General features: G+C 44.3%; 3 protein-coding genes across 3 annotated transcripts; 1 reads left to right on the forward strand and 2 right to left on the reverse strand.

Moving 5' to 3' along the window:
* The first annotated feature begins 44,161 nt into the window (after positions 1–44,161).
* ITGA2 (integrin subunit alpha 2) lies at positions 44,162–703,167 on the forward strand. Its single transcript, XM_069627259.1, has 30 exons — positions 44,162–44,460; positions 242,535–242,658; positions 300,430–300,539; positions 304,054–304,145; positions 321,965–322,079; positions 335,792–335,919; positions 361,205–361,353; positions 362,701–362,851; positions 366,558–366,723; positions 367,343–367,419; positions 370,471–370,609; positions 406,200–406,345; positions 409,920–410,063; positions 436,562–436,765; positions 444,735–444,865; positions 453,724–453,863; positions 458,950–459,101; positions 467,800–467,910; positions 471,423–471,505; positions 474,938–475,079; positions 513,388–513,480; positions 529,203–529,279; positions 529,368–529,451; positions 549,387–549,489; positions 580,580–580,690; positions 586,467–586,571; positions 606,342–606,455; positions 624,665–624,754; positions 663,908–664,024; positions 694,168–703,167. Exons 1-30 carry the CDS (start codon positions 44,412–44,414, stop codon positions 694,243–694,245), a joined length of 3,525 nt encoding a protein of 1,174 aa, XP_069483360.1. The 5' UTR covers positions 44,162–44,411; the 3' UTR covers positions 694,246–703,167.
* Positions 703,168–834,899: 131,732 nt separating this feature from the next.
* On the reverse strand, positions 834,900–960,570 carry LOC138511519 (molybdopterin synthase catalytic subunit-like). Its single transcript, XM_069627260.1, has 4 exons — positions 960,450–960,570; positions 930,729–930,882; positions 888,538–888,661; positions 834,900–835,073 (listed from the first exon to the last, which is right to left on the reverse strand). The coding sequence occupies exons 1-4, from the start codon at positions 960,568–960,570 to the stop codon at positions 834,999–835,001; spliced, it is 474 nt and encodes a 157-aa protein (XP_069483361.1). The 3' UTR covers positions 834,900–834,998.
* A 44,883-nt stretch (positions 960,571–1,005,453) lies between these two features.
* On the reverse strand, positions 1,005,454–1,029,008 carry LOC138511520 (molybdopterin synthase sulfur carrier subunit-like). Its single transcript, XM_069627261.1, has 3 exons — positions 1,028,785–1,029,008; positions 1,010,503–1,010,624; positions 1,005,454–1,005,588 (listed from the first exon to the last, which is right to left on the reverse strand). Exons 1-3 carry the CDS (start codon positions 1,028,794–1,028,796, stop codon positions 1,005,462–1,005,464), a joined length of 261 nt encoding a protein of 86 aa, XP_069483362.1. The 5' UTR covers positions 1,028,797–1,029,008; the 3' UTR covers positions 1,005,454–1,005,461.
* Between the last annotated feature and the right edge of the window lie 124,425 nt (positions 1,029,009–1,153,433).

The following is a 1,153,433-nucleotide window of genomic DNA, read 5'->3' on the forward strand; positions in this document are numbered from 1 at the left end:
CCAAATACTTTTGAAATAAACAAGATATGATGGTGATGATGATGACGAATATGAGGATGAATGTAATGGCATATGCTTCCTTTGGAAACGTAAAATAGTGTTGGTGTAGTGTGGACAGATATAGGCTTACATTAGCTATGTTACTCATACAGTTACATGTTTTCTTTCCTGTAGGTGGGACACTGATTTTCAGATGAGGAAAAGGTATGAATAGTGTATCTGTTGCTGATAGTAAATGGGATGTGCATTGTCTCCAAAGAGTTGCCTCCTCCTATACTCATTGACTCCCAATCCCCTCTCCCAGCCTTTAGGAACTATCTTCCACACTTCCCTTATCTACTCCAATACTCAGACAGATTAACATTGTGTTCCTTACCCATTTTGCCTAGGATGAATGAGGATGATTGAGTTCTGTATGTGACGTCCGACACATACTCTAAATATGTATGCATCATATGTATCATTGCAGGACGCATGGGCCATTGGCCATAGCACGTTGTGGCTCATCATTTACGTCACTTGCTTACACCCTTTGACATAGATTATAAATCACTCACCAAGACAACGTTATACTGTAATTCATAACGTGCACCAATAGCTGATATGACAGCAATGCCCATAGCACAATGCAGCAAACTCATAAAACAATTACTTGCATACTTGTCATAGATAACACACTGACCTCCTCTCAGAATCCATGATACTCTCAACCCAGAACCCTGAATTTAATAATTCCTTGAAAATCTAACAATGCTATAATGTCATTTTCATTGAAAATGCTTCTATGCAAATGCCAATAACATAACATGGCATAACAACTCCCATGTTCTCATTGCACGTTTTAGATGATCATAAGCAAGTTGCATGGCTTAGTGGATGAATACATCCACTATAGGGATCTGTGTTTGATCAAATGGGCAAAGGTTTGAATCTTGGTAGATGCACCGAACGATTCATTCTAATGAGGTCAATACAATGAGGATGGCATTCCATCCATCCAGGTGTGAAATCACAAGGGCCGGAACTGTGAATGGGAAGTCTAATCAAGGCAGAAGAGTTTGGTCTTCCGGAGGAGAACTAACTGGTATCAGTTGGTTTGGGAGTTGTATATTATATGTTAACAGGGGAGTAGATAGCTGTCTTTTACGAACAAGAGCGATTTTGCTGATGGGGTATCTGAGGCGAGAACCCTATTAATTTTGTATAATTTAGTCAACTCTGGATGCCCATATGTTTCAAGGGCTGGCCAAGAAGAACAAACTGTGTTTTCGATGAGTTGAACTTCAGGTCTGCGCTTGTCATCCAGATTTCCACGGTTGAAAGCCTTGAGCTGTGAGCATAATTCACTTACAGATGTAGCTGTGTGTCATCTAGGAATGTGTGCCCAGATACGTCTCAGTGGGTAAGGAGTTAGCATAGTGGGTCCATGTACAGATAGACGAGTGATAAGGAAAATATAGAGCCCTGTGACTCTCTGCACGGGACAGGGGAAGGACTGATCTAAACTGATCCAATGTGTCATGTGTTAGCCTGGGGCATTACAGTATAAGAACGCGCAGCTGGAGTAAGAATCCTGACACATTGTGCTGCTTGGTGCCTTGTAGATACGTAGGAGATGAGCCAGCCAAGGCCTGGGCTGTTGAATCCTAGTCTGCCTAATAGTAATTTGCTCAACAGGGCGTGATATATTGTGGTGCATGTGAAAGGAAGAGCTCATAGGATCAGGAGGCAGGAATCCCCTTTGTTCATAATTTGGAGTGCATCATAAAGAAAGTTGAATTCTCCTTATTTCTATGGTACATTTGTGTCTGAAGTAGTGCATCGTGAGAATTCCTGTAAATGTGTGGGTTGCGTATGGCCATCTCTGCGATTTAACCAATGAATGGTTGGACGGGTGGCCCAGTAGTTTCAGGGATTGAGAGATCGACTGGGTCCAGTCTGTTTTTATTTTGAGTAGTTATTAATCCTGTTTTGAGGGAGTTGGAAGATGTCCTGTTAGTGGGAGGCCTCTGGAATGTGGAGCATGGGGATGAGAAAGCTGCCTGGTGTAGATTTTATGATGCTATGGGTGCGATTTCCTCCTTGTAGTAAGTAGTTTTTATCATTCTGATAACTTTGGTGAGCTCATCAGGCATTAAGCCTGGCAAGTATATTATTTTGCACAGGGTGATCACGAATGGTGTGGATAGGGAATGTGCGGCAATGATTTGTCCCAATATTTGATTTATCAATGAAGATGTGATTAATACCATTACATCTTACCATTTATCCTGGTATTAATGGCATTGGTAATAGATTGCAGCAAATGTTAACCTCTTTGAATAGAGATTTGCTGTGATTCACAGCTGCTCATATCATTACAGTGTAATGAATGGTTTTCTGCACATTGATCAGTGCCCAGTGAGCGCTAGGGAAGAACATCAATTGGATGAAGCATTCTTCTATTGTTTCTTCTGAAAGTATTTAATTTCTTGGGTTTATCTTCCTCTGTGAACATACGAGAAGAGTTACTCTCTCTCCTGCACGCGCTAAGCCAATCACAAGATGGAAAAAAATGGCTAACAGAAACATGAGGGGTATTACCCTGAAGAAATTGAATGGATAATTCCTGGCAAGGACCAGGTAGGCTAAGGCCTTCTCAATGTTTTAACCTAGGAACGGTTGGATGGTGATTAGTTTGAGAGATTGTCTGGGTCTGAAATGTAATGTGACAAACGGAAAAAAACAAAAATGAAGACTTTGCTGAACATGTATTTAAATACTTTCCAAAGAAACCATTGAACACTGCCTCATCTTAAATTACATTCTAAGAAATGAGAACCAGAGCATATAAAAATATATTGAACAGTCTGAAAGTAATACCCGTGGACACACAGTTGAAGCCTTGCGCAGGTTTGAACAAAGTACTTACTGACTGTCGCATTTTGTATAAACCAAACTTTTGCACTACATATATTATTTTATTTTCTGGGCTATTTAATTTTGTATATTTTGAGCATATTTCTGTGCATATAGCCATACAGGTTAATGTCTTTGCATATACAAACCTGTGCATATAAAAGTGATGTGTTGTATTTTCACAACAAACTCATCAAGAATTAAAACACAGTGGGCCGAATTATGAGTGTGACGCAGCAGTAAATAAGTGGCAATAATTCTTTGACTGCTAATTTCTCTGTGGCAATGGAATTTCCATGGCATTTGCTGCACCACTGAACTCTGGGGTTGAAACTGAAGTGTAGGATTTACCTCCAGCTAGCTGCTAAAGGTACTTCTTCCACTTTTAGGACCACAGTGTGTGGATTAACAACACATAATTACTGCTCGTGGTAAATCAACACAAAATCCCCATGATCTCCAAAAATGGGGGTTTATGCTGCCATACCACCACTCACCCAGAACAGAGTGGTAATTTGCAATATTTACAAGTTGTCACCAAACTCGTAATGAAGACCCCTGATCAAAATACAATTTCAGTACTTAAATGTTGTAAATACATAGTCAGATCACAGATATACATGAATCCAGGCATTTTTCATGTCTTACAGCTATGGAGGCACGGGCAGCTTTCTTCACCTAGCACACATGTCTAGCTGCCCCTGTTTAACACAATCTGCCACTAATATACCTTGGCGCTGCCAATCACTGCTTAGCTTCACCTCTGTGCTAACAGGCAATTGTGGTGTTGCCCTTTTAAGAGTGTGCATCATGACATAGTCATGACCCGTTTGTAATAAAAGGAGCTGACCTGGCAAGTGCATCAGGTGACATCACGTACTCAACACGCCAGCCCGCTCCACCCAACTTCGGGCAGCAATAGGCTCCCCTAAGGAATGGCCACTTCTAGGACCTCAAAAATCCTCTAGTGTACTTCGGACACTGCCTCCCGCTGATCCTCAGAGCACCCAAGTCCCGACCCCACAAGATACTTCCCGTTTTGGAATATCCCGTCCTGATGAAGGCCACACCATCAGAGCTCACTCTAGCTCACTTCCTGTTTTGTTGACTGTTATTGTCCCTCGTTGTCTTTGTTCAACTCTACATTGTTCAGATGCATATTTGCCGATTACTACATGTTATCACTTCACTAAATCCACTGGTCTCCTTCCCAAGGATCTCTCAGTGGATGTGCAAGCATTGATAAGACGTTGCAAATATTTTACATTTGCCTTGTACTAATTTGGTTACCACACCATATATGTGTAAATACTGTTGTATCTTGTGTAAAACCTCAGTCAAGTGTATCTATCAACACACAAACTACAGTCACATTAAAATCTGACTGTAGTACTCTCAAGTGTCCTGATACATTTGTGTTAGGAGTCATCTATAACCCCATAGGAGTGTGTTCACTTTTCGTTTATCAGCCAGGTACCCTATGACCTTGCTCAATTCTTTCTTAAATACGTAACTACCCACCTGGGCAGAGCAAGGCATCAACCAGGGGCCCTTTTTGATAAACATTCCACAAGTGCATCAGGCCGACAGCAGACTCCAGGAGTGTGAAATTGGTGTCCGTTTCTACTCATTGTATGGTTTACCGTTTGATCACAGCCTGTGTGTTTCTCCAGGCTTGTGTGCCAACAGGGCCAGGGACTGTCTGCTGGGTGGTTCCAGCCTACTTGTCTGACCGGGTGATCAGTATCTGAGAAGGGTGTTCCCCCTGGCGGCCTTTTCTGGAGGCCACGTGACCGCAGCATAAGCTGTTTGTTGTATTCATCAGTATGTTAATTGATGTCAGGGACTGTAGTCTCGTGGTCTTTTGTTTACGTTCTTTTAAGTGTCGCTTGCATCCGCGTGTTGGGGAATGTTTATGTTTGTATGTGTGAAGGCTCAAGCGGGTGTAGAGCGTTGGTGTGAAGTGAGAGACGTGGAGTGAGGCGGATGCAGGCAGGGCGCTGAGTAATCACTTGAATAAACTTACCTGTGCCCCAAAAGAAGTGTTTATGCCTTGATCACTACAATTGGCGACGAGGACACCCAGCCCTGATAGGACCCACAAAGGAGGTGCGAGAGCGGGAGCTCCGGAGGGACATTGTTGCTGTTCCTCTGTACGGATTTCGTTGCAGGTTGTTGGAGTCTGCCTGGAGCAGTTCGGAGACGGACAACAGACACGGTGGGACAGTAAGATTGTGGGGAAAGAAGGGGCCAGCAAAGCGATCGTGCTTTTTAAAATCTAATCCAACTGGGAGCAGAGACAGGATTAGAAATGGGGACATAAGCAATTCACTTTATCACGTGATTTTGCACGTTGTTTCAGGAAGTAGATGATGGATGCCTGACACTCGGACTGATCCCCCTCTTCCTCGTCTCAGTGGATAAAAATAAAATGTTTTTCTTTCTCTCTTTTGCCTCGCAAAATTGTATTAAAGTTAATTTAGCAACAAAGCTAAATTAAATTTAGGGAATAAGTGAGAAGCTGGACAAAAACAAGTAAAGACTAGACTCCACAAGCCATAAACCATACAGGGAATAAGTTTACAGCCGCCAACAAATATTTTGCCTGGCCCGGGCCAACCAGTAGTAACTTGGGCGGAATGGAGGGAATTTTGGGTAAATTACACAAAGACTGCAGAACAGGAAGGATTAACGCCCCAAAAGAAAAAAACTCCTATTGCTACACGCTTTAGGGTTAGAAGGACAAAGAGAATAAAGGGAACTTCCTGATTTGATTGTGATTGAAGCAGGAGACAGTGATGAACACGAGAAAGCACTGAGACAATTAGATAAGTATTATACTCCAGAGATTAACATAGCCATCAACAGATACCATTTCTATACTAGAGCACAAAAGGAGCATGAGAGTATTGAAGAGTATGGATCGGATTTGAAGACACTACCCAGGACATGTCGTTTTGGCAATGGTATCACTCTTGAGGAACTAATAAGGGATCAAATCATAAACCATACTAAGGACCCATTGATCCAAGACAGGCCCTGGATGGTGGGAAATCCATCATTGCATGAGACGTTGGCAATAGCGAAAAAAGGATAGAACACAGTCAATTGTGCTCAAAGGAAATGAAGGCTAAAAACAGGAAGCATCACAAAGCTTCATACAGAGCAGCAGCAAGCAACCAATAGATGCTGAAGAACAAGGATTAATGAACGCAATACGCACTAGGGAGAAAGCAGATGAAAGATCAAGCAAGTTTAACAAAATAAGGGGTTCAATTCATGAAAATAAGGAAGCCAGTGGAAACTTCAAGAAGCCATGAATAAGGAGTGACTCTAGAATACATCCATCACAAGCTAAAGATGTGTACAGATGCTTCAACTGTGGCAGGTTGGGGCACTAAGCGAACTCTAGAACCTGTCCAGCAATTGGACAGAAATGTGGAAATTGCGAAGTTAAAGGATATTTTACGGTCACATGTAGACGCAAGAAAAGAATATCAATAGTACAAGATGAATATGAATCGGATGAGGAGAGAGTCATGGTGATACGTGAACCTCCTGGGGAAGAGTTAAAATGCCCGCCTTGTGAGATTATCCTAGACAATTGGAAGATAATGGTCATGGTGGACAGTCGTTCACTGTAAAAGATCATTAACAAGGGAACCTGGCGAAGATTGATGAGTGAAGGCCTAAGAAGCACATTTAAGAAGCCGGACATTAAATTCCAGGAGGTCATGAAGGATCGAAAATCCAAATAAAGGGTTGGTTCACCAGTATTGTGCAGCTCAAATATCGCCAGGCACAGATAAAGGTGTCTGTGGCAGGGAAAGGAGTGAATATAATCGGATGCAGAGACCAGGCGGCACTGAGGATCAGACTGGACCCGTGTGAAGAAGAACCCATAAGAGTGCCCAAGGGAAACATTGGGGATTGACATAGTGGGACCATATGGAGACTTCAGGCAAGGAAAAAAATGTGTAATAGTATTAGTGGATACTATTCCAAGTGTATGGAGGTAAAACTTGCGGATAAGTTTGACTCAGCTGAAGTAATTAAATTCTTGTTACAGATTTTCTGAAGGGAAGGTTTTCCTAAATCCGTGGTGAGTGACAATGGGGTACAGTTTAAAAGCAAAGAGATGATGAATTTTGCTAGACATTTAGGAATTGAATGGAGATTTTCGTCATTGTACCATCCCCGAACTAATGGGTTGGTCGAGAGATGCAATAGAGTTATAGTGGAAACTATAGAACTAGCCATGAGAAACAACATGTCTGATGAAGAAGCTCTTACGGATAGAGTTTGGAGCAGCAGGATTTCGATCAGAAGGGAATCGGGCAAATCTATGTTTGAGTTAATGAGGGGTAGAGTTCCCAACATTTTGTTAAACCTTGGTTGGGTAATTATAGACGGTCTAGAGGAGCTTATAAGAAGGATACTGAGTGGTTCCAAGGAAATAGGTTGAAGATTGTCCCAGGTGATTTTATAAGACTAAAGAAAGGGTGTGCGGTTAGAAAAGGGGAATCTAAATATTCTGACCCAGTAAGGGTCACAGAGGTGTTTAGGCGAGCAGTCAGGATTCAAGATGGTACTGTTTGGAACATGGACCGAGTCAGTATGTGGAGGTGGACAGGTGGTGACACTAAGGGCAGAGGGGCAAGCAAGGAGAGAATGGCGTTTGACTTATATGATGATGTTCAGTTTGATGTAAATTATCAAGGGGCATCAAGGGGAGGGAATGTGGAGTTGATGTTTCAATTTATATTTTCTGCTGTATATGTGTTGAATTCCAGTTTAGTTCTTCCATAATTTGATTTCCATTATAATATTATTATTCTTGTGTTATTGTAAGGGGGTCGTGTTGTATTCATCAGTATGTTAATTGATGTCAGGGACTGCAGTCTTGTGGTCTTTTGTTTACGTTCTTTTAAGTGTCGCTTGCATCTGTGTTGTGGGGAATGTTTATGTTTGTATGTGTGAAGGGTCGAGCGGGCGGAGAGCATTGGTGTGAAGCGAGAGACGTGGAGTGAGGCGGATGCAGGCAGGGTGCTGGGTAATCACTTGAATAAACTTACCTGTCCCTCAAAAGAAGTGTTTATGCCTTGATCACTACACTGTTCTGCTGGGTACTCCCAGCAGCTATTTGCTTGGCCTGGGTGCTCCCAAGCCAGACACAACAGCAATCAAGCAGGCTAGGCTGGGAACACTCCAGATGTCCTGGGGCAGTCCTGTGGTGTTCATGGACACTTCAGATGTCCTAGGACATCTGTACCTATTTCTGCATTACAGGGTTGGGGAAAAGCTGTTTTTGGATGGCTTATAACTTTTGCGCCACTCAATGAAACTGCATGTAATTTTGCAATTGCATTCTAGAACTAATCCTGAATGGTTTTGCAAGGTTTTGTGGGATTCTGTCGAGATGGGTAAAAATTAGAGGGGCGGACCCAAAATATTGCAAAGGCATATAAATGTGGTGTCATTTGACAAATCTGCACATTTGGCAAAATGATTTCGGATCTAGATATAAATGGTTTTCTAAAGTTTGGTGGGATTTTCTCAAGATGGGCGAAATTAGAGGGGGGTCTCAACATTTTTAGATGGCTTATAACTTTGTTGCTATTTGACGAATGTGGACAAAAGTTTTGAGAACGATTATAGACCCAACCTTCAATGTTTGTGTAAAGACTGAAGGGATTTTGTCAAGTGGGGGTTAAGTTATATGGCTATTGTATGTACATATATTTTGACACTTTTAAAAAAATGAAACATGGGCGGATTTCGAGCAAACTCGTGAGGAGCATTGACAAGGACATTAAAGCATGGTTTTGCAAATGTGCCGTGTTTTATTTTTTGACAAGTGTCATAATGTAGGTACAAAAAATAGTCATATACCTTTGGTGACTGAGGTATAGCCTGTGGCCGTGGGCAGTAGCCAGATTGTCTGGGCCATGGCAAAAGATCATGACGCGGACAATCTGGCTACTGGCCATGACCGCTAGGGACGAAAAATCATGGTAAAGTGGCTATGTCTACCTAGGACCGGTTATGTGGTAAAGTTATTCGAAGGTAGGCTAGGTATGAAAGGAAAAAAAAAGTGTTTGTGGTAATATGTTCATAGGGTTTCGCAGGATGCCATGGCAAGGGAAGAGGGGCTGTGTACGGAGCCCCGCCTTCTCTTTCAATGTTGGCTGTCTTGGAAAAAGATTTTCCTTCCTACAGCGGGACACTGCAGGCCTGCCACTGTAGGAAGGATAATCCTTCCTTCTTACAGCGGGATGCTGCAGGCGCCCTGCTATAGGAAGAACAATCTATGTTTTAGTACCCTGGTTCCCGCTTTGGGAACCAGGGGTGCTAATGGCCTTTATCCCCCATTTCAGGGGCTGCAATGGCCGATAATGGTCCGTAGCCCTCCTTATTTATTTATGTATTTATAATGCACCAATGCCCGCAGACATCAGGCTGTGTGGTTACAGTATTTGTTGAGGAAGATGAGGTGGAGGAAGACAGCTTACTACTTGCTGAGAAAGGAACAACCTTTCTGAGAGAATTGCGGTCATTGGATATGGTGTGGCGGCGCATGGAGGTGGTCCCATAGGAGTACGGTGCAGGTAGTCTGCGACTGAGTACAAAACTCAGTGCATTTCACTTTGATAGCTTTAGCCTTTGGCACACTCCCAACAGTATTAAAGAAGTGGCACACCCATGATTTGATCTTGGTGCTAGAAGTAGGCACTTCCTCTAACTCATCTTCTTGGTCCTCTTTATTGTCTTTGAAAGTACTGCGCTTTTTTTGCTGTGACGGTACTCCAGCTGGTGGTGGTGGTGGCTCTTGGGGAGGAGGGATGGCAATAACTGATGCCATTTTTAAGATTAATAGCAGTTTTGATAAAATTCTTCCAAGTATGTACTGTGTTCTAGATTGGTAATGGATAATAAGTACAAAAAGGTGTAGGAGGTGTGCAAGGGAAATTTTGAAGTTGAAAGTTCGTAGATCAGTAGAAAATGCAGTTCTGAACTGTCTTCGAAGCACGGGTAGGATCACGGAGTGCAGACGCCTTCGCGAACACATCACTGTGCTAGGCGCAAGCGTATGGTCACGTGGCACTGTCCAGAAGGTCTGCGATGAAGTCAGACGTTCCCGGACATCTACAGATGCAAAATTATTTCAAAAAGTTGCAAAAAGTGTATAGACATGTTAAAAATGATGCTACAAGGTGGGAAATGGCAGAGTTTTAAAGTGGAACTTTTTAAATTGGCCAAAAATATTTCTTATTGGCTAAGTATGATATTAGTAAGTTGTAGGAAAATAGCATGCACTGGTAAAATCCCATGAAATTCACTGAAAAAACTTTGTTAAAGGGATGTTATGGTTAAGTTGCACTACTAAAAACCTATGAAATTCAATGAAAAAACTTACTTAAGGGGACGTTATTGTTAAGTTGCAATAATAAAATCCTATGAAATTCAATGGAAGAACATTGTTACAGGGACGTTATGGTTACAGGTAAAACCGAAAAACCTCAGAAATTCGCCAGTTATGGTAAGCTAAGCAATCATAACTCACGCCACCACTGTGCACTGCTAAGACTAACACCCATGACATCAAAGATGACATCCCAAATGTCATTGATGACATCACTGATGACATCACATGTGCATTTAGTTTTCATGAAAAGCCTCCATAAGGGATTGTCATTATAATGTTGGCAGAAAATTATCAGAGGTCATTGGGAGACCTATCATGAGATACATAGTTCATTATGCAATGCATTGCTATAAACACCATTCCATTACAGAGTTCTTTCCAGTAGAAACGTAGGCATTGTCTGCAGCATGCACCATAGAGGTGCAATATTCAAAATCTTGCCATGTTGGATAGTGAAATGAGGAATGCTTTCATTTCAGAGTTGTGCGTACTGTGAAACATGGAATTAGTAGGTAATAATGCCTCACTTACTACATAATTGTACTACTGCACACAAAACATAATGAGACCACAACGCATACAAATATGAGCATATACAGGGAAAGTAAAGTAGGCAAAAAAGCAACAGTATTACCAGAAAGTGCTCATAACCTATATGATGATCTTCATGTCCAGAACATATGCTGTGACGGAACCCTAAGGAAAGTAGTGTAAGAACATATGAGAAGGGTAAGGTCTACAAATATAGTACCTTTTGAATGTTTAGTTCCTGACTGTCAGAGAAGAAAAGCACCTCACCTAGATATGTCAGTGAACAAAGATATGTCAGTGAACAAAAAAAGAGGGAGCCAGACATGTGATGTCATCAGTAATGTCATCAATGTCATTTATGATGTCATCTTTGATGGCATGGTGTTAGTCTTAGCAGTGCACAGTGGTGGCACAAATTATGGTTGTTTAGGTTACCATAACTGGTGAATTTCTGCCCTTTTTTGGTTTGACTTGTAACCATAATATAGATAGATTGTTATTAGTGCAAAGTAAGTGTAATGTTCCTTCCAAGTACTTGTGGCACTGAATTTGATAGAATTTCCTGAGGGCTACTGAAACCTACCGTCCCTTTAAGAAGGTGTTTTCTCAGTGAACTGCATAGGGTTTTAGTAGTGGAACTTACACATAACGCCCCTTTAACAATGTTTTTTTTGTTAGTGAATTGCTTAGGTGTGTACTAGTGCAACTTAACCATAATGTACCTTTAACAACGGTTTATATACACATAATAGTTATAACAGGAAGTAGTGCTGCGTTTAATAGTAGGCCTAAATCCTTGCAGGTCGTGTTTGAAGACATTGATCAATGAGGCCTCATTCCTCGCTTGACCATCACATTCCAATTCCCAGGCGAGGCAAGGAACATGCACACACACCCACATCAGTTAGGCCTTTGAAGAAATTAGGCAGGAATGTGTGTAGCTGAATAGGCGAAGGGCTGCAGCCCAGTACAAAGGTCATATTCCTAACAGCTGAGGCAGAGGTCGTGGGTTGCCAAAACAAAGCCAAGATTTAAGACACAAGCACCCATCAGAATGACAGTCATTCTATTTGAACTACCAGATGTGCAGGGAAATGGGTTCTACATCCTTCGGGAACTGGATTGATTAGTGGGACACAAGGGGTACTCTTGGGAAGAAAACTGATAACGGGGAAATTGGAGAACAACATGATCTATGATTCGAGCCAGGGAGAGCTAAGAGTGATGCCCATACAGTGGGGAGGACATGATGGGGGTGCTGATGTGTCTGGAATGAGAAAAGGGCTGTTTTGTTCGCAAGTTGTCTGCTGAGTTCATGTTGATAACCAAGTGCATATCACATTGTTAGGATCAAAGGTAGGGTGTGCCACTTGAATTTAACCAATTGCTTCGTAGCATTCCAAGATGGACAAGGACACTACTGAAGGCACGCCCCTGAACACTCACACCGGCAAAAATACAACCCGCTAGGGAAGAAAGGCCCATGTCAATCTTGTATTGATAACAAGTTTTAATCTCACACAAACATGAGAGCAACAGCAAATAACTATGCTGCCAAGAACGTTCTGCAGAAAAAGGGTACAGGCAGAGGCTTAAGAGGAGACACATTGTCATTGTGACACAATACCATACAGTAAAAACCAAGGCAACTGGTTGGTGTGCACCTATACATGATCCACCTGCTCAATAAGGGATGCCAGGTCATTGGTTCCAGCCCAGTCTACCTGTCTTCCATTACGTGGGTGCTGCAGAGATCATCTTCTCACCAATGAAGATCAAAGAACAAATTAACTACACTACTAACACCATGCTACTTCATCATTATACTGTGCACCTGGCAGGCTTTAAGATTGACAGAAAGGAGGTTCTGGGGCACTCTGACCTCCACACACAAATACACACACATCACTCACTCCCTTTAGTGCCATCTGGGTCAAAGGTCTCCACCCTGGTTTTGAACTACAATTTATCGCTCCCGGCACCTCGCAATACAAATCATATGCTTGTATATCAAATACATGTAATTTTTGCTCTCTTTGAACATTCAACGCTTGTTACATTAGGGTTGGCGTTTGAAGGTCACCTGGTGCCATGCAATTCAGGGATCTTGGGGCTTAGTCAGTTATATGGGTTATAACTTGTGGTCGCCTGGGGTGGGCCGGGTCATTCTTTGGCCAGTGTGAGATAACATGCACACCAGCCACTGGTCTGTGATCATGGCATGGTGGGCACATTCCTTTTGGGTAAAAAAACATCTTTGCAACACTGTTAGAACAATGAATGAGCTTGCTTTATGGCATTTAGGGGTGTGGTGAGTCCTCATGGGAATTCGGGTATGGCTGGAGGTTGCCCTTGTCTCTCAATTTGGACCTAGCGCATGAAAGCCACATTCGCTGCGCAGGTCTTGTCTCCTAACTATGGTTACTAACACCTATGCAAAATGGCAGTCTTGCTCGCGCCCTGCGCTACACTATATGGGTTGATTATATTGAGGTGGGGTCCTGCCACCATCCCCCTCCTCACTGTCCCATCATAGTGCTTTGAATGCAGCTCCCCTTACTGTAAAGCACATATGGGGGTGGGACGGGTCGCCCCCTTCCCAACATTCCCCCTTTTGTTACTTCTACAGTAACAAATTCCTTAACACCCCTGCATTCCCGCTGTCTCCTCTCTGCTTCCATGTACAGCTGTGTTTCCTGTATTGGCATCTAAGCCCTGCATACTGACCACAAACTCTCCCCCCTATGTGCATACTTCTCAGGTGAGCAAGTCATATAGATGCATCCACCGCCAGGTCCACCCAAAACTCTATGTAGTTTGCTAGATCCGAGGGTGGAGTGATGATAGTGTGTTATAGGAGCTCAACATCATCTACACGTGGGATATCAGCCTGTACTTCACAATCTTCTGTCTCACAAGGTGCTTTTGAAGCCCCAATTGATACCATAATTCTTGTGCTATTGGGTGCCACATTGGCACAACATCAGAGGCCCAGTTGGCAGGTGCAGAAGATAACTATGGTGAACACGATAATAGGCATCAACATCTTCATGATCGCTCCAAGCCAAGACGGGGCTCAGTTAAATGCAAGGATGAACCAGTCACTCTGAACACCCAGGCCATGGACGGCTGCAATGATGTGGCATAACAACTCATTCTGTGCATCTTCCGAAGGCACAAATGTGCCGCAGGAATTGACAGACGTTTTGCAAACCCTGCCTTCCATTGCTGTTAACATGTCCTGCACATAGCGGTTTTGCATCATCATAAGTCTCAATGCATGCAACTCAACCTTGATCATGTTGAACCCGTTCTCTGTGTAATTCACGAGCTGGACCTGCTCCCAGCGCACAATCTTGCAGCCATTTGACGTTTGGTGTAGCTTGCATTCCCGGCAAAAGTAAAGATGTGAAAATGATTCTGCTGAGTCGGCACTCATGTGGTATTTCAGCCAGCAATGCGGAGGAATCCTTGGATATGCAATTCAATCTTTTCTTCCTCTTTAGTTGTTGGAACTGTCCTTTTTTGGCAGCACGCAGAGCTCTTGTGTGGCCAACAGGTTATTTTCTTCTTTTTCGAATACAGGCGGACTAGTTGGCTCCTTGGCAGGCAGTACTCCCCCCTTCAGGTGTTCTTCTGTGATTATTAGTAGTGCTGAGTGCAGCGTGGCTAGTGAACAATAGCCCCTCCATAAGGGTGGGAGGTGCAAGTAAGCTTGTTGGCCACAGACCCAATAGTAATCCATCACAGTCACCATTCCCTCCTTCATGTCTGGATATAGGAGAATCTTATTGCAACCTTTGTTTGTGCCACTTGTTGCACTTCACAAGATCTGAGCCCACCATTTACAATTGCACACTGTGTGCCTGGATGTTCCTTTGTTCTGCATAGCTCAAGATGAACTAGGTATTGTGCCTCTTTAATTGGGACTGCTTGTGGTACTAAAACCTTGGGAGCCCCTGACGAGTGTTGAATGAGTGAACACACATAACAGCTTCCATTCGCATTGTTTCTTACCACGCTACTCATGTCAGTATACCAACTGTTGGTAAACACGGGGTGCTGTATATCCTCAATCGCATCCAAACCCAGCCCTTGATACATATTATACTTCTTTCATACTTCCATTTTCATTCTGCTCTCAGGGGTGCCAGCCTTAACATTGCCATCGAAAATGTCATCATATAGTTTCAAATTATTAAACAGTCCCTGAATTGCTGGAAACAAACTCTTTACTATTACCCTAAATGGCAATTGTGCATGCACGCTCACTATTGTGTTGTTCCTGCTATAATCATCACCAATACTTGTATCACCACCATCGCTACTCCTATATGTATTTCCATTATTATTGTTAACATTCATGTTGCTACTAATATATGTAAATCCACTAATATTGTCAACATTTATGTATATATTGTCCCGCTTAAGTATACAGTCCCATTCCCCCCTTTATATGACCTCCCCCTATAACAGACTCTACCCAATAAAGCCACAAGAATACCATCAATATAATACATTAAATCTGCAATGACGGTCATGCCACAGTAATAGGCATAGGCGCGTATATTATCATTTGTGCATCTACACTTTGGATCCCTACTTAACGAACAGTTATTTACATTGCGGAGGTTCATCATCTTCTCTCCTGAAATGGAAGCAGAAAGCATAGAAGTAAAAAAAGAGAGACGTACAAGGCGTACCTTTGCACAGAAAGAGAGGGAGCTAGAGAGAGCTGCGGAACTAGCAGCGGAACTTCTGCCCATTGGAGGAGTGTGACACTGCACACTTAGTGTGCCTACACAGGCCGATGAAGTAGATAGGGCACAGGTACTACTGCCACTCCCCTAAGATAACTGAAGGGCTGATGTGCTGTCTGGAGGTGCCCTGTGGACATCAGAGAGGTGGACCCAATATCGCAAGCCCTTTACCTTCACAGCGAGGGGAGTGCAAAACACCACCTCGTAGGGCCCATTGAACCAAAGGTTGTTTCACATATGCACAAAATTGCAAATGTACACACAAAGTCACCATGCAGCAGTGGTTGTGTGGTCACGCACTCAGGATCTGTCACTGTTGTGGTTGCTATGTCCGGTGTGTCTGCTGTCTCAATACAGGAAGACGCAATCTGTCGGGAGACACATTTAATTGCACATGTTAGTGATGTCAAATATTCTTTGAACTCGTCACTTAACACCACTACTGCCCTATCTGCGTCTGAAGTTCTTCTTACAGGAGATATGGGGGTGTGCATACGCCGACCAGTGACCACTTTGTGAGGTGACAAATGGTGGTCTTTGCTAGGCTGTGTGCGTTGAGTGAAGAGGGCCAGGGGCAAACAGTGTACCCAGTTCTTTTTCAACGTGGTACACAGTTGGGACAATTTGCTTTTGAGGAGCCTATTGATCCTCTCCACAATGCCATTGGCCTGTGGGTGGTAAATTGAAAACATCCAGTGCCTAATGCCAAGTAGTGCTGTGACGTGCTGAAACAATGCATTTATTTATTTTATTTGTATTTATTTATTACATTTGTTTTACGCCCAGACCCTGAGGTTTCATGGCATAGTTACAGACATCTTGGTTATTTATACAATGAAACATAATTAATAAAATGATCAGTAGTTAATACATAATTAATTCAACAGTTTACAGTCATTAGAATGTATGGAAACATTTCTTAGCCTTGCCCAGGTCATGTGTCATTCTTTAGAGTTGAAGCAGGATTCCGGGATTCTCCGGGTGGGTCTTGTCGCTTAATGTTGGTTGAATAACCATGTTTTTAATGCTTTTTTAAAGTATTAGAAGGACTCTTCAGTTTTGATATTTAAAGGGAGTGCGTTCCAGTATCTAGGGGCCAGGACTATAAAGCTGCTGCCCCCTGCTCTGGAGCTTTTGTATCACAGGATTTCACGGAGTGAGTTTTTTATTAGATCTGAGGATTCTGTTCGAGGCTTTTTTGACTATTGTATTATTGGAATATTTAGGGGCTTTTTTGGCAAGGCATTTATGCGTGACACAAAGAGTTTTGAAGATGATTCTCGCTGTGCTAGGTAGCCAATGGTTAACTTGTTTTGTCATTGTGAGATTCTTGTCTAGGTAGACACCTAGGGTCTTAAGCTATTTGAGTAATGGTATCATTATTCCGTCTATTTTGAGTGTGGAGTAGTCGGGATGTAAGGCATTGATTTTGTTTGAGGATCCTACAATGAGAAGCTCTATTTTTTCATCATTGAGGCAGGGGCTATTGTGAGCGATCCAATTCTGAATTAGAGCATAGATTATGTTAATAAGCAGGGTGTCTTGGTCGTAGTTGCCTGATATGAGGGTGATGATCTGGATGTCATCTGCAAAATAAGTGCAGATGACACCCATAGCATCCAGGGCTGCAAATAATAGCTTAGTGTAAGTATTATAGAGGGTGGGCGAGAGACACTATCCTTGGGCAACACCTATGGGAACTGGGATGGGGTCGGCAGACTCTTTCCCAATAGATACACATGAAGTACGATCTGCTAGGAAGGATTTAACCCAGTAGGTCCATTAAGTAGCATGAGTAGCACTACATCGTGTGTCACCGGGGTGAAATAGAATAGCTTGCAGGTATTGTCGTTCAATGAGTCCTGAGTGGTGGCGGTTATATTTTTGTTGGATAAGAGTTTTCTTTTGGTGATCATTTTCTTTTGTAATAGTAGGGTTTTAGAAGCTAGCGCATTCTAATTCATAGCGCACCATGCTTTGCAGGAATTAACAGGTGAAGTGTCTTGGCTGGGATTTTCTAACTCTCTAAGTATGGTAAAGAGCTCTTTTGAGTTAAAGAAGCGTTGCTGATGTGCAAGTTGAAAGCATTGGCTTTGTGAGTTGTGAGTTATGATGGATGATCTATAGGTTTTATTGGCTAAGCTGAAGGCGTTTTCTGATTCTAGCATATTGTTTTTGTGAATGTGCTTGAGTGATCTTTTTTTGCATCTGAATGTCACTAGTTCATTGTTGAACCAAAAACGTATGCGTTTGTCAACGCATCGAGTTTTGGTTGTGAAGGGTGCTACTGAATCAATAATGGTTATGAGGCATTTCTGGTAGCAATCTGGCAAGTAATTAGGATTGTTTCTCGATAAAATGGTTGTGGCTAGGGCTTCTCTTAGCATGGGAGAGAGGTTGTCAGTTGTGAGTTTTTTATGTTTCTTGTTTCATTGATATCGGTTCTTTTAGTCATTGGGGGTCCTGTGTTGCTACTTGTTATTGTGAAGTCCAGTCAAGAGGTGTGATGGATTCAATGGTTAATTGGGAGTCAAGGGTGAGAATCCAATTGAGTAGCCTACCTTTGATGTGGGTAGGTGCATTAACTAGTTGTGTAAAATTCATATCTTTCAGAGCTACATGGAGCATTTTAGCTGTGTGATCCTGAATATCACTACAGCCTAGATTAATGTCTCCATGGATGATACATCTGGTGTTTGGCTTGATGAGAGGGGAGAGTAAAAGAGGAATGTCTAGATCAGGATGAGTGTTTGTATTGGGTGATTTATATATGACCAAAAAGTTTGTTGTAGTTTTAGGGTTGGAGGTAAATTTGGCTAGGAGAAGTTTGTAGCCATCTATATCTTCAAGGGGGCATGCCCTAATTTGCAGGATTGATTTAGCTATTATGGCAACTCTGCCTCCTTGTGCATTAGTTCTATCCACTCTGAGCATATTGACCCAGGTGTTATGGCGAGAGCTAGCAATGGGCTGATGCTTGGTGAAGCCAGCTTTCTGTAATAACTAGGATAGCTAGTTGTTGGTCAATAATGAGATTGTGGATCTCGATGGCATGGGCTCCAAGTGAACATGCGTTGATGAGCGCACCTTTAATATTAGGTGTGGGATCTGATAGGGGCATAGCAATTGTAGTTAGTGTTTGAGGGGCTATGGTATCAATGGTTTGTTTAGATGTAGCTTTGGGAGAGTCTTACTTTGAGGGCACATGGACATAAAGTTCAGTTTATTTTGTTTGGGAGTGGTTAGCAGTGTGCTGGTGCCTGGGTGGAGGTACTTGGTACGTAACCTTAGTCTGCTCTGTCTGGTGTTGCCCTGAATAGGGATTTTAGAAATAGGAATCACTTTGGTTGGAGTATGATTGGAGGGCTTCAGGAGAGTACCAGGGGGGGGCTGAGTGCTGATAGTTAGTTTCCTAGTCCTGGGCCTGGAGGGGCAGGAATGGTACGGTAGGAAGGTAGTGGGGCAAGGGATAAGATGATGACGGTGGCAGCCAATTCTAAAAAGACCTTCGTCCTGCGAGATGAACGCACCCCCTGTACAGGGAACAGCATTGTGTATTAGGATAAATGGGTACATGATGGCTAGTAGGGAGCCTCACATGGTTTGCTATTGGCAAAGGTCTAGACAAAACATATAATATACATTAGTAATAGAGACATACCAGAAGTGGTCAATTGGTGTATGCAAAATGGGTCCCTATTGGGGTTTCGAGATTACAATATTAAACAAGTTGGCTTGTTAATATGCATACCAGATGACATTGACACAGTACAGAATAGGCACAACGTAATTTGGTAAGCAGTATGGTCATAAATCATGTCATTGATCAGTACAAATCTCTGATTGAATTCATAGTGAGCAGGCTATATTTCTAGACAAATTGAGCAGTATTGCTAGGTGATTGCTAGAAGTATAAGCAACATTTAATTAACAATGGCTCTTGGTACTGAGTGTGTTATTAGAGCAGCAGACCGTGTAGTCATAGTTCAGTGACTGTATTAACATTGAACAAATGTGTGCCATTGTCTGACCTTAAAACCTCGCACACACCCCATCGAGGGAAAACCTTGCATACCAAGAACAGCACATTTGGCACCCGGATGTGCACAAGGCCCTGCTTCCACCCATCATGAAAAAGGTCAAACCACCACTATGAGGTACCTGGAGCCATTGCAACGCTCTCCCATGTTAGCATAATCTATGTGTAATTCACAGACCAGCCCAGTAGGGTGGGGTAATGTGCCCTGTAATGTCTGTAGTGGCATTCCTGTACTGAAACTTTGACATTTGGTGCACTCTACAACCATTTCTGTGATATTCTTCTGAATGGGTGGCATGACCCATTCCTCCAGTATGTCTGCTGTGATGTGCTGTTTTGAACTTTGGGATGGGGAGTATAACTGTTCAAATTCTACTGCTAGCAGCTCCCCGGGCATTACTGTCTTCTCGGAGCTCTCTTGTCTCCATAATAGATCGGTTGGGGATTGCTTGCATCCACTTCGTAGCAACAGATCTTTCTCCCTTTCTGGTGCCCTTCCTCGTAACTCAATTATCTAGTGGATAGGCAATGCTGTGTAATGTACTGGATGTTCGCTTGTTGGTTGGGTGGTCACAATGCACTGAGCAAGCATTTTATTTGGAAAATACGCTGCCTTTTTGCCTTCATGTGTCGGTGCTTGCGTTCCCCATTGATATTTTGTCTGTCCCGTGAGTGTGGGCGGTGCACCTGACGACCGGCACAACAGATGGCTGGGATAATGCTTCTATCAGTGTTTCTAGCAGTGCTGCATTCTGTACTGGAGACCCATCCACCCTCCGAAACCCCCTCCTCTTCCAATGGGATAGACCGGCATGCACAGTTGTTGTGACATACGCTGAGTCTGAATATATTTTGATATGGCACCCTTGGGATGCTTTCAATGCTTCGATGAGCGCTATGAGTTCTGCCGCCTGTGCAGAATAATGCATGGGCAATCATTTCATAACCACCATCTCGTACTCCTCTTCCTCAAGTCATACCACAGCTGCCCATGTATGTCTCTGTCCAGTCTCTTGGCCAATTTTGGATGACCCATCAATGAACAGTACCTCACCCTCCATCAATGCTCAATCTTTAACTTTGGGGATGTCATCCTCCTCCCCCTGGTATGTGGCATAGTCTTGTACAGTTATATCTTTGGCAGTGGGCCTATCTGTTTGGAAGGCGGCAGGATTCACTGTTTTAAATCTAACCACATGAATGTGGGGCTTTGAAATAATAATCTCATACGCAGGTAATCTTTGTGTAGTCAGAGTGGATTTTGACCTCTCCAGGGTGGCAAATAGAGATTGTTTTGCAACAATGTAACTGAGCACCCCATTACAATAGTGGAACCTTTTTCTATTGGAAATTTAGCAGCTGCTAGTGCTTGTACGCACACGAACTGCCTTTGCATCACTGAATCCAGTGTGCCACTGTAATAGGCCAGTGGCTTATGGCCCATAGTGCTCTTCTGTGTCAACACTGTGGTCATGAGCTGGCCATCTGAATGTGAGAACAAGTAACATTCCTGTGTGTAGTCTGGGGTGGCCAGGACAGGTGATGCACCAATTACTTTTTTAGATCCTGAAACTGTTTGATCATATCTGAAGTCCACTGTAGCTTAGAATCCTTTGTTTTTTGTGCTTCCTTAAGGGCCTGCAGAAGTGGTCTCATGTATGCCACATAATCTAAGATCTATGCCCTACAGTAGTTGCACAGCCCCAAAAAGTTCTGCATTTCTTTAACTGAGGCGGGTCTGGAGGTGGCACATACTGAAGCTGCCCTATCTGGTAGTATTCTACCATGCGCTGATATGAACTTCCCCGATATAAAACCTCGTCTTGGCAGCATTGCAACTTAGCCTTGTCGACCATGTACCCCTTGTATGCCAGCAATTCTAGGAGTATGATGGAATCTTTTTGCCAGCGCTGCTCACTGTCACTACACACTAGCAGATTGTCCACATACTGGATAATTGTGCTTGGTACCTGAATGTTCCCTAAATCAGTGTGTTATTCTGTTAAAGATGTTCAGGCTTTTACAATACCCCTGAGGTAACCTAGAGTGTTCAAAATGCATTTGACCCTATGTAAATGCTGTGAAGTACCTTGAATCAAGGTGGAGTGGAATCAAGAAGAATACATTCTTCAAGTCCACTACAGTGAAGCATGTGGCTTCTTTGGGGATACTGCATACAATTGTCACAGAATTGGGAACAACCAAAAATGCTTTCTGTACCACATAATTGAGGGTGCGAAAGTCCCGAATCATTCTCCAATTGCCCGCTGTTGATTTCTTGACAGAGTAGATTGCTGTATTACATGGAGACGTGGATGGCATGATGATGCCCTGGTCCAGTAAAGCCTGAATTGAAATGTTGATGCCCTCCTCTGCCTCCCTTGATAACAGATATTGTTTTACCCTGGATAGCACCGCACCTGGCTTAAGTTTTATACACATAGGGGTCACATCTTTCAGTAGTCCCTTGCCATGTGGATGTGAAGCCCACAAATGAACAGGGATACGTAGTAAATCTTTGTCAAGAAATAGAGGTGTAGTTAATACTGACATCAGAGTTCACTGCACCCTTCGGTACTGTACCATTATGTTTCAGGGGATACACATCTCTAATATTATTTCCCCATTTTTGTCATTGTTCTCATACAGCCCATAATCCATCACTTCCTTTAACTGTACTGTTGGATCTATACAAAGCACTGTGCACCACTCACACCCGTCCTTGTCTATTCCTAGCACACCAACCCTCTGGTCAAAGACCAACAATTCCTGTAAATCCAGCAACAATATTGTTCCCGCCACCACCTCATGTGACACAACTAGACGAAAGATTAAATCTGTGGGCACTCGCCAACTCTGCTTAGTGGTCTGAGGCACTGCCTCCAGGAGCACAGTAATACCATAAATGAACATGTCAGGGTATCAAGGGAGTCCCGCGAACCACTCCCACCTTTGTCATTGTTTGTATAATCAGCATTACTCTTATTGCACACATTCCAGGTGTGGAGTAAACTATACCGGGATCTGTGAATGATATTGTCATGTTTAATTTTCTGAGCAGGTCCCTGACCAGCAAATTAACAGGAGAACTTTCAGAATATAGGAAGGGAGCCTGCACCACTTTCCCTCCCACCTTTACTTCCAGCTGCTCAGTGTATGGAACCATGGAAATAGCCCCAGAGAATACCTACTTGTCAAGATATTTTCCTGATAATGGTAAATTCCCCTCCTCAATGCATGATTTTATTGCACCTGAGTCACCATAAATATGAACTGCTTGTTTCCTATCTCCACCCCCACCAAGGGTTCCTCTTCAGGGTGGGTGGTCATTGACAAGACCGGACAGGCAAATGCTCTCTATGGGATGTCTTAATCAGGATATGTGTTTGTTTAGGGGAATGGTCCAATCCAAACCCCTCAGTGTCTAAATCCCCCCTCTTGCTCCTCGGAAGCCCCCTCTTCCCCTCTTCCTCACTGTGGTCCTTCTTGCTGCCACTGTGGGCCAGGATACTGTTGCCCCCTACCCCACTGTCCTTGTCCTCCTGCAGCCCAAGGCGTAGCAATGGTGGTGCTCACGACCTGTTGGGTGCTCTATGTCCCCTCCACCTGTACTGGCGTCGACACAAGTGCCTGGGCATCAACTTTTGCAAATCTCTTTTCTACCAGTTTCAATTCCACCATTTGACACCTTTTGGCTGTTTCCCAGTCCCGCTACTTGATTCTTTTTCAATGGTGCACGATTATACTATGTATCTCCGGCGACGCCTTTGTTTCGATACCCACAATCTTATCTAGTGCCTTCTGCACTTCCTTTGTCAAGTCACTCTTTACAATAAAAATGGTATTGAATGATCCCACAGACCTCCTGTTTCAGCTCTCGCCACACCTCTTGAAAATTAATTTAGCTGGGTCTTCATCATCGCCCATTGTACACTGCATTAGGAACTGTAAATTGGGGGATCTGGGAAAGCCCTTCATAGCGCATCCCACATCTGTGCTCTAATTCTGTAAAATGACGCTCCATTGTGTGCATCGCCCCCAGGGTAATTTCCGGATACCCAGCTTTCACCCACACATCGCCGGCCTGGACCCAATTATAGCAACCATCAAGCTCTTGCTATCATCCACTGCCAGGGGTACCCCTGCTATTTGCTTTTCAAACTCATATATCCACTTACTTGCTCCTGCTGTGAGCTGTGCGAGAGCCTTAGTCAAGTTGTTTTATCCATCTGGGGCCATACTGTGTACTCCATGCCCCCTTATGTATGAGGGGCATCAGCATCTTTGCCCCACTTCCCACACCCTTCTTCATAATTCTCCTTTTTCTTGCTAACGCCACCTGCCCGACCCTTTTCCTCAACCTGCCCTCCCACGAGCCTTCTACTCGGGGGTATTCTCAACCGCCTCTTCACCCCGTCCTTCTCCTTCACCCTGTCCCTGATCAAACATGCCATTGTCGTCCTCCCTCTCATAATTTACCAACACTGTATTCTCCTGTCCCACAAGTATCCACTCACCTCTCTTCTCTCCATTTCAATACATACATTTCCTATTCCGTCTTTATCCACTCAGAGCAAGAATTCCCCTGATTTTCATTCTTCTGATCCTTTTTCTGAAACCCTTGCATCCCTCACTTCTCCCGAGGATACCCACACACTGTTCAGCTCTGCTCGCAACTCTGCCACATTTTCTCCGAACTCTCGTTGTCTGATACCCGTGAGTGCTGATACATCAGGCGGGTGTGCATGTGGGGGTGGGGGAGTGGTAGCCTCTGGTGTTACTGATGCTGAAGGGCTCCCTATCACGGTGGGTGCATAGGTTGGAATTGTGTACCATTCTGCAGGACACGCTGTCAAGGGATATAATCCCCTGAGCTCTGCGGGCGCCCCACCCTCCCCTTCTCTCCTGCACTTTCCTTCTTTCTATGTCTGTGCCCCCACTACGTCCCCTTCGTCCTCTACATCCTCAACCATCCACCAGAGGTTCAAAAGGTCTTTTCTCTTCTGTAGCTGTTTCCCCTTATACTTAGCTACTAAGAATGTTCCAAGATGTTCTTATTGTGGGCGCCCTGCTCTGCCCATGGGCAGGGCATCCCGCATCCTCCCATCTTCGCGATCCACTGCTTATGGTATTTGTCCACCCTATCACAATACAGTGGCAGGTGCTTGTACATATACTCTATTGGTGTTTCTCCCCCGACGCTGGTGAAGTCTATGTCTTACTGACCCTTCAGAGCCCTGCTGATGTGCCGCACACGCTTCCACTGCGTGTGACAAAAAAGAAAATCAATCCCCACCCTTTTCTACCCACCTCCCCCCACACACACACTACTTCACACACCCATCCAATGCCACACCACACTGTGACACACACAATTAATGCCCCTTCTAGGGCCTGTTCTTCATCCGATTAAAACACAAATATAATAAACTAAAATAACAAGCTAAAATAACAACCACTACTTATTGCAGGCCCACTATTTACACAGGACCACTACTATTATTTCCGTATTCCTCCTTTAAATAATATATTCTATCTAGGTACCACCTTCCCTCCTCCGAAGAGGGGCTCCCTGCCTTAACATTGCCTTACCTTTGCTTTACCTTATAATCCCTTACCAAAATAATCTCTTTACAATACAACCACCAATAAGAAATAACACAAACCACACCCATGTCACATCAATGTTCTCGCTCTCCACATGTTCACTCCTCTCACACTTCCCCATGCATTTGTCCCCTACTTGTTATCGCTTACAAGAGTCTACTCACATGTGCGTGCTTACCCAAACTCCTTCGTCACAGGGTTCCAACACCAGCCTGCAATCTCCTCAGAGCTGCGCCCGCTTCAAAGAGCAGGGATGACTTCTCTTAAAATGGCTTCTTCTAAACCACTCAGAACACATGTTTTTTTCGGGACCGGTCACTGTAGGTGGGCGCGGCGCCTTCTGGAGAAGTGGCCTGGAAACCTGCGCAAATACGAGGTCCTGGGATCATGTCGGGGTCACGAATTGAAGGCACGTCCCTGAAAGCTCACACCAGAAAAAATACAACCCACTAGGGAAGAAAGGTCGAAACTGATCTTGTAAGGATAACAGGTTTTAATCTCACACAAAAAAGAGAGCAAAGAACTCTGCTGCCAAGAACCTCTGCCGAAAAAGGGTACAAGCAGAGGCTTAAGAGGCGATACATCATCATCATGACGCAATACCATACAGTAAAAACCCGCACGGCTTGTTGATGTGCGCCTATACAGGATCCGCCTGCTCCATAAGGGTCACCAGGTCACTGGTTCCTGCTCAGTCCGTCCATCTTCCATCACGTGGGTGCTGCGGAGATCATCTTCTTCTCACTGACGCAGGTCAAAGAACAAATTATCTACACTCCTAACACATTGCTACTTCATCATTATACTGTGCACCAGGCAGGCTTTTAGACTAGCACAAAGGAGGTTCTGGGGCACTCTGACCTCGACACACAGATTTCACTCACTCCCTTTCACACCATCCGGCTCCATGTTCTCCAGCCTCGCTTTGAACTATAATGTATCCGTCCCAGCACCTCGCAACATAAATCATATACTTGTAGCTCAAAGACGTGCAATGTCCGTTCTCTTTGAACATGAACATTCAAGACTTGTAGTTTCAGCATTGGTGGTCGAAGGTCACCTGGTGCCATGGAATTCAAGGATCTTTGGGTTTAGTCAGTTATATGGGCTATAACTCCTGGTCGCCTGGGGGTGGGTCGGGGCATACTTTGGCCATTGTGAGATAACATGCACACCAGGCGCTGGTCTATGATTGCAGTCTTGTAGGGCACATTCCTTCCGGGTAAAAAAAACATTTTTGCAGCACAGTTAGAACAATGAACGGGCTTTATGTTGGTTGGGGGTGTGGGTTGTCCTCGTGGGAGCTTGGGCATGGCTGGAGGTTTCCCTCATCTCGCGATTAGTGCCTAGTGCAAGAAATGCAGCATTCACCATGCAGGTCTTGTCTCCTAACTATTCTTACTAACAGCTATACAAAATGTCAGCCTTGATCGCGCCCTGCGCTACACTATGTGGGTTGATAATATTGGGGTGGGGTTCTACCACCATTCCCCCTCCCCCTGGCCCATCATAGTGCTCGAATACATTCGCCTTACTCTAAAGCGCTTAAGGGTGTGGCACGGGGTCGCCCCCGTCCCAACACTACCCACGTGCAGTGAGGATGGAAGAGAAAACAGTGGACCCAATTGAAGAATGGGATATATGTAATTATTAGCATGTATATAGTCGGTAGGCAATGAGGGTGGGGGATTAGTGCTGTATATTGAGTGCATTATGAGTGCTGATTTTTGTGTTTATAACCTGAATCTTGTATGGAGAACGAGAAAGAGCTCCATGGCAGTGGATTCATAATACCCTGTCACTTTTTCTATTTGCACACCAAATAAAAGCGCTGGTATTTCTTGAAAAGGGGTGCACCTAGCCTTTTTCCCTTGTGGGTTGCATTTTCTTGGTCTGATCATTTGGGCATTGCCCTACATCCTCAAAGACAACAATTTAAATCCAATTTAAGGGCGAGGGGCACAGAAATGGCCTTTTGACAGCGGAGATAACACTTGCCCTAGGCATGCCTCAGAAGGTGACTGAACTACAACAATCTTAATGGAGTTCCCACCCCCAAAATACAATATTAAGCAATAAACCAGAAGCAGAAAATTGCATTTTGACTGACCATTAGACAGACTCACATGCAGTACCCTTTGGGAACACTATACACAATTAAGACTACAAGTGTAAGTACAATTTCACCTTTGCAACAAGGCTGTGCTACACAGTAATGTGGCAGCAGTGGCTGAGCAGCCAGACTTAGCTCAAGAGTAAAGTGAGCAGTACAAGAGGTTACACAAAGGGAAAGCAACGACAGTGGTTCAAACAAACACTTACACAAGGTGTCCTGGTAGAAGAATATACATTTATTTACACAGTCAGTTGGAAAACATTCCACTAGTAGTAGTAATAATAATACTAATAATAATACTAATAATAATAATAATAATAATAATAATAATAATAATAATATTTCTTTAATGTCATATAGATTGAAAATAAATTCAAACTTTACACATATTACAAATTACATACATTAATATCAAATCATGAATAGAGAAACAAATCATCAACAAATATAAAAACAGCAATGAAAAATAAATTGAACAACTTTTCTTAAAATATTTACAAACTAATACTGAGCCCAGAATCAAAGAAATCATGTTGGAATATATGTGAGTTATTATCTTTTCACATGATTCTATGCAATTTTAGCAGCACAAAGTAATACATGATAATTTTTACACAAGACAGCTTATGTCTTAGTCAAATGTAAATGTAAGTGATGAAGGACCACTTCCTAGTCAAAATGACCTGACGGTTCTTAACATCCCCAATACTAAGATAATTCAAGTCAGAGTGCCAGACCTAATTTAATCTGCTGCCAGACATTATACAATGCGATGAATAAGTGCATGTTGCAGGTGTTAGTGCAGTAAAGCCAAAAAGAGGTTTCACATATACTTAAAGGATCATGCACAAATTCACCCAGATAGTACAAGATTGTATCCTTTAATGTCTGACATTCCGTTAAAAGATGTCTGGCTGTCTCTAGACATTCTAGGGATTTACATAGGCGACATACTCGTTCTTTAACCTGGATATTATCCCTGGCACCCACATTATACAAAGTAGGCAATTGTTCCAGTCAGAACAGGATGATAAAACGTCTAAGCCTTCTAGTAGGACAGAGGTACAGATAGGCTTGAGGTTTCATGAAGTTATACAATCTGTATTTCACAAAATGATAGGTCTTAAGACTGCTCAAATGAGAGAAGTTTTCAAGCCAATCCCAAAGGTCCACTTTTTTTCTGAGTGAATTTAAAGCTTCCGTGGTAGCGATTACCCCTCTATGTGTCCAGCCAATATCTATTAAAAATTTAGTCATGGCTTTCTGTAGGGGTGAGGTGGTATGTTTTTGATCACCTCCTGATGGATCACAGTCAATAAGGGATTGGGAGAGCCACCAATCATCTTAAGATAGAACCAAGCTCTCCTTTTAAGCACCATCGCTTTCAATGAGGGAAGGCGCAATTCAAGTCTAATCAGGGCCATCGGAACACCCGGGGATAACCCCAGTATTCGTCGCCAAAAATTGCCCTCCATCACTTGTAGCCATGCCAGATCAAATGAAAGCAGCGACTCAAGGCCATAGATGATCATGGGGGCAAACACTTGAATATATAAATGGCGAGTCCCCCAAAGGGTGAATCCACCCTGCTTATTAGTAAAAGAAGAGATTAATGAGGTGACTTGCATTGCCCTAGTAAAGCGTCCCTGTCTACAAAGTAGATAATCGCCATGGGGATCGATTTCCACTCCTAAATAACGATATGAAGGGGCATAGAGTATGTGATTTTTGTGTACCATCAGGTTCACTCGAGATGCTCTTTTCCTAGTAAATCTAAGCACCTTTCTCTTATCTAGGTTAATTGTCAACCATTAATCCTGGCATAGTCCCATAGAATAGGTGCAGAACGCCTAAGTCCACCTATGGTATTATCAAAAATGACGACATCATCCGCATGTGCGAGTACTGCACACGATGCTTCACCAATTTTTTGGGGGCAATTATCAACCTCAGCCAACACTTCAGGGATATCGTACACGTACAGATTATAAATGAGGGGTGCTGTAACGCAACCCTGCTTTACCCCCTATTTTGAATCACCTTTCTAGTCATGTTGCCTTCATGATTTAGTCTGAGGCAAGCAGAGGTGTTTTGGTGCAAAAGTCTCAGGTAGTATAGAAGACCTGACGAGCATCCCATTGTTTCAAGCTTAGTCCATAGCCTTGCTCGAGGGATGGAATCAAAGGCAGCCTTAAAGTCGATATAGAGGGCATAAAGCAGGGGCTGCCCCTTACTAAGCGCTCGTGTACGCAGTATATCCACAACCAGTAGGTTATGTGAGGTGGAAAAATCCCGCCTGAAGCCACATTGAAATCTGCTGAGTATTTTATTCTTTTCTACCCATTTCTGCATCTCACTAAGCAGTAATGATGCAAAAAGTTTGCCTGTAATATCAAGCATGGATAGGAGCCTATAGTTGTTAGGGTCTGTGCGACTGCCCTTTTTAAAAACAGGAATAAGAATGGCTGTTTGCCAGGTTCTGAGAATTGTCCCCTGTGCTAAGATCTTATTAAAGAGTAGAGAGAACAAATCTGCCCAAAATACTGGGTGGTTCTTGATCACTACATTAGCCAGCCCATTAGGGCCAGGGGCTCTAGAAGACTTAAGGGCAATTATTTTATTCAATATAGCCTCCACTGAAACGTCAAAAGGCGGATGGATGGGGGCCTTCTGCATAGATCTACTTACAAACTCCTCCTCACCTGAATTACAGCCTAATAGGAATTTGACCCATGCCTCCTCACCAATTGGGTTGGCTAAGGGGCCTTTGACCTTCTCTCTGTTCTCATTAAGGAGTGACCAAATACTGCGGTAATTTCTAGAGCAGATTGTCTGTACAAACCTTTGATATCTGTTGTTCCTCTTGGCTGCCTTTATGTTCAAATACTTCAGGCCTCGAATCTCAGATCTTAACTCTCCCTTGGCATCCCTAATTTCCCTATCATAAGGGAGTATAGTGCCCCCAATTCTTAACATATACCCCTTTTTAACCGTAGCATGTTGACCTGAGTATCCTAATATCCAATCTTCTATATCATTTACAGTCATAAGATTGAAATCAAAGAAGCCATCTGAAGCAACAGGTTTGAGAGCTTCAGTGGCCGCTCTTATGTTCTTCTCGGACCACACAATTCTTGATCCTGTAGAATTGCTTTGAATGCTACCAATGTTCAATGAATAAGGGGGCGGGATAGGGAGGCGAAGTGTGCAAAGCAGCAACGCATGGTCGCTCCATTTGTTGGGTATAACACTCATATCAACAACTCTAGTCTGCATCTCGGGCCACATAAATATATAATCTAAGGTGCTAAACGATGATCCATTAGCCCAAGTATGTTTCCCAGGTCGATCTCCCAGAGTACGGCCATTTATCATCGTAAGATCCCAGGAATTGAACAATTGCAACCAGCCTAATCCTTCACCCTCCCTCTTTCCATAGGTCATCAAACATCTTGCACTAAGATCGGGATTGGAGGATATTAGTGCCTCGTCTGTCATATGGCAATTAAAGTCCCCCATAACAACCACCGCTACATTGCCCGGTCTCAACGACCAAGATGACAGTAGGTCCTGTATTGCCTCTTGGAACATGTCTCTTGCCACCGCTCCTGGAGGGTTGTATAGATTAATTAGGAGAAACCTACCTAAGCCACTTTCATCATGGTATTCAACCTCTACCGCCATGAGATGTTCCTCAGCTTTACACTGAATTTTTCGAGACATAACTGTATTAAGTACCCCTGTGAGTAATCCTCCATAGGGGCGGCCCTTATTGCCCCGTTTAGCAGGTGATTGATGCATAACAAAACCATCTAGCAGCAAGGGATCCAGTGACCACGTTTCTTGGAGACAAATACAGCTGTGTTGAGACAATAAGTCTACCGAGCCCTCCGACCTCAGAAGATGGGCAATGCCTCGGCAGTTCCAAGTAAGTAATGAGAAGCATCAATGGTTCTGTATCAGTTGTGGAAGGGATTCCAACAGCGACTTGAGTACCTGCTGTATTTCAACCAAGGCAGAATTATCCCCTCCCCCGGACTTAAGCTCATTAGCCGACAGGACTGGTGTGACCATGTCCTCAGATTCAGCACAAGAATCCTTCTCTTGCGGGTCCACGTCAATATCAATGTCAACTGCTCTCAATTCTTGTTTATATTTTCTAATCAATTGTGCCGTGGTCAAAAAGGTACAGTGTAAAGCAGAGACGTGGGAGTTAGGGCCCTTCAAGGGTTCAATGAACAGGAAGTCCTCAGATTTTAGGACGTGAAGTTGAGGTATATGATAGAGTCTGGCTAGTAACTCAGAACGCGCCAACCACGGATTTTTGCCACCGGGGTATAGATTCTTGATGAAACAGATGCGATTCATATTGTTCTCCTTCGCTATACTCTTCTGGTCAGGCAGTGTGTGCTCAGATGGTTCTTCCGCCGCCAATGTCCCGGCAGGATGCTCAGGATATGTTATCATACTGGATTCAAGATCTAGCTCTGAGTCCACAAATGAGACTTAATTTGGGTCCACACTGGTGGACTTCTCTTCAGGTACCAACCAGTCTGTAAGAGGTCCTTTTATCATTGCCGCCCGTGCAGCTGCTCTCACAAGTCTTTTCCTGGCTTTTTTCGAACGTATTTGGGACACGGGCCTATGCCCAGTTGTAGGGGATGGGGCACTCGTTATAGGTATCCTGTTTTTAAGTGCCTTCTTTGCCACTCTACGTTGTTTCCATTAAGGGAGGGCCATCAGATTTTGATCTGGCTCTTGATCATCTACCTCCACGGGTGCTTCCTCAGGTTGGATGTTCCCATTGGCTTCAGAATGCTCCACAACCAACTCTTCCATAGTTTCCTGCTCTTCGATCCCCTCAACTATATGTAGGGCGTCAGATAAATTGTAGGGCGTCAGTTAAATTAACTTCTGCTTCTTCTCGGAGGAGATTCTTCAGATCTAACGCCATAGAGATGGAATTGGCTGTTTGCCAGAATACGTCATGACATTTGCAAAAGTATCTTAAGTGCAAATTGGAGGGCAGCCACCGATGATTGAAGCTCAGCTATCTCAGTTGAGCTTGAGTGTGGGCCGATGTTATCCTCCACCTCTTTATCCGGTACATCCTCCATCAACGCCATTGCAAGATTCGGGTAGGCAGATAAGCGACGACTACTTCCATCAGCATTATACTCCCCCGGAGGGGTGTTCCTGCTATTTTCTTTCAGGGGCGTTATGCCACTGGATACCATCTGTGGTGTTTGTGTCAACATCCCTCTCTGTATAGTTAAACAGAGATCCAAGAGGGAATTGTTATCTATGTCATCGGAATTAGTAGTGTTTAAAGAAATGCCACCACTTTGCCCTGGGGCTGCAGTTTCCTCGATGATAGTGGAATTTGTTTCAGGGGGAGGATTCACAGGAAAAAACTCGGTGATCGCCCCTTGCGCCACCGGTTTAGCATATTTAGCATTCTTCTTGGATTTACCCCCTTTCTTATTGGTCTCCTTGAGTTCCTTAACAGGTTTAGACTTAGCTTTCCGTAGATTATAGATCGAACAGGGAGCTCTTTTCCCCCGCTGCATGTATGTGATGTAGCTCACTTTCGGTCAAATATTTATTTATCCGGATAATGTAGAGCTGCCAGGGCAAATATAATAATGGGTACTGGGATCAAAAAGGAGAGATCTTTATTTCCATGTGCCACATAAAGGAAATAAAGTGGTATCCCACCGTCTCCAACACCCCCGGAATGGCTCTTCTCACCAGACCGCCCTGCTCCTGCACACAAGGTGCTTACGATCTACCTGCCCGGATCAAAGGCAGAAGCCTGCAGTCTCCGGGACGTGCTAGCTAATTCCACTTCACCTCAGGATCTACTCAGGAGCAATACTCAGGAGCTATACACCGTGCTGTGCTGGAGAGGCCACCTCCAGCTCAGAAAACCAGACCCAAGAGTATTACACTCAGCCCTCCGACCCAGCTCCGGGGCCCCTCAGCCAGGGCACTCACAACCACTCCTTATCCCTGCTCGCCTCTTCCTCCTGATAAGGCACACAGGGAAGCCGGAACCAAACGCTGTGCGGCAGGCTTACCCTATTCTCTTTTATCTGATGGACTGCACCGCCTGTCCGTTCTGCTACCAGCCCCACGGGGGGAGTCCTCGGCTCCCCCAACAGGTAACTGGTAGGTAGGCGGGCAGGCAGCACTGGCGGATCAGCTGCAAGGGAGCCGCCATACAACGAGAAAGGTGCCAAAAGCCGCCGTTCGGTATGCCGTGCCTCAGCTTCCTTGTTTTCCGTGCACCTCTTGCCTTCTCGCCTTCTCGCCTTCTCGCGTCACACACACGCTCGGATCAGAGGAAAGGACCTCAACGGACGTGGGTCTGCGTGTCTACGTGTCAAGCCGCACCTCTCTTCCAATACTCCCGTCAGAGGCCGCTTCCGATAGCCATTCCACTAGTGAGAGCAGCTCAATATCACAATCTAATATACTACAATACACAACCAATATGTTTCTGAACAAGTTCAGCTCCTCTGAAGTGGGAGCAAAATGGCAATTCAGTTATTTTAAAAAGGGGGTAAAAAGACAAGGTTCAAAGAGTTAAAGCACACATACTTTCAGAGGTAGGGTAAATAGTTTCAGTTCACTACAACCAGCAAGTTAATTCAATAGGCCTGGGCCAATGTAAATAGTTCAGCGTTTTGGATAGGATAGCACAGTTCTGGTAGTAAACAGTTAAGTCTTTGCCACTGTTTTGAGAAGTACTTGGTCAGTCGAAAAGTTATATGTTGGTTTAGGGAAGGGCAAGCCTTCAAAGTTGGGAAAGTTTCACAAACTTCCTCCACATCAGAAAGGATTTCTTGACTGCACTTGCACAGTACCTTTTAAATGAAGAGGAGCTGTAGCTGAGACAGTTGTTCCTGGCAATTTCTGCAGATCTCGCTGTTCCTGAGGTTTAGTCATGGGGACAAGAAGGAAGACCTGCAAGGTTCCTGCACTGCCCAGGGAAGAGGCCACAATCTTGGCTAAATGTCGGTTTAAGGTGTGAGTGCCTTAAAGACCACAAACTGGTATCCTTCTCACTGGCTATCCGGTTTTCAACAGCACTCTGAAGAAAATTCTACCAGTATAGAGACGGTGTCCAGGTGACTTGCGAGTTGGTTGTTCTCACCAAACTCAAGGGAAGAAGTTAGCCTTGAAGGGCTTCTCTGTCGATGGAGTTTCAGGCAATTCGGACCTGCAGCAGGGCTTCACCAGGGGACCAGGTGTTGCAGCAGTCGTCTTCCTTCAGCTCGTCTTCGGTTCTCTTATTCCAGTGGTCGACTCTGCTTTCCAAGTCCCAGAGGCCTGCTTTTAAACAGTTTTCCCCCATTCATTCCAGCCTAGCTGTCACTCACCCAGCAGGGTGGCTGTCCTTGCCGGACAGCCAGCCGGCCAGCCACAACAGAGTGCATTCAGGTCTCCTAGGAGACTAAGCACAGGGAGTTTCGGGCACCTCCCTCACATCCTTTCACCCCCAGACACTCAGGCGCCAGAGGAGGGTTTCAGCACTGAAGCTAGCCAAAGGCCAACAAACAAAGGGACCAAACCTGGTTTGGCACGCAGAGTCAAACACTAGAAGGACCTTTCCTAAAAGAAACGGTGAAAAAAGTCGACCGAAGTCTGTTTTTACAGATAGGTCTTGGGCGCCATATTGAAAAACATGGCCGACCTGATTTTTAGCTGCCGGTGTTTGCAGTCGGGAAAAATCATGGTAGTTTGTTCTAAACCACTGCCACCAGCCATTTGAAGAGGGAAAGGGTAACATTTGACTGTTACATGAGTGTTTAGACTCAGGGGATGCTAGGCAACACCTCCAGCACTCTATAGGAAGTTAGATTGTGCTAGTTCTGTAAATTTAAAAAGACTAGTAAAGTAAATTTAACTTTACATGCTCTGGGAGACAGTATTCAGTCCCAGAGAAGGTATTTAAACCTTGGGAAATCTGAAAAACATCCCTGTGCCACTGCACTGAAGGTTCTGTGTGACAAACAAGAAAAAGATGATGCTTATGGATTTGTTTTAAAACTCCACATCCAAAGAACACAAAAGTAAAACACACATCAAAATACATGAAAGAGTGGGAAAAGAGGCACACACTCTTTCCAGGTAAAAATGTAAATCCTAGAAATCCAGCAAAGTTGCTGGGGGCTCAAAAGGTAATGGAAATTAGCACATTCTTGATAATTCTCCCTAACACTTGCCCCCCCACACCCCCCAGACTAAGGAACAGGAGGATTTAATCCACTCCTGGATGAATCTCCTTACTCCAGTCAGTCAAACATCCTGAAGAGACCATCAGCATTTTGGTGGTGACACACAGACCTGTGTTCAATGGTAAAATCAAACCCTTGCAGGCTGATTGACCATCTCAATAGTTTAGGGTTTTCCCCTTTCATTTGTATCAACCATCTCAAGGGTTGGTGGTCAGTCTGAATCACAATAGCAGATCCATACAAGTATGGTCTGAACTTCTTCAGTGACCACACAATAGCAAAAAAATATCTTTCAATGGTTGCACTCCTTGTCTCAGGTTCCTTCAGCTTCCTGCTGATGAAGCAAATGGGGTGCTCCCTACCTTTCTCATCCAGCTGACTCAGAACTGCACCTATACCTGTATTTGAAGCATCTGTCTGCACAATGAAGGTTTCGTTATAGAGAGGAGCTCTTAGGACTGGAGCTTGACAAAGGGCTTTCTTAAGTCCTTCAAATGCTTGAGTGCACTCTTCATTCCACCTGAACTTTTTATGAAATTTGGGAGAGGAGATCACATTCAAGGGAGAAGCTATGTTCCCATAGTTCTCTATGAAGTTCCTATAGTAACCAGTCAGGCCTAGGAAGGCTCTAACCTGGGGTTGAGTAGTAGGGGTTGTCCAGTTTTGTACAACTTGTACCTTGCTCGTTAATGACCTGATTTCACCTCCTCGTACCTCACATCCTCTGACCAATTTGAGACTTACTCGCCTTTATGGTCACATGGGCCTGCCCAAGAACCTGCAAAACATATTCTAAGTGGTCAACATGTTCTTTCCAAGTAGGGCTGAACACTGCAATGTCATCCAAGTATGCCATGCAGAGGTCCTCCATCCCCTTCAGAACCTGGTTAACCATGCTTTGGAATGTTGCAGGTGCATTCTTTAGTCCAAAAGGCATTACCTTAACCTGGTAGAGGCCTGCTGGGGTTGGGAATGCAGTTTTTCTCCTTGGCATGGTCTGTCAGGACTATTTGCCAATAGCCTGAAGTGAGATCAAATGTACTGAGGTACTTGGCTGAACCAAGCTTGTCCACCAGTTCATCTGTCCTTGGAAAAGGATGGGAATCAGTCTTAGTGACTGCATTAAGAGCTCTATAGTCCACACAGAATCTCAACTCTTTGGATCCTGCCTTTGGCACTAGTACAACTGGACTAGACCATGGACTGGTAGAGGGCTCTATTACCCCGAGATCAAGTATTTTGTTGACATCTTCCTTTATGTGGGTTCTTATATGATATGACATCCTGTAACCTTTGCTTCTAACAGGTAAACAGTCACCAGTGAGAATATCATGCTGGCCCCAAGGGTCAAGCCTGGTGATAGTGAAAACAGGGAGGAAAACTGATTTAACAGAAACTTGCACTCCTCCTGTTGTTCAGGTGTCAAATTAGAAGAGAGGTTGAATCCCTCTATTGTCTCATCTAAAGGCTGTCCTCTGAGTAGGTCAGGTAGAGGTTCACTCTCCTCCTCCTCTTGAGCTGAAGCTAGAAGCAAAGCTCCTACTTCTGGTCTTGAGACATATGCTTTTAGATGGTTGGTTTGAAGGACTCTGGGAGCCGCCTTAGGATTGCCTAAGTCCATCAGATAGTTGACCTCTCCAGGTTTGCCCACAACCTTGAAGGGTCCTATCCACTTGTCCAGTAAGGCCCTCTGCCTTGTAGGAACCATACCTAGAACTTTCTGGTCTTGAGTAAACTCAACCATGTCGGCCTTCTGGTCATGCCAATGCTTCACCAGAGCCTGACCTGCTTTCAAGTTATCTGATGCTTCAGCCATCATGTGTGACATTCTCCTTCGGAAACCTATCACATAGTCAGTGATTCTCAGTGGTTTGGGGGAAGGAACACTCTCCAACCCCTCCTTAATCAAGGCCAAGGGGCCTCTAACTGCATGGCCATAGAGAAGCTCAAAGGGACTAAATCCAACTCCCTCCTGAGGGACTTCTCTATAAGCAAACAGATGGCATGGCAGTAGAAGGTCCCACTTTCTTCTAAGGGGTTCTTCTAAAGCACCTATCATGCTCTTCATTGTACGGTTAAACCTCTCTACCAATCCATGTGTCTGTGGGTGGTAGGCAGTTGAGAACTTGTAAGTTACTCCACAGTTCTTCCACATGGCCTGCATGTAGTGGGACATACAATTGGATCCCCTGTCAGAGATAACTTCCTTAGGAAAACCTACCATGGGAAAAATACCAAGTAGGGCCTTAGCCACAGCCTGAGCTGTAACAGTCCTCATAGGTATTGCTTCAGGATACCTAGTAGTGTGGTCTACTACAACCTGGATAAACCTGTTTCCTGAAGAGGTTGGAGGGCCTAAGGAACCAATAATGTCGATTCCTACCCTCTCAAAAAGGACTCACACCACTGGGGGGGACACCAAAGGTGCCACATTCTTGGCTCCACTCTTGCCGGAGGTTTGTCAAGTGTGACAGCTCCTACAGAACTTATCTACTTCAGATCCTAATTTAGGCCAGTAGAAATACAGAGAGAGCCTTTATTTGATCTTCTTGAAACTCATGTGACCAGCCAAAGGTATCTCGTGGGCTAACTGTGGAAACTGGAGTCTGCTTTCTAGGAGCACTACACGTCTTCTGTAGTCCCCTGGGATAGACTCAGTTGGTTCTCTGTAGAAGAGGCCATCTTCCCAGTACAACTTATGCTTCCCTGGTTCTTGCCCATCCAGCTGGGAAGCTGCCTGTTGGCGAAGACCTTCAAGAGTAGGACACTCTCTTTGACCTCTGCTAAAGTCTTCCCTACAGGGTCACCTTCTGCCAGTAATGACTTCAGCTCAGGATAGCCTGCAGGATCCAGATCTCCAACAGGGGCAAGGTCCTCTTACAGCTCTGATTCCTCGGCAGCTGATTCAACCACACTAGGTGGTTCCACAAACTCAGCCTCAGCTGCTGAAGGAGTCACAGGTGCGACTTTGGACAGTCCCCTAGGGGATGTCCTCGTAGGTAGCACAGGAGTGCTGGCTGGTTTCTTTCTGGAGGTTTTAGGTTTCCCCTTTTACTCCTTTTTCTTAGAGATTGCAGTCGGTAAATCCTGTGGACTGGGGGTTGTTGTTTCCTCTATAATCTCCCCTGGAGAGCCCTTTAAGGTCCTCTGTCTGGCCTTCCTAGTCTGTTCCTGTTTCCTTTTGCTGGGAGGACTGGGGGTGCTTGATTCAACTCCAAGAGTTTTTAAGTTATTCCCCAACAGGGCTCTACCAGGTACTTCACTCTGCACACTTACATGTATCTTGACAGTCATGTCATTGCACTGGATGAGAGCTGGTAACTGTGGAAGCATTTGGACAAGGCCTCCAGCAAGCCTAGTGTGGTATTTGGGTACCTTAGCAACATCCTCTACCTTGAAAAAAGATTAATCAACTACGGTAATGCTGGCCCCAGTGTCTCTGATGGCAGGGGTCTCCTGACCATTCACAAGAACACTGTCTTTGTAATACTCTTTAGAATTGTCTGGAATTGAATTGTAGACATCTCAGTTCTGCTGTTCCCACAGACCCAGGGACACTAATGAAACACTGGCTGAGACTTTCATGGGTTCCTCAGCCAGTAAGTGAAAGTTTCCACGTGCCATTGGTACTTCTTCCTCTGGGGAGAAGGCTAAGGAGACAGTGTGGATCCCTGAAGCTTTACACTTACATCTGGGATCACCTTTCACATGGTCAGTTGACCCACAAGCATAGCATTTTCCAAATGTCTTTACGAATGGGGTTTTTGTCTGACCTCCTTCTGGTTTAGCACCAGCTGGTACACTAGCTTGATTCGGTACCCCTTGTGGCTTACCCTTGGTATGTTTGGGGCCCTCTTTTGGATTGGAGGTATTCAAATTCTCTTTGTTATCTTTCTTGTGCTGCTTTGCCTCATCCTTTTTCTGAGTTGCCCCAGAATCCTTGTGAGTAGCCCTGTTGGCAACCCACAATTCTGCAGCCCTTGCTAACTTCTTGGGATCAATTTCCTTAGAGTCAGCCAAGTGCTGTCTCAGCTCAGGAGAGCAGGCATCATAGATAGACTCCAACATAAACAGATTTCTCATACCTCCATAAGTGTTAACTTTGTAACCCTTAACCCACCCATCTAGGTTTTTCAAACAGTCACACACCCAGGTAGCCCAATGGGTACCATCATGCTTTTTGAGGGTTCTAAACCTCTTAAGATACTGGGAAGGGGTCTTCCCAAACCTAGCTATCAAATAAATCTAGTTTCACACTTTCATACTCCATTCTATTTACTTCTCCCATCTCCGTTACAACATCAGATGCAACTGGGAGTAACCTAGAAAAAAGCCAAGGAATCAGCTGATTCCCTGCAATGTTCTGAATCCCATGGTTATATTCAAAAGTAGCCAGCCAATCCAAAATATCAAGTTTAACCTTATACATACTTACTGCATCTTTGGGCATGCAAGGCCTCTTAGGGCTGTAAGACCTAGAAGACTCTGGGAGAGACCATTCTCAAGAGACAACTTTTTCATTTCATGTTCATGATTCAACTCCATTTCTCTGAGCTTACGTTCTTGATGCTTACTTTCAATTTGGGCTCGGATTCTTTTGATTTCCAACTCAAGTCTCATCCTTTCAAGAGAGACAAATTCAGGACTTAGTGTTGGACCTGATGGTGTCCCTGTGGCCAAAGGTTGAGGCCTATGAGTAGGTAGAGGTAAAACAGGGCCTACATTTTGAGACTCTTCTGCCTCTTCTAACTCATCCATAACATTTGATTTGGACTCTGAAACATTATCATCCTCATCATCAATTTCCACATTTGCTGCAGGGGTAGGTATTTCAGACCCACTCCTCAGACTTTGATATTCCAACAACTTTTCTATCAATTCAACCTTTTTGCCTTTTACAGTGAGGTTCCTAGCTTTACACATTTCTCTCAATTGATCAACTGTTAAAGTGACTAGGGTCTCCTGTCTGTAGCTGTCTATATCAGGCATGATAAAACAATTGCTTCTCTAGTGGTGCTTAGCCTTGTGAGGGTTATGTGAACAAAGGTAAGAGCAGCACTCTCAATGTAACATCTATACTTTCTCCTTACCACTGCACACCAGTGTTAGGCAGAATCACATGCCGTCCCCTTTGGGAACACTACACACAATTAAGACTACAAATGCAAGTACAATTTCACCTTTGGTACAAGCCTGTACTACACAGTAATGTGGTAGCAGTGGCTGAGCAGCCAGAGTTATCTCAAGAGTAAAGTGAGCAGTACAAGAGGTTACACAAAGGGTTAGCAATCACAGCAGTTCAAACAAACACTTACTCATGGTTTCTTGGTAAAAGAATATCCATTTATTTACACAGTCAGTTGGGAAACCTTCCAATAGTAAGAGTAGCTCAATATCACAATCTAATATACTACAATATACAACCAATAATTTTCTGAACAAGTTCAGCTCCTCTAAAGTGGGAGCAAAATGTTGTGGGGACAAGAAGGAGGACGTTGGGAGGTTCCTTTACTGCACAGTGAAGAGGCCACAAGCTTGGTTAAACATCGGTTTAAGGTGTGAGTGCCTTAAAGACCACAAACTGGTATCCTTCTCACTGGCTATCCGGTTTTCAACAGCACGCTGAAGACAATTCAAACAGTTTAGAGACGGTGTCCAGGTGACTTGCGAATTGGTTGTTCCCACCAAACTCGAGGGAAGAAGTTAACCTTGAAGGGCTTCTCTGTCGATGGAGTTTCAGGAAATTCGGACCTGCAGCAGGGCTTCACCGGGGGCCCAGGAGTTGCAGCAATCGTCTTCCTTCAGCTTGTCTTTGGTTCTCTTGTTCCAGTGGTCGACTCGGCTTTCCAAGTCCCAGAGGCCTGCATTTAAACAGTTTTCTCCCATTCATTCCAGCCTTGCTGTCACTCACCCAGCAGAGTGGCTGTCCTTGCCGGAGAGCCCCCCAGCCAATCACGCCAGAGTGCATTCAGGTCTCCTAGGAGACTAAGCACAGGGAGTTTCAGGCACCTCCCTCACATCCTGTCCACCCCAGACACTCAGGCACCAGAGGAGGGCTTCAGCACTGAAGCCCGGCAAAGGCCAACGAACAAAGGGACCAAACCTGCTTTGGCGCGCAGAGACAAACACAAGAAGGACCTTTCCTAAAAGAAATGGTGAAAAAAGTCGACCGGATAGGTCTTGGGCGCCATATTGAAAAATATGGCTGACCTGATTTTTAACTACCGGTGTTCACGGCCGGGAAAAATCATGGTTGTTTTTTTCTAAACCACTGCCACCAGCCATTTCAAGAGGAAAAGGATAACATTTCACTGTTACATGAGTGTTTAGACTCAGGGGATGCTAGGCAACAACTGCAGCACTCTATTGGAAGATAGTGTGTGCTGGGTCGGTAAATTTAAAAAGACTAGTAAAGCCAATTTAACTTTACATGCTCTGGGAGACAGTAGTCAGTCCCAGAGAAGGTATTTGGGAAAGTCTGAAAGACATCCCTGTGCCACTGCACTGAAGGTGCTGTGTGACGCACAAGAAAAAGTTGATGCCTATGGAGTTGTTTTTAAACTCTATATCCAAAGAACACAAAAGTAAAACAGACATCAAAACACATGAAAGAGTGGGAAAAAGGGCACTCTTTCCAGGTAAAAATTAAAATCCTAGAAATCCAGCAAAGATGCTTGGGGTCTCAAGAGGTAAGGGAAATTAGCACATTCTTGAGAATTCTCCCTAACACTGACCAAATGATACATCCTTACTTGCCATGTTAGCTTGTTAGTGGGGTTCTCACTCTGCACAAACTGGTCTTCCATTTTTATTCCTCTTGACCTTTCAGCTGCCTTCGATACTGTAGGCCACTCTGACCTACTTTATTCATTTTCGCTCTTTGGCATCAAAGGCAAGACACTCGCTTTGTTTGATTCAGACCTTGCCTCCAGATACTTTCAGGTGTCCTGGAACAACATCTCCTCACTCATCCCCATTGCAGTTGGAGTTCCCCAAGGGTCTGTCCTTGGTCCACTTCTTTTCAATGTATATACCTCAGCTCTTGGTTCCCTGATCTTCTCTTACAGTTTCTACTATCAACTTTTCGCTGATGACGATCAGATCTTTGTCTCCTTTCCTCCCTTATATGAAGAGCTGTTATCAAATATGTCTGTCTCATCGCCATCCAATACTGGATCGCATCTCACTCACTCATGCTCAACTCCACTGAGAATGAAGTTCTCTACTCCCAGCCAAAGTGGCCATCTCTTCCTCTCACTCTCTTGTCTTCTCAGCTGAATATCTTACTTACTCTGCTTCCACTTGTAAGCTTAGTGTCATTGTCAATCCATCACACAACTTCTCACTTTTCATCTCTAAATCTGCCACTGCATCCAGACTCAACCTCCTCAATATAATAAAATTTGTCATCTTCTGCCTTTCACTACTGCTAAACAACTTATCTGCTCCCTAATCCTTTGTAGATCTGATTACTGTGCTAGCCTGCTCTGCGGCCTTCCCAACTATGAGTTTGCACCTCTAAGTAAATTACGCAGTTCACACACTTTTCAACCATCCTCTTCTGCCCACCGCCGGGTTGGTGGATATCTTTGAAACAAAAGGCCAAGAGTAAACTTCTTCTCATCATCTTCAAACTAACCAGGTCCCTGCCCCATCCTACCTATCTGCTCATCTCACTCTGTTCATCCTTGGTGCCCCTCCTTGCCACTACCCGAGCTCCCTGCGCCCCGCTCTCATTTCCCCTCTCTCCCTCTCCTAGTTCCTCTACTCTGGAATGCTCTTCCTCTCCCTATCCATGCGCCTCTAACTCTACCACTATCTAAATCCAACCTGAAACCCCTCCTTTCCGAGAACCTGTGTCCTAGAAAACTGTCCTACGCCATCACTCTGCTTTCCTCTCTTGCCACACTCCCAAACCTCCCTTCAGCACGTTTCTCCCACCTTGCCATGCCATCCGTATAGCAGCACCTCTCCGGCGCCCTGGTTTCTGTTTCCACCTTCCCTTTCAACATCTGGTTCTCAAGTCATATGCTCTCTTTCCATGGTCAAGAACCCATGTCCTCCGTTCTGTTATGTAATGTTGATGGATGTATGCGTTTCTGTGCCAAAACTGTATTGCTTTCCCCGTTAGCATTCATAAATACCTACTTATGTCAGAATGCCATCTTAAAGAGGTGCGCATTTTCCACACCTCGACTCACTTGCTATACCTTTACTCTATTTAAGTTCTACGTTTGCTGACTTATTCATAACACCTGCAGAACTTCAATATATCTTCAATGATAGTCTTGAAAACACCTGAGGGCGCATAATACCAACTGCCACGCCTTCCGAAATCGCTGCTCACACTCGGTTACAGCCAGAGTTCCTAGGTAACTGTAACTTTGTTTCCATTCAAAAATGTCGAAATAGTGTCACATTCCTAAAGTCGACTGGAAAACCTCCCTGGTGAAAACATATCACTGTGTGTCAGAGCGATAGAAGCCAAGGTGTGTCAGAGCTCCGTGGGGCGGAGGGGGAGGGGCGGCTCTCAGGCTGGCGAGGAGGTGTGAGTGGCACTGGGTGCTGATTGGGGAGGGCTGCCAGCCGTCGGCGGTACTTGCTCGTGTAATCGTAAGCAGGCTGACCCTCCCAGGCAGCAGTTGGGAAAGCACGCTGATAGAGCCGCTGCTGTGTTTTCACCACAAACTCCTGGAGCCTGTTGGACAGAGAACGCAAGCCTGGCTTTTGGAATCACACACCCACAGAGCCGAAGAGGTGCCCCCCCAGCCCAGAAACCCCGGCTGGTCTAATGATGACGCGGGCAAGAGACTACCTGCCGCTGCTCCTCTCTCTCCAAGGTACTGTAGCAAGTTTGGAAGTGTGCTTGCTTTGCTTGTGCTGCGGCCGGAGCCTGTACACGGCTGTCATGAGTTTCAAAATATGCGGAGCTTGCTTAATGCATTTGCGAACTGTGCGCGTGTTTTTACTGTTGTCTATATGCATCGTTGGGCGGTATGTGACAACATGTTCACGTATCGCAGCATTGCTGCTGGACGTGGGGACACAACTCTGTCAGTGTTTCAGAGCCCATGAAGGGCGGATGTTGAAGCAATTAAGCACTCTGTTGCGGGCGGCGTGCGGATATACCGCTGCCATCACAGAGTTTAGGAGCCGAAACCGTGGGGACTAACGTCACTTCGAGCCTTCAGCGCGCACAGCACTCTCGGTAGTGCCCTAATAAAGGAAGCTGTGATACATATAATTACCGGACAGGAGAATAATCAATGGCACCGCCATGGCTGGAATTGAATACCACTTTGAAAATGCGTTTGAATCCCTAATGTACAGCCGCGAAGCATCTCTCAGTGTCCTTTAGTGCATGCATTCAACCCAGGGTCTCATGTAACTCCGGCTGCACGCATGGCCCTTCATACACACTGCACAGCAGTGTGTGCAACTGTGCTTTCCTCTGTCTGTTCAATAGCAGGGCCCGTGCAAACAGCATGTGGAGCTGAACAGGTACGTGCACCTCCGTTGCCACATATGGGAATTGCAGGGGGTCGCTTGCGCAAAACCACACACCCCGGCTGAATGTGTAGCAAAGGTAGAGCCCCTTCGCCCACTTTACGCATCTGTGTGGCCCTACGTGTGGGTTAGTACAGGGTCATTTCGCAGCGAGTGAGCAATCAGACGAGGGAGGGTAAGACTAGGAGTAATGCGGATTAACGGTAAATCACCCAAGCATTTCACCTGCAGCGCGTCTCTGAGTAGTGAAACGTGTGATTTTGTAACTGGACAATAGTGTATTTACAAGCAGGCAGTGATATCCGTGTTAAATACGGTATTATTGTACATGGTCTTTCTGATGTCACTCCTTTGTCTAGTAGCACCGTAAGACAATAGCAGACATCCATGTATACATGCCACAGGCAAGCCATTGACAGTAACCTTAGCCCTGTTCATAAAATATACCACTTTGCTCACACACGTTTATTCACTGAGCCCGATGTAGCATAATAGTTCTGCTTGCCTCCACACGGTAGGCCGTTTACCGGCGAAGGCATGGGCAGTGCCACGGCATCTGCATTCTTCAGCTGCTGCGGGAGATGTCCCTGCTTGTTCATTCAGTGGCTAGGCGAGGAGTGTGTGCTGTGGAATGCGCTGCTGCGGGCCATGCGGTGTGAAAGGAGCGGCTTAGAACTCGGAGGTGACTCAGTCAACTGAGCCCGTGTGGCGCGATGTGAAACCCAAAGACCTTTCAACTGCACAGCTACACACCACTGCCTCTGCACTTATTGTAATTCTGCTGCCGTCCACCAGTTTTACACAAGGCTTTGTTTCCAATGTCCTGTCCCTTGTTCATTTCAGCGTTTTAGTTTTGGCAAATAGGAGGCACTCTAGCGCCATCTATTACACCCAAGTATTGTTTTGGAGTGCAGAAGATGTGAAGACGGCTGCATAGCTTGTGGGTGTTGTTTGGGATTTTTCTCAACCATTGACCAGTGCTGGCCATGCTAATGACTATTGCCAGTCCTACATACTACCTGTTCCACTCCACCCGCTACACATCCTCCTGTGATCTCTTTGTGCAAGGCAGTAACTTCATACTTTGTGCTTTGCCAGTGCTGCCAGTGTTAGTGTTATTTTCAAACAGCACCTGGTGTAGGTAGGTCAACTCTTTATTCAGAAAATATTCATTAACAAATTAATAAACTACACAACCGAAAAAAGACCATAAATATCAGAAATAGTCAACTCAAACCTAAAAAAAAACATCAGAATGCCATAACACCTCTTTTACATAATTTAACACATTGGGCCTCATTCCGAGTATGGAGGTAATCATGGCGCTATTTGCGCCATGACTACTTCCCATACCGGTACCGAGTCCGCCCTGGTTCAATGGGCACTTACCGGTCCATTCCGACCTTTGAGGGACTGGAAAGTCCCCATTGAAAAATCCATTCCCCATTCCCATTTGAGCCCCCATAGGGCTCAATGGGAATGGGGAAGTAGCTAATAATGGTACCCCAATTTGCGGTACCGTTATTAGCTCTCCGGTCCCTTAGCGGCTCTGATAAACCAGGCGCCCATTGCGGGACCCGCTAAGGGACCTCGGAATAGGGCGCAAAGGGATTACCGGCACAGATGTCCTTAACGGTGCCCGGTATCCCTTTGCACCCACCTCGGAATGAGGCCCATAGTCATTATAATTCATAAACAGGGACATGGCATCAGTTACAAATGAATAAAAATGCATACTATTCACATATTAGTCTATCTCACAAGCACGCAGCTTCTCTGCGCCTATCCAATTCATCCAATCCTGTAATGGAAGCAAATTTAACCTGATCATCAAAACAGTCCTTCTCCACTCTCAAGACTTGATTTTACTTATCAAATTAATTGGTACTTCTTCCGCACAGGCATTACTATTACACTTTCATGATGTTAGTTTTTTGATTCAGGTGTGGGTTCTGCAAAACTCTACTTATAGAGCCCTCTTATTAAGTAGCATGTTTTGTTGCTTTTGTGGCATGATACTAAAACAGCACATCCCCAAAACCCCACCTCTTCATCAAACCAGTCCCACTTGAATACGAGAGCAACATGTTCTGTGTGGGAGAGGACGCCACCCCTCTAAAGGCATTATATATTACGCTTCGTGAGGGATCCGAAAACCTCCTTTGCACCTTGAAGGTTATGGAGGTGTCGGGTGGATTAACGAAAAGAAGACCCCTACAGTTAGGAAAAGGGGTGAAAACAATGCATAACAATGAAAGAATCGTAACAGAGAAAAACATATATGTTGACTCTACTCATTATTCATGTGTGACACTCAATGTTCAAAATGATTTCACAGCCTCCTATTTGGAATGCCTGAGGTTTCTCATACCATAAAGGTTCGTTTACAATCTGAGGTACATATGCTCCGTTATTATACACTCTTAAAAAACAATTATTTCAAACCTTTACTCGAAACAGCCACAAAGATATGCAGTCCGAATTTAACAGCACCTACTAAATATAGTCAGTGAATAGTTTGTTGACGACTAGTTATCTCCTGCGCCAAAAATAGTACACGTACACACTATCTATAGACATAAAATTAAAGTGCAAGAAGATGCAAGGTGCAAATGAGCAAGATTATTAACAGCAATCACAATGTTACCAGTGGCACTAAAGCATATCTTTAAAAAAGGTAGCAGGCGCTCCTCTCCAGAAAGAACATGGCATGATAACCTGTTCTGCGGTGAGAGTTTGCAGCACACGCTTTTTGCTCACTGTACCTTTCACAGATGGGACATATCCATTTGCATATCAGTCTTTGTCCCACCCACATGGGCAGTCCAGCACCAAAATGCTATGGCAATTCCTCTCTGAACAAGAGTACCAAAAGTAACCCCATACACGTGTTTCAGCCTTGTTGGGCCTCATCAGTGAGGTGAATCTTTGTCTCTCTAAGCACAGTGAGCAGGGAGTCCACGTCTGGTTGCCCCCAGGTAACTCAGGGTGACCAACCCCAAGTTCCTTGCAAATATTTAAAAAAAGGTAGCAGGCGCTCCTCTCCAGAAAGAACATGGCATGATAACCTGTTCTGAGATGAAAGTTTGCAGCACACGCTTTTTGCTCACTGTACCTTTCACAGATGGGAAATATCCATTTTCATATCTGTCTTTCTCCCACCCACATGGGCAGTCCAGCACCGAAATTCTATGGCAATTCCTCTCTGAACAAGAGTACCAAAAGCAACCCCATACAAGCGTTTCAGCCTTGTTGGGCCTCATCAGTGAGGTAAAGCTTTGTCACTCTGAGCACAGTGAGCAGGGAGTCCACGTCTGGTTGCCCCCAGGTAACTCAGGGTGACCAACCCCAAGTTCCTTGCAAATATTTAAAAAAGGTAGCATGCGCTCCTCCCCAGAAAGAACATGGCATGATAACCTGTTCTGAGATGAGAGTTTGCAGCACACGCTTTTTGCTCACTGTACCTTTCACAGATGGGAAATATCCATTTGCATATCAGTCTTTGTCCCGCCCACATGTGCAGTCCAGCACCGAAATGCTATGGCAATTCCTCTCTGAACAAGAGTACCAGAAGCAACCCCATACACGTGTTTCAGCCTTGTTGTGCCTCATCAGTGAGGTGAAGGTTTGTCTCTCTGAGCACAGTGAGCAGGGAGTCTTCGTCTGGTTGCCCCCAGGTAACTCAGGGTGAACAACCCCAAGTTCCTTGCAAATATTTAAAAAAGGTAGCAGGCGCTCCTCTCCAAAAAGAACATGGCATGATAACCTGTTCTGAGATCAGAGTTTGCAGCACACGCTTTTTGCTCACTCTACCTTTCACAGATGGGAAATATCCATTTGCATATCAGTCTTTGTCCCGCCCACATGGGCAGTCCAGCACCAAAATGCTATGGCAATTACTCTCTGAACAAGAGTACCAAAAGCAACCAAATACACGTTTTTCAGCCTTGTTGGGCCTCATCGGTGAGGTGAAGCTTTGTCTCTCTGAGCACAGTGAGCAGGGAGTCCAGCAATCTCAATGCTAGCAGAGGCACTAATGCATATCTATAGACATACAATTAACGTGCAAGAAGATGCAAGGTGCAAATGAGCAAGATTATTAACAGCAATCACAATGTTAGCAGTGGCACTAATGCATATCAATAGACATCCTATTAAAGTGCAAGAAGATGCAAGGTGCACATGAGCAAGATTATTAACAGCAATCACAATGTCAGCACTGGCACTAATGCATATATATAGACATACAATTAACATGCAAGAAGATGCAAGGTGCAAATGAGCAAGATTATTAACAGCAATCACAATGTTAGCAGTGGCACTAATGCATATCTATAGACATCCAATTAAAGTGCAAGAAGATGCAAGGTGCAAATGAGCAAGATTATTAAAAGCAATCTCAATGTTAGCAGAGGCACTAATGCATATCTATAGACATCTCATTAAAGTGCAAGAAGATGCAAGGTGAAAATGAGCAAGATTAGTAACAGTAATCACAATGCTAGCAGTGGCACAAATTCATATCTATAGACATACAATTAACATGCAAGAAGATGCAAGGTGCAAATGAGCAAGATTATTAACAGCAATCACAATGTTAGCAGTGGCACTAATGCATATCTATAGACATCAATTAAAGTGCAAGAAGATGCAAGGTGCAAATGAGCAAGATTATTAAAAGCAATCTCAATGTTAGCAGAGGCACTAATGCATATCTATAGACATCCCATTAAAGTGCAAGAAGATGCAAGGTGAAAATGAGCAAGATTAGTAACAGTAATCACAATGCTAGCAGTGGCACAAATTCACATCTATAGACTTACAACTAACGTGCAAGAAGATGCAAGGTGCACATGAGCAAGATTATTAATAGCAATCACAATGTTACCAGTGGCACTCATTCCATATAAACATATGTTACAGTACATATCTGAAAATATGTTATGAACAAATCACATATTGCTGTTGCCAATGATTCCATGTAAGCATACACGCATATTTATGAGCAAAATCAATTTGTGAATACATCACAATTTCCGTATGAATACACTTACGTGGACCCATCCTACTGTTGACTATCGCATTACGATGTATCTGTGTTCCTGGCAGACTGGCTGATCCTATTATAAAGCCAAGAATCTTTGCTTGCATTTATTTATTAGGCATGTGCCAAGTACTGACACCATATACTTAGCTACTCACACCATGTGTCAACTGTATTGGTCTTATATCCAGTTGGTACGTTTATGTCTATCCAATGACTACACAAAAGCCAAAACTGTTGACTCTGCCAATGCTTGTTTGTGTCTGATGTGGTTGACATTTTGGTAAGGTGGGTGGTTTTATGACCTTCACAATGCTAGTGTGGTGGTAATTTTTCAGTTTACTGAAAGTTGAAAGAGCCTTAATGAAGGTAGACAAAATAAAACATGTCTTGCTTCCTCAGTACTCTTATTGAAACCATTATGGCTAAAAGAAGAACAAGAAACAAAAACCATATGCATTTCATACATTACAAATTGAAATACAAATAAAACAATATTATGATTAGATTTTTTGTGTCTGGATAACTAAGGTGAATTTCATAATGAAATGTCATCTACTTACTGGCAAAATGATGCATGCAGAAATATTGCATGTACAGATAATTAGATGGAGGATATCAAACAAAAATTGCTTCATTTTGAGTGTAATAAGACAATGTTTTATCACTGTCCTCCACAATGGGTTAGGATAAATATATCTATGTCACCTGTCTCAACCCCTACTGCACCCCTCAAGCTCAAACTAAGGCAGGCCGAGAGGAAGTGGCGGATGAGTTATGGGATGCAGTAGAAACTTTGCTTTCTGGAATTGACCTACAGCTATCATAAGGCTATCAATCATCTGGCCAAACAAACCTTTTTCACAAGTAAAGTTTTATCAGCCCTTAATTAGTCCAATGAATAGTTTACAGTTGTGAAATCATTCACTTCTGCTGTTTCCACTTCATCCAAAATAACCCCTTCTGAGGCATTATGTGACTCTCTGGCTGAGTTTTTGTATTGCTAAGGTCTCGGGTATCTGTGATCAAATTTGCATACATTCTTCTGCTAATGTACATACTGACATAAGCACGGTTAACATAGAGCCTCGTCATTCTTGGTCTGACTTTGCAGAATTGCCACAGCAGATGTGCTTAGTGCTTTCACTAAGTGGAAATCTGCTGATCCCACAGACCCTGTCCCAGTCTTAAAGGTAATCCTTCCTGCAGTAATTCCCCAAGCTGAACCAGGCCATTGGTCTCCAAATTCTGAAGAAACCCCTATTAGATCCATCGGTTCTGACCAACTATTGTCCTATCTCACTTCTCCCATTCCTTATGAAATTATTAGAAGCTTTGGTGTCACCTTTATTGTATTATTTTCTTTAGCACTCTTGGTACTTGATACTTTTGAATCTGGTTTTTGGCCAGGACGGGGTACTGAGAGTGTTCTGGTGTCAGTGATGGACAATCGCACCCTGCTGGCAGATCAGGATGGAGTCGATGCCCTGATATTGTTACATCTGTCAGTAGCTTTCGACACAGTTGACCATTCCATCCTGTGATCTTGCCTAGCGGCAGCAGGCCTCTCTGGATCAGTTCTGGGTTGGTTCTCCTCCTTTCTATCGGGTTGGGGTCAATCACTTTCTCTTCCTCCTTTTCTTTCAGTGTCTCATACTCTATCCTGTGGTGTTCCTTAGGGTTCCGCCCTGACCCTTCTCCTTTTCAATATCTACGTTCAGCCGCTGGTTGCTCTCATCCCCTCTTGCGGTTTTAGATGCTATGCCTATGCAGACGGCACTCAGATCCTGGTGTGTTTGGACTTCAACCAGGCTGAACTGTCGTCAAGGCTGTGTGAGTGCCTGTTTGCCCTGAAGGGATGGATGGATGGCAACTGGCTTAAACTAAACAGGGATAAGACAAAGGTGATGTTGGTGGGCTCTCCTTCTAGGGCTTCTCTTTGGACTTCCCCTTATTGGCCTCCTGTTCTGGTGGGTCCACCTACTCCAGTGGCTTCAGTGAAGAATTTAGGTGTTACTCTTTCTTCTTCACTATCGATGGCAGCTCAAGTCAGTACTGTCTGTAAAACAAGTTCTTTCTTGTTAAAAACTCTTCGGAAGACACACCCCTATTTGCCTGGGGCTTTGCATCCCCAGGCGGTGGCCTCACTGATCACTAGTCGTATTGACTACTGTAATGCCCTCTATATAGCTCAGCCAAAGGACCTTCTCCAATGACATCAAAGTTTACAGAACAGGGCAGCAAGGGAGGCCACAGGATCCTTATGTGGAGCCCATATTACTCCGGTGCTCTGTGCTCTCCATTGGCTCCCGGTGGCAGATAGGATTGTGTTTAAGACCATCTACCTAATTCATCAGGCCTATTACCATCTTGACCCTGTGTTCTTACTCTTACAGTATAAATGTACTCCCTGCATCCCCTCCGGGGCGCTTCGCTCCGAAACGGGCAATCTTGTGATCATCCCGAAAACCCGGCGAGCCCGGCTGGGTAGCTGTGCTTTTCAGGTTGCAGCAGGAAAGCTCTGGAACGAGCTTCCCACAGCAGTGCGGAAGGTGGGGAATCATTTGTAGTTACGGTGCTCTCTTAAAACTCTCCTTTTTTGGATAAGTGGGAAGACTTCCTACAGCTTTGCTTCCTAGCGCCAAGGTGCCTTTTTGGTGTATGTGCGCTCTATAAATTTCACTAACATAACAACTTTAAATATTTCTAGTGGTGAGCGTTCCGTGTGCCTCATAACTACAGGTATTTTCATGAGGTATACTTACCTAAACCGTCTGTGCCATCAGTGATACATTGAGTATAAAGGAATAAGCCTTTCTTCCTCCTACTTTCTCTCATAAAAATACTAATCTAATTAACTGAACTAGTATGTCTTAGCTGAAGGCATGTTCTGATTCTTAGGTTAGATCAGTGTTGCAGTGCCAAAAAAAACCTATGTGGACATAAGAATCAGTGCAACTACCTAAAGGGCCACCAACATCATTCTTTCACATCCTGGCATTACTAGGAATGAGGCTGTTCATTCTTATGGGGAACATCTGTCTTAAAACTCAAAGTAATGTAAACTATCCGAGAAATGGTAGAATTTATGGTACGATGTTTGCAAATAGGATCCAATCTTCTATATAAAGCTAAGGCATATCTCATGTAACTGTTTTGAAAGGCCTTGTTTTAGACCCTAATCTATCAAGTCCAACTGATATGAGCCAGCATATCCATTCTCATATTAATTATAAGCAACTCAGTCATTACATTACCAGAGTGGATAGTGCAGCATTTAAACAATAATTGGGAGGATAGCTCAGGGACAATGTAGTTGCCTTGACAAAAGGGCTGTGCAGTGTAGGGAAATCTACATAAAATAAGAAAACTGCTGATGAAAATTCCACATCTAAAAATAAATATATTTTTCAATGCAAATCAATTGAAAGGAACACATGCAAGGAACTATTGTGATTTCATCCGCTCAGCCACAACAAAAGTATATTTATCCACAATATGTGACAAGGCCAAAAATAAATCTTTCCAGTTACGTGAAAGTATACAACAATCTTGACTAAATGGAGAAAAATCAATCTAAGATCAAAAATGCACAGCATTTAATAAAATAAGTGAAAATTGAACAAAGGCCTGCATTGTTTTTGTTTTCTTTAAAGAGCAAATTATAATGTGGAAATATGGAAATTAAGGTGATTTTATATGTTACATGTGTGCATGAAACCAGCAAAATTGTATTTTCTTACCCCAACAACAGTTCTAAGGGGTTGTTTTCCCAAAAGAAGAGGCTGAGATATAAGCCTAATGACAGGGCCTGGATTCACCAAAAGAGAAAATGCTTTCTTTGCTCTAAAAAAGAAAAACAGGCCTGGCTGGTAAAACAGATGCTGCCCATTAACAGCTTCCATTTGCCATTGGGCCTATCAAAGAATTCACCAGAAACACAGAAATATATTATGAAACCTAGGCCCACCTTGGACTTGCCCAGGTTCTCAGGAACTCTCATCAGCCAGGCTTTCCATTAATGACTGCCATTCACTCTGGCAGAGACATGAAGTCTGTGATATGTGACAGCCAGCTGGTGCAATCACTCAAGGGACAGAGAGCTGTGTTAACATTTTTCTCTAAGCAACCTAACTTCAGATGTCTTCTGACCATAGTGGCATGAAAGCCAGGCCTCTCAGTGTTCATAAAAGGTCCAGCTCTAAAGACTCAAAGGACTGATACCATAATGCCTGTTGCCACGTCAGGGAACGGAAATGTTATTTAATAATTTTGTTGAATCCATTATATGGAAAGGCAAATAAGAGCATCTTTGAATTTTACACATGGTATCTTATTTTCCTAAATATCTTTTAACAGGGTGTATATTTTAATAGGAGTGGCATAGCAACCTTCTAGAAACTCTATCAATCGAATATAAAGCGATTATTTTATGATATTCTCTACCATGCAAAATTATATGAATGTAGATATTTATGTCCCTAAAGTCACACGTCAGTGGTTCATATATCCTAGTGTCTGTGCCGTGCAAGTATCAGACAATAAAAAGAAAAATATGTCACATGCTCTTCGTATGTCGTGCCAAGATGAGACTAAAACGGTTTTATTCACCTGATTCACCTGAGTAAGAGCAATGTGACAAACTAATTATTAACTTAATCACATGTGTGGAACATAATGTTATAGGAAATCACAATAGTTTAATATAAAAAATATCCCAGATAATATCACCGTAAATAGGAGAGAAACTGGGTTTAGGCTGTTACTCTTATTGGACTGCCCTGTTCATTTCTATGCCCAAATAGTACAAACAGGACTCTGTAGTGTAATATCACTGTCCAATCACATAGCCAGTCCAATTAAAAGAGATAAATGGAAGACACCTCTAAAATCAACCCCCTAGATTTTGGGTATGGACTGCAAGTTGTGGATAGAAAGAAGAATTGACAACAGCAGCATTTAGATAGAATATCTTGCTTTCCTGTAGACTCACTTCAGATTACTGGCGGACCACTGTGAGAGACGCTCATATGGAGGTCAACCCCAGGCCTTCGTCAGTGGAAATGGAAGTAGACTGTTCCAGTACAGAAGGAGATAAACCAGTTTGAGATGTAAAGCAGACACCTCTTTCTGACAGATGGCCACTTGCTAATTGAGGCGGAGACTTGAACCTGTCCTTAAGAAGGTACCCACCTGTCTGTGAGGGAAAACAAAAAATGCCTTTGTAAGTATAATGCTAATCAAAATATAATTTTGAGGGGAGATATACTATAGAGGGGAATCGATTAAATCCCAGCTCTTTTTATTGGTCAAAGTACTGAGGGGGTATATACATTGGCTATACATCCTGGCAAATTAATAAATATTTAATGAAGTGTAAGTGCTTCTGGAAACTTTGGATTTGACAAAATAGACCCAAATCGTGTGTGTGGTGGGAGATCCCTGTCTCTCTGTGCAATGGCCAACTATGTACCGAGAGCCAAATATTATCTCGCTTTGCACATGCCCAGGAAAATAATGTAACTGAAGTTATTGTCTGGTATATCACAGAGCAGAGGCCTGTTTGAGCAAACACTCAAGGAAAAAGGGAACATGTTTTTAATTGCCACCCATTTCACACTTTAAAATGCCCATTGTAAATTAAAAAAATTGCACTTTCTGTACATTAATGCAATAGAAACACCATAGAAGGGAACATAGCAAATATACACGTTCAATATACATTTGTCATTTTCGAAGTGGCATGCAGTAATGTCAAGTAGCATGTCTTTAAATTGTGTTTCTAAAATGCTGTTTGAAGTACTGACATATATATTAAGTACAAAGGTACTTAATATCAAATAATGAAAAACAGAGAGATTAAGTTTGGCCAGGAAGTTCTGATTAATTTAGTTTTTATAAAACGAAAGCTTTGTCCTGAAATCTCATTACCTTTTTGAAATCATAGTGAGCGTGTGCTCTGGGTGGATCAAATGTACATATGGTAATTTGTGTGTTTTTACAAAAGCCTATATCCAAGTTAAATGCAGCATTGACAATTTGATAATTTAAATTTTAGTAACCATAGGGATTGATTTTTTTCAATTTTCTTTTTTAATAAAAATACTTTCTGTGCAGACATTCGTATTTCGTGTCCCAAAAGGTTCACAAAAATAATCTCATTAAAGAAATCTTATTTGTGTGTTCCTGATTTGGGGGATTAAATAACCCTACAGCAGTGCAGAAAAAGTTTGATCGCCAGTCAAGTGCTTAGAAGATGAAGGATTCTGGCATGAAGTGCTATATAAAGCACTAATATTAATTCTAATGATAATAATAATGCTGATACAACCCTTTTTCAACTAGAGGACATTGAGACAAAGCAAATTGACATAATTGCAAACTCTGTACATTGGACTTGAAGGAGCCATCAGCAAAGTGTGCAGTAAAGCAATGCATGACATAAACCTCATATATTAGCATCCAACTCAGGGCTGGCAGGCAATAAAAATGGTTATTGCACTGAATGTATCTGGTATCATAACCCCCGCGGCTTTAGGTTTCACTGCGCATATCCTTGTAACAAAGGCACTTCGACCTACTGTATAGCTATGCTCGCCTCCACATCTCTCGCTATTGACGTGTTTCCATTTTGTCATATGTAACCGTGTTTTAGACTCCTGTTTACCTGGGAAAAGCGGCTTAAGTAGGTATAAGCCATCACACAGTAAGCGTGCTCCCCAGTCCCAGACAGTGTGTGTACTTGTGAGGAGTATATTCAGGTTTGCTAGATGTATCACATTATGCAATCCTCCCTGATATCACCGTCCTACATGTAAGACTGTAGCTAGTATCAGAGACCTGGATAGAGGGGCTTTGTTCCCTGTTTGTAACATTGTTTCAGTATGATTCCTTGCCCTGTCTGGACCTCCCCTTCCATTGAAATGGGTATAAGAATACAGTGCTTGGAAGGAGGGGGTTCACACTTGCGCTGAAGTCTTGTTCTCTCGTTGGTTTGTGTTGTTTTGCTATCTGATTTTTACTAATAAATTGTTCACCCATCCATCGGAATAGTCAGTGGTAATTTTTCCATGCCAAAACTAATCTTGAAAAAACCTGCACGTCAGTAGGACCCGCTTGAGCACCTCTCAAGTCGATCACACAACCACACACCTATACATCTAGTACCTAGCACCAGCAGGCATAGATATTGCCTTCAAAGTAATCCTAGCCATATATAACAACACATTTCTTTCATGCTGACTAATAAGTAATTGCAATTAAAAACATGCATCTATACTACCACAATCACTATCACTTCCACACTCAACTGTTGTGCCTACTGTCTAATCCTAACTTTCCTTTCACCCCACCATCCAACCCTTTTCTTTCCCATCTACAGATCAAGGTCTGGTGACACCTGGCAGGGTCACAATATGCCACCTCTCAAACAAGGTCAGGCACTTTAAGACCACTACGATGGGGACAGGGAAGTATAAATGCTGGATAACATTACATAACAATGTGAGATTGTGCTAATGTGGAAGTGGATATCCAATCTTCCTCTCCAACAGATCCTAAATAATACATATGCCTCCTTTGGCCTCAATTCAGTGCCCTGTTGCCCAGGGAGTGTCACAGGGTGCCTCTCCCTCCCCACTGCTCTTTAATCCCTTACTGAGCCCCCTCCCCGCATTCATCCTATCCTATGGCCTATCTTGCTATAACTATTGAGATGACACCCACCTCATCTTCAAAATCGTTGCTATCCTCTCATGCTTAGAGTATGCTAATGCCCTACACTTGGGTCCACCACATCACAACTAAGAAAACTCCAACGGTAACAAATCACGACAGTGAGGCTCCTCCTTGCCCTAGAGAAAACATCCTGCCCACCCTCCATGTCCTTCACTGGCTGCCGATCGTGCAACGATCCACTTTCAGGGCAATGTGCATCACCCACCGCTATACACAACACAGGACCAGAATATCTGCAACATGAACTTGCACGCTACAGGCTCACCAGAAACCTGACATCAGGTGCAGCACTGCTTCTCGTCATTGCAGTGGCAAAATCAACCATAGTAGAGGGCTTGTCTTTCTCAGTCCAAGCACCCACCATCTGGAAGTCAATCCCATTTACCCTCTGCCGCAGCAAGGATCACTTCACCTTCAGGAAGGCTCTCGGAACCTGGCTTTTCCCTTCAGCGTTCTAACAGACTTAGTCCACCTCCTGGGTGAACTATTACCTTCCCCTACCAGGACTGCGGGGCACCTGATGAGACAACAAAGTTGACCCTAGCCTCCCATGGAAAACATTTCAGCCAGGCCTTATCATAAGCTATGCAAGACCTCGCTATAAATAGGTGTCAACCATGTTTCACAGGAAGGTCTCACATGCCATAACAATAGAACATAGCTGTATCTCTCCCATGGCAAGGCCACCCATCCTCATACATCGACATAAACATTGCTGAACTTCACCCACCCAAACACACATCACCACTTCCAATAGAATGCAGCTGGGTCCCCTGAAAATAATTTGGTCCAACTGTGTGCATAACCAGTCTCCATGACTCTCCTACTCCCCTAACAGTCTGACATGGCACCCATCCTCTCATCTGAGTACTATGTGCTTCTATTAGGGACCTAGCCACGCCCTGCATACCTTCGTGATGACTAAAAATGCACACACACATTCTAGAATCCTTCTATCACATCTCACCACAGTCCTCCGAAGGGTGTTAATCCCCCATAGCACTTCAAGGCCATACCAATGGCACCATACACATGCCATATAACATACCATAATGTGAGACTTTGCTGCTATAGTTTTGGTCACTATCTGCTTCTCCACTTTCAGTTACTGCCGTTATCAGATTTTGCCACTAAGATTGTTTTAATGTGATTCTTTGTCACTATACGTTTATTCCACTATCAGGCTTTGTCACTATCAGTTTTCCTGCTATCAGTTATTGTCATTGTCTAACTTTGCCACTAAGAAGGTGACAATATTAGATTATACTATTGTGAGACTTTGCTAGAGTCACTTTTGCCAATGTTGGTTTTGCTGCTGTCAGTTTTGCCACTGTCGGTTTTTGCCAGTACCAGCTTTTACCACTGAGAATGTGTTCATGTGAGATTTTACCACCATAGATTTCTCCACTGTAGGGTCTCCCTACTGCTCGATCCAACCACTGTCAAATGTCAACACAATGAAACCTTCCCAGTGAAAGGATTTAACACAGGGAATTTGCAGCTCTGAGTTTTGTCTGCCACCGTTAGGTTTCTGCCACTTTAGTATAACTAACATTGAATTTCTGCCACTGATTAGTTCTGCCACTGTAGAGGTCTGACACTGCAAAACTAAGCCAAATGCTGATAAGCTGTGCCATGGTGGAAATTCTGCCAGTCTTTGCCATTGTAAGTCTTTGCCATTATGAGTCTTTCCAACTTAAATCCTCCTCGCCATTGGATCCAGTTCCCCTTAAGGTGGTGAAAGAGATTGGTGTTGCATTAGTGTTGATTCTCAATGTAGCACTCAATCACTCATTGAGCTCTGGCTCTATTCCAGCAGTCCTGAAATGCGCTATAGTATGCCCTCTCCTGAAGATAGTCACTTTTGACCCTGAGGTCCCGGCAAACTTTCGGCCAATCTCGCTTTAAACGTTTCTGATGAAGGCATTAGAAGCAATTGTTATCTCCCAGCTCGGGGACTTTCTGGGAAATTTGGCCATTGAGGTATTCAAATCTGGCTTCCGGCCTGTGATGGGGACAGAATCAGTGCTAGTTTCCATCATTGATGATCTTACCCTAATTCTTGATCAGGATGGTGTAGGTCCGCTTATTTTGTTAGATCTCTCTGTAGTGTTTGATGCGGTTGTTCACTTTATTTTGTGTCATCACCTAGAAGAGATCGGTAATGACAGGTCTGCTCTCTGCTGGTTTAAGTCTTTTGTTGCAGAGCAGACACATGTACTTTCCCTCCTTCCCTTTTCTCTGCCCCCTCATCTTTTACAAGTGGAGTCCTGCAAGGGTCAGCAATTTCTCCCTTTTTCGTTAACATTTATGCTCTTCTGCTTGACAAGCTTTTACATTCTCATGGCTGTAATGTTGTATTCCAATGCGGACGACACACAGTTGATGGCGAGCAGAAATTGGTGGTCTTGCGCTTCAGAAATTGGCTTTCTGACATAGGAAGTTGGATGAACACTAATTGGTTATGGTTAAATGCAGAGAAAACTGAAATCATGCTTCTCAGACGTACTTCGGCTGCCCAGTCATTGTGAACAAATTAATATTGGCCCTTATCCTTGGGCCCTCTACCCACACCTATTTCTATAGTTAAGAACCTAGGAGCCCAAATTGCCTCATATCTTTCTGTGGCACAAATGTAGCTTGGGCCATCTAAAGATGAAAACGTTGATAAAATGATCCTCTATATCCCGGTTAACTTGTGGAGCCTGGTTGTCTCATCTGCTATATCCGGGACGTTTCCCAACCAACATTTTGGATACACTGTCTCCGAGTTGTACAAAAGTATTCAGCTCGGCTTGCAGGGGGTCTACCAAAATAGGCCCACACTTCTCCTGTGCTCTGCAATCTCCATTGGTGCCTGGTGAAAAACAGAATTTAATTTAAATCCCTCTGTTCGGTCCACCGGGCCTGCTATGGACTAGGTGCCTTCTATCTACGCAAGAGGTTTACTAGATATGTCACTTCGATTAACCTTCGATCAGTACATGTAAGTTTCTAGAACTACAATTGGTGTCACGGCTTTCTTGGTAGCAGCCTCAATTTTATGTAACTTTTCTTTACACACTATTGAGGACCATTTTTCTTTTAGGAAGACCTCAGAAAGTTCCTGTTCACAGATGGGATGTAGTACTTTACCTATGTTCTCTGTACCAATGATTGTCCCCTTTTCTGAGGATCCCTTCAGCGCCAGGATACCCTTGGGTCTAAGTAGCGCTTTATTAGTGTTATTAACATAACATAACATTGTGAATCTTCAGACATTTTGGACTTTTGCCATTGTGATTCTTTTTTGTCATTGCAAATGCCATTGAGAACCCCCCCCATTGATAATCCATGCCAGTGTGAGCATTGCCAGTTTGAGCCTTTACCATTGAGAGTCCTTGCTATTGTGAGTCTCCCATGCTGTGAGTCTTTGCCACTGGTAGAAGCCATCACTGGGAGATTTATTATAGGTCTTGCCATCAAAAGGCTATACAACTTAGAGGCTGTGGCCCTGTGAGATGGAGCCCATGTAAGGAACCACACCTGTGAGGCTTAACCACTTTCAGAATTTGCTGTTGTGAGCTTTCTGCTGCATATTTCCCACTTTGAGACTTATCCATTTTGAGATCATACCACTCTAAGATTCAAACAGTATGAGACCATACCACTGTGACATTCTGCCAATGTAAAGCTTTGCTGCACCCCTGAAATTAAAACCTGATCTCTTACCAAGGCAACACCACCAACAACTAAAGTTGTGCTTGCTTGACCCTCGTGCCCCTGCAACACTGTGCCCATGTCACAAAGACACTGCCAGACTGTGCCCCCGCAATACTACACCCCTGAGATACTGTGCCCTGCAGTAACAATTACTGCAATATCCTCCCCAGGCTATCACACTTATGCTGCACACTACCCCTGTGATATCCAGCCCCTGCTGCATCCAGCCCTTGCAAAATTGAGCCCTGCCATAGTAAACCTCTGTGATACCCAGTCCCTGTGATATCCATACCCTGCGACTTTCAATCCCTGTGATACTGTGCCCCTCCCTACTGTATTTCCTTACTGTACAATTTCCTGCCCCCTGTTGCCAATAGAAACTGAACTGTGACTGAAAAACACAGACTGAAATCAGTTGAGATCCAGACTACCGAATTCAGAACATTAATCCAATCAAGACAAATTAAATCCAAAGGAAAAACTGACAACATCGACCCAATAACAGCATGCCTCAACAAAATGCCACACACCAGGAAAGACCAACACGATAGAAGATGCCATAAAAGAACAAATCAGACACCACGCCAGCAAACACCAAGAAACACTACATTAAACTGCTTCTGTTAAGAAAGCCCTTTCGCAAATACACGACCAAAATCACATTACTGCCACGCTACCATTCAACAAATAACACAGCTCAACAACTAGTCATCCATAATCACTACAACAACACAAGGAAGATTATGGAAACACAAGCGATAGCCCTGAGACTGACAGAGAAGTACAAATGAAGCAAGATACTACAATGCACTGTTCTCAACTAAAAACTGGCAAGATAGCATGTTTGACTGACGCAAACCTATGGACAACCCCGAAGAGCACATCAACCCAAAACGCAACCTACATGAACTACTCATTGAAGAAATTAAACCAAGTAAAATCTCCCATAGAACTCACAGATCAAAACCTAACACAGAATGACAAGGAAAGACAAATCTATGCCAAATAAAATTACAAACAGCGCCCCCAAAGAACCAGCTAACCTCAGTTACCAAAACATTCACTGCAACCACGTCAACGCCAGATTGATGTCAAAATGTAGCACAAAGATAAACAACCTCCTCAGCGATTGTGGAATGGATATCCTATTCCTGACCGTAACATGGCTTACTAAAGAATTGAAGTAGTCAGACACAAATCCTTACCCAACAACTTCAAACTGAAAAAAGCAAACAGAGAAGGAAAAAGAGGAGGCGTTTCTGCTGTTGCACACAAAGTGCATCTAAAGATCACACCAGCACCATCAATACATATCCAAAACTGTGAATCATTCCTCCTCCACCTAGCCATGGACCACCAAACCAGTCATCGCTCCTACTGATATACAGACCGCCCACATACAACCCATCTTTCACTGACACATTTGTAGACGCCATAACCAACATTGACATACAATATGACCAGCTGATCATATTGGGAGATTTCAGTATATGGTTTGAAGAGGAAAATATGTCCTCAGCAAAATCACTACCATTTCAACTAGCAACAATCCAAATTCAGCAAATGGTGAAGTGAGCAACTCGTTCAACAGGGAACACCTTAGATGCAATTTCCTGCAAAAGCAACCTGGTCACAACTGCATAATACCCTACCTGATCCACACACCAACACACATACAATCCGAACTTCTAACAATGTCTGTAACTCATAAATAAAAGTGCAAATCCCTAAACACCTTGAACCGCAACACCAGACTAGACCACACAAAAACACTTAGCACCATCCTAGAGACACTTCACTTAGAAGGAAGCACTGAGACACCCCAGAAATGGATCACAGAAACACTAGATGCTATTGCACTGTAAAAGCCTTTCACCCCTTTACAAAAGAAAATGACAGAGATAGTTTGCACCCCACTTCACAGCTCTGAAGAAAACAAACTGCAACAAGCATGGAGAAAAAACTACACCAAGATAAAAACTTGAAATGCACGGACAGATATGACTTCATAAAATGGAAACCCACAAAGCCAAAATATACTTTGATGAACTCATTGCAAAAGGAAGCAACACCAAGAAAGAAATGTTCAGCATCATCAATGAGGTAAGAAACCCAACAGCCTCCAACAACACACCCACTTCCTCTCAGAAGCTTTGTGACGACATTGCAAACCACTTCAAAAACAAAATCGTAAACATCCACTAAGTCATCAAGAGGATGCCCAAGAACACAAACAGCAATTCGACCAACCACCCAACTCTGGAACTAACTGCAAGAACAGATTGCTTCTCAGTGATCTCTAAATCAAGTGAATCGAAGAAACAAAGCAGGATTCCCATCAGACCCTTGCCCCGCAGGCATCTACATGGCCATCCTCACACAAGAGATGCTTGCAAAATACGTCTGGAACCTTATGAACCATTCTGTGGCAACAGGAATTGTACTGTTGAGCTTCCAAAATGGCATACATTAAACCACTCCTCAGAGATTCCTCGGGAAACACAGAAGACCTAAGCAATTACTGACCTCGCAAACATCCCTTACCGAGATAAACCTCTAGAAACCTACCTATATGAACAAATCCTGGAAAATGTAGAAAGCAATTGGTTACTTGACCAGGCACAAGTAGGTTCCAGACACATGAGAGAAATGGAAACAGCACTACTATCCCTCTGGGATGATTAGAAAATGAATGCTGACTCCAATATCACCCCAGTGCTAATAATACTAGACCTTTCAGCAGCCTTAGACACAATCCACCACAGAACGCTCACAAGAGTCCAAGAAATAGAGATTATCGAGATGTCCTTGCTATGGGTAAACTCATTCCTAACAGAAAGAACAGAAACAATCTGGCTGAGCCCCTTTAAGTCAGCACCACACACCCCAACCTATGGGGTCTCACAAGACTCATCCCTCTCGCTGCAGCTCTTCAACATCTACATGACCCCGCTCATCAACCTTATCAAAAGACATGGATTCACCTGCTTACAACTACGCAGATAACACACCGATCATCTATAAAATCAACATCACTGGAGAACAAGTTCAGACTCACCAACTTTCTCACAGAAATAAACAAATTTATGAACACCAACAGCTTTAAACTCAACCCGGACAAAACAGAAATCATGATCATGGCCAACATTCTTTGGACCAAAATCGCATTCCATGGCCTAACGAAATGGGAAACCAAATTGAACCTTCATAGTTTTAAAATCTTGGAATATTAGTGGACAACAACATAACACTGAAACCACATGTAAAAGGAGTCATAAAGAAATACTTCAACAACCTACGAACAATCAAATGGATTAAACCTCTCCTCACCTACCCACACAGAACACTTACCTGTTATCTGCCCAGTTATGTCAAAAATAGATCACGCTAACAGCATCTACCTTGAAATACCGGATTACCTCACCAAAAAAACTACCGCGAATACAGAACACAGCAGAAAGGGTACTCCTCAGACTCAATAAGAGAGAACACATCACACCAGTATTGAGAACCCTAAACTAGCCAGTCAAAAAGGAATTTAGTACAGCATACTTTAGATAGCACACAGAGTAATACGGGGCCATGGAGCTGATTTCATGCAGGAAAAAATCACCTTCTACAAACCGGAATGAACCCTCAGATCTAGCAGTGACATTTGCCCTGAACCAAACCAAAGCAATACCCAAAACTGTAATATCAGCGTTCTCTTGCATCTCAGCAAAACATTCAAACTCACTTCCCAAGGAACTACGTACAACAGAACACCTACATTTCAGAAAACTACTAACAACCTGGCTCATTAACTCACCCACCTAAACAGGAAGCATTACTGAGAAAAATGACCACCACAAAGACAGAAAAGGCACCGCAAACCAATGTAAAACCAAAACAAACTGGACTGGCATAATAAAAGAAAAGCATAATATCGACAAACCCCAAAATAAGGAATTCAGTCAAAATGAACCTATGTAACTAACAAGAGCGCACAGTCCTCTCTCACCACTAATCCTGCTAAAAAACATTCAAGTTTTCTACAAACTCACCTCCAAATACAATACGCACATACCCTTATCACAGCATAAACATGAAGTCACACCACAACTGGAACGCCCCCTTTGTAATCTCACCCAACCTTACAAGCTAAGGGCCTGATTTATAAAAATATTATCAATGCAACTATTCCTTATTAAACATTTTTGGAAATCAGGCCCTGAATCTCCATCACTACACCACAGACACACAAGAACATTCCATATAGACTCACACACTAAAACAACAACTAACCAATAACATCTGAGGCACCAATTGCAAGGGGACTGCTTTTTTAACCAAAGTGACCACAAGCACAACAAAAAGCTCTCTTTCACTATCCCACTCCCTCCCACTAACTAACCACCCCAACCGTCCTTCCTTTTTAGATGATGCCCCTCAGTGCCTGGAGGCCTTTAAAATGGAAGTGGTTAATGGTATAATTCTCAATAATAAGACAACTCATCCACCTGGGATCTCTTTGCGCTAGCTTTATTAAGCAACAACATTGAACGTTGGCCTTTTAGTGTGCTTTCTAAACAGTCTCCTTAGAGGTAATGGCTTAATTGCAGTTGTAAATGTGTTAATGGAAGATTCATTCCCTTTGTACAAAATACCCTGGTTGGGTTATTGCCTCTTAATGAGTGATGAATATATTTATAAAATAATTGTATATGTGAGTTTATTTTATGAAGAGGTTGTCAGAGAAGAGAAGTTAAATTAATTGAAGCGATTGAATCTTGTGAATATGATGAGCTTAACATTAGTGATGAATTTGATATTTGTGATGAATTAACAAATAATGGAACTATGAAAATTATGAGTTTAATATTTGTATGGTATGTTATAAAATTTGTAATGCGCACATTCACCCTGAGGCATCTTGGGGTGAAGGAAAACACAAATCAGGAAGACAGGCTCAAGAGCTAAAATAATAATGTTTTTAGAAGACGTCGAAATTGAAGATGGTTCTCCACAGCTCTCAAAAAAAGAGGAAGCTCACAGCTGAGACTGAAAAATCCCATCCATCCTTTGGAATAGGTGGAATTTAGGGAAGATAACAAGATAGGAGGTACCAGAGTGCAACGTCTCTCGAGGGATATAAGGCAGAAATGTGTCCTGTAGGTAGTCATTTCCAAGAGGGTAGTATGCTCTGTGAACCAAATATAATGATTTAAACCTACTCCTATCGGCTACTGGAAGCCAGTGAAGAGCACAAAGAACTGGACTAATATGAGCACCATAAGGGGTGGAGGTGGCAACCAGAGCAGCTAAATTTTGCAAGAGCTGTAACCGGTGTAAAAGTCCCACTGGTTGAGCAAGGTATAAGGCATTGCAATAATCAATGCGACTGACTACCATTGCAAAGACAACCAGGGGACACAGGTGCAAAGGCAAAAATGGTAGCACTTTGCGAAGGATCTTGAGAAGAAAATAGCCAGTCTTGCAAGTTGCACTAACTTGCGCAGCCATAGAGAGCGAGATTGAGAAAAGCACTCCAAGATTTTTTGACTACTAATACAGGTGTGGGCAAATTGCCAACATTTATAGGCCCAAACGAAGGAAAGAGAGGGATCAGGGGGAGAACCCACCACCACAATCTCCGTTTTGACCCCATTGAGCTTCAACCAGTTGTTGTCCACCCATCACTTCATGGCTCCCAGGCTTGTGCACAAGGGCAACAAGACCTCTGCCTGGTTAAGATTCAATCGGACCAGAATCTTAGTGTCGTCGGCATACGCATACCAACGGAAGACGTGAGAGAGGATGAGGACAACCAATGGCTGGACATAGATGTTGAATAGCATTGAGGACAAGGCAGAGCCCTGAGGGACACCACATGTAAGCAAGTGAGAAGAGGAAGAGAAAGGGGGGAGCGAGAGAGATTGACTTCTGTTAGACAAGAATAACACAAACCACGCCAGGACGGGGCCGGAGTGACCTGCTGTGGCCATGCGGGACATTAAGATGGAGTCGTCTACTGTGTCAAATGCAGCCGACAGATCCAACAATATCAGTGTCCCAATCCATCACGGTCCAGCAACATGGCCAGGTCATCCAACACCAAGACGCTCCACGTTCCCCGCCCGGGTCGAAAGACAGACTGAAAAGGGTTCAAAAAGTGTGAAGATTCAAGAAAAGAGGAGAGAAAAGGGGAAACCAGGGATTCCAAAAGCTTCATACAAAAATGAAGACATGAAATGGGATGATAGTTAGACAAAACCACAGTATCCAGTGATGGCTTGTTTAATAACGAAATAACAGTGGTCTGTTTTAGTTCAGGGGGATGTGACCAGATTGTCATGAGCAATTAACTGCCTTAGTAATCCAAGGTATAATAGAGGCATGATCTCTTTACGAACAGCAAGAGGAATTGGATCAGAGGGGGCAGTAGACTTTAGTTGACTCACTGCTTTAAACATGTCCTCCGCTGACAAAACAGGGATCTCCGACCATAAATGTGTAGATGGAACTTCCGTCGGCATAAAAGTCATATTGTCAGACTCCAGAAAATCCTTCCCAATTGTCTGACGTATATCTGTGATCTTTGTGATAGAAAAGTCAGAAAGGGAATCACAGAAAGCTTGAGTAGGCACTATAGAAGGTAAGAAGTGTGCTGCAAAGGAAACAGCTTTAACCACCGAAAACAGCTCTCTACACTGGTTCAGAGCTGACTCAATACTAGATGTAAAAAAAGATCTGTTTTGCAGATTTGATGGCTGCATGGTAATCCCTGGCGAGTTGTCGATAAACTAGCCTTTCCCTAGGATCACAGTCCAAGCGCCATTTCCTTTCTGCTTGCCTAAGTTTCAAATGGACAGTTTTAAGATCATCTGAAAACCAAGCAGGAGGGTGTTTTTTTTAAATGGATAGATTTCAGTGGAGCATACTGTCCACCACTTCGTGCAAAGTCTTATATAGAAAATAAAAATCAAGTGGTGAATTTTGACACCTTTCGCTGATAAGAGAGTGCATGTAGGGCAGATCCACAGAGCGCCAACTGTGTTTCTGGATGACTATAGGGCTAGATTTTAGACAAGGTGTAGGGCAAAGCACGGCAAAGGCCGCCATAAAATGATCAGACCATAGTATTGGCATAGCAGAAGCAACAATAATAGTTGAGTGGGCAGCAAAAATACAATCTAAACTCCCATCCAGTTTGTGGGTAGGTTCAAGAACTAGCTGAGAGAGACCAAGGTCAGCTAAAGAGTTAAAAAACAGAGCCAGTGTGGGAGGTTGGGGAGCATTGAACCTGAGATTAAAATCCCCTAATACTATCAAATTTTAATACCTCACCTGAAGAGAAGCAACCAATTCAAGAAAAGTGGTCAGGAAAGTTGCATAGAGGCCAGGGGGCTGACATACAATCAGAAATTAGATAAAATACTCATATGACATAGCAAAGCGAACCAATAAACCTTCCATTTTTAGATTATGCAAACACGGAATTGTAGAAAATGACAGAAAAGATTTTAAAATGACAGCCACTCCACCACCTGGATGGAGAGCAATTAGATCTAAATGGAGTATGTTATAGCCACCTTGGAGCGCTAAAGAAAAAGAGGGGGCTGAGCTATCTGTTAACTAGGTCTCCGTGAGACAACCTAGGGAGGGAGAAAAATCACATAAAAAATAATGAATAAAAGACGCATGTGCTACGAGAGATTGTGTATCTCTTAATGTGGATTTACAAGCAATTTCTTGAACTTTGCACTATGAGGGCAGCTTTAAAACATCCCCTGGAAATACTGTATCCTCCGGGGCTAAGCTCAATATAATTTTTCTATGGTGCAATGGCGTCTTTCTTGCTGTGCTCGACCGCTGCGCTGTCTGCAGGGAGAGTCCTTATGGCAGTGCATGATATTGGTGTAGCCAATCCTGTCGACCTGCTAGTGGTCAGTGAAGACAGACTGGCTCCAAGTGTGAGTGGGAGCAAGAAATAAAAAGAGGACTCTGTTTCAACCGAGCGCAAGCCTCAGTGTCCTATGAGGCCAGGTACCCTCAGTGAGCGAAGCTGACATACAAGGAGCAGACGGAAAATCAAAATGAGTTCATCCGTGGAGATTGCAAATTGAGACACACTAGTGTGAGAAATAATAGATAAATGTAACATCTGTTTATCAAATCTCTTTTACAGGGTGTGTTAAATGACTCCAATCAAGCAATCCCACTAAGTCAGTGCCTGGTCTGGGATGCCCAAGGGAAGCCCTTATTTATATATTTTTATGTCCAGTTCGTGTACTCTGGATGACAACCTTTATATAACACCCCTCTCTTAGAATCCCCCTGACCCCACTGAGCCAAGAAGTAAGTTTGCTTTGCAAATTTAAAAGGTTTATTTGGCAATTAAACAATATATATATATATATATCACACTTTTATTATAAATTAATAATTGATATCACACTTGTGAATATGAGCAGTAATCAGCAATAGGTAATCCTACAATAGCACAGTTCTGGTGACTTATGACTAGGAACAGGGGGATAAGGTATCAGAGAATGCTTTATGGTTTCAAGGAGATGCAAAGATGAATAAAAGGCAGTACAGAAATAAACCTGATATGATTTCAGCAAAAGATAATGTGATCACTTTTTCTTTGACAATTCACTCCCCCCTATGCAATGTAAGGAGATGGAAGTAACACACACAATTCTCAGGAATACACACAAATGCAATACAAAGTTCCAGTTCCCCCCAGCAAGCTTAGAGGAAAACAGGTATGATTTTAAACACAGGCAAAATCCTTTTAAATGTGGTGGCAATGAAGTGAAAAATATACTCAAATTGCTTTTAATTCCCTTTAGGAGGTTCAGGGTGAGTGAGAGATACTTTAAATCAGTTCAGGCCAGCCCTATCAATGATTCAGGGATGGTTATCAAGTTGAAAACAGAATTTCGTGATGGAAGCAAAAGACAAATGTTTTTACACGTGGCTGGAATGAAGCAAAATGTCAAATCGTGGCAATTTAGTCACGTGTGTCGAGCGCAATTACGGAGGAAGTATAAGGAGTAGAACAACGGTTTTGGAAAGCTTAGAATCTTAGCTTTAAGATGAAAGTTGAATTCCGTTCCTAGGAAGAACGGTTCCGGAGATATGGACGATTTTGTGAAGGTAGATTCTCGAAATTAAAATAAAGCTCAGAACGACAAATGACAGCCTTGCAGCTTTAGAATGACAGAATGACACGATTTCTAGGATGCAGTTCTCAATCGGTTAAAATAGTTTGAATTAGATTATATTAAACTAAGAATTGGGTTTTGCACAGTTCTGGCTGAGTACTCACACTATATTTTGGACAGGAAGGAATGCGACTTCGTCACGGATCGGGTCAGGATTGGCTGCGGTTCTCTCGCTACTTGGTACTGGTTCTGCGCACAGCGATCTGGGTCAGCTCTGCTCTGCTGGTCTGGTCTGGCACTCGCCACTGTACGGATCTCTGGACCTCTGCTCTCTGGATACAGCACTGCTTTCTGGGTCTGCTACCGGTTCTGGCAAAAGTTCTTGGCAAAGATTTCAAACAGCTCTCCTGGCTGTGAATAGTTTGGTTAGGTTTTGAGGCCTGCTGAAAAGAACTCAGCTTGTGGGTTAGGCCTTTGCTTTAAGTTCTGGAGTCAGAGTTCTAAGTTCTGGTCTCTGTCTTGCTGGAGTCAGTCCGTATCTCTGGATGTGAAGTCGTATGTCAGCGTGCTCCGCAAGGAAATGGAAATTGAATGTCCCTACATGTCCTGCACAGTCTCCTTTTATGTGTTTAGAAAGTGGGTGGGTCGGCTCATTCTGCATGCCCAACCCTCTCAACTTATCATTGGCCAGTTCCTCCTCTCTCCCTTGATTGGGGGAACTGAGTTGTGAGTCAGAGTGATGCTGCCATTTACAATCTATTGAAGAAAAGCCCCTTTGCTTTTGCTTTAGAAATCATTCTCATAACTAAACATATTTTCCAAACACACAAGTGGTTGACATTACATGTACAGATTGCACATGACTTAAGGTACATTCTGGCCCAACTCTGATCTTCCTGGGGGCTTGCATTCAAAAGTGGCAACTTATTTTTGTTTTTAGTTGGTTTACCAATGTTAAATTACACAAATGTACACCCCCCTTCTACACATATTCCAGTAATTTACTAGGTCTCTAGCATAAGCACAGTGTCTGCAGTATTAATAATTAGCGGGGTTCGGTCCTAGAACATCGTACAAATTGGAGTTTGGTCTCAAATCGTGAGGGCCTTTTTCCATTTTGTGGACCCCCAAATTGCACATTTCTGTGAGCTTAATACAAGATTTTATAAGCAATTTAATCAAACATACATTTTCTGCAATATGAATTCACACTCCAGTCTGGCCCGCCCCTAGGAACTGGGAGAGTCAGGGATTACATGTCTCTCCTACCAGGCAGAGTTCTGTTTACAGTCAACACCCAAATCAGCATATCCTATTCAATGGAAAGAGTCTACCGTGTCGGCTGAGGTCAGCAGGCCAGGGGGCCACTCTGCATTTGGTTAGCATGTCCATGTGATCTCCTGGGCTGTTGCTGGTAAGGGCTGGTGTGAATGCTTCCCATCGACAGAGGCCCTTTGAACTGTCAATTAAATCAGCCTGCCTCTTGGGAACAAACCTTAGATACAGTTCTACTGTCAGAGTTTAGACCGCTAGTGCCGGCTTGTGTCCAAAGCTGGTACTGCACCCATTTTTTTAGGAGTTGTCTTGAATTTGACAGGAGGATTTTGCTTGACAGCTGTAATCCTTGCTGTCATTGTTTTGATGGGCATCCTTACAGTAGAGTGGTGATGTGGAACCCCCCACAAGAAGGTTGAATGTTTAGAGTGGTCTTGTGCCCATGATTTTAGCAACTTTTTGACATCAAATAAAAACGGATTTTGAACAAAGGGTCTCCTGCATTAGCTATCTTGCAATGGTTGAAATGGATATTTTGAGCTTGCACTTCAGAGAAACAGAGGTGATTTCAAGGCGCTTTTGATCTAACAGGCACTGCTATTTTTCCTTTGGCACCACCTTTCACCCCTGGTGCTTCCGGTCCATCACGCTTGCACTGGTGGGTGGCAGGTTAGGCGACCATTTTGGTGTGCGTAAAACTGCACGGTTCTCCTGGTTCTGGGATAGAATGATGGGCGGCGACAGCTCAAACCCCACATCTACCCAGTTTATTGATTTAGTTTTGTTCTGGGATAGAATAATGGGCGGCAACATCTCATCCCCACATCTACCCAGTCTATTGATTCAGTTTTTGTTGTCGCCTAGTAATTCAACATGGGTCAAAACCCTTGACAGGTGCACAATTTGTACTCGCCACTAGCCTCGGGCTAGTGATAATTGCCTCTTGGCGAGTAAGACATTGTGTGCTGTGTGAGTATATATATACAATTGAGGTGGCAAAGTACTTTTTATGGCTGGTTAGTAGCTTGAAACTTGCCATTTTTACTCCTGCTCCCTGAAACCATTACCCCTGTTATGCAGTGCTATTCAAAACATCAAGCATTATTGTTATCATAGGTGAGAACAAACCACAGGTGGGATTGGAATAATGTCAGGGATTTGAAGAAGTCCTTTGAGCAAAGGAGAGATTGGATTATGGAGGAAAAAGGCACAGGGAATTTGAGTTTAGCCTCGGCTGCATGATGGTGGTATTTCAACGCACAAAAGAACCATAACTTGTTCTTTTACACAGAAGGTTGTGTCAAGCAGAGAAGCAATGGATAGCACTCGACACAGAGGCACAGTTTTATAACAGAATGAACAATAGGTGCATGTCAAGTTCCCATTCAATTCTCATTTACATTGCAGGATTCTGTTACCTTCGGCATTCCGAGTGTTTTGGACGACAACTCCCTTCACCTGTATCCAGTATAACCAATGGCGAGGGGGTCATGGGAGTTGTCGTTCAAAATATCTGGAGAGCTGCGGACCACAGACCTTTGACTTAGAGAAATGCAATATGTGCTTTCAAGCGTACAGCAGTAAAGGACCATCAGGCATGCAACGTGTCTACTCTTCCATGAAAATCATAACACTTGCAGATCATACAAGGCCTCACTCTTGATCTTTAAAATTAAATCTGGGAGGCATTAGTTACCTTTATTCTGTGAAGGCAGAAGTGGCTATGGATTACAAGGAGTGTTGGCTTATGTATGCCAGCGGTCTGGGGGTTACTACGAGCATACCCGTTCAGCTCCCAGGGCCCAAAAACCCTCCCCTAGTAGTAAATGGAGGACTCAGCCAAGGGCAAGTTAGAACTGTCTTTTATTACACAAACCGTCAGGGATCATACAGGACATTTGAAAATGCCCAGAATCACTGCTCCTGAGCCCCCGTCGGGCCATTTTCTTGCCTCCTTGCATCACAACATGGGCCCATCCCCAAAAAACCTATCAGTCATTCTGGTTGGCTGATCAGAGTGGTATTCCTAATAGATTGCCCCTATATATGTATTGTTATTGGCCCTGACATGTCAAGTGGCTGGCCTGTACCTTCCCCAAGAAACTGTCTATTATATTGTTGCAGGGTCACAGGATTAACATTGGCCCTTGCCCTTTGCCATCTACCCCAGGATTTCTTTTCCCTGATTGGCTGGAACTGGTCTGCCCAGGCCTGGGACCCAGATCTGTTCTCAGTGCTCTGGGGACCTCTTCAAATTGATGACAATAACTATGTGTTCCCAATGTATCTGTTACAAGTACCACCTTTGCCTGTGAGAGTGCCCTCAATGTTGCAACGTTGTTAGCATTTCCATGTTTCAATTCATGCCTGTGTTGCTGAGAAACGCTTGTCTTCCCACCATAGGTAAATAACTGTTGTCTAGCTCGGCTGCATCACGTGCTTGAGGACCATCCAATTGATCTCTTCTGTTCTGCAATTTATGAGGATTTATTCAGTTTTTCTGCAGATGGCCCTTTGTCGTTTTAGGTTTGGAATGTGTTGCTTGTCTCTGACCTTGGCTGTGAGCCCTGGCCTGCTGTTCTGTGCAGCCTGGTCCTGCTTTCCCTCATCTCTCATCCTGCGGCTTGTGGCCTCAAGTGATCCTCATTACACTTATACTATGATTTGTACATCTATATACCGTGCTATATTTCCCATAGGCTAGTCGTATTCGGTCCTTCCAGGCTCCTTTTGTGATCCTGTAGTTCCATAGGGTTAGTTGTCCTAAGCATCTGCAAGCTTGCTCTGCATCTCTTTGTTCACCTTGCGTTCAGCGTTTCTGCACTTGGCTAATAAGACACATAATAAAAGCTTTTGACAGCATGTATCTGTCCTCTATCTACAGAACTGTGTAAGCATGTTCTTTGTGTGTTCACGTGTATGTTTGTGTAACTTTCTGCATGGCTGCGAGTGTACTTCGTGACTAACGTTGCTATGCTATAGTGTCACTAATTTATTTTATTTATTTATGTATTTATTTATTCATTTGTAAAGCACACATAGCCCAAAGGCAACTAGGCGCTGATTACTACTTAAGAATACGGTTATATGAGTATCTTAAGAAGTATTCAGTTGTAAAGTAATGACTGACTTCTAAGGCTGCAATTTAGTATGCCATCATTAGTATGGTTACTAATGATGTCATCACATTGGTTTCTCAGCATTAGTCAATGTCATCCATCGAGGCATTTGGGTCCATGACCAGTGTTGTAGAACCTGCGACGGTGCCGGTGCTTCTGGGTTCCCCTTCCCGTGGACTCCATGGGAATGGGGATTTACAAGCTCTGCTGCCTGACTTCCCGCTCCGCCGGACTTGTAATGTCCCGGTGGCACTGGGAAGCCAGGCGGTAGATCCGGTGTTACGGGGTCGGCAGCAACCCGCCGGTCGCACCGGTTAGTTACCGCTGACCTTGTAATGAGGCTCATTGACTAGGTTTGAATGGATGTCTAAGAGAATATCTCTCTGCATATGTAGATGTCACTGGCCCTCCTGGAGGCTGTCTGAATAGTGAGTGGCGTTATGTGCTTTCGATGCTATGGGCCGTCAAGTTCATGGGGGTGATGAGGGCATTCCAGGGACCCTCTCTTCAGTAGCCTATTCAATCTCGCATAGATTGGCACATCACTACTGCATTCTCCCAGTGGACGCTTTTAGGCATACACCCAAATCCAAAGCACTGGTTAGAGGGTAATCAGGCAAAGTGTGGCTCAAGGTGCAGCTGTTCATTCCTGGAAAAATTAAGAATACCCAAATAGCCATGCCCTCAATATCGCGCGATAGATGATATGGGGAGCTTGGAGGTAAACACCATACAAATAATGGAGAGAATGAGATAAACGAAACGTGCTTTAGACCTGCGTTAGATCTTATGAATGAAATATGCATTACGAAAAAGCTGCAGAAATGTCAATTACAGTTTTAGCCCAGGCCCGAAAGCAATTAGCTGATTGTTTATAATGTCCAACTCAACCCGAGTTTTGTGTAAGTGCAGTTCCCGGAAGACAGGAAACGAAGGATTATGTAATTTAGAGTTATTGCACTGAGCTGTTTATGATAAAAACACATTCTAACCGTCTGCTACAAACCTTTTTAAACAGATGCTTTGCTTGCTGTTTAAGTACCAGTGTACAGGGATGCTCCCTTTGAGCAAATCTGCCCTTATCATCTGCAAAAATAAATCAATAACAAGAAATATTTGTAATTGTAGCTTTACATTCAATTAGCGCTGTCTTCTTTCTAGGACCTGAGGTGGATTTCTAGGCTGCGGTTACTAGAAAGAGTTGAAAGACCTGTATATTGGATGATTTCATGACACCCGGCCGCCGCCCCACAATGCCTGGTTCAATGTTGTATTGATTGGATGGATGTTAGATCTCAGTATATGCTTTGTTATCTTGTGCTAATGCACTTGTTGACTGTTCCTGCAGGATTGAACACGCTTGTGGCTTTCCTCACTTCCCCTATACACGTATTTTTGTTTTTATGGTAAAATAGCACCGTTTACACCGTCAGATGGCTTCTGTTTTGTGTAACAATAATATTATCTTTAATACTTGCAAACATGTAATAAATAAAGCTAACCGTAAGAGAGGCATGATGCTGAACTGGTGTCATAAAATTGAAAGTATCATAGTATAAAAGGTTGTTTTCTAAGGGTAATGCCACCTCCACTGTGAATGCATCGGAAGGACGTTCACTGGTCAGTACAATCAGTCGTAGAAGGGCTATCATATTGATCTCAAACAAGCTCTACCCAGCTCTACAGTATACATGGAAAGCTCTCTCTCTCTCTCTCTCTCTCTCTCTCTCTCTCTCTCTCTCTATCTCGGTTACTCCCCCCCCCTCTCTCTCTCTCTCTCTCTGTCTCTCTCTTCCTCTCAATCTATCTCTGTTTCTCTTTCTCTCTCCCTCTCTCCATCTCTGTCTCTCTACCTTTCTCTTTCTCTCTATCTATCTCTCTATCTCTGTCTCTCTCTCTCTCTCTCTGTCTCTCTCTTCCTCTCTATCTATCTCTCTGTCTCTCTCTCTCTCTGTCTCTCTCTCTCTGTCTCTCTCTCTCTCTCTCTCTCTCTCTCTCTCCCCTCTGTTGTCAGGTTTGCATTTGCAAAAGCCACCCCAGCCAGTGCTGCATCTAGTGTCTGTGATATGTTATTATGTTGTTGAGTAGTCTAATGTGGACCTCTAGGTTTTTATCAAGGCTAGAATAATCCTGTGCAACAATATTAACTTCATTGTTAGATGATACTGAAACAGTGGATACAATTGAAAAAGACGCTGAGTTCTTTGCAAGCCCTAACTGGAGTGGAGAAGTTGGTGTGGAGTCCACCTGGGAGGCGTTGAAGTGTTATATGCGTGGTCTGTTAATTGGGCACTCAAGCAAAAGGTGCAGAAGGAGGGAGGCTGAGATGAGGTCAATGAAATAAGAGAATCAAAAGCTGGAGTGAGACTGCATGAAAGCCCGTCTACGGAAATGAAGGAAATTCTAGTGCATAAAAATTAGCTGTTGAACAAACTATTATCAGGAAAGGCATACAGAATTCTCTTCAGGACTAGATTAGTTATTACGAACGGGGAGAAAAGTGTGACAAGTTATTGGCGCACCATTTGCGGATTCAAGAAAGTGATAGAACCATCAGTGCCATCACATGTGCCTCCGGAAACTTGACTTACAATCCTGTTGGGATCAGTAGGGAGTTTTGCAACTATTATGCCAAACTTTACTTGTCAGAGATGAAGCCTGATTCTGTATACCTGGATACATTGATGCCTGTGGACTGCCAAGTCTGCCGAGTCTGCCACACTCAATGAGAGATCATTTGGAGATTGGCTCTCTCTGTGGATGAATTGAAAAGAGCAGCCTGTCACTTAAATGGAGGGGAAATGCCCAGGTCAGAACAGTCTTCCTGCAGAGTTTTACAGGATCATGCCAAACTTAGTGTTCAAACTGATGTTGAAGATGCTCTACACCACAAAACTGAATGAGTCACTCGCGGCCATATGCCTCTATATCACTGTTATTGAAAAAGAGGAAACCACAGACTTCCATTAGTCTGATAAATACAGATAACAAGATACTTACCAAAGCGTTAGCATTGTGAGTGGAGAACACATTGTTGCAACTTGTGGATGCCAAGCAGTCAGGTTTTGTCAAGGGGAGGAATCCTTCTACCAATATGCATAAACTGATTGTAACACTGTTAGAGATCTGGAAACAACTCCCCGGGAGCAGGTGTCCTCTCCCTTGTCGCTGAGAAAGCATTTGATCAGCTAGAGTGGGACTTCCTTTTTTCACCTCTGAAAAGATTCGGATTTGAGACAAAAATATGTCTGCAGGTACGGATTGCACTGGTGTCCAGAAAGGATGAGATATGTAGGAATTTGGCTGACTAAAGAGATTGGCCGTATGTTGGACGAAAACATGAGGTACATAACAATTAACTTGAAAATGGATTTATACAGGTGGTCTGAATTGAAGTTATCTCTTTTGGGGGAAGATCAACGGTGTTAAGATGCCTTCTGCTCCTCGTATAAACTACATCCTGAGTATGATAACGCTTCCCACCCGCAAAAATATCTGACAGAAATAGAGAGCCTATTGCAGAGTTTTCTATAGGAACACAAACCACCACGTCTGAAACTTTGGAAGCTGCAACTCCCCAGTGAAAAAGGTGGTCTGGGAGTTCCAGACTTTGCATCGTATTCACTGGCCTTCTCTGCAATTCATCAAACTCCTTTGAAGAGACAACTGATGTCTGGGCATGGGCGGAGTCTGGTAAGAACACTCTGCTGGCACCTGTGGCACTTTTGACGACTGAGAATGACAGAGGTTACACACCTAGTTTCCCATCTAGCTCACTCCCTCAATCATTTGATTTTTCAGCACACTACCTCTAACATTAACATGGCTGTAATCATGAACCATATCAACTCATTCCAACCGCCTCAGAATTTGACTGTGAGGACTGAGTGGGTTTTGAAGCCTCAGAGTTTCAGAAGAGGGTTTGTGGGGGGGCAGGTCCTAGGGTGAGTAGGTCTAAGCATGCACAAGCCAAGTCCCTAATACACAGACACCGTTATAGAATGTTAAATACAGGATACAAAAAAATGCAACGCGTTACCATCTGTCTGACATGCAGACGGTGCTTCATTCCTCACACGTGAATTAGATTTGAAGTGCAGGGTCCCTATTTCCAGTAACACTTGAAAGCCGAACTCCGCTGCATCAGCGTTTGCATAATAATTAATTGACACTGTCGGAGTGCCAAACCGGCAAACACTTCCCATTGTTTTGAACACACGGGATATCTAAGAACTGAAAGGCTCAGACAAAACAATGATTTTGTCTGCGCCACCGACTCTCTGGGCGTGTTTCCAAAATGCCAGCACGGTGGCTGTCATTATGTGGCTCTGCTCCCAATAATTATCGAGACTGGCACCAAGTCACACGACCTTGAACGGGAAGAACATGTTATTTTTGCAGAAAGGCAATATTTTGGAGCAGATAACGCATTCAAGTAGACACAGTGATTCTGCTAACTACAGCGAGGTGCGGCAGTAGCAAACGTTCACCGCAGCTAACGGCCTGCGGCAGCCATCCTCTTGCTTCCCTGGTGCAGCCGGCCCCAAACTTCTGCTAATAATTACATCTCCTCTTACAGGAAATGGCGGGGTCAGGAATCGGCATAGGGGATGAAGGGTATTTTTAGATGAGGCAATATCCTTGGTAATGGCGACAGAAGTCCAGCCTATTTCCAAATGTATTGTTGGAAGTTTAACTTACTCTTAAAGGTTGCCTTTGTCAGTTGTTCCGGCTCTTTCCTGTCCCCATGGTTACCGTGGGGCTACGCGGACAGAACACAAGCTGTGTTTTCCACCAGAGGCGTTCAGGCAGCTGCAGACAAACCAACACATATTCCGTGGTACTTTTAACAAGCGATTCTAGTGTTTAGAGTCTTTCATCAGTAAAGCAGGCTTAGATATCCTAAATCCTCAGATGCAGGTGTTGGGTACGTCTGTTCAGACGCGCACTCTCTCATTTTACCCCTGCCACCTATAGCGTTGTAAAGTATGCCATTCTTCTTGGTTAACTCTGCACTAGAGTAAGGGTCCTCTAATTTGGATCTTTCCATTCCCAATTCCAACATGTGCCAGTTCTAAGAGACTGGTGACGACTCCATTGAAATGTTTGGAGCTGACAGTACTGGGCGCCTTCCTACATATATTTCACATAGAAGTGAAGGTCACTGGCACGAGGTGGCATTATATTGATATTATACTGTAAAACCTGCGATGTATAAATAGTGTTAGGGGAGGGTACATGTGTATTGTGTTAATGAAAGTGACTGTTCGTTGTTTGTGTGCCAACCAAAACAAGCATTGGCAAAGCCAATAGTTTTGGTGTTTGTAGTTTATTGCATTTTACATTTAGCATGCAAGGAAGGAACAGCAGAGAGGAAGAAATTACAACATGGAAGGGAATCAAGGGCAGCACCGGGGGTGAGGGAAGCACAGCGAGGGGAGGAGTAAGAAATAAATGGCAACATGAGGGAGAATAAAGACATCCAATTGATAAAAGCTAGTTCCGCAACAGGACATAGGAGCATTGTACAACATTTGAAGGAAAGCGTGAAAGCGCAAATGTGGGGAAGAATTGACAGCGCAAAGGGGGGATAGATAGCGGAAGAGTAGATGGAGTGACAGTGCAAGTGGGCGGTGCCACATTGTAAGAGCCGGTGAGTGACAGCGCAAGGGGGAGCAACAGCGCAAACGGGGAAGGAGGGACAGCGCATGGAGAAGGAGGGACAGCACAAGGGGGAGGGGAAAGTGCAAGCGGAAGGAGGTAAAGTACAAGGGGCACAGCTCGAGAGGGCAGGGGAGGTACAGCACAAGGGGAGGAGAAGGGACATCACGAAGGGGTAAAGGAGCAACAGCGCAAGTGGGAGAGTGATATCTGTTGGTTGTATGTATAATTGCAGCCTCATCTCAATGCAATTTCTTACAAGGACACCCGTATACATACAGATGTCCTCATAAGCAATCACATTGCGATTTCTTATGAGGACATCTGAATGCTGTCAGAGGTATTGGACCTCTCCAACAAATAAAATAAAATAAACAAGAACCAGGGAAACAGGAATTGGAAGCAAAACAGGTTGTTAGCAGGAGAAAATATTTGTCAGTGGTACCGCACCCCTCCAATGAACTTCAACTTACAGATATCCTCACAAAATATTTTATTGGAGAGGTGCAGTACGACTGGCAGCATACAGATGTCCTCATAGGAAATCATTGAGATTGGAGAAGTGCAGTACCACTGACAACATTAAGATGTCCTCGTAGGAAATCACATTGGCCCTCATTACGACCCTGGCGGAAAGCAACTGACATGACCGCCATAGCGTAAATAGCGTTTCCGCCACTGCACGATGGAGGAAAGTGCGGCTAATTCTGACCCATCGGGCACGAGCATTACGCCATGGCGGAAGTGCAAAGTCCGCGATGGCGGAAATGACCCCAAAACGCCCCTTACCGCCGTCGTACGTCTCCCTAGGTGCAATTCCGCCACCCATCTTAGCGGTCACCGTAATGAGCGGTCAGCGCAAAATACGGTCACCGTAAATATACGGAAACGGAAGTAAAAACATGGGGCCGGAACGGGAAACAGCACGCCGTACACCTATGAAATCAGAATCCCAACACAACCATAAAAAATCCGACCCTGAGACACATCCCAACCCGTTAGCCACCCCATTCAAAAAAATAAATATGGGAAAAGTTGCTAAAAAAGCGTGCGACCGCAAGCGGCAGGTCCACTTCTCCCACGAGGAACTCACCGTGCTCACAGAGACCCTCCAGGAGAATGCCGCCGTCGTCTTCTCTACGCAAATGACCAGGCCGGCACTTGCGAACAAGAAGGCCATATGGGCGCTGGTGGCACAGCGGGTAAGTGTGGTGGGGACCGCACCCCGCAACCCACAGCAATGCAGAAAGCGATGGGACGACCTACGGATACGCGTCCGGAGCATACTCTCTGCCAACCGGAACATTGCCACAGCTACCGGGGGAGGATCGGAATCACCCATCAAGTTGACCCCCTGGGAAGAAATCTGTGCCTCCACCATTGGAATGGAGAGCATAGAGGGAGTCGGAGGGATGGAGAAAGGAGTGCAGACATCAGAAGAATCAGGTAGGTGGCCCAAATAAAACTATGCCAAATCCACAATTACCAACCATGTGAAGTACCATGTGTCCCCATAGTGCAATAGAAACACATGTCCAGGAGAACGACCACATACATTGCCATGACAGCGCCCCGTAAAAGTCAGATTAAAAAAATAAATATTTAAAAATCCCAAAAACACACTCTACATGTGCAGCATGCACACCCTAACTGCAGACTGCAAAATAACTGCATCCCCAATGCACACAAAAATGAGACCACCTCCAAGGCCCTGACCCAAATCACCCCCAGGTACCACCCCAATGCATGTGACACAATTGCCATTACAATTACCACAGACCCATGAATAACGCTCGCCCTCCTTTACTCCACCACATGGTCCGATTCCAACGAAGAGCTTCAGGAGACCCCTACCAGCACACCTGCAAAGAGGGCCAAGACCAACGGCCAAAGACCCTCCACCTCAGCTGCACGGATCAAGACACGGCAGCTGCACAAATCGAGTGGCAGCACACTGGAGGGGACTGCAACAGGCACCCCAGCAGCCAGCATGTCCACAACAGCAGCACCACAGGTCCCCCCAATGGATGCCACAGTAGGCACTGCTTCTGGTGGCAGCAGCACCCTAGGTGACACTGCATTCATGCCAGCATGCTCCGACACAGAAAACGGTGCTGCCGAAGTAGGACACATCCATGACCTGTCTCAATCCCCCTGTTTGTATCATCCCGTACACCATGAGGAAACCACGCAGGGGCACCCACAAGACGACGACTGGCCAACCCCCACAAGGCCTGTTGCAAGGCAACATGAGGCGTCCAGCCCCTCTGTGACACCACCGCAAATGGGCATGGCCCAGCAGAGGCAACAGTCCCTCGAGCAGATGATAGTGCAACAGCAGCAACTGGCCACGCTCCTCAAGGAGCATGCTGCTGAATGTGGGGGTTCTAAGGCAGCCATTGAAACATCTACTGAGACACTTAGGGCAGAAATGGAGAGAAGTACCGAGAGCCTGAGGGGACAAATGGAGAGAAGTACCGAGAGCCTGAGGGGACAAATGGAGAGAAGCACTGAGAGCCTGAGGGGGGAACTGCATGCGACGTCCAAAGACGTATGTGGTGAACTTGCCGCTGTGCGCCGTGTGCTCACTGAGCTCTCACAAACCCTTAGGGACATGCATGGACGTGAGCAGGCAGAGACATCATCCGTTGCAAGTTCCGTCCAGGGCAGCCCCCAACGTAGATCTGGGAGGAACCTGCGCTCCACAGGCAGGGGTGCCCCTGATACCCGGAGAGGGGGCTTGCAATAGCGTCTGCCCACTGACAATGAGCGTCATTGGACACTGGTGTTCGTGGGGGGCGTAGGAGGGTGGAGGGGGTGTGTTGTGCTTCTTTGGGTGGCGGGTCGATTGGGTGTGTAATGTCATTTCACATCTGCAATACAATTCTTCATTTTCATCCAATGAGATGTGTGGACATTGATCTCTGTGTACGAGGCCTATCTTGGCGTACAGTCCACATTGTGCATGTTCCAGACACACACAGTGCCACAAGTCCCGTGTCCATGTAACAGCCACCAGGCGTGAGTGCTAGAAGCATGCATCTATGAGATTCTGACGTAATTCACGGGCCTCCTGTGCCTCGCGGCCCTCTTGAGGTGCTGCCACATCCCCACCCTCATCATGACCATCTTCAGGTGCTAGCAGTTCTGCGTCGGGGGGCATGGCCACATTCCTACGTACGCACATGTTGTGTAGCATGACACATGCCATGACCATCTTTGCCACCTTCTCATGGCGGTACAGGAGTGCCCAGCCAGACCTGCTGAAGCAGCGGAAACGAGCCTTCAGTAGGCCGAATGCCTGTTCTATGACCACACGGGTACGTGAGTGGGCACGGTTGTAGTCCTCCTCATGTTGGTCCTGTGGGTTCCGGATTGGTGTAAGGAGCCATCTCTTCAGTGGATACCCGCAATCACCTGTATGTGGACAACAAAGGATGTTTGTGGAATGTCATTGCTACGTACGCACCCCCCCCCTTCCTGCCAGGTCATTCACGCATCACCTACCCCACATACTCATGCATTAAATGAGACTCACCGAGTAGCCAGGATCGGCGCCCTGCGTGTCGCTCCATGTAGCGTGGTATTCTAGAGTTCCGCAAGACCATAGAATCATGTGTTGATCCTGGAAATCGGGCACAACAATGTGTAAAGATCCTGTTGGAGTCACACACCATTTGTACATTGATAGAATGATATTGTTTCCAGTTGCGGTACTGGGCCTCCATGGCATGTGGGACAACCAATTCCACATGGGTGCAGTCGATGGCACCAATGCAACCCGGTATGCCGCCAAGTGCATGGAATCCCACTTTTGTGTTTGTAAGCTCCTGCTCCGAGCGTGGTAAAGTGATGTAGTCGTCTGAGTGCTTCAGGAGGGCATCAAGCACTTGGAATAGTGTCCGTGAGAATAGTGGCTGTGAAATGCCATGCAACTGTCCGACTGTGTGCTGGTAGGTGCCTGTGGCCAGGAAGTGGAGTACAGACACCACCTTCAGTAGGGGTGGGATGGCGGTTGGGCTCTCTATCATGCTGACAAGGTCAGCGTGTGTCATGTCGACAATGGCGGTTATGGTGTCCCGGTCCAAACGGTAGAGGGTGTGGATCTGCTCAGCTGTGAGGTTGAACGGATTAGCTCGGAGGCGTGGGATTGCGGGCTGCCTGTGTGGTGGTAGTGGCTGTGCTGGTGGGGCTTGCTGGCCATGCCTTGCCCTCCTCCTCCTCCTCCTGCGTCTCCTCTGTGCGGCCGGTTGTTGTAGTAGTTGGCGTTCGTCTTTTTCTTGAAGTTGGAGTACTTGCAGTGCAATCAGGTCCCCCAGGCCCAACATCGCTAGTCCTGCCGGTAGCATTCTGGGGTGGGTGTGGTTGGGGGAGGGGGTTGGGTGTGCAATTTATGTGTTTTCAGGCTGTATAGCCTTCACCTGTGGTGATTCATTCCACCTGTGTCAGCTGCAATGCCTTTCGTGCGAGCACGTCCCGCACACAATGCTGCAATTCGACGCATGGCATCTTGCATTTACATTCATGTTTTTAATCCCGATGGCAGTGATATATTGGTTTAAATGTTAATTCTGCTATGGTCCCATTGTTTCACATACTATATTTGCATTCGCGAGCAGACTTGTGAAGGGTCAGTGGAATGTAGTACTCGATCAACGGTGGACCCTCATGCAGCACTGTACCGACGTTCACCGACGGCGGGGAGTCCCATCAGTGATTGAGGCCGGTTACCATTTTCACACACAGCCGCACTGCATAGATGTATTTGTGAATACAAGCGTTCACAGATGCCTTTTCGACGTGATGTTGCAAATTAGGAATTCGAAGGACAGCGCTTTCGGTTTTCAACTAGCGGCGTGGAGACGCCCACAGGTCTGACTGGAAATGTAACGTTCTATTGTTGAATGTCCTTGGGACAGGGCCCATGACGGGAATGCAATGATTGATATGATTTGAATGGGATGCGCTATGGCGTAGTGGACGATAGGGCAGGACGTTCACATATACATGTGACTTCACTACACAAGGAATCCGGGCAGGAGCACAGTGGATTTTGAAGGCTGCATTACGCACAGACTCAATGGAAATTTCGAATGTTATGTGAGTGAATATTCAGGCGTTTTCATAACGGGATGAGGGAATGATGAATGGATGCATGGAAAGATGATTTAATTGGGAGTCTGCCATGTACATGGCTATTTGGAATCTATCCCCTTCCCCTGCGCTATGTGATGCAAGGCTGCCATAGTGGGACCATCGTCTGTCTGCCCTTGTTGAACCCTCCCTGTCTCGACGCGCCTTCAATCACTTGTGTCTATGCACGTTGATGATCCCATCTGATGGATCCTGTTCTGACAGGCGCATGCACACAGACACTCGTTTGAAATAGTGTATTCACCTCGATTTGTGTCGTAATAATTCGCAAGTGATTTTTGGGTGCAATTGATCCTTATGAGTGGGCTAGCATGCATATGGTTGTAGGTTTGGTGTGTTGAATGAAGTGAGTTATACATATGAAGTTCGGATGCCCATACTATCATTTTTTTCATTTGGGTGACAGGTATCTCCTCCCCTTCTGCCGCTGCCATCTGTACGCCACTCCTGCAGATGGCTTCTACAGTCGACACCTGCAGCTTCGAGTTAATCAGTGGAGCACCATTACGATCTTATGGGACGATCGCCAATGGCCCACATGCCCTTACGCAGTACTAGTGGCTAGGTGCAGCATACCTAGCTTCCAGCTGGACTAGTGCCTACTTCATGGGACGGCCCTGCGGTCCTAGGCGCTTCCATGTTGCCTTTTTGGACGTTGATGTAGCCCCTGTGTGCCATGAAGGTACAGGGCGTCACACATGGGGAAGCTGGTCATTTATTGCGGATGCAGCCCACAGTAATGCTGATCATTTGTGAGTTTATGTTCAAATGGCTGTATGGGCTTGGTGATTTTGATGTGCATTAAATTTATATTCAGATATTAACCGTGTAGCGTTATTCTTTGCTAGTAATGTGGCATATTCAGATTTGTGGCGCGATGTATTGTGAGGTGTTCTGCATTGGGTTCCGGCTTCTGGGTACAGTTGTGTGGTACGTGCTTATGCTGATGGTTGGTTTGACTACTGGCATGTGTACAGGGCTGGTGCAGTCTCCCTCAGGTTACTGCTTTGAATGTTGATTTACACTGGTGGCAAGCGATGGGGGACTGTTGTTGTTTTGTGTCATGGAATTTTCAGTTCATTTTGGTGTACTTGCACCTTCAGATGCCTGTGCTGCATCAGTACGGCAATGGTGTGTTGCCAATTGTGGATGGCCACTCACAGGGCACTTGGGGCCCCTGCATGCATTTGTTCGTTGGCATGCATGGGTGACTTCTACATTTCACTGGTTGCATGGTGTGACTGCATTGCGCCTACGAGGAGTTGTGCAATGTGGCCAGGGAGTGGAGTACAGGCACTCAGTAGGGCCATTACGGTTGGTTCGCGATGCCGTAGTTCTCGTCATGGCGGAATGGTACTTTCCGCCATGCTTGATGGCGTTAAGTGAATGTCCACTGGGGTCAGCATTCGCGTACCGTTGCGCCATGGCGGATATTGCGGTTTTGCACGGCGCGCGTGCGCGTACTTGGTGCAGTTAGCGTTGGCGTTCACTACGGTGTCGCTGATCGCATCGTACTTTACGGTGACGGGTCATGATCGCAACGGGCGGTATTCGATGGCGGTATTACATTTCCGCCATCGTTTTTCGTATTCCGCCAGGGTCGTAATGAGGGCCATTGAGATTTCTAAATAGGATATCTGTATGTTTTCAGTGGTACTGCACCTCTCCAAAAAATAATAGTTTCTACAGTAACAGTATCCAGAAATGGGAACCTACATGTAGACCAATGGGGCCAGGAAAGTAGCCCAAATGTAGGCCAACCCCCCTGATTGTGAAAAGAAAAAAACACTGTGCCACCTGCAGCCCCAGTTTTGATTGTGACACAGACACATGACATGATACAGTACTCATGATTGGGGGAACATTAAACAAGTCACTATTGGATTACATCAGCGTAATGGAACAAGAAAAAACATTTAGTGTGCCTGCCGATCATGCCACAGCATTTCCAGTTGTCATACCAACCACAAAATCAGCTTCTGGCACCCCTTTAAACTCTCTCTCTTTTCTGTTCTGTAGCAGTGGTGTTGGCAAAATGTTGTTGGCTGCGCACCCAAAAAGTGTCAAAACCAAAAATGTATACATTTTTTACTAAAACAAAAAAAGAGCAAAGAAGAAAGATACTTTTTTATGCAAATGTAATAAGCGCAAAACCATGCATGCAAACTCTCAAGGGTTGGTCCTGAGTACCAGGGATTTAGTTCCAATCTCAGAGACTCTGATTAGAGGTCGTTTTGTGAGAGTAACCGCCATTTCCTGACTACATGGGTGAATTTTACCATATTGGATCTCCTTTGTTCTTCTCTATTTCCTGGTATGAAGCTGCATACATTTTCTTTTCATATGAAGAAATGTTATCATATATGGTAGCCTAGCTGAACATTTTCTGTTGAATGCGATACCCCCTCCTTTTTTATGCCCCACCCACCAAACCAAAAACAAATCTCAATGGTGGCTCAAAATCAATGTTGCCAGATTGATCAAATGCGGATATGATCCCACAGATCAAACTCATTCTGACTGCAGGGCGTGGCCACGCGGCACCGAAGATAGCGACATATGAGAGAAGCTCTCTCTGACAGAGAGATAACATCATAAATATGGTTTATATTTAGTAACCCCTTTCTTGTTAAAGCCATAGTAGAATGTTGTACAAGCAGCGAACCCCATTTCAATATATACGTATGGCATTTCGTTCTAACTACAACGCTTACTTCGACATAAACAGCTTCAGGTGCATGGAACCGCGACATTCAGCAGCTAGCTCTGATTCCTCGCTCCTTCTTGAGGGCCCGGTGAACAAGGTTTACAGGCAAGTGAGTGTCGAAATTCTTCTTAGCGTGCACTTACTTTCACAGAAAATATCATCGCGAGATAATATATGATGCGTGTGGGTCGCCATTTAACGCGCAACTGCCCTCTGGTGAGGTAACCACGCAGCTGGCACCCGGCACAACATTTGTGGGGGCTTCCTCACTTACCTTGGTGGTGCTGTCTCAAAAGTAAAGGCCCTGTGTTTGACCCAAGGTTTTCCTTTATTAAACCTCAAGGGCCTTGCTGTGACCTGCCAAAGTGCCCTCCAACTTCCACACTCTTCTGCCTAACTTCCTGCTCCATGGCATGATGGATTATGCAACTCCCTGGTCTTAGGAGGCATGCTGCGGCTTACTCAGTGCTACACCCAGTGGCATAATTATATATTACAATCAGCCTCTATGCTTAAATATTGGTCCGAGCAAAACACATTTTCTTGCAAGCATGGCCAATATTGTCAGTACATCCCCTGCTTTAGACAGCTCCTCCCTCAATGTGTGTATGTTGAAAATATTAGAGACATTAAATAATATTCGCTTCTCCATTTCTACTTTTTATTCCAAATCCTCCAACATTCAATGAAATCAAAGACTTTAAACAGGATATAAAAATGTTTTCAGGCAGGCTGAACAAAGCTGAAGAAATAATTTCTTTTGTGGAAGATCGAATGGAAAGCCTAGAAAACATGCAACAAAAAATATGGAAATGGAAGTCACAGATTTGGAAGACAAAAATCGTCGTGATAACCTGCGTTTCTATGGAATTCCTGCAAAATCAGAATTAGACGACCCCATTCTTTTTCTCACAAAATGGATACCTGCAATCTTAGGTATTACTTTCTCCCCTCCTTTAAAATTGCAATGTACCCATCGTATAAGACCAAGAATTTCCTCCAATAGTTCCACACCAAGACCTTTTATTGCTTGCTTCCTTAGACACCAGCAAGCGTGCCAGATTTTGTTAAACTGCCAGGAAAAACTCCCCTATTATGTTTCAAGGTCACAATGTCTTTATTTATTCATCCTTTTCAAAATCAACCCAAGCCAAAAGAAAAACATTCTTGGACATGAGACCTCTCATGAAATCTTTAGGTATCAGATATGGACTACTTGAACCTGCGAAAATGATTATCACTATTCCAGGTTGTCCGGGTTGTCCGACCAAGGAATTAACGGATCACAATGACCTCTTCTTCAGTCACTCCAATTTGCTCCTATGGACACAACATCTTTCCATGATCTAACTTTTGGCACTTCAAACTATGAACACCATTCAGAGCAACCTTTATACAAAAGATTAAAAAGAAAAAACAAAGCAAATTTGGTTCCATACAGAATAGATCAGCTCCTCTGGCTCCAATAGACTCTTCTGCCAACCACAATACCTTCAGAGACAAATCCAGATCTCCTATTAAAATTGCAGAACCTACGCTTGCTGCTTTAAAATCTAGAACCCAATCTTAATCCTTACTCTTGTTCTTATGCTTTGATTTGGTCATACCTCGGCCCTGGGCCCTGCCACTCTCCACTTGCACTGATGCCCTGGAACCCCTTTGCACTGCGGGTCTGTCTCTGTATCCCTACAGCCCCCCTCCCCCAGCACTTGTTCTGCACTTACCTCACACTTGCCACCAGCTGGCCCTATTTATTTATTTATTACGTACGCCTCTTACCTTGTACTGCACTTCCCCCCCTCCCCTTCCCCTTGCACTTTTCCCCTCCCCTACCCCTGCACTTGCGCGATCTGAATGACACCTGGCCTAGTAGGATCATTTTCTGTCTCCCCTTGTACCCCCCTCCCTGCCTAGTCGCGCCTTGAAACACTTGTGTATAGGCGCGTTACAAATACCATATCATATCATATCATATCATACCAATATCATACCTTATCTACTTTTGTTCACTATAATTGTATGGTAATTTAATAATCTATATATTGTCCTAATATTCTTTTATTATTGTTGGATACCATTATCTTCTGTTGGTCTGGCGATCATCTCTTGTAATTAGCCTGTCATTGTGCTCTTGTAACCCCCATGGTATTATTCTTTATTACTGTTTTTGTATGTGGTTACTGCTCAACTATTCTATTCAAGTCTTTTCTTCTATCCTCTTGGATGCAAACACTTTCATTAGTGTCATTCTTTTTGTGTACTTTTTTCCATTTGTTTCCACTCCTACCCTCTTGTGTTTTCCCATTCTCCCCTTCACTGCTGCAATGCTTGGATACCGACACCTTTTCTGTTCTACATCTCTCTTACAATGTATTCATCTATTTTTCTTTATTTGTGGTCACATCTTTTAGCTAAATCCACCACATTCATACAAGATCCATGTCTATTAAGGTAGTCACCTGGAATGTTAAGGGATTAAACCATCCCATTAACCGATGTAAACTCATATCTCAACTCACTAAACCTAAGGTCGACATTGCTTGCCTTCAAGAGACTCATCTGGATTAAGACAATGAAAACTGTAAATTGAAAGCTTCATGGATTTGTGACATCTTTTCTCAAATGCGGTGAACAAAAAAGGAGGCCTCTCTATTTTGATTAATAAACATCTGACTTTCTCCATGGTCAGTAAGAAAAAGACTCTGATGGTCGCTGAATTATATTCAACATGATCATAAGCAACCTACCTGTCTCTATAGTCAATGTGCATGGCCCTACTGCTCTGGATCCCTTTTACTGGTCTGACTTCAAAGTGAAACTTGTTCAGAAAAATGTTGAATGACTTATTTTATGTCACGATGTTAACCAAATTGTTGACTTTACTATGGACCGTAAGTCTGCTTCCAATTTTGTCAATTCCAAGTCTCTTAATAACTTTCTTAATATGGTAGATAACCTTAATTTCATAGACTCATGGTGTTCTTGCCACCCAGATGTTAGAGATTATACCTTATTTTCTCCCCCTCATCAATCTTTTTCTAGAATTGATTACATTTTTGTTAACACTAAATTAACCTCGATGTTAATAAATTCGGACATTGGCCTCATCCCTATTTCTGATCATGCTCCCGTTATTACCAATTTGGAATGGGCTCCTATTACTAAACTCTCCTCAAGATGGAGATTCAATTCTTTCCTTTTAAATGACACCTTTTCCATTGAATAAACACAATCTTTTATTGATGCTTTCTTCCTCCATAATCACCCAGAACATACCTCCTTACACAATAACTGGGATGCTTTCAAAGCTTTTTTATCCAATGTTCTGCCTCTAAAAAAAGACAATTAGAATCTGCTCATAATGAATTGCTATTTTCCATTAAAGATCTTGAAAGATCATATTATAAAAAAACCCAATGATGATGTGCCTAAATCCATGATGAGCAAATACATTGAATTTAACAAACTAAAGATGCAAATTCCATTTTGTGATCAAAAACTAAATGGTATGGCAAGTCTAACAAAGCTGGGAAAATCCTGGTCTCTTATTTAAAAAATTAAAAAATAAAATCACTCATCACACACATCACATCTTTGGATGGTATAAGATTAATAAACGAGAATGATCTTCATAAGGCATTTCTTGATTTATATTCTAATCTATACTCATCTGATCCCTCCATTAAATTATCCAAAATCCTTTCTTTTTTTGATAATAACAAGAAAAACTCCACATACCCCGTTGATTTATCTCCTCTTGATAAACCCATCTCTCTAACGGAAATTTAACAAGCAATTTTTCATCTTAAACCTAACAAAGCTTCAGGTCCTGATGGATTCTCCGTTGACTATTATAAGACGTTCATCGACTCTATTTCTCCGAAACTCTTACAATTATACTCTCATTTAGAAAAAAAATTGTCATAGCTGTGGCTCCTTTGGTGAGGCTCTCCTTATAATATTTCCCAAGCCCGACAAAGATCCTTCACTTGTTAAAACTTTTAGACCCATTTACCTTATTAATCCAGACTCCAAGATATTTGCTAAAGTATTATCTAAACGCTTAGATAGTCTTCTTCCCAAACTCATCCACATCGATCTATCTGGATTCATTCAAAATAGATACACTTCATCCAGCTCTTAAACATTTTATCTCATTCCCAAAAGTCAAATGAACCACTAGCCCTTCTTGCATTAGATGCGGAAAAAGGTTTTGACGTGTTTCATGGCCCTTCATGCTACACTCCTTAAAGTGGCTTGGCTTTTCTTCATTTTCATCAACCTCGTTGAAATACTATACTCATCCCCCTCTACTAGAATTCTTATTAATAATTCTCTTTCTCCCTCTTTTCATATAATCAGAGGTACTCGCCAAGGGTGCCCTCTCTCTCCTTTACTATTTAACCTCACATTAGAACCTCTCCTTCAGAATATACGGTCCTCCCCTGACATAAGAGGGATTTTTGTGAATAATGTAGAAGTCAAGATCTCTGCCTATGCAGATGATATTCTACTTTATCTATCTGACCCTGCCTCTTCCATTCAACACCATATCACTATCATAAATAATGTCTCTAAGGTATCAGGATACAAACTAAACTTAGACAAATTCAAAGTCATGTCTCTCACTAACTCCATTACCCTAACACTCCATTATTTGGTATGACTTGTCAATCCACACATATTAAATATTTAGGCCTACTCATCACCAAAGGTATCCATACTACTATCACTCTTAACACTAATCTTATAATAGAGAAAATTACCAAGCACACTTATGGATGGTCTCTGCTCTTCTTGTCCTTGTGGGGACATCTCAAAATGATGATTACCCCATTATCCTTTATTTTCTATCAATGATCCTTGTAGCTATCCACCCCAATTAGACTCTTTGCTCCTTAAATTCCTATGGAATCAAAACACTCCTAGGATCACCATCAATAAACTAAGACTTCCTAAGCTTGAAGTAGGAGTGAAATTCCCCAACTTTCAGTCATACCACAAAGCATTTATACTCAAGCAACTGACCTCCTTTATTTACTTTGAGAACCATTTCTGTGAGGCCCCTACTTGGATCATTATTGAAGGGAGTATTATTACCCCTCTCTCCCTTTCTCATTTTTTACTCTCCTCCACATGGCCCAATATTACTTCTTATCCTTCATTGCACCTATTTAAATCTATATGGGGAAAACTACCTGCTAATACCTTCTCCATAGTAGATTTGCAGGACACTTTCTTTTTGTATAATAAGTCAGTTTCAATTGAGCCTAACTCTAACACTCTCAAAAGATGGCATTCTTCAGGTTTCATAATTCTACAGTTATCCTGTTCACACAGCTCTGTCGCCAATATATTCTCCCTGAGAATGATTCCTGCTTTCACCAATCTCTTACAAATTCACTAACAAAATCCTTGCCTACCTTAACTAAACAAAAACATCACCTCTACTAACTTCATTAATTGGTAAACCTGCCATCAAAGCTGCCAAATGGCACACCTTTTTAAATGATAACCAACTGAACAATTTGCTAAACTCCAATATCATTAGACAACGGGAATTAGATTGGGATTTACACCCCTCCCCTGACACATGGTCTAAAATATGGAAATGATATTATTCCACATCCATAGCAGCCAACCTAACTCAAACACATTATTTTATCCTCTACCATGCTTTTCTCACCCTCACTAGAATTGCAAAAGTTAACATTAACTCACCCAATAAATGTTGGTATTCTCACACAGTCAATGCTGACTGTAGCAATTTAATATACAACTGAAAATATGCATATTCTTTCTGGAAAGAAGTGTGTAACCTTATGATTGGTCCTATTGCTAATCCGTGTTTACAACTGAGGGATACTCCATACCTATTCGATTTGTTTATTAACATTGCGCATTACAGTATTACCTCCAATTGGAAAGATTTCTCCAAACTATCTTTCTCTTCTTGGTGGAATTATATTTTCTATATACATCGTATCGAAAAATGTCATGCCTCTTTGTATGACGCCATGCACAAGTTTGATAAGAAGTAGAACATTTTAATTTGTTATCCTAGTAATATAGACTTGCATTGATGTTGTTATATCATATTTGCATTAATTACCCCTTCTCTTTTTCCTCCCTATCTGTCCTTAGTCTTTCTATTTTGTATATTTTGTCTATCTCCCCTGTTTGTCCATACTCAACCTTTAATATGAATCTCTCATCACTGCATCTTGCATTTTAAAATGTGTTCATTCATCACTAATTATTTCGTTAACTTTAAAATGTCAAAATGTACATGCTGTATTTTCATTGTTCTTATAACAGATCCAATAAAAATTATTAAACAGGAAACTCATTCTGATTTCCTTGATTTCTGTATCAAACCCATCTTCTCGTCCCACTTCTATCTCCCCTAGTTCACATACATTTCTTCTGTTCTCTCATAGAGTTTTGAAACTGACTGAATGGGATGTATTTCTAGATTAACTTTGCTAAATTAATCTATTTAGCACTTCCCATTGCACTGGGACTATCGCACAACAGGAGTTGGAAAACAGGTTAATTTGCACTCCTAGTCCAACACCACCTCCTTCCCCAGCCTCTTTGGGGGAGACTCTTGGAACCCAAAGCCATTGGTCCCTCTCCACTTACCTACTCTTTGGACATCCCTGGAACCTCTGCCTCTGCTCTCCTCCCAAATCCCCACCCGTACTCCCCCCACCAACTCCCTCTTCCACACCCCCTTCACTCAAATTCCACTCACCCCATATATATACAGACCCATCCCGTCGTATCCCCTTTCACGGTCCATGCATTCCATAAAGGATGTTTCACACTGGATTACACATAACATCCATAAACATGTATAGCATGTACATGTGTTGTTACATGCTATAGTAAGATCCACTGTGCAGAGTGACAACATGCTATGCTTGATTCTATCTAGAGGTTGGGAATTGTGAGGACCCTGGTCGCCAGAGAATGGGGCCTGCTTCATGTTAAAGGTCGTGAGGGAGGTACATGGCAGATCCCACACGCTAGCCACACCATCCCTGTGAAGGAACACATGGTTTGCAGAGCCTGTCTAGTGGCTATTTGTGAACTGCATGGGGTAGAGAAGGAGGAATTGTTCAATATAGGATATCAGCTACTTATTTTATTTATGTATTTATTTATATAGCGCTTAACCCCATGGGCATCAAAGCACTGTAACATACAAAAAACACAAAGAAGAAGAAGCAAGGTATCATAACTTAAAGGAATATTTACGTAAAGAATTCAGTGAAAATTAAGGTTTTCAGCTTGTTCCTGAAGGAAGAGAGAGAAGAATCGGATCTCAAGCAGGTAGGTAGCTGCTCACCCTCTGGTCCGTATGCTTTGGGTAGTCCTAATTGCGCAATTCCATGCAAGTCAAAAACCTGAAACCTTACCCAGGTTATAGGCAGCCTGAGACACTGCCCTTCACAACCCAGATCAACTTCAGCCAGCCTGGCAGCGAATCCAATGTGGCTGCCAGATCTACTATAACATCAGCCAGTGGAGAAGCAGGCAGATTCCTAACTTATATTTAGGATGGAGAAAGAAGACCAGTGGTGAAGGGGAATGTGTCGAGAGTAGAGGTGAGAGAGAGGGAAAGAAGAGCAGGGGGGAAATGGGAGGCATATGAGTCGAGGCAGAAAGGTATCAAAGAAAAGAGGAGGTGAAGACGAGAAAGAGAAGGCTGGAGGAGATAGTGAAGAGTAGCTGGGGAAGAACCAGCGGTGAATGGGAATGTGTCGAGTGTAGAGGTGGGAGAGAGGGAAAGAAGAGCAGGGGGGAAATGGGAGGCATATGAGTCGAGGCAGAAAGGTGTCAAAGAAAAGGGGGTGAAGAAGAGAAAGAGAAGGCTGGAGGAGATAGAGAAGAGTGGCGGGGGAGGAAAAAGTTAGAGACAAGAGTGTGGAGTAAGTGGAAAGGAGAAAACCAAGAAGTAAAAGGAGGAGGCCACGAGTGAAGAAAGATGGCCAAGGAGGATAAGAGCGGGGTGAAAGAGAGAGGGAGACAAAGAAGGAGAGAGAGGGCGCGAGAAAGAGAGAGAGAGAACAGAGATGTCTATCTTTTTGTCACGTGTTTCTTTATCATTCAGCAGGGGTCAAACGGCTGCACTGCATGTTTTTTTCCATAGGACAGCAGACTTGATCCGGGGCCTATAAGGATTCAGGTTTGCTCCCTTCACATTGTGTTGGTGGGCTAGAGGTTGGTAGGCATACCTGTGAACCCCTCAATCAACTGGGGCCAGGTACTGTTGGGTGTTTGTCCATGTCATTGTACACAATGTCATGGCAAACTGTATTTAACCGTGGCTAGTTATTTTTTTTAATGATAAATGATTTTTGTACCTACGACGTATTGTCCACTTAACTCCTGCAACTTTACAAGCAAAAAGGGCATGGCTCTGTTCCAGTGAATGTGTAGGTACTTAACTCCTGAATCACTCCACTGAGCAGGTGAGGATTTACATTCTGATTATAAGCAGTTGAGAGGGCCTGCTTGGCACGGGTAGTATAGCTCGGTAGCAACGCGCAAGTCTTGGAAGCAAGACAACGCAGAGCAACACAGGTTCGAATTCTAGGACTTCACTTAGCGACCTCTTCGGTATTAAGTGTATTATTATTTTTTATAACTTGTACATGTAGAGACTATCCAGCAACTTCCAAGTTCATCGCCCCATAAGCGCCCAATGTGGACTGGGGAACTGGTACTTTCCAGCAATAGGGTCTCTCCAGCTATTAAAACATACCAAGCTAATAACACTACTCCAAGTTCCCATGCTAGCTTCTGATAAGCATTTAGTACTACTGACCTTTGTCTTACTTTGAATATGATTATAGCTAAATATACAAGGATTCAGTGCTTTAAACGGAAAACAAGAAGTGCAGGTACTCACCCCGAATATTCCGGCGCACCACTTACGGCGCTGGCCGTTTTAGCACAGCACCTTGGGCACAGGTCCATTTTAGTCACAATCTGTTGTTTGCAGGCAGCGCCCAATGAGATTAAATTACGTGCCAAGGAGCACACACTTTGGTAAAGCAGTGTATCTGAGATCCTTTCACACAAACCTCCATTTTGTTGTTATGCATTGTGCTATTAAAGTTTGAATATCTATTTAAATGAGACTTTCTTTTTTGTGGAAGGGAGTTTTATTCATCATTGATATTAATTTCCCAGGCTTTCCAAATCAATCCTTGCCCCATCAAAGGACACCAATAGTAACCAGTGAAGCCCTCTTAACGAAACAGTGCTCGGCGCCTAGCGTGCTGTGAGCACAGTAGATGCATGCTTGTCTCACCTTTTGTTCTGCAGGGTGGGCTCTGAAGGATACATTATGGGCACTGTGGGTGGCAGAGAGAGGGGTGGGAGAGGGCGCCGCTTTCCCCAGCCAAGGCTGAAGAACCTTATTCACGATAAAGTGAAACATAGTTGAGTACCGGTACTCTCTTTCAGGCGTTGAGAAGGGCAGGTACTCAAATGCTCAAAAATAAGATGTCCAGGTACTGTGGGCCGGGTAGATCCACCCCGTTTAAAGCACTGCAAGGATTAGAAGTGGACATTTATATATTGCCTCTTTGCACTTGGCATTGGCTTTGGATTCTATTAATCACTATTGGCAATGAAGAACACCTAACCCATTTCGTGGTCCTCAGTGACCCTGGATCCTGATCCAGCCGAGGATGCTAGATTGACAGCAGCTGTGCTAATAGAAGTGTCAGAAATGGTTGCTCAACTGCTTAAATTCTGCTCATGTTATTTTTGAGTGATTTTGATTCTACTCAGTCAACAGGGAGAGCGAATCCTCCGTCTATTCCTGGTACACAATACAGCTACCTGCGTTGCGCTGATTACACTCCCCTTCTTGATCTCACTCCGGGAGGGGTGAAACAAATCCTGTTATATTCCATGCACTTTTTTGAAGTTCATAAATGAAAGTTAAATCTATCTAACCCAAAGATTGCGGTCTTTGATGGAGACCACGATAGATTCTCTTGGCATTTGGAAGGCAAACATAGATTGGATTAATGTGTATCCCTCTCTAGGAGGACTGTTTGATTAAAAACGCACTTGGACTAACTCCCTGCCCCCAGGGACGTCAACTCACAATGCTAGGGGTAGCGGAAGTAGCATCATGTACCCAATCACATCACAGGAAGTGACATCAGAGGTCTTGATGTGACAAAATAAAAAAAAAAAACCTATAGCGTTTCCAATGGAAAAGAAAAACAGAGTGTAAGTACTCTATCAAAAGACTATTTTGAGTTAACCATACATTTGGCACAATGTTGACTTGATATGTCATGGGGCGTAACCATGATATACCAGAGGCACCCCCTTCAGAATGACCATAGGCCAGGAGCACTACTTTCATATGGCCAGAACCTTCCTCTTTATTGTAGTTAAATGCCTTACATACCATTTATAGTCATAATATGGTAAAGGCTGTCTCACATGTCAGGCATTGCTGTTATAAGCTAAGTGCAGCCACAAATACCCAAAACATCTGTGTGATGTTAGGTTAAACATTATATGCCATCTATAGTCGTTAAACGCAAGCAAAAGTCTTACAACACCAAGGCCCTCATTACGACCCTGGCGGAATTCGGAAAACGATGGCGGAAATGCAATACCGCCATCGAATAGCGCTCGGTGCGACTATGACCCGTCACCGCAAAGTACAAAGCCACTAGCGACACCGTAGTGAACGCCAACGGCAACTGCACCAAGCACGCGCGCGCGCGCCATGCCAAACCATAAACACCACCATGGCGCAAGGGTACGCCAATTCCAACCCTAGCGGACATGTACCTAACGCCATCAAGCATGGCGGAATGTACCATTCCGCCATGGTGAGAAGTACGGCATCGCGAATCAACCGTAAACGGCCCCACTGAGTGCCTGTACACCGCTCCCTGCCCACAAAGTACAACTCCCCGTAGGTGCAATGAAGCCACAATGCAACCAGTGAAATGTACAAGTCACCCATGCATGCCAACGAACAAAAAAACACAACAGGGGCCAATGGGAGCTGCAGGGCACAGATGGCACGAATACAGAAGCCATCCCAATGGACATGACCACAGTCCCCCACCAAGAAACGCACGCAAACACAGGCACCTGTGACCAGCAATATTCCGAAAATCACATCATTCCACCAGTCCACCTGGCTGACCGGCATCTATCACACAAAACCCAATCCCCCGCCCCTGAGCATGACAACATTCAAACAGTCATATTGGCAGCCCCCATCCCTGACCTCACGGGCTTCGTAGGCAAACGCGCCCAGTACAGTACCACGCAACTAAACTCCGAAGCTGGAACCCAATGCAGATCTCCTCACAATACATCGCTCCCCAAATAGGCATATGCCACATCACTTGCAAAGAAGAATGCTACACGGGCCAAATCAGAATAGAAATTTAATGCACAACAAAATCACCAAGCCCAAACAGCCATCAGGCCATGAACTCCAAAACACATTTCACCATTGTGGGCTGCATCCGCAAGAAATGACCAGCCACTACTTGTGTGACGCCCTGTTCCATCATGGTACACAGAGCCACATTCACGTACGAAAAGGCAACATGGAAGCGCACAGAACCGCAGGGCCGGCCCAATGGGGAGGCACTAGTCCAGCTGAAAGGCCGAAATGTTGCTCCGAGCCACCAGTACTGCGTAAGGGCATGTGGCCCATTGGCGATCGTCCCATAAGATCGTAATGCTGCTCCACTGATTAACACGAAGCAGCAGGTGTCGGGAGTAAAACCCATCTGCAGGAGTGGCATACAGATGGCAGTGGCAAAAGGGGAGGAGATACCTGTCAACCAAAAGAAAAGAAAAAGAACAGAATGGCCATCAGAACTACATTCCAACAACTCACTTCAATGATCACACTAAATCCACAGCCATATGCATGCTAGCCCACTCCAAAGGTCCATCACCACCCAAAAACCGCTTGCGACTCATAACTATCTATATCGAGGAGTAAACACCATCACAAACGAGTGTACCTGTGCATGCGTCTGTCAAAACAGAATCCATCAGATGGGATTGGTAACGTGCATGGACACAAGTGTCTGAGGGCGCGTCGAGACAGGGAGGGCTCAACAAGGCCAGATAGACGATGGTCCCACTATGGCAGCCCTGCATCGCATAGCGTAGGGGAGGCGGATAGATCCCAAGAAGCCCTGTACATGGCAAACTCTGTATCAAATCACCAGCCCATGCATCCATTCATCATTCCCTCATCCCGGGATCAAAACGCCTGAATATTTACTCACATAACATTAGAAATATCCATTGAGTCTGTGCGTTATGCAGCCTGCAAAATCCACAGTGCCCCAGCCCGTAATTCCAGTGTAGTGAAGTAACATGTATTTGGGAATGTCCGGCCTCATCGCCCACGTCGCTATTGCGCATCCCATACTATTCATATCAATCATTGCATCCTCGCCATGGCCCCTGTCCCAAGGACATTGAACAATAGTACGTTATATTTGCAGTCAGACCTGTGGGCATTTCCTCGCCGCCAGCTGAAAACCGAAAGCGCCGCCCTTCGAATTCCTCATTTGCAACATCACGTCGAAGAGGCATCTGTGGCCGTTTGAAATCACTAATTAATCCATCGAGTGCGGCTGTGTGTGAAAATGGCAACTGCCTTCACCCACAAATGGGACGCCCCGCCCGTCGTTGCAACTCGGTACAGTGATGCATGAGGGCCCACCGTTACTCGAGTACTACGTTCCACTGACCCTTCACAAGTCTGTTCGCGACTGCACAGATAGTATGTGAAACAATGGGACCACAGCAGAATGAACATATCAACCAATGTTACACGGCCATCGGGTACAAATACATGATTGCAATAGCAAGATGCCATTCCCCGAATTGCAGCGTTGTGCGCGGGACGTGCTCGGCCAAAGGGGAGAGCAGTTTGCACAGGTGGAATGAATCACCACAGGTGGAGGCCATACAGCCTGATAACACATAAATTGCACAGCCAGTCTCCTCCCACAACCACACCGAAATGCTACCGGCAGGACTCGCGATGTTGGCCCTGGGGGACATGATAGCACTGCAAGTACTCCAACTCCAAGAAGAAGACGAACACCAACTACAACCGGCCGCACGGAGGAGACGCAGGAGGAGGAGGAGGGCAAGGCAGGGCCAGCAAGGGCCGCCAGCACAGCCACTACCACCACGCAGGCAGCCCGCAATCCCACGCCTCCGAGCACATCCGTTCAACCTCACTGATGAGCAGATCCACACCCTCTACCGTCTGGACCGGGACACCATAGCCGCCATTGTGGACATGACACAGGCTGACCTTGTCAGCATGATAGATAGCCCAACCGCCATCCCACCCCTACTGAAGGTGGTGTCTGTACTACACTTCCTGGCCACAGGCACCTACCAGCACACAGTCGGACAGTTGCATGGCATTTCTCAGCCACTGTTCTCACGGACACTATTGCAAGTGCTCGATGCCCTCCTGCAGCACGCAGACGACTACATCTCCCTACCACGCTCGGAGCAGGAAATTACCAACACAAAAGTGGGATTCCATGCACTTGGCGGCATACCGGGTTGCATTGGTGCCATCGACTGCACCCATGTGGAATTGGTCGTCCCACATGCCATGGAGGCCCAGTACCGCAACCGAAAACAATTTCATTCTCTGAATGTACAAATGGTGTGTGACTCCAACAGGATCATTACACATTGTTGTGCCCGATTCCCTGGATCAACCCATGATTCTATGGTCTTGAGGAACTCTACAATACCACGCTACATGGAGCGACACGCAGGGAACAGATCCTGGCTACTCGGTGAGTCTCATTACATGCATGATAATGTGGGGTATGTGATTCGGCAATGACCTGGCAGGAAGGGGGGGGGTGTGCGTACGTAGCAATGGCATTCCACATCATACGTTTATCGTCCACATACAGGTGATGCTAGATATCCACTGAAGAGATGGCTCCTCACACCAGTCCGGAACCCACGGGACCAGCATGAGGAGGACTACAACCATGCCCACTCACGTACCCGTGTAGTCATTGAACAGGCATTCGGCCTACTGAAGGGTCGTTTCCGCTGCCTCAGCAGGTCTGGGGGGGCACTCCTGTACCGCCATGAGAAGGTTGCAAAGATGGTGATGGCATGTGTCATGCTCCACAACATGTGCGTACGTAGAAATGTGCCCATGCCCCCTGACGCAGAACTGCAAGCACCTGATGATGGTCATGATGAGGGTGGGGATGTGGCAGCACCTCAAGGAGTCTGCAAGGCACCGGAGGGCCGTGACATTCGTCAGCATCTAATTGATGTATGCTTCTAGCACTCACGCCTGGTGGCTGATACATGGACACGGGACTCGTGGCACTGTGTGTGTCTGGGACATGCACAATATGGATTGTACGCCTATGATGGCCTAGTACACAAAGATCAATGTCCACACATCTCATTGGTTGATCGTGCACTGTTTATGGCATATGTGATATCATGTAGTACACCCTATCGACCCGCCACCCAAGTGAGCCCAACACACCCCCTCCACCCTCCTACCTCCCCCCCGAACACCAGTGTCCAAAGATGCTCATTGTCAGTGGGCTGTCGCTATTGCAAGCCCCCTCTGCGGGTATCAGGGGCACCCCTGCCTGTGGAGCGCAGGTTCCTCCCAGATCTACGTTGGGGGCTGCCCTGGACGGAACTTGCAACGGATGATGTCTCTGCCTGCTCACGTCCATGCATGTCCCTAAGGGTTTGCGAGAGCTCAGTGAGCACACGGCGCACTGCGGCAAGTTCGGCACATACGTCCTTGGACGTCGCATGCAGTTCCCCCCTCAGGCTCTCGGTGCTACTCTCCATTTGTGCCCTTAGTGTCTCTGTACCTCTCTCCATTTCTGCCCTAAGTGTCTCAGTTGATGTTTCTATGTCTGCCTTAGTGCCCCCACATTCATCGGCATGGTCCTTGAGGAGCGTGGCCAGTTGCTGCTGTTGCACGATTAACTGGTCGAGGGACTGTTGCCTCTGCTGGGCCATGGCCATTTGCGGGGGTGTCACAGAGGGGCTGTTGTCCTCATGTTGCCTTGCCACAGGGCTTGTGGGGGATGGCCAGTCGTCGTCTTGTGGGTGCCCCTGCGTGGTGTCCTCATGTTGTACGGGATGGGACAGACAGGGGGATTGGGACAGGCCATGGATGGATCTGACTTCGACATCCCCGTCTTCTGTGTCGGAGCTTGCTGCCATCAATGGGGTGTCACCTATGGTGCTGCTGCCACCAGAGGCAGTGCCTTCTGTGGCATCCGTTGGGGGGACCTGTGGTGGTGGTGTTGTGGGCATGCTGGCTGCTGGGGTGCCTGTTGATGTTCCCTCCTCTGTGCTGCCACCTGATGTGTGCTGCTGCCGTGTCTTGATGCGTGCAGCTGAGGTGGAGGGTCTTTGGCCGTTGGTCTTGGCCCTCTTTGCAGGTGTGCTGGTAGGGGTGTCCTGATGCTCGTCGTTTGGATCGGACCCTGTGGTGGAGTAAAGGAGGGCGAGGGTTATTAATGGGTCTGTGGGTATTGGAATGGCATTGTATCACATGCATTGGGGTGGTACCTGAGGGTGATTTGGGTCGGGGCCTTGGAGGTGCTTTCATTTGTGTGTGGGGTGAGGGTGCAGTTGTTTGGCAGCCTGCAGTTAGGGTGTGCCTGCTGCACGTGTAGTGCGTGTTTTAGGGGTTTTTAATTATTTATGTATTTATTGTGGGTTTTAACGTGCGCTATCAGGCCGATGTGTGTGGACGTTCTCCTGGACATGTGTTTCTGTTGCACTATGTGGACACATGGTACTTCACATGGATGGACTTTGTGGATTTGGCATTGTTTTATCTGGCCCACCTACCTGATTCTTCGGATGTCTGCACTCCTTTCTCCATCCCTCCGACTCCCTCTATGCTCTCCATTCCGATGGTGGAGGCACAGATTTCTTCCCAGGGGGTCAACTTGATGGGTGATTCTGGACCTCCCCCGGTGGCTGTGGCAATGTTGCGGTTGGCAGAGAGTATGCTGCGGACGCGTATCCACAGGTCGTCCCATCGCTTTCGGCATTGCTGTGGGTTGCGGGGTGCGGTCCCCACCGCACTTACCCGCTGTGCCACCAGAGCCCATATGGCCTTCTTGTTTGCAAGTGCCGTCCTGGTCATTTGCGTGCAGAAGACGACGGCAGCATTCTCCTGGAGGGTCTCTGTAAGCACGGTGAGTTCCTCAAGGGAGAAGTGGACCTGCCGCTTGCGGTCGCACGCTTTCTTCGCTACTTTTCCCATTTTTCTTGGTTTCGCTAGGGTGGATGTCGGGTTGGGGTGTGTCTCAGGGTAGTGTTTTTAGTGGTTGTGTGGTTTTAGTGGTTTTATAGGTGTACGGCGGGATGTTTCCCGTTCCGGGCACATGTTTTAACTTCCGTTTCCGTATATTTCCGGTCACCATACTTTCCGGTAGGCGCACACTGCGGTGTCCGCTGTGATGGGTGGTGGTATTGCACCTAGGGCGCCGTACGGCGGCGGTGTGGGCCGTTTTGGGGTCATTTCCGCCATCGCGGACTTTGCACTTCCGCCATGCCGTGGTGCTCGTGCCCGATGGGTCGGAATGGGCCGCACTTTGCTCCTTCGTGCAATGGCGGAAACGCTATTTACGCTGTGGCGGTCCGGTCAGTCACTTTCCGCCAGGGTCGTAATGAGGGCCCAAGTGTTCTGAAAGCGCCAGGTGAAAGCACAATTTTCCCAAAAACTGTCATTTTATAACGAGATTAATGATTTAGCTTATTTATTTTGTTATAGTCTACACGATATAGAATGACTTCTAGTTTATCTCAGTTGGAGAAGTTAAGGAAAATGTGACCTTATGATGTAAAGTGATTTTTCCAAGATCACACATGTTGGCCAAGTCGAGAAACCAGGATTTGTGGCATGGTGAACTGTTAAGAAAGAAGCTATTCATTGGGTTAATATTGACAGAGAACACGTGGCCTGGTGAACTGTTAAGAAAGAAGCTATACATTGGGTTAATATTGACAGAGAACACGTCAATTGTTTTTGTAGTTATATATATATATAGTGTAGTTATGGTTAAGTTGCTGTTTCCATAGGAAGAGCACTTTTTGGGCGGCTTATAACTTTGCTCTCCCTGGACGACTCCTCACCAAACTTTGCAAAAAAAGTATATGGCCCAGTCTGAATTTTGGTGAGGTCCAAAGTTATAGGGGGGTCCCAAAATGTCTTTTTTTCCCATAGACTGAATGGGGAAAAAAACTTTGCTCACGCCTACATCCCAAACCGCTGGACAGATTTTCACCAAATCGGCTTGGTCCCGAAAGCATGCTTTTGTAAATTTGGTGAAAATTCGTCCAGTAGTTTTTTAAAAAATGACCAAAAGGTAGGTCACAAAAAATGTGTGATATCTATGTCCGGTCCGCGGACATATTTCCCTGTCCTGATTGGCTAATCGGCTTTCGCCATGTCCGCGGACATGCTACGTGTTCGCTGAATGGATGGTGATGAGCGTGAAGTGCGTCCGATTTTTGGAAACTCCTGCCATCTTGCATTAGCGGACAGCGGCCGATGTCCACGGACATCGCGGTAAAAACATATGAAAAAACACAGCATTCCACTTGTCGAACTTATCAAATAATCTCTGGGGAGGTGAGGGGTGATGAGGATGAGATGGGATATGGCTGCAAGAAGCAGAAAAACCGGGTGTTTTTTGCTGCAAAATTCCGCGAACAGTTTGGATGTTCGCGAACAGTCCTGTGAAAGTTTGCGAACACCTTAGCATTACAGGGTTGGTGAAATGCAGTTCTTGGATGGCTTATAACTTTGGCGCCATTTAATAGAACTGCATGAAATTTTGCATGTTTGCATGTATATTCCTGGGCTGATTCTGAGTGGGTCTACAAAGTTTGGTGGTATTCTGTCATGAGGCGGAAAAATTAGAGGGGGGGTCTCAAAATAATGTAAAGTCTTATAAATGAGGTGCCATTTGACGAATCCTCACTTCATTTGGGAAACTGATAATACATTTTGATATGAATGTTTTCCCAAAGTTTGTTAGGATTTTGTGAAGAGGGGGCAAAATTAGAGGGGGGTCCCAAAATAATGTAAAGGCTTATAAATGAGGTGCCATTTGACGAATCTACACTTAATTTGGCAAACTGATAATAGATCAAGATGTACATGTTTGTGCGAAGTTTGGTGGGATTCTGTGGAGAGGGAGCAAAAATAGAGTGGGGGTCCCAAAATATTGTAAAGGTTTATAAATGTGGTGCCATTTGACAAATCTACACAAAGGTCTGCAAAAAGATTATAGGTCTAGATTTAGATGTTTTCGTAAAGTCTGAATGGATTTTGTCAAGTGGGGGCTAGGTTAGATGACGATTGTATGTGCATACATGTGACACTTTTGAAAAAATAAAACATGGGTGGATTTCCAGCAAACTTGCGTAAGGAGCATTGGCAAGGACCTACAAGCATGCTTTTGCAAATGTGCCAGTGTTTTATTATTTGACAAGTGTCATAATGTAGCTACAAAAAATAGCGGTATACCTTTAGGGACTGAGGGGTAGCCTGTGGCCATGGGCATTGGCCAGATTGTCCGGGTCATGGAATAAGGTCATGATCCGGACAATCTGGCTACTGGCCATGATCACAAGGGACAAAATATAGGATTAAAGTGGCCATGTTCTCCTGGGTCTGGCTTTGTGGTAAAGTTATTCGAAATTAGGATAGCTTTGAAAGGCAAGGAAAATGTGCTCATGGTAATATGGTCATAGGGTTCTCTTTTTGCCTTCTGAAGGCAGCTATGGAAAGCAAAGAGGGGCCCTGTATGGAACCCTCACCTTCCCTTTACATGGTGGCCATCCTGGAAAAGTATTTTCCTTCCTACACCAGGACGCTGCAAGAGTCCCGGTGTTGGAAGAAAAATCCTATTTTTTAGAACCCTGGGTTCCCGCTTTGGGAACCTAGGGTGCTAATGGCCTTCCTCCCCCATTTCAGGGGCTGGAATGGGGGGATAATGGTATAGAGACCTCGTTATCCACCCTCGCTTCGCTTGGTCTGATAACTTGGGCTGCTGGCCCGGTATCCATCGTTCCAGTCCCTGGAACAGAGGATGAACGCCAAAATATTCCCATTAGCATAACACAAAATACAAATGGAAATGTTGGAAAATGTTATTTACTCTATGTACTTTACTGAGAAATATAAAGTAGATGGAGTCTATACATTTATTTATTTTTAGTTCTATTTAAACAAATTTGTCGTTTGTTGTTTTTGGATGTATTTTTTTGGGCAGGAGAGCTGAAAACGAAAGGTGGGGAGGGAAATGAGGGAAGAGCAACCAAACACTAATATGGAGGGGTAGATGGACAAGGGAAAATGTTGCGCGTGTGTTATTTCTAAGTTAGGGGACACTGTTTCTCATGCTCCTTGATTACAGGAGTGGTGGTGGCTCTTGGGGAGGAGGGATGGCATTAGCTGATGCCATTTTAAGATAAATTGCAGTTTTGCTAAAAGTATGTACTGTGTACTAGATTGTTAATGGATAATGAGTAGGAATAGGTGTTGGGGCTGTTGTTTGTGCCCCCCCTGACTAACACGTGTAAAAAATGAATAAGACAGACACTCCCTGGGCAGGGAATAAGGCACAAAAGCGCAGGCTGTGAGAGATTCAAGGAAGGTTTATCTAGATCTCTGAGAGCACTCTGACCACATCAAAGTTACAACACATTTATATAGTACATCTACATTTTTAATATATGATGCTACATTGAACCAGGATTGGTCAGCCATGGTGGGGACTTAGGTGTGGGCATCATCTCTTCCTCCGGGTTGGTTGCTGGGTTGGCGGGAGGATTGACGTCAGACATTTATGCTCCAGATGGGTCAAGGTCAGGTCGCTGTGAAACACGGTGGTCACTATCTAAGCTAAGAAAATACATTCTGATTAATGCATGCACTAAATAACAGTTGATCAAAAAGACTCTCAGTAGTGTATCATGTTGTTATACAAATGACTCAAGGGCTTACACCATGTACACATTTGGGTTACACAGGTCACAGGTTTAAGGGCCTAGACCACTATAATACTGTCATTGAACTATAGGGTTAGTCTCACAAGAATCTCAGGTATGTGGCATTTGTTAGTATTGGGCACGATATACTGCACCGGGGTCTAATGTTAGCTGGGGGGTTTGTTGGGTGGGCTTCATAGTGAGGTTGGCAGTCTGGCACATGAAAGGGATGCCTTGCAAGGACACAAGGTTAGAATGGAAATAAGTTTCGACTGGCGAGGGTAAGAGGGCAAGGACACTTTTGTGGAGATGGACGAGCTCTGTGCTTGGCTCATGTCGGTTCACAAGCAGGACAGTGATCTCACAGGAAAATGGATGTGTTACATTCATTATTTGTTGCAAGCAGCTCCGGCCTCAGTGTGAGAATGGAGCCGCAGAGTTTTCCAGTTGGTGTGGGGACGAGGGTGGGGGCCATGTGCTCCAAGCTGCGGCGGTGGGCAAAGGGGAGAGATGCATTTTGTACTATTGCAGTGAGGCCTAGCTACCAAGATGGAGTCAAAAGGGGGTACAGAAAATGGATGCCCTGTGTCCTGCTCGGTGGTCCTATCTACGCGAATATAACCAAAAGTTAGTATCGCATAAGGGCAAGGGGCGTACCCACCATTAGAGGCACTTGGTCCAAGTTTTGTACTGAGAAGTGATGCTAGAGAGGGGCCCATTGGCCCCTCGCTCCCACACATTCCCCCCTTTCGTTACATCTAAAGTAATTCATTCTTCTACTTTTTATTCTTTTCATTTTCCCTTCGGTAGTACTCAACCTCTGCCACCGCCTCGTCCCAAGCAGGGGTTCCTTTTATGGGCATCCAAGCTCTGCAGACACTTCTTAGGCTGTTCCCTCTTCTGGCATATTCATCTGGGGTACACATTAAGTAAATACCTCCATCCGCATCTAGATCTACCCATACTTTTTGGTACCATTGCAACTCTCTTGGCTCCTTTATTGTCGTGTAATGCAAATTATCCACTATGTCCCCATATTGCCTGTAAATTGCTGTCTTTCTGTACTGTGGTGTGGTGTACTCTCCTGTTTGCATTTGTGCATCTATCATGGTAGCTACCGTTGTCGGTCGGCCCATTGTCACTATCATCCTAGCCGAGGTTGGCATGCTTTTCTCACAACACCGTAGCCCAAGTTGGCACACACAAAAGAACAAGAGCACAAAAACGATGATGGGGATCAGTATTTTCATTGCCACATTTACCCATGATGGTATCCAGCTAAACAAATTGTCGAACCACATACTTTCCTCTGTTCCTCCTTCCGCTCTCATTCTCTCCCCTAGGTTGTGTACTGTGTTTATCACATGGGAGAGTGTCCCGTTATCAGCGTCTTCAGTTGGCACGAATGTGCAACACGCCCCCCCCAGTTTTTCGGCAAACACCACCGTCCATCGCCGTGAGGAGATCAATGACATATCTATTTTGCATCGTCATTAGGCGCAAAGCGCGGAGTTCTATCTTTATCACGTTGAACCCCTCTTCAGTGTCGTTAGCCAATTGAATGAGCTCCCAGCGCACAATCTGCAACCATTTGGCGTTTGCTCGTGCTTGTAGTCCGGGGGCGAGAAGTGAGGCAAAGAATGTCTCTGCTGAGGAAAAGAGCTTGTATTTCTGCGGGATCTCAGCAAGTAGTTTTGATGATTCGGATGAGATGTAATTGGAGGATCTTTTACTTCGTGTCAATCTTTTCTTTAGTTCATATTCTGACAATAGTTCATATGCTGGAGCTTCTGTTCGCATTATTTTGGGCGCTGCCAATGGTTCAGCCGATTGCCCTGCTGCCGATATGCCAGCCAATTGCTCTGCTGCCCCTTGGATGTGGCTCTCTGGTATTACCATCAGGGCTGTGTGGAGGGTCGCTAAAGCACAAGTTCCTTTCCACAATGCGGGGAGGTGCAGGTAAGCTTGTTTGCCGCAAACCCAATACATGGCTATTAGTTCAGCTGTGCCTTTCTTCATGTCGGGGATTATTACCGTCTTGTTACATTTCCTTACTTCTCCCATGTTCACCTTTCCTTCCCCGCGGAAACACAGTTCATGTGGCACTTCTTTTTGTATTTTGATAGGTTTTTCTAATGCTGTGACCCATGTTAGCTTTGCAACGTGTTGCGACCAGATGTGGTCACATGCCCCTTTTATCCATTGGAAAGTGTCATTTGGTAGGCCTTGAAGCGCTTCTGCTTTGCATTGTATTATTTCTTCGTGACATTTATTTTCTGCAAATCGTGTCCCCTTGATGACAAGAAATGGTTCCTTGAGGCAAATTACACCTTGGCGCCGGCTTGTGCATGTTTTCTCGTTCTCCAGCTTTTCCAATGTGACACTGTGTGCCTGGAATGTGCTCTTTATTCTGCATAGAACCAGATGAATCAAACATTGGGCCTCCGACAAGGGCACTTCCTGCGGTACTAACATTTTTAGTGTTCCTGATGCATGCGGGATGAGTGAACAGACGTAGCAGCTCTCATTTGTTGTTTGCTTCGCCGTGGCACTCATGTCAGAATACCATTTATTTGATTGATCAGGGTGCTGGGGATCTTCTATTTCATCTAATCCCAGGTTGTGATAGATGTCGTATCTTTTCCCTCCCGCCCCCCTTTTCCTCCTCCTCTTCCTCCCTTCCTGATCATTGTTTTTCACCCTTTTGTAATGTATCGGAAACATCCCAGCCCATGTTGTATCATTGCTTAAGCAATATGACCCGAGCGGCGGGGGTCATATTGCTTTTAGTACCCCAGCCCGCATTATGTGCGTGACCGGGGCACTAAAAGCATTTTTTTCTGTCCCGAAAAGCGGAGGCGTTTCACGACAGAAAAAATAAATAAAAAAAGACCAAGAAAATGGCCGCCGGGAAAAGGAAAACGGGAGTCCGTTTTCCCTTTCCATGGCGGCCATCGGGAGCGGACGCGCTGGGAACAAAAGTGTTCCCAGTGCGTCCGCTCCCAAAAAAAAAAGAATTAGAAGGTAAGTAGGGTTGGGAGGGCGGGAGGCAGGGGAAGGTTGAAAAAAAATATATATAAAAAAAAAACGTACCTGCGTCCCTGCTAGGGGACGATGCAAGCCTCCAGCCGTGTGTCTCCACACTGCTGGAGCCTGCAATCGTTCCCCAGCGGGGACGCAGCAGCAAAAATGTAAGTGGGGTGGGGGGGTGGTGGGGCGGGGAGGGGGAGAGTTAGGTTAGAAAAAAAAAAAAAGCTTACCAGAGTCCCCGGCAGGGGTGAAGGCAGCCTCTCAGCCGGGGAGGCTTGGAGCGGGGATGGCCCCGCTTCGAGCCTCCTCATTGGCTGAGGGGCTGTCATGCCCCCCGCCGGGGACAAAGGCCATGGAATCCCGACAGAGGGATTCCTGGCCTGCTAATGACTCGTCGAGGGCCAATCAGAATGGCTCTTGCATTCTGAATGCGCCCTCGCCAGGTACTAATATTCAATATGGCATATGTATCATCATTAGAAGCAGCAATTTTGTGCGAGGTAGATTGTATGGTTGTTTGTGCATTAATACTAGTGTTAATTAAATCATTTGTCCAATAATAATCTCCATCATATTCATTATATCCATAAGCATTACTCATATTTACATCGAAATGTAACATTGACACACTTGTTGATTCCACAGTGATGTACTCTGAGGGTTGCATTCCATCTGTTTGGTTAACCTTAAGTTCATTTGACTCCTGCCATATTGTCTTTACCCCAGTCCAAATCATTTGTGATCCTTCTCTTATCAAGTTAGCCCCGCTCCCCCCCTTTGCATGTCATCAACAAGAGATAAAAGGGTATATTACCATGCTGCAAAAAACACCATTACTGACATAAAAATTGCAGCACATTTCAAAATGCATTCAACATCACTGAACCTTTTAGCCCTAATGGGGACCCTATCGCTATCTAACATTAATTCGCTCTCTCCTATCATGGGTCGTTGGGCCATTGTTCACCTGGAGGGGCGATATAAATTTGTTAAGTCATCACAATATATACAAATATTCTTGTTCAACTTCACGTTTAATCATTATTTTCAGTCAGGCTTGTTCTGTTACTCTATTGTTCATGTTCTCTTGCTGTAGAGACAACAGAGGGGGAGAGATAGGTGAGGTATAGATAATATGCTTGGCCAATTGAAGAAGAGAGTGGGGAAGAGGTAGAAAGGAAAGAAGGATGAAGCAAGTTGTGCTGAACAAAATACATATCATCATTTTTATCTCTGCATGTTCTTTTACTGACTCTTTTGTTATTTTCCTACAACCTCATTTGTGGTCCCAGTAGCGCTGTCTTGCTCCTCCGGGGGGATTGTACTACTGTGTGCCCTTCTCACATTGGATAAGTGCACCCAATACTTCAATCCCTTCACTTTCACCGCGGTGGGGGTACTGTAAATGACCTCGTAGGGGCCATGAAACCTGGGTGAATTCCACCTTCTCACAAAGCTGCGGACATACACATGCGCCCCTGGCATTAGCGGCCGGTGTAGTAGTGTCAGTCATCACATTTTCAGTAAAAGGCGGTGCTATTTGTCACGCTATGCTACGTACTGCCCGTGTTAACTGGGTTAGGTATTCCTTGAACTCCTCCCCCAGCACTGTGGCAGCCCTGTGCGCCTCCAAGGCTCTTCTGATTGGGGATACTGGTGTGTGTATTCGCCTCCCAGTCACAATTTCGTGGGGGTTTAGGTGGTGGTCTTTACACGGCTGCGTCCTGAGTTGGAACAGTGCTAGGGGCAAGCAATAAACCCAGTTCTTCTTCAATGTGTTACACAATTTAGACAACTTACTCTTCAATAACCCGTTGATCTTTTCTACCACCCCATTCGTCATTGGGTGATAAATCGAGCATAATTTGTGCTTCACCCCCAAAAGTGATGTCACTTCCTTAAAGAGGTCATTCACAAAGTGCGTGCCATTATCTGATCTAATGACGTCGCATATCCCCCATCGCGAAAACACCTCCCGCACGAGGAATTTGGCCGCACATTTCCCATCTGCGTGGGGACATGGGCCTGCTTCCACCCACCTTGAAAAGGGGCACACCACCGCAATCAAATATCTTGCTCCGTTACACCGGTCTCCCATATCAGCATAGTCTATGTGGAGCTCTCTAAATGGTCCTGTTGGTCGGGGCAAGGTGCCACGTAGTGTTCTTAATGTCATTCCAGAATTATATGTTTGGCATGTTATACATTCTACAATGAATTTTGACAGGTGCTCTTGTAAGTTGGGGACGAACCAGTGTTCTTGAATGTCTGCAGCAATGTGTTGTTTCGCTACATGGCCGGGGAAATGAAACTGCTGGAATGCTATTTCCAGTAACTCTATGGGCATTACAACCTTCCCTGTCGTCTCTGTCTCCAAATGAGATCTGTGGCTGATTGTGTACATCCCTGTTTGCTCCACAGCTCTTGCTCCTCTTGGGACGCACGTTTTTATAACTCTATTATCTGTGCTATTGGGGTATTATTGTATGCTTCCTCTCGTGGGTCTATCGTGGTTGCTTTTGTGATGCACTCAAGTGTTGGTGTCATATTGAAATACAAGGCCTCCTTCGCGGCTGCGTCGGCTGCCGCATTTCCCAATGAGATTGCGTCTGTGTTGTTGGTATGGGCTTGACACATCACCACTGCCACTACTGAAGGTACTGCTAATGCATCTATCAGCTCATTCAACAATTTTGCATGCTGTACTGGAGAACCATCTGCCCTCCTGAATCCTCTTCTACGCCACCGTGACAGCCCTGAGTGCACCGTGGTAGTTGCATAGGCTGAGTCTGACTATATTGTCACCGCACAGCCTTTAGCAGTGCGCAGTGCTTCAATCAATGTAGTTAATTCTGCCGCCCGTGATGAATAATGGGATGGAAGACGCTTTTGCACAATTGTCTCATATTCATCTTCCTCCATGCACACTACCGCCATTCCGATGTGTTTTTCTCCTGTCTTGGGGTCTATTGATGCTGACCCATCTATGAAGTATATTTCTCCCTCCTGTAGGGCATTCTCACTTGCTTTAGGGATGTCGTCACCTTCCCCCTCATACGTGGCACAATCGTGTTCTTGTATGTCCTCTGTCATGCATGGCTCTGTGATAAATGTTGCGGGGTTTACTGTCTTGCACCTCACAACGTGTACGTTGGGGCTTGAGATTATTACTTCATATGCTATTGCTCTTTGGGCCGTTAGTGTTGATTTTGTTCGCTCAAGGATGGCAAACAGGGAATGCTCCGCATATAGCGTTACCGAACATCCCATGACAATGGTGGCGCTTTTTTCAATCGCGAAGGCCGCAGCTGCAAGGGCCTGTTTGCACTCAAAATGACCTTGCATTACTGGATCTAGTGTCCCACTGTAGTAAGCCAATGGTTTGTGACCTAGTGATGTCTTCTGTGTCAGTACTGCTGTCATCAGTGTCCCATTGCAGTGTGAAAACAAGAAAAATTCCCTCTCATAATCTGGGTTCACGAGGAATGGGGCGTCCGCGATAAGGTATTTTAATTTCGAGTACTGTGTTATCATTTCCTGCGTCCATTTTATTGTCGCCCTATTCTTCTGTGCTTCTTTTAATGCTTGTAGTAAGGGGCGTGTGTATGCCGCATAATCAAGGATCCAAGCTTGGCAATAATTACAAGTGCCAAGAAATTTTTGCATGTCTTTCACAGTTTTTGATATTATTATGTTGCGTATAGCAGCAGCTCGGTCTGGGAGTGTTCGCTTCCCATCTTTTGATATTAACTGTCCGAGGTATACAACCTCGGCAAGGCAGTATTGCAATTTCCCTTTGTCTACCTTGTATCCTTTGGCAGCTAGCACATTCAGTAGTGCTATCGAGTCTTCTCAACACTTTTCTTCTGTATGGCTACAGACGAGCAAATCGTCTATATATTGAATGATGGTGCTCTCTACATCTATGTTTCCAATGTCTTTCCGTAATACCCTGTTAAAAATGCTGGGGCTTTCGCAATATCCCTGTGGGAGTCTACAATGTTCATACCTGTTGTTCCCTAATGTAAATGTTGTCAGGTATTGGGATCCTGGGTCAAGTGGTATGGAGAAGAAAGCGTTTTTCAAACCAATCACAGTAAAACATATTGATTCTTTTGGCATGCTACACAGTATAGATGCCAGGTTAGGGACTAGAGGGGACTCTTTTTGAATGACGTCATTGAGTGGGCGGAGATCCTGGATCATCCTCCACGCCCCTCGCTTTGCTTTTTTGATCGGAAAAATCGCTGTATTGCATGGGGAGGTTGATGGCATTATGATGCCTTGTTTCAGGAGTGCATTTATTGTTTCTTTAATTCCCTCCTCCTCTTCTTTTGATATGGGATATTGTTTTACTCTCGACAGCATTGCACCTGGTTTGAGTTTTATTTTTATTGGTGTCACCTCATGCAGCAGCCCTGCATCGTGGGGCCCGGTAGTCCAAATTTCAGGGGCTACTTTTGTCATGTCTTCCTCAAATATAGTCAGTGGGGCTTTAACGCTAGCCATCAAAGGGTTATGTACCTCTCTGTATTGGACCATAATGTCACATGGTATGCTTATTTCCATTATTATTTCTCCATCATCCTCATCATCAGTGAACAATTCCTTATCTGTTATATCTTGTAGCATTACGTTTGGGTCTATGCATAACACAGTCCTCCACTCGCACCCCTGCGCGTCCAGTCCTATGACCACAATACTTTTGCTGGATACTTGAACTGCCTCAATGTCTATGGACATTATCGTGCTTGGTACAATGCCTTTGTGTGCAATTGCGCGAAATGTGAAATCTGATGGTGTTCTCCATTCTTTTCTCGTTATCTCTGGCACCACCCATGCCAACACCTTGATACCATATATGAACATGCTTATATTAATGGGTAACCCTCGCACCACAACTTCATTCATCACTGTGCTGATCATCAACATTGCTTGTACTAGGCACACTCCCGGTGTTGAGCACACTATTCCTCGTTCTGTAAAAGAGATCGTCATATTCAATTTGCTCAACAAATCTCTACCCAGCAGGTTTATTGGCGCGTCTTCGTGGTACAGTAAGGGTGCGCGCACGGTTTTTCCTCCCACCGTTATATCAAGATCTTTAGTGTAAGGAACTTTCAAAATAGCCCCAGAGAACCCCTGCGTCTCTAAATTCCTGCCTGAGAGCGGAAACCGCCCTTCAATAAGGCATGATTTCTCTGCTCCAGAGTCTGCCATGAAGATAAACTGCTTATTTCCTATCTCTGCCCCAACTAGTGGTTCCTCTTCTGCACATAGGGTGGTGGATAGGACTGGAAACGCAAGGGTTCCCTGTGGGCTGTCCTAATCGGAATGTCTTTCTTGCCCTGGCACGGAGAACACATTATCTCCGTTCACTGTCACGCCGCAGTACGGTGCCGGTGCACCATTCGCAGATGTTGCAGAACAATTACTGGTCGCGCTTCCCACTGCATTTTGTCTTACCATTGGTTGTCGTGGTGGTTGCTGTCCTCTCTGTACCTGAGGTTCGTTATAGCAGGAGTCTTGTTCTCTACCACTTCCCATTGGTAGTCCGTAGGGGCTACCTGGGCGCGGACACCCCCAACCTTGTTCGTTCTCCATGGGCTGTTGCCCCTGGAAATACCCTGAAGGCCGCATTCTACAATCTCTAGAGTAGTGTCCCCATCTCCCACAGTTCCAGCATGACCCTCGTGGTCCGCCTCTCATTCCTTGGCTGCCAAATCCCCTATTTCCCATACCTCCAAATCCCCCTCTCTGGCTATGGTACCCACCTCTTCCTCTTGCTGGTCGGTCTTGCCACTGTTGTCCACCGTATTGCTCTTCTCCGTTCCACTGTCCCGACCCTCCTGTAGCCCGCAGTGCTGCTATTGTTGCTGGTCTCTTCCCTGCTCCTTCATCCCCCTCGTTTTCTCGGTCGGTGGTTGCGCTGGCGTTGACCGCGGCGACCTTCATAAATTTGTTCTGTACCAGCTTTGCCTCGTCTGCCAGCCTTTTTTGTGCTATCTACTTTTCTCTCTCTTTGATCCCCCTGCAGTGGTGCACAATTTTACTCTGTATTTCAGGCCAACCCTTGGCTTCTATCCAAGCTATTTTGTCCAAGGCCTTCTCCACCTCCTTCAGGAGCCCCTTCTTGATGATAAAATAAAACAAGGCGGTGGACTGGTTCAACGCCGTGCCAGTTTTGCTTCTCCATAAATCCTGTACCCGCAGTATGAATTGCGTAGGATCCTCGTTCTCTTCCATTGTACACTGCATCACTAAATGTAAATCTGGAATATCTGGAAACGTGCGCCTCAATGCATCCCATACCTGTGCTCGAAAATTATTGAACGCCGATCCGATCACAACTCATCGTCACTCCGGGAATTCCGGCTCTTTCCCACACTGCGTCTGCTTGATCACCAATTGCTGACACTAATAAGCTCTTCACATCCCCTATCGTTAGCGGCACTCCTGCTGTGTTTTTCTCGAAGGCGTGTATCCATTTCCCAGCCCCTCCCAACAGTGGGGGGAGGACCTTCAGCAAGTTGTTTTTATCCATTTGCGCCCACGGAATGTAATGCGGCCTACCTGCTCCTTTATGTATCAATGGCATTTGCAACTTGTGTTTCTTCCCTATCTTACTTACCACCCCTTTCTTTGTCTTACTTACCATCATATTTCCCCCTCGCTGTCTTAGCCTACCCTGCCATAGTGGTGGCGATGGTGTGTCTAGGTACCGGCGGTTTGGCAGTGGGGACCCTGTCTCGGCAGCTGCCTCTTCATATTTGTCTAAGTGACTCAACACTTCTTCTATTTCTGATTCTTGCTCATTGTTCCCTTCACATCCTTCTCCTCTCTCACTTTCTGGGGTAGGTGGGTGCATAATCCTCACGGGTTTGTCATTTAGATGGCATAGGAACTCCCCTGACCGCCACTCCTTCTCTTGTCCTTGTGGTATGCGTGTTCCTTGTGATGATACTGACTGTGCTGGCTCTGAGATCGCTTGCGCCACTTCCCCTGCTGTGCTCAATGTTGGTGTTAGATCCGCTATGGATAATGGTGGCACCTCTCCTCCTCCTGGCAGCATCTGGCTCCTATCGCACAATGCTCGTAGCCGCGTTATCTCCATCTGTGCATGCGCTAGCTGGCGGTCTAATTCTCCAGTGATATGTGCTAAATTCACGGGGGGTGCGCTTGTTGGGCCATACAAACCTACTTTATCATAGGGGGGTGGTGCTGTGGCAACTGCTCCTGTTGTAGGTGTAGGAGTTGGACATGCTGGTACGTACAGGGTCTCACTATATCCTACTGCTGGTTTGGACATTAGAGGGTATATTTTCGTTGTATCGCCTTCAGCTGTAGTGGTTGCGACCTTTGGTGGTCCACTTACCTCTTCCTGTGTTTTCTGTGTTTCATTCACCTTCTACTTACTTACCTCTGCTGCAGGTGCAATTTCCTCAAACATTCGCCATAGGTCTAATACTTCCCTTCTGTTTTGCAATTGTTTCCCCTTATACCTTGCCAACAAATGTGTAGATACTAGATCTAATACTCTTTTGTCGAATGACCCACCTTCTGGCCAGATTGGTGTCACACTGTCCCCTTTTATCTCCGTCAACCATTGATCATGGTATTTTTATATTTTCTCACTGTATAACGGAAGGTGCTGACAGATATGTGCTAGTGGTGTTATTCCTCCCATGACGATGTGTTTCCTTCCCTTCCTATGTCTGTACTTACCTTTTGACCTCCCTTTCCCCTTAATCACTTCTTCACCAGTTGGATAATATACCACGAATTTTGTCAATTACTTGTAATTTGTATGTATATATATGTATCAAGATATATATATCAACCCCCCATTTCAACGTTAACCTTTTAGTTATTGCATGTTCAAATTCAACAGTTCATTATTGCATAGTTTGCCACTTTAACCACAAATTAATCACAGTACTTGGATATCCTTGACAAAAAATGGACAGGACATAAAAGCACATATAACACTTATCATGCACATGCACTACCTGCACGCGTTTTCTTCCCCGTTGCTCCTTTTTCCCACTCCCTTTCCCGTTTCACCTACTCTTCTCATTCACTCCCAACCTCTTACACCTCTTACTCTTTTCCAAGAATCCTTTCATACCCAAAAAAAGAATGTTCTAAATAACTACTCCGAGTCTACTCAATATACGATACTACTACTATTTTCTCTGTAACTTCACTTATTTATTTTGCACTGGACGAGACAATGCTACGCGGTGTCGCCTTCTACCCCGTTTGGGCTAGGATACCACTTCTCTTTTTCTCTTCACTCTTACCAAAACCTAATGGCCATATAAAGGATAGATCAGAAAAGCCTCATCATCACTCACACAGGCCCTACTCTTCCCTGATACCCGTTACCACTTGTCCCCCTTATTTCCCCCTTACCTTTGCTTCGTAACCTTCGCAACCAGCACTCACGTGTTCAGTCAGGTGACCCGAGGGTCGCCGCTCGCAGTCCGACCCCAGTCAGGCTCGCACCCCAACCAAGCCGTGGCCCGCCTCCGTGAGCAGCTTTTCAGTCGGGTATTCGTCAACCAGGAACCCTTGACCCTTCTTCATAGTGTGCACAGGCTGGTCGGCTGCGGAGGCGATGGTTTCACTGGGGGCGTCCCAGATCTTGCCACTCGGCGCCAGCCTTGAGGCACCTCTCCGTTCACGTCGCAGGGGGTCACCAAATGTTTGTGCCCACCCTGACTAACACGTGTAAAAAATGAATAAGAGAGACACTCCCTGGACAGGGAATAAGGCACAAAAGCACAGGCTGCGAGAGTTTCAAGGAAGGTTTATCTAGATCTCTGAGAGCGCTCTGACCACATCAAAGTTACGACACATATATATAGTACATCTACATTTTTAACATATGATGCTACGTTGGACCAGGATTGGGGACTTAGGTGTGGGCATCATCTCTTCCTCCGGGTTGGTTGCTTGGTTGGTGGGAGGATTGACGTCAGACATTTATGCTCCGGATGGATGAAGGTCAGGTCGCTGTGAAACACGGTGGTCACTATCTAAGCTAAGAAAATACATTCTGAATAATGCATGCACTAAATAACAGTTGATCAAAAAGACTCTCAGTAGTGTATCATGTCGTTATACAATTGACTCAAGGGCTTACACCATCTACACATTTGGGTTACACAGGTCACAGGTTTAAGGGCCTTGACCACTATAATACTGTCATTGAACAATAGGGTTAGTCTCACAAGAATCTCAGGTATGTGGCATTTGTTAGTATTGGGCACGATATACTGCACCGGGGTTTAATGTTAGCTGGGGGGTTTGTTGGGTGGGCTTCATAGCGAGTTGGCAGTCTGGCACATGAAAGGAATGCCTTGCAAGGACGCAAGGTTAGAATAGAAATAAGTTTTGACTGGCCAGGGTAAGAGGGCAAGGACACTTTTGTGGAGATGGAAGAGCTCTGTGCTTGGCTCATGTCGGTTCACATGCAGGACAGTGATCTCACAGGAAAAGGGATGTGTTAGATTCATTATTTGTTGCAAGCAGCTCCAGCCTCAGCGTGAGAATGGAGCCGCAGAGTTTTCCAGTTGGTGTGGGGACGAGGGTGGGGGCCATGTGCTCCGAGCTGTGGCGGCGGGCAAAGGCGAGAGATACATTTTGTACTATCGCAGTGAGGCCTAGCTATCAAGATGGAGTCGAAAGGGGGTACAGAAAATGGATGCCCTGTGTCCTGCTCGGTGGTCCCATCTACGTGAATATAACCAAAAGTTAGTATTGCATAAGGGCAAGGGGCGTACCCACCACTAGAGGCACTTGGTCCAAGTGATGTCATCTTTGATGTCCTGGGTGTTAGTCTTAACAATGCACGGTGGTGGCGTGAGTTATGGTTGCTTAGCTTACCATAACTAGCGAATTTCAGGGGTTTTTCGGTTTTACTTTGAATCATAACGTCCCTTTAACAAAGTTTTTTTACTGAATTTCATAGGTTTTTAGTAGCACAACTTAAGCATAACGTCCCTTTAACAAAGTTTTTTATACTGAATTTCATAGGTTTTTAGTAGCGCAACTTAACCATAACGTCCCTTTAACAAAGTTTTTTTTACTGAATTTCAATAGTTTTTAGTAGCGCAATTTAACCATAATGTCTACGAACATCTGACTTCATTGCACACCTTCCAGAGAATGCCACATGACCATATGCTTGTGCACAGCATGACGACGTGTCCGAGAACCCATACGCACTTCTCAATAACATCTGTGCCTCATGGACAGTTTGGAACTACATTTTCTACTGATGTAGGAACTTGCAACTTCAACATTTCCCTTGCACAGCTCCAACACCTATTTGTACTCATCCATTAACAATCTAGTACACAGTACATATTTTTGGCAAAATGGCTATTTACGTTAAAATGACATCAGCTAATGCCATCACTCCTCCCCAAGAGACACCACCACTGCTGTAATCAAGCAGCATGAGAAACACTGCCCCCTAGGCTGGCCAACTCTTTGATAGTCTGTCGCGGGACACTTGGCCACAAGGCAGTGATGACGTCACTTCATTCACTTTTGGCCCGCCTCTTTTTGATATATTTTTTTTAATGGCTCTTAATTCCTGGCTTAATTTAAATACACATGCTTTGTCCTGGGGAGGTGATTGTCACATTTTTCAACTGCAAACATAACCATCACGACCCCAGGAACAAAGCATTAGCATTTGAATTAAGGCAGGTGTGCGAGCGTTACAGCTCGACCTGTAGACTCAAAAGGAGCCAGGCCTGCAGAAGTGCCCAGAGAAAGAAAGCAGCAGGCGGCAGCGCCACGCTGAGCAGATGACCACTTTAGTTTGCAGAGTGGCTGTGCTGGAGGCAGGTTGTCCGACACAAGTCGGGACAACCTACGTCCCGCAAAGCCACATTGATAACCGTGGGACGGAGTCCCTAATTGCGGGACAATCCCGCAAAATTTGGTACACTTGGCCACCATACTACCCCCTACCTTAGAAATAACACACGCACAACATTTCCCCTTTTTCCATCTGCCCCTCCATATTGGTGTTTGGTGCCTCTTCCCTCATTTCCGTCCCCACCTTTTTTTCTTAGCTCTCCTGCCAAAAATAAATCCTTCCTAAAACAAAATAAATGTTCCTTTAGGAACCACCTTTCACAGTTAAAAAATAGAAGTAAAAAAAAACGCATAGACTCCATCTACTTTGTATTTTGCAGTAAAATACATAGACGCAATACGATTTTCCAACATTCCCATTTGCATTTTTTGTTATAGTAATGTGAATATTGTAGTGTTCATGCGCTGTTGCAGGGACTGGAACGGTGGATAATGGCCCAGTAGACCTAGTAATTAAGCCAAGCGAAGCAAGGGTGGATAACGAGGTCTCTGGACAATTACCCCCATTTCAGCCCCTAAAATGGGGGATGAACGCAATTACCAGCCTAGGTTTCCAAAGCGGTAACCTGTGCTACTAAAAAATAGGATTTCTCATCCTATATTGGGACGCGGCATCCTGGTTTAGGAATAAAATCCTTTTCCAAGATGGCCACCATGGAAAAGGAAAGTACCAGTTCCATACAGGGCCCAACTTTCCTTTCCATGGCAACCTTCAAAAGGCAAAAACAATTCCTCTAACCATATTAACATAAGCACATTTTTCTTCCCTTTCAAATCTATCCTAATTGCGAAAAACTTTAAGACAAAGCCAGTTCCAGGTGGACATGACAACTTTATTACTATGTTTTGTCCCTTCTGTTCATGGCCAGCTGCCACATTGTCCGGATCTTAACCATATACCATGACCCCGAAATTCGGTCCACTGCCCATGACTACAGCCTACCCCTCAGGCACTGCACTAAAAAAACCATGCTTCTCGATCCTTGCCAATGAGCCTTCTGCAAAGTTGCTGTAAATCCACCCACGTTTTATTTTTTAAAAACTGTCAAAATAATTCACAAAAAGCAATCGTCATATAAGCTGTGTACAAAATTCAAACAAACTTGGTAAACTCATTCGAAATGATGTCTGAAATATTCCAACCATCATCATCACCCCTCACCTCCCCAAACATTATTGCATAAGTTTCATAAGTACAATGCTCACAAAATATTATTGTCCCGAGGACCATGTATTTTTGTACATACGTTCATTTATCGCAAATATTTCGACATCAGCTTACCGCATTTGTCCTCTTGGAGATACCTATGAAATCTGGCAACAGGGTGCATCCATCTTGTGCTATTGTTAACCATTGCTGCATCGGCCTAAGGTAAACTGGCCGGACGTCACTAAATCATATGCCCCACCCCTGACCCTCACATAACCAACCTCAGTGATAATGAACACCTTTCTCAGTGATGTTCCTCCTCAGCGTAGCCAAATGCGCCCATAACCACCTACGTGACATGACGCAGAACCCAAAAATCTACACACAAACTCTCCGAGAACATCCGACTGTTCCCATATTCAATCAAATTGCAAATTTGTTTCTTCGCTCGTGATCGAAAATCTTAATTGCGAGACACACGTTCTTCTTTTTCCGTACACAAAGTGTTTGTTTTTGATGAAGGAACCCCTTGGGCCCCACAGTGAATTCCAGGGCATCTGCATCAACTTACGCCTAGACCACCATAAAAGATGTTATGTTACTCCTAATCGCTAGTGCAGCGTACGGACACATGGGCCTTGGCCTATCGACCCACAAAACAGTCACAGTAATCCACCCGTTCACGAGTACGTGCACCTGATGAATGACAAATCCATCAGTTGGCACCTGGAATCCATGGCAATCGCATTAAGGCAGCATGTACCTATTTGGAAAACATAACAGAAAATATGTATCAATACGTGACCTTTATTACACTTTATTGCAATATATGTATTATTTTCTTAATTCGGCATAGAGTTTAAACTAACGATTAGCACACACATCAAACAATCTCAAAAAATACAAAAATAACCTACAAACTGATACACAATTCCTTATAGGCATACATGACATTTTAAAGAAATATTAGCGTTGAACCTGGGTGAATCTAGTTATAGTCGACAAACGCCTACATTCTGCACTTCCCATAACCACATAAAAAGGACAACCACACAGAAAAATTGGACTTGAGTTACATTGCCAAAATTAATTTTCAGAGAATAATAGGTTAAAGCTTGTTCCGGTATACAGTCGTCAATAGCAAACTTACAAAATATACACTGTATCCATTGTATTTGTGAAAATCAGTCCGTAATGCTCAATCTGCTTGCATCAAAGAATCTTCATGAACTGAATTCACATGTTCCATACACACTTTTGGAATGCATAACCTTATCACATGTTCTTTAATACAAACCTCCTCTCACTGACTCTTCACGAAAAAATCCCTTTCTCTCAAGGTCAAAAAACAATTGACCCTTCTACTTTCTGTCCCACTTCTGTTCACTCAGAATCTAAATACATTCTCACTTTGCAACAACACGGCTCAACGCACCCATGAGAACTTGTATTGTCATACACGTGCACAGCCGCTGTTTCCACCAAACACTGCAGGTGGCTGCCTCAGATGCCAAACTCTAAGGGACACCAATGTGACTCCAATATTATTTTACATACATTGTAACACAGACACATTACTCCTTCACCGGTAGTTTACGCACAATATATTGAGGAATACCTCCAAATAGGGTGGCCAACTTTGTCACATCCCTTTTTGGGACAAAAGGTGGTGATGACGTCACGGCGTCATTCACCTGGCAGAATGAATGCATTGCATCCGAAGCTACTGACATGACCAGCCTGCAAGCCTGTCAGGTCAGTAGCTATGGTTGCAATGCAATACAATAGGACTCTTATTTACAGATTCGCTGCCACTTGCCAGCCACTGTTATTCCCATTCGCAGGATAGGTATGTATATGACCCCCTCCCCGCTCGGCCCCAACTCCCAGCATGACTAATTGTGACTCCTAACTTACTCTGTTAGATCACAAATTGTGCTCGAACAGAGCAAGTCGGAACAACCCAGGTCATGCGGAGCCACTTGGCAAACTGCCCAACACAGGTGCCAATTGCGGGACCATCCCGCAAATTACGGGACAGTTGCTCACCTTAACTCCAAATATTCTGTATGACTTTTGTGACAGAAAACACCACTTTTTTGCTTCTTGCTGCCACATCCCATCCCATCCTCATCAACCCTCTCCTCCCCAGACAGTATTTGATAAGTTTAACAAGTGCAATGTTGCGTTTTTTTTATTGTTTTGCAGCGATGTCCGCGGACACCAAAACACAGATCAAAGATGGCAGGCGCATCGGAACAATCTGACGCTCTTGACATCCTTCACCATCCAATGAGCGAATGCGTCACATGTCCGCGGACATGACTCGCCCGATTACCAAATCGGTGTCCTGCCCACGGAGCAAACAGGGAAGTGTGTCCGCGGAGCAGACATAGGGCCTCATTCCGAGTACGGCGCTAACCAATGGCGCTATTAACGCCTTGGTTGACGCCGTACCCGGACCGGCAGCGCCTTGGTGGATGGCGGAATCACCGCCCCATTCCAAGGTTGGCGGGGCGGTAATTCCCCATTCACCAAGGCTCTTCCCCATTCCCAAATGAGCCCCCATAGGGCTCAATGGGAATGGGGAAGATGCAAATAACGGTGACCGTTCATTACGGTCACCGTTATTGGCTTGGAGGCCCCTTTGCGCCCTCGACTTTAACACCTGCTCCAAGCATGCGTTAAGGGCGAGGGCGCAGAGGGAACTCGGAGTATGGCGGTAAGGGATTACCGCCACCGGTCTCGTTACCGGTGGCCGCTATCCCTTACCGCCATACTCGGAATGAGGCCCATAGATATCACACATTTTTTGAGACCTACTTTTTGATTTTTTAAAAAAAAAACTACTGGACGGATTTTCACCAAATTTACAAAAGCACTCTTTCAGGACCAAACTGCTGCTCCTGCCGCAAATTTGGTGAACATCCATCCAGCGGTTTGATCTGTAGCCGTGCGCAAAGTTCTTCCCCCATTCAGTCAATGGGAAAAAAAGAAGTTTTGGGACCCCCCCTATAACTTTACCCCCTCCCCGGACCAAACCTCACCAAACTTTGCAAAAAAATTCATTTTTTTGCAAAGTTTGGTGACGATTCGTCCAGGGGGAGCGGAGTTATAAGCCACCCAAAAAATGCTCTTCCTATGGAAACAGCAACTTAACCATAACTACACGGCCACTAGCGTGGCCGTGTAATATATATATATATATATATATATATGTTTTTTTTCTTTTTTCAGACACACTAGGTAGGCAGCAAAAAAGGTCCACTTGAAACTGCGCTATTAATGATATGCAACACATCAGACTTAGTTTAAGGCTCTAGCCAATGTCCTGCAAACATACATGCGACATGTTGCTCATATTGCTGAGTGACACGTGGCTGTGTGACCCAATAAATGACATCATTAACAAATATATGTGAGCTTGAAGCCCAATTGCTCCAGCCCAACTGCTCAGTGAGCCACATTAGAAATAAAAACTGCGTTCCACCATTTACATCTACTTGTCTTCATAGGCCTCTTCCTCCCTTCCCTTCTTTCCCGCATTCTCATTCACTGACGTACGTACCCACGCGTATCCCTCACTTCCATCTCTCACATTGATGTATTGTTTCATTCTGTCCCTCGCCACCATTTACTTGCACACCCTCCCTCACACTATCTGAAAGAAACATGGAAATGTGTCAAAAGCTGGATCACTGCAACCATGTACACATACTACATTACCGAAGTGGAAAAGTTGCACGATGTGCCCCAAAGCAGGCACAATAGACAAGCAAAGCAAAGAAAAGTAGAATACAATTCTAAACGGCTGTGTCAGGACAGTAGTGTTGGAACACTGGCTGAATGCGAGTGCATGAGCGACGTCACGTTCAATAAAGAGCTGGCTTTCCATCAAGATGTTGGAGTAGCCAGGATGTGTAGAGAGCAGAGCCTGCCAAGCACTGTTTATGTAATAGCTCATCCTAGTGAATTTGCAAGGATCTTACTGTGTGGAAATAGGTTGCTGATCTCTCCGACATCACTTAAGCAAAGCTAATGATGCCTGGGCATTTAATTTCAAAAGCGAAAACTGCAGCAAGCCTTTTTCTGCGGTTTCACTTTTTCATTGTTGTGAAGCTGAGACATGGAAATACAGTGCATATCCAGGAGGGCAGCAGGTGGGGGAACCAGCAGGGACAGGCTGAGAGAACATAACATTGTAATTGTTTGTTTATAGAGCGCTTATACGCAGGTGAAGTGCTTCAAAGCGCTTCAAACACAGCCACCTCATATTCTCAAAGGAGAGGGGTGGGGCGAATGCCAGGTCTCTAGGACAGGAGACGAACTGTCAAAAGTAACACTTGCCTTGCTTTGTCCAACGCCGCCATGCAGTCTGCTTTTTTTGATGAGCTCGAGTTCTGAAAGAGGCTACCGTTTGTAGTGCACATCCCTGGCTGCTGGGCTTTGTCAAATATCACAGCTGGTGGGGACGTATGAACACAAGTGTAACAGTTTTAGTCATAGTGTGGTCACACTCTGAACACCAGCTTCACATGTGACAAACTTCAGTGCGTCCTCTGTGCCTTGCTTACACTGCCTTTGCAACCCCTGATCAGAGGTCGCAGAGGCAGTGCCAGAGGTTGCAAGGGAATCACAAGGGGAAGCAACTGCTACCACTGAGGACCCCCAAATGACGTGCCCGCCAGCCACCCACATTAGGCTCCTTGCAAAGAGATCTGCTGCTTGAATTGGTGGGCTTCAAAGGTTTTCCATCATTTTGCAGCCCTTAAAATAGATAAATGCTTACATACCTTTTGAGGCATAAGTTTACTCTGTGATGCTTTATGGCAGTAAATAGTTGGGGGTACCAATTGTTCCCCATTGAAGGTTATTGAAATGTGTTTCCTTAGAAGGATAACAGGGATCACATGTGGTACCCCACTGTGGCTGGATTTGAGGGTGACCACTATCAGGGTTCAAGCACAGTTTAGATGTGCACTGTATTTGATAACAAATAAATTAAAAAGAACTTAGCCCAAATATGAACCCAACTGTTTGTAAAGTAATATTGGAGATTGTCATCCCCCAGCCAACAGTAGGGTCTTATGGTATTCTGGGGGCTCTACGTTACTGGGCAATTAGAATTTTTTCAAGTAGAATTTTAGTGCCGCAGCATCCATGTATCCAAATTAAGGCCTAAGATACAGTCCAGGATCCTGCAGCTAGAGAAACAGGCACAAGTACACCATTTATCATCCTTGGCTTTGTATGCAAAGGTACATGAAGTATTGGAAACAGGTGCTAGTTAATATATGATCACATCTGTAGGAGATCCATGTCATTGATTCATTTAAATGTTTTTCCTGTGGCTGATGACCTAACATGGTTAGGTTTTAACAGTAAATATCCCTGTGACATAGGCCGAGCCGAAGAACATACTAATTTTCTTTTCATTTCCAGGAGTTATATTGAGCAATGGCGAACATGACTACGGTCTCATTATGTGTTAATTGATACTAGGAACAGTGCCAAAGTGATGCTTTTTTCATTGAGAAGTAATGACATAATAATTCACTTTGCTCTCAATGATTATGTGAACGTGGCACTAGCAAGATGCTTAATTATCCTTAGTCAGCTAAAGTTTCTATTTATTCTTGCACAATTTTGAAACCTGTTTTTATAATCACACTGTTTTGCATATATGATGTTGAATTTATATAATGTGTTATATTTTCAGTAGAGAAATCTGATTTAAAATAGTAACTTGTGTAAGTGTTTTCAATCCGGCACATATCCAAGCCTACGCCTAGCATGTAATGCACAACTGAAATCCTTATTTATTTTTGTCTAAAAGTTATTTATTCTGAACGATATACCACTCATATCACGCCCCTCTCCTGAACCCCCCCGCCCGCCCGGTCACACTGAACCAGGAATCAGGCTGGTTTGCAAAGTTAAAATATGTATTTATGTTTTTACAATTTAATCACACTATACTTTAATGGGTTTACAATAATCACCAATGGGGTAAAACAGAATAGACTCTTTAATACACAAGGAGTAGTAGTGAGCAAAACAATTCAGCACAGAAAGAATACGTTTGTGTGGGTGTTCAGATCAGATAGCACTGTGGTTAAAGGTGCCCCCTGCACACCCCTCAACCCCCAATAGGCGAGAGCAGATATTCAGGAATGGCAGAATCAAACAGAATATCAACCCCACTTTCCCCCAGCAAACACAAGAGAAAAATGGAATTGACCGTCAAGCTGTCAGAATGGCTTTTAAAGTCATCTTAGAATGGACTGGGCAAAAACACTAAATATGGTCAAAATTGCTGAAATTACTATAAATTCTTATGGGAGCGCCGCTTTGGATAGTTGCACACAAACACAAGGAACGATTTAATACCAAGAAACAATTTGAGATCTTAAAATTCAAGTCGGAAGAAATCAAAAGCTGTTTTGCACGTTCCAGATTTTCCTGAAAACAAAATTCGTAGCAAACTTTTCACTGCACGATAATCATGATAACGGGATAACCATATGGATTTGGAATGCGGTTTTAGATGCGATTTAAAGCTGTGGGCATTAGCGACAAGCAGAAGTTGAAATTTGAGGAAGTTATGGACGTTTTAGTGGAGGTTGTTTTTTCCAGATAGGCGCAAGAATGGGAAACAGGAGTGCACTTTTAAAATGACAAATTGATTTCTTACACTAGAGGATGACTATGAACAAAATGAATACTCCACGGGAACACAGCCACTTGATCAGAATGACTGCCTGTTAAGGACTGGCCTTCTTCAGATGAGAAAAGATCAGCGCACAGATAGTTTTAGCAATACTAGTACAGGAGGAATATAGGAGGGATTGGATAGAGAGTTCAGACAATTCAAAAATACTCCTAACAATGCATGTTCTGAATACGAGATAGGATGGGTTTAAAATAGGGATTAACTAAGCAAGGTACATATGCTAGTGACACAGTAATATCTATAGATACTAACTAGATATGTTTTTAAACGGAACCGTCAGGATTCTGGTCCGTCAAGATTTTCGTCAGGGAATTGGATCTGGTTTTAGAACAGACGGCTGGTTACATTGGATTGGATCTGCAATCAGCAAGATGCTCTGGTCACAGCACGGCACAGGACTGGATCTGCAATACACTCTGGTCACAGCCCAGCACAGGACTGGATTGGATCTGCCCTTCTTGGTTAGGATGAATTTGATTTACAGCCGGCAAGCAGTACAGCGCAGCCCGGCTGTATTTTGATGCTTACCATTAGGTTTGTGGGGTTCTGGTTCTGGAATTAGAGGCCTAGCTGAAAATGGTTCAGCTATGCAATGGGTTTCTGCTTTGCCAAGTTTCTGGAGTCTGGAGCAAGGAAGATGTAGAGTTCAGCAGCAGGGTGCTCCGCCAGCATCGGGATAGTGAGTGAATCTGTCTTTTTTTTCTGAGTGGTGAGCTGTCTCTATTTATGCTATGATAAAGGGGTGGGTGGGCTGGTTTATCCTAAGCTCGCCCCTTTGACAAGTGATTGGGTCAAACTCTCCTCTCTGCCTTGATAGGAGGAGAGAAACAGTGTGTCACCTTTATGGTGTGATTTTATGAGGCTGAGAATCCACCCCTAGCCCCTTGAACACAAAATCTGCTTTTGGCACCATAAATATTTACACATGTGCAACCTCTATAACAATCACATATACAGATTACATATTTTTATAGCAGCTATCCATCAAAACCCTGTAGCTGTGGGATCTTGTCCTGGCTTTTCACAGAATTTTGCCCTTTTCATCGGGAACACAATGTCGAATTTCTACAAGTGTGCACGTTTAAAATGGGCATAAGTTTATAAAGTTTCATACTTCTAGCAGAAATACATTTTGTGAAAAATCAAATTTCCTGCCTATTCTTTGCAGAACATGTCACACGATTTTGCCACCTCTTGAAACGTGCAGCCAAAATTTAGATTCACAAATCTGTTATTTTCATATTTTTCACAATTTTAAACAGTAAGTTATCCGTCTTTTTAAAATATGTTTTTTGTCCTTGTTAAGCAATAAATGGTTGTTTTAGCTCCACCCCTTGGTCTCTCCCTGGAAGCGCAGGAGCCATCCCTCATGTTTGCTCATTGCAGAGGCCATTTATGACTGTCCTCACACCTCACATTTCCTTAGCAGCAGCTGTTCATTGTTCCCTTTTGCCTCTGTAGACTAGGTTCTTTCCAAACCCTATAATTACTGCTTTGGTGTGATTTACTGCTGGAAGGAAAGGCTTTCCTTCTGTGAGGAAACCTGATATTCCAGTTTGGTAGCTTTAGCCAGGCTTGATTTAATTGTTAATTCTGTTGCATTTTTCCTTAGTTTAAAGCAAACTTGTGATTTCAAAATAGCAGCTAGAATTCTGATTCAAGATTTTAAACCATGGGATCAAAAGAATTACAACATAGGTTACCATCAGTACAGGCCTCTTAGATTGCAAACATTTGATTTCAGTTTATACATGTTTAAAGTTTAATCAGGCAGGCTCCTGACAGCTGTCTTCCCTGAGTCCTCTGCTGCACAGAGATTTTTGACATCCACAGACAGGCCACTTTTGCTGTGGAAATCCCTTTATGCTTTCAGCTTTTCAGGACCTTACAAGTTCTCAATGATTTCTTAGACTAAGTGAATTGTACCACCCAGCAAGAATTATGGATGCTTGAGGGTGTTTTGTACCAGCAGTCTGCAGTTTCAGCAACAAATAAAACAGGATTTAAAGCAAGTTTTTGGGGTTTCTGTCATGATTCCTGCCGCTCATGTCCCCAGCCCTCCAAAATGTCAGGCTGGAGCCAGGCCACATTCACCTACATGGCCCTCAAGGGCCTCGCCATCCCTCCAAAGACCCACTTGGAGTCAGACTTGGCGCTTGTGGCACCAGACTCACTCACTCCCATAGGATAACATTGGGGATTGGACTCGTAGTGCATTGATGGGGACAAGATGGATGCCCCCACATATTTCGGTTCCCAGAACTGCATGTGCAGTCTAATCTTTTGGGTGTGATTCAGCCCAGAGACACCTGGGATACCCAGAGACTATTTAAGCCACACCCAGGCTGAGAAACATGCTTTGTGTTTTCTGCACCTGCAGCGTGACACTCACCGTGTTCAGATCAGTCTCCAGTAGGCCTGCATCTTTCTTCTGTGCTCAGCTCCTGCAAGAACAAGAACACTGTTAGGAACAGCCTTACCTTGCGGCGCTTCTGCCCACCATTCATCGCTCCTTCTGTTCTGCGGGCATCTTTGGCGGTGTCATGCCCATCCCGGCACACCTCTTTCTAAGGAAAAGGGAAAAGAACAGAAAAAAGGCATTAGTAAGCATTCAGCAAATCTCCACTTAATTTTAAAGACTGTACGAGCTTCAAATGCTTACGTGAATCCCAGCCGCTCTGGGGGAACTCTGTCTCCGGAACTTCTCATTCATCTGCAAGAGGGAAAAGACACTCCAGGTTAGTGTGGAAACATCTAGAGGCGCTGCATACCGTGCTTACTCACCGCATTTCTTTTTCATAACCGGCATCCATGCTGAAAACATCGCGGCACCTAAAAGACACAGAAAAATAACTCAGTTCAATACAAATACGAAAGGGTTGCATCGCGCATCGCGCTCTCACTCACCTTCAGCGCTACTCATCTCAGCAGCACGTCACCATCCCCGGATGCTGGCCATCATCTAAGGAAGGAAAGGAACGAAGTTAGAGAACTGTTCAAAAGACTCATTATACTTACCTGTCGGACTCTTGCCAGTGAAGTAACTAGGCAGCAACAAGCCTGCATCAATCAACGTGCCCCTGCGCTCAAAGCAGGATGGAGAGCACACTTTCCAAGAAAACAAGGTGAGCTTTGGATCAAAGGGAAGGGTTGGACCCCGGGGAAGAAGGGGTTCAAGCACACAGAGACAATAGGGAGTTAAACTCTACCAATCATGTGTTTCAGGCCCAGTCTCCAGTCGAGTAGACTCCAGGGAAGGGTTTGAGGTCGTAAGAGGTCAGAACAGGCTGAGTGACGTCCCCGTGGATACCAGGTGAGCGTTACAGTTTCGTTAGCAGAGCACTGCTTTTTCCTTCTGTGCTCCATTTTCACTGGTTGTGGAGCCCAATGACATATTCCAGGAGTGAGATCTCTGTTCCTCCACTGACAACATGCGTGGCAGATTGGGCAGCCATCTTTTTGTGCTTTGCAAAGCGCGATTTTCAGAGGTTTTGGCACGCTCACAGGTTTTGCGGACATTTTTCTATTTTGGGCACCAATATAACACAGTGCTGCAGCATAGCAGAGCAGAGCAGAAGTGGGTTAAAACATCCCACAGAGCCCCCCTTCACGACCTGAGTTTGTCCGCCCGTCACGGGGAATTCGGGAGATTGGGATATTCTTTCTTTCTTTGGTCCAGGTGGAGAAAGTCGTCTGCCTCTCCCATCAATGCTGGATCGACATGCTCTCCTCGCCGGCTCTGGATGGGAGTATGGAGTGATACTCCGGGCTCCTTGGGTCTTTCCTCCCAGTCCCAGAATGGTCCTCCTTGGTAATTAGAAATTCTTGGTTACAATGCTATGAGACAGAACAGAGCATGGTAATGGAATTTTCCCCACTACTACTTATGTAGTGGGGCAGATGCATACATTGAATACAATTTACAATATTCCCCGCCTGTATATACTAATGGTTTTAACAGTTAGATTCTTCTACGTATCCGTTATGTCTCCCTCTGGGTTTCTGTTTGGCTCCTTTATTTGCCACAAAGTATGCCTGGGATGGCAACTCTTCAGCTGGTTTATATGGACCCACTTGTCTTCCACTTCTGCCAAACTGCCAATGGGGATGAAGATTTTGTAGGTGACTGGTGAGATTCTGTCTATAATTTCAAAAGGACCCCGCCAAGTGGGAAGGAATTTGTGCTGTTTGGCTTGGTTTCTTTGGAAATTGTACAAGTAGACCCAGTCTCCTACTTGGTATTCTTTTTTAGTTGTCTTAAGATCATAGTGGGTCTTCATACTGTCTGCAGATCTTTCTAGATTCCGCTGAGCATAGGCAAAAGCATGTTGAAGGTGTTTTCTCAGATTCTCATCATGCTCATGAGTTGTAGAGGCATTTATCAAAGTGTGCTCTTGGGTTCTGTAGAGCAGATGCTGGGGTAGCACCATCCTTCATCCAGTCATCAGCTCAAATGGAGACATTTTTGTTGCAGAAGAAGGGGTAGATCTGATGGCCATCAGGACAAGAGGTAATCGAATGTCCCAACTTGTCCCAGAATATGCCACAAACCTTTTCAATCTGCTCACAATAGTTTTGTTGTATCTCTCAAATGCACCACTAGAGGCTGCCGGTAGGCAATGTGTAGTTTCCTTTTGACCCCAAGTATCTCTCACATCTTTGTCATCACTTCGCTAGTGAAGTGACTGCCTCGGTCTGACTCAATCCTTTGTGGTAGTTCAAAACGCGATAAGATGTGTTTGTTCATCAGGGCAGCTGCTGTTGCTACCGTGCAGTTTGGGGCTGGGAGACATTACACCCATTTAGTGAACAAGCATGTTACGGTCAACATGTACTTGTTCCTCCTAGAGGAGCGAATCTTGGGCCTGATAAAATTGACTTGTAAATCTGACCAATGCAGTGTCATCCCCCTCTTTTGGAGGGGAGCACGGTGTGTGAGTGATGTTGGCTGAAATTGTGCACACACAAGACACCCTTTCAAGTATTAGTTGAGGTCCTGCCCCATTTGTGGCCAGTATGCAACCTCTGTCAAGATTTCTTGTGTCGTATGAAACCCCCGATAACCGGCTTTGACCCCATCATGGGCATTACTTAGCATCAGGCTTCGGAATGAGGTAGGGACCACCCACTGGTCATGGCCAGCTATGGCTCTCCTCACCAACAAACCATCTTGGATTCGGAACATTTTTGGACATTTCATCAACACTCTGAGATCCTCCTTCCCAATGTAATTGGTATCCGTCAGCAGAAAGTTCTCAGGGTCCTCAATGTGTTGATAAAACTTGCCAATTATTGGATCCCCCTTTTGAGCCATAATCAAATCTGCATCTGGGGTCTCCTTACTCCATTGTGCAGTTGAGGAGTTCATTGTTAGCATTTGTCCGGGACCTAGTGATAGCAGTGACCTGGATTTCCCCCAAATGTGACTCGATCTCTAGTAGATCCCCTTGCATGGCTCCGGTTTTGGCCAGCTGATCGCTAGGTCATTTCCAGTTTTGTCTGGTCCCTCTACTTTAGAATGACCCTTGACCTTTTTCTAGTAGATGGTCATCCCATTTGAGGTGACCAGATCATCAATAATGTGTATTAATTGTCCATGTTTCAGAGGTTTATTACTAGCACATAGCATGCCTCTGGTTTTCCAGTTTACCAGGTGCTCCACGAACCCGTTCCATACATAATATGAGTCTGTGATTATGACCAGTTTGTGGGGTTGGCGTTGGACAGCAGTGAGGATGGCTTGATGCACAGCCATCAACTCTCCCACTTGTCTACTTCGGGGACCGATTTTGTACTCAGCGGAGGGTTCTGAAGCATCATGCATCCATGCATTCCCTACGCTGGCCACAAGTTCCTTTTCCCCGTTGTTGTCAACATGGTAGGAGCACCCATCCACATAGACAGTGGGCATTCCCTCACACTGGTCTTCTTCATAGACTCTGTGTGGGGAATCAAGATAGGCCACCATGTTGTCCTTGATTTTAAGACTTTCGTCCTCGAGACAGTTTTCTCTGGCACAATCATGCAAGTCAGCCAGACCTTCCGCGAGCGGACTCTTCTTGTTTTGGCCATATCTGACCTCCACAGGAAAGCCTTGAATTGACAGAATCCAGGAAGTAATTCGGGAATTACTCACATTTCTCGTCCGGATTCTGTCACTTTGAAGATATTGCAAAGGTTGGTGTGGAGTCTCCACTATGATGTGTTCCCCCTGGATAAATGGGCGGTAATTCTTCAATGTACACAACGTTGCCAGGAGTGCCTTCTCACAATCGTTGAATTTTTCCTCCACAGAGGATAACGCCTTACTTGCATAGGAGATTACTTTATTGACCTTGTCATGCTTTTGATATAATACTGCAGTCAAGCATGTATTTGAGAACCCTGTCTCCAAGAAGAACTCCTTGTTTTTGACAAGGTAAGTTAGGCAAGGGGCTTGTGAGAGGCTTCTTTTGAGTTGTCTTACTGCCTCAGCTTGTTCTGGACCCACACTCCCACTTGACCCCCCTTCAAAAGATGGATCAGGGGTCTTGTGATCTCTGCTTACTCCTCAATGAACTTTCTGCTGTAATTAGTTAGTCCAAGGAGGCTCCTTAGTTCCCGCAGAGTTGTGGGGTCTTTTATTTTCTGGAGCGCTTCCACTTTCTTTTCCTGGGGACAGAGACCCTGAGGAGTTATCTCATGCCCCAAGAAGTTGACATGGGTTCTGCACCACTGTGCCTTTTGGAAAGAGAGTTTTCTGTCGCCAGCCCTCAACTGTGTCAGAACATAACGGATCTCTGCTATGTGTTCCTCCACAGTTGAGCTTTTGACTAGAACATCATCTACATAGGCCAGGTTACCCCTTTCACGCAGGTCGGGCATGGCCTTATGTAGAAAGATTTTAAATTAATTGCCGGAGTTGATGTATCCGAAGGGAGTCCAGGTCCAAGTGTATTGTCGCCCCTGAAGATAAAGGCCAGCTTGTATTGGTCCTCCCTACTGACAGGTACAGTCCAGTACCCATTGGTCAGGTCAATTGCAGTGAATACCTGTGACCCCTGGATCTGGGCCAGCCCTTGGTTAATGTAGGGAAGAGGCCATCGGGAAGTATGGACCCGTTTGTTGAGCTCCCTTAGGTCAGCACAGAGTCTCCACTGGCCGTTTGGTTTAAAAATCCCCAGCACCGGATTATTGAAGGTGCTGTGGACTGGACTAATTATCCCACGGGACTCAAGGTTCTTAATTATTTCAGTAAGGGACTCCATTGATGCGAGAGGCAAGTGATATTGCTTCAAAAACACCGGAGTCATGCCAGGGTCCATGGGAATTATTGATGTGTGGATGTCGGTAATAAGGGGATTTTTGTGCTGGTCATTCTGGGGTTTGAGGATGGGCGGGTTTAACCAGGCCCCACATCTACCCAGTCTGGATTTGGATCCTTTGGGACCCATTTTTCTTTGGGAGGAGTTCCCCATCCCTGAAGGAGAAGATCCTTTTCCCAGGACCCTCTGAGGACCCATCTTCCTCCACAAAATGGGCCTTTTTAGGCTTTTTATTTCTCCTACCCCTCTCTGGTCCTTGGGTTGCAGACTTTTGGGGGCAGGAGATTTTGGTTCCGGTTCCTGGGTTTCCAGGGGCTTTTCACAAGTGGGGAAGGAAGCTTCCTCTAAGGCTTTACACCCCCCTTTCCCTTGAGCCTCCTCCCTGGGAACCGGTGGGTTTTCAGGGTTCTTCCCCCGTCATTGTTCTGGAGCACCAGACCCTGGATTTGAGGAATTCTGAGCACCATGTTCATCTGAGGGTTCTGTTGAGCCCTCAGCATGCAGGCCAGATCCTGTGCCATGTTCTGGACCTGGCGCTCTAGTTGGGACACCTGCTCTGGCTGGTACGGGTCCTCAGGTCTACCCTGGGTTGATCCCGGGAAGGGTAACTATCCCTTCTTGCATAATAATCCTGGTTAGGATAGTTCGGGTACCCCTCCACCCTTGGCCTCCTCTCTCCCGGATTGGGCTGTCTGGGCTCAGGAAAGTGGGGAAAGAAAGAAGGGTTGTTTTGGAGGTTGAGGTTTAGCGGGTACCGGGGAAAGAAATTTGGTCTGGCATTTGGGGGATTACTGCCCTCCTGAGGAAAGTGAGCAGGGAAGTTTCCTGGGTTTCCTGCTGTCTGATTGGATCCCCCACCCCCTTGGGCTGGAGGTGTCCACACATAGCCCAGGATGGGTCCATTTCCCTTGTAGCATAGGCTGATGTAGTCTGGGGAGTTAGGGGTTCCATTTGTGGGGTTACCTCCTTGGCTCTCTGTTTGGGATTGGCCCGAGGGCCTTCTGGGTTTGGGGTTGGTCGGATTCTGCATGGGAAGGTTTTTAGGCCCCCCATCTCCAGATCTAAAATGGAGGCAACCTTCACCTCTGCCCCCTTAGCAGCAGCAGGGGTGTTGGTTGGTTTGGGGCTTTTACTAATATTTTTATTTTCCAACGTCTTCTGTACTTCATAGATGCGAGTTGCTTGTTCAATGACCCAGTCTAGTGATCTTTTCTCATGAAAGTCCCTCACTAGCTGGGTCATAATGTATTTCGGGAGAGCATGAAAGAAGATGTTCACAAATTCCTTACCATCAGTGCGCATCCTTCTAGTGGTCTACGCAAAGGAACGTTTCAATTCCTGAACACATTCTTGTGGGGCCTGGTCTTCCCCACATTGTAGGTTATAGGCTACCTTGCGAGCCTCTTGAGGGTTCCTATGAATGGAAAAATGTTTCAAGATGGCCGCCGTATAGGTACCATCTGGAATGGTTCTGATCCTCCAGCCCCGCAAAGAAGCTGGAGTACTCAGGAGAAAACATCCATTTTACATACTGAATACAGCGTTGGCTGTCCTTCAGATGGAAAGTCTCCATCATCTGCTCAAATAATTCAAGGTGCTCACAAACCATTTATTTGGCATTTTTGTGGTAGGGTGTGATGACGCTCCTAGTAGCTTGTTAGCCTTTTTAGTTCTGGTCACCCAGGTCCACTCATCCTCTGACTTAGAGGCACTGCTACCAGAGGTGGCTGTCTGGTCTTCTAGACTCTCCCGGATTCTGTAAGATTGGGAATGGCTGGCAGAATGTGGGGGCCTAGTCTCTTGGGACCTGTTGCGCTCAGAAGAGTCTTTTGACCTTTTTGACTCTTCCTTGCTCCAAGGATTAATTGAGTACCCTCCCACTGTCCTAGCTGGGAAGAGGTTTTTAGTATGCTCTTAGTGGGCCTAGTCTCATGGAATTCCCCACCATATTTTACAGCCTGATGTCTGGGTAGGTTATATTTCTGAGGATCCATTTCTCTGATTCTCCCCTCACTGGAGTCTCCCTGATCAGAGAGGATCACCCTAGCACTTGGGAACCTGTACATAGATGCCATCCCATCCATTTCTGGGAGGCGTTGACCTATTAGCCCCATATTTCCCATTGGTTTGAAGTCTACCATCCCTGTGGCCCTTGGTTCATGTGAGCCAGTGGACATGGGTGTGACAGAGTCCATGGAATTGAAAGGATTAAAGTCTCTGGTGCCAGGGTTCCTGAGGTTATGCTCAGGGGCTTCCCTCTCCCATCTGACCCCTACTCCCTGATGGCATGCAAGAATCTGAACCATTTGTTCTTCTATTAAAGCCTTACTGGTCTCTATTAGTTGTTCCTGCATGGCTATCTGTCCATTGGAAGTATTTGGCCAATTATTGTTGCAGGAGGCTCACCTCCTGATCCTTATTGGCCTGATTATTCTTTTCCAGAGCATCTTCCACCCTCCTGGTATGCTCTAACAGCTGTTCATAGTCCATTTTAAGTTCACCCAGTCCCTGAAGGGCCAGTTGATTTTCTTCCTCCTTGGTTTTTAAATGGCTGACTTCCTGGCCTAAGGCGTCCCTTTCCTGAATTAGAGTACCCCTCTGTTCAGCCAGATTGTCCCTTTGTTTCTTAATGGCACATGATTTCTGGCGCTCCTCATCAAAATCTGTTTGAGTGTGGAGATCCTTCACTATTAATTTATTATTTTCCTCCTTTACTAGGTCTATCTGGTCTTGTAAGATGTGAAGCTGCTCTGCACAGACTCTTTTAAAAGTCAATTTTTGCACCAGTTTTTGTTGGCTCTGTTTTAAAGAGTCCAACCTTTCTTTGCAGTGCCAGTAATTTGGTATCTTGCTCTACCTTCTCTTGCTGCAGGAGATCGAGATCTTCCTTTACTTTTGTCAGGTACTGTCTGGTTTCTCCCTCTGATTCTTGGCTCTTTTGTAGCCTTTGCTCTGCAGAGTCCAAATCAGTTTGGGTATTCTCTAGGGATTGTACTTGCCTCTTTGCCAGATCTAGGTTTTCAGCATATTTTTCCTGTATTACTCCAATGTCGATTTATAGGTAAGCTGCTATTTTGGCAATTTTACATTGCTCTTCTTTTACTTTTGGGGCCATATACAATTCACTAAGTGCCTGGTGTAATGGACCCTGGTCCTGCCATGTATCTAATTCTATGGCAGTGATTTGTTGTTTGATTTCCTGCAGCCAAACATTCTCATCCTGCTCTACCCATTCACCCCTGACGAACAATTTGTGCAGTAGGTGTTCCTTTGCAATATTGATTTCCACTGGGGTCGCCATTCCGGAAATATTAATTTCCTTCTGACTTACCTCAGGGTTACTTTTACTTTTGCAAAACAGGCCCAACTCCTTTGAGTATTTCTATTGAAGGGTGTTTTTACAGTGTAGCACAGTATGGTAGCCCAATAGGTGTATGTACCCTGTCAGTTAGCACGCTGTGTTAGACTGTTAGACTGTCACAAGTGGTATGTCTAATTCAGGATCTCGTGACGAGCCCTCATCTGTAAGTGATTTCAATCCAGCACACATCCAAGTCAACGCCTAGCATGTAATGCACAACTGAAATCCTTATTTATTTTTGTCTAAAAGTTCATTATTCTGAACGATATACCACTCATATCACGCCCCTCTCCTGGACCCCCCCTCCCGGTCACACTGAACCAGGAATCAGGCTGGTTTGCAAAGTTGAAATATTTTTTTATGTATTTACAATTTAATCACACTATACTTTAATGGGTATTCAATAATCACCAGAGGGTTGATGTACCACAGAATAGTCTCTTTAATGCACAAGGAATAGTAGTGTGCAAAACAATTCAGCACAGAAAGAATACTTTTGTGTGGGTGTTCAGATCAGATAGCACTGTGGTTAAAAGTTCCCCCTGCACACCCCTCAACCTCCAATAGGCAATGTAAAGAGATTGGAGGAGAGAGCAGGTATTCAGGAATGGCAGCATCAAACAGAATATCAATCCCACTTTCCCCCAGCAAACACAAGAGAAAAATGGAATTGACGGTCAAGCTGTCAGAATGGCTTTTAAAGTTATCTTAGAATGGACTGGGCAAAAACACTAAATATGGTCAAAATTGCTGAAATTACTATACATTCTTATGGGAGCTGCTTTGGATAGTTGCACAGAAACACAAGCAATGATTTAATACCAAGAAACAATTTGAAATCTTAAAAAATTAAAGTCAGCAGCAATCAAAAGCTGTTTTACACGTGTGAGAATTTCCCAAAAACGAAATTTGCCGCAAACCTTTCACTGCGTGATAATTTTGTTTCTAGCACAAAAACAGAGGAAGTTATGGACGTTTTAGTGGAGGTTGTTTTTTCGAGATAGGTGCAAGAATGGAAAACAGGAATGCACTTTTAAAATGACAAATGGATTTCTTACACTAGAGGATGACTATGAACAAAACGAATGCCCCACAGGAACACAGCCACTTGATCAGAATGACTGCCTGCTAAGGACTCGCCTTCTTCAGATGAGAAAAGATCAGTGCACAGATAGTCTTAGCAATACTAGTACAGGAGGAAGATAGGAGGGATTGATAAAGAGTTCAGACAATTCAAAAATACTCCTAACAATACAGGTTCTGAATACAAGATAGGATGGGTTTAAGATAGGGATTAACTAAGCAAGGTACATATGCTAGTGACACAGTTCTATCTATAGATACTCACTGGTTATGTTTTTAAACAGAACCGCCAGGATTCTGGTCCGTCAAGATTCTGGTCAGGGAATTGGATCTGGTTTTAGGACAGACAGCTGGGCACATCGGATTAGATCTGCAATCAGCAAGGTGCTCTGGTCACAGCACGGCGCAGGACTGGACTAGATCTGCAATGCACTCTGGTCACAGCACGGCACAGGGCTGGATTGGATCTGCCCTTCTTGGTTAGGTCGAATTTGATTTTCATCAGGCAAGCAGTACAGCGCAGCCCGGCTGCATTTTGATGCTTCCCCTTAGGTTTGTGGGGTTTTGGTTCTGGAATTTGAGGCCTAGTTGAAAATGGTTGAGCTATGCAATGGGTTTCTGCTTTGCCAAGTTTCTGGAGTCTGGAGCAAGGAAGATGTAGAGTTCAGCAGCAGGGTCCTTTGCCAGTATTGGGATAGTGAGTGAATCTGTCTTTTTTTTCTGGGTGGTGAGCTATCTCTATTTATGCTATGATAAAGGGGTGTGTGGGCGGGTTTATCCTAAGCTCGCCCCTTTGACAAGTGATTGCATCAGAGTCTCCTCTCTGCCTTGATAGGAGGAGAGAAACAGTGTGTCACCTTTATGGTGTGATTTTATGAGGCTGCGAATGCGCCCCTTGAACACAAATTCTACTTTTGGCACTATACATATTTACACATGTGCAATCTCTATAACAATCACATATACAGATTACATATTTTATATAGCAGCTATCCCTCAAAACCCCATAGCTGTGGGATCTTGTCTCGGCTTTTCACAGAATTTTGCCCTTTTCATCAGGAACGCAATATCCGATTTATAAGCAAATTTCTACAAGTGTTTGTGTTGAACATGGGCATACGTGTAACGCTCACCTGGTCTCCCCGGGGGCGTCGCACGAAGCTGCACGAATGATGTCTGCACCTGCGTTACGTTACATGGGGCTGATTGATGAGGCTTGCAGGTGACTTCTCCTTCACTGTCACTTCCTAGGAGCGTTTGCCTAAAATGCTAAAATAAGATATTAGCCAGCCGTGAGGAACGGGTTTGGTTCCGACCTCCCGTAACCTCCTAATGCCCCCTCTGTGCTTCAGCCTCCCCTTGGGTTTTTTAATGGTGGACCCTCCGTCCTGCAATCTCTAGCAGGGGCGCAATATGTTCAGTCTTTAACTGCATCAAGTTCCTTCACTGATCCTGGGGGGTTGTAGTGGAGTCTTGAAATACTTGACTCAGCCAGTAAGTCTCTATGCCAATAGATGATTGGTATAGTTGCTTAATGTCTTTATTACCCAAGTTTTGACTTTTGTTTCTCTTTTCTTTCAGGCGTGGCCTTGAACAGTTTGCTGATGAAGATTTGCCTCTTCCTACAATGCTGAGCAGATTTCCTGCGGGTGAGTATAGCGCGAGTGCATGGCGCTGAATGTCTTTAATAATGATTTCTTTCCCATGCGCGACTAACCTGCTGTTTTCTTTCCTTTTCTACTATGCAGGTGCAGCGTGGCTCTGGAGCGGCGATTGGATGAATCGCTTCAAAGAAATCCCAGACGGAAGCAATCTCCGGGTGAGTATCGGCTATTCATGCAAATGCTTTCTTTTCTACAGGTGCGACAAGCCAGAGAGCAGCCGTTCGGATGGAATGCTTCAGGTAAGGCCTCAACTGCTGTACTAATTCCTGTTCTTTTCTTTCTCTTCTTCTCAGGTGCCGATGGATCGTGATTCCAGGACAGGCGTGGCTGCTAACAGGCGTGGCTATTGAAGTTCGGGTACTGGAGCTAAACAGACCCAGTGAGCGATACGCTACAGGAGTGCAGAATAATGTGAAACGTGTTCTGTCTGTGGGGTGTGGTTTAAATAGCCTTGTAAGTAGTTCCAGGAAAATAGTCCCTCCAGCCACATCCTGCAATCTCAGGTAAAGTAGTCCCTCAGCCACAACCAGGGTAGGCTGGCTCAGCCCATTAGGCTGGGCTGTAAGTAGTCCCATACAGTTTCCTACCAGATGAAATATTATGAGACTGGCGCCAACGGCACCAGGACTGAGTCCAGGAAGTCCTAGGACACCCTTTTGGGGCTTTATAAGCCGTTATGGGTGCCAGTGACTGGGGTAAGCCCAGCAGCTCGAGATGTTTGGGAGCATGCACCATGACAATACGTGTATAAAGTTTCATACTTCTAGCAGAAATACATTTTGTGTAAAATCACATTTCCTGCCATTTCTTTCCAGAACATGTCACACAATTTTGCCGCCTCTTGAAACGTGCAGCTAAAATTAAGATTCACAAATTTGTTATTTTTATATTTTTCACAATTTTAAACATTAAGTTATCCGTCTTTTTAAAATGTGTTCTTTGTCCTTGTTAAGCAACAAATGGTTGTTTTTGCTCCACCCTTTAGTCTCTCCCTCGAAGCCCAGGAGCCACCCCCATGTTTGCTCATTGCAGAGGCCATTTACGACTGTTCTCACACCTCGCATTTCCTTAGCAGCAGCTGTTCATTGTTCCCTTTTGCCTCTGTAGACCAGGTTCTTTCCAAACCCTATAATTACAGCTTTGGTGTGATTTCCTGCTGGAAGGAAAGGCCTTCCTTCTGTGAGGAAACCTGATATTCCAGTTTGGTGGCTTTAGCCAGGCTTGATTTAATTGTTAATTCTGATACATTTTTTTTTAGCTTAAAACAAACTTGTAATTTCAAAATAGGAGCTAGAATTCTGATTCCATGGGATCAAAACAATTACAACATAGGTTACCATCAGTACAGGCCTCTTAGAATGCAAATATTTGATTTCAGTTTATACATGTTTAAAGTTTAATCATGCAGGCTCCTGACAGCTGTCATCCCTGCAGTCCTCTGCTGCACAGAGATATGTGACATCCACAGACAGGCCACTTTTGCTGTGGAAATCCCTTTATGCGTTCAGCTTTTCAGGACCTTGCAAGTTCACAATGATTTCTTAGACTAAGTGAATTGTACCACCCAGCAAGAATTCTGGATGTTTGAGGGTGTTTTGTACTGGCATTCTGCAGTTTCAGCAACAAAGAAAAAGGTATTTAAAGCAAGATTTTGGGGTTTCATTAGCAGAGCACTGTTTTTTCCTTCTGTACTCCATGTTCACTGGTTGTGGAGCCCAGTGACATATTGCAGGAGTGAGATTTCTATTCCACCACTGACAACATGCGTGGCAGATTGGGCAGCCATATTTTTGCCCTATGCAAAGCGTGATTTTCAGAGGTTTTGGCGTGCACACAGGTTTTGCGCCAATTTTTCTATTTCTGGCACCATCATAACACAGTGCTGCAGCATAGTGGAGCAGAAGTGGGTTAAAACATCCCACACTTGGCATGAGCCCTGTAAAAGGACATGGTACACAATATTCAAAATGTACCTGCCAAAAAACAAAACCAGACACTTGTTAACATCATCCCTAGCCACAAAAGTATATAACAGAATGAAAAAAGGGCCACAAACTCAGTGTTAAACAAATCACGTGGAACAGCATAAAGGCATAATGAAAAGCCACTTGCCAGCAAAAGATTATCAATCACTAGTAAAAATGGCATGGTTTGATAGAGAATACAGTATAATTTCACAAAAATGTGGACTGGCCCCAAAGCAAATACATACTCAATACACCTACATCAGAACAAAATCACAGATTCACTGTAAATCGAATATGACCATGAATAAATTGCTTTAATTCAACCATTACTTATGCAACATAAACCACTCATTACAAATGTAACCCTTCACAAATGCCATTATACTCGTACACGAACAATTACAAACCTCACCAGAATCCACATTTCATTTTTCACAATTTGTAATTGGTTGCAGTTCCTGCTTTCGAAAATTTTTCAAGCCATTAAACATTATAAGTTTAAAAAACAAAATGCAATATTAAATCAGAGCAGAAAAGCACGCACACTTAAAGGCACTACTTACACCACAGGAAAAGACTATCATATTGAGTTTGAAAGTCTATGTGCCCAATTCATGCAAAAGTGTGCTTTTGCCCCGCAAAGGCTGCGTGTAAAGAACGACACTGTGAGAGTCTGCATGCAGAATAAAGAATACGCCCATGCGTGTTCATGGAATTTTCTCTGCAAGGAAACGTATTTGCAAGTTGCGCCTTTAACACTCCCGACATGCCCCCACGCAAAGCAAAAACAGTCAGAACAGCCACCTTTGTGTGCTCCCCTGGGTGCGATTAGATGCACCTTCAAACAGTGCGTGGGGTACCCCGCAAGTGGACCTGCATCTCAGGGACCCTTGGCGGAGGCCCCCGTGACTGTAACCGGCACCCCGACAACATGCTTACGATGTATAGTAAATCGGGTAAAACTCTGAATAACTGCGTGCAAACACCCATAAACCGTTCTTGCACAACTCTACACTGCGTACGGTAAGCCCTAAGTCCTAATGGATCTCCAGCTGCATACACGCACCCCTAAATCAGACATGCAAACACACTTCTGTGATGTGATTCCTATGCGCAGGTGTACTTATGCCTGACTTCGGGTGGCGAACCGAGATGGAGGGATTTGCATGGGCATTTTGCAGGCGAGAGGATGCACGGTCACATCCATGAATACGCTTTGTTGTGCGCATTTGTAGGTGTGCTATGGACTGCCTGTAGCCGGCCCATCGTAAGGCCCCCTTTTTCTCTTGTTCTTCCTCATTTTCCGAGTAGCGGTCCCCTACTCCGCCCTCTGCGCAGGACTCGCCAACACTCTGGGTGGTGTCCAACGCAAGACACACGATCACCCGTAGAGGAGTACCGAGCCTGTGCAAAGTCCCCCCAAGTTATCAAAAAGTGCTGCGCAGTCGATTCCATGAATCGCCGAACAGGGTTTTGCATGCAGAACGGCACACACATCCAGTATTTTATGCGCAAATAATTCCATGAATAAGGCCATACATACTTAATGACAACAATGGCAAGTTAAGGGTACTATGGGAAACATAACTATTGTCTAAAAAACCTGCTTTCCTTTGTCTGGAGTAATAAAGCTAATAATCCCAGATACCCGCAGCATAGGAAGAAACCGCACCTGACATTGCCATATAAACAGTAAGGAAAGAGTACAATGGCAAACCTCTAACACGTTTGAGATAGTGGAGGATTGCCCAATTAATATTTGACATTTTGGTGTTCTCCAGGAATTATTATTTAGGATCATAACGCCAAGACAGCAGAACGCATGAACCCAAACTAATTGAACATGCTTAATCTTCATGGCTAACCCAGGCCTGTTGCAGGATTTCCCGAGATATATAGGACTTTGCATCGTTGACATAAAACCTCACTCCCTTACAATTGCTTAATAACAGCTAACCAGCTTTGGAAAAGTCAGCAGTGTGCACCCCATCAAGGTGGTATTTATTTAATTTATTTTTGAACTTAATAATGCTCTAGCTCGTCGGAGTACCACTTTAAAGCACTTGTAAAAAAGAAAAGAAGACATTGGATACAATACACAGGTACGACGCCTATACAAAGAATAGGTACCATGGTGAATAGTTTACATGCCCAAGTACTCTGCTTCGTTAGAGTCTGTATCCAAGATCTGAGCTGGCATTGGGGTTACTTAATGTGCATGATATATAAGATATGGCCCAATTGGCTACAGACATCCTTGGGCTTGTAAGTTCTTCATATTTCACAAGGCAAAGGTACAGGCACCTTTGAGGTTATCAGGTAATGGCTCAATGAAGCCACAGAGTGGCAGTGCTAGTCATAAGGTATACAGAGGGTAGAGCGAAGTATAACACTCCTGGTGGGGACAGGGAGATTGATTAATGTACATGGCCATATCTGAGTTGGATCTTCTGTTCATGGAGCCAGGTTGTCATATTCCTTTTGAAACTCTTGTGGGGATCTTCTGTTTTCTGGGTTGTGTGATGTCCTTCCAGAATGTCAGTCTTATGAACTTGGTTGTAGTTAGGGTGTTACCCTATGATGATTTTAGCAGTCATGCATGTACATAATTCGTTTATGTAGGGATATTTAGGAGCCACGTAATGTAGGATTCTCAAGTAATGCAGTTGACTTTGTGTGTTATTCTATTTGCAAAATGGAGCCAGTTAGGTTTTCAGGACTGGTGATATATTGCCCCAGGATCTGAGTCCAAAAATGCATCTAGCTGCTTTATTTTGCATGTGTAGCAGTTTGTTTTTGTTGGACTTGTTTAGTCCTAGAGACTATTAAAAAAATGTGAGGCATATCACATGCATTTTATGTTTTTTGTGTGAAATGGTAGTCTGCAGTTATATTTTACTTTTAATAATGCAAATCAATAAATTCCAACTTTATAACGGCTCAGACGTTATGACGGCGCTCCCATGAAAGTTGCACGGCTGCACTCTTTTGTGTGTATTGACCGGACTACAATAGTTTTCAATCGGAAAAATAAACATTAATGTCAGTAGTCATTCTTTAATTACAAATAATAAATCATTCAACTCTTTCTTTAATATGGCTTCAAAAAGATATTATGAAGCAATTTGTTTCGTTTTATTCAAAACGAGTATACCAATTACACAATCAGTTGATTATCAATTTTCATGCATCTTACTTACATGCAATATCTACAAGGCAATCTATTATGAAATGTTTGTTGAAATACGACATACAGATGTTAAGATTTCTGGTACGTATCATCAGAGTTTATGTTGGTTATAGACCCTCTAATTAACTCACTAGGTTTCAGGTATTACCCTTCCTAAGGAGTTGCAGACATCTGAACTTCCTCCATAAATTAAATTATTAATGTACTGGCTAGGAGCGTTGCATTGCTTGTCGTGTGAGGGAACATGAATAGAATAAACAGACACAGTGTGTCTGATACGGTGGACCATCCTATTCTTCTCTCACGTCTAGCACAAATCGGGATCTCTGGATCAGTCCTGGCTTGGTTCACCTCTTTTCTTGCAGACCGCACTCAGACCCTTGCTATGCCCCCTTTTCTCTCTGTCCCTTGTGCCCTCACCTGTGGTGTCCCCCAGGGATCCTCTCTTTCTCCTATCCTATTCAATATCTACATATGGGCGCTGGTCTGCCTTATCCGTTCGTACGGACTTAATTGCTATTCCTACGCGGATGATACCCAAATCCTGATCCGTTTGGATCAGGATCATATCAAGGTCTCAGCTTCTCTTCATGACTGCTTGACATCAGTCGGTGTCTGGATGGACCAAAATTGGCTCAAGCTTAATGGCGACAAGACTGAGGTGATGTTGGTGGGTTGCCCTCCCTGCCCGTCATTATGGACCCCTGCTTTTTGGCCTACCTCACTGGGCCCCTTGCCCTGTCCAGTGGACAAAGTAAAAAACTTAGGAGTCATTCTTTCCACCTCCCTGTCCATGACAAATCAGGTCTCTACGGTCTGCCAATCCGCCCACCACCAGATTAGGGTACTTAAGAGGGTCCTTCCTATGATCCCAGAGGCTATGCGCCCTCCTGTGGTAGCTGCATTAGTCCTCTCACGGTTGGACTATTGTAATTCCTTATACCTCGCTCAGCCGACGGGCCTTCTCCAACGTCTCCAACGTATACAGAACCTGGCAGCTAGACTAGCCACAGGTTCCCCCTATGGAGCTCATATCTCGCCAGTGCTTCGTCAACTCCACTGGCTCCCAGTGGCCCAGCGAGTTAAGTTCAAGTCACTGTGTATTGTCCACCGAGCAATCCAGGGCCTAGGTGCTGAGTTTCTTCAAACCAAATTTGTCCGTTATATCCCGGAACGCAACCTTCGTTCCCTGAACACCAATCTCTTGGTGGTTCCCAAGTATAATCGGGAAAGACTCGGTGGCAGAGCCTTTTCCATTGCTGCGGCAAGGCTGTGGAACACCCTCCCACTGCCACTCAAGTCTATCTCCAACCATCTGGCTTTCAGGAAAGCCCTGAAAACTACTTTATTTTAGCTCTCTGACTATTACTGTGCTTCCTGTTTGATAGCTTCTTCACCAGCGCCATGATGCCCTAGGGCGACCGTGCGCTTTACAAGTTCAGGTAACATAACATAACATAACAGTGTGTGGAAATACTTTATTTAAGGTGTATATATATTACATGGCCACGGTAGTGGCCATGTAGTTATGGTTAAGTTGTTGTTTCCATAGGAAGAGCACTTTTTGGGCGGCTTATAACTTCGCTCTCCCTGGACGCATCGTCACCAAACTTTGCAAAAAAAGTAGTTGGGTCACTCTGAATTTTTATGATGAGGATTCGTCCAGGGGGGGGAAATATAGGGGGGGTCCCAAAACTTTTTTTTTTCCCATAGACTGAATGGGAAAAAACTTTGCGCACGGCTACAGCCCGAACCGCTGGACGGATTTACACCAAATTTGCGACAGGAGCGGCGGCCTGGTCCCAAAAGCGTGCTTTTGTAAATTTGGTGTAAATCTGTCCAGTAGTTTTTTTAAAAATGACCAAAATGTAAGGCACAAAAATTAGTGATATCTGTGTTCACTTCGCGGACGGACTTCCCTGTTCGCTCCGCGGACAGCACCGCTATTGGCCCATGTCCTTGCGTCATGTCCCCGGACATGCAACGTGTTCTCTGATTGGACGGCGAGGGGCGTGGAGCACGTCAGATTTTCTGTGGTGCCCGCCATCTTGTATTCGCAGTCGACCGCATACAGCGCAGTGAAACGTGGATAAAAAATTGTATTTAGTGCCGTGTGTTGGTGTGTGAGAGTGTTTGGGGAGGGTGGGGGAGTATGAGATAGGTTCAATGTTTTGTTTTTTTATGTGCTAGACGTTTTTGTTGCGTTCGATTTGTCCGAGGAGAACACGGCTGTTCTGACATTTTGTAAATAAACTAAATGGTGGGGTGTTTATGTGTCATTTTTGTTCGCAAGGAAGGTAAAAATGAGCTCTGAACACTCGCAGTGTACTTAATTGTTCGTAAATACACAAACTGGGGGTGTCCTCAGGACGATGTCCGTATTGTAATCTGTCTAGTTGAATGTGTTCTAAGAACACTCGCAGTGTCCCGAAATGGTTGCAATTACACAAAATGGGGGTGTTCTGAGAACGTTGTTTGTATTGTTCGTTGGTAGGGTGAAAGTGTTTTAAGACCACTCCTTTTGTCCGCTAACAGTACAATTTCCTAGGGGCGTCAACCGACTTTTTGTCCACTAAAGAAACGATAAATCCGGCTGGTGTGCGCCAACATTATGTGATAATCCTATGACTGGCGCTATTGACCTGGCTGACTTGCTTTTGCGACACTAAATCATATCTCCCGCCCCTAAGCCTGATATTATCAAAGCATTCATATTCCCCGCCTCTTTCTGTGACGTTACAGGGTGCGTAATCAAACGCGCCCAGTCGTCTCCAGTCCTACGCGACTTTACACAGAACCCGGAAGAAAACACACATTATGTGACAACACAGCGCGCCACAATTCGGAATATGAAACAGTGATTTAAAAGCAAACAGCAAGATTGTAAATCTTGTGAAGTACATTTATTTGACATCAAATGTTTAGAGAATATTCAGCACTTTGCATTTGTCTTTGTTGTCGATCCGCAAAAGTTCATGTTGAGCCACGCCATGTTCCTGTGCGGTACAGAGGGTGTTAGATTAGCTTACAACTCAGTGCGCCACAATTCGGAATATGAAACTGTGGTTTAAAAGTAAACAGCAGGATTGTACATTTGGTAAAGTACATTTATTTCACATGAAATGTTTAGTGAATATTCAGCGATTTGCTATTGTCTCTGCTGTTGATCAGCAAAAGTTTATTTGGAGCCACGCGTTGTTCCTTTGCGGTAGATAGGCTGTTGGTTTATGATAAAAGCAGTAAATGGTCGCTCTGATAATCGGAAGGTTGCTCCAACAACGAGGCATTAGACCACCCTATTGGTTGGTATGCTGTTTGTAGCCGCTAGTACTGCGTAAGGGCATATTGGTCCTTGGCGATTGTCCCATAAAATGGTGAGGGTCATGAAGTTGCATATTTGGACCTGCACCTGGCAGTTGAAGACCCTATCCGCTGGAGTCTGTAAATCGTGACATAGGCAAAATGGAGCCACATACCTGTTTTAAAAAACATAAATTAGTCTCACCAGCCGATCTTCATTAAAAATCATCATTTTATTTATTAGGGCGTGAAACTATTTGTTATCGAAGATAGTGCAACATGTATGTTAATAATAAAATAATATTTTCCCATTCATATAGCGCTAAGAACCGTGAGGTATCTAAGCGGTGCTTATTATTAACCACGGTGTGTGGTGCTCATTTATCGATCACAGAATGATGAAAGGCTGAGTTTGGCCTTGCCGGGATTCAAACTTGCGTTAGCAAGCTGTGCACGGATGTCAAAGCGAGAGCTGTACTCGCTGTGCCACTTGACAGGCTACAGCGAAGTGGCACAGCGAGTAGAGCGCTTGACCGCCTATAGACCGGTTAAATTATTTCTATTAACCCACCCTGTGTCGTCTGCCTTTTTCAGAGCCCTCTAAACGACAGGGGATCAATTCGGCAGTGATAGTGCGCGGTAGAAAACATTATGCCACTTTCAACGAACAAGTTCAACTTGAGCGGTCTTTAATGCTACGCTATTGTAATTATATTTGGTATACAATAATCTAAAGGGTTACTTACAGTACAATTTCAATTTCCATTGTCTACGAGTGGTGCAGTCCCAAAATACGACTCCGTGTGTGCCAACGATCTTTCGCATAGTGATATAATATATAAAAGTGGTTTAGTTTCAGAAATTTCATCTTTATCTTCTCTTACATTTTAGCAACACTCCTTCAAGAGAAGTCTTTCATCACAATCTCTGTCTGTCAAGGTCAAAACACAATACAACCTTATAGTCCGCTTCGTGAGCCTCTCCGGGGCCCGAGAAAAAAATGGAAGCAGCTGACCTTCACTGCGAACGACCATAAATTCTTACTTTGCAACATTCTGTGTAAAGCCATCTGTAGAAGTTGTGGAAGCAGCTGACCTTCACTGTGAACGAGCATAAATTCTTACTTTGCAAAATTCTGTGTAAAGCCATCTGTAGAAGTTGGTTTTTGCACGCCATGTTTGTATATTGTTTGCGTGATATTAAAAAAAGCTTGTTTAAAGGACGTTATGGTTCTAAGTACAGCCGAAAGACCCCTGAAAATCGCAAGTTATGGTAAGCTTTTAAAAATAACTGGCGCCACCGCCGTGCACTGCTAAGACTAACACCCAGGACATCAAAGATGACATCGCAAATGTCATTGATGAAATCACTGATGACATCACGTGTGTATGTACTTTTCATGGAATTTGTGTACTAGGGATTTTTATTATAATGTTGCGATAAAAGTGTCAAGGATATTGCAATAAATATCATACCGTTATTAGTGCTTTGAACGATGCATTGATACAAATAGCATTGTATTATGGGATTCTATCTAGTATACTGAGCTACTAATGGAGAAACATAGCATTGTGTGCAGAGTGCAAGATGAAAGTATAATATTTGTAATGTTAATATGTTGAAAAATGAAATAATAATTGTCCTGAAATGTTCGAAAATTCACAAAATGGGGTTGTTCTGAGGACGTTATTCGTATTGTGTGATTGCTTAGCTGTATGCAATGAGGGAATGGCACAGAGAGTAAAGTGGACGCTGTTCCACGGACACCGCGGCTGTTCGTGGACAGGGCGTGCTACATCTGGGTTTTTCTAGGAAATCCAACATGGAAAGAAGACTGTACGGATCAGCCAATCAGATGTCGAGGTTGTGGATTTGTGTTGAAAGAGACTGTGTGTGGTGAAGATGGCAGAAGTGGAGAAAGTCAGGGTGTTGGTGCTCGGAGATATGTTTGTGCATGGTTTGCAGCAGTACGCTGAATGCAGGCATGTTGCAAAGAACTTTGATGTGAAAGGAGTGGAGGTGGCGTGGAGCAGTGTGCCTGATTGCAATGTACAGGGAATTGTACAAGTTTGTGAGGATATGGCCACGATGTACAGTCTGCATGTGGTAGTTTTGCACTATGGTGCTTTCCATTTGGGCAACGTCAGTGCCCCTACTTTGTTGGCTGATTTGGAACACTTGCTTCAAGCAGTAATGAAGATCCTTCCAAATGCAAAAGTAATTTTTTCTGGATTACTACCTAGGGCAATATGGGACAATAGTTCAGTTTTTTGTCCTCAGCAAAATATTGTTAGGTGTGTCATCAACCGAGGCATGTGTGTCTTCATGCTTAGAGCTGGTATGTTCTTCTGTAACAATGAGAATATTGATGCCAGTAATGCTGTTAATTTTAAAGAAGATGGCATTTCTTTATCTTTTACGGGAAATGCCTTTCTATTTTGGAATGTAAGGGTTGCTTTGGAGAAGGTTATGTGAAGATTTTAGGAGTAAAGTAAGAAATAAAAACAAGAAAAAAAATACAAAATAACAGGTGTCTGTCAAGCATCTGTAAAAAAAAAAACGGCTCTTTTCAGAGCCAACTTCAAAGGTGAAATGGGGCACACTATTTAAATTTACATTCACCACGCTCAGATTTTTGATGTGTCCGCAGACATGGCGGTAGTCCGCGGACATGAAAATCACTACGAGGGGGTTAGTATGTTCTATGTTACATGTATATGAAGTCAGGGATATTATGGGTAAGTTGTGCTACTAAAAACCTATGAAATTCAGTGAAAAAACTTTGTTAAAGGGACGTTATGGTTAAGTTGTGCTACTAAAAACCTATGAAATTCAGTAAAAAAAACTTTTTTAAAGGGACGTTATGGTTAAGTTGCGCTACTAAAAACCTATGAAATTCAGTGAAAAAACTTTGTTAAAGGGACGTTATGGTTCCAAGTAAAACCGAAAAACCCTTGAAATTCGGCAGTTATGGTAAGCTAAGCAATCATAACTCGCGCCACCACCGTGCACTGCTAAGACTAACACCCAGGACATCAAAGATGACATCACAAATGTCATTGATGACATCACTGATGACATCACATGTCTGGCTCACTATTTTTTCTTTTGCTGACATATCTAGGCCACATGGTTTTCTTCAGTATCAGTCAGAAACTAAGAATTTTATTTCATTTGTAGATGTATCCTTCTAGTAGGTTCTTACAGTAATTCCCTTAGAGTACAGTCACATCATATGAAACATATACATATGGGAAAACACAAGCTTGAAAGACAGCAATCCTTTTTGTGCATAAAGACAATCACTAGACTTATGAGCACTTTCTGATAGTTCTGTTGTTTTTTTATGGCTGTACTTTCCCTGTATATGGTCATATTTGTATACATTGTACTCACACTACTTTCCTTAGGGTCCAATCACATCAAGTGATACATATACATAGGGTAAATAGCAGCTTTGAAAAAGAGCAATCATTTATTTGCATGAAACTAATCAGTTAAGTTATGAATTGTTTCTGCTACTACTTGTGCTTTTTTGCTAACTTCACTTTCCCTGTATATAACCATATTGGTATGTGTTCTTGTGTCTTTGTGTTTTGTCTATAGTAATGCAATTATGTAATAGATGGGTTTTATTAGCTACTTATTACATATTTCACAGTACACAAAAATGTATTAAGAAAACAATTATCATTTCATTATTCAACATATTAACATTACGAATATCATACCTTCATCTTGTACGCTGCACACAATGTTATGTTTCTGTATGAGTAGCTTAGTATACTAGATAGAACCCCATAATAGGATGCTATTTATATCAATGCATCGTTCAATGCACTTATTAGGGTATATTTCTTGCAATGATTCTTGACACTTTTTTCGCAACATAATAAGAATCCCTTCTACACATATTTCATGAGAAGTACATACACATGTGATGTCATCAGTGTATATTATATTAATATATATATTGAGGAAACAAAGAGGAAAAAGGGAGCCGCACTCTCCGTGGGCCAGATGGAGAACCAATATCAGAAAAGTAGCACAGCTCACAGCAAAGTATTGGTCAAAAATGTAATGTATAATATAAAAAAAAACATAGGTAAAAAGCACGGCCGGAAAGGCAGCAGCAACAACAGAGGCAGGGCGCCCGTAAGCACGACCCGCACACAACGCGTTTCACGCTCAACTGAGCGCTTGGTCACGTGAAGAAACAAAGGACCGGAGCACATTAAAAGTTGACAAATGTAGTCCTTTTGCTATTTCAGTGGAACTGGGTAGGTGCCTGGGGAGGTAGAATAGGCGGCAGCCATGATGGAATGGAAAGACACAAGTGGCCAACAGTGTGAGCCAAATGACAAAGTGGTGCATAGTGCACTGAATACAAGTCGTAACAAAGGGTCCATACATGTATGGTAGGGACCGTTCATTCCATGCCAGGCAAACCCACAGATCCACAGTTCCACCAGTATGATTTACAGTTTTCAAAGAAAAAGGTCATAATAAGCATACAGTTGAATGAGTGGAGTTTACACACACAATTGAAACACTAAAAAAAAACATCAGTGACAGTAAATTAAAACATAAGTACGCCATATCCCAGCCCCATGTTAGGATAAAAACATCTCAAATATGAGAATCATAACTAGATAGTAGAATGACATTCTGGCACCAATGACAGATGGAATAAAGTGCAAGTGCAAGCAATTATAGCAGCATGATGATGTGCAAATATGCAAGATCAAGGTGGCGATATCTACATATGCAAAAATGCAAGAAACGGCAATCTGACAAAAATAACAGATGGAGTAAAGTGCAAGTGCAAGCAAAAATAGCAACGTAGTTATGTGAAAATATGCCGGGCCAAAATGGCAGTGTCTACATGTGCAAAAATGCAAGTACCACTCTCGTTAGGAAAGTACATAGCAGCATCAAAGTGTGCAAACTTGCAAGGCCAAAATAGCAGCATGGACATGTGTAAAATAGCAAAGACCATGTTTGTTGAAATACGACATACAGATGTTAAGATTTCTGGTACGTATCATCAGAGTTTATGTTGGTTATAGACTTATAGACCCTCTAATTAACTCACTAGGTTTCAGGTATTACCCTTCCTAAGGAGTTGCAGACATCTGAACTTCCTAAACAGACACAGTGTGTGGAAATACTTTATTTGAGAGATATATATATATATATATATATATATATATATATATATATATATATATATATATATATATATATATATATATATATATATAGTGCTTGTTTTCTGGCCCCACCGTCGCGCTGAATGAATCATTGATTGAAGAAAGGAATAATGCAAAGGTCTCCCCTGAACAGGAGTCGATTGAGCAGGGGATACATTGTGAAAGATAGGCAAGACCATTGGAAAATAACAGTCGCTGCCAAGAGGGACCAGGAAGCTGGAGAATAAACTCCCTGTGGGACCATGACCTCAACTCTCCACGGGACTAAAAAGACCTTACACAATGGGCTGCGTCTGTCCGGAGCGGTTTAGATAAACCATGAGTCCCGGGCTGCATGTCCGCTGCAGCTCAGGCAGCCATGGTGCCTGCCACCAAGTCCGCACACCAGGGGCCATCCTGGTAGTCCCAGAAGAAGAAAAGACCCAGGACACATGTGCAGTGCTTCCTGGGGCAAAGAGCAGTACACTTATCCCAGACCGCAGAGCAGAGCTACCTAGAATCAGGTGGTACATCCATGCTGTCTGTTGGCCTGCCTTAGAGCCAATCGGGGTGCGTCCTGAAGAATGGAGGCATGCTGGCAAAGCAAGGAAGTCCCAGGCCACCTCCTAGGTGAAGAGCGGTTCTGGCATGATGGGTGTCAGTAGGACAGGCTAACAAGCAACAAAGTCCTTGGCCACAAGGACATACAGAGCAGTGGTACATGTCCCACCCCCAAGGAAGAACAATATACATTGGGTGAGGCTATTGATACAATGTACTTTGTGATATATGTGCATCTCTACTGGTTACTGTGTATAGTTGCTTATGTATGTATGTATCTCTTTATTTATATAGGTGTTGGGTAAGGGTTTAGTTTGTCTGAGCTATTAGGTAACTGGAAAAAGGTAATGCACTGGCATGATATGGTAAGAAGAAATGGCAGCCTGCCAGAGGCCACCTAGCAGAAGGGGCCGCCCACAGGGACTATCCTATGGCCCCTTTTCTCTGGTGGTTGGCACTACATAGTACGAGGGATCTAGTCTCTCAGTTAATTCTAAGGGGCCCTCCATGGCCCAGTCTCGAGAGGGTAATCTATTGAAGCTGTACCCTATCTGGCAAATCAAGCCCGGAAGGCAAACGGAAGGGAGTGTTATGTTACCGTAGATTATAGGGGAAATTTATGTTTAATAAAAAAAGATGTCTACATTGAGCTTCAGAAAATTCACCCTGCCCTCTGCTGTCTGAAGTGTCTACTTCTGTTATATGTATGGACTCTGGGGAACCTCACCCCTGTTGCTTAGAAAGGACTAATATTTATTTGCCACTTTGGGATGAGATGGCTCCCTGGGTGACCTCATACATTAAGGAGTCCACATCTCCAATTTCTTCCATTTTAACCCTCCGGATACAAATGCTAAGATAGTTGCCGATCCACTACAGTGTAACATAGTACCATCTATTTGATTCTGAACTTGGAATCTTGTAGACGTGTCTGATGGTTGACTACATAGTAATTAGCTGTTAGCTCAAGGAATTCTATGTCTGTTGGTGTACTGTTCTCAAGTGTTTGGGGATTTCTTCTTTCATGAAAAGGAGACTTGTTTCCATACTCCTGCTTTAGTGAAAACTAGATTGGCACCTCTGCCTTACTCCATGACTGGAATAAAAAACGCCTGAAACCTATCCACTGCAGCCATACCTTACCATGGTATTGAAGTAAATTTGGATGCATACAAACACTCATGGGCAGAAAACCATCTGGCGTTTTCATGTCCACTAATGTAAGCCACGACATAGTATGGGTCACACGATCAAATGAAGAGCTAGGATCAATGCCAAGCATAGAACCCATTTCGTAGCCACCACACATTTGGTAATAATGTGAGAAGGGTTTACAGTGTGCTCTTTGCACCCCATGCAGTGGTGAAAGCTATCCTGTGTATCTAAGGAAATGTTAGGTTCTTGAACACACATTGTGCCTAAGCAATACAATCACATATGTAAAGGAATGCTCATCATATGCAGAAAGGGGCCGCCAGAGTATCATTGCAAGTGTATGTGGGCAATTGTCTTTGTAGGAAGTTGAAGTTCAAGTATGGCTTAAAAAGGTAGCAGGGTTTACATGGTCAATAAGGCTCTTTAAACTAGGCCAGGAGGACAGAACCACTGCAATGCACCATTTATTCTTTTAATTTTTAAATGCCACTACAGCTCTTAAAACCAGGCCAGGAGGACAGAACCACTGCAATACACCATGTATTCTTTTAATGTTTAAATGTCACCACGGCTCTTAAAACCAGGCCAGGAGGACAGAACCACTGCAATACACCATTTATTCTTTTAATGTTTAAATGTCACCGCGGCTCTTAAAACCAGGCCAGGAGGACAGAACCACTGCAATACACCATTTATTCTTTTAATGTTTAAATGTCACCACGGCTCTTAAAACCAGGCCAGGAGGACAGAACCACTGCAATACACCATTTATTCTTTTAATGTTTAAATGTCACTATGGCTCTTCATACCAGGCCAGGAGGACAGCACCACCGTATTGCACCTTCTATAGTCCTTCATAGGCTTATTGGCATTGATCCAGGCGTGTAGGTGAATTATGACATGGAGTCAGGGTCAAGTGAGGGAGAGAGGTTAACGCGGTTTGATAATATGGTGCAGTGTGGCAACGGTATGAGGCTCAAAGAAGCTGAGAAGAAGACAGGCAAGGTTGAGTCGGCAGAACTGGATGACTCAGTGGGTCACGTGTGCAGAGGAAGTGGAGACTAGGCTTTGGTGTCGAGCAGGCTCAACCTGGGTTCAAGACACAGTAGCACAGTTTGTAGATATAAGAATCTGAGAACCAGGCAGACAGTATCGAGTCAATAATGCTAGAAGACTTGTCAGAACTCAGATGCAAATTCAGGGGAGTTTAGGCATCAGTGTCAACCCGTTCAGAAATGCTTGAAGTGGATCGAATCGTCAAATGTTGAAAATGGCTCTGGATGGTCCTTGCAATAGCTCACTAGGACTTGCAGGTGCAGTCAATCCAGATACTGTTTCCTTTGATCTTGGGGTAAATATATTGGCAACACCCACATTAGTGCACTTGCCATCGTAAAAAGCAAACTGAGCTTTAACAGACTGGTTCTAGGGGATAGTGCAACCTGGCCAAGTAAGATCGTTGTCTCTGTCTCCCTCGGTTGCCCCTCCCTTGCCTCGTCGCGCCTTGAAACACTTGTGTATAGGCGCGTTATAAATTCCATATCCTATCATATTATACTACATTGAATATCATGACTACCTCATCTATGTCTGACACTTCATAATCCTTGTCGTTTTGCACTTTTTAATCTTGAGCATGGCAATATTGAGAATGCTCTTGTTGCTTTGGTTGGGTAATGGGCCACATCGCTCTCTTGTTACTCAATGAATCACACCACAAGGCACAGTTTTCTATTTTTATGAAATAGGGTTCTATGGCCATTTAATCTCAACGCATCTCACGAGGTTTCTCTTTCAAATGTGCACTTGAAGTTTTATTTTTTATTTTTAAAAGTAAAATAATTTTGACTCCTCATGACATGTAAAAATGTTTCCCAATAGTGTACATCCTTCATGGTGAAGGGTCAGTGGGAGCTGGTGTGCAGAATCTGTGACTGTATTTTGTGTCTTTGTATTTCCTCTTTTTTATTACCTTCTCATTTACTAACTATTATTATATTTAAGAGACCATATAACTGTAGTGTAAATATATACATTTTTTGTCTAAATCATTTTATTTTAAAACATCTGTGAGTTTTGTATTGAACTCATAGAATACTTTTTCACTGAACTGTGCTTTCGTTTTTTATTTTTGTTGAGATGTGTTCTTTGAAATGCATTTCAAGGAAACAATTGAGGCGAAATAATCGGATACAACCCACACCACCCTACCCTGGTCTGCTTTTGACTCCTCATGGCACGTAAAAATGTGTCCCCATAGTGTACATCCTTCATGATGAAGGGTCAGTGGGAGCTGGTGTGCAGAATCTGTGACTGTATCCCCTAGTATAGTGTGGCAAGTGGCAGGGAGTTATGCGTGTGCCTAACTAGTGCCTACCATACATGAAGGAATATAATTAAGTGGTAAAATGATTGCACACTTGCTGTATTCTCAAAACAAAGGTTGCACTTGTCTCCCACATGTATTTATACCTAGAATACTATTTTAAGTCATGATGAGTCATGCAGTAACGCGATATGGGTGATCACCCTTTTTTTTTTTACAGAAAGCTGTGGTATGCTTTTGTTCCACTCACTACACAGTGATCAGTGTTTTCTTAAGATATGATTAATTTCCAGTTGGCTGCAGTTGGTTTTCTTCTCAGGCATGTATTCTGTGAATGGTGGTATTGTGCATTATTGTCTATGAAACAGGATGTGGATTTAAATAATATACTGTCAAACATATTCCGATCTAGTGATCTCTCTCTCTCTCTCTCTCTCTCTCTCCCTCTCTCTCTCCTTCTGTCCCTTTCCCTCTCTCTCTCCCTCTCTCTCTCTCTCTTTCTCTCCCTCTCTCTCTCCTTCTGTCCCTTTCTCTCTCTGAGCGAGTGTTGGGTTGTGAGATCCTTGTTTGCTATAGCCACCCCAGCCGTTGCTGACAGTAGCACCAGTAGCACAATGAGACAAATACACAGATACTGCAAATTAAAAACATGTATTGCTACTACCACTATTCGCTAACAGAATTATAGACCTGGAAAGGGGTCCTTATAATTTGGGATAATGAGCCTTTAGTTCAGCAATTTTTGGCCTGCAACTCTGACTCGGGCCATATCTTGGCGGCTGGTCATAATAATCAACCATTTCTCTGTCTATGAGGCTATATTATGCCATTGTGCAAGTGCATTGCGTAATTAAGATTGAGGATGATTGTCTATGGAGTTTCAGAAAATAAATGTTCCTAATAACTCTGGAACTACTATACAGACTTCTGACATTTACATGTTTCCTACACGATACCCTTGCATGTAGCCTTCCAGAACCCTGTAAGACACGCTGCAACTCGCTAGCACAATCTTAAATGAGCACACCTCCTGCTGCCCCCACCATTGCACAGACAGCCCGGTGCACACAAAAATGATGTGCACCTGGCTGCATGTATAGTACACATACTATGTCATACTTTCCACAGTACTGTTTTAAGACATACATCGCCACACTGTAAAGAGCCTAGCACAAATCTGTGCCAAAAGCCATATATTTAGAAAGTATTGCACATTTGGGAGCTAGGAGGGAATGTGCTAAAGGGTGGCCGGGGGGGTGGGTGCCAGAGGTGCCAGGTGGGTAGGCAGCATGTAAGTGTATGGGCGCAGGCATCTCAAGCCAAAACAGGGAGGTCAAGCGCCCATCAGGTAAGCGCAGGGCTGAGGCAAACCGCCAACTAGCCGTGTGTAGGCCCAGAGGGCAGTGCATGGGGCGAGGGGGTGCTGGTGTGGATATGGTCAGGACTCTATTGGATTTATGAGGGACGGGGCTGCCAATCTCAGCGGCTGTGGGGATGGTTAGCACAGGAGGGAGAGGAGAAGAGAAAGGTCTTGAGTTGTTTGTGGAACTTGAGGTGATCCGATTCAAGACGGAGTGAGAGAGGGAGACTGTTCCAGTGGAGGGGACCAGCCAAAGAGATCTGCCCCAGCTCTCGGATTGGAGAAGCATCTGATCAGCAGAGAATTTGAGCAAGAAGATCAAAGGGATCTGGAAGGAGAGTATTTAGTGAGAAAGAGTTGCAGGTAGCATGGGCCCAGGCAGGCCCCAAACTGCCTTATGGATGATGCAAAGGGTCTTGAATTTGATCCGTGCGGCAACTGAGAGCCAGTGGAGAGATTTTAGGGCTGGAGAGACAAGGCCAAGGATAAGTCTCACAGCCCTATACTGGATTATTTGAAGAGGGCGAAGGGATGAAAGATGTAGGTTGATGAAGAAGCTGTTGCAGTAATCCAGCCTGGAGAGGACCAGAGCTCTAGTGAAATTGAGCTTCTGGGTGAAGGTGAGAAAAGGGAAAATGCCTCTGAGGAGGTGAAGTTGAAAGTGGGCCTTCTTGGCAAGGTCCAGGATGTGAGGGGTGAAGGAGAGAGGGGAGTCAAAGATGACCCCACATTTTCTGTATTTTGTGGAAGGAGAAGGGGGAGCCCAAAGTGGGTGGTCCGAGTGCAGGAGGGAAACAGGGAATAGGTGATAAGATTAAGACAGAGATCATTGGCGGTGCACCAGGAGTGGATAGCAGACAGGCAGTCCGAGATGATAGAAGAGGAGGAAGAGGAGGAGGAGGAGGAGGAGGGGAGCTTGAAGAAGAATTGTGTGTAACACTGAAAATGAGGCGAGAAGGCGGAGACCAGTCGAGCAAAAGGTGCAAGGTAGATATTGAAGTGCCAGGGCAAGAGGATAGAGCCCTGGGGAACACTGCATGTAGAGAGAGTGGTGGAGCCCAGTAGAACCTGGGAGGGGTGGTCAGTAAGGAAGGAGGTCAACCTTCTGCCCGGTCTGAGATACCAAGGGTATCTTGGAGCCGCTTTATGAGGATAGAGTGGTTAACTGTTTCAAAGGCATAAGAGAGGTCAAGGACAATGATAAAAGCAGGAGAGTTAAAGTCAAGATGTGCATGCAGTTCTTCACAGGTGCTCAGGAGAGCATTTTCCATGCTCGGAATCCAGATTGAAGGTCATATAACCAACCAACAAGCTTAGTGTGTTGGGTTAGTTGGGGTCAAATCAACTCCTCCAGGAGTTTCCCAACGAATGGTATAGTAGGGATAGGCCGGTAGTTGGCTGGACAAGAAGGGTCGGCTGAAGGCTTTTTTAGTAGGGGGTGCACAAGGGAGGGCTTGAGAGAGGAAGGAAAAGAGCCAGAGACTAAGGAATGGTTGCAGAAGTCAGCAATAGCTGGTGTGAGGGAGCCAATGTTGTCCTGGTTCTGGAAGAAAAGGGAGACATCTGTTTGGAGGAGACCTTCATAGAGCGAACTACTCTAGAGACCTCATCCATTGTAATGGGTGAGAAGGAGGAGGGAGTAGGAGGGTGAGGGGAGGAAACCAAGGGAGGCAGAGGGATAGGGAAAGAAGTAGAAGAGGTGGAAGAAGAGAGAGCGGTCAGAATATCCTGAGTTTTAGTGGAGAAATGGGTGGCCAGTGCAGTGCAGATGGCCTGAGAAGGAAGAGGCGAGGTGGAGACTGCAGATGGATCGGCTAGGTCCTTTCAGATTTTGAAGTGTTCAGCCATGTTATTAGTGGCTCCAGAGATGCAGGCCTGAATGTGACCCCTTTTCTTGGAGCGGTTGGAGAGACATTATTGCCTTTGGAGCAGGCGACAGGCCAGTTTGTCAAAGGATGAGCCTAAGGACTGCCACCTCCGTTCAGCTGATCAGCTACTCTGCATTTGTGTTTCAGAGCAGCTAGATCAGAATCTTACCAACTGTTACGCTTGGCGGCACGTTTCAGGCAGATTCTCAAGACTGGGGCAAGGATGTCAAGAGAGTTAGTAATAGCAAGATGAATACCGAGCCAGTAGGAGAGTCAATAGGGGGGAAGGAGGAGGGGATGAAGGTGGAGGCAAATGTAGCGACTGACACTCTTCATCGTCAGATGACTGTGAAGGAGCAAGGCAGTACTAGGTTGCAGCTTGGTCAGGTGGCCGAGAGGTCCCAAGTGGGAAGTGAGGAGGGAGTGGACAGACGAGGAGTTTATTTTTTATTTATAATGCGCATACCCCAGTGGGACTAGGCAAAAATGCATTTAGGCACAGATGTAACAGCTGATTTAATTGATACTGCATCAAACTAACTCAGAATCTATCGTAAAAAAGATAGGTTTTTAACTGTTTCCTGAAAGCAGTCAGAGATTCAGTACTTGGAAGGTCTAATGGGAGGGAACCGCCTCTCGTCCCATGTAGTTGTTCTCACTAATGGAACCTGCAAGATGTGCTGGCTTTTGAACGCAGATATTGTTGTGAACAGTACAGCTGAATTATTGTATTCAGATAGACAGGTGCCATCCCATGAATACATTTGAATACCAAACAGGGCCCCTTAAACAAAACACTTTGCTGAACTGGGAGCCAGTGGAGGCTCCTCTTCTTCACTTCTTCTGAATATCTGGTGGGAGCACCAAATAGTGAGGGGCAGGAGGTGCTTTAGACCTTGTTTCTTACCAATCTCTTGGTGCCAAATACAATGACCTCCGTCTTTGATGGATTCAGCTGGAGCTTGCTCTACAGCATCCAGCTTTTGATCTTATTGGCACAGTACAGGATCTATTGCTTCCCATAGTTGCTTCAGACGCACATAGATTCGGGTGTCATCTGCATATGAGTGGTATGACAAACCAAATTCAGAGAAAATATTCAGCAGTGTCTGAATGTAAATATTGAACATCAAAGACGAAAGTAAGGATCTTTGAAGTACCTTGCATTCCAGTGAAGGAACGATCAGCTGGGATGAAGGCATCAATTGTGTGTCCGGCAAGTGGGTACGGCAGGAAGGGAGAATAGTGAGGGAGAGAGAAGTACATAGATCACAGAAGATTAAGGAGGCAGGGACAGTGGAGTCAAGGTGGATATTAAAGTCTCTGAGGAGGAGGAGTTTAGAGGAAAAAGACAAAAAAATAGGGGAAAGTCAGCCCATTCTGAGAGGAAGAGAGAGACAGGGCCGGGGGGGGTCTCTAGATAGTATCAAGGGTGAGAAAGAGAGTAGGAGAGACGCCAGACAAGATGTTCAAAGGAAGAATAGAGCTGGGTGGGTATGAGAGAGGTGGGGAGCCACTCAGGGAAGATCAGGGCTACTCCACCACCAGATTGTTTTGGCTGAGGCTTGGAGAGGATCTTGTAACCGTTAGGCAGTGAAATGCAGTGACAGAGGTGGCATTGAACCACATCTTGGTGAGAGTGAGGAGGTTGAGATCAAAGTCTTCAAGAAGGAGGCATATGTCAGAAGAATGTTTGACAGCAGATCAAGCATTCAGAGTGGCTAAGTGAAGCCGGTCACCACCTTTGAAGGTTTTGCGAGGACTGGTAGATGGGGGGAAGTACATCGGTCGTAGGTGTTAAACAAGGTGCAGAGAGAGAGGAAGGAGGAGTGTCAGGAGAGGGTAGAAAGTTGATGAGGGGCTGGCAGGTACTTGACAAAGAGTAAAAGATTGGGTTGAGGACCCTGGGCTATGACAATGGTATTGCGGTAGACATTAATGATGCACCTAGAGGATGAGAAGTATGCCAAGAGTATGTCTGCCATTAATGGGAGAAGATGAAAAAGGGGAGGGGTACAGATCAGATGGAAAATCAATAGGTCTGGGAAGGGGGCAGAGAAGAGGATATCCAAGATAGTGTCTGGAAGTAGCACTCATGTAGGTATCCGCAATAGGTAGGCCATGATTAGAGGCCAAGAGATCTTTTAAAGCATTTTGCATTCAAGACTTTGTGAGAGAGGAGGGATAGGTGATAGAATAACAGTTGGAATAGATGGGAGGGATAGAGAGTGCCATTGAGGAGGAGGAAAGAGAGATAGTTGGTGAGGCTGCGCAAAGCACAGACAAACTCACCAGGCGGCCTAGCAGCTGGGAGGGAGGTAGGAGAATTCACAGTTGTAGAATATCCAAGGACACACTTAAATACAGCACAAAGTGGAAAATGCACAGATGTAAACCACACCTAAATTTCGAATTTCCAAGGAATCACTTAAATATAGCTCAAAGTGGAAGATGCACAGATGTGAAGCCCACCCAAATTTTAATTTCCAAGGAAGCACTTAAAAACAGTACAAAGTGGAAAATGCACAGATGTAAAGCCCACCTAAATTTGAATTTCCAAGGAAGCACTTAAATATAGCACAAAGTGGAAGATGCACAGATGTAAATCCCACCTAAATTCGAATTTCTGAGTAAGCACTTAAATGCAGCACAGCGTGGAAGATGTGCCGATGTAAAGCACATCTAAATTCATATTTCCAGGGAAGCACTTAAATACAGCACAAAGTGGAAAATGCAGTGATATAAAGGACACCTAAATTCAAATTTCCAAGGATGCACTTAAAAACAGCACCAAGTGGAAGATGCACAGATGTAAAGCCCACCTAAATTTGAATTTCCAAGGAAGCACTTAAAAACAGTACAAAGTGGAAAATGCACAGATGTAAAGCCCACCTAAATTTGAATTTCCAAGGAAGCACTTAAATATAGCACAAAGTGGAAGATGCACAGATGTAAATCCCACCTAAATTCGAATTTATGAGGAAGCACTTAAATGCAGCACAGCGTGGAAGATGTGCCGATGTAAAGCACATCTAAATTCATATTTCCAGGGAAGCACTTAAAAGCAGCACAACATGGAAGATGCACAGATGTGAAGTACACCTAAATTCATATTTCCAAGGAAGCACTTAAATACAGCACAAAATGGCTCATAGACAACAGATGGAGTAAGCATATGAAGACAGATTCAGCGGTCAATGGAAAACAGGAGTTAGAAGAGAGCGTGTCACTGGTGTCTTCAGAAGAGGATCAAATGGCCCAGGTGATCGCAGTAGAGGGGGGGGTGGCAGTTAATATAGGCCTCCATGGATGCATGCCATGGGGAGCAGAGCTGCAATGTGGCGCACACCCGTGGAGAGAAGCACCAAACGCAATATAATGATTCGTATCAGCTTAGTCTTTTTCGAACCATGGTAAACCGTTGATTGAAACTGTGTTGAATAGGCTCTACTTCTTTAGAGAAACTGAAAGCAGAAGGAAAGCTTTTTCTGAACAATGTCATGAAATAAAGGCACATGACAGAAACAATGGTTTGATGGGGCTCTTTAGGGGTTGGGCGGGTTGGGCCTTGCGGTAAACAAAGTTGGTAATTCCGTTATGATTGATTGATTGATTGTTTATTTATATAGCGCCTATTCACAATGGGCCTCATTATGAGTCTGGCAGTAGCCATGCCGGTAAAAACGGCAAAGCTGCCGCCAAAGTCATTTTTTTCGGCAATGGGGACTTACCTGGGCATTACAGCCCCGGCAGTCCCGGTAATTTCCCATTGCCGGGCGCTGGAAAATATAACTCCCCATTCCCATTCGAGTCCCATTGAACTCAATGGGAATGGGGAGGCCGGATGCACCGGTGCCATTCATGAATGGTGCCGGTGCATACGTCAAGGTCTGCGAGTGGGTCTGCCAGGTCAGACCTAGCAGGGGGAAAGGGACCCGCTTGCTGAACTGATCCGGAAACAACTGTATCAGCATGCTCACCGGCACCATTGTTTCTGTACCGGCAACCTTGTAATGACCCTCAATGTGTTTCAAAGGGCTTCAAGGCAGGGAGGGAACATGAGAAAATACAGTGACATTCTTACAAGTCCTTGATACTATCAGAATGTGAAAATTAACTATCAAAATCAACCTGGCAGCATTTCAGATAGTGCAAGTGCTATAGACAAAGATGAGGATGGGAGGCGGGTGAGGGTGGAGGGAGGGAGAATGAGACAGACAAGCGGCTACATTACAGGGGGATTGGAGTAAATGGATAAGGAGAAGAACAACACAAGTGACTAACATACTGGGCCTGACAACATTTCAGATAGTGCTGGAGGGGGCGAGGTAGGAGAAAACAAGGGGGGGGCACAAACAAGCAGCTAACAAACAGGTGAGACGACATATCTGAAAAACGTAAGTGCTAAGGATATATCTGAATAGCATAAGGGCTAAGGATACAGTGAGGGGAGGGGGAGAGGGGAGAGAGGGAGACAGCAGGAAGAGGGAATTTGAGTCGCCAGACATCTCAAGCCAACGGAGGACCAGAGGGGGTGGGAGAAGGGCACACGGACATCACGGGGGACCAGAGGAGTGGGTGGAGAGAGGTGGAGAAAGAAAAGGGGAGAGTGAATACAGTTGCAGGAGACAGAAATAACACATAATGTTACCACCATTTTGTTTGGCACTAATGGAACCAAATTACTGCACCACCAAATTCCATGTTTGGTGTTACCCTGAAGATACCTATGGTCAAATTCTGGAGGTATATCCTCCAATTTAATGCCAAATAGTGGAGAATTTCCAAAGGCAGAATTACTGTGATGGCATTTTTGGTACAATGAAGTTCTATAGACTTTTAAAATCGGGCCTAACACCACCATTAACTCACTTGTAATCTTACGGAAACCTGCCAGACCAAGTGCCATTAATAGTAAATTAATTTGGCATTATTTCCTCCAGAAATACCACCAAACTCCTATTGAGCCCCAATGAAACAGTCCCCCATTTCTTTACCAAAACGAAAACAAAATGTAAGATATTTCCAAATGGAAAAGTAGATTTCTACTAATATAAAGCACAGTTATTAAACTGGTGATGGATTGTAAGAATTAAAAGAAAACAAGGGATGTTGCCATACCCGCAATAGAATTGTGTGCATGTGCACTGTTTGGCTTGCTGTGCTTTGCTCATTTGGCCTTGTTTTAAGTTAGATGACAGTGATGTTTGCCCTTTGAGAATATTGCCCCGTGATAATGCCATTATCATCAAATGAGAACTGTGAACAGCGAGTGGCAGCACCTGAGCTGATGCAGTAAACGCAGTTCTGCTGAGTGATCAACACCTATGTCACCTCTGAGAACGTGTGATGATACCATACAAGGTCTTGGGGTTACCAGTGTTTGAGACTGTGTTGCGAACAGTGTAGCAGTGATAACGGTTTGCATGCTTGCTTGTTTAAGGGGAAGGTGGCGGATACCTGGTAGTTTGTACTCTTTGATTGTTGTTTCTGCACTTTTTACAGCATTGTTGGTCTGTTTAGTGATGGTGTACTAGGGGCAGGACAAGGTGGGGTTGTATCTAGCAGCAAAACAAAGGTGACCTTAGAATCAGTTACACTTTTTCCTGAAAGTGATACTCCCATTTCCAGGACAATTAGTCTGTCATCTTTTACCATAATGTATCATTGTTTTGTGGAACCTGATGTTCAGCTTGTTTGGCCTGCTGGTCACAAACTTTGAGAAGTGAAACAGACCTAAATACGCTTGTTGCAAGAGCAGATAATCCAGAGCAGATGACCTAACAATGAAAATCATCAGTAATATAATCACAATTTGAGCTAGAAGATGTAGAGTCAATTAGAGAAAGACTAGATCATTTCTGAATATTACAATATAAAATCATGGAATTCAATGAATCAGCACATTATTTTGTAGTACAAGATGATTCAAATAATTAGCAATGCCTGGTGCACAGTGGAATATGCCCTTTCACAATGCAGACACTATGTTTTCCCTGTTAATAGATACCAGAAACGGGCAACTAAATTTGGAAACTGCAGCCAGTCTGCTATATCATCTAGCACCTCCTATACAATATTATTTGCAGTGTGATTTATTCCAAATTAATGGATGCAGAGAGGGTTCCATGTGCTATTTTCACCGCAAAAATATCGCGATACAAAATTGTTGCCATATTTTTGTGGCGAAAATAACACATGGACCCTGCGGGGGACACCCCCGCAAACCCCGCATCATTTTTTTATGTGCGGGGGACACCCCGCAACGCCCGCATCTAATATTTTCGACACCAAATATATCGCCTAAGGCCGTTTCCGACGACCATATGTACGGCGATATTTTTGGTGGCGAAAGTAATACCTGATACCGCAGAGAGCTGCCCTTTTCTGCTTTCCACTGCCTGTGTTCGTGCTGAAGGAGCATTTTGGAGGAAAGGCCTTAGAACAGAAGATGTTTTGGTCTCTAGGCTGCAATGACACCCAATGTGTATTGATGCACATGTAATCTGCTGTTTGGGAGCTGGCGCACATATCAGTTGTTAAATGAACGATATGCCTTTCACTGGCCCTCGTGGCAGTATGTACATTTTTTCACAAGTTTTTATACAGTTGCAGAATTTGAACAGTTACGAAAAATGCCCAAACTTAGAATCCCAAGGTTGTGCTTCGCTGGTAAATAAATTATGAGTTCAAATTAGTTCTATTTAAATATTAATTTGGATTTTTATTCTTGAATGAATCGCATAGAAAGATACAAACAAACTTAAAACAATATAGTTAATTCACTATTGCATTGAAAAGAAATGAAGAACAAAAATTGTTACAAACTGGTCAGTTTGTGATTTGATATTTGATTGGTCAGGACTCCTTATCGATGAATGTCTTTTGAGTCATTTGTTTGAGTCAACTGTTTTCCTAACACTTGCTTTATTGTTGATTAGGTTGTCCTCTTTTCCAAGCTTCCTGATTATTAGAAGATCATTGAGTAAATTGTAAGGAAAACCATCAGTTGGGTGGATACCAGGTCTCCTTGCTAATTTAGAGAGTTCCTTTAGATTAGAAAAATGCCCAGCTTGTCCTGCTGTAGTGTGGTGTAAAGCAATTGAAAAACGACTTTGAAATACACACCCTTAGATATAAAATCTCCAATAAACTGGTTGATTTTCAAAGGTACTATCTGGCCTTTGGAATTGGCTTTTTTCTTTATTAACATGGCACTTACAGTTTGCTGGTGAAATTATATTCTACTAAATTCTGAAGATACAGTCCTTCTGGAAGTACTGTTACTTTTCTTCTTATTTTGAATCACAATCAATTTTCATCTGTCAACAACCCGTTGTGCTATCTGTCTGACCATTAGAAAGATCCATTGGATGACATTGCTCAAGATGGTGTGTGCTCAAAGTCGAATTATTTCCCATGGCTCACTTTCCGGCTATACATAGAGCACAGATAGCAATAGCAATATCTTCAGGGTTGATTTGAAAGTAGCTCCAAACAATGGATTTTGAAGGTTCAGTGCTTGAAGCTGGAACAAGGTGCCCTGTTTTTCTACCTTTTTTGGATGACACTGAGGTCTGTCCTGGGGTTGAGCAATCGATGCACATTTTTTCTCTGCATTGTGTGAGGCTACTGGGGATTTCCTTTGGAGACCTCCTAGGTTAAACATGTTGAAACATTGCTGTACTATCTTTTTTACTCTATGTCTTTCAAATGCCATGTTGTGTTATATTTTCTGCCATTCCTTTCACAAGATCAGCATCTGCAGAATTTACATCACAGCCCAATCCCTCTATACTGTCACCAAGATCTCTGTTCCCTTTTCAATGACTGCTACTCTTTTGAGGTCTCTTCATAGAGGCTGGCGGATGCCCAGTGAATAGTTGTTCACTGGTTGTAATCTGATTTTGGCCTATTCCATGTTCTCCTGTGGAGGGATTTGTGTGTTTTTTTTCAATCTTTTTTTACTAGTTTGTGCTATTCTGGTGCGTTTCTCTTGTGTTTCTATGGCTTTTCACCACATTTTTCTGAGCTGGCCTGCATCCAGAGTGTACAGTCCGTGGGGTGTAGTCCTTTCTTAGTTTCTAGCTTTCTTCCTGCCCCCACCATCTCCCTTTCAATTGGTTGGAACAGTCAGGTATGTCTCTGCCTTTATTCCTGGCAGCCATTTCCACATGCCTTCTGGGCTGCAATCTAGAAGGATACTTTAAGGAAATCACTTGGAAAGCAGTCTTGGGGACTGGTTGATGCTCAGTGAGTAGTCGTACATTGATTGTAATCTGTTTTCGGCCTGTTTCATATGCTCCTGTGGAGGGGTTTGTGTTTTTTTCTCAATCATTTTTTGACTATTTTGTGCTATTCTGGTGGGTTTCTCTTGTGTTTCTGTGGCTTTCACCCAATTTTTCTGAGCTGGCCTGCATCTAGAGTGTACAGTCCCTGGGTTGGGTGTAGTCCTTTGTTTGTTTTTGGCTTTCTTCCTGTTCTCACACTCTCCCTTGCAATTGATTGGAACAGTCAGGTGTGTCTCTGCCTTTGCTCCTGGCAGCCATTTCCACTTGCCTGCTGGACTTTTTTCCATTTCTCTGCTGCACCTGTGTGACCCCTTCGCTGCCCGTTGTCCGTGATTGGCTGTTTTCCTCCAGGAGGTAGGCTCTTAAACACACCCCTGCGGAAGCCCACTGCCCCTGCAGCTCCTTTGGTTAAGGGCTTCAAGGCAAAGGGAAGCTCCCAAAGAAGCAGCTCCAGACCATGTTTGCCCATGTTCACCTGAGAAGCGAGTAGCCATCCGTCAACCAGCAGCAACTGACAAGATAAGTGTGTCAGCAACCCCTGTATTGCAAAAAGTCCTGCCTCTCTTATTACCTACACAACATTAGCATACTAAATTCAGCCAGCTAGTAAAGACTACCCCTTCACTACTGTGTAACAAATAAAATTCTCAGTGGTGTTATTCACTATTGTGTTCCATACTTAGGCATTCTCCATCTATTTAGAAACCTCAAATCTAGGTGTTTGCCCTTCTGCTGTGCCTCCAATATAGGCATTCACATTCTGTCCTGGTGACGACTAGTATTGCATCACATCTAGAAAGAATTGTGAAGTTAACATTGCGTCACATCTAGACAGAATTGTGAAGATTAGCATTGTGTCACTTCTAGACAACTGTAATACTAGCTTGCATCAAAACTAGACAGAATTGTGGAGATTAGGCCTGAACATAGTGACCAGCAATCACCATCCCCCATTAGGCTTTCTGACCCTATCATATCTCCTGTGTCCAAAAACATTTAGCCTGACTGTGCCAGATAGCTATACCCCGTATTTAGCCTGATTGTACCAGATAGCCATAACTTGTATGTATCCTGATTTTTGTAAGATTGTGCCAGATTGAGAGACCCATTTAGGCATTTTTCTCCCATTCTCCAGGTGTCCTAAACCCGGGTGCTACTGTATCTGACTGTTGAAAGAACCATTAGGCATCTTCTCCCATTATCCACGTGTCCCAAACCTAGGTGCTACTGGATTTGACTGTCTGAAAATCCCATTAGGAATTATCACCAATTATCTAGGTTTTCCAAACCTAGGTGCTACTGTATTTGAGTGCTGAAAGACCCATTATGCATTTTCTCCCATTTTCCAAGTGCCCCAAACCCAGGTGCTACTGTATTTGACTGTTGAAAGAGGCATGAGGCCTTTCTACCATTATCCAGGTGTGTCTAAACTGGTTGCTACTGTAATTGACTGTTGAAAAGACCCATAAGGTATTTTCTACCATTGCCCAGTTGTCCCAAACGTATGCGCTACTGTATTTGACTGCTGAAAGACCGATCAGGCGTTTCTCCATTATCCAGGTGCCCCAAAACTAGGCACTACTCTATTTGACTTCTGAAAGACCAAGTAGATGTTTGTTTTCTCCCATTATAAAAATGTCTAAAGCTCATGTATCACTGTACTTCACTGCCTACACATCTAGGTGCTGGTCTATTAGTGTCTACTGCTGTACCCCAGTAAGGTGCCTGTCCCACCACCCAACTATTCCCAAATCCAGGTGCCACTGCATTCATTCATTCATTGTTAACCCCTGATCCCAAAATCCAGATTCTAAAGCACCTTACTTCCTACTGTAGTACCCTTTGTTAGGCGTGCCCCCTCCCCTTTTGCTTTTGCAAAGGCACTCCACAGCAAACTTTTGCCCTCACAGTTGTCCTCCCTCTCCCCCTATCGTCCTGCTCATCCCCCACACCCTCCCCCTCCGGGACTTGCACCGCTGCTCAGACCTTTGCTCCAGAGAGACCACAAATAACAAGACCATGCCATCCACATTGGACAAAGAAAAATACACTGCAGCCAAACTACAGCAAAGCATATGGTACATATAACTTACACCTTAATGGCCCTCCCTCTTCTATTTTTACACTAGCTAGTAAAATTCTGTGAAGAACTTGATTTTTTGTGAAAATATTTTTTCTTTAAAAGATCGAGGAATTGGGTATTGAAATAAAAGGAAGTACATTTAACAAGGATATCGACTGCCTGGTAATGACATGAAGTACTATTAAAATTGGAAAACAGATGATCTGTTTATATAGACATCTACAAAAACTGCCTGTTTCCAGAAGAACAAAGAAACACATTAAAATATGAAATAAAAATAGAAATCTCTACTATACTCTATATAACTGCAAGGTATTGAATTGCTGAGAAACTGAAATCAGCTTAACTTTTCCTCTAACAAATAATGTCTCCTTCCAGAAGACAACGAAAAATGTAATTACAAAATTAAATTTAAATGTAAATCTCTACTCTGGTGGGTACTCAGTGACAAAACAATGGCTTACACACGTGCTTCACTTTTTTCAGGACACAGCAAAACAAATAAAAAGAACATTAAAAGAAACAATCTGAAAACGGTGAATAGAAAAAGAAAATGTATTTGCAGAAAACTCAAAGGGAAATATTAAAGACAATGCTGCTTGATTTCAAATTGGATGTACATTTAATTAATTGAAAGAAAACAAAGCTTATTAAGAACAATGTTTTGAAGTTAAGTGTACTAAGTAAAAAAAAAAGGCACTAAGTGACTCAGCGGCTTGATGACTAAGCACTTGCTCAATGAACCATACCCTGCCCTTTTTCCTTTATATTAAATAAAGTCAACCAAAAATAAACCAAAATAAAGATTTTCTCAAGATTAAAGAATTCAGCTACAAAAAACAATTAAAGTTGTTAACTATATTCAGATTTTGAGTATGGATGGCTTTGGAATGAAGCCCACGAGACTGAGAGGTCGGTCTCTCTACCCTCCCTGCAACAAACTGGCTCCAGTCAGGGAATGATGGCTCTATTTCATCACTTCTTTAGCAACAGTATCTGAGTCCAGTGTTGTTATTATTATTATTATTATTATTATTATTATTATTATTATTATTATTATTATTATTATAAGGGTATTTATTGAGCTCGGTCCTAGCTTCAGGCAGCAATGGAGCACTTTACAATCATTGGGGGAAGAACATGGTGAGGGAAGAGGAGAAACAAGGGAGTTAGGAGCTGCCAAGAGGGGAGGGGTAGAGCAGGCAATTTGTCAGCAGAAGATCTAGAAGCAACCTGGGGATAAAATTATGGGGATTAGATAACCCAGTCTCAGGTTGGGTGGGGAGTGGAGGGTGTTTGGACCTAGGTATTAGGAAGGAGCCATTCCTTGAAGAAGATGGTCTTCAGCTCCTTTCCGAACAGTAGAAGCGAGTGGGAAAAACTGGCGTTGATGGAAAGGAGGTTCCAGAGTCTTGGGTGATAGACAGAGTTTAAGTCTGCACATGTGCTTACTTCTGGTGGATCATAGGCATCCCAAGATGCTGAGCTTCTCAGTGATGTAGCTTGCGGGCCTCAGGGTGAAAGTCTTGTAGATGATGCAGCATGATTTGAAGATGATATGCGCTTGCAATGGGTGCCAATGCATTTCGATGAGGGTTGTGGTGATGTGGGCGAATTAGCAGAGTCCTTTCATGAGTTGTGCTGCAGCATGAAGGACACATCTCAGGGGTGGGTGACGAATCCAGGGAATTTGTCGCTTCCCCCAAGGGGGAAGCACCACCTGTGAGACTAGGGAGGGGAGCCAGCTTTGCAAAATTCTCAATACGGTTCTGGGCAAGGGGAATAACTCCCCTAAGGGACCTCATTACGAGTTTACTCATTACGAGTTTGGCGGTATCTGGATGATAAATCTGCCCAGATATCACCAAACTGAATAACTGTTACCGCCACTTGGTCCGACGGTATTACTTCCGGATTTTTTTGTCCATATGAGTTAATAGGGCTTTTTTGGTGAAATTACTGCAGCAGTAATTCCACTGATTTTGCTGATTGTTTTGACAGAGAGTTGGAGGATTTACCTCCAGCATAGATCTGGAGGTAAATCCTCCACTCCAGGGCCATACTCGTAGTATGGCAGAGCGGGAAGTTTGGTGGTAATTCCGTTACTGTCAATTCTTTCGTGCTCCGCCATACTTGTAACGAGGGACCTCAGGACTCCTAATCTATTATGATTGTAAGATCTCCCTTAAACCCAATTACCCCAGTGTTCTCAGCATATAAGGGAAGGCAGAGAAATACTGACTTAATAGACCATTACACATGGTTGGTGTGGATGCTGACCCCTTCTTTGAATTGCAATCCGAGGATCAATGGGACTATGCCTCTCACCCAAAGACAATTATCAGAAAGAAAATCCAGAGGACATAATTTATTTTTAAAAGTATCAAAATTGTTTACTTTAATTGATACAAAAATATATATGAACAAAATCATGAATAAATCCAAAAAACAATAATTCGATGCAGGTAATAAAAAATATATATAAGGAAAACAACACAAATCATTCTCACATATGAGCTGGACAATATGCCCTTGTCCCAACATTCATATCCACATCTAAAACTTGCATTCATACAATTCACTAATTGCAAGAGGTGCCAAGACAAAGCAATACAAAGCTTGGAGGTTATGCTAAATAGGTGCCCAACACCTCATAATGTTCCTACAGAGTTCTTGATCGCTTGTGCATCATTGGTACTCAACCATCGTTTTTTCATGTTTAAGGAGGACTATATTTTCTGGAGTGTAAAGGCACGGCTATGGGTTGCACTTTTCCTCCCAATATAGCCATTATTTATATGGCACTTATTAAAGAGCATTCAATTTTAAGTAATGTCAAACCTTTTTTCCATTCTATTATATTGTATCTTCGGTACATTGATGATATCCTTGGAAAGGTAACACAGAAATTCTGAAGGAATGTGTAGACTGGATGAATCGGATTGATGTTAACTTGCATTTTACATACAAGTATTCTGCAGAAAGAATATTGTTTTTGGATCTGTCCGTTTTCTACAAGGAAGGCAGCCTTCAAGTAGAACTTTTCAGGAAGATGACTAATAGGAATACTACCTTACACTTTGGAAGTCAGCATCCCAAATGCCTACTACAGAATTTACCATATGGGATGTTCTTGCATCTGCGTCAGAATTGCACAGGAATTGCTAAATTTAATGATCATGCAGATATCTTACAAACTCGATTGTTGGAACAGGGGTACCCCAAAAAAGTTGATTAGACGCTGTAGGAAAAGTGTCAGAATTACTTATCATGATCATTTACTCCAAAATCTGACTCTGTGGATTGCTTGGTGTGCTTTTACACTTTCTACCAACATAGTGAGGCAATTCAAGGAGCAATTCTGAAAAATTGGAGAATCTTAAATACATCAGGAGTAAAACTATAGGAAAGTACCCAAGGCAGGTGAAGCCATTTCCTTTATAACAAAAGGGAACCTACAAAAAACAAAACACAAGAGGAAGACCTCAAGGGGGTGCGACAAAAGGGTGTACCCAAGATGTGGCTGTAGGTCAGATCGCACAGTAGAAAATGCCACATTAAGGGGAACCAGTATCCCTCCTGATTGAAAAGACCCTTAGAAATCAGCATGCAAGATAAATACCCCAAGGGGGAGAGCCAGAGAGTATAACCCAGAAGTGGGTGTGAGTCAAACTGAGAAGAGAAGACCAGAGAGGGTCTCGTCAAATGGGCTACCTTGCTTGCAAGACATATAAAGTCAAGATGCAGAATCAATGAAGTATTCAACCTTACATAGGAAAGCTAAAGAACTTTAGGTAACCAGGGAAAGAGAGTCCCCAAGTCCTTTCGAGACCACCAGAAAAAACACCAAACAAGAAGCTGAATTGGCCAGATGAAGAGAACCAAACAGGTTACCAAAATGTTCTTCCGGGCCACAAAACCTATTTAATAAAGGGGGAGTACACGTGTAAAGGTTGTGGAAAGGCCCAGTAATTTTCCCCAGTCAATATGCCCGCTTGATAGCCCAAGAAGGGGAACCGATACTCCGCAGGACAAAAGGAACCCTGAGGATACAAAGTTTGCAAGAACTAGCTAACAGACAAATAGAGCATAGGAAGAGACTCAAATGGTGTAGTCAAACAGGCTAGTTGGTGCAGGAACACTACATGAGGGCGACACAGAGGCCCAAATCACCTAAATAATGAAATCTATATTGAAAACCTAAAGAACTTAACCAACACTGGGAAGCCCAGCCACTAGGTCCATGGAACTCATGACAAAAAGAGTCTATGGAAGGGTCCAACAATCCACCCTGTTCATTTTGAATCAAACAACTATTGAGAACAATCATAGCTAAGGTCTACGAAACTCTAAGTGGAAGATCTCACTGGTCTTTTCTGTGGATTATAAAGACTTTAACGAGAAAGTAAACGAGTAATAATTTCATGTTCAGACAAGACTTTTTAGATTTGTGTTGGAACTGTTATGAGAGTCCAAATATTGGAAAGCTGAAAAAGACATTTACAAATATATTCAGTGGAGAGGATCGAGCACCATCTAACAACCAACCAAGTCAGAGTATTCATCTGCACTACTTTTGTTTCTTTTCTTTATAGTGGTAGGGGCAGTTAGGTAGTTTAGGTTTGTACAGAGGACAGCATTGGGTTGAGTAAGACATCCTGATGAGAACCTCTGCTATTTTCTTTCCTAACTCTTTAACCCCCTCATAGCAATAAGGCTAGCTGAGGGGCTTTCTTTCTTTTTGTTAATAAAACGTCTCTTAACCATGCTCAGTTGTCAGAGTCCTACCTTCAGACCAACACAGGTGCAAAGGTAGACACTGGATGTCCTTCCAAAAGGGCATTGTCACCGTCCAGGTGGGAGAGGACCATGGCTTGGATTGGGATGAAGGGCTTAATTTTCTGCAGAAGAGAAAGTTGGTACAAAGCCGTTTGTGTCTTTCTTGTTTTGTGCTGTTTGAAGAAGAGTTGTATATCGATTTTGAACCCAAGGGACTTGGCACAGGTGGCCAGCTGGGATGTGTATCCCTTGATGTGCATAGCAGAGAGCCAGGTCTGGATGTCAAGTTGTTTTGTGTTGTTGGTCATCAGTAAGAAAACAGTCTTGTCTGGGTTGCGCTTCAGGTAAGCACTAGAGATCCACAACTGGATCAAAGAGAGGCAGGCTTTGAGCCTGTGGATGTCTTTGCTGGCAGATATCTTCAGGTAGAGCTGCTTTTCATCTGCATGTTGGTGGATGTGGATGTTGTGCGGAGGGAGGAGGATTCAAGCGGTTCCTTTTGAAGCTTGAAGATCACAGGGGAGGGCGCAGAGAATAGATCCTTGCGGAACTCCACCTGCGATGGGTAGAGTTAGTTATTTTGAGGAACTCATTTGTAGAAACTGGTGCCGATTAGCAAGGTAGGATTTGAACTAGCTGAGGGCAATCTTGCTGATCCCGATGTGGCGATGTAGATTGTCAGTAAGTGTCTGGTGAACTACTTTGTTGAATGCTGCTGAGAGGCCAAGGAGAACCAGGAGTCAAGGATTGCGATCATCGAGGAGTTTAAGGGCATTATCAATCACCTTGATGGTAGCCATTTTCGTGCTACATCTTGGTCTGAAACCAGGTTGTTAGGACTGAAGGAGGTTGTTGGCTTTGATGTGTTAGTGGAGTTGTGTGGCTATTGCGTTCTCCAAGATCTTACCTAGGAAGGCATGATGGGTGAAGGGACAGTAGTTGCTGAGGTTGTCAAGGTTCAGTGTTGGTATTTTGAGAAGCTGGAGGATTTTTCCGGTCTTGAGTGTTGAGCGGAAGGTGCCTTGAGTTAGGAGGCTGTTGATGATTGTCACGTAAGGGAGGAATGCCTCAGTCAGAAGATTCTTGAGTATGGAGACAGTGAGAATGTCAACTATGAATGATGTGGCCTTGAGGGATGCTAGAGTGGCAGTGAGGTTTTCCATAGTGACTTTCTTGTAAGTTTTCTAGGTAGTTTTTGTTTTGCAAGGTTGGATGTGTAGTGTGCTGTCAGTTGTGTGATAGTGGATCTTGCTGATCTTGTTGATGAAGAAAAATTGATACCATAGATATGAGCCATTAAATAGTCATACCGATACAAGTGGCTTGACTCCAGTTTGCATGTTTCAAACCATTTCAAACCATTTCGAGCTTGGGATGCAAATGGTTCAAATCGCTCAAGCTTATTCACCATACCTAATTAAGGTGTAATCCAACAAACTCACTTGCAGATATCCTACATTAATTGCAACCTTGAATTCCCCAAAATGCTGTTATGCCTTCACATACTTGTCATAGTCTCCATCCCCAAGCACGAACCTGCCCACCAAAGGCAACCAAACCAACATTCCATACCTCCTGAAACACAGACCACTTTTTACTCCAAGCTGCCACCGAGCGGTCTTATGGCCACCCCTAAGCACAACTACCCAACACAGGCACTGACACACTGGTACGCCACTCAACTTTGGCTTACCTAACACTCCACCGGAATCCTACACTAAGCATGGCCATTACCCATCAAAGAACATCCCAGAACAACAAACAGTATGGATGCACACACAATGAATTACTCCAAACATACCAAGCACAGACAAAAACACAAACCACAACACAGAATGGCAAAAACACACAACATTGTCATCACCAGTGTGCCCACAGGACAGCAAATCCATATTACACACAAATGCAATTGCACAAACAACTTCCTAAATGGTGGTAGGAGATGTTGAGTGCCACAGCTCAACACCTGTGTGTACTCAGGACCAGCACCATAAGCATGGGGATACCACACAGTGCTGCTGGCCAAAAATATTGAAGAAACATTTCCAAAATATTTTCAAAGCAAAAAACCTCCACAAAAGGGCAATGGAAAAACCTCTAAAGGTTCCCCACAAATACTTTGAGCACTTTGTCACAGCACTAACAGCACCCAGCAAGCATGAAACAGCCGTTTACCACTTGGGACAGTAAAACAAAAACTTTACCTTTGACCACAGCACTAGCCAACCAAATGTTGAGAAAGAAAATTCCAAAACACACTGGCATGACTATGCACATTGACACACAGATGCATGTCATCACGCTCACTAGAGTACACACCCATTAGGCAATGCACATTATACCAACAAATCTGCGCAAATAAACAAAATGGCGCAGACCAATAAAACTGGAATGCAAAAAGAACACTTAAATTCACCACATCATTGGTACAATACAATGAGAAAAAATTGCTTGACAGTCCTTCTCTACAATAAATTCCATTGAATTTGGAATATCATCTACAGGTCCTTGAAATAACCTGCAAATCTTCAAAACTGTTATGCTAACAACATTAGCGCATACAGTATAGCCTATACAGGTGTTACATACCAGTCAACCACACCACACAGCATCACAGTAAAAGAAAAACTAATTTCTTTGTAAGTCCAGTCCAAAAGTCTATGCTGCAGCAGTACACAAAGTCCAGTCCTAACATTCCTCAAAACGCACACATGCAGCGACGTGAGGAATGTAAAAGCGTTATATTCTCTAACAGTGTTGTTCTAAGCACGCTCAAAAGAACACACAACCACATTCACATTGCAGGTACATTCAAAAGTGATGCCGTAAACATTTTGCAGAAAACTTGGTTCATGCTGCACTAAATAAGTCCAAAAGTGAGCAGCATTTAAAAACAAGAACTTTCCCCCAACGTTTAAAAGCCATAACAGTTCAAAACCATATGTCACCATGTGATGATTGCTCTGATCTCCAGCCTGACACCATAGCAAAGGAAAGAACTAACGCCAGCGCTTCACAAAACAGGTGCACGCAGCCAGAAACATTGTCAATAAGAATATGTCACTTTAAACATTGCATTCATTTCAGCGTATTCTCACACAAGTGAATAGGAATGACGTTATGGCACTTCACCTCCACGGCAATAATCATTGGTCCTTCTAGACGGAGAAATATTTAGTCAGTACCTCAAGAAGTAAAAAAAAAAGACATCAGCTGTTTTGCTGTGCTCAGACTCTGCCAGTTAAAACAGTACCTTGTGCACCCAACTGCCACCTGCTGCGCTGTCGGGCACTCCATTGAAATGAATTTCAGTGAAATGAGCACAATCTCTTGAACGGCGATGACAGTACTTGAGTGCCAACAAAAACAGCCACAGCCTTGCCATCCGCTGCTCACTGCACAGCCCATTGCTTTCTCTGGAAATGTTGCGGGAGTCAGGAACTGAGTGACCTCATCACGCAATAGACATGCATCGACGTTCTTTTCCCCTAACTCCTGAATGCACGAACTCCTGAATGCACACAATCACAATTTTGACATCGCCAACTCCACACCTTTACGCTGATGTCATCATAAAGGGGAACGCTGAGACATGGTGCTGAGCTCCACCGATCCAACCGTAATAACGAATGTGGATGCCTATGTCCCCAGTGGGACCAAACCAAGCCAGCATCCGGATCACAACAGTTCACAAATGAACTGCAGGTGCCTAAATCACTGCCCAACCTGGCAACACTTCAGGGAGATGTCAGCATAGCTCACTTCATTTTCTTCAGCAGTGACACAGAGCGATTGGGGAAAAAACGAGTTTCTCTCTCTCTTCTTCCACGTCTCTTGTGCCTGCACCACAGGCCAAAATGCAATTCCTTCAGTCACCTTAGATGTGCTTTCTTCATTCCATCACACTTTTTGAGCGGTGCTGCTCACTTTGGGCACCTTATCTGCGGGGAGCTCGTACCTTTTCCTGGCCCTGGATGCCCCACTCAGCTGGGAGACTGACTATCCCTGCTTTACTGGCCCTGGGTGGTAGAATGGTTCCCTTGGGGACTGTGGGACCTCTCCTTCGTCCCTAACACATGCTTCTGCTAACTGTACCCCTTTCCCCCGCAGCAGCTCCTTACTTGTCCTCCATGTCTGCAGACATGTTCCATCTCCCCCATCATCTTCTTTACTGGGACCGAATCAGAACCAGCTCATCGCTAGTAGTTATGATTGATGGTCCTTCAGCCAGCACAGGTAAGGCAGCACTTGTTACTTTATTCAGTTACATTATTAGGCACATAAGATGACAGGACAAGGACAGGAGCAGGGAGGCAGCCCACTGGCTCCCACCACCCAGGCTACATGTTTCCCACTGCCTTGGGTAGGACACTCACACAGGACACTGTCCTACTCATTCATCATTCCACACATTACTTCATCCAGTCACTGACATCATTCAATCTCTGCACACACTAAAGCCCTATCATAACACACCTCATTCCCTTCACAACCATCATAACACACCTTTGCTTCACAACTAAAACACACCAACATAACAGTGGGGTGTTGAAGCTGGTGTATGAGAAAGGTATACGTCAAGTGTTTCTTACCAGGGACTATGAGGGAATTATTGATAACGGTGTTGTTAAAAACACAGAAGGAATAAATGTGCACACCAAAATCTTGGGGAAGTTGATAGCATCTAGACTGGCTGGGGTAGTTCCGACTCTCATACACCCGGACTAGTGTGGCTTCGTGGGGGCGAGGAACACATCAATGAATATTAGGTGGCTGCATTGCGTAATGGAACATTTAAAAGGGTCTGGGGAAGAGTTGGCCATATTTGCTTTAGATTCGACAAAAACCTTTGATTCTGTGGAATGATACTGGCTCTAAAGTATTAAACGCCTTTTGGTTCGGGCCAAGGATACAAATGTGGATCCAGCTGCTATATAATAAGCCACAGGGGAGAGATAAGACAGGGGACTGGATCTCCACACAATGAATGCTAGAAAGTGGCACTAGGCAGGGCTGTCCTGCTTCACCATTATTGTTCCCTGTGGCACTGGAGCCGTTAGCGGGGTACATTAGGACTTATATACCAGAGACTGGGATCAACATTCTGGGAATTATGCACAATATATCTCTATATGCAGATGATGCATTGTTATATATTAACAACCAGAGGGGAAACATCCTGGTGGTCCTAGAAGTACTGAATAACGTCAGACGACCGTCAGGCTTTCTGGTAAACAGGGAAACGTCCTTGTTATTCCCACTGGGGGCACTGCAGGGTCAACCAAGAGAGTCGCTTCCACAGTGGGATATGCGCTGGAAACTGGAGTCCTTTCGCTATCTGGTGTCACTATTTTTCATGGGATGGAGGAAGCCTTTGTTTATAATACAGAGAGGACATTTTTGGTTATAGGGGACTCAGTAACATTTTGGAAATCTCTACCGTTATCATTAATGGGGAAAATCAATCTATGCAAGTTTGTGGTACTACCCAGGCTACTTTATTACTTTATAAATATTCCATATAAGATACAAAAATCTTCTTCAAAATGCTGGTTGAGAAAACTGGAGAACTACTCTGGGGTGCGGGCCATAGGCGGTTGGTGTTAGATACTTTGCACAGATCTCATGTGAATGGTGGACTTGTGTCACCAGACTACGTTGCTTACTTTATAGCGGCACAGCTACAAACAGTTGCCCACTGGTCAGACTTACCGGAGAGGCACGAACAGAGACTCCTACATGGTTTTCCAAGGAATAGAACAGGGATCAAATTATTATGGAATCTGATAGGTACGGTAGGGGTGGGGAGATTATATATGATCTTGAGGGAGTTAATGGAGGAATATTCCAGAGGAAACTGCATCAGTCGCGGATGTCGATGTGGTTCACACCAGTTATACGCAAGATCTTAACTACCATGGATACTAGTAAATTATGTGGCAATGGTTGAATTAGAGTAGGGGATCTCTATAAGGAGGGGAAGCTGCTGCCGTTTGAACAGTGGCATAAATATTTTGGGGTAGCCTTTTTGGAACACGCTTGATTGGTGAAGCGCTTGGTTGACTTACGGAATGAGGCTCCGGAGGAAATGGAGGTGTAACCCCTTTTGCAGCAGGTAATGAATTTAAGTGGGAGTAGAGGGGTGATCTGAACTCAGGTACAGGTGAATTGAGGAACAGAAGCAGAGACAGGAGCTGGGGATAAAAATGAAGGACATAGGCCGAGAGATCCCGGAGGGACAATGAAAAAAGTTTTGGGAACAAGTTACAAAGGTGTCTAGAAATGCCAGATTCAGATTGGTCCAGTACAATTTGTCACGGAGGGTGTATATGACCCCATCTACACTCCATATGATAAACCCACAACACTCACATAATTGTCCACACTGTGGGGAAGAAGCAGCAGGGTTCTGGCCTATGATTTAGGAATGCCCTATTATTTGGACATTTTGGGAGGAGGTGGTGGTGAAATAGAACCTCTGGATGCATGGTACACATCCCAGAGATATGTTTATGCAGATTGGTGCCCGGAGGGAAAGGAGCCAAAAGAAGAAGGGCAATGGTGAACTTCCTATTCATATTAGCTAAACGTATGATTGCAACAAGTATGCAGGGGGGCCTTCAATACAAGCTTGGGTGAAGGATGCACCCTGCGGGGGGATGGCTGAAACTGAAATTCTACGGGGGAGGGATACTGCAGATGGGAAAGAGGGTGGAGGTTTTGAATGGGGACAAATGCTCAATGAATTGAGGACTACCACATGGCTTTACACCCACCTTGAAGGAGGTCAGTTTGGGAGATGTGAACTGTGGGAGATATTAGGAGAATGGACAGGGAAGGTAATGAAAGGGATAAGGAGGATAGGGGCCAGGCAAGGGGCATGTTCATGTGGACAAATATGGCTCCTGAATGCATTACTAACTGGGATGGATTGTACTAACTGCCTTGTTAATTGTTTTGTGTCAAAACATGTTGTAAACGGAAAAATGAAAAGAAGAAAAATAAATGACACGGCCCACGGTAGTGGCCGTGTAGTTATGGTTAAGTTGCTAAACCCATAGGAGGACCACTTTTTGGGCGGCTTATAACTTCACGCCCCCTGGACGAATCTTCACCAAACTTTACAAAAAAAAGTATATGGCCTACTCTGCAATGTTTTGATGAGGTTTGATCAAGGGGGGGCAAAGTTGTAGGGGAGGACCCAAAATTTCTTTTTTTCCCATAGACATAATGGGAAAATATTTCTGTTGCGCCTAGAGCCCAAACCGCTGGACGGATTTTCACCAAATTTGCAGCAGGAGAGGCAGCTTGTCCCAACAGCATGCTTTTGTTAATTTGGTGTAGGTCCGTCCAGTAGTTTTTTTTAAACTAACAAAACGTAAGGCAAAAGAATTAGTGATATCTATGTCTGCTCCGCGGACAGGACACCGATTGGACAATCAGCTTGCGTCATGTCTGTGGATACACGACGTGTTGTCTGATTGGCTGGGATGAAGCGTGAGGTGCGTCAAATTGTTTTGATGCGGCTGCCTTATTGGATGCGCGGACATGCGCTGGAAGTGAGCATAAATTCAATTTTGGGGAGTGTGTTGGTGTGTATGAGTGCTTGGAGAGGGTGGGGAGTAAGAGATGGGTCAAATGCTGTATTTGTTTAGGTGGGAGAAGGCTGTGATGTGTTCCCGGTCACCGCGTGTCTGAGGACATAATAGACACTGGGCGCACTACTGGCTATTTTAGTTTAGTATGATGTTGGTTTTGGGTCGTTAGAAGAGCATTGGGTGAAGAGGGTATGTATTGAAAAGTTTGTACATTGGTTGTATTTATTTTTTAGAATGTTGAAGTAGATAGTTTTGAGGTGGATGTATTATGTTTTTTGGCTGTGGTCATTTGGTAGGAGTTTGTTTCTATGGGTGTGTTATGCTGCAGTGGTTGTGTCCAAGGCCTAGAGTCTCGGGTGCATGGCCGAAGGCCATAGTCCATAGGCCATGCACCCAAGACTCTATGCCCTGGCCACACCCACCGCAGCATAACTCTACAATGCTACCAAACATTTTGATTGTGGTATGTGGCTGCTTAGGGGATATGTTTTAAAAAATGTGAGTGCTGATTTCTGTGGTGCTTGGAGATGGGAGAGTCTGACATAAAGTAAGGGTTGCAAGGAACCCTTGCTGGTGTAATTGTATGTTTTCTGCTGAACCTCGAATGCCTGCCATAATGGCAGCATCACTGCTTGGCCTCCTGCATGATTGAAACTGCCTACTGCCACTGTCAGCCACTATGTGCGCCTCTGACGCAGCACACTGTTAGATATTGCAACCCCTTAGGATTGCCCTATGCCTAATGTCAGCCACTGCGAGTATGCCCACCTGAAATAACCTACTGCTAGGTTTGTACCCCGCCGAGAACCGCCCTCTGCCAGACCCTGAGCTACTTCCATAAATTATTATACTTGGTACCAGTCTACACCTACTGCCTAACCAAAACTAAGCTGAGCAAAACTATGTTGCTACCCGCTACCACCCTCTATGATGTGCCCTAATAAAAACCAGTTAGCATCTCTGCTGTGCCTTACCACATTCATCATCGCCCTCATCATGCCCTCCTATAAATACGCACCATGTCCACTATGGATAGAAAGAACAGACTTCGAGCTAGGCTACCTCTCCTCTATGAGCCCATATGTCATAACAACAAGGCCTTTAACCCCCGATATAAACCTACCTCACAGTACACCAAGCCATATCCCAACCTAACTATACCCCCATTAACACCACTCAGCCTAAACATATCCCAGTAAAAATCCAGGACACACCTAACGTAACCATACTATCCAGCGCCCTGATCAACGCCAGGTCCATAGTGGCCCATGCCACTGAAATAGCTGATACTCTATCATCTGATAAACCTCAACCTCCTGGCAGTCACAGAATCATGGCTACACGAAGCTGCAGGCCCAGCACTCTCCCTAGCTATCCCTGAAAACTACCAATTACTTAGAATGGACAGACGTTATAGCAAAGGAGGGGGTTTAGCTATTATAGCCAAAACCAAGCTCGCTATTAGACTACAAGCCTCATCTCCTCTCAAATCATGCAAACTCCTCATAGCCAAACTGCCCATCTCTAACTGCCATACACTAACCATCTACCTAATATACAAACCTCCAGGCCCCATTGGGACCTTCCAAGAGGATCTATCCAGTATCTTAGCCAATAACACCAAGGATTCCTCACAAATCCTATTATTAGGCGACCTGTACCTAGGATTTAACCACCCAGATGACAAACCAGACCAATCCATGGCCACTATGTTAGCCGAACACAGCTTAAATCAAAAAGTTTTCACCCCAACCCACAACAAAGGAAGGACCCTGGATTGGGTCGCCACCTTGAATTGTCATACTACCATTACTAAAATTACCCCTCAACACTGGACAGACCACTACCTTATCAACTTTACATCAACTCTTAATAAACAAATCACCAAAGAGAAAATTATGGCACCACCTCTTCCCACCAGAGCAAACAAAATAAATATCTCCAGACAATCTCCTGCCACTACTACTACCCACCATCAATGGTCTTCCAAACAACCAGCACCCCGAGCTCCTGGCAGAAAGCTACAATAATGCTATGAAAATAGCATTAGACACCATTGCTCCTCTAAAAATCCAAAAAAGTAAACAAGCCCACTTAAATGCCTGGTTCACCCCACACCTAAAAGAATTAAGAATGCAAAAAAGGAAACTAGAGTCTAAATGGCGCCACACCACTTCTGAAGAAAATAAACTTGAATTTAGACTCTTCGCCAATAAATACAAAAAAGAAATCCTACTCACAAAAAAAATCTCTTTAATGAAAGAATCTGTAGCGCAAGTTCCAAGACCAGAGAACTATTTACCATCCTAAGGGAGCAGGAATCCCCGTACTGTCACACGACAACATTACCAAAGACAAATAATGGTGCACCAGCATCCAAAATGCCCTACTAAACAAAATCAAAACACTCCAAACTAAAATCGCCTTAAAAAAAGACTCCGTAACTCCCAATGAAACATCACTCATCACCATCCCCACGACTAACTACTCTCCTGGCCCCAACCCTTTCAAATTCAAAAAAATAACCATCCCGGAAATTGAAAAGATCATTGCATCCCTCAAACCGTCCAACTGCAGGGGTGATAGCTGCCCAGCCCAGTTAATTAAGGACGCTGCAAGAGACTTAGCCCCCTTCATAACCAAACTGATCAACGCCTCTTTCTCTTCCAACACCATCCCAAGTAACCTAAAAGAGACCTGGGTCCTACCCCTTCTCAAGAAGCAAACCCTAGACCCTGCCATTCCCACCAACTATAGACCGATCCCTACGGTACCATTTCTCCTCACGATAATAGACAGAGGGCCTCATTACGACCCTGGCGCTAAGTGAAAAACGATGGCGGTAAATGGCTACCGCCATCGTTTTCGGCCAGGTCCGATCATGACCCGTGACCGTTATCTACGATGCCATTAGCGGCATCGTAGTTAACGCTGCCGCTAACTGCGCTAAGGGTGCGCGCACACGACCGGCCACACCATACTTAGCGCCATGGCAGAAAGGTACGCAAATGCCGACCCAAGCGGACATGCACCTAACGCCATCACCCAGCCCGTTAAGTACCTTACTGCCATGATGCTAATTACGCCATCGCGAACCAATCGTAAAGGGCCATGTAAAGTGAATGCAGCTGCCACAGGTGCACAGAAACAGCACAGGTGAAGGCAATACAGACTTTGGAAGTACAAAAAGAGCACACCCCACCCCTTCCCACACCCAGTCACACTCCACAATGATACCAATACGACTAGCAATGTTGGGGCTGGAGGACCTGATAGCAATGCATGTGCTACAACAGCAACAACAACAACAGGCAGCACAGAGGAGACGCAGGAGGAGAAGGAGGGAAAGGCAGGCCCAGCAAGCCCCACCAGCACAGCCAGTGCCACCACGCAGGCAGCCCCCAATCCCACGCATCAGAGCCAATCCATTCAACCTCACTGCTGAGCAGATCCACACCCTGTACCGTTTGGACCGGGACAACATCACCGCCATCGTAGACATGATACACAACGACATCGTCAGCATGATAGAAACTCCAACCGCCATCCCCCCCCTACTGAAGGTAGTGTCTGTACTCCACTTCCTGGCCACAGGCACCTACCAGCACACAATGGGGCACTTGTATGGCATTTCACAACCATTATTCTTACGAACACTCATCCAAGTGCTCGATGCCCTCCTCAAGCACACAGACGACCACATCTCATTGCCACGGACTGCCCAGGACATTGCAAACACCAAAGTGGGTTTCCATGCACTAGCCGGCATACCCGGTTGCATTGGTGCCATCGACTGCACCCATGTGGAATTGGTGGTTCCACGTGCCATGGAGGTACTGTACCGCAACTGGAAACAGTTCCACTCAATCAACGTGCAAATGGTCTGTGACTCCAACAAGATCATCACACATTGTTGTGCCTGATTCCCGGGATCAACCCATGATTCTATGGTCCTGAGGAACTCCACAATACCACGCTACATGGGGCGACATGCAGACCCAAGATCCTGGCTACTTGGTGAGTCCAATGTCATGGAAGTGGGCAGGTGAATGACGTACCGATGCATACTCCACCTGGCTGAAAGGGGGGGGGGGAATGATGCATACTCCACCTGGCTGAAAGGGGGGGGGGAATGATGCATACTCCACCTGGCTGATAGGGGGGGGAATGATGCATACTCCACCTGGCTGTGAGTAACACAGAGAACGGAGACAGAGGATGGGCACTCACAATGCACTCAACCCCTCTGCATACATTGGGTGATGGCATGCAAAACAGGCCATGGGAGCCATGAGCATATACTGGTTGCATTGTGTGAATCAATAAGTGCATGTGGAAGTGAGCCGAAGTAACAGTTGGATGCAAGCGATGGTGGCACATCATGTTCTTGATCAGCTGGTGGTGTGATGGAGGGGCTGCTCCCCTCCTGTGGACTGAGGACTGGGCATGGGGTAGAAGGCCACTCCTCTACCTCTGTGTGCCCCTGTGTGTGATCCTCATGGGGGCTGGCGTCTGACAAACAGGGGGAATGTAGTAGGTCAGTGGGGCTTCTGACTTCGTGCTCCTCAATGTCTGAGTCTGAACATGCAGCTATTGCAGCTGTCTCACCCATGTTGCTGCTGGCCGCTGACCCGGTGCCTTCTGTGGCAGGCAATGTTGGTAGAGGTGGAGCAGCTTCTGCTGGCCTGCTGACTACAGGGGTGCTTGCCGGTGGGACGTCCGGTATGCTTGCAGTGGGTCCTGCTTGTTGTGGGGTCTGCCTCACTGCAGCTGAGGTTGAGGGTGCGGGGACGGTATTATTGGCCTTCTTGGCTCTCTTCGTCGCAGGGGTGTCCTGGTCCTCGGGGTGTGAATCTGTGCCTGTGGTGGAGCAAAGGAGGGAGGGCGTTATTGATGGGTCTGCGGACTTTGGAATGACAATGATAGACATTATTCTGGTCAGTAGATGAGGCAGATTTCAGGCAGGGCCATGCAGGTTGTCTCCTTTTAGTGTGGAATGTGGATGCAGGTATGCGGGTGCCAGCAGTGTATACAGAGTGGTGCTCGCATGTGGCTATGGGCAGTGTGGAAATGTGTTGCATTTACACTCTAGGGCAACCTTGTGCTACACATGAATGGACTGCAGTGACTATGGCATGTCTTGTTTGAGGCACCTACCTTCATCGCCTGATGTCGGAGCTCCCCTTTCCATCCCTCCGACACCTTCAATGGCTTCCATGCCAATCGTGGTTGCACAAATCTCCTCCCACGGTTGGAGTTTTAGTGGGGATTCCGACCCTCCACCGGTACCCAGGGCAAGGTTGCGGTTCGCAGAGATGACGGCTCTGACCCGAAGGTCGTCCCAGCGCTTCCTGCACTGCTGTGGGGTGCGGGGTACGGTCCCCACCGCGCTGACGCGCTCGGCCACCAGGGCCCAGATGGCCTTCTTTTTCTCTATCGCTGTCCTGGTCATTTCCGGGGAGAAAACAACAGCTGCGTTGTCTTGCAGGGTCTCCGCAAGCATGCAGAGTTCCTCCCGGCTGAATCTTTCCTGGCGCTGGCAGTCACATGCCTTCTTAACAGCTTTAGGCATCTTTGGGTAGTTGGATGGGTGGGTGATTGGTTGGGACAGGTGTCAGGGTTGGATGTGGTGTTATTCGGTAGGATGGCAATGGATTGTGTTTTTAAAGATGGCCGACGTGCTGTTTCCCGTTCCGGCGCGATGACGCTATTTCCGGTTCTGCTTTTTACGGCCACCGCAAATTACGGTGGCCGCTAATTACGGTGGCCGCTAATTACGGTGGCGGCTACTTACGGTGGCGGAAGTGAACCTTGCTCGCTTTCCGATGCCGGTAGGGGCCTTTTCCGCCATGGCGTTAATTGCATTACCGCCATGGCGTAATGCTCGTGCGCGATGGGTCGTAATGTGGCGCTCTTTACGCCATCGGCCCACGGCATAAACGCTCATTACGCCATGGCGGTAATGACGGAAGATTACCGCCTGGGTCGTAATGAGGCCCAGAGTAGCATACCAGAACTATCTTGAAACTAACCAGCCCCTAGGTATCCGCCAATCAGGATTCAGACTGCAGCACGGCACTGAAACAGCCTTAATTGATCTTAAAGTACATATTGACGAACTCAATGACAAGGGAAACACTGCAATGCTACTCCTCCTTGATCTGTCGGCAGCCTTTGACTTGGTGGATCACGTAGTCCTGTGCAATCACCTGGCATTGGCTGTCCACTTCTCAAATGAGGCCATAGCCTGGATCCAATCATTTTTGGACAACAGTACAATGAGAGCCTTCTCCACATTGGCATCAGCAGACCCCATCAAAATAACTTGCGGCGTACCCCAAGGCTCTTGCGTATCACCAACTCTGTACAAGCCCCTATTTGATAAATTGGACAGACTGGGTGTCACCTACACGAACTACGCAGACAACACCCAGATCCTCATTCCCATTTCGGCAATTTCGACACGGATACGGCCTTGGTAAACAAAATATATCTCATCATTCAGGCATGGATGGCCACACATGGACTATGCCTGAATGATGATAAAACCGAAATCGTACTCCTTGGCTCCACGGCCAACTTAAAAAAACTTAGCCCCAACTATTCAGCATTCAACATTGAAGGCAATATAATCACAGTCTCCAAAACAGTAAAAACATTAGGCTTCCACATCGACACAGCCCTAACACTAAAAACACAAGTTAACTCCCTTCTGCCTCTACATCCTACACGTGCAAGCTTATTAGGGCAATTAGAGATTTCCTCACCCAAACCAGCTGTATCATCATTGCCAATGCCCTAATACTCTCCAAATTTGACTATTGCAATGCTCTGCATCTGGGAGCCAACAAATACATCATTGACAAACTCCAAACATTGCAAAATACCCTTAGAACCGCCCTCAATCTACCTTCTAAGGAACACATCTCTAACACTAGAAGAAAACACAATGCTCTCCCACTTGACATTAGAAAAGATCAGTCCTACTACAGCTTTAGAATGAATATTCTCGCATGGCTACATTCCAATGACCCCCAAGATTAACTATGTATAATTCCATACCAATTAACCAGATTGTACATTGTATATTATTTAACTGATTTATCTTGGTGTAATATGTATTCCTATATTGTGCCTTTAACTAAGCTTTTAAGCAATCTTGTTTTCCTGTTATATGTAGCGCCCTGTTACCTTTGGGTTTTGCGTGCCATACAAAATCAATAAACAAACAAACAAGGAAGGACCTGGTGATTGTGTTGCAGATTGAAGGGAACGGGGAGATGTTGTATTTCTTGCTTTACAACACTGTAAATAGTTGTAGATGATGTGATAGATATGACTGCACATGTGCATAGCTGAATGGTGTTGAGAAATGTAGAACGGAATGGGCAACCAGCTGGAATGAGAGAGCTGTGTAGATTGGAGGAACAGTTGTAGAGGCAGTGGTGTTGTTTTAGCTGGGAGCTTTGTAAATGATATTGGCTATCTGTGTGCATAAATAAAGATGCATGTACTCATCCTGGCTGCGTGCAATTTTATAACACACTAGAAAGCCTTTTTCCATAATTATAATGTTATTTCTCCCATCTTTTAACATGAAATGACACTTTGTTAGATAGCTGTGTGTGTTGTGTCTGATTACTAATATAGTCATTTGTAAAGGAAGTTGAAATGATAGAATGTATGTGAAATATGCAGAAGGTATAGAAAGGAAATTGTATGATATGATATGATATGATATGATATGGCATTTGTAATGCGCCTATACACAAGTGTTTTAAGGCGCGAGACACTATAATGCATTAAATGCTATGATGGTTGAAATGTGGTTAAAGCAAAACAAAAGAGTTGATGGCTGGAAGGTTTAGAATAAATCTTGACCTCTGGCATTGCTCTGGGCAACCCTCCAGACCATCGTTCTTCGCCTGCTAAGCCATTACAAAAGGGGAAAGACCATATGCAAATCAGGCTTGGCCCCACCCCCAAGGGGGTAGTCCAGCCCGAACTGCTAGGTCACATCCCTTTTGCACGAGACCACAAGCATCCCCAGACATGTTTCAACCTTGTTGGGCGTCATCAGTGAGGAGTAGCTTGGGTCTCTAGGCCCAGCAGGCAAGGGACCCACGTCTGGGCATACCCTTCCCACTCGGGGTGACAGTAGCAAAACAAAAGAGTTGATGGCTGGAAGGTTTAGAATACATCTTGACCTCTGGCATTGCTCTGGGCAACCCTCCAGACCATCGTTCTTCGCCTGCCAAGCCATTACAAAAGGGGAAAGACCATATGCAAATCAGGCTTGGCCCCACCCCCAAGGGGGTAGTCCAGCCTGAACTGCTAGGTCACATCCATTTTGCACGAGACCACAAGCATCCCCAGACATGTTTCAACCTTGTTGGGCGTCATCAGTGAGGAGTAGCTTGGGTCTCTAGGCCCAGCAGGCAAGGGACCCACGTCTGGGCATACCCTTCCCACTCGGGGTGACAATAGCAAAACAAAAGAGTTGATGGCTGGAAGGTTTAGAATAAATCTTGACCTCTGGCATTGCTCTGGCCAACCCTCCAGACCATCGTTCTTCGCCTGCCAAGCCATTACAAAAGGGGAAAGACCATATGCAAATCAGGCTTGGCCCCACCCCCAAGCGGGTAGTCCAGCCCGAACTGCTAGGTCACATCCCTTTTGCACGAGACCACAAGCATCCCCAGACATGTTTCAACCTTGTTGGGCGTCATCAGTGAGGAGTAGCTTGGGTCTCTAGGCGCAGCAGGCAAGGGACCCACGTCTGGGCATACCCTTCCCACTCGGGGTGACAATAGCAAAACAAAAGAGTTGATGGCTGGAAGGTTTAGAATAAATCTTGACCTCTGGCATTGCTCTGGGCAACCCTCCAGACCATCGTTCTTCGCCTGCCAAGCCATTACAAAAGGGGAAAGACCATATGCAAATCAGGCTTGGCCCCACCCCCAAGGGGGTAGTCCAGCCCGAACTGCTAGGTCACATCCCTTTTGCACGAGACCACAAGCATTCCCAGACATGTTTCAAACTTGTTGGGCCTCATCAGTGAGGAGTAGCTTGGGTCTCTAGGCCCAGCAGGCAAGGGACCCATGTCTGGGCATACCCTTCCCACTCGGGGTGACAATAGCAAAACAAAAGAGTTGATGGCTGGAAGGTTTAGAATAAATCTTGACCTCTGGCATTGCTCTGGGCAACCCTCCAGACCATCGTTCTTCACCTGCCAAGCCATTACAAAAGGGGAAAGACCATATGCAAATCAGGCTTAGCCCCACCCCCAAGGGGGTAGTCCAGCCCGAACTGCTAGGTCACTTCCCTTTTGCACGAGACCACAAGCATCCCCAGACATGTTTCAACCTTGTTGGGCGTCATCAGTGAGGAGTAGCTTGGGTCTCTAGGCCCAGCAGGCAAGGGACCCACGTCTGGGCATACCCTTCCCACTCGGGGTGACAATAGCAAAATAAAAGAGTTGATGGCTGGAAGGTTTAGAATAAATCTTGACCTCTGGCATTGCTATGGGTAACCCTCCAGATCATCGTTCTTCGCCTGCCAAGCCATTACAAAAGGGGAAAGACGATATGCAAATCAGGATTGGCCCCACCCCCAAGGGGGTAGTGCAGCCCGAACTGCTAGGTCACATCCCTTTTGCACGAGACCACAAGCATCCCCAGACATGTTTCAACCTTGTTGGGCGTCATCAGTGAGGAGTAGCTTGGGTCTCTAGGCCCAGCAAGCAAGGGACCCACGTCTGGGCATACCCTTCCCACTTGGGGTGACCATAGCAAAACAAAAGAGTTGATGGCTGGAAGGTTTAGAATAAATCTTGACCTCTGGCATTGCTCTGGCCAACCCTCCAGACCATCGTTCTTCGCCTGCCAAGCCATTACAAAAGGGGAAAGACCATATGCAAATCAGGCTTGGCCCCACCCCCAAGGGGGTAGTCCAGCCCAAACTGCTAGGTCACTTGCCTTTTGCACGAGACCACAAGCATCCCCAGACATGTTTCAACCTTGTTGGGTGTCATCAGTGAGGAGTAGCTTGGGTCTCTAGGCCCAGCAGGCAAGGGACCCACGTCTGGGCATACCCTTCCCACTCGGGGTGACAGTAGCAAAACAAAAGAGTTGATAGCTGGAAGGTTTAGAATAAATCTTGACCTCTGGCATTGCTCTGGGCAACCCTCCAGACCATCATTCTTCGCCTGCCACGCCATTACAAAAGGGGAAAGACCATATGCAAATCAGGCTTGGCCCCACCCCCAAGGGGGTAGTCCAGCCTGAACTGCTAGGTCACATCCCTTTTGCACGAGACCACAGCATCCCCAGACATGTTTCAACCTTGTTGGGCGTCATCAGTGAGGAGTAGCTTGGGTCTCTAGGCCCAGCAGGCAAGGGACCCACGTCTGGGCATACCCTTCCCACTCGGGGTGACAATAGCAAAACAAAAGAGTTGATGGCTGGAAGGTTTAGAATAAATCTTGACCTCTTGGCAGTGGTTACAGAAATGATAGAATGAATGAAGAAAATAACAGTTTGCACATTGCAGTTAATATGGGTAAATAAAAATTTGGAGAGCAGACAACTTTGCAAGTGACACTTGATCATAGTACATAGGAGAAATGGCAGTAAGTATGTTTTACAGGTTACACACTAGTAGTGGTATTTAGTCTGTTTACATGCATTTATACAAGAGATGTACACGTACCATACATGCCAATCCTCCCGATTTTGGCAGGAGACTCCTAATTTTTCAGTGAAAAATATTGTTCTTTTTCAGTGAAAAATATTATTATTTTTCACGTTCTCGCGCCGAAAATACATCTTTGCCCAATGCATTCTTATAACAATAATGTTGTCTCCCAATTTTCGGAGGAAATGGCCCTCCCAGGTGGGTCAGAATGTTGGCATGTATGATGTACTGCACAAAACATATTCAAACATGTACTTTGTGTTCATGCATGAGGATGTACATGAATCTGCAAGTAGAAATGTTGGAGAGTTTACTAGTAGTTGCTGTAAGTGCTTTGCAGTCACAGCGCAATAGTGTTCAGAGTGATGAAATGTACATCTAAAGTGCTGAATTGTAATGATGGAGTTAGATGTAGAGGTCTTGCGTGTGATTGGTGGATGGTTGTCTGACTGCTTAACAGTAGCCAATGAGGGAATGGTTCAAAGTGACGTGGAAAGGGTAGAAGGGCTGCGCCAGTGTTACTTACGCACTCTATGGACAGCACAGCTGTTCGCCGACAGGTCATGCCACATCGAGGCTTCTGAGCATGAAATGGGAGTGTATTTTGAGGATTAGCCAATCAGGTGTTGAGGTTCTGCTTCATATTGAGAGAGGATGTGTGTAGTGAAGAGGGCGGTGGTGGAGAAAGTCAGGGTGGTGGTGCTTGGAGATATATTTGTGAATGGTTTGGAGAAGTATGCTAAATCTAGGAATGTGGCTAACCATTTTGATACAAAAGTTTGTCAGGATATGGCTAGGTATAATAGTCCACGTGTGGTTGTTCTGCACTGTGCTGCTTTGCATTTGGGCTATGTCAGTGCCCCTACCTTGTTGCAAGATCTGCAAAACTTGGTTCAGGCAGTAATGAAACTACTTCCATTCCAAATGCCAAGATTATTTTTTCTAGTTTGATACCTAGGCCAATATAGGACAATAGTTCTGTTTTTTGTCCTCAGCAAAATGTTGGTAGGTGCTTAATCAACCAAGGCATGTTTGCTTTTATGACTAGAGCTGGCATGTTCTTTTGCAACAATGAGAACATTTACTCTGGTAATGTTGATTACTTTAAAGAAGATGGCATTTCTTTAATGAGAAATGCCATGCTGTTTTGGAACATAAGGGTTGCTTTGGAGAAGGTAATGTGAAGATTTTTGGAGGAAAATTCGGAAACCCCCGCCCAAAAAATACAAAATAAAAGGTGTTTCTGAAGCATCTGCAAAAAAACAAAAAAAAGGCTCTTTTCAGAGCCAACCTCAAAAGGGGAATGGGGCACACTATTTAAATTTTAATTCCATACACTCAGATTTTTCGGTTGTCCGTGAGCAGCGCGTATTACAAACAGGATTTTTGAGGTTGAGAGGGATGCAAATGAGACGTAGCACAGCAAGGGATTGGTCAGTAGTGTTTACTGGGTGTGATGTGTGAGCAGAGAGTTTGTTAGAAAGTAGTTTTCCTGAGACGAGAGGAGATAGCTATCTCTGTGTGTTTCAGAAAGCAGATTGTCTGGATTTTGGGAGATTCATGGATCAATTGGTTGGAGATGCATGCAGATCGCTGCAACATCTTGGATTCCCTCATCTGGAAGTGCACTGGCATGAAGTGCGTGGAATGAAGTGGTTGGATTTGGTACTTCTTTGTGCTACTTTGGTGACACAGTGTCATCCAGACATTATTATTATTCATTTTGGAGGGAACAGTTTAGGACATGTGTCTGGAATCTGTTTGCAATATGCAATGAAAGAAGGACTTGGGAAAGTCATGGACATGTATCCAAACTCCAAAGTAATTTTTTCCCGTATTGCACAGAGACAAATGTAGCTGCGTTCTTCTTCATTTGGACACAAATGGAGAAAGCAAGGTGCAATGTTAACAAGGCTATATGTGCCTTTTTGAGAGATGTTGGTATGTCCTCTATTCACAATGAAAGCATTATGTTTCATAGTGCACATATTTTTCGCAGAGATGGAGTACATCTTACTTATGCCGGCAATCAGATTTTTCGGCGAAATATACAAAATGCATCGTGACCTCTATTTGGAATTACAGCAATCCATTTTGCATTAGCTGTTGACCATTTGAAGTTTTCGAAACACAAAAAAACAGCACAAAAAGGCTCTTTTCAGAGCCACCACTTCATCCCAGCGAAAAGTGCAATGTTTGTGACAGGGAAGCACCGCAAAAGAATTTAGAGGTGCACGGACATCTGCGCTGTCCCGAACATTTCAAACACCAAGAAAGGGCTAAAAAAAAATCCAAAAAATATGCAGATCGCGAGGGGCATAGTGTGGGACATGTGCAAGGGTGAACTTTCTCATGAAAATACCTTGGACTGCTGAGAAAAACACTTTTTAGGTGTCCGGGTGCCCGGACAGTGTTCGTTATGCTTAGCGCAGGTACGGTCACATGATGACGTCAAGGACATGTTGCAGAATGGGACGGCTGTCCGTAGGACACCAAATGCGTGGGTTCGGGTCTACACATGCGTGCGGGTGTTCTACGGACAGTGTTTGTAGGGGCAAGGGTGTGATATGCATGCGCGCAAGTGTTCCCCGAACAAAACAAATGTGTGTCAGAACTTTGCAGACAGGCGGACGGGCTATGTGTTCCACGGACATATTCATTCTGGTTACAGACAATGCAAACAGGGGAAATGTTCTTAGGACACTTTATTTTGTATAGCTACGAACATGCGGACGTCTTTAGTGTTTCTGTTCTGTGACACCCCCATTTTGACTACGACCAATTCGAACAGATATAGTGTCCTTAGGACACCCCTATTTTGGTTAATTACGGACAGGCGGACCTCTTGTGTGTCCTAAGAACACTTCCATTTTGATTGCCAACAATACAAACAGGTATAGTGTCCTTAGGACACGCCCATTTTGGTTAATTGAGGACATCCCGGACAGCCGCGCTGTCCGCGGACACCGTAACTGCCTTTTAAAAAAAAATAAGACACAGAGGAATATACTAACAACCGACTTAATATTTTATTATTTTATAAGAGTATAAAAATTACGAAAGAGAGGGGGAAGCAGAAACTGAAACAAATACAGGGGAATTAGGGGTTTGGACATGATGGATGGGAGGGGAGGAAGGGATGGAAGTCTCAGCGTAACTTTTTTCATGCTGGGGAGCTTTTGGGGATAGTTGGATAGGACATGGAGAGGGGGAACAGGTACATGTGGGACAGTGATATTTACTATTGTCTTTTATATGGTCATTCACAAAGTTTTGTTTATAAGAATGACATTTTTCATTATCCATTTTTAGCTCCACTCGCTGCATAGGATTTTCTAACATCTCTCTTGGTATATTATTTTTAATGTCTCTATGGTCTGTTAGAAAATAAATGTGTTAAGTACACATAAAGTAGTGGTTATTAATTGGCTTATATAGAGAAGTGTAGTGTCTACCATTAGTATCACTGTCTTCACTCATTTAATCCCAAGGAAAACATTCTTCCAGCCATTCCAAAGTACTGGACATTTCTGTGTAGAAAAACATAATATTAATTTTAGTGTACCTAATAAAGAAAGTTTATAAATATATATAATACATGTAGTGTACTCACTAGTTTCTTGCTAAATTCTGGTGTTACTGCTGCGTAGTCCTGTTGATTGTTGCTGTGCAATTTCTGTGAGGTCATTCTGTTGGAGGTATATTTATTGTGTTTTGGTATATTCAACTATGTAATTGGACTGTTAGTGTTTTACATATACAGTTTCACTTCATATTTATTATTGAATGTAATTCATTTATGTGCTGCTTTTTGAACATTTTTAGTGGTTTTTTTGGATGATATAACACTGTAAGATACCCCCTGAGTTTTTGGATAGTGTTGATGTTGTCTGAGTCTGTCCGCAAACAGAGGCATGGTCTGCAGATATCAGATGCACTAGCGCTGGTGGGGGGAGCAGTATGTTCTGTTATATGTATATTAACTAAGGGCATCCTAGTAAACATTTATCACATTTACATTATATATATATGTAGATTTAGTGAAAAACTTTGTTAATGGAACGTTATGGTTAAGTTGCACTAATAAAAACCTATGAAATTCAGTAAAAAAACGTTGTTAAAAGGACGCTATGGTTTCAAGTAAAATTGAAAACCCCCTGAAATGTGTCAGTTATGGTAAACTAAGCAACCATAACTCGCGCCACCACCATGCACTGCTAAGGCTAACACCCAGGACATCAAAGATGACATCACAAATATAATTGATGACATCACTGATGACATAACATGTCTAGCCCCTTCTTTTTTGTTCACTGATTTTATTTACTGACAGTCAGAAACTTAAGATTCAAAAGGTATTACATTTATAGATATACAGCTTGATGATGAGGAATGGGAGGACAGCCATCAGCCAGCTTCAGGACAGCGTTCTATGCTTGCCCATCATGATGTCAACCAATCTTTCTGCTGTTTCTTTCGGTGGAGATCCTTCGATACTCCCTTTGATTTTATAACTATCTTTCTTCCCCATTTACCTATACATTTCCCCAATCCTTTTCACTATGCCTTATGCTCATCAGCCCATGTTTGTATTCTCTGTATTCTCTGTATCCCTCTTTGGGGCTGTTGTGACCGTCTCTCTTCTTCCTATTGTTATTGTGCTTCAATAGGCACTAATCATCTATTAATTATGTGATCTATTTCAACACCCTTTCTCCCCTACTCCTTCTCATGTCTTCTTCCCTTCTTCTAATCTCCATTTTCTCTTCTTCCTCTTGCCTTCTTTGCAAAGCAATCTACGTTCTTTCAATCTCTGTGTTTCTATTTCATCACATTTCTTCTCTTCTATAATCTCTTCTGTTCTTCATACCTCCTTCATTCGTCCTTTCAATTCCTCTCTTTTTTGTCTCCTCTGTGTATATCCTTTCTAATTCTGTTTCCTTCTTTTCTTGTTCCTTGTCCTTTTCTCATTCCTCTCTTTCTTCTCTTCCTCTAACATCTTTAATACCCTTTCCGTCTAATTTGAGTAATATCTGTCCTCCCATCCATTCGTTCTGCACTATTGTCACTTCCTTGGCTTTTTCCTTCCCTTCTTTTTGTCCCTTAGCTTCTTCTTCCATACCTATCTGTCTGTCCCTTCTTTCATCACTCTCTTTATATTCATTGCATGCTGACATATGTTTGAGTTCTGTAATCTTACTCTCTTCCACATTGTCCTCACTATTATAAGTGGTGGCGCATATGTCTTATTAACGGTTCCATGTCAATTCATCGGAGGATGTTTTTTCTTTTTTTTTTTTAAACCCCATTCCCTTAAATTTTGTATGTATTCCCAAACACCCATATCCCATATATATAATGTTCTAACCCCCCAAAAAAATTAGATGGGCTTTTTCCATAAAAAAATTAGCTGTAAAAAACTCTGTGACAAAAACATCCTGCGATGAAAGGATGTTGTACACTTATTAATATACCCTGCTCCTGCTTTTAACTCATTTAAAGGATAAAATACCTAATAATGTCTGTGTTCTTGTTTTCAGAAGAAAAAAGAAAAGAGGAGCAGAGTGTGTTGTGTGCTCCCCTTTATGCTGATTAATCATTCTGTCCTTTTCGGGCGGGTCTTCTTCCTTACTCTGACACATTTTCCATAGTTCAAAAATGGCTAATCTTTTCTGTAACTTCTTACCTGTATATGCAGCATGTAAGTATCTTGTCATGTGTTGCAATACTGTTCTTGATAGCAAACCTTCATGAGGCCAAGGAATGAACATTTTATCAGCCGTGACTTTTACCCACTCGGCAGGTTACTTCCTAATCTTGAGTGTGTATCTGAGTAATGATTTGGACAAATGTTGCAGGGGAGTGTCCCCCATAATGACTAGTCATTTTTAACTGTCAATATGTACCAGTTCTTTGATTTCATTATTACTTTAATCAATTATACCACAACAATCAATTCGGCCAGCACCCTCAATAACCGCCTATGATCCAAAAACAATTCTTCCACCAATTTTAAAGCCTATGTAGTATTGACACTCTAGGAATATTATTTCACTCACTCTTTTTTCTCTAGTTTTATCCTCCTCTGATGGACACCAATCGCTTGATTTTAGAGTTAAATTGATGTCTCTTATTTTAAATAAATCAAATGTTTTACGCTGACATATTTATAACCCCAAACAAATATGCACTTAATTTTCTACGATCGTCTTCTCCTACTTTCTCTAGTAAAGGTATCTCATCTCCAATTTACCCCATTTTAGAGTGTGACACACATTCTTCATCTTGGCCTTGCCTCAGGAATCTCTAAAAGCTGATGCAGGTTCGAATCCCGGCGGGGCCAAACTCAGCCTTTCATCCTTCCTAGGTCGATAAATGAGCACCACACACCATGGGTAATAATAAGCAGCGCTCAGATACCTGAGGGTTCGTAGCGCTATATAAATGACAAATTATTATTATTATTATTATTATTATTAATAAAAGAGATCCCTTCTAGGAGTTTAATGCGTGCCCTTCAGTCCCCTTGGGACTAGGGATCGAGGTATCTCTTTCTCTTAAAAAAAATGCTGTTACTATATATATTAACACTTACAATGCAATCACTCTTCTTTGTTTGCCACTTTCAATGCTCTACTTACAACCATTGCTCAGCTTGAGCTCCTCGGCATCAACTCTTCCCCAATTGACCAGTACGCCTTCAGTCCGTGGGGCATCTGCAGGGTCTGGACAGGAATTTCTTCAAAGGGGCACCTGCCGACCATCTCGTTTACACACATGTGTTTTTTCTCCACTCTCCACAAGAAACTCTGCAATCTTCTGGCTAATGATGCAAGACGTCAAAAATTGGTGAGTCTGGATCTGGGCCCGGCAGATGGGAGAAGAACCATCTGCACTGCTACCAAAATGTGCAGTACCCCCTGGAGCATTCCAAGTGCTAGATGGGATAACCAATGAATGATCTCAGATGCAAATAATATGTAAAAATATGACTTTATTATCAGCTCAAACAAGGTAGGTAAACCTGGTGAACAAAGAGATTGCAGCTCACTCAATCTCACATACATTTCAATTACACAAAAGCTTTATAGCTCAATATACGTCACCCTATGTGGTAAATAATAAACAGCTATCGAAAGGGGTTGTTTAGGGGAACATACACCAATGTAATGTATCCCTGGAGTGGAACACACTATCCCTTTCGGGATGCTCTACTTACTTTGTTTTGGTGTTAGTAACACAATTGGCTGCCCCTTATCTGGTTGGCACGCCTTGAGCTACCTCCAACTATGTATAATACAGATTACCTAGCAGAATAACAGCAGCGGGTTGACTTCTGCAACAATATATAGTCCATCGCTACATAGGCATTTATGATTGGTGGGAATTCTCTCCCAACCTTGTACATTCGGCTTGTTATTAGCACGTGAGCAAAATGAAACCCAGGTGCGGGGAACAACATCAGACCACTGCCCACTTGGCAAAATAGCCTACCATCTCTCATACAGACCCTCCAGAAAATTGCGGCATGAAATGGAAAATATTGCGGCACAAAAAAGAAAAAAATTGCGGCACCCAACTGCGTTTTTTGCGGCATTTTCTAACGTTGAAAAATATATCATTTAACATCTTTTTTAGCCTAAAACCAAGTAATTGCAAGGCTTTTGTTAGTGAGGAACAAAATGTGTTCTGTCTGGCTGCGCTCTGTAGGACAGCCAGGTCGAGTCACCACAGCCTAACATTTTGGATTGTGGTGGGGGAAGGGGGATACAGCCTGATGAGCTCCAAGGAAATGGTGCTGTGCCACTACTTCCAGCAGACAAGTGGAAAGCAAATAAACAGATAGGCTTGAATTCAAAAGTGTAACCCTGGTTGAAGCCCATAGGTTTGCTTTGCGCTTGTCCTATGACCCCAGGAGAGAGGGGGAACAACTCTACACTTCTCCATGGAAGGAATCCATGAGGCCAAGACACAGGGGCAATGCAGTGGCAGTAACTGCAAGCCCATAATACCTAGCCAAACAATGAACTCTCTTGGGTGGTCATAATTCCTTGGTTATGCCACCCACACATGGTGACTAAACACACCCACAAACAGAAATGAAACATCACAACACTACCAGGGGTCAAGTCCTACAAATTAAAGTGGGGGAGGGAACTCATTAACAAATGCAATGGCATGTGATGTCATCAGAAATCAGCATATCAAGGTGAAATATGCATATATCATTAAATTGGCTTTGCATAACCACCAAAATTGCACAGGACGAATGGCATTTGCCTTTCATAAATTTTAACACCCAATTTTGTGCGTAATTGGTGTCATACAGCCCAGCCTTGATTCAAGGCTGGGCTGCATGATACAAATGCTCATAGCTGTATTCGTTTCAAATTGCTTTACAATTATTGTAAAGCAATTTGAAACGAATACAGCTACGAGAGTCTTCAATTGGCATCATGCAGCCCAGCCTTGATTCAAGGCTGAGCTGCATGATACAAACGCTTGTAGCTGTATTCGTTTTCAAATTGCTTTACAATTGGGATCATGCAGCCCATGATACCAATTGTAAAGCAATTTGAAATTAATACAGCTACGAGAGTCTTCAATTGGTATCATGCAGCCCAGCCTTGAGGCTGGGCTGCATGATACCAATTGTAGACGAGCGTCAGGAAGCATTAAGTTTATGCTTTATTTTCCGGCGCTCGACAGGAAAGTAATTTACTTTCCTGTCGAGCGCCGGGAATGAAAACAGTCCAGTGGCCTCTTTAGGTGCTCTGAGTTGGGGGCAGATGAGTGGACAGGCCAGTGCTTACCTGGCTAGCTTCACCAACTGTCAGCTCGGGCACTCAATGAGCCTTGGAGGTGCCTGGGGTCACAGCCAAATGCTGTGCATCTCCCAGGCCTGCGTGACCCTCCCCCAATCCTGGGCCTGCAACGCAGAACCAAGGTGTTAACCCTCAAGCTGCTGCAATCAGCAGCCAGCTGTGTTTGCTCTAAATCATTAAATGAGCGTGAAAAAAGACACACTAAGCTAACGTGTCTTTTTTGCGCTCATTTAATGATTTATAGCGGCAATTGCGGGAAATGGCAAATTTTGCGATTTTTTTTGCAAATCGCAAAATCGCCATAAGGTGGATGGTCTGCTCATAAATTAGGCCCTGAGGCAAGGCTTCTTTGTAGTTGACCTTGCTGACTGTTCTCTTACCCGCAAATTTTAAGGGAGTGAAGGTACATTGTTATCTTCGTCTTTAGCTTAATGAATAGGCCTTGTTTTCCAGTCTTGCACCAGGTGCGATGAGACCATGATATTGTCCATTCTGACCTTTTATTTAGTGCCATTTTATTCAATCATACTGGGTTCTATTACTGCCCTTGGCCTCTAGAGACAGGGTTGCTCCATCTTGCATATGATTTCTGAATCTTTGATTTTTCAATACTTGGCACTTGCAAATGTTCACTCTTTTACTTAATATAAGAGAAATATGATCTGTGTATGTAGCTTATCCTCTTAGACTCCTTTTGTGCTTACAATTGCATCTTGTAGTGGCATCCTTGATCCCAAGCCAAACAACTATTCTTTGTTCCTTCCGTGAAGATGTTCTCCAGCACCTGCCAACTCTGCAGCCTTGGTCTATCTCCTTCAGGCTTTTTAGCTTACTATAATACAAAACTGACGTCCATCTTTAGATCATAGCCGCTGTACCTGTGTTATATTTTCTACTGCAGCAAGCTTCTATATGTCGCATCTACCTTGCGTTTCTGCATATGTACATCTACTGCACATCTTCTCACTTATCTTCACAGTGTATATCATTTCTCTGTATCTGTATAAATGTTTACTTTGTTCCATCAGTCACATCTTTATTATTACAGTATTCACATATCATGTCAGTGTATCCTTGTGTCTCTTCTTCATGACATCACTTTACTCTTGTCAGATTTCACTTATAGCTCATCTATGTTCTGTGGTGTCTGCAGGCATCCTTTCACCACAGTATTGCGAGGGTATTGATACGGTTGTCTGAGTGTGTAACGTCTCTCATATCTTTGATGCAGTATTGGGATGATACCTGGTGTCATAGTGCTGTCCTGTTGTTGTTCCATTGTAACAGAGTTGAGGGCGCTGGAACTAGAGATGACATGTACATTTGCCTCTTTACAGGTGCAGGTAGGAAAGAACCCAAAGACAAGCCTTCTCTTGTACACCTGAAGACTCTGAAACCTCGTCCCTGTAAACAACAGACTTGCCCCCCTGATTCTGCAATTCATTAAGGAGCTTAAGACCCTACTCCTCAAGGAATGCATCTTCTCTACTGCATAGTTCCATGCACCCTATACTCCTCACCCTACCTGAGATTAGGTGAACTGTTCACCATTGTTTCCTCCCCTGGTTGCTTGTAGATCCCCTGTTGCCAAATTACTCACCCTCCCTCTCCCCTGTTGTTGACTCCCAGCTACCTTGATCCTCGGCTTCCTCCACCACGTTCTTCCCTCTATGACTGTAAAATGTTCTGTTGCTTCCCGAAGCTAGGCCTGTGTTCAATAAATACCTTAATAATAAAAAAAGAATCTGATGGTTAGGTCCCTAATGTTACCAGAGTTATGGAAGGGAAAAACGGCAGCCACACGTGGGCCTTCCTGTAAAACAACTGTCCATGTCTGCTTGACCAATGTCCAGTGAGAAGCTTAGAATGGAGGCTCTCACTCCCTGCAGGGATCAAAATTAAGATTGGATAAGCAGGGGCTAAAAGCTGCACCTGCGTGTCCAGCATCAACCAGTGAGCACGTGTATTCCGAAAAACTGACCTCGATATAATATGCAAATGTAACATTTTGTTCATATGTAGGGCCCATTATGCTTTATACATCATATACATGTATCCTAATAGTTATTTGTAGATTTTCCCAAACGCAAAGTTAATGTCACATTGGTATCTTTGTTTTGTATAAGTTGGCCTGGGGAGCCAAAGGTAGGTTCTAGTAGCTGTTGGTGTGAAGCTAACCAGGCTCTTCGAGGCTACAAGCAGGAGCTGACTAGCTCCCAACGCACCTCAATGTGAGCCCTGCCATGTAAGGGCTGCATTCTATGCATGCAGTTAGAGCCTCTATGTCAAGTTCCTAATTGGTCATAGAGGTAGAAGCTGTGAAAAAAAAAATGAGAAAAATAGAATGTGGGTTGCTACTGTGTATAGAGCATGGATTCTACAATTGCTGATTGTCTAAAGAGAACACAACATGCCATGGTCCGTCTGAAGTGTAAGTAACAGATGCAAACAGTTCAACTCAGGTCAGCAAATATGTTCATTAATTTAAGGCTTTCAAGGTTTTCGGTTCAGAGGGCTACCAAATGAGAAAGGTAGCAGGCCTTCATGCATTGTGTTTCCTCTGTTCATGTTCCACTATGGAGGGCAGCTGACTTTCTATTTAAGTGATCTTTCTGTTTTCAATGATGCACACAATAGAGGAAATACATTCTGTAATGCATCTCCCGGGGCATTCGGAGAAACACAGCCGCCCTCGGGATACAGAGAGAGGCCTTTACACATTAGCAAGGGGACGTAGGGAGACAGGGGAAGTGCACAATCAAGCGCGCACACACACGGAGACTATCTGTCTCATCATGGCTCTTCCCGTAACAACTTCTTACTGCAGTGAAAGAAGGACATGTGCCAACAAGAACAAGTTTAAAACAAGACTGTTCATGTAAAACGTGAAAACAACTCTCGGTCCCTCATTATAGGTTTGACGGTATCACGCTGGTAATTCTAGTGGGATACCGGCAAACCTACCTTACCATCTTCAGGTGTTACCGGGATATTACGGGTGGCAGAGAGCAGGTAAGTTCCCATTCCCATGAAGTCCGAATAGACTCCATGGGATACAATTTCCTGAATCACCGGCACCGTTAGTAACGGTGATTCAGGAATTTATTTTCTGGGTGGGGTCTGAACTCCCAGCAGGTCAGGCCTGACAGAGGAGATCCGTGGCACCCACTGGCAAACCTGAAGTGTGCTGGTCCAGAAAAAATGCTGAGCCGGAATTACCAGTTTCCCGGCATTTTCTCACTTATAATGAGGCCCTCCATTCCTCTGAGGCAAGTGCTAAAATTGTTACAGTGGAATCTGTCTTTACTTTGACTTGTTGAAAGTGCCACGTTCACCCATAGGTTGAATATTGAGTTGGATGGGTTTCCATTTCCTGTAATAGGCATCTTCGGTCATTGACATACATGAACTAACGATAAACATTACTCAAATCGTGCATGACAAAAAGCAGCTGAAGGAGATTTGCAAAACCTTTACATGTGGGCCAAAATGTCCGCACATAGTGAGTGGTCATTGCCACAGGTTGGATGCTTAACAATTTTGACAAATAAATGCCATAGCGTAGAGCACACACATCACAACTAACTGATTAAAATTGATGATTTCCTGTTAATGTCATGGATGCTAGAAAGATACTCATCCTCACTCTGCTTTCCTAAATAGTGCACTGACACAACTGGAAGCGGATGTAAACACATATTCTCCAGTCTCGCTTGAAATTGCAAGGGAGGATCTATGGAATGGCACTGCCTGGATTGGCTGATGATGGAGTCTATCATGTAATCGAGGTGCATGTGTATCTTGTACCCCATGTTGAGGTGCCAATGAGGTTCCAATTGAATCATGCAGATGTGAACAGAAAGTACATTAGTCTCACGCCTTCCAGGAAGTTGTTTAATTTTTTCAGGCAGTCAGTATAGGGACTGTGGGCTGAGATGTAGTACTGCATGTATGAAATGTCTACGTGTACAACAGCGGCACAACATGTTCTGGTTTTGCAAACGAGCAATGCTGGGCCCTGAAGTCCTTATTCTTTTGGCTGTGACCTTCCTACAGGGATGTAGCTGCTTCCCGTGGCGGAAAAATCAGGATCCCCAAGGGTAACAAATATCACCTTTAAGGAAGCAGCAAGACCGACCTTTGCCATCTACATACGTTATTGTAAGTGGCAATCATCATTGGGGATTGAAATGCACCTCTTGCATTCTCCATTCTGCATGAGGACGGGATGCTCACTGAGCATTTCCTCTTTTACTTGGAACTTAGCTTGTTTGTGACAACTCACACAGTTTCAAAGCAAAAGATGACTACTGAATGCACAGAGTAGACTGCTTCCAAAATGCGTTCACAAATGGCTTCACGGGTGCAGACATCCCAAAACTGCATTTTATTATTTTTTATTTCCTGCACATTCACTTCAAGTAAGTTGCATTAGAAATGCAGGCCTTGGTCAGTGGATTCGCAGCCGTGAGAATGCCACTGCTGAAATATGTTTTGAGGCGCCCCACATACATTGGATATTAAAATGTATTCACTGTATACTGAGTCATACATTATATAATGCGTAAAAGTACCCTCTACGGTACATTATAAGGATATTGCAAGACACTGAAGTATTTTATAACAAATAGTGGGCCACGGTTTGATTGATTGCCATCTGCTGAGGGTGAAGAAGCCCTGGCTTTTTTTAATTGTAATTGTATTAAGCCAATGCAATGATACTGGCAATTCCATCTCAGCACAGGAAATCAATCAGATCTCCCTTTTAGAAGTTCCATGCCAAAAGCATAGCGTACACCCGTGCTCTGATGCCTGATCTGCAGCACCTGCTGCCCAATGGCACAGATCAGGTTCAGAGGTCACAGGTGCCCTCCTGCCAGCTGCAGTGTCAGGAAAGGTCATTACAGCACAAGGGCTGCAATTAAGATAGCCATCTCTGTTCCAAAAACGACATAACTATACGAATGCAATCCTGGTCACTTGTTAATATAATAATTATAATTTTGCATTTATATAGTGCTACGAACCCTCAGGTATCTGAGCGCTGCTTATTATTACCCACAGTGTGTGGTGCTCATTTATCGATCTCGGAAGGATGAGTTTGGCCCTGCCAGGATTCGAACCTGCATTAGCAGGCTCTGCACGGATGTCAAAGCAAGCGCTCTACTCTCTGTGCCACTTGACCAACTTTAAATATAAGCCATACCTGAGTTTGAGGTATGGTGGCGGGCATCTCTCATAATTTTCCAAGCCAAATCAATTTGATATAAAACATATCTCACCCCTGTGAGTCCAGTTCAATAGTGGAAGGGTTATGTGTATTCCCCCCAGCCAGGCTGCCATTGCTGCTCCCAGAAAGAATGTAGCTATGTGCGTTACCTCGCTTTAGCAGCATAAATTGGAGCAGGGACTGTTTCTTCAACACATGTGTTTCTGCCCTGCCACCACATTCAGAGTTAGTGTGCCTACATATTTCTCCCCCATATCTAGCTAGGAGCATGATGTTTTTACCAATTTGATGTTTCCAGCCAGCAGATCTGCTACCCCTCACAACCAGCTTGCCAATGCCTGCTTCACCTCCTTAGCATCTAGTGTTAAAGTGACTCTATTTTGGCCCTTGGTGTGACATGCTTTACGTTTGGTTTTATTTATGTTGATGGTAACTTTCAGAGAAACAGGCCAATTGGTGATGTACATACACAGGGGAATTAAAATTAAATTAGTATCATCTGTGAAAAGCAGAACACCTATTTTGCCCAAGAGATTAACATTGATTTCCACTATTAAAATAGCAATGGCAACATCATTTATATACAACAAAACTAGAGGGGAGCTAGGATACAGCTTTGTCTCACACCTTTTGTTACTGCAAATAGTTACGTCCATTCTCTACAATCCCCAGTGAATATCTGCCTAATGGCATTCATCTGAAATGGAGGCAGTTGCAGTGCCTCTAAAGTCACACCAAAGGGCCACTGTATTACAAACGTTTTTTTTTCAGATCATTAAGACCATGTCTATTCCCTTCTTATCTAAAATAACATCATTCTGTAATAGATGCAGGTGAAACACCAGGTCTATCATGCACATGTCCTTCTGAAAACCAAGCTGTAAATGTGTTAGAAGGTATTTTTCAGTGCACATTCCCTATATACCTCTCTGCCCTACACCACTCTCTCTCTTCCAGCGCTAAATGTACTGTCCTATTCACTGATAAAGCTTTCACTAACCTTAATTCTGCTCGTAATGCTCCCACACTAACCCTGATGAGATTACTGACCTTCTTCTGAGGGCTAACTCTTCATGTGCCCCATCGACCTTCCATTCCCACACATAGTGAAACTCATAGCTCCCCGTGTGGCTCCATATCTTACTTCCCTCCTCAATTCATCTCTTGACAGTGTCTCTTTTCCCTCATTCTACAAGTCGGCTACTGTCATCCCTATCGTTATGAAACCTGGCCTAGATCCTAACTCTACTGTCAACTTTCATCCTGTCTCTCTGCTACCTCACTATTCCAGAATCCTAGAGCTTGTAGTTTTCAACTGACTCACTGAGTTCCTTGACACGTACAACCTCTGAAATTCTCTTTAATATGGTTTCAGAACTCTGCACTCTACTGAACCATCTCTCCTCAATGCCAGCAACTACCTCTCTTCCACTGGTCAGTGTAATCATTCATCTATTCTTATTTTTCTCAACCTCTCTGCTGCCTTTGATACTGTTAACCATTCTGACCATCTCTGACAATATCTCTCCTAGGCATCAGGGACAAGGCCCTCACATTGTTTGCTTCATTTCATGCGCCAGACACTTCCATGTGTCCTGGAACAGACCTATCTCTCCACTCACCCCCTTACTGTTCCCTAAGAGTCAATCCTGGGCCCACTTCTATTCACACTCTATGCCTCTGCTCTTGGCACCTTGATCTCCTCCTATTTTTTTATTTTTTTTATTTGGTTAGTTGATAAATCAACCTTTCAAAATGTCTATTTCATTAATAGCCATTACATTTCAAATTTCATTACATATACTTCAGATACAAAAAATCAAGTCTAAAACTAAGTCATTTCACATATAATACACAACACAAAATGATAAGTAAAAAGGTAAATAAAAAAATAGCATCATAAAATAAATTAAGTTCATAGTCAATGCTTGTTTCAGATTCCTATGTGGAGAGGTAGGAATACATCACGCAGCTCTTACATTTATGTACTAGTGGATTCAAGGAAATTCCAAGATAATCACTCACTGTCCAACAGTTGGCACAAAACAGTATCTTTTTGTAGTGTACTATATCAATCTCCTGCTGAATACTCAGAATCAGATGCAGATGTTTTACTAAGCATTTACATTTACAGCTACTGCAAAAACAGAATCTAGAAAATGAACTATCGCCACTCGTGCAGCCTGCTTGGTACTTGGAAAAATCATTTGCCAAATTTGTAAGCTTTCGACAGGGCGGTAGAGGGAAAATAGCCCTTTGCAGTGTATGTTTGTTTTGCAACCAGTGATGGGCAATCTGCAACCAAGTGCTGTAGAGTTTCTTTCTCTCTGCTATTTTTACAAAAGCGGCAGAAGTTTTGTGCTGAGGCAATTTGTTTGCGTCTGGCTAGCACCTCATTTGTAGGCCAGAGATCAAACCTAAAACGCATGTAATGGAAGCGAATATAGGGGGATGGACACGCTAACAAATAACTTGCTGGTTCACGAAACTGTCTAAAGTCAAACAGTGATATATCAAAATCTTTATATGTTCTGCACTTTGCTTGAGTATCGCACCAATCATATTGAAAAATTTTAACTTTAGCTCGCTCGGAGATCAACTCAAGAGTGACTGAAGCATCTGATAATGCTTTGTATATAAACAGACGCCATTGAGATGGAAATACATCATTAGAACTTAGCGAATGGCGAGCCACTATGCTTAGAATGTTATCTGCGGAGAGACCTACCAAGCACTTCCTCAACAAAGAACACATATACCACAAAACTTGCGATTGTAAGGACAAAAGGCCCATTTCAAAACGAATGATCGGCATAGGTGCACAAATTGGTAAACGCAGAACTTTTTCCAAATTCGAGACTCTAAACTGGTCCAATCAGCGTGATCTTTCAGGGAGCGAGTTTCCACACCGTATAGTAGTATTATTATGTACTTTCTGCACATAATGATGTGCTTATATGAGAATTTGCTATATTTATAGGCTAATATTTTTGACTGAGATGTTAGTGTTCTCAATTTGTTGTTTAAATCCAAGACATATATGTCCTGTGCATCATTAGAGGAGAAGGACAGTCCTAGATACTTATAGTGTGGAACAATCTGCAATATTGTATTTTGCAAAGACCATTTATGTCTCGATTGTTTAGTTCTACGTTGATTATTACAAATTACAATTTGTATTTTTTCCGTGTTGATTGTCAAATGATTGGCATTGGCATAACTTTCCAATTTAGACAATACATTTTGAAGTCCTACTGGTGTTTGGGATAATAAAACGAAATCGTCCGCATACAAGAGCCAGGTAATTTTCTGGGAGCCAAGTTTTGGAGCAACTCCTACAGTTTCTATCAAGGTTTCTCCCATGTCCAAAATAAATAAATTAAACAATGTTGACGCCAAAATACAACCCTGTTTAAGGCCTCTTCGGGTAGAGAAGGTTGTGGATGGTTGCCCCTGATTAGAAAGTCTAATCTGCATTGTGGTGTCAGTATGCAAATGAACAATCAAGGCCAACAAATAAGGAGGACATTTATAGCGTTGCAGCTTTTGATACAATAAAAGCCGATCGATAGAGTCGAAGGCTACCCTGAAATCTATAAAAGCTAGATATAGAGGTAGCCTTTGTTGACCATATTGGGCCTCAAGCATACGAACTGCCATGATATTAGGAGAGGTGCCCAGGGCAGTAATGAAACCGGCTTGAAAAGGATCTCTCATCCTACTCTTTAATGTCCAAGCATTTAGATCAGTCAATATTAATCTTCTGAATATTTTACCTGGAGCATCCAGTAGAGCTATCGGCCTGTAGCTCGCTGGCAAAGTTCTGTCCCCTTTTTTATATATTGGGACAATTATTGAGTGCTTCCAGGATGTTGGCAACTTTTGTGTTCGATTAATAGCTGTAAAAATATCGAATAGGATGGAGGCCCAGAGTGTTGGATGCTGTCTAATCATAAGATTAGACAACTCATCAGGGCCTGGGGCTCGAGATCTACTTATTTTGGAAATGTGAAAACAGACGTCATCCAGATGGAAGTTCAAATGAAAGACACTATGGGCCTCATTACAAGTCAGGTGGAATGGGTTAACGGGGTCCGCTAATGGATGCGGACCCGTTATTCACATTTCGCCTGATTACGAGGTCCCCTCGCGGGACCCGGTAAGGACACCTGGTAAAACCAGGCATCGTTACCGGGTCCCGCGAGGGGACCAGGGAGCTAACAACGGGCCGGTCGTAATCTGTCTCTTCGCCATGAAATACTGGATGAAATCTCACTTGCTCATCCTCAACTCCACTAAAACTGAAGTTCTGTACTTCTCATCCATAAACGCTATCTCTTTGTCTCCCCCTCTTCTATTCTTCTCTCTTGATTTCCTTCCCTACTCTGCTTCTGCTTGAAACGTTGTTTTGTCTGCGACCCATCTCACAACTTCTTGACCTTCGTCTCCAAATCTACCACTGCAGCCAGACTTAATCTCCTCAAAAACCGAAAAATAATCATCTTTCTTTCAACACTGATAAGCACCTAATCTCCTCTTTAGTACTCTCTTGATCAGACAACTTTGCCAGTATGCTCTATGACCTTCCCAAATAAGCTTTTACACCTCTGGACAAAGTCCTCAACTTTGCAGCCTGTACACTGTTCAACCTTCCCCGGTTCACCTCCACCTACCCAGCCCGTCATCATTTAGGCTGGTTATCTATGAGACAAAGGGCAAAGCATAAATTCATTCTCATCATCTTCAAAACTATAGATGTACTTGCCGAATCCTACTGATCAGCCCATCTCACGCCCTACTCTAACCCTCACTCTCTACGATCATCCTCAGCTCAAGTCCTTGTCAACTCTCATGCCCCTTGTGCTTCCTCTTATTGCTGCTCTCTTTGTTTCCTCGCTCTCTTATTCTGGAATGCTATCCCGTTTCGTATTACTCAGACTTTGGTTCATTTTCTATAAAAACATAATTTGACGGTGGGGAACTGTTAGTTTACATTTAGTTAACGTATGTGGTTCCCTGCAACCAAATATTCATCATTTGCACTGTGGGGTGCAAATGTAAAGGGCAAAAGGCCTCTTCTGCATTTCACATTTGCACTCCCCAGTGCAAAAGGCCTAAACGCTGCCAGGCATGCTGGCATGCCAGGCAGTGTTTACTTTTGTTTGTGAGTGCTCATAAATGAAATGAAACCCTCCCGACATGCTCGCACATTGGAGAGGGATTTATTTCAAATGGGAACACTGCTTACTATTCATGCAGGCTAAGCAGTATTCCCAATTGAAATTAAACCCTCTGGGTTTCATTTCTGTTGTACACTCTCCCTGCCATTTGTGCATAGCCGGGAGCATGTAAAATGGATCCCTATTGTGTCCACCTGTTTATGATGGTGCATAACACAGGCGTACCTCATAGGGATCTTCAGAATCTGCGCCAGCATGAAAATCCATGCTAGCACAGATGCTGGAGCATTTTCATGGTGGAGAGGAAGCGAACAGCGGAAACCCAAGTTGTGCTCCACCTTTCCTCTCTGCCATACAAAGGCTTGAAGATGAGCTGTGGTGTGAATTGAAGGCATTAAAGGCTTAACCAGGCTTTGACACCTTCCTTCCATGTTATGGCTCAATTGAAAATGTGTTTCAAGATCTCTATTTAAACCCAACCTGCTAGCTCTCCTCCTTTCTGAATAAACACTTGCATAACATTCTGTGCCACTGCATCTCCATGGTATTTCTCACCCCTTCATCCTAAAATGTAGCACTTGCTCCACTATCCCATTCCTACATATCCTCTTATGTCTTTGTCCATGGTTCATGTTTCAACCTCCCCTTCATCATCCGGATTTTATGCACATTCTCTCACCCATTGTTAAGTATACTGGTTCTCTGCTCCTATAAATCAATGTTAAAAAGTTTTGTAAGCCTTTTTGAGCCAAAAATGCATTGTTTTCCCTATAATTTCCATTAAATGACTTAATTAATGTTCATTCTTCCACCAGTTGTGTACACTTTATATTGCAGTCACATCCACACTCTGGGGGCCATAACCTATATTGTTAAATTGTAGAAAGACTATCTAGAAATCTCCAAATGTACATTGTTTTTTTAAAAAAAATATATATTGTTTATTGCATCTCAGCAACCTCTCTGATGTTTCTATTTCCAATAAATGTGTGTAACTCTTGTACGTAGAGGGAAATACAATGAATTGTATTGATTACAAAATGGAGACTCGGATGAGCTTCTTCTTGAAACTCTCTCACCGAGCCCAAGTGGATGATTTAGCCTCTGCTGGATACCCGTTAATGTTACTACCTTAAGACAGTACATTTGAATGTGGCTTTCTCTACCTGTCTCTTTGGATTAAGCCTCTCATTATATTGGATAATCTCCAAATCACCTTTCCACTTCACTGAGGTTCTCTGTCCTTGTGTCCAAAGCGTCTTGTTTACCCCCTACTTCCCTGCCTTTGGAAGGTAGTTATTCCCATTGCATGATGAATATCTAAGATTTATAATAATTGATACTTTTCACTAATGGGGCGTCACCGGTTTAATACCCCCTAGTAAAAGGCTTAAACTTGTAAAAATGTATTTAAATAAATCAATCAAAGGTGGTCCCATTACTTTATGCGGGGAAAGTCACAGCAAGACATCAGATGTACTTTGCATGGGTTTATCTACCCAGTTAAAATCGGCCCGCCTTCTCAATTCATTACACACATTCAGTCACACAACAGAAATGTTAATATTATTTCTAACAATTGTAATCCTAGATAATAGCAGACAACCTCTAAGCAGCACAAAATCTGATGTCCCTAATCCCACCTATCTCCCAGTATTAAAGCTTTTGTTCAGTTCACATGTTCATCAAATCAACTTCAGTCAATAGATAAGCAGTCCAACACTTTTTATTTTCTCCAGTATCAAAAATAAGTAATGGTACCAGAGAAAGGTCTCCTAAGTAAATATATTTGTACAACATTGCCCCCATTGTAAATGTGGGGTTATGAATTTATTTCTAAACTATGTGCATGATATTTAAATGCTTGCCAAAATGAATTGCATCAGGTTTCTGCATGTTTATTTCCAAATAAAAAGGGCTATCAATTTAGAATGCACAGGATGCCAGTCCGCTCTCCCAAAATAGGAGAATGGTTTAGTGATTTTCTAATGCACGTATGAGTACTCCTCCCAGTTCACTTTGCAAATCTGGTCCTATGGTGAAAACCCTTTCTTTACTGTGTAAAGTCAAGAGAGAGAAGATGGTGTTTTTCTATTGGTACAACTTTTCATTTATAGAATTAGGGTAGCTAGTCTGCCTTTCACTGAAAAAACAGATCACACATTATCAAGCCATTTTTAAATAGGCTCTGGTGCCAATGTCTTCCTATCACAGCTCAAAATTAACTAGATCCTGGAAAACATTTTGGGTATAATTCAATGAGATTAAAATTTACAAAGAACTGCACAGAGACTGCATGAAATGCCACCTGGGTCACACTGCACAAACAGCTCAGAAACATATTTTTGGTTTTGATAGACATGTCATGTCTTTTTATTTTGCAATCAGTAAAATATCATTGTTCTTTTCTCATTTAAAATCAATATATTTTGATAACACCTTCCCAGACCACCTCCATTATGGGACTTTAGAAAAATAATAGTTGTAGAGCATTTATCATTTCTTTTGGGCAATTCTAATTCTCACTTTGAAATGATCTTTGCAGGTACAAAGCCAGCAGAGACCATTGCATGGTCCCAGGGAATTCCCAGTACACAGGTTCCTCTATGCCCGTTTTTCCATTTTTGCAGGAAAGCAGGTCTGCATCATTTTAAGTTGACAACAATTCCAACATGCATAAGGCCTATCCATATCCAGCTAACATCCATATTCAGCACTCATCCATTAGGAACAGGTCGTGTTCTGTCCTGCAGCTTTTAATCCCTCAGTCCAACCTTTTAATGTGTTCTGTTTTTTAAAATCTGCAATATTCCCAGGCTTATGTCATCATTATGTAACAGTTTTTGATTGGTCACATTCTTTCATTTCCAGAGTAAGACTAAGGAACACCCCTCAGATCTGATTTCAGTCTAAAAGCACAAAGAAGCTGCTAAAAAGTAGTCAAAACTTAATTCAAATGTAGAATTATTTATTTTACAAAATATATTAAAAAGGTCCACCTTCACAGGATGTATCTTGAAAGGTCACAAAGAGACAGATGAAAAACATGGCTAATGAATTGCAGACGGTAGTCCTTCATCAGGGTGGAACTCAAGAAAACGCACGTAAAAAGGTACAGTTATAATCTCACTGTGTAAAATCATCATCTAAATGTCAAACATATGTCCACATCAAGAAAATAATAAAGCAACATACCTGTGCATTATGCTCAAAATATATGTGTACTAAAAGAAAGAAAAACATAAAACCACATGCTCATAAAGCTAAAATCAAGCTAATCACCCTAGAAGATAGAAGATTGAACACGCCTCAGCTCAAAATGTGCAAACAATTGGTACCCTGTATGTTCGAGTCACTACTAAGGCAAACACCATTCCCTAGATTAAGTGCTGTCTCGGCATCCGCCAAGTTCATTTGGACTCCTGACAACGTGAACAATATACATATATATAGAAAGTAGTTGCTGTGTGCTGTTTGTGCGAGTTTGTGTTTGGTTTGTTTTGTTGTCGCAATGTAGTGAAGTTTGTGCGGATTGTTGTGTTGTAGGCTTGTGGTTGTGTTTGGTTAGAGTTTGAGAGTTGTATGCAGAGGGGTGAAATTGTTAGTAGATTAATTGGCGATGCTGTCTGGAAGCGAGGTGCTAAACCTCTGTATTCACACCAGGTGCGGCGCGCGAGCATCTCTGTGTCTCCATCCAGATCTGGGGCCGTCTGACACTCACAGTCCCTTTCATCAATGGCATCCACTCACATTCATAGCCTTGCCCAAGTTCGGCACCGGCCACCTATGTGACACCTGTCTGTATGCGGGACAGGCAGGTGATTGTGTATCCCTTCAAGTCTGGCCCAGAGAGCATTCCCAATCCAGTCAGTGACAAATAGGGTTCCTAAACTAAAAGGAAAATGCATGTCATGGATTTCAAGACATGTATACACGTGTAGTGAAAATATAGTTACAAAAAGAAATCAGTAGGCTCTATAAAACTAGTACAAAAATGTTTAACGCTTAGGAAGATATGTCACTATAATTCTCTTAACAAGGAAATCAGTGTAGTAAATAAAAGGCACAGACAATTACAAGACAACATTTCAGTAGGCTTTCCTTATCTAATACTTAGTGTTACTAACCATACAACATGTTTGTCACTTTCATAACCTAATACTTAGTGTTACTAACCATAAGAGAAGTCTGTCACTATTAATTCATGAATAACAGGCTCTTCTTGAAGACAACCATGTATCATCACAGTTGACTGAATATGCAGTAGGTGTTAAACCTAGTGTAGAAAATGGAATAATCTCTCGAGTGATAAATCACAGGAACTGCTTACAGAAAAAGATTCATATATTCACAATGGTGAAAAGAGGAATACTGATAAAAAGCAGTATGTCATCAAGGTGAGCCTACTTGTTTATAATGTTCAATACAGTTCATGATATTCTAGTACAGAAAACCAAAGGCAACATTCATTTGCAAGAATAAAATTACACTCATCATTCATTCCACCTGGGCTAACAGAATCAAGTTCTATCTACCAAAAAGACCTCCCTTTGCAAAAGCCTTTTATAAATATTCATATTCCTGGGAAGTGTGTTTATGACTTCCAAAGTCTGGAAGCGCATTTGGTTGATGTGGTGTCTCCTGTTGTTGAAGTTCCTGGCCAATGATGAGTTTATATTTTTAGTACTCATATTAGACCTGTGTTTGTTCCATCTTATTTTCATCTCGTCTTGTGGATTGCCCCATATAATAGATGCCACAAGGGCATCTGATAGAATATATTATGTTAGCACTTTTGCATGTAGTATAATGTCTCAAAGGAATCTGCTCTCCTGTCCTACGATGGAACACTTTATCTCCTTTTACAACATTACTGCAATTTATGCAATGCAGACATGGAAATTAGCCTTTCTGCTAATGTGTCTGTCCTCATGTTTCTTGTATCCAATATTCATCACCAGGTCTATCAAGTTACTGCTTCTCTTGTAAGCAAATGTCAGTAAGGTTTTAAATAGTTTGTAATTCTTATCATCACAAGACAAAATGTGCTATTGTTTCTTAATGATCTGTTTCATCTTGGGACTCTGTAGTCAGTACTTGGATACATAAACAAATTAAGGAGATGGATGTATAATTTTGGTGTGCAGCAGTTGTTCCCAAGTTTTGGTTTATACCCTTAATAGCACTAAGATAATTGAGAACATATAAAAGAGGGTCTCTTGAGCATATAGCAAGCATGTCATTGTTGTACCTCCTCAAAATGTAAGGTATTTGTGTCACACTGGATGTTGTAGAATATGTACTGATTCAAATTTATAGGTGAATGTGTTAGCATACACAGGTGCCAATCTCGCACCAATACAGGTCCCAGAGACCTGCAAGTAGAAGTCCTCCTTGTATTGGAAATACACATTCTGAGAGCCGAATTCCAGAAGAAGTAACAACATTCTTTACATGCACCAATCTGTTCAGTCTGTAGCAGCAACCACTCTACAGCTTCTATGCCACAATTGTGAGGGATCAAAGAGTAGAAACTTTTGACATCCACTGTAAACATGATATCGTCCTTGTTATACTCAAGTTGCTGCGGAATACATAGAAAATGGGTTGTGTCCTTAATGTAAGTCTATTTTTTCTGAATTAACGGCTATGGAAATTACCAATGTATGTTCCTAAAGGTTGCAGAATTCCTTCTGTAACAGCAACTGTAAGTCTGTCTGGTGGTCTAGTAGCATCTTTATGGATTTTGGGAAGTAGATAGAAAGTAGGTGTTCTATGAAACTGTACAAATACGAACTGTATAGTTTTCTCATGAATCCACCCTCGATCTGAGCACGTTGCAAGTGTGATCAGATCTGAGGGGGTGTTCTTCAGTCTTACTCAGGTATTTGGTTTCCTCAATGTGTATTGCTGTCACTGATCTGCCATGCCACCCTATGTTTGTTTTGACAGAAAATGTGTGCATAATAAAGTTGGTGCCCACCTCCTTCTCATAGGTTCTTGCATTTGCATGCCCAACATTGAGACGTTCAAAGAGCATACAAATCCCAAATTCCCATGCTTTGAAGTCACATGTCTGCAAAGGTATAGGCAAAACTAGTTTCTGTATGTAAAATGTAAAATTTAATTGTGTCCTGCTTTTAACCTGTGGACAGGATGTCATGCTTTTGAAAAATTACTCATGTTAACAAATCAATGTAATTGCTTCAGTCAGTGATCGATTTAAATGAAATGACAGGTGCTCTTTGTTCTTCTGCAAGTGGCAGCCCATCTTTTGGGTTTTATGGCAATGCTTAAGTTTAAGTTCAAAAGGTCTAACTTTAATGGAACAATTTCCTTTTTCAAGCTCGACAATAAAAACAATGGGCTTCTACTAGCCAATGCTAATCTCTACTCACACTGCAAATCTCAAGTTGATGTTATTGTAACTTTTTTTAAAAATAATATCCTTGAAAAGTGCTACCAAGGGTATGGGCTAGTTTGCGGTGGGTTTTCTGGTCAACTTGAAGTCAGTGCAATACAGGACTGAAATGAACATAAGTGTTATTCAAATAAGTATTAAAGAAATACCGATTTTCAACATATTTCCATTATAAGACACCATATAAACTTTAAATGAGCACCGACTGACCACTTATTCACAGCAAGGTGCACATCAACATAAACCCCATTGAAAGGAACATACTAGTTTAGCAGAAAGAGCTGAGCTCTGTTAATAAACAAATGTCCAATTGCCGTGAATTTGTAAGGTTGAGGGCTTGTTTTAAATGTAAATGGTATAACTAAATTGCCCTGCCTTATTTTAAGTACAGTTCAATGTTGATTCAGTGCTTACGAAGAATGAGCACACACTGAATGCAACTTTACTTACATTGTTGAGAGTTTGGCGATTATTTAAATGGTTTAGATGCTTCCTCTTTATAGTCAATATGTAGTTGAGCATTAGTTGAATGCTTGAAAATATTTAGTATGTTGAGAAAAAACAACAAGGACAACTATGTGCCCAGTTTACAGTATGCTCAACCAGCAAACGGATCCCCTCCATCTCCTGATTTGGTTCCTCCACTACTATGTTTCTGCGCTTGTACAACAAATCTTGGCAATAAGTCTATCGCTTAGCTTTCTTGACCTCGCAGAGTGTTATCAGTTGCTAGGCAATGAAGGTTCATAGCTTTCAGAAGTGGAATGGTATAGGAAACACATAAGGAAACACATCCTTAGTGTGAATAAACCAATGCATACTGGCTTTCCGCGCCTAATAAACAAATAAATAAATAAAATGCCCACACTGAGGTATTTGTTACATTTACATTATGTATCAAAGGAAATCATATCTGCACCATATCAGGTAAGTAATGTGAGTGTAGAGTCCTCTTAGGGATTGACTAGTTAGTGTAAAGTCCTTAGGAAATTATATAGCCCAATTGCTGTCATTTTAGGTGCACTTGAAATCGCCTATGTTCACTCTCTCACAATATATTTGTATATGTCCAGAATTGCTTGTGGCTGAAAGGCAGGAAACTGTACATGTAGGGGTGGAATACATAACTGTCTGCTCACTCAGTTAAATTGCCCTACCCTTTGCGGAGATGGACGGCAGTTTAACTTGCACGATTCAGATGAAAGTATGACCCAGCAATTTCATATGGTTATTCAGATCCATAACAGTCTCTGTCAGCAAGGATAATGCTGCAGGTATTGGAAGGCTGGCACAAGAGTCTTACCTCCTGTTCTGATGGTGTTAAGAGAGCACTGCTAAGTTACCTACCTTGCTGAGGTATCTTGCAGTCACAGAAATACCACAACATATGACCAATATCCAACCAAGAGAATCCCTAATGGAGTTTACTAATATGTCAGCAGCTTTTATTAAAAGGGAGTTTGAAATCATGGAATGGATTGAGACATGGCTCAATTTTTCTTCAGTCCTACATTTCTTGTTCTCTTTCTCCTGCATTGTTGGCTAACACAGAATCAAATTGAAAATACGTTCCTGCTTCAGTCAGCAGCACTAAATACAGATTTGCTTTGAAATCACTTATAACAATGGTAACATACATTTCTGTTCTCCTTGTTATTCTATAATTTGCCTGTGCTTCCAAAATATCATTCATCGTATGTATATTAAACCTACTTTGTTTAACACTTTCAAACAGAAAAGACAAAACTGTTGAGGATATCTTAAAGGGGGAAAATATGTCGAACATATGGCCTACCTAACAGGAAAGGCTTATGTACTTTGCAGGGATGCTTATAGCTGTCCAATGTCATGTCGCAAATAATGTACATACTTCAACACTTAAATTGTTTCGAAAAAAACTTTTAAGTAGAACCAGGCAACAATTGAGGATGGCATAGGTGAAACTAATTGGTTTACGAAGACAGAGAGCCGCCGTGCTGCGGGGGCCTGCTCGTGAGCATCTTTGCGTGCCAAGATGTGTGTGTGCAATGGTTACCACATGCACTCGGAAGACAGATATCCGCAACAAGAACAGCTGTCAACAATTTAGGAAGAAAACATTTACAGTGATTGTGCACAGTTTGAAAACAGAACGATGCAGCTATGACGCACTGGACCGACATTTGTTATTTAAATTGTGGTATTGCTATCCATTTCCCCTATCACATCGAAACAGCTCAGCTCAACACTGTATTGATTCTGGACACCGTGCATTGCCCTGTTCAAAGATTGGTTACATCTGTCACTGAATTACGTGCACCTATCACCCAGCATTATTTTGCTTTTGAGGACTGGGCCTGGGCTAGTACTTCATACTTTGTTTCCACGTGCATTGCACTTTCCGGATCGTTGCTGGAGGAGGTTATTCTCTTAGAGCCCAGTCCAAAGGTCAGTTTCTGCATTCTGTCGTGTTTTAACTTTTTTTTGGTGAACCTGTGTCTTACTATAGGTGTGCCTACACTTGGGTCCTCATTACTAGTTTGGAGGCAGCCATGGTGCTGTTAGCACCATGGCTGCCTCCAAACCGGGCTCCATTACCGGGTTCCTGCAATGGGGACTTACCGGGTCGTTCCGACATAGGAGGACCCGGTAATTCCTCCTTGCAGGAACCATTCCCCATTCCCATTTGAGCCCCCATAGGGCTCAATGGGAATGGGGAGGGAGGTAATAACGGACACATCACAAGTGGCCCGTTATTACCTCCCTCTTCCCCTCGCGGGACCTGGAAAAGACGGGTCCAGGTCCCACAAAGGGAACCACGTAATCGGCTCTCCCGTAATGAAGGGTGCTGGTCCCGTACCGGCACCCCCCATTACGGGAGCGCCACCCTTGTAATGAGGCCGTTGGTCTTATCTCGCGCACAACCTAGCTGTGCGTTTTCTGGGCATGATGTCTTAATCTGCGTGTCTGATGTTATTGTCTTTATTTTTATGTTTGTCTGTGATTATTCCTCGTATTCTAGTATTGCATTTCAGCTGTGCAGTGCATTTCTAGAGGGTCTCCTTCTGTCCTTTTGCATGCTGTCTCCTGTCACGTGAGGCTAAATTCCTTGGTGTCATCTTTTACTCCTGTCTCTCTTTCTCTCCTCACATCGTGGACCTTGCCAAGAAGGCCAACTTTCAGCCACATCTCCTCAGAGGCATTCTCCCTTTCCTCACCTTCCCCCAGAAACTCAATCCTCATTACGAGTTTGGAGGCAGCCATGGTGCTATTAGCACCATGGCTGCCTCCAAACCAGGCTCGATTACCAGGTTCCTGCAATGGGGATTTACTAGGTCATTCCGACATAGGAGGACCCGGTAATTCCTCCTTGCAGGTACCATTCCCCATTCCCATTTGAGTCCCCATAGGGCTCAATGGGAATGGGGAGGGAGGTAATAAAGGGCACATTACAAGTGGCCTGTTATTACCTCCCTCTTCTCCTCGCGAGACCCGTAAAAGACGTCTGGTTTTCACCAGACGTCTGATCCGGGTCCCGCAAAGGGAACCTCGTAATCAGCGCTCCCGTAATGAAGGGGGCTGGTCCCGTACCGGCCCCTTCATTACGGGAGCGCCAGGTTTATAATGAGACCCAATGTCTCCAGAGCTCTGGTCCCCTCTAAGCTGGCCTTCTGCAACAGCCTCTTCCTCAATCTGCCTTTCTCCTCCCTTCGCCCCCTTCAACTAATCCAGAATAGGACTGTGAGACTTATCATTGGTCTCAAGCCTTGGGAACACATCTCTCCAACCCTAAAATCTCTCCACTTCTCCTGACTAGCCTGTTAGGGTATGCACCCTACCGAGCCTGGTCTACCCCCTTCCTAGCACTTAACATGTAGTCCTCACTCCCTGCACTCCCTGCACCCCCTGGCACTTGCATAGCTCCAGGTACTCTTTTCTTCCTATACCCCCCTGCACTTGTATGCCTCCACTCTACACTACACTTCCCTCCCACCCTTTCATTCTCCCCCCTCCCCTCGATGCAACGGTACTCTCCCTTCCCCTCCCCCTTGCACTGCTTGTTACTGCACTTTCACAATCCGAATGACACAAGGCCTAGTAAGAATATTATTGTTTGTTTCTGCCATGCCCCCACACACTCCCTTTTGATTTGTGGCACTTTGAAACACAATTTGTTGTATAGACGCTTTATAAATACCCAATAAATAGGTCTCAAGATGTTATACCCAGATATCTAGTCTTAATTAAGCACTGCGTTTTCCAGGGATCTTGTTTAAAAGGTTCTGTCCACATGCAACCACATACATCATTATTCCGATGTACACTTTCTCTGTACAGAAATGCCTAGTCAAGGAAGGCCCTACCACATTGATTTCCTGAGCAGCGCAAAGTATCGTTGTATTTTGTGTATTTCGCTCATACTTTCTGTGATACAGGAGTTTATGTGTAAGGTGTCATTCATGCAGAAGTTCACTTTATGTTTGTTTTGACAGCTTTTTCACCGAATTCAATATAAGGCCGCAACTCTCTTAGCCAGATGGGAAATGTGATATTCATGTTTTACGTTCAGTTTTGGAAAAGGAAGGGCATCTAGTGGAAATGTGTGCACTCTTCATAATGTGCCCTTAATATTATATCCACAGACTAAGAGTACAGTTCACCGAGATATGGATATGGTTCCTGGCATGCACTCTGCATAGTTTTTCTCTGTAGACATATGACCTAGCCCCAAAATCAGCATGCTTTGGTACGAAGGTCTATGGCCTGGAACAACTAACACCCAGCATGCCCTTGTCCAGGTTTAATCTGGTAGTGCCTGTTTTCATGAGTAGTGCTCTGTTACACTGAACGTTTTAGTGCTATGGCAGAAATAGATGAGCCTCTGGCAAACATTGTGCAATTGCTTAGTATCGGAGGTAATCCACATCATACCAAGCATTTAGTTTCTCATTCTAAACATATGCTTCTTAAGACAGGCATACTCTGTGTATTGCTGGCTTCCACAAAGAAATATCCTATGCTCCATTTCACACCTATAATCCTCCCCGTTATGGGCTTACACCCATACATACGTTATTGTAGGCCTTGAAGTCCACACCTTCGATGTTTTTGATGAGTGGGGCTTGCAGGAAGTGTGGTCTTTTTTGTTTGGTTTATGGAGTGGGTTGGAACGCCTGCTTTATTTCTGGCCAGGGATTTGTGATCCTGGCTGAATTGTCCACACGAATTAGAGTCCAAGGGAGTGTTTTATTTGAGACTAGTTGAAGTAGAGATGGCCTTACGATTGGGGCAGACATGGGTACACTCCTGCATCTCTACTGGTGGCCCTGATGCCATCACCTGGAATTGTATTGTGGCATTGTCTCTCAATCGGTGACTGTATCACTTTATTTGACAGGCAGGTATATGGTTTTTATGGTTTTCTTGGGTAATCTTCAATTGCATCCTACCAGAACGCTGCACAGAAACTGCAATGATCATAATGTCCTATGGCCCCATTTAGCTCAGGAAAGGTCAGTGCATTTTATTACATAATTGTTCACCCCCTCCGCCCCACCCCCCGCCCTCTACTGGATGCTATCCTAATATAGCGTGGTGTAGGGAGATTCTTTGTCTTATTGCCCTTTTCTTTCCCCCAACTTTCATTCAGCACACAGGTGGCTCTCACACATCTGCCAGCAGGCTTGGCATTAACAGGTCTCTTGAGTACATCTCATAAGGGAACTAACTATGAATACCTGATGGTAAAACCCCACAACTCACAGGAACTATTCAGCAGATATCAAGGCCATCACACATCCATAACTCGATTTTAAATGATACCAACAGCACGTTGCATTGCGAACAGACAGATAACTAAATTGGCCTTCATGGACAATTCTTGATTTTTTTGCATGACCTTTTTTGGTCTAATACTATACTGCCATACATACATCCCACAAATCACTATCACTCAACCCTATTTTCGCTTTCCGTTTTTTTGTGACTTTTGTCCATCTGTTTTGCTCTGCCATTCCCCCTCTTTGCCATTTCCTGCTTAACCTTTCTCTGATTCTTGTTCACCCAACAGACCACAGTCTTGTTTACACCCTGGGTAGGGTCACAGTTCACTCATTCGGACAAGGTCTCGGCACATTGAGACCACTATGGTAGTGATCTGCACAGTTTAAAAGTCTATCAACATAACATAACATGAAGTGATTAAAAATGCACGAGAGGTCTAATATATTTATGAACAAAACACACATATGTCAGATTGTCATGATGAGCAAAATGATGTAAACAGCACAATTGAATAACATTGCACAAAATACATCTTATATAGCTTTTATATTGTGTGATCTGTAGGGGTGCAGAAGTAAGACTCTGACAACGAAGGGTAAAATTGATTGCTATAAACTTTTATTCAAGGGTTAAAAGCAAAAGAAAATCCTATCTCGCACAAACTCTAAGGGCCTCATTCCGAGGTGGGCGCAAAGGGATACCGGGCACCGTTAAGGACATTGGTTCCGGTAATCCCTTTGCGCCCTATTCCGAGGTCCCTTAGCGGGTCCCTTCCTTAATGCCTGGTCTGACCAGGTGTTAAGGACGGGGCCCATTAAGGGACTTTAGAGCTAATAACAGTACCACAAATTGCGGTACCGTTATTAGCTACTTCCCCATTCCCATTGAGCCCTATGGGGGCTAAAATGGGAATGGGGAATGTTTTTTTCAATGGGGACTTACCGGTCCCTCCAAGGTTGGAATGGACGGGTAAGTCCGCATTGAACCTGGTCGGACTCGATACCGGTATGGGAGGTAGTCATGGCGCAACTAGCTCATCACTACCTCCATACTCGGAATGAGGCCCTAAGAGGGGTTCCCCTGCCTCAACTGAAGTAACTAGTGTCAGAATGTCCAAAGCAAAAGTCTCAATTTCCAGTGTCAAAAACCTAACTCTGTCCCATATACTTTAAGCTAACTAAATCAAAGAAGATATCTTCTTGGTCCAGAAGAATGACTCCCTTCCACTGTACAAAAGGCAGTTCTTGGGCCCCATTATGAGCCACCACCTCCTTGAGCCTTCAAGGCCTTCTCGACTGCCCACGTACCTTGTAGTATGGTCTGTGTGAGTGTCAGCTCCCTTGAGGCAGCTGGACTCATTTACTGAGCTCCTGTAGCTTCCCTTGCTGTGTGCCAGCTCTGCCGTCTTCTTTCCTTCTGGGACAGCACTGTCTCACACTCTAGTGCTTCCCAGCTGTCTGGGGCACCCTGAGTCCTAGTCCACCTGCCGGCCATGCGGTCCTCACATCATGGGCCGGCTTCAGACTCTCTCCATTCTCAATATCCTGGTCAGCACCCACCTGCTCAGTGGGCCTGTACTGGCCCTTGTGGCTTCTCCAGCGAGGGATTGATGCTGTGTCAAGTCCCTCTTCAGTTTTTATTTTGTTTCTTCCAATCAATTGCCGCAAACCACTAGACTGGTAAAAGTGGTTCTGATGGTGATTTGGTATTACTTTACACTTCCTCCTCGTCTCAGTACTAATTGAGTATTGATGTGGTAACACAATAAGGATATTTCTCATCTCAGTACTCTCTACCTGGACTATTTTAGAAATATGCATAGAGTATGAGGGTAGGATTGAAGAGGAAGGAGTTGAAGGAAAGGTGGTTAACTGTGGGAAGGGGTTCTAGGGTCATGTGATTGATATGAATACTGCATTCTCCCGATGTGGTTGTCACTGGTCCCAAAGGGGGTTCCCCTCCCTTGAGATCCACCTGCTGAGTGCCACCCCCAGGAGGACAATTGGGTAGTGACCTCACCACCCTGGCCTCATGGGAAGTAGCTCCTCCTTGAGAAGCAGGGTTGACATCCTAGGATTCATCACAGATCCTAAGCTGTGAAGTTTTGTTCAACCAGAACTTAATGATGAGGCCCCATTATCCATCAATTTGATCAGGGCAAGGAAGACTTAATGGGCCCATCTGTCTATACTCTACACAAAGACTTTGTTTCCAAATTACAAGAAAATATACAAAATGCAAGCTCGATATCGGGAATTCAGCCCACATCGATGGGCCTGTATTTTAAGCTGATCACAATTTCAACAAGTTCAGTGTCTTAGTAAACAGTATGTGCATTCATAGAATCAGACTTCTAGGGCAAGACATTGGCTCCTGGCTTGCAGAGTAATAGGCTCCAGGGAGATGGCCCATCTCTTCCATCAAAGCAGCCTAACAAAATGTAAATAAAGACAGCAGATAGTCTTACAATACATATGTAAACCTACAAACAAATTAAATACAAGGCAACTAGAATGGATACCACAAAGTTTGTTTTTAAGATGCAAGAAAGAAATGGCCATAAGAACTGACATGTTGGTTATAACTTCAGAACTAATTGTCTGAATTCAAAAACAAAGATAGATTTGAATGTAGAAGAACACAAAACACATGAATATATAAACAATATATTAAAATGTAATATTCTAAATCTGAATATATATGTTCTATTAATATCACATGTCTGTACAAGGAATTATGAGAAACATAAATACTTCAGCTCAATTGATTCCTCATTTATGACAGAAGGGCAAACTCATAGATAAAACATTCCCTTATGATATAGAGCATTCAATTGATGAATGAAAGTAAAGACTAGGGGCCTGTGTTGATGTGAATTAGTGAAGGCAACCAATCACTGCCCTTGTCCATTCCAAAATTGTTCTGTCAAATGATGCTGTATGGGTAGAGTATGGTGGGTATTTAAACTCAAACACATAGAACGGAGGGAGAGTTTTGAGAAAGCGGAAAATAGAAAACCCTATCTGACTGGAGAATGGCTGATTGGGATTTTAACTGGAAGCAGCTGGTGGAATATCTCCTTAACAGGGCATTTTCTAGATGGGACTGACTTGACATGCCTTTCCCATCACAGTAGCAGATTACCTGATTGGGAAGCAGGTAGACAGAATGAAAAGAAAGGCTTTACTGGTGATGTTGCTTTAAGCCGGTTTATGTCCTTACCTGTCCTGGCCCTTTGAAAGAAAAACCAAAAGTAAGTATAACGATCCCAGAGTATTTAGACAAATGGCCCCAGAATTAATGAAATCGCAGAATGTAAAATATTTCAAGGAACACTATTTATAAGCTATATTGTTGAAATGGGGAATATAATTCAAGGCATATGTACTTTGTGATCAATATCTAAACTAGAAATCCTAGGTAGCTCCACAATAATACAACTTTTTTTCCCAGCAATTTTAAATCTCCTAGGGCTTTAGTCATACCAAATTGAAACGGGAATGAGACACATATGTGATTGGCGTTTGACATAGTAATAAAGTATTTGAAATTGTTTCCTTAATGAAAACATGTATCTGATGTGTTGTGTGGTTGAAACAGATTCCAGTTGGTGCTGCTCTCTCGGCATTCCAAAAAATTGAATAACTAAACTTAAGCAGTTAAATCAATTGAAAATTGGATCCACTTCAACAGCTCAAAGATATGCAATTGTATCTATGCCTAAAGTAAGAACACATCATTTGTCAAAAACGAGTGTTCAGTATTTTAGATTTTTTAGATGCCAATAACTGTCAATTGTTTCAGAGAAAACTAATTGCATTGTTTTGTTCCAAACTTTATTTGTATAACTGTTTTGCTTGTTTTGCTCATGCATTGTCAATAGAACTTGCTACTTGGTCAGAGCTTTTTCCAAGTTGGAAGAGTGGTATTTATTTTTCAGTATTGATTTTTAGAACACCCACTGAAAAAGAAATCCACATGGTAGGCTGATAGTGGGAAGAGTGATTAGCAAAACACTGATTTGTGCTATGCAAAAGCTCTCACAAATGGGCAAGCAGGAATTCTAAGAGGGATGCCAATTCTCTTTGATTTACTTCTTACTGTGAGCAAAGTGCTCCTCTGTGTAGCAAAGGAACCCATACTCAAAATGCATTACATTTAAAAGACAAATGCCTGCATTTTTACAACACAAAAATATAAGGGGTTAAATAATTTGACAACTTAATGGAAACCTACATAAGGGAAAATTTGAAAAAATGGATTTGGATTAACAGTTTTAATGAAAGTCAGTAAAAATAATCGTTAAGATATGTTTCTTTGGCACCCATGGCAAGTCTTTATGAAAAGGTACATTCTTCAAAAAGTGTCAGAGTAATGAGCTCTTTTACACAGTCAAAGGAGCAGAGTTGGGAAGAAATGCTGGGGGTTTTAATCAGTGACAATTTTCAGAAGTCCTGTCAAGCTTGATTGGATTGAGCAATTGGGGGATTGGTGGGAAGCTTGATGTATGTGGGAAGGGGTATGATATGATATGATATTTTATTTGTATTGCACTGGTAAACAAGTGTTTCAAGGGTAGAGTTAAGTGTTGTTGGATATGGAATCATAGATTGTCAATCTGTTCATGTCAAACAACTGACAGTTTTTAATACTTTTCTGGGACAAAAGTGTCATGTGTTGTAGCACATGTGTGGGAGTACAGCATCATGGATATATTTGCTTTATTCCTTGGATGGGCTTGGAGGCCCTTTATCCCCCGTTCATGGTTTTGTTTGTCTCGCATTTCTTTATATGCATCTGTTCTTGCCTTTGTCTGAGTTGATTTTACACCAATATCCTGCAGTTTGCATTTGTTTATATATATGGATCAAGATTGATGCTGTTGTTAGATTCTGCTTTTTTATTTGAATTGGGTTTTAAGGTCAAGCATTTTGGACATGTTTAGGCTTAAGGAACACCAACATAATGAATACTCCTCCTTCAAAGCCATAATTGGAAAAAGGGGTTTTGGGTAGTTACTATATGTTCTGTTCACTACCAAGTTCTACTGTGGCTTCCCTTTGCCCTGACTCTGTATGTGCAGCATCCTTTCATTTCTTTGGTTCCCACTCTTCCAGTCTCTCTACTCCACCCTAAACCACACACAACAAGTACATGTTCAGAGAAGAGATTAATGGTTGTGAAGAGTATCTAGTAAAACATGACTTGAATTTAATAGGATATCATGAATGCCTTATATGTAGGATTGACATCTGGCAAAGTTGTGGAATTCCTGACTTTTGGGATTTTTACTAATAATAAAATGATGCGAGTAACTTGCTCTCAGAAATGGTGGTCTTTTAATCAGACACCCTCTCAGCCAACACTGTGCCAAAAGCATAGTGTACACCTGTGCTCTGCTCAATCAGTATCCTGATCTGCAGCGCCTGCCCTCCTGTAGCACCAACATGACCCTCCGTAAATGCCTTTGGCACTCAACCGATCTTTGAGCCACCATCACTCACAGTCAAACCAGTTTTTTGCCTCCCCACACAAGCTCACTATATCATTGCCTGAGCTCACGCTTGAGGCCCATCATAGCCATAGCATCCACCAGTAGTGAAATGCCTTTTGAACAACCAGCATCTTTGCTGCCAGTCTACACCACCTGTCAAATTTACTATGATGGCCTCACCGAAACAATGACCATCAACTGCTTCATTGAACCATCCGACTCATACTCTTATCCATTCATCAGCATCTTTGCCATCATAATGACAGTTGAACCGACCATCAAACTGATTATGATGGCCCTCACAAACCACCCTTGTTCAAACATTGCTTTGAGCCACAACAAACATTATCTCAACCCCTGCTCAACACCTTTCCCTGTGTGGAACAATGTGTCCATCACATTCAAACTCATTTGAACAGGACAAACAGCACCTAAAAGCCTGGTTCACCATTGTTCGTACTGCCAAGACCTGCAAAAAGTACTATTGACTAGTAACTGCTGCCCTAGTCCATATTTGGGCCCTACAGGCTGGCTAGGTCACCATTCACTGCTTTTTACGCCAGAACATATCCTTTTTGAAATCGTTGTGTTTAATAATTGCCTTTCTCCCCCTGTTTCATTACCCCAAGTTCAGTTGTGATCCGTGCATATTCTCTGTTCCTTCCACAGAAATGGGATTTGTGTAGTGTTTACTTTTGTATTATCATTTTGTATGTAGTGGAATGTATGTTATGCTATTGCCTATTCTCGTACTTACCTTTTGTATATAGTGTTATTAACAGTGAGCTAGTGGCTCGTTGCCTATTAGTATTTATTTGGCATTACAAACATATCTGAATGTTGCGTACACATTTGTTGAGGCTATGCAGCATACAAATCATATGGACTCATCCAACAGTTTACTGTAGATACCTCTACTTTATAATAGTATACAATTGTATCACCACAATCTCCAGCCGAAGACCACAAGAGGCTCCTCTGGGAAAACCAATCAGGAAGAAATCTCCTCATCCCAGCAACACCAGACTCAATATCAGAGAGACAAACCACTGATGGATTAGGTGATCAGATGATGAAAGTGTGTGTTATCACTTTTGGGTTGTGGCTTTCTGAAGTTCATTGCTGATGGCTGTTAGGAAAGATTTCTATTTATAGCAGCTTTGCATCCATTTCTATGGACCCCAAACTGGTTGCTTTTTTATTTGTGAATCTGACCTGAACTTTTTATAGTGCAGTGAAGCCTCCAGCTTGAAGTGCATTCTGGGTGGCTGCACCTTTGAGCTAGAATGCAATGCCTGTTGATCTTAGAAGATGTGAGTCATTGCGACATGCCTGTTCAGATAAGCCCCCTCCAGCAGATTTGATAGTTATCTTTAGGCCTCTTTCTGTTTGTATTGTCCACTACCATCCAGGCCATTCTGGCAGAGCTCACGTAAATGAAATAAAGTAAAGTAAAGCAGAGTGTGGAACTTTGGTGAACTTTTGAGCACAAGGCTCTTTACATTTTACGGATGGCCTTGTAAAGTTAGTGTGTTATCTCTGTGGACACAGAGTTGTCTAAAGTTGTAGAAGTGAAACCTAGGATGGAGCAGACAGTAGTTTCAGACCTCAAAGGTCTACCAGAATTGAATAACTTGTCCTCAGATGAAGGTCCTAGTCATGTGGATGTTGGCCAAGTACAGCGTGACTGTCCCAACATGTCAGATCTGCATTCATAGGCAGAGAAACAGACTCAGGGGGAAGCCCCTTGGATGTTCAGGCTGTGCTGGGTGAATAGTCCTCTGCATAGTGAGCCCATAAATACTGAGGCATGGGCCAGCTGAAGTTTGATGGTTCCCCAATGCCACAAGAGGTTCCTAATGGACTTGGCCCATGATATTCCTTTTGCAGGTTATTTAGGAATGACAAGGACAGCTGAGTATAGGCAATAGCATACCATACTTTCCACTACATACAAAGGTTGCCTGTGCATTTTAAAGGCCCCAGATTGGGATAAAATTAAAAGTATTTGTCTGGTCCTGTCAGAGTTGCTAAGCATCAGGCAAGGGTGGTAGGGGCCACACAGGCCCCCTTAATTTCACTACTAGTGGTTGGGAGGCCTTCTGAGAGAATAGGCATGGATATTATGGGTTCTTCGGATCCACAGACCTCCTCAGGGAACCAGTACATTTTAGTAGTGGTAGACCATGCCTATTGGTAACCAAAGGATGTACCTTTGAGGAGAATCAAAGCCTCATTGTGGCGATGGCCCTCAAAGGGATGGTCTCTTGTGTGGAATTCACAAAGGAAGTTATTTCTGACAGGAATCCAACTGTATTTCTGCATATATGAAGGCCATGTGGGATGTGTGTGGAATAATTTACAAATTCTACACAGCCTTTGACCCACAGACAAATGGGCTTGTTGAGTGGTTCAACAAGACCCAGTTCCCTGAGGAGAAAGTGGGATATTCTCCTGCCATGCTTGCTGTTCTATCACTGGGAAATACCACAGAACATCAAGCCCAGCAACCTTCATGATATGACGACTGCATCCTAGGTGGTACTGGAAAAAAAACAGTGAAGTCAACTACCTCATTGATACCAAGGCCCCAAGAGAGACACATCTGGTCTTTCGTGCCAACCAGCTGAAATTCCATTACATTCGGGATGACTTAGTGATGGCTCTGGTCACTGATGATGAGACTGAGCAGTCCAATTACCTCCCAGACATTTTACAGACTGAGCCCACTGACAGATCTCTGTAGGGAGTCTACATCTCCCCATACCATACCAAGCAGCAATTGTGGGACTACCAGCAGCTGCGGGGTATGCTCACAGGTGTGTACTCCTGGGAAGATTGATTTGTCTATCCATGACATACCTACTAGAGACAGTAAGCCAGTGAAGAGTAGGACCTATGGGATGTTTGACAAGGTCAAGGACACCATCAAGGAGGAAATCTCAAAGATGTTGGAATTGGGGGTGATTGAGGAATTCCCACATCCCTGCGCTAACCCAGTGGTACCGGTCCCTAAAAAGTCCAGTAGCTGAAAATTGAAGTACATTTTCTTTTGTGGACAACAGTGGGCTCAATTCCGTCACCAAGACAGATGTACACCCCATACCGATGGCAGGAGAGCTATTGACAGACTAGGCACTGCCAGGTTCATGAGTACCTTCGACTGGTCAGCAGGGTAATGGCAGTTTGACCTTACTTGTTAAGAAAATGAGAGGTCACATATTTCCATTCCAGAAGGACACCATAGGTTTAGTGTTATGCCCTTTGGGTTTAAAAATTCCCTTATCACCTTTCATAGGATGGTAATACAGGTACTGTCAGGACAGGAATACTTCATGCCTAATTAGATGAGGTTGGAGTGTTCACTCACACCTGGGAACACCCACTAACCCATCTTAAACAGGTGCTTTCAACCATGCAGAAGGCTGGCTTGCCTATCAAGGCCTCCATGTGTTAGATAGAGCATGGAATTGTGGATTACTAAGGACACTAAGTAGGGAGTGGTAAGAAACAGCCTCTCCAGGCCCAAGTACAGGTGGCGATGGATCGGGACATTGCCACCACCCAGACACAACTGAGAGCCTTCCTGGGTCTCACAGGATATTTCAGGCATATCACAAAGAGTTATGTGAACCTTGCACTTCCACATAATGATGTCACCTCCAAAATGTTACCAAAGAAGGATCACTGCCTTGCAGACATCCTGCCAGAGCTTGAAGGATGACCTGTGCCAGGCCTCAAATCTAAAGATCCCAGATTATGGGCATACATTCATTATACAGACAGACACCTGTGAATTTGATTTGGTATTGGTGCACTGTTAGCACAATTGAACTCTGAAGGTGTAGAACAATATTGTGCATACCTAGATAGACACTTGACCAAGTGAGAATGAAACTGGGCCATAATTGAAAAGGAGGCATTTACGGTGGTTTGGGTGGTACACAAGCTAAAATCCTACATTTGTGGGTCTCACTTCACTGTCCAAACAGACCATAGGTTTCTTAGGTGGTTAATGGCCATGCAGTGAGGGAATCCCGAGTTACTGCATTGTGCCATATCCTTAAAGGGATTGGACATGGACATCCCATGCAAACATGGATCACAGCAACTAATGCACATGGCCACAGTAGGTATTCTGCCATTTTGGCTGCAGGGGGCATGTGATGGATTGCTATCTGGCAAGGGTGTGGAAGCCCTAGCTTTTTTGCTTTTTATTAATAGTACAATGAAGCAGATAATTCTCTCTCAGAAAGGGTGGTCTACTGTCCCGACCCCTTGCAGCCAACTCCATTGCAAAAGCATAGTGTACACCTCTGCCCTGCTGAATCAGCATCCTGATTTGCAGCGCCTGCTCTCCAGTGGCACAGAGCAGGTTCAAGGGGCACAGGTGCCATCTGACAGCTGCAGGAACTGCCAAGTCATTGCAGTGCAGGGGCTGCATTTAGGACATGCACCACTATTCCCAAACCCATATAACTATGAGAGTTACTATCCTGGTGGAAGGTTTAAACTTTAAATAGACATCATAATTGAATTACAATATGGGGGCATGTATCTCTCAAACACATTAAAGCCACATCAAATTGATATCACCCATGTGTCAGCCATGTGAGCTCTGCCCAGCTTTGGAAGTGTTATGTGTATTCTAGTAAGACTGGATTGCTGGGCCTCTCCTTTAATCATGTGTGAGTTCTGTTAAGACCTCTGTCCGCCAGGACAGCTTCCCAGCTGGATATGTCCTTGGAAGCAGGCAACAAAGGGCAAACCCATCCCAAAAATGCTAGCCTCACACCATGGTGCTGCATAGCAAAACAGCCTTTAATGCTACTGACAAGAAAAGTGGAAGGGTTAGCATAGACAGAGTGAGTTCAGCCAAGTGTGAGTATGAGTCCACTATCTTCTTTCTCTCTACCTCTATCCTTCCTTTCTGCCCCCCCACTACCTTTAGCTCAAAGCACGTTGGGTATGATGTCAGAAATCAAAGACCTCTTGTCTCAAGCACATGGATTGGACCCCTTAAAGCAGGCTTGCTTTAGTACAATCACCTGTGGATATTTGCCTTTAAAAGGAGGGGTGTCTCACTCCTTTTTTGGATTCACTTTGGGACAAACCCCTGAGGAAGAATGTTTTGGATCACTGTAGTGAGAGTTGACTTTCCAGCTCCATCAGTGAGGTGAAGAGTGTCCAAGACAGAGGTGAGCTATGTTTCCTACCCATCCTGAGGGCTCATTGGGAGTGACCTGCTGCTCAAATACGACCTGCATCTCTGCCAGAAAACACAGTTGTTGAGGACCTCATTGTACTGAAGGACTCCTAAAAGTGTGAACCAGCCTCCCTTTCATTGGAAGCCTGAGAAGAACTGTATTTGTCCCTGAGACCACAAGGTGGGACTCTCAGCACTAGAGATTCAAGACAGCCAGGATTCCTGTGTTTTTGCTGTTGAACCACTGCAAATTGTTATTCAACCCTGTTTAACCCAATATGAACCAATAGTACTCTTCCGAGCTGCCCTTGGCCCTCGACCAATCTTCAAGTCACTATCTCCCACACTCAAACCAGTGCACTGCTGCACCATGCCAGATGAGTGTGCCAATATGTTGACTCAAATTCTAAACCCATCATTGCATCCGCAGCAGTTGAACGGCCTTTAAAAATCTTCTCTGCCAATCTGCATCCCCAGTTGAACCGACCAGGATGGCCTCACTAAACAGCAATCATCGAACAATGGATTGATCTGTCTGATTCAAACTGTGATAGTGTCACCAGAAGCCTCAAAGTTGAACTGACAGTCGAACCGGCCCTTGCAATCTGCCCCTGCTCGAGTGCCACAAGAATAGAACAAGCCATCCAGTCACCAGCATTTTCTCAGTTGAACCAACCGTTGAACCAATCCCGGTGTTTCTTAGGATCCAATCTTCTTCAAGCATTCCTTTGTACCACAACAAACTTCAGCTCAACCCCTGCTTGACACCAATCCCTGTCTGGAACAACATGTCAGCCGCATTCAAGCTGCTTCAAACTGCTTGACCAAAAACTATAAGCCTGGTTTGCTCTTGTCTAATGGCCAAGACCTGTGAAAGTAGTATTGACTGGAAACTATCTCCCTGGATATCCTCCGGGCCCTGGAGAACGGCTAGGTCAACATTCACTCCTTTTCACACCAGAATATATACTGATTGATATCATTGTAATGATTACCTTTCTCCCCCTAAGTGCTGCACATTTATATCCTTGCATATTCTCTGTTCTTTCCACAGGGGTGGGCTTTGTCTAGTGTTTTTCTATTTAGTTATTTTTTCAGATGGTGTGTTTAATTAAAGTATATATATTTGTATTAATTAATCCTTTATAACACGCTTAATACCAAAGACCTCGTTCTAAGCGCAGGAATGGTATTCAAACCTGTGTTCCACCGTGTTGTCTTGCTACCAAGACAAACACATTGCCCATGAGCTATTCTCCCAGCCCCAGAACCTTTATTAGATATTTCCTTTATTTTGGACTGTCATACTTTGCTGTGTGGATTGCTACTAGATCACATTCACACCCATCTTGAAAGCGTAGCCTTCCCTTGGCACACATTATCACAAAAGATAAAGGAGGTATATCTCTTAACTGTGTTTGTTTTAGCTTTATCATTGGTGTCACTCTTCTTTTGTAGAAGTTTGAGGGCTTGAAAGGCAGGTAAACATCCAATCATTATTGTACTTCTGCAAGAGAGAAGTTAATTCATCCAACCTAGTCCCATTCTCAAGATAAAACTCATTTTCCTTTTTTGGAGTATAAGCAGACATTGTTCTCCACTGAGTCACGCAGATATATTCTTAATATACATTTTTCTCATCAACTTGGCACAAACATTATTTGATGATTTATGCGGGTTGGGTAGAGATGTCATCATTAAAACGAATTGTAGTGAAAGGAGTGGTTGTTACCAATGGATCATAATTAGAGTTCTGCGTCCATTTGCTTATGGGGGAGCCTGTTGTTGTTATTGAGCTTTGTAGCACAGTGTAATTAATGACTCCATAAGGATGACGATTAATAAAAAAGAGATGTGAAATCTATTATCCACAGTCATCTAGGCCAGCGGCTTTACAGAAGATCAATAGATATTGTATCTAATTTTGGCCAGCCATTGCAAATGGCTGCTGGAAAAATAGGAACAGCTTTTCATTTTCCCTAGAAACATTTATACCGGACAATTATTTACATTTTTATTAAGTAAGTAATTTGGAAGATGTGATCATGACTGTTATTTCTTTTATATTCCCCTTGTAGGCATTCTTCTTTATGGCACTGCAGCATACAACATTGGACTTTTAGAACCTAAAATATTTTCGGGTCCCTCCAGTGAGCAGTTTGGTTATGCAGTTCAACAATTCCAAAATGGTGGCGGGAACTGGTAAGAATTTCCATTCATATTGTTGTATGCTTAATAATTACCCTAAAAAGTAAAATGGCTTCAGTTCAGCATGGCATCAAAGAGGAAGGAAGATTATCAAAGTGTAATAAAGATTGTGTTCTCCATTAAGGCAGGCATCAATGGGTTTACCTGCAAGATAATCTGACATAAGTCATAATAAGCACTGTTTTGATGTGTCTCAGGTACTTTCATGATGTTTTGAAACACACAATGGATTTCCTGGTTATTGAAAAGTTTATTATTGGTAAAACATGAATCCTAAAATGTACAAAGGTTAGGTCTTGCCCAATTCTCAGAAATGCTTTATAAAGTGGTAATGTTCTTGGGTTAGCAAGAACAGAATGTTTAGAAAAAGGTTCAGCGAAACAAATGTTATTTACCTAGAGATTAAAATCTGGAATACAGGGACAGATTGGATATGGGTGAAAATGATCCAATTCTAGTGCATTGCCCTCTCTTGTGTTGGATGGTTGAGACAAATTAATTAATGATGGTCTAGAACTACCCTAACTATCCTGATTGCCACTATTCTACAAAACGAACTGAAAAACACTAACAATATTGCAACCATGCTACAACACTAACTGAAATCCCTAGCAATATAAAGATAATATAGAGGATTCTCCTCAGATTTATGTTTCTGCTGGAACCATAATTGATGAAAGATATCTTTTTAAAAGTGTTAGGGCATTTCTGCTTTAATGATAGCAATATGGAGACACTGCTCCAGGCATTATCTTTGGGGAATCCATTAAGCAATCTGTTCTTTGATGCTCTCCAGGCAGCCACATGGATCACAATACTGGATCCGGGCTCCACTGGCTCATGGATTACTGTTGGGTGTAATCAAAGGCCCCAAACCAAAGGAACTGAAGGACCCACTGTGGAAATTACCTGCCAACATTCAGAAACCTGCATGCTGAAAATGAGCCCATTTAGGCAGACTATGTGGGTGTCCTTCTGCAGTTGTAATCCAGAGAAAGCTAAAAACAAAAATGTAATCCAAGTGCAGTTTGGAAAACAGAGCACATTACTGGCTGGGAAATAAATGCAGCATATTCACTGAAACTGCAAAACATCAAAAGGTGGTGCATTGTGACAATTCAAACCCACTTTTCAGCAGATAGCCAACAGCAGATAATGAAAAGTATATTTTATTAATAACTGTAAGAAACTGCTCAGTAGTTTCAGCGCAACAGCAAATTGAACCCTGATCAGTAAAACACACTGTATGTCAAAGAATCAAGGCTAATGTTAGAAAATGCAATATGTGAGTTGCTTTCAGCCAAGGACAAATCGTGGGTCTCTGGGCAAAATTCACAAAGGACTCCCCCATTGAATGCCTGGCTTGCATACCAACTATTTACAACTGCAATACAATGTAGCCTGTCTCTGCTGTCTCTGAGGGCAGTTCTGTGCAGGCCAAATGTTTTAGCCGGTGCATGACTGGAATGTGGGGAGGGGTATCTCTGTGTTGACTCATGCATCCCATGTATGTATGATCTGCTTCCTACACTTCAAACAACAAAGAAACTAATTTAAAAAAAAAACTCTGTTCACAGGCTGGCACAGAGTGGCAAATGGCCTGGAGACCAGAGAGCTATAATGTGCATAACATAAAGATTTGGGAATTACTTTATTATTATTATCATTTAGGCACTTTTCTCAGAAACCATAGGTTATACTGCTTTAATTTCTGTGTCATATTTTAGATAATTTCCAGATGATTTTGTTAAAATAAAATTCCTCCTACTGCAATTAAGGGAACTGTAATGACCAGCTAAAAGGTGTTCCTGGCTGCTCTGAACAATGTGGGGAGTAAATTGCATGTTCCTAACTATTATGCCTTTGTAAAAACAGCAGAAAATTGCCAAACGGCTATGCAGCATGCTGCAGACACAATATATTGCACGGCCTGTGGTAGCAGCAGTGTAGTTATGGTTAAGTTGCTCAACTCACAGTAAGAGCACGTTTTGGGCAGCTTGTAACTTCGCCCTCCCTGGATGAATCCTGACAAAACTTTTATAAAATAGTATATGGCCCTGTCAGATTGATTCTACGAAGTTTGGTGAGGTTTCATGCAGGGGGGAAGTTATAGGAGGATCACAAGATTTGTGGTTTTTCCGATAGACACAATGGAAAAAAAGTTTGCTCACATCTACAGTTCAAACCACTGGACAGATTTTCAACCAAATTTGGGGCAGGAGCAGCAGCTTTGTCCTGAAAGCATGCTTTTGTAAGTCCGTCCACTAGTTTTTTTTAAAACAGCAGAAAAATAGGTTAAAAAACGAGTGATGTCTTGGTTTGGTCCACTGATTCACTTCCCATTTCGCTCTGTGGACAGGCCTCCGATTGGCACAGAGGGTGGTGTGATGTCCACAGACTCTCCCGCTGATTGGATGGTGAAAAGCGTGAGTATGTCATATTTTCCAAAATGCCTGCCATGTGGTATCCGCGGAAAGTCGCAGCTGACCGCGGACATCACATTGGGAAAAAGTGTGGAAAACACATTTTTGGTTATTTGGTGGTGGAAAGAGGGGCTGGGAAGGGTAGGGGAGTGAAATAAAGATGATATGGAGCTGTTTCTGTAGGTGGAAAAAAGGGTCTGCAGATGCCACCGAGTCTGCAGTCAATTTTAGTGTCCACGGACATCATTTTGATGGCTGGGGGTTCTGGGGGAATTATTTGAAAGTCTATTGTACACACTTTTTATATGGTTAATTGTATTGTGTTGAATGTGGCCAGTGGCCATTTTCTTAGGGGCATGGCCAGAGCCCATGCCCCCAAGAATCTGCCAACTGGCCACAATAACCACATCAGTTATATGTGTATAGTAATTATAAGTAATGTAATTATAGTAATTATAAGTAATGTAAGAAAATAAAAAGAATAAATAAAAAGAATTATTAGTTTGAAGCTGCATTCAAAGCAAATGAAAGCAATATAACAAAAGACAATTTCAAACAATACAAATAAATGTTGGATTATGAATGCCAACAAGAAGGAGACATTGAAGCTCAACTAGATAAAGATACTCCTAAGAGCATTCAACCTTCCATTATAGGAAGCCAAGAATCACTTGGAGAACCACTCATACTAAATGACGGAGAAGTAGCCATGACTGAGGTAGAAAAAACACATATCAATATAAATAAATGTGAGGACGACTTGTCAGTGCTCAAATCACAGCTAAATGATGAGCAACTCACCATTTATCTATTAAGAAATTGAACATGGTTTTAAACATGAAACTGTAGCCTGTAGCTGTAAAAGATTATAAACCTCTGCAACTGTATGTAAGTGGTGAAGCTCGTTCTGGTAAAACATGTTTAATTAAAATAATCAGCACATTTCTAAAAACAATTAACAAACAACAACTTTGGGCTGTAGTACCAGCCCCCACATGTTTCACTGCCTACAACATAGGAGGTGTAACTTTTCAGAGACTACTGCTTCTCCCCATAGAACACCAAAAACAAATTAGAATGCTACAAATGATCAACAGAACCAGCTACTGAAGTATGTAGAATTCTGAAACAAATTAAAGTTCTCCTGATACATGATAAGTATGGATTCCAATCTCACGTTGGCTTTAATTAATCTCAGAATTCAAGAAGTCCTAAAAACCAAATACGAAAAACTGTTTGGAGGAAAACATGTTATTGTTTTCGTAGGCCTCCTACAGTTAACACAAGTAAAAGGTCAACTTATTTTCAAAACATTAGGACACAAACGGTGCCGTGATACTATTGGCAGCATTCGAAATGTAAATCTCTTGCAACATTTTCACTACAGAGAACAAACTCAAAACATGTTTCAGTCTGTAGTCCTCACCTATGCTAACATTTTATAAACCATTAGTACTGGTTAGCTTACTAAAGATGCAAAATCCATCTTAAATAGTAGGCTAATCCATAAACTTTATGGATGAAACACATCTGCTCCTGATGTCATGGAACAATTAACTCATCAAAATCTAAAATGCATGTCCTTAATGCCAACCCTTCTAAAACATAACCTTGACGTAGAACATAGTTCAGTCAATGGAGCAATTGGTGCAGTTGTTGGCTTCCAAACATATCCACATGACAACAACATTCAGTTTGTCAACATCCACTTTGACAAACTTACAGACGTTAAAGACATTGGCTGCACAATAGTACGTTTCCTTCTTTTCAAAGGCATTTACATACGTAGAGAACAATTATATTTATCTCTTGCATATGCTGTCACTATTCACAAATCACAAGGTCTATCCCTAGATCAAGCATTGATTGACATTGGCAGCACAGTCTTTAAAGAAGGTATGAGTTACATAGCACTTTCATGTCTCTGTACACTCAATTGGCTCTTCCTAGTTAACTTTAAGGCAAACAAAGTCAACACTGACATTCCTTGCATTGTGGAATACAACAGGCTACATGCAGTAAGCGCCATCCATCTAGATATGTACTCTGTACCTCCAAAAGGGAAACCTTTAACACAAACTAATACAAACATAATCTATTACATATCTCCCAACAATACCACTAAAGAAATAATGACCAACTCCCTCTGCGTCAGAAAATGAAACCACAAAACTGTCTTGTACAATGTCAACTTCACGTCCATCAGAAAACAAAGACACACATGTCTCTGCTGCAGAAAAATCTGTAGGCCGATCAAACTATCCACAAACAGAACTCTCTGGTCCATTTAAATTCAGCAACACAACTGGAGTAAATTGTTATGCTAATGTGACAGTCAATCTTCCTTTTCAATTGCCACCAATTTTTCACAACATTTACTTAAAGGGCTTGGACCAGTTGTTTTTGTAAATGCTTGTCCTTCATAGAAATTCAACAAATAATCCTGACACCCCACATACAGTGTCTCTGGTATAAGGCAAGAATTGGGCAACTGTACAGGAATGGTAGAATTTGCCATAAACACACAGGAAGATCCACAAGAATTCCTAATGTACTTATTACAAGTACTGGAAACCAAAAACATCCATATAAATGAAATCATCCAGATTTCATACACGTGGAAACATACATGCACTCTATGCAACTATGTTTAACAAGAGCACATCCCTAATGAACGATTTGTATATGTGTCCGTACCAAATTCTGAATCCATTGCATTTCACCAACTTCTGCAGAATGCCAATCATGGCATATTATAAATGTTTGCAATTCAGGCAATCGTTCCACCATACAAATTAACTCACATAGCCAATATGTCAGCCACTATGTCATACTAATGCTTCTAAGGTACAATGCATATGGTACCAAAAATAACTGTAAACTTGCAGGCTTCACAAACGGCCAAGTATCTCTTTGAAAGAAAACCTTCACATCATTAGGTTTAATATACCACACTAGCGCCACAACCACGTCAGGACACCATATATTAAAAAAGAAGTGGTTGTTTGAATGTAACAACACCTCCATTACTCCAAAACATAGGTTACCAGCATATCTAACAAATGCCTACTTAATATTCCTTCAACCCAGATTTAATCACTAAACTGTAACACAATTAACAGTAGGAAAATGCCCACAGGTATCTAACTACATCATAATACTGCAATAGTACTTTTAACAGTCAATGTAGTTAGAATACGCCAACAGGTATCTAACTACTTAAAAAATACCTTTCATTGTAAAAAACTTCAAATACACCATCACAATTCTTATATGACAAAACATCTTCTAAACTATAATGTAGTTAGAATATGCCAACAGGTTTCTAACTATTTTAAGCAGTCCCTTAATCACAACATACTTCAAACAAACATACTATGACACTTACACTCAATTAATTGTAATCAGATTTTTTTTCATCCAGCATGGATTTATTTCCCCCCAATGACCTAATGATTATTTAATGTATATTTTATGTATAGTGTGTCATACATTAATGTTGAAGCAAACATAGTACTTAGAATGTACTGTTTATGAGGGTCTAAAAAAGGAAATGTATATGTACAATTGTATACAATCAAAGCTTTTAAGCTATCATGCTTAACAAATTATACTGTTTATTCCACAGAAAATGAACCAGAAAATCCAGCTTCATAACGTTATGGAACTAAGTAACAATACCAAGTATAATCAAATACATATTCTATAATTCTCAATCGTACTACAATCATAAGTACCATATACAGTTCAACTACTACAGTCTTTTGTTGGTACACCATTAACTAGTACAATCAATTAATCTATTGGTCTCTGTACTCTGAGAGTTTCTACATTTTCTTTGAGATCTAATGGCAAATATACTACTTTGCCACAAATGCCCTTTAGTAACTCGGATGGAGGTAATTTGGCTGATTTCGGTTGAAGGTGTATTATAGCTTGAAAAGGGTGTACTGTTTGGATCACAATGCTCTCATACATGTTAGGTTGTTGGAGAGCTTTTGGAAGTGGGAATATTTCTAAGTAATTAGTGATAGCATGTGATGGCATTTGGTTATTGTCTAGCTTTGTGTTGCAGTATGTGCAAATTATTGAGGGCTCAGTTATTTTGTATTTAGTTTCTGCTACTAGGTATTAAGATAATTGGAACCATTGGGATTCCTCATTGTCCTCTATTTTGTAGACCTTGGGCCTCATTACGACCCAGGCGGTAAGTTACCGCCTGGGCCGTGACTTTACCACCATGGCGTAAACTACGTTTACGCCATGGTGGTTGGCGGACTTACCGCCCCATTCCGAGTTTGGCGGGAAGGTAAGTCCCCAATCCCCATTTACCCTTCCCCATTCCCATTTTTGCCCCATAGGGCATAATGGGAGTGGGGAAGGCGTTAATTACGCCACCGTAAATTACGGTGGCGTAATTAACTCCATGGTCCCTTAGCGCCATGGATTTTAACACCTGCTAAAAGCAGGTGTTAAATCCGCCATGGCGCTAAGGGACCTCGTACTCAGGCGGTAAGGGTCGGCGCTGTTTACGGCGCCGTAAAACCCTTACCGCCTGAGTTGTAATGAGGCCCCATATGTACTGTTTGTGCTCTTTTTATAAAATGTTCAGCAACAACAGACACATATTGGTCGGGTATTTCAGCAGAGGTGTTTTGAAACTTAGCTATTCCTTTTTGTATTCCTTTGTTAGGACGTTAGTGTTTGAGGTTTTCGGTAATGTTTTATGAATTTACAGAATTTACTAAGTGAACTTCAGTTCCAAAGTATTTACTTTGGATGTGCTCTATTTCTTGAAGCAGTTCTTTGGTTGTTCCATGCAGGAGGATATTATTTAAATTTTGAAGTGCTAGAGCAGGACTTTTTTTGTATAGTATAGTCTATGCACAAGGCTTCGTAGAGCAGAATGGTGGGTTACTAACATTTTGATGTGATGGAAGGTGCTTTTGCAACTGACCATGCTCACCAAACCACCACCGCCCACAGTACCGATCCCATCACGGTGCGACTCAAGCTCCCTGTGCAGCTTCCACCCCGTCTCACATGGACGTCTCTAGGATCCTCAAGAGCCTCAAACCATCACGATGTAAAGACGATCCATGTCCAGCGCCTGTCCAGGCGTGCTGGCCCTCTTCAGGAGTCTTCTTCAGATCTTCAGTCTCCTGTTCCTATAGGAGGGATTCTTGGCCCCAAAGCTGATCTAAAAAAATAGATGCAGGAGTCCTATTACTTTTCAAAATCCAGCCTGGAAACAAGTCCAAGCCCAGCAATCGTAAGGATCTGCATTTATATGTTGAATTCATGCCCCCCACCCAAATTCTCTGGATCAAGGATTGTGGAATAAGACCAGACAATTCCTCACACTTCCTGAGCCATGCACACACAAAGGCATGACTAGCCCCAAAAAAACTGCAGTTTTCCCGCGCAAGTGCGTGACCTAATATGTAATTTCCTGACATGACAAGGCATGAAGAAGGACAAACAATATGGCCATAGAACAAGCAAAAATCTTGTGGCATGGCCATTTTACGGCACTAGCGACATTTAGTAGCCATGTATGGTGAATGTGAATGTGCACACTAAAATAAGACAAAAATTGTAAAAATATATTTGCTGCCACCAGCTTGTCTTTGGGCACATTTAAAAGTAAACAAAAATCCCAAGTGTAAAAAGCTACAGTGATACAAATGTGTCCCCATTGTACTGTATTGCAAGATGCTGTGTGCAATGTTAAAAAGTTACAAAAAGTGAAGACAAAAATGGAAGCATAGTTTCCAGTGCTCATTTTCTGAAGGACTGATCAGTTTCCCCATAACAAATGAGCAAAATGCTAAGGGAGTGAAGCTGAGGGCTTCACTTCCCTGTAAAATGTTACGACAGGTTCAGAAATATAAATAGAAAAAGGTTTTGGGGTCCACAGAACTATGGAGGGAAAGTTGCCAAAAGATAAATATTTCCTAACAATCACCCGCAACCCCATACTAGGGACAGTGGGATCAAATCCACCCCTGGATGGGTCAAACCTCCTGGACAGCCCATCAGCATTGCTATGTTGTGCACGCGGCCTATGCTCAATAGTGAATGCAGGGCCTTGAATGCTTATGGACCACCTGATCAACTTATGATTCTTTCCTTTCATATTCATTAGCCACCTTAAGGGTTTATGGCCAGTCTGCACAGTGAGATGAGTCCCCAAAGAGGTAGGATCACAGCTTTTGAAGGGCCCACACTATGGAAAAACATTCATTTTCCACAGCCACACTCCTGAGCTCTCTGTCCTAAACTTCTGTCCTAAACTGGCGACTAATAAAACATATATGATGTTCCCTGCTTTTGTCATCTAACCATGAAGGGACAGAACCAATTCCAGTGATATAGACATCTGTCTGCACAAAAAAGGCCTCTGGTAATCAGGTGCACTGAGAAAAGGGGCCTGACAAATGGAATCATTAAGTCATTTGAGGATCTTCTCAGAATACTAGTACAAGAGACCTTCTTGGGTTTCTTTGGAGTAGTGAGGGCAGTCGGAGGGGCAGCTATGGTTCCATAGTCTACCATGAAGGTTTTGTAATAGCCAAAGAGGTCTAGACCAGCTCTCACATGGGTGTGGGTTACAAGGATTGCCCATTATTGTACAACCTGTACTTTGCAGGACATAGGTTGAATCTTGCCTCCACCAACCTCTTGCCCAAGGTAGGTCACTGAACCCTGACTAATCTGGCACTTGGTAGTGTTTACGGTCAGGAGGGCCTACTGAAAAGCCTGCAGCCCAGTTCCAAGGTGTGTTAAATATTCTTCCCAAGTAGGGCTGAAAAATGCTATTTCTCCAGCATGGGGTCTGGCATGGATTCACATGCTCATGGATTCACATGCTCATGAATATTCCCCGTTGTCAGGCTGGGGATCCTCAGTAAAGAAAAAATCAGTTTCAGTTTCATTTCTGAACTGTCTTTCTACTAGTAACCAATCACTGGTCTCTGGGTCATACTGCCCCCAGCCAATGACTGCCCTCTACCTAAGCCCTTCCTCTGGCAACCATCTTCAGATTTTTACCACACGTTCAAGTGTTGGGAGTCCTCGTGCTGTAGCTCTCGAGCTGTTACTCCATTTTGCATTTTTCGAAGAGTTTACTCTTATATTTTCAGTCAATCGAGCCTCAAGCTCCACCGATTCTACTTCCGATCAACGGGGACCCGTTTTCAGAAATTTTCAACGCCCCTCAAGGGCATCATTTCCTCAAGTTTCCACTTCTTGGATGATTCCAGAAGATATTTGAGGCATACCCCGCGTGGACATGGCCCAGGACAAAGCAAGCATGACACCTGTTGGATCCAAGCTGTTCAGGAGCTGCCCTAGATGCTGAACTACAGAATGGGGGTCATTACAAGTTTGGAGGTAGCCATGGTGCTATTAGCACCATGGCTACTCCCTTACCGCATTCCGGTCCGGGTTCCCGAAATAGGGACTTACCGGGTCATTCCAACCTTGGAGGACCCAGTAAGTCCCCATTCCGGGAACCATTCCCCATTCTCATTCGAGCCCCCATAGGGCTCAATGGGAATAGGGATGGAGCTAATAACGGTACTGCAAATTGCTCTGAAGTCCCTTAATGGGTCCCTTCCTTAACGCCTGGTAAAACCAGGTGTTGAGGAAGGGACCCGCTAAGGGACCTCGGAATAGGGTGGTAAGGGATTACCGGCACCGGTGTCCTTACCGGTGCCGGTAATCCCTTACCTCCAACCTCGTAATGACCCCAATGTCTTTAAGGAGGATGAGCACTCTCTGTACCTCTACTGCCTTCTCGACGACAAATCACACGTGGAGAAGGACTGTACGTTTTGTAAAAACATGTCCGAACAGACAATGAAGGATTGTCGTACTCGGCTCACCAACTGGCTGGAGGGGAAGAGCCCAGCAGAAGGTGGGAAGAGGAAGAAGTCTGAGTGGTCTTCTAAGACCTTTGAGGGTGCTCCGGCGATGAGGGCCCAACAAAAAGGCAAATCACTGTGAGTCCGCTGGCACCGGGAGCGCCTATTGGTCAGGCTGCTCGGCTGCCAGGCAGGGCACATTATCACTGATGCCATCAACCACGAGCCAATGCTCTGGCTCGGTGAAGAGGAAGTCGGAGAACCCGGGTAAGCTTCGGGAGAAGCCCCGGTCAGTCCCGACAGAGACAGCTGAGGAGGAGCGAGGTGGGGACCCTCCCCCCAAGGTGAAGGCCTCGATTGAAGGAGTCGTGGCGGCCCTGGCGAAACCTACAGAGGCTTCCCCAGTGGAGACGGCTCCAGGGGCTAGAGTTTCCCTGTCACCCCAGAGGGAATCTTCTTTTCTTCCTATCGAGAAGACCCCCGTGAAACCCCAGCAGGAGAAAGAGGGGTGGGGCATGGTAGCCATAACGGGCATGGATACTACCTCTGAGGATGAGTTGGCTAGCGTCCAAAGGATCCTGGACAGGAAGTCTGATGAATCCAGGGCCCACGGAAAGGATCCCGACGAGGCCGACGAAGAGAGCAACGGGGGAGCCGACGAGGAAGATGGGCCATGGAGGGCCCCACGCCCTAGCCGTCAGCCCCGTTGCAGCCGGTATCCGTACCAGGGGACAATTCAGGAGCTATCTTGATGACTATACAAGCCCTGTGTACGGAGATAAGGACAAGGATGCCCTTACCCCCACCGACGACCCAGCGGAGACTGGACCGTCAGAGATCCCACCTAACAATCAGAGATGAGTCCATCCTCCTCCCCCCTTCCAGCCTTCACCCCCATCCCCTCCTCCGAGGGATGAGACAGGAACGGAGACAGCGACGACGGGGACGGACAACGACGGTGGTGACGATGGGATGGAACTCCCATCACCACCTCCCTGGGCCCCCCCCGATGAAATTGGCTCCTTCCACGCCATGATCACCAGGGCATCTGAGCTCTTCCAGCTCTGCCCCGAAGAACAGAAGTAGGAGGGCTTGCTCTACCAACTACAGGAGGCCAAGAGGAAGATTGTCCTCTCAGTCCCGTTACTGGACGACATCTGGGACGAGGGGCTGGCACTCCTGAAGAACCTGGCCACGGCTCACGCTAAGAGAGACTGGTACGAGAAGAGGTACCGGGTCCCAGACTCTGCCCCTTTGTCCCTCAGAGCACAGCCATCCCCAAATGCAGTGGTCTCCATGGCAGCCAAGAAGAAATCGGCAGGAGCGATGGCCTCAACTTCTACATCCACCCCAGATGGCGAGGGGAAGAAGCTGGACGCCATGGGACGACCGGTCATCTCATCGGCAGCAATGACGATTAAAGCGGCCAACGCCCTTGCGATCGTGGCATGCTACGACAGGGAGCTGTGGTTCAAGATTGCTCCGCTCCTGGACTTCCTCCCGGATGAAAAGAGGGCTGAAGCCCTGGAAATCCTACAGGAAGGCGAGGTGGCTTCAGACCATGCCATAACGTCGCAGGAAGCCTACAGAGGACGCGGCAAGACCGGAGGATCCTGTCGTCACCGCCAAGGAGGTGGTTGGGTGCTGGATGCCCTGGCCCGCAGGCACACTCTGGAATTTCAAAAAAGGTGTCCCCGTATTCCACCCGTGGCCAGGAAGGAAAACCACGTCCCTCAACTGCTGCTGGAGGTACGAACGATGCTAAGAAAGGGAGCCATCAAACTCGTCCCAAAGAGGCTCCAGGGCTCTGGGGTGTACTCGCGGTACTTCCTCGTCCGGAAGAAGACCGGTGGTTGGCAACCCATCATGGACCTTCGTCGTCTACACAAGTACATCAAGTCCCAGAAATTCTGGATGGTCACCTTCCAGCACGTGCTGGGACAGCTGGAGGATGGCGACTTTGTATCGTCGCTGGACTTGGAGGATGCCTACTTCCACATCCCCATTCTAAAAGGACATCGAAAATTCCTAAGATTTGTGGTCCAAGGACAACACTATCAGTTCAAGGCCCTTCCCTTTGGATTGAAGTCGGCACCCAGGGTGTTCACCAAGCGCCTAGCACCAGTGGCGGCACGGCTACGCCTGCAGGGTATCCACGTCTACCCCTACCCGGACAATTCGCTCATCCGAGCAAAGTCAAAGGAACTCGGAGTCGATCACACAGCGAAAACCGTCCAACTGCTCACGGATCTGGGGTTCTCAATCAACTTCGCTAAATCCCACTTGGTACCATCGCAAGATGCCCTGTTCCTGGGAGCCAGACTCGACACTATGGCGCGAATTGTCTTTGCCATCGGAGGAAAGTACGAAGGCCATCCTGGGCAAGGTATAATGTCTGTTGTCCATGGACGTAGCCAGGGTGAGATCCATCAAGTCCCTACTCGGAATGATGTCCTTGTGCATCTACTTCATGCACATATACAGGATACGGATTTGACCACTGCAGGAGTTCCTCGACACCCGTTGGATGCAGGCGGCGGGCACCTTCGAAGACAGGATCTCACTCAACGAGACTTTCCGCCAAGTAATCCGGTGGTGGGGCACCCACGCGCATTTAGCAGCGGGAATGGACTTCCAGACCCCGGCACATCAGGAGACGGTGATGACGGACACCTCCCCAGAGGGATGGGGGGCGCACACTGGAGATCTCCACGCAAGAGGCCTTTGGCTCCCAGAGGAGAGGTCACTACACATCAATGTCCTGGAGCTCCGAGCAGTGTTCTGGGCCCTCAGGTCATTTCTTCCGTCCATCAATGGCAAAGTGGTAAGGGTCTTCACTGACAACACCACCACAATGTTCTACATCCGGAAGCAGGGGGCACCAGATCCCCAGCCCTATCCAAGGAAGCGCAGGATCTGTGGCACTGGGCCATCGCCCAAAGGATGTTCCTGGTACCCTTCCATCTGGCAGGAATAAAGAACACCATCGCCGACTCACTCAGCAGGGATCTGCAACAGGATCACGTGCATCTCCTATTCCGACGATGGCGCAATCCCCGGATCGACCTATTCACGACGGCGACAAAAGCTAAGTGCCATAGGTGCGCCAGCAGGTTTCCCCAGCCGGGGAGCATGGGCGATGCCTTCTCATTCCCCTGGGACAGCCTATTCCTGTATGCATTCCCCCCGTTGCTGTTGCGACTCATCTGTCAATTCAGACGGTCCCAGTGCAGAATGATCCTCGTCGCACTGGCATGGCCGAGGCAGATCTGGTTTCCGGACCTTCAGGACTTGTCAGCATCCCCCCTGATCAAACTACCGACGGACGCGGATCTTCTCACCAGGGAAGAAGGCGCCATCCTCCATCACGACCCAGGATCACTGAACCTGCCGGCCTGGCTCCGGCAGCACTAGAGTTCGGAGGGTATGATATCCCGGCGGACTGCAAGGAGGTGCTTGCAAAGGCCAGGGCGTCCTCGACTCTCAAGTGCTATAGAAACAAATGGAAGAGGTTCTCTGTCTGGTGCCATACACAGAAGATTAACCTTCTGTGGATTACGGCCCCTCAAGTGCTGCTGTACTTGCTACCACTGGCCAAGGCGGGGCTGGCGCATGTCTCCATCAAGATCCATCTGGCGGCTATCTCCCACTACATCAGAACTCCAGGGCGGTCATCTCTATGGTCTCATCGCCTGGTGAAGGAGTTCATGAAAGGACTGTTCCGATCGTTCCCGCCGGTGAAGGCTCTGGCCCCGGCGTGGGAGCTCAACGTCGTGCCGACCAGGCTCATGGGGCCGCCATTCAAGCTTCTGCATTCGGCACCGTTTAAGTTCCTGTCGTGGAAGACAGCGTTTTCTTGTGGCCATCACCTCCGCACGACGAGTGGGAATGATCCAGGCCCTCTCCTGTAAACCTCCATACCTGACATTCCATGAGACGAGGGTGGTGCTGAGGATGCACCCCTCCTTCATGCCCAATGTGCCATCAGACTTCCATCTCAACAAGCCCTGGTGTTACCTGTTTTCTTCTCGTTGCCTTCGTCGCCGGCTGAGAGGACTTTGCACTCGCTGGATGTGGGTAGAGTGCTGAAGTTCTACGTGGACCACACAAAGAGTTTTCAGAAGACATCACAGCTGTTTGTGAACTTTGGACCTGTGAACCAAGGGAAGGCCCTCTCGAAGGCTTCCATTTCCAGATGGCTCACTGGCTGCATCATGCACTGTCACCGGTTGGCAAACCGACCGTTGCCCAGCCGTCCGAGAGCCCATTCAACCAGAGCGATCGCTGCTACCACAGCGTTCCTGTCTGGTGTGCCCCTGCTGGACATCTGCAGGGGTGCTAAGTGGAGGTAGACGCACACCTTCCCGAGATTCTACTGCGTCAACCAGGATTCCAGGGAGGAATCCAGAGTCGGCCAGGCAGTGCTGCGCAACCTGTTCACCTGAAGGTGAGCCTGGTGAGGAGGTAAGAGATGCTTAATGTTCAGTTGTTGAAATGCTTAATGTTGAGCCTTGCCACGTCCCGTGGTTGTGCATGTGTGTACTGCTATGTATTCTTGTATTCATGAGCATGTGAATCCATGCGAGACCCCATGCTGGAGAAGGAACAAGTTACTTACCTATAACTGTTCTCCACATGGGCCTGGCATGGATTAACATGCGAACCCTCCCAACTATCACTCTGCATCTCTTCTATTGGTTCTACTGCCACTTTATGTGCTACCAAATCTGAAGATGGCTGCCAGAGGAGGGGCTTGGGTAGAGGGCAGTCATTGGCTAGGGGCAGTATGACCCAGAGAGCAGTGATTGGTTACTAGTAGAAAGACAGTTCAGAAACAAAACTGAAACTGATTTTTTCTTTACCGAGGAGTCCCAGCCTGAGGACGGGGAATATTCATGAGCATGTGAATCCATGAGCATGTGAATCCATGCCAGACTCATGCTGCAGAGCAACAGTTACAGGTAAGTAACTTGTTCCTTCATCTAGATATGCTATGCAGAATTCATTTAACCCATTAAGTACATGATTGACCGACCTTTGAAAAGTGGCAGGCGCATTCTTTAGGCCAAAGAGCGTTATTCCAAAATGGTAAAGTCACTGAGGTGTTGAGAATGCTCTCTTTCCCTTGGCATTTTCTTTCAGGGATATTTGCCAATACCCTGCAGTAAGGTCAAAGGTCCTAAGGTACTTGGCAGCACCTAGTTTGTCCACTAACTCATAGGTTTGTAGAAGGGGATGAGCATCTGTCTTGGTGACAGCATTAAGAGCTCTGTAATCCATGCAGAATACCAAATCGGAGGTTCCTACTTTTGGTACCAGAACCACAGGACTGGACCAAGGACTATTGGAGGGCATTATCACCCTTAGATCCAACATTTATTTTACCTCAATCATGATGTAGAATCTTATTTGGTCTGAACAACAACTCCTAAATTGTGTGGGCCAACTATTTCCATTCACAAGGTCGTGCTCACACCAAGGTGTTGAGCCGGGAGTTTGGGGCAACAAGGGGAAAGATTGCCTCAGCAAAGTCCCACCTCACCTTGGTGTTGTTGGGTCAGTTGAGGAGATTCAAGGTCACCCTCAGTGAAGCCATAAGACAGGCTGTCCTGAAACACATCATGAAGAGATTCAGATTTACCTGTCTACCTTTCTGAACACAGGAGCAGGGCGTCCATTCCATTCCTAAGGATGACATATTTCACTCTATTCAGATGGAACACTATGGAACCCTTTCTAGGTCTCCCCGGGTCCACAAAACGGTCTACATTACTGAGTCTTTCAACTTTGTATGGATCAGACCATGAAGTCATGATTTGGTTTTCCAGAAACAAGTATGATAGAAGAAGGTCCCACTGTCTTCCTTGGGGCTCCCTAAGGGCTTCAATAATATGTTGGAGAGTTCCAAATAATCTCTCTCTCAGACCAACTGACTAAGGGGTATATATGGATGACAAATGATAGGTCACCTCATCTTCCTTCCACAGGTCCTGGCTGTCCCTGGATGTGAAGCTATTGCCTGAGCCAGGCACAGATTCTTCAGGAAGCTACCCCTGGTACAACTGTCAAGTAAATCTAGAGTAGCTGACTCAGCAGCTACTGTCTGATGTGGGTTGGCATTAGGATACCTTGTGAACTGATCAGCTCCCACTAGGATACGCATATTGGCTGAGGATGTATAAGAGTTCAGAAGACTAGCAAAGTTAGCCTCTCTCCCCTCAAATGGCACACCAACTACTGGTAGCGGTGCTAATGGATTCTTAATCCTTGTTCCACTTTTGTCAGATTCCTGACAGAAAGTGTATCCCCTGTACAGGTTTTCCACTGGGACCCCAATCTTGGGCCAGCAGGATTCCATGGGTGACGACTCTTGAGTTACCTTGATATCAAAATGCACTGAGAGGGGAACTTCATGCACCAACTTCAGGGGGAAGGGACCAACCTCTTATGGCCTCCTCTAGAGTGCTCTGTGGGTTTACACACTAGTAACCAACCTTCCTGTTGAATTCTTTGCTTCAGACAGACCTTTCTCCATGGGCCTTTAAGTAATGGTCTTTTCTGTTGACCCTTACTCATCCCATCTGTAGATACACCCTCTTCTGCAAGCACGAATCCCAGTACAGGGGGTTCATAGGAGTAGGGAGGGTTTGACAATCCCTCTTCCTCATCAGGTTCTGGGATTTGGCCAACTACCTCATCCTCCATTGTAGGTATGGCTGGGGAATATTTCTTTTCTCTCTTAATTTGTGTTTTCCCTCTCATTTAGCCTTAGGTTTCCTTTTTGGCTTAGGCTTGGCTAAAGCAGCCTGGTTGTGAGACCTAGTGCTTGAAGAGTCTGCAGAGTGTCTCACAGGACCTAAGTCTTGGAGACTGATCTCTTACAAAACGTTTCTAGGAACTAGGAAATTTCAACCTCACACTGACAGATGCCCTATCCACTTCACCTCTGACAACTAAGATGACAGGCATTTCTGGGAAGTTGAGAGAGGCACCAGAAGTTAAGCGAGTAGTGACCAGAGGAGCGCTGGCAGGAACCTCTGGGTTTACCAATGTGGAGTCTACAATAGTTGGACTGGGTCCACTGTTCCTAATAGTAGAGGCACTTACACCATCTACCAGTACACTATCCTCAAGAGTATACTTCTAAGTTTCAACAAGTATGGGAGTAGAAGCTCCGGCAGTGCTAGTATCCAAGGTTCCAGGAGAAACAAAATCTACTTCAGCTCCTTCACTATTGCACAAGGTATTTAAAGAGAAGGAAACCCCTCTTCATAGGAAAATGCCAGATTCACATAGTGGACCCCCAAGGTCTTACCCTTACATGTGGGGGGCCCTTCACGTGGTCACTTGCTCCACAGGCTACACCAGATCCACTGGATCTTTGCATATAGGGAGACTTAGAGGGTCCATAGGGAGCATCTTTGGGACACTATTGGAAACCCAAATGTAAGAAGCAATGGCCAGCTTCTTATGATCTCACTCCTTTGAATCTGCCAAATGAAACTTAAGCTCAAGGGAACAAGATGCAAACATGTGTTCCAGCATGACCAAGCTGATGATGCCTTCAAAAGCCATTGCTTTATTTCCTTCTACCCAGTCACTCATATTCTTCAAGGAATCCGTCACAAGACACAACCAAGCATTAATATATTTCCTTTTGTATTATATAAACCTCTTTAAGTATTGGTCAGGAGTCAACCTAAACTTTAAGAGGAAAACCTGCTTCAATTTATCAAAGTCTTTTCTGTCGGTCTTAGACATTTCCATAATGGCACTGCAGCCAGAATTGGGTTATCTGCCGAGAAACCAAGCAATCTTACCAGCTTTGCCTACTTGTTGTACCTCACAAGCCTACTCAAAATCTCTCAACCAATCATTTATTTCATTTTTCTCATCATCGATACTGAGCACATCCTTAGAAGATCTTGCATGAGAAGAGGGTCCAGAACCACTCCCGGAACCTCTGGAGGAGTCTGGAGACCCCTGTAGTCTAGCCAACTCCAACTGGTGAACCCTGCCTTTCTGTTTATCTATTCTGTCAAATGCCAGCTTAGACATGTTAAAGTCCAACTCCTTTTCCCTGAGTCTAAGTTTTTCTTTCTCAAGCTCAAAAAAGTCCTCAGCTTCTGAGGTTGACATTGAAACATGAGATAACCCCTCTTCTTCGCCTGCATTCTCAATACGGGCAGAACCACCAGCCCACTGCTACTGCTGGCAGGGACGTTATTTCATCAAAATGGCAGCGGTAGCAGAAGTTTCATCACATGACCCTTCACCGCAGATGACATCACAGGAAGTGATGTAATTTGACCCCACCCCCAAGTGTTATGTGATGGCACACAACCTGACAAAACAGGCAGTTGCGCCACCTAGCACTGTTCCTCACTACACTAATACAAATATGGTTATGATATCACTGTAATATGATATACATTTCATCACCAAATTGGATTTTACCATGTTCCCCTGCCCAATGGACCTTGACAAATACCCAGTGGCTACTGGTTGCAGCCAGTTTAAAAAAAGAATAATGTCTTTTTTTTAATTGGCCAGGGGTAGGAAGGGAGAAAGCAGGGGTCACAGCGGGGTCCCCTAAAGACCGCAAATGCCGTCCCTGACTGCTGGGACCTAGCCTAGCATCTTATTTATCACTACTTAAAGGAAAATGAACAATCCCAGATTTCTGGTGATCTAGCAATTTCTGTATCAGATCAGCCTTTAAACAAGAGGATGACAATCCTATATCTAAATACAACTTTTTAAAATGTTCTACTTTAAGAGCAGCAAGAGTAAACATGGTGGGCATCTGTTAAATCAACTACTTACTTCAAACTACAGTGTTCAGTGTAAATAGAATTATAGTACTACACCAGTGAATGACACTGGGCGTACCCAACACCTTATCCTCATTGCTGAGCCCCAACTTGTTAAGATGGATTTCTAGAATCTGGCCAATTGTACAGATTTTAGGAGGCCACCCTAGTTATAGTGAACAGGAGAACTATGAAAGGTAAGCCAGAACCCAATCAAGGTAGCAATGGAGAGCAGTCAAGTCTATTCTCAGGAGAGTGTGAATGGGGTCAGAGATCTACAATGAGTCCTCACAGTGAAGCGCACAATAATTACATTTAGACAGGAATCTACACAAGCACTATATTTAATCTAGGCCTCAAACACATGTTAAGTGACTTCAATTCAGTACTCCAACTAAGTCAGTGCCTAGTCTGGGATGCCCAATGAAAGCCCTTATTTATATTTTTTTATGAACTAGTTCATGAATCTGGATGATAAACCCTTGTATAACGCCCCTCTCTTTGAATTCCCTGACCTCACTAAGTCAAGAAGTAGGTTTGTTTTGTAAATCAAAAGATTTATTTGAAAAATTTAACAATATATGTATCACACTTTTATAAATAAATTAATATTTGTTAGCACACTTATGAATATGACAGTGATCAAAAATGGATAATATTTCACTAGCACACTTTTTTAATTACTTAGGAGTACTTGTATAGAGAGGATAAGGTAGCTGAGAATAATTTATGGTTTCAACAAGAGATAATATAATCACTTTTTCTTTGGACAATCCACTCGCCCATATGCATTATAAAGAGATGGAAAAGAGAGCACACAGTTTTCAGGAATACAATCAAAAGCAATACAAATTCAGTTCCCCCTAGCAAGCTTAGAGCAACAGGGATGATTTTTAAACACAGGCAAAAATACTTAAATGTGATTTGCAAAAAAGTGAAAATATGCTAAAAATGATTTAAATTCCCTATAGGAGATTCAGGGTAGGTGATAGCTACTTAAGATTGGTTCAGGTCAGGTTGAAAATGGATTTCAGCAGTTGCCAGCAAAAGACAGCAATTTTGACAGGTGGAGAAATTTGATTCAAATTGCAATTCACGGCACTTTTTCTGAGTGCGTAAAGCGAGATTACAGAAAAACTATATGGAGTAGAAAGGTTTAGGGATTGTTGGAAAGCTGCGGATCTTAGCTTTAAAATCAAAGTTAAATCTCGTTCCTCACACACGCGGTTCAAAAGATACAGACGATTTTGTGGAGGTCGATTTTCAGAAATAAAGTAAGATTCAAATGGCAAATGACACTTTTCCAGGTTTGAAATCACAGAATGGACACAAGATTTCTATGCAATTCTAAATAGGTTGAAATGGTTTGAATTAGATTATTTTAAACTAAGAGATTGGTTTGCACAGCTCTGGCTGGATACTCACTCCTAATTTTGGAAGGAATGGGCCTCGTCACAGATCTTGTCAAGAGGCTTAGCTGCGGTTCTCTGTGCTCTGCTGGTCTGGATCTCTGGTTCTGGCAAACATTCTGGCACTGCACAGCGGTCTGGTCTGGGTCTGGTCTTCTATCGGCACTGCACGGCGGTCAGGATACAGCTCTGCTTTCTGGGTTCTGGCACAGGGTTCTAGCCAGAATCAAACAGATCGCCCGGCTGTTGAATGATTTGGTTAGGTTGCTGGATTCTGAGGCCTGCTGAGAAGGATTCAGCTTTTGGACTAGGCCTCTCTGCTACAAGTTCTGAAGTCTGGATTCGAAGTTCTGGTTCTGGAGTCTTCTGGATTTGAATTGTGGATTCTAAGTTCTGGTTCTGGAGTCTTCTGGCAAAGCGCTTTGCAGGAAATCAGTTTGAAGTGGAAAGTGAATGTCCCTACCTGGGTTTCAGTGGTCCTTTTTATGTCTTTTGAAAGTGGGTGGGAAGGCTGACATTCTATGTCCAACCCTCTGAAGATCCTGATAGGTTAGCGGATTTTCTGTGCTCTCACTGGAGAACAGAGTTGTGAGTTATCCGGCATCCTTTTTATGGCATACAGAAAGAACACTCCCCTTGTCAGTTTGAACACAAATCTATTTTTGACTTAAATGAATATTTATCTATGTACAATTTATCTAATATTATATATCCAGTTAACATATTTTCTGTAGCGCCAAACAATCCGATCCCTGTCTTTGTAGATGTTGTGTTCACTTCTGACAGAATTCTGCCCTTTTCATCCAGAACACAACCTCTAAACCTTTCCAAAATTTACACAAATGTGCGCAAGGAATATGGGCATCAGATGAGGAAGTGTCAGATTTTTAACATACATACATTTGGAGTAATACGCTATTTTCTGCTACTACACCCCAGAACATACCACAGAGTCCTCTTAAAATGTGCACAGAAAAATCACAGGAATCATGAGATTATTGATATAATTTTGACAATTATGTACTATGAATTATCCATCTTTCTAAAATTATGCTCTGGCCCAGAGAGGTGTGGTTTCCCAAAGCACATGGGGGATTTCTGTTTTGTCCACTTCCTCCAAGCTCAGCTGGCTCACAGAGGCAGCGCCCCTCCCATTTCCTTCCAAGAGGAAGCCATTTACGACCCCCTGATTTAGCATTTGCCTGAGCCAAGGAAAGTTCATTGTTCTGTTTCCTGCAGTCCTAGGTATTCCTCCCCTAATTCAATCAAAGAGGTGTGATCTCCTTTTGGTGGGAACAGCAGAAGGCAGCCGGGCCTGTGAATGCAGTTGCTGGGCAAGTTTCAACTCCTGTCGGGGGTAGTTGCCGGGCAGAATTCAATCTCTTCAAGCCAGGCTTCAGCCAAATGTCACTTTTGTTCCAGTTTTCTTCATTCAAATCAAACTTACAATTTTGACACATGCAGCTAGAACGCTGATTCTAAGTTCAAAACTATGACGTTTAAACAGTTGCAACCTATGGGACACTCCAAAGTAAATCACTCATTTATTTTAAACATTTCGATTTTAGTGCCTTTAAATCCAATTTCACTTAAACTGCTGACATCCACAGTTCAGCCAGTTTTGTTATGAACATTATTTTAGGCTCTTCATCTTTCCACATTTTGTATGCACACAAGACTTAATTCTGCCAGATGTCTGCTGGTGTTCAGTAAGATTTTTGAATATCTTGCAATGTTTGAAATAGGCAATTTGAGCTTGCATTTCAGAGAAACAAATGTGTTTTCAAAGCACCTTTTTAGCTAACAGGCACTGCTGTTTTTCCTTTGGCACCACGTTTCACTCATGGCGCTTCTGGCCCATCACGCTCGCTCTGGTGGGTGGAAGGTCAGGCGACCATTTTGGTGTGCGCAAAACTGCACGCTTTTCCTGGATTCTGGCGCAAAGGTGGGCTTTTCAGCCATCTTGGATTTTCTAAGCCAACAGCACCAAATGTTGTAGCATAATAGTTCAAAAGTGGGTCAAGAAACCTGACACACACGCACTAACAAATGGAACAAGCTGGTGATAGTATCACACAACATTCAATGATAAACATATATACAGTCACCATAGGTTCTTAAAATGCATTCAATGACTTCAATTAATAACAGAAGGTAAGTAAATGATGCAGTGAGATGGAACCAAATCACAAGAAATATGCCCTAGCTTTAGAAGTTCAATCCCTATGAAGAGTGGAGCATTGTGCCCAAATGTCACAACGCTTCTCCCCAGAATATATCTGGTGCAGGTAAAGTACTTGTGTTGGTTACTGTTCAAGAGAAGAGCTGCAACTAAGTTACTGGTAAATAAAAATGTGTTCATATTTTTCAGGTTACACTGCTCTGTGCGAAGACCAAAAAGCAGTGGAATGGAAGGTGTGATGAATCGCAGGTATTCATCCATTCTCCACAGGGGAGGTGACCCGATCTGCAAGAAACTCCCTAGGTGTTGAGGCAAGTGGGGCCTCAACAGGAGAGTCTCCCCCTTTGGGGATAAGGACTTCCGTTCCTATGAGGAGCTCCCTAAGTCAACTACCATAGCTGCATATTTGGAACTATCTTCTATGAAGGGTAGTGTGACAACTTTACGTATGGCTAAAGTCAATTTGAAAAGAAACATGTGCGGAAGAAAAAGGGATGATGTCTCTTTAACCAAAGATGTGTTTTCAGCTGCAAAGAGTCAGAGCAGAAGGAAAGAAGGAGAGTGCTCTGCACAGCGGAAACCCTCTGACTTCATCACGCCATGTAAAGTTGGCATCAAGTCAGGTCACAGATGCCTGTGACATTCAAAGAACGAGAGAAACAGAGTGGGAGAAGCCAGAGGCCCGACATATGCAACCATAAAGGAAGCAGACAAGAAGGAACAGATAGAAGTACCTAGTAGGGGCTTGACTATGCTTGCAGACTGATGGGCATGACACCCAAGAACAGCGCTGAGATTACCAAGATAGAAAGCCTAAATGGCATCTGATTGCCATCATCTGTGGAAGGCGGGCACCTGACGGGCAACCGAGAGTGGCAAGAAGAGAGTTTCTGACTCCTTCTTCTGACTCACTACACATGATGTAGAAGTAGGATGTTAAGGGCCCGATAAAGAGTCCAACCCCACCAGGAAAAGGTTTATGGCAACACTGATTGACAAACTCTCACCCATAGGACTTCTGGGCATTAAACCTTCCTTAGGAAACAACCTGGGCAGTGTGGAAACCTCAAAGACCACTGCAGTTCATTCCAAACTCCTGAAAGATTCAGATGACCAGGAGTCAGAAATAGAAAATTCCAGACCTTTAGACCTTTCCTCATCCCCAGAATGACCCAACCTAGAGATGACTCGCTCAAATCTATCCTTGAGCGGATCATACAACACCAGAACCAAGTGGATCAATGTATGCACAAAGCTCTTGCCCAAATTCAAACAGGTTCCCCTCACTGGCTAGTGCTGCATGTGGTCCATCAGCCTTATCTGGAAGGAGAATTTAGGAAAGCCTGAGCAAAGAGACTGGGAAGAACATATATATTATAACGAGTGTGAGGAACTATTGGAAGGAAATGTGCTTCAAAGCTAGGGCCACAGAAAGCAAGAGACCAAAGAGTCATTTTGAAGAACAACAAGAATTGATATGAAAGTCTATCCAAGGATATTACGCAAAGAAGTATATGAGCCAAAAATAGACCTTTATATAAAAAGACTATCTAAGAAGACAAAAAGACCACAAATGATACAAAGACACTTGCTATCAATATTATACTATGGAAGACAGGAGGCAACAAATGTGTTGGGTTTACTTATCCCCCTAACTCCGATTTTCCCAGCAGCCAGGATGGGTCGACGAGGGGTCACTGGAGGTTGATTTTACCACCGTTGGTTCTGATGAGAGATGCCCAGAAGCTGTGGATGCAAGGATTGGAAATGGAGAAATGTGGAAATCAGCTATGCCGACCTCTGCAAGACATTTCACAGGGAAGGTAAGTTCCAGTGACAGTCACCACACACAGATGATGGCAGTCGTCCTTCAAGTTGCCTTTGAAGAAGACCTTTCAGAGAAGGATCGCTTGAAGATGGGAGGCTGAAATTCAGCAGGAAGAAAGGTGGAATGGCAATGGTTCTAGCGAGGTAGTACCACTGATGTGCTGTCCACTGGGTGGTCCAGGGACACATCCAAAGGCCCAGGGTGGCTTGATCCTAGAGAATCTGAATGGTTTGACCATTCCAGGGTGGTGGCAAATCAGTTAGTTCAACAGGGTTTCACCAGGCCATACGCAGGAAAGGGTGCTGGGCCTCTTCAGATCTTCAGTCAGCTCTTTGTCTACAAGGGATTCTTGGCTCCAACAATGATCTGAAGAAACAGCTGCAGGAGTTCTCTTCTTATCCAAAGTCCAGCCAGACAGCAATCCCAAGCCCACCAATAGTAAGGATCTGCACCATTCAAACAGCTACTAGTTATCCAATCAGGGACATTTATTCATTTATCTCATACCCCAAACCCAAACTCTCTAGCTCCAGGAATGTGGAAAGGGACAAGACAGTCTCTCCCACTTCCTGAGCCATGCACACAAAAAGGCATCCCTAGCCCAGGATAAGCAGCAGCTTTCCTGGCAAGTGCATGACCTTAAATGAGATTTCCTGACCTTGCAAGGTAGGAAAAAGGACAAACAAGTATTTCTGTAAAGTAGAGGAGCCATCGTCGTAAGAAATAATGAGATGAGGAAGAGAAAGAATTACCTGTATGGAGTACATAAAGAAACTGAAATGAAGAAGAACTCACCTAATCCAGTGGAAGGGTAATCCTGACAACACTGGGCTGAAGAAGATCTGCAGAGGAATAAGGAGCATACCGCGGAACCAGGGTACATGCTCCTATCAATGTGGACACATATGAAAAGGAAAGAAGGACTGCATAATACATCCTATTCAACCTAGAGGAGCCACGAGAGCCTGCACATCACAGGAGAGAAGAAAGCAGATTGGGATGCCAAGAAGGGAACGGGAAGCTACAGGGGCATTCCGGAGTGGGAAATCCATTCACTAAAATCCCACCAAGAGTACCTAAAGGTGTTCCTTACAGAACGAGAAGGGAACTTGTGCTAACCAAAGGAAGTGTACCACTTCAGACAGCCTCAGTCTGGAGAGAAAGCACAAGTGTCAGGGCAGCCCCATAGTTGATCGCAGATGCCAGGGAAGACACGGGCTGGTCGGGGACTGGGAGAGAAGGTATGCAAATCGCTGGGAAGGCTTGAGGCTATGAGAAGGTGGAGGAGAGTGCATATGGGGAGAGCAAATCAAGAAATACAGGGTCTGGGACCCTAACCAAGGGGACGAGGCATTGGCTTACCTTGAGTCACACGATAGTAATTGGCCGGAGAGTGAACCAAGTCTGGGACCCACACCCACAAGCAAGCCAAAGACAAAAGGTCTGGGACCGTAACCAAGGGGGAGAGACATTTGTATACCTTGGGCCGAAAGTCTATCCAGAAGGAAGGCCACACAAAAGAAGCGAGTCTGGGACCCACACCCATAAAAAAGAAAGAAAGACCTTCAGTACCTCAGTACCTCTTCATAGTCACAGTACCTGGAAATGTGATATGACAGGTGGGCTGTGCATAATGAAAAGTAAAGGAAACCAGGGGAAGAAGCCATTCACCCTGACAACACAAACTGCGAAGAAGCCTGTAAAAGACCAGTGGAAGGGAGACATTCCACCATAAAGCATTGTCTAATTTGAAAAGCCAAAGAAAAGCAAGGGGAAGGGAGACATTCCCTGCAAGTATTATATTATTTCAGAAGCCTGAGGAATTCTGGGTAAGTGGGACATTCCCCCCTACAGAGACTTGAACAACCAGAAACCCGAGAAAGGTTAGGGGAGGGAGCCTTACCCCCTAAAACCATGAACTGGTACCAGAGGGGAGGAGGCCACCCCCCTGGCGAAAGAGCTGAAGAAGCTTATTTGCCAAAGAAATCACAGTGAAGACAATTGTGATAAAAAAGGAACATTTCTTGTGAACTATGCTTTGGAGGAATCTGGTGAACCTGGAAACTTTATGTTGTTTACAAACGGCAATATCACCTGAGGGAGAGAGAACAAATCTTCAGACCACAGTCTCAATGTGAAGCCACTGAAAACACCTCAGTTGTTTAGTTTAGTTCAAAGTCTAAAGGAAGGAAATAGGATTCTGACACCAGATGGTGGACTCTTTTTTTTTGGGCATCCTGACAGATTCCATAGTAATTTTAGTTAAGGCAGGGAACCCCCTTTTAGTACTAGGGATAGTTAGTGGTTTTCCTCCTTTATTTGCATCTAACAAAAGTATTTGCCAACCACTATGCCACCATAAAGGTAACCAGAAATTCCAACGGTATCAATCCAGGGTGATACAAATATATCCCCATTGCACTGCATTGTAAGATGCTCTGTGCAATGTTAAAAAGTTACAAAAAGTAAAAGACAAAAAGGGAAGCATAGTTTCCCAGTACTGATAGTCTGAAGGACTGATCAGTTTCCCCATAACAAATGAGTAAAAGGCCAGGTGAGTGAAGCTGAAGGCTTTAGTTCCCTGTAAAACGTATGGACAAGTTCAGAAACAAACGCAACACGTTCGGTGGTCCATAGAACTATGGAGGAAAAGTTGCAAAAAGAGAAATCCTTCCTAACAATCAGTAAATATCATACATGCTATTTGCCAATAGAGTAGTTCTCATTCAGCAATTTTTCATAATTAATGTAAATGAAGGTTTGAGGTTAGATGACTCAAACGGTCATTACTTTGTCAACATTACTGACCTTCAAAATGTTCTTACTCAGCAGCTACTTTTCATGTAGACTACTATCACATAGCTAAGCGATCACTTCTCCACATTGCAAATGGGAAATCACATCACAATTACACCCTTAAGGTTTCTGGCAATAACGTGCCTTTGGTAGTAGCTTAGAACCCATCTAGTAGACTGGATCGTCCCTTCTGTGTTTCCCATGTGCAAAGAAGATGGGATCTAGAAGACGACAGTTTGATGTAAGTAAACTGTATGCAGGAGCATAGTGGCAGAATGTGTGGGAAGAGAGCTTATCCAATCAGGTGACTGGCAACATGAGCGGAAACTTCCAGTGTCCACCTGCATGTTTACTGCCAATCATGCCCCTTCCCCGGGTGCTGACATTATGTATTGGCTCTCTCATGCTGGATCCCTCTTTCCCTCCTCCCAGCACCACCTCAACTATTCTGCAGTCCCCTCAGCAGCCCACAACTGACTCCAACCATCCCAAATTACCTTCTTCCCAAGGGGGCTCTTCCTCCCAGCCACTCTGCCTCATCATTTGCACTGCCATTGAAATAGGAGAGGGACTATGTCTCATTTTTCCTTTTCCCAAATAGGCAGCCATCTTTGGGTTTTTGACAGGGGGATGGGCATGCGCAATACCAATGCAACCAGTATCCCATAAAAAATGTAGACTATTAGGCAAGTAGCTACCACCCAATGTTTGGGGGCGTACAGGGGCAGTAACTGTCCTGTGTCCATGCCAAGTCCATCACTTCACTACAAAGGCTGAGACTGGCGGCCTGTTTACCGGCCCTGAAGAAAAAGGGTGATATATATACTCGCTGCATATCATTGAAAGTTATAATTACTTGACAAGATGAATGTTTCATTGTTCTCAGAACAATCAAACACTATGTCTGCCCTACCAAGATTGAAATTTGTGGCTTGGCGATCTCTTACATAAACACATTAAACAGCAAGGATTGTGTTTTTAGTTGGATTGGAATTGCATTATTGGTACAATTGGTAATTGGTACATTATACCACTCTAAATGGTAGAAATTGATAAGGGTAGAATATTGTTGTGGATGAATACATTAAGCTCATCCCGACCTTACAGAAGGCACCTTGTTTATTTTAGGATACTTGCCTTTGAATTGTCATCTATTGACACAGAGTGCTCTTAAAAACTTGAATTCAAACAAAACATGTTGTTTATAAATTGGAAAATGCTCTCTGGTTAAGGTATATATACCTAGGCATCATTAGGATCCTAGTGACATTTGGGACAGGATGTTCTATTAAGCAAGCTTTGTAACTGTAAATCTGGATTTGAAAGAGTTTTTGTTTAAGATTATGCTGTTATTTTCCACAAATAACCGAATTGGTAAAATTCTGATTAATTTCGATTTTTTATAGATTCTTGTGAAATTTTTGTTGAAATTGATGCCCCTGATGACGAGTATATGAAACTCGAAACACGTTGGGCCAACCTGAAATTAATAATAAAAAGGAGAAGATTGTTTCCTCTAATGAAAAGGAGTGACTGAATTTTTTGATGAACCTTTATAAAAAAAAACTTCTTATTTCATTGGGAATATCTAGGTTATGAGAGTCATTTACTATGTATTGAATACTTTTTATAAAATCCTTTAGGCTTTTGCCTTCTAGAAAGTGTGCAGGGGACGCAGTTTTCCATAATTTGGATCTCCTTGTTTCTTAGTATATTTCCAGCCTAGAAACCAAGGCTGAGTCTCTTTCCCCTACACCTTGAACTCCGACATCACACTTTATTAATCCACACCTTATCTTTCATTGAATTACCATTTAACATTGGTGTGCAAGTGTATCTTTGTGTTTTGTTTTCACTCTGATGATTTGCCAATATTATAGTTTGCCACTGTGAGATTTCACACCTTTGATAGTTTGCTACTGTGACATTTGGCCCCTTTGATGGTTTGCCATTTTGAGATTATACCACTTTGATATTTTAACACTGACATTTTGCCACTTTGACAGTCTGCCACTGTGTTATTTTACCACTTTGACAGTTTGCCATTTTCAAATTGTGCCACTTTAATGGATACACTGTGATATTTTTGCCTATTCAACAGTTTGCTATTTGGAATTTGCCACTCTGATAGTTTGCCACTTTGATCGTTTTTTACTTTGATATTTCACAACTTTGATAATTTACCGCACTGATTCTTGCCACTTTTGTAATATCCCACTCTGATATTTATCCACTGTGATAATTTGTTGCATTGGTAATTTTCAACTGAGATATTAGTCAATTTTAATAATTCCCAACTTTGAAAATGTGCCACTGTAAAATTATCCACTTTGATAGTTCACCACTGTGGTATTTCGCAACTTAATTTGCCACAGTTACTGTGATAGTTTGCCACTGTGAAATCTGTCACTTCGATAGTTAACTATAGTGATTTTTTGAAACGTGGATAATTTTCCAATTTAATAACTTGCACAGCAATATTCTGCCACCGTGGTTTTTTGCCATTGTGATAATGTGCCACTTTGATAATTTGCAACTAAGATGTTTGAGCACTTTGATCATTCATTTGTAAATTTGACCATTGGCCCCTGGGATATTTTGCCACTGGGATATTTTGTCACTTTGTTCATTTGCCATTATGATATTTTGAAAATAGGATATACATCACTTTGTCAAATTGCCACTGGAATATTGTGCATATAAGATAATTTACCATTTGTTACTTTACACCCACTCTAACCTCAATACTTTGCCACTGGGTCATTTGCCCATTGGGATTCTTTTCTATAATTTTCCACTTTGATATTTTTAATGCAGACTCAGTCTCATTAAACATTGCCGTTGTAAAGTTTATTCTTGCCTTGAAAAGTCATGATGATGCTGTCTTGTAATAGATTATCTGATTATTTGTTTATTTATTTGCTTTTATTCAGCAGTATTATTTCAAACATGAACTCCTGCTCTGATAAGGAATGTTATGTAATATTGTTGTGCTGCAGAAATGTTTGGTTTTATTCCTTCTCTCTTTTTACCATGAAACCTTTATGTCTCATATTCTTAGCATGTGGATTATCTTTTACTTATGGATGTGGTAGGAATTGGGGAAACAATTGGTGTTGTGCTCCAGAAATGCTTGTTTTTATTCTTTTTCTCTTTGTAGGAATTGGGATGAATTGGTGCTCTGCTTCAGAACTGTTTGTTTTTTATGTCTTGTGTTTTTAGCATGTGGTGTGTCCTTTACTAAAGGATGTTTTAGGAATTGGGAAAAATAATTTTGTATTTTCCTTGTATTATTTTATGATTGTGTTGAATTGTATAATTGTACAAAAGTAGAAATATTTGAAAAAGTTGTAATGAACAAATGAAACAAATTAAATTAAAAATTATGAATGTATAATTTGCCACTTTGATATTGTTCAACCATGATAATCTACCATTTTTTTTTAATGTATCATTGGAATACTTCCAACTTTGATACTTTGCCACTGGAAAAATCTGCCAGCGGGATACTATGCCATTTTGATAATTTGCTACTTTGATAATTTGTCACTTTTGATAATTTTCCACTCCAACAATGTGCCACTCAACTTTGATACCTGTTCCGCTGAAATATTCACTCCCTTACTTCTCTATTGCCAGAATAACTCTTTGATAAATATTCCCTCATAAATCCACTGAGATATTAACCCACTGTTGACAATCCAAAACACCAAATTGCTACAACTGGTAAACTAAACTTCTCTGCACCCACCTCTGTAATGAAATCAGCTCCCACTAACCAACCTAACCACAAGGCACTCAGAAGAAACACAAAATGGACTCTACGCACTACTACACAAAGACAGACCACTCGGATCACATCTACCAATGAGACAATTAAACAAACCATGGCAAAATGCCTCGCTCATGGAAGGGCCACCAGACAAGAACTACACATGAAGGTGAAAGCACCACAAGAAAGCAAAAGAACACAATCAACTACCTCATGGAATCTCACTTCTGCAGGAATCCTCAAGCAGAATCTCCCCAAAGAACAGAGCCCTTTGGTGGGATCTCGAACAAAATCCCTTTAAATCTTACAAAATCTATCCATCTACAAAATCACACAACCGGAAAACTTGAGAATCACACCCGCAATGGGAGAGAAGATGCAATCTCCACCTAAGGTCTAAGAAATGCCCAAAGGACAAGAAGGGAAGTGACCAACCTGAACAAACCTTTTATCACTAAGGACTGAAGCACAACAGAATGCTGACTCACAGAATCACATGCACCCATGAAAGTGATATTGACCCTACATATAACCTATTCAACCTACTCAATGCAGAAGCAGAAACACAACGATCCCCCACTCAACTCTCTAAACAAAGTCCAATCAAATCAATGGCTTAAATGGCAAGAGGAACCAATGGGCAATCTGAATGGATAAACAGAACCCAAGAAGCAAGAAGGTTCACAGCAATCAGATCAATGCCCGGTCACTGTCGAAAGATAGTATAGAGATACACATCTTCTCAACAAAGGGAGAACGTACATGTTTGTCCGCACAGAAACCTGATTTATTGATGACAAATCCGTCCTTACCAACTTTACACTCATGCAAGCAAACTGAGAACGAAAAAGAGGATGAGGCCTAGTGGTAGCTCATGAACAATGCCTAAGAATCACAGCAGCTCCATTGCTAAGCATCCTGGACTGTGAATCACTCTTCCTCCACCTAGAACTGGACCATTAAACCAATCTGTTCTTCTTACTCATTTACAGATCACCCACATACAACACGACTGTCACGGAGAAATGTACAGCCAGCATCACAGTAGAACATGGGCAACTGATCATACTAGGAAACTTTCACATCTGTTTTGAAAAGGAGAATAGCAATACTACAAAATCGAAATAATCCGCCCTATCCAATATTCACATAGAACAAATGGTGAAAGGGAAAACCCTCATTGGATGCACATTTCTGCAATATAAGTCTAACAAAAACTGCTCCCCCAGTTCATATTCTCTGGTGTGACCACATTATGATTTCTTCTGTGATTCATGCTCCATCCACTGCGAGTACACGTCGCACACATAAATCTAGCTCCAATCGAGAAAAGAAACTGGATATCCCTCAACAGAGGCAAATTCAACACTATATTGGAATCCACACAACCACACAACTGTGGCTTGGACACACTCATATCAGAAGTAGTAATGGAGACACTCCAAAAACATGCCATAAAAGCTATAGCCTCAATAGCACCAAAGAAACTCCTCACCCCCTCCAAAAAGACATTGGCCACAAGATTGTTTAAATCGCACTCCACCCATCTCCAAGCTTTGAATATAACAAACTGGAAATTAGAACAAGCATGGAGGCAACATTATTAACAACAGGATACATCCATGCCTGAAAATACAGATATGGCTCCATAAATCAGGAAACCTAAAACCAAAGAAAATGTACTATGCCAAACGAATCTCAAAAGCAAGCAATGCATGCAAAGAAATTTTCAACATAATTAATGAGATAAACCCAGCATCACACAGTAACATCCCCAGTCCCTCGCGGAAACTCTGTGTTGACCTTGCAAACCACTTTAAAAGCAAAGTCACAAACATCCAGCAAGTCATTAGTGCTAGTCCCAAGACATACACAATGATATCACCACTGAAGAATCCCCAGAAAAAACCCACCATGCTGCCCTGTTTTGCAGCAATCACCACAGAAGACTTTACTAAACTGTTGAAATAAAGCAACAAACCTGGCTCTGCAGCATATACCTGCCCACCAGACATCTACAATACCATGTACAGTAGAGAATACACCTGTACAATACTCCTGCAAGCTCATGAACCGCTCGCTAGAAACAGCAACTGTCCCCAGAACCTCTTTTCAAACCCACCGACTGTCGGACAATATCAAACATCCCTTTCCCAGCCAAACGCCTAGAACCGTATCTATATGGACAAACCCGAAGAAACGTGGAAACCAACCATCTACTGGACCAAGCACAGGTCAGATTGAGAGTAGTGGATGAGCAATACTCTCCATCTGTGATGACCTAAAAATGAACTCAGACTCCAACACCACCTCCACACTGATACTATCAGACACTTCAACAGCTTTTGACACAGTCAACCATGCAACCCTCATTAAAAGAAAAGAAACAGTACTAAGCAACATTATGCTAAAATGATGAATTCCTTCCTGACAGAAAGAATGAAAACCACCTGGCTTCCCCCTTTCAGCTCAAACTGATGCATACTCACATGTTGTGTTCCATAAGGCTCATCTACTTCTCTTCAAAATCTACATGGCTCCTCTCATGAAACGTATCAATGACACAGGTATACATGCTACAACTATGCAGATGACACTTAAATCATCTGCAAAATCTTCAATAGCAAGGATATAGTCCAGACCCTTGCCAATAGCCTCTGACAAATCAATGCATAGACAAGCAACACACAATTTAAACTCAGCCTGCACAAAACTGAAATCATGATAATGCCCAACAACCCTTCTATACAGACATGATACCATGGACGTATGAAAATGGGAGTCAGACCAGAAAGTGGTTAAAAGTCCTGATGGAAAATGAGCTAACACTGGAACCTATGTCTTCCACCAACAATCGATCAGACGGATATTTCACTTTCTCACGTTTCCACACAGAACACTCACCATTTCCTCACTAGTCATGTCAAGAATAGACTATGACAACAGCGTCTATCTCAGCATGCCTGACTACCTCACCAAAAAGTACAACCAATCCAGAATGCAGCAGCGAGGCTCCTTCTAAGACTCAACGGAAGATAACTCATCACACCAGCACTACAGTGCCTACCAGTCAAGAAAAGGATCTATTTCAAAACAAGCTGCATTCTCCACACAGCCATTCAGGTACAAGGAGCAGAATTCCTTGAAGAAATATTCTCCATCTACAGACCAAACAGAAGTATAGCAATGACATATGCCTTGAACCCAAATGTTATTCAACAATGAAATATGGTGGATCAACATTATCAAGCATCTCAAAGAACCTCACCAAGGGAATACACACAATTTTGGAACACCCAAACTTCAGTAAAGCAGTATAAACATGGTTGTTTAATATGCTGAATTAACTTGCAAGCCACAGGTCTGTGTCAAAGAGACCAAACATAGCTGACCAAGGCACTGCACTGTGGGTTTCAGTTACCCAACAAGCTACCTGCACGATTGTGACTCAACCTGATGCCATGAAGATAGCACTCATTCCCCCACTAATCCACACTAAAACCCTCCATACTCCTGTGAACATAGCACATGCAAACCAACTATGCCATGCACACAACAACCCTTCCACACTAACATCAAACAGCGGACATCCACACCTCCTCCAATAAACTCACACAACAACGGCAAATGCATCCTTATTCCATCGGCACACAAGGCCTCCCAAGATTAAGTGAAATACATGTTTGTTAAGTAGGTGTAGGATGGTGAGGGAGTAGAATGAAAAGGGGAATTTTGGGTAGGATGTGTGAAAGTATTTAATTATGACTAAGCTACACCATTCAATCTTAAGGAATCACATTCAAAGATCTAAAGGCACAAAATTCATAGTAAAATATAGTTGACGTTTAATGTTAATGCACATAAAAAGTGCGGATCCCCAACTTGCTGCGCTCTCCTTTTAGTCAGGTACAGCACACACCTTATTGAGAAGAACTATGCGCCCCCAGCATTACTGACTTAGCTATGCCCCTAATTAGGGTCATACCTCAAGAACGATTACAGGTGCAGGTTTTCTTATGCGTGCCTTATTTGAACTTTATGTTACTTGCATTGTCCTTTGAGGGTGTTACTTGCAAAATGTGAAGAACAATCAGATGGCTATATTGACATACTGCACACCTCAAATGCGATTGTTCTTTGGCCCAATATTTAGATGTATGTACTAGCTCATTGATGACATGCTGAGTGCTCCGTGATGTCTGCAGCAAGTCTACTACCCACTGAGCTGTCTTAACAGAGGCTTGAGGTTGATATGGTATGATTGAACCTTTTTGAGGGTTATGAGTATGCACGTTGATATGAAATACACTCAACAGCAAGCATAGAAGGGAGTGCATAAACAATGTGAGCATTACTCCATTTTGTCACTGCACTTACTCCACAGTCGTGAATGCCTGCATCTTTTGTGGCTGCATCAGTATTAGTCTAGAGAAGCTGGGGCACTGTGCAGATTATTGGGAAGGCCTTTGTTATCTCTACATTTCCCTAGAAATCACCTCTGATAACCTTTGCTTTAGCCTTGCCAGGATTGTAGTGTGTATTCTGCAAAAGCAAAACAGTGGGACTAATTTTCGAAGTCCCTGTAAATTGCACTGTTGCGACTGCATTCATTTACACTTCTGTGCATGCAGTCCCCTCTTTACAAGCAATGCAAGGAAATGTGGTGGTCCCAGATGTCCATGCGTGGGGTACATGCATGGTGTGAAACATTTACATAGATGTTTATGTCATTCATCAGCTCTGAGCAGGTGTAAAAAGCTAGCAGACTCCAGCAAAATCCAGAACATTCTTTGCAAGTATTAAGCGTGGTATAGGGTACGTTCAACTATGGGTGAACATTTTACACCTCCCTTAACTAACAATGATTGCAGTGAACAGAAGACAATTCCGTTACTGTCAAAAGAAGCTTTGGTTTTTGTATAGGCCTGGATAGGCATCTGCCAGTCATTACCACAATGGTACTACTTAGCTGTAAGATATTCCAGCATTTGGAAAACTGTTTCAGTCCCATGATATATGATAGCAGTGTCTAATATATGCTTATTTGATACCTATACACAGGCCAAAACGTTTGGATTTGCCAATGCTTGTTTTAAAAAAAACTTTAATGCAAGAAGCATTTTTGAGGTCAACGTAATGCCTTAAAAGGAAGTGGCTGAATGCCCCCTTGGTTAAGACATTAGTATTACACCACTAGCACATTCATAGTTGCAATTAAGTCATTAAAACTCAGAAGACCGCCTTGAAATAACACTAGCAGGCCCTTTGCAGCACACATTTAATGTTAATACTTTATATGGCTAGCCATCTCATAGAGATCGCAGGGGGATGTTTTCTGTGGGGAGGGGCAGATAGTGGTGGGAATGGCCATAGGGATTAGGATAGCTAAGGGCAGTCAACGGGTGGATAAATAACCAAAGAACACCTACGAGCTCTGTGTCCCTCTTTACATCCCATATCCCTTCTATCTGTACTCCAGTGCATTCGGTTTGGCATATAGGTGGCACTTTAACCACCTAACAGCAAAACTAAACATTGCTACTTTGCGCACGTCATTTTTGTACAGGGAGAAGGAATAATTGACCAAAAGTCAACCACTGTTGCCAATGCTAAGTACACAAATTATACACATATCTATGGGTGACTGGCAACAGGACTACATATGACTAGATGTGAGGCCCTCCATTGACTGGTGACAGCCCATAGAGCTCCAGTAAAACTCCCCCTCTGAGAGGACATTCGCTGGTGGCCAACAGGGCACTGAGTTTCAACGAGGGAGTCGCTGGGCATCCCTCACATAGGCGCCTCAGTACTGTGCAGTTCAGAGCAGCAATTACAACCTCCTTGCACACAGTAATGAACATTCCCAACCACCTTATTTGCCCCTTTTCCCAGCGCAGTACACATTTCAGTCTACACACCTTTTGTGTGCACGTAGCGCTTTGATATATGCACATTACACTCTCCTTTTTGGCTATGTGTATGTGTACCATTGCAGTGTTCTATGCACAGTGCAGTCTCCTGATTGGTCTACTGTCAGTGAAGCACATTTCATTATTTCATTTGTATGATTGGTTGATGTGTCTCACGTCCCAGCATCACGTCCTTTGCATTTTGAAACCTTCGGATCATGGGTGGACTGGGAACCAAAAGAGGCCCTGGAAATAATTTTTGAAGTGGCCCCATATTACAAATTGTTTCAGCAGCAAGACCACCCCTGGTGATGTGCGTGCCATTCTGCCCGCAAATCCCCATTCATCAAACAGGGGCCTTTCCCTGGCTGAAACCCTTCACAGTTCGCAATCTCTGTATTATTTCTGCGTCTAAAATAATGTCTTCCTGGTTAGATATCCCCCACCCCACCTGCCCGAAATCTGTGTACCTGTTAAGCTGCTGTCTCGGCACTGGCTTTCCGGGCAGACTACAGTGCTGCAGTGCAACACGCTGTGGACCTCATGCATATTTTTAAAATGAACAGTACCACCGAAAATACAAAAAAAATGCACGCCGAGAGGCATTTCGCCTTCATGGAAAATGGCAAGCAAATGTTTTGTGAATTTACTGTGTGTGGTTCTTTTCTGTTTGGAGCACGTGGGGTTAATGATGGGCACTGCAACATATCAGTGGGAGGTGAGCTCCCCAAACCCCACCAAGCCTGCTTCGTACGGGACACCTCTAGCTCGTCCTCCCTCTGGCCATCCTTCGAATTCCTCGGGGTCCCACTATACCCAAGGACGCACACGACATGACATCTTATTTCGAGGATCTCTGGGGGGTGAGGGGCTGCTGAGGACTGTTCCCACGTCCCGTGGTGGATGGCAGGCTATGCTGGGAATATGCCAATGACCTGAAAAGAGCCATTGTGCGGAGCAGTCGTTCATCTACATGTACACATGTGTGGGCCAACACTCCCTAAACTGGCACACCACCCTTTACTGCCACCTGCGTATTTACCAATGCAGCCGCAAGCACCAGATCTTTCCCTGGCACCCTGTGCAGCACATCACCGTGTTCTTTCATCTTACTCAGCTATTCTGCCAGAGCTTTATCGGACGCTTCCCCTCCCCCACCTCAGCCACTAAGTAAAAAGAAAATCAATGCTGTGAAAAGCAAATTGAGTTTAACATATCTATAAAGCTGACACTCAAGTTCAAGATAGCATTGCACCCCTCCATGGTAGCCCATGGGACCTGTGTATTTCGTGGCACACTGCACTGTTTCATTAAAAGCGTCTGCTTACCTTCGAGTCTCTAGCCGAAGGCCTCACGCCCTTACGGCTACTGCCTGCAACCTGACCCTGCACCTGACCTGCGCAATGTGTGTGCAGGGCACGTGCGGTTCCTCAGTGCCCAGGCCCTCTAGCGCATGCGTGAGCCAATAGCCCTGCAATGAAGAAACAAAAAAATGTGCCATGCCTGCAGCAGCCAATTCAAAAGAAACAACCCAGGCGGATTCACGCCACGTGTATCCTTCCGCACCAAAGAGGCCCTATGCGGCCAAAGGCCTACCGGGGGATGTCCCGGTGTCCCGGTGGGGCAGTCCAGCCCTGCTTCGGATTCACGTTTTGTCCCAGCTTTGTTCAGCCGGGGCGGGAATAGGTGGTTGTTAATTCCATTGAGTTAAAGTTTGGCCTTGTTCAGCTACGTGGGTTTGGGATCTTATGAATGGATTGGTTTCCAGATACGGCTTCCAGACACGGGGAAAGTGCATCTCCAATGCTTACTGTCTCCAGGCGCCGTCTAGGGTTACCCTGGCAACCGCATCCTCAAAGCCTGGTGCCCTTGATATCATCTCCGGGAGGGAGTCTCCAGGTGTATGGCTGTGTTGGAGCACTGTAAATGGGAGCTCCTTCACTGCCACACCTGTCTCAAGGTGAGGGCTGCGGGTGGGGTGCTCTCACTTAGGCACATGCACGGCAACAGGTGTGAACCGCCATCAAATCTAGCCTTAGTTAGCATTTCTTCATCCATACACCGCTCTACTCTGGAACACCTGCACACTACTGGCTGATGCTTGTTATGGGGGCTTTGTGCTCAGGCCACCGTGGTGCAGCACCGCACATTAGGAATGACAGTCACAGTTATGGTGCTACACGGGCCCTGCTTAGGTCTGTCTCAAAAGCCGCAAAGCTGCACTCTTTGTTTACTTGTCTGCGTGATGACGTCATACGTCATCCTGCAGTTCACGTGATACCACACTCCTCCCAATTTAGATAACTGCAAAAATGTTGACTTTCAGAACATGACACAAACAACAAATAGAACACAGTTTTGAAGAACACATAATTGAAAAGCACAGCACATCGAGGAACTCACGGTTACCCCTGGCCAGGCTTATGTCCTCTGAGTGTCCACCTCTTCAGGTGCTCAGGTCATAGTCCTTCAGTCACGCCGGGGCCCTCTCAACTCCCTTCAGTCGCGCTGGGGCCCTCTAATCTCACGGGTGGGATATATCGTCTTCCAGTCTTGCTGGCTGGGGCCGGTTCTGGGTGATTTCTACCTCTCATGGTTGTAGGCTCAGTTATTCCCTCTGGACAGGGATTTCCTGGGAAGTCATCTTCTTTGTCATATTGTTTGGAATATTGGAAGGTATTGTCCATCCTTTGTCCATACAAGTTGGGTTGTAGTTGGAGCAGCCCTGAGAACCTTCTAAAGAAACTGGAATTCCATGAACTAGTCCACAATCGTCTGCTGCTGTTACTTGCGAGCCTTGCACCCGCATTACCTTTAGAGGTGAGGGCTCATGCGGGAGAGACTGTTCCTTCTGGGCAGCAAGCTCTCACTAGGAATGTGTCGTGGACCACTATGTCATGTTCTCGTAGCCCTCACCTACTCTTCTTCTTTTGGATCGCGACTTCCCTCGGGGCTCGCACGTTTTCATTTGTCTAGTGTCCCTGGAGTTCTCCTCTCCAGTTTGTGCAGAAAGGTGAGAGGACACCTCTGGACTAGGGCTTCTGCTGGGGCTACTCATGTGGAGCAGTGTGGAGTTGAACTATATTCAAGTAGAAATTGAAACAGGGCTTGTTTCTCAGATGTCCCTTGTCCGTGTGCTATGTGGAAGCATTTGTTGAGTGTGCACATGAAGCGATGTGCCACACCATTTGCACGTGGCCAGACGGGTGTGATTTTTCAGTGGTCAATTCCCCATTTTGCCAGGAATTCTTCTAGGGCCTTACTCTGGAACGGGGAGCCATTGTCCGAGCATATTCTTTTGGGTATACCGTGGGTAGCAAACATCTTCTCCATCACTGGTATGACTTCTTGGAGATCCAGGGACGGGACAAATTCAACTTCAGGGTACCGCGACCACTGGTCTATCATTACTAGGAAGTGCAAATCTCTTTGTGTCGAACCAATGTCCATGTGAATGGTTTCCCACAGTTCTTCACTTCGAGGCATGCACTGGATAGATGGTTCTCTGATGTGTGGGGCGGCGGCTTGACACCATTTGCAGGTGCAGATAAAGTCCCCTACTTTCGATTCCAGTGCCGGAAACCAGACTTTGAGCCTGAGGCGGCTTTTAGTTTTGGCAGCGTCCTGATGACCGTGATGGGCAAGGGCCATCACCCTGTCTGTTAGTTTGGTAGGGATGACTATGTGGGGCCTTCTCAGCATGAGGCCATCATCCATAAATGTTAGTTTGCTTCACACTTTCCATAGCTGCTATAAGGTGTGTTTTGCTTCCTGTGTCCTTGAGCCTAGGTCCTCAAGAGCAGACCTCCATTTGCCAGACTCTATGGCATCACACAGGATCTGGAAACACCCATCATTTTTCGATGCTGCCTTGAATTTGCAATGTCCATTGAGTTAGGGATTGAGCTTTCTATGAAGAGTCATAAGTGTTCTTCGGCAGCAGCAACCTCCTCGGGGGAAGGGCTGCGTTTGACGTTTTGGGGTGCCGAGACAGGTATTCCGGAGCGTTGCTTTTTCCTGGCCTGTATTTGGGGTCCACATGTACTCTTGGAGTGCGAGCAACTATTTTTCTATGTGTAGTGGGGGTTTGGCGGACCCACCCGTCATGATGGGAAGAAGGGATTTGTGATCAGTGACTACTTTCATTGGTTTCCCATAGATACAGACATGGAAGTGGTGGTTCATAGTGATAATGTCGAATTCAAAAAAGTCGAATACAAAAATGTGGAAAAAAAAATTGGAAAGTGTATTTTTTTTTTTAATGGGGGGATTCACCCCCAGCCCCCCGTTTATTTTTACTACCCAAACCCCAAAAAATATACAAATTAAAAAAAACACATTCTATTTTTTTTTCGCCATTTTTTTTTCAACATTTTTTTTTCTCCACTTTTTTGCAGTCGACATTATGACTGCACACCGGAAATGGTGCCATCCCCACACCACTGCCAGAGCTTTGCACTCAATCTGGGAGTACCTCTGTTCAGTAGGTGAAAGTGCTCGGTTGGCATATGCCTCGGTGCACAGTGAGCCATCCTTATTGGTCTGCTTGAGCAGGATTTCTGTGGGGGTCAAAGAACGATAGTATGCTTTATTCTGACAGTGCTTTGTTGACGTTCTTGAATGAGGTTTGTTCCAGCGTCGACCCCCTCCATGCTGTGGATTGCTTTTTGAGGTTTCTTAGGGGTTAGGACAGGGTGGCCAGGTTTTGAACAAAGCGGCCGTGATAAGGGATCATCCAGGAAGCTCCGTACCTCTCATACAGATTCCGGGGGTTTGGCTTCTTGGATGTCCCTGACCTTCGACGGGTCGGCAGATAATCCTGGAAGATGAACCTGAAAAACGTGATATTGTTTTTCAGAAACTCGCCTTTTTCACGATGGAGGGTTAGGCCTAGGGACTGGATCCTTGCCAGGACTTTCTCTATCCATTCCAGTTGTTCACTTTCGGACTTGGTGTGCACTAGAATGTGATTGCTTACATTCAGGTAACTTGCCAGTGCTCCATGTATGGTGTTCTGAAACACCTCAGCGGCTGACGAGATGCCAAAGTTCAGCCTTTTATACCTGTAGAGGCCTACGTGGGTTGTGAAGATTGTGATGTAATGACTGTCCTGGTGGAGGAGAAGCTGGTGGTAGCCAGATCGGAGGTCAAGTTTTGAAAAGACTGTTGCTCCTTCCAGTTCAGCAACAATGTCATAGAGGTTAGCGGTCAGATGTCTTTCCCTTCGAATTGCTTTGTTGGGCATTCACATTTTCACGCAAATACAGGCTTTGTCCGGTTGTTTAGGTTTGTGAGCAACAACAATTGGGATAATCAGGATGTGGCTCCCTCAACTTACTTGATAATGTCGAGGTCAACGAGGTCTTGGATCTCCTTTTCGACTTTCTTGTGAAAGTGGAAGGACACTCTTCTGTGTTTCAAAGCCACTGGCTGGACTGTATCGTCAATCTGGAGCCGGACTGGTTTGCCTTCCGTCCGCCCTATTCCATTGAATATGTTTTGGAATTTTTGGAGTAGCATTTGTACATCTTCTACGAACACCATGTGGGTGAAATGAATGAGACCCAGGTCTTCTGCTGGTGCACAGCCAAGTAGTGTTTGGGTTGTTAATTTAGTTACGTAGAACCTGGCTCGTATGGAGATACCATGGTGCTGAACAGTGGCAATGAAGGCGCCTTCTAGTGGTAGAGGGGTTTTGCCCCCAAAGGTGAATATACCCACTCTTGTCTCCTGAAGTAAAGAGGGGCCCAGTAATGTCTGGTACTGCTGATCAGCTATTACGTAGACCGAGGCACCTGTGTCGAGAATCACATGGACGGGGGTGTTCAGAATGGACACTGCTCATTAGGGTTGGCATTTTCCACAGCCGCCGACGGTAAGTACAGCTGATATGAAGAAAACATCTTCTTCCTCATCCCCTATGCCTGCACCTGGAGGGTTCATCTCTGAGTTAGTGGATGTACTGTTGGCAGACTGGGTCGTCTTCTCATGCGGGAATCCTCTGCGGCGTTCCCTCCCCCTTGGCGTGCTCAGAGGGGCTGAGGTTCTGCATACTCTAGCCAAGTGATTTGGGATTCCACACCTAGTGCAGGTGTACCCTTTTGCTGGGAAGTCCTTCTCATGTGGAAGGTCACACCCACACTGTGGGCAGGGAGCTGGAGTAGTGGGGTTCCGCTGCTTTTTCTGTCACCAGGTGCTCCTTGTTCCTTGAGTTTTCAGGATCTGTCTCCCCACTGAGCACACTTCTTCAAGTTTGACTGATTTCAGGACCGACTCCATCTTGAAGGCTCTGATATCTGCTAGTTCATGGGAGCGTCCCAGTTTGAGGATCCTGGGGAGTGTAATTCCTGGCTCACGTAAGATTTGTTTTCGTAGCTTTACTGAGTGGAAGCAAATCATAATTTGGAGTCTCACTTCTTCCTCCTTATTCTCCCACCCACAGGTTGTGACCAGTTGTCTCAACTGACTGGTAATTCTCCAGATTTTCCTCACTTTGCTGCATAGCAGTTTGCATAACAAATTTTTCGTAGTCAGTGTTCACCATCGGAGCGAAGTTATCTGTTAGCGCTTTGACAGCTGCATTATATGAATCATTTTTGGGGTGCAGGATCTTGAATAGCTTCTGGACTGCGGGTCCCGCTGAATAGATCAGCGTGCATTATTTTGTCAAATCATCCTTTTCCCCTGTGGCGTTGATGTACATATCCAAACGTTCCCGTCATAGTTCCCACTGTGGGCGTAGTGAGGTTGGGGCCCCCATTGATGTCAAACTCACACAAGGGTGCGAGTGATCCACATTGTTGGGATGACCCCCCCCCTTGTTGGCGTGGTGACACAGGTGTGGCAGCGTCCTCTGCTGACATGTCTTCAAGTGTGAGAGTCGACATAGTTACAGATTCGGGGTGCACATGCACTTCGGGAGGAGTTGCTGCCCCTGTCCTTTTCTTGGAACAGGACACACTCAGGGGTGCACAGGCACTCCTGGGGGAGCTGCTGCTCCTGTTTGGGCCTTGGGATTGCCCACACCAGTATGTTGGGTGCGCAGGCACCGCTTCTCATGGGGTCGCCCCTGTGTGGCTTGACTGATGAGGGGCGGCACACAAGCACTCTCTTGAGAGAGCTGTGCCAATTCCCTAGGTGTCTGTGCCTCCCTCCTCTTTTTTATGTGGGGTGGATGGTTGTGTGATGCTTTGAATATCCCAAAAATTCGGACGACTGCCACCAACGGTTGTTGTGAGGCTTGGTTTGGTGCAGGACTCCTTACCGGCATGCACAGAGCAGGTGGTGGTCATGCTGTGGGCTGATGGATAGCATGCTGTGTGGAGCGGTAGCCCAGATGCTTTTAAACTGCCTGATCATCAGGGTGCTGTGTGCTCAGGCCACCGTGGCACAGCGCCACTCTTTAGGAATGACAGATGCAGTTATGGTGCTTCATGGGCCTATTTACTTTTCCACGTGATGACGTCACACGTCATCCCGTAGTTCATGTGATACCACAATGCTCTGAGCATATTCATGTGCCAGTATCGGTGACATACATGTCAGGTTGGCAGCAGAGTTGTTGGGTGTGTAGCTAGGTGGCTTTGCACCTCTTGGCCAAGAGGGCTGGGAGTCATGGGGCACCAGTAGGTCTGGGAGTTGGGGGGCTCCTTTGCTCATTTTGGTGAGCATCCATTGATGTGGGGGGGCTGCAATAGGTGTCTCAGGGGGCTCCTAGGATGCAGAGAAATGTGGCTGGCTTAAGGTAAACAGACATGAAAAAACAAATAAATACACAAACACAATTTCAACCAGTCTCTGTCATTGAGCCCTCTTATAACTCACTTGGCACTGGTTTGCCTGGGGGTAACTACACGTAAGTAATAGGAACAAGCAATATTAAGAAAATATATGCACATCTGTTACATCATAATGTCTGGGAACGGGTACTTGATGACGGTCCGTAGAAAAAACCCTGCCTCCTTCTTCTGTGGGCTGTAAACTTCCCTGTAGATAATGGCTCACGCTCCTGCGCACCACCAGGTACTCTTGTGCCTTCAGGAGACGATTCAGAGCAACGCAATGGCATCATTCATTGGCCTGGCTCGAAACCACACCCTGCGACCCTATGAACCTGGCACATGCGTTGGCCGCATGCAACCTTCGGGGCATCAGAAGCTTTTCATTTAAATCAAAGATCCAAGAGTAAACTACTTGAATACCAATGCTACTGTACCAATGCAGGTAGCCAATGACAAATGTATTACAGGGGAAATGGTTTGAAGATGGCTACTTCAGTTAGCTCTTAAATAGATTCTCAAAAGATGGTTTCTAAAATTGTCCCTACTCTAGGTCTATAAAAATAGCTGACTGTTTCACCTTACAGTCGGCCCATCAAGGCTTGCAACCATGTGTTAACGCTTGACATAAAAGAAAGACTATGCTAAAAGTTGGTATTTTCCTAAATCTGAGACATCTTTTAAGAGTCACGCTTTAAAAATGAGAGGATGTATCCATGTGAAAAGAAATGCAAGAATAATGTTTATGAGTTAAAAAGAAGGTTAATCCTTTATCCCTTTTTTGTTAACATTAATTGGTATTCTTGAGAAATGGTATCTTAACTTATATTTAAAATATGATCAACATATAAATGCAAAATATAAATGGAAAAAATCCAAACAAGCTCCCAAAATGCAAATGACTTCAACCATTTTAAAAAATATGATACTCACATGATGCAATGTATTATTTTATTTGGAAGATGCATGGTATCTTTACCATTCAAAGATGGCTGCTAGATTTTCCTTGTTTCCAGAGCGCTTCCTTAAAGCCAGTCATCCAAGATGGCTACCTCAATGGAAGAGCTCGAAGAACTTAAAGAGTCCTGAGATGGGCAGGAATGGGTGGGATAAACCATGGGATTAGTATAGCTAGGGACAGGATATGGGAGGGATTCAATAACCTAACAACTGTGTATCCCTCCTCAAATGTAATCTCCATTCGAAAAGCATTGCAGACCCTCATTCAAAGCCCATATTTGAAGCTCTTATGCTAAAGCTCTTATTTTAATGATAATAGTTTTGGCTTAAAGGCAGCGCTTTCAGTGCCACCTAATAGCCCAAATTAAAAAGTGGTGGTGACAGAATTATTGGCCAATAATCACCAACCTCCAAACTAGTAAGGAAGTCCTTATTCTCTTTAAGTGTCAATTGTTAGGTGAAATATCTCAGATGACATACCAAAAGAAAAGCACACTCAAAAGCAATGGACCACTTTTAAAAAATAACGAACTGTTTAAAAGATGAACCACCACAGTTGGACATTCACATATTGCTCAGTAACACACTGTGCATCAATCATTAAAACAGTCTGGTTGCCTTAAAACAATGAGCCCAGCATATGCACATAAACCTGCACAGAACACCAGATGTAGCAGTTCCCTCAACTCCCTTCTCCATCTTTCCAAGTGGGTCAAATATTCAGTTCACTAACTTACCTGGAATTGTGTATCATTGTATTATTTAATAAAAAACAGTTCTTATGACACAAACTAATATTTCACTTGCAGACTCTTGTGAGAATGATCAAGTGAGATAGATAATGGGTGGCTATTTTCCAAGCTAAAATATCTGTGAAAGTGCCTCTAAACCTAAATCCCAATGAGGCTTATTGCATGGGGTTACTCATTGTTACAGAATGGGGAATACAGAAAGTACCTAATTAGTTTCTATGTGTTACCTTTAAACCCTGGCTTGTGAAACTATCCGACCAGTGCTGATAGTAATGAAGTTAGCTGTCAGTTTGATGGTTTATGATGAAAACTGCAATGTGTTAGAGATATTTCCTTCTATGTTTTCTTCCAATGCAAATGTCTAGTAACGTTTTCGGTGGACTGGAACTAAGGGCTATTGTAGTTACAATAATAATGTAATGATACATGTTTTTTATGTATCCATTCATGTTGGAGCACTTCTACTTCTAAGAAATTTAGTAACAGGTGTAATTTGCCAATGTAATGGTCCTTGATTTATGAACTTCAGAAAGACGAAAGATTGGGGCTACCCACCAGGAGTTTACATTTATTTAAATCCCCTGAGGCAAACACTCCCACCGTGGTTCTCTTTTGTATTGCCGTGCAAAGTGTTGAGGTTTCAGCCCCAGTATCTCTAGCCAGCACAGTCAATGCAGAAAGATCATCAGAGTTCTAGTTTGGCACATCTGGATGGTCACATGATGAGGAACAATGGCTTAAATCATGAGCTATTCATATCTTATTTCGAGGAACTCTGCGGGGTGAGGGGCTGCTGAGGACTGTTCCCGCGTCCCGTGGTGGGTGGCAGGCTATGCTGGGAATATGCCAATGACCTGAAAAGAGCCAGTGTGCGGAGCAGTCGTTCATCTACATGTACACATGTGTCGGCCAACACTCCCTAAACTGGCACACCACCCTTTACTGCCACCTGCGTATTTACCAATGCAGCCGCAAGCACCAAATCTTTCCCTGGCACCCTGTGCAGCACATCACCGTGTTCTTTCATCTTACTCAGCTATTCTGCCACAGCTTTATCGGACGCTTCCCCTCCCCCACCTCAGCCACTAAGTAAAAAGAAAATCAGTGCTGTGAAAAGCAAATTGAGTTTAACATATCTATAAAGCTGACACTCAAGTTCAAGGTAGCATTGCACCCCTCCATGGTAGCCCATGGGACCTGTGTATTTCGTGGCACACTGCACTGTTTCATTAAAAGCGTCTGCTTACCTTCGAGTCTCTAGCCGAAGGCCTCACGTCCGTAGTGACGGCTACTGCCTGCAACCTGACCCTGCACCTGACCTGCGCAATGTGTGTGCAAGGCACGTGCGGTTCCTCAGTGCCCAGGCCCTCTAGCGCATGCGTGAGCCAATAGCCCTGCAATGAAGAAACAAAAAAATGTGCCACGCCTGCAGCAGCCAATTCAAAAGAAACAACCCAGGCGGATTCACACCACGTGTATCCTTCCGCACCAAAGAGGCCCTATGCGGCCAGAGGCCTACCGGGGGATGTCCCGGTGTCCCGGTGGGGCAGTCCAGCCCTGCTTCGGATTCACGTTTTGTCCCAGCTTTGTTCAGCCGGGGCGGGAATAGGTTGTTGTTAATTCCATTGAGTTAAAGTTTGGCCTTGTTCAGCTACGTGGGTTTGGGATCTTATGAATGGATTGGTTTCCAGATATGGCTTCCAGACACGGGGAAAGTGCATCTCCAATGCTTACTGTCTCCAGGCGCCGTCTAGGGTTACCCTGGCAACCGCATCCTCAAAGCCTGGTGCCCTTGATATCATCTCCGGGAGGGAGTCTCCAGGTGTATGGCTGTGTTGGAGCACTGTAAATGGGAGCGCCTTCACTGCCACACCTGTCTCAAGGTGAGGGCTGCGGGTGGGGTGCTCTCACTTAGGCACGTGCACGGTAACAGGTGTGAACAGCCATCAAATCTAGCCTTAGTTAGCATTTCTTCATCCATACACCGCTCTACTCTGGAACACCTGCACACTACTGGCTGATGCTTGTTATGGGGGCTTTGTGCTCAGGCCACCGTGGCGCAGCACCGCACATTAGGAATGACAGTCACAGTTATGGTGCTACACGGGCCCTGCTTAGGTCTGTCTCAAAAGCCGCAAAGCTGCTCTCTTTGTTTACTTGTCTGCGTGATGACATCATACGTCATCCTGCAGTTCACGTGATACCACACTCCTCCCAATTTAGATAACTGCAAAAATGTTGACTTTCAGAACATGACACAAACAACAAATAGAACACAGTTTTGAAGAACACATAATTGAAAAACACAGCACATCGAGGAACTCACGGTTACCCCTGGTCGGGGTAATTAGCCAGGCTTATGTCCTCTGAGTGTCCACCTCTTCAGGTGCTCAGGTCATAGTCCTTCAGTCACGCCGGGGCCCTCTCAACTCCCTTCAGTCGCGCTGGGGCCCTCTAATCTCACGGGTGGGATATATCGTCTTCCAGTCTTGCTGGCTGGGGCCGGTTCTGGGTGATTTCTACCTCTCATGGTTGTAGGCTCAGTTATTCCCTCTGGACAGGGATTTCCTGGGAAGTCATCTTCTTTGTCATATTGTTTGGAATATTGGAAGGTATTGTCCATCCTTTGTCCATACAAGTTGGGTTGTAGTCGGAGCAGCCCTGAGAACCTTCTAAAGAAACTGGAATTCCATGAACTAGTCCACAATCGTCTGCTGCTGTTACTTGCGAGCCTTGCACCCGCATTACCTTTAGAGGTGAGGGCTCATGCGGGAGAGACTGTTCCTTCTGGGCAGCAAGCTCTCACTAGGAATGTGTCGTGGACCACTATGTCATGTTCTCCTAGCCCTCACCTACTCTTCTTCTTTTGGATCGCGACTTCCCTCGGGGCTCGCACGTTTTCATTTGTCTAGTGTCCCTGGAGTTCTCCTCTCCAGTTTGTGCAGAAAGGTGAGAGGACACCTCTGGACTAGGGCTTCTGCTGGGGCTACTCATGTGGAGCAGTGTGGAGTTGACCTATATTCAAGTAGAAATTGAAACAGGGCTTGTTTCTCACATGTCCCTTGTCCGTGTGCTATGTGGAAGCATTTGTTGAGTGTGCGCATGAAGCGATGTGCCACACCCTTTGCACGTGGCCAGACGGGTCTGATTTTTCAGTGGTCAATTCCCCGTTTTGCCAGGAATTCTTCTAGGGCCTTACTCTGGAACGGGGAGCCATTGTCCGAGCATATTCTTTTGGGTATACCGTGGGTAGCAAACATCTTCTCCATCACTGGTATGACTTCTTGGAGATCCAGGGACGGGACAAATTCAACTTCAGGGTACCGCGACCACTGGTCTATCATTACTAGGAAGTGCAAATCTCTTTGTGTCGAACCAAAGTCCATGTGAATGGTTTCCCACAGTTCTTCACTTCGAGGCATGCACTGGATGGATGGTTCTCTGATGTGTGGGGCGGCGGCTTGACACCATTTGCAGGCGCAGATAAAGTCCCCTACTTTCGATTCCAGTGCCGGAAACCAGACTTTGAGCCTGAGGCGGCTTTTAGTTTTGGCAGCGTCCTGATGACCGTGATGGGCAAGGGCCATCACCCTGTCTGTTAGTTTGGTAGGGATGACTATGTGGGGCCTTCTCAGCATGAGGCCATCATCCATAAATGTTAGTTTGCTTCACACTTTCCATAGCTGCTATAAGGTGTGTTTTGCTTCCTGTGTCCTTGAGCCTAGGTCCTCAAGAGCAGACCTCCATTTGCCAGACTCTATGGCATCACACAGGATCTGGAAACACCCATCATTTTTCGATGCTGCCTTGAATTTGCAATGTCCATTGAGTTAGGGATTGAGCTTTCTATGAAGAGTCATAAGTGTTCTTCGGCAGCAGCAACCTCCTCGGGGGAAGGGCTGCGTTTGACGTTTTGGGGTGCCGAGACAGGTATTCCGGAGCGTTGCTTTTTCCTGGCCTATATTTGGGGTCCACATGTACTCTTGGAGTGCGAGCAACTATTTTTCTATGTGCAGTGGGGGTTTGGCGGACCCACCCGTCATGATGGGAAGAAGGGATTTGTGATCAGTGACTACTTTCATTGGTTTCCCATAGATACAGATATGGAAGTGGTGGTTCATAGTGATAATGTCGAATTCAAAAAAGTCGAATACAAAAATGTGGAAAAAAAAATTGGAAAGTGTATTTTTTTTTTTTTTAATGGGGGGATTCACCCCCAGCCCCCCGTTTATTTTTACTACCCAAACCCCAAAAAATATACAAATTAAAAAAAACACATTCTATTTTTTTTTCGCCATTTTTTTTTCAACATTTTTTTTTCTCCACTTTTTTGCAGTCGACATTATGACTGCACACCGGAAATGGTGCCATCCCCACACCACTGCCAGAGTTTTGCACTCAATCTGGGAGTACCTCTGTTCAGTAGGTGAAAGTGCTCGGTTGGCATATGCCTCGGTGCACAGTGAGCCATCCTTATTGGTCTGCTTGAGCAGGATTTCTGTGGGGGTCAAAGAATGATAGTATGCTTTATTCTGACAGTGCTTTGTTGACGTTCTTGAATGAGGTTTGTTCCAGGGTCGACCCCCTCCATGCTGTGGATTGCTTTTTGAGGTTTCTTAGGGGTTAGGACAGGGTGGCCAGGTTTTGAACAAAGCGGCCGTGATCAGGGATCATCCAGGAAGCTCCGTACCTCTCATACAGATTCCGGGGGTTTGGCTTCTTGGATGTCCCTGACCTTCGACGGGTCGGCAGATAATCCTGGAAGATGAACCTGAAAAACGTGATATTGTTTTTCAGAAACTCGCCTTTTTCACGATGGAGGGTTAGGCCTAGGGACTGGATCCTTGCCAGGACTTTCTCTATCCATTCCAGTTGTTCACTTTCGGACTTGGTGTGCACTAGAATGTGATTGCTTACATTCAGGTAACTTGCCAGTGCTCCATGTATGGTGTTCTGAAACACCTCAGCGGCTGACGAGATGCCAAAGTTCAGCCTTTTATACCTGTAGAGGCCTACGTGGGTTGTGAAGATTGTGATGTAATGACTGTCCTGCTGGAGGAGAAGCTGGTGGTAGCCAGATCGGAGGTCAAGTTTTGAAAAGACCGTTGCTCCTTCCAGTTCAGCAACAATGTCATAGAGGTTAGCGGTCAGATGTCTTTCCCTTCGAATTGCTTTGTTGGGCATTCACATTTTCACGCAAATACAGGCTTTGTCCGGTTGTTTAGGTTTGTGAGCAACAACAATTGGGATATCCAGGATGTGGCTCCCTCAACTTACTTGATAATGTCGAGGTCAACGAGGTCTTGGATCTCCTTTTCGACTTTCTTGTGAAAGTGGAAGGACACTCTTCTGTGTTTCAAAGCCACTGGCTGGACTGTATCGTCAATCTGGAGCCGGACTGGTTTGCCTTCCGTCCGCCCTATTCCATTGAATATGTTTTGGAATTTTTGGAGTAGCATTTGTACATCTTCTACGAACACCATGTGGGTGAAATGAATGAGACCCAGGTCTTCTGCTGGTGCACAGCCAAGTAGCGTTTGGGTTGTTAATTTAGTTACGTAGAACCTGGCTCGTATGGAGATACCATGGTGCTGAACAGTGGCAATGAAGGCGCCTTCTAGTGGTAGAGGGGTTTTGCCCCCAAAGGTGAATATACCCACTCTTGTCTCCTGAAGTAAAGAGGGGCCCAGTAATGTCTGGTACTGCTGATCAGCTATTACGTAGACCGAGGCACCTGTGTCGAGAATCACATGGACGGGGGTGTTCAGAATGGACACTGCTCATTAGGGTTGGCATTTTCCACAGCCGCCGACGGTAAGTACAGCTGATATGAAGAAAACATCTTCTTCCTCATCCCCTATGCCTGCACCTGGAGGGTTCATCTCTGAGTTAGTGGATGTACTGTTGGCAGACTGGGTCGTCTTCTCATGCGGGAATCCTCTGCGGCGTTCCCTCCCCCTTGGCGTGCTCAGAGGGGCTGAGGTTCTGCATACTCTAGCCAAGTGATTTGGGATTCCACACCTAGTGCAGGTGTACCCTTTTGCTGGGAAGTCCTTCTCATGTGGAAGGTCACACCCACACTGTGGGCAGGGAGCTGGAGTAGTGGGGTTCCGCTGCTTTTTCTGTCACCAGGTGCTCCTTGTTCCTTGAGTTTTCAGGATCTGTCTCCCCACTGAGCACACTTCTTCAAGTTTGACTGATTTCAGGACCGACTCCATCTTGAAGGCTCTGATATCTGCTAGTTCATGGGAGCGTCCCAGTTTGAGGATCCTGGGGAGTGTAATTCCTGGCTCACGTAAGATTTGTTTTCGTAGCTTTACTGAGTGGAAGCAAATCATAATTTGGAGTCTCACTTCTTCCTCCTTATTCTCCCACCCACAGGTTGTGACCAGTTGTCTCAACTGACTGGTAATTGTCCAGATTTTCCTCACTTTGCTGCATAGCAGTTTGCATAACAAATTTTTCGTAGTCAGTGTTCACCATCGGAGCGAAGTTATCTGTTAGCGCTTTGACAGCTGCATTATATGAATCATTTTTGGGGTGCAGGATCTTGAATAGCTTCTGGACTGCAGGTCCCGATGAATAGATCAGCGTGCATTATTTTGTCAAATCATCCTTTTCCCCTGTGGCGTTGATGTACATATCCAAACGTTCCCGTCATAGTTCCCACTGTGGGCGTAGTGAGGTTGGGGCCCCCATTGATGTCAAACTCACACAAGGGTGCGAGTGATCCACATTGTTGGGATGACCCCACCCCCCCCCCTTGTTGGCGTGGTGACACAGGTGTGGCAGCGTCCTCTGCTGACATGTCTTCAAGTGTGAGAGTCGACATAGTTACAGATTTGGGGTGCACATGCACTTCGGGAGGAGTTGCTGCCCCTGTCCTTTTCTTGGAACAGGACACACTCAGGGGTGCACAGGCACTCCTGGGGGAGCTGCTGCTCCTGTTTGGGCCTTGGGATTGCCCACACCAGTATGTTGGGTGCGCAGGCACCGCTTCTCATGGGGTCGCCCCTGTGTGGCTTGACTGATGAGGGGCGGCACACAAGCACTCTCTTGAGAGAGCTGTGCCAATTACCTAGGTGTCTGTGCCTCCCTCCTCTTTTTTATGTGGGGTGGATGGTTGTGTGATGCTTTGAATATCCCAAAAATTCGGACGACTGCCACCAACGGTTGTTGTGAGGCTTGGTTTGGTGCAGGACTCCTTACCGGCATGCACAGAGCAGGTGGTGGTCATGCTGTGGGCTGATGGATAGCATGCTGTGTGGAGCGGTAGCCCAGATGCTTTTAAACTGCCTGATCATCAGGGTGCTGTGTGCTCAGGCCACCGTGGCACAGCGCCACTCTTTAGGAATGACAGATGCAGTTATGGTGCTTCATGGGCCTATTTACTTTTCCACGTGATGACGTCACACGTCATCCCGTAGTTCATGTGATACCACAATGCTCTGAGCATATTCATGTGCCAGTATCGGTGACATACATGTCAGGTTGGCAGCAGAGTTGTTGGGTGTGTAGCTAGGTGGCTTTGCACCTCTTGGCCAAGAGGGCTGGGAGTCATGGGGCACCAGTAGGTCTGGGAGTTGGGGGGCTCCTTTGCTCATTTTGGTGAGCATCCATTGATGTGGGGGGGGCTGCAATAGGTGTCTCAGGGGGCTCCTAGGATGCAGAGAAATGTGGCTGGCTTAAGGTAAACAGACATGAAAAACAAATAAATACACAAACACAATTTCAACCAGTCTCTGTCATTGAGCCCTCTTATAACTCACTTGGCACTGGTTTGCCTGGGGGTAACTACACGTAAGTAATAGGAACAAGCAATATTAAGAAAATATATGCACATCTGTTACATCATAATGTCTGGGAACGGGTACTTGATGACGGTCCGTAGAAAAAAGCCTGCCTCCTTCTTCTGTGGGCTGTAAACTTCCCTGTAGATAATGGCTCACGCTCCTGCGCACCACCAGGTACTCTGGTGCCTTCAGGAGACGATTCAGAGCAACGCAATGGCATAATTCACTGGCCTGGCTCGAAACCACACCCTGCGACCCTATGAACCTGGCACATGCGTTGGCCGCATGCAACCTTCGGGGCATCAGAAGCTTTTCATTTAAATCAAAGATCCAAGAGTAAACTACTTGAATACCAATGCTACTGTACCAATGCAGGTAGCCAATGACAAATGTATTACAGGGGAAATGGTTTGAAGATGGCTACTTCAGTTAGCTCTTAAATAGATTCTCAAAAGATGGTTTCTAAAATTGTCCCTACTCTAGGTCTATAAAAATAGCTGACTGTTTCACCTTACAGTCGGCCCATCAAGGCTTGCAACCATGTGTTAACGCTTGACATAAAAGAAAGACTATGCTAAAAGTTGGTATTTTCCTAAATCTGAGACATCTTTTAAGAGTCACGCTTTAAAAATGAGAGGATGTATCCATGTGAAAAGAAATGCAAGAATAATGTTTATGAGTTAAAAAGAAGGTTAATCCTTTATCCCTTTTTTGTTAACATTAATTGGTATTCTTGAGAAATGGTATCTTAACTTATATTTAAAATATGATCAACATATAAATGCAAAATATAAATGGAAAAAATCCAAACAAGCTCCCAAAATGCAAATGACTTCAACCATTTTAAAAAATATGATACTCACATGATGCAATGTATTATTTTATTTGGAAGATGCATGGTATCTTTACCATTCAAAGATGGCTGCTAGATTTTCCTTGTTTCCAGAGCGCTTCCTTAAAGCCAGTCATCCAAGATGGCTACCTCAATGGAAGAGCTCGAGGAACTTAAAGAGTCCTGAGATGGGCAGGAATGGGTGGGATAAACCATGGGATTAGTATGGCTAGGGACAGGATATGGGAGGGATTCAATAACCTAACAACTGTGTATCCCTCCTCAAATGTAATCTCCATTCGAAAAGCATTGCAGACCCTCATTCAAAGCCCATATTTGAAGCTCTTATGCTAAAGCTCTTATTTTAATGATAATAGTTTTGGCTTAAAGGCAGCGCTTTCAGTGCCACCTAATAGCCCAAATTAAAAAGTGGTGGTGACAGAATTATTGGCCAATAATCACCAACCTCCAAACTAGTAAGGAAGTCCTTATTCTCTTTAAGTGTCAATTGTTAGGTGAAATATCTCAGATGACATACCAAAAGAAAAGCACACTCAAAAGCAATGGACCACTTTTAAAAAATAACGAACTGTTTAAAAGATGAACCACCACAGTTGGACATTCACATATTGCTCAGTAACACACTGTGCATCAATCATTAAAACAGTCTGGTTGCCTTAAAACAATGAGCCCAGCATATGCACATAAACCTGCACAGAACACCAGATGGAGCAGTTCCCTCAACTCCCTTCTCCATCTTTCCAAGTGGGTCAAATATTCAGTTCACTAACTTACCTGGAATTGTGTATCATTTTATTATTTAATAAAAAACAGTTCTTATGACACAAACTAATATTTCACTTGCAGACTCTTGTGAGAATGATCAAGTGAGATAGATAATGGGTGGCTATTTTCCAAGCTAAAATATCTGTGAAAGTGCCTCTAAACCTAAATCCCAATGAGGCTTATTGCATGGGGTTACTCATTGTTACAGAATGGGGAATACAGAAAGTACCTAATTAGTTTCTATGTGTTACCTTTAAACCCTGGCTTGTGAAACTATCCGACCAGCGCTGATAGTAATGAAGTTAGCTGTCAGTTTGATGGTTTATGATGAAAACTGCAATGTATTATAGATATTTCCTTCTATGTTTTCTTCCAATGCAAATGTCTAGTAACGTTTTCGGTGGTCTGGAACTAAGGGCTATTGTAGTTACAATAATAATGTAATGATACATGTTTTTTATGTATCCATTCATGTTGGAGCACTTCTACTTCTAAGAAATTTAGTAACAGGTGTAATTTGCCAATGTAATGGTCCTTGATTTATGAACTTCTGAAAGACGAAAGATTGGGGCTACCCACCAGGAGTTTACATTTATTTGAATCCCCTGAGGCAAACACTCCACCGTGGTTCTCTTTTGTATTGCCGTGCAAAGTGTTGAGATTTCAGCCCCAGTATCTCTAGCCAGCACAGTCAATGCAGAAAGATCATCAGAGTTCTAGTTTGGCACATCTGGATGGTCACATAATGAGGAACAATGGCTTAAATCATGAGCTATTCATACAGATGCACCGTCTTGTATGCACACTAGTGATGACTTTGATGTATGGAGGCCAGTGGCATATTTACTTAAGCAAAAGTTGTTTAGTCAGTAATCTGCAGTTTATTTATTGTGGATTGGCTTTTAATACTATTGCAGAAGCCTTAGCGGACATCTGCCTCACTGAACTCCCAGCTTGAACTGAATCCCATGCTCAAGATTTAAGTGACTCAAGTTCTCACAATATTCACCAGCTCTCTGAAGTGATGTCCAAACACACCCGAACCCACACAAACTCTCTCCTGCCCAGTCCCAACAAGATGCCTTGCTTGATACAGACATGTAATGCAATCTACTGCCTTCAACTATCTCTGGCATTTTGTCTCCTCCCTAGTAGTCACTGACTGAAAACATCATGTGTGCCTACATCAAGCAATATGGTCACTGGATGCCTTTCCATCTTAGTAGTCACAATCATTTAGAATATGTGCTGCACACATGCAAAAAACTCCTGATTTTCATAAAATAACTAACCTCTCTGTTTTCAATCATCTACCTCTCCCTCTACTAAATCTTATTTCAAGATTATACCTCAGAATGAACTACTCTGACAGGCCTTTGCCTCTACCTACATGACCGATCCAGAAGCCCAACCAATGCATGCCCTAAATAACATGAAACAGTGAACATTCCCAAGCCAGCCGGCCGGAATCTTGAAGGAATTTTGGGACAGTTAAGTCTTGCTTCATCAGTGTAAATTTGAGTGGTTTATAGCTTAATTGAATAATTAAGCACAGCCTTGCTGTAGAATTATTGCTTGCACTGCATATATGTACCTAATATAGTTGGTATGAACAGTTGTTGGACTATTATTGGTTGAAGTTGATTTAATAGACGTGTTTATGAGTATGACTAATTTATTAATTCATGTGCTATCATTCTTTTTTCGGGGGTGATCAACATTGTGGCTAGCTGACCATAAATATTTCAGATATTTGACTCTTATGCTTTCTCTGAATTGTAATTAAATACTAGACGTACCATGGAAAGCAGTGTCCAAATTGCAAAAATGTGGGTTGTGAAATGTGTTTGTTTTTTGTCAGGTTGCTGGTTGGCTCACCATGGAGTGGCTATCCGAATAACAGAATGGGTGATATTTACAAATGCCCAGTTAACTCACAAAAAACCACGTGTGAAAAAATGAATTTACCTGGTAAGTCTAGCATATCTCTTTAACCTTACAGATTAAGGATGCGTGCTTATGCTGAATATTGACAGTAGTAATATAGTAAAGACTGAGCCCAATACATGTGTGAAATAAAGTTGTACATATATCGAAAGTGGTCAAGGATTACATTTTTCCATATGGTAAATTATACTTAGCTTCATTCTATACATGATGTTCCACGCCCCACCCCTCTGCTGTTGTTTATCAGTTATTGTGAGGATGCTCTATCTAAATCAGTAGAATACTTAGAAATGGATTTGCAAATACGCTATCGAGACATGTTCCAAGGGCTGTATCGGGGGTGTTATGAGCATTAAAGACAGAGTCCAAGATTAGCAAAGGAATTTAACAAGGTATGGTGGATCATAACACCTAGCACAGCCCAGGTTCCAGGTCTATAAAGCTAGAAAACACATCAAAAGGCCATATATTGTATATACAAGTAATGCAGATTCATGAAAGTGATTTACAGTGACACTAGATTGTGGACATAACATCAAAGTGATTTACTATGGAAATGCTGGCTTATGGCATGGGTGCAGTTGCATGAAGGTGGTATACAATGGCAATGGTTGCATATGTTGTGGACGCAACCATCATGAAAATGTTGAAAATGCCTCTGCAATCTGTTTATGATATGGCATCTACTGGTTTTCATGATTACCATAGTGAAACAATCGTAAATTATCTTGATTTTTATTAAACATTTCTCAAAAAGTGTGCTCTAAAATGCAAGATGTCAGCACATTAGTTAAAAAAAATATCAGTAGATAGAAACTTCAAACTTTCCCTGAAGCTCTTAGATCGCTAAAAGAAATGTCCTTATGCTTAGTCACGTGAGCAAATTGATGGGAGATGTAATTACCCTCCACCAAAAATATTCACCTGCTGCCACTAACCTTTAATTGTTTAAAACTCCAGTGCCCCCATCAGGAGACACCCACCTCCCTTGGTAACAAAAGCTAAGCCTCCGTCACAAGCATGTGTGTTGTAATGTTACAGACCATGCACAGTGGCAGCTGATATGTCTGAGCACCAGGGGCCATGTGCCATCCTCCACTGTGTTTCTTCCCTAGATTAAAGAAGTCTGCATGATCCTCCTGTGCATAATACATGAGTGGTGGCTCGTGCTGGTCTGGGACCCTGTGACGCGTCTTGCTCTTTTTCGAGGAGCTTGAAGGGTCATCCCCTCAGCAGGGTTGCAGGGGTCCCACATTTTGCACTCCGCCACCTATAGTAGTCCTTACCATGACAGGTAAATGTTCCCATCCATCATGAGGGAAAGTCCAGATGTTATGAAAGATGCAGAGATCCCACCGCTGGTCCATTTTCGAATTACTTCAATTTAAAGACTTTGAAGGGGCAGTTGCTCCTTTGTTCAGTGTCTTTTTCATTCATTTGTTTTATTCTACATAAGTGTTTTGCATCATCCAAAAATGATGACTTTCTTGGCTACAAAGGAATGAGAGACTGGATTAAAATATTGTGTTTTCATTAATGCACTGCATCAACTGTTTTTTATGGTTCGATTTTGTATGGCTATAGCGAGATCTAGACATAACAAAAACAGTTTTGTTTAAAACAGTGAAAGTCTGAGTGCAAGCCAGTGGAAGGACTTAGTAGTATTTTACAGAACGAATGACATTTCACGTTATGTATTCCTGATTCGTCAGACATGTCAGCTTTTTCTGAAGGTTTTTTTTGTGTGAATGTGCCACTCCCCATTTGGATATGATGGAAATATCACCTTTTTTGTTGTGATCTGTCATTTGCCCCTTGGACCCATATTACATACACACAGAAATGTGCAAATATTTAAGCATCAATTAATTGTTGAAATGGTGCAAAGAAATGCACTGCACTTGCATACAATTGCTGTAATATGGGCCCACCAGTAATATGGCAATAACCACAGAGCTGGCGGGCCATTACCGCCTAATGCCCCCGGGGCTCGAAGTTACAGGGCCAAGCATAGCAAGGGCCTTAATGGGAGACCTGGGTGCCTTACCTTTAGGTGGTAATGACCCGCCAGCGAGGCGGTTATTGCCATTATTATTCCGGGGTTTTTAACCCCGGAATACTAATGTAGTGCGAAACCTTTTCAAGCAGCATTTCTTTTGCCGTTTGCAAAGGCGTCACAGCGGTACACGTTCATTCTAGGAACACTAGAATGCGCGTACTGCTTCATTACTACGGAGCAACAGGTTGCCATTTTGGGCCAACTTGCTCCGTAGTAATGAATGGGAAACAACAGTGTACCCTGCGCACGAAGCATGTACGTGCGTTCACAGGATTACACTGTGGTATGATCCGGAAACAAGCCAATTCACATGCAGTGCATCCTGGGGAGATCTTAGGGCTGGAGAGATGCAGTCCCTGGACTTGAAGCCAAGGTTAAGTCTTGCTGGGCTATTCTGGATTAGTTGAAGAGGGTGAAGGGAGGAGACAGGACAGAGGTAGATTTAGAAATAGGCTGTTACAGTAATTAAGCCTTGAGAGGACTAGAGCTCTAGAGATATTGAGTTTCTGGGGAAAGGTGAGGAAAGGGAAATGCCTGTAAGGAGGTGGAACTGATAGTGGGCCTTCTTGAAAAGATCTGCGATGTGAGGAGAGTAGGAGAGGTAGGAGTCGAAGATGACAACCACATTTTAGCCTCACAAGTAGGTGAGTGGAGGGTGCTCAAGGGGGGCAGCCATAGTGTAGGAGGGAAGGAGGGGATATGAGTCCCAATGAGAAGGATCTCAAGAGATCATTAGCAGCGCACCAGTCAGGCAGTCCGGAATGAGAGCGGAAGGAAAGGAGGAAGAGGAAGGAAAATTGAAGCTGTGTGTCATCAGCATAACACTGGAAGTGAGGGGAGAAGGAGGAGATCAAGTGGGCCGAGGGGGGCAAGGTAAATGTTGAAAAGCCACAGTGAGAGGATAGAGCCCTGAGGGATGCTGCAGGTCGAGAGTGAGGTGTATAGAAAAGGGTCCAGTTTCACTTGAGAAGGTCGATTCGAGAGGAAAGAGTTTAGCCAGTCCAGTGCCGGTCTGTGATACCCCAAGCATCAGTGAGCTGATTTATGAAGATGGAATGATTGACTGTGTTAAAGGCAGAGGAAAGGTCAAGGAAGATAAAGGAAGAGGGAGTATTGGAATCAAGGTTTGAGAGCAAGTCATCACAGGTGTTCAGGAGAGCAGTTTCTGTGCCTCTGTCTGCTCTGACACCAGACTGATGGTCATGGAGGCATCTGACCGATTCCTTCCGTGTAATGGATTAGTTGAGAGATGATCAGCTTGACCAGGAGTTTACCCAAGAAGGGGATAGTGGAGATAGGGTGGTAGTTAGCGAAAGACATTTAGTACGAAGAAAATGATATCAGCATTTCGAGAAATCACTCATATTGGTGATGTTTTTACTTTGCTGACCCTTGTCAAAATCTAGATTATTCTTAGACTTTTACAGATAACCATCTCCCACAGCTGTAATACACGTATTGTTCTATGTTTTCTTGTAGCCTTAACATCAATTGCTAATGTTACTGAGATTAAGGATGACATGAACCTTGGCCTGACTCTAATACGAAATTCGAAAACCGGAGGATTTCTGGTAGGTGCAGTAGTTGTTGTTTTTGTAAATGAGAAATGTATTTTGCCTTAAAACATATGCCAAGAAAATGTGACATAACTGTTAAACCCTAAATGTGCTAACTGGAAACGGTGTAACTAGACCATTAGACTGATAACATTTTCTTTTATCTCACCTGAGCAGAAGATCAGTTTTAATCCTCATGTTGAGTACTGCCAGATCCAATTCAGGAAAATTTGTGGTTGCATCAACAAGCTCTATTCTCCAGCGATCCTAGCTCCTGCAATCTCGGCTTACTTCCGGCAGTCATTGAGGAAGCCCCTATTTCCCTCGAGTACTGCTGTAGCCTGGCGCCTTCCTCCTACCTACTTCGGAGTCCTTTCTTTCCTCTCAGCAACCTTTACTCTCCCCTCTCTCCTGTAGGTGCTCTGTTACTATAATAATAATTTGGCACTTATATAGCGCTACGAACCCTCAGGTATCTGAGCGCTTCTTATTATTACCCACAGTGTGTGGTGCTCATTTATCGACCTCGGAAGGATGAAAGGCTGAGTTTGGCCCCACCGGGATTCGAACCTGCATTAGCAGGCTCTGCAGGGATGTCAAAGCGAGCGTTCTACTCGCTGTGCCACTTGACCGGCTAATATCTTATCCTCCCTCCCCTACCACCAAAACCAATGTCTCTACTGGGGCAACCTGAATCTCTCTTGTGTGAGACTCTGGGCCTGATTTGCAAACAATGTTTTCAATAGGGTGTTCCCATTGAAAACATTTTTGTAAATCAGGCCCCCTGCCTCTCTCTTACAAAGCCTGCCTCTCCGAATCAGCTAGGAACTGTCAAAATATGTGTGCAAATCAATGGGGCTATTCCTGCTCCTCAAGCCCATGAACAGCCTAAACCAGCTGCCACCCTCCTCGCCCGATGGGAAATACCAGTTTTGCATACAGCCAGACCAGTAATTTATTCTAGGGCCCATGTCACTTTTTTATGCAAGTAAAGAATTGCGTTAGTGCATGTCTTCATTTGCCCAAACAATATACAGCCCATTCACAAAGGACCGCTGAACCTTCATGTAAGAATGACACCCTTGTAGATACCCATGCAGCCTGGGATCGTTTTACAAATTAAGTGGTGGTAGGGGGGCTTTTGGTGCATCATAAAAGCACATCTAGAGTCCCAAATGGGATATACTTTAAAATGCATAAAAAAGAAAACACCCCCGTGCCTTGCCTGAAACAGGGGCTCAGTGCATTAGAGTAAGTAGCAGCACAATGAATGGTAGACCATTTTTAACTCATTTGTGCATTTCCTTTAAAAGGGACATTTGTGGAAGGAACCATTGCGGGTCAGTTTGCATTTCTGACCCTCAAACAGGGACAGAAACATACTTTTCTATTTCTAAAGATATCATGATAACAGGCCTTCTAAGGACCATAAATGAGAGCCCCAACAGAGGTGGTGACAGCTTATGATTATATTTGCACTGGCGTAATAACTGCACAAAACATACCCATACATTGTGAAAGTCACATTTGTGAATAAGGGTGCTGTGTACATTTCAATGAAACAGGCATTTTAAAAAAAAAACTGAAAATACTCCAATTTTTAGGTACCCGGACACATACAGGGCCTGATTGTAATGATTAGTAATACAATCGTTTTGACAAGGTTCAAACACTGAGTAGAATTCACCCACCTGAGTCTTCCTTTGAGCAGCTCTCTCCTGAACAAGATGATAATAGGGAAATACCGAAATGCCCCTCCGCCGACTAGAAATAAAGATTCAGCCAGCGGTGATACCTCCAGGGAAAACCCCCAGTAGGGGGAAAAACCCTTTGCGGGGAAGAGCTGCTAGAGTTCGAAGTGTCCTGTAAACAGCTCCCCTCGTCTGGTCAGAATAGTTCTCTTCTCCAAGAGAAAAGGTTGTTCTCCAGGTTTGGAAGAGACTAATTAGGATTGAAGAACAAAATCAGAGGTAAATTAGGATCCCTTGGAAAAGAAGTATTCTTACAAGGAAGGATGAAATACCTCCAACTGGACGATGTGGCTTACCCTGGGGTATGAATCAAAAGTCTCCGAACAACGGAGGATGTAACTTCCAATCTTGGAAGAAGGGTGCTCTAACACCTCTACCAAAGAACTGCAATAGGGGACAGAGTGGGATCAGTATCTAATAGTACAAGATAACCTGAAAGGACATCCTACAGAAACAAAAGATGGAAACAATGTTACCCTTGAAGCCGGAGGAGGTGAAGAGGTCTGCTCTGAAAGCTCGTGGAGATCAATGGCGAGGCAGCCGAAATCCCTAAAGTTTGAGTTAAATCTCGGATGTCTGAAAGTATAGAAGGAACAATAATCAGAATCAGATATAGCCCCTATCCTCTTGCTGAACTGAATAGTGAGGATCATGAGAGCCGGTAATCAAGAATACCGCTAACCTACCCTGGCGCGGAGTGTCTGTTGTCAGCTGCGGCGTCTTCGCGATGCTGTAAAAGTGAAAGCGAAAGTAGCCCTGAACGGTCCTTCGTTCTTCCAACACCGAGCCAATAAATGAATAGAACACAACAATAGGTAAGAACCAACAGGGAGTCCCGTGTCCTAGTAAAGAAAAAGGTCTTAGATTAGTAGTGAGTAAGGAGACGAACTTATGGAGCGTGACCAATCTCGTGGAGAGTAGCAACGCAGTGGATTGCCATCCGCGTATCCTGATATGCGTAGCGTGCGTCAGGGGCGGGGCTTCTGGCACGTCTGTGGCTGTCGGAAACACTAGCCCGCTACCGCCGGTACGGTACTCTGACGCATCTCCATCTTGTAAGAAGGAAGAGGATACCACATGGTGACATCCCTGTGTTGCGCTATCATATCGATAGCATTTATCACAGTATGCCCCCTCCTAAGGGTACCGCCCCCGGGTTTGTTCGGATGCTTTAGATGAAACTTCCGAACTAGTCGTGGGGCATGGACTGCATGGTATGATTCCCAAATTCGATACGAAGGGGAGTACCCCTTCCAGTCCACCAGATATTGAACCTTCCCATGATGGAGTCGAGAATCACAAATATCGGATACTTCGTATTCTGATCCTGAAGATCCTTGTACGGGAGGAGGACGTATTGCAACTTTAGGATGAAATGTACTCCGGACATCTGGTTTTAATTGAGAGACGTGGAACACCGGATGAATACGGAACCATGTCCTGGGGAGTTTAAGTTTGAAGGCTGCAGGACCAGTGACTGTCACCACTTGAAATGGACTCAGATATTTCGGTGATAGTTTTGAAGGCGGAGGTGTCTAGGGAGGAAACGAGAGGACAACCATACCCAGTCCATGGGGTTGATGACAGGAGCAGGGGTACGTAGGCGATCTGCAAACCTCTTAACTCGTTCTTGGGATTCTGTGAGAGCCTTCCTGGCAGCAAGATGACCCTGATGTGTCTGTCCCAGCAACTGATCCACATCTAGAAATTTGTCATCCGAGTGCTTACTTGTGGGAAATATGGTCGGATGGAATCCGTATGAACAAAAAAATGGTGAGGTCTTGAGAGAGGAATGATAAGAGTAATTGTATGCGAACTCCGCTAGTGGTAACAAATCTGACCAGTTATCATGTGCTGCTGAGATATAGTTTCTCAAATACCCTTCCAGGGTTTGGTTCAGCCTTTCAGTCTGCCAATTGGTTTGGGGATGATAACCAGAGCTTAACGCTCGCGTGATTCCCAATATTTTACAGATCTGTTTCCAATATCTGGAGGTGTACTGTGACCCTCTGTCCGAGATGATGACATCAGGTAATCTGTGCCGGGAAAAAATCTTGTCAATGAACTTTCGTGCCATCTGGGCGGCAGAAGGAAGTCCTTCGAGTGGCTCAAAATGAGCCATCTTAGTGAAAGTATCAATAGTTACCATAATGGCAGAATGACCCCTTGAGGGGGGAAGATCCACTACAAAATTGGTTGAGATAATTTGCCATGGCCGAGAGGGTATTGTTATTCTGACTAACTTCCCTAAGGGATGCTGACGCGGACACTTAGTCTGAAGACACACAGGACATGAATCGACATATAGTTTCACGTCGCTTGTGATTGAAGGCCACCAGAAGTAACGGGAGATCAACTCGCAAGTGGTAAGACGTCCTCGATGTCCTGAAGATTTAGAGTCATGGCACCATTTCAAAACTTCTTTCCGAAGAATCCTCGTAGGTACAAAAACCTGACGACCATGAAAATAGCAGCCATCTTTCCTGGTCAGGGTCTTTTGTTGAGCCAAAGAGAGTTTCTTCAATGCCGCTGGACCGGATAGTTGTTCCAGGCGCTTCCAGAATTTAAGGGGTTTATTGAGTTTTAGCATAGAGCAAGAAAACATAGGTTCCGATCGGAACGGGCTCAATGGTGTAGGGTCCTTTCTAGATAGAGCGTCCGCCTGCAAATTGTTCTTCCCCGGAATAAAAGAGAAGACAATTCGAAAAGGGGAGAAGAAATGGGCCCACCGAGCCTGTCTGCTATTGCAGGTTTGTGCATATTGTAAAATGTGCAAGTTATGGTGATCTGTTCTAACTTCGATTGGAGAAACCGCCCCTAGTAACAAATGTCTCCATTCTTCAAAGGCTCTTTTAATGGCCAATGGTTCTTTCTCCAGAACAGTATAGTTCCACTCAGAAGGGGATAATGTTTTAGATAAATAAGCTATAGGTCTTTTTTGATCCTGATCGTCTTTTTGTAACAAGACTGCCCCTAAAGCATGTTGTGAAGCATCGGTTTCGATAATGAATCCCTGATTTTCATCGGGGGTCTTCAATATAGGAGCCGTAGTGAACCGAGTCTTCAGTTCATCAAAATATTCTTGAGTGACAGAGTTCCAAACATAAGGAACTCCCTTCTTTAGCAGGTTTGTCTCTTACAAAGCCTGCCTCTCCGAATCAGCTAGGAACTGTCAAAGTATGTATGCAAATCATTGGGGCTATTCCTACTCCTCAAGCCCCTGAACAGCCTAAGCCAGCTGCCACCCTCCTCGCCCGATGGCAAATACCAGTTTTGCATACAGCCAGACCAGTAATTTATTCTAGGGTCCATGTCACTTTTTTATGCAAGTATAGGATTGTGTTAGTGCATGTCTATTCACAAAGGACCGTTGAACCTTCATGTAAGAATGACACCCTTGCAAATGCCCATGCAGCCTGGGATCGTTTTACAAATTAAGTGGTGAGAGGGGGCATTTTGGTGCATCATAAAAGCACATCTAAATTCCCACATGGGATATACTTTAAAATGCATGAAAAAGAAAACACCCCCATGCCTTGCCTGAAACAGGGGCTCATGCATTAGAGTAAGTAGCAGCACAATGAATAGTACATTATAGGGCTGATTCATGGAATTATTTATGCCGAAAAATGGAGATTTGTGCGCCATTCTGCCCGCAAATCCCTGTTTAACAAATGGGGATTTGCGGGCAGAATGGTGCTCAAATCCCCGTTTTTTGGCGCAAATAATTCCATGAATCATCCAGTCTTTCAGTCCCTTTTTGAGACCAGATTTGTGTGACTCAAATATTTCACTATAATACACCAAACCTCACCACATTCGTAAAATATGAATGTACACAGGACTCTCCCACTGAATGTATTTATTCATTGGTTGGTGTTGGCCTGGCACTGCATGTCACATTGATACTCTTTTATAGTGCCAAGAATCAGTCTTCAGGAAAAAGACACTATAATAGTCAAATTACAGCCCCTACTTAAATACCTCTTCAGAAAGTGATTAATGATAAGACTACACCACGTTCCACAAATTATATTCCGATTTTCAATTCCATCTCGTATGGTTGCCACAAAGGACTACTAAAAAGTGGAATTACCAAAATGCCACATCTTCTCATGACCAAAATAGCACATCCTGTCTTTCACTCTTGAAACCCAGGCTCTGGGAACTTCCCATCAGCCTTTGCCGTCATTATACTACCAGTAATAGGTTATGGCAGAAATGGATGACACGTTTTGCCTCATAAGAAGTACTGCAGTCATTGCCTAGCAGACTCAGGGACAACCTTGTCAGGCTTCAGGGCATTCTGGGATGAAATATCTCATGGACAGGCATGCAGAAGCCATTTCCTTCTATGTACCCTGTTTTGGAACAAGTCACCAACATCTGTAAGACTGGTCCCTCCATCGTAAACTTCAAGGAAAACCAGAACTCCCTACTTTTCAAAGAACATATAACAAATCACTGATCCATTGAATCAACGCTTTATTCACCGTTAGCATTCCCCCTCTCCCCTCTCTCCTGCTCCCAGTACCCATCTCAGCTTCGCTACTACCACTGCACCTTGCTCGTAACCCTTGGGTACAACCCTGCTGTAGAGCATCCCGTTCCTTCCAAGTTACGTTCCTGTTTTATAAATACCGTACATGCATGCATGCATACCTACCTACATACATACAGATATGCATACATACATACATAGATTTGGAGGTATACTGCAAGCTAAGTTGTGCATACCTGTGGTGATAAATCTAAAGGATCAGCTTTCCAGTTTGTCCAGGTGTTAAACTGTCAACCAGAGACCTATGAGGGTTTTGGGTAATCATTGTTTAAGTCCGGATAAAGCAAGAAATCTTCCAGAATAAGAGCAGGGAAGTGAAATACGTCCATAGGTAACAATGCAATCTAACTATGACTTCCAGTTCTGCTGCAGGGGAATGAAGGGCAGACAGGAGCCAAAGAGGTGCTGCTATGGCAGGAGACAGAAAAGCACCGGGTGGAGATGGCCCCTCAACCGATGGCTCAGGAGGAGCAGACTGGGGCCACCGGAGCATTGCCTGCCTGTGCGGTGCAAGAGAGGCAGGGTGGGGCTTTCCTAAAGATGGTGAAGATGGATCATAAGATATCCACATGCATGCCATAACCAACCAATCGGTCATGGGTGTGGGATTAACTCAGCTTGCCAGAGGGTATGACTGTTAGGGAGAAGGCAGACAGTCTAATATGCAGCCTCTGCCAAATGACACTACATTGGGCTAACCTCCTCGTCGCTCGTGTTCTCTAGGAGGTGTTGGGGGTCGCCATCCGCGCCCCCGATGCGGTCCCGCAAGCCCCACAACAGACAGCACACGGAGACACGGTGTTGTTCGTTCGGGCTTCCCGGTCGCTCTCCTGCGGCCGGGAACGCCCCCTTTATTTAAACACCACGCGGCGGCGTGACGCGTCACGCCGCCGCGTTCGCCCGTCATCGGGCAACGCCACACTCCTCCTTTTCCGGGAGGATCAACAAACATTGCAAACTCGTCAACTTTATTAACTTAAACCCACACTTATAAAAACTTCACTGCACACCCAAACTCGTGGACCCCTTTAATGACAGCCACCCCCATTCGGATCCCCAGACTCAGGGGCCATCTGCCCCACAACATAGTCACTGAGGTAGGCGGGCTTCCCACGCCCAGGTCTCTGGGGGTACCTCCGGCCTACCTCTGGCACTTGATGCCCCTCGGCTCCTTCACCTCGGATGGGAGACTCCGGCACTTCGGCCGGGAAACTGTCATTGAACAACGTGTAGGGGGGATCAGGCTCAGGGGGGGTTTCAGTTCGCGAATCACCCAACTTCTTAAAGAAACTAACGTTCCGGGTGACGGCCGACCTGCCGTCCGAGGCCGTGATCATGGAACCCTTCACCGCCACCACGTCCAGGGGGTCGGGTTCGTAGGGGAGTGAGAGTTTGCCCTGGGGACGTCTATTCCGGATTAAAACCTCATCCCCTGGCTCAAGACTCTGTGGTTGGAGGCCCCGTCGTAGATTTTCCTGCTCAATCCGAAGCCGTCTTTCACTCTCAACACGATTGTCATCGATGACCCCTGGTTCCCTGTCCCCCACTTCCGGCAGCAGTCCTCGGGGGCACCTCTGGAACAACACCTCCGCCGGGGCCACTCCAGTGGCGGCGTGGGGAGTGGTGCGATACACACGGAGGAACTGGTACAGGGCCCGTTGTAGTGATTGGCCTTGTCCCTGAGCAATTCTGAATGTTTTGTTCAAGGTCCGCATGAGTCTCTCGGCATCCCCATTGGCCCGGGGCCACAGGGGGGACACCTTCCGGTGATGTACTCCACAGCTCTCCATCAGCTCAGAGAATCTCTCACTTTGAAACGGTGAACCATTGTCGGAACAGAGCGTGTGTGGAAAACCATGGGCCGCAAATATTTTCTCAACGGCGATCACCACATGTTCGAATGCTACGGACTCCACGAACTCAACCTCAGGATATCTGGAGTATTCATCTATGATCACTAGGAAATGGGTCCCCACCGATGTCGAGCCAAAGTCCGCATGGACGATCTCCCACGGCCTCGTGCCCCGGGGCATGGCCTGAATGGCAGGCTCCCGTTGGAGGGGGGATGCCGCTTGACACCACACACATGCGGCCACGAACTCGTCGACCTTCCTCTCGAGCTCGGGAAACCAAACCTTCAAACGGAGTCGCGCCTTGGTCTTGGCAGCTCCTTGATGACCATGGTGTGCAAGGCTGATTACCTCAAGAACCTTTGACTGTGGAACGACAATGCGGTCCCCCCGGAGCAGCAGCCCTGAGTTAGAGAAGGATAGCTCTTCCTTGACCTTCCACAACTGTTCCAGGCATGCTCTCGCTCCTGGCGTGCGTCCAGCCCCGGCCTCCAGCACGGACTTCCAGGACCCACTGTGCATGGCTTGTTTCAGAATTCGGAAGCACTCATCTCCTGCGGCGGCGACTTCCAGTTCTTCTATGGACATCGCGTTTGGTGTTGCCGCCTCCACGACCATGCGTATGTGACTGTCAGTTTCCTCTTCACAGGCCTCGTCCTCCTCTCCCCCACTCGCTCCAGGATGGCGGGATAGATAGTCCGCCGCATTGTTAGCTCCTGGTCTGTAAACAAGTGTTACGGAGTATTCCAGTAGGGCCAGCATCCATCTCTCGATCCTTGCCGGGGGTTTAGATGAGGACCCCGCCAGTATTGGGATCAGTGGCTTGTGGTCTGTCACCACCGTCACCGGGCGCCCCAGCACGTAGAGCCGGAAATGGCGGCAGCCCCACAACACCGCTAGAGCCTCCCGTTCGATTTGGGAGTATCTCTGTTCCGTGTCCGTGAGAGCCCTGCTGGCGTACGCCACGGGCTTGATGGTCCCAGTGATATCAATTTGGGTCAACACAGCGCCCAGCCCGAAAGGGCTCGCGTCTACCACAATTTCGGACTCCAGCGCTGGGTCGAAGAATGCCATCGTATCCTCCCTGGCGAGGGCACCTTTGATGTCGTCGAAGGCAGCTTGTTCCAGTGGGCCCCAGTGCCACAGCGTGTCCTTCTTGGTGAGCGCCCGGAGGGGTTCCGATCTTGAGGCCAGACTTTGGATGAACCGCCCACAGTATGTGACCATACCTAGGAAGCTCCTCACCTCCGTGACAGACTCAGGTGCTTTCGCCGCCTTAATGTCTTGGACTTTCTTTGGATCTGGCGATACCCCACCCTCCTTAAATATGAATCCAAAGAACTCGATCGACGAGCGCAGGAACTCACATTTTTCCCGGTGAAGGGTGAGGCCCAGCGACAGGAGACGCTCCAGGGTCTTGTCCAGTCTCTGCATGTGGTCCGCTTCGGTCCTGGCAAACACCAGAATGTCATCACTTATATTCAGGACGCCCTCCAGATCTGCCAGCGCGCCCCTGATGATATTCTGGAATACCTCGGCGGCCGATGACACTCCAAAGCTCAGCCGCTTGTACCGGTACAATCCCCGATGGGTGGTGAAGGTCGTAATGTACCGGGACTCAGGGTGGAGTACGACTTGATGGTAGCCCGCTCGGAGGTCCAGCTTGGAGAATACGCGAGCCCCTTGAACCTCCGCAATAATGTCATCAATAGTCGGTGTAAGGTGCCGCTCCCTTCGGATGGCCTTATTGGGGAGCCTCATGTCGACGCAAATGCGTACTGAGTCAGGTTGCTTGGGCTTTCTGGCAACCACGATCGGGGACACCCACGGTGTCGGGCCCTCCACTTTCTCGATGATGTCGAGTTGTACCAAATTGTCTAGCTCTTTGTCCACAAGTTCTCTGAGGTGGAATGGCACTCTGCGGTGTTTCAGCGCCACCGGTTGCACGGACTCGTCAATATGCAATCGGATCGGTTCTCCAGCCATCTTGCCGATCCCCTTGAAGAGCTTGGCATAGCGGTCTAGGAGGTCGCTGATGTCCTCTCGGTGCACGGCGTACGCAAATTTTACGATTCCCAACGCCTCCGCAGCCGCACAACTGAGCAAGGTGTTGCTACTGATTGGTGTTACGTAGAATCGAGCCTTGATGTGCGACCCATCATGTTCCACCTGCGCTATAAATGCCCCGTCCAGTGGTATGGGATCTTGACCACCAAACGCAAATATGCGGGCCCTCGGCGTTACCAGAACTGGGGGAGGCCTGAGAGAGTCATAATGTTCCCTGGCCATCACATTGACCGAGGCACCTGTGTCCACCAGGACTGGGACCGGGGCGTTGTTGATCCCTACAATACACCGTGGTTGCCTTCTGCTCTTTCCTTTAAGCATCCCCACGCTCGAGATGATGAATATGTTTTCCTCGTCCTCTTCATCCGCCACCTCCGCCTGAGGATCACCTTCACCCTGTTCCACCTGGGCTACGCTGGGCTGCTGGTATTGGCGAGGGGCCCATATCCTAGCCTGACCTCTCGGCACCATCACGGGCAGGGCGGCCCGGCACACCCTCGAGAAATGATCTGCCAGTCCGCATCTTCCACAGACCTTTCCGGCCGCCGGGCACTCCGCGGTATGAGGGAGGTCGTAGCCACACTTTTGGCATGACTCACCGGCTCTCCCTGCCCTGTCTCTGGGTCCTCCGCCTGGACGCCTCACTCCTCGCCCACCTCGCCACACGGCACACACCTCCTCCGACCTCACTGATCGAGATCCAGACTCCATCTTGACGGCCCTGGCCTCCGCTACCTCATGGCACCGGCCTAGTTCCAGTATGCGCTGTAGCGTGATACCAGGCTCCCGGAGGATTTGTCTCCTGAGTTTTCCGGAAGAACATGCTTGAATGAGCATAGTGCGCATCATGTCGTCCGCATCACCCCATGCACATCCCAGAGAGAGACGGCGTAGGCGACCATAGAAAGTGTCTAGCGTCTCTTCCTCCTTCTGTTTGGCCGAGAGCATGATAAACCTCTCATAGTCCGCGTTGGCGAGGGGGATAAAATGATTCAGGAGTGCCGCTTTGGCCGCATCATATGTGTTGTTGGCAGGCGTCAGGGACTCAAAAATGTCTTGGACTGCCGACCCAGCCGAGTACAGCATAGTGGCAATTCGGCTGTCGTCATCCGTTACGTGTGCCGCCCTGAAATACATGTCCAGACGACTCACCCATCTCCTCCATCGAGGCCCCATGCTTGAGGGCGGACCCGATGCATCAAACTCCGGGATGGGCTGCAGAGCTGCATGTGCGATGGGCACCGGGAGTTGAGCCATGATGGGGGGTGCAGGTTGACCCAGTGGCCGACCTGGTGTTGCAGCAGCAGGCTGTTGGTTGGTCAGCGGGGCAGTCACCTGGCTCTGATCCCGGGGCTGCGACGTTAATGAAAAGTCACTGTCAGCACCATCCGATTCATCCATGGACTTGAGCGCACAGGCACCCCCAGCCACAGCGTTGGGGGCCGCAACTCAGACCCACCTGATGATGAAGGAGACGAAAAAGAATGCACAGCACACTGATGATGAGGGTGATGAAGAAAATTGCATGCAGCCACTGTGTCATGTCCCTTCCAACTCAGAAAGTTCCAAAAATTAAGCCTGGAGCATTGGATTGGTATCAGGCAAGCCCAGTCATGGCAATCCTTCTCCGGGCTTCTACACGACGTGTGAGTCCCAGGAAAACTCAAAAAACCATATCACAGGTATGGGCGTGCAGATGGAGCTGTCCGCTCCTGATGTGTCCAAAAATTAGGCCCATAAAGTGATTCCGCTCCGAACCGGAGCCTTCGAAATATTTATGGCCTTCAAACAAAATGGCCGCCGGCCGCGTGTGCGTCCTCGCGACCCGGCCTTGATCGGAGCGAATCTTCGATCCGCTCCCACGAGAAAAATTGTGATGAATACATTCACCGCCGGGCCCGGGTCTCCTCTACACCTCGTCGCCACTGTTGGGGGTCGCCATCCGTGCCCCCGATGCGGTCCCGCAAGCCCCACAACAGACAGCACACAGAGACACGGTGTTGTTCGTTCGGGCTTCCCGGTCGCTCTCCTGCGGCCGGGAACGCCCCCTTTATTTAAACACCACGCGGCGGCGTGACGCGTCACGCCGCCGCGTTCGCCCGTCATCGGGCAACGCCACAGGAGGTAGCAAAATGATGTGTTCAAGAAGAGCACATCACATGCCACAGAGCCTTCTAGCGCAGCGCCCTCCTCCAGCAGTGATGGTGGCGACAAGCGAGTGTCAGATGAGACGCTAGCTCCCTGTCACTGGTCACGCTCTGGCAGAGCACAGCCTGACTCAATGGCACCATCGACTAGCAGGGTCGTCACTTTAACCATAGTCCACAATCTGTGGGAAACAACTACTTGGTTGCCTATACATTATTGCACTTACACATATAAGGCTATATCAATAAAATTCCTACATGCATGATATGTGATTGTTTAATCAAAATAAGTGTATCAGAGTGACCTCACCATCTATCTCAAAATAACATGCATGTAAGTTGTCTATATATGTGTAATGCTAAACCCTGTGACACTGATGATAATGTTACATTCTGGATTTTCTATTATCTCTCTATTTTTTTAATGTATCCTTGTTATAATTGTGTCTGTTAAACATATTTATAAATGTCTAACCTGCATTCCTACGAATCATGTTATTACCCATCTTCTCTGATCCCATCTTTAGTCTCTTTCTTTCTCCTGAATATAGTTGAACAATTCCATGTTAAGTATACAGTGCGAAAGACGGTGTTTTACTGGAAGGAAATGACATGCTCTAATTGTTAATTTCCTTGAGAAAGCTTGCATAGAGCACGCTCTGTATGCAACTGTGCATCAGTATAAATGGGAAATTATAATGTTCCGATGGATGATTATTGCTTCGCAAGACTTGAAATGCAAGTTCCCCATAGCTGGGCATGCCAAATTAGAGTATACTGAAATCTGTAGCCAGACGTGAGATACCAAGTTTAGGGCCGATGCAAGTTGGTCAATTGGTGTCAGAAGTTGTGGAGAATGAATGTGCAGTGACCGGGAAACCTCTTCCTGGTGGTTGAACCCAGCACCTGGTTGTTTGATCTATGACCTATGGCACTATCTTCTTGTTCCAGTCAATCGTTTCAAGATATCTTTACTACTTCCTTACACATGGCTAGCCATCCTCATGCTGTTTAAAATGTGCCACCTTTTCTTTAAACCATGGGTCAAGACAAGATGCCAGGAGGGGTTCCATGATCCCCTTTATCCCAACAATGTGTGCATCCTGTCGAAAGGTCGAGAACAGATTCATGGACAGTGGTCCTGCTTAATGTTAATTTATTATGTTGGATAGTTCTAACACCAACGGATTCAATGACGTAGCATATCAGCTAACACACAGGGCAGACATTTTAAAAAGGCTGCATTAAAGAAGAAACGCTGTCCAACATTTTCCACGGTGTAGGTGTTAAATATGCACCCTCCACTTGCGGGCTCTGGCTATTGCGGTAGTTCTGCACTGCACTGTTCTCGCTGTCACTTCACTCTATGGGGGATTGTATTCTACCAAGTCACAGCATTGTAGCCGTGTCTAAATTGTATTTATTGTCTATTTGTGCAGACGCTACTACCCAATGGGTTTCTTGGCACTCAACCATTATACCAGAGATAATATTAAGGACATCAAGCAAAAGACGAGAACAAAAAGGTTTTCACTTTTTTTCTAAATTTAGGTAAAGATATTCTTTTTTCTAAAGATGGTGTACATCGTCTTCGACGCACTTACCATGTCATCTAGTGATGGATACTGGCCTATGAAGAGAGCAACCACAGCATGATGGTCCTCCATTTTGTGCTGATCCACTTCATATGCCATTCCTAATGGAGAAAGCAGCACTCATGCATGATTTTGCCTATCCTCATGGCAGCTGCAATCGTAGCACCATGTAGCTCTCACAAATCTCACTTTTAAACCTTAGTGACTCTGCCATGGTGCCACAACCTCCTTCACGGTCTCCCAGAGACAAATTCCCCTATCAGACCAACTAACCGTCAAACCCTTTCATACACAAAGTGTCCTGCTGGCAAATAAGGTCAGGCAGTCACTGTCCTGGGCTTTGCTGAAGGGAAGCATAGTGAAGGGGACCCATTGTCTGTTGATGGGACTGAAATATGTGCATTGATCACAGTTTCACATGTACAAGGTTGGCGTTCACACTCTCACAGTGGTCCTGTCCTACTCCCACTGCTGCCATAACATGGTTGTAGAGTCATGCTATTGAAGTTCACATGAAGACGAACTCTGAAGTCCAATGCACTGCCTGAATGGATTCTACAAAATAATAGGGCAGTAGATCTGTTGCCAAAATTACACCAAGTTTGTTTTTTGAGATATTGTGTGACTTGATAAAAATCCTTGGCAATGGTTGGCTGGCACATTGAGGAGAACATAGGTTGTTTGAGTAATGTGGAAAATGCAGGCAAAGATGCTGTTTCAAAAGGTATATTGTGAACGTCAGTAAATCAGCACGATTCTGTGGAGTAATGGGGCTGGACGGAGGTGCAAGTTCGCCCATTGCCTGCAGTTGAGGGCTAGGGACTGCTCCTTTACCCTTTCATTTTTCCGAGCATCCGGTTGATGATTTCTATTATGGCCCCACTTGGAAGGGGTACGCAATTTGGTACCTGGCTTTCCTCGCAAGACAGGTTTTTTGCACAGATGGCTGTTGGTAGGATGTGCCTCTTCCATTTCCACCGAAACATAACTTTACACGCCTGATTCTTTGGTGGGGCAGAGAGGTGCCTAACCACTCCCCCTTGTAAGCTTGTGCTTGGTGTACTCTCCAGTGGGTGTTGTGTGGGTACTGTTGAATGAGGAGCCAGTGCTGTTGATATTTATAGCTGCAAAGTTGTACTCCACCTTGCGTGTGTTTTATCAGCTGTCTTGGGAAAAGACTGACCACTCGTGCAGGGGATGTGTCTGAAGCTTGGTTCATGTGGGCAGTGCTTGCCCTTTGCCATTGCATGGGTTTGCCAATGCCTGCATCGCCTTATTCTGTCTCATGGTCTCCCCCGCCATCTGTGCTATGCCCAAAGCAGAGGAGTCTCGGTCTCAAGTTTGAATCTTGCGATGGGGCATTATCTTTGTTCTTTATTGTCATCTGTTTCAGACATCAATGTGGTGGGATGTTTAGGAATCACCTCGTGTTGCTCATCTGTAGTCGTCTCTCTTTGTTGCTGACTTGATGTCATAGTTTGTCCTTCTGGAACCTCGTCTTCCTGAATTCTATTCTATTGTGCCTGATGCAAATGCACACGTACATTTCTTCCTAATGCGCTGGCTTCACTTTAGACAGTTTTCCCTCCTCTCCTCTTTGCAGAGGAAATGGTCTGCGGCTACTGATCGACTTCCTTGGCTATCACAGAGACCTACATACTATTTACCTTCTCCAATGCAAACGCCCACTGCTGGAGCAGATTAAAGAACAACACAGTATATCCCCCCCACCTCCCATCACTCTCTCATCCATTACAACATTTGGATGTCACAGCAGATTAGATATGCTAATTTAATTCACATTTGCCCTTTAATAAAGGCACCAGGGGTTCTCACTTCTCTGGCCTTTTCCTCTGCCTACGCAATGAGTCTGGGAGTTTCTGTGCTTTGGCCTTCTTTGCCTAATAAATGCATATGTCAGTCTCAGTTCTTTGACGTTCTCCTACACCAACTAAATGTACATGGGGGTCTTGGTGCTTTGGGCTTCTCCTACACTTATTAAATGTGTGGGGGCCTCTCGGTGCATTTGGCTTGACCCATGTCTTCTAAGTAAATACATGTATTGTTCTTAGAGCTTTGATCTTCCCTTCATCAACTAAATGCCAATGGTGTTGTCAATGCTTTGTCCTTCTACTTTGCCTATGGAATGCCTGGGGGTTTTTGCAGTGCTTTGTCTTCTGCTCCATCTATGAAATGCATTAATTGCATTTATATTTGTTAGTGCGTTTGCTTTCTCATATGCCTACTAAATGTATGTGGGGGCTGGCAGTGCTTTGACCTTCTCCTATCCCTACTAAATACACATGAGGCTATAAGTGGTTTGGTTTCCTCCTCCACCTAATAAATGAATGTGGGTAGCTGAGTACTTTGCTCTGCTCCGATGCCTATTAAAGGCATATGGAGTTGTCAGTGCACCCCCCATTTCTTTTCGACCTACTAAATGTACATGGGGCTCCAACTGATTTGGCCTTCTCCTTCACCTATGGAATGCCAGGGGTGTTCTCAGTGCTTTTCCTTCTGCAACACATATTAAAGGCATGCAGTGTATTTGATGCTATGGCCTTCACCTAGCCTATTAAATGCACATGGGTATCACAATGCTTAGGCCTTCTCCTCTGTCTGCTAAATAAATGTGGGGTTCAATGTGCTTTGTTCTTCTTCTCTGTCTTAGAAATGCACATGGCGTTCTCAGTCCTTTGCCCGTCTCCTCTTCCTACTAAATGCATATGCAGGGGACTGTCAACTACCCACAATTCCCACCCCCACCCACCTACAGCTCATGTGCCCTCCCAACAGTATCTAGTCTAGTTCCTTAACCTTCCTAAGTCCCTATTATTGATTTATTATTTAGAGCCCTGGCAGGATCGGACTGGGCTATACAATTGGCTCGGGCACCTTTCAAAAAGTGGCCCACAGTTGCAAATGGCAATTCATTCCTTTTATGACACTGTTTCAATAGTACCTAAGGGGGAGTTTTTAAATTGTACATTTTAAAGAATAATCATTCAGCAACACTAGTCAAAACTATTAGCTCTTTAGTGAAGTAACTCATCAAACTGGCCCACATTGGACAAAAAAGTGGCCCACTTTGACCAAAAAACAGGCCCACACTAGCATTTTGTTTTTTGGTTCGGCCATGGGCCTATTGCCCTATTGGCAAATGTGACCCAGTGCCCTAGTTACAGTTCCCTTCTCTAATACGCCTGAGCCGGCCATACCTCTTCAAATGCTAGTCATCGACTATACAGAGTGTATACTCTGCTGCTGTTATGTAGCTGTGTTCTCTGACCCCATGTGTGCGTGCGTGCGTGTGTGTGCGTGTGTGCGTGTGTGCGTGCGTGTGTGTGTGTATAACACAAAACACATTTTATCATACAGGACAACTGACATTGGTCAATAAACCTGCTGACTGCAGTCTAGAACAAAAGTGCAATATTGTCAGTCTAGAACCCCAATGTATTTCGTGCTGCCTTTCAATCCTCCTATCCCCATACCAATCTCAGTAATCAGGAGGGTACACCTGCTGCCCCTTGGATGCCCTGCCACTCGAAATGTGCTGTAGTATTGCAGCTGAAATGTCCACACAAACTATGATAACCTATTTATTTGCATAACGTATCCATTGTATATGCTCATGCACGCTATTAGACCTCTCTTGGCTTCTGATGAACTTAATGTGCACATAAGTAAAAACGTAACAAGAACATACACCTATCAACCTATAGATATCTAAACTAATGAATTCACTTTGACTATGAAAGTGTACATGTAAACATGGTCAATGTAGTATTTGGAAATGATCTATTGAATGAACTTCACTGAAATGCTGATTAAAAACATTGGTGGTCTTTCTCCTTCCAAAGGCATGCGGTCCATTGTGGGCACAACAATGTGGAAGTCAATACTATACAACTGGAATGTGTTCGGACGTCAGCTCAAGTTTTCAAATCCTCAGAAGTTTTTCTCCTGCTCTTCAAAGTAAGACATTTGAGGAATCTTTTAACTGCTCTACACACCTTTATTGTTCTATTTTACTTGCGGGATTGGTGTGCTCTATTATGAACGTGATTATAAATGTCTCTGCATGGCAAATGCGTAAAGCGTTGAGCATGACTTCTCTGGAACTAGACCCAAAACATCCATAGCTGTTCTTTGAAGCAGAGATGTTTTTTTCAATTCCTTTACATGCTATTATTCTTTCCAAGTTCATCTTCCAATTAGTGCTTTAGCTCTGTGTTTTACTAGCACCCATTATTCTATCGTTGAACAAAGGTCTATGTATGAGTAATGTCTTCATTACTACTCTCCTTCATTCGTCACAGTCCTACGACCCTCCCTCCCTGGATGGATGCAGTGACGTGTACTACTTGAATTGACAGGACATGCTGGCAGCCAGGCAGGGGTGGGCCGGCCAGCCCCCAGTGATTGGGTGTGATTTTTTTTAATCCGTTTGAGCCAGGAGCCCTCATTAGATTAGGACTGAGACAAGAAAGAGGGACGAAGAGGTAATGGTGATGAACATTTAGCCATTTTATATAGGAAAGATCGAGAAGATAAATCCGTAAACAAAGTGGTCAGATGACATATAACGCTTCCGTGATTTTGCACTGTGGCTTGCAGCGACCGACTAGTGCAATGCGTTATTTTGTTCTACTCAATATAAATATCTCTTTGAGCTGGCTGATCAGTGCAAATTTATTTATTTATTTTATTTATTTATTTATTTACATTTATAAAGCGCTCACACAGCCCGCAGGCATCGAGGCGCTGTTACAGGAATTGTTAGTTTTTCTTAGTTGTGCAATTGTGTTTTTTTTTTTTTTTTCTTTGTCTTAGTTACGTATTTATAACGCGCTTAAACACTCAGAGGTTTTTAAGCGCGGACCCGGGGATCGAACCTGTTGTTGCTTTGTGTCGTCTTGCTTCCAAGACGCGCACGCTGCCGCTGTGCTATCCTCTCGGGACAATGTCTTTGCGATGTCGCTCAGCCACAGTGGAGTATTTCTAGGTGCTGGAGCATCATTGCCTGATAATGGTCTAATTTATGGGAGTAATTGATCCTTTTAAGGCAAACCTGTTATCTAGGAATACATAAATGTAGGAGGATTGGAGGATGATCACTTTGCATTGTCACTTGACAGTCTGCAGAACATATAAGTCCCAGCTTTGTAGAGTTGCTGAGCTTAATAATTACATAAGAATGATTTGTTCATTGTGTCTTGGCACACCAAGACGTATTTCCATGGTTCACCAAATATTTTCCCTATTTGCCTGACCAAGGTCATACATGTAGGAAACTATATCACAAAAGTAAATGACCACCTGGTTAACTACTATTGCGTGTGCAGTTTTATTCTATCGCAGAATTTGAACTGGGGTGTGTGTGGAGATGTGCCTGGCAAATTCCTTATTGTTTTGCTGGTTGGCAACAGGATGTGATTGTACATTCCCTTTCCCTGCAAGATCCTCCTCTTGTTCCAGTTCTGCATTGTCTCTGGCAAGGTGCAGGGGAAATTGCAAATTAATCAAGTGTCTTGTCAGGCTACCGACCACCCTCAGGTGCCACAAATAAAAATAATTGTGCACAGCTTGAGCATTTCTATTCACTTTGAAAAGACCCCCATCAAGATAAGGGTTGGACTGTGCATTCAGAACCCTCAATGGGGGAGGACTGATGGTCACCAGCCTTCCACCCACCTGAGTGTTTGAATTCATGCATGCATTTAAGGGGCATATACAACACCTCATATGCTTTATTTTATTGTATATGGTTACAAAATAACCTTTCAGAATAAACAAATTCATATTTCCACAAAACACATGTAAAAAAACACAGACCATTTTACATCAGATTAACTTAAAAGTAATAGTGAAGTAATTTCCAAATCATTATAAAATCATTAAAACATTTTTTTACAGGTAACTAAATCTAAATGATTAGGAACCTAAAAGGGCCAAACATTAATAGAACTGTGGTCTCACTGTGCCTTCCATAATCTAAACTGTAAGTTTACCATTTACCAAGAGGCAGGCTGGCCCTTCTTACCAAGGGTTTAAAGCCCTATCTTGCAGCTCTCGAGCATTTGTATCACAGCTATTGACTTCTGCTGAGACTGACCGTCAATCAATATTTCCAATAATTGATCTTGTACCCAATATCTTGTTTCAGAGATAAATGTGCTAAGAAACTGATGTCTGGCCAAACTAGTTCCTTCACACTCCATCATCAGATGTGTAATGGATTGTTTTTCTGGGTTTTTACAGATCTGGCACAGGTTTATGGCCATTTTCCCCATTCCTCTTCTTGCTAACACTTCACCATGTTGTGGGATGTTTTAACCCACTAGTCCATGCCCTGCAACATTAATGTGAACTGCTTGCATCAGAAACCTCATAATGGCGGCTGGAAAGCATTATGCGCGCTAAATTCAACCAGAAGTGCGCAGGAAAACACGAAAAATAGGCCGCCAATCCAATTTTGCCTATGTCTGTGGTAACACAGGAGACCACTGCCAAAACCCATCATTTGACTGCCCACAGAGGAAAATGAAACTGTTTGAAAAAGCAGTCCTGCATTGCAAGAGAAACACAGAGCTGTTTAAAAATCTGTTTTTCCCTTGCTGTGGAAAGTGCATAAATCTTGGTTCCCAAACATCACAAGAGATCCAACCTCCTTGTTGGGTGTTAAACATCACTGTGTATAAAGAATTCACCTAAGCACAATGTCAGCAGAAACATATTTTATCAGAAAAAAATCCACATTTAAAGATGCTTGCTTGGAAGAATATGTCAAAAATGGGCCTAGTACCACTGCTCGCCTGTGTCAGAAGCTGGCGATTACTTAACCTGTCATTTAAACTGATACATGAAATCAAAGTATGAAAAGGAAAGACTTTCTATCAGAAGCAATAGAGGTGGATACAATTCAAAACTATATTTTAAAAAAGCTGGAATTAAGACATTGGTGGATATATTTGGTAAAAATGTAATTTGTATTTTAGGACAAGACTATTTTAAACATTGGGCCTCATTAGGACCCTGGCGTTAAGGGGTTAACGGCACCGTAAAAGGTGTCAGCGCCGTTAAACCCTTAACCCCAAACTTCCAAGGGGCACCACAAATCCAACAGCTTGGCTGTGCTGTTTTGCTGCTTCTGGCCAAAAACCCTTGCTAAAACCCAGAGATCCAAATCAGTAGATCAGGCTGTAACCCAGAACCAACCCGTCAGATCCAGAACCAGAGGCCGCACAGAGACCAGAGTGCCTTGCTGAGAGCAGAAGCAAGTGCCTGAGATCTGTCCGGTGGCGAGCGAATTCCAGTCCCTTGACCAGATCTTGATGGGCCTATTCCATTCCAAAGCCATAGTGTGAATATTTAGCATAGAACTGCCCATAGCCAATCTTAGTTTTAAGTAATCCTATCCAACCCATTCCAACATATCCAGGACTGCATTGTAGAATCTCTTTTGTCTATCCTGACTCCTTCTCTCATCCACATAGTCCTGTGATAATTGTAGTGATAAATCATCTTGGCGCTAAATATATTTGCTGAAGAAGGACAAGTGTCTTGGCGGACAAAAGTCAGAGCGGAGGCGCCGCTGTTCTGGTGGCTGACCGTTGGGTATCTTGCATCTTCATAGCCCCATAGTGTTAAGAAATCCTTGTTTGTAATCTTCAACAGCGCATCTGTCATTTTGAAATCTTGACTCTTTTGAGAAAAATCGACCTTTACTAAAACCTCTGTAACTTTTGAACTGTATATGCTAGGAAATTTAAATGTAAAATTGAAGCTAACCTCCCTAGCTTTCAAACAAACTAAGAACCGCACTCCAAGTTCTTATAGTTTTTCTGTAATCGCATTTCTCGCGCTGAAATGTTTTTCGCGATTCTGCTTTTGGCTCAATTTCATTTCATATAAAACAGCTGTTCTTGCATTCAACTTCTGAATTCAGTTTCATATCTATTAATCACCCAAACATCATTGCTAGTGTCTACCTGAACCTATCCAAAATTAAAGTCATTTTTAGCATTGTTTTCATTCATTTCAAATCACATTCAAAAGCATTTGACCTGTTTAAAATCATTCCTGTTCTCTAAACCTGCTGGGGGGAATTGGGAGTGAAACTGCATTGTTGATTGTACATTCCTGAAACCTGTTTTCCCTCATTCCATCTCTTCATACTGCATATTAGGGGGGATTGTGTAGTAACAGGGGGAAAGAGTGTTTACATTGATTGACTTCTTATCAAGTTTTATTTCTGTGCTGCATTAATTTCATATCATTGCATTTCATTGAACCCATACAAAGTTTTATTCTCTGCCACATTATTCTTCTCACCCATACTCCTATTGATTAAAGAGATTGTTGATTGTTGTGATATCACCCACTGCTGATCAGTGTATACATATTAATGCGTTTTTTATCTAGATATTGTTCATATTCATAAAAGTGTGATATATATATATAGTTTGATTCATCAAATCAATCTTTTAACTTTGCAAAACAACCTACCTTTTGATTCAGAGACCGGGGGGGATTCAAAGAGAGGGGCGTTATATAAGGTTACATCATCCAGAAATAAAATAACCTTTGACATAATAATATATAAATAAGGGTTCCAGCAGGGCATCTCATGCTAGGCATTGACTTAGTTGGAGTGCTGGGTTGAAACCACTTACAATGTAAGATATTCAGTTTTTCCAGTCGGGAAACTTGATCAAGTATTTACTTAGAAAGCCCAACTTTCGATCTATTGTTTGTAAGGGGTTGGGATTGGACCCTGATCTTACTCTTTCAGTAGTCTGGATCCAGTCCATTTGCTTCCATTTTCTTTTTCCCTTTACAGGGTTTTCTTGCAACAATTAGCTCTCTTTATCTGCCCCTGCGAGTAGCTCTTTCACCAGTGAGTTTAACCTTTCCAGAGATTTTGATCTACCCTCCTCTAGGTGCTTACTCATATTTGTATATAATGAGTTACCCTGAGCTGTGGTAATTTGTTGTTGCAATAGTATCAGTTTCCAACCAACGTGGCATTTTAGGGATCTGAGACCCAGCTCAAATCTAAGATTGTCCATCACCAGGCTCATTGGCAGACCCAAAGCATGTTTCCACAATAGGCCTTCCCATTTTTGCCACGTGTTGTTCCATAACTGGGGTTTAGCTTTAAGACCATATAGCAAGACGGGAATTACCTTTGCCTGATAAAACGTCATCACTGGAACAATTGAAAATCTACCATATTTCCACAGAATGTTCTTCATCTGTGCTGCAAGTGGTTTTATTTTTGTTTCAATATCCAGCTCCAGCTTACAGATTGCCAGGTTAGCAAAGATTCTATACCCCAAATAAACCAGATCCTCTACCCTTGTTATTGCCTCACCCCCCATTGACCAACTGGGGAAGGCAATTTTTTTGTTTTTTTGCCTAAAGTTCATGACCTTAGATTTATTTGGATTTAAGGAAAGCCCATTTTCACCTGCATACTGGTGTAGACCGTTGAGCAGACCTTGTAGACCAATGGCCGTTCTGTCCAGGACCACCACATCGTCTGCATAGGCAAGCCAGTGAATTTTTAACCCATTCAATACTGGACATGCCAACGCATACGGCACTAAGTAATCCCCCATGTCGGCTGTATACATGTTAAAGAATAAAGGGGCCCGAGGCATCCCTGCCTGGCCCCCCAGTTCACTCTGACCGGTTCAGACATATGACCCTCTGCATCCAATCACACCCTAATGTCATTCTCTCTATGGAACTCGATAAGCATCCCCAAGAGACCTTCTGTTATGCTCTTTCCTCTTAGTTTTCTGCCAAAACCTTCCCCTGTCTACCTGATCAAAGGCCCTGGAGAAGTCATCCAGGCTCCATACAGTTGTTCTTCACCCCTTTCCTGCATTTTTTCACTCAGTAGATTTAACACCATACCATTTATTGCAGTCGATATTCCCCTTCTTATGCCCATTTCACAATTGGATAACACCCCTGCTCTTCTTTCCTAGGTCTCCAATTCTCCGAAAATGACCTTCATAAAAATCTGGCTGTCAATGCTAGGAGGGCAATAGGGCGGTAGTTTGATGCCAACGTCCTATCGCCCCCCTTAAACAGGGGGATGATAGTAGTGGTTCGCCATGAAGGTGGCAATTTCTTCTGGGCCAGGATCTCTCTAAAAAGCCAATTGAGCAATGTTGCCCACAAACCCGAGCTATTCCTCAATACCTGATAGGTCAGCCCATTTGGTCCTGTGGCTTTCGAGGTGGACCCCTTCAAAAGTAGTTCTTCAATGTCTGATTCATTGAAAGTTAGGTGCCAATTTGCCTGTGTGTTATATTGGCATACAGTTTTTTCGGGCTTACCAAAGGCTAGACTTAGATAATTAATCAATTCTTTTTCTGGAACCAGATTACATTGCTGATTTGTTTTTTCCCTTCCAACTCATGTATAACGGACCAAAGTCCCTTTGCATCCTTTTTGCCCAATAGCACTGATATATGTTCCGCGTCCTGTTGATTTCTTTTTATGTTCCTGGACAGTGACCACTCTTTATATGAGTTTTGTAAGGCTCTTTTTCCTGCCTTTTGATCCTTCTCATCGCCCCTATTTTTTTTTAAACAATCTTATGTTCTTGTTTAGTTCTTTTTCATTGTTTTTTCAGCATACACATGTCGGTGAACTTGTTTAAGTCCGCCACCATTAGTCTTGGGTGGACAAGTTAACCAAATAAACTTTATACAGCCTGAGGGGGAGCGATTCTCTTTTTGAGTATGCTCGGCCAGAGGTGATAGCCTTTCATTAAGTTTTACTTCCCCTGCTTTGTATTTAAGCAAACAGACTCTTCCCTTCCTAACATTATAGCCCTGAGTATTTCGTAATTGAGTTTCTGATGTTATTTCTGGGAAAGACAGTTCTAAACTGAGGTGATCACTCCCACCCCCTTCTCTAATATTCAAGATGACTTTCCGTTGGAAAAGTAAACCCGAGAGAAACAGATAATCCAAAGTTGAAACTGAAGTACCCTGAATTCTGGAGGGTTTAGCTGGGATATCTCGCTGCAAAGTTCCATTTGACATTTTAAGATCCCAGTCATTTCAAAACTCCACCCATAAATGACCTTTCTTAATAATTTTCTTCCCAGTTGATTTTGTTTGATCTCTTAACAATTGGATGCATCGTGCATTGAAGCCCCCCCCCACAAAATGGTGTCCGCTCCCGAATATAAAGTTTTCATTTTCCCCAGGGATTTGTCCAGCTGGTCCAAAAAAACACAAAGCTCTGAGCACACAGGATTCCAGTAGATATTACAAAACAATATTAACCGATCACATTTGTTATTTCTTAGTGTTGCTTTACACATTTGCATACCCTGTGTATTCGATTCTATAATGGTAACATCCTTAAATTTTGAACATTTAAAGGCCATAAAGAACCCAACACTGGGCCTCCATCTTTCTTTCTGAGAGGCACCTTGCACCTCTATATGATATCCCTCTACTACAATTTGATTAGTTATCCATGTCTCTTGTAGCATCAGGACATCCCCTCCCCGAAGAGGTAGTATTTCATCGCCCTTGATGTGAAATTGTTGGGCCCCCGTGTGTTCCAACAAATAACCTTCAACCCTTCATTTTTAAAGATGTTGTTGGCCTAACCCAAGTTTCTGGAGAACCTCAGTAAGGATACTCGGGAGTAATGCTAGGATACTGTTCTTGTTAGTGTCTCTCGATGAATCGCCAGAGCCGGGGGAAGTCAGGAGTTGGGTCAGATGGCAATTTCCTCCACCCTGTTTTTGAGAAAATTTTGGACCCCCTGGGCCCATTGTTTGCAGTGATTCTGGTTGAGTTTTTGACACCAACATATCCAGTTTCTTGAATTCCAATTTTGCTTCATCAATAGCCACATACACTTCTATAAATCTTACAAACTCTATATCTTTACTATTAACTAGAAGAAGACGTGGTACTTTCTTTAACAAAGATAGAATCACACCCCCAACCCCCCAATTTAGACATTTTGCATGATTTTCTTTTGTGGAAAGTGATAACCAAATTATCAGCATTGCGAATGGTGATGCTGCGTTGGTTTCCCTTCCCTCTTGTATTCCTGAATTTTCCTCTGTTGCTGGAATGCCTGAGTCTGGATTCACTATCTCGTCTGTTTCCTTGAATTTTCCCACACAGATCCTGATGTCTCCGATCATACTACATTTACCTTCTCCCCGTTTTATTTCTTCCACAGGAGGTGGTACTTTTGTCTGAGCTTGAGTCATTTTTAGGAAGATCAGGGCAATCTTCTGATTAGTTTTTACTTCTCCCGAGTTTGCATCCTTTACTGGTTGGTTTATTGCCCCTGTCTTTGATTTGGCCTTTAGGAATATCGGGGCTATTGTTAAGCCTCCCTTCAAATTGGGTAACACAGTGTCCACTGATAGATCAATCATCACTTTTTCAGTTTGTGATCCTCTCGATGTCAGAGTTGTGTAGGACTCTTTTGATGTTCTGGTTTTTCCCGAGCCTTCCTGGGCTTCTTTAAAACCTTTATCCTGTTCTTTTGTCTTTCTCCTTGTTTCAACTTTCATCTGGGGATCATCTATTGAGTTTAATTTGACAATCTCCTGTTCTGCCCATGATGTTAATGTTTGAGCGGAAACTATTTTCATCAAGAATGAGTTAGTGTCTGAGTTCTTATTTTTCCCTTTCTTCTGATTCTTTGATTTTTTTTCCTGTTTCTTTTGGACTACTTTGTCTTTCAGTCTTTTTTGCCTCCTTGCTTCCTACTTTCTCTCTCTTTTCCCTCCCTGGGGATCATTTTGTGAGTTTACTTCTTTCTCACCCTCCGCAGGGATTTTCGTTTGACTTGGGGAATTTACCATTCAGATTTTTTGATATGGTTCTTCGTCTTGATAACCTTCTCCTACGTTAGCCAGTCTCCAGAACTCCTTTAAGACAAGACTGACTCAGAGAGAGGGGTATCGTCCATTTGGGAATGTTGCCCCTCTTCAGGTTCCTTACGTTCTATATCCAGATCTTTTTGGTTCAAGATTTGGAGTTGTGTCAATATGTTGACCACAAGATACTCTGCCACCAACTCTCCTTGGCAGCCAATTTCTCACCTTAGGCAACGGCATGAATTGCCTCTATTCTCTGTTGGAGTCTTCTCGGACACTGCTAGTGCCTGCAGCCCCCATCTCTTGTCGGGTGCCCCAAGGATCCTGTGTCTCCCCTACCATCTATAATATCTTCACCAACCCTTTTTTGACCTCCTTGACTCGCACATCTTACACAAACTATGCAGACGATACCCAAACCCTCTTCCCTCTATCCCACAATTACCTAGATGATTCCAACACCCTAAGTTCTGTCTACCTAACTATCCGACCCTGGATGGCCACCAGCCATTTGTGTTTGCAATGATAAAAAAAAAACTGGAATCTTCATCCTAGGCCCTGCAGCAGTAATACAAAAACTCAACCCTTGCTATGCCTCCTTCGACATTACTGGTAACAGTATACAAGTCTCACCATCAGTAAAGACCCTGGGAGTCTACCTTGATGCCACCCTATCCCTTATTTGACAAGTACATTTCATTGCCTCTTCTTCTTCACAGCCAAATCTGCCTCTTCAATTTTTTTCTGTGCTGCCAAAGATCGTTGGATCGCTGAAAGGTCTAAGCCTTGCTTAACTGATTCCATCTTCAGATCTTGCAGTTTTTGCATAACATTTGTGTTGATGGCATTACTGAAGCCTACTACTGCCCCGTCCAAAGTGGCCACCTCATTCATCATTTCTATTATGGAGCCAGTTTGTGACTGGACTTCACCCTTCAATAACTCAAACATAGCGAGTTTAGCACATAATGTATTGCGCTCAGTGTGTTTTCATTTGAGTGATCCCTGGCTTGTGTTACTGCTTGATGGTCACTTAGTTCCAGGGGCACTCGCTGTTCTGCCAATCTTTCATCCTGCCCCAAAATCAGCGACTCTTGATTTTTGTCCATCCCCGAGAGATTCAAATTTCCAAGTATTTGTTCACTTATGTCCAGATCCATTATTGCGCTTCTGAGTCTTTTATTTATGTTTGCCGTACTGTCCTTTCCCCGAGTGGGCTCATCCTCACTTGTGAGTCTTTTTTTCCCAAAGTAATCTTCTATTTATTTTTGTATTTTTGTCATTGTTATTGCAAATTCTAATCCTCTTTTCCAATTTTCTGCCAATGTAATTTCTTCTTCCTACATTTAGTTATTTGTTACTGGTGTATAGACAACGAGTTCCACATGGACCTGGTCTTGAACATGTTGTATCCCTGCTACAGACAGCCTGTGCCCCCTTCTAAATCTGGGGGACCCTCTGAGCAGCTGGCAAGAGGACTACTGGTGGTTTTTTGCTCCTCCCATTCAGGAGCTGTTAAGTCATCGTGGATGGGATTGCTCCGCAGTTTCATGGCCACTTTGAGATTTTTGTCTTCAATGACTGACGGGGTAATGTATATATTTTTTCTCCCCTTTTATGTTGCCTTAACAGCAACTGTTTGTTTCTTTGACCTTTTAGAGATAATTAAATGACTTTGCAAACAGATTTTTTCCAGCTAATTAAGGTTTCGTGCTGGCGTCACTTTCCTCCCTTGCGTGCCCTATCCCGGGCGTGGCTATCTTCTCGTGAGTGAGCTCATTTTGCAAGTTCCTTCTCAGGCGAGTCAGGGCATCAAGGTTACGCACCTCGGATGCAAGCTCCTCTGATGAGCAGACCTCATAGAGACGCCAGATCAAAGGACCGAGGTCCAACTATCTCCCGGTGAGTGAGTTAAGCTACGTCGCAAGATTCACATAGGTTCGCCTGATAGTTGACTGCACGCCCTCAGCAATTAGTTGCTGCAGTTCCAGTATGCCATCTTCCTCAATTCGGCATGATCAAAGGAACATAAATATGACAGTCTCTGGCCACGTGTCGTCTATGCTGCTTTTTTCTGCCTGTAGCATGATCTGTTCGAACTGGGCTTGCCCTTTTAAGTTGAATTAATCCCACTCCTTGGGATTGTGTTGCACACTACAACATAGTCTAGTTTTTGTTGAACTAGCAGAATGTGAGGGGGTCTTCACGTATTCCGAGCCGACAAATAAATATTTACTTTCACTTAGTCTCTACGGCCGTGTTATTCATTGGAGACCACTTACTTGTCTCTTGCAGACTTCTACGCCTCCTGAGTGAATGACGGCTGCCGGCCCTCACCGGTCCACAACAGACCACAACAGACCACTTTCTCCACTACTTTCTCAACATGTGCGCTCCGTGCAGCGAGTGATGTTTTATGCCTGACACTGACACAGGCTCCTGGGTAGCTCCTACTCCAGGAATGGCCACTGAGAAACACCAAAAGTCCAGTATAGTAGCCCACAACAGACCACTTTCTCCACCACTTGCTCACCTTGCTTGCTCCTCGCAGCGAGTTATGTTTTATGCCTGACACAGGCTCCTGGGTAGCTCCTACTTCAGGAATGCCCACTGAAGAAACACCAAAATTCCAGTATAGTAGACCACAACAGACCACTTTCTCTACCACTTTCTCACCATGCATGACAGCGAGTGATGTTTTATGCCTGACACTGACACAGGCTCCTGGGTAGCTCCTCCTCCAGGAATGGCCACTGAAGAAACATCAAAAGTTCAGTATAGTAGCCCACAACAGAACACTTTCTCCACCACTTCCTAACTGTGCGCGCTCTGCGCAGTGAGTGATGTTTTATGCCTGACACTGACACAGTCTCCTGGAGAGCTGCTTCTCCAGGAATGGCCACTGAAGAAACACCAAAAGTCCAGTATAGTAGCTCACAACAGACCACTTTCTCCACTACTTCCTCACCACTCTTGTTCCTCGCAGCGAGTTATGTTTTATGCCTGACACTGACACAGGCTCCTGGGTATCTCCTACTCCAGGAATGGCCACTGAAGAAACACCAAAAGTCCAGTATAGTAGACCACAACAGATCACCTACTCTAGCACTTTCTCACCGCGCGTGGCAGTGAGTGATGTTTTATGCCTGACACTGACGCAGGCTCCAGGGTAGCTCCTCCTCCAGGAACAGCCACTAAAGAAAGACCAAACGTCCAGTATAGTAGCCCACAACAGACCACTTTCTCCACCACTTCCTCACCACGCACGCTCCGTGCAGTGAGTGATGTTGTATGCCTGGCACTGACACAGGCTCCTGAGTAGCTCCTCCTCCGGGACTGGCCACTGAAGAAACACCAAAAGTCCAGTATAGTAGACCACAACAGACCACTTTCACTACCACTTCCTCACCGCGGGCTCCGCATAGCGAGTGATATTTTATGCCTGACACTGACACAGGCTCCAGGGTAGCTCCTCCTCCAGGAATGGCCAATGAAGAAACACCAAAAGTCTAGTATAGAAGCACACAACAGACCACTTTATCCACCATTTCCAACACCTCGTATGCATAGAGGGCTATCCTACGTAGCACTTGCACTTACGTCCTGTGCCAGCAACTGGGTGCTGGACACCTCTGTGAATCGGGGCACTGCTGCTCATGTTGAGGGAGTGTGTCTAAAATAACCAGACAAATGCATTATGGATACCTCAATGACTTGCAATGACTACAAAAGACGGGTTGTCATGGAAGTGAGAATCTGCTCTTGGGCCATGGAGTATAATGATTGCTCATTACAAATGATGGCATGCACCTATTGTAAATGGTCAAACGATATGACAGCTCTTTTTTTTTGTTTTAAACATACAAATTAAGAAAGTGATGCATGCATCCACTCACTTATATTTGTTTTGAAAATATCCAGTTAGAGCAATGGAACCTACACACACTCTCTTTCTCTATGTCCCTCTCTCTCGGTCTGTGAAACATCTCGATTATAACACATTTCACATAGATAAGACACACTTCCAAGAGCTGAGAAGCTTAACTCTGTTATGGGCTTTCTGGCAGTGGTTGAGCAATTTTGTCGTTTTCCCCTTCTAATTGAGGACTCATTACCCAAAAAGGAAAGACTCCTCTTTAGAATGAGCCTCCCAGGCCCAGCTGCAGCAGGGTTGCTGACTATGAGGTCTAACTCTGTACACACTCAGGAGTGGCATACACTTCTGTGCTACTTCATCATTCTCTTGGAAACCTACCATTCAACAAGTCTTCAAAAGCAAAATGTACCCGTCATGTGCTGAAATGTTTCAGTGGGCTGGGGTCATTTGTATCATTTGTTTGTTCACATAACAAGAGAGTTAAATAATGAAGCACATCTCACAATTAAACGATTGCATGAGTACTACACGGTGAGTAGAAATAAACAGAGAGCGACACTCATATCTTGGGTAGAAAGTGAAATAAGTAGCAATCATGTGAAAATGTGACAGGGTTTAAATGATGGTAGAGTGTATTTTACTGTAACATTTTATTTGTACAAAACAGCTATTGGGAACTGTGGCCAGGGGCTGGGTTTAGATGTGTGCACGTTATCAGAGGGGGTAAGCAGTTGTAGGTGTTTACGTTACTATCCACTTGAAATGGTCATGTTATTGTTAAATTATTAAGGCACTTGAGAGAGACACCCCCACCTAACAACAATAATATTTGCTCTCAGAAGAACACACAATGCAAAGTTGTCTCTGTTGTTTGTCTTTGCTACTCTTATGAAGGATAAACACACTGAATCTCCTTTCCTTCTTCTCCAGCTTGCTCCGCCTTCATAGATATTGCTGTCGTGTGCGATGAATCCAACAGCATTTATCCCTGGGTAGCAGTCAGACACTTCCTTGAAAAGTTTGTTCAAGGCCTAGACATAGGACCGCAAAAAACGCAGGTAAGTATAGCAGTGTTTCAGAGTAAAGGGCAGTGTGCTAAGAACATGTAGAACGCCTCATCACCTGTTCCACGTCACTCACGATTAGCGCTGCGAGGTGAGCAAAGGGTGCAAACATCAAGCACACGAGAGGGAGAGGGAACAGGTGATAGTTCCTTTTTGCTTATCTAGCGACATATACATGATTGTCATGCAATTAGCAGCTGTGATTGAAAAAGCGTTCAGAGATGCCCAAGGTTTACACATAGTAAGGGTGAAACTTTAAATAAGAAGATGAACATTCTTAAAATAACATTGGGATAGCCTGTGTAAATTTATATCCATAAGACTTTAAACAAACCTATGAGTAAGCAGTAGAAACTCACAGTGATAACTTAAAGAAGAATCCATTGTTAAAAGAGACCTCGGTGTCACTTTTTAATAAAGAGCAGTAACAACGGATTAAAGGCCGAGGATACCAATTGTGTGATGTACATTGCAATTCATAATGCACAGAGAAAGGGGTTCAGTTGGGCTTCCAACAGTTTGGCCTCCATGCTGCCATGTGGGAGTTCCTCTTTAACTCTAGTTACTCACTAGTGAAGCACACATTGGGCCTCATTAGGACCCAGGCGTTAAGGGGTTAACGGCGCCATAAAAGGTGTTGGCGCCATTAAACCCTTAACGCCTTACTACGAGGTCCCTTTGCAGGACCCGACCATAACAGCTGGTCTAGACCAGCCGTTAAAGTAGGGGCCCGCAAAGGGACTCTCGAGGTAAATACGATACCGCAATTTGCGGTACCGTACTTACCGCCTTCCCCATTCCCATTATGCCCTATGGGGCAAAAATAGGAATGGGGAAGGGCCATGGTGGCATAGGGAATTACCACCCCGCCAACCTTGGAATGAGGTGGTAATTCCCCATTCCGCCATGACGGACTCCGTCATCGACCATGGTGCTAATAGCAACATGGTTTTCCGCCGGAGTCCTAATGAGGGCCATTCTGTACAGAATGATCTCTGACCGGTAGTGTTGAGTATGTTACACTATAATAATTAGTGTTTCATTACTAAATTGTTGTTACACTGGTCCATATTAATTATACATTCAGCAATGCATTGTTACTGCACGCTATTAGAAAGTGATAATGAAACTTCACACACTATTGTGCAATTTTGATTTTATGAAATCCTGGAAGGTATTTTGTTGTGGATGACTCGACACCTGCTGAAATCAAAGCACTGCCAGATCATCTAACGTTTGCACTGTTATTCAGCAAATTCACTTTGCACTAGTTGTGCTGCATGTGTGATATGGAATGGTGCAAACAGGTACTTGCCCCAATCCGTAGTATCTAACGTTTTTCTAAATGGAATGGAATGGTTTTGCACACTTTGCTCTACAAGGGTGATAATGAATAGAATAAGACGAGAGTGCTCAACATTTAGCAAATAACTTGTGAAATTTAAAGACAAGACAACTGAGCGTATAAAGTGTTGTTTCATTTTTATGTACACTTTTGCAGTGTGAAAGATGGGATGTTGTTTGTGGTAAAAACAGGTTCTTTTTTTGTCGGACATCAAACAAAGTATAAGAATCACAATCCATTAGTTTTGTCCCTGTGCAAAAATCGTCATGAAATACAGATAGTAAGTAGGCACACACCTGCTTGCTTCCTTCTGTATTATAAAAGCAGTAACACGGGTGTGAGTTTATTTGTCAAATGTGTAGCCCTTGTCCTAACATAGGTAATGTGGTCCCTAGTGTTTAGTAGGTTTTTATCTTCATCTCTATACTAATAATGTAGATATATTTTTTAAATTTTGATTTTACTTTAGGTGATTCGCAGCTTAGAAATTACTTACTAAAGATACAGAGAATCCCCGCAAATAGCTTCATAGTTCAAATTGCATCGGGATATGCATAGAAACACCTTTTTCACATGAATTGACATCTTTCAAAGGTTGGGAGGGTTAGTAAAGCTTTTGGGATGGTACATTTTAACTTAAAAACTGTTTCTTAAAGAATTCTCAAGTTCTCGTGGTATGATAGGCTGCCATAATCGTGACAGTGTTCACAAAGGATCCTTCATAAATCAACTATTAAATAAATGAATATTTGGTTGCTTAAAAGGGTGTCGAGTGAATCATTTATAGCAAAGAACAAAAAATAGTTTATTTGGAGTTTTAACAAACTATTGCATGTGTTCAAAATAAATAGGTATAATGGTATTTTTTCGGATTGCCATCTGTCAGTGTGTGAAAGCCCTATGTTTTTTGATTTTCATTAATGTAAAATGGTTAGGTAATTTGATTTTTGAAAGGGAGGTCCATTAATCAGACAATTTTTCTTAAACGCCCCATGCCAAAATTACAGTGCACACATGTTATTTTGCTGTAAACTGTTTCCTGAAATCTGCAGCACCAGATTTGTCGTGGCACAGAGCACGTTCAAAGGTGAAATGTGCATTCCTGGCAGCTGCAGGAACAGACAGTTCATTGAGGCTGAGTTGGCTTTTTAATCTTCTGCACCTCTAACTAAAAGCCATGGCTGGTTGTTACATGGTGCTTGGCAAGAACACACATGTATGCAGCCACTGCAATTTGATACCACACTAGTGTCTGCACTGCGAGTTGGCCCAGCTATGACAAGCATGATTTATATTGGTGTCTGCTCTGACTGTCTCCACACTGCAAATTAGAACAATAGTCATGTTACTGGGGATAAGGGAGAGATAAGAAAGAATTGGGAACTGTGAGAGAGAGGAACGAGGAGGAAAATAGCTGGTGGGGACAGGGGATGTAAGGGGTCTGGTAGAGAGTGAGGGCTGAGAGAGGGGAGAGGCTTGGGCCCACGGCGGCAGAAAGACAGATAATAGGCCCACAGGGTGAAGAGGGAGAGAGAGAGAAAGAGGGAGAGAGATAGAAAAAGAGAGAAAGAGAACGAGAAAGTGAGAAAGAAAGCGAAAGAGGAAGAACGAGAGAGAAACAGAGAGAGAAAGAGGAGGAAGAGAGAGAACAAGCAAAAAAGAGAGAGGAAGAGTGAGGGCGAGAGAGAGGGATAGAGAAAGAGTAAAAGGGAGAGGAACAGTGAGGGCGAGAGAGAGGGATAGAGAAAGAGTAGGAGTGAGAAAAAAGAAAGAAAGAAAGAAAGAAAGAAAGAAAGAAAGAAAGAAAGAAAGAAAGAAAGAAAGAAAGAAAGAAAGAAAGAAAGAAAGAAAGAAAGAAAGAAAGAAAGAAAGAAAGAGAGAAGAAAAAGAAAGAGATGGGAGACAGGGAGCAGGGAGACAGAGTGAAAGGGACAGAGAGGGAAAAAGAGGGAAAGAGAGAGAGGGAGAAGAGTACCTGCTAAGGGGCCCTGCAGCTTCTCTGCCCCCACACGTGGGTCCAGCACACCACTGAAATCAAAAAGAGACCCCATATCCTCTCTCAACATGCTTATAAGGATGTTGCACCCCCTCCAGAACCTGCCCACAGGGTCAAAGGAGGAAGAGGGCAGGAATCATAGGGTGTAGGGCAGGTATAGGTGCTCTCTCCACAGCTGTCCCTTGCCCCCTTCAGATTCCCCACATCCACTCCCATGATGAACAAAGCTGTTCCCAGGGTATAAGTGACAGGAAAAGGGGGGGTAATTCAAAGGGTTTAGGGTGACATGTGCAGGGACTGGTGCCCCATTGACAGTTGTCGCTTCCCCTCTCCAGAGACCACCCGCATACACTTCCATGATGCAGGGACAGGTACCGCTCCACAGCTGTCTCTTTCCCCCTCCAGAGCCTTCTGAGCTGTTCCCCAGGGCTCAAGGAAACTTAATACTGGAAGGGGGAAGGGACATTACAAGGTGTTGATCAAGTTTGCAAACACAGGACTAGAGACGGGTGAAAATTGTTCCCAGGGAGGAGATAGAAGGGTCAGCCCCCCAGACTAAAGAGTACATAGGCTGTACATTTTGCAGCTGTTGCCTTGACTCGGAACAAGTTTACTTTTCAGAAGGGGTTGGCCAGGCATTGGATTCCCTGTGCCTGGGCAGGAGCAGGGCGTATACAGTGCAGTCACTTGCAAGATGAGAAATTCATTTGGGAAAATGAAAAGTCACGCAATACATTGAAAAATCAGAAACCCCACAGGAAACAACAAGTGACATACATGTGAAACACAGGCAAAGGCTGTCTGGGGTCCACACATGGAGACTGCCATTTCCACAGGAGCGTGAAGCACATGCGTTCGTAAGTGTGATCGCAAGTGTGGAGTTGAAACAGGTGGACATTTTGCAGGCAGGTAGGGTGAGCATCTGTGAAACAATCATAAACTGTATTTTTCTTTCTTCAAATCCAGTCAAAAACAGTGTTTGCTGGTTTATCTGTGCCTTTTCCGCATGTACAACCTCAGAAGTAAAATTATAGAAGGAACAGAATAAAAACCAATTACTCTGGAGGACAGTAACAACCCTACATCTGGTGTGGCTGCTAGCTTAAATTCATTAAGGGAAACAAGGTCGATAATTATGATTTCTTTCATTAAAAAGTAAGGTGAGCCATTAGCAGATAATCTGTCAATTACGCTTTCCTCAGATTTAGAGAAACCTCTTTTGATGCAAGCCTAAGCCGCAGATTGCTTTCATGATGGGGAAGGTTTTTTTAATGCACTGTATCAACTAAAATGGCACATTTCGCCCCAGAGAAATCCCTCCCTAGGGATTCAGTGGAGGGGAGAGGTTTAACTGGATCTTCATTACTCAACTCCCCCATCTTATTCTTTGAACAACTTTCACATCCTTCCTCTCCATCTCCCAGAGATGCATTACCTCATGCACTTTAATTTCTGCTCTTCCGTCACAGTACCACTCAGTGTTGATAATTTAGGGTAAGTATCAATAGCAGTTTTATATTTGGCTTTAAACTCATTAGTTCATCTTTACAACAACATTTTTGAGATTTAAAAAATAATAAAGACATGTTAGAGTTTATCAAAAATAATGTGTTGGTCAGGGCCCCAATGGCTGTCCTTTGGGATAGCAATGAGCACTGGATTGGATTCCTCAATACAAATGTGACCAGTCAGACTTTGGTGGTAGTGACCAAGTAACAGTTTAAAATCTGGTTTGGGAAACTCTCTGGTATTAATTGATATCTTGGAACAATCCCCAGTGGATCATCCTATTAAGGTGTGCCCTGAAACAAGGAAACATAGATCTACAAGATGATCTAAAACAGAGACATCTTAATTCATTCTCAAGTGAATCAACCCAAAAATAAGAGGAACTTTGTGGTTAATAAAAATAAAGGTTAAAGGACATTTCTTTGAAGGTTGTCTCCTCCTTCAATGGAACCAGTAGGTGGAGAAATCCTTGCATGGGATCTGCTAGCACCAGTTTTAAACTGGGATTACGTGGATAAAATCCCAGACGCAGAGTGTCACTGTAACATCAACCATGTGAAAAGGAAGAACATCCAAGGAGACATCCTTCTCTTCCTTACAAAGTCCAAAAATCCAAATTTGGATGAGGTCAGGCATCTGGCTCCTCCTCTGACTTAAGAGTAATCTTGCAGCTGACGCTTTATTTGTGTTGTCCAAAAGAATGCCTTTTAAGAGTGTTTCTCCTATTACATATGGGAATTATCGAAAAAAGCATGTGTCCCAATTAACACAGACATAGGGAACAATTAACATTGTATACAGAAAAGAAGACAGGGAGTATATACTTCAAATGTACCCTTTAATATTGACTTAAAAACAGAACAATGCATACATCAATAAAAGAGTAGTCCTAATTATAATGAGCAATTGACAGACTCATAAAAACACCTAAAACATAGTTATAATAAGATGCACAAAGACCAAAACCACACCATTAAAGAAGTGAAACAACACATTCACACCTTCCAAACATACAACACACATCTAAACATTTGATAATTGAACACATTAAATATAATACAGCAAAAAAAACACACATAATTCACACACCAAATGATTTGATCTAATAATGAGTTTGAAGATCTGAAGATGGCCTTGCAAAAGTCACACTTAAGAATTCCCCTGCTTTGTGGGCCACAGTTTTGTTTGATCTGTTTTTAAATCTGATTGGGTCAGGTGTACTTCCACTCTCCCAGAAGAAACGTTGATCACTTCAATATTCAAAAAGTGTAATAGATTACTTTTTAGAAATTTTAGACCTATTGAACTGCTAGACATACCTGCCTCGATCATTCTTGGATTCTATCAGAACTGGTCTATGAAGAACCAGAGACTTGAAAGAATGCAATCTGGTTTTAAGAAGCTGATTGGTACTTCACTAAGTGTGATGGTATTGAAAATCTAATGGGGGAGGGTTTGAGCAAAAAATAGACTCACATATGCAGCATTTATAGACTTCATTGCCTCGTTTGATATGGTGAATACAGGTAGACTCTGGGACAACATGTATAATTGGTGTCTGCCTAATGACATGTTGGGTCCCCTTATAGATTTTCATACTGGTACATCCTTGCAAGTCCGCTTGAATAATGATGGGTTAATATCAGAGGAAATCAAGTCTTTTATGGGCCTGTGCAAAGACTGAGTTCTGGTACCGGCTTTATTTAATTATAGATTTCTCCTTGAGAAGAAACTAAAGCCCTTGGAATATACTAAAGAGACGCCAGGGGAAGGGAATCATTCACCCTGGCCTTTCTATGAACTGTACCGACCAATACCAGGAGAAGGGGGTCATTCTCCTGGTCCAGTATGTTGAGCTCTGCAAAGATTGTGTGGAACCAGCAAGCCAGGGGAGGGGAGTCATTCCTCCTGGTACCGTTTGTGCAAGAGAACATTTCTTTGAACACTACCTGAATATCATAAGAACAGAGTCATTCTCCTGAAGAAGGACATTTCTCTCTGAATATTCTTTAGTTGTAGAGTAAGGGATAGAAGTAGGATGGGCCACATGACAGTGGAGTTTGATTTTGATGTACATTCTGACAGATCCTTTAGTATTAGTTTGAGGCAGGGAAACCCCTCTTTAAAGATAAGGATAGTGAGTTTTGTTTCCATAATACATGTTTATAGCCTCCACCATGCAAACTTTGTGTCAGCTTCCTTCTCTGACACCCTTACAGTTCCTACCCAAATCTTTGATGGTCTTCTTAGTGGTCTCTCCCCACTTGGTTCTCAGTGCCAGGTTCCAGGAATTCCCACACCAATCTTCTCTGTTATTTTCCAGTTCTATTGCCCTTTGCCCTGAGTTCAGACCCTTTCCTACCTTTCTCATTTCTGGACTAGAGCCTTTTGGAAGGCCATGTAAGTGGGCTCATGAGGGGAAGGCCCACCAACAAGGATTGTAGCCACAGGGAAATAGAAGGTTGCTCTACCAGGGCTTGGTTCTCACTAAGCCTCTCACCAGATCTATCTCTCTCAATGTCTTTGCTATGTTACCCCTGGCTCCTGCCACTCTTTCCAACTTAGGGTCTTCCTTCCAGTCTTGTTCGTAAAAGACAATGCATTAGGCCATCCAGTCTCCCACCTTTCATTCCAAGCTTTGCCTCAAGCTCTTCCTCTGCCACTGCTTGGTGAATCACTTGGTGTTTTAGAGTCCACCACATTCTCTATCTCACTCCTAATCTTCCACCTCTTCTCCAATGTAAAGTCTGCCTACTTCTTGTACAAATATTCCACTCCTTTCCACACTTCTCTCTATCAGCTTCTCTTTCACCCCTTAATGTTCCTCTACCTCTCCTCTTCACTTCTTTCTAACATCCACTCCCTTTCTTTCTTGATGTTTCTCCCATACTCCAACTCTTTCAACTCCTGCACCAATCCGTATCTCTTTCCTCTATCTTTTTCTCTTTTGTTTTCCACCTCATGGCCTGGTCATTCTTCCCAGCCCTTTGTGCCTTACTCCTTTTGGGCCAGAGGGTGTAATGCTCACCTGGTATCCACGGGGATGTCACTCAGCCTGTTCTGGCCTCTTACAACCTCGAACCCTTACCTGGAGTCTACTCGACTGGAGACTGGGCCTGAAACACAGGATTGGTAGAGTTTAACTCCCTATTGTCTCTGTGTGCTTGAACCCCTTCTTCCCTGGGGTCCAACCCTTCCCTTTGATCCACAGCTCACCTTGTTTTCTTGGAAAGTGTGCTCTCCGTCCTGCTTTCAGCACAGGGGCGCGTTGATTGATGCAGACTTGTTGCTGCCTAGTTACTTCACTGGCAAGAGTCCGACAGGTAAGTTTAATGAGTCTTTTGAACAGTTCTCTAACTTCGTTCCTTTCCTTCCTTAGATGATGGCCGGCGTCCGGGGATGGTGATGTGCTGCTGAGACGTGTAGCGCTGAAGGTGAGTGAGAGCGCGATGCGCGATGCGACCCTTTCATATTTGTATTGAACTGAGTTCTTTTTCTGTGTCTTTTAGGTGCCGTGACGTTTTCAGCGTGGATGCCGGTTATGAAGAAGAAATGAGGTGAGTAAGCGCGGTATGCGGTGCCTCTAGATGTTTCCACGCTTACCTGGAGTGTCTTTTTCCTGTTGCAGATGGATGAGAAGTTCCCGAGACAGAGTTCCCCCAGAGCGGCTGGGATTCAAGTAAGCGTTTGAAGGTCGAACAGTCTTTAAAAATAAGCGAAGATTTGCTGAATGCTTACTAATGACTTTTTTCTGTTCTTTTTCCCTTTTCCTTAGGAAGCGGCGTGCCGGGATGGGAATGACACCGCCGAAGATGCCCGCAGAACAGAAGAAGCGATGAATGATGAGCAGAAGCACCGCAAGGTAAGGCTGTTCCTAATGGTGTTCTTGTTCTTGCAGGAACTGAGCACAGAAGAAAGATGCAGGCCTACTGGAGACGGATCCGAACACGGTGAGTGTCATGCTGCAGGTGCAGAAAACAAAAAGCATGTTTCTCAGCCTGGGCGTGGTTTAAATAGTCTCTGGGTATCCCAGGTGTCTCTGGGCTGAATCACACCCAAAGGACTAGACTGCACCTGCAGTTCTGGGAACCGAAATATGCGGGGGCATCCATCTTGTCCCCATCAAAGCACTACAAGTCCAATCCCCAATGTTATCCTATGGGAGTGAGTGAGTCTGGTGCCACAAGCGCCAAGTCTGACTCCAAGTGGGTCTTTGGAGGGGTGGAGAGGCCCTTGAGGGCCATGTAGGTGACCGTGACCTGGCTCCAGCCTGACATCTTGGAGGGCTGGGGACATGAGGGGCAGGAATCATGACAGAGGGTTTTCAGCCCTCTGGGCCTTTCTCTTCCCATCCCTATGTGTCTTTTTCCTCCCAGGAGCCTGTGTCCTTCTCCTCCCTGACTTCAGTATTTTCCCCTCCTGGAATATGAGTCTTTCACTTCCTCTCCCGGTTAGCCATTCTCTTCCCCACCTTCAGGGTCTTTTTTCCCACCAAGGCCTCTGGATCTCTCTACTCCCAGTCACTATTTTCCCAATATGCTGGCCTTTCCCTTGCCTGGTTCTTCCTGATTTCCTTAAGTGGGTTAGGTTAAAGGGTGATGTTAAGGTTAATGGTAACAATGAGAGGAGGCCCTGCTTGCTGCACATATGATGATTGGAGTAGCCATGGGATCCTCCCATTGTCACATTTGGGCCCAGACTCCCTTGCTTCAGATATAAGCCAGTCCCCTTCTTAGCACAACCATCCACCAGCAATGTCAAACTTTGTCACAGTACCTTTATCCGTCAAAAACAACTGAACATAATAGAAATACAATTGTTTTATGAAGCATTATTGGCAGTACCCAACCGAACGTGCATGGAATCAAAAGAATTTAATTTACTTTTAAAAGAAATGAATACTATAATAGTACAATACAATAAAAAGCATAAACAGGAGTATACTAATGATCTAAATAGTAGGTACATTTTTAATTTGTCCAGGACTGTTCAAAGCACCGACAGACTGGCACTGACATTGAAATTTGAGAAGAAGGAGGTCACATATTTACTTCTTTTTTAAATAAACATGATGTTCTATTTAAAAAAACAAAGACAGATTTACCTCAGTGAATCAATTGGAGTATTTCATTAAGAGAAACAAGAAAATTGCCTTATATTCAGTGACCTTCAGTGACTATTTTATACCCCAATAGATATCTCAAGCCTTGTGAATTCTGATGATAAATGTTGCATGATTCTGAACAAATGTTCTCTAGGTACTAACCAAGTCTATTTAGGTTCTAGCAGCGGACATTCATTTTTATTACTAGAGCATGTAGGACTTTTAATCACCACAGTAATTAAAGACCATACAAGATGACTCGGATAAGTTAAAGTGTATTCAGTGGAACTCAAGGAAAACAAATCAGGAGGTTCAAACGTGATACCATGCGCTATACATTTGACCAAGTATTAAAATGGATTGAAGAACTGCCAAAAAATCATGACGCCAAACACACGTCACAACGTTGTTTAGCAGTTTGAGTAAAATGTGAATCGTCTACTCCAGCATGTATGAATTCAGAAAGTGGATTAGAAGCAGCCGGGGTCAGCCCCATTAGGAACAAACGTTCCAGTAAAACTATCCAATAGTCTAGGTACAGCAAAGTGTCTCAGCAGTCTCCCTCTCAATGTCCCTGGTTGCTAGTCTTTCTTTGTTGCAGTGGAGTGTGTGAGACTTCCTCTGTACTCAACAGCTGGTGCTCCTTTCATAAACGTGCAGGAGTATGATGCACTGATCGAAGTGCACCAATGTGCCTCAGCGGTTTCCTAGGGTTTTTGATGGATGAGAGGTAATTCTTACTCCAATGAATAGACCCTCTGATCCACAATTGTGAGTGCCAACTTTATAATATTTCTGCACCGCTGCTTCCTATAGGTGGATATAGGCAATGGCAAGTGTAGGGAGTTCCAATTTACAGAATACAATAATCTGCAATAATCGTATTATGCAGTGAGCTATTTTTGACTTATACCCCCTAATAATACACATCCACTGCTTCATTACCTTGTTGGAAGAGCCACTATGGGGCAAGATTGACCACCTTAAAGACCTTACTCGTTCACTCTCTCTCTTCTCTCTCTCGCTGTCCTCCATTCTAAACTCACTGCAGAGTGGGAACAATTCTGGGCTGGATGCAGCCCTATTTCAATCATGTCTGAGTTCAGAGCATGAAATACAGAAGGATTCTTTGTTTTGCATAGATTTATTTATAAAGGCTGGTAGGATTTATGGACAGCAGGTTGAGGACTTGCTACCTTTGCAAGACTCACAGCCTTGTAGGAGTTCTACTGTGACCAAAAAAGAAATTCAACTTTTTGACTCACTCTCTAAATTTATGACATGGACCCCACCTTCCTTGGAGATGCTCGATGTGGTCCTTCTGTCCCTTGTGAAGCTGTATGAGGTGATTTTAGAAGAGCAGAGAGGAAAGTCAGCACAGATGGGTGAGGTGCTCACCATTGGTGCAAACATGAATCCATGTTAAACGTGCCTGTTACTCAAGGTAAAGAGGTTGTTATTGACTCTGTCATGGAGCCTGTATTTAAGGCTTAAAAAGCAGAGCCGGTTCAGATGCAATACTAAGTCATCACTTAGTTGTGGTGGAAGTTATCTCTGAAAAATCATACCTTCAGTCATTATAGAATGATTACCTTCTTAGATTTAAACCTGTGATTGGAAGGGTCCCAAGACTCAAAAGACATCAGTGTCGTAAGCCTAAAGAATGACACCGAAAGTGGCTGAGAACACACAGCACCACATGTGAGGAGATGATTCTGAGTGAGGTGGTAAATCATACTTTAGTAATTAGTGACCGTGAGGTTTATGACCTTACTTCCAATGTTGCCCTATCTACCCAGTTGGACAATGGGCCTAAGAAGCACACCATAACAGCAGACATTAGAAATGTGATTGAAAATCAAAGAGCTCTGACTTCAGTGAAAAACATCTGTTTAAAATTGAATACAAAGGAACGGTCTAATGATCCAGAAGGTTTGATTAAAAATGACTTGGGCCAAGCTTCATTTGCTTTAAGAGGTAGTTTGCCTTCTCTACACACATCATTGTGTGAAACACACAATGGTTCATACGACTGAACTGAATTTTGGATATGTTCTACAATTATCCACTTCATATATGGTGCCGTGAAAAACTTGTGTACAGGTGCGTTATAAATGCAACATCCTATAATATCTTATCATGTCCACTCTTCCCATTCGTCAAAAGCAGCCTATACAGGTGTCTATCAATTGGGGTGGTGACTCTCTAGGTTTATTTGAGATGAATGCCTAAGTGAATAAAAATTGGAAGACTGGTGATCCCTTGGTTATATGTTTGGAGTCCATTTTTGTTGATCCCACCAGTCATACTTTAAATCACAGCTGTGTAATGCAAGTACTTTTTTGAAGTTCCTGCATTAATGGTCATATTATCTTCTGATATTCTTCGGGTCAAATATTTTGACAAAAATAAAGTGTATTGTGTGTGATGATTCACTTACTCTTGTCACTTCTCCCCAGAGGGGGGGCCGTTTCCATGAGGCTACAGTGGTGAGGCCGCTACTCAGTATCCTTATGGGGAGGGACTCCCCTCCTGGGGAGGACGACCATCTGGGTAAAAGTTGGTACAACACCCCAAACCTAACCCTCTCAAGCCTCTTACAAACCTTCCACCAACCTCCTATTTTTAGCACTTCGATTTTTTATCGTATCATTTACCAGTTATTTCTACTGCAACAAAGAAGATTGCTAAAGATTGAAGATTGCTAACAATACGAATAGTATGACTAACTCACGTACTGGCACAAAAAAGAACACCCAACACACGAAGATTACCCGCAATGCCAGTACTGAGATGAGGTGGCCACCTGGTACCATGAAGAGTGGCACAGAGATGATACAGGAACGGTATAAACATATGCGGGGAGTCGCCCTGAGAAATAAATAAACACTGACAAAGGACTTCAAGAAAGGGAGCCACATAGCAGTCTGGGAAGTTCAAAGGAGATGAAGAGGATGCAGCGGAAAAGCCAGGAGCAGTCTGCTACGGAGATGTTTCATTTTTTATATTTATTCATTGTTCTCAATCTCTTAGTTCAGTATTCAATGTGCATTAGCTTTCTCTCCATTCACAGTTCACACACTTTGTGTGTTTTTCTTTCATTCCTTGGTTGAAGACTTTTGATAATGTTCCTTCTAAGGCACGCAAACTCTTCAGCAACACATTAATTGGTACAAAAGGAAGGATTGTAATGTTCTGAGACTTTTAAAAAATGTGCTTGTTCCTTTAAGGCACGTCACCACTCGGCTAAATTGTACCAGTCTCTGCTCTCATTCAACAATAGCAGTTGAATTTACAAGGCTCACAGTTATAGTAATACCAGGTTTCTCGATCTGGGAAGACACTCTTGTGCTCTTGCAGCACCACAGGAGAACATGCAATCCCTTTGATGGAATGAAGGACAACCCCTCATCTGGTCTCTTTCCTTCACCTAGCCTCTGAGCCACGGAGCTCCTGCTCCCACTTCACACTCATCGGCACCCTCAGCTGCTTCAGTCATCCCTGTGCTTCTCCGGGTGCAGAATGGTGCACTATGGCTTCCATCAGCGCCTCGCTTCTCACTCTTCACCTTCCTGCCCACCCCACTTTTATACACCTGGTTTGTGTTAAAGGGTTAGGCTGATTATTAAGACATGCCTGGTCTTGGCAACGGTACTCTTCTGAGGCCCTCTTCCTCATCTCAGTACCAAAGCCGTGTAGCTGCATGTTGGTGTGCACAATAGCTCCTAGTCATCTCTTCCTCGCCCCAGTACTGTCAAATGTCATGTCTGGAAAAATGTGGGGTTCTGGCTTATAATATCCCATAAAGGTTGGGGGAGGGTTAGGTTTGTCATCAATAGAAGAATGGGGGTACCATGTCTCACCAAAGGGTTCCCCACTCCCAATCCTCAAGGACCCTCCACCCAGGTGATCCTCCCTCATTTTTCTACCCCCATGGTCAGGATCCAAGAGCGATGGCCTTTCCCTGGGCCACCTGTGCAGAGGTTCCAAGGGGAGTAGGAGTGAGAATACCCTTAGGTTTCCCACAATACATAACTATCAGCACTGATTCCGAAATGCATAATGCGTTTCATGATTATGTATGCTTCCTCTAGTAAAGTTTTATCCATCAAAGGGTCAAGGTTTGATATCCCATTTGTTCAATGAAATGTAAACATACTCTCAAAGTATGTAAAACCAACATGAAATGTAAAGGGCAATGGAAGCAGAAAGACATTTAAAATCAATATGGAGAACTCATTTTAGTGTAACCAAACTGACAGAATGGTTTGAGATTTACTACATGAATGAAGAGAGTCTTTAATATTGATATCAATTAAATGTTCATCTCAAATAAATGATTAGTATTCATTTATTTGTTTAGTTCACAAAGAACTTTACAAACTTACAAATTATATATTGATATAGGCACATTATAAACACATTATAAAACACATTATAAAACATATGTAAAAGTACACTTGTTCCATCTATAGCCTGTAGGTCCAACTGATTTCCAGTTGCAAATTACAGACTCAATTTTACTATTACAAAGTCTCAAAGGCCTCCTAGGTGTAAAACTCTTCAGACCACTGTCAAGGGCTGGCCATCGCCTAACAGATGCCGGCACTATCCCTATATGGCCTTGGGTACTGAACCCAACACAATAGTCAGTTATATGTTACATGGTATTTTAGGACTAGAATTCAAATAAAAGTTTAAATCGTAATCACTTGTCCCTGGCTAACACATAGTTTTCTCGATACATGGTACATACAGTTTATATGCTTTAAAACCTGTTATAAAACCAATCCATTTAAGCATAGTATAATTAATGGCACTTCAGACATGCCAATGACCATTGTAAAATCTACAAAAATTCCTTGGACCTCAAATGCCCTTAGGTAAATGCTTTTTAATACTTACTATTGTATTCCACCCGCACACACGCGCTGTGAATATTTAAAGCGGCGCAAAATTCAAACTAGCAAATTTGAAACTGTGAATTACTTGTGATTTGCATTTTGTATTGTAAGAATGACTGTGTGCTCGCTTTGGCTCAGCACGCTAGATTTGATGATAATCTGAGTGTGCGAGTGATGGTACATTCAACTTGAGAGCACAACAGCAGTGGTTGCATTTCTGGGACACCAGCCATGTTTGACTCTATATCAAGGACTTCCAGTCCCAGAATGCACAGCTTATACAAAACGAAATGTCAGGTGCTTCAGCGTCACCATTATTGCCAGGGACACCATCCATATGTTCCCATCAACCACCTCAGGTACGGGTTGTGAAATACTTCATCTTAAACACACCCCCCACAGGCAATTGCTGCACCAATATCATAGTACTTTATAGACATCCCTCTCTCAATCCTTAGTTTAATGAAGATATTGCCTAGCAATTAAACACCTTGAAAGGCACCAATACCACAACATTGGTACTAGGAGATTTTAATAAATGGTTTGGGAACACAAGAGATAAGGATGCAATATACCTAGAGAAAATATTAAACAACATTGACTTTAGGGTTATAAACTCAGACCCCACCATGGAAAATGGTAATCAACTGGATTGCCAATAACCTAGAGAACAATGGTTTTGTAACCAAACATTGCATCTGGTCGGACCATTCCACAGTGACTTTTTCATTGACTTTGAAAATCCCAATGAGGAACTTAAAGGGAAATGAGCCAAACAAAATCAGTAACAGGAACTACAAAAAAATAGAGGCGGTACACCTTGAGCAATGTGTAGAGAAAACACTGAAGGATTCTAAAGAGGAAGACTTGTGTGATGAACTGGTCGCAAATTTCCTACTACGTGCCAAAGAAATGGTGGAACAAAAAGCACCTCTAAAAACTAAGTCAATAAGACCTAACAATAACCATCAGAAATGGTTCAACCACACCCTAGTTGCACTGAAAAAAGAAAAACGGAGAAGAGAGGACAGATGGCAAAAAAAATCCATCTGAGGAAAACAAAGAAAGATGGAAAGAAAGTGAGAAAACCTCCAGAAAATGCATATTTATCACAAAAAAACTACTTTAACGAACAAATAAAGGCAGCAGAAAACTCGACTAGTAGACTGTTTGAAATTGTTAAAACAATCAAAAAGCCCAAAGCCCTAGTTCCACCTTTCTCATCTTCTCAGGAAGACTGTGACAAAGTTCAATTAAACTTCACAGAAAAATTCAAAAAGACAGGGACTTGCCAACTTCAAAAAAGTCACCACAGAAGAAATGTTAAGAATCTTAAACTCGATGAAACCTATCACATGCGCTGAAAACATCATTCCCCATATACTCATTCTGGAAAATGCAAACATCTTTGCCTCCCTACTCACCAAGATGGTGAATACCTCCTTTTGTGATGGCCGTGTCCTGCATAACATCAAAACGGTTACCATTTCACCCTTGCTAAAGAAACCGGAGTTAGATCAAAGGGACCCAAGAAATTTAAGACTGACCACAAACTGCAATTTCCTTCTCAAGGTGTTAGATAAAATTGCCACCTCCCAATTGCAGACATACGTAGAAGCTAATGAGTTCCTACACAACCAGCAATCCGGATTTCGTGCAGTCCATAGCACTGAAACAGCAATGCTGGACCTACAGTCTCATATGTTCAGTATAGTGGACAAGGGGAGCACTGGGCTACTTATACTCCTCGATCTCAGAGCAGAGTTTGATCTCTTGGATCACAATCCGCTCAAACTCGCACTTGAGAATGGCTCAAACTGCTTCACAGAAGCAATCAGTTGGCTAACATAATTTCTCTCAGACAGAAAATCGAAGGTCCACTGGGGGATAACTTCTCCTTTGAAGAGATCATCAGCTTTGGAGTACCACAAGGGGCAAGCCTATCACCACTATTTTTCAATTTATACATAAGGTTCCTATGTGAGGTCCTGGATAACATCGGAGCATTTTTCACAAACTACGCTGACGACACCCAGCTGGTGGAAACTACACCCAGGACAGTGCCAGTGTGGAGGCACTCTACAAATCAATTGAGATTTGGATGAAAACAAATTCGTTGTGCTTAAATGCCAAGAAGACAGAGCTAATGGTCTTCGGTACAAACCAAGATTGGGCCAAACGTAACCACCAATATGAATCCTTTCTCATTATTCCCAAATAAAGGTGGTCAACCAAGTAAAACACTAGGGATCTATATGGAAGCGTCCTTGAGTGCAGAGACACAGTTCCTGCAACTAAATAAGAACTGTTCCTACTATTTCAGGCTCCTCAGGACAATCCATCCATACCTGAGAGAGGAAAACTGTACAACAATTGCAAGAGTGACCATATTGTCCAGACTGGACTATGGTAATGCACTCATGCTGGGGGATTAATAAGGAGCACATCACCAAGTGCCAAACAATTCAGAACAGTGCAGTTGGGATCATAAAAAGGAAAACTAAAAAGGAACACATCAGTGAAGATAGAATAACCTTGCACTGGTTATCCATGGAGGATAGAATTCAATTTAAGGCCTTGACTGTAACACATAGGTGCCTACATGGGAAAGCCGCAGTCTACCTTGAAAGGAAACTGGTTGCCTACAAGCCGGGCCGCGTGCTTAGATCAGATTCAAAAGGCCAAATAGAGGTAGCAATGTTTAAGAAAGCTAATGGACCGGGCAAAGCCTTCCCCATCAAAGCTGCCACCAAATGGAATAATCTGCCATTACAGATCAGGCTGGGACAGAAATATCCCATCTTCCGTAAAAAAACTTAAAACCCATCTTTTCAGATAATGATCTCCTGAACCAGTCAAATGCCCTGATGATACTATTTGTATGATTTAAATTGTCTTGTGACCTGGCTACGTCTGTATCAGTCCTTCGTCTTCATGTTTGTGAGCTTACAGCGCGATATAAACAAATACATAAAAATAAAATACATAAAACAAAATAGAACACCATAGTTGATACAAGGCAATATGTATACTTTGGGTATCTGGATTCAGGAAGTAATTCCAGAAAGCATCGTCCCTGATTGACTCGTAAGAATGGACCATTCTACCTAGGATTGTCATGTATTCAACTCTCAAGGTTGCACATTCCGTAAAAAGATGTTTAGAAAGCATCGTCCCTGATTGACTCGTAAGAATGGACCATTCTAACTAGGATTGTCATGTATTCAACTCTCAAGGTTGCACATTCCGTAAAAAGATGTCTAGAAGTCTCCATTTTTCCTGTGATTTTACAGATGCAACAGCACCTGTCTTTTAAAGGAATCCCCAAATGGGCTCCAGTAGAGACATAAACTGGCAATTGATTGATACGCAGCCTCAAGCGAAAATACAGTACTGAAGGATTCGGGCACAGCCTCACATATCTCTGTGCTTAAAGATAGTTGTGCGTCACTCCTGAGACATAGGAATAGCTACATAGGCTCGCCAAATGCGTGTAATTGTTGCGCCAATCCCACTGTTTAGCTTTACCTTTAAAAATATGCTATAATGTTTCGTATTTAGTTCCCCTGGAGTAATTAGGGCTACATCCGATACTCCTATATAGCATGGCTACAAGGTTCTCGAAGCTATTATGTCTGCACCCATGGGGAAAGTTACCACTACGTCCCGGTAAGGCGAGGAGTTAGCACTTAGGTTTATAGTGGATTTTCAGATGCAGTAGGCCTCGCCAAATCAGCAGCTCGCCTTTTAGCGAGACTAAGCCCAACTCTAGCCGAATGTATTGTATTGTAGTAGAAGCACTAAGCCTCAATATCCGTTTCCAAAACAGTCCCTCTATAATGTCCAGCCATGCCAGGTCTCTCATAGCCAGGGCCTCAATCCTGTGCAACACCATGGGACAAAATCATTGTTTATACAATATTATGATCCCTCCAATGAGAACCCTGCTGTGTTTCTTGCAAAATTATAAATCAACTGTGTCATACGCAGGGCTTTACTTTCTTGGCTAAAAATATGTACTTATAGTTTTTACTACATCTCATGTCAAGACCCAGATAGGGATATGTCTCGACATATTCGACCTTACCCCAAGTGGTATTGAAGCTAGGGCACTTCACCTTTTTAGCGGACACAACCTGTATTTTTGTCTTCCGCCTATTAATTTTCAGCTCGTTTTCAATTGCATAATTGTTCAGGGTAGTAAACATAGCTTTAGCTCCACAATGGGTATGGTTTAGCATAACTAAATCGTCAGCATAAAGGATGCATTGGATGGATCACCCTCCTCTTTTTGGACAACAACCTGTAACTGGCAACAAGCAGGCTGGCAAGTCGGACATATATAAATTGTACAGCAGCGGTGCAAGTGTGCTTCATTCCCTTGCCATTCTTAACTGGGGCAGTGACAGCCCGTCCTCAGTCAAATTGACCCAGGCCTGGGTATTCTGGTGGAGGCCTTTCAATATATTCACAACCCACAGAGGGCACCCCCATGTTAGCAGCTTTCTCCATAGTTTTACCCGATTAACCCCATCAAAAGCTGCTCTAAAATCAACAAAGGTCACATAATGTGTGCCCACCTGGCTCCTGTGTCCACCATTACCCTAAGTTTGTGTGTCTTACAGCAGCCTGGTCGAAAGCCAGTCTGCATAAATTGCAGAATTTGAGAATCCTCCACCGAGTCCTGTAGGGCCCTCAAGATGAAATTTGAACAAATCTTTCCTGTCACATCCAATAGTGACAGCAGTCTGTAGTTCTCCGGCAACATGCAGTCTCCTTTCTCATATACCGGTAGGAGTACAGACTGCTGCCACCAAACAGGAATATTCTGTGACTTACATACTTTATTGAACAACAGCTTCAATATCCTGGCCCACTGCACCGGGTTCTGTTTTAATACAGCGTTGGCCATGCCATTGGAACCTGGGGCCATAGAATTTTTAACTTTAAGAATAATACTTCTAACTTCGGCTTCGCTAAATTTCAAGGGCTACCATCCAATCATATAATCTGGGGGGGGAGACAAGATGTTATCACTGCCAATGTCCTCCAAATACTTCACTCAAACTGATTCCTGTATGGGGTTCAGTATACGTTTCTTACCATCCCCTTTTGCCATAGCCAACTTCCCCCAGATCTTCTTAGGGCAGTCACTTTGAAGTGCCATGATCATTTTTTGCCAACTCACATCGCGAATGGAAGACCACCATCGTTTAAGCCACCGTAGTATTTTTTCCTTATGCCCCTTTTATAATAGGCAAGAGCCGGGCTGATAGCCCCAATCCACGTGCCATTCAGATCTCGTTCCGCATTACTTGCTTAGCCTCCCGTTTGTTCCATTCAAACATGTAGGGAGGTTTACTACAAACCACCTTCAGTAATATTGTTTTAGCCCAAATGGTCGAGGTAAGGGTCCTCATCCAGGCCTCAATCCTGTCTCCATTATTAGTGCCAATAATTTGCAAGTCTACTTCCTGGAGCTCTGAAATCTTCTTGTCAATCTTTTGTAGGTGATTTGCCGTCAACCACACGGCATTACCTGCACGGTTTACATGGATTCCAGTGCATCCACTCTGCCTTACCCCTTGGAATTGCGCATTAATGGCCAGAGCCAGTATTTTATGATCACTAAACTCAATAGGCACCACCTTTAATTCTTCAACCATCTAAAGGCAGTCGTTATTACCAAATAGATGATCCAGGGTGGCCACACAGTTGTTTCCCTCCCAAGGGTAGCCACCGGGGTTATCACCCACTGTCCTACCATTTAGCATACGCAAATCCCATTGGCCCAAATACGAAACCCAATGGCATTACCAGTCCTTTGTTTCATAACTCTTTTTTGTAGTACTTTGTTATAAGCCGCACATGACTTTTCATCCAAGCACCTGGCATTTAGATAACCACCCAGGATAATCAGACACACACCCATTTCACCCTCGGTTGTCAACAAGATGTCTTCGATATTGGTATGTATCTCATCTGTCCCTTTGGTGCTAGGGGGTACGTACACATTTATAATCAGCATTTTCCACACTTGTGTACTTTCTGCTTGGCATACAAATTGTTAGTCTTGGAACTACAGCACACATCATTCTAGACAGTAGAAATACTGACTGGGACTCCTGGAATTTGCATGAAAATTTGAAATACTAAGCAGAAAAAGGTTGGAGACCATTACACATTTCTTGCATCTAAATTATGGAACAAATACTTTTTTAATATTGATATTCAATTTCAATACTTTTATTTCATCAGTTTGCCTTAGAAGTACACAAGAAAAACAGTTCTCAAACAGTATTGCTGCCAGTATATTCAAACAAAAGGAACAATTAGAGACATTAAAATAACAGCCAAATCTTACAGATGACACTCAGTTATTTTTAAATACTTCTTTGAAACCAGAAGTTAGGCAATGGCAAAATATCTTAACTGCCCATTTAACTAATCTCTACAGGGAGCAAGAAAGTGGAAGAAGTGCAGTTAGCAGCCAACAACAAAGATTAAGATTTAATTACATTCCTTAATGTCAGATAAGAATAGAGCAAATAACGGAAACCTGCATGCAAGTGCAGGTTAACAGCCAGAAGCAAGAATTAAGGGTAAATTGCATTTCAGAATATCGGGACATAAAAGTAAACACAAGTGCAGGTTTATAGCCATCCTTGGAGCAGTCTATGGTCCCGGTTCAGTTGCAATATTAGACTGTGGTAGGGCAATTGTCACCCTCAGCTCTGAGCACGCCAATTGGAAGGTAAGGGCTGGTCTATGATGCTGTAAGAGTAGTTTGGGCAGAAGATAATAAAGTCCTCTAGAGTCTTTTCTGCCCCACAGACACATCATGAGTTTGCTCACACTTTCCATCTAGACATCCATCCTGCCAGCAGCAAGGCATTAAGACTTGCCTTAGATAGGAAGTACTTATGCTGTAGCGTTGTCACAGAGGCCAGGTACCTGGCATTTCCCGTCATGGTGGCAAGATGGAAAATATAGTCTGAGTTGGGGTCGAGCAGCCATTTTTTCCTCCCTGGTTTCAGCAAGGAGCTGGGTAATCATGAGCTTCAGAGTCTGTTTCGATAGCTCATATAACAACTTAGTGTTTTTAAAACAAGCTCCCAGGCCTAGTTTATGCAGAAAGGATCTAAGGTAGACAAGCCAACCAGCTCTCCTCCAGCTTGTAAAAGACAGCAGGTTAGTAACTAAGGTGTTAGTCAGGTTCTCCCCGGTGTCAGACTCTCCCAAAATAGGATCAGTCTGGAGCAAACAAGGTATCAAAGCTGTCTCCTGGTTAGTCATGTAGACTGAAGTGGACTGCGGGACCCACAATAACCTTGTCAGAAATAGATTTTCTGCTTTGTGTAAGCAGTCCAGATTACCATATCCCCAGATTTCACTCCTTCACATATCTGGTGATATTACTTTGCCTCTATATATTGCCAGCATATGGTCAACAGGGTAATGCTTGATAATTCTGGTAAATCAGAAAATGCCACCTGTACTCTGGCTTAATTGTACAGCTGATTTGGCAATGTGTTCATCCCAAGTTAGTCTGTTATAAAATCATAAACCCAGGTAATTAAAAGAAAAAAAAAAGAAAAAAAAAGAAAAATAAAAAAAATGTTCACAAACCCAAAGACGTTGGATGTATTGATATTAATGTAAAGGACACGTGAAAAAAACTATTGATCTACCATCAATCAGGCAACAATTAAAACAAGAGATTGTGTTTTTCATAAAATTGCAGTCAACCCAGGATGTAGCACATACATTTAAGCAAATACGATTCAAAATATGGTACTACATGCAAGACACTTGCCTTTAGTTTGCCAGCAAAGCATTAAACAGAAATTAGAACTGAGCCTCAGAAAGCATATCATAAGTATTGACATTTCAACAAGAATCCTAGTCTTCATCTGGATATTTAAATCATACTTTCCAGAATGTTAAGGAAGTACCAACATTCAATCCCTTAGCGGCTAAGGGGAAGAATGCTCAGCCTTTTTGCATATGAATGCCTAATAGCCCAGCACTTAATTAATGTGTCACTTACACTTGGTAACATCCATAGTGTACGTGACAAGCATTAGAGAACATGTTAAAGAGTGTTTAATTGATGTTTTTCAAATTAAATAGTAAAATAAAGATACATTATTAAAACGAAGACAGCAAGGTTTTTTGGAAGGTATATGTCAATGTATCGACCACATTAACAAGAATGTTAAGCAAGCACCACCAATTAGAATAATTTAGAAACTTGGTAAAAGTCATAGTAAACTTTTAAATTAGTGTATGATGTGGAAATACGTTAAGTGTTGTATCTTTGGTGTGTTCCTGAAATTGCTGAATGGATTCACACTTTTATTGTATTGAATATTGTTTTGATTTATTTATTTTGAACAAATTTACTTAACAATAGATAGGGCCTATTATACCTCATACTTTGTGATCAAGCTGCATGTTGGAATTTTATAGTTATAGGTATAGTTTTTATTTGTATTGAAGAAACAAACAATGTGCGAAGAACATAGTGTTTGGGTCAGATGTAAATAAATATCTAAGACATTTCATCAAAAGGGAGCTGTTCTGTTTAGTCAGATTTAAATAAATAACTGTCGAGCTATTCTGTCCAGCATCACCAGTACCAAGTGCCAGAAGTAGTGCTTTATTAGAGTCATTTCTAAGTAGCCAACAGAGTTCTATTGAGCACCAATATACATTTGGGTAAGGTCCAATTGTAAAGAAATAAAAAAACGCTTCCTATTCCAGAAATAGTGCACAGTTAAACTGAGACAATTCGGATTTGGGTGGTTAATGTAGGTAAGCAGTAAAAATGTAACTTTTTCGGCCCCTTACGTCAAATATTTCATCATCTTGGCTTGAATCATATTGACCTAATTTATAATGCAGCACTCAATAAAAAATGAATAAGTAAATTACTGATAGTTATAATATCCAAATGCGTGTGAAACAGTGCTGTGTTTTAGCTTCTTTATTATTGTTATTGTATATACATTTTGTAACCATGATGATTGAAAATTTTGTTTGTGATGCACTCAAATTGGACAGCAGAAAATGTGAATCCTTTCATATACAAATGATATAGTCCCGTTATCCCAAACACTGTCTGGAATTTGTAAACAGCTACATTGTTTAGAGATTTTTTGTGATAATTATTCCATGGAAGTGAAATGAACAAAAACAGTAACCATGTTGTGCCATAGCTCATGAACTGCTACTTTTATATTCAAAGGCACTAAAATTAAACAGGTAAATTATTTTAATTATCTCAGCGTGAATTTGACTGGTACCGGCTCCTGGGATAAGCTGACAGAATAAAATAGCTATTAGGATAGACAACAATCCAGAGCTGTTGTAGGTTTCTTTAAATAATTTTGGAGGAGTTTAATCAAGGAATGGATCGCCTTCTATGAATACCAGGCACGTTCTATGGCTCTATATGGAGCCAAGGTTTGGTGAACACTGTGTTAAGTAACATTGAAATGAGTTTTGTAAATCTTTGGTTTGCCTATCCAGAAGCAACCCCACAATCGCCTTGTATTGTGAAGTAGGTATTGTGGCTATATAATCTGGAATCTGGATGAGATCCAAATCGTTTTGGTTCATTCGAAACATGAAAGAGGAACTGATTTTCCTTAAGAGAGCTTTTTGGGAAGTCTGTCAACAACATGAAGGGAGAATTTGGAAATGGGCAAAGTTTATGAAATTGTAATTGAAAAAACTAGGATTACCTCATCTCTGGACAAGAGAGAGCCCTCAATGCAGAGAGTGTTATAACTTTCTAAGAGAGCGGTTTGAGGAATGGGCACAGAGATATTTTATCTGCAGCTCAACCTTAGGCCCACTGTTTATTGAATATCTGTGCCTGGCCAAAGAATGTGGGTGTCAATCCTAATTATATTGAATTAAGGGCCCAAGTAAACACGCTTTATACACCAAATATTGTCTAAACATGCTCCCAATAAAGACATCATACACCATTATAATTATTTTTGTCCTGTGTATACTGGGATTAGAAAGAAACTCTTAGTTTCCCTAGTGGCCCTAGATGATTGTGAGGGTTATATTAAAACAACAGTGTATTTGAAAGTAAGAAACAATCAAGGTCTGCTTCTCGGTTTTATACATTTTTTATATTCATCTTGGCACAAGAGAGATCTATTGACAAAATGGCAATTGATTTTATAAAAGGTTCCTAATAATGTCAGGTGACCGATGGATTTTTTAGGTGTTTATTATGTTCTACCATTTTGAAAGGTAGATACATTTTGTATTTGATGTGATATTTGTATAATGATATAGTTATGATGCTTTTATGGCATTTGTATTTTCTCCAAATAAAGCTTAAAGAAATGATATATTTTCCATTCCAACTTACAGATGTTTCATATTCTTTTTTAAAGGTGAGCTTGATTCAGTATGGAAATTATCCAAGGGAAATATTTAAAATGAACACTTTTCAAAACAAAAACGATATGATTGATGCAGTATCAAGGACTTACCAAAATGGTGGTGATCAAACAAACACATTTCAAGCAATTGATTTTGCAAGGTAAGTTATTTCACCAAGATGATGCCATTTTGAAGAACACTCACATGTTGGAAAAGTGACTTTTCAATTTGGTTCATTAGAGGTCAGTTAAAAATGTCCTGGATTGTAAAATGTTCCAATGCAAAACTAGTGCAATTGCCCTTTGATAGGCACATACTTTGTTCATACTATTTGTGTTATTGTGTAGTGAGAAGATTCTTGAAGAGGCTGCATTTGTAAAGGTGCATTAATGACATGCACTAACGGGGCAAAGAACTACAAATCCCAAGTTATTTGTAGTCCGCTCACGCTCATAACAACACATCTGGTGCGTCAGCGCCGGTGAGTCGGGGGCGGTTTGTGATGGTTCGTGAAGGGAGGAGGTAGGCCCGCCCAATTGTATGACCCTGTCTTCATAACTGTATCTAAAAATATGATGGGGGTTACAGAGGTGCTCACAGCCGTTAAGGCCGCTAGAGCAAGATTAGATGCTACTAGCATATCACATTCCATTCGTGACACTTACCCTTCTTTCAACTTAAACATGGTGTATGACTCACCAAGTACCTTGGGTGATAACAGTGTTAGCAGTACCCAGACGGCCCAGCACATGCCGCCTACCACCCCCCCCCGCTCACCTTGTGAGGTTGCTATCAAGGCCCACAGGGAGCAGGAGTTGGGAGGTAGGAATTGAGCTGGACAGCCCATGCTAGCTCCCATTGTAGGGGGAAATCTATAAACGCTCTCAGATGCAATGAGAGAATAATGAGAACACCGAGGCTGCTGCCTAAACAAGCCTGCAGTGTAAATGACACTGTAATTCCATCTAGCACACAGATGCTTCAAGGTGCTAGAGCACATCCCTGTAAAGAGTCCGGGGAGGTTCAAAAACAAAAGCAAAAGGTTTGGGGGTCCATAACATCTTTTCGTATACTAACATAGAAAAGTCTGCTCAAGCTGGAAAAGCATTTTTTTTAATTTTTGTACCAAACGTCTGAAGCATGCAAGTACCATTTCCTGCTTGACATCGTCTAGAAAATTTGAAGTTCATCCCTAGTCAAACTTTCACATTGGAATTGTTGAAAATGTTTGGTATTTTGAGGATATTCAAAGCAGCGAACATTCAGATTATTCGAGCTTTGAAGATTACACACAGAACGTAATATTTTTCATATACATAAATCACTGCAGCTTGCCCAATCACTTTGTGCATGCCAAGACTATTTCATCAATTACTATAGAAGAAATAAGTCCATGCTATATTTCAACATAGACGGTTTTCTTTTTCCAAGTGCATCGCAGCTTCAGTTCAGAGTGCACCCTCTTATACTTTTATTGTCTTCCTAAAGCAACGTTTTCTTGTTGCAGAGCACAAACGTTTTTACCTCAAAATGGAGGAAGGCCAAATGCTGCAAAAGTAATGGTCGTTGTGACAGATGGTGAGTCACATGACAACAACAAATTACGACAGGTGATTGATAGCTGCAACAAGGATAATATCACGAGATTTGGCATAGCTGTAAGTACCTTTTTGTCACTGTCCATGTGGAAATATGTGATGCAAATAAACCGTCCATTGGCCCGCATTGGATGCATGTTTGTATTGATTTAGTTGCACAGGGACAATTCAACTCAGTCCTGCAAAGCATATGCCTACAAATGCAGCATGTGTGCACGTGTGAGATTTGTGATATGCTCTTGATGGATGGTCTTCATGAGGGAGACATTGATCACGTGGGGGGGTTGTGAGAGTTACAGGTGACCAGTATTACCACTCCTGCTCACACCCAGCTCTGAACTTGCTCTGAAGATGTATATACCCTGATCAATTATGATGTTTTGAAAATGCACTGGATTATATGAACGTGTCTGTAAGCATTAGACAGTGCCTTTATAGCACATAGCATTTGTAACACATACAGCACTTGTGAGACAACTATGACGATACAATGACATGATGACCTGGAATAGGTAGTCATCTATCTGGAATTGGCACTCAAGCATTCACATTTCTTTTGTCACTCTTAAGGTTTAATGAGGACCCTAGATTGTCATCATTCCTAGGTAATACAATATATAATTACAAAACAGCATCTGGTCAATCTGCAGGCATCATATAATCACATATGTATAGATCAAATAGCATAATGTTGGGTTCCCTTTGTAAGCAAAACAGTTCCTCAGTGAGCCCCCATCTGTATCTCTGCAGTCAGGTAGCTCCCTTATTAAAAGATATGTGGGAGGGATCCATCTTAATTGTTGCAGGTAGGCGTCTTGGTTGTAGGTGTTTTCATAATGAAAAAAAGTATTGTTCCAAGCACACTTCCTATTTCCGGTCAAAGGAAGCACATTTGAAACATGAAATTGTTAAAATGTAAATCTACACCGCCAAGAGATCTCGTCAGAGGGAGAGTGGGGAGGGGTGTGGGAGGAGTTGAGAGGGGTGAGGGGAGTTATTTGTTGAAGCCACGTAAGGAGATGTTTGCATTTAGGAAATGTATCTGTTCTTCAAAAACGAGTTTATATTAAAGAAAAATTGAAATATTAATTCACTGTCCAGACAAAACGATTGTATTTGTTGAGTCTATGTGCAACCTGTGGTGGCATTTAACCTCTGAAAGGGGAGTGAAGTGATTGCAAAGGAATCAATACATTTATACCAACATCTTGAATAGCAACATGTATGGATGTTGGAATTACCCAATCTGACCATTCACATTTGGTCGATGGCTCATTTTGACCTAATTGTAGGTCTTACTTTTGACCGTCTTTCTTTTTGACCTTATTACTTGAACATGCAGAGTAGGGGTTGCAGTGGTGTTCCCCACTCCTCATGTTCAGGTATCTGCATCCTCGACGGTTGAGAGGGTGTCCCCCGCATCCTTAACAATGGAGGCAGAGACAAAAATTGCTTGGGCCCCCATTTTCCGTGAATGGTCAAAACGGGGGCCTGAGCAGTTTTACTGCGGGCAATCTGCCCGCAAAGAAAATGTTTGCGGGCAGATCGTATACATCCTGGATGCTGAAGCTAAATGCCCCCAAGTGTTTTTTGGATTGTTTTGGATCACAAAAGCATCCAGAGAGAAATGCACCAGTAAAGCAAACTTGCACAAATAAGTATTACAGACATTCAGCCATCCAAGAAAGTTCATGTTGATTCCACCCAGATGCAATCAGAACATTTTTGGATAGGGAACTTCCAGATCCCAAAGCTCCTGTGTGCTATTTGTCATTTTTTACATAATGTTGGTTGTCAATAAGTTTCAGGAATGGTTTTCTGTCCAGTTATACAACAGACAATTCGGAAAGTATTAACTGCTTGCAAGAGATGCCCGAAAATCCATACCTATGCATTGTGAAAAAGAAAAAGAAATTGAATGTCCATATACAAAATAGAAGATACAAACTCAATAGGACTACTCAAGATTGGAGCAAATGCAAGGTTTCTGTTAGATTGCAGGAGGCAGAAAAAGGCTTGGGAAACTGCTTTGACTGATCCCGTCCTATGTGCCGAATGCAAAAACCAATCAATTTATCTCACTCCATTGCCCGTGTCTTTTGCATTTTGGGAGTTACATTACATTACATTGGTTTACATTTCTGCTGAGTACCCCAGGCACCCCCCAAACACTGCCTAGCCTCTCCATGAGACACTTCTAGTGCCCCCACCCTTTGCTTTGCCCAATCCCTACCCCACCTGGATCCCAACTCACATTATCTGGAGGTCACCACCTGAGCTTTCACCACTCTCCCATTCCTTTTTCCCTCCATGGTCCCCTCAGACCTCTCCACAGAAAAGTCCACTTGCCCTCCCTCAACTCTCTCACATACCTCTTCTCCATCACTGGCCAGGTCCTGTCCTCTACCCTTTCAGTGTCCAGGTAATGTGGGGAAGTCATTTTGCTCTGGAATACTTGGGGAAATCCTCTAATCAACATGTGGCGCGCAATGAATGACCCATCCTGGATATAGCAACCACCTTCTCTGAACTGCAAGTAGTGCCTACAAACTTGATTGGTGCCAGGTTCCCAGGTAGCCGTGGGGATAGCTCATCAAACTTTTTTAACACCTCACAGGAAGACACAGCCAAGGTGATCAAGGACAGAAAGAGAAAGTGAGAAATAATTCACAGGGTCTCCAGGCAGTAAATATACAAAATGTCTTGAGATTAAGACTAAATTTACTTTAGATGGGTTAGGAAAAGATAGGAGAATTAAGTGATCCCTTACCCCACCAACATCCGTGAGCCCAGAAGTCATAAAATGGGCATGACAGCATAGGAGAAAATACAACAAACTAATACTAATAGCAGGCATGACAGCATAACAGCTGTACAATAAGGGGCAAACTAGAGTTTAAGGTCCACACTAGTATCCATATCACAACACCAAGTCAAAGGACAAGAGCACCAAGGGAGTAGGTAGAGGAGGAGGGATAATCCCAGGATATCCATGGAACACACAAAGAACTGGGAGGTATTGATATTGATATTCAAATTTTATTTCTATGGCGCTCGAACCCAAGTGTTTCAGAGCGCAGAGAAGAAGGTGTTAAACCCAAGAGATAATATGAGGGGAAACCAACTAAGGGTAGTACTGGAAAAGCAGGTGGAGCAAAGTACAGGTGGAATAGCAAGTTGAAGGCATGGGGGGGTCACATTATTTGTTGTCAAAAGATTATCACGAACAAGGAACATTAGTGGAGATGATAGACCCACACATTGGTAGGCATACAAGTCCGAATGATAAGCAGGTGAAGGTCTAAATCAGACAGCCAGGTTCAGTACACTGATGGAGAATTCAAGGCTAAATTGGACAGAGGAAGTTGTCTAGGGGAGGCAAAGATATTTGGTACACAGAAGATCAGGTCAAGTCAAACTGGTAGCTGTCCAACATTGGATCAGTTGCACATGAAGGACAAATGAGATGTAAGTGCAGGGAACAACATTTCACCAGCTCTCCTCTTCTGTTATATAGAAACAGATTGCAAAATGGCAGCTTATTATGTCAGGCATCACTCAGCATGTGGCTCCATCATTTAGACCCACCTTGAAGACTTGGGAATGTGGACGCTACGGTTCCCTAACAATCATGGGAATGCCAGGAACATACCAGACTGGTAGTCATCTAAAAGCACATCAATTCAATGGCAATAATTTATTTTTTCCTGTTTTGTAGTACTTTAGATATCACAATACAATTCTGTTTGGTTTTCCTTTTGTTAAGGTCCTGGGATATTACACCAGAAATGAAATTGACACCAAAAACCTAATTAATGAAATTAAAGGTATTGCTAGCGTTCCAACTGAACGATATTTCTTCAATGTGTCTGACGAGGCAGCACTTCTTGAAAAAGCCGGGACTCTGGGCGAGCGCATTTTCAGCATTGAAGGTACACATTTCCTTTGGCAGCCCAATGCACATATGTGGTTGCTTTGATGAGATTTGTATTCATGTTATGATACAGTTAACATATCCTTTTCTATGGCAAAGCTTGGATTAACCATAAACATATTTAGCACCTATATAGCAACACATGTTTTTTTTCTGTGGGTGTATTTCCACTTTATGTGGTGCCATCATCTAGAGATGGGGGAATCCTAAAGAAAAGTGATGGATGTTAAGATTGTGATCACGAATAACCAAGGGTTATTCCTCCTCTGGCCAATAAAAATACTAAAGGACAATATGCACTAATCCGAGGCAAATGGAAGTGCTGTAACAAGAACTAAAGATACTGTGTGCACCCAAAACGAAATACTGAAACTTTTTGGTGGCAGTATCACGTGACCATAGGAACACATGTATGGAGGCCTGGAATCTGGCACTATATCTGTTTCTAAAGGTCACCTAGACATCACATGTTCTTTATGTTTTCTATTCACATAATCAATTTTTCATCTGCTCTTACCTCTTTTCCTTTTTCCGATGGCTTGAGATCTGTCTGGATTTTTGGTGCAATCTGTGAAAGTAATGGCTGCCATGTTTCTTTGCTTTTGTGTTTGCATCAGGTACTGTTCAAGGAGGGGATACCTTCCAGTTGGAAATGTCACAGGTTGGATTTAGCGCACACTATTCTGAAAATCAGGTACCATTAAATTGATCATGTAAAATCTACGCTATTGGTAAATAATTAAACGTGAAATAATATTTTATTCAAATTCATTTATCGAAATCCATCACTCAAATCTGTTCTGAAATCTGCTCTGAAAAGAAAGTACATTTTAATAGAAAACACTCCAAAAATAGGGCTGGGCTTCTATGTCCGGAAGTAATAAGTGCAAAACCTCATATATTAACTAGAAAACATCAGTGTTGAAAGGGAGATCCCCAATTCTTTTGTTTACCATTACACATTAACAAACAGGTGGAATGCAATGTTCTCCTTAAAATGAGCCGAAAATGATTTTTGAAACATCAAGATTAATTTGCAGTGTGTGCCGACACGCTAATGGATATACTTTGAACAAGGCTTTATTGTAACCTTGGTAGCATGGTCAAGATTGCTTCTTATGGCCTTTGTCAAGTCTTCACAGTACTGTATGTGACGTACAAACGTCTTTGTCATCTAGTGCCTAGGAGTAGCAGACTTCTATATCCATCATCATTGCCTATTTCCTGAAAGCAGAAGGGGTAGGAGACTACTACACTAAGAGCACCATGTTCTTCTTATGATATGATATGATATGGCATTTATAACGCACCTGTACACAAGTGTCCCTTGGAGACGTCCCTTGGTCACACGGGCCTCCCGTTCCCACCACGTAGCATGTAGTGTGTTTCCAGTGTATTTACTGTAGGTGTTATACTTGGTGCCCCAGCCTGCAGTTTTTTCACTTGGGCGAGTCATTGTACCAATCTCCACTTGGGTTTACACTTTATCTCCCAACATGCAGCAATATTTTCTAGTGTAATGTGGTCTGCAGCCCCACTGGGACTTAGGACTGTGGTTCAGGCATGTCACGTGTGCACTTTGGGAATGTATTTCTGTTCACTCTTCTACTTATTTCTCAGTTTCCCAGGCAATGGCAATGCCACAATGACGGTCTGTTGGCTTTGGGCCTTATATCTCAATTCCCTTTCATTCAGCTTCATCATTTAGGGACTGTCTCTCCATTCACTTCTGAGATCTTGGAATTGTTTTTTCCCAGCATGCACTGTTGTCTCACAATGAATGTCCTTCAACTTGCTCTAGAACTTAAGTTCAGTTTCCCCCATGGGCAGTGTTATCTCACATTGAGTGCTTTTCAATTCGGTCTGGGATTTATGATGAAGTGTTGTTTAAAGGTATATTATGGTTATTTGTGTGGTATGACTCAGTATCCCAGAATGCAGTGATATTGCAAGATTTAAGGGTTCTCAGTTTCGCTGTGAGACTAAAGGGTCAATCTCTCAGCATGCAGCATTATCAGACAATGACTGTCACTTAGTTTGCTTTGGCTCTTATTGCTCAGGTTCCTAATATGTAGCGTGACCTCCCACTGAATGTCACTTATTTATTAACTTGCCAGGGAGCTTGGCCTCTCCCTCTCCATAACAACTTCCAGCATTACTCCTTGGGCTTCATCTGCTTTTATCCTCATCTTAGATTTGAGTGCTCCTCTTCACCTGGAAGCAGGTGTTCATCTGTGACCTCTCCTCCCAGACCCTACCCAGATTGCCATTGGTTTCTTGGTTCCCAGGTGTGTCCGTATCTGGGCCTTCTGGGCCTTCTCTCCCACTGCTGTTCTGCTTCTGCTATCCATCACCTTTCATCTCTCCTTCTCATTTTCCGAAGAGGTATACTACTTTCTGCAAACAGATTCTGTATCCAACATCCAGCAGTCCCTCAGACGTTTCTCTGGGTTGCTGGATCCTGTGAACGGCATGTCACTGGACAGGTTTTCCTGGACTTCCGCAGTGGTCATTTAAAGAGCCCCACATGCCCTCACTGATCATAGCAAAGCATGTTTATTACAGTTTGACAACCTCACTCTTTGCCTTGACAGAATTTGTGAGATCTGCAGGTTGCATCTCCTGACCTCAGCTTGGAAAGTAAGCTCCTTAGAGCAGTTTCCTTAGGCAGATTCTGGCAGCATTTCATCACACAATGCAGTAAACATACAGATTTTGATCAGTTGCTGTAACTGTTTCTGTTGAAATGTAACGGAAATAAGTGGCGTGTCATGCCTTTGGAGTACAGAAACCAAGGCTAGTCTCTTCTGAGAACGTTTCTAGGTTTCTTGATAAAGGAAAGGGGATGGCATGTGTTCATGCCTGAAGACATAATGGTGGCCTTGTAGCCTGATGTGAGCCAAAGGAATCATCCCTTGCAAGGAAAATGAGGTTTAGATGCAACTATTAAATCATTGCTTATGACTTGTCTACACAAATAGAAAGCTGCTGAAGGGACACAATCAATACAAATGTTGCCCTTTCAGTCAGCCTTTGTGTCCAATTAATGTAGACTCGTGTTACACTTTGGACAGAAATTGCTTTCCTATAGATTGTGTGTATTTTTTAGTGACGAGCTCCTCTTCCTCATGTCATGATTCAACAGACTAATGTAAGAAATGTTATATGTCATACAAAGATTTCATAGAAAGTCACTTTGCGCAAGAGCAAAATGCATTTTTCGCATGCGCATGCACCATTGAATTATCAGTAGAGCAAATGCAGGGCACAGGTATGTGCACTGCCACTAATGCCATTGCCCATGCGCCAGTGGCGGCTATGCCTTCGCTAAATGCATTTGCGCTTGAGCAAATCTTTGTTATTCCAGGATCATATCCCATTAGCAGCATAGGTTACAAGACCATCTACGACAACGAAAAGAACATAGATACAGCATTAAAAGGCACAACAGATGTCATGTATCTCAGAGGGAAATCAAGACATCCCAACACCCTCCTAGGTAGGGAAAATAAGAAACTCTCCACGTCAATATCAAGGAAACAAATCAATATTTGTGAGCCTACTATTCATGGTGAACTATTGTCTCTGCATTGATATGGGGCACCATTTTGTAAACGCGATATCCGGTTAAGTGCTTACAAATCGTAAATGTGTCTTGAGTGAAATCATTGAGGCAGTCTGACAGGTAGGCAGTGCCTGCCCGCTGGTTATGTACATGCATTGATGCTTTCTTTATTTTTGATAGGACGTTATGATGTTGGGTGCTGTAGGTGCCTATGACTGGAGTGGAACTGTGGTACATCAGACGTCAAAGAAAGATTTGATCCTTCCAAATGACGCTTTCGAAAAGATTCTTCAAGACAGAAATCACAGTTCATACCTGGGTAAGAGCTAACGCCTGTTTTCCAACCTACTGTTTACAGAATGTCCCTGATACATAGCATATAATGGATGCCGGTGTAATAATAGGAAAAACAATATCAAAATCCCACTTATCGCTGTTACTTAAAATATACTACATATATACTAGATATCGGGAAGCATTGGCGCTGTGACATGCTCTTCGGTGAGCTCGTTATATTAATGGCAGCTTCTTTTGTCTGCTCTGCTACACACTGTGTGACTACACTGACACTCTGGAACAATGTTGTAACTTTCCCAATGCCCATATGTTTCGGACTCCTTTTATTTATTATTTTACCGGGTTCTAACACCCAATACACCCAAGGATGGGCTTGGCCCTTTCCCTGCTCAGTAATGGGATGGCACTTACAACCACCTCGCTTGTCCCGTCCTCCTTCAGTCTTACCACTGTAGTCCCAGTATTTCTAATCCCATCAGTTTGATCAATTGTCCACGAACCGTCAATCTACAACATGTCTCCCCATTCAAGTGCCTCTTCCTCCACTGTGCGTGTCTCTCTGAACATCTCTATGTTCTTTGTGCAGTCAAATGCATTGTCTCCTGCCTTGAGAACATCTGCCAAAAATATTGCTGGATTTACAGTCTTGCACCTTACTATCTTCAGTCCTACATTTGATACTATCACTTGATACCATGATGCTCTATGCGTGGTCAATGTGCTCTTTGGCTTACGCAGTATCACAAAGAGGGCGTGCGCCACGTACAATGTGGTGGTGTACCACATTGTCACTGCTGATAACTTTTCCACTGTGAAGGCTGCAGCTTCCAATGATTGTTCGCACAGATAATGTCCTCTCATCACTGAGTTAAGTGTTGTCCACTGTAGTAAGCAATCGGATTAGGGCTCATGATTGTCTTCTGAGTCAGTACCTCCTTCATCACTACTCCGTCACTGTGTGAAAACAAGAAAAACTCCTTGTAGTTGGGGGTCCCTAACACTAGAGCAGTACTAATGGCCTCCTTCAGTTCTTCAAAAGCCTGAGTCATTTCTTTGGTCCATGTCAGTGCCTTTGTTCCCCTTTGTGCCCCTTTCATTGTGCCTAGTAATGGCCTGGTGTATGTGCTGTATTCAAAGACCCATGCTCTGCAGTAATTGCACAACCCCAAAAACTGTTGCATTTCCCTTACTGTTGTGGGTTGGGGTGTTTTGTGTATTGCCTCTGCTCTCTTTAGGGCAATGTGTCGGCCCTCCTAAAATATCATCTGCACAATGCACAGCACCTCCTGCTTGCAATACTGTAGTTTGGCCTTGCACCCTTTGTCAGCTAACACTGTCAGCATGTGCACTGAGTCCCTTCTGCCCTGATCTTCTGCCTCACTACAAATCAAAGTGTCATCTACATATTGCAAAACTGTGCTTTCTGTCTCTATGTTGCTTAGATCCACCTGTATCACTCTGTTAAATATAGATGGTGACTTACAGTACCTTGTGGTAAATGAGTGTGTTTCCACTTTTGGTTTCGGTAAATAAAGCTGGTCAAGTCTTGTGAGTCTGGGTGTAGTAGCACTGAAAATAATTAATTATTTAAATCAATAATCGTGAAACAGGTAGCTTCCACTGGAATGCCACACACAATCTTTGCAGGGTTTGCTGCTACAGGATACTCTGCTTCTACAATATGGTTAGGAGGTCTTAAATCCTAAGTAAAACACCATGACCCCCCCGTTGGCCTTACACACTGGGTACACCATTGTGTTGCATGGAGATTCTGACGGTACCAGAATGCCTCTGTCAATCAAAGCTGACATTATTTCATAAATGCCTTCATCTGCTTCCTTGGTTAGGGGGTATTGCTTTACCCTTGGTAAAATCGCTTCTGGTTTCAGTTTAATCTTCACTGCCCCTATGCTCTTTATGCAGCCCATGTCATAAGGACTTGTGGTCCATAAACTGCTGGGCACCTTGGACATGTCCTCCTCCCAAAATGAGGGTGGCGCCTCCAGCGCCATAACTATTCTCTGTGGCACCTCCCTGTAATGCATCTGTAACCAATATGTTACACTCATTTTGAACTATTAACAATTGTCTACCTTTCCTGTCTCTCTTCTCCAAATAGTTCATCAACTGTCATTGTGGTCAGCCTGCACCCCTCTGCAACTGCAATTATTGCTCTCCCTGCCCTCCCAGTGTCATCCACTCCATGTATTGCAATCCAATCCTCTCTTGCCAACACTGCCTCTATCTCTATGGACTCTATTGTCCCTTCTGGCTCATCCAATGGCATCTCTGGTATTCGCTTGGAACTCGTCACACCTTCCCTGCAATGCTGGCATCCATGCAATGGCAATGTCAGTCCCATATTGAAACATCTCTGGGTCCACTGTCACCCCCCTCTGTACTGTGTGTCCACAATATGCTTGGATGATCTGTTTTACATTTAACATGTGGTATCCACTTAATATGTCGAATGCATTTTTTCAAATGACAATAATGTCTAAAACATTTGGCCCAAAAAAAAATCTTGAATGTGTTATTTTTTTAATGTACAAAAAATGATTTAAAAAAGGAGGGTTGTGGGTGAACCCCCCCATTTCGAACAGAACATTTAAAAAAAGACATTCGATTTTTCTTTCCGGCCAAATGTTTTCAACATTATGGCATTCAAAAAAATGTAATTCGAAATAGTGTAGGTAAACCTTAACATTTGTATGCCTTGTGTTGACCACACTATACCTTTGTCTGTGAACGAAATAGTCATGTTTAGTCTGCTCATGATGTCTCGCCCCAATATGTTTACAGGTATCTGTCGAGAGTAAAGCAAAGGTAGTGATAAGTCATGATCTCCTATTTATAGTGAGATATGATCAGTTAAAGGAACCACTTCTTGAGCCCTAGAGAATTCTTGAGTGTTCTTGGCATTGCCTGGCAACTTAAATGTTCCCTCACTAATGCATGACCTAGTCACCCCAGTGTCAACAAGAAAGGAAATGTTTTGTCACCTATTACCACCTCTATGTGACGTTCCTTTGCAGTGTTGGGTGTGACCGACAGGATGGGAAACATCAAGTTCATCTGTGGGCTGTCCTGTTGGGGGTACATGGATAACCCATTCCCTGTAAAAGGGTTGTTCCCCACCATTCTGACCCCTCCCAGTCGTCAGAGGGGTACTGTTGCCACAGCGTCCACCTGTCCCGGTGAGCGGTCATCCTGTATCTGGGCTAGCTTTTGGGTACTCCCCCTAATCTGTGGTGCTTGTAAATAATGCACTATCTGTGCTGTCATCTGTGGTACCTGTATCTGTGCTGTGGTTGCACCGATGCTGGTGGCTGTGCTTGTGGTATCTGTTGATAGGTACCTTGCACCTGCCCTTGTGGCTGCTGGTCCTGTGCATAATAATCTTCTTGGCCTCCTTGACATTTCTGTTGGCCGCGCTCTCCCCAATTCTGTTGTATCCCTCCAAATCGGCATGCTTGTGAAATGTGTCCTTGTTGGCCGCAGGTCAAGCACTGTGATGGCTCTCTCCCATGTCCTGAAATCCCCCCTCCCCCGAAAAAGTCCCCTGAGTTCTGCTGCATCTGCTGTCCTTATCCCTAAAGCCCTCCTGGACACCCCCTTGGTTGTGATGCATCTGTGGCCTGGAGCCATGCCCCCTTTGTAAACCTCGCCTTCCTCAGAATCCCTGCTGTGGGCTGCCCCACCCCATGTACCCTCCCCCCATGGGCGGTGCAAACTTTTGGGGTTGCTGATAGTGCAGCTGTGCCTGTGGGTTGGGGCTGGTTTAAATCACCCCTTCCATCACATACTTTGATATCTTCTGCTGCACTAGTTTGGCTTCATCTGCCTTCCTATCTTCCATCTTTTGCTTAACCTTCTCCTGTCACAATCTACAATGATGCACTATTGTGAGTTGTATTTCTGGCCATCCCTTTGCTTCCATCCGCACCAGTTTCTTCCAACTCTTCTGTACTTGCTCTGATAGTCCCTGCACTAAAATATGATAAAATATTTCTATTGTTTTGTCCCTAGGCTCTCGAGTTTCGAGGCACCAAAGCTCTTGAATCTCCTTAATGTACTGCACAGGATCTTCATCTTCCCTCATTTTACGTGACGTAATCGCCCCAATGTCGAACGTGTCTGGGTACTGTGTTTGTAATGCTTGCCATACCGCTGCCCTGCAGTTTGCAAATGGCGCCCCATCATGCGCTGTGTTCTGTGTCGCCACCGCTGGGAATCCTGCCCTTTTCCATACGTCATTAGCTGCGTCTCCTAATATCGATACTAATTGTCCCTTTATGTCATCCACTGCTAGTCTGTGACCAGCTGTCATCTTCTCCATCTCATAAATCCATGTCCCTGCTCCCACACTCAATGATGGTAACCTAAACATTTTCTTTGTGTACTTCCATGACACGTACTGAGGTTTCCCCCTCCTCCCTCTAATAAAGGCATCTGTGAATATGCGTTCACCTCCTCAGGTGTCCTTTGATACAGTCTGATTTGTCGAGGCCCCCTCTCGTCCTACCTGTCTGTACATATATCTACTGGTTCCAATGTGGGCACTCTCCTGTTATCGTCATAGGCTCTGGACAATCGTCCTCTCGAGCAGGCTATGGCTGTCTCTGCCCTCCTTCATCCTGGGAGATCCCTTAGTCTATTAACATGTGTTGTGTGGGGTGCAAAAGTCGTTTTTCTGCTGTGTCTGCTCGTCTGAATCAGCCACTCCTTTTCTTTGTGCATGGGTCCTAAATTCTCATGACGCCCACTTGTCTGTCCCTGTGGACTGTGACTGGCCCTGTTCCCCCCTCTCGACCCCGCTGTGTTTGTCATCATTGTCAGATCCTGTGTCCATGATGCTACAACAAAAATCAGCAAAACTTAGTCTCTGCGATGTCAAGTCTGTGTTAGGTTTCATGCTAAGATCGGTGTCCACTAAATCATATGTGCTACCTCCTGCCCAGGAGACTAGACTAAAGTTAAATTGTTGCTGCCTTACAATTCCTCCCACGAATCGTCCCCCAAATCGTTTAGATGCCGAAAGGCAGCAACAATTTAACTTTAGTCTCTTCGCAACTACAAATTGCAATCAGGTATAAGCAGAATTGAATAGTTTGTGGAACAAAATAATTTGTGATTTTTATGCGAATTAGGCAAAACAGTTTACCTCAGAAGAAGAGCCAAGTCTCGAAACACGTGTCAGGCTGACCTTGTTCTAATTAAAACATTGTGCACCTGTGCACATTAAAACTTGTATTGTGTCTGGCGCAGTGTGATTGTATACCCCATTCAAAAATGTTTAATGTACACTCTGGTGTGTAGGGCAATACACCCACTCCATACAATCACCCGTAGCCTATAGACCAAGCATTACATAATTTGTGCAAGCGCTGGGAGGTCTGTGTTCTTGTTTGCCCTCCTCTTTGTTTGAATATCAAACAATACTCCACAATACTCACTACCCTCCCTTACACCCACAATTTCTGTTGGACTGGACTAATACTTCTGTTGTATGCTGTGGTGGGGCTGCTCGGCTGCCCACTGCCCATCAAGGCGCTCGACTCCTCGTCCAGGTCTGCCTGGACAATTTGCTGACCTCAGGCAGGATGATTTCCAAGGGGCTCTCGATGACCTTTAAATGGGCATGCATTTTCCCATCTTTCTCGAAATATGCGAGGGTCCCGCAGCCTCTCAGGTTTGGTGGCGAAGGAGTCAACCTGGTGCTGGGCTGGCGCCGCCAACCATCCTCTGGCTACCAACTTGTTGGGACAAACTCCCAGGTAGATTTGAGGGCCACTAGGAGTTTGCAGACTCTTGGAAGGTCCAACACCTTCCCCCAAAAGGAACATAGGCCCAGTCAGACAGCAAGATCAAACTGCGATTTATCACAGCAAAACCAACAGGGATCAGTGCAAGGATAGAAGAAATCTGAGGAACACACAACATCTCCTGGCTAGCAGGCCAGTTTTGTCCTAAAGTTGTGTCATAGTGACGTCGCAACCTGTGCCCCTCTCCAGAAAACCTATCACAGTATTTGATTGGGTACTGAGTAATAGTCCACCTATAGTGGACACTATACATGTTAATCTACTGGCTCATGCATGTCAGGTGGCTGGCCTGGTCCATCCCCAAATTGCTATCTCTAACAATGTTGCAGTGTGAGGGTCATACCATTGGTTCTTGCCTATTGCTCCCCTCCCGTAGGAGCCTGAACTGTGATTGGCTAGAGCTGACCTCCCCAGGCATGGGATCCGCAAAGGTTCTCAGCTCCTTGGCATACCTCCTCAAGGTAATAAGAACGACTATGTGTCTGTATTGTAACTCGTGCACCACCTCAGACTATGGGAGTGCCCGTTCATCTCATGCAACACTTATCTCATGTTGTAACATCTTTGTTGCAAGCTTTCTGTCTGGCGGCATGGGATCAGCTCCCTTTCCCAGCGTTGGTATTTGTACATTGACTGAGTGAGCCAGGTCATGTGTTCAGAGGCCATGATTTGGAGCTCTGCCGCTCTGAATTATGAAGAATTATTCGCATTTATTGCAGCTGGTGTTACTGTCGTTCAGGGAATTGAATGTCACTCTTATCTGGTGGCCTTGGCATCAGGTCCTTGCTCACACGTTTGCTCTGGTACAGCCTGAATTCAACTCACTCAGCTCTAGCTTAGAGTCTTGTGGCCTGCTGTAATTTTCCTAAACCATTATGCGGTTCCTACAGTGTCCATGCTATTCTGTATTCTCCATATGTAAGTCACACGTGGCTCTGTCTGGTCCCATAAGGTTATTTGCATATAAGCATGTGCAAGCTTCATTCAGGATCTCTTGCTTCTTGCAGTTTCTGCGTTGCGGCATTAAGCTAATGACAAAATAATAAAAGCAATGACAGTATGCATATGTATCTGTCCTCTAACTACAGAACTGTATGCTTGTGCTCTTCATGTATTCGAGAGTGTGTTTGTTTCCGATGTGCGGGTGGCTCGTGTGTTTCATGTCTAATACTGCTAAGTCGGAGTGTATCTAATGACGTCGGTAACGTGGCTTTAATCAATACTGTCAATTGAGGTCTCTTTAGTTGCAGCCTGTGTCTTCTCATCCAGTCTGGGGTACACTTGTACCACACATGGCCTCTAGGGCTGGCTAAGGGGGTACCTTTCAACATACTTATCTATCATTATAGCACTAGGAATTGGTCCGCAATAGTATGGGCGTTCACGGCATCTCCTGGCCTTCTTCTGTGTCACGTACCTTATGGGAGAGGGGGTGAATTTCCCCATCCCTCTTCAATGGCGCTCCAAAGTCAGGCATGTGAAGCCCTGGTGCAGCCCCTCTGGAGACCCATTCTCCAGTTAGATATGCAAACAAAAAGGAAGGGTGACAGGGGCGCTTCTCTGAGTCCCAGCTTCAATAATCTCAAACAGTCCAAAATGTTCTCCTCCTAGCGCGCTTTCATGCTTCAGAAATCTTCAGGGAGGCTGAATGGATTGAGGTGTTTAGGGTTGACTCCCTCTGGTAAGTACCAGGATGTGGAATTAGGGAATTCAGGTAACTGTAGTGTAGAGCCAGCCAGGATCCAACTATCCCCCATTTTTCAATATTAGCCCTTAGTGGGGAGGGGAGAGTTACCATCAGTATGGCACTCCAATGTCAGGCATGTGTTGCCCGGTGCAGCCCCTCTGGAACCCCAGTCCCAGTTAGATATGCAAACAAAAAGGAATGGTGGTGGTGGGGGCTACTCTGGGTCCCAGCTGCAGTAATCTGATACAGTCCAAAGACGTTCTCCTCCTAGCGTGCTTTCATGCCTTCAAAATCTTTAGAGAGACTGATTGGATTGGTGGTCGGTCAAAATCTTGAAAAAAAAATCTCGACTAACAATAAGGTCGAAAAAAAAAGACCGAAAAAAAAGTCACATTTCTCTTTTTTTAATTATATATTTGTTTTGGGGTCCGGGATTTTAAAAAATGGTTGCTGTTGGTACTCTTGTTCATAGGAGAATTGCCTAGCATTTCAGTGCTGGACTACCCCAGGTCAGGACAAAGACTGACATGCTTTGGATATTTCTCCTCTGTGAAAGATAGTGAACTCAAGAATCTGGGTAAGGCCCTCGTAACCAATACTAATGTTCGGCAGAGAGACTCCCAGGATCCCCTTGTTTTTGCATAATTTAAGTAACTTTGGGTCTCACCCTAAGTTATTAGGGGGATCCAGACATGATATGATAATGATAATGATATGATAGTTTCTTTATATAGCGCCTATACACATTGTGTTTCAAAGCGCTTCAAGGCAAGCGAGGGAACAAGGGAAAATACAATGACATTCTTATAGGCCATGAACAGTAAGGATGTGAAATTAACTATCGTACTCGGCCTGACGACATTTCGGATAGTGCAAGAGCTAAGACATAGATAAGGAAGTTAGGGGGAGAGTGGGAAGGAAATGGAAACAGACAGGCGACTACCGTACTAGGCCTGACGACATTTCTGGTAGAGCCGGAGAAAAACAAAAGGTGAGGGTGAGGGGTGCAGAAAGGGAGGAGAGGAACAAAACAAGCGACTATCGTACTAGGCCTGACGACATTTCAGATAGTGCTGGAGGGGACAGGGGGGAAACAAGTAAGGGGAGAGGCAACGGGGAGGAGACAGACAAGGTTGCTATCATACTAGGTCGGGGGACAATTATGATAGAGTAAGTGCATAGAAGAAAGTAAGGGGAAGAGGGGAGGAGATAGGAAAAGGGAAAAAGGGAGAGCAGGAGAGAACAGAGAGTAAGCAGTCAAAAAGAGTGGAGAAGCAAGAGTGGAGAGCGAATACAATTGCAGAAGTCAGTAGTAACACATAATGTTGCAAGCCAGGATACAAGATGAAGAGGGGAACAGCATGATTCAGGGCCATCATGAGTACAAGATGCAAAGGAAGTCCAGCATGAGAGTTGAGAAAGTGTGATGCACCGTGAATCAATGAAGTCCATAAAAGTCAAACCAGCATTGGCCACAATACGGTGATGGTGAAAACAGAATGTATCAGGACAGACTCCTGCAGAAGTAGGCTGGAGGGGGGCAGAGGGGAGCATGGTAGAAGAATCAAGCAAAACAGTTAACACCTGTGTGCGAGAGGGGAGGGGGGCACAAGGGAACACAAGGGAACACTTTTTTTCAGAGGAGAATTGCATAGACAGGAAAAAAACTGATATGTTTTGGATATTTCTCCTCTGAGAAAGATAGTGAGCTAAGGACTCTGGGTAAGGCTTTTGTAACCAGATTAATGCCTGGCGGACCCCACTGGTTATTTGCATCCCCCTGGTAAGTAGCAGGATGTGGCAGCAAGGAATTCCGGTAACTATAGTGTAGAGCCAGCCAGGATCCAACTCTCTCCCATTTTTCAATATTAGCCCTCAGTAGGAAGGAGGGGAAGTAACCATCAGTGTGGCATTCCAAAGTCAGGCATGTGTAGCCCTTGTGCAACCCTCTGTAGCCCCAGTCTCCAGTTAGATCTGCAAACAAAAAGGAAGCGTGGCAGGGGAACTACTATGGGTCGCAGCTGCAGTAATCTCAAAACAGTCCAAAGATGTTCTCCTCCTAGCGGGATTTCATGACTCAGCAATCTTCAGGAAGGCTGATTGGATTCAGGTGTTCAGGGTTGCCTCCCTCTGGTAATAAATATATAAATAAATAATCAGAGAGAAATTTCAATAACTACAATAGCAAAGTATAAAAGGTTCCCACCTTTTAAGCCAAACAATTTTTAATGAAATATTCCAAAGAAAACAAAATCCAAACATGCGCCGTGCGCTTTAATGGCACTTTTATGTGTTCTTGTGGGTAAGCGTATGCATTGGAAACATGACAACCTGGTGTGAAATCCTATTAGCTGAATACTTGAGCACGCAAACTTTTTTTAACGCTGGCTTTAAAAACACAGAACCAGCATTGCGTTTACCCGTTGAACAACGCTGTCCACCCACATGTATCGACTTGTGCCCTGAAAATCAGTACAGGACCAGAAGCAGAGAAATGTCCCCTCCAGTCTCATGGCTCACTTGCATGCTTCATATATGATGTGCGGAATATGTTACGCTCTGCTCAAAACGCTTTTGGGCCTGGTAAATATAAACATGTGGAAATAAGGCGACTAGCTAAGACAGTTTTGTGCAATGTTTAATTGTGCTGGTGAAAGGCACCGATTTTAGGCAGCTAACTGCCGCTTTGCATGTGCTTCCAAAACAAAAATGCCCCATTGCAGTTCTTAACACAATGGTCTCTTAAATAGGCCATCAATAGTAAATTACACCCAGTTTAAACGCTCTGCTTCAATAAAGAATGTGATCAGCAGTGCTTATGAGGCCCACAGGGCCTACCGGGCCACTGGGCAGGGTGTGTGTCTGTCTCTCCAGGGTCGCAGCAGGAGGTTGATGGCTGGCAAGTTGCCTCACCAGAAGAAAAAAAAGGGAGCCAAACCTCGAGGGACAACAGCCGCTTTTGAAAAAGATATTCCAGCAAGCTTCCCCGTCCTCATGCATGCTGCAGCGTGTGCCGCCCGTAAGCTCAGAGTGCACTGCAGCAAGTTTAGGTACTCTGAGCACACTGCCCACTCTGCAGCCTGCAAGAGGAGGGCATCAACGGAGACCTCTGTGCGAGGGCCTAGCAGGCGCGGGGTCAAGTGCAGCCGCACATGCTGCACACGGCTAGCGCTGGCCCTGCTTCTGGACATCGAAATCTCATGTGCTGTTATGTGCTTGTATATAAATGCCCAGGCTGCGCAGTGCTCCGGTGACAACAAGCTGCCTGCATCCATTCAGCAGACAGCAGCAGCATGTTGATCTTAGCAACCTGCTTCCACTCGAGGCTATGGGGCTGAGGACAGCAGGACTGGAAAGGTAAAGACGGCAGTGGCAAGTTCTTTTCTTCTTTTTGTTCCTTTTGATGCTTGTCGTGCTTAGCGACACTTTTTGTTTGGTGTTGCCTCTGCCAGTGTCTCCTCTCTCTCTCCTCCTCTCATTCTGCGTCTTTTTACCAGCGCTCTATCATTATCTCTCCCCGGGGCCTCTTCGGCTGTGTCTCTACTCTGTACTCCCTCTGTATTTCCGTCCTGGCTGTCTCTCTCGTTGCTCCCTCTTAAAGGTCTCCAGATTTCTGCCTTCCATTCTGTCTCGTCTGTCTCTCTGCTTCTGCCATCTTTTCTTTGCTTTCTCTCTTCAGTCTCCACTCGCAGCTTCTTATCTGCTCTTCGCCTGTCTGTCCTCTCTCCCTCCTATTTTGTATCTTCTTTTCCAGCTATTTTGTCTGGCTGTGTATCTACTCTCTGCACTCCCTTCCTATTTCATCCTGGCTGTCTCCCTCGTCGCTCCTTCTGAAAGGTCTCCAGATTTCTGCCTTCCATTCTGTCTCGTCTGTCTCTCCGCTTCTGCCACATAAGAGATGTTGAATATCTAGTTTCCCTAATCTCTTGATTTTGGTGAATGCAACGTATTCATTTGTGTAATTATAGTTTTTCCAAGTCAGTGTATGGGATTCAATGATCGCTATTTTAGACTTCTGTGCAATGATTGTGTATAGCTACTAATAGTAAACAATACATGAGTTCTGTAGGGCAGCTACAGTGCAAGGCTCTGCAGAAGGAGTGATTGGCCTAGAATCAAACTGTTATGTTTGTGGAATGCTGGTGCCATGATTAAAGCCCTGCTGGCCAGGTACCAGAATCAGCACGTTGGACAGTGTACCACATTTCTTACACAGATATACATGATAAAGTAGCCTATTGCATCCTTAGTGGCGGTACAGAAGCTAAAAGTGGCACCTGGAGGTTTCCAGTCAATCATGTGAAAGGAATGAATGAGGTATTTTCGACAGGGCATGTGTTCCTGTGTGTGCAAAGCTGTGAATCGGTTCCATTGCCATGAAGTGGAGGGAAGCTGAACACTGTATTACATGTGGATGGGTGCTGCATCATCCATCCATAGCCATCCATCCACCAACACACCCATCCATCAACCCACACACACACACACACACACACACACACACACACACACACACCCATCCTTCCATCTATTGAAATGGTAAGATAGTTTTGCATATAATGGACTTGGATTTGAGAGTGGGATTAGTTTTACATTGCACCTGTCGCGAGAACCCACCAGGACCCACTAATGTGGAGTGATCTCCTGCCGGGCGAGTGACATCCTGGTCTTGCAGTCAGTATAGATACCACATGACAGTTCATGCTGGAATGATTGCGTAGGGCTGAGTAAATTGATGCAGCTAATCCTTGTGTGTTTCACGAGTTGACAGTGGTGGTGTGAGAACTAAAGTGCTGGGGCACAAAAGAGCTTTAGGGAAGCCAGTTATGTTATGTTTATTTATACCATGCACTGCTGTCACCCAGGGGCAGTCTCCAGGTGCTCTCGTGGATCTGCAAGAAAGAGGAAACGGTTGATTAGTGAGGGTAGAGGGATAGGATAGGTCCAGAACCAGGAGAAAATGGTGTCTGTGTGTGTTGGGCTGCGGATGGGCTGATTGTGTGCACTGGCTTGTATCTGTAAGGGGGAGGCTCCATGCATGGGATGCTTGATTTAAGTGAATGTCTGTTATGTTGGCTGTGTGTTGTTATGTGCAAATAATTGGCTGGTGTTTAAGGTTGTGGTTGAGCACACTGGCTTGTGTATCCATAAGGGTGAGGTCCAATGCCTGGCTTGTTTGTTGTGTGCGAATGTCTGTTATGTTGGCGTGTTTTATGTTTTAAGTTGGCTGGTATTTGGTTGTGCACACTGGCTTGTTGTGTCCGTAGGGGTAAGGCCCAGTGCCTGGGGTCGTTGTTGTATGTGAGTGTTAGTTATGTCGGGTGGTTGTTTGTGTGTAGTTTGGCTAGCCGAATTGGTGTTTATAGTAACAGAGGTGTGTAGGAAGGGAACAGGAGAGGGGTGGTTAGTACATTGGGTACTCACAAAGCTCTTCTAGGTGGCTAATCAGCACGATTCAATCTAAATGTGATGCATGGCTAATTTCCACAATTCTACCTAATGTAAGTGTCTCCTGTGCAACTTTGTGCAAGAAACGGGAAAGAGAGGTCCCCCAGAGATACATTTTGCTGGGGCCTGTTGGCCTTAGGGTTCTCCCAGACTCAATTGACAAGACACTGAGGGGATTTACCCAAGGCAAGCACGCACCTGAATGCGCCACCCACACATTGGAGTGTCGAAAGCTGTGTACACCAATGCAGCTGAAGAACAAGGAGAAATGAGGGATCTGTAAAGAGGGGCAGGTAGGGCTGCAGGGTGACCACCACCACTCAGAGGAAGGTAGGATACCACCTTAGCTTGCACTCGGTCCATTTAGGTTTCAAAGATGCAGCTGACAGCTGTCCCCAGTGTCACTAGAATATTTTTGTCATTTTGATTATGTTAGCGTTTCCATATTTGGAGGATGTATTCGTGGTCTTGCCACTAACAATGGAATTGTTTGTAATTGTTTATTGCTTTTGTCCCTGTATTAGTCCTCTTCAGATTGAAGTGTGGACAAACTAAATAGAAAATCACAGACCCCCATCGGGTAGTCGAACAGACCATATTGGACTTTACATTCCAACATATACCATTTAGCCGCAGCTAAGATGTTGCTGAAGGCACAGGAAATACATACTCCTTCATTCCAGGAGGCCACACTCTACCACATGGAGGTGTGTGGCCATCTGACTTGGATGTCTCATGTGGAAAATCGAAAAGAATCCCGTGAGTCAAAGATACAGCTTGCCTCTCGTTTTATTGCGACAAACAGATCAAATTATGGCAGCCATCTCTTTATGTGCTTGTGCAGTCCCAATAATAGCAAGGTGCCCATGTGTGGCCTGCTAGTGGTGGAATTAAGTAAGTGACAGAATGTCTTTAGTGCCGAGGTGCACCGTTGCATTGACTGCATTCATTAACATATGGTGATTCATTTAACGGCAAACATTACAGGGTTAAGTCATACAGATTCAGGAGGTGACCCATAGGCCTCTCTGCAAGTCGCACATTAACACACATCACACAGTAGATGCCTAGATGCCGCCTCCTATGGGCCCTGGTCCCAATAATGCTTTCATGGTGTGCTGAAATCAGCATGAACTACAATGTGTGCTGTCAGAATAATGCTTGGAAAGTGCAGCATATCTTGCCAGGTGTTCTGGGCTCTGACCACGCAGGACCCAATAGGTGAGCTCCATGAAGCCACAATGTATTTAATGTATTGTGTTCTATTCTAGGTAGTTATTGAGCATGGATATAGCTTCTAAAAGCAGCAGAACACTTTACAACAATTGAGTAATAGGAATAAAGGTAAAGGAGCAAAGGTTGCAGCTGGGTACAAATACATTACAGTTAAGCAACAGGTGCAGAAATGAGGGTGAGATGGGGTCGGCCGGTGGGTGGGATTATGCGGTGTATGTGAAGAAGGTGCTCCTTGAAGAGGAGGATCTTGAGCACATTTCTGAATCACAGGAGAATGTGACTAATGTTATGGGTATGAGGTCCCACATCCTGGGGCAAAGAGCAAGAATCCCCATGTCCTGTTATTTTCTGTTGTCCATGTTTGCAGCTCTATTCTGGCCAGGTCATGGCTTCTTGTGGAGCATTGGCCACTAGAGTTGGTGACCTTGTTGGCAACATAGGAGGGCACATGCAAAGTAATGGCTTTGTAAATGATGTAGCTAGTTGTGATGGGATGTGTACTTGTAGGTGCAACCAAAGCCATTTGATGACTGTGGGTGTAATCTGTTGTAATTTGCAAAGGTCTTTGATCAGAAGGGCTGTAGGGTGATGGACACTTCTGATTGGTGCCAGGATAGAGGTGAGTAGGCTGAGGAGTAGGCCATTTATCTAATCAAAGCATATCAAGTTTACTTTGCTTATTCGCACAAACATCCATGCAATTCTACATCACATGCTCGGATATTTAATTTGAGAGCACAATCATCATCATACACATTAATGTCAACACAAATTCATCAGTTGCAAAAATATGCGCGACCCACTACTGAGAATGAACAAGGTAAAATAAGCTGTTCTATAGAATGGTTCACACTTAGTCAACAGGCTCATATACTTGTGTATATTTTTAAAAATGTCTGGTTTAACTCTAGGGTACTAAGGGTAATCACTGTGCTTAGAGAGGCACAGCTTCACCTCACTGAGTATTCCTAACTAATCAGAAATATGTGTCTGGTGTTGCTGTTGGTACTGTTGGTAAAGGGAGCGTTGCCTAGCATTTTGGTACAGTACTGTCCTTGTTGGTGCGATCAAACTAAAATGTGCAAATGGAAATGTCTGCTTTGTGAAAGGTACAATGAACTAATGTCTGGTTGTGGCCCCCCGTCAGTGGAAACCATCCCATAGAAACATTTATTTGGCCTTGTGTGAAAGCGCGACACCACACCAGCGATGGGTTGAACATGTATTTTATTACAGGTATACAAGTCATAAGGTAGAGACCCCCAACCCTCTTCACAACATCAATCAACTAGCATTCCTCAAAGGATAACATTCTTTATCAGACGTCCCATAACATTCCAATGTATCCAACAATGATGTCACGGCATCCTTCACACTGAGCATTCTAATAACATTGTACACAGTCTCAGTGCAATACTGAGACATTATCATAACACACCCCCCTCCCTTAACAAAATAAACTATATACAAATGAACTTTAAATTTAGTAACCAATGACATTACAACCTACAACAGTACAGTGATTGTAAATTGCCAAAAGAGAGCAGACAGTTGCTATGTCACTTTCTCACCTTAGCAACTCGTGATAAGTTCCATACTTGTCCACTCTCCAATTTCACAGCCCCATCAAAAACCTGAGTTACCTTAACGGGATCTGAATACAGTGGATCTCCCTTTCTTGCTATGACAGCCTTTCTTATTCTAACCATGTCTCCTACCTCAACACACGTTTTCCTCTTGGGGAATTTGTTATTGATTTTGGCTACCCACCTATTTTTCCGCTCGTCCACCCTTTTCTTTACTTCTTCCACAACTTTATCTGTCTCCCTTGCCCGGCCTAACCACGCTGGTGACAGCACTGTGTTGCCCTTCCGCCCTCTCATCAACTCAAATGGACTGACTCCAGTCTCAGTATTGGGAGCCATTCTCAGCGCATACATCCGTTCTTTTACAGTTACCTTCCTATCCAGACCCATTGCACTACCTCTCCTGATACCTTCCATAATGCAGCGATTGACCCTCTCAATCATTCCGTTAGCCTGAGGATAATACAGTGCAGTTTTCTTGTGTTTAATACCACACTTGTGCATATATTCTTGAAAGATACTTCCCGTGAACTGCGGGCCATTATCTGTCAACATACTTCTAGGTAAACCCTCCCTTTCGAACACATCTTCCAGGAATGCCACTACGGACACTCCTGTTACATCCCTCATGATCTTAAACTCTGTCCACCTCGAGAACATGTCCACTAGTGCAACAATAAAGTTACCCCTGCCCCTACCCATATCTACCGGTCCTAGAATGTCCATTGCCAAATCCTGCCAAACGCCTTTGGGACTCTCGACATTCTTCATTGGTTGCGCAAATGCAGATATGTTTTTTCCTGATTTGGTACAATCAATACAACAACCAATTACCCTCTCAATCTCTCGGTCTAGTTCCGGCCACCAGTAATCAGCCTTGATCACCTCCTTAGTTTTATATGCACCAATATGACCCTGGTGCGCTAAATCAATGATTTTTCTCCTCAGTGAACTGGGCACAACTAGCTTGTCCCACCGATATACCAAATCACCCTTTACAGATAGTTCAAACCTCACCTCCCAGTAGGCCCTTTCATCACTAGATAACAATCTCTTTTCGGGCCAATCACCTCCAATGAATGCCGCTATGCGTTTCCACATATCGTCCACAGCAAACGCATTGATCCATTCTTCCTTGTGTATCACGCTACCACTAGTGGAAAACACCATGACCTCAATTTCTTCACATCCATCGACACCACATTCGTCCTCAACTCTTAACCTTGAAGCATGATCAGCCTGTATGTTGTCTTTCCCTGGAACCACCTCTATACTAAACTTGTGGCACTGTAATCTCGTGACCCAACATGCAACCCTTCTTGACACTTTGTCCAGTCCCTTACTTTCAAATATAGCCTTCAATGGTTTGTGATCAGTCCTCAATACAAATTCTTGGCCCCACACAAAGTTTTTTAACTTTTCAATTCCCCAATGACACGCCAATGCCTCTTTTTCCAAGACGGAGTAATTGAGTTCAGCTCCCCTCAACATTCGTGAGGCATGTAACACTACCATCTCCAATCCATCCCTCCCAACCTGAGACATCACCACCCCAATACCACTCTCACTTGCATCCACTGCTAGAATTGTCTTTTTTATTGTGTCGTACATGGCCAAAGGTTTAGCCATGTCGATTTTGGCTTTAATTTCTTGAAATTCTCTCTCACATTCCATACTCCAATCAAACTCTACACCTTTTCTCAAAAGTGCCCTCAATGCTGTTACCTTGTCGGCATAATTCTCTATGAATCGATGATAGAATTCTATTGTCCCCAAAAAAGAGCGCAATTCTGCCTTATTCCTGGGGGATTGCATCTTCTTTATACCATCAACCAGCTCTCTTTTTGGCTTCAAACCCTCCTCCGATATCTGATGACCTAAGTATTCCACTACCCAAGTGGAAAACACACATTTCTCACCCCTCAAAGTGATACCACGGACCCTACATATTTCCAACACAGATTTCACTGTTTTCTCTAGATCTCCTTCAGTATTGCCACATATTAATACATCATCCTGAAAACACCACACATTGGCGATACCCTTAAACAACCTATACATCACCTTCTGGAAAACCGAGGATGCTGATACCAAACCGAAGGGCATGCGTCTAAACTGGTAAATACCATCATACGTAATGAAGGCTGTCAATTTTCGTGATTCCACATCTAGGTTGATCTGGTGATAGGCACTCGCCAAATCTAACTTGGCAAAATACTTAGCATTGCCAATCCTGCTTAACATTTCACCCATGTTGGGTAAAGGGTGTCGGTCTGCTACCACACAACGATTTAATTCTCTCAGGTCAATGCACACCCTCAACTCCCCACTTGGCTTTTTAACCACAACCACCGGGGATACCCACTCAACAGCCTTAGCAGGCTCAATGATACCTGCTTTCATCAATTTCTCCAACTCAACACTCACCGCACTGCGCACGGATAATGGTAAGGGCCTAAATTTAGCCGCCACTGGTTTACTGCCATCCTTCAGTGTTATTTTATGGACCATACCTTTGAGACAACCGACGCCTTTATTGAAAACATCCAGATATTTAGCAATTAAATCATTTGGCACCATATTCGCACTATCACGTTCACATTCTTTCCCTACATTTAACACTTGTTCTTCACTATTGGGGTCTAGCTTGATGCATAAACCCCTTTGTTCTTTCCATCCCAGCAACGTCTCACCATGTTTTGTGACATACACTTTGCCGCATGTAACACGGTCTTTGAATCTAAATCTCGCCATACAACATCCCAAAACCTCAATTTTACTTCCATTATATCCACCTGGTGTCTTATCTGACGGACTCAAATCACTCATCCTCCCACCAACCACATTTTCATATACAGCTTTAGACATCAATGTAATTTTTGAGCACGAATCAGCAAGCATCCTAACTTGACTCCCATTAACCTCAACCCATGCTGAGGGGTGCTCGCACTCATCCATCTCTTTACATTGAACCATATTCACTGTTACGATTTCACTATCGGAAACCTCATACTCCTCTGATGATGGTCCATCGTGTTTCTCCCTGCACCAATGTTATAGTTAGAACAACAAATCTCAAAATGCCCCCATCTCTTACAATTGGTACATTTAGTTTTCCTTCCAGGGCATATCGGCGATGAAGATAGGTGGCGAGAACTCCCGCACCGAAAACATAAACGTTTGTCCTTCTTCTTCCCAAGTTTCGGTACACCCTCCCTTTGAGACACTCTAGTGGATGTCTGCGACATCTGAGATGCATTGCCACTTTTTCCTTGGTTCGTATCTCCGGACCTTACATTTCTGCCCTTCTGCCTTCTCTGTGTTCTAGACACATCCCTTTTTTTTCATTAACTTTGAGAACTTCCACCAGTTGCTCCACTCTGGTACCCTTTGTCCCCAATTTTGCCACGCACTGTAACGTATGTTCAATTCTTTTGGCAATGGCAACCACCTCATCTAGACCGGGATCGTCTTTCAGCCAAACTTCTTCCCTAATCTTGTCATTTCAGCAATGCAGCATGAATTGATCCCTAATGTGTTCGTCTAGGCTCTCACCAAACTTACAGTTCAGAGATAAATGTCGTAGAGCAGTGACATAGTCTTCTACTGATTCTCCATCATGTTGTGACCTCATTCCGAAATGATATCGTTCCAAAACAGTACTTATCTTCAATTCGAAATGTTTATCCAGCTTAGCTAGTGCAAGATCAAAATCATTCATGCCTTCTTCAGCATCCAACTCGCTAATATTAGGCAAGGTTTCAAAAATCCTCTGCCCTTCATATCCCAACAAGTGCATGAGCATAGACACCTTTCTCTCTACGGACATCCCGTTCCCACATGTAGCTTTCACATAATGAAGAAAGCCTTTCTTCCATGGTCCCCATTTGATCCTTGGTGGATCCGGCGATGGCAGGAACATTTGTGGGCCTGGTATCCCTGACACGGCCATAAGTGCGCAAGACAATGCCTTAAAATACCACAACAGTTAATGCCACCCAACCCTGGCTCCTTAGGAAGACAGTATTCCAACGTCACTGGCACTGCAGTTCTGCAGGGAGAGACTCCGGAAATTACTGACGCCCCCCCCACTCTCTCCCTGACTTGGGCAGTGTTTGTCCCAAAACAAGAGTCTCACCTTTGGCCGCTCGCTCTTCAAATGCCTCACCTACACGGGTTCCTTCCTGCTAGTAGACTCCCTGTGCCTCAGTCGCTCTCTGTGGATACAGTGCTCTGTATCGAAGAGCAATTCCCTCGTCCTCACTGTGTCTTCCGGACACGTGACCAGAGGGCGTCGGGTCCTTTACTTGGGACGTACCCGTCGCTCTATGTGGATTCCCTTGTCCTCACTGTGTCTTCCGGACACGTGACCAGAGGGCGTCAGGTCCTTCACTTGGAACGTACCCCGCAGCTTCTCCCAAAGTACGTCCTGAGCTCGCGCCGGCTTCACTCCTTATCAGCTGAAGAGGGGAAATGAATACGCTTATGCCGCCAGGGAATCCATGAAAGCAGCGCTGCCGAGTGCCGCCCCAGCCAATGCCCTTCGAAGCGAGGAGGGGTCCGGACGACTTCCTCTACCGATGAGGAGGCAGTCCTGTTTGCTGTTCCTGTTGAGCGGTAATCTATACAGCGGCAAGGCGAAGGCGTTTCTCCAGGTAAAAGCTTTGCAAGGAAAATGAAAAGCTTGCTCGTCCTCAGACCAGTGCCTGGTTGGGAGTCTCGGATTCGATCAGGTCACGGTATCACTTTCAATGGGGATCGATCAGCAGGCATCAGTGTGCTGAGATCCCATCCTCGTCGCCATATGTGAAAGCGCGACACCACACCAGCGCTGGGTTGAACATGTATTTTATTACAGGTATACAAGTCATAAGGTAGAGACCCCCAACCCTCTTCACAACATCAATCAACTGGCATTCCTCAAAGGATAACATTCTTTATCAGACGTCCCATAACATTCCAATGTATCCAACAATGATGTCACGGCATCCTTCACACTGAGCATTCTAATAACATTGTACACAGTCTCAGTGCAATACTGAGACATTATCATAACACCTTGCCCATTCGCAGTCGAGGGGCTCACATATTTCTGCAACACAAAATCAAATTCATGAAGAGAAATAATTGGCAGCAAAGCATTCAATATTCTTGAACATGTTCCTCCATTACTAACAATTGTATATAACATACAAGAAACTGTTCAGAAATGTAAACTGAATATTCTATCGGGTTGCACAAGTAAAAAGATTTCAGTGAAAAAGTGTACTGGAACCAGGAAGGTTTTCTAATTCACAATATGTGAACAAAGCATTTTCTAATGAATTTGGATTGGTATGCTGAAAATAAATAAAAATACATTTTTAAACAGGTTTGCTGTCCTTTTAGGGAGAGGGGTAGTAGGAAATTAATCAATTTGAATGACAAGCTTTTGATTTGGACTTCATTCACAGAGCACCTCCGTCTGTAAAAAAAGTATTGACACATTTGGGACAATAGTCTACTTTTGGACATTCATTTGTAAGAAGCCTCTCAGAGAATGTAACCTTTTAATTCCTTAACAAAATCAGTGAAACAAATGAAGAAATCAGTGATTCCACAAAGTCTTTCACTTTCTAAAACAAACCCAGGAATAAAATTATTTATTTTATCTGGAGGGAGAGAAATGACCTCCTCGCTTTCCCAAGATTCAATTGTAAAGAGATTGAATATTTTAAATGTACAATGGGGCATGCATTCACATACAATTCTAGTTGTCAAATTAGATATCGTGGACATGAACCAGCCTCTGAGGTGTATCGGGGCTCCTTGGACTGGCACTGTCCTCTTGATGGGAAAGCACTGGGCTTCCAAGTCATCTGGTTCTCCTCCACATGTATTTGGATGCAGGTAACAAGATTTTCCCCAGACATAGTTACTTTGTAGCCCAGTTTAGACTGTTAAGCGGCTTCACTTCAACACTACAGCTAAGTCAATGCCTAGTCTGGGATGCTGAGGGAAACCCTTATTGATAGATTTTTAGGTCCAGTTCATGTACTCTGGATGACAACCCTTATATAACACCCCTCTCTTAGAATCCCCCTGACCCCAATGAGCCAAGAAGTAGGTCTGTTTTGCAAATTTAAAAGGTTTATTTGAGAAATATAACAATATATATCTATCACACTTTTATAATAAATTAATATTGGATATCACACTTAAAATATGACAGTGATCAACAATGGATAATGTTCTACTGGTAAACTGATTTGATTACTTAGAAGTAGTATAGAGGATGAGGTAGCTGAAATGCTTTATGGTTTCAAGGAAATGCAAGGTGGAATAAATGCAGTACAGAAAATAAACTGATATAGTTTCACAAGAGATAATATGTTCACTTTTCCCCTGGTGGCAATTCACCCCCCCTATATGCAATGCAAGGAGATGGAAGTAACACACACAGTCTTCAGGAATACAATCAAATACAATACGGAATTCAGTCCCCCCCCCAGCAAGCTTAGACAACAGGTATGCTTTTTAAAACACGGGCAAGAGTGCTTTGTAATGTGGTGGCAAGGAAGTGAAAAATGCTAAAATTGCTTTTAATTCCCTATAGGAGGTTCAGGGTGAGTGGTAGACACTTTAAATCAGTTCAGGTCAGCCCTAACAATGGTTCAGGGATGGTTATTAGGTTGCAAACGAATTTTAGCAGTTAGGCAAAAGCGGCTATCTTTTTACAGATGATGAAATCAGACCAAATCGCCAATCGCAGTAAATTTTGCAAGTGCGTAAATTGCGATTGCGGTAAAAGTATAAGGAGTAGGAAGTCGGATGCGGGGATGCGGATCTTATACGCTACAGGGGAGATCTTGTCTATAATTTCAAACGGTCCCTTCCATGTAGGCAAACATTTTCGCTGTTTGGCATGGTTCCTTTGATAATTGTATAGATAGACCCGGTCCCCCACAGTATATTCCTTCCTGGTGGTCTTCAGGTCGTAGTGGGTTTTCATGCTATCAGCTGATCTTTCTAGATTCCGCTGAGCATAGGCAAAAGCATGCTGAAGGTGTTTCCTTAAATTCTCTACATACTCATGATTTGTGGAGGCATTTATCAGTGTCTGCTCTTGGGTCCTGTAGAGCAAATGCTGGGGAAGCACCATCTTGCGTCCGGTCATCAACTCAAATGGTGACATTTTAGTTGCAGATGAAGGGGTAGATCTGATGGCCATTAGGACCAGAGGTAGTCGGATATCCTAACTTGGCCCAGAATCTGCCACAAACTTTTTTAATATGCTCACAATGGTTCAGTTGTATCTCTCTACTGCTCCAGAAGAAGCTGGCCTGTAAGCAATGTGTAGCTTCCTTTTAACCCCCAGTATCTCCCACATCTTTGTCATTACTTCACTGGTGAAGTGACTACCTCTGTCTGACTCAATCCTTTGAGGTAGACCAAAACGGGAAAAGATGTGGTTAATCATCAGGGCAGCTGCTGTTTCTGCCTTCCAGTTTGGGGCTGGGAGACATTCCACCCACTTGATAAACAAGCATGTAATGGTCAACATGTACTTGTTTCCTCTAGATGAGCGAATTACAGGGCCTACAAAGTCGATTTGCAAATCTGACCATGGCAGTGTCATCCCCCTCTTTTGGAGAGGCGCACGGTGTGTGAGGGATCATGGCTGAAATTGTGCACACACAAGACACCCCTTCAAGTATTGGTCGAGGTCCTGCCCCATGTGTGGCCAGTATGCAACCTCTCTTAAGATTTCCAGTGTTGTGTGAAACCCCCTATGACCGGCGGTGGCCGCATCATGGGCGTGACTTAACATCAGGCTTGGGAATGAGGTAGGAACCACCCACTGATCATGGCCAGCTTGGGATTTCCTTACCAACAAACCGTCTTGGATTCGGAACATCTTTGGACATTTCATCAACACTCTAAGGTCCTCCTTCCCAATGTAATCGGTATCCGTCAGGGGAAAGTTCTCAGGGTCCTCAATGTGTTGGTAAAACTTACCAATTATTGGATCCCCCTTCTGAGCTGTAATCAAATCAGCATCAGGGGTCTCCTTACTCCATTGTGCAGTTGAAAGATCATTGTGAGCATTGGTCTGGGACCTAGTGATGGCAGTGACCTGGATTTCCCCCAACAGGGACTCTATTTCTATTAGATCCCCTTGGATGGCCCCGGTTTTGGCCAGCTGATCAACGAAGTCATTTCCAGTTTGTCTGGTCCCTCTACTTTGGAATGACTCTTGATCTTTTTCCAGTAGATGGTCATCCCATTCGATGTGACCAGATCATCAATATTTTGGATTAACTTCCCATGTTTCAAGGGTTTGTTATTAGCACATAACATGCCTCTGGTTTTCCAATTAACCAGGTGCTCCACGAACCCGTTCCGTACATAATCCGAATCTGTGATTATGACCAGTTTGTGGAGTTGATGTTGGACAGCAGTGAGGATGGCCTGATACACAGCCATCAATTCTGCCACCTGACTACTTCGGGGACCAATTTTGTATCCAGCGGAGGGTTCTGGGGACTCATTCTCCCATGCATTCCCTACGCCGGCCACCAGTTCTTTCTCCCCGTTGTTGTCAACATGGTACGAGCATCCATCCACATAGACAGTGGGCATTCCCTCACACTTGTCTTCTTCAAAGATTTTGTGTGGGGAATTAAGGTATGCCTCCATGTTGTCCTTGATTTTTAGACTTTCGTCCTCGAGACAGTTTTCTCTGGCACAATCATGCAAGTCAGCCAGACCTTGCGCGAGGGGACTCTTCTTGTTTTGGCCATATCTGACCTCCACAGGAAAACCTTGCATTGACAGAATCCAGGAAGTAATTCGGGAATTACTCACATTTCCGGGCCGGATTCTGTCACTTTGGAGGTATTGCAGAGGCTGGTGTGGAGTCTCCACTATGATGTGTTCCCCCTGGATAAACAGGTGGTAATTCTTCAATGCCCACACCGTTGCCAGGGGTGCCTTCTCACAATCGTTGAATTTTTCCTCCACAGAGGATAAAGTTTTGCTCGCATAGGAGATTACTTTATTGACCTTGTCATGCTTTTGGTATAATACTGCCGTCAAGCACGTATTAGAGAACCCTGTCTCCAGGAAGAACTCCTTGTTTCTGACATGGTAAGCTAGGCAAGGCGCATGTGAGAGGCTTCTTTTGAGTTGTCTTACTGCCTCGGATTGTTCTGGACCCCATTCCCACTTGACCCCCCCCTTCAAGAGATGAATCAGGGGTCTAGTGATCTCTGCATAGCCTTTAATGAACTTTCTGCTGCAATTAGTCAGTCCAAGGAGGCTCCTTAGTTCCCGCAGAGTTGTGGGATCCTTCAGTTTCTGGAGTGCTTCCACTTTCTTTTCTTGGGGACAGAGACACTGAGGAGTAATCTCATGCCCTAAGAAATTAACGCAGGTTCTACACCACTGTGCTTTCTGAAAGGAAAGTTTTGCTCCGGCGGCCCTCAACTGTGTCAGAACGGATCTCCGCTATGTGTTCTTCCACAGATGAACTTTTGATGAGGACATCATCTACATAAGCCAGGTTACCCCTCGCACCCAGGTCAGGCATGGCCTTATGTAGGAAAATGTTGAATTCATTGCCGGAGTTGAGGTTTCCGAAGGGAGTCTGGGACCATGTGTACTGCTGGCCCCCAAAGGTAAAAGCCAGTTTGTATTGGTCCTCCCTACTGACAGGCACGGTGCAGTATCCATTGGTTATGTCTATTGCAGTGAATACCTGTGACCCCTGGATCTGGGCCAGCCCTTGGTCAATGTAGGGCAGAGGCCATCGGGAAGTATGGACCCATTTGTTGAGCTCCCTAAGGTCAGTGCAGAGTCTCCACTGGCCGTTAGGCTTCAATATTCCCAGGATTATTGAAGGTGCTGTGTACTGGACGGATTATTCCCCGGGACTCAAGGTTCTTAATTATTTTAGTAAGGGACTCCATGGATGCGAGAGGCAAACGATATTGCTTCACAAACACTGGAGTCATTCCAGGGTCCGTGGGAATTGTTGTGGTGTGGATGTCGGTGCGACCACAGTCATATGAGTCTACCGCAAAGAGATCTTGGAAGTCCAAGAAAACTTGTTTCAACTTTTGCTTCTGTTCCAGAGTCACGCAGGCATCAGCTAGGTTGACCCTCTCTTCCACCATCTGCCTGAAGCCTGGAAAGACTTCTGGTTTGGCTATCTCAGCGGCCTCCTCCAGCTGGGTGGAGAGGTCCCTGGTCAGAGTGCTGATTTGGACTGGAGGCTTCAGGTGGAAAGGTCAGCCCTCATGGACTTGGAAAATCACCTCATCCCTCCTGAAGTCACAAGTCACATCTTCCTTACCATAAGGGCAAGAAGTGTACACCAGGAAGTTCCCCCCATGCCGGGTGAAAATCCTGTCTGGTGTTGTATTGTACTCACTGTCACTGTCAAAACAGTCCTTGGGGATCGGTCCTAACAGTTCATTTCCTAAATCAATGGAGAAATGTCGGTCATCAACCGCCATTCCAATAATGGTGCCTGCGGCTAGAGTAATACTCTTTAAGTCGCTGTTATCCACCTCTATTGGAATGGTGTCATGTTCTATGTTGACTAATGGTGTTGGGTTTACCCCCAACCCTTGCTGTTGGAGAGAAGCATTTAGATGAATATAAGCATCAGGGTTTTTCAATTTTTGTCCTCTTTTAACTTTCACTTCCAGGGAGAATTGTCGGGTCCTTTCTGGGATGGTGACTTCCTCTTTAATCTGAATTTCAACTGCATAAGGTAGGAATTGAGCTGACCTAAATGCTTTTTCTGGATCATCAAAGCCCATGGGATTATCCGCTAATCGGGACCAAGCTTTGAAGTTTATTAGGTCCAAACTAATGGCAAAGCGATTGAGAATGTCACTGCCTAAGTAAAAGGCGGCAGTGACGTCTCGCACGACCCAACAATTATGGACTATGCTCTTGTTGCCAATGGAGATTTTGAGCATACACCTGCTTGGCAGGAGATGTTTCGAATTGGGTGCTTCCAGGTCCATTTCCCATTTGTCTATCAGTTTGAATGTGGGAATGGCTGGATCTTTTGGGAGTTGGCGGAACATGGCTTCGCTGATGAAGCTCCTACCGTTGTTCACACACACTCGGGCGAGGACAGAGTCCTTCCCATCATTTAACTGAACAGGGATGAACAACTGCTCTCCAATTTGCTGAATATCAGCCAGGCTCTGAGCTGATTTCACCTCTTTCTGGACTATAGGAGTCGGAGTGTCTGATGTGGATTGGTAAAGAATTTCAGAGTGTTTCCTTCCAGTGTGCAATAACACCTTAAACTGGAAGGAAGGTTGATTTTCAGAAATAGAGAGGACCCCCCATCACCAGTCCGTTGTACTACTGCTATTGCTGTCACGTCTGGAATCTGGTTGTTCTGGAAGTGAAATTCTACTTGGTCAGATTTTTGTTCAACCATGTGGCAGGTGCCATTTAAACTAACATGGTTGACACTCTGTTTTAATTTTATTGGTCGGCTAGTCTGGGTCCAGAGGACCTTGTTTACACAATCTATTAGGGGTGACAACCTTCTCAGGAGGTTGTTCCCTAGTAAACAAGGGGTGCCCTCTGGAGTCACTACTATGACCGGGTGTTTCACCATGTGTCGGCCAATTTTAATGTCCAAGTCTGCAGTCCCTTCGACGGGAATTTCCTTCCCGTCAAAGTTCTGCAGTTGTCCAGGAAGAGAGGGGAGAGGAATACGGTAATTCTCCCCCCTTCCTGCATTTAGTTCATCAAAGGCCCTTTTGGACAGAAGGGTAGCTTGAGATCCAGTGTCCACCAGCGCCAAAATTGTACTCTGCCCCTGTACTTGTACCAGGGCATAATATCTTCCCTCCTTCTCCTCAAGTGGGCAGAGATAATGCACATTTTTGGACAACTGGTGGGCTAACTTTCTGGTTTTGGACATTGCTAGCGAAGAGATTTGGGCAGAATTCTGTGGGGAGCCTGGGGAATCTGAAAGAAAAAGTTGGCAACTGGAGATCAGAGCCATTGTGGGTTCCCCTGGTTCCAGTTCTGGGCCACCCCCCCTTTTCGGAGGCAGTCACCAGGATGGGTTTGAACCAGGGGATTTTGACATTGTCGGTTCTGGGATGAGATGATGGGCGGCGGTAGCTCAGTCTCCACATCTCCCCAGTCTGAATTGGCATCCCTTGGGACCCATTTTTCCTTTGGAGGAGTTCCCCCATCTCTGAAGGAGAAGATCCTTTTCCCAGGATCTTCTGAGGATCCCTCTCCCTCAAATTGGAAGACCTGTACCTCCTCCACAAAGTGGGTCTGTTTGGGTCCTTTGTTTCTCCTACCCCCCTCTGCTCCTTGGGAGGCAGGCTTTCAGGGGCAGGAGATTTTGTTTCCGGTTCCTGGTTTTCCAGGGGCTGTTTACAAGTTGGGAAGGAAGCTTCCTCCAAGGGTTTACACCCCCCTTCCCCTTGTGCCTCCTCCCTGGGAACTGGTGGGTTATCGGGGTGCTGCCCCCGTCATTGTTCTGGAGCACCAGGTCCAGAGTTTGGGGCATTCTGCGGTGGCATGCTCATCTGAGGGTTCTGTTGAGCCCTCAGTATGTGACCCAGATCCCGTGCCATATTTTGGACCTGGCGCTCAAATTGTGAAACCCGCTCAGGCTGATACGGGGCTCTATTTTCTCCCCTGGGCTGATCCCGGGAAGGGTAGCTATCCCTTCTCTGGTAATACCCTGGGTTGAGAAGATTCGGGTACCCCTCCACCCTTGGCCTCCCCTCTCACGGATTAGGTTGTCTGGTTGTCAGGGAATTGGGGAAAGAAGGATGGATGATTTTGGGGCTGGAAATTGGGTGGATACCTGGGGAAAAAGTTCTGCCCAGGATTTGGTGAATTTCTGCCCTTCTGGGGTCGTTAGGAGGGAAGTTCCCTGAGTCAGGTGCTTGGCTGGATTCCCCCCCTTGGGCTGGAGGAGTCCACACATAACCCAGGATGGGTCGATTTCCCTTGTAGCGGGGACTTACATAATCAGGGGAGCGAGGGATCCCCATTTGTGGGACTACCTCCTTGACTCCCTGTCTGTGACTGGCCCGAGGGCCTTCTGGGCTGTGAATTATTTGGTGCAGGCAGGTTCTTAGGCCCCCCCATCTCCAAATCTAAAACGTGGGCAACCTTTACCTCTGCCACCTTAGCAGCAGGGGTGCTGTTGGTTTTGGGGTTTTTCTGCGCATTATTTTTATTTTCTATGGGCTTCTGCACCTCATAGATCCGGGTAGCCTGTTCAATGACCCAGTCTAAAGATCTTTTCTCATGAAAATCTCTCACGAGCTGGGTCATTATGTATTTGGGTAATGCATGGAAAAACGTATTGATAAATTCTCTGCTATCCGTGCGCACCCTTCTGGTGGTCTGCGCAAAAGCACGCTTTAATTCTTGCACAAACTCTTGTGGGGCCTGATCCTCCCCACATTGCAAATTGTAGGCTGCCTTGCGAGCCTCTTGAGGATTTCTGTGCACAGAAAAATGTTTCAAGATGGCCGCCCTGTATGTGGACCACCTTAAATGGTTTTGATCCTCCAGCCCTGCAAACAAACTGGAGTATTCTGGTGAGAAGGTCCATTTGACGTACTGGATGCAGCTTCTGCTGTCCTTCAAATGGAAAGTCTCCATCATTTGCTCATAGAGCTTCAAGTGTTCCCAAACAGAATACTTGGCGTTCTTATGATAAGGCGTGATGACACTCCTTATTGCCTTTATTTGTTTCAATGGGTCCTTAAGCAAGGCCCTTTTTGCCTTATTGGCCTTTTTGGTTTGGGTAACCCTGGTCCATTCATCCTCTGACTCAGAAGCACTGCTCCCAGAGGTGCCCGTCTGATCTTCCAGGTTTTCCCGGATTCTGCGAGCCTGGGAATGGCTGGCAGAATGTGGGGACCTGGTCTCCTGTGTCCTGTAATGCTCAGAGGAGTCTTCAGATCCCTCCTTGCTGCCAGGATTTGATGGGTACCCCCCCCACTGACCTAACTGGGCAGAGGTTTTCAGGATGCCCTTAATGGGCCTACTCTCCTGGGGTTCCCCACTAAATTGCACTGTGCTTGGGTGCCCACACCCGGATGCCCGCCCATCCATTCCTGGGAGGTACTGGCCTATGAGCCCCATACTTCTAGCTGGATAGTAATCTGTCATCCCCGTGGCCCTGGGCTCATGTACGCGAGGGGACATGGGGGTGGCAGAGTCCAGGGACTGGGAGAGATGAAGGTCTTTGGTACTAGGGCTCCTGAGGGTATGCTCAGGAGTTTCTCTTTCCCGGCGAACCTCATCTCTATCCGCCCCTGCTCCCTGTTGCAATGCAAGAGCCTGCGCTTTCAGTTCCTCAGTTAAGGCCTTACTAGACTCTATCAGTCTCTCCTGCATCGCTACCTGTTTCTGGAGCCTATCATTGTGCTGGCAGAGAGCCTCATTCTCTCTCTGTGCCTCCTGATTGGTCCTGGAGTACTGGGCCAGTCTTTGCTGCAGGAGGGTTACCTCCTGAGCTGTGTCCCTATTGGCCTGCTCCTTTCTTGCCAGAGCATCCTCCACCCTCCTGGTGTGCTCTAACAAGTTCTGGTGTTCTTTTTGGAGGTCACCCAGTCCCTGGAGGGCCAGGTGATTTTCTTCCATTTTCCTTTTTAAGTGGCAGACTTCCTGGCCTAAGGTATCCCTTTCCTGACTAAGAGCCTGCATCTGTGCCGCCAGGTCGTCCCTTTGCCTTTGGAAGGCACCAGCTTTCTGGCGCTCCTGGTCAAACTCTGCCTGGGTATCCAGGTCGTTCAAAATCAGTTTATTGCTTTCCTCTTTTCCCTATCTAGGTGGCTTTGCAGGGTGACTACCTGCTCAGCACATGCCCTATTGAAATCTAATTGTTGCTCCAGCTTTTTTTGGCTCTGCAGTAGGGAGTCCAAACCTTCTTGGTACTCCCTCTGTAAGGCCAGAAATCTGGTATCCTGGTCAGCCTTTTCCTGTTGCAGCACATCCATATCCTCCTTTATTTTAGTGATGTACTGTTTGCTGTCATTTTCTGACTCCTGGCTCCTGAGCAGCCTCTGCTCAGAAGAGTCCAGATCAGATTGGGCCTTCTCTAACGCCATCTTTTGCCTATTTGCCAGACCTTGGCCTTCAGCACATTTATTCTGTATGGCTCCCATATATAGGTACAAATATGCCGCTATCCTGGCAATCTTATTATGTTCATCTTTGGCTTTAGGGGCCATATATAGTTCACTCAGGGCCACATGTAGAGGACCCTGATCTCTCCATATATCTGACCCTGTTTCAGTGACCTGTTGCGCGATTGCCTGCAACCAGACCGTTTGGTCCTGATGAGTCCACTCACCTCTCACAAATAGCTTATGTAAGAAGTGCTCTCTGGCTATTTTGATGTCTACCAGTGTCGTCATTCTGGAATTTGAGTTCCTTCCTGACTTACAGAAGTTTGTATTTTATTTTGCAAAACAGACCTTCTCCTTAGAGCCTTCCTTTGAGGAGTGCTTTACAGCGTACCACAGTGTGGTGATCCGACCGGATGTATGTCTCCTGTCAGTTAGCACACTGTATTAATCTGCACAAGTGATAGATCTAACCCAGAATCTCCGGCTACAAGCCCCCACTTTGTTAAGCTGCTTCACTTCAACACTACAGCTAAGTCAATGCCTAGTCTGGGATGCTGAGGGAAACCCTTATTGTTAGATTTTTAGGTCCAGTTCATGTACTCTGGATGACAACCCTTATATAACACCCCTCTCTTAGAATCCCCCTGACCACACTGAGCCAAGAAGTAGGTCTGTTTTGCAAATTTAAAAGGTTTATTTGAGAAATATAACAATATATATCTATCACACTTTTATAATAAATTAAAATTGGATAACACACTTAAAATATGACAGTGATCAACAATGGATAATGTTCTACTGGTAAACTGATTTGGTTACTTAGAAGTAGTATAGAGGATGAGGTAGCTGAAATGCTTTATGGTTTCAAGGAAATGTAAAGTGGAATAAATGCAGTACAGAAAATAAACTGATATGGTTTCACAAGAGATAATATGTTCACTATTCCCCTGGTGGCAATTCACCCCCCCCCTATATGCAATGCAAGGAGATGGAAGTAACACACACAGTCTTCAGGAATACAATCAAATACAATACGGAATTCAGTTCCCCCCCAGCAAGCTTAGACAACAGGTATGCTTTTTAAAACACGGGCAAGAGTGCTTTGTAATGTGGTGGTAAGGAAGTGAAAAATGCTAAAATTGCTTTTAATTCCCTATAGGAGGTTCAGGGTGAGTGGTAGACACTTTAAATCAGTTCAGGTCAGCCCTAACAATGGTTCAGGGATGGTTATTAGGTTGCAAACGAATTTTAGCAGTTAGGCAAAAGCGGCTATCTTTTTACAGATGACGAAATCAGGCCAAATCGCCAAGCGCAGTAAATTTTGTGAGTGCGTAAATCGCGATTGCGGTAAAAGTATAGGGAGTAGGAAGTCGGTTCTAGGTTCGTTGGAAAGCCTAGAATCCCAGCTTCAAAATGTTGTTCCTAGCCCAAACGGTTCAAGAGATACGGACGATTTAATAAAGGTAGATATTCGGAATTAAAGTAAAACTCAAAATGACAGGTGACAGCTTGCAGCTGCAGAATTGGCAGGCACAGCTGTGCAGCTTTAAAAATGACAGATGACACGATTTCTAGGAGGCTGTTCTAATTAGGTTAAAATAGCTTGCATTAGATTATTTTAACTAAGAGATTGGTTCTGCACAGTTCTGCTAGGTACTCACAATATAAATTTGAAATAGGCCTCGTCACGGATCTGGTCAACACGTCCGGCGGCAGTTCTCTCTGCTCGGCGGGTCAATCGGGCACCGGTTCTGCTCACAGCGATCTGGATCTCTGGTTCTGCTCACAGCGGTCTGGGTCTGGTCTGCGGTTCCGGCAAAAGTTCTTGCCAAAGAATTCAAACAGCTCGCCCGGCTGTTGAATAGTTTGGTTAGGTTTGCTGGATTCTGAAGGCCTGCTGAGAATACTTTTGCTTGCAGTGGGCCTTTTAGGTTCAAAGTTCTGTAGTCTATGGGTCTCTGGTTCTGGTCTCTGTCTGGATGGGATGTCGGCCGTCAAAATGCTCTGCAGAAATGGAAAATGAATGTCTCTACCTGTCCCAGCAGTCTCTTTTTATGTGTTTTGGAAGTGGGTGTGTGTGTGGCATAACTGAGCCTGCCCCTCTCTACTTGTCATTGGCCCAATTCTCCCCTCTCCCATGATTGGGGGAAGGAAATGGATTGTCATCATGATGAGGTCTGTTTATGGGTCAGAGGATCCTCCCCTGGTCAATTTGCCCACAAATCTATATTTGATTCAAATACATATTTCCCAGATACACAATTTGTTGAAATTACATGTACACATTATATATTCCTTATGGTCCATGCTTGTCCGCCTCTGATCTTCCTGGGGGCTTGCATTAAAAAATGACAACATTTTGCGCTTTTTGACTGGTTTATCAATATCGGACATTTACCAAAAATTACACACATGTGCGCAAGGAGTATGAACATTAATTGATGAAGTGTCGGATTTATAACATGCAGACATTTGGAGTAAGACCCTATTTTCCACTAGCAACCCCCCAGAATACACCACAGGGTCCTAACACCTCTTAAAACGTGCACAGAAAAATTACCAGAATAATGATATTACTTATATAATTCTGACAAGTCCGTACTATGAATTATCCATCTTTTTTAAAATTATGCTCTGGCCCAGATGGGTGTGGTTTAGGTTTCAAAGCACATGGGGGAAGCTTCTGTCTGCCCCCGCCTCCAGCTCGGGTGGCTCCCAGAGGCACTTCTCCTCCCACTTCTCCCAAGAGGAAGCCACTTTACGGCCCCCCCAATATAACATTTGCCTGAGTCCAGGACAAGGCTTTGTTCAACCTCCTGAAGGTGCCCCTCCCCTAATCTAATCAGAGAGGTGGCAACTCCTTTTGGTGGGGAAGCAGGATGCAGCTAGGTCTGGGAAGAGTGGCTTAGCAGGTTTCTCCTGTCGGGGGAGGTTGTCAGGCAGAATTCAGCTAAATGTCACTTTAGTTCCCAGTTTAAATCAAACTTACAATTTTTACATATACATTAAATAATTACTTCCTTCAAGTCATTTCAGAATATAGTTTTACATTGTGTCCACCTCTTAGCAAGTCTTTCCTTGGCCTGGTTTGGGTTCCTCTGTTCAGTTTTACACAAAAGTCTGGTGGTTTTAAAACGCCAGCTTTCTGATAGTGGTGAGTACCGGTATTGCATCCATTTTTGGGATCTGTCTTAAATTACTACATTTCAATAGAGTGGTCTTTTGCTTGATAGTATAGGACCCTTGCTTAACATTGTTTTGATGGCATCCTTACAGTAGAGTGGTGATGTGTAACCCCCCACAAGAAGGTTGTATCTTTGGAGTGGTCTTGTGCCAACTGCGCAGTTCTCCTGGATTCTGGCGTGAATGTGGGCGGCTACAGCTCATCCCCGCATCCACCCATTCTATTGATTTAGTTTGTTCTGGGATAGAATAATGGGCGGCGACAGCTCATCCCCACATCTACCCAGTCTATTGATTCAACATGGGTCAAAACCCTTGACAAGACAATCCTTCTGGGCCCAGTGTCTCATCCCCTTCTGCAATTTTATTTGAAGTTTTAGCTGTCAAATTGTGTGAGTTGGAAGTAGCAAGAAAATAATTCAATCCTCTTTCTCCCATGGAGTTATGACTTTTTATATATTGGGCTAAACCCCACCTACTAGGATCACGTACCACCACCATTTTAATTGGACAGGTTCTGTGACTGTTTACTTCAATAGCCCATCCCCACAAGACTGGTCCCCTGACTTCAATTGGCCCATGAATTGAAGCACCATGATTGGATTTGTGTCTGCTGAAAGCAAGCCTCCTCCCTTTGGCTGGGAACATATGCTTGGCTCAAATATTCATTTTTTCTGTAACAAAATAATGTATTTTGAATTGTTATTGAGTGATTAATATAATGGTATAATTTGCATTTCTTTCACTTCGAGGACAGCAGTGTTATTAATATATTTAAATTATGCAAAAAGTGTGCATTTCATGATAAATCTTTTGTATATTTGTCTGATCAAGACAATTTCAAAATGATGTTCATTTTTGTAGTAAGATCTATAATGCAAACATTGTTAATCAGGCCCTGTGAATCTATCAAAGAGTCACTACTTGAAAAGAAAACATTGTTGCCCAAAACTTTGTTTTCTTGTATCGCTATTGCTTGCATCCCTCCCTTGCTACATTCCCCTTCAAAGGCTGTAGACCATCTTCTATAGGTCTCTGAATAATGTGACCCTAAGTTGTGCTGGGGAAGTATGGACTTTGATAGGTTCTGGGGCATTATTTGGACAGGTGGGAGTAAGCATCATCTTCATGTTGCGGGCTTAACATTCAGGACATTACATGATGTTACAGGTATGTGACCTTTCCATATCACTCTTTACATACATTTACCATTGTATACATTGCAATTTCATTGTTTGATGGTCCGGAATTAATGTTTTATGTACTGGAATATACGTTTAGATATTTCTTTGAAAAACACGTTTGGATCTTGCACAGAGCACTGCAAAATTCAGAGGATAATGAAATCGTTAATTGCGTGGAAAAATATGTGGTCACCTGTAGAAAGGCAGTATATTGATGTGTGTAGATAAACAATGACATTCATATTTTTAACAGTATTTTTTTAATCACAATACTTCTCCAACCACTTAAATATATACCTTATAATGTGCCTTGTATTCCAAAATTATTCTAGGGTATTCTGTTGCAGTACTTGCTACTGGGAGCAGTGTCAACTATGTGAGTGGCGCCCCTCGATCTACCTATACGGGTCAAGTCGTGGTTTACAATATGAATGCCCAGGGCAATGTGACAGTCATCCAAGTTCAAAGAGGAGAACAGGCAAGTACCAGACTATTTCGGCTGTATCAAAACTGAACCTTTCATAACTTCTGGGCTCAAAATGTATAATTAAACATTACTAACTAGGTATGTAAAGTAAGTACACACTAATGAACAAAGGTTTGACTGTTTTCTTGATTGATCACTCATCAACTGGTGAACCTTAGCATTATTCTATGATCCAAGACACTTTAAGGGTATCCACCACCAAACACTAGACAAGGATGCTTGTAACTGAAACAGTGCGATAAAGCACCTAAACACATAGCAAATGAATAGATCAAACCAGCCTTCTTAGGAAAACTAGTCTTCCAGAGCACTTCACTGACAATATTATTAAAACATGGATCATTTAGTCTCATGGCCAGGGACATTTGCCTTTGGGGAGGATTCAAATGACATGTGACACCATGCAAATCAAGCTTAACCTGGCCATTCCATTTTTTAGTTCGGGCTACTTCGTGGCGCTTGCGCCACCTATAAGCCGAACCTATTGCATTAGTGTACAGATGGGGAGAAATGGCATATGAGGAGGGACACAAGCATGTAGGTGTTATTTGGTTATTTGCCCACCCATTGACTGTGCAAGGGCATGCTAATCCATATGGCCATTCCCACCCAGTTCCCACCCCTCCCCACCTAAAACACCACCTCAAGCCTTACAATCAAACTTTACACTCAAATTGCCTGCCAGTGTTTTCTCAAAGCAGTCTTTTTTTTTAAGAGTTAATCATTTTATTTGCAGCTGTAAACCCGTTACTGGTGTGATACACATTTCTAAACCAGGTCTATCTTCAGCCATTCATTTTGTAAGCAGTATGCGTGCCCTTCACTGAAGTGCTATTAAAAACAAGCATTGGCAATGCCAACAGTTTTGGCTTGTGTATTAGGCATTTGCCAGGCACCACTAATAGATGCCAGGTACTCACACCATTGTGCACCTGCTACTATCAATGGGCAGTTAATAACACTATGGCAGTGCTGGCAATTGCCTTTCCCATGCCTACGCCTACACAAAAGCCAACATTTTTGGCGTCGGCAATGCTTGTTTTAAGATGTCTTCAAGAGAGAAACTACCCAGGCTCTGTACAATACAGCAATTCCCAAATTAGGTCAAGTTATTACACGGATATGATAAGGCTAGGCACTGTGGCACAGTATCACAGGTGTTTTCTGACCTTGACCATGGTGAGCACGATCATGAGGGAAAGAAATCCAGGGTCTAGTAGCACATAGTTTAAATCCGTCTTTGTAGATACATGTATCTAGATGGACCACTTCAAGGCCCTGCGACAGGTCTTTGATACCCAGCCTAGGTCAAGACATGGCACCGGAATGCAGCAGTGTTTTGCACAGATACTCAGACCCGGATGCAGGCTTCACCGCATGACAGCAAACGGCCCTGAATTGATGACATTTTGGGCGGAGATGAGGGACGGGGACCCTGAAATGCTGACGTGTAATATAAATTTAGCTTGTTAGCAATTTAGTGTTGCTCTCCCAACAGGGCTGCCTGCTCAGAGGGAAGTACATCTTTCAAAAAGCTGTTTTAGTAACAAGATGTGCTCTTTCCCATTCCTCTAAACAGGCATATACTGAACTGATTAAGGATTATGTGTAAAATCGGGCTGCAATTTAGGCTGTGTGTTTTTTTGCAAAACTGGCTTCCGGAAACTGGCAGAGACGTCATTTGCTGCCACCCATGAGGTCTCCCTTGCTACCCCTGTGGTCTCCCTTGCTACCTCTAAAAAATAATGGTAGAAAAATATATCTATATGTATATATGTTAAATGTAAGCTCCTGGGCTCCTGGGATGTGGCCAGTGGCTTGTGGATCTTTGTTTCTGGAGTGGCTAGCTTTCTTGTTCAGGCCTCTTTAAAAAAACGGGAATCCACAAGTGCAACTCTTTGAGCAGTGACCCTAAATAAGAAAGAATAGGAAGAACACAAAATGTGTCTTTCTGGAATTCAATACAATGATTGCTAGACTCATTAAAGGTCTATTTACAGGCACACTTCAGGGAGTGAGTCACTGATTTAGTCTGTTCTTAAACGTCTCAACTCAGCCTTTCATACTTCTGAGGTTAATAAATGAGTACCAAAACAGGTTGGGTGATATTGTATGTTTATTTGTTCTATAAAAATCGTGTAAGCGTAAGTGCTATATAATAACACATCATTATCGTTTGGCCTTGGACGTCTGCTTGCATTAAAAGTAATTTGCTAATATGGGGTTACACACACTGATATTAACAATACCTATGGTGATCCATTTGTGTATGAAATTTATATCACATTATAGTGATATCGTAACCATATTTTTCAAAGTGTACTTAGGAACAATGCTATGTGATGCCACTTCCTGTTTTGTCAAGGGGTGAAAGGTTGTGTTCCATCGCTTCCCGTGATGTCACTTTGAGGCGGGGTCAAATGACATCACTTTCTGTGATGTAATCAAAGGTCAAGGCTCGTGTGATGTCACTTCCTCTACCACTGGCATTTTGGTGAAATGACATCCCTGATAACTGGGGCAGATTATTGGACTGCAGAAAAGGGAAGGGTGCCAAAGGGTGTTATTATAAGCAATGGCCATGTTATGCACCACGTTTCCCATTCTGATACTTTGGAACATTCGTTCAATGCCACAGATCTATGTGATATAATAAGTGAAATGCGATTTTCTTAGGTTGTTGGAAAACAGAAAAAGGAAAACAAAACCGAGTCCTAGGCAATTTGGTATCTCGGAAGGGGTCACACGTCCTTGCTTTTAACACTGAATGTGCAGGCAGTAGCATGAACGGAAATGCGTGTGTTCTCATTTGCATTGGGCTATGTCACATGCAAATGGTGAACAGCCATTTGTCTGTGGGTCTCGTGCATACTAACAAATCATGTGCAGTGGGACAAATGCTGTGCGATATACGTCCAATGGGCTCCTTGCGATAGGTAGTCCAAGCACCCATAATGCCCTCTGGGAGAGACTAAGGAGGAGTCCAGGTAGACTATGGGCACGCCAAACAGGTAGAGATGCTTTCACAGACTCTGCCACCTGATAGAGGGGTGTCCTGGCACCCTGATCAAAATAAATCAGGTGCACCTGGGCAATGACTCACAGCATGGTAATAGTCAAACTGTCAGTATAAGTGCAGGTGAGGCGTCAGACAGAAAGGCAGATTAATCTGCCATTGCGTGGTGTGTTCGCCTTATGCGCAGCAGTGTTGCATGTCAACTGCTTCATATTTTAGAGGATCCCGCACACGACCCTAAAGTTGGGCACCCCAAGCTATCGCTGATCGATCCACTGTCTGTTTGCTACTAATGTATCTCAGTAACTCAGATGAATGCAATGCATGGTTGCTTACAGATCAACAGTCATGTGAATTCACACACGGGCAAACATCAGCTATTCCTTTGGGGAGGGGTAGACGTTTCACACAGAGTCACACATCCTGCGGTAACAGGTGTAAAAGCATGAATGTATCTCCATGTCTCTAAGTCTCACTGCACTCTACAGTGTGCCTGAGCCTGGTGCAGGCAAGCCAGCTCCTGAGCGCCACTTCTGTTGTCTGTTCCAGGTCGGCTCTTACTTTGGCAGCGTCATTTGTTCCGTGGATGTGAACAGAGATTCGGTGACAGACGTGCTCCTGGTCGCTGCTCCCATGTTCATGAATGGCCTGAAGAAGGAGGAAGGGCGAGTCTATTTGTTTTCAGTCACTAAGGTACTGTTGGTAGATTTGAAGACATACCAGTTTCTGAATGTGTCATTGTTCTGAGTTTACAGGGACGCAGGGCCTCAGCTACACACCGTCTGGCTTAGTGTTGTTACTCTGAATTATGGCCGAGTAAGGCTAGGGTATTACACAAACCTCACGAGCAGACGTAGTGGCAAACCATCTCATTCTACAGCAGGCCCCAGTCCCCCATTTAATATAAGCTCAAGCCGTATTCCACAAAGAAAAGCTCCAAACAGGCAAACGCCCCTCCTTCTCTGACACCATGTAAGCCTTGTCTCCTTCTGACACCCACCTGTATAGTTTCTATATCATGCGTCTAACTCTGGCTGCCTCTAGTGCTTACATCTCCGGCCCCCCATTATCACGTGCGTTCTCAGTAATGTCCCTTCTCACACAATCCATGTCCTGTGTTTCAACCAAGATCTCAGCTCGCAACATTACTTTGCTTCCAGCCGCATGCGCAGAAGCCTTCGATACAGTTGCCTGCCTCTCTCTGCTCGCTTCTTTCAGAACAACGAAGTTCTATCTCTTGCGAGGAAGAGCCTTTTCGCCTTCGAAGGTTACATTCCATATTAACATTTCAAACTTGCTCGATGGTCCATCTCTCATCGCACCACGTGTTCGTAATTCCTGTCATTGTCTCCCTCAGTCTTCTGCTCGCACTTCACTGCAGCTTGGATTACAGCTAACTCTGTTATGTTCATGCTCTTATGGCTACACATCCATGTTAATACTTAAAATGTCATACATTAACCTACTTCTGTAACCTCAAATTGTAATATTTACTTTATTGTCAACGCACCTGCAGCATAGAATCTGCATTTCAAATGTAATTCTCAAACACTGTAGCTCTTAAATGCATTTTCAATTAACTGACTATTAAATGAAAGGCCATAAACTACTGAGGTTGTTTATGAATTTGTATTTTTGCATTTCTGAAATCCTTTGCATCCTAGAGTGAAACATTGACCTGTGACTTCTACATTGTCTGAAATATTTTTATCTATGAGCTTTAGCACCGACATATTTCTGTCAAATCACTGCCTTTGTTGCAGCTTATTAAATTTGAATGAAGCAAACCATGAAAAAGATTATGGCGTGGACTGGGCGATGCCGTGCTGATAGCGCCAAGGCACCGCTACCCATAAGCAGGAAAAAAACATACTGCCCATCTTTTCCGATAACAGCGGGTACCAAATGTCTATGAAAGCAGTTCACAACACCCATACAACTATTAGACCCACTTAGACGTTGCTACCAGGACACAAGTAAATACGATGGACAAAGTATGTGGAGCACGATTATTGGTTCAAAAGACATGTTTAGAGAAACAAACAAGAGATACAAGAGTTTGAATCTACGCTCAAATCAAAGGAGAATACATGTAAGAACATAGGAAACGTCTGCAAGTCATGCATTAAGAACAGTGTGAAGAACTAAGCCACTATGCCTTGTATTAGGGAGTATTACAATATGATGGATGGACATACATTGTGTCTGCATTCAATAATGCATAAGGAAGGGAGCTAGGGTGTGTCCTATCCTCCTGGCCATGATTATAGAATGTTCATTCAATAATACAGAAGGAAGGGAGCTGGGGTATCTCTTATCCTGCTGATCACCTGTGCATGATTATAGAAAGTTCATTCAATAACTAATAAGGAAGTGAGCTAGGGTGTGTCTTATCCTGCTGGTCACCTGTGCATGATTATAGAATGTTCATTCAATAATTAATAAGGCAGTGAGCTAGGGTGTGTCTTATCCTGCTGGTCGCTTGTGCCTCATTATAGAATGTTCAGTCAATAATGTATAAGGGCTGAGCTAGGGTGTGTCTTGTCCTCTTGGCCACCTGTGCATTACTGTAGAATGTTTATTCAATAATGCATAAGGAAGGAAGCTATGGTGTGTCTTATCCTCCTGGCCACCTGTGCATGATTGCAGAATGCTCATTCAATAATGCATAAGGAAGGCAACTGGGGAGGGTCTTAATACGGCTGGTCACCTGTGCATGATTATAAAATATTCGGTGTACGTATGTTGAATACGCAGCTGAGTAGAATGTTGGGTACACAGTGTGAAAGAGTGGCCTGAGTGTGCCCCTAAGATGTGTCAGTGTGAGGATGCCAAGTGTATAAACAGCTCATATAACTATGTAAATAAAGCAGCCATTCCCGTGCAGTGTGTGATAAGGGCATGTAATACAGTGCAACAAGTGCAACAGTTGCAACAAGCTAACGAGAAACAAGTTGATGGGTCAGGAGACAGGGGCTCAACATCCACTACCCCCCAACATGTAATGATCCTCATTGAGTTAAAATGAGCCTCAAAGTTATCTTATGCAGCTAGAAAACAGACACGGAGTACATTTCAGGGTGAAAGTGTGTGTGATTATTGGAATGAATAGGTCGACTTCAAGTTGTAATCCCAATAGGTGCAGATAGCAGTTGGAAGGTGGTAGTGAGGGAGACCATCTTTGCACAGACTAAGAGACTGGGGAGCTGGATATGTGTGTTGCAGTCTTCTGGTTCAGAGAACACCCGAGTCCAAAGCAGTTCTAAACGGCTTCTTGATGTGTGTCCTGTAGGTTGGCTGGATCCTGTATCCACCATGCTTGGCAGTGGTGCCTCTATGACATCTCATGTTCTGCGGCACTGGTTGGGACTCTAATAATGTTGGACGGGGTAGTTAGGTGCCAAGGAGCTCTGACCCCGCAGGAGCTGTCAGGATATTACGGTGTGGCATTGAATTATGTTCCGCAGGGTAGCATTAAATCTTTTATTGATGGTCTTCATGTTAACGTGACTCCACAATGTGTCCCGATGACCTTTCACTCCCGAACCGATAGGCTGATTCCTGCAGAGAAATCTTATTGTACTTGTCCACTGCAAAGGGGGGTGTTTGGGATTAGTGTAGTTGCCGGAAATATTGAGAGACTGAGTCCACTATATGGAGCTGGGAAATGCCTTTAGAGGTGATGCTCACGAAGGTCACATTCGCGGCACTGCTTCATTGTGACTGATCTTATGTTTGACATGTTGCTACTGGTTAGGTGAAGTGGTGAACCCCCAGCCCCTGATTACCTGTTTCTCCTACTGCACTATGTGCAGTGTATAAGGAAGTGAGGACTGCTGTGCAGGGCTGCAGGGTGAATGAGTATCTCAGTAGAATGTTAGGGTCATGCCATGAATGAGTGTTCTGAGCTTGTTAGTTGAGCATGAGCTGTTAGAGTGTGAGAATGGCTGGTGAGTGTGTGTGCATCAAATTGACCTTAGAGTAACGGTATCCAATAGGCCTCTGCAAATTAGGCTCTCAAGACACGTAGACTCGTGGCTCTCACCTGGTCAGTGCTGAGGATGAGGCATACAGTGCAAATAAATGCTTGATCCAATCAATCGTAACCATCGGGAATTCTTCAGGGAAGCAGTCATTCTTTTAATTATGAGCTTATCTGTGCCAGTACTGAAAATAGTTAATTGTATTAAAATCAGTTTTGGCTCCACCTCCAGGGGAGCAGAGAAAAACAGGCTGTTAGGCCACATTGTAAGTGATTTCAATCTGGCACACACCCAAGTCTCGAACCAGCATGTAGTGCGCAAATGAAACCCTTATTTATTTTTATCTATAGATCCAATCTTCCGAAAGATATACCACTCATATCACAACCTTCTCCTGAGACCCCCACATCCCCCCAGTCACACTGAACCAGAAAACAGGCTAGTTTGCAAAGGTAAATATTTCTGTATTTAGAATTTAAATCACAATATATTTTAATAGGTAACAACAATCACCAATGGGGTGACAGAACACTGAATAATATCTTTAATACACTAGGAATCAAGTAATGAGCACAAATCAAATGCAGCAAAGAAAATAATACTTTTGGATTGGTTTCAAACAGATAGCATTATGGTTAAGGGTTCCCCCTGCAACACCCCTTAACCCACCAATAGGCAATTTTAAGAGCTGTGAGGAGAGATCAGGTACTCAGGAATAACACAGATCAACAGAATATCACTCCCACCTTCCCCCTTTAAACACAAGAGAAAAACAGAATTGACTTCTCAACTGTCAGATGGCTTTGAAATTGGCTGGGCAAAAACACCAAATGTCAAAATGCTTAAATTATTATACATTTCTATGGGAGCCACTTTGAACAGATGTAGGCAATCAAAAGCAATGATTTAATCAAAAGAAAACATTTACAATCTCAAAGTCAAAGTGGAAAATAATTTAAAGCTAATCCACACGTGTAAAACGTTTCCAAATGTCAATTTTTGGCATACTTTTACTTATGCAATTTTTGATATAATGGGTCAATCGCACTGTTTTGCACTGCAGTTTTGGATTCTAGAGATAGCTAGGGGTGTTAGGTACAAGTGGGAGCTGAAATGTCAGTTTAGAATCGGAAAATATGGCTTATGCTTATACTCAAGGCTAGAGCATTTGGCTAGGCGACTAAGATGGGACACAGTAAGTTCTGAGACTGATTCATGACTTCAGTAACAGATCCCCATCACTTTCCAAGCGGCACCAGTCCAAAGACTCGAAGTGGGATTATGGATCAGTGTTACACAATAAAGATGACTATGAAAATGGTGCTTTAGCAACTAGACAGAATAAGGTAGCACTAAAGATGTTGACACTGTTTCAGTTTATGAAAATAGGGATAGTTCAGAGATTAGAGTAGAACACGATAAGCAAGATGTACAATAGTTCTCTAGTGTCCTATTAATACTCACAATCCACAGGGATTTAAGATTTTTGGACAGTCACGGTTCTGGTCAAAGAATTGGGTCTATCAAGGAAGGACAGCACATCAGACGCGGGACTGGATCAGCTAGACTTGTTTCTGGGTAGTTTAAAACAGCAGGTTAGCGAGTTCATCAGGCAAGCCTTATGGTAGCAAGCCAGATAATTTCAGGATGCTAGTTCAGAATGATTTCCCATACCACAGCGCTCCACTGGGTTGTGAGAATAAGTTTGGGGATTAAGGCCTTGCTGAAAATGGTTCCGCTACTGCTTGGCAAGACTCTTGGCATCTGGATCTTGAAGGATGTTAAAGGCTGGATGTAGAATGAAGGAAAAAAGTGCTTCGCTGGAATCAGGTGAGTCGGTCTGTGAGTGAGTAAGTCAGTCAGCAAGTAAGTCTGTGTTGTCAGCTGTCTCTATTTATCCTTTCAAATGACATCACAAAATGGGTTTATGGGCCGGCTTAACTAAGCTCGCCCCTGTGAACTGGGATTGGTTCAGGACCTCATCTCTGCCTTGCATCTGAGTGATTGGATGAAGGACTGATCATGTCACATTTATGGTTTGGCTTTTGCAGTCCTTAAAAACCTCCCCTAGCCACTAATATTAAAAAACAAATTTTGTCCTAAATTCATATTTGTACATTGGTAGCCTCTACAAAAATCACATACAAAGATTCCATATTTTATGTGGTAGCTGTTCCTCAAAATCCCGCAGCTGTGGGATCTTGTTTCCCCTTTCTGCAGAATTGTGTCCATTTCGCCATGAACACATTTTCCAAACTTTCTGCAACTTTCCACAAATGTGTGTTTTTATCATAGGGATGTGTGTGTAAAGATTAACAATTCTAGCATTAATACAGTTCCCATAAAACCACATATATTGGTATTCCTGTCCAAAATATGTTACACAGTTCCACTGCCTCTTGAAACGTAAAGTAAAAAATTAGACTAACAAATCTGTCCTTTTTACATTTTTCACTACTTTGGATAACAAGTTATGAGTCTCTAAAAATTGTTCATTATTTATTCTTGGCAGCAAATGGTCCACCCTTTGTCTCTCCTTAGAGCTCAAGGAGTAGCCCGCTCCTTTGGGAAATGCCTTCAAAGAGCAGTTTATGACCCCTTCACACGTCTGTTTCCTGGGCTGGAGGATCTGCCATTGTTCATTCTCTGGCTGTAGACAAAGGTCTGGCCTAACCCACAATTATGATCTACCAGTGAGTTTCTGCTGAGAGGATTTCCCTCCCCTTGGGAGAAACCTGTTTTTCTACTTCTTGCAGTCTCAGCCAGGCTAATTTATTCTTAATTTATTAAAAATCCAGCAGAGACCAAACTTGTTGTATCAAATGACATAAATAAATTACTTTCTTAGCTTTAAACCTGTGGGATCAAAAACACAACTGAGATCTGTATTCCTTTTGGCAACAATCATTTTGTGTTTGCTAATCTGGCAGACTTTTAGTTTAGATACTTTGAAGTTTCATCAGGAGAGCTCATCTGACAGAAGCTGTCATTGACAGGTTGCCCAGTGTGTTGCACACAGATTTTGACAGGGGCTGTCATCCATAGGCAATCCGTTTTTTTCTGAGAAAATGTTTTGCTCTTTATGTTTTAGGACTTTGTACATTCACAATGCTTCAAGAATACTGAATTTTAGTGCCAAGTAAGATTTTGAATGTTGAGAAGTGTTGAGTACAGGCATTTTGGAGTTTTTCGTGCAAAGTAAATGTCATTTACAGGCACATTTTTGAGTTTCATTTGCAAAGCGCTGCTTCTCCCTCTGCACTCTATGTTTACTTGTCATGGAGCCCACTGGCACATTTTCTGCAGGTTGTGCTCCATTCCCCCCACATATACCATGGGTAGCAGGTTGTGCATCCATCTTTTTGTGTGTTGAGGAACGCGGTTTTGGAGGTTTTTGGCACGCACAAGAGTTTTGTGGCCATTGTTGCTGTTTCTTTCACCATAACTAGCAGAGTAATGCCACATAGTATAGGGGAGTGGGTCAATACATCCCACAAATACCCCCCTCCTGACTTTGTTTTGACCTACAGTCGAGGGAGAGTCGGGAGTTCGGGATGTTCTTTTCTGTCCATGTGGAGAAATTCAGTTGCTTCTCCTGCCAGTGATTGAGGCGACACGCTCTCCTCGCTGGTTCGTTTGTTCAGGTTAGCATGGGACGATACTCCGGATTCCTTGGGTTTTTTCTCCAGGTCCCCGAATGGTCCTCCTAGGTGATCCTTGGGATGATTCTTAGTTCAAATGCTAGAAAACAGAACACGGCATGGTTATGGAAATTGTTCCCACTACTGTGTCCACGCATCTTCGGGGGATGTCAGCAGTGGGAAAGATACTTGCATTCCTTAACAATTGGCAATATACCCCATCTATTCTTCAGTGATCCTTTACTCATTTTCTTAGGTGTAATCAATGAAGATTTAATAATTTTTCTAGGTGTCTGGAATTTCCCCCTCTGGGTTTCCGGTAAGCCCTTCTATCTGCCGCAAAGTATGCCTAGGAGGCAACTCTTTAGCTGGTTTATGTGGACCCACTTGTCTTCCCCTTCTGTCAAACTGCCCTTGGGGATGCATATTTTGTAGGCGACTGGTGAGATTCTGTCCACAATTTAAAAAGGACCCCGCCAAGTTGGGAGGATTTTGCGCTCCTTGGCTTGGTTCCGTTGGAAATTGTACAAGTAGACCCAGTCTCCTACTTGATATTCCTTTTTCGTTGTCCTAAGGTCATAGTGGGTCTTCATACTGTCTGCAGATCTTTCTAGATTCTGCTGAGCATAGGCAAAAGCATGTTGAAGGTGTTTTCTCAGATTCTCAACATGCTCATGAGTTGTGGAGGCATTTATCAAGGTCTGCTCTTGGGTTCTGTAGAGTAGATGCTGGGGTAGCACCATCCTTCGTCCAGTCATCAGTGCAAATAGAGATATTTTTGTTGCAGAGGAAGGGGTAGATCTGATGGCCATGTGGACAAGGGGTAATTAAATGTCCCAACTTGGCCCAGAATCTGCCACAAACTTTTTTAATATGCTCACAATAGTTGTATTGTACCTCTCAACACCACCACTAGAGGACTGCCGGTAGGCAATGTGTAGTTTCTTTTTTACCCCAAGTATCTCCCCCATCTTTGTCATCACTTCGCTAGTGAAGTGGCTACCTTGGTCTGACTCAATCATTTGGGGTAGTCCAAAACGCGAGAAGATGTGATTGATCATCAGGGCAGCTGCTGTTTCTGCCTTGCAGTTTGGGGCCGGGAGACATTCCACCCATTTATTAAACAAGCATGTTACGGTTAACATGTACTTGTTTCCCCTAGAGGAGCGGATCACAGGCCTGATAAAATAGACTTGCAAATCTGACCAAGGCAGTGTCATAATCCTATTTTGGAGGGGAGCACGGTGTGTGAGTGATGTTGGCTGAAATTGTGCACACACAAGACACCCCTTCAAGTATTGGTCGAGGTCCTGCCACATGTGTGGTCAGTATGCCACCTCTTGCAAGATTTCAAGTGTCATATGAAACCCCCGATGACCGGCTGTGACCTCATCATGGGCGTGACTTAGCATCAGGCTTCAGAATGCGGTGGGGACCACCCATTGGTCATGGCCAGAAATGGATCTCCTCACCAACAAACCGTCTTGGATTCAGAACATTTTTGGACATTTCATCAACACTCTGAGGTCCTCTTTCCCAATGCAATCAGTATCCGTAAGGGGAAAGTTCTCAGGGTCCTCCATGTGTTCATAAAACTTACCAATTATTGGATCCCCCTTTTGAGCCATAATCAAATCAGCATCGGGGGTCTCCTAACTCCATTGGGCAGTTGAGAGTTCATTGTGAGCATTTGTCTGGGACCTAGTGATAACAGTGACCTGGATTTCCCCCAACAGGGACTCAATCTCAAGTAGATCCCCTTGGATGGCTCCGGTTTTGGCCTGCTGATCAGCTAGGTCATTTCCAGTTTTGTTTGGTCCCTCTACTTTAGAATGACCCTTTATCTTTTTCCAGTAGATGATCATCCCATTCGAGGTGACTAGATCATCAATATTCTGTATTAATTTTCCATATTTTAGTGGTTTATTGTTAGCACATAGCATGCCTCTGGTTTTCCAGTTAACCAGGTGCTCCATGAGCCCATTCCGTACATAATCTGAATCAGTGATTATGACGAGTTTGTGGAGTTGATGTTGGACAGCAATGAAGATGGCTTGATGCACAGCCATCAGCTCTGCCACTTGACTAGACTACTGCGGGGACTGATTTTGTATCCAGCTGAGGGCTCTGGGGCATCATTCACCCATGCATTCCCCACGCCGGCCACAAGTTCCTTTTACCAGTTGTTATCAACATGGTAGGAGCACCCATCCACATAGAAGGTGGGCATTCCCTCACGCTTGTCTTCTTCATAGACTTTGTGTGGGGAATTAAGGTATGCCTCCATGTTGCCCTTGATTTTAAGACTTTCATCCTCGAGACAGTTTCTCTGGCACAATCATGCAAGTCAGCCAGACCTTGCACGAGGGGACTCTTCTTATTTTGGCCATATCTGACCTCCACAAGAAAGCTTTGCATTAACACAATCCAGGAATTAATTTGGGAATTACCCGCATTACCGGGCCTTGATCCTGTCACTTTGAAGATATTGCAGAGGCTGGTGTGGAGTCTCCACTATGATGTGTTCCCCCTGGATAAATGGGCAGTAATACTTTAATGCCCACACCACTGCCAGGAGTGCCTTCTCACAATTGTTGAATTTTTCCTCCACAGAGGATAAAGTCTTACTCGCATAGGAGATTACTTTATTGACCTTGTCATGCTTTTGGTATAATACTGCTGTCAAGTATGTATTTGAGAACCCTGTCTCCAAGAAGAACTCATTGTTTTTGACAGGGCAAGGTAGGCAAGGCACTTATGAGAGGCTTCTTTTGAGTTGTCTTACTGCCTTGGCTTGTTCTGGACCCCACTCCCACTTGACCCCCCCTTTAACAGATGGATCAGGGGTCTCTTGATCTCTGCATAATGCTCAATGAACTTTCTACTGTAATTACTTATTCCAAGGATGCTGCTTAGTTCTCGCAGAGTTATGGGGTCTTTTATTTTCTGGAGTGGTTCTACTTTCTTTTCCTGGGGACAGAGACCCTCAGGAGTTATCTCATGCCCCAGGAAATTGACACAGGTCCTGCACCACTGTGCCTTTTGGAAAGAGAGTTTTGCTCCCCCAGTCCTCAACTGTGTCAGAACATAACGGATCTCCGATAGGTGTTCCTCCACAGTTGAGCATAGGCCAGGTTACCCCTTTCACCCAAGTCGGGCATGGCCTTATGCAGAGAGATATTAAATTAATTGCCGGAGTTGATGTATCCGAAGGGAGTCTGGGTCCAAGTGTACTGCTGCCCCCCCCTCCGACGGTAAAGGCCAGCTGGTATTGGTCCTCCCTACTGAGGTACAGTCCAGTACCCATTGGTCAGGTCAATGGCAGCGTATACCTTTGACCCCTGGACCTGGGCCAGCCCTTGGTCAATGTAGGGAAGAGGCCATCGGGAATATGGACCCATTAGGTCAGCACAGAGTCTCCACTGGCGTTTGGTTTCAAAATCCCCAGCACCGGATTATTGAAGGTGCTGTGGACTGGACGAATTATCCCATGGGACTCAAGGTTCTTAATTATTTCTGTGAGGGACTCCATTGATGCGAGGGGCAAGCCATAATGCTTGACAAACACTGGAGTCATGTCAGGGTCCGTGGGAATTGTTGTTGTGTGGATGTCGGTGCAACCACAGTCATATGAGTCCACCGCAAAGAGATCTTGAAAATCTAAGAAAACTTGTTTCAATTTCTGCTTTTGCTCCAGAGTCTCACAGGCATCAGCTAGGTTGAGTATCTCTTCAGCCATCTGCCTGAAGCCCGGAAAGACTTCTGGTTTGGCTATCTCAGGGGCCTCCTCCAGCTGGGTGGAGAAGTCCCTGGTCAAAGTACTGACTTGGACTGATGGCTTCAGGTGGGGAAGGCAGTCCTGATGGACTTGACAGATCACCTCATCCCTCTTGAAGTCACAGGTCACATCTTCCTTACAATAAGGGCAGGAAGAGTACACCAGGAAATTCCCCCCATGCCGGGTGAAGATCCTGTCTGGTGTTGGGTCATCGTCGCTATCACTGTCAACACAGTAATTGGGGATTGGTCCTACCAGTTAGTTACCTAAATTTATGGAACAATGTTGGTCATCAACTGACATTCCAATGGTGTTGCCAGCGCCCAGAGTGCTACTCCTAAGGTCGCTGTTATCCACCTCTAATGGAATGGTATTGTGTTCTGTATTGACTAGTGGTGTTGGGTTTAACCCCATCCCCTGCTGTGGGAAATGGGCATTGAGGTGAACATGTGCGTCATGATTTTTTAGTTTCTGTCCTCTTTTAATTTTTGCTTTAAGTGAGAATTATCGGGTCTGTTCTGGGATGGTAACTTCCTCTCCAATCTGAATTTCAACTGCATTTGGCAGCAGTTCAGCTGACCGAAATACTTTCTCTGGGTCATCAAAATCCATGGGATTACCCACTAATATGGACCAGGCTTTGAAGTTTTTTAGGTCCAAACTAATGGCAAAGCGATTGAGAATGTTACTTCGTAGATAAAATGCAGCAGGGACATCTCGCATGACCGAACAATTATGGACTATGCTCTTGTTGCCTATGGACATTTTGAGCATACACCAGCTAGGCAGGAGATGTTTGGAATTGGGTGTTTGCAGGTCCATTTCCCATTTGTCTAACAATTTAAATGTGGGAATGGCTGGATCTTTTGCGAGTTTTCGGAACATGGCCTCACTGATGAAGCTCTTAACGTTGTTCATGCACACTCGGGCGAGTACAGCATCCTTCCCCTCATTTAAATGAATAGGGATGAACAACTGTTCTCCAATTTTGTGAATATCAGCCAAGCTTTGAATGGGTTTCCCATCAGTTTGGACTATAGAAGTGAGATTTTCTGATTGTGAATTTGTATAGAATTTCAGAGTATTCCCTTCCAGTGTGGAATGCCACTTAAGACTGGAAGGAAGGTTGATTTTCAGAAATAGAGAGGACTCCCATCACCAGTTTGTTGACCTACTGCAACTACTGTCACATCAGGGATTTGGTTATTTTGGAAATGGAATTCAATTTGGTCAGGTTTTTGTTCAACCATGTGGCATGTGCCATTTAAACTAACATGGTTCACACTATGTTTTAATTTTATTGGTCGGTTAGTGTGGGTCCAGAGGAATTTGTTTACACAATCTATTAGGGGGGACAATCTATGCAGAATGTAATTCCCTAGTAAATATGGTGTGCCCTCTGGAGTCACAACTAAGACTGTGTGCCTCACCTTGTGTCGCCCAATTTTAAGGTCTAAATCCGCAGTCCCTTTGACAGGAATTTCCTTCCCATCGAAGTTCTGAAGTTGTCCAGGAAGAAGGGTGAGAGGGATTCAGTATTTCTCCCCCCTTCGCAAATTCAGCTGATCAAAGGCCCTTTTTGACAGAAGGGTGGCTTGAGATCCAGTGTCTACCAGTGTCCACCAGTGCCAAAAATGTACATTGCCCCTGTATTTGGACCAGGGCACAAAATCATTCCTCCTTTTCCTCAACGGGGCAAAGATAATGTGCATTTTGGACCAATTGGTGGGTTAATCTCTTTGATCTGGATTCTGACAGAGGGGTGATTTGGGCAAGATTTTGTTTGGGAGCTTGGGAACCTGTAAGAAAAAGGGGCACAGTTGGATATGGGGGAGGTTTTGGGTCCCATGGTTCTGAATGTGGGCTGCCCCCTTCCCCTTGTGCCTCCTCCCTGGGAGCTGGTGGGTGTCGGGGTTCTCCCCCCATCATTGCTCTGGAGTACCAGACCCTTGATTTGAGGGGTTCTGTGCCGCCATGTCCATCTGAGCGTTCTGCTGAGCAATGAACATGCAATCCAGATCCTTTGCCAAGTTCTGGAACTGGTGCTCCAGTTGGGACACCCGCTGTGGCTGGTACAGGGTTCTCTGGTCTACCCTAGGTTGATCACGGGAAGGGTAACTGTCCCTTCTCCCATAATACCCTTGGTGGGGATAGTTCTGGTACCCCTCCACCCTTGGCCTCCACCCTCCCATATTGGGCTGTCTGGGCTCAGGAAAGTGGGGAAAGAAAGAAGGGTTGTTTTGGGGGTTGATGTTTGGTGGGTACCGGGAAAGAAACTCAACCCGGCATTTGGGGAATTACTTCCCTCCTGAGGAAAGTTAGGAGGGAAGTTTCCTGGGTTGGCAGCTACCTGGTTGTATCCCCCCTCGGGCTGGGGGAGTCCACACATAGCCCAGGATGGGTCTGTTGCCCTTGTAACAGGGACTGATATAGTCAGGGGAGTTAGGGGTCCCATTTGTGGGGCTACCTCCCTAACTACTGGTTTGGGATTGGCCAGAGGGGCTGCTAGGTCTTTGGTTAGGAGGATTTTGCACAGGAATATTTTTAGGCACCCCCATCTCTGGATCTAAAATGGGGGCAACCTTCACCTCTACCACCTTAGCAGCAGCAGGGGTGTTGGTTGGTTTTGGGATTTTATTTGCAATTTTATTTTCTACTGGTTTCTGAACTTATAAATTCGAGTTGCTTGTTCAATGACCCAGTCTAGTGATCTCTTCTCATGAAAGTCCCTCACCAGCTGGGTCATAACGTATTTAGGGAGTGCATGAAAGAAGGTATTGATGAACTCCCTACTGTCTGTGTGCACCCTTCTGGTGGTCTGTGCAAAGGCACGTTTCAGCTCTTGTACAAATTCTTGTGGGGCCTGGTCTTCCCCACATTGCAGATTGTAGGGCGCCTTGCGGGCCTCTGGAGGGTTTCTATGTATTGAGAAGTGCTTTAAAATGGCCGCCCTATAGGTGGACCATCTTGAATGGTTCTGATCCTCCAGCCCTGCAAAGATGCCAGAGTTTCAGGGGAACATGTCCACTTGACATACTGAATGCAACTTTGGCTATCCTTCAGGTGGATAGTGTCCATCATTTGCTCATACAACTCGAGGTGCTCCCAAACTGAATATTTGACATGACGCTCCTAATGTACTTTATTTGCTTCAGGGGATCTTTCAGTAGGGCCCTCTTAATTTTGTTGTCTTTTTTAGTTTTGGTCACCCTTGTCCACTCATCCTCTGTCTCAGAGGCAATGTGTTATGCTCACCTGGTATCCACGGGGACGCCACCGAGCCAGTTGATGGTTGGTGCCCTTCCAAATGATTCCCTGGTGTGGTCTTGGTGTTGGTGGGATTCCGCCTGGAAATTAAGACTATATTAGGACTGGGCGACCAAGGTAAGTTTTTCCCCCACCTCCCTTGTGTTTCCAGCCCCTCCAGGTTCTGTTCTCACCTGGTTGTCGGAATCGGTGGGCTCTCCGTCCTGCTCTCTCGGCAGGGGCACGTTATCTTTTGTGGGACGGGCGGTCTATTTACTTCACTGACTGCTGCCCTTGTAGTGTCTTTCAGGTAGGTCTTATTGCGATTGACGGCGTCGTAATTCTTGCATGCCATTTCTCTGTTCTAAATGTCTCTTTTTTTATCTCCCTAGGAGCGCAGAGAGTCCGCTTGGAGAACTGGATATGCTGGTTCTCACCGGGAGATGATGGTGCGCTATAGCGCTATGATGCGGTAAGGAGGCGCTTTGCGTAGCGCAGCAATGTCTTGTCCTCACTGACCTGTGCTTTTCTCTTTTCGTAGGTCGCGGTGAGTTCCCAGCGCAGATGGAGTTCCGGAGCTATGCCGGACGAAAGGCAACCAACCAGGTAAGTCTTTAAGTGCTTTGTGGTTGTAATGTCTCCACTACCTCCTTTAATGATGTCTTTCTCCTTTTCTCAGGTCCTTCGATCTGGGTTGTGAACTCCACCAACAGAGCTGCCCAGGAGCTGCGAGCAGTGAAGGATGATGAATGCAGGTAAGATTCTGCTGCTAACGATGTTCTTGGTTTTTCTGCAGGTCCGAAATTCACCAGGCTCGTGAGAAATCTGGACACGGCGAAGCGTGTTGTCTTGTTCGGGTGTGGTTTAAATAGCCATTGTAAAGTAGTCCAGGTAAAGTAGTCCCTAGGCCACCACACCCAAAACACTAGACCACATGCTTGGTTCTAGGAATCAAGCTATGCGGATGCCTCCATGTTGGCTGAAAGCCTAAATAAAGTAGTTTCTCAAGGAGATGTCTTTCCTTACTGATGAGCCTGGCACCAAAGGCACCAGGAGTGGCCCCAAGAGGGCCTGAGAATCGGATGCCAGGCCTTATTAGTGATCCGAGCCCTGATTCCACCTGGCCAATGGGCTTGCCAGTGGGGATCAGGGCTGAGGGTCGTGACACACTGCTACAGGAGGTGGCTATTTGATCCTCTAGGCTCTCCCTGGTTCTGCGGGCTTGGGAATGGCTTGCAGAATGTGGGGGCCTAGTCTCTTGAGACCTGTGGCACTCAGAAGAGTCTTCTGACTCTCCCTTGCTCCCAGGATTGGCTAAGTACCCCCCTCTCCCACTGCCCTAGCTGGGAAGAAGTTTTTAAGATGCTCTTTGTGGGCCTAATTTCATGGAATTCCCCACCAAATTTGACTGACTGATCCCTTGGTAGATGATATTTTTGAGGATCAAGTTCTGTGATTCTCCCCTCATTGGAGTCTTCCTGATCAGAGAGGCTGGCCCTAATATTTGGGAATCTGTACATAGATGCCCGCCCATCCATTTCTGGGAGGCGCTGATCTGTCAGTCCCATGTTTCCCATGGTGTTGAAGTCTACCATCCCCGTGGCCCTTGGCTCATATGAGCCAGCGGACATGAGGGTGGCAGAGTCCATGGGATTGAAGCGATTAAAGTCCCTGGTGCCAGGGGTCCTGAGGTTATGCTCAGGGGTTTCTCTTTCCCATCTTACCTCATCTCTTTCAGCCCCTATTCACTGATAACATGCCAAAATCTGACCCTTTTGCTCTTCTATTTGTGGGATGTTTTCACCCACGCATCCGAGCCCTACAACATCACTGTGCGTTGCTGATAGCATAAAAAAACCTGACAGATATGCCACCATCCACTTTTGACAATTCCCAGACCCATCCTTTGGTTGCACCGAGAGCTCTTCAAAAATTAGTTAATTAGTTTAATTAATGTCAAAAATTGCTAAGATCATGGGCACGAAACCACCAAACAAAAATCCAACTATGGTTGAGTGTTCTACTTTACTCTAATGCAGATCCACATCAATGCCATGTCAAGCAAGGATCATATACTATCAAGTAAAATCCTTTCTTTTTGAAATGTATTAATTCAAGACAGCTCCCAAAAATAGGTGCAGTACCGGCATTGGACACTAACGGGCGCTGGCGATCTAAACTCTGATAGGAGAACTGTATTTCAGGAGTTGCAAAAGGATCCTGGGCTAGCTGGGACTTCAAAGGCTTGCTGATTAATGAGAAGTCTCAACCCCTGCTGGTCCCAGGCCCTCACAAAAAGGCAGCCTGATTCAATTAACAGTTCAAAAGACTTGCCTGTCCATGGAAAACATTCACACCTGCCTTTCCCAGAAACAGCCCAGGATCTCACATGGCCCTGTTGATTGGGAGGGAGGGGACTTCCCGGCAGCCTGCAGGAAACAACACAATAGACTCTTTCAATTGAATAGAATATGCTGATTTAATGTGTATATGTAAACAGTGCTCTGCCTGGAAGGAAGGACATGTGACCGTCTGACTCACCAAGCTTCTGGGGGCGGACCCAGACACTTTTGTGAATTGAATTGAAGGCAAATATATGTTTTATAAGAATACTGATAACTAATTGTAACCAGATGACAGAAATGTACAATTTGGAGATCCTTAATATGAGAAATGTACCTACAATTTGAGTCTAAACTCCACTCTGTACGATGTTCTAAGACCAAACCCTGCGTTTTATTAATCTTGCAGACACTGGGTTTATGCTAGAGACCTAGTAATTTACTGTAATATGCCCAGAAGGGGTGTGTACCTCTGTGTAAATTTGGGTAAAAAGTTGTCATTTCTGAACCCAAGCTCTTAGGAAGATCAGAGTTGAGCAAGAATGTACCTTCATTCATCGATGATGTGTATATGTAATTTCAACAAACTGTGTATCTGGGAAATATGTGTTTTGGGTAAAATTGATTTTTCTAAGTGAAACCAAAGGATCCTCTGACCCATGAACATACCTCATCACGATGACTCACAACTCTGTTCCCCCAATCAAGGGAGAGAGGAGGACTTGGCCAATGATAAGTTGTGAGGGGCAGGCTTAGTTATGCCCACGCACACACCCATTTTCAAAACACATAAAAAGAGACTGCTTTGGACAGGCAGGGCACTCACTTTCCATTTTCTTGCGAAGCATTTTGCCGGACCAGACAATATCCAGAAGGACCATCTCCAGAACTTAGAATCAAAACTCCAGAACTTGTAGCAGAGAGGCCTAGTCCACAAACTGAATCCTTTTCAGAGGCCTCAGCATCCAGCAAACCTAACCAAACTATTCAACAGCCAGGCAAGCTGTTTGATTCTGGCCTGGAACCCTGTGCCAGAAACACCCAGAAAGCAGAGCTGTACCCAGAACCAGAGACCAGACCGCTGTGCAGTGCCAAGAACTTTTGCTAGAACCAGAGCCGCTGTGAAGTGCCGCTAGCAGACTCAGGCCAGATCGTTGTGAGCAGAACCAGTACCAGAGAGAGCAAACCTGACCAGACCCTGACGGCCTATTTCAAATTTATAGTGTGAGTACTCAAATAGAACTGTCCAGGACCAATCTCTTACTCTAGAATAATCTGATTCAAACCATTTTAACCTGTCCAGAACTGCATCATAGGAATCGTGTGTTCATTCTTTCATTTCAAAGCTGTAAAAGTGTAATTTTGTCATTATGAAGTTTACTTTAATTTCGAGAAACTACCTCCACAAAATCGTCCGTATCTTTTGATCCGTATGTGCTAGGGATGATATTTAACTTTCATTTTAAAGCTAAGATCCTAGGCTTTCCAACAAACCCACTTTCTATTCATTATAGTTTTTCCATAATCGTGCTCGACGCACTCGGAAAATGTGCCGCGATTTGCGATTTGGCCCAATTTCTTCACCTGTCAAAATAGCTGCTTTTGCTTGCACTGCTAAAATTCGTTTTCAACCTAATAATCTCTCATGAATAATTGGTAGTGTGACTTGAACTAATCTTAAATAGCTATCACCTACCCTGAACCTCCTACAGGGAATTAAAATCATTTTTAGCATATTTTTCCCTTCTTTGCATACCTCATTTAAAAGTACTTTTGCCTGTGTTTAAAACCATCCCTGTTTCTCTAAGCTTGCTGGGGGGGGAACGGGAACTGAACTACATTTGATTGTATTCCTGAGAACTGTGTGCTCTTCTTTCCATCTTTTTATATTGCATAAGGGGGGGAGTGAATTGCCACAAGGGGGGAAAGTGATTGCATTGTCTTTGGTTGAAATCATATCAAGGTTATTCCTGTGTTGCATTCTTTTCCATCATTGCTTTTCATTGAAACCATAAAAGCATTCTCTGCTACCTCATACTTTCTAGACTAACTCCTCTTTGATTGTAAAGGAGTGTGCTAGAGTAACATTATCCATTGTTGATCAACATTATACTCATAAGTGTGCTATCAAATGTTTAATTTTTCCAATAAATCTTGTAAATTGCAAAACAAACCTACTTCTTGGCTCAGTGAGGTCAGGGGGCTTCAAAGAGAGGGGTGTTATATAAGGGTTTCTCATCCAGATTATAACTTGTCATAAAAATATATAAATAAGGGCTTCCCTTGGGTGTCCCAGATGAGGCACTGACTTAGTGGGATTGCTGCATTGAGGTCACTTAACATATTAAGGCCTTACTGGTCTCTATGATTTGTTCTTGCACAGCTATCTGTTTGTGGTGCCTGTCATTCTTTTCACAGAGAGCCTCAATGTCTCTCTGTGCTTCCTGCCTAGATTGGAAATACCGAGGCAATTTTTGCTGCAGGAGACTCATCTCCTGAGTTTGATCCTTATTGGTCTGAATATTCTTTTCCAAAGCATCCTCCACCCGCCTGGTGTGCTCTAGCAGCTTTTCATAATCAGTTTTGATTTCACCAAAAATGTCCAGCTTTCTTTCCTCTAACTAAGTTTTTAATTGGGTGACTTCCTGGCCTAAGGCGTCCCTCTCCTGAGTTAGAGTGCCCCTCTGTGCAGCCAGGTTGTCCCTCTGTTTTTTAAATGCACTAGCTTTTTGACGCTCCTCATAAAATTCCTCATGGGAGTGGATGTCTTTAATAATTAATTTATTATTTTCCTCTTTCAAGGATTCTAGGTGGTTCTTTAAAGTGACTATCTGTTCTGCGCATGCTCTGTTAAAAGTTAATTGTTGCTCCAACTTTTTTTGACTCTGTTGTAAAGAGTCAAACCTTTCCTAACACTCTTTTTGCAGTGTCTGTACCTGGGTATTTTGGTCTGCATTCTCTTGCTGTAAGAGAGCCAGATCTTCTTGGAGTTTGGTAATATACTGACTAGCCTCTGTTTCTGATTCTTTGCTATCCTTGAGCCTTTGCTCTGCAGAGTCCAGATTGCTCTGGATTTTCTGCAGTGCTTCACCTTGCCTCTTTGTCAAATCTATATGATCTGCATGCTTTTCCTGTATGACTCCTATGTGGAGGTACAGGTAGGACACTATTTTGGCAATTTTGCATTGCTCCTCTTTTATTTTTGTATAGTTTGTTAAGCGTTTGATGTAATGGACCCTTGTCCTGTCAAATATTAAGGTCAATTTCAGCGATTTGTTGTTTTATTCCCTGCAAGCATACCTGTTTGTCCTGTTCTGGCCATTCATCCCTGACAAACAATTTGTGCAGTGGGTGTTCCTTAGCAATATTAATTTCCACTGGGGTCGCCATTCCGTAAATATTAATTTCCTTCTGACTTATCTCAGGGTTACTTTACTTTTGCAAACAGGCCCAAGTCCTTTGAGTATTTCTTTTGAGGGGGTGCTTGTACAGTGTAGCACAGTATGCCAAGCCAACAAGGTATTTGTACCCTGCCAGCTAGCATGCTGTGTTAGACTGTCATGAGTGGTAAATCAAATTCAGGATCCTGGACAAGCCCCCAAGCTGTAAGTGATTTCATTCTGGCACACACCCAAGAATTGTATTGCGCAAATGAAACCCTTATTTATTTTTATCTATAACTTCAATATTCCGAACGATATACCAGTCATATCACACCCTTCTCCTGCGACCCCCCCCCTTTCCCACTGAACCAGGAATCAGGCTACTTTGCAAAGGTAAATATTTATTTATGTATTTAGAATTTAAATCACAATATATTTTAATAGGTAACAACAATCACCAATGGGGTGACAGAACACATATAATCTTTAATACACTAAGAATCAAGTAATGAGCACAAAAACAAATGCAGCAAAGAAAATAATATTTTTGGATTGGTTTCGAACAGATAGCACTATAGTTAAGGGTTCCCCCTTCAACACCCCTCAACCCACCAATAGGCAATTTAAAGAGATGTGAGAAGAGATCAGGTACTCAGGAATAACACAGATCAAGAGAATATCACTCCCACCTTCCCCCTTTAAACACATGAGAAAAACGGAATTCACTTTTCAACTGTCAGCTGGCTTTGAAATTGGCTGAGCAAAAACACCAAATGTGGTCAAAATGCTTGAATTATTATACATTTCTATGGGAGCCACTATGAACAGATGTGGGTGTCATGACCCTTGCCCCTGGCCCTCACTGGCAAGTCAGCCTTACAGTTCGGGCCAGGTCAAAGGCCTTAAAACCTCATCCAAGACTCTATTGGAGTCAGTCCTGGTGCCTTTGGCGCCAGGCTCATAACCATCATGAAGACCAACATTAGAATGGAACTATTTACTTGGCACTATTTAACTTGGGGGGGGTTGTTCAGCCAACATGGAGGCACACACATGGCTCAGTTATAAGGAACTGAGCTATGCGGTCTAGTCTTTTGGGTGTGGCAGACCTGGGACTACTTTACCTGGACTACTTTGGGTGTGGCAGGCCTGGGACTATTTTACCTGGACTACTTTATCTGAGACTATTTAAACCACACCCAAACAGCAGAACATGCTTTGCTTAATTCTGCTGTGGGCAGCGTAATGCTCACCGTGTCCAGTTATTTGATGCCAGCTTACCTGAAACCAAGGCCTGCAGAGAGAGAAAGAACACTACGAAACTTACCTGGAACAGTATCCTGTCTTCAATCCATCGCTGACTTCAGTTCCGCTCACCTGAAGGTACGAACTCCATCATACGGCACTGCATGCATCCTTGAATACCATAACCTGAGAAGAGGAGAAAGAAAGACAGCATTAGTAAGCGTTTACTCACGTTTCCTCCCGAATGAAGAAAGCCACACAATTCTTACCTGGGTAGTCATCTCCTGGTCAGTATCATTGTTGGAACATTACGGCGCTCGGCGAGGAACATCGCAACCTGCAACGAGAGAAAAGACACATGTTAGCAATATAAAAGGCGAAACAGCGCCACGCATCGCGCATTACTCACCGGACATCATCACGCACATCGCGCTTTCGCCTAATGGCCTATGCTCATCTTCAAACTGCATGACAACACCAAAATACCTTTCCATACCTAAAAGGAAAGAAGCAAGACATTATTATTCGAGCTAAGAGGAACATAAGAACTGCATATAAAGACTGTAAAGCAGCAAACCTACGGAGTTGCAGCAGGCCTGGATTCCCACAGGGGGGCTTGCACCAGTGAAGTAACTTGCTTGCTGCTCTCCCCCCACATCTACGCACCCCTGCCATGAGGAGCAGGAAAGAGAATCCACCTTTTACAATATTAAGGTAAGGAGAAGTCCCAAGGGGGAGGAAGGAGTTGAGGCCAAGGGTGGTGGGAAAACATAAAGACAATCTGGTATTGAATCCAGCTCTCCTATATTGCAGACCCATCTTTAACCAGAGGCCTTACCAAGGGACCGGGAGAGGGTTTGAGAGTGCAAATCATCCAACCAGGGCTGGGTGGTGTCCCCGTGGATACCAGGTGAGCGCAACAGTAGGCATACAAAAGCAATGATGTAATCAAAAGAAAACCTTTACAATCTCAAAGTCAAAGTGGGAAATAATTTAAAGCTAATCCACACGTGTAATGTCAATTCGCTGCAAACTTTTCCTTATGCTATTTTATCTTAAAAATTGAGGGAGTTATGGAGGTTTTAGTAAGAGGTGTTTTTCGAAAATAAAGACACGAGATTTAGATAAGACTTCAGTTTAGAATCGGAAAATATGGCGTTTGGCTAGGCGACCAAGTCCGGACACAGTAAGTTCTGAGACTGATTCATGACTTCAGTAACAGATCCCCATCACTTTCCCGGTGGCACTAGTCCAAAGACTCAAAGTGGGATTATTGAGTTACACAATTAAGATGACTATGAAAATGGCGCTTTAGCAACTAGACAGAATAAGGTAGCACTAACGATTTTGACACTGTTTCAGTTTATGAAAATAGGGATAGTTCAGAGATTAGAGTAGAACAAGATAAGCAAGATATGTAATAGTTCTCTAGCGTCCTATTAATACTCACAATCCACATGGATTTAAAATTTTTGGACAGTCACGGTTCTGGTCAATGGATTGGGTCTATCAAGGAAGGAGAGTACATCAGGCGTGGGACTGGATCAGCTAGGCCGATCACCGGAATGCACAAGATCTGCCCTTCTTGTTTCTGGGTAGTTTAAATCAGCGGGATAGCGAGTTCATCAGGCAAGCCTTATGGTAGCAAGCCAGATAATTTCAGGATGCTAGTTCAGAATGATTTCCCACACCACAGCATTCCACTGGGTTGTGAGAATAAATTTGAGGATTGAGGCCTTGCTGAAAATGGTTCAGCTACTGCTTGGCAAGATTCTTGGCATCTGGATCTTTAAGGATGTTAAAGGCTGGATGTAGAATGCAGGAACAAAGTGCTTCACTGGAATCAGGTGAGTCGGTCAGTGAGTGAGTAAGTCGGTCAGCAGGTAAGTCTGTGTAAGCTGTCTCTATTTATCCTTTCAAATGACATCATAAAATGTGTGTATGAGCCAGCTTAACTAAGCTCGCCCCTGTGAACTGGGATTGGATCAGGACCTCATCTCTGCCTTGCATCTCAGTGATTGGATCAAGGACGGATGATGTCACATTTATGGTTTGGCTTTTACAGTCCTTAAAAACCTCCCCTAGTCACTAATATTAAAATCAAATTTTGTCCTAAATGTATATTTATACATTGGTAGCCTCTTGAAATGTAAAGTCGAAAATTAGACTAACAAAATTGCCCTTTTTAAATTTTTCACTACTTTGGATAACAAGTTATGAGTCTCTAAAAAATGTTCATTATTTATTCTTGGCACAAATGGTCCACCCTTTGTCTCTCCCTGGAGCTCAAGGAGTAGTCCTTCAAGGAGCAATCTATGACCCCTTCACACGTCCATTTCCTGGGCTGGAGGATCGCCATTGTTCATTCTCTGGCTGTAGACAAAAGTCTGGCCTAACCCACAGTTATGTTCTACCAGTGAGTTTCTGCTGAGAGGATTTCCCTCCCCTTGGGAGAAACCTGTTTTTCCACTTCTTGCAGGCCCAGCCAGGCTAATTTATTCATAATTTCTTCAAATCCAACAGAGACCAAACCTCTTGTATCAAATGACATACATAAATTACTTTCTTAGCTTTAAACCTGTGGGATCAAAAACACAACTGAGATCTGTATTCCTTTTGGCAACAATCCTTTTATGTTTTCTAATTCGCAGACTTGTAGTTTAAATACTTTGAAGTTTCATCAGGAGAGCTCATCTGACAGAAGCTGTCATCCACAGGTAGCCCAGTGTTCTGCACACAGATTTTGACAGGGGCTGTCATCAATAGGCAATCTGGTTTTTCTGAGAAAATGTTTTGCTCTTTACATTTTAGGACTTTTTACATTCACAAAGCTTCAAGAATACTGAATTGTATTGCCAAGCAAGATTTTGAATGTTGAGAAGTGTTGAGTACAGTCATTTTGGAATTTTTAGCACAATGTAAATGTCATTTACAGGCACATTTTTGAGTTTCATTTGCAAAGCGCTGCTTCTCCCTCTGCACTCTATGTTTGCTTGTCATGGAGCCCACTGGCACATTTTCTGCAGGGGAAGCTCTATTCCCCCACACATGCACCATGGGTATCAGGTTGTGCATCCATCTTTTTGTGTGTTGAGGAACGCAGTCTTGGAGGTTTTTGGTGCGCACAAGAGTTTTGCCACCATTGTTGCTGTTTCTTACACCCTAACTAGTAGAGTGATGCTGCATAGTATAGCGGAGTGGGTCAATACATCCCACAACATCTACTCTGACTTGGACACTGTTCCAAATGTTTGCCCTCACCAGCTCGTAACACAAAAATGTTCCCAGTGAAGAATGTTGGTCAATCATACCCATTGGTGATTCTCCCTTGAGGGATGCTGTTCCCATGGCCAGGGAAAATTGCTGCACATCAGTGCTGTCTCACACACTCACGGTCGTTCTCCCACTCTCTTTCCTGTGTGTTAGATGTGTTGTCAGTATTCTCAGTCTGCATCTTCAATTGGCATTCACCCACTCATCTGTCTGTTGCCCTTGAGTGCTGATTCAAAATGTCCCCACTCGTGCTCCATGGTGCCTGGTTGGGCATTTATTTGGAAGAGAGTGTCATCTTCTGATGAATGATTGGTGCAGGGATTCACTGGACCTGTTCCATCTTCTCTGTGATGTGGGTTCCCAGTGTCTGTCAGAAGGATATGTCCTGCATGTTCCTCTGGCTCATCTGTTACATCTTATTCATGAACCCTAATAAAGTCCTAGATGATCGATGGATACAAATATTGCCTTCTTGTGTGTGTTTGTCGGCTCGATCCTTCCACACGTGAAGTCCCACTCCCTGAGCATCTTTTCCAGGAACCGTTTTCTTTTTGCCATGGTCTCTGTGTAACTAGCTCCTTGACCTTTCTGTGAAGCATGTGAATGCGATCTTGTGCATCATTGATTCTCATACCTACTCCAAGTCTTTAAATCTCCTGGAAAATCTAGCTACTTGCATGCCAGCAATTTCCTGATCTGAGAGTGGGAGAAAGCCTTGTGCTTGCATTATGTGTAATACTGCTCTCACATCCCTGTTTCTGATGCTACCTTCTATGCGCTTTCCTGAGAAAGGCCGATTATTTGCCCCTTTCCTTTCATGCCACTCTCTCTGGTGTGAGTGGCATGTCCTTTCACACAGGATGTCATGTAACGATTACAGTTGCCCTACTATCTTCAATATGAGAAGCAGACAGCCTCAAATCTACCTATCCCATCCCTGTCAGCTGCTCATCCTCTCCCTTGCACTAGACCTTGGGTTCACCTACTCTTTATTATTTCCAGCACTAAGCACTGGATAACACTCTTGGATAACACTCAGGTATAACCACCACAACTTTCCAAAGCACCAGATATGCAATTTGAAACTGTTTGTCTGGCACTATGTTAAGTAACCGATATATATAATTCCCATAGGATTGAGCCATCTGCATGCACTGTATTGCTGCAGTCTTCCCATTCAGGTAGAGTAGCAGGTCTTCTTGTTCTGGACTCCCATTCCTCACTTATTTTCCTGGGGACTTTCCCTACTTCACCTGCTAGATGCATCTTGCTACCATTAGGATGAAGGGTCCTCGGCACGCAGTTGGATTTTAAGATAGCTGCTGAACTTAATGCACTCCTGTCGCTTCATCCTTTCATGGCTGGGTCTCACAGCTGCCCATCAGCAGCATTCTGAAACCTTAAGCATGAGCTGTTAGAGTGCGGGCATGGGCAGTGAGAGTATGTATCATACCGATACCTAGGAGTCCCTGGAACCAATCGACCAATGTAAGCAAGGCAGTCAAGACACTCTCTGGCTCCTGTCTGCTCTGTGCTGTGGATGCAGCAGCCAATATTTCTCAACCAATGGAAATTCTTCCAGGAATCATTCATCCTTTTATGTCTGAGCTGGCCTGTGCCATTACTGTAAGGAACCAACTATATCCAAATCAGGGTTGACTCCATCTACAGGGGAGCAGTCCAGTTCAAATCTCTCTCTCCTGGGTGATAGCTGCTGCTCCTGATTCTTCAAGTCCCACTTGCCGCACTCAAGCTGGTACTACAAGAATATTGGACCTTTCTCTGCATGCATGGAGTGAATGCAGAAACATTCCTGTAATGGCCAAAACCAGAGGACATGAACAGGGTGGGGAAGAGCCATGGCAGGCCAACATTTCTGCACTGTATTGCATCCTGACTATCTCCCTCTCTGATGTTCACTTTAATGGATTGTGTCTGGCTCGTGCAGTCATAGAATACTATGACACAGTCTATGATGCTCAGAATGTCTTTAATGCAAGTGTGAGAAAGAAAGTGAAAGGGAAAGAGAGAGAGAGATAGAGAGAGAGAGAGAGGGAGTGAGTGAGAGAGGGAGTGAGGGAGAGAGAGACTGTGGCGCTCCCTGCTTGCATACAATGAACAAAAGCAGCGATTTCTCCTCTAGAAACGCTTTGCCAGGTCTGCAATTATTCCAATCTCTGAATGAGTCTTTTGTTAATATATTTGACTTGTTCAATGTGTCAATTTGTCAATTTCAGCAATACTATGCAAACTCTATATACTTTTTTCAGCCATTTAACTTTTACTTTGTTTTAATGAAGGGAATTTTGGATCAGCGTGAGCTCCTTGAGGGTCCCGAGAGTTTGGACAACACTCGATTTGGATCTGCCATTGCAGAGCTCTCAGACGTTGATATGGATGGCTACAATGATGTTATAGTTGGTGCACCTTTGGAGGACCAAAACAATGGGGCTGTTTACATTTACAATGGACACAAAAGGACAATAAGGAACAAGTATTCACAGGTACAATACATTGCAATGTGCTTGCTACCTGTTATGGTCTTTATGTAGAACAATAGAACAATAGATCAATACATACGTAAATGATCAAAGTACTGATTTCTTTCTAGATTATGGACAATAAACCTAAATGCACTTTTAATAAATGACACTGTAAATGCTTAAAGCCACGAGACATTCAGAGTGCAGCATACTGACAGATGGTGCATTGGTTATTGCAAACAGGTTTGTTTCAATGTATAGGTCAGTTTAAACACAATTTCATGGACAGCAGTGGATACAAACTCAAATCCATTTCAAAGTAACACTATATTCCGTTGTTCAATTCAGGGCATGTAGACACATATTATTGGTTATTACTGACGTATTCATTGGTATTTAAAAGGGTACAAGCACACGCGGAAAAACAAAGCACATGAAAATCCAAAACTGGCTGTAAGAAATAAAGGTTGATGGATTTTCCCATCTCCCACATAGCTCCAGGACTCACTTATTCACCATTAAGGTTGATGCACACTTGAAGTCTATCATCTCCAAGAAATCACAAACGACCCGGTACTAGCCCACTCTTTTTTTTTTTTGTTTAATACATTTTTATTAGAACTATAACAGAAGTACAATGAATACCAATGCAGAAATCTATGAGGACATGGTGATACAAATGAGAAAAAGAAATACAAACCAATCAGTATAGTAAGCCAATGCGGAAAAAACTATTAGTGAGAAAAAGTAACATGGATGTATTAGCATCAATAAATGATGAATAAACACATGAAGAGGTGCATAATCCATAAAATTTGCAAAGTACATACCAATGATGGTATTCCAGGACGAACAGAGGAACATAGACACGGTACAAACACGAGAACAGGACTGAAAGGGAGGGGAGTGGGACAACATCTGCCATATACAAAGATTGGAATTATGTATGGCTAACTATCAAGACTCTATTCCCAAATAAAACGCAAAATGATCTTTTTATATTCGCTATCTGATCTGTTTCAATGCTTCCTCACATGGTACATGAACACATCCTCTAATACTCCATATGTATGTTTAATTTGATGCTACTTTTTATTATATCAATACTGTACTAAAAAATTATCCTGTTCTACATAGCCCACTCTTTTCAATTTCAAGTCCTCATCCTTGCCTTTGACTTTACAACTGTCATTCAAGCACTCATTCTGTGCCATCTCAATGGTGTCAACGCCATCCACACAGTGCCCCAACGCCCACCCTCTATCTGCTGAAAACCATCCAGGGTGCCACAGCTGACAGCTTTGAGATATTCAAACACATAACTCCCATCCTCAGGGAGCTGCACCCGCTGCCTCCTCAGGCTTGCATTGCGTTTGGGATGTCCTGCATCAGTTATAATCATATTCGGTGAAGACTCAATCATCAAATCCATATTTGCTGAATATGAGTGACAGGAAGGCCGGCCCTCTGACACGCCTGTGTTTTCAGAATGTATATTCCAGGAAAGCGTGGTGTGTATTCTATGGCTGTGGGTGTGAGACATGTAGAACAAGAGGAACTGGGCAGTGTGGAAGAGGAAGTAAGGAGATGATGGGGTGAGGTGAGGCAGGTTTGGTGGCACAGGTGAGCACAAAGATAAAAGTTGGGAGGGGTAGAATGTAAGGGATGGGCTGCAGCAGGGATGGAATCAGAGGGACGGAAGGGGGCAGAGCCACCCTGGGAGGCCACAGGAGTTAGGCAAAAGGTAACAATCCAAATCGCTTAAATTGATTCTGCAAAGACGGAAGGGAAGTGGATGGGATTCGGTAAATTGGGGTCCATTAACCCGTGATTACAGTAGTTGGCCTTCAGGATAATCACATAGATCCCCTGTCTTACATATGAGGTAGTGGCAAACAAGTCTCCCCGTACATGAGTGAAAAGAATCCCATTTCCAGAAGGCTAGCTTGTGAGTTTAGTGCTCTCCTCACACATGGGGCCAGGCTGCAGTCTGAAGCTCTATTCCCGGAACAGGGCCAATTCAGACCATCATCTTTCTGACATTGGTAACTTAAGTAATCATAAGTTGGGTAATAATAACTGAGGGTTTTTTGAGCAGGGTAACATATTATCTAGTGCATTCCACTCAAATTTACAAATATGAATGCTGTATATCATTCCACTGGGGTTCCATGCCAGAATACCCCCCAAAAATAGAAAATTACTTTCAATGTGGATACTTCCTGCGAAACACCTTATCCACATCTTTTGATAAATGTGTTGTTTTGATTGGGGGAAGAAACAAGGAAAACATATTTTTCTTTACATATGATTAAGAACATATGTGTAGGATCTTTTGCTTAATTAAAGTTATTGGTTTGTTCCTTAGTCCATGCTGTTTTTGAATGTATATTAATTAATCTTTCAATCTTCTTTGCTATTCAACAATCTTTAATTACAGTGGTTTCTTGATATTTCAAATGTTCCTCTCCTTTACAGTATCAGGTGTATATTCTTCCATTACTGTAGTTTCTTAATATTTCAGTTGATCCTTTCTTTTTATCAATGTGAGATGTATAGTCTTTTATTACAGTGATCCTTAATATTCCAATTTATCCTCAGTTATTCCTTAGTATTCAAGTTGATCCTCAACAATAAATAGTAGTACAAAATGATTTAATAACATCAATGTAAAAAAAGCAAAATTAAGATGAACACATTCTCACGAAGATGGTATTACAACAATTTGTACTACTTTTTACATTTACAATTTTGACGTATAAGAACTTAATTAGTCCAAGCTAACATTATCATTATTTAACTAAGCCACAAATGGAGGAAAATATGTAAAACCTTATTCATTGCCTCCTGATGAGCTATTTTTTATATATCGAAACATGTGTTGAGGATCAACTGGAATACTAAGTAATTACTTTGAAGAAAAAATAAAAATTTGAGATTTTTATGAGTCATATGTAATTCTACTCTGTCTATGATTCCCCAGACAAATGCTAAAACCTGCTCTGTTAGTTATTACCACTGTGACCACGCTTATCAGAGTCACACTGTAACGCCATTGCTAGAGCTATTGCAGGCTGTGAACTCGATTACTATAAAACCCTACATGCTGTTTCACTTTCATATTCCCTGCAGTTGCTCAAAGGTTCTGCAGTTCGTATTATCACCAATATTCCCTGTCATCTCTGCATTATTCTTGACTGAAGGAAATTGCATTGGCTTCCAGCCCAGGCCAGCATCTCATTGAAGCTTCTCATATTAGCGCATACATTGTTTAACGGATGTTGTCCATTATATATCAGTAATTGCATTAAGAGATATATTTCTTTATGGGCCCTAAAATCAGATGGTTGTCTTTATATCCATCAGTTCCAACGTGCCTGTGGTTTGGGCCAAGCATCTTCCATTCATGCCATTAAACATTGCTCTCCCCTGACATTCGAGGCATCACTGATCTAATGATCTTTTTGCAAAAAATGAAAAACGTCCTGTTCTCATTTCCTACCCTCATTTTTAATATTGCCTTTGGTCAAGTGGTCAAATCGCCCACGACTTGTAGTGCCACATTGCTGAAATACGAGAAGAAAAAAAATTGTTGTTGTTAAACCAAACTTTCGTTAACTTTAAATAAAATCAATGTCACAGTTGGACACTGCTGTTAAATGGGAAAGCGTTAAAAAGCCTAGGGAAGCCTAACTTGCTGTACATTACCCCATTGAAGATGGAGGAGAGCAAATTATTATGGAGGCATAGCCCATAAAGCATTGGGATTTCCTTTCACCTTATGAGACACTATCTCACTCACTTGAATCCTATCAGATCCCAGCACCACCCATGCGTTCAAAGTTAAACAAAGCTCCATTCTATCCCCTGACATCTTCAAATTCTAAAAGGAACATGTGGGGGAAGTTCTTGCCAACAGTGACTTAAAGACAGAGGCGTTGCTAGGGGGTGGCTAAGGGGGCTATAGCCCCAGGTCTTTTGGCTGTAGCCCCGGATAGAAACTCAGGGGATACAACCAAAAGACTAGCTAGCCCCGAGTCCCGACAGTCCCAACATTAGCCTAGCCCCCAATCCTTTCCAGAGCTAGCAACACCCCTGCTTAAAGATACACCAATATGAAGATAACATGCAGTTCTACCTATAGATCAAATATATGAACAATATCAACTCACTCATGAGCTGTATGTCTTTCATCCAAAACCGGATTTCAAGCCCCTTCTTTGAGCTTAATCCAACAAGGATCAAACATTATTCTCCTAGGAACTCCAACCAACCAGATCCAAGTCCAGACTAGGCTTAGGGAAATAAAGCATAAAAGATGCACCCCTCACCTCCCACCCAGTGTAAAATCTTTTGTCTTTAATATTGACCTGTCACCTCTCTTTCAAAACATGTTTCTCCGAGAATACCCAAAGAGAGTTGCAGCAGTTTGAGCTCCTCTACAAATAACTAATTGTGCCCTATGTTTCAGATCAGCCATTCAAGTCCTGTAATCTCCCGCTTTGATGATATAAACGCCCTACTCACTGCACCCATCACCCCAGGACTAAGAGAATTCATGCACATCATTCCCATCCACAAGGAGCTGCACTAGCTACCTCTTCAAATATGCACAATTTGCATGACAGCCTGCATCACCTACAAAGCAGTAACAAAACACTCTATATTGCCACGAGGTTCACCATCAACGAAGGCCTTCACACCACCAGCAGCGTAGACATGTGCAGAGTAGTAAGAACAATAGAAAGTTGTGGAGGAGCACACTGCAATGTAAACTAAAATGTATGGACACTATGTTGTGGAAATATTCAGGGTGCAGGAGAGAGGAGAATGAAAGCAACTCTGGCACAAAATATGCACTAACAATTGCTAGGGAGAATTCTCCAGAATGACTAATTTCCCTTACCTACTGAGTCCCTCAGCAGCTTTGCTGGATTTCTAGGATTTTTTTTTCACCTGGTAAGAGTGTGAGCCTTCTTTCCTCACTCTTACATGTGTTTTTCTGTGTGTTTCACATTTTTGTGTTCATAGACTGTGGAGACTCACCTACTCCATAGGCATCATCTTTTTACTGTGTGTCACACAGCAGCTTAAGTGAAGTGACACAGGGTTGTCTTTTTAGACTTCCCACTTTAACCTCCATTTTCTGAGACTGACTACTGTCTCCCAGAGCATGTAAAGTTGCCATTGACTTTTACTAGTGTTTTTAAATTCACAGACCCAATACAAACTATCTTCCATAGAGTACTGGAACGGGATAATAGTTATCCCTGTTTGTCTGTTTCTCATGGAACATTATTTAGTTCCCCTTTCTTTAATATTTGGCTGGTGGCAGTGGTATCTACCATTTTTATTTTACTGCGGGCTATGAAAATAGCTTTGCTAGTGTTAGAGGCTATGGTGGTAGCCTCAAACTTAAATCCGCTGGACCCCTTTTAACAGAATGAAGTGTCCTAAAAATAATTATTATGATACACTTGAAGCTTCATTCAATTACATTTTTTTAAGGATTCTTTTTGAAAGATGTTCACTTCTGTTTCCAGTAAATTGCCAATACATATGCATCATTGAATGTATTCAGTGTCTGGTTGTTTTCAACATTCGATGGTGTGCAGGTGACAGGGGTTGTCCTTTGTCATAGGACACTGTGTTCTATTCCAGAGTAGAAATATCTGCAGGTGGGAAAGATTAGGATGAATGTCTGGTCCTGCTATTCACCTTGTCTATGGGACAAGATACTGAGAAAGATCAGACAGGCACCATTGATTCTATACTCCAGGAACGACCTGAGGACCCTACTCTTCAGAGAACATCTCACCAATGGTTGATTGCTACACTCAGCTCTACTTCTCCTCCTCTGGAGCTCCTTTGACGCCCAAGACCCCCCAATTGATCCTAGCAACCTCTGATACCCTGTCCCTCCCTAGGTCAGGGATCTGCAAAATATAGCTCTCCAGATGTTTCAGATTACAACTCCCATCAACCTTAGCCAGTATAGTCGTTGATTGATCATGGGAGTTATAGTTACCAGAGTCAAAGGTTGCAGACCCCTGCCCTAGGTGCTTCCCCTACGTACAGCAATTCATCAATTCTGAACTCGGTTGGTACTTTGTAAATTCCATACATAGACAAACCCCATGCATGCAAATAGAAGTCACATATTCACCAATAGACTACACAGTTCAAATGAATATAGATATTTATTAATCAGGAAATAGATCAATATCACTAACAACAGTAAAGCTTCCACTCATTTCCACATTGGATCTGTGGAAAGCTTTTGAAGATTTAAATGAAACCTGAATTGATTAACTTAGCCACCCATATGTTCCCCCTCAATTGCGAAGTAAATAAATAGAATAAAATAGTTCAGAGGTTGAGATGAAATGATAACACCAGATAAGCATGAAATAAAAGGTAATTGGCTAATCAAAACTAACATAAGTAAATTCAAGCAATAATTAATCGACACATCATCACCACAAGTCTTCATTTTCAATTGCTGTCTAGCACTGTGGTAGAATATTCTGTCCGTCTCCTGCTTCATTTCTTAAGGACAGTGTAGCTCTGTCATATGACCTGTGACTATGATTAAAGTATGGTTTTAAACGTGTGAAAATCACTGTGTCTTGTTGTGGTCCTATGCATGCTGGCATCAACAAAGTTGTGCAAGTTTGTGCGATCCCTTGCATGAGATCATGCAATCTTCTAGACCATTGCAGGGTGTTCCTCTGATTCATTTATCTCCTGAAATAGGTCTTTGTGGTAGAGATATGGCATGATGATGGGCCAAATTGAGATTTTTGATTTCTATGGATATATACAGCTGTCGTGGATTTCATTCACCACTTGATGCTTCCTTGAAAGATTGCGAGTGCATTCTTTGTGTATGCCCATCTTGCAATGCATGCCCCTATCCCCTGGGTACTTACATGGGAATTGTGTGTCTGCAAATAGGTTATTTTGACAACAACTTGGTCAAAATGTTACAGCAGTTGGTTGTTTTTCTTACTCAATAGTATTAGGGCTTTGGCTTGACATTCTGTAGTTTAACTTTATACGTCATATGTGCCTTCACGCGTTTCTAATTGCATCTATGTTTTCTTCAGGTGTTTCAAATTTCCCATATGGGCAATGCAGCGATCTAATGCTAAATAGTAGTGTCGGGTCATACAAGAGTTGCACAAAATTTCTGTACTGTGTTACAGGGCAAAGTTTACATTGTTCTTTATGCACATTTTGGCTTTTGCATTAGTGTGGACTGTATAGGAGGACTGATGTGCCAGGAAGGATTGTGTGACAATCACCTTCATGACTATGTTTGGAGGGGTAGGCCACTTCTAATGTATTTACTTGGATGAATTATGTGAAGACTGACTGTCCCCTATCATGCTTTCGTATTTGTTTATTGCCTACGTGCTATATTAAGAAGATCACACTGTCCTGGATGACTCCCTTTATCGTTATAAATTGAATTAGGCATTCTCTGAGGATATTTAAAGCTTCCCCATTGTTGGATCATGCAGTATTAAAGGTTTTTGAATATTTACTGCCTTGCTCAAGCAGACTTTTTTAGATATGTATATATATTTACCCGATTCATGGAATTTTTTGCACAGTTCGAAGTGACTTTGCACTGCTCAAAAGTGACTATGGACTGACGACACAAACCCTGATTCATGGAACTGTGCAAAGTGAATTTTTGCAGTGCAATGTCAGTGCAAAGTCCTATTGTACTGCAAACATTATTTTGCACTGATTTTGCACTGCAAACATACACTTTGCACAGTTCGATGAATCAGGGTTCATGTCAGCAGTACAAAGTCAATTTTCAGCAGTGCGAAGTCAAAAATTCCATGAATCAGGTCCATTATATCTTATAGTTTTTGTTTACTGAGGAATTTTGTGACGTTGAAGATGTGTACCATGAGTAAATCCGATGAGGATGAATTGTCCAAATGCATCAAAACTGTCAATCCCTCTTACATAGAGAATCCAAGGATCCATGTTCAATCAGCGTCTCCAGTTTTTTGGAAGATCGCTGGATGGCCACAGAGACTTGAACAGTGATTCCATTACTGATGTATCTGTTGGCGCCTACGGAAAAGTGATTCAACTCTGGTAAGTCTGTGCTTCCATTTTGCAATGTATTATAGGGCAATGAGAGGTTTTTTAAGAATATGTTCACATTGAAAACTGTCACATTAACATCCGGCGCTTATAGGGAAAGAACTATTCTTTATCAAACAGCTTTCCTTCTTTTATTGATCATTTCCCCTCAACCCCAAATCACAAACCAGCTTTAGCAACAAGGAGGATTCTTGCTGCAACACAATCAGAAAGAAATGTGTTCGGAATAATAGAAGAAGAAGCTAAGTATTGTTGGGAAGGCATTATGGGCCCGATTAATGGAATATTTGCCTGGTTCAAAGTGAATTTGCACTGCTGAAATGTGACTTTGCACTGCTGACACAAACCCTGACTCATGGAACTGTGCAAAGTGTATTTTGTCCGGGAAAAGTCATTTTGTACTGCAAAAATGACTATGTGCTGACTTTGCCCAGACTTTTAACTGAACCTCTCATATTAGTGAACCTCTAGAATGATTTCACTGCTCATCTTCAAGGCAATTGCACTAATTAACTTGCTCATAGTCTAGTTCCACTAAAACTAAACAGGAAGATTAGCATCATGCCTTCCTCTCCCTCACCTTCTCTCCCTTCCTCTAACCCACCTACATTTGCACCATCAAATAATGCAGTCCACTATGAATCACATGGTAAGATGGCAAGTTACGTTATCAAGATACTATGCCAAGAAAGAGCAAAAACAGCATAATCAGGTGGAAGAAAGAATAAGCAAGGTGATAGAAGCCTCAAACCAATCTAAAAATACTTTTAGACCAGCCATCCAAAGACCCATAGGAATTTTACTTCCACTCCTCTGAAAAAAAGACAATCTTCACAATCAACTGCCTTCCGAAGTATCCACCTGAAACCAGATACTATGATCATCGCACCAGACCATAGTCAGAAACAGTACATGGAGAAACCGGACACAACTCTAACCCGACACCCAACAAGGATGGCAGGGTGATGACTCAGATCCCAGGAAGAACATTGTCAACCTCTATCAATCTGAAGCCTTAACCTGAAAATCTGGGAAGGCAAAAAAAACAACAATGAATGACTCATAGACACTCATTCCACTGCCAGTTCCTGACATGGGATGATCAGCAACAGATGCTTCTTGATCAATGCACAGGAAATTCTAAGCACATTGGTGACATATTCAACCTCCTCTCATTGGACCAAAGCGATCTATTGTGTATCATGGATACCTGGATCTGTAATGGTTAATCAGCAGTCATCCATAATATTATCTTCCCAGTCTACAAGATCAAATTAGCAAAATGTGTCGATTGGAGAGGAATAGGAATAGCACTAGTCCACAGAGACTCTATCAAAGTCTCAATGCTCTCCGGTAACAACATCCAACTGGGAATGGGAATTGCTTGCAATTATCTTCTCCATAAGCTTCCTCCTCATAGTCAAAACACAATCCTACAGTCCAATATTCACAGAAAAACTCACACATGTGGATGTAACCCTATTCATGGGTTATGCACATCTGACAGAAATATCAATATGTGGCTTGAGAAAGAAGACAACCCCAACATGAGATCCCTCACAGCCAATCTCATTTCAATATATCTCTAACAAAAGATTAGGTGTTTCACCCACGTAGGTGGTCCTGTGTTAGATGGCATTTTCTTTAATGAGAACATGGTCATGGTTTGCTCTCCAGTCCAACTTCCTTGGGAGACCACCTATGCATTCCTTTCACGATCTTCGCAGAGTCCCTGCCAATCGTGTAATCTCCCACAGGATGCACGACCTTGACTAGATCCTTGAACAAAGTATTATTCAGTACTCGATTGGAAAGACTTGAACCGCAGAAATTATCATTACATTGGATCCAGAAACTCCACAACCTTCATAACTGGATTAACTCTACCTTGGCTAGCATCACACTGAACAAACCTTTTGTTAAGTCACTGAAGACCTTTTCTAAATGTTATACTCCAATATTAAACAGCATGAATAAAGACAATCGAATAAAGACAATAATAAATTGGAGAAAAGCTGGAGGAAAAGCAACTTTCCATAAAACAGATTTATTTCTACAGGGCCGAAGTCATCACATTCAAGAAACTCTGCAATTACCTATGCTTAGAATTTGAACAATACAGGCAAAAGGTAATATTCTCGAACACTCAACAATTCAAAGACACGGCAGCTTACAACTCAAACCCAATTTGGACACGAGAACTATGTGACCAGATTGCGGCACACATCAGCAAAAACATCCTACAAATTCAAGAACACCTGGATAAAGGAACCCAAACCTACCAAGGAGGCCTCAACTCCTAAATCAACCACTTCTCCTCTTGCCTCCCTAGAGGACCTACTTGCTATCATTGATACCTGCAACAAAACAGGATCTCTCAAAGATCCATGCACCCCCTTAATCTATTCACAACCCTAACAAACATCTGGAACTGACACCTGTATTATTATTCTTTCTTAATCACTCAATCACTAGCAAGAGTGTCCCATCACTTGTGACGTACGTCAGGCTGTCTTCAAAAAGCCAACACTGTAACCAGATAACTCTAAACTACCGCCCCAGGTCCAAACCTTCACTTATCAGAGAAGTATTGAGAATGTGCAAATACAGTGAATCTATGAGAAACACCATGGCTTTGTACCAAAGTGGGTACAAAATCAACTCTGGGACACATTTAGGTATAACACAGATGAAAACCCTGGGAGTACACCCATTCTTCTAGACTTCTGAGCAGCTTTTGATATCCTTAGCCTGAAGATTATTGTAAAAAGACTGTGATAGATTAGGATAAAAGGAGCAGCTCTACAATGAATCATCCCACGAATCAATAGAGCCAAAGCTAGCTGGCTAGGTTTCCCTTACATTGGCACCAAATCCTGAATCGCACAACCCACAGACATTAGAGCACAAAACTCATTCCTTGCTTTCCGGAGAAAACTCAAAACCTCACTTTCAGCACTGTAAATTGCAACTGTCTTAATCAACTGTAACTATAAACTGTCTGTAACAAAAGCAACCATACTGTAAACTGTGAATGTTCATTTACCTGTAACTAAGAATTGTCTGTAACAAGCACCACGATGCCCCCGTGCTGCTGCACGCTCTACAAATCTGAATAAATAAATAAATAAATTAATTACTCTCTTTCCTAACTACGCGCCTTCTAGGACACTAAGGACTAGTAACATCGCTCCATTCCTGGTTCAATATTCAACAGGCAATGGCAAGGTGGATACTTATTCTTCTTATTGGCTGCCAAACAATGTCTCTTCCTACCGAGGCAGCTTCGCATGATAGGGAACCACTTGACATTCAGAAAACAGCTCAATCTTTGAACTGACTTGGATAAACCACAATGAACCAAGATTAGCACTAAAGGAAAATACTGGTGCCTTATGATATGATATGATATTTTATTTGTATCACGCTCGTACACAAGTGTTTCAGAGCGCGATGAAAACAAAATATCAGATCATATCATAAGGCACCAGTATTTTCCTTTAGTGCTAATTTTGGTTCGTCATGCTTGGCTTGCTCATCTTGCTCGGCTTGTACAGGGACAATGGCCCTCATTCCGAGAATGGAGGTAGTAGTCATGGCGCTATTTGTTAATCACATAATTATTAAAGCCACCTCTAATCTGTATCATATTCATGTGAAGATTGTGAGTCCAGGCCAAGGAAGTATATGATGCATTTATTCGCTCTAGACTGTCAGTCTCTGCTGCACACATCAGGATAGTAGCCAGTAGGAGTTGCCTCTATATTGATCATTTGTGAAGTCGGGTTACACCTCTCTTTAGGAGGAGAGCGCTCAGCAGGAGTTGTCCTGGAAAAGGAATTCAAAGCATACCGTAATCAAAAGGACTAGCCTCACTGAGTTGCAAACCAAATGGCCTTTGATGCTATGCCTCTGAAAAGAGGGCAGGTTAGTCAGAGCAAGCTCAGCACACGTTTTTCTGTAACTCTCATTCCTTTCTGTTTTCTACACTTCTTTAGCACAAAGCACTTTGTATATGATTCAAACAGGTAAAGACCACTTGTCACAATAGCTAAGATTTTGGACCCATTAAAACAAACCTTTATTCTTCCAATCCTGTGGCGTATTTTGCGTATTAAGAGGGGGTTTCCCAACCCTTGTTTGATTCTTTTTCAGACCTTCTAGGACTAAAGAAAGAATCTGGAGCATTTGGGCCCTCAGCTATTGAGGTGATTACAGGTGCTCCAAGGCAGAGCCAGGTTCTGCCCTGTACCCACTCCTGGGGCACATCAGTGGTGTACTTGACATACACAAGACTGCAGTTAGCACACTGAACAAGGGAAACCTCCATTTTGAAAATCTATACGTGCCACTATGGAATCAAATTATATTAGACATGACAATTAATATATCACGTGGCAAGTGCAATCATCTTTTAGAATTTGAATGTATGTTGATATCGGAACTTTACAGGCCAATAATGACTTTTTATTTGTATTAACATATATAGCTAGATAAAATAAATCCATAATCTGAGTTAAATATGATAACGGCCAACTTGTATTACCATGATGCACGTTCTTTGTAGTTTGATGACGTTTGACAACGATTCCGTGCATGTGACATCACACAAATCACATATATTACACATTTCAAGATGTCTGCATTGGTACACACACGCGGACCACCGCCATCCCAAAATAAACCTACGAACTAGATGCTAAAATGAATCTTCCAGGAAAAAAGTACATTAGAAGTGATACTGCTCATATTTTGCTTAAATATGTAAAGAACAAGCCTTGAATTATTATTATGCTTTTCAGGATAATTATCCAATAGACTTTGGAAAGTCCATAAAGAATATAGAATTTTGAATAAAGAAATGAGAGTGGATCACTGAACCTAACAACGTACTTTCAACCTCACCATACATTATTATAAAGTATCCACACTCGAGTAGAGGATGACATTGAGATACATTATTTTGTATTATAGAATCTAAAACCACACTTTCGAAACTACAGGTTTGAAAGATAGAGCATTAGAATGATGCAACTGTAATGAAACAGTGAACAACCATTATTTATTCATCTCACAAGTATAATTATAAGAGGTACCTTGCCACTTGATTATAATGGAAACATGCATACTGAAGACCTAGAATAGAATTCTAAAACCACACTTCCTAAACTACAGGTGTTGAAGATTGGGAAATACAAATGTTGGAAATGTAATGGAACAGTGAACAATCATTTTTGAGGTAGCTTGACCGTTTCATTACAATGGAAGTATACATATTAATAGAAGAGTATAACATTAGGTAAAGACCAATTGATATGACCCTCTTTACATTGATCCGTAGAACCATTAATGTACTAAGATGCTCATGCTGTAAGAATATGAAGATAGGGTACTACTATTTTTTATGTCATGGGACATGCAATTAACAACTAATCGACAGAAAATTCAAAGGAAAGATGATTACTTGACCACCCCAACTAATAATGTAGTGTAAACAGAATAACCCTATACAAGCTTGAAACAATACCGTCCCTAAGCCTCCATTCATTGTTCTTTCTCTCTGTTCTCTCTCCCCAATTTACTTACAGATTATCTATGAACTATGGACAATAGCCCCCAGTGAATGTATCATTGCAAAAGATAATGTATACAAATAAAGAGTTGTGAACACTAGATTATTGTGAGGAAACAATGATTCGATGTGTAAACAGCTAACAGAAGGTTACAAGTATTGTGATAGAAATTATTTTTCTGGCTGCTCATATTATCTATGATACTAAGATTCTGAAATTGTATAAGATGCTTGATTTTGGAAATGTATGCTTAACATTGTGCCTTGACAAAGCCCGGGTTCTGGAGAAAAATAAGCACATGGCTCCAACTGGATGATGTTGGCTTGGGAACATACACTATGACCTAAACAAATTAAGTAATTTAACAATAAACTACATTTTGTTTATTTATCACTGATCATAAGGATTTATTAACTTTGGCGCAGACTTACTACAGACATATTTCTCAAACACATATTACCAGAGGAAGAACTGCCTCTCTGCCACCTACACCAACCCCACTGGAGGTCAAGGGCACGTGCAGGCTTTAGCCAGCCTCCCCTTGATGGGAGAAAGAGAACAATGCAAGGACCATGGGCCTCATTACAACACCTGCGCTAAACCATGGCGCTATTAGCACCATGGTTGGTGCCGGTGTTGTAACGGGTCCGCCATGGTTCAATCGGGAATTACCACCCCATTCCAAGGTTGGCAGGGCGGTAATTCTCCATTGAACCATGGCCCTCCCCATTCCCATTTTCGCCCCATAGGTCTCTATGGGAATGGGGAAGGCGCTAAGTACGGTACCGCAAATTGCGGTACCATACATAGCACCAATGTCCCTTTGCGGATCCCTACTTTAACGGCTGGTGTAGACCAGCCATTAAGGTCGGGTCCCGCAATGGGACCTCGTAGTAAGGTGCTAAGTGTTTAACGGCACTGCAGCCTTTTACGGCGCCTTTAAACACTTAGCGCCAGGGTCGTAATGAGGCCTCATATCTTTTCCTTGAGCCCCTGGATTAGGACTCAAAGCACCCTGAGAGACTGTAAATACAGGATCCCTGTTTTTCACCATAAAACCACTTTGAGCCATCTGCAAACCCTGTTCGACACCCGTTGAACCACTTGAACTGCCAGCTCCGCTTTGTCACTCTATCAACATTCAAACTCATGCTGTGGCACTTTTGAACCAGTTTTCCACTGCATCGTACCAGATAGGGCACTTCACCTGTTCCACTCGAACAAGCAGCTTGCCTCTAAGCATGACTTTAAGCTGCCACTGCTCGAACATCAGATTGGACCATCAGGGACCCAGCTCTGAACCACCAGACCTTAATTCAAACCGCTGAAGTACCACGTCACAAGCTGACCTGAACCAATGTTTACCCAACTCAACATTCAAACTGATCCTGGTGAGCCTTTTTTAACGGCACACACTTCAAACTCCAACACCAGATTGCTGCTTTGTCCAGTAGGACTCGCTGCACCTGAACCTGGTTCAAGCTGCTTTTACAGCACCTCAAAGCCTGGCTTGACACTGTTGAACCGCCTAAAACTGGAGTCCGGATCTCTAGAGTGAAAATGTCCCTCAGGTCCACCTTTTGTGGCCCTAGAGACTGGTTAAGTCAATGTTTCATCCTTTTACTTTAAGACATATATTTTTTTAACTCCTTTTTGCAATTCCTCCTGTTTTTCCACCATGCTAAGTACCTAGAATGCTTCCATCATTACAGCTTGCATGTCTTTGACTTCCTTTACATGAGTGTTTTTTTATAGTGATTGTGATAGAATATTTTACAACTGAATTGTGTACTTAAAGTGTATATTTGATAAAAACTTGATTGGACATTCATTTATTTTCATACTTTGTGCTCTCATATTCACACTTCATCTAAGTGTATAGCCTTACCGTGGCCCACATTACCACAAAAGGTGAAGGAGATATATATCTGAGCTCTGATTGTTTTACGGGATCATTGTTACTTTGTACAAGTGTGATGGCTGAGTAGGCAGTCTAGCCACTACTCATCTTTGAACTCCTGCAGAGCAGAAATCAATTTGTCACACACATATATTGCATATTATATGTGCTGGGGTAGTGGAGTACTCCCTTAATAACACTATGACTAAATTGTTTCCCTAATGGCTAACTTGTCCCCTGACATGCTGGACTCTTCAAGTATTTGGACAAACTTAATGAAACAATCTGTCTACAGAGGCAGTGCAGGGGAAGAGCACAAGCCATTTTATTATGCTGTGTCCTTATTTCTTCCCTCCTTTTCCCCACTAGGACTTTCTTCAATGTCCCCCTTCACTCTTTCTCACGTTCTTAGGAGTCCTACATAAATATAACTCAATGTATAGCAATGTAACATACAAAAATAACAACCATCTTCCCGAGATCTTGAAGTCCACCCAGTGTACTAAAGTCCAAACCTTAGACAGAAGAGATCCCACATTAGCATGATGTATCCACATTCCTGAGTGCCTAAACCCACCTCACAGGCATGAATCCTTACTGCAGAGATTGTACACCTCATTACAAAATGGTGGAATACTAACAGTGATAACAAGCCATACTTAGCTTTTGCTCTTACCCGCAATGAGTAGCCACCATCTCTGAAGATCTAGATTCCATGTAAAAGTGCCTATATCCCCTAATGCAGTGTGTTCTACCAATCTCAGAGATCTGACACCAAGGTTCACACAACCCAAAGTCTTTTTCAAATTGCTCTGAAGGAATAAGGGAATTTGGATCTAGGAGAAAGGAAAGGAGTTAGGATTAGAGCAAATGGAAACATCCCCAAGCTGTGTTAAGTAGGCTAGATTGCTTTTTTAGTTCCTAATTGTACCCTGAATCTAAACAATTGGAGAGGAGGGAGGTAGTAAAGTTAAAGAGGGGGTGGGACTAAGAGAGCTGGTAGAGTGGCAGAGGTGTGACTTGTGTTGCAGCGAGCATAGCCGAGCATAGCCTTGAGCTATGGGGCAGCAGAATAACAAATCAAAGTAACAGGTTACTCTATTACTCTCAAGTTGCCGCTTGGAAGTCATTTTGCAGTATCTTTGGTATAATCTAACACTCATGGGAGTGATGGTCTTGATACATTTACATCTCCATCTCAACTGCTTTCAAATGTAACGGGTAAATGATCTCCACAAACAAAACAAAATGTTACGTTGTTGGCCAAAGTATAGCCCTATTGGTTAATATGGCAACTTGCGATTACTCCACCATTAACCATTCTAATTTCTCTACCCCACCCCCAGTAACACCCGCCATTTGTTCATGTGTTTTAGGTCGCTGAGTGTTGCTGATGTGGCTGTAACTGCAGTGTTCAGACCTGATAAAATCATTCTATTCAACAAAAATGCAGAGGTGACAGTGGTGATCTGCCTCAAGGCCCAGTTTAGACCGGCAGGCGCCAGAAATCAAGTTGGTAAGACAATGACACATGTTCAGAACAATATATTGAATGCTGTAGTTTAATACCCGTTTTTACAATGCATTGACATGCCAACATTTTATGGTAGAAAGGAAGGAATAGCAAGCCTGGACTGTTAACTCTATGAGCCATTGATTTATCACGTGTTGCTCGTTCCATATACGTATCTGAATATGTGTTAACAAAGTGTACGCAAAATGGCCTATTGTTAGTGTTGCCTAAAATGTGGTAAACCAGTAGACAAAATAATCCTGAAGTGTGTCCTCTTGATATTCATGTAATGATACAGCACTTTATTTTTCAGGCCCGCCATGATTGCATCAATACTTATATAACTCAATTTCTAACATGACCCTCCCCATCACCACCTCCAAGCCCTATGCCTGACAAAGTCAAAATTCATACAAAGTCATTGCACCATAAAAATGATGTGGTTGAGCCGAGTAGTGATTTATTACAGAAGCATCAACAACACTGCACTGCAAAAGCAAACACATATGCTGCCTCTAGCATGGAATCTGCCGTTATTGTGCATACTGTCCATACTTGAACCCGTGCTTGCCGGTGGCCATAAGTGTCTCTGGTTTTACTGTGATAACTACAAATAATTAAATAGGTCCCTTTTTCAGTGTAGTGGGCATATGAATATTGGCCTCACTGTTACAATGAAGTATAGTTGAGTCTAGAGGTCTGGTTCTATTGAAGTGTTGGAGCCCACACATGTGGTGACCGCTGCCCAGGCTAGATGTCCTGATCCAAAGTGAGAGCCTTCTAGGAGGGCAATGGTCAATGTCCATGCATTAGAGCTGGTAAGGATGCTAACACTATTAGAGGTACAGTACCCCAACATGAGTTAAACATGCAATAAAAAGGATGATGATCATGTGCAGCACAGAAAATCTAGAGTGACTGGCCTTAATGCCCGGTACATACAATAAGCAGGTTGCTGTCACACACAGCACAGAATGGTCAGAATAATGGCATACTAGAGTCATAATGTGGGGCACATGGGGAGGTCATTTTCTGTATACCCATCAGGCTAAGCACACTTAATTTGCGTACATGCAAACAAAGAGATTAACTAACACATCTTTTTTCTGGGATGCTTGCTATTTAAAACAATACAACGTGGCCTGCCACCCCAGAGCTAAGATGGGACACCACTCCCAATTTACAAGCACCATCACACATTGATCAAACAGACTTTGGAATACGATTAGAGTGGTCATATTAGATGATAGATATAAAAGACACTCATCACTGGCACTGAACTCTGCCAAACCCCTTTTGTAGTCTATATGGGCATATGTGCTCACCCTTTAAGCACACAAAGCTATAGCCGTACACCAGGCCATGAACCTTGGCACTTAGGTTTTGCACCCTAACAAACTGAACTATTTGGACCTTCAGGACAGTCAGCTTCTGGGCCAACTGATTTCGATGTGGCATTGGCATCTCTCCCCATCCTGAGTCCTTTTGTCGCCCTTTCCTCTTTCTTTGGCACTCTGTGGCAGATGTTTATCTGCATGTGGCATGCTAGAGAACATATATGTAAATAACTAAATGCAAATAAATGAACCAGCAATTGATTAATATCTGAAGGCCCAAGTTACGGGTTGCCCTAAACATGCTCTGAATCCTTTCATGCTAAACAGAAATGCATCTCATGATAAGCACACAAAAAACAAATAGTATGCTGCTTCTTAAAATAGGTACAGTTAGTGGGCAGTAGAAGTACAACATTTGCACAATGGAGTACACTCCCAACAGAGATTATTATCCCAATGCATTAGACAATTCAGAAGATCCATATGGATGTACAATACATGGTAGGGCGTCACCATTCAACCAGGCTGCACGGTTTTTTAAAATTCTATTTAATAAATAAATATTTCCAATACTGGTTTTTACATGCATTTTAAGTTCAAAATGATAGTATGGGCCTCATTACGACCCTGGCGGTGGGCCTCATTACGACCCTGGCGGTACGGAGTGAACGGCGCCGTAAAAGGTGCCGGCGCCGTTCAACCCGTACTGCCGCATTACGAGTTCCCCTCGCGGGACACGGTAAGCACGCCTGGGAAAACCAGGCATGCTTACCGGGTCCCGCGAGGGGAAGAGGGAGCAAACAACGGGCCATCTCGTAATGGCCCGTTGTCTGCTCCCTCTCCCATTCCCATTCAGCCCTACGGGGGCTGAAATGGGAATGGGGAAGGACCGGGTGTGGGTCCTTGGAGAGAGGAATTACCGGGCCTTCTGAACTCGGAATGGCCCGGTAAGTCCTCATTCCGAGGACCCGGACCCCGACGCGATTTCGGCGCCAACAGCGGCATGGTTACCGCCGAACTCGTAATGAGTGCCTATGTGTTTAAAGAATAACACACACACACCTGGCCAGAAGCTACCGATATATCAACTTTGACGTTGATTTATTTGTTTTACTAGAATAATCAATATATAGCAACATCGTTATCAACCACTAATCAAACATATCTCCTATAGACTACCTTTTTTTCAAACAGCATCCATTATATTCTTTCAACATATGTGCCAAGCCACCAATGTAATCCAGCTCCTCAGCATGCAGAAGAAAGAAGTTGTCCATCTACTATGCAGTATTCTGAATAGCAATGGATCATTGGAGCTCCCTACTGGATGTATTTATATTAGCCCTTTTCAATATGTAGATTTAATTGCTGAACATGCAGTAATTAGTGCGGACTATGGTTTGATCAACTTTATAATTACAAATGCTGTCAAAATCGATAGTTATTAAAAGAGAACATTTTCTAATTACAATTACATGACAATAGGCGTGTCTCGACAATCACAATTACTGAAACACTTGTGTATGGGCGCAATATAAATAAAACTATCATAACATATCAATCCGTTCATCAACATAAATATACCAAAATTACAATGAGATTGTAAAATGCAAGCTCATTGGCCCTCGACCGGGCCTTACCTGACCTAAAAGGGTTCGGAGCTCTGTGTGGCATCTGGAGTTCTTCTATCGGCTGGCCACTATGAAAAGGGAGAAGGGACAATGTGTAGTCCCTTCTCTCTTTCCATGGCGGGCATTGTTTTTGTTTACTTTTTTACATTTTCTTCAATGGCTACCATGGAAAGGGAGACAGGACTATGTGCAGTCCCTTCTCCCCTTCCCTGGTGGCCATTTTCTTTGTTTACTATGGCCACCACGGAAAGAGAAATACAGACTACATTTTCCTGTCCATGGCGGGCATTTTTAAAAACATTTTTTACTTTTTTTACTTACGCAGCTGAAAAGAAAACCCCCATTAGTACCCCTGTCAAACGGGTGTGGTACTAATTGCAATAAGCCCCTCGACTGCATACGGTAAAGCCCCCCAGGGCCTTCGTTGTAACTATCAGCCCCGGGGGCATTACCATATGCAGTAATGGGCTGGAGTCTCAGGGCTTATTGCCTAAATAACAAGCAAATAAAAAGTCTGTCATTTTGAACTTTATTTTTAGTTCTACCAATCAACTACACTTTGCTTTACGAGGTATTGCCACTAGAAATGCTACCATTTCTGCCACTCATACTGGTGGTAAATTCACAAGATTGTGAGAGGCAGCAAGGCAGAGTTAATGGAGGACTCCATTTTGGGCTTGCAGAATTTACTACCCAGGATAAATCCTTCTCTGGTAAATCGTACACTTTTTGGAGTTAGACTGGAGACATGCTTCCTGCAAAGTTTCATGCCCAACATGTAATATCACAGTGCAGAAACAGTGGAAGTAATTATGCAACCATCACTCTTTTACTGCATCTCTACTCGCAATTCTAAGTATTATAATTGGTTTCTTATAACGCGTTTAATACCGAAGAGGTTTCTAAGCACAGGCCTGGGATTTGAACCTGTGTTGCTCTTCGTCATCTTGCTTCCAAGACGAACGTGTTGCCACTGAGCTATACTAACTATAGGGTAATGATAACCTAAGAGTTCAATTCGTTTTCTATGGGAATAGATCGAGGGAGTTTCATATTACCATTCCATTATAACCTAAGTGGTGTGAGTTTTAAATATATATAAGAGGTGGCACCTATTACATAAGGAATCCAGTTCCTTAACTGTTACAGTGACGAGTTAAATCCTGGTTCGAATTTGATTTGATCCTTTTCAATGTTTTTCAGAGGTAAACTCTAAGCTGCAGTTTAAGCTATGCTTGAACATCCTTACGCATCCATTAAATATGAAAAAGACTGGACTTCCTTCAGTTATGGAAAGATGGAGACGTGCAGTCTTTTGGGTGAACTTGTTCGGTGTATTCTGCACCATCGCCCTCTCTCAGGCCTTCAGAACTAATTGAATCAAATACATTCCGAATTTGGGACATCATGATTACTGTTTTTTCTGTTCTGGATTTCATATTTTTAATTTCCTTCCAATCATGAGCAAGATGTTTCCACAAGTTAAGCACTTTCCTCAGAAACTGTGTGCAACTTGCAATCAATGGAAGGAAACTGGGCAGGGCTAACACAGCGCTTCCTACTTTTGAGGTTAAAAAATGACAACCATTATGTTGGCTTATTATAACACCAATTAATACAGTACCTAGGGAGGAATCCGGCTTGAAATGCTATATAAAAGTGTGATAATAGTCCCTGTTTTCCCTGTCTTTGCTGCCTTTATTAAAGTATTGTTTATCCTTTCCAACATTGTTGTCCAAAATGTTGTCTTTGTGAGGCATATAGTTTTAATGTTGGCGGCTAGCCGGTTTTACCAGCCCTTTTGTGCTATAGCTGCTGGTTATATTTTTGGGATGTCATTATGATGCAGAATATTGAAATAATCTTTTTTGAATGTCTGGTGTATGGCATGTCACTGCAGTTTGTAACAAGAATGTGTAAAAGTAAAGCAATGAATATGCTGCATATGCTGTATAAACTGGAATACGAAATGAATGCAACCAAGTTACTTCATTTTCAGAAGGATTTCACTCTTAATGGTCAATCTAAAAATGGCATCACATTTTGTGAAGTTCATGATATAAACACACTTCCCAGGCTCCACATTTAATTACCTGATGTATTTGTCCCCTGCATCTGTAGATGTTAAGTATAATGCAACATTGGACGCTGACCTTTTTTCATTCCGCGTGACCTCTAGAGGACAATTTAAGGAAAGTAACGAGAGGTATATACAAAAGGACGTTCCAGTAACCAATGCAGAAGCCTGTTATGAGCACATTTTTATTGTACAGGTGAGTGAAGGCGTGCTCATATTCTTGTTAAAGAATGAATGAAAAAATCAATAAAGGTTGATTGAATGAATTAATCGTTACTGCTTTCGGCAAAGTCCTTTCTGAAAATACAGAAACACATTACTAAATGGGCAGTAAACAATGCGGGTGGGTTCATGGACTTGGGTATCTTCCTTTTCAAGAAAGGACAGAAGAACAGGAGGCAAGTGTTGACTGGTGCAGACAGAAGAGGAATCAATTCCAGAATTGGGCGGTGAAACGAATGGACCTCTGATACCTAGATATAGCGCACATGCTCTATAGGGGGCACCACACAGATCAGAAGGAGTAGGCACATAGGGTCTGGAGGGCAAGCACACTGTCAGGGGAGCGTACCCTAAGATCAGGTAAAAGCACACTTTGCTAGGAGTTAGCACACTGTCATTGGCGCAAGAAGCTATTGTACAAGCTTGTGTGCTATCAGCTCACAGGCTCAGGATGGAGACAGTTTATAGGCACCGAGTGGGGGCAAGTCATAGGCTTGCAATAGAACAACTTGAGGGACTGCTCATACGCTCTGAAGAGGGGAAGCTTAGTGTCTCAAATTCAGAGTTTTGAGGGATTCCCTCAAATTTCCGGTGTGCAGTATTCAAGGTCCTAAATCAAGTGCATGTCAAATGCATGTATTGCAGAGTTCTCAGTGTTCAGAAAGGAGCTTCCTTCAGGTAAATGGAATGTAGGATCAGGTACCTAGCTCAAAAGGCTGGATCCACTGAGTGTGGGGAAGGTCAGTGTGGAATGTTACTGGGGCTCAGTGGGAGTCTTCTCAGTAAATGGTAATTCAAACAGGTTATATTAAAACATAAGAAATCCTTCAATCTTCTTGGGGGCCCTTGTCTTGTTATTTAGAAGATATACCATGAGAATATGCTCCAGAGTATGTAACTTGAAGTTCAGTTTGCTGATATGTATGTTGTGAGTCAGCCAGTCTTCACAAACCTTGGACACAACAGGGTCACAATTATCTGGCAGGTACCTAGGAAGTGGGTGGTGCGGGATGGGATTAACCAATCTTTGCTAATCCCGTTGTTAAATATAGAATGGTCTGGGCAGCATCACAGCAATAACTGCACTAGTCAGCACTATGACAGTGCTAGGGGAGGGTAGCGTAGAAAGTTAAGGAAGAGGCTGGTGTGAGCCCCCAGGCTATCTCTGTCAGGGACATGAACCACCTGGTTTTTGTATCCACTGGGAGCGGGATGAGATACAAAACTAATGAAATCAGCTAAAGAACACCATATACGGGCACAGGTAAGAGTGGCGCGGTTCCCATTGCTCAGTGTTGGCAATGATTTCCTGGTCTAATGCAGACCAGCATTGTGGCCTAACACTACCGCCAGGTCACACAAGCCCCAACCATGAAAGAGTCCATGCTGTTAAGGATTTCAATCAGGCAATACACCCTGGTCTCTGCCTAGTATGCAGTGCACAACTGAAATGCTTATTTTGTTAATATAGGTTCAATATTAGGTTCAAAATTCAATATCACACCCCCTTTTCAAATACCCCAGGTCACAATGAACCAGGAACCAGGCTGGTAGGTAAAGGTAACATTTATTTATTTATTTAGAAATTCAAGAAAATCATGCACTTTTTAATATATGGGGCAGAAATCACCAATGGAGTGACAATAACAAATAGGAATGTGAACAATGCACTTAAATTAATCCTTTGGCAACACAGATAGAAAACACCAGAGAATAGAGATACTTTTGAAACAGCACTCAAGTTAGGATTTCCCCCTGCAATATGCCTCAACCCACAAATAATCCATTCTAAATAGATATAAGGAAGCAGACGGTAATCAGGAATGAGGGATAAGAAACACATTTCAAATCCAACGTTCCCTCCCCAAACAAGAGAGAAAAACAGATTTGAAACCCTTGAAATGTTAAAATGACACTCGGAAATGGCTGAATAAAACAATGAATGTGTGCAAAAATCCTTAAATCAGTACAAATCTTTACGGGAGCATCAGTGGAAAGTTACAAGCAATCATAAGCAATAGATTGAGTAAAAGCATACAATTTGAAATTGAATGGAAGGTTTAAAATAATTTATAATCAAATTCAGACATGTAAAACTTTACAAAAATGTCAATTCCCGCCTGAAATTAACCAGACAGTTTTTAAGAAAAACAGGTTTGTTGGTTGGGGTGTAGCTATAGATCTTAGGTACAGTCTGGGAGTGAAATTAGGTGTCTAGCTGTCAAATTGAGTGAGTTATGCAAGATCTAGTGAGGTGTGTTTTTGAGAAAATGAAGGTGTGAAAAAGGAACAGAAATCAATTTTGACAAGGACAGTTTCACTCTACACTAGGGCATTCAGGCTAGGCTACCCGATTGAGACACAGTAAGCCCTGGGGTTGATCTGTGGAATCAACCCTAGCATCTCCGCACCCGCCCTGGCTGATCCGGTCTGATCACCCGAGGGAGGACTAAGGGCTTAGGATTTCACAAGACAAAATTATTAAAGAAATTGGCACTAGCACAAGGAATCAAAGCAGGGTAGCAAGAATGATTGTCACAATATTATAAGTTATTGGAGTCAGAATAGGATAGCTTAGAGATGGGAACTAAGGACAAGGACAAGGCAAGGCAAGTTATGCTATGGTTCTATGATTCCTATTGATACTCACAGTCCACTTTTAGTTTGGTTTCTGGACAGTCAGCGCTCTGGATCACCACACGGATCTGGTCTAACACAGGACAGCCGGACAAAATCAGCAGGCATGGACTGGATACCGGGTAGCACTTCTGGTTACTGGATAAGATAGATCATCAGGGTAGCAGGATGGCAGCCTCATGCAGTGAGTCGCTGCAAGCCAAGCTGGATTTGGATGCCAAATGTACCACAGTTTCCCTTGGTTATGGGGATTATTTTAGAATTGAGGTCTAGCTGAAGCAAGATCAGCAAGGTTTGGCCTTGTGGTTGGGATCTGGAGTCTAGATGAATAAATGTAAGATGAAGACAGGAACAGGACAGGACGCCGGGCAGGAAATCAGGAATCAGTCAAGAATCAGTGTGTCCTGATTACTAGTCAGGGGCCCTTACTTATAATGCCAGATGACATCATTACAGTATATCCAAAAACAAAGGTGGGGACCCCTAAATGGGCATCTGGGGTGAGTTCAATATATACTAAACAGAGAGGATGCCCTATGTGCTGAAAAATTCAATACATGTGTTTCTGAAAGCGCATGCGTATATATGTGTATATCACTAACACACCATTCTACCATTCATGGGCATCCACCATTGACAGTCCACCATTATGTATATGTATGTACATAATGTTGGACTGTCAAAGTAGGAATATTACTACTGTAAAAGTTAATTAGAATATCTCTATACAAACTAGATTTGATTGTGAAGATTAATGGTAGAATGGTGTGTTAGTGATATACACATAGGAGAAATGTTTACACAAAAATGCACTATTTGCACAAAAAACTTTTTGTTCACAAAAATATATGTTGATTGGAAATGAATTGTTGTCTTATAATTGTTCAAAAATGATGTCTTTTATGAAATTGTAACAGAATAAAATGATATATATTTTAATAAGAACACACTCTCTGGTCCTCAGCATGCGCTTTCTGAAACACATTTATTGAATTTTTCAGCACACAGGGCATCCTCTCTGTTTAGTATTATCATTACAGTATATGACAGGGCAAAGATTCACTACCCACACCCCTAACAATAGGATTGGGCAAGGGCATAGTCTCCACCTTGCTCACAATTGGTTGGATAGCAGAAAAGTGATGTCATGTTTATAAGTATGTGTGAGACTGTGCGCAAATGACTGATGCGTGACAATTCTAATCAATGTGGTGAAGGCAGTGCCCCCTGCAACACCTGCTTATTGAAAAAACAATATTATCCATATGAAGCAAGGGAAGGGATCTACTTAAAAAACGTTGCTGTGAAGCTGGGATATGTCGGAATATGTCGGTGTCAGATGTAGCCCACAGGGTGCAGCTTGACACTCTTTCTTTCCTTCGGTGCCACAGGGTTAAGTCCTCTCCTCCAGTGTTACTCTGCATGGCTCTGTAAGGGCTCAGACATGGAGTTTGGAGTCCAGTGCGGAGCGGGTAGTGGACAAAAGTAGAGGTGAAAACAGAGAAGGGTGAGAGCTTTTAATGTACATTTAAACACAGTTTGGTGGGAGCAGTAAATTGTGTTGGCCCCTTACAGCTCACTGAGCCCAAAGCTGCACTATCCACTATACAGGGCTTTTTGTCTGCCTGTATTTCTTGAAAGGTTCTTGAAAAGAAAGGGAAGCAAAGGTATTTCACTGACCTAGCCTTTCTGTGGATTTTTGTATTCTGTCATGCAGCGCTAAATTCACTTACACTGTAGGTCTTCCTGTGTAAGGCTGTGGATCATTTGCTGCCCTGCTGGGACTGTTTTGGGGAATTAGCTTACTGCTGTGCCTGATTGCCTGCTATGCTCTCCAGGATAGACGTGGTCCCTTTGATAAGTGTTACACAGGTGATGCGTGAGATAAGTGTGGTCACCCTGCAGTTTAGTAGTGAGAGTTTCTGTCTTTTGAGTTATTCCTGTCTGAAGTTCCACACCAGAATCACTTAGTGTACGTAGTTATGTACTTCCTAAGAAGTAAACAGGGAGAGGAGGGATCAGCTTCTATAAGTGAACAGTTCCTGCTGGGAAATGCATTGTCAACCCCATCCCAGTGTCAATCTGCAACTCTGTTCTTGTTGGTGAACTGTTGGACTCCCTAGGCATTTGTGAGGATAGACAAGTAGTTCCTGATTTTATGTTGAATTCAATGAATATTTAGAGGAAAATTACAGATTTCTTTTTGAAAAGTCGGTGTCCGAGTGTGGGTGATTTGCCGTCAAACACCTCTCCCCAAATTCAGCATTTGCCATCTCCTTCTATCATGCACTACCCTGTGAACACAGTCTCAATTTCACGGAATCAGCGACGCCTGGAGGATGGTAGTGCTGGGGATTGTCCTTGAGGTATCTCGCGCTTCTTAGGCTCCCTGTCCAAAACAGCAGTGTTTTTCGTATCACCTACAAGAAAAGAGATGCTTTAATCTTTTGACTCCTCTTCTTTGTCTTGCTCTATGCGGATGGATATTCCGACACCTATTTATGGAGCTCTTAAAGAAGTAACCAAATCTTTCATCTCAGCACTTCTTTTCATGCTGAGCTCACTCATTAAAGTTTATGATCTCATTAGCATTAAGGTAAAATCTAATATCATGAAAGTGGACTCCATTCAGTCAATATTAACAAAATGTCTTGTCTCCATTGATCATAACAAATCTTTGATCAAATTCCTTAACAAAGCTCTAATTAAAGAATTCTTAAAGGAATGTATTTAATTAAGAAATCTTCTTTCTGCAGAGGAGTTATCTACATCATTGACACCTTCTGTCATTTGCATCAGCTTTGACGTCGCCAAAGACAAAAATAAAACAACCAAACATAAAACCAAAAAATCAAAAAATCAAAAAAATAATAAGAGAACTAATAAGGGTGCTTGTCACAGAAAAGATGACCCCTTTGTCACAGATTCCAGCAAGTGAGTCTGGTTCTATTGCCGACTCAGCACAAGATGTTAATATTTGCATAAATGTGCCACTCCATGCCCTAGAAGCTGAAAAAATAAGCATACAGGCAAATGGTGTTAGGTGGCAGCCTTCTCTCACAATTTACCATATTCCTTTAAATAGAAAGATTTGAATACCCAGACAGAGTTCGGTGTCTCTTCGAGTGAAAATATGTTCTTCTTGGAGGGTAGAAAGATGGACGATTCAATGTCACTTCCGCCTAACATTTTTTCTTCTAAAGGGACTGTACTTACAGAGGTGTACAGTACTGGCAAGATTGAGGTTTAAACACCCTTTGGGGAGAAACACAAGTGAAGGAACTTTTAAATGTACCCCTCAGCAAGACAACCCTATAGAATCATTATTTCTGCTGAGAGAGAATGGGCACAAATTGCCATGTAGCCCCTTCATTTGGATTTCCAGCAACTCAGAATTCCAAGAGCAGTTGTAATGCTGCTCTACCTCCTTCAATTGTTTTCAATCCTCTTCTACCATGCTCAACATCATGGCACTAAACAAACTTGGAGCTGTTTACTTGCTTCTACAAACTCTCTCAATGTGGTCTTGCACCAGTGAAGTCCACCACTATCTCAACTCAAGTGCCAGCTCACTGACGTGAACGCATCTGACTCACTGTATCCTGAGCATTGCATTGTTGCAATGGAGGCTTGTCAAAACCACACTTGACAGCCAACTCGACCTGCTAGAAGCCATTGTGTAAGTCGCTGCCTTGACCCATATGAAACATCATTTTGACCTGAACCAAACACCATCTCGAACCTCCTGGGACCCATTGACTCGCATTGTGTTGAGAGCTTTCTTGATTCACAGAGAGCCCCGCCTTGATGCAGACCCAACGCTGACTCGACCCTGGATAACGCGACTCTATTTTGACAACAGCAACACAGGAAAGCGCATCAACTTGACACTGCCAATATTGTCATATTGACTTTATGGCCCACTTCTCAGCCTTTTTCTTACAAGAAAACATCTTGAGCATTGGCCGTATGCCAATGAAGTGCCTGAACACCCCTGCCCACCCCCCTTCAACATCTTGCATTTTCTGTGTTTCATTACAGGGTTGCGTTTTTGCATGTGTTTTTAGTTAGTCAGCTCTAAAATATCATAGAACCTTTATTGAATATTCCTTTATTTTGGAGTGTTTGTACTATTGCTGTTTGTGTTGCTACTGTTATCAACTTTCATCCCTCCTGAAGATATAGCCTGCCCTCGACCTGTGCTATCACACAAGGTAAAAGAGATATACATTTTGGGCTGTCTGTTTCACCTTTATGATTGGGATCACTGCTGGTTTAGTAGTAATGTGGAGCTGAGTAGGTGGGTTAGCCACTACTCATCCAAACCTAGGTGCATAGCGTCTGGGGTCCACTGTCTGGTCCCTACTCCACTGCACAAGCTCATGGGGTAGGAGTGTCCTTCAAATTACTAACATGCTTAGGGAATTCTAAGTGCCTAATAACACCTTTTTAACTTGAAATTGGTCGATGATTTCAAAAAGGAGTACCATCTTAGAACTCTGAAGTTTAGATTAACTTGGCATCATCACTCTTGCCTCAGGAGTCGTACTACTTCACAGCGGTAAGATCTTCATATACCCCTCCTGCCCTAGGCGTTACGGAGGCTCCACTGAGAAAATAACGGTTGATTTCTCTCTTGTCCTAGGGGTTCTTTTGTGTATGAGTGTATTGTTTCAAAACCATATTTGCCCCTAAAGCCGGACTGCTTGGGGTTGAGAAGTTGGTTACTTTCCAAATGGTCTTGCAGTTGTATATAGGCTACCCGATCCAAGATATTTAGCATGAATGGCACATTTGTGATTGGTCAGTAATATTTTTAGGGTTATGCTAATCCAAGGTACTCGTATTCTGTAAAGGAGTTACCCATGACTCCTTAAGTGCAGTGGACACATTGGTTTCTTCAAATATCATGTTAACGAGACAAGTGACCCATGGGGCAATGTTTCAATGCAATCCTTGAAAAGGCTAGATGGACAACAGTCATCTAAGCAGGATGTTAGTTTCATGTTGACATTTGGATCCTTTTATTATTCTGAAGTGGGACACCTTAAAAATCATTTAATCTGGGATACACTCATGTTACAAAATGGGTAAGGGGACTCAATTTCATTTCAAGACAGTAGCACATATATTTTATATAGCTAGTAGACCAAGTTTTGTCCAGTATAGGTTCACAACACCATACCCTGCCAGCACAAGGATAACTCAAGAAGATTAAAATACGTAATTCTACCTATACATTAGATTCTCATGTGTTGGGTATCCAGTGATATTAATGAAAACCAAAACACCCAATCCCATTGAAAGTGATTTGATTGTTTTTATAGGCACTCACCAACACTTTCCCCAAATATTCTAGGAAAGAAGTTTGATTATATAATTGCACCAGTCCTAAAATATGTTGGGGATGGTGTTTAGTGCCCTAAAAAAAACTATTGAATCACTTTCGATGTGATTTGATCTTTTGGTTTTCAGTAATATTGCATAGATTCATTTTTTTGAGGGTGCCTGGCAGAATTTAGCCCACCTGAAAGAATTCACTCAGGCAGTTTAGAAATATTCACAAGACGCATTCAGATTCTTATTCCATGACAGGGATAAGATGTGCTAGGTAGAGTCTGTTTACAGGAACGGTATGAGTGGATCTATGTGACCCAATGGTCGCAGGTCTCCCCATCGTCCTTGTCCCATAAACTCACCCCAAAATATGTTATTCCCGGCTAACTATCCATGTCCAAGGATGTGACTCTGACCATTAGACGACTCTGAACACTCGGCATAGATAAGTGACAGCATTTTGAGATTGTGTATAATATACTGAAAAGTGAGCCTTCTTTAAATCAAGGCAAAAACGCATGGGTAATGTACTATTTTTCCTGCTTAATGCACATTTTAGATTGCTTGTCATACTGGTCTTACAACACCCCGTGAGTAGGAATTTGCCTTAGTGGGGCTGTGCCATGATGTTGCATCGCCTTAGCTTTCACTGGAATAAATTTTCTTTTTTTCTTTCTTGTGCTCTCTTTCTTCCACAGGAGCCTTCAGATGCCGTGAACTCCCTGAATTTGCGCATTGACATTGGTCTTCAGAAACCTGGGACCAGCCCTGTCCTGAACCCATACTCTTCAACATCCAGTGACTATTCTGTGTGTACTGTATGCAACTATATGGAATAAGTGTGCCTCTGTCATAATGTATGGCTGAATGTTATGATACAGGAAATAGGAAAGAACTGATGGGACTTTGCATTGTCGTTCTTTTTTCGCGTTTCATTGTCGTCTCGTCATATTTCTAGAGCACACATTTAAAACACACACATTTGGGAGAAATGTAAAGAATCACTTTCTATAGAAGACTAAGTAGCACAAGTGCCATTATATCTATACCGTGGCTCTAGAAGCAAAGCATTGCATAGTCTGATGATCTAGAGGTAAAACATCGAGACCATGAATGGCGGGACTAGGCTCATGGGCGTTTGCCAGCTAAAAGACGCGATTGCTACTCTTGTTTGTACTCTTTTTCTCACTGGGGAATTCTCCTCACCTATTCTGAAGGAAATGGGAGTGTAGGATCTATCCTGTTGTTCTTTGCTATCTCTTATCCCAGTTAAAGCCATCAATGAATGTGTGTCAACTTCAGATGTATGCCTAAGCTTACCCCAATGCCTCCAACTTCAACTTATTATGGTCTGTAAAACTGTAGAACAAACATAATGCTTAGTTATCCCCATGCATTACTATACTGGACACAGAACACTGTCATTTCCTTAGCATTACATGCCCAACTAAGGCCATGTAAATACAGTTATTTAGCACGTAAGCACTTCATATAGTTTTTATAGGATAACCAGTAATGCGAGCAGGATAACTATGTGAACGACAACATTTTAATCCAACAAGTGAAACAGCATTTTGTGGGATTTGTGCAACCTCTAGCTCTGTGACATAGACAAATAATTGTGTAGCACCTCTGTAGTATGATGGCCTAAAAGGAAGATCTGGATCACCCACTGAGAATACTTAATGTAGCGGTACATTTCGGACCTTGGAAGAAGATCCTCTTTGAGGATGTTGGATCTCTGGTGAAAATCCCTTAAACATTATTTATTAGCAATAATCAGATCTCTATGAGACAGCTTGCGAGGACTATATAGAACATTTTTCTCAAGGTCGTTGGACCGTAATTTGTTGAACAGCACCTCCATATCATGTGTTGGCTCTCAGTAAGGCAGACTGTCTAGCGTCATAAATTCAATGATCTAGCATTTATTTCTGGGGCCAGTTACCTTCTTTGCAGTCAGGTCAAAGTTCAGAGAGCTCAGAGAGCCTTCATGTCTGAAGGTTCTCACAAGTCCCAAAGGAGAGTCTATGTCCACCTTACCATAGGATTCTTATCTAGGAGTCAGGGCAATGCAGTCCAGTGAGAACACCTGAACACATGATAGTGAGAGGCCCCAACGCCCCCCTTTACTACAACAAATGTGACCCAAAAAAAAGGTCCCCAGTCTGGCGTGTTCTGTGTTAAATTCCTACGAGGAAAACAGAAGCAACTCTTTCAGTCGCTGTTTTTATTTTCCCTCTATCCCACGACAGTCTTTATACTGTTCCCCAGTTTATTACTCTGCCCATAAACTCAATCACTTCTAATAGAACCATCTAGGTCAAATAAAGACAGTTACTGCGTTTGCCCCCCACCCTCTCCCACATTCATACCCCTTGCTTGAAACTGCAGTCTATGTGTTACTACTGGAGCAGGTGCCATTCATTCACTGACTCTCATTCTCTCTCTCTCTCACTCTCTCTCTGTGAGTCGAAATGCAAATTCATCTGAGTTACTTAGTGCTTGCAGAGCTGCTGAACTGCTTTTCAACCCATGACCTATTGTTTCCTCTGTTTCCTGGGCTGATTGTTTTTTGGCTGTTATGAATCAACATTTATAGATATGCTCCTAGACACCTGATACCAACCCTTAATTAGCTTATAATGTGTTGTCCAATATCAGGTGATGTGATGACACGTCCTCTGATGTTGATGGATGTCGAAGGCTGCATGATGACACTTGCACAATACCTATGATTTTGGTGAGATACATTTGCTGTCTGTACCCAGAACACCTATATGAATTGTTGCCCTGTGTTTGGGTTTTAGTTAGAAATGTTTTCATTTTCTGCAATTAGGCACTATCCAGAAGATGGTCTGATTTATAGACACCACATACCCTGCTGAAGCTCATTTCAGCCTTAGTAAGGAGCTAACTGAAGTGCCATGTTCTGATAACAACAATGAGCCATTTGCAGTTTAAATCTGTCACATGTGATGGCACCACCAAACCATCCAACACAAATACTTCATGTAGCTGATCTAGAAGTGGGTTAGGTATCCAGATTATAACTAGAGAAAAGAAGTTTGTACTTTGGATAAGTAATGTTATAACTACATGGATAAAATGTCAACAGTTAAATCAGTATTACCCAATTTTGCCATTACAGTTTTAAAATCAGTATTACAGTTTTGCAGAATTATTTTTCTGTACTTTTAAAAACATTTTTTGGCCTAAAAATGATTGATAGACAGTTTGGATAATGGGGCCCCCTTTGCGTGTTGCAGTATAAAAGTGGTAACATTGGCAAAAAGTTATTCAGTGAAAAATCATTCCGCAAAAAATAAATGTCAATAAACCTTCACAGATCCATTGGAGCAATATCCTATCTTGACATGAGGTGTTCTGGTTTAAGCAGGACTGATTATCTACCACTTGCAATGTAGGCAAAGTAATCACAAGGGCTGGACTGTTTTGGCACCCTTTCAGCCCTTTACGTTTGTGCTAGCAACATCATGTCCAGCACCCAACAGAGGTGAATCCACACACGAGTGCTAGAATGAAAGGAATGTTATAAATGCTGAGTGATATGTGACGAAAACGTGCATCACAATTGTGTGAGAAATATCACAAAGAAAACATGTGCGTGGTTTTTCTGACTCTATTATGTTGATATGTGTTGTGGGTAGAGCTAGCTTGTGGTTGACCCAACTCTCCCGGAAGAGGATGGAAAATAGACACTCCTGCCATTGAGAAGAATGGTTTCTAATAGTAATGGGGTACCACATTGCGGGGGAAATATTAATTGTTACTGCTTTAAATGTGCCTACAACGGAAGGGAACCAGACACCCCTGTGTGTTCGAGGAATGCGTTCTTAATAGCAAAGAGCCTCGGCTGTGTAGGGGAAATCTGTGTTGTGTTGCATCAACTCTCTCCAAAGAGAATGGAAACTGAGCTGTCCTCTCCTTTCATGGAGTAGTGTTTTAGAGGAGAAAGCTGCCACAATGTAGGGGGAAGTGAGTTGCTGTTACTTCTCAAATTAAAGAGTAAGGAAACTGAATGTGTCTTTCCTTCTATGGAATGATTTCTTAAAGCAGAGAACATGTGCCTTGTGTGGCAAGAGGGGGTGAGGCTTCCTGTTGATTCCAAAAACAGGATAACAACTAGAAGGTTCTCTCATTCCATACACTATTTTATCAGAATGAAGAGAAGGCAAAGTGGTGGGTCACAATGGAAAAGCGGGAACTGACATGGCTGCCCTTGACCTACTCTGTTCCTAAAGGTAGTACCTTCATGTTTAGTGGTGGATTCCATTAGACCATGTGTTATCTTTTTCAGATTTCTTTTACGAAAGATTGTGGAGACGATGAAGTCTGTGTATCAGACCTCATTCTTACAGTTCAGCAGAAGAACAATGAAAAGTAAGTTCTGTGCTAGGTTTATCACTTCGGAAGTGGGCATTTGAAAATCATGTGGTCTAAAAGAGGATGTTTTTATTGATTTCGTATTTCAATTTGTTTAGGTACTTTCCAGTCTCAAGCACTGTTTAGACCTGTCATTGTTATGAAGCTCACTTGTCCGCTTTGCTGATATACGTTAGGTCTTGAAATTAAGCTGGCCAATACTATATCACCCGTGTGACTCTATTAACACTGATTTATGTGCAATCTGTTCCGGCTCGTTGGAACGTGTGGGACTGTGAGTATTATGAGGTGCTAGTGGTGAAGTAAACTACTGTATTCTGTAAGAGTTGGTCAAGTGTCACAGCGAGTAGAGCGCTCGCTTTGACATTCGTGCAGATCCTGCTAACGCAGGTTCGAATCCATGCAGGGCCAAACTCAGCCTTTCATCCTTCCGAGGTCGATAAATGAGCACCACACACCGTGGGTAAGCAGCGCTCAGATACCTGAGGGTTCATAGCGCTATATAAATGCCAAATCATTATTATTATTATTGGAATATGAATATATCAAGGAGCTGATGGAGAAATATGCTGTAGGATATTTCTGTTCATATGGTGATGAGACCTACAGTTTTGTTTGTGTATATACTGTACCATATAGGGGACCACATGGTTCTCCTCTACCGGTCATTGATGCCTTGGATCCAGTGGGCTCTCTCTGTTTGTGAGATAGGGCTCATTGGGATCTGGATTTGGGATCTGGATTTAAACTGTTACTTTTTAATCTAATAATCCAGTGGCAAGTGACCGGTGCCCATACTATAGAATCGGAGTTGTGTCTGTGTGGCTGTCTGCTCTGCATTATGGGAGGCCAATAATTGGAGGTCTTTCAAAAGTGCTGCTTCATTTTTGCATGGATGCTGAGGGAATGTGTAGTCAACTCTCATCACACATTTTAAGAGCTGGTGGTTGTTTAAGTAAGTCTGATTGAAGCTCACACAATATGCATTTGCAAGCTTTATGTTTATTTCATTGGTAATGTTGGTGTCTGCGCTTTCATTGTCTGGACAATGACTGATGCAGGAGTTCTACCGGATTGCTGCCAGTGGTGAGTGGTCAGGGTGTATTCTTGATTGCTTTGGTAGAAAAGGGATCATCCCAAGTGAACCCATTCCAGAGCATTGACAGATGTAAACTTAGTGGATGGAGGAGACACTATAATCAGACGTGCTGTTAGGAAAATGGAGGAGATTATAATGTAAGGGTAGATTTGCAGGCTCTCCTGGCCTCTTGTGCCAGAGCAATCATACAGCATTGGTTGTGATCAGTAACTCCAGTTGTCAGCAACTGATGTGAAACATCCTTCATTGATTTTTGCGTAGGGCCAGATGCACCGGCTTCTCCATTCTGTGGCAACAAAGGGTTACGCTTATCAAATGTAGGTCTTCATTATAATTATGGTAAAAAATGGCACAGATGCAGGAAAACCTTCAGAAACAAACACACATTGGATCGGTACTCACAGAGCAGCATGTGCTTTTTATGTACAGCCCCCCCCCCCCCTTTATGCAGGGAATCTACATGCATCTCCACCCACATGAAAACGTTTATTATGGGCAGAGTGCAAGGGATTGGTTCAGACTTATCCTACTTTTTAGCCTGTGCTAAGAGCAGGAAGAGTTCATATGTATCAAAGGTAATGAAGGCACCTGTGTTTTTCCATAGTGGTACCCATTACTGAATTCCAAAATGGGGGTATGCACACGTAGTGGATATTTTAGCAAATTCATTGCATGTTGCAATGTGTTATGAACTGAAACACCTTCTCTCCTAACATTGCATGATGTAGTGAATGTCCAAAGTCCTTCGGAAAGAGTATGCACTGGAGGAGCGATGTTGGTTGGGTTGCTCTGACAGAGTATTAGTATATACGCCTGTTAATGAGGAACATCTGAGCCAGCCCTGCTCGGATTGTATCATATGACTGGCAGGTTGAATGCTGATCTTTGAAGCAAGGATTTAACTGACTAAATACGATTAAAGGTACAAATAGATATCCTGATAGGAGATTAGATTAAGTCAGCTAATGCAAAACGAGGTACTCATGGATTATGCAGAAAGGTTGTCATGGTCCATACATATACATCTAAGATCGTGTATTGAACCAAACTTGCTAGAAATTTCTATTGAAATGGCTTGACACATCATCCCTCCAAATATAACAATTAAATGTGTTTCTTACAATGACCAATGGAAAAGTACATTAGCTCCCCTGAAATTCACCAAATGTATTTATCTTGTTCATACCTAGAGAAGATCTATAATCAAATCGATGTGCTAGTGTCAGCCAATCAGAATGCCCAGATTGATGTTTGTAATCTCGGATATAGGCCATTTGTGTAACAGCAGAGAGAAGCATGTCATGTGCAGTTCAATTCCCAAAATGAACAAACATCACTTCAACGCAAAATCTGTCGAGTTTATTTCTACTAGTTCCATGGTAAGTAAATTAACATTACACCATATGTGTGTAAGGTAATGTCCCCCTCCACAATAAAAGACTGTACTTTTTAGCTGCTAATGACATTCACTTGCAATTACTATCTGAGCAGGAGAGTAGAGTAGGAGGAGCTGACTTGAATATACAGTAATTCTCACGTGTTTCTGTGTGAAAAATCTAATGTTTAACATTACTCTAGCTGTACATTTCAACATGTAATTTTGATTTCTTTGTTAGTAGTGCAGATTTCTTTTTAAAAATGCTCTTTTATTACTGTTGCCTTTTGCCTGGCTGCATCCCAGCTATCTCTTATCGTAGTTTTCCTAGTATTTCTGTTTATCTTGTTGTTCCTTTTAAGTCACTCTCTTTGATTCTGATATTATTACAGGAAGACAAACCCTCTTGGCCTTGACAGCCTCCTGGCAAATCTCCATTCCATTCCCCCCCAACTTATTTAGGTGTTTATTTTATCATTAAAACAGAGTGACCTCCAGCATGCCCGAGACTTACCTCGCCTTCCTTGTTATGGGATCTGTCACAATTTCTTTTTTTTTTTAAATTGCATTCTACCTTATTTTTTCCAAAATATCATTTGCATGCATTTATAGTTTGAACATCACATCTAAACAAGTAAGTCTTTTAAAATCATTAACCCAAGTACCATGTTTGTGGAATTTAATTCAAGAAGCAAACTCCATCTTTCAAGATCACGCAAAGTCCACAGAACTTTCATACATTTCAAGTGGGATGGCCAAGTCCTTCTAGACCATTGTTTTGTACTGTAAATTTAAGGAAGACTTTCTAGGCCAATATTTAATTTATTGTAATTATAACCCACATTTTCAGATATTATTTTCTGTTAGATTGTACATGTTGTACTAGGAAACCTGTACTTGAATATCCGGATTTTAGTTAACATATAATGACCAACACAGTTTCCACTTTCAACAGTCTTCCGACGTACATCGTCAGTAACAAGAACAGAAGGCTCCTATTCAGCATCACCCTGGAGAATACCATGGAAAGTGCATACAACACCAGGATACTTGCTGTTTTCTCAGAGAGTCTGTTCTTTGCTTCGTCTTCTGTACCGGTATGTATGCAAACTTTCTCTATGCCTATACCTATGGAATTTATATAGAGTGAACCTAGCTAGGAAGAAGCAGAGCACTGTACAAAGGTAGATACGTTTCCAAGAGCCGCAACCTGCTACTAGAAGTACGGGGCAGCATGCACAGGTTTAGGTGCTTTAGGCTCTGGAAATACATCCTTGAACAGCCCAATCTTCTGTTCTTTCCTTAACATCAATTCTTTAAGTGTTGAAGGGATTTCCAGTGGAATGCAGTTCTGCAATATTGTTTTACTACAAGCGAGTGCATTTCTTCTTATCTTCATTTTCCAGCATTTGTTATTCCCAGTATCACAGTGGTGCAGCTTTTAGAATTGCGCTAGTCCCTGATGGCACCTGAGATGGCATATCCTTGGATGAAAAATAGCCTCTTAATTGGTTTACAGTTTTGAGAGTGAATGTTACATTTCATTGCTTCATGTGCGTTGGGCGTCCAGGCCCTCTACCAAATGTGCTTGTCAATCCTGCTCCTTTTTGTATGTGCTAGGGGAAACCTTAGTAATAGAGAAGAAGGAGCGAGTGTTTACATTCAGTGGTAGTACCATAAAGAGGAAAATAGAATGACTTGTTACTTGTACATACATGAATACATATTAAATCAATACTAAAAAAGGTACTGGAAACTTCCTGAGCCGGTCAGTAGCTACCTCTTTTTTTGCTGCGTTTTTCCATGTATTTATTTTTTGTCAGATTACGTATTTGGTGTAAAGCATGCAAGCAGTTTGTGTGCATTCCACATCACAGCAGTATGGATAACAACATTGAAATGCAAGGGAGGCGTTGCATAAGTAAATTGCTATGTTGAGGGTACATACAAATGATTTGAGAAATAGATGCCTGTAGTATAGCTACTCTTGTGGGAATCAATCCAGGTAAGCGTTTGTGGTAGACAGGGTTGGTATCATGCCTTTAAAAGGTGTGTAAAGTAGAAACGTCGGATAAGACATTGTGGAAGAAGAACCATAAGTATTCAATGTATATGGATAATAATGATTCATGAAGTCATCCTTCTAAAGAGATCGCTGTAAAGCTCAAGTCTCCGTGACCAATTGGGACAGAACTGTTGGGGCACGCAGTGGATGGCGATCATGTCTTGCATGTTGAGTAGGCACAGTCCACAGACACCCTGGAAGACCATAAGCAAGGACTTTATTGTGAGTCTGTCCTTTACTAAAAGCCACAGTGAACTTAAAATTCATGTCACATTTTGAGGTAGTGATGGTCCCTTTTTGCCATGTCGGTTTTCATGACTCCGGAAATTGACCTTTCCAGAGGTCCAGGCAATACTGGAACACTCTCGGCATGCCACAGGAAGCAGGATGGTCATGTAGATGACTGAGCTGCCTTGTTTAGTTAGGAACAACAGGTCATTACTCTACATCCCTGTATACTTCACACAGTCTTGAAGTGTTGCGAGCACTTTGGATATAACAGAAAAATTTACTAAATAGGTGCACCAGAGGTTGTGGCATTTGCGTTATTGGGTAATCTTTTATTTTTTATTTTTATTTTCAATTGGCATGCCCGTCTTGCTGACACGTATTCTTTTTAAAATTATACAGCTCAACAATAGGCTGTTTTACAAGGGACATTGTTTGCCCAAAACATGGCTGCATTGTTTCATAAAGCACAATGTAGCCTCATAGGGGCCGCACAAAGACGTGAATAGCCGAAAATATAGTTGCCATACCCACGGAGAGTAGCGTGCTATACGTGCTACATCAGCGCACACAAGCCAGATGATGTTATGAGTCTTTAAAGTAGAAATAGTAAACAAGCTGGCGTCCTTGTGATCGGGAGTAATGGAGGAACAGCGCATTTGTGCACCCTGAAGTGGGTAAAACGGGAAGGTGAATAATAATTTAAATATTATGCCATATGTTAGATGCCTGGGATCTACCCCTTATATAAATGTTTTGGATTTCAACCGAGTTGTGAGTAACCGCTCACTCCTTGTTTATTTTTTTATTTTTTGGAGGGTATGTCTGTGAGGTCCAGCTCACTGCTCGTGTACTTCGTAGATCCCACTTGACACAGAAACAAGTCCCCTTCTCTCGGGCTCACCAGGAACAGAACACAGAGCCCTTCACTTGGGGTTACACAGAATATACTCAGGATAGCTGTAGCGCAGATCACCAGTGGATGCGAACAGCAGCCCCAAACCCACATCCACAACCTCATCCTCCCAGACTCATTAGAGGCGCGCAGACCACCACGCCCTTTATGTTTGGTCACTTTAACCTAAGAAATAATTGTCACAGTATGAAAGGGTAAATTTAAGGGATATATTGGAAGACAAATAAGCAAGTACAGACAGCGTCAGCACTAAGCTTGGTCTGCATGGAATTACACAGTGGGAAGTTGCAAGGATCTGTTTAGAACACACACCCTTTGAGCATGGAAACCAACCTAGTGTGTAAAGGTGAATTACTGGCAAAGCAACCAGTAAATGTTAGATACAGTGTGAGGGAATATCACACCATTAAATGTGCTTAATATGGGCACAATGGCTAATCAACTATGATATTTTGGCATGAGCTATTCATTATCAATTGCACTGTAATATCTCAGAATCATGATTTTGGGATTTTTGCCAATAGATGTAGCAAGCATGTATCTCTTGCAAAGAAACCAATAAAGTGATGATATTTGTTCTCCCTCCCTACACCATCCCGGCAATTGCTGTGTATATTCATGAATTATATGTGTTGTATTTTAATGTGTTTGAATACAACAATGTTCATGTGATTTTTCTTGTGCTATTTAATTTGTTTGTAAAACTAGAATAGTGTGATTGTTGTTATTAGCCCGGTTTTTGAGAAAGGCCGCAGTGGGCCGGCAAGACAGGCATGCCAATTGAAAATAAAAAATAAAAGATTAACCAATAACAAAAATGCTACAAGCTCTGGTGTATTTATTGAGTACTTTTTTCTCTTTGCCAATTACTTCTCTAGGGTGTGGGTGAACTCGAGGTACTCAAATAAGTTGCGACAAGTCAAACCTTTGACAGAGTTCGAAACTTTGAAGGTGTTGAGGCCTTCCTTACATGTCTCTGGTGGCGCAAGGTGACAGCCCCTTTACCCAGTGGGTTAACCCTGCACTTTAATTGCACTTTGGATATAAGCAGCAGTGGTCAGTATCTCTGACATGAAAGATAAATACTACCTTTCGAACTTTAAAATTATTAATTAATTACACTTTACTGTATTCACTGCGGTTATTCCTTTAATAGATTAATGATAACATCATTCCAACATGTTTTGGGGAAAAAACTCTGTTAGAAACTGAATTTGAAACCAACTGTTCCGACCGCATTCCGGTAATTTTGTACCAACAGCAGCTTGCGTTAGTTTTATTTAATTTGTGAATGCACATGCATGAAATTATCATCTGGTTTGTGTTATCTGAATGATACTTCATTTCTAAATGTACTAATTACTGAAGTTTCATATAAAAATTGTATTGTTGTAGGAACTGGTTGGTAAAGTAATTGGTTTTCCCAAAACAATGGGCCTCATTACGACCCTGGCGGTAGGTCTGACCTGGCGGGTTTAACACCACCCGCCTGCAGGCGGACATGGAAACACTGGCTCTGTCATAGACGGAACCGGTGTTTCCATGGTCCCCATCCCCATCGAGTCCTATGGGGCTCCATGGGAATGGGGACTTACACAATTCTGCCTCTGGAATTCCCGGGTCACCAGGGTCGTAATGCCCCGGTAATTCTGGGAATCACAGAGGCGGAATGGTAATACGAGTCGGGCGGTAACCTGCCAGTGTTTCCGGCTCAGTTACCGCCGGACTCGTAATGAGGCCCAATGTATTGATTGATCTATGAAATATGTGTAGCGAGGTTTTGAATACAGCAGTGCTTCTCTTTCACATGAATGTATGTGGCTGTCAGACCTAAACACATTAATACTGGCTCTGTAACTGTGGGGAGGTCTTTTTTGTGGGGCTCCAAGGACAAATCCCCAAGCCCCCACTAAAACCCCTTCCAGAATACCAATAGCCTACAAATACTGCTCCACATCAGTGAACACACATTCCAAAAGGCATCTGTCATGTTGTTTGTAAACAATGATCATTGAAGAACATCTGTCTCAAATCTCTAGCACCATGAACTTGGCTGGAACAAGAGTGGGGGTATTGGACCCTTGTTTATAGATCTCTATTAATACAATGAACCAGACTAATGAATGCTCACTCATCCTGGAATTCTATTGAGAGCCAGAACATAACATATTCTGTTTTTTTAAAATATTGGCCCGTATACAATTCTTCCGTTACACTCTATAAGTTCTTCCAACTAAATGGAAACCCTACATCACATTGGACAATGTCATCTAAGCTTAGGCATCGGTCCCTAAAATGCAGTAACCTACAACATCTCAGTGTACTCCAGTATTGGAAGTAATTTGCCTGGAAGAAGCCACATTGACTTGATTGCATGTTAGACTCAGAGCAATAGGTAGGACTCATTTTTGGACAGACACACATTATAACATAGTCTACGTGTTGTTTACTGAAACATGCAGATGAGAAAGCCTTTTTCGCTCAAACCAGCATTACTCATATATCAAAGCTCCCTTCAAGGAGCCTACTCTGATGTCGCAAAATAAAGTGGACAATCAGATAAACATGTTGCGGGCCATCTGGAGGAGATATTACTAGCCAATCTATCCTGGATATTGCCATTTGTAACAGTCCATAGGTGCATTAGGCTTACAGAAAGACACCTATTGAGAAGAGGGTGTAAACAAATAGCCATCAATCCCTGTCGCAGAATGTTGCAAAATGAGGCAGGGTACTCATACGGATGTGATTCTGAGACCTTCCTGATGTGAGCTTGTGAGGGCAAGGAAGAAGAACAATGGAGAAGCATGCTTTCTCAGAGCATGCATCAATCTGAGAGGGGCAAAGGAGGTCAACAAACAGGTGATAGGAAGACAGTAGCTATTATTAGTTTATTTATTCAAAGCTTTCATAGAGCAATTGGATTTTGCCTTGCAGCCACTTCATAGCACAAAAGGGAATTGATGGGCCTCTTCTTCCTTGTTCGCAATAACAAGGTTCTCAACATTTATACTCACAGCATTTTGAATCTCCCCACATACTACCCTGTCTCCACCTAGAGACACCATGCGGGATGGCTCTCCATGCAAAATCACATCCTTCGTTAAATGCTTGCAGGTCATTTTTAATTCCGTCCATGGCCTTTCCCCCACATTACCTCAATGACTGTACCTCATGGCATCCTATACCTCAGACTCAATGCTCCCTTTCCCCGACCAACCTACTTGTGTCCCCCAACTTGCCTACTCCTGCTTTTGCTCCATTTCCCTACTTGCCCCCCTCCACTGGAATGAGCTGTCTGGCCATCAAAGCCACTCCATCATTGAAACTATTCACAGACAGGCTCAAGCTCCACTTGCTGATATGAAAAGGAGCTCCTAACCCCTTCCTCCATCCTCTCTAAGGTGAACACTCATCTGACCTCTTGTACTAACATCTTACAGGAATACAAGGGAAATTGTAATTATTTAAATACAGTGCTTCAGCCCTGAGGGTCATATTTTTTGAAAATATACAATCAGCCACCTAAGACACATGTTTTTGCCTTTTGGATATAATCACTGATGTTTTGCCATTCTCTAGACAATGGAGAGCGGCCAGTCCACCTCTTGTTAACCCAAACATTTCAAGTGAACCCCAGGAGCTTCAGATAAATTAGCAAAATGTGAGAAACTCTCAATGAAAACTAAACAACAGCTATAGTTGCTTGTTATATGATGTGGCCTGTTAGATATATTTTGGGGTTATATCTAATACTTTGTGGTATTTTATTGTGGTATTTTTTGCCATGGTGGTATTTTTTTATAGTTGTGAGACTCATTTTAGAGTACTGCCTAATAATTATCTTTTCCCGGGTCACTAACAAGAAACAATACTGGACTTAATACACTCTAAATAAATGGCTCATGCCATCCTGTGGTATCTTCTGAACAATATCACATTACGCCCTTTTGGCTGAGTTTCAACAAATGTAAAGCATGCAATTGAAATACAACACATTCATTCAGCCTCTCTAAACAAAACAATTCACCAATTTTGCTTTGAGATAAAATATATTGAGACTTAATTACTTTTTTTGAACTTGTTCTTTATCATAAAATAGAATTATGCAACTTACACAGAGTGACACATATGCCCACATTGTACTTCACAGTGCAAGTACGTTTTTCTTGCAATGGCTTTCAGCACTCTATTGATATTGATATTGGTATTTTATTTGTAGTGTGATGAGGCAAGGGAGGGGAACAAGGAGAACAAAACAATTATCTTACTAGGTGCAGTGACATTGAGAACTTGCAAGTGAAGGGGAGAGGGAAAGGGGAAAGTGCATGGGAGGGGGGAGAAGTGGAATAATAATTAATAGATACAATAAAACAACTAAAAGTGGTAGTGCAGCAAGCAAGTGGCAAGTGTGAGGTATAAGGCAACAGACAGGGGTTGTCGGATAAGTGCAGAAGAAGGCGGGACTGTAGGGTTACAGTACAGACCCCAGTGCAAGGGATTGCCAGGTGGCAGTGCGGGTGGATGGCAGGGTGAGCAGGTACCTAGGCCCGAAGTCAGAGGGTAAACATGTGCACGATGCCGAGGCAGAACAGATCAGCAGGGGAGTCGAGGAGCGAAGGCAGAAGCAAAGAGGAAGGTCTTGAAGTGCTCCCGGAACCGGAGATGGTTCTCCTCAAGTCTCAGAGTGGCAGAGAGGTTGTTCCACAGGGAGGCCCTAGCTGAAGAAAGAAATCTACCCCCAGCTTGTTTCTTTGAAAAACGACTGACCCTGAAGGAGTTGGAGGTGGAGGAGCGAAGAGCTTGGGAGGGAAGGTATTTATGGGGGACAGCTGAAGGCATTTTGGACCCAGGCCCCAGAATGCCTTGTGGACAATGCAAAGGGTCTTGTATTGAATCCTTGCAGCAACTGGAAACCAGTGGAGGGATTTCAGCACTGTAGAGATACAATCCCAGGGCTTGAGGCCAAGGACAAGTCTTGCAGTCCTGTTCTGGATAACTTGTAAAGGGTGGAGAGTAGAAGCAGGGCACAGGAGACAGTGGGCCTCCAAACTCGGGTCCGGGTACACTGAATGGGTAAATAGCAGGCCATTCCGACCTTGGAGGGCCCTTATTTCCCTTTCAGGTAACCCAGACCCAGACCTTCCCCATTCCCATTCAAGCCCCATAGGGCTCAATGGCAATGGGAAGGGAGCTAACAATGGGCCCATTAACGGGCCCGTTGTTAGCTCCCTGGTCCCCTCGCGGGACCCACTATGGACGTCTGATAAAACCAGACGTCCATAGTGGGTCCCGCAAGGGAACCTCATAATAGGGAGGAATGGGTTTAATGGCACCGGCAGCATAACCAGCGCTGTTAAATCCATTCCGCCTGCCTCGTAATGAGGCCCAGTGAGCTTCTGGGGGAAGGAGAGGAAAGGCAGAATATCTCTGAGGAGGTACAGAAGGAAGTTTGACTTTTTAGAGACATCAGAGATGTGGGCAGAGAAGAAAGCGTGGTGAAAGATGACCCTGAGGTTCATAGCCTCGCAGGTGGGTGTAGGAGGAGGGCCAACGGGGGTCGGCCAGGGAACGACAGGGAAGGAGGCTGAAGGTGTGCCGATGAAGAGGATCTCTTTCCTGCTGGTGTTCAGGCAGAGATCATTGGAGGCACACCAATCCTGAATGGCAGATAGGCATTCAGAGATGAGAGAAGGAGAAGAGGGAAGCCTGAAAATGAGTTGAGTATCATCAGCACAGCACTGAAAATTGGAGTAGAAAATGACAATGCGGTGGTCGAGAGTTGCCAGGTATTTGTTAAAAAGCCAGGGTGAGAGGTTAGACTCCTGGGGAACACCGCAGGTAGAAGTAGAAAGGGAGATGAGGAAAGAATGGACCCAAGTTGGACCTGGGTGGGTCGATCAGAGAGGAAAGAAGTCATCTAGGCCAGAGCCTGATCAGTGATACCCAGGTTGTTATGGAGATGGTTGAGCAGGATAGTATGGTTGACCGTATCGAAGGCAGAAGAGAGATCAAGTAGGATGAGGAGAGAAGGGACGTTAGAGTCAAAGTTGGAGAGCAGGTTTTTATAGATGTTCAGGAGAGCAGTTTCCATGCTACTGGCAGCTCTAAAGCCAGACTTATATCATCATTGAGGGCATTTGGCATATCCGCTAGGCAGCACAGCTAAGTGAAAGGGATGTACATGTTGCAAGTATCGTCGAGTGTGGAGACACCTTGGCCTAGATTCAGTGCCTTGTTGGAGTGAACGTACATGTAGATGTCAGGGTGAATGTGCATGCAAATGTGACCTATCTGTGAAAGTCTCATGGTGATGGACAAAGTCCAATGTGAATGCATATATGCAAAATACTGGGAAATGTAAATGCGCCTGCAGCTTACCCAGATACTTTGCCATATCACAGGAAAAGTATTTTTAAATGCAAACCCCAACCAGGCTGAATCCAACCTGATAAGCAGAAAGAATGTTTTTGTACATTTTGCATCACTCTTTTTTCCAGTCAGTGAAGTCACTCATTATGCCATACGTGATGCCATTTGTGATGTCATCAGTGTGCTTTGGGGCAGCACAATTGGGGCATCATCGTTAAGGTAGCATTGCATCTAGCAACTGCAGCATTTTGGGCTTTAGTTGCCATAAATCAGCACCTTAACATCACTTCAACTAAAGCTTTATTCACCGAATTTCAAGAGCGTTATTGCATCAGATTGTTTCACTTTAACGTCCCTTCAACTAAAGGTTTTCACTGAATTTCAAGGGTTGTGTATGCTTTTCCTCCCACCACCTGCAATTCTGTCTTTACTTCTGATTACATACCTGATGTGATATCATTTGTTACGTGAGAAATAAGTTCCCAATATTAGGAAACTTGCATGCCCTGCACACTATCTAGGGCCAAAAAGGCAAACCTTTCCATACATGTTAGAACAAAAACGTTCTGTTACATGGATAGATTATGGTAAAGATTACAACAATGTGCTAATTCACATTAACAGGTTTACTACATTTTATTCCAGCAAAATATAAGAGATTCAATTTTTTGTCTATACAAAGAAATGTTTTAATAGGTACCCCAACACATTTTGAGAGGTCATCTCTTTATCAGGTGTCTTATTAGTTCAAAATGTCTTATTCCTTCATAATTTGTAAAAATAATTCAAAAGAAATTAACTAAATGAGTATATTTATCTGGGATTCCCAAATACTGCAATTACAACAGTAATGTTAAGATACATTAATCAATCGGATACCAGGAAAATGTAAATGTACCTCAAAAGTTCCTTGGTCCAAATGGCACCAATATAATAAAGAAAAAGGTGATGGAGCTGAACAGTACAAGCAAAAGGCTCACTGTTCATATTGATAAAAAACATACATGTATCTGTGTTCAGCAGAAAATGAATAATGCATAATATCAACTCAACTATATATGGCAGATATCCAGAAAGTGAGATGCTGGAATAACCAAAACTCTCGCCTATTCTTCTGTGATGTCCACACGGTGAAACCTTTGTAGACCGGTGGCCCTACAGCCTAACACTGCTGCACATGTTCCTGGCTATAAAATCGAAATCACCAAAAGGAGAAATTCCAATGTGGTAGCCTGAGACTACTGTGTAGAATAGCATACAGTGAACGTGCATGGAACAGGTCAAGGACAAGCACTCAGCTCTCATTTTATTCTCTCTAAGTACATGCATGTTAAGGAAATGTGATGAAAGTTTGTTCCAATTCAAGGATCTTTAAGGTCTGTGATCCAAGTAGTTAGGACCCAGGAACTTCCAAGCTATGTTTACATGCTGATGGTATCCGATTGATAAATGTATCTCAACATTACTGATCTAATCGCGATATTTGGAAATCCCAGATAAATATACTAATTTAGTTAATTTATTTTTAATTACTTTTTGGAAATTTTGAAGGAATAAAACATTTTGAAAGAATAAGACCCCTGATGAAGTGATGACCTCTCGAAACGTATTGGGTTACATATTAAAACATTTATTTGTATATATACAAAATGGAATCTCTTGCATTTTGTTGAAATAAAATTGAGTAATCTTTTTAATGTAAATTAGCACAGAAGATCCCCCAGTGTTATAATAGTTACCATAATCTATCTATCTAACATAACATTTTTGTTATAACATGTATTGAAAATACAAGAAAATTGTGCCTAACTATTATTGTATAATCTTTATCCTAGATATATACATTAAGGTGTGCATTGTGCAGGAATATTGGTACCATATCATTTATTACTAATATCTGTTCTTGAGCTATGCAACATCAGGTTTATCAAGTATTGCATGTTTTGTTTCTGTTCACTAGATATTATGACATTAGTAATGGTGTATTGTGATGAGGAAGAGTGGGGTGGGGTTGCTGGGAGACTGTGACAAGGAAGAATGAGATGGGGTAGTTGGGTACTGTGAAGAGGAATAGTGGTGTATGGCTAGTGGGGGAGAGTGAGTTGGTGGTTGTATGGTTGGTACTGAAATTAAGAAGATCTATGCAGTGATAGCGGGTTCTGTGATCTACAGAACATTCAATCATGCCTAGTTCACTTCTGAAAAAATATACCTTACACATTATAAACACAAAAGTACTTTTAAGGACGGTTTATAAATTTGAACCTTTTAAAAGTATTTCTCAGATCAAAAACTACAAAACTACTGGGACGAGGAAGAGGGACGTGTTGATATGAGATCTAGATTCATGAACAGGATCTGTAAAAATGAGTAAACACTATATTAAACATATAGTGAAAACACTACTCATAACATGTGAATTCCTTGCTTTCTGAATTTATTTCCACTTCTACCACTCATCCCAAATCTAGCTCTCACACCCATACAGCCCTCTTAGTCTTCCCAGTACTTTATTGGATTGCAAATCAATATAAAAAAATATGTTCTCATCAAAAATCCGAATTGCATAAACATTTTAAAATATTGCCTTTTTTCATTAGTCATTCATCTTTAATCACATTTGCATGAATTCCATATTTTGATTAGAGGTAATCTGTTTGAGTAGTGAGATTGAAAATTTAAAAAAAATGTTGAATTGAGAACCAGATAAAATAACGTTTTTAAAGTTGACCTTGTTTCTCTACCCCACCCAAAATGAATAAAGAATATAATGTTATGAATTATTCAGTCCATACTGAAACGAGGAAGAGTATATTGAGAAACAATGCTACGAAATTCTCAAATCAAAATGCTCTGCCACTCTTGTAGTTCAAGAACCACATAAGCACCCAAAGAAATAAAAACTGCATCTTAATCTTCCAATTTGTTTCTTTCATGTGAAGGGAGAATGTAAACACTACAAAAATAATCCCTTTTGGAAAAAGTTCAATAAAAAAAAATAATTAAACCGCACTATTTTGCTATTTTCACCATTCAAACAGCAATGTGGGCAGCCCTACAATTCGACATTCGATTCTCTATGTCTAGTTTCATCAGAATATTCATGTAATGAAAATAGATACATATAACATTCTTAGAAATAAGTATTTACAGCACCTACTCTAATCAGCAACCACATTTTCAGCTAACATATTTAAAAAAACATAATATGAAAAGTATAAAAACACACTAATTTCTTTTCTAATCGCAAATCACGGTTACACAAAAACTATAAACAGCTTGGCCTAAGGGCACTGTCACAATATGAAATTCAAGATTTGATTGGTTAATAGACACAGAGATCACAAATCACATATATACACTCCAGAAAACCTTACACTTTCTCATTGCTTTTGGAGACAAATTCAGATAGTCACAGCACAAACATTGACTGTCCTATACGTCCAAAGATTTTCCTTCCATGTTCTCCATTTGTTGTACTTTGTTTTCTGTTGGTTTGTTTGTTTTATATTTGTTTTTTTAATTTGTTTTTTAAGGATTTTGTTAACCTTTTTTTTTATTTGATATTGATTGTTGATCTTTTGTTGAACGGAGACACAACATCCTCATGCACTCTCCATCGATGAAGAGATTGACCTGTCTCTTTCTCTGAAGACCCGGAAGATGTGCAGGAAGACAACATCGAATGGGTAGAGCAACCAGCTCCACCCAATAAGTACCTCTAAAGGAGTTTTACACCTTCACTGTGCAGTACTTTAAAGTCTCCAAAGACACTCCACTTTCTGACCTTGAAAGGGGACAGTGCACATTTTGTGACAAGGATCTTCTATGGTTCATTTGCAGAGCTTGGGCACCACAGCGTTCATCAACCCCCTAATAAGTTACCTGTGACAGAAAGTGTAATAATGTTTCAGAAGCAGGTTTCGGCAACAGGCAATCCAGCTTGGTTGCAATACCCTTCAGCCCATGGTGGACATGCAATGCCACAGGCCACAGAGAAAGCAGGACCGCCGCCACCAACTACATCATTCTCTGGATCTCTCCCGTCAAATTAATCTGCTGCCAATGATGGGCGTGTCTCCTCTGCTGCCCTTTGCATTGAACCCTGCATGGCACCAGAAGGTGGCGTTACCTGCAGGAAGTGCTATCTGCCGATAGGACTGAATGCAACCAGTTTTGAGGCAATTGAGGGTGCTGAGTGAAACATGGGTGAAATTGGCAGTAGTTTATTTTCTTTTTTGTCTTTCTACTCCGTTTTCAGGTTTGTTTTACATGACTGTTAATTAAAAAAACAAAAAATGATAAAACTTATCATAAAAAAGTTTAATTTCCACCTATCCTTCCTACACCCACTCTCTTTCTCTCCCTTCCTTAACTCCACATCGGTTCTTTTCAGAACCACCGTAAAGGTTAAAAAAAGATCTAAACTGTGGGAACGTGGGTTTAACATTAAGCACCACAACAACAGTGTAACCTACTGGTAACAACCACCTGCTGCCCAAGTTAAAAACCCAAATGAGTCCCTTAATGCAGGCAGCAGTATCCATACTGGTAGTTTTAACCCACCGCCACAGATTATATTGCCATTAGCACCCGTGTAGCTTACTACACAAATGCTAAGGTTGTTTAAGACACTTACCTTGCGGTGCACCTCAGCGCCATGATTTAGATCCTGAAACTTGTTTTCTCGTTTGATGACTGCAATGTCATCAACAGGGAAAATTACATTGGAAGATAAGGCACGGCACAGCGCCACAGAGCAAGGTCATATACATATATATATATATATATACATATATACATATATATATATATATATATATATATATATATATATATACATATATACATATATATATATATATATATATATATACATATATATATATATATATTTTTTTTTTTTTTTTTTTTTCATTAAACATACTTAGCACTGAAATAGGAAACTACATGGGTGTTAAGAGGTGATGGGGAGTGGAAGGGGGAAGGAGGCACATGGAAGGTGCTGCTGGTGAGTTGCACTGTGGCTGCTCATGACGCAGGATTATACCAGAGAATACATCTCATGTTGTAAGCATTCTGATTCCAGGGAGCTAATATAAAAAAAGGAAAATGTACCTTTAGCCTATGGTGCTTTACTTTCTTATTTGGCGCAAATCCGTCCCATGGGCTGTGTGTTTTGGTCATTTCTCATTTTGTAAATGGCCCCTCCTGCAATTTAAGATCTTCATGCTACAAGAAACGTGGCTATGGGCCCCATATTGTCAGGATGGATATGCAATATATCAGCAATTGGCAGACAAGGGCCTAAAGGGTCGAGCATCAGGGGTGCTAATAATTGGTGTGAATTTGATTTTGTGTTCTAGAGTGGTTATCCCCAAGGTGGCTTGCAGCAATGTGTTGGAGACTGAGATAACAGCTGTGGATTCAGTCTCACAGTACAGTAAGATGTTCTTAAACATCTATGATCCCCCTGGAGGTGCCAGTAACAGGTCTTAAACTTTGTTTATCAGATTAATACAAAATGGGGCGCTTGTAGGGAACGTGACATTGTTCGACTTGATGGGGATCTTAATGCAAGCTGGGCCCACACCCCATTGGGCCTCACCAGAGCGTGGACCAGAAAGCAAAATGACTTCCAAGAAGCGTAATCAACAGGGTATTTACTGGGTTCATTTTATATCTGATTTGAAATTAACATTTCTAAATGGTAGGACACAGAGTGATTCCCTGGGTAAATGCACATGACAGATAGGCTCCAAGTCTGCTACTATAGACTATTTCAGTGGAAATAACTCTTTGCTAGAAAGTGTTTGTGACCTTGAGGTTTTGGATAACCAATATAGTGATCATGCTCTGCTTAGCCTACACTTAAACATGTGTATAACGATGAGAGAATTGGGGATGGGGAGGCTAACGTAAAGCATGCAGGAAGTTGCATCATGTCAAATGCAAATATCCAAAAGGCTTGCTCAGCCTTTCGATTTGCACCTTCTTCTGATCCTCCATTAAATTTGATTAAATCTACAGCTGTGGAAATAGATGCTTGGCTCTCTAATATAATACACAAACTAGGAGTTGTTAAAGGCCGCCAAATTGGGTCCTCCAATAAAGCAGGGAATTACCAGTATGATCTGGAGATCCAGACTGCCAAACAAAAAGTTAGGTGAGATATCCAGCGGATAAATAACTATATCTGTCAATTTAATTATCCTGTAGCAGAGATTAAAAAACAAAAAAATGGCTACAGGAATTGGCTGAAAAGATATAAAGCTAAGAATTTAAACTCGAATTGGCAAAAAATGATGGGAACGTTAGGTAATAAAAACACACCTTCCATCTGGCAGATTTCGACACTGGCAAGGGGTAACCTAAGTGTATGTGTAATGAATCCAATTGCTGAGCTTGATTGGAATTGCTTTGTTGGTAGTAAAATGTTTTGGACAAGCAATATTGTAGTAAGGCTCAGAAACCGAGGACCATGACTTTTAATTGGCAGCACCTCTGTGAATGCATTATAAATCTGAAGAACTCCAGAGTGCCCGGCCCTATCAGCCTGGCGGTGGTGGTAAAAACAAGACCCAAAGGGATGGGTTACATTATTGTTACATCTATTCACGAAAGTGTACAAAAAGGGTAAAATACAAGACTCTTGGAAGACCTCATTGTTGTTCCCATTGTTTAAGGCAAGACACAGGTTTTCCCCAGAAAACTAAAGGCTCCTATCCATGCTAGACATTACGGGTACAGTGTTTGCATCATATCTACTCACTGCAAAGCATCATCTGTTGCACCCATTCCAGTCGGGATTCCGACCTGGGGCCAGCACTAACCATAACCTGCAGATGCTGGATGCCCTCATTCCGATAGCCAGTAACAAGCAAAATACATCACTTTACTTCACTTATGTGGATTTTCAAACTGAATTTGATCTGATAGATTATACAGTTTTATGGAGGAAGTTGATTTCAATGGGTTGCCCGTCCCGTTTGCTCGATATTGTTATTGCTCTCCATAGGAACACGTCGGCTCATATTTGATTAGAGAATGGAGGCTTGCTCTCAGATTCTCTATTAAGTGAACAGGAGAGTAAAGCAGGGATGTGCTTTAATCTTTTTAAAGCAGGTTTACCAGTATGATATGAAGGACATGATAAATGAATTTGAAAGTTATGCTAGTGAAAATAAGATAAAGATTATTTTGGGTAAAACAGAAGTCATGCTGATTTCATCTAAGAAGGTGAACAGGCCTGATATGTCGACCCGATTGGGAGTAATTGAATATTCTGAACATTATAAATATCTGGGTTTAGAGATTTCTAGCGGTAGCTACTAGGCCATGAACATCTCTGCAAAAATAAGGAAAGCTACTCAGTTGACAGTATTGATATGCACATTCTCTCACCAGCATGCAGGATACTCCCTATCTGGGATGTTGGCCTTATACAAGCAATGGTTTTGCCCCTCCGTCCTATATGGGTTAGAAGCATTTGTAATGCATGACTTGTGTTGGCTTAGCAAACTTGAGGGGGCCTTGTGGAAGAGATTTCTAGGCCATTCTAGATCTGTTTCCACAGAATATCTATGCCTCGAATTGGCTTGACCTCATTGAGGGGACTTGCACTGAAGAGACTGGGCATCTTGTTTATTAATTCACAGATCAATCCAAAATGCCCATTATTAGCCGCTATCGGTGAAGTCCAATTACTTGAAGCAGATATGCGTAAATTATGTCTCCTGATGAGAACAAGTCAACTACCTCTGCGAACTACTTGGGGGATGAGATGGCATCTCTCTATAGATGTGCGATATGCCCGGATATGCAAATGCCACAAAAGTGTGGTATCAGTGAGACATGTTTTCACGAAATGTCCCAGTCTAGGACTGTAATACATGACTACTCTTGGAAATTTAGTGTACAATTATGAGTCAATTAAGAACATTGAATTTTTGACCTATTCCCTGAACACTGACTCTGTTGTGATACACCTTTCTCTGTTTCGTATATGGCGAAGTGTCGAAATATACTTTCTGGATAACAATGTAGACACTTGTGCGGAATTAAGTGGAATGCATTAGTGATTATGTTGACCCAGCCTTTCTTGCTCTGCTTAATTTATTTTTTCTTCCTTTTACGTATTTTATGAATATTATATCTTAGTATGTTTGTTGGTGTAAAGTTTCTAATGAACTATAACACAATAAATACATCAATAAATAAATACATACATACATAAATAATAGTAAGCTAAAAACCCCAAGGATGGAGACCAAAGCTGCAGAGCTGGCAGGTACTGAAATACAAATTCATGTAAGATCAAAGAATATTTGTTTGGCTAAAGATCAAGGATGCCACAGTGAGAAGCAACTGCAAGACACAATAGGAGGCGAAGAGGATAAGCCATGTATGTAAGACATAATTCTCTTAGATTAAGTAAACAAGCAAACATTTGTGAGTGCCAAGTATTGCAGAAAGCATATGCAAGATGGAGCGACCAAGTCTCCAGAGGCCAAGAAGAGCAATAGCATCTAGTATAATTATTTTTGCATTTGTAGAGCAGGAATTTTTGCATAATACAATCTATGTACTAGGTTCCGGATAGCGGAATGGTGTGTTGCTAGCATTTTACAGGGTAATTCATGGAATTAATGTGCGCTGAAAAGGGGAGCGCAAGCGTGAAAATCGCAGCGCACGCGTGCTTAAGCTGCGTACGCAGCCGTTTGTCGATTCTTAGAATTTGCTGCGCATTGCTTACCTGAGATGTGCACTGAATCGGCATGTGGCGCAAACGACATTGCGACATCCCGAAGGCTGTGCGCTAGACGGCCAGTGAAGGCACACACAGGGCAACGCACACACCTAAAAAGAGGGCAGAACACGTGGAATGGGGAACAACATGTGAAAATGTGAGCGTTACAGGGAAGTACCACTGTCAATTCCTCGCAACGCCCACACGTGCGCTAACAACACGTATTCATGGAATCGAACAGGGGAAACCTGCGCACCACAAAAGACGTGCTAATCCAGAAACACGTATGCCAGCAGGAAGCAGGCATAAGCAGCCGTGCAGCATAAAAGACGCTCATACGTACGATGAATATACTGTTCCTTGCAGCAGTGGTTGTGGAACTCTGCAGGAGGAGGAGGATAGCCAGGCACCGCATTTCTTTACCCAGGACCCACCTTTTTGGGATGCCTGATGACCAGGTTTATGGGAGGTACAGGTTTCCACCCCCAAATCATCCTAGAACTTGTTGCTGAGTGGGAGGATGACCTCGCATCACCCACCCTGTGCTCCCAAGCACTGAGCCCCTTGGAAAAGGTGCTCAATGTACTGCATTTCTTGGCCTCTGGGCCATTTCAGCGGACAAGTGCCATAGTTGAGGGCGTCTCACAGGCCACGCAGTCAAGCTGCCTACACCAGGTGTTGGCGATCATGACTGCACGCCCCTCAGTCCGCAGACACATATAAATGCCCAGAACACCCACAGAAAGGCAGGCCATGGTCCAGGACTTTTACGGGCTGGCACACGTCTCTAAAGTGCTAGGTGCCATTGATTGCACCCATGTGGCTCTACGTCCTCCTAGGGCAACTGAGCACTTCTATCGAAAACCGCAAGCACTGGCATTCCATCAACGTGCAGGTTGTATGTGATGCCAAGGAAATCATCACCTCTGTATATGCCAACTATCCGGGTCCAGTCATGATCGTTTTATATTCATAATGTCACCCCTAAACCGGGACATGGAAGCTGGGAGGCATGGCGACACATGGCTCATTGGTGAGTAGAAATGCCTCTGCACATGCATGCATGTCAGACACTGACTAATGGCAAAACCCAACTAATGACAACCATTATCAACTCCCCAGGGGACAGTGCCTACTCTCTGAGCACCTACATGATGACGCCAATACTGAACCCCACCACACCACCCCAGGTAAGATACAACACAGCCCATATTCCAACCCGGGGCAAAGTGGAGCGCACATTCGGAGTGCTGAGTCACTTTTTTGCTGCCTTGACCGTTCTTTTGGCCAGCTGTTATATGCCCCCCCAGTAATGTGCAGGATCATAGTGGCAGCATGTGTCCTGCACAACGTTGCAACATGGTGGGGCATACCGGTGGACATGGTGGTGCCCCCACATCCCCAACCACAGGCACAGGTGCTGCGCATGGGAGGAGAAAGGGCACGTGGAGGCCGCCTAACTGACGCACCCCTCATCTTTTGTGGCCTCCCAACCATGGCACGGATGACTAGTACCAATGGGAGGTGCACACAACAATTGTCTTGGGCAACTTGGGTGAGGGGGTCAAGGTATGTGATGCAAACAGTACCCCTGTGCTCCTGCAAGGCTCCCTGTGGCCCCTTAGGAAAAATGACAGGTCAAGCAATGCTCAGGCATCCCAAAAAACCAAGAAAAAGAGATAAGCGACCCCTGTAGCCCATGTGCGTGTAAAAAATGACACTCAGTACGCTGTGGCAGCCAGGAACACAAAAAAATGCGTACGTGATCAACACGCAGGCTAGTATGCCTGAAAAAAAGGGGTATGCGACAAACAGGGACACCCACAGTGGGAAAAATAGCGTGTGCGACACACCATCTGCCTTGCGTGTAGAAGAAGAATGCGTAGGCAACACCCCTGCCAAAAGAAGAAGTATACACTGTAGCCGCTGTGAAGTAATCGCGTGTGAACCCCAACATCTGGAAAACAGATGCACCGCTCTTCACGAAAAGCACGTACAGAGCGATGGAAACCCACGTGGGACCTTAAACCCGTGCTGAGGGTAACACGCACGTGTGTTACGTCACATTTGCGCTTACGCGCTAAGGGCCTTTCCTCAAATTACACGCTGACGTCCTGTTTTTTCACGTGCCAAATGACTCCATATCAAGCTGGCCACGCGACAACACACGGAGGACCATGCTCCTGCCCAGAAGGCCAATTTCCTGCCCCCCCAGAGCCCTGAGCCAACTCCCACCAGCCATCTGCTGCTGCCTGCCTGTCTGCTGACCACATGTCCTGCTATTTGGTGCCTGCACATCAGCTATCTGCAGGGGTCCAGTTGCTGTGACCACCCCTGCTGGAGCAGAAGACTTCCGACTGCAGTTCCATTGCTTCACAGCCCAGCACCAGGACCCAGTGGCCCACCCACACCTGCTTCGGGGGTTGCCATGTCAGGGGAAACACCATCAGAGACCACTGCCAACCCCCAGCCAGAGAGGCAGAGGGCTGCCAGCTTCACAGCAGGAGAGGTTGGCACCCTGGTGGAGCAAGTCCTGGTGCATTATAATGCCCTCTTCGGAAGATCATGTGCCGACAAGAATGGACGGAGAAGGATCTGGATGGCGGGGGTGACAACCCGCGATCTACCACACATCCATAAGCGCTAGGAGGACCTCAGGTCCAGGACCCTCAGGAAGGCCCAGCGCCTCTTGGAAGCAGCGAATGCAGAGGGGTGCCGGGTCCGCCTTACCAACGACCAGATGAGGGTCCCGGAATGCATACACCCAGCGCTACACCTCCAGGTCCTTGAGAGGCAGACCCATCCGGAGTCGAGTGGTAAGTGTCCATGCGTACTGATTGGATGCAGTGCATGTTGAGATGTGCCAGGAGTGTGCAGCTTGGACATATGTCAGGAAAGGCCCATGTATGGATGTGTATGTGCAGGGACATGAACATGCCGCATGTGAGTCCAGTCATGTGTGATGCACATCAATGGTGTATGTGTTACAAAGCATGATGCACAACTGCATGTGGAGAGGGGGATTCCACAGGTGCTAGTGGTGCAGTCCAGTGGCAGGGACATGAGGCAGCACAGGCCACTGCGGAGGTGCCTGTGTGTAATCCTGTCCCCGATCTTGTGACTGCATCATCCGGCACTAGAAGGGCTTCTTCGTCCAGAGCCGTTTTCAGGGAGGGGATGCGCATACAACAACTGGCCTTCGTGACTGGATTGAGCCTGTCCTATCTGGGGTGGCGTTGCACCAATGTGGGATTCAGGATGACGTGCAGTGTTCTCGTCTGGACAATGCACGTCATTTCCAATCCCTCTTTGGCCACGTCGACCTACTAGGACAGGTCGTCGGCACTGGGTTCATCAGTGTGTTGGAACTTCTTGCGACGCCCTCCTCAACTGAACCCCTGATGCGCCAGTCGTCCTCCGTGCCATCTTCCCACCCAAGTATCACCTGGGCCCCTTGTGGAGCTGCCCCTGAGCAGATGGAGGACGTGCAGGCATCATCAAGCAGGGCACGTGCACAGCAGCACCAGAGGATACCATCAGCCTGGAGGCCGTTCCGTTGTGGTGCCAGAGGCAGTTGCATTGGAGGCAGCAGCAGGCTCAGTGTGAGAGTGATCATGGCTCAGGGTCTTCAACATCCCAGGGGCATGCATCGGCCGGCGGGCAGGAGAAGCCAGGATTGGGAGTGTCTTCCGTGTGGCAGCGGTTGGCCCAGCAGATAAATACGGAGCGGCGGTGGCAGAGGAGGCACGGCTCACCATGGTTAGGGTGGAGAACTCCATGCTCCGGGCTTTGGGGCGGGCTGAGTACCTCGAGGCAACTCGCAGGGAGTTGGAGGAGGCCATGGCTGCATCCCTGCGAGACCTCGGGGCCAGGAAAGAGGCCCGCCTCTGGGCCGTTGAAGTGGATTTTGATGATGCCCTGGCCCGGGACATCAATGAGTGAGCCGTCAGACTAGCCCACCACCTTTGTATATAGTTATTTAGGATTAGGTTTCACTTGGTTTTTATAATTATTTGGAGTCCACAGAGTTTGCGCCTCCTTTTGTATACAGTTGTATTTTAGATAGGGTTTTAGGTAGGTTTCATTTTTTTGGGGATACTGGACCCTTCAGACTTTTGTTATCATTATTACGGACTTGTACATACTTTTTTTTAAATTTTCACATAGAGTAATGTTTTTTTATTATTTTCATCTTTTCCTTTATTTCTATGGACTTTGGTTATGGACCACTTTTTTTTTCTTCATGTTTTGGATTTTTATTTTTAATTGGATTTCACTATCTTTGTCAAATTGCTTTCATTTTTACTTTATTTGCATGTGTGATTTTCATACTGGCATTTGTTTTAATTTTTAATACATATCATTATTCTTCATTCTTGGCGTGGTCTTCTATGATTTCATTTGTGCATGTCTCCATGGCCAGTCATGTGTTGCCACTGTGTGGCTCTGTAATACACTTATTGATGGGCATGCTGGTTCATTTCAGACTATCATGGAATGGGTGATGAGTCGGGGCCTGCTGGCAGGTTTCCGTCAATGGGGGTGGGGTGGGGGACATGAGTCGGGGCCTGCTGGCAGGTTGCCGTCAATGGGGGTGGGGTGGGGACATGGGTCGGGGCCTGCTAGCAGGTTGCCGTCAATGGGGGTGGGGTGGGGGGACATGTGTCAGGGATCCCAAGTGCATGGTGCCATGTAGACTGCCTGTGGGGCATGGTCTTGGGTGATGGGCTGCCTGCGGGCATGGGCAGGTGTGATGGGCTGCCTGCAGGGCATGTCAAGGGGTGATGGGCTGCCTGCGGGCCATGGGAATGGTGGATGTGCTGCCTGCGGGGCATGTCTATGGGTGTTGGGTGGTCCCCTGGGGTGTGGGCTGCATGCGGTGCATGGGGAGGGGGCAGGAGGGAGAGGCACAGCCGGGAGGGCCCACACTGCCAAATCGTATGTAGTACTCCCTGCGCACCCCGGAATACGCATACCCCGTTCGCGCCAGGCCAATCACGTGTAATACTCCCCGTGCACCCGCAGAATACAGGTAACCCGCTCGCGCCAGGCCAATCACGTGTAGAAATCCACGCGTACCCTGCTCATGCCAGGCCAATCGCGTGTAGAAATCCACACGCACCCCTGGAATACGCATACCCCGCTCGTTTTGTCTGTTTGTTTGTTTTATTATTTATATTGCGCACCAGACCCAGAGGTATTCGGGCGCAAAAGCATAAAAAGGGTTGTTAAGCTCAGGTTACATAGTGGACAGGAAAAAACTGCTAGGGTTACAATGCTGTATGCATAGAACAATAGGCAAAGCAGGTAGGTATATACAGTAAGTAACAGGAGTAGGTATAAGGCACATAAATATAGCACAAACAGTGAGGTCTCCTATATACAATAGATCCTATGAAGGATGCAGGTCAGGTAGGGTCAGACGTCATGTTCCTTTAGCCAGTGAATGGGACTAGATCTAAATTGTAAGTAGGGTAAATCTTCCCTCAAAGCAGGGGGAAGGGAGTTCCAATATTGTGCTGCTTTAACAGGGAAACTGCTCCCACCGATTTAGTGAGCTTAAATCTAGGTACTAGTAGCAGGTTAGAGTTAGCTTTTCTTAGGGGGCGGGAGGCTGTTTGTCTAGTGAATCTGTCTGTGAGGTGTTGTGGGGCTGCGTGGTTAAAGCATTTATGTGTCAAGGATGCAGTTTTAAGGAGGATTTTATCTTTTGTAGAGAGCCAATTGACGGATCTCTGAAGATCAGATATATGGGCATTTTAGGGGAGACTTAGGACAGCTCTCGGGGCATTGTTTTGAAGAGTTTGAATTTTGGATGTAATGAATTTGTTGCTGCCTATGTATCGGGTATTGCAATAATCCAATTTGGATAAGATTAGGGCTCTCGCTAAAGTGATGTAGTTGTTAGGTGAAAGGAAGGGCTTGGCTGCTCTGTGCAAGTGTGGGATGTGGCTGACGCCATTGCGTTTATTTGTTTACCAAAGGTGAGTGTGGAATCTATGTGGAAGCCAAGAGTTTTGACTACCTTGGCCACAGTAATGATGTTGTTGTCAATTATGTGGAAGGCGTAGTTAGGACCCAGTTTTTTAATGTTGGAGGGAGTACCTAGAATGAGGAGTTCTGTTTTGTCATCATTCAGGCATAGACTGTGAGAGGCCATCCATGCCTGGATGATGAGGTAAACTCTGTTCACAAAGGCCAAGTCCTTGTCATAATCTCCCTTCAGCGGGATGAGGATCTGTGTATCATCTGCATAATTTGTGTAGGTGAAACCTAGACCATCTAGATCATCGAAAAGGGGCTTTGTGAAGATATTGTACAGAGTGGGCGAGACACAGAAGCCTTGGGGTACACCGCATGATATAGGCGCGGCGTCCGCAGCTGCTAGAGGAGAGAATACTCGCATTGTTCTATATCAAGGAAAGACTGGATCCAAGCGACTGCCTCCTGAGAGAAGCAGGCCACGGAGACCATGTGGTTGCAAAGTAATGAGTGGTACACCAGATCGAACGCGGCTGAAAGGTCGAGGAGTAGTAGGAGTGCCGTCTTACCTTTATCTCTTAGTGTGTCTATTTGTGCCTTGAAGTCTAAGAGTGCAGTCTCAGTACCATGCTGAGGTCTGAAGCCAGACTGACGAACGCCTAAGATGTGGTTTTATTCCAGGTGGTGCTGAATTTGTTAGTATGCTACTTTATCCAAGATTTTTAGTAGGAATGGCACTGTGGTTATGGGGTGGTAATTAGTTGGGATGGCGGGGTCGAGGGTTTGTTTTTTAAGGAGAGGGAGGACCCAGGAATGTTTCAGGTTACTAGGTATGGTGCCTGATGTGAATGAAGCATTAATGAGTTTAGTAATGAAGGGGAAAAGTTCACGGGCAGCATCTTTTATAATTTGGGCTGGACATGGGTTGCCTTGACAGTTGGATGGTTTGAGGGTGAGAATAACTTTCTCAACTTCTTTGATAGATACTTTGCAAAAGTGGAAGCTGGGGGTCAGTGATATGGGAGGAGTTAAAGTCGATTGCGGTAGTGGTGAGATATTCGTGGCAATCTTAGAGGTGGTACCATTGATATCAGTTTTAGAATCAGTAATGGTATCTTTTTATTGTTAATCTTCACCTGGAGCGTTGTTATCTTATTGGCCAAGGCATTTTATACACTCATGCACCAGTTCTTATCCTTAAGGCAGGAGTCAGGTGCTTGAATGGGGAATTCTATCTCTTTAAGGATGGCAAACAAGTCTTTAGTATTTGATTTGGCTTGGGAGATTTGGGAGTTGTAGGATGTTTGTTTAGCTGAGATAATTTCTTTTTTTATAGAGGGTGGCTAGTTTATTCAGGTTATTTTTGTTGAAGTCAGAAGGGTCTGATCTCCAGATTTTTTCACGTAGACGTTTCTCTTGTCTGATAGCTTTCAGATGAGGCGTAAACCATGTGTTTAAGTGTTGGTGGGGTTTGCTCTTTCTGATCTTCAGTGGGGAAATTACATCTAGAGAAGCGAGCATTACTTTGTTGTACCTTTCTACCATGGTAGCTGGGTCGGTCTGGTCTGAGATGGAGTTTAGTGTGGGAAGGATGAGGGGGATAACATTTTCAGGGGTAATATTTATTTTATTTCTGGTGAGAGCGGCAGGAGCTATGTTGCTAGTATTCATGGGTGGTGTGGCTTCTAGGGTGAAGGATATCAAGTAGTGGTTGGACCAAGGCTGAGGCATTATGGAGGTGATAGTGGTTGGGCAGTTGTGTTCAGCGATCCAGTCAAGGGTCCTTCCTTTGATATGCGTAGGTTCTGTAATCTTTTGGGTGAATCCTAGTTCCTCGAGGGAGTTATTAATCTGTTAGGCATTGAATCTAGTGGGTCACTAAATCCGAGGTTGAAGTCTCCTAGGATAAGACAGTGTGAAGAATTCTTTAAGTTGTCAGATAGTAGGTTCATGAGGTCTTCCTTAAAGGAACCTAAGGGGCCTGGTGGACGGTATATCAGATGAATGGTGATAGTTTGATTGTTGGCGATGGTAAGTTTGGCCATGAGGGATTCACAGGAATTTGTGTTATGGGGTGTGGAGAGTCATAGCGTTAGGTTGTTCTTAACAATTATAGCGAGGCCTCCACCTCTGGAGGTGGTACGGTCCAGTCTTATAAGAGTATAGTTGTCTGGCGTGGAAAGCATAATTGCTGGGTCTGCTGCAGGGTGGAGCCAGGATTCGGTAATGGCCAGGAGCTCTATTTTGATTTTGGATTATGTCTGATACATCTGTAGCATGGGCTACCATGGAGCGGGCATTTATTAATGCGCCTTTTATGCCAGTTTAGGTGGATGTAGCAGATAACAGCGGTTCTTTGTGTTGGAAGTTCGAGGAGGAGGTGGGATGTCTAAAGAGTTGATAGTTGAGCTGAAGTGGGTTTTGGCCGTTGTTGTCTTTATGGGGTGGGGTATTGGTAGTAGGCAGGGTGACCCTGGGGCGATTAGTGGAGAGGTGGGCATTAGTTAGGGGATCATAGATTCTCGGGAGTCTTGCGTGAAGTTTAAGTTTCTCTGTTGGAGGCAACAAGGTTTAGTGGACATGCCGGCAAGCTCAAGAGGTGCACTTGCATGTGTTAATTGGTTCTGAGACTGGGACATGTTGAGGTTTTGTAGGGTGATCAAGTTGAGGATAGTTCTGAGTAGAACAGCGTAGAGTAATGGCAGAAACATAGTTTGTTTGTAGAGGCGGCTAGAGTGCTAAATCTGTGTAAGGCTAGGCAAGGTTGATCATGACAGTCAGGGCAGGCTATGAAGGCAGCTACCGGGTATAATAGGTTAGCACAGTCTAAGGGTAGCTTTGCTGCTTAGGCTGGAATGGGTTGAGGTTGGCTAGTTACTAAAGCAGGTTCTTACACAATCTAGATTCAACTTTGGTACTATAGGCAAAAGATAGTTGGCAGTGGCTAGTTACTTAGACAGATTCTCACACAAGTTCATACATGATCTAGATGCGGCTTTGCTACTATAGACAGAAATATGTTGGCAGTAGCTGGTTGCTTAGCAAGTTTTCACACAATCTACATGTAACTTTGGTATTATGGCAAGAGTTAAGTTGGCAGTGGTTAGTTGCTAAAGCAGATTCACAGGCAGTCTAAGTGCGACTTTGCTAGTGTAGGTAGGAGAGGTTTGGCAATTGCTAGTTACTAAAACAATTCTCACAATAGAATAAATTATCATACAATCTAGATGCAGTTTTGGTACTATAGGCGAAAATAGGTAGGCAGTGGCTAGTTGCTAGGATAGGTTCTCACACAAACTAGATTCAACTTTGGTGCTAAGGGCAAAAATAGGTAGGCAGTAGCTAGTTGCCAAAGCAGTTTCACAGGCAGTCTAAATGCGACTTTGCTATTTTGTGCAAGAATAGATTAGCGCAGGCAGTATGTTAGGCAGGCAGTCAAGTTACAAAGACAGTTTTTTATACAATCTACATGCGATTTTGCTGTTGTGGGCCATGGCAGATAGGCATATGCGAGTTGCAAGTAGTTACTCCTACAGGCTGAGTACGTGCTGCGCAGGGTAAAGATTAAGATTCCTTTCTAGGTTTAGGAGCAGGTAAAGCGAAAAGCATTAGATAACAATGCAAATGTTGTCACTGTGCAGGCCGAAAATGGCAGTGCTGGTTAATAGTATATGCGGAATTACAGCTGGCAGTGTGATCAACACCGTTATGAGGTACAGGTGATGCGGCAGATGCCAGGCCAATCGCGTGTAATAATCCCCGCGCACCCCCGGAATACGCGTACCCCACTCGCATCAGGCCAATCACGTGTAGAAATCCATGCGCACCCCTGGAATAAGCGTACCCTGCTCACGCCAGGCCAATCGTGTGTAGAAAGCCACGTGCACCCCCAGAATACACATACCCCGCTCGTAACAGGCCAATCTCATGTAGAAATCCACACGCACCCCCGGAATATGCATACCCCGCTCGCGACAGGCCAATCGAATGGAGAAATCCAAGCGCACCCCCAGAATACACATATGCAGCCCATCCACCATCCCCATGGCCCGAAGGCAGCCCATCACCCCTGGCCATGCCATTCACCCTCCCCATGGCCTGCAGGCAGCCCATCACCCCTGGGCATGCCCTGCAGGTAGCCCATCACCCCAGTCCATGCCCACAGGCAACCCATCACCCCTGGGCATACTCGGCAGGCAGCTCATCACCCCTGGGCATGCCCCACAGGCAGCCCACACCACAGGGTGGACTTTTTCCACACAATTCAGAGGGGTGAGCGGGGAGTTTTACACGCGATTTTGTGGGTGCTAGCAGAGTACGCATATTCCAAGGGGTGCGCAAGGAGTTTTACACGCGATATCGCTGACATAGGCGAGGTATGCATATGCCGAGGGGTGCACAGGGAGTTTTACACGCGATTCACTGGCGTGAGCGGGGTACCCATATTCAAGGGGGTGTGCAAGTACATTTTCACACGTTTTGGCTGCAGTGAGCGGGGTACGCATAGTTTTTCAAGCGATTACAGTGTAGCGGGCCTGTAACCGGGCCCAGGGTTAGCACAGCCCTTTGCACCGTACTGGGGCTTTCATGGGTTTTCCTTGCACAAGGGGCGTTCTTGGGGGCGTAACTGGCGCTGCAGGATGTTCACTGCGCCACAGATGAAAATGGCATGGGAAATCCATGAATACACGGTGTGCCAGAATGCTGTTTAGCGCACACGGCTGGCACAGACTGGCGCACGATCCCTCTCTGCGCCAGCTGCGTGCGCTGCTTCTGTGCTGAATTCTATTAATTACCCCCTTAATGTGATGGAAGGTGCTTTTGCAAGCAGTTGCTAAAATTAAGGCGAATGAATGTCCTCGCAGTCCAGTGTGGATGCTTCCTGGGCAGTAGTCCAAGTTTTGATTTTCTTGTGTCTTTTAGTTTCACATAGTGATTGGGGAATTACCCTAAATATTTGAAGGATTGTTGGAGCACATTACACATTGAGCTGCACGTCCATTTGTGCACTGGACGGTTTGTTTGGACAAATGAAAATTTGGTTGAAAGTTTGTTGGGGATGTTTTTTATAAGGGTTTCTTTAGCCATAATGTGCCATAACGGTGTCTCCTACCACTTACCATAGCCTCACCCATTATTGTCTATGACAATTGAGTTTATTTGTTCTTGTTTATAAGCCTCTTCATTGAAATATTGTACTGTGTTGCTTCTGTGAAACCATTCACTTTTATTCTTTTTAAAATAACATAAACAACTTTTTTGTGTGGTAGAAATGCCCTTTTAATTTGAGCTTCCAGAATTAGTTTGCTGTGGTATTTGTTAAGCATAGAAAATTACTTTTTAGATTTTGTTTATGAGATTAAGAACTCTGCAGAGGAAATGTTTTGTTAAATGGAGTTTCTGGAATGTTTTACTATGGCTACGTTAACATTGGTAAAATATAGGGCTAGGTTCCATTTTAGGTCTGCGTTAATTTGGACTTTCTTTTTTTACTTTTAACAGTCCCCTCAAGCCATGTGGTCTTGTAACTTCTGCTAAGCCTGAGAAGACTGGCTCCTTCCTCACTTTGGAGCTAAGCATGGTTTGTCCTGTTTACTGCATGGATGGGAGACCTGGATGGCTTTTGAGTCACTGGCCATGGCCAGTGATTTTTCACCCCAGATGCAACTATCCATAGTTCTTCATAGCCGTGCTTATCGGGTTGAGTGGCTGGAAATAAATGCTTTCTTGGCTCCCCTCACCTGTGCCAGCTCCTCCCACTAGCCTCCCCTGCCCTCTCCCTTTCCTTCCACAACACACGCTGTTTCTGTGATGCAGTTTGCTTTGAGATGATGGCTATAGCTGAGGCTACAGAAAAATTTGTGTTGCAAACTCCGTCCCTAGACTCACTCCAAGCCCAACATTTCACTTGGTGATTTCAAGCCACCCTCCTCCCCACCTCTAACATGATGGCATTTGAATCTTTTTTTACTTTTCCTACATTTCATTTTCCCATAACCTCGGCTATCTATCACATCGAGAGAAAAACAAGACGGTGGCTGTTTCAGTTCTAAAACCACCCAGTTTGTGGTAAATCCCTCAGATAAAAGCTATCCACTTTTGCGAGGTAGGCACCCCATTCTCTGTCAAATATTTAAATATCTACTGCACAGAATACCAAGCCACATACAGCAGGCTTTTGAATGCTTTGTGCCCAAGTTGTTTCGGACATGGTCTAAACCCATTCAGCGGTTTGGGCTGTGCACTTTGACAAAAATTGACCTTGTTTATCTATGGTTAAATGAATGGGAAATAGGCTGCAACTTTGAAAAAAACATTTTTTGTCTTCTTAATACATTTGTATTTTGTAACAAATTGTTATGATGTTGATTACTAAGGAACACTGTAGCATGGGAAGCCATGCCATGGAATGTTATTGGATCAGATTCTTTGCTTCAGGTTCTGATGATGTCACAGAACCTGTATGTGTTTATGTTGTTCTCAAAGTTCTACAGTTTGTCAGTTGAAGCCTCTTGTTGGAGTAGAGGGGTCCTCAGTGTTGTGGGGGGGTCTTTCACTCCTGTTATCTTAATAAATACTTAATACGAAGACTTACCTGTGTCCAGAGCGTCTTCGTAACACAAACCTTTACAAAATTGGGCAGTCTGTGGGGGCTTGTGAGTACCTAATCAGATTATTTGAATCAAAAGTTATTAACAATCGAATTTTAAGAGGATCATATGTGAGTCCGACTCACCTTAACTTCAAGCTGGCTTTCGCTGACCTATAAAGCATATATATATATATATATATATATATATATATATATATACACACATAATGTACCTGAGGCCTTCCTGGATGCCACTCGTTTTTCCTACTTAAGGAGCCCGCCAGCCCCTTTTCCTTTACAGATGGGGAGCAGGTGCAAGTGGATCTTGGTCACCTGCCCTAAGCCCTGCCCACCTGGTGCCTTCCTTGTTGCCGCTCTTTTTCCCCACTTAGCTAGCCCCGCCCACTTGGTGCCTTCCTGGTTGCCGCTCTTTTCCCTACTTAAAGAGCCCTCCAGCCTCTTTTCCTTGGGGAGCAGGTGCAAGTGGATCTTGGTCACCTGGCCTAAGCCCTGTCCACCTGGTACCTTCTTCGTTGCCGCTCTTTTTCCCCACTTAGCAAGCCTCGCCCACCTGGTGCCTTCCTGGTTGCCACTCTTTTTCCCTACTTAAGGAGCCCTCCAGCCTCTCTTCCTTTGCAGATGGGGAGCAGGTGCAAGTGGATCTTTGTCACCTGGCCTAAGCCCCACCCAACTTGTGCCTTCCTGGTTGCCGCTCTTTTTCCCCACTTAGCAAGCCCCGCCCAACTGGTGCCTTCCTGGTTGCTGCTCTTTTCCCCTAATTAAGGAGCCGTCCAGCCTCTTTTCCTTTGCAGATGGGGAGCAGGTGCAAGTGGATCTTGGTCACTTAGCCTACGCTCCGGCCACCTTCTTAGCCCTGCCTCTTCGTTCCTGCTCTTAACTCTTAGATCAAGGGCATCTCTCGCCGTGCATCCGAACTGAAGGGCCGATGAAGAAAAGAGCAATTCCTGTTTGGACCAGTTTGGACCATGAGGACCCAGGGCCCAACCCCCTGCTAGCTCAAGCAGCAGGAAAGCATTCAGCAACATGTGTTTACTCCCTCTGTCCCCACAGGCCATCCCCACCCCTCTGGTCCCCCCGTGATGATACCTTGTGCCCCCCCTTCCCGCACAAATGTGTTGCCTGTTTTGCTTGATTTGTCTACCCTGCTCCCCCACATCCCCCCTCCAGCCTACTTCTGCAGGAGTCTGTCCTGATACATTCTGGTTTCACCATCGCCGTCTTGTGGCCAGTGCTGGATTTGACTTCTATGGACTTCGTTGATTCACAGTGCGTCACCCTTTCTCATGGTGGCCCTGAATCATGCTGTTCCTTCTTCATTGTGTATCCAGCCTTGCAACATTATGTGTTACTACTGACTTGTGCAATTGTTATCATTCTCCTCTCTTGCTTCTCCACTCTTTTTGACTGCTTACTCTCTGTTCTCTCATCCTCTCCCCTTTCCTATCTCCTCCCCTCATCCCCTTACTTTCTTCTATGCACTTAGCCCATCATAATTGTCCCTGAACCTAGTATGAGAGCAACCTCATCTGTCGCCTACACCATCCCCTTACTTGCTTCCCCCCACCCCCTCCAGCACTATCTGAAATGTCGTCAGGCCTAGCACAATAGTCGCTTGTTTTGTTCCTCCCCTCTCTTTCTCCACCCCTCTCCCTCACCTTTTGTTTTCTCCGGCTCTACCAGAAATGTCATCAGGCCTAGTATGAAAGTCACCTGTCTGTTTCCATTTCCTTCCCACTCTCCTCCTCCCTTCCTTATCTATGTCTTAGCTCTTGCACTATCTGAAATGTCGTCAGGCCGAGTACGATAGTTAATTTCACATCCTTACCGTTCATGGCCTGTAAGAATGTCATTTCCAATGTTCCCTCCCTTGCCTTGAAGCACCTTGAAACACATTGTGTATAGGTGCTATATAAATAAACTATCATATATATATATATATATATATATATATATATATATATATATATATATATATATAGGTGTCCGCTCATTTGGTCGAAAAAAAAAGATCGAATGACCATTTGGTCGAAACCAAATGGTCGAAAAAAAAATTGTCAAAATTTTTTTTTTATTTAGATATATATATTTTTGTTTTGTTTGGTTAAAAACAATATATATATATAAAAAGGGGGGTTGGGGAGAACCCCCCCCCAAAAAAAAAGTAAAAAAAAAAAAAATCATTCGACCATTTGGATTTCGACCATTTGGTGTCGACCAAATGGTCATTCGACCATTTGGTTGTCGACCAAATGACTGGTAACCATATATATATATATATATATATATATATATATATATATATATATTCTACTTAATCCAGGGTGTACACATGAGGAAAGATGAGTCGCACTCCCAGTCAGTCTCTTATCCAACGGCAATTACAACAGACAATCCTCCAGTTTGACAAACACCAGCATCCATGATATGGGTTTTGTACAGCTTCATCGGTAGCAAAGGGAGGTGGCAGTTAAAAATGACATGTTTCGCCACGGCTAGTTTCTTCGTCACATATATTTGTATATATTTATATGGAGAAGCTCCGAAGCAAGAATGAACAAAAGCTTCAGCAGCCTGTGCTATGGGCTGTGGCCCAGTTGGGAGAGGTACTTTTATTCATGTTTATGCCACAGTCCCTGCCTCTCGTCTCTGGCTATTTATATAACTCTTTCACCACCATATCTTTCTCACCTATTCCGCCATTAAAACATGTCAAGGCACCCTGTCACTTTCAATAATGTATTCTCTGTATATCATTTTCATTTGAAATTATATGTTTACTTCAAAATAATATAATAATGTAAAGTACAATATAGTGATCACCCCAACATTCGGGGGTGTGCAGTACTGGTCGCAGCCTCTGCAAGTGCTAAGGGTCATTACTGTCACAGAATGCACCTGAACGAGGGCGTGATTACTATTTTTCAGCCCCAGGCTGCCTCTGTGATTTGAATAGTTTAAGTGTATTTTTTCTTCAATGGTAGATGGTCTATGCACATATTGCACATGTCCAATCTCTCACTAAATAAGCACACGCGAGCTTCGCCAAGAAAATAGAAAAGGAAGTAAGGCCCTTTTCTATTGCCATGGTGGGGATGTCACTGAGGGAGCATGTGTGGTTAGGAACAAGTGGGCGTCTGGTAGAGCAGATAAGAGCAGTCAGGTCGGGAGGGAAGGGATGGCCATTGCAAAATAACATGGGACCTAGGGCCGGGTGAGGGAGAGGACTGACAGGCTTTGGTGGGATTGTAGTGTCTGAAATAGACAATGGTGTCAAAGATGTTCAAGGCACCGGGAGAATGCGGGCAGTCATTGGCAGATCCTCACCACGTTCCTGGCCACCTGATTGGCTAGACGCACTACCTCAGGTGCAAACAGGCTGATGCAATGACAGGGTTAATTGAGTGGGGATAACCATCCTGTGTGCCAAGGTTCAGAAAGGCAGATGAATTGGTGCTGGTCCCTTTATGGTGAGTGTGTACTCTGAATGGGATATAATATGGATTCAGGACATTGGTGCACATAGTGGTCGCAGTATAGTCTTGTTGTAACGTAACACCTTTGTTCAGTGACATATTCATGGAAATTCCACGCCTTGGGAGGATAGCTCAGGGGCAACATGCTCGCCTTGGAAGCAAGGTGACACAGAGCAACACAGGTTCGATCCCCTTAGAAACCTCTGGGTATTAAGTGTGTTATAAATAACCTATCATATCATATCATATGAAGCACCTTTTAGGTAATCACCAGAAAGTTGGATAGGTTTCTCAGAATGTTAACCTATCTGGCGAACACTTCCTAGAGTGAGAAAGTATTCAGATTCTTTATGAATGTTTATAAACGTATTGCTGATCATCGGTCATCACACGCACCTGTTGGCCTTACGCACATAGCTAACACAATGAACCCTATCAACACTTTAAAGGTCCCAGTATAGTTTCCCTATAGAGTGTCCAGCTTAAAAACTTCCAAAATAACTGTTAAAAATTAATATCACTGAAGGTCCTGCAAGAAGAGATTGAGAAGGTTTAAAAAAGGATAACAAGTAGGAACAGCCCATTTGAACAGAGTGTATTCCATAGGAGGACTTAACATACACTCAGACGAGTTATGTAGATGTTATAAGGGACCATTCACCAAAATGTATATGACTTTGGGGATCCAGAACCGAATTATAGATAACTGTGGCTCTGGAAGAAGACATGAATGAAGGAAAAGGAGCATAAAACGACAGAAACATAAAACAATGCAACATAGATGGAGGAAGAATTCAATAAGTGGTAAAAGGTTGAAATCCCACAACAGCAGTAATATTGATGGAAACTGAAGGACAAGAGATCTGCTTAATCCCAAAACGCACCCAGATCTTTGCACATATTAATTAAAGTGTGGGTACAAAAGTATGGGAAAATAAGCCAAACAACGTTCATTACGTGTCAATGCCGTGGATATCAGAAACAAATTACATACACAATAACACAAATGTCATGATCCAGAATGTGTAGAAACACCTGAAGCATCCCTGAGATGCTCCAGTGAAAATCTAACAATGAGTCTATGGAAGAAAAAAGAATCAAAGGAAAAACTACAAAATTATAATGATTCTGAGTACACTGGAACACCCTTCCTACCTCCCTGCGCTCTGAACCCTCACTGACTGCTTTTCGTAAAGCCATGAAAACTACCCTATTCACCTAACCAACACCATATGAATATCATGTATAATACCACCGATAGCTGATCACAGGTCACCGCCTCACTGTAACCCAAGGCACAACCTGTACCATTGTAACTAAGTCTCCTTACAAGTAACAGTGCCACAATGCCCCTGGGCTGCCTGTGCGCTATATAAATGTGATAAATAAATAAATAAATAAATAATAAATCAGCAAAATAATGTCAGTTTATGGTTTATTACGCAGCAATCACACTTCCTATTGTTAGTTTCGGAGCACTCACACAGCAATAGGGGATTAAGGAAACAACAGATGAGTAACGGCAGCACTAAGAAACAGTTTCTATCAAGGGCCAATGCTTTGGAGGAAGTCGTTTGATTTAAGGCACTGGAGTACTTCCTGAAATCAGGCTCAGGGTGAAAGGCCAAGGGGAGGGGGTGCGCAAAGGGGGATAGATTTGACGCTGAAGGGATCTGCCTAAAGTGTTTGTATTTCATCATTCGGTGTGATATTTTTATTTGGGAGGCTGGCCTTATGCTTCTGGTCCGGTTTTAGGGTAGCATCTGTTTAGCTAGTTAGTGAGATGCATTGTTATGCAGTTCTTTTTGAAAATGGAAGAGTGCTTTGAATTCACACTATACTTGACGTGATGCCAGTGGAGATGGCGGGTGTGATGTTTTCTGTGCTTGGCAGGCCTACTATGAGGTGTGAACACTGGGACTCGCAAAATGTATTCTTTGCTGCAGACCTGATATCCCTTTAAGAGCGGTGTAGTGGGAGTGATCACTATTTCGCTTCCTCTTTTTCAGCATCAATGCCCACCTCCCGATGTGTCTGTATTGTTCTTCCATCGTCACAGTTCTGTATGCAATAGTGTGTCACATAAAATGATTTTTAAAACTAGATTTAAATTCACACTTAAAAGCGTAGCACCTTTTCTCAAACTTGCCCCCACACCACTTCCTTATTCACAAAGGCTACTTCAGTCTTGCTGAGGGGTTTTGGGTGTTCCAGACTCTCAGTTCCCAACTGTGGTATGTATACCGCACAGTGTAGGTTTTCATTTATTTAGCCCTTCAGTCCATACCCTTCCCTCTGCTTTTAAGACCTATAGTATAGTCCCCGATTTGATGGTACTCATTCCAAAAATGTCAAACATGATGGGCTGAGTCGGCATGCAAACTTGCAATACCCAGGCGGGCCTCTTGTCAGAAGTAAGTACTTAGGTTGTGAGTTATCCTTCCGGACAGATCTCTAAGTGAATCACTTCATACAACATGCTATATGTGGAGCAGGTGATGACAAACAATGTGCTGTTACTCTACAAGCCAAGTGGCTGGCCAGGGTCCTGCTTCCCCAATGTTCCCTCAGGGGCTACCACATATTGCATATTGCAACAACAGCATGTTATCACCAAAAATGTGAACATACATACTCACACAGCACATACCTTTTATCAAGTTACAGTATTGTGCATTTCATGATTGTATATGAAATAACAAAGCAAGCACAGTAACTATGTGTTAATTTAGTCATTTGCGCCGATTCTTGCTAGGCCAATGACCATTGATACATTTTAGTGAATATTCGCCTTGTGTGAGGATCTTGTCTCACTTCTCTCTGTTCTTTTACCTCTAGATGTCCTCTAATACATTACGGAGACTTTAATCTTCACCTCTCTTCAACTCATTCTTCCGTTCCACTCATCTATATTCTCGACTCCTATCAATTGTCATCTGTTTTCTCCACCCCCCTCATATCACTGGTTCTTTTCTCAACCAAATGTCTTCATCCCCGTTTCTATTACCTCTGTTGCTGCTCATACTATTTTTTCTCCAATCAGTGTCTTCTCTTTTTCTATTATTCCTTCTTCTCTCTACTCAACCCCTCCTCTACAAAGTACTCCCTCTGGTGCAATATGCATGCCTTTGATTGTTTTCTGTTCATTTCCATATGAACTTCTTCCTTGCTCTCCTTACCAGACTTTGCCTGTCTCCCTGCTGAGTCTGCGAACTCCTCAATTTGTTCCTCTCCATCCATGTCTCTTGACTCCCTATTCCCAGCTACTTCGTTCTGTCCTACACGGAAGCCCTCGCCAACCTTGGCTTACTCCCCAACTTTCCAGTGGTGTAATCCAACGTCATTGGCTCAGGACTTTGGCAGACTCAGACTCTGCTATTCTCTCTTATCTTCTCTTCAATCTGCTTTTGACACTGCTATTGTCTTTTATTCTAATCTACTCAATTTCTACTCTTCACTCCCCCTGTGCCTTTTCCAAACACAGTCTTGTATTTTCTCCTGCCTTCTCTGGATCCTGATCCTTGTTCTTCTCTCTCTGCTCACGATTTGGCCTAGTACTCTGCTTCTAAGGTCACTCTTCTCCATACAATTATGTCGTCCTCTTTCTGTTCTTTCACTGCACTGCCTTAACCTTTGGTTTTCTATATACACTTTCACACCCCTCTCTGACTATGACACAGTTGCCAAGCTGACCAAGGCACACCTGACTCCGGCTCCTCTTGATCTGTTCCATCTGCTCTTATTCTTAAAGTATATCCTCTTCTTTCCTTTCTTGCAGCCCTGTCCAAGAACTGTTTTGTGGATTCACCACTTTTCTTCCCATCCATATAAAACCCTCCTGAACCATCCTCTTCCTTCTAGTTTCCGCCCTAATTCCCTCCTTCCCTATCTCTCTAAGCTCCTTGAACGTGCAGTATACTATCAGATCTCATCCTTCATTTCCTCTAAGTCAATACTTCCCTAATTTCAATCTTTTTTCCACAATGATCACTCCACAGAGACTGCTTTACTTTCTGTTTGTAATTCCCTTCATTTGGGACGTCATATGAAACATTCTTCCCTTCTAATTCTCTTCGATCTATCAGCAGCCTTTGATACTGTTGATCAATCTATCTTTCTCTTCCTTCTCCTCTCAGAGCCATGCTACCCTCCAAAACTGTTGGTTGGCCATTCAATCTTGGATAGCCAAACACTACTTGGTACTTATTTCCTTAAAAACGGAGGCTCTATTCATTCCTGCCTCCTCTGCCCCCAGCTTTTATTTCTTTCCCTCTCTCTCACCTACCTATCTCTTCTACTGCTCACAATCTTGGCATCCACTTTGACTCTTCTCTTTCCTTTCTTTTCACATTTCCTCTGTCTCACTCCTGTAGAGCCCACCTCTTTAACACGCCCGCTCCTTACCTTCAATTCTACCAAACTTCTTATTTTCTCTTATTTCTCTCTCGACCCTCTCTATCCATCTCCTATTTTCCTTGTCTGATCGCAACTATATTTCCCCTGCCCATTCCTCCCTCCACTGACTCTCTTTCCGTACATGGCTTAAGTTTAACTTTCTATGTCTGGTTCTTAAATCTCTCGATAGCCTTTCACCTCACTATCTCACTTCGCTGCTCTCCTTCTATTCTGCATCTCGTTCTCTCAATTTCTTCTTCCCGTCCCTCGACACCCCTGTGCCCATGCCTGCTTCCGTTACTTTACTCTCTTAGCCCCACTCCATAGGAATACGCTCCCACTGGCTCTTTGCACTCTTTATTTTGTTTCAATCCCGTCTTAAAGAACACTTTCTTTCCTCATGATGACTTTGTTTTTTTTTCCCATACTGACTCTTGATGTACCAGTTTTACTGTACAGCGCTTTGGCATAAAGCACTATAAATACAAATAAAATACAAAAAATAAAAATACAAAAACGTACATTACAACGTACCAGAAATATGTTTACATAACTGTGAATGCACCTTGCCTTTAATCTAGGTCACGAGAACTGATGTGTTTTTCTCTGCAGGCTGATGGAACTGAGGTGCTCTGCCAAGTTGGGAAAGCCTTGGAATCTGTAAACTGTCAAGTTGCCTATCCAGTATTTAAAAAGGGACAAAAGGTACCTAATACCGCTGAATGCTTTCTGAAATACTTATGCATGAGTGGATTAAATGTGTCAAGATTTTACAGTTATTTGTTGTGCTTGATCAAATCCCCAAATTGTCCTGATGATTATAAACTGTTCGAGAATTAAGTGAAATACATGAATGCAATACATCTAGGCAACACTGTTTAAAGCAACACAATGTTGTAATCCAGAGAACACAAAACTTTAAAATCATCAGAGCGGCAAACCCTGGAAATTAAAAGTAAATAAAGAACATGCTCTGGATGTCATGATACTATATTGGCACATGTTTTCTGACATGTGCAGGATTTCTTTGACAGTTAAATCCACTTTCCAAAATACTAAACGTGTGCATATAACATTGAATACTCGAGACCTTTTGATTAAGCTTCAATGCACTTTGAAGCTTATTTAACCTTCCCACTGTGCATCCAATGGATGTATCATGACATACTTCCGGAGTTCTCAAATATGCAAATATTCATATTTCTCAATTGCAAAATACATATCCACCATAATTATACTATTATCACTACATTTCCTCACACCAGCACATCTTTCGTCCCTGCTTCATTTCAAGATACATGTTGGGTTGTCTATAATGTTATGTTATTCTGCTTCAGAGACAAGTAAGGAAAAGAAATTAGAAATGTAAAGCAGCGTTATGTAAAAAAGAAAATATGCTTAAAATGCATTTAATGTGTTTATTGGTATAATCCATTTCTACTCTCACATCATGGATACCCATTATCCTTTTACAAACCTTAAGAGAAATGTATGAATTCCTAGCTAGTGAACCCACTACCAAGATTAATCCTTGTTCTATTAAGAACTTCCCGGAAAAATGTTGGTCTCAAAATGAATGCTAGGTTCATCAAACTATCCACTTAAAAAGATTATGTTATCATACACATCTTAAATTAACCTTTGTTGACTGGTCCCAGGGCCATATTGAGCATTGCGGGCCCTGATGACCTGGTTAAAGATCTGAGTGCAGCTTGTTCGGCAGGGAGCTAAAAGTGTGTGTGAAGGGAAAAAAGGATCTTGGCTTGGTGGATTGGTGTGCGCAATGGCGTGCCCATTCATTAAAGGAAAAATCAGACTAACATAGAGCGTTACCATGTTGACAAAATGTTTGCTATGGTGGACATTTAGAAAAAAAGAAGAACCCCAGGGTGTGAATATCAATATAGAAATCACCCCCGCTTAGGGGGGCGTACAGGGCAGGCAATAGCCCTGCACCCTCACCGAGATGTGAGGGAAGCAAGGGCGATTGCTACAATAACACTCTTGTGACTTTTGTGGTCACATAGCTGCAGTAATATAATGTTATCATGCTTCCGTTTCTTAGAAACCAAAGGGTTGCAGTGATAATGAACTGGGGATCAGTGGAAATATTGCTGGTCTACAGAGCAGGAAATCTCTTAAAACTCTGAGTGCTCTCAGAGAACACCCATTTCTTGGGGTTTACTAGGAGGTTTGGGGTAAGGGCATGGGAGGATGAGGAATTAGCACATGGCCCTCCCAGAAGAGTCACAATTGCCCCCCCCGCCTCCCCCCACCACACGGGACGGAATTCCGGAACCAGAGAGATACCAGAAGTGGTATGAGGCTGGACTATCTAGGATTGTGCAACTATGGGTGCAAGAGAGGTTCATAGGGCTGCAGGAGTTGGAGGCCAGTCTTGGTATCAGAAGTCTGCCAGTGCTCCTCTAGCTCTGGTTTAAAGGGTTCTTTACAGCTGAACACTGGAGAGACCAGATCCAAAGAGACCTCACGCCTATAGAGAAGGTGCTAGCTAGACACAGAGATGAAGGGTCTCATCTCATTACTCTATAGAGCACTGCTAGAAACGCGGGAGGATGCAGTGGAAGGACTCGGGCAGAGATGGGAAAAGGACCTAGGCTTGGACTTGAACGTACACCTTTGGCAGTTTATGTGTAAGAGGCATTCAAAACATCAATAGCTTGTCAGTATAAACTTCATGGTGGTAAATTATTGCATCGGTGGCAATACAAATTGGTACGGCTGTCCAAGATGTTTCCTACAGTGAGCCCCCTGTGTTGGCATGGATGTGGAGACACAGCTGACTTATAGCACATGTGGTGGAGATGACCAAAAGTCCAGGTATATTGGGCCGAGGTCCAGGGATGGATAAAAAATGTGGGAGGAAGAGAAGGGGAGTTGGACCCTATGTTAGTGCTTTTTGGCTTGGACAAACAAGAGGGACAATGGCACTCCCTACCGCATATGACCCACTTTCTGCTGCTAGCTGCTAAGGCATGCCTCGCAAGACATTGGAAGAGAAGCGAATTCCTGAGCTTGAAGGAGTGGTTTGACACAGCTAAGGATATTTACCATATGGAAAGGATCACTGCAGCTATTCATGGTGGAAGTGCAGACATTGAGGGGGAATGGCAGCAATTCTGTAATAGTTTTGGGTTGAGAAATGGGATGTGCAACTAGCTTGCTTGGTTTCGCTCGGTCCCGGCCAAGGCAGGAGGGAACTCAAGACACGCATGGAATTCTACCTTAGTGATCCCGACCTCTCTAAGTTAGAGCTGCGTGATATAGGCTAGACCTCTCGTGTACAATGATGGTTGGAGGGATGAGGTGGTTTGACGGGTGGCTGGCGGAAGAACAGTTGAAAGATCCTGTGTTAGAAACAGGTGCTGAGGGCAACCCCCCCCCCGCCTTATTTGTATCTTTCCATGTTATTTCAAAATCAATAAAATTAAATTTACAAAAAAAAAACTTTCAGTGCTCTGGTACTTAATGCATATCACATGTCATTCAACAGATGATAGCTAGTCCTTTTTTTGTGCTCTCTGGAGTTTGTAGATCAGGATTTATAATTTGGAATATAGGACTAGAATGCAAAGGAAAAACTAGGACTAGAAAATGGTACTGTACATGGCATATCACGCAACTTTGAATGTTTAAACATACCTGCCAACATTATCCATTGTATTCAGAACACGGTAGTCCAGTCCTGGGTTTTTACTGTGCATTCTGGGACAAGTAGTCCTGGGTTTATAATGGTAAAATGCAGGATGTCAAGTCCCAGAATTAAAAATTAAATCCTGGATTGGAATTGTGTCTCCCGAATGGAATGGATTATGTTCACATGCATGGTTTGAAGGCAAACTAAATAGGAACACTAAGAAATATCACTCAAGCATGGTATTTTCCAGTAGGTACTAAAACATGTTATGAACATTTTGAAAGCTTTGATTGTAAAGTTTGGCTGGAGGTCTTTAAGTTGGCAACCACCCGTTAGGCCATACCCACCACCCAGGCCACACTCCATGTTAGGCCCCCCTCGATTTCCCATCCCACTTAAAACACCAGGAAACACTCACATAAAATTGCACCATCAGAGATACTCTGACAGGGAAATGCGTTTTACAGAAGTTGTCACACAGTTCCCTCCGCTTCACCAAAGAACATACTATATAACAGCACAAATCTACTCTGTGCACTGAACCTATATTTGACTTGGATCCTTAGGTGAATTGTACAGCAATTATAGGAGAAACCAGTTTACTTCTTCCAGTATAGCATTTTATGTACCTGCTTGCCACTAAAAGTCAGATAAGAATTAAATATATACTTATTGTCGTAGGGAGAAGTCATTATTCCAAGTGATAATGCTCATGCACCCCCTTCCCTGTATTCCTGCTCTCTATATGGCAGAGTAGAGGCACAGAGCACCCCAGCCAAGATTCTATATGCGGAAGCTATGGACGAGCAATCAAGGCTTAAGCTCTCAGTAGGTGATGCAGGCAGGTTCTTAAGTACAGTGTAGTCCCCAAGCACCCACAAAGGAATGTCCACACACTATGTTATTGAAAACACAGTCTTTATATAAATAAGGTTCACGTTATGTACACAATCACAATAACACACTTTGTACTCTGGCAAACTATAATGCCAAATATATACAGGTCTAAGTGGTACCACTCTTAACTATCGATTCCTTTGAAATGCATCAACTGCTAACAGTTCACAATGGCATACGAATCAGATTATACGAGCAATCAATGATAGAAACAGAAAGAAAGCAAGTTAAATCAAGCAATGGCAGGATACTGTGTCCCTACCTACTAGACACAGTCTGTGTGCGGATCCACCCACCTGGGGAACCGGTAAATAAAGCGTATTGACAAGCCCAGTCTAATTATGCTCAATATAGTCTTGAGTCCTTCTAAAAGGTTCCACGACCCCAAAGTACCTGGTTTCGTAGAGTTCTTCGGTGAGTCGTTGATGGGCCCTTCTTGAGTACACTCCCTTTAAGGCATGAGCCACGGGTCGGCCAGAGTCGGTGAAGAAAAGGGTGAACACTGTTGTTGCTGCAGCAGCTTCGGTTCTTGCGGTGCTCGTTGACAACCGGACGAAAACGTCCTGCAAGCTGAGGTATGCAGTGCTCCTCGATGGCAAGTTTGTTGCCACAAAAGAGTTAATGAAGACCTTTGGCCCAGCAAGGGCGTCGAGTCGTCAGCGTCTCTGCGGTCTTCAGGTGGCGGGAAACCCACTGGCAGATTCTCCTCAGTCGTCGGTGCCCTTGACTTTCTCCGGGCAGGATGAAAGCGGTCGACGAGGATGAGCAAGGGGGTCCTCATATTAATGTTCTTAGGCAAAGGAGCTCTGTAGATCCGGTCGGCGACAGCGGTCGTCGACGGTGATGGACTTCAATGTCCGGGCGCTTCACTTCATGATTCTGCGGTGATCCCCGTCTCTGGTCGGCAGCCTTTCGAGGGTCTGGCGTCCAGGGAGCTTTGGCAAAGATCAGCTGGTGCACAATGGTCCCTCGTAGCTCGGGAAGAGGTCTCCAAAGCAGGTCCTCTCTTGGATCAGTTCCTTGACAGTCACACAGCTTTCATATTAGCGAAGGACAGCAGCAGCAATTCTTCTTCTTGCAGCGGGCTTCAAGGTCAAGCATCAAGCATCAACTTCAGCTTCTGAACAAATTCTAGCAGTGAGAGGCCCCCAGATTTACTGTTGATCACCCATTCACTCTGCTGTGACAGACTCAGGCAACCAATCATTCAGAAGGGCATTCAGGCAGTCAGGCAGCCAATCAGGCTCAAAGCACATTCAGGCCATTTTTCTCCACCCAGATAGTCACAACACGGAATGTGGATTGGACAAGCACTCTGCCATTCAGCACTCCACCCTGCATTCATACCAGTTTTGGGCATGGCTGTCTCAGTCATTGTGTCAACCACCAGATACCAGACACCCATAACATGAAATGCGTATTTGTCACACACTCCATTCACCCAGGTTCCACCACACGTGCGTACCCACAACATACAGTCATTGTGAAGGCTCCAGCCATATATGGAACTTCCACTCAACAGCCAATCGGGGGAAGGGACATAGTCAGGGCTTCTCGGGACATCAGGAATACAGGGTAACAGGCAATAGAAAGCAAGAGGCCACAGGGGTCATCTTGTTGCCTATCAAGAATCAACTGATTCCAATGGCAGTGCCTGAGTATCCCAAAATGCAGGATACTCAGAGCACCTGTCATATTCAGCATGGAGCTGCCACCAGCCCATATCCTGCTCTGTGGGCCACACACATGTGCCCAAAGACATACACTAGGAGTACAGGGTTGTACCCCTACATATGGGTGCCATATGGATATCCCAAGGGTCTGTTTACCACAACCAAAAAGAGGAAGAGCGCACCGCCAGGAGTCCAACATGAACTCCTGTGCGGAAAACAAGACAGAACATACACAATAAAGCAATGAAGGACAAGGATATGGAGGCCCTGTCCCTCCAATGCATTTCCAGCATCACAGTGGCCCCCCCAGACTGAGGTTAAGGCGTCGAATCTCCCATGTGATTGGCACCCTCATCCAGACGGTCAACATACCTTCTGGATAGGCCATCTGCATTCCCTGGTCTATGCTCGATGGTGTAGTCTAGCCCTTGCAGGCTAATGGACCACCTGAGCAGTTTCCGGTTTTCACCCTTCATCTGCATAAGCCACTTTAGGGGCTTATGGTCTGTTTGTAAGGTAGGACATAAAACACCTAAGGCTCCAAACTATACCGAAACATTCCTTTTCAGCAGTAGCCCACCTAGGTTCTCTACTCTTGAGTTGTCTACTGATGAATATGATTAGATGTTCTCTCCCTTTGTCATCTAACTGGGACAAGACAACTCAAATTCCGGTGTCACAGGTATCAGTCTGGACGATAAAGGGTTTGCTGCAATCAGGCGCACACAACACAGGTGCCCTACACAGACTTTCTTTCAAGCCAACAACGGCCCCTTGACAGTCTTCAGTACAATTAACCTTCCTTGGTTGCTAGGGCGAAGTCAGAGCTGTCAGAGAGGCAGCTATGGTTCCATACTCCGCCATGAAGTTGCGATAATACCCAGTGAGGCCCAAAAAAGCTCTCACCTGGTTTGAGTAGTGAGAGTCTCCCAGTCGTGTACATCATGTACCTTACTGGGGAGAGGTTGGATTTGAACCCCCTCCTACCTCATGACCAAGATAAGTGACTTTCCCCTGAGCTATCTGGCACTTGATTGCCTTGGTAATGAGGTTAGCCCTTTTCAAGGCCGGCAACACCTTATCCAGATGAGTCAAATGCTCTTCCCAGGTGGAAATGTAGACAACAATGTCATCTAAGTAAGCCAAACAAAAGGCCTCCAGTCCATTGAGTGCACGATTGACCAATCTCTGGAAGGTGGCAGGGGTATTCTTCAACCCAAAAGGCATGACCCTTAACTGGTAGAGTCCCTCCGGTGTTGAGAACGCCGTCTTTTCCTTGGCATGGTCAATCAGATCTATTTGCCAATAGCCTAAAGTAAGGTCAAAGGTGCTCACAAATTGGGCAGCACCTATGGTGTCCACAAGCTCATCAGCCCTAGGCAATGGGTACGTGTCAGTTTTGGTGACAGCATTGACCCCTCTGTAGTCCACACAGAACCACCAATCCTTGATACCTGCCTGGAAACTTTCCTTGCGGCCATGGCCACTGAACTGGACCAGGGACTGGTTAAGGATTCAATAACCCCCAGATCCAACATCTTGGCGACCTCAGCCTGGACGTGGTTCTTCACAGTGTCTGACATCCTGTAGCATCTGCTTTCGATAGGTACTCTGTCACCAGTGTCAATTTCGTGCCTGCACCATGGAGTGAAGCCTGGTGTCATCGAGAACAGAAGCACATACTGCTGGAGCAAAGCCCTGCATGCCCTCTGCTGCTCTGGAGTCAGATCTGGAAAGAGATGCACTCCCTCAACTGAGCCATCCGGAGGGTTGCTATGCAGCAAATCGGGAAGGGGCTCACTCTCATCCTCTTCTTGCTCTGAAGCCAGCAAGAGACATGAGACTTCTGCTCGCCTATGGAAAGGCTTGAGCCTGTTAACATGGAATACCTGAGGGACTACCCCAGGGACTCCCATGTCAACCAGATAATTGACTTCGCCCATCTTGGAGATTTTCCTGAAGGGTCAGGTCCACATATCTGCCAAAGCTCCAGGCTTAGTAGGCTCTATCACAAGCTTCTCCTGTCCTGGAGTCCAATCCACATGTGATGCTTCAAGGTCATGCCAGTATTTGTTCAAGTCCTGGCTTGCCTTAAGGTTCGCTGTTGCTTGAACCATCATCTGTTTCATTGTCCGTCTGTGGCCTAAGACATAGTCCCCCACTTCCTGGGTAGGACCTGGAGGGGTGGCTTCCAAACCTTCTCTGATCAAGGCAAGGGGCCCCCTCACGGGATGTCCAAAGACCATTGGTCTGGGGGTAGTAAGAGGTGAAGAACTTGTAGGTTACCCTGCACTCTTTCCACATGGTTTTCATGTAACTTAACATGAATTTGGATCCTCTGTCAGAGAAAACCTCATAAGGGAATCCAACTCTGGTAAAAATGCCCAGGGGAGCCCTGGCAACCACCTTGGTAGTGACAGTCCAGAGGGTTATACCCTCAGGATACCTGATGGCATGTTCTACCAAGACCAGGATGAACAGATGTCCATCTGAAGTGGGAGGGTCAAGGGGACCAATGATGTCAATGCCCACCCCCTCAAATGGTGTGCCAACCACTGGTAATGGCTGCAGTGGGGAAATGACACTGCCTCCAGTCTTGCCAGAAAACTGACAAGTTGGGCAGGTCCTGAAGTGGGACTCCACTACTACTCCCATCCATGGCCAGTAGAAATGGACGGAGAGCCTCTGCTTCGTGTTCTTGGACCCAAGATGACCAGCTAAGGGCACCTCATGTGCCAACTGCAGCAGGAGGGGCCTGTAAACTCAGGCTTATTGGGCTCACTAAGAAGGAGCTCACCCTCCCAATATGTCCAGGTTGTTCCTAGGCACTTCTTGTGCCTCGGACAGGGCCTGTTTCCTCAGACCCTCAAGAGAGTGGCATTCTCTCTGACCCTTACAGAAGTCTGCCCGGGAGGGTCCCCCATCAGCCAACAGGCACTGAAGGTCTGGGTGGTCCTCCAGGTTGAGCAACTCTCCCACAAGAGGGTCTTCTGCCTCGTCTCCCTCAGAAGTTGAGTTTGGGTTTACCACTGGATTCAGCCCATTCAGAGGATGAATCCTAGTGGGTGCTTCTGAAGCAGCAGGAAGAGAAGGGGCCCCCTTCGTATAGGTGGCCTTCTTGTTCTTCTGTCTCTGTACCTTGGGTTTCCCCGTCTGCGAGGGTACCAGACTCGCAGCTGGACCAGGTGTGACCTGTGATCAGGTGACTGCCGCAGCAGCCAAGGGTAGACCATCCATGATCATCCGTGATCATCCCCATTTCCACCAAATCATTGCCTAACAAAATGTTAGCAGGCACGCTGTCCTGAACCAGGACAGGAAGCTTTGCTGTCTGGGCTCCAATCGTATTGTTGACTAAGCCTACAGGTGGTAATTTGGTAGGCCCACCAGTTAACCTGGTGCTTCTCAGAGGAGCATCTACATAGTCCTCTGGCTTGAGCAGGGTCATGTCCACCACTGGCATGCTTGCCCCAGTGTCTCTCAAGCCAATAGAAGGCTGGCCATTCAAGAGGACACTTCTAAAAAACCCACAGGTTTTCTGTGGGTTAGTTGCCAGTACTTCTGCGTACCGGTTCAAGGTTCCAAATGACACTAGGGAAATCTCTACAGGGGTACCGAACGTGATCCCTGTAGAGGAGTGGAGGACAGTGGCCTCCACCTCAGACATGGGGTAAAGGTAGGTCAGGCTGACAGCCTGTACTCCAAGCGCCTTGCCTTTACACTTGGGGTTACCCTTCTTGTGATCCAGAGCCCCACAGTACCAACAAGTGGCAGTAATGCGGGTTACAGTACTGGAACCACTGGAAGCCTGCTTTGCAGCAGGAGGACCACAACTCTTACTCCCATATATATAGGATTTATCCCCACTAGATTTTTAGGTCTTAGGCGAGGAAGGTTTTGGTTTACTCGACTGTGATTGCTTCTGAGACTCCTCAGCCTTCTGAGAGGTCCCCTTTTCTTTATCCTTGTTGTTCACTCTGGAGTCCTTAGGGAACACCCGGTGGAAGACCCACTTGTCAGCCAGCCTCAAAAGCTCAAAGTGATCCAAAATGTTCTGGTCTGCAACATACAGACGCAGCTCTGGTGAACAGGCTTCCGAAAATGCTCAAAAAACAAAAGGTGGGACAATTCAACAAACGTTTTCACTTTGTAACCATCAATCCACCCCTTTGTGTTTATATGTGCAGCACTCACCCAGTCAATCCAAGACACATTCTCTCTTTTTTTGGCATGACACCTACCCAATACCTTAAAAGTTTCAGTGAATGTAAGCAAAGAGAGATGCACTCATACTGATCCCTTTCTTCCACACTCAGTTTCAGAATACAGTCATATCCAGTCTGGGGCACTCTGCTTAACAAACACTTAGCCCAATCTCTCTTATCAACATCATGAATTGCACAAGCCATTTCAAACGCTTCAATCCACTGGAGGATATCAGAACCCTCCGCATATACAACGACCAAATCTTTCATAAACTTAGTGGCTGGGGACCTGCCACTCTCAACTGGTTTCGCTGAAGTCTCCACTCTAGCTCTCTCCAGCTGAAGTTTCTGGTGCTCAGTGTCCCTATCTTTGAGTATCACTCCTCTTTCTTCAATTCAGCTTCTTTTGCCAACTTTTTATATTGAAAGGTTGTTTCCCTCTTCCCTCTGAAGAGCAGTGCTGGGGATCGGAACAGAGGCAGAAGGAGTGGTGGCATTCCCAGAAACAGATTCTACAAAAACCCCAAGGTTAGGGTCCTCATTGGTTACACCCCATCCCCCATTTTCAAGAGCTTCACTATCAGTCTGGTAGTCCACTGGGGCAGCTATCAGTTCAAAGTCTAACTCCCTGGCTTCACAAACATTCTGGAGAGCCTCTAAGCTCATCCTAGTCAATTTACCATTTGCAATAGATTCCATTACTTGTAATGCAGTTATCTAGTACATAACTTAACCTCAGTTTAACAAAGTGTGGATATTTTGTTTTTGGCATGGTTACACACTAATTCTTAAAACCATAAGCATCCCACCTCTGCCACTAGTGTAAAGACTGGAGGGAGGTTATATGTACTCCTGCTCTCTATATGGCAGAGTAGAGGCACAGAGCACCCCAGCCAAGATTCTATATGTGATAGCTATGGACGAGCAATCAAGGCTTAAGCTCTCAGGAGGTGATGTGGGCTGGTTCTTACATACAGTGTAGACCCAAGCACCCACAAAGGAATGCCCACACACTATGTTTGTGAAAACACAGTCTTTTCATAAATAAGGTTCACATTATGTACACAATAACAATAACACACTTTGTACTCTGGCAATACTACAATGGCAAATATATACAGGTCTATGTGGTACCACTCTTAAATATTGATTCCTTTGAAATGCATCAACTGCTAACAGTTCACAATGTCATACGAATCAGATTATAAGAGGAATCAACGATAGACACAGAAAGAAAGCAAGTTAAATCAAGTAATGGCAGAATAATGGGTCCCTACCAACTAGACACAGTTCTGTGTGCCGATCCCCCAACCTGGGCAACCTGTAAAAAAAGCGTATTGACAAACCCAGTCCACTTATGCACAGTATAGTCCTGAGTCCTTCTAAAAGGTTCTACAACCCCAAAGTACCTGGTTTAGTAGAGTTCTTCGGTGAGTCGTCGACGGGCCCTTCTTGAGTGCACTCCCTTTCAGGCATGAACCACCAGTCGGCGAGAGTTGGTGAAGAAAAGGGTGAACACTGTTGCTGCTGCGGAAACTTTGATTCTTGCGGTGCTTGTTGACGATCGGTTGAAAACGTCCTGCAAGCTGAGGCATGTGGTGCACCTCAACAACAAGAGTTTGTTGCCGCAAAAGAGGTAATGAAGAACTTTGGCCCAGCAAGGGCGTCAAGTCATCAGTGTCTCTGCGGTCTTCGGGTGGCAGGAAACCCACAGGCGGATTCTCCTCTGCCGTAGGCGACTTGGACTTTCTCTGGCAGGACGAAAGCAGTCGACGAGGATGAGCAAGAGTGTCCTTAGATTAAGGTTCTTAGGCAAAGGAGCTCTGCAGCTCCGGTCATTGACGGCAGTCATCAACGGTGATGGACTTCAATGTCCGGGAGCTTCACTTTGTGATTCCGCTCGGCAACCTTTCAAGGGTCTGGCATCCAGGGAGCTTTGGCAAAGATAAGCTGGTGCACGATGGTCCCTCGTAGCTCGGGAAGAGGTCTCCTAACCTGGTCCTCTCTTGGAACAGTTCCTTGACAGTCACGCAGATTTCAGATTAGCGAAGGACAGAAGCAGCAATTGTTCTTCTTCCAGCGGGCTTCAAGGTCAAGCATCAAGCATCAACTTCAGCTTCTGAATGAATTCTAGCAGTGAGAGGCCCCCAGATATACTATTGATTTCCCATTCACTCTGCTGGGTCACACTCAGGCAACCATTCATTCAGTCAGAAAGGCATTCAGGCAGTCAGGCAGCCAATCAGGCTCACTGCACATTCAGGCTACTCTTCTCCAACCAGACACTCACAACACGGAATGTGGATTGGACAAGCACTCTGCCATTCAGCACTCCACACTGCATTCATACCAGTTTCGGGCAGGGCTGTCTCAGTCATTGTGTCAACCACCAGATACTAAACACCCATAACATGAAATGCGTATTAGTCACACACTCCATTCACCCAGGTTCCACCCCGCGGGCGTACCCACAACATACAGTCATTGGGAAGGCTCCAGTCAGTCTGGCCTGGACTTCCCCACAACACCATATATGGACCTTCCACCCAACAGCCAGTCTGAGGGAAGGGACAGACTTTGGGAACATGGTACCAGGCAACTGAAAGCAAGAGGCCACAGGGGCCATCCTGTTGCCTATTAGGAATCAACTGATTCCAATGGCAGGGCCTGGGTATCCCAAAATGGAGGATACACAGTGCACCTGTCAAATTCAACATGGAGCTGCCACCAACCCATATCCTACTCTGTGGGCCACACACAGGTGCCCAAAAACACACATTAGGAGTACAGGGTCGGACCCTTACCCATGGGTGCCATAAGGGTATCCCAAGGGTCTGTTCACCACGACCAAAAAGAGGAAGAGCCGCGCCACCGGGAGTCCCACATTAACACCTGTGCAGAAAAAAAGACAGAACATACATGATAAAGCAATAAAAGACAAGGATTAGGAGGCCCTGCCCCTCCAATGCATTTCCAGCATCACAGCCACCTATCAAAACACCATGATCTTTTTTTATCAAAAAAGCAGAAAAATAATAAGAAAAAAAATCAAAAATAGTTAATGTGAATTGGGAGTAACCATGGTGTTAACTTCAGCTAATTCAGAATAACATCTGTTCATAAGTGGTAAATTGTGTTGCCTTGGGTGGACATTTTTAAATATTCCCCATACAGCTCAATCAAAATCATTAGTTCTGCTCAATGGTCAATACACAGAGTAATTTGGGTAATTAAATGTCTCAAAATAGCCACAAATCTGATTTAGTGGCTTTCAAAACCAGCAAGGAAAAAGAAGGAGGGACTTCAGCCCCTCCCCTCTGCACAGAGAATATTGGGCCCATTGATTCTCCCTCTTCCTGGTCCTTCCAGCCGTCCTTCTTCCTCCTCTGCACCCCCCATCAGCTAATCTGCTGCACTGCCTTCCAAAGCCTCCCTTCTATGCTATCTGGCCTTAAACTATCAACTCCCTTTATTACCATATGTATTTAATGGAAGCAAAAAGCAGTTGAGACCTTTGTCGTGCCAAAAAGCTATTTAGCTCACTGGTCTAGTATCAGTGTAACATAATATATGTGTGGTAAATGGTTTATTTTTTTTGAGAGCAAGGCTAATGCAGCTAATGCACCTTTCACCCACGTATACAAGCCGGTTGGCAGCTTCAAACTTTGCAAGAAGCTCTGTTTTTCTCAGTAGTTCTTTCAATATCAGTTTTATTTACTATTACCGACAGAAACACCGTGAATACAGTCCGTGGGCCTCATTACAAGTTTGCCGGTCCGGAAACAATGGTACTGCGAGCGGGTGCTTTTCAGCCCGCCAGATCTGACCTGGTGGGCGGAACGGCGCCCACTCGCAGACCTCTCCGGGTGCACCGGCACCATTCATAAATGGTGCTGGTGCATCCATACTCCCCTTTCCCATTGAGTCCAATGGGACTCAAATGGGAATGGGGAGTAATATTTTCTGGCACGCGTTAATGGGGAATTACCGGGACCGCCGAGGCTGTAATGCCCCAGTAAGTCCCCATTTCAGGGTACCGGAAAATAAATAACTCTGGCGGCAGCTGTGCCCGTATTTACCAGCACTGCTACGGCCAGAGTCATAATGAGGCCCAGTGACTTGCTTTGCACGATATACCTGCAAGAACCACAACAAAGATAATGGTCTGGTGTGGAGACCAGAAATCCAAACCAACACAATGTTCTGCATCTAACCGTGAATCCTACTCTTTTGCCTGAATGTATCAAATGCATTTAAAAACAGTGACGACATTTGAGAAACCTATGTACTTGCATTAACACATTCATGGCTTGAAATATTGCAATAAATATCATGCCCTAAACATGGCTAAAACTGAAAATCCATGTAAGCTGTTTCTCTGCCTGCTTCTGAAGTCAAAATGCTTGGCATGCAGTCAATGCTGAAAGTTATTGACTGCTTTCCGAGCATTCTGATTGGTTGAAATGAGGCCAATAACAACGCCCATGTGCTAATACCCAATGACTAATGTCTTGAATTTGAAAATATTTATGACTGGGATAAAAACATACTGTAGGCAATATTTCAGACCTCAGCCTTCTGAACCTTAAAACAACTACAACGTCCTCATTCTGTATTCTGTTAGGGAAGATTTCCAGGCTAAATGATTTTGGCCAAAAATTCTACACTATGGCATATATATATGCACTTACACTGCTAATTCCATAACACCACCAGCTTCAGATGCCCTCTTTATTACTGTGTGATGGAGAGTCAAGGGGACGTGTTGCATTGGAGAATTCAATTGCACATTTGTATTTCTCTTTTATCGTTTCGAAGTTTGGCAGGCATTTTGACCAGAAATACCTGGATAGGACATATAAAAATGTTGTCGTGATTGTATGTATACAAGGAAGCCAGTTGGTTAAAGGGGTAATATAGCGTGCATAGAGAAGTGCACTTTGAGACAGGGGAATGTACATACATATGAGAAGCATTTAAGTCTCAGGACAGTATTTGCATCGCAATATACATATTTACAATTATATCACAATTAGGTCTGTGCCAATGTGCATGGCTTTACATTATGTTAATGTTAATGTAAAAGGATATTTGTACCGCACACTCTCACCACTGGAGTGGTCCCCTGGCGCTCTGGCGGCTCTGAAAAGAGGAGGGGAGGTTGAGTTAGTGGGAGGAAGCAGGAAAAGTGCAGGAGAGCAGTGATGTGCTGTTGGTGGCCTCAGCCCGGTGGGTCCGTTGGCTGGGCATGGGGTGTTTGCGGCCGGTAGTCGTTGTGTACTGTTGTGCAAGTCTATGTGTCTTTTTTGTTTTGTTGTTGCAATGTAGTGAAGTTTGTGCAGTTTGTTGTGCTGTAGGTTTTGGTTGTGTTGGTTTGGAATGTGAGAGGTGTATGCAGAGGGGAAATTGTTAGTGGAGTTGGTTAGTTGGCATCTCTATCCTGAATTGAGGCGCTGGGCTTGTGTAGTCTCCCCTGATGTGCCTGTCCTGATCTAGGTCCCTCTGACATTCAAGGTTCCTTACTCACTCCTCTGGTCCCTGCCTCTATCAGGCTTTCTCATAGCCCACCTGTCCTCTCTTCACACTCCTGTGGCCAGTGCACCTGCCAATGTTAACACGTCAGGTTGTGTGCTAATTGCCAATATCTCGGCAATTCCACAACACTGTGGTACCTGCTGGTAACTAAGGGGCGGGTGGAGTAATAGGGCATTATGCATAGGCCTATTTCATGAGAGGCTACTGCCAACATGCAGGGGCTCAACTATGCACCTCTAAATTGTGAGCAGGGGGGCTGGAATGTCACAGCAATAGTCCAGACTAGCAGGTGTGGTATCAGCGATTATATTCCTATGTAATAGTCCCCAGTTCTCAAAGTGTGCATGTCTTTGATTTGTAATTACCTCTAACGTTAATGTCGATGCTTAAATAGAGATAACCAAGAAGAACTCTGTCATAATGTACCTTCTTGATCGTATCAACTTTCATTTTGCGCAGGTAACCTTTGATATTGGCTTTGACTTCAATCTCAAGCATCTTCAAAATATGGCTTCAATAAGTTTTCAAGCTTTAAGGTACACATTAAAGCCACAGAAAGGCATAGTATCACCTTTTTTTTACAGCAAAGTTATCTTTTATAATGCAATATATTTTCATTTGCAGTGAAAGCAACGAGGTGCATGAAGCAAATAACATTGTCAACATATCGATCCCTGTGCAATATGATGCAGAAATCCATTTTACGAGGTACAGTGACAAAACTTGTGTCCACGTGTACTATTTACACACTTTGAAACATAAGATGGTGTTGGTGTTGTTCATGTCAATCACAGCGTCTTCAGTATATATCATATGCACACACTACTCGTGAAAACCATCACTGGATTGGTTCAATAATGATGTACTATTTCATAGCAGTAACACATAATCCAGCAGGCCGGTCTTAAAAATGGGCCCTGGAGCAGTTGACACCCGATTAAGCCAGCCAGATCGGGTGATATTGCTATTAGCACCCCAGGTTTTCAATCTGAAATCCTGGGGTGCTAATAGCAATGTATTTTGTTTCAGTGAAACGGGGTGCGCTGGGGGCGACCCTTGGATCCTTGGAACAGGACCCTCCAGAGAAGGTAAAGAATAACCACAGCTGTCAGAAACTTGGAAAATGTTGTCATCACCTCCTCCTGACTCACACACTCCTACCCTCCTGTTTCCTCACTACCCTACCTCTTCAACCTTTGTTTCCACTGCCTTTTCTCCATGTAACCTCTTCTAAACTACACCAAGCTGGCTCCTCCTGACTTCCCCAAATGCCTTATCTCATCAGGGTTAGCTTTAACCCTTTGTGCAATGCTCCTTCTCGGAATGTCTGCTCTCTCTTGACTCCCACAACCTTCTGTCAACTACCCTCCCTTTTATAGGAGTTTGACCACGTTAGCTCGGACCTCCCCTCACTGTTTATCCTCAGGTGTGTGGGAATGTATTTGAATAAATATGATTGTTATGTTATGTTAGGGAATTTGTAAAGCACACGTTCGCCAAAGCATGTTGGCGCTAACAAACTTGCAAGAGCCGATCAGAAAACTCAGATAACTAAAATAAAAATGTTTTCAACCGGCGTCTAAATGCTAAATGATTCTTAGTCGCCCTCAAATATAATGGCAGAGCATTCCACAGTTGTGTGGCTGCCACCGAGAAGGCACGGTTACTGGTACTAGACAACCAGTACCAGGAACCTGAATGAAACAGCCTGCCTGAGATCGAAGAGAGCGGCGTGGAATGTACAGACAAAACTTAACTTGCAGAAATGCTGCAGCTTGACCATAAAAGGTGTGCTGAACAATACATAGTGCATAAAATTCAAGCTGCTTACCAACAGAGAGCCAATGCAGGTGATGCAAAACCAGTGAAATATAGGCTCCAGCCGCAAGTTGGGCCCCTAGATTTTGTAGGAGCTGAAAACAACTAATCAGGTTCTGGGGCTGAGCTAAATACAATGAATTGCAATAGTCAATACAACTCAGTACCAGAGAAGCCACAACTGGAGCATAAAGTGATAAAGGAAGAAACTGAAACACCTTCCGAAGAGTCTTAAGGTGGAAGTGCCCTAACAGACATGGGGCATTGACTTGCACCTACATAGATAAGGAAGAAGATATCTTAACACCAAGATCCTTAGCCACAGAAACAGGAGAAGTGAGAGGACCTCAAGTAGATGGCGAGAAGGAGGAAGTTGAGAGAGAAAAAGCAAAAAGGGGGGCAACAACCAGGAATTCTGTCTTGTCCCGAGTAGCAGCGGAGGCCAAGGGAGTGGATGAGACCGACTAAAGGCTGGATGTATACATGGCATAGAATAGGGGACAAGGCACAGTCCTGGGGAACACTAAACGAAAGGGAGTTGGAACAGGAGCGAAAAGATGAAAGAGAAAGTATTTGGCTTATATCCGATAGAACAAAAGTAAATCAAGACAGGACGGGGCCTGATAGGCCATTTGAAGCAAGATGAGCCAACAAGATGAAGTGGTCGACTGTATCGAAGGCAGCTGAAAGATCTAAAAGAATCATTGCGTCGACTCCACCCTGGTCAGACAACAGGGCCATGACATCCACAGCTGAAACAAGTACTTCTCGATGCCCCATCCAGGATGAAAACCTGAGTGGAAAGAGTAAAAAGAACAGAGTTTTCTAAAAAGCCACTCAGCAAAGGAGAAATTAGCGATTCAAGGAGCTTCATAAGAAAAGGGAGGAGAGAGATTGAACAAAGATTAACAGGAATAGTGGGATCAAGATTAGAGATTAGAGATGAGAAATCTCGAAAGAGAGTCACATAAAGCCTGTGAGAGAACCACTCCATCTGCAGACTAGTCAGTAGAGGAAGGAAGGCGAACCAAGCAAAAAGGATCCTCTACTTTACCTGTATAAAAGGTAAGCTTGGCTCCAGGAATAGTACTATGGTATAATTTAGTACACTGCTGGAGAGTCAGTTTATCCATACGGCAGTATCATAAATGCCATTTGCATTCACTAGGCTGCGCTTCAGGCAGAGAGATTTCAAATGGTCGTTAAACCTACAGGTACTGGGATTGGGAGTGGGTCATATGGTCAGCGGACACAGTAAAAGCCTGTGTCAAAATATAGGTATCAACCAGCAGACCATCCCTACATTCATCAGTAATAGAATAAATAATATCTGCCATCTCAACAGAAGATGTAGCTGTCCAAGACCCATCCTGCACACGGATGAGCGCAGATGGGCTTTAATTTGGCACGACTTTGGCACATAAGGCACATGCCCGCTGCATCTACCACTGTGTTTCCAGGCCTAAACATGTCTAGTAAAATACATAGCATCACCAGAGCAAATTTGCTTCCTCCTGCTGATGCCACTGAAGAGTGAGTGAGGAATCCATGCTGGGAAGAAAGGAAAATAATGTGTCTACCGGGTATGAGCCCCGGGTGCTAAGCAAGGCCAGGCACCCTCACGTGGAGAAAACGGCCTACAAGGAAATAAGAAAAATGAAACACTTAAAATAAATAAACAAGCAATGGAAATCCAAACTAACAGAAATAAGTGCAAAAAATCCGACCAGTCAACCTCCACGGCTTGGGTGAAACCAGAGCATAAAAGGGGTGGGTGGGGGGGTGGTTTGCTGGCGAGCTCACGGCTAAGATGACCGCAGTGAAGGAGGAGGAGGCCGTGCTGCAACGGAGCCCTCTGTAAGGAGCTCCGATTGAGGAACCAGTTGTGCAGAGGGTGTTTTGAGCCCACTACCCACCTTTGGGACATTAGCTGTGTGATCAGGCTACGGGCGGCGTGCGGAGTGTGCTGCCCCCCTCCCTGGTGCCTGACACTGCCCCCTCTGGATCCCGATGAAGCAGGAGTTGGATGTGGGCCTGCTGTGAGGCTCCGGCGCTATGAGGGTCAGTGGTGCGGCACAGGAGCTGTGGCCCTGATTTGGCAGTGGCAAGCCAACCTGACATGGGCGCACGCAAGACGCGAGGGAGGAGGAGATGCAGCGCAGAGGAGAACGGCAATACCAGAGGGACAGAACAGTTAGAGCGGCTGTGTGTGGGGCCGGGTTTCATCTGCTTGACAGACTGCTTGGCTGACCCAGCGCGGGGGAGGAACAGCAGATGGAGACACTTTGGCTTTCTGTCCCCCCCCCACCCCCACCCCCGGTTCCCTGTGTGAATTGACTAACTAGACAAAGTGGTGGCTGGAAGTGACGCTATGGTACTAGAGACTGCTGGGTGGACCCCCTCTGCTGCATTCCAGTGGGGACACAGACAGTAAGTGACCTAAGGCCTGAGTAATTTGAGCTGTGCGCGGGGCCTGGTGTAACTGGGGACAGGAGCAGCAGGGGAATTAGGTGGCCCCCTGGACTCCCAGAGTGGACTTGGACTGCTGGGGAGCAGGGGTCCATCCATTTACGATTGGTAGAGGCCTGGAGGGGCGGGCGGAGACCCCGTGGAGGAAGTATTTTGGGCAGTAACAGCCTTGACCACGTGTGGCCCTGACCTGCACGCAGAGAGTGTTTGACTGCCACGCCTGAAGGCTCAACCTCTAGCAAGACCTGGCAGGGCTACAGTTCTTCAGAGAGGGTGCTGTGTTGAGCCCGGAATTGTGCCTGGTCTGGACCAGAGCTGCATGGTGGGCCAGGAGCCAGTGGCCATAGGAGGCAAGTAGTAGGGTCGCCTGCAATTTATACCTAAAGAAAGTGTGGAATTGAATAAGATCACAATGACGTCCCCAGGGCCATCCGGCCGAAGGGGGGGGGGGGCGTGGAAGCTGGGACCGGGAGGAATATTGTAAACAAAAATCTATTTCTGGATGTAAGGTGATAAGCTGGAATGCGCAGGGCTGAATAATCCATGTAAAACCAGCAAAGTGGTCAATTACTGGGAGCACCAAAGCACCAAAGTGATTCTTCTGCAGGAAACTCATTTGGTCGGATCGGCTAATGTGGGGGTGGCCAGGGCGTTGGGTCCCCCACAGGTCCTACAAATCATACTCAACCTACTCAACTCGGATCATCACACTAATTCAGAAATCTCTTCGCTTCAGGCTGGTGGAACATGCTTATTGACCTGCAGGGTAGGTTTGTAATAGTGCCCGGTAGCTGACCTCACACTATGGTGACATTCATATATATCTATGGCCCGAACGTAGACGACCCAGGTTTTCTTTTAAGCACTCCTGTCTCAGAGCTACAATTATATGCATACTAACATTGTCTGGGTGGGGGACTTCAACATTGCGCTATAGATGGAGCTGGACAGGTCGGCGGGGTCGGTGCATTCCCTTCCACAGTCGACTGATCGAGTGCGCATGGGCATGTCTGCACTGGGGCTGATGGATGTATGGCAGGTACTTCACACGGGGCACTGGAATTCTCCTTTCACTTGACAGGATGCTGTCGGACCACTCTCCTGTGCTGTGGTCACTGAAAATGGGGAGGGAGGCACTGCTGGGACCACGCTGGAAATCTAAAGCTGTGGCCTTAGCGGATATAGTGTTTCCCAGCGAGATAGTAGATGTGGTGCGCTCATATTTTGAGGACAACATAGGCTCAGTGAACTTGTTGGCCACTGTGTGGGAAGCGTTCAAAGTGGTATTTCACAGTAGATGCATGGCATTGGAGTTTGGGGCATTGAAAACGATTAGAAGGCAATTGTCGGATTTGGAGGGGGTAATCAAGGCTGGGGAGGCTGCCCTGCAGCCCGTCGATGACACAGGGGCTAAGGCTACCCTGAGGGGAGCTAGGGATACATTTGAGGATCTGGTGGACCGGGAGGTGAAATACTTGGGGCACCCCGCAAAGGCACGCAGGTATGGCGAGGAGAGCCGTCCGGGCCGTCTGTTGTCAGCTATGCTGAGGCAGGAAAAAGGGTCCTCTGACATTAGAGAAATACGTATGGTGGAGAGGCAGGTTGTGGCAGATTCAGAGGTCATCCTGAGTGCTTTCAGGCAATACTACGAGGGGGTGTATGTGCCTAGGGGGACGCCTGCCATGGGTAAGTTGGGTGAATATTTAGAGGAGGCAGTCTTCCCAAAGCTGAGTGCGGAGGCGTGTCAGGAGTTGGATGGGCCGGTCTCGGTAGATGATATCCTGGCAGCGACAAAGGCTGTGCCATCTGCCAAAGCCCTGGGCCCGGATGGCATATAAGCATAGTTTTAGAAGGAGCTAGGGCCGGAAGTGACAAAATATATGGTAGGAGTCTCGGAGGAGGATATGACCCTGGGTCAGTTGCCCCGCACAATGCGCGAGGCTGTGGTGATTTTGCTTTTGAAGGAGGGAAAGGACCAGCTGGAATGTGCTTCGTACTGGCCAATCTCCCTGATCAATTTAGACACCAAAATGTTTGCTAAAATCCTGGCGGCTAGACTTTTGTCAGAATTAGTGCATGTTGATCAGTACGGCTTCATTCCGGTGAAGTCGACCTCGTTAAACCTGCGCAGGCTTTTCTCTATATTGGCTCAGGTGGATCCCAAGGTACATGCAGTGGCAGCTCTACTTGACATGGAGAAGGTGTTCGACTTGATGGAGTCGGACTACCTGTTTGAGGTGCTACGGGCGGTGGGTCTTGCGGAATACTTTCTCTTGGCTGTGCAGCTTTTGTACTCAGGAGCGGTGGCCTGGATTGGCTTGTTAGGAAAGCACTCAGAGGTGTTTGAGCAGGTGTGTGGCATGGGACATGGGTGTCCGCTGCTACTCTTGCTCTGGCTATCGAATCCCTGGTGGCTAGATTCAGGAAGTTCTATATTGCATGTTGCCTACTGTTAGAGGGGACGAAAAAACTGGTTTTGCTGTATGCAGGCTAGGGACAACCTACTGTGTTTGTCACAAGAGGTGGCATCATTTGGTAAGCAATCGGGGCTATGCGTGAACTAGTCCAAATTCATTCTGTTTCCATTGACGGAGGCCACAGTGTGGATGGAGGAACTCGAGGGGTTTAGGTGGGAACAGTTCTCTGTTAAGTACCTGGGGGTGTGGGTCAGCAGGAACTCCCAGTCCCTGTTGGGGGACAACCTCCGGGCATATTTGGGGACCCTGGAGGAAAGGGTAAGTAGATGGTCCATGCTCCCCCTGACCTTGCTGGGTAAAGTGGATATTGCTAAAATGATTGTAGTTCCAAAGCTGTTATATATGTTCTATAGCATCCCAGTATGGCCGGGAGATTCCTTCTTTGTGCAATTGAAGTCACTGTTGGTGCAGCTGACGTGGCATCCTAAGACCCCCCAAATAAAGTGGGACACTCTGGTACTGCCGTGGGACCATGGGGTTATTTGCACACCAGATATGGAACTGTATTTTCTAGCAGCACAGGTGCACTTCGCCTCTTACTGGATGCCGGGGCCCCTAGCAAACCCTTATGTGCGCATTGAGAAGTGCTTCGTGCATCCCTATGAGATTCAGGGGGTTCTGGTGACTAGGAAGGTAGTGGATAGGTGCAAATTCGACCTGGTTGCCTGTACAGTACATGCATGGAAAAGGCTTCTCAAGAGGCTTGGGGTAGACATCCTGTGTGATCCGGGGCTACAGATGTGCCAGATTGAATGCCTCATTACTACCTGTTATAAATCCTGATGAATGAATGGGTGGCGCGTGATTTGCGCTATGGCCTATATGTATCCGGATGGGGTGTTTGTGTCACTGGACCTGTTTGCGCGCAAGGTGTGAGGGGGCCACGTGGCAGACTACAGTACTATCGTATGAGGACTCCCTTCAAGACATGGTACCCCACGTTTCCAGATCCCCTCTGCAGCTCCCCCTCTTGCGCTATCTCCTGACCTCGTCCAATGCTAGAGGGTTAGTTTCTTCTATTCTTCTATCTATGGGTTGGTGTAGCGAGGGACGCCCCAGAAGTTGCTGAAGTGCAAAAGCCAACGGGAGCGCGATGCTGGGGCTGCTTTCATTGATAAACAGTGGGCAGTGCTGTGCGAGAGATCACGTAGGGGGTATTCAACACCCGAATTCAGATGGTCCAGCTCAGGACACGAAAGGGTATACTTAGTGCTGGCTCACCATGCTCTGTTTGACCCCTCTAAGAGTGACAGATGTCCGCGAAGATTTCCTCCATATGATGTGGTCATGTTGTGGACTATGTGGGTTCTGGGGCGTGTGACGGGCACCCTCTCAGATATGTTTGATTATGCTGTGCCTGAGGACTTGCTGGACTGCATGTTTGGGTGGCTCCCGGGGGTCCCGGCGTCTGGTCGAAAATGTCTTACTAGTAGTATGATTCAGGCCAGGAAATGTATACCGATGCGCTGGACCAGCCGGATCTCCCCTACTACCCAGGCCTGGATAGATATGCTGGTTAGGCTGGGCATTCTGGATAAAGAATACAGACTCCTGTGTGGGCCACGGACTAGGCCGAAAAATATTTGAGGCCCCCTTGAGGCCTATACCGTGGTGCAGTGCCCAGTCGCGGCCACAGGGGACACGGCGCTCCAGGAGTGAGGAATGTGATTTCCATTTTCCCGCCTTTGCATGTAAGGAATATTGCTGGGTATAATGTTGTAATGGTGATGGTCTAATTGGGCCCTCAATGTTTAATTGCTGTAATGATTGTTTGAATAAGATGTGAATCTTCTTCAATAAATAAAGTTTAAATAAATAAATAAAAAAGGAGCAGAAAAGGAACAAAGGATACAAACATAAACAAAAGGATAATAAAGCAAACTGAAAATAAGTACAAATAAAAACAGGAGGCACAGCCGAATGATTGGTTTGTTTAAGGTCATTCCTCTTAGTGCATTGTTTAGTCTGCCCTTTCCCCTCATGGGTTTGAGAGCCAATCCAATATCTGGCACAGTCACCTTCTTGGATTTATTATTCATGACTTCACATGACCTACCACCAAGACGAATCAGTGTTCCTTGTGAGATTTCCCAGTTATTATAATTGTATGTATTGAGCGGAAAACCTTTCCCCAGGCAGGAACAGAGCTTTTTACAAGTCATAGGGGGAAATACACTGCGAGGGAAGCAGATCGTAAGGGATCAATACAAGAGAGCAGTCAACCTGGAAGCAAGTGATCTAAAGGCAACCAGAGGAGAGTAGATTGCCTAGTATCATGTTAGGTGGGGTGTGGATCTGGGTGTTAGGGAGGAGACATTGCTTAAGGAGGAGGGGGTACAGCTGCTACTGGCAATATAGAAGTTAGGGGATGCATCTGGTGATGATGGGGAAGAAGTTCCAGACTCTGGGTCATTACAGAGAAGACCTGACTTCTGGTTCTTGCCTTCCAGCACTGGCAGAGTTCAAGTCTGCATAGGTCTTTCTTCTGGTAGATTTTAAACCTCCAGAGATGCTGAGCTTCTCAGCGAGGTAGCTCGTGGACTTTATACAATGGCCTTGAAGGTATTTCAGAATCATTTGATGGTGATTTGTGCTTGCAGTGAGAGCCAGTGCAGTTAAATGGGGCTCAGAGTGATGTGGTTGAATTTGCATAGACCTTTGATGAATCATGCCATAGCATGGCGGACACAGCTCAGGGGATCCAGGGAGGTCGCTGGAAGGCTGTGCAGGAGGACAAGCAGTTAGGAGAGGACCAAGGCTTGGACAGCATGTCTGAAGTTGTTTGCTGAAAAGAAGGGCTTGATTTTCCACACAAGGGACAGTTGGTACCAATCAGTTTCTGTCTTACTTGCTATGTGCTCCTTGAAGGAAAGGTGACTGTTGATATACAAATCAAGGGACTTGGCACAGGTGGTGAGCTGGTGTGTGAAGCCCTCGAGGCACATAGTGGAGAGCCAAGTCTGGTTGTCAGGGTGTGTGATGTTGTTGGGCAGCGGTAGGTAGGAGGTGTTGAGGTTCAGGTAATTAAAGGACATCCAAGACTAGATCAATGTAAGGCAGACCTTGAGCCTGTGGATGCATTTTATTGAAGAGATCTTGAGGTAGAGCTGAGTGGCATCTGTGTATTGTTGGATGTGGATGTGTGGCACCAGGAGTGATCAATGGAAGAGGATGAATCCCGGCGGGACTCCGCGGGTGATGGTTAGAGTTGGTGATCTCGAGGAATCCATTCTGTCCTTTTCCTTCTAGAACACACAACGTTGCACAGTTAACTATCTAATGTTTCAAATGGCAGCAAGCATGCCTAAGCCCATTTAAATTACATTTGTCTTTTAATAAAGCTTTCATTTTCTTGATTCATTAATTTTGTCATCTTTAAATTAAATATGGCGTGTGGCACCATGTAGAGGAGCGATTGCTATGTATTGAAATGCCTGGCAATTGAATACTAGATTCCACATTCATAATCCTAGTGGATATACTGAAAATACTGCTAGTACAGTGTGTGTCACGTCACTTCAGCCTTGTCCAATTATAAAACTGAAATCAACATGTTTATAAAAGTCATCCTTTTGTTTCAGGTATCACAGCAGTTCAATATGTTATCAATAGTGTTATCAATATGCGCTCCTTACGGGGCTTGAGGTTTGCACTCTGGCTCCCAGCTCAAATTGCATCCCAAGTAATATCCTCCTTCAAACGTGTTTGTTGTTCAGGGAGGCAGTCCAGGTGCGGACTGTTTGGTACCCTCACTGCTATGAGTTCTGGTCACTACAGTCCTCGTAGGGTGCCAAGAGCCATCTCTCCCTCCTCTTGCTTTAGTAGTACTGCCTTGGTGGGGGAATGTCAGAAATCTAGCACTCCACAGTGGGGCATTTGTCACCCCTGGGCTGCCCCACCAGAGTCAGGGCTCTGAGATAGTGTGCTTGCATTCAGAGGACGAGGGGTGCTTTCTGGCTCCCATTTGAAACCACTTTCACAGCCATGTCTTCATCCAAACAGTTGCTGCCTCTAGCACTCTTCAGGGAGTCATTTGGATCTGTTAGTATCCTCGCTTCTATTAATGCGGATCACTGTAGCCCTAACAGGTATCCTGAAACGCACTCTTCCACCAGTCTTTTCGTAGTGTTTCGTTACTGGGTGTAAATTCCTGCAAACTGACACTCCACAATGATGCATGTGTCACCACAATGCAGCACATCCGGATTTTTGGCAACCACAACGTTTTTAGGAATGGCTTGGGGGCGGGAGCTGGTTGGGGAAGCTGAGGGAGTTTGGGTGGGTGGCAGGATAAACGCACGTGATGTGCTCTGGGAACTGGGTGGTACAACCATGAGGGAAGTGAGAGATCGTGGCAAATACCAGGTCTTTTTTGATTTTTTGGGCAAACCAAAGGGAATTCTTCAAGGGTGACCAGAAAGCAGTATTGGTGTGGAGGTGCAAGAGGGCAGTTGGCCACCAGGAATGTATTTGATGTTTGGGGCAATGATAGGCCAGACATAGCCCAGCGAGCTGGGGCTATTGGAAAAGGGCAAGGTATTCTTTTGTTGTTGGTGGGTTGGGGAAGGTGAGGGTGGTGCATATCTTTGCTATATGTGCCACATGTTTACCTCACCTGGGCATGCCGGTCTACAGGTGCTCTGTAATCAGTTTGGATTAGAACGAGATTTGAGGGGGTATACACGCCATAAAGCAGGTAACTATGGCCAATATTTCACATTTCATCTAGGGGTTCCAATTAGCATCATAGATAAGTAAACTATGAACTTGTCCTCGAGCCTACACCCCTCATTGGAAAATACCACTGCAGTTGATAATAACACATCTACAATTCTATGAATCTAGCGTGTTTTTTCTTAACATCTTGACATTTACTTTGGCTGCTACCTGCTGAAAATATACATACCAGCAGCGTCTAATTGGGCCCTGGGTGTTTGGTGAAACCATCACTTAAATGGCTGCAGCAGGAAAATAGATGGTGCAGATGGAAAAGGAAAATGCTAAGTTTCACTGCAGTGCATTGTGTATAATAACACGTATGCCTGTCAGCAATCTAATATTGCACTGTTTCTGATAAACTGTGTAACTGAATAAGAGCAATTTGACGGTGATTTCATATGCATACAAATTGCGCCAATTAAAACTCAAAATACAAATTAAATGATGTTGTCAATGCACACAGTTTTTTGCTGGTTTTTACTAAGACTTATAAAGGTGGTCAGAAAGTGTGTCTCATGGCACAAGGCAGCATTCTGCCACCTTCACAGTCGCAGCATTACTCGCATGCAAGAAATATTTCGCCTTCATCCAAACCCAAGCAATAGTGATTACGTCTACAGCTGTTCTAGCCACTGAAAAGAGACACGTTAAAAGTAATGCTGAAAATGTTGAGAAAGTAGCCTCTTGGGTGTATATCGCGTGTACAGTGCTCGATTGCTTCCCATACAGAAAAGATCGCGCTTTCAATACCACTTGCATATATGTGCGCAAAGACAAGGATAAAAAAGAGATAATGTGCAATTTATTAACTTTCCCGTAATGTATGCCTATGCAAATTCTGACACTGACTGATACACTTTTTCTGGAATTTTCTTTAAATAGCATTCGCGTAAGGAATGTTTCAGTATTTCATAAGAGGAGTGTGCATTTTGCTCTAGATTTGTGTGCACTTGTCCTTGTTCACACTGAAAGTCGTAGGTGTCATCCTTCCAGAATTGCAGTTCCGCCTAATCGTGTCTGTGGGGCGGGTTGGGGTTACTGCGCAAGTCTAGGAAAGGCGGCCCCATCGGTGCCACGTCAATGCTTTCTGACTCTGTGCTACGGCTGGAGGCAACATCCCCATGGGTTCGCAAGTGGTGAGCCTGCCTGGCCACTGGCAGAGGTCGTCCGGGTCGAGCGGTTGAAGAATGAGAGGCCTACATTCTCAGCATCTCTCAGCAGGTGTGACAGCCCAGCAAATGTTGCATGATAGGGCCTCGTGAATCAGTCTGCTCCACTCTGCGCTGCTCTGTCACCACTTCGTTCATGCTACCTACTGGAGGCGGGGAAGCTGGAGAATTACAGACTAGAGCAATTCACTGCCGAGTCAAAGCGAGCTGAGCCAACAAAATAATGGCAGTGGAAAGTCCCTCACAGCTGGCATCCTTCATCCCCACACATCCGCTACACAAAAGCCTGTGATGGAAGGGTGATGATCCCTGCATCTCTAGTAGTTAAATGGGTGCCTTAGTTGGAGCTAGCACCACAATACAGGAAGAAAATGTCTTTTTATATAAAGCGTCAAGCTCTCATCTCGTACATGTGCCAGAGTTTCAGGCTTTAGAAAAAAGGCCTTAGCTGCTAGCGGCCTGATGGGCAAGGGCCACCAGGGGACATAAGGAAGACTCACCAGAGCTCCGTCTCAGACAGAATTCTCCAGGTCTCCCAAGGCTCTGCCCCATCTAGCCCTGGCCTGCTTCAAGCCCTGAAACGTGTCCTTGTCTTCCTTCCACCCATCCCCAGAACACCGAACTCTAACCTGGAAACCCAGGTTTGGCAGAGAGGACACAATTATATCAAATGATTTCCCCAGGATCACACACTTTACTTGAGTGTAGCTGGGATTTGAGAACAGTCTGTACTTTGGACATTTACGTACATACCCCCTCTTAGCTCTGGATGATGCAAATATCGTACATGGCCCATTCCATTCCAGAGATGCTAGTCCAGTCCTGTTTTTCTTCTTTGTATTCGGGGCCTCATAGTCCTAGATTTATATTGAGGAAAGCCAGGCCACGTGCCAGAATGCAAAGTAAAACAAGCATTGGCAATGCCAATAATTTTGGCATTTAATGTTGTTCTTTGCATTATGCATTTATAGGCACCGGGGTGCAAGGCGGCGTGTGCAAAGTTTTAAAGGAGGATGCTACAAGTGGCACGGGTGTGCAAGAGAATGAGAAGGCAGGAGAATAGAGCAAGGGAGGAAATGTTTAAGAGCAGTGATAGAAGTGTACCAAAAAAGTAGGTGAACTGTGACTCTGGCAGGGGACAGAGTAGGAAGGAAGATAGCAACGTGCAACATATGTTTCAAGGGTTGCAGTTATGCCGGTTGAAGCAGATTTGAAATCGCTGTAACTGATATCCATGGTAAAATGGAGAAGTGTTATTTAACTTCACAAAGAACAGTTCTGGAATGGTGAAAATGGTTACAAAAAGTAGTGGAGCTGTTAACAGTAAACAATCCAAGAAGTGGAACACCGCTCCCGACTGTTCCCACTCACTTCGACCACTGACAAGAGAGGATGCCATTGATGATGAGCAAGAGGAAATATGAGTGAGAAAGGTTGAGAGTGAGAGGGTGAAAAATAAAGCAAGTGAGAGAATGGGGTAGAGGGTGGGGGTAGAGAGAGAGAGAGCGGGGTTAGGGTCGGTGGTAGCGGTAGGGAGAGTGGGGATAGTGGGGTAGGGTGGGGTTAGTGAAATAATGGGGGTAGGTTGGGGTAGAGAGAGAGTGGGGATAAGGGGTGGGGTAGAGAGAGTGGTGGTATGGTGGGTTGGGTTTGAGAGAGTGATGTTAGGGTAGGTTGGGTTGAGAGTGTGGTGGTATTGGTAGAGAGAGTGGTGTTACGGTGGGTAGGTGGGGCTAGAGAGAGTGGTGTTAATGTAGAGAGAGTGGTGTTAGGGTGGCTGGGAGTAGAGAGAGTGGTGTTAGGGTGGGTGTTAGTAGAGAGAGTGGTGTTTTGTGAGTATAGAGAGTGGTGTTAGGGTGGGTGGGTTTAGGTAGAGAGAGTGGTGTTAGGGTGGGTGTAGAGAGAGTGGTGTTAGGGTGGGTGGGTGAGGGTAGAGAGAGTGGTGGTATGGTGGGTGGGTGGTACTTGGAAGTGTGGTTGTAGGGTGGGTGGGTTAGGGGTAGAGAAAGTGGTTGCAGGGTGGGTGGGTAGTCGTAGAGAGAGTGGGGTTTGGGTGGGCGGTTGTAGAGAAAATTGTGGTAAGATGGGTGTAGAGAAAGTGGTAGTAGGGTGGGTTGATTTGTGTTTAGATAGAGTGGTAGTAGCGTGGGGTTGGGGGTATAGAGAGTGGTGGTAGGATGGGTTGGTGGGGGTATATGGAGTGGTGGTTTTATGGTTGGGGGTAGAGAGAGTGGTGGTATTCGGTGGGAGTATAGAGATTCATGGTAGGGTTGTTGGGTGGGGGTCCAGAGAGTGCTGAATTGGTGGGTCGATGTAGAGAGAGTGGTGGTAGGGTGGGTGGGGGTAGAGAGAGTGGTGGTAGTGTGGGTGGGGTAGAGAGGTGGGTGAGTGTAGCCAGGGGTGGTATGGTGTGTTGTGTTAGAGAGAGTGTGGATAGGTTGGGTGGGTGGCAGTAGAGAATGTGGTGGTAGTGTTGGTGTACAGAATGTGGTGGTGGTATGGTGGGTGGGTGGATGGGTTGGGATCATGTGGTGGTGGTTGGGTGGGTGGTATCATGTGGTGGCGGTAGGGTGGGTGGGTTGGTGGGTTAGATAATGTGGTGGTGGTAAGGTGGCTGGGTGGGATAATGTGGTGGTGGTAGGGTGGCTGGGTGGGATAATGTGGTGGTGGTAGGGTGGCTGGGTGGGATAATGTGGTGGTAGTGTGGGTGGGAGTAGAGAGAGTGGTGGTACAGTGGGTGGTACAGTGGGTGGGTGGGGGTAGAGAGAGTGGGGGGTAGGATCAGTGGGTGGGGTGGAGAGATTGGTGGTAGGGTGGGTGGTGGTGGAGAGAGAGGTGGTAGGGTGGAGAGAGTGGTGGTAGTGTGGGTGGGTGGGGGTGGAGAGAGTGGTGGTAGGGTGGGTGGGTGTGGAGAGAGTGGTGGTAGGGTGGGTGGTGGTTGAGAGAAAGGGGCTAGGGTTGGTGGGGTAGAGAGAGTGGTGGTAGTGTGGGTGTAGAGATGGCAAGGGGCGTTGGAAGGACAGCCTCGAGAACTTGCTGTGACAACTAGCATGGAGAGAACACAGTCTTGAAAATAGGATTGCACTGTATGCCTGCCAGCCAGGAAGACATCCTGCTCGCCCATCCCCGGCAAGACTAAAGCAAGCCCAAAGATGGTCTGCGGCATAGGGGGCATTCACGGATGCGTAATGCCCACAACCTGGCTTTGATATCAGCAGTGTAAATGGGCCAGGAATATGCATGAGAAGCAGCTCAGGTAAGACAGCACAGTCACGACAAAATGAGCACATTGCAGACCTCCATAAACTTCATGAACATGGCGGGGATGCCGGCAGCAGAACCAGGCTGCAAATGGCTGCAGCTTTGGCTCGAATCTGCTGAAAATAAATCTGCCTTCATAGCTGGGCTAACCCCTACTCGGTCCCCCGCCCCCAGATATAAACCATATTCATCTTCCCTTATAGCAATGATTACACAGATTCTCATTGTTTATTGGAAAACATACAGATCACTTTATTGGAGTCATCTCATGGGCGATCCTAGCCTTGCCTGGTCCCGAGTTGACGTGGCATAAACAACTCACCAGATGGCCCTCCGCTATTCCCGGGCATCAAACAAACCAGTGATCCATCACTTTGGTTTTAGTATCCTTCCGAGTGGCCTTATTACTTCCGATTTTAGTTCTTAGCGAGTAGTCAAGCCTGCCTGTGGTTTTACTTTTCTGCCAGGACAGTCACTCCCATAAACCTGTATGGAGAGTAACCCCAAGGAAACTGCAGTTGTATAGAAGTCCCAAATGTCAATAAGGGTGTCAGTGCCCATCAATCCCCAACCTAGCTCCTGCATCCAGCAGGTAAAGCTTGCGGCAGCATCTGCAGTGTGACTCCTACCCGGCTAGGACCACCCCGTAACTCCACCATGCTTTGGGGGTGGACCCTCGCAAACCCCCAATGCCCACACTCAGAGTAAAACATACTCACCTTAGCTCCTTACGCGCATCCTGCTCTCCTGAGTGCTGCGAAGACGTCTAGGAGGAAAACATCATGACCCACACTCGACAAGTGCACCCCATCCCTGTCAAAACTGAGATGGTCCTACTCACAAAGCATTCTGTGCCTTATAAAAACCCAAGCCTTTGAGCTGCATCCATTTTTCCATGCACTTGTTCACTCTCCTAGATTTCTTTAAGGCCGCATAGGACCCAGCACCCGGCCACACACTCTGTGGGACAATCTCAAACCCGTGGAAGTGGCACACGCTGGGGGTGGCAGAGGGGCAGCCCGTTATGTCGGCTGTACCTCTAGCGTACCCTACGTCTGCAATGCCAACTGCTTAGCTGCTAGCCTACAAGGCACTTGTGTCTCTCTGCCTATGTGGTGCCTTTGAGTTATTATGTTTGCACTGTACACTTTATAGATATTACAAATAAAATAAAGCAACAAAAAACATTTCATTTAGAACCTCAGAGAAGATATTTTAGTAGCTTATCAAATAGACTTGTTTAAGCATAACCTTACATGTTGTCGTTTTATGTTCAACCAAATGCAGTCTGTTTCTTACCAAGTTGGCAGTGAAGGATTTGTAGGATTTGTAGGGTTTGTATTGTGGGACTAAATGGGTTATCATTGCGAGAGGAGGATGTGTGTAATGAAAGGTAGAGTATAGTTGTTGCATTGATACATTTGTTGATATTGAAAACCAGAGGCAGTAATATCTGAAGACAAGATAACATTATTTTAAGACTTGAGAACCCTTTTATGGATCCCAATGTGGTGTAGGCATTGTTTCATTTACTAGGCACGCCATCTGTGTCAGCAGGTTTCTCTTTGGAGTTTTCCACCAAGGGAGCCTTTTAGAAAGCTGATTCCCCAGTGCAGATCCCTCTCCATTTTCAGGCACAGTTTGCCTGATTTTCATTCCCCCTCTGGTTAAACTGAGGTCTTGCATATATCGGTGGTTCCTCCTTTGCAATTACAATGTGATGTTTGCAAGTGAATGAATCCTTTTACCAGATACACCCCTACAAGGGTCATGTGGAGATCACTTCCCAACATGAAAGGAAGGTCCCATCACTGCTAAAACTAAGACCACCCATCACTCATATATTCAGGAGATAATAAGGAAATGTGCTAAGCTTCCTGGCCTTATAACCGACTAAATAAACCTGGGGCAACATAAATCGATCCAAAATGCAAAAGGAAAACATGTATTTTCTTTATAACACAATATTCATATGAATGCAGAATGCAATGTTGTGCAATGTCACAGAAGTTGATAAAGTAGACTACTTTCTATTGAGAGATGCTGCCGGAATATTTTATGATTGGTTGCTTGAATCCCACCCAGTAATTACCTGTTCCGCCCTCCCCTCTTCAACCTCTATTGTTCGGATAGTTTCCAATTGCAGTCTATCTTTATCGTCAATGCCAGGAATAAGATGACTCCCTGCATATTCCAAGCTGTGTGATAAATCTCACACTATGGGATGTATGCCACCGCCCAGATGGGGGCAGCCCAAGCAAGATAGACATTATCCATGAGTTGGCTTATTTCCAGTGAGGGTAGTTTTCCTCCCCACTAGTGAGCACCATACCAGCAAATCTCATGGTGTACCTTTACTGTATTAAACCAGTCTAATGCTTCACTTGGACTGCACTCGCGTTGCATTGGTTTTTATTATCTCCAAATATTATTGCATATCTCCAAATCCAAGCCTGTCTCGAGAAGCGCAACAACCTCGGCCCACACCAATCTGGCTTCTACCTGTGTTATGGCACAGCATCTGCTCTGCTGGACCTAAAACACTAAATGGACGATATCCGAGACACTGATGAATCTGCCCTCCTTTTATTACTTGACCTCTCCGCTGCCTTTGACCTCGTCAACCCCAAACCCTTGTCCACCACCTCACCACTGCCGCCATCTTCACCCCTGAAGCCACCAACTGGATCGCCTCTTTTCTCTCCGATAGAACAACCCTTGGACTCCCTCAATATCTCATACACTAAATACACAGACGACTCACAAATCCTTCTCCCTCTCTCTGGCAACTATTTATAGGATACCTCTACACTCAACTCCATCTACCAAACAATCCAAGCTTGGACGGCATTCCATCAGCTGTGCCTTATGACAACAAAACTGAAATACTAATTGTCGGTTCCCAATACTTGCTCTCCAAACTTGACCCCGCCTATCAAGCTTTCAAGACACAGGCCTTCACTATTCCAATGTCCTTTGCCATCAAAACCTTGGGAGTCTTCCTTGACGCCTCCCTCAACATGTCATGACAAATCAATGTCATTGCCTCTTCTGCAGCCTGCACCACTAAACATATCAATGTCAGGAAACCTTTCCTCTCCACCCAAAACTGTCTATTCATAGCTCGTGCCACTGTAGGCTCAAAACTTGACTACTGCAATGCCCTGCTTGTGGGCACCTCAAACTGGAACCTTAATAAACTTCAGGTAATTCAGAACAATGACCTCCATGCGACCCTAAACCTCCTCAGACATGACCACATCTCAGCATCCAGGAGAGAAATCCACAGGTTCCCCCTTCAAAGAGTATCAATTACAAAACCATCACTATTACACACTGCTGCCCCTTCAACTCTGCCCCTCAGACCTTGCTCAAAGATTCATCAAAGTGACCTCTACTCAACCCATATGCTCCACCTACTGGCATTATCTCACAATACCGAGCCACAAATGCAGCATAGTAGGAGGCTCCAGATTCCATGTCACTGCCACCACCCTCTACAGCTCAATGGCACTGGCACTACATGCTGAATTGTCTTATTGGCCCTTCAGAAGGAAACTAAAAACTTGGCTCTTGAACTAATTTCTCTGCTGGCCCTTTTTGCCTATGACTGTTACTCCTGCTCTGCTGTCCTCCTTACCCCCACCCCACCTTCCCTCCTTTTCTCTCATTTTGCAACCAGCGCCTAGGTGCCTCAGGGTTTTGTCCCTTTTATAAATACTAAATAAATAATGACATTATTTTTATACTAGTTTTATACTACTTTATGTGTAGTCCTCATTGTCATTATTCCATTTCTTATACTTTCTCCCATTGCCATGATGTCTGCATGAGGGAACTCTGTGCTCTTTAAATGGCTATCACTTGATTATAACGGACAGTACAGCGAAGCATGAGCAGGCAATGATGCAGCTGGAAAGGTAAGGAGGATGGTCATGGGTCAGGCAAGACTTCCAATCCAAGACTGGGCCTTAGTATCCTCCCACATGGCAGATCTAAGATATCAACACACATGGACAGAAGCAACGAGCAAGGCAAATACTGCTGTGCCACTTGTCCAAGCCGCCTAACACATATGGTCACTGGCCCTCAGATACCCTCCTTTCTAAAGGTCCTGTGGCAGTACTTTTCAGTTCTTCTGGTAGCGTCCACTAAAAGAAATTAGAAGTGTCCTTGAGCAGCATTTTTGAGAATTGTATCTTCTGGTATTAAGTACATTTCTGTAATGCAGCTTTGGCAAATTAAGACTAAATGAGTAATGCTTCTGTTTTTAGGGTTACTCAGTGTCATCACCTTCTATGAACTGGAACTCCACTAACATTTCTTGTACACGGTTCCATGTGACAATAACGAATGAAATTATAACGAAAACTTGTTTAACTAATTAAAAATAAGAAATATATATCGATTTTCTTTTGTTTTTGTCTTGCTTTATTACCCCACCTCAGCCCCCACCCCTTTCAATCTCGTACCCTCGCCCCCATATATACCTTTTACCGAAAATCCGATATTTTTTCGTTATTATTAATTCGTTATTAAAGTGATTCATTAAAATTACTGTATACCCTTGTACACTACTGAGGGTTGTTTGGAATGTTCTATTCAGATATATGGCTAAGCACTATTGTTTAAGATTGTAACTTCTTTCAGGAATTTAACAGATGTGTTTCTGCCTAGTGGGTAAGATTGTTTACTTTACGACTAACAGTGAAATATCAATATTTGTCTAGGGTTTCCAACATCAACTTCTATGAAGTATATTCCAATGAAATGGTTCCTTCCACTGTAAATAATTTTGATGACATCGGACCAGAATTCAACTTTACAATTAAGGTTTGTATGTCAATTGTTGTTTTTGCATGCAAGTGTAAGATTGTAATAGGTGTAAGTGTACAATAAAACAAGATAGGAATACAGGAGTAGTTACAATATATTGAAAATAGCAGAAGATCATTACAATACAGTCTTAGTAAAACAAGAATTATACCGACAAAACGTTTTTTAAATCGTCGTTATTGTTTTAATTCCTCTAAAACAACTCCAGACACTCATGTGAGCTTGAAAGAAATAGACTTAGTAATTAAATAAGTTTAGGAGTTTTGAAAATTGGAAAATGTATCTAAAATGTGACAGTATATTTGAAATGTTTAGAATTAACTGAACATGTTTTTTGTAGCTGTTGGTAAAATAAGTATACAAGAAAACGAGTTTGAATATGCATTTTCCAAAAATTGATTCTGTAGGAGGACGCATTATAAAATAGATGCAGGGTCACCAACAGTATAAAAGTGCCCAAATAGAAATCATGAGGCTTTTCGCAACAATGTTTGGTAGCAATGCCATTATTGCTATTATTTCTTTCAATACAGAATACCTTTTCATGCTGCCAGTGCCCAAAAAGTCAGCATTTCCCTGAAAATACAGTTTCTTTTTCCTTGTGTGGTGTGGGATGTATTGACCCACTCCGCTATGCTATGTGGCATCACCATCCAGTTATGGGGAAAGAAACAGCAACAATGGCGGCAAAACCCTTGTGCGCGCCAAAAACCTACAAAAACTGTGTGCTTCAGCCCAGGAAAATGGAAGTGTGAAGGGGGTCGTAAATGGCCTCTGGAAGGAACGAGCAAGGAAGGGGATGACCTGGACTACGGGGAGACAAAAAAGGGGCGGATCATCTGTTGCTAAACATGAACAAAGAACCAATTTTTAAAAGACTCATAACTTGCTATTCAAAATGGTGAAAAATATAAAAAGGACAGAGTTGTTAATTTAATTTCTGGCTGCACATGTGAAGAGGCGGTAGAATTGTGTTAGAAAAACCAAAGCACTAGAGTAACAGGGGATACCAGGAATATCCAACTACTGTGACCTGGCCTGGATAGAAAATGTATTAGAAAAACATCAAAGGTCAGAGTAGTAAGAGTGTTCAGGTGGTTGTTGTTGGTATAGCAACAAAATCTACATACTCAAGCTAAATATAGAATCTGCATCTATCACTATCTCAACAATCAATGAGGAGAAACAATTAAATTCAAACCTCTAGGCAATCAAACAATTTAATATTTTTATTTATTAACATTTGTTAAATAAATCTCTAGAAAAAGTATAATTTTAGTAAAAAACATACAATAACATTGGTATCTACAATATTATTAACAATAGTTCATATGGATCAATCCCTCCATTTCATTGTCGGATTGATCTGATACAAAATTCTCATCCATAAATCACATCCAACCACACTACAACCATACCACATACATACACAAGCCCAATAATAGAATCATTCATAATACAAACAATGATAAAACAATTTATCCTCAAAAATATCCAACAATCTAAAACATCATCATACAATATCTGGTCCGTTATTAATGTAGACCATCAATATAACACCTAAAAGCCAGTTCCTTGTAATTATGAACTCTACTGGCTCGGGTGGGCTTGACTTCTAATTTTGTTCATAAATAACAAAACAACCCCAACCCGACATGTTTCTTTCTGTATCACGTCCAGTAACCAGAAATTCTTCAGGGGTGTTATGGTCCAGCAGAGTCAGATGGATTGTACATGGACAAGAAAGAGATATGTAGTATGCCCCAACAACACACACACATTGCGTCTCCTATAATTATGCGGTGTACGACCCGGGACAGGGGTAACCTACAAGATCACAGAGGTAAAGGCATCGTGTCGCCACAATAGTCATCCGGATTCCAGACTCTGATTATCAGAGGGGAAAACTCTCAACCTGTGTTCAGTACAGGATAAAAGGCGACTTGATACCTTTATAGAATAATCAGATTCTGTTCAATATATGTATAAGTCTTAACCATATCATGGCAGAATGTTTCTAAACCATTGATATAGACCGCGGCAACGGAGTGAGTCGTGGTCATCAGAATATCGATATCTCAGTGGTTGTATTCCAACTGACGGGGCAGACGCGTGAATCCGGAATGACGGTGTAAGCACACAAAAAGAGGGATGCACAACCTGCCACCCATGGTACATGTGCGGTGGAATAGAGCACACCCGGCAGAAATGTGCCAGTGGACTCCATGACCAACAAACAGACTGCAGAGAGAAAAGCAGCACTTTGCAAGTGAAACCCCAAAATGTGCCTACAAATGATATTTGCTTTGTTGCCAAAAAACTCCAAAAAACCCATAACACAACACTTTTCAACATTCAAAATCTTACCTGGTGCTAAAATTCATGTATCTAATGAAACATTGTGAACATACAAAGTCCCAATGTGAAGAGCAAAACATTCTTCAGACAAACTGGATTGTCTGAAAACTGACAGCGTAGGCCAAAATCTGGGTGCAGTACCCGGGGCTACCTGAATGACAGCTGTCAGAGGAGTACTGAGGAAGCTTTAAAGGGACCTAAAACAAAAAAGTCTGCTGGATTAGCAAACATAAAAAGGATTGTTGCCAAAAAGGAATACAGATTTTAGGTGTGTTTTTTCCCCACAGATGTTAAGGCCAAGAAAGAAATGTATTTATGTTTGATGTAACAAATATGGGTTCTGCTGGATTTAAGAAGTTAATTAGCCTGGCTGAAGCTTGACGAACTGGAAAAGCAGGTTTTTCTCCCAGAAGGAGGGCCTTGCTCTCAGCAAAAACTCACTGGGAGGTGTTAATTGTGGGTTAGAACAGAATCTTGTCTAAAGAAAGTGAAGGAACAACGCCAAACATCAGCCCAGGAAAATGGAAGTGTGAAGGGGGTCGTAAATGGCCTCTGGAAGGAACGAGCAAGGAAGGGGATGACCTGGACTACGGGGAGACAAAAAAGGGGCGGATCATCTGTTGCTAAACATGAACAAAGAACCAATTTTTAAAAGACTCATAACTTGCTATTCAAAATGGTGAAAAATATAAAAAGGACAGAGTTGTTAATTTAATTTCTGGCTGCACATGTGAAGAGGCGGTAGAATTGTGTGACATGTTCTGGACAGGAATGGCAATATATGTGGTTTTATGCAAAATGTATTACTGTTAGAATTGTGAAAATTTTCCTGCATATCCCTATCTTAAACACGCACATTTGTGGAAATTTGCATAAAATTTGGAAATTGTCTTCATAACGAAAAAAGGGTAAAATTCAGTAGAAAGTTGAGACAAGATTCCACCGCTGCAGGGTTTTGAGGAATAGCTGATACGTAAAATATGGCATCTTTGTGTGTGATTTGTATAAAGGTGTAGAAATGTACATTTAGTATCAAATCCGATTTTGAGACCAGTGGCTAAAGGGAGGTCTCTGAGGGTTGTAAAGCAAATCATAAAATGTGATATCATCCGGCCTTGATCCAATCACTCAAATTGCAAGGTGGAGATGAAGTGTGGTCCTATCCCAGCTCACAAGGGCAAGCTTAGCTAAACTGGCCCATACACCCCCCTTTGTGATGTCATCCTATAGCATAAATAGAGACAGCTGATAACACATAGGGACTCACTGATCCAGACACTTTCCTGATTCCGGCGAAGCACTCTGATCCAGCATCCTACATCTGGCTTTAATATTCTTCCAGATCCAGATGCCAAGACTCCTGCCAGCAATAGAGACTATTTATTTCAGCAAGGCCCAAATCCTCAAATGTATTCCTCTCTACCCAGTAAAGCGCTGGGTGGTGTGAGAAGGCCTTTTGAACCAGTATCCTAAAATTCTTTGGCTTGCCACCACTAGGCTTGCCTGAGGAACTCGCCACCCAACTGATTCAAATACCCACAGACTAGGACGGCAGATCCTGTGCAAATCCGGCGATCCAGTATAGCTGATCCAGTACCATGTCTGAGGTGCTGTCTTTCCTAGATCAGACCAATCCTATGACCAGAGCTGACGGTCCATTTAAAAAAACTTATCCTGTGAGTATTAATAGGAAGAACTGTGGCCCATTGTATAGTTGCATCGTTTTATCCCTATTTCGAACCCGTCCTATCTTTCATTCAGAACCGGTATCGTTAGGAGTATCTTTGCATTGTCTTATCCCTATCTCAAACCCATCCTATCTTCTCTTCATAACCAGTATTGTTAGAACAATCTTTGCGCTGACCCTTTTCTCATCTGAAGAAGTCGAGTTTCCTTAGCAGGCGGGTCACCCTGATTAAGTGACTGTAAGATCCCTGTGTGGTAGTCGCTTTTTCATAGTCATCCTCTAGTGTAAGCAAACCCATTTGTAATTCTCAAAAGTGCATTTCTGTTTTCCATTCTCGCGCCTATCTCGCAAAAATGACCTTTACTAGAACCTTGCTAACTCCCTCAGATTTTGCGATAGAAATGAAATTTCAACTCCTACTTGTACCTGACATCTGTAGCTATCCGTAGAACCCAAATCAGTGTGATTTTCCAGTTATCGTGAATATCGCGCACGGAAAAGTTTGCCACGATTTAAAAAATCTGAAAGGTTTACACGTGTGAAATAGCTCTAAACTGCTTCCAACTTTGATTTTAAGATTTCAAATGTTTTCTTTGGACTAAATCATTGCTTGTGATTGTGTGCAACTGTTCAAAGCGGCCCCCATAAGAATTTAGAACAATTTAATTACTTTTGACCACATTTGGTGTTTTTGCCCAGTCATTTCTAAAGACAATTTTAAAACCATGCTGACAGCTGAAAAGTCAATTCCGTTTTTCTCTTGTGCTTTATAGGGGGAAGGTGGGACTGATATTCTGTTTGATTTGTGCTATTCCCGATTACCTGCTCTCTACCCCTATCTCTTTACATTGCCTATTGGGGGTTGAGGGGTGTTTCAGGGGGAACCTCTAACCATAGTGCTATCGGATCTGAACCAACACAAAAGTATTATTTTCTGTGCTGCACATGTTTTTGTGCTCATTCCTTACTTATTCCAAGTGTATTTAATATATTGTTCAGTGTTCTGTCACCCAATTGGTGATTGTTGTGTACCTATTAAAATATACTGTGATTTTAAATACATAAATAAATATTTACCTTTGCAAACCAGCCTGATTCCTGGTTCAGTGTGACCCGGGGTTCCAGGAGAAGGGAGTGATATGAGTGGTATATTGTTCATAATATTGAATTTATAGACAAAAATAAATAAGGATTTCAGATGTGCACTACATGCTGTGCTTTGACTTGGGTGTGTGCCGGATTGAAATCACTTACAGTGGGTATATGTGCAGTTTTGTTGTGTGATATAGTTGCATATAGTTGCATGTCAATTAGGTTCAGTTTAAAGTTTTGTAAAATGTGTAATGATTGTTGTGCTTGTATTTGTATTTGTATTTGTATTTGTATTTGTATTTGTATTTGTTTATTTATAACGCGCAGACCATCAGGCCCGGGGGCATCAGGGCGCAATTTGTACAACAGTTGCAAGGACAAACATACAGGCAGGGAGGTTACATCACAAAAATGTAAACAATACCAGTAAATAACAATCATATTAATTACATATATTACATAGGTTACAATGCACTAGGATTAACAGAGGAAGTATCCTGGTGTGAGCAAAATCGTTAGCAGAATTAGCAGGCCAGAAATGGAGTCAAGGGGGGCAGGCCAGGGAAAACAAGACAGAGGTGTCGGGCATGTCTTAATGCTGGTCAAAGAGCCAGGATTTGGTTTTAGTCTTGAAGGTGTTGAAGGAATCTTCGGCTCTGATAGTAGCAGGGAGGGTGTTCCAGAGTTTAGAGGCTAGGACAGGGAAGCTGGTGCCTCCCGCTTTCTGAAGCTTAAACCTGGGGATACGTAGGCAGTGAGTCTGAGCAGTTCTTAGTGGTCGGGTAGTAGAGTGGCGCGAAAGCCGACTACATAGATAGATCGGGGCCTTGTTGGCTAAGCATTTGTGCGTGAGGGCAAGAGTTTTTAGGGAAATTCTCTGCTTCACCGGTAGCCACTTTAGGCTGGTTCTGGCGTCTGAGATGTGATGGTTGCGAGGGATGTTCAGGGCCGCTCGAATGGCATTGTTCTGGGTAGTTTATAGTTTGGAAAGGTTCTCTTGGCTGGTGCCTAAGTAAAGAGCACTGCAGAAATCAATTTTTGCCATGATAAGTGTTCTGGCTAGTGTGACACTGTTGGTGGTAGTAAGAAATGGTCTGCAGGCAGAAATAAGTTTGCACGTGTAGGCGGAGGTAGACCTAACTGCATTTGTTTGTCTCGATAGGGATAGGGTCGAGTCTAGGTAAAAGCCTAATGTTCTGGTGTCTTTCGAGACACATATGGTATTGCCGTCTATGGTGAACGACTGATAAGACGGCTCGAGTTTGCTCAGGCGTTGTGAGGTACCCAAGATAAGGAGCTCCGTCTTATCGTCGTTCAGACATAGCTGGTGCTGGGCCATCCAAGCTTGGATAACCAGGTAGACGTCATTGAAGGCCTTGGTGTCTGCCGGATAATCACCTGAGATGGGAATGAGTATCTGGGTGTCGTCCGCATAATTGGTGTAGGAGACACCCAGATAATCAAGCATATCAAAGAGTGGTTTCGTAAAGATATTGTAAAGTGTCGTTGACACGCAGGAACCCTGAGGTACGCCGCAATGAATAGGGGAAGGATCCGCCACTGCAGAGGGTGCAAAGACCCTCATGGATCTGTTGCTCTGTTGTCGTTTGATATACTGACTGTTTGTCCCACATCAAGTCTGAGGTCAACAAGATGTTGGATCTATGGGTGATTGAACCCTCTAGTAGTCCATGGTCCAGTCATGTGGTTCTCGTGCCAAACCAGGTACCTCTAAGTTGAGGTTCTGTGCGGATTACAGGGCTCTGAGTGCTGTAACCAAGACAGACGATCACTCCTACCAGGAACTAACGAATTGGTAGCCAAGCTGGGTGCTTCCAAGTATCTCAGCACTTTGGATCTCACTGCAGGGTATTGGAAAAGATCCCTGAAAGAAGATGCCAAGAAGAAGACTGCATTCCCAACTCCAGAAGGGCTTTACCAGTTCAGGCTAATGCCCTGTGGATTGAAGAATGCACCTGCCACATTCCAGAGGTTGGTTAACCATGTTCTGCACAAGTTGGATGAATTCTGCATTGCATATCTGGATGATGTAGCAGTCTTAAGTCCCACTTGAGAGGAACATGTGTTGCAGGTTCTTCAGCAGGCCACCAGACCATAAAGGCCAGCAAGTGTCAAATGGGTCAGGGTTTGTGATCTACCTTCAGCATGAGGTTGGTGGAGGTAGAATACAGCTGCTTGCCAGGAAGTTACAAGCAGTACAAAAATGGTGTACCTCCACAACCCATACCCAAGTGATAGCTTTCTTGGGCCTTGCTGGGTACTACAGGAATTTCATGCCAGACTATGGAACCAAAGCTGCTCCCTGACTTCCCTCACTACTCCAAAGAAACCCAAGAAGGTCTCTTGGTCTGAGGAGTGTGAGAAGGCCTTTCAAGGCTTAAAGGATGCCTTGTCATGCCCCTGTTCTCAGGGCTCCTGACTATCAGAAATCATTTATTGTGCAGACAGATGTCAATGACACTGGGATCGGTGCAGTTATATAACAGCTAGATGAGAAAAGCAAGGAGCATCCTATTGGTTTCATCAGTCGCCAGCTTAAGGACAGAGAGCTCAGATGGTCTACTGTAGAAAAGTAATGTTTTTCAAATGTGTGGAACCTAAGGAAGCTGAGGCCCTACCTCTATGGGACCCACTCTACTGTGCAGACTGGCCATAAACCCTTAAAGGGGCTGATGAACATGAAGGGAGAGAATCCCAAGTTGCTCAGGTGGTCCATTAGCTTCAAGGCTTTGGCTTCACCATTGAGGCCAGGCCAGGTGTCCAAAATAGCAATGCTGATGGGTTGTCCAGAATGTTTAATCGACATGAACATGAGACTTATCCAGGGGTGGATTAGGTCCCTATGTCCTTAGTCTGGGAGGGTGCGAGTGTTGCTGTTTTACCTCTATATTTTTGGACCCCCCAACTTTTTGCTTTTGTTTCAGCCTCCTGACCTGACTATCTGCCGGTGAAGCACAGCCTTCAGCTGCGCTCCACTCGGCTTTTGCTCACCGTTCTGGGGAAACTGACTTGTCCTTCTGACAGTGAGTACTGGGCATTCTTTTTTCCCTTAGTCTTATGACTTGTTTGCCACTTTTTGGTACATTACTGTACCTTGCATTTTCGGGCCTACGACATCTCTTAAGGATTTTTTGGTTACTGGACAGTGTGCCTAGGAGTAGACTGGTGGCAGCAGAAGCTTTTTGTGTATTTCTATTAACTTTTACTGAGCCATGCCACGTTTACCACAGTAGGCTCATGACTGTGGCTAGTGTCTGTGTCATGGACGTACCACAATGTCCATGTTGTCCTTTGACCTTTACCTTGCTCTATGTGACCTGGGGAGTCCTTATTTGGGCATGCATTCACCTGAAAAAGCTGGCGCTTTTTGCAGCCTAATGCATGTCATGTGTGTAGGTAACCAGGAAGGGGTCTGGGACTGTCTTGTCCCAATCCGCACTCTGGGTGCCAGGATGTCTGATGTGCATGAGAGCATGAGAGCTGCAGTTGTCCCTGATTGGTCCACTGCTAGTGTGCATGAGTGGGGCAGATCTTATTGTCCAGCTGAGGTGCGAGCACTCACTGGACTTTAGGATATGTGGAGGAGCTCTGAGTGCAGACCCGCAGATCACCCTGAGGTCCGAATCGACCTCTACATGGAACCAAGTATCCAGCGCAGTGAAGCAGATCCAAGGACTTTCCAGAACTGCACAGAGAAGGTTTGACACCTTGAGCCCAATGTTGTCCTGCCCTGCTTTGCTCTCGATCTCCAAAGACCTGCAAAGGTGCTTCAACCCTTTTGAGTGGTGGGACCAATCACTCTCAACGTCTTCTTGGTGTCCTGCAAACAACCCTTCTCAGAGGGGTCCCTGGGCCATCCAGTGGACTGACCAGATTGTCCCTTGGCACCGTGCTGGAACGTTGCTACATGAAGTTTGGGCTTGAGCTTTAGGAGAACCCTAGTTCGAAATGTAAGGCACCGTCTTGCCAAATCCTATCATGCCTACTGGTTTGGGTGTGAGAGAGGAGGGTGCATCAGTCCGAGAGACTTGTGTGCTCCTAAGTCCTTGTGAGACACTGGTGGTCGCTGCTAGTGATTTTCCTGCTTTTTTTTTTAAGTGTCCTGAGACCAGCTGCACCCGTGTTATCTTTGTCCTGCATTCGAGATGAGCGGTACAGCTCCTGATGTAAATGGGACCCGCATCCGCAACTGCAGCATCTGTGCACGTTGAAGCCTAAGCAAGGAGGGAATTTTGTAGTCCAGGTGACCTTCAAACTGCCACATTTTATCCAGAGTGAGCTAAAAGTGCAGTCATAAGTAGGAACCCTCCCGTCCCCTGCACTCTATCATAAATCCATCAAAAGATGGTTCAACAAACTTTCAAAAGCATTAGTAATAGTTAAACAATAGTTTTCAAATTAGATAGATAATAAAGATAAACATTCAATGATTTCATAAAGGCACCAAAAGGTGGTTTTAATTATAGTCACAATTAGTTAACCATAAAGCCTTAGTGTACAAAAAGCCAAAATGACTGTCTAAAAAATACCATGAAAACATGATAGTCCATGTATACAATTTATGGCTGACGCGTTTCGGGATACATATCCCTTCTTCTTGAGCCTAGTTGATTTGGACTGCGGAACCTAAATAAACAAAAAGAGCTGTTTCAATACACAACATGTTCATATATTAGAAATTAAACAAAGTAATTATTATTGATCTCACATAGACATTACATGTATTGGTCTATCCAATTGGGTGCAGTTCAAAGACATCTATAAAGGATGTTAATCCGAGTCATCCCAGTTAGAGGGGTCCCACCCGGGATCAGTGCGCCAGAGAGTGCACATTAATTACTACAGAAGTAATCAAGAAGAGTTGCTAACGGTTGCCTATCAGTGACAACGGCCTCCATTACATATATCAAAGCCATTCAAATAATGCAAATAATGGCATGTCCATCAGTTACATCAGCCTCCATTAATTATATTCAAGGAATTCAAATAGTGGCGTACCTTAAGTTTAAATCAAGGTCAAGTGTAAATTTCCACTCAAAGCATGGTAAAAACCGTTTGTTCCAATTCTTTCCGCCGGTCAGTGAAGGAGAACTGCTCTTTTCAAAAGTGCATAGTGCCTACGGGTCAAACAAGAACAAAGCGATTCTAAAGATAAAATATTAACTTCCCACCTAAGAGGTCAACACAATAGTATGGTTTTTATATAGTTAGCGCTAAAAAGCAGGGCCAATTATAAAGTCACGGTTTACCTCTAAAGTCGTAAAATCTGACGGGAGAAAATGAGTGTGTACTCCGCTAGCACGGTGATCTTAAAGTGTACCAGGTTATTTCACAAACAGGACAGATTGTTCTGTATGGAGAAATAAAGAGATAAGAGAGCTCAATCAGTTCCACAAGGCGGAACTGCGGGGTCTGTGCCTGCACTGAGTTGACAATCTGTAAACACATATTATATTCACCTCTGTAATGGAATCCAAGGGGATACTTGGACATGTGTTGAAAAACAGCCGCAATAGCGGATGAACGCTTCCCGAATGCGAGCGCCTCCGAGCAGGAGGATGCGTCCCCCGTGCTGGCTGAGGTGGGTCTACTGGTAACCCTGACAACCCTTGACACAGACAGTAGCCCATCTAGGACTAAGCGTGTGCGTGGTAAACATAGAAGACGTCCTAAGTGAGCACACAATACAAAAAGTGGCTCTTAGACTGGTGCAAATGGGAGCGCCATTTTGGAATGTACTTTGTAGAATGGAAAAAGTGACTGCTGCAGCATATAGACAATGTATGCTCATTAATGTAAAACAATTAAAGGACCCATAAAACACAATATTGTGTAAAGTAAGGAATGTAAAATGTTAAGTCCTTCATGTTGGTCTAAACCAAAGAGAAGGGTTAGTTATGTGAATTGACTATGGTAAATAAGCGTGCGCACTACACACTGTGGCCACAGTAAGGATCCCCCTGATGGAACAACATTTCAATTTCCACGGTTTGGTTCAGATTGAATGTGTATGTCTGGAAAGCGAACTCGCACCCAAGTGGAAAACACCTCAGAAAAGAAACGGATGCCAATATGCTGTAGATAGAACCCACACCATACTTCAGAGCTTGAGCTTATGAACAGTGGGCCGGTCAACATGTCCCGGACTGATTAGACTTTAACAGTTATTCCACTGTTGGTAACGGCTAATGACATTTGATATGTCTATTCAGGTAGAAATTTTAACTATTACATAAGTACAATTAATTAACTAGAGGAAGAAATACGGGGGAATTGTGGTGAAAAAAATCCAGTAAATAGTTTTGAATAGGAAGAGAATTAATTAAGATGTCCTCTACCCAAAGTAGTATAAACCAGCGGGGGCAGATGAAAAAAGAAAAAGAAAAAGGTATCTTTTTACACTACATAGTGGGGACACCATTTCTCTACGAAAGAGCCAGGGGTCTATTAAGTTCAGATAAAGCACCTCAGGGAAAATTCCTCATTGAGCCCTTGTGGGTTAAGTGTGTCTAGCTGGTGTATCCAAAATTTCTCCCTACGGGAGAGGATGGATTGGTAGTCTCCCCCTCTATGTGGCTTCTTGACGACCTCCAAGACTTGAAACTTGATCTGGGCCACCGTGTGGTGGTGTTCCATGAAATGTCTTGCCAATGGAGATTTTGTGTTCTTGCACCTGATGTTGGATTTATGCTCTGTTATTCTTTCCTTCACCGCTCTTGTGGTCTGGCCCACATATAGTTTACCACAGGGGCATTTGATTGAATAGATAACACCTGTCGACATGCAGGTCGCGTAATCCCGGAGTTTGAATTTCTTGCCCGTAAGGGGATGTGATATGTTTTCAGCCTTAATTACATTGTTACAATGGGAACATCCCAGACATGGGAATGTGCCCTTCTTTTTTGTCTGTAGAAACGTCTGTTTATCTTTAGGTGGCTTCTCGGCTCGCACAAGTTTATCTCTCAAGTTCTGGCCTCTCTTAAAGGCCATCATTGGGTATTTGGGAAATAGTCTTTCAAGCAATGGATCATTCTGGAGAATACTCCAATGTTTCTTGATTGCTCTCCCTACTTGAAAACTTTGCCGGGAGTACTTTGAGATATAGAGTAATGGAGTCTCCTTATTTTTGATTTTAGGCGTGAGAAGTTGTTTCTTGCTAACCTTAGAAGATCTCTCCTTAGCTTCTTCCAGGACAGGTTGTGGGTAGCCCCTCTTTTCAAATTTATCCAACAACTTGGTACATTCAACGTCGAGTCCTTCAGGATCAGAGACTATCCTTTTCAACCTTAGGATTTGGCTGTAGGGCAAACTACTTAGCATTGACTTTGGATGGAAACTCGAGAAGTGCAATAGGTTGTTCACATCTGTCGGTTTGTGTTAGACGTTAGTTGCAATTTGATTGTTCTTGATCTCCAGGCTGACATCCAGAAAATGTAGGGATGGTGTGCCTACCTCCATCGTGAATTTAGCATAGGGGAACCTACACAAACAGGATCTAGGGGTTCAGCTGCTGACGCAGCAAGAAGAACACCTCCACCATCTAACAGAGGGACAGCACCCCTCTCAACACCAACAATAACACCAGTTATAGGCTCACCAAGTCCAAATGACACTTGGGCTTTTTTAGGCCTCTGCGACAAATCAAGAGAAAAACGAGGAGAGGGCAAAGCAAAACAAAAAAAGCCAAACAGATGAGTGAAAATCTGGTAGCATTTCTAAGAAAGTTCTGAATAGTGGTCAACTCGAAATGCTAAATCGTGGACTATCATTCATCCCCACGAACAACACCACCTTGTTTGAGGAAAAAATTTGCTTTCACAGGTTATTAAGAAAACTCAGACTCAAAATCTTTTTTGAGTCCGATGAGAATCTGGAAAATCGTCAATCCGAGGGTGAAACATTGGAAATACGTCCGAAAAGTAACTTTGATCCACACATACAGAACTCCATCCTTAACCTCTTTGAGAAGAAAGTCATTACGGACTTAAAACGGATTAACTATCAAATTTCTACCCCTATCAATGTAAAGAAGTGTCAATTAGATCATGTGGAAGCATTGGCTAGAGATGAATCCCTAACCATAAAACCGGCCGATAAAGGAGGAGCCATTGTTGTCATGGACACGGATGATTATACAAGAAAGTGCCTGTCACTACTTAATGAAGTTGGCACCTATACTAAACTGAATGGTGATCCAATTGTGAGAATCAGATCGCTGATTGAAGAGATCATCGAGCAAGCCTTGGACAATAAATGGATTAGCTGTAAAACAAGTGAATTTCTGATTAACCAGCATCCAATCACGCCAGTGTTTTACAGATTACCAAAAATCCACAAAAATCAAAATGATCCTCCATTAAGACCGATTGTGGCTGGAACGGACAGCATCTTCGATCCACTATCCATTTATATTGACCGGTTACTTCAACCACTCATTCTGAACATTCCAAAGTACCTTAAAGACACGACAGACTTCCTAAACTGTATCCAAGAAGTCAGAGCACTCAGCCCAGATTGCATATTTTTCAGTATGGACGTATGCAGTTTATACACTTCCATCCCACATGTGGAGGGCATTCACACAGTAGAATGGCTATTGTTAAACTCACAGGCAACGAGGGGTGACCCGGAGCTGATTGTGAAACTCCTTAGCTTAATACTGAATAACAATTACTTTAGATTCCAAGGGAATTTTTACCAAGTTACGGGAACATCTATGGGGTCAGCAATGGCCCCTGTATATGCTAACACTTTTATGTACAGATTCGAGCACAGACATGTCCTGGAGAATGAGAATTGGTCAAGCAGAATACTGCTATGGAAACGCTACATCGATGACATATTTGGAATTTGGTGTGGCACTAAGGATGAACTCACATCTTTCTTCAATTTCTTAAACTCAGTACATCAAAATATTAAATTCACGATGGAGGTAGGCACACCATCCCTACATTTTCTGGATGTCAGCCTGGAGATCAAGAACAATCGAATTGCAACTAACGTCTACCACAAACCGACAGATGTGAACAACCTATTGCACTTCTCGAGTTTCCATCCAAAGTCAATGCTAAGTAGTTTGCCCTACAGCCAAATCCTAAGGTTGAAAAGGATAGTCTCTGATCCTGAAGGACTCGACGTTGAATGTACCAAGTTGTTGGATACATTTGAAAAGAGGGGCTACCCACAACCTGTCCTGGAAGAAGCTAAGGAGAGATCTTGTAAGGTTAGCAAGGAACAACTTCTCACGCCTAAAATCAAAAATAAGGAGACTCCATTACTCTATATCTCAAAGTACTCCCGGGAAGGTTTTCAAGTAGGGAGAGCAATCAAGAAACATTGGAGTATTCTCCAGAATGATCCATTGCTTGAAAGACTATTTCCCAAATACCCAATGATGGCCTTTAAGAGAGGCCAGAACTTGAGGGATAAACTTGTGCGAGCCGAGAAGCCACCTAAAGATAAACAGACGTTTCTACAGACAAAAAAGAAGGGCACATTCCCATGTCTGGCATGTTCCCATTGTAACAATGTAATTAAGGGTGAAAACATATCACATCCCCTTACGGGCAAGAAATTCAAACTCCGGGATTACGCGACCTGCATGTCGACAGGTGTTATCTATTCAATCAAATGCCCCTGTGGTAAACTATATGTGGGCCAGACCACAAGAGCAGTGAAGGAAAGAATAACAGAGCATAAATCCAACATCAGGTGCAAGAACACGAAATCTCCATTGGCAAGACATTTCATGGAACACCACCACACGGTGGCCCAGATCAAGTTTCAAGTCTTGGAGGTCGTCAAGAAGCCACATAGAGGGGGAGACTACCAATCCATCCTCTCCCGTAGGGAGAAATTTTGGATACACCAGCTAGACACACTTAACCCACAAGGGCTCAATGAGGAATTTTCCCTGAGGTGCTTTATCTGAACTTAATAGACCCCTGGCTCTTTCGTAGAGAAATGGTGTCCCCACTATGTAGTGTAAAAAGATACCTTTTTCTTTTTCTTTTTTCATCTGCCCCCGCTGGTTTATACTACTTGGGGTAGAGGACATCTTAATTAATTCTCTTCCTATTCAAAACTATTTACTGGATTTTTTTCACCACAATTCCCCCGTATTTCTTCCTCTAGTTAATTAATTGTACTTATGTAATAGTTAAAATTTCTACCTGAATAGACATATCAAATGTCATTAGCCGTTACCAACAGTGGAATAACTGTTAAAGTCTAATCAGTCCGGGACATGTTGACCGGCCCACTGTTCATAAGCTCAAGCTCTGAAGTATGGTGTGGGTTCTATCTACAGCATATTGGCATCCGTTTCTTTTCTGAGGTGTTTTCCACTTGGGTGCGAGTTCGCTTTCCAGACATACACATTCAATCTGAACCAAACCATGGAAATTGAAATGTTGTTCCATCAGGGGGATCCTTACTGTGGCCACAGTGTGTAGTGCGCACGCTTATTTACCATAGTCAATTCACATAACTAACCCTTCTCTTTGGTTTAGACCAACATGAAGGACTTAACATTTTACATTCCTTACTTTACACAATATTGTGTTTTATGGGTCCTTTAATTGTTTTACATTAATGAGCATACATTGTCTATATGCTGCAGCAGTCACTTTTTCCATTCTACAAAGTACATTCCAAAATGGCGCTCCCATTTGCACCAGTCTAAGAGCCACTTTTTGTATTGTGTGCTCACTTAGGATGTCTTCTATGTTTACCACGCACACGCTTAGTCCTAGATGGGCTACTGTCTGTGTCAAGGGTTGTCAGGGTTACCAGTAGACCCACCTCAGCCAGCACGGGGGACGCATCCTCCTGCTCGGAGGCACTCGCATTCGGGAAGCGTTCATCCGCTATTGCGGCTGTTTTTCTACACGTGTCCAAGTATCCCTTTGGATTCCATTACAGAGGTGAATATAATATGGGTTTACAGATTGTCAACTCAGTGCAGGCACAGACCCCGCAGTTCCGCCTTGTGGAACTGATTGAGCTCTCTTATCTCTTTATTTCTCCATACAGAACAATCTGTCCTGTTTGCGAAATAACCTGGTACACTTTAAGATCACTGTGCTAGCGGAGTACACACTCATTTTCTCCCGTCAGATTTTACGACTTTAGAGGTAAGCCGTGACTTTATAATTGGCCCTGCTTTTTAGCGCTAACTATATAAAAACCATACTATTGTGTTGACCTCTTATGTGGGAAGTTAATATTTTATCTTTAGAATCGCTTTGTTCTTGTTTGACCCGTAGGCACTATGCACTTTTGAAAAGAGCAGTTCTCCTTCACTGACCGGCGGAAAGAATTGGAACAAACGGTTTTTACCATGCTTTGAGTGGAAATTTACACTTGACCTTGATTTAAACTTAAGGTACGCCACTATTTGAATTCCTTGAATATAATTAATGGAGGCTGATGTAACTGATGGACATGCCATTATTTGCATTATTTGAATGGCTTTGATATATGTAATGGAGGCCGTTGTCACTGATAGGCAACCGTTAGCAACTCTTCTTGATTACTTCTGTAGTAATTAATGTGCACTCTCTGGCGCACTGATCCCGGGTGGGACCCCTCTAACTGGGATGACTCGGATTAACATCCTTTATAGATGTCTTTGAACTGCACCCAATTGGATAGACCAATACATGTAATGTCTATGTGAGATCAATAATAATTACTTTGTTTAATTTCTAATATATGAACATGTTGTGTATTGAAACAGCTCTTTTTGTTTATTTAGGTTCCGCAGTCCAAATCAACTAGGCTCAAGAAGAAGGGATATGTATCCCGAAACGCGTCAGCCATAAATTGTATACATGGACTATCATTGCTTATTGTTTTCATGGTATTTTTTAGACAGTCATTTTGGCTTTTTGTACACTAAGGCTTTATGGTTAACTAATTGTGACTATAATTAAAACCACCTTTTGGTGCCTTTATGAAATCATTGAATGTTTATCTTTATTATCTATCTAATTTGAAAACTATTGTTTAACTATTACTAATGCTTTTGAAAGTTTGTTGAACCATCTTTTGATGGATTTATGATAGAGTGCAGGGGACGGGAGGGTTCCTACTTTTGGATCCTCGTTTTTCCTCTACATATACTGTTGCAGTGATCCTGTGCCAGGTTCACGTTTCCTCCCCCGCACCTCAAAAAAAGTATTGATATTACTTTACACCATTGATTAAACTAATTTCTAAATATACAATATTAGGGAGTGCTTCTACTGATCCACCCTTTTTCACAGTCTAAAGGTGCAGTCATGCCACTTACCGTTGGCCCCTAGTTCATCCAATACCTTTTTACGCACAAAGGATCCCTTGTCGTCCTGGTCTTGACTTAGGCGGCTCTTGCTTCCTATAGTAGTCCAAAAGTTGGGGACAGATTTGTTCTCTATAGCAGACTCACCGCTGACTTTTAGAGTAAATTTTCCACACTCCAGTGTCCTCTTCTAACTTTTCCTTCCCATTGAATTTTATTCCTTGTGAGCTTTACACATTGACGAGTGCTTTTACGCACAAACATAACATCGAACACAAGGCTCAAATCTTCCTAGGGCTGGACTTCTTAAGTTAGGCATATCCATTTCTGGAGTTGACCATTGTGTTAAAGTTTGTGTGCCTCCCTCCTTACAGATTTTGGGGGGAATCCACACTTTACCGCATTGACCGAAAAGTGATTGTACATATGTTTTATATAGTGTGTGTTTAAGTAGTAGCTGTGTTCATCATTATTCACCTGTGTTTGTTAAAGGCCTAATAAATTGTATTTTTTTTATATACTGCTGTCTAAGGGTAATTCTTGTGCCCTACTGCGTGTGCTCATCCAAGACCTCAGATCACCCCCACTACTCATGAGACTTAGCATAGACTTCCATCCAAGCTACCTTGAATTATCCTGGCTAACTTCACAGAAGTGTTCCCTGTTTCACTAAACAAGGGTGGCCTCCTAGACATCCGTTCACCAGAGTAGAGTTCAGAAAACCATTTTAACAACTTAATGCACCAAAACCCTTTAAATGTAGTGCTTTGGGAAATTCAAGACCAGCTTAACTCGGTGCGTTCCTGCTGATATCCCTCATACTGCCATATCCCCCATAATGCCATTTTGTACGGCATTGTGAATCCTTTCTCATGTAATATATATATATGTGCTCTTGAGCTATGCAACAGGAACATGCCAAGATAAGCCAGACTTGAGTTTTCCAATGTCCTGTTTTTCAATGGTTTTGTTGCGTTAAATGTAGTCACTTTAACTGCACTTCAACTAAAGATTTTTACATATATATATATATATATATTTCTGAGGCTTCTGGATTCTGCTTAGATCACCTGCTGTGCATAGGCCGACATCTAGTGGACATCTAGTGGAAGCCGCGGAGTATTACAGTTTGTTTATTGAAACTCGAAGTTGGGCATCGACACAGGGCGTGCCAGTAATACTATCCCTAGTGTGACATCCACTGTACCCATGATCCCTCACGCGTCTAGGACCCTCAGATTGTTTTTTTCCGCCATACTGATCGGAAGCATCCCGCGGAGTTCCCTGGCCTTAGCCATAATTTTGCTAATTATCTTAATATTTCCCCATTTTCTCCACCCCAACGTCGAGTCACCAAACTTCGATACTCGACGCCGGCCCGGAGAAAAAAAACAACCGTCGAGAGCTGCACGACAGACCTGGGCCTTGGAAGGCCTCTGGCCTTGGCCCTGCAAATAGGGAGAGTAGGGGGTGGTACATACTCTACACTCTATATATATATGGGTACATTTTCTTATATATTCCTACACACACTAGCCCGCTGCCACAGGGTGCGTATGGAGGGTACCCCTTTCCAATTTTCCCCCAAGTGCAACTGCAAGTACCCTTGGGTTGACAGACACGCCACGTCGAGAGACAGCCAAGCGCAAGTCCCCGACCTCGGAAGGTTGTCGGGCAGGGCAGCTATGGGGAAAACCCCCAGCGACACGAGCGCTACCCACAGCACTAACACTAAACACGGGAAGTCCAACCGAGACTCGACGCGAATGTCGAGTTCTCGGAAAGAGGCACACAGAGAACGGTCCACCGAATCGGTGTCCTCTGGGCGTTCTCGTTCAAGATCGCCGCATGACACCAGGCAACCATCCACTGTTGCCAAAAGTGCCTCGCTCCCTAAGGTAACGGAGGTTCGATCGTAGGAAGACGAAGCCGACCTCTATCCCCAGGACGCACTCCAGGAGTCGGCGTCAGCAGACCGCGTGACGGCTGCTCCCGAGTCCCAACCTCCACACTCTTGAGATAGGGACACCACCCCCGAATCTCAACGCCAGACGTCGAAAGGCTCCGAAGGAGCGAAAACACCGGGGAAACACTCTTCCACCGAAGGGGAGGGGGAAAAACAGCAGAAGAAGCACTCTCAACCTTCTTCTACTCCACAGAAACAGACAGACAAGTCACAGTCTTCTACACCACAGAAACAGACAGACAGGTCACACTCTTCTGTTAATTTACCCAAGACCCCTGCACAAGGCCATAGGTCCAGTCAGGATATAACAGGGAAAGTCTCCTAGGAAAGAGTAATCCCCAGCTCTAAGGAATGGTCTAGTGAGGACATAGAAAGAGTTATGTCTAGGATGTCATCCCTGGCAGACTTCTATGCCAAGAATCCTGAGCACTTCCTTTCTATACCCCTGACGGGGCTACACCCTCAGGTTCTAGGGACCCGGTAGCCCCAAGTAAGAAATCCCGGGTTGAAGCACCAACACAAAGTCGGTCTTCGGACCCCTTCTGTATACAGACTTACTCTCAATATAATGAGAATCCACTTTTGATTGTGGATCCAGATTTGGGCACGTTGGGAGACCAAACTGGGATGGACTACTATGGGGATGACGAGTACCAAGAGGAGGAAGAGGATGACCCAGAAACCTACAGGGTAGACGCCACAGTAGACAAAGAACCTCCGGTTACCGACTTCCCGGTCGACAACCAGCCTCTCCTGAATGAAGTGTTGTCCAGAGCGGCAGAACACTTCCGCATAGATACCCAGGGAGCACAGGAAAAGAGGGATTTTGCTGAGGAGCTAGTGGGAGAAAGGAGACCTGTTCTCAAATCTATACAGAGGAGAATAGACTCTTCCCTTCTAAATCCCAACCTCACCAGGGCAGTAAACCCCAGGATCGAAAAACTATCCAGGGCAGCCCAGTCAGACCCGCTGTACAGAAGGGGGCAACTGAAACCGGATTCCCTGGTAGTGACAAACACCCGAAAAAGGGCAGTCCATCGAGCTTCTGGCTTTCTTCCAAGACCCACAAAGCTCGGCTGAGGTCAAACTACACACCCTAGATGTGCGTAGGGCGGTCCGATACTATGTAAACAAAACCAGACCGCTAAGGAAAACAGACCAACTGTTTGTCTCCGTAGCTACAGGCAAAAGAGAGAGATCGCGTCTCTAAAGGCGCCAGCTCTAAGTGGATTGTTAACTGTATCCAGCTGCGTTACTCCCTTTCTGAACCAACTTTGCCTTTCACGTCAAGAGCCCACTCTACAAGAGGCATTGGGGCCACTCTGCCTTTCATTGCAAATGTACCCCTTGACACCATTTTCAAAGCAGCTACTTGGAGCTCTATTCACATGTTTATTCAGCACTACTGCATTGACACCCATTCCAAGACAGATACTCAAGTGGGACAAGCGGTTCTAAGACATTTATTTGCTCATGACCCATCTCACATCCCACCTCCTTCTTCTAACACTGCTCGCTAATCTATGCACAGCATGTGATCTAAGTAGATTCCACAAGCCTCAGAAGGGATACATTACTCACCGTAATCGTATTTCTGATGCTTGTATCTGCTTAGATTCACATGCGACCCACACTTCCTCCCCTCTGAGAGAAGGCGCATGGATGCTTGTATTCTTATCTTTCTATCTGCTTGGATTATCTGTACTCACGCTACTCCTCATGCTACCTCATGTCAGAAAAAATACAATTTGAGGGTCCTAGACGCGCGAGGAATCATGGGTACAGTGGACATCACACTAGGGATAGTATTACTGGCACCCCCTGTGTCGACGCCCATTTTCGGGTTTCAAAAAACAAACTGTAATACTTCGCAGCTTCTACTAGATGTCGGCCTATGCACAGCATGTGAATCTAATATATATATGTATATATATATATATATATACGCTCGAAAAAACTTTGTTAAGGGAACGTTATGGTTAAGTTGCCCTACCAAAAACCTGTGCACTTTACTAACAAAACTTTTAAAACGTGCCATTATGGTTCAAAGTAAAACCAAAAAAACCCTGAAATTCGCAAGTTATGGTAGGCTAAGCAACCATAACTGCCCGCATCACTGTGCGCTGCTAACAGTAACACCCGGGACATCAAAGATGACATCACAAATGTCATTGAAACAATGTCCAAAACAGCATTTCGCCTCTGGTGGCGACTGCGCTGTCTTTGGATCCAAGATGTCGGGCGCAGCCACACATTCTGACGTACATCACGTCTCTCTGCAGCCATTTGTCGAAGACGTTGCATTTCCGTGGTCACGACGTCACCCTCCTGGCCAATAAGTATGTTGTCCGCGGAGCGAACAGGGAAGTGTGTCCGCGGAGCAGACATAGATATCACACATTTTTGAGACATATTCTTTAGTCGTTTTAAAGGAAACTAGTGGACGGATTGGCACCAAATTTACAGAAGCACGCTTTCTGGACCAAGCCCCTGCCGTAAATTTGGTCAAAATCTGTCCAACGGTTTGACCTGTAGTTTTTCCCCCATTCAGTTTATGAGAAAAAAAGACGTTTTGGGACCCCCCTATAACGTTTCTCCCCCTGCACCAAACATCACCAATTCAAAGTGGCCCGTATACTTTTTTTGCAAAGTATGGTGAGGATTCGTCCAGGGAGAGCGGAGTTATAAGCTCCCCATAAAGTGCTCTTCCTATGGAAACAGCAACTTAACCATAACTACACGGCCACTACTGTGGCCGTGTAATATATATATATATGTATGCCAAAAAGCTTTCCGTACCTGTAGCATCAGGTTGTAAACATACTGATGCTAATTTTTTAGCTTATTTCGCCAGTGCCCCTTAATGGTAGTTCAGTTATTTGTGATAATGAAATTTAAGAATAAATATGGTTTTGCTGTTGATTCCAGGCACTCTTTTCAGGGCGGCTCACACAGCCGCAAATGATTAAAAGTAAAGCTGTTCTTTGGATTCTGCAGTGCATTCAGCATAGCCCGTTGCTAGATAAGGTATGAACGTGAGGTGCTGTTGGGGCAAATGCTTTTTTGCATTCATCAATATTACTGATAAGCCCATTGACATCAGCACATGAAAGAAATGGCAGAAGAATATGCTTTACATGGCCTTCATTTTTAATGAAATGCATTAAGAATTTCGACGTGTGTTAAGTCACTAATAATGTTCCCAATAACACGTTGTTATGAACAGCAGAGCAGTGGTGACCCTCCCACACTATCCTGCATTCACAGAGCTGAATCCCAAGAGTATGTCCACCTCACAGTGTTCCTCGGGCCCCTTCAAAAATAGGGTAAATATGTGCACCATATTCTGGAGCAGATACACATTGCTCCCACCCTTGCCCCACTCTTCCCAGAAGGAAGCCATGGACGGTAAGCAAAATATTCTATCACTGGCTGCAGGCGGGTGTAGGAGTGGTCAGGGGCATGGCACACATATACACGTCCCACAAGCAGAACATGGCAAGTTCTACTTAGATGCTACTGGACAAATCTTGCTCTATATCTCTCACTGCGGATTTGGGAGACATGTGCTACTTGCGGGGTATACTGTGCAGTGATTCCTCTGCCTCTAATAGAAACAACACCTTTTTCTTATGCGTCTTCATGTTGGGATGGTTCCTCAAGGCCCAAAGCCGGAGATTTCCACAGTGGTCGAAGTGTACGAAAAGAAGTAGTGGAACTATTTACCCTGCTGGCCTGCACCCACTCCCCACAAACCCCATCACCATGTCCCCTCCCACACACAATACACACCCCCAAACACTTGCACCTGCTGTTTAAGGGAACGTTCAGTGCAGTGCACTGACAGTGCAAGTTTCAACTTCTTCCTACACTTTTATTTTAAAACGAAACCATTCCGAAACGGTTTCTTTTTAAAATAAAAGTATAAGAGCTGTGAAAGGTAATTTTAAAAAGAGCACCGCTCCGGACCGCTCCCACTCACTTCGACTACTGGATTTCCATCTAGAGAGATGATGTTCACTGTTAGTCACCATTGTCAGCCGCTCTTCTCTGCTAAAGCTCCTCCCACTTCCCTGTCTCCCTACCATACTGAAGGAGGAACATGCACACTACTCTGACCCCGTCTTGAGGTGAAGCAAGTCTGAAATTCTCTTCACTGACACACTGATGCTACTCCTCCTTGGCTATTAGCAAATCACTCTGAAGTCTGAACTTTCTGCCTCCCATCAAATAGTGATCCACCGTTTCTGGGCTTCCGCACACCTCACAATTCGTAGAAGTGACTCTATATATCTGAAACTCCCTTCGTTTCAAACCTGCATGGCCCAGCTTAGCCGATTGAAGATAGTGTCCTCTCTGTGTGCCAACTCTGCATCCCCCCACATCTCATACACTGGACCTTCCTTTGTACCGCATACAAGTGCCTCCCCTTACTGCTCGTATCCATCTGCTTTGCCATCCTCCCTTAACTCTGCCTTTCACAGTCACATGAACCTTAGACACACTTAAGGGGATCTCTATATACACTACCTCCCTGGCCGTGTGCTCATTTGCAGCACTGTCCACCAACTCTTTTCCCAATATCCCACAATGACTGGGGATCCGTGCCAACTCAATCCCCATACCTCGCGCTGTGCATTTCTCCAGCCGCTGTCTAATACGCAACACTATATCTTGTCTATCGCTGTTACATTTCTTTATAGTTTGTGACACACTCATTTGAGTCAACAAATATCATTATTTATTGTAACCATTTATCCATAGCTCTAACCACTGCCATATTCACTGCCATCAACTCTGCCGTAGATATGAACACATTATCTCATGGCCTCACTGTCTCAAAATCCTCGCCCCCCTTAAAATAGTAGACCATACCTACTTTGTGCCTGTTTGATTACCTGGATCCATCGGTATACATTTGTGCACTTACTTTACCAGCACCAATATTTTGATTTCCCCTCTATCACCCTTCTTTTTCACCACTACCTTCATCAATATTAAACAGATCTTCGGTTCGTGCAACATCCATATGGGAAACAACACTCTGTCGACATTCTCCATGATCTGTATCACCTCCACCCCGAGATGCTTCACTATTCGATCAGTATGAAACCCAAAGGTCCCCCTCTTCTCTCGCAGCTTTCACCTTTGTAGACATGCATCCAATGTACTTTTTTACTGGGTGCCACTCACTGAAGGAGTGGAATTTCTACCAATATTTAACACACAATTCATCCCTCCTGAGGTCAAGGGGCAACACCACTGCCAATACCAGCATGGCTCACATTAGGTGAAAACCTTACTGTGCCTGACACAATTCTCATTGCTCTTCCCTGGACTCTATCCAGTGAACCAAGCTGAGTCTTGCTGTAACTAGGCATCAGTTGAAAATCATACTCCAACACATTCCGAACCATTCCAATATACAGCAGTTTAATGCTGTTTGTACATTCTCCCCACTCCTGCCCCGACACACACCCTTAGCAGATTTAGGCACCCTTTACATTTCACTACCATCTTGTTCACCTGTTTATTCCAATGCAAACGCTCATCCAGAGACACTCCCAGTTACCTTAATTCCATCACTTGTTCCAACACAATCCCACTCTGTCTAAGTTCCAGGCTTACTCCTGTTCTACGTCTAGGAAACAGCATACAAACTGATTTGGAGCTAGACATCGTAACACCCCATTTTGTGCACCATTGTTCCATGAAATCCAATGTAATTTCTCCTGAATACTACTACCTCGCTTGTTACTCACCCATAGCACCCCATCATCTGCATAGAACCTGACTTTACATCCACACTCCTAGACCTTTCCGATGACACCATCTGCCGCTATATTACAAAGGACATGACTAATAACACTGCCTTGAGAAGTCTCATTCTTCATCAGATATTCCTGGGATAATGTATCACTCACTTTGTTCAAATGGATTTCTGAACTCTGACCTGGTAGGCAGAAGTTCAGAAGTCCTGCCTAGTTTCTTAGAACAGGGTAACCTCTGGACAGGCCAGACCAATTAAGGTAGCTATGGCAGTCGGTCAAGACTAAGTCTCAGGAGGGATGAGGGTGACTGAAAGACCTCAATGAGCACACAAAGCACACAAAGCAAGGACACTTACAAATTACTCCAGACAGCTGGTATATCAAAAATATAGACACATTATTGTAAACCAACACATCAAAATCAATACCATATATATAGAAGACCATTAGGGTCTAAAGGATTAAATGCACAAAATATATCGACAGCCTAGAAGGGAAGAAAACAGGCAGTGCAGATAGACTTTAGGCCCAGTTCAACATCGAGAATACATCTAACAAAGAGGCAGTCCAAGCCCTAAGAAGAGAGGAGCCTTGTGCTCAATAGTACATGCAATGCAAGTGCACACAGTGGTGCCAATGGGCAGAATAGGGTCTCTTCAGGAGTCTCTAGCAGCTCGGGAAGGTGGATGAGGCGATGCGGAACAAGTTCCCACTATTCAAGAAGGACCTCCACTTGAAGGCAGAGGCAGTTTAAGAGTTTGGGATGGTGTCGCTATTTCGCAATAGCAGTGGAAAGGAGAGGGACCCCCAAGGGCCACTCATGCGTAAAAATGGGCCCTTGCGCTGGTGGCCACCGGTTGGGCTATGGAGTACTCACCGGTCCCTGACACAAACGAACCCGAACTTCGCCAGTTCGAATGCGGCAAAAAGGACATCTCGACACCTTTCAGTTTCTGAGATACAGCGATGATTCCCAAATGGGACAGTGGCAATTTCTCCACTCCGGGTGGATGAATCAACCTAGTTTCACTGCAGCAGGCTTCAGGGGCAAAGGGGACACAAAAGCAGCAGACTTGCAAAGAACGTTTCTGCGGCAGGGCAACAGGGTAACCGTCTTTACTCCAGTCCTGGCGCACTCGACTCACTTCAGACCTGGGAACGCCAATTGTATGGAATTCGGTTTGAGGGTGCGGGGACACAGAGCTAGCAGTATACCAAGTTTCGAGGGCCTCCTCGAAAGGGCAGTGGTGAGAGAGTAAAGCAACTGGGTAAGCTGGTCAGTCCACTGGTTGGCCCAGAGACACTTCCGAGAAAGCTTACTTGCAGGGTTTGATGAAAGTGCCGAGAATAGTTGGTCCCACTATTCCAATGAGTCGAAGCGTCTTCTCAGACCTTCCAGGACGATCAGATGCAGACAGTGGGATCAGGGTGCCAAACCTTCCAGCAGGTCACCAGTGTTTCCTCGACTCAGCGTTGTGTTGCAGGATACTTGGATCCTATCCTTTGTTCAGTGAGAACTCAGGAGATCAACATAATAGTGATGTTTTCAGCCTCCTCTTATCCAAAGTTCCCTTCACGCCAAAATGGAGAGGACCCAGTGGGAGATCTGATCACAAATACACACTCCATACCTGGACCAATCACGGACCACGGTGGTCCCAGGCATTCATGGTATTCCAGACACTCTGGCACCCAGGATGGGTATTGGAACCATACGTTCCAGCCCACATCCTGGAGGCACACACACAAGGCATGCAGAAGCCTGCGAAAGCATTGGGATTCGCGGGAAAGGGCATGACCAAATAAGGACTGACCCAGGTCGACTCAACCTGGGGAAGGTGAATGAGGCAAGATGGCCAAAGGATAGGACAAAGAACCTTGTGGCATGGCCATTTTCGAGCCAGGCCACCTATTCGTGCCAAACGCGGTTAACACGGTTAACATGGCAGAAAAGGGTTAAAAATAATGCGAAAAGATAACTGCCACCAGTCCTGTCCATGACACATCTGCACATTTCATAAACAGTCCAGCGAGAGTATATAGGGCCTTTGGAAATGACTATAGACCCAAGTGTGCTGTATGGTAAGATACATTGCACACTTGTTACATGTTGCACAAAAGTTGCGATATGAGAAACAGACTAAGGGAAACAAAGTCTCCCAGTACTGTCATTCTTAAGGGCATGTCAGTTTCCCCATAAAAAGTGAGCGAAAGCCCAGAGGAGTGCAGCTGAAAGCTGTGCTTCTCTGGCAAAGTCAGTCAATAGTGTCTAAACAGCAGCAAAATGTTTGGGGGCTAACACATGGAGGGAAAATTACATACAATTATGAAATCTTTCCTAACATACTTTTACCCAAAACACTCTATTTTCCAAAAGCATCTTCACCCAGGAAAATAATTTCCCCTTGATCACTTTTCTTCCGCAATGCGCAGAGGAGACCCCCTCTCCACTGCATACATAAGCCTTCTCCATGTCTTTGAAGATTGTGCCCACCATTTCTCTGCAGCTCAATGCCTCTTCAATATCCAACATCAGAGAAATCACGGCATCCTTAACTGACCAATAGTTCCGAATTCCATGCTGGAACACACTCAGTTTACTTCTGACTTCAGAAAGTATACCAGTCTTTCACATACCATTTTCTCCATTACTTTACATAGGATAGACATCAGAGCTATGGGTTGATAAGACTCAGAGGATTCAGCTGGTTTCTCTGGTTTCAGAATTGGGCGGATGAGAGCCCTCTTCCACCTAAATGACATCACCCCATTGGCCCACACTATATTATGCAGTCTCAACACTAGCTCCAAGCAGTTATTTGTTAACATCTGCAGGTAGACATATCGCACATCATCCTTTCCTGGGCTAGAGTCCTTATGCCCCTTCAAGGCTTCCTGTAACTCCATTTAAAGAAAGGCACATCCATACAGGGCATCCACACCTCCACATTCTCCAACACACTCACATTTGCATCAGGAAAGTTGTCATCTCGTGTCTAGCTGCCGTAATTACACATACTGTTCCTGCAAAATGTGCCCCTAAAACATTGGATTTACTACAATCATCAACCAATTCAGGGCCATTGACAGTGATGAGTGGTATCTGATAGCTTCACCTCACCTGACCCCACATACATTTAAATCTCGCCCATGCATGCGTGATAGTCTTATCCTCAGAAATGGTATTACAGTATTCCCACCAATAATCTCTTTTATGTGACCTGATACATGTTGGGCAAAAGCCTAGGCCTTTGTATACGCCACCACATCCTCCAAACTCTTGGAGCGCAAGGCCTTCCACCATTTCCTCTTACTATCCCTTACAGTCGCCGAACATTCTGACAACCACCACAGGATCTCTGGTTTCCTAAACTGCTTTCTCTGAGCTGGAGCCAGTTCCTCCACTACACTCTGAAGCACATGCACTATCGCTTGATCCAACTCTTCTACTGTGGAGGGCAAGTGTGAACTCTGCCCTCTACCTTCTCCACTGTCAACCATCAATCCAGAGCACCTCGCACCAAACTTCACACAGTACATTTTTTAATGTTACAACCCTGGGGGGAAAAGGTGGTCGCTATAACCATCCTGATGCTTACCTCCAGCGCAATAGATCCATGATCACTCCCCATCTGTCCTCACCTTCCACACACACTTAGGCACCAAACTCACTGATACCCATGTCAAATCATGGCAGGACCCCTTGCCTGTGGTCACATCCATCCGTGTGTATTCTTTAGAGTTCAACAATGTAAGCTCACCCTCTTCTGCCATCGCCTCAAGTCTATCCCAATTTATGTCTGTCACCGGACTATTCCATAAGGCATTATGACTATTGAAATCACCACAGAATATAAACTTGCCGTCTTGACCTAGGGTGTGCTATAATGCCCCTATATCAAAGGATTTGCAGGGGTTATAGAAGTTGAGCACAACTATCGTTCCATTAACCACTGGTATTTCATAAATATAAGTTCAATGGCTCCATCAAACTCAACTACTGAGCATTGAATAACACTCTTAACCAAAATACCAACAACACCCCCTCTACCTATTGCTCTAGCCTACCGATACAACGCATATGCTGAAAAGTGAAAGTTGAGACCGTCTCTCAACCAAGTCTCCTGTATGCACACAATATCCACGTCACCCTCTTTCAGTAGCTCTCTATTCAGTTACTGTCCATATGCCAATAAACTCCTAGCGTTCCACTGCCATAACTTCATACCCCTGAACTATCACGGATAGCATCACCTCCACTCAGAGGTGTTGCTAGAGGGGGCTGGGGGGGCTATATCCCCGGGTCTTTTGGTTGTAGCCCCAGATAGAAGTTCAGGGACTATAACCAAAAGGCTATAGCTAGCCCCGAATCCCACCAGATCCGACATTAGGTTAGCCCCTGATATTTTCCAGACCTAGCAACACCCCTGCTTCCACTCATCATTTTATAAACATCACTGTCGGACAAACAACTCTGAGGCAACTCCCACCTCCCTGCGTTTGACCACTCCCTCTCTCTCTCTCTCCACCAACACAGACTGGGGTGGAGCCATTGAGCCACTAACCCCGCAAGAGCCTGTGAGAGACATCTAGAAAGGGCAGCATCAATGTCTCACTGTGCTCTGGGGCGCAGCTTGCTTAACAATCCAGACAGACATCCAAGCCAGGTTTGGAGCTTTTGCATTCCAACCCAGCCACACATATGAACTGCGCAGGTGTGGAGGGGATGGTTAGCGTCCCACCCAAATGTGTATTTCCCCATAGTGTCCAGCAGTGAGGGGTGAAGAAGGCTGAATTAGCCCATCTCACTAAAGGACATGGTGGGCATGGTTACTGCTGCTCCGTTGGAGTTAGAAGAGCAGTGCCCTATTTGCCCCAATGGACCAGCCGTCCCTGGATGTTATGAGTCCTGAAATAGCTACATCAGTAGGTACGAAACTGTGTTAAATAGTTCTGCAATATTTGTTTCGCAATGTCATAGTTTACACAGAAGAGCTGAAAATGAAAGCATATAGCCAGTGGATATCTGACAGAAGGTGTCACTTTGCTAAAATGGACGCAGACAGAAGAATTGACATGCCCTATTGTTTACAGTGACCACATTTACATTCAATTGGTAAACATGGATGAAGTGTGTTTTTAGACTGTGATTGGAATAACACCTTTTACTATCCCATTTTCATACACAAAAATGCACATGTTCTGTAGCATGAGCTACAATGAAGGACATTGTCTGGGTTGTGTTTTGCTTTGTGTGCGAATCATCAAGCTACAGAAATCATCAAGCTACATAAATGTTTTAGAAATGGTAATGAAGAAAACCCCACATATTTCATGTAATATTTAGACTCTGCCCGAATTGCTATTTTCCCTTAACGCATTATGTGTATATTCCAGACCATGAAATTGCAGTACATTTAATGTATCACTATCCTGTGTCTATACCATGTTTTCTTTTTTGTTATGGTCATTTTTGAAACACAGAGGTTCACATCAAACTTAAAAGTAGGATGTTGTTTTAAAAGGTTTTTCTTAAGGTGTGGAAGTGGCCTTTCTGCATGTTGCAGTAACCTATTCTCTTTAATGTATATCTATGAACTGGCTAGCAATAACATATAGAAACAAATAAGTGACCCCACAAATTATTGTATTTTATCTACAAATAAAACCGTCTTTGTCAACTCTTCGTGCTAAAAACAATTGCACCACGACCGTTGCGAGAAAAAGCAAGGTAACATTTTTACAATTTAGAAAATATCACAGTGAAGCAAGGACATTTTGGCCTGAGAAAATAAAACTCCCATATCATAAGAAAAATACTAATTGCAATAATCTAACGCAGTTACCATTTGTTGCATTACAGTGCATCCCGGTGTCTTTCTTCCCTAATCTGTGTCTTTTCTTTGCAGATTACTACAGGAACAATACCAGTGAAAATGGCATTTGTGAATATACATCTCCCACAGGTCACAAAAGGAAACAAGCTAGTGATGTACCTGACAGCAGTGGACACAGACAAGGTGACTGCAGTTGAAGGATATGTGGCCCAATGAAATTCATTTATCACAAATCAATTTTTAGAACATTGTACTTTGTTGGATGCAGGTATGGGAGAATGTACTCTTCCTCAAAAGCATTTAACAATACTTAACTCAAACATTTAAAAAATATAAAAAGGAGGAGTACCACTTACAGAAGACGATCATGTATTTTATTTGGAGTGCAGTGCCAACTATCAGCCACCTCAGGGGAGAGTAGGATGGTCCAGAAGCATTTAATGGATCCAAAGCTAATGAGGCGGCGGCTAGAAAGTGAATTCTGTAACTTTGGTTAATCATCCTAGTTGTGTGTCTGACAGATGTAGAAGCAAAGGATAGAGAGCCACACATGAGTAAAAACCTAGCCTTGTATGAAGGTGATGGGTTAGCCTAAGGCATTTGAGTAGCAGAAAGCAGTAATGTGAAGTAAGCCTAAGCAGTACAATATCTAAGCAACTAGACGTGGGCTGGGTCTACTCAGTTGCTTTAGACAACATAGAGCAAAGGAGGATCAAGTGTGTAGTAAGAGGATATTAAAGAGGGTAGAACTATGACTTTGGCAAGTGCCGTCCCTAAATATCTTTTATATATCTGGTTGCATTTCTAGTTTGTCAATGTCCAGTTGGTTTGTATGGTTGAAAGATCCAGGAAAGATATCCCAGGGAGTAGGCGTGGAGGGCTTCTTGAACATGCACATGTTCTTGATATGAGCTCTCTTCTGCTACAAAAGCCAATGCAGCAACCTCACTGCTACCCTGATGTTTTCATGATGATTAATACAGTAAATGGTGGCGTTTTAGACTCTTTCCCATATTTCGTTGGACATGTCTTTTTGGGAGTCATGTGAAATCCACTTTGTAGTAGTTCAGACATGATGTTCCCACTTAGAAGACCAATACAAGTGTGATGAGTGTTTTGGAAAATCTTCATAAACATTGATCCTAAAAAACAGAGAACTAAGGTTGTATGTTTTATGTATGGAAGTTAGAAAGTTCAAACCTAGCTTGAAAACAACAGAGTTGTGTAGCTAGGTTTCCAAGCTACGCCGAGCAGGTCACACAGAAAGAAACCATAGAAGAAAATCTAATGTATTCTTAAAAGCATTTCAAAAAAGGTAGCAGGTCTACAGAAAGAACATGGCATGATAACCTGTTCTAAGATGAGAGTTTGCAGCACACACTTTTTGCTCACTGTACCTTTCACAGATGAGAAATATCCCACATGGGCAGTCCAGCACCGAAATGCTATGGCAATTCCTCTCTGAGCAAGAGTACCAACAGCAACCCCATACACGTGTTTCAGCCTTATTGGGCCTCATCAGCAAAGTGAAGCTGTGCCTCTCTGAGCACAGTGAGCAGGGAGTCCACGTCTGGTTGCCCCCAGGTAACTTAGGGTGACCAACCCCAAGTTCCTTGCAAATATTTCAAAAAAGGTAGCAGGCGCTCCTCTCCAGAAAGAACATGGCATGATAACCTGTTCTGAGATGAGAGTTTGCAGCACACACATTTTGCTCACTGTACCTTTCACAGATGGGAAATATCCATTTGCATAGCAGTCTTTGTCCCGCCCACATGGGCAGTCCAGCACCGAAATGCTATGGCAATTCCTCTCTGAACAAGAGTACCAACTGCAACCCCATACACGTGTTTCAGCCTTATTGGGCCTCATCAGTGAGGTGAAGCTGTGCCTCTCTGAGCAAAGTGAGCAGGGAGTCCATGTCTGTTTGCCCCCAGGTAACTTAGGGTGACCAACCCCAAGTTCCTTGCAAATATTTCAAAAAAGGTAGCAGGCGCTCCTCTCCAGGAAGAACATGGCATGATAACCTGTTCTGAGATGAGATTTTGCAGCACAGGGTTTTTGCTCACTGTACCTTTCACAGATGGGAAATATCCATTTGCATATCAGTCTTTGTCCCGCCCACATGGGCAGTCCAGCGCCGAAATGCTATGGCAATTCCTGTCTGAACAAGAGTACCAACAGCAACAGTATTTCTAAAAGCATCCTCATCCTCGTTGATCTTTCCTCTGCTTTCGAAATGGCCAACCACGCCACCCTGATGAATTGAGTCTGTGATAACCTAGGCATCATGGCTCAGGACCTGGAGTGGCTGGCCTCCTTCCTTTCCTCTTTGACCGCCCCTCGCAGGTCCAACTTGGTACCTTTCTCTCTGCTACCTCTCTCTCTACCTGTGGCGTTCCCCAGGGCTCTATCCTCTCAACCTGGTTTTTCAACCTCTATTTGGCCCCTTTGGCTGACCTGATCTCTACCGTTTCCTCTAACTTTCAGTGTTATGCAGATGACACTCAGCTTTTCTTCAGGCTCCCCCGAGCCTACTCTCCTCTCGCTCATTCCTGAGAGTATATCTACAATTCAGGTTGGTGTGCCTCCAACGATGTCTGCATTAATGCCAATAAGACAGTGATCCTTCTCAATGGGACCCCTGCCCCTGCTTTCCCTCTCGCATTCTGGCCACCTGCCTTAGGCCCTCTTCCTTTGCCTTCCTGCGAGGAAAAAACCTTGGGGTCATCTTCGACTCTACTCTCTCTTTCACTCCTTACATCTCAGACATCGCCAAGAAGTCCCACTACCAACTGCACCTCACTTTACCCCAGAAACCCGCTGTCTCCAGAGCCCTGGTTCTCTCTAGGCTGGACTACTGCAACAGTCTCTACTCTCCGCCCTCTGCAACTAATCCAGAACAGGACTGCAAGACGTATCCTTGGCCTCAAGCCCAAGGCATGTATCTGCCCAGCCTTACAACCTCTTCACTGACTTCTGGTGGCTGCAAGGATCAAGTTCAACAACCCTTGCATTATCCACAAGGCTCTGTGGGGCCGGGGCCTACACTACATCCAATGCTGTCTTCCAAAATACCTTCTCATCAAGCCCTTCGCTCAGCTACCTCCAACTCTCTATTGATTTGACGCTTCTCCAGGCATAAAGTGGTGGGTAGATCTCTCTCCTCTGCAGGTGCCTCTCTCTGGAATGGCCTCCCAGCCCCTCTTAAACCTGAGCCATACCACCCGAAGTTCCAGAAGCAGCTCAAAACTGTGCCCTTCTCCTCAACTTTCTCTCTCTCCCTCCCCTGCTGACCTACCTGTCTGCTGTACCGACTGGTTGCTTGGCTACCCTCACAGGGTACCAGGCTCTTTCTTGATCAGTCACTCTTGCACTGTCTCCGGGCCTACCACACTCTTAGGGGCTGTAACTGAAACCCTACAGTCCTTTGTTCTCCTTGCACTACCCACAGCTGTGCTACCCTGGCTGCACTTCCTCAGAGCATTGCTGCCCTATTTTCCCCCTCCCCTCTCTCTTGTACTTTCCCCCTCCCTTTCCCCTTACACTTCTCGTTCTCAGACTAGCACGATCTGAATGAAGCACGGCCTAGTAAGATTGTTTGTCTTATCCTCCATCTGCCTTCCCTCCCTTGTCTTGTCACGCCTTGAAACACTTGTGTACAGGCGTGTTATAAATTACTTATCAAATTATATCATATTGTTTATCCATGGAAGAGCACTATATTCCTGAAAGGGAGCAGAGGGGAAAATCACTGAAGAGCTTAGATATCAAAATGAATCATTGTGAACAAAAGGCCGCAGATAACAAGTGCAGCATGAACTCAAGCAATGCACATTCTAGCCAAGCAATACCTTTGAACACCCTTTTTTACTTATGTATACTGAGTGATGAAAGTCTGTAGTTTATTTTTATTTTATTTTAGTGCAGACCTAGTCCGAGAGCAGCGGAGCACTGTACATGCTGTGGAAAGCCAGCGTATGGGCTGGCCTCTTTTAACAGTAGCGCAGTACTGTGAGTTATGGTCTTTCGATCTGTGCATCCAGCGGGATTATTCCTCAGTCAGGTGTTGAAAAATTCACATTTTGAGAGATTTACTAAATTGGAGAATTGCAGGGGTATTCCGAGCCGGCACCAGAATCAAGTTCCAAATTGTAGTTGTGTGGCAAGCAAAGGATTGTTTGTGGGTCTTCTCTTTGCAGGTGAGTTTTGATTTGAGGTGATTGATCGGTTTTCTGTGTGAGGAGTGTGTGCCACCAGATATGTGGTGATTAGCCACCAGGTACAGCAGTGTGCTTCTCCTGACTGCTATGTAGATGATACATGCAATCATGAACAATACCCTGACCAAAAGAGGAAGTCAATGTAGTTCTCGCAATACAACATGGTGGACTGCTTTTAGGGGAGCCAATTGAGTGGCTGGGAGCCCCATCACAGGGGCATTTGCCCGATTGATGTGGGACACCACAAGGGCCTGCACTACGGTCTGGACAACCTGCAGTGGGATGAATGGTTTGATTTAACAAAGGGTTGGAGATTTGGTACCAGGCCATTTGGACCTTCTTGGCTGTGTTTCTGAAAAGACAGGCTGCTGTCAATGGTGAAGCCTAAAGATTATGCTGAATCGGAGAGTGGCAGATCAAATCCTTCTAAGCGCATATCATTGAACCACTGTTGGACAATTTGTTGTTTAGTGTTTTCGATTCGGTATTGGATGGGTTAAGCTTGAATTAGCCAGTCGACATCCAAGACAGATTGATGGCTAGGTAATTGTGGCGATGAATGATGTATCGTCCACGTACTGATGGATGGGTATATTGGGAACTTTGAGGAGTGCCCCCAGAAATTCCATGTAAATTTAAAGGATTTGTGAGAGGATTGAGTGTTGTGGGACTCTGCAGGAGAATGGGAGTCTGTTAGAAAGCAACATGTTTATCTGGACAGCATGTTAACTGCCACAAAAGTAGGTGGAAAACCAAACCAGGACAGTGCCAGAGAATCCTATCCTGTCGGCGAGGATGGAGAGGAGGATGCAGTGGTTAAAGGAGTTGAATGCAGCCGAGTGGTAAAGGAGGACGAGGGGTCATTAGTCGCCCTTATCCATGATTTGGCAGGCTTCATCTACCACCTGGATGATGGATGTCTCCATGCAACATTTGGGCCAGAACCCTGACTGACAGACTTGGAGGAGTTGTAGCTTTTGAATTCTTGTGAGTAGTTGTCTAGCAACTACTTTTTCCAAGATTTTGACAATAAACAGGAGGTTCATAATGGACCAGTAGTTGGCCAAATCATCTCGGCCATATGAGAACAGTCTTGAGGGTGTCCGGAAATGACCCTTCGAGTTTTGCTGGAATCTCAATTCTTAGATTATTCTTGGAATGCAAAAATGGCAAATGCCAACCATTGCACTGAATGGAGCCTGAATTTGAACACAAGCTTAAAAGTCACAGGGAGAGGAAGGAGCTTAAATCTACTATCTTTACTGTGCTCTCTCAATTTTCATAGGGAGCTGGTCAAAGCTATACTGCCACCTTCAACGTGGGAGGTGGATCTCTCTCCCTGATATAAAGTTTTGCAGAGTAACCTGGTGAGTGGGTGAAAATATATCTCCTACCTCACTGTGGTTGCTTCCTCTGCTTTATAAAGAACAACCACATTGAGTTGAACATCTGTTTGCAAAAATGAACCTCTTCCAGGCAGATCAAGGCCTGTGGGCCCCATCGGACAGAGTGCCCTTTAACTGTTTGTTGAGTACATGTGCAGCAACAGTGTGGTACTCACCTGTTTGTAAAAGTATCCATTTGTAGCAACAATGCACGCTGGCGAAATCGATACTTCTATGTGAAGGGAAGTGAACTGGTTTGGGGAATGACGTTTTTGTACTATACCGTGGATTGCGTTTTTGACTGCATAAAAACATTGTCTGTATCTAAGGTTTGTGTTCGTTTCCTTTTTGTAGGTCAGCAGTGTCACCTGTGAAGCTAACATAAACCCACTGAGAATAGGAGAAACGCCATATTCTGCATCTTTTAAAGAGGAGAACTTCAGAGCTGTAAAGGAGCTGGTACGGACTGATGTTATGTAATTGTGTAACCTCTTTTTTCAGATATAAAGTATACTGTCTTTGCAAGCATGCAGTAGTGTCAGTAAACATTTAGCAGCTCTTCCAAAACACGTGCAATCTTATTGTTCAGCAAATTCTGTGAAGTGATCAATGTGTTGTGGATTTAGGGAAGGTTACCTGCATGTGAAATTAAACTAAATCAACTTTCAGATATGTATATAATAGATTATCATTTTGAATCATTCTAAAATATTTTTAAAAAAATAATGCTGTTCATCCCGAAAACAATAGGGTAGTTCACATTTTTTGGTCCATGTTGGGAAAAGTCACTTATTAAGTCAGATGACATTGGATAAAATGTCATGGTATGTCTCGATATCCAGCATCATCTAACCTTCCTCACTGATGGTGAGTGTTCTGCATGCATATAGACAAAGAGAAAAATGGGTCCAGAGGGGGCCGGAAGGAAAGGAGTATCTCATTTCACTGGCCCATCGGCCGGGCTTGGTCTCTCTTGTACTACTTGGAAGGCTAATTTGAGAGCTCCCTCGTCCTGTTTCAGAAAACCTAACGATAGCCCAGCCAGATCTCCAGTAATGAACTCCAGTTTGGTATATTGCACACCTGAATGTGGAGTGACATATGGAGGAGGAATGAGTTTAGGTAGAGTGTACATTTTGTTGTTATGTTTGTGTCTTTTCTGTTATCGTATTATTTGCTTGGGCTAATTGTGAGTGTTGGTGGAGGTGTTGGAATGGGTGTTGTTCTAATTAGTGAGTGTGGTTTTGGGTAGATTGTGATAAGATCCTGGTATAGTTGGAATTTTGATGGCAAACCTTCTTAGCATGGGTTGGTTATGGTACAATATGATTTGGTATTTGTAACATGCCAATACACAAGTGTTTCTAGGTGCCAGAAGACAAGGGAAGGGAGACAGGGGAATGACAAGACAAACAATCTTACTAGGCCTTGTGGCATTCGCATCCTGCAAGTGCAACAAGAAGTGCAGGGGAGAGGTTGAGTGGAGAAGTGCAAGGAGGTATAAGTGGGGAAGTGCAGTCAAGGCAGCATGGCTCTGAGTAAGTGCGAGGACAGGAGAGGACCACATGGGTGCAGCCCCAGAACAAAAATTATGGGTAGGCCAGAAGGCAGTGCAGGGCCACTGGTCACAGGGAGAGGCATTGTACCTATTTGATTCTGAGGGCAGCCACACCACCAGTCAGGGCTAGCAGACAGGTAGATTAGCAGGGGAGTGGAAGAGAGAAGGAAGAAGAGAAGAGGAAGGTCTTGAGCAGCTTCCAGAGCTCCCGTGATCTGGTTCAAGTCTAAGAGGGGCAGGGTGGCCATTCCAGTGTGAGGCCCCTGCAGAGGAGAAAGCTCTACCCTCAACTGTCTATTTGAAGAACCGTCTGACTCGCAGAAAGTATGAGGTAGCTGAGCGGAGGGCTCTAGGAGAATATTTAGGCAGAGTGTTGGATATAGAGAGGACCACAACCGCAGAAAGCCTGGTGGATAATGCATTGGGTCTTGGACTTGATCCTCACAGCCACCAGGAGCCGCCAGTGAAGAGATTTCATAGCTGGAGAGATGCAGTCCCTGGGCTTGAGGCTAAGGATAGTTCTCGCAGTTCTGATCTGTATTAGATGAAGAGGTCGAAGAGTAGAGTTAGGAAGGTTGAGAAAGCGGCTGTTGCTGTAATCCAGTCTGGAAAGAATACCAGAACTCTGGAGACAGTGAGCGTCTGAGGGAAGGTGAAAAAAGGAAGGATACCTGTGAGTAGGTGCAGCTGGAAGTGAGCTTTCTTGGAAAGGTTTGTGATGTGTGGAGAGAAGGAGGGAGTGGAGTGGAAGATGACACCAAGGGTTTTTACCTCACAGGAGTGGGACCAAAGAGGGTGGCCAGAGGGAGATAGAAAAAGCAGGAACATGGGACCCAATTAGAAGTATGTCTTACTGGCATCAAGTCAGAGGTTGTTAGACACACACCATCCCGGAATAGCCGATAGACAGTCAGGAATGAGCGAGGAGGGAGTGGAGGCTGAGAGTAGCCTGAAAGAGAGCTCTGTGTCATCCGCATAACGCTAAAAGTTAGAGGAGAAAGTAGAGATCAGGTGGGCCAAAGGGGCAAGATAGACATTGAAGAGCCAAGGTGAGATGATAGAGCCGTGGGGAACACCACTTGTGGAGAGAGAGGTGGTGCATTGAAAAGATCCTAGTTGGACCTGAGAGGGTCGGTCCATAAGGAAGGAAGTCAGCCATGCCAGAGCCTGACCAGTGATTACGGTGGCGTGATTGACTGTGTCAAAGGCAGAAGAGAGGTCAAGGAGGATAAGGACTGAGTGAGAGCTGGAGTCAAGGTTGGAGAGCAGATTTTCACAGGAGAGCAATTTCTGTGCCTCTGGCCAATCTGAAGCCAGACTGGTGTTCGTGGCCATAACCAAAAGATTCAGTGTGAACGTTTAGCTGAGAGATGGCCAGTTTCTCTAGGAGATTGTCCAGGAAAGGAGTAAAACCTGTGCAGAATCAAGGGTGCAGAATGTTGGCGTCCCACGGGGGTGCCTAACAGGAGCCTTCTTTCCTTTTAATGCCATTGTTCCTGCTGGTCCTTCCCACCTGCTGAACTCTTCAAAAACTCCCCGGCCTCCCCACAAGGGTGAAGCCCATGGGTAGTCAAGTATGCAGGGTATTTGCATCCTGCTGGGGGGCCTCACTGGGGCCTTCTTTCCTGTTGCTGCCGTTGGTCCTTCTCACCGCTCCCATAACTGTTCAAAAACTTACCAGCCTCCCTGCGAGGGTGAAGCCTGCGGGGAGTCAAGGACACAGGGTGTTGGCATCCTGCAGGGGTGGCTGATTGAAGGGTTTTTTCCTGTTGCTGCCGGTGCTCCTGCTCGCCCCTCCAACCCGCCCACTGTCCTCTTCAAAAACTCACCGGCCTCCCCATGAAGGGGAAGCCCAGGGGAGTCAAGGCGAGTAAACGTGCATTCAGCTTTTATTTTCAACCTTTTGGGGCAAACCCTTCTGCTTCTTGTCCTCCTCTACAACGTGGGATTTGCAAGGACCAGCAAGGCAGGTAACAAATTAGTGCTGGAAGCCCCATAATGCTGGAAAATCCTGGAGCCTTGTGGTCATATGTCATATGCCTTGCCCTAATTGCCCCAACTGTATTCTTAAGTGAAAGCTTGTTGTACATTTTAATTGCTGCACTGGGGCTGCACTCGGGCTGTTTCTGGAATCCCCTTAACCAGTTGTGAGTGTCACAGCCGGAACTAATTTTTATCCTGGAGTGAGTGAATCCTTTTTCTCACTCTCTCGTGTACATTGATCTGATTTGGATTCTGTGTTTCTTTGTTTTTGGAGTCTGACAAACTCCATAGGCATCTGCTTGTTGTATTGTGACACACAGCAGCCTCAGTGCAGTGTCACAGAGTAGTCCTTTGGATTTCTCATAAAGGTTTAAATACCTTCTTGTGGGCGAACTAATAGTAGTAAAGTAAAGTAAAGTGAAATTGACATTACTTACCTTTTTCCTATGTAGTCCCTTTTCCTACGTACTCATGGACAAAAATGTATGTTATGTGTGTTTTTCCAGCAGGCTGAACCCTCTACTGCAGTATACTCATGGGTGACCATTGTGTGAAAATGGCGCCGGTCTTCCGTTTTTCACCATTTCTTGCTTATGAGGTCTTTCTTGGGTTTTACTCTGTGCAGCAAATCAGGTTTAACACTTTTGTTCATTTTGTCTTCGGCAGGCTTCAGTACTGAAACCCGCCTCTGGCTCCAGTGTGTCTGGCAGAGCAGGAAGCGAGGGAGTTGCCCGAAACTCACTGTCCTTAGTCCCCATGGTTACCTGAATGCACCCAGTGCTGATTGGCTGGCTGCTGTCCTTGCAGAACAGCCAGCCAGCCAGTGATAGAGATTGGCCGGTAGTTGGCCAGGCAGGAAGGATCAGCAGAAGGCTTTTTCAGGAGGGGGTGTACAAGGGAGTACTTGAGTAGAAAGGGGAAAGATCCAGTGGCAAAGGAATAATTGCAGAAATCGGCCAACCCTGGAGCAAGGGAAACAACGTTGTCCTTAATGGTTCTGGAATAGTACCAGTTTGGATGATACTTTCACAGACAAGACTTGTCTAGCAACACCATCAGGTGTCATAGGAGAGAAAGAGGAGAGGAGGAGAGCAGAGGAAAGGGTGGCCAGAGGGAGTCTGAGAGAGTTCGAAGGAGAGAGATGAGAAGAGGAGGATATTGTGGACAGGATGTCCTGAGTTTTAATAGTGAACTGAGAGGCCAGAGCCGTACAGAGGGTTTGGCAAGGAACAAGAGAGGTAGAGACTGCAGTAGGATTGGCCAGCTTCTTGCAGATTTTTAAAAGTTCAGCCGTGCTGCTAGAGACCGCGGAGACAAGGGCTTAAATGTGGACCCTCTTCTGACAAAGACAGAGAGTCTGTATTGCCTTTGGAGCAGACGGCAGGCCAGTTTGTCCAAGGATGAGCCTGAAGTCCTCCACTTCCGCTTTGCCACTCTGCACTTGCATTTCAGAGTGGCCAGGACGGAGGCATACCAAGAATTGCACTTGGAGGCAGGCCTCAGACAGATCCTCATGACAAGGGCAAGGATATCAAGAGCATTGTAGATGGTTTGCAGCAAACTAATTGAAAAGAAAGTGCCCGCATTGTAGAATAGAACATAGTTTAGCTTTTAAAAGACATGATACCCCATTGCACATTTGGTTTTTGGTGAGTGGCAAACAAGGCCACAACAAAGACAATGAGAGCCTTACCTTGCCCCTTCCAGTCCGACAATCGGGCTGACTTAAGAATATTTGCGTTAAAATACATTAAAGGATTTCTCTGTGTAACGGCTCTTCACCAGCTCATCGACGGGAATGATCGTGCTCTCGGTGACTGATTCCCTAGTAAAAGCAGTGAAACATAAAGTAATTGCGAGCCACGGTGGTGAAAGTACAAGTCTGAGCAAAGTGTTTGTGTTACAGGAAGAAACAGAAGATTAGAGGAATTAATTCAGAAGTGCAATTTAATCTCGCGAAAATTACATAAAATGCACAGCGGAGAGTATTAGGACTTAAAAGCAAATAAGTACATTTAGGAAATAAATTGAAAGCAGGGAAGTGTGGCAAGACGAAATCAATGTTATTTATGAAATTGTTTGAGATTTAACTTAAAAATACATCTTACCTACCGCTAGCCCTAGCTTGAATGACAGAAACCTTAGACTCCGCTCCAGACTACCAACTCTCTACCAGCCTGTACTTAAAAACAACTATAACAAATGTAGTCTTAAAACCAAAAGAAACCTCCCTAAACCCTAAACCTCCCTAAACCTCCCTAAGGGGTTCCTAGCCACAAAAGTAAACCAGAATAACCAAAATGACATAGAAAATTTGGAAAATACTTGTTAAAACTGATCCTCATTTTCTATCGACAAAAAGTGACTGTGATCCTTAGCTACGGGAGCGAGTCCATGATAAATCTTGACCAATCAATTTGGGACCTCCTGGAAGACCTTTTTTGGTGGAAAATTCTTGGTTTACCGAACTCTTTCCGGATTAAAAGAATCAGACATGAGATCGCTACGCAATCTTTACGATCAATAGTCGAGTGGAAAAAAATTGATTTGTATAGAAAGATGATTAATGAGGACGATATCCCAGCATATAAATTATTTCAACAAAGGAACAACACAGTGGCTAATACGGCCTTAGCAGTATGGAAAAACACTATGAAAGGTGTCATGGCAGCAAATAGTATAACACTGGAGATGCTAGTGAAGCAACCTCAATGTGCAAAACAAAGAATACAGCGAAATGACTGGATACGCACCTTGGCAGAGAAATCACAACACCAGATTAATCTGAACTGTGAGCTGCCTTCATACCTGAAGCAATTTCCAGACAGGTTGATCAGGGAATGATGTATTAGACTACGACTGAACCAATTACCAACACAAGAACTCATGGCAAATAATAGGCAAATCCCTAAAGAGGAAGCCTTCTGGCGATTCTGTGAGGACAAACAGATGCTCGAGAATATTCATCACATCATTATGATTTGTCCTGCGTTAAGTGAAAAGAGAAATTGGTTTCGAGGAATGATATCAAACACTGGGGCAGAGCTTAATAGCTATGACAGATGGAACTTTATACTGTCAGGGAACAACAGGAGTCTTACTACTGTCATCATTCAATTCTGGAATCATATTATCTCCATGAAGAATATATGGGCAGCTGGCATGGTGGATCCAAAGTAGTAAAGAAAACGAAATAATGAACTATGGAGAGTAACAGACAATGAAAGAAAGCCTTTGAATGTAAATATGTATTGCAAATTTCGGAAACGTATGGTTTTATTTGGATAAATGAAAAGTTTTGTAAAACGAACTACAGCATTTCAAATAAAAAATAAAAATGGCAATCAGAAACAACTTAAACCTAGCAACATTTCAGCTAATGATCCTAAACATACTATTAAGGTATCCCTAATAAATGCTAGGTCTCTGGTAGCTCACGCTATTGACATAGCAGACATCATTCTATCAAAAAATCGGGAATTCCTAGTAGTAACAGAATCCTAGCTGCACGCTGCAATGGGCCTTTCACTTCTACTAGCAGTACCAGATAACTACTCTATCATTAGAGTGGACAGACCTGACTCCAGAGGAGGAGGTATTGCCATTATCTTTAGAAATACGTTAGACATGAGAATAGCTACCACACTACCATTTCTTCATGTGAACTCCTCTCAGCTAAACTTCAAACTTCGCATAAAAGCACCCCTACAATCCATCTAATCTACAGACCTCCTGGACCCATAGGCTCATTCGAGGAAGACATAATGACTTTACTCTCAGACAACATCAAAACTACCTTGCAAACCTTAATACTAGGGGATTTCAATCTAGGTTATAACGACCCTAATGACCTGCCAGCAATTTCTTTAGACAATGTCTTTGCTGAACATGGACTCCTACAAAAAATTACCCAGCCTACTCATAAGAAAAGGAGGACCCTTGACTTGGCAGCTGACCTAAACTGTAACGGTAGCTGGTCAATCCATTTAATGTTATTGCATCTAACACCATTCCATCGAATTATAAGAAATTAAATGCCATTCCATCGGTTGACTATTTCATTTTCTATAATTCGATGGATCCATCGAAATTAGTAATATAAAACTATGGGTTGGATTAGGGTTAGCGTTTGGGCTAGGGGTTAAGGGTTAGGGGTTAGGGTTAGATTAAGGGTTAGATTAGGGTTAGGGTTTGAGGTTAGGGTTGGGGCTAAGGTTAGATTAAGGCTAGGATTAGGGTTAGCATTAGGGTTAGGGGTTAGGGTTGGGGCTAGGGTTAGATTAATGTTTACATTAGGATTAGGGTTTGGGTTAGTGATAGGGTTAGGGATAGGGTTAGATTAGGGTTTGGGTTAGGGTTAGGGTAAGGGGGGTGGGTGTGGGGGTTAGGAGTCTGAGGGTGAACCCGCCGCAATATACATAAAAACTTAAAAACCTCACAAGGAGCTGGCCAGTGCCAAAATTCCAGCACTGGACAGCTCCATGTAACATTTTAGAGTTACAAAAAAAAGAATTGAAATGCTATTACATGTAAAAGTGCATTTCCATTGATACCAGTCCATTTATATTTTCGATGGACTGGTTTCGATGAAAATGCACTTTTCCATGATAAAGATAGACTGTCGATGCAATGGCATTCGATGGTCTTTCCATCGATGGAAATGCATTTTGATGCATTTTTTCAATGGAAAGACCATAAATCAACTGTAGCATCATAGTAAATGAGATCCTACCACAATTGTGGACTGATCACTACCTTCTCTCCTTTCAGTTTACCACTAACAAACTACTAAACAAAACCTGCCCTATAGCACTGCCGTGCCCCACTAGAAATAAACGAAACATTACAGCCGATGCAATTATGCCTCTTGTAATCCCTACGTTAAATTCTCTACTAAACACCAATGACCCCAACTTACTAGTAGACACTTATAATTCACTATGTCTAAAGCCTTAAATTTAGTTGCACCTCTCAAAATGCGCAAAGGGAAACCAAGAGCCTAGTTAAAGACGCTTTGCTTGGAAAAAAGAAAACTTGAAACACTCTGGAAACACCCCATTACCAGAGAACAAAACTAACCTAGCCAACATCTCTACTAAATACAAAGAAGAGATCATCTGTACTAAACAGGATACCTTCAACAATAGAATAAACCAAGCTGGGTCTAGTACTAAAGAGCTATTCATCATCTTGAGAGAAATGGAGACACCTAAGCCACCTACTGACTCATGCCTTAAAGAGAAACTCTTTTGCACGAACATTCAGAATGCTTTCACTAACAAAATTGCCACCTTGTAGACAAAAATAGCAGACAAACGGCGCAACCTTACTAACTTGGCCTCAACCAAGCTGATTCAAGCACCGCTCACCCAACAACCCCAAAGCTTTAAATTCTCAAATGTATCGATACCAGAGGTACAAAAAATCATCGCCTCTCTGAAACCCTCAAGGTACAAGGGTGATAGCTGTCCAGCACAGATTATCAAAGATGTGGCCAGAGACCTGGCCCCATTCATTACCCAATTAATTCACACCTAATTTTCAAGTGGCATTGTACCCATTAACTTGAAGGAATCTTGGGTACTTCCACTACTCAAAAAACAATCGCTAGACCCTACTATCCCTGCGAATTACAGACCTATTACTTCGGTCCCATTCTTGTAAAACATTTTGTACAGGGTTGCATACTTGCAAATCCAAGACTATTCAGAAGCCAATAAACTCCTGTGGACTCAGCAATCTGACTTTAGACCGCAACATGGGACCGAAACGGCCCTCATTGACCTAATAAGCCAGATTGACGAACTCAAAGACAAAGGAAGACTTGCAATCCTGCTTCTCTTGGACCTGTCAGCAGCATTTGACTTAGTCGACCACAAGGTACTTTGTGGTCACCTCGCCTCAGCGGCCCACTTTTCCAATACAGCCACCAAGTGGATTAAATCCTTCTTAAACAATAGGACCATGCGAGTCTTCTCACTGTCTGCAGCTGCTGACCCTATACCGATAAGCTGTGGCGTGCCCCAAGGCTCATGTGTATCCCCTACTTCGTATAACATTTTTACAAAGCCTCAGTTTGATGAACTGGACCATCTGGGTGTCACCTACACGAATTACGCAGATGACACTCAGATTCTCCTACTTCTTAAAGGCATCTATGACACAGATGTACGACTGGTGAATGGAATCTACACAATCATTCAGGCATGGATGGCCTTACATGGCCTCTGTCTGAATGATGACAAAACAGAACTCTACCTTGTGGGTTCAACAGCCAACAAAAACAAAATGAGTCTGAACTATGCCACCGTCAATACAGATAGTAATAACATCCCAATTGCCAAAGAAGTAAAAACATTAGGTTTCTATCTTGACCCTACATCCAACTTAAACAAACAAGTGAACATGACTGCCTCAGCTACCGCCTATACGGATATAAATTGATAAGGGCCTGTAGACCATTGCTATCAACAGAAAGCTGCCTTATACTAGCAAGAGCACTCATATTGTTTAAATCGGACTATTGTAATGGTCTCTACTTAGGTGCCAATAAGTCTGTGCTTAACAAATTACAAATAATGCCGAACAATGCACTAAATATACCAAGAAGAGAGCACATTTCAGTAATAAGAAGACACTATAAATGGCTCTCTATAAAAGAAAAGATCGAACCTAAAACCTTGTGTCTCACCTTTAAAGCACTGACCCATACCGCCCTACCTTACCTCACTGAAAATTTCACTATGAGATCATCCACTCGGATTACTAGATCATTCAACACATCTTGCCTGGTGATCCCAAGATTCAACCTAAAAATATCTGGAGGATCTAGTTTCCAGGTCATGGCTGCCCAACTGTGGACCACCCTCCCACCTGCCATCAAATCAATTCAGGTATTCTCCAATTTCAGGAGAAATATAATTTCCTGGTTACTCAGCAAGAACTAGACAACAATAATTCAGAGCTTTAAAATTCAGTTCATTAACTAATGAACCATCTACCTTGACTACCCTATATCTGCCTCAATCATTTCTTCACATTTGCCTGTATACATTTACATCTGCCTGTATTCTAGCCACTTAGTAAAACAATTGTTTCTTTACACTCAGTATTCCTGTATTCTAGCCATTTAGTAACATACCTATGTAGCTTTAACCGCATAACATTGCCTATGCATGTAACCTTCACTTGTAACGTATTTGTATCTGACTATAATGTCCTGTATGGCCAAACTGTATTTAACTATAATGTCAGGTACGCTATATAAATATAATAAACAACAAACACACAAACACTTGAAACAGGAACAAGGAAGGTAAGTGTTATAATATAAATAACAAGAAATTGCAGAAGAAATAAAAGAATTTGAACAAGAATACCCGACTGTAAATATTCATATTTCGTTTATTTAGGCAAACAGCATAATGGAAAATGCAGTTCAACTTGTATCTACCAGAGGGAAACAATAGTTAAAACAAAATGTTTTTTATTTACAATCTTAAAGATTTAAAAAGAGAAAGGAAATGGTGGAAATACATAGAAATACATAGAATATTAGAAAATGATCTGTAGAGAAAGAGCAATAACCAATGGAGAATACATTGAAAAAACTAAAAATCACAACCCTGACCCAAACATAGCAAATATCCAAGTTAAGGAAAAAATACATGAGCTGAAAAGGAAAGCGAAGTCGGAAGCATGTAATAGTGGCCAATTGCGTAGACAGATATTAGGGAAAGTGTCGCCACATTTGGCTGGCGAAACGCCATGTAATAAATTAATTTAAAAAAGGATAATATATCAGAGGAGTTTGGAAAATAGATTACTGATCATCTTGAAACGGGTGAAAACTGGATGCTAGAAGGAACATTCAAATTTTGTCCTAAACCGTTCAGTTATATATTGTACTTGGCAAATAGATACATCATCTTTTCCACTGGTTTACATATTATTGAGAGAAAAAGGAGAAAAAAAGTTCTTTCGAAACTGAAAGAAGGTATGCCTTATCCAGGGAAGGACAGGAAAACATGCTCAATGGACTATGATTTAGCAGCAATTAAAGCAATGAACCAAACGTTCCCAATGATCGAAATACAGGACTGCTACTTTCACTACAGCCAAGCATTATGGCGCAACTTTCAGAAAGATGGGCTTCAAATGAAATATAGCACTGATAGCAAATTTCAACATCACATAAGAAAGTTGTGCGCATTATCATTCATACGAAAGGATGATATAATGGAAGCATACATGACAATCATGAATGAGACATATTATTAAAGAAATGAGAATGAAATGGCCGAATTTTTGAATTACTACGAAGAAACATGGATTGGTGGACATACGTTTTTTGGGCGTAAAATACCCAAGATTAGAATAGAATACTGGAATTGTTTTTCAGCAATTTTAAATGGATCTGCAAAAACTAACTATAAACTTGAGGAGTGACATCATGGCCTAAATGTGGCCATGAGTCATGCAAAACCAACATTATCGAAATGTTTGAGTGTGTTACAAACAGAGCAGGGAGTGCAGGAACACTCTATAAAAAACGAGTGCACAGAATCTCTAAAAAAAAATAAAATTAAGTGTGCAGAATATAAGAAAACTCAAAGAAATAGCGGAAAAGTACACACTAACTATGTCAGATTACTTATCAAGCATGGCCTTTCACAGTAAATGTCATTACATTGGAAACAATCATTGTTAAATTGTGATTCTGGACTAGAATTTATTATAAAATAAATAAGTAAATAAGTAAATGAGTTGCATTGATTTTAAATGTTAATAGAAAAATACAAAAAATACAAAAATAAAACACGCTTTTGAAGTTAACAACATTTTGTCTCACGCATCTTGATATATTGGAGCACATCAAAAAGGTCAATTTGGACCAACTAAAAAAGGTCAACTGTGACCACCCAAAAAAGGTCAAATCGGACATTAGGCCAATGATTTTAGATCAAATAGGCTAATTCCTTGCAGAAAGAGGGATGCAGGTTGGAGAGGGCTTTGTTAGAGTCAGCAACAGGGGTAGGAGGAGGAGAGAAATTAGACGCAACAGCAGCAACTGACACTCGCTTCATAGGTTGAATGACGGCAAAGTAAGGTGGCAGTGCTGGGGTAGGTTTTGCCAGGGGGACAGACAGTTTCAGGTTAGAGGAAAGCAGAAGGTGGTCAGTCCTGGAGGATGATGGCTGAGGAGCAAAAGAGGTGGAAGATAGGGTAGCAGGAAGAGGTAGGATGTTGATAAGACGTGGGGGATGCCTATCAAGATGGAGGAGGTTGGGTTGCATGTCCTGGACCATGACGGTTCTATTTAGATAGACATTAATGATGGTTTTGGAGGACAGGAAGAAGGACAAGAGGACCTCCTATCTAGCGCCACCGTTAATGGGAGATGAAGAGAAATGAGAGAGAACAGCGACCATATGTAGGGTCCATAGGTTGGGAGAGGGAACAACAAAGAGTGAGAGTCTGTCTGGAGGTGGCACTGACATAGGTGAGAGCAATGGGAAGGCCTGGATTGGAGACCAAGATATCCTTCTTGAACTTCTTCCTTCCAGGCTTCGTGAGAAGGATAGGATAGGTAATAGAGAAGCAGTTAGAGAAGATGGGTGAGATCCAGAGAACCATAAAGGGGTATGGTAGACAGGAGAGGGAGAAACAAAAGGGAGAAGAGAGAGGAGAGGAAGCACAGCTCTGACCTATGCCACAGAGGCTGCACCGTGTGAGGACATAGTGGGGGGGAGGCGAGAGAGGGGGAGGGGCAGTAAGGAATGCAACAGAAAATCACAGGTACGTAGACACAACAGTGGGAACGGACATGCAGGGGAAACCACATAATGAGCAACAACCAACAGTAGTCCAGGAAGGCACACACAGAGCAGTCACCTAGAGGGGAGAGACAGACTAGTGGGCACTAACAAAAAACTGCAGAAAAGCACGGGGGCCTACGGGTGGGAAAAGACCTAGTGGGCAACAGCAGGGCAAACATAGAACAATCCAAACAATAGGCAACAGTAAAACAGGGGTAGGAATCTAGAAAGGGGAATATTGCACAGGGGGCAACAGCAGAGCAAAAGTAGAACAATCCAAAAAATAGACAGCAATAGACAGCAGTAAAACAGGGGGAGTAACCTAGATGGAGAAAAAGGCCTTGGGGCAACAGCAGAGTAAAAGTAGAACAATAGACAGCAGTAAAACAGGGAGAGGAACCTAGAGATGGCGAAAAAGACCTACGGCTGCACAACAGAGGCAGAGTGAAATAACTGCAGAGGAACAACACACCTAGAGGGAGGGAATCACAAAAGAAACAGCAGAGAACACAAAGTGCAGCAACTGTGAGAGAGCAAGCCTAACTGATGCGTGGAGACAGTGTATGTAGATACAAGCGGTTAAGTGAAATACGCGTGAGGGTGGCACAGTTTTGTAGAGAACAGTAATGGCTGCTCCCCCTGCCCGCAACTTTTTTACTGTACAGTTGCTGAAGGTTGATGGCTGCACAGCATACTCGCACTCTGAGTTGCAACCCCTTCATCGCCAAACACCTGCGTTGCACAACACTGCACCCTTACCTGCGTGGGTTATGCCACAGAGGGTCTGGTCCTGGGTTCTTAAAAGATCTGATGCATGGACATAGCGCAACGTGCTACGTATCAACGGCCAGTGTCTCTTGCAGTCCTGTGTCATAAAACACTGCGCCATTGGCCTGCGCAGGCTTGGCCACAGAGAGTCCAGTCCTCTTTTTCTTAAAAGACCTGATGTGTGGACATAGCGCAATGTGCTAAGTATCAGCGCCCAGCATCTCCTGTGGTCCTGCATTGCATAACACCGTGACATTGACCTGTGCGCTCTTTGACTTTGCGTAGAATCAGTTCTGATGCATAGAAGTAGATGGTGATAGGGGTAGTAGAATCGGGTTTGATGTGTCCTTTGAGGGTGATGAGTGATTGCTGATTGGTAAGAGAACAGTTGTTCAGAATTAGGACAGGGACTTTTTCCAATTGCATATGTAATATTATCAATATACATATGCAATTGAGAATATAATGTTTGTTACTTTTTCTTTAGATGATTTTGTATACTAGCTATCAAAGTATGTGGTGTCTGGGTTGGTTTAAAGGAAATATTTTCTTTATTTCCTTCAGGTGTTTTTTGAAGGTTGTTGTAGAATTCATGCATAGGTAGAACCTGGAGGAGGGACAGAGGAGCACAGGACCAGGAGTTATGTTACAGGGTAATACAAAGAAGAAAACAAACATATTACTGTGTATTACCTTTTGCTAGTAGCAAGCGGCAAGCCAGGAGAACAGGTTAACAGGCAATGGGGATCTACATTAATGATGCCCTTTGCCTTTGTGCCCTTAACTGGACACTCATGAATCTGAATAAGTGATTGATTCCCTTCAGAAAAGAGACAATTAATGATAAAACAACACTGTTTCATATATCTAGAAGTGTGCCTCGTGAACTGTGCCTGCCTCCTTGTTGGGACAATATTTTTATGCAAGCAAACACATGGGATAATGGACAACCAATTTCACACAACACAGACTACGGTTTGTTAAAGATTTCAATCAGGCGACACGCACACCTGGTCTCGGCCTACTATGTAGCACCTGACTGAGATGCTTTTCTCCTTATTTATGTGGATTCAATTTTGAGATGATACACCACTCATATCACACCCCCTTTTCAAATATCCCGGGTCACAAGGGACCATGAACCAGGCTGGTTGGTCAAATGCAATATTGATTTATTTATTTAAAATTCACAAGAAATCACACACTTTTTAATATGGGGCAGCAATCACCAATGGGGTGATCGTTACACTGAGAATGTGAGCAATGCACAGGGTTTGACGCTTTAGTGGAGCATATACACAGCACAGCAGAATAGGAGCGTTTTTGATTTAGGACAGATAGCACCCAATTCTGAGTGGATACAAAGAAGTAGAAGGTATTCAGGAAAAAGAAACTGAAAACGGAATCTAAATATGACCTTCCCTCCCCAAATCAGAGAGAAAAAGGATTTTAAACCCCTTGCAATGTGGTGAAATGACACTCGAAAATGGATAAATCAATAATGAATGTGTGTTAAAAACCTTGAAGCAAATACGATTCCTTACTAAAGCAACAATGCAAAGATACTAACAATCACAAAGAATGAATTACCAAAAGCATAAAGTTCAGAAATGGGGGGAAAGTTCAACACAGATTGCAGTCAAATACAAATTTAAAATGTACACTTTTGCAAATCCCACCTAAAATTACCCAAATGGTTTTTAATAGAAACAGGTGAAATACATTGATTTGGAGTGCAGTTTGTATGTTGGGGAATATATATAGATCACAGGTGCAAAATGGAATTGGAAGTAAGTCTCTAGCTGGTAAATTGAAAGAGTTATGCAATATAGTAGTAGGAGGAGTGCTTTGAGTAAAATGAAGGGTGAAATTGGAAAGGAAATCAGTTAGTGAAAAGAACAGTTTTACTTTAAACTATATTTAATGACTAAGAAAAGAGAAATGCCACCCGTACATTCTCTAAATTACGCTGCAAATGTAACCCTTCACGCAGTGTATACCTTTTCTTTAAGGAAAATTACTTTATTTAATCAAAATATCGCTAATGACATATGATCTATGCAAGACAGAAATGAAGAGAAAAGTAGCGCTGATGCTTGGAGAGCAATGACAAGATGCACAGAGAATTCTGACAGTTGGACAAGTTATCAGGATAAGGATAGGATGACTTATAGAGTGGAATGAGGACAATGCAAGACAAGGGATACTAGGGATTTCTATGGGGTGATGAAATACTCACAATCCACTTTTTAGTTTTGGGATTTTTGAACAGTCAATCGGGTCTGTTCACTAGACTGCAGGGCATCTGTCAAACAGCTGTGCAAGTTCTGGTCACTGGCTGGCAGGGACTGGACGGGCAATTCTGGTCACTGGATACTAAAGGTCATCAGGGTAGCAGCAGCATGCATACAGTGGCAGCAAGCCAGGCTGGATCAGGATGCCAAAGGTACCACAGCTTTCCCCTTGTTAATGGGAAATTTAGTGGATTCTTAGATTTGAGACCTTGCTGGGAATGGGATCAGCACAGCTTGGGTTTTGCATTGGGCCCTGGAGTAAGATCAGCAATGCTTATCCATCTATTTCTCTGACAGTTCAAACCAGACATAATTAGGTGGTGTAAGGTTTCTCTTTGTCCACTACACCATCTACATAAATAATCTCTCTGTTCCTTTGGTTTCCTTGATTCCAATACTTCCTTGGTGGGCATTAAATTCATCTGCAGTCTCATAAACTCTCTTCTGCGCCAGATACAGTGAAATGTTTTCAAGTACTCCTAAGGGTTGCCTCTTGCTCTATGATTAAGATATTTTTCTGTCCATATAACTTTAAAGATCAAACATTCTCTCTAGTATAAATACTGCCCAAGTCCAACCGTTTTTTTTTTACTTTGGCTGGATTTGATATTAGAGTTTCTTTGGTAGTGTTCAGTTCTTCCAAAATGGCAAGGCAAGTATTTAGACTCCGGTCAATTTCTTGTTGGAGTACCTGGTTCAGAAATTTGAATCCCCCCTCCCAACTTTTCAAGAGATATTTACAAAAAAAGCCATTGGACTATTGACCAGAGTGAATTGAGGCCAAACTCTTCTCGTATTAGATCCATACGTAACAATAGGCACAGCTTTCATAGTATAGAAATCAATGGCAGGTTGCAGTGTGAACTTACAAAGTCTCTTCACAGTTATTTTGGCCTGTGAGGTGAGGTTTCTCATTTTTAGTTTTAATCTAGTCTCTTGCGGGGCTTCAACTGCACTGTTAATGATGCAAATTTCCAGATACACAAGACTTGTTACTTCAACAATTTTTTCTCCCAGACCTGGCTCTCTGCTATGAACCTTGAGTTCTTCCCATCCCAGCTGGCTACCTGTACCAAGTCTCTTGGGTTTCACCATTGGCAGCCAGTTTTCCTCAAACAGTACAGAGAGGAAGACGCAAATGGCTTTGTACGAACTTTCTCTCCTAGAGAAAATCAAGCCCCTCATCCCAGAAAATAACTTCAGATCTGCTGGCCCAGGCTTGGTCCTCTCCCACCTGAAATACCATTTTAGAAGGTCTTCCAGTCACACCCCTTAGATGTATTCTACATGCAGCAGAACAACTCATCAAAGGACATATCAACCCGACCCTCATTGAACTGAACTGGATTCCGATGCAAGCATGCATCATCCTCAAATCCTGCTGCATCATTTCCAATGCAGCCTCCTTGAAGTCCCCAATCTCAGTGAGAAACGCAGCCTCTCTGGAGGCATATGATCCACCAGAATTAAGGCCATGTACAGACTTGAACTTTGCTGGTGCAGGATCCTCGGTCTATGCCCCCAGACTTTGTTACCTCCTCCCTGTCAATACCAGACTCACCTACTTGCTTTTACATTTTGGGAGGGAGCTCAAGACCCTCCTCTTCAAGGAATGGCACCACCCTAACATCTAGGGGGTGATCTGCTCCCCTCTGTTTCCTCCCCTGGCTGATTGCAGATATCTTGCTGCCAAATTGCCTGCCCTCATAACCCAGCATTGTAAGCTCCCCACTCTCTTGTACCTCTGCTTCCCCCTATGACTAAAGCACTCAGTGGCGTCTCAACATCAATGCTTAATAAATACAACAACAACAATAATAATAACATAAAAATAATAATAATAATAATAATAATAATTCAAAAATAATAATAAAGGAGGAGAATGCCTAAGGGTGGTAGTTACATGTGCCTTTTGTTGACAGAGGAAAAAGCCAAAACAGTGTTAGGTAAAAATGTAGTTTCTTAGTGAAGGCACACAGAGCAATGTTAGGCACACATGTCTTATTCTGGCAGAACAGAAGGACAACAGTGTTAGGCGTATGTGTCTGCAGGGAGTCAGAAGCGAGAAGGAGTGATAAGCACATACTTCCTTTCTGGGCAGAGGAGCACATCAAAACAGTCAGAATCCCAAGAGTGTTGTATGGATGGAGAAGGAAAAAGCAGTGTTAGGCAGATATTTTCTAGAGTAGAAGGACAAAGTGGCTTTCTGCAAATGTTTATTTTGTTCACAGAGATAGACAAAGCAGTAATGGGTAGTCTTCCTTTTTGAGTTGAGTAAAAAGTAACATGCCTATATCCACTGTGTTACCCAAACATGGTATATTAAATTCCAGGAGCCATACACGGAATGTAGCAGTTGGGTGTTTTTACCTGCCACAGCAGTGACTGCATGCATTGGAGTAGAAGATAGTTTGTAGATATGTGCACCATTCATGCTGAACAATCAGTAGCTGCAGATCTCATCCTCTGCAAAGCACAAGATCATCTGCCTCAAGGGATCCTGATCGATTGGGAAGAAATGTAATTGTACATTCACCAAAGCCAGACTTGCATCCGGTGACAGAGGATTAAGTTCCAAAGAAGTAATAGAAGAAAGAATGTGAACTCCTACTATCTGTGTCACAAGTGAGAGAAGAGATGGCATTGTCTCAGCAAGAAAGATAAATCCACAGATGATTAAAAAAAAGAGGTGATCGCTGAAAATAACCCACTTATGATTCCTAGCTCACGGAGCTCCTCCCGTCTGGATGCCGCAATAGACATGGAAAAGGGACTTAGTCCCTTTCCCATATGACAGCAGCCATATTGTTTAAAATTGTTTTACTTTTCTAGCACTGCCGATCTCTCTTTATGAAAAATTGCAAAAGCCATTTACACACAGGACAAACCCTGGGGTGCGAATGGCATTGTTCAGGCCTGCCTAAGCACGGATTGGCGTGTCGTTAAAGGCCATGTCCGCAATCTTGGCAGGGCATGAAAGCCATATCCAACGTTCAATTGGATGTAAACACGCACACTTCACACCAATGTTCTTTCACTCAGACAGATAGCCGTCAGGACAAGAAAATACAGAACATAAACCCCCCTGCCATAATATACACATGACCTATTCACTACATCCATCCACTCAATCAGACAACGTTGTGTTCATAGTAGTCTCAACATTTTAAGACAAAGCCTTACACCGATGATTACAGGTCTCCTGCTTACATTAAGGGTTGTCAGTCTTGGACTTGAGGTCTTGAGATAAACATGCTCTCATTTGATAATGCAGCAGCCTGTTCATGCATGTGTAGGCATCACTGAGCCACTGGGCACTTTTTTCTTTCAAAGCCCACAAACACCACAACAGACAATGATGTCCCTAAAAGTTGCACAGCGACTAAATTCCTCACAAGCGCTATCTTTAAAACCTGCTACCTAAATTCTTACTTTCAGCGTGGTTCAAATGCCCATGCAGAAAAATAAATGTGGGCATGAGTGGAATGTGTTGGCTACAGTAGACAAGGAGGGTCAGACTCGCTGGAACGGGTGGTCATTATCTGCTGTTAATATCCGTGTGCCACTGCATCATGTTACCCACACTGACTGGACAGGGGTGGACAGCTAAGAGGAAGCGTGATAAAAAGTAACATGCAGGCAGATTTTCTTTCAGAATGTATCTGAGATAAACTGTTTGCTATGCACTTTTGTTATCTGCCCGGGCACCTTTGGGAACATGAAGTGCATTCCCTGCAGATAAGATACGTATACGAAGTAGTTCATTATCAACGATGTTAAACTGGTATTTTCTGCTCTCTCCTGGTAGAACTGTGAAACCGCAAAATGTCATACAGTGAAATGCTGGCTGAAAGATTTGCAACTCAAGGGTGAATATTTCATCAATGTATCTACCAGGATTTGGAAAGGCACGTTTGCAGCTGTAAGTATGATCTCGGTTATTATGTGTCATAAATATTTTCTCAAGAGAAATAACTATTTCTAGCAGTGCATCATGGAGTGCTGAAGGTTCACCTCCCTTGGAATCTATTACTTAATTACCCCTTCCACTGCCCTGTGAAAAAACAGCTAGAATGTTATAATGCTTAATATGACTATAGCATTTGCTGCTTATAATGACTGCACCATACACAGAAGATTGTATTTCACCAAACTTTTGAGAAACCGTTCCAGTAGAATGATTGCATACATCTTTACCAAAGGAGTTGTTCTTGTGTAGTTTGTGATGGCTTCATAATTAGTAAGCAATGTTTGGACTTTTCTTTATAATCTCTTTTACTAAGGCTATTTTGCTTATTTGTGTTTGGTAAAAAGTAAAGGCAACATCTTCAGATGACTGGACACTGGTTAGATCCTCCTAAACAAGACTTCTCGGGAACTTGATGGGCTAGCCATCTGCAGACAACTCACCTGCCATAATGAGAAACTATCCAACTTCACAATCAGATCAATAATCGTCATTGTCTCCTGCACCACTTCTAATCCAGATTCAGACTGCAGTTAGCACCAATAAACAACAGCAATATAATTTTACAAATTGCAGCCCTCCAAATCTCAAAGACCCGGTCCTCTTCACCCTACTCGATCTATCAGCCACATGAACACATGCATTTCATTATAGACCTTCTGTCAGTCAATTAACCTATTAGATTGCTTGGCATGCAGTCCATAATCTCTATTACAGACCACGTTTCAGGGCCTCATTACGAGAATGGAGGTAGCCATGAAGCTATGAGCTCCATGGCTGCCTCCGTTCCGGGCTCCATTATCGGGTTCCTGCAATGGGGACTTCCCGGCTTACTCCGACATTGGAGGACCCGGTAATTCCTCCTTGCAGGAACCCATCCCCATTCCCATTTGAGCACCTATAGGGCTCAAATGGGAATGGGTAGGGAGGTAATAACGGGCAGATTACATCTGGCCGGTTATTGCCTCCCTCTTCCCCTCGTGGGGAAGAGGGAGGCATTCCCAGGTTTTACCAGGAGTGTGATCCGGTTCCCGCGATGGGAAGCTCGTAATCGGCACTCCCGGAATGAAGGGGGCCGGTCCCGTACCGGCCCCCTTCATCACGGGAGCGCCAGCCTTATAATGAGGCCCATTGTGACTTGTGCCAAGCCTGACAAGAAGCAATGGGATAATTATCCTTAATTGTGTAAAGGCAGAGAGGAGCATGGGCTGTTCTATACCCCAAACAAAAAAAAAAACAGCAATGAAAGACAACAAGTTTAAAGTGTATTGCTACCAGTTCCATATTAATTACATTAACAATACATGTTACTTGTTTGTGCGTATTTCTTTCCCACAATAAAACATATCTTGTAGTAGCACAGCTTTGTGTGCTAATAGTCTAATAGAACCTGGGAGGGGTATTATTGCTTAGGACAATGACCCTTACACAAATTATAGCCCTCAGCTTTGCCTCGGGTGATAAGAGGACAAATCATTATGTTATGATAATGACCACCACCTGGGTTTATAAGGCTTAATTAAACATCTTCAACCACGGTGAACTAGTGCACATCATGTCATTGTACATGGCCTTAGATGACACTGTAGGTGGCTCACCTTTTAACTCTCCAAACCAAATCAAATAGAACAGACTGCAACACAAGTAGTGTAAATGAATGCATTTATTTTACCACAAGTTTATGCTACAAACATATCAGAAAGGAACACAGACTGCATACAATACTGAGTGACACAGTTAGAAGTGAATTGTGGCGGGTCAGCAGAAGAACACAGACCCAGACTTCTCATCTCACTGCTTGTAATTTATTAACTCAAAGGTGAGAACTCCTATCTTTCCCTGTACTATGGATATTCCCTACCTGATAAAACTAACTAAGATACTCGTCAGTCATCAGTTAGAGTTCAAATCAAGATCAGCCTACTGTCAAAACTAACCTATCCTAACCATACCACTATTAGAATGGCTCCCTTCTCTTGTGAAGAGATGTTCTAACAAGTTCAGTTCAATAAAGTATCCGCTGGTAGTTCTTGGTAACTACTTTTATTAAATCATACAGTTCTGATACTGGGTCCTTCAAGGTTTCAACCATTTCTTTTAGTTGATTATTATTTCTTTCATTCTTACTCTCCTCTTGTTCTGTTCTAGTTAATTCTGCCCCTCTCTTTTCATGGGACACGTTTGTTCCTTTCTCTTTATTCAAACTTAAGACCTTCCTTTATTTTAATGTCCCCTCTTTATCTTGACTGGGACAGGTTTGAGGGCTCCAGTTTTTATTCTCACTCTCTTCAGAAATTCTTGACACTTTATCTCGACTGAGACGAGTATGAGCATTTCTTTAATGATCTCAACCTTCTCATGTACTCTTGGTACTTTGTCTTTACTGGGACGACCAGGAATGTTCCAGTAATCATTCTTACTCTCTACAGGTATTCCTAATACTTTATGTTTACTGGGATGAGTATGAGCGTACCAGTAGTTATACTCAGTCTCTTCAGGTATTCTTAATACTTTATCTTGAATGGGACATGTATGAGCATTCCAGTAATGATTCTCAGTTTCTTCAGGTATTCCTAATACTTTATCTTGACTGGGATGAGTATCAGCATTCCAGTAATGATTCTCGGTCCCCCTCATGGGTCTGCTGCTTTCCCCTTTACCTGGATTGTTCAAACATAACGTCATTGGGGCACATAACAGGCTGGGACATTCACTTGTCAGATTGGCTTCTCATTTCTTCGGCAGTGTCACGAACGGTCTCTTTCCTTGATCAGCTTGCCTTATGACACCTCAATAGGAGTGGTATTGGCATTTTTAACAGACCAGAGGGGGAGTCTCTACCGAAAGGGTCCGACTTGCCTCTACCTCTAGGCAGGGTATTGCGTAGCCGGCTCACCTCCAAAGCCTCACAGGGACAGGGCCTCTGCTGATGAGAAGTGATGGAATCCCACAATTTGGCGATATTTGAAAACAAGCTACTCCATTCACTGTCTGCCGAATTTAGTACCTATGTACATCTGGTGATATTCAGAGGGAACACCGTCAGTGGCAAATCAGGCAGATTTTAAATCCACAAGCGGTGGTAAAAATTCCAAATGCTCCAAGGACACATTTCGCTTTTTTACTGTACAGAAGAGAGACACACATGCCTCCCTTTAAAGCAGTAAACATATGTTTTGAATGGGCACTGGTAAGTGGGTGGAAAGGTGGGCCTATCCAATGCTCACTCTCACCACCTTACGCACGCAATGCATAAGTGAGTCCATACTGAGCTTTTAATACTAAACATTGTACAACAGTAATATGAACCATTACTGTAACATTGTCCATTTCCAGCATTGCAAAGAAGGCAGAAATAGACATTTTGTTTTTAAATGACTTCAGAGGCTAATACTAATGGAGGTATTATTTCTGGAATACTGCTGGAGATGTTGCAGAAATAACACCTATGCAAGTGATAAACTCGGAATAGGGAATATTTAAAAGAAAATCACGAATAAAAATCACAAGTAGAGTTTGTATTTATCTCTGACGGTATTTCTGCAAAAATTCCACCAAACTCCTAATGATCCCAGGAATATGAATACTTGATTGTCCACTAGGTGAAGTACATGACTGAGTGATCCATCTTTGTATATGAATTTCCCTAGTAGTAATTGTGTGACCTGTAATGACCTACAATAGTACTAACGCAGAGCCCATCTTTGTGTCAGGGCTCATTGCATTAGGAAGGAACAAAATAGGATTATAAAGAGGGTATCCACCAGTGTGTAACATACCTGTGGTCAGAGGCGTGCCAGATTTCCTAGCTAGACTGCAAGCATCCAGGGCATCCATCTCAGCACTCTCTGAAGAGCAATGACACCACCCTGATCATGCTTTTCTCGCCGGCCTGATGATCATGTTACCCTTCATCATGATGCTCCCCTCAAGCTCATAATCTGCAGGAGTACTTAGTAAGCAGACTAAAACTGCTACATTCATATTTGTGTGCTGGAGTGAGAGATAGACCTCTCAGCCTTTGTTTCCCAGGTGTTTTTGATCACTGAAGGTACAAATTCTAGAGGCAATCCAGTGGTAAGTAACATAAACGATGTTCTATGTTTTCATTGCCTTCTCAACACCAGTTATGTTCCCAGCGGTGTGTGCTTCAGCTAATTCCTACACGTAGTTATCAAGGCTGTTCACACTTCTTCTGCTGGTCTGAGGGAAAGTGTTCTCCATCGGCAGGAGGCATAGGAAAGCAGGCAGTAACCACTTCCCGTGTGTAACCCAGTCTGACTCTGTGTCTCAATGATCCCCTCCCTCCAGATGACTCAGTCCATCACTTCCCTCCTGCAATTTAGAACCTGCCTTTATCTCTCAAGGACTTCCTGGTCCTCTTTGCCTCAGCATAACTCATGCTTCCTCTAGGATTCCCTGCCTCCTTTATGTGTGTCCCAGTCAGGATGATCCTCCCATCCCTTCCCAGCCACATTTGTCAAAGTGGGTTCTCGGGGAATATAGGGAAGATAATAATAATATCAGGGGGTTTATTTATATGCAGGGCTTTATGCAGGATTCCTATTGCTTCTAAACAATGCAATAATAGCAGATAATTTTACCCAATCAATGTACATCAATGTATCATCCTCGTAATGAAACGGTGAGTCCACACAGCTGAGGTTTCACCTTGTGAAGGGCAGGCTTGTGAGATACGAGCTGCATCCTTGAAGAGGCCCCACAGACTACCAGTTCCCAAGTTAGGATTACAACTCTTACAAACCTCATTTGCCATTTGTCTGAAGGAAACTTCAGGATGCTAGGTACAGCAGTGAAGTGTAGACAGACACTGGCCCTCATTACAACCCAGGCGTTAAGGGGTTAACGGCGCCATAAAAGGTGGCGGCGCCGTTAAACCCTTAACGCCTGATTACGAGGTCCCTTTGCAGGTTGGAGACTTTAACGTCTGCTTTTTGCAGGCGTTAAAAACCAACCCGCAAAGGGACCTTGGTGCTAAGTACGGTGCTGCAATTTGCAGCACCGTACTTAGCGCCTTCCCCATTTCCATTGAGCCCTATGTGGCAAAAATGGGAATGGGGAAGGGCCATGGCGGCATGGGGAATTACCGCCCGCCAACCTCGGAATGGGGCGGTAATTCCCCATTCCGCCATGGCGGAGTCGGTAAATTACTGGCATGGACCATGGTGCTATTAGCACCATGGTCCAACGCCAGGGTCGTAATGAGGGCCACTCTCTGCTAACACTGGTGTAGCCTTGTAAACAGAGATCACGGGCAGGGATATTAACTGTACCTGCATTAACGATGATAGAAGGTCGTTTTCTTTTCTCACATCGGGTCTATACCATAAGAAGCCCTCACATAATTAGTCGTAGTTGCTTTACATTTGTTACAGACATTGCATTTCAACAAAGGAGGACTGTTAGCCACCTCAACCAACAATAATACTGGAGCCCAATGCATAGCACAAAGTACTCTGACCATCGAAACATTACCTAATAAACATTTATGGAGGAACAACACATGAATACTATAATTTGCTCAAAGTGTAACCTGTGCTTAGGAGCGCTTAAGCAAAGGAAAGTCAAATAAAACTGTAATGAGGTTAACAATGGCAGTGATTGAGAAATGGGGTGATACTGCAAAGGCAATTATCGGGGTAGTGGCAGAATGATGGGTGTTTTTTTAAGCATCTATGAGAGTACAATACCCAGTGAGGGATGCATATCAAAGTGGATAAATAACAGATAGCCAGGTTACCACAAATAAGTTTCACAGTGTGGTGCAACACACAAAAACAACTAAAAAATGTCTACAATGTTGTTCTTAAAACATTCATGAATCAAATTTGCATACAATGATTCTAAATGTATGCACATTTTTCTTCATGAAAATTAATGAGGGACATCCTGAAAACCCATCAGGATCCTGGCCCTTGAGGCCTGAAGTTGGACAACCCTGGTTTAGTTGATAGGCAGGAAAATCCCTCTTAGCAATAGGGACAGATAGATATGTTTTCTTTTAAGTTAAATAAACACACTTAAAGTGATGTCCTCCAGACTGACTCCTTCTTCTGATTTGCCACAAAACCAAATTCATAACTGACCTACTGTCTCAATGGTTCTGTGAACTGCCTTTGGATAAGGGTATTGTGAGGGGTCAGTAATGTGAGACTCATGACCGTGTTTAGTTTTCTCAAGGTTTTGACCTTTTATTTTGAACAAAATTAGAAAGTTAACCCTAACTAAACCGACTCTACCAGGGGATTCCCTACATAGTCTAGGACCTAAGGGAAAACCTCCTAGCATACACAAAACTAACCCTCGCATTAAACAACAGAAACATTCAAAGCAACATTGTTAGGGGTATTATCAGAAATGTGCTAATTCCCCCCTACCTTAAAGACCCCCAGCTCTTTTGCTGGACTTTAGGACTTTTCATTTTTAACCTGGACAGAGTGAGACATTTTTCCCACTCTCTCATGTTTTTTTATTTGATTTGAACACTGTGTTCCTTTTGGTTTTGAAGTCTGACAAACTCCATAGGCATCATCTTTTTACATTCTGACACACAGCACCTTCAGTTTCCCCAAAGGTATAAATACCTTCTCTTGGATAAACTACTGTTTCCAAGGGCGGTGAACTGAAATTAACTTTACTTACATGTGTAACTTTCTAGACCCTGCACACACTACCTTACCATAGGGTGCTGGAGGGATTACTTAGTATCCCCTTTGTCTAGCTTCTCATGTAACATTTTTATGTTGCCCTTTCTACAATTAATGGCTGGTGGCAGTGGTTTACTTTTTCCTACCATTGTGTGTTTCTACCACAGGTTGCAATTGCAGCTCGCGCCTTGAAACACTTGTGTATAGGCGCGTTACAAATGCCTTATCATATCATATCATATCATATCAGTAAAGCACCCATGGGTGCCCATTTTGTCAAAATGGCCCTGTTCTTATTTTTTTGCCATTTCTTGTTGGACAGGTCCTTCTTGAGATTTACTCTGCACACCAAATCAGGTTTGGTCCCTTTGTTCATTTTGTCTTTGGTGGGGTTCACTGCTGAAACCCGCCTCTGGCTCCAGCATGTCTGGCGCGGGGCAGGAAGTGAGGGAGGTGCCCGGAACTCCCTGTGCTTAATCTGCTTGGTTACAGGAATGCACACACAGGTGATTGGCTGGCTGTCCTTGGAGGAAATCCACCCTGCTGTGTGAGTGACAGCTAGGCTGCAAATGAATGGGAGAAACCTGCATAAAAAGTGAGGTCTTTTAGACAGAAGGCAGAGTCGACCACTGGACAAATGAATCCGAAGCAGAACTTGGAAGAATGATGCTTGCTGCAACTCCTGGACTGTTGCATTGGCTGGTGAAGCCCTGCTGCAGTGCTGAAGCTCCGAATTCGCCCCAACCAGAGAAGCCCTGGCAAAGACTTCTTCTCCCTTTGGGTTGGTGGGGCCAATCAACCCCAAAATGAACTCATCTGGACATCCTTTCGGAGCTGGCTGAACTTCCATTGCTGCTGCAGGAACCGATTGCTAGGGAGAGGAACACCAGAATCAAGTGCATCGTTTTTGAGTCAGACCCGCGCTCCAGGCAGATCCTCCGGACTCCCTTGAAGCAGGACTAACCAAGCCTGAGCCACCTCAACAGAGTAATGGACCCCAGAAGAGAGGAAAGCCCATAAGGTATCTGAGAACCGCAGTGGTGCTATTCGCGAGAAGCTGAAATCGCAGAGTGCCGCTGATGTGAAGTTTGCCCATTGCTGTCGCCGATCTTTGAATCGTAGTGCAGGAGTCTCCAGTTGTCCTCCCTCTTGTCCCCATGACTGAGGCCCAGGAACAACAGGATTTACCATACTACAACAGGAACAGAAGCCAGCTGGAACCCATTTCTTCAGACTTAAGGTATTGTAAACTAAGGGGTACTTATCTCTTGCTGTGTAACTTGCTAGCTGTCAGTTAAGACTTGCCTTTGTTACCTTTTTCAGTGTTGCTTGTAGCTTTGCCCATCACAAGCTTCCAAGCTTGTGGCCCAACAGTGATTTACTTTTCAACTAAAATTCTCTATAACATTGTGCAAGACTTTTTACTTACCATCAAGAAGACCTTCTGCTCCCCTAGACTTTGCTCAATTGACATTGGCTGTCCTGGCTCTCTGATAGCCTCTTCTATCCTGTGACTTTGTGTTTTGATCTGTCCCTCCAAAAAGTCACACATTCTTTACTTGTGTAGCTTGGAAAGTGTTCTTTTACATTGCATTGGGGGTTCAAAAGTGCTTACCTGTTTGAGAAACGTGTTAACCATTGTTTTCTCCCTTAACCTTTGCCTTTTGACACCAAGTTCAGCGTTGCTCTAAATGTGCCAGTGATATATTAATGTCCACAGTGTCCTAGTTATTTAGTTCACCTCAGGGTGTAGGAAGTGTTTGTGTGCCATCCCAAAAGGGTATCTACGAATTAAGTGAAACTGAGAGTGTGTATTTATTGAAGTATATTTTTGTGTTACATATTTGGTCCCTTCTAAAGAAGGCTTAATCAACTGACTGTTAAATTAATAAATAATTGTTTGATCAAGAAACCTTGAGTGTAAGTGTTTATTTAAATACCTGTCAACCCTACAGCTCACATTTGACCCCTCTTGAGATAAGCCTGGCTGCTCAGTCACTCTGCCAACTTGTGTAGTACATGCTTATACCAAAGGCTGGGTTAACTATTGCCGAGAGGACAAGGCTGGTGTAGTCTCCCACAGGGTACTGCATACAATCTTGCCTAACAAACATTGAAACAACATAAATAAAAGGTTACCAAACAAGCAGTGTCTTGGATGACTTCTGGTCCTGGGCAGATCTTCCTCCCCCAGGAATTTCCCAAAGTCAATTTTTTCCAAGGAAATTCAAGTCTTAAATAAAGTCTTGAAAACTGATTAAAAAAGGGGAAAGGGGACTTACGCAAAACAAAAGGGGTGATGGCTGGGAGGTTTAGAATTAATCCTAACCTCTAGCATTGTTCTGGGCAACCATCCAGACCATCATTTTTTGCCTGCTAAGGCATTACAAAAGGGGAAATACAATATGCAAATCAGGCTTGGTCCGACCCCAAATAGGGTAGTCCAGCCTGAACTGCTTGTTCACATATCTTCTGCGTGAGACCACAAGCATCCCCAAACATGTTTCAGCCTTGTTCCACAGTATACTACAACCCAATGTATGCTTCCTTTACTTCATAGCTGTGACACTATAATGGCAATAGCAATATGCATAAAACATTCCAATGGTATCAAATACTTACATGTACTTGCATATAAAAATATACAGCACTTCTAATAAAAGGAATGACCGCAAAAATTACCACAATTGTTGATCCATTCAACATTCTACAAATATAAGGGAAAAAGAAAAAAGAAAATCAGACTTCCCGGCAGGCAAAGTGCAAGTGTGTTCAAACTGCAACTATTGCCAGGAATGAGGGGATCGTTCGACCGACTTAAGGGGCATCCAGGCTCCGACTCCCCCCTCAGTGTCCTCGAAAATATGTCTAGTCAGTACAGCCTGCACAGTAATATGAACAAAGTTCTCAATGCGGCTAAATAATTGTATTCGTGTTCGTACGTATTTAAATCCTCGGACAATGAACAGCATCAGTCTACCTTTGGTACCAAATTGTTCAAAATCAAATAAATATGTCTAATTTAGAGCAACCAGTCTGGGCATAACGAATAAATTAGCTACGGTGAGTCAGTCTTTAGGTTTGGCAAGATTCATCCACGGTGATTCAGAGTAAAAGATAAAATAAGAAAATAATAAGAAAACCCGGTATAAAGTCGCACCAGCGGGGGTGACAAATCGGATGGTCTTTTATTAATATTCTGAACCTCCAGGCAACAATTGCACCCGTAGACTCACCAGCTCACTGGCTGCCAGCTGCCGCCTGCCGCATCTCCTCAATGGCGAGGAGTCAACACGCGTGATTCCAACAATGCTAGCGTTTTCCGACTCCAGTCCCTCTTACACCTTACACTGAAGCACCAACAATCCAACAGCAACCCAGTGCCAGGGTAAATTCGGCAGACTTCCAAATCCACTGTAATTCTCTGCGATTGTCACACACTGCAAATAGGTGGATGAACACCTGATGAACAGCAGCACTGGCTCAATTCATTCAGAGGAGAGAGCTTCTGAAATCTCAGCAGGGATATTATACAGTGCGTATGTCTACCGCATTCAGTGAATTTGCACAAAGGGGGAAAGAGAGTCCCACGAGGCACCCGCTGGGCCGCGGACACCCATCGGGCTGCACAAATCTCACGCCCTTGTCTCCCACAGACTTCACCCTCACAGGAGAATGCTGCGGTAAAGTACACAGGTGAAGGAAGCTGGTAGGCAGGACAGCAATCCATGGAGTTCTGCAAACAAGGGGCTGCAGACACCCCAAGCCCTTGTCTCCCGTGGGCTTCACCCTCGCGGGAGTATGATGCACTTATGTACACATGTAAAGGGAGCTAGTGGGCAGGGCAGCAATCAGCAGAGAGTCCTCCAAACAGTGGGCTGCAGACACCCCGCACCCTTGTCTCCGGCAGACAACCTGTACAAGAAAATATCTACCATCTTTTCTTTCCTCAAAAGTATGGACCTCATTACGACCCTGGCGTTAAGGGTTTAACGGCGCCGTAAAAGGTGTCGGCGCCGTTAAACCCTTAACGCCTGATTACGAGGTCCCTTTGCGGGACTCGACCTTAACGGCTGGTTTTTCCAGCCGTTAAAGTAGGGACCCGCAAAGGGACTTTGGTGCTAATAACGGTACCTCAATTTGCGGTACCGTTATTAGCGCCTTCCCCATTCCCATTGAGCCCTATGGGGCAAAAATGGGAATGGGGAAGGGCCATGGCGGCATGGGGAATTACCGCCCCACCAACCTCGGAATGGGGTGGTAATTCCCCATTCCGCCATGGCGGACACCGGCATGGACCATGGTGCTAATAGCACCATGGTCCTCCGCCTGGGTCGTAATGAGGTATGTCAGGGAAAGATAAACTCTTAATTTATCTGTTATTGAAAATAGAATTTCATGTTTATCTTTTTGTCTACATTATACCCTTACAAGAATCAGGATTGAAAATATTTCCCTTAGTTTCTTGTGGAAACATCCTACTTTGAAGATTAGATTTTTCAGAGAGAGATCGGAGGGATTCTAAGAGAGATCATCTTATAGAGCTGGGGTGTTTTATTTGTGGGAGCGTCAGACAGTCTATTTACCAATGCCCATTACATTTTCCACGACCCCATGAAGACGTGCACTCCAATCTTGACTCTAATCTCCCTTCTGTCCTTATTCTCCTTGATCTATCCTCTGCTTTTGACACTGTCAACCATGCCATCCTGCTCAATCTTCTCCATGACAACCTTGGTATTACTGATCAGGCCCTGACCTGGTTGACCTCCTTTCTCACCGACTGACCCTCTCAGGTCCAACAGGAGTCTTTCCTCTCTTCCATCTCTTTCTCTACTTGTGCTGTTCCCTGGGGGTCTAACCTCTCTCCCTGGCTCTTCAACCACTACCTGGCACCTCTTGCCCACCGCATCGCTACTTTCTGCTCGAATTTTCAATGCTATGCGAATGGCACGCAGCGCTCTTTCAGGCTCCACTCAGCCACCTTCGCGTTTTCTCTCATAACAAACTGTCTGGTTGCAATTCAGGAATGGTGTGGCACCAATGATCTCTACCTTAATGTCAGTAAGACTCAGATCCTCTTCGTTGGGACACCTGCTCCTTCCTTTCCTCTCTCTCTCTGGCTGCCCACTATGGGCCCTCTTCCTGCTCCTTCCTGTGAGGCTCAGAACCTTGGTGTCATCTTCGGCTATATCCTCTCCTTCTCTCCTCACATCTCTGATGTCTCTAAGAAGTCAAACTATCAGCTGCACCTCCTCAGAGGTGTACTTCCTTTTCTCACTTTCCCCCAGAAGCTCACTGTCTCCAGATCTCTGGTCCTCTCTAGGCTGAACTATTGCAACAGCCTCTTTCTAAATCTTCCTGCCTTTACTCTTCAACCTTTACAACTTATCCAGAACAGGACTGCAAGACTTTTCCTTGGCCTCAGGCCCAGGGATTGTATCTCTCCAACTCTGAACTATCTTCACTGGCTCCTCATAGCTGCAAAGATCAACTTCAAGACCATCCACAAGGCTTTATGGGGACTGGGACCACTCTATCTCCAACTTTCCCTTCTAATATATCTTCCTTCTTGAACTCTATGCTCATCCACCTCCAACTCTCTGGGGGTCAGATCCTTCTCCAAGCAAAGAGTTGGGGCAGCTCTATCTCCTCTCCTCGTGCCTCCCTCTGGAACAGCCTCACTGCCTCTCTCAAACTTGAGCAGAACCACCTCTGGTTCTGGAAGCAACTCAAGACCTTCCATTTCGCTTCTGCTTTCTCTCTTCCTCACCCCTGCGGATGCACCTGACTGCTACGCGCACTGGTCACCCTCTGAACTTAGGCCCAGGCTCCTGCATGTCCAGTTGCTCTTGCACTGCATTCGGGCTCCCCAGCACATAAGGGTCTGTATCTGCAACCCTACAGTCCCTTCTCTCTGCACATATGAGCCACCCACTGGCTGCACCTGTGAGCTAACTGCACTTCCGCCTTCCCCTCCCCCCTGGCAATTGTCCTCTTCCCTCTTCCCCGCACTTGCACAATCTGAATGTCACAAGGCCTAGTAAGATTGTTATTTTGCCCTTCCTGTTTCCCCCTCCTTGTCTTCACATCTGACAGTGGCGACTTGGCACCTTGACCCACCCATAAATATCTTAAAGTTGGCAGTTTGTAGGGTCACTTTTCATGTATCCCAAAAACCTTTAAGCACTTATCAAGGGTCACTGCCTCATCATGTATCCATGCTCATAACAACCCTGACACACCCTGCACTACCAACATCTCTTAGATACCTAGACCGAAATATCAGAAACAATTTACAGAACTTTGGTCACAAGAAAGACTCAATGTAAGGGTAGGTTTCAGAGTGGTACAATTGTGATCAGCGTGGCAGCTGGCTGTCCACCTGGACCAGCTCACACAATTTTTACACGCTTGTTCAGTTTTGATGCAGTATTCTAGTGGTAGGTAGTTAGTTAGTTAATTATTAAAACTATTAAATAGATTCTTTTGGCTCTAATTTATTTTCCCTTTTACAGGGATAATCAATCATCTGGAGTAAATTTACTAATGGTAAAGACAATCATTCTTTACAGAGACCGTGGTTCACAACTCGATAAAAATATATGTTTAACATGTCCTTCCTCCACACTTACATGGCCAGTGAATTTGTCAGAAGGGTTTAAGATTAGAATCCAGAGCCACTTGTAACCCAGGGATCTGCTACCTATCGATTGTCGGCTGCTTTGGACTACAGCTTTCATCTAGCCAGCATAGAGAATGGTGAGGAATCGAGGGAGTTGCAGTCCAAAACATCTGGACAGCCACAGGTTGCACACCACTGTATCTAACCAAACCCGGATTGCCAATAAGAACGGGAATCTTTTCCATGTGAAATGCTTAAAAGTGGATGGAGCACAAGCCCAGTACATATTGGAAAGAATGAAAGCATGTTAAAGAACTGCATGAAATCAAAAGACCTTACCCTTACCCTTTTTGAGAGTAGCCACTACAATCATCAGGTCTAAAGTTTGTTTGCTCAGAATACTGAGCTTGAGAATTCAACAAACCCATTTATTTGGGATACAGAGAGCATTCATTGGGAAGCTGTGTGAGTGTTACTAGAGATAATTTCCTTCCAGTGTCTCCTTCAAGGAGCAGAAACTAGCAAAACGACTTACCACCCCACCTGCAGCCTGGCATTTCTCCTGAAAGCCGCTAACCCGAACTTAGTTATCATCTCAAAAGGCTGTGTCTCAAACATGCATGTTCGTTGCCGAGTATCTGTTAATGCCAGAGTCCACAACAACTGACACTGAACTTACGAAGTTAAGTATAATAGGTTTTCAATAGACAATAAAGAAGGGCTTAGGTTAATTTAAAATGACGATATTTCTATGAAGCTACTGTAAAAAGGTATGTTCATGTAGTAAATGAATCCATTTTGGAATCCAGTATATATCCTCCCAACACTGCATTCCCACTTGTGTTTCAAAGCATAACACGCACTGGCGCAGCTGCTCGTAAAGCAGCACACATGAAAGGAGTGCAGTGAATGCGTTCGTTTCAGTTGCGCTTCTTGCGGAAGCTGAGGTCACCTTATTCAAGGTGACTTGAGCATTTCGCGAGGGGCTGGACTGTATTGCAAAGCTGTACTGTCCAGTCCCCTTGCGTACATCGGTGTTGGGTTGCTGGGAGCACATTTCCCTGAGATGGCCCGTCGGGGTGAAATGGGCAAAAATAAAATGGGGGGTGTAAATGTAACTGTGACAACCGTGGGTTAACCCGCGACTGTCACACTTGTAAGGGTCAAAAATAACGTACAGCTCCACCTGCTTCAAATGGCGCTCGTCTCAGGGCATATAAAAGCGTATTACGTTTGTGAATTCGGAATGGTATTTTGAATGCCCTGCAATGCCCCCTTATTTGCAGGAATGCGAAAATGGGGGGGAAAGGGCACCTGAATGAGCGCATTGAAGATGCGCTCATTCAGATGCCCTTTGTGAATTGGGCAATCCTCTTTTTTGGTGCAAGTGAGAAGATGCATTAGCACATCTCCTCACTTGCGCCAAAACAGGATTTGAGAATCTGGTCCCCTGACCTGAATTCCAGCAGTGGAAAGTGAGAAACACGAAGCAGGTGGCTCATTCACTGATTCCTTATCAGTTCATGGCTGGGAGTTAGAACCTTGGACTCTACTCTGCTCAGCTGCACCCTGGACCTCCAACCGAAGGTACCTTTAACCCACTCCCTGGGTAAACACCACCATATCGAGCCCACCGCAGCACTGGTAAAACCATGCACTCTGTAGAGATGCCAGTGTGCATCTGAAACTGGCACAGCTCAGAGTGTAAAAAAAAAAGTCCTAGCCTTTGATTTGTTAAGTGTTCAGCTGTGCCTGTGGCCAAGCATACACTATACAAAAAACACCAAGAAAAGAAAAAATGCATTTAAGAAAGGTTTTCCTGAAAGGAATCCCAGAAACAAAGGATCCCTCCCTTTCAGTCCATGTTTAAGGAGAATGTTCTGTAGTTATTTTCAAGATCAGGATTGTTGGCACACTGGTGCCACATGCATTGTGGTGTCCTTAGATAGTATGTCAAAAGTTATCACAGATTTCTTAGAATATTCTGGACATTAAAACAAGCTCAATATCGTCAAAACTGACAGCATTTTATTTCTGCTTGAGCTGTGGCTGCACGTGACCCTTTAAATGAGCAAAGTCGCAGCCATGATACGATCTGATGCAGCATTCACAACCTTTTTTAGGGATGTGGTTTTGTGATGAAGCCGATTGGTTGCCATGCACACTGGGGCAAAGGCCATGTCAGGCCACACGTTTACCCAGTTCAAGTGTCACCAGTCAAGTCGGTCTATGCTGTTTGTGAACTAGAATGAGTTACGTGGGCACTAGGGTCTGGATTAAGCTTCATTACGTGTAATGGAAAAGGAGCAGCCAGCGGAATTGTATAGGTCTAGAATCGTGCTGTAAAGCCTTACCCTCAAAAGGTACCATTAGGAAGTGCATTGTTAATGTAACCAACTAAATGTATTATACAAATAATTCCGTATCATTTTTAATGTGTAAAACCTTATGAAAACTCAGACATTTCTGTGCAGGGTCCACATTGTGAGACAATAAAACTATGGGCCCCATTACACGGTAGGCGGTGAACCATGGTTTATGCCGGTAAAACACCGGAACCACCTTGGTGGAAAGGGGAATTACCGCCCTACTCCAAGGTTGGCGGGGCGGTAATTCCCCCTTCCACCATTGCCCTTCCCCATTCCCATTTTTGCCCCATAGGGCATAATAGGAATGGGGAAGGTGCTAATTACGGTACCGCAAATTTGCGGTGCCGTAATTAGCACTGAGGTCCCTTTGCGGGTTGGTTTTTAACGCCTGCAAAAAGCAGGCGTTAAAGTACCTACCCGCAAAGGGACCTGGTAATAAGGCGGTAAGGGTTAACGGTCACCGGTACCATTACCGGTGACCGTTAACCCTTACCGCCTTCCGTGTAATGAGGCCCTATGTCTGTTTCTCAGTCAGTTTCTCGGCAGCTGTATGAAAATAAACCTCGTCTCTACCCTTGCTGCCTGGCTTCCTATTGGATTATCTAGTGATGAAATGCCGGAGGATATAATATAAAGATATGTGATAAAGCACCCCGTACCATGTGCATGGGCAAAATGTTAGGGGGGGGCAAGGTGTTTGTCCCCCCCCAACTTTCGTGGCACACCATTTTGTCCCCATTCATTTGGCATGGGCACCTTTCCTATAGATGGCATGTCCCCCCCAACATTTTCGGCAAAGTTACTCCACTGACCCTGCAATGTGAATCACTGAGGCATTTCAAAACCAAATAGAAGAACCAGACCGAATGCAGAATTCCCTGGTAAGGAAATGTAACCCCAAAGGGACTACAAATATCTTTGTGAAAAATGTTGCGGGTAGTTTATTCCTTATAGATCATATCTACTCACTCTAATACAAGAGGTCTTCCAGTTTCTGATTCATACATACAGTATAGAATCTGCAGAATTAAAATAGCTTCAAGAAATCATTAATTTTCAGCTTGTAAAAAAAATCTAAGCAGTTTAATGTAATTAATGTAATAGACATAGGCCCTCATTATGAGCTTGCCAATTCGGAAATAAAAGTGCTGGTAACAACGCTTACCAGCACCTTTTCCGGACCGTCTGGTGGTAGGGGCAGTGAACTACGGGCAGGACTTAGCTGCTGGTAGTCCAGGCCCCTACCAGCCGATAAATCACTGAAGCACCGTTACTAACGATGCCACTGCTTCAGTGTTGCCATTCCCTTGGAGTCCCATAACTTACCGTTCTGCCACCACCCGTAATATCGGGCAGCGGAAATGGTAAGCTGAGGATCGCTAACTTGTAATGAGCGCCAAAGTGGGGTTTAGAATATGTGCTAACATGCAAATTAGTTCTTGTGCAGTGATATTAAAATCCAGCAGTGGACAAAGTACACAAACTACCATAACAAGTTCCTTATCAATTGATGTCCGTAAAGTGTCATATAAAGGCATTTTAAATTAAAAGGACACTACAGAGTATTAATTAGCAATTGGGGAAAACATCTGGCCAAACAGGAGGCAGGAACATGGGTGAAATCCATCAGCGGCATCCCGGTTCTCTCAGCCACCTACATGCCTCCCATAGGTGTCCACATGATTTTATTTAACTGGGCCACCCAGGGCACTCCAACATCTGCCTTCCTTCCCCCTCTATGTATCACCCCCTGAAACCCTGTCCACCGCTCCCACTCTCCCACCGCATCAGACTTATCTGTTACTCCCCATCTCTGGCTCGCACTCGTTCCCAATAGCTGCCAGGTAAATAAAAAAGGGGCTTTGCCCCTTTACCAACTTCTGCGGCCGCCATCTTTGTTCCTAGTCTTTGTGAAGGGAACCTGTGCATGCTCAATATGCACGAATCTCATATCCCTAAAAAAAAAATGTGTAAGCTAAGATTACCCTGGATGGAGCCTCAGACTCCTCATAGCAATAACACCCGTGTTCACAGACAGACAGGGCTGGTTGCATCACTGAATCCTCGCAGAGTCCCTTGATTCGCCCAGGTCTACTTACGCTCTGGCTGGCAGGCATTGGCCCAATGGGCCCCAGAACATAAGGGTTGTAACTGTCTTAAAAACACCAGTGGCAGATGGAATTGTGTTCTGTGCTAGCGCTGAACGTTGCATTGTGATGTCACAACTCAATTGTAATAAATGATGATGTCATTTCCCTGTTGGATTTGTATAGTGATGTCACTGCTACACTTTAATAAGGACATTATTTTTAATACGGGTATTGCAGGCCACCCTGTACTATAAGGATTGGAACCGAACTTAATATTATGGCTTCACATGTATTATTGATTTTCTTAAAAATACATTGTCCGACAAAAAAGTACCAGTCTGCGAGGAAGAAAAGTCAGACAGAGAGCGACATGTTTTTTTTTATCATGTTTATTTTGATTTTATCTCTGCAGTCAAGTTTCCAGGCATTACTGCTAATGGCAAATGCAGAAATCAATACGGCAAACCCTGACATCTTCCTAATCGATAACAGTCATTTAACGGTGAGTGCAATTCATTAAGCTACTTGTTTGTTAAGCATCAAATAGGTTGTCTTGCAGCCCGTATCTTTGCAAGTAATATGCATAGGAACTGGTTAAGGTGACATCAGATACTGCTTTGGATGCAATAAGTAAACGCTAGTAAAACGAACAAAGCAATTTAGGTACAAACTAAGGAAGGACAACGCGGCTGGTGTGCCACGGGTAAGTGTAACAAGTACAGCATGTCTGGCCGAACGTGGTGAGGATACCCACTTCTCTGTTAGTCGATCACGGTTTTCAGTGATTTCTCAGTTTCCACCACAGTCTACTTCTAGGCGCTTCACATAAAGTTGTTAAGTGAAGGAAGACAAAACAGTCTTTAACTGAAATAGGGAGATAGAGAATTGCTAGGTCTTCATACAAAGTTCTGGATTCCTGGTGGAAATGTCCTTCTTCGGTGTCATTAAAATGCCACTAAAGTGACCACTTTAGGTTATAGGGACTATCATGGCTAGGCCTCCAGTACTACGCTTTAAGTGTTCCCTTCCAAATGAAATCATAACATCTTGTTAATTATAGGCATATTGTGATATTTCTTCCTGAAACGGTAATTAAAATGCAAACTAGATAGTTAAGATGACTATCTGAGAATGCTCTTACAGCACGCGATTCGGGATAATGCCCCACAAAGTCCCCCACTTACGATGACCGACACAGTTCGGCACAGAAAAGGACACCCCTGCTGGCATGGTACTGTGTACACTTTAAGAGGAACCCATCTCTGCCGGGCGAAGGCTCTTCATGTGAACACTTTAGCGAACAACCCATCTCTGCTGGGCCAAGGCTCATCGTGGCAACACTTTTGCGATGAACCCATCTCTGCAGGGCGAAGGCTCATCATGTTTACAATTTTGCAAAGCACCCATCTCTGCTGGGCGAAGGCTCATCATGTTTACATTATTGCAAATAACCCATCTCTGCAGGGCGAAGGCTCATCATGTTTACACTTTTGCGAATAACCCATCTCTGCTGGGCGAAGGCTCATCATGGTAACACTTTTGCGATGAACCCATCTCTGCAGGGTGAAGGCTCATCATGTTTACACTTTTGCAAAGCACCCATCTCTGCTGGGCGCGGCTCATCATGTTTATATTTTTGCAAAGAACCCATCTCTGCTGGGCGAAGGCTCATCGTGGTAACACTTTTGCGATGAACCTATCTCTGCAGGGTGAAGGCTCATCATGTTTACACTTTTGAGAAGAACCCATCTCTGCTGAGTGAAGGCTCATCGTGGTAACACGTTTGCAAACAACCCATCTATGCAGGGCAAAGGCTCATAATTTTTACACTTTTGCGAAGATCCCATCTCTGCTGGGCAAAGGCTCATCATGTTTACACTTTTGCAAATAACCCATCTCTGCTGGGTGAAGGCTCATCGTGGTAACACTTTTGCGAAGAACCCACCTCTGCAGGGGGAAGGCTCATCATGTTTACACTTTTGCAAAGAACCCATCTCTGCTGGGCGAAGGCTCATCGTGGTAACATTTTTGCAAAGAACCCATCTCTGCAGGGCCAAGGCTCATCATGTTTACACTTTTGCGAAGATCCCATCTCTGCTGGGCAAAGGATCATCATGTTTACACTTTTGCGAAGGACCCATCTCTGCTGGGTGAAGGCTCATCATGTTTACAAGTTTGGGAAGAACCCATCTCTGCTGGGTGAAGGCTCCTGGAGTCAGGAGCATGCTCTTCCCTAGACCCTTCTTGGCAGTTTATCTGAATAAAGCATGGCAGCTGGTGGCGTCTGTGTACTTATTATGCTCTGTGTGCCATTGGGACATTTTCACAGGATGACCCTTCCCAGTCTCTTAGCTTGTGCATATGTTAGGATAAGCATTTTATTTTTTTGTTCACGGGTGTAGATCAAGGGCCTACACATTTGTATCTTATGTTATAAGAACTAGGGGTTAGAGAAATTCTTTATAGTAACTGTTGAGAATAAAGCGTCATAACATGATATGCTTTTCAGCTATGAGGTTTACATGTTTATAGCGAGAGAAAAGGGTGGGAAGGAGACACATTGGTACACTGGCTTGGGATATTACAGAAAGGCAGATACATTGGTAGGCAGTGTTTACAGTTACGTGCTGTATTTACAGTTGTGTACTAGTCAAAGCCAGGGGAATCAGAGAGGTTGGGTGACATCACCGGACAGTCTACTTTCCAGGCCCAGGATCTGATTTTTGAGAGAAACTTGGAATTCCTAGACTTTGGTGAAGTTTGTCATATCTCTGGGTATTAAGCGCGTTATAAATAACCTATCATATCCTATCATATCAAGGAGAAGGGTGATCCTGTGGAATCAGACCAGGGGTGAAAAGGAGTGAAAAGGTGAGGCAGTTCAGGAAGGTGGAGGACGGATAAGTTCAGTCGTGCTTGGGATCATAGCCTGCATGGAGGAAAGTAGCAAGAGATGGCGTCAGCCAGATAATGGGGGGACAAAATAGGAAATCCATAGACGGCTACTAGTAGAAGGAATTTGAAAAGGGTACAATTAAATGCTTCTGGGTGTCATCAAATTTATTTATTTATGAGTGTGCCTTTTTCTATTCCTCTCTACTTCTCCTTGCTTTCTCTCAGGTGTTTTATTTTTGCAATTTTGAGAACAGATTTTGTAATCCTTTTTCGAAATGAGGGAGGTTTGCTCATTTCCACTGAACCTAGATCGCCAAAAACAACATATATATTTCCTATTGTAAATGGACAGCTAACTAACATGAAGACAATGGGAAGAGGAGGGGCATCATTGTTAGGAAAGATTCTCTTTAATGCACCTTTCCTTCCATCTTTATGGAACCCCTAAACGTTGTGCTTTTATTTTTTAATCTGACCTGTACATTTTCCAATATAATGAAGCCTTAATCTTCACTGCACTGGCCTTTGCTCACATGTTTTGGGGTAACTGATATGTCCTTAAGGCTATCAGTACTGGGAAACAGTGTTCCCCTTAGTCTTGTGACTATGTTGCAACTTGTGGTTACTTTTGTATCACTTGTGGTAACTTTTTTATCATTGCACAAAGCAGCTTGCACTGCAGTGTGATGGGGTGCATTTTTGTTTTGCCCTAGTCTAACACTCAAATAATTTTTTTGGTTACTCTAGATGTGCTTAAAAGATGGGCTGGTGGCAGCAGTGACTTTTCCCCACTGGGGAATTTCGTTTTAGCTTTACTGCTTTTACCGTGTTTGGCTACTGACTATGGCTACTGGTCAAACATGGCCGTGCCACAAGGTTTTTCACCCATTCTTTTTGAATTGTGTTGTTTAGCCTTCTTCCTGGCCTCAGAGTCCAGGAAGATCCTTATAAGAACTTCCAGTGCCTGGGAAAGCAGCAGCTTTTGGCGGGCTACTGGAGGGCTTTGTGCGTTTGACAGGCATGATGTGGGCTCGGTCGTCTGACCCTAATCCACATACTGCATTCTGTGTGTCTGAGTGGTGTGCATGAGTGTTCCCGCCAGTGGTCCTGATTGGGCCACTGTGTGCGGTGTGTGTGTGGGCTAGTTCTACTATTGGCTAGTGGGAGTTTTCACTTCTACCAGGCTTTTAGGATAAGAAGAGGACCCCTGCATACATTTTTCAGAGATCCTGAAGGAGCCACGTATCCTGTCCAGCTGAGAAGACCAGCGAAGAAACCCGAAACCTGACTGAAGGAGGCCTGGCAACCGACTTCTGCTGCAGCTCTGGTGGAGCCCTGTCTGCCTTGTGATCTTTAGGAGCCCTGTGAAGGTGCTACGACCCCTTGAGTGGAGGGACCATCTATTGCCGACATCTACTCGGTACCCAGCACAAAAACCACCTTCGGAAGTGCCCGGGAATCATCCTGTGGCTGACCAGCTTCATTTGTGGGCATTTGTGGGCTACTGGGTTAACTTCGTCGCCGTTTGGAGTTTCCACCTGAAACTTGGCACACCCTCAGCTGCCACTGCAGCGACACACTCTGCAAACTGGCATCCTAGCACCAAGGGCACCTGAGAAAGACTAGAAAGTCCGACCACGGCTACTGAGTCCTGTTGTATTGCTGTGCGCTGCGTGCACTGTCCGAAACCTGCTTTTCCAACACAAGTCCAGACCCTAGAGGTGTGCTGCATTGTTTGTTTTTGTATTCTTCATCTGCACCAGAAAAAGATCCCAACCGGAAGCGTTCTCGAACCTGTAACTCCTGAAAATCGAGGAGCGCAGATTTTGGTGGGAAAAGCAAGCCAGGACACCCTTCCTTTGTTCCAGAAAGACCTAGGAAGATTCAGAGTAAGGGGTGAATGTTACAGAGCTTTTAACATACCCCTATACTCCCTCTATAGGTAAATGAGCTTATAATAATCCTTTTTCTTATACTATTGGCTTTGCCGTTACTTGCCTCGGCAAGACTTCTGACTGTTGGGGATAATTTTAGGCACTTGTCTACATTGAACCCTAACTCTAAGAATCCATCACTGGACCCCAGAGACCCTACCTAAATTTTTTCTTGCATCCTCAATTCTGTGGAACTGTATCCTGAACAATAGGGCACAAGGCCCCAGACAATTTAGGGTTGGACAATTTTAGCTAGGAATCATCTCTGTGGAGCTTTTTGTGTATGATACTTACCTATTCATTCCTTTGCAGGAGTATTTTGATTTGTATTGTGCATTTGAACCTGTGAATGTATGTATGTATTTAATGTGATTGTATTGGTTGTTAAGTCTACCTGCTTGTATTCATTTTCTTATAGTGTGTTTTGGCCATACTTAAATAACTGTATTTTATTGCAATTTGTGATTCCCATTGTGGGACCTCATTGTGGACCCTCTACAAGCTCAATTCTGTGAAGAACTTAGCCTAGACCGCCTGTCACAGCTACCTAAACGGGTTTGGCTACGGCTTCCCAGAGTTGTCCCTGTCACAATATAGGTTGGCCTTCTATACATCTGTCCAACCGGCCAGAGTATAGAAAATCAGTCCTAACAGTCATCGAAAGAGGTGGTAAAAGTTGGAAGTAGCTATATTTGGTACTTTGTCGGGACGAGCAAAGGTGTAAAGGGAAGGCCACATGGACCAATAGTCAAGTTGAATGCGAAGGTCAGACTTCAAGGTTTTGATGGAAGACTGGCTGTAGAGAAATTGACTCTATGTTCAGTAGGTTAATCCTAGCACATCTTGCATTGGACGTGATGAATTGTTGGTGCTTGTGGTTGTGGTTGAAAAGCCATAAAGTTGCAAGCCTTGAGGAATGCCATAAGGGGATCAGGGGAAACAAATATTTTGTATGGGGGGAAAAGAGTTAGGACATTTGATGGAGGTAGACTGCTTCTGTTGTAGGGGAATTCAGCATGTGTGCTAACCAGTGGTGGATCACAGAGAGGCAGTTGGATTTATGGGATGATACATCATGGGGAATGATATAAAGGATAGGAGCTCTGTTGTCATCTGCAAACAAGTGATTGTGGAACCTAAATGTGAAGATATTGTTACCTAGTGAACAGGTTTTAATCTGACACCTGGCAGAATTCCACCGATGTCAGAGTGCAGGTGCTTTTGGTGGCAATCCAGTTGAGTGGCAAATCTGCAGTGCCTGATTTTGAGAGGGTTAGAGGATAGAAGCTTTGGTCGGCCGAATCAAATGCAGGAAATGGATTAAGGAATATGAAAATATTAGTGAGTTCACATTCGAGTGTGTTGAATTGGCAATTGATCTCCAGAAACCCAGTGATTTGGTTTAGTTAGATATCATGTAAAATGGTGGTAATGTGGGGTGCAGAGAGACAATTCAATATGTGTCATATTTGGGTGAACAGAGGGCTGTTTCAGAGTAGGTAGGACAGTTGCAACTTTGCAGCAATCAAGAAGAGAAATGTTGAAGAGTTAGAGCAGTGGATGGGTGTGGGGTCTCCGATTGTCTGTGGAGAAAATGGGTCCACGGGGGCACATTCATACCAGGTTTGGTCATCCTCTCAGGGAAGGGAGGGCAAAAGGAGGGAATTGTGTTGCTCAGTTCTGTGCACAGTATCCAGACACAAGTATTAACGTGCCCCGCAGTCCTGGGCTGCTCCCTTTTAATTACCAGAGTGGATGTGTGTGAAACATACCTGCTTCAAGGTGCATGCACAAAGCCAAGCAAGTGTACAACATGTCTGCTCATCAGTGGGTGTGCCATGCTGGCAGGACACTAGATTGTTTGTCAGATCCTTCTGTGGAAAAATGGACACTGGCCACAAAACCTTGAGAGGAGACTGTAAACATCCCCAGTATTTAAGGTCATCAAGCTTAGAAAGGAGGAAGCTACGAGTATGCATTTGATGGTTTATGAGAATCAAAAAGTCTCCTACCTGTGCCTAATTTTTCTTGGCGATTAGCCCCACTACTGGGGAGTGACCTTGGGGCTCCCATGGAGGAGATAATATAAGTTTATTAGGCAAACAAGGGTATTCCCACCAGGTTGGTTATAAAAAGGAAAATAGGAACATTAATATTCATCTTCTCATCTGGATGTGCATAAAATGGGCATTACTGCCAGTGAAAGCCCATATTCTGAGTCATCCACAGCCTCTCCCCAATTTCCATTGTTTTCTGTCCCTGAAAGCCAGGTCAGCATTTTTCTCCTTTCCTCTTGCTTTCCCCCTACCATCGCTTACCTTTATTCTGTGACTTCCATCTTTTCTGCCACCTCATCTCTGCTGGCCCACTTACAGTTAACATAGACAAGGAACAATGTCTATTTTCTATGTCTTCTTTATATGGTAGCTTTTTTCTTTAAAGGGAATCGGGCAAATATGAACTGTACAGACCAATTCCCCTTGAAACCCCGGGACCTGGGACCCTTTAAAGTGAGGTAGCAATACTTAAAGATGGATGGGATACAGAACGTACTCATACATCAATAATCAAACCAACTCTCTAAACAATAATAACTCTTAGTCCATTTGGTATCTCTTTCCTAGTCTTTCACATGTATGCATTTGTGAGAGGTTCAGAGCATTTCTCTGTGAAGTGCGTTAGTACTGTGATGACCTATATTATGTATAATTCTTAACAAATGATTCTTACAATGTAGTTTGATGTTTGGAGTAAAGTGCTTAGTGCACCTAACCTTAATTGACTATATTTAACATGCATTGGAGTTTACTCCTAAGGTGCTTATTATAACTGACTGTGCAAATCCGCAATATTCAACATTATTGTTGATAAAGTGCTAGTGCCTTTAGCAGCCAAGGAGTCCAACATATTGTTGGTAAAGTGCAACGTGCATTAGCAGCATCAGAGTAATAATCCCAATACCATATATATATATATGTTAGCTGGACTGTTGTTTCTACATATATACATATTAATCACATAGATTTACACAGGACGTTCAAGTTCAAAATCATTGAAAAAGTCTAAGAACACAATGATTTACAGAAAGTAATTGTTAATTACAAAAACATACAAAAGTAGGGGTACACTTAAAGACTTGATCAAAAAACTATATTTGGAAGCAAAGAAATTACAAAATAAGAAAATTGTAGTAAGCATGAAGTGGAAATAGTCCTGGATGTGGTATTGGAAAATGTAATCCAGAGAACGGTAGTTTGATCATGAATTCGAGGGATTGTGTCAGAAAATTCAATCGTTAAGATAATGGCGCATGCCCATTAGTAGAATCAGTCCTGAAAGTTGGGTTCAGAAGAGCAGTGCTTCAGGTCGTATAATAATGTCCAGGTGAGCTACAAATAGCCCAAGATGTTTCAGCATTGGGCAGATCCAGGTGCCTTCATCAGATTCCTACTCTTGGACTTCAATCCGAGACAAGTTAAAGATGAGAAACTAAGATACTGAAACATTAAAAAAAGGAATACATTATTTATACAAAAAATGTATATAATAAAACTGCCAAATGCATTCTCTTGACCAGTATTGAGAGGGTATTGCTTAGAAATGTCATGTCCAATGTCATCACTCATCAGAACCTAATTCAAACTGTAAAAGATATGCCATCCCAAGAAGGTTTCGACAGATCTTTGGACCACCCTATTATCTTAATGGGGAAGGCATGTCTTAATGGCTTCATTTCAAATATCATCACTCACCAAAATCTGATTCATTAACCGGAAACCTAGTCTTTGCAATAAATGTAGAGCATGTGATGGGCCAGTTAACATTCTGTCGACTAGTCTGAATTCCCAGTTACTAACACTGCGGATGGTTTGTCAGTAGGCAGTGTCCCTCTGCTGTGCTAGGTGTTCACTTTCATGTATAACAATCAGTTGGAAGTTGACCGCTCTGGACAGTCGTCATGGCCATGCTGCACACTGCTCCAGTCATCCTTCATGACATTAATGCAACTCTCCCCCTACTGTAGTGACTGGCAGCACTGCCCAGCGTGTTGGGTTGCTCAGACATGTGGTGAAGTCAACAGCGGTGCCAGGGGCATTGAACTACTTCAGTGAGTAGGCAGGCACGCATATGCACATGTGAGAGTGGTATGCCTTGACATGTGGCACACGTGACTCTGGCTGTACTCTGCCTCTTCAGTTGAGGGGAAGGGACTCAGGAGGCACATGCAGAATTTGACTGTGTTTGATGTTGCACAGTAACCTGCGCCATAAGCGAGACACCCAGCACAGAGAGACCAGGACAGTCAACAGCACCACCACATGGGTGAGGCCAGGGAAAATGCCACTCCAAGTAGTATACAAGGAGATCTTCCTTCAGTGTTTGGCGGGCATGCTTATTAGTTCAGTACTGACTTAGGGCCTCATTACACGGTAGGCGGTGAGCCATGGCGCTATTAGCGCCATGGCTCATGCCAGTAAAATACCGGCACCGCCTTAGTGGAAAGGGGATTTACCGCCCCATTCCAAGGTTGGAGGGGCGGTAAATCCCCCTTCCACCATTGCCCTTCCCCATTCCCATTTCTGCCCCATAGGGCTCTATGGGAATGGGGAAGGCGCTAATTATGGCACCGCAATTTTGCGGTGCCGTAATTAGCTCCGAGGTCCCTTTGCGGGTTGGATTTTAACGCCTGCAAAAAGCAGGCGTTAAATCCCCCAACCAGCAAAGGGACCTCATAGTAAGGCGGTAAGGATTTACCGGTACCGGTATTTTACCGGTAAATCCTTACCGCCATCTGTGTAATGAGGCCCTTAGTCTGCCATTGTCCATCAATTTACCATAGGAAGAAAGCACATGTTCTCTTTTTGTCCGTGGTCAATATATTTCACTTGCAACCTATAGAATCAGAACAAAAGGTTAACAATGAGGATGTGTTTAAGAATCGGAGCAAAAGGTTAATAATGAGGATGTGTTTAAGAATCAGAGCAAAAGGTTAACAATGAGGATGTGTTTAAGAATCGGAGCAAAAGGTTAACAATGAGGATGTGTTTAAGAATCGGAGCAAAAGGTTAACAATGAGGATGTGTTTAAGAATCGGAGCAAAAGGTTAACAATGGGAATGTGTTTAAAGAAGCTCTTAAACATTTATTCGTCCTCATTACAAGTTTGCCAGTCCAGAAACAACGTTGACGGTAAGTTTACCGGCACCGTTGTTTCCGAACCAGCAAACTCAGACACAACTGCCACGGTAGGCAGACCATCACGTAAGCACGGGCACCGGCATTCCTATGGAACGCCATGGGAATGGGAACTTACAATTCACTGGTGCCTGACTTTCCGGAACGCCGGGGTTGTAATACCCTGGTGTTTCCGGCAAGTCCGGCGCTGGTAAATCATTACGGGTCTGGTGGCAACCTGTCTTGTTTCAAGGCGCAGCTGGTATGTTTTTTTAAGTTACGTTAATTGTTATGTCTGAATCTCAGGCAGTGCGTCCATGGAATATGTTAACACTGGGAGGAACAGTTGTGGGTGGTGGCAACGATAGGTGCGCAGCTGCCCGCCCTGAAGTGCAGGCATGCTGGTAATTATTTCCACCCTAAGCACTGTAATGTCCCGATTACTTTTCAATGGTTTTCAGGTGTACCCTTCCCTTTCACATTCCTTATGCCCCTCCCGCTCTCCCCGATAATTGCCTTTGACCTGTGGTGGCCTCTTCTAGCCTAGTCAACAAACAATGCTGGAAATGAGGGGATCCTACTCAGCCACACCCAGAATGATGTTTCTTTAAATACATCTTTTCAAGCTTAGACTCACTGGGTGCCAACCCGCCAAGGTGTGGACTGAAGTCAAGCAGAGCGTCTTGGAATCAGGGAAGACCATGATAGGCTGCCTGTAGATAATGCCTTGATTCAGGCTCGTTTTCCGAACATTACTGCGAGCGCAGAAATAGATGAATGGATAATAACAACATTGCATTCGTATGCAGCACTCCTCTGCCTTCTAGGCGCTGTAATGGCAGGTTTTACTATTACTCGACTTTGACTGGCACTTGATGCATCAACCTCGGAAGTGTGAAAGCCTCGGCTGGCCCTCATGTCAGAGAATAATGCTGGACTGGCGTAGCTTGCCACCCCTGGCTGTGGGTGGAGGGATAGGACACCAGTGACCACCCAGAGCCTAAACGTGGTTCTGTGCACCGTCGGTCCAGATCTCTGGCAAATCAATATTGATTATTATTCCTTTCTCAGAGAGTGGCAACAGCATGAGGTGAGCGAACAGTAAAGGGGCATTCCACAACTCAGCTAACGCGTGCCTATGGAATGCAGTGTTGGCAATGCCACCCTACCTTAACAGCAACATGTCTAAGAACAGTGGCATTCGTTTTAGAATATAACATTTCACACATGGCGGTTATTCGTGGAAGGTTCACTGAGAAATGAAAGTATATTTTCTTTGTCTAGAGTGCTTATCTGCGGCGCATTCATGTATTACAGGGCGCGTCGTTGCCAACGAAATGAAATACATTATTGGCTATCTCCACGAATCAAGGCAAACGTGAGCTTTCAAATACATAACCATTCTTCCTGGCTGCTTTTTTTTATTGACTTGAAACGTCTGCCCCCTGCTGGTTAGATGCTTTATTACACTGCTAAAAAAAAAGAAGCCGATACTGGCTGTGTGAAAGGTTTAAAATATTACACTGAAAACTGGACATTTCTATAATAAGATTTGAGATTTCACTTTAGGTTTAAGAGGCTGTCGCAGTATCTTCAATGGTATCTAACTTCCTCAAACTGCAGTTTTGTATATGCGTACTATTGTAAATTCCCGTGGCTGAACTTCTTACTGCAAGCAGCCCCCCCCCCCACCCCCCCCCCCGCCCCGATAGTAATAGTTATCGCACATGGTGCCTGACACTGGAAAGTAGACTCCTAAATCCACCTACTGATGCACAACATCTGAAAAGCTTCGGCCTGTGTGACGCTATTTGCCCGTTTGCTTGAGTTAGCCAGGACGAGAACTGAGCTCTTCCCATTCTACGATCAGCGACTCACACGTTTGGTCCGGTTTCTAGACCGAATGGTCGCTTTAAGCTCCATTGGCACAATTTTGACAAATCTTGTGTCCCTGAGTTCATTACAATTTCTCTAAAAGAGGCAGCATAGTCGCAATCGTTACCCTTTGTTTTTCTCGACGTATTTAGTTGTTTTGTAGTTTTGTGTTGATACCAGATGAAGCAGAAATGGGGCTTTGAGTTTTGGAGTATCCCGGCGTGTACATCTGGGGTCCCAAAGGAAGGCAACCCAGTTCATGGTCGATTCCTTTCCTCGATGAGGTTTTATACACGGTAATTTTGTCTATGTAAACACCAAAAGCATACCTTATATATAGAAATGCTAGCCGAGTGTTGGCCACGTAAAATCGGTCATATACCGTGTGATTACATTTACAGTCTTGTAACAGGTAACACGTTCATGTCATAGTTGAAGATCAAAAGCCCATTTCTGCACACCAGGTATTTAGTAACAATTGTGACCTACATCAACACTGAAAGTCTTCAGAGACGGAAGTCCAGATAAGAACAAACATTGGCAAAGCCACTCGTTTTCAATCCCGTATGTTAAGTGCAGACGCTCCATTAATGGCAATGACGCCATCGCCGAAGGCCTACTATATTTGTTGTATTTCATTGGGGCTTGATGTGCACCTGCATAAATACCTACTTTTAATTTTGAAGTGAATACATTGTTATACTCCGGACTAACCACTAGATGTCAGAATATGTTCACCATGTGTTTCGAAACACAATACTGGCATATATATATTATAAGTGAAATAACTTGAGAGAGTCAAGTTGAAACAGTTCAACACAGCAAAACCCTTGAAATTTCGTTGAAATGACATTCATGGTTTAATTCAAACGAGCCCTTCGAATCCAGCAACTTTTGGAATCCACACCGCCTTAACTCAGAGGCCCCCATTGTGCAGCCGATCTGTGATGACATAACTGGAAACTAGGTCACACTGATGACAGTCATGGCCAGCTGTCATGTTGTCTGTCATATGCAGCCATGCCCAGGCCACCCAACGGTAACAATGGGCCTGCCCAGTGGCTACTCTATCCCCATAAAGCGTCAGCAGGTATAGTACATGTCTGATAGGCTGCACAAGACACAACTATACAGTATGTTTGGCCTACGTCTTAAAATAAAGCAAGATCATTTGTTACTCACAAGAGTAGTTTGCCATGATATAGGTGATGTCATTAGTGTGTCCTGGTTTCCAGTGATGTCATCAATTATGGCATATGTGATGTTATCAGTTTGTTCATGGGTGACACAATTGGGTGGGGCTCATAGTTAATTAGCATAGATTCCAAAACCTGCTGAATTTCAAACCCATCCCCTTAACATCTCTCTAAGTACTGTTTCTTCAGTGAATGCCAAGCTTTTTTTATCCACATCTCACACCACTCGTAGTACTAAAGGTATGTTTCTTTTCAAATCAAAGATGTCATATTCAACATTTCCAGTATATTGCTTATCTAAACAACATGGGGCTGTGTCGCACTATGAAGCTGTCACAACTTATAAGATAATGGGGCACCCATATATGCGAGAATATGTGTGTGGTATTTGGTCGGTTGTAGCATACATTTAGAGAAGGGTTTATTGTGAGACCCGTTTGTTCTCTCTAGAAAATCTTGTGAGATTTTGCTGCATGAACGCAATAGTTTCCCGGTTATCGTGCAGGACTCCGCTCACACACGTGCCTCTCAAGAATACACTATTTATACCCACAGGAAGACTGAAATAAATGCATGCAATCATATTTTCCCAAACACTCCCGCAAACTTTAAATGTGCCCTAAATACTACTCTTTTGCACTCCCCTCAAGGAAATTATACCCCCCTCGAGAATGGTCATATACTTGGTTAAAATAGATAAAAAGAAATATTATCTCAAGCCCAACGCAAACTCTCAAACTTAGCATTTGATGTTTTTTTTAAACTTTTCGCATACACCCGAATAGACACATTTGCACAATCTTTCGAGTTTTTGCGGGGCCAGAAAACATCTACATATGTTATTACAACATCATTACAAGTACCCCGGTATCCCGCTAGTAATTCTGGCAGGATACCGGAGGAGTACCGTACCATCTCCGCTACCCGATGTCCCGATATTACCAGGATATTACAGGTGGCAGAGATGCTAGTAAATCCCTATTCCGATGGATGCCGGTGCCAGTGATTGTGGCAAATGTCTGCCGGTAGGGGCCTGACTGACCTGCAAGTAGATCACAGGCCTTCTGGCAGACTTGTCGTTTGCCAGTCCAGAAAGGTGCCGGTAACCGTTATTACCAGTACCTTACTTCTGGACACCGGCAAACATGTAATGAGCCTCATAGTCTGGAAAGGGGAAAAAGTGGTAAAATAGTAAAAAGGGGGGGGTGGAAGGAAGGTGTGTGTTGTAAAAGTGGGTAAAGGTATTATACACCCCCATTAAAAATGTGGAAAAAATAAAATCGAACATGTTGCTCATTTGCCAGGAAATTCCCAAAATGGGCAATTTTGATTTCTGTGTATAAATAAGCAAATTCCACAAAACAGCTACCCTCCTTTACATCCAATAGGTACGACAAACCCCGTAATACAAGAGTGAAGAGCTGTCTTAGCTAATTGAAACAGAGATAAATGGCATTATCAAAAACATATTTAAATCATTATATTACACAACACATTTGTTAACATACTTAAAACGTAAAAACAGAAACACAATTTGATGTTTACCAAAAAGTGAAATTACAAGACATAAATTTAAACATCTTTCATATTACTAAAAATGAGGGTGAGGTTAGGACAAGGAAGTGAAGCGTATCGGTATAATGGGCACCCCCATCAGAATTTCTTCCAAAATGCACCTCTTTTATATCTCTTTGTCAACACTTAATCGTGTTTCTAGGACCAAAAAGCATTTTGATTGGCCCGCCCTGGGGAATTACCAGGCCAGGAATCCCTTGCACGCACTTATGTGCCTGCGTTTGTTCTCAGCGGGGGCGTAGCAGTCCCTTAGCCAATGAGGAGGCTCGAAGCATGGCAATCCCCTCTCCACGCCTCCCCATGGCTGGAGAATGCCTTCGTCCCCCGCCGGGGACTCAGGTAAGTTTTTTCTTTCCTCCACCCTCCTCCCCTTCTTTTTTCTCAGGAGCGAACATGCTGGGAACACTTCTGTTCCCAGCGTGTCCGCTACCGAAGGACGCCATGGAAAGGGAAAAGGGAAATGGACTACTTTTTCCCTTTCCCGACGGCCATTTTATTTCAGCATTTTCGGAACAGAAAAAGGGGTACTAATGGCAATAAGCCCCTCGACGGCGGGCCAAAACCGCCCATGGTAATGCCCCCAGGGGCATTACCTGGGGCGGTATTGGCACGCCATCTCGGGGCTTATTGCTACATTACAACATTTTGCCATTGCCTCATCCAGATCAGCAACATGGTGCTTTTAAATGTCATTTTCCCTGTGGCGTTTTCGCCACATTTTTGTTTTCAATAAATATATGTGTTGTGTGTTTGGGGTAGGGGTTAGGGGTGGTGCTTGACAGAGTGAGGTGGTACGGGTGGATTAGAAGGGGTTTGGGGGTATGGTGACTCACGGAGGAGCACAGCGCTTATTAATTACAGAAGCTGTATATTTGCTTTCAATACTGTTAGATGACTTTCCTAAATGGTTCTCTCAGCGATACGACTTCAGATTTACATATGATCCATTTGTGGTTCAAGGAGTTACTTCCAGTGTTTGGATCAGACTGGAAGAAAAAATACACTGGGACAGCAAAATTTTAAATGTCACATATTCATAAATATCATTTCAGTATTCAGGCCTTGCTTGTGTAGCATCTATGTAAACATTTACTAGAATTGTGAGTGCACGGGAGCACAGGAGTTGTTAAGGCAGCTGTAGATCGTGGATTGTGAAGTGTGTGGCACTCCTTCGTCTTCAAGTTCTTCAAGTTCGAGGCTGTCAGATTGTCTTTCTTGTTATGTAGCTCTTTTTGTGGGGTATCCCTAAATTGAAATATTCTAAGTAGAGACAGTCTGTTGAGTCCTGCTGCACCTCAAAACGTAATTATCTTTTGTTTTCGTATTCAGCAAACACTGGACCACAGGGCCAAGCAAGACCTTACATGATCGCAGGAAAGACATTTGATCTCGAACAGAGGCTGACCCCCACAATGAGGCCACATAGAGCAAAGCAGTCCAATTGTGAAAATGGGTGACCCAGCACAGGCCACAAACACTGCAGCATAGGGAGGACAGTTCTCCATCTGTCTGGGGTTCCATCAGCACATAACGCCTGTTTCTCTGTCATGAGAGCTGGTGGATAACTTGGATACCTTGCTCAGGATTCCCAGACAATGCAATGTTCACACTTAGGTTTGAGTCCTGAAAGGGACAGAGTTTTGCATAATAAATCCCAGACTGCAGATGATGGTGATTGTGCAAAAAGAATGACATTGTATAAGAGGTGTTCTGTGCAAAGGAAAAGGCACAACTAAATATAACGATGCATCCACGGTTCATCTCAGGACATTCAGTCCAACACAATGATTGCTGGGATTTAGCATAGTATGAAGCTCCACCTAGAGCTTTGACATTCCTTTCTAATTTGCCTCTCACAGGGTATAAAGGCAAGTGGAGGAGTAGGACGGGCACGGAGTGTAGGGACTTGGATCTGCTGAGAAACACACAAACATTATTCTAAGGCACACCCCTTAAACTACATAATGCAATATTGTATTATTTCAACATTTGCCATTTCATCATCATTTCATCCCTAAAACTCAGGACATCCTGTCCCCTTCTCTCTTTTCTCTCCCCCTTACCTCTACTCCCTGCTCTTCCTCTGGTCTTTCTTCGGCCACCTCTGCTCCCTCCTTCTCTGCCTTTCCCCTGTTCTCCCCAGACAAGTTTTCTAGACAAGTCTGATCGATGAAAGTCTCAACAAAACAGGTTCATCCCTGTTCCTCCAAAACCATCAAGGTCCACATTGACCCCCTGGCTCCTGCTCAGGTCAACTTCTGAAACCACTCCTTCTCCACTGGAGTCTTCCCAGCCCCCCTGAAGAAATCCCTTGTGCACCCGCTTCTTAAGAAACTCTCTGCCGACCCGTCCTGCCTGGCTAACTATCGCCCCATCTCCATCACTGCTTGCCTGGGCAAACGCCAGGAAAAGCTGGCCATCTGCCAGCTTAATCTTCACACTGAATCGGTTGGTTGTCTTCATGACCATCGGTCTGGCTTCAGAGCTGCCAGAAGCACGGAAACTACTCTCCTGAACATCCATGAAGACCTGCTCTCAAACCTTGATTCTAACACCCCCTGTGTCCTCATCTTACTTGATCTCTCTTCTGCCTTCAACACGGTCAACCATGCCATCCTGTTCAACCTTCTCTGTGATAAGTTGGGTATCACCAGTCAGGCCGTGGCATGGCTGGCTTCTTTCCTCTCTGATAGACCCACCCAGGTCCAACTTGGGTCCTTCCTCTCCTCCATCTCTATCTCTACCTGTGCTGTCCCCCAGGGGTCTAACTTCTCTCCCTGGCTTTTCAACCAATACCTGGCACTTCTTGCCCACTGCATTGCACTCTCTGCCCCAACTTTCAGTGCTATGCGGATGACACTCAGACATTTCCAGGCTACCTTCAGCCACCTCTTCTCCATCTCTCATCTCTGACTGTCTGTCTGCTATCCAGGAGTGGTGTGCCACCAAGGATCTCTGCCTTAATGCCAGTAAGACTGAGATTCTCCTCATCGGCACACCCACTCCCTCCTTTCCTGTCACTCTCTGGCTGGACTCTCATGGCCCTCTTTCTGCTCCCACCTGCGGGGCTAAAAACCTCAGGGTCATCTTCGACTCCACATTCTCCTTCTCTCTTCACATCTCTGACATCTCTAAGAAGTCACACTACCAGCTGCACCTCCTCAGAGGTATTCTTCATTTCCTCTCCTTCCCCCAGAAGCTGTCTGTCTCCAGAGCTCTGGTTCTCTCTAGGCTGGACTATTGCAACAGCCTCTTTCTGACTCTGCCTGCTTCTACCCTCCGCCCTCTGCAACTCGTCCATAATAGGACTGCAAGACTTGTCCTTGGCCTCAAACCCAGGGATCGTATCTCTCCAGGATGGAAATCTCTTCACTGGTTCCCAGTGGCTGCGAGGATTAAGTTCAAAACCCTCTGCATTGTCCACAAGGCCTTCTGGGGCCTGGGGCTTCAATACCTTCAACTCCCTCTTCCTAAATATCTTCCCTCTCGAGGTCTTCGCTCATCCATCTCCAACTCCCTCATGGTCAGTTGCTTCTCCAAGCAACGAGTTGGTGGTAGATCTCTTTCTTCGGCTGGGGCCTCCCTCTGGAACAGCCTCCCTGCCTCCCTGAAACTTGAGAAGAACCATCTCCGGTTCTGGAACACCCTTTAAAACCTTCCTCTTCATTACCACTCAAATGGTTCATGTATATATGTATATATAAAATGTTATGTTAGGATATGGTTTTGTAATGTGGTAAAGGTTAATAAAATGGTTCCAAAAAAAATAAAACCTTCCACTTCACTTCCGCTTTCTCTCCTCCTCTCTCCTGCTGAAGTACTGGCTGAAACTGTACTGGTTACCTGGCCACCTTCTGATCTCAGGTCCAGGACCACTCCCCCGCCAGTTACCCACCTGCACTGCCTTCCTGGCAACCCCTGCACTTGGGGACTGTTTGTCTGTATCCCTACAGTCCCCCACTTGCACTTGACACCTGATGTCTGCACTTACCCCTGCACCTGCCACCAGCTGGCCCTACTTCTCTTATTGTTTTTATTTGTACTATTACCCCATGTACTGCACTGTCCCCACCCCTCCACCCACTCCGCACCTTTCCTCTTCCCCCTTCCTCTACACTTGGGCGATCTAAATGACACTTGTCCTAGTAGGATCGCTGTCTCCGTCTTCCCTCTGTTCCCCGTCCTTTGCCGTGTCGTGCCTTGAAACACTTGTGTATAGGCACGTTATAAATGCCTTATCATATCATAGCTTAAAAACTGAAGGAAAAAAAAGAAAAGGATTCAAATAAATCCTTTATTCCCTGCTGGAGATCATTAGAGAGAGTTTTACTAAATATTCGCCCTCTGTGTAATGAGGGCACTGTAGTGCTGACATACTGGCATGCAGCAGAGGGGCACGCACGTCATTACCACTGTTCAGCCTTGTAAAGGGATAGTGCATTGGGGAACAAAATGAACCCTGGGGCAAGAGTGGCCTGTATACAAGTCATGGAACTTCCAGGAGCGCCTCCACATACCAGTCTATGGTTAATATTTACAGGGCTGGTAGGTAACCCATGGGGAATACCAACGCACAGGCAGACTAGAGAGAACACCACTACCATATAACTGAAAGACAGTTAATTTTAAGGTAAGCAGGCATATTGTAAATCGCTCTATATATTCATTTGCACAATAAAATAAATACAAAGAAGCCATATATTTAAATTCAAAATCAACAAGTTTCCACTGGCAAGGTGTACAAACCAATCAAGCATTGATTGGGCCCAGGCTAGCTGGTAGATTCTTGGTACTTAAAGCTAATTGAGATAATACCATTCCTTATCCAGGAGCCTTTTTATGTAATTCATGCTTTTATTAATGCTTCAAAAACTGTGCCTTCCTTTCCGATGATTCGGGGGCTCGAAATCAACCAATACCAGTATTGGCTACAACGACAGCCCCTGCCCCTTGTTTAGTGTACTCACAAGTACATCTTTGTGTACAACCACAGCAGTATTTGCCTAAAATGGATCCCTCCAATTTTTGAGATACAGTCTACCTACAAGTGCACCCAGGGAATATAACCAGTACAGGGGCTTCCTAAATGGAAACCTCCTCTTTTATGATATACATACCAGAAATATGAACAGGCATACAAGGTTGAAAGTATGGAGGTACCCTGAACCATTTGATCAAAAACAAACAACAGTTACGAGAATATTTTTCCTCAAAATTGGTCAATGGACCTGAGGAAGCTCTTGGAGCAAAACATGCCTAAGCCTAAGAATGTGTTATGAATTTCTTACTACATTATACTTCAGCTAACAAGCTACATCTCTAATTCTAAAAACTGCACAAAGGGAGATAAGACACTTAATTTGAGATGAATTATGTATGTTCTGTATTTTTTCTTTCACATGAGTTAAATATTATTCATTTTGTATTGTACAATATTTGCATTATTATTGCATTTTAACTATCTTTTTTGATTGTGGTGTAAAAGGTTTTTGTTATAAACAATATGGCCACTTTGCACCCAGGGAAGGACACTCAGCCAATCAGGTGGCTCGAAGAGCAGGCGAGCAGACACTGTATACTGCCCTTTCTCTCCAGCTACTCAAGGCCCTTCCCCAGGTGGCACCATCATGATTGTGGGAGGTCACAGGGAGCTTCTCCATGTTACCTCCACACCTTCTCATCTCCCCCCACCCCAAAAGAAAACATACTCTTTCCTCACCACCTCCCTCCCTCCCCACTTACCTGCTGGACCAGAGCTTTGTGCTTCAGTCTCAGCACTCCTCCTGCACGCTACCGCCACCAAAGAAATGGAAAAGGGACTCCACCCATTTTCCTATAGCTGTGGCCATCTTTATTTCTCCTCAGGATATTGCTGTTCTACAATAAGTGTTCCTTCCATCTCCTAGGAAAAGAAAATGAACAATATGCACCCAGGGCAAACCCTGGGGTGGAAATAGCTATCATCCTCTAGTCAGGGGTGCGTACATGGCCAGTAAAGGCCCACAGACATCACCAAGGCCCTTGTTTAGCTCGGGCCTGCGTAGGCTGAGGCTGGTGGGCTGTTACTGACCATGTGCACCCGAGATGAGCGTGTGGGTTGCTATAGTATAAAAAAAAGCAGTAGTCCGTTGCCCTTGCAAAAATTTAGGGGACCGGGTTGAGTAAAAATATTTGGAATACTCAGTTGTAAACATCAAAGTTGGTTGGTAGTGCTTGTTTAAAGGACCTGAGAAATACTTGCAAGGAACAAAATAGAATAGAGGGTTCCCCATTGGGGAACTCCCATCCTTTGCACGGTCTGGACTCAAAATTGAGACAAACGTTTAGGAGTGACAGGTCTACGTCGCACAAAGGACTACACATGTCACTCCTAAACAATTGGCTCAATAGGGAACCTTCTACTCTTTTTTTTCTATACACAACCCATATGCCAGGGTTGATAATTCTCTTCTGCACCTCAAGAACATAATAAGCACATTCTGCTTTAACCATATAAACAATTTTTTGTAAATCTAATTACAACTTATAAAGACACAGGAGTGCTAAGTGTCAACTTTTTGGATACATACTTGCAAGGAGCCACCTCATCTCACAGCATTTACCACAAAATGCTGATCAGCAGAACATCTTAAGTCACAGAGATGTTGTCTTGCCACACAGCATGTTCCGGTGTGTACTGAGAGAAACTAGAAGGTGTCTCACCCACTACTCCCTAGGTATCTGTCACTCAGGGGGCCAGAACACGGCCATCACTTTTGGAGCCAGTTCCTGGGGGTGGACAAGTGCAGGAGGATCATCTGGGTGAGGGGTCTTTGGCGAGTGGGACCCAGGATGGCAAGATGCAGTATCTGCTTCCCTGAAACACCTTTACCCCATCCTGTCAGATAGGATATGTAGGAACTCTAAACCCCCCTTTCCTACATAAACACTATCACATGGACAGCCCGCTCTGGGAGAAAACAGACTAACACCCGAGCAGTATACCTGATGTGTCCCAATACAATGGTCAGGCAAGGTCAGGCAGTTACTGAGCATCCCTACATGGATAAAAGGCGGAGCACGAAAGCACACTCTGAGCGAGGTAAAGCACACAATGAAACAATAGTTTTGAAACGGCAGCTGAACGAGAGAAGAAAGATGGCAAAACATGAGGGGATTGCAAGGAGGGAAATTCCCTTGACCTTTCCGTCAAGAGACCGTTACTTTCACGAGCCCTCGTAATTAGAAAGTGTAAGACCAGGAAACCAGGCTGAAGAATCCTATATTGTGTGTCGGAGATACCTGGGGCCCTCCCGCGTCATTAATCAAGATGGGGAGAAGCAGCAGCAACTGTGGGACCATCCATAGCTTCAGGAACAAAGCAGTGTCAGTGAAATCAACACAGCCGGTGAGTTTGGGAGAACATTACAAGACCAGTCTGTGTTGAAACCAAGGTTGCAACAGCAACATTGTATGGCGGACGCTAGAATGAACATTGTTAAAACACGTATGAGAAAAGAAACAAGTAAAAGTTGAACTGCTGGTGAGTATTTGAACTTTGAAGAGACTTTGATACAATACTTTTGACAGAGTCCTGCACAACATGGGTGCTCAATCGAAGGTCTCTGTAAGGTATTCAGCTGAGAAGTGGCAGAAGTGAATGTTAAAGGGTTATATTAATAAGAGAACAAAGAATTGTGAATCGAAGTGGTCCTGTGACGGGCGAAGCATAATCCCACGCACAATCGAAAGTCTTTGATTTTGATATAGTAAAGAAAGTTTGGAAAATGAGATAAATGTCTTCCAAGGCCGGTGGAGGGAGAGCAATTGAAGGTTTTGTGTTAAAGTGGGTCTGAGTCTGGCAGAGGGGGACCCGGCGTGAACAGAAAATCACCAGAGAAGTTGTGCATATGAGAATCCTGAGGAGAAAGGAACTTTGAAAGTTTGTTTGTCACATCAGGCACTCTGAAATAAGAGACTTGGAATGGAAAAGAGACTTTGGCAAAGAAGGTTCTGATATTGAGATTTCGAATTGCAAACTTGTGCTAGAAAACCCAGAGTATGTGCTAAGCTTCAGTGTGCTGCCTTGTCCCATGCTGAAAACTTGGGGAACGGAAGCTAACGGCTCAACTATCCTGACAAATCACTTCTTGAACCCTTTCCTTTTGTATAACATTGTTTCCCACACCCTTTGTATTTAGAAGTAAGGATTGTCAATAGGTTTATTAGTATAGGCCCTTTCATTTTGACCAGACTCTACTAGGACTGGGTTATTATTATTTAATGGTCGTAGCTTGCTCCCATCTTTAGATTTAGGTTTAGATAGGTATTTTTCAAACCCAATTGAAGTTCAATAAACACCCTTGAACTGTGATCACTTGTGTCTGTCTTCAGTGTTTGATACCATGCCTTCCTTACAGTACAATCAGCTTGATTACGAGTTTGACAGTAAGTGGTCAAATTGGTGGTAACAGAGTTACTGCCAATTTTACCACTATGCCAAATTATGAGTTTGTATTTTGAGTGGAGGTTTTACCTCCAGCAAAACCCTGAAGGTAAATTTTTCCACTCAATGCCGGAAAATCAGCAGAATTGGCAGAATTACCAAGGCAGTATTTCTGCCATGATAATTCCGCGATAAAGCCCCATTGGGTCCAATGCATCCAAAATAAATGGGGAATTACACCACCACTTGTAATCACACAGAAATTCCATCTGACCAAGTGGCGGTAACGGTAATTCCTCAGGGCTATTTTTTTGAGGATTTACCTCCAATTTTCTGCCAAACTCGTAATGAGGCCCAATATGTGCTAATGTCACAGGAGGCCATGGGTTGCCAGCCATGCCACCAGTCTATTCTGTAACATGTAAACACAGTTATTAAAGATGCTGTGATCATGATGTATAGAATTAACCACTTTACCATTTTCAATGGATTATTCGAAGTAGACACAAAAAGCCCATCATGCCGTAAATGTGCCAAGAAGGGGTTTCATATATGCAAATACTTGCCATTTGAATATGTTGACATACATATGTTATATAATGTATAATTTCGTTTGTTATCATTATTGAATAGAGCACTTGCTTTTGGGTAAAGCAGATGTGGACTTTTTTGTTGCTACGACTTTACACAATAGTATTTAATTGTTAATACTCAGAAAGATAAAAGCTTGGGTTAGCACTGCCTGCATTTCAACACGTGATTGGAGGACATACACAAATCTCACGAGCAAGCTCCATAATCTTAGAGCTTATATTTGACTGGCCGATATCCTGATAGAACCTCAGTTTAAGAACATGTACAAACACAAGATTAAGACATTGACTGAGTTTAGGAAAATGAAGCAGCTTATATGCAATGGGGCATTTATGTTTTTGGTAAAGTACATGGGTGTGAGGATTCCTGATGGGCAAATCCTACAAAGCCCAATGGTGCTGTTGTTTTGCCCTTTGGTAACATTGGCCAAGCTCAGGATTTACTCATAAATCTTGTGAAGTGTGCAATACAAACTCAACCAACATTCACACATACTTAATGAACACACCTAAAGACCAATCCAAGTAAAAACAGGAACGAAAATGTTTAGTTTCTAAATTACATACAGCTAACTGTAATATGTGCTTAACATAAAGAAATGGAGAAAATCCCTCATTGGAAACCCTTGTAAAATTATTTCAACATAAAAAAAGTCTCAAAGGGAACAAGCATTCCGATGCACAGAAACATTATATATTGGAAACATACCTGTGCTGGAGAACCAGGGTCACACTCACTCACTGATCTTTGGCGGAGTTTCGATCAAGATATATTAGCTCGAAGAATTAATAGCTTGCTAGTGAGATCTGTGTATATCCTACAATCAGTGCAAACTCCACCTTTTATCCTTCTAAGGATGATCAATGAAATACCATTGTGTAAAGTCACAGAAACAAAAATGTCGACCCTGTGAGCACCCGCAGTCCTTTCCAGTCTGAAATTATAGCATCCAACTAAAACATGTTCTGGGAGTAGAACCTACAACATTAGGGTCAACATGGTCCCAAGGCCAAGGTCAAGGATGGTGCCATAAGGCTGGATACATGACTGTATGTGCCCTTTTCTCAGTTAACTATTCCGGGATTCACATTACATACTATTCATTTTTAGTCCTCTAAGGATGTCCGTCTCTATCTCAGTCCCACTGCCACTTCTATTTTTGACTCCACACTCTCTGAGGGGACACCACCTGAACCCCATTCTTCCCTCAGCTGGGCCTCTCCCTTGTCCCAGCTTACCTCTTACATTATCCAGGGAACAACCCTGAACCCCAAAGAGGTCCCCCTTATCCCACTGCTTCCCGTCCCTTTCTCCGCCCCTCGATTCCAAATGCCATGTTTCCAATGCCCGAACCACCCACCACCTCTCCTTACTTACTAAATCTAACCAGCCTGCTTTTGCTTTCTTTGCATAATCATTATATATTGCACATGTTTACTGAATAACATCTATTTCTTAGAGAAAGGACACCAAGGACACTGTTCAGGCCCCACAGTGGAAAAAATAGAAATGTGGCACAACATGCCGATAGCAGCCACAGTTTGAACCAAATAAGCTGAATGTGAGTCCTCTGAAACTTTCACTACCCAGCTATTGCTATCCACCAGCTATGGATAACTTCAGCTCCACATCCTTGGATATTTCTCTGGATACCTCATGATTAGCACTTATGGAAAAGTATAAACTTGTCAAAATCTGTTTTCTGTGCCTGGTGATGTGGCAGTTGTCATGGGCAGGCTCAGAATTAGGTGGTCTGCTGCTGGCAGCGAACCATAGTCAAGCAATCAACATAGATTTGTTTTAGCTCCTGTGGCGTACTTATAAGAAGTGGTCCACTTCATCTATCCTTTAGGAGCCTTCCGCTGTTTCTGGATCCTTCTGTAGTCTGAAGCTCATGCAACCACCACAATTATGGCTTTCAGAAAAATGTTACAATCAAAGCAAGCAGATCTGATTGCCAGGTATAAACCCTCTCTTCCTAGCCCCTTCAAACCTGATAATCAGTCCTGAGAGAAAGAGGGCAGACAGTTCCTTTTCTTAATATCAGAAGGTTCCAAACAAAGGTCCTTGCATGGTTTAGGACTGTGACTAGTCATGGCAATACCAAAATGAATAATCACCCGCCATTTACTACGCTGTGATCCCCTTTCCTTTGTATGATGGTCACATTTTAGTCACATCCCTAAACTAGATTATGGGGGCCTTATGTCACCTGAAAGATACTCTCCCAGTGAATGTCTTCTCCCACCAAGCTTCAAATGCGAAGCCATGTGCCAGGCCTGCACAGGAGGTGGTGTCACCTTCTATGTTTGGAACCATGCCGTCTGGCTTCGTTTCCCAGAGGGCAACAACCTCTGCAGCCCCTGCAATGTAAGATTTACTGCCCAATTTATCTCACCCAGGACAATCTCATGGAGGGATGTTTTCGCAGGCATGAAACAGCCAGCTTGTTATTCTGTTTGGCTCCAAACACCTTCTGGAACATTCAAACTGTAGTGAGGGAGGAGGAAACAGCATGGGCAGGGTTAACTAGAGCCAGAGGCAGGAAGAGGATGAGACTCGTGGAGGAAGAGGAGTTAGTTATTAGAATAAAGTTAAATGAGTAAGACGTGTCCTGTCATCTTTTGCAGTGCGCTCTGACCCTTTCTAACAACTGGCGACGAGGATGGGATGGTTTTGATGATGCTCTTTATCCACGTCCCTGCTAAGTTTGTGAAGATGTATTTCAATACTGTATACTTTTCCTCCCACTCCGCCTTAATCTAAACCAGCAAAATCTTCGACCCATAACATCACTCTGGGTCCTCTGTCTGTGGCTCGAGGCTGAATGGGTCAGGTTTCCTGAAAGCTATGCTGCTTGAGGTGTGTAGGGGTGCATCTTGTCCTCCTGCCTGGTCTACCATGGTCGCTGGTGATTAGGCGCCTTGGCGGGAGTAGGCGGCTGTGTGCCTCTATATTGGGTGGGGGTGCATGTGGGAGTGCCTGTCCTCTGGTTTTGGTGTCTCCGTCGGGCAGCGCCTTGGCAGGAATAGGGTGGCTGTACGCCTCTATGTTGGGTAATGGTGCACATGGGAGTGCACGTGGGAGTGCCTGTCCCCTGGTCTTGGGGTTTCCATTGGGCCCAGGGTGTGGTGGGCCTTTGGAGTGCCTTGGTACTGCGTCAACCTGGATGAGGGCAGTCCTTGATGCCTTGTGTGGTTCTTATGTGAGTACCTCCACCACTTCATGGTCGGAAAGAAGTTTACACTCATGGCAGACCACCAGGGTCTCCTGTCACTATTTGGCAAGCCAAGAACAAGAATGCCTCCCAGAATCAAAAGGTGGGGTATCTGCCTCCAGGAATATGACTACACCATTGTCCACCGACCGGGAGGAGACAGTAATCCGTCCAACTACATCTCAAGGCACCCAACAATGACAGGTCTGTCGCCATGGGGGGTGATGCAAAGTATCTATGCTATGTCACAGAGAAGGCCCTACCACCTGCAGTCACCATTGAGCACATAGCCAGAGCAACACAGGCCGATCCGTCTACCAGGTGGGCCAGGGAGCTCACCTTATTGAACAAATGGAGGGACTACAAGAGACTATCACGCCAATGTGAGGGAGTGAACAAGCAGGAACTGGAACGCATGTCAAAGGTCAGCACAGAACTAGCAGAGTCCGAACAGGAGATACTGCTGAGAGGATGCCAGATAGTTATCCCATCATCTCTTCGCAGAGGGCTGGTATAGTTGGCCCACGAAGGACACTGTGGTGTATCAGCAACCAAGACTGTACTCAGGCAATCAGCATGGTTCCCACTGATGGACACCACGGTGGAAGAGACAGTGAGGTGCTACCTCCCATGCCAATGCACAACCAGAAGCGACCCGCCACTCTCTATACAACCAACATGCATCCCTGAAGAAGTGTGGAAATGGGTTGCAATGGACTTCTACGGGCCATTCGAAAAAGGGCACTATTCCTTCATAATCACTGATGAATTCTCCCATTGGCAAACACACACAGTCCATGACCTCTGCCCAGATCGCCAGTGTCATAGACAAAGTGTTCAGTGAGTGGGGCATCCCCACCACCGTGAAGACAGACAATGGGCCGCCAATCAGCGACCACGGGGTCCAGAGATTTGCGAGACACCAAGGCTTCAAACATCAGCGGATAACACCAGTGTGGCCACCGGCCAACTGGATGGAGGAGTGGTTCATGTCATCCATCAAAAGAACCATCCAGAAGGTGACCATAGAAGAAATGCCAATCCAGCAGGCCCTATGCGGCATGCTCCGCCACTACCGATGCACACCGCACTCAGTGACCAGAGTACATCCTAGGGACCTATGAGGCATACCAAGCCAAGATGCGCCTACCCCAAGGGTCCACCATGACCCAGAGGGAGCCGGAAGACCAAGCAGTATTGGAAAACGGGGTGAGAACACAGGACATGGCGGAAAAAGAAGCAGCCAAGGAAAGGACAGATCGAAGCAGGAGAGCGAGAGAGAAGGCGTTCAAAGAGGTAGAAGTAGTGCTGGTAAAGCATCGTGTACAGAGAAAGACAGACGTTTGGTATGACAGCAACCCCCTCAGAGTGGCTGAGATAAAAGGAGCCATGATAACAGCTGCCAACTCGCAAAGGGCCATCACAAAGTATGCATCATTCTTCAAATACTTCAAGCCAGAGGAAGATTCCAGACAAGAGATGAGGATGCCCGAAGGAGAAGCAGAAGAGAGCGAGAACAATCCCCCGACCCAAGCTGGAGTAGGGGACGGAGACATTACAGAGGGCCGACCCCAGTGAACCATCAAAAGGCGATGCAGACTAATTGAGGAAGTGTAACATGACGTAAGGAGATATGTGAGGGGGAGGTGTTGTGAGTTAGGAGGAAACAGCATGGACAGGGTTAACTAGAGTGAGAGTCAGGAGAAGGAAGAGGAGGAGCCTCAGAGGAAGTGGAGTCATTTATTAGAATAAAGTTGAATAAGTAAGACGTGTCCTGTCATCCTTTGCATTGTAAGTGCACACTGACCTTTCTAACACACACCACCTCCCTTCTTGCCCTGCCTTCTTTGATCTGCCTATTGTTTCCTCTGCCAAATTAAAAAACATCAGCTGTATTTGGCAGTCAAATCTGAATTGCAACCTACAGGTCAGCAAGACGCAAAAGTCGATCTACTGCCGGCTTAGACTCCTGTGACCTATTCCCCCCTTTATTGCTGAGAAAGATCAATCAGATGTCATTGGAGCATTGATAAACTTCAAACTTGACTATTGTATAGCTACCCTCACAGGGATTCTGGCAAGTCAGATTTACTGCCGGCCGCTTGCCAAAATGCAGCCATCAGACTCCTTTTTAATCTGCCTAAATCGGCTCCTGTGTCCTTTTATCGAAGATTGTTTCACTGGTTACGAGTACAACAAATATCCTCTGCTTTGCTTTTAAGTGCTTCGATGGTTTGTCTCCTACCTTCCTTATTTTCAAGATCAGTCTATTGGCCATCACAACCTCTTCGATCGTCTGCTCAAAACTTGCTGGCAGTTCCTACATCTTGCTTTGTACATCGTGATTGCAGGTGTTTCTCTGTATTTGGCCCTCGTGCCTGGAATTCATTATCCCCCTATCTTCGGAAGCTTGGCTCCCTTTACTTATTCTGGAAGAAGCTTAAAAGCGGTTTACAAATAAACAAATCAAATCCGCTCCGTTCCAATGGTGTGAAACAGACACTTCAGCTCCGTAGTACTCATTCACCTATGTAAAATAACTGTGAATGAATTTGACGCAACAAAATACACCCTCTTAAACTGTTAAACTTAGGTTTAGGGTCAAATTACAATTACATTGAACCCAGATTCATGTTTATCCTGCCGTACATCTTCACACAATTGCACGTGTACCTTGCCTCCAACAGTAGATATGAACCATTTCACTGCCGTTCCGTGGTGTCAGTAATGCATCCTAATTTGCAGGATATCGTTAAATTTGTGGCACTGAAATGGTTACTTTAATGCTTCAACTACAATCTTTAAGGTGGGGGAATAGCAGTAAGGAGGTGTTGGAAGGGTGTGGGCCTCATTACGACCCTGGCGGTAAGGGGTTAACGCCAGCGTTAGCTGCGCCGACCCCTTACCGCCAACTACGAGGTCCCTTAGCGCCATGGCGCTTTTAACACCTGCTTTTAGCAGGTGTTAAAATCCATGGCGCTAAGGTACCATGGAGTTAATTACGCCACCGTAATTTACGGTGGCGTAATTAACGCCTTCCCCACTCCCATTATGCCCTATGGGGCAAAAATGGGAATGGGGAAGGGTAAATGGGGATTGGGGACTTACCGCCCCGCCGACCTCGGAATGGGGCGGTAAGTCCGCCAACCACCATGGCGTAAACGTAGTTTACGCCATGGTGGTAAAGTCACGGCCCAGGCGGTAACTTACCGCCTGGGTCGTAATGAGGCCCTAAGTGTGACTGAAGCAGAGATGGCCGTTTACAGAAACACTGAGTGTGTAGGCCAACAGTTGTGTATGCTTCTGACTAGCAGTGGAGTCCAAACTGGGTGCAGAGTTCAGCTTAAAAAAACGCTTGGGAAACAGACATAGGCAGATGCAATCTATCACAGCTGTGAAGCGAAGTAGCATTGGAAAGCACAGCATTCACTCCTGGCACCGATGTCTGTTGGAGAGGGTCAAAGTTATTCTGTCTATAGATGTTTGTTACATTGGGGGTGTGGGTGGAAATTCCTAAGAATGTTGCTGCTTCCCAAACATCCTAACGGAGTTGGGGAGTCTGACTGCTGACTCAGGGTACTTTTGCGAAGTCTTGTACAATAGCTGGGTGGTCAAGGCGGGTGTGGAATGTTTATTTCGACAGTCGTGTTTCGCATGGTTGTGGCGTTAAGTGAGAAATCTAGGTATGCGTTTTTACATGGATGTAGTGCTTCCCCCACACACACTAATAGTGGCTTCTGGTTAGGTTTGAGATGCCTCCAATGTCTGGGTGTCAGTGTTGGTATGTTGAAGTGGGAGGTTGGGTTTTCCAAAAGCTATGATTTTAGCTATTACATCTTTTCTGCTGCCAGAATGGTTCTATTCAAACTTTTTCATACCAAGCCCCCCCCTGGGTTTTGAGGGCTTTGCAGAACGCAAGGTGTGATGGTTCATTTCTGAGCGTGACCGGCATTGAGGTCCATTGCCTGGCAGCAATGAAGGGGAAGATCTCACTGCCAGTTCTAACTACTTTTGAGGAGAGGTAGGGGGGCAGCATGAGTGATGCACTTATGAGTGATGGCAAGGGTTTTGAATGGGATTTGTTCTTTGACAGGGAGCCAGTGAGCTGCACGTCTTGCTGCACAGATGGGTCTTCTGTTGGGAATGTTGAGAGCAGCTCAGAGAGTGTTATTTTGGATTATTTGGAGTTTCTTTAGATTTTCTGCTGAGGTGCCAGCGAAAAGGACGTTACAATAGTCCAGTCTTGAGCCTATTGTTGCTCTGGCAATCGAGAGGCAGTTCTCTGTAGATAGGAATGGTTTGGCTGCATTAATCAGCTTGGTGGAATACACATCTGAGGAGGCAATAGCTTTGCCTTGGCATGACATAGATAGGGTGGCATCCAGGTAGACTCCTAAGGTCTTGACAGAGAAGGAGACAGGGACCTGTATGTTGTTGATTGTGACAGTAGTGTACTGACTATCAAGTGGTTTCACTGGGTCCTACTAGGAGGATTTCGGTTTTGTCACCATTCAGGCAGTGCCATTGGCCACCATTTGGGCCTGAATGGTAGAATAGACTGTGATAAAGGCCTTTGAATCTGTTTTGTAGTTTACCAGAAAGCAGGAGGAGGATTGGGTATCATCGGCATAGTTGGTGTTGGCTATGCCGATGGTGTCCAAGATGTCAAATAGTGGCTTTGTTAAGATGTTGTAGAGAGTGGGAGAAATAGACGATCCCTGCGGGACTCCGCAGTGGATGGTGGCTGGGGCTGTGCAAGCCTGGTCTGCGATCACTCTCATGGCTCTTCCTTCCAGGAATTAGGTGATCCAGGTCGTGGCTTTGGTGGGGAAAGTGAGCTGAGGCGGTGAAGTGAAGACACAGAATTTTGTGGTCCACTAAGTCAAATGCAGCTGATAGATCAAGGAGGAGTAGAAGTGCTGGTGTACCTGCAACCTTAATCTCATCTAATTGAATTTTTCAGTCAAATAAAGCCGATTCGGTGCCCTGACCAGAGCAAAAGCCAGATTGTGGTAGACCATGAATGCGATTGGTTTGTAGGAAGTGTTGGACCTGTATGTGTGCTGCTTTGTCGAGGATTTTTAGAAGGAAGGGGACTGTTGTTATGGGCATGTAGTTGTTGGGGGAGGCAGGGTCAAGTGAGTTTATTTTAGCAGTGGCTGTATCCAAGCTTCCTTGAGGCATGAGGGGACAAGTCCTGAGGCAAAGGAGGCATTTATGAATGCCACAAGGAACGGCTCCGAGCTGACCTCACAATATTTGATGATGATGGGTGTGCATACATCACCTTTTCAGTTGGAAGGTTTAAACTGTTTCATGAGGGTGAGAACTTTGTGTTCAGTGACATCCTTGAAAGAAAAGAATGGGAAGTCCTGGGTGGAGGGGTTAGTGGTTGGAGTGATGGGGTGGTAGGGTGTAGTCATTATGTTCTGGCTGGTTAGGATTCTGCTATACAGTAGGTCTTATTTGTTAAGCATGGCAGTTTGGATGTTTGAGCACCACGCTTCGTCTTTGGAGACGGCCTGCATAGTGGGGGGAGCTTGTGCTTCTAACTCCCTAAAAATGTCAAAAATCACCTTTGATTCAGATTTTGCATTGGCAATCTTGGTGTTGAAGGAGGCAGTTTTGGCTAGGATAATAGATTCTTTGTATTGGGCAACTATCTTGTTGAATTCTCTTGTAATGGATTCTAGGGGATTAGATTCTCACGTGGAAAGGGCAGTACATTAAAAGGAGCGGAGTTCAAGTAGTTCTGGAATGAACCAGGAGTTAGCATGTCTTACGGTTTTTGATTTCCTTGCTGATAGTGGGGCTATGATATTGACAGCCTTTTTTAGCGGAGAATTGTTGATCTCGGCTAGAGCTTTGGGGTAATTGGAGAAGGGGGTCTGAAGACAGGGGTTTCTAGATATGGCAGAAGCTTCTTTTTGGTTACCTTGTGTGTGCTCCATGCAAGAGCAAGCAGTAGGGGAGCGGTGAGAGGTTTTTGTTTTGTTGGTTTGGGGTGGAGAAGAGGATGACATGGTGTTCTGTCCAGGGGCACATTGAGTTGGAGCTGATGGAGGGGGAGCAATTGTGGTCCGCTATCCAATCCAGGATGTGCCCTTTGGTTTCAATAGGGTACGTGATCAGATGTGTGAAGCCCTGAGCGTATAGTGCTTTGACAAGGGATTGAGCTTGTGAGTGTTTGGGATTGTTGAATCCTAAATTCAGGTCTCCAAGTAGGATAGACTTGGTCGAGATTTTTAAGGTGTCGGATAGGAGATGGAGGAGGTTCTCCACTGTAAGGCAAGGGGGCAGTAGACAATGTGAATTGTGATGGTGCAGTTAGGGGATGTAGTGAGTTTGAGGGATAGGGTATCACTGTTAAATTCTAGAGATGTGTTGATCTGTTTGAGAGAAATGGACTCTTTGGCTATGAGGGCTACTCCACCTCCTTTGGTGTGCTGACGGTCCTGACCGGAGGCATTGCTAGGAGGGGCTGAGGGCGCTATAGCCTGGGTCTTTTGGTTGCAGCCCTGGATAGAAGCTCAGTGGCTACAACCAAAAGGTTAGCTATCCCAAACTCCCATTAGTCCAGACATTAGTGTAGCCCTGGATCTTTTCCAGACCTAGCAAAGCCCCTGGTCCTGACGGTAAATGGTGTAGCTTTGGGGAAGGGCTAAGAAGATGGTGGGGCCAGACGCTTCATAGAGCCAAGTTTCTGAGATGGCTAGGAGGTCTAGGTTGCGGACAGCGAGCAAGTCGCAGATTTCTAAGGCATGTGCTGGGAGGGAGCAAGCATTCATGAGTGCACATTGGAGTGATGCCAGAGGTTTGGGAGAGTTCTTCCAGTAGTGGCTGTTAGGCAGAGCATCATACAAACTATAAGTCACAGCTGGGGTAGTAGGGGCAGGAAGGCTGGCAAAGATTGGCTTTGAAACATCGAGGTTACTGTTGGCGTTGTCAAGGATTGGCAGAGTGACCGCCAAATTTGTAACAACATTGAGGTGCAAGATGTGTACCGCTATGACATTCAGGTAGGGTGGGGCATCATTTAGAACAGCTGAATTTAGGTTTGTGTCATCAACAGTGGGATTGTGGTTAGCAGAGTGCAGATTGCTCATATCAGGATTTACATGAATAGTATAATTTCAGATTGGATGGCTGGCAGGTGGAGCAATTGGAAGCACATGGCTGTGTCCTGCACTGGTGATGATAGGTCAGGGGTAGTAGAGGTGGTGAATTGAAGTATGGGTGGGATGAGTGCTAGGGAATTCCTCGGGGGGTCAGGGACAGATGCTGCAGTGGGAGCAGCAGTAACAGTTTACTGGAGGGAGCAGCAGTAACAGTTTACTGGAGGTGCCAGCAAAAGAGAATATATGAGGGCCTGTGTTCATGTAAGTAGCGATTCTGCAGCCGTTTTATAATTTGGGCAGGGAGACAATGCTCCTTGGGTGGGTGTTGGTGGAGGTGGCTGGGGAAGATCTGCAGCTTCAGTGAGTGATCGTGGAGGGCTGCTTACTGTGCGCAAGTGCAATGTTAGTAGGATGAGGCATATTGAGTTGGTGTGCAGTCGATTGGGTGTTTTGTTTCGTGTGGTGTGAGTTACATGCCTCTGTGTTATGCCTGGGAGCTTGGTAGCCATGGGGGAAGAGTGACGCTAGTAACTGCATGGTCGGGGGAGGCGACCATGTGTATCTTGGTTTTGGCAGTCTTAGTGAGATGAGCATGGGTATTTTTGGGGTCTGACTCTTTGGTGCGCAAGCCGAGTAGGCAGTTTCTGGAGGACATTAGTACTGGGTGTGAGGAGCAGAGCGTGGGTTTAGTGAGGGCCGAAGCCTTGCCAGTCTCCAGTGTTGAGCTTTTTGTGAAGGCGAGGAGGCGGAGCAATGAGCAGCTAGGTGCGTAGCTGCGGGGTGTTGGTGGGGTGGAGTGAGGGGTGATGTTTCCTGGGTTAGAGAGCTTGCATGTGGAGTTGCAGAGGCAGACAAGGGACAGCGTGTGTGGATGTGCTGCACTTGGCAGTCGTGAGGGTAAGGACGTCATTGCGTGGAAAGGATATGCAGTGTCTTTCGGGGTAGGGCGAGGGTGGTCTGTGTTGAATGTCAGTTTATTTAAATTAATACACATTCAGCCTTTCTGCTTTGTATATACAACAAAGACAATTACATACAAGAACACATACTTCAATTTAAAAATTCGTTATTCTACTAAAACAATTTAAATGTTCATCTCAGTCTATTTCATTATTATTTTAAACAAGTTAAAATTTCCACAATTCGCATTTAAAACATACAGATAAAATGTATTAAATTGCAATAATTTCCACTCATAAATAGCTCCCAGTATACTGAAATGTCATCTAGGTTAGCCATATTATTAAAAGATGTTAGGTCTCAAGCAAGTTAGCAAAGTGCTCAAGATCTCACATTTTAAGATTAGGTGTTGTAGGGATTCTATTACAAGGCAGCAATATAACCTACATAATCTATTGCCACTAGGTATATTCAACTGGGCCCCTTTCGTTCAAAGTGTTTCTGACTGATTACATTTCAATAATAAATATGTTCTAAATATAGTAGGGGTAGGATACGCCATTAGATATCGGGGTGCCATTATATATCGAGGGAGATGAGCCCTGGACATCCTATATTGACAGAATAATCCAGTGTGACATTTGGTGGCCAATTCAACCAAGTGACATTCATAATAGTATTCCGACAGATTCTTTTTCAACCATCTCTTAAACTGAACATGTTTGTTATAATTAGGGTTACTAACAAAACCCCTTGAACATATTCCATAAAGTGTCATCATTTTGCCCACAATGCCTGTCCCAGATGAATTAACGGTTTGTAAAAAGGCCTGTATACAGGGTTGGACTGGACGTATCGGTCGATCGGCCACTGGCCGATGACCTTTGGGACCTGGGGGCCAGTTTTTTCCTGAGGTGGGCCATTTTTTTTAAAATTGTGTTTATACAGGTCGGCAACGGTGCCACACGGCCCAAGCTTAGATGGGCCTTTTTTTTTTTTAGATCACAGTGTGCGGCCCGAGCAGCCAGCTCGCCTCAGGCGCCGGTCCCAAAATGGAAACAAAGGAAACTGACACGCTGTCAGTCACGCACGCTCGACTCTCTGGGGGGGTGGCCACCAGCCCACCCAGCCAGTGGGAGCCTCAATGGCTCAGCCTCATCACTTGCTTTGATGATTTGCAATGCATGATGTTTGCATCATAATCATGGTGCATGATGCATCATGCATATGAGAGGGCCGGCCACGACAGGCCGGCGGTAGCGCAGCGGCTCCGGATGCAAGTTGCAAAGAATCTGTTACAGATCCTTCAGCATTGCAGCCTCGCCGGCCTGCCATAGAAAAACGTAACACCGAAGTGTTACCTTTGACGAATGTGGCGGGCTGACGGCAGAGGTCAAAATGGATCTAGAAAACCTTTTTAACATTTTCTGATCAAAAGTGCCACGCCGCCTCAGCTATATTTACATTTCTGGAGCGAATACATTAAAATAAAGAAGCGGAAAAAGGCACGCTAGAAATGCTGCAACTTGTTTAACTAGAAGTCGGAGCAAGTCCTGGTTGTTTTTACACCATTGACATTGCATCTCGCCCAAAGGCGGGAGGGGTTGGCGCTATTTGCAACCTGCTTTCACGGTTGTTTTAGAGCTTTCCGTCTTTCAGGAGCCATGGCCAAGCCAACTCCCATCGAGTGTGTGAGCCATCGCTGGGCCACATTTGGCAGCCTTGACTGGTTGGGTGTTACACTGCTGTGGGCTGAGACTTAGCTTTTCGGCTGCCCATGGCCGGGTTTGTTAATTTTGTTATGTTTACAGAGCTGCAGATAAGACACATTGCGATTACATTATTTGTCCAGGATCACACACTTTAGTTTAATGGTTAAACCAGGATGTGGACAATTTAAGCAACTGAACACATCTTCCCAGGTTTACTTGATATAGATAGATATTTATTAAGGTTTTGCTTTGCATTTTCATTTGCTTAAATAATACTTTATAGCAATGCCTTGAGAATTACATTACATAAAGTAGCCTTTCATAATAAACTACCTTTACACTCTATACATCGTCATAGAAATATGTTGAGCAAGAAGAGTCCGTTGAGCAAGAAACTTGCAGGTCGATCTGTTGTGAAAATTACCTTTATTTCGGCCATGCTCTTCACATTTCTATCCCATACATGCTAGAACACCTTGCTCTCTCTACTCATTCCACTTCCCTGTTTGCCTAGAACCCCACCTGTAAACCTATGGTTGTGTCCCTGAGTTACAGCGTTCGGATGATTCCCTGCTAAGTTTATGTTTTGAAAATTCCACACATACAAACGCAGTGGCCTCTTACAAAAGAAAAAAGCATTGGCAAGGCAAACAGTTTGGGCCTTTCTGTAGGCATGTGATAGCCATTTGCCAAGCATTGCCATTCTGCTGCTAACTGGCTCTAAGATGGAGGCATATGATAGCAGTGCCTGGCACATACCTATTTGCTAATATTCACAAGGCAAAAGTGTATGCTTTGCCAATGCTTGATTCTAACAGTATTTCAGTGCAGGGTAGAATAATTGCTAATTTTACTGTAGCCGATATGAAAGCTCAATGGGTTAAGCGCTCACTGCTGCGATGAGTGTGTGATCTGAAGGTTGCAGGTTCAAACCATCTTAGACTTTTATCCTTCTGAGGTCGATAAAAAGAGTTTAAGAGTAAGTGCTATACAATAACATATTATCATTTGGCCTTGGACGTCTGCTTGCATTCACAGTAATTTGACAATATGGATCTATACACACAGATACTAATGAAACATATGGTGATCCATTCTTGTATGAAATGTATAGCACATTAGTGAAATCATAACCATATTTTTCGTAGTGTACTTAGGAACAATGCTATTTGATGGCACTTCCTGTTTTGTCAAGGCGTGAAAGGAAGTGCTCATGCCACCACTGCGCCTCCAAGCTGTGGACCCTGTCAAAGAACTGTATGCAAAGTTGTTATTTTATAACACACATGACCCTCCATTTTCTGTAAATTTGTGAATTAACGCGATTCATGAATCATGGATGATGTTTTGTGGAAATTGAGGACCACTGTTTTGGGTGCAGGGTGGGCCACTTTTTTGAGGCATCGGGTGGGGCCCTTTTTTTGGGGGTGTCGTAGCCTATTTCTTGTCCCAGTCCGACCCTGCTGTATATATGTTACTACAATCGTGCCTTTATCTAGTGAAACTAGATTATCATAACACATAATCGTTCTTTGCACATATTCTGGCATAGTACATTTCATGTAAGATTCCAGGTAAACCAGTTGCACAGAAACATTACTCGGTTATCGCATCAACGTTCGTAATATTTTTTGCTTCAAATTTGATCTGTATATTTATGACCCCATATTTTTATGGCATACAATAACATTGATCTTATTTTTGATGTATATAACATTATCACTGCGGATGCTGAGTATGCCATATTTTTACCAATAAAGCCACTCAGGCCATGTGTTGCTGATATTGGTGCCCATTGACGTTCCCACTTTAGTTTGTCATCAATGATTATATCTAAGTATTTATAACTGTATACTTGCTCGATAATCGCAGTTTACATATGCCATACATGTTTCTTTGGTGCTTTTCTCATAATCTTGCTCTTATCTATATTAATTTTAAGACCATTTAATTTTGGGTATAACATGAGAGCGTCCAACAGTTTTTGGTGGTCTATGGGTGTATAGTCAAGCAAGATTAGATCGTCGGCGTAAGCAAGCCATCCCACTGAGGAGTTACCACCTTTTAGAGTGTATGTTGCCATGTTCTTAAAAGCCCTATCGATGTCTGCTAGATAAGGGTTAAATAGGGCTGCAGAGACTCTGCAACCCTGTTTAATGCCACGGCACGTTGGCAACTCCTGTGATAATGTACCCATTACATCCAAACGTATACACACTGATGTCTCATTGTATAGCAGCATTGTCATCCTAAGTAGTCCCTTTGGAATGTTCCATGAACTTACTTTGGCCCACAGGTGATTACGCCCTATCGAATAAAAAGCAGGAGACAAGTCTATAAATGCACAGTACACATTTATGTAATGTCAGTTTAATGGGGGAGTGTGGGCGTGGGGGAGTGAGATGGTGTGACGGGAGCATGAATATGCTTCTAATAGAAGGAAACTGGGCGACAGGTAGGAACCAGAATGGCTCTGGTGTCGCAGGCTAAACATTACAATAAAGCCTAACATATTTTTTACTTTCGATAAATGTCAAGCCTGCACCATGCATAAGAGCAAGCGGCTTACCTTTCGGCATGGCAGCGGGAAGCAGCAGAGAACTTCAGAGAGCTCCTTGTGGAGCCTTTTGTCCTGGCCTTCTGGACTGTCCGACTTCGCCATCCAGCTGGGGGGGGGGCAATTCAGAATGTGTGTATTTCCTGTTGAAACCAAGCAATCAGCACGTTGGATGGACGAACCAGCTGCAGGCTAGGCTGGCTTCACGCGCAGGTTGGCCATTTTAGCAGGGAGACTTGTGTTGGGGATTATGACGATTCCTTCCTCGTTAATTGGGCGCAGAGTCTCCCACATAGATTCCAAACGCAGTGGAGCTGCAGAGAGCCCCTTGTTGAGCCTTTTCTCCTGGCCTTCTGGGCTGGCCGTTTCACCATCCGGCTTTGTGGCAATTCAGAATTTGTGTATTTCCTGTTGTGTAATATTTCCGCTAAGTGTAACATTTTCAAGGAAGATGTAATAAACATCTGGTCTGATTTCTTTTAGATTCCAGTTACAATTATCCAGCCGGATGGAGAATCGGAGGTGCCAATAGGTGTTGTGATTGGGAGTGTGCTAGCTGGGATTCTACTGCTCGCTGCTGTGGTTGCTGTTTTATGGAAGGTAAATCGACCTATTTTTTTAACAATTTTTTAACAGGGTATTGTTTAAAACTCTTGCATATGAAAGAGCACTGTCACAAATAAAGAAATCCCAGGCCTAAGCTAACCAGATTGCGATTGTATGGAAAAGCAGCCAGTTTACCCTAACAAAATTAAAATGAAAGATCCAATTTACTTATATATAAAGTGTTTACATATATCCAATGTACGCCTAAGCAAGGGTTATAGACATTTTTGTTGGAGCACCTTTGGAATTTGAGAGACAGGCATGGCTGAGCAGCAATATCTGAGAATGTGGTAATTTCCTAGGCACTGAAGAACCTTGGATGTTTAAATGAAAATCGCATCATACATCAAATGTCTAACATTTGGGAACCGTTATAAGAAACATCAATTACATTCAGAATAGATGATCCTTTTGGGAATGGGTTAATCTAAATCAAGTCATTTCGAGGTGATCAAAAATAATATTTCCTCGCTATAGGCACATTAATGGCATAGAAGTAAACACCCAGTGCAGAGTTCTTTATGTACATCTCTGCGGATGTAGTGTATCTGCAAATAATGATGTTATTCGTTGAGTAAACATGTCTAGAAGGAGGTCAAGTTTCTGAACTCCAACACCATTTGCTTGTCTGTATTCCATTTGACCAGCAGGATTCTGGATGGGTGATTGGCTTGAAAACGATGTGTTTAGTGTAAAAGGCCACATCATTTGATGCATATCTGTGAGGAATTTCCAGCCAACAAGGGTGTAGAAGCCCCTGATTCTTTATTTGTGTTAAATACTAAAATGATGTGGGTAGTTCCTTCTCTGCTTTTCAGACCGCCCTTCCATAAAACTCCATGCCAAAAGCACAGTGTCACATGTTCCTGCTGCATCCAGGGTACTGCCTACCAGAGGGCCTTTGAAGGTCTGTGCTTGGGACGGGGTGCAGTTTGTGTATATGCAGATGTGGGAAAGGGTACCGCCATCTTGCTTTTCACTGGACTTCTTCCTTCCATCCTGTGTCCTACACTTCCTACAGCGCAAAGCACTTCGGGTATGATGTAATTAGAAAAATACCACTTGTTACTTCAAAAGGGATTGCTTTTACCCAGTCCCTTGTGTCATTTTGCCTTTATATGTAAGGAGGTACCCCGTTTTACTAAAGATTCCTTTTGGAGTTACCAGACAAGAAGAATTCATCTGGAGCATGTTAGGAGAGCAGTGCTCCTCAAAACCCCATGTCAGAGGTGAAAACAGGTGTCCCAAGGCAGAGGCAAGCTATGCTCTCTTTCCACCCCCGGAAACAGTGGTGGTGGCCTGCTGTTGTGGCTTTCACTTTTTAGGGGAGTTTTCCTAAAGTCCTACTGGCAGTAAGACTTTAGTAAACTATCCCAGTGGTTTGTAGATCCCCAACTCTTAGTATCAGTCTGTACTATCTCAGGACCTTGGAGGAGTGGCACAGCATTCAGGCTTATCTTAAGAGGAAGATGTGAGCTATAGGTAAGTACACTGAATCTTAGCTAGACAGGCACAACAAAGAAGCACTTACACATATAGTTATATAAAAAGTATATATTTATTATATTTACACCAGAATCACCTTAAATACTTCAGACATGTATACTAGAACACTTAGGATTACTTGATAGTACACTTCAAAGGGTACTTTCACTTTTGTATTTGTTCACGGTTACATTGGTAGCAACATTAGAAAGGAAAAAGACAATTACTGGGCCTCATTACGGGTCCAGCGGTAACTGTGCCTGTGATATCGGCAGGTTGCCGCCAGACCTGTAAATATTTACCGGCGCCTCACTTCCCGGTAACACCGGGGGATTACAACCCCAACGGCTGGGAAGTCAGGCGCCGGGAAAATGTTGTTCCCCTTTTCCCATTGAGTCCTACAGGACCCTATGGGAGTGGGCACCACAGAAGCACCGGCACTGTTAACAGTGCCGGTGCTTCTGTGAAACTCTGCGGGCGGGTGCCGTTCCACCTGCCTGTCGGAGTTGTACTGTGCCGGTCTGGATACAATGGTGCCGGTAAGCTTAACGGCACCGTTGTTTCCAGACCGCCATGCTTGTAATGAGGCCCTAATGTTATTGTTTAATCAGTTATTGTACACTCATTCAGTACTTAATGGTTTATACAGTGATACATTTACTCTGCAAACACATATAGTAAAGCCACTTAAAGGAAGGAAAATGGTTAGATAGTGCAACATAGTTCAAGGTTCTAGAGAGGGTTTCTTCGCCTAGTAAATCCTTTAAGTCCCAAAACACAACCCTAGCTAGAGGCAGTTTGGAAAGGGCTTGAAGTCTTGACCTGCAGCGAATTATGAAGCGTTCCTGTGAATTTCTTCCAGTGTCAAGAGTTATTGGAGCAGCAAGTTAAAAACTAACCAAAGAAACCTTAAAACGGACTTGAGAAGGGGACACAAGCAGTGGTTTGGGTCAGAGGTAAGAGGGGGTTGCCCTGGACCTCTACGTGCACTCCAACGCTCTGGAGTGACTTCTTGACATCAGGTATGCAACACCTTTTTCCCCACAGTACCTTAGGTTAGAAGAACTTGTTTGTGCTGGATGCTCCACGATGTTGCAGCTCTGGACCTGACCTCAGGATTCCTTGGTCTGGTGACTGAAGGCAGGACAATGGACGAGTTCTCTCAGTAGCAGTCTCAAGGGAGGACCTGTGGCATGACTTTCAGCAACTTCTTTGTTCACTCTACGGTTTTGTTGCCTTTTCTGCAGCACTAACAAAGGACACGGATCGCCCGGTCAATGTACTTCCTGCTGTCCCACATTCTGGTGATGGGGTCTGGGTGAGTTGGATCGGATCTCTGGAGTGTCCTTACGGGTTCAGCAAATATTTGGATATTTGGACCAGCCAAAGGGAAGGAGTAGTCCTCTTCGGAGCTCCTCTGTGCATAGAAAACGGGGTCAGGACAGCAGTGGTCATTTCACGGTGTTGCAAAGCATCTGCAGGCATCTCTGGTCATCTTCTTCAGTTACTTCAGCTTCCAGTGATCGACTTGCTTTTCACTCCAGAAGTGTCACCTTTTGTACAGCTCCTGCACACACTCCTCTGCAATCTCTCTCAGCATTTTACAGAAAGGGACGATTGGCTATCCAATCAGGACAGCCAGACCCCCTGTGGGAGCTGGACCTATTGAGGTACTATGGCAGACAAAGGACCGGGGTGTGGAAAACTCCTCCCCTACTTCCTGCCTACCCAGACACTCTGGAGCCTAGGCGGGGATACCTACTGGTTCTCGCCAAAGGCAAAACAAACACACTGACCAGCCCCTCTCAGAATGGTCGAAAAAGGGCTAACAAAGAACAACCATGCTAGTAATGGTGAAAAAGAAGGGCGGTCCCAATTTGTTACTTTGGTTCCCCATTGTGCACTACCGAGGCTATGGACATAACATGCAGTATAGAAAATACACAATAATTGGTAGAGCACATCCACTGCCACCAGCCATAATGAGGTGATTGTCTATGTTCCTACAATTTCATCAGAGCAGAGAAAAGGGGGCTACCAGCTATCCATTTGGCAGTCCACTGAAGGTGGGGTGTGCTTATCTCTCAGACTATAGAGTTTTGGGAGAAATACTAAGTATACTAAGATATACTAAGTATCTCTCTATCCTTAAGAACTGTAGTTACTTGAGGATACCGTAAGAGTCCCCAGCAGCACTGCCCATAAGGAGATGTGTGCTGCAGTAGTAAAACACAGATGCCCTTAAGAGCTATGGGGCAGACATACTCCATAGTATAGGTAGAATACAAAGAATGGAGTTCCAAACAACAGAGCCCACATGAATGAATGAGAGGAAAAAGGTTCCACTCATTCAGGTTTGAAAGAAAAAGTTCCAGAAGTACAGAACTCCAGCAGAAAGTTTTGGGGGGTCTCATTAGGAGAGGGAATGAAGCGTAACAATGATACATCTCCCTAACAGTTCTCTCTGCCAAATGTACCCCTAACAAGAACCTCACTGGAGGAGAAGGACTCCTGCAGGTCCTAGCTTGCCTCCCCATGTGGGAGTTAAAAGAAAAATGACCCATCGTATCCCTTAGCCTCTGGATTGGGTCTTAAAGCTGTTGTTGTATTAAGACCTGTGCTCTCTGCCAGCTTCACCGGCACTCAGGCCCCTCACTACAGGTGCCAGCTATCCCCCTGTGTTGGAGTGAAAAGGAGAGGGAACACCTTTGTCATTGAGCCCCTTGATTAGAATGTACAGTAACCTGAGAAAGTCACAAAGCCGTCTGAATCCTGCTCACTCCGAATGTCAACCGCATTTGACATCATCCCTTAAGGAGATATCTTAAAATTGTGCTCTTTGCCCCAACTCACTGTTCACCTGAACCTGCAAAAACCCCACCTGGCCTTGTCCAGTCCACTCACTTATGCTCATTCTATGTATCTTCATGACCATTTAACCTGTGACCAGCTCCTTGATGCCCCTGGGCTTAGTGCGCTGAATAAATGAAAAAATAAATGAATAAAATCATTCAAACCAACACAGGCCCAAGTTCACACACGTTCAAACAGTGTTCAATGCCCTTCGAGCAAATACAGAACCCCTGTTTACATGGGTTGAACCATGTTTGTTGCCCTTCAAACTAATGCAGAACCTATGTTCACACAGGTTCGTATTAAATTCAAACAGCGTGTGACGCTATTCGAATCAAAGCAGGACCCGTCGGCATCAAACTTGCCCCACGCTCCTACATTACCAACCTCTTCAAGCAGTCTCTACTCCTCAACACCGAGGATATCACATCGCCCCCCACGCCACCTGACTTGCTAGAGGCCGTCCGCCCCTGCTCGATACCCTGTACAGCTGTACCCCTCCTCTGAGGCGCTCTGTATCCTACCCCCACTGTATATCTGTTCTGTTGTTACCTCTGAAAAGCACCTTGTTATGCATCTGCACTATTATGTACCTCTGTAAAGCTCTCTTTTGTGTATATGTATTGTTGTATACCTCTGTAAAATGCTCCATTACTTCTCAATGTGTGTTCTTGCTATGTTATCTTAATGTAACAAGTGCACCCAGATAGCTCCAAGTGCTTAAACAGTTATTTATTCTTAAACATCCGTGCAGGCTTTCCACTAAGAACCTCTAATTAATATAAAATCAATGCCAAGATATTCACAAGGATATTGCAATTGAGGTTAGAAACAATCCCAATTGCATTGTACCCAATTGCATTTAGAAGCTGCGCCCAATAGCCTTTCTGCGAAAGTTGAATTTAAATCCGTTACCACCCGCATTAGAACTGCTCCCACCTGCTCCTGGAAGTGTATCCAATTAGAGTCGGAAGTTGCGCCGGTTAGCCTCTGTGAGAAAGTTGATTTAGAACTGTTCTCTCTTACATGTAGAAATGTACCCAACGGCATTTAGAAGTGTACCCACTTGCATTCAGAAGCTGCACCCAATAGCCTCTCTGTGAAAGCTGAAATTTAGAACTGTTCCCACTTGCATTTAGAAGTGTACCCAGTTGCACCTGAAAGTTTGCACCCAATAGCCTCTCTGTGAAAGTTGAATAAAGAACTGTTCCCACTCGCAACTAGAACTGTACCCCGCACCTCCTCAGAGAAAGTTGAATTAGAATTGTACCCTCTTGCAATTAGAAGTGTATCCAACAGCATTTTAGAAATATACCCAATTGCATTTAGAAGCTGCACCCAATAGCCTATCTGATAGCTGATTGTAAAACGGTTCCCACCTTAATTTAGAAGTGTACCCAATAGCATTTTAGAAGTGTACCCAGTTACACTTGAAAGATGCACCCAATAGCCTCTCTGTGAAAGTTGAATTCAGAACTGTTCCCAGCAGCGTTTAGAAGTGTACGAGGGTGTGAACTAGACGATGATAATGACTGAACGAATGTGTGGAGCGGACGAATATGAGGAACGGACGAATTTGTACAACAGACGATGCTTAATATGAAAACATACATCATACCACACCCCACGCTTACTCTCCCTCTTACACCACCACTCATCTAGAACACAGAGATACTATGACACCATTCGGTATAACTGTTCTCATATCCACATCTCCCTCTTACTCCACATCACTCTAAGTAATCATTGCTGGATTCACACCCCCCAGCCAGGCGTTCTCCTCAGGCCTAACGCAGCCACACTCGTTCTGGGTAAAACCAACCAGAGCAAACACATACTCCTGACCTCTCAACCACCACACGTACAACTAAGAAGCAGCTACCACTCGATTTCCGCACCAGCTGCACACATACCTAGTGCGCACACGCACTTTTGGACTCCCTCTACTCTCTATACTGACCTGAACTTCGGTTCCCAAGGGCGTTCAACCTACCAGCGCCTTCAGACCATACCATTGGTATATAAGGCGCTATATAAATGCAAAATAACAATAACAATCTTCACCAAGTTAATTCACCCAGACTAAGTAGGCTTTGTGAGCCTTAGGCAAGGCACTGATAATTTCTGAAAAACCCTAATCCTAATAGCCTCCACAAATGTAATGAAGTCAGGTGTGAGTCTGTTATCCCTGGATGATGAAAAAGGGATTTGATCGTGTCAGTTGGACATTCAAGGCATTATTGAGAAAAGATGGTCTGGGACAGATCTGGTTGGAATGGATGCAAACTTTATATTCTTCTCCAACTGCAACAATCCTGATAACCTGGAGATCTACAGCCTCCAGGTTACATGAGGATACAGGACGGGGCTGCCACCTTTCACCATTTCTTCATGTGTTCATGATGGAACCAGGGGCAGCTACTGTAAGAAGGGAACACAGGTGAAAGCAATCACAGTCCAATAGGAAGAGTATAACATAATTCCCTCCGTGGACAATGATTTGTTATATGTAACAATCCCTTAAAACACAATACCATAAATATTGCAAAGAATCTCAGTTTACAGACGATTTTTGGGGTTCAGAATCAATTGTGATAAATCACTAGCTTTTCCAATTGGCAACACATCACACAAAGAAAGGGGATACTTGATAAGCATCTGTTTGATCCAAGAGAACAGATTTGGGTATTTAGGGATTCATAAACCCAGGAAGTTATTAGATCTGTTCAAAATGAATTACCTACCTTTATGGGACAAAGTCCAGAATGAAATTGCTAGATGGGAGGTACTATCAATATCCTGGATGGATCAGTTAAATTCTATCAAAATTAAACTTCTTCTCAAATATCTATTTTACAGATGCTGCCAGTAGATGTACCTCTCCGTTTCTTACAGTCCGTTCAAACGGATCTGAAGAAATATTTATGGAAAAAAGGAGATCTTATTCTACCCAAGGAACTGGGAGGTGTGAGCCTCCCTGATTTATAGTTGTGTTACAGGGTGGCACAACTGCAGGTACTTGTTGTTCACCTCAATTCACAGACAACTAAACAGTGTTTAAATTTAGAAAACTCACTCATTGCCCCAATGACTGATGATTAGCTGTGGGTCCCCCAGACTAAAATACCCAAGAGAGTTATTCAACACGTGGTTCTTGCAGTTTTATCTAATATTTGGAAAGAAAGAAAACAATGTGGGTCACATCCTGGTCCTCGCCCTTAAGTTGTATTTAGGTACCACGCTTGAGGGACCTCGTCCATACACCATTAAGATTCCAATACTGGAATGAGGCAGGATTGGAAAAAACAGGACATCTCTGGAAGGGAGGGCATTCATATCCTCTGAACAGTTGGCTGATCTCCTGTAGCTCTGTTCTATGTCAATACTCAAATACCTACAACGTAAGGGTGCCCTGACTGACACGAAATAGGGAGCAACCTTCACAGAGGCTTTACGCCCTTTGAAAAACATAATAACATAACGAGGGATCACAGACTCCAAAGAGTCTTGAAAGGAAGGTCACTTTGGGTTGAAATCGATTTGAAGAGATTTCAAACAAAATATCATCTCTGGTGTGTTGCAAGGAGTACAGTTCCTCAAATTCTCTGTAATACAAATGGCATGCAATCAAATTGCTACATAGGCATGTTACTCTTTGGTGCATACATAGGTGAGACTGAAGCCCACAATCTGAATTATATGTCCCATACCATGATGATGGCAGTCATGTGTTATGTTGCGCAATATTGGAAAAGATAATTACCCACAAAAAGGGAATGACTTCACAAAGTTTGGTATATTAAGAGTGTGGAAAAGTTACTCACATGCTGAATTAATCCAAACAGAACAGAGCAAATTTGGCTTGACCTCTTAGAGAAAAAGGGCATCCAGCATTTGTTACCTTACAAATATTCTTGTTGAAAGATTGTCATGCTGTCTGCACTTCTTTTCTCTGATTCTCATGGGAGTTTGTGAGCGGTACAGAAACTTGTGGGGCATAAAGGACTGAGCCAGTGGGCCTCATTATAAGTTTGCCGGTCTGGGGACTACGGTACCAGTAAGCTTGCCCGTACCGTAGTTCCCAGATCGGCAAACTACGAGTTGTGCTCGCGGGTGCCGTTCTGCCTGCCGGCACCCTCCAGCACAGCCTGTCGTATTCACCGGCATCGTTATAAACGGTGCTGGTGCATCCAACCTCCCCATTCCGATTCAGCCCTATGTGGCCGAATGGGAAGCATCTTTTTTCTGGTAATTGCCCATTCGTGGGCTCGGGAAAAGAAATGACACCGGCGGAAGCTGTGCCTGTATTATGTTTAAAGACTTGGCTTTTTGGAAAAACTGCAGTAAAATCCTATTTTACATGAAAAAAACACACACATCCCTGCTTTAAGGTAAATGGTTTTGCTGTGGTTGTTCTGCTGCAGAAAATGGCTGGGTGACTTCTAGCAAACACGCACCTCAAAATATGACCTGGGAAGGTGATAGATCGGTGTATATGTCGAGTGCAGCAGGTTTGAACTGTTACTGAGTGTGAGGGAGCGTCATGTTCAGCCAACAGTGTTGGCTTGGAGTATGTCCCTTGTACCAAGTGGTTCTAATAAATATACTCAACCGAATATATTAGATCAAAAAATTATATATATCAAATTAAGGCCATGCAAAGGAATAAGGCTTAGGCGAGAGTGTAAAGTTTCAAAAGGCTACAAGTGCCTTCCTATCTTCACATCCTGACTCTGAGGTTAAAATGTCAAACATGGCCACAAGATGGGTTTCAGAACAGGTGCAAGGTGTGCACTGGCACCGTAGGTCAGGCCAGAGCATAGAACCCTCCCACTACAGGGGCTGTGTTAAAAAAATATTAGCCATGCCAGACCTGGCACAGCATGTTCATGCATCCTGGAGAAATAATCTTAACCAGCGAAAGACATGCTTGTCAACAAGGGGGAGTTCATGTAGAGACTTTTCAATCCCTTCTGAGACTTTTATGTTAAGCAGGCTGTGACGAATTTACGTCTGCCCTTCAGGAGTAGAAGGATGAGTAGAACATAAAGTGCCTACTCAGCCGTCACATTTCTACAAACCAAGAGCCAACACAATCATAAAGGTAAAACAGGCACAGTTAAGAGATATACCTCCTTTGCCTTTTGTGGTAATGTTGGCTGAAGGACGGCTATACTCTCAAGAGGGGTGTGAATGTGGATCAGTAGCAACCCAAACAGGGAACTACACCAGTCCAAAATAAAGAAATGGCCAATCACGGTTCGATAAATATTGTGGTTGGTCAGAAGGAGGAGTCGGACACAGGCTGGACATTTCTATAAGGTTAAGTCAAATTGATAAACAAAAGGCCCATTTTACCGTATTGCTGCAAGGATGTTCACTACCTAACCAAACTAACTAAGGTGCTTGTCTGTCACCAGGAAGTCCAACTCAAAAATGTCCTCTGTCCAAAACCTAATCTACCTAACTCATCCACTAATACTAATAACTAAAGTTTGCCAAAAGAATGTCTCTCTCCTGGCGGCTTCCTTTCGGCCGTCGGTCTGAAGGCTTTATTTCTGGGTTTGTTAATTCATATATATCAGATGTAAAAATGTAATTGTTAGGTGTTTAATTACTTCCTATGTATATAGTTGTCACAAAAGGATTACCTGTATATATTATTGCCATTCAATTCCTCTGTCTCAGCATTCTCGTGCTTCCTGGTGACTTGTTTGTTTACCCTGTCTCCAGGAGATGGGCTGACATTCCAGGTTGCAGGCTGGGATATTGTATCTGCTGTTGTTTCAGGAGAACGATTGATGAGACAGCTTGTGGAGGAGGGACTCTAATGCGTGTATCTTAATAAATACTTTTGACAAGAATTACCTGGTGATTGCCTTGCAGCATAGCAGATTTGGCAACGATACAAAAAGCCTTTGGAGGCCCTCCTGAGTGTCCCTGTCCACCCACTAGCTGCAACCTGTTCCATCCTTGTGTGGTAAGACTGCCTGTGCCTTACTCTCGATAGGCTGCTGTTGCCTGGAATGATTTACCTGAGCCTATATGTGGACAGAAGAAGCTCTGAATAGGCTGATCCGCTGCCCAGATCGCCAGACCTGCTGGAGTGGGCGAAGTGCTTCCATGAGAGGCCAGTGCAGTACAGCGAAGTACAGCAAACAAGAGCGTGACTTGGCTGTCAGACTCTCGCCGCTGCTTGCATGCTTTGATAACTTGCACCAAAAACCCGCAAGTGAAGGCAGTGCCCCATTGACAGATGGCCCAGAGACATTAGAGGAAAGGCTGTTGTGACGAATTAGTGCACTGTTATAAGCGTTAATAGACATGCTAAGCTCCCGAGTGCTGTCTGTGTGGGAACCTCGCTATGGGCGGCATAGGAACACATATTACACAAACTGGCGCCGACTGTGGTGGTAAAATGGAATATTGGTATATAAAAAGAAGTGGATTGGAAACCAATCCGAGTCGCATCGGCACTCCGGCTGTGTTTCCAGCAAAACGTTGTATTTCTCTAATGGATCCACAGTCTTTGTGTATTGTGCAATTAAAGTGTCCTTTATTAGTTAAAAATGCATAGACAAGGAGGACAAAGCAGTCTTGAATGCACAGAAAAAACGACACACTTCACCTACTCGGGCTTCGTCTGGTATGTGACAGAGAGAGAGGACTGTAATCTTATAGAAAATAGTGTGTGCGTCCATTATTGATGTTTACTACTTAAATGCAGTGATGATTGTTAGTCAAGGAGGTGGCCATATTGGAACTATATGACCTCTCACATTAATGCACTTATTAGAAACACTATATGTTCTGTTTGTTACAGTAATATTTTGATACTATTTAAATGATTTGGTCCCACTCTTGTCCCGAATACCTATTAGCCCAAGTGGGTTAAAGGTGGACAATTTTGCACGGAAATGTTATTTTAAAATAGTCATTTAAAATAATGTGAATAGCCTGATAGTTGTCACCATTACCAACATGGGTAAAGGAAACAATTCTTCATCATTTTCTGTTTCACCAAATATGTTTTAAAGGCTCAAGTGGGCCGACAATATCTTAGCTTGAACTGAAGTTTGCTATCAAGAGTTTGCAAAATACACATTATAAACATTAATACCAAAATCACAAATATATCATAAATAAGAAAGTGTTATGTGCTATTGTAAACATCAGAGGACTATTGATTACCAAAGTGCTAAGTGCTATCAAAAAGGTGCTAGTTGTAAAGTGCAAATTTTGAAACCTCATATGGTTTATGCATTGATCATAAGGCTATATGTGACCCCTACGGATGCCTACCATAGTATTTTCTTTCATACAAAACACAAGTTAATTCAACATTAGTATAATGGAAGAGATATGAGTGTCTATAGTACATATTGTAAATGTTCATAAACCGACATGTAAGTTGATCTAGTGCAGCAAAAAGGCAGTGTGTTACCCTTGTGGGCGCCTATGTGTTATGGCTTGAGGCTGTATTTAGCCCGTGCGGGTGCCTCCATTTCATACATAACATCAGTCAATTCAACATCAGTATGATGGAAAAGATATGAGGATCTATAGTACATATTTGTAAATATTCATAAACCAACATGTAAGTTAATCTAATACAGCAAAGAAAGGGCAGTATGTAACCCTTGCGGGCGCCTAGGTGTTATTACTTGAGGCTGTATTTGGCCCTTGCGGGTGCCTCCATGGCATAATCCAATATACACAAATCAAATCAACTTAGCATGAATATACTGTGGAAGACATAGTAATCCATAAAATGGATAATTGTAAATATTCTTAAAAACATAAAGGTTGGCCTGGTTCAAGAGTGAAGGCAGCATCCGACCCATACAGGCGCCTATATGTTGTAATTTAACCATCCTGTGTATTAGGTGGTCTACTGCTTCCATACAATACAAAAATTGATAATACTTCACTTTACATATTGATAAAAAACAATACACTATTTCTAAAAATGTAAAACAGTCTCATTTCAAAAATGTGTGCTAAATTAATAATAAAAAATATTAGTGCTACACACAGTGAGAATTAAAATAAACATTGATAAATCAATGCAGAAAGAACCACAAAAGGACACATAAGCATCGAAATCAAGCATAATTATCTAGAAACCTTAGCTTATTGTGTAAGCACACCAGATTTTCAAAACAACATACATATACAGGAAGGTAGAGAATTTAGAAAGTCCAGAAAATACAGAGAGTTCAGACGCTCACATATATACCTAGGTTATCATGTGAATACAACCAAATAGCTAGATAATAATGATGATTTTAAAATAGTCTGATTTTTTTGAATTATTAAGAACCCAAGAATACATATAATTCTTCGTCACAATTGTGACCTCCCGGATATTTAGTATTAACGTCTACTATATATCTGGATTCCAATTGTCTTAGAGTTCGCAGTCTGTCCCCTCCTCTGGGATGAATTCCTACTGAGTCAATGACAAAATATTTAAAGGAACTGATGTCGTTTTTATGAACCTCTTCAAAGTGTTTTGCAAGTGGGTACGTCATATCATGGTTCTTAATGGCACGTAGATGTTGCAGTATTCGTAATTTGGCTTCCAGCTTGGTGCTGCCAATATACCATAACTTGCAAGCACAGGTAATCACATAAATAACAAATTGTGTGGAGCATCTCAAATCTCGTTTAAATTTAACTTCTTTCTTCGTTCGAGGATGTGAGAGAATCTTCATGTTCATTCCATAACGACATGCTTTACATTTGGCACAGGTGTAAAAGCTTGATATTTTACTGGTTAGCCAGGTATTCATACTTTCTTTAGTTGAATGGAACATACTGGGCGATAGTTTATTCTGTATAGAAGGAGGTTTTCTATAGGTCACAGTGGCATGTGTCGGCAAATGTGGGCTGATATCCAGATCTCGTTTCAAAAGGTACCAATGTCTGTTTAAAATTTGTTTTGTTTCTTTGGCTCCAGAATTAAATGTAGTGATGAATCTGAGTGAGCAGTTTTCATGCAGTTGATCCTTTGTTTGATCCCTGAGTGTACTTTTATTTGGCCAAGATCACTTGGCGGATTTTATCACAGGTTTGGTTGTAGGCTTTATTTATAACTCTTCTTTTGTAGCCTCGGGTTAAAAATCTGGCCGCAGTATTTTTAGCATTCGTCTCCCATACTTCATTCTCACTGCAGTTTCTTTTCACTCGCAAGAACTCACCAAATGGAATGCTATGGGCTCCACAGCTCTACTCTGCCCCACCCCTCCCCTGCATATGGCTTACTCTACTCTCCTCTCCTCTGTTCCAAGTTTGCTCTTAAAGGGATATTCCCTTTTCCTTCAGGCCTCATGGTTGACCCAGCATTGCCTAGAGCCAAACAAAGGGAGGAGACGTTATTCATTACTGGGGGCAGTCCCATATATGCAGATAAGGTGGCTGGCACAGGGAGTTCCTTGTGCGAATGAGAGTCCTTGTCCCATAAGGGGAGTCACTCCCAGTGAGGTCCCACTTGGTCAGACCCCTAGGGAGGGTCTTGCAGAGCGGGCTCACCTCCCCATCCTCAACAAGGGTGGCGCCCCTTTGGGGAGATGGGACGAATACTCTTGATTCGCCATAATATATATACTTAAGTCAAACACACCATGACAATAAAAACAAACTAGAAAGCACTGTAAAAGCCACTACCATAGAAGTAACACAGAATATGCAAAGCTGGAATAGATGCAGCACTCAGGGTAATTGTTTTTGTTATTGTTATTTTGCATTTATATAGCGCCTTATATACCATTGGTATGGTCTGAAGGCGCTGGTAGGTTGAACGCCCTTGGGAACCGAAGTTCAGATCAGTAGAGAGGGTAGAGAGAGTCAAAGGTGCGTGTGAGCACCGGGTATGTGTGCAGCTCATGCGAGATCCATGTAATAGCTGCTTCTTAGCGGTAGGTGTGGTGGTCGAGAGATCAGGAGTATGTGTTCGTTCTGGCAGGATTTATCCAGACCGGATGTGGCTGCGTTAGGCCTGAGGAGAATGCCTGGCTGGGGGATGTGTAACCAGCAGTGGAGTGATGTGGAGTGGGCGGCAGATGTTGGTATGAGAACAGTTATACCGAATGGTGTCATAGTATCTCTGTGTTCTAGTTGAGTGGTGATGTAAAGGAGAGAGTAAGCATGGTGGTGAGATATGATGGGAAATATGCACATTCAAATGTCTACGCACTCACTCCCTCTAGGCACTCTCCCCCTCTACGCACTCACCCCCTCTACCCACACACCCCTTCTACCGTCTTGCCCCCTCTATGCACTCATCCCCTCTACGCACTCATGTGCTCCCCGCACTCATCTTTAAGCAACCATGTTTTCACGCAATAAGCAGCAATATCAAGTTCTATATATTCATCTCTTCACTCCTCTGTCTATACGTTCATCCGTTCTATATACTTATCCACTCCTCCGCTTTATGCACTCATCTGCTCTATCCACTGATCAACTCATCCGCTCTATCCACTCATCCGCTCTATCTACTCCTCCGCTCTATCCACACATCCGTTCTATCCACACATCCGTTCTATCCACACATCCGTTCTATCCACTCTATCCATTCATCCGCTCTATATAATCGTCCGCTCGATGTACTCATCCTCTCTATCCACTCTATCCACTCCTCCGCTCTATCCACTCATCAACTCATCCGCTGTATCCATTCATCCGCTCTATCCACTCATCTACTCATCCGCTCTATGCACACATCTGTTCTATCCACTCCATCCAGTCATCCGCTCTATCTATGCATCCGCTCTATCTATGCGTCCGCTCTACCCACTCGTCCGCTCTACCAACTCGTCTCCTCTATCCACTCGTCCGCTCTATCCACTCGTCCGCTCTATCCACTCGTCCGCTCATCCGCTCTATGCACACATCGGTTCTATCCAATCTATCAAGTCGTCCACTCTGTCTGCTCATCTGCTCTGTCTGCTCATCTGCTCTGTATGCTCTTCCGCTCTATCCACTCATCCGCTCTATCTACTCGTCCGCTCTATCTACTCATCCGCTCTATCTACTCATCTGCTCTATCTACTCATCCACACTATCTACTCATCCACACTATCTACTCATCCACACTATCTACTCGTCCTTTCTGTACACTTTATCCACTCATACGCTCTATCCACTCATCCTCTCTGTACACGTTATGCACTCATCCGTTCTATCCGCTCTATCCACTCATCCGCTCTATCCACTCATCCGTTCTATCCACTCTATTCACTCATCCACTCAGCCACTCATCTGTTCTATCCATTCATCCACACTATCCACTCATCCACACTATCCATTCAACCACACTATCCACTCATCCGCTCTATCACTCATCCGCTCTATCACTCATCCGCTCTATCACTCATCCACTCATCCTTTCTGAACACTTTATCCACTCATCCGCTCTATCCACTCATCTACTCACCCACTCAACTGGTCTATCCGCTCTATTCACTCATCAGTTCTATCCTTTCATCCACTCATCCATTCATCCGTTCTATCCACTCTATCTACTCATCCCCTCTATCCATTCATCCACTCAGCCGCTCTATCCACTCATCCGCTCTATCCACTCATCCGCTCTATCCACTCTATACCCTCATCAGCTCAATCCACTCATCCGCTCTATCCACTCATCTACTCACCCACTCAACTGGTCTATCCGCTCTATTCACTCATCAGTTCTATCCTTTCATCCACTCATCCATTCATCCGTTGTATCCGCTCTATCCACTCATCCGCTCATCCGCTCTATCCACTTATCTGCTCTATCCACTTATCCGCTCTATCCACTTATCCGCTCTATCCACTCATCCGCTCTGCACATTCGACAGGTCTGTACATCTGTTCCAGCAATCTACACACGCTCCGCACTTCGATATTCACCCGATATCCACATTCATGTGCTCTACATACTCATCCGCTCCACATACTCAACTGTTCAAGACATTTATCCGGTTTACGCTCGTCCGTTGTGGACATTCCTCTGTTTTATGTACTCTTGCATTCTACACGCTTCACTGTATTTGCGCACTCATCCGTGCTACACGCTTGTCTGTTCTACATATCCAGCCGCTCTACACACTCATCCACTCGACATGTTCATCCATTCCATACACTCATCCGATCTACATATTCACTCGATTACCATACTCCTTCGATCTATATAGGTATTTGTTCTTCCACTCATGCATTCTTCAACTCGGCGCCTTCATTTGTTCCACCTGTTTTATCCATTCTAACTAGTTCATCCACGCCATTCACGTCATTCATTCCGCATGCTTTCTGTCCATTTCTGTAATTAGACCTCTTTACTGTTGCCGTATGATTTACTCTTATTGGCCATTTCACTGCTTTGATCTACTTTATTCGTTAAACTCTGTTTGTCCTTCCAGTTTATATTAGGAGTTATTGGCTGTCGGTTTCTCGTATCAGGTGGTTTGATGGATTGGAGTCATTGAGTTGCTGTTGGTCCGTTTGGTACGGGTTGGTTTTAGGGGAAGAGCCAGGTTTTCAGCAGTTTGCAGAAAGACGTTAAATCCTCAGTTAGGCGGATGTGGGGCGGGAGTGAGTTCCATAGCGTGGGAGCCAAGGCTGAGAATGATGATCCGCCTAACCTCTATTGAGTTTGTATTCGGTATGACTAGGAGGTCGGCTGAGCTTGATCTTAGGGTGTGTGGGGGAAGGTAGGGTTTTAGCTTGTCTTGAAGATATTGAGGTCCGGTTTTGTGCAGAGCTCGATGGGAGATGCACAAGGTTTTGAAAGTCACTCTTCATGCTACTGGAAGCCAGTGCAGTGTCTTAAGAGCTGGGGAGATGTGGTTTCTTGGGACGAGCGCAAGTAGCAATTTGGCTGCAGCATTTTGTGCCCTTTGGAGTTTATTTAGTTGGTATGCGTGGACTCCGAGGTATAGGGGGTTTGTGTAGTCCAGTCTTGATATAACGATTGATTGGACCGCAGAGAGTCTGTTGGGAAAGGAGAGATATGTAAAGATGCGCTTAGAGGTTTTAAGGTGGTAGTGGCAGGATTTTGAGATGTTGTTGACTTGGCGCGAAAGTGTTAGGTCGGAGTCAAGGGTGCATCCAAGATTTTTCAATGAGTTGGAGGGGGTTGGTGAGTTGCCCATGGCGGATGGCCAGGGTAGTGGGTGCGGAAGGAGTTCAGCGTTGCCACATACCATGATTTCCGTTTTGGAGAGGTTTAACAGGAGATGGCTTTGGGTCATCCAGAGTTCTATGTCAAGGAGGAAGGAGGCCAGGTCTGGTCGGGAGTTGGGTTTTGAGTTCAGGAGTTTTAGAATTAATTGAGTGTCGTCAGCGTAGTTGTAGCACAGGATGTAGAGTGCGAGCGAATTATTGGTGGGAGAGTGATCAAGTAGAGATTGAACAGGAGGGCAGATAGGCATGCTCCTTGTGGGACTCCTGTGTCGACTGGTCGGGCTTGGGAGGTATAGGTGGAGAGTATCGTTATTTGGTACCGATCTTTGAGGAATGAAGCTATCCATTTAAGAGCGGTTCCACGAATTCCTAGGGAGTGGAGGCGGTCTAGAAGGATTGAGTGATTGATTGTGTCAAATGCGGCGGATAGGTCAAGAAGGATTAGTGCTGCGCATCCCACGGAGTCTGCAGTCATTTTAAGGTCATCCCAAATTGATGTTAGGGTGGTTTCTGTTCCGTGACGGGCTCTGAAACCTGATTGAGCGGGGTCTAGAAGATTGTTGTCTTCAACAAAGGCGTTTAATTGGAAGTAGGAGGTTCAGTCAATGAGTTTGGCAAGGAATCTGGTGTTTGAGATGGGGTGGTAGTTTTTGGGCACGAGAGGGTCGAGCAAAGGTTTTTTAATTAGGGGTTTGAAATGAAGCATTTTTAATTCGTAGGGAAAGATACCAGAGAAGAGTGAGGCATTTATGATCAGTCTTGCGTGTTTTCCTGCAAAGGTGGAAGCAAACATTTCTTTGAGGGTTGTGGCTGGGCAAGGGTCCAGTGGCGTGCCAGATGGTTTGCGGGCAGATAGAAGTTTGAGAAATTGCTCTGGTGATATTGGACTAAAGTATTCGAACGTTGGTTGCCTAGTGGTCGCAGCTGGTGAGCCGGCCGGTATGGGGGGAGAATTGCTTGGTGGATGTAAGAGGGCCAGTTTGGTGGCTACAGTATTTGTTCTTTCTAGGGCCGTGGTGTAGAAGTGGAGGGAGAGTGAGTCACACAGTGATTCTGAGGGAGTCGGGACGGTCGTGTTACAAGCCGGATTGGTGAATTCAGAGATGATTTTTTGGAGTTCTTTGCTTGGGTTTTTGCAGTTTAGGATTCGGGACTTGTAGTGGGCTTTTTTTGCTTTCCGGATTTCGGCCTTGTACTGATAAAGGTGTCTGGCCAAGGTGGCCCTGCTCTCCTGGGTTTTGACTATCTGCCATTTGCGTTCTAGGTATTTATATAGTTGTTTAGTGATCTTCTACTCAGGAGTGAACCATCTGGGGAAGGGGCCACGGCGGGTTGATGGTTTGCAAGAGGGTGTGAGCCGCATCAGAGATGCGTTGAGCCATGAGTCAAAGGTATGTTTCCTCTTTAGTTTCTTTGTTGCAATTGGAGTGTGAGAGAGGGTAGGAGGGTTAGAGGGGGAGAGGGATGTGGCTTCAGTTCTTGCTAGGGCTAGACGTGCAGTTTTTAGGGAGTGGAAAGGGTGCGGTCGGGAGGGAAGGTGGCCGTGGCCAGGGTTTGAGGGCAAGGCGGCAGGTGGATGCTTGCAGGGCGGGGTGTGCTAGGTATGAGGGGGCAGGCATGGTTGACGTTGGCTGGTCGGGGGTGGGGTTCAGGGGAGGAGTGATCTTAGGGTGGTTGGCTCGCCATCGTGCCCCTCTGGCTTGGTGTTTGGAGAGGGGAATGGCAGGGAGTGCGAAGGAGGGTGGGGTCATTTGGGAAGAGGGGGGGCGGGAGGGAAGGCAGATCAATTCGTGGGGCGGTCCACGCCGGTCGTTTCCGACAAAGTGTTGGTTTGAGGGTGCACTCATGCTTGGTACAGGCTTTGGGTGGATTTAGGAGCGCTTTCTAATTGTAGTTCTAAGTTCAGGCACACTTCCAAGTTCAAATTGCACAGAGATGATATTAGGCTATTAGGTATTATTAGGTACACTTCTAGGATCAACTGTACACAGGGATGCTATTAGGTTTAACTCTAGAATCAATTTTGTATATAGGGGATATTAGGTTATTAGGTACAGTTCTAGATTCTACATGGAATAGATATACTATTAAGTATACTATTAGGATTAATTAGGATATTAAGGCATGCTTCTTAGCCTCAATGGTGTTGTGCGCACTTCTAAATTGAACTAAGCACAGCAAGACTATTCTGGACACTAGTAAGTTCAATTAGGGTATGCTAATAGGCGCACTTCTCTCAGTTTACCTTTATACAGGGGGGTATTAGGCATGAATATACTCAACTTTGCACAGGTAGGCGCACTTCTCTCAGTGCAAATTTAACACAGCTTTGCCCAGAGAGGTTATTAGGGAGATTGGTTAATTCAACCCGGCAAGGTATTAGACTATTATGATATTTCACAGAGAGGCAATTGGGAACACTTCTAAATGCAACTTCTATTGGGTGCACTTTCATAGGCTATTGGGCGCACTTTTAAATTCAGAGAGGGGCTATCGGGCACACTTCTAAATGCAACTTTCACAGAAAGGCTATTGGGAACAATTCTAAATGCAACTTTCACACAGAGATTATTGGGCACACTTCTAAATGCATCTTTCACAGAGAGGCTATTGGGAACAATTCTAAATGCAGCTTTCACAGAGAGGTTATTGGGCACACTTCTAAATGCAACTTTCACAGAGAGGCTATTGGGCACACTTCTAAATTCACAGAGAGGCTATTGGGCACACTTATTTATTTATTTATTTATTCACATTTGTTAAGCGCACATACAGCCCATAGGGCATCGTGGCGCTTGTTACAGAGATGACTTGTTATACATACAAAGAAGTCATTACTTAGTTACAAGAGAGTAGTAAGGAGAAGATAGGAAAGGAAGAGGAGATGATGTTGTACGACGAGCTAGTTGAACAAGGTGGTTTTCATTTTTTTTTCGGAAGGCAATGAGAGATGTTTCTGCTCTGAGTGTGCTAGGTAGTGCGTTCCATAGCTTCGGTGCAATGTAAGGGAAGCTTATTCCACCTGCTCTGGCTCGTTTGATGCGTGGGACCCTAAGCTGGTTGGTGTGGCATTGTCTGGTTGGTCTAGTGGAGTGCGATCTGACTAGAGTGTCAGACAGGTAGGAAGGTGCAGATAGGTGAATACATTTATGTGCAGTGGTAAGTATTTTGAATGTGATGCGCTCTTTGACAGGTAGCCAGTGTGCTGCCTTTCTGGCTTGCGCGATGTGGTCCCGTTTAGGTATATTGAGGGCTGCTCTTAGTGCATTATTTTGTGTTGTTTGGAGTTTATTGAGATTAGTGATGGAAGTACCAGCCAGTAGTGCATTACAATAATCTATCTTGGCTCCTATGGTGGCTCTTGCAATAGATAAGCAATTATCTTTGGTTAGGAATGGTTTAATGGCATTAATGAGCTTAGTGCTCAGAGCGGAGGCAGAGACAATGGAGTTGACTTGCTTGTCCATGGATAGTGATGCGTCAATGTGGACTCCTAGTGTTTTTACAGAAGGTAGAACTGGGATGACACAATTGTCTATGCAGAAGTTTGTGTAGAGAGGGTCGAGATTCTTGAGAGTGGATTTTTGGCCAAGGATGAGAATTTCGGTCTTGTCACCGTTAAGACATAGGCCATTCGTGGCCATCCATGCTTGGATGGTGGCGTATATATTCTGGAGGGTGGTTGCGTCCTGGAGGTAGTGTCCTGTGAGCGGGAGGAGTACTTGGGTATCGTCAGCGTAGTTGGTGTATGTGATCCCAAGTGCGTCCAATTTGTCAAAGAGAGGTTTGGTGAAAAGATTATAGAGAGTGGGAGCTGTACATGAACCCTGAGGGACTCCATACCTGATGTTGGTAGGCTCTGCGTTGGCTATATTGGAGAACACTTTCATCACTCTACCTTTGAGGAAAGAGGTAATCCAATTTGTGGCTTGTTTGGAGAAATGAGCGGCCTGAGTTAGGTGGTTCGTGAGAATGGCATGATCGACTAAATCAAAAGCCGCTGAAAGGTCTAGGAGGAGCAGGAGGGCCGGCTTACCTTTATCTAGGATTAGGGTGATTTGATTCTTCAGATCTAGTAACGCAGTTTCAGTTCCATGACCTTTACGGAATCCGGACTGCCTTTTGCCTAGGACAGAGTTGTTTTCCAGGTAGGCCTGTATCTGCATATGTGCAGCTTTATCTAGGATTTTTAAGAGAAATTGAACCGTTGTAATGGGCCGGTAATTGTTAGGTTGGGCGGGGTCCAAGGTTGGTTTCTTTAAGAGCGGGCGTACCCACGCCTCTTTAAGGCTGTCCGGGACTTTACCCGTCTTGAATGAGGCATTAATGAAAGCTGTGATGATCGGTGCGAGGGGTGCAGCACACTCTTTGATTATGTTGGGGGGGCAAATGTCGCCTTTGCATTGAGATGGTTTGAGCTGTTTAAGGATGTGGAGAGTGTCCGACTCGGTGATTGGCGAAAAATTGAATTTTGAGGTGTGCTTATCTTTGGCGGTATTGACGGAGAGGGTCTGTTGGGGGTGTAGAGCCCTATAGTGTTCTGCTATTTTAGTTTGGAGAAGGTCTATTTTATTTAACACTTCTAAATGGAAATTTCACAGAGAGGCTATTGGGCACACTTCTAAATTCACAGAGAGGCTATTGGGCACACTTCTAATTTCACAGAGAGGCTATTGGGTCTACTTCTAAATTCACAGAGAGGCTACTGGGCAAACTTCTAAATTCACAGAGAGGCTATTGGGCACACTTCTAAATTCACAGAGAGGCTATTGGGCACACTTCTAAATGCAAATTTCACAGAGAGGCTATTGGGTATACTTCTAAATTCACAGAGAGGCTTTTGGGCACACTTCTAGATTCACAGAGAGGCTATTGGGTATACTTCTAAATTCACAGAGAGGCTATTGGGCACACCTCTAAATGGAGCTTTCACAGAGAGGCTATTGGGCAAACTTCTAAATTCACAGAGAGGCTACTGGGCACACTTCTAAATTCACAAAAAGGCTATTGGGCACACTTCTAAATGCAACTTTCACAGAGAGGCTATTGGGTATACTTCTAAATTCACAGATAGGCTATTGGGTATACTTCTAAATTCACAGAGAGGCTACTGGGCACACTTCTAAATTCACAGAAAGGCTATTTGGCGCACTTCTAAATGCAACTTTCACAGAGAGGCTATTGAGCACACTTCTAAATGCAACTTTCACAGAGAGGCTATTGGGTATACTTCTAAATTCACAGAAAGGCTATTGGGCATACTTCTAAATTCACAGAGAGGCTATTGGGCACACTTCTAAATGGAGCTTTCACAGAGAGACTATTGGGTATACTTCTAAATTCACAGAGAGGCTATTGGGTATACTTCTAAATTCACAGAGAGGCTACTGGGCACACTTCTAAATTCACAGAAAGGCTATTGGGCACACTTCTAAATGCAACTTTCACAGAGCGGCTATTGGGCACGCTTCTAAATGCAACTTTCACAGAGAGGCTATTGGGTATATTTCTAAATTCACAGAGAGGCTATTGGGCATACTTCTAAATTCACGGAGAGGCTATTGGGCACACTTCTAAATGCAACTTTCACAGAGAGGCTATTGGGTATACTTCTAGATTCACAGAGAGGCTATTGGGCACACTTCTAAATGCAACTTTCACAGAGAGGCTATTGGGCACACTTCTAAATGCAACTTTCACAGAGAGGCTATTGGGCACACTTCTAAATTCACAGAGAGGCTATTGGGTATACTTCTAAATGCAACTTTCACAGAGAGGCTATTGGGCACACTTCTAAATGCAACTTTCACAGAGAGGCTATTGGGCACACTTCTAAATGCAACTTTCACACAGAGGCTATTGGGCACACTTCTAAATTCACAGAGAGGCTATTGGGCACACTTCTAAATGCAACTTTCACAGAGAGGCTATTGGGTATACTTCTAGATTCACAGAGAAGCTATTGGGCACACTTCTAAATGCAACTTTCACAGAGAGGCTATTGGGTATACTTCTCAATTCACAGAGAGGCTATTGGGCACACTTCTAAATTCACAGAGAGGCTATTGGGCACACTTCTAAATGCAACTTTCACAGAGAGGCTATTGGGCACACTTCTAAATTCAACTTTCACAGAGAGGCTATTGGGCACACTTCTAAATTCACAGAGGGGCTACTGGGCACACTTCTAAATTCAGAAAGGCTTTGGGTATACTTCTAAATTCACAGAGAGGCTATTGGGCACACTTCTAAATGCAACCTTCACAGAGAGGCTATTGGGTATACTTCTAAATTCACAGAAAGGATATTGGGCACACTTCTAAATGCAACTTTTCACATGTATAGGATGGAGTTTTCAGATTGTAAATATACTACAGTTATATTGAATTTACACTGGTGATGCGTTGTTAGATGAGTGGTAGGGTAGTATGGCGGGAAGTAATTGCTTCAGTGCCCTCCCTTGCCACACTTACTTATTGTTGGCTTCTTGCTTCTCCTGCGGATACCTGCAGATACGACCTGGAGCCATCTCTGTAGGAGCCGTCCTTTGCCTCAGGTCCTTAGCCGATAGGCTGCCGGGCAGAGGGCTGCCCTGGGTGGACTGGCAAAAGATGCAGGGGAAAATGCAATTAAAAGACCACAATGTTTGAAAAGAATATGTAGGTTGCAAAAGGGATTAAAATGACCTATCCAGACCTATCCAGTATCCAGCGCAAAAGATGGACAAGGGTGGCAGATATCAGTCAGTCAGTAATACATTTGCATAAGTCTTGCAGCTTTATGGTGTCAAACTATGCTTCTATGCATTGTACATGGGTTATTTTCAGTTCAAAGATGCAGCAGTCACAGTGATTATATGGTAAGCTGGCGTTGAGTCTGGGTTGAACAGGAGGTTGCGTTGCTACATTTTTGAAGCATCTACTTGAGCTGTGCAGATCGGGTGGGCACCAGGTTTGACTTGATGATCGAGGTTTGATGGCTGTGATTTGGTGCCAGGATGTGCAGGTAAGTCGATTTGATGCAGATGCTCAGTGGTCGCTGTTAGGATGAGACCATGGTTGGGATGATTGGCTTACAGGAGCAGCAATGAGCATGCTGGTGGTCCAAATGGTGCTCCAAGTAATGCAAGGCAACAGTACCTTTTTGGGGCGAGCCAAGGTAAAGGCTTCAGCTCTGGCGTGGTGCAGCTGCGAATGGAGTCGAACAGGCAAACTGCTATTTGAAGAACGATGGATACCACAGGCAATGTCAAAGTGTCATGGTAGTGCACTCTGTGCCATACATGCTCCAATCACGCCTCACAGTGCATTGATGTCAAAAACACCAGGATCTTGGCTGTTCTGGTTTTCAGGAGCTGCAAGGTAGACCAAGATTAGTTTGTTTCACTGGCTCCCAAACTCAGGGGAGGCTGGCACCCACCTTTAGGGGTCCTGCAGCACAGTGAAGTACCGGGTAAGAGTGTGGCTAGCAGGGATGCAGGTCTTCATCCAGCAGCAGAGTTCACCCGAAATGGTCCCTGGGGATGGCGAGGGGAGAGAGCTTGCTTCGGCCCTGGAACACGTGCTTTCACATCATGAATGTAGAACGTTAGAAGGGTTGAAGTACAAAAGATAATTCAAAGACGTGGCATAAAACCCCTTCTTTAAAGGTAAAAGCGAACAGGTCATTGGAGTAAAGCTAGCCTGCCTTAGAGGTCTACACCCAAAGTGCATTGCTCTAGAGGAAGTGGAGAGGACAGGAAGGAGATATAGAGGCATAGAGAAGCAAGATGGTGGAAGTCTTCCTCCACTGCGTACCTCTGATCTGTACCCCTCCCTGGAAGGTCTTTAAGGCAGGCAACCTTCTTCATCTTGCCTCTCTCAACTCTCGCTCTGCTGTCAAACACTCCTCTGACATCTGCCACCTCCTTCAAGAACTTGACCTTGATGTCTGTGGTCCTACTGAGCCATAGTTCATGGCCAGCTCTGTCACAAGCTTTGACACTCTCCTCCTGATGGTTACAAGATCCTCTCTGCACCCAGATCCCCCTGGTCCGTTGGGGGTGTAGCCCTGATCTTTCCTGAGTGGATTCCTGCCTCTATCATTCCCACTCAGACCTACTCCTCTTTTGAATACCTTGTCTGCAGGCTCTCTCTCTCTACTAGCAATTCTCTGACTGTGGCTACTATCTACTGGCCTCCTAGTCAAAACCTCATTTCTCTCTGAGTGGGCGGAGCTCTCCTCCTCCTTCCTGGCCTCTACCACTCAACTCCTCCTCCTCAGTGACTTCAATATCCACCCAGACTCTCCTTGTTCCTCAACTGTACTCTTCTGTGATATCTGTGACTCCCTCTCCCTTTGTATCCTCCCCTCTGGCCCGACTCACTCTGCAGGGCACACACGATGTCTTCATCTCTCTGACCTCCCCCTCTCCATCCTCTCTCCTGGAGTGATCATTCCCTCCTCTCCTTCCATCTCTCCCTCTCTTCCCCTCAGGCCAAGCCTACCCCAACACTGCCACCTACCCTCTCGGACATCCGGCCCATGCAGCGTGTGTCAGTTGATGCTTTTACTGCCACCTTTTCTCCCCCCCACCTCTGGCTGACTCACATCCTGACACAGTCCTGTCTCTGCTCTTCTCCTCTATTTCTGATACTCTTGATGTTCTTGCCCTTGTCATGAGGATCCGATTTAAGTCCAAAGAAAAGTGCAATTCCTGGTTTGAGTCTGACCTAGCTACACTTAAACGTAAGTCGAGGGCGGATGAGAGGAAATGGAGAGCTTCTTGTTCATCCTCTGAAAAACTTGCTTGTCACCTGCTGCAAAGGCAATACCAACTCTCTGTCCTCACCAAGAAGAGAGCTCACATTCAAGCCCATGTCTCTGCGGCATCTAACAACTCGACTGAACGCTTTAAAATCTGCAAGGAGCTGGCCAACCATGCTGCAGTCTCTACCCCTCCTGTTGCCTCCCAGGCTCTTTGCAATGCCCTTGCCTCTCACTTTATCTCAAAAACCGAGGACATCATGTCCATCCTTTCCTCCCCTTCCCCTCCTCTTCTTTGCATGCTTACCCTCCTTCACCCATGCCATCCTTTCCTCTTTTCACCCCTGACAAGGTTGCTAGACAAGTCTGATCTATGATAGCCTTGTCAAAACAGGTTCATCCCTGTTCCTCTAAAATGATTAAGGACCACATTGATGCCCTTGCTCCAGCCCTTGCCAATTTTTGCAACCTCTCCTTTGCCTCAGGAGCCTTCCCCTCCCCTTTGAAGCACTCCCCTGTGCATCCTCTTCTCAAGAAACCCACAGCCGATCCTTCTTGCCTGGCTAGCTGTCGCCCAATTTCCATTACACTTTTTCTGGGCAAACTCTTGGAAAAGCTAGCCATCTCTCAATTAACCTTCATTCTGATTCTCTTGGCTGTCTCCACAACCACCAGTCTGGCTTTAGAAGTTCCAGAAGCACGGAAACTGCTCTCCTGAACATCCGTGAAGATCTGCTCTCCAACCTCTGTCCTCATCCTACTTGATCGCTCTTCTGTCTTTGACACAGTCAACCATAGCATCCTGCTCAACAGTCTGCATGACAACCTGCGAATCACTGATCGGGTTTTGGCCTGGCTGACCTCTTTCTACTATGATCGACCGTCCCAGGTCCAAATTGTGTCCTTCCTATCATCTATCTCCCTTTCTACCTGTGGTGTTCCCCAGGGGTCTCACGTCTCACCCTGGCTTTTCAACCAATACCCGGCAACTCTGGCCCACTGCATTGCCATTTTCCACTCCAATTTCCAGTGCTACGCTGACAACATTCAACTCATTCTCAGGCTTCCCTCGGCCACTTCCTCTCCTTCTATCATCTTTGATTGCCCAACTGCCATTCAAGATTGGTGTGCCACCAACGATCTTTGCCTGAATGCCAGCAAGACGGAGATCCTCCTCATCGGCACCCCTTCACCCTCCTTTCCCCTCACTCTCTGGCCTGCTTCCCTTGGCCCTCCTCCTAACCCCACCTGCGAGGCCAAGAACCCCAGGGTCATCTTTGGCTCCACACTGTCCTTCTCTGCCCACATCTCTAACATCGATAAAAAGTCCCACTGCACCTCCTCAGAGGTACTCTGCCTTTCCTCTCCTTCCTCCAGAAGCTCACTGTCTCCTAAGCACTGGTTCTCTCTAGGTTGGACTACTGTAACAGCCTATTTATAAATCCTCCAACCTCTACTCTCCGCCCTTTGCAACTAATCCAGAACAGGACTGCGAGATTTGTCCTTGGCCTCAAGCCCTGGGATGGTTTCTCTCCAGCTCCGAAATCTCTCCATTGGCTCCAAGTGGATGCAAGGATTAAATTCAAAACCCCATGCAATGTCCACAAGGCTTTCTGGGGCCAGGGTCCAAAATACCTTCAGCTATGCCTCTGCAAATACCTCCCCTCACAAGCTCTGTGCTCCACTACAGTCGTTTTTTAAAGAAACAAGCTGGGGGTAGATCTCTGTCTTCAGCTGGTGCCTCCCTCCGGGACACCCTCCCTGCCACTCTGAAACTTGAGGAGAACCATCTCTGGTCCCAGGTACCTGCTCACCCTGCCACCCACCCGCACTGCGTCCGAGCCACCAATTGCACTGGGGGTCTGTATCTGTGCTCCTACAGCCCCCCACTCTTTGTTTTTCTTCCTGTACTTAGACATACCCTGTCTGCTGCCTTAAACCCAGCACTTGCCACTTGCTGGCTGCACTACCACTGTTTGTTGCCTTTATTATTTTTTTCTTTTATTATTCATCTGTTTTTCTTTTGCTCCGCACTTTCCACTTCTCCCCCCTTCCATGCACTTTTCCCCTTTCCCTCTCCCATGCACTTGCATGTTCTCAATGTCACTGGGCCTAGTCAGATCGTTGTTTTGTTCTCCCTTGTTCCCCTCCCTTGCCTTGTCACACTCTGCAACACTTGCGCACAAGTACGATACAAATAAAATATCTATACTGTACAGAGATCTGCTGCCTATGCTGATCACACCCCCTTCCCTTCTCACTATGATCAAAGGACTTCAGAATGCATCACCTTGGTGTGACGCTTCTCCCTCTGAATGGGTGTGCTCCTTTGGATCCTGGGCCCAGGACAGCTGCCTGTTGGGCTGCTGTCTATCGATGAGGGTGTTGCCTACCCTCACAAAGAGATCAAACAGAAGGTATGGCCATCCCGGTTCCAGTCCTGTCATTTGGCAGGATCAGCCTGTCTGCCAGAATACACAGCACCTTCCACAGCTGATCTGGCTTACAGGAGCTGACACATCTGTGATATCAAATTGGATGTGGATACTATGATTATGCGCAGTGCCTAGCACCATGCCTTGTCTCAGGCACAGGTTATATTTAGAGGTTACCTGCCACTGCATGGACTGCTTATGATCATCATAGTTCTGGTACTGGGGTTCATATCTTAAATGCAGCCCCTGCGCTGCATAGACGTGGCTGTCGCTGCAGCGGCCAAATGGACACCTCTGAACCTGCTCTGTAGAGCAGATGCTGCAGATCAGGATACTGACACAGCAGGGCACATGTACGCACTATACTTTTGTCATGGAGCTTATGAAAGGGTAGTCTTATCAACGGATTACCCTTTCAGAGATGGAATTACGTGTATCATTTTCTTCATTACTAAAAATCAAATAAGCCAGGGCTTTCACACCCTTGCCAGACCGAAATGCATCACACAGGAGTGTGTTGTTAAAAATGGTAGAACAAAATCTACTTTTAGAATTAAACTTGTTGAGCGATGATCCTCTACTCAAAGAAATCCTAGTGTGGGGGAGGAAGGGGTTGATAAAAGGATGAGTACCAGATGGGTGTTCACCCCAAAGTCTGGGAAAGCAGATGAATTTTGCTGTGCTTATGCACCATACATGTCTATGATAAAATAATTGTTCTACCTTCCCAGCTCCTGATCTCCCCATCTCTGGCCTTCATCAGTACCAAGATACCATACAGTAAAATGCTGCTCTTTTCAAAACTTAAATACATGCATAAAAAGATAGATGTACAGTGCAAGAACGCCTAAAAAAGACCAGGGGCTCATAACGTGTCCCAAGGTTCTGTTGTTTCTGCATGGACTGCCAAAGGGGAGTAATTGTGGTGCTGTTTGACTTCCATGAATGTAGTTGCCAAAAAAGTGGGTGGCGGCTCGAAGCTTGTGACTGGTTTGGGGTTTATCTTTACTTATGACTAGGCCTACTGACAGGGTAGTGTGGTCCGGATGCTGTCTAATTTCATGAGGCGTTGTCAGGCTCAAACAATGTGTTTGTAGATTTAATAATGTGGGGTGTGAGGTGAAGCTCAAAAACGTCCTCTGAAGTGAAAGGGATAGGCTAAGACCAAATTAAGAACGTCTCATGCTATGTGGGGACAGGACCTCCGTTGTCTGGACGTTGACAAACAAAAATGTTTTGCCATCCCAATTGGTTTGCCATCCCAACCAATGTTATCTGAAATGACTGTTGCCCCCATGATAAAAAAAAGACTCTGTTTTAACCCATTTGCATGGTTGTCGTCAAATTGTGGACTTTCAAAGCAATACTATCACCCTGCTGCTTTGCCTATGTTTCAATAAAGCATGTGTTGCCATCTCTCATACACATGTGCCCTTTTCCCTGCAGCTCGGGTTCTTCAAGAGGAAGTATGATAAACTCATGAAGACTGAAGATGAATACGCAGAGGAGACCGAGCTAAACTGAAGCCTACAGCCCATGGGAGCAGCAACGAAGCAGGAGCGCCCTAAACACTCATGGGCTAAGCTCCTTCCATGGAACCTGTGCTTACAGACTTTTTATATAGATCGAAATATTTTTAAAAATCTATTTTCTTGCACTGTTAACTGCAACTGCTGGTCAGTGTTAGGGTGTTTTAAAGCTGTACATGATATATCTGGGAATTCTAGGAGGCATGTGGTACTTTACTAGCGGGTCTGGTGTAAGCACTGTAACCACCACAATAAGATGCATGGACAGGGAATCAGGGACACGGATGCTAAACGGGACAACTGCGCGGGTTCTCGTGTAAACGCGTGTAGTTGCCTGGCCAGAGTCTAGAGTAATGGAGCACTACTGCATAGAAGTTTATAATGAAAGCACAATAATGTGGCATGTATCAATTATGCGTTGCGAGTAAAGTAAAAGCCGCTTTAGGATGTATTCCGTGTTCGTATCAAATGAGTCAATACTTGAATCGTACGTGTCTTAATGTGTTCATCTATGTCTCAGAACTTGTCGAAAATATCTCCCACTGACATTCAAATACAGTACAAATATCTGTTGGGAGTCGATAACTTCATCACCTCGAGAAACAAACTGAAAACTGCTCTATTCAGGCCGGCCTGCCTAGAAGACCAGACTTTCACAATCTACCTCTCAAGCCTCCCTCGGGGTCAAGAGTCGGTTATCCGAACAGTAAAACATGAGTGGCCATCCGCATCAGGCAGCCTCCCTTGTGAAGAGTAGGATTCACATACTGTGTATTTACTGCATCTGCTTTGATCCCTGTGGTTTGAGTGCTGGAAGAGCTCCCTTGCAGGGATCGGCTTGGTTGCTCGTCATCACTCGAGCAGCTGACTGGAAACTGCTTACTGCACTCCAGGATGAACGCAGGCCAGGTTGAGCAGTTTTGCTACATTGTTGGGACACTTTGAATACATAACGAAATGTAATAGGTTATTTGAGAAAATCCCAAGGCACTATCACAGGCACAGGCCTTTTCACTCTTTATAGGCTGTCTAAGAAATGTTTGATCATTATCCGTCTAAAATCAGACGAGGTTCTCAGGTTTGGCTACTTTACAATGTGTGAAATATACATGTTTTGAACTTGCAGTGAACGAAATTACAAAAAAAAGAATGAGTTCTCCCTCCCAACCACGCTTTTCGACAACCATATAAAATGCTTCTAGCTCATAAAATACTAAAACCTTGTTTTCCCAATCACATTTACTCTTGAAATATTCCTGTGGGCCCATCAGTTATAGATTAAAAACAAGGTTTCTAGCGTCCCTTCCTGCCAACGCCCACATATTGTAGTCTCTAAGGGCGCGATTCATGGAAATGTGTGCAGAAATCCTGCAAGAAATCTCGCTAGGGCCGTGTGCTGAGAAGGACACTGCGCGAGCCTACATGCAAAAAGAAAAATGCGTGCCCCCGCCTATTCATGGAATTTACAGCGCAAACTAACCGTATTCGCTGATGATCCCGACACGCCCACACGCAAAGCATTAACAGCCAGAACTGCTACCTGTGCACGCTCCCCCGGATGCCAATACACACACATTTCAAACAGTGCGTTGGGTCCCCCATAAGCAAGCCTGTGACTCGGGGACCCTGCACAGGGTCCCCCGTAACTGTATCTGGCACCCCAACAACATGCTTACAAAAAAATCGTACCTCAGCAATAACTCGGAAAATCTGTGTGTGAACCCCCGTAATACGTTCCTGCACCCCGCTACACTGCTTACGCGCACCGCTAAGTTACATTGGAACCCCGATTGAGTACACGCACCCCGAAATCCGACATGCAACCCCACCTGCATGCTGTAAATCCGACGCGCAAGTGTACATATGCCTGCCTTCGGGTAGCGGATCATATGAAGGACTTGTGTGGCCATTTCCCAGCCGAGACGTTGCGTGATCGAATCCATGAATATGTCTTGTGCAGTGCAATTGTGGGCGGGCATGAAACTGCCTGCAGACCGTCCCTTGGAATGCCCACTTTTTCACAAGTGCTTCCCCATTTTTGGTGTTCTGCCTTTTCTCAGCCCTCTGTGCAAACCACACCCATGCTCTGCTTGGTGTTTCGTGCAAGGCCCTCGACGGCTCGCACAGACGTAACAAGCCAGCGCAAACTCCACGCAAGACCAGGAAAGGTACAGCGCAAGTACCCTATTTTCCGCACAGATAGTTCCATGAATTGGGACCTAAACCAGAAAAAACTCCAGAAAAGATTGTAACATTTGAAACTCATTCCTCCAATCTTACTTTTCCCAATTAGCAAAAATGGTCCTTTGAAACCCTAGTTGGTTTCTCCTCGCCACATGCCACAGTTGATCAACATATTCTCCAAACTGCCCACATTTTACAAGTACAATGCCTGCTTTTCTTCCAAAATGTTCATGTTTACTCTACAATGGAACAGATGTTAGTCGGTAAGGTAGCTCAGCGGGTTGAGCGCTTGCTGCTGCAATCTATGTGTGATCTGTAGGTCACAGATTCCAATCCCGGCAAAGTCAACTCAGTCTTTCATTCTTCTGAGGTCGATAAATGAGTACCAACTTTGGTTGAGATGACACATGTATGTAAATATGTTCTATGTACATGCTTAGGCATAAGCACCATATAAATAAAAAAACAATATCATATTCGAATGTGTACCTGGAAATGTTGTTTGTCAGACATTTCATGCCCAGGCCACAACACTATACATGGTCTCTCCTTGGGTGACTTATTGTTGACCTGCTGCTGTTTTAAAAAATAAAATGTTTTATTGTGTATTTAGTTCCTAAAACCTTTACACAAATGTATCAAAAACAAACAAAATCCAATTCATTTTCAGTATAATACAATACATTAATCCAGAATGACACACATTACATATCTTAATGAATAGACATGGTACATAATTCATACAATACAATATTATTAATTCATTATGCTAAAACCATTATAGTAAAAAGAAAGGATTTTAAAAAACCATACATTATTATCAGTACTTGTTTAACTGAAAAACACACATTAACGTAGTCATAACATCAACCAATCTCTTCTATTTTCAGCAACTGCCTTTCTACCCCTCTGCAGATCTGAACTACAGCTATCAACAGTCCCCGGCTATAACCTGAAACACATCTTAACCAGAAAAAGTCACATGCTTACTGAAATACTGCACATACAAGAAGGTCATAGCAGGGCAGGATGTCACAACATGGCAGATAGTATCAACTTGTTGTTCGTTCTTGCATAGTCTACATGTACGTTTTCATTTGGTAGACCTAACCAAGCACCGTTGACATCTAGTACTTCTAACCTTTTAAATCGAAGTGACAAAGATTCTCCGAGTTACAGGTGAGGGAACCAATTGTATATAATACTGTTGCCTTTTGAACGTTAATGGCATTTTTGCAAAGGAATTAAGGGACTTCATTCTAGCCACTTTATCGTGGCTATTGGACCAGTCCCATTTTTTAGCACAGTGTTTTAATGATTTCAAAAGTGCACCTTCGGCCTACTCCCAGTGTTTCTTCCAACCATTTTCAAGAAGGCGGCCTAATTTATCTTTGTAAATACCTGCAATATGGCAAAGTTATTCTGCTTTGCCATCTGGATCTTAATAAACAATTGTCTCTATTAATATCGACTAAAGTGGCTAGTGAAATAAGACCCAGTTCAAGGCGAATGGCAGCAACCGGGGTATAATCAGTGAAGCCCAATACTTCCTCCAAATGAGCCCCTCCAAACTATCAGCCCAATCTGTTAAATCCTCATAGGAGGTTTCCAGGGCATATAGAAAGGCAGCTGTCAATTTCTGTTTGTAAATAGTTATTACTCCGGTGAGGGTATAGCCTGCAGTTTCTTTAGAGAACTGGGCTATTGCAGACATGATGGATAGAGCTTTAACTCTTTCATTTTTGATAAGGGTTTCATTATTTTTCTCAGAGGTTAGATCATAACCCAAACATCTATAATTAGTCACCCTTTCAGCTAGGCCCAAACAGTTAGAAATAGAGTACCTCCCGGCACATCGCCTTCCAGCTGACTTAGAGTTGGCTCTTCTTAAAATTCACCTTTAGCCCATTTGCTTCTGCATATTTTATGGTGGCTTGGACACTGATGTTGATTCCCATAAAGGTGTTATCAAATATAATCAGGTCATCTGTTTATCCAAACAAGCCAACTTTCTTTCCTCCCAGTCTAGGGAAAGCGTTCTTTTTCTCCTCAAACATAGAACCAAAGTCAGAAATGTACACATTAAAAAGGAGAGGAGCCAGAACACATCCTTGTCTGACTCCCCTCCAATTGGTATCTGTGCAGACAATACCCCAAGGTTACTCAGCCTTATTCTTGTTGAGTTCTCCTCATAAATCAACTTGCAAGCAAATAGTAGGTGTACTGGCATGCCCAACCTCTCCACGTTTAGACACAGTTATGATCTATCCACCTAATCAAAAGCATTAAGTCAACATATACAGAGGTAGCAACTCTTTGGCCTTAGGTTGCTCCAGAAGGGTCTTAATAACAAGCATTTTCATATTCGTTGAGCATCCCCTCCTGAAGCTTTCGAGACTGCGGTCAAGGAAAACAAGAAAACTGATACCTACCTTAGATTTAAGGCACACCCAACATCTTCCCCAGTCCACCTGCCCCTCTGTATATGTGGTTGGTGCCCCTTACCTTCCTTCCCTCCCCCACCTTACCTCCTCACCTCTCCTACAGTAAAAAAAAAATCCCCCAAACATCTAAAAGTCAGAAAGCCAAAAAAAAGGTTCCTTTAGGAGCCACATTTCACAGTTAAAAAATAGAACCAAAAATAAATATCACAAGACCTTTTTCATTCTGCATAGTCAGCGGACAGTACGAAAGTCCATGGGCACCTGGAAAATTCCAAGCATGGGGGAATTAAAATCAATGAACTTGTTTTTCATTAAAAAATGGTGGCTCTTAAAAGAAACTTTTCTTAAAAAATATTTTGAGGTTTTATATTCTGTACTAACAAATGTTCTACTGAACTTAATTATTTCACAAAAACTGCATATTTTTCCATTTTTGATTTTTACTTTCTACAACTACTAAATAAATACTTCCGGACATATTACACAAGTTCACAAAAATTCTTTCAGTGTATTTTGGGTATTCAAAAGAAAAATCTGATTTCTGACATAAGTCAAATCCACTCCATCTTCTCAAAAATATTTACGCCATCCAACTTGATATTTTCGTTGTCAAAAGATGCCCTTGCTAAAGTTTTTAAAAAATCACATACACCTTTATTAGCATGCTGTCCTACTTCTTCCATTTGAGGACAAAACCAGGTTGGACGTCTCCATATTTGTTTTTGATTGATTTCAGACAAAATAATCTTCGCAGCTAGAAACAGTTCCATTAGGCTTCCCAATATATCCTTCATGGCAAACTGAAAAGATCCTGCAGTCACATAGCCAAAACTGTTGCCTCCACAATGCACAATAATAATATCTGGACATTTAAAGTGAGCCATACTCACAGAATAAGGTTGCCCAGTTTAACTCACAATCTGCATACTACGAAACGTCCACGTCTTTCAATCCAGTAGTAGCAGAGATGCCATGAGATTCAGTATAAACCTTCAATGATTGGATCCAATAATCTCCCACCATCCACACACTCTGCTTCTTCATAACCATCTTCACTACACACAACAATGAAAACACTTCCTATCCTGTACACTTCAATTCTTCCTCCAGACCCCCAAAACCTGATTGGCTAGTCCCCCAAAGTCCTCTTTCCATGCCAGGCATCCTTAAAACACCCAGATGGCCCGTGCGAGTCCATGCACTACTGCAGTGTCTGCGGACACCGTCGCACAGGGCAGCCCTTCTACCTACACTGGCCACAACCACTGCAATAGAATTAAACCATATAAAAATAAAAAATACACCTTCAAATAACAAGACTCACCCTGAACCAGCCCACCCCCAATGTAGTCCACAGACAGTAAAGATGACTGCAGACTCGGTGGCACCTGCACCGGTTTTATTCACCTATAAAAACAACTCCCTACCAACTTTTTTTCCACTCCCTCACCGGGCCCTCTTCCAGCCACAAAATAACCCCAAATATATTTTTCAGACTTTTTCCTCACCACACTGTCCACGGACGATGGTCAGTGTCCGCAGATCCAATATGGTGACTGAAAAAAATGACGTAGATCACGTTTTTCAACATTCAATCAGCGTGCGTCTTTGGGGGCCGTGGACACCAAGCAACCCTCCCATTGGTCCATATGTGTCTGCACACTCCGAATCAGGAAATGAGTCCACGGACCGGCCCCAGATATCAACATTGTTTTTATCTCATTTTTGCCCATTTTATTTTAAACTACTGTACGGATTTACACCAAATTTGCAGAAACACGCTTTTGGGACCAGGCCACCGCTCCTCACGCAAGTTTGGTGAAAATCCAACCAGCGGTTTGGGCTGTAGGCGCAAGTACATTTTTGTTGCTATTGTGTTTATGAGGATTTCAAAAAATGTTGGGGTCCCCCCTATAAGTTTGATTCCCCCTTGACGAAACCACACCAGACTTCACAGAATTATTCCAAGTGGAGTTTATACCTTCTTTGTAAAGTTTGGTGAGGATTCGACCAGGGTTGGGTTATAAGCTGCCCAAAAAGTGCTTTTTCTATGAGTTGGGCAACTTGACCATAACCATACGACCGCTACCGCAGGATGTGTAATATATATATATATACACCCTTTACTTGTTATCTAATGTAAGGGAAGATACCTGAGCAACTTATTTTTCCCAGACACACTCACTGGAAAATGTCTCGTCGTAGGTCTTTCAGACCTTTGGATGTAATAAATGATGGATAAATAATAAGTTGCATATACAGGATCTAGAAATATCAATAAAAGTTTGACTAAATATTTGTTATAAACATTGCTTTATGATGGTAGAGGATTCATTCTATTTTACTTTAGTGCTTGCCAATAGATAACATTCTTAAAATGCTATTTTACTCTCTCATTTTTATATGCACTTTGTTGACCACATTTATGATTTTACCATTCATACGCAAGAAAAACTGGAATTCATACTATAATATGTCTTTACAAAAATACAGCTAGCTGCATGTTAAGAACTAAAACTCATTAGCTTCACAAAGATTACATAATTTTGGTCTAGGTAAGTTTCATTACATGCTCTGTTTGTCATAATTGTTGAAAATGTAAGTGCATAGGAAAGGAATACAAAAATACACAGATATAGAAAAACCATTAGGAAAAAATACTGACTGGCAAACCTCTAAAACGACTTAAATGCATACTTTATCTATAGTTCCTGTGTTTATATGTCCATAAAACCGTACAATGTCTCCCAAGATTGCTCATTACAGACATTGGTGCTCATTACAAGTTTGGTGGTATTTCAGTGGTAAATCTGCCAAAATACCGAAGTCAGAATTACTGTTACTGCCACTTGGTCCCGTGGATTTATCGCAGGCTTACAAGTTGTGGTAGGCAGTGTATGTCCCCATTGTGACTCCATCGGGATTTCGGTGGAATTAAACTTGGCGGTAATTCTGCCGATTTGCTGTTTTTTGGTCATAAAATGGAGGATTTACCTCTAGCATTTTGCTGGAGGAAAACCCTCAACCTTACCACCACATTTGTATGGCAGTGCTTTAACGTGGCAGTAATGCAGTGGTAACAGAGTAAAAACTGCATTACCACAGTTTTCTCATGCACAACCATACTCTCAATGATGCCCACGGATTTTTCCTAGTCTCCGATTACATAGGGTGGTAAAATATGCAGTTTCGATTTGAAATGCAAATCTTTATCAAGGATTCAGCTGTACCCATTTTTGTAGTTTTATTTTTGCTTGAAAATAAAATGTACTCTTATGAAACAGTGTTGAAATGTCTGCAGAATTAAAGGAGAGTCTAAACTCGCTATCTGCGTTTCAACCTCAGCAGGAGTTCAAGCACCGATTTACACTTCATGCAGTTGGTTATCATACAAACCTGCCACGAAAAGACTCCATTTCCTAAAACCGTTTTGTCAGGGAAATAATAATTTCATCTGTCCAGTTAGAACATTTATTTGTAGAGTTAGAAGTTTGTTTTTTGGATTGATTTGATTGTGGCCTCTCATACTATCTAATGTATGCTCAATCCTCTGTATGGTTCAGACTAATCATTTCAAGAAATTGTTCAAAACAAAATGCACCTGAGGTAGTGGAATGAGCTCTTGAAATGAACAGGTTCACAACTGAATACCTAGTTAATACATTCTTTCGCATTTGCTTTTGTTTTATTCGTCACAAAAGACTGACACCTAAACACCATAGTTGGACACGTTCAATGTTGCTTTCCAATAGTTGTTTTAGATTAAGATGCAAATGCTAATTATTTCAATAAAATGGAAAGATATGTGCAGGCTGACACTGGCAGGATTCTGACCAGCAATGAGAACAAATCATGTATATTATGAAGAGATGTGAGGAAACATTCATGTCTTACTTAGACACTTGGGTTGTATCACTGTGTTATGAGTTTTCCTTTGGAGAGAAAAACAGCTGTGTTGAAAATTCACTTCCACTCGGTGGAATGCTATTGTGTGCCACCCTGGAATTGGGCACTTGCTTCTGTTTTTTCTTCTTTGCAAATGGGGGCTCTATCATGCATTTCGATATGTAAGTAAGCAGGGTATTACGTCACCAAACAATAATAACTTTACCTTGGGATTATAGATGTGTAGACTTCACTAGACAGTTACTGCACTGGTTACATTTTGAATTCAGCTTAGAATTGGATATGTAAATATGAATTGTAAATATTTGTAGAACTTAACTATTGTTTGAAAAAATGTGTTTGGAAGTTAATGGTTTAAAAAATAAAAGTATGCTTTGACTGTACTCCATCTCTCCACTCTCATTGAATCACGATTTTGGGAATTATGATGAAGTTGTTATGATATGTTTTTATATTTCAAATTTTCCCTCCTTCATAGACAATTTATATACTAACGGACATCCCTCGAAGATATTCTGCCACCTTACCCTACACAACCAAAACCTCCACAGCCGGCCAACACAGAACTGGCTGTTAGCACATCAGCACTAACAAGCCCTGACTGAGCTCTCCTCTTCAGCCCTCTCCCACATCAGCGGCAAATCAGACTCAAAGTTCTGTAGTCTATCAGATTGTGGGTCTTCTGTTCCGAACAGATAACATACTCCCAAGTTTCGCTGCCAAACCCAAAGAAAGCAGATTGACACGCAGGAACTGGATACTCCTAACCTGCACCCATCAACACCACAGGTTTCACATCTGCCTTTCCTACTGTTCACCAAGCAACCTCACCCCCTTTGTTATTACTGAGCCGCCAAGTGTTGCAATACCACCAATATTGGCAGGCAACACCTATACAAGACCACTTACATTACATATGTGCTTTGTTTATTTTAACTTAAACATGTGACTAAAGGCTGGTGCGCAAGCAGGAAGCATAGACTCAATTCCTTACTTCAACCTTAAAACTCAGCCTTGTTCATATTCTTCACTCTGTGCATACCAGTCTATATTTGTTTTTCTGAATATTGTGCTCTAGCACCCTGAAGCGTCTTTTTTGCTAGATGGAATTACAATAATTGATCTTAGACCAAATAATCAGACAGACTCAAAGCGTATGGAAAAGTACTACTTTATTATCATTTTAATAAAGCAGGGCCAACTGGGAGACAACGGACTGATGCTTGCACACTCGCAACCAAGTTTGATTACATGGAGGTTTTATACCTCAATATGCATCTTCTATGACGTCATTCTACGTGGCGAAAAATACAAAACCCATCAAGGGAAGGGATTGGTGAAGTGAATAGATCTAATTATAGAATATATAAGGGTCAGTGCTTCATTGGCTACCCCTTGTCTGTAGGGCACGCTTTGAAGTACCTCTGAACACATATAGTACTGATTATAGCTAACAAAACATCAGTCGATTGGCTCATGCAACTTTGTATGTTAGATTGTCCCCCAACCCCACCGATTGGTTGGCATTCCATCCCAACCTTGAACTTTTAGCTCCTTTGCAGCACATACATGAAACGAAACCGAGGGGTTTGAATCCCATTAGACTACTCCCATTTTCCCAATTAGTCCATCATCTGTCATCGGTAGGCCATCAGTCAAAGTCTTCAGTTTGTAGTTGACCTTGTTGCTGCTCACTGTTCTGGAACATGCAAGGGAGTGTGAGCACACCACTATCTTAGCTTAAAGCTCTAATTTATAGTCTTTGTTTTCAACCTCTCAATCACATGTGAAATGACCACAAATGTGTCCATTTCAGCCTTGCATTTACTGCTATTTGATTTAATTATGCAAGGTGTTGTTGCTCCTCTGGGCCTCTAGAGATTTGCTCACTCTATCTCATATGAACTTTACACACTTTTAATTGATCAGCAGTTTGGCTCCCACAGATGTTTTCATCTATATAGAATGTTCCACATTCAGAACTTATCCATGTACTCCCTTTGTGCTTTGCGCTTATCCCCCAAAATTGATCAGCAGTTTGGCTCCCACAGATGTTTTCATCTATATAGAATGTTCCACATTCAGAACTTATCCATGTACTCCCTTTGTGCTTTGCGCTTATCCCCCAAAATAGCATCTTCGATCTGGGCCAACCGTGACTTATCATCGGGTTTGTTCACGGGGCTGTCTTTCTGCATCTCCTAATTCTTACAGCCATGCCCTCTCTCTGAGGTACTTGGTTAAATTCGACGTGCGCTGTCGTCCATTTTCCTAATATGGTCGTCCTTGCCAATTTATATATTCCTCTATAGCAAACTTCTATGCGTTGTTTTTCTACCTTGCATTACTGCTTATTTGCAGTTATTGGTCAGTCAGTTACTTCATTTTCTTTAGAAGGGAGGGTAGCTCTGTGGCAACACGTGAGTCTTGGAAGGAAGACCACACTGAGCAACACAGGTTCGAATCCCGGATCTGCACTTGAATCCATTCTCCGGATTAAGCGCATTATAAATAACCTGCACTTGCACGATCCGAATGTACAAGGCACAGTAGGATCGTTCCTCCCTCCCCCCCTCGTCTTGTTGTGCCTTGAGACACACATGAATAGGCTCATAATAAATTACCAATGAAATAAATAAATAGATCCAAGATTACTTAAGTTTTAGGTTCCTGTAACTATTGATATCATATGATAGTTTATTCATATAGTGCCTATACACAATGTGTTTCAAAGCGCTTCAAGGCAAGGGAGGGAACAAGGGAAAATACAGTGGCATTCTTACAGGCAATGAACAGTAAGGATGTGAAATTAACTATCGTACAAAGCCTGGTGACATTGCAGATAGTGCAAGAGCTAAGACATAGATAAAGAAGGGAGGAGGAGAGTGGGAAGTAAATGGAAACAGACAGGCAACTACCGTACTAGGCCTGACAACATTTCTGGTAGTCCAAAGAAAACAAAAGGAGAGGGGTGCACGAGGGGAGGTACAAAACAAGTGACTATCATACTAGGCTTGACGACATTTCAGATTGTGCTGGGGGGAGAAATAAGTAAGGGGAGGGAGGAGGAGACAGATGATGTTGCTATCATACTAGGTGCAGGGACAATTCTTATAGAGTAAGTGCACGGAAGAAAGTAAGGGGAGCTAGGAGGAGAGAACAGAGTAAGCAGTCAAAAAGAGTGGAGAAGCAACTAATGCTTCAGTTACATTGTAACTTAATATTTTCATATTGTTTCAACATAGGTTCACATATTTTCTTCATGACATTACTTCATCCTTGTCACATTTTACTTGAACATCCATCCATGATGTTCACAGATCATAATCAGAATTGTTCTTTTATAAACACACTTAATACCAGAGAATGGTTTCTAAGCACAAGCCTGGGATTTGAAGCAGAGTTGCTATGCTTTATTTTGCTTCCAAGACAAATGTGTTGCCCCTGAGCTATCCTCCCAGATGCATCCTGGCATCATGGCAGGCGACATCCTTTCATGTAGCTTTCGTCCATGCAACATCCTTCCACACTTTCAGTGCAAAGGTGCATTCTATATGGCTGAGTGCATAATGTCTCTCATACACTCAATGCGGTATAGGAACGATACAGGAGGGTCCTATCTACGGCTTTTCATTGACTGTTCCAATATGATGGTGAGGGGGCAGGAACGGGCAAGAAAATGTTTACCTGCTCCTCTACATTCTCCCTCTGTTCAAATCTTTAACCAAATTCTCATCTTCCATAGTCTTTATTGCTTCTTCATCCTCTATCAGCATCTTCTCCTCATCCTGCTTCTTTTGTGGGTTGCAAATCTTTGCCACCTTCATCAGGTGTCCTGTACTTGGTATGTGTTGATCCACACTCCAGGTCATATGACAGCATTCCTATGGCAAACAGACTATCCAATGTCCCATATCTTGTTTCCTGTCCTTTGGGTATTGGAACTTGCTTCCTGGAGGTGCTTTTCTTTATATTCTCACCGGTACTGACTTCATTTTGCATCTGCTCAGCTGTTCCAGCAACAAGGTCAATCATTATCTTCATCCCAATAGCTTTCTTGGCTGGCTTCTTGCATTGTCCCTCAATGATCCTTATGAGACAGAATCCTAGTAAAACGAAAACTAGTATTGCTCCAAGCATTTTGAAAGCATTTGCTAGCCAGGTCGGAATCCACGAGAACAGAGATGTAAACCAATCAGCATCTTCAATTTCTTTTACTTCCTGCACCATCTTTGTGGGCAAAGTTGACAACATGGTTTTTGCTTCTCTGAGGGTTCTTTTTCATTCATCATGAGATGGTATACACGCACAGCACGCCTCCTTCTATTCCTGTAATTAAGTATAGGACATACCTGTTCTGGAGAGTCATCAGCCGGACAGCTCTTAATTCTTCTCAGATTGCATTGAATCCCTTTATTGTTGCATTGATTGTTGAAGCAGATCCCATCTAGTAATTTGCAGCCGCTTGGCGTTTACTGCAGCTTGAAGTCCTGGCAAGAAAATAAATGTCATTATCATTGGAGTCTTGCTGAACAATGTATGCTCATCTGAGATATTGTCATAAGAAAAATAATTGCTTCTCTTCAGTCGGCAGAGTTCGGGTGATCTCTTCATCCTCAGATCTTCATCCATTTTGGGAAATTCACCATTATGGAGGTCACTTTCAGGAATCACCAATGCTGATACCTATAGCATTACCATCAAGCATATTCCTTCCCAATTCTTAGGCAACTGCATGTAGGCTATGGATCCACAGGCCCAATATTGATCAATTAACACTGCAGTTCCTCCATTCATTACTGGGACTCCAATTATCTGTCCACATCCTTTATTATTCCCAACCAGGATCAGGCCATCATTCCTGAAGCATGTTGTTGCATTTCTCAATGGTACTATGGAAATTGATCCTGCTTCATTGTTGACCCATGTGAGTAACTTTGAACACTTGTCCCATGATTCCAGGCATTTGTCACTCACTATCTGCACTAGAGTTGCGTATTCTTCCATCAACAGATGCGCAGGGAAGGAAAATAGCCCTTCTTCCCATCAAGTACTAGTGAAAACACATCCATATATCACTAACTGAAGTCTGTCTCCACATCTTGACTCTCCTGGTTTTTCAGTGAGCAGTTCAACTTCATCTGGACAACCTTTATTCATTCTCCTATGTGGGATGGATACATGAGTTTCTTGCTTGTCCATCCTAATCCATTTTCCATCCTTCTTGTTTTCACATAGGTATCTTCATATGGGAATGGCAATTTTGATCGTAACATAACCCATTATCCTTCAAATTGTCCTCCAGTTGTGCATGCTTCTAGATGACTAAGATGTTTTGCGTTATGTGAAGACATTTCACTTGCGATAAAGGGTCTTGCCTCATTCATGCCGTACGATATTAAGGAACAAACATAACTTTCACCTGACGTTCTTTTGCCCACCTCTTTCATGTGCTGGTTCCACAGGTTATTCTTTAAATTAACTGAATATTCAAATTATGTATTTATACCTTCATGGTTCTCGTCAACATCCCTTTTAAATCAAAATAAACTCCTAGATATATGAAGAAGATATATAAATGTAGAAGGTTCATTGTGCAGGCCTATTCCTGATTCCAGTATGTTTCTCACCATGGATAATGTAGCTTGTTGGGGAATTTTGGTGTAAAGCGATTCTATATCCATGGTGACCAACCATTCTTTCTTTTTGTCAAAAATAATTATAGATTGGCATAGACGTGCTAGCCACCATCCGCCATAGAGACGTCCAAATTCTAAACACGGCGACGAGGTACACAATGCCCAGACTTTAAGCTGGTAAGCATAGCCTTGCCTTGTATTAGCATACTATTTACAGCATGTGTGCCCAGAATCGCTCAGTTTGTAACAAAATACTGGCAGCTGGTACGCGCCCGCTCTTGTCTCCACTTAGGAAACCCAGAGCCTGATCGCACTCCAGCGCCTTTGTAGTTTCACCTTATGATCAACATACGCGTTGCCTCACGAACAAGCTGAGGCAAGCATAGATTAGCTCCACAGCTATATCATGTAAATATTGCACCTGCAACTAGTTAGCAGAATATAACTAATATATTTGCACCCACAGAAACACTAAGCATTGTTGAACCTCTAAATAGTCAACAAAGGAACAGTGTTGGCACCCGTGAAGTGTTTTTCTACGAGTGGCAGTTACTACCATGCACACTTAGGGTAGGAAACTCAGGTTATTACAGACTATTTGTCACCACAAAAAGGGCTGCATGCGTTATATCCCTACAACACAGGGCTGCATGCGGTATACCCCTGCAAATAAAAAGGAACCACACAACATAGAGTTATCAATATCTACAAGGTGGCTCGCAGATGTTGGGACCAAATTGGTTATTATTCTCCTTTATCCACCCATGACCCCCACTCCCGGTATGCTCTTGGTGCTTGCACGGGAACACTATACATCACTGTCCTCTACTATATAGCAACTGATTAAATAATCAGACTCTAAGTAATACACACAACTTGTAACACGCTGACATTGCGAAGCGTGCTACCACAAGGGGTATACTTATGTTTCCTCATAGGAAGTGGAGGTGACACCTTGGTCATAATGCTGATCCTGACAAGGAGTTAACCACACAAACATTAAAGGGTCTGAAGAAGATGATCTCAATCACTCACATCATCGAAACCGGTCGACCCAATTTGGCATGAGCATCCTCATGCAGAAGACGACTGCCAATGCAATAGATGTTCACACGTTCAAGAAAATATGTCTTTAGTGCCAGAAAGCTATAATAGCTTGTAGGCATATTTGCTTAGTTCTTTGTGAACATTGTATAGTGATTAGCAGAATTAGGGCTGAGCGACTAGGACTACCTCCCTAAACTGGTGATTAAAAAGCAGATCGAAATTTCAGATGAGAGGAATAGCCCACGACACTCGGTTAAAGAAATAAGGATATGATGTTGTGGCTTTGTAAGGCATTTCTGTGACCTAGTACCTGATGTTTTATTGTATGAATGTTGGATAGGGATATTCGTTTTTGCTATCCCTTTTAGATAGGCGGTGCACCATCCGTCTCCTATGGAGAGATTCCTCTGGATAGGGACAGGGTGTCCTTCATTTTAGGGACAGACTGCTTTTGTGTGAGTTAGCAATTATCTCACAAGAGGATTGATAACTCCATCTCAGTAATTTCTCCATGCCATCTGTAATTGGGAGCAGGAGACAATTGCCATTGACAGGAGCATTGGCTTTGGCGGTATCTGTGCAAGCAAATTTTCCAGCGGCATGGGGCAGACTTCCTTGGTGACTGCTTTCTGTTTTTGAACAACAGGGCTCAATTCAGAACTCATGGCATGCAGGTTACTGGGAAGTCCCCCCCCCCCCACGGTAGCCACCGACTGAGGTTGTTGCCCCTCAAAGTGCCTCTTTGCAGGCCCCCAGGCAATAATGAGTCTCTTTGGGCAGGAAGTAAACCTCCCCCGTAAGGTTGAAAGTACAGTTGTTTTTTTCCCCAAAAACAGAATCAGTATCAGGGGCACATTCCCTGCAATGACCAGCCCCCATTTTTCTTCTCATGACCAGACGCTTGCACTCAGACTTGAGTTCAGGGTGATCTTGCGTGAAAGGCTGAGGGGTAGACTGTTTGCAAAAGACAAGTGGGGAGTAAGGGGAAGTTGGTGAGGGCAAGGAGGAGGGCTCCAGCACCTCCATTGGGGTATTCCAATGATGCCATGTACCACAGTTCTGGGAACCCAGACACCCACCACAAAAATCTCAGCAACCCCCATCCCAGCTATTGCTTGCTCTCACCTCACTTCCACCTCGGTCTGGGCTTTTCAACGGTAGACCTTTCCTTGCAGTGCAACAATCCAATACTTGGGCTCAAGCATTCCGTCACACACTGTGCTTACTCGGAACACCCCTGCAGTGCAAAACATCCCGTGCCCTTAAGACCACAGTGGGCTTTGGCCCTTGTGGGCCATGACTGCAATTTTAAAGAGGCAGTGGTGGTAGGGGGCGTGGGCTGTCACTCCAGTGATGGCGTCCCTCCTGGGACAGATTCAGCAGCATCCTGCGCCCTTAGATCCCCCACTGGCTTCGACCCTAATGGACCATGTTAGCAGTTTTAAAGAAGTAGTGGTGGTAGTGGGCATGGCCTGGTGCTCCGGTGATGCCGTACCTCCTGGGACAGATGCAGCAGAACCCCACACCCTTAGGTCCTGGCGGGCCATGATTACAGTTTTAAAGAGGCAGTGCTGATAAGGGCCATGGATGGCACTCCAGTGATGGGGTGCCTCCTAGTTCAGATTCAGCAGTGCCCCACACCCTTAGGTCCCCCGTGGGCTTTGAATATATTAATTAGAGGGCGAAGGTCCTGAATAAATCTCCACGATCCCCCCTTTGATTTTATGACAGGGTATACAGACTGTTACATGATGAGTCTAATGGCACGAAAATGCCTTGCTTCTTTAATGTGGAAATTGTCTCAAATATACCTTCATCCAGCTCTCTGGACATGGGGTATTGCTTTTGCTTTTCTTATGGTAAAAGAGCTCCTGGTTTTAATTTAATTTGAACTGCACCTATGACTTTTAATAGCCCCACATCATATGGGCTTTTTGTCCCTAAAATCTCTGGCACTTTCTCTAAAATAAATGGCAGTCTTCTGTTTACCAATGCCATTCTCTGCAGTATTTCTATATTCTTCACGTTAATCCAATAAGTGATACTTAAAAACACTAGTTCATCATCAGAATAGTCGCCTCAAAACAGTTCTTGGTCTGTCAAATAGGTCAACCTGTATCCTTCACTGAGGTCATCACTGTTCTCCATCTTCTTCCCTCATCGCTTGTTCCATGCAGCATCACCCTTCCTTCCCTGACCACGGCTGCTTCTAGTTCTAAGGGAATGATCTGCCCTTCCGCATCGTCCATAGGAATTTCTGGCCTTAACAAAAATTCATCAGGTATTCCCAATATTTTGCCTGTCAACCTTGTAACTCTGACAATAAAATAGTAACTCCATACAACGATACTTCTGGATCTAAAGGTGCTCCTCATAATGCTGTCTGGCTTGTAAAGGCGAGAATACGTTCTCCCACTTTCATATAGTGTATCCCTGGAATAGAGCACACTATTCCTTCCTCAGTAAAAGATATAGTCATGTTGAGCTTAGTCATTAAATCCCATCCCAATATACTGACTAGCGTCTAACTAGAGTATAACAATGGCATTGACATATCATGTTCTCCTATAGAAATTGGTAATTTGTCTGTAACAGGAACTACATTTGTCACACCAGAGAACCCTTGAGCATTCATGGCAGTTCCATGGCTATTTTCCCAGTATCTACTAAAAAATGAAAATGTCTTGCCTCCTATCATCATCTTGACCCTTGGTTCCTCTTGGGGGCCTGTTGTCACTGTTATAAATTCATCCCTTACCTGTGAATGAATTTCCTCCTATCACAGTTACACTCCGCATTTTGGGTGTGCGTGCCTGCTGTGTTCCTGAAGCCATGTTCCATTGTGGTACCATAGCCTACTGTATTGGTGTTTGCTGCGGCTGGGCCTGTTGTGTTTATATGGGTGCCTGCTGTGGCTGACCTTGCAGTGATTGCATTTGCAGCAGTGCTAGCTGCATTTGGTGGGGTTGAGGCACATGTGTCTGAGCATACGTGTGATCTTGGGCATAACATTCCTGTTAGTTTGCATGATATTGTGGAGTTTAACTCATCCCCCCTCTAGGAGCTTGCCAATTCTGGTGTATGCCTTCTCTGCTTCTGCATTCCCTAGCTATATGCCCCATTCCTCCAAAACTGCAACATTGCTGTGGCTGCTCACCATTAAAAACCTCTCTTCCCTGAGAGTTTTGAAATGTTTGTTTGTTTATTTTATTTCTATAGCGCTCCGGACCCGGGAGTATAAGGGCGCTTAGTACAAGTTACAAGACACAGTACATGGTAATTAGCAGAAATAGTAGGGCAGCAGATATATACAGAATATACAGACAATGGAGATGCTAGCAACCAATAATGACAAAATGAGACATGTGCAATATGTACAGATTATAGCTAGGTCTAACTTAAAGGTTGACTTTTTGTCAGAAGCCACTCAATGGCAAGTTTCCTGAACGACTGGAAGGATTTGGAAGACTTAATATTCAGTGGCAGGGTGTTCCAGAGTTGGAAGGCGAGGACAGTGAAGCTCGAACCTCCGGCTCTTTTAGAGGTAAATCTAGGTACTGTAAGACATAAGGTATTGGAAGATCTCGTGGTTCTGATAGAAGATTTCATGGTGAATTTGTTAGTAAGATAGGGCGGGGGCGCATTATCTTGAAGGACTTGGAGTTAACTGATTATCGCTTGGTTGGCACCTAAGTAGAGGCTATTGCAGTAGTCTAACTTAGATTGTATAAGAGCTCTGGCTAGCGTGAGGCAACTGTTAGAGGAAAGAAATGGTCTACAGGCTCAAATTAGTTTTCCTTTATAGGCAGTGGCTGAAGCGGTCGAGTTGACTTGTTTAATGAGGTTAATATTGTCATTGAGATAGAAGCCAAGTGTTTTCACGTTTTTGGTGACCGGGATTGTATTGCCATCAATTATGATGTTGGAGTAGTTGGGACTTAGTTTTTGTAAGTTGTTCGGTGAGCCAACAATGAGCAGTTCAGCCTTCTCATCATTCAGGCAGAGGCCATGTGTGGCCATCCATGCCTGAATGACAGAGAAGATTTTGTTGACCCTGGCTACATCAGTATTGTAATTGCCCTAGATGGTGAGGAGTATCTGGGTGTCATCCGCGTAGTTTGTGTAGGTGACACCCAGACGGTCCAGTTTATCAAAGAGGGGCTTTGTAAAGATGTTTTATAGGGTCGGTGAAACACATGAGCCTTGTGGGACACCGCAAGTTATAGGGATGGGGTCTGCTACTGCCACCGGAGAGAAGACTCCTGGTTCTAATGGCCAGGAAGGACTGTATCCACGAGACAGCAGAGGGGGAAAAGTGGGCGGCAGAGGAGAGGTGGTTGCAGAGTATCTTATGGTCGACCAGGTCGAAAGCTGCTGAAAGATCTAAGAGGAGTAGGATGGCAGCCTTGCCCTTATCTTTAATTTTGGCAATCTGACTTTTAAGATCAACAAGGGCAGTTTCTGTTCCATGTTGAGGCCGGAAGCCCGACTGACGCAATCCGAGTAATTGGTTGGACTCTAGGTAATGCTGAATTTGCAAGTAAGCAACTCTGTCAAGGATTTTTAACAGGAAGGGAACGGTTGTGATAGGCCTGTAATTTGTAGGGATGGCTGGGTCCAAGGTCTGTTTTTTTTAGTAGCGGGAGGACCCATGACTGTTTCAAATTATTGGGTACTGAATTGGTGGAGAATGACACGTTTATGAGCTTAGAAATGAAGGGGGCGAGGTCTCTAGCTGCATCTTTTATAATCTGTGCAGGGCAACTGTCCCCTTTGTAGTTTGAAGGTTTGAGGGAGGTTATGATTTTTTGCACTTCTAGTACGGTTACTTTTTTGAAGGTGAAGCCATGGTTAGTGTTGGGGGTGGTGGGTGGGCTAGGGTTAGAGGGGCTAGGGGTGGGGCTACTATTGTAAAGTTGTAGTCTTTTATTTTCAATTTTTGTTTGTATGCTAGTGATTTTGCTCGCAAAGGCATCTTGGATACTAGTGCACCAGAGTTGGTCCTTCACGGACATGTCAGTAGGTGGATTGGGGTTTTCTAACTCCTTCAGGATGGTGAATAACTCTTTGGTACTGGAGCTAGCATTACTTATTCGTATATTATAGGCTTCCTTTTTTGTGTGAATTATTTCTTTTTTTATAAAGGGAGGATGCATTAGTGAGATTGATTTTGTATTCCTCCGACGGGTTCATTTTCCAAAGGGTTTCCATTTTGGACTTTTTATTTCTTAGTAATTTAAGTTCTGGTATGTACCAGGAGTTACGATGTGCTTTGGGTTTACTTTTACGTAGTTTTAGAGGGGCAACAAGGTCGATAGCTTTGCTCATGGCGTTATTGTAGGTGTCTACTAGTAAGTTAAGGTCCGATGAGTTGGGGACCATATTTAGAGTGGGTAGAACCAGGGTGATGAGGGCTTCAGACATGCTGGTGCAGGTGGGCACTGTATATGGTGTGGGTTATTAGTGCTAATGTCAAATGAAAGTAGGAAGTGGTCGGTCCAAATAAGTGGTTGGGGGTGCTTCCAGATAATGTTGGAGTTGTAGGCAGCGAGACAGTCTAAGGTTCTGCCTTTCTGATGTGTGGGTAGGGTAAGTTGAATGTAGTTCTGTTCGCAAAGAGCATTAGCAAGGGAGGATGCTGGAGTGTTGTGAGGATTGCTGTATCCCAAGTTAAAGTCACCTAGAATAATATTCTGTGATAAAGGTTTAGATTTTTCAGCTATGAGGGTAGTTATATCTTCCTCGAAGGAACCTATGGGACCAGGAGGTCTGTATATTAGTTCCAGGGTAATGGTGTTCTTAGGGGTGGTTTGAATTTTAATGGATAGGCGTTCACAGGAATTTAGAGGAAGGGAGGTCACGGATCTAATGTCAAGTGAGGATTTGAATATAAGTGCTACACCTCCTCCACGGGTATTAGGTCTGTTGGCCCTGAGGATGGAGTAGTTGTCTGGAACCGCGAGTGTTAGAGAGGGACCTGCTGCGGCATGAAGCCAGGTTTCTGTAGTGGCGAGCAAATCCAGGTTTGCTGAACGGATGATGTCAGCAATTTCCGTAGGGTGGGCCACAAGGGTTCTAACATTGAGTAGGGTTCCTTTGAGAGGCATAGTATTTGCAATGATGTTTTTATTAGTGACTTTAGTTGTAGGATAGTTGGTCATTTTGTTAAGTAAAGTGGGGAGTCTATAGCCTAGTCTGTCATTACAGGTCATGAGGTTAGGGTAGGCTGTAGCTCGTCCTATTCCTCCAAACCCATTCCCTCTTCTTCTTGGCCAGAAATTGGTCCCACTCTGATCTGCGGGATATACTGCATTATTCTGCTGCCCTGACTGTTTCCTGTGTCACCCATCCTTCATTATTTGTCAATCCCAATCCTTCAATGGCTATCTTGGACAATTTCTTCTGAACTAACTTTGCTTCCTCCTGCATTCTGTTCTGTGCTTTCCTCTTATTTTTCTCCTGCATTAATCAGCTTTGATGCACAATTGACAATTATATTTCTGGCCATGGCTTCGCTGCATTCTCACCTGTTTTTTCAATTGCCATTGCACTGGCTCAGCCTGCCCATGGCAAAAAATATGATAAAATGATGCTACCGTTTTATCCCATTTTTCACGTGTTTCCTGCCATCATTTGCCCTGTATATCTTGAACAGAGGCAACAGTAGCTCCCATTTTCCTAATCGTAATCGCACCCATATCCGATGTATCGGCATATTGTACGCTGAGCGCTCGCCATAAGTCTGCTCTGCAATTATTAAATGTTGCTCCATCGTGTCGTGTTTTGCGCAGTCAGCAGAAAGAAGGCAACCAGCAGGAAACAGATTGAAACAGTAACAGGGAGGCCTAAAGCTTTAATTGTTCTGAAAATGAGGAATGATACAGAGCATATGTTTTACTTTGATTGGTGGAAAAGGTATGCAGACAAACCACGTCAATAAGGGGATGGATCAGAGTTCTCTTGGTAGCAAGGAATGAGGAGAGCAGTTAGTGCTGGCTGGGCTGAGAAGACTAACAGAGGTTTCAAGGGGTAAAGCGCTAGCTGTGGGAGATATTCAGCTGGTGCTCCCCACACAGAATTACAGAAGCATTTCGCGCTGACACTGGGTCTGCATCTGCGAACACATCAAGGTTGTGCAGGGGACTTCAAAGAAAAACCGACCTTGGTTAGGTAGTACTAAGTGAGGGCCAGATAAAATACAGTGTGTGTGTGGCTAAGACTTATTGCAGTGTAGAGAAGTTAGGAAATCCTTGCATGTTTATTTCACATTATTTTCAGAATGTGAGAACATTAATCCATGTGTAAAAAGAAATATCTGCTTGTTCTGTTTTGTTCTCTTGCATTACAGATGGTGCTGTAATTTAACTCATGGTAAGACTTGGTGACTTCTTGTATTTATAAAAACCAATGGGATATGTGTATCATTCATGCATCTGTGAATGTATGTACATAAGTGAAGTATAAATGGGAAGCTCATATCAGTGCAGTAGTGCATTTGCCAGTTTACCAATGCAAGTAAAATAGCAAACAAGAATAAAGCAGACGTTTGTGTGCAGTGTGATGAATGTTTCCTTCCTTGTATGCTGATGGGAAGGTGTCTGATCTGATACATAGATTACTGGATGTAAATAAGCCAGTAGTGTGTTATGGCACATAGATTACGGGATATACATAAGCCAGTAATACCAGCCACACATTGTAGGTGGCGCTCTGAATAAAATCATTGGGTTCTAACAGTACATAAGTCTGGGGCTCTCTACAGACAACTAGGAGGTATTCTAATAGAAAGGAAAGGATTGTTTTATGATGGGGTTATAGAATAAAAAAAGAAACCATGCTCACCGCTATACCACAATAAATAAATACTGCAAAACAAAATACCACTAAAATGACCACCAATATAAGCTAACAAGGTATGGTCACTAAAATAATGTGAGGCCAAACCCAATCTAAATGCAATACTAATTTACTGCCAATATTTTTACGGTAAGAAAATACTGCCAAATATCAAATTTACCCCAATAAAACAAAATCTTCTACATGTAATGGTGTATTGGCTGGCAACGTGGCTGTAGAGCACCTACTGGGCATGACAGGTATGTCTAACACTACCATACGTGCATTAAAGGGAACCCATTTCATGAGACCAGTGTGACACTAGAAGTCAATCTCAGAATGTCTCAAATGGAGGCCACATTCCCAGAGTTAGTGCAATATCTGGAGGAAAAGTTATATGCACATGGAACATGGTCATCAAATAATGATACAGTGTGGCATGACCGTATCTATGGGAAAGTGCAGAAAGAACCATTGCACAACATTTTTGAAGAAGGTAGCATAATTCAAGTCTGTCTTCTGAGATTATTAAATGCTGCTGATAAACATGCAGAGAAAGATTGCCTGATACGGCTATGTGCCAAGACAGGGTTCATTTTAAATAGGTCTCTGCGAATGCAATAAAATGATGGAAAGCTGATTAGTAGATTCAATATTGAACTAGATGAAGCTAGTGAACAAGAGGAAAAGTTAAGAGCAGAACTGGAGGTATGTCAAAAGGACTTGCAGTCAAAGTGTAAATATCTCGACACTCCATTGTCCCAAAGAAAGAAACAGTTTGAGGATAGTGAGCAAGAATTAACACACTTGAAAGGATTGGTAGATCATATTAGACAAGATAAAGACTAGGCTATTTTGGAAATGCAAATTTTACAAAAAGAACATTTCAAGAAAGAAAGTGATCTTCAAAATGCTGAACAAGAGATAGTTAAAATGTTTCAAGAAAGAGACAAACGAGACAAAGAATTCAATGAATGGCAAATGCAAATGAGCGATATGCAAAATGTGATTAATAAGATGGGTGATGAAAACAATTACTTGCGTAAGGAGGCAGATCGACTCCTTAAAAAGTGCAAGGATTTGGAACAGCATGTATGCACTTCCAGGTCCCAGGACAAACGACTGGACACCAAATTCAATGCAATTTAGTTTAATTTGATTTCTACACGTAGAGATAGTGCCCCACTGGCTGTGCCGGTATCTGAACTTGGTTGTAGTACCCTTGGGGGATTTGACACACCCATTGGGGGCCACCACCAATCCCATGCGCCTGAACCAAGGGTTGAATTTCAAAGTAGTGCAATCCCAAGCATAGCAACAAGGAGCCCTATCAAAACAATGAAATCAATCAAGGCCCTAATAAAACCATTCAAGAAAGGAGGGGAGTGCTGTATAGAAGATCAGTTAGAAGCGGTACACAATATATTTAAAGCCCTCCAGATGCCTAAGGAACAACAAAGACAATACTTTCACTTAACTCTGGATGCTCCCACAGCCAGCATCATTAGAGGATTAAATGAACAGCAGAACATGACATGGGCAGAGTTTGAAAAAGAGATTAGACGTCATTTTTCTCCATTCCAATCATTACAGGAGGCAAAGAAAGTTGCATACATGATTACAGCTGGGCCAAATACGTCCCCTTGCCAGTTTTTGCAAGACTTAAAAAGAGCTTTTTAACACTTTGATGTATCTTTTGATCCCAATTCCAATGACTTTAAAACTGCCTATTTCTATGGGTTGCATAAAGATATTATATCACAGTTAGTCTGCAAATGTTATCGTGACAAGTCCCTTGAGTGGATTGTGCACCAAAGTACAAAGCTATTTGAAGTGCTATACTGTCAGGGTAGAGAAAGTGATAAAATGAAAGATACCAGACCAAAATCTAAAGAATCCTCAGCAACAGAAATGGAGTTCATGTCAGCTAAAATGTCACTTGAGTCCGCTCAAAGTCCAGGCAAAAATAATGTGACACCCGAACAGAGGGGTAATCAACAGCGGTTGCCGCTCTCTACACCGATGTTTCAGTCACATGATCCTAGTAATAGGGAGAGCTACATTAGCCCTAGGTACTTAGGAGACAGGCCCCGGGTAGGGTATCGGCCTGATATGTCAGGTATGAACAATAATCAGAGACAAAGCCAGGATCAAAGAAGTAATGGTCCCTACCAGACATTGGGGACACAGAGCAGATTTGACCCCAACACTATGATATATGGTAATCAGGACAGACCCCGGTGTGTGGATCGATTTACTGAAAATGGGAATCAGCATGGGGACAATACTCACAGAATGAGAGACAGGACATGAGGCAGAACATGAATTATGCCCCAAGTCAATACCATCAATCACCGCCACTGGGGGATTACAACCAAAGGATAGGTGCACCTCGCTCTCCGCCCCACATTATTCAAGAGTTCAGAAACAACACCAATAGACACCGCTCTCCTGAGAGATATCAAAATAGATTCAACCACGGGGAAACAACCAATAAGGCCATAGGCTGCAGAGAGAAGATTCTAGAGAGATGGAAAGATTCCAGTGTCTCGAGGCCCAAGTGCAAATGTTGGCTGAACAAATAGGAAAGCTCTGTATGGTTCAAAAACAGTCAACAAAAGAGGGGGCAGAAGGCCATAGTAGTGGCCGGGTGGCTTCTGATAATAAGTGACTAAATCTTCATGATACATGCAGTGATAAAAAGACAGATTGCCCTGATCTGGTTTTGCATAATGATTCTGAGCTGTTTAATGTTTTAAAAACGAAAATACCTGTAAATAAACATGAGGCAGAAATTGCAAATACATCTAAAAAAGAGGTTTGGTGTAACCTGGAGTTAAATCAAACGTTGGAAATTTGCACAAATAAAAAAGCAAAACATGAAATCCAAAAGAACAAAGACAGATTTATGAAAGACAACTCCTGCTTGGGTAAAATAATTGATCAGGGAGTAAGTGTGGATGTTAGAACGCCGTCACTAGACAATCAAGATGCTAATAAAATACAGACGGGAAGAATAAGTACTCAAAAGGAGGGTACAGATCAGTCACCTGAAGAGTTCTTTAAGCCACAGATTTTTGAGGAAGTTAAAAAGATTGGTACCATGCCAAATACCCACAAATGCCCAGAATTAGAAAATGACAATTATCAGGTGATGTTTCTACGCATATTCATTTGGAGGATTGTAGTGTGAACTCTGATTATCCCCGGAAGGAAGGGCGAACAGTCGCCACACTCCAAAGGACCTCTGAACATGGGGAAATGAGTAAGGTTTCTCAAACGGAAATGGACAGAAAGGAGGGAAAAATGTCCTTTCATTTACTAATGTGCTTAGCCAAAAGTGAGAAGGGTCTAAGAAAAGTGAATCCTGAAATCAGTAATAATTTGTACTTTTTGTGTGTGTTAGAGGAAGTTGAAGACAGATATTATGCTCCCAATACTGTGGAAGAGAAATGCAATACATTTGCAATGATTGACACAGGCGTACAGGCCACAATTATGTCCAAAGAATTAGTAAAAAGTATCAATGAAGGATATCTCCACAGAATCAGATCACAGTGAGGCAGAGTGAAGGCCCAGTGCATAACTTTAATGGTGAGGAAGTGCCTATCGTGGGTGTTACCAAGGTTGACATAATGATAGGAAAACACAGAATGAAACAGGAAGTATTGATCACATCTATTTGTGAAATTCCATTTTTGACTGGAACAGATTGCCTAAAAAGATTGTCTCCTCTCATAGATGGGGTAAATGGGGTACTGTGGTCTTTAACGAATAAAGACACTAAGACCTAAGAAAATAAAGTCTCAAAACAGCAGTTTAAATTAATGCAATACGGTAGCCAAATCGAATGATGGCAGTCTACCTACAGAATAGCTGTGTGCTTAGTGTCACTGTCATTTTGATGTGTCAGGATAAAATGCAAAGTGAAAAAGAAAAACAATCTGTGCAGATTTATTTGGATCCTAGGAAAAAATGGCTAACTGAAATAGATGAACACACATCGCGCTTCTATTTAAAAGAGAAGAAATGCAAACAGAACACTATTCCTAAAGCAGACACAGAAAAACACATCACCACCCTTGCTGAAATACACATGGAAGATGAGCAGTCATGGATTCACATTGGTATAAATGACCATTCTCAAGTGATAAAAGCCACTTTGGCGCTTGAACAGGAAAGGAGCTTTATTAATGAGAAACTACTGCAAAGAATAATGGAGAGGGAGGAGATCCCAAAATTTTGAATTAAAAACCAGATTTTTGAAAATTGAATTGCAGGAAGGTGCATGCTAAAGATTAATATTGGACAAAAAAAACATCTACCACAATGTGTGGAACACAAAATGATTATTATATGGGCAATGATATCATGCACAGAATGTACATGGTGTTAGATTTCCTTAACCAAAAAATATGGTCCCGACTAGGTGGGCTTGCGCCAGAATTTGAAGACACGAGAAAAGCTTATCATTGTGCACAATTGGTCCCATACGCAATTGAATTACAGGTGAAGCATGATATTACTATTCCTGCATTCACCAAGCAGGTTGCTATAACTCTAAAGTTCAAGAATGGACAGCAAATGAAATATTCGGATGCATTTGTGTGCTTGAATGAATCCATGAAACAGCAAGGCCTGGATTATGAATATACCCCATTGGTAGATGTTGGGGAAGGGTCCGTCAAAATTATGGTGAACAATAAAGGATGTCAGGATGTTCATTTAGAAGAGAATTCTTTATTAGGAATGGCCATACAAAAATCGCATTATAATGCAGATCACAATAACATGGTAATTGGACATATCCCTGAGAGATACGTAGATGCACAGGGTGTGTTTCCAGAATATTTGGATCCTCAGCCCAAAGGGATCTTTAAAATTCTATCTGTGTACCCTTATTATTCCAATGAGACGGTGTGCTGTCACCAAGAGAATTGTATAGTGTTTGACTTAAATGAAACAGAAAATTAGCACATTGAAGTAGAAGCTGATACGCCAAAATATTTAAAAGGGGCAGCTTTGCAAAGAGATACAGCCACACAGTTAGAAGAGAGCACAGAGGTTCCTCCACTGGAGCATTTCCTAGAATTTTCAAAAATGGTAGAGGAGCAGATTCTGTTAGCAGATGCATGTGATAGCAAAGAGGATAAGAATGAATTGATAAAAATATTTATGGAGTTTAAATACCTTTTTGCCAAATATGCATATGATTGCGGCCTAACTAATTTACATGATGCCACATTACCAGAGGGGTGTGGTAGAAATCCAGTATTTGTGCACCAATATCAATTGCCACTGGCATGCTTAGAGTCATTGGCAGAGATAATTAAAAACTTGGAGTCTAGGTGAATTATCAGGCCCATTGATAGTAACTCCAACACTCTTCTATTTTGGGTGTGTTAAAGCAAAATGGTCAATGGTGCCTTTGTGCAGACTTGAGGGAGTTAAATAAAAGAGTGCCATTGTCTAGATGGCCACTGCCATTCATTGATCATGGCCTTGCTCAAGTGCATGGGTCAAAGGTATTTACCACATTAGATCTTACATCTGGATACTGGTGTGTGCCATTGACAGAGGACATTCAGAATTTATTTTCATTTTCATTTGATAAAGCGCAATACGCTTGGGCTAGAACACCATTCGGGCATGTCGATAGTGGGAGCGAATTTGGCATATTTTTGAGAAAGGCTATGCCAGATGCGGCGGAAAGAGGAACTATACTTTATGTGGATGATGTCCTGATAAAAAATGAAAACTTGAAATCCATTTTGATGAAATTAGACATGGACTTGACCAATTGCAAAAGGCGGGTGCCAAAGTATCTTTGCAGAAAGCACAATGGTGCGAGAAAAAGGTGAATTTCCTAGGCCAAGAGGTAACTGAACATGGGCTAAATCCACAAAAGAAAAAGGTGGAGGCATACAGAAATTGAAAGATCCTAGCAATGTGAAAGGTTTAAAAAGTTTATTAGGAATGACGGGATATAACAGGAAGTTTATTGAAAATTATGCTGAAATTAGTCAACCATTGACTAAGCTATTGAAGCTGACTACGCCCTGGGAATGGAAATGTGAAAAGGAGCAATCTGAGGCAGTTGCTAAATTGAAGGAATGTCTCATAAAGGCACCATGCTTAGCATATCCCATAAAAACAGATATTTCTTTATAGAAGTAGGTTTCACTGAACATTGTATGTCAGCAGTGCTATCTCAAAAACATGATTTGAACCACAAAACCATTGCTTATGCAAGTAAGGCATTTTCCCAGGTTGAGATTAAATTCAGTGAATGTGAAAAGGCCCTTTTGACCACTGTGTGGGCATTGCAGCATTACCACCCCATTGTTCAAGGGGAAAAGGTAATCATTGAGACAAATCATCACCATTGCAGTTTTTACAGGGTAAAGGATTAGTTCAGGCAATCTAGCACAGTCCAGAATTACTTCATGGACATTGGCATTGCAAGGCTTTCCCATAGAAGTGAGGTATGACCAGAATAAAAAGAGCACAGTTGCTCAAGGATTAGCAGATTTACATGACTGTGCAGCTGAATTTGTATCAGACGAAGTAGAGGTGGAATCTAGTTTGCAGGAGTTTAAACAATCACCACACAAAGCTTTTGATGAAAATACATGTAAGAATTTACCAACTGTACATGTTGACAGATGTGCCTTTCACATTGAGAATGACAGCAATAAACAGCTGGTATAAGGGATAGGAAATGTCTGGTTGAAATGTGAGGACATTCCTTGTATAGGGATGACAATTGGGGCTAGGAGTAGCTGGATAGCAGAGTTGGCAGTCATTTATAAAGCAATTACTACTGCAGTTGATAATAAATTCAGTGAAATTGTGCTGGTGACTGATTCTGATTATGCACGAAATAGTTTTGCAGAATATTTGCCTGGCTGGAAAGCAAGAGGCATGATCACATATGATAAAAAGTCCCTCAAGCATGGGAAAATGATACAAGCTATAGACAAATTAGTGTCAGAGAATGATTTAACAGTATACTGTAGGAAAATTTGTGGACATTTGAAAACTCCAGGAGAAGAAAATGAAAGAAATGATAAAGCAGATCAATTAGCCACGATTGGGGCTGTCATGGGAGAGTTGTTACCCATTGAACACTTAATTGGTGAAATACAAATAGATGCAGTTACACGCTCTAAGACTCCAAAAGAGGTAGAACAACCAGTAGTGCAATGGAGTTATGATACACCAGATCAAGATCTGATTATGGTGCAAAAAGATGATCCAATATTGGGGATCTATGATAATCATTTGATGGACCCCGAACAAAATCCTTTAACTGAAAATGATTGTACAGGAAAAGAAGAGTTGAGGGTGTTATTAAAGAATAAAAAAGGGATTAGGCTGCAGGATAGACTTATGGTCAGAGAATCCATAACAGGACAGATACAGTGGGTGGTACCCCTTTCATTCAGAGGGCTAATGTTATACCATGCACATGATGCAATAACTGCAAGACACAGAAGTTCACAAAAGACATTAGAGATACTGAAAGATTATGCTTACTGGACACATATGTCCCAAGATGTATAATTATATACTAGGGGGTGTCTAGTATGTGCCCAATTTAAACCCGCTTCACCAATGCATAGAGCTCCACTGATGAAGAGGCTTAACCGTTTCATGGTCAGATTTCCAAATAGACTATGTAGGGCCTGTAAAAGGTTGAGTAGGGGGAACCATTATATTTCGAACGTGGTCTGTTAGACGTCAAAATGGATAGAGTGTATTCCTGCACCAGATTGTAGTTCACAAACTGCGGCTACATTATTGGTAAATCATATATTTTCAAGATTTGGATTACCACAAAGAATAGAATCAGATAGAGGAAGTCATTTTTACAAGCACTTTAATGAGTAAAGTGTGGTAGATATTGGGGGTGAAAAGGAAATTGCATATTGCGTACCGGCCCGCCTCTTCTGGAAACATTGATTGTTGTAACAGGTCTGTTGTGGAGATATTAAAGAAGTTTGTAGCTGAGGCAGGTTCCAGTTGGGATTTACGATTATCTCTGGTATTGATGGCAATCAGATCGACTCCTGCAGAGGCGACAAGTATCAGTCCTCATGAGGGATTAATAGGAAGGAAAATGGTACTGCCACAATATTTATTATACAAGACACATGAGCAAACACTTGTGAGTGCATCTACAGTTCACAAATATGTGGAAGAACTGAGGAAGCATTTACAACATGCATTTGCATAGCGAAATTTGGAGAGAGCTGCTGACAGTACAAAGTCATATTATGATAAAAAGACATCTGTGAAAGAGTATAATGTAGGGGATCAGGTATATAAATTTCATTTTGGAAAAGGTAAAAAATAAAAAATTGAAATTTCTTGTGGCCTGGCAAGGGCCATTTCAAATAGTGGATAAAGTGTCCCCAGTAGTTTACAAAATATTAAAGATAGAGGGTGAAATGGTAACTGAAAAAAATGTGTTCATGTTCAAATTAAACCCGGTTACCCCAAACATGAAATCAGGAGACTTGAGCAAATGGAGACAGCTTACGAGCCGTGAATACATGGAGTGAAAGACACAGTGATTGTCTTCATAGCGTCCCACGCCATAAAATAAAAATAGATGCTATGTTTTTTGTAGAGACAAATGCAGATAAAAATACAACATTTAAGAAAGGTGCAGTAATAAAAACTGATAGAAGGTGCTGAATCAGGTTGACTTATTATGGCACAATGCTGAAATATTTTACATAAAAATTGTTTTAATGTATAATGATGTCATATGTATATTTTTGTTTTCTCTATAACACGTGCTTAGTTACAGAAGTCGGATGAGTCATTTGGAATGTTTTGGACTACATTTTGTTTTTATGTGGTAGAAAGGGTGCCATTGGTATTGTGCTATGTACTTAATCTGTTTCTTTTCTATTTAATTTAGACAAATTAACTGGTCTTTGATTGGGGTAGGTGGTCGCAGGACCGGAGGACACGAGAGATGACGGAGTCCTGGAGTCCGCGGGAGGAAATTCAAAGAAAGCCCCGTGCGGGGGCGAAGACCAAGTCTGCAGGACGGATGACACTGATGATGGCACCAGCAACATGGATGATGATTCTTATGGTTGCAGGGAATCTTAAAGACATAGAAGCACAGGTTATCATTGAACATTGTTTTTACTGCGTATGCCTTTCTTTACCATCTTATATCTTAGTAAATTTGACTCAGTTCCGGAGTTTGATACTCACTCTTCAAAGGGCCTTGCATCAGGAATCTTAAATAACTTGGTGTGTACCCTTCTCCCCACTCTCTCCCAACAGATTCACTGTCACTCTGGAGAACAGAGGAGCGCAATTCCAGCATCAGATCCCATGCTTGGAGTGAACTGGTCATAGGAGCCTCCCCTGCCATCTCGCATAGGGTGGGGAGCTGGATGCTGGCAGAATCCTTCCACAGCCCACTGCGCTTGTCGCCCTAATTGAACATGGCTCAGTGATTCAATATTCTAAAATGGCCACCCTCTTCCTCTGCACCAGAGTGCCTCAGAGTGTTGCCATGGTACCGGATACACAATGCTCTTGATTGTCCTGTTCGGACTTCTTTTTGCCCAATCAGAAGCCGGCAAGTGACAAAGCCAGCCCCCAGTTTGAAGGCCCCTCCTCCTTTGCCCCTGCAGCACATCATGGAACCGTCTCCAGACACTTTTGTGTCTCTTTTTGCAAATTCGATGACTGCTTTGTCTTTCAACATCTCTGCACCCATCTGCAGTACTAAAGTATTCCCAGTGCATCTGTTTTTCTAGCTTCCCTTGCCTCCTAGGCTGCCTGGTGAGTGTGTGCTCATACTGTGCTGTGCAGCCCCTCCTCTTTCTTCTAACTATCGTCTGGTGCCCATATGGCACTCACCATCTCCCCTATTTTGTCCAACTGCTACACTATCACCTATCCTCCCACTCTCGCGAAGTCTGGAAGAAAAAACATTTAAAAAAGACTTTCTGATCACTAACCCTGCCCTACCTATCGCAGACACCTATGTTAGCGCAACTACCAGACAGATCTTATTTATTTATTGTTTAGTTGTTAAGCACTTATACAATAAGAATATACTGTTTCAAAGGTCCCACAGGGCAGGGAGGGAGGGCACACAACACAAAATTAAGAGCTGAGGGGAAGGGGAAGAACATGAAGGTACAGAAAGAAAGAGGGAAGAGGGAGTAAGGGATGGGGAGCGCATGCATGTGGGAGAGCCATGGAGGAAGTGCTAGAAATGTTGAGTGCTACATGGCCAGGTTTGCGGGAGGTATAAGTGAGTCTCCAGAGCGCAGGGTTTGCAGATGCAAAGTGCTGTGGATAGACAGGAACTGGGAGTAATTGGTGAGGGAGGTCAAGGCCCCGAAGATGCATAAGGGCAAAGGACACTGATTCAGAAACTGTGGGACTAGCAGAGGAGAGAAGGTGGAAAGGAGGAGGAAAAGAGGAAAGTCTTAAAGAGCTTCCACTCTCTTCCATGACCTCTGCACCTCGCTCTCCCTCTCCATTCTCCTATAAACAAAGAAACAAAAAGAACATCATTGCATAGATTTGTAAAGTGGTTGAAAAAATGTTTTCGGTTATAAGCGGCGATTGATGGTGTCTGGTCAAATTAGTCAGTATGGTATATTTGATAAAATAAATAAAAGAATAAACAATCTTATAAGTACTGACAGTCGTGATCGGCTTGTCATCATGGGGGACACTCCTCTTCTACACCTATGCAGGACACTGCCGAGATACACATCCAAGATAAGACAGTATCACATGGAGTGGGTCAGAGGCACGACTAATAAAACACTCATGCCATGGCATTAAGAGGGTTTGTTGCAACAGTATTGCATCAGTATTGTGACATATGGCAACATATTTGCATGCTACTTACAAGGGGAAGAAGTTACAGAAAAGATTGGCCATTTTAGAGTTGTGGAAAATATATCCAGTACTGAAAAAACTCCTCTTCCCCTTCTGAAATTAAGAGCATCAATAATAAGGAACAGTGATTTTATCATTTAAAGGAATTGAAATCAGCAGGGGTATGTTAATCCAATATACAAGCCCCCTACTTATAACAGTGAGAACAATGCAGAAGAAAGCAAAAGTAGAGAACATAAACATATGCCAACACGCAATTAAAGTAAACAGCGTGATGAGAGAAAGGACAGACAGATGGAGATAGCGGAGGAAACAAGGAGACAAAGGGAAGTGAATGATAAGGCTAAGGGGGTAATGATAGTACAGAGTGAATGAACGGGAGGACAGATATTACTTAAGTTAGATGATAAAGGCATTGATGTGGTTCGAGAAAGGGAAGAAAGAAGAGCGGGAAAGGAAAGAAAACAAGCATACAAAAAAGAGAAGGAAAAAGAGGAAGCAAAAGGAAGAATGAAGAAGGTACGAGGCAAGTAAAGAAAAGGATAGACATACAGAGAATGCAGGTACGCAGGTTGAAAAAAAGGCAAGACGAAGAAGAGAAAAGAGAGATGACAAGAAGGGAAGATGAGATGAACAGAAGTAGGGGACTAAAGGACGTTGAGATAGATTATTTCATAGAAGCATAGTGCCGATGGAAGCACGAGAACGATTTGGGGATGAGAGAGGGTCTCTACAGCCCTGGAGGGAGCTGCAAAGGATACCGAGAATACAGACATGGGCTGACAAACATTAAGCAGAAAACATAGGGAAGAGGATTGGAGATTTATATAGGCAAATGAGAGATAAAGATGGGAATAAAACCCAAGAGGCTGTTGAAGGATCTTTATCGAAGGAAACAAGAGGAGGGTCACGTGACACATTAACAGATGAGCATAGAACATGGTCTATTAGTAGACTAGATCTTGATGATGTGGAAACGGATGAAACTCATAGAAGGTGGAGCAAAATGGTGTCAGGCGAAGAAAATGAGAAAGCACAAAGAGAAGGCACAGGCAGTTTCTCGAAAGATTCAAGTGTAGAGAAAGGAGTAAAATGGTCAGGCTTAGAGGACCCTAAACAAAAAACACCAGATCCAACACCATACACTGAGCGACCACAAATACGGTGGCACAGTGCAGGGGATGCATCTCCACCTTATGTAAGCAGATTAAGGTCACTACCAAGACAGAAACAAATAGCCCCACCTGGAAGACACAAAGCAGAGGTGGGTATGATTATGGATCAGGGTTTTCACAATTCCTATTATTAGAGGAAGGGGGAGGACAACAATATATTCCACGGCTACAAATGGACAAGGATAATTTGAAATGTAAATGGCTTAGTTTGACTTCAGGTGCGAGAAAATTGATTTATGAGTTAGAAAGAATGACGCTGGCTATAGGTGACATAAAAGTCCTGCTAGCAGCCAACTGAGGGCAGAGGGCTGACGACATTTGGAAGCGAGCAGGATATGCGGGTGTGAAAACACGACACACGATGAAGCGCAATTTAATAATTGCAGAGCAGATGTATGGCGAGTGCTCAGAGTACAATATCCCGATACATCAGATATGGGTGTGATCATGACTAGGAAGATGGGCAAGGATGTTGCCTTTATTCAAGATATTTAAAAGAGATGGCATCTCAGGACGAGGGAACTTTAGGACAAAACGGTGGCATTATTTTACCACATGTTATGTCAAGGTCTGCCCGAGCCAGTGCAAAGGTAGATGACAAAACCAATAGGGATGGAAGCGAAGCCATTGCCAGGAATACAATTGACTATCGTGCATTGCCAATTGTTACAAGAAAAGAATAAGAAGAAAGGCGAGAGTAGAAAGCAGGAGGAAGAGATGTGACGAGTTCAGCAAAGTAATGCAGTATAACCAATGTATCAGAGTGGGTACAATTATTGGCAAAGTGAAAGAGGGAATGGACCCAGGGGAGGACAAGGTGGATTTCAGGAACACGACAAGGAGGATTTAATGGCGGACAGCCCCAACAATGTTGGAATTGTGGGAGGATGGGACATATGGCCAGAACATGTAAAAGTAGAGGGGCAGGTATCAAAATTGGCAAGCTCAAAGAGGGGGATGGGCTATGTTCCACAATATAATGCAGAACCAAAGGAATACTATGCACAAGAACAAACACAGGACCAGGCACTTGCACCACAACCACAGCAAACACAGCAAGCACCATTACAAATTCAATCGCCACAAGGACAATCACAGCAAGTGCCTATGCGAACCCAACAGATACAGTCCCAGCAAGCACAGACACAGCAAGCCATGGTACCACAATGGAACACAAATGTAGGAATACCGCAAACACCCGCACCTAAACTAGAGAATGTGACTGTGGTGGGAGGAAATCCTTTCACAGGTACAGGGGTGAATGTATATCTACAATAGGACAGCCCACAGAGTGACCTGATGTGTTCAGTAACATCAGTGACACCGGACCCCGAAGAGGAAGAAAGGGTGAAGGTAACGATAGGAGGCAAGACTTTTTCATTCCTTGTAGACACAGAAGCAACTTGTTTCTGTGTCCAGCGGGTAAAATACCCAATGTCAGGCATTGCTGTGAATGCATAGGGATTCCCCGAGTGAGATGAGTTTAGTTCCTTTTACAGACTAATTGCCAATCTCTATATTCTCGGCAGACACCAGTCAACATACTAGGACGTGACATGTTGACAAAACGTAACATGACAATGGGGGTCATTACAACCCAGGCGCTAATTGCGCCAACCTTACCACCATGGTGTAAACTACGTTTACACCATGGTGGATGGCGGATTTACCGCCCCATTCCAAGGTGAGTGGGGCGGTAAATCCCCATTTCCCATTTTCCCTTCCCCATTCCATTTTTTCCCCATAGGGCATAATGGGAGTGGGGAAGGCGCTAATTACGCCACCGTAAATTACGGTGGCGTAATTAGCATCATGGCAGGTTAGCGCCATGGATTTTAACGGCTGCTAAAAGCAGCCTTTAAATTCAGAATAGGCGTTAAGGGTTAACGACGGAGTTAACCCTTAACGCATGGGTCGTAATGAGGCCCAATATCTTTTACTGACGAGTGAATAGTGTCTTCCACTTCAGAGATACATTATATGAATGTGAATGAATTTATATTAGGCTTCACAGGCCAAACAGCATTACGAGGAGTCTCTTTAGACCCATAAGTATTTTGGTATGCAGTGACTATTTTATTATCTTGGTTACCTAAGTTAGTAGGTAAAATATTGAGAATACCTGAAAAGTTTTTATTTAGACAAGAAATACCCATGGATGATATTACATAATATTATTTCTAATGCTAAATATATTTTACAGTTATGGATCTAAAAATATGCATTCTTTTCAATTCCCCTCCATAAAGACTCACAAGATTTGACTTCCTTTTCACATGGAAATATCGACCTGAAACATATGTGTTTGCCCCAAGGGTACAGTGAGTCCCCATCAATCTTTAACAGGGTTATTTAGATGGACCTGGGCAATGTACAGCTCGAGAGTGCAATATTACAGTATGTAGGTGGCATTTTGGTGCAGAGTGAGAAGGCGGAAAGGTGCAGGGAAGACTCAGTGTGACTCATGACCATATTATCAGAGAAGGGATACAAAGTGGACAAAGAAAAGTTACAATATTGTCAGGAAGAGGTCCTGTACATAGCTAATCTCTGACGATGGGAGAAAACTGACACCTGAAAGAGCAGAAGCCATTATGAAGACTTCACACCTAAACCAGTGAGGGAAATGCAACAGTTTTTAGGCCTATGTAACTATTTTAGGACCTGGGTTTTCGACCACTTTTAAAAGGACTTAAAGAAGCACAGCTAGACAAAAGTAAGATAACATGGACAGTTGAAATGACTGAAGCATTTGAGGAATTAAGAAAGGCAAATAATACAGCCCCTGTGTTAAGAATTCCAGACTATCATGAAGAATTGTACTTATTTTCTCATTCAAATGGAGAAGTCATGACAGCACAACAAACACAAATGATTGGCTTACTACAGTGGGAATTTAGATCCAGTTATGAAAGGGAATTACCCATTGCGAACAAGCCTTAGCTGCTGCTGCATTTGCAATTGAAAAGATGTCAAGTATTACAATGGGTTGTTCAGTAACATTATTTGTTGAGCATGCATTATTTGCTATTCTAGAGAAACCCAACTGTACATTGACCACATACGGACATACAGACCGGGCAGGAGCCCCCTCCCTCCCTTCATCGATTGCGGATGCTGTCACTTCCAACTGACCATGGAGCTGGTGGATCAGCTGACTACACCTGATGCCTACAGCTAATCTAGGTGAGCACGCTGATTCCCTTCGTGCTATACAGCAAGAGCAGACCAGCTGCTTCTCGCCACATCCCCTGTGTATCTCTTTGAATCACCAGCCTATTCATAAAATGGCTGCCATTTCCAGTACAATCCTAGCATTACATTGCTAGGTTACAGCGTTTAAATATATCTGACGTTGATCCGCCAACGAAGCGGAAGCCAGCCCTCGTCAGCAAAGGACCACCTAGATGAGGCCCTGTTTAGCACCTGTTTGCACACTGGTGCGTACGGCCGTACCCCCTTCTTGAAGTGACACCAAAGGTAGGCTTTGCATATTATCCCAGTGCACCGTCATCTAGTGTTAATCCATGTTACACTAGTGCATATTGCACCACATTGATTGTACGGTGACCAAGTCATATCACCGCTATACAAACTCTCACCTTGACAATCAGCGATCTTTAACTCTGCGGTCACCAGCGGATATTAAATGAGAACAATGTCCTCCAATTAACATTTGAAATCCTTTGCTGCCACTGATTCACACTATGGATACAATTGCACCCTCTGCTGCTCAACGAACCTGACAACTGTTTCTGACTGTATGCCTGAATATTGCCACAGTTAAGTATTATATCGCATGCACATCTAATAGTGATCTGTCTCACAGTTCTACCTCACTATTAGGGTGAATCCCACATGCCTCGCAACTGCAGCATGTGCCGCCATACACATTGTGGCCTAATTACCATTCGTTACACTCAGGACCTACATAGGTGCCTAGCCTCTGTATAATACATTTATTGTGTACACAACGTTAATATTCTATGCTTGTAATATTGCACTAACCGCAGCCTTACGCTGCCATCTGCATAATCCGACAGTTACATATTGTATAAACGAACAGCTACATACTATGATTGTATCATTACCGTACTGCCTCATAACTTGATTGCTTGCAACACCACCTCTCTATAGCCATTGCTTGTAATGTTGCACCAACTGATGCCAAACTACTATAAATGTGGAAATTCTTTTGCTATCTGCTGACTACTACTGGCAACTACTATTTACCAGCATCCACGTCTTTAACAACTGCCTATACTACAACCACTGAACTACCTCAGAAGGCTCCTTAGTACTCGTGACTAGCCTCCAGGGTGGTAATATGTTTCCTGAGAATAGCCAGTTGACCCTGTTATTGCTTACTCTACTGATAACCTTCCAACAGACTATAGCCCCAACTATGATTAACATTAGGTGTTTACCCTGCCCTCTATCTGTTAGAAACATCAGACTCCGAGCCAAACTACCTTGCATCTATGAGCCTCGCAGTAGCAAGAACATAAGTACACTCCCCCACCTAAATATGAACCCACATTCAGACCAGAAAATGAGAGCTCGTCCAGAAACTTAAACTTGACAACCAACTACCTCTGTAAGACTAAAATTAAAACCAATTCACCAAAACCGGAACTTACTACACTTAAAAATCCTAAAAATACAAGTATGATCACTGGCGCACACATTAATGCTAGATCACTAGTGGCACATGCCACCGAAATAGCAGAACTGATCTCCACGGATGACTTTGACATCCTAGCCATCACAAAGTCTTGGCTGCATGATGCAGCTGGCTCAGCCCTTACCTTAGCAATCCCTGATAATTACCAAATACTCAGAGCGAATAGAACCAACTCCAGAGAAGGCATTTTAGCTCTTATCACTAAAGCCAACCTTGTGTAAGACTTGTGCCATCACCCTCACTTAAATGTTGTGAAATTCTCACTGCCAAATTCCCAATCTCCAACTGTCGCACTCCAACTATCTACCTATTATATAAACCTCAGGGTCCTATTGGCACCTTTGAGGAGGGCCTATCCAGCATTCTTGCTAACACCACCAAATATTCCTCACAACTACTAAATTGGGTGACTTCAAGCTTGGATTTAATGATCCTGCGGAAAAAAACACTCAAGCAGTAGCCAACATCCTTTCAGAATAAGAACTGACCCAAAGAGTATCCATACCGACCCATGTCAAAGGAAGAACCTTAGACTGGGTGGCTGATCTGAACTGTGAAACCTCTACCACTTCCATAATCCCACAACTATGGACCGACCACCACCTAATTGCCTTCACTCTAGCTTTAAACGGACAACTAACTAAAGACAAAGTTATGGCACTACCCCTATCCACCAGGAGCAAAAAAAACATCACAGTGGATAGGTTACTACCACATATTCTACCATCCCTAAACTTACTCCCCAATGCCTCTGACCCCAACCTTCCAGTCGAGGTCTACAACAATACTATGGGCCTCATTACGAGGTGGGCGGAATGGGTTTAACGGCGTCGGTAATGGTGCCGGTAAACCCATTCCGCCCTATTACGAGGTTCCCTTGCGGGACCCGCTCGGAACGTCTGGTCAGACCAGACGTCCTTTGCGGGTCCCGCAAGGGAACCAGAGAGCTAATAACGGGCCCGTTATTAGCTCCCACCCCATTCCCATTGAGCCCTATGGGCACTTGAATGGGAATGGGTTTTTTGAATGAGGAATTACCGGGTCCTCCAAGGTTGGAATGACCCGGTAATTCCTCATTCAAGGAAACTGGACCCGATTTTGGAGGCAGCCATGGCGCTAATAGCACCATGGCTACCTCCAAACTCGTAATGAGGCCCTATGTCTAATGCCTTAGACATTATTGCACCTCTCAAAATGCTTAGAAGTAAACAACGTGCACACCTCAATGCCTGGTTCACACCACAACCCTTAGATTACAAAAAAAGAAAATTGGAAACTTTATGGCGTCATACCCCATCTGATGAAAACAAGTTGCACCTGACTAACTTCACAAATAACTATAAAAAGGAAATAATTTGTACCAAAAAAGACCTCTACAATGAAAGAATCACCAATGTCAGCTCCAATACCATGGAACTGCTTGTGATTTTATGAGAAATGGAATCCCCCATTCCTCCAAAAAGACAACTTACCTAAGGCCAAACTTTGGTGCACTAGCATCCAGAATGCCTTAGCCAATAAAATAACACTATTCCAAAACAAGATTGCCAACAAGAAAGCTACCATACTTAATCAGGATGTGCAATCCTCAAGTCCCACTGCTTCCCCTAGCATAATAGATCAATTCAGATTCTTGAAATTATCCATCCTTGAAACCGAAAAAATTCTCTCTTCCTTGAAACCATCCAACTGCTAGAGTGACAACTGTCCCGCCCAAATAATCAAAGACACTGCCAGAGACTTAGCACCATTTATCTCGAAATTAATCAATGCCTCCTTTGCGACTAATATTGTCCCAAGCAACCTCAAAGAGTCCTAGGTCTACCTCTGTTAAAAAAAACAGACTTTAGACCCATCTATTGAAAATAAAACTACAGGCCCATCACTATGGTACCCTACCTACCTTCTTAAAATACTTCAAAAAGTTGCGTATCTGCCAATACAAAAATACCTTGAAACTAACCATCTTCTAGGCTCCCGTCAATCTGGCTTTAGGCCAAAACACAGCACGGAAACAGCACTAATCGACTTAAAAACCTAAATTGATGAGCTCAAGGACAATTGGAAAACTGCCATGCTATTCCTCCTCGACCTGTTGGCTGCCTTTGACCTGGTGGACCATGAAGTTCTTTGCAAACACCTGGCCTCGGCTGCCAACTTCTCGAAGGATGCAATAGCATGGGTTCAATCCTTCCTAAATAATAGAACCATGAGAGTTTTCTCCCCTTCAGACCCTGTTCAGAACACATGTGGCATTACACAAGGCTGTTGTGTATCACCAACGATGTATAATACATTTATAAAGCCTCTGTTTGACAAATTGGAGAGGCTGGGTGTCACCTACACTAACTATGCAGATGACACCCAGATCCTGATTCCCCTTTCGGGAAACTACTGTAAAGACACGACTTTGGTAAATAAAATCTACCTTCTCATTCAGGCATGGATGGCAGCCCATGGCCTCTGCCTGAATGACGACAAAACGGAGCTCCTAATTCTTGGAACAGCTGCCAACTTAAAAATATGTAATTCCAATTACTCTGCCTTCAACATCGACAGAAACATAATTAAGGTAGTAAATGAAGTGAAAACTATAGGCTTCTACTTTGACTCCACACTAACCCTAAGTAAAAAGGTAACCTCCATGGCATCATCATCTGCATACACTGCTGCTAATCAGGGCCTGCAGGCCATTTCTATCCAAAGCCAGCTGCGTCATCCTTGCTAATTCCCTGATACTTTCTAAATTGGATTATTGTAACACCCTCTACATAGCTGCCGACAAATATATCCTAGACAAAATCCAAATCCTACAGAACAATTTAAAGACTGGAGGGGGTGTCTGTGTTCCTGCTCTCTATATGGCAGCAGAGAGGCACAGAGGACCCCAGCCAAGATTCTCTATTCGGTAGCTATGGTTGAGCAATGAAGGCCTAGCTTCTCAGGAGGTGATGCAAGCTAGTTCTTAAGTACAGTGTAGTCCCCAAGCACCCACTAAGGAATGTCCGCACACTGTATTAGTGAAAACACAATCTTTATACAATTAAGGTTAAAGTTATATACACAATCACAATAACTCACTTTGTGCTCAGTTAATCTACAATGACAAATATATACAGTTCTAAGTGGTACCACAATTATTATCACATTTCATTTAAGTGCATCAACTCTACTCTGGTCAAATGTCACACAAAGCAATTAATAAAGGTAACCAACAATAGACATAGGAGGAAAGCAGTTGGTTAGAACAATTGGCAGAATACTGACTCATACCACTAGACACAGTTCTGTATGGAGATCCCACCACCAGGGCAACCTTTAAAATAAATATATACTACAAGCCCATTCCATATATTGTTCAATGGGTCTTATTTCCTTCTAAAGTGTTTCTACCACCCCAGAGTACCTGGAATAGCAGAGTTCCTCGAGGAGGCGTCGATGGATCCTTCTTGGGGGACTCCCTTTAAAGCAGGAGCCACGGATCGTAGATGGGCCTTGAAGAAGGTGAACTTGGCATTGATGATCCTCGAGGAAAGGTTTGATGGTGTTGAGGCAACAGCTTTGGTACTGGCGGTGCTCATCGACGACGAGTCGAAGACGCCCAGCAAGGATGAGGCGTGCGGGGCACCTCGATGTCGATTCTTCAGGATGGCAAAGAGTTTGTGAAGAACTTTGGCTCAGCAAGGGCATCGAGTCATCCGGGGTCTCTATAGTCTCTGGGTGGCGGGAAACCCACCGGTGGATGCTCCTTGGCACGTCAATGGCCTGGCCTTCTCCAGCGGGATAAGGTGGGCGGCGGTGCGGACGAGCAAGTCTGGGAATCTAATGTCTTAAGCAAAGGAGCATTGCGGCTCCATTCGTCGATGGCACAGCATCAAGCTTCTGGGCAACTAACTTTGACGGGCCTCCAGAGGTTATAGCAAACCTGCAACCCCTGGTCGACGACTGTGGACAGCTGTCCAGTGCTTCTCTTCATTTCTCGTCGGAGGTCCCCATCTCCAGCTGACCGTCTTTCGTAGGCTGACTTCCAGGGCGCTTCAGCGAAGGTTAGCAGTGCACGAGGGTCCCTCTTAGCTCAGGAAGAGGGAGCCTAACCAGGTCCTCTTTAGATCCGTTCTTGAAGATACAGCAGTTTTCAGATCGATGAAGTAGAGCAACAGCAATACTTCTCTTCCAGCAGGGCTTTAAGGTTAAGCTTCAGTTTCAATGTCAGTTTCAACTCCAGCTTCTGAACGATTTCTAGAGGTGAGAGGCCCCCAGAGTACTATTGATCTCCCATTCATTCTGCTGGGTCACACTCGGGCAACCAATCACTCAGAAGGGCATTCAGGCACTGAGTCAGCCAATCAGGCGCACGGTGCATTCAGGCCATTCTTCTCCATCCAGACACTCACAACAAAGAATGTGGGTTCAGACAAGTACCACTCCATTCAACACTAAACACTGCATTCATACCAGTTTAGGGCAGGCTGTCTCAGTCATTGTGTCAAACACCAGATACTAGACATCCATAACACAGAATGCGTATTCGTCACACACTCCATTCAACCAGGTCCCACCCACAGGCGTACCCACAACATACAATCGTTGGGAAGGCTGCAGCCAGTCTGGTCGGCACTTCCCCACACTACCATATATGGAACTTCTACCCAGCAGCCAGTCAGGGGGAAGGGACAGAGTCAGGGCTACCTGGGACTTCGGGAAACCAAGGTAACAGGCGATGGAAGGTAAGAGGCAATGGGTGCCATCTTGTTTCCATCAGGATTCTACCGATTCCAATGACAAGGCCTGGGTATCCCAAAATGGAGGATACTCAGAGCACCTGTCAAATTCAGCATGGAGCTGCCAACACTGCATACCCTGCTCTGTGGGCCACAAACTGGTACCTAAAACATACACTAGGGTCACTGGGTTGTACCCCTACCCATGGGTGCCATAAGGGTATCCCAGGGGTCTGTGCACCAAACCAAAAGAGAGCTGTACCGCCAGGAGTCCCACATGAACTCCTGCGTGGAAAACACAGCAGAGCACACGATAAAATGCAATAAAAGATATGGAGGACCTGTCCCTCTGATGCATTTCCAGCATCATAAACAATGCACTAAGAACAGCACTGACTATACCCAGCAGAGAACATCAATCAGAATTAAGAAGAGAACACCACTGGTTGAAGATCAACGACAGAATTTTGCTTAAAGCAGTTTCCCTTACTTTCAAGTGTCTAAACAATGCGACACCCCCATACCTAACGGAGAGAATAGTTAGAAACACTTCCACCCACCCCTCTAGAGCAGCCACTTCCTTCTGTCTGAATATACCCAGATTCAGGTAACAGCTTCCCAGTTAAAACAGCTCAATCCTGGAACACTTTACCCCTATCACTCAGAGTGGACAAATGCTTCCTCAGCTTTAGACGTAATAACTTGAACTGGTTGTGATCCAATGATATTTGATCCTTACGGCAACTACTGACTGAATTCTGCTATATTAGTATGACTTCTGATCTTGTGTTTTAATTACTGGCTATTACTCTGTCTATTCTTTTGCCCTCTTTTTTGTATAATCATGCTGCCTTGATGTCTCACTGTGTAACCTAAGCTTAAAGTATCCTTGTACTCATTGTGCCCAGTTACCTCCATGTTCGGTGCGCCTTACAAATTAATAAACAAACAAACAAAGAGCATAAGGGTACAAGGTAATTATCTTGAACCCTAAAATTTAAATTGTTAGATCCAGAATTGGGAATCCAGCAACATTCATAGCGGAACCAATAGGGCAGGATGATTATTTACATGATTGCACAACTGAATTTTATGATGACATTCCCTGTGTTAGAGAAAATGCTCTCGGGGTGAGGGTTCTTTTTATTGATGGTTCTTCATAAATTGATCAAAAGACTGGCAAAAGGCATACTGGGTCAGCAGCAGTAAAGCTGAACTGAGAGGGTGAATTTGAAGTTGCTACAAGCATGAGATTGCCTTTGCATAGCTCAGTGCAGGGTGCAGTTTTAGTGGCACTCATCGCCGCACTAAAAGACATCAACTGTGCACGCAGGTATGGCACTCTGGAAAAGCTGGGCTTCCTCCACGCAGACAGCACTCCGCTGCTACATGAGGCCCTATTGGATAAGGTTATTGAGGCATTAAGTCTCCCATTGACTAGCAGGGTCTTAAAATGCAGAGCCTATACTAAAAGAACAGACAGGATTTCTCATGGAAACAAAGCCACAGATTTAGAGGCCAAAAAGGCAGCATATTTCCAGAATGGTAAGCAAATGGCAGGTGTGAGAAACCAGAAGGTGTCTCACCCACTAGTCCTCTGGGATCTGTCATCCAGGTGGCCAGGACACAGCCATCACTTTTGGATGCAGTCCTGGGGGTGGACCAGTGTGGGTGGATCACTTGGGTGAGGCGTCTTCGGGGAGTGGGAGCAGGACACCAAATGGTGAGATGCAGTATCCCCTTCCCTGTAACACTTTCACCCCATCCTACCCGGTAGGATATTTAGGAACTCTACCCTACCCCCCTATTACAACATGAGCACTTTCTCATGGACATCCCGCTATAAGGGAAAGCAGACTAACACCGAGCTGTGTACCTGACATGTCCCAATATTACAGTCAGGCAAGGTCAGGCAATTATTGACAATACTCACACCTGACTTCCATTACACTTCCCCACATGGAAATAAAAGGGGGAGCACAAGAGCACACTCTGAGCAAGGCAAAGCACATGAGGAAACAGCAGTTTTGAGATGGCAGCTGAACAAGAGGGGAAAGACGGAAAAACCGAAGGGGATTGCAAGGAGTGAAATTCCCTTGCCCTTTCCAACAAGGAACCATTACTTTTCAGAGACCTTGAGACTCGAAAGCGTAGGACCGGGAAGCCAGGCTGAAGAATCCTGCATTGTGTGTTGGAGATGCCTGTGGGCCTCCCGTGTCAGTAATGAAGGTGGGGAAAATTACCAGCCACCATGGTACCGTCCATGGATACAAGAACAAAGCAGCATCAGTGAAGTCAACACAGCCGGTAAGTTCGGAAACTGATAAAAGACGGTCTGTGTTGAAGCCAAAGTTGCAAGCAGCAACATTGTATGGAAAGCACTGGAATGAACATTGTTAAGATGTGTGTGATAATAGACGTGGGTGAAGTTAAACTGCTGATGAGTGATTGAACTTTAAAGCTATCTACAATACCTATGAGTGAGTGGTCCGGCACTGTGTGGGTCCTCAATTGAAGGTCTCTGTAAGGTATCCAGATGAGAAGTTATAAAAGTAGATACATTTGGTCTGAGCCTGACGGATGGAGATCAATTGAAAGAGCATGAATACATGTAAATCGAAGTGGTCATTCGAAGCAAAATCCCATGCAGAATCGAAAATCTTTGATTTGTATGACATAGAGAAAGTTTGGAGAAGTATGTGAATTTGGTCCGAGCCCAGAAGAGCTAGACCAATTGAAGGTATTGTGTTAAAGTGGGTCAGAGCCCGGCGGAGGGGGATCTGGGATGAACAGAAAGTCACCTGAGAATTTGTACATGTGAGTTCCTACGAAGAAAGGAACTTTGATATTTGTTGTGTTGCATCAGGCCCTCTGAAATAAGAGACTTTGAATGGCAAAGAGACTTTAGCACAGAAGGCCCTAATGTGGAAGTTGTGAACTGCATCCTCGTGCTAGAGAAGCCAGAGACTTTGCTAAGATTCAGTGTGCCGCCTTGTTCTGGGCTGAAAACGTGGGGAAGGGAAGAGAAGCCAACAGCTTGAATGTCCTGGCATATCATTTCTTGAACACTTTTCTTTTGCATTAACATTGTTTTCCACACTATTTGTATTTAGAAGTAATGATTGGCAGTAGGTTTCTTAGGATAGGCCCTTTTATTTTGACAAGACACCACTATGACAACATTATTATTATTTGATGGTTGTAGCTTGCTCCGATCTTTAGATTTAGGATTAGATAGGCATTTTTCAAAAACAATTGAAGTGCAATAAAATCTGTGGTCACTAATGTCTGTTTTACTATGTGATGCCATGCCTTCCTTACACAAGACTATGCATGTTGGTAAAGGAAGGCTTTAACATGCTGTCTATTGTTCAGTTAATTTAAATACAAGGTCCAGCAGCACACGACGACCAAGATTTATGGATAAAACGGGGGTCTTCTTTATCCCCCAGTGAGGCAATCTGGAGAGAGGATAGCAATGGAAATCCAGTTATGCTGCTAGCATTATTGAGGGTAGCGCTGGAGCAGCTTCACTGCCCTGTGCATACAACTCAAGACAATCTTGCTGGTACAATCGCAAAAGATTGTTTTTCACCAAATGTGTTAGAACATGTGGCACAGTTTATTGTGAATTGAATCGTGTGCCAGAAATGTACTGCAAGGCACACTTTGCGAAAAGTGAGAGGAGCAATTCCTAGACCCAATGGCCCCTTTCAGCATCTAGCAGGACAGGGATTAGAGTCAGCGGCTACCCCTATTCATGGACGCATCGTAGGTGCACTTGAACTACAGCGAGGACAGATTAAACACATGCTAGCCCACAGATCACAGAAGTAGGTGCATCATAAAACAAAGTTTAATTAATGACTAGACGAACATTTAAAAGAAAGGCAAAAAGCCTACATGGTACAAGTAATGGAGAACACACGTGAGAACACATTTGTGTGGGTTAATAGCAATATTTAGTGCATTTTCATTTACTACTCTAAAGGTAGTGGTACGCAATCATTGTCGACACATAACAATGGGGGTTTCCCCTTCAGCATCTACATATAGATTATGTGGATATGTTGCAGAAATTCAACGGTTATAGGTACATGCTGGTAGTGGTATGTCCCTTTTGTAGATGGATCAAGGTAGGCCCTTGTATGTACCCCGATGCCACATGTGCCACAATGTTCCTTGCGCTTGAGGTGTTCCCAAGATAGGGTGTGTGCGAAGTGCTGCAATCTGACAATGGACTGTATTTTGTAAATGAACTATTTGATTAAGTAACTCTTTTATTAGGTATAAAACACAAGTTCTCTTTGTTCTATCACCCGCAGGTGAATGGAGTTTGTGAGAGATTAAACAGACGCCTTAAAGAAAGGATAGCAAAGATTAAGATAACTTTTAAGAAGGGGTGGTTACACTGTTTGCCCTTTGCAATATTTGCACTAAGAAATCAGACCAGCTCAGATCACCACCTAACTCCTCATGAGTTGGTGACTGGACGCCGAATGAGAACATCCCTTGCTCTTCAAACTAGGGTACAAAATAATGCCCACAGTGTAGCAAAGACATTAGGTGATGAGATGCATGACTCTTTGGAAACTATGACTGCTAGTGTCTTATTTCTCAACAGATCACAGGGAGTGGTCAAAGAGGATTGAAGAAAGCAAGCCAACTGATCCTGACTGCTTATTGAAACAACCAGTCTTATATCCAGAGGACCAGGTGCTGGTGCGCAAATTTGTGCACACCTGGAATAAACCCCACTTTGAGGGACCCTATGAGGTGGAAGTAGTTACCCCCACAGCTATTTAACTACAAGGAAGACAAGCCTGGCTGGATCTGCACAACATCAAACCATACAAGGGAGAAACTTTGACCCCTCCTACATCTACTGACAGTGAAGCAAGTGAAGAAGTTCTACGTATGTAAGATCATCAACCAAGAGAAAAATGAAATTTATGGAATAATAAAAATATGTTTGAAATAAAGAAAGAGATTTCTTAAATCTAATAAGGATTGAATGGACTTGCAGCTATCCTGGAACTTTTTTAGATATATCAAAGGAACAATGCATTCATGCACTGGACCCAAAGGACAAGGAATTCATTGCACCTTCTATGCTACCCATCATAAGAACATTATGCACACACTTTAATGCTGTTTTCACTTACATATTACAGTCTTACCCAGCTCTGATGAGACAACATGTGGATATTATAACATTTTGTGGCAATCCTAAAAACAATCACATTATTTTCAGAATAATTGTGGTTATTATTTTGCAGTACTCGATATAAAAGTGTGAGTTACAGAAGATAACACAATTACATATTGTATTAAATAAAATGGGAAGGTTCTAGAATATGAGAGACTCACTATCATCAAGAAAGTCAATGAGTTTTTCGGGAATGGTAATTGTGATTGCATTTTGTTTTATGATTTGTCTTTTCTTCCTTATTATGGCATTTAGAAACATAATGATAATAAATGCAGACACTGTGGGTGACAATGAAACATCCTGTATAATCCCTAACAAAATCACGAGCAGCATATTCCCTAATTTTACTTAACAAATTGTTTGATTTAAAAGAGTTGTTGGAGAAGCATGAAGGCATAAATACATATCTTGATAGTTCAGCTCACTTAAAAAATAACTTATGAAATCAGCACATGAAGGAGTTGGGAGAGATAATGATTTGGGAAGAAGCTAGCACCTTCCTTCACCCCAAAGCGCTTTAATAGGCAAGACTTATTTTGACTGCTTCTTGGCACTACAAGGGACCGGGGGAGGAGGAGCACTGGGAAAGCTCACTCATGCAAACATAATCATATACACAGACATGGGCAGGCACTAAAAGAAGGCAGTTATTTTTCAAATATAAGGTACAAATAACTCTTAGCTGAATACATTTGTAAATGTTAATCCTATGTAGTTCTAAAATCTCAAAGCATGATAGAAGTAAGATCTCTGCCGGGTAGAATGCAGCCTCTGCTAAAATTGGATTGCAGGGCTCATGCAGTGTTGTGTCACTAAGGCTGGCAGAGCTGCACAAAGTAACTCAGCAGTTGCCTGCTGTCTGTCAAAAGCCCATGCATACTAAAAGGGGATTTTAACATGCTCAATGCAGACAATGCAGAATTATGGAAAACAAGGTTTTAAGGAGATTATAGGATCAGATAAAAATATGAGTAGGACGAGTGGAGTATGAATGAAAATTAGTTAAATAAATGTTCAGTTTTTGCTGGAGCTAGGCCTCAAGGTTTGTAAAAGTCTGCAAGGCTGCAGTGGGTGTCTATATAAGGTAGCAATATGTAAAGTAGCATGTCCTAACAGAAATCGCTGACAATGAAGAAAGGAAGACTGGAGCATGCCTTGTATGGAAGCAGTACGAGTTGGGATAAAGCCATGCCCATATCCAGCGATGCCACTATATCAAGTCATGAGTATAAAAGCTCCTGCCTGGCACCAGTTTCCTGGAGAAAGGAACGGAAGAGGGACAGAAGGCCGTTCAGCAAGCAAAGCAGAGTTCTTTGCCACATCCTAATTTCTGTAAGGAATACATTTGTTATCCTTGCAAGATAGACCTTTGGCCTAACTTCCCTAGAGCCTAGAGGGGTGTACTTTACTCTGATGTGAGCATGATTGGGGTACCCTTATAATTAGGGATACCCCTGTAAATTGGACTACACTTGCAGTGGTGATGATCTGACGTAGTCTCAGTTTTTTGCCCCTGTGTTTTGCAAAAGCCCAGGCCAGTCACCAGGGGTCACGTCCATCTACAGAGACAAGTCCCCCAAATCAAAAAACACACGTATCCTGAGCAGTGTTTTTAATTTTATTTTTATTGTGTTTGGTTAACTTATAAACATTTACAATTTAAAATAAACAGTAAACATAAAAAATATAAAATTTTACAAACAAATAATTCCAATTCATAACTCTAAAATAGGATACATATAACTTATAATGCAAGATTGCTAAAAACAAAATCACAGTAAATCACAAAAGACCATATTCAAAAAACCAGGAATCAATTAATCAAATAAAAATATATAGCATTATTTTAGAAAAGTATTTAAGACCTATAAACTTTAGCAATTCATTTCCTTCAATTGAATATCAAGTACAGACAATAACGTAGTCAGCTTAATAACCAGCTTAGTGCTGTTGCCCCACATACACCTATACCATAGAGACTTTCTAGACAGAATAGAGCACAAGTAAAGGTAATTCCCAAATAAATTGAGTCTCACATGCTCGAAATATTCACAAAACATAACCAAATGTTTGAGGGACTCAGTCACTTTATCTTTTTTATAAAATCTGCAGGATCCCAATTGGTACAGCGAGTTACATCTCCCCCATTGAAGTAACCTTTCATTTGTATGAATTGATTAAGCTTGTATCACAGATATCAGTTGCGTCCCAAAGAAGAGGGAAACTGTAAAATATATCTAGGTCAATCTCCCCATTTCCTTCTAACCAAGGCAAACTCATGATATGTTTTACAGGAGCCAATTCGATCTGAGTGGCAACTCCAATAAAAGAGTTGCATTTTACATTTGCAACTTGGTACACCTATAATTAGGTCTTCCTTGGAAATAGCCATCAAAACCAATAGACAATTCATTTTTTTCTGCTAAGGCTGATAGTGAGCTCAAGTACCCCAAGGTTAACTGGGTGTTCAAATCCACATATAGGGAATTAGGTGGCAGCCTTAGAGTCTTCACATAGTTATTCAGAAGCCGCCAATGCCATTTTGCTGACAATGGTAAGAGTCCCAATTCATGTCGGATAACATCATTCGGAATGGAGGAGGCCAAGCCCAACACTGTTTTCCAGGTAACACCCTGTAGGGTATCAAGTAGATCATCAATTTTATAGAGACCCATGTCCAAGATATAAAGAATACATGGTTCAACTTTCAATAGATCGAAATTGAAGGACAGGTAATAAAGAAAAGCTGCAATATTTCTGCAGAATTATTCTCATTTGTGAGATTAGAGAGCTTATTTTCTCTGCAGTCTTTCCTTCCACCAAGTCATGGAATATGAATCAGATAAGGTATAGCCCAGATATTTAATAGATTGTACCGTCTCAATGTTAACCCCATTTATGGACCAATTACATCTACAAACCCTTTCTCTCCTATCTGCAAAAACAATTATATTAGATTTGGACTGATTCACCTTTAGGTTATGGGCTACTGCATAATAGGAAAACAAGTTCATCTTGGTCTGGAGCCCAAACGGGGTCTTATCGAAAAGTAAAAGATCAATATAATACAAATTGAACAATACTGCTGCAAGAGTGCAACCTTGTTTCAGCCCAATTGCAGTCGGTATTGGATCTGTGAGCGTGCCTTCCTTATTCAATCTCACTCCATAGTTGGTGGAAGTGTGTAAAAGGGCAGTGAGCGACACCAGGTGTTCCGGAATCCCCATTTGCATCCTTTTTTCCCCACAGGAGCTCTCTCACAACGGTATCAAATGCTGCACTTAGATCAATGGGAGCCATATATACTGGCCCTATATGATGGTGCTTAGTATTCCATTTGATATGAGATACTAATGTGACATTAAGAGGACAACCCATAAAACGTCAATCCAATTTGGTATTTGGAAAGGATGACATTTGTCTTCATAAACTCCAGTAGCTCCTCCAAGATAAGATGACAGAAAACTTTGAAGGAGGCATCAGTAAGAGTGATTGGTCTGAAATTGTTAGGCTTGTTGATCTGGCCTTTCTTTTAAATTGGAATTATGATAGTCGAGCACCAAGATCTACGTATTACTTGGGTATGAAACACGGCATCAAATTTATATTTCAAGATCACTGCCCATAATTGCGTGTCAAATTTAAATAAACACTCCGGAATTCCATCCGGACCGACCACTCTTGACACATTTAACTTAGGATGTCTTCAAAGGTCCATGGCGAAATGGCCAACAATGAGGTTGTGTAAACATTTACTTTTTTCTTATCATATTTGATAGGCATTTCATATTTCAACTTAATGTAATTAACTCACACAAAGGCCACAATAGCATTTTCTTTTTATCCCTCAGTTACATCATTTATGGTCCTTAAAATAGCCCAGATGTTACGGGTGTCAAATTTCAACAAGTAGTACATCATATTTTGGTTATCGTGTAGGAGGAGCTTAGCTTTAAAAATTCTTAACAGCATTTTTGTAATTTGGAAGGATGCCCTTTTTAGATAACGGTGCACCTCCCTGTCTAGGTTTCGATTTTTTTAGTTGTCTGATCTTTACATTTTTATGTTTCTTTAAATTGGAGATCTCTCTGTTAAAAATATGCCTATGCAAGTTAGGTTTGTGAGCAGGTACCACCTTCTTTGCCATTTCCATTAGGTGGAAGTTAATCCTATTTGATAAGTGAGCATACATATAGGCAGAATCATAGTTTGTCTGGGACATAAGTTTACCATTACAGGGTCATCTTTAATCCGACAGATAAGCTGATAGCAAATTGAAGAATTCCATCTAACAGACAATCCCGGTCCGTCGATTTCAACCAATTCCATAACCGGGTTAGTTTTATATCCCCAATTGTCAAAATTTAGCTTTACTGAGATAGCATGATGATCCCCGAAACCATGATCCTTAATTACAATAAAGTCGGAAATTTTGTAAAGAGCAGTGGACAAAAAAAATCAATGTGTGAGGTCAGCCCGCCTAGAGACCATGTGTAGGGAGACAATTTATCTTGCGTCACAACCACATGAATATCCCAGTTCAGGAAAAAATCCACCCATTTTTGGCCATTCCTGATCGTAGAAGCAGAAGACAGCAGTTTCCGACCAAAACCCTGCCCACAGAATAAACAGGTTGAGTTAAAGTCCCCCTCCCCAGCAGAAACCCCACATGCACATGATGAACTAGGGCTCCTTCTAGAATTGAATCAAGGGTGGCTACAAGCTCATTGAATGGAGTAGCTATCTTATTCCAATAGATACACAGCATAAGTATTGGTTTCTCATATGCCTGACACAGGGTCAACTCTACAGCTATCACTACAGCGTCTTTGTAAATAAGCTTCAAAGCTAGCTTGCAGGAATTATTGATAAGAATGGCTAGCCCACCAGAGGGCCTGTCCTTCTCCCCTCTGTAACCAGGTTGGGAGTAACATTCAAACCCCTCAACATTAAAATTAGAAACATACATTGTCTCTTGTAATAAAATAACAGCTGGGTAACTAATGGAATTTACTGTGCCCCACCAGCGATAGAAATTTGCTAATCCACAGCCGTTACATGATAATCACACAAAAGGAACCTCGTTATGGTACGGGTTAAGGGGAGCGCTATGGAAGCCGAATCAGCCGCTTTTGTAGGCACATTATTGATTCCACTGAATGCAGCTGCAAAAGCTAGGAGTTTTCTGATCATATCTTCATTGATATGTGGGGATGAACCCACCTCAGTGATTGGTTTTTCACTTATTGCAGGAGCAACAGGTTTATCCAGAAAGGTTTTGGCCTATAGATCAGTTTGAAAAATAAAAGGCATCAGGCCTACATATTCAAAGTTCTCCCTCCGCGGCCAAACCAATGTCATGATGAACATTGACTGAAACCTTCCAGCCATCACCTTTCTGTTTTGCTAATGCAACATTGAGTGAAAGCCACAAATCATCCTGTTATTTTGGTTTGTGGCTAATCGCACCCAATCAATGTCATCTGAACAAAGCGTTTTTAGAAAGGGAATCGTCTGGAAGGCTTTTAGCAGGAAGGATCGATTTAGGTTGGATTTGCCATTAACCTTAACATTACTTTCCCATCACAAGATAAGTGGCATCTCTTGACTTAATACACTGTCCCGACTGTCCTCATTTTCCATGACGTTCACGCCTAAAGTCTGATCATGGGGAGTGACATCGTTTCCACCAGGATGCATGGCAGGCACTTGTGTTATCAACTCCCCTATGGCTTGGCTTGGGATAACACTGTTTTTGTTTACCGAGACATTCAGGATATCATTGTTCTGGTCCCTCACAGCATCTGTATGCATGATTCATTCAGGTACTTGGGCATCTGTGGCCAGTATTCCCAACATCCATGGCTCACCAATACCTTCCTTCACAATTTACTCCAACGTTTTTACAAGAGGTCGCTCCACTTTTTCTTTTTGATTTTTCAGAGTAGTAATCTTGTGTACCATGGGTTAAAATTGTGAAAGAGAGGATTGGAGACCCCCATTCCCCACACCTAAGGATACAGACACACTTTTTATTAGATTTTTACTATTGCCATTTAGCCTGGAATTACTGACATCAGCATTCCCAGGCACTTTCCTTTTAGGGGTCTTCTTTTTCTGATCCTTTGGGGCTGCCGTTATACCAGACAAATTGTGATCTAATAGGATCCTCAATTCCTCATTGAGTTGAGATTGATAACAACCTCATCCTCATGAATAACAATCACCTCTTGGGGGAGTGGCCCATGTGTATCCTTCAATACCTCTTTGGCCTGCTTCTTCTTGAGGGAATTGGCTTTAGCCCTTCTTTTCTGTACTCTCCTAGCTAACCTTTTTTCTCTACGTGTAAGCACTACTATGGGCTTTTCTGAGTCTTCACCCCCCATTGATCGTGTACTTGGGGGCACTCTACTATGGCATACTCTTCAGAGAGGTCTATCAGATCACTTAGGGGAGAGGGGCTATCAGGTCCCTCATGGCCTATATTTGACTCCTGCACAAGTGGTGCATCTGACCCCCACTGTCTCGTGGACCCAAGACACTCCCTCAACTCTTCGATGTCCCGCCATATTTTCTGACTTGAAATACCCACATTAGCTATCTCCTCGTCCTTGCGAGGCAGGTATTCAATCTGACTGTATACGGCCTTCATCACTTTAGGTGCGGATACTTCTGCTAAAGTTCTCTTTTCCCTATCTATCAAACCAGAAACACCATGGATTTGGGAAGAATTATCAACCATAACTTTCTCTTTTTTGGGCCTCTCAGACAATGTAGCCATGACATCATATGTAAATAATAGACCTTCAATGCAATTGGTTTTTACTAAAGAGGTCCCCAATTGCAGCCCTCATGATTCCAATTTTGCAGTGGGACCGCTTGGGACCTTTATCTAATAGATCCAGGATTCTCACAAACACAATGAAATCAATTCCTAGTGATGTTCCATCCAACGTATATTTTTCAGCACAAGCCTCAATTGAAGTAACCACCTTGTCTTTCTCATTTAGACTTGATTGAAACTCTTGAATATCAATGTTCATTCGGTCATTGATGGCAGTTTGAGGGCTTTTCAGTTTGGGTTAGCTCACCTTGGGTTGTATTTGCGTGTCATCATTAGTTGGATCAATCTCCCACACCATATTTACCTTATCAACTTCTTGCGACTCAAAGTATGGAGGGAATGGTTTTGATATTCTTTGAGGTGGGTTACTAAACATGAATATATGTTCCCGGCTCCTGGATCTATGATTCAACTGTGGTAGAGGGGCCGAGAGACAGCCAAACTTGCTTCCCTAATTCGGCTTCAATTGTAGGACCCATCATTGAGCCTTAAATGTGTTATTATCAACACTAAACATAACGTTAGATATCAGGAACTGGGGTTCCTCATCATGGACCCCAATAGACATATCAGTATGTTTAATATCATTAATTTCCTTTAAGTTAAATTTAATTATGGGTATGATCGTGTTGCGGCCCCATTAGCATTGTGGACCATTGCTGTTACAAGTTTTCTAGGAATAATACCCATTTCATCCAGATCCCTCTCCTTAGATTCAGTCAAAGAAAATGATTCATTACTGCCGGACTCTCCCCCCAAACCATCCAACAAGGCTATCTGCAAGGCAGCTTGATCATCAGGTAGAGGCAATATAGTCTCATTACTAAGTATAGGGGCAATAGTACATTGTGGGTCATTTAGTTTTCTCCTGCTTCTCAATCCATTTACCATGATGCTGAAAGATAACCCAACTATGTCAATTACCACCAGGAGTGAATAAATGAATACAAGAAACCTGGATAAGGAGTACAGAGAAAGGCCAGGGTACACACCCATAGGATATAAACTTGTTAGCAGCCTGTCTCCGGTAACACATAAGACTAAGCAGAACACTAATGGCCTAGGCAGGATATATCAGATAATTGCATGCAAGTTATCTGCAATTCCACCACAGCGAGCGTTCCACGCATGAAAAGAACAAAGAATAAGATACCCTGCGCACTTTCCACGCAGACGAACAGCCAAACAGTCACTTGCAGTCACTTCTGGGTGGGCGTGCGGGTGCGCATACACCTGGTATCTTATCCTTTTGCAAACGCGGAACCAACGAGCCAAGGGGGCAGGGCCAACAATTCAAATCTGCAACAGGAAAAACAAAGCCTCAGTAAAGCTGACAAAACTCCTGTAGTAGAGCACACAAATGCACGTGAGTACAAGCACACTAGTGCAAGTACTTAGCGCAAGCCTTTCTATATATGAAGATAAAGTAATTACTCAGAGTCTTCATTAACACTCACAACATAAGGCGAGTTACGGAGTCCAAAAAGGAATGCAGGACTTCCTCTTGCAGATGCCGTCACCAGTAGACCTTTTACTGCCAAACAAGTTCCAACAAAGCAAGTGGACGCCGGACAGCAGAACCAGCCAAACAGTCACTTGCAGTCATTTCCAGGTGCGTTCGTGGATGCGCGTACACTTGGTATCTTCTCCTTTTGCAAACGCGGCACCAACGAGCCAAGGGGGTGGAGCCAACAATTCAAATTCAGAGTCTTCGTTAACACTCACAACATAACGCGAGTTACGGAGTCCAAAAAGAAACGCAGGACTTGCTCTTGCAGATGCCGTCACCAGTAGACCTTTTACTGCCAAACAATTTCCAACAAAGCAAGTGGACGCCGGACAACAGAACCAGCCAGACATTCACTTGCTGTCACTTCCGGGTGCGCACAGTTTTAGTAGGATACATTTTAAAATAAATCATCTCTGCTCATTGAAGTAGGGCGTGGCTCCAGAGAGAAAGACAGGCCAGCATTGGGACTTTGTAGATGGAGGAAACTCGAGTGAAACACGCACATATGAGTATATTCTTGCCAGGTGGGGGGGGGCATGTATGTATGAATGTATGACAGTATGTTGATATGTATGGATAAAATATGAGGTCAATAGATTCACTAGGACTTTTGGTGATGTGGTATGACTAGATTGAATAGGACTTTTGGGGATGTGTTATGGTATAGATTGGATAGGATTTCAGGTGATGTGTTAAGGAGTAGATTGGATAAGAGGTGGATTATGTATTGAAATTGTCACATATTTTTGTTTTTCTACTTTTTATAATGGAAAAAGGGAGTCTCAGTGTATAAAAACTGAGAGGAAAGGGAGCCTAAGCGTATAAAGACTGAAAGGTAAGAGATCCTCAGCCATAATAGGCTGAGAAGGTAGTACCACACATTCTTCTATGACGATAAAAGCAATGGGATCCTCAGCATATTAGAAAAAGCTGGGAAGGTGTTATTACAAGGATAAAATGAAAATAAGTAGTGGCTCGTTATAAGGAATGGGCCTGGATTTTAGTCAATTATGTTTGTATATTTTCTCTTGCTGTCTTTTGTGGTAAAAAAAGGAAGGAAGGTGGATAAATCGTGGTGTGTGAGTGGGTGAAATCAAAGTGGAAAGGAATAAAAAGGTGGTGGGGAAAAGTGGGTTGATCTGTATTTTTTTTTAACAAGCAGCAGCGTACGCAGCATAGCAGTAAGGTTTAAGTGAAGCATTAAAGATGCACGCAACATTATGGGGAAAGAAATGGCAATAAAACACATGCATAGGCTCCTGCCACTGTATTGTGACAGGATAGATAAATATCACAAAAGATGGTTAGTGGAAACAAAGGAAGGGGGATGTCCTGCTCCTGGCCAGTGCAAGGGTCCTATAACAGAAACATGATAGAACAAATGTCCATCTTTTTAGCATCAAAATATAAGGGGAAAAAAATCAACAAAAATAAAGAGTTTCTAGATCTTTGGCAATTATTTGAGGGTATATGGAAGATCAGGAAAGTGAAAAAGAGATCCAGTGTAAGGTGACAGACCCCATAACACCTTAAACCTGTAGTAGGGTATTGTGGGATGTATTGACCCACTCCGCTATCTTATGCGGCACCACTCTGATAGTTATTGCGCAGGAAGCAGCAACAATGGCGGCAAAACTGGTGCATGCCAAAAACCTACAAAAAACGCGTTCTGCAACACACAAAAAGATGGATGCACAACCTACCACCCATGGTGCATGTGTGGTGGAATAGAGCACACACTGCAGAAAATGTGCCAGTGGGCTCCATGACCAGCAAACAGAGTGCAGACAGAGAAGCAGCGATTTGCAAATGAAACTCCAAAATGTGCCCATAAATGACATTTCCTTTGTTGCTAAAAACTCCAAAATGCCTATAACACAACACTTCTCAACATTCAAAATCTTGTTTGGCATTCAAATTCATGTAATCCTATGAAGTATTGCGAACATACAAAGTCCTAAATGTGAAGAGCAAAACATTTCTTCAGAAAAACTGATTGTCTGTAAACTGACAGCTCCTGTCAGAATCTGTGTGCAGTACCCTGGGCTACCTGTAAATTACAACTGTCAGATGAGCTCCTGATGAAAATTCAAAGTATTTAAACTAAAAGTCTGCCGGATTAGCAAACCTAAAAGGATTGTTGCTAAAAGGAATATAGGTCTAAGTTGTGTTTTTGATCGCACAGATTTAAAGCTAAGAAAGTAATGTATTTATGTGATTTGATGCAACAAGTTTGGTTTTTGCTGGATTTTTAATTAAGAATAAATTAGCCTGGCTGAGCTACAACCCTTTGGAAGTGGAAAAACTGGTTTCTTTCAAGGGGAGGGGAAATTTTCTCAGCAGAAACTCACTGGGAGATGATAATTGTGGGTTAGACCAGACTCTTGTCTACAAAAAGAGAATGAACAGTAGAAGACCCTTCAGCCCAGGAAACAGAGGTGTGAAAGGGGTCGTAAACTGGTCCTGGATGGAACTCCAAAGGGAGGGGGCTACTCCTGGACTGCAGGGAGAGACAAAGGGGCAGGATCATTTGCTGTTAAGCATGATCAATGAACAATTTTTAAAGACTCATAACTTGTGATTCAAAGTGGTGAAAAATATACAAAGGACAGATTTGTTAATCTAATTTTTGACTGTACGTTTCAAGAGGCGGCAGAACTGTGTAACATATTCTGGACAGGAATGGCAATATAGGTGGTTTTATGTGAACTATGTTAATGCTAAAATTATGAAAATGTACACACCTATCCCTATGGTGAACACATGTGTGGAAAGTTGCAGAAAGTTTGGAAAATGTGTTCATGACAAAAAGGACAAAATTCTGTAGAAAGGTGAAACAAGATCCCAGAGCTGTGGGATTTTGAGGAACAGCTACTACATAAAATATGGAATCTTGTGTGTGATTTGTGTAGAGGTGACCAATGAAGAAATATGTATTTAGGATGAAATCCGATTTTGAGACCAGTGGCTAAAGGGAGGTTTCTAAGGACTGAAAAGCAAACCAATAAATGTGACATCATCCGGCCTTGATCCAATCTCTCAGATGCAAGGCGGAGATGAGGTTTTGATCCAATCCCAGCTCACAGGGGCACGCTTAGTTAAGCCGGCCCATACACCCATTTTGTGATGTCATTTGAAAGGATAAATAATGACAGCTGACAACACATAGGGACTCACTGATCAACTCACTTTCCTGATTCCGGTGAAGCACTCTGATCCAGAATTCTACATCCAGCTTTAACATCCTTCCAGATCCAGATGTCAAGACTCTTGTCAGCAGTACAGAACTATTGACTTCCAGCAAGACCTAAATTCTCAAACTTTTTCTCACAACCCAGTGAAGCGCTGTGGTGTGGCAAGGCCTTTTGAACCAGTATCCTGAAACTCTCTGGCTTGCTACCAGAAGGCTTGCCTGAGGAACTCGCTATCCAGCTGATTGAAATACCCACAAACAAGAAGGGCAGAACCTCTGTAAATTTGGTGACGGGCCTAGCTGATCCAGTCCCACGCCTGATGTGCTGTCCTTCCTTGACTGACCCAATCCATGACCATAACTGACGGTCCAAATTAATAACTTATTCTGTGAGTATTAATAGGAAGAAAAGTGACCCATAATATATCTGCATTATATGATCCCAATCTCAAACCCATCCCATCTTTAATTCAGAAACTTAGTATTGCTAGAAATATCTTTGTGCTGACTCTTTTCTCATCTGTGTTATTAAACCCTAACTTCTTATTGATTTGATTAAGAAAAGTAAATCTCAGGAAGAAGTAGAGTATCCACAACAGGCGGGTTACGCTGATCATGTGACTAAGATTCATCTGTGGCATTCACTTTTTCATAGTCATAATCTAGTTTAATCAAACCCATCTGTCATTTTCAAAAGTGCACTTCTGTTTTCCATCCTCGCGCCCATTTTGCAAAAACAACTCTTACTAAAACCTCTATAACTCCCTCAGTTTTTATGATAGAAGCGACATTTCAACTCCCACTTGTACCCAACATCCTTAGCTATCCATAGACCCCAAAACAGTGTGATTGGCCCATTATAGCGAATATCGCGCAAGGAAAAGTTTGCCGCAAATTGAAATTCTGAAAGGTTTTTACACACGTAAATCAGCTTTAAATTATTTCCTACTTGGACTTTGATTTGAAATGTTTTCTTTTGACTAAATCATTGTTTGTGATTGTGTGCAACTGTTCAAATTGGCTCCCATAGGAATTTAGAATCATTTAAGTATTTTTGACCACATTTGGTGTTTTTGCTCAGTCAATTCCAAAGACAATTTCAAATCCATCCTGACAGCTGAAAAGTCAATATCGTTTTTCTCTTGTGTTGAAGGGGGAAGGTGGGAGTGATATTCTGTTTGGTGCTATTCCTGAATACCTGCTCTCTCCTCACATATATTGAATTGCCTATTGGGGGGTTAGAGGTGTTGCAGGGGGAACCCCTAACCATAAGGCCATCTGTTCTAAACCAATCCAAAAGTATTCTTTTCTGTGCTGCATTTGTTTTTGTGTTCATTATTTGACTCCTAGTGCATTAAAGAGATTATCCAGTGTTCTGTCAACCCATTGATGATTGTGGATTGTGGTTTTATAAATTAAAATATATTGTGATTAAAATTCTAAATACATAAATAAATATTTACCTTTGCAAACTAGCCTGATTCCTGGTTCAGCGTGACCGGGGGTCTCAGGAGTAGGGCGTGATATGAGTGGTATATTTTTCAGAATATTTAAATTATGTCTTTCATTTGCACACTGCATGCTGGGCGTGACTTAGGTGTGTGCCAGATTGAAATCACTTACAGCTTGGGGGCTCGGTGCCGGGATCCTGAATTAGACATACCACTCGTGACAGTCTAACACAGCGTGCTAGCCGACGGGGTACATACACCTTGTTGGGTTACCATACTGTGCTACACTGTACAAGCAAACCTCAAAAGAAATACTCAAAGGAATTGGGCCTGTTTGCAAAAGTAACGAACAGGACTAACAGGTATAGCTGCAGGAAATAAAACAGCAAATCACTGCAATCAACCTGAATATCTGGCAGGATAAGGGTCCATTACATCAAGCACTTAGCGAATTGTATATGGCCCCTAAAATAAAAGAGGAGCCGTGCAAAATTGCCAAAATAGTGGCCTATCTGTACCTCCACATAGGAGTCATACAGGAAAAATACACAGACTATATAGATCTGACAAAGAGGCAAGGGGAAGCACTGCAGAAAATCCAGACCGATCTGGACTCTGCAGAGCAAAGCCTCCAGGATAGCCAAGAATCTGAAACAGAGGCTAGGCAGTATGCCACCAAACTCCAAGAAGATCTGGCTCTCTTACTGCAAAAGAATGCAGAGCAAGATGCCCAGGTACAGACACTGCAAAAAGAGTGTCATGAAAGCTTGGATTCTCTACAACAGAGTCAACAGAAACTGGAGCATCAATTGAATTATAATAGAATCTGTGCAGAACAGATAGTCACCTTACAAAATCGTCTAGAATCCTTGAAAGAGGAAAATAATAAATTAATTATGGAAGTCCTAGAATTCCAAGCAGAGTTTGATGAGGAGCACAGAAAGCTGGTGCATTTAAAAGACAGAGGGACGACCTGGCTGAACAGAGGGCCACTCTAATTCAGGAGAGGGACGCCTTAGGCCAGGAAGTCAGCCATTTAAAAACAAAGTTGGAAGAAAGAAAGCTGGCCCTTCAGGAGTTTGGGGAAATCAAAACTGATTATGAAAAGCTGTTAGAGCACACCAGGTGGGTGGAGGATGCTTTGGCAAAGAACAATCAGACCAGTAAGGACCAAACTCAGGAGGTGAGTCTCCTGCAGCAAAAAATGGCCCAATACTCCCAATTCAGGCAGGAAACACAGAGAGACAATGAGGCTCTCTGTGAAAAGAATGACAGGCTCCACAAACATAGCCATGCAAGAACAAATCATAGAGACCAGTAAGGCCTTAAAAGAGGAGCAAAAGGGTCAGATTTTGGCATGTTATCAGGGAACAGGGGCTGAAAAAGATGAGGTACGATGGGAAAGAGAAACCCCTGAGCATAACCTCAGGACCCCTGGCATCAGGGACTTTAATCCCTTCAGTTCCATGGACTCTGCCACCCTCATGTCCACTGGCTCATATGAACCAAGGGCCACAGGGATGGTAGACTTCAACACAATGGGAAGTATAGGACTGACAGATCAGCGCCTCCCAGAAATGGATGGGGGAACATCTATGTACAGGTTCCCAAGTATTAGGGCAAGCCTCTCTGATCAGGGAGACTCCAGTGAGGGGAGAATCAGAGAACTGGATACTCAGGAATATCACCTACCAAGGGATCAGTCAGTCAAATTTGGTGGGGAATTCCATGAAAATAGGCCCACAAAGAGCATCTTAAAAACCTCTTCCCAGCTAGGACAGTGGGGGGGGGAGTACTCAGCCAATCCTGGGGGCAAGGGAGAGTCAGAAGACTCTTCTGAGCATCACAGGTTTCAAAAGACTAGGCCCCCACATTCTGCCAGCCATACCCAAGCTTGCAGAATAAGGGAGAGCCTAGAGGATCAGACAGCCACCTCTGGTAGCAGTGCCTCTGAATCAGATGAGTGGACAAGGGTGACCAAAACTAAAAAGGCCAACAAAATTAATATGGCCCTACTGAAAGATCCCCTGAAGCAAATCAAGGCTATTAGGAGCGTCATAAAGCCCACCCTAAAAATGCCAAATATTCAGCTTGGAAGCACCTCGAATTGTATCAGCAAATGATGGAGAGTTTCCACCTGAAGGACAGCCAAAGTTGTTTTCAGTATGTCAAGTGGACTTTTTCCCCTAAATACTCTAACTTCTTTGCGGGACTGGAGGATCAGAACCACTCAAGATGGTCCACCTATAGGGCGGCCATCCTAAAGCATTTCTCAATACGCAGAAACCCTCAAGAGGCCCACAAGGCGGCCTACAATTTGCAATGTGGGGAAGACCAGGCACCACAAGAATTTGTCCAAGAGCTGAAATGTGCCTTTGCACAGACCACCAGGAGGGTGCGCACAGACAGTAGGGAGTTCATCAATACTTTCTTTCATGCACTCCCTAAATACATTATGACCCAGCTGGTGAGGGCCTTTCATGAGAAAAGATCACTAGACTGGGTCATTGAACAAGCAACCTGCATTTACGAAGTACAGAAACTAGTAGAAAATAAAAGTGCCAACAAAATCCCAAAACCAACCAACACCCCTGCTGCTGTTAAGGTGGCAGAGGTGAAGGTTGCCCCCATTTTAGATCTGGAGATGGGGGAGCCTAAAAACATCCCTGCACAAAATCCTACTAACCAAAGACCCAGAAGGCCCTCGGGCAAATCCCAAACAGGGAGTCAGGGAAGTAACCCCACAAATGGGACCCCTGACTCCCCTGACTACATCAGCCCCCGTTATAAGGGCAACATACCCACCCGTGGCTATGTGTGGACTCCCCCAGCCCAAGTGGGGGGGGATCCAAACAGGCACCTGCCAACCCAGGTAACTTCCCTCCTCACTCTCCCCAGGAGGGCAGTAATCCTCCAAATGCCAGGTTGAGTTTTTTTCCCCCGGTACCTGCCAAACCTCAACCTTCAAAACAACCCCTCTTTCTTTCCCCACTTTCCTGAGCCCAGACAGCCCAATCCGGGAGAGGGGAGGCCAAGGGTCGAGGGGTACCAAAACTATCCCACCAAGGGTGTTACGGAAGAAGGGACAGTTACCCTTCCCGTGACCAACCTAGGGTAGACCAGAGAACCCCGTACCAGCCAGAGCGGGTGTCCCAACTGGAGCGCCAGGTCCAGAACTTGGCACAGGATCTGGGTCGCATGTTGAGGGTGCAGCAAAACCCTCAAATGAACATGGTGACTCAGATCAAGGGTCTGGTGCTCCAGAGCAATGATGGGGAGAGAACCCCGAAAACCCACCAGTTTCCAGGGAGGAGGCACAGGGGGAAGGGGGGTGTTAAGCCTTAGAGGAAGCTTCCTTCCCAACTTTTGAAAAGCCCCTGGAAACCCAGGAACCAGAACTAGAATCTCCTGCCCCCGAAAGTCTGCAACCTAAGAAACAGAGGGCGGGTAGGAGAAATAAAGAGCCTAAAAAGACACATTTTGTGGAGGAAGTTAGAATCTTCAATTTGAAGGAGAGGGTCCTCAGAGGATTCTGGGGAAAGGAACTTCTCCTTCAGGGATGGGGGAATTCCTCCCAAAGAAAAATGGATCCCAAGAGATCCTGATCAAGACGGGGTAGATGTGGCGACCGAGTTTAAAGCAGCCAACATTGAACCCCAGAATGACCAGCTAGAAAATTACCTTGTTCAAACCAATTCTGGTGATTGCCTCCAAAAAGGGGGAGCAGCCCAGAATCAGAACTAGGGGAGCCCAAAACTCCCCCCATAGCCAACTGTCACCTTTTTCTTACAGGTTCCCAAGATCCCAAAGAAAATCCTGCCCAATACACCCCTCTGTCAGAATCCACAGCAAAGGAATTAACCCACCAATTGGCCAAAAATGCGCATTATCTTTGCCCCCTTGAGGAGAAGGAGGGAAGATTTTATGCCCCTGTCCAAATGAAGGGGCAATGTACATTTTTGGCACTGGTGGATACGGTATCCCAAGCCAGAATGTCAGAAAGGGCCTTTGATCAGCTGAATTCGGGAAGGGGGTGAAATACCAAATCCCTCTCACCCCTCTTCCTGGACAACTTCAGAACTTCGATGAGAAGGAAATTCCTGTCGAGGGGACTGTGGATTTAGACATTAAAATTGGGCGACACAAGGTGAAGCACCCGGTCATAGTTGCGACTCCAGAGGGCACACCATGTTTACTAGGGAATGATATCCTGCGTAGATTGTCTCCCCTCATAGATTGCATAAACAAGGTCCTCTGGACCCAGACTAACCGACCAATAAAATTAAAACATATTATCAACCATGTTAGTTTACATGGCGCATGCCACATGGTTGAACAAAAACCGGACTAAATTGAATTCCATTTCTAAAATAACCAAATCCCTGACGTGACAGTAATTGCAGTAGGACCACAAACTGGTGATGGGAAGTCTCTATTTCTGAAATGTAACCTTCCTTCCAGTCTCAAGTGGCATTCCACACTGGAAGGGAATACTCTGAAATTCTATGCAATTTCACAATCAGAAAATCCCACTCCTATAGTCCAAAATGATGGGAAATCATCTCAAAGCTTGGCTGACATTCAGAAAATTGGAGAACAGTTGTTCATCCCTATTCAGTTAAATTAGGGTAGGGACTCTGTTCTCGCCCGAGTGTGTGTGAACAACAGTAAGAGCTTCATCAGCGAAGCCATGTTCCGAAAACTCCCCAAAGATCCAGCCATTCCCACATTTAAATTGTTAGACAAATGGGAAATGGACCTGGAAACACCTAATTCCAAACATCTCCTGCCTAGCAGGTGTATGCTCAAAATTTCCATAGGCAACAAGATCATAGTCCATAATTGTTAGGTCGTGCGAGATATCCCTGCTGCATTTTATTTAGGCAGTGACATTATCAATCACTTTGCCATTAGTTTGGGCCTATTACATTTCAAAGCCTGGTCCCGATTAGCGGGTAATCCCATGGACTTTGATGAAGCAGAGAAAGCATTTCTGTCAGCTCAACTGCTGCCATATGCAGTTGAAATTCAGATTGGAGAGGAAGTCACCATCCCAAAACGGACCTGACAATTCTCACTTTAAATAAAAATTAAACGAGGGCAGAAACTGAAAAATCCCGACGCCTATGTTCATCTCAAAGCCCATTTCCAACAGCAAGGGTTGGGGTTAAACTCACCACCACTAGTCAATACAGAACACAATACCATTCCAATAGAGGTGGATAACAGCGACCTTAGGAGTATTACTCTGGGCGCAGGCACCATTATTGGAATGGCATTTGTTGACCAACATCTTTCCATAGATTTAGGTAACAAACTGGTAGGACCAATCCGCAATGAATGTTTTGACAGTGATAGCGACAATGACAACACCAGACGGGATCTTCACCCGGCATGGGGGGAATTTCCTGGTGTACTCTTCCTGCCCTTATGGTAAGGGAGATGTGACCTGTGACATCAGGAGGGAGGAGGTGATCTTTCAAGTCCACCAGGACTGCCCCCCCCACCTGAAGCCATCAGTCCAAGTCAGTACTTTGACAAGGGACTTGTCCACCCAGCTGGAGGAGGCCGCTGAGATAGCCAAACCAGAAGTGGTGGGGGAACGTGAGAGTGATATTCTGTTTGATTTGTGCTCTTCCTGAATACCTGCTCTCACCTCACATCTATTTAATTGCCGATTGGGGGTGGGGGGTGAGGGGTGTTGCAGGGGGAACCCCTAACCATAGTGCCATCTGTTCTAAACAATCCAAAAGTATTCTTTTCTGTGCTGCATTTGTTTTTGTGTTCATTATTTGACTCCTAGTGCAATGAAGAGATTATTCAGTGTTCTGTCACCCCATTGGTGATTCTGGTTACCTATTAAAATATATTGTGATTAAAATTCTAAATACATAAATATTTACCTTTGCAAACTAGCCTGATTCCTGGTTCAGCATGACCGGGGGGGAGGGGTCTCAGGAGAATGGTGTGATATGAGTGGTATATCATTCAGAATATTGAATGTATAGATAAAATAAATAAGGGTTTCATTTGCGCACTACATGCTGGGCGTGACTTGGGTGTGTGCCGGATTGAAATCACTTACAGTATTCACACCCAGTCTATAAGCCTCCATTGTTAGAGAGAGTGTCAACAACAGGATTAACAGGATTAGCAACTAGGGGGGCAACTCAAGAGCGCTTGCACCTCCACCTCCATATAACCCATCCCCAAGCGCTGACATGCCTGTAGCATCAGTGTATACCCAGAGGGGCCACAAGTAGATATACCCAACAGGTTAAGCGCATTGAAGGAAAGGTTAGTCAGGTTAGAAGAACCTGAAGAAATATTACTAGAAATAAGGGTACCAGTGCAGAAAATAGGGTATTGGAAGTCAGGAGATTTTTTTGTTAGATTCAACTCTGGGGCAATAACAAATGTTTGTGTTGAAAAGGATGATGGGGAGAGGGTATGGATGGTCCTGGGACAAGAAGTAGAACAAGCAAGAGAGAATGAAGGGGAAGAGCAAGGTGGTAGAAATAATGAAAAGGCAGGGCAAGAAAGAGATCAAAGAGAAGAAGCGGCGAGAAACCCATCCCCGCCACAGGAGGCAGTAAGTAAGCATGGACCAAGAAATAGACCAAGAAATAGACAAGATTTAATGGTGGTAGTACAATATCAGAAGAATACAAAAAAAATGGGTAGAAAACCAAATAGATATGCACATGACTCTTATACATAAAGGAGTAGGGATAACGCAGCATGTGCCATGGCCTCAAATGTACAAAAATAATGTGATTAAAGCTCTCCCCCAGCTTACAGCTGGCGCCAGTAAATGGATCTATGAATTTGAAAAACAAACAGCAGGGGTACATTTAGCACTAGGAGACCTTAAGAGTTTACTACATGCCATAGCTAGGGACCAGGCTGGGATATATGGGTAAGAGTTGGGTGCTGTGGGGTAAGTCTTGCCGATAATGAACATGATGGAACAGCCTTTAATGAATTAAGGGCAAGGGTATCGGATGCCCTATGACAAATGTACCCATATACCCCTGACTTACATTCTTTACTGTAATGTACAATGGGTGATGATGAAGAGCCAGTTAGGTGTATTCTTAAGTTACAGGAGAGTTGAGACATGGGGGCAATGGGACCATTTGGTACCATTTCTATATTTTATCGTAAAGAAGGGATTACCAAAAGAGGTTCAGAAGGCACTAGATAAACATTTGGGAGTTGAAGCCAAAGGGTGGGCGGTATAATAGTCCACCATTGTAAGAGTATTAAGGAGCAGGACAGGGAGACAGCCCAGAAGCGGCAAACAGACGAGGCAAAACTAGTGGAAAGGAAACTAAATAAGGTTGTCATCCAAGCACAGTGACGGCACCGGCTCAGGGGGAAAGGACAGGAGACACTGAACAAATTGTGAATGCCACAATTGCGGCACTATGGGGCGAAGGAGGACAGGGACAATGGGGTGGAGGGACAGGACCCCGAACCACAGTGGAAGTATGAAGGAGCACCAAGGGGAAGAGGAGGATTTCGAGGAGCAAGAGCAGGAGGCTTTGGGGGACAGGGCCCAGGGGAGGAGGACTGGGAACATCACAGTGCTGGTATTGTGGGAGATGGGGGCATTTCGTAAGGGAATGCAGGAACAGGCCTGGGCTGGGATTTAATTATGGGCTATCAACTCCAGTGCAGGGATTCCAAGGGCCTCAAGGACAACAGCAATTTGGGCGAGGCGGTCAAAATCAGATCCCTTATAGGGCTGACAGGCAGGGGCAACGTGAGCAACAACCACAGCAGGGTGAGGGAAAACAGTTCAACAGGATGACAGGGGGAACAGGCGCCCCATTCCAAGGAGTTACAATGGCGGGGTGCAGCCCTTTTTCATTCTCCAGTACAAATACATATTCTGATTTGGATAGCCCACAGAGAGTACTTGTGTATGCAATCCAATTTGGAACCTTGAAAACTTTGTCTTTGAGTGTTGGAGTATACTTGGAAAGTTTTGGGAATTCTCTAGAAACTTATGCCAGTTGGATCACTCTGCCCCCATTAAAGAGAACAAAACATCTTCTTTTAATTTTAAATAAAGATAAAAGATTTGCAGTTTACGTTGTATGCAGATGGGGCTTGACAGTTTTAGATTTACATAATTATATGAAAGAGTTTATGTGCTCTTACTGTGCTCTGCACTCCTATGCAGACCGTTTGTATTTCATACAGGTACAAGTTTGACAAAATATATTTTGTATAAATAGTGGCTTGAAAGCATTTATTTCCACCATTTATTCATTTATGTGGATTTATAAAGCACCCACCGGCCCGGAGGCATCGTGGCGCTGGTACAGAATGTTTGCTTCTTACAGAGTATACAGGTTATGATAGACTTTCATAGGAGGTGCATACAAATATGATAGACATTTCATAGGAGGTGCATACAAGTTAATACAGGTAGTTTCTTAGGCATATACGGGTTACAGAAAGTTTTAGATGACTGTGTTAGATAGATGTTCCGAGCTGCAGAGGAATTGTGTCAGGGACTGTACTGTGTTGATGAGTAGTCTAATTGAATAGTTTCATTTTTAGCATCTTTCGGGAGTTTTCGTATCTTAGGCTGGGTGGGAGAGCATTCCATGCTTTAGGGGCTAGTCCTTCAAAGATTGTGCAGTCTGCTTTAGCTCTGTTGAATGCCGGGACTGAAAGTAGGTGGGAGTATTGCTCACGTTTTGGCCTGTTATTTGGAGCCTGGTGTATTCTGTCTGAGAGGTAGGCTGGAGCAGTCTGGGTGAGGCATTTGTGTGTGATTGTGAGGGCATTGAATGTTATGCGTTCCTTGATTGGGAGCCAGTGGGCATCTTTTCTTGCCTGGGAGATGTGCTCTCTCCTGGGGATGCCGAGGGCGGCTCTTAGGGCGCTGTTCTGTGAAGTTTGTAGTCTGTTAATGTTATTATTGCAGGTGCCTAGGAGAAGAATGTTGCAGTAATCAAGTTTTGCGCCAATAGTGGCTCTGGCAATGTTAAGGCGGTTCATTGGTGACAGATGGGGTTTTACTGCGTTTATGATTTTTGTTGTTAATGCAGCTGAGGACGATATGATGCTGACTTGCCTATCCATTGATAAGGTGGAGTCCATATATACTCCAAGGGTTTTCACTGCAGTGGAGGCTGTGATGACCGTGTTCTCAACAGTGAAGGAGCTGTATATTTCATTTAGTTTGTTTAGGGATTCTTTTGGGCCTATCAGTAAGATTTCTGTTTTTTTCCTCGTTTAGACAGAGACCATTGGTTGCCATCCAGGCTTGGATGTGCGCATACGTCTTCTGGAGTGTTTTGAGGTCTTGTTCATAGTTTCCTGTTAGGGGGAGAAGAATTTGGGTGTCGTCGGCATAGTTGGTAAAGGCTATGCCGAAGTCTTCTAGGTCGCTGAAGAGTGGGAGGGTGAATAGGTTGTATAATGTCGGGGAGGTGCACAATCCTTGTGGCATTCCGCATTCAATGGGGGAAAGAGAGGCTGAAGCTTGGTCAGAAAAGACCCTCATGGCTCGGCCTTCCAGGAAGGAAGTGATCCAGGCTGTGGCTCCTTGGGAGAAGTGAGCGGTGTCGGTGAGATGTTTACACAGGATCTTGTGGTCAACCAAGTCAAAGGCTGCCGAGAGATACAGGAGTAGGAGGAGTGAGGATTTGCCTTTGTCCATGGCTTCGAGTAATTGATTTTTAAGGTCCAATAGAGCTGATTCTGTGCCGTGACGTGGGCAGAAGCCAGATTGTCTTTTGCCTAATATGTTGTGAGTTTCAAGGTAGGACTGAATCTGTAAGTATGCAACCATGTCTAGAATATTTAACAGGAATGGCACGGTGGTGATTGGGCAGTAGTTGTTGGGGGAAGTCAGGGTCAAGGGTAAGTTTCTTTAACAGTGGCCTATCCCACGCTTCCTTAAGGGCGAGCGGGACGGTGCTGTCCGCGAAGGAGGCGTTGATAAATGAGGTGACAAAACGGTGCTAGGGCTGTCGCACACTCCTTGATTAGGTTGGCTGGGCAGGTGTCCACTTTACATAAAGATGGTTTGATGCGTTTCATGATTAGAAGGAATTCAGGGGTTGTTACTTCCCCGAATGCAAAGGGTGCAGGTTTGTTAGAGGCATGTGTGAGGTCTGCTATTGGCAGAGTAGCCACGGGCGGCGATGTGGAGGGTGTGGCTTTGAGTAGTTTGGCAAATTGAGTCTTAATTTTGTTTTGAAGTGTTGTGATTTTGTTTAGCATGGTCTGCTGGATTTTGTTGCACCAGATTTTATTTCTTTCTGTAGATTGAGTGGAGGTATGGGGGACAGTCAGCTCATTATAAATGGTGAATAGCTCTTTAGATTGTGTGTTCGCTTTCTCAATTCTGGTGATGTATGTGGCAGCTTTGGGTTTAGAGATGGCTTACTTGTAATCTTTGGCTACTGAGAGGTAGGTGTCTCTTGTGATGGTGGAGGGTTTTTTTTGCCATGTGGTTAGAGCTGCTCTTTTGGTGGTTCGGCTGTCCGGGAGTTCTTGCGTGAACCATGAGTTTGTGTGGAGTATCTGTTTAGCTTTTTTCATTTCCAATGGGGCTATAGTGTCTAATATCTCTGAGTGTGGTATTGTAGAACTCGACTAGTTCTGTAGATCTTTAGATGTGGGGTGGGCTAGAGCAGAGGTTTCATGAGAGCTATTGCGTTTTAACGCTCTCGTCACTTTGTGCTTTATTGCGCAAAGAAAATTCAAATGCGTACTGATGTGTGCATCTCCTGCTTCGCGATATAAACAAATGTTACAGGGTCACCAAGGTAACCAAGATGGAGGTGAGTACGTGCATGTAGTAGGGTCCTTTCCTCAGTTGATGCCTCCTGTTGTCTAGGCAACTAACAACAGGCTCACAGGCATAACAGTATTCCCACAGTGACCACAACCAACAATAATACGCTTGCCACTCTGCCTGCCACACCTTGGTGCATGTTGGCTTCACGCATGCCGCTCAGCCTCCTACAGTGCACCCCAGCCTCCCACAGTACGTGCTGGTTCACTCACACTCTGCCGAACTCAGGCTCAGCTTTTCTCCTTCTGTGCCTTACAGGTGCTCTGGCTCAACACACAGGAAAAGCAACACTTTCCAAAAATTTGAAATAACCCTTCAATGGCATGGGGTGAGTAATCCTTTCCTAGTTTGAAATCTTTCACCTGTTTGAGCTAAAAGGATCACAATGGGCACACAGTCCCTTTGCTGCAATATCAAACACAGTATGTCTCACCTTCTCTCTGCCAGAGTTTGACCTTAGAATATACCAGGACTCCGATCAGGATTTGAACACATTGGTGCAGGTGCCCATGAAGTGACAGCACAGGGCAGGCACAATAGAGTAGGAGCGGATGGCACAAACCTCGTGGGGTCCTCACAGGCACGGCTATTCAGTGGTGGTACTGCATTGAACATTGTCACCAGTGAAATGATCCAAGGGACATGTAAATGATTAAAGTCTTCTTTATTTAGGAGCATAGAAACACCCCATCGGCTTCTTCTCTGGTCTTCCCTTAACTGCCTCTCACTCCTGCATCTTTCCTGCCACGTTCCACAATCCATGTTCTATGTTCTCACACTAGATAATGGAGAACGATACAGTGCACTTTTATGCCTTCTGCAGGGAAACCACCCGCTGGTGCATATATATATTTCCCTGTTGGAAAGTAGAATTGTGTATGTATTTTTCCCTTTTTTCCCATGGTTCCTTTCATCTGTGCCTCATGTCGGCCTCATCTCCTGCAATACATTTATCAAATCCTCATATGACAGCTGCGATGACATGAGTGGTGTGGTTGCATTCTTCCCCACCTTCCTTTTCTACTAAAACACATTCAACCAGCGGAGTATTCAGTGCTACCTCCCACATTTACTGTACTGTGGCAAGCTACTAATCCATCTCATGAATACTATGTTTACTAAAACATTATGTAAATCCTTCCCTGTATAGATATGTTCTGTCTTGATGGTCGTGAAGATTATGAGAACCTCCGTCCCCAAGTACCACACGAGGAGATAGTAATATAACTACCTGTGCGATCCTTGAGGTCACAGGTGTTGAGTGCCAAGGAACAGGAACCAGGAACGCCGGAGACTCCCCTGACCGCTCTAAGGCAAGCAAGGGCTAAGTATAAGGTAATGGCAATGCAGTTGATACTTAGAACACAGGATGTGAATCACAATAAGGCTTACCTAGGTGGGAGAGGGGTGAGTGTTAACCATACCCCGAGTAATGACAATGAGCAGGAGCTTTAGGATATCCAGCAGCAGCAAGAGGTGTAGAAGGTCCTGTCTAGCACTCCAGATGGAACACAATAAGCACCTGTAAAGGCAGTGAGGGTCAATGTTCAGGTTTCAAAGCGTGATAATCCGTGAGCAGTCCAAAAAACAATCCAAGATCAAAAACCAGAGAGTAGATCACATCCAAGGGAAATCTAGAACAAAACCAGTTAATGCCAGGGGGTCGGTGGTCCAGATGATAAATATGAAGCAATCTGTGATCCAAGAACAGAGGTCCTTAAACATTCCGTAGTCAATAACCAAGAACAGAAGATCCAGGAAACGCCAAACAGTACTCAATACGAAGCAGCTGTGAAGCACTGTCAGCGTATACTCACTGTTTTTAAATGAACTGATGAGTCAGGTGATAGATGTCACGTGGCACGTTTCTAATGACGCTTCCACGTCACGTGTTCCGTGGAAACAGTAGATTATCGTCTCTTCCTGATTACGTGACGCAGAACCAGGCTGAGCCGGCGGCCCCGGCACACCGTTGAGTATCACCATGGCAACTGCCAATGAAGAAACGGTTGTAACGGCCTCGGGTGGCCGTCCCGGCGCGCCTTCTTCTGGGTGTGCCCGGTTTGATCACCATACTGCTGCTGCCGGGTAAGTGGAGGTGAATGGGCAGAAAGGGAGGTGCTGATATTGGAACAACGGGGACTTGTAAAAGTGTGCATGACAGGTACCCTGTATAGACACGACTGCACTAGACTCAGAAATGTAACGTCAATGTATAAACAACTGTATCCGTAAGCAAACCTCCTTGTAACAGTGCTACGATGCCCCTGGGCTGTTAGCGCTTTATAAATCCGAATAAATAAACAAATAAACAAATAAATAAATAAATAAAGCTCTTATGTGCAATTCTGTAGTTACGGGCCCAAGTCATAGGACCAGAGTGCTGTGATTGGCAGGACTCTGAGCCTTAATGGCCTAGCAAGGACATAATGGCCTGTGACTTCACTGGAAGACAAATTACAAGTTACTCACCAGAGTGACTAATGTACTCCTAGTCCATAGTCTCCTTTCCTACATACTGCATAGGTGTCCCTCACTAGGGATGGGAACTGAACCCTTTTTCACATAAAAAATTGCCTTTTCCCTTTAAATTTAACTGTAAGCAGAGGCCAGCTACCAGGAGCATGCGCTCTAATGACTCTGCCCCGTGATGCTTCACCTCAGTCCCCTTTTACGCATCAGACAGATTACGCTACTAAAAATCTATTTTAGGGGGATGGTTAGTGGGTCGTATGGAGGAACAGGGACTATGGACTAGGAGTACGTTAGTCACTACAGTGAGTAACTTGTAATTGCTCCAACGTCCCGTCCCCTTTCCTCCATACTTCATGGGTGATTACAACTGATGACTACCCCTTAATGAGGAGAGACGACTATAGCCTTACACAAATAGATTCTTTAGCACTGCTTGACCAAATGCCACATCTGACCTTGTGCTGCTGTTGGGACAGTAGTGCTTGCAAAAAGTGGAACATGATGCCCATGTCACTGCCCTTGGAAAGCCACTGAAATAGCTTTAGCCCCGATGGCATGGGTGTGTAGATTTGCTGGACACTCCTTGTTCTGCCCTTTGCAGGCTTCCTGGATAGCTGCAACCATCCACCTTGCTATGGATGCCTTTGATGCCCGATAGTCCGGCCTTGTTCGCCCAAATGTTACAAACCAGGCAGACAAATCTCCTGTGTACTATCCAGGTAGAACGTTAGCGCTCTTCTCACATCGAGGTTGTGGTGTGTAAGAGGATTCAATTCAACACTACAGCTAAGTCAACGCCTAGTCTATAATACTGAATGAAAACCCTTATTGATATATCTTTATGTCCAGTTCATGCGTTCTGGATGACTACCCCTATATAACACCCCTCTCTTGGAATCCCCCTGACCCCACTGAGCCAAGAAGTAGTTCTGTTTTGCAAGTTAAAGGGTTTATTTGATAATTTAAACAATAGATATATAGATCACACTTTATAATAAATTAATAATTGAATATCACACTTAATCTAATATGATAAATATTAACAACGGAGAATCTGGCACTAACACGCTTCTCTATAATCAATAAGGAGTTGACATGAAATGGATAAGGTAGCACACTGGTAAATAGGAACAAAAGAAGAATAATGTGATAGAGAATGCTTTGTAGAGTTCAATTGGATGGAATGTTGAATGAATGAAATGCAGTATAGAAAATACTCAATATGATTTCAACAAAACAATGTAATCACTTTTCTCTGGCAATCCCCTCCCCCCCTTGATGCAATGCAAGGAAATGGAAGGAAGCACACAGTTCTCAGAAATGCAATCAACTGTAATTCAGTTCACCCCAGCAAGCTTACACTACAGAAAACAGATAGGAGTTTTGAAAACACAGGCCCAAATGCTTTTATATGTGCTAGCAATGGATGAGAAATATGCTGGAAATGCTTTTAATTCCCTTTCAGAGGTTCAGGGTGAGTGGTATCTACTCTCTATGAATTCAGGATCACCTTAACAATGCTTTAGTAGTAACTAGCAGATAAACGAAGTTTTTGGCAAGGAAAAGCAAAACTGCTGTCTTTTTACAAGTGAAGAAATTTGCAAATCGCGGCAAAATTCGTGGATGCGTGTTCCGCGATTGCGGTAAAACTATAAGGGGTAGGAATGTGGTTCTTGGTGCGATTCAAAGCTAAGATTCTAAGCTTTCAAATGAAAGTTAATGCAAGTCTCTAGCACAAACGGTCGCGGAGATATGAGCGATTAAATAAAGGTCGTTTTTCAGATTTGAAATTTTAAAGTTCAAAAAGACACGTGCAGCTTGCAACTAGAAAATGACAAGTGACAGCTTTGCAAATGGCAGGTGACAGTTAGGAGACAGTTCTACTTAGATTAAAATAGGATTGAATTATATTATTTTAACTAGGAGATTGGTTCTGCACAGTTTTCTAGGCACTCACACTATATTCTTGAGTGAAATGGGCCTCGCCATGGATCTGGTCAGGTTTTAAACTCGCCTCTGGTCTCTGCACTTCACAGTGATCTGGGTCAGCTCTCTCTGGTTCTCTGGTCTGGGTCTCTAGTTCTGGATAGATTGAAGTCTCTAGTTTGGCTCTCTGGAGGTTTGATGGAGGTAAAGTATGGATTTTTCCGGCAGAGCTTCCAGCGGCAGATGGATTTGAAAGTCCCTATCTGTCCTGTCTGTCTGCTTTTATGTGTTTAGAATGTGGGTGTGTTCTAGCATCACTGACCCTACCTCTCTCTCAGCTTCTAATTGGTCAAACTTCCATTTCTCATTTGATTGGGGAAGGAAGTGTGTGTCAGCGTGATGTCATTTTATGGCTTGCAGAGAGTCCACTCCTCCTGTCAATTTATACACAAATCTAGATTTGAAACAAATACATATTTGCAGAGGTACATATTGTTTTAAAATCATATGCACCCATCATGCATTACAGGAGGTATACCCTGTTCAAACTCTGCTCTTCCTGGGAGCTTGCATTCAGAACTGGCACATATTTCACTTTTTAACTGATTTTGCGGACATTGACCCAAATTTACACACATGTGCGCAGGGAGTATGGACATTAACTGATGAAGTTTCAGATTTTTAACATGCATACATTTAGAGTAATATCCACTTTTCCGCTGACACCCCCCTGAACATACCACCGGTTCTAAAAACCTCTTAAACTGTGGGCAGAAAAATCACAAGAATTATGGTATCATTTATAAAATTTTCACATGTCCACTCTATGAATGATCCATCTTTTTAAAGTTATGTTCTGGCTCCAAAGGGGTGTGGTTTCCTCTCAGCACAAGGTAGAAATACTGGTTTATCCAGTTCTGCCAAGCCAGCTTGCTCTCACAGGCAGTGCCCCTCCCAGCTTCTGCCAAGAGGAAGCTACATTTTACGACCGCTGTAATAAAAACCTTTGCATGAGTCAAGACAGGCTTTGTTCAGAGCTCCTGTAGAGCACAGGTTATTCAATTATCAGATAGATGGCATATCCTTAGTGTGAGCAGCAAAAGGGCAGCTAGGCCTGGGAACACAGCTGTGACTCAAGTTTCACTCCTGATGGGGGTAGTTGCCAGGCAAAATCAAGTTCCTTAAGCCAGACTTTCAGCTAACTGTCATGTTTTTTGTTGCTTTTTAAATTAACTTGCAATTTTACACATGCAGCTAGAATGCTGATTCTAAGTTTAAACTATGACATTTAAACAATTGCAAAGGCATGTGACACCAAACATAGGTCACTCATTTAATCTAAACATTTTCGATTTTAGTGTCTTTAAATCCAGTGCAACTTAAACTGCTGACTCCATAGCAGTTTTGTTATAAGCATTGTTTTGGGCTCTTCATTTCCCAGATTTTGTAGGCACACAACACTCCATTCTACCAAATGTCTGCTGGTGTCCAGTGAGTTTTTAGATGTGTTGCAATGTTTAAAATAGACAGTTTGAGCCTGCCTTCAGAGAAACACAGGGTGGTTTTAAAACGCCGGCTTTTGGATAGTGGTGAGTACTGGTACTGCACCCATTTTTGGGATTTAACAAATGAATTCCCCACAATTCTAAGTTGCATTTGGCAATCAGCATTGCCATTCCCAATGGTTTCAGGCTACTGTGCGGGTAGTCCAATGGTGGTTTTAAAGCGCTTTGAAGCTAACCGGCGCTACTGTTTTTCCTTTGGCAACCCATTTCCCTCATGGCAACCCGGCCTTTCATTCTCGCACTGGTGGGTGGCAAGTGAGGCAACCATTTTGGTGTGCGCACAAACTGCGCAGCTTTCCTGGATTTCGGCGCACATGTGGGTTTTCCACCATCTTGAATTTTCTAAGCCCACAGCACCAAATGTTGTGGCATGATAGCTTAAACGTGGGTCAGGACACCCAACAAGCCCCCCCACGCGACTGCACTTTGAATTTGAGTCGATGGGGAGTCGCGTGCCCAAGGGTTTTGACCCACGCACCGGTCTGTCCGCATAATCTTCTTCCTCTTCTGTAGATGGCACAGTTCAGCATCTTCTTCTCCATCCGGTACTGATCGATCGGTTCTCCTCGCCAGTCCTGATGGGAGTATTGGGCGGTCCACTGGGCCCTTTGGATCTTCGTTCCCGGTCTCCGGATCGCCCTCCTTGGCCCGTCTCAAGGTCTTCTTTCTCCTAGGACGACAAAGGAAGAGCGGCAATACCTACTCATAGACGTTTTTCCACCACTGTTGAGATGGTGTGACAGCATATGCATTTCATCATGACGAAATATTACATTCTTATTTTGAAAAAAAAACAGTATAACTAAGAGACAGTTTCATGCAAATCACGATATTTTAGAGACTAGATGTGGTATGTTTTATGATTGGAACTGAATTAGTCTGAGACAGTACCGGCTAGGATTCCAGAGGATTCCTCCAGTTGTTGCAGAGCGTGCCTGGGATGGCAACACTTCAACTGGTTTATGTGTACCCACTTGTCTTCCCCCGCTGCCAAAGGACCTTTGGGGATGTGGATTTTGTAGGCCACAGGGGAGATTTTGTCTATGATCTCGAATGGTCCCTTCCATGAGGCAAAAATTTGCGCTGCTTGGCCTGGTTCCTTTGGAAGTTGTATAGATAGACCCGGTCTCCCACCTGATATTCCTTCCTGGAAGTCTTCAGGTCATAATGGGTCTTCATGCTATCAGCCGATCTTTCTAGATTCCGCTGAGCATAAGCAAAAGCATGTTGGAGGTGTTTCCTTAAATTCTCCACATACTCATGAGTAGTGGAGGCATTTATCAGTGTCTGCTCTTGGGTCCTGTAGAGCAAATGCTGAGGAAGCACCATCTTGCGCCCAGTCATCAACTCAAATGGTGACATTTTGGTTGCAGATGAAGGGGTAGATCTGATAGCCATTAGGACCAGAGGTAATCGGATATCCCAACTTGGCCCAGAAACTGCCACAAACTTCTTTAATATGCTCACAATTGTCCGGTTATATCTCTCTACTGCCCCAGAAGAAGCTGGTCTATAAGCAATATGCAGCTTTCTCTTGACCCCCAGTATCTCCCACATCTTTGTCATTACTTCACTGGTGAAGTGGCTACCTCTGTCTGACTCAATCCTTTGAGGTAGACCAAAACGGGAAAAGATGTGGTTAATCATCAAGGCAGCTGCCATTTCTGCCTTGCAATTTGGGGCTGGGAGACATTCCACCCACTTGGTAAACAAGCATGTGACGGTCAACATGTACTTATTCCCCCTAGCAGAGCGAATCACGGGGCCTACAAAGTCGATTTGTAAATCTGACCATGGCAGTGTCATCCCCCTCTTTTGGAGAGGTGCACGATGCGTGAGGGATGATGGCTGAAATTGTGCACACACAAGACACCCCTTCAAGTATTGGTCGAGGTCCTGCCCCATGTGTGGCCAGTATGCAACCTCTCTTAAGATTTCCAATGTTGTGTGAAACCCCCTATGACCGGCGGTGGCCGCATCATGGGCGTGACTTAACATCAGGCTTCGGAATGAGGTAGGAACCACCCACTGATCGTGGCCAGCTTTGGATTTCCTTACCAACAAACCGTCTTGGATTCGGAACATTTTTGGACATTTCATCAACACTCTTAGGTCCTCTTTCTCAATGTAATCGGTATCCGTCAGGGGAAAGTTCTCAGGGTCCTCAAGGTGCTGGTAAAATTTACCAATTATTGGATCCCCCTTCTGAGCGGTAATCAAATCAGCATCAGGGGTCTCCTTACTCCATTGTACAATTGAAAGGTCGTTGTGAGCATTTGTCTGGGACCTAGTGATGGCAGTGACCTGGATTTCCCCCAACAGGGACTCAATCTCAATTAGATCCCCTTGGATGGCCCCGGTTTTGGCCAGCTGATCAGCTAAGTCGTTTCCAGTTTTGTCTGGTCCCTCTACTTTGGAATGACCCTTGATCTTTTTCCAATAGATGGTCATCTCATTCGATGTGACCAGATCATCAATGTTTTGGATCAACTTCCCATGTTTCAAGGGTTTGTTGTTAGCACATAACATGCCTCTGGTTTTCCAATTAACCAGGTGCTCCACGAACCCGTTCCGTACATAATCCGAATCTGTGATTATGACCAGTTCGTGGAGTTGATGCTGGACAGCAGTGAGGATGGCCTGATGCACAGCCATCAATTCTGCCACCTGACTACTTCGGGGACCAATTTTGTATCCAGCGGAGGGTTCTGGGGACTCATTCACCCATGCATTCCCTACGCCGGCCACCAGTTCTTTCTCCCCGTCGTTGTCAACATGGTAAGAGCATCCATCCACATAGACAGTGGGCATTCCCTCACACTTGTCCTCTTCAAAGACTTTGTGGGGGGAATTAAGGTATGCCTCCATGTTGTCCTTTATTTTTAGACTTTCGTCCTCGAGACAGTTTTCTCTGGCACAATCATGCAAGTCAGCCAGACCTTGCGCGAGGGGACTCTTCTTGTTTTGGCCATATCTGACCTCCACAGGAAAGCCTTGCATTGACAGAATCCAGGAAGTAATTCGGGAATTACTCACATTTCCGGCCCGGATTCTGTCACTTTGGAGATATTGCAGAGGCTGGTGTGGAGTCTCCACTATGATGTGTTCCCCCTGGATAAACGGGCGGTAATTCTTCAATGCCCACACCGTTGCCAGGAGTGCCTTCTCACAATCGTTGAATTTTTCCTCCACAGAGGATAAAGTTTTGCTCGCATAGGAGATTACTTTATTGACCTTGTCATGCTTTTGGTATAATACGGCCGTCAAGCACGTATTAGAGAACCCTGTCTCCAGGAAGAACTCCTTGTTTCTGACAGGGTAAGCTAGGCAAGGCGCTTGTGAGAGGCTTCTCTTGAGTTGTCTTACTGCCTCGGATTGTTCTGGACCCCATTCCCACTTGATCCCCCCCTTTAGGAGATGAATCAGGGGTCTGGTGATCTCTGCGTAGCCCTCAATGAACTTTCTGCTGTAATTAGTCAGTCCAAGCAGGCTCCTTAGTTCCCGCAGAGTTGTGGGGTCTTTCAGTTTCTGAAGTGCTTCCACTTTCTTTTCCTGGGGACAGAGGCCCTGAGGAGTAATCTCATGCCCCAAGAAATTAACACGGGTTCTACACCACTGTGCTTTCTGAAAGGAAAGTTTTGCTCCGGCGGCCCTCAACTGTGTCAGAACATAACGGATCTCCGCTATGTGTTCCTCCACAGATGAACTTTTCATCATCTACATAAGCCAGGTTACCCCTCGCACCCAGGTCGGGCATGGCCTTATGTAGGAAAATGTTGAATTCATTGCCGGAGTTGAGGTATCCAAAGGGAGTCCGGGTCCATGTGTACTGCTGGCCCCCAAAGGTAAAAGCCAGTTTGTATTGGTCCCCCCTGCTGACAGGCACGGTCCAGTATCCATTGGTCAGGTCTATTGCAGTGAATACCTGTGACCCCTGAATCTGGGCCAGCCCTTGGTCAATGTAGGGCAGAGGCCATCGGGAAGTATGGACCCGTTTGTTGAGCTCCCTAAGGTCGGCGCAGAGTCTCCACTGGCCGTTTGGCTTCAATATTCCCAGCACCGGATTATTGAAGGTGCTGTGGACGGGACGGATTATTCCCCGGGACTCAAGGTTCTTAATTATTTCGGTAAGGGACTCCATTGATGCGAGAGGCAAGCGATATTGCTTCACAAACACAGGAGTCATGCCAGGGTCCGTGGGGATTGTTGTTGTGTGGATGTCAGTGCGACCACAGTCATATGAGTCTACCGCAAAGAGATCTTGGAAATCCAAGAAAACTTGTTTCAACTTTTGCTTTTGTTCCAGAGTCACACAGGCATCAGCTAGGTTGACTCTCTCTTCCACCATCTGCCTGAAGCCTAGAAAGACTTCTGGTTTGGCTATCTCCGCGGCCTCCTCCAGCTGGGTGGAGAAGTCCCTGGTCAGAGTGCTGATTTGGACCGGAGGCTTCAGGTGGGCAAGGCAGCCTTCATGAACCTGGAAAATCACCTCATCCCTCCTGAATTCACAAGTCACATCTTCCTTACCATAAGGGCAGGAAGTGTACACCAGGAAGTTCCCCCCATGCCGGGTAAAAATCCTGTCTGGTGTTGTATGGTCCTCACTGTCACTGTCAAAACAGTCCTTGGGGATTGGTCCTAACAGTTCATTTACTAAGTCGATGGAAAAATGTCGGTCATCAACCGCCATTCCAATAATGGTGCCTGCGGCTAGAGTAATACTCTTTAAGTCGCTGTTATCCACCTCTATTGGAATGGTGTCATGTTCTATGTTGACTAATGGTGTTGGGTTTACCCCCAACCCTTGCTGTTGGAGAGAAGCATTTAGATGTATGTAAGCATCAGGGTTTTTCAACTCTAGTCCCCTTTTAACTTTCACTTCCAGGGAGAATTGTCGGGTCCTTTCTGGGATGGTGACTTCCTCTTTAACCTGAATTTCAACTGCATAAGGTAGCAATTGAGCTGACCTAAATGCTTTTTCTGGATCATCAAAGCCCATGGGATTATCCGCTAATCGGGACCAAGCTTTGAAGTTTATTAGGTCCAAACTAATGGCAAAGCGATTGAGAATGTCACTGCCTAAGTAAAAGGCGGCAGGGACGTCTCGCACGACCCAACAATTGTGGACTATGCTCTTGTTGCCAATGGAGATTTTGAGCATACACCTGCTTGGCAGGAGATGTTTGGAATTAGGTGCTTCCAGGTCCATTTCCCATTTGTCTATCAGTTTGAAGGTGGGAATGGCTGGATCTTTTGGGAGTTGGCGAAACATGGCTTCGCTGATGAAGCTCTTACCGTTGTTCACACACACTCGAGCGAGAACAGAGTCCTTCCCATCATTTAACTGAACAGGGATGAACAACTGCTCTCCAATTTGCTGAATATCAGCCAGGCTCAGAGCTGATTTCACATCTTTCTGGACTATAGGAGTGGGAGTTTCAGATTGTGGATTGGTATAGAATTTCAGAGTGTTTCCTTCCAGCGTGGAATACCACCTTAAACTGGAAGGAAGGTTGATTTTCAGAAATAGAGAGAACCCCCCATCACCAGTCTGTTGTCCTACTGCTATTACTGTCACGTCTGGAATTTGGTTGTTCTGGAAGTGGAATTCTACTTGGTCAGATTTTTGTTCAACCATGTGGCAGGTGCCGTTTAAACTAACATGGTTAACACTCTGTTTTAATTTTATTGGTCGGCTAGTCTGGGTCCAGAGGACCTTGTTTACACAATCTATTAGGGGTGACAACCTTCTCAGGAGGTCATTCCCTAGTAAACAAGGGGTGCCCTCCGGGGTCACAACTATGACCGGGTGTTTCAACTTATGTCGCCCAATTTTAATGTCCAAGTCTGCAGTCCCCTCAACGGGAATTTCCTTCCCGTCAAAGTTCTGTAGTTGTCCCGGAAGAGAGGTGAGAGGAATTTGGTAATTCTCTCCCCTTCCTGCATTCAGTTCGTCAAAGGCCCTTCTGGACAGAAGGGTAGCTTGAGATCCAGTGTCCACCAGTGCCGAGATTGTACCCTGCCCCTGTACTTGTACCGGGGCATAATATCTTCCCTCCTTCTCCTCAAGGGGGCACAGGTAATGTACATTTTTGGACAACTGGTGGGCTAATTTTCTGGTTTTGGACATCGCTAGCGAAGAGATTTGGGCAGAATTCTGTGGAGAGCCTTGGGAATCTGAAAGAAAAAGTTGGCAACTGGAGATCAGAGCCATTGTGGGTTCCCCTGGCTCCGGTTCTGGGCCGCCCCCCCCTTTTTGGAGGCAGTCACCAGGATGGGTTTGAACCAGGGGATTTTCTTGCGGTTGGTTCTGGGATGAGATGGTGGGCGGCGGTAGCTCAGTCTCCACATCTCCCCAGTCTGGATTTGCATCCCTAGGGACCCATTTTTCTTTGGGAGGAGTTCCCCCCTCTCTGAAGGAGAAGATCCTTTTCCCAGGATCCTCTGAGGATCCCTCTCCCTCAAATTGGAAGATCTGTACCTCCTCCTCAAACTGAGTCTGTTTGGGTCTTTTGTTTCTCTTACCCCCCCTCTGCTCCTTAGGAGGCAGACTTTCAGGGGCAAGAGATTTTGTTTCCGGTTCCTGGGTTTCCAGGGGCTGTTTACAAGTGAGGAAGGAAGCTTCCTCCAAGGCTTTACACCCCCCTTCCCTTTGGGCCTCCTCCCTGGGAACCGGTGAGTTATCGGGGTGCTGCCCCCGTCATTGTTCTGGAGCACCAGGTCCAGAGTTGGGTGCGTTCTGCGCCGGCATGCCGATCTGAGGGTTCTGCTGAGCCCTCAGGATGTGACCCAGATCCCGCGCCATGTTTTGAACCTGGCGCTCTAACTGGGAAACCCGCTCAGGCTGATACGGGGCCCTGTTTTCTCCCCTGGGCTGATCCCGGGAAGGGTAGCTATCCCTTCTTTGGTAGTACCCCTGGTTGGGAAGATTTGGGTACCCCTCCACCCTTGGCCTCCCCTCTCCCGGATTCAGTGGTCTGGGCTCAGGGAATTGGGGAAAGAAGGATGGATGGTTTTGGGGCTGAAAGTCGGGTGGATATCTGGGGAAAAAGTTCTGCCCAGGGTTTGGTAAATTTCTGCCCTCCTGTGGGAAGTTTGGAGGGAAGTTCCCTGGGTTAGGTGCTTGGCTGGATCCCCCCCTTGGGCTGGAGGAGTCCACACATAACCCAGGATGGGTCGATTTCCCTTGTAACGGGGACTTACATAATCAGGAGAGCGAGGGACCCCATTTGTGGGGCTGCCTCCTTGGCTCCCTGTCTGTGACTGACCCGAGGACCTCCTGGGCCTAGCATTATTAGGTGCAGGTAGGTTTTTAGGCCCCCCCATCTCCAAATCCAAAACGGGAGTGACCTTTACCTCTGCCACCTTGGCAGCAGCAGGGGTGCTGTTGGCTTTGGGGTTTTTCTGGGCATTACTTTTGCTATCTATCGGTTTCTGCACCTCATAGATCCGGGTAGCCTGTTCAATGACCCAGTCTAAAGATCTTTTCTCGTGAAAATCCCTCACGAGCTGGGTCATGATATATTTGGGCAAGGCATGGAAAAACGTATTAATAAATTCCCTGCTATCCGTGCGCACCCTTCTTGTGGTCTGTGCAAAAGCACGCTTTAACTCCTGCACAAATTCTTGTGGGGCCTGATCCTCCCCACATTGCAAATTGTAGGCTGCCTTGCGAGCCTCTTGAGGATTTCTGTGAACAGAAAAATGTTTCAAGATGGCCGCCTTATAGGTGGACCATCTTAAATGATTTTGGTCCTCCAGCCCCGCAAAGAAACTGGAGTATTCCGGGGAGAAGGTCCACTTTACATATTGAATACAGCTTTGGCTGTCCTTCAAATGGAAAGTCTCCATCATTTGTTCAAACAACTCTAAGTGCTCCCAAACAGAATACTTAGCGTTCTTATGGTAAGGCGTGATGACGCTCCTGATCGCCTTAATCTGCTTTAAGGGGTCCTTAAGCAAGGCCCTTTTTGCCTTATTGGCCTTTTTGGTTCGGGTAACCCTTGTCCATTCGTCCTCGGACTCAGAGGCACTGCTCCCAGAGGTTCCCGTCTGTTCTTCCAGGTTTTCCCGGATTCTGCGAGCCTGGGAATGGCTGTCAGAATGTGGGGACCTGGTCTCCTGTGTCCTGCGCAGTTCAGAGGAGTCTTCAGATTCCTCCTTGCTGCCAGGATTTGATGGGTACCCCCTCCACTGACCTAACTGGGCAGAGGTTTTCAGGATGCCCTTAATGGGCCTACTCTCCTGGGGTTCCCCATTGAACTGTACTGTACTTGGGTGCCCATACCCGGATGCCCACCCCTCCATTCCTGAGTGGTACTGGCCTATGAGCCCCATACTCTTAGCTGGATAGTAATCTGCCATCCCTGTGGCCCTGTGCTCATGTGCGCCAGGGGACATGGGGGTGGTAGAGTCCAGGGACTGGGGAAGATGAAGGCCCCTCGTGTTAGGGCTCCTGCGGTTATGGTCAGGAATCTCTCTTTCCCAGCGGACCTCATCTCTATCCGCCCCTGCTCCCTGTTGCAATGCAAGAGCCTGCATTTGTGCTTTCAGTTCCTCTGTTAAGGCCTTACTCGACTCTATCAGTTTCTCCTGCATCGCTACTTGTTGCTGGAGCCTCTCATTGTGCTGGCAGAGAGCCTCATTTTCCCTCTGTGCTTCCTGGTTGGTCCTGGAGAACTGGGTCAGTCTTTGCTGCAGGAGGGTTACCTCCTGAGCTGTGTCCCTATTGGCCTGCTCCTTTCTTGCTAGAGCATCCTCCACCCTCCTGGTGTGCTCTAACAAGTTCTGGTGTTCTTTTTGGAGATCACCCAGTCCCTGGTGGGCCAGGTGATTTTCTTCCATTTTTCTTTTTAAATGGCAGACTTCCTGGCCTAAGGCGTCTCTTTCCTGACTAAGAGCCTGCATTTGTGCCGCCAGGTCATCCCTCTGCCTTTGAAAGGCACCAGCTTTCTGGCGTTCTTCATCAAACTCTGCCTGGGTATCCAGGTCTTTCAAAATCAGCTTGTTGCTCTCTACCTTCACTCTATCTAGATGACTTTGCAGGGTGGCTACCTGCTCCGTGCATGCCCTGTTAAAGTCTAATTGTTGCTCCAGCTTTTTCTGGCTCTGCAGTAAGGAGTCCAAACTGTCTTGGCGCTCCTTCTGCAGGGCCAGAAATCTAGTATCCTGGTCAGCCTTTTCCTGTTGCAGTATATCCATATCCTCCTTTATTTTAGTGATGTACCGTCTGCTGTCATTTTCTGACTCCTGGCTCCTCTGCAGCCTCTGCTCAGAAGAGTCCAGATCAGATTGGGCCTTCTGTAATGCCATCTGTTGCCTATTTGCCAGATTTTGGCTTTCGGCACATCTATCCTGCATGTCTCCCATGTATAGGTACAGGTATGCTGCTATCCTGGCAATCTTATTGTGTTCATCTTTGGCTTTAGGAGCCATATATAGTTCACTCAGGGCCACATGTAATGGACCCTGATCTCTCCATAAGTCTGACCCTGTTTCAGTGACCTGTCGCGTGATGGCCTGCAACCAGGCATCCTGGCCCTGTTTGGTCCATTCACCTCTCACAAATAGCTTATGCAAGAGGTGCTCTCTGGCTATTTTCATATCTACCAAGGTCGTCATTCTAGAGATTGGTCTCTGTCCTGACTTACAGAAGTTAGTATTTTATTTTTGCAGAACAGAACTTTTCTTGGAGTGTCCCTTTTGAGGAATGCTTCACAGCGTAATGCAGCGTGGTGATCCGACTGGATGTATGTATCCCGTCAGTTAGCACACTGTATTAAGCTGCACAAGTGGTATTCTAACCCAAACGTCCGGCCCGAGCCCCGAATTTGTAAGAGGATTCAATTCAACACTACAGCTAAGTCAACACCTAGTCTATAATACTGAATGAAAACCCTTATTGATATATCTCTATGTCCAGTTCATGCGTTCTGGATGACTACCCCTATATAACACCCCTCTCTTGGAATCCCCCTGACCCCACTGAGCCAAGAAGTAGTTCTGTTTTGCAAGTTAAAGGGTTTATTTGATAATTTAAACAATAGATATATAGATCACACTTTATAATAAATTAATAATTGAATATCACACTTAATCTAATATGATAAATATTAACAACGGAGAATCTGGCACTAACACGCTTCTCTATAATCAATAAGGAGTTGACATGAAATGGATAAGGTAGCACACTGGTAAATAGGAACAAAAGAAGAATAATGTGATAGAGAATGCTTTATAGAGTTCAATTGGATGGAATGTTGAATGAATGAAATGCTGTATAGAAAATACTCAATATGATTTCAACAAAACAATGTAATCACTTTTCTCTGGCAATCCCCTCCCCCCCTTGATGCAATGCAAGGAAATGGAAGGAAGCACACAGTTCTCAGAAATGCAATCAACTGTAATTCAGTTCACCCCAGCAAGCTTACACTACAGAAAACAGATAGGAGTTTTGAAAACACAGGCCCAAATGCTTTTATATGTGCTAGCAATGGATGAGAAATATGCTGGAAACGCTTTTAATTCCCTTTCAGAGGTTCAGGGTGAGTGGTATCTACTCTCTATGAATTCAGGATCACCTTAACAATGCTTTAGTAGTAACTAGCAGGTAAACGAAGTTTTTGGCAAGGAAAAGCAAAACTGCTGTCTTTTTACACGTGAAGAAATTTGCAAATCGCGGCAAAATTCGCGGATGCGTGTTCCGCGATTGCGGTAAAACTATAAGGGGTAGGAATGTGGTTCTTGGTGTGATTCAAAGCTAAGATTCTAAGCTTTCAAATGAAAGTTACTGCAAGTCTCTAGCACAAACGGTCGCGGAGATATGAGCGATTAAATAAAGGTCGTTTTTCAGATTTGAAATTTTAAAGTTCAAAAAGACACGTGCAGCTTGCAACTAGAAAATGACAAGTGACAGCTTTGCAAATGGCAGGTGACAGTTAGGAGACAGTTCTACTTAGATTAAAATAGGATTGAATTATATTATTTTAACTAGGAGATTGGTTCTGCACAGTTTTCTAGGTACTCACACTATATTCTTGAGTGAAATGGGCCTCGCCATGGATCTGGTCAGGTTTTAAACTCGCCTCTGGTCTCTGCACTTCACAGTTATCTGGGTCAGCTCTCTCTGGTTCTCTGGTCTGGGTCTCTAGTTCTGGATAGATTGAAGTCTCTAGTTTGGCTCTCTGGAGGTTTGATGGAGGTAAAGTATGGATTTTTCCGGCAGCTTCCAGCGGCAGATGGATTTGAAAGTCCCTATCTGTCCTGTCTGTCTGCTTTTATGTGTTTAGAATGTGGGTGTGTTCTAGCATCACTGACCCTACCTCTCTCTCAGCTTCTAATTGGTCAAACTTCCATTTCTCATTTGATTGGGGAAGGAAGTGTGTGTCAGCGTGATGTCATTTTATGGCTTGCAGAGAGTCCACTCCTCCTGTCAATTTATACACAAATCTAGATTTGAAACAAATACATATTTGCAGAGGTACATATTGTTTTAAAATCATATGCACCCATCATGCATTACAGGAGGTATACCCTGTTCAAACTCTGCTCTTCCTGGGAGCTTGCATTCAGAACTGGCACATATTTCACTTTTTAACTGATTTTGCAATTCCGGACATTGACCCAAATTTACACACATGTGCGCAGGGAGTATGGACATTAACTGATGAAGTTTCAGATTTTTAACATGCATACATTTAGAGTAATATCCACTTTTCCGCTGACACCCCCCTGAACATACCACCGGGTCTAAAAACCTCTTAAACTGTGGGCAGAAAAATCACAAGAATTATGGTATCATTTATAAAATTTTCACATGTCCGCTCTATGAATGATCCATCTTTTTAAAGTTATGTTCTGGCTCCAAAGGGGTGTGGTTTCCTCTCAGCACAAGGTAGAAATACTGGTTTATCCAGTTCTGCCAAGCCAGCTTGCTCTCACAGGCAGTGCCCCTCCCAGCTTCTGCCAAGAGGAAGCTACATTTTACGACCGCTGTAATAAAAACCTTTGCATGAGTCAAGACAGGCTTTATTCAGATCTCCTGTAGAGCACAGGTAATTCAATTATCAGATAGATGGCATATCCTTAGTGTGAGCAGCAAAAGGGCAGCTAGGCCTGGGAACACAGCTGTGACTCAAGTTTCACTCCTGATGGGGGTAGTTGCCAGGCAAAATCAAGTTCCTTAAGCCAGACTTTCAGCTAACTGTCATGTTTTTTGTTGCTTTTTAAATTAACTTGCAATTTTACACATGCAGCTAGAATGCTGATTCTAAGTTTAAACTATGACATTTAAACAATTGCAAAGGCATGTGACACCAAACATAGGTCACTCATTTAATCTAAACATTTTCGATTTTAGTGTCTTTAAATCCAGTGCAACTTAAACTGCTGACTCCATAGCAGTCTTGTTATAAGCATTGTTTTGGGCTCTTCATTTCCCAGATTTTGTAGGCACACAACACTCCATTCTACCAAATGTCTGCTGGTGTCCAGTGAGTTTTTAGATGTGTTGCAATGTTTAAAATAGACAGTTTGAGCCTGCCTTCAGAGAAACACAGGGTGGTTTTAAAACGCCGGCTTTTGGATAGTGGTGAGTACTGGTACTGCACCCATTTTTGGGATTTAACAAATGAATTCCCCACAATTCTAAGTTGCATTTGGCAATCAGCATTGCCATTCCCAATGGTTTCAGACTACTGTGCGGGTAGTCCAATGGTGGTTTTAAAGCGCTTTGAAGCTAACCGGCGCTACTGTTTTTCCTTTGGCAACCCATTTCCCTCATGGCAACCCGGCCTTTCATTCTCGCACTGGTGGGTGGCAAGTGAGGCAACCATTTTGGTGTGCGCACAAACTGCGCAGCTTTCCTGGATTTCGGCGCACATGTGGGTTTTCCGCCATCTTGAATTTTCTAAGCCCACAGCACCAAATGTTGTGGCATGATAGCTTAAACGTGGGTCAGGACACCCAACAGGTGGACCAATCCCGCATCTGATTGCGGATTGGGAAAAAACATTGGCAAGACCATTTCCTCATTCAAATGGAATGAGGAGACCACCTTTGGTAAAAATAAAGGATGAATGCTAAGCACCACCTTATCCCTCTGCAATCTGGTGTAAGGTTCACACACTACCAGGGCTTGTATTTCACTGACTCAGTGTGCTGATGTGAGCCCAACCAGTAGCACCATTTTGATGGCGACGAGTCTGATGACTGTTGTCAATATGGGTTTGAACGGCTTTTGCACCACTGCATTTAGCGCCACATTTAGATCCCAAACCGGGTGCAGGCACTTGACCGGAGGGTATAGCCATGTTAGAGCAGTGATGTGTCTTTGAACCACTGGGTTGGACATGTCGTCTGAGTTCTTGTACATCCCAATGCCTGCCAGATAGGTGCAGCACATGCCCACTTGCACTCCTGATCTTGCTAGGTGAGCTGAGGAGGACAGGACATGGTCAGGGGAGCAAGCAATAGGGTCTACCCCACAATCCTCCCCCTCCGAAAAAACCTTGTCCACTTATGTTTATATTGACTCTGTGTGGAGTCCTGCCTCGCATTCTGTATGATCTGCAAATTCTCCTCAGATAACTGTAAAAGTTGAAAAGTCACATTCTCAGAAACTAGGCCGCTATGGCTAGTTTCTCTGGAGCTGGGTGTACCACCGTCCCCCTTGCTGTGTGAGGAGGGAGGTTCCTGTAAGAGGCAGAGGAATGGGCCCCTGAGATGGCATCCTCACCAGATCCGAATACCAGAATCTAGCTGGCCACTGAGGCACCACTATAATGAGGCATAGGCCTAGGGAATCGCGGCTCTTGCGGATCACTCTCAGTATCAGTGGAGTTGGTGGAAACGCATAAGCCCCGAGTTTGCTCCAGGCTAGAAGAGCGACCCCCAGAGATATGCTGCCCTTACCCATCCAGAAGACAAACTGATCACAAGTTATGTTGGCTTACGACACTGATTAACGAGTCATCCAGGTACAGCTAAACATGGTGACTTTTGGACATGAGAAAGGCATTCATCAGCCTGGCAAAGACCTGGGGGTCCTTATTCAACACAAACATTGTATGGAAAATTGCGCCCCATCACCATGAACCTGAGATAATATTCATGAGGATGCCGAATCGGGACATGGAATTAAGCATCCTTGAGGTCTAGGGAGCACATACAATCTCCCCCACACAGAGACTCTGCTATTAGTGCCGGCATGACCATCTTGTTTTTTTGAAGGGAGAGGTAGAGGTTGAGGGAAGACAGATCGAGAGCCACTGTTAGGCAAGCCTGGAACATTCTTCAGTAGAAGCCAGATCCTCTCTGAGAGGGAGGAACCTTCTCTTCCTCTTCCACTCTTCCACTCTGCTGTTCATCAGAGTCAAGATCACAGCTAGAAGAGTGTGAGTCCCAATATGCAAAAGGTGAGAGAGGAGGGACAAATGGTAGGGGGAGGTGGGACCCCATGGAGACCACTGAAATTATCCACAGGTCTGCCAAGTTTGCGCGCCATGACTGAACGTGAGAGGCAAGTCTGCCCCGTACAGGAGAGAGGTGAACCCAGATGCCCTTGTTCTCTAGCACCTTGAAGCATCTTTTGTGCTAGATGGAATTACAATAATAGATCTTAGACCAAATAACGAGAGTGAATCAAAGTATATGGCGAAATACTACTTTATTATTAGTTCAGTAAAGCAAGGTCATTTGGCAGACATCGGACTGATGCTTGCACACTCACACAGTAACTTCATTACATGGAGGCCTTATACCCCAATCTACATCATCTATGACATCACGTGGCAAAATGCTAAACTAAAAGTATTAGTGCTTCATTGGCTACCCCTTCTCTTTAGGGCACGTCTTGAACTACCTCTAAATGCATACAGTACTGATTATGAAAAAACATCAGAGGATTGGCTCTTGCAACAATGAATGTTAGGTTATCTCCCCTAACCCACTGATTGATTGGCATACTATCCCAACCTTGCACTTTCGGCTACTTAGCAGCACGTCCATGAAACAAAACCTAGGTGTCTGAATCACACCAGACTACTCCCCATTTTCCCAATTAGACCATTATCTGTCATCAGTAGGCCATCAGCTAAAGTCATCCGTCGGTAGTTGACCTTGTTGCTGCTCACTGTTCTGGAACATTCAAGGGAGTATGAGCACACCACTATCTTAGCTCAAAGCACCAATGAATAATCTTGGTTTTTGCCTTCTGGGTCACGTGTTAGTGGACCATGGGCCTCATTACGAGGAGGGCAGTAAGGGGTTAATGGCACCGGTAAAGGAGCCGGAGCTGTCAACCACTTACCACCCCATTATGAGGTCTGCTCGCGGGACCCGCTCAGGAAGCCTGGTTTTACCAGACGTCCTTAGCGGGTCCCGCGAGCGGACCAGTATGCTAACAACGGGCCAGTCATTAACATGCCCGTTGTTAGCATGCTCCCCATTCCCATTGAGCCCTATAGGGGCTCAAATGGGAATGGGGATGGACCGGGTCCGGGTTCCCTGAATGGGGAAATACCGGGCCCTCCAAGGTCGGAATCGCCCGGTATTTCCCCATTCAGGGAACCAGGACCCAGACCTTTCTAATGGCATGGCTACCTCCAAACTCGTAATGAGGTCCCATGAATTTGTCCATTTCAGCCTTCCATTTACTGCTATTTGGTTTAATAATGCAAGGTGCTGTTGCTTCCTCTTACACTTTTAATTGGCCAGCAGTTTGGCTCTCACAGATGTTTTCCTCTTCCTTCATCTAAGAAGAATGTCTCACGTTCAGGGCTTATCCACATACTCCCTTTGTGCTATGTACTTATCCTTTAAATATAGAATCTTTGCTCTGGGCCAACCTTTTCATGCCTTCTGAATCCTAGAACGTTGGTCTGTTTGTTGCGAGGTAGCTTAATTACATTCAACATGACCTGTCGTCCATTTTCCTAATATGGCCATCCTTGATATATAGATATATATATGTATATTTTTTTTCTTTTTTTTTCTATAGCAAGCTTCTATACGTTTTTTCTTTCTACCTTGTGTTACTGCATATTTACAGTTATTGGTCAGTAAGTTGCTTCATTAATTTTTAGATTCATGATCACTTTAACTTCAGGTTCATGTTACTTCATTACTTAGTATTTTCATATTGTTTCAGCATAGGTTCATAGATCTTCTTTATGACATCACTTTGTCCATGTCAGATTTCATTTAACGTCCATCCAAGTGCATAATGTCTCTCATACACTCGATGCGGTATAGGAACGATACAAGGGGTCCAATCTATAGATTTTCTCCGACTTTTCCACTATGACGGTGGTGAGGGGGCAGAGACTGGTAGGATAGCACCTACCGGCTCCTCTACATCCTCCTCATTGCTTTTACCATTTGATGCTGGGGCTTGGAAAGCGGTATGGAAAAAACCCTTATATGCAGATCACTGTTGATTGCATCTATGTAGGCCCTGGTGACCTATCGGGCTGCTGCATTCTGCACTCTTGAAAGCCCATGAAGCCCCCAAAGTTCTCCCTCTGTGCAATCATCCCAGAGTCTAGTCGAAAGGTTTGGGCACCAGCTTGGCTGGTATGGCTAAGGAATTAGCACTTTTTGAGCTGGCCTTCTTTTTGTTGATCTCCTCATCAGTGCAGGAGTAAAATAAGTACACACCCGGAAACATAGGGTCCAGAATTTGCTCCTGAATTTCAGGATTTAACTTCATGGCCCTCATCCAGGCTGAGTGCCTCATGTTCATGGCGATGAAAATGGCCCCCATGATTGTCCTGCATGACCATTCTGGCCTCAGCTAGTCCTAATTTAAACACTACATGTTTGTGGGTGGGCAACTCTGATCAGAAATCAGCAATCTCTCTCCATAGCTGCTGGTTAGCTGCCGCCAGAATGGCATCTGCAGTAGCCTGCCGAAGATGCACTCCAGCATTTGGGTAGACATTTTTTCCAAAGTCTTCCATAGTCATGTCCTCCTTTGACAACAAGGACATAGTGGTGCTTGAGGCCTGTGGCTTCGAGTAAATAGATGCTGCTGGGCGGGTGTGCAGACAATAGGAAGGTGCCCCCCTCAGCCAGTCTATTTATTAGTAGGTTGTGTAGTGTGAGGGTTGACCCAGCACTTTTCGGCCAATACTTCCATATCCTTCTGAAGGGTTATGCCTGATCTGGTTGAGGCTCTTAGCATTATCACCTCTGCTAGGACCCCCTCCTGAGGCTGCCTGCTGGGGCTGTGGTGTACCCAAGTATTCAGCTACACCGGCTAGCCTGTCATGGAAGACTCTTGCAGACGTAGATGCAACAGCATCATCCTCACCATCCATGTAAGGGGGCTGTATCCTCCCTATATGAACACCTTCGGGGGGTTGGCATGACTCTTCGGTTCAGATGCTTTATTGGCATTGACCCTTTGTGGGACAGGTGGAGGGGCCTCTGGAGGCTGCTGCAGGACTGGGTCCACCCTCGGGGGAGGCTGCTGAGGTCATAGCAGTGTTGCAGCAGGAGGCCCTGGCAGCAGAGCCAGAGGTGGCTGGATTTCCACCAGTGCCGTTGGTTTTACCTGGGCAGGTGGTGGAAATGGCATGTCTTTAATGAGGCCTTTATGAATTCCGTCCGTCTGCTGGGACTTCCTCCAGGGCATGAATTTGTTTACACTCAAGTCATGTCTGGCTTGAGTGTAGCTTTCTCCCGTATAGCAGACCGATAATGAAGGGACAGGATATGCCATGCACCACGGCATCTGAGGTGTGTGCATCAGCGACCACATGAACCCTGGAGGTGAATTCTTGCCTCAGCGTGAAGGGCGTACTGCCCTGTGTAATCTCAGGTTAGCATGGGCGCGCTTCATCTTGCAGCGCTATTTTGTTAACTGGAGCTGCCATTTAATTTGGCTTTGCAGGAAAACGCAGGGACTCTATGTCTGACGATGCACCCATTTACCCTCGAGCTGCTGCTCTGTAATCATTGGCACCTCAGCATACTTGCCAACCATACCGATTTAGGCGGTAGGATACCGCTTTTTAAGCAGTCCTACCGCTTTATTGGCAACAAATACCGATTTAAAAAAAAAATATATATATATTTTTTTTTTTGCCCACGCCAGCTCAGGGGGAGTCGTTCAATGGCTCCCCCGATCTGGCGTAGCGGGAGAAGGCGCGGCATGCAGGCTTTTGATGTCAAAGGCACCCAAGGCGGTGGGCTAAATGCGCCCCTCCGCCACGGGTGCCTTTGACAAAAAGCGCCATTAGCCCCCCATCACGCCAGCTCAGGGGAGTCTTTCAAGGACTTCCCCGAGCCGGCGTAGTGGGGGAAGGCACAGCATGCAGGCTTTTGATATCAAAGGCGCCCACGGCAGTGGGCTAAATGTGCCCCTCCGCCGTGGGTGCCTTTGACAAAAGGTGCCATTAGCCCCCCACAACGCCAGCTCGGGGGAGTCTTTCAAGGGCTCCCCCGATCTGGCGTAGCGGGAGAAGGCATGGCATGTAGGCTTTTGATGTCAAAGGCACCCACGGCAGTGGGCTAAATGCGCCCCTCCGCCGTGGGTGCCTTTGACAAAAGGCGCCATTAGCCCCCCACCACGCCAGCTCGGGGGAGTCATTCAAGGACTTCCCCGAGCTGGTGTAGCGGGAGAAGGCACAGCATGCAGGCTTTTGATGTAAAAGTCGCCCATGAGGACACCTTGCTTTAGCTCTGCTGTAGCTATTCAAGCCTATTGTATAGTCTATTTGGAGTTACTAACTCATTAGACCCATGTGCTGTTTCTGTGCTAGTATATTCTGTAGGAGCCTCTTTCTTTGGTTATGGTGTCCTCCGCTTACACATTATTTCCCACAACCTGCCACCCATTGTCCTTCTTGCCCGCATGTAATATGCATATGATTTCAATCCAATCCAATATCTTTATTTCGGAAGAAATGCCATAAAAGATTAATGCAACACAAGTTAAGTAGTACAAACAGATGCAAAACAGCTAAAATGGCAATTGCATCTCCAAAATAAAACCCCTGATCAACACTTACGACAAACTCCCCTCACCCGCCCTCAAGCTGGTAATTAGGAACAACTGTATTACATTTTATTTAACAAAAGTCTTCTCTTTTTAAAAACAGATATGGCCATCACAGATAAAGAAGAAGAGCTGCATTTGAAATCGTCAAGGGCCAAATAAACACTGCATTTTCGTGGAGCCACAATGGCCTAAGCCATTGCAAACTCTCTGCATGATGAAATGGGAAGCACTTCATCTTCGATAGCATCACGCAAGTGTGGGCAAACAGGTGATGTACGACCCTTACTCCATTTGGCAGTAAAATGGGCCAGTGAAAAAATACCCAAACTAAATTAGCATACCAACCTATAATGTTGGGGGTCAGTTGATAATCTAAATACGCTTCCAAACCCTGATCTTTTTAATCTGTAGAAAAAACGTGGACTTTTTCCCTGCCAGGCAATTCTCAATCAACATACTCCAAGCCCACGCAGTAAAATATTTCTTTACATAAAGTTTGTACCCAGCCCTAAACCTTTGGGGGGGTTTTCCCATAGGTCTAGCATACTAGAACCCATTGGAATTGCCTTCCACCTGGTGTGAGGAATACCTCCAAAAGAGGTGTTAATTAAGCCATTTCTTAGGATAATTCCCTGCTGCCAACCTCCCTGGGAGGGATCCCACTATGTGCAAAAGACAGGCACAGATAATGACTAACAGGGATTATATTGTTTTAATCACCCATCCTACAGGCTGACAAAAAGAACTGAGATTTTCTTACATTTTAGACAACACTTATAGTGTGGCAAAACACCATACATCATACATTATTCCTGTCCTAACATAACTTCTATAATGTCATTGGTCTATCTCCTATTCATGAAATGCATTACCTTTTCTCATTGGGTGAACATATTTTCTAAAATGAAAAATCCCCCATCCTTTTCCTGGCATTATTATTTCATGATCCAATGACTCATGCTATTTCAGTGAACACAGGATATATTTGGCACCCTTAAACTAGAAAAAAGCATGTGCTTCAGACTTCTTAGCACATTCTGTCCAATACATAGATCCGATGCTGCATTTATTAATCATCTCCTGTGGCTTTTTTACCCTAAATTTATGCCAGCTTCATTTGTAAGCAACACTGTTGAAAAATAATATATTCTGCTATTTAAACTGCGGAATCCTTGCATATTGGCTTCTGCCCAAGAACTCAATTTCTGAGTTTGCACATGGTACTATATTTCTGTGCTTCAAGCACTTTTGATTCTCCATGAAAATTAAGGCCTGCAGTTTCTTTGTAATACATGATGTGGCATTCAATGTTTAAAATAATGGATCCTTCTGCCATTGCTATGGGCCTTATTCTAAAATATGTTTCTAATATCTATTGAGTATGGGTGATATTTCTTATGTCAGGGAGCTGTGTTCTATATTTTATACGTTGTGCGCAATGTGAGCATGTTTTAATGTTTTATGTTGTCCTAAATAAATGTGTGTAGTTTCACCTATTTTCTAATGTCCCTTTCCTACAATAAGGGCAGCCTGGCTGCCTCAATGGACAATTCTTCTGACTTTTAAAATGTTGGAGAGTAGGGTAAAGCACATGTAGTGAATGACTTTTTCACCTGTCTATTACCAAAAAGGGGGTGGTCTACTCCTCTTCAAAGGAATGCACTGCATAGTTTTTGTTTTAGAATAGTTAATGCACAGACCTTTTGTGGAGCACAGTTTGTCAAAAACATCCAATTGATTCTGCAGCCCATCTGGGTTTTGGACAACAAAACTGTCTCATCCGCAAACAGAAGGAGACTCCATTTGTAGCTTCCCAATCTCAGAGCATCGTTAGCTGCTGCATGCAATGCAGGAACCATACTATTAATATATAATAAAACATTAATGGGGCTAAAACACATCCCTGCCCAACCGCAATGCCTATGGAAAATGGATCAATAGTCCCTCCATATGATCCCCAATGAATCTGTGCACAATTGTCGAAATACTGTGACTTGTTATAATATGTCATTTATAATGCAGCTGTACACATATTGTTCTAGGCGCGAAAAGACAAGGGCGGGTACTGAGGGAAGACCAGAAAAACAATCTTACTAGGTCTTGTGTCATTCAGATCATGCAAGTGTGGTGTACGCGAGGAGCAGGGTAGGGGGACAGAAGAAGTGCAAGAGAGAAGGAAAGGGAAAGTGCGATCAGTGATGAAATTGCTCTTCTGAGTAAGTGCAGTCAGGGTGGCACGGCTCTGGGTAAGTGCAAGGAGGCCGGTGACTGTAGAGGCTACAGTTACAGCCCCTAGGGCACAACAGGCCGGGAGGCAGTGCAGGGGAGACTGGTCATATAGGATCCTTGTACCCAGTGAGACTCTGAGGGTATCCAAGCAACCAGTCAGTGCAGCAGGCATGTAGATCAGCAGGTGAGGGAGAGAGAAAGCAGAAGAGAAAAGGAAAGTTTTGAGCTGCTTCTGGATCTTACAGGTGGCCCGGCTCAAGATTGAAAGAGCAGGGAGGCCGCTCCAGAGGGAGGTACCTGCAGAGGAAAGTGATCTGCTCCTGACGCTTTGCCTGGAGAAGCGTCTGACCCTCAGAGAGTTGGAGGAAGCAGAGCAAAGGGCTCGAGAAGGAAGGTATTTAAGAAAAGTGTTGTATTTAGTGTGGGCGCTGGCTCTAGAAAGCCTTGTGGATGATGCAGAGGGCCTTAAACTTGACCCTTGCAGCCACTGGGAGCCAGTGGAGGGATTTCAGGGCTGGCGAGATATGGTCCCTGGGCTTGAGGCCAAGGATAAGTCTTGCAGTCCTTTTCTGGATTAGTTGCAGAGGGCGGAGAGTAGAGGAAGGCAGATTGAGAAAGAGGCTGTTACAGTAACCTAGAGAGAACCAGGGCTCTGGAGACAACAAGCTTCTGGGGGAAAGTGAGAAAAAGTAGAGCACCTCTGACGAGGTGCAGGTGGTAATGGTCCTTTTTAGAAAGGGGCTTGATGTGAGGAGAGAAGGTGAGAGTGGAGCTGAAGATGACCCCAAGGTTGTTTGCCTCACAGGAAGGCGAAGGAAGAGGGCCCATGGAAGGTGGCCAGAGTGAGAGAGGGAATGTGGGAGCAGGGGTCACGATGAGAAGGATCATTGTGGCATTAAGGCAGAGATCACTCGAGGCGCACAACTCCTGAATCACGGATAGACAGTCAGGAATGCGTGAGAGAGGGGAGGAGGCTGTAGGGAGCCTGAAAGAGAGCTGCATGTCATCCACATGACATTGAAAGTTGGAGCAGAAGGTAGAGATAAGGTGGGTCAAAGGGCCCACATAATAATTGAAGAGCCAGGGTGAGAGGTTGGAGCCCGGGGGAACACCACTTGTATAAAGGGAGGTGGTGGAGAGAAATGCCCCAGTTGGACCTGTGAGGTCTGTTCAGGAGGAAAGAGGTCAGCCACTCCAGGGACTGATCCATGATGCCCAGGTTCTCACAGAGTTGATTGATCAGGATGTGTGATTGACTGTGTCGAAAGCAGAGGAAAGGTTAAGGAGGACAAAATGGATGCTGGAGTCGAGATTGGAGAGCAAATCTTCACAAGTGTTCAGGAGAGCAGTTTCCGTGCCTCTGGCTGCTTCGAAGCCAGACTGATATCATGAAGACAACTAATAGTATCGGTGTGAATATAAGCTGGTAGATGGCCTATTTTCCCTGAGGTTTGTCGAGGAATGGAGTGACAGAAATCGGGCGATAGTTAGCCAGACAGGTAGGATCAGCAGAAGGATATTTTAGGATGGTATGCACAATGGAGTGCTTGAGGCGAGAAGGGAAATTTCCAGTGGCAAAGGGGTGATTGAAGAAATAAGCCAAGGCTCGAGCAAGGTTATCAATATGGTCCTTGATGGTTCTAGAGGAGCAGGGGAGCACCTTTCATAGATCTGACTTGTCTAGAAACATCTTCAGGTGTTACGAGCGAAAGAGGTGAAAGGAGGAGAAGAGGGAGAGGTGGCCAGCGGGGGGATGAGAGAAGTAGGAGAGCGAGGACCGGATGTCATGAAATGTAGTAGTGAACTGAGAAACAAGGGCCCTACAGAGGGCCTGAAAGGGAACAGGAGGAGTGGAGACTGCAGAAAGATTAGCCAGCGCCTTGCAGAGTTTGGCCGTGTTGTGAGAGGCCACAGAGATGCAAGCTTGGATGTGGACTATCTTCTTGGACAGGACAGAGAGTATTGCCTTTGAAGCAGGCGGCAGGCCAGTTTGTCAGAGGATGCACCTGAAGCCCTCCACTTCCTCTCAGTCACCCTACACTTGCCTTTCAGGGTGGCAATGTCAGTTTGATACCAAGAGTTGCACTTGGAAGTAGGCTTCAGACGGATTCTCATGGCAGGGGCAAGGATGTCCCGAGTGTTTGGAATAGCAAGATGCAGGTTAGAAAGGGCTGTGTCAGGGTGTGAGTCAGCCACAGGAGTAGGGGGAGCAGAGAAAGTAGAGGCAAAGGCATCCACAGACTTGCTTCATGGGCCGAATGACCGAGAACATAGGCTGTGGTGCTGGGGTGGGCTTGCCTGGGGACAGAGTGTCAGGTGAGAGGAAAGAATAAAGTGGTCAGTCCAAGAGAGTGTAGTGAGAGGGTTAGAGAGAGGGATGTCTGAGGATATGAGAACATCCAGTGTGTGTCTGGCAGTGTGTGTCGGACCAGAGGGTAGAATGGAGAGAGAGAGAGAGTGACAGAAGTTGCAGAAAAATCCAGGAGGGATCAAAAGAACCCATGTGGATGTTGGGGTCTCCGAGGAGGAGAAGTTGACAGGTTGAGGAGAGATGTGGAGAGGTCAGCCCACTCAGAGTGGAAGAGGGCAGCCTGATAGCAGTGCCAAGGGGTGGGAGGAATACCCAATTCCTCCAAAACTCTCCATAAAAGATCCCTCAGCACGGTATCAAAGGCTGTTTGAAGATCAACGAATGTCAGATGCATGCATTGGAAATGTAGGGTCACATATTTCCTACAGATGAGGTCCAACCTCATCACCTGGTCTAACGTGGTGACCGCTGGCCCAAAGCCTGCCTGGACATGTGATAGGATACCTGAGTTAACAACCAACCCTCCATGTGGTGGAGAATCACCCTGAAATAGATTTTTGCCAAGGAGTCTATAAAAGAAATCGGCCTATAGTTGAAGGGTTGATCGCCATCACCTTTCTTAAAGATCGGGAGGATAACTGCATCCCTCCAAGTAAGAGGTGGCATTTTGGTCAAAAAGACACCACTAAAAACGTTTGGTGGTAAGGGGATCCAAACTACAGGTTCACACCTGAAGATGTCAGAGGGATTAAAATCCGGACCTGGGGCCTTAATAAATGTCCCATTTTACTTCTAGTGGCATAATGGGGTTAGCCCTAGTCTCAATAAGCTACTGGATATACTCTGACACCCATTCCAATCGACCCCTCACCTCAACATTCATCATTGGGTGCCACCCCAGGGAATACATCAGTTGGAAGTAATCCTGCCATTCGCCTGCAAAGATATTCTTTGACGCAGATTCATAACCAGGCTAAATGTTTATTTTCACTAGGTGCCAATGCTCCTTACTGTTGTTTGACCCAGCTGCACTTCCAAGGGCTGTCCAAATGCTTTTGTGCATCTCTTTCTTCTTCTTAGACAATAATTGTTTTTAGTCATATCTTAGACTCACTACCGTCTCACTTGCTCTAGCCTCCCTACTCTTCAGTGCTTTAAACAAGGCATCTTTTGCTGTTCTGCACTCATGATCGAACCATTGATAAATATTGCCATTGGCTGTCAATAAGCTACCCCTACTTCTAGTTATGAACGGAACCAATCTCACCAATACTGAGGAGTAAAAATCAATGTGCAAGTAGGTGGAATTACATTCATAGTAGACAGCCAGAGCTGGAAGCAGTGCCTCATTGATTTGTGCAAAGAAATAAACTGCAGGCACGGGCAGTCATCTCCAACAAGTTGTTATCTGAGAATGATTAACACCATGAAGGTGAGGGGGCTTGCTATGTTGATTTCTTCCCAGCATCGCCAGTGAAAGAGAAATTACAAATGGGTCAGGATCACTCTCCGGCTCTTTCCAGGACATTAAATGCATCCCAATGTGCCATTGATACTAGTATATGGTCAATAAGACTACTCCTATTCTGGGTGCGAATAGTCACATCAGCCGGCCAATGCTCCAAGAAACACCCATGACAAGCTTTCACACCATGCATAAAAAATTGATCGAACCCTGCCCACTAAAGGATAGCTGTGAGCGTTGGAGGGAACTGACGGTCACAGCATACCCCACATTTCGTCTCTCCTTGCTAGGTCCAAAGTACATTGTTGGGCTTCTCTAGTTGACAGTTGAAATTGCCCATAACAAATAATAATCTTATTGAGGAACCAGCAATATTTTCACAAATTATGTTCAGTGCTGATTCTAACTGGGCAATAACACAGGATCTACGCGATCCAGCTGATTTTGCTGCGGTCGGAACTTTTGCATGAGAAAGGTGCGAACTACCAAAAGTTTGCACCTTTCTCATGCGAACACACATACATACTACGGGAGCTGCAGGGGTTTCCCCCGCAACCACAGCTCACTATACTGTGAAGTATAGTGAGCAGGGTGTTGCGGGGGACACCCCCGCAGCCCCTGTTTTTTGTCTTTTCTTTTGCAGGTGTGCTGCGGGGGTGTCCCCCACAACACCCTGCTCACTATACCCCGCAGAACTTTTGGTGTTCGAACCTTTGGTGGTAGCATTTTTTTGGTATAAGTTTAATAAAAATAGATTTGGAGCACCCTTAAAATTGCAGACAACAGAAAGCAAGTCAGGCGGTTCCAGCATTTTGCAAGAGGCCTCAACACTGGCATGAATCAATATCAACAACCCTCCCTTGGGGAACACTCTTGAAGACCTTTCTGCTGATTTGAATAAAGACCGATAATTTGGCTTACACACTGGGCCAGTTGACCACGTCTCCTGCAGGCACATCATCCTATAGTTGTCAATCAGGGCAGGCCAATTAGGGTCCAAGTTTTTACTGGGCAGACCATTAATGATTCAAGAGAGTTCAGAGACAAAATCGTCAGTTCTTAATCTTTTATCTGAGGGCAACAAAAGGGAGGAAGCTCCCCCTGAGTTGAACCATCAGTAATCCTGATCGAATTCGTCCCAGTGTTGTCAATCGATTCTGCTATGTCCCCACCCAGGTTCCCATTTAGTTCAAAACCATCATCAAACACAAGACGGTGTGGTCACATTAATAAAGTGATAAACAGTGTCAACTACCTCCAGTGAGATAGCTGTGGTTGGACCCTTCAATGCTGTTTCCAAGGCTTCCCTCGGATAATCCAAGATGTGCCAGTTATCTATTGAAGGCTGGGCCCAGGCCCCTACCTCTGGACCCACCAGAAGCGATGATGAAGGAGAAAAGCCCCCCAAAATGGGGTTGTGTCAGGTATCACAAAGATGACAGATTTTGAAAATTGCATCCATATAAACCATAATCCCTTTGTTAGCCAAAGCTTCTTTACAGTTCCATGGGCAGGTCTGACATAAGGATTCATAAAACCAAACCTGACACTACAACTGCCACAAAACATATAAATCTGACGATATTTGTCAAGTCGCAAAAACACTGCTAGTAATGTATTTAACCTCCAGTATCTTAGACAGAGCCTTCACCAGGACATGCTTCTAAGTGTTCTTACTCCCATGTGTCCTGCCTTTAAATTTAAACTTACATATAAGATTCATAGATCGCCATCCCTGGAGCGGGTCTGACACAGTAGCTTTGAATGAGGCAGACAACGAAATAGTGGAAACTCGCTTCTCTACTGAGGGTGCTGAACAAACCAGGGGGCCAATGTAGACCCGAAATTGCCCAAGATATGCAAACATCCACCCGACCCACCATCTGTGAGCACCACGACTGGTGCAGGGGCAGGAAGAACTTTACCTTCCACCCCTATATGTTCAACTAGAGGAGGTGGATTAATCCAGGGCAGGGTCACTCCCTTCAATGTTACAAGACATGCTGTGAACCAATCCTCTGGAGTTTGGGAAGCCCCGTCTGCCATTTGAGGGCCAATATTATTGGCGTTGGCCGCTTTGATCTTTGAACGGCCATTGAGAAATCAGTCAATGATCTCCAAACATTTATCTATATGGCTGTCATCACACCTTGCTTCATTCTGTTCCCTTGCTACCCTTTCTATGTCCTGCAATCGCTGGACAATGCACACCATGAACATTGAAAAAGTGACATGAGTGCATCCCCTGGACTTAAGCAAATAGAAAGAAGGACATCTACCTTGGCACAGGTGGTAGCAAACCAAGAAATCTCTAGACATTGATTATGCTGTTCTGCCAAAATGGAAACCTCCAATGGCGTTTCAGTTGCCACCTCTGGACTGCCCCTGGTCTCCAAGATTATCTCTGAAACCTCTGAGATCTCTATGAATTTCTGAGGTGGATCTATCCCTGCAGTAGGGTGGCTGGACAAAAGGGAAAGCAAAGAGCCTTCCAAGGCTATACAGCCCACTATGCCAGGCTCTCAGAGCAAGGGGCAACTTGGTCCTGGAGTAGTACATGTGTTTCATTGTGTACTTGGGCTTTGACTTGACAGTTTTCCATAAATAAACACTCTGAAGACCCCAGGCAAGATGCACTTGTTGGAAAGCACTGAACGTCTTCTATCGGACAGTCAGATACTTCAGCATTCAATGGACCCAATAATTCCAATAGGTCCAGCGGTGCTTCCCTAGTTGGCCCCTAAACCCCACTTAGATCCAACATATCACAATGCACCTCCAGTCTGCTCACAAGGGATCCCAGGAGGCTGACTGGAGGAGGCAGACAAGGGACCACCATATTAGTGCTTGCTCGCATCACCTGTCCCTCCCCCTGCATGAATCAACAACAATGGGACCATCGCCTTCAATAGAAGCCTGGCCAAGATGGTGATTCCAAGATGGAGAATGACAGGCAATGACCCCACTGTGCATATAGGCGATAGGACTCTAGTTTAAACCAACATATGCTGTGGCTTTCTGACTTCTCCGGGCCCATCTTATAGTTGACTGCATCAATTTTTCCCCCCTTTAATGTTTAAGAGGACAGGGATTTACTTCAATCCAACCTCTCAGAGGCTGCTTTTCTTGATCTCGGCTTAGGTGCCATCTCAAACCAGGTCAATGACTGAGGCTTTTCACCACAGATGGAATGTTGCAGACAGTAACAAAGGCAGGGGGCTCAAAGGATAACACTGGAGCTCCCTACCACCGGATAACGCGCAGACACTACTCTCTTCATAGTTATAACACTTATTACAGCTCTGGTTAACATTCTTGTTGCCACAGATTTGAGTGGGCCACTGGAGGAAAACCCCTCAAGTAGGCGGGCTCCTCACACTCACCCCAGCATTAAAAAAAAAAAGCAAACATAGCAGCGAATCTTATCTTGACAAAGCAGTATTCTATAAAACAATGTAGCCCCCATTGGTTTGACAGCAAATACCAATTTCAAGCAACTGCTGTTTTAACCACTTTGCTGGCTTTCCCTGCTTTAATTACTAAAAGCAATGGCTGCAGATGACACCCAATCCTTGATATCCTCTAGTGTGACTAGGATTCAGCCTGAGGCATGGCGGATGTAATCCCCTCCAGCCCCAAAAGTCACCAGCAGTTGCCGGGACCTGAGCTTCCTGGGGCCCCTTGGGACTCCTTCACAGCACGACAAGCACCAAAGGCACAAAGCTTCTCCCGTCGCTCCCTCTAGCCCGCTGCTGTTCAGGACTGTCTCAAAGAGTTACGCAGACACCTTCTCCAGAGTACGGCAGCAACTAACTAGAGGAAAGGACCAAAGCAAGGAAGAACATCACACTGCACTGTCTGCACCACGAACCAAAGCACCTAGCAGCCACTTCCTATGCTCCGAACTGTGGAACTGAGATTTGTGGAGATTCCACCCATTCATAAGGACGTGATCAAATATGTCCGAGCCCTGTCATTATGGGAAGGAGCTTGATCCTAACCCAATCTCCCAGGTGAGGCTAACCGATGCCACTGCCTTGAATATTTCAGCTAGAGCTTGGTTGTTGACTTGCCTGGCTATAATTCTGTCCTTGGCTATGCCTAGATATTCCGGTGAGTTGTAGGCTCTCCTGAACTGGGCTGGGAACACCCTCTGATTCGGTTTCCAACTTTTCAGTAATTCAAACAGAGATACACCTGTGATAGCATGAGGCATGAAGCAGTCTCCTTACACTGTGTCTATAACTAAAGGCCTCTGTTTTGTTCCTGTTTTAAGGGTGCCTTGTATGCTGCCTTAATTACCCGATTAAGTATTTAAACCATCCCATTGATCATGGATGATCCTTGGCACAAGCACTGTGTTCTAGCCTGGTCCCTCAACTTCCTGGGACTTCAAACTGGACCCCAGGCCCCTATGACCATTTGATATCCTTCTATAAAGAGGTTTAGGAAATCTCTGGTGAATATGTTTTGGACAAAGCCACCTATAACCAACCCAGTTAGTAGAGTCACAAGTACCGTACAGTATGTCAGTGAGGTGGCACTGCATTTGGACCTGCTATGTCAAAACGCACTCTTGCCAATGGCATGCTTGAAACAGTCATCGTGGTCATAGGGCCCTGGTAAGCACATCAAGCCCTCCCACTATTATTTCAGGCAGACCACTGCCCAACTATCCTTTACACCTGCAGGTCATACCCAGGCCACCAGAAATCCTGCATGATCCTCTTCTTTCATTTTGGTTACTCCTTGGAGATCTACGTGGGCCAGATCAATTATGCCTTTACATAACACTTCAGGAGGCATGACTATCACCTCTCATAATGAACGCCTGATCTGTGTACAATTCATACTCTACTCTCCAGAAGGAATTCCACTTTAGATCCTGTAATATTGTCACAATCTCCTCCTTTTAATACAACCTTAATCCTCTTTAGTGTTTTATCCCTCTGCATAGCATTGCCCCACCCATCCTCCAACACCATTTCCTGTTCAAATGACACTGCTAAGAGCTGGACTTCCCTTTCATGATCTGCCTTCAAGTCCACATCAGTTAACCTGAAGAGGCAGCATGCTGCCCTGTTCTTTACTCTGGGTATGCATGACGCATCTATTCATGTAAACTGTTAATCCATTTCCTAATGCGGGATGAGACACTTTAATTCCTTGTTTTTTAAGAGCTCCTTCAGTGGTTTATGATCCAAATATAACTCAAACCGTGTGACCCATAAAAAGTAATGGTACTTCTCTGTATCCCACCTAATGGGCAGAAGTTCCTACTCGATGGTGGAGTACTGGACCTTGCCCCCTTTAAGAATCCAGAGGCGAAGGCTGCAGAGAATTATCCCGACCCCTACCTCTGCATGAGGAAGGCACATATCCCTCTATTGCTGCAGTGCTCGGGCTTCCTGGATTAAAATGACGTTGATGGTGATTTACTCAAAGCATACTTTACTTCATTAAACTCATTCTTGCACTTAATTGAAGGCAACCCTCTTAATTGCCAATTTTCTCATGTTGGACGTAGAGTCTACAAATCTAGTAATACACCTAGAATCCTAACCTGGCATTCCTCAAAACAATAGGAGTTACTCCTTGTCCTTACTTGTGGATGGTTTCTGTGTAGTGTCTATTAAATCATTTTTGGGCGGGACTACCCGTTTGTGTATAACATGGCCCATGAAATTATTTCTTCCTTGTACACTTTCCATTTGTCCTTGCTTAAGGTCATACCAGCCTTGCCTAACATGCCCAATGTCCTTTGCAGTCTTAGGTTATGTTCTTCTGAGTCTTTCCCATAAACTAGTGTGTCATCCTGAAAGCAACTTATGCCATGCTCCTCTGAAAATATTTTATACATGAGACTCAGGGTTGGTATCCGATTCAGCAAAATCCCAAACTCCATGCTTGTACATTACAAATCCCTTTCTGGTGTTATGAAGGCTGTGAGATTTTTTTGAAGCTGCATCAACTTTACCGTGATGAAATTGTATTAGGGGTCCTCCACGAGCATGTAGTCAATAAGACCTCAACAGTGGTCCAAAAAGTAGCCTACGCAAGGCAAGCGGTAATGCCATTTATTACAGCTAGGCAAGCACAAATCAAATAGCACAGTGGAACAGAATGGGTAGATAGGAGCTGGCAACACTCCCACTGCGGTCAGATATGTAATACTGTTAAAAGGTTATTTGAATATTCAAGAGCAATTGCAATGAATGTTGCAAAGTATTAAACATCCTACTAAGTTGATTGGTGGGACAACGGCAGTCCCCTATGGCTAGACATGTGTTACTCAGCGATGATTGGAGCAAACAATCTTGACCCCTCGGTTTGTCACCTCCCCTGTGGCAACACATTGCTTCTCACTCCTCCCCAAAAATGAGTCTTTCTTTATTTGTAATGCGAAATCGTGCTGACGTCTGGGACTTTATTGTTCTGCCATCGGTCAGCGCACACAGAAAAAAAATACAAGACATCCTAAGCCTGTGGGAAGGGAGACATTCACATGGCATCCGACCAATGAGGTGCCACAAGAACACCAACGAGTGCACAATATACTTGTTACCTTTCAGGGACACCAAAACTCACCCTCTGACTGGTTCCTTCCTATATCAACCCCTCGTCCCACATCCTTCATCACAGGCCCACCTGCCAAAAGGCAATTTGAAACTGCTGCGGCTGTGCCTCTCTTAACATGTTTTAATGAATGTAATTCTCCCCGGTCCCATCAAGCATCCGAGAGCCTAGCTCACCAACCTTGTATGTACCTGCAGGTTCCTGTTCCTTGCTACCATCTCCTCTGAGCAGTCAGCCAACATCATTTTTCCCACATCCCATTACTGCAGAGCGCTCATGCAATTGTATGTTTGTCTGCCATGCAGGGCCTGTCCGTGTTTAACCCAAGTGTTTATTTACCTGTGACTCTCCCCTCAACATGGTGGTTAGGTGGATCCCCCTTCATATCAGGTTACCCTAGTTACCTTGTTCTCATACCCCACACTCCTGAAACCCCCTCTTACCCCGGCCTTGAGTGCCACCACCTGATCTGTCCCTAGACTTCTTGGCCTGTATGTATGCCTCAGACACCTTTATTACAGCTGTCAATGATATCCTGCCCCATCCAGGGATGTCCGGTCCCTATCCCATCATTCCTACAGCTGGTAGGTATGCCCACCTTGACAGCGCTGAATCAACACCTTCACTCTATCTATTTTGCCCACCATTTCTTTGCTTATTGTTTTGGACTTCAATAACCTTGTTACCCTGTCCATGTCTCCTCCCTCTTCTTTGTATACCTCCAAGGTGGAACCCCTCACCATACACTCCCACCTATCTGAGGAACATGCTACCCAAAATACATCATAATCCTCTGCATTTGGTGGTGGCACTGCAAAGACCACCTGCTCTTGCTCTCCATCATCATTCATTGCCTGGCTCTGGACTTCTTTTTTGTTATTGTTTTCCTTACCCTCCTTTCCCCCAATCAGTAGCAGATATTATATAGTGAATTATTTTCCTGCTGCAATTGCAGTTGTTCAGAACTGTCCTGCAAAGAAGGTGACAAGCATCAAGACAAGCAGGGGGACAGTCACCTTAAACATCACAGTCAGCCACTTGGGAACCCACGCAAACAGTACGTCTAGCCAACTGTCAGATCCGATATTGTGGGTCTGTTTGGTCATCTTCTCGTGAAGGGTGGACATTTCCTCGATGGCTTCAATCCATATCCCATTGATGGCATCGTTGGCAGACATGCTGTGCAGCAACTGCTGCCGATCTTGTGACAGACGCCAACTTTCAGGGCTGTTAACATGTCCAAGACAAACCTATTTTGGAGTGCTACCAGGGGTAGGGCACATAGCTCTTCTCTTACTGCATTCAATCCTTTTTCAGTTGCATTTGTTAGTTGAAGCACCTCATACCTGGTAATATGCAGCGACTTGGCATTAGTAGCTGCTTGCACCCCAGGGAGTAACAGTGAGGCAAAGAAGACTGATGCTTTATTGAACAGTCTGTAGTGGTATGGGATGGTATCCAAACTTTGTAAAGATTCTTCTGACAAATATTTACTGCTCCTTTTCCTTCTATTCATAGGGTTCTCCTTTCCTCCTTGCACCCTTTGCTCTTTCACCATCTTTCTTTGCTGTAATGCAGAGTGGTCGTTGAAGGGTAGTAAATCTGCTCGAGTCATGACCAATGCAAGGCTATGGAGTTTAATGAGGGAGCACACCCGTCCCCAGTCCAGAGGCAGTTGGGGACATTTTTGACCCTCGGGCCCACCAGTGGTCCATCACTGCGGCTGTCCCACTCTGCAGTGCTGGGATGCTCATTGGCTTCTCATAGCCACTATTGAACCTCACTATGATTGTCCCCATTTAAGAGGCTTTATGTGAACTGGTTGATGTCTCATCTATCCAAGTGAAAGCATGGATATGGTTATTTCATACTGCTCGACAAGTGTCATTTATCTTTCTGGCCACATATTCGTCAAATCCCACTAGCACACTATCCCCTTGGCGTGACACTGTATCATCCCCCCTTCCCATTTTACATCATGAAACACTGAATCCCGTATTCTCAACAGGGGTCTGGTGTGGCACCATGGTCTATCATGTCACGTTAAATTGCTACAGTGTATTGTGTGGCAGGTTGTGAACAACAGCTCTTCCCTTCTTGCCCCGTCTGTTACATATTCTAGTATTATGTGCTTGGTGGGTTCACTTTTGAACATACTCTCCAGACGTATATACTTATCAGCGTATACTTCTACCATTCTCCCATGAAACAGTCCCTGAGTCCTACATATAGACCGGTGCATTATGCATCCCTCCTCCCTTGCTTCTAGCTCTCGGGGCAGGAATAGCTTGGGTATCCCTGTAACACATGGGATTAGAGAGCACTCCTAGCAGGTGCCATTAGCCCTCTCTAGCCCCACATGTTTCATTTCCTTGTTCCCTGATGACGTGTCCGGCCCCCGTCATTAAATCTATTTATGCTAAATATTCTTCTTTTGGTTTGTGTTGAATCATGCTTTCCAGTTTGTATAGGTGTGTGTGCATTTGTCATTGCCCTAAGGAAAGGAGGTATGTTATATCCTGCTTCCCTCCCCTGTGTTCTGTACAAGTGAGTTAGCTGTGACATAATTGAATGTCTTGCAGGCGCTGATGCAGGACTTGAGAATGTCATGGTTTTTATCTGGGGTTCTGCCCAGGGCAGTTGGAGAGACATGTAACCTGGGTGGTGGGAACCGGGGAACTCCACAAGAGATACTTAGATCCTGCCTCCCATCTCTTATACCGGACATCATATATGTAACCTGTAAGCATGCAACATTAATAAAGAACCTGAGGACTTACAAAATGGTTTGGGAGGCATCAAGGTAACACTTGCAATGAGTTGGTCTCCATGCAGACTCCAGGAGAAAATCAGGTACCTGTAAAGAAAAATGGAGAAGGGACGACTGCGGGTGGTGCAGTGTGCAATATCAAGCAACAGCAGAGAGGGAGACCCACTACCCCCAAGTAGATAGTCCCACCACCCAGGGTGTCCCCAGGGGAAGGAGAAGGTGCTTGTGGAAGGAGAAAGATTAGGAGATGGGAGATACCTCTCTGGAGTGAACAAGGGAGATGCAGGATTCCTCCCTGGAGATGGGAAGACGATGGGAAGAGAGATAGTGAGCAATGGGGACGTGGTAGGTCTATGGAGAGGCATTAAGTCCATCTTTTTGGTGTGAGTTGAAAGAGCATAAGAATATTGTCATGCAACAGCAATAAACGGGATGAGTGAGCCCCTTTTGTAGAGCTCAGTGAGCCCTATTTGCTGAGGGACCTGCAAGCAGTCCATGGAGTGCCTCCTTGGGTGGAGGGAAAAGAACTGCAGAGGAAGCTAAATACACTCTACAGAGCAAGCAGGAATATTGTGAGGAGTTATCTGGCACCTACCTATATGTGAGTAGTGGTTACAGGAATTATGGAGCCTGTTAGTTGGGTCCATTATGCCTTGAGCCGGGGTCATGAGGATGAAGGGGCATTCTGGCTGTTACGGCGGTTGGTGCAGCAGAGCACTGAATCCTGCTGCAGCTCAGGGCAAAGTGGTGACATCACTTTGTTGGTGTCCGTATTGGAGAAGTGAAGAATGTGGAATTCTTCTAACGCTTTCCCCTAACAGTTCTTCTGTGGAGGCCGTACCCCTTGTAGTGAAGGGGTGAAGAAAAGCACCCAGCAACGTACTGACGGTGATGAACTCACGTTGTTGCTGATGTCATCATTGCCAGTGTAGGAGCACTATGCCTGTAACAGGGAGCTTGTTTTCTGTTGCGATTCTGTCAAAATATATCAGTGTGGTGAAAGAGGAATATTTTGAGCTTCTCAGGAGTTTGCCCATGCGGCAGCCTTATGTCAAATCTATGTGTGCACCCATGGAGATCAAGTTATTCGGGAGGCTACTGCTTGCTATGGCATTAACAGTACAATTAAGCAAATGAAACAAGCTTTCTTTGCTGACCTCAGGGATATGAGACAATGACACCGGCTTTACGTTGAAAGGCCCTTTGTTCGGAGCTGCTGGAAACCTATTGCGCAGAACCCCACTGCAGAACACACTCCATTTTCTCTACATTCACCACCCCCTCCAGCATGTCAGTGACATCATACGAAGACATTCAGATGGGACAGAGTTCAAAGCTCCACTGACCCAATTGCTGCAAAGGCCAGCACGACAAGCACTTCACTCGCATGTTAGAGAAGGTTATGGTTTGTCTTGAGTTCCACCCAGGACAGTTGGAGAGACATGTAGCTTGGGTGGTGAGAGCCAGTGGGCTCACCATTAGATACTTAGATTCTGCTGCCTATCTCCGATACCCAACATCATATATGTAACATCTAAGCATGCAACATTAATAAAGAACCTGAAGACTTACCCTACTGCCTCCTGAACAACCTTGTAACAGTTTGCATATTTATTTCATTTTCTTTAGGCATTTTGAAAGACTCTTTATGCAATAGAAATCAAAAGAGAAAGAGAATCAGCAGAAAAATGCAAAACAATCTGACACCTATCCATGGCACCTGTTTTTTATATGTTCTTCCATTCCCCCACCCATTGTATGCCCATTTTTCTCCTCTTCTATGGGCCTTCTGTAAAGTCTAATAGCAGAAAAAGTGTTAGCAATAGTTGATTTAAACTCCCCATAAAGTTGGTCCACTCTCTTCCTCTCTGCAGGGTTGACGCTGTTGTCTCTGCGAACATCTGCTGTTCTTGCTTTAATTTCTACTGCTGCAGATGTCGAAAACACTACTTCATGGGGGTCGGTGAACCTAGGTTCTCGTCATTTCCATACAAAAATTGTGGATGAACACCTTATCTACAGGGCAGAGGGGCATTGCTTGTGAAAATGAGTCCTCATTGTGTGCACTTGTGGGCGTTCTTTCATTGGCCGGCTGGTTGGCCACTGAACCAGACAAGACATGCTTCAGTGAGTTCAGTCAAATATGCATTGAATACTCCCCTCAGAACCTGTGCTGTTGTGTTAGTATTTGAAATTGTTTGTGTTGGAGAGGAGGGCGAATGGATTCTCCTGCCAGTAACAATTTAATGCAGAGTCAAATGATGATCCGCACCAAACGAGTTATGTAATGCAAAAAGCTCTAATGGGAGGCAATAAAGCCAATAGTTGCCCAAAGTTATTGTTAGCTTTGCTAATAATTCTTTAAGTAGTCCATTTAGTCTCTCCACCACACCATTTGCTTGGGTCAGTACACTGTGCAAAGGCAGTGTTTTATCCCCATGAGGGTTGTAATGCCCTTGAATAGTTCTATCACAGTGCTGCCTATTGTCAGACATCTGTTTATCACATACTGCCCATTTTATAAACACCTGCCATACCAAGAAGTTAGATGCTCATTTTGTGTCATTATGATCTAGCCAACGTCAAAAGTACAGAAAACCACAAGCATGTACCTATAGGTGGTACATCTGTCTTGCATATTGACAGTCAATATACAAGTGCCGGAAGGACTCTTTCAGTCATGTTCCTTGTATTCTTTTTAATGTATTCCCTACCAAAAATAGTTGACAAACCATGCAATTTCCCATAAACTCTGCTAATAGGCTGTGGAGCATGGGGATAAACCAACCCTCATTTTTCTCTGCCGCCACATGCTCTTTGGACACATGGGTGGGAAAATGGAGCTGCTCCAGTACTATAGCCAGCAATTTCCTAGGCATCCATGGTTTTCATGTGGTATTGTCTCCACACCAAATTGGTTGGTGAGAGAAAGCACCCCCTCTGTATCCATAAATCCTTCTCTTCCTGGGGCACTTCCCTCTGTAGGTCTTTTATCTGTACAATGGGTATTGAGCTGCAAATCTCCATGTTCCCTTACCCTTTAATGCTCTTTTCCCAGGCAAGCATCATCAGAAACCTTCCCTCCGCACCTGGGTATAACCTAGTAGTCCCTTGAAGTAGGTAGGGCGCCTCTTTTGCTGCTCTGTCGGCCATGTCATTCCCATGGTAGATTAAGTCTTGCCCATACATTATTATCTCTACCTGTACGGGCAGTATTAATGCTTCAATTAGTTCATTCAATAACTCTACTGGGGACCCATTGCACCCTCGTAACCCCCATCGCTCCCAGCGGACCACATCTGAATGTATAGTTGATGTGACCTAAGCAGAGTCTCAGAAAATGTTGCTCACATGTCCTTCTGTCATGTTTAGTGCACTTATCAGGGCCACTAATTCTGAGTAATTTGATGGCAATCTGATTTGGGAAGCAATTCGAAATTCCCCATCCCTATGACATTACTGCAGCACCATTGTGTCTTCGTCATGTGTTTGGCTCTATGGTTGAGAACCCAACAATGAAAACCACATATTCTCCCTCTATTTGCTCCTTCTTTGCCTAGATGTTCCCTTCCATCCTGCCCATTTATGCAGCACAATTACGAATATACTCTCCTGGTGTGAAGGTGGCTGGGTTTACCACACGACACCAAACAACCTCAATCTCCGGGTTAGTCAGTATAATCACATAACCTGAAGCCATCTGCGTGGTGAGAGTGGATTTGAATTTCTCCAAAATGACAAAAAGAGAGTGCTCCACATGCAAAACTACTGGGCACCCCATGGTGATTGTTGCTGTCTTTTCTAGTGCAAATGCTGCAGATGCAGCTGTGAGCACCTGCTCACAGGTAAAATTTCCCTGTATCATTGGGTCTAAGAGACCTCTGTAATAGGCCAGTGGCTTGTATGCCTGAGGTTTCTTCTACATGGGAACCTTTATCATCACTGAACCATCTGAATGGGAGACCAGATCAAATTTCTCCTTGTAACTGGGGGTTGCCAACACTGTCACATGGGCCAATTCCTCCGAGTTCTGCAAAATGCTTGTTCATTTCTGAAGCCCATTTTATAGGTCTTTTTTCTTTCTGCATTTTTTCATTACATGGAAGAGGGGCTTTGTGAACGTGGAATCGTCGCACACCAATGCCCTGCAATAATTGCACAACCCCAGGAATTGCTGAATCTGTTTCGCTGTGCGGGAGGTGAGGTTCTGTGGATTCCCTCTAGTCATTCTGGCGTTATCTTCCATCCTTCTGCGGTGATACTCTGTCCCAGGTACACTACCCTTTTCTGGCAACACTGTCACTTGTCCACCTTGTATCCCTTATCAGCAAGCAATGTTAAGAGGTGTTTTGAGTCTGCCCTGCACTGCCCCTCAGTCGCACTGCATACCAATAATTTTTCTACATACTGTATCACCATACTTGCCATTTGCAAAATGCTGAAGTCATTTGGATCACCCTGTTAAATATACTGGGGGATTCACAGTATCCTTGTGGTAACCTTGCGTGTCCCAATCAGACGCCCCAATACGTGAATTCCAACAGGTACCTGGAATATGGGTGTTGTGGGCTGGCGAAGAAGGCGTTTCTGAGGTCAACTGCCATAAAGTACTTTGCCCTTGTGGGATTTTACACAGTATTGTGGCTGGATTCAGCAAGAGCAGAATCCCGGCCTCTACAACATTTAGGGGCGCAGGTCCTACATGAATCTCCCGACCCCTCCCCCGATTTCATTATGGGGTATATGAGCATGTTGCAGGGGGATGTGGATGTCGGTATTATGCCCTGTTGCCATAGTGCACATAGGGTGGTGTATATGACTGTCTGCTATGCGGGACAGTGGATACTGTTTTGGTCTCGGTAACAATGCTCCCTCCTTCAATTTTGTTTTTACAGACCCTGCTCCTTTTAGCACTCCCACACCATGGGATCCGGTTGACAAGTTTTCCAAGGACCTTCTCTGGCCTCTTTCTTACACCAGTTGTGTCAGTTGTGGTACTCTCTAATACCCTTATAGAGCAGAGAATTTTTAGCTGGAACACTTTCTCCCTCTTCCTCCTCTGAGAAGAGCTGTTCTTCATCACACCAGTTATTGGCAGTGTTGGGTCAATGCAGAGTACTGTATGCCATTCTACGTCATCCTCATCTGTTCCACATAGTATCACCATGTCTTATCACCCTATTTGTCTAGTGTTCACTTCTTCACGCTGCAGCAATATTAGTAAGCCTGGGGCAACTTCCTTGTTGTACTTGGGCTGGACCAGAAAAATCTGATGCCATTCGAAATGTCTTTCCTTTTATCCCTGACAACCAATCCATTAATATCTGGACCCCATATAGAAACAGATCAGGGTATGTGGGTTGTCCTCGCAATGTGCTGTGGGCATATATAGCCTGGAGAATGGCTGCCATTCTGCCAGAATAAACCCTGGGTGTTGAGCACATCATGCCCATTTCTGTGAATGAAACCATTGCATTTAGCTTGTTCAGTAAGGTCCTCCCCAGGATGTCTGTACAAAACTCTTTATTATCCTATCTTGACAGCTACCTCAGGTTACTCTTCAGAGACGACCACCCTCCCCCCCCCGGATCTTAACCTGCCCTGCCAATGTTTGAGGTTGCACCTGTGGAGGCTGCTGTTGTCCCTGCTGTGTTTGTACTTGTTGGGGCTGTGTCTGCAGATGCTGAAACTGCTGTGGTTTTGTTTGCTACATTACTGAGCCCTGCTGTTGTGCTACTTGATATGCTTGAGCGTATTGCCCGAAAGGGCAGATACACATTTTCGCCCACCTGTCTCTCACATTCCTGCTTCCTCTTACAATAGTATACTATGGAAGCCTGTATTTTTGCCCATCCCCTTACCTCTATTCCTACTATTTTGTCTAGGGTGGCCTGGACATCCGATGGAAGTCATTTGACCAGTATGTGGTAAAATAGAGGTATGTATTCAGGGTTTCCACAGTTCCTCCGCCTGAACCTGGGTGGTGCTCGGGACCAGGCAGACCTTCGCAAACTCAGCGTCTGCACAACCTCCCTGGTGGTGTGTGTAGAACTGGTCTGCGGTCGCCAGGGGGGTGGGGGTGGCCGCATACCCTCAGTTGCCTGAGGATCTCGCTGGGACCTCCAAAATGTATTAGGGGTCCTCCAAAAGCACGTAGTCAATAAGACATCAACAGTAGTCCAAAAAGGAGCGTACGCCAGGCAAGACGTAATGCCATTTATTACAGCTGGGCAGGCACAAATCATTCAGCACAGTGGAAAATAACTGGTTGATAGGAGCTGGGTGTTCTCCTGAGAGAGAATATTGCGTTCATGTTTTTAAAGTGCACTCGAAGGGACCTACGCATATTGCGAAAACTTTAACAGGGAGGCAGGCGGGGAGTCATAGGTCCGGCCCGTCTGTCAAATGTAGCTTTTTGACTGTCAACAAACTTGGACCAATCTGAAACCATTAATTCACGAATACCAGGTTTTAGAGAGGCAAGGTCGTTTTCAATCATACACACACTCAGAATCCATCGGCTGCTTTTACAGCCAATAGACTGTCGCTATGACATGTGCGGGAGCAGGCCCGGTGCAGAGTTAGAACATGTATCAGGAATGAACCTGAAAAGGACTCATCTCTACATGGGAAAAGAACGCAATGCGGACCATAACTACAAAGAAATGCAGGTAAGCTTCATGAAGTGTTCAAATAATCCAGAGCATGTTTTTGGTTAGCTGCTTTTTTGGTGGCGTGGTTGTCAGCCTTGAGTCCACAAGCTCATTCTCCTATTATTTAGCACAGTCAGGAGCATCAATAAAGATTTTCCATAATAACTTACTAGAAAGTCTTAATTCTATTAAAGACTCGGAGGTGAGCATTATGCTTCTCTTTCTTTTATTTGACAATATAGAACAGAGCTCAGCAGCAAGATATTTGTGCACCAAAAGTGAGTGTGCCATGAGTAATGTGCAGAAAACGGTTGCACCAAATATATTTAATAAACATAGCAATATAACAGTAATATAACAGTAACGTCTTAACATAAAAGGTAAGAGTCTCTGAAGAAAACTAAATTTCCCAGGGAGCTAGGCTCCAGTTCATTTGAGGCCATCAACACGTGACCTAGTCCACCACTAGTTCAGTGGTAGAGTAGTTCAGATCCCCTGCATAAACCGTCCTAAACATGATGACACTTCCTCTTTCTGGGCTGCAAACTTGGCTGTCCATAGTAGGAGATAATTGTAGCTAACTTGAAGAAGAAGAACTTGTGTCGGGCCGTGATCAGGCGGACTTGTCTGCAGGCGCTGTCAAGAAAAAGGAACATTTTAGTCTCTTGTATATGACAACCCTAGATCCCTTATCAGGGTGGGAGAAAATCTTGGAGTTATTCCGATAGGGTACTGTAAATTTCAGAACATTAATCTTTTCATTACATCTTAATTAACATCAGGTAACATGATGTTATTTTCTCGCCGGGTGGGATAATGCTCGCCTCCGAGTCTTTAATAGAATGAAGACTTTCTAGTAAGTTATTATGGAAGATCTTTATTCTATGTCAAGACCGGAGGCTCCCATTATGCTTGTTTAAAGCTTACTTACCACTATAGATGCCGGCTGATCTACTGGCTTTAGGTAGAATTGTTTGAAAACTGATTCACTAGCCCAGTATGCCATCCTCATGATATCTTCTAGGCGAACTCCTGCCTGAAATGCTTTAGAGGCCATGGCTCCTCTAACTGAGTGGGCTCCGAAATGCTTGATGTCTATCCCTGCTTGAGCTAGCGTCTACCAGACCCAACGTGCTAAGGTCAGTGCTGATACTGCTTTGTGCGGTTTATGCAGAGCAATCAGTAGCTGCCCGTTAGGGGAAGTTCTGAGTGCAGCCGTCTTTTCTTCGTAGACTTTCAAGCATTTAACCAAGCAGAGCTTCGGTTGATCTCTAAAGGCGGGATAGGAAATCACCCTGGAATTGCACTTTGTTCTTCTATGAATATGGAATACAATGCCATCAGGAGAAAGGGTTTTGCCTGCTAGATCTAGATCTCGGATGTCTGAGACTCTCCTGCAGGAGACCAAGCAGAGTAGAGTAGTGAGTTTGCCAGATAGGGCTGTACGCGATAGTTCTTTGTTATTAGGCCATGCCAGAAAAAGGTTCAGTACTTTATTAACGTCCCAAAGCTTGTCGTAGCGAGCTGGAGGTGGGACGGTAAGCCTTACACCCTTGAGCAACCTGCAGACGAGGTGGTGTTATCCTGATGGTACTCCTTGGATAAGGTCATGACCTGCGTAAATTGCTGAACGGTAGGCGTTCAAAGACCTGTAGGCGAGCCCTTTTTTCGCCAGGGATGCTAGAAAATTCAAAATCTCTTCTATAGGTGCTGAAATTGGATGTAATCCTTTCTCACGACACCAGGAGCTCCAGATGCTCCAAGAGTTGGAGTATCTCTTCCGGTACTAGGAGCCCAGCTCTCTTCGATAAGGTTGATCGCTTCGTGAGACATATCTGGGACTCTCCATCTTGACCTGAAATCCTCCAGGCTGCTAAGGTCAGAGGTCTGTTGAGGAGGAGAGGATGACGTTGACCTGATGGATCTAATAGGAGATCCGGAAACTGGGGTAGTAGGATTGGAGAATCCGTAGAAAGTTCCAGAAGAACTGGATACCAAGTCTGAGATGTCCAGACTGGCACTATAAGGATCAGATTTGCATGCTCCTGACGGGCCTTAGCCAGGGTCCTCGCTATCATAGAGAAAGGAGGAAAGGCATACAGTATTCCCTGGGACCATGACTCTAGGAATGCGTCTGTTGCAGCTGCTGCTGGGTCCGGCCTCCAGCTGTAGAAAGCTGGTAGTGGGAGTTGAGTCTGGAAGCAAAGAGGTCTATGGACATCAGACCCCAGATCTCCTCAAGGCGGAGGAAAATCTCTGTTGATGCTCCAATCGCTGTAATCTGTCGAGTGGCGTGAGTGCCAGTCCGCTACTGCATTTGAGAGGCCGGGAAGGTACTCCGCTGTAACTGAAATCTGGTGATCCAGACAGAAATGCCAGAAGTCTTTGGCTAATTCTGCTAGGGGTCTCAACTTGGTGCCGCCCAGATGGTCGATATATCTTACCGCTGAGATGTTGTCCATCTTTAGCAAAATACAGCAACTCGCTTTGTCTTTGGCAAAAGAGCGCACTGCAAAGGAACCTGCAAGAAGCTCTAGACAATTGAAATGAAGGTCCAGCGCCTGTGGGGACCAAGTCCCTCCTGTGGCTATGGGACCGCATCTCGTTCCCCAACCGGAGCGAGTGGCATCCGACTCGATAATAATATCTGGAGCGGAGCCGAAGATGGCTCTGCCGTTCCAGGCTTCAATGTGAGAGAGCCACCAGTTTAGCTCTGTCCTCGCTTGAGGAGACAGTGTCAGGAGTTGAGAATAAGAAAGGTTTCTCCTTAAGTGTTGGCCTTTTAATCTTTGCAGCTCTCGATAGTGAAGAGGGCCAGGAAATATTGCTTGGATGGAAGATGAAAGTAGCCCCATCACTCTTGCTAGTTCTCGAAGGGAGAACATGTTCTTCTGTAAGAGTCTGCGTATTTCTCTTTTGGTAGAGTGAATCTTGGCTGATGGGAGTCGAAGCTGCGAATTCTGTGTATCCACTATGAATCCTATAAATTCCATATTTCTGGATGGAAGTAGAACGGACTTCTCCCAGTTTATAAGAAAACCTAGGCTGTGCAGCAAGTTTATTGCCAGTTCGGTTTGTTTCTGAACTAACTCCGGTGATTGGGCCATGAAAATAATGTCGTCTAGATAAATTATGAGACAAACACCTTGCTCTCTTAATCGAGCTACTACAGGTCTTAAGAGTTTGGTAAATACCCAAGGCGCCGAGGAGAGTCCGAATGGGAGACTTGTGAATTCCCAATCTCAGTTTCTCCAGGAGAATCTGAGGTAACTGATGTGTGTTTGATGAATCGGTACTGCGAGGTAAGCGTCTTTTAAGTCTAGGCGCATAAGCCAGTCGTCCGGTCTGAGAAGATCTCTGAGCATGTGTATACCTTCCATTTTGAAATGGCGGTAAAGGATGAACTCGTTGAGCGCTCTGAGGTTTATGACTGGGCGCACTTTTTGCTTCCTGCGTACCAGAAAAATGGGACTGAAGAAGCCTCCCTGACTTGAGCAGGGGCGAATTGCGTGCTTCTGATGGAGACTAAGTATTTTGCTGTCTAAGGCGGTTTGGTCTGATAGAGACATTACTCTGGGAGTGGGGCGACCTGTCTGAACGGGCTGTGTAAAAAACTCTAAGTGTAGACCCCGAGCTGTGTCCCTGACCCAGGCATCTCCCGATAAGGTATGCCAAGCATTTGCAAACATCTTTAACCTCCCTCCTATAGGTGTTAGTGGCGCTGGCGCAGTTATCAGTACACTGACCTGTGGGTTGTTGCTGGGCTGGGTATCTGGCCGCTCTCCTCCAGGGACGCCCTCTACCACGACCTCTCGAGGTGAAGAAAGTGTTGGGGCGTTCTTACCAGGAATTATGCTGACCTCGAGATTGTTGAGGTCTCTTGAAGAAATAACGGCCAAAAGAGTGACCTCTTCCTCGTCCGGCCCTGGAGAAAACCTTAGTTGCAAATACTCTTTATTGAAACCTGTGCTTTGTCTAATGCTGTGAATGTCTCCTTCATGAAAGGGTCTCCGAAAAGCTGGCCTTGGGCTGTTGGGCCGGATTCTGTTTCTGCCAGTTAGGTTAATTTTGCATCTATCTTGTAAAGGATGCCTTTCCATCGCTCTGTCGAGATGGCACAACTGGCGTTGCCCAAGAGGCAAATAGCCCTCTGGAACCAACCGGACAGTATCACTGGGTCGATGGGGTCCGATGAGGAGATGGCTGCATTCGCAAGATCAGACATTTTTGCTAGTGGACCTGCTATGTCCAATACTTTGTCCTGGCAGGCTTTCCAGGCATGATCAATACCCTTCCTGGGGTCTTTAACGTTTTTACCCAAAAAGGTAATCATTTTAGAATCGAGCTCTGGAGTCAGAGCTACTTTATCCGCAATGTCTGGTCATGGACATTCAGCAAGTAGTCTGGCGCAAACTTCTTTATCAAGCGGCTTGCGCAGCCTAAGGTGGATGTAACTCAATGTCTTGGAAAATGCTTCCCAGTCGGTGGACCTAGGGTGTATTAAGTCTTCCGGGGTAAATGTACCTTGAGTAGGTTTGGTCCCGGTTGTGTCATTAGGGATGGGGTCTGTCGCAATCCCTGACGCAGAGGGTCTTGAATCCTCGAAATGAAATTCCTCATCTGAAGAGGAGAGAGAAAGATCAGCGTCGTAGACGTTTTTGTTATGCTCTTCTTCTTCCGAGCCCTGTCCGTGTCCCTCTGGGCTTGAGGGTCTAGTTCCCCTGGTTTCCTCCTCGGGGTAAGAGGGTAGATGGGAAGGGGTTACCTTCCTAGTCATGAAGGCTTGTTTCAGCCTTGAGAAGGCGTTAGTTACGGTAGCTGTGGCATTAGATGGCTGGCTCGGGGGGGTCGTAGAGCTTTTACTCTTGCGAGCCGGTATACATCCCCCTTCTGTAAGGTGCTTCCTTTTCTGTGTTCTCTTCCTCCCAGGAGGGGAGGTCCCTCTGAAATGCTCCTCCATAGTATCTAGGCGATTTTGTATGGGAATGAGCATATCCGTTACAGCTTTCTTAACACTGGTCTCCACAGAGGATCCCAGAACCTTCTGAAAACTATTAGCCATTTCCTCTTCATCTCCCTCAGCCTCAGACCAAGTCTGATCTGATTGAGGCGAGTACTGTTCTGCCATTATAAAATAAATGCATCTTACTCACTTTTTTTTTTGTTTTTTTCTTTTCTGGGCTTCCGAACGCCTTCTCTCACTGCCCAGTAATGTTATTTCAGTTCAGCTTTGTAATTGTTCTTAAATGCTAAATAGAGAATTTCTTTGCTATATGCGCGGTGAAAAATCAGCGAGAAGAAACGGTCGCTCTTGTCTGAGGAAAGATTCCGGCACGCGAGCTGCAAGAACCGTTATATTATAATGGGCAAGCGCGCTCGAGCGCCAGAATGTAGAGGAAAGGACCCGGAGAGCAGGAGCTCCCCTGGTGGCCTGCATGCGGTGCAGCGTGGTCCGACTAGGCCGCGCCGGATCCCTAGTACCTCAGGAGCGCAACAACGTTGTGGCAAGACCGGCGTGAGCCGTCGGCGAATTTGCTGGACGAGCGGAATAAATAACTGATCATTTGTGAGCGTGTGAAGCGGTCTCGAGGTCACGGCCATGTCGGAGCCCAACATGAAATTACAAATTATTATTATTTTTTTTTTAAATGAATATTGAAAGTAAAATTCGCATAAGTCTATAACTATGCAGTAAACATATTATGACATTTTGTAACGTTATCTTTTAAATTATAAAATCATGACGTAAGCCGTGCTAAACATGAAGTACTTATCTCTTGGTGTAAGCAGCAAAGAAAGAGGAAGTGTCATCATGTTTAGGACTGTTTATGCAGGGGATCTGAACTACTATTGGTGGACTAGGTCACGTGTTGATGGCCTCAAATGAACTGGAGCCTAGCTCCCTGGGAAATGTAGTTTTCTTCAGAGACTCTTACCTTTTATGTTAAGACGTTACTGTTATATTACTGTTATATTGCTATGTTTATTATATATATTTGGTGCACCCGTTTTCTGCACATTACTCATGGCACACTCACTTTTGGTGCACAAATATCTTGCTGCTGAGCTCATTTCTTTATTGTCGAATAAAAGAAAGAGAAGCATAATGGGAGCCTCCGGTCTTCACATAGAATCTATCACTGAGTTCTATTAGGGAGGGCAGAAACACGTACTTGAGGTGCACTGGCAGAGCTGGATCATAACACTGAAGGAAGAGGTGTTACATGTCATGGTTAAGGCACACTGTCAGAGCTACTTGTGAGTCTTGGTACTGGAATAGCTGGGGTGCATTTGCAATTACCAGTGCGGCAATAGCAGGGGGTGGTAAAACTCACGCAAAAATGCACGTGTGAAATAGAGGGGTTATGATAGTACTGGGCTAAGAACTACTAGCAGAGCTGTGTGGGTCGATTCTCGAAGAGAATAGCCCTGCAGGTCAGTTCTCAGGTGTACTCTAAAGACACAGTGCTACACCCACCTTCCATGCCATGACAGCTAAACTAAACTTAACATCTAATTATCAAGCAACGGAAGGGGCATTGCATAACCCTTGACCTCTGATGGCATCACAGGAAGTGATGTCATTTATCCCCACCCCAAAGTGATATCATGGGAAGTGATGGAACACAACGTTTGACCCCTTGACAAAACAGGAAGTGGCATCACATAGCATTGTTCCCAAGTACACTATGATAAATATGGTTATGATATCACTGTAATGCGATATACATTTCATACAAGAACAAATCACCATATGTATCATTAATATCAGTGTGTGTAGGCCCATATCACCAAATTACTGTGAATGCAAGCAGACGTCCAAGGCCAAATGATAATGATGGGTTATTATACGGCACTTCAGTTTACAGGCTTTCTATAGAACAAATATACATACAATATCACCCAACCTGTGTTGGTAATCATTTATAGACCTCAGAAGGATGAAAGGGTGAGTTTGCCTTGCTGGGATTCGAACCTGCAACCTGCAGATCACACACATCACAGCAGTGAGCGCTCAACCCACTGAGCCATCTTACCAGCTAGAGAAAAATGAGCAATTACTTGTCTGAATATTCTCAAAGTCAGAAAGTGAATTACGCTCTGTAGTGGGTACCAATAAACTGGTAACTGAGATCTTACAGCAGGCCAGTTAATCTGCAGGTCTGGTACAAAGTTGGCCACACTTTAATCCTGCGTGGATCTACTTTTCAGGCTTCAGAGGTTGGTAAAATTCATAACATTGGGAAGGTTCATAACTATGTATTAAAGAATGTAGAGTAGTGCAGGGAAAGCAGTGCACTCACACAGCCTCCCATACTCTGGGCACTTGTTACCTAATACATGCATAAACACATCCTGAACCGCATGCCAGGGAGATGGGAAATAGACACCTTACAACAAAGCATTAATTGTGGCACAATGAAATCAAGGGCTACTTGATGTGCTAAGGTCAAACATGTGTACACTGCATACAAGCTTTTAGGCACAAGGATTTTGTCAAGTGAACAAGGGCCCCGAGATGGAATGTCGTGATGATCGTAACAGAGATAATGGCAGAAAAAGACATGCTACTTGTGAAAAGCAAAATACATTTTTTTTATATATGTGCATTGTGAATTTGAGTTGTTTAATAACAGACAGAATCAATGACTCACCCCCTGAAGTATGCCTAAAATAAACAACCTTTAATGAGTCTAGCAATTATTGTATAGAATTCTAGAAAGACTATTTATTATTCCTATTTTTTTTCCTTTTTAGGGTCACTGCTCAAAGTGTTACACTTGTGGAACCCCATGATTTTTTTTTTTAAGAGGCCTGAACAAGAAAGCCAGCCACTCCAGAAACGAAGAGCCACATGGTGCTGGCCACAGCCCAGGAGCTTCCAATAAAAAAAAGTTTTACTTTTTTTTTTTTTTTGGGGAAGCAATGTAGACCTCACGACCCCCAAATGACGACCCTGGCCCTACTATCACTTTCAAGGACAGCAGAGTTACTTGGTAGAAATTGCCAAGCATGAAACTGAGGGCAGCTAAGCATAACAGGACAGTAAAAGGAGTCATAGTTCAAGGCATGAGACTCTCACTATAAACAATACTTTCTCGGCTAATTAAAGCATTAGGTCGCCTGGTCTGCAATCTCCATGGCCCGACCCATTTTAAAATGTTCAGCACTCAAAATCAATGACAAAACATGAGGCATTTTTATATCAAGTGTTACATGGATCTGTGGGCGCATGTTTTCAGTTGCCACCTACTTATGGCATGGTCATGGGTTACTCACTAAGGGCGTAGATGCAGTATCATTTATTAGGCCAAGAGCCACCCCACATAAATGAATGCCACTCTCTAAGCAGCTCCTCGTAGGGTATACTCTGTTCACGGAGGTCTTTATCCCTTTTCCTCAACCTCTCTCGTAGAAAGTCCATCCGTACAGTGTGTCCTCTATTTAACACCATGCCTGGGACATTACGCCCAGGTGCACGTGGAGGTAAGCAACTTCCCCAACTGTCCAAACTCCTGTTAAACATCAGATAAATGCCAAGGAATTATTTCACATTCACATAGGAAAAGGCAAATATTCAACACAAAAGGGGGTTACCTACTCAATGGGCCACATTATAAGTATGGCGGTAAGGCAATAACGGTGCCGGTATCGATACCAGCACCGTTGCTACTGTACCGCCATACTACGAGTTGTGCTCACGGGTCTCGCGCTGCCTGCCAGGTCCGACCTGGCAAGCAGTGCAGCACCCACGCGCACAACTCATGGATGCACAAGCACCACTATGAACCCCTATGCCCTATGGGGCCGAATGGGGAGTCCCTTATTGCCGGCACCCGCGAATGGGCAATTTCCGGGCACGCCAAACTCAGCATGACCCCGTAATTGCCCATTTGCGGGTGTCGATTAAAAAATCACGGGTTCGGCGGCAGCCGTGCCTTTGTTACAGGCATGGCCACCGCCAAACTGTAATGAGGCCCAATGCCTTTTTTTGGGGAACTCAAAAAGGTTTAAATAAAAAGATTAAAGCAGCATGATGAATTAATAAACATGTCAGATTAAATATGGTAAAGTGTGAAATCGTCAGGTAGCTGCAAGCAGTCCTCATGGTCATGTTCAGCCATTTTGTGTATTTATCCAACAGGTCTCAGCATGCTGGGATTTGGAAATCCATACCACATTGGTAAAATCCCAAACTACATGTCTTGGAGTCCATTGTTGCTCGAAAAAACAGGATTTGCTTAAGATAACCTTCGCAACAGGGGCTAGATGTAAATAATAAACAACTATTTCCAATATGAAAATACATATATGGTACGAGGAGATCACAGTGATTACTACCCTAATACTATTGTGTTTTAGACAAATACTTTTAGCTAATTAAAGGTTTTATGTACAGTGATGCAAGAGATCCCCTGTTCTTTTTAGCCTGCCCCGTTCCAATAGCTTTGTGGAGCGCTGTCTTTTTTCAGTCACTATGAGAAATCTGGACTCCTCGACTTTCCAATCCTTCAGGCCTTTGCACACGAGTGCTGTACGTTTGGAATGAGGGGGGAGGGGGGAAATATGGTGCCAGTTGTGTTTTGTCTTTGTAGTTTATTACAGTTATTATTCCTGGCACACACTAAAGTGGACTTGCTGAACCCATGCACATTTTACAGAAGACTGAAGCCCACAGACACAACATGCAAAATCTAATTGCATCCAACAAACAATTCTACCAATGTAGACAGAATGTAGAATTGTTCCGAGAACAACTCCTGCATATTTTTATTTTTGGTTCCACTGAAAGAACCAATTAGTGTTCCATGGCAGGAATGAGTAGAATACATTTGGTTAGATAGTTCAGCGGGTTGAGGACTTGCTGCTGCAATTTGTGTGTGATTTGCAGGCTGCAGGTTCGAATCCAGGTAAAGCCAACTCAGTATTTTGCCCTCTCGAGATTGATACATGTGTACCAACTTAAGTTAGGTGATAATTGTATGAATATATTCTATGTAAAGCGCTTTAACAAATCGTTATCAGACCAATTCTATTTTTTTTTTGCATTCTGGTTCTTGCAGTTTTGCTTCTCTGTATTACATGCAGGATTACAATAGAAGCACCAGAAGGCAATAACTTAAACCAGGACTGGATAGGTTACTGAAACTCGATATGGGATAAAATGAGAGGGCGTACGTTGCAGGGATCTCAAGTTTCTCAGTCATGTGCGGCGTTTAGCTTTCCAAAGGCTTTCACATCATAACTCTTTGCATTCTGGCACTTGAAGTTTATTTTTTTTTAAGAGAAAATGGAAACTGCAAGTGACATAATGCAAAATGATGCAAGCTAAAAATAAGGCAGGTCTAGCACAACATTTCATACCCGACATGGGACGATTTATGGGTTGGCAAGTTGATGTTAATAAGGATATATTTACAAGACATCAGTCATATCTGCTGACTGGGTGCTATGGTAGGATGAAACATTATAGCCAGCCATGGCTTCTACTCTGGTAACAGCACGTATGACCTTCGGACTTGTTTTTGAATCTTCCACACATAAGTATGGGTCAACCACTATCAGAATACAAGGTATTGTTGGTAAAAAAGCTAGTAGTGGCCTAACGCCTAAGACATGGCTGAGAATTGACAACTATGGCTTTATTTTGAAAGGCTTTTCTTTTCTTTTTCAGCTTTATAGAATTTTCATTAAAAATTCAAATTTACGTAGTAAAACATTCGGATCTCAATCCCATTTCAGGAACATTACAACAGAAACACACAAAATGTGTAATTTAGTCTACAGCTCACCCCCTTAGATCCCTGCCGTTCCTAAACCCACCCCCTTCCCTTATCAACTTAAAGGAACAGCTCTCACATGTTCACCTAAACTTTGTTACACTTCTTGAGGGGTCATTGATCTCTTAGACAGGTGTCAATTCCATTCTGCATATGGTAACCTCAGTGTTGGGAAAGTCGAGGCGTCATGGCTCCCCTCCCCACTGAAAAATGAGGCAATCACTCATCCTACATATTGGGTATATTTTTCACAAAAATTATACCATTCTATTTCCACAGACCCAGGGTCGCCGTGTATTGCTGTCATTAAGCATTCTATCAGGTATAAGTTCCGGGCCATGTTGATCCATACTTTCTTTCCAGGAGGGAGCTCTCTTTTCCAGTGTGTGGCCAGACAAACCCTCCCAGCCAAAAGCAAGCTATGTACCATTTTCCACAACCTAGTTGTTTCTCCCTCTTGTAAATCAAACAATATCAACATCAGTGTTTTACCTCTTGTGATCCCCTCCAGGTCCCTAATCCAGCTGAGGACCTCATCGCAGTAGGATTGGATCACTTCGCATCCCCACCACATATGCCAGTAATCGGCCATCGATCCACATTCATGCCAACACATGGTGCTCACACTTTGGAATATTCTGGAGGGCCTGACCGGGTCATACTGCCACCTGTCCATCAGTTTAATGGCATGTAGTTTGTACTGGCAGATAATTGACATCCGGGAGGCTGCCCAGCACATCCTCTGACATTTTCAGGGGTAAAGTTCCATCTCAAGGTCTGCCTCCCATCGCTGCGTCAACCTTTTCGTCTACACTAGGGCCCTATACAATGCGCCAATCAACTCCTTGGAGCCTGATGAAGTGTCTAAAATCTTCTGGAAGGATGCGAGTCCCCTCTTAATCTTCACATTCAAAGCCTCCCTCGTCAGCACTCCCTTCAACTGTAGGTAAAGGAAGACGGAGAGCGTGCCCAGTCCCAGTAACTCTCCCAACTCCAGTATGGTAATGAACCAGTCATCTCTCCACAATTGTCCAAACCCGCTTCATACCAAGCTTGGAACCTCGCTGGATTCGGAATGGCGTCTTGGATCCAAGGCACCCAGAGATGACCCACCCAATCCCGCTCCTTGTTACCAAACACTGATCAAAATGGGGTGTTCCATTATCCTCCACAGTAGCTTAGACCTAGGGACCCACAGCCACTCCCCAACAGTCGCCATCCATGAGTAGTTGTCAAGACTCACCCATTGAAAATTTCCTCGCAGTCTGAGACTTGGAATAAGAATCCTAAACTGAGTGGCCTTATAGTACAATTGTATGTTCAGGAGTCCTACACCCCCACAGTCCTTTGAGAGACTCAGTACCACACTAGAGTCCCTTGGTTTCTTCCCTTGCCAGAGGAATCACGTGAGAGTGCCTTTGGTTATTTTAAAGTAGGAGTCAGGGATCTGTATTGGGAGCATCTGGAATAAAGATTCTTGGGGAGTACCACCATTTTAATCGCATTCAACCTACCCATCCAGGAGATGGTCATCTTATTCCATTTTGCTAGGTCTTTCTCCAGTCCAGTCATCAGGGGCCGGGGGGATTTGCCTCATAGAGACCCTTTAGCTCTCTTGTGACGCGAATGCCCAGGTAGCTCAATGTCCCCAAACTGGCCTTCATGCCCAGGGATGAAAATCGTCCCACATCACCACCCCTGCTTTTATCCAAGGGGAAAAGGACCAATTTGCCCAGGTTTATTGTGAACCTGTGAAACGGTAAATATAAAATGCCTCCTTTATGATTAATGTTGGCCTAAACCTAGTGCTTTATGAGGAAATCCATGTCGCAAAGTTCTGATTTTGGATCGACTTTGCCGCCATTTTAGGATTCATCCGCCATTTTGATTTCTGTTCATACGATTCCCTGTTCTAAAATGGTGGACTGTGTTTTCAACTGGCAACCAAACCTCCCCACCTTTGAGTCCTGTTAATGTTTAGGTTGTCCGAGAGCCGACTGTTTAGACTAGGTAAAGAGACCTTGCGCTCCATACGAACTGCCATCTGAGTATTGTCTGCGCACATAAGACTCATCCCTGTATAAACGTTGGAACAATGTAAAGTAAACCTCAAGCGTAGACACAGGCCGAACTGCATTGTGTTAGAATATAGACTAAGGCTTACCACAGGATCCGACAATATACACCACCATTGTATCTTCATGGAAATGCAAAATCCTGTGCATATTATTGTATAAGCTGTATGTGAACTAGGCACAAACTCTAGACTACAGATTATTAACATGAAGAGGGGCTGGACAATATTATTCGAAATTGTATAAAAGTATGAATGTTTAGACGTCCAGCACTCTCTCACCTCTTATTGTCAGGCTGGTATACGTTGCGGGGTGTTGAGAGCCAGCTAGCCATCTGTGTTTCTTTGTAAACTGTGCAGAATAAAAGATCTGTGAATCTTTTCAGCCCGTGATTGGTGTATTTCATTTGTGGTATTCAGCCTCGATATTTCTTTGCTCTTACAAACCCTGCCATGCGGCCATATTCTTCAATCACACCTCCCACAGCCAGCACAGAGGTCAGTGGGTTCACCACATGCAGTAGCATGTCATCCGTGTACAGTCCTAATTTGTAGGTCAACCCTGTCCACAGGAAACCCTTCCACGTGCTGTTCCTGTCTCAATCTATGAGCCTGGGGTTCTAGTGAGTACACAAAAAAAGCAGTGGAAAGCGGGCAACCCTGCCTCGCCCCCATTGCCAGATTACACCACTTCTAGTATCCCCCATTCACTGCCAAACAGGCCCACGTGGAGGAGTAACTCGCCATAATACCACTAAAAAGTCTCTTGCCCAGCCCTATTTTGGTAAGGACTGCCTCTAGGAAATTCCACTCCACCCTGTCAAAGGCCTTCTCACCATCCACAGAGAGGAGACTGGGGTCACCCTGCATGTCCTGAGCCTGGTTGATCAAGTGGAATTTCTTTCTCATTGCGTCTGCTCCCTGGGGCCTGCCTACAAACCCCACTTGGTGTGAATGAACCAGTTTCGGTAAGTGAGGCTCCAACCTCGCTGCCAGGACCCTAGCATAAATCTAGGCATGTATGTTTAGGAGTGAAATTGGGCGATATGAGCCACAGAAGCTAGGGTCCCTACCCTCCATCGGTATCACCATGATGAGGGCCTGGACAAATGAATCTGGTGCTCTCCCAGTCTCCGTAATATTGTTAAAAAGTAGTGTCAACAAGGGAAACAGGGCTGACAAGAAGGTTTTAGAGAATCCTGGGGTGAAACCGTCATCTCCCAGTGCTTTCCCAAATTCCTCACCAGTAATTGGGGCATCGATAGCCCCCGATTCGACCTCCGAGAAGGATGGTAGGGAGGCCCCTTCAAGATATCCATTAACCTCCCCCATGGTGGTCTTCACTTTGCTCCTATATAGGACCTCATAGAATGAGGCAAATGCCTTCTGGACTCCTTCCACTGTGCCCTCCCTGGTCTCTCCTCTGCCATCCACCTCCATGACCCATCTCTCGGCCCGCTGTCCCCATAACCTTGCAGCCAGAACAGCATCTACCTTTTTCAAATTTCTCATAAAATTTCTGTTTCAGAAACTGTAGATTGCGGATTATCTTCCCCTCCTCAAGCAATTTCAGCTCATCTCTCAAGCCCCTTGCCTCCAAAATACAGTCTTCCCTATCAGTGAGGGAGGACTGAGCAAGCCTTTCCAGGGCTCCTATTGTATCCCTTAGACCTTTCTCTACGAGCGTATGTTCCCTCTTCTTACGGGCCCCATCCCTAATCAACAAACCTCTCCCTGTGGCCCATACCAACCCCTTTCACACCTTGCCGTGTCATTGATGACAAAGCATTCTTTAATTCTATTATCGATTTCTTCAAAGAAATCCAAGTTTGCTGTCCTAAGAGTATAATAAAAAAAAAAAAAAGGCCCACCCAAATAATGCCCAACTATGGCCTGCCAATTGAATGACTTCTGGGGAAAACTGGAGCAAGCAGGGAAGGAGCGATGCTCGGTCAAGAATTGGGGAAAGAGACACTAATTGGGCTCTGCTCTCCTTGAATGCCTTCAAGTGTGATGTGAGCATTTTAAAGGGCCCGTAAACTTGATCAGGACCCTGCTCTGTTGCAACACTGTTTAAGAAAATAAGTGCTGGACATGGATCTCAGAAGTGAGCGAGCCATGGAGCGACACACACCCTCCCCACTTAAACTCCTTTTTGGAAAGAGCTTTGTGGAAGCTTCTTTCACAGGCCGGTCTTGGTAGTGTCACTGAAAAATGCACATCGCACATAGAGCTATGAAAATCCTAGACGCATTGAGCCCCACTCTGGAAGGAAGTGTAGCCGTCCCAACCAAAACTGCACCGTGAAAAACTGGATTGTGAAGCACAGCATGTAATTGCTTGTCATGTAACTTACAGATAAATACACATGGCGACAGATGGCCTCAGCTTACACCCTCACAATAGGTTTCCTCAATTGTAGTTGTAGCTGATTTATAGATACATGTATAACCAGGGCATTTTGTTGATCCTAAATCCTGGCCAATAATTTCATTTTCAGGCCTTGCTTGTGCAGCATTTTGGTCCTGGGTAAACAGACCGTGCACGCCTCCCCAGGTCAGTGCTTTTTTGGCTTGTTTAATACAACAATTCCACAGATAATGAGTACTTCTGTACCCATTGGTCTACAGCTGTGGCCTGCATTAGAGATTTCAGTAACCCTGTTACAAGTACTGTAGTATGTGTTTTACATATAGGCCCCACGTCGAATCTGGAAAATTACGTTCCACAAATGTGCGATTGTAGAAAAATCACAACTCCCTCTGTGCCTTTGTTCTTATATCAGGCTGAAATGAGAGTGCCTGGGAAAACGGGTGTTAGACACATCTGAAGGTCGTGTGCCATTGCTTCCCGTGATGCCACTTGTGGCCGGGGTCAAATCACTTCACTTGATATCATCAGAGCTCAAGAGTAGTGCAATGTCACTTCCGTTATTCCAAGCATTTAGGTGAACTGACATCCCTGCGGGCCTTTGGGACTTTATCATTCTGCCATCAGTCAGCACACAGAAGAAAAACACGAGACATCCCGAGCCCGTGGGAAGAGAGACATTCACACAGCATCCGAACAATGAGGTGCCTCGCAGACATCAACAAGAACACACCATACTGGTTAACACGTAATTCTCCCTGGTACCAGCGAGCGCCTAAGAGTCTAGCTCACTGACGATGTATCTGTCTGCTGGTTCCTGTTCCCAGCGACTACTGTCTCCTGGGAACAGTTTTAGGACAGGCGATGGAACAGAATCGTCACTTCTCGATCTGAAAAATCAGCTAGATGTTATCAGGGATGAGGGAAAGACAGTCCTCCTACTCCTTTTAGATCCCTCAGCAGCCTTTGACCTGGTTGACCACAAGATACTCTGCCCCAACTCTCCTTGGCAGCCAATTTCCCCCTTGAGGCAACGGCATGAATTGCCTCCGTTCTCTGTTGGAGTCTTCTCAGACACTGCTAGTGCCCACCAGCCCCCTCTCGTCGGGTGCCCCAAGGATCCTGTGTCTCCCCTACCCTCTATAATATCTTCACCAAAACCTTTTTTGACCTCCTTGACTTGCACATCTTACACAAACTATGCAGACGATACCCAAACCCTCCTCCCTCTATCCGGCAATTACCAAGATGATTCCAACACCCTAAATTCTGTCTACCTAACTATCCGACCCTGGATGGCCACCAGCCACTTGTGCTTTCAATGATGAAAAAACTGAAATCTTCCTCGTAGGCCCTGCAGCAGTAATACAAAAACTCAACCCTTGCTATGCCTCCTTTGACATTGATGGTAAAGGTATACAAGTCTCCCCATCGGTAAAGACCCTGGGAGTCTACCTTGATGCCATCCTATCCCTTATTTGACAAGTCAATTTCATTGCCTCTTCCACCACTTACCTCACTAAGTTGATCAATGCTGCCAGACCTTTTCTCTCACTGGACAGCTGCCAGACTATTGCGCAAGCAGTCAAGGTTCTCGGCTGGACTACTGTAATGTACTGTCTGCCAGCACATAAGCAGTCAACATACACAAGATGCAAATCGTACAGAACTACCTCTGTGCCACACTTAACCTTCGCAGAAGAGACCATATCGCCACAGCCAGAAGAAATGCACATTGGCTCCTGATAGAAGAAAGATTCATGATCAAGACCCTGTCCATTGTTCATAAATGCTTATCAAACACTGAGCCGCCTTACCTCTCACAGAGAATCAGGAAAGCCCACTCAAGCAGACCTGCCAGAGTCGCCTACGACCACTGCATCTACCAACCCAAATATAAACTGGTCCGAGCGGGAAGCTCCAGCTTCCCTTCCATGGCCGCTAAGCATTGGAACTCTGAGGACGGAACCATTCTACTCAGTCTTTTGGAAAACCCTTAAAACATGGCTGTTTGTGTAACTTACCTCTTCTCTGCATTGCTCTATAACCGTAAAGTACTGAGCATGACATGTAAGCAATAGCGGCTCGATGCCTTCGGGTTTAGCATGCTTTACTAATGTGAAAATAAATAATGCCCTGAAATGAAAAAAATGAACTTGAAATGTTTGATATATGACTGCACCAAAATGAACTCCCAACTTTGAAGCATTTGGTTTTAAAAATTGAAAACGGATTTGATTTCAGTGACGCATTACCCATAGCATAAGTCCAAACATGATATATTAAAATAGGGGATTGACACATTTTAGTAATTTCCTCATATTACAAGTAAATAAAATATGTAGGTTATGTGTGGATTCAATATGGGAAAAATGCATCACACAGCTTCCACAGTAGAGCACTTCCAGGAGGAGTGAGCACCAGATGCAGTCCGCCTATTCACAGGTGACTATATTCCACTAAGGGAAGAGACCAATTCTTCACCATGCACTACCAAACTCCCTGTCTTGCCCTCTGTACGACACATTCCAACCCAACAGAATACAGCGTCCGGCACCAATGCCTGTGGGGAGTCAACCCAGTTTGTTGTGTATGGTTCTGTAAGGTGATTTTTGACTTCTGTTCAGACCACAAGGAGATCTCCATTAAGGTCCTGGATCAACAAGTTCTGACCTGACATGAAGTGCACACTCTATAAGTGCACTCCTTTGAGAAGCACCTTCTCATTTACAGTTTAATTGGTTTCCTACAGGTTTCCTACAACCTCAGTATAGTTTTCAAGATAAAAAGAAAAGTCATTGTTTGCCAACTTCTACTCTTTCTTCCACTGCCGCCTGCCCATACTGGAGGGCAGTTTTGGTCACCAGCATGGACCGCGGCAGAACTGTTCGGCTTTGGGGACATAATTTTTGCCTTAAGTAGATAAAGGGGGGTGGGAGCAACTTGCAGTTGTCTACCGGTCCACAACACAGTGAACTGCAAATGGCCCACACCCGGGCTTTGGTGGGAGGAATATCAACTCCCAAACCTATTTTTGGTTTAAATCCTTGCCGGAGGATTGAACCAACAGCATCCATCTAGGTCAATGCTCCTCTTCAACCATTACACTTTCTTGGTCAGTTCCCTTTGCACCCATTCTCACTTCAATAAGTAATCAGATACGTTTTCAAAATCTTACATACATGTTCTCTAGGTATCCAATACTAGGCAGATGACAGGGGGAGCATGTTGAGGTTTTGTTGGTTGATGGTGAATTCTGATTCCTAGAAACCTGTTTGGACACAATCCAGAAATGAATGGAGTGCATCTCCCACGAACAAACCCATTTTCACTCAGTTTGATTTGTTTGGGACACAAAATTGCTCTGCCTTAAGGGCTATAAAAATTCCATCTGTGCTAAGGCAAACCTTTTTTTTTTTTTTTACTTTGATGCACATATGGAATTGTCCCATCACAGGAACTCCATTGTCATCACCTGCTCTTTTTTCCAGCTAGGTTCTCCCTTCATATGACATAAACAAAGAGCATGGATTGTTGGAGCTGAAACGAGTTAAAGACTGGATGATGTTAAAACCCTATTTCATCACTATGGCATGTTTCAGAGGAACCAAACCCTCCAGGATGCTTAGTCTGTGCACTACAGAGGAGAAATCAAGTGCCACAAGCTTGACAGACTATACATTGACTGAAAGTTAATGTTATACTATCATGCTTAGTCTTCAAATGTTTCCACCGTATAGCTCCTGAATATCTAGCGGGAACCACGGAAACAGCCCTACTCAGCTCAGCAGTTGGGAAAAACTCCTGCAGATAACACTTTTAACTGGAGAGGCAACAGTTTCACCATCCATGTGGCTAGAAACTGGAACCTTCTTTCTTTAAGCTTATATAGCCCGAGTTCCCTCGTCACCGTCGATCTAATTGAATAGTCTTTTGTGTGGGCAGCCATTTGAATTCTCCAGCACCTAGCAACAAGTTTAAGGTAATAGTGAGCTACAGAAACCCAATAAATCAAATCAGTAGAAAACATTAGAAATGTTCTGAAAAGGCTTTAGGTTAAGGTGCATTATGGCTGCCGCGCAGAACAGAAAAACCACAGAAAAAGACGTTACCAAAGAAATCATACTTCTGCGCCTCCATGCACTGTTCAAGACGCAACACTGAACATCACATGCATGAGCCCACAGCGTCCACGAGCCCTATGGAACAAAGACAAGTAAGGAAAGACCGTAGTAACCCAGAATGCGTGCGTTTAAGCTTACTTTTGTTTTGACAGTCAATACAAAACAAAGGCCAAATGCACTGCAAAGATCCCTTTGAAGAGGCGACTGCGCAGGTCAATGAGCAGGACCCATGATGTGATTAGCAGTGCATGAGTGGCAGAATAATGACTGCTTTCAAACCAGAAGTCATGCAACTGTGGTGTGAACTTTTAGTTGCAGCTATGACGTCCCCTCAACTAAACGCACTCATGCACATTATAAAAATGGATTTCAGAAGAATCAAACAGAACATATGCAATTTACATTTTACAATTTAGTGATGTTTCTACGCCACAGAAAATGACACCATTGGACATGAATTCATCCAAACAAAGCACCACTTTCCCTTCTGATGGGAGAAAAGAACCTGCGGCTTATACAGCATCATGTGGTACTTCGGGAGGTTCATTCCTTACTGTATAAACGTGTTTCAGTTTATAGGCAGCTTAGAATTGAGCTATCACCATTTGAAATATTACTGTAGAGTAGATACCACAATCTTGTTGTGTCTTGAACAATTTTGGTTGGGTGTTATTGTATGTAAATATGTGCTCTGTAAAGCGCTCTGGATAAAGACGTTATATAAATAACACATTATTATTATCAACAGATAAAAGGTAGGCCAAGTCAAATAGTTTATTGGTGTACATATTTGAACCTACTACTCTTCAGCTCACGGTAGTTTAAGACCTTTATGCAAGGCAGCTAATCACAACCGAGTTCATAGATTTTCCTTATTCTTCCAAAAGCATTCTTTATTTTCTTTCCAAGAGTATTCTTCTTCTTCATAGATCTCCTACAAATACAGTAAAGTAAAATGTCAAAATAAAGGTATGCAAGTTAGAACATTTAACAAGCATATAGAATTCTGTACATCCTCACATAAAAAAGGATACATTTCAGTCATTATGTCAGCAGCTTTTGCGTTATATTGTTATATTGCACTAATACGCTGTCCCTCTATATGCAAAGGTAGGTGTTTTTTTTATACCTTTAGCTCTGTAAAAGTGACAATTGTTGTATGCATTGTTCAGCAAGTTAACAAAATATATAAGGTATGTAGACCAACATTTCAAACTCACCTTCATTCCAATCCAAACCCCGATTTCTTTTTTTTTGTTTTTGAAAAAGACTCCATTGGTGACTTTATTATTAGTCGTTTCACAACACTTTAGTCCTGAAATGTGTGGTTGATAGCTAAGTGGCAAGAGACACAAAACCTTTTCAACATCTGATGCAAAGTTTGTAGAAGTAGCGTGAATCGTCAGTGGTTAAACATTTTTAGTATGGTGCAGTAATAAACTCAATGGAAACTTTCACTACAACTGGGGGCCTTGCTGTGCTTGGCTCTGTAAGAAAACAAAGGGGGTGGGATTAATTAGTGGGAAAGGCAATGCAAAACCTGTGTTATTGATGGGTGCAGGTCAGAAGTACCCAACTCCCGAGTGCCAATCTGTGTCCTATAGGTTTGGTGGAGAAACCTGGGAGTATGTTATTTGTAGGGGAGAGTCCAAGATCTCAAAGGCTACAATCTGATTGGTTATGCATAATTAGGAGCCTTCTATCCTATGTTAATGTCAATCCCTTTTTAGGATAGTCAAAGCAAAACCGTAATGCCCCTGCCCTAGAAGCACAAATGGTTCTGTTCCTAAAACATCCAGATGCTATTAACACCCTCAGCCAAAGTCCAACAAAGTCCTTTACAGTCAGGGGGAGTCCTCTGCACTTCATCGTCCCTACGTGCTCCTTGCTGTCCGAGGCTTTGCCTCTTGGGACAGTGACAGGATGGGCATGTACATCACTCCCACTTCTGCACTGGGGGGGGTGGGGGTTCTGGTCATGGCTGTCCCACCTTATACACCCAACATATGTATTACCCCCCTGTGAGAAACCTGAAGGTGGCATCTGTCATCCAGTTGTCCATGACACGGCCATCGCTATTGGATCCAGTTCCTGGGGGTGGACCAGTGAGGCAGGATACCCTGGATGGGGGTCTTTGGGGAGTGGAAGTGGGACAATGACAGTTGAGACGTGGTACCCCCGTTCTTATAACACCTTTTCACCATCCCACCCCGTAGGATAATTAGAAGCTCTGCCCCCCCCCCTTTCGACACAAACACTTTCTTACACGGTGAAAAACAACAGACTAACACCATGTCCCAAAACAAGGGTCAGGCAGAGTCAGGCAATTGACAACTACACACACCTGATGCCCCTTTCCCTTCCCCACAGGGATAGAAAGCAGAGCACAAGAGCACACTTTGAGCAAGGACAAACGCACGAGGAAGTAGCTATTCCAAAACGGCAGTTCAAAAGGACGAGAAAGGCAGCAAGACCTGAAAGGACAACACTGAGGGAAGTACCCTTGCCCTTTTCGCCTAGACCCACAAATCCTCTATGACATCAGACCAGAAACTACAGCTGGTGTGTGGTCTAACAGATGTCCACGGTGCACAGGGTCCACCCGCACTAAAAACCAAGGCGGGGAGACCTGCTTGCTACCGTGGTACCGTCAGAGACAAGAACTGCCAAGGATTTCAGCAGCACAGCCGATGAGTCAGAGGCAAAACTGATCGTAAAACCAGACTAAGTTGCGCGAAGGTTGCAAACGGCACAACATGATATGATTTGAAAGAACCTCTGAACAAAGAACTTGTGTGTTACTGAACTTTTAAAGCCCAGGGAAAGACCAGCTGCAGAGTGGTTCTGCGCCATGTGGGCGCTCATTCGAAAGACTCTGGCTTGTCCCTGTTTTGTTGAAACTATAAATACTCCCTAAAGGGCTCCTTAAGTAGGGAAAAAGAGCAGAAACCAGGAAGGCACCAGGTGGGCGGGACTTAAGACCGGTGACCAAGATCCACTTGCACCTGCTCCCCATCTGCAAAGGAAAAGAGGCTGGAGGGCTCCTTAAGTAGTGAAACGGGGCAGCAACCTGGAAGGCACCAGGTGGGTGGGGTTTGCCAAGTGGGAAAAAAGAGCAGCAACCAGGAAGGCATCAGGTGGGTGGGGCTTAGGCCAGGTGACTAAGATCGACTTGCACCTGCTCCCCATCTGCCCACTGCCCATGTGACCCACAGGTTGGGATGGGGTCAGCAGCCATAACCCAAACCCTGTCTGTGAAAGTCTTTATGCACGAGGAGTGCAAAAAGTGATTGCCCAGTGGAGGTTCCTTTCACCCATGTAAAAAAACAATTGGCTCGACTCACGAATCATAACTCTGTGTGGGTGAGTTGAGTGGTGCTTTATTGAACAGCCCCCTCCACACATACACAGACGGGGTCAGATGAAGCATCGGTCTACCCCCCCCCCAACCCGACCCTCATGGACAGCACAGTAAATGTAAAATGCACAAGACGACAGGCATTTTGTTAATGAACTCAGGGTTCTACTTGGCTGCATCTACTTATCATGGAGGAGTGGCTGACAGGGCTCTGTTCATATGGACATGCCACCAGGGGGCCCAATATCAAATGACAGAATCAGTGTATATGGCCAAAAAACGTATTCAGGGGTGGAAAACGAACCACTAATTGAAATCGGAAGAAGAAGACATTGCCTCATGCATTCTCCATATGGCGAGCAGACCTGTAACTAGTAAGCATGCATTATAAGTTGTGTGTATTATGTTTAATGTAGCATTGCTCTACCATTACATTCTCGCATTGGAGAATAGACCTACAGCTCCGACTTTTGTTTCAGGAAAAAGTGCTCTCATATTGATTATGTATGAATCAACACTGGCACTCCATTAGCCAATTTTAACTATTAGAGTGCCTTGAGTCTGATCACTGGACCTTTGCATTAGAGTCATTCTACGATATGGTGCCTAGGATACAAAATATTCAGGCACAGAAAGATTGTAATACATGTACAAGGACATTGAAGACGATCTATTAGGTGGGACATATAGATATTGATAAACATCAACTCATAGTAAATGGCAGTATTTTACCTATCTTGGAAAGAGCATTTACTGACCCTCAGCTATCTGATTTTGAAATGTTAAGACTATTTAATGATGTTACTTTTGCAATGCACCCTTTTGTTAAGAAAACTAGCACGTCAGAAAAAAAAAGTTACAATTTAAAATTGGTTAGATAAGGAATGTCGAATTGCTAACTGTCTAAAAATGCACAAGGTATAGAATGAATAGTATAGGCCTACTTAGTCGCTCCTATAAAAGTCTTATATTGAGCAAAAAGAAATCCTTTGCAGAGGGTACATGGTGTTCTCTCATGGAAGCCGTTAATGGAGTGGAAAATCCTGAATTGCAGGAAAATAATCTCAGAGGGGACAGGGTACCAAGGAATACGGTTCTTGGTAGCATTGAGAAGGTGGTGTAGGTAATTTATAATGTTGTATGAGGATCCACACCACGTATTTGCGTAGTAGCCATCACTTGGCAGAGGAGGGTGAGCCCTCCTGCAATGTACATTGGAGGAGATACATACGGCAATTGTGGTGCAACAAAAATGGCAACGCTCCGAGGGAGGCTAACATAGCAGGTGATTTGTTTTTAGGAAGAATGCAAGTATCTGGGCTTCTCTCCTCTTGCTTGTTCAATGCTATTGCAGCACTCTCGATGCTACCATAACCTTGGGCTAAAGCACACATTATTCTGATCTATAAAAAGGATGGCAGGGATGAAGTGACCGATTATAGGCTAATATTATTGGATGCAGCAGGAATCATTTACACCAGGTTTTTGATGGGCTGCCTTGCCCACTAGAGTGAGAATACAAAGGTTATGAAGCTTCGAGAGGGGGTCAACGCGGGCTGAGCACAACCGATCAGTGCTTCAGGTTATTTGTACACAAATATGGAATATTAAGAAACATCTTTTTATATGTGCTTTTTGTGGCCCTAAAAACTAAACTTGATGGTGTTCCTACAGTGGGATTATAGGAAAGGTTGAAAAGTATGTTAAACCACCACCACTTGCTAGTACCCTCATAACATTACATAGTAGCAATGAAGATGTTCTATGCTTCAGTTCCTCAGAAGACCCAACAACTGCATTCACGATACATAGTGGTGTACGCAGGGCTGTGATCTCATGCCCACACGTTTCTGCTTACTAACCCCCTAATAGATTACATACGAGTAACTGCTGATGCCCCAACTTTAGTTGAAGATAAGATTCCCCTCCCCCTCATCGGGTAATGACACCATACTTGTCTGAACGACGCCACTGAGACTTGTAAAACAAGTTAAATTGGTCCATTGTTTTTATATAAGCAATTGTTTAGAAATTAATTAGGCCAAAACTAAAAGAGAATTGTGTTTAGTCTTCTGTGAAAAAAGGAGCCCAAGCTAATAAAATCAACTAGGGAAGAACTATTGAAGAAGCATCTATGTAAGAGTACCTTTGAAAGAAAATTCATTTCGAGTAATCAACAGCTAGAACAGTGGCAACATTTGGCCCTGAAAGTTGGATATATAAAAACTAAATCCATGTATATGAATGATACATCACTCACCGTAATCGTATTTCTGATGCTTGTATCTGCTTAGATTCACATGCTATGTATAGGCTGACATCTAGTGGAAGCTGCAGAGTATTACAGTTGTTTTTAAAATTCAAAAAGGGGCGTTGACAGGGCGTGCCAGAAATACTATCCCTAGTGTGTTGAGGTCCCTAAAATTGTTTTGTTTCTGACATGAGATTGCATGAAGTGTAGCGTGAGTACAGGTGTATCCAAGCAGATATGTATCAGATAAAGCCCATATAAACATGCACCTTCTCTCCGAGGGGATGAAGGGTGGGTGCATGTGAATCTAAGCAGATACCCGCATCAGAAATACGATTACGGTGAGTAATGTATCCCTTCTGAGGCTTGTGGAATGTGCTTAGATCACATGCTATGCATAGATTAGCCAGCAGTGTTAGAAGGTAGTGGGATGTGAGAAGGTCCAGTGGCAAATAGATGTTTTAGAACCACTTGTCCCACCTGTGAATCTGCTTTGAAAAGAGTGTCAATGCAGTAGTGCTGAGTGAAAGTATGTACTGTGCGCCATGTAGCTGCTTTGCAAATGGTTAAGCAAACATTAGCGATAAAGGCCAAAGTAGCTCCCGTCTCCCTTGTGGAGTGAGCTCCTGGTGTGAAAAGCAGTGTTTAGCTTGATAATGAGTAACAGCTGTATGCATTTGACTATCCATCTGGAGATGGCATTTTTGGAAATGCGATCCCTTCTCTGCCTGTTGCTATGGAAACAAACTGTTGGTATGTTTTTCTTAGCAGTCTGGTCTTGTATACATAGTAAAGGGTCACCCTCTTTACATCTAGTGTATGGAGTTTTTTTCTCAGCTAAGCTGTTTGGGTTCTGAAACAAGGTTGGTAGCTCAATGGATTGGTTTACGTGAAATTTGGAGATGAACCTAGGAGAAAACTTAGGTTGAGTGCGCAAAACCACTTTTTCTTTGTGGATTACAAAGAAAGGGTCCTGCACTGACTGCTTGAAGTTCACCAACTCTTCTTATGGAAGCGATAGCCACTAAGAAGGCAGTTTTATATGTAACGGGTTTAAGACTTGCCTTGTGAATAGGCTCAAAGGGAGGTCCCATGAGCTTTGCAAGAACTACATTGAGATCCCAGCCTGGCGGTGGGTTTGAAATGTGAGGGTGAAGACTCTTTACTCCCTCCATGAATGCTTTGATGACCAGGACTTTCCACCACAATACTTTACTCTGACAGGTGGCGTAAGCTGATAAAGCTGCCAGGTGAACCTTTATAGAGTTGAATACTAACCCTGAGTCTAACATGTGGAGCACATAATGGAGAATGTGGGAAGTAGTACATTCAATGGGGTTTATCTGTTTGGACTGGCACCAAATTACAAATCTCCTCCACTTGTCGAAGTAACAGTGTCTGGTGTTTGGTTTACGAGCCTCTTTGAGGATGTCCATACACCTTTATGGCAGGTTTAGATGGCAGCATGGCTCCTGAAGTAGAGTTTGGACAAGTTCATCAAGTGAGGCTGAGGGTGCACTGTTAACCCCCTTTGTTGAGTCAGTAAGTTGGTTTGGCACATGAGTTTGATGGGATTGCGCAGATGTGGATACCATGGTCAGCGCCGCGATGACCAAGGGCTGTTGTGCGCTTTACAAATGCAAATAAATAACAAAATAAAAAAAATGGTTGTCTCGCCCACATAGGAGCCACTAGGATGAGCATCATCTGTTCTTTGTGAATCTTGTTCACCTTGTCCATAAGGTGCTGGGGGGAAAAAGCGGAAGCACATTTCCCTGACCAGGTCATCCATAGGGCCTTCCCCTTGGAGTCTGGTTGGGGGATCTGGATGTGAAATCTGGGCATTGTTTGTTTTCTCTTGTAGCAAACACGTCTAGCATGGGGTAACCCCAATGAGAAAGGATGTGGTCTACGACCTCTGTGTCTAGTTGACACTCATGTTCCTCTGGTAGGGGGATCTCTGTTCAGCTCTTCTCGGTTTTACTTGGAACCATAACGTCCCTTTAACAACATTTTTTTTTACTTAATTTCATAGGTTTTTATTAGTGAAACCTTACCATAATGTCTCTTTAACAAAGTTTTTTCATTGAATTTCATAGGTTTTATTAGTGCAACTTAACCATAACGTCCTTTTCAACAGATGAAGACCACTAGCATCCTATGTCCTCAAAGTGGGAACCCCGGGTGGTAAAAAAAAAAGATTTTTCTTCCCAAACCGATACGCCTGCGGCGTCCCAGTGTAGGAAGGAAAATCCTTTACCAAGATGGCCACCATGGAAAGGGAAGGTGGGGTGTATAAAGAGAACACAACAGGGCATCAGCATGGGGTGTGGGGAACAAGAGGTCAACAAGGGGCATCATTGGAGGGGGGGACAGGAGGAAGACACGGGGCTTGAGCGGAGGGAACAGGAGGAAGACATGGGGCATGAGCAGGGGGGTGAGGGGGGGTACAGGGGAGACACGGGGCATGAGCGGAGGGGTAGGGGGAACAGGGGAGACACAGGGCATGAGCGTGGGATGGGGAACACGGGAGACACGGGACATGAGCGGGGGTTGGGAGAACAGGTGAGACACAGGGCATGAGTGGGGGGTGGGGGGAAAAGGAGGGAGAAACGGGGCATGAGTGGGGTGGGGGAACAGGGGAGACTCGGGGCATGAGTGGGGGGTGGGGGGAAAAGGAGGGAGAAACGGGGCATGAGTGGGGGTGCGGGAACAGGGGAGACACGGGGCATGAGTGGGGGGTGGGGAGAAAAGGAGGGAGAAACGGGGCATGAGCGGGGGGGTGGGGGAACAGGGGGGAGACATGGGGCATGAGTGCGGGGTGGGGGGAACAGGGGAGACATGGGGCATGAGCGGGGGGTGAGGGGGAAAAGGAGGGAGACACGGGGCATGAGCAGGGGGGACACTGGAGACACGGGGCATGAGCGGGGGTGGGGGGAACAGAGGAGACACGGTGCATGAGCGGGGAGTGAGGGGGAAAAGGAGGGAGACATGGGGCATGAGCGGGGGGTGGGGGGAACAAGAGACACGGGGCATGAGCGGGGGGTGGGGGGGAATGGGAGGGAGACCAGAGGCATGAGCGGGGGTTGGGGGGGGAACAGGGGAGACAAGGGGGATGAGCGGGGGTGTGGGGAAAAAGGAGGGAGACATGGGGCATGAGCGGGGGAAAAGGAGGGAGACACAGGGCATGAGTGGGGGTGGGTGGAACAGGGGAGACACAGGACATGAGCGGGGTGGGGGGGAACAGGGGTGACACGGGGCATGAGCGGGGGCGGGGGGAAACAGGGGAGACAGGGCATGAGCGGGGAGTGGGGGGAACAGGGGAGACACAGGGCATGAGCGGGGGGCGGGGGGAAACAGGGGAGACACAGGGCATGAGCGGGGGGGTGGGGGGAACAGGGGAGACACAGGGCATGAGCAGAGGGGTGGGGGGAACAGGGGAGACACAGGGCATGAGCGGGGGATGGGGGAGAACAGGGGAGACAGGGCATGAGCGGGGGGCGGGGGGGAACAGGGGAGACACAGGGCATGAGCGGGGGGATGGGGGAGAACAGGGGAGACAGGGCATGAGCAGGGGGTGGGGGGAACAGGGGAGACATGGGGCATGAGTGGGGGTGGGGTGGAACAGGGGAGAAAGGGCATGAGCGGGGGCTGGGGGGAACAAGGAGGACAAGGGGCATGAGCGGGGGTGGGGGAAAAGGAGGGAAACATGGGGCATGAGCAGGGGGAACAGGGGAGACCAAGGCATAAGCTGGGTTGGGGGGGGAACAGGGGAGACACGGGGCATGAGCATGGATGGGTGGGGAAAAGGAGGTAGACACGGGGCATGAGCGTGGGGTGGAGGGAACAGGGGAGGCACGGGGCATGAGCAGGGGGTGGGGGAACGGGAGGGAGACACGGGGCATGAGCTGGGGGTGGGTGGGAACGGGAGGTAGACACGGGGCATGAGCGGGGGGTGGGGGAGAGACATGGGGCATGAGCGGGGGTGGGAGGCAACAGAAGGGAGACACAGGGAATGAATGGGGGTGGGGGAACATTGGAGACAGGGCATGAGCGGGGGGTGGGGGGAACAGGGGAGACACAGGGCATGAGCAGGGGGTGGGGGAACGGGAGGGAGACAGGGCATGAGCGGGGGGTGTGGGGGAGCAGGAGGTAGAGACAGCGCATGAGCAGGGGTGGGGGAATAGGGGAGACACGGGGCATGAGCGGGGGGTGGGGGCAACAGAAGGGAGACACGGGGCATGAGCGGGGGTAGGGGGAACGGGAGGGAGACAGGGGTATGAGTGGGGGGTTGGGGGGAACAGGAGATAGAGACGGCACATGAGCGGAGAGTGGGGCGTACAGGGGAGACAGCGCATGAGCGGGGGTGGGGGGGGGAACGGAGACACGGGCATGCGCGGGGTGTTGGAGGGTAACGGGAGAGAAACACGGGGCATGAGCGGGGGTGGGGGGGAACAGGGGAGATACGGGGCATGAGCCGGGGGTGGGGGGGAAAAGGGGAGACATGGAGCATGAGCGGGGGGGTAGGGAGGGAGTGGGAGGGAGACACGGGACATGAGCGGGGGTTGGGGGAACAGGGGGGAGACACTGGGCATGAGCGGGGGGTGGGGGGAACAGGGGGGAGACACGGGGCATGAGTGAGGGTGGGGGGAACAGGGGGGAGACACGGGGCATGAGTGGGGGTGGGGGGGAACAGGGGAGACATGGGCATGAGCGGGGGAAAAGGAGGGAGACACGGGGCATGAGTGGGGGTGGGTGGAACAGGGGAGACACGGGGCATGAGCGGGTGGTGGGGGGAATGAAAGGGAGACACAGGACATGAGCGGGGGTGGGGGGAACAGGGGTGACACAGGGCAAGAGCGGGGGTGGGGGGAACAGGGGAGGCACGGGGCATGAGCGGGGGAAAAGGAGGGAGACACGGGGCATGAGCGGGGGTGGGGGGAACAGGGGAGACACGGGGCATGAGCAGGGAGTGGGGGGAACAGGGGAGACATGGGGCATGAGTGGGGGTGGGGTGGAACAGGGGAGACAAGGGGCATGAGCGGGGGTGGGGGGAAAGGAGGGAAACACGGGGCATGAGCGGGGGTGGGGGGGAAAAGGAGGGAGACACGGGGCATGAGCAGGGGGTGGGGGGGAACAGGAGGGAGCCATGGGGCATGAGCGGGGGGAACAGGGGAGACACGGGGCATGAGCTGGGTTGAGGGGGAACAGGGGAGACACGGGGCATGAGCCGGGGTGGGGTTGAAAAGGAGGGAGACAAGGGGCATGAGGCATGAGCGGGGTGGGGGGGAGGGAGACAAAGGACATGAGTTGGGGGTTGGGGGCAACGGGACGAAGACACGGGGCATGAGCGGGGAAAAACAGGGGAGACAAGGGGCATGAGCGGGGGTGGGGGGAAAGGAGGGAGACAGGGGCATGAGCAGGGGGGGTGGGGGATAACAGGGGAGACACGGGGCATGAGCAGGGGGTGGGGGGGAACGGAAGTAGACACAGGGCATGAGCGGGGGTGGAGGGGAACTAGGGAGACACAGGGCATGAGCGGGGGGTGGGGGGGAAAGGAGGGAGACAGGGGCATGATCAGGGGTGGGGAAACAGGGGAGAAACGGGGCATGGGTGGGGGGAATGGGAGGAAGACACGGGGCATGAGCGGGGAGTGGGGGGAACAGGGGAGACAGGGCATGAGCGGGGGGTGGGGGAACAGGGAAGACAGGGCATGAGCGGGGGCTGGGGGCGAACAGGGGAGACAAGGGGCATGAGCGGGGGTGGGGCGGAAAGGAGGGAAACACGGGGCATGAGTGGGGGAACAGGGGAGCCACGGGGCATGAGCGGGGGGGTGGGTGGGGAAAAGGAGGGAGACACAGGGCATGAGCGGGGGTGGGGGGAACGGGAAGTAGACACAGGGCATGAGCGGGGGTAGGGGGTACAGGGGAGACACGGGGCATGAGCAGGGAGTGGGGGGAACAGGAGAGACACGGGGCATGAGCGGGGGTGGGGGGAAAGGAGGGAGACAGGGGCATAAGCAGGGGGGGTGGGGGGAACAGGGGAGACACGGGGCATGAGCGGGGGGTGGGGGGAACGGGAGGTAGACACAGGGCATGAGCGGGGGTGGGGGGGAACTAGGGAGACAAAGGACATGAGTGGGGGTTGGGGGCAACGGGAGGAAGACACGGGGCATGAGCGGGGAGTGGGGGGGAACAGGGGAGACACGGGGCATGAGCGGGGGGTGGGGGGAAAGGAGGGAGACAGGGGCATGATCGGGGTGGGGGGAACAGGGGAGACACGGGGCATGAGTTGGGGTGGGGGGAACGGGAGGAAGACAAGGGGGAAAGGCAGGGAGTGGGGGAACAGGGGAGACAGGGCATGAGCGGGGGGTGGGGGGGAACAGGGGAGACAGGGCATGAGCGGGGGGTGGGGGCGAACAGGGGAGACAAGGGGCATGAGCGGGGGTGGGGCGGAAAGGAGGGAAACACATGGCATGAGCGGGGGAACAGGGGAGACATGGGGCATGAGCTGGGGTGGGGGGAACAGGGGAGACACGGGGCATGAGCGGGGGTAGGGGGAACAGGGGAGACACAGGGCATTAGCAGGGGTGGGGGAACAGGAGAGACACGGGGCATGAGCGGGGGGTGGTGGGAAAAGGAGGGAGACATGGGGCAAGAGCAGGGGTTGGGGGAACGGGTGGGAGACACGGGGCATGAGCGGGGTGTTGGAGGGGAACGGGAGGGAGACATGGGGCATGAGCGGGGGTGGGGGGAACAGGGGAGACACGGGGCATGAGCAGGGGGTGGGGGAAAAGGAGGGAGACAGGGCATGAGCGGGGGTAGGGGGTACAGGGGAGACACGGGGCATGAGCGGGGGTGGGGGTGAAAAGGAGGGAGACAAGGGGCATGAGCGGGGTGGGGGGAAGGAGGGAGACACGGGACATGAGCGGGGGGGTTGGGGGCAACGGGAGGAAGACACGGGGCATGAGTGGGGAGTGGGGGGAACAGGGGAGACACAGGGCATGAGCAGGGGTGGGGGGAACATGACACAGGGCATGAGCAGGGGGTGGGAGGGAATAGGGGAGACAAGGGGCATGCGCGGGGGGTGTGGGGGAAAGGAGGGAAACACGGGACATGAGCGGGGGTGGGGGGGAAAGGAGGGAAACACGGGACATGAGCGGGGGTGGGGGGGAAAGTGGAGACACAGGGAATGAGCAGGGTGTGGGGGGGAACAGGAGGGAGCCATGGGGCATGAGCAGGGGGTGGGGGGAACAGGAGGGAGCCATGGGGCATGAGTGGGGGGTGGGTGGGGGAACGGGAAGTAGACACAGGGCATGAGCGGGGGTAGGGGGTACAGGGGAAACATGGGGCATGAGGAGGTGTGGGGGTGAAAAGGAGGGAGCCAAGGGGCATGAGCGGGGTGGGGGAAAGGAGGGAGACATAGGGCATGAGGGGGGAGAACGGGGAGACACGGGCATGAGCGGGGGTGGGGGGAACAGGGGAGAAACAGGTAATGAGTGGGGGGTGGGGAAATGGGGAGACACAGAGCGGGAGGGAGACACAGGGCAAGAGCAGGGGGTGGGGGAACAAGAAAGACACAGGGCATGAGCGGGGGTGGGGGGAAAGGAGGGAGACACAGACATGAGCGGGGGTGGGGGGGGAAAGTGGAGACACAGGGAATGAGCAGGGTGTGGGGGGGAACAGGAGGGAGCCATGGGGCATGAGCAGGGGGTGGGGGGGGAACAGGAGGGAGCCATGGGGCATGAGCGGGGGGAACAGGGGAGACACGGGCATGAGCTGGGGTGGGGGGAACAGGGGAGACACGGGGCATGAGTGGGGGGTGGGTGGGGAAAAGGAGGGAGACACAGGGCATGAGCAGGGGGTGGGGGAATGGGAAGTAGACACAGGGCATGAGCGGGGGTAGGGGGTACAGGGGAAACATGGGGCATGAGGGGGTGTGGGGGTGAAAAGGAGGGAGCCAAGGGGCATGAGCGGGATGGGGGAAAGGAGGGAGACATGGGGCATGAGTGGGGAGAACAGGGGAGACACGGGCATGAGCGGGGGTGGGGGGAACAGGGGAGAAACAGGTAATGAGTGGGGGTGGGGAAATGGGGAGACAGAGCGGGAGGGAGACACAGGGCAAGAGCAGGGGGTGGGGGAACAAGAAAGACACAGGGCATGAGCGGGGGTGGGGGGGAAAGGAGGGAGACACGGGGCATAGGTGGGGGTGGGGGGGAACGGGAGATAGACACGGGCATGAGCGGGGGTGGGGGGAACGGGAGGGAGACACGGGGCATGAGCGGGGGTGGGGGGGAACAGGGGAGACATGGGGCATGAGCAGTGGGTGGAGGGGAACGGGAGGGAGACATGGGGCATGAACAGGGGCTGGGGGAACATGGGAGACACGGGGCATGAGCGGGAGTGGGGGGGAGCAGGGGAGACATGTGGCATGAGCGGGGGGTGGGGGGAACAAGAGAGACACGGGCCATGAGCGACACAGGCCATGAGCGTGGGGTTGGGGGGGAACAGGAGGGAGACACGGGGCATGAGTGGTGGGTGGAGGGGAACAGAGGAGACACGGAGCATGAGCGGGGGGGTGGGGGGAATGGGAGGGAGACACGGGGCCTGAACGGAGAGTGGGGGGGGACAGGGGAGACACGGGGCATGAGCAGGGGGTAGGGGGGAAAAGGAGGGAGACACGGGGCATGAGCAGGAGGTGGGGGGAACAAGAGAGACACAGGGCATGAGCGGAGGGGTGGGGGAAAAGGAGGGAGACACGGGGCATGAGCGGGGGGTGGGGGGAAAAGGAGGGAGACACGGGGCATGAGCGGGGGTGGGGGGAACAAAAGAGAGACACGGGCCATGAGCGACACAGGCCATGAGCGTGGGGTTGGGGGGGAACAGGAGGGAGACACGGGGCATGAGCGGGTGGTGATGGCATGTCTCCTGGCAGTCTGCAGCAGCCTGGGACGGGTTGTATGCAGGGTCTCTGTTGCCTCTCAATGCGAACGATAAACTAAGATGGCGGGCGTCACTGAAAATACGACGCACTGCACGATTCACTGCAGCCAATGGGAGAGTGTGTCACATGTCCACGGACATCATGCAAGCCGCTTGCCCAATCCCTGTCTTGTCCGCGAAGCGAACAGGGAAGTGTGTCCGCGAAGCAACTGGACGGATTTACACCAAATAAAAAAAAAAAAAAAAAAGCACACTTCGGGACCAAGCCGCCGCTCCCGCCGCAAATTTGGTGTAAATCCGTCCAGCGGTTTGGGCTGTAGGCGTGAGCAAAGTTTTGGGACCCCCCCCTATAACTTTGCTCCCCCGGACCAAACCTCACCAAACTTTGCAAAGAAATTCAGCATGGGACATATACTTTTTTTTTGCAAACTTTGGTGAGGATTCGTCCAGGGGGAGCGAAGTTATAAGCCGCACAAAAACTGCTCTTACTATGGAAACAGCAACTTAACCATAACTACATGGCCACTAATATATATATTCAGTAAAAAAACTTTGTTAAAGGGACGTTATGGTTAAATTGCGCTACTAACAACCTATGAAATTCAGTTAAAAAACTTTGTTAAAGAGACGTTATGGTTCCAAGTAAAACCGAGAAACCCCTGACATTCGCCAGTTATGGTAAGCTAAGCAACCATAACTCGCGCCACCACAGTGCACTGCTAAAACTAACACCCAGGACATCAAAGATGACATCACAAATGCTGGTGACCCCTACCTTTCGAGGGTCACAGTTTTGTGTATTTACCTCTCTCCACCTGCCCTTTCTTATCCCTGTGGTTGGTGTCCCCCCCCCTTACCCTCCTTTCCCCTCCTCTCCTAGTGTGTCATGTGGAAAAAAAAAAATAAAAAAAAAAATAATACAAAACAAAAAATAAAAAAGGGCTCTTTTCAGAGCCGTCTTTAACAGTCAAAAAATAGAAGTGGGAAATAAACTGAGCAGACTACTGTTTTTTTGTTTTTGAAGTCCGCGGACAGTTCGCGAACATCAAAAAAAATTGTAGTATTGCCCTATCAAAATTATTGCACTTTTATCTGGGAGGAAGTGGTGGCTCTGAAAAGAGCCTTTTGTGGTATTTTTTGTATTTAAAAAACTTTAAAAATCAACACCTACTGCAAAAAACCTGGCTGCAATTTCACAAAAGGACGCAATGCATCTTGTACATTTCTCAGACAAATCTGATTACCAGCATAAGTAAGATGGACTCCATCTCTACCAGAAATGTTTGTGCTACGAAACATATTTTCATTGTGAAAAGAGGACATGCCAACATCTCTTAGAAAGGCACAAACAGCCTTATTGACATTACGCCTCGCTTTCTCCATTTGTGGACCAAATGAAGAAGAACGCAGCCACATGTGTTTTTGCGCAATATGAGAAAAAAAATCACTTGAGAATTTGGAAACATATCCATCACCTTCCCAAGTCCTTTCATCGCAAATTGCAAAGAACTTCCTGACATGTCCCAAACTTGTCCCTCCACAATGAATTATAATTATGTCTGGATGATGCTCTGTCTGCAAACTAGCACAGAGTCGTATCAAGTCTATCCACTTCATTCCGCGTACTCCATGCCAGTGCACTTCCATATGAGGGAATCCAACAATTGCAGCTACTCCACGGAGTTGTGCATGTACCTCTAACCAATGTATCCATGAGTCTCCCAAAATCCAGACAATCTGTTTTCTGAAACACACAGCCATAGCTAACTGTTCTTCTCTCAGGAAAAAGACCTTCTGACAAACTGTCTTCTTACACAACACACCCACCAAACTTTACTGACCAATCAATTCCTCTACTCATTCTCATTTGCATGCCTCTCCACCCCAAAATTCCTGTATGTAATTCGCGGTTTCCGCAGACTTCCGTTATGTCCGCGGACATATCGTAACCTAGACAGTCCTTCTACCATTTCCACTTCACTCTCTGTGCCATTCCCTCATTGGATACAGGTAAACAGTCACACAGCCATCCACCAATCACATTCAAGACCTCTACATCTAACTGCATCATCAGAGTTCAGCACTTCAAATGTACTGTAGATTACTCGGAGTACAAGTTTCATATCATTGGAAAGCACCTACTACAAAAACGACTGCACAAGTCTCCAAGATTTCTACTTGCAGCTGTATGCATATCCACATGCATGAATAAAAACAACAGGTATGCATTTTATCTGCCCAGTACAAATACAAATCTTATGAATGCATATAAACAGAGTAATTGTAACTTAATCTGTATAACCTACAAAATAAACTTACTGTCATTTTTCCCATCTACTATAATCAACTCTCACTTCCAAACCTGTCTGCTATCTTAAATTTTTTTTTACATACACAGCTATCGAAAAAATTACACACAGTCAGTATAAGGTCAAGCACCTTCAAAGACTCACAAACACTAACATTGAAAAACTCCCAACTGCAATAACACCACTACCTGTACATCATATCCTTCTGATTTATTATCCACACCTTCACAAATGCATACATTCCATGATTTTCTATAAACTGTCATTTACCTTATAAAAACTGCAAAATAAATATATTATTTCTTCTATCGCCTAACATCCAATAACAGTCTTAAAAAAAAAATCAAGCATATTTCATACACTTTCTATTCTATTTATTTGCATAGCATGTTCAACTAACATAACATAGTCAAAGGAAACTACATACTATATGCACACAAAATTACTAACTTCTTTGCTTTACATTTACAGTGAAGAACACACTCCTGAAAAGCAGCAGAATCCGAAGTACAAACAACAACTCAGAAGAAACCTAATCTTTCCACACAAAAAAAGTAAGTACAATACTAAATACTGCCATAATATACTTACTGTTACTCAAACAAACTGTGTGGTTGATTCATGGTATTTGTGCACCAAAAAAAAAAAAGATAAGAGCACCATTCTGTCCACAAATACCCATTTGTTAAAAGGAATTTTCAGACAGAATTCTGAACAAATACCCGTTTTTTCAGCGCACAAATGACATAACTCAGCCTCTCGAATGTTATTATTGCCGAACAAAGTACTGTTTTAATCCTGTACCGTTAGATTTAGTATTTGTGCTTCGCCTCACCACTAGCTTACTTTCTACTGTCATCTGAACCCCAGTATAGTAACACACAAATAGAATAGCCTCCACACACCCATTCATACATCTCTCCCATCATACTCAACACACTCACGCACACACAGCACACAAGCATTGCAGAACAACCCAACCCATACCTTCTTTATTTTTTCAACAGACCCCAAAGAATGTCTACCAAAAAGAAAGTCCATAGAAAACAACGTAGAAGTAGAGCAAATGAAAAAAGAAGTATCCAAAATAAGCATCCATCTCTAGCAGAATTTACACAAAAAGTTCAAACAAAACAGCTAATACGGTCATTTAGCAAAACTAAACATGTTTCCAGTACAGAAACATTGCCTCCTCTATCAAAATGTAAAAGGAAACAGTAAACGATTTTCAAGAATTCAGCTACCACTACTGCTAAAACTACTCCTATAAATCTTGATATAATAGCAAGTAAAAATACCCAAAAAAATATTTTAGCAAAAATGTTTTGCCACAGAGTCCTTCAAAATCTTATAAACACCGGAGAGAAATCATTCACAATCCTTAAAACCTACCGTAGAAAATTAATATTAGAAGCCTTGATAGACAGTGCAATCCTACTCAAAAGAAAATTATTTATTTTAGTGTTAAAAAGAATGAAACCACTAACAAAACTAATTAGTAAATTACAAAAAAGACTTCTCAATAAACGCAATGTCAACAAAAATAACTTCTTAGATATTTGTGGAGGTGAATAGAGTCACACCACAAACACAGAAACATATTTTAATGAAGAAGCACACAAACAAAAGGAAACAAATACGATTGCTATACATAGCAGTGGACGAGGTCATGAAAAAATTAATAATACCATAATAGGGATGTAACGGTATAACGGTATACCGTTAAAGATACCGTGAACCACTTAATTGAACAATAATAACCGTCACATTGCTTATACCGTTATACCGTTCATACCGTTAAGTGTGCTTTTCAATCTGATTTGGAAAGGCTGCAGTAAGCAATTGCTGCGCAGTCTTGGTTTTGGACTGTTGGATGAGCCTCTGCCAAGTAGTTTCAGTTGGAGCAGTTTTTAATGCCATTCCATAAACCACACGTGCCTTACACAAAATCAATATGTTAGCAATAGGAAGAATAGATACAGTGCCAAGAAGGAAAAGGGTTTACTTTGGGGTGGCGGCTTTGGGGTTTATATATTTATAATGGATAATGTTCTCTAAACATATGGCGATGGGGGATTTCCCTGGTTCTATCATTGAATTTACATATAATAAGTCACACTGCGAAATTCACTCATCTCTGTGGGTATTCCCTGCTGCCATACCAAAGGGTAACATGTCAGTGATTACTGAACACCTTTTGGCCCGCAAGTAAACTAAAGGCTGTAACGTAAAGAGAGAGTGCGTGTGTGTGTGTGTCTAATCAGGACATTCCATCAGAACTTCCCAACCAAACCTGGGCCAGACAGAAGGAACACCATGGGAGGGGCCTTAGGGGGGAGTGCTGTCACAACCCTTGCCCAAAACCCCCTCTGGCAAACCCATTGGCCAGGTGGAGTCAGGACTTGGGACTCTAGAGCCTGGCATCCTCTTCAAAAGCCCTCAAGGTGCCAGTCCTGGCACCTTGAGGGCTGACACCATGAAAGTGTGTGTGTGTATGTGTATGTGTGTGTACGTGTGTGTGTACGTGTGTGTGTGCGCGTGTGCGTGTGTGTGTGTGTGTGTACGTGTGTGCACAAGCGTATACTACCATCAGCCTCCATTGATCTGTGGCATGCAGGTTATCAAGATGGCAACATGTTCATCTTCACCAGTAGCCAGTGGGGAAGCAAAAAGCCTAAATGGCCACTTAAGAAAAGCTATTCAGTTTGCTTTGCCATTTGCGGCAGGCCTTCCCCCCACCCCCTCCTCTCCACACGTGTGTTTGTGTTTGGTGGAAGCAAGGCATTTCAGTGGAAAGTATGTTGAAAAGCCCAATCTGGCCCTGGGTGCCTGGTTTTGTTTGTGATGATACATCTGTCAATTTATGACCTTTTAGAAAATATTTGTTAAGATCAGTTAACTCCACCTGCTATACCGCGATAACCATGATATACCGTCATTTGGCAAGAAGGTTATCGTACCGTCATAAAACGAATACCGTGACACCCCTATACCATAATGGAACAAGAAATACTGCTTACAAAAATATCCCCTGAAAACTCGGAATTACCTCTCCATTCCACTGGACGAAAACATCTAGTATACAAATGGTCATGAACGTCAATGTGTAACATTCCCAAACAATATTTGAAATCTTTACACCAATTTCTCAATCCATATGTGAAAGGCAAAGAAAAAATCAAAATGAAACTGCTCCAAAATAAGGATACCCATCCAGTACGTAAATACACAGCGCTACAAGGACATTCATTAGCCTGCATTTCAGGAGCAATTTGCAAAAGCACCTTCCATCATAACAAAATGATATCAACTCATCATCCAATTATAAGAAATCTAGTCTATAAACTGTACTATGCCAAAAGTCCTGAATTAGCACTAGCCAATTTAAATACGAATCTTCTACATGGTACAACCAAAGAATTACTTGAAGAAATTGACCATATCCAGGAAAAATATTTTGGAAGTGAAAGCCACTTACAAAACGCAATACCTTTACAACAAACTAGCAACAATTGGACACATGGCAAACTTCTACTACACACATACAAAAAAGAAATACTAACATTTTAAAGTACATCCGCTGAAATACCAAACCATGTGTGTGTGCGTTGCCGCAGAACTTTTATAAAACTAACACAAATCTATAGACATAACATACAAAATAGATGACAATACATTCTGGCCACAACTCCAAAACATCACCCCCTTACATCACACCCATGTTTGATTCTATGGGTGTGATCTGCTGCGGTGGTTGCCGCCAGGGCCTAGCGTCTTGGGTGCATGGCCTTCGACCATGCACACAAGACTCTAGGCCCTGGCAGCAACCACCGCAGCATATCACACCCATAGAATCAAACATTTTTAAGTATGATCACACACATACAATCAAACATTTTTAACTAGGCCGCATGGCATTGTTAATGTCCGTGGACACCTTGGATGTCCTTAGAACAGTTTCTACTTGCCTGCGAACAATACGGACAAGTATAGTGTCCTCAGGACACTTCCATTTTCATTTATTTGAGGACATCCCGAACACCACGTGTGTACTTATTTCGACTTGCCTGCGAACAGTACGGACAGGTATAGTGTCCTTAGGACATTCCCATATGGAACAATTACGGACACCAAGGACAGCACTACTGTCCGCGGACATAACGAACACAACAGCGGTGCCTAACACCTAAATAGATACAATATTCAAACCATCTCTTACCCCCCCATCGTCCCCAAACAGTCTTACAAAACAACACACTTGCCAAAATTGTATTTCCCCACCATTTGACACTGTGCTGTGACAGATCCAAGATGGCGGGCGTTTCCAAAAATCTGACGCACTTCACACTCTTCACCAGCCAATAAGCGAACAAGTCGCATGTCCGCGGCATGACGCAAGCCGATTAGCCAATCAGGACACTGTCCGCATACCGAACAGGGAAGTGTGTCCGCGGACCAAACATAGATATCACTAATTTTTGTTGACCTACTTTTTGGTCATTTTTTAAAAAACTACTGGACGGATTTTCACCAAATTTACAAAAGCACGCTTTCGAGACCAGGCTGCTGCTCCTGGTCCAAATTTGGTGAAAATCCATCCAGCGGTTTGGGCTGTAGGCGTGAGCAAAGTTTTTTCCCCATTCAGTCTATGGGGAAAAAAGGCATTTTGGGATCCCCCTATAACTTTGCCCCCCCCCCGGACCAAACCTCACCAAACTTTGCAATTAGATTCAAAGTGGGCTATGTCATTTTCATTACTTATTAAATCCAGAGAAACAACGTTGGATAAATTGGCACAGGATGGTGGAACAGTGATGATACCTTTGTTTAGAAATATTAAGACTGTACAAACATTTTTGTGTCTTTCAGATAGATCGGTAAAACCTGCTTGTATTTATAATTGGTTTAAAGTGCTGTATAATGATCAAGTACGAGATTACCTAATTGCTCAACGTCAACAATGCTCATTGGAACGAGTCAACTGGATGTATACAAATGTGCCTGGTTAGGAGTAACACCTAGATCTAGTTTATTCACAGTATGCATAAGGGTCAGAATAGGCATTCGGTTTGCATATTTGAAGAACATCTGGAATGCAACGCATGATGATCTTTGTATGTATTGTTTGAAAGGAACACTGAAGCATTTTTTATTGCTATGCCCAATGTATACAAATCTCAGATACACATACTTGAAGCAAGTCCTTAAAGAATTTGGCATTATAGAGGTTCATTAACAAATAACAGGGTGGTCATTTTTGCTGTAGCTAAATGTATACATAATGAATGGCTTCGTAGCAAAAGGATTATTTAGGTTAGGGTACTGGATTATCTAAATGAAGATTCTAGTAAAACATGCCAGTCCTTTTAGATATAATCCATGATCGAAACTTCATTTACAGCATTAATTGTATGATTAACTGTGTGATAATGTGATTATATGTGATGCGAATTGATTTATTGCATTTATATTGCACTTTTTTTTATATGTAATGTGATTTCATTTCTTTTTGTCTAGGAAAGCTTGATTGGTTGATTGAAATCAATAGGTTTACTCAATGATCCAAGCAGCTCTCTACACCAATACATGGCCAATACCCAACTGCACCTCAGAGTGAAAGACTCCATGATCGCAAACCCCTCTGGAAATGCCTCATTACCTTTCAAATGTGGACACCAAGTGCATACCTATGGCTCAACCTGACCTAAATAGAAAATATCCAAGGGTAGCTGAATATCCTGCAGTTGGATGGATTAACTCCTCAACTCATCCCCTCAACCAAATCCCTTGTGTTGAGAAAACAACATTCACTTTAAGCAGCATATTAACAAAATAGCTCAAATTGCATACTACGTCTCCACCTGTGCTTCATGTGGCCGACCACCCAGACTAAAATTCGACCCCCATTGCTAATGCTATCTAGCCTCCCATTATAAATTATATTCCATTCTAACCTACACCATTACTAATCCTAAAATACCCCAAGCCACCATTCCCTTCCATAACTAGACACTTATTACTCTTCAATTCTAACCGAGGACCGTTACAAGTTTCAACTCAGTTGTCTTTACATAGGCATAACATTGAATACAGTAGAACCTCTTTGCTTGAGCCATCGAAAAACCTGGAACCTTCAACGAAGTCGAACCTGTGGAAATTGTAGGGTTTTGAGATTTGCACATACTGCCTCACACGTCAATTAACACAATCTATAGGTATAGTGGCAAAATAAAGTCTGTCTCTAATCACAAAGCGTGTTCTGAAAGCAAGTCTGAGGTGCACCTAGGAAAAAACGAGCATTGGCAATGCCATACCGCTGTTCTTTGCATGTTGCATTTCTAGGCACCAGGTTGTAAGAAGGAGAGAGCAAAGTTTCAAAGGCGGATGCGATGAGGTGTAGGTGTGCAAGATAATGAGACAGGGAATAGTGCAAGGGAAGACGCCATTGCTAGAGGGTGGCATCGATGAGTAACATATGAGCAAGAGGGTGAGAGGAAGGCCGAGAGGCGGTACAGTGGGTGGGAGAACAGAAGGGGTAGGGTGGGTGACAGGGGCGCAGAGGGGGTAGTGTTGAGTATTGTGTTGTAGTTGTCATTTCTTTAGCGCCTTTTGAATTCCTATATCTCGAATTCGAACTATGTGGCATTATTTCAATGTTCACCAAGAGAACATTCATGTGTTGGGTGAACTTGACATGGCTAAATAACACTAAGATTGTGAAATATATCAAAGCGTTGCAACGCTTGGAAAATTAGAAGACTCCGGGTACGATTGGCAGAATAATTACTCTCTATGACAAATGGCGGACTGGACTGAATAGCCTGGAGATTCCTACCTACGTTCAAACTATTAAACGCAGGTTGAAATGGAAGTTGAGAAGTTATAGTTACAAGACTCATTTTGTGGAGTTAGCCTCAAAATCACATAGTGGTCCTTTTCTCAAACATCTACAGGAGTGGGTCTCTAGGCCTGCATATTTTGTAGCATTTCCAAATAGTAATGTGATTAGACAATATCTGCTTTTAAAATTGAATGTTAGTGATGTCCTGGAGATTAAGGGTGGTTATCTGGGTATTCCCCGTGTGGAACAAATATGCAGACTATGTGGTGACAACGTTATTTAAACATTGGAACACATTATGTTTGTCTGTGAATGTTTGAGTACATTAAGGCTTAAATACTTGAAAATGTTCAATAATGAAATGTACTGAGCTGGCTCACATATGGTCGCAATTTATAGAGGGGAATAATGCTAATTTCATCTATTTTATGGTTAAATTCTACTGGAACTATAACGAGATATTAGTGATTATTTGAAAATGATAGGCTGACAACTGCTTTTAACCAGGTTATTCTTTGGCACTTCTGAATTTTTAGCTCTGTTTTAGTGATTTTTGAATCATGGATACCTGTTTTATATTGGCATGTATTTTTTATATGTATTAATATGTATATCCTTTTTTATCTCTTTTATCTCTGTTTTAGCTTATGTTTTATGTTGTATATACAAAGCATAATTGCTATGTGTCTATTAAACCAATAAATAAATAGTGCCTTTTCCTATTTGTATGGCCACCCCTGAACCCAGGCCTTTCCTGTACAAAAAGCACAAACTCCAACACAGAAAGGTACCCAAATCGATCATTAACTAACAGTGTTGGGAGAGGGGCATCCCCATCCCACCCCCCCCAAGCGCTTTAGAGTTAGGCAAGATGCATTTGAAGTACTATGATGGGCCAGGGGGAGGGGATGGTGAAAAGGACGATCTCCCAATACAAAGGACCACACTTCAATATAGTCAAATCTAATCAACCCACATAGTGTGGCGCAGGGCTTGAGCAACGTTGTTATTTTGCATAAATATTAGTAATCATAGGTATAAGGTAAGGCCTGCACAGCGAATGCTGCATTGCATACACTAGGCCCAAATTACGAGGTGAGGGAAATCTCCAGCCATGCCCGAGCTCCCATGAGGACAGCCCTCCCCCTCCCAACTGCCACAGTGCCTATTCATTGTCCTAACAGTATTGCAAAGATGTGTTTTTTACAAGGCCGGAATCATAGACCTGTGCCTGATGTACATGTTAGAAAAATAGAAAACCTAGAGGCACACCTGTTTATGAAATTTTCTCTCATCAAACTAAGTTAGATAAAGTAATGAGGTTAAAGATAAGTTTGAGGTGCGGGGGGAGAAAGGCTCAACCTTGGCATCTAGGTTGGACAAAATAGACAAAGTTTGGTTGTTCCCAAAACACTTTGGGAACTCCCGTCCCCTGCACACTATCGAATATCTGAAAAAATCAGAACAATAACTCAAGAGAGTTTCTGGATTTTGTTCACATCCAATCTTTTAGGTAATATTTAGAAATACAAGAATTTTGACAAACACTTTTCATGATACATAAATCATTTTCCTTAAACAGGTAAGCAAATATTTTGTGAAAACAGAGATTTTAGTAAAATTATTATTATTATTATTCTTTATTGTACAAAGCATATGGTGGTGCCCAACGCGTTTCGAGTACAACTCTTCTTCAGGGGCAATGGCACAATTTTTTCATTTTTCTACAAAGTGAAGAGATGATATAAGTCAAATTATCTTAGCCCATTATAGACAACACATATAATTTGTCTCTGTTTTTATCTCAGTTTAACCCAAATGGCGTAAAAAAGTCATCCGTTAAACATAAAGTGAAAAAATGTAAACAAGTATTCGTAATTTAAGGAAAATTGGCAAACGTACATTAATACAAAAAACCATACTTGGAAACCATATAGTAATGTGCTTATTTTACCCAAAAATAAAAAAGAAGAACAAATGCTGCTTATATTCAGTTAGATAAATCTGCTTATGATCCCATCATACATTCTTGAACAAAGATTATGTAGCTACATTTGTACATGTAACTATTTAACAACAAAAGCGTTTTTCAAAAAAAGAAAACAAAGTTATCCATATGGCACTTTCTAAGTGGAAGTAAGTGGAGTGAAAACTTACATGTCTTAAGAAAAAGATCGATAAAAGTGAAGTGAATGCAAAGTGCATCTAGTGGTTGTCATCCAACACGGACAGTTTGCGGCAAAAAGGTTCAAAGTCTGCCAACTACTATTTAGCTGAAAGGAGAGAGACGAAGATAAATATTTCAAATAGACTACATCTAATCTAGAGAAAAACCTAATGGCTACAAGTACTTACATGGAATATTTTGGTAGAAGGCGCTACAAGGATGGTCGCATCTGCTGGATTGGAGACGCATCCACCCTGTGCAGCGTCTCCTTATATACTAACTGTGATGCTCTTTGTTAGCAAAATGACATGCGCGGTGAGTAGCCGAAGTGCGCATGTGTAGATAGAGCTCGTCATGTCTACTGATGTATTTAGGAGAAAGAAGAATTGCGCATGTGTAGAACAGAACTCATCATGTTTACTGATGTATCCAGGATCAAGTGGTTGTGTGATGTACGTCAACCGCGTGACGTACCATCCACGTCTTTCAAGGAAAAGAAATAAAATAATGAACCTTAGGGAAGGCGAGTCAAAGAGTGCTCGGGAAAGGCTCAATGTGAAATTATGTATACCTGATGTTAAAAAAAGGTGTAACGTCGGGAAAACGTACTCTAGTATTGAAATATTTACCAAAGATGGTGTGGTATTCTGTACACTGGCCGCATGGGAAGTGAGATGTCGAGAAAAGATGGTTCAGGTGCATGTGAACATGAGGAAACATATACATTGAATGCGTAAGGATATGTACAAACAAAAACAAATTGAAACATTAAAAGATCCTAAATTACTGTACAAGTTAATTAGTCTAAGTAACCTCCACAGACGGTTTGTTATCAAATCCCATTTATATCTGCTCCTCATGGATGCACATTCTATTTCTGGAAACTGTAGCATGGTACCCGAGTTTAAAAAAATCGGCATAGCATTTTTTATAGAAATAGAGAGGGAATATAACAACAATGTATCAAAAAATGCTACATTATAAGTAAGGACCTAGGTAGTACTCTTCGTTCATCCCTAACGGGGTAAGTGAATCAAGGCAGTGTATCCAATATAATTCTCTTTGTGACAAGATTTTTTGTAGATCACCACCTCTTGGAAGCGGCTGCACAATTTCGAGAATCACAACTCTCATTTGGGCCACAGTATGTTTGTGGTCTCTAAAGTGTCTGTATACTGGGGATTTTGTGTTTTTGGTACGGATGTTAGATTTGTGCTCCGTCCAACGCTCTTTCGCTTTTCTGGCTGTTTTACCCACATAGTATAGTCCACACGGACAGCGTAGAGCATAAATGACATTCTTTGAGTCACAGGTGGCATATTGTTTCAATAGTATTTTTTTACCTGTGTTAGCATGTCTAATGTGATCTCCCTTTATTACATTCGAACAGTGCTGGCAATTCAGACACGGGAAAGTGCCATTTTTTGGTTTGTTCAAAAAGGACTGATTGGACATTTTCCTTTTTTCAGCTTTAATTAATTTGTCTCGAAAGTTTCTGCCTCTTTTGTAGGCAAGCATCGGTGGCTCTGGGAACAGCTGATTGAGCTGTGGATCTGATTTAATGATATCCCAGTTTTTGTAAATTATCCGTTTTATCTGAAAGCTCTGGCTGGAGTATTTCAGTGAGTGTATCAAGTTCGATTTGGTTTCCTTGGGTTTAATGGTCAACAATTCCGTTCTAGTCTGTGCTTCCGTTCTGAGTATAGCTTTGTTTAGGAGGACAGTTGGAAAATGTCGATCTTCAAAACGGGATTTCATAATCGAGTATTCTTCTTGGAGTTTATCCGCCTCTGAGGTAATTCTTTTCAGGCGAAGGAGTTGACTATACGGTAGATTTTCTTTTAGATGTTTTGGATGAAAGCTGTGGAAGTGAAGGGTGCTATTGACATCTGTAGGTTTTCTGTAAATTTGTGTCTTAAGTGCTGAGTTTGAGATTTCTATAGTAACATCCAAAAAGTTGATGGATGGCTTTCCAATTTCAATTGTTAGTTGAATTCTGTCATTGCATTGGTTCAAGAACTCCCAGAAGAGCAGTAGTTCAGATTCCGTTCCTTTGAAAATGCCAAAGATGTCATCAGGATGATATTGATTAATTCAATGGCAAAGGTTTTTTGTATTTTGATTTCCTGATGTTTAAGGAGGAACCATTCGAGTGCATCAATGCCTTGGTTGTGTGGAATTGAGGTATATAAACTAGTCACATCCATTGTGAATAGTATGAGATCAGGTTCAGTCATATCAATATCTTTGATATTCTGTAAAAAGTGGCTAGTATCTTTAATATAGGTGTTGGTTTCCTGTATTAGCGGATATGACTGAACCTGATCTCATACTATTCACAATGGATGGGACTAGTTTATATACCTCAATTCCACACAACCAAGGCATTGATGCACTCGAATGGTTCCTCCTTAAACATCAGGAAATCAAAATACAAAAAACCTTTGCCATTGAATTAATCAATATCATCCTGTTCAATAACTACTTTAGGTTCAACGGACAATACTTTTTACAAACTTCGGGTACATCGATGGGTTCCCCAGTGGCACCCTCCTATGCTAACATCTTTATGTACTTCTTTGAACACACCTATGTCCTGGAAAATCCAACGTGGAAAGGAAAAATAAAAAAATGGTACAGATACATTGATGACATCTTTGGCATTTTCAAAGGAACGGAATCTGAACTACTGCTCTTCTGGGAGTTCTTGAACCAATGCAATGACAGAATTCAACTAACAATTGAAATTGGAAAGCCATCCATCAACTTTTTGGATGTTACTATAGAAATCTCAAACTCAGCACTTAAGACACAAATTTACAGAAAACCTACAGATGTCAATAGCACCCTTCACTTCCACAGCTTTTATCCAAAACATCTAAAAGAAAATCTACCGTATAGTCAACTCCTTCGCCTGAAAAGAATTACCTCAGAGGCGGATAAACTCCAAGAAGAATACTCGATTATGAAATCCCGTTTTGAAGATCGACATTTTCCAACTGTCCTCCTAAACAAAGCTATACTCAGAACGGAAGCACAGACTAGAACGGAATTGTTGACCATTAAACCCAAGGAAACCAAATCGAACTTGATACACTCACTGAAATACTCCAACCAGAGCTTTCAGATAAAACGGATAATTTACAAAAACTGGGATATCATTAAATCAGATCCACAGCTCAATCAGCTGTTCCCAGAGCCACCGATGCTTGCCTACAAAAGAGGCAGAAACTTTCAAGACACATTAATTAAAGCTGAAAAAAGGAAAATGTCCAATCAGTCCTTTTTGAACAAACCAAAAAATGGCACTTTCCCGTGTCTGAATTGCCAGCACTGTTCGAATGTAATAAAGGGAGATCACATTAGACATGCTAACACAGGTAAAAAAATACTATTGAAACAATATGCCACCTGTGACTCAAAGAATGTCATTTATGCTCTACGCTGTCCCTGTGGACTATACTATGTGGGTAAAACAGCCAGAAAAGCGAAAGAGCGTTGGACGGAGCACAAATCTAACATCCGTACCAAAAACACAAAATCCCCAGTATACAGACACTTTAGAGACCACAAACATACTGTGGCCCAAATGAGAGTTGTGATTCTCGAAATTGTGCAGCCGCTTCCAAGAGGTGGTGATCTACAAAAAATCTTGTCACAAAGAGAATTATATTGGATACACTGCCTTGATTCACTTACCCCGTTAGGGATGAACGAAGAGTACTACCTAGGTCCTTACTTATAATGTAGCATTTTCTGATACATTGTTGTTATATTCCCTCTCTATTTCTATAAAAAATGCTATGCCGATTTTTTTAAACTCGGGTACCATGCTACAGTTTCCAGAAATAGAATGTGCATCCATGAGGAGCAGATATAAATGGGATTTAATAACAAACCGTCTGTGGAGGTTACTTAGACTAATTAACTTGTACAGTAATTTAGGATCTTTTAATGTTTCAATTCATGTTTTTGTTTGTACATATCCTTAAGCATTCAATGTATATGTTTCCTCATGGTCACATGCACCTGAACCATCTTTTCTCGAAATCTCACTTCCCATGCGGCCAGTGCACAGAATACCACACCATCTTTGGTAAATATTTCAATACTAGAGTACGTTTTCCCGACGTTACACCTTTTTTTAACATCAGGTATACATAATTTCACATTGAGCCTTTCCCGAGCACTCTTTGACTCGCCTTCCCTAAGGTTCATTATTTTATTTCTTTTCCTTGAAAGACGTGGATGGTACGTCACGCGGTTGACGTACATCACGCAACCACTTGATCCTGGATACGTCAGTAAACATGATGAGTTCTGTTCTACACATGCGCAATTCTTCTTTCTCCTAAATACGTCAGTAGACATGACGAGCTCTATCTACACATGCGCACTTCGGCTACTCACCGCGCATGTCATTTTGCTAACAAAGAGCATCACAGTTAGTATATAAGGAGACGCTGCACAGGGTGGACGCGTCTCCAATCCAGCAGATGCGACCATCCTTGTAGCGCCTTCTACCAAAATATTCCATGCAAGTACTTGTAGCCATTAGGTTTTTCTCTAGATTAGATGTAGTCTATTTGAAATATTTATCTTCGTCTCTCTCCTTTCAGCTAAATAGTAGTTGGCAGACTTTGAACCTTTTTGCCGCAAACTGTCCGTGTTGGATGACAACCACTAGATGCACTTTGCATTCACTTCAGTATTATCGATCTTTTTCTTAAGACATGCAAGTTTTCACTCCACTTACTTCCACTTAGAAAGTGCCATATGGATAACTTTGTTTTCTTTTTTTGAAAAACGCTTTTGTTGTTAAATAGTTACATGTACAAATGTAGCTACATAATCTTTGTTCAAGAATGTATGATGGGATCATAAGCAGATTTATCTAACTGAATATAAGCAGCATTTGTTCTTCTTTTTTATTTTTGGGTAAAATAAGCACTTTACTATATGGTTTCCAAGTATGGTTTTTTGTATTGATGTACGTTTGCCAATTTTTCTTAAATTACGAATACTTGTTTACATTTTTTCACTTTATGTTTAACGGATGACTTTTTTACGCCATTTGGGTTAAACTGAGATAAAAACAGAGACAAATTATATGTGTTGTCTATAATGGGCTAAGATAATTTGACTTATATCATCTCTTCACTTTGTAGAAAAATGAAAAAATTGTGCCATTGCCCCTGAAGAAGAGTTGTACTCGAAACGCGTTGGGCACCACCATATGCTTTGTACAATAAAGAAAAGGATAATTTTACTAAAATCTCTGTTTTCACAAAATATTTGCTTACCTGTTTAAGGAAAATGATTTATGTATCATGAAAAGTGTTTGTCAAAATTCTTGTTTTTCTAAATATTACCTAAAAGATTGGATGTGAACAAAATCCAGAAACTCTCTTGAGTTATTGTTCTGATTTTTTCAGATATTCAATAGTGTGCAGGGGACGGGAGTTCCCAATGTGTTTTGGGAACAACCACACTTTGCCCTGATGTACATGTTATCACACTGGCCAAAGCATGACCTGGCCCATCCCGATGTGACCACGAGTTATAGCCCATATAACTGACTACACCTTATGATCCCTGAATTCCATTGCACCAGGTACCCTTTGACCACCAACCCCAAAGTAACAAGTCCTGAAATGTTCAAATAGAATGGACAGGGCACATCGTTGAACGACAATCGTGTGATTAGCGACAATCGTGCGATTCGTATTGCGAGGTGCTGGGAGGGTTAAATTATAGTTCAAAACGAGGGTGGAGACCATGGATCCAGATGGCACAGAAGGGAGTGAGTGAAATGTGTGTGTGAAGGTTATAGTGCCCCAGAACCTCCTGTGTGTCAGTCTTAAGACCTGCCAGGTGCACAGTAGTGATAAAGTAGCATTATGTTAGTAGTATAGTTAATTTGTTCTTTGACCTTAGACGGGAAAAGATGATGTTCATTGCAGCACCCACGTGAAGGAAGACAGATGGACTGGGCAGGAACCAATGAACTGGCATCTCTATGGAGCAGGCGGATCATGTATAGGCGAAAACACCAACCAGCCGCACAGGTTTTTTCTGTATGTATTGCATCATCTATGACAAGGTTTTCTTTTATAAGATTCTGCTTGTATTACTTTTCAGCAGAACATTCTTAGCAGCAGAGTTCTTTGCTGTTGCTCTCATCTGCGTGTGATTTTAAAACTAGTTATCCTTACAAGATCGACTTGGGCCTTTCTTCCCTAGCGGGTTGTATTCTCTCTGATGTGAGTGTTCAGGGGCTTGCTTTCAATAGTCAGTCAATTTGAATAATGATACGCGACAGCCGATACCAGGCTTTTCCTATGCAGAATATCCATAGTAACCATATATTAAAAGGCAAGCACCTTAAATCAACTAGCAACCCGACAGCACAAACATGGGTGGCTTTCCACGAGCAGCCTGGCCACTTTTTAAAATTAAGCCGTTTTCTCCCATAAAGCTGGCCTGAAAATAGGCAAAAGCATGCATTACCTTTTACAAACAAGCTCTAATGTGTGGAACCTATTTTTGTTTTTACAGACGTCCCCCACACTCATGCTTAATCTGTGTCTACCATGAGCTCAAACTATCATTTAAATCAACAGATTGTTTTTGCCATTTATTTTTCTATACCCTGCAGAAAGATGCATTTAAAGGCTCATTGTTGAAATATTTACCATAAAACGAGGCCTGATAGTTTTTTTTATATATTTCGGGCACAAGGTGAGCTGAAAGTCCCTGGTCATTACTTTAGATGGCACCATTACAAGATAAAAAAAAATGTTCATTCAGCAAACATAAAATAGCAAATAAGGCTTACATTTTAAAAGCATTCCGTTGTGCACAGCACTCCCTCTGAACGCCGTCCTTTAAAAGAAACAAACATGCATCCCAGATACCCCGCAATTACAGGTACATCATTACAGAACAAGAGGAATTCCCAGGATATAAGAATTCACCGACAACCTGCGAAAACAGCCCCATCATTTTCGTTGTTGCAAACATTTTAGAAACAAGCCAAAACTGTTGGCTTTGCCAATGCTTATTTTTAACAGGACTGCAGTGAACGACATGAATAGTCCTTATCCATTGAGTGGCTGGAGGCAGACCTGGATAAGACATTTGTATTACTACAGTAACATCTTTACAGCTACAATGAAGTCATTCATTTTCAGGAGACTGCTTTAAATAACACTGGCAGGGACTTTGTGCTTAAAGTTTGATTGTAAGGCTTGACAAATTTAGCTCTAAGAGATCCCATAAGGACGATGTGTTTTGGACAGTCAGGAAGTGGGTGGGAATGGCCATGGCTTTGCAACCCTCCTCATACGCCACTTCTCCCTAGCTATAGTCTCTGGTCGAATGGGCTCTCAGACGGCCGGGCAGCGGTCGGTTTGCCAACCGGTGACAGTGCATGATGCAGCCGGAGAGCCATCTGGAAATGGAAATCTTCGAGAGAGCCTTCCCTTGATTCACAGTCCCAAAGTTCACAAACAGCTGTGACGTCTTCCAAAATTTGTGCGCTCCACGTAGAACTTCAGCGCTCTAGCTACATCCAGCGAGTGCAAAGTCCTCTAGGCCGGCGACGAAGGCGACGGGAAGAAAACTGGCAACACCAAGGGCTTGTTGAGGTGGAAGTCCGACGGCACCTTGGGCATAAAGGAGGGGTGTGTCCTCAGCACCACCCTCGTGTCGTGAAAAGTCAAGTATGGAGGCTTGCAAGATAGGGCCTGGATCTCTCCCCCTCGTCGTGCGGAGGTGATGGCCACGAGGAAAGCTGTCTCCCATGACAGGAACTTCAAAGGCGCTGAATGCATAGGCTCGAATGGGACCCCCATGAGCCTGGTCAGCACCACATTAAGGTCCCACCCCGGGGCAGGAGCCTTCACCGGCGGGAATGATCGGAATAGTCCCTTCATGAATTCTTTCACCAAGCGATGAGACCACAAGAACGCCCGTCCCGTAGTCCTGGTATATCGGGAGATTGCAGCCAGATGTATTTTGATGGAGGCGTAAGCCAGTCCAGCTTTGGCCAGCGACAGTAGGTATGGCAGTACTTGAGGGGCCGTAATCCGCAGAGGATTAATCTTCTGTGCACGGCACCAGACAGAGAACCTCTTCCATTTATGTCCGTAGCACTTGAGAGTTGAGGACGCCCTGGCCTTTGCAAGAACCTCTCTGCAGTCGGCCGGGATGTCATATCCTCCAAACTCTAGTGCTGAAGGAGCCAGGCCTGCAAGTTCAGTGACTGCGGGTTGTGGTGAAGAATGGCGCCGCCTTCTCTGGAGAGAAGGTCTGCGTCCGTCGGCAGCTTGACTGGTGTGGACGTTTACAAGTCCAGAAGGTCCGGGAACCAGATCTGTCTCGGCCACGCCGGTGCGACGAGGATCATCCTGCACCGGGACCTCTTGAGCTGGTTGATGAGCCGGAGCAGCAACGGCAGCGGAGGGAACGCATAGAGAAATAGGCCGTCCCAGGGGAACGAGAAAGCATAGCCCATGCTCCTCAGCTGGGGGAACCTGCTGGCGAACCTCCGGCACTTGGAATTCGTCGCCGTCGCGAAGAGATCGATTTGGGGTTCGTCTCATCGTCGGAAGAGTCCATCCACTTGATCCTGGCGTAGTTCCCACTCGTGGCACGAGCGCAGCTCCCCGATGAGTGAGTCAGCGAACGTGTTTTTTATTCCTGCCAGATGAAGAGGCACCAGAAACATCCCTTGGGCGATGGCCCAATGCCACAGATCCTGGGCTTCCTTGGATAGGGCCGGGGTCCTGGTTCCGCCCTGCTTCCGGATGTAGAACATTGTGGTGGTGTCGGTGAAGATCCTCACCACCTTGCCCCTGAGGGACGGAAGAAAGGACCTGAGGGCCCAGAACACTGCACGGAGCTCCAAGATGTTGATATGGAGTGACTTCTCCTCCGGGAGCCAAAGGCCTCTCGCGTGAAGATCTCCCGAGTGCGCTCCCCAACCTTCCAGGGAGGCGTCCATCGTCACTGTCGCCTGGTGAGCTGGGGTCTGAAAGTCTGTGCCCACCGACAGATGGGAGCGGGTACCCCACCACCGGATCGCCTGACGGAATGTCTCATTGAGAGGGATCCTGTCCGCGAAGCTGCCCGTCGACTGGACCCAGCGGGCGTCGAGGAACTCTTGTAAGGGGCGCATCCGAAGCCTGCAAAGGTGCACCAGATAAATGCAGGAGGACATCATCCCGAGGAGGGATTTGATAGATCTTATCCTGGCCATGTCCATGGCCAGCAGACGCTGCACCTTGCCCAGAACGGTCCTGGTCCTTTCGTCCGATGGCGAGGCCAGCCGCGCCACTGTGTCGAGCTTGGCTCCCAGAAACAGGGCGACTTGCGACGGAACCAGGTGGGATTTTGGAAAGTTGATGGAGAATCCCAGGTCCGTGAGCAGCTGGATGGTCTTCGCAGTGTGCTCCATGGCGAGCTCCCTTGTCCTTGCCCGGATGAGCCAGTCGTCCAGGTAGGGGTAGACATGGATCCTCTGTAGGCGCAGCCGCGCCGCCACCGGTGCGAGGCATTTGGTGAACACCCTGGGTGCCGACTTCAATCCGAACGGGAGGGCCTTAAACTGGTAGTGCCGCCCTTGGACCACGAACCTGAGGAACTTTCGGTGTCTTTAGAATGGGGATGTGGAAGTACGCATCCTCCAAGTCCAACCACGACAGGAAATCGCCCTCCTCCAGCTGTCCCAGCACATGCTGTAGGGTGACCATACAGAACTTCTGTGCCTTGATGTACTTGTTCAGTCGTCGCAGGTCCAGGATGGGGCGCCATCCTCCTGTCTTCTTTTTTACGAGGAAGTACCTTGAGTAAACTCCGGAGCCCCGAAGCCTCTTTGGGACGAGCTCGATAGCACCCTTCTTGAGCATCGCCCTTACTTCCAACAGTAGTTGAGGGATGTGATTTTCCTTCCTGGCCACGGGTGGTACACGAGGGCACTTCTTCTGAAACTAGAGGGCGTGCCCTTAGGCCCGGGCGACCAGCACCCAACGGTCGGTGGAGATGGACTCCCACACGTTGACGAACCTCGCCAGCCGGCGTCCCACAGGGGTGCTTCGGCGGGGGCCCGACCCCACAATCGGTTCAATCTTGTTTGGAGGCTGCCTTGCCTCCTTGACCTCCCTGTGGACGACGACGGGCACCACCTGACTTGCCGCGTCCCCTGTAGGCTTCCTGGGACGAAGGTCTTGCCGCTTGGCGGTACGTGGATGAGCCACTGCCGGATCCCTTTGAGGCACCTTGTCTGCCTCTGGAGCTCCGAAAGGACGGCCATCGTTGTTGGAGCATTCCCAGTGCCCGGGCAGTCTCTGTGTCTGTCTTGATGGCCTGAAGGGACTCGTCAACCGCCTTCCCAAACAGGTTGTTCCCGTCGAAGGGCATGTCCAAAACCTTGGTTTGTACGTCCTGGCGGAAATACGTGGCCTTGAGCCATCCTCGTCGTCTCAAGCAAACGCCATTGACCAACTGACGGAAACCGGTATCTGCGATGTCCGTTGCCACCGTGATGGCATGGACCGAAGCAACCTCACCCTCCTGTAGGATTTCAAGGGCCTCAGACCTTTTAGCGTCCGGAAGGAAGTCCAACAGAGGGGCGATTTTGAACCACAACTCCCTGTCGTAGCGGGCTATAATAGCCAGGGCGTTGGCCGCCTTGATAGTCGTCGCTGCGGATGAGATGATCCGTCGTCCCATCGTGTCCAGCTTCCTGCCCTCGCCGTCCGGCAGGGAAGTTGATGTCGAGGCCGATGCCCCCCCAGCTTTCTTCTTTGCCGCCGCCGTGACAACCGAATCCGGGGTAGGTTGTGCCCGAAGGCACAAGGGGGCAGCGTCGGGGACCCAGTACTTTTTCTCGTACCAGTCCCTCTTTGCTAGCGCCGTGGCAGGGTTCTTGAGGAGGGCGAGCCCCTCATCCCAGATGTCATCGAGAAGCAGTACGGCGAGGACCGTCTTCCTCTTAGCCTCGTGCCGTTGGTAAAGGAACCCTTCTTTCTTCTCTTCTGGGCGGAGCTGGAAGAGCTCGGATGCCCTGGAAATCATGGCATGAAAGGATCCAATCTTGTCAGGCGGGGACGCCCGAGTATGGGGAAACGGGGGACACGTCCCGTCATCGCCTCTGTCGTCATCTGTACCTGTCGTAGCCGTGTCTGTGCCTGTATCATCCCTGTGGGTAGTAGACCGGGGGGGAAGGCAGAGCAGGCCGCAGAGGCGGGAGAGGTGGCGTAGGATGTGTCCTCCTCTTATGCGATGGACTTTCCGAAGGTTCTGGCTCCAGTTCCCCCGTCGGGTCTGGCTCAGGTACCTCCGTCGGGGGGAGGGGCAACCTTGTCCTCATCTCCGAGCATAAGGACTGAATCGCTGAGAAAATGGCCGCCGAAGTGTCCTGTGGCACCGGAAATGATGGGCGCGAGGGCTCTTGACGAGCCTTGTCGGCGACACCGTCGCTCTCGTCATCGCCCTCGTCGGGATCCCTCCCGATGGGCTGGGCCTCTTCCACGACTTCGATGAGCTCTTCTTCAGAGGTCGTGTCCGTATCCACGATGGCCACCAGCCCCTCCCCCACCTTTTCCAACAAGAACTTCGTGGGGATCTTCTCAATGGGCCTGAAAGACTACTTCCTCCGTGGTGGCAGGGAGACTGGGTCCTGAGGTCGCCTCCACTGATGTAGCCTCCACAGGCGGAGCCAGGGCTGCAGCAACATCCTCAATCGAGGTCTTAGCAGGGTGAATTAAGATCATCGTCCTCTTCTGTACGCCTGGGGCATTCACCTTGGGGGGCGGGTCCGAGCATCGCTCACCCTCTGCCGGAATGTTCGAGATCGACCGGGGCCTCTCCAGAAGCTTCGCCGGGTTCTCGGACGACTTCTTACCCGAGCCAGAGTGTTGGCTCGTGGTTGAGGGCGCCGGGGAGGATGCGCCCTGCCTGGCAGCCAAGGAGCCCGACCGTTCGGCGCTCCCGGTGCCCGCGGACTCGCGGTGCTTAGCCTTTTGTTGGGCCCCCGTCGCCGGGGCGCCCTCACAGGACTTAGAAGACCGCTCAGACTTTTTCTTCTTCTCGCCCGATGGGCTCTTAACTTCCAGCCAGTTGGCGAGACGGAGGTGGCGATCCTTCATGGTCCGCTCCGACATGTTCCCACAAAACGCACAGTCCTTCTCCGTGTGCGTCTTGTCCTCATGGAGACAGCGGCATAACGAATGCTCGTCCTCCTTGAAAACATTCTGAAGCTGGCATCCAGGGCAGGTCTTGAACAGCTTCCCGGGCGTCGCGTCCGGGGTAGGCCTCGGAACTTCTGGAATCCTCCAAAAGTGTAACTCGACGAAATCTTCACCCTTGAGGGGCGTAGAAAACTCCGAAACGGATCCCCGTTGATCGGATGTAGAAACGGTGGAGCATGAGGCTCTATTTAACCGAAAAATGAGAAAAATCTGAAAAAGCGCGAAAACGCAGCAAAAGCTCGAGAGCTACAGCACGAGGACTCCCAACACTTGAACATGTGGTACAAATCTGAGGATGGCTGCCGGAGGCGGGGCTTAGGGAGAGGGCAGTCATTGGCTGGGGGCAGTATGACCCAGAGACCAGTGATTGGTTACTACTAAGAAAGACAGATCAGAAACGAAACTGATACTGATTTTTTTTCTATACCGAGGATTCCCGGCCTGATGACGGGGAATATTCATGAGCATGTGAATCCATGCCAGACCCCATGCTGGAGAAATATGGGTATTTATTTATGCAATGTTTGTCGGATACCTGTGTATTTATTTATGCAATGTTTGTCGGCATGTCAGTCTAGAAAAGTAGACACCCCTCGAACAGAAGGCAATGCAGGATAATTGGTTGGCCGAAGACCAACCGCCTCATTTAAAGTATAAAGAATATATGCCCATTACTTATTACGTAGCTATTAGTTCAACTAGAGTGCGGCCATTTTAAGGTAACCAGAATCGTCATTTTGTTTTCTCTATGTTTCTCTTTAACATCGCCACTTTTGCCTCCTGTAAAACTGCTTTGCTGTAGATATTATTCCGCTTCAATGGTCCAAGGTTATTAAAGACATGTTGAAACAATGCGCGAGGAGCCAGACAGAAAAGCCCGTTTTCCTCCTTCACATTTCCTTGGAAGCAGGGAGCAAGGCATTCTTATCAGTACACGGATGCCAGTGAGTCTCCTTAAAAGAATAGCAATGCACGAAACTAATATTAAAGGGTTTGAATTATGTTCTTCTTTACGGTCCCCCTTCTGAGCACTGTGAGCCCCCGGAGAGCAAGCTGACCTCAAGAGCGTGAATCGAAACCAGGAGATAGTAAGGCCTGGAATGTGCGAGTCCCCCTACGCGCAGCTTGTCCATGAAAACAGAAGCGCTGTGTTCTCACAAATAAAGAATAGTGTCTGTAAATTCGAGATTGCAAACTGTTACTAAATATGGTGATCTAAAGTGTCATATTCGTCACCATGGTCAATCATCGCCTCCACTTCAAAGGGAATGAATTAGGGGCGGCATCAAATGTGTCAAATGTGTCATTACTGATTGTAAGATGTTCATTTTGTATATTTGTAAGTGATGTACGATTTTCCTTCTCTTGTGTCCCCCGAGGTCTGTTAGACACACAATGCGGGGCGTGGGACCATTTGGCCAACTGAGACTATTTGTTTTTGCAATAAACCCTAGATTTTGGGAATACAACCTTGTGTCTGGCGTATCAGTTCGTGTGTGGTGATTGTGCCTTGTTTCCAAATCCGAGGGTCCCTCAGGGGCCCCTTCAAGATGGCACCCGAATAGGGACCCTCCCCCACTTGTTCCATCGTGTACGTTGCAAATTGATGAAGGCGGCAAGAACAGCGAGGACGGGAGCGATAGAGCCGGGATCAAGAGTTGTCTGGGGCGCCCTGCGAAAGTGATGAGACTTCTTTGCAGATCTGCACACAGCTGATCCCTGATCGACGTGCCTGGCCACTGAACAAGGGGGTGAGGGTCCCGAAACGAGGCAGTGCCGAGACCCAGACACGACGTCATTGGTTGCATCAGTATACAGAGGAATTGTTTCTTGAAAAGACAAATTGACTAATCAGGTGAGTAGTGCCCCGATTCGTAAATAATCCTGATATTGGTTGAGAGTTGATTTTGCAAAATCAAACGCCCAGAGTAAGTTTGATTAGCCAAGGGTAAGGTTAAAACATGCCTGGGGTACTGTCGACCTTAGCAGGTTTTTTTTCGCTGCGGCGAACAATCTTTGGAAACTGGCCAGGTTGTGCCTCCGGGGGGGAACGCCGACTTATGATATGTATGTGAAGTATGGTGTGGGAGTGATAATATTTTGTGAAATTCGGCATAAGCAAACCAGAAAGCAGGAAGACCTTCAATGGCCGAGGAATGGTAGTTTTGAGATGGATCGGATAGATAACCTGTAAAAGGTTTTGATAAGTAAGAAAGCGCGTCCTGCGGCACTTGATATCCTTAGGGATTGGAGGAGGGAAGCAATGCTTCGATTTAGAAGTAGGGAGAAACATGCGCGCAGGCATAAGTCAAAAGCAGAGAGAGCGGAGGAAAAAGAGGAAGAGGAGTGGAGCAATAGTTTGAGAAAGGCAAATAGACGCGACCAGTTGAATATTGAAAAAATATATCCACAGAGAGAGTTAAATTCATCAGATGAATTAATAAACAAAATACTAACCAAGACAAAACAAGGCCCGAGAAGTGAAACTAAGAATACCACGTCAGTAGCCGCCACCCAAACCCCTCCTATTGCTCAGCCTGTCCCAACGTCCCCGAGTGTTTCGCAAACATCACAGCCCCAGCAGATCTCTCCCGTGCCCACTGCCCCCTTCCACACCTTCCGCTCAAGGGGGTATTTCTGTTCCAACTGCACCCCCCATAAGCGAATTAGAACAAAGCGAAGAACAAAGCGAGTGTGTGAGAGTGACCCGCAGCGCGATTAGCAAGGAGAGAAAGCGTGAGCTGCAAGAGCAGGTGTAAATGTATATAGACGAGAACGATGGGACGGCCACGTTAGCGTCAATACAGGACTTCAGGAAGAGCAACGAAAAACAGGTATTGTTGGAATGCATGGGGGAATATTTGTCGGCGCAATGGAAAAAGTTAGTTGGGAAGTTACCACCTCAGCGATTGTTGGATTTGAATGAATTGGCCCGTTTTAGAGGGAGAGATGAGGAAATAGAAGAGCATGTGAAGCGACTGTTTGAATTAAAGAATGAACTTGATGAAGAATATTCTGAAATACTTGCCACACCGGGGTACAGGAGGAAAGACATTGAGAGGGTTAGACAGCAGCAATTCTTGTCACCAGCAGCGCAAATAAGTGCAGAACTAAAAGTATGTATACGAGAGGCACTAAAATGGATTTCAGATCCTAGTACTCCCATAATGGAAATACATGGAATATTTGATGAATACACCATCAATGAAAAGGAGAGCGTTACAGACAATGGTTGAATATTTGATAAACAAAGATAAGCGAGAGAAAGGTCAGACCTCCTGAGCTGTTGGCGGTATATAAGAGGGCAATGGAACAGGAGAGACTGCTTTATTCCTTCGATTTGGGAGTAGTGTTGCATACGAGAGAGGGGGGAGGAACAGTGAGTATGGCATTCCCCATGAGAGAAGTGCCCCCTACCTTTGTACCGAAGGTAGAGACTCCCGGGGTAGGCAATGCGCCACCTCAGGTAATTCCAGCACATTACACAGCCCAATATGTGAACGTTCCCTTCTCTAGACAGTAAGCGAATAATATAAAACAAACAATCCCCGACATATGGAAAAATCCACTGGGTTTTTATAAAGAAGTAGAGTCTTTATTGCAATCCTCAGTGTTCACTATGAGTGATATAGATCTAATATTCCCCGTGATTCTGCCAGCGGATATATGAAAACGAATAAGGCAGGTAGATGAGACGGCCTATGGCGCCACTTGGGCAAATTTAATACTGGAGGATAGAAATAAAGAGGTGGGTGCACAGCCAGGGGCGAATATGTTAGCATTACCAGCACGGATAGTACAAAAGTTAAAAGAATTTGTCCCAGAGAAAAGAATTCAGTGGGATAAAATGACTGCGTGCGTTCAAGGTAAAGACGAGCTGGCCACAGATTATTTTAACAGATTCAAAGAAGTATTTACAGATTTCAGTGGGCAGGATGTGAGCACGGAAGCAGGAAAAAGGTTATTTGTTGATAAATATGTGAGAGGATTAATACTCCAGATTCAAAATTTGATAATGACATAAGAAAGTGCATGGCAAGCAAAAACGTTAGAAGTATTACACATGGCCCAATATTAATACTGAGAAAGAAAGAAGCGAAGGATAGAACAAACTTGAAAACAAGAGTGTTACTTCAGCAGGTAGCAGGACATAACAGGGGAAGGGGAAATGTGCAGAGCAGGGGCAATTTGAATATGCATGGAGGGCCTCTGGGGTTAAACCAATGTGCATATTGTAGAGAGGAAGGACACTGGCGGGCACAATGTCCACACTTGCAAAATAGAGGCGGATATGGGCAGAGGAAACAGCACAGAGGGCATCCAGGAACCAATGGCAATAGAAACCATATACAGCAGCACCAGAATAGTCAAGGGAATGGTGCACAAAATCAGGGCCAGGCGCTGAATCAAAATGCTTTTACTCAGTCTCAAAATCATCAGGCCAATCAAAGTGGAAACAGAGGAAGAGGCGGGAATATTTTTGATAGACAGGTGCATACTATAATAATAGTAGTGATTACACCTCGGATGATGTGTTGTTACCCCAATAGGACAGCCCAGGACAGGGGTCGAAACCAGTATCCATTCCCGTGAATCAGAAAGGACCCTACGTAGAAATGAAAGTTGGGAATGAAGAGCATAGATTGCTCGTAGACACGGGGGCACAGAGGTGCTCGATAGATCATCACTTGGTTCCAGATATACCTCTGTCAGGGCGACAAAATATCTCAGTAGGGTTCGCAGGCACCCCAGTGATAAATCCTGAGTCCAAATCCGTCGCAGTGACAATAGGGCTTTTTACTGAACATGTCCATTTCTTTTGACAGAGAATTGTGGGGAAAACCTCCTAGGATTGAATCTATTGGGAAAGCTAAGCGCGGTTATCCACTACACACAAGATGGGGTATTTTTGACTATTTCTCCTCAGAGTGGGCCGACTTCTGTGATGAAATCTTTAACAGGGGAATTGAGTGAGGTGCCAACTTGTATTTGGGCCATGAATGACAATGATGTGGGATGCTTGAAAATAGAGCCAGTGAAAATTGTTTTGAAGGAAGGAGTGACGTTACCACGTATTCCACAGTATAAAATTTCAGCAGAAGGGGAGAAAGGATTGAAAAGTATGGTTTCTGATTTGGTGAAATTGGGAGTGATTGAAGAAATTACAGGTAGTGTATGCAACAGCCCCATTCTTCCAGTGTATAAGGGGGTAATGAGGTACCGTACCGTTTCATAATTGATCTCCGTGCACTAAACAAAGTAGTAGATCCCCAATTTCCGTTAGTGCCAGATGTCACTACGATATTGACAATGATCCCTGCATCGGCAGAATACTTTAGTGTTATCGATTTGAAGAACGTTTTCTTTAGCATTCCAGTACACAGAGAAAGCAGGTGTTTATTTGCTTTCACTTTAAGAGGACGATCATTCACATTCACACGCATTGCACAAGGCTATACTGAAAGTCCGAGCATATACAGTAGAGCATTGAAAGAACAGCTAGACATGTTAGAATTATCGGCAGACTGTGTGCTGTTGTAATACATTGACGATTTGTAAATCGCTGCGGACACAGAAGAGATTTGTAAAAAAGGTACTCTCTCATTATTGATCCATCTAGCTGTGCATGGCCATAAAGCAAGCTTAAAGAAATTCCAGTACTGTCAGAAAGAAGTGGCTTATTTGGGTTACTTACTTTCAAAGGAAGGGAGAAGATTAACGCCAGAGAGGATAGAGAGCATTTCTGGTATGCCTATTTCAAAGACACAGAAGGAAGTCAGAGCTATATAATTGGAATGGCTTCATATTGCCGTCAATGGATTGTTAACTTTGCCTTAATTGTAAAACCAATGGTGGAATTGACAAAAAAGGATACTGTGATGACTTTGCAGTGGAATGAAGAATGTCAGAAAGCATTTGACTCTCTAAAAACCATTTTGAGTTCTGCTCCAGTTTTGGGCACACCGAATTATGAAAAGGTTTTTAGGCTGTTTGTGCATGAGAGCGAAGGATGTGCGTTGTCTGTCCTAACACAGGAACAAGGTGGAAGAAATAGGCCGTGCAGTTATTTTTCTTCCGTGCTGGACCCTGTAGCGTGCGCACTACCACAATGTTTGCTAGCTGTTGCAGCAGCTGCTGCGTCAGTGAAAAAGAGAAGGAATGGTATTAGGGCACACTTTAATTCTAATGGTGCCACATGCCATAGATGTTCTACTCAATAGAACGCAGACAACACCTCACCTCTGCTAGATTGACTAGATATGAAATTGTATTGTTCGCCCCCAACATCCAAATTATGAGGTGTAGAGCTTTGAATCCGGCAGAATTAATGCCAACCCGGGGAAAACATTGATGAGACTGAATCACCTCCCCATGATTGCTTAATGGTTACTGAGGAAGAAACAAAAGGGAGAATCCATCTACACGATACGCCACTAAAAGAAACAGATGGAGAACTGTTTTGTGATGGTTCTTGCTTTAAATTACCTGACGGCACTTCAACCGCCGCATACGCTAGCACCACGTTAAAAAGCATTGTGGAGTAAAAGAATCCCATACAACTCTGCCCAAGCAGCAGAGATAATTGCCTTAACAAGGGCTTGTGAAATTTCAGAGAACTTGAGCGTAAATATCTACACTGGTAGCCAGTACACCTTTGGCGTGGTTCATAACTTCGGCCGACTGTGGGCCGAGAGAGGTTTCCCAACATCACATGGGGCTAGAATTCAACATGGCCCTTTGATTGTACGATAACTGTCTGCACTTACGTGTCCAAAGCACCTGGCGATAGTGAAATGCGAGGCGCATAAAAAGGTGACATGCAAAGTGGGAGAAGGAAACACATTTGCAGACAGAATTGCGAAACAAACTGCCACTGATTTGAATACAAAAATGTTAACAGTACAATCGAAGGAAGTACCCTGTATGATAGAAAATGGAATTGAAATGGAATTGTAACTGTTAGAGAGATGCAGGCGGAAGCTACCGCCGACGAAATGCAGGGATGGACCAAGGCCTCTGTCGAACTAGACTTGGAGGGTTGTTGGGTGGACAAGAAGAGCGGAATTGGATGTTGCCGAATGCATATGTAAATGCGATGGTAGCAAAGGCTCACAGTCCCACCCACATCTGTGCGAAGAAAATAGTCCAACATTTAACCACGGTCTGGGAAAATCCTCTCATAAAAAAGAATGCCGAAAGGCTAGTACAGAACTGTATAACGTGCCTACAGCACAATGTGGGGAAGGGAACGGTGACTCCAACAGGAAGTTTTGGACCTCCCTCTATGCCATTCGAAGTGATCAACTTTGACTTCATAGAAATGGAGGGATGCCAAAACCTGAAGTATGTTCTGGTGATCATATGTGCATTCAGCAAATGGGTGGAAGCATATCCATTGAAAGATTGCACAGCCATGAGCACGGCGAAAGTAATGCTAAAAGAGTATTTCTCTCGCTTCGGTCTGCCCCGTGTCATATGGTCAGACAATGGTCTGCATTTTGTAGGTGCAGTAATATTGCAGATTTGTGCAGGTCTCCAAATCGATAAGCGATTCCATTGCTCCAGGCATCCCAGGATTGCCAGACTTATTGAACGTCATAACGGCATCCTGAAATCCGAAATAAGTAAGATTTGTGCAGGCAGCAAGCTAAGTTGGGTGGATGCATTGCCAATAGCGTTACTGTGTATGCGAACATCAGTGCAAGCCAGAACTGGGCTCTCCCCATACAAAATCATAATGGGAAGACCGGCGAATGTGTGGTGAAAAGAATTAGAGAGGTAGAATACCCTGTACTCAGCATTTATTGTAATCTGTTAGCAAAAAAACTGTGTTTGATTCATCTGCAGGAGGTATTACCGGTGAGGTACACTGGGCCAGGACTTGCATTGGAGCCAGGAACCTGGGTGCCGATTAGAAATTATGAGCGGAAAACATCGCTGGTACCCAGGTGGCGTGGGCCCTACCAAATCCTTTTGACCATGCAGACAGCGATACGTGTGGATGGGCGGAAAGCGTGGATTCACGCCACGCACGCCCAGAAAGCCCCACCGCCATTTGACACTTCGACTGATCGTGACAAAGACCAGAAAGAGACAGCAGCGGCTCCAGAAAGCAAAATTCAATTGACAGTTCTTTGCCACAACAACTGCCTGATCCTGAAACAAAGCCTGATGAGATTGCCATAAGAGAGGAAGGGCAAGGGGAGCCCCAACGTTGTCCAGCAGATTCTGCATCACTGCTGGCCTATATGAAGCGTATACCTCTGTGGCGCCCACCATCTTCTGTTGCGCCGCAGCCTGCATTGTCGCCTGGGCACTCATTATCTGCCATTGTGCCCCAGGCTGACTCCAAGCTTGAGACCGGAAGTGCACCCGCACTATTTGTCGACCACACGATACCGGGAGCAAATCGGTATAACCTGCGGAGCAGAAAAAAGGAGTGATCACATCTTCAGCTTTTTGTGATTTTATTGCCTATGTTTCCTATTCTCGGATGAAGTAGGAACCGGAGGCCTAGAGGAGAATGGCGCGAGTTGTGCAAGCCACACAGCTCAACAAACGCAACTCAGTGCTAAATCCATGTGTCTGGAACCCGAGCGAACAAGCGGGGCACACATGGTACAAAGGCAACTGCTCTGAAACTCTAGAGCAATGTGCAAATGCACGGGAATCTTACCAAACAGATAAGCAATCCAGGCTGAATGAGAACTGGCATGCAAGAACTGTAGACATTTATTGAACTCTCTGACATCCCAACAAGCCCATCGGCAGGAGATATTCACGACGAACACGGCGAGAGCAGAATGACGAGGGAAGATTCCAGAGCCAGCCAACATCTCCTTCTGCACCAATGCTGATAGCGAGTTAAACGCAGTATATAGAAAGGTGAAAAAGGGACATGGTCGAAAGAATTGTATGTTGGGTTTAACTATAATGTGTATAATGAGTATATTAGCCCCAATATTGACCATATCAGTATTATGGTACCTAGAAGAAATGCACCCCCTTGAGGTACTATTGCCTATTGTGAACATTTCCATGACGGAAAGCCCAGTCCATGTGATTTCCTATACCTTGTCCCCAATGGAAGAGAGACATAGGGAAGGATATGGGAACACCACATTACTATTGATAATGAACATGACACACCCATTACTAAGAAAGAACAACTGCTGGGTCTGTGCCCACCTGCCGCAGCATGTGGTAAGGGAATAGGATGGCATGTACAGCCCCTGCCATTGACTTCTGCATGTTATGCTTCTCCGAGTGCCTTAAATTATGGGAAATGGAACTAAAGTGAAACTGGTCAACTAGACAAAACAAACATGAATGAATTCGAGGAAGTGATTATGAAACCGGTGGGTTGCTCCATATTCCATAAAAGACGATTAATTGCACCAGCAATAATGCCACAGGATAGATTGTCTGTACCTTATAAATCTTCTGTGATCACATTCCACATGAACCCAGAAGGGAATAAGGATGCGGAACCCCCTTCATATACAGTGAATTATAACCCTCATTCTGTCCCATTCTGTTCAAAGAAAAATTGTTCTTTCCAGGTAGGAACATTTATCAGATGCAGGAACATATCATTCCTTGATAAAGAAGTGGAACCAATATATGTGGAGAAAAAGCATATCGTCGGTTACCTAGGAACTGGGGAGGCACATGTTATTTAGGCTGTTTCCTGGGGTGTTTCTTTTAGAAACATCAGACATAACCAAATTGACCAGGTCATGACCTCGCCGGAATATTGAAGACGGGTTGATTGTAGGGGACATAGCAAAATCATTCATACCATTTTGGGGCCAGGCGATAAACTCCTATAACATAAGACGACTGTCTAGAATATTGGAAGAAACAATAAATGGAACCAGCGACATATTATATAATATGACTCTTGAGGAAAAAGGAATTAGATTGATGTCACTGCAAAACAGAATGGCCCTTGATATAATCTTAGTTGATTGCGGCAGTGTTTGCAAAATTGTGGGATCAGTGTGTTGCGTATTTGTAAGTGACTCCTCCCCCATGATTTTCGAAGCGATAAGAAAATTGCATGTATTAAGCTCTGACCTTCACCCTCCTGAGAGTGGTTGGGAGTTAAATATAAGCTCCTGGTTCTGGGAAGTGTTACGGTCCTGGGGATGGAAGCTATTTGCAATCTTAGTAGCAATTTTAGGAATATTCATGACGTGTTGTTGTTGCATACATTGTCTCCCCATAGTATGGACAGAAATTAGTGAGGAATGTGTTCAAATGGTAGTACGAAAACCCATTACTAGACCAAATACCCACAATGATAATGAACCCAAAACAATTAAAGAATTCATGGCAATTAATATGGATGATGAAAAGGAGGAATCTGAGAGCGTATATGAGTCAGAGTTCGAATCAGATTCTGAGTCTGATCTAAACACTTAGTCGGAGGATGATGCAATGTATCGATGAGGTGTTTGGCATACGGCCAAGAGGAGGGTTTGTCAGTCTAGAAAAGTAGACACCCCTCGAACAGAAGGCAATGCAGGATAATTGGTTGGCCGAAGACCAACCGCTTCATTTAAAGTATAAAGAATATATGCCCATTACTTATTACGTAGCTATTAGTTCAACTAGAGTGCGGCCATTTTAAGGTAACCAGAATCGCCATTTTGTTTTCTCTATGTTTCTCTTTAACATCGCCACTTTTGCCTCATGTAAAACTGCTTTGCTGTAGATATTATTCCGCTTCAATGGTCCAAGGTTATTAAAGACATGTTGAAACATTGCGCGAGGAGCCAGACAGAAAAGTCAATTTTCCTCCTTCACATATCCTTGGATGCAGGGAGCAAGGCATTCTTATCAGTACACGGATGCCATTGAGTCTCCTTAAAAGAATAGCAATGCACGAAACTAATATTAAAGGGTTTGAATTATGTTCTTCTTTACGGCCCCCCTTCTGAGCGCTGTGAGCCCCCGGAGAGCAAGCTGACCTCTAGAGCGTGAATCGAAACCAGGAGATAGTAAGGCCTGGAATGTGCCAGTCCCCCTACGCGCAGCTTGTCCATGAAAACAGAAGCGCCATGTTCTCACAAATAAAGAATAGTGTCTGTAAATTCGAGATTGCAAACGGTTACTAAATATGGTGATCTAAAGTGTCATATTCGTCACCATGGTCAATCATCGCCTCCACTTCAAAGGGAATGAATTAGGGGCAGCATCGAATGTGACAAATGTGTCATTTCTGATTGTAAGATGCTCATTTTGTATATATGTAACTGATGTACGATTTTTGTTCTCTTGCGTCCCCCAAGGTCTGTTGGACACACGTTGCGGGGCGTGGGACCATTTGACCAACTGAGAGTTTGTTTTTGCAATAAACCCTAGATTTTGGGAAAACAACCTCATGTCTGGCGTATCAGTTCGTGTGTGGTGATTGTGCCTTGTTTCCACATCCGAGGGTCCCTCAGGGGCCCCTTCAAGATGGTACCCGAATAGGGACCCTCCCCCACTTGTTCCATCGTGTACGTTGCAAATTGATGAAGGCGGCAAGAGCAGCGAGGACGGGAGCGATCGAGCCGCGATCAAGTGGTGTCCGGGGCACCCTGCGAAAGTGATGTGAATCCTTTGCAGATCTGCACACAGCTGATCCCGGATCGACATGCCTGGCCAGCAAACAAGGGGGTGAGGGTCCCAAAATGAGGCAGTGCCGAGATACGCAGACACAACGTCATTGGTTGCGTCAGTATACGGAAGAATTGTGTCTTGAAAAGACAAACTGACTAATCTGTTTGCGAGTGGTGATTGTGCATTGTTTCCACATACGAGGGTCCCTCAAGGGCCCATTCAGTCAAACATAAATAAATAAATAATTCGGGAGCATGTATCCGACAAACATTGCATAAATTAATAAATAAACCGGGTCGGGGCTGAGGACTGTAACTTCCTCTTCTGACCACTTGAATGGGGTCACCAGAGGAAGTTAGTATGCTTGCGTGCGCTTTTTTTTCTTCTTCCTCTCCCCAGCGCAGAGCTGGGGTTTTGGGCGGCTGACTCTGGCCGGATCCCGCGATCCGGCTACTCATCTGGTGCCAGATCTCTGATCCGGCGAGAGACAGCCCAATGACCAGCCCTGGGTTTATGGAACGTACAGTTGGAAGTCACTGTGTCATGCACGTGCCAGCCCCCCTGTAATGTCGCATTGATCTCTGAACCGCGCTGCTAGATCTAGGTTATGTTGTGAAGGCATGCATAGTCCAAGACCTGGGCAGTCTGCACCAGGAGCTTAATGTTCAGTCAAACGGTTTTCCTTGCACTTTTAATTCAGGTTGGACACAATTACCTTTGCCTATTCTATTCTACTTATCAATTTAAATAAGTCTTTAAGGCCCTTCTAAAAGCAACCACGAATGTTCCTGCACCAGTGGCATTTTCCGAGGCTAAATATATTACACTCGTTCAGTCTGTTCTTTATGTGTTAACCCTCCCTTTCTGAAAATCTTATAATATGCTGTCTTCTATTTTATGAAATAGTTTGTTTTTAGCTAATCTGTTATCATAGGATTACTGCAACGTTGAAGGACTCCTATCTCACTATTCTCAACACAGCACGTGATGTGGCTCGACGTGGTCAAGTGGTGTATGTGTGCCACCCTAATCCTCACGCTCTCCTAGTCCACCTTAACCTTGTATCCACTGTACGAGTGCAAGGATGAACATAAAATGTTTGTTTTTAAAACTTTGTTTCTACATTCCACATGATATGATTACATTGCATGATTAATTCTATGTGCCCCGTGCACTCAAGTAACTTGCCAGTGAGCATGTATGCCCCTTTTTATAAAAATGTGTGTAATGGATTCCTTTCTTACAACGTAATCAAAATGTTGCAAAAAAAAGTGCAATTTTTTAAGTTAATTGTATCAAAACAGAACATTCTAAGTTTGGATTTCATATACTAACATAAAACTGTAAACTACATTTATAGATGGAAAACAATTGCTGACAATTCAGTGCAGTAAAAAGTGCAAAAGGAGCTGTGGTTTGATGGAAGATGGGTGGGAATGGGTGGAAAATCATATAGATTTGACTTAGAAATGGATGCTAAATGGGTGGGGCACATAGCCAAACAACACAAATCCATCCTCATATGTCATCTAGCATTGAAACACATTAGAGACTGTCATTCAAGGCTCCTATTGCAAGCTCTTCTGTTAAACCTATTTTAACGACAATAGTTTTGGCTTAAAGGTAGCACTTTCAGCACCACCTAATAGCCAAAACTAACAATGACTTACCAATACGCAAATTACTCTGAATTCACAAAATAACTAGCCAGTGACAAAATAGTTCACTTTTCTCTTGGTTTACTCCAAGACCGTGAAACATGTTCTTTCGCAGGGGTGTGCTAGGGAGTTTGAGGTTGTGCCAATATTTTGTGACCCTACAAAAGTATAATCACAAACAAAAATATAAAGCATCTTAAAAACCTTTGTGAACACCCTTTTCTACATTTTCCAGGGTTACATGTAGGATGTGAGGTTATGTAAAAGTTTGCAAATGTGTGGGATATGTGCACCAAGAAGATATAAAAGAGGTAGTAGTGATAGAAAGTGAAGTAAGCTAATCCAGAACAAGTTAAGAAATATCAGAATATTAGTTTTGGCCTATGTGGCCTATGTTTTTGAATCTGGTGCATTTTGTATGTATTTTCCAACTAGTTAATTCACATCTTATTTGCTTGTGAAGACAATTTGGAGTTTTGCTTTATTCTACCACAACCTTACATCTGCAGTGACCAACTAAAAAGGGATTATTTGTGAAATGTGTCCATCTAAATACCTGCTGGTGGGAATCATAATATGTATCATGTTATTTTGTATTATGTTTAATAAAGCCTATAGCCTTTTTATTGCCACAACAATCTGTCTCAGGGTTATAATTATACATGTGCATGACTCATGCCAATACACAGATGGCACGTAGCATAGCCATGCCAGAATTGTCAACCAGCCTCAGATGGAAGTTGAATACTACTGACCATGAGCCATGTACAATGCATGTCAGATGACATTTCATGGAATTCACTATTAGAAAACACATGTGTCACAGGGTGCAACAATGCTAGGATGTTGTAATACAGTGAGAGCAGGCATACGGATTCAATAATGCTAGGTCACATAATGGAGTATTATCAGCTTTGTCTTAAGAAACAATTGTGTATTTGTGAAAAAACAGATGTAGTAATGAATGTTTTACATGTACGTAAGCCTCGCTCAGACAGCCCAGTGAACAGACAACCTGGCTCATTCACTTGTGTGACAAATTCACGGATGTCGTCACTTCTCCTCTAGGGGGTGCACCTTCCCATGAGGTCAAGGAGGTATAGCTGCTACCTGATAATCCCACTGGGGGTGATACTCAGTGGGTGGATTTCATGTGGACGGCATCCCCCTATTGTACTAGTGACTACCTGGGGAGAACGCGGTATCCTGATAGCCCAATTAACCCAGACACACCTTCCTAACCCATCCCACCACTACCCTCCTTAGTGTACCCATGTACCTTTGCCATACCAGCCAGGTATGAGATAAGGAAGGGAGTGGAGTCCTCAAGGGTCTTATATCCCTTATGTACTGAAAAAAGGAAGAAACCAACCGACTCGCTGGGAGTCCTCAACATCATTAATGGGACGAAGAAGAAGTGCAGAAGCATAAAGAGCACCTCTACTGAATGGCCTAGTTATTATAAGATTCCTATTGGCTGAGCTATCATTAAAACAGAAGAGGGAATTCCAATTCGGAGAGGCCCTCCCTAGAGGAACCTGGAGATTCGAACCCTGTACGAAGCAGGAACAGCAGAGGATGAGAAAGATACCCACCTGCAGTTGTGTCAGCAGAAGGTCCGTTGCGAAAAGGCTGGAGCGGTAGACAGGAGGCGGAGCACCCAGCCAAACTAGAAGGCTGGAGCAAAGGAACTACCTGGGCTGTGCAGTTTAGCAGCAGGGAGCAGCTGCAGAGCCGCTGCAGTCCCTGGAATGTTCTGAGGAGGCAAAGAGGCCGATGGGAACTGCTGCAGAATTGCTGCAATCCCTGGAAGGATCAGGAGCCGCATGGGCGGGGAGTTGTATGCAAACACAAGACACTGGTAAGCACCCAGAAGAGGGTGAAAGACTGGGGCAGTTGTGGTGACCCCCAAAATAGAGAATTTCCCAAATGTTTCGGGAACCAAATGAAAAATACAAAAAGTGTCTGGGACTCAAGAGAGAAGTCTATGTCAAAGAGGTCTGGGACCTGAAGGAGAGAAATAAACAGAAACAGATACAAATGTGACCTGCGGCAAAGAAAGAAACTAATAAGGAGGGTCTGGATCCGACAAGGGGGAAATGCCTGGTAGGATAGTGAACCAGGTGTAACACTTGAGCAGCAAGAGAAACAGAGGGGTCTGGGATGCACAGCCAATGACAAATTGCCTCTAGGATCATCAGAGTCACAGTACCTGGCAGGGTAGTGAACTAGGTACACTGTGGACATGGTGAATACTGGAGATCCTGAAGAGCACTTTGAGAAAGGCCAGGGCAAGGGAGACATAACCCTTGGTCTAATGAACAATGTTGAACCAGCCAAAAGAATAAAGTTATTCTCTTGGCATCCAGAAGAGGTTGAGAAAGGCCAGGGGAAGGGAGACGTACCCCTTGGTCTTGATGAACAGTGTGGAAAGAACAAAGAGGAGGTAAGCAACCTCTTGGATTCGTTAAACATCTGTTAAAAGCCAGAAAGAAAAAAGAAAAGACACCTGTCCTGGCATTGTGAGAACCATTGAGAAAACAAAGAAAGGTCAGGGGTAGGGAGTCATCACACTGTGAAGATACACGACTTTTGTTTTGCGTGTTTTGCTGGAATACAGTCAAAGAACCTTTTTTGAGTCTTTTGATTTTATTCCTGCAGAACAATTTGGTTTGCTTCACTCAGAACTGTACTTTGGATTATTGTCCAGAAGGGAGTCATTCCTCTGGACCAAGAAGACCACCCCTCTTTCTTAGTTAAGTTCATATTGTAGCAGATAAAATTAGGCTTTTGACACAGGACGGTGGACTCTTTCCATTCGACTGACAACCTGACAATTTCCTTAGTATTAGTTGAGAAAGTGAAAACCCTCTAGGAACTAGGATCAGATAGGTTTTTCTCTTATTTGCTCACTAATACCAAAAGCATGCAGCCTGTGTGCCGGTCTCCAACTTCTACATGTTTATACTTGGTTCAAGAATATTTAATTTACAAAAATTTAACCTCACCTTTTTCCAAATTGGAACTGTAGCCTTCAAGGTATCAATGCAGTACTGCACAGCTTCAAGTGCCTCACTCCTATGTGGAGATGATACAGCAATAATAACGCTTGCTTCTGTGATGGGAACCAGGCTGAAATATTGGAAAGGAACAAAAGGATAAGAGGCTACCTCAAAAAATGAAAACAATGAAGCTTTGTGAAAAAAGGCCAGCAACACAATATACTGCGGGTGCTAAACCAAGCATTCATTCAAATAGCGTTAATGCATAAATCCTTTTTTTTAGATTTGGCTGAAAGTTGGTAAACTCAATTGTGGCCTAAATACTCCATAGAAGTAGTTTTTTGCAGATTTGTGCAAGGTTACATCAGTGCTTGTGTTTCTTCCTGTATATCATTCCCACAGGTGTTTGTGTGCCTGATGGTGACATGTAAGGATAACACAATGATGAAATGAATACTCCCGCCACACCATCCATAATATTACATTTGACCTCACCATCCTCACAGAGCCCTATATCTAAAAAAGGTGCACATTCATACAGAGTAATTTCGCTCAGAAATTGGTTTTACATGCAAAGAGGCAAGCTGTACAGCTTAGCGTACCTGGTAAGCGCATGGGTAGCATGCCCAACTCTTGCTAAAGGGAATAAGAGGGGTGAAGATTCCATTCTCCCTCTGCTCCGGTCGCACTTGGAACATCCCAAAGCCAGCAGCACCACTTGCCCATCCTACCCCTGCTTCCCCACTGCACAGTATTAGGAACCAGAGAGTCAAAATGTACATTTTATCCTCACACACTTTCTAAACAAAAATATGCATGGTCACTATATATATATATATATATATATTACTCCTGGTCAGTTTGAAGATCCCTTGTTTATAGGCCAGGTCCATTGTTTGGTTAATGGAGTTTATTTTGGCATCTTTGTATGCAGTGGTTCTGGTGAGTGAGGCAACATCTTAAGATAATTAGAGGGTAAAAAGATAGTGAGTTCTGAGGTACTTAAGAGTAATGCATAGTGTACTGTGATCCAAAAGCGGCTTCTCTATAAAACTAAAACTTAATTAAGCTACAATTAATGCTCACCTTGTGAGTATAGCCAGTTCAGCGTACTGTCCTTTTAATAATAACACGCTTATGGCTGCACTGAATGGGTCTCCTGAGGTCTATTTTGAGCAGATTAATGACGCGGATATCATAAGAGTTGTGAAAGAGCTGAAACCATCTGCCTGTCCGAGCGATGTATGCCCTGCCAGAATAATTAAAGATTCTATAGATGACATAGCATCTTCACTCACTAGAACTGTGAACTCACTCAGAGGTTTGGATAACCCCCAACCCCCATCTTGAAAAAAAATATCTTTGGACCCAGTGGTGGTGGGCAATTATTGCCTCATCACTAAGGTCCCATTTTTACTGAAAATTCTCGATCGAGCGGCTTATCTTCAATTTCAAGAGCATTTAGGGAGACATGGACTATTGAGTGCCCACCAATCAGTTTTTCAGGCTCGTCATGGAACGGACAATGCTATGCTGGATTTACAAGCTAAATGTTCCTAAAATAGATAATGGTCCAGTCGCTTTGCTTATGTTGCTGGACCTCTCAGCGGCTTTTCACCTGGTGAACCATGAACTCCTACTAGAAAGATTAATGAAGGTACGTGAATTGCTCTGAGCCAACAATTTCTTGGCTTGCCTCATTTCACGGTCAATGCCAATCTAGAGTGGCTATTGAAAAGTTTCAGTTACCTTCTGAGCTACTGACTTGTGGTGTACCCCAAGGAGCTTGCCTTTCTCCCATCCTGTTTAATGCGACCACATTTTGATCTCATAGACACTGCCAACATTGGTTATACCAATTACGCCGATGATACCCATGTATTCTTTGCGCTTACAGGAGAATATAAGGCTGACACAGCCATGATCAATTAGGTATATATGATGATCCAGGCTTGGATAGTCTCTAACTCGCTGGCTCTTAATGACAGCAAGACAGAGCATATTATGGTGGGCTCTGTAAGGACTGATTTTCTATACTCTGGCCTGGTGGAGAGATGCATAGAAGGCCAACCTATATTGTGACAGGGACAACTCTGGGGAGCTGTAGCCAAACCAGTTCAGGTAACAGTGACAGGCAGTCTAGGCTAAGACCTTCAGAGGTGCTGAGCTTGTAAGGGGCCCACAATGAGGTCACACAATGGGAATCACAGATTACACTTAGACAGGATGTATACAAATACAGTTATTTATGGCAAAACCACACCATGAAAAATGACTACTAGCAAAGTAGAGGTGTCACACAAGATGTATAGACATAGGTACATATATACAGTCGCTTGTAAAAAGGGCATAATATTCAACACAAACTCCTGCACAGCGACGCAAAAGGACTCAGCAGCCACGGTCGGACTTTACCTCCTATTGCAGGTCCCCTCGATGCTAGGACGCCAACATTTCGTAGAGGTGAGTCTCGTAGTGGTGGCAGCTGAGGATCCCCCAAGTTTCAGGCAACGGTGACGCCGGCAGCACGGTAGCCCAAAATCGAAGCTAGTCAGCCACAGGACGGTTCCAGGGCACTTCTGAAGGTTTCCTTTGGCAAGGCATCAAGCAGACATCAAGAATGGATGGTCCCTCCACTCCAAGGGTCTCAGCTCCTTTGCAGGACTACAAAAAAATCACAAGCAATACAGGGATTCTCCAGGACAGCAGAAGAAGTTGGTTGCCAGGCCTCAGGTCTGAGGTTTCTTTGCGGGCCTCGCAGCTCGATAGGATACTTAGCTCCTTCAGGATGCTCCATGATCTCTGTCCTCACTAGCCAATAGCAGGACTAGCCCACACACACACCCCAGCAGTGGTCTAATCAGGACCACTGATGATAATATTCATGCATACCCCTTAGACACACTGAAACCAGTTTGTGGATTGCGACCAGACAGTCCCAGCCCACATCCTGCGAGCAAGCAAACACAGCCCTCCAGTAGCACGCCAAAAGCTCCTGTTTTCCCAGGGAGCGGAAGTCCTTATAAGGATTTTCTTGCCTCTCAAGCCAGGAAGAAGGCTAAAGAACAAGATGGCAAAAGGACAGGAGAAAAACCATGCGGCACGTCCACGTTTGGACACTAGCCACGCTTAGTAGCTAAATGCGTTAAACGTAGTAAGGCTGAAAGGAAAAATCCACAAAAGTGTGAAAAAGTCACTGCTGCTACCAGCTTATCCTTTTAGCACACCTAGATTAACCAAAAATCCTCTGAATGTTAGTCTAGGGCAAAACAACGAGTTACCCCATTGTACTGCAGTATAAGCTGCATTGTGCAATGATAAAAAGTTACCACAAGTGATACAAAGGTAGCCAAAAGTAGTAACACAGTAACATGACTAAGGCAAACAATGTTTCCCAGTACAAACAGCCTGAAGGACTTGTCAGTTTCCCCATTACATAGGGGCAAAAGCCAGTGCAGTGATGCTTAAGGCTTCACATCACTATAAAAAGTATAGGTCAGATTAAAAATAAAAGCAACATGTTTGGGGGTTCCATAAAGATGTAAGGAAAGGTGCAGTAAAGAGAAATCTTCCCTAGCATGCTCCAGCCAGTGTATTAAGAGGCATGACGCAGAATAAATGCTGTTTATAATTGGCAACTGTAGGATTCAAGTCAGCCATTGTGTAAAGACCCTGGGGGTTCACTTGGACTCTAACCTCTCTATGAAGCAACATGTTTTACACATCAAGGCCGTATGTGCCTATACGACCAAGTCGATTAGGCATCCCTATGTTGGCTACAACTCTAGTAAACTCTGGGATCAACTGTTGCAGTAGCCTTCTGGTGGGCACAGTTAAGGTTAATATTAAGACTCTGTAAGTGCCCCACAATTAATCAGTTTGAGCTGTGTGTGGGCGAGCAAGTGCAGAGCATTTTACGCAGGCAAGGAGATCTCTGCATTGGTTACCCGTTAACCATTGGATCACCCACAAGATCTTATTGCTTACTCATAAGTGTATGGCGAACCAAGCACCTGCCTATTTGACACAGCAACTGAAGAAGCCACCCGTTCTACAATCCCTACGCTCTGTCGGAGCAAGTTTTTGTGCCTCGTTTCAAATTGAAAAACTCTATGGGTACCAGTTTTGATATTGGTGCACCGACTCTTTGGAACTCTCTTCAAAGCGATATCAGAGGCATCACTTATCCGGCTGGCTTTAAGAAAGCCATAAAAACCCTTCTTTAATTCAAAGGATTAGCTCTGGGTAATTTATGGTAGCCTATCTGGATTCTCGACCTTGATTAATTCTGACATTTAATTCATGTTATGTGTATTGTTTTTGTCTGTGAGCGCACTGAGGCCTATGAGCATGTTGCACGGTACAAAAAATTTATAGTAACAGCATGCAATTTTTGAGTTTGTGGTTTTCATGTTTGCAGCGATGATAGCAGACAATTCATGTACAATTCTACTCCTTTTGTCCCTGTGAAGTGGAAATGTTAGCAGCCCCTTCTTTTCATTTAAGTCTGTAAACTGAGATTGTTTCTCTATTGAATTATACCTTGTGGGTGGCAGAGCGCGGTCCACACCAGAGTGCCTTGCAGACAGGGAAAACTTTGCAGGATTAATCAGCGTAGTGTGAATAAGTGGCAATTTCTCATTCAGGCAGATTCAACTCAGGGAGATTGGATTACCCATCGTTTTGGCATTTAATGATGGGGTCACGCATATATGGTGGGTCTTTATAGGATGCTTGATGAAGCAAGGATACAGCAGATTTTTTAATTCTCAAAAAACTGGTTGTACTTTTTTAAGGCCACCATATTGGAACAAATGTACAAGGATTCATTGTGAATTTCATTGATAGTAAAGTACGATTATGTCAGTTACTGCTCTTGCTGCTCATCCTGCAAAGGATCAGCCCATCACACCACCGATGAACAAGAAGCTGAAGCACGTTATGACAGCGAGTACCTCATTCTGAAGATCCACTAATACCTACTAACACACAGGATTTATATAATGCAATCTACTACCATACGAGTGGAGAAGCCCACTCATGGAAAAGTATTATCAAGCATGGGAGACCGAACCACTACAAATATCTTTTAGTCTCATCTTTGAGTTTGACGGCGTCGGCCCGAGAGTGTGAGAGCCTTCTGAGTCAGGGATATGCAGTTGGGTTGGAGAGCAAGTCAACTTGGTCCAACAAGCAGTGTGGTGGACAGGCAGCAATGGCATTGGGCAAGAGGAAGTTTGGGACAGACAGGACAGGCTTGAGGGAGAATCCATAGCCCACAGATGCTCCATTGTCTGTGGGTTGCTGTGAGGACCAATTCGGGGTACTAAAAGAGAAAAAGTCTACATCCTGCCCTTCCCAGCAATAAGGTTTGCCATGGAGCACTTGCACGGCTGCCCTCTTCCTGTAGGCAGAGTCCTAGGTACCAGTACCACAGCAAAGCAGGGGTACATCAAAACAGCAGTCATTGGAAATGTTCCAGTGGTGTTTGCTCTGTTCTTAGAGACCTGGGTTGTCACTCCATAGCAGAGGTTTTTGGAGCAAATTGTACTCCCAACCAGGTCCTAGGTGAATCCTCCTTCTGCAATCAAAGGACGAATCTACTAAGAGAGGGTCCCTCTCCCCAGCCCTTACAAAGGCACACATCCATAAATGATTGGTTCTCTTTTAGACTTGTGTAAGTGGTCCTATCCTGGTTTCTGTGTTCAGAATCTTCTGTCTGGCGATGAGATACCCAGGGTGCTTTGTCTGCAGAAAATGGGAGGGAGCAGATATTTTGGGAGCCCTACCAGAATACAAGATGGCGGGACCCTTCTGTTGACAGTAGTTCTCTCCAGGGGTACTCTGAGTCAACACACGTCCCATGTCTGCATGCATCAACATATCTATGCCATGTTGTGCCTTCCCTTTGCATTGCATTGCAGGGCCTGTACTTTGAAAGACTCGACCTCTCTCTGCCCCTTCGAGGCAGTCCCAGCCTTTCTGGGAGGAAACAACTTTTTACTAGGTGCCAATCCAAATGGTTTGTTTTTGGTGAAACTCTGCCCCAGGAAGTGAACACACAACAGCCCTTGACTAGGAAGGTCACAAGTAATCCAAGCTGATAATACAGGGATACAAAACAGTTTTGATGAGCATAGTTGTGAATCCCCAGTTGCCAACATTTCATAGGCAGACATAGCTAATATATATAGTGGTCATCTTCCACCAGATCCTGAAACCCACAAATATCACTTAAACTGCTTGTGCACTTTCAAAGACATTATTTTAACTGCAAATCAAAGCAATGTGAAAATTAGAATCACTTGATTTCAACACATGCCCTTTGAAGGATGCTTCGATGTAATATTACTGAACATCTCCTCCACATTGTAGACTTGCACCACTTTTGTAGCAAATTTTACAACCAAAATCAGGTAAACAGTTTAATGAACAAACTGGCTTAGCAACTTCTAAATGTGATGCACCATTGCAGCTACAATTGCTGCTGGCAAGAAAATAAATCATGCCCACCAGCAGTGAGTGTCACATGGGGATGTTAAGATCAATAATACTGTATCTGGGGAAAAACCCTCCAACAAGAGTGTGCAAAACAGGGGGCTGTCTGATCGAGGCTGTTTAGCAGATCATACAAATTCGGGCTCCCGACGAGGAACCTATTCTGCCCAGGAAGGCTACTTCGAGACAAGGATACAATTGAATAGGTCTAAGGGAAGATCACCTTTGCACTCTCCTTCACACCCTGTGTTCAAAAACAATTGAATACAGAAACTCATTTTGTGGTCCCCTATTGGGGAATTTTTGAATTTTATATAAAGTACAATAAAATGCACTGGTTGACAAATTAGATTTTTCACCCAAACAATTTCCTAAAACACACATACAGAACGTGATCACAAGAGCATAAACAAATGCTTGTGTATCAAATCAAGGGGTGAATCTCTTACTGTCATGGTCTACTAGACAGCAATATGGTAGGTGTAACTGAACATATTCTAAACAATAAACAACAAGACAAAAAAACACAATGTTCTTTCTGATAACAGTGATGCTGCACTGCGAGTGAAAAGGTGTCTACACCAGGGTGTTTCTGCCATCTGCGCGGGTTAGATGAGCCTCGCGTCTACCACGGCATTCATCAGGACAAAGTCTGTATGTGAGGGAAATCGTGGAGTGCTGTAAACAGGGAAAGGAAAACTGTTTAGGAGAAAGCTTGAGTGAGGATAATATAGATTCAACTAAATTGTTTACTGTACCATGTGTGAAAAATCATGGGGGAAAACAGCTTACCTATGTGGAGGAAATTCCAATAAGACTAGTATAGGCTACCGTCTCAGGTAAATAATCCCGACGACGTTACTAAGGTAAAATAAGAGGTGACAAAATAAATAAAATCTCCCCAAGGGATTCACATTCCTCTTCATGCCAGGAATTCAGAGTCACTGCTATTGTAGCAGAAATGGACTCATTCGGGGGTTACACATCCTCTACACTTGAAATGTGACATTTTCATATGCTGTAAGACTAGATAGTTTGCCCAGGGAATACACCTGAACAGCTCGAAATGCTTTCCAGCCATCAGTGTGATGGGAATGACTCAGTTCTTTGTCTAAATCGTATGCTTGCACAAAAACAGGAACACCGATATGCTTTTGCAAAACGTATTTCCCAAAACTGTGAGGAAAGCTACTATTAAAGAATTACAAGTCTGCCCTGCACAAGGAGGTTGCTCTCGGTTTTCCAATATAAGCTAATCAGTGAGGCGGCCACACTCTCATTACATTTTAAAGTAAAACATTGAGGGCCTCCTGTTACCTGGTCCATTTTCCAGTCCGCCTCTTTAAATTCTTATTTACCATTTAGCTTTTCTGTAAATGTAACATCAAACTAATCAATAGACAAGAATCTGGGAATGTTTTCATGATAACATTTGAGCAAAACAACCAATATTGTTTTGACCTCTTACAAAATAATGGTCAAACCAAGAGCATTCAAAATGTGTGCGCCACATGCTAATGTTTTGTAACGCCTGAGGAGTATATGCAATTAGGACCGCATTGCCAACGAAAGCTAGTATAGGAATAAACCGTGTCTAAATTTGGGGCATCTGCCCCCATTTCTACGTGATTGTTGTATAGCGCATTTGCAAATATTCAATTAACAGAGGTGCCATTGCATACCCTGTTCGGACAGTTCTCTTCACTAAAGAAGAAAAATCATGCATTGCTGGTCTATCATTTCCAAATCTTACACTGGTCCAGTTATCTGTATGTAAATTAAATAAGATAATCAATATTCTTTCCCAGAGCTTAGTTCAGTTAACAGAATCAAAGGGTGTTGCCAAATTCATAAATGGCAGTTTGTGTTTTAAAAAAACATATGTTGGCAGATATTTAATAATCCCTGAATCCAAACTAGATTTGAGCCAACACATGATTGACAATGGCTGAAATATTTCAAATGCAGAATTTAAGATGGAGTTAGGATAACATTTTGATATGTATTTACTTTCATCGTTGCATTAAGTGAGTTCGGAATAAATGGCATTATAAAATCACACATACAACCCTAAAAATAATGATTGCGATAGGTATTCAACCAAGATTGTTCTTTCAGGTTCAGATTAGTACACGGGCACTACAAAATAAAAAACAAAACAAATAAAACATGCACCATAGCAGTTTTACTGAGGAAAAGGATGGTCAGGCTTCAGAAACTAGTTCTAGATCAATAATTCCCATGGGATTACTCTATGGTGTGTGGCTCGTAGTATTGAGGTCTTTAAAATGGCCACCAACAAAAGTATGTACAATCTTAAAATCTGGCCAAATAATCAGAGGAAAATTGAATTTCGACGGTCTCATTTGAAAGATATTGTTAGGCCTAAAAAAGTAGTTTTAAGAACATTTTCAAATGTTTAAATGTACAGTACAGGAATGCCATTGCAGCTCTAGTGTTATTCATTTGTTTTTTCCCTAAAGATAATTTTTGTTATATGCTTCACATGCAACTGTTCTGGCAGGTGTAATGTAGACAGATCCATGGACTAAAGCACCTAAAATGTAAAATAAAATCCATGAGATTACCCCTGGTAGATGGAAATCAGTCACACTAACAATATTGTTTCCTAAGGTAAATCATATGGCGAGTCTTAATGAGCATCATATTAAGTATTCGCAACTTGAACATGAGGCGATGCAAGCAGAACAACCATTGTTGTGCAAGTGCAATTGCTCGAGTGGTATAGACTGTCATTTGTGCTGATTATATTAACATAAAAGAAATGCAGTTTTATTTCAAAACTCAAAATCTACTGAAATACTTGGAGACACACAAAAAAATGCCTGCTCTGCATCCAATGCACAATGATGGCAACAAATGTTTGTCAGAAGATATGAGATGATGATCAGTTGAATGAAAATAGCCAATGAAATTTGACATTCATTGTGGGCATCAATACAAAAGGTCTTCATGCATAGGACATTGCAGTTGACAGTCAGTCAGTTGCAGACACCACTGAGAGGAGCTGCAGCGACCTTCGGCGTCTTTCCTTTCAGTCGCTTCCTTGTTTCCTTGGATATCGGAGCAAGAAGTGTGCCTTTAAGGAAAAAAAGGCCAACTTCCTACAAAAAGGCCTGGTCAGCGCGGCCGCGCGTGGATTTTCGCGCTGAGTTTCAGTTAGCTGCAGACACCACTGTGAGAGGAGCTGCAGCGACCTTCAGCGTCTTTCGTTCCAGTTGCTTCCTTGTTTCCTTGGATTGCGGAGCAAGAAGTGTGCCTTTAAGGAAAAAAAGGCCAACTTCCTACAAAAAGGCCTGGTCAGCGCGGAGCACGCGCAGAGTTTCGTGCTGAGTTTCAGTCAGCTGCAGTCCGCGGCAGGTAGCCAGCTGCCAGGTAAGACTTTTGATCATGGACACTCGTTCTTTAACTCGCCTAAAAGTGAAACAAACACTGCCCTGTGCTGGGAGCGAAATGCTTTTGAACCCGGTGACCGACGAAGTGGACAAAAGCCTTTTGACGGTCGATTTAGGGGCTGATCATAAAACCTGTGACCTGGGAGCGGGGAATGTGGAGAACGAGTCTAGCTCGCTGAGCCCCGAGCCTCAAGGTCCAGCGGCACCAGTTCCATCGATGTCTGTCATTCTCGAGCCTCCCCTCCGCCCTGTAAGAGGATTCAATTCAACACTACCGCTAAGTCAACGCCTAGTCTAGAATACTGAATGAAAACCCTTATTGATATATCCTTATGTCCAGTTCATGCGTTCTGGATGACTACCCCTATATAACACCCCTCTCTTGGAATCCCCCTGACCCTGCTGAGCCAGGAAGTAGTTCTGTTTTGCAAGTTTAAAAGGTTTATTTGATAATTTAAACAATAGATATATATATCACACTTTATAATAAATTAATAATTGAATATCACACTTAATCTGAGCAGTAATCAATAATGGATATTCCACTTCTTTAAAATCAATGATGAGTGGTTATAGGATGGATAAGATAGCAACAATACTTTGATGGTTTCAAATGGATGCAATGTGGAATGAAATGCAGTACAGAAAATAACTTGATAGGATTTCAGCAAAAGACAATGTAATCACTTTCTTGGACAATTCACCCCCCCTTTTATGCAATGCAAGGAAATGGAAGGAAAGCACACAGTTCTCAGAAATGCAATCAAATGTAATTCAGTTCACCCCAGCAAGCTTAGACTACAGAAGTTTGAAACACAGGCCCAAAATACTTTTATATGTGATAGCAATATATTGGAAAATGTGCTAAAATGATTTTAATTCCCTCTGGAGGTTCAGGGTGAGTGGTATCTAGTTAATATTAGTCCAGGCTCACTCTAGCAATGATTCAGGGATGGTTCTTAAGAGGCAAACGAATTTTTAGCAAGGAAAGCAAGGAAGCTGCGGTTTTCACACGTGGAGAAATTTGCAAATCGCGGCAAATTCGCGAGTGCGTGTTTCGCGATTGCGGCAAAAGGATAGAGAATAGGAATGCGGTTCTAGGTTCGTTGAAAAGCCAAGATTCCCAGCTTTCAGAGGAAAGTTACTGCAAGTCTCTAAGATAAACGGTTACGGAGTTATGAACGATATGGTAAAGGTCGTTTTTCAGATTTGAAATTTTAAAGTTCAAAGTGACAAGTGACAGCTTGCAGCTAAAAATGACAGGTGACAGCTTTGCAAATGACAGGTGACAGTTAGGAGGCAGTTCTACTTAGATTAAAATAGCTTGGATTAGATTATTTTAACTAAGAGATTGGTTCTGCACAGTTCTGGTTAGATTAAAATAGATTGAATTATATTATTTTAACTAAGAGATTGGTTCTGCACAGTTCTGCTAGGTACTCACAATATATTTAGAAATGGAATGGGCCTCGCCACGGATCTGGTCAGGTTTTCTTCACTCGCCACGGACGGTCTCTGCGTACAGCGTCGGGGTCAGCTCTACTCTGCTGGTCTGGGTCTCTGGTTCTGATCAGGTCTGTGGGTCCGGATACAGCGGTCTCCGGTTCAGCTGGTCTCTTTCTGGATACAACACTGCTCTCTGGCAAATGGCAAGAGTTCTTGCAAAGAATTCAAACAGCTCGCCTGGCTGTGATAATGGCAATGATTTGAGGCCTGCTAAAGAGGGATTTAGCTTGTAGTTGACCTCTCTGCTACAAATTCTGAAGTAAAGTCTTGGTCTCCGAAGGTGGATAGATTGAAGTCTCTATGTTGGCTCTCTGGAGGTTGATGGAGGTAAAGTATGGATTTTCCCGGCAGAGCGTCCCACATCAGATGGAATAGAATGTCCCTATCTGTCCTGTCTGTCTGCTTTTATGTGTTTTGAAAGTGGGTGTGTGAGCAGCATCACTAGCCAGCCCCTCTCCACTTGTCATTGGCCACTTCCTCCTCTTCCCCTTGATTGGGGGAATGAAATGAAGTGTCATCATGATGAGGTCTGTTTATGGTACAGAGAACCCACCCCTGTCAACTTTACACACAATCTATATTTGATCAAAAAGACATATTTCATAGATACACAGTGGTTTGAAATTACATGCACCCATCATGCATATTACATGAGATATACCCTGTTCAAATCTGCTCTTCCTGAGAGCTTGCATTGAGAAATGGCAACATATTTCACTTTTTGGTCAGGTTACCAGTATCAGATTCTTACTCAAATTTACCCAAATGTGTGCAAGGCATGCAGGCATTAATTGATGAAGTATCAGACTTTTCACATGCATCCATTTTAAGTAATACCCTCTTAACTGCTAGTTTGCCCCCAGATCATGCCACCGGTTCTAAAAACCTCTTAAAATGTGGGCAGAAAAATCACAAGAATTATGGTATCATTTAAATAATTATGACAAGTCCGTACTATGAGTTATTCATCTTTTTCTAAGACCATATTCTGGCTACAGGGGTGTCTCTTTTCAGGTCACATGGTACAGAAACCAGTCTTTCCACTTTCTTCAAGCTCAGCCTCTGTCTCCAGTTTCTCCCCCTCCCAGTTTCTGCCAAGAGGAAGCCATTTTTATTACCCCTGCAATAAACCATCTGCCTGGGCCCTGGAAGGCCCATTGTTCAAGAGGAAACCATTTATGGCCACTTCAATAAACCCTCTGCCTGGGTCCTATGTTTAGTCTCTAGCAGTCCCTTGGTAATTCAATCAGAGAAGTGTCATATCCCTTTTGGTGGGAACAGCAAAAGGCAGCTAGGCCTGGGAACACAGCAGTTGTGCAAGTCTCATCTACTGTCTGGGGTAGCTGGTGGGCAGAATTCAGTTCCTTAAGCCAGGCCCCAGCTAATGTTACTTTTAGTTACCCAGTTTTCTGCATTCAAATAAAACTAACCATTTTTACACATGCAGCTAGAATGCTGATTCTAAGTTTAAAACTATGACATTTAAACAATTGCAACCTTTGTGACACTCAAAAGTAGGTCACTCATTTCTTTTAAACATTTAGATTTTTAGTGTCTTTCAGTCCAAATTTACTTAAACTGCTGAAATCCACAGCTCAGCCAGTCTTGTTATAAACCTTCAAGTCACTTCAGAATATAACTTTACATTGGATCCACCCCTCAGTAAGTCTTTCGTTGGCCTGCTTTGGGTTCATTTATTCAGTTTTACACAAAAGAGTCTGGTGTTGTTTTAAAACGCCGGCTTTCTGATAGTGGTGAGTACTGGTAATGCAACCATTTTTGGGATTTTTCTTGGATTAATGCATTCCAAACAGGAATGGTTCTTACATGGTAGTAAATCCTTGCTTAACATTGTTTTGATGGGGCTCCTTACAATAAAATGGTTATGTGGAACCCCACAAAAGGGTTGAATCTTTAAAGTGGTCCAATGAGTCACGATTTCAGAAACTTTTTGACATCAGTAACAGTGGATTTTGTTAACAAAGATCTTTCTTTACACTGGTGGGTGGCAAGTTAGGTAACCATTTTGGGTGTGCGCACAAACTGCGTGGTTCTCCTGGATTCTGGCGCACTTGTGGGCTTTTTGGCCATCTTGGATTTTCTAAGCCCACAGCACCAAATATTGCAGCATGATAGCTCAAACGTGGGTCAGGACACCCAACAGCCCTCAGCAGTCCATTTAGTCTCAGCAATAACCTCTGACGAAGAACCGAAAGTAAGGTTCCCGGCGGGGGATTGTATTCAGCCAGCAGCGTCTAATGACGAGGCCAGCCCAGTTTCAGATGCTTCCGTAACAGCAGGAAAAGCTGAGGCAAATCTTCCCGATAATGAGGTTAATGGGCGTGAGTGTAACGCTCGATCAGACGTCTCATGTGACCCGCGAAGCGCGGAAAACATTAAAAACACTCTAAACGAGCAAGATCACATTCAACAAAATATACAACATGTGGACACTTTAAAGGTTGAAAGAGCTGCTCAGTCTGCCTGTAAAATAAGTTCTGAAGCCTCAAGTAAAATCTTACAACCATGTGGTCCACTAGATGGAAACAACGAGGAAGGAGAAGATCTATTCTATTCCCCATTTGACGTGACGGACGCCGAGCTTCTGAACTCGGACCCCGTGCGCACTCAAAAAAACACCAAAACGTTAAGATTTCATTTTCGGAAACAGGTTCCAGATCAAACTGTTTCCCACACAGAAGTATTTCCTCTGACCCAGACGAGCCATCCACTCATTAACCAGCTGGTGAGTGATATAATGTCGAATTTAGACACAATAAACATTGATAAATCAGTGTCCAATAACAAAGAGAAAATGCGAGTCGGCACTGCATAAATTTACCCCTTTGATGAGATCGAATAATAACGAAATTGATTTACCTGGACGGGAGGCCAGACTTACTCTGAGGTTGCAAGCCGACTTCGAATCAATGAAGGCGAAGCTAGCAGAAAGTTATTCAAAAGATAAATATGCAAATGGCCACAGTAACAGAATAATGTCGACTTCTGCGCATTTCAGTGTTCTGGAAACAGGAAACGCAAACCTCCAACAAAATATAACCCATCAGGAACAAAAGGAGAACGAAGCTGTTAGCTCGCTGAGATGGGAGAGGGATATCCCCGGATCTCACCGGTCTCATGTTTTTGGAGACGGGCGAGCCGAAAAGCCGAGAGGGGCGGCACTGCAAGCTAAGTCCTTGACAAAAAAAGGTGGAGATAATGCCCCAAATTGCTCCACTCCCTAAATGCTTACACAGTTGAATCTGCAGAGACACGTCGTGGGAAGCAACTTCTGTCCCGACAAGCTGAACACTGCGACACCAACTGTCATTGCAAGGATAAGGCGGCAAGCCCAATGGACTCAATTACAGAAGCCAAAGCTAACCTATCCGTTGCTGCGGCAATACAGATACATAACGTTTTAGCGGCGACATCACAGGCCCTAATACCTTTCATAAAATTATATGAAAGTGTGAATGAAACGTTACATAACAATGGAGCGATAGTTGGACACTTAGCCGAAAAAATATCATTGATGGAACTCAATTTCAACTCTCAGCAACAACAAAGAGTAAACGAACACATTGAGATGGAAGATGGATTCAAAAAAATATTTCAGCTAATCGAAAAAAACTCAAAAGAAGCCAGGATTCAAATGGATGAGCTGTTGAACTTTATGAAAAGGTCCTTCTTGAACTTAAGCCCAGCACTTTCAAACTCGGCTCATCCAGGAAGTGGTAGTCGTCAAGACATAAGTCTTAGAGATCCAGCTACACCACAAAGAACACAAAATGAAAACGTTCCAGCTAGCTCCCAAGTTAGCACACTCCATCGGGCACTTTCTGACGTAAGCATAACAAAGCCCATCATAAAAACGAAAGTAATTGAAACAAAAATTGATAATCAGGTGGAATCTCAATCACACCTAGTGGAGGCCCCAAAATTGAACGATGGGAGGCAAGCATGCAATGGCTTAAAAAGAGCAGTCTCTTCCAGTATCTAGGAGTTGCCATCAGCGGCACCAAGTTGTTCAAATTCAAAGGCCTCTTTTGGAATCTTTCATGGAGGAGCAAAAAACCTCCAACTTGGAAAGAACCCAGGCATTACCCAAGATGAAGGGCAAGGAGGGGCAGCAAGTAGTGCTCAACACAAAAAAAGGAAAGAAAAGACAAAAAAATACAGTTGTCACAAAGCAAACTTCAAATTCGAGGAAATTCATTAGAAACCTAACAACTCCCCCCAAATCTAAGGTATTTGTCCGAGAAAAGTCTTCAGGGAAATCGACAAATAAACAACTGTTATTTCCCCGTTTTGGAGCCAACAAAAGAGAACGACAATGGAAAAGAAAAGCAAAAAACACTCAACGACTCGATTTTGAATGACAATGACAAGCGTCTAAGCCAGCAAGATCGAACCCAAACAAGCAGAGGAGAGTTGTCTCGGAATCTAGCTGCGACTCGACAATCGATGGACTCGAAGAACTCTGTAACTTGTCCACTTACTCACATGATGTAAGTGAAGAATGCAGCAGCGCTTCCTACGATAACTTCTCCAATGCGAGAACGAATTTTCAGGAACCACAAACTCAAAGTAACGAAAACAGATCGAAAACAAAACAGATTCTATCACGTCTTCCCTCAAAAATGGGAGAGAATCGTGCTCCAGCCTTTGTGAAATTCGATAACCAAACGGATGGCGAAAAGATGGTTAATCCCTGCAACAGCAAGGAAAAGCTAGTTACTGTATTAAATCCAAAGCGCACAGCCGCACAAAAACAAAAAATTGGAGAATCGGCTCCGAAGACCTCCATCTCTGGGCAACACTCCACATCATCAAAAAAATAAAATTGGCAAACGTGTTGGCAGATGATATCGATGTAAATCTGAATCGTGGCAACGTAATGCGCCTGTTGCACTCAGTGCCTTTATTAAGGACAATCACTTCTGAATATATACAAATTGTTGAATACATCTCAGAAGGACGAATTGACTGAGTATTGCTACACGTTAACTCGCAAGCAGTCAGAAGGTCACTGATGGGTGTAAAGGATGAAATTTTATGCCTTGGCTTCGAGATCTCCGAATATCTCGAGCCGACAAGACTGAAAGGAGCAGAAGGCATAGACAGGCGGGAGTCGAAGAGCTCTCAGAGTCACCGGCGCGATCAGATTCGCAAGCACTTGAACTTAAATTCGACGTCTGCCATAACAGGACCATTCAGCAATCTGAAAAAAAACTAACTAGACAATGATGGATTGGATGCCGTCAACACATTGATTTCGTGGAACACCAGAGGCTTCAGCCACTTATATAACACCTTCCCAGTGGACCTATCAGACAATTTCATAATATGCCTGCAGGAAACGTGGATGCGTCAACCTCCCATAAAAGATGGATACCAAATACTGATAATCCCTGCAAGTAAAAACACAAGAGGTTGTCCTTTTTCAGGGCTATTGACGCTGATAAAAATAGGAACAAGTTGGGAAGTGGTGGACTCAATAAACCCAAATGGACATGTCCAATCAACCCTACTTGAAAGAATAAATAGTGGAGATGGAAAAGAGCACTAGACATCTCAACACCTATTGTTATTCAACGTATATTGGAACCCAGCAAAGATCTCGGCAGGGGCATTCATTAAATCAATAACCACAATAATTGACAAAAATCAGAGCAGTCTCCAAAACCTCTGGATAATTGTGTGTGGTGACCTAAATACATCCTGGTTTAATGGAAACCAACAGAAAAGTAATCCTCGCAGCCCTTAAGATCTCAAGGATTCCTCCAGAAGAGCATGATGGACCGAGGCTATGGAATCCAGAGATTGTACTATGGTCAACGGAAACATACCTGGCGATTCTCTGCCACAAATTACGTGGCTAAATATGCGGTTAAAGAACATATTGGATTACATTTGGGTCTCGAACAACATGATGCACAAAATTACCAATCTGCAGGTAACACCAACGAATAATAGTGATCACTACCCATTGAAAATGTCCTGGCAACCTCGCTGTAGGCGCTTGAGTGGCACGTCTTGTACTCAATTAGAAGTGAAGTCTGGCTGCAATAAACTCAGGCTGAATATAAAACAGATCCAGCAACTAACTTCTGCTTTTCAGTCAGAAAATAAAGAAAGCTCAGACTTTACAAATTATCTAGCAATTCTTCTAAATTTGATCACGCACCCCTCAAGAAATCCTCTTCCAGTATCTATCCACAAACATACGTGGAGTACCAGCTTGAATAGTGAAAAGAAGAAATTGAGGAGAGACTTAAAAGATCTGCGATCCAGATTTGGTACCAATAGTGCAGGTATAATCAAACAACGCAAACAAAGGTACCGAAACTGGTTAATAGCATTCGCACACCAGCGGGACCAAGAACGCGGCGAGGTGATGCTTTCCTTGATAAGAACACAATACCAGAGACATTTGGAAAATCTTAAATTAAGATCATCTAAATCAAGCTGTAACAATGGCAAATGGAGTACCCGAGGTGGCATGGGTGAGCCACTTTCAGAAAGTATTCTCATCCCATGTTCGATCGACGGAGGAGGAGGAGGAAAACAACTCCGCTGATTCATGCTGGGACACAATAGAGACGGTGGACAACATAGCCTGTGCAATAGCAAAGTTAAAAAATTCTAGAGCAGCTGGTCCGGACGGCATCACGAATATAATGTTAAAACAACATTCTTATGAATGGGCCAAGTTCATAGCTGAATTGTTCATGACAATAGCAAAATCTAGGAAAATTCCTTCATCCTGGTCTGAGGCAATAATCGTCCCGATCCATAAGAAAGGCAGCAGGGACGTCCCTGCCAATTACCAACCAATTGCGTTATTGGATACCATTGGAAAGGTATTTGCAACCTTCTTACAGAAAAAAATCTCAGCTTGGGCCCTTCAGTTTGGGCTAAACGATGTAAGGCAAACTGGTTTCACAAAGGGAGTTGGAACCGAAAACAATCTTTCCATATTGAACCTCTTGAGACTAGAAACCCTGCGAAGAAAAGAAAAACTGTTCCTTGCATTTATTGACATGCAAAAGGCTTTTGATGGAATAAATCGGGCAAAGCTTTGGGGAAAGCTGAAGAAATGGAACTACCCAGAAAACATACTAAATCCAATAAAGGCCTTGCACGATTCAACCTGGATAAGAATAAGGCTAAACGAAAGTGGCGACCTCTCTGAACCAATTGCAACAAACAAGGGAGTGAAGCAAGGCTGCCCACTAGCAGCGGTTCTATTCAAACTCTATATCGCTGATGTGTCAGGAACGTTAGCAAAAACTCATTGCTTCCCCCCTAAAGTCAACGGAAATCCTGTAAATCGTCTGATTTATGCAGACGATCTCGTACTGATTGACAAAACGCAAATAGGCTTACAGAGGTTATTAAACACGCTGAATATATATTTGACGGAAAATGATTTGAAAATCAACGTGGAAAAAACAAAGATATTGAAGTTTGGCCTTGAGGGTGACAGAAATAAGAACTTTAAGTGGACCATAAGCAATGTCCTGATTGAAGCAGTGAATGAGATCCCCTATTTGGGTATATCCTTTTAGCACTTCGATAAGAGAATGGAGCTGGGTGACTGAACTTGAAAAAAGAATCAAAACATTAGCTCTACAAGGAGCTAGAATTCATTCACAATATGGGAAATTTTCTTTGATTCCAGTACAAACCTTTTACCTACAAAAGGTGATACCAGCAATAACGTTTGGAGCGGAGACAGGCTGGAATATTGACTCCAAGATCTGGTCAAAACTTTAAGGTCTGCTTTGGCAACATGCGCCAAGACTGCCTAAATATTTATCAGTGATAGTAATTCGCAATGAATTAGGACTGGCGCCTATGTATGGAGCAGTCATTTGGAAATCGATGGCTCTGCTACGAAAGATGTCAATGGAGAAGCCAGAACCAGCATTTAAACTGTTTAGCTCACTAAAAAACTTAAACATGGAAACCCTACAGGAATTGTGGTCAGAAAAAGTAAAAGCAAACATGCAAGCTGCAAATGTCACCATGGAGATGCTATTAAAACGTTCTCAAAATGCCAAGAATAAAGTGAGACAATGGTTATGGATTGATAATCTGGAAAAATATCACAAATTAAAGACTGCCCTCGATTTGAGGCTGACATCGAATAAATTGGACCAACTGCCGAAATACTTGTGCAAATTTCCGTCTCGATATCACAGAGATGGTTTTCTGCGTTTAAGAACAAACACTTAGAAGACGAGGCAATTGTGTTTTGTCCGGCACATTGACAATACAAAGGATCCTCTATGTAGGTTTTGTGCGAGTCATCTGGAAACGATAAAACACATACTGACCGAGTGTCATTTTCTTAAAGATTTAAGAACTCTACACTTGTTCAAGTTCGCTCCACTTACTGACAGCATGGACCCCCAAACTTTGTTTTCGAATCTGCCCTGACTTTACAGGGAACTGAAGCCATCAGAAAATCCTTCTTGAACACCACCAAATAAGAATTCATTCACTGGCTGTTAAAGGGCGTTTTGTAAGGTAAGTTAATCACTAAAATAGCTGCGAAGCACAAATAAAAGAAAATGTGTCAAAAGGTATTCATGAGGAATATAAGAGAAAATCCCAGGAAACGTAATGAAATGTACATTGCATGCAGCGATTCTGTCTCCAAGAACCAATCACAGAATATGCCTTTGAAATAAGCTATTTATTTATTTATTCATTTTAATTCTTGTTAATGCGCCTGATCGCCCAAAGGCCTCAAGGTGCAAAAAAATGACGGGCAGAAAACAACACATTGAAGAAGCATCAGAAGAGGAGATGTGAACTGAATCTAAAGAGCTCTAAAGAGAAAGGGTTTTCAACTTCTTCTTAAAATCAGCAAGAGACGTGATTATTCAAGCCCAAAGGGGTAGAATTCTAGGTAGCAGGAGCCATGACATCAAACATTGTCTTCCCAAATTTGGCTAAGCAAATCTGGGATGGCCGAGTTTAACCTGATCGAGTGACCTGAGAGATTGTAACGGAATATAGCACTGAATCCGCTCAAAGAGATATACGGGTTCTGAAAGGTTCAAGCACTTAAGTGTCTGATTCTTAAAGGAGATATAGTGCTTAACAGACAACCAGTGCAGTTTTTGTCGGGCTTCAGTGATAGACTGCCATCTGGGAATGCCTAGGACTGCTCTGCACCATTTTGTGTGACCTGAAGGGCGGTGAGATTGGACTGAGCAGTGCCAGCCAGAAGACTGATACAATAATCCAACATCGAGTTGACTAAGGCAGAGGATAAAATGGACATGTTTTTGACGGAAAGAAATGGACGTATATAACCCAGCTGTTTGTTAATCCAGCCACAGGAGACAAGTATCTTGGTCACATGTTGCATGATGCTGAGCTCGGAGTCAAGCTTTACACCAAGCGTTATGACACTCTTCACCACAGGAATGATGGCATTAGAGATGGAAAAAGTGGCATAATCTGGCAAGAGGTTTTTGAGCATATGATTGGGAGCAGTGATAAGGATCTCGGTCTTATCTGCGTTGAGGGCCATAGAATATGCCACCATCCATGAATGAATGATGGTGCGGATGGCATTATTGGCTTGGGAATCCTGGGCATCAGTGTGTGAAAGATCAAGGATAACCTGGGTGTCATCTGCATAATTCGTATACTGGACACTCAGGTCACCAAGCAACATCAGGAGCAGGAGAATGTAAAATCAAGAACCGTGCGAAATACCACGTGTGAGTAGAATGGGACAATAACAGGCATCATGAATAGCGACTAGAGCATTGCGAGGACCCAGAAAGGAGAGCAACCACTGTGTGGAGAGACTAGAACAGCCCAACAGTGATTGCAGCAGTGATTATCAATGCTTTGCTTTCATATGCAGAAGAACATTCAAATATGATGGCTCCATGTCAGGCCCCCAAATTACTACTACCAAATATCATCTCAGCAGAGGAAATGCAGAGTTTCCATCACATGGGACAAAACTACAAAAGCAATAGCCAAGAAGCGCTCGCCTTTTTCAATCGTGCATATGAGTGAAAAGAACGTTTTATAGATTGTAGGTTTAAAAAACACATTTGAACCAGAAGGATGCTGCTCGTCACAAACTATTCGTATGAATGTCTAATGGAAAGGCAGGCATCACTTGGTGCCTTACCTTCAGTGAAGGCAAAACAACCATGTGAACTTGTACTTCAGGATTCCGGTGACCAAACTATTCCTTCCACACTTTGCACATGCATAGCTTGGGTTCCTTAAATGACTGTAAATGTTTTGTGGTTTGGGTCAGCTTAAGCTAATGAAGCTCTGCACCACATGAAGAGTATATGCAACACTGAACATTTTGAAAGGAAGGTGTGTAGCCTCTGGCAGCCCTCCAGATAAGGTGCGTATTGAGCCCTTTTACGCATGTAATTATAGCCATTACAGAGCATTTCATGTTCTACTGCGTAACGTTTACGCTGTATATATTTTCATTAAAAAACATACTTTCCTCCACTAGTCAGCACTGTAGGAGTGTTTTGCAGCCTATGTGTAAACCCGCATTTTGCTCTGGATCAACTTCTATGCTGAGCCTGGGCACTCTGCAGTGTGTTTTCCACAGAGGAGAGGACCCTGCGCCGTGTATGAAACATTTAACCCTGCCTCAACACCTAAAAGATTTCCCAAACTCAAGTAAGCTGCAGTTCCGAACGATTTCTTGTTGCGTCCTGCATAAACAGTGATTATAAGTGCTGGCTGCTAGTGAAACATGTCAGGAAATATGACTTGCCAATTAAAGCACCAGCCAAGAGCAATGTTTCAGTGTGACTGCCACTGAGTAAGTGTCCTAGTCTTGGAAGGAATGCCTCGCCTTACCTGTGCACTTTCCACGTGGGTGTGGCCTAAGAACCTGTCGGAATAAAAGAAAGCCTGCTATATGTGTAGCTTCCAGTTTGGAGAGCACACAGGTCTAAGAATAGCCGAGGCACACCAGGATGTGCCTGCCCACAAAGTCTAACTCGTCCACCGGGGACTCCCATCTCCCATAGTAATACTAAACAAATGAGCAGGAGCTCGGACGGGGCCACAGTAGAGAGCCTGCCTGGGGGATGCTAGTGCCCCCTGCAGGGAATCCCTGCCTCCTGCCAAGTAGCTGCCAGTGGCACCTTGAGTGAAGCCCTGCCAGTACACCTGCCAGCCTTGGTCCACAGTGGAGTTCCTGCTAGCAGGTGGCTGTGCCAGGGCCCCTTTTCTGGCCCGAGAGCACTGCCCTGTACAGGGTCACGAGAGTCGGGTTCCCACGCTTGTGATCTGCAAACGTACACTTGAGTTGCACGTATTACAAACTGTATTAGTCATGTGTGGCAAAAACACGAGCCTGGTGTAGAGGTTACCGTTGTGTGGCTATTTACAGGTGATTGTGTCCAGAGTGTTGACATTTTAAAGCACAACACTTATTCGCGGGCAGATTTTGTATTCCCTTCAGAGTATGCACCCAATGGACTACGAATGGAAAGTGGTGTTGTCTTAAATGCCAGGATGGCATGGGGCCACTTGACACATGTGTATTCCTTTATGGGGGCCGACTGGCTATGAGTCAGTCATGTGTATTCAGCAACTGTTTTGAGAAATGGACTGGGTGCTTTCTTTTAGTTTGGGAGTGTGCAGTGACTCTTGCATGTCGTAGGAGAGGCTGTCTGTGGGGCAGGGTGTTGGTGCTACACTGTACGTTTTCTTTCTTGGGGGCATGCTGGTGCAATCCTGTGCAGGTGTGTAGACCTCATGTTAACCCGTGTCACAGGGGAGTGGTGGGTACAGTCCTGTTTTCACTTCCTGTATACCCACAGCTACACACTTGTGGGAGCAGCCTGTGACTTGATGGTAGGACAGCTAGCTGTGCCTTCTATCCGCTGCGGCCAGCCTCTGAAATGGGGCCTCCAGGCCATGCCACAGCATGCATGGGCAACCAGGATTCCTAAGAAATGAGTTTGGTTTGGTGAGTAGTGACAGGGAAAATGCAATAGAGTGCTGTAATGCCATGTGTGCAAAGTACCCAGGCTCTCTGTAGGCGATTTTGTAAATAGTACTTGAGCTATTTGTATTCTGTGATGGGTGCACGTGGTGGGTAAGGGTGCTTTACTCTCTTGCAGAGGAGAAAACTAATTTTTACTCTCTTGAAATTGCATTCACGTTCTAATTTGAAAAATTGTGAGTAAAATACTCCCACCTCAAAATCTTATCTGGATCACTTCTCCTCTGGTGCAGAAAATGTGCACTTCCTTCACAACACACATGACAGAAACGCAACCCTTCATGCAACTGAGATGAATAGTATCAAGAATGTCATGACACATATTTCACCAAGGCACCCTGCTCTAAGACACTTCGCTGCTGTAACCTCTCCCAAATGAACTGGCACTTTTACTTGTATCCATGTATGTTGGTACTGTGACCTCTTTTTTTCCCTCCGCACTTTACTTTATGTGTCCCCTCACCCACTGTAACTAGCGCCTAGATACCGAAGCGAACAGCGCGCTGCAACAAATGGCAAAATAAATAAATACAGATTGAGTGCAGGAATGCTGAATCATTCACGAAATAAACGACCCTGCTATATGACAGCCGTCATCTTCTGGAATTGGCAAAAGCTCCTAAATCCAACAGTTTTAGATGTTAACAAAGGAGCTAAGGATTACAAATCTGTTTGAGAAGTAGACTGGGCATGTTTAATATTCAGAACTAAGTATAGAAAATTCTACTATGTTATATGTCGATAGGGCAGGATCTGCAAGCAGAATGGATGATGCAATGGTAATAGACTCACATAATGAGTCTAGAAAAGCAAGTCCTAACCCAGAGCATGCTCCAAACTGGACTGTTTTCAATGCAACATTGCAAGAAGCTCTGAAGCAAATCATGTGTATTCTCTGCCAATCAAACCAGTTTACTCAATTATCTGGACATTTTACCAACGCATATTTGTTGAATAGATTCAAAATATGTTGCGACATTAGATGTGGATCTCTACTTTTGTGTGCAACAACAAATAGCTGTGTCTTCATGATCGATCTGCCTTATGGCCCAGTGAACTGCACATACTCATTACTTTGTGCTCTTTGTTATTTTATTGATGGATCTGGCATTCTGGTACAGAGCGCCCACTGTACAACAAATCAACCATGTCAAACATTGTTGATGTGCAGGAGAAGCACACAGAAACATAGCTGTTGCACTGTATGCCACTAGCCGGAAGTTTTGATTTTGAAAACATACACATACAGAAATTCTTAAGGTAGGGGAATTACAAATCAAATTATCAGGAAACCTGATATTAAAGATATGCTAGCCACCATGGAGATATGTAAAATCACCAAAGATGAAGGAGCTTGACAATGACCAAGGACTGTCCTAGCCAACATTTACAATTATTTGGGATTACATGGCAATGGTGGAATCTTTGTTGAAAGGAATAAAGTATGTTGGATGTATTGACTAGAACACACACATTGTTTTGAAAGAGTCAGGTCATCCAACAAGAGAATTTTCTTCACTGGGTTGTGAGGAGAACTAGTATTCAATTCTGCTCTCTTGGAGCAGACAAAGCACTTGAATGACACACTGGAGATTTGTAGGTTACCGAGCGACCTGCAGGCGCTGGATTTGGCCTTTCCCATTAGCAGGGCATTGCAGTGATCCAATCTATAGTTTACCAATGCAACAAAAATCAAAGGGCAATCTTTCTTTAAGACGAAGTGGCAGCAAAGGTTTCAACAATCTAACAGATTTTACCATTTCATTTACCTGCAGATTACTGCCGAGATTTGCCTGCCAAATGCAGCCAGTGTTCTTTACTTTGGATGCAATTGTTGCTGGAACCCTAAAACATACAGGGCAGGACAGGGTTCCCTTAAATCGGACATAGATCTGTGTATCATCGGCATATGACTGATAATGCAGATTAAAATCCGAAAAATGTCCAACAAGAGTGGCTATGGTCCTGTAACAGATTGTGGTTTACTGTGGAAAATAAGCTGTCTGATTCAGAGATCACAGATGTACCGCACATCTTTGTAAAGGGGAGGGTTAAGGATAGGTTGGTCACAATTGGATCAGTGTACAGCTCAAACGAGGGACACATTCTGTTCTGGTATAGTGTAACGGTTAATTTGGAACAGATTGCGGAGGATAATTGGGTGTTTTGGAGAATTCTCATTTCTGTTCCAATTCCCTTCAACCTTAGAGTCCCCCAGCTCTTTTTAATTTTAAACCTGAAGTGAGCGAGACCCTTTTCTCACTCTCTCGTGTTTTGAGCTGATTTGGAGTTTGTGGTTTAACTGTTTTTGAAGTCTGACAAACTCCATAGGCATCAGCTTTTTATATGGTGACACACAGCACCTTCAGTGCAGTGTCACAGAGAATTTCCTTTAGATTTCTCCTAAGGTTGAAATACCTTTTCTTGTGTGAACTACTGTTCCCAAGAATAGTAAAGGGAAATTGAGTTTACTTACCTTTTCTCTTTGTAGGTCCAGCACACACCATTTTATGTAAAGTGCTGGGGGGTAGCCTAGTAGCCTCTTATCCTACATTCTCATGTAACATATTTGAGGTTATCCTCACTACTTTAAATGGCTGGTGGCTGTGGTTTAATTTTCCTACCATTGTACTTTTCTACCGCAGGCTGAACCCTTCGCTGCAGTACAGCACCCGTTGGTGGTATTACCCGAATCGTTGGTTTACAATTGTTCGAATGACACAATTGTTCAAATAATAGGGGTCCTAATTGACCTTCTGCACAATTGACCGTATGGTCATTTTAATATATATTATGGGTTGGTGTAATAATAATATAAGGGTATTGGGAGGGGGGTTGCGGTGGGGCATTGGATCAGGTGACGGGTGTGGGACTAGAGGCAGAGTCGATAAACTGGGAGAAACACCCGACAAAGAAACCGTGAACGAAGCTTGCTGCATCCTCCTGGATCTTTGAATTGCCCGGTGAAGCACTGCTGCTGTGCTTAAAATCCTTTTTCAATTCGACAGAGAAGCTCCAGAAGGGATGACTTCTTCCCTTGGGTTAGTGGGAAGAACTAATCCAGAGACAAACTCCACTGCACCATCTTCCCCGACTGGCTGTACTTCTTCGATGCTGCAAGAACCGAGTGCTAGCGTTCGAGAAATCCGAAGTTGAGTGCAACGTCTGAAATCGGTCCAGAAGTTCCAGGGGTCTCCCAAGGACCCTCCAGAAGCAGGACAACCAGAGCTTGACTCCCCTCACCATCAGAGGGCAGGACCTAAGGAGTGAAGGAAGACCAGAGATCCACAATGGTGCTGTTTACCAAGCGCTGAAACTGCAAAGTGACACTGAACCAAAACAAGCCCATAGCTACCGAGGACCTCCAAAGTACCACCAAAGGAACCCTCCAAACATCCTCCCTCTTGTCCCCATGATGAGGCTCAGGAACCCAGGGTCTGCATCGCTGCAACCGGACAGAATCCAGCTGGACCACTCTTCTTCAAACCAGAGGTACTGTTTAGACTAAGGGTACTTACCTCAGTGCCTTTGAGCGGTGCTTTTCTCAGTTGAGACTAGTAGTGCTTACCTTTCGAGCTGATTTCAACTCTGCTTTTCACAGGCTTAACAGCTTGTGACCCTACAAGTGATTTTTCTACAAACTCTCTAACATTATGCAAGACTTTATATCTAAGAAGTGCCTCCGCTCCATAGACTGTGTTCCAATTGACTTTGGCGCTCCCTGCAGACTTTTCTAGCCCAATGACTTTGATATTGTTTGTCCCTCATAGGTGGTAACTTGTTTTAGACTGTTACTGATGGGAAAGGCTTGTCTAGATTTCATTGGAAGATTTAGTTTTCCTCACATATAGTGAGATCCTGTTTAACCTTTTCCTTCCTTAAACCTTTCCTTTCTCCAACCTCAGAATCTGCAAAGTATAACTAGAGGGATATATAAATGCCATTACTGTCCTTGTGAATGAAGTCACCTCAAGGTGTAGGAATTGTGTAAGAAGCATATCCAAAGAGTATCCACTGATTTGTTTGACTCTGAAAAGTATGTTAAAAGTATATTTACAGTGTTATATATCTTGCCCCTTTAAAAAAAAGCTTATTTAAAAATGGATGTCAAATAAATAACTATTTAGAACTGAAACCTTGAGTATAAGTGTTATTTGGTTACTTTTATTTACAAATTTCATTGCTAGACCTCTACAGCTCACATTTACCCCTCTTGAGGCCTGGCTGCTCAGTCACACTACCAACTTGTGTAGTACAGACCTATACCAAAAGGTGGGTTACCTAATACCAAGTAGATAAGTGTTGTGTAGTCACAGTGTTCATACATCAATTCTTACCAAACAGAGGGGACTTCAATATGGTTCTAGACCCAGCACGAGACAGAAAAAGACTAGGCGAGGCAACTGAGGCAGAGCTGAGAGATGGGGACTGCAAATGTTTCAGGATAGTGAACCAGTACTTGGGACTCATGGATTCCCTCATTGAACCCACGGAAGGGGATAGACCATTTAGTCTCCCATTCCCAATTCATACTCCAGAATAGATCTTAAATTGGTGGACGACTTCCGCTTACTTCCGTTAGTGCCTCTCTATTTGGGAGCCCAGGTCCACCCAGGCAGGCAGTACTAACCACTGTGTGTTAGTTCATCGTTTGGTTGTTTTCCGTAGGGTGACTATCCTTGGCCGTATTCATTGATAGATCTAACACATTAATTTCACGGTTTCAGTGGTGGTTTAGTGTCCTGCAGGGTCAACACTTCAACTACAGGGCTCTGGCGTGTGTCGCTTCCTCCCCTCAGGTAGATTGCCTTGTATTCCAGGCTTGTATGCAGTGCTTAGTGTCAGTGCCTCCACCAGTTAGTGGTGTGCGAGCCACAAACAAAGAGTCTCGTGGTGGAAAACCAGGGGCGCCGTTATCACTTAGCGCCAAAGTCAGGTAAGTTAGTATTACTTCCTACCCTGTGTGTGGGAGACACATAGGTTTCATTTACCCCAGTATAAGCACGTGAACGGGCTGGTGCTGTCATAGGGGGTGCAAGTATTGTTCATATTTCTTACATCAGGTGCGGGAGTGGCAGTGTCTCTTATGTGGCATCTTCTGTGCTTTTCTAGATGACGCCCTTACACTCTGGAAGGTGTCACTGCTGTTAAATCATCTGGTCGTGTAACAATACCTCTCCTGCTTCACTGGAATCATTGGTCTCCTGGTTGGCAGCCTCGGTGGCCTTGACAGTGGCGCGCTGGTATATGTGCAGGTTCTGTCATTGCCTATGGCGGTTATAATGGCGGCAACATCACAGAGCTTTACTCTGCAGTTTGCTATTTATTCCCCTTGCAGTTGTTGAACACAGGTCAGATTGTAGGTCAGATCGCAGTTCCTGAATGTGCTCACAGTTATGTTGCTTGTTGTTTCCCCCTTCCGTTCCCTCGTGGCCTGCTGCTGAGCCAGTGGTCGCAGGCGACTTGACCCTTTAGTGCCTAGGTTAACTGCTGCCGTTAGGATTTGCCGTGTCGTACCGGACAGCGCCTTTCCGGGCACATTTGCACTATGTGTTGCGTAGTTTGCCTTTGTTGCCACTCACGCAGCTGGAGACTGGCGTCTGTTGTGTTCCATAGGCACTACCGTGTTTCGGCTTCGGCGGCTCTTTTGTGTGCTTAAGTGTCCACAGAGGGGTGAGGTCACTGGGTGACTGCCTCGGCATATTCTCAGCCCTCGCATGACATTCTGCATTGCCTCGTGGTCACGTCGGCCATCTTGGGCAGTCCTTGTAGTTTACAGTTGCAGCACTTCCACTGCGTAGATCTTCGGTTCTGGATCCCGTTTCAGTTCCACAGTTTAGCGAACCGTTCCAACTAGGTTCCGCTGCACATGTGTGTTTTTGGGAAAATAGTAGTTCGTTTGGCAGGATTTAAACGGGATATTGCTGGCGGCCTCAAGAGCACCGATTGATCACGTCCACATTGCATGCTCGTTGGCCACGCCCCCTCCAATATCGTCATTTCTTGACCGATTGCCAATCCCAGGTGTCTCTCGTGACTTCTCCTCCACCTTAGATTTACCCATCACACCGGAAGAAGTAATTCGGACAATCAAAAATATGAATTCAGGCGTGACTCTGGGAAGTGCTGGCTTCACCATGAAATTCTACAAACTGTATCCATCAACCCTAGCACCCTATTTAGTGAGGGTCTTTAATGCAGCCCAAGCAGGAGACAAGATCCCGGATCCAATGATGGAAGACATAATTGTGGTTATCCACAGAGAGGGCAGGAACCCATCACTTTGTTCCCCAGACAGACTGAATTCTCAGCTGAATAATGATGTAAAAATAATAGCAAAAATATTGAGGAACAGACTCCAATCTCTGCTCCCATCGCTTATCCATCAAAACCTGGTAGGCAACGCTCCAACAACATAAGAAAACCTATCAACCTGATTCATCAAATGAGATGGCCTGGTTGCCTGCCTAGTATCCATAGCATGGATAAAATGGGTTAAGAGTACCATTTTGAGAATTGGGTGCAGGCACTCTACAGATCCCAAACAGCAGGGTACAGGTTAATGGTGTTATCTCTGATTCAACCCACTTATTGTGAGGGACACAAATTGGTGGCCCTTATTGGCCTAGCTGTATGCCTCGTCTATTGAGCCATTGTCCATCACTATTAGAACCAATCAGTCAATCAAGGGGATAACTTGTGGGGAGATGGAATGTAAACTGTCTGTCTTTGTCCAACATCCTGCGCTGACTCTCCGATATCTGTTCTTCCCTCCCCAAACTACTTCTGCAAGACAAAAGGTTTGAGCAGTTCTCTGGCCTAAATATAAACACTGACAAATCTTGCCTTCCGCCCATGAGAGAGGGTACCTCACTGTTGGATTTCCGAGCAAGATTTTTGGGTTTGAGGGTAGAAAAATCATCACTCAAATGCTTAGGTGTCTGCGTCACTAGAGACCTCACAAATCTAAGGCAGGCTAACTTCCCCTCCTGGAAGCTATAATATCTGACCTGAAAAGATAGGACTCATTGGTTCTTTCTTGGTATGGTGGTACGACATCAGTCAAGATGAACCTTCTCCTGTGCCTTCTTCATCCATTTACAGCTCTTCTGACAAGCCTCTCTGAAAGATTTTTCAGTAAACTTAATTGTTCAGTCAGTAGTTTTATATGGCGGAACAAACAACGTAGGGTAAAAAGAGCCATTGTCTCACCCCCAAGCCACCATGGAGGATTCCGGCTTCGGCTTTACCCTTTACCATCAGGCCTCCCAATTACATGTAATGCTAGAGCACATGAGGGGTGACCTTAGATCTTATTGGTGGTATTTAGAGGATTTGGAAACTCACCCTCAAATTGATGGATCTATTATGGGCGCCCTGATCATGACATACCCATACTGCTAAGGGATCACCCCACAGTGGCAGGGCTCTGGACAGTTTGAAAAAATAATAGGCAAACCGAGGGCTCTTCTGCTGGCTCTCCTCCTGGCTTTGTCCGTGTGGGGCTTTCTGTTCTCTCTGTCCTGTCAAGGATTTTACCATGCGCAACAGTGGTCAGACAGGGGACTTGAAAAAGTGGGCCAGCTGTTCAGGAAAGGTGACATTTGGAAATCTGGGGACATGGGGGAGGTTTTAGATAGGGACTTGATTGCCATCTTTACTTCACTTAGGCTTAATAGTATGCTGATTGACCAGAAGTGGCACTTACACTTGTCCAGAGACCTTAAGCCGTTTGAACAGGTCTTAAAAACCTCAGTTAATAGGGAAGGTCTACTCTCCAAAATATAGAATGTCATCACCGCAGAGATTACTGCGAGACAGACCTTTTAGAGCTACTGGGCAAACCTGGCTGCGGGAAGACAACTGAGATGAAGATTGGGCAAAGATCTTTAAGATCACTTTTCATGGGAATCTTCACATCCTCTATGGAACACAATTTCAAAATCCTGCAGGTCAGGCACAGGGATGCCCTCAAATTATTGAGGATGACAGGGAGGAATATATATTCCCCAGGATGTGGGAGGTGAGGTTTAGGCAAGGAGGATGGCGATTGCCCAAAGATGGAAAAAAATAATAACACCCCCTCCCCCCCAGTCAGAATGGGGGAAAACCTTCAAGAGATTATGATTATGAATGATCACTGGGATACTTTCGTGACGAGTGGGAGCCCTTGATTACCCAGTGGGATGACAATGCACACTGTTGCCCAGCTTGAGGCAGGCAGTATGCCTATGATCCAGTTGGGTAGTAGCGCATTCAGATGTGGTGTCCCCACCCATGTGCGAGGTAGATCGGATTGGTGGCCAGTGCATGGGGTAAACTGGACAGTTGTAGAACCTGGGTTAAGCTTGTCCTGTGGGACACTCACTTCCTAAGTAGTGGTGAATGAAGAGGGAGCCTATGTTCAGTAATAGCTGTCATAAAATTCAATTTCTATGTGCCTTGTGATTGTTGTTGACAAGGTTATTCGGAACGGAAATTTGACGAGTGTTAACGGGGGGTGGGTAGAGTTTTACTATAGTGGGTTGTTGACTTTATGATGGCATGGAGAAGGAAATGTTAAGAAAGTCTTCGGATGCGGGAAATTGTGCCAACCCACAATACAAAATCATGGACATCACAAACACAGCGAACGTTATTCTGAAGATTGAATCAAGGCTTACCTAGTACTAAAAATCCTTCAGCACACACAAAGGACCAACAAGGACTTGGTAATGATGAGGAATACAGAATTGTCCACCCAATATTTTTCTTTGTACCGTCTTAGTAGCATGCAAGAAGAGAAACACAAACCTATGCCTTCATGCCATCATTACCACAAAAAGGAGCTACAAAATGATATAGAATTGCGCAGGACACAGATGTCATCATTTAGGTTTAAAGAAGGTATCAAACACCTCTCCCCACCCAGAGTTATACTTTGCGCCTACTTCAAAACACATTCAGCGATTACTACTACTAGTCTCTTTGAAGTCTTCTGCACTACTTCTATTTCACCCCTTTCGATCAGATTACACAGCCACTTTCTCAGGGAAAGGTACAATTTCATACTGGAAAGCAATCAATACAGCTTAATTCTCTAGGAACACAAGAAACGATTCCTGTAAAGGTACTGGACAAACTGTAAGCATACATTTACGTCCATTGGCAAAATTATAACTACACTTGAAGAGTCGCCCTCCGCTAAATTTACTAAATAAAATCTATGGCCCACAGGAAGTGCTTTCATAGCTGTAATGAACCGTTAACTACCAGGTCATGATCTGGAGCCAAGATAAACAATGATGATCATCAATTCCATCTCCAATGGATGGAACACGGAGAACAGATGCAGCTCCCATTCTCCGTGAAACACCATGTGCTTCAGACTTCATTGTGCAGCAAAGATGTTGTTAGAAGAACAGATGCAATTGACCAAGTAAATGTTTAGCAAACAACGTACCTTGCACAGATACACGAGTGTGTGGAGGAATCCAACTACACAATAATGATTCTCACACTGGCGCTTTGAAACACTGTCTTGATGTATAAGTGCCATATAAATAACCTATAAATAAATACAAAACCTCAAACTTACAGTGAACAGGATATCAGTAAAGATGACCACGCAGGCAACAAAGACAATGAAAGCAAACCGCTGGGAAGTGCAACCATTTTTCACACTGTTGCGACACACAGTGAAAAACAATTGGAGGCAACATTGGTTCATTGTGCTGTATCCAATGCCCAATGTCATGGGTGGTCACCTTAGACACAGCTCTGGGGGCATGCAATTAGCATACTTCATGGAAAAATCAATACAGGATCCTATGGACCACATATTCCAGACAGACCGTTCTCTTTCAGAGTATGCCACTTGCGGGAACAACATTCCCCCAAACAGCATTCCCAGTCACATGTAACGTTACATTTTCTGTTATATGAATCTTTCTTCCAAATGTAAGTTTTCCGTTTATGGTGCTATAAGTGGTTTGCTATGTCTGCATTTGGGAGCATGTGTGGTGTAAAATTAATTGTGAGCTGTGTGTTAAGGGTGGTGAATGCTGCATTTACCTGGCTGGTCATCACATTCTAATTCCCAATCAATGCTTACATCAGCCAAAAGAATTTCGATGCTTGTTTTGAATGGGGACATCTGAGTGGGACCGTGCATCTTGAATGGCAATGATTGATTGTAAGTGGCTCAAGTACAGTACAGCACTCAAACATTCATCAAGTCAATAATGTAATTGTTTAACTGTATTTTCAAGTATTGAAAACAGGAGAAAAGATGCAAGCCAGGAGCTATGGTCTTTTTTTAAAGGACACAATGCCCTTCCATTGCAATTACGGGCACATTGGCATCAAGTCCAGACAGATGTCTATTTATTCGACTCCCGGGTCTGGTGAAATGCGGATTTCATTGCATTGAGGTCACTGTGATCCTAGTTGCATGAATAGGCAGGCTAACAAATACAATGGATCGGGAAGGAAATAAAACCATAGGTTGTTATAATATACACAATATCCCCATTTCACAAAAAGGTTTGCGGCCTGTGCTCAGCCAAATCGAGTCTTCTCGTGAATCCGGAGGGGGAGCTGACTAACAAAAGAACGTGGCCACATTATTTGTTGCTCTGCCATACGCACTTCTGCAAATTATCCGACCAACACATTAGAGTCAGGAGGCTTGCTGCAGTAGTGTGCCCCGTGGTTGGAGTGTTACTATGTTCCCTGCTGGCCTGCCCCCGCTCGCAACAAACATTGACACGCTGCCCTCGCCCCCCACACGAAAAGCCAAACACACCTGCAAGTTTCAACTTCGTCCTACACTTTTATTTTGAAACTAAACCATTCTGGAACACGGTTTCTTTTTTAAAATAAAGTATTGGAAATGTTAAACTTAAACAAATAAAAAGTAGAGGAGCACCGATTTCCCCCTCTTCGACCACCGCCCAAAAGTTCAGAAAGGAGAGCGCTTTTCAGCGCAGCAGCTCCTCTGCCTGCTTGCCCTGCTCGTGCTGCGGGGAAAGAGCAATGTGGGCAATAATCTCGCCCCACCTGCACTTCTCAGCCCCAAATAGAAATACCACATCTTGGCAGGGCGGCATCTATATTTTTCCCTTTAAAACACGTTTAGCAGTTCTCAAAACAGAAGTGGAAATGTTCAAATAGGATTTTCAGTTTAAGATTCTTTATGTCCCTTCAAAACAAAGGAGCTTACTGAACCCACATGGGCAAGGAGCTATTCCCAAACCCCACCTATGGGCTCGAAGTCAATGGCTACCTTTGTGTCCAGGCCACCCCAAGCCTTACGAGAGAATAGAGGCTTGCATCTAAAGTCAGTCCCTCCTGCCACTTGCATGTCCCATTTGTGAAGCAGGGACTGTAGAGAAGAAAACTGCCAGACATCGATATGAGAGTCACTATGCCCCCTTAAAATGGTTTGCAACATCAAATTAATTCTCACATTATGGAAACTGGGGAAAAGGAATATACAATTTCATCAAGTAGTGAAATCTGGATTAGACATTCTGAAGTTTATCACTCAATTTGCAGACACCTCTGGCAACAAAAAAACACGTTTACAAAGCCACAACAGTACATAAAAAGTCTTACCCTCTAGATTTGCATGGCGGAGTTACTGGTTTGACAAGGCTTGGATACACTCCATATACTGCACCCCTATCCTACCAGATCTGCTGTTGGTGGCTTAAAACGTTCATACAGCTTAACTAAGACAGCTCCTTTTCCGTTTGTCTGTCTCAGTCGTCCATCATTATTGATGAATGCCGATGTTCACACCTGTTCTACCCCACTATCTTTTTGGCCCAGAGGAATGGTAAACCACTGTGCAGCCATACAATGTGACTACAGCGAAGACCACCATCAGAAAGTAAAATAGAAGGCAGAAAAAAACATGCTTCACAGAAGTTATGTCCTTGGCCATGAATCTGTACCAGCGTAGTTTTATCATAGTGCCACTGCAGCACTATCATGGAGGCGAGATAATGGGGGCTTGGGGAGGAGAGATTTGACGAGACTTCCTCTAGACAGAGTACAACTTTTTTTTAAAGCAACATGACTTCCTGACACAAAGAAACAGCATGCATGCCATGATGGCTCTGTAATCCTCCCAGCCATCTCCATATAAACAAACTGCATAAAGATTGGTAGCCATTTTATAGAACAATACACCCACATGCATCATCATGAGATGGATCCAAGTTGACACTGCAAAAGCCACGGTATGTGATCACTGTAGATGAAAATACGACCACCACAACAAGCCGCACTGCAATCCAGACCATCGGGGATGCCTAAAGCACACCAGCAGCAACAAAAACTACTGCATACTGTTGCCAAGATACTGATGATGCAGGGAACAGTCATGCTGTCCCTGGAACATGAGACACTGGCAGTAAAACTATCACCAGAACAAAATACCCTATTTCCCAGTAACTAAATACAAGCAGGGAAACAAATGTATGGGCAGTATTGGGGGAAAAAAAAAAAAGAAATAGCAATAATAGTTACCCAGTCATTTTACCGAAAACAATTCAGAGTGGTAGGTTACCAAAGTCAAAAGACAGAAAAAAATACCAAACATTTTAAAAATATATCATGCATTACTTACCCTAAAAACATTTCTGATGGTTGTATCTGCTTAGATTCACATGCTGTGCATAGTCCAACATCCAGTGGTCACTGCGGAGTATTGCATCTTGTTTTTCGAAAGTCAAAAAGGGGACGCCGACATAGGCGCATCTGTAACACTATCCCTATAGTGACGTGTAGTGTACCCAAAATCCCTCACGCGTCGTGGTCCCTCTGTATTTTTTCTGCCATGAGGGAGCCTTATGACTAACATGAGTTGAGTACAGAAAGAGAGAAAGTAATAAGACGTCTATGGTCCTTCCATCCGAGCGTGGAGGAAGGGTGGGCGCATGTGAATCTAAGCAGATAACCACCATCAGAAATGCTTTTACGGTAAGTAATGCACGTCTTCTGATGTTTGTTGATCTGCTTAGAATCACATGCTGTGCATAGACTAGCGAGCAGTACCCAGAGTTGGAGGTGGGTTGCGAGAACGAACAGTAGAAGAAAGATGTCTTAGTACTGCTTGTCCCACCTGGGAATCAGATCTAGAGTGAACACCTAGACAATAATGTTTTGTAAAGGTGTGTACAGAACTCCAGATTGCCGCTTTGCAAATGGACTCTAGGGGAACATTCGCAATGAACGCTATGGATGCCCCAGTGATTCGAGTAGGCCTGAAGAGCATTTTTCTCTTAGCAAGAGTGTAACAGAGTGATGCACTGGACAGTCCATCTAGAGATAGTGGATTTTGAGAGTGCATCCCCTTCTCTTCCTGCCGCCACTGAGACAAAGAACTGATTAGTCTTTCTTAGTGGACGAGTTCTTTCCATATAAAACATGACTGCCCTGCGCACATCAAGTATGTGTAGGCTCGTCTCCCCCAAGTTTGAAGGATTTTGAAAAAACGTTGGTAGTTCTATAGACTGGTTGACATGAAACTTTGAATTTCGTTGCAAACCTAGGGTGTGAGCATAGAACCACCTTATCTTTGTGAACTGTTACAAAGGGATCCAAGATAGAGCGCTTGTAGTTCACTCACTCTCCTAATGGAGATGATAGCTGTGAAGAAAGCAGTCTTCAGAGTGAGATCCTTAAAGGTCACTTTATACATGGGTTAGAAGGGGGAGCCCATTAGCCTGGTTAACACAATGTTCAGGTCCCATCCGGGAGCAGGGTTAGAAATAGGAGGGTCTTTTCACTCCCTCCATGAAGGCTTTAATAACTGGAAGCTTCCACCATGACACCTTATGTTGAGACGTAGTGTAGGCGGAGAGGGCAGGTAGGTGAAATTTAATAGAATTAAAGACTGACCCTTAGTCCAGCAAGTGAGTCAGGTATAAAACAATATGTGTGGGAGAGCAGTCAACAGGGTTGATGCCCTTTGAGTTACACCAGATGACGAACCGTTTCCACTTACTAGAGTAGCAGTAAAGAGTGTTCGGTTTCCTAGCCTCTCTGAGAATGTCCATGCATCTATGAGGGAGCTGTAAATGTCCAAACTCTATGACCTCAGGAGCCAGGCTGCCAAGTTCAGGGTTTGTGGGCATGGATGCAGTGTTGGGTCCCTGTCCTGTGACAACATGTTCTCTGGAGGAGACAGTGACATCTCCATCAGATGAGCGACCCAGGGTGGGCGGGCCCACATGGAGGCCACCAGTATCATGGTAACTGGTTCCTGGTGCATCGTGTGCACCATCTTGTTGAGAAGGGGAGTCGGGGGGGGGGGGTGGAAAGCGTAGACACATTTCCCTGACCATGTTATCCAGAGGCTGTTCCCCTTGGAGCAGTTCTGGGGGTACTTGGAGGTGTAATCTTGGCATTGGGTGTTCTCCAGAGTCGCGAACAGGTCGATCTCTGTGAAGCCCCATTCTGCGAAAAACGTTTGAGACAATGTCTTTGTGTAATCGCCATTCGTACTCTGCGGGTAGAAGGAAGTCTCTGCTGATTCCGTCTGCCAGAAGATTGAGTTCCCCTGGTACATGTTCAGTTAACAGGAAAATGTTGTGTTTGAGAACCCACTTCCAGATGTTCTGGGACAGCTTGGACAGTCCTCGAGAGTGAATGCCCCCTTGCTTGTTCAGGTAGTACATGGCCGTGGTGCTGTCTGTGAGGATCAGCACCGTCTTTCCTTGTAGGTGTCTCTGGAAAGCCTTCAGTGCTTTGAAGGCCGCCAATAATTCCAGCAGGTTTATGTGTTTGGACGCCACAATTGGAGTCCAAACTCTGTGTGCAGTCTGATGGGATAGGTGAGCCCCCCATCCTGTGAGGGATGCGTCTGTGGTTAGAGTGGCGTCCACTGCGGGGGTGGCGAAAGATTTCCCCAACACAAGGTTTTCCCTCAACCACCAGCGCAGCGAGAGCACCAAGGCTTGCGAGACAACCACTAGATCGTCCCATTGTCCGCTGGCCTGACACCACTGGCTGTTGAGCCACTCTTGCATTGGGTGCAGGCGCGTGTGAGGGACCAAATAAATACATAACGCCATCACCTCCCGACCGGCTACATATTGAGGGATCTGAAACAGCATGTTTGGACCCTCTCGTTGGAGGGGAAGACAAGGCTGTCCTTTGTTCGAATTAGAGCCCCTAGGAATTGCTTGACTTGGCTGGGGTCTAGACTTGACTTCTCGTTGGTGGAGAAGCCCAGGTGGAACAAGAGGTCTATAGTCTTTTGGGTATTTGAGAAGCATGTTTCGTAAGAATCCCCAGTTAGGAGCCAGTCGTCGAGGTAAAGATAGACCAGAATGGACAAACTGCGCAAGTGTGTCGCTGCCACTGCCAGTACCTTTGGAAATACCCTTGGCGCTGAGGCTATGACGAAGGGTAGCACTTTGAACTGATAGTGTTTGCCTTCTATCATGAACCTGAGGTATTTCCTGTGAGCTGGCAACATTGAAATATGAAAGTATGCATCTTTCATGTCTAGTGTTGCCATGTAATCCTCCTGTGTGAGCAGGGGGATTACTTCCTGCAGAGTCACCATCGGAAGCCTTTGAAGTTTTACAAACTTGTCCGCTGGGTGCAGATCTAATACAGGGTGCATGGTTAGATCCTTTTTGGGTACAAGTACGTACACTGAATAAATACCCTCCTTTACCTTTCATAGAGGAACGACCTCTATGGCTCCTTTTTGCAGCAGCGATTCTACTTCCTGAAGAAGGATGAGAAGGTGTTCTGGTGTGAGACGTCTTCCCTTTGGAGGTCTGAATGTATCCAATTCAGACAGTCCCTCAGACTGGCTGAATTCGATACAGTAACCGTGGGCTATTGTTGACAGTACCCAACGCTGTCTAGTAATTCACTCCCTTGCTTGCAGAAATGAGGTTAACCGGCCCCCGACCGGACATGCATGGGAGGGGACCCAAATCTTCTTGTCATTTGGTGGTTGTAGCCGAGGAGCCTCTACCATTGCCACGACGACGTCCTCTTAAATTATACTGCGTCTTATAACCACTGGTTCCCTGAGGGGAGGACCAGTTGCTGGCTGAGGTGTATTGCTGTTGAGTTTGTCGCTAGCCACGAAAAAAAGCACCTATTGCCATAACCGCGCTTATTAGAGGGTCTTGTGAATTGGTCCAGGGTCTTTAATGTTTTGTGCTCCTTCTTAGCCGTTTCCAGTGCGTCATCAATGTTGGACAACAAGTTGGATTCCTCAATGGGTTTGTTGATGAGGGACGCCTGTGTTTCTGGCTTGAAACCTGAGTTTCTGAGCTAAGCATGTCTCTTAAGGAGTACGCCCTGGACTAAGGAACGTCCAGCCGTTTCCGCAGCATCTAAAGTATGGGTGATGGGTGATGGTGGCTGGGGTGTCCCATGTGGAGAGGGCTGCCTGTAGGGTGGCATAATGGGTGATGGGGGCTGGGGTAGCCCATGTGGAGAGGGCTGCCTGCAGGGTGGCGTCACGGGTGATGGGGCATGGGGTGTCCCATGTGGAGAGGGCTGCCTGCAGGGTGGGGTCATGGGTGATGGGGACTGGGGTGTATCATGAGGCGAGGGCTGCCTACATGGTGGCATCACAGGTGATGGGGGCTGGGGTGTCCCATGGGGAGAGGGCTGCCTGCAGGGTGGGGTCATGGGTGATGGGGGCTGGTGTGTCCCATGTGGAGAGGGCTGCCTGCAGGGTGATGTCACGAGTGATGGGGCCTGGGGTGTCCCATGTGGAGAGGGCTGCCTGCAGGGTGGCATCATGGGTGATGGGGGCTGGAGTGTCCCATGTGGAGAGGGCTGCATGCAGGTAGGCATCACAGGTAACGGGGGCTGGGGTGTGGGTGTCCCATGTGGAGAGGGCTGCCTGCAGGGTGGCCCCACGGAGGATGGAGGCTGGGGTGTCCCATGTGTACAGGGCTGCCTGCAGGGTGGGGTCATGGCTGATGGGGGCTGTGGTGTCCCATGTGGAGAGGGCTGCCTGCAGGGTGGCATCACAGGTGATGGGGGCTGGTGTGTCCCATGTGGCGAGGGCTGCCTGCAGGTTGGCGTCACAGGTGATGGGGGCTGGGGTGTCCCATTTGGAAAGGGCTGCCTGCAGGTTGGCGTCACAGGTGATGGGGGCTGGGGTGTGGGTTCCCATGTGGAGAGGGCTGCCTGCAGGGTGGCGTCATGGGCGACAGGAGCTGGGGTGCCCCATGAGGAGAGGGATGCCTGGAGGGTGGCTTCACGGGTGATTGGGTGTCCCACGTGGAGAGGGCTACCTGCAGGTTGGCGTCACAGGTGATGTGGGTGTCCCATGTGGAGAGGGCTGCCTGTAGGGTGGCGTCGGGGCTGTTTTGGGGACGGCGGTGTCCCATGTGGAGAGGGCTGCCTGCAGGGTGGCATCACTGGGGATGGGGGCTGGGGTGTGGGTGTCCCGTGAGGATTGTCAGGTGCAGAAGCACTATTTGGCTTTGGTGCTGGCGGGGAGTTTTGCATCGATGACGCTGGGGTCTGGCCAGGATACACACAGAGTTTACACGCTTTTACACTGGGGTGGACCAGGGTACATGCAGAGTTTTCACATGATTTGGCTGGGGAGATGCCGGGGTACGCGCAGTTTTGTGACGTGATTTGGCTGGGGTGCAGCCGGGGTACGTGCCGAGTTTTCACGAGATTATGCTGGGGTGCGACCAGGGTATGCGTGCAGTTTTAATGTGATTTGGCTGGGGAGCAGCCAGGGTATGCGCTGAGTTTTCACACAATTACACTGGGGTACGTGCCGAGTTTTCCCATGAGTTGGTTGCTGTACGGCCGGGGTACACACAGTTTTCGCACGATTTGGCTGGGGTACGCGCAGAGTTTCCTGCAATTTGGCTGGGGTGCCATCGGGGTACGCGCAGAGTTTCTTGCGATTTGGCTGGGGTGCAGCCAGGCAACGCAGGATGTTTTCACTCAATTACTCTAGGGTGCGGGCGGGGATAACGTGTGGTTTTCATGGGATTACGCTAGAGGGGCTGTATGCTGGGCCAGGGGTTAGGCATTTCGCTTGCTTTTTGCTGCGCGTTGGGGCGTGTTGGGGGCGTTACTGGCGCAGCTTGATGTTCCTTGCGCCACGGCTATTGATGCCTCGGAAAATCCATGAATACGCGTATCGCGCAATTGTTTCTTTGCGCCACGGTTGGCGCACGCTCCTGCTTCTCGGCATGTGGCACCTCAATGTTTTAAGACTAATCAGAGCTGGTCTTCTCCTTGCACAGTAAAATGAACCATTTCTGATGCAGGCTTGTTCTACAATGCAGATCGTATCAATTATTTCAAATTTACCAGCGGCTGTAATTTTAACATGGATTTTTACAATTAGATGGCATTCACCGACCCCCACGCCCCTTCTGTGACAACTGGCATTTTACAGTTCGAGTAATTGCTAGCTGAGGCTCCCACTGTTTCATGAGGCCGGGAATATTTTCCCATAACCAGAGGGTCGCTGGAGGTTGGCGGGGGTGGAGCTATAGCCTCATGTCTTTTGGTTGTAGCCCTGGATAGAAGCTCATGGGCTACGATGAAAAGGCTAGCTAGCCCAGAGTACCGACTTTTCCAGACCTAGCAACACCCCTGCCCATACCCATCCCTTGCTTTCAGGTCACGTCTAAAAGTAAAGTGGGGGCAATAAGAGGTAGCATTGTTGACAGACTCCATGGTCCATAATACTGTAGTAAAACTTTGCAACGTAAACTCGGACAGATGCCAAAGCTCATACATACCCAAGACGATGGTGCACAGTGATATGTTTGATAGAAGGCCACTTTTGCCTCATTACTAAGCAGATTTTCTGTATTTCACTTTCTGCCATTGGTGTATATGCCTCATATTCTAGGCGAGTGACTCTTTTCCCATCAAAGCAATTTCTCGTAGTTCCTGTAGTAGAAAAGAAAACCTTCAATTTGTTGTCAACTTTAGCGAACTTCAATGGACAAAGTAAAAAGTGCAGATGAAAATGCTTTTTTCGTTTTCTAATGTAAAGCGGCAAGTAACCTTAACAACAGAGTCACGACCATGACGCAATAAATGAATACCTATTATACAGTGAAAAAAAAGTTTGTTATTCACACATTATCGTTCCACTTTAATATGACAAACCTCAGCAATTTGGCGTGGAAGGTAAACTAGCAACATTAACGCAGCTCCCATCCTGTGTGGCTTATAAAGAAACTCATGTCCCAATTTATGTAAAGCTTGCCATGAACGATGGCATGTTTTCTGTTTTGACAAGCCTCTGCACCTGCAAAAGGTTCATGGGAGAACTTATTTGTTTATTGGGTTTTTATCATGCACCTATACACAATGTGTTTCAAGGCACAAGTCAAGGAGGTTGAGTGGGGCGGGGGGGGGGGGGCAGAGCAGGGTGACAAAACCGGTCCTACTAGGGCTTGTGACATTCAGATCGTGCAAGTGCAGTAAACAGAAGTTCAGGGGAGGGTGGGGGTGCCGGAGGAGGGTTTACTGAGTGCCAGTGGACGCCAGGTAGAAAGAGCCCAGGAAGACCAGAGTGTAAGGGCAGAAGGTCCAAGTGCGAGGAACAGGACTGGAAGGGCTCAGGGGTGCATGCTCAACCCAGCTAGTGCAGGGGGAGGGGGCCTAGAAGGTAAAAAAAGAGTGCCGGTGGGGGAGGAGGGTGGTCAGAGAAGACCAAGTGCAGGGGTAGACTGGTCAGGGAGGGCCCAGGGCCCTGCAAGCCAGTCAAGAGGCAGAGGGGGGAACATTAGCAGGGGAGGAGAGGGAAGGAGGCAGAGAAAAGGAGGGTCTTGAAAAGCTTACGGAATTTAAGGAGATCTTGTTAAGTCTGAGAGGAGCAGGGAGGCCATTGCAGAGGGAAGCACCGGAGGAGAGAGATCTACCCCCCATTCTCTGCTTGGAGAAGCATCCAATCTGCAGAGAGTTGGGGCTAGAAGACCGAAGGGTTTTAGCAGGGAGTAAATTAGGGAGAGAGTTGGATTTAGAGGGGTCCCAGACCCCAGAAAGCGTTATTTCCTTAAAATTAATAATCTAATTAGACTGACATGCTTAATGATGTCAATATCATATTTTATCTGGTCAGATGGCTAACTGATCAATGAATACACATATTAAAGAGTGAATCTGTCCTCTGGGAGAAATATTTCGGACATACTGGTACCCTGCTCCCTCTGCATTGGCAAGTTGCGGGCATCTTTATAATCTTCTAATTCGACTACATGCTTGGTTGCTTCCACTCATAATACCAGTCTTGGCCGACTGGCCCACTGGTTGGTGATTGTGCGTGTTAAGGAGTGCATCTCTCCTTTTGGGGTAATATTCCAGAATGTCTAGTTTCTAGATGCCTTCCTATCATTGCCTTGGGTAATATTCATGTAATATTATGTCTGCCACTTCCCATAATGCGACCTGGCTTGTTACCTAGTCACTGTGAATGGGTTATCTTAATCCACATGATCACCTACTATAAGGTAATCCATTGTACAAATACCCTTCTTGACAGATGTTTTAGATTCAAATTTTATCCATTCGTCTAAGACGCATTAATGTTTGCTGGTGTGAACATATAGTTTTCTTATTCGGAAAGTTCATAAAAAGACCTGCATATCATCCACTTTGTTGAGACCAGTAATTGTACTCTGCAGTCTACAGATTATTTTAGCCTCTTCTTGTCTCAAAATCAATTCATGGCTGCAAAGTCTGACATCTTGTCAGATGTGCTTGATTCCTATGAATTTGATCCCATCATTTTCCATTTGATGTTGCATTTCCCAATGCTCTTGTAAGAGATGTCTCCTCTGTGGCATCAGTCACATTCATATTTATGTAATCCCATATTTTTAGACGTAGTTCCCTAATGGTAGACCCTACGTACAGTTTACTGCACATGCAAATGATGATGTATCTCGAAGTTAGTTCTGCAATTAATAAAATCTTCAATAATCAGTCTGTCGTTAGTCTAAAATATGTTCACAATGAGTGCCTGTTTACACATAATACGTCATACATTTGTGAAATCCTCTAAATGTTTGTCCCGTCATGACACTAGTTTGTACCGGAGGACCAGTTCCCCTCATGAAGCTAGGACTCTGTTTCGTTTTGAGTCAGTGCTTTTGTGGACACAAAATCAGGACAACTGGCTATGTAATCCTTCATATCTTCATCTAGGAGTAACATATGTCAATGTTTCATGAAGATTGCCTGAACGCCTTTGTTGTTCCCGCACAACTCAGTTACCATATGAGTCTTATTGTCAACACCTATGTTTCTCTCTTTAGGACTAAGCAGGGTGGTCCTATCTATCTTGTCCACTTGTTTTCTTGCATCTCCTATGCACTTGGTGGTGTACCCTCGGTGTACCCTCTTTCTGCAAATCTTTACTGCACAATCTGTGCTTCTTCTTGATAATTCAGGTCTGAAATGCAATTCATCCTTACTCTTATCAATGCATCTTTCAGTATGTTGATCAAAACATATTTCATAGGACAACTTGAGATTAGGACTGTGTTAACCTTAGTTGGCTTTCTAAATGTGCAGGTCACAATTTTATCTTCTACAATGTCAATGTGCAGGTCTAGAAAGGTGACATGACGGGACCATTTTTCCAGTGTCAATTCAATCCTGAATGCATTCTGGTTCAAATGAGGATTGAAACTCATTAGTTCACCTTCAGTACCCTTCCATATAAGAAACAAGTCATCAATGAATCTGACCAAAGTGTGGATTTTAGCCACAAAATCGGGACAAGTTGCAACATGTTCAGCTTTGTAGACACCCAGGAACAAGTTGGCCAGTGAGGTTGCATAGCTGGCATCCATAGCCACCCCTTTAGTTTGCCTGTATATTCCATTATTGAACAGAAATATGTTGTTCTGTAGTATGAAGGCCAACAATTGGCGGCAGCGGCAGAAAGCCCATGAGGAATGCCACTGCCATCTTTAAAGAAACCCGCAGAATCAAATGTAAAAGGGAAGTCAATACTCATGCTAGCTACCCGCACCTTCCCTTAGTACTGGAGTCCAGACCTAAGGACTCTTGGAAACAAGACTGAGCTATAAGAAGTGAATGTGTGCACACTTGGCCCTGAAATGCAATTCTGTGCATTTGGGAATATAATCATTTGAACACACAGCTAAGATATATAGGTAAATATGAAAGGGACATCAAATTCAAGGCACACTATGTAAAAAAAAAAAATAGATATATATATTTCCAAAGTGTTACAGGGAAACCCATACATAAGACCCTGGGTGTAGTAACTACTTGCCTTCGGGGTTGGGGCTTGCATGTAATTCTGATATGGGCATGAGCACATTTCACATAATAACAGGGTGCTCGAAGCCTCACACTGTTATAATTGACTCACATTGTGTGACTTAAAATAAGGGCAAAGATAGAACAAGGAGAAATTGTATTGATAATGGGATGTGTTTACTCAAAATTTCTATCCTTTCTGTTAGGATCATTCATCCATTGTAGAGTTGTGTTAGTCAATCCAGATTCTTTGCCATCCACTTTTTCTGCAAACCGAAGAGACTGCATGAAACATGTAGTTCAAAATGACACGAAATGTACAGAACTAGACATAGCAGATATGCAAACACAATATTTTGTGTCATTCGATATCATACACAAATTACTTTAACTGTAACTCCTGTTCTCCAGCTTGTGTATCTTACATGGATTCACATGCTCGTGAATATTCCCAGTCGTCAGACTGGGAATCCTCGGTAATATTAAAATAAATGTTGCTTTGAAACTGCTAGTCGCTTATACAGCATATTGCTGTCACTTTGGGACATACTGCACAAGCCAATGACATTCTTCCTGCTCAGCTCCACCCCCAAGTGGCCATCTTCAGATGTGGAGGCGAACATGAGGTGGCAATAGTAACCATACGAGCCATAGAGTGGAAGGAGTGAGGGTCTCATGTGAATCCATGTAAGATACCCAAGCTGGAGAAGAGGAGTTAGAGGTAAGTAACTTGTTCCTTCCCTAGCATGGTATCTTACATGGATTCATATACTCATGAATATGGTTATACAGCAGTACATACACGGTTACCAGTCATTTGGTCGAAAACCAAATGATCGAATGCCATTTGGTCGAATGCCAAATGGGCGAAAAAATGGTCGATTTTTTTTAATTTTTTTTTTTTTATGGGGGGGTTCCACCCCCACCCCCTTTTTCTTTATTTTTTTTTTACCAACCGAACCGAAACAAAATATATAAATAAATAATAATAAAAAAAATTTTTAAAAAAATTAAAAAAAACCGACCTTTTTTTTCGACCAATTGGTATTCGACAAAATGGTCATTCGATCTTTTATTTTCGACGAAATGACTGGACACCACATACACAACCACAGGTGGCGGCACAGGCTCAACAGAAGCAATACAATAACTCACCTCTGGAACACACTTGCGAAGCACTGCCTGGCCGACATGGGACTCAACACTGGAATACCCATCGATGCAGTAGAATCTCGTGAAGGTGCGAGTCGACCTCCACGTAGCAGCCCTGCAAATATCCAGCAGGGGAACACCAGACAGGTACGCCATAGTAGCAGCCACAGCTCTGGTGGAATGGGCCATCATTCTTCTTGGCAATGGCCCATTTGCAAGCAGATGGCAATACGTGATGCTGCAGTCTTGTTGGTTCTGACATTGTAGATGCTGGCTTTTGTAGAAAGGATAGCTGTTTTGTAAGTGTTGGTAATGGAGCTGAAGGCCTCCTTATTGATGGGGGTAAGATTACTTTTTTTGCGTTGTAGTTTTGATGGGGTGGGTTGGTCTAAAACCCTGAGGAGCACAGTGTTTTATGCAGTGATAATGACTTTGGGGTCAGTGTCAGGCCACGCCTCGGGGGGGGATGCACACTACTTCCCTGGTAAGTTTACGAGTGTGTCTAGCAGTGAATGGTGGGAGGTCACCCGTTTTAGGGGTGGGGGCGGTGGACATGTTGAAGCAGATCAGGGAGTGGTCTGTCCAACATAAAGGGTCAATGGAGGACACTTGAACTGGTGTGTTGATAAATAGTATCCAATCGATGATCCGGCCTTTATCCTGGGTGGGGGATGAGACGGCTTGGGAGAAGTTAATCTCATTGAGGGCTGTAGTAAGGGCAGAAGACATCTGGTCTGAGGTGTCTTTGAAACCGAAGTTGAAGTCACCTAGGAGTAGAAATTTGGTTTTAGGCTTCATGAGAGGAGCGATGAGCAGGGGAGGGGGGTGTCAGCGTCCGGGGTGCCGAGGTTGTTAGGTTGGCGGTACAGGAGTAGGATGTTGATGGTGGTGGGAATCAATTTGAATCCATAGGAGTTTGTAACCCAGCAAGGCTGGGAGGATCTGATGGGTAGGGAGGATTTGGAGATGATGGCAACTCCTCCGCCTTGGTTACCCTCTCGGTCAGCTCTCAGAAAGGAGTAGTCGCTGGGTATGGCGAGAGAGAAAGAAGGGTGGGATCAGCTGCTTCGTGCAGTCAGGCTTCTGTTATGGCCAGTAAGTCAAGATTACAGAAAGCCTGTGTTACAGCATTTCACCACCAAGGAGCCCTGGCTGTGTGCCAATACATCCCCAGAAAAAAACGCTGCAAACAGCCTAGCCAGAACTCCAGGACGCCCTGGAGGGGATGTTCCCTGCCTTCAGCATCCATCTCCAATGTGAGTCTACCATCTCAAAGCACAGTGGCAGTTTTAGGGAGCCCCGTCAGGGTCTGCATCCTTTCCCAGAGGGAGCAGCTGTAACGCCGGCCAGCCAGATTTTGAGTAAACCAAGGCAGTTACAATCTAGCAAATATTACCAACAGTGGCAGGGGGCTATTAGGAACACATGCTCATATGTTACACAACCTGTAGTGAAAGTTGGTATAAGCTCACATCATCCGAGTCATGTGAAGAAAAGTAATAGACCCTTTTCCCATCAGTCATTGATTACTCGTGTAGTGGGGAAACAAGAATGGAGTGGAGCATTATTTTCATAAGAGTCTCACAGAGCACTAAAAAGAAATCTTGTTTGCCCTGAAGAATTGTTGGGAGTTTTTGAAACTGCAATTTGTTGAACACTATGAAGTTGTGATGAAACATTCATCAAGTGATATTAACCCCAAAAGCACTTGCGGTTGTGAATTGATGTACGGGCAGGGGAGTATACTTGGACTGCAAATCTGTTGGAGCAGTAGGCCTGGCATACGGGTAAACCAGGTGGAAGTTGCAAACGTGCTTAAAAGGGGTATTAACAAATACAATCTACGCTGAATGTCAGACTAAATACATATGTGGCAAATCATCTTGACCAAGACGGAATTGATGTTGGTTGTGATAATAAAGGTTAACAAATTGATTTGGGACTTTCTATTAACCAGTTCAAGCTGTTAAAAAGGTATACCAAATTGAGATGGAACCTTCTGTTATGTTATGTTATCTGAATTTGTAGAGCGCACGGTCGCCCAGGGGCATCATGGCGCTGGAGAGGAAAACTGCTTGCCGAAAGGGAGAGCTAATGTAGAAATAGGAGCTAAAATAGGATGGTCTTAAGAGCTCTTCTAAAACCAAGATGATTGGGAGTACTCCTAAGTGAGAGTGGAAGGTCATTCCAGAGTCTCGAGGCTGCAATGGAAAAGGCCCTGCCGCCAACCCTTTCACGGTTAAACCTTGGGACAATAAGTAGGTTAGTGGTGGAGGAGCGTAGGTCGCATTTAGGGATGTAACGAAGGAATTTGGACTGCAAAAACTCAGCTCCTTGGCCGTGAACTGCACGGTGGACAATACACAGCGACTTAAAATGTACATGTTGGGCCAATGGAAGCCAGTGGAGTCGATGGAGCACTGGCGCGATATGAGCGCCATAAGGAGAACCAGTGGCTAACCTGGCCGCAGGTTCTGCATTCACTGAAGCCGCTGCGTAAGGCCAATCGGTTGCGATAGATATATAGAGTTGCAGTAATCCAAGCATGTAAGGACTAACGCAGCCACCACAGGGGGGTGAATGGCTTCTGGTATCATGGGCAAGACTCTCTTGAGGACCCTGATCTGGTGGTGGGCAGACTAGCACACAGCCATGACCTAGTTGGACATAGAGAGGGAGGCAGAAAGAATGACACCCAGATTTCTTACTTTACTGACTGGACTGGGAAGAGGGCCCAAAGAAGTGGGCCAGAAAGCAGGGGCCACAGTGAGGGGTCTGAGGGACAGCCCACTACCATTACCTCTGTTTTATCACCATTAAATTTAAGCCAGTTCTGATCCATCCAGTCCCCAACCGCGTTCAGACAGTCATGAAGGCATGACGAGATCCCAGCCTGATCTTGATCAAGACGGATCAGGATTTGGGTGTCGTCAGCATAAGAATAACAGTTGAGTCCATAGGAGTGGATGAGGCGGACCAATGCCCAGATATAGATATTGAACAAAATCGGGGAAAGCGAGGATCCCTGTGGGACACCACAAGTGAGGGGGCAAGAAAGAGGGAGAAAAAGGGGCATGGCAAGAGTCTGAGTACGGTCTGAGAGAAAGGAGATAAACCACGCAAGAACTGGGCCCGATATCCCAATATGCACCAGGTGTCAAACGTGGCTGACAGGTCCAACAGAATCAATAGACCGACTCCACCCGCATCGACTAATCTGGACATGTCGTCTTGTACAGAAACAAGCACACTTTCTGTGCCCCTCCCTGGCCTGAAACCAGCCTGAGCAGGGTTCAAGATTTTAGAAGATTACAGAAAATAAGAAAGAAGGGGGGGGTGATAAGAGATTCCAAGAGTTTGGACCGAAAAGGAAGCAGAGAAATGGGTCAGAAATTGGCGGGGATGGTGGGGTCAAGTGAGGGCTTCTTGAGGAGGGGGATAACCCTAGCAGATTTCAGCTCCGAAGGGACTAGTCCTGACTGGCAGGAATTATTTATGGCAGTAGTAATATCTGCTATTATGTCAGGGGCGATCTTTTTCATGATGGTGGCGGGAATGGCATCCTCAGAAGAGGATTTCATTTTTAAGATGGCCGCTAGAACCTCAGCCTCGGAAAATAGTGGGAAAGTGGACCAGTTTGCCGAGGGGTCAACAGGAGGACCAGGCAGAGACATAATAGCATCGGGAGTCATTATCGCAGGAGATTTAGCAATGTTGGAACAAATCGTTTCAATTTTAGTCATAAAAAAAGAGGCGAGGTCATCACACAGCTTTTGTGAGGGCTTGACCTTAGAAGTAAGGGCCTCAGAGAAGGCTAATGAATGTACAATAGAGAATAAGGTTTTGGGCGGACACAGGGCATTCAATTTTCTGGGAGCAAAAAGTAGCTTTGGCCATTTTGACGCTGGCCAGATAGGTAGAGAGAGCACATTTGTATGATTCTCTAAGCGCAGGGTTGTAGCTTTTTCGCCATTTTAGTTACAATTATCCAGCAGATTTAAGCTGATCCGTAAACCAAGGTTAAGAGGGTAGTCTGCGGCCTTGAGTCAGTTTGAGTGGGGTTCAGAAATCTGAGGCGGCCACAAAAGTTTGGGAAAGCAATTTTAAAGATTGTGGCTTCAAGGAGGAACAGTTGGTGGCTATATGAGCACTAAGTGTCTTATTATCAACTGAACGCCAGGGGCGTAGTAAGGTTTTCAGAGGGAGAACTTTGCAAGATGGTTCAGCTACTTTGAGTGTGCAAGAACATGTGTTCTGTTGACAAGTTAAAGCTGCTGAAGGCATTTGTGGCAAATTATCCTGACCAAGACAATTATTGTTGCTATTGAGGAACTGCACATTTGTTCAAGGAATGGAAAGAATCCTCTATTTACTGAGTTGGAACTTTCTGTTAAGTTGAAACTACACCAAATTCAGTTGGAACTTTCTATTGAGGAGTTGAAACGGAAACTAACTGTGGTTGAATATTGCTTTCCTTGTTTTCGTGAACTGTGTGAAGGAATCACGTTTGAACCTGGGGAAGAGAAATTCACCCAGTTTACATTACCAATTTAATAATTCAATCATTATTAGCTGCTGTGTATTTCCTTGTTAATTTTTTGTATGTTTAAGTGTGAGAGACAGATGGGTATTCCTTGTCAGTGTAGGATAGAGCGGCGCACATCCAACCTTATTTAAAAATAAAATGGCATTTGTTGAGAGTTGTCCACATCACATTTCTGACCCCTGACACCATGCATGGATAGGAGAGGTTAGTGGACCTTTTCCTCTCCGCAGCAGAAACCAGAGTGTCGGGTGAAGGCTGGGAACAAAGACATTTTGTGGCAGAATCCGGTATTCTGTACTTCTTCTCCAGGCGATCCTTCTTTGGAGAAAGAATTTTTCATGACCAAAAAGCACTCTTCCCATATCGTTACGCAGGGGAGTTGACACAGATTTCCTAGAGGACACTTTCCTTTGGAAAGGGAAACACTTTTTCTTCTCTTCAGGAACCAGTTTGAAAACCTTAGTTGCACGGGTCGACAGTGAATACACAGTCAATCTCATCCAGTGGAGAGACCCTGGAAGGGCGGATCCACGTCAGTGGGCTCGCCATCAGCCAGAATCGGGTCCTAAAACTCATATGTACCTTGTGAAAGTGTCAGGATTAGCATCCATGTCCTTGAGAATAGCCACATGGATAGAAAATAGCCTAGGGGGAGGATAAGGTGAATGAGGAGGCACTAAATGTGGCCTAAGGCCAAAGGGCAATGGTGGATTCCTAGAGGGAACAGCCTGGGGAGCGGTTGGAGGCAGACACTGCTGCAGATGGGAAACCAAGGTGTGCAGAGTAGACAGGAAGTCCAAGGACAAGTCCCTATGCGCTGTTCCCAAGGGAGCCGCAGGCAATGGAACAGTTGGCAAAGCTGGCTGAGGCGCAGCAGGCAAGGGCACAGTTAGCAGAGGAGAGCATTTGAAGAGCTATGAAGAGCGTTGTGGCTGCGGAGAATGAGGTCCAGGAAGAATGGGGTCAGAGGAGAAAGACCCTGGAGGCTTGTCATCTGAGAGATTGCCTGCATGTAGTAGTTGAGCAAGAGGCAAAGCTCCAGGAGAACCCACCAATTACAGGGTAAACAGTGGTTTTGCCTTGGGTCGCCTTGAGAGACAGGAGAGAGCTGGCAGCATCTCCCTGTGCACACTCACACCCCTGGTGAAGTCCTATTGTGTCGTCAATGGAGCTGAAAATGGGGTGGATGAGGGTGGACATGGAGGTACAGAAACCATGTGGATGGTTATCAGTCATCAACGCAACGGTGAGTGGGACAGTTGATGTAGCAACTGGTATTTGCTGGTGCTGGAGGAAGACTTTTCCTGTAATTGCTGCTACTGGACCTTTAACTCCCCTGGAGATGGAGTTGCTGCAATACATCCTGTTCACCACATAAAACCACTTCCTCCCATGAAAGCGGAGCGAAAAGTGGTAGCAAGTGGTGTTTGCTGGTGTTAGCTAGCTCCCCCAGCGATCTATTAGAGGAGCTGCACTACAACAGCCGCCCTGAGTGAAGATCTCCAGGGAGGGTGAATGGGAAAACCACTTTTGTTAAAAGTAAAACCAGCCTGTGAAATGACAAGTGTCGAAAACCAAAGCCAGCCCGGACGCGCAACAAGGTGAGAAAACGGCTGACTTCTCTTTCAAAGTCAGCCGCTCCCGCATAACCCTGGTGCCCCTCTAGCCATGCACAAGTCCACTGTATGCCTAGCGAGGATGGGGGGGGGCCTGTTCCAGACCCGATGGCATAAGATAGACGATTGTTGAAAGAAGCTGGGAGGCACAGTGCAGACACTAGTGCTGCCCCCATGCTGCAAGCGAAGAAAACAGAGGTCACTTTAAATGATTTGAGGATAAATGCTCAACAAGCAAGCTGAGTCTGCAGCCAACGAGCCAAGGAGTCAGCGGCACGAGCGTGCCTTATTGGGAAAAGCCAGCCGACTGTCTGCCGCTTTTGTTGTTGAAAAATATTGAGCTAATAGGCAACCCAGAGGGGCTGTCGGGCGGAATGATCTCGCCCCTAAGTGTCAATCCACTATGCAAGAGCAGCGCACAATCTGTTCATGCAAAGGAAACCCTGCATAGCGCGCTGCCTGTGGATACTGAGATATTAGGGGGGGAGGGGAGCAAGGAGTCAAAAGAGGTAAAGAAAATGAAAGCCCCCCCAATAATAATGGACAGTCAAATCCTGCAACCATCCATGATGTTTGCTCCCATCTCAAAGGATGATCATTCAAGTGGGAGCTTAAACACTGACTCAATGGAGGATTCCTCTATGAACCCAGAAGCTCCTACTAGCTTGCCATGGAATGAGGACCCATCGGTGGACGAATACATCAAGCCCAATCTGAATAACTCAAAGGGGCTAATTGGCACTGGTCCTAATAAGGATTTCCACACAAACCCGAAGGCCTTGCAGGGTAGCTTAGATATTATGGACAAGCAACATGCCAGATTTTTGCAGGAATGTGAGTTCCAAGGGATGCAGATTAATTCTGCTCACACGGGGCTCCTATCGGTGGAGCTTCATGTAGGACCGATTTCTACCTCAAGGACCCTAAACCCTACTCCCAAGATCCCTGGAATCAATGGCAATGATACCTCCAATTGGGAAGATCTAGATGATTGGGAGGAGGATGCGGGCGGGTTATGGATAGAAAAAACTAATAGGTGCGGTTTGGAGTCAGAAAAAGATAAGCTGTTGGACTCTTAAGTTATTGTCCAAGGATCTCCCCCAGATCAAAGAGACTTGAACACATCCTTAGCAGAGAAGTTATCCCAACATATAACAGCACTAACAGGGAGAATTGCAAGAGAAAAGCGAAAGAGCCTATCCTTCATAACCAAAAAAATTACCACCTTGGACGATTTAGCTCTCCAGAAGTCAGCAAAAAAGTCAGAACTGTCAGCAGGACGCCAAAGACAGAACGGAGATGCTGAGCATCCAAAGAACAGTCAAGCCCTATCTGATCTGCAGGATTCTCCTGTATGCGAACAAGGGAAAGTACCTGGCTGGCAAGCAAATGCCCAGGAGAAGCGAACCCGAGGTCCTTTGGTGACCCCCGCCGGACAGGAGACCCGATAGCGAAAAGGAAATTGAGGTGGATTTAGCCCACATACAGAATACAGTGATGGCGGCACTGACCATCTCACCGTCACCATTCGTAAAACTGTATGAGACACTAAATACATCCCTGCAAAACAAACAGGCAATAAGATGAGCCAGCAACTATAAAATATGGAGCGCTTCACGGAGAGACACGAAATTAGACTAAACGGCGAATTAGAGCGCACAAAAAACTGGCAAAACCGCCTATCAGAATTGTTACCGAGTGTGACCAATGACACGTCGCGACTCATGGAACTCATCATTGAAGACTATAAATGTAAGAGAAAGTTTGAATAAAACTGAGAGCGTCGCAACTTCTACAAAAGAATCCAACGGCAGATCAGTGGAAAGCACTACCGCGGAGGAGCCTCTGTAAGGCTAGAACTAGTAAAGGATCAAGTCATGAAGAAAGCACAATCCTCAGTAAAGAAAATGTCAGATGAACAGGATCTGATTCAGCTAGATATTGCTGAGAATTATATTTTCCCAAGTGGGGTCGGTCCAGTCGTCCGCCCGTAAGATACAAGAGGTGAAAAAGAGCACAAACACAAACTTTCCTATTTTTAAAGGCCTCCCCGCCCTGAACTACCATATGCGCCAACAAATAAAAACGTGGTGGGATCTAGAAGTCAAAGAGCACTAAGGATGGGGAAAAGAAAGAGAAGAATATGAAAATAAAAAAAGAAGTCTAATGGCTCACGTGCATTCCTTAGGAATAAAAGAACTCCACCTAAATTGGACTCCATTCAATGTGCGAAGAAGGCAAGACATGAAATTGTCATTGGAAACGACTCCGCCCTGGCCAATAAAAAAGTGAATTCAATAGAAATATTGGATGAAAGCCTCAACATTGATTCTAACGAAGAGTAATCAGTTGCCGATCTGAGTGATTTGTTGGTAGCCATCAAAAATAATCAGGAGGAGGAAGAATGGAATGAACTAAACTCTGATGAATGGGAAGAAATTGAAGGTAATGTCTGGAAAGAGCTGGCAAAACCACAACCAAAAGAGGAACCAACCTCTCAGAGTAAAAACCTAAAGGGCAACAAAAAACAAATACTTAAGCAAAGCGAAGGGCGCCAGAAGGAGAAGGACAATAAGTTGGCAGAGTTTGTTACCTTGGAAGATAAACAAAAGAAATACGCGCAACTTGAAAATAATGGCTGCCCGAGGTCGGACTTGATCCCCCAGAGAGAAAATAGGGGAGAAAGCCCGATAAAAAAATATATATAAAAGAAGTAAAGAAATCCGTGCCCAAAGGTCCCCTACGAAGATCGATAGAGCTCACTCACCAAAAGAGGAAGTCTCGTAAAGTACGTTTAGTTGGCATGGCTAATCAATCTAAACGATCAATCTTAAATAGGAAAAAGTGGTAAAGCTACTAAGAGAAACATCTTAATTAAGAAATCTCTCGCCAAATGACATGAGAACAGTCGAATTTGAAAGTGAACATAGGATGTCGTACTAGGATCAATGGGAGCAGTCGGGCCCAAAATCCTAGGACAGGTGCACAGAATCTTAAGCACTGCCAGACATGTTTCAGCCTTCTTCGATCTCATCCGTAAGGTGCAGTTTGCTTTGGCGAAGACAGCCAGGGACACGCATTTACGCATACCATCGCACATGGATGCTGAAGTATGACCTAAACTTGATGGAAGGTTTTGAATTAATCTTACCACTGGCAGTGATTGGGGGCATACCTCCCCCTGCAGATGAAGCAGCGGGAGGTAGAAACATGGACTAGGGATGAGGACTATAGTAGAGCATGATATAGGAACGCAACAGTGGAGGAAGTGCTATGTTTTAGGTTGGAGGGGTGAGGGATAAGTGCTGTGGGATTGTCGTAGAGAAGTAGGGGTAAGGGAGAACAGGGAGATGTGATGGTGTAGAATGCTATGCAAGTGGTTCTTCCAAAAGGAGGAGAGGTAGGAGGTTGGATGTATACTTGGATTTAAATAGAGATTGCATGGGAGTAGTGAGGAGGGGGAAAGGAGGAGCATTCTAAAGTAATGAAGCAAGGAGAGGAAGAGAGCAGAATGAGAGGGAGCGCAAGGGGCACGAGGGGTGGCAAGGTGATGAGCCGAGGATGATCGTAGAGAGCAAGGGGAAGTTAGAGTGAGATGGAACGATGGGTAGGGTGTGGCTGAAGCACCACCTAAAAGCCAACCCTATTGCATACGGCTAGGGAGAAATGGTATATGAGGGATACAAAGCTTGTAGGTGTTGTAACCATGTACCCACCCATTGACTTCCCATAGCCATTCCCACCCACGTCCTGTCCCTCCCTTGCAAGCTCTATGAGCTACATTTATCAAGCATTGACATCAAACTTTGTGCTCAAAGTGCCTGCCAGTGTTTTTTCAAAGCAGTCTTCTGAGAGTGAATTACTTAATTGGAGCTATAAACACGCTGCCGGTGTAATTAAAAATGTCTTAATTAAAAATGTCTTAACCTGGTCTGCCTTCAGACACTAAGTGTCCTTCTCTGAAGTCCTGTTATAAGACATCATTGGCAAATGTATAGTATTAGACATGTGTCAGGCACTGCAATTATATATCCAGGTACTCGCACCATTTTGCAGCTGCATCGATCGATGCCAGTTAATGCCATTATGGTAGGGTCTGGCAAATGATATTCCCTGGACTACACAAAAGCCAAAGCTGTTGGAATTGCCAGTGCTCGAGTATGGCATTTGAAGGAAACAAGGGCCCATCGCCAATAAGGAGATTCCTTCGACTTTATCAGGGATTGTGGGGAGGATTAACAAGGCAACTTGTACCAGGTTGCTAGCAGAAAGTAACGTACAAAGTGTGCTTGGGAGATACACCGGAGTCACAGTGTTGAATTCGTAATGCAAACGCAGTGCCATATTCTGCTGACTAGCTCATCTGCAAAATATACATTACATATGTGCAATAAACCTGCTGTCATACAGAACGATTCACATTAGTAACCATAAAATATTCATAAGCACTTCTAGTAGAGGTGGATGATGCGAGGCGGAAACACTTCTGTAGTGGGCCGCTGAAGAGGATGGATGGAAAGGAATAAGGACCCAGAAAAAGAAAGCCAACAGGTAGGCAAACAGTTTCTGCCACTCTTACACACCAAGTCTCTTCATAGCGGCAGAAAATCCAATGCGCCCGAGCAAACCGTAGGTCTGGAAAAGACCCGGGGCTAAGCTGATGTCGGAATTGTTGGGACTGGGGGATAGCTAGTCTTTTGGCTGTAGCTCCTGAGATTCTACCGGGGCTACAACCAAAAGATCAGGGGCTATAGTCCCCTTAGCAACGCCCCTGTGTGCTAGTCCTTTGACTCATGGAGCCCGGTGTGGTAAGTTTGCATCAAATACCATAATGGGACAGTGCTTCTTTATAATCACGAGGTAAGGGCATGAGACAGTCACCCTGAGTCCTCTGTTCAGTATGTGAACCTAGGGCTTTTGAGGGTTTAGAGGGTTTGACTGGAGAGAGTCTGAGCCATTACTTTGGAGGCACCGGTGGGGCTAGTGCATTGTCTTGACATTCCAGTAAAGGGGATGATCCCCACATCTCAGAGGGGGGGAACGAGGAAGAGTCTGTTGGAATAGTGGCTCACAGGACCTGGATGTCTGTTTAAGGCCCCTGTCAGTGTAGTGCATAGCCACTTTTCCTGTACTGCAGCCCTGTCATAACCCTGTCATAGGCCTGCCTGGCTTTGTCAGTCCAGAAAGTACCCCCAGAGTGCAGCCATTTTAAGATCTTCAAGGGTATGATTTGCTTGTGAAAAGCCGCTCCACTGGGATGTCTGTGCATCACTTGATACTCCAACGATTAGGTTCATGCAATTGTGTAGTTGTTGACCAGTTTCGCCTACATTGTAACCCCATCCAAATTTCATGCACATAACCAAGTATACAATGTTGTTGGATGTGTATGTAAAAAGTCCCATAATTTTGTAGACCTTCCCATGTGGGGCATCTTGATCGTGTCTAAAATGTCTATTTTGTGCTTTTGTTTTTGCATAGACTGGTTCAATTTTCTGTACCATTTGTATGTAGTTTGCTTCTTCCCATCATTTCTTTCAGTTTGGTTGGTTGTCTGAAAATGGCTCAGGGGAAACCACCTTGCAGACTTTTATCTTGGTGGAGAATGGGTTGTAGTTTCTAAGCAATCTTGCAAGGCCTTGCATGCATTGTATGCTATTATCCAGGCACCCAGACTGGAGCAGATTTTGCTCTGTAGTCTAGGCGGTAGCTTCAGGGAATCTGTGTTGACTTGTGAATCTAGTGGTGCACAATTCCATGTTCCTATAAACATTAACGTTCCAGTAAAAAGCTGGGCTATCATTGAAAGCAGAACCATTTAAAGTAACAGTTCTTTATCTCAGCACTGTGGACGAGATGTCCCAGACTGAGGTCAAGGGAACCTGTGTGGAAGTTAGGAAGGGTTACAATGCCCCTCATTGCTTTCAGACCCAATAAACTGTTTCAAAATCATTGGGAGCTGTTTTTTATTTTTTTATTTGAGTGGTTTTATTTTAATGGAGGGGTTTCCACAAATGTGTTCGCATGACAGAGCATAGTGAGGCAGCCCGAACAAACCATTAGGGTTTCAGGAGGTCAGGGTTCTCGGCTCCCTCCTGCCAGGGATTATTTTAAAAAGTGTTTGAACTGAAATGATGCATTTTACAGCATAACTTTGGTGAAAAATTGGATACAAAGCCATACAATTTTCAATCGGCTTTGGTTGGGAAGATATGAAACAATAGATGTAAGGTCACCAACAGCACACTGGATCAATTCAAAATGCATGCATTGGCACAATATATGACAGCCTTCTGTAAGTGTAAGAAGACATGTTCAGGCTGCATTGCCGCAGAATGCCAGCTTTGACACCAAGAAAACAGGCACATACTGGCTGCACCAATATATGCCAGTTTTCCTAAAATATTGCACAATCATGTTTGCTTTACCCATGTTTCCCTGTAATATCACACTAAGAAAGCAGGCACATGTGGTCCGCATCAATATACAACTATATTCACAATTAAGAACACCCTCATGTTTGCTTTGCCTGCAAAGCTAGACATGTTAATGTAACAAAACAGGTGCAAACCTGCTTGTGAAAATATATGCCAGCATTCCCAATTAAGAACATCCCCCTATTTGCTCTGCTCACAATGCCAATAATGCTGCTAGGAAAACAGGCCAGTGCCGGTGGCACCAAAATTCACCATTATTCCCATTTGAGAACAGTCATATTTGCTTTGTCCATAAGGCCAATGTAAGAAAATCTGTTCATGTTGGCTGCGTTAGCATCCACCATTAATGCTACTCACTGCTGGCCCCCTTCATGAAATCTTTTCCCTTCCACTTCACCCTCTCCGTTCCCCCATGTCTCGGCACATTTACTGACTGCTCCCCGGGCTGATACCACCCACCCACACCCACCCACAAACACACACACACACACACACACACTTTTATTTTCCTTTATTAACTTTATTGTCAGTGCCTCATCATGTTTTTCGTTCTTGACTCGTACCTCACGCTACTGCTGTGGAAGGGCTGCTCCTCAAACCCTACAGGCAAATCCAAAAAAAGCAGGGATGTCAAACAGAAAAAGTGCAGAAGAGCAAACCCTTTAAGCTTGTCTACTTCAAGTACCCATCCACCTTGGCCAATGTGCCACAAGTAGCTGGAGCAGCACCAGCTTCCTGTACTTGCATGGTTCAATGGGCATGTGCAGCTGAGCTACACCAGGGTATAACCTAATCTTCTCCACAGCAGATCCAGCCCAGGAGCGCTTCCTCTCGTGCTTGCTGCAGCTGGGGGAAGCACTCAGGTTTTCACTACCTTGACTTTGGCTCCTCTATAATGGGTAGCAAGCAGTTCAGTGCCATGTCAGTCATTATGGTCGAGGAACCTCTGTTTAAAATTAGGGTGACACCAATACCAGCATTTAACTCATAAAGTAAGCTTGTACAAACAGAGAAACAGGTGAGGGGGGATTCGTTTTCAGGAGAAGAGTTACATTTGGCGATTAAAGATGTCACGGTTGTTAAAGTAGAAACTATGATAAACAGATGAAGAGTTCGTGGATTAGGGGTGTGCAGGTTACAGTACTCAATGGTGCAATATTCGAAGGGTAAAGGGTAGTGTAAACCTAGAGGGGGAATGGGCAACTCCTTCTCAATAAATATTGTAGTGTAATCTATTACACTACAATATTTACATAGTCATTATGATTTGTACTCATTTTAGACACTGTTCTTATTTAATGCCTCTACTTCAGAGTAAGTCTATGTCACATTCTTGTCAAAGGCGTTCTAGTGCGAAAAACATAAAAACACCAGTTCTGAATACATTTGCTACCAATTTCACACTACAAAAAATGCAGTTGCATAACAAAGTGCTTGCACTTGCTTTGCATGCCATATTAGTACTAATCAATTGTCCCTAGCTATGTTAGCACATCCTTTTTGTTTATTGAAGTGTTGTATAGTTAAATTTAACCTTCATTACTATACAAAATAGAATATATACAGACAATATTAAAACATTCCCGCACCCAATGCTTCACCACTGGACTACAACAGTATCTTCAATTTCTCCAAAATGTCTACCCTAGAAGTAGAAAAAATCATCCCGTCACTGAAGCCTTCTAATTGCAAAGGTGACATCTGCCCAGCAACACTAATTAAAGATGCCGCCAGAGATTTATCCCCATTCATCACCAAACTGATCAACGCCTCCTTTGCCTCAGGAACTATCCCTGCCAACCTCAAACAGTCCTGGGTGCTCCCCATCCTGAAGAAAGACTCTAGACCCGTTCATACCCACCAATTACCAGCCCATTACTATGGTTGCATTCTTACTCAACATATTGGATAAAGCTGCATACAACCTAATTCAAAAAGGAACAGCACAAACTCCTGGGTAACAGACAATCTGGCTTCCGCCCGCTACACGGAACTGAAACAGCCTTAATCGACTTAAAGACCCAAATAGACGAGCTGAGAGACAAAGGGAAGTCAGTACTTCTGCTCCTACTTGATCTCTCAGCCGCATTCGATCTGGTCAACCATAAAGTCCTCTGTAGAGACCTTGATTCTGCTGCCCACTTCTCCCCCGGAAGCTATCAACTAGATGAACTCCTTTTTGAGCGAGAGAACCATGAGTCTTCTCTCCTTCAGCAGCCGCAGACCCTACCCCGATCCTGTGTGGTGTCCCTCAGAGTTCCTGCGTCTCACCAACTCTATACAATATCTTCACCAAACCTTTGTTTGACGATCTGGACCTTCTGGATATTACCTACACTAATTACGCAGATGATACCCAGATTCTCTTCCGGCTTTCAGGGGATCACAATAAGGACACGGGGTTGGTGAACAAAGTATATTTTATCATCCAAGCATGGATGGCCACTCATGGCCTTTGCTTGAACGATGATAAAACCGAATTGATAATTCTAGGTTCACAGGCCAACATCAAAAAACTAGGTCAGGAATTTTCCACATTCAACATTGACGGAAACTCCATTAAAGTATATAAGGAGGTAAAAACCCTTGGCTTCTACTTAGATTCCACACTATCCTTTGATAAACAGATCAAATACCTGAAATCTTCCACAGCCTACACGTGCAAGCTACTTAGAGCTGGCAAGCCTTTCCTCTCCGACGACAGTTGTTTGATCCTAGCTAGAGCTCTCATACTCTTGAGAATTGATTACTGCAATGCTCTTTACAGTGGGGCCAACAAAATGACTATCCATAAACTCCAAACCTTACAAAATAACGCCTTAAGAGCAGCCTTAGGTATAAATAAAAGAACCAACATCTCCCACCTTAGACGCCATCACAAATGGCTATCCATGGCCAACAAAATACAGCTGAAAACCCCATCATTCACCCACAAGGCCAACCAGAGCTGGCAATGCTAATTGCCTGTTTATACCGAAATATAAGCTTACCACCATTGGTGGTAACAGTTTCCCTGTAAAGGCTGCCAAATGCTGGAACTCGTTACCTCAAGACCTGAGAGTGGACCAACCCTACCAACACTTCAGAAAAAATGCTATAAAAAACATTATCGCTACAGACCTATAGGTCCTGACATTTTAGGTTATACCTGCTGTTCCAGCTCACCTAAGTGCCTTAGTGTTGCACAGAGGATTAACCATGCAATGTGTATCCCTGCACACTGCGCATATCTCACTCTTGTGATTACAAAGGCTATCTCACTTCTGTATATATTTGCACATTTTGGATACTACGTACTATGTAATTTCTGTGTATATTTGTGCATTTTGGTGTATATTCATTGCATATTTGTAACTATGTAAGCTTTGCATTTTCATACTACTGCGCCCATTTACCATGGGTTTGGTGTGCATAACAAATGAATAAACAATCAGCAATTGACAGACCTTGATAGATTTAGTACACAATCTTAGGTCTTTCGAAGAACTGACAAAGTTAAGTTAAGAAGAGGTGGAGTCATGGACAGGATGTGACTAGAGAGCAAAGACGGGACATGTAATGGACTACAGAAATGAATCGTAAGAAAGGGAAATACAGTTTTAAAAAAAGATAAATGTTATTTCATTTTCAGTTTATTTGTTGAAACTGCTGAAGAGTGGATTAAAGAAGTTGAAGCATAATGCTTTCCTCTGGTCTGGACATAGAATTCGCTTCCATGCTCCGCTGCACGGACCTTCGACCACCTGGTATCTCGGCCCTCCTCCGCTGGTTCCACAGGCAACTGCGGGCTTCCTTTCCCCAGGGTCTGGGTTACAATCACCAAACTCATACAAAATGCATTAAAAGCCTTGCCCACTTTTCATCCACAGGTCTGCCAGCATTTAGAAATGGGAGACCGCTGGAAAAAGTAATTTCTGGGGTCATATTACAGAAACCTTGCACCGGTGCGAGTGTAAAGTTGCAAAATATTAGCACATTTTTTTAAAAACTGGGCCATATTGGAAAACTATTGCACCATGACAAGTGCGGTTTGGCATTGTATAAGCACCGGGGCAAATACTGGCCTCTGGCAAAAAAAAATATACATTTTCATTGCATTATTGCAACAGGGCAAAGTTTGCCCTAGTGCTAATGCGGAATGGTATTAGCACTAGGGCACACTTTGCCATGGAGTGAAAACGCATCGAAAATGTATCTTTTTCACAATGACAATTCTTGCCCTGGTGCCTATATCATGCCAAACTGCATTTGTCATGATGAAATAGTTGGGGAATCTGTCCAGGTGTTTTTAAAAATAGGTCAAGCTTTGCCCTAGTGCGAATACCGAGCAACTTTGTACTTGTACCAGTGCAAGGTTTCTGTAATATGGCCCCTGAAGTTCATGTCCCACATAATTTGAATGTCCATATTGCCAGTGGGATGTGCGGGCATTCCTCAGCAGCTCTGCTTTCTGCTGCCTCGCTCTTTCTGCTATCAGTTAGGGCATGCACCAACAGGCATGCTGCTGCATGCATTTCTGTGGAAAAAGAAAGACTGGCAAGTTATGTTGTGCAACAGATATGGAGCAAGAGTCAGTGGTACTCATCCATCCAGGCACAGGAAGAATGCACAGCAAATCGGCTCCTTTCCAACTTCCACATCCCGCCTTTGGGGCAGGACTGGCTCTGGGAAACTCTAGGTTAGACCTCTTATCCCTGGTTGAGATGCTTCCCCCCACCCCATCCCTCTTGACAGGGCGTGGTCCCTGCCACTGCCATACTTTCCAGAAGCAATAGGTTCAAGAAAAATTCCTGTGCTGTCTACCACAATGCCACCAAGCTGGACTGCAATGCCATTACGTCCTCACCCAGACAAATCAAAAGGAGACAATCTGAGTCAGAGTAGAATTGTGTTGGGAGAGAGACTCACATGGAGCCTACAACTAACAAAATACTGTGGTATTGGCTATATCTGCTATGTGCCCCATTCACAATGTACTCCACAGTGGATTACGCACACACAAAAGATACCCGGTAAACCAGATCGATAGCGAGCTGAAAGATGATTCCCAGGATTTTTGGCACATGCATGGAGGCGTGTCAACAGTGTAGTGAAGTATGAGCACAGTCAGTCGATGCATGCATACTATTCCTTCATAAGTGGAGCCGTGTCAACAGAAAGCACAAACCAGAAGCATGAATTTCAGCACAGTTTAGGACTTGGACACAAATGCAGCTTCAGATGCAACTATTGGCAAGTGTTTGCACTAGAAGATAATGAATTCAATGTAGGGTTCCTCTGGCCTATGGAATGCATGTTAATCTCAATCCATGCTGACCAAATGGACAAACCTAGACATAAATCACTCTTAGTCTACGAAAATCATTTAAAACCACTCTAGGACTACTACGTTCAAAGGACTGGTATCATCTCTGTCATATCATACACTTGCAGGACCCCTTTTTTATAATAGACTTAAATATTGGTAAATTATGGTATTTTTAATGCAGAGACAGTTTTATGCTGATAGTTTAAAGGCTATAATAAAGCGGAGCATTACACATGAATACAATAACATTGCACAGTGTGGATACAAAATACTGTGTGGATACAAGGAACATCTATAATAGTTCTCAATTTCTTTTTGCAATGCATTTTACATTCATTAACATCATGCACTTGGATAGCTCACTTTCAAGAAGGACATCCAACTCTGCTTCAAGGAACATTGAAAGATGATTTTATTTAATGGTCTACACAGTTTAAAAAATATGATCTCGCAAATACGTACTTGTGGTAGGGTTTCACGCAGTGGCAATACATTTAATCCACACTGCAGTCACCTATTCTCAGATCTGTATTCTTAAACATATTATGGAGATAAAAGAAATGAGTAACCCCCTTATGTGTTCTTTTTGCTACTGCCTCAATTCTTCTTTTACCTACATTTAGTCTAACATATGGTACACAATAGTATACCGTGCTTAACATGAAATATTCTATATTCTAGAGTACTTAGATTCGATTGCATTCATGTTTTCCTAGATTGGCTTAGTTTATATTTAGATTATTTTGGATTACATTTAGATCTTTGAATACATTTTAATCACACGTTTAGTTTGGCTTGGAATACCTCAGATTACTTTTAGAATCCACTGGATTACTCCATATTACTTTTACATTAGTGTAGTTTACCATCGATTCCTTGTAGATTACCTTGTATTGCCTTAGATTCTTTGATTATCTTATATATGTATTTACCCCGATTACATGGGTTGCTTCAGATTCCATTTAGATTACCCAACTGTGATAATCATCTTGCAAAACGCAAATGAACCATGAAAAGGCCACTTTTCTCTTTATTTGTAAAAGGAGAAATACATTTCACATATGCTTCTCATCCACTTGTGTACTCTTCAGATTTTCTTTTTCTCCAGGATATCACAAGTTCATAGAGACATCCTGGTCAGTTGGCATTTTCATGGTTTCCATGGATGGCAGCATGCTAGTACACCAAAATATTCACTGTCGGGTAACGGCTTCTAGGATTTGGGAGTCTGTTGTCATTATTGAACTTGCGACTTCATCATATTACTTTACCTATTGCTTACCTACAATTCCTTTTCATTATGAAAACCCTAATGTGGTCAATTTCCCTAGATGATAGTCCAAGGTTTTCACTCCTTTTCCTGCCTCCTGCCTACTTCCTTACAACCATTGCCTGCATGCCCTCCATACGACTAGCAAACCTGACTTTCACCTTATGATCCCAGTTTGACAATGAAAGTGGGCTCAGTTTGACATTCCCAGAGACCTTCACATTCCCAGTAAGCTTCCAGTACACTATCATTCCAAGTAAATCCCCAGATAACCATTCCTTGTAAGCTTGCTGCTTTTCCCATGCTAGTACATTGCCCTGAAGATCCCAAATCAGCCCTATGTCATGGAGCACAAGTTGGAGAAGGCCTGCACTCGTAGATGTTCTTGAACAGGCAACATCTCTACACTGCATAGAACATAATGGACCCATCATTCTCAGTCAAGGCCGTCCAAATATTCATGATTAACTGTGATCCCATACATTGACAACTGCACTGCTGTTAGCAGCCAATCAAAAACATGCCAAGTGAGCAGATGAAGAAACAGCGTTAAATAGACAGTACTATGGTAGAAGCAGATCGTAAGAGGGAAAACATAATATCGGAAATCAGGAAAAATTGAAGGTGCCAAAATGGCAGAGATCAGATTCTACTTCACCTAATAAGAAAGAGAAAGTCTTTCACTACTGCAGCCATCTCTGTAGCTCTTCAAGCTCTGGGGGAGAGAGGGGCATAGGAGCATTTGGCTCCTAGGAGAAGGACCTCCAACTGAAAAAGGCTAATCATTGGTTTGCTTCCTAGAACACATGTGGTCTTCTGCCAAGGAATACAGTCAGGGTGCTGCTCCTTGTTCCGATGACCACCATGAACTTGCCAGAGAAGTGTTGGTAAGAAGTTTATCAAATGGGATGGAGGCATTTCCTCACATATAGACAGAGTTCAAAGCTTAGTCAAAGTCCAATTCAGGTCCTTTGAACCCAGCACAACAATGAAGACCAAAATGTGTTACCTTTGTTTGCTTCCCTAAACACCACTGCATGGAGCTCCAGAAATATGGTCTCCAGTCTCGGGTATGGAGCATTTGTGTCTTTAAAAAATAGCATTACATGAGCCAACAGAATGCACACCTATGGAAATGATTTGAGCACCGCAGCCAACGAGAGCTGGGTGGGTGAAGATTACAAAAGCAGAAGCATAGATAAGAAATAATACAGGGCATAGAACTGTCATAGCCACAAAACCATCCAATGTTAAATGACCATGCAGAAAATGAAATTGAGAAGCAAACAGGAAGGACGAATCCAGAACCTGCCTGAACGTCATATACCTGCGTTAGCTGCACCAGGCCCAATCAGTCTGAAGAGATGGGAAGGAGGTGAAGGAGCAGTGCAGCAATATCATTGAAAGTATGGGGCGAGAGAAGTCCTCTCATGACCCTCCTAGTAGTTGCTACACTTATACATCTGAAAACCATTTTAATGTCTACCCTCTAAATGTAGTCTTTTAGTTTAGAGTCAGGGGGATGGCAAAATAGTCTTGTGTCCATTAACCATTCTAAAGTCAGAAGTCTTGGGGGTATTAAACAGCACATTGTGCAACATTTTACCAGAGGGAATTTAGGCCACTGTTGTATCCATTCTTTCGTTACCTCATGTATATAAAAAGTCAGAAGTCTTGGGGGTATTAAACAGCACATTGTGCAACATTTTACCAGAGGGAATTTAGGCCACTGTTGTATCCATTCTTTCGTTACCTCATGTATATAAAAAGTCAGAAGTCTTGGGGGTATTAAACAGCACATTGTGCAACATTTTACCAGAGGGAATTTAGGCCACTGTTGTATCCATTCTTTCGTTACCTCATGTATATAAAAGTGTTTTAAATGTAAATAATATACCTCCAGATCTCACCATTTTAAAAGTGTGATTCTGTCCATCCTCAATCTTTGCTCCCTGAACCCACCTTAGAGACGTATCAGTCCTGAACTGACAGAGCTTAACCTTTGAGACCCAGTAGTTTCTGCTCAATAATAATTACATTTTTAAAAAAAAAAAAAAAGCCTCGTGTATGCGGCGGTTATGGATGACAACTGGTTATTCAACAATGTGAGCTTCAAGATTAATTATTGAACATTTTTGTAACTGAATTCCAAACTGTAAGTGACACCTTCCTGTTGCGCACAGCCAGGTGACCAAGTGCCAGACGTGACTACGTCTCATGAAGGGAGATGTGCAAAGAACATTGCAGATCATCTTTCTACTCATTCTAGGCCCGTTGAGAAACTCTTATGAATATGAAAATGAAAGATGCTTTTAGATTTAAAAACGGAATCATTTATACACAGTGAGTTTTAATGTACAACAGGGAAGTGGGTTTCCAAACGTTAAAGACATCTATATTGAAATCTAGATGCTACTCAGTGGCATAACAAAATGGGGGTCTCCCCCCTGCGAGCAATGTTGAGGGGGTCCCCCCCAGGGCCCAAGCTCGGCACAAAGCACAGGCAGCGCCACACTCTGGGCATGCCTGGACCACCATGCATGTGCATGAGGATCATGCTGCTGAAGGGAAACTGTGCGCTGCACTGGGCCAAAGATGGATGTGTTTTAATCAAAACCCAAATCTTTCACCTAGCGTAGCTACAAGGGGCCCTGCACTTTGCTCCTGAAATCCAAATGTACAAGTCAACTGTGTGTGTGGCCAGTAATATTATGAACAGTAATGATACCATAAGAAAACATGTTCATGCTGGTTCTGCTAGTATATGCCAGTATCCCAATGTATACACATTCCCTTGTTAGCTTTGCTCTTAATGCCAGTAAACCTCTCCTGCCACAAGAGGAAAACCGGTTGTTATTGCTGCAGCACACATTGCCTGTCCAACCCCCACACCACCATGTAAGAATGCAGATATTCACTTTGTCCACAATGCCAGTAAAACATGCAATACTACAGTAAGGAACCATTTCTGCACCTATGCCACCACCCGAAAAGTATGAACACACACCATGCTGGCTTTGCCCCCTACGAGAGTAACAAATGCCATGCCAAAGAAAGAAAAAGTCCAGTCTGCCTGCCCCATTGAGCTATAAACTTCTAACCCTCTGCCATGTAATAACAATTCATGAAGTTAGGTTTGCCCAAAAATACCAGTAAAACATGGAAGAAAACATCCATGATCCAATGGCCCTTGACTGGGCCCCAGCTTTGCATGCGTACCTTCCTACCCATTCACCCACCAATCACACACCCATTAGCGGCTGGTGATTAAGTTAATTGGAGGGGTATAAACATTTCCAACAAATATGCCAGCGAATGCGAGCGTAGTGATGGAGTCCGAACTAACCAAAAGTGGTTTGTGGTGGGAGGGTTCCCCTCCCCGTGAAATATTTTTGAATAATGGATCAAAATGGTGCATTATATAGCACACTGTGAAAAATGTGTTAGACAATTTGCAATTGGTGGTTTTAATCTAAAATCAAATATATGCACTTCACAGTGCGCAGGAGCATTTCCATGGTGCCTTTGCCCATAATATATGCGATACATGTTCACGCTGTCTGTGGCCATATGCATTTGCCAGTATTCCCGTACGAGAACATACTCAGGTTTGCTTTGTGCATAATGCCAGTAAAGATACTATAAGAAAATATGTCCAAGCTGGCTCTGCCAATATATGGCAGTATTCCTGTGGGGGGACATTCTCCTGTTGGATTTGCCATTCAAAATGCCATGCCACAATAAGAAAACATGTCCAAACTGGCTGCATAGAAATGCCAATCTACGCACGTAATAAGACCAATCATGCAAGAACATATCATGCTTGCCTAATCATGGCTGCCCATTAAAAGTGTGATGCCACAGTAAGAAATGGCTAGACTGCCTGCACCCAAATAAATGCCAGTCTAGCCAGTTAAAGCAAGCAGAATACGTATTCATGGATTATTCCCCAAAATGTACAAACTCCCCACCCCCAAATTCTGCCCCTCAACTCCACTTGCCAAAATGAGCTCTGACAGATTTCCCAGCAAAAACACACACAGGGAAGGAATTGGGACGGAACAAAACAGAGCTGTACTCTGGCAAAATGGACTTAGCAGAGCGCTGTTCCGTGTAGATCAGAGACACCCATTCAGTTTCATTGGGTCCATTCACACCAGCACCCATACACCAAACACTTGTTAATTCACAAGCATGCATACACTCACTTAATCACATACATTGCATAATTACCCTTACATGCACACATACAGACATCCATCATGCACACGCAACATCCTAGTTTGCATGCAGGCACAATTAAAAAAATAGGTTTTCCTTTCTTACCTGCCGTTTTCCGGTAGCGAGGGACTCCTCATCAAGCTCCCTGAGCACCGCCATGATGACAGGAAGCAGGGCAAACGCCAACCTCCCATTATCCGCAGGACGAGCTGTAGCCGCATCCATCACAAAGAAATGTTCCAGTTACACAGCGGGATGGATCCTCCATTTTGTGGGCAACTGGTACATTTCTTTCTGAAGTCACACTCTGACTTCTGAAACAAATAATTTCTTTCAGAATCCTCTGGGGGTTTCCCCCAGGACATGGCACGGCAGGGCCCTGGCATGACACCAGGTAGCTTCCAACACAGACGCACACACATACACTTCTTGAAAAAGCTATTGTGGGAATGTGTAGTTACCTTATGACAAAGGACAAAGAGCCTTATTATAGAAACCTTGCACAGATGGCAGTGCAACGAACACCAAGTTGCCTTAGTGCAAACAAATTCGTTCACTGCATTTCTGCTCCCCCCCCCCAGGGAAATGTTTGCCTTAGTCTTCTTGCTTATTGTGCATGAAAGGAAGATGTTAAACCGGGGCATAATGGTTTGCACATTGCTCTTATGCACTGGGGGTGGGGGGTTAAAGTTGTTTGTTTCCACCTTCTCGTTTCTGCTCCTTGTTTTATGCCAGCATGTCTTTTTTTCCATAGGAATCCATTGTAAATGCAACTGCCAACCGTAATCGATAGGCAGCATTAACATTTAATGAAACATGAAATGTAAAACAAGTTGTTAAATGGATTTTGCCTGTTTCAACGCGTTGCCTTGTATTTGTGAAAAATTGCACGTATGTGCAAATTTAGTTGTCCCCTTCATGCATTCCCACTTTTCACAAAATAAGCCTCCACAACATAAGTGATTTTTTCAGGTCAGTAGTTTTTTTTTCACTGATCAATCAATCTGACATCCACCCATGTATGGAGGAGCAGTAGGGTCAGTCGCAGAGGCAGTGCCATGGGCCCCAAGATGGCCATGGCAGCCGCCAGTATCCCAGAGTACATTTAAATGATGTCCAAAGGCACACTTTCCCATGTGGGAGGAATTCTAAAAGAATTAGGTTTGATATGAAAATGCTTGCGGTATTCATTCAGCCGTACACTATCCATCATCTCTATAGGTTGTCTTAGGCGTTAAACACCTTCATTAAAATGGCTTGATTTTTGCTTAAATAGGAACACGTTGCACCAGCCATCTAGAATTTTAGAAAGAGCACGATTACTGATGGTACTTACTTTTTTGCAGGTGCAAAGTAGCGAGGTGCTGAAGGCCAGTAAATTGCAATTTTCGCAATGGGCATTATACAGAACTAGTTCAACCATGATGCTAATTGTTGGATATACAATGAACAGCTGGTGACATAGGATTCAAATTGTACTTCCACTCGGTTAATCACAAAGGAACACATTTCTAAAATGAATCTAACGTTCTTGAACGGTACAAAAGGTTTGCGTTTGGAGCAAGTGTTCAGAGTAAGTGCACTTCTAGGAAGTACCATAATCTGATTGAAGAGGCAGATGAAAAATGATATCTCCTTTTAAAATAAAAATACAATTGAGATTTACCTATAAACAACGACACAGCTCCACAGGAGGGTGATATTACAGACTCCGAAACATCCTCTGAAGAGAGTTTGTCGTGGCTCACTTTAATAATGTCTCTATGCAGCTCTTCATTTTCATTCATATCTAATGGCAAAAGACAACATTGAATCACAAAACCACAATTCAGATTGCAAGTCAAATGTGTAACTGCAGGCCAGAGGCTGCCACCTTTATAGCTAATACAGCTCAAGTTGTACCTCTACATTTGTATATTTGATTGGCTAAACACTACTTACAGTTTAAATGCATGTGTAATCTCCTTAAAAAGCAAGCTACATCACAGGGATTAATCAATCATCACAGGCATGTCACAGGGACGCTGATTGCAATCTGAATTAAAACCTCCAAAGAGATCAGACTCACACAGCCCACTTCTGAATTAACAGGTTACTCAAGACCTTATTACAAAAAATGTAAACACTTTTTAAGAAAGATGGTTAACGGGCTGACTGTGGAAAGACTAGCTTTTACGATGTAGGATAGCCAGATTTGGACCGAGAACCATCACAAGTTGGATAGTCTCAATGACTCTCTCCACCCTTTTCAGGTCAATGCTGTGCTGCAAAGATGTGGTTCTAGGACCGGTTTTCCATATCCCCTCACTCCCCAAATTGAGGTGACATTTTTCTTGCTGGAGCTTCATTCTGGCACCCATACACCACATGTTTTTGACATGGTAATTCCATGCCCAAGAATTGGCTCTGTGTGCATCTACGGAAGTAGAAAATATTTTTTTTACAGAGGTGGAGAATGGGAAGAATAAAACCACAGAAGATATTGGACTTCTGCTACTACATGGACATTGGCAAGCATAACATTGTTCTGGCCCCCCCTTTTGAGCCGCCTACCTAGTGTAGGATGGTAGCGGTAGAACTACCACCAACCAACACAATATTGTTTCTTCCTTAGAGCAAGAGTCATAGTACACCGCAGCGTGTTTGAGGCTGGGAGCGTGGTAGGGTTGGAGAACTTTTTGATGTTTCTGCACAAACACATAGGAGTAGAGAGAAAATTCAGCATGTGTCCAAGGCTGGCAGCAATGGTTGATAAAAATGAATGTGCAATTGCTTATTGATAAACTAAACTTCCCAAGTGAAATATGGTGTGCAAGCTCCTTCTTAATAAAGCAAGCCTGTGCCCGGAGACTGGAGAAGAACCTTGCTCCATGGATGATTTCCACCTTAATTGAAAAAGTTTCTGGCATATCAAGAGGTTAAAACAAAGGGTCAACTACTTTAAAGGAAAAGGAAGCGCTCAAGTGCACAATACAGTTCACAGGTAACTAAGTAGGCATCAATCTCCTTCTTAAACATAGTATTTATTCCAATGACAAAAGGAGTTTGTAACCTTTTTCCAAGATTCCATACCCCTTCTGAAATGCCCGTTACTGTCTTTCCTCTGGCTGCCTCTGAATCGTTTTCTACCCTTCCGCCCCCACACACCTCTTCTGTTCACAGCCAGCACCTCTATGCCAATGGTCTCTGCGCACTCTATAAAAGTAAAAATAAATAAAATAGTAGATATCATTAAGCAAACAGCCAAATAAGTAGCCAATTACCATAGGACACTATGAACCTCATTCCAAAGAGAATAGAGGTAACACCCATGATGTACTCCCCTCCCTGGAACGGTCCCTAGCCCATAACATACCACTAGAAGATTCAATTGCAGAAAAGGTAAAGCAAAAGACTGTCCCCGTGACTCCCACAAAGCATAAAATGCTCAAAAGGAGAGAAAAACTACTCTTCACCAAAGAAAGCTAGGCTAGATCGGGAACCCATCATCCCGACCTCACAGAGTGCCCCAGAGGGTCGTGTCTGTTCTGACCTCTATACGAATTATACACATTTTGGCACCAATTACAATTCTTCTGAATGAGGTCAGGAATCAAATACATGTCTCTGAACTTCTGCATCTATATTCTCCCCATGGAGATTTTGCCTTTTCAAGGACTTTTAGTGCCCCAGCCTTAGCCCACTTTGCAGGACTCCAAGTACTTGGCAGTGTACTTTTCTGACTAATTCCAGAACTGAAATCCAGCACATAATCCATTTGAGTCATTGCTTCATTCAGACTATGCAAAGGGACATTTTTGGCTCTGTATTCCGGTTAGCATAACGATCACACCTGTGTGGTCTGGACATCTATGTTCTTGCAACAACCTTTACTGCTATAACCAACCATACTGCTTCAGAAAAGTCCTGGTCCTGTCGATTTGCCTACTGAGATCTTGCTCCGCTTGTGTTCCCGAAGGCAGTTTCCCTTCTCTTTGGGGCTTATGACTGTTTACTATCCTGGGGCTTGCTACTGCAGTCACCTTGTTTGGTGCTATTTTCCTCTTCCTGTAACTTTGGTTTCCAGCTTTCTAGTATTATCTGTTTTGTCTGCTGATTATACCACAATTCTTTAATTTAGATATCCATTGTGTTATTGTGTAAGCATTTTAGTTCAACGATACTTCCACATTTCCATTTTCTTTTTGTATTGCACCAATCTCTTATCCCTGACTTTCTTTTAGTTCCTGTATCACTACTCCCTGAACCATTACTTTTTATTGTTGCCCAGTTCTAGTTTCAGTCCTGATTTTACCTAAAGTCCTCTAATTAATTAGGCTGCCCTTGCTACCTTCCTCTGCTTTTAGAGAAACCAAGAAGGTAGAATTTTCCACCAACTAGGCTAAGCTCCCTCAGTCTGTACCAACTCCACCCCATTTGGATGTCAATAACAACAAAAGATCCTTTCAGTATGCAGCACCACGGTCTAAAGCTAGTCCTTTTGGGATGGGTGTGTCGTTTCATGCCAGATTCCAAAGACAGTATCTTCTGATAGGCTGTCCTGCTGGAGAGAGGTTACCCAACCTCACAAAGGATCAAAAGGCGAGACTCAGCCATTGAGTGCCTGCCCGGTGAGCTGGAAGGGTTAGGTTCTTTGACCAGAATGCACAAATCCTTTCCACAGCTGAGTTGACCTCACTGGGCTGACACGTGTGCTATCAATTGGATGTGGCTTTAATAAGTATGAGAGGGATTAGCCACCATGCCATAAATTCGGGGATGGTTTATATTTAAAGTTTACAACTGCCAACAGGATTGTAACTCCCATAGGTATATGTTTTTGGGAACAGGAATGCAGATCTTAAATGCAACTGCTGAGCTGCAATGACTTGGCTGTCACTGCAGATGTCAGAGGGCAGCTGTACCCACTGAACCCAGCTCCGTGCTACTATGAATCAGCAGGAGAAATGTATACACTATGCTACTGGCATGAAGTTTGTGAAGGGTAGCGGGTCTCGTCAGCAGAAAACCCTCTCTGCAAGAAAAATAGATCTGGAGATGACTGCGACTTTTACGTCGAATATCTAAAACATCAATTATTTTCAGCCATGTTTTGCACTTTTTTAATGCAGGCGGAGACACCCCACAACTCCCACCAACATCCGCCAGCTTAATTATTACCCTAACCCCTCCATCTATTTTTTCAAAAGAATTTGCCAAAAGTCTATTTAGAAAAATCCCATGTTATGGGATTTGTAATAATTGCATTCGTATTTTGGACATGCAGCGTTCGTTCATGAAATTTTGGGCAAACATTCTCCCGATGCTGTGCGTCCATCTGAGTCAGATACAGCTGCGCCTGTGTTGGTACAGGCGCTCCCAGCGGACTACAAAATAGTGTATCTTGACCAGGGGTCGTTTCACCCAGGTGGCAGTGTTGCCGTTATTTTTTAATCAAAATTTCAAATTTCCTGTATTCCGCAGGCACACAAGGTAAGCTTCGACGCCCTTCTGCTAAGTTTTATTGTTTCAGCATCTCTCTTCACATTTCTTGAATATGTATAGGCCGCCTGGGCCATACACTTGAGTTCTTGAACCCTTTTCTTGACCTCGTGGTGGAGCTGCAAGATACATTTTCACATTTGGTTGTTTTAGGTGATTTTAATATTCAAATTTAATTTGCCACATGCTCCTATCTTGACTTAAGTTTTTTGAAGGCCTACTTGATGTGGGTCTGCACCAATTTGTCTTTGAGCCCAGACATGTGTTGGATAATACCCATTATCTTGTTTTGTCTGGGTAGACTTGGATTTGTGTCTCTCCTGCGGAGCAGGTTTTTTTGTCAGATCACTACCTAGTGCCGTTCAGGATAAAGCTCCCTACAGATCGAGATGCTCTGTTGTCTATAATTAATGAAAAGTGCAGTACTTGTACCACAGTGGATTTGTCCTTCTTGGCTCAATCATTAAAGGCTGCGGCCGACCTAGTAGCTCCATTGTAGCCTATTCAACTTCGGAGGTGTCCCTATGAACCTTGGCTTTCGGACGAGCTCAAAGCTGTTTGCCTTAGACTGAGGCAGGCAGAACACACATTTTGTCGTCCCTACAGGGCAATAGAGGGTGCTATACCATCAACCTACTAATCATCATCACCTAGCCTTTCATTAGGCCAAGCAGGCCTTCTTTCCTCATAAAATTGAAAATGCCCTCAACCAGCCAAGGGAGTTTTTTTTCAGTAGTCCAATCTCTTTCTTCGGCTACCAATCTTACATCTACAGTCATCCGACTTGAATGCTCAGCGACTCATTGTCGAATCGTTTATTTTGTGCTAACATCCGGCTGTCAAACCAGTGTGTTGCCAGAATGACCTCTGCCAAGGTAGAGGCTGATTTGCTACACAAATGATCTCATTTTGCAATGTTTTCTGAGGAAGCCTTAGGCAATGCTGCAATAAGACTCGAATCAGCGGCTCCTTCTGACTCAGTCCCTTTGGACATACTTAAATATATTACACCTGGCACGATTACCTGGTTTACCCAGCCTATTAGTCAGGCTGCGTCCCACTGGAGCTTAAACAAGTCATTGTTATCCCCATTCTAAAAAATAAAACCAGCACTGGATGCATTTGTCACCACTAATTTCCACCTTATCGCCCTCTTGCATTTTTTTCATGAAACTGATATCTTCTCTTCTCTAGAATCTTCTGGGTTCTTTCACCCATTTGTCAGGTTCCTGTCAAGGACACACGGCCATGCTGATTGACAGTGGTGGAGTGGGAGCCCTGATACTGTTAGATCTTTCAGTGGCTTTTGACACCGTCTACCACTCAATCATGCTGCCCCTTATGGCCCTGGCAGGTCTCGCTGGACTCGTCCTGGCGTGGTTTACTTCTTTCCAGACTGACAGGGGCCGATTACTTTCTCTGCCTCCCTTTTCTTCAACCTTTTGTTCACTATCCTGTGGGGTTCCACAAGGCTCTGCCTGGTCTCCTAGGATTTTCAATATCTACATTCATCCTCTTGTATGTCTCGTCCACTCCTTCTGCCTCTTGTGCTATTCATATGCCGACAACACCCAAATCCTGGTTTGTTAAGATCTTAACCAGGCTCATGTGTCATTTTGTCAGTCCCGGACGGCTGTGAAGGGTGTGGATGAACAACAATTGGCTGAAAATTAACGGGACAATACAGAGGTTCAGAGTCCCTCTTTCAGGTCTTCAGCACTGGGCAATTTTCCCATGCTAGTGACGGTGGTTAAAAATTTACAGGCGTTTCTCTCGGTTCTCCACTCTCGATGCCTCCTCAGTAAAGCTGGTCACTCATCCGAGGATACTGCGCAAGGTTCTACCATTTTTGCCCTACCACTTACGACCTTTGGTAGTCTCCTCACTGGTTCTAAGTCAAATAGACTATTGCAACGCCTTGTTTTTAGCCCAACCCATGGGTTTTCTCTGTCGGTTGTAATTGTTGCACAATCTTACTCCCCGAGTGGACACCAATTGCCCCAATGGTACTCATATCAGCCCTGTTTTGCGCTCCCTAAACTGGCTCCCGGTGGCAGATTAATTGAATTTAAATCACTTTGTCTCGTACACCGGGCTTACTATCGGCAGGAAGCTGATCTTCAGGACAAATTTGTTCCGTACCTCCCTGGTCGGGCTCTCCATTCTGGTAGTGCCCACCTAGTTTTGGTTCCTAAGTTCTGCATGTCCAGTGAGGGAGGTCAGAGGGGGGGGGGGGGGGGAGGGGAACATAGGGTTTTCTCAGTTGCTGCAGGTAAATTGTGGAACGCTCTACGACTGGCCCTTACGGGCATCCAAAACCATCTGTAATTTCGACACTCATTGAAAACTCTTCAGTCTAGGTACTGCGTAGTCTGCGTGCCTTCTAGCGCCAAGATGCCCTTGGTTGAAAGTGTGCTACACAATTTCAATAACCATAACAAATTTTAGGTCAATACTGAGAAAAATAAACAAATCTAAAAAGCGAGGGCTTCTACATACTTCACATGCCCCTCACCCCTAGCCACAAAGGTTAAGAGTCAGACTTCTAAAGGTCTGGCTCATCCTCCTGGCAGAATATATACCTACAGAGTCCATCTGTATTGGACTGCTGTAATGCACACGTGTTGGATGGGCATATCCAATCGTTATAGAGATATGGTCCATAGGGTATTCTTCATGCATGGCCATATGCTGGCCTAAGAGGTCTGTGGTCCATTTGGACAGCAAAGTGAGACAGAAAAATGTAGGAGCTGTTTCATACCACAAAAACTACCACAAATGCCTCCTCACCAGTCCCAGTTGTACTCTTTTTATATGAGCCGGGTCTGTGGCTCTGTGGACTAATGCATCCACTACAAGGGCCTGTGGTCACAGGTTCGAATACTGGCAGGTCCACTCAGCCCTTCATCCTTCTGAGGTCAATAAAATGAGTACCGTTAAGTTGGGTAACAATAAACATCTGCAATTAGCACCAAGATGCCCCTTCAGGGGCGAACGTGCGCTTTATAAATTCGCCTGTTATGTTATTTTATTTTACACTTGCTTGATAAAGTACCTATGTAGGTAGGCACAAGGTTGCTCTACCACCTCAGAGTTAAGTTGTGCCAGCACTGCAATAGTACTAAATTCACAGACGCTGGTCTGGAAAATGAATCCCGATCCATAATCCTGGATCTCTAGAAGTAGGCCCGGGCACAGGCCATCCTTGAAGCTCTGAAAGGATATCTGCCAGGCACGGGGCCAGGTGACCATCCATGGCAACTTTTCAGAGTTAACATCTTTGAGGGGAAGAGAAAGATACACATACAAAAGGCCTATAATAACCAGTGCAACCCAGAAAACCTCTCACTTAAATCTTGGTAGTGGAGACGTCACAATCCATTACCACCAGGAGTTTAGCATGGAGATGCTGTTTCTTACCTGTAGGAATATTTGTATTTTTAGACTAGCTTCACGTAGGTGTAAAACTCTGGTCTCTCATCCCCATTTATACAATATCTTGCCACAATTTGAGGCAAGGAATAGGCAGTGTTATTCAGAAATAAAAATATATTTAAAAGAATACATATAACTTCAACTAATGTCTCCAGATTCATACGGGAGTGCACTACAGTACGTTTAGTACCAAAACCAAAATCATGAACATACTGAATTTTGTACCCATTTCAATTTCACCATTATTAGCCCACACAAGCATTTGTTTTCTTTCTATAGACATATCCTACTCCTTTCAAATATATACTGCAAATATTTACTGGATTGTAAAACATATTAGACAGTCTACAACATTTCTTTTACATCCATCTTAAACAACACCAAATACTTCAACTATAGTTTTTCAACATAAGCCAACAGAGTTGAAAACATTTGATTTTCTCCAGTATCAAGACAAGTATGGTATCTGAGAAAGTCACTTGAATAATTAACATTCAGAATACATTTACCATACATTTGACTCCCCTGTATAAGTATATGTGTGGGTTATGAATGTATTAGCTATGTATTGGCTGATCGCTTTTTAGTGCCTTGCTCAAAATGTCGAACCCAAGCGTGCTTTTAAGTCTTTGCATTCTCCATTGTGTGCTGCTTTTTAGTACTTAATTGGGAATTCAAATTTAGGTGCGCTGTTAAATCTGCACATCGATTGTCAACCACTGCACACCTTCTGTTCCGCCCAGCTGCTAGGCCACTTGGTGAGTTCCCGTGCATTGTGGAGCTCCCCTGTTCGTCTCTCTCCTCCGCTACTCCCATGGCATTCTATCTACCCTATTTATTCCAACTGATACTCTATCACTTATCCTACCTCTCTCACGAAGTCTGAAAAAAGATCTCCTGTACTCCAACACAGGCCTGCCTATTGCCGACACCTATGTCAATGCTACTTGCAGGCAGACTACTACCGACATCCTCCTTTCTGTCCCCTCCCCTGACTATGGACACCAATCTGGTCTTCACTCTCTCCCCTTTCTCCTCCTCACCCATTAATGGTGGGACTAGGTGGGAAGTACTCCTGGCAAACTTCTCATCCTCTAGGTGTATCATTAATATCTATCACAATGGCACTACCATGGCCCAAGGCTCTCAACCTACTCTTCTCCTTCTCAACCGGCGCATGTCCTCTCTCAAACTTCCTCCCTTCTCCTGCCACTCCTTCCTCTCCTTTCACCTCTCCACCACCATCGACGGGAGTACCACACCCCTGTACACCCCCTCTGAAAACCTTCAAAGGTGGTAACTAGCTTCACTTAGCTACTCTGAATGCTCGCTCTGCTGTCAAACACTCCTCTGACATTTGTAAAACCGACAGGTTGCTGCCAGACCCATAATAAATTACCAGCGCCTGACTTCCCGTAACACCAGGGTATTCCCACCCCGGCCACCGGGAAATCAGGATCCGGTAATTTTGTAAGTCCCCATAGGACTCCATGGGAATGGGGACCACGGAAGCACCTGCACCGTTAATAATGTGCCGGTGCATCCATGAAAGTCTGCGGGGCAATGCCGTCAGGCCTGGCGGGCGGAACAGCAACTGCCCGCAGAGTTGTACTGTGCCGGTCCAGATACACTGGTGCTGGTAGTCTTACCAGCACCAGTGTTTCCAGACTGGCACCGTCGTAATGATGCCCATTGACCTAGACAGCCTCGCTCTTACTGAGACGTCGTTCAATGGCAGCTCTGTCGCTGCTCTTGACACTCCTTCCTGAGGACTACAAAATCCTCTCGAAACCCAGACCCAACAAGCATGGAGTTGGAGCAGCCCTGATCTTCCTTGAGTGGGTACCTGCTTTCATCATAGTTACTCAATCCTACTCTTTTGAATGCCTCGTCTGTAGGCTTGTGGATCTCTCCTACTCTCTTGCTCACTATCAACACAATCTACAGGCCACCCCAGTCACATCTCTCTTCCTCTCTGAATGGGCAGATCCTCGCCTCCTACCTGTCAACCTCCTCTTTCAAACTACTCCTTCTTGGTGACTTAAACATCCACCTTGACTCCCTTGAATCATCCACCTCTCAGTTCTGTGCCCTCTGTGACTCCCTCTCTCTCTACTCTTTCTTCCTGCCCAAATCACTTTGCCGGTCACACTCTGGACGCTATAATTTCTGGTGACATCCCTATGTCTAATCCGGTCACCACCACCCTCTCCTGGTCTGACCACTCTCTCCATTCCTCCCGCCTAGGGCCCATGGGCCCTCTATCTGTGCCACCCCCAGCACTGCCAGATTCCACTGCCATCATCCGACCAATTAAGTGAATGTCAGTCGCTGCTTTTGCCTCCACCTTCATCCCCCCCGCCCCTTCCACTTCTGACTCTCCGTCCTTGCAAACCGGCACCTCTCAATCTCAAACTACCTTGATATCCTTGCCCCCGTCATGAAGATCTGCCTAAATCCTGCCTCCAAGAACAGCTGGTACAACTCTGTACAAGCATCTCTGAAGTAAGTGCAGAGTTGCTGAATAAAACTGGCAAACCTTGGGTTTACCCTCTGACAAAATGGCCTGCCGCCTGCCCCAAAAGGCAATATCCCCTCTCTATCTGCTCCAAGAAGTGGGCCCACCTCCAAGCCTGCATCTCTGGATCCACTAACATAGAAAACCTTTTCAAATCTGCAAGGAACTCGCCAATCCAGCTAGTCTCCACCTCTCTCCTTCCCTCCCATTTCTCATTAAAAAAATCAAGACATCTTGTCCTCACTCTCCTCCACCCCATCTCCACTCCCGCACATGTTGCCCTGCCTCCCTTCGCTCCTCCCCTTCCTTCTTCCCCCCCTCCTGATTATATATATATATATATATATATATATATCTCCATATCCATATCCACTCGATCGTCCCCTCTATCCCTCAAGCACTCCCTTGTGCACCCTCTCTTAAAGAAAGCCACCTGCTGACCCCTCCTGCCCGACTAACTATCTCCACTACCAACTTCCTGGATAAACTCTTGGAGAAGCTGGTGCTGCCCCCCACCCCACCAACTGAACCTTCACAATGATCTAGTTGATTGTCTTCATGACCATCAATCTGGATTCCGGGCATCCAGAGGCACGTAAACTGCTCTCCTGAACACCCATGAAACCATGCTCAAATTTCGAATCCAACTCTCCCGCTGTTCTCATTCTCCTTGATCTCTCCTCTGTCTTCGACACATTCAACCATTCTATCCTCATAAAATGACTCTGACACCTTCAGCGTCACTGACCAGGCACTGGATTGTCTGACCTCTTTCCACACTAACCACCCTTCCCAGCTGTAACTGGGCCCTTTCTCCTCCACCGCCACATTCTCTACCTGCGGTGTCCTCCAAGGCTCTATCCTATCGCCATGGCTCTTACCAGATTTCCTCCTCCTCTGTGCATTTCCAGTGTTATGCTGATGAAACACAGCTTTCCTTCAATCTACCCTCTACCTCCCTTTCCTCCTCTTCCTCCTCTCTCATCACTGACTGCCTGGCCGGCATTCAGGCATGGTGTGCCGCTAACGATCTCCGTCTTATTACCAGTAAGATGGAGATCCTTCTAATTGGGACACCTGCGTGCCTTGGGATCATCTTCGATTCTACTCTCCCCTTCCCCCATCACATTATTGAACTTTACTAAGAAGCCACAATTCCAGCTCCAGCTCCACCTCCTCAGAGGCATTCTCCCTTTCCTCACATACCCCCAGAAGCTCAATGTCTCCAGAACTCTGGTACTCTCTAGGCTGCACTACTGCAAAAGCCTCTTTCTCAATATTCCTCCACCCTCCCCAGCTAATCCGGAATAGGGCTGCAAGACTTATCCTTGGCCTCAAGCCCAGGGATGGTATCTCCCCAGCCCTACAATGTCTCCACTGGATCCGGGTGGCTGCAAGAATCAAATTCAAGACCCTCTGAATCCTCCACAAGGCCTACTGGGACCTGGGACCAAGTTATCTCCAACATTAACTTCCTAAATACTCCCCTGATAAGGCCCTACACTCCTCTAACTCCAGCTCTTTCACTGTCAAATGTTTCTCCAAGCAGAGAGTTGGGGCAGGTCTCTCTCAGGGGCTGGTGTCTCCCTTTGGAACAGGCCCCCTGCCCCTCTCAGACTTGGGCCAGACCTCCTTAAGTTCCAGAAACTGCTCAAAACTCTGGTCTTCTCTACCTCTTTTCCCTTCCCTATTAAATCACCCCACTGCCACTGTGACCGGTGGCCTGATCCTCACTGTGTTGATAACATTTCCCAATAAATCGCATCGCTTTTTGTGCAGTGATTAAATCAGCATCTGGGGTCTCCTAACTAAACTGGGCAGCTGAGAGTTCATTGTGAGCATTTGTCTGGGACCTAGTGATAGCAGTGACCTGGATTTCCCCCAACAGGGTCTCTATCTCAAGTAGATCTCCTTGGATGGCTCCGGTTTTGACCAGCTGATCAGCTAGGTCATTTCCAGTTTTGTCTGACCCCTCAAACCTGGAATGACCCTTAATCTTCTTCCAATAGATGGTCATCCCATTAGAGGTGACCAGATCATAAATATTTTGTATTTGCTTGCCACGTTTAAGTGGTTTATTATTAGCACACAGCATGCCTCTGGTTTTCCAATTAACCAGCTGCTCCACAAACCCGTTCTGGACATAACGTGAGGATGGCCTGATGAACTGCCATCAACTCTGCAACCTGACTACTGCGGGGACCGATTTTGTACCCAGCAGAGGTTTCGGGGCATCATTCACCCAGGCATTCCCAATGCCGGCCACCAGTTCCTTTTCCCCAGTTGTCGTCAACATGGTAGGAGTACCCTTCCACAAAAACTATGGGCATCCCCTGGCACTTTTCTTCTTCTTTGTGCAGGGTATTCAGGTATGCTGCCATGTTGTCCTGGTTTTTAAGACTTTCGTCCCTGAGACAGTTTTCTCTGGCACAATCATGCAAGTCAGCCAGACCTTGCGCAAGGGGACTGTTCTTGTTTTGGCCATATCGAACCTCCACAGGAAAGCCTTGCATCGACAGAATCCAGAAGTAATTCTGGAATTACTCACATTTCCGGCCCGGTTTCTGTCGCGTTGGAGGCTTTGCAACGACTGGTTTCGAGTCTCCACTATGATGTGTTCCCCTGTATGAATGGGCAGTCATTCTTCAATGCCCACACCATTGCCAAGAGTGCCTTCTCACAATGGGTGAATTTTTCCTCCGTAGAGGATAAAGTCTTGCATGCATAGGAGATGACCTCATTGAATTTGTCATGCTTTTGATATAATACTGCTGTCAAGCATGTATTCGAGAACTGTGTCTCCAAGAAAAACTCGTTTTTGAGAGGGTAAGCTAGACAAGGCGCTTGTGAGAGACTTCTTTTGAGTTGCTTTACTGCCTCGGCTTGTTCTGGACCCCACTCCCACTTGACCCCCACCTTCAACAGATGGATCAGGGGTCTTGTGACCTCTGCATAATCCTCAATGAACTTCCTACTTTAATTAGTCAGTCCAAGGAGGCTTCTTAGCTCACGCAGAGTTGTGGGGTCTTTTAGAGTGCTTCCACTTTCTCCTCCTGGGGACAGAGTGCATCAGGAGTCATTTAATGTCCCAAGAAGTTGACACTGGTCCTTCACCACTGTGCCTTTTGGAAGGACAGTTTTGCTCCAGCAATCCTTAACTGGGTCAGAGCATAACAGATTTCCGCTATGTGTTCCTCCACAGGTGAGATTTTTATGAAGACATCATCCACATGTGCCAGGGTACCCCTTTCACCCAAGTTGGGCATGGCCTAATGTAGGAAGATGTTGAATTTGTGGCCAGAGTTTATGTATCTGAAGGAACCCTGGGTCCACGTGTACTGCTGCCCCCGAAGGTAAGGGCCAACTTGTATTGGTCCTCCCTACTGACGGCACAGTCCAGTACCCATTTGTCAGGTCAATGGCAGTGTACACCGTTGACCCCTGGATCTGGGCCAACTCTTGGTCAATGTAGGGAAGAGGCCATCGGAACATGCGGACCAGTTTGTTCAGCTCCCTAAGATCTGCGCAGTCTCCATTGGCCATTTGGTTTTAAAGTCCCCAGCACCGGATTATTAAAGGTGCTGTGGACAGGACGAATTATCCCACAAGAATTCGATTTTTGATTATTTCTGTCAGGGACTCCATGGATGCAAGAGGCAAGCGATATTGCTTCACTAATACAGGAGTCAATCCCGGGTCCATGGGAATTGTTGTAGTATGCATCTCGGTGCAACCACAGTCGTACGAGTCCACAGCAAAGTGATCTTGAAAATCTAAGAACACCTGTTTCAACTGTTGCTTTTGCTCCCCAGTCTCACAGGCATCAGCGAGGTTGACCCGCTCTTCAACCATTTGACTGAAGCCTGGAAAGAAAGTTTTGCTATCTCAGCGGCATTCCTCCAGCTGGATGGAGAGGTCTCTGGTTAGGGTGTTGACATGGACAGAGGGTTTCTGGTAGGAGAGGCAGTCATTGTGGACCTGGAATATCACCTCATCCTGCCTGATGTCACAAGTCAACTCTTCCTCCCTGTGAGGAAAGGAAGGGTACACCAGGAAAATTCCCCCCATTGCTGGGTGAATATCCCGTCTGTTGGTAAGTCATTGTCACTGTGAAAACAGTCATTAGGGATTGGTCCTATCATTTAATTTCCTAGCTCCATGGAAAAACGTTGGTCATCAACCGCCATGCCAATAATGGTGCCTGCGCCCAGAGTGATACTCCTAGGGTCACTGTTATCCATCAATATTGGAATGGTGTTGTGTTCTACATTGACTAATGTTGTTGGGTGTAACCCCAACCCCTGTTGTTGGAGATGGACATCGAGATGTACATAGGCCTCAGGAATTTGCAGTTTCTGTCCTCTTTTAATTTTTAATTCAAGTGCCAATTGTCGGATCCGTCCTGGGATGGTGACCTCCTCTCCAATTTGAACGTCAACCGCATACGGCAGAAATTGGGCTGACCAAAATGCTTTTTCTGAATCATCAAATCCGATGGGATTGCCCCCCTAGTCAGTACCAGGCCTTGTAATTTATCAGGTCCAAATTAATTGCAAACCGATTGAGAAGGTCACTGCCCAAATGGAATGCAGTAGGGACCTCTCTCATGACCCAACAATTATGTTTTATGCTTTTGCTACCTACAGACATTTTGGGCATACACCTGCGAGGCAGGGGATGTTTAGAATTGGGAGTCTCCAGGCCCATTTCCCACTTATCAATAAATCAATTTAAATGTAGGAAAGGCTGAATCTTTTGGGAGCTGTCTGAACATGGCTTTGCTGATGAAGCTCTTTCCGCTGTTCACACACACTCTAGCAAGAACAGACCCCTTCCCCTCATTTAACTGAATAGGGAGAAACAACTGTTCTCTAATTTTGTGAATGTCAGCTAAACTTTGAGCTGGTTTCTCATCACTTTTGACTATAGCATTGAGATTTTCAGATTGTAAATCAGTATAAAATTTCAAAGGCTGATTTTATGGAATTGAGAGGAGTTCCCATCACCAGTGTGTTGTGCTACAGCAATCATTGTAACGTCGGGTATTTGGTTATTTGGAAATGAAACTCAATATGATCAGAATTCTGTTCAACCATGTGTCATGTGCCATTTAAACTAACATGGTTGACACTATGTTTCAATTTTATTGCCCGGTTAGTCTGAGTCCAGAGAACCCTGTTCACACAGTCTATTAGGGGAGACAGCCTGCGAAGGATGTCATTCCCTAATAGACAGGGGCTTCCTTCTGGAATCACGACTATGACCTGGTGTTTCACCTTATGTCGACCAATTTTATTTTAATTTCCAAATCTGCAGTCCCCTCAAAGGAATTTCATTCCCGTCGAAGTTCTGGAGTTGCCCAGTAAGAGGGGTGAGAGGGATCTGATGTCTCGCCCCCTCATCCTCACTTAAGCTGCTCAAAGGCCCTTTTTGATAGAAGAGTGGCTTGGGATCCAGTGTCCACCAGGGCTGAAAATACACATTGCCCTTGCACTCGAACGGGGGCATAGAATCTCCCCTCCTTCTCCTCAGGTGGGCAGAGGTAATGGGCATTTTGGGCAGGTTGGGTGGTCAATTTCATTATTTTGGACTCTGACACAGTGGAGTTTTGGATGATTTTAGTCTGGGAATCTGTAATGAAAATGTGGCATCCTGAAATAGATGGGATTTCAGAACCCCGTTTTCCCCATAGCTCTGTGCTGCCCCCTTTTACCTGGAGGCAGTCACTAGAACCAGTTTGTGGGGAGGATCCCTCCATTAATATTTTCTTCTCAGGATGACCATTCTGGGGTTCTGGAATGGGTGACTCTGAATCAGTCCCCACACCCACCCAGTCTTCATTCAGATCTCTTGTGACACATTTTTCTTTGGGAGGAATTCCCCCATCCCTGAAGGAGAAGATCTTTTCCCCAGAAACCTCTAATGATTCTTCCCCTTCAAATTGGAGGACACTAACTTTCTCCACAAAATGGGCATTTTTGATGTCTTTATTTCTCCTACCCACCCTCTGTTCCCTGGGTTGCAGAGTGTAGTAGTTGCTCGCGCCTCCGCGAGCTGTTGTCAAAGGTTCCAGGCGCGTGGAATGTTTATTAGTTCCACGCTCGGGGCGGCGGTTGGGTTTTGAAAGGAAGGAGCTGGGAGGTGATGGTGGGTTACGGTGTACAGGTTTGAAGAATAAACATAACATCCACTTACCTGTTGTTCTACGTTATTACACTGGCGACGAGGATCTTCAAACCTGACCCACGCGCCTTGCCAAGCCGTAAACATCATCAGGTGCCTCAGGTGGTTGTTCGGGCTGCGCTCCCGGACGTGGTCGAGCGTGGCCCCCAGCGTGATTGGTGTCAGCTGGGCCAGCCTTACCTTTGCTTTCAGTGACCGGCCGAGCCGCGCTCCCGGAGGTCGAGCGCGGCACACGGCGGAGAGTGCAGCCGTGCCTCGGCTTAGCGGCCGCTGTTCATACGCAGAAGATCCTGCCGAGCCGCGCTCCCGGAGGAGGTCGAGTGCGGCTTGAGGGAGGGTGCAGCTGACGCCTTTCAGTTAAAAAGGGGACTGAAGAGCAGAGCAGGTGAGAGGTGGACCCTGGGAGGGGGCACAGCACTGCGCTCTTCATAGCCGGGAAGGCGCTAATAGACTACGGGTGTCACGCAGTTCGGCTCTGCCCACTACATGAGGAAGCGGGCCGAAGGCTTCCTATTCATTGGTGGGTGTGTCTGCACTACATTAACTGCAAGGAGAGGAGGGTTAACTCCTTGAGTGCGGACATTAAAAGAACTGCACGTTTCTGTTGGCCACAATTGTTCAAAGAGGAGGGAAGTGATTAGAGCCTGCCAGTGTAACCATATGGTGCAAACCATTCCACGTATCTTCTGCCAGTAAGGGGTTTTTGTGGAGTAATTCATCATACTAGTCTGCTGTTTAGGACAAGGTGTAGGTGATAGCACCTTATTATTCAGGAAGTGCGCAGACAATTTCACCTGTTCCATTGCATTGACTTCTGTCAGTGGCTATGTCGGTTCCATTGACCATGCAGCACAGCAATGCTCGCCCTCCCCCAGCATTTCTCCCCAATCCGGGGGAGCCCCCCATTGCATGGGAGCTTTGGGTGGACACTTTCAAGGTATACCTGAGAGCGTCAGGTGGTTCCAGAATGCCTGATGATGACAAGGAAGCGACTCTGCTCAATTGCCTTGGTACTGAGGGTTTGAGGGTGTTCAGGCATCTTCCGGGCCAGGATGTTTTGGCTTTGTCTTCAGGCGAAGGAGATGGAGAAGGGGGGCAGGCAGTGATTTTGGCATTTGAGACTGCTCTTAAAAAGCTAGAGACACGCTTTGGCAAGAGAGCTAACATTGTGCTTGAGAGGTATCATTTCTTCTCAAGGGCACAAGGTCCTGGCGAGAACATTGATTCGTATGTGACGGCACTGCGCACCCTCATTTCTACGTGTAAGTTCACGGGCATGGCGGATGAATACATTCGTGACCAGATCATGATGAGGACTAGTGACTCATAAGTTAGGGAGAGATTATGGACAGAGAAGGATCCTCCGTTAGAGAAAGTGATAGAAATAGCTCGTGCCCTGGAGGAGTCAAGGAAGAGTGTCAAGGAAGTGACGGAAAAGGCGGACATTGTACACATGGTTCAGCCGCGCAAGAATGAAGAAAATCGGGCCAGGGACAAGGATCAAAGAGTGACGCCGAATAGCAGAGATTTCTGCAAGAAATGTGGTTGGAGGGGTCATGTTGCTGGAGCTAGGGAGTGTCCTGCTTCTGCTGTTGTGTGCAGAAAATGCAAGGGAAGAGGACATTTTGCCCGCATGTGTAAGGCTATTCCACAGAAGGAAGTTGTGCGGATGGTGGACTATGAAGAGGACGATAGTAATGTAACGATTGTAGGATATGTTAGTCCCTCTGTTATGGCGGATGTGCTTCCAAAAGAAGGTGCGTTGTTGAGTGTGGGACCGTCAAAAAAAAGTGCGTGGGCTACCCTTAATGTGAATCGAGTTTCCCTCAGTGTGTTGGTTGACACGGGTTCTCCTTACACTATGATTTCTCCTGAGATGTACAAATCTAAGTTCCATAAGGAGGTGTCTAGTTTGAATCCGTCTGATATTAATCCTTGTGTTTATGGGCGTGTTCCGATTAAAGTATTGGGATACGAGTGGGTTGATATTGAATTTCATGGTCGGAAAACCAGAGGAAAACTGTATGTAGCTTGTAAGGGTGATCCAGTAATTGGGTGGGATGAGCAGGCTGCCCTGGAGATGGAGGTTCGGCCTGGCAAAGCTGTACCTGTTTTGTGTGTGAGCAAGGGAAGAGAAAGTGGTTTGAGTCAAGGGAGTGCGTTGACAGCTGATACTCTCCAAGAGAGGTTCCCGTCAGTTTTCTCCCCTGTCCTGGGCAAGTTGCAGGGTTTCTCACACAAGATCGTGCTCAAGAGGAGTGCTGTTCCCGTTGTGCACAGAGTTAGGCGTGTACCCATCATGGCACGTGAAAGTCTCCAGACAGAACTTAAAAAGCTGATGGAAGCTGATGTAATTGAGGAGGTAGAATCTTCAGAGTGGATAGCCCCGGTTGTATTGGCACGTAAATCCGATGGTGGTATGAGGATGTGTGTTGATCTAAGAGATTTAAATTCAAGCATCTGGATAGACAGGCATCCCTTACCGAATATACACGAAATGCTTTCACTTGTAGGAGGGGCATCTTGTTTCTCCACCTTAGATTTGTCCTCTGCCTATCACCAGGTGGATCTACACGTCGAATCACGCCCTCTAACTTCGTTCATTACGCCATTTGGAGCTTTTCGTTTCCGGCGTATGCCATTTGGTTTGGCATCTGCCTCCGCTGTTTTCCAGCGGGTGATGCAAAAGTTGTTTTGTGGAGTAGATGTTGTGGAGTATTTCCAGGACGATATCTTGGTGTGGGGCAGGTCGCATGAGGAACACAATGAGAGGATTCTACGAGTTTTGGGCATTTTGGAGAAGAGTGGTTTGACGGTCAAATTGAGTAAGTGTAAGATAGGGGTGGAGAGCGTGACTTATTTAGGACACACACTGGATGCCAAAGGGATACATCCCAAGGCTGAATTGGTGAAGGCGTTATGTGAAGTATCTCCACCCACCAGTAAGGACCAATTACGGTCGTTTTTGGGATTGGCTGAATATTATAGCAGGTTTATTCCGACGTACTCCGACAAGACAGTGGCCATGAGAGCGTTGCTCAAAAAGGGTGTACGTTTTGAGTGGTCAGAGTCGTGCCAACTTGAATTTGAAGGCTTGAAGGCTCAGGTGGACCAGGCTCCATCGTTAGCTTCCTTTTCTCCATTTAGGAAGACAGTTTTGACAGTGGATGCTAGTGAGTATGGGGTAGGAGCTGTTCTTGGACAGTGTTTTGATGGATCGTACCGCCCCATTGCTTTTGCGTCTAGGGTTCTTAGTGAAACAGAATGTAGATATGCTGTCATAGAGAGGGAGGCCTTGGCTGCTATCTGGGCATCCAAACATTTTAGAACATTCTTGTGGGGAGTAGAATACACTATACGCACCGATCATAAACCCCTAGTGCATGTATTGACATCTAAGGGTTTGTTCCAGGCATCCTCTAGGGTGATGCGCTGGATGGCAGACATGAGTGAGTATAATTTTAAGGTGGAGTATTTACCTGGCACTAAAAATATGGTTGCAGATGGTCTCTCTCGTTTTCCCCGCCATGATGTAACTGGGGAAGACTCAACACAGGCTGTGACGAGTGATGAATATGTGTTGGTGGCCAAGGTGTTTCCGGCCGTCAATGAGCAGGAATGGGGTAGAGAGTGTGCAATGGATCCCGTGTTGAACAACATCAAGGCTGCTCTCGCTACCGGTGCTGGCATGGATGAATTGGATAAATCGTTCGGACAAGTATGGTCTGAGCTGTCTGTGGGTCCGTGGGGCATTGCCAGGGGTACCAGGTTAATACCACCTGAATCTCTTAAGGCCAAGTTAGTGGAGTTGGCTCATGAAGGGCACATCGGTAGATCTATGACGAAAAGAAGGCTTAGAGAGGGGTATTGGTGGCCCAAGATGGATGAGGAGGTTGAGAAGGTAGTTAAGGATTGTGTGGCTTGTTCAGTCAGTGATAAGAGTCGGACAACGTCGCCCCAACCCGTACAGCCTGTGGAAGTGCCGCAAGACGTGTGGTCAAAGGTGGCCGTAGACATTATGGGTCCCATGGACACTTTGGGTGGAGGTTTCAGATATTTTGTAGTGTTGGTTGACTACACATCTAGGTGGGTGGAGGCCACGGCTTTGTCCTAGATCACCACTGAGAAGTTGATTGACTTCTTGTCGGCGGTGTTTGACAGGGAGGGGGTTCCTGCTGGAGTAGTCACCGATAATGGTCCCCAATTTGTGTCAGTCGCCATGCAAGAATTCTTCTCCAAACTAGGAGTTCGTCACCATAGGGTGGCTTTGTACAATCCAGAGGCCAATGGATTAGTTGAGCGGATGAACCGGTTTGTGAAAGGGGCGGTTCAGTTGGCCCTCGCAAATGGTTTGCCGTGGTGCAGTGTAGTGACTGAGGCCCTAAAGGCTTATAGGGTTACCCCTTCATCATTTACTGGTGTGTCTCCGTTTGAATTAATGAGAGGTAGAAAACCAGGCTCTAAACTCCGGGTGGCCGCTCTTGGGGGTGGTGTGCAAAGTTGCATCGACATGCAGGAAGTTCTTGACAAGGTGCGCATTAAACAAACCCGTTTTTGGGAATCTCAGCTTGCCAAAAGTAAACCCCTGCGTGTGCAAGTTGGTGATCTTGTGGTGGTGAAAAATCCAAGATTTGTAGCCAAGGGTTTGTCCAAATTTATGAAACCGTGTGTTGTGACCAAAGTAGGTCATGGATATGTTAAACTGCAAGATGGTACCATATGGAGTTTGAGGCGGGTGGTCCTTGTTAAAGGAAAGCTGGCGAATACTAAGGACCAGTGTTGTGAAGGAGGTGGTGCTACAGTTGGGGATGGTCCCGAGTGTGCGTCTGAAAGAGTGGTTCCCCTACGGAGCGATAAGGGTTCCAGTTGTGCTGTGGCAGTTCCTGGACAGGCTACTCGGGTGGGACATGGAAGTATGGAAGTGATGGTGTTGCGCCATTAGATGCATTAGATGGAGCATCTTGTGCGAAAGGGGTGGATGAATATTCTGAGTGTGATTCTGATAATTGTGCTTTTGGCCCGACTGGGGTGGAAACAAGGGTTGCAGAGGAGTCTTCAGTGCTTGTGTCAGGTAATTCCGTCTTGGTTCCACACGGAAAGGGAGTATGCGAGGACTCTGTTTTAGCGGAAGCCTCCAACAGGGTGAATAATCGCCCGACCCGAATGAAGAAGATTCCAGCAAAGTACAAGGATTTTGTTTTAGAATTTGCAGATGATTAATTCTTGAATTGCAGATAATTAGCAATCTTTATATATGTCTTTTCATGCATATTAACTTATTTCTTCCTTATTTCCCTATTTCCTTATTTGGTGTTCATATTTGACGTATTTCCATTTGTTGAGGTTTACAGGGGGAGATGTGTAGTAGTTGCTCGCGCCTCCGCGAGCTGTTGTCAAAGGTTCCAGGCGCGTGGAGTGTTTATTAGTTCCACGCTCGGGGCGGCGGTTGGGTTTTGAAAGGAAGGAGCTGGGAGGTGATGGTGGGTTACGGTGTACAGGTTTGAAGAATAAACATAACATCCACTTACCTGTTGTTCTACGTTATTACACAGAGGGCAGGAGATTTTATTTCTGATATGTCCAGAAGCTTTTCAGGGGTGAGGAAGGAAGCTTCCTCTAGGGCTTTACACCCCCCCTTCCTCCCGTGCCTCCTCCTCTGGAACTGTTGAGTTGTCAGGGTTCTCTACCTGTCATTGTTCTGGGGTTCCAGACCCTTGGTTGGAGGGGTTCTGAGCCGCCATGTTCATGTGAGGGTTCTGCTGAGCCCTCAACATACGACTCAGATCCTGCGTTAGGTTCTGGACCTGGCGCTCCAGTTGGGACACCCGTTCAGGCTGGTACGGGGGTCTCTGTTCATACCTGGGGGTTCAAGGGAAGGATAACTATCCTTTCTCCCGGAGTACCCTGGGTATTGGGGATTGGGGATTTTGGTAACCCTCCACCCTTGGCCTCCCCTCTCCCAGATTGGGTGGTCTGGACTGAAAGAAAGGAGGGTTCCTCTGCAGGTTGGGGTTTTGTAGATACTGGGGAAACTTAACCCAGGATTTGGGGGATTACTGCCCTCCTGAGGGAAGTTTCCCGGTTGCCTTTGTATCTGGGACTTATAACCAGGAGAGTTAGGGGTCCCTTTGGTGGGATTACCTCCCTGACTGCCAACCATTGCTGATTGGTTAGAAGGCCTTCTTTGCCTCCGATTTTGGGTAGGTGCATTTTTAAGCTCCCCCATTTCTAGGTCCAAAATGGGGGCAACCTTCACCGCTGCCACCTTAGCAGCAGCAGGGGTGTTGGTTGGTTTGGATTTTCTTTACCCGATTATTTTTATTTTCTGCAGGTTTTTGGACCTCATAGACCGAGTAGCCTGCTCTATTATCCAGTCCAGGGTCCTTTTATCATGAAAATTCCTCACCACCTGGGTCATGATGTATTTTGGGAGCGCATGAAAGTAGGTGGTTGGTGGTTATAAACTCTCGCTATCCGTGCGCACCCTCCAGGTAGTTTGTACAAAGGTGCGTTTTATCTCTTGCACAAATTCTCGTGGGGCCTGATCTTCTCTGCATTGCAAATTGTAGGCCGCTTTGCGAGCCTCTGGGTGGGGGGGGGGTTCTGTGGGCGGAAAAGTGCTTCAAGATGGCAGCCTTGTAGGTGGACCATCTTGAATGGTTTTGGTCTTCCAGTCCAGCAAAGAAGCTACTCCGGAGAGAACGTCCATTTGGCATAATCTATGCAGTTCTGGCCATCTTTAAGGTGAAAAGTCTCCATCATTTCTTCATAGATTTCCAAATGCTCCCAAACAGAATATTTTGAGTTTTTGTGGTACGGTGTTAAGAAATTCCCAATGGCCTTGATCTGCCTAATGGGGTCTTTCACCTGCGCTTTCTTTTTCTGCGTCACCAGATCCCACTCGCACTCCAAATCAGAGGGACTACTGTTTGAGGTCCCTTCATTATATTCTAGGCACTCCCCGATTCTCTGAGCTTGTGAGGGGTTTGCAGAATGGTAGGGCCTAGTTTCTTCTCCCCTGTGGCGCACAGGAGAGTAGTCTTCTGACTCCTTCTGACTCAGAAGACTCCTTCTGACTCTTCTGACTCCTACCTGCTTTCAGGGTTGGTGGAGAACCCCCCCCCCCACTGCCCTGATTGGGTGGAGGTCTTCTGAATGCTCTTTTGGGGCCCAATTTCCTGCTGTTTTTGTGCAAATTGAACCAAATGGTCCCTTTGGAGATAGTGCTTCTGCAGATCTAATTCATTGACTTTCCCCTCATGGGGGGCTTCCTGGTCAAAGACATCAACCAAAATATTTTTTTATCTATATAGGGACTCCCGTCCAATTTCTGAGGGGCGCTGACCTGTCAGCTCCATCATGCTAGGCCTATTTAATTCTGAAGGCCTCAGGGTTTCTGGCTCATGTGAACCAATATACACAAAGTATTAAATGGGTTCGAGTCCCTTAGTACAGAGGGCATCACACTGATCAGGAGTAGCCCCGTCCCTCTCTACTTCTTCAGGGTCTCTCAAGTTTGGGTTTAGCCAGGCATACTCTTTATCCAACCTCCCTAGTTTCTCCTTCTCAGCCCCTACCTCTTGATAATAGGCAAAGGTCTGAGCTTTTTGCTCAGCTATCAGGGCTTGACTGGCCTCTGACCCGCTCTTGAGCTGCCACCTGCTTGTGGAATCCATTGTTCTCCTCACAGAGGTCCTCTGTCTTTTTGTGATGCCTGTATGGTTTGGGAACAGACAATTTTTGTTGCAGGAGATTCAACTCCTGAGTTTGCGCATTTTTAGTTTGGGTGTTCTCTTCCAGAGCACCTTCTACTCGTCCGGGGTGCTCCAATACATTTTCATATTCATTTTTCAATTCATTTAGTTTATAGAGGCCTAACTCTCTTTCCTGTAAATCTGTTTTTAGGTTGCTCACTTCCTGATAGAGGGCATTTTTCTGCCGATTTAGGGTGCCCCTCTGTTCGGCCAGGTCATCCCTATGTTGCTGGATAGCATTTAATTTCTGACGTTCTTTATCAAATTCTGCTTGGAGGTGGAGTTCTTTACGGATTAATTTATCATTCATCTCTTCCAATTTCTAAACCTGTTTTTGTAAAGCGATTATCTGCTCTGAACAGGTCTTGTTATATTTTATTTGTTGATTCAGTTTCTGTTCACCCTCTTCCAGAGAGTCAACCTTTTCCCGACACTCCTCTTTCAATGCAGCTAATTGGGCCTCTTGGTCAGATTGATTCGGTTGTTGTAGAGCCAAGTCATCTTTTAGCTATTTAATGTAATTTTCCAATCCAACCCCAGAATCTTGTCTCTTTTGCAATTTTTCTTCCACTAATTGTAATTCGGTCTGGATTTGGTTTAAAAGGCTGGACTGGTTTTGGTCTTCATGTTTTGCCTGCATCACTCTCTTATGGAGATACATATAGGCTGTGATTCTGACAATTTTAATCTGCACCTCTAATTTTTTTCGGAGTCATGTACAACTCGCTTAAAACTTGATATAATAGGCCACCGTCCTGCCACGTATCCATGTCAATGGCGGTGACCTGTTGCATTAGCTCTTCTAGCCAGACCGCCTCATCTTGCTGCTGCCATTCCCCTCTGACAAATTTGTGCAGAAGGTGCTCCCTGGCCATATTTATCTCTGCCGTGGTCATTTTGAAAGTGTTGTTTCTTTATTAATTTATTTATATAAGGGTAACCTGTATTCTGTTGCTTTTTGTCTAGTTTGGGTTTGATTTTGTACACAGGCCTGGTATTGGAGTGTATGTTTTGAGGAGGTGCCTTCTACAGTGTAACATAGCTTTCTAGCCAAACAAAGTATCACTACCTTGAAGGTTAGCCTCCTGTGTTAAGCTGCCACGGGTGGCAACCTTACGCAATCCCCGGCACAAGCCCCCAACTTGTTAAGGATACTAATCAGGTGTCACACACCAGACCAGGACCCTTGCCTTAGCCTAGGATGTAGCGCTCAATTAGAATACGTTTTCTTCATTTCCTAGAATTCAGATTGAGCTGGCACCCAACCTGTCTCACACCCCCTTTTACAAATACCCCGGATCACAATGGACCATGAACCAGGCCGGTGGATGGTAATACAATATTTATTTTAAATTCAAAGAAAAATCACACAATTTTAATATTGGGCAGCAATCACCAATGTGGTGATAATTACAATGTAAACTGATGAAATACACTTGGCTGACCTACTAGAACATATCCAAAGCACAGATGAATAAGAGCAACTTTACTGTTCGGGTAGATGGCACCCAAGTTAAGATTTCCCTCTGCAATGCTCCCTCAAACCCCAACTAATCAAATGTTGAGTGGATAGAAAGGAGCAGCAAGGAGTCAGGGATGCTAGGCAGCAAACAGAATTAGCATCCAACCTTCCCCCTTGAACCGAGAGGCTTTCAAAACCTTTGCAATTGCAGAAATAACACTAGGAATTGGTACATAATTAATTTAAATGTGCGGTTGAATAAATCACAGTATCGGGGATGCAATAACACTAGCAAATACAAGGCAAGATACCAACAGAGATCATACAATTCAAAAATAACCTTTGAAGTGCAGCCAGATTCACATGCACATAATTTGCATTTGCTAAATTACACTGATTTAAATGTCAAAAATGGTTTGAAAAATGGGTGAAAGACAGAATCGGAATGCGGTTTTTAGGCTGGGTGATAGATGCACATCACAGGTATTATATAAAAGTGAAAGAGTGACTCTAGCTGGATAACAACGAGATTTTCAAGGTGAAAGGAAATTCAGTTTTAAAATAAAAGCAGTTAAAAGAGAAAATCTGTTTCACTTCAACTAGATTTAGTGGCTAGATTGTTAAAGAAAGACACGGTACGCTTCATGGTTAATTTGAAAGGTTAACCTTTTCACCCCGCGTTCAGCTCTATGTCGGAATTAATTAAATTATTCAAAATATGACTAAGGATTTATGCAAGACAAAAATGAATGGAAGAATTGCGCTAACACTAGAAAATCAAGGATCAAAATACATAGAGGATTCAGAATATCTTCAACAAGTTATAAGGGTATTGATGGGATTATTTAGAAGGTGGAACAAAGACAAAGTATCAAGTTGGGGTAGGTTATGTGTTGCTATGGGATGGGGTAATCCTCACAATCAGCACTTGAGTTTGGGATTTTGGGACAGCCAACCGAGTTTCTGGATAGCAAGGCAATATCTGGTTACTGGTCACAACAGCAGACTCTCCTAACAGAAAACAGATGGGCAAAGGTCTGGTCCCGGAACAGTAGCATGCAGGTAGTGGGGCAAGAAGTATCTCAAAAAGGGTACCACAGCTTTTCTCCCTTTCTCCCAGAGTTAGTGGGATTTTGTTATGGGGTTTAGTTCTGAAGGGCGGTTCTGCCTGGATAGGGTCAGCTGTGCTCTGACCTGGCAGTAGATTCTGGAATCTTGCAGATCGAATGTGGAATGTCTGGATACGCAGGCACTGGAAAATTCAGAAGAGAGTGTCCTGTCTCTGTGAGCTCCCTCCCTTTTATAAGGCCTTTAGCAGAATTGTAGGAACGAGTGGGATAGTGGTTACATATGAACCTACCTCGCAAAATTGAAGTTGAATTACTATACTATTGAGACTGTGTTCTCAAATATCAGTTACCAACATTATGGAAATTGGATGGTCTTTTTGGAAGGAAATTAATCTGCTTTAGCTATTTTTTTATTGCAGGATACTAATTTAATTTGTATGATTTACTAGTGAAACTTAATGCATATTGGAAAGATTTGTTTTCTTTTTGTTCCTTTTGTTTTTTCTACTGTATCTTTCGACATTCAATCATCATTGACAACTTTGATTTAGATGACTATTTGTTGCTTTTTCTCCTGTAATATGTTTAAGTTAAGTTTGTTTTAACAACATTGTCACATGTTCTGTAAATATTTTGTGTACTTTTGTATAAAGAATTGGTATAAATTTTGTAATAAATTATGAAAAGCATTTTTGAGTTGATGGTTAAAGTTTATGTTCAGTGAAGGTGAGAAAACTGACTGAAATGACTCAGATAAAGGTCCAAACTGTGGGCTTCTCTATATATGTGAGGTTATCTTGAATTCAAAGAGAATATTAGGACAGTATCTGGTAAATATTGATTAGCATATCCAGAGAGGAGAGATCCTTGATCTTGCATTTGCTGTGCTCTTTGTGTTCAGACAAAATGGTAGGGGTGTAGGTAATTCATACACCACCATTACCAGTAGATCACTTCCTGTAGGGACACATTTTGCTGTTTTTTGTGGTCCCGGCACAGCGGCATGCAGGTAAGTGGGGCAAGAAGCCGGTCTGGTCACAGGATACTCTCAAAAAGGGTACTACAGCTTTCCCCCCCAAGTTAGTGGAATTTTGTTATGGGGTTTAGTTCTGAAAGGTGGTTCTGCCTGGATAGTGTCAGCTATGATCTGGCCTGGCAGTAGAATTTGGAATCTTGCAGAGTGAATGTGGAATGTCTGGATAAACAGGCACTGGAAAATTCAGAAGAGAGTGTCCTGTCTCTGTGAGCTCCCCCCCTTTTAAAAGGTGGGCAACATCACAGGATTCACCATGGGGGCATGCGTTGGCTGGACATGCCAGTAATCAACTGGATTGGTCAGGGTTTATTGTTACCGCCTTCCTGTCCATCGGTTGGACTTTAGAGACATGACATGAGTTTTATGATGTGGGTTTACTATGCCCAGGCCCTCCCACAGTTAATTTAGCCAAAAATCAGTTTTGACATATATTGCACATTTTTACAGTTGCTGCACTTCTGCAAATCATATAGGCAAATTTCTTATTCCATACATAGCATAATATTCGCCCTCCCAGGTTTGTAGGACATTGTTTCGTCCTTTTGCTAATATTTCGCCATTTTCAGTGGGAAATATTTTACCTAAAATTCTATAACTATACATGTATACCTATTAAAGTGGCACCATATACACTCTTCTCAGAATATACAATTTTCTGTCGTTTCCGTCCCCAACATGCCAGTGAAGGCTACCACATCTTAATTTAAAGCCACAAAAATTGTATTTAAACTGTAAAACTCTCGCATTACTGTGTTGTCCGGTTGCAGCAATAACAGCCTTAAAGTTTATTAATTAAAATAGTCTTTTGAGCCAGATGGCCAGCATCGGCTCCCAAATAAGGGCAGACCTTCCAAGGCTGCTCTGGAGCTGGCTTTCAAGCCCCCCCAGTTGAAGTTGACGAGAGGTAATATTTGCAATTTCTAAGTGTCCTAGAATTCCATTGTGGCAGGGTGGAGCACAGCCACAAAGTCTGATGGGCGTGCAAGGTCTACCACCCTTTCTTATTCAGATGCCCCGGGGGCTGTCGACATGAAGGGAGGCAAGATGCTGTTCACAGAAAGCAAAGTCCTTTGAAGCCAAGGACCTAAAAACCTGTTCTGCTGGTCTCTCAGCCCTTTTATTTATTTTATTTTCCTGACCCAGCAAGCAAGCCTTTCCTATAGAGGTTTTAAACACCCCTCCCTCACATTTCTATGCAATGACAGGGCCTTAATTCAACTTTACACTTTTTAAACAAAAATGTTTGTTTGCAAAAAGCAACCCTTTTTACATGTGGGTTAATTCAGCTGGTATGTCACTTTCAAATATGGTTTTCTCTTACATCTAGATTCTAACATTATTTGTAGCCCTAGTCAATTTCTCATACACAGAAATCTGTTCAAGTGAAAGGTCCACTGAAACTGACATAAGCACAGAGACATGGCTTCTTTTGAAGAGTTTATCTGTGATATATTGTAGCAAACATTCAAGTGTTTTTCCATACGGCTGAAGTGAAGTTTCTTTGTTATATCACAGGTCTTGCCTGACACAACCGGTCATTCAATGAGAAGTGCTTTCTTTTGCTTGAACACAACCTGAATATGGCTGGGCATAGCTGGGCCTCATGGGAAACACCTTTGTACTGTCGAACAGATGAAAAAGAGCATCAGGTGCAGGGACTTAAAATGTAAAATATTTCCTTTTTCAATGGGAAGTTTTGAGCTAGCAGCAAAGCAGCGTTGCTTTTCAATTCTTTTCTTTGGTGCACATAAGGAAAACACTTTCAGCCGTCCTCGGGGTGTTCCATGTTCCATCTTGCCCCAGTGCATCCATTATTTTTGTAGCTGCAAAACGCAGTTTTGATGCAAGGGACTGGCGCTCTGCAGAGCCAGTGCAGCCATTCTGCTGGTAACTGCTGAAGTGCAGATTGGTAAAGTAGGTGAATTCTGTAGGAGTGGTCGATGTATCCCACACTCAGCTTGCTCCCTCCCTCCGTTCCGTCCGTATCTGCTGCACTTCTCCTCACTGCACTTGCATGTCTGAATGCCAAAAGGACCAGGACGGTATATTTACTGTTTTGCCATTATTATTCTTTCCCCTTTTCCCTGCCCATTTAGCCTTGTGACGCTTTGAAACATAATTCTGTTGTATAGGTGCCTAACAGATGCTCAATAAAATAAATGTGTAGGTTGTTTCAATGTTCCAATAATAGACCTAGAGAACTCTTTGCAGCCATCATTTTCTTCTAAGTTGTCTCTCAGAAGCCATTGAAACATTGTTAAACCAAGCAAATGTATTCAATACGTTCTTCACGGATAGAATTGAAACTATCCGAGAGAAAATTGTACAGAATAATAGAACAACATCCGAGCCATTTACTGTAAAACCCTTGTGTTCTAGGCTAGCTTGTCCAGAGTCCCAGTAGTTTGAGTTTAAGCCAGTGCAGAAACTCAAGACAATCAACAATCTGCTTTTTGATCTCACAGCCTTTGAGGTGCAACACTCTGCTGCAGAGCTTGCCCCCTGCATGACTTCTTTTGTCAATCTGTCTTTGGCAACAAGGTTAGGCCCACTAAACATTAAATGTTCTGCATCATCCAGAGGCAGGGCTTTCCTGGCCAGGAAAAATCCTGGAAAAGGTCATCACCGGCCAGTTCCAAGGGCACGTAGGGAAACACTCTTTCAGTCCTGCACTAGTCTGGATTTCGGCCAGGATTTGGGACAGAGACAGCTGTCTTAACAGTATGGGATGAGTTGTTGCTGACATCAGATGCTGGGGATATGTCTTGGATAATTATGTTGGACCTGTCCGCGGCTTTCGATACCGTGAATGACATTCTAATAAATTGCCTTCAATCAGTTCCAAGGGCCTCAAAGCAGGCTATTCACGGATTCAGTTCCTTTTTGTCTGATCAATGGCAACAGGTAAGGATCAGGAGTTGCTGTCAAACCCCCTTCCTCAGAAGTGTGGTGTCACACAGGGCTCCTCTCTGTCCCTGTTTTTGTACAATCTATACATGCAACCACTTATGGTGATCCTGAGGAAACATGACATTGGAATCCAATTATATGCTGATTATACCCAGATTTATGTTAAAATAAATGGGCATACCTTTCGAAGAGTCTGTCAATGCTTGGCTGAAATCGAGTGCTGGATGTCGAAAAATGGCTAAAACCCAACCCCAGCAAGACCAAGGTAGCCCTTTTTGGACCTAAACATCTCTTATTACAAGACTCTAAGCGTCCTCACAACCCAGGTTTAATGGGGTCAATTTTCCCAAAATAAATAACTTGGGTTGCAGATGGAAAGTGGATATTAGATGTGAAAGCCAGGTGGGAGCAAAACTTCAATCAGTGTTTTACGCCCGACGCCTGCAGAGATTGGCCCTTCCTTATGTTCCACAGGAAAATCACGCCACGTGGAAGGGGATGTTGTTAATTCACAGTTGGACTACGGAAATAGTCTACTTGCTGGCATCCCTAAGAAACAAATAAACAGTCTGTAGAAAGCTCAGAAAGAGGCAGTCAGACTTATCTTCAAGGTAGTCAAGTCAACCCCAACATGAGCACTGCAGTCTACCGACAAACTGTTGTTGGTGGTTAACCAATTATTCATTGTTGCAAGAGGAAACAAAAGCTTTGCAGTGTATGGGCCTAGACTATGTAATAGCCATAGGAATTTAGGACAAAGAAAACGCTGACACAATTCAAAAAATCCCTCAAGATTTATTGTTTTAAATGAAGCAGACTTTAGGTGGCAACTGTCCATTTTTTTTTTGCTACAGCAATCTTTTGTTTAATCCATCTGCGCCCAAATGCAGGGAAGTCTGCCTGGCTCCTGCGCAATACAAATGATTGAAATCAAATAAACAGTGGTCAGCTTGCATGCATCACCTGTAGGTTTGATCTTGAAGTAATGCTCTCAGTGATCTGAGCCCTCCTGCTTACTGTGTTCTCAAAATATTTGGGTCTAGATCTGGGTGTTTGTGTGACTTTGAATACATACACCAATGCAGCTTTAAATTTACTTGCGTGTATGTACTGTTACCAACCTATTTGCATGTGCAACGGTCTATGGATGCATGCACAGCTTTTCGTATGTCTATGTATTTTTCATCCCAAATACATTTTTGGGCTGGAATTGTAACCTTCTACAGTAACATTTACAAAGTTGCTGAACTGATCAACAAGCCCATTTGTCTGTGGGTGAATGGCTATCCTTAGGGAATTGCACATAGATAATATCCCTGTGAGGGCCTTAGTCAAAACAAGGACTTTGATGTGCCTCAACTATATAGCCTCTAGGTACCGGCAAGGTCTACCCCTACCAGGATCAATCGGTTCCCTGATGTGGTCTTTGCATCCAAATGACCCACAATGTCCATGCCTATTCTCTCAAAAGGCCTCCCAATAACTTTTAGTTTAGAAAGTAAGGGGGGGGGGACTTTCTGAACGTCAAGACTTTCCGGATATGTAGCAAGTGTCAGGACACATCTTTATTTAAACCCCCAACCCCCTCCCCCCATCTGTAGGCAGTAAAAATGGGCAGACAGCCTGTCAGCAATCTTGGTTCCTCCTAAATGACATGCAAAAGTGTGAGCAAAGTCCAGAAGGAACCTCACGTGGCATTGTGGGACCACCAACCACTGGCTCGCCCCTGCCTCTGAATTCTTTGGCTCACTGTACAGGAGCCCATTCTACCAGTAAACCCTGAACACCACAAAGGTGTCCCCCTTCCCCGGTTTCTCTGCCTGCAAAAGCAGATCTTCCAAAGTGGAACAGTTGCCCTGTACTTGGCAAAAACTTCAGCCTGACTGGAACCTCAAACTAATGACAGGACATTCAGTTCTGGTAGACCCTTCAGGTCTGAAACGGTTTCCTCCATTACAGATTCTGGTTCAATGCCTGTAGACAACCCTGAAATTACTGAGTCTGATGCCACTGCAGTAGACACCTCAGTGCCCACTAGGCCATCTTGGCAGGCTCAGGGGCTTCTGTGGACTCTGGCCCAGTCGGTACTACCCAGTCCAGAGCTAGTCTCTCACCATCTCCAGCCGGAAGTGTCCTTGGACTCAGGGCTGCTTCCTGTACTGCTTTCTTGGCCCTGCATCTTGTGATCACGGCAATGACTCCTCATCGGGCATTTCATTGCCTTGCAGACAGTCCACCAGAATTGCATCCTTGACATCGATGCTGAGAGGTCTCACCCTTCCAAATGAACTCCAGGATAGCCAATGGACATTGGGTAAGGCCATCAATTCCAGCTAACTACTTTGTCAGAAATGGGGATGATCTGTTCCTCTCACACCCACCATCGCTGGACAGCGGTGATACTTGCAGCACTATCACAAAGTGCTGGTGCTGTTCCAATTTATGAACACATGGTCCAAGATGATCTTTGTTTTAGCAGTAACCAGGGCCTCTGTTGGAGACCAAGTACCTTTCCTGTTCAAGGACACTAGGGTACACAGTCCGCTTGGGTCTAACCCCTTAATGCAGTTTCCCATTTCCTATGCATCCGATATCCCCACTTAAGACAGCCATGTGGGTGCTTCAATACTAGGAGTTCCCTTTTTGTGGGAGCAGGAAATGAAGGTGGCTGGAATTTCCCCTCAAATGTTGGACAGCCTTTCTTAGCAGTTTACATTTGTCATGTCTCCGTCATCTTAGATGTAGTCACCTCAGTCATTTTAGGGATTCCAGTACTCGGATACCCATCAGTAGCCATCGCCAGCCAACTCTGTAGGTTGTGTGATCTTCTAATCCACTAGATGTTGTTGTAACTCCATCTCATAATTTTCAAGGTACTCTCACATGCAATAAAATTGAACATGCCCTTGAAATTGTCAACTTTGTTGCCGGTGACCCAACCACTAAGATGATTCAAGTATTGGTGTGCAAATGCTCCAACGGTTTGACTCCCCTTCTTTTTAAGGTATTTTAAGCTCCATGTGTATTGTCTCTCAGAAGCCACTGAAATTTTGTAGAACTTCCCGAGGAGGACAGCCTTCCCCTTCTCATAGATGAACTCTCCTCAGGAGACAACTAAATAATGACATTTGTTCCAACCATCAGTAGACTGCTTATAAGGAATGCACCCTACAACTCCTCCAACTGCAGCGTCCCAAACTGGCTAAACCTATATCTCTCCCCTCCTCATAAAATGGGACAGAGTCCTTGTGGGAGTGTTGCATAGGCTTTCCTTGAGAGCCTCCACTGGAGGTACCCACCACCCCACTGTAATTAATACTTTCCCACTGTGTCTCCAGTTCTAATTTGCACAGCAGAACAAAGTGTTTGTTGGTCTTCTAATGCTGCTGCAATCTTTCTTCTCCCTTTCATCCCTTAGTTTCTGTTCTGTAAGAGCAACTGTTCCCTCTGCCTCTCATACTTCTGCTCCTCCAAGGACACCCTCCTTGCCTCAATGAGTTCCCTTTCATCTATGCCACCCAACATGTTAATTAGTTGGGACCTCATGAAGGCCTTGGTCTTTTTAGAAGCTTGGAACCCGACTGAGGCCGGACACGGATGGGTCCTCTGGGAAACATATATATATCTATATATACATATATAATACATTACTCACCGTATAGTATTTCTGATGCTTGTATCTGCTTAGATTCACATGCCGTGCATAGGCCGACATCTAGTGGAAGCTGCAGAGTATTACAGTATGTTTTTCGAAACTCGAAAAGGGGCGTCGAACTAGGGGGTATGCTACTAATACTATCCCTAGTGTGACGTCCACTGTACCCATGATCCCTCACGTGTGTAGGACCCTCAGATTGTAGTTTTTCTGACATGAGGTAGCATGAGGAGTAGCGTGAGAACAGAGTATCCACGCAGATAAGATAGATAAGACTACAAGCATCCATGCGCCTTCTCTCAGAGGGGAGGAAGGGCGGGCGCATGTGAATCTAAGCAGATACAAGCATCAGAAATACGATTACGGTGAGCAATGTATGCCTTCTGAGCCTTGTGAAATCTGCTTAGATCACATGCTGTGCATAGATTACAGAGCAGTTTTAGAAGAAGGAGGTGGGATGTGAGAAGGGTCATGCGCAAACAATATCTTAGAACCACTTGGGTATCTGTCTTGGAATGAGTGTCAACGCAGAAGTGATGAGTAAAGGTGTAAATCGAGCTCCATGTAGCTGCTTTGCGAATGGTGTCAAGGAGTACATTTGCAATGAAAGCCAGAGTGGCCCCAGTACCTCTTGTAGAGTGGGCCCTCAGTATAAAAGGCAGTGTTATATCTGAAAGGGAGTAGCACAGTTGGATACATCCGACTATCCATTTAGAGATGTCACCTTTAGAGACGCGAACTCCTTCTCTGCCTAGAGCTACGGAGATGAACAGTTGATCTGTTTTTCTTAGCGGTTTGGTCTTGTCCACGTAGTAGAGGACCGCTCTCCTCATATCTAGTGTATGGAGTTTCACCTCAGCAGAGCTTTTGGGTTCTTGGAAGAAGGCCAGTAGCTCAATGGACTGGTTAACATGGAATTTTTAAATGAATTTAGGGTGCATAAAACCAGTTTAATCTTATGAACAGTAAAGAAAGGATCCTGCACTGACAGAGCCTGAATTTCACTGACCCTTCTTATGGATGTAATGGCTACTAAGAAGGCTGTTTTAGAAGTCAGGTGTTTGAGACTAGCTTTATGCATGGGTTCAAAGGAAGGTCCCATGAGTTTAGCAAGCACCATATTAAGGTCCCACCCTGGTGGTGGGTTAGAAATTGGAGGGTGGAGTCGCTTTACCCCTTCCATAAAGGCTTTGACCACTGGCATTTTCCACCAGGACACCTTGCTATGGGAGATGGTGTAGGCTGACAGTGCTGCCAGCTGCACCTTGAGAGAATGAAATACTAACCCTGCATCCAGTAGGTGGAGCATATAGGTGACAATATTGGAAGGAGTACAAGCAATTGGGTTGATGTGTTTATTCTGGCACCAAATAACAAATCTTTTCCACTTATCAAAGTAACAGTGTCTTGTCTTAGGTTTTCTAGACTCTTGAGATGTCCATGCATCTCTGGGGTAAATTGAGATGGCCGAACTCTTCAGGAGCCATGCTGGCAAGGTCATCGAGTTGGGTTGAGGATGCACGGTTTGTCCTTCGTGCTGTGAGTAGATTGTACCATCAAGGGAGTTTGATGGGGTCGCACAGCGCCAGTTTGCATAGATGTGAAAACTATGGTTCTCTCGCCCACATAGGAGCAACTAGAATGAGCGTCATTGATTCCCTGTGTATCTTGTTGACCACCTTCCACATCAGAGGGGTTGTTGGAAAAGCGTAGGCAACCATCCCTGACCAATTCATCCATAGAGCCTTCTCATTGGAGCCTGGCTGGGGGAACCTGGATGCAAAGTCTGGGCATTGTCTGTTTTTTCACCTGTGGCGAAAAGGTCTATAGTGGGGGAACCCCACTGACAGAAGGGAACTTTTACGACTGCTTCATGTAGTCACCATTCAGGTTCCTCTGGGAGGGGATCTCTGCTCAAAGCGTCCGCTAGTGAATTGAGATCCCCTGGAACATGTTGGGATGACAGATAACTGTTCCGTCTCAGTGCCCATTTCCATATTTTCTGGGCAAGCTTGGACAGATTTGGCGAACAAGTGCCCGCTTGTTTAAATAAAACATTGCTGTTATGATGTCTGTTAGGATCTGCACTGACAGGTTTGATAGGAGGGGTTTGAATGCCCAAAGCGCTCTGAAGACTGCCAGAAGTTCCTGCCGATTGATGTGATTCTGAGCCACTGTGTGAGACCAGAGACCCTGAGCTGTATGATGAAGGTGGTGAGCTCCCCAACCTGCCAGGGATGCATCTGTTGTGACAAATGCTTATAATTCTGGATTGTAAAAGGGTTTCCCCTTTGTAAGATTCTCTCTTGTCCACCAGTGAAGACTCTGTACTAGTGTTGGCGAAACAACCACTGGATCGTCCCACTCGCCACTTGCCCGAGACCACTGTTTTGCCAACCATTCCTGCATAGGTCGCATGTGGGGAACCAGGTAAATGCACAATGCCATCATGCCTAGCAAACCCATCACTTTGCGCACCCTTATCTGGCGACCGGATTGATATGGAGGAATTTGCAGCAACAGATTCTGAATTCTTTCCTCTAATGGAAAAGCCAACCCCTCTTAAGTGTCTAGGACAGCTCCTAGGAACTGTTCTGAGGTGCTTGGCACCAGGCTTGATTTTTTTTCTCGTTGATTGAGAAGCCCAATTGGAAGAGGAGGTCGATTGTTCTTTGAATGTTTGATCTGCAAATTACGAGGGAATAAATACCCCTGTTTACCTGGTTGCCCGGGATGAGTTCTATTGCGTCCTTTGCAAGAAGAATGATGATCTCCTTGAGGAGGATTCTTTGGTGCTCCAAGGAGTGTATCCTCTGTTTTGGAGGATGGTCGCGTGGGGGCGTTCTAGTAGCTCTATACAGTATCCTGCAACACTTTGGACAGCACCCACCTGTCCGAAGTGATCCCTTCCCATGCTTGGGTGAAAATGGAAATGCGCCCCCCTACTGGGGGATGCATGGGAAGGGACCCGGAGTGGAACATCACTGCTGTTTATTTGGAGGTGTAACGCCTCTTCCTGGGCTGCCTCTCCCCTTACCACGGCCCCTGCGTTGACCTCTGGTCAAACACTGGGTAGTAGCCTGGGACTGATTGCTGCCCCGTGAAGTTCCTTGACCCTGATAGTAATTGGACCCTCAGAGTTTTGGCCACGAAAGCGACAAAAATTATTGTTATTTCCCCTTTGACCTGAGGGCTTATTTGTTAGCTGGCCGAGGGACTTTCAGGTATCGTATTCGTCCTTGGCTGTTTTCAGTGCCTCCTCCACTGCTTTCCCCAACTAGGATGTTCGGTTCTGCCGGCATGTCTATGAGGGTGGCTAGGGTCTCGGGTTTAAACCCAGATTGTCTTAGCCAAGCATGGCGTTTAATAATTGTGCCTTCTGCTATTAGTCCCCCTCATTATCTGCTGCATCGAAGTATGCCTTAAGGATGCATCCAGACACTGATCTTCCATCTGATGCAATATAGGCCAACTGGCTCTTTAGAGGTTCGGGTGCAGAGTCAATGAGGGCAGTTACCCGTTCCCATTGGTGGCAGTGTTAGCTTGCTAACAGAGTGGTGGTGTTGGCAATGTGTGCTTGGTATGCTGACGTGGATGCCACCTTCCTCCCCAGAGCATATATTCTTTTGCTTTCTTTGTCAGGGGGTTCTTCAGAAGAAGCTAGAGGGGTTCCTGCCCTTTTTCTGGTGGTTGTTACCACAAATGAGTCAGGTTTTAACTGACCCCTTCTGTATAATGGATCAGATAGAGCGGCCCTAAACCATTTCTCTACTCGTGGATTAACCGTCCGATTAAGGTTAGGGGTTACCAGAGAAGGATCAATTCTGCGCTGGATTGATTTTAAAATGGGGATAGCTTGGGCAATGGATTTCCTGTCCCCTAGAATTTCTTCTGCAAAATCTCTCTCTTCCTGGACACCCTGTTTGTCAATTTGAAAATGGGCTGTAGCTTTAGCTAATATTTCATTAAGTAAAGGTTGATTATCAACCAGTGAATCATTCACTGGGGGATCTTTGGGAAAAGGACTATAGGCCTCGTCTTCCTCTTCCTGGTCCTCATCATCCCCATAGTAATCGACCCCTGGCTGGTCCTCCAGCATCTGTAGTTCTGACTCCTCACCATGTGGCTGGTAAGGCTGAATTATAGAAGGGTCTGAAACCAAACCCTGAACTGGAGTCTCAGAAAGGAGGCTCTTGGCAGGGGGTTGAGGGTCTTTGGATCCCGAAGGGGCAGAGATAGCTGGAGTATTCCGATAGCTCTGAAAGTAATATGGGTCCTTTTCATAGAAATCTACAAAAACGACATCCTCTATCAATGTCATCTGAGTTCCATTGCCTGGAACTGGGGATAGCCTTCTCCTGTTGCGTTTCCTCACTCATGTCTATCTCCTAAGGAGGGGGAGGAACAGTCTTTTCCTTGATGACAGGGTCCTTGGACTTTTCCTTGCATTTTTCCTTCTGAACCGGCTGTTCTGAGGCTATTTTATGTTGTTTTTCCCCTTTTCCATGACTAGAGGAATGTTTCTCTGAACCTTTAGGGTTCTCTGAATGTCGACGCTTGGCGCCGAGATTCGGAGGTGGTGTCACGAGACTCGGGAGTCTTGGATGTGGGGTGTTGAATCTCGGACGCAGACGTCGAATGTACTACAGAAGTAGACGTCGAACATGCTACTTGGGAGAAGAGGTTGGATTTGTCTTCCGACGACCGGGCCTCAATGACTTTTGGTAATGTGGCACCCTTAGCAACAGTGGATGGATGCAGTGTGTCATGAGGCGACCGTGACCTGGAACGCCCAGAGGACACCGAATCCGCAGACCGCTCTCTTGATGCCTTCTTTTGCTGATCGCTTGACATACATGTCGAATCTCGGCTGGGGTTAGTGTGTTTGGTGGAAGGTGTGTGTTGCGCTCTTGCCGCCAGTTGTGGTGACCCCATAACCGAACCGCGGGTCGGGGGTGGGGGGGGTGTGTGTGTGTGTGTGTTGTGTGTGTTGTGGTGTGGTGTGGGTGTTGTGGGGGTGTGGGTGTGGGTGTGGTGTGGGTGTGGGTGTGGTGTGGTGTGGTGTGGTGTGGGTGTGGGTGTGGGTGTGGGTGTGGGTGTGGGTGTGGGTGTGGGTGTGGGTGTGGGTGTGGGTGTGGGTGGGTGTGTGGGTGTGTGTGTGTGTGTGTGTGTGTGTGAGATCTTCGAGGTAAGGTTGGAGAATGGGGAAATGTTTTAATTATAAAGATAAATGACTAAAGCCAAGGGAACTCCGCGATATGCTTCAGACAAGTATGGCAGAAAAAACAATCTGTGGGTCCTACACGCGCGAGGGATCATGGGTACAGTGGACGTCACACTAGGGATAGTATTACTGGCACGCCTTAGTTCAACGCCCCTTTTTGAGTTTCAACAAACTAATACTCCACAGCTTCCACTAGATGCCGGCCTATGCACAGCATGTGATCCAAGCAGATTCCACAAGCCTCAGAGATAGATATAGATATATATATATACACACCCTCTGCAATAATAACTAATACAGTGGGTAATGAAACAGAGGGAGAAAGGCAATAAATAACCACAAGGATTTTAAAAATATATCTTCCTTTGTGAAAAGGGATTAAAAGGTGACCTAGCCAAACTCTAAGGCCCAAAGATGGACAAAGAGGGCAGTTGCCATTTCACAATACCTTTCACTGTTTCATCAACAGAGAACCAGGCTTCTAGATGCTCAAAGTGATGGTCCTCTTTCAGACGCGGAGCAGTGCAACACTGAAGCTCATTGTGGTTCGAAGCTATGCTTGAAAGGTGGATAAAGAAGGCCACCACGGTCAGTTCGACGGCAAAGATGCTGTTCACTGAATGCACTGTTCTATGAAGTCAATTTAATGAGGTGCCCGAATTGTAAGGGCCACCGGGGTTAGTTTGACTGCAAAGATTCTGGTACGTGGATGCACAGTTTGAGTTGGCAGTTTGATGCAGCATTTGAGGGTCACGGTTTGATGAGCCCGCCAAAGACGGCTCTATTGGAAATGTGGATTGGCAGTGAAGATGCTGATGGTTTTGAATGCAGCCATTGCAATGAGAGCTTCAAATTTCGAGCCCAGGTAATGACGAAGTGATGAAGTGGTTTCTCTGAACGAGATAGTAGCTCAAAAAATTGGTTGAGTGCCAAAGGCAATTCTGGAGGGCCATGTTGGTTCGAACAGAGTCGAACATGCTAAAATCAGGTCTCACAGTGGTTCGACAGAGAAAAGAAAACAGGATTCCTGCCTGTCTTGGCTCTCGGGTGCTGCAGAGCCCACTCTGGGGTGTCAGGGACAATTTTTCTTTTTCTTGGGCTCCCAACGCAAGGAAGGTTGGTGTACATGCTCACGAGTCCATTACCACAATTTGGTCCTATTCAGCAGAGTGGCTGGCAGAGATGTAGGTCTTGTTCTAACAGCTGGTCACCACTAATGTGCCACGAGGATGGTTAGGGAACCGAGATTGACTCTGCCTTGGACACTCGCTCTTCACCTTACTGGTGAAGGGCTTTGGAAAGACCTCTACAGAGGTCCAATTAACTCTTCAATAAGAGCAAGTGACCCATTCTTTTATATGCCAAAGGTCAAGAAGTAGGCTAAAACAATCCTGCTTTAAGGGGACCAATCCTTGTTCTTCAGACAAATAGTCTTTGCCTTCTGACATCACACCCAGAGCGCTGTGTGCTAAACAGAGTGGAAGGGATAGGAAGGAAATATATTTATAGAGAAAACCATATCGTGGAATTTCCCTCTGAATATGCTGAGCTCCCCTATCCGCACCAACTCCACACCCCTTCGTTTGTCAATAGAATCAAATGCACTTTTGGTATGCAGTCCCCTAGTATGAGGCTAGTCCTTTCGGCATGGGCATGTCCTCTGGTGCATAATTCACAGGAAAGCTCCAGTTTGGAGGCTGTCATGCTGGAGAGAGGCGTTTCCCAACCTCACAAAAGGATCAATGCTGAAGCCCAGCCATTCAGTGTCCTGCCCTGTGAGCTGGCATGACCAAGCTGTCTGACCGGAATAAACATAAGCAGTCCTCCAGAAATTATTTTGAAGCATTTTACTGCCTATTTTTAAAAGTTGAGTTAAATGATTTTTTAGGGAGCTAACATGCAAGTCCAATTCCCAATCGGAGTATTTTATATGAGTAAAAATATGTTTTAACTGTAAAACAGGAATCTTTTTGTAATAGTTATTCCTTTGCACCTAGTTATTCATACAAATAAAAAAGATGCAGGTTTACTTCTTCAGATCAGTCAATAATAAGACGAGTCACTGTCAATCCCCATACAATATGCAGGGCAAACAGTTGTACCACCCCAGCCAGTTGATTAAAGTGGCAGTCGGCAAAGCCCCAAACCCCAGTCTTACAACAGCGATCTTGCATATGGGGATGGGGACAGATGTTCGAGATAGCTTTCTAGACCGAATTCAAATTTAGAACCGAGATACACTGAACCACAATGCAGTCTGTCTGCGTTTTCAATCATCTTTTTCCTCGAGATGACAATGGCTACCGCCTTAAATCTTCTATAGGCCGCCTTGTCTATATTTTGCGGCTCCTCCAGCAATCTGGACTCATTAAGATCAAACAAGCTTTTTTTCACGTAAGCCACACAAGGAATGCTTTTAACACCCTCAAGGCCCAAAAGAGGTTTCAAAGCATCTAAATATTTCCCCAGATATTTATACCTCCAGAGCCTCACCTAATACAAGGTTGGAAAGGGAGAAACCAGGTCACCAATTGGACATACATTAAGTTCCAAAGGTATAAGCTCATTAGGGGTCAAACTCAAGACCTGTAACAGTTTCATAAGTATTTTACAAGCTAGTGAGACTAAAGATGTTTGTATTACCCCATAGCTCTGAGCCATAAAGGGTGGCAGGGATAGCCCATTTGCCATAAAGCTCGATGGCAGGGTGAATTGCCACCCTCCTATGTCTGTTAAAATGGTTAGTGTTGCTCCATCATATTTCCCCAGCGTAGTGTGTGCCTTGTCTAGCTGGGAGGCCCATTTTCGTTGAAGCGGATACCCAAATAATCATATTTTACCTGTTCTATGAGATGGCCTTCAACTTTAATATTTAATCTGTACTCTGGTGAATTTTGGCTTGAACACCAAGACTTTTGTTTTACTAACATTTAAGCTTAGGTCAACACCACATTTTTTCAGAAAAGTTGGCAAGCAGATGTTCAGCCCTCATGGTGTGGTGGATAACAGGACTGCATCGTGTGCATAGAGGAGAGCGGGATATCTATCCTGTCCCATCTCTGGGAGGTTCAGTGTCCTCCAGCAGAGCTGGTATAATTTATTCCATGAATACACAGAACAATAAAGGTGCAAGGACTTAGCCCAGTCTTCACACCTTTATGACAGGAAAGGGGGCTGTAGACTCGCCAGCCATGCCATGCCATATCTTACTACCGCCCTATTATTGCTGTACAGCTCCTGGATCAAAGCAATCAGATGTAGAGAGGCTTTTCATTTTTGAAGGACCTGCCACATTGTGTGTCTAGAGACAGCATCAAAAGCTGTACACTATGCTTCTGGCATGGAGTTTGTGAAGAGAGGGTCTGGTCAGCAGACCACCCTCAGAGAGAGATATTTTCTATATATTTTGTCAAAAAAATAAATTGAGAATGTCTTAAGCCAGTCCAAGGCTCTCTTTATGGTTATCAAGTCTTTATCCTCTGCTTCCACCCCCACTATCATACCGACCCAGGAGCTCTGGGACTCCCTAGCTACCATTCATTCCAACATCACAGTTAACTTCTCTACTTTGCCATCCCCATGCCATCGAGGGTATGCATAGCCTGGTCCTAGTCTGGCGTTCTTTCTGTCCTCCTCTGAGGCCCTGGTATTCAACGCAATGCCGCGTATTAAGTCCTGCGCCCCCTCTGATCCGCTACCATTGGCAGTGATGAAGGAGGTGCCGGTCGATCTTCTCAGTGAAATTACAGCCGTGAACAGTCTGTACCCCCTGAGCTGAAGGCTGCCTTGGTCATACCTTTGCTGAAGAAGCCTTCTTTGGACCCCACTCTCCCCTCTAACTTCCGGCCTATTTCTCTTCTTACTTTTTTGATGAAGCTTCTTGAATCACTGGTCTCCCCCATGCTCTCCTCTTTTCTCGAATCTTCTAGTTTCCTTGACCCAGCCCAGTCTGGCTTCCACCCAGGCTGGGCTGGGTCAAGGAAACCACACTGAAAGTGTCTTGGTTTCCATCCAGGATGACATGACCAGGCTGGTTGACGGTGGTGTCGGAGCCCTGATTCTTCTTGATCTGTCAGCAGTTTTCGACACAGTCAACCATGCCGTCCTGCTCTCCTGTCTGAGCCAGATTGGTGTTTTGGGTCAGGCACTTGCTTGGTTTGTTTCTGTTCTGTCGGATAGGTCCCAAACGCATTCTCTTTCCCCTTTCACCTCCAGGTCCTGCCACCTCAGCTGCGGTGTCCCTCAGGGGTCTACTTTCGCTCCCATCCTGTTCAATATCTATATCTTCCTGTTGGTGCGCCTCATCCGCTCCCTTGGCATCAGGTGATATTCCTACGCCAACGATACCCAGCTTCTGACCCGTCTCGACCTCAATCAAGCTGAGGCATCAGCGTGCTTGAATAAGTGCCTGGCCGCCGTGGGTGAGTGGATGGGCTACAACTGGTTGAAACTGAATGGGGACAAAACAGAGGTGATGGTGGTAGGATCCCCTCCTGTCCCTTTACTCTGGATTTCCTCCTTCTGACCCTCCTCTTTGGGCCCACTCCCGGTGCCCTCCACTAAAGTTATAAATCTAGGGGTCCATCTGATCCCTAGCACACTTTGTCCCCCTGTGGTAGCCGCCATAATTATGAGCAAGTTAGATTACTGCAACTCCCTCTATCTGGCCCAGCCAAAGGGGCTTGTAGATCGGTTGCAAAGCCTTCAAAACATGGCGGCTCGAGTGGCAACCAGGTCTTCTTAATGGGCCCATATTACCCCTGTACTGCGCTCTCTGCACTGGCTCCCGGTGGCCAATTGCATCCAGGTCAAGTCACTGGGCATCGTGCACCATGCTCTCTTTGACCAGGGAGCGGAATATTTGCACACTAAGTTTGTGTGCTATGTTCCCAATCACCCCTTGCGGTCAGAAGCCTCTGGTATGCTTTCTGTGCCAACTTTTCAGCTCATCAGGGTGGGGGTGGGGGGCTAGTGCAGGCTTTTTCCATTGCTGCTGCCCAGCTCTGGAATGCTCTCCCTCCCTCACTCACTCAAGCTTTTACCCAACCACCTGTCTTTTCGAAAGGCTCTAAGCTCTTGCGTTCTGCTTCCTGTTCTGCCTGCTGCTTTTCTCTGCCTGTTCCTTGGGCTCCCTTCTCTCTAGTGCCATGATGCCTTCGGGCGACACTGCGCTTATAAAACCATGTAACATAACATACCCACATAATTTTATATTAAATAATAAAATAAATAAAAATAATAAAAAAAAGGTTTTCTACACCTTAGCCAGATTGCAATTCTTCACACAGCCAAGGTTTTAATTCTAAAAACTATTGCAGAAAAACAATTTTTCTCTACATTCTGCACAATACATATTGCCAACAATAGCTCAACAGCTATAGTTTTTCCATATGGAGTCATCGACAATGTTTTAGGGATTTAAAAGGCACCATTTTCTATCTCTTGTGTGAAAGTTTAACTAGAGTAACTTAGCTATTATACATGTGTAATCCTGCACTTTAAGCATAATCTTACATGGTTTAATAAGTACTTTTGAAAAACGTATCCCATCTACATACAATTTATTTATCGTACGCATTGGGGAATTACTATACTGTTACACCAAAATGGGATGCAAATGATTTTTTTAAAAAAATAAATGTTGTTGCATACTTTGCCTTTGTTCGTTGCTATATGATCTTAAACACATGTATCGTTTAATTTCCAAAGACGTATAATGATAGCTACCCTCTCAATACCTTTCCGTACCCATTAGAGTGCAATGGCTCCCTGCAGCAAAAGGGCGAAATTGCAGCAGCTGGGCAAACCTGGAGGCCCAAAGCAGTCACCCAATGAAACAGAAGATCTGGCAAGAATAAGGGAGGCGATCCGAAACATCAACTTGCGTCGTCCTACCCCCCCAGCAGTCTCTGAACGAAAACTCGACATACCTTCTTATATCTGCTCAGACCTAACCCCCGCTGATAGGCGGGATAACAGCAACCTCGTCACCTGGCTGAAGGAGCAGAAGTTGATCTCCGAGGATGATATATTCCTGACGGACGGCAAGAACCACGTGGTCTTGAATGACAGCAAGGCTGAGGGGAAGGTAAGAACAATTTGATTTAGAAAAATGATGCACACTTTAAGATAAACATTATTTTCCACTTTCTCTTGCATACAAATTGCCATAAAGAATCAATTTTATTTTTAGCAGGTCAATCAGTTTTTAAATTGTACAACCCCATACAATTCAAGAAAATGGAACACAAAAGTAAAATAAAATATAAAAAAACGATTTCTTTTCAGTGTATTTCATGTGTCGAACGTTAAACAGCTATGTTCCCTCCAAACTCCATACCTAAACCCTCCTCACGTTGCCCTCCCAGTTCCTTTCAACAACGAGTTTAGCTCAAAGCCTGATATAACCAACAATCTTACATAGCGAGGGCACCACATTAAACATTGTCCTTACACCAGGCATCCACAAGCCAGTAGGGCAGTCCAAAAGCCCATGTGTAAAAGCAAGACAGTGTAAGGACTATGTTGTCTGTCCTTGACCAATTATACACGTCCAATATGCTTGAAAATACACATGTACCACAAATGCCTCCACTCCTAGTTATTTATCAAAATTGTGGAAACAATATTTCTTGGGTTATGTCTCCAAGTTTATCTTTGATTTCCAAATGGCGGAATAAAGCAGAGCTGTGTTTATCTTATGATTTGCGCTTTCCTGATCTCCCTGCCAGGCAGGTTCCACTGCAATGTTTATGACCCGGCACAAACTTTAGAAACCAGTCCCTCCAATGCTATAGTGTCACTAAGATTCACAAAAGATGTCCATTAGTTAGACGGAGCCCATAAGCCATCACTTGAAACTTACGGAACCACTCACACATTGTTACTACATCAATAGAGCATTCATTTCAATCTTCAAAATGCATTAGACATTTATTGTAAAGCAAACTTCACGTGTTCATCCCATATTCAAATGTTGGGCAAGGGAGAAATGTGGCAATTTGTACAAATTAAAATGATCACTTACGCTACAAAGTCAACGCCAATATATTTCCATAATGCTCTCATTATTCTCAAGTGGTTTAGTAAGATTCTCAGGCTCCTTTGAATTTGATTTGAATATACTTTACGTATACTGTAACGAAACATGTTTTTGTATCCTCTTCATATTGTTTGCTTATGGAACCGTTTAGTGTGGTGACCTAAAAAGTCCTGCTTTCACTCTTTCTACATAATAGGAACCTTGCGGGTTCTGCCCTTCTTTCTGAGACACAGGTTCCCCAGGGGGAATGCATAGGCCTCAGTTGTTACAAGTTCTCTGAAAATAAATAAAACTTCGCAGAATCAACTGAGAGATACCGGACCCAATCCAGCATACCCAATTCTTTGTCATAAAATGGCCCCATGACAGTTAATTGGAAATGTACACATTGTAGACCAATGTTGGGTTTGCTCAAGATAGAACCCCTGAATTTCAGCCTTTTCTCATGATCAGTCAAATAGCACGTTGGAGCATTTAGTTGAAGGAATGTCTGTGTTGGGGCTATGAAGCTGTTCAATTCAGTAACCAGTGTGATGGTGCTAATGCCCTTGTGTGTGATCTCTGCATTTGCTGCTGAAGTAGTGTCTTATAAAAACATCCTTCTAAGGTTGTCCATAGGCTATTAACTTTGCAGTGTGTGTTATGATATTGTATGTTTGGTTGTCTTTCTTTTTTACATTTTCTTCAAAAGTGTGGACCAGCATTTGTCTCAGGTTTCGTTTTTTTCTTTTTAACCACAAACCTTGGTTTTCGTGGCTGAAAATCTGGAGTGGATATCAACGACCAATGTTTCAGAATTGTCTTTTTTTAATGCATTACTGATCAAGCTATTGGTGGTCACACAGGTCATCTTTTCTTCTATTACTTTCATCTGTTTTGTCAAAGTTACTTCTCGTGGAGTATTCCTAGCTCGCTTTTTTGCATGTTTAATCGACTTTTGAGGGTAACCCCGCTCCAAGAGTCGTTTTGTCAGAACATCAGCATTTTCTTTACATTTTTCCATGGTGGAACAATTTCTTCTTATGCGCAGAAACTGACCGTATGGCAAATTGAGCTAAGTGTGATAGCTAGCCAAAGAGGGGTAGGTAGGGAGAGCAATGAGGAACCCGTGGGAGAAACATCCATAAGAAAGAACATTACCGAGAGGTAAGTAATTTGTTCTCCTAATAGATTCATTCCTTCCACGGATTCCTGAGTGATAGACTCAGTACATACATTTGGGAGGAGGAAAGTAGTAAGTACAGAACCAAGACCAAAAAACTCTGGAGGACTGTCCTACCAAAACAGGCACCCTATCCCACAAGGAATCCAAGCTGAAATTCTTAGCAAACATGTGCAGGGATGCCCACATCACTGCCTGGCAGATGTCCAGGACAGGGACTTCCTGCGGGGCAGCGGTGGCAGCCACTTCTCTGATCATCAAGGACATCCATGCCAGCGAGATTATAGCATTTCGAGATGCAGAGAATGAGCCACCTTATCAGGGTCTGTTTGGTGACAGCCCTGCCAGCACAAGCCACAGCGTAATCAATGAAAAGCTGGTCATCTTTCCTAGCCACTCTAGTAGGAGAGACGTAAAATGGAGGATGTGAACCAGGTCCAGCCGGTGGAACTGCTACTCTGCCTAGGAAGTGTGAGGAGGTGGAAATAAATAAATAAATCAGAGAGCTGCAAATCCAAGACCACTTCCGGCAGAAAGGAGGGCCTCACTCTCAAAGCACTTTCTCTTCGGAAAATAACAAATGGGGAGGTAAAATAGACAATGGATGAAGCTCACTCACCCATCTTTCGTAAGTAATGGCAACTGGGCAACTGGGAGAGTCACCTTAAGAGTGAGTCATTTCATAGAACATGTATGAAAGAGCACAAACGGAGTACTCATAAGGGATATCAAAACTAAATTAAAATCCGACACCAGAGGAAACTGCTTACACATACCCTGGAAGAACTGCTTACCAGTGGGGATTGTGAAGAACCAGCCCCTATCCAACGACCTCTTAAAAACTTAAATAGTGGTGAGGTAACCTTTTACAGTGCCAATATGCAGGCCCACTTGGGCCAAGAATAGCAGATAATCCTAGGGCTAGCGGACAGGTTAAAGGATATAGATCTCTCTCCCGGTACCAAATCAAAAATGCACGCCACTTGCAAGCATAAATGGATTTCGTAGTGGGCCTCCTAGCTAAAGGGAGCACATCTAGGACGTCGTCCAACAAGTTCTACTCCTTGTATCTCAGCCTCGCAGTAACAAACAATGAAAGTACTGGCTGCTGAGGTCCAGGTGGTGGACCCACCACTCAGGCTGGGAGAACAAGTCAACTATCCTAGGAAAGTGCCAGTGAGGGTAGGGGGCCATATCGAGCAACTCCGGATACCACATTCTTCAGGACCAGTCCAGAGTGATCCGGATAAACGTGGTTTTGAACAGCTGCAATCTTCCGCAAATCCACAGTGTGACAGTGATCGGCGGGAATACATTAAAAAGGTTGAATGACCACTGAACAGTAAGTGCGTCCCCCAGACCTCCCCAACAAGGACATTTACTGGAGCAGAACAACTTGCACTTCCTGTTGACAACTGGAAGCAAAGAGGTCCACTTGAGGAGTCGCCCAAAAAGGAGAAGATCTCCTTCAAAACTTGCTGCCAGAGCTCCAACTCATTGGATGCCGAAGTCCGACTGCTCAAGGAATCCGGTGTGACATTCGCTCTTCTGGCCAAATTACCCGCCGTTAAACACTGTTCTCCAGAGCCCAGAACAACAGTTGCATTGCTTCACTGCAGAGAGGCAAGGACCCCGCATCACCTCATTTGTTTAGGTAGTGTTTGACCACTGTTGTCCATCAGGATCATACAGTCTTACATTTCACAGAGGGGAGGAAAGCCACCAGGGCCAGCCTGCTCACAGCTAGAGCAAGTTCATGTGTTCCCGAGACTCAGCGGAAGAACACAGTCTGCTGACAGTCAGATCTGATCGACAAGTACCACAACCAGTCAGTTATCGCTGTGTGAGCACAGTCACCTGGAGCAAAGGTTGATGAAACACAGCCCTCAACAAGTTGCTAGTGTATGGCCCACCATGGGAGATCCTAAGCCACCTCGTCCAAGACATGCAAAAGGTCGACATCTGCCATTGAAACTGAAACCATTGACCATGGAGAAGCCATCGAATCTCATGTGCAGCCTCGCCTCTGGCACCACTAGGTTACAGGTGGTCTTCAGGCACAGGAAAGCTGAGACCAGGACTTTTTCTAGGATTGGAGGACATTGACAATATGAATGATGTTCGCGACTCGGTCCACCTGTGGCCAAGACCACTCTGATAAATTTGGGGACTGGGAAGACGTAACCCATGGGACTTTTGAAGGTCAGGGAAAATCCCAGGCTATGCAATAAAGAGCATGTGCGTAGTAAATGCTCAGACACTAGATTTGGTGAGCGAGCTCAGATGAGCCAGTCTTCAGATTGGGAAAGACATGAATGCCCTCCCTTTTGAGGCAAGCTGGTTTTCACCACTGCTAGCATCTTGGTGAAAACCCTGGGAGTTGAAGAATTACTGAATGGTAGGACTTTGAACTGAAAGCTACGTTGGCCAACTACGAACCTCAGGTACATCCTCTGCTATCGCTTAATCGTCACGTGAAAGTAGGCGGCCTCAAGGTCCAATGAAGTCAACTAATCAGCCAGCAAGACAATACTAAGTGTAACCACCTGCCCATCTCTCTTTAGGCAACAGCCTGCGGATTGCTTTGCTTCATCCGTCCACTGAATTGTTAAATCTCCTTGCTAACCAATAATACAGAGAACAATGCAGATGATTTAGGTTTTCTTCATCAGATTTTCCTCCTTGCGGTTTATCCCAGATTGGCCGTTACACTCCTTAGAAAAACATTAAATAAATTGATATTGGTTACTAAAAACAGAACAGTACATTTTTTTATACATCAAGTACCTTGGATGTTGGCTCAAGATCACGTCCCACAGCTGAGCAGAAGTTATTTGCTGGCGTACAGAAAGTACTTCAGAGCGAGTGCCCACAAGTTCAGCACTTTTAGCAAAGTACAAAACAGTAACCTGTAACAAAAAGAAAAAGAAGGCCATTAGACCTTCTTGTAAATGTCACAAGGTATAAAAGCAGTGTTTTACATCCCTATTTGCACCATCAATTTCCATTTAATGTTTTTGTTTTTCCTTTTAAGTCACAATTTTATTTTTAAGAGGCAAAGCCAACTTTCTAGAATGTTTACACGTACAAATAAAAAATAACATTGATGAGAATCCCAGTTGTTGTATTGTTTCGTGTAAAATGACCATAATCTTAATTCACAGAACGACCAATGATGTTAAAGACCTATTTTCCACTCTGGCATAGCTTTTCAGAATTTCAACTGGGAATAGTCGTTGCCAAACAAAGGAAAAAAAAATAATGGGTTTTATACATCCAAGACATACACATAGGGAATGCAGTGCTTCAATGGTCTCAACCAAGATCTATACATTCTACACAGTAAAATCATTATCCTACAGACAGAGCAGTTAGACATATTAGCAATTCTTAAAATATGTTTGCATTTACATTGTTAAAACATTACTGCAAGTCTTCTGCGAGTTTCCAAAATCTTTCTAAAGCCAGTACCACTTATGTTCTTCTTGGACTTCAACCTACAAGGAACCCATGCTACTAAAAGCACCAAGGCCACAACGCATCTTGGCAGACTTTCTTCATAGCTCAACATGTGCAACCTCAGTCAGACATCAAGTGAAACATTTTTGACCTCATTCTCTCATTGTCTTACCCATATCAAATGCCTCAATCTAAATCCACTTAAAAAGGGAAGACCACACTGCAATCCCCATCACCTTAATGCACACACCTTCCCTAACCACAAGGGAAAGAGTAAGTTCACCATCCTGCAAACCACTCCTTTAAAACCCTTCCGACAGAAGCAGTGAAAAACAGTTTGATCAGACCCTGCCACTACTAACCTTGACACCCGACTGGAAATCCTCAAACATCAGTCTGGCTTCAGAGCAGCCAGAAGCAGAGAAATTATGCTCCTGAACATCTGTGAAGACCTGCTGCCTAACCTTGATTCTAATCTCCCCTCATCTTACTCAATCTCTCTTTTGCCTTTGACACGGTCAACCAGGCCATCCCGCTCAATCGTCTCCTTGATGACCTGAGTATCGATTGATTGATTGATATTTTTATTTCTATCGTGCTCGTACACAAGTGTTTCAGAACGCGACAAGGCAAGGGAGGGGGAACAGGGGAGAACAAAACAGGGATCTTACTAGGCCCAGTGACATTGAGAACGCGCAAGTGCATGGGAGAAGGGGGGGGGAATGCATGGAAGGGGGTGGGGGAGAGCTGGAAAGTGCAAAGCAGAGGAAACAGGTTAATAACAATAAATACATAATAAAGGCAACAAACAGTAGTAATGCAGCCAGCAATTTACAAGAGTTAGGTTTAAGGCAGCAGACAGGGTAGGTCTGATAAGTGCAGGAAGAAAAAGGGGGGTCTGTATGGGTACAGATACAGACCCCAGTGCAAGGGGTGGCCCGGAGGCAGTGCGGGAGGGTGGCAGGATGATCAGGTACCTGGGCCCAAAAGACAGAGCGTGGCCAGGTGCACGGTGCCAAGAGAGAACAGATCAGCAGGGGAGAGGGGGAGCGAAGGCAGAAGAAAATAAAAGAGGAAGGTCTTGGAGGTGCTTCCGGAACCCGGTGATGGTTCTCCTCAAGTTTTAGAGTGGCACAGAGGCTGTTCCAGAGGGAGGCCCCAGCTGAAAACAGATCTACCCCCAGCTCGTTTCTTAGAAAAACGACTGACCCTGAGTGAGTTGGAGGTAGAGAAGCAAAGAGCTTGAGAGGGGAGGTATTTGCAGAAGGATAGCGGAGGGTATTTTGGACCCAGGCCCCAGAAAGCCTTGTGGACAATGCAGAGGGTTTTGAATTTAATCCTTGCATCCACTGGGAGCCAGTGGAGAGATTTCAGAGCCGGAGAGATACGATCTCAGGTCTTGAGGCCAAGGACAAGTCTCGCAGTCCTGTTCGGGATTGGTTGCAGAGGGCGGAGAGTAGTGGCAGGTAGATTTAGAAGGAGGCTGTTACAATAGTCCAAGTTAGAGAGAACCAGAGCTTGAGATACCATGAGCTTCTGGGGAAAGGAGAGGAAAGTCACAGTACCTCTGAGGAGGTGCAGTCAGAAATTTGACTTTAGAGACCTCAGAGATGCGGGCAGAAAAGGAAAGGGTGGAGTCAAAGATGACCCCAAGGTTCTTAGCCTCGCAGGTGGGGGTAGGAGGGCCAAGGGAGGCCGGCCAGAGAGTGAGGGGAAAAGGATGGTGAAGGTGTGCTGATGAGGAGGATCTCCGTCTTGCTGGCATTCAGGCAAAGATCATTGGCGGCACACCAATCTTGAATGGCAGTTAGGCAATCAGAGATGAGAGAGGGAGAGGAGGTGTCAGAGGGCAGCCTGAAGATGAGTGTCGTCAGCGTAGCACTGGAAATTTGAGCAGAAAATGACAATGCAGTGGGCGAGAATTGCCAGGTATTGGTTGAAAAGCCAGGGCGAGAGGTTGGACCCTTGGGGAACACCACAAGTAGAGAGGAAGATAGAAGAAAGGAAGGACCCAAGTTGGACCTGAGAGGGCCGATCTGAGAGGAAAGAGGTCAGCCAGACCAGAATCTTATCAGCAATACCCAGGTTTTCACAGAGATGGTTGAGCAGGATGGTATGGTTGACCGTGTCAAAGGCAGAAGAGAGATCGGGGAGGATGAGGACAGAGGGAATGTTAGAGTAAAGGTTGGAGAGCAGATCTTCACAGATGTTCAGGAGAGCAGTTTCTGTGATTCTGGCAGCTCTGAAGCCAGACTGGTGGTCATGAAGACAGCCAACAGAATTGGAATGAAGGTTAAGCTGAGAGATGGCCAACTTTTCCAGGAGTTTGCCAAGCAAGGGAGTAATGGAAATTGGGCGATAGTTAGCTGGACAAGAAGGATCAGCTGTGGGTTTCTTGAGACGAGGATGCACAAAAGGAGTGCTTCAGAGGGGAGGGGAAGGATCCAGAGGCAAAGAAGTGGTTCCAAAAATCAGCAAGGGCCGGAGCGAGGGTGTCAATGTGGTCCTTGATGGTTTTAGAGGAACAGAGATGAACCTGTTTTGAAGAGGCTTTCATAGATCGGACTTGTCTAGCAACCTCGTCAGGGGTGAAAAGACGAAAGGACGAGAAGGATGGTGGGAGGGTGGCTAAAGGAGGGTCAGCAAGCACAGATGGAGAGCGAAGAGGAGGGGTGTGGGTGGAGAGGGTGGACAGGATGTCCTGGGTTTTTGAAATGAAGTGAGAGGCAAGGGCATTGCAAAGAGCCTGGGAGGCAACAGGAGGGGTAGAGACTACAGCAGGGTTGGCCAGCTCCTTGCAGATTTTAAAGAGTTTGGCCGAGTTGTTAGATGCCGCAGAGATACAAGCTTGAATGTGGACTCTTCTTGGTGAGGACAGAGAGTCGGAATTGCCTTTGTAGCAGGCAAAAGGCCAGTTTGTCAGAGGATGAACAGGAAGCACAGCATCACTGATCAGGCCCTGGTCTGGCTGACCTAGTTCCTCTCTGATCAACCATCCCAGGTCCAACTTGGGTCCTTCCTTTCCTCTATGTCACTCTCTACCAGTGGCCTTCCCCAGGGGGGTCTAACCTCACTCCCTGGCTGTTCAACCAATACCTGGCACCTCTCACACACTGCACTGCTGCTCTCTGCTCCAACTTTCATTGCTATGCGGATGACACTCAGCTCATTGTCAGGCTCCCCTCTACCACCTCCTTCTCTCATCGCTGACGGTCTGAAACCCAGGAGAGGTGTGCTGCCAACGATCTCTGCCTTAATGCCAGTAAGACAGAGATTCTCCTCATCGGCACACCTGCACCCTCCTTTCCTGTTACTCTCTGGCTGGCTGCCCTTGGCCCTCTTCCTGCTCCCACCCTTGAGGCTACGAACCTTGCCTTGGGATCATCTACGGCTCCACACTCTCCTTTTCTCCTCACATCTCTGACGTCTCTAAGAAATAAAACTACCAACTGCACCTCCTCAGAGGTATTCTTCCTTTCCTCTCCTTCCCCAAGAAGCTCACTGTCTCTAGAGATCTCTCCAGGTTGGACTACTGCAACAGCCTATTTGTAAATCTGCCCGATACTACTCTCCGCCGTCTGCAGCTCATCCAAAACAGGACTGTGAGACTTGTCCTTTGCCTCAAGCCCAAGGATCGTATCTCTCCAGCACTGAAATCTCTGCATGGTCTCCCAGTGACTGCAAGGATTAAGTTCAAGACCCAATGCATTGTCCACAACGCTAACGTTTTGACCTCATTGGAGACCTTGATGGTATTCCCATTGATGAAAGAATCACTAAACTCAACCTTTTACAGTAGCAATGTCATATCCTCTGCCAGATTAAATAAGGGACACGTGACCCACCCTGACTACTCTCGTCCAAGCAGTTACCTTGCTGAATCAAGGCACCTTCCCAAGTTGCCCAAAAACAGGACTGATCCTCCTACTCCTTAAGATTCCTACTCAGGACCCATAGGACCTTACCAGTCCCCCATTTATCAGTAGAATCACTGAGCAGGAAGTAGCCAATCAACTCCATAAGCACATCAGCCATCATAACTGGCTCGCGTGTTGGCAATCTGGGTTATGAACCGCTACTTCCCAGGTGATTGACTATGCTCTCGATATCATGTATAAATGAGGACTCTTATCTGCTGGTACTTCTGGACCTTAATGCTGCATTGGCCATAAGTAACTACTCCACTTTGTAAAATATTATCTGATTGAATGCAATGCTTTCTACTAATTAATGCAAAATGTACACTGACATTTCATGTAATTAATCATAAAAATAAAGACCAAATAAGCAGAGAAACCTGCTGCGTTGTAGGCCAACTGGAAAAATAATGAGATACGCTGTCATGTGAAAGGGAACTTGTACTTTGTAGAACTGTGTAACTTGAAAGTTAGAAATCTACAGGGAAATGATACACATTGTTATTAAAAATCATACGAGGTGTCATATTTCTGAACTAGACACATTGTTTGTATTTGTAATTTCGCTCAATTTAAGTGATCATTTTGCTGTTGCATGGGGCAGAATATATCACATATAGCTTTGACATTCAATGACTCTAAGCTGTGAAGCTCCATTCACCAAAAACCTTGTGTTTATGCATAAGTCAGTGCTTTTGAAAATTGGAATGTACAAACACTATCACAAGGTTCAAAATTAAGATTTGATGAGCGGGAGATAAAACGAGCTCCTGGGTGCCGGGTATCACCCAGTAGGCAGGTGCTACCACTAGGGAACCAGTAGACTGTGCATTGAGCATTGAATCACCCGACATGCACACTAACATTTTGCCCATTATGTATGATAAATATATTTAAGTATGTCTTAGATGTGTCCGAAATCTTTTATTTACATTCACAAACACCCAAAGTTAATATCACATATGCATGTCTGTAAGGCACCAGTTAGCATGAGGAGCCAAGAGTAGCTCCTGCTAATTGTTGATTTTAAGCTAACCAGGCTCCCCTAAGGTAGAAGTAGGAGCTAAATAGCTCACAGCAATTTCAAACCCTGCTATTAACCTTCCCTTCAATTAAGGTATTCAAAACGTTAAAGGGATTAGCTGGTGTACTCAAGACAAAGGACTGGTTTAAATACTAGTTGCAAGAGTGATACTGGGAATTCAGCCCAATTTCATGGGCTTGTATTTTTGAGCTAATAACAGATGTTTCAAACTTGCCCTGATCTTAGCTGTTGTGCATTAGGCCTGAGCTATAAAAAGATTTCCAAACTGCACTTTTCTTAAATAAAAATGGTCTTTTCTTCATAACAGCTAATTTTCTATTGATACAGATTTAGCCCACACACAATGCAAATAATGTCAGATATAATTCCGTATAGTTTGTTTTAAAATGAGCCACAGGAGAGGCATTTGAATGCACCATAGAAAAATAATGTTTTGGTCATAACCCCTAGGTCCATCAAAAATGGATACAGATTTAGATTTCAGTGGAAAATCCCCATCACAAGCATATTCAAATTATATATGGAAATGTACAATGTATTCATGAACGTAGATATTTTAAAATTATGTTATGCATGCAGTGACTAAAACAAATGTCACAAGGTCTGGAATATTCTAGTGAAATATATTGTTCATATTAATGGCATATGTCAAAGTAAATAATTATTTGAAAAATGTATATTCCAGTTAAATGTTGATTTCACAGACAATGGAAGGTGTGAGTTAATATCCACCACATCCCCTTATGACAAATCAAAATACATTGGGGCAATGGACGCACATAATAACCAAATGGTTGTGAGACAGTTAAGAGCACCTTTGAAAAAACTCAGTCCAAACACAGTTCTGCTGCATCAAATGGTGCTGCATGGGTGGAGTTAGTTGGGTAAACTCACACATAGTAAGAAGGAGTCGTTTTAGGAACACCCGAGAAAATCAGATTGGGATTCCTACTGGTAGTTGCTCATAGGCATTTGCCTTAAGAAGGCCTTTTGCAGATTGGATGCAGAGGCATTTCCCAAGACAAACCTATATTTCCTGAGAAGGATTTTGGGAGTAGGTGGACAGATTGAAAGGAAGGGTTAACATGGTAGTGTTGCCTAAAGCCAGTTGATGCATTTAAGTGTCCTGGGCCTTTGAAAGATAAACCTAAAAGTGAGCAAAATTATCTCTGAGTAATTATACAAATGCCTCAAGAATTAATTGCATCCCAGTTATTAATTTAAAGTATTGGCACCGTCACTGAATTGTTGTCCTTGCCCACTGGTCACTGACCAGCCAAAACTACAGAGTCATAATTTCTAATGCAGCTGTGAAGTACAATAGTGTGGCTACCGGCATTGCCTCATGCCAACTAATTTGGGTTGCCCTAATCAAGAATGTGCTGGCTTTTAAGGAAAAATAATAAACACATCATATGGGCGATGATATGGATTGGCGTAAAATGACAACCATTTTATTTGCCCTGATAATACTTCCTTGTTTCGTTTCATCAAGGAAGTTTCTCCCGGGCCCATCCCGTCCCACCTTTTGATCCCGTTCATCTCCTCCTTTAACATGCTTACACCCTTTGGCCAACTCACTTATATGACTTCTTTTTAATTAGGCTGCTGTTTGTTGGTCCACAGACTCTCCTCCCCCTTTTGTGCTGCCTGCGTAACTAACATAGCAATCCCATATTAGTAGTATCTTTACGATTACCATTTACAGATAGAGAGGTTGTAAGAGCAGGGTCTTAAACTTATTATTCCTCTAAAAATGAAATCTAAAGTAGAATAAGATTGTTATTAATGTAGCATTTCGATTACATTTCTAGTAGGCCATTCAGTTCCTGCTGAATGAGTCCCTTTCTTGGATCAACCTCATGCAGCACAAAGGAGGGATAGAGATCTGGAGTTGTGCAACACGGTGCTAATCTAGAGCGTGTCGTATTTATAATCGTTGTTTTTCTCTTTTTGCAACACCATCGACAGCAAGCAGCAAGACTTGCCACTGTTATTGACACAGTGGAGGTGATATAGGGTGGCCCAGACATTTCATTGGTAATGGCACATAAAATATCACTAGGGACGCATAGAGTGGCTGTGCGTTGCACTACCACAAAAGTCCTCTTCTGCTCATTAAATACTTCTAACCTCTGCAAACATTTGTATGTCAGCAATCTTTACTTCCGGTATCAACTTATCTAGTTCCTCAAATCCTCTTGGTACTACTTTGGGATGACGTGGTATGATCTTGCTGGTGGGGGCCCACGTGCCAGCTGCTCTATTGCCAGAAGTTCTTCTAGGGCCACATGCCAATATCGTGCCCAACAGCACTGCCTGGTATCAGTTCACTTGGGTTTGCCTAATCAATAGTCTGCTGGGACTAAGCACTAGGGGTGGCAATATCCCAAGTCATAAGATAACAAAACAGGTTTCCGTCATGTTACTGCTGCCTTGTTGCCTTGTTTTCTTTTGATAAGGGAATTCCGCCCAGGCCAGTCCCCTACCATCTCTTGATCCCCTTCTTCCCCTCCATTTCATATTATCATCATTTTGTTAATAAACATAAATAAATATAGATCCAGAATTCCATTTAAAGAAGGCAATAAATATTGATAAACGTGCAAAAAATAAAGCCAGCACGATGAAGTGGGGCTTCCTCAACATATCAAATTCATTCGACCATAACAAAACTGGAGGATCACACAGGACATCCAGGGAAAATATGCATCTCAGACATCACCCACAGACACCCAAAGGACTTGCTGAGCCAGTCTGCTCTCTGCTGCTTAAAGAAACACATTCAGGACAGCCTGAATTGCGCACAAATATGTAAACTAATGAAACTCTGAATACCAGATTTCCAAATTCAGACCCACACACCTCGGTGGCAAGTGCTGCGAGACAATTGTTGTACTCACGAGGAACCCACCCACATCATATTCTGACACGGGACTTCCAATGAGACTCCTTAAGGGGTAACTCCACTACACAACCATCTGGACTCTAGTTAGCTCTTGTTCTCGTTCTTTGCCCTCTAGTACTCTTAAGGCAGCTGGACCCTGTAACATCATATAAGTGATACTTTTGCAATGTGCCATTATAAATGGTTTCTATCATTTTAGTTTGATCAACCTTTCTTCAATATTTTACATCACACTAAATTATCAAAATGAACAGGACAGAGCACACTTACTCAGCAATACAGAGGCACAAAATGCATTGGCAATGCCAATAGTTTGGGCTATGTGTAGGCACGGAAAATGCACTTGCCAGGCACAGCTGTAGTGGTATTAACTACCCATTGTTGGTAGCAGGTCCAAAACGGTGCAAGTAGCTGGGCATCTAAAAGCAGTGGCTGGCAAAATCTTAAAACATTTGCACAAGCCAAAAAAATGTTGGCTTTGCCGATGCTCATTTTGAACAGGACTTTGCGCACATTTTTATTACACCACTAGCGTGTTTACAACTGCAATTAAATCATTATCTCTCAGAAGACTGCTTTGAACAAACACTGCCAGGCACTGAATACAAAGCCTGATAGTAAGGCTTCATTAAAGCGAGCTCAAAGAGTTCGCATGAGAAAGTGTTTTGGGGGGTGAGGAGGTAGAGGCAGGAATGGGTGGGAATGGCCATAGGGATTAGCATGGCCATGAGCAGGCAAATAACCACCTACAGACTTGGTGTCCCACCTCGCCTCATGTGTCACTCCTCCCTATCTGTACGCCATGCAATAGTTTGGGTTATAAGGGTCGCAAGCAACACCTAATAGCCCAAACGAATAGTCCAAACTAAAAAGAACATACCACCCAGACACCACTTCTGCCCTGACCTCTTGCTAAGATTTCATTTCATAGCTATCCTCTACATAACTGGCTAAGTGTGACACAGGCAGCATTTCCCGAACTCATATCGCCTGCAGAGAAATGTTCCCGGAAAACATGGCTTAGATGACCAAATGTATTGACTGCAATGGCCAGCTCTCGTGCTCCGTTTTAAAACTTTATTTTTCACTGACTATTACAACATACCAATGTAATTTGCATTCAGTCACTTACAGCGTGAATTACAACGGGATACAAAAACATTATCGTGGATGGCATCATTGGCATACATCAAGTGCGACGGCCCCTAGTGCAGTCGGAGGCTCTTTATGGATGTATGCTAAGTAGCGATGGAATGGGGCCATATATCTTTTGGCCTACACATGGGAGCGGTTCCCATAACAAAGCTGTCTCGGGAGGATAGCTCAGCTGCAATGTGCTCACCTTGCAAGCAAGATGACATGGAGCAACATAGGTTCGATCCCCGGGGTCCGTGCTTAGAAACCTTTGGGTATTATGCGCATTATAAATAACCTATCATATCATAGCTTTCTTCACATTCATAAACATACATCACGTCTGGACCATGAGCCCCCTTCTTGCCCCAGTCACATGGAAGAGCCTACTCTTCTTGATGGGTACTTTTCCTATGTCACCTAGTAGATATTTCAGTGGGTTGGCAGGAATTTGGCTGTCCAGTATATCACTAAGCGTGGTGGCCGCTTCTTCCCAGAATCGACATATGGTAGGGCAGTGCCAGTACATATGTATGGAGTTGGCGTCTGGGGTTTTACACTTGGGGGGAAGAGTGCCTGCTTAGACCGGTCGAAATTCGGGATTTTCCCCAGGAGGATATGTGTAGAGTGTTTAATATTTTGAATTTTACTAACCTGAAGTTGATGGAGACCGATTTTGTAAGCTGCCAGTACTTAGCCCATTGCGTGTCTATTATTATATCCAAATCGCTTTCCCCGTTTTGTTTTCATTGTATTCGTTGAGGGGAAGCGGGATTGCACCATACTATATAACATGGAAATGCCCGTCTTGAGCCCTTCTTTTGTCAAGATGCTAAGTAAGAACGGATGAGGGGTCGGTTCCGCCGGGAATGAGGTTCATCCGCATCTGCAAGCTGCTTTAAGGAGACGATATTGTAGTGTTATAGAGTCCAGGCCCAACTTTACTCTGTACCTCCTCCAATTTTACAAACGTACCAACCTGGAAACATATCAACCAAGGTCAGTACCTTCACAGGGTCCCACACTTTTGCAGCATTGTGTCCAATGTGGGGGCTATGTCAGGGTAATGCCAGAATGGGGAGCTGGTAATATATGGTTCTGTACATCCTACCTTACGGAACAATGTGCTTCATGCCCAGACTGTGCTGGCCACTGGGTCCACCTCCCAAGTGCCACCACATGTCTTTAGGAACATCATAGAGTGCAAGTCAATGGGGGCAGCAGCTTATTTCTCCACCTGTATGTGGGCATAGTTTTCTTTGTTCTGGAACCAGTATTTTGCGACGTGTGCTTGTGCGGAATGGTAATAAAGTTCAAAATCTAGGGCAGCTAAGCCACTGGTGTCATATTTTTCACATACTTTGGACCAGTTCATTCTTACTGCCTCCCCCCATACAAAGTTAGAAGCGAGCTTCTGCAACCTGTCAAAGAACGTACGTCCAGGCCATATTGGGATGTTACTAAACAGCTATAGGAGTTTTGGTACTAAAACTATCTTCAGCAGGACAATGTGGCCATACATTGAAATCAGGAGTTTGTTCATAGTTTTAGTTTGGTCTCGAGCAGTACTATGTATAGTTCGTAATTGGTGGTGTACCAAGTGTGTCTGTCAGTGGCCACTAGAATCCCCAGGTATCGAGCAGAGCATGGGGACCAACGAAGGTCCGCAGTGACGTCAGAACGTACAGTCCCTTGTGTCAGTGGGATGATTTCCGACTTAGCCTGGTTGATTTTGTCCCCGGAGTATTTATAAAATTCTTTTACGTCTCGCATTACCGGGGCCAGGTTGATTTCAGCATTTCTAATGTATAGTAGGGTGTCATCTGCATAGAGCAAGATTAACTGGGGGACCATGAACCCGAAAACCTCGGCATGTGTGTATGTCATAGGAACGCAACCATACCCTCTATGGTGAGGGCGAAGATGAGGGGGGACAATGGGCAGTCCTGACGTGTGCCCCTGTGAAAGGGGGACAATGGGCAGCCCTGGCGAGTGCCTCTTGTGTAGTGTGAACCCAGGTGATATGGTGCTATTTGTTCTTATTCTAGCTCTGGGGTCTTTGTATAGTAAGCAAATGATACCCAGGAACCTAGGCCCGAACCCCAGTCGCTCTAGCATTACATACATATATTGCCAGGAACCCGAATCAAATGCTTTTTCTGTGTCAAGCGAAATCGCCATCACCTTTGCTTTGGGGTTCAGCTCGGATATTATGGAAAACAACCTGCATACATTTAGGGAGGTGGATCTCGTGGGGATGAAACCCGACTGATCGGGATGTACCGGTTTATTCATGTGAAGTAAAAATCCGTTTGCGATGGCTTGAGCAAATATTTTGGTGTCTGTGTTCATCAATGATAAGGGGCGATAGGATGTGGGTTTGTGCGGGGGTTTATGTGACTTGAGCAGGACTGTGATAATCGCTTCACTCATGGACATGGGTAGGGTGCCAACTGCTAGGGCCTCCCCCCAAACCTCAATTAATCTAGGGGCCAGTTCAGCCAATCAGCATTTATATATGTCTACCGGGAGGCCATCGGGCCCAGGGGCTTTCCCCAGCTACCAGGTCCTTTATAAGTTGTCTGATTTCCTCTAGTGTGGGGGGTGAGTTTCCAACATTTCTCTGTCCTCTTGTTCTAAAGTGGAGAAGAGGGAATGAATCCATATGCTGTTGCATCTTGTTTGTTAACACCTGGTCTGAGTCTAAAAAAATAAAACTTTTGTTGATCTCATCGGTGTCTGTACAAACTATGCCGTCTGTCCTCACAATACTTGAAATTGGTCTAAAACCGTGCTCTGTCTCAATTAGAGTGGTCATGGTCTTGAAAGCCTTATTGCCCTCTCCGTATCGCCTGGATCTCATTGGGCATGTGATGTATGACATTTCACGGTCAGCAAGGTCCCTGTATTTCTCTAGCTGTTCTTGTAGCGGCTTAAGAGTTTCAGCCCCCAGTGTCTGTGTGTGTACGTTTTCAAGGGAGTGTAGGGCGAGTTCCATATGGTGTAGTTATTTTCAGATAGCCTGTAGCGTGCCACGAGTCAGTGACAATAGATGCCCTTGTACCCAGACCTTAAAAGATTCCCATATGGTGGCCACAGATCCCACTGATCCCATGTTGCGGTGAATGAATTCTGTGATGTACACCTGCAGGGGCTCAATTATGGCCTCATCGCTTAGTAAGGCTGGATGCATTCGCCAAAGCTCTGGGCCCTGTACTAGGTCAGCCACAGTCAGTTCCAACAGTACCAGTGACTTGGCCGACAATGTTCATTGGAGGATGACACATTCCTGTACGTGGGGTATGTATTCTGGGGAGCAAAGCCAGTAGTCTATACGTGAGCTTGAATTGTGTACTGAGGAGTGGAAAATGTACTCCTCCAGGTTGGGATGTAGTTTTCGCCATGCGTCCATGAGGGTATTATGAGCATATCCTATAGTATTGTCAATGCCGCTTTGTTGTGCGCTCTAGGGCTACTGTCTATCTGCGGGTTCAGGATAGTGTTGAGGTCTCCCCCTATATGACTTTGGCATCGCCCAGTGGCGTGTGATGATTTGGAGGTAAAAATCAGGTTAGTCTGCATTTGGGTCATTTGTATTGACCAGTATTATCTCTTGGTTCCGCACTGAGCCCCATATGATTACGTAGTGTCCCCCCTGCCCCTCCGCCAAGTCCACCATGGGTTTAGTGAATTGGAATCCTATACGTTAATGTGGGTCAGCACTCCCCTGGACTGTGTCGAGTATTCTCTACCCACTCGCAAGGTGCCCCACTCCTGAGCAAACTACTCTACTACCCTGCGTGTGACAGGAGTTTCCTGTAGCAGCAGGATATCAATCGCATGCCTCTTAGCATACGCCAGAATTTTCCGTGCTTTAATAGGATTGGCCAACCCTCTGATGTTCCAACCATTCTATTTAGCCTCTGCTGCTGCCATATAATGACTGTGGATGCATATTTACCCATCCTATTAAATGAACTATGTAAGTGTATAATCTTCATACCCATCAGTTTTTTCATTTAACCAACCAACCCCCAAAACCCCTCCCCTCCCACCCTCACCATCCCTCCAACTGGAGAGTGTATCCCCATACCCCAACTTCTGTGTCTGAAACAGTGGGTGGCTCGGTGTGGCCACAACAGGAAACACTGCTTGCAGGAGACGCAACATATGGCTTAAACGGAATGGAAGAACCTCATGTTGTGTTTGACCTGGGGGCTATTCAAGTATGAACGCTACAGTTCGTGTACCAGTTAGAAGCAGAGGTCAGCCATCAGTGGAGCCGGGATGTTCTGTTCGATGTACGACATGGCTTCCTCCTGTGTTTCAAAGAAATGGGCCTTGCCTGGGTGCTGCTATCAGAGATTAGTTGGAAACTGCATGGCATAGCGTACCTTCTCATCTCTGAGCACCTTCTTGATGTGGTCATATGTGCGTCAGGCCGCCTGCACCCCATTCGAGACGTCAGGGTAGTTGTGAATCTGGGTTGAGTGATAAGCGGAGCATCAGGTCCCAGTCGCAGTAATTTAGTAGGCGAGCTTTGATGGTGGTGGTGCGTGGGGGGTGGCACACGGTTTGGGTGGTGGGGCGAGATCTGTGGGCCCTCGCCACGAGAAATTGCTGCGAGAATTGCGCATCCGATAACATCGTGAAGAGTGCCTCCTCCAGGAACACCTCTATTGGAACGTTTATGGGTCTCTCGGCAATACCGACCACCCAGATATGATAGTTTATTTATATAGTTCCTATACACAGTGTGTTTCAAAGCGCTATGTTGTTATGGCGTGACCTGGATTCTAGGTACGCGCATTAGTCCTGCCCCGCATTCAGACTCTTTTTAATGTCATCAATGTCTTTGCCGTGTGTGACGGCAGTGTCCTCCAGCGCATTCACCCTAGTCTCTGCCTCTGTGACTCCAGCATTCACCTTTTGCAAGTCGGCTCTGAAGGAGACGATGTGGCAGCCAATGTCATCAAGTTTATTGTTAACTGCTGAGAAGCTTGCCTGTAGTCCCGCCATTTACAAGTCCATATTTGGCTGGTCGGTGGGGCGGCCGGTTGAGTCCCCTCGGTATCCTCCGATGTATTTGTACTTGCGTAGGCATCCATGGGGCCCTTCTGGTTTCCCTTTGCACCTCGTGTCATTTCCACCCCAGGTGTCCTGGCCGCACTTTGTGATTGTAAACAGTGCGCTCTTGCTTGTTGCTGATCTTCCTGTCGCTTTGCCAGGATGCGTCAGGTCGGGGATGCGTTAAGCTCCCACTGGATTTGCTACCCAGTGGGAGCTTAAAATCTATGAAGGCTGTCCACCCTCCACCTTACAGTAGGGGCAGTGACCTAAAGTGCTGAGTGCTCGTGCACAATTGCTGTTTTGTTTTGCACCTTCTCAGTACAGGCCTGTGACTACGGTCGTGCCGAGATTTATTGCTGCACGCGTTGGTGTCACCCGTGTTTGTGAATTAATGTAAATGTTCAACTGCAACGGGACCACTGCACAGCTTTGTCAAACACCTCTGGATCAAGGATCTGGAGTGCACCGCTAGCAAGTTATAGAAGCATGGTGGTCAAATTGTACAGCAAGGAGTTGTGTACCATATCTCGAGCAATTAACTGAGTCAAAAGTGGCCTGCAAACTGCCCACTCCTGGCTCCAGACATTTAGATGCAAATAGATACGAGACAATATATTGCATTGTGGTACTAGGACTTTCTCTGAAACCATATTGAACTTCAGAGTGTAAAATATTATCCGATGCCCATGTCAGCTATCTGCCCAAGAGGACGCTTGCCCATAACATTGCCAAGGAATCCAGAAGGCAAATAGGCATGTTCCTAAGTGCTATTGCCCCATCGCCTGTCTTAAAGGTCGACAGAATGACTGGAAATCTATATTTTTAATACAAGGTTTACACACGTTGACCAGGTCTGAAGCACGCACATTAAATCCGACCAAAAGTAAAATATATTCAGCAGCAAAGAAGTATGGGTATGTTTGAGAGGTGGGAGGGAAGAGTACTAGGGGGTATCTCTCCTCAGGTAAAGTAATTTCAAGAGGGGATGGAAGAGATACAATATTAGCATAGCTTGGACTTGCTTACCCACGGAATTAGATGGGTTATATAACGTGAAAGCCAGGTAACCGGTATTTTAGATGTCTCACAGGAGAATGTTTACTAGGGCCTTCCAGTAGGAACCTAGTATTAGCCACCACATGATGCCGTTGGTTCCATAGTTGTTGTTCTGTTCCTCATCAGTTTTTATTGTTCATAGCACTAGTGTCACAATAAATAAATAAAAATGTACCAAACCCAGATAAATAAAGCACACCCGAGTTACCGTTCTGGGACTTCAACCTGTGCGACCTGAAGTGCAAACCTATAGTTCAGCAGCAGACTACTACTGAACGGCATAGAATAGGAGCTGGACTACTGACCAGTAATAATTTTTAGAGCGATTTATACAGTAGTTGAATGGGAAGAAATTAAATGACAATGGGGACACCAGTGAATCTGTCTCACTTTTGGCAGCCAGGCTTGAGGGGAGGGTGAGAATACATGCAATGATACAGTCATCAGCTGACTAACCTTAGCGACCTTGCCTTTGCGCAAACGTCAATATTATCCATTCCATTCCGGAGACACTAATCCAGTTCTGCATTTGTCTGCTTCGCGGGACTTGTAATCCTGGGGTTATAATGGGTAAATTCAGGACTGCAAGTCCCACGATGCAAAGTTAAGCCAGCAGTGGTCTAGTGTCTCACAAATGATTAATGTTGGCATGTATTCCATTATAAGACAGGTGGGGAAACATGCTATGTTAAATGTTTACATCACTCATGGATTAGGTATGAAGTTATTTTTTTTAATAATCCCGAAAACTGAAATCTCTGCAATTGATAATCTTAGTGAGAAAGCAGGGAGAAGTGTACTTTCTTCATATCTTTCCACCCTCCCAAAATGACTTTGTGAAATGCCTTGTACATTGTAAGGAAAAGACGATTTAAGAAGCCACCCTCTTCATGGATAGGACCCGGCCACAGTAACTCAGCTTTTTTTGTTTGGTCACAGGAACCCACTCAATCCCAGACTTGAAGGGGGCTTCCAGGTCGGTTTTGGTCAAGCGTCCTCTCAGGGGCCAAATTGTAAAGATTGTAGCCCACTATGGTCGTCAACCGAATCCCAATAGATCTCTGGCCCCCCATGTAATTACTAATATTTGGCCATCTCCAAAAAAGATTATCAATCACAATAGTCTTATGAATCAACCTCATATAGCATTGTTCATTGAGTGATCTATATCCCTATTTATGTATTTATATTTCTTCGATTACTGTAAACCGTGTTTCTAGTTTTTATTTGATTGTACTGTTGATTCCTTCACTTGTGCAGTCTCGTTTGATTACTGTCCTTTTTTAATTTGCTCTTAATATATTTGTATGGTGTTTTTGCTATCAGTGAGCTAGCGATCTTTGTCAGGTGTATGTTTAACACTTTGTAAAAACCACTCCCATCTCCAACTACCAGGCTTATGTAGAGAGGGGTAATCATGTCTTCCTTTGTTTTTTTGTTCCACATGTAATGTGCAATCAATAGCAGCCAGAAATCGTGAATTAATGCTAGAACATATACATCAGTCATGTTTGCAGGTATTACCATATGTGATTTTTTTTTTAAACAAAGACTTTAACTCTGTTTAAAAGGGCTTTCATCCTTCACTTGGACGCTTCGTCAAATGACAAATAGAGCGATGGAGTAACTTCATAACTATTAAATACCTAGCGAATAAAGGCGCTTGCATGTGGTTTAAAGAAAACGTGTTCAAAGGGCAAGCCTGGAGGTTGGGGAGTCTTTCGGGGATAATTATGAATAGTCAAAACTGTAATAGGGTAGGGAACAAAGCAATTAGTTTTAACAACAGTCAGAATTCTTTGAGGGATTGGTTGGTTTTTCTGGGCCACGTTCACTACTATATAAACACGAGCTGGCACAGAGGTACAGTCCGTCATTTTTCACGGTTGTTGTAAATCTGCTAGGTTTACAGTAACTGAAATTAAAATTTCGAAACCATACTGTCTCCAATCAGAAACGATGAGACAATTGGAAAAGGTGTGCAAAGCAAGCATTCCTGTTCCCATGAAGCCTTTCTTGAGCCGTATTTAAAGAGGCAATGCGAAGTGGCCATGTGTTGTCAGCGAACCCAAAGGAAAAGCAAAGGATTCTCCAAGAAAACATTCACATGTGTCTGTTGCATGAGCCGCTTTAAAGAACGTCGGCAACAAACTTACGAAGTGAACCAGAGAACCAGTTACTATGTGACGCGTTCCCGTACTTCACCGCGGTAACGAAATCCGCTCAAGACAATTAAGGAATGCATATTCGCAAAAATGTGTGTGCAGGATGATCATTTGCCGGGCACATCAGAACACAGTTTTTCATTTAGCAAATTACACGATTTTAGCAATAATAATTTACAAAGTATAAAAATCATACTATTTTAACCCGTAAGAAAAACGGACAGCTAGAGTCACATAAGCAAGGATAGTTCTAATATCTAAAAAAAAAAAAAAGGGATTCTCTATCGTTAACCTGGTTTTAAGTATTTCACGTACCTCGCAGTTCATGAAGGCAACTCAAACTGCAAAGTTTGTCCAGGAATTTGACCGCTAGCCCCACTCCCGTTCCCTTTTATTTTATCATAAAGATGCAAACACCCGATCCTGGCATCAAGCAGTGTGTTTACTGCGAACCATAACACATGTAAAAAGTTGATACTGAAAAAGAGAATCACTTCCTGGAACACTGATGCAAGCTGCTTCCTCATTTGTCATTTCCTGTGCTTCTGATTGGGCAGTCTTTACTATACATTGATTGGCCATTTCCGTACTCTGTGTTTACTCCTTTTTTCTTCCGCAGAAGAATAATTGTTTCGATAAATGTGTGGCGAAACTGTATTGTTTGTAGGCTCTTTGTTTCGGTCCGATCTGTAGGCATACTTGAAATAGTTATGAGACCATGATGGCTGATATTTTGGTTTCTGATATTGTTAAAGACTGAAAGACGAGCGTTACTATTTTGTAGCCCTCAGAGTCAGGTATGAGAGGACAGCTCGAGAATTGGCCCAGGTCGAACTTTCTGGAAAGATTTTTAGATTGTTGTCATTCCTGGAAACTCAAGATAGGAGGTTCTACTAGATTTGAACATGGATCTTTATAAAGGCAGACAGACAAGTAGAAACTTGAAACCGTCATTGGCTGTTGTTGGAAGCCCAGTGGTGGCGCTGGCTAGTTAGAAAAGGCAATCTAACTAGCAGGTAGTTTAGGATTTGAGACTACATCACGTCACCACAAGGGTGCATGCTGTGCCACGTGTAAATATTGTATAAATAAAGTTGGACAGCTTCCTGCCCGCCTGTGGCCTCCCAACATTAACCCAAACCATACACAAACTCACCTCAACACCACATGATGGTTAACGACCGAAAACGTATCAAGGCTGAGGAGAAATAACATTGCCAGCAGCACATCAAAGCCCTCTTGCTCTTTTCCCCGCTTAATCCGACTAACAAACCCTGCCACCGTCCTTGCATTGCATATCCGCAAGATCGCCAAGACACCACGGAGACGGCAACAGTATGCAGTACAAGAACCTTTAACAAAACATAGCTCCTGGTCTATGTGGGTTTGTTTATTTATTTATAGTGCGCACCAGACCCGATGGTATCAAGGCGCAGGACATAAGAATACTTTCAGCTTGGTTACATAAGGGCAAAAGAAGTACATAGTAAGATCATATAAAACATATTAATTTACATGCAGGACTAATTACAAAGCTCACTATATACATAATAATAATAGTCAAAAATACACAAAAGTATACAATGAGAAAGAGCAGGAGAGCGGCAAGATGCATCACATCAAGTACAAAGTATAGCAAAAGTATTTAAACTGGCATTTATGTGATAATGGCCGCTGCAGTATGGCGATTTACTTGTTCTCTTTCAACCAATTTGTCATGTTCTGTCTAAATTTAGTAAAGATTTGATTTTCTCTTAAGAGAGGGGGCAAGGAGTTCCAAAGTTGAGCTGCCTTAACTGGGAAGCTGGATCCCCCAATGGTGGAGAGTTTAAAACGTGGTACAAGGAGACAGTTGGAGTTGGCTAATCTGGTCGGTCTGTGGGATGTTTTTCTGATAATCCTATCCGTTAAGTAAGTCAGTGCTTTATTATTTAGACATTTCTGGATGAGGGTGGCCATTTTGAGTCGAATTTTGTCAAAAGTAGATAACCAATTGTGTTGCCTCCTGGTGGAGGAAATATGTTCCTTTCTTGTTATATTTCGTGCTGCTCTCAGAGCGTTGTTCTGAAGTACCTGTATTTTTTTGGATAATGTGTTTACTTGCACCAATGTACAGGGTATTACAATAATCCAATTTGGAAAGTATGAGAGCTCTGGAGAGAATGTCGGTCAAGTGGCACAGCGAGTAGAGCGCTCGCTTTGACATCCGTGCAGAACCTGCCAACCAGGTTCGAATCCCGGCGGGGCCAAACTCAGCCTTTCATCCTTCCGAGGTCGATAAATGAGCACCACACACCGTGGGTAATAATAAGCAGCGCTCAGATACCTGAGGGTTCGTAGCGCTATATAAATGCCAAATTATTATTATTTATTATTAATTAGACAGCTGTTCGTGGAGAGAAATTGTTTGCCTGCTCTGATTAATTTGCACATATATGCAGAAGAAGATGCCTGGCAATTTGCTTGTTTTGTAAAGTTTAGAGTGGCATCTAGATAGAAGCCTAAGGTCTTCACCTCTTTGGCTACTTTGATAGCGTTACCGTCAATGGTGAAGTGTGCATAGTCCGGACTTAATTTGGACAAGTGGGCTGTGGTGCCTAGGATGATGAACTCTGTTTTATCATCGTTCAGGCAGAGTCCATGGGTGGCAATTCATGCCTGAACAATACCAAAAATTCTATTCACCAAATCCAGGTCTCAGGCATAATCTCCGGTAAGAGGTAGGAGGATTTGGGTATCGTCTGCATAATTTGTGTAGGCGATAACCAAATGGTCCATTTCGTCAAAGAAGGGCTTAGTGAATACATTATAGAGGGTCAGCGAGACTCAGGATCCCTGGGGTACACCACAGGTAATGGGGATAGGATCTGCTGATGCTGAGGGTGAGAAGACTCTCATAGTCCTATTGCTCAGGAATGACTCTATCCATATTATGGCTTCCTTGGAAAAATGGGCTGCAGAGTCCAAGTGCCTGCATAAGACTTTATGGTCTACCAAGTCGAATGCAGCCGAGAGGTCTAGGAGGAGGAGTAGAGCTAATAGACCCTTATCTCTGAGTTCATCTATTTGGGCCTTGAGATTAATTAGAGCTGTTTCCGTGCTGTGTTGACGGAAACCGGATTGGCGAGATCCTAGTAAGAGGTTAGATTCCAGGAAATTCTGGATTTGAATATATGCCACTTTATCTAAGATTTTTAAGAGGAATATGGCACAGTCGTTATAGGTCTGTAATGTGTGGGTTTAGTTGGGTCAAGGGTTTGCTTCTTAAGGAGGAGAAGTACCCAGGATTCCTTCAGATTACTGGGGGCAGTACCTGATGTAAATGATGCATTAATGATTTTAGTGATGAAAGGTGCAAGTTCTCTAGCAGCATCCTTGATAAGTTGTCCTGGGCATTGGTCAACCTTACAATTGGATGGTTTGAGTCCAAGTGTGAACTTCTCCACCTCAATAACAGAGACTTTGTAGAATCTGAAACGCGTTTCTTGTTTGCAATATGGCAACAGCACTTTGTTAGGAGTGGACAGAGGTACTAGTGAGGCTTTCTTTTGGGCAATCTTAGTTTGTAGATTGGAGACTTTTTTGGTTAGTGCGTGCTGAATGTCAGTGCACCAGATTTTGTCTTAGTACAGTTTTCTTGCAGTAAGATGGGTGTTTCTAGTTCTTTTAAGATTGCAAGCAGTTCTTTGGTGCTGGATTTAGCCTGTGATATTCTGTTATTATACATCTCCTGTTTGGCCAGGAGGATGTCTTTCTTGTATTGGGTTGAGATATTGATAAGGTTTGTTTTATTTTCTGCTGAGGGTAAGAGTCTCCAAGCAGTTTCAAATTTTTTTTTTTTTTTTTATTATTACTTGTACATAATCAACTAGAAAAACATGATTTTTACAAGGGGTATCAGTTCTTAATTTCAATAAGTTTCGAAGACCCACACAGGTGCAAAAGGCGGCGATCAGACGAGGCGTTAGAACGTTGAGGTGAAGTCAAATCAAGGAGGAAATTTTACAGAATAAAAGGGGATGTTCAGCCGAAGCCTGATTCGCCAGTAGAGACCTCATGTCGTACATCTGTGTGATCGTGTTGGTATCCACCAAGCACCTCCGGTAAGGAATTCGTGCTTTGGTTCGCTATTTTGAGAAAAGCCTCCTGAATTATTTTTGCCGCTGCCGTTGCCCAGCGGGGTTTTTCACCAGAAATCAAACGGCACCACCATGTGTTTTCTTCAATCAAGGTTGAGTCGTGCCATAGTGGAGAAAGGTAGGCCAGCCGTTCTCGGTTCAGCGAGGGGCAGTTCAGCAAAAGATGGCGTATTGACTCCGTGGAGTCAGGATCGTTACATAGCCTGCAGGTAGTTATGGAAGTTAAAGATCTAATCCCCAAGATTTCTCTTGTGTGAAGCAGGTTGAGACGTGCTCGCAAAAATATTCCTCGAAGTTTTTTATCTGGGAATTTTGCACAGTATCTTAGGGGCGACTTCAACTTATTAAATGTTGGCGGAAGGTGTCTTAAGCATTTCGCTGCTACCGCTTTTTCTATGGTGGAGATCCAGTCTTGGTTCTTTAATTTTTCGCTTACCCTTTGGGGGTTCGAAATTAGGTCAAGTTTGGAGCATGACACTTCCTCCAGTGTGTGTTCTTGCCGACGCACCCAAAGCAGGGCGGCTTTGGAGGACGTGGAGGACAGCTCTTGGCTGATGAAGTTACAGATTGGAAGGTCATCTTTTATTAAGGTCTTTCTAAACAGGGCAAGCGAGGCCACACTGACAGTCGCGCTTAACGAGAGCAGCCCCAGCTCTCTTCTGACTGCTTCAATGGGAATTGCATTTGGTAAACCCAAAAGTGATTTCCAGATGTATCCCTCTAGCCTTCGCCATAGTTGGTGTGGAATCGTAAACATTGCGTCCATGCCGTACGTTAACGCTGGCACTATTTTCCCTTTATAGAAGGTAATGGCCGGGGAAAGTGAGTATTTGCCAAATTTTCTGTCGATCACTTTGAGTTGAGAAGTCAAAAGCTTAGTTTTTGTCCAGAGGTGAGCTTGCATTTTCTGTTCCTTGCTTGAACCATCGATGACCACCCCCAGGTATTTGAAGTGGGAAACCACCTCAATTCTGATGTTATTTACTGTCCACGATGTAGGTTTTTTGTGAAGACGAGTGGCTTTTGAAAAAATCATGATTTTGGTTTTGGCCTGATTTATTAGTAGGTTGTTGGCTGACATATAGGCTGCAAGGTTATCGAGCTGCCGTTGCAAGCCGATTGGCGTCTGGTCAAACAAAATCATGTCATCAGCGTAGAGGAGTCGAGACAGGACCGTGTTTCCAAGCTTTGGCGGAAAGGAGCGGACAAGCCGCTCGGAGTCTTTATAGTCACCAAGAAATGCGACAAAAAGGGCTGGGGCCAGTGGGCAGCCTTGCTTGACCCCTCTGTTTGCACTAATTTCCCTAGAGAGAGTGCCTTATCTGTTCAGCCTGACCTTAAGAGTGGTGTTGGTATGCAAGGCCATTAGTGCATTTTATTTTGACTACTGATGTTTTTTAGGTTTACTCTTCCTTAATTTGAGAGTGGCAATATCGTCAAGGGCAGTGGTCATGGCTTTATTGTATTCTTCAACTAGAGAGTTAGGGTCTATGTTATCAGGTAGGGAGTTGAGGTTAGGTAGGATGTGAGAAAGTAGTTTGTCTACTGTTATATTTTTTTTGTTCCTCTTTAGAGTAGATGGGGCATGCAGGGTAGTCTGAACTATAGCCACTTTAGTTGCCAATGTAAATGACAAAAGATAATGGTCAGTCCAAATTTGAGGGGCTATGGTAGTGATGGAGACATTACAGTTGTGGCCTGCGATCCAATCAAGGATTCGACATTTGTCATGTGTAGGTAGGTTAACTTTCTGGGTGAAGCCTAATTCTTTCCGAATATTAGCGATGGCAGTGGATTGGGATCCTTAGTATTGTTAAAACCCAAATAAAAATCACCTAACAGTAGGGTTTGAGAAGTATTTTTTAAGTTATTTGACAAAGACATGGAGGTATCTTGAGAGAACGTTCCATTAGGGCCTGGTGGTCTATAGATAAGATGAATATTCAACGTTTGGGAGTTGGCAGTATGTATTTTGACTGATAGGCAGTCGCAAGGTTGCAGAGTAGCTGAAGTTGGTAATCTCATGGAAAGGTTAGTTTTGGCAATAATTGCTATTCATCCTCCTCGAGAGACATGTCTATCAGCTCTCAGGATTGCATATTTGTCAGGGACTGCAAGAGAGAGGGCAGGGCCTGCGGCATCATGCAACCAGGATTCTGTGATGGCCAAGAAGTCAAGGTTATCTTGCATTTATTAAGGCCCCTTAAAGATTAGGTAGAGGGGTTTCTGACGCATATGGTAAATTGGATCTGGAAGTGTCTTTACTAATATGCATGACAGAGTTAGGTTTAGGTCTTTTAGGATTAGTCAGGCCTATATTTGACTCTGTAGATACTTTATGGGGTAGCCTAATTTTTAAGTGGTTTAGTCTAGCTACTTGTTTAGCTGGTGTTTCATACAGCTTGGATAAGCGTGTGCGCAGTCTAGTATTTCTATCAGCGGTACTACATGGGGTCTGTAGGGTCGAAGATCCTTGCTGTAGGCTAAGCTTATGAGATGATGTAGCTGTCATGATCGGAAGAGTAGGAATACTATTTAAGGTCGCCATAGAGGAGTATATAGTAGTCAGGATGCTGGCAGGTGTTACTGTGATGATAGGGAAGGCAATGTGTAGCGTTAGCCACACTACCTTAAATATGGTACCTAATACTAGTCTATTAGGACATAAAGGGTGCATAATGACTATGGGTTGCAGCACAGTGTAGTAGTCGAGTAGAGTGACCCTTTGCTCTGGATAAATGTTGGTCTGAGCGGTTAAGATTGAGCAGTAGAATGCCCTGGATGAAGTATGTTGTGGTCTAGTCAACAATACCGTTGATTAAAGACGCTTAGCAGTTGTGGCTATCCTTCTAGTTCCAAGGGGGTCATACACCAGGTAGCTATCTATGCAAGTGGATAGGCTGTAGCATCATATGCAATGTAGGATGTATAATAGGGTGTTATAGTGTCTTGGACCAATAGTGCTATTCCTTTAGCATCGGTCAGTTTGGCAGTTGGCAATCATCAAGTGGTATGCATCAGTGTCCAGGCTAAGTTACTTGAGCAGTTTAAGCAACAAATACTATGCAATTAGACCGTGGATTGAACACTGCTGTATTCAAAGCTATAGCAATAAGGGTGTATGGTAACAACTACTATGCAGGTTTGTCAAGGAAGTCTCGTATAGAATGAATGCAGTCATTTCCTAAGTGCATCCTGTACATTGACAGCATACGCTCATGCTAATATGTGTAAGGCGTAGGCATCAGACTACAATAGAGCAACAGACATGCATCAAGAACGTAATCAACATAATCATAAGGTGTCGCTCATTGCATTCAACGTTTATGAGTCGTGGCATATGTAAAATGCAAGATAGGCATAATTGAGATATTCAGTATGGTACATGTACATTACTGTACTCACTTATGCATGTGCAGGAACAGGTCAGAGAATATTCGAGTGTCCAAGTATATTCTCCACATTAGTCGGGTTCAGGCGCGGACAGAGGCAGACAGGGGGGGCCTTAGTTCGTAGGGCCTTTGTTTGGGGGCACCGGCTTCTGCCTCCAGTGGTGCCCTATTAGCTAAGAAGGCTTAGGTGACCAGGTTGCTAGGCAACCAGAATAAACATAATACAGCTTTTTGAGGCCGTAGAAAGTGCGGCGGCCATCTTGATTTTGCTTGTGGCGAGCACGCTGAAAGCACGGAGTGCAGACTTCACGTGGCGCCGCTTGCAGGTAGGTGCAGCGGTAGTAAGGGGCAATCAGGCAAAGGTAGCTGGCACTGAGTGTGGCCAGCAGCTGGAAGGTATCTCGTAGTCGCATGGATCAGATCAGGTCGAGCTGCTCCTGCAGCAGCGTCGGGATGGCGCTTCGGCGTCAGACTGCTCCTGCAGCTGCTAGGCAAAGTCGTGCTCCTCCTACCCTCCGAGGGGTGAGGGTTACTGTCAAAAATCAACTTCCGAGGCACCCATAGTCCAGGGATGAATATCTGTTTCTAAACCATCCATCAGCTCCACACCTCTAGTACACCAGAAGGGATCCGAACAGATTGGAAACACATGCAAATTATAAACCTCCTTGACCAAATTTGGTAACCTGGACGTAACAGCAGGCTTATCTCTGCAAGGTGTTCTATCACACTACAAAATATAATCAACCCTGTAAAGGAATTCAGAGGACAGACAGTTTCAAAGAAGGAAAAGGGATGCACTCTGGATACTGACAGAACGGTAGACAGTAAATTAAATAATAGCAATAGTTCAAGGGTACGTGTTTTCAACACAAAGGGAAAAATGTGTTGTAATATGTCACTAGGGTCCTTTGGAGCAGTACCAGGGGGACAGAACCACAAAGTACCTTGTGCTGTAGCTAGGCTTGATGCTCGACAGGGTCGAGTCGGTGTCAGGGCATTTTGCAGATTCTGAGACAGGGTATCAGGCGGCAAGCATTTTGGAGAACGAAGCTGGAGGGACGGCTGCAGGCTGGCCTACATGGCAGCTCGGGGTCAGGAATCGTCTCAGTGCTGGTTGGCTGGTCTGAAGCACTGTTTGAGGCATCTCAGACAGCGGTAGCGACTGCGGCATAACAACAGTCTGCGGTGCAGTTGGTTGCAGCTCGAGGGGTTTGACCGGTTCGAAAATGTCCTTTAAGGTGGATGTCGGTTAATGATGATCGATGCACTCCTCCTAGCATCTTCACCGGGCTTGTATCTTCCCTTTAAGGTGGACAGCCCAAAGCTGAGGAGAATGCCTTGTCCTTGGTTTGGTTCAGAGACTATCTGGCACTTCTCACCTATAAAGCGTGCTGCAGAGCCTAGCAGGGCATGCTGTGTGCTGGCTGGGTACTGGTTCTATAGCTGCTGGATAGTCCTCTGGATTCAGTATCGCCCTCTGTTCCCTAGGAGCTGTTTAGAGGAGGGTTCTTGCTTCCCTCTTGGAAATACTTGCTGTCCTTCACGGGCTAAAGATCTAAGGCAGACTGTACCTTCCGTCCAATGCTGAGTTCTTGTTTCTCCTTGCAAAGTCTTCAGATAATCTCCCCAAAAGAGGGTCTGAGCTCTCCTTTAAAGCCAAATGGGCCACAGTGATTGGTGTAGGCTAAGCCTACCTTAATGAGCCAATCCTGGGTCCCCACCAACAATCCCCTGAGGTCATAACCAGAGTGCTTTGCAACAGAAAAGGTAAAGGGGTGAAAACATGCAATACTAAATCCCACCCATCTCCCTATCTGTTGTGGATCAAAGGACCTCTCCGGTTAATTGAGCTCTCTCTGGTTCTTGATTAAAGCAGCAGGCCTCCCTTGAAGTGGCGGTGAGACCTGACTTCCTGACGTCTGCAAACCACATTATTGTACCTTCTGAATGGGGTCCCCCTGCGGGGATGACTACTGTAAACAGATTTCCCAAACATGACAGTTCACTGCCCTTCATACTAAGTGGCCGGAGCTGGCTTCAGGTTGACACAAATGTATATCAAATGTTGTTGGGATTCCCTGTCTCTTTTGTTAGTCCTGCGACCAGAACCCCAGGGACCTGTTTGAATTAACTCTGATTAGTATGCAAAGCTTCCACCAGCAAAGCTAACAAAAGGAAAGGGGGATCCATGGAACCTTTGAAGGTTTTGCCCTTCCCCTTCTGAGATGCCTTGATGTACTCTTGGCTGTCATATCCCAACTAAATATGACACAGGGGACGATGCCTGTAGGTTGTGTCCACCCAGAGTACACAGGTCTATGTGTATGTCGTGCAGTGACAATAGGAAAATGTGAGCATATTTGCCCCACACTTTTTCCAGAGGTTCATCTACCATCATTCAATTTCTTTTAAGATTTAAAAAAACACAAGCAAGTGCACATCCACCATGCGGATGGTCGAATTTCTCACATGCCCCACAGCCTCAACATGTGAATCACCACCCTACTGAGGGTCTGGTTCATCATCAAGGCCAAAGTACCGGCTGAGGCCATCTGAATTTCCATGCTGGGAGCCTGGCTTGTGCTGGATGTCTATAGATAATTCCTGTAGGGATATGGCCCAACGTAGAAGGTTAGGGTTCTCCCCTTGCATTGCCATTAACCAAGAAGAGTCCAGTGCTCTGTCTGGATCGTGAAGTGTGATACAAAGATGTAGGGTGTCAGCTTCTTTATGGCCCACAACACCGCACAAGCCTTTTTTTCAACAACGACACAGTTACATTCCCTTTTTGTCAATCGCCTGCTAATGTAGGCCACAGGTTGCTCTATCCCTTGAGAGGTCAGCTGCGCTAACACTGCTCCTATCCCAAAATCACAGACGTCTGTCTGGATAGTGAACTCCTGACCATTCGTCTTGCACTTTCAGAACTGGGGTCCTGCACAATCCATCCTTTAAATCCTGAGAGGGGGTTTGGCAGGCGGGGGTCCAAGTTAACTCATTTGGAATTTTCTTAGAAGTTATATCATTCAGGGGCATGACAATTGTACCATACCTCTTGAAGAACGACAAGTAGTACCCAGGTTGACCTAGAAGGGCCCTCACCTGCGTCTGTGTGGTGGGGATGTCCCAATCCTTCACAACCTGTACCTTCACTTCTAGAGGTTGTTTCTTACCTCCACCAATCAGGTGCCCTATGTAAGCCACTGTGCCCTGCTCTATCTGGCACTTCATGGCCTTGATAGTCAGCTCGGCATTCTGCAGCGCCTGAAGAACTTATTTCAGGTGGGATAAGTGATCCCCCCAGGTGTGGCTGAAAACAGCAATGTTGTCTAAATAGGCGACACTAAAGTTTTCCAGCCAAGATAAAACCTGCTTAACCATCCGCTGAAAAGTGGCTGGGGCCTTCTTCAATCCGAAAGGCCTCACAGTGGACTGATAATGTCCTGCTGGGGTTGAGAATGCTATCCTCATTCTCGCTACATCTGTAAAGCCTACCTGCTAGTACGCTACCATGAGGTCAAAGGTACTCATGTACTTGGCAGTGCCGAGCTTATTAATGAGTTCATCTGCCCGAGGAATGGGGTAAGCATTTGTCTTCATGACAGTATTGAACTCCCTGTAGTCCACACAAAAGCGAACTTCAGTCTTCCCACAACTGGTCTTTTTAGGGACCAGTACCACTCTATCACTATTACTCCCAGGGACAGCATCTTGGAAACTATCTCCTTCAAGGTGTGCCTGAACTTATCAAACATCCGGCGAACCCTACTCTTCACCGGTGTACTGTCTCCAGTGTCCACATAATGGGTGCACCATGCTGCTGGACCTGGAGTCAGTGAAAACAGACCGGCAAACTCTCCCAGTAAACTGCAACAGTGTGTCAGTTGCTGTTCTGACAGGTCCGTTGCAAGATTGACACCTTCAACTGACCCATCTGTCGCTTCCGTAAACAGGAGCTCTGGGAGGGGACCGGCTTCCTCTTGAGTATCTCCATCAGCCACTAATGCCATGGCCAAGTCATCCTGGCTATAATGGGGTTTTAGCCAGTTGAAGTGAAAGATCCTGCACGTCTGTTTAGGTCCTTTCATGTCAATAAGGTAATTTGCCTCATTTAATTTTTCCAGCACATAGTAAGGCCCAGTACACTTGTCATGAAGGGCACTGGGTTTGCCAGGCTCCATAATCCACACCCACTGGCCTGGAGAATAGACGGTCATTGTGGACTTCTGGTCGTGCCAGTGCTTCATCAGCTCCTGACTGGCCTTTAAGTTTCTAGATGACTGTTCCATGCACTTTTCCATTCTAGACCAAAGGCCAAGTGCATAGTCCACCACATCTTGCGTAGGGGATATAGGGTTGCTCTCCCTTCCCTCTTTCACTAGACTGAGGGGATCTCGTACAGGGTGTCCAAACAGAAGCTCAAAGGGGCTAAACCTTACTCCATTTTGTGGCACCACCATGTAGGTGAACAGAAGACATGGCAGGAGAATATGCCCTTTTCTCCTCAGGTGCTCTTCCAAGCCACTTATCATGCCTTTCAGGGTCTTATTGAACAGCTCAACAAGCCCATTTTCTTGTGGATAGAAGCATGTAGAGATTTGTAGGTGACTCCACACTCTTCCCACATAGTCTTCACATACGCTGATATGAAGTTTGATCCACTGTCAGAAATGTCTTCCTTGGGGAGTCGAACATGGGAGAATATCCCAATCAGAGCCTTCACAACCCCAGGGGCTTTGATGCTCCTCAGAGGGACAGCCTCAGGGTGCCTTGTAGCGTGGTCTACCACCACCAAGATGTATCTGTTCCCTGAGCTGGGTTGAGAATCCCAAGGACCCACAATATCCATACCTATTCTCTCGAAAGGACACCCAATAACGGGTAGTGGAATTAAGGGGGCCTTTGTGGCACCACCTGACCTCCCAGAAACTTGACAAGTCGGGCAGGACCGGACAAATGTCTTAACCTTTAAGCCAAACTGCAGCCAGTAAAAGTGCACAGACAACCAGTCTGATGTCTTAGTCACTCCCAAGTGACCGGCTAAAGGAATTTGGTGAGCCAAATCCAAAAGGAACTTTCTGTGGCACTGGGGAATCACCAACCTTCTGGTGGCCTCACCCTAAGAGTCTTTTGGCTCATTGTACAGGAGTACATCCTCCCAGTATACTTTGAACAGGCCAAGGGCCTCACCCTTAGCCTGCTCTTCCACCTGCTTCCGCAGGCCCGCCAGAGTGGGAAACTCTTTCTGGGCATTAAAGAAGTCTGTCTGATCTGGGCCCCCAGCTGATGCAAACTCATCCAGCTTGGGCAGGCCCTTCAGATGTGAGCCCACCTGGTCCTCCACCTCAGGTTCCTGTGCTGCACCATGCATCTCTGAAGTCACTGAGTCCCCTGCTACCAAAGTAGTGTCCTCAGTGGCTACTGGCCCATCTCCTGCAGGAGTAGGCGACTCAGCAGTCTGTGGAAATGAACCAGTGGCTACCACCCATGCTGGTCCCTACAACCATCCTTCTGGAAGCACTCCAGGCCCTAAGGCTCTGAGAGTCTCAAATATGAAGGCATTTGGGCCCTCGACCTTGTATCCGCTGCGACTATCTCTTGATCATTCCCCAGCAGACATGGGACAGGGATGGAGTCTTTCACCACTATATGGTGTTGGGTCATTTCACCTCGCCAGCTCAACTCCACAATAGCCAAGGGTCACTTACTCTTTACGTCAAACCCACTGATACTACAATCAACCCATCGATATACTGGTCTGGCTGTACCCACTGCCGGGTGACAGCAGTGCGACTAGTGGTGGTGTCTCGGACCGCAGCAGTTTTGTGTCCATTGATATAAACATGTTATAGATAGAGTTGAGTATTATTGGGAACTGGTATCTCTTTTGGAGACTCGGTACCATTCGGACTCAGGGTAACCAATCCACATTGGTCCACTCCTTGGCCTAGTGGGAAAGTCTCCTTTAGGAGGCCCACACTAATGATGAGTCCAACATTAACTATGGCTTGCTTGGGCAAGCCCTTGCAAGCAGGATACCCTTTCCTATGACCCAGCTCCTTACACATGAAACAACCTTTGGGTGGTGAGAACGTAGGTGTCCCAGTGTTGGGGGTGACTGCGCTACTCTTTTCAGTGTGTACAGCTGGACTTTTGGGATTTCCCTTCATTCTTTTGGGGACTTGACTTCGAAGAGGATTGGGTTAGACCTTTGTCCTTCCCATCCTTGTTTACTTTTTTGTCCAAAGATTTCTCTTCCGGTTTGGGTGTACTTGCTTTACCATTTTCTGGACTTGAGTACTCACAAACCTGTCAGCAGCGTTTGCAAGCTCCCTGGGTAAATGGCGGTTTATGGGGGGGGCCATATTAAAAACGAGAAACAAATTTGACTTTCTTTGTTATTTTTATTTCACTGAAAAAGTTTTCGTTATTTTTGTATTTGTTATAAAAACATGGAACCAATGCTGGTGTGCTCTAGCACTCTGAAGAGTCTTTTTTGCTAGATGGAATTACAATAATAGATCTTAGACCAACTAATCGGGCAGACGCAAAGAGTATGGCAAAGTACTACTTTATTCTCAGTTTAATAAAGCAGGGAGACCTGACAAACATCAGACTGATGCTTGCACACTCATAACCAAGTTTGATTACATGGAGATCTTATACCTCAATATGTGTCATCTATGATGTCATTCTACATGGCAAAATACAAAACCTATCGAGGGAAGCAATTAGTGAAGGGAACATATCTACTTATAGAATATACAAGGATCAGTGCTTCAATGGCTACCCCTTGTCTGTAGGGCACGCCTGGAACTACCTCCAAACACACATAGTACTGATTATAGCAAACAAAACACCTGTGGATTGGCTCCTGCAACTTTGTATGTTAAGTTGTCGCACAACCCCACTGATTGGTTGGCATTCTATCCCGACCTTGGACTTTTATCTCCTTTAGCAGCATGTACGTAAAAAGAAACCTCAGTGTTTGAATCCCATCAGACTGCTCCCCATTTTCCAAATTAGTCCATCACCTGTCATTGGTAGGCCATCAGCCAAATTCTTCCATTTGTAGTTGACCTTTTTTGCTGCTCACTGTTCTGGAACATTCAAGGGAATTTGAGCACATCACTATCTTAGCTTAAGGCTCTAATGAATATACTTTGTTTTCGACTTCGGAGTCACGTGTGAAAAGACCATGAATTTGTCCATTTTAGCCTTCCATTTACTGCTATTTGATTTATTTATGCAAGGTGTTGTTGCTCCTCTTGGCATGTAGAAATGTGCTTATTCTATCTCATATGAACTTTACACACTTTTAATTGACCAGCAGTTTGGCTCTCACAGATATTTTTATCTTCCATCCATAAAGAAAGTTCCACATTCAGAGCTTATCTATGCACTCCCTTTGTGCTTTGCACTTATCCCCCATAATAGCATCTTCATTCTGGGCCAACCTTGACTTATCGTCGGGTCTGCTCTTGGGGCTGTCTTTCCGCATCTCCTGATTCTTAAAGCCTTGGCATGTCTCTGAGGTAGCTTGGTTAATTTTGACGTGAGCTGTGGTCCACGTTCCTAACATGGCCATCCTTGCCATGTTATATATTCATCTATAGCAAGCTTCTACACGTTATCTATCTACCTTCAATTACTGCGTATTTACAGTTATTGGACAGTACATTATTTCATTTTCTTTAGATCCATGATTATTTTAGTTTTACGTTCCTGTTACTCTTAATTCTTCAGTTACATTGTTACTTAATATTTTCATATCGTTTCAATGTAGGTTCATATATCTTCTTCATGACATCACTTCGTCCTTGTCAGATTTTATTTAATGTCCATCCACAATATTCACAGATGCACTGTGACATCTTGGCAGGTGACATTCCTCCATGTAGCTTTCTCTCATGCAACATCCTTCCACACGTTTGGTGCAAGGGTTCATTGTGTATGACTGTTTGAGTTCATAATGTCTCTTAAACACTCAATGCGGTTTGGAGCGATACAGGGGGTCCCATCTATGTTTTTTTTTTTATGTAGGTGATGAGGGGGTGTAACCTGACAAGAAAATGTTAACCTGTATTTCCACATTCCTCCCTCTGGTCAAATCTTCAACCATATTCTCTTCTTCCATAGTCTTTATCACTTCTTCATCCTCTCTCAGCATCGTCTCCTCATCCTGCTTCTTTTTTGGGATTCAAATCTTTATCACCCCCCTCAGGTGGCCTACATTTTATATGTGTTCATCCACACTCCTGGACATATGACAGCACTCATATGAAGGCGATCAGACTATCAAACGTCCTACATATCTTTTCCGATACTTGGGGAATTGGAACATGGTTCCTGTAGGTGCAAGGTTACTTTTCTTTGTATTCTCATGGGTACTGGCTTAATTATGCATCTGCTCACCCTTTCCAGCATCAATGTCAATCCTTATCTTCATCCCAATAGCTTTCTTGACTGTCTTCGTGCATTGTCCCACAATGATCATTATGAGACAGAATTCTAGCAACACAAACACTAGTATTGCGCCAAGCATTTTGAAAGCATATCCTAGCCAGCTCTGAATCCATGAAAACAGAGATTTAAACCAATCATCATCTTCAATTTCGTCTTCTTCCTCCACCAACTTTGTGTGCAAAGTTGACAGCATGGTTCAGGGTTCCATTTCCTCCATCATGATATGGAATAAACTGAGCCGGGGGAGTCGCCCCAACCCTTTAAGACAAGGTAGCAATACTATGAGATGAATGGGGATTCAGAAGTTACTGAAACATCAATATTCGAAAGGACTCATGTAGTTGGCAAAAAGCTAAACTGTTTTAATATCAATTATGAAAAACAGGGAGTACAACAGACATCCACGGACGTCTTACTGCATGGTTTCTCAATTTGCTTCACAAAAACACTGTATTTATACTAAACACTTGTTATTGATGACGTTAACTATGTATTTACTAATGTCATCCTACGGGGCAAACTACAAAAACCCAGTGGCAATTGTGATTGGGTCTAAAGGAACATCTAAGTATACGTTCCATACTAGTATAAAAAATGATAGGCTCCTTAACATCAGGTGGGGCAACTAAGCCCTCCCCTCAAACAGGTCACTATGAACATCACTAAATACACTACGTCCCATTGATTACACAAACTATAGCACCCTTAATTATGCAGCCCCCTGCAAATGGTTGGCACTTTTACATCTGTCAGTACTTTTCCACCTACCTTAGCTGCACACAGGCTGGATTTCCGGGTGCTGGTGAGCTGGTCATAACCGTTGCTTCCCACTAATTAGCATATCATCTATCATCACCTCAGTGGTCTGCTGTCAATTAAGTCTTTGAACTTGTCCTTGGAAATGTTATTTGCTCTGGAGAATTCAAGGGAGTGAAGGCACCCTCTGCCTTCATGCGTAGGTGTGGTTCATCATGTTTCCCCAATTTCATCCTTTCACGTGACTGCAGACCACAAATTTGAGATCTGGTGTATTTAAAATACAATTTTTAATAGACCTCTGACATCTTCCTTGTTTTTGTGCATGCCTTCTTAACAGGTGTTTTGTTCTTTCACACGATTTGTAACTACTTTCTGTTCATCCAAGTCCCATAAGACCTTGGCTTGTTAGGGCTCATCCAGCCTCGTATTTCTGAGATCTGCTTCTGTAATTCAATTGCTTTTTTAACTGTGACACACTGGAAAGGCCTTCCTTTTCTTGTCCAGCAGTGCTATAATATGTAGTGGAAACATCCATTCTTTACATATTCCTTATTTACTTATATGTATACATTGGCGCTTGCCGCAATCTATTCACTACTTCGCTAGCCTCAAGAATACTTCTTCTGCTTGCGGTTCTTTGCATATGTACATGTGTAAAATGACTTAATATCTTCATCATTTCTGTAGCATACGTTTCTTCATCTTTAGCCCAAGATGTCACTTATCTTTGATACTTTCTTGATGCCTTATACAATATCTGCATTCTCTTGTCTCTTCATCTCTTCCATTTGCATCAGGCTTTGTTCGTGTGATGTGACCATTCTTCTCTTTCATTCATTGGTCCTGCTTCTTCCAGGATTTAATTCAAATGGCCACCATACTGTTGTGTATGCATGTATGGCTTTCTCAATGGGAACCCTACTTCCACGAGTCTCCTCGGTATTGGTATTTTCACTGGTACTGCACGTGTCTCACTTTCTGGTTCCCAACATGTAGGCAATACATTTCTTTGTTTTAGCCCATAGCAAATTTGAGGAGTGTCCTTATATTTGTTGAGAATTTCACTCAAAATTTTGTTTGCTGCACCTGGAACTTGCAACACTGCGGCTTTCCACTGTAGAAAGACATATAAGAAAAATAATAAACACAAGTACTCCTTTGGTGCACTCCAAAGATAACCTTTTTTTATGGTATTTTTTAAAATGTTTCAATTGTTTGGAACCAAATAATAAGTGTAAATCATATATCGAATTCATTCATCACAAAACATTTGTTTTCAACTTCAGATTCCTTCCCTTTCACAAAACAGTTTCAGCATTGAATTCCTTCCCTCTACATGTGTTTCCCCATCTTCTTAGGTGGTTCCTCAGGAGGGATTTTGTAATGATAAATCTTTTTTTCTCAATTTCTTTTTTCAGTATGTAGATTTAACAATACCAATTGCAATTATATTGCCTATGGGAACAAGAATATTCTATAATTAGAACATTTATGTTGTTGGGCCAGTGTTGTTACAATGTAGCATTTAATTCAAAAGATATACTTACTCAGTACGTCTATTTATACTTGTGGCTGTTTCCCGCATTGTTTGTGCCAATTATATCTTCTTAGTTATTTTTTCTTTTGAGTTTTATCAGATATTTCATCATTATGCGGTTTTTCCAATTTATTTCAATTCCAGTGTTTAACCCGTGCTAGTGAAAGGATGATAATGATTTACTATTACCATCTCTGGTTTCTCACTATTTTAATTGTATTAATGGAACAAATTTGGTGCAATTGTTGTTGTTTACCTTGTTAGTTCAGTTCTATTCTTTCCTCCAAACGAAAAACTGCATGTCTTTTCGGACCCAGTGTTCCGAAAATGATTTCAAAATAGCCAGATTTAAGCGGCGTAATTTACGTATTCCTATGTGATGACGTCATCGCGAAATGGTGTCCCGGTCGCCATTTTGGATCGGGAATGGCTTTTATTGCGGTTTGAAGGTTTCTGATGATTGGGACTTTTCATTATTTTATGCATGTTGCCTGAATATTTTCTGTGCAGTCAGAATAGCTTTATTTAAAACAAAGTGATGCCATAATTTCACAAGGACAAGGGCATTTTTATAGTTAAAGGTTTCAAAAAACGGCTTCATTTACGCTGATAATTCAATGCGTAATGACGTCATCACAGGATTGCATCCCGATCGCCATTTTGGATCGGGATGTATGAATCACTGGCCTCTTGAGTGTCATTGTTGTGATCTGGAGAATTCTAATTATTATGTCTGATATGCCATTGCCATTATTTTATATGTATTGCATGAGTGCTTATTTTTCAATCAGATTAACTTCATTTTTAAACATAGCAATATCACAATTACACAAAGATAAAGCAATTTTGAAATTAAAAGTTACAAAAAGTCACAAAAATGTCACAAAACGTTTTCACTACCAATTTGAGTTCTAGGAAGGGCCCCATTTCCGTATCACAGTTTAGACCGGTCTTAAAAAAGTCAAGACTACAAATCCATATGGCTTCATGTTGGCATAGTAGTTTTTCTCTGTTTCCGCCTGTGGGTGGAGTCTTCACTATTTCGAGCCCATTAGTATTTTATTCCATTTGGGCTGTCATCAGGGTGTTCTGATTCAGATAGTGGGTATCTCATGTCATTATTTTTGATTGTCCTTAAGTGCTCAGAAAATCTGATTTTTAGTGCTCTCACTGTACTTCGTACATAGAGTTTAGAGCAGATGCATTCTATTTCATATATCACAAAGTTTGAGTTGCAGTTTATGAAATCATTGATCATATGTCTTCTCCCATTGGGTAGTATTATTTCCTTTTTGCCATTGTCTGAGTATGTGCAGTAGTTACAGGTGCCACATTTGTAGTTTCCTGCTAACTTGTCCGTTGTCCACAATTTTATTTGTCCTTTTGTTTGTTTCTTTTTCACAAAATGTGAAGGACATAGAATTTGTTTCAGGTTCTTTGCTTTGCAAAATGTGATGCAAGGGTTCTCATCTGTATATTTTATCAAGTCTGTGTCAAGCCTCAGTATAGGCCAATGTTTTTTCAGAATTATTCATATAATCATGTGATCCGAGCTGTACGATGTAATGAATCTTATCTTTCCTTCTATTGCTTTATCCTTTTCTTGGGGTTTATTCTGTAGTAATTCATTTCTTGTATGTGTTTTGGTTTTGTTATAGGCCACCTTTAGTTGTTGTTTACCGTATCATCTTTGTACAAATTTGGTAATTGCGGAATCCACATGTTTGGTCATTTCCTTTTCCTGTGTGCAGTTTCTTTTAATCGTAAGGAATTCTCCATACGGTATATTTTGGATGATCTGTTGGGGATGATTGCTTTCTGCATGTAAGATGCTATTGCCAGTTGTTGGTCGAATATAAAGCGTGGATTGAATTTTGTTGTTTTCTATATAAAGTTCCAAGTCTAGGAAATGGATTCTATTGACATTCTCTTCCATTGTTAACTTAAGATTGTATTCATTGTTGTTTATATACATATGATCTTCATGTAACGATTTTTTGCTTCCTTTCCAGATGACTAGGACGTCATCAATATATCTTCCCCAAAATACGATGCTGTTTTCTTTGGTGAAGGCCGGGTGTTGCCATGCATGTTTGAGTTCAAAGTTTCCCTTATATGGGTTTGCATACGACGGGGCAATTTTTACCCCATCGCAGTCCCTTGACGTTGTTTGTAGTTTGTATTGTTGAATAAGAAGTCATTGTTATTCAGGACAAAGTTCAACATTTCCAGAATCATATTGTTTTGTTCCAAGTATGAGATTGATCTTGCTTTTAAGAAATATTTGACTGGTTCTATTCCTTTTAGATATAATACACTTGTATATAATGATGTAACATCAAAAGCCACCAGTCTATATTCTTCCTCCCATTCAATAAATTCCAACTGTTGTATGATATGTTTCGTGTCCTGTATATATGAGGTTAGGCTTGCTGCCAGAATCTGTAGCTGTCAGTCTATGTAGGCTGATATTGGTTCGCTCACTGATCCTATTCCATTGATTTTTGGTCTGCTTGATGGTATTTTATTGTATTGTTTATGTATTTTGGGTAGGAAATAGATGGTTGCAAGTACTGGCTGTGTATTCTTCATATAATCATACTCATCATCCGTCAACAGCTCATTTTCATGCCAGTGGGTACTCAAGATAGTTCACTCATTCATTATATTCGGCAGTGGGCTCTCCTTTAGCTTTTCATAACATATTTAATCTTTTAGGTGAATTTCTGTCATTTAAATGTAGTCTATTGTGTTTAGAAGTACAATCTAGCCACCTTTGCCCTCCTCTTTCACCGTTATTTCATCATTATGGCTCAACTCATAGATAGCTTTCCTTTCTTGCTCATTCAAATTGTATTTGTTCCAGATTGTTTTGTTAGCTATATCGTTCCTTCTTAGGTCTTGTTGCACGGCCAGTACAAAGATATCGCATTTTGTGGTGATGTTAATGGTATAAATTTGGATCTGGGTTTCAGTTTTGATACTTCAATTTGTCCAGTGTCAAGATTCAAGTCTGATATGACTGTTTCCATTGCATGGATATCCTGTGTTTCATTAATATTTAGTAAGGTTGCTGTTTGTTCCATATCACAAATTGTTAATTCTGATGGTTGCTGTCTCTCAGTACCTGGTCATTTCTGTTTTATTGATGTGGCAAAGAGTTTTTTCAATTTTAGTAATCTGCTGAATTTGAATAGGTCCAAATGTGTTTGAAAGAATTTGGACTAGTTTGTTGAGCTAAAAGATAGACCTTTGTTCAATGTTTGGATAGCTCTATATTTGTTAAATTGAGTACTAAGTTCTCTGTTGGAAGTGTTTGGATCTTGTTTGCATTCCTGAGTTTGTGTTTTCTTCTGCCTTTCCTGTTTTTTCTCTTGTTGCCCCTCTTTGTTGGCCACCATTTGTGTTTCGATTTTCTTGTTGCTGGTTTCTCAATTGTTGGGTGCTTTGATATAGTGGGTATGTTCTCGATTGTCTGTGATTTTGATATTCCTCTAAAAAAAGAATACACAGCGGTTACTTCCACTGTTGTTTTTGCTGCCTGCCGTAGTTCTGTTTCTCCGTCATTTTCACTTTCTACTTCTGATGATCCAGATGAAGTTTCCAAGGATGCCTGTTTTAGTTCTGTGGCTTTTTGTTCTAATTATAGAATATTCCTGTTCCCATAGGCAATACAATTGCAATTGGTATTGTTAAATCTACATAATGAAAAAACAAATTGAGAAAAAAATATTTATCATTAAAAAATACCTCCTGAGGAACCACGTAACAAGATGGGGAAACACATGTAGAGGGAAGGAATTCCATGTGGAAACTGTTTCGTGAAACCGAGAGGGAAGGAATTCAATCCTGAAATTGTCTTGTGAAAGGGAAGGAATCTAAAGTTGAAAAACAATGTTTTTGTGATGAATTAATTCAATATGATTTAAACTTATAATTTGGTTCCAAACAATTGTGAAACATTTGAAAAAATACCATTAAAAAGGTTATTTTTGGAGCGCACCAAAGGAGTACTTGTGTTTATTATTTTTCTTATAGGCAATATGGGTGAGCTGGTTGAGGTGGGGGTACTTGGATCCTTCTCTACACTCCCCCCTGTGGGCAATTCCTCGACCACTCTCCCACAATCCTTCACATCTAGACATTCTTGTCTGAAGAAATGTTTTTTGGTATCCATATCTTTATTACTCCTTTCAGGCATCCAGCTAATTTCACATGCTCATCCTTGTTCCAAGTCATGGGCATGCACTGTCCACTTGGACTGCAATACACTTGTGTATAGGCGCGTTATAAATATCTTATCATATCATATCAATATATCCATTTTCCTACATACTTCTTATGGTTCTTTGGATACAAGAAGTTCGTTCCCTCAGGTGCATGGATACTGGCCTTCACAAAGCCTCTGATATCTTCATCGGTCAGATCTCTGGCCTTCCACCCTGATTCAAAATTGATCATGATTTTCATCCCTATATATCTTTCTTTGCTGTCTTCTTGCATTGTGAGATTATTATCCTAATTACATAGAATCCAAGCAGCACCATCACTATCAGGGCTCCAAGGAACTTGAACATGTCTGCCATCCATTGTGGAACCCAAGAAAAAGTGTTCCAAGCCAGCTATCATCAGCAATGTCTTCAACTTCGTCTATCATCTGGACGGTTAGCTTAGTCAGCATCGCTATGGCCTCTGTTAAAGTCCCATTCTCATTGCCATGAGAAGGTATAAATGTGCAACATGATTCCCTGATTTCTGTACAAATACCTCCATCCATAGCTGTGATCATGTCCAGGACGTATCTATTCTGGAGAGTCATCCGTCGTATGGCTCTCATCTCTTCTTTGATAGCATTGAATCCCTTTATGGTACTGTTGATCGTCTGCAACAGTTCCCATCTGGTAATTTGCAACCATTTAGTATTTGCTCCAACCTGGATACTTGGCATAAAAATCAACGTGAATACCGACGAGGTCTGACTGAACAGTCTGTGTTCATACGGGATGGAGTCAAAAGCTTCTATTGACTTGGCTGAGAAATAGTTCTCTCCCTTCATTCGATTTATCAATTCCACAGATCGCTTCTTCCTTAGGTGAGCATCTGCTTTAGAAAAGCTATTAAGGCTCAAGTCACTTTTAGGAATCACCATGCTAGAACATGGACATTTACTAGTGAGCGTTTTCCTCCCAATCCTTGGGTAGCTTCATATACGCTCTGGATCCACAACCCCAGTAATGAGCCATGTTTACTGCTGTTCCAAGTTTCATTCCTGGTACATCAAACATTCAACCACAGTTCTGGTTCTCTCCAACTTTTCTTGTGCCATTATTTCTGAAGCATAGTTTGCACTTTCCAGAGGTACTATCTGCAATGGTCCTCCTTTATCTTCAAACAGGTCAGTAGTTTAGCAAGTCTTGGCCATAGAGGTTTGCATCCATTTACAACCAATGATCACCCAGGCTCTGCCGATAACCACTCCTTCTTCCCATCCATCTGGTGATAACACTGATCCCCAGATCTGCATCTGACATCTGTTCTTCCATCTACAAACTTCTGCAGATTTCCCTGGAATTTCAAGTCTTCTGTTTACTTTCCATCTGATTTCAGCTCTTTTTACTCCAGGCCTTTCATATCTGATCACATAATTCTTGGTGTGCACCCTGTTTCTTGTCTTCATATCTTGGACATAATCGTCTTCATCTGGATCTGTCTATTCAGTTGCCCATTTGAGATAGGCATCTCGGCCCATGAACTGGCATCTTGTAAGGCAGAGTGCTATGTGTGATAGACAGTGTTCTGTCTGGACATCTATTTCAATAGCTATGAAGTTTTTAGACTTCCCCATGCTATAAGGCAGGAGTGCACATACAAAGCATTCCTCCTTTGAGGTCCTTCTTCCCACTACTTTCATATGCTGATACCATATGTTATTCCCCAAGTGTGCTGTACTGTCCAGGTAATCATTTAGCTCATGATCATCTTCCCTAGCACTTCCCTTAGGTCTCATTCTCTTCTGAGCTTCTATAATCATCTCATGAAGTATGTCAGCATAATTCATTCTTATTGGACCAATCATAGAGACATACTTCAGTGGACTTGGTGTTTTTAAGTGTGCTACCTGTGTAGGAGAAAGATCCAAAAGCCCCTTCATATCCTGATGCCTTTTCTTAGCATCAGAGAATGACGGCCATAGAGAGTCCACTATAACCTTCGTACGTGACCTCCCTCCAAAAGGTATCCAAGATTTGTCTATTTCAGGACTAGGTGCCTTTAAAGGTGCCTCCAAAGTAGGGCCAATCACATAAGGTCTCAGCTGCCTTGTAGTTGCCACATCTGTACCCTACTTCTGCATAGGAATAAACACAGGAATCCTTTCTCTGTTTCGATTCATATAGTAAGCAGTGCGCACTGTAAGTGAAAGAAGTATCACTATAAACAAAATGCATGTGTAAATAACGTATAGGTATGCCCATTTCTTAAAACAATAACTTCTTGCACATTGTGGCGGTCTCTCGTTGTTAGCCATTACATTGTTGCTATTGACGCTGCCCATTCTTAATCTTTTTTAAGGAAGGAAAAAACAATTTTTAATCGGGCAGCGTCATGCAATACTCTGGAAGCTGCTGAATTTTCTCCATGAGTTCCTTGATCAGCTCGCTGCTGCTGGACGATTAACAAAGTTCCCAATGAAGATGAAGGAATCGTCCTTTCACCAGACAAAATTAAGATTCTCCTTCAGCAGGAAGTAGATGACTACAACTATTAGGCTCTGGATCTCTTCCTTCAAAAGTCACATTCTGGTCTCAGTGTTCTTTCAGAATATGGATTGACTTGGGTTATTATGTCTCGTAACAGTTCATTAAGTGCCACATTATTCCTCGGCTCACTCAAAAACATGTGAACATTGGTTCTGTCTCCCAACAAGATGTGGGCATTCCTCGATTAGTAATAGAACACCATTCTAACCAGTCTATGTGCATTGTCATCCAATAGGGGCATTTGTATTTTCCCCACTGTGCTCAGGAATCTGAAAAATGTGCTCTATTATAGCTGCGAGCAATCGCCTCACGATTGGACCAGACTTAGTATCTTGCAATAAATGACATACGGCAAAAGTTCTCCCCACCAGCGCAGAGCAAGAGCAGAGAATGAAGCTAAAAACAGCAAGGATGATCCGATGAACGTTGTCATCAGGCACGTATTCTATGATGAAAGGCCCATTAAAGCGTGGCTCGTGCCATCTCCTCGTAAAGTTATTGATCAAGATCTGATCACCAGGGTAAATTTTGGGAAGATGTATTACTTCAACTCTGGTTATTGTAACATCTCCTTCTGTGTTCTATGCTCCACAACCCTTCCGCTTGAGTTGATCTGAAATGACAGAGAAATTTGAAGTCATGCATGTTAAGTAATCTCGTAACTCCTTTCCTAACAATTCTGCTGTTATCTGGGCATCATTTCTAATTCTAGATGGAAGTGTGAGGGGTGTCCTCATCCACCTCCCTGTCACTATTTCATGGGGGGTAAGATGGTGGTCGCATACAATGCCAGTGGTAGGCAATGCAACCATCCTTTCTTCAGGATAAGTTTCAATTTGGCTATTCTTTCTTTAAGCAGGCCGTTGAGTCTCTCACGGATTTCATTCGCTTGTAGGTGATAAGCTGATGAAAACTTGTGCTTTATACTAAGCAACAAGCTTATCTGTTCAAAGACTTCATTAACAACACTTCTCATACTAAACATTTCGCTACGCAGGTGGAATCTGGATTTGTGCATGGACCAGCCTCAATCCACCTTGAACAGGGACATACCACTATAATCATATATCTGTATCCATTACAGACTTGTAGCATGTCGACATAGTCGATATGCAAATGCTGGAAAGGACCATTATGTATTGGAATAACTCCTCCAACTGTATGCAGTGTGTGTCCTGCAGTAAACATTTGACATACAATGCAGTTCACTACATATCATGCAATGTGTTCTACTAAATTTTGCACAAACCAATCCTCTGCTATTATTGCAGCGAGGTTCTCTCTAGTAACATGCACAGGGTAGTGTAGCTGTTCTAACGCCACCCTTAATAAGGCTATAGGCATTACCAGTTTACCAGTGCTGTCTTGTCACCACACTGCTTCGAAAAGGCTAAAGAACATCGCCTCCATGTCCACAGGTATTTCTCATCCTGATTCCCCTTGAAGTTCTACTAGCTGAGTCTTAGACAAATCGTTTTAACAATCAAACACTCTCATCATCACCACCATACTTTCATTCACGTGCGGCGTGTCAAGATTCATTTCCATGGATTCTTTAAACATGCAAATATCCTTTTAGTCATGTTTTCTGAACATGCACCTTGTTATGCTTCCTCGTCTGCTGCTTGATTTCCACGTGAAATAAAATCTGCCCTTTTAGTGTGAGCTGCGCACTTAACAACTGTGATGGCTACTGGGAGTTGTAGTGCTTTAATGAGTCTGTCCAATAAGGCTGCGTGTTGCAATGGAGTGCCGTCCACTCGGAGGGAGCCCCTCTTTTTCGAATGTGCTAGCCCTGTGTGCACTATCAACAGAGTCACTGTACACTGGTACTTCCTGGTCTGCATGATTCTCGAACGCGACAATCAGTGCCGCTAATTCCGCAGACTGTGCTGAAAAGTGAGACGGTAGTCATGCACCTATCAATACTTCAAACTCCCCATTGGCTGTGCGCTTCACCACAGCAGCACCTGTATCTTTCTGTCCATCATTTTGATCGATTCTAGAAGAACCATCAATAAAGAGAATCCCTCCAGCTGCCAACTCATTTTCCTTCAATCTTCAGGGTTCATCATAGAATTCCTCATAGTTCGATCAATCGTGTGCATGCTCGTCTTCTTCCAGGGATTCTGCTACAAACATGGCAGGATTCACTATTCTGTAACAAACTATCTTAATCGCTGGATTTGACATGTCTACCTCATAGGCAGAAGCCCTTTGGGAAGTCACCTTTAGGCTTTTCCAAGATGGCAAACAAAGCATGTTCAACAAATAACGTCATGGAACACCCCATTACTATACTTGTAGCCTTCTCAATGGTGAAAGTGGACGCTGCCAAAGATTGTTTGCAAGAAAAGTGACCCCTCATTACTTTGGGCCTTATGTATGAACTTTAATCAAAGACCCATGCTCTCACATAATTACACAATCCCAAGAATATTTGCATTTGCTTTATCGTGCATGTCTTTTCTGTTTTCCAAATAGCCTCAGCTCTCTCAGAAGTAACCTTTTTTCCTTCATGCAAAATTAGCTGACCTATGTATAACACTTCTTCTTGACAATATTGCAATTTCTCTTTGTCTACTGTATATCCTTTTTCTGCAAGAATAATCATTAGTTGAACTTAATCACGTCTGAACTCTTCCTCTGAGGTGCTACAGACCAATATGTCATCTAGGTATTGCAACATAACACTTTCCAAATCAATATTGCTTAAGTCCATCTGAAGGACTCTATTGAAAATCAATGGAGACTCACAGTACCCCTGAGGCAGGTGAGTACTTTTCAGTCAAGTTTGGTGGAAATTAAATGATGTCAGATCCTGGGAGTCTTTATGCAATGGGATTAACAAAAAATTATTTTTCAAATCAATCACAGTGAAATATTGAAATATTCTGCTTCAACAGGGATAATACATAAGATTGCCGCAGGATTAGGAACTAGAGGGAACTCAGCCTCTACAATCTGCTTAATCGGGCGAAGACCTTGAATTAAACGCCATGACCTCTCTTTACTTTTTTAAATCATATACACTGACGTATCACACAGTTACTCTGACGTCACTATGATACCCTGCTCCATCATGGTGGATATTGGCCCTCATTCTGAGTTTGGAGGTAAGGGAAAAACGATGCCGGTAAAGGATTACCGGCATCGCTTACCGCTACAGGCTATTTTGACCAACCAGACCGCTATTAACGACTTCGTAAAGTACGATGCCGTAAATAGCGGTCTGGGCGCGCGAGCGACACACCATGCCAGCATTAGCGGCATGCCGTAAACCGGAGAGGATCACAAGTGAGGCGGATATGCAAATAATGGCCTCATGAATGCGGAAAAAGTGCATACCAGCATGGCGTAACTACCGGCATCGCCGACCAGGCGTAAAGAGCCCTGAGCAGTGCTTCCAACTGCCACAGGTGCACACAATCAGCACAGGTGGAGGCAATGGAGTCAGGGCCAGTACAAAAGGAGCACACCCAGACACCACACCCTCTCCCACACCAAGATGATACCAATAGTAGTAGCATTACTGGAGCTCGAGGCCCTGCTTGCATTGCCTCAACATCAACAACAACAGCCGCACCACAGAGGAGACACAGGAGGAGAAGGAGGGTGAGACAGGCCCAGCATGCCCCACCAGTGCAGCCACCGTTACCACCCCGGCAGACCACATTCCCTTGCATCAGAGCCTATCCATTAAATCTAACCCCTGAGCAGATCCACACCCTGTATCGGCTTGACCTGGACACCATCACCGCCATAGTGGACTTGATACACGACGACATAGTGAGCCTCATAGAAATACGCACCGCCATCCCCCCTCTACTGAAGGTAGTGTCTGTGCTCCACTTCCTTGCCAGAGGCACCTACCAGCACACAGTGGGGCACATGCATGGCATATCACAACCCTTATTTTCCCGGATTCTGAACCAAGTGCTGGATGCCTTCCTCAAGCACACAAGGGACTACATATCCCTACCACAGACTCCCCAGGAGATATTCGATACAATAGTTGCCTTCCATGCACTGGCAGGCATGCAAAATTGGGTAGGTGACCTCAACTGCACCACGTGGAGTTGGTGGTCCCGCATGCCATAGAGGTGGTGTATCGAAACCGAAAGCAATTCCACTCAATCAATGTGCAGATGGTATGCCACACCAGCAAGATCATCACACATTGCTGTGCCCGAAATCCCGGATCAACTCATGACTCTTTGGTCCTGTGGAACTCCACACTACCACGCTTCATGAAGCGACATGCTGGACGACGTGCCTGGCTGCTTGGTGATTTGCCTGACTGGGCCATGGCAGTGCATCGGGGTTGTGAGGTGGGGGGATGCATACTCCACCTGGGTGGGAAGTGGGGTTGCATACTCCACCTGGGTGGGAAGGTGGGGGATGCATACTCCACCTGGGTGGGAAGGGGGGATGCATACTCCACCTGGGTGGGAATGTTGATGTCAGTGCACGATGTACACATCACCGAACACTGTGCCCCAAAGCATCAGAAACGGTACATGACACCCAAATCCCATAGTGATGAAGTAAGGCCAACACCTATCACTACATGACTAACAGGTAACCAGCCCACATCCCACAACACATGCACCACTCATCAGCGGTCCTCACACACCGTAAGGCCATCCTGCACCATGCAATGCATATGCACTATTTTGCTATCTCCAGCATATCACCACACAGGACAATCATCCCTGGGAGTGCATTGAACTGAGCCAACCAGGGATTCCACAGTGTGTCACTGGTTCGGCACACCCATAGGAGTGCTGCATGTCACCATGGAAATGATCAGTGCAGAATGCCCAATATTGTACACAGTACAGGCAACGCTCCCTACTACTGAATCTCACAGAACACAACACATCACTAATTTTACACCAACATTGCTGTATGCATATTCAATGCACGTGCAACAAGATGTCAGTGCACACCATGAATCATCTTGAAGATGCAACCCACACCATTAGTGCATTGCACAGGACAGATATCGGGACCTGAAATGGGGTCAATGCATCCAGGGACATGTGCATGTGGGCACAAATTACATGCAACCATGTGAGACTAGTACAGTTGTCCAACATGAATGTGCAAACATTTACCTTCATTCCCCTCTCATGCAGGTGATGTGGCTATCCCTTGAAGCCGTGGCTCCTGACCCCTGTACGAAACCCACAGAATAGGCACGAGGAGGACTACATTCGTTCCCATACCCATACACGTGTGGTAATTGAGCAGACCTTTGGCCTGTTGAAGGCACGATTTCGCTGCCTCAGCCGGCCGGGTGGGGCACTCCTCTTAAGCCATGAGAAGGTGGCCCAGATCACCATGGCATGTGTAAAGCTGCACAATATGTGCATCCGCCGGAAAGTGCCCCTGCCCCCTGACATGGAACTGCTATCACCTGATGATGATGAAGGGGAGGAGGAAGAGGTGGCAGGACAACATCATGGTGCCGATGCACAGGAGGGACGTGCTCTGCGGCAGTCAGTGATCGCACAATATTTCTGACACACAAGTCAGCAGAGGGTGACATAATGTTATGACATAGGGCACTGGGTGTGGGGATACATGTACACTATGCACTGTGCAAGATTAAATGACACATGCACAATGATGAATGTCTGCTCTGTTTTTTTTTGTAACACAACCGGTCTATTGAAAGTAATAATATGAACGTGAATAACAAACCCTCCACCACCCTCACCCACCACCCCTTACCCCCACAACTCCCAACACACCCTCACCCCCTTCCCCCTCCCCCACAACTCCCCCACACACCCTCACCCCCTTCCCCCTCCCCCCACAACTCCCCCACACACCCTCCCCCCACCCATCCCCCCACAACTCCCCCATACACCGTCCCTCCCTCCCCCACAACTACCCCACACAAGTCCCATAGGGTCCACGGAGCCCACAAGAGGCTGCCAGTACAGTCCCTCTGTGCTCCCGGAGCCAGGGGGAGGAATGTCCTGTCGGCGCAGTGCACGGAGCGACCGGCGGAGCGGGCTGGTCTGTGTAGAGTTGCTTGTGGACGGTGTATCCTCATGCTGAGGCTGTTGACTGGGAAGAGCTGCCACCAAAGCATTGGCTATGCGGCCGAGCACCTCGCAGAGGCGGTTTGTGTTTTCAGTGATGGACTGGCCCAGTGCCCTCAAATCCGCACGCCACTCCTCCCTGGCCTGTCGATGGTCCTGCACAAATTCCGATATTATGGCAGAGAGCTGGTCATCCCGCTGTGCTCCTGTGGCTGCACCAGTGGCCCTGCTGGGGATCAGGCTGCCATGTCCTGCCGGCTCATCCTCCCCGGGACTGTGTACGGGACTGATATGTCCCTGTGTCTGTTCTTGCCCAGACTGCTTCGGTGTGTTGGTATCACCAGTGTCATTCATGGATACCTGGGGGGTTGACGATTGTGCTGGGGTGTGGACTACTTCCACTGAGTTGGCCTCAATGGTTCCCCAGATGTCATTGGGGCTGTCCTCAACTGCGAGGGGGGCTGTGCCTGCCACTTCCCCAGCCACACTGGACTCCTCCGAACGTGGCGTTGGACAGGTGTCTGCAGGCAGTGCAGTGAGGGGTGGGGGTGGGGGTGGTGTGCCCTCCACCATCCTTGCTGTTGCTGGTGGTATATGTCCCAGTGGTGGCCTCCTTGCTGGGACATGGCGCCCCCTGGCTTGGCCCCTGGATGTGGCGGTACGGTTGCTGTCCTGCTCCTCACTGTCATGCTCACTGCCTGTGGGGGTGAAAGAGAGGGACAGCATGAGTGATGTTTGGATAGCCAGCATACATACATTGGTACGATTGCACATCCACACATTTGTGGGTAATAGGCTTTTTTGTGGGGAATGACACGTCATTCCATACATGGGTGGTACTTGCAGGCATATGTTGGCGTCACTCATGTTGGCCAGGTACTGTGCTGTCTGACATGCACACTATTTAGATCATGGACGCTGTGTGCCTCATGGAATTTGCTACTTTGTGTGGTATGTGTCATGTACGTTACGGCCTTGCACCAGGCACCGGCTTGTGTCTTACTTGCTTCGGCATACTTTACAGGGAGTGTGTGTGTGGTCGACCATAGTGTCACTCTTTGGACCGACATTGGCATTGACTTTCATCACTTTTGGATTAGCAACTTTTGCTTTGGACACTCACCTCCATCAGCTGATGATGTGGCACCACACTCCATCTCTCCGACCCCTTCTATGGATTCTGGCCCAACCATGCTCGCACATGTTTCCTCCCATGGTGTGAGCTTAATTGGAGAACTTTGTCCTCCTCCAGTCTCCAAGGCCTGGGCACGGTTTGCAGAAAGAATGTTCCGCACCCTCAGCCGCAGGTCATCCCACCTTTTGTGGCAATCCTTGACCGTGCGGGGGATGTTGCCCACTGCGCTGACCTTCTGGCATACTAGTGCCCAAATTTCCTTTTTCGCGACATGAACTCCCTCCTCATGTTGCTGCTGAACACAGTCCCAGTATGCTCGTGTAGGGTGTCTACGAGCATCTGGAGTTCATCTTGGGTGAAGTGCTCCTTTCGGAGGCGGGCAGATCCCTTCTTGGGTGCTTTAGGCATTCCTGGATGGTTTGATTAACTCTCCAGCCGATCACCAGTGTCCCAGGGGTCCTGTGTAGTGAGGTTGGCAATGGATTGTGTTTTTAAAGATGGCCACTGTGCTCCTTCCCGTTCCTGTGCAATGATGCTATTTCCGGTTCCGCTATTTAACGGTGACCATAAATAGCAGTGACAGCTAATTACGGTCACCGCTATTTACGGTCACCGCTGATGCCACTTTAGACTATGGCGTTAGTGTTATCTACGGTGCGCTTCATGCCGGTAAGGGCTTTTTGGGGCCCTTTTGCGGCATGGCGCTAGGTACCTTACCGGCATGGCGCAAAGCTTGTGCCTGCAAAGTTGTAATAGCCCGCTTCTGCCAGCTCGGACACGCTATTTGCGCCATGCCGGTAAGGGACGGAACTTACCTCCAAACTCGGAATGAGGGCCATTGTCTTGAAAATAACTTCATCTGCCTCTCGAGACATCAGATACTGCTGTTCTCGAGGTAACATTGCTCCTGGTTTCAATTTAATGTTTACTTCTCCAGCCCTTTTCAATAGGGCTACTTCATAGCGGCCTGTTGTCCATAATGCAACTGGCACTTTCGCCATGTCTTCATTAAAATACTCAGGATGCTTCTGAGCTAACATCATTTTCTGAGGAATCTCACGTTTAATTTCTCATACCCAATAAGTAATACTAATTTCAAATTCTACTCATCATCTGACGGATGGTCTATAAACATATCCTCATCAGTGGCGTCAGTCAATCTGTAACCTTCCCCAATGGCAATCACTGAGCACCATCGTATGCCTTCATAAATAATTCCATCAAGCAAAGCCATTTCCCCTCAAACTATGGCTGCTTGCAATTCTAAAGGAAAGACCTGCCCTTCCTCTTCAACCATAGGTATCCTTGGTCTGAATACAAATTAATCAGGGATTCTCATAGTTCTTCCTACTAAGCCTGGTAGCCATGTCAACAGAATGCATACCCCATAGTAAAAAACTAGTGAACAAAATCGTCATATTCCATTGTGTCATTAAATCTCAACCTAATATATTGACAGGTATCTGTCTTGATTATATTAATGGCACAGATATGTCACATTCTCCTATAGAGACAGGTAATGTTTCAGTAAGAGGAACTCTGTATGTAGCTCCTGTGAAACCTTGAGTATTCATGCTATTTCCAGACATTGTACATTTTCCCTCTCCTACACATGAGCTTGTTGTACCTGTGTCTACTAAAAAAGAAAAGGATTTGCCCCCTAGATTAATGTCAACCCTCAGTTCCTCTTGAGGATTAGGCATTACAGACAATATTGAACACACCAAGTCTCCCAGTGAGTTGTCGTATTGTGTGTACATTCTCATCCCTGTACCTGTGAAAGGATTCCCTCCATCGACAGTCATACCCCCTATCCTAGGAGTCATCAATTGTCCTGTGCCTGCCTTGCTGTATCTGCATGGGTGAATGCTATGACGGTATGCAAAATTCGAAAAAGTGGGAAACATGAATTCAAATGCACCAACCTTTATGATAAAGTGTCCATAGGTGAGTCAAAATACAACGATAATTTCCTATTTGTTAACAATCTTTTATTATTCAACCAAAAAATGTGTCTTTTATTGAAAAAGCTTCTCTAGGTGTTATCATCACACCTATTAGTGACCAATATATAATCTCACAGCTTCAGAACTTTAGTTCAAAATAGTAACTTTTCTTCAACATGATAATATCTTCTCATTCAACCAGAAAATGTGTCTTGTATTGAAAAAGCTTCTCTAGGTGTTATCGTCACACCTATTAGTGACCAATATATTCTCTCAGAGCTTCAGAACTTTAGTTCAAAATAATAACATTTCTTCAACATGATTATATCTTCTCAACACGTGTTTCCCCATTGATAATCACAATGGTTCATCAGGAGAAAATTAGTTTCCTATTTTGTCTTGTTCCAATTCAAAATGTAATTATGTCCAAATTCTGTCTTTCTTCACATATAAGAAAATTATTTTCCAAAAGTTTCCTTTTCTTGAATTCAGATCATGGAGCTAAATCCTTTTGGTCATAGATTGCATCCCTGCTGTGTTGAACCAAGGAGTCTGGTCTGGCTTGTGCTTGTACATTCAAAATGTAATATTTTCCAAGTGTTGTCTTTCTTCATATAAGAAAATTATTTTCCAAAAGTTTCCTTTTCTTGAATTCAGATCATGGAGCTAAATCCTTTTGGTCATAGATTACATCCCTGCTGTGTTGAGCCAAGGAGTACGGTGTGGCTTGTGCAGACCAGACTCCTTGGCTCACCACAGCACGGAAGTAATCTATGACCAAAAGGATTTAGCTCCATGATTTGAATTCAAGAAAAGGAAACTTTTGGAAAATCATTTTCTTATATATGAAGAAAGACAAAATTTGGAAAATATTACATTTTGAATTGGAACAAGACAAAATAGGAAACTCATTTTCTCCTGATGAACCATTGTGATTATCAAAGCGGAAACACGTATTGAGAAGATATTATCATGTTGAAGAAATGTTATTATTTTGAACTAAAGTTCTGAAGCTCTGAGAGAATATATTGGTCACTAATAGGTGTGATGATATCACCTAGAGAGGCCTTTTCAATACAAGGCACATTTTTTTGGTTGAATAATAAAAGATTGTTAACAAATAAGAAATCATCGTTGTGTTTTGACTCATCTATGGACACTATATCATAAAGGTTGGCGCATTTGAGTTCATGTTTACCACTTTTTCGAATTTTGCATATTGTTTGTGAGGCAGCCACACAATTTGGAAAATACTCATGCTGACAACAACATCCACTCAAATGAGTATTGAAACTACACAATAGTCTCAATTTTAACTACTCTCACGATCAAATTAACAACATTTGTTGCCAAGGGAAGCTTGAAATAAAAGGTTGCAAATTTATTTTTTCATGAATGCTGTGACTGCCCTTGTGGCTGATTCATTATCTGCTGCATTTGGAAATCTTGCTGTGCTCTCGGCGCTTGTGTTTGCTGCACTGTCTGATTTTGAGCAAATCCATCTCCACTCTGTTGCGTGTATGCAGACCGGTATGCGGTCCCCTTTTTGAGAATTGCCCATTTTGCACAAATCCTTGACTTCTACACATGCGTGCAGGGTGTCCTGAAATACCACATGTCCAACATACAGGAGGAGGCCTCCTAATCTGCCCGCCCTTCATGCCTTGACCAACATTCTGCATGTTTTGAAACCCACCTTGGTTATTCTAGACATTTCCCTGATTATTCTGGAAGTCTCTACCTCTGAAGTTTCCCCTACCTCATGGTATGAATCCACTATTACCTTGATTGAACTGCCTTTGGTTATTCACCTGTGGCATGCCTGCTGCTTGCTGTGACCCTGGTCCTTCTCTGCAAGTCAACATCGCCCCTTCAATGGCGTACTTTGATAATTTTCTCTGCACCAATTTAGCTTCTTCACCTTTCATAGTATCATCTTTTTTTCGATTCTTCTCTTGCAAAAGTCTGCAATAATGCGCAATGGTTAGCTGAATTTCTGACCATGGCTTTGCTTCCATGCCCACTAACTTCCTGAGCAGCTTCTGCACTGGCAGCCCTTACCATAATATGTGATAAAATACAGGTATAGATTTCCCCCAAAGCTCGCGAGTTTCCAAACTCCTTTGTTCCTGAAAATTCTGAATGTAAACAAGAGGATCATCCCCTTCCTGCATCTTTTTTGTCATAGCTCCCATATCTGAGGTGTCCGGATACAGCACTCTAAGCTCTTTCCAGACTGCCGCCCTCCAGTTATTAAACGATGCTCCATAGTGAGTGGTGCTCAACGCAGTAACACTCAAATGCCCTGCTCTTGACCAGACATCATCATCTCTCTTCCCAAGGATAGCAACTAGGAGACCTTTAATGTGCCCTACTGCTAATGTGTTTCCTCCTGTCATTTTACCTAACTCATGTATCCATTTCCCAGTGGCAGAAGTTAAACTCGGGAGCATACACCTTAAATTATCCTTATCCATCTGTGGCCAAGGTATATACTGTGGTCTGGCTCCCACTTTCTCTAAAAAAGGAAACTGTGAAACCCCAAACTCACATTTCTCCCCGTCCCCCATCACCTGTCTGTCCATAGCAGGGACAATGGTTCTGCACCAACTTCTTCCTGGCAGCAACCTTACCTTGCTCACATAAGGTGGTGACTCCCCCCTCACACCATAGAATCGCCCTTTAGGTTGATCTAGTTGTGCCAGAGACTCTGACGCCCGTGATTTGGGTCGATCTAGATCTGACTATCTGACTTCCTTGTCAATTGAAAAACATCATTAAGGACCACATGCGTTTCCTCCCTCCTCCCCACGGAAGGTTTCTCTGTCCTTGTCTGACATATCCTGTCCCCAACTTGTGTGGCTCCTCTCTTCTTCGTCTCTATTCAGAGTCAGTCTATCTAAAGACAGCTCCTTAGGCTCAAAACTACACAAGCCTCCCTCTTTGTCGTACAACTGGATACTCTTGAGTCGATTAATTTTACCCTTTCCCTTTAGTTCTTTCGTAGTCCTCATATCATGATAGACTTTATCGATTGCGTCTCCAATACTTCTAGAGTCAAACTCGTCTTCTAGATTTGCTCTAGACGGACCTGCTACTGGTTCATGTGCCGGGAAGAATTCTTCTATGTGCTCCCATGCCACTATTGGATTAGAATCTATTCATCCTTTTTCTACACGCTCAAGATTGTGTGCTCTTTGCCTCCTCTTCCATTCTATTTCATCATCAAACGCTCTTTGTTTCCTTGCTTCTTCTCTAACCCGGTCTTCTTCTTTTCTTTTCATATCTCTCCATTTGCCCTTTGTATTTTTTCATCTCTATGTCTTTGTATCAGTTTATCCCTCAATTTCTGTTCATCCTCTTCCTCTCTCTTTCTTTCTATCCTTTCCCGTTCCTCAATAGCCCTCTGTCTGTTGTCATACTTTCTTTGCTTCTCTGCCCTTTTGTGCTTTTTCAGTTGTTCGTCTTGATACAACTGTTCCCGTCTTTGTCTGTCTTTTCTTTTTGCTCCATCTTCTTTCAATCGTTCCCCTCTCTCGCTATCATTTCTGTCTCTTTCATCTCAATCTTCCTTTACGTCCTCGATGCTCTTACCATCGAGTTTGAGCAAAATCTGACCACCCATCCATTCATTTTGTATGAGCACTACCTCATTAACTTTATGTTTTTCCCCTTTCCATCTCTTTATTTCTCGCCCTATATCTAAGGATGTATTTGGTCGGTCACTTCTCTCCTTGTCGCGTCTCTGCTTGTCCCTCTGGACTTTAGAGGTCACATCCTTTTCACAAATGTTCTTTGTACCCTCATCACTGCTTTGCGTAGGCATCTCACCTGCCGGATTACTGTAGCCTGTCACTGCCTTAAGCTCCCTTAATGGCTACAATCCATCATCTTCCCCACTATTGTTGTTTACTTCAGGTGCTGCGGGGGAGCAGAAGGCTCCTCACCCCCCTCTTGTCATATATTAAGTATCCAGTGCTCTGGAGGTGGCTCTTCCTTTTCCTCCTTAGCTGGATGGTCTCCAGCCAGCCCTCTGACTGGGGATCTCTAAACAGCCCTTTAGGATGAGTAGCAGTACCCTCGAGATAGATGGGGATGCAGATTCATACTCATGCATCAAATAACTATGATAGCTCAATAGATTGGCACAGGGAGTCCGTTTAATGACAAGTACATAAAACGGGGAGTACAACAAACATCAGCAATCCCTTGATCTTCTCTCTCTCTTCCAACTCCAACTCAATTTCAGAAAAAACACAGTATTTATAGCAAAAACTCATCATCATTGAGGTGCAATCTAAAAAACCTAACATGCATTGTGATTGGTTATAGGAAGGTAACTTTCTCATAGGTACTATATCTGTATGTGGTAATGGGGAGAGGGGATTGGACAATCAATGTCAGGTGGGGAAACTAAGCCCTCCCTTCAAAATGGCCACTATGAATGTCACTAAAAATATGACGTCCTATTGGCTCTACTCTCTATAGGACCCTAGATTACTCATATTTTTCCACTCACGTCTTAGCAGAATGCAGATCAAAAAGCCAGGTGAAAGGAGTGTTAGGCAGTATCATATGCGGTACCCTTTAGTAACACCACACACAATTAAGACTACAAGTGGAAGCACAATTTCAACTTTGGTACAAGCCTGTACTACACAGTAAAGTAGTAGCGATGGCTGAGCAGCCAGACTTATCTCAAGAGTAAAGTGAGCAGTACCAGAAGTTACACAAAGGACAGCAATTACTATGGTTCAAACAAACACTGACTCAAGGTTTCTGAGTAAAAGAATATACATTTATTTACACCATCAGTTATAAAAACAGTTTGCTATTATAAAGCAGCAGAAAATCACAGTCTTAGATATACTATACAAAACCCAATCAATTCTGGACAAGTTAAGCTAAAAAAATGAAGTGTGAGCAAAATGGCACTCCAGTAATTTAAAAAGGGGAGAAAGACAAGGTTATCACAAATCAATACCACCAACAAGTCATAGACAGGGCAATCTAGAAAAGGCTTACTACAACTAGGATTCAAGTCAATAGGTCTGGGCCAATGTTAATTGTGCAGAGTCTTTGCAGAGGATCACACAGTTCAAAATAGTTCATGGTTAAATCTTTGCCAAGAGTTCAAAAAGAAGTTGGTCGGAAGAAAAGTTATTCAAAAGAGAAGAGAAGGACAAGCCTTCGGAGAGGCGAAAGATTTCAAACACTTTCACCGCGGTTGGATGGAACGAATAAACGGATTTGCACAGTACCTTAAATGAAGAAGAATGCTATAGCTGAGGCGGTTGTTCCTGGCAGTTCCTGCAGGCTCACGGTTCCTGAAGTGACTGTCGTGGTGACAAGAAGGAGGAAGACATGAGGGTCATGCAGTGCCCAGGGAAGAAACCGGCAGCGGAGCAAAATGTTGAATAAAAGGTGCGCTCCTTAAAACCCAAACAGGTTCCGTTCCTCCTGGCTATCCGGTTCACTTCAGCGATGTACAGCAAATTTGACCAGGAGAGGAAGGCCGGCGTTTGGTGCTTGGTGAGCTGATTGATCCCACCAAGCGCAAGAGAAGAAGATTCCCTGCAGATCTCTGTCGTCAGAGTTTCAGGCAATTCAGACCCGCAGCAGGGATTCACTGGGATGTCCAGTAGTTGCAACAGTTGTTTTCCTTCAGCTCCTCATTGGTTCTCTCGCTGCAGTGGCGACTGCCTTCCAGTTCCACAGACTGGCTTTTTATGCACCAAATTCCCCATTCACACAGCCTGGCTGTCACTCACACAGCAGGGTGGCTGTCCTGGCAGGACAGTCACCTAGCCACTCAAACTGGAGACCCTGTGTGGAGGCCTCAAACCCCTCCCTCAAATCCTGTCCACCCAAACACTCAGGCAACTAAGGAGGGCTTCTGTGCAGCAGCCTGCCAGAGGACGGCGAACAAAGGAACTACACTGGGTTTGGCGCGCAGAGTAAACAAACGAGAAAGACCTTTACAAAAAGAAATGGCAGAAAATCCCAACCGGAACCAAATAAAAATAAAAGAGGTCCATCAGATTTAGAGTATGATGCTACCATCATAGCCTCTAACGTTACTGAGGCTATTTTCATAGCTTGTGGTAGAATAAAAATGGTAGATACCACTGCCACCAGCCAAATCTTAGAGAAAGGGGAACAAAATAATGTTCCATGAGAATCAGACACAAAGGGATAACTATTAACCCTTCCAGTACTCTTTGGGAAGATAGGGTGTACTGGGTCTGTAAATTTAAAGGACTAGTAAAGTCAATGGCAACTTTACATGTTCTGGGAGACAGTAGTCAGTCCCATAAAATGGAGTTTAAAGTGGGAAGTCTGAAAAAAGACAACCCTGTGTCACTGCACTGAAGGTGCTGTGTGACACACAGTAAAAATATGATGCCTATGAAGTGGGTGAGACTCCATAGTCCATGAGCATAACAGCAAAACACACAGCAAAACAAATGTAAGAGTGGGGAAAAAAGGCTCACACTCTTACCAGGTGAAAAAAATAAATCCAAGAAATCCAGCAAAGATTCTGAGGGACTCTAAAGGTAAGGGAAATTAGCCATTCTGGAGAATTCTCCCCAACACTTGCCCCCCAGACTAAGGGACAGGAGGATTTAATCCACTCCTGGATGAATCTCTTCACTCTAGTCGATCAAAAACATCCTAGAGAGACCATCAGCATTTCGGTGGTGACATCCTGACCTGTGCTCAATGGTGAAATCAAATGCTTGGAGGCAGAGTGACCATCTTAGTAGTTTTGGGTTTTCCCCTTTCATTTGCATCAGCTATCTCAAGGGTTGGTGGTCTGTCCGAATCACAAAAGTAGATCCATACAAGTATGGTCTAAACTTCTTCAGAGACCACACAATAGCAAAGCACTCACGTTCAATGGTTGCCCACCTTGTTTCAGGTTCCTTCAGCTCCCTGCTGATGAAGCAAATGGGGTGATCCCTACCTTTCTCATCCAGTTGACTAAGAACTGCACCTATACCTATACCTGTATTGGAGGCATCTGTCTGCACAATGAAGGGTTGGTGATAATCAAGAGCTCTTAGGACTGGAGCTTGACAAAGGGCTTTCACCTATACCTGTATTGGAGGCATCTGTCTGCACAATGAAGGGTTGGTGTTAATCAAGAGCTCTTAGGTCTAGAGCTTGACAAAGGGCTTTCTTCAGGTTTTCTAAGGCTTGAGTGCACTCCTCATTCCATCTGACCTTTTTAGGGAATTTTGGAGAGGAGACTACATTCAAGGGAGAAGCTGTGGTTCCATAGTTCTCTATGAAATTCCTGTAGTACCCAGTGAGACCTAGGAAGGCTCTCACCTGGGTTTGAGTAATAGGGGTGGCCCAGTTGTGTACAGCTTGTACTTTGCTAGGCAATGGCCTTATTCTACCTCCTCCTACCTCATGACCAAGGTACACCCCTTTGCTCTGACCAATTTGACATTTACTTGCCTTTATGGTCAGATGGGCCTGCTCAAGAGCCTGCAATACATATCCTAAGTGGTCAACATGTTCCTTCCAAGTAGGGCTGAACACTGCAATGTCATCCAAGTATGCCAGGCAGATGTCCTACATCCCATTCAGAACTTAATTAACCATCCTTTGGAATGTAGCAGGTGCATTTTATTATCCAAAGGGCATAACCTTAAACTGGTAGAGGTCTGCTGGGGTCGAAAATGCTGTTTTCTCCTTGACATGGACTTAATAGCCTGACGTCAGATCAAATGTACTGAGGTACTTGGCTGCACCAAGTTAATCCACTAGTTCATCTTTCCTTGGTAAAGGATGGGCATCCGTCCTGGTGACTGCATTTAGAGCTCTATAGTCCACACAGAATCTCAACTCCTTGGATCCTGCCTTTGGTATTAGACGAACTGGACTAGACCATGGACTTGTAGATGGCATCAAGCATCTTGTTGACCTCCTCCTTTATGTGGGTTCTTACATGGTGTGACATTCTGTAACCTCTGCTTTTCACAGGTAAGCAGTCACCAGTTAGAATTTCATGCTGGCCCCAAGGGGTCAAGCCTGGTGAAAGTGAAAACAGGGAGGCAAACTGATTTAACAGAAACTTACACTCCTCCTGCTGTTCAGATGTCAGATTTGAAGAGAGATTAACTCCTTCTATTTTCTCGTCTAAAGGCTGGCCTCTGAGGAGGTCAGGTCAAGGTTCACTCTCCTCCTCCTCTTGAGCTGAAGCTAGAAGCAAAGCTCCCACTTCTGGTCTCGAGACATAGGAATTCAAACGGTTGGTGTGAAAGACTCTGGGAGCCTCCTTAGGTCTGTCTAAGTCCACCAGATAGTTGACCTCACCAAGTTTTCCCACAACTTTGAAGGGTCCTATCCACTTGTCTTGCAAGGCCCTCTGCCTTGTTGGCACCATAACTAGCACAAGCTGATCTTGAGCAAACTCAACCATGTTTGCCTTCTGGTCATGCCAATGTTTGACCAGAGCCTGACCTGCTTTCAAGTTATCACTAGCTTCTGCCATCATGTATCACTCTCTCCTCCTGAGACCTATCACATAGTCAGTCACTCTGACTGGCTTGGGGGAAGGAGCACTCTCCAACCCCTCCTTAATCAGGGCCAAAGGACCTCTGACTGGATGGCCATAAAGAAGTTCAAAGGGACTGTATCCAACTCCCTCCTGAGGGACTTCTCTATAAGCAAAGAGAAGGCATGGCAGTAGAAGGTCCCACTTTCTTTTAAGGGGCTCTTCTAAAGCACCTATCATGCTCTTCATAGTACGATTAAAACTCTCCACCAGTCCATTTGTTTGTTGATGGTATGCTGTAGAGTACTTGTAGGTGACACCACAGTTTTTCCACATGGCTTGCATGTAGTGGGGCATAAAATTGGATCCCCTGTCAAATATCACTTCCTTAGGAAACCCTACTCTGGTAAAAATACCAAGTAGAGCCTTAGCCACAGACTGAGTCGTAACAGTTCTCATGGGTATTGCTTCAGGATACCTAGTAGCATGGTCTACTACAACCAGGATAAACCTGTTTCCTGAAAATGTGGGAGGGTCAAGGGGACCAACAATGTCGATTCCCACCCTCTCAAAAGGAACTCCCACCACTGTGAGAGGCACCAATGGTGCCACATTCTTGCCTCCACTCTTGCCAAAGGTTTGGCAAGTGTGACAGCTCCTACATAATTTGTCAACTTCTGCACCCATCTTAGGCCAGTAGAAGTATAAAGAGAGGCTTTCCTTGGTCTTTTTGAAACTCCAGTGAACAGCCAAAGGTAGCTCATGGGCCAAATGTAGGAACTGGCGTAGGTTTTCTAGAGGCACTACAAGTCTTTTGCAGTCCCCAGGGATAGACTCAGTCAGTTCACTGTAGAAGAGGCCAACTTCCCAATGCAACCTATGCTTCCCAGGCTCTTACCCATCGAGCTGAGATGCTGCCTGTAGGTGAAGATCTTCACGAGTAGGACACTCTCTTTGTCCTCTGCTGAAGTCTGCCCTGTTGGGTCCACCTTCTGCCAGTAAAGACTGCAGCTCAGGATGGTCAACAGGATCCAGATCTCCAACTAGAGTAAGGTCATCTCCCAGATCTGATTCTTCAAAAACTGGATAAACCACACAGGGTTGTACCTCACACTCAGCCTCAGCTGGTGGAGGAGTCACTGGTGTGACTTTGGAAAATCTTGGGGATGTGCTGGTTGGTAGCACAGGGGTGCTATCTTCTTTCTTCTGTGAGGTCTTAGGTTTCCCCTTGGCCTCTTTCGTTTTCGAAATTGCAGTTAGTAAGTCCTGTGGACTGGGGGTGATAGTTTTCTCTATAAATTCACCTGGAGAGCCTCTCAAGGTCCTCTCCTTTGCAGCCCTAGTGAGCTCCTGTCTCCTTTTACTGGGAGTCCTAGGGGTACTAGACACAACTCCAAGAGTTTTCAGGTCATTACCCAACAGGACTCTCCCAGGCACTTCACTCTGCACACTAACATGTATCTTGACAGTCATGTCATTGCAATGGATGAGAGATGGTAACTGGAGAAGCATTTTCACAGGGCCTTCAGCTAACTTGGTTAGGTGTTTGGGTGCCTTAGCAACATCCTCTACCTTGAAAAATGATTCATCAACCACAGTTATGCTGGCTCCAGTGTCTCTGATGACAGGAGTCTCCTGGCCATTCACAAGAACACTATCTTTATAATACTCTTTAGTATTATCTGGGATGGAATTATAGACATCTAAGTTCTGTTGTTCCCTCAAACCCAGGCACACTAAAGAAACACTAGCTGAGACTCTTGTGGGTTCATCAGCCAGTAGGTGAAAGTTTCCACTTGCCATAGATACTTCTTCCTCTGGGGAGAAGGCTAAGAAGACAGTGTGGACTTCTGAACAGGACTTTCTTTCTCTCACACATTTTGTAACTACTTTCTGTTCATCTAAGCCCGATAAGATCCTGGCTTCTTGGGGCTCGTCCAGCCTCGCCTTTCTGAGATCTGCTTTTGTAATTCAATTGCTTTTTCAACTGGGACACACTGGAAAGGCCTTCCTTTTCTTGTCCAGCACTGCTATAATATGTAGTGGAAACATCTATTATTTACTTATTCCTATATGTATACATTGATGCTTGCCGCAATCTATTCACTACTTAGCTAGCCTCAAGAATAATTCTTCTGCTTGCGTTTCTTTGCATATGTGCATGTGCAAAATGACTTAATATCTTCATCGTTTCTGTAGCATAAGTTTCTTCATCTTGAGGCCTAGATGTCACTTACCTTTGAAACTTTCTTGATGTATTATAGAATATCTGCATTCTCTTGTCTCTGAATCTCTTCCATGTATGTCAGGCTTTCTTCGTGTGACGTCACCATTCTTCTCTTTCATTCATTGTTCCTGCTTCTTCCGGGATTTCATTCAAATGGCCATCATACTGTTGGGTATGTATGTATGGCTTTCTCAATGGGAACCTTACTTCCAGGAGTCTCCTCAGTATTGGTATTTTCACTGGTACTGCACGTGTCTCACTTTTTGGTTCTCAATACATAGGCAATATGGGTGATCTGGTTAAGGGAGGGGTACTTGGCTCCTTCTCAACAAAAGGTACAGTAAGACGGGACAACCTTGGCGCACACAACTCCTTCCATTGCTCTAATTAAGTCCAGGACATACCTGTTCTGGAGAGTCAACACCCTGTTGGCTCTTAATTCTTCTCTGATTGCATTGAATCCTTTTATTGTTGCATTGATTGTCTGCAGCCGCTCCCATCTTGTAATATGCAGCCACTTGGCATTTACTGCAGCCTTACGTCCCGGCAATATTATAGCTGTCATTATCATTGCCGCCTTGCTGAACAATCTGGGATATTGTCATAAGACTCCATTGATTTTCCGAAAAAATAATTGCTTCTCTTCAGTCAGCGGGGTTCGGTTGATCATCCTTAAATGTTCATCCATTTTTGGAAATGTATCAATATGGATGTCACTTTGGGTAATCACCAATGCTGGTACATGTAGCATTACCATAGAGCATATTCCTCCCCAATACTTAGACAACTGCATGTAGGCTCTGGATCCACAGGCCCAATATTGATCCATTAACACTGCAGTTCCTCCATTTATTCCTGGGACTTCATTTATCTGTCCACATCTTTTATTTTTCCCAACCAGGATCAGGCCATCGTTCCTGAAGCATGTTGTTGCATGTCTCAGTGGTATTATAGAAACCGGTCCTACTTCATTGTCGACCCATGTGTGTAACTTTGAATACTTGGCCCATGATTCCAGGCATTTGCCACTCACTATCTGCACTATACTTGCTGATTATTTCTTCAATAGATGTGCAGGGCAGGTGAATAGCCCTTCTTCCCATCCAGTACTAGTGAAAACACATCCATATATCACTAACTGAAGTCTTTCTCCACATCTTGACTCTCCTGGTTTTTCAGTGATGTCTGTGCAAATCAAACTTCTTCATCTGGACAAGCTTTATTCGTTTTCCTATTTGGGAGAGGTACATAGGTATCTTGATTGTGCCAATTTTGATTGCCATCATAACATAGCCCATTTTCCTTAAAATTGTCCTCTGGTTGTTCATGGCACTAGATGACTGAGGCCTTTTGCATCATGTGAAGACATTTCCCTTGCAATAAAGGTTCTTGCTGCATTCATGGCACACAGTATTAAGGAAAAAACGTAGCAATGTTCATCTGACATTCTTTTGACCACCTCTTTCATGTGCTGGTACCATAGGTTATTCTTTAAATTAACTGAATTTTCATGATATATTTTTATACCTTCATGGTTCTCCTCAGCATCCCTTTTAAATCAAAATAAACTCCTAGTTATATTGTAAAATAGGCTGTCTGTGTCTTTAGTGGGGACAATAATGAGTGTTTCATTAATACCCTTCATATCAGTGCCATTAATACCCTCCATGTTAGTGCTATTTTCTACACTTTGCAATGCCATAAAAATAAGGAGAACAACACAAATCATAATACCAGCTGATATCACCATCAATATCACATTTTCTATTGATTTCTTAGATGATAATGAATCTGTAAAATGTTGAAGCCGCTCCATCTTGTGTTAACTTTAAAATGTAAAATTGTTATCTCCTTTTTAATCACTTCTATATCAAAAGCTAGAGTATTATTGCAATTATCACTCTCCAGACAATACAATTGTTCTTTGTGTACTCCAAAAATGTAATAATGTTTATTCCTCTTTGAAGTAAAGTTGGATAAATCTGCAGTATGTAGGAAAAAAGAACAGATAAGAATGTTTACTAGTGTGATGATGGGTATCATAAATGATAGTCGATACTCTTTTTTTCTTCAAGGTTCCGCACTCTTCTCTCATTGTTAATTAAATCCTGCCTAAAAGGAGTGTTACAAGATAGATGAAAGTCTTTTTTCTCCTTGTCAAATATGGAAACCAATGTTCTTAAATTGATTTGAAAAGATGTTAAATCCTAATCTATAGTGCTTGTGTGCACTTCAATCTCCTTGTCCTTGTTCCTAGCTATTAGGTGGGTCTGCATGCATGGATTTACTTGTCTCGCTTTGTTTGGATGGGTCAGCACACGCAGATCTACTTCTCTTGCTACTCTTGGGATGTCTTCCGGAGGGGTGGATGTTTCACCTTTATACGGTTTGATGTTGTGTATATATAGCCACTCTCTTCGACCCCCTCAATGTCACGTAGTTGGGCTCGCTTCCTATACCTATGGGGACCGTCAAAATGGGGTGTGCTCCAGGTGCATATGAATTTCCGCACTAACACCTGGTCTCTTGAATACAGTTTTGGAGGTTTGAGCAGATCTTCCGTTTCATGCACTTGATGATTTGTGTTACTTCATTTGGATCCCTTCCTTCTGTTCTTGATCTGTTGAGACATGAAAGAAACATTTGCAATCATTGTTGTTAAATAATCATGCATCTCATCACCTAGTGTCCTCCCTACACTGTGGGCATCAGTTCTTACCCTAGTTGGAGGAGTCAATAGGGTTCTCATACAGCATCCAGTCACCAACTAATGAGGAGTTAGATGGTGATCTGAACTGGGTGGTGTTCTTAAAGCAAACAATGCAAGGAGCAGACAATGTAACCACTCCTTTTTTAAAGTGATCTTGATTTTGGCTATCCTCTCTTTGAGGAGTTTGTTTAATCTCTCACAGATACCATTGGCCTGTGGATGATAGGCAGATGAAAATCTGTGTTTTATACCTAGCAGAAGTACTATCTGTTTAAAAAGTTAATTTACAAAATGCAGTCCATTGTCAGACCTGGGGAACACCTTGCATACCAGAAACTTGGCAGCGCAAAAGGTATCAGGGTGTGTGCATGAACCTGCCTCTACCATCTAGAAAAAGACATACTGCAAACAGGCTTATATCTATAGCCATTAGCATATCTACATAGTTAAATTTTGAAATGGGCCATTGGGTCTAGGGATTTCTCCTCTTTCTGTATGCAAAGTGTGTTCTGCAGTATATTTCTGACACACAATGCAATTCACAAAGAATACCACATGTTCCAGGAGATTAGGTGAGAACCACTCTCCTGCAATTGCTGCAGCTAGACTCTCTCATGTGCTGGGTAGTGAAGCTGCTTCAGCGCTACTCTCAATAATTCTAGAGGAATAACTGGCTTTCCAGTGCTATTCTGCCTCTAAATTGCCTCAGTGGGGGATAAAGAACACTGCCGATTTCTCCATAAATCTTGTTCTTGTGGCGCTCAACTGAACAATAGACAGCATGTTAAAGCCCTCACTTACCAATAGTCATCATCTTGTTATTTGTTTAATATCCTCTTTCTCTAAATTATATGTGGGTGGATAATAGGCTGCTCTTTTAGCCTCTATGTCTGCAGCTTTGTTTCCACAGGAAATTAAATCAGCTAGTTTTGAATGTGCTGAGCATTTTACGATTGCTAGGGTCAATGGGAGACTTAATGTTTCTAAAAGCCTATCCAATAGGGCTGCATGTTGCACTGAAGTGCCATCTGCGCTGAGGAAGCCCCTCCTTTTGCAGTGTGACAGACCTGCATGCACAGTTTAGGTCACATAGTCAGAAAACAATGTCATTCCTCATCCTCAAATTCTGCAGCACTTCGATGAGTGCCACTAATTCTGCAGCCTCTGCTGAATAACTCAAAGGCAACCTCATGCTTGTTACAACCTCAAATTCACCTTTTCTATTCAGTTTCACTCCTGCTGATCCCATATGACTTCCCCCAGTCGTCTGGTCAATTTTTGAAGAACCACCAATAAAAACAACATTCCCCCTCCCAATAGCATTTTCTCTAACTTGGGGGATTTCATTTAAATTCTCAATATACATTGCACAATCATATGCATAGTCATCCTCTCTTAGTGGTTCTGCTATAAACATTGCTGGATTCAACTGCAGGGTTGAAAATAATCACCTCATACCCCGATGCTCTTTGTGTGGTCAATGTACTTTTGGGTTTCTCTAAAATTGCAAATAATGCATTATCTGTAAATAACTTTAATTTTCATTCCATTGTTATACTTGAAGCTTTTTCAATTGCAAATGCAGCAACAGCTAAAGGATGCTCACAGGGATAGTCTCCCTTCGTTGCCGGATCTTAAATCCCACTATAATATGCCAGTGGTTAATGTCTGTGCCTGAATGCCATCTTTTGCGTAAGAACTGCTGTCATGACTTCTGCATTGAAATAGGAGAATAAATAAAATCCTTCACTATCATTTGGGATTCCCAAAACAGGGGCTGTATTGGTTGCTTTTTTCAATTCCTCAAACCCTTCAGTCATCTCAAATGTTCAAGTCATTAGAAGTGGTTGAATGTGTGTGCTGTTATCAAAAACCCAGGCCATGCAATAACTGCATAGACCTAGAAATTGTTGCATTTCCCTCACAGTTTTAGGTGCTAAAGTTTTCATGATTGCTACTGCTCTTTCATGTGTCACATTTTTGTGAGATCAACTGTCCTATAAACAAGACTTCTTCCAGACAATATTGTTATTTCCCCTTGTCTACCTTATATCCTTTCTCTGAAAGTACATTCATGAGTTTAATTGAGTCTTCTCTGCACCTTTCCCCTGTCTCACTGCACACTAACATGTCATCTACATACTGAAGTATTGCACTTTCGAGTTGGACATTACTCAAGGCCATCTGGAGGACTCTGTTAAAAATTGAAGGGCACTCACAATACCCATGAGGCAAATGAGCATGTTTCAGGCAGATCATTCTATAAGAAAACATAGCCAAATCTTGTGAATCTTCATGAAGGGGAATCGAAAAAAATGCATTTTTAGAATCTATAACTGTACATTATTTAGCCTTAGATGGGATGTTACACAGTTTTGTCACATGATTTGGAACTAAGGGAAATTCAGTTTCGACTATATTGTTTAGGGAGCGAAAGTGACCCCCCCCTTTGATTTCCTAATGGGATACGCAGCCATGTTACAGGAGGAATATGATGGCACTAATATGCCTTGCTTCATTAAATCAGAAATGGCCTCAAATATACCTCCATGAGCCCAGCCTCTCTGCACATGGGGTATTTCTTTGCTTGTGGCAAAAGGGCTCCTGGTTTTATTTTAATTTTAACTGCACCTATCCCTTTTAATAGACCCACATCATATGGGCTTGTGGTCCATAAAATCTTTGACACTTTCTCTAAGTCTTCCAGAAAGAATGACAGTCTTCTGTTTACCAATGCCATTCTCTGCAGTATTTCTGTATCCTCTACTTTAATCCAATAAGTGAGGCTTACAAAAAACAATAGTTCCTTGTCAGAGTAGACATCTCTGAACAGTTCTGTCAAATCTGTCCTCCTATATACTTCACTAAGGGCTATCACTGTTGTACTTCCTCTTCCTTCATTGTCTGCCCCATGAAGCATCACTGTTTATTCTCTGATTACTGCTGCTTCTAACTCTAAGGGGTTAATCTGCCTTTCCTCATCGTCCATGGGAATCTCTGGTCTAAACAAAAAATGTTCAGGTATTCTGAATATTTTATCTACCAATCTGGGTAACTATGATAATAAGATAGTCAGGTCATACAAAAATACCTACCTCTAGATCTAAAGGAACTCCTCGTAATTTATTGAATTAATTATTTATTTGATTTGATTAAACATTTTAACCTTTTAAAAACAAAACATAAAATCATATAATACATCAATGCAACAATGGTACAAGAATTTAAAACTACCAATGAAATTGGATGTCTTCAATAATTAAACATCCTATAAATAAGTCGATCTCATAAAACCTCATCTTTCAACTGTGTAATGCCTTCTGGCCTGTAAAGGCTAATATAAACTCTCTCACATTAATATAGTGTATTACTGGAGAAAAGCACACTATTCCTTCATCGGTAAAATATATTGTCATGTTAAGCTTTGTCATCAGGTCACGTCCTAATATGTTAACTGGCATCTGCATGGTATATAATAATGGCATTGACGTATCGTGTTCTCCTATAGAGATTGTCAATTCATCTGTAAAAAGAACTAAACTCATTGTCCCATAGAATCCCTGAACATTCATGGCAGTACCTGACATTGGGTATTTTCCCTCACTGTCACAGGAACGTGTATCTCCTGTTTCTACGAGAAATAAAAATGCCTTGCCTCCTATCGTTAGACTAACCCTTGGTTCCTCTTGCGGGTATGGTGTCACTGATAGTACTGAATACATCAGGTCGCTCTGTGGGCCATCCTATTGTGGGTATAAAGTCATCCCTGTACCTGTGAAAAGATTTCCTCCTATCACTGCCACACGCCCTAATTTGGGTGCACGTGCTTGTTGGGCTCATGGGGTCATGTTCCATTGTAGTACCATAGCCTGCTGTGTCTGTGCTTGCTGCGTGTGTACCTGTTGTGCTTGCATAGGTACTTCCTGTGATTGCACTTATGGTGATTGCATTTGTAATGGTGCTCCATGCATTTGCTGTGGTTGTGGCGCATATGTCTGAGCCTGTGTGTGATTTTGGACATACTATTCCTGTGGTTCTGTATTATATTGTGGAGCATGACCGATCTGCCCTCTTGGAGCTTGCCAATTCTGTTTCATACCTCCTCTGCTTCTCCATGAACTAGCTATGGGTCCTATTGTTACGCAATTCCAGTATTGTTGCGGCTGTCTGCCATTAAATCCTCCTCCTCCTTGAGGGTTTTGAAATCCGCCTCATCCTACTCCTTTAGGCCCATTCCCTCTTCCTCTTGGCCAAAGGTTATGTTGCTGCCCTGACTGTATCTCCTGTGTCATTCCTCCTTTACTTGTCAATACCGCTCCCTCTATGGCTATTTTTGACAACTTCTTCTGAACTAACTTTGCTTCCTCCTGCTTTCTTTTCTCAGCTTCCTTTTTATTCTTCTCCTGCATTAATCGGCAGTGATGCACAATTGTCAATTGTATTTCCTGCCGCTTCCATTGCTACCTGTTTCTTCAATTGCTGTTGCACTGGCTTGGGCAGCACTTGACACAAAATATGGTAAAATAATGTTTCCATTTTATCCCACAGTTCACAAGTGTCCTGTCGCTATCTATCTTGAACATCTTGAATATAAGCAACAGGGTCTTTATCTTCCCCCATTTTCCTAGTCATAATCGCACACATGTCTGATGTATCAGAGTATTGTACTCTGAGTGCCCGCCATACATCTGCTCTGCAATTATTAAATGGCGGTCCATCGTGTGTCATTTTTTGCGCAGTTACACTTGCATATCCTGCTTGTTTCCAAATGTCATCAGCTCTCTCCCCTATGATAGCTGCTAACAAGCCTTTTACGTCACCTATAGCTAGCGTCATTCCTGATGTCATTCTCTCTAACTCATGAATCTATTTTCCTGCACCAGAAGTCAAACTTGGCAATTTACATCTTAAATTGTCTTTATCCATCTGTGGCCATAAACTTGCCTTCACTCCTCATCTTCCAGGTGGGGTTAGTTACGCCTGTTTGTCTCCTTCCTGGTAATAATCTTAATCTGCTTACATATGGTGGGGATATATCCCCTGTACTGTTCGATCGTGCTTGTGGTTGGTTAGTATATGGTGTCAGTCCTGGTCTTCTTTCTTTAGGGTCCTTCCGTCTGACCACTTTACCTCTTTTTCTACACTTGATCCTCTTAAGTACTTCATGCACCCTCTCCTTGAGCTCTCTCTTTCTCCTCCCTTTGTTCATCTAACATCATTATGCCCCAACTTGTATGGCTGTTATCCCTCTCTGCATCATCAAGATCTAATCTCTTTAATGACAATATTCCATACTCGTCTGTTATGATGTCATCTAACCTACCTTCAGTTCTCCTTAATAGAGATCCCTCTGCGCTGTCTTGGGTTTTATGCCCGTCTTTGTGCTATATCTTCTGTGTCCTGCCCATCAGCCCATGCTGATCTCGGCATTCCTTGCAGCTCCCTGAAGATAGATATCATTTAACATTTTGGTATCTTTGTCATAGCAGCTAGTAAGGATGATGAGGACTTGGGTATCAGTCGCATAGTTAGTGTAGGTGACACCCAAGCCGTCGAGGTGGTCAAACAGCAGCTTCGTAAAGATATTGTATAAGGTGGGAGAGACACAAGATCCCTGAGGGACTCCACATGATATAGGTACTGGTTTTGCAGATGCTGTGGGTGCAAAGACCCTCATGGTGCTGTTAGCGAAGAAGGATTGAATCCAGGAAGCAGCATTAGGAGAGAAGGAGGCTGCTGTGATCTGGTGTTTGGTTAGGATCTGATGGTCAACCAGGTCAAACGCTGCTGAGAGGTCCAATAGAAAAAGGATATAAATGCTTCCTTTATCTTTTGATTCATCCATTTGGATTTTTAGATCAAGGAGGGCTGTTTCAGTGCTGTGTCTTGGCCTGAATCTAGATTGGCACAGACTAAAAGTTGTTGTCTTCTAAGTGTTTTTGTATTTGGAGGTAAGCCGCTTAATCATGGAATTTCAAGAGGAAAGGCACAGTGGTTATGGGTCTATAGCTGGTGGGGGTGTTTGGATCTAAATTTGTTTTTTTAAGAAGGGGCATGACCCAAGCCTCCTTGAGGTTATTTGGGACTGTGCAGCTTTCAAAGGAAGCCTTAATCAGGGACGTGGTGAAGGGCGCTAGAGCCTTTGCTCTTTCCTTGATAGTTGCAGGTTTTAGGCTAGCTTTTGGTGTTTAGTATGGCTGCTTTATGGGTGGTAGCAGCAGTTGTTAATTTTTCCTTGTTTAAGGCATAAACAATCTTTTTTCCAATTAGTTTCTGTGCTTCTTTTGGTTCTTTTGGTTCTGCGCATAGCTTGTTGTTTAGGTGGGCTGTTGGTTTCGCTTTTTTGGTTTTTAATGGGGTGATTTTGTTTAATGCCTGAAGTAGGGTATGATTATAAAGGTCAACAAGTAGCGATGGGTCCTTATCAAGACTTTTTGGAGGATCGGTAATAGGATGAAGTAGAGGCAGTAAATTGTCCGCAGTAATGTTGCAGTTGTTTCTAGCCAAAACCTGTCGAGCAACGGTGGCCTTTGGGATAAAGCACATGCTGTCCTGTATGGTGAAAGAGATGCAAAGGTGGTCTGACCATGTGCAACGTGAGTTAGCGAGTATCGTGGTAGTGCAATTTAAGTCTGATAGCCAATCTAACGTTCTTCCCTTATTGTGAATTGGGTCGCTGACACAGTGTTCAAAGCCAAGCTGTAAAATAATATTCTCAACTGATGTTGCATTGATGACATTAACATCATGTAGGCCTAAGTTGAAGTCTCCCAGCAGTACAATTTGGGAGCTCAGTTTAGTGTTACGAGTAAGGAGGAAAGTAATGTCTTCCTCAAAGGAGGATATTGGGCCGGGGGTTTGGTATATGAGATGAAGCAGAAGGTTTTGAGATGCTGACAAAGGGAGTTTAACTGATAGCAGTTCGCCTGAGGGGAAGCATTCTTTGGTGAGTTCTCTGAAGCCCAGTTGAGTTTTAGCGATGAAGTCCACGCCACCACCCCTGCCGGAGACTCTATCTGCTGTGATGATAGTGCAGTCTTCAGGGATAGCTAGAGACAAGGAGGGCCCTGCAGCTGGTTGTAACCAAGTTTCGGTTATCGGCAGGAAATCAAGCTGGTTGGTAGGGATGAGATTAGATATATGGGCGATAAGAGATCTTGAGTTGATGAGTGCTCCTTTGATGATTGGTTCACCAGAAGTAGGTATAGTAGAGGCTGGAGTTCTAGTTGTATTCTGGGATGTGATTTTATTAGTGTGGTTAGGCTTGGTAGGTGCACCAATGGCGGCAGTGTGAGGAGGGTTGCGTTTGGAAGATGGAGTGCAGGGCACGTTGAGGCTCATTATACGATTGAAGCGAGAACCTAATCTGTTATTCCTGACGCTTAGTGGGCATGGTAGATTTGGCGTGGGCAGAGATGCGAAGCGATAGTTCCATTGAGCTGGCGAAAGGGAGCACAGGTTTCTAATGGCAGTTAAGTGATTAAAATACCAGTAGGTTAGGCTTGAGTGGGGGCAGAAACCTAGTAGGTGTTATAGTGTTGAATAGAGGTAGGAGAGTAGCCATACTTACAGTTACTTTATGTAGGGTAGCCATAAATGATGGTAGACAGAAAGCGCAAGGCTGATGTCCTGCAGAGAACAATAACGTAGTAAGTAGGTGGAATGGTAGGTGCAGAACTTTCTAAGTTCAATGCTACTTATTCTCAGAGGGTAGCTGTATAAGAACTGCTCCGAAGGTCTCAGCCAGATAATCTCTAGGGGTATTCCCAGTGAAAAGCAGATCAGATAAAAAGATGCGGAGCAGTGATTTGAACAGCACTACAGTGATTTGGTTTAGTAGGTAAGGTCTAGGTTACAATTGTATCATGCAATTGAATATTCAAACAATAAATGCAAGCAGCCGCTTCATAGAGTGATGATGGTACAAAAGATATGTCTAACCTATGAGGAGAGCAGATGTAGGTTGACAGTCGCTAAACCTGAAAGGCACCATAAGTAAAAATGGCTCCAGTGTTTAAGTAGGATGGTCGGCACTGTTGGCTAATCTCATGAAGAAGTTCCTAGATTGTTCAGACCAGTTTATGCAGGGAGTAATAGCTCATGGAGCGCTTTAGTGGTAATGTACAGCAGAAAAAGGCGATGGGAATACTAGCTGTTACAGTTGCAAAAGTAGTCCTCGCGAGGTGTAGCGGGCCTCAGCTAAATATACAAGCAGTAAGCAGTGTAAAATGACATGCCGGTATATTAGCGTTACAGCAGAGTTCAAGAGACAGGGGAGATAGGAGGCCTCTTGACAAATGCATTATTCATGGAAGATGGAAAACCTGCAGTGTGGCAATAAGGCCCAATTTATAGCAAGCATATCACTCATAATTTGAGACATTAATAACTATTAAAGGCAATGAACGCTACGCTGTTCTTTGCAAGTATACAAGTGGCCTTAGTGCAGATAATGTTAGGGTGACCGCCTACCGCTGTGTTGAGATCTGGTACCGTTAGATCACTTTAAAATGCAGTAGGTGCAGGAGTCCATGAGGGGGGGAAGTCAGAGAAAATACAGGTGGGCCGAGCCTAATCAGTCTGAATGAGGATGTTGATGTTGTGAATGGAACAGGCAGCAGAGATTCAAGGTCTTGGCCTGCTGCACAGACAGAAGGGGCCTTGATCTGTGGGCCTTAGGCATGGGGGCCAGTGTCCACCTTCCGGAGGACCCCAATAGGATAATGTAATTTGTAGGTGCCTGTTGCTAGGCAACAGAGCTAAACAAAATTGCACATCACGGCAGTGGCCATCTTAATGAAGGTGTGGATACAGCCATGGAGTTGGAGCCTTCACATGATGATTAATACAAAATTGGGGCAGAACGGTGCTTCTAGCAGCAAGGCACAATGCAGAGGCACTTCTATCAACAGGATTAGATGCTGGAGTACCTGAGGATTAGGCAAATTCTTCGTCATTATAGCTGCATGCAGAAGCGTCAGAGAGCAGAAGTCTAGCTGCGTCCGCAGCGATGGGCTTCGGCGTGCAGAGCTAAACAAAATTGCACATCACGGTGGCGGCCATCTTAGTGAAGGTGTGAATACAGCCATCGAGTAGGAACCTCCATGTGGTGATTAATACAAAATTGGGGCAGAGCGGTGCTTTTAGCAGCAAGGCACAATGCAGGGGCACTTCTATCAACAGGATTAGATGATGGAGTGCTTTAGGTTTAGGCAAGTTCTTCGTTGTTACAGCTGGATGCAGAAGTGTCGGGAGTAGAAGTCTAGCTGCTCCTGCAGCGACAGGCTTCAGCGTGAGGGAGGTACAGCTGCTCCAGCAGTGTGTGCAAAGGATGGTGCTCCTGCCCTTATTCTGCAGGATGGACAAGATGTACAAAGGGGCAATTTGAAACCGTCATGTGACATTTTGAAACTTTCAGTAGACCAGCTTAATAAACTAATATGCCGAATTATAAAATGATTGTGCATTCACTGCCTTTCCACGGCACCCATGAGCTTCACTTCCTGACCTCGAAAGTGTCAAATCCTGTTACTTTTGTGAGAAACCTGAAGGTGTCTCACTTGCTAGTCCCTTGGGATCTGTCATCCAGGTGGCCAGGACACGGCCATCGCTATTAGATCCAAGGGGTCTCCCAGTGCAGGAGGATCACCTGGATGAGGGGTGTTCGCGGAGTCGAAGTGGAACACTGAAGGGTGAGACACGGTACCCCCATCCTTATGACACCTTTTCCCCATCCTACCCAGTAGGATATCTAGAAACTGGACCCCCCTTTCTTGATACAAACACTCTCTCACTTATAGATTACCATGAAAAACTATGGACTAACGCCAGAGCCATAAACCTGACATGTTCCAACACAAGGGTCAAGCAGAGTCAGGCAATTGCCGATAACTACGCACACCAAACTTCCCATTCGCTTCCCCAAAGGGATAAAAGCCAGAGCAAAAGAGCACACGAAGAACAAGGCCCAACACATGAGGAAGCAGCTTTTCCAGGATGGCAGTTCAAACGGAGGAGAAAAGCGGTGAGACCTGAAAGGACGACGAGGAGGGAAATGCCCTTATACTTTTCAAACCAGACCCGCGCAGCCTCCGAGAAGAGAAACGTAAGACTGGGAATCGCAGCTGGCGAATGGTGCGAAGGATATCAGTGGTACATGGGACCCTCCCACACTGATAGCCAGGGCTTGGAGTAGTGATTGTCATTGTGGTACCGTCTTTGACTCCAGAGGCCGGAGATGCCAGCAGAGTTTGGCACATATGGTGTCAGAAAGAGCTGATAGACCGGACTGTTTTTGGCTCAAGGCTGTGAAGAGCAACATTGTATGAAGAAAGAAGACTAAAGTACAAAGGTCTTTTGTAAGCAAAATTGGTATCAAAGTTAGAGTGGTCCGGTGCCATGTGGATGCTCATTCAAAGGACTCTGACTGGTGTCCTGTTCCTAAACAAGGAGAATGTGTTGAACTGTGAAATCACAGTAGTCCTGAAGTGGGTAATGTTGAATCCTGTGCATAATCGAAAGTCTTCGGTTGTTGTAGAAACTACAAGTACCAAGAGGCCTTAGGGGAGGCCAACATAAGGTATCAAAGTGGTCATATCAGGGTCAAGCCAAACCCCTTGTACAGTTGAAAGTCTTTGGGACATTGTGGAGGCAGATGTGAACCCGACTGAGGGATGCCAAGAGAAAGCTAAGCAAAGTGAACTGTGTATTTTGGCAAATTTGAACCCGTTTGAGGGATGCCTGCACATTAGGGTGAACAGTAATACACATGTGAACATTGTGATGATAAGTATGAACCCGACTGAGGGATGTCTTCAGTGAGCGGTTGGTCTGAGACCGACTAAGTGAGGCTAAAGTTGATAGAAGAATCAGAGCCTGGCTGAGGGGATCCAAGAGTTAAGAGTAATCACCGGATGTGAAGATTAGCAGAAGGAACCTTTGTTTTGTGGTTAATGGCATATCAGGCACTCTGAAGCAAGAGACTTTGCATGAAATAGACTTGGACACAGAAGGTCCTGATATTGAGAAAAAGAACTGTAACATCATTCCAGAGAAGCCCAGGAGTGTTCTGTGCTCAAGAGTCCTGCCTTGTCCCGTGCTAAAAATGTGGGGAAAGGAGACCCCGGCCATAACATCCTGACTTATCATTTTTGTGAACACCTCTTTCTTTTCTTGTTAACAAAATCCCACACTCTTTTTTGTAGCATAGCGGTAAGGATTGACAATAGGTTTTCTTAGTATCAGCCCTTTGTATTTGACTATACTCCACTCAGACTATATTATTATTATTTGGTGGTCGTAGCTTGTTCCCATCTTAGATTTAGGTTTAGATTAGGTGTTTATCTCACCCATTTTACAGTTTAACAAACACCCTTGAACTGTGATCACTTGTGTCTGTCTTACTTTGATACTGTGCCTTCCTTAAATAAGGTCTCAGAAGTGGGATGTGACTCAGCTGAAACTAATTGGGGAACCCTACAATTTCAAAAACTTAGGCATTTAGCTTCTAGCCCCTCTGTTGCCACCAAAGAATAGATAGGTTTCTATATATGTAGCAAAAGGGAAGCTGATATCCCTTTGGGAAAAGAGGGATGATTCCTACAGAGTTGGTTTTGATACCCCCTCCGGGATGTTACATAGGTTGGCCCCAAAATCTGGCCTAGCATGGGAGTTTGGTATAGACGTTTTAGGAGGGGTCATCGATCCCGGCTTCCAGGGAGAAGTAAATGTTCTCTTACAGAATCATGGTGAAATCCCATTTGAAGTACATCATGGGTATCAAATTGCTCAAAGAATTCTCGAAAGGGCTCTATTTCCTCAGTTTAAGGAAAGTGAACCAGACGATACAGAAAGAAGTACATTAGGTGTTGGGTAAGCTGATAAATATTTTAACATTGAAGACAGGAAGGAAGAAGAGCCTACCATCTATTCCGACATAGCCTTCACCCAGTGAAATGATCCAGCTCTCGCTGAAGCTTTTCTACAAGTTATTCCGCAAGGATAAGGTATAGAGAAGCCCTTTTATCTTCTTAAAGCAGGGGTTGCTATATAGAAGAGAAATATCTACAGAAGGCTTAGTAAAAACACAGTTAGTAAACCCCAAAAACCACTGAAAGGTTGTACTGGAGATTGTGCATTCCCATCTTACCAGGGGACACTTAGGACAATCCAAAAGCCAGGCACATATCAGTGGGAAGTTTTACTGACCAGGTATCCAAGCTGCTTTAAATACCTTTATTCAGACATGTGAAATATGTCAGAAAACCAGCATGCACATCCCATTACCTGCCCCTCTGAATCCTTTGCCAATCACAGAAGTCCTTTTTTCAAGAATCGGGATGGACATCATTTGACCTCTAGAAACATCCAGACTAGGCAACAAATATTTCCTCTTGATTGTTGACCATGCAACTAGATACCCCAAAGCATTCCCAATGTGAAATAATACCACACAGCAAATCCTTAAACACCACCTACCGTGTTTTATGAGCAAACTTATGGCAGAAGTCAAAGAGCTACTCCACATTACCAACTTACGAACTTCTGTGTACGATCCCCAAACCGATGGCTTGGTAGAAAGATTCAATAACACTCTGAAATTAATCCTACAAAAATTGGTAGTTTAGGACGGGAAAGACTGGGACCAAATGATCCTTTGAATGCTTTTTACAGTAAGGAAAACCCCTTAGTCCTCTACAGGATTCTCTCCTTTTGAACTGCTTTATGGTAGAGAGCCTAGAGATGACCTATACATTTTACGGGAAACCTGGGAAGAATGAGAAGATGCACCCATTCCCATCTCACAAACCACTACTAGAATACGACCGCAAATGAGACTTGTTCGAGATCTAGCCTGCACCCATATGGAAAAAGCCCACAGCCAACAAAAATCCACTTACGGCAAGAAGGTGAGCTTAAGATCGTTCTCCATAGCACAGAAAGTACTGGTCCTCTTACCGACGTCAGAAAACAAACTTGTTTCTAAGTGGCATGGACCCTATGAAATATTAGAACAAGCAGGAACTTGTACTTCTAAAGTAGCCCTACCGGACAGGAAACAGAAAGTCCATTTATATCAAGTAAATCTCTTGAAAGAGTGGAAAGAGAACCCGTCAGCCCCCCATGCCAAAGTACTATCCTGTTTGGTTCCAGAAGAAAGAGAAAGTTGTGAATTCATTCCTCCAGAGCTATCTATTCAACAAAAAGAAGATCTAAAAGATGTAACCAGGACGAATAAAAGGCACATACCACTATATTAGAACACCTTTGGGAAAAGTGGTTAATCTAAAACCGTATAGACTCCTGAAGCTCGTAAACAGATAGCAGCTGAGGAAGTAAATAACATGTTGAAAGCAAATATAAATAAGCCTTCTTTGAAGCCTTGGTCGTCCCCTATCATATTGGTCAATAAACCTGACCATTTATGGAGGTTTTGCATAGATTTCCATTAAGTTAATGCAATTTCTGACTTCGATGCCTATCCCATGCCAAGCATCAATTACCTAATTGATAAACTCATAACCGCCACCTTTCTATCCACCCTAGACTTAACAAAAGTGTACTGGCAAGACCCAGAGTATATGCGCCTGATAAGGAAAAGAGAGGTTTTCAACGCCCCTAGGTCTGTTTCAATTCAAAGTCCTCCATTTTGGCTTACACAGTGCACCTGCCACTTTCAAATGCCTCATGGATAAAATAACGCAACCCTATTCTGATTTCTGTGGAACATTTATTGAGAACATCGTCATTTATAGTAAAACCTGGGAGGATCATCGTTTTCATCTTTATACTATATAGAAAGTCCTCAGAGAGGCTGGCCTAACTGCTAATCCAGTCACATTCAGACTAGCCCAATCAGCTTAAAATACATCGGCTTCTTTGTAGGGAATGGGAATGTACAGCCCCAAAATTAGAAAGTGAAAGACGTCCTAGATACACCTACACCTAAAACTGAAAGAGATCTCACAGCCTTTCTAGGGTTAATATGATATTACCGAGGGTTTATCCCAAACATTTCGGACAAAACAGCTATGCTGACATATAAACCCAAGAATGCCAAAGCCCAGAAACTCCATTGGACTGATGCAAATGATATATATTATAACACCTTAAAGCAAACCTTGTGCCAGAACCCAATCCTGAAGGTAGTAGATTTCCATAAAGATTTCATATTGCAAACGGACGTCCTCCCTTACAGAGTTAGGAGCAGTCCTATCACAAGTTTGCGATGGAATAGAACATCCCATCTTATTTATAAATTGAAAACTTTTCCCATGTGAAAAAATTACTCTGTGATGGAATTAGAGGCCATGGCCATCAAGTGGGCCATTATTCACTTTACATACTCCCTCTTAGGAAGCAAGTTCACACTTGTCATTGACCATTTTTCCCTAGTTTGGATTAGCCAACAAAAAGACTACAACCCTTGTGTCTTGCGATGGTTCCTAGACCTACAACCCTACTGTTTCACTGTGGAACACCGAAAAGGTAAAGACCAGGGGAATGTAGATTTCCTTTCCCGGTTCCCCTGTGAAACAGATATGGCTATATCCCAAGGGGGAAGGGTATGTGAGAAACCCCCCGGGATCTGTCACCCATCTGGCCAGGACAAGGCCATCGCGATTGGATCCAGTTCTTGGGGGAGGACCAGTGCGAGAGGATCACCTGGATGAGGGGTCTTTGGGAGTGGAAGTGGGACACCGAAGGGTGAGATGCGGTACCCCCTTCCTTATGACACCTTTTCCCCATCCTACCCAGCAGGATATCTAGAAACACAACCACCCCTTTCTTGCCACAAACACTTTCTCATACACAGAATACCCTGAAAGACAACAGACTAACGCCAGAGCCGTATACCTCATATGTCCCAACACAAAGGTCAGGCAGAGTCAGGCAATTGCAGATAACTACACACACCTGACTTTCCTTTTGCTTCCCCATAGGGAATAAAAGGCAGAGCACAAGAGCACACAAAGTACAAGGCTAAAAGCATGAGTAAGCAGCTATTCTAGGATGGCAGTTCAAACGGAGGAGAAAAGCAGCGAGACCTGGAAGGACGATGAGGAGGGAATTTCCCGTGCCCTGTTCAACCCAGACCCGTGTAGCCTCAGAGAAGGGAAACATAAGACTGGGAATCGCAGTTGGCAAATGGTGCAAAGGATATCAGCGGTTCATTGGACCCTCCCACACTGATAGCCAGGGTGAGGGGAAGCGGTTGCCATCGAGGTACCATCTTTGACTCCAGAGGCAGGAAACTCCAACAGAGTTTGGCACAGCCGGTGAGTTGGAAAGAGCTGATAATAGACTCAACTGTGTTAGGCCAAGGTTGCTAAGAGCTACATTGTATGAAGAAAGAAGACTAAAGTACAAAGGTCTTTTGTAAGCAGCATTTTTATCAGAGTTAGAGTGGTCCAGCACCACGTGGGCACTCATTCTAAGGACTCTGACTGGTGCCCCGCTCCTGAACAAGTAGAAAGCATTGAACTGGGAAATCAAAGTGGTCCTGCAACAGGTTATGTTGAATCAAGTGCATAGTTGAAAGTCTTTGGTTGTAGAAACTACAAGTACCAAGAGGCCAGAGGAGAGGCTGGTGTATTTATTTATTTATTTTATTTATTCAAATTTGTTGAGCGCACATCAGCCCAGAGGCATCGTGGCGCTTGTTACAGACATCTTAGTTGCAGAGGAAACCGTAGTTACAAGCAGTACATAAATTACAGGGGAAATATATACAATAGCAAGGCAGTATAATTACATGGCTTCCTGAGAGTTTGCTAGTTATTTAGCAGGAACGAGGTTTTCAGTTTCCTGCGAAAGATGGGAAGTGAGTTTTCCGTTCGGATGTCTGAGGGGAGAGCGTTCCATGTCTGTGCTGCAATGTAGGGAAAACCTAGACCTCCAGCTTTGGCTTTTTTGATGCGTGGGGTGCAGAGTAGGTTAGCGTATTGCGTCCTAGTGGGACGTGTGGAGGAAGGTTTGAGGATGGCATCTGAAAGATAGGGCGGGGCGGAGAAGGAGAGGCATTTGTGAGTGAGGGTGAGGATTTTGAGGGTGATCCGTTCTTTGACTGGGAGCCATTGGGCTGAGAGCCTGGCCTGGGTGATATGCTCTCTTCTTGGGATACTGAGAGCGGCCCGGAGAGCGTTGTTCTGTGTGATTTGTAGTCTATTTATGTTTTTGGCTGATGTGCCTGCTAGGAGAGCATTGCAGTAGTCCAATTTGGCTCCAATGGTTGCCCTTGCTATGGAGAGGCAGTTAGGTTTAGAGAGGTAGGGCTTGATGGCGTTTATAAGTTTGGTGGTGTGTGCGGATGCGGAAGTGATAGCGCTGACTTGTCTAGTCATAGATAGCGAAGAGTCAAGGTATACTCCAAGTGTCTTGACGGCTGTGGACACGGGGATGATGGAGTTGTCAATTGAGAAGTTGGTGTACAGTTTGTCCAGTTTGTCTAAGGTGTTCTGTTGACCTAGTATCAGGATTTCGGTCTTGTCACCATTAAGGCAGAGGCCATTAATTGCCATCCATGCCTTGATGATGGAGTAGATAGTGTGGAGTGCCTTTGCGTCTTCGTTGTATGAGCCTGAGAGGGGTAGAAGTACTTGTGTGTCGTCCGCGTAGTTCGTGTAGGTGATGCCGTATGAGTCAAGTTTGTCAAAGAGGGGCTTGGTGAACAAGTTATAGAGTGTGGGTGCAGTGCAGGAACCTTGAGGGACCCCGCAGTGGATTGTCGTCGGTGTGGCGTTAGCGATGTCCGAGAAGACTTTCATGGCCCTACCTTCGAGGAAGGAGGTGATCCAGGCGGCTGCTTCTTTGGAGAAGTTGGCTGAGTGCGTGAGGTGGGAGGTGAGAGTCTTGTGATCGACTAGATCAAACGCGGCTGAGAGATCTAGAAGAAGCAGAAGAGCCGGTTTGCCTTTGTCCATGATTTGGGTGATCTGGCTCTTCAGATCTACCAGGGCTGTTTCTGTGCCATGTCCTTTCCAGAAGCCCGATTGCCTCGTCCCGAGGATGGAGTGGGTTTCCAGAAAGTGTTGGATTTGGCAGTGTGCGGCTTTGTCCAGTAATTTCAGCAAGAATGGCACAGTGGTTATTGGTCTATAGTTGTTGGGTTGTGAGGGGTCAAGAGTTGGTTTTTTTAGGAGAGGCCGGACCCAAGCCTCTTTGAGGTTGGCTGGGATGATGCCTGTTTTAAAGGACGCATTGATAAATGCCGTGAGGAGCGGCGCAAGGCAGTCTGCGCAGTCTTTGACTAGTTTAGGTGGGCAAATGTCGCCTTTGCATGGGGAGGGTTTGAGGTTTGTTAGAAGGTTAATAACTTCTGTTTCAGTGACATCTCTGAAGGAGAAGTCAGGTATGGTGGGCTTGGAGGAAGGGGGTGGGGTGTTAGTCGGTTTGGTTCCTGTCTGGTGAGGAAGTGCTTTGCAGTGGTCTTTGATTTTCTTTTGGAGAAGGTCAATTTTGTGAAGCATGGCAGCTTGAATGCTGGTACACCAAGCTTCATCTTTGATTATTTCATCTGGAGTGTTAGGGGGGGAGATGAGCTCGTTAAAGATTGCGAAAATCTCTTTGGAGTGTGACTTGGCATTGGTGATACGAGTGTTGAAGGCGTTGGCTTTGGCAATGGTGATAGCTCTCTTGTATTGGTGGGAGATTAAATTGAATATGTTTTTGGTATTGGTGCAGGGGTCAGATTGCCAGTTTTTTAGTGCTGCTCTTTTGTGGGATCGCATTGAGTGCAGTTCTTCAGTAAACCAGGAGTTGGAGTGTAAGGATTTCTTTTCTTTTTTCCATTCAAGTGGCGCTATTAGATTGATGGCTTTGGTGAGGACATCTTTATATATGTCTGCTAGGATGTTGGGGTCACTAGCGAATGGGGGGGCTAACACTGGGGTATTGAGGTATGGGCGTAGGTTCTCCTCTGTGAGTTTCTTTGAGCTTCTGACTTGGGCAGCGCTGGCAGGGGTCAGAGTCTTAAGGTTTTTGGTGATAGGAATAGAGAACTCTATGCAGTTGTGGTCAGTCCAAGGCAGAGAGGAGTTGGAGGTGATAGAGGAGAGGCAGTTATGGTCTGCGATCCAGTCAAGTATGCGGCCTTTGATGTGAGTAGGACTTTCTACTTTTTGGATGAAGCCCAGGTCATTGAGTACCTTGGTGAGAGTGGCTGCAGATTTGTCCTTGGGATCATTAAATCCGAGGTTGAGGTCCCCTAGTAGAATGGTTTTGGTGGAGCTTTTGATGTTGTTGCTAAGGATGTGTAAGATGTTGTCCTGGGAGTCTGGGGAATTGCCTGGGGGGCGGTATAGTAGGTGAATGTTGATGGTGCTGTTGGGTGACAAAGTGAGTTTGGCCGATAAGAGGTCAGAGTTGTTGGTTGAAGGGTGACTGATAGGTCGGAGCTGTAGGTTCTCTTTGTAGATGAGGGCTACTCCGCCTCCTATTCGATCTGGCCTATCTTGTCTGAGTATGGAGAAGCCCGGTGGTAGTGCAAGTGTAACGGCAGGGCCTGATGCTTCATGTAACCATGTTTTGGTGATGGCTAACAGGTCAATGTTATTACTGGTTATAATGTCATGGATATCAGAGGCATGAGCTGGGAGTGATCGGACATTGAGGAGTGCACATTTGATGTGAGGTGTGTGATGTTTGCTTGTGGAGGTGTGAGTGATGGTCGTGTCTGGTATGTTCTGTGAAGTGGTATTGCAGGGTGTGGCTAGGTTAGTGGGTGGTGGACTGTGGGTGTGTGGGTATTCCGTGCGGGGGCAGCGTGTGGAGGTGGTGCGGGAACTCAGCCTATAGTTTCTGAGTTCCGTGGGAATGGCTAGTGTGCTAAGTTCTGGGGTCTGTGTGCGCGCTCTAAGTCTTTCTAGTCTGTGCAGAGTTACTACACAGGGTGTACAATCTGTCATGGCAGGTGTGATATCCTTAATAGCGAAATGCTTGTGGTAGAAGAGTGGGCTGGGTGGTGTGTGGATGAGGGGATGGATGGGAGGATAAAGTTTGAGAGTAGTGAGTGTGGAGAGGAGGGTGAGCAGCGTGGTGGCGGCAGCGGTGAGCTTGCAGGACGCCATGGGCATGATTGTGTACTTGGTGGTGCTGTGAGCGGGGGGACTCAACACAACTTCAAAGGTGGTCTGTAAGCGACCATAGGGCAGAACACAACTTCAAAGGTGGTCTGTAGGCGACCATAGGGCACAACACAACTTCAAAGGTGGTCTGTAGGCGACCATAGGGCACAACACAACTTCAAAGGTGGTCTGTAGGCGACCATAGGGCACAACACAACTTCAAAGGTGGTCTGTAGGCGACCATAGGGCACAACACAACTTCAAAGGTGGTCTGTAGGCGACCATAGGGCACAACACAACTTCAAAGGTGGTCTGTAGGCGACCATAGGGCACAACACAACTTCAAAGGTGGTCTGTAGGCGACCATGGGGCACAACACCATGCACAGCATGAGCCAGACCCGTGTGACGATCAAAAAGCACAGCATCGGACAGTGGGTGGCTGAGCTTGGCCATAGGGCATAACAAGTGATATGGGTAACAGGAGAGCACTATAGTAACTAGTATAGATTAGCAATTGAAAAGCTAGTGACAGTACTCACGTTGATTATGTCCTAGTATGAAATTGATCATCCACGTTAATCCAGGAACGAATGTAACCTTAATGAGGAGAATGTGTGTGATCTTAGAGGTCCAACGGTGACAGTAGCTCCCCGGAGCGAACAGGGGCAAACAGGGCAGACGGCCTTATGTTGGCCTTGGGTGGCCGCCGGCTTCCGCCTGCCGGCGGATGTGTGGCCTTAAGGGCTGCCTACACAGCGTTGCTAGGCAACGAGCAACGCCCAGCCTCACTTTCGGGCCGCATCGCGCCCGACATTTTGTATCGGGAAAAATGTCGGCGCGAGCGGATCGAGGGCTCTGGAGGCGCAGGGGGCTCCTGTGATGCGGTGGGGTGCCGATGGCAAGATGCTGCAGATCCTTAGAGGGGATCCGCGCCGCCTCCGTCGAGTCGAGGTCTCCACTGCGGTCCTGGACGGTGGTGGGGGGCTCCTGCCCTCTCCACGGCGATGGTCCTGGACGGTGGTGGGGGGCTCCTGCCCTTTCCACAGCGATGGGGGTCTGAGGGGGCAAACAGGGCAGACGGCCTTATGTTGGCCTTGGGTGGCCGCCGGCTTCCGCCTGCCGGCGGATGTGTGGCCTTAAGGGCTGCCTACACAGCGTTGCTAGGCAACGAGCAACGCCCAGCCTCACTTTCGGGCCGCATCGCGCCCGACATTTTGTATCGGGAAAAATGTCGGCGCGAGCGGATCGAGGGCTCTGGAGGCGCAGGGGGCTCCTGTGATGCGGTGGGGTGCCGATGGCAAGATGCTGCAGATCCTTAGAGGGGATCCGCGCCGCCTCCGTCGAGTCGAGGTCTCCACTGCGGTCCTGGACGGTGGTGGGGGGCTCCTGCCCTCTCCACGGCGATGGTCCTGGACGGTGGTGGGGGGCTCCTGCCCTTTCCACAGCGATGGGGGTCTGAGGGGGCAAACAGGGCAGACGGCCTTATGTTGGCCTTGGGTGGCCGCCGGCTTCCGCCTGCCGGCGGATGTGTGGCCTTAAGGGCTGCCTACACAGCGTTGCTAGGCAACGAGCAACGCCCAGCCTAGGTGTAAGGTGTCAAAGTGGTCATACTAGGGTTAAGCCAAACCCCTTGTACAATTGAAAGGCTTTGGCACATTATGGAGGCAAATGTGAACCCGACTGAGGGATAACAAGAGAAAGCTAAGCAAAGTGAACTTTGTATTTTGGCAAATGTGATCCTGGTTGAAGGATGCTGGAAATGAGGGTGGACAGTAATGCACCTGTGAACATTGTGATGATAAGTGTGAACCCAACTGAGGGATGTCTACAGTGAGTGGTTGGTCTGAGCCTCACTAAGGGAGTCTAACATTGATATAAGGATTGGAGCCCAGCTGAGGGGGATCCAAGAGTGAAGAATAATTACCCGATGTGAAGATTAGCAGAAGGAACTTTTCTTTTGTTGTTAATGGCATCATCAGGACCTCTGAAGCAAGTGACTTTGCATGAAAGGGACTTGGACACAGAAGGTCCTGATATTGAGAGAAGGAACTGTAACCTTGTGCCGGAGAAGCCCAGGAGTGTGCTCTGCTCAAGAGTCCCACCTTGTCTCATTCTAAAAACGTGGGGAAGGGAGACCCCGGACATAACATCCTGACTTATCATTTTGTGAGCACTTCTTTCTTTCCTTGTGAACATTATGCCAAACTCTTTTGTAGCATAGCAGTAAGGATTGGCAATAGGTTTTCTGAGTATAGGCCCTTTTTATTTGACTAGACTCCACCAGGGCTATATTATTATTATTTGGTGGTCGTAGCTTGCTCCCATCTTAGTTGTAGGTTTATATTAGGTGTTTATCTCACCCATTTTACAGTTTAATAAACGCCCTTGAACTGTGATCACTTGTATCTGTCTTACTTTGATACCATGCCTTGCTTAAACTTTCTTACTGTATGATCCTTGGAATGTGCTGCCACCCTTTGCGGCTGCTAAGCAAGTTAATAAAATGTGAATTCATTTCTAGTGAAAAGCAAGCTCAGGAGGCCTGTTTACAGTGCTTCAGTCTACTGTTAAGCCCTGTATGCTTACCTGCAACCCAATCATATCGCCTATATGTTATTTGCTTGAGACACAATTATTTAGGGCATTCTGCAGCCTAATGCATAGAACTGTGTGACTGTCAACAAAGCCCCCTCCATCTTAGTGGGCTAATCCCGCAGCTGATAGGTGTGTGCCATTTTACTGTGCTGAACTTGTTTTTGCCACACTCCCATCTTTTAATTCTGTACTGTCGTTATTCCCTTAGCCTTATCCTTTATTTCCTTCTGTGTCATTGCTTCTTCCTCTATCTCCATTTGTCTGTCTTCCCTGTCCTGTCTCTCAACACGCTGTTCACTCTCATTGCGTGTTGATATACCTTTGCATTCTCTGCTTTTGCTCTCTTCCGCATTATCCTCACTTCTATAAGCAGGGGCCGCATATGTTGGATTAACATACACAACGCTGCTGTTATTTATTCCTTTAAAGCGTCAAATCCCTTCTCCTCTGCATCTATGCTCTTATCTTCAGGGGGGAAAAGGGGCGCCAAAAGTGATTTATCCTTCCCTTCATGCTGATTGAGCATTCCCTCCCTCTTGGCTGGATCTTCTTTCTCACTCTGAAACATCCTCCATAATTCTAAAATGGCCAGCCTTTTCTGTAACTTTTTTCCCTTATATGTGGCATGAAAATTAGTTGTCATATGCCGAAATATGGTTTTCGACAGCGGACCCTCCTGAGGCCACGGCATGAGTGTCTTATTAGTCATGCCTCAGACCCATTCTGAATGATACTTCCTCATCTTCGCTGTATATCTCGGCAATGTCCTACACAGATGTAAAAGAGGAGTGTCCCCATGATTATGAGTAGATTTCAACCGTCAATACCTGTTCTTTTATTCAATTCTGTATTTTATCAAATACTAGCTGGGTTACCCATAGTTGCTTGTGTCCTGATTGAGTGGTGTCTCATGTGCCTTGGAGGATGTTGCTCTTGTCTTCTCATCGGCAAGTCATGCTGCTGTTTGTTGTGTTTAAAAAGCTCTTGATATTGATTTTCACTTTGCATCAGATGGAGCTTTTCCAAGTGATGTTTGTTTTTTGCCCGGCATGTTTCCGTCACTTAATGGCTTGAGCACATTTGAGAAAATGTCCAAGAAAGATTGACTGAATGTGCTCTCCTCTCGTGAATGAATTTAAGTAAACTGTAACCTTGCAATTTCCCATATTTGGAGTGCCGTGATAAAATAAAAATGTAAAATCTTTGTTTTTTTATTCCCTTTAAAAATGCTTAAATAAACAGTAATGAACTGTATACAGTAGTAATACATTTTAAAGAAATAACCAACATATCAAACATTTTGCTCCAGACACTTTTCCAAATTTGCTTCTAGTACCTACTTTAGTGAATCGGGGTGAGCATGAGTAAATGAGGGTGTCTACGCAGTTGTTTATTTTTGCATCCAAATATAGACTACAATCTTGAGCCAGACAAATAAGCAATCCATGCAATATTTGGTTGCATTGTGTTGAACGGTGTGGAGTTGTATAGCCGGACAACCATACACACACACATACAAATTTTTTTTTGCATATAAGATTTTTGCATCCAAACATAGACTACGAACTTGCCCGAGACAAAAGAGGAATCCATGCTAAATTTGGTAGACGTGGGTTCAACGGCGTGGCTTTATAGAGCCGGACAAACACACACATACATATATTCAGCTTTATATGTAAAGAAGATACCGCGCAGGCACCATAAATTGTTGTTTATAATCCCTAAAGGAAATATTTTAACTGCTTACCTTTTTTATTAAAAAAATTATTCAATGTTTGTTCCCTCATTTACTCTTTCTATCAAATTTTGTTATCTCATTATTTTATTATTAGTATTTGAAGCGTCTCTTCTTTATTTATAAATTAATTTCCTTACACCTTTGACCTCCTGATTGACATCAAATGTTCACCAATTTCCTTATTGTTTTATATTAGTCTAGACACAACAAAATCTTAATATTGACATATTTATAACCCCACACGTGCACTTTTTCTATTTTACTGTGTATGCCTTACTTTACTATTTTTAGTAAATGTATCCCTTCCCTGTTTGACTCCATTTCGGAGTTTGATATGCACTCTTCTGCGGGCCTTGCCTCAGGAATCCTTTACACCCCTATTTGGAGTATTAACTTGAGTGCATACCCTTCTGTCCCCTTGGAACCAGGAATCGAGACATCTACTTCTTCTATTTATAATTTCCACCAAAAATCCTGTTTACTTTTCATTTGTCATATTTACAAAACATTTCTTGCCCGCCCTGATTTTTGCCATCTTCGTTGCTCTATTTACATCCGTGACTCGGCTCGAGTCCCACAGCATTGACTCTCCCTCAACCGACCAGTTTGCCTTCCTTCGCAAGGCACCGGGAGGGACCGGAGAGGAATTTCATCAAAGGGGGACCTGCCATCCAAATCATCTTGCATGTGACTTTGCGCACCGATCTCCACAGGAAGTTCTGCAGTCTCCTGGCTAATGGTGGGAGTAGCCAAGCATCCGTTGGTCTGGCTCTGGCCTGGGTCGATTAGACCATAAAAATCTGTAACACTACCAAATGTGCACTAGTGCCTTCAAGCTTGTTTTTTGCTAGATACACTTACAAATAATGAAAAAAATGAAAATAATGTGATGCAAATTATACATTTTAAAGAATATATATTATGATATGATGTGATATGGCATTTATAACGCGCCTATACACAAGTGTTTCAAGGCGCAAAACAAGTGTTTCAATTCAGCAACAATGTTCAAAACTACTAGCGCATGGTGAAGTAACTCATCAAAATTGCCCACATTGGCCAAAAAAGTGGCCCACTTGGACTGAAAAAATATCGCCCACACTAGCATTTACATTTTTTTGGTTTTGGTGTTGGCCTATGGGCCAGACCGAGCCTGCCCCCAGTTGCTGCAAAATAGTGACATGTATGATACAGAGACAGTGCTTTAAGTGAGCTGGGGCCAGCAAGGGCCCGCCAATCTCCAAAAGGTGGGCCTGAGCCACGACATTATCCCACCACGGTGGGACATTTGCCCGCTGCCATGATGAAGACAGGTAGCTGTGACTGCCACACAGTGTCCCTCAAGCAAACTGTAACATCCTCTCATGACCCCTTGCGTGAGGAGTCACAAGAGGATGTTACAGTCCCCGGCAGCCAGGCCAGCCCTAATAAAAAAAAAAGAAAGGTGCCCATTTTAGTCTGCCATCGACCAAGACAGAGAAGCCAAGCTAAGTCACTTGGGGAGGGCAGGTACCTTTGCATGCCCAAGCAAGCCACTGGCTTGGTTGTGAGGGGGGGGAACGGGAGCGTGTGCAGAGATGGGGTTTTAATGAAGTTTGATTTGATTTGAATGAACTCTGTGCATTTCTACAAGAGGGTTAAGTAATTCTTGGATTAAGACCGAATTACTTGTAATACACATTCACTCTCCCCTCTTGATTCTCCACTCATTTTGACTGCTTACTCCCTGTTCTCTCCTCCTCTCCCTTTATCCCTTTCCTATCTCCTCTCCTCCTCCCCTTACTTTCTTCTATGCACTTACTCTATCAGAATTGTCACTGGACCTAGTATGATACCAACCTTGTCTGTCTTCTCCTCCCTTCTCTTAGTTGTCCCCCCAAGCACTATCTGAAATGTCATCAGGCCTAGTATGATAGTCGCTTGTTTTGTTCCTCCCCTCCCTCTATGCACCCCTCTCTCTCACCTTTAGTTTTTCTCTGGCTCTACCAGAAATGTCATCAGGCCTAGTACGATAGTCACCTGTCTGTCTCCATTTCCTTCCCACTCTCCCCCTCCCTTCCTTATCTATGTCTTAACTCTTGCACTATCTGAAATGTCGTCAGGCCCAGTGAAATGGCTAATTTCACCTCCTTACTGTTCATGGCCTGTAAGAGTGTCATTGTATTTTCCCTTGTTCCCTACCTTGCCTTGATGCGCTTTGAAACACATTGTGTATAGGCACTATATAAATAAACTATCATATCATATCATATCTCAGAAAAAATAATCAGACAGACTCAAGGAATATGGCAAAGTACTACTTTATTCACATTTAATAAAGCAGGGAGACCATACAGGCATCAGACTGATGCATGCACACACACATACAACCTTGATTACATAGAGGTCTTATACCCCAATATGTGTCATCTATGATGTCATTCTACATGGCAAATTATAGAACCTATTGAGGGTAGGAGTTGGTTAAGGGAACATATCTACATGTTAATGTTAATGTTAAAGGTATTGGTACCACGTACCGTCACCACCGGATTGGTCCCCTCTTACATATATTATACATATGGCTTACTACGTCATTGGCTGCCCCTTATGTGTAGGGCACACCTTGAACTACCTCTAAATACATAAAGTACTGATTATAGCAGACACAATGACAGTGGACTGGTCTATGTCACATTGTATGTTAGGTTGTCCCTTAGACCACTGATTGGTTGGCATGCTATCCCAACTAAACATAGGTGTTTGAATCCCATCAGACTACTCCCCATGTTCCCAATTAGTCCATCATCTCTCATCGTTCAGCCATAAGCCACACTCTTCAGTCTTTAGTTGACCCTGTAGCCTACTCACTGTCCTGGAACATTCAAGGACGTGTGAGTATACCACTATCTTCATCTGAGGCTCCCATGAATAGCCCTTGTCTTCGATTTCTGAGTCACATGTGAAGAGACCACAAACGTGTCCATTTCAGCCTCTTATTTACTGCTATTTGAATCAATTATGCAGTCTGCTGTTGCTCCTCTTGGCTCCTAGAGACTTGCTCACTCTAGCTTGCATACATTTCACGCATCTTTAATGTTCCAACACTTTGGCAGTTGCAGATGTTTTCTTCTTCTTTAATCTAAGAGGAATGTCTCCTTCATTCATAGTTTATCCTGGTTAACTCCCCATGTGCCTTGTAATTATTCCTTAAAATAGCATCCTTGGTCCTATGCGAACATAGCCTTTCTGTTCGGCACACACAGCTTTCCAGCCTCGCCTGATTCTGCAAACTTGGTCTGTCTCTGAGGAAGCTTGGTAAAATTCGACGTGAACCATCGTCCATTTTCCTATCATGGCCGTCCTTGCCACTTTATATAGTCCTCTATAGCAAGCCTCTATATGTTTCTTTTCTACATTGTGTTGCTGTGTGTTTACATTTATTGACCTGTAAGTTACTTCATCGTTTTTGTATCCACGATTACTTTAGCCAAGGTACATGTTTCTCTTGGTGCTTCAGTTGTTACTCTTAATTATTTTCATATCGTTTCAATATAGGTTTATATATCTTCTTCATGACATCACTCTGCCCTTGTCAGGTTTCACTTTAATGTTCCATGATGTTCATAGGTGTGTGCTGACATTCTTCCATGCAGCATCCTTCCATACCTTCAGTGCGAGGGTATATTCCATTCGCTGAGTGCATAGCGTCTCTCATACACTTGATGTGGTATAGGCATAACACACATTGTCCCACATATAGCCCTTCTCCTGCTGTCACAATATGGTGGCATAGAGGGGGGCAGGAGCAAGTGTGAAAGCATCCACCTGCTCCTCTACAATGCCTAGCTTCAACAACCCTATAATGGTCTCATAAATCCCTTTGTCATCCTCTCTGGACATTGGGTACTGCCTCACCCATGGCAATATCGCACCAGGTTTCAGTTTTATTTGCACTGCTCCAACACTCTTTAACAGCCCCATATAATGATGATTGCTGGTCCACAAGTGTCCAAGACCTTCTCCAAACCCTCCTTCCAGTATGGCAATGTATTTTTAAAGATGAAAATGGTCCTTGGTACTTCCCTTTGCTCTACCATTATCTGGCAAGGCACCATCAATCTTAAAAACCATCTCTCCTGTGTCTTCAGCATCATAGAACAATTGTTCGTTGGACACATCCCTTAGTGAATAAGGTTGGATTGATGCACAAAACTGTGTGCCATTCTCCACCTTACTCATCAGTGCATGAGAGAACCACCCAGTCCTTTTTGAACAACTGCTGCTTCTCGAAGAATCGTGACAATGGTGCCTGAAGTTATCGCATGTGACCGAAAATAAATGTAATCTGTATCTGCCATGTCCAAACTCTGATCCCCGGTACCCAACTTAACACAACACTTACTCCATAAAGGAACGCAGAAGAATGTACAGACACCCCCTTGTCATGCTAGCATTGTAACATGTATGCAAAAGCACTGCTTTTCTCAATGGATACAAACCTGGAGTCGAACATATTATACCTTCCTCCTTGAAGGTGATAATCATGTTACGTTTGCTCAGGAGATATCTACCCAAGAGATTTACTGGGGTATCTATACAGTACACCAAGGGATCAGATAAATATTGTGTACCTACCTTAATATGTAGATCCTCATGCACGGACCAACAGGATATCCCCAGGGAATACATGTGTGTGCTTCGTTTTACCTGACAAGGGACACTGACCTTCCTTGATGCAAGATTTTGTAGCTCCTGTATCAACCATTAAATGCAAACATTTTATAACCTACCTTTACACCAATACAGGTTCCTGCTTCCCAATCAGCAGTTACAGACAGGAATGGACAGATCAGAGATCCCTGTGGGCTGTCCTAATCCAGATACATGTTAGCACCTGAGAGCAGGAAAGGATTCCCTCCAAAAATACTTGCTCCAGTAGAGTGAGTGACTGTTCCTTAGGGTAAAGTATTTTTCTCCCATGCCTATACCGGTACCTGCGCTGGCAAGGTTGGCTGAAATGTATAGGTATGTACAGCCACATCCTCTGGGTTCTGTTCAACGCATACCTGCTGTGATTGCACAGAATCTGGGGCATATCGCATGATCAGGGTTTGCATTTGCTGGGACCTACGTTAAAATACTGTGCCCTACTCTGACAATCTCATGCCACGTGTCCCATTCTCCCACATGACCAACACTGGATCCCATACATTCCTCCATAATCACCTCCCATCGGCCCGTTGTACTGTGGTCTCAAGCCTCTGAACTGCCAAATGACCCACATCCTTGTGGAAATCCTCCCCTTCCCCTGGGAAACCCTCTAATTTGCCATTGATTGGGAGCATACCCGTATATCCAACCCTGTGCCATACTTGATTCAATACGTCCCTGCTGTCCCGATTCTCCCTGCTGTCCCTCCACAGAGCTGGTAATCACTGCTCCTTCTAAACAACACTTTGCTAGTTTTTTCTGAACAAGTTTGGCCCCTGCTTTTTGTGCTTGTTCAGTACTCTCCTTTTCCTTTACCTGTCTTCTCTTACAGATATGCACAATGTGCTCTTGAATCTGCTGCCACCCCTTGGTGTTCATTATCGCTACCTTATCTAAATCATACTGGACTTCTTTGGGAAGTCCCTTTTCTAGCATATGATAGAAAATGGCCACATTTATATCCATTGCTTTTGCCCTCCACATCTCCTGAATTACCTGGATGGCAGAGCGTTGATCCAATGTCATTGATTTGGCCAAAATCATATTTATATCTGGTTTATCGGGATACCTGTGCCCTGTAATTATTAAAGGGTGATCTGTCATGGGTGTTTGTGTCCAAATGAACTCCTGGAAAACCTGCCTCCAAATCTCGCCTGACCATTCCCCCATTAGAGCTGTGAACAAGCTTTCCATGTATCCTATGCCCAACATGAGACTGGATGTCTGTTATGCCAATGCATGCATGCACTTCCCCGTCCCTGCAATGAGTGTAGAGAGGGTCTTCATCAAGTTATTCCGGTGCATGTGCGACCACTGGACATAATACGCTTTCCCATGTCCCTTCTGGAACAATGCAAATTGAGTTATGCTCGCTTTTTGCTGGGGCTCTTCCCATCTTTCCATTGCTTCTCACTATGGCCATACAAGCACCACAGAGTGTCCTACAACCACATGGTTTGATCCCTGTAGCTGCTGCTGGAGTGGGAGGTGGGGCTACTGCACCCTGCCCTCCCTGTCCAACATCTGATTCCCATTCATCCTTGTCTCCTGCCCCTTTTATCACATCCCTTGGCCTTTCTATGGGCACAGAAGCATACTCAGCACTACCATATTATGCTGATTCCCGTTCTCATCGCTCAAGTCCTGTACCTATTGCAACTCTTTCCTCTTCAAGCTCCACTTCAAGGTCCACGTTGACCTCCTTGATAACTGATCTATCAAGCCTAACAAGGACTTGTCAATGTCTCCACCTTTCTTCTTCTACATCGTTTACCTGCCTATTCACTTCTTTCCACTCTTCACTTCTTCACCACTTGCCTCAACAGCACTAACTCTTCATTTGCTAGCCACAGCACATCTTCCAAATTCATCTACTCCGGCTTTCTTTTCCACTGCCATACACAATCTATCCTCTATTCCGTTGGTACAAGGCAGGGGTTTCCCGTTTTCACCAATACTCAGCCCTTCACCTAATCTTTCAGTTGCCAGTCTCACTCACTGTCGCTCACTCACTCTCGCTCGCTCGCTCGCTCCTCAACCCTTAGCCTCTTTGCTGACAGAGCAGTCAGGGGAGTTATTACCTTTTTGCCCTCTGCTCTCAATCTCTCTATGGTCCTGACCATTGAAAGAGTTCTTATTCTGCTTTCCTCTAGATCCCATCTTTCAGAAATCTGAGCTGACGGAGACGTTACCCATGTCCATTTCATAACCACTGGAGTGGCAGCTGGAGAAAATTGGGGGTGGTATACTCTTCTGCAGGCGATAAATGATAGAACCCATATGGTGGAAGGAAGCCCAGCACCCTCCTTTATCTGCCCTTCCTCTGCAACCTTAACATTGTAGGGATTTCCAACCTTCTCATACATCCTCCATAACTTTATGATATTTAAACAATGCTCTAACTTCAATCACTTATGCCTAGTGACTAAGAAGGTGTACAGATTTTCCAATATTCCCTTATCATAGGTCCCCTTTTCAGGCCAAGAAATAAGCACTTTACCCTTAATTTCCTGCAGCCATTCTCGATGGTATTTCAAAATCTTTATCTGATACCCAGGAAGCACCTGAAACAAGTGATTCAGTGGTGTCTCTATACTCCGATCCAACCTAACTCTAACAATTGTATTTCTGAAAATCAATTATCTAAACCTGGAAGCTGAAGCTGCAGCACATAATTTCAAATCCAAAGAACCACTTTCTTCCCTTTCCCAATTTCATAAAGATTCCCCACACCACTCACCTCATTCGCATTCACCACAATCACCTCACTAGCTATTTGCTTTTTAATTATACTTCCAACAGTTAAACAAAAGCAGCATATTATTTAAAAAAAAACACAATGCCGGCCCAAATCCTCTTTACTTCTTCATCTTTCCTTCATCTCTTTTGCAACCTTTTCTAGTACAATGTTGTATTTTTCTGACTACAGAAAGGTACCCTTCACTACTTCGCCTAATCGATGAATATAACAAACCAGGTAAAAATATTGATTCCTTGGGGCAAGAGTGTTCCAACCGCACAGACAAGCAAAATGAAGGGTGCCAAGGGTAGACTCCAGAAAGGTATCTATGGGTGTACTTACCATAAAGATGCAACATCACCCCTAGGGGAGGGCTCCAGCCAACTAAACAAGAAAACCAAACTGTATCAGGGCACACGCCACAAAGGACATACATTTAAGATTCCAACTCACCGCTCTTAAAATAAGAAACTAGGTACAAATATATGGACAAAAGACTTACAACATGGAACAGTTAATTCACTAACACTCACCCTTTCAACCCACCTAACCTCGTCAGTCTCCATACATGCATGTCTACTTTACCATTACCAGAACCCCCCAAATCGAAGAAAACACCCTCCTTTTCCCCTATTGCCCTTTTGCTTTACTCACCAAAGTGCTCTCACATAAAATGGTCTGCAAAGCATTCCGAAGTGGTGTGCCTTTGGGGAGCAGACAGGACTTAAACCAAAATGGCACCTGTAGAGCTCTCTTTGTATTGTGCATGAAAAACTGGTCCCCGCAGAGAAGTGCTGCAGCCAATTTGTGCAGATGGAAAACCCCCACCATGCCCTTTCGAAATATACTTGCATTCTATCATTTTACAGCAAACCCCTTTTCAGAACCTTTCCCTAGCAGGTTATGACATCACCACATGGTTACCTTTTCACACAACAACCCTAATTTATTATAGGTCCCATCTGGTCGGGGACCTCTAATGCTGGTCGTGATGCACATGGCTTTACCAAGGATACTTCAAGGAAGGAATAGGGAGAGAAACAAACTAGTCCCCTTTGAACTGATGGTAAGCATCTTATCGGTCCAGACTTGCTGGCAGCCGCATTTCATGCTTACCTCTAATGACCGCATTTCAGCATGCATGGCCTCTGGCCACATCCTGGTTATTCCTGAGACCCTGATAGAAACCCATAAATCATTTGTCGACTCTTCCCCTAAGATCCCCTTTGACTGTGTTTATTACGTGGCCCAAAACCGGCCCTACCAGGTGGTCGAACTTCCCTGGACACTGAATATCAGTATCCCATGTACTTAAAAAGATTACATCTCCTATCCACAGTAGTGTAAGTAACTTCAATCCAGCAATCCAACTAAGTCAATGCCTAGTCTGGGATGCCCAATGGAAGCCCTTATTCATATATTTTTATGTCAGGTTCTTAAATCTGGATGATAAACCCTTACATAACACCCCTCTCTTTGAATCCCCCTGACCTCACTGAGCCAAGAAGTAGATTTGTTTTGCAAATTAAAAGGTTTATTGGAAAAATTAAACAATATATATATATATATCACACTTTTATGAATAAATTAATATTTTATAGCATACTTATGAATATGAACAGTGATCAGTATTGGGTAATATTACAATAGCGACAACTCTTTAATCAGAAAGGAGTAGGAATAGGAAGGATAAAGTAGCAGAAAATACTTTTAAGGTTCAAGGAAATGCAAGATGGAAAGAATGCAGGCACAGAAATAAAACTCGATATGGATTCAACACGAGATAATATGATCACTTTTTCCCGTGTGGCAACTCACTCCACCCCCCATGCAATATGAAGAGATGGAAATGAGGGCACACAGGTTTTCAGCAATACAATCAGAAGCAGTTCAGTTCCCCCCGGCAAGCTTAGAGAAACAGGGATGATTTTAAAACACAGGCCAAATACTTTTAAATGTGATTGCAATGAAATGAAAAATATGCTAAAAATGATTTTAATTCCCTATAGGAGATTCAGGGTAGTTGATAGCTACTTTGAATTAGTTCAGATCAACATTAGCAATGATTCAGGAGTGATTATCAGGTTGAAAACAAATTTCAGCAGTGAGAAGCAGCTATTTTTACAAGTGGTGAAATTGAGCCAAATTGCAATTCGCTGCACTTTTTCCAAGTGTGGAAACCGTGATAATGGAGTTAGAATGTTTGTTGGAAAGTTGAGGATCTTAGCTTTAAAATGACAGTTAAATCTCGCTTCTAGGACATACGTTTCAAAAGATACGGATGTTTTTGTGAAGGTAGATTTTCAGAAATGAAGTCAAGATTTCAGAATGACAGAAGACACTTTTGCAGCTTTGAAATCACAGAATGGACACACAATTTCTATGCAGTTCTGGACCGGTTGAAATGGTTTGAATAAGATTACTTTAAACTAAGAGATGGGTTCTGGACAGTTCTAGATACTCACTCCTAGTTTTTGAAGGGAATGGACCACGTCACAGATCTATTCAGGTATGGGCTGCGGTTCTCTTGCCACGGGACGGTCTCTGGCACTGGTTGTGCCTACAGCGGGGCCTCTGTTCTGCTATCGGCACTGCACAGCGGTCTGGTCTGGGTCTGCCGGGTTCTGGGTACAGCTCTGCTTTCTGGGTCTGGATATGGTTCTGGCTCAGGGTTTTAGCCAGAATCAAACAGCTCACCCGGCTGTTGAATAGTTTGGTTAGGTTGCTGGATTCTGAGGCCCCTGAAAAGAGTTCAGCTTTTGGGTTTGGCCCCTGCTTAAGGTTCTAGAGTTAAGTTCTAGAGTTTGGTTCTGGAGTCTATCTGGAGTCTAAGTTCTGGAGCCTCAGGAGTCTGGAGTTTTTGTCTGGATATGGTCGGGCAGCGTGCTGTGCAGGAATTGATGAGTAGTGGAAAAATTAGTGTGTCTATCTGGGTCTCAGCAGTCTCTTTTTATGTGTTCTCAAAGGGGTTTGTGGAGGCTGAATTCCTATGCCCAACCCTCTGAGAATCCTGATAGGTTAAAGGATTTACTGTCCTCTGACTGGAGAACGGAGTTGTGAGTCAGAATGAGTCATCAGGTATCATCTTTATTGCTCAAGGAAAGGACACTCCCCTTTGTGTCCGTACATCATATCTTCTTTTTCATAAAACACATATTTACAATATATACAACTTATTAATATTACCTAAATTGCATGACAGATTGCTTAAGGTACAGTTCGGTTCAAGTCACATGTTTCTACGAGCTTGGGTTGAGAAATGACAACATTTTGCGCTTTTAGTGGGTTTTGCCATATTGGTTTTGCAACAAATCTAACATGGAGGTACACCCCCTCTCTGCGCATATTAAAGTAAGTTTTAATTTTCCTAGCATAAACACTGTGTCTGCAATATTAATAATTACGGGGCATGGCCTCAGAACATCCCACAGCGTCCAGCTTAGTGTCAAATTGTGAGTGAATTTTTCATATTAAGAATCTCCAAATTGTACATTTTTGTCTGCTTGGTATAATTAGTTATTAGTATTCTCATAAAAAATATATTTGCTTTTACGTCAGTACACCCATTGGTTTGTCCCCACCCCTAGAAACTTGGCTTGACTCAGAGATCAGATGTCTTGTCTTCCCATCAGAGCAGTGTTGTTCAGGCACACCCAAATCAGCATATTCTATTCAATTGCAAGGGTCTATTGTTCCTTTATCCAGGCTGCAGGGAAAATCTCCTCCCTATTAATCAACAGGACCATGTGATTTCCTGTGCTGTTGCTGAGAAGACTAGGTGTGAAGGCTTCCCGGGGACAGCCATTTTTTGAAGTCCCAGCTAACTCAGGTTACAGTTTAGCTCCTGAAATACAGGTCTCGTGTCAGAATTTAGATCGCTAGCTCTAGTCATTGTCAAGCACCGGTATTGCACCCATTTTTGCCAGCTGCATTACCAGTAAGCAATCCTCAAAATATACTTTGTTCAAATATGGATGCACTTCTGTGGACCTCAGATTCATGTAGATTCTTGCGGGAGAATGATGTTGACCCCCCAATAAGGAGGTGGGATCTTTTTAATTGTTTTGTGAGCCATGATTTTCGCAATTTTGACGATCAAGAAAATGAATTCCCAAACAGCTCTGGGTTGCTTTTGGCAATTAGTATTGCTATTTCCAAATGGTTTCAGGCTACTGTGTGTGTAGCCCAATGGTGGTTTTAGGCAGTGACCTCCTGTGCTCATTAATATAGGCAAAAGTGGGTGGCAGCCTATTTTTCAGATTTCTACTGCGCATTTTTGGATGATCTCTGGCGAGCAGCATGCTCTCCGGCGGCCATTATGATGTTTCTGCTGCCAGCCATGTTGTAGGGTTTGGATGAGTGGGTTCAAACATCCCACAAGCCCCCCCTCTTGCGATGGCCATTCTGATCTTTCATTGATGGTACTTCGCAAGACTGGGATGTCCTCATCTTCTTCTGATTCCTCAGATGGCAAGGTTCAGCATCTTTTCCTCCATTAGGGTGGATCAATCGGTTCTCCTCGCCGTTCCTGAAGGGAGTATTGGGCGGTACTCTGGGCCCCTCGGATCTTTGCTCCCGGTCCGTGGGTCGTCCTCCTTGGGCAGTCTGCATGGTTTCATCTCTCCTAGGATGATAAAGCAAAAGCGGCAGAAACATATTCATAGACATTTCCCCACCACTATTAATGTAGTGGGGTGAACATATACATTTTTTTAATCAGGAGACATTTGCATTCTTATCATTGTATTTTATCGACTCTGTGTGGGATATTTTAGGGTTGGAAATTTATTGATCTGGAGCGGCCCCCTCTGGGATTGCAGTGGACTCCTCCAGTTGCTGCAGAGTGTGCCTGGGATGGCAACACTTTAGCTGATTAATATGGACCCACTTGTCTTCCCCTTCCGCCAAACTGCCTTTGGGGATGCGGATCTTGTAGGCGACTGGTGAGATCTTGTCTACAATTTCAAAAGGTCCCTTCCAGGTAGGCAGAAATTTCCGCTGTTTGGCCTGGTTCCTTTGGAAATTGTATAGATAGACCCGGTCTCCTGCATTGTATTCTTTCCTAGTAGTCTTCAAGTCAGAGTGGGTCTTCATGCTATCGGCTGATCTCTCTAAATTTCGCTGAGCGTAGGCAAAAGAATGTTGAAGGTGTTTTCTTAAATTATCAACATACTCATGAGTGGTGGAGGCATTGATCAATGTCTGCTCTTGGGTTCTGTAAAGCAAATGCTGGGGAAGCACCATCCTGCGTCCAGTCATCAACTCAAACGGTGACATTTTAGTTGCCGATGAAGGGGTAGATCTGATGGCCATTAGGACAAGAGGTAATCGAATATCCCAACTTGGCCCAGAATCTGCCACAAACTTTTTTAATATGCTCACAATGGTTCGGTTGTAACTTTCTACTGCACCAGAAGAAGCTGGCCGGTAAGCAATGTGTAGCTTCCTTTTAACCCCCAGTATCTCCCACATCTTAGTCATTACTTCGCTGGTGAAATGGCTACCTCTGTCTGACTCAATCCTTTGGGGTAGTCCAAAACGCGAAAAGATGTGGTTGATCATCAGGGCAGCTGCTGTTTCTGCCTTGCAGTTTGGGACCGGGAGACATTCCACCCATTTAGTAAATAAGCATGTCACAGTCAACATGTACTTATTTCCCCTAGAGGAGTGAATCACGGGCCCTATGAAGTCGACTTGCAAATCTGACCATGGCAGTGTCATCCCCCTCTTTTGGAGAGGCGCACGGTGTGTGAGGGATGTTGGCTGAAATTGTGCACACACAAGACACCCCTGCAAGTATGGTCGAGGTCCTGCCCTATGTGTGGCCAGTATGCAACCTCTCTTAAGATTTCAAGTGTTGTCTGAAACCCCCTTTGACCTGCTGTGGCCGCATCATGGTTGTGACTTAACATCAAGCTTCGGAATGAGGTAGGAACCACCCACTGATCATGACCAGCTTGTGATTTCCTTACCAACAAACCGTCTTGGTTTCAGAACATTTTTGGACATTTCATCAACACTCTGAGGTCCTCTTTCCCAATGTAATCGGTATCCGTCAGGGGAAAGTTCTCAGGGTCCTCAATGTGTTGGTAAAACTTACCAATTATTGGATCCCCCTTCTGAGGCGTAATCAAATCAGCATCTGGGGTCTCCTTACTCCATTGTGCAGTTGAAAGATCATTGTGAGCATTTGTCTGGGACCTAGTGATAGCAGTGACCTGGATTTCCCCCAACAGGGACTCAATTTCTATTAGATCCCCTTGGATGGCCCCGGTTTTGGCCAGCTGATCAGCTAAGTAATTTCCAGTTTTGTCTGGTCCCTCTACTTTGGAATGACCCTTGATCTTTTTCCAGTAGATGGTCATCCCATTCACGGTGACCAGATCATCAATGTTGTGAATTAACTTCCCATGTTTCAAGGGTTTATTGTTAGCACATAACATGCCTCTGGTTTTCCAATTAACCAGGTGCTCCACGAACCCGTTCTGTACATAATCCGAATCTGTGATTATGACCAGTTTGTGGAGTTGATGTTGGACAGCAGTGAGGATGGCTTGATACACAGCCATCCACTCTGTCACCTGACTACTTCGGGGACCAATCTTGTACCCAGCGGAGGGTTCTGGGGACTCATTCACCCACGCATTCCCTACGCCAGCCACAAGTTCTTGCTCCCCGTTGTTGTCAACATGGTAAGAGCATCCATCACATAGACAGTGGGCATTCCCTCACACTTATCTTCTTCAAAGACTTTGTGCGGGGAACTGAGGTATGCCTCTATGTTGTCCTTGATTTTTAGACTTTCGTCCTCGAGACAGTTTTCTCTGGCACAATCATGCAAGTCAACCAGACCTTGCGCGTGGAGTCTCTTCTTGTTTTGGCCATATCTGACCTCCACAGGAAAGCCTTGCATTGACGGAATCCAGGAAGTAATTTGGGAATTACTCACATTTCCAGCCCGGATTCTGTCACTTTGGAGATATTGCAGAGGCTGGTGTGGAGTCTCCCCTATGATGTGTTCCACCTGGATAAACGGGCGGTAATTCTTCAATGCCCACACCATTGCCATCTCACAGTCGTTGAATTTTTCCTCCATGGAGGATAAAGTTTTACTCGCATAGGAGATTACTTTATTGACCTTGTCATGCTTTTGATATAACACTGCAGTCAAGCATGTATTAGAGAACCCTGTCTCTAAGAAAAACTCATTGTTTCTGACAGGGTAAGCTAGGCAGGCCGCTTGTGAGAGGCTTCTTTTGAGCTGTCTTACTGCCTCGGATTGTTCTGGACCCCATTCCCACTTGACCCCCCCTTCAAGAGATGAATCAGGGGACTAGTGATCTCTGCATAGCCCTCAATGAACTTTCTGCTGTAATTAGTCAGTCCAAGGATGCTCCTTAGTTTCCGCAGTGTTGTGGGGTCTTTCAGTTTCTGAAGTGCTTCCACTTTCTTTTCCTGGGGACAGAGACCCGGAGGAGTAATCTCATGCCCCAAGAAATTAACACGGGTTCTACACCACTGTGCTTTCTGAAAGGAAGGTTTTGCTCCGGCCGCCCTCAACTGTGTCAGAACATAATGGATCTCCGCTATTTGTTCCTCCACAGATGAACTTTTGATGAGGACATCATCTACATAAGCCAGGTTACCCCTCGCACCCAGGTCGGGCATGGCCTTGTGTATGAAAATGTTGAATTCATTGCCGGAGTTGAGGTATCCGAAGGGAGTCCGGGTCCATGTGTACTGCTGGCCCTCAAAGGTAAAAGCCAGTTTGTATTGGTCCTCCCTACTGACAGGCACAGTCCAGTATCAATTGGTCAGGTCTATTGCAGTGAATACCTGTGACCCCTGGATCTGGGCCAGCCCTTGGTCAATTTAGGGAAGAGTAATCGGGAAGTATGGACCCGTTTGTTGAGCTCCCTAAGGTCGGCGCAGAGTCTCCACTGGCCGTTAGGCTTCAATATTCCCAGCACCGGATTATTGAAGGTGCTGTGTACTGGACGGATTATCCCCCGGGACTCCAGGTTCTTAATTATTTCAGTAAGGGACTCCATGGATGCGAGAGGCAAGTGATATTGCTTCACAAACACTGGAGTCATGCCAGGGTCCATGGGAATTGTTGTTGTGTGGATGTCGGTGCGACCACAGTCATATGAGTCCACTGCAAAGAGATCTTGGAAATCCAAGAAAACTTGTTTCAACTTTTGCTTCTGCTCCAGAGTCACACAGGAATCAGCTAGGTTCACTATCTCTTCAACCATCTGCCTGAAGCCTGAAAAGACTTCGGGTTTTGCTATCTCAGCGGCCTCCTCCAGCTGGGTGGAGAAGTCCCTGGTCAGAGTGCTGATTTGGACTGGAGGCTTCAGGTGGGAAAGGCAGCCCTCATGGACCTGGAAAATCACCTCATCCCTCCTGAAGTCACAAGTCACATATTCCTTAACATAAGCGCAGGAAGTGTACACCAGGAAGTTCCCCCCATGCTGGGTATAGATCCTGTCTGGTGTTGTATGGTCATCACTGTCACTGTCAAAACAGTCCTTGGAGATTGGTCCTAACAGTTCATTTCCTAAATCAATGGAAAAATGTCAGTCATCAACCGCCATTCCAATAATGGTGCCTGCGGCTAGAGTGATACTCTTTAAGTCGCTGTTATCCACCTCTATTGGAATGGTGTCATGTTCTATAGTGACTAATGGTGTTGGGTTTACCCCCAACCCTTGCTGTTGGAGAGAAGCATTTAGATGAATATAAGCATCAGGGTTTTTCAATTTTTGCCCTCTTTTAAGTTTCACTCCCAGGGAGAATTGTCGGGTCCTTTCTGGGATGGTGACTTCCGCTTTAATCTGAATTTCAACTGCATAAGGTAGCAATTGAGCTGACCTAAATGCTTTCTCTGGATCATCAAAGCCCATGGGATTATCCGCTAATCGGGGCCAAGCTTTGAAGTTTATTAGGTCCAAACTAATAGCAAAGCGATTGAGAATGTCACTGCCTAAGAAAAAGGCAGCAGTGACATCTCGCACGACCCAACAATTATGGTCTATGCTCTTGTTGCAAATGGAGATTTTGAGCATACACCTGCTTGGCAGGAGATGTTTGGAAGTGGGTGTTTCCAGATGCATTTCCCATTTGTCTATCAGTTTGAATGTGGAAATGGCTGTATCTTTTGGGAGTTAGCGGAACATGGGTTCGCTGATGAAGCTCTTACCGTTGTTCACACACAATCGGGCGAGAACAGAGTCCTCCGCATCATTTAACTGAACAAGGATGAACAACTGCTCTCCAATTTGTTGAATATCAGCCAGGCTCTGAGCTGATTTCACCTCTTTCTGGACTATTGGAGTGGGAATATCTGATTGTGGATTGGTAAAGAATTTCAGAGTGTTTCCTTTCAGTGTGGAATACCACCTTAAACTGGAAGGAAGGTTGATTTTCAGAAATAGAGAGGACCCCCACATCACCAGTCTGTTGTCCTACTGCTATTACTGTCACATCTGGAGTTTGGTTGTTCTGGAAGTGAAATTCTACTTGGTCAGATTTTTGTTCAACCATGTGGCATGTGCCGTTTAAACTAACATGGTTGACACTCTGTTTTAATGTTATTGGTCGGCTAGTCTGGGTCCAGAAGACCTTGTTTACACAATCTATTAGGGGTGACAACCTTCTCAGGAGGTCATTCCGTAGTAAAGAAGGGGTGCACTCTGGAGTCACTACTATGACTGGGTGTTTCACCTTTTGTCGCCCAATTTTAATGTCCAAGTCTGCAGTCTCCTCGACGGGAATTTCCTTCCTGTCAAAGTTCTGAAGTTGTCCAGAAAGAGATGTGAGAGGAATTTGGTAATTCTGCCCCCTCCTTGAATTCAGTTCATCAAAGGCCTTTATGGACAGAAGGGTAGCTTGGGATCCAGTGTCCACCAGTGCCAAAATTGTACCCTGCCCTGTACTTGTACCGGGGCATAGTATCTTCCCTCCTTCTCCTCAAAGGGGCACAGATAATGCACATTTTTGGACAACTGGTGGGCCAATTTTCTGGTTTTGGACATGCAAAGAGAAGAGGTTTGGGCAGAATTCTGTGGAGAGTTTTGGGAATCTGAAAGAAAAAGTTGGCAACTAGAAATGGGAGAACTTTTGGGTTCCCCTGGTTCCGGGTCCCGGCTGCCCACCACCCCCCTTTTTGGAGGCAGTCAACAGAATGGGTTTGAACCAGGGGATTTTGATGCTGTTGGTTCTGGGATGAGATGATGGGCGGCGCTAGCTCAGTCCCCACATCTACCCAGTCTGGATGTGAATCCCTTGGAACCCATTTTTCTTTGGGAGGAGTTCCCCCATCTCTGAAGGAGAAGATCCTTTTCCCAGGATCCTCTGAGGATCCCTCTCCCTCAAATTGGAAGATCTGTACCTCCTCCACAAAATGGGTCTATTTGGGTCCTTTGTTTCTCCTACCTCCTCTCTGCTCCTTGGGTGGCAGACTTTCAGGGGTAGGAGATTTTGTTTCCGGTTTCTGGGTTTCCAGGGGCTGTTTACAAGTGGGGAAGGAAGCTTCCTCCAAGGCTTTACACCCCGCTTTCCCTTGTGCCTCCTCCCTGGGAACCGGTGGGTTATCGGGGTGCTGCCCCCGTCATTGTTCTGGAGCACCAGGTCCCGAGTTTGGGGCATTCTGCACCGGCATGTCCATCTGAGGGTTCTGCTGCGCCCTGAGGATACGACCCAGATCCTGTGCCATATTTTGGACCTGGCGCTCCAACTGTGAAACCCGCTCAGGCTGATGCAGGGTTCTGTTTTCTCCCCTGGGCTGATCCCGGGAAGGGTAGCTATCCCTTCTCTGGTAGTACCCCAGGTTGGGAAGATTTGGATACCCCTCCACCCTTGGCCTGTAACGCTCACCTGGCTCCCACGGAGGCGCTGGTCTGGTCTGGGTTGCTGTGGCCTCTTTAAGCGTGATGCGCAGAATTCGGACCACCGATTGAACAGGACCCCCAAATCTTGCTTGTCTGGCCCGTAGGAATATCCTTCTGCAGATGAGAAAGGGGATTAACTGTCTGCTGATTAGTGTGCTTGCTTCTCCCTTTCCCCTTTCGTTCTTCTCAGACTTCCTCCAAAACCCCCGGTTTAAGCTCACCTTATGGTTTGGAAGGATGAACTCTCCATCCTGCTTCTGGTGAAGGGGCGCGCGTTCGTCAAGTTACTTCACTGGTTTTCAGAATGGCGCTGGCAAATCCACTTGACTTTTCTGAGCAATACACCATAAGTATGAAGATGCAAAAGTTCAAGTGTGAGCCTCCTTTTATGTTGTTTTTCCTAACCTGTGATCTGTCCTTTATTTCAGGTGCAGAACCAAGGCAATGTGTTGAGGGGTTAAATTGCCGGGGGTAAAATCAGGTGAGTTAGTGATGAGGGCGACCCCTCTAAATGTCTTTATAATTCCCCAGTAATGTCTTTTGTCCTTTCCCCATAGGGGCCGGGGTGCGGTACCTGCCAAAGATGCGGCGCCGACCCGAGATGTGGATTGGTTCACCAAGAAAAGCCGGTAAGTAATATGGCTGAAAATTCGGCTTTCCTCTTGTGTTCCCTTGCTCACCTTTTGTCTCTTATTCTCTCCCCTAGGTGCAGAGATGTGGCGACTGGTGCTGAGAGCCGCGATGGAGCCGGGCGGCGTCTCGGAAACAGGTGAGTGAAGCGTAGCACTGCAGCGAGCAACGCAGTGCTTTTAAATGGAAGTCTTCCTTCAGGAATGCTGGCGTGAAGATTCCGGATGCAGGTAAGAAGGTTGAATAAGTTCTTGGTTTTCACCTTTCTCTTCTCTTCTTTCCTTACAGGTGTTCCAGGTTCGAGGCGGGCGTGGCTGGAGTCCAGGTGCAGGAGCTGACAGGGTGAGCGTTCAGCTGCTGGGATGCAGAACAACGCGAAGCACGTGTGGCTGTTCGGACGTGGCTTAAATAGCCTTGGAAGAAGTTCCAGGTGAGTATTCTTCCACAGCCCCACCCAAGTAACAAAATAGTTCCTTCAGAAAAATAGTCCCTCCTAAGCCTCATTTGGCTTGGTTCTTCATGCAGCATGGTCTGCATCCGGTGAGTGTGCAGCATGGTCTGCTTCAGGTAAGTGCACCAAACACTTCCCCTTATGAGCCTGGCACCTATGGCGCCAGGACTGATGTCCAACATGAGCCTGGCGCCAACGGAGCCAGGACAGAGTCCAAAGAGCCCCTATAAAGGGCCGCTGGGCTTTTACCCGGGGGCGTGATGCCTGCTCCCGGGAGTGCTGGGCCTGGCCTTGTACTCCGGGGGTAGGCATCATGACAGCACTCCCCCCCAAGGCCCCTCCCAAGGTCGTTCCCTCAGGAGGTTTCGGTTTGTTCGGGAAATTCTGATGGAACCTTTTTACTAGCCGAGGTGCATGTACGTGGTCGCTGGGTTCCCAAGATCTTTCCTGAGGCCCGTACCCCTTCCAATCAATTAGATAGAAATGTTTTGATTTTGAGATCTTAGAGTCCAAAATGTTCTTCACCTCGAATTCATGCTCCCCATCTATCTGGATTGGTTCTGGTGGCTTTATTAATCTGGTTCCTGGTTGCACTGGTTTCAAAAGCGACACATGAAAAACGGGGTGAATCCGCATGTTAGCTGGTAGATCTAGCTTGACTGCCACTGGGTTAATTATTGCTCTGATCGACTAAGGGCATAAATACCATGGATTAAAAGTCTGAGGTTCCTTGAGCGATAAGTGTTTGGTAGCCAACCATACTTGATCCCCTATTTGGTATGGAGACGCCTCCTTTCAATGCAGATCCGCATTCTTTTTGTATTTCCCTTTCGCATGTTGTAAGTGTGCAGTAGCATCCTTGAAGGCTTGAGTAATCGTAGAATGCAGATGGTCCACTGCAGGCATTTCGAGGCTCAAAGGTGAGTCCAAGTCTGAAGTACGAGGGTGATGTCCATATAGGGTATAAAAGGGGCTCTGACCAGTTCCAGAGTGTATCGAGTTATTGTATGCATATTCAGCCACCCATAAAATATCCTTCCATTTACCCTCCGATTGGTGCAACATACATCGTAGATATTGTTCAAGGGTCTGGTTCGTTCTCTCCGTCTGACCATCGGTCTGTGGGTGGTGGCTGGTTGAAAGTCTTACGTCGATTTGTGTCAGTTGACAAAACACTTTTTCCAAAAATGAGAAATAAACTGGTTTCCCCGATCGGAGATTAGTATGGACGAGAATCCATGCAGACGGATGATATTTTTTCGAGGAATTCCTTGGCAAGAACAAAAGCTGAAGGTAAACCTTTCAACGGAATAAAATGGGCCATCTTCGAAAATAAATCCATCACAACCAGAATAGTATTGTATCCATTACAAGAGGGCAGGTCCATGATAAAATCTAGTGACAAGGTGTGCCAAGGTGCTGGTGGAATGTCTAAGGGTTGAAGAAGACCGGCGGGTTTTGTTTTTTGACCTTTGTTTTGGGCGCAAACTCCACATGACATCACGAAAGATTTACTATCCTTTCGCCAGGACGGCCACCAGAATTGTCGTTTAATTTTTTCCTCTGTTTTGGCAATGCCAGGATGTCCTTCCATCAAAGTATCGTGATGACGGGAAATAACCAGTTCTTGCAATTCCTTTTCTGGCAAAAATAAACGTCCTCGGAAGTAAGGTAAGCCATCGTTGATTGAAAAGTCAGACCCCCTTTTGATCCAATCCTGCAAGGCTGAAGAGTCCAGGAATAGTTTTACCCGTGCTTGAATGTCTTCAAGGGTTTGTAAAGTGGTTATCCCCAAGATTCTTTGTTCGGGAATTATCGGCACAGGTTCTGAGTTTGTGTCCATTTCTCCCATTCCAATTCGAGATAGCGCATCCGCTTTGCCATTCTTACAGCCGGGACGGTAAGTGATTACAAAATCGAACTCAGCAAAGAATAAAGCCCATCGGAGCTGTCGTGAAGACTGAGCCTTGGCAGTTTTTAAATATTGTAAATTTCGGTGATCAGTGATCACGGTGATGGTATGCCAGGCACCAAGAAGATAATGCCGCCAAGCCTTAAAGGCGGACTTAATGGCTAATAATTCCTTATCGGTGATTGCATAATTTATCTCCGGTGGCGAGAACTTTCTGGACCAAAATGCTACGGGGTGCAGTTGGTTGGTTTCGGGGTCTCTCTGGGACAGGACAGCTCCCATGGCTAAGCTGGATGCGTCGGTTTCGACATATATGGGAGATCAGGACGCGGGTGTTTCAAAATAGGTGCGGACGTAAATTTAGCTTTTAATTCCTGAAAGGCCTGTTCAGCTTCCTCGGTCCATTCAAAACGTTTATTCTTCCGCAAGATTGCAGTGATGGGTTGCACCACCCGTGAAAATTCCGGGATAAACCTGCGATAAAAATTGGCAAAACCAAGCATGCTTTGGACACCTTTCACCGAACTAGGTGATGGCCATTTGAGGATGGCATCCACTTTCCGTGAGTCCATTCGGACACCTTTAGGTGTCAGGATGAATCCAAGAAACTCAACCTCGGTGGTATGGAAAACGCATTTCTCCAGCTTTGCAAACAGTTTGTGCTGGCGCAATTTCTCAAGGACGGCCCTGACATGTTTTCTGTGATCTGATTCCGAAGAGGAGTACACCAGAATGTCATCGATATACACGACAACACAGACATCGATGAGTTCCCGAAGGACATCGTTCATGAAGAATTGGAAGGCAGCAGGCGCGTTGCACAACCCGAAAGGCATCACCTGGTATTCGAATAGTCCATATTTTGTACGGAAGGCCGTTTTCCATTCGTCGCCTTCTTTTACTCGTACCAGATGATAAGCCCCCCGGAGATCTAACTTGGTGTATATGCAAGCGTCCTTTACCTGGTCAAGGAGTTCAGGGATCAAAGGCAGAGGGTAACGATTTTTAACAGTTATCTGGTTCAATGCGCGGTAATCGATACAAGTTCTAAGGTCGCCTTCTTTTTTTGGCATGAAGAACAAAGCCGAGGATGCCGGAGACTTTGACGGGCGAATGAAACCATTGGCTAGGTATTGATCTAAATATTGTCTCAAATGCAGATTCTCCGGCTCAGTAAGGGCATAAATCCTGCTACAAGGGGGTTGAGCACCGGGCACCAGATCGATTTGGCAATCGTACGATCTGTGAGGAGGTAACGTGTTGGCCTGTTCCTTTTGGAAGACATCCTGAAAGTCTTGGTATTCCGGTGGTAGTTGCATGGAGACAGAGGTTACTGATGCTAGACTGATCTTCAGATTTTCTGGGTAGCAGGTTGGTGCACACTCCGGAAAGGTTATTCTCTTCGCTCGCCAATCAATTCGAGGATTATGTGTCTCTAACCAAGGGATTCCGAGAATAACCTGAAACTGTGGAGCCTTGATTACATCAAACACAACTGCCTCCCGATGGCCGTCCGGACCTACAAGTGTCACCTCAGCTGTGGAATGTGTTACCGGTCCCGAGGCAATTTCGGTTCCATCAACTGTGGTGATGACATCTTTGCTGGTTTTAGGACGCAGAGGGAGGTTAATCCTGGAGACCAATTCACGATCCACGTAGTTTCCTATAGCCCCACTATCGATGTATGCCTTTATTGCATGCAACCGCTTAGGCTGTTCCGGATCTACGAGGACCATTGGCACAATGAAATGTGAGGTCTGAGAGTTTGTTTTCAAGCTCGGCAAGCGGACCTCTACGCTTGTCGGGCGGGGTCGTTTCCCGATACAGAGGTTTCATGGATTTTATCAGCGGCTCCTACCACCTTCCTGGGCGGCCTTGCCGGGCAATCTCGTAGAAAGTGTCCAGAGGATCCACAATAAAGACATAAGTGCATCTGCCGTCTTCTTTCACGTTCCTTTTGAATTAAAGGTCCTTTAACTCCTCCGATTTGCATTGGCTCAGAGGCTTCAGCCCCCTTGAGGTTAACGTGGGTCTTGACTAACACCCGGGTCTCAAACTTGGACCGATCTGCTTTTCTATTTTGCAGTCTGTGATCCAATTGGACCACTAAGTCTCTATATTCTGAGCATTCTTGGGGCGGATTTACAACTTGGGCCAGGACATCTTTAAGTTCCCTGCGTAGACCTCGATAAAATAACGTGATTCTTTTATCCTCTGGCCACCCAGTTTCCACAATTAGTCTATTAAAGGTTGCAATGTAGGAAAGGAGGTCTTGATTGCCCTGTCGCAGAGATAGAAGTTCGTCATCTAGAGCCTGCCCCTGGGAGTGACGAGCAAATAACCTTTCCATGCTTGCTTGTGTAAGAGGATTCAATTCAACACTACAGCTAAGTCAACGCCTAGTCTATAATACTGAATGAAAACCCTTATTGATATATCTTTATGTCCAGTTCATGCGTTCTGGATGACTACCCCTATATAACACCCCTCTCTTGGAACCCTCCTGACCCCACTGAGCCAAGAAGTAGTTCTGTTTTGCAAGTTAAAAGGTTTATTTGATAATTTAAAATATATATATATCACACTTTATAATAATGATAAAGATTAACAACGGAGAATCTGGCACTAACACGCTTCTCTATAATCAATAAGGAGTTGACATGAAATGGATAAGGTAGCACAGTGGTAAATAGGTACAGAAGTATAATGTGGTAGAGAATGCTTTATAGAGTTCAAATGGATGGAATGTTGAATGAATGAAATGCAGTATAGAAAATACTCAATATGATTTCAACAAAACAATGTAATCACTTTTCTCTGGCAATCCCCTCCCCCCCTTGATGCAATGCAAGGAAATGGAAGGAAGCACACAGTTCTCAGAAATGCAATCAACTGTAATTCAGTTCACCCCAGCAAGCTTACACTTTAGAAAACAGATAGGAGTTTTGAAAACACAGGCAAAATGCTTTGATATGTGCTGGCAATGAATTAAAAAATATGCTAAAAATGCTTTTAATTCCCTTTCAGAGGTTCAGGGTGAGTGATATCTACTCTCTATGAATTCAGGATCACCTTAACAATGCTTTAGTAGTAACTAGCAGGTAAACGAAGTTTTTGGCAAGAAAAAGCAAAACTGCTGTCTTTTTACACGTGAAGAAATTTGCAAATCGCGGCAAAATTCGCGGATGCGCCGAGCGCTATTACAGAGGAACTACAAGGACTATCTCTATCGTTTTGGGGTCCTAGGAAAGCCTAGGATCTCAGCTTCCAAATGAAAGTTACTGCAAGTCTCTAAGACAAACGGTCGCGGAGATATGAGCGATTTTGTGAAGGTCGTTTTTCAGATTTGAAATTTTAAAAGCTCAAAATGACAAGTGACCGATTTTGCAGCTAGAATGACAGGTGACAGATTTGGAGCTATCAGGCAGTTCTACTTAGGTTAAATAGATTGAATTAGATGAATTTAAACTAAGAGATTGGTTCTACACAGTTCTGCTGGGTACTCACACTATATTCTTGAATTAAATGGGCCTCATCACGGATCTGGTCAGGGTTTTAGACTGGGCTCTGGTCTCTCTCTGGGCACAGCGTCTGGTCTCTGGAACTGCTCGCTCTCTGGTCTGGTCTCTTAGTTCTGGATAGATTGAAGTCTCTAGTTTGGCTCTCTGGAGGTTGATGAATTTGAAGTCTGGATCTCTAGATGTTGTATGGTCCGGCAGAGCGCGTTGCAGCAAATGGAATTGAAGATCCCTATCTGTCCTGTCTGTCTGCTTTTATGTGTTTTGAGAGTGGGTGGGTATGTTGGTCATAACTAAACTTGCCCCTCTCACTTGTCATTGGTCAAATTTCCATTCCTCACTTGATTGGCGAAGCTAAGTTGTGTCAGAGTGATGTCATTTTATGGCTTGCAGATAGGACACTCCTCTGTCAGATTGCACACATTCTATATTTGATAACAAAAGACATATTTCACAGTTACACAGTTGCTTGAAATTACATATACATGGTGTGGCTGAATTTAGCCATGTCTCTGTCCAAATTTGTTGTTTCTAAGAGCTTGCATTCAGAAATGGCACATAATTGACTTTTTAACTGATTTTTCAATTTCTGACATTGACCCAACTTTACATACATGTGCGCAGGGAGTATGGACATTAACTGATGAAGTTTCAGATTTTTAACATGCATACATTTAGAGTAATATCCACTTTTCCGCTAAAACCCCCCTGAACATACCACTGGGTCCTACCACGTCTTAAACTGTGGGCAGAAAAATCACAAGAATTATGGTATCATTTATAAAATTTTCACATGTCCGCTCTATGAGTTATTCATCTTTTTAGAGTTATGTTCTGGCTCCAAAGGGGTGTGGTTTCCTCTCAGCACAAGGTAGAAATACTGGTTTATCCAGTTTTGCCAAGCCAGCTTCTGTCTCCAGTTTCTCCCCCTCCCAGTTTCTGCCAAGAGTAAGCCACTTTTACGACCCCCACAATATAAGATTTGCTTGGGTCCTGAAAGGCTCATTGTTCAAGAGGAAGCCATTTATGATCCTCTCAATAAACCCTCTGCCTGGGTGAAGGGAGTTGCATTGTTCACTCTCCTGCAGAGCACAGGTAATTCAATTATCAGATAGATGGTATATTCTTAGTGTGGCCAGCAAAAAGGCAGATAGTCCTGGGAACACAGCTGTGACTCAAGTTTCACTCCTGATGGGGGTAGTTGTCAAGCAAAATCAAGTTCCTTAAGCCAGACTTTCAGCTAACTGTCATGTTTTTTGTTGCTTTTTAAATTAACTTGCAATTTTACACATGCAGCTAGAATGCTGATTCTAAGTGCAAAACTATGACATTTCAACAGTTACAAAGGCATGTGACACCAAACATAGGTCACTCATTTAATCTAAACATTTTCGATTTTAGTGTCTTTAAATCCAGTGCAACTTAAACTGCTGACTCCATAGCTCAGCCAGTTTTGTTATAAGCATTGTTCTGGGCTCTTCATTTCCCAGATTTTGTAGGCACACAAAACTCTATTCTGCCAAATGTCTGCTGGTGTTCAGTGAATATTTTGCACATATTGTAATGTTTGAAAATAGGCATTTTGAGCCTGCCTTCAGAGAAACACAGGGTGGTTTTAAAACGCCGGCTTTTGGATAGTGGTGAGTACTGGTACTGCACCCATTTTTGGGATTTAACAAATGAATTCCCCACAATTCTAAGTTGCATTTGGCAATCAGCATTGCCATTCCCAATGGTTTCAGACTACTGTGCGGGTAGTCCAATGGTGGTTTTAAAGCGCTTTGAAGCTAACCGGCGCTACTGTTTTTCCTTTGGCAACCCATTTCCCTCATGGCAACCCGGCCTTTCATTCTCGCACTGGTGGGTGGCAAGTGAGGCAACCATTTTGGTGGGCGCACAAACTGCGCAGCTTTCCTGGATTTCGGCGCACATGTGGGTTTTCCGCTATCTTGAATTTTCTAAGCCCACAGCACCAAATGTTGCAGCATGATAGCTTGCACGTGGGTCAAGACACCCAACAAGCCCCCCCACGCGACTGCACTTTGAATTTGAGTCGATGGGGAGTCGGGTGCACAAGGGTTTTGACCCACGCACCGGTCTGTCCGCATAATCTTCTTCCGGTAGATGGCACAGTTCAGCATCTTTTCCTCCATCCAGTCGGATCGATCGGTTCTCCTCGCCAGTCCTGATGGGAGTATTGGGCGGTCCACTGGGCCCATTGGATCTTCGTTCCTGGTCTCCGGATCGCCCTCCTTGGCCCGTCTCCAGGTTTTCTTTCTCCTAGGACGACAAAGGAAGAGCGGCAATACCTACTCATAGACGTTTTTCCACCACTGTTGAGATAGTGGGGCAGCATATGCATTTCATCATAACGAAACATTACATTCTTATTTTGAAAAAAAAACAGTATAACTAAGAGACAGTTTCATGCAAATCACAATATTTTAGAGACTAGATGTGGTATGTCTTATGATTGGAACTGCATTAGTCTGAGACAGTACCCGCTAGGATTCCAGAGGATTCCTCCAGTTGTTGCAGAGCGTGCCTGGGATGGCAACATTTCAACTGGTTTATGTGGACCCACTTGTCTTCCCCCGCTGCCAAAGGACCTTTGGGGATGTGGATTTTGTAGGCCATAGGGGAGATCTTGTCGATGATCTCCAAGGGTCCTTTCCATGTAGGCAAACATTTGCGCTGCTTGGCCTGGTTCCTTTGGAAGTTGTATAGATAGACCCGGTCTCCCACCTGATATTCCTTCCTGGAAGTTTTCAGGTCATAATGGGTCTTCATGCTATCAGCTGATCTTTCTAGATTCCGCTGAGCATAAGCAAAAGCATGTTGGAGGTGTTTCCTTAAATTCTCTACATACTCATGAGTAGTGGAGGCATTTATCAGTGTCTGCTCTTGGGTCCTGTAGAGCAAATGCTGAGGAAGCACCATCTTGCGCCCAGTCATCAACTCAAATGGTGACATTTTGGTTGCAGATGAAGGGGTAGATCTGATGGCCATTAGGACCAGAGGTAATCGGATATCCCAACTTGGCCCAGAATCTGCCACAAACTTCTTTAATATGCTCACAATGGTTCGGTTATATCTCTCTACTGCCCCAGAAGAAGCTGGTCTATAAGCAATATGCAGCTTTCTCTTGACCCCCAGTATCTCCCACATCTTTGTCATTACTTCACTGGTGAAGTGGCTACCTCTGTCTGACTCAATCCTTTGAGGTAGACCAAAACGAGAAAAGATGTGGTTAATCATCAAGGCAGCTGCCGTTTCTGCCTTGCAATTTGGGGCTGGGAGACATTCCACCCACTTGGTAAACAAGCATGTCACAGTCAACATGTACTTATTCCCCCTAGCCGAGCGAATCACAGGGCCTACAAAGTCGATTTGTAAATCTGACCATGGCAGTGTCATTCCCCTCTTTTGTAAAGGCGCCCGGTGCGTAAGGGATGATGGCTGAAATTGTGCACACACAAGACACCCCTTCAAGTATTGGTCGAGGTCCTGCCCCATGTGTGGCCAGTATGCAACCTCTCTTAATATTTCCAATGTTGTGTGAAACCCCCTATGACCGGCGGTGGCCGCATCATGGGCGTGACTTAACATCAGGCTTCGGAATGAGGTAGGAACCACCCACTGATCGTGGCCAGCTTTGGATTTCCTTACCAACAAACCGTCTTGGATTCGGAACATTTTTGGACATTTCATCAACACTTTTAGGTCCTCTTTCCCAATGTAATCGGTATCCGTCAGGGGAAAGTTCTCAGGGTCCTCAAGGTGCTGGTAAAATTTACCAATAATTGGATCCCCCTTCTGAGCTGTAATCAAATCAGCATCAGGGGTCTCCTTACTCCATTGTGCAATTGAAAGGTCGTTGTGAGCATTTGTCTGGGACCTAGTGATGGCAGTGACCTGTATTTCCCCCAACAGGGACTCAATCTCAATTAGATCCCCTTGGATGGCCCCGGTTTTGGCCAGCTGATCAGCTAAGTCATTTCCAGTTTTGTCTGGTCCCTCTACTTTGGAATGACCCTTGATCTTTTTCCAATAGATGGTCATCTCATTCGATGTGACCAGATCATCAATGTTTTGGATCAACTTCCCATGTTTCAAGGGTTTGTTGTTAGCACATAACATGCCTCTGGTTTTCCAATTAACCAGGTGCTCCACGAACCCGTTCCGTACATAATCCGAATCTGTGATTATGACCAGTTCGTGGAGTTGATGCTGGACAGCAGTGAGGATGGCCTGATGCACAGCCATCAATTCTGCCACCTGACTACTTCGGGGACCAATTTTGTATCCAGCGGAGGGTTCTGGGGACTCATTCACCCATGCATTCCCTACGCCGAAAACCAGTTCTTTCTCCCCGTTGTTGTCAACATGGTAAGAGCATCCATCCATATACACAGTGGGCATTCCCTCACACTTGTCTTCTTCAAAGACTTTGTGTGGGGAATTAAGGTATGCCTCCGTGTTGTCCTTGATTTTTAGACTTTCGTCCTCGAGACAGTTTTCTCTGGCACAATCATGCAAGTCAGCCAGACCTTGCGCGAGGGGACTCTTCTTGTTTTGGCCATATCTGACCTCCACAGGAAAGCCTTGCATTGACAGAATCCAGGAAGTAATTTGGGAATTACTCACATTTCCGGCCCGGATTCTGTCACTTTGGAGATATTGCAGAGGCTGGTGTGGAGTCTCCACTATGATGTGTTCCCCCTGGATAAACGGGCGGTAATTCTTCAATGCCCACACCGTCGCCAGGAGTGCTTTCTCACAATCGTTGAATTTTTCCTCCACAGAGGATAAAGTTTTGCTCGCATAGGAGATTACTTTATTGACCTTGTCATGCTTTTGGTATAATACTGCCGTCAAGCACGTATTAGAGAACCCCGTCTCCAGGAAGAACTCCTTGTTTCTGACAGGGTAAGCTAGGCAAGGCGCTTGTGAGAGGCTTCTTTTGAGTTGTCTTACTGCCTCGGATTGTTCTGGACCCCATTCCCACTTGACCCCCCCCTTCAGGAGATGAATCAGGGGTCTGGTAATCTCTGCGTAGCCCTCAATGAACTTTCTGCTGTAATTAGTCAGTCCAAGGAGGCTCCTTAGTTCCCGCAGAGTTGTGGGGTCTTTCAGTTTCTGAAGTGCTTCCACTTTCTTTTCCTGGGGACAGAGACCCTGAGGAGTAATCTCATGCCCCAAGAAATTAACACGGGTTCTACACCACTGTGCTTTCTGAAAGGAAAGTTTTGCTCCGGCGGCCCTCAACTGCGTCAGAACATAACGGATCTCCGCTATGTGTTCCTCCACAGATGAACTTTTAATGAGGACATCATCTACATAAGCCAGGTTACCCCTCGCACCCAGGTCGGGCATGGCCTTATGTAGGAAAATGTTGAATTCATTGCCGGAGTTGAGGTATCCGAAGGGAGTCCGGGTCCATGTGTACTGCTGGCCCCCAAAGGTAAAAGCCAGTTTGTATTGGTCCTCCCTGCTGACAGGCACAGTCCAGTATCCATTGGTCAGGTCTATTGCTGTGAATACCTGTGACCCCTGGATCTGGGCCAGCCCTTGGTCAATGTAGGGCAGAGGCCATCGGGAAGTATGGACCCGTTTGTTGAGCTCCCTAAGGTCGGCGCAGAGTCTCCACTGGCCGTTTGGCTTCAATATTCCCAGCACCGGATTATTGAAGGTGCTGTGGACTGGACGGATTATTCCCCGGGACTCAAGGTTCTTAATTATTTCAGTAAGGGACTCCATTGATGCGAGAGGCAAGCGATATTGCTTCACAAACACTGGAGTCATGCCAGGGTCCGTGGTGATTGTTGTTGTGTGGATGTCAGTGCGACCACAGTCATATGAGTCTACCGCAAAGAGATCTTGGAAATCCAAGAAAACTTGTTTCAACTTTTGCTTTTGTTCCAGAGTCACACAGGCATCAGCTAGGTTGACTCTCTCTTCCACCATCTGCCTGAAGCCTGGAAAGACTTCTGGTTTGGCTATCTCCGCGGCCTCCTCCAGCTGGGTGGAGAAGTCCCTGGTCAGAGTGCTGATTTGGACCGGAGGCTTCAGGTGGGAAAGGCAGCCTTCATGAACCTGGAAAATCACCTCATCCCTCCTGAATTCACAAGTCACATCTTCCTTACCATAAGGGCAGGAAGTGTACACCAGGAAGTTCCCCCCATGCCGGGTAAAAATCCTGTCTGGTGTTGTATTGTCCTCACTGTCACTGTCAAAACAGTCCTTGGGGATTGGTCCTAACAGTTCATTTCTAAGATCAATGGAGAAATGTTGGTCATCAACCGCCATTCCAATAATGGTGCCTGCGGCTAGAGTAATACTCTTTAAGTCGCTGTTATCCACCTCTATTGGAATGGTGTCATGTTCTATGTTGACTAATGGTGTTGGGTTTACCCCCAACCCTTGCTGTTGGAGAGAAGCATTTAGATGTATGTAAGCATCAGGGTTTTTCAACTCTTGTCCCCTTTTAACTTTCACTTCCAGGGAGAATTGTCGGGTCCTTTCTGGGATGGTGACTTCCTCTTTAACCTGAATTTCAACTGCATAAGGGAGCAATTGAGCTGACCTAAATGCTTTTTCTGGATCATCAAAGCCCATGGGATTATCCGCTAATCGGGACCAAGCTTTGAAGTTTATTAGGTCCAAACTAATGGCAAAGCGATTGAGAATGTCACTGCCTAAGTAAAAGGCGGCAGGGACGTCTCGCACGACCCAACAATTGTGGACTATGCTCTTGTTACCAATGGAGATTTTGAGCATACACCTGCTTGGCAGGAGATGTTTGTAATTAGGTGCTTCCAGGTCCATTTCCCATTTGTCTATCAGTTTGAAGGTGGGAATGGCTGGATCTTTTGGGAGTTGGCGAAACATGGCTTCGCTGATGAAGCTCTTACCGTTGTTCACACACACTCGAGCGAGAACAGAGTCCTTCCCATCATTTAACTGAACAGGGATGAACAACTGCTCTCCAATTTGCTCAATATCAGCCAGGCTCTGAGCTGATTTCACATCTTTCTGGACTATAGGAGTGGGAGTTTCAGATTGTGGATTGGTATAGAATTTCAGAGTGTTTCCTTCCAGCGTGGAATACCACCTTAAACTGGAAGGAAGGTTGATTTTCAGAAATAGAGAGGACCCCCCATCACTAGTCTGTTGTCCTACTGCTATTACTGTCACGTCTGGAATCTGGTTGTTCTGGAAGTGAAATTCTACTTGGTCAGATTTTTGTTCAACCATGTGGCATGTGCCGTTTAAACTAACATGGTTGACACTCTGTTTTAATTTTATTGGTCGGCTAGTCTGGGTCCAGAGGACCTTGTTTACACAATCTATTAGGGGTGACAACCTTCTCAGGAGGTCATTCCCTAGTAAACAAGGGGTGCCCTCCGGGGTCACAACTATGACCGGGTGTTTCAACTTATGTCGCCCAATTTTAATGTCCAAGTCTGCAGTCCCCTCAACGGGAATTTCCTTCCCGTCAAAGTTCTGTAGTTGTCCCGGAAGAGAGGTGAGAGGAATTTGGTAATTCTCTCCCCTTCCTGCATTCAGTTCGTCAAAGGAGCTTCTGGACAGAAGGGTAGCTTGAGATCCAGTGTCCACCAGTGCCGAGATTGTACCCTTCCCCTGTACTTGTACCGGGGCATAATATCTTCCCTCCTTCTCCTCAAGGGGGCACAGGTAATGTACATTTTTGGACAACTGGTGGGCTAACTTTCTGGTTTTGGACATCGCGAGAGAAGAATTTTGGGCAGAATTCTGTGGAGAGCCTTGGGAATCTGAAAGAAAAAGTTGGCAACTGGAGATCAGAGCCATTGTGGGTTCCCCTGGCTCCGGTTCTGGGCCGCCCCCCCCTTTTTGGAGGCAGTCACCAGGATGGGTTTGAACCAGGGGATTTTCTTGCTGTTGGTTCTGGGATGAGATGGTGGGCGGTGGTAGCTCAGTCTCCACATCTCCCCAGTCTGGATTTGCATACCTAGGGACCCATTTTTCTTTGGGAGGAGTTCCCCCCTCTCTGAAGGAGAAGATCCTTTTCCCAGAATCCTCTGAGGATCCCTCTCCCTCAAATTGGAAGATCTGTACTTCCTCCTCAAACTGAGTCTGTTTGGGTCTTTTGTTTCTCCTACCCCCCCTCTGCTCCTTAGGGGGCAGACTTTCAGGGGCAAGAGATTTTGTTTCCGGTTCCTGGGTTTCCAGGGGCTGTTTACAAGTGAGGAAGGAAGCTTCCTCCAAGGCTTTACACCCCCCTTCCCTTTGTGCCTCCTCCCTGGGAACCGGTGTGTTATCGGGGTGCTGCCCCCGTCATTGTTCTGGAGCACCAGGTCCAGAGTTGGGTACGTTCTGCGCCGGCATGCCGATCTGAGGGTTCTGCTGAGCCCTCAGTATGTGACCCATATCCCGCGCCATGTTTTGAACCTGGCGCTCTAACTGGGAAACCCGCTCAGGCTGATACGGGGCCCTGTTTTCTCCCCTGGGCTGATCCCGGGAAGGGTAGCTGTCCCTCCTCTGGTAGTACCCCTGGTTGGGAAGATTTGGGTACCCCTCCACCCTTGGCCTCCCCTCTCCCGGATTCAGTGGTCTGGGCTCAGGGAATTGGGGAAAGAAGGATGGATGGTTTTGGGGCTGAAAGTCGGGTGGATATCTGGGGAAAAAGTTCTGCCCAGGGTTTAGAGAATTTCTGCCCTCCTGTGGGAAGTTTGGAGGGAAGTTCCCTGGGTTAGGTGCTTGGCTGGATCCCCCCCTTGGGCTGGAGGAGTCCACACATAACCCAGGATGGGTCGATTTCCCTTGTAACGGGGACTTACATAATCAGGAGAGCGAGGGACCCCATTTGTGGGGCTGCCTCCTTGGCTCCCTGTCTGTGACTGACCCGAGGACCTTCTGGGCCTAGCATTATTAGGTGCAGGTAGGTTTTTAGGCCCCCCCATCTCCAAATCCAAAACGGGGGTAACCTTTACCTCTGCCACCTTGGCAGCAGCAGGGGTGCTGTTGGCTTTGGGGTTTTTCTGGGCATTACTTTTGCTATCTACCGGTTTCTGCACCTCATAGATCCGGGTAGCCTGTTCAATGACCCAGTCTAAAGATCTTTTCTCGTGAAAATCCCTCACGAGCTGGGTCATGATATATTTGGGCAAGGCATGGAAAAACGTATTAATGAACTCTCTACTATCTGTGCGCACCCTTCTGGTGGTTTGCGCAAAAGCACGCTTTAACTCCTGCACAAATTCTTGTGGGGCCTGATCCTCCCCACATTGCAAATTGTAGGCCGCCTTGCGAGCCTCTTGAGGATTTCTGTGAACAGAAAAATGTTTCAAGATGGCCGCCTTATAGGTGGACCATCTTAAATGATTTTGGTCCTCCAGCCCCGCAAAGAAACTGGAGTATTCCGGGGAGAAGGTCCACTTTACATGTTGAATACAGCTTTGGCTGTCCTTCAAATGATAAGTCTCCATCATTTGTTCAAACAACTCTAAGTGCTCCCAAACAGAATACTTAGCGTTCTTATGGTAAGGCGTGATGACGCTCCTGATCGCCTTAATCTGCTTTAAGGGGTCCTTAAGCAAGGCCCTTTTTGCCTTATTGGCCTTTTTGGTTCGGGTAACCCTTGTCCATTCGTCCTCGGACTCAGAGGCACTGCTCCCAGAGGTTCCCGTCTGTTCTTCCAGGTTTTCCCGGATTCTGCGAACCTGGGAATGGCTGGCAGAATGTGGGGACCTGGTCTCCTGTGTCCTGCGCAGTTCAGAGGAGTCTTCAGATTCCTCCTTGCTGCCAGGATTTGATGGGTACCCCCTCCACTGACCTAACTGGGCAGAGGTTTTCAGGATGCCCTTAATGGGCCTACTCTCCTGGGGTTCCCCACTGAACTGTACTGTACTTGGGTGCCCATACCCGGATGCCCACCCCTCCATTCCTGAGTGGTACTGGCCTATGAGCCCCATACTCTTAGCTGGATAGTAATCTGCCATCCCTGTGGCCCTGTGCTCATGTGCGCCAGGGGACATGGGGGTGGTAGAGTCCAGGGACTGGGGGAGATGAAGGCCCCTGGTGTTAGGGCTCCTGCGGTTATGGTCAGGAGTCTCTCTTTCCCAGCGGACCTCATCTCTATCCGCCCCTGCTCCCTGTTGCAATGCAAGAGCCTGCATTTGTGCTTTCAGTTCCTCTGTTAAGGCCTTACTCGACTCTATCAGTTTCTCCTGCATCGCTACCTGTTGCTGGAGCCTCTCATTGTGCTGGCAGAGAGCCTCATTTTCCCTCTGTACTTCCTGGTTGGTCCTGGAGAACTGGGCCAGTCTTTGCTGCAGGAGGGTTACCTCCTGAGCTGTGTCCCTATTGGCCTGCTCCTTTCTTGCTAGAGCATCCTCCACCCTCCTGGTGTGCTCTAGCAAGTTCTGGTGTTCTTTTTGGAGGTCACCCAGTCCCTGGTGGGCCAGGTGATTTTCTTCCATTTTTCTTTTTAAATGGCAGACTTCCTGGCCTAAGGTATCCCTTTCCTGACTAAGAGCCTGCATCTGTGCCGCCAGGTCGTCCCTTTGCCTTTGGAAGGCACCAGCATTCTGGCGCTCCTGATCAAACTCTGCCTGGGTATCCAGGTCTTTCAGAATTAGTTTGTTGCTCTCTGCCTTCACTCTATCTAGGTGGCCTTGCAGGGTGACTACCTGCTCAGCACATACCCTGTTGAAGTCCAGTTGTTGCTCCAGCTTTTTCTGGTTTTGCAGTAGGGAGTCCAAACCTTCTTGGTATTCCTTCTGCAAGGCCAGAAATCTGGTATCCTGTTCTACCTTTTCCTGTTGCAGCACATCCATATCCTTCTTTATTTTAATGATGTGCTGCCTACTATCATCTTCTGACTCCTGGCTCCTCTGCAGCCTCTGCTCAGAAGAGACCAGGTCAGATTGAACCTTCTCTAACGCCATCTGTTGCCTATTTGCCAGATTTTGGCTTTCAGCACATCTATCCTGCATGTCTCCCATATATAGGTACAGGTATGCCGCTATCCTAACAATCTTGTCGTGTTCATCTTTGGCCTTAGGAGCCATATATAGTTCACTCAGGGCCACATGTAATGGACCCTGATCTCTCCATAAGTCTGACCCTGTTTCAGTGACCTGTCGCGTGATGGCCTGCAACCAGGCATCCTGGCCCTGTTCGGTCCATTCACCTCTCACAAATAGCTTATGCAAGAGGTGCTCTCTGGCTATTTTCATATCTACCAAGGTCGTCATTCTAGAGATTGGTCTCTGTCCTGACTTACAGAAGTTAGTATTTTATTTTTGCAGAACAGAACTTTTCTTGGAGTGTCCCTTTTGAGGAATGCTTTACAGCGTAACACAGCGTGGTGATCTGACCGGATATGCGTATCTGGTCAGCTGGCACACTGTATTAATCTGCACAAGTGGTATTCTAACCCAGAATCCCGGATACGAGCCCCCACTTTGTAAGAGGATTCAATTCAACACTACAGCTAAGTCAACGCCTAGTCTATAATACTGAATGAAAACCCTTATTGATATATCTTTATGTCCAGTTCATGCGTTCTGGATGACTACCCCTATATAACACCCCTCTCTTGGAACCCTCCTGACCCCACTGAGCCAAGAAGTAGTTCTGTTTTGCAAGTTAAAAGGTTTATTTGATAATTTAAAATATATATATATCACACTTTATAATAAATTAATAATTGAATATCACACTTAATCTGATATGATAAAGATTAACAACGGAGAATCTGGCACTAACACGCTTCTCTATAATCAATAAGGAGTTGACATGAAATGGATAAGGTAGCACAGTGGTAAATAGGTACAGAAGTATAATGTGGTAGAGAATGCTTTATAGAGTTCAAATGGATGGAATGTTGAATGAATGAAATGCAGTATAGAAAATACTCAATATGATTTCAACAAAACAATGTAATCACTTTTCTCTGGCAATCCCCTCCCCCCCTTGATGCAATGCAAGGAAATGGAAGGAAGCACACAGTTCTCAGAAATGCAATCAACTGTAATTCAGTTCACCCCAGCAAGCTTACACTACAGAAAACAGATAGGAGTTTTGAAAACACAGGCAAAATGCTTTGATATGTGCTGGCAATGAATTAAAAAATATGCTAAAAATGCTTTTAATTCCCTTTCAGAGGTTCAGGGTGAGTGATATCTACTCTCTATGAATTCAGGATCACCTTAACAATGCTTTAGTGGTAACTAGCAGGTAAACGAAGTTTTTGGCAAGGAAAAGCAAAACTGCTGTCTTTTTACACGTGAAGAAATTTGCAAATCGCGGCAAAATTCGCGGATGCGCCGAGCGCTATTACAGAGGAACCACAAGGACTATCTCTATCGTTTTGGGGTCCTAGGAAAGCCTAGGATCTCAGCTTCCAAATGAAAGTTACTGCAAGTCTCTAAGACCGGTCGCGGAGATATGAGCGATTTTGTGAAGGTCGTTTTTCAGATTTGAAATTTTAAAAGCTCAAAATGACAAGTGACCGATTTTGCAGCTAGAATGACAGGTGACAGATTTGGAGCCATCAGGCAGTTCTACTTAGGTTAAATAGATTGAATTAGATGAATTTAAACTAAGAGATTGGTTCTACACAGTTCTGCTGGGTACTCACACTATATTCTTGAATTAAATGGGCCTCATCACGGATCTGGTCAGGGTTTTAGACTGGGCTCTGGTCTCTCTCTGGGCACAGCGTCTGGTCTCTGGAACTGCTCGCTCTCTGGTCTGGTCTCTTAGTTCTGGATAGATTGAAGTCTCTAGTTTGGCTCTCTGGAGGTTGATGAATTTGAAGTCTGGATCTCTAGATGTTGTATGGTCCGGCAGAGCGCGTTGCAGCAAATGGAATTGAAGGTCCCTATCTGTCCTGTCTGTCTGCTTTTATGTGTTTTGAGAGTGGGTGGGTATGTTGGTCATAACTAAACTTGCCCCTCTCACTTGTCATTGGTCAAATTTCCATTCCTCACTTGATTGGCGAAGCTAAGTTGTGTCAGAGTGATGTCATTTTATGGCTTGCAGATAGGACACTCCTCTGTCAGATTGCACACATTCTATATTTGATAACAAAAGACATATTTCACAGTTACACAGTTGCTTGAAATTACATATACATGGTGTGGCTGAATTTAGCCATGTCTCTGTCCAAATCTGTTGTTTCTAAGAGCTTGCATTCAGAAATGGCACATAATTGACTTTTTAACTGATTTTTCAATTTCTGACATTGACCCAACTTTACATACATGTGCGCAGGGAGTATGGACATTAACTGATGAAGTTTCAGATTTTTAACATGCATACATTTAGAGTAATATCCACTTTTCCGCTAAAACCCCCCTGAACATACCACCGGGTCCTACCACGTCTTAAACTGTGGGCAGAAAAATCACAAGAATTATGGTATCATTTATAAAATTTTCACATGTCCGCTCTATGAGTTATTCATCTTTTTAGAGTTATGTTCTGGCTCCAAAGGGGTGTGGTTTCCTCTCAGCACAAGGTAGAAATACTGGTTTATCCAGTTCTGCCAAGCCAGCTTCTGTCTCCAGTTTCTCCCCCTGCCAGTTTCTGCCAAGAGTAAGCCACTTTTACGACCCCTACAATATAAGATTTGCTTGGGTCCTGAAAGGCTCATTGTTCAAGAGGAAGCCATTTATGATCCTCTCAATAAAACCTCTGCCTGGGTGAAGGGAGTTGCATTGTTCACTCTCCTGCAGAGCACAGGTAATTCAATTATCAGATAGATGGTATATTCTTAGTGTGGCCAGCAAAAAGGCAGATAGTCCTGGGAACACAGCTGTGACTCAAGTTTCACTCCTGATGGGGGTAGTTGTCAAGCAAAATCAAGTTCCTTAAGCCAGACTTTCAGCTAACTGTCATGTTTTTTGTTGCTTTTTAAATTAACTTGCAATTTTACACATGCAGCTAGAATGCTGATTCTAAGTGCAAAACTATGACATTTCAACAGTTACAAAGGCATGTGACACCAAACATAGGTCACTCATTTAATCTAAACATTTTCGATTTTAGTGTCTTTAAATCCAGTGCAACTTAAACTGCTGACTCCATAGCTCAGCCAGTTTTGTTATAAGCATTGTTCTGGGCTCTTCATTTCCCAGATTTTGTAGGCACACAAAACTCCATTCTGCCAAATGTCTGCTGGTGTTCAGTGAATATTTTGCACATATTGTAATGTTTGAAAATAGGCATTTTGAGCCTGCCTTCAGAGAAACACAGGGTGGTTTTAAAACGCCGGCTTTTGGATAGTGGTGAGTACTGGTACTGCACCCATTTTTGGGATTTAACAAATGAATTCCCCACAATTCTAAGTTGCATTTGGCAATCAGCATTGCCATTCCCAATGGTTTCAGACTACTGTGCGGGTAGTCCAATGGTGGTTTTAAAGCGCTTTGAAGCTAACCGGCGCTACTGTTTTTCCTTTGGCAACCCATTTCCCTCATGGCAACCCGGCCTTTCATTCTCGCACTGGTGGGTGGCAAGTGAGGCAACCATTTTGGTGGGCGCACAAACTGCGCAGCTTTCCTGGATTTCGGCGCACATGTGGGTTTTCCGCCATCTTGAATTTTCTAAGCCCACAGCACCAAATGTTGCAGCATGATAGCTTGCACGTGGGTCAAGACACCCAACACTTGAAATCCTTGAAAATCACGAAGAATCGGGTCATCTTGAGTTACCAGTGGAACTGACCAATCAGCAGCACTGCCGCTGAGATATGACAATACAAAGGCTACCTTGGTCTGGTCATTAGGGAAGGCCCCAGGTCTGCACAGGAAATGCAAACGACACTGATTCATGAATACGGCGAATCGTTTGGGGTCCCCAGCAAAGCGTTCGGGTGGGGCCAGCGGCATGTTTCCAGGTAGATTAATCTGTACCGGGTTACTGGAAAGCACAGGAGCGGGGTTCCCTCCGGAACCGGGTAAAGGAGTTTGTCCAGCTTGACCTTGCAAAAGCTGTCTAGCCAGGTCATCAGTTCTTTCCTTTGATACAATCACTTCCCTCCTGAGAGCATTAGTCTCTTGACGAGCGGCGTGTACTTCGGCCCGTAATTCCCCCAGTAGTTAGGCCAACTGGTCAGTCTCAGAAGTTTCCATAGCGCCTGGGTGGGAATTTGTAGGAAGGCTTTGCGTTCTGTAACGCTCACCTGGCTCCCCCGGAGGTGCTGGTCTGGTCTGGGTTGCTGTGGCCTCTTTAAGCGTGATGGCCAGAATTCGGACCACCGATTGAACAGGACCCCCAAATCTTGCTTGTCTGGCCCGTAGGAATATCCTTCTGCAAATGAGAAAGGGGATTAACTGTCTGCTGAATAGTGTGCTTGCTCCCCCCTTTCCCCTTTCGTTCTTCTCAGACTTCCTCCAAAACCCCCCGGTTTAAGCTCACCTTATGGTTTAGAAGGATGAACTCTCCATCCTGCTTCTGGTGCAGGGGCGCGCGTTCGTCCAGCTACTTCACTGGTTTTCAGAATGGCGCTGGCAAATCCACTTGACTTTTCTGAGCGATACACCGTAAGTATGAAGATGCAAAAGTTCAAGTGTGAGCCTCCTTTTATGTTGTTTTTCCTAACCTGTGATCTGTCCTTTATTTCAGGTGCAGAACCAAGGTGATGCGTTGAGGGGTTAAATTGCCGGTGGTAAAATCAGGTGAGTTAGTGAAGAGGGCGACCCCTCTAAATGTCTTTATAATTCCCCAGTAATGTCTTTTGTCCTTTCCCCATAGGGGCCGGGGTGTGGTACCTGCCAAAGATGCGGCTCCGACCCGAGATGTGGATTGGTTCACCAAGAAAATCCGGTAAGTAATATGGCTGAAAATTCGGCTTTCCTCTTGTGTTCCCTTGCTCACCTTTTGTCTCTTCTTCTCTCCCCTAGGTGCAGAGATGTGGCGACTGGTGCTGAGAGCCGCGATGGAGCCGGGCGGCGTCTCGGGAACAGGTGAGTGAAGCGCGGCGCTGCAGCGAGCAACGCGGTGCTTTTAAATGGAAGTCTTCCTTCAGGAATGCTGGAGTGAAGATTCCGGATGCAGGTAAGAAGGTTGAATAAGTTCTTGGTTTTCACCTTTCTCTTCTCTTCTTTCCTTATAGGTGTTCCAGGTTCGAGCCGGGCGTGGCTGGAGTCCAGGTGCAGGAGCTGACATGGTGAGCGTTCAGCTGCTGGGATGCAGAACAACGCGAAGCACGTGTGGCTGTCCGGGCGTGGCTTAAATAGCCTTGGAAGAAGTTCCAGGTGAGTATTCTTCCACAGCCCCACCCAAGTAACAAAATAGTTCCTTCAGAAAAATAGTCCCTCCTAAGCCTCATTTGGCTTTGTTCTTCATGCAGCATGGTCTGCATCAGGTGAGTGTGCAGCATGGTCTGCTTCAGGTAAGTGCACCAAACACTTCCCCTTATGAGCCTGGCAGCTATGGCGCCAGGACTGATGTTCAACATGAGCTTGGCGCCAACGGCGCCAGGACACAGGCCAAAGAGCCCCTATAAAGGGCCGCTGGGCTTTTACCCGGGGGCGTGATGCCTGCTCCCGGGGGTGTTGGGCCTGGCCTGGTACTCCGGGGGTAGGCATCATGACATGGCCACCTCTCTCCTGGATTAGGTTATCTGGGATCAGGGAATTGGGGAAAGAAGGATGGAGGGTTTTGGGGCTGGAAGTTGGGTGGATACTTGGGGAAAAAGTTCTGCCCAGGATTTGGTGAATTTCTGCCCTCCTGTGGGAAGTTAGGAGGGAAGTTCCCTGGGTTAGGTGCTTGACCGGATCTCCCCCTTGGGCTGGAGGAGTCTACACATAACCCAGGATGGGTCAGTTTCCCTTGTAGCAGGGATTTACATAGTCAGGTGAGTGAGGGACCCCATTTCTCCTTCACTCCCTGTCTGTGACTGGCCCAAGGGCCTTCTGGGCTTAGGATTATTCGGTGCAGGCAGGTTATTAGGCCCCCCATCTCCAACTCTAAAATGGGGGCAACCTTTACCTCTGCCACCTTAACTGCAGCAGGGGTGCTTGTTGGCTTGGGGCTCTTCTGAGCATTATTTTTATTTTCTATGGGTTTCTGCACCTCATAGATCCGGGTGGCCTGTTCAGTGACCCACTCTAGTGACATTTTCTCGTGAAAATCTCTCACTAAATGAGTCATGATGTATTTGGGTAAGGCATGGAAAAAAGTGTAAACACATTCTTTGCTATCAGTGCGCACCCTTTTGGTAGTCTGCGCAAAAGCACGCTTCAACTCCTGCACAAATTCTTGTGGGGCCTGATCCTCCCCACATTGCAAATTGTAGGCTGCCTTGCGAGGCTCTTGGGGATTTCGGTGAACAGAAAATGGTTTCAAGATGGCCGCCCTATATGTGGACCATCTTAAATGATTCTGGTCCACCAGCCCCGCGAAGAAACTGGAGTATTCTGGGGAGAATGTCCATTTTAGGTACTGAATGCAGCTACTGCTGATTTTCAAATGGAAAGTCTCCATCATTTGCTCAAAGAGCTCCAAGTGTTCCCAAACAGAATACTTGGAGTTCTTATGATAAGGAGTGATGACGATCCTTATTTCTTTAATCTGTTTTAAGGGGTCCTTAAGCAAGGCCCTTTTTGCCTTATTGGCCTTCTTGGTTCGGGTAACCCTGGTCTATTCATCCTCTGACTCTGAAGCACTGCTCCCAGAGGTGCCCGTCTGATCTTCCAGGTTTTCCCGGATTCTGCGAGCCTGGCAACGGCTGGCAGAATGTGGGGACCTAGTCTCTTGTGTCCTGGGACGCGCAGAGGAGTGTTCAGATTCCTCCTTGCTGCCCGGATTAGATGGGTACCCCCCTCACTGACCTAACTGGGCGGAGGTTTTCAGAATGCCCTTAGGGGGCCTACTCTCTCGGGGTTCCCCATTAAATTGCACTGTACTTGGGTGCCCATACCCTGATGCCCGTCCATCCATTCCCGGGAGGCACTGGCCTAAGAACCCCATACTTGTGGCTGGATAGTAATCTGCCATCCCCGTGGCCCTCGGCTCATGTGCACCATGGGACATGGGGGTGGCAGAGTCCAAGGACTGGGAGAGATGAAGGCCTCTGGTGCTAGGGCTCCTGAGGTTATGCTCAGGTATTTCCCTTTCCCAGTGAACCTCATCTCTGTCAGCCCCTGCTCCCTGTTGCCATGCAAGAGCCTGTGCTTTCAGTTCCTCAATCAAGGCCTTACTAGACTCTATCAGTCTCTCCTGCATGGCTACCTGTTGCTGGAGCCTATCATTGTGCTGGCAGAGAGCCTCATTCTCTCTCTGTGCTTCCTGGTTAGTCTCGGTGTACTGGGCCAGTCTTTGCTGCAGCAGGGTTACCTCCTGAGTCCCATCCCTACTGGCCTGCTCCTTTCTTGCCAGAGCATCTTCCACCCTCCTGGTGTGCTCTAACAAGTTTGGATGCTCTTTTTGGAGGTCACCCAGTCCCTGGAGGGCCAGATGATTTTCTTCCATTTTCCTTTTTAAGTGCCAGACTTCCTGGCCTAAGGTGTCCCTTTCCTGAGTAAGAGTCTGCATCTTTACCGCCAGGTCGTCCCTCTGCCTTTGGAAGGCACCAGCTCTCTGGCGCTCCTCATCAAACTCTGCTTGGGTATCCAGGTCTTTCAAAATCAGTTTGTTGCTCTCTTCCTTCACTCTATCTAGGTGGCTTTGCAGGGTGGCTACCTGCTCTGTGCATGCCCTGTTGAAGTCTAGTTGTTGCTTCAGCTTTTTCTGGCTTTGCAGTAAGGAGTCCAAATGTTCTTGATAATCCTTCTGCAAGGCCAGAAGGTATCCTGGTCTGCCTTGTCCTGTTGCAGGATACCATGATTTTAATGACGTACTGCCTACTATCATTTTCGGACTCCTGGCTCTTCTGCAGCCTCGACTCAGAAGAGTCCAGGTCAGATTGGGCCTTCTCTAATGCCATCAGTTGCTTATTTACCAGATCTTGGCCTTCAGCACATTTGTCCTGTATGGCTCCCATATATAAATATAAATATGCCGCTATCCTGGCAATCTTGTCGTGCTCATCTTTGGCTTTAGGGGCCATGTATAGCTCACTCAGGGCCATATGTAAGGGACCCTGATCTCTCCATGTATCTGACCCTGTTGCAGTGATCTGGGGTGCGATTGCCTGTAACCACACCGTCTGGTCCTGCTGAGTCCACTCACCTCTCACAAATAGCTTATGTAAGAGGTGCTCTCTCGCTATTTTGATGTCTACCAGAGTCGTCATTCTGGAAATTGATTTCCTTCCTGATTTACAGAAGTTAGTATTTTATTTTGCAAAACAGACCGTTTCCTTAGAACGTTCCTTTGAGGAGTGCTTTTACAGCGTAACATAGCGTGGTGATCCAACAGGATTTATGTTTCCTGTCAGTTAGCACACTGTATTAAGCTGCACAAGTGGTAGTTCTAATTCAGACGTCCCGTTAAGAGCCCCCACTTTGTAAGTGACTTTAATCCAGCAATCCAACTAAGTCAATTCCTAATCTGGGATGCCCAATGGAAGCCCTTATTCATATATTTTTATGTCAAGTTCTTAAATCTGGATGATAAACGCTTATATAACGCCCCTCTCTTTGAATCCCCCTGACCTCACTGAGCCAAGAATTAGGTTTGTTTTGCAAATTTAAAGGTTTATTGGAAAAATTAAACTATATATATATATGACACTTTTATGAATAAATTAATATTTGATAGCATACTTATGAATATGAACAGTGATCAGTATTGGGTAATATTACAATAGCGACAACTCTATAATCAGAAAGGAGTAGGAATAGGAAGGATAAAGTAGCAGAGAATACTTTTAAGGTTCAAGGAAATGCAAGATGGAAAGAATGCAGGCACAGAAATTAAACTCGATATGGATTCAACAAGAGATAATATGATCACTTTTTCCCGTTTGACAACTCACTCCCCCCCTATGCAATATGAAGAGATGGAAATGAGGGCACACAGGTTTTCAAGAATACAATCAGAAGCAGTTCAGTTCCCGTTCCCCCCAGCAAGCTTAGAGAAACAGGGATGATTTTAAAACACAGGCCAAATACTTTTAAATGTGATTGCAATGAAGTGAAAAATATGCTAAAAATGATTTTATTTCCCTATAGGAGATTCAGGGTAGGTGATAGCTACTTTGAATTAGTTCAGGTCAACACTAGCAATGATTCAGGAGTGATTATCAGGTTGAAAACGAATTTCAGCAGTGAGAAGCAGCTATTTTTACAAGTGGTGAAATTGAGCCAAATTGCAATTCACGGCACTTTTTCCGAGTGCGTAAACCGCAAGTTATATAACTATAAGGAGTTAGAAGGATCTTAGCTTTAAAATGACAGTTAAATCCCGCTTCTAGGACATATGGTTCAAAAGATACAGATGTTTTTGTGGAGGTAGATTTTCAGAAATGAAGTCAAGATTTCAGAATGACAGATGACACTTTTGCAGCTTTGAAATCACAGAATGGACAAACGATTTCTATGCAGTTCTGGACAGGTTGAAATGGTTTGAATAAGATTACTTTAAACTAAGAGATGGGTTCGGGACAGTTCTAGATACTCACCCCTAGTTTTGGAAGGGAATGGACCTCGTCACAGATCTGGTCAGGTTTGGGCTGTGGTTCTCTTGCCACGGGACGGTCTCTGGCACTGGTTCTGCCCACAGCGGGGCCTCTGGTCTGCTATTGGCACTGCACAGCGATCTGGTCTGGGTCAGCCCGGTTCTGGGTACAGCTCTGCTTTCTGGGTCTGGATATGGTTCTGGCACAGGGTTCTAGCCAGAATCAAACAGCTTGCCCGGCTGTTGAAAAGTTTGGTTAGGTTGCTGGATTCTGAGGCCCCTGAAAAGAGTTCAGCTTTTGGGTTTGGCCCCTGCTTAAGGTTCTAGAGTTTAGTTCTAAAGTTTGGTTCTGGATTCTATCTGGAGTCTAAGTTCTGGAGCCTCAGGAGTCTGGAGTTTTTGTCTGGATATGGTCGGGCAGCGTGCTGCGCAGGAATTGATGAGTAGTGCAAAAATTAGTGTGTCTATCTGGGTCTCAGCAGTCTCTTTTTATGTGTTCTCAAAGGGGGTGTGGAGGCTGACTTCCTATGCCCAACCCTCTGAGCATCCTGATAGGTTAAAGGATTTACTGTCCTCTGACTGGAGAACGGAGCTGTGAGTCAGAATGAGTCATCAGGTATCATCTTTATGGCTCAAGGAAAGGACACTCCCCTTTGTGTCCGTACAGCACATCTTCTTTTTCACAAAACACATATTTACAATATACACAACTTGTTAATATTACCTAAATTGCATGACAGATTGCTTAAGGTACAGTTCGGTTCAAGTCACATGTTTCTACGAGCTTGGGTTGAGAATTGACAACATTTTGCGCTTTTAGTGGGTTTTGCCATATTGGTTTTGCAACAAATCTTAAACGGAGGTACACCCCCCTCTGCGCATATTACAGTAAGTTTTCATTTTCCTAGCATAAAACCTGTGTCTGCAATATTAATAATTACGGGGCTTGGCCTCAGAACATCCCACAGCGTCCAGCTTAGTGTCAAATTGTGAGTGAATTTTTCATATTAAGAATCTCCAAATTGTACATTTTTGTCCGCTTGGTATAATTAGTTATCAGTATTCTCATAAAACATGTATTTGCTTTTACTTCAGTACATCCATTGGTCTGTCCCTGCCCCTAGGAACTTGGCTTGACTCAGAGATCAGATGTCTTGCCTTCCCCCAGAGCAGTGTTGTTCAGGCACACCCAAATCAGCAAATTCTATTCAATTGCAAGAGTCTATTGTTCCTTTCACCAGGCTGCAGCGACAATCTCCTCCCTATTAATCAACAGGACCATGTGATTTCCTGTGCTATTGCTGAGAAGACTAGGTGTGAAAGCTTCCGGGAGACAGCCAGCCTTTGAAGTCCCAGCTAACTCAGGTTACTGTTTAGCTCCTGAAATACAGGTCTCCTGTCAGAATTTAGATCGCTAGCGCCGGTCAGTGTCAAGCACCGTTATTGCACCCATTTTTGACAGCTGCCTTACCAGTAAGCAATCCTCAAAATATACTTTGTTCAAATATGGATGCACTTCTGTGGACCTCAGATTCATGTAGATTCTTGCGGGAGAATGATGTTGACCCCCCAACAAGGAGGTGGGATCTCTTTAATTGTTTTGTGAGCCATGATTTTAGCAATTTTGACGATTAAGAAAATGAATTCCCAAACAGCTCTGGGTTGCTTTTGGCACTTAGTATTGCTATTTCCAAATTGTTTCAGGCTAGTCTGTGTGTAGCTCAATGGTGGTTTTAGGCAGTGACCTCCTGTGCTCACTAATATAGGCAAAAGTGGGTGGCAGCCTAATTTTCAGATTTTTACTGGGCATTTTTTGGATGATCTCTGGCGAGTAGCATGCTTTCCGGCAGTCATTATGATGTTTCTGCTGCCAACGATGTTGTAGGGCTTGGATGAGTGGGTTCAAACATCCCACAGTAGCATCAAGTTGTAAAACCCTTTCCTGGCCGCAGCTGGCAATTTGGTGTTATTGCAGCTGCTCAAATTCAGTTAGCTGCAATCCTACAGATTTTAATCTCGATCAACTAGCTTCCCAGGTCACAGAGAGTTTATCTCACCACCCTAGGTTTTTGTGGCCCACACAACTCATAGCTATGAGGAGACCATGGAATACAGATGTGTGTATTCGCCATGAATCCATTGTTCCCAACTGTCCCAAAAACATTTCCCTGAAGACCCAGTGTATGTATATCTGTGCATGTATGTTGAAGACTACCACATCACCTATGGCTAACAGCAGAGTTAGAAGGCTGGGAGCGCAAACAGCAAAACAGCCAGTGATTGTTGAACAGGCCCGTGGGAGAAAGGTCCCTGGAAGTCTGCTCAGATTGATGGCGCAACAGTGAGGCCATCAGACAGCTTCTCACTGGAGCGGAAAGCAAATTAGCCTCAGCCTTGCTGGCACTGGTGGACACCAGCTCTGTGCACCAGCAGCACCGGCATGCAGAACAGGCGAGAGCTCTCTGCTGGGGACCGACATGCAAGAAATGAGGTGAGAAGAGAAGAGCAACACAGTGAAGAGGGCACTTCCCAGACAATGGAAGGTGCTGATTTCAATTAAAATACAACAAGGCATGCCCATGCAGCATCACAAGAAAGCGCTCTGGTGCAGAAACATCAGCAGGAGTCAGTTGTACATGTCCCATACTACCACCAGTTAAAGAGGCCTGGGAGCACAATGGGATACCACACAGCGCAGAGGTCAGGCATTAAGAATTGCCAGTGCCCTTTACCCCATGGACACCTGGGCGGTCAGCCACAGCAGCTGTGTTCCCACTGTTTAGCTGTGCTCAGGAGCTACAGTGAGCTCTTCTAAGATCTCCAGCACGTGGGAGTCCATACACAAGTCTTTATTGCAGGACCAGCAGAAAGTGTGCTTATCTAATCCTGCCATTGCCCATGCATCACGTACTTACATCGACTGGGGAATTGAGCTGTGGTCTGCACAGGAGCGTGTGAGCAGGGGGGCTTACAGTCTCCACTCCATTGAACTCTCACACAACAAGACAGGAGTGGAGGGGTTGGTGTGCAGCACTTTCTGTGAACTGGCTGTGGGCAATCCTAGGCCCTGCACCTAGGACCCGCATCGCATTCCCTGACCTGCGCCCAGACTCCAGCCCAGGCACACCACCCGTTGCATGAGGCAAGTGTAATTGCACCAGCTGCACAAAGTCCCTGCATCTCGCACCGTATGCTGTGGCTCGCCTAGGCCCACTACTCACTGCTAAACTCCTATCTCTAAATCCACAGATGCCATGGCTCCCACCAACCTACCTCCCCTGATATCTATCAGGAATCATGCCCAATGACAGAACACACAGCAGAGGCAGCAGAGACGCCCTTATATACAAAAACACCATCACCATCAGGACCACCAACTCCAGCCCAATCCCAAACTGTGAAATGCTGTCCACCAAGCTCACTGTCTCACCCACCATCACGCTCAACCTCCATTTCATCTACCCCGACCAGGTCCTAATGCTTCCTTATCATCAATCCCACCAACTCAAAAATCGGAATCCTGCGAGACCTCAATCTTGGCCTCAATGACCCCGCAGACCCACACGCAAAAAGACTACCCACTACCCTCAATCACATTGGTTGTGCCCAGCAAACCACTGAACCTACCCACATCCATGGCCGCAACCTCGATTGGATTGCCATCCTTAACTGCAGCGTGTCCGGCCTCACCACCACAACCTACCTGTGGTCTGACCACCACACCATCACATGAGGCCCATCCCCCATCACCCAATGAAACCTGAAGCCTTAGCCCACTGCACCAAAAACCTTAACAAGGACCGTCTCACTCCCCTCCTCTCAGCCCTCATAATCCTGTCCAACACAGACAAGAACCCAGAGTCCCTGGTCAAATTGTACAACACCATTGCTATAGCTGTCGACACTCTAGCCCTGCTTAAAAAGTGCAAAACCAAACAAGCTTTAAAAAAGAATGCCTGGTTCAGCCCCAAGCCCCTTGCCTTCTGTGCCAAGAATTGGTGTTGAAGAAATACCCTTCCACAATTTCTAAAGCCCTATATACCTCCCTAGACAAAGGGTACAAAAGAGCAATTCACATCGCCAAAGCCTGCACTTACAATGCCAGAATAAACAACCCACAATCCAGCACCCGCAAACTCTTCATGATCCTACGCACACTGGAGTTGCCAGTCTCCTTTCCCTCAGACCTCATCATAGATGACACCTGGTGCACCAAGGTAAAAGAAGCCCTCCCAGGGAAAATTGTCTCCCTCCAGGGGAAAAATCTGCGCTAAGCAACTGGCCATCCTCACCAAAATATCACCAGATATCTCCTTTCCCCCCGAAATCACAAACATAATCGAAGGCCTCAAACCCTCCCGATGCAAAGGAGATGCCTGTCCAGCCCCCATCATTAAAGACTGCACCAAGACACTTAAACCCATCATCACCTCTGTCATAAATTCCTCGTTCGCAACACAAACTGTACCAACAGTCCTCAAAGATACTGGATCCTCCCACTTCTAAAAAAAACCTGCCTTGATCCCACCGTCCCCACTACCTACTGCCCCATCAACACTGTAGCCTTCATTCTTAAAATCCTTGACAGTGCAGCATATATCCAGGTCCAACAACACTTCAAGGACAACCATATACTGAGCATCTGCCAATCAGGCTTCCGCTCAAGGCACGGAACCGAAACCGACTTACTGCACGTAAAAGAACAGCTAAACGATACAAAAGACTCAGGCAAACTCACCCTGCTCCTCATGATGGACCTATCAGCAGCATTCAACCTCGTTTGACTCTGAGTGGGCGGACCTCTCCTCCTCCCTCCTTGCCTCAACTACTCAAGTCCTCCTTCTTGGAGACTTCAAAATCTATCTGGATGCTTCCTGTCCCACTTCTGGACTTGTTTGTGACCTCTGTGACTCTCTCTCTCTTTCTATTCTCCCCTTATCCCAGCCTGCATCTCTGCGCCATCTAACAACTCGGCCAAACTCTTTAAAATCTGCAAGGAGCTGGCCAACCCTGCTGCAGTCTCTGCATCTCTTGTTCGCCTCCCTGACCCTCTGCACAGCCCTTACCTCTCATTTCATCTAAAAACCCAGGACATCCTGTCCACCCTCTCGTCCTCCCCTCCTCCTCCCCCTTCTCTCTCTGATATCTCAACCCCCCTGCATCCCTCCCGCCTCCCTCCTTGTCACCTTTTCCTCTGTTCTCCCCGACGAGATTTCCAGACAAGTACGATCTATGAAAGTCTCATCTAAACAAGTTCTTCCCAGTTCGCCCCAAACCTTCAAGGACCACATTGACACCCTTGCTCCTGCTCTGGCCGACTCCTGCAACCACTCCTTTGCCTCTGGAGCCTTCCCCTACCCTCTGAAGCACTCTCTTGTGCACCCTCTTCTAAAAAAGAAATACACAGCCAACCCCTTTTGGCCGGCTAACTATCGCCCAATCTCTATCACTCCTTTCCTGGACAAGCTCCTGGAAAAGGTGGCCATCACCCAGCTTAATCTTCACACTGATTCTGTTGGTTGTCTCCATGACCATCAGTCTGGCTTCAGAGCTGCCAAAAGTATGGAAACTGCTCTTCTGAACATCTGTGAAGACATGCTCTTAAACCTTGATTCTAATATCCTATCTGTTCTCATCCTACTTGATCTTTCATCTGCCTTTGTCACCATATCATCCTGCTGAATCACCTCTGTGATCATCTGGGTATCACTGATCAGGCCTGACTGACCTCTTTCCTCTCCAACCAACCCTCCTAGGTCCAAACGTGGGTCCTTCCTTTCCTCTATCTCACTTTCTACCTGTGGTGTCCCCCAGGGGTCTAACCTCTCTCCCTGGCTCTTCAACCAATACCTGGCACCGCTCGCCCACTGCATTGCTGCTCTCTGCTCAAAGTTTCAATGCTATGCAGATGACACCCAACTTGTTTTCAGGCTCCCCTCTGCCACCTCTTCTCCCTCTCTCATCTCCGACTGTCTGTCTGCAATCCAGGAGTGGTGCGCTACCAACGACCCCTGTCTTAATGCCAGTAAGACAGAGATCCTTCTCATCGGCACACCTGCACCTTCCTTTCCTGTCACTCTCTGGCTGGCCTCCCTTGGCCCTCTCTCTGCTCCCACTTGAGGCTAAGAACCGCAGGATCAACTTTCCACTGTAGGCTGGACTATTGCAACAGCCTCTTTCTAAATCTGCCTGCAACCACTTTCCGTCCTCTGCAGCTCATCCAAAACAGGTCTGCGAGATTTGTCCTTGGCCTCAAGCCCTGGGATCGTATCTCTCGAGCCCTGAAATCTCTTAATTGGCTCCCATTGGTTGCAAGGATTACGAGACCCTTTGCATTGTCCACAATGCTTTCTGGGGCTTGGGTCCACAATACCTTCAACTCTCTCTCCGTAAACACATTCCTAATCCAGCTCTTTGCTCCTTGACCTCCAACTCCCTCAACGTCAGTCGCTTCTCCAAGCAACGAGTTGGGGGTAGATCCCTTTCCTCGGCTGGGGCCTCCATATGGAACAGCCTCCCTGCCTCTCTGAAACTTGAGGATAACCATCTTTGGTTCTGGAAGGGCCTCAAGACCTTCCTCTTGCTTCTGCCTTCGCTCTTCCTCTCCCCTGCTAATCTGTTTGCTTTGGCACTGGGCACTTGCTTACCCTCTGATTTTGGGCCCAGATCCCTGCCCTCCCAGCCACAAATCTGCACTGCCGCCTGGCAACCCCTGCACTTGGGTCTGTATCTGCAACCCTACAGTCCCCTTCCAGCACTTAGACACCCATTGTCTACATCTTATTCTCGCACTTACCACCTGCTGGCTACACTACCTGTTGTTGTTCTTTCACGTGTTCAGCACTTTCCACTCCCCCCTGCCCCTCACACTTTCCCCCTTCCCACTCCCCTGCACTTGCACATTCCCAATGTCACTGGGCCTAGTAAGATCATTGTTTTGTCCTCCCTTGTGTCCCCTCTCTTGCCTCGTCGCACTCTGAAACACTTGTGTATGGGCGCGATACAAATAAAATATCATCTATCATATCGTCGACCACCAGACATTTTGCAACCACCTCACCGCAACAGCAAACTTCTCTCCAGCAGCAACAGACTGGATCAGATCATTTCTAGCAGACATATGTGTCTTTATTAACGACCATGCTGCTCCACCGACGCCAGTAACCTGTGGAGTCCCACAAGGGTTCCACCATCTCCCCAACCCTGTACACATTTATACCAAACCCCTTTTTGATCATCTAGATGCCCTCAGTATATCCTACATAAATTATGCTGACAACACCCAAATGCTCCTCCTCCTCTCTGGTTCCTATCACATTGATGCCACAAACAACTCAGTTTACGACATTGTCCACAACTGGATGGCAACCTATCAGTTATGCCTCAATGACAACAAAATGGAGATCCTCATTGTAGGCTCTCATTCCAGCATTGACACAGCTTACAAAGCATTTGACATTGATGACAACCGGATACAAACATCTTCTGCAGCCAAAACCCTGGGGATAAACATAGACGCCACCCTTGACCTCTCTTGCCAGGTCAACATCATTGGTTCCTCCGCTGCCTACACTGCAAAACTATTGAATGCTAGTATGGCATTCCTCATCACAACCAACTGACTCACCATAGCCAACCAACTGACTCACCATAGCCAGAGCCATCACCGGAGCCAAACTGGATTACTGTAACGCTCTCTTTGTAGGAACCTCCAAACGCAACTTGTGCAAGCTGCAAGCCATCCAAAACAATGCCCTCTGAGCAGCCCTAGGTTTATCCAAACACGACCACGTCCCAAAGGCCAAGAAAGACACCCACTGGCCCCTGATCTGTGAAAGGATTAAATTCAAGACCCTCTCCATCATACACAGGTGCACCACAAACACTGCCCTGACATACCTATCACAATGGGTGGAAAAATACACCCCCTCACCCTCTAAAATCCACGAACAGCCATCTCCCCAGAGTGCTCACCTCCACCGGAAATACCACAGGAGGACAGAGCTTTCCTGTCATGGCTACCAAGCTCTGGAACAAACTCCCCATCACTCTAATAAAGGAACCCTCCTACTGGACCTTCAGAAAAAAAACTAAAAACGTGGCTTTATACCTAAAAGGTCCCCCGAGCTAACTAACGAAGACATCCAGATACCTGTCTCACCTCCTCCACCCCTGCTCCTCAAACCAAGACTTTTAAGACACCATGACACCCCTCCATCTCGGTCGTGTTTTCAAGTTTGTTCCTTGCATTCGCTATACTTTATATTTTGTCTCACAATGTAACTAGCGCCTAGATACCTAAGGGATCAGTGTGCTGCAACAAATACAAAGATAAATAAATAAATAAGTAGAACTTTCATCAAGAGTATATAGATTTTGTCCAACCATCAGCATGTTTTTTTAAAAAGGAGTTTTCTAATGGGTAGGCAAAACTTACATCCTCAGTTTTTTTTTCTCTTCTCTACACACACTCAGGATAAACAAACAAATGCCTTTTGTTGAAATGTGCAGGTGAAAATATACATCGAATGAGT

The sequence above is a fragment of the Ambystoma mexicanum genome, chromosome 6p (assembly GCF_040938575.1).
Source record: "Ambystoma mexicanum isolate Mex_15411 chromosome 6p, UKY_AmexF1_1, whole genome shotgun sequence".
NCBI classification, from domain to species: Eukaryota; Metazoa; Chordata; class Amphibia; order Caudata; family Ambystomatidae; genus Ambystoma; species Ambystoma mexicanum.

Bases quoted from the DNA above. Each gene is read 5' to 3' on its own strand.
- ITGA2 (XM_069627259.1), top strand. From the start codon at position 44,412: ATGATGACGCGGGCAAGAGACTACCTGCCGCTGCTCCTCTCTCTCCAA. The intron at 44,461-242,534 runs GTACTGTAGCAA...TTCCCCTTGTAG, and splicing joins GCTGCTCCTCTCTCTCCAAG to GCATTCTTCTTTATGGCACT. The intron at 322,080-335,791 runs GTAAGACATTTG...CTTCTTCTCCAG, and splicing joins TTTTTCTCCTGCTCTTCAAA to CTTGCTCCGCCTTCATAGAT.
- LOC138511519 (XM_069627260.1), bottom strand. From the start codon at position 960,570: ATGAATGAAAATGAAGAGCTGCATAGAGACATTATTAAAGTGAGCCAC. The intron at 930,883-960,449 runs GTAAATCTCAAT...TTTCTACTACAG, and splicing joins AGCTGTGTCGTTGTTTATAG to GAACTACGAGAAATTGCTTT. The intron at 888,662-930,728 runs GTATGTATGAGC...CCAATATTTCAG, and splicing joins ACTGTGCACCATCGTCTTGG to CCTGGTTCCCATCACAGAAG.
- LOC138511520 (XM_069627261.1), bottom strand. The intron at 1,005,589-1,010,502 runs GTACTTGATGTA...CCTTCCCCTCAG, and splicing joins ATCTTGAGCCAACATCCAAG to CCTTGCTGTCATTCAAGACC.